The sequence below is a fragment of the Lissotriton vulgaris genome, chromosome 3_1, assembly GCF_964263255.1.
Source record: "Lissotriton vulgaris chromosome 3_1, aLisVul1.2, whole genome shotgun sequence".
Classification (NCBI taxonomy): domain Eukaryota; kingdom Metazoa; phylum Chordata; class Amphibia; order Caudata; family Salamandridae; genus Lissotriton; species Lissotriton vulgaris.
The window spans coordinates 373,087,181-374,240,613 of NC_141689.1; the positions used below are offsets into that span (position 1 = coordinate 373,087,181).

A 1,153,433-nucleotide genomic window follows, 5' to 3' on the forward strand; every position below is an offset into this window, starting at 1 on the left:
GAGAGAAAATTACTAGCAGGTGGGCCACTGATAGAGGCATCCATATTCCCCTTGATTTGATTAAAACAGCAATACTTCAATGTCCTATATGCCAACATTCCCGATGAAGAGAAGTCCCTAGAATAGTGAAAGGCCAGCTGCATCAAGGTAAATCCCCTGCACAAATTTGGCAGATCGATTATATCGGTCCTTTACCCATGAGCAAAAATTGCCAATATGTCTGCACTGTTGTTGATACTTATAGTGGTTTTTTAATTGCTTTTCCATGCAAAAGAGCAACCCAAATAAATATGATAAAAACATTGGATTTGATTACATTGTATTATGGTACTCCACTTCAGGTGCAGTCTGACAATGCTTCCCATTTTAAAGGACGCCTAGTACAAGATTATTGTGCAGAAAACAATATTGATTGGGAATTTCACATTCCCTATTACCCACAGGCCGCGGGTCTGATTGAGAGAATGAATGGGCTGTTAAAAGATCAGCTATGTAAACTGTCAGACAGTACCTTAAAGAACTGGAGAGATCATTTATCAGATGCTTTAATGATTTTGAATAACAGACCATATTTGTATGCTAATTCTCCTTTAATGTGTTTATTTCCTCCTTACAATGATGCTCAACCGAATTCAGTTAAAAGCACAGTTTCTTACTGGGAAATCACTCCCGGAGCTTTGGCTCCACATAGAGCCACCCCTGGATCTGCGGGCTTGGACCTACATTTTCTGAAAAATACTGTTCTGAAAATTAACTATATTGTGATAATCGAAACCGGAATTGGTGTTCAAATACCACCAGAATATTTTGGGTTGATTGCCCCGAGATCTGGTTTAGCTTTAAAAGGCATCCAGGTGCTTGGTGGAATAATTGACAGTGATTATCAAGGAGAGATAAAAGTCATCCTGTTGAACAGTGGCGATTCTGAAATCACAATTCAGAAAAATTATCGAATCGCTCAATTGGTTATTATGCCTGTTTTCAGTGGTGCGATTCAACAGGGCACTGCTCCAACTCTATTAACAATTCGTGGAACTGGTGGATTTGGTTCAACTGACAATCCTGGAGCTAGAGTGTGGGTGGAGTCGCCGAATAATCACAGGCCGAAATTATAGCAACAGGATCTGATAATACAATCTTGGTGATGAGGCCAGGGCAAGAAAGCTGGGATGTAGTCTCAGCTGATAAATGTTATCTGCGAGAATGAGTAATGCCTATCCTTTTGTTACAGATCATTGCCTGGATTGTTTCTGCCGGATGTGTCGTCGTTGGACTCCCTTTGGTCTACTGCGACGAGAGTCAAGAGAAAACGCAGGACCGGATCCATGACAGACCACATCGTTCTATTGTTTCGTGGGATATCGCTACTAACTTTTGGACGTATATATCACGAGCCATCACTAACTCTTCACATTTTTGTTTAGCATCTATGAGATCAGTTAATGATCTCCTCACAACGTGTCTTGTAGCTGTACCGATTTCAACAGCCTCCCTATTACATTTCTTCAATGTATCTGAAGTCTATCCCACATTTATCCATTCTGATTTTTCTGCATATGACTATTGCATCACTGTTCTAAGTGAACCGGAACCCCCATTGACTTTTCAAGTTGCGACATATAATATCACTGAAAGTGATGTTTGCTATACAATGACCTGTGATCCTAAATACATAGGCAAGTGTGCCCAATTATGTTTAGGACATTCTAGCCCATCTTCCTCTCATGAAAGAATTTTATGTATCACCAGGACTCCTACTGCATGTATTGCAATCAACAATTCTATGAGCTGTAAATGTTTTATAGTGACTGCTAGTCATTGTTATCATGTTTTATTGCCGTCTGGATGGCTCTTTTCCTGTGGTAATGTGTCCTGGTCCTATATTCCTGCAAACATTTCTGGAGGTCCATGCGCTTTAACGCGCCTAAGTCTTTTAATGTTTTCCTCTGATGAAGCCGCTTCATCCCGCACAGTGCGGGATGCACCTCCACTTTCAAGAGACTGTGATTCTTCTTTACATTTGTTTTCTCAAACTGAATATCTCAGTTTAGCTGCTTCTATTATTGGTGTTCCTGCACTGTCTGTTTACAATGCTAACACTATAGGCAAACTTGCTTGCTGGATGGTGAAATCTCTAAATAATACTTCTGCTATTTTATCTGACTTATTATCAGACTCTCAAGGCGAGCGCCGTGCTATTTTACAAAACAGGGTAGCATTAGACTATTTGCTACTAAAACATGACCATGGCTGTTCAGATTTTGAGGGCCTATGTTGCTTCAATCTATCAGATCATTCTAAATCCATTAGATCTCATCTTAACAAGTTACACGAGCTGACACAAGAGGTTAGGGAACATTTAGATGTAGGGTGGTTCGATCGACTTTTTAGTTGGCTGCCAGATTTTCATTCTTTACGCCAGATATTGGGTGGCATTTTTCTAGTACTTAGTTTTTTGATTATTATTTGTTGTTGTATTCAATGCATCCCATGCTTTTTCCGAATGTCCCAACCCCCTAGATCTTTTAGTATTGTTTCATATTATTCTTCAACTGATATACGTTGAGTTCCCCTTTTATTTTATTTTTGTCTTTCAATGCTAGTATATTTAGTCAGGAGTGGAGTGTAGCAACAGGGTAATTTTAGTCTATTCTTAGACTAGTGGTGACAATAATTTACTACCATTTCAATCCTAATTGCATTTGCGTTCATTTACAGGGCTTAACTATGTGCTTTGATAGGGTTTAGTGCCTTTTTCCGCTTTCTCTGGCCTACAGGCCCGAAAGCTAGAGAGAAGCCATTTTGTATCCCTGCCTCAGACAGCCGAGGCGCTTGCAGGATAAAGGTAATGTTTAGAATTCATCCTGTTGTTCGCTAGAGAGGAACCGGTCAAGACTGGCCCTTATCGAAGGAATGTATTTGTCTTCCCGGCTCTGAAAGCAATATGCAGGTGGCCACTGCGGAAGGCGGAGGGAGCTGGGGACTGGTACAGGTATTCGGTGGGAGTCGGCCGGATGCCGGAATTTTCCATAGAGAAAGCGAGCTCTATGTTATCAAGGAGCGAGTAGAGTAGAGAGAGAGAGCAACGTGTGGAGAAGACCGAAGAGGTTGGTCTAAAGGCTGGTGCATAGAGATTGATACTATCAGCTAATTGAAATCCTGAAGTGAAGAAGAAGAGTGGCAGAGACCGAGACCAGAAGAGGGTTCAAGTGTTCTGGAACCATGGCAGCGTAGACGAGGCATAGCGGTGCAGACGTCTATTCGTGAGCCATAGAAGGAGAGCAGAGTCCCAAACGCATAGAAGAGAACGAGAAAGAGAGGGATCAGCTCCGCTGCTGGAATGGAAAGACACACGTCTAAGGTGAGGCGTTCTGAGCTTAGTGTAGAATGCATTTAACTATTCATCTTTATTTCCCCTTTAGGTTATAGGTAGTGACTAACTTAATTCATTTGCCTTTTGCTCATTCTGTCATGTTTAATCATAGAATAAATATCTTTGAATGTTGTCTTCATGAATGAGATTAACCTTTCCTTTTAACCAGGTGCTGACATACAGAAGGATGGGATATGCCCTTCTCCAAAGGTAACTGTTGATTGGGGGAGAGTGTGAACTTCATTTGGGAAATAACTCTCAAAGGTGTATCCCTATTAGTTATCTCTATTAGTGTAAATCGTCGGGTGAGGTTAAAGATATCGTCGGGTGACGTTAAAGAGATCGTCGGGTGACGTTAAAGATATCGTCGGGTGACGTTAAAGATATCGTCGGGTGACGTTAAAGATATCGTCGGGTGACGTTAAAGATATTGTCGGGTGACGTTAAAGAGATCGTCGGGTGACGTTAAAGATATCGTCGGGTGACGTTAAAGTAATCGTCGGGTGACGTTAAAGATACAGTCTTACGGGTCTATAAACATAGAAAATATCGTCGGAAGACGTAAGAGAGGTAAATATAGGATAAGATATGTAATCCATTACGTATTAGTGGTATGTTTGATTATACAGGCATGTAAATAGCTTCTTTTCACTTTCTCGGGTGAGTATTCTAGATATCTTGTAAATAGTGGCCTGAGAAGAGTGTTGTTACGTGACGATTGGGTTAGCCATGGATGGTAAGCTGCTTGTTCTGAGAATCCGGTCGTTACAGCCATGTAATGTAACTTTGTCAAAACCAGTACCGATTGAAATGTGCTAGTCAGATAACATCTTACAGACACCATTAGGATTCATCACCATGGGCCATTCAGAAACTCCACAGAACTATTAGTACAGGGGGTTGAGTTTACCCCGATTACCACTTAAGTGTTTTCACACATACTAGTCCAGGTATTACTTTTTCCCTAGCAAACATACTGTGTTTTCACGATCAGGACATTCCAAGATGGCGCCCGCCATTAGAATAGACGAGTAGTCCGTCTTTAGTGTTTAGAATGAGGGAGGTGGCCGCATATAGGAAACAGGAAACGGTCCATGAATAACGCTAAACGGAGAGAGGCCGGTTGGATTTAGTGAAGTCAGGAAAGCGGCGGCTGTCGCGTTACTGCATCAAGCGCCTATGAGAATCTGGGCGCTCCAGAATAGGGTGTAACGTAGTCTCTTGGTTTGCAGAGTTTAAAAGAATTAGCGGCGAGTGCAAACGAAGACACAGAGCAGACAGGACACTTAAAGACAGTGGGCTCGACACGTAGGCGGTACTTCGATACCGTAGTTTACAAAGGAAAAAGTAATTGCTGTCAGCAGGTATTGAAACTATTTCATTTTCCGGACAGGAACTCAGTATTTTGCATAGAGTGGCCCGCAACCGACTCAGTTGTTCAGGAATGAACACCAGTGATATTGACCAGCATGAGGTGGTAGGGTGACACTGGGTAGGTTGGCATGCTAATAGTCACACACAGAGATTGTACAATAGAAGCACGGAGGCACAAGCACGTATTCTGATTCGGGACTCGTTATGACAAAATTACACAATGTTTTGCATGTACACGGGTTGGGTCCAAAACTTCCTGATTTCTGAGTTTAGATAATTTTCGTTATGTTGGTTTTAATTACAGTATTCCCCTGACGAAGGTATCTCTATATCGAAATGCATTGGGATTGACTGAATACGATGCTGTGACGAACATATGTACATGATGTAATGTACTCATGAGAGAAAAAATCAAGAAAGAAAATTGTCATTAAAAATATGACGTCTTCAAGGATTTGAATTTTCGTTCTTGTGGCTACAACAGATTGTTGCATGGACACTGAGTTTGGAGGAGAAAATTTGATTTGTAAATTTTTGTATAGGTCGTGAAGACATAAAGTTGTGTTTAATAATAGCATCCCACGGGGGCATGTGAATAGTGCGCCGCTCTCAAACAGTATCTGTTTGTTACTTTAGTTTGGCACTGACGTGAGCCAGTCAGTTTGAGTGGCAAGCACCACGTGATATTAGGATTAAACAAAATAGCTTGTATATTCAATATAAGGTTTACATTGGTGTGCAGAGGGTCAAATTCTCTTTAGTTATAGCCATCATGTGGACATCCTGCACCTTCCCATTATCAATTCCAGATTTATAAACCTTTCCTCATTTTCCATTTTGGAGCAGTATGGATTATATTGAGCAGGCACTGTGTGGGTGATAGCACTAACGTGTGGCTAGTTTACTAATTGAGTCTGCCCATCACTTTCCCACAGTAAGTGTTTTTCACTGCATATGACAAAAAATAATATTTAAAAAGATCATTATAAAATCAATTAAAAAAAGTACTTTAAGACAATTAAAAAAATAAACAATTAATAAACATAAATGACATTAACATAATAATAAAGAGAAACATATGAATATACATATATACAAGAAAAACATATAGCAGGTTATATTTTAAAAATTAAAATATAAACAAATATGAAATAAAAAAATACAAATCATTTAATATAAAGAATTTTAAAAAAACTATTTAAAACAATTAGAAGTTCAAAATAAATATTTACAAACTTAACTAAGCAATAATACAAAAGTGTTAGCCTTTGATTCCAACTCCAATCGTAGCAACAGCAGGGAAATGTTGGACTTTTTTAGGGTCAGATTTTCTATTCCCATTCCAACATATGCAAAAGTAAGGAAGGTGTAGGACTTTAGAAGGGTCAGATGTGATATTCCCACCACTAAATGTTTTAAATAAAACATTCAAATACAGCCCACAAATGTATTTAAGACACATTTAAAATAATTATTGTATTCATTAAATATAAAACAAAATTACATTTAAATATACACATTTTATAGTACGAAAAAAAGAAACATAAAAAAATATTAAACATACTTAAATGAAAACACTTCCCTAATTATTACCCTAAATACCGAACACTAACAAGTTAAATTAATAAAAAGTAATATTATTAACATGAAATAGTATTAATACATAAATGCAAGTAAAATAAAAATACATTTCAAATTAATGAACATTATTTAAGAATTCAATAAACTGCTCAACCAATAAATTAAAAATAAACTAATAATAAATTAACAAATCCTCTAGTAATTATTTTAAATAGTTAATTATCAAATACAAATTAAATTATATACAAAATGTAATTATAAATTAAAAAGGATAATTTAATTTTTTTAAAACTTCCCCTACAAACTCAACTACTCGCTACTAAATTAACAACTTCTAGTTACATTGAAATGTTACATTTCATATAAATGTTACAAACTATAAAAAACGAACTAAACACAAATGTTATTTTAATACTTATAAGGATAGACCTAAAATAACAAATATTTATCCAATGGATTCTAAACTTTATTTTATAAAACTATATTAAGTACAATTATACACAACTATATATTTAGTCTTACCTTCAATATTAAGTTGCTCAATATTTTTTCCATTACTTTATTCTGGCAACTATACTTGTGACCCAAGATACTTTTGATTCAATATTTTAGTCAAACACCAACTGCAAACATTCTCCCCTAAAGGCCTCAGAAACAGCTCAAATGCAGCTTGCAGTGCTCCATAAAATATTCTACATAGGATAGATTTAAAAATACTTAGTGCCTCATTACGACGGTTCTGACCGCAGAATTAGGATGCGACCACCCACAGGGCGGTCGAAAACACCCATACTTCAATGGCAGTTTGTGCGGTGGGCTGGCAACTATACTTGTGATGTATAACACAAAAAACAGGGGGGTCTACCAGCTTAGTTATGTGGCTGCACTGTCAATCCGAGTTAACAGAATCTCGGGGTGGATAAGTCACAGCAAGACAGCTTATTTCAAAACAAGGTGAACACTATATGTATAGGAAAGACCAACACGGTACAGATCATTCATACATGGTTGACAAATCCAAAACAATTAGCAAAGGTTACCATCAAATTGACTCAATGATCAGTCCTATCATATGGCCAAACCCCGGTGCAAATCAGGCTAGTCACTATTTTTTCTGTTGCACGGTTTCTCACTTTACCATCAAAGATCAGCCATCATTGTTGGTCTGTTTGTATGGGTGGACCAAATCCTTGACCAGCAACTAATGGTGCGGCGCTTCAAGTCCCAATGATCAGGGGACTAGCCCCCCCCCTGTTTTGTGTGTTATACATATGTAAGTAGCTGAGAATAATAATCAGGTAGGGGTCTTTAAATTAAATATCCCTTGGACCCTCTCTAAACGGTTTGGTTGTTGATTATTGTTGAGCAGCTTTTCGGCTCGATGCAGGCCTCGGTGAACAAAGTACCTTTCCTGCTTGCAAGCAATGAGATGTATTGATCTCCTGCCTGCAGTGAAGGTGATGCGCCTATTCCAAAGACGGTGCCAGAGTCAAGAAGCGACGAGCGACGAACCGGTTTTTGCCAAGTAGTCTATGGGATTGTGTCGATCTCACCAAGCTCCAGCCACGGCGATACACTGTCCGATGTGTCGCTCCCAGGAGGCAAACCGCTGGTTACAATGCAATGCGCTAATTTTACTCCCGCAAACAGGTCAATGCGCCGATTCTGCTACGTCAAAATCCATGTTGCAAGTATCTGGGCCACTTCCAGTGAGCCAGGCACAGGAACAAGGGTACAGACTTTGATTTCCCTGAGTCTCAAGCAACAGGAGGAAGCCAACAAGCCCTTGGAGATCACTTGGAGGGAAGGCAGTGTCCAGCTCTCCTTCAGCAGAGAGCAACAGGCACCAGAGAGAAAAGCCGGACTTCGAAGACAGCAGTTCAAAGACGAGTCCTTTAAGCAGCACAAAAGTCCTTCTGACAGAGGCTCAGTTTAAGATCCAGAAGTGTCCGATTTTAGGTGGTCAGAGACCCATTACTTATTCCCAAAATTTACTTTCATTTGGGGTGACTTCAAAGCAGCTATCTGAAGTGAACAAGCATCCCTTTCAACCTAGTTTTGTCTATCAGGCTATCTGTGGGGGTAATAAGTCCTTTGTGTGGGGACAGGACACGGCCTATTCAAGTGAGGTATTAGCCCCTTCCTTCCAACCTGCCCAGACAAGGCCATCAGTATGCAAATGTATGTTGACGAGTACTCAGACACACCTTACCTTCCAGGGTTGACTGTCTAGAGGGAATGCACAAAGTGTAGCTGTCACCCACCCCAGGTGTAGATTGGAGATAGGCTGTCAGGCACGCAGAGGAGTAAGTGCAGAGAAATGTCCACTTTCTAAAAGTGGCATTTCTAAAACAGTAATGTTAAATTCAACTTCACCAGTAAGGAGGATTTATCATTACAATTCCAAACATGTGACAGATGAAAAAGCTACTCCTGTCTGATCAGGAATGATTACAGCTTAAAAGTATATTTAGACCCCACCCCCCTTTCCCTGATTTCTGTCCCCTCTCCCTTCGATACTTGGTTTGCCTGATTGTTTTACGACTTTGGCTCTCACTAGCATAATCTCACTACCTGTCGCCAATGTCTTAACTGCCAGGCTGGTTTTCAGATGAACTCTCTGCAAAAACACATACCATGGCTCTCCCAACTCAGAGTCCTTATAATTCATGCTTACTATACACTGTATGCTTCTTCCACTATGGTACCTGACAGGCTCCTGTCACTACTCATAACCTCGCTCCCTTGTCACTGTTGGGAACCGTCTGTATTATGCTATTTGTGATGACTGTTGATGACTATTGTTATTTGAAAATATTTTCTTTTCGATAAACGGATTTGAAATAAAAAATCTACTTCCCAATGAAAATAAAAATAAGTGTATTATTCCCAAAGCTAACCTATGAGAGGAGTAGGCCTCACAGAAGTGAAAAACGAGCAAGGCTTTTTGTCTTTACAAGGATATGCAAAACATAAAAGTACATGTCCTACCTGTTACTTCGATTGCACCCTGACCATAGAGTTACCTAGGGATTATCTTAGGAGTGACTTGTATATAGTAAAAGTGGAGTTTAAGACTTGGCAAGTAGTTTCAAATGCCAAGTGGAAGTGGCAATAAACTGCACATAGGCAGTGGCAGGTCTGGGACCGGTTTGAAAGGTTACATCTGTGGATGGAGCAATTAGTGCTGCAGCCTACTAGTCCAAAGAACAAAAAAGGGCCTAGTAGCATTTAACTTACAGGTCCTGGACATATGGTATACCACCTTACAAGGGACTTACAAGTACATTAAAAATGCAACACGGATATACACCAACCACACACGTTTAGGGTAGAAGCACATGCACTTTAACACTAATTAGCAGTGGTAAAGTGCTCCGAGCACTAATGCCAACAAAGAAATTCAGTACAAAGTGGAGGCAAAAAGATTGAGGGAAGACCACCCTAAGAATAACAGGTCTAACAATCACATTTCATAGTGAGTTGCAATCTGAACCACTTAATTCATATTCATGAGGTAGATTGCAAATTCTGACCCACTACCATTGACTATAGTCACAGGTATGGTGGCTTGCTGGGGTCAGCAGACTACCATGTCTGTGATTGCCATTAAATAAAGTATTTTTTTTATTGCATCCAGTTTTTCTAAAATGAAAATGAGATGCATTTAAAAAACATAAAAACTTTCACAAACATTTTTATGAGTAAGCAGTCATCCATGGACCACTACCTATCTCATAAAAATGTTTTTTTAGGCATTCACAAAGGGGAAAGGGTTCCCTCTAGGACCTATTCCTTCGAGAATGAACTATCAATACCTTTCAGTAGTTGTAAAATATTCATGTTTTGAAACTGGATCATGGTCACAGAACATTAATACATCCCATTGAAAATCACTGAAAGGAACACCTTAAGCACACCCCTTCCAAGCAGTATTTCAGCACGTAGTCACAAACCCAAATTGTAATTTGGTAATATGTTATTGAATCATCAGGAACTGGGGCTGAGCTATGTTTCCGATCTATTGAGCCTAGCACCGCTGGTCTGCTGGCTTAAAACCTGGCTTAATGCAGATATAACACCGAATCACTAGATCCTGCGAGATTGTGTTCAGCTGGATAAAGCCAGTAGTATCCCAAGGCTGTTTTATGTTAAACTAATGTTTTCCAAACTGCGGCGTCCTGAACTTTTTAACACTCCAGAGGGGATTAGAAAAGAAGATGTGAAATGGCTTAAATCTCAGTTCTTGAATTTAGTGGCGTTGGATCGTGAGGAGCAGGAGCTACAGAAACCTCAGGTTAGGGCCCATTATCTGACAAAATCCTCTTTGTTAATAGAGCCCTATCTGAGAATTGTGACTAAGCCTTTTCACCGCTGGCTCCTGACGAGATTTTGTTTTAATTTGATCCATTTCACGCTTGGTGATTTGCCGGGGTGGTGTAAACTAGAGAGGATGCAGCCCCGGGCCAGGGTGATAACCATTCCCCACAGGACACATTGCACTTTATGATGATTTGCTGTTATTATAATGAAATTCGCAGAAAGTTTTTAGTCCCTCTATTGACAGACAAAGTTTTTTTACAGGTTAGATCAGCGCTGCTTTACCTCCAGATGTTTAATAGTACTTGGGACATTTTTAATATTGCCAGTTTTCTTATTGCTGCTGTTCGTCTCAGGAAAAGGAAAAATTCTCTGATAAACCATGTATAAAGGCCCTATTTTTTTGTATCTTAAGGACATTTTACAAATTTTGACATATTGTGTTTTAACATTGATGAATTATATTGTTGATGTTGCTGTTTTTATCTTTTTATCTTCTTTTTATCATCGCTCATATGTATTGATTGTTAAGTTGATAGTGGTTTTTGTATATTGTGCTTTGTACTTTTATCATTTTAATTAACCAAATAAATTGGATTGACTGACTGACTGAATCACAAACTGACTGAGTCACAAACTGGGTTTAGTACATACCAAAAGGCCATTTTATAGTTGCAAAGGAACTGACTTTGCAAAATGCCTTAGCACATCTGGCCCAATATGAGTAGAGTATAGGTAAACAACAACCTAGGCAGACAAACTACTTGCCAAAATAGATATTATATGCACAGGGGACTAACTTCAAAATGAGGTTAGAAATACAAAATGTATTTGCAAATACATCAGGAATTCATAAAATATCACATCCATTAAAATAAAACAGACATATAATTAAAATAGTTCAAAGAACTATAAGAAAGTACATAGCATATAAGGCAATCACAATATAAAGAGCACAATTAAAAAACACAATTCCAAATATATGAAAAATGTTCGTGGCAGAAAAGTAATGAATCTCGACGCATGTTTCAGCGACCAGCGCCTTCTCAGGACAAGCCACACAATAACCTAAGTGATAATGAACATATATATTAAAATCAAACACATACATCACATACTACAATTGATAAACAAAGAAAGTAGCAGATACTGCATTCTGAATAACAAATACCATTATATAGTAACTAACATTTGTAAAAAACCTCAAAAAATTAAAGTTGTAAATTTGGTCCAGGCCTATCTATAGACAAGTTCATTATATTAACAGATGAGTAGAGTGCATGGGTTGAAAGTAATCAGGGATTCAAGGCTGCTTTTATTTAGTACAGTTGACACATATACATTGTATCCTTCGTGAACACCTCTTGTGCCATGCCACACCCAGGAATGGCATGGCAAGCCAAAAAACGATGGATTTAGGCCCAGATCTCCGTGTTGGGTTGAATGTATGACATTGTTCTGCATTCTGTCCATCACCTGTTGTTTTTTGCATTTGTCACCCTGAGTGAGACGGGTATGCTCAGACGTGAGTCCTGTGCTCTCCATGCCACTGGAATCAAGCTATCCAGTTTGATGAGGGCTGAAAGCCCGAAACCGGTCCTTGGATGCTTGTATCCAGTCCAGGGAGGATCTGGCTTGGCAGTTCGGGCTGGACTGTTCCCATGGGGCACAGGGTCAAGACTGATTTGCATATGGCTGGATTCAAACTGTAATGGCATGGTGAGCAAAAAAACGATGGATTTAGGCCCAGATCTCTGTACTGGGTTGAATGTATGACATTGTTCTGCATTCTGTCCATCACCTGTTTTTTGCATTTGTCACCCCGAGTGAGACGGGTATGCTCAGACGTGAGTCCCGTGCTCTCCATGCCACTGGAATCAAGCTATCCAGGCTGATGAGGGCTGAAAGCCCGAAACCGGTCCTTGGATGCTTGTTTCCAGTCCAGGGAGGACCTAGCTTGGCAGTTCGGGCTGCACGGTTCCCATGAGGCACAGGGTCAAGACTGATTTGCATATGGCTGGTTTCAAACTGGAATGGCATGGTGAGCAAAAAAACGATGGATTTAGGCCCAGATTTCTGTACTGGGTTGAATGTATGACTTTGTTCTGCATTCTGTCCATCACCTGTTGTTGTTTGAATTTGTCATCCAGAGAGAGACGGGTATGCTCAGACGTGAGTCCCGTGCTCTCCATGCCACTGGTATCAAGCTATCCAGGCTGATGATGGCTAAAAGCCCAAAACCGGTCCTTGGATGCTTGTTTCCAGTCCAGGGAGCACCTGGCTTGGCAGTTCGGGCTGGACTGTTCCCATGGGGCACAGGGTCAAGACTGATTTGCATATGGCTGGGTTCAAAATGGAATGGCATGGTGAGCAAAAATACGATGGATTTAGGCCCAGATCTCTGTACTGGGTTGAATGTAAGACATTGTTCTGCATTCTGTCCATCACCTGTTGTTTTTTGCATTTGTCACCCCGAGTGAGATGGGTATGCTCAGACGTGAGTCCCGTGCTCTCCATGCCACTGGAATCAAGCTATCCAGGCTGAAAGCCCGAAACTGGTCCTTGGATACTTGTTTCCAGTCCAGGGAGGACCTGGCTTGGCAGTTCGGGCTGGACTGTTCCCATGGGACACAGGGTCAAGACTGATTTGCATATGGCTGGGTTCAAAATGGAATGGCATGGTGAGCAAAAAAACGATGGATTTAGGCCTAGATCTCTGTACTGGATTGAATGTATGACATTGTTCTGCATTCTGTCCATCACCTGTCATTTTATGCCACAACCAGGGGCACCCAATATGGACCTCTCTTTGCTTTTATAATCAATACTGTGAGGGAAAGTGGAGGATGAACATTATAGGACATTCACTCCAGCGTTTGCAGAATTTCCAGCTTAATATCTGCATTATATATCAATACATTTTCTTACATTACAACGATCTTGTAGTTACTGCTTTCTTTGAGCACAGTCTAAAACTTTTGATGTCTCCCAATATATGGGTCCTGACACTACTTCAAGCTCCGAACACCAGAGGTAATCTACTGACCTTGATGTGGCCTAGTGGTCGCCTAGCAGTGGACAGGTTATAGACCTGATTCTAGTGTCTTTCAAAAGCATCTAATATAACAATTACATGCATGGTAATTATTATGCTTTTTCTTTCTTAAATTTTGTATTCTCAAATGACATGCTATCTCAAAAAGAATCCTTTTTATTTCAAAACTGGCATGAATAACTGAGCTTTAGTTAAAACGTCTCGCTGTTGCTTCTCATTTATCTTTCAAATGGCCCTCTCCTTCCTTTCCATTTTCTGCATGCCTCCTCCCTTTGAGCACAACGTTCTCATAGTCAAATGCATGTTTGACTTAATCTCTGTGATTGTATTTCCAAAATTGCTCATAACTCATTGCAAAGATCACTGGCTCCCCTTGTTTGTTACACCTGCAACTTAGCAATACCTACTGTATTTATGTTTATTGTCTACCCCTCCAGCAATCTGTGTGAACTCACAGACCCCTCCACTGATTCCATCTAACTCCTATTAACTTAATCTGCTAGAAAGAAAATGGCGTGAATGCATGCAATGGTTCGCTTGAATGCACGTGACTGACACCAGTAACCAACAATAACTACATACTATGATCTTCCTGGAGCATGTTGCTGCCCAGCATATGTGCTACATAAATGCAATTACAATGCGGTACATGTTAAGCTTAGATACTGCCGTTGCTCGGTTGGTTATCAACAAAAATCAGAAAAAGTCTTGTGCACTAAATTTTGATCAATGGAAGAGACAAGTATTTTATATTATGAATATGAAATCATTTATTCACACTCAGTCATTCTTTCTGCCTCTGTCATTAACTTTCATTTTCACTCACACTTGCACTCGGTCACTCTCACATTCTCATTTAGTTTATTTAATCTTACTGACTCACTCAATTTCCTTCACTGACTCGCTCACTTTAATTTATTTTCATTCACTCCTTGATCACTCATTCCCACTCACTAACACTCATGCGCGCACACACTCAAGTGTGCAAACGTGAACAAACACACACTCATCTGCATGTCCACAACATCCCAAAAAATGTCTTTGCTTATCTTTAGCTACCTTTGCTTAATGGACCCTTGTAACATGAACACACTTCCTCCTGCCTGCCACCTGTGCAGTTATGCACAGGTACCAACTTTCAGCTTTTTGTTCTTATTACAGGGTGGGGAGGGGGCAGTAAGGCTCCTGACAGCAGGATGAAGTCACAGGATGATTGATGTTTAGGCCTGGACCCTGTAGGGCGTATGCCTAAAGTGCCATGGGATAGGCAGCATGTTGCTAATGAGGTGCCACTGAGTTTGCCACCTATGAAGCATGTAAAATAAATTAGATTCTTTAAAAAGGGGCATTGCAAAGACACAGACAATTACAGGCCCAATAAACCGACAGATGCCATGCAAAAGATTTTCGGTAAACAAGTAATTGCCTATTTGCAGGAGTGGATCCAAGAACACGATGTGTTATCCTAGTTGTTGGCCCGTTTTAGGAGCAACGTTAGCACCACAGACTAAGTCTCCTTTATACATTATTTTTTTGGAAGACGTCGGTAATCAGCACGGGCAATCTGTATGTTGCTCCTGTTGATTTGCGAGCCGCTTTCGACCTGGTGCCTAGATCTAAGCTATGGAAGGTCCTTGATGAAATGGGTATCACTACAAATTTACTTGGTGTGGGCACCCTCAGAAAATTATGCCCAAGTGAGCTTGGGCGAAAATGGGCAATTGGCGAAGCCCAATAGGAAAAAACGCAGAGTTAGACAGGGCTATGTGCTAGCCCCAACCCTATTCTCGATGTACATTAATGGGGCAGTGGATTACCTGAGTAAGGATGGGTGCGATTCCCCAAAGATGGGTGGTCAGAGGGTGCCAGCCGTACTTTTTGCCGGTGATACCCAGATACTTTCGAAATCTCCCCAGGGACTTCTACAGCTAACAAACAACTTCAACAACTTCAAGCGACCTATGACCCTGCTCAAAGGCAGGTCGCTCCCCACGCTGCTGCACGGCTCTGCCTGCATTGTTTTTGCCTAATCTTTTATTTTTCCCCTGTGCCTAACTTGCTTTCTTGCCCAGACTTGTCTTTATTCCCCTGTGCCTGTACTTGCTTTCTTGCCCAGACTTGTTTTTATTCCCCTGTGCCTGTACTTGCTTTCTTGCCCAGACTTGTTTTTATTCCCCTGTGCCTGTACTTGCTTTCTTGCCCAGACTTGTTTTTATTCCCCTGTGCCTAACTTGCTCTCTTGCCCAGACTTGTTTTTATTCCTCTGTGCCTGTACTTGTTTTCTTGACTAAACTTGTTTTTCCTTCCTGTGCCCAGTTCTCCCGCGACCCCCACCCATTTTCCCCGCTGCTACGTCCCTGTGGCCCTGCCCGCGTGGAATCCCATTCGCCCCCGCTCCCGCCTCCCAGCTGCTCCTCCCTCCCACATCCCCTCATAGGGAAGCCGCTCGCGCACGTAAGGCAAGCCCGTCTGCGCCCGTTCGTGCCTGGACCGCGCACAGCGCCAGAACCCCTGGCCCCCACGCCCCCCACCGCACCCGACCCAGACTCAGCTACGGCGCCGACTCCCTCCATGCTCTCAACACCGGTCAAGACCAACGCTGCAACCAGGCCGCCCCGAAACACACCCATGGACACTTCTCCTGCCGCAGCTGCAGATTCACCTGCGACAGAATCATCAAACCACCAAGAACCAGACCCAACCACCTCCGCTGCATACTCCTCAACACCCTCTCCGCACTCAAACACGTCATAGAGCTCTGGGACCTGCTCGACACCACAGGCCCGGACGTAGCCTTCCTGACCGAGACGTGGTGGAACGACTCCTCTGCACCAGACTTCGCCGTAGCCATCCCAGACGGATACAAGATCACCCACAGGGACCACGCCAACGGCATCAGAGGAGGAATAGCCATCGTCCACAAGTCCACCCTCAAGGTCACCATCCACGCAGATGACTCCCTCAACACTGCCGAACACCTGCACTGCCGGATCCACACCGACCCCAACACCACCCTCAGAGGAACTCTCATCTACAGACCCCCCAGATCCCGGGCCCGCTTCAGCGACTCCATCGCCGACCTCGCCAGCACCCAGGCACTCACCTCCACGGACTACATCCTCCTCGGGGACCTGAACTTTCACCTCGAGAATAACAACAACGCCAACTCCTCCACGCTGATCGACAACCTCGCCAACATCGGCCTCAGACAACTCGTCACCGCGCCCACCCACGCCACTGGACGCCATCTTCTCCACGTCACCTTCGACCACACAACCGAACCCCACTGGACCGACCACCGCTGCATTCACTTCACCTTCAAAAAATCTACCATGCACCATCGCACCCAACAGCTGTCTCGCCGCTGCTGGAGCAAAGTCACCGAAGATCAGCTGATCACCACCCTCTATAAGAACCCATCCACCGACCCCACCAACCCAGACGCCACAGCCTGCAACCTCAGACAGTCGATCAACGACTGTGCCAACACCCTCGCCCCACTGAAGAAACCCTCCAACAACCACGCCAGCAAGAGAGCAACCTGGTTCACTGAAGAGCTACTGGCCTCCAAGCGCGCACGCCGGAAACTGGAGAAGAAATGGCTCCACGAACGCACACTGGACAACCACGCAGCCCTCAAGGACGCCACCCGAAGACACCACCACCTCATCAGATCAGCCAAGAGATCCTCCTTCAAAGACCGCCTGGATAACAACGCACACAACAGCAAAGAGCTCTTCCGCATTGTAAAAGAACTCTAAGTCAAAAGGAAATCCCTGGGTGAACACTCGTTATACTTTCATACCGCTGTAGGTACACATACAGACTTAAACAGGGAAAACTAGTATATTACACTATAGGGAATACATATTAATTTCCACACCAAAATTGAATCGTTCACAATCTATTTTTAATAAAAAACATATGCATAAAAAGATAAGCGCTTGAACAACACAGTTTAAAATTTCAAAGAAATATTCTTTGAAAAGGAAAAGTAAAAACAGTTAATCATAACACTTCATCACATATATTAACAGCTCCAAATTTAGAATTAAAGACAAAGAAAAACACATACATGACATTTCATCAAATCATAGTTTACACGTGAAAGCAATAATCAAGGACCTATTAGTAAACAACCCCCTAGATTAACTGTGGCTTCTTGATGTCTTTGCCACTGTTTGTCTCTGGATCCAAAGGCCTGTAGTTCTTTTATCAATATAAACAACAGTAACAATAGTGCATGTACATCAGTTGTTCACTGGGCCCTGATTGGATTCTCTGTGTGTAAAAAATGCGTTGACGCGTTTCGGTGCAGAACAAGTGACACTGTGGCACCTTCTTCAGGACTTTTTTAATTGGGGTTACTCGCTTCGGTAAGTGGTGACTGGCACCCTCTCTGCAAATATACAGAGAGAAAGGTAGGGTGTCACTTGCTTTGTATAAAGGTTGTTAACTTTGCATGATCTGAAGCTCTTCTACTTGCATACTATACAATGATGTCTTGTTCTAGTCTGTTTTTTACATTTTGACTCTTTATGATACAGTTGTTCAGTTACGTGTCTATCAACCCATTAACAATGTCTATCTAATTCTTTGTACACGTGCATCATACTCTGTTCGCTCTATGTTTTGGACTTCTCATTACATTGTTATATTTTAACATCTCTAATCCCTCCGAGTCCATTTCGTTGTGGAAATTGATAAGGGTAAGTAGGGTGACTTGTACACAGCGCTCACATACAACTTGGTACATTCAGTGCACATTCTTACCCCTTCTATATGAGGGAGAAGATCCAAGCTGGTATATTTATGGTATTCAGTATATTTTTTCAGTCTTTCAGATCTTAATCCTATTGGGGTATATCAGGAGATACGGGTATATATTAGTATATCTGGTCTATTGGTTTGGTCTATATTGATAGATGATAGCTAATCAAACTGTTTACTTCTTTCACATAAGATGAGCTCCCTGTAACGGGGTGTCTTTTCTGTTTTTCAGATCTTTATGGTGCTTGGCTGTATATCTATATAGACAGAAAACAGTATATGTGCTTTGCAACTCCCCTCTTATAAGGTAGGGGCTGTTCATAGGTTCTGACGGGGTTCCCTTCTAACCATCTTACCTTAAAATTTAATAAAACTCTCCTCTAACGGGCATAGGGCTGGTTATCTCCTTCAAAGAACTGGATATGTTCTCTAGGGGCAAACAGACATTGGATTATATTTTTATTTTTATACCTGCCAGGTTAAACTACATCGTTGTCTACTCTGTTTTGGTTTTGTGCAGTTTTGGAGTGTTTGTCTATCCCATTTCTCTATGTGTACCTATAGGGACTGTACATTTCTTAACGTTTATTCTGTTGTATGTTACACTGTCGGGGTTTGACAATTCAGTATAAGTATATTTCTCATCTGTTCAAATGGTATGGTATTGACTGCATTAATTTAAACATCAGCCCTCCTTCTTTCTTTAGAGGAAGAGAGCGTGTATATATTCTCTAAGTGTGCTATAGTGTAAATAAAGTTGCAGCGTTATATATACTATCTGCCATTATCCTCTTTTAATCCACATCTCTTAGTAGGGTATACAACGGTTATTAGTTAGGGATAAACTCGCCCCCTCAAAGGGAACCCTTCCTAGTTGTTCATTATTTTTACTAAGACCCCTCTATGCGGTATTTTTAACCTATCCCGCCCGGTTTCTCACTAACTACGTCTCGTTTTCCCAGCTTTTTGTTTGTCTCTTACCTCACATTCGCCGGAGCCGCGTCTTTGCCTCGTTCCAACACTCTCAAACGTGCTGGTCGTGGCCGCCTCCTTTATACAGGCTAACTCAAGGCTGATTAATCTCACCTGGAGAGCCTAGCCGCGTCCATGAGGCGTGACTCCTGAGAGTGGAAACGCCATCTTGGAACGGTATTAGCATTGTACTATTGTATCCATTATTCGTATTGAGTTGCTTTTAAACCGAATAATGTTTATTACCATGAGTTGTTTTTAAACCAAATAATGTTTATTACCATGTGTTTGTTACTGGTCATTCACCTCTGTTTTCTATAATAATTTAAAGGTTAACTCCTATTTTATAAGGATTATTAATCTCGAAGTCGTTCCAGATACTAACTTCTCTTAAAATAGCGCCCTCGTTTCTGTTCAGAGCGGCTTTCCAATGATGTTATGCCATCTTTTAAATTACCAGGTACTTTTACCGTATATCTATTGAATTTAGATTTCACACCCGATTAAGCCAGCCTGCTTATAGCGATGCTGCGTATTATGTTATTGTGGCGATCTCATTGTAGCACACATGCTAGTCTTATTACTGCAATGTGTGGTTACTCGCCATTATTCGCCTTTGGTTGGTAGGTTTATAAAATTTATTCACAGCATCTTATTCCTATTACGGTGTTACACATGTGTTAATCTGGTAGGGCTTTTTTATAGGGAGGCGACCTCTTTTGGTGGCTCATTCCTTTTACTGTGTGGTTCTTATTTTATTTAACGTGTAGACCATATGTTTCTGTACATTGGGAGAATATATATCATTCCCCTCTTTCCCCCTATTTCATATCACATATTATGCTATCCCTGATATAAACTTAGAATGTCAAGACAAGATCAGAATAAAACAAACGAAACACAAATAAAAAGAAAGAGTTACCTGCGATACAGTAAGACAAAGGGAAGAAAACAAATAAGGACAGCCCACAGATAGGAAGTACCAGAAGAGGACTCAAAAGAAAGAGTAGAACTAGTCTAATATAATGATATCAGTCCACTACCACAGCATAATATGTGATATGAAATAGGGGGAAAGAGGGGAATGATATATATTCTCCAAACGTATAGAAACATATGGTCTACACGTTAAATAAAATAAGAACCACACAGTAAAAGGAATGGGCCACCAAAAGAGGTCGCCTCCCTATAAAAAAGCCCTACCGGATTAAAACATGTTTAACACCGTAATAGGAATAAGATGCTGTGAATAAATTTTATAAACCTACCAACCAAAGGCGAATAATGGCGAGTAACCACACATTGCAGTAATAAGACTAGCATTTGTGCTACAATGAGATCGCCACAATAACATAATGCGCGGCATCGCTATAAGCAGGCTGGCTTAATCGGGTGTGAAATCTAAATTCAATAGATATACGGTAAAAGTACCTGGTAATTTAAAAGATGGCATTACATCATTGGAAAGCCGCTCTGAACAGAAACGAGGGCGCTATTTTAAGAGAAGTTAGTATCTGGAACGACTTCGAGATTAATAATCCATATAAAATAGGAGTTAACCTTTAAATTATTATAGAAAACAGAGGTGAATGACCAGTAACAAACACATGGTAATAAACATTATTTGGTTTAAAAACAACTCATGGTAATAAACATTATTTGGTTTAAAAGCAACTCAATACGAATAATGGATACAATAGTACAATGCTAATACCGTTCCAAGATGGCGTTTCCACTCTCAGGAGTCACGCCTCATGGACATGGACTAGGCTCTCCAGGTGAGATTAATCAGCCTTGAGTTAGCCTGTATAAAGGAGGCGGCCACGACCAGCACGTTTGAGAGTGTTGGAACGAGGCAAAGACGCGGCTCCGGCGAATGTGAGGTAAGAGACAAACAAAAAGCTGGGAAAACGAGACGTAGTTAGTGAGAAACCGGGCGGGATAGATTAAAAATACCGCATAGAGGGGTCTTAGTAAAAATAATGAACAACTAGGAAGGGTTCCCTTTGAGGGGGCGAGTTTATCCCTAACTAATAACCGTTGTATACCCTACTAAGAGATGTGGATTAAAAGAGGATAATGGCAGATAGTATATATAACGCTGCAACTTTATTTACACTATAGCACACTTAGAGAATATATACACGCTCTCTTCCTCTAAAGAAAGAAGGAGGGCTGATGTTTAAATTAATGAAGTCAATACCATACCATTTGAACAGATGAGAAATATACTTATACTGAATTGTCAAACCACGACAGTGTAACATACAACAGAATAAACGTTAAGAAGTGTACAGTCCCTATAGGTACACATAGAGAAACGGGATAGACAAACACTCCAAAACTGCACAAAACCAAAACAGAGTAGACAACGATGTAGTTTAACCTGGCAGGTATAAAAATAAAAATATAATCCAATGTCTGTTTGCCCCTAGAGAACATATCCAGTTCTTTGAAGGAGATAACCAGCCCTATGCCCGTTCAAGGAGAGTTTTATTAAATTTTAAGGTAAGATGGTTAGAAGGGAACCCCGTCAAAACCTATGAACAGCCCCTACCTTATAAGAGGGGAGTTGCAAAGCAAACATACTGTTTTCTGTCTATATAGATATACAGCCAAGCACCGTAAAGTTCTGAAAAACAGAAAAGACACCCCGTTACAGGGAGCTCATCTTATGTGAAAGAGGTAAACAGTTTGATTAGCTATCATCTATCAATATAGACCAAACCAATAGACCAGATATACTAATATATACCCGTATCTCCTGATATACCCCAATAGGATTAAGATCTGAAAGACTGAAGAAATATACTGAATACCATAAATATACCAGCTTGGATCTTCTCCCTCATATAGAAGGGGTAAGAATGTGCACTGAATGTACCAAGTTGTATGTGAGCGCTGTGTACAAGTCACCCTACTTACCCTTATCAATTTCCACAACGAAATGGACTCGGAGGGATTAGAGATGTTAAAATATAACAATGTAATGAGAAGTCCAAAACATAGAGCGAACAGAGTATGATGCACGTGTACATAGAATTAGATAGACATTGTTAATGGGTTGATAGACACGTAACTGAACAACTGTATCATAAAGAGTCAAAATGTAAAAAACAGACTAGAACAAGACATCATTGTATAGTATGCAAGTAGAAGAGCTTCAGATCATGCAAAGTTAACAACCTTTATACAAAGCAAGTGACACCCTACCTTTCTCTCCGCATATTTGCAGAGAGGGTGCCAGTCACCACTTACTGAAGCGAGTAACCCCAATTAAAGAAGTCCTGAAGAAGGTGCCACAGTATCACTTGTTCTGCACCGAAACGCGTCGACGCATTTTTTACACACAGAGAATCCAATCAGGGCCCAGTGAACAACTGATGTACATGCACTATTGTTACTGTTGTTTATATTGATAAAAGAACTACAGGCCTTTGGATCCAGAGACAAACAGTGGCAAAGACATCAAGAAGCCACAGTTAATCTAGGGGGTTGTTTACTAATAGGTCTTTGATTATTGCTTTCACGTGTAAACTATGATTTGATGAAATGTCATGTATGTGTTTTTCTTTGTCTTTAATTCTAAATTTGGAGCTGTTAATATATGTGATGAAGTGTTATGATTAACTGTTTTTACTTTTCCTTTTCAAAGAATATTTCTTTGAAATTTTAAACTGTGTTGTTCAAGCGCTTATCTTTTTATGCATATGTTTTTTATTAAAAATGATTGTGAACGATTCAATTTAGGTGTGGAAATTAATATGTATTCCCTATAGTGTAATATACTAGTTTTCCCTGTTTAAGTCTGTATGTGTACCTACAGTGGTATGAAAGTATAACAAGTGTTCACCCAGGGATTTCCTTTTGACTTATTGTCACTGTACCCTGTTCCCTGGAGATAGCGGGGTACCCTCTCTCTAGATACCTTGTAAAAGAACTCTCCAACCCCAGCGCCAACACCAACGACATCCCGCCCTCATAGGATTTGTGAGATTCACTGGCCAAGATCGCCGACATCCACGAAAGCTTCAACACCACGACCGACCCGACCACGCCAGACTCCACCCCTCTACCGAACACCAACAGCACCAACCGCCTGACCTCCTGGTCCAACGTCAGCGACGTCGAGACACGCAAGGTCATGAACTCCATCCACTCAGGTTCACCGACAGACCTGTGCCCACACCACATATTTAACAAGGCAAACGCAGCCATCACACCCCCACTATGGAAGATCATCAGCATCTCCTTCGAAACAGCGTCATTCCTGGAAAGCTGTAAGCACGCCGAAATCAACGCCCTCCTCTAAATGCCCAAGGCAGACCCCAAAGACCTCAAGAACTTCCGGGCCCATCTCCCTGCTCCCGGCGAAGGTCATCGAGAAAATCGTCAACATGCAACTGACCCGCCACCTCTAAGACAACAACATCCTGGACCCGTCCCAATCCGGTTTCAGGCGAAACCACAGCACTGAGACAGCCCTCATCGCCGCCACAGACGACATCAGGCGCCAATTAGACAACGGCGAAACATCTGCCCTCATCCTCCTGGACATCTCGGCCGCCTTCGACACGGGCTGCCATCGCACTCTAAAAACACGCCTCCAAGAAGTCGGTATCCAAGAGAAGGGCCTCGACTGGACCACATCCTACCTCTCCGACATATCCCAGAGCGTCCACCTCCCATCTTCCAGATCCAAAGCCACCGAGATCATCTGCGGCGTCCCCCAGGGCTCCTCCCTCAGCCCGACGTTGTTCAACATCTACATGGCCCCCAACGCACAAGTGGCCCGCCACACAACCTCAACATCATCTCCTACGCTGACGACACTCAGCTCATCCTCTCCCTCACCAAGGACCCACGCACCGCCAAACCAACATCCACGAAGGAATGAATGCCATCGCCGACTGGATGACGAGCAGCCATCTGAAACTGAACTCGGACAAGATGGAGGTCCTCATCCTCGGACCCAACCCCTCAGCCTGGGAGGATTCCCGCTGGCCAACCACTCTGGGGACAGCACCGACACCCACCGACCACGCACGCAATCTTGGATTCATCTTCGACTCCTGCCTCTATTTATTATTTATTTATTTTAATTTTTAAACTTGTAAAGCGCAACAGCTACCCAAAAAAGGTTTCCCGGCGCCGAGACACAACACAGAAAGGTGGCAAGGGTTTGCAGGGTCGTTCTTGTTATTGCTCGAACAACCAGGTTTTGATGTTCTTTCTGAACTTATCGTGGTTTTCCTCCTTGCGAATATAGGGAGGGAGTGCGTTCCAAAGGGTTGGTCCTAGATGAGAAAAGGATCTGGCTCCCATTCTTGCAAGTTTGAACCTAGGCACACAAAAGTTAGCTGCTGATTGCGACCGTAGGTTGCGTTTGGGAGTATAGGGATGGGCTAGTGCTAGTAGGTATTCAGGTGCAGTGCCCGCTTTTATTCTGAACATATAGTTCAGGGCTTTAAATCTAATTCGGTTTTCTACCCTGAGCCAATGCAGGTCACGTCGGTAGTTCGAGACCCTGGTGGTTTTGGGAATTCTACACAGCAGCCTGACAGCTGAGTTCTGGACAAGCTGCAGCCTCCGTACTACCGCTTTATTTTAGCCCAGGTATAGGATGTTATCGTTGTCAAGCCGAGATGTAATGAGGGCATTGACTATGGTTTTTTGGGTGGACATGGGCAGCATCCAGAGGATTTTCCTCAGCCACTTCATGATGGTAAAACATAGGCTGACGACTTTGCTGACCTGCTGTTTCATGGAGAGGGAGCTATCCACAATGACCCACAGATTGCGTAACTGGGTGGCTGGGGCTGGGAAATTTCCAATCTGGGAAGGCCAGTGGGAGGGGTTCCACATGTCCTGTTGTTTCCCCAGAAGGAGGATCTCCGTTTTTTCTCCATTTAGCTTCAGCTGGTTTCTAGTCATCCAGCTGAAAATGTTTTGGATACCGTGTTTGAGGGGGGACGGGGATGAAGGGCTGGATTCAGACAAGGAGAAGAGGATCTGTGAGTCATCGGCGTAGGTCATGAGGGTGAGTCCTGATCTGTCCGCTAGGTCGGCCAGAGGTCTAAGATAAAGATTAAAAAACAGTGGGCTCAGAATAGATCCCTGAGGCACTCCGTGTGGGGCATTAAACATTCCGGAGCATGCTGGGGAAGATGTAATTTGGAACGTCCGTTGTGTCAGAAAGGACCTGATCCACTCAAGTGCCATACCACAGATTCCATTTTTTCTTAACGTGATTATTAGTTTTTAATACGATATGGTGTCAAAGGCCGCGCTCAAGTCTAAAAGACTGAGAGCAACCATTTGATCTAAATAGGTGCAATTCTTATTTCTCAGATTGTGGAACGTAGCATGGCTCCACAACTATAACCTGAACTGAGAAAAATATTCACAATTGGAAGAATAAATAGTATCCTGCATCAGAATTCATGATTGCTCTTAAGGTAGGAAATAATTTTTTCAACTAAACAAGTATATGAAGTAGAATTGAGGTGTGTTGTATCAAACTGGCTTTTAATAGATTGAGATAGACTATTTGTTATATATATATTTTATATTATAGATTGTTTGAACATATATGAATTGCATCCTCAAAACTTAAAAATCACTTATCGGAATTGAAAGTCTTTTCTACAATTTACAAAGGTGAGCAGAATTGCGTAGGTTCGATTTCATTATATGGGGAGCATTTCTGGCACAGAGATGGAAGTGTTTAAATTCACTTTTTAGCCGAACACGGAACGGGCATGTTTTCACTAAAGTGATATTATATAGTTCATAAACTGAGTGATTCCTTTCCTGTGGGTGCACAATTATGCACTTCGGCGAGCACGAGATTAAGTAAAACTTGGTTGGACTCTTTGGATTGCATGGCTCCTTTCTTTTCTTCAAAATAGCACAATTGATGTAATTTATTCAGTGGTTCCATACTATGGGGCTACTGATAAATATACAACAAACTCACAGGGTGAAGTCTTAAGATGGTCATTACGTCAAGCATGTTACATGAATAAGATACAAAAGATAGTATATTCAGTGTTTATGAGCGTAAGCTTATACATAGATCTTAGCATTTGTCCCTTTCTTTTCTTGTTACATGTATGATTGACAGCCTTGAAAAAGCCCATAGGGGGCGAAACGCGCGTCGGCTGTGGACGATTAAGTTTGGAAAAATAAAGACTTGAATCCGATACAACGTCTGGTGTGATGAAACTGACTTTTTGACCAAGGATATGAATTCCAGATGAAACGCTAAATAAGCAAAGGGATCAAAGAGACTTTCTTGGAGGTGCACAGGTGTGTTTTCTCATATTGTAAGGACATCCATTCCAAATGTACTATGGGAAGGGGGTCGTAGGTTGATGCCCGAGGTGGATGTGCATCCAACGCCAAGTAGCACTCCATATTGAACAGTCTGGATATTGTACTTTGTCCTTTGACTATTGAAAACTAAGGTTGATGTGCAAATCAAAATAGCAAATCCACCATTTTTTTTTCCGAACCGTTTGACCGTCGTCAAGGAGTTTCCAGATGTTTTCGGTGACTCCCAGCAGGGCAGTTTCTGTGGAGAAACCAGCTCGAAATCCTGACTGAGACGGATGGAGGAGGGAATTTTCTTCAGAGAACTGGGTTAAGACCGAGTGGACATGTCTTTCCAGTAATTTCGAAAAGACAGGGAGCAAGGATATTGGTCTATAGTTTGACAATATTTCAGGGTTTGCTGTGGGCTTCTTCAGCAGTGGGCTTATCATGGCATGTTTCCAAAGTGCGGGATCTGTAGAAAATTCAAAGGAGGAATTTAACGTATCGACCATGATTTCAAGGGAGGGGGCAGCCAGTTGTTTTAGTACTTTAATGGGGATAGGGTCACGAGGGGAGCCGGATTTGATGGTCTTGAGGATGGCCTTCAGTGTGTCTATTGTAAAGGGAGGCTAGTATTCCAGGGTATTCTTAACTATGGGGACATAGTCCGTATCAGCCTGCGGGGTGGGGTCATTTTTGTTGCTATTGATATCAATGATTAGTCTGTCAATTTTGTCCGTGAAGAATATGGCAAGATCCTGACATTGTCGTTCATTTAGCGGAGAAGCAGTAGCTGTAGTTTGCTCACCCGCTAGTTCCTTGCCCGCATTAAACAGAGTTTTGGGTCTGTTTGTTGCTTCCATAATGGTGTTGGAAACATACAGGGCTCGAGCTTTCGTGCAAGCTGTATGCTATTTGTTTCTGGCGTTATGATACGCTTTTTTGTCGGGAGCATAGTCTTTCCGCCACTGACGCTCTAATGCCTTACATTTCGATTTCTCCGTTTTCAATGAGTCGTTGTACCATGGGGCTGGGGGTCGGTGGCTATTTCCCTTTATGTGAGGGGTGGGTAGGCAGGAGTCAGCGGCGTCACTAAGCCACTGTTGTGTTGCTTTTGCTATGCCTTCCATATTATGTCCTTTTGTGGGGGGGTTTTCGCAGAGTACCTTGTTGAATTGTACAATGTCGAGTGTTTTCCAGTTTTTCCTGGACGTTGCTGGAAAAACAGGCTGCACAGAAGTAAGGGTTGGTAGTTTAAGGCTAAATTTTATTAAGTAGTGGTCTGACCAGCATATGGGGGTGGTATCGTGCCATGCTAATTCGTTGAGATTAGTAATAATAGGGTCAAGCTGGTGTCCCGGCTTATGTGTGGGTCCGGAATTTAGTAGTCTCATGTTTAAAACTATCAGGACTTCTAGCAAATTGGAACATGTGGAGTTAGATGGATCCTCTAGATGCAGGTTGAGGTCTCCAATCAATGAGAAGTTTTTTGAGGCTACATAAAAAGGTGTCCAAAAATGTCCAAACAGGTCAACGCCGTCTCCTCCTCCTGCTACAACACCCTCCGCGTGCTCCGCAGGATCTACAAGTGGATCCCGACCGAAGCAAGAAGAACGGTGACACAGGTCCTCGTCTGCAGCAGGCTGGACTATGGCAACACTCTCTACGCCAGAATCCGAGCCAAACACCTACAACGACTACAGCGCATCCAAAATGCCTCCGCCCGACTGATCATCAACATCCCACGCCGCAGCTACATCACCCCCCACCTGAGAAACCTACACTGGCTCCCCGTCGACAAGAGGATCACCTTCAAACTCCTCACCCACGCACACAAAGGACTCCACAACGCCGGACCAGCCTACCTGAACAGCCGACTCAGCTTCCACACCCCTCGCCGCCAGCTCCGCTCCGCCAGCCTCGCCGCCGTCCCCCGCATCCATCGAACAACCTCAGGTGGCAGATCCTTCTCCTACCTCGCCGCCAAGGCCTGGAACACCCTTCCTACCCACCTACGGCAGACCGAAGACCTACTCGCCTTCAGAAGACTCCTCAAGACCTGGCTCTTCGAACAGTAGCGAAGCTTCCATCCCCCCCCCCCCACCCCTCCTCAGCGCCTTAAGACCCTAACGGGTAAATAGCGCGCTCTACAAATAGATTGATTGATTGATTGATTGAACGCATTTTGTATTAAGAGGGATTTGGAATTGAACAGCTCAACAACAAAAGTTATGGTAGGGTTATGGTAGGGTAAAAGAGCTTTATAAGAGGAATATATCAGTGGGTAGCAATTCAATTGATCTGGTGCCTACTTTGATTACCTTGGTGTGAGGTTAACGCCAAATTAAAATTGGGGTCACCAACTCCAGAAAATGCATACAGTATTAATATGGCACCCAGCGAGTATAGCAAAAATCCATAGATGAACAATTTTAAGGAAATTTGCAACGGCCATAAAGATTTATAATCTAAAGGCTCTAGGTGCTGCTTTGTATGGCTCCAAAATGTGGGGTTTGTGAACACCAAAATCTTAACAATAGTGGAAAATTAGTTTATTAGATTCATTCTGGGACTACAAGCAAGTATCGCAATGACTCCAATATGAAAGTTCTGGCACAAAGACTACTTTTCCAGAAAATTGAGTCTAGACTTCTGATCTATTGGTACCAACTGCGGACCACAATATCTTTAAGCTCGTACTGAGTAGATCTAAAACAAACATACTGGGAATATGTAACCATTCAAGCTATAACAGATTGCAGAGTACCTTGCCATCAGAGTTCCTGGATGTAAAATCGTTCCCATGCTACGAGTCTATAATAGATTAAATCACTACCCCTGGCACGTAACCTGTTTATAAAGCTTAGTTATAGGACTCTCCTGACAAAAAAAAATCTGTAGCCTTACCTGGGGGTGCTTTTTGCCCTGCCTGTATAGAGGCCTCGGAATCATTAACGAACATCTTAATTTTTTTGCTCAGCATACCAATATTGGGTAGTGTCTCTTTGTAGGAATATGGGCACTGGTCGGTACATGGAAGCCTTTAGAAACATCTACATCAGCACAAGTAGATTGGTGGTTTACTGTAGTTCCAGATTCCTTACGTCTTCCAAGATTTTGGTGCTGTAAGTGCATCCTAGCTAGTGAACAGCTGGTGTAATCTGGTACTACATGAGGGTGGTGTGTGATTTGACATCTTACACTTTTTTAAGCACCTGGAAGTAGTGAAACCGCTCCTGGATATCTCTCACTTCTTTTCTACAGATTGCACAGAGTATTTACATTTGTTGTGTGAAAAAGAGTTCCTTCGCTGATTTTAGTGGATCTTTCCATGGTCTAGTTTTCTTCTCTTCATGCCTCTCTATAGGGTATGGTATAAGCTGAACACACTGTGAATATGGTAATATGGGAATCCAAGTGGGACACGTCATAGCACTTCATTGTTTTTTGTATATTCTGAAAACGGGTACAGCAACTCTTAATTAAATAAATTATTGTGGTAGAATGAAATTAATGTAGTTCAACAAATGCTAATTTTGATGCTGTTGGTTTTAATCTTTGATTTTTTTAAATACAATTTGCAGGTCAAAGCTGATAGAGGCTTATACTTTTCCATTTTATGCTCTGTCTCTATGTTCTATGATGATGAATTTCTCATGCACTCGCACTTTTATGGTTTTAGGTGTAAACCCCCTTCTCACAATCTGCACTTATACATTATGTCATTATAGTATTTAATATGTATGTCATAATTTAACAAAAAATATTTTAGGGAAGGTTAGTCGTGTTTTATGAATCATCAACAACCATCTAGTTTAGCAATTGATTTGTGATTGGATTTCATAAACTATCGGATCTTGGAATTGTTTAAACTCTGGCCCTTTTCAAAGAAACTTTCTTGATGTATTACTTGAGGGCGAAATGTAGAAAACTATGTACTGCTGGTCTTTGATCTTTGGTTTTATTCCTCTGTATAATATTGTAATGAATTTATGTTTTGTTTGTACTTTTATGATCCTGAAGATTAAAATAAAGTTATTATGATGATCTAAATGAACTTCAGCATGGTAATGAAGGAAGGAATGATGCAACAATCTGTTAATAAAACTTTTAGTCTATATCTAAGCCAAGTGGAATACATTGTAGTGTGTTAATTGTTATTGTTATTGTTGTTATTGTTAAGTTCGATTTATATAGCGCCAAATCACCGACAGGTCTCTTAGCGCTTGGAACCAAGGGAGAGAAGGTGGCTGCTGAGGGGTTGGAAAATGCGCAAGTCATCAGAGTTCACTCTAAACTTAATGCTTCTTTAAACAGAAGAGTTTTAAGTGATTTCCGAAAGAAAAGCAGGTTGGATTCTTTGCGGAGGTGCTCTGGTAGTTTATTCCAGAGCCGTGGGACCAGCACTGAGAAAGATCTACCGCCTTTCGAGGAAAGTTTGTACCGGGGGCAGGACAGCAGTTGTGCCTCAGAAGACCTTAATGAGCGTCCAGGATTGTAGACCTCCAGGCGTTCTTTTATGTAGATCGGTGCTAGGCCGTGTATAGCTTTGTGGGCTATACAAAGGCTCTTGAATTTCACTCGCTGTTTTATGTGGAGCCAGTGCAGTTTATGCAGCAGTGGTGAGGCATGGGTTCGTCTTGGCAGCCTGAAAATCAATCTAGCTGCATTGTTTAAGACCACCTGCAGTCGACTTGCCAATGCCTGGGCCCAAATAGAGAGCATTCCCATAGTCCAGCCTTGAGATTATAAACGCTGAGACTATTGTATGGAGCGTAGAAGTGGAGAGGCGGGGGACTAGTTTTTGTAGCTGTCTGATAAGCCCCGTACACGTCACCACCATTGATGAGACTTGGCTAGCCATTGAAAGTTCATGGTCAATTTTTATGCCTAGACTTTTTACGGTTGGACATGGTTTGGGGGTGGAACCTAGGTCCTGGGGCTAGAACAGATCACTCCAGGGTTAAGTTTTAGTGAGTTGGCGGTCATCCAGCTCACTGTACAGCTGAGGATGTTTTGGGCTATGAGCTGCGCGGAAGCAGTGTTGTCGATACTAAGCAACAGCTGAGTGTCATCTGCATAATTAAAAATTTTGCAGCCCATATTTGCCAGAGTTGTTATTAGGGGCTGCAGATAAACATTGAAAAGAAGTGGGGACAATGCAGAACCCTGGGGAACTCCACAGTCAAGTGAGCCTAGGTCAGATGTAACATCCCCCAGTTGAATCCTTTGTGTCCTGCCAGACAGAAAGGATTCAAGCCATTGGTAGGCTACATCTTGTACACCTAACCTGGCCAATCTATCCAGTAGACGAGTATGGCTGACGGTATCCAATGCCGCTGATAGAGCTAATATTTTCAGGGCACAGAGTCAGCCATAGCTCTAAGCTCATCAAGCACTGAGAGCATCACAAACTCAGTGCTGTGGTGCGCTCGAAACCCAGCTTGGCGTCCCTGGAGAAGATGGTGAGCCTCCAGGAACGACAAGAGTGTTTTCAGGACATGTTGTTCTAAAATTTTGGCCAGGAAAGGTAACTGGGATATTGGCCTGTAGTTTTTTAAGATGGTTTGATCTGCACCAGGCTTTTTTATTAGAGGCCTAACTTGTGCCTCTTTGAAACTAGATGGCAGATATAAGTGGTATACGTTTTGTTCCTTTTGAGTAGGGAACAATCCCCACGTACAGGTAGCTGCTTCTTTCATTAATATGATCTTACTCAACTGATTGTGGATTCCTTTAGAAATCACCTGCCGGCACTGTCAAAGAGGTTTGCCGCATGATAGACATGATAAAAAACCTGGAAGACTTAACAGATGTACAAGGCCTGACCAACAACAACTACTTCCATTCCATGAACAGCTTATTAGACTAATTAGCTCCTTTACAACTTAAAAGAATCACCACAAAAGATTCAAAACAATGGTATGAAGATAGACTTAATAAAGAAGGCGAGCACTAAGATCAATTGAACGACGGTGGAGATCTGCACCTTCAGCTGACCACCTCAAGCTACTAAGAACTACCAGAAGCTCCTACTTTAGAAAGATCCGACAATCTAAAACTGACTTCTTCAGTAAGCAACTTGACCTAGCCAAGAACCGTCCCAAAAAACTATTTGAGTTAATCAAAGCCCAAACCAAGAGTTTAGCCACCAACCCAAAGGCTACCCCTACACCCTATCCAACTGTGAGGAATTTGCCTTTTTCATCACGAAGTCAGAAACCATAAAAACCGACCTGCTCAATGACCTTCTATCCCTTCCTGCCCGGCAAAAGAACTCCTCATTGCCCCCGACAGGTGCCCCAGTCAAAGGCTCCACAATATTCAACCTCAAAAACAGCGCATCTTGGTCTTCCTTCTACACTTACAGTGAGGATACTATACTAAAAAGGCTAACCGCTTAAATCCCTGTAGTCACTTCAAAGACTCACTCCCCGCTAAATACCTAAAAGACTTTGTTCCACTGTTACTACCTCTCTGGACCAAGATTATAAACACCTCCCTCCATCAAGGAACCATCCCAGAAGTCCTGAAAATAGGTAAGGTATCCTCTATCTTAAAGAAGCTAACAGCCGACCCATCGGACTTAAATAACTATCGCCCGATATCCAACATCCCAACTCTAGCCAAGCTCTTGGAAAGATGTGTTCACCTGCAACTTAGCAACCATATTGGAAAATTCAAACTGCTCAACCAATATCAATCAGGCTTCCGGGCAGGTCACAGTTTGGAATCAGCCATGACCCACATAATAGACGACGGACTAAAAATTCTTGATCAAAACGAAGCCTGCTTATTAATCTTACTCGACCTTTCATCAGCATTTGACACAGTCAAACACGACTTGCTAGAGCTCCTGAGACACAGAATGTGATTATCTGGATCTGTGCTAACTTGGTTGACCTCTTTCCTCCAAAATAGATATCAAAGATTTAAGGTGAATCAATCCTTGTCCAACCCCGTGCCAGTCTCGTTAGGAGTACCGCAAGGCTCTACCCTCTCACCCACACTTTTCAACCTCTTCATGGAGCCACTCACCGAACTTCTCAGTCTCTTTAATGCCCATTTTCACATGTATGCTGACGACACCCAACTATACATCAAGGTCCATTCACTTGAGGTCATCAAATCTCTCAACTCAATGCTACAAAAAAGCTAAAACATGGTTGGCTGAAAACCATTTGAAACTTAACTCCCTTAAAACGGAATTCCTCCTATTCTCCCCCCCCCCCTCCAATAAATCGCACATCATCCTCGATTGGATGAAGCACCTAACAGCACTCAAAGGGCAACCTCTCTTTGTCAAATCAGCTAAATCGCTGGGTGGGACACTCAACAGAGACCTAAAGATGCAGAAACATATCAGCGCCTCCACAAAAGGAGCACATTTACACATAAATACCCTGAGAAGATTGAAACCCTTCCTACCAGCAAATGACTTCAAACAAGCTGCTCAAGCCCTAGAAAATTCCAAGGGTGGAATATGGGGCTGTAGCTTTGTGCGGCCTCCCCAGATCGACGACAGCCCCACTTAAAGCCTCTATCAACTCAGCTGCGAAAAAAGAAACTCTCCCGTCTCTCCAGACCTTAGAGCCCTCGACTGGCTACCATTTCGAGGCTAGATTTCATTTAAAAATTGCATGGATGACGCACAAGGCCTTACATAATAAAACGCCATGCTATCTAGCTCAGAAACTGGTACTCTGGTAATAAAGCCTCCAGGAGCTCCAGGAATCTTCTACTGAGACCACAATGTTTTGCCAAGAAGAAAACTTACAACCGGTCCTTCTCTGGAATGGCTCCCAGGATCTGGAATGCTTTGCCCTCCGAAACAAGACTGAACGCTTCCACTGCCTCATTCAAAAAAGAAGTGAAAGCGATTCTCATGGCTAAATTCTCTGGATTTACTTACTTATTACTGTACTATAATTACTAGTCTGTATTATTGAGCACCTTCTATTGGAATCACCTATATTTAGATTTTTTATGCTTGTACCCGTTTCCGTCATTTGCCATGTAAAGCGCTATGATACCCACAAGGGTATTGTGCGCGCTAAATAAATAAATAAAAGGAACAAAAGGATGAACGGAATGCTGAAAAATTTAAACATTCACCCCAGTGACAAAGATCTGGGGTTAATCCATTGTTATTTTGCTCAATACACCACCTCTCTTTGGACTGAGCCATATGCAAATCAGTCTTGACTCTGTTCTTCATGGGAACAGTCCAGCCCAAACTGCCAAGCCAGGTCCTCCCTGGACCGGAAACTAGCATCCTGGGACTGGTTTCGGGGCATTACCCCTCCTCAACCAGGCAAGTTAGAAACCAGTGGCGCAGTGAATCTGGGCATTCTCTTCCCACTTAGGGCGACAAAAGCAAAAAGAACAACTGATGGACGGAATGCTGAACAATGCAAACATTCACCCCAGTCACAAAGATCTGGGTTTAATCCATTATTCTTTTGCTCACCAAACCACCCCAGTTTGGACCCAGCCATATACAAATCAGTCTTGACCCTGCTCCTCATGGGAATAGTCCAGCCCTCCCTGGACCGGAAACAAGCATCCTGGAACCGGTTTCAGCACATCACCCCATATCAGCTAGTCTAGCTTGAAACCATGAGAAAACAGCATACCAGAAATCCCTGACATGCTGTGACATGCAGGGAAAGGGTGATGTGTTGTGAAAAAAAAACTTTAATTTGTGGAATGGCCTGTAATGAAAGAGTCTGAGAAAGAAAATATAAGCTGCTTATTCCAAGGTGAAAGGGAGGAAGGGTTGTATTTTTTTTAAAGCATAAAAACACTTGTAAATTTGTGTTCTGTAAAGGAAAATCAGCATGATAATAGAAAGGCTACAATACTATCTATAACCTAATAAGACATTTCGGAAAATGTATAATACTACAGAATACTTGGTGTAGTTAATGCATGATTTTGTCTAGGGTTCAAGTCCTACCTCCAGATATTCTTTTTTGAATTTTTTGTAAGTTCTTCTCATTTTTCCCAAGTGAAAGAAGGTTGTCTGTGATGGAGCAAGATTCTGCACGTAAAGCGACTTGCTTGGACTCAACCCTCTAAAAATAAACTGTAATACACTAATAAACATGTTTCGTCTTATTAACAATGCAAAACACAACATTTCTAGTAAGCTGGGGAAGCTTGCATATGTGCTTTTTACTAACCGTAACTCGAATGCATTAAAATGGCCACCGCAACGCGGGAACTTTTCTGCGCATGCGTCTGTCACACTCACGCAACATGACGTACTTACTGCTTTGGTGGGAAAACTTTGCTTCTGCGCACTAGAACTAAAGATGGCTGCTCTATGTTCTCATGCGCTAATGCTGGCATTGATGCTTTTACTAAGTTGTTCGTTCTGCATAATCCCTAAAGCTGTAGTTAAAATAAAGTAATGGGAATAGAGTAGAGATAAGTGGTATACAGTGCATTAATTTATAAACGTTTCTAAAACTGTTTCTCTTTGACTTTGCTATTAGCTCGTGTTCTGACTAATCGAGTATAATGATGTTCCATCTTGGGTCCTGAAACTGGGCATGCGCCAAATTCACCCGAGTCTACAAGCCATGGCATTGAATTCCTGCCAACTCCTGACTTGCTAGAAGATGTTCCTGGGAACTCGACCTCCTGAACCTCCAAGAGGATGTCAAATTATACATTGTATTTACTACTGGAACATTCATTGCTGGGTGGAATAAAAGTGCATGGGAAAATAAAATATTCGGCGGGAACATTGATCTGAATATTGAAGAGCATGACTTCATAACTGGTATGGTGTGATGGCGTCTCCTTGTCTTTTGACTAATCAAATTGAGGGAATTCATACATTTGCAACATTGGGGGGTGGTACACTGCCCTGGAAAATGGTATATCTAAGTTAGGCTTAGCTAGTTGGATTTTCCGACTTACCCTCATCGCCGCCACTGACGACATCAGAACCCTGATTGACAAAGGAGAAACAGCCGCCCTCATCCTCCTGGACCTATCAGCAGCCTTTGACACAGTCTGCCACCGCACCCTATCAGCACGCCTCCAGGACGCCGGCATTCAAGAGAAAGCCTGGGCCTGGACCACATCCTTCCTCTCCGGCAGAACTCATAGCGTCCGCCTCCCACCCTTTCGCTCTAAAACCACCGAGATCATCTGCGGTGTCCCACAGGGATCCTCCCTCAGCCCGACGCATTTCAATATCTACATGACTCCTCTCGCCCACGGCGAACTACAATATAACCTCAACATCATCTCCTACGCAGATGACACCCAGCTGATCATATCCCTCACCGAAGACCCCCACACAACCAAAGTCAACCACCACAGAGGAATGAGGGCCGTAGTCGACTGGATGAGGGACAACAGACTGAAGCTGAACTCAGACAAAACGGAGGTCCTCATTCTCGGACCCACCCCATCAGCCTGGGATGACTCCTGGTGGCTCACATCGCTAGGCACAGCCCCGGAACCCACAAACCACGCACGCAACCTGGGGGTCATCCTCTACTCCACCCTCTCCATGAACAGACAAGTCAAAGCTGTCTCCGCGTCCTGCTTCAACACCCTTCGAATGCTCCGCAGAATCTTCAAATGGATCCCTATCGACACTAGAAAAACCGTCAGCCAGGCCCTCGTCACCAGCCAACTCAACTACGGGAACGCCATCTACTCAGGAACAACAAAGAAGCTCCTGAGACGACTACAACGAATCCAGAACGCCTCGCCTCGACTGATCCTCGACGTTCCCTGCCGCAGCCACATCACACCCCACCTGAGAGGCCTGCACTGGCTCCCCGTCAACAAGAGGATCACCTTCAAGCTCCTCATCAACCCACACAAAGCACTTCACAACACCGGACCTACCTCAACAACCGACTCAGCTTCCAAACCCCCACCCGAAGCCTCCGCTCAGCCAACTTCGCCCTCGCCACAGTCCCTCGTATCCGGAAAACCACAGCCGGTGGAAGATCCTTCTCCTACCTCGCCGCCAAGACCTGGAACACTCTCCCAACCAACCTACGACAGACCCAAGACCTGCTGGCCTTCAGAAGACTCCTCAAGACCTGGCTCTTCGATCAGGAGCGCCCCATGCGCCTTGATACCCTCACGGGTATGTAGCGCGCTTTAGAAATGCAATGATTTATTGATTGATTGACCTGTCATTGACCCAACGGACTCAATAGGCGATCGAGAGCAGAGGTGCTGGCTGAGTACTCTGTCAGAGGATTTGGAAGCAGAGGTGCTGGCGGAGCACTCTGTCAGAAAATTCGATAACTCCTGGGAAGGAGTTCGATATCCCAATCGGTGTTCTTGAGGGAGAAGATTCGCTAACCCAATCGGGGTCCGACTCTTAGCTGCAGAGAGGGGTGTGACGCTGGTGTTGCACTTTAGCTGTGGATGCCGGTCTTACATAGCTAGGCTCTCGCAACTACAATTATGTTCATAAAACAAGGTACAATGACCAAAAGTTCAAAAAGGAAACGCAGAAGCAGGTTCTTTGATGTGATTCTTCTTGTCTCTGCAAGATGTTTAATTTTCTCCAGACTTGGAAATGATACAAACGCCGACACGTGTTTCGTCGTATGCGGTTGAGTCACACGACTCTTCAGGGCTTCCACTCTAATTCCAAAGAATGGATGGAGTAAGTCTGGACCTCTGATTGCTCAAAATCAAACAATGGGTTTTCTATACGCTTGTATTACAGCAGGTGCTGTGTGGTACCGTATGCTGAAGTAGTTTATGGACAGTGACTTTCTTTTTCCTTTGGTAATTTTCATAAAACGAATTAGCACTGTTTGTTGCTATGGTGTAAACAGAAAAGCCGGGAGGGGATTCTTGAATGGCGCCAAAAGAAGAAACGGGTACGTTTCTTTAGCGGTGGTGTTCCGCTCTAGGCAATCCCTCCTCTTGCAGTTCCCGGCGGTCGTCTCTCGTGTACACAGAGACAAGAAGAATCACATCAAAGAACCTGCTTCTGCGTTTCCTTTTTGAACTTTTGGTGAGTATGGTAAAATCCTGGGTAGGTGAACCCGCCCTCTATCAGCATTGAAACACCCACTTGCACTGTTTGAGATGTTTCTAACACATCAGACATCAAGTAAAATGTCAGAAATGATTCAGGCAGAAGACTACAGATTTCAATGCTAGCCTCCCCCTCCTGATTCCTGAATGCAGAAACATGATTCGGAGTTTTGTAAAACTGCCAACAATAAAATGTTGATGCCTGTCACGCATACTCCAGTCTTCCTCTACAAAAGTTGCCTCTGACAGCAAAGGTTAATGCTTTGTCCTTATTTCTTGGAGGGGGGGGATTAGAGAATGTGACAGTGTAGTGTGGAAGTTTTCCTGTGCATGCTTAAGGTGTTCTTTTATGAAATGGAATTTGGAATGTTCCATGGGGGGAATGTTGGTGAGATTGTAAGCGTGGGCAGACCGTTCTGGATGCCAAGGATGTAAGCTGTAATGGGTCTATTCTATGGATTAAACTTTACTTTTAACAGAGAGAATTTCTTCAGTCTGTGTGTGTTTCTTCGGGTGTTCTCCGCTACCCTACAACAGACATGCCTCGCCATGTTACTTTTGGACATTTTACATAACACAAACAAAGACAAAGTTAAAACCTCTGTTTTTGTTTGGGTTATGTTATTTAACTGCCAAAAATTAAATACTTATTGTCTGTCACCATACACACCAGTATATCCGATTCAGGCAGATTGCATCTGCTTCAAAAAAAAAATCAGTGGGGAAAATACATTATCCGGACTATTTTTTTAGGTCAAGAATTCAATACCTCTTGTATATACTCTAGCATATACTTCTTGGTGAGCCTCAGCCCAGTTTACTGCTTTTAATTTGTTCCTTTCAGTGTACACGAGAGACGACCGCCGGGAACTGCAAGAGGAGGGATTGCCTAGAGCGGAACACCACCGCTAAAGAAACGTACCCGTTTCTTCTTTTGGCGCCATTCAAGAATCCCCTCCCGGCTTTTCTGTTTACACCATAGCAACAAACAGTGCTAATTCGTTTTATGAAAATTACCAAAGGAAAAAGAAAGTCACTGTCCATAAACTACTTCAGCATACGGTACCACACAGCACCTGCTGTAATACAAGCGTATAGAAAACCCATTGTTTGATTTTGAGCAATCAGAGGTCCAGACTTACTCCATCCATTCTTTGGAATTAGTGTGGAAGCCCTGAAGAGTCGTGTGACTCAACCGCATACGACGAAACACGTGTCGGCGTTTGTATCATTTCCAAGTCTGGAGAAAATTAAACATCTTGCAGAGACAAGAAGAATCACATCAAAGAACCTGCTTCTGCGTTTCCTTTTTGAACTTTTGGTCATTGTACCTTGTTTTATGAACATAATTGTAGTTGCGAGAGCCTAGCTATGTATCATTGTTTTGTCTTTTGACTTACCTAGACGGTTAAGGGTGTTTATCCGTCTGCTCTTTACGCACTACATTAACAACTATCTTGTATCTCACACACTTTGTAACGTAGCAACCCAGGCAGCGCGCCCATCTAGTCCTTTTGTCTAAAAACCCCCACGTCTCAAACTGTGGATGCCGGTCTTGACCTGCGGTGGTCCTGTCCTGATCTAATTTGGTCTGCACTTATCCTGAATCTGGTCTGCACCTGTTCTATCCTGTTGCCACCTGCACTATCAGTGGTCCTGTCCTTTATCCCAGCCCGTGGCCAGGGTTGGTCTTCACACCATTCTAGGTAAATATAAAGTTGAGTGGGTATTTCATTGTGCTGTTTCCCTCTTCTTACCCATCCTACGTTTTAATGTTTAAAGAACATTTCATGATATTTTTACTTCATCTTGCTTTGATTTGATTCTTTCTGATCGAATGCACTTTAACCAAATTGATATGGACACAGTCATTTAAGAATTTACATAGATAAAAGTGTTTAAATCTTTTCCCAAGTCTGTGGTTATATTATGAGTGCAAATGAAATTGACTACCTATTTTCTTGCTAACTCCCTTGATCCCTTAGGACTCTAGGTACCGGTGACTAGGATTGGTAAATCAAGGTATAGGTCCTAAAAAGTAAATACTACTGGTTTAAAGCGTAGGTTTACCTGTTCAAAGAGTGTATGTGTTTATGGGCCCAGGTGAGTATGGTAAAATCCTGGGTAGGTGAACCCGCCCTCTATCAGCATTGAAACACCCACTTGCACTGTTTGAGATGTTTCTAACACATCAGACATCAAGTAAAATGTCAGAAATGATTCAGGCAGAAGACTACAGATTTCAATGCTAGCCTCCCCCTCCTGATTCCTGAATGCAGAAACATGATTCGGAGTTTTGTAAAACTGCCAACAATAAAATGTTGATGCCTGTCACGCATACTCCAGTCTTCCTCTACAAAAGTTGCCTCTGACAGCAAAGGTTAATGCTTTGTCCTTATTTCTTGGAGGGGGGGGATTAGAGAATGTGACAGTGTAGTGTGGAAGTTTTCCTGTGCATGCTTAAGGTGTTCTTTTATGAAATGGAATTTGGAATGTTCCATGGGGGGAATGTTGGTGAGATTGTAAGCGTGGGCAGACCGTTCTGGATGCCAAGGATGTAAGCTGTAATGGGTCTATTCTATGGATTAAACTTTACTTTTAACAGAGAGAATTTCTTCAGTCTGTGTGTGTTTCTTCGGGTGTTCTCCGCTACCCTACAACAGACATGCCTCGCCATGTTACTTTTGGACATTTTACATAACACAAACAAAGACAAAGTTAAAACCTCTGTTTTTGTTTGGGTTATGTTATTTAACTGCCAAAAATTAAATACTTATTGTCTGTCACCATACACACCAGTATATCCGATTCAGGCAGATTGCATCTGCTTCAAAAAAAAAATCAGTGGGGAAAATACATTATCCGGACTATTTTTTTAGGTCAAGAATTCAATACCTCTTGTATATACTCTAGCATATACTTCTTGGTGAGCCTCAGCCCAGTTTACTGCTTTTAATTTGTTCCTTTCAGTGTCCTTTAAAAATACTTGCTTTTAAATGGGTATTTTTGCTATTTGTCCCTCCTTTTCCTGGGTCGTCCACTCCTTCAGGAGCAGTGCCCCAGTACTTGCACCCTTCCACTTGTGCCATTTAGCAAATGGAAAAGGGACAACTTTCCCCTTTGTATAAAAGCACTCCACAGGAGCACTACATGGTTTCAGTTGATCTGACTGCTGGTACAGGGCTGTAAATCTTGTCACCTTTATTTTATTAGCTGTGTGGTGTCTGCTGTCATGCTTTAATATTACACACCTTTTTTTGTTATCAACACGGCCTAAAATTAACATCGGGTATCGTGAAAAAGATCATGATTTGCAAACTACTTATTGATTCTAACATGGCTACTTGTCAGGACACATGCCGTTTGACCAAGCATACGCAGGCCAGTTATTTTGGTGTTGTTAATCAGTCTTTGACCCTACAGGTGCTCCCACTGAAGATGTCCGGACTGAAAACAAATGGCTGCGCTTGTCAGTTCTGGTGGCGTATTGTGGTGTCAACTCGTCAGTTCTGTGGAGGACTCAAGTGTGGGATGGGGGTTTGCCGTTTGTTTAAGCATTTGCGGCGGACAACATGCTGTCAAAAAGTAACTCCACGCCCCTGCTGCATGTGTGTGGGCCGCTTTTCAGACTTTAGACACAGAGCAATTTCTGGCCATCTGGCAAGCTGCCCATCCCAGAGCAGAGTCCCTTAGTAAGCATAACTTTACATCTAGTCTGAACGGCACCCTCAGAACTATCAAAGTTTGTTCTTCATAGTGCAGCCCTTATCATCACAGGCTATGCCACTTCAGACACAAGAACTGGGCTGAGTGTTGCAGAGAACTTGAAACCCAATAAGAGTTTGACAGGCAATCCTCAAAACTAATGCTCTTAGGTTCTTAAGCCATCCCATCCGCTGAAGTGTAGATGTGACTGAGTCAATGCTAGCTATCTCCTCAAATACAGCCTCCCAAACCCATGCGGATATCATCACATCTCTCCAGACTCCCAATTTATGATGCATCCTCAGTTATAACACTCGGCCTAGGATCATGTCGCCAGAACACAGAGCTGATCATCACTGCCGACCGGCACACAGCCATGTGAAATCCCATATCCAAAGAGCTCACCCAGATGTACTCCGCTTAAAAAATCACCTTTTTGTGCACAACATTTGTGTATCGTTGAAACTCCAGCCTCCATTATCTGTCCATAAATCAGCATCAAATAGGACTACAAAGTCAACCACCCCACAAAACAGGCCTTTCTATACCCAGCCACTGAGACTCATAACCAGGCGAATACCACAAGCCCTTTCCGCAGGTTTTCCTTGAGAGTCCTGCGAGAATCTGATTCTATTTTCCACAGGCCTCTGCTCAGTTGTGCATATCACAGCAAAAGTAGGCAGAGCTGCACTCCTTTAAATCAGATGTCTTGTTATTGACCTTTAACTAGCTCAACACATAGATGCTTTACTAACATAGCCAACTCCGTAACAGTTGGCCTCTTGAAGAGAGAATGATTTAATTTGATATTCAAAGACATGCACACTCACTCCTAAGAGTGAAATTAGGAGACACACCTGTAGCTTCTTAAATGTATGCAGTTGTGCTATCCCAGTTAAGACTTTTTTGTAATGAATGAAGGAAGAAGCCTTAGAACCTGTTGAGGTGCTAAATTGGTGCACACACAAGAAACTGTTTAAACATCAGGGTCCTCTTCCTGAATTAAGTGTATTTGGTTGTTTTACTTCTAACTAATTATTCTAGGCCCCTACATGCCATGCCGCCTGTTGTGGGGTTTGGGTGTTATTAAATGGCTCTCCAAATCATTACTTTTTACCTCAAGGATTGCAGAGGACTGTTGGGAACAGCATGCATTAGGATCGATATGTTTCTCCAAAACTTGACAAGATAACGGCTCCAAGCCTGTAAAATTGGGATCCTTTCCCCTAGCCCCATTCACATTCTTCAAGTACAAGGGGCGTGCTTCCATTTTCCATTCCAGTGCACCTTTGCCCAGTATTGATCTGTATTAAAGTTTTCGTCCTTGAATTGCACTGATCACTCAAAGTAAGCTGCTCCAGCTCCTGTTGGAATTCATTAGACTCAATGAACGATCTGCTGCCTCTCATGTCCATGCCAGTACTTTCACTGTACCGACTACCAGCCACGTATATCATTAAACATGTGGGAACTTCAGATTGTGGCCTACAGGCTCTGTACCCATAGCTTTGAAGTTGTACCCCTACATCTTCCGAAGTTCTTTAAAGACTTTCTTTTCGAGCATTCTTACTATTTGGCTATTAATGGTACTTTCTTTTGCAACATCTCTCTTCCCTATCTATTCACCATGCCACATAATTCCACAACAGAAATACACTACACACCACACAATACCACCCCACATAATTCCACAAGTAAGAATTTCAATCCAACCCACTTAATTCCACTCCACACACATCCACAACGCTCCAAACAAAACACATAGGTAAAAGACATTACCATTTACAATGCCAATTGCTCTAATCGCAAAGGTGCTACCTATTGCATTACAACTGCTTGTTTAATCTCCCACTTTCCTGTTAAAAAATGTTGGCATGTATGCTCCTGCTCCATTTGTTTCTCCTTAAACATGTAATCACGTTCGACAAACTCCGCTGACCTTGGGGTCTAGGATAACACTGCGCCTCGGGAGCCTCAATCTAAAAGCAAATTCGGGAATACGGCGGGGACAGTAGTCTTTCTTCTCTTTCCTACCCGCCTGTAGGCGTCTGCCTTCATTTCTAGTGACGTCAGGAGCGGCATGTGCACCGAGGCCTTCACCTCTCAATACCACGTCTGCGTCCTTCTCCGGGCAGTCTTTAAAGTACGTTGCTTTTTAGGTTTGTACCATCGGCCTTGTTTTCAGTAAATATCTCTCCTTTTTTGTTACACACGATTATAGACTTTGGTTCAGTCTTGTTGGCTTCGGGTTTCTCAATAGTAGGCTCTCCGTCTCCTCAATTGGTATAATATTCATCTGCGTCGTTCTGCCTCTGTAAGGGACTTGACGCTTCCCTTAGGGTCTCGGTTGCACTTTTTCTTGACTCCTTCACAGTCCCTTCAATCTACCCCCAAACCACATAATTTTCCGTTAGATATATCGTATGCAATAATACAGAAATCTCGCAGAGTTGGCCCCCGTTATTCATACGGGGCTCTGCTCCCTGAACACTTTGAGCTGTGCTGTGCATAGTTGTGACTAAGGGGCCAGCACCTGTTTAATGGTGACTGGGATGAGCGGCCGCACAGAAATTATAATTTATCTTGCAGCTTTGGCAGCTCGGTTACCTCCTCAATTGCTGCAGATGAGGAGGTTAGTCATCTCCCGCAGTGAAGCAATCGTACCTCGGTATCGGGCTGGACCTGAACTACATCATTTAGCGGATTGGGTATCAAACCAAGGGCCATATGTGTCAAGGCCAAATGGGTTCGCAAACGCTGAAATTCGCAGAATTTCAGCGTTTGCGAACTCATTATCGCAAATTGGTATGTATGAAAGAATTTGGATGCAAAATAAGGAATTGCAAAATTTGCGATTTCTTATTTTGCGATTGTATTTAAAGAATCGCAAATTTTGCGATTCCTTAAATGCAATGTATTAAGCAAAAAAAATTTCAAAAATGCAAATTACCACTAACTTCTAGTTGGTGGTAAGTTGCGATTTCCTTGAAAAATGCACATTTCAGCATTTTTCAAAGTGCCATGTGACGCACATACATGCCCTTAGAGCATGTATGTGCACCACATGTGCACCCATACTTATTTCAGGGGTGCAACAGGGTGTCCTTTGCATACCCCTGCACCCTTGAAATTATTCTCAATTTGCGATTAGCAAATTGCGAATCGCAAATTGAGAATAAATTCCCATTCCTTCCTAAGGGCCAGGAGTCCCATAGAAATGAATGGGAAAGATTTCTTTATTTGTGAAATTCGCAATTAAGGAATATCAAGTAATCGCTAAAAAATTGCGATTTTCTTGATACATACCAATTAGCGATTCTGAAATAGCGATTTCTTAAAAATCGCTATTACAGAATCGCTAATTGGTATCTTGATACATATGGCCCTTGGTATCGAACCAAGAGCCATATGTATCATGGCCAAATGGGTTCGCAAACGCCGAAATTCGCAAAATTTCGGCATTTGTGAAATCATTTTCGCAAAATGGTATGTATGAAAGAATTTGGGTGCAAAATAAGGAATTGCAAAATTTGCTATTCCTTATTTTGCGATTGCATTTAAGGAATTGCACATTTTGCAATTCCTTAAATGCAATTTATTAAGCCAAAAAAAATTCCAAAATGCCCTTAAGGAATCACAAATTACCACCAACTTCTAGTTGGTGGTAAGTTGCGATTTCCTTGAAAAATGCACATTTCAGCATTTTTCAAAGTGCCATGTGACGCACATACATGCCCATAGGGCATGTATGTGCACCACATGTGAACTCATACTTATTTCAGGGGTGCAACAGGGTGTCCTTTGGACACCCCTGCACCATTGAAATTATTCTAAATTTGTGATTTGCAAATTGTGAATCGCAAAGTGTGAATAACTTTCCATTCCTTCCTATGGGCCAGGAGGCCCATAGAAATGAATGGTAAAGTATTCCTTAATTGCGAATTCACGATTTGCGAATTCGCAATTAAGGAATATCAAGAAATCGCTAAAAAATTGCGATTTTCTTGATACATACCAATTAGCGATTCTGAAATAGCGATTTCTTAAAAATCGCTATTACAGAATCGTTAATTGGTATCTTGATACATATGGCCCATAGAGTATTATTTCACAACTTAAAATAAACAAAAGTTTTACTGATAAACGTTTCCCCAATTTGAATGTATTCTTCTTCGTAACGTGATGTCGAATGCAAAAGCGTATTTCACTAATTACTGAGAATGTTCACAACAACAGTGAACTTGATGAAGTTCAGAATTTTATTTACCAGCTGCGGTATGACACTATTTCCAGAAAGGCTTTTACAAATTAGATTGCAGATGCTGATTTGAAGATGCACTATGCTTGGGGGTGTTGCACAACATCCCAATTTTTATGAACAGAACCTCAAAACGCAAAAACTCTGTACATACAATATTTGCCTAGTGTCTAAATATACTTGACAGACAGTCTAATAGTTCGTTCATGCTAGTGTAGTGTAATCTGTATATTGTATTTATATAGCACTTAATACCCCTGACAAGGTGTTGACTGTGAAGCTGTTTGTGGTAACCAACACCTACTTCTGAAAAAAGAAAGAAAATTTTATTGTGTGGATATGCGAAAGAGAGGGTATATTCTTAAGAAAACCAGCGATGTGAGGGTATGCAGAATAGAGTCTACATTCCTATGTAGCCAGTTCTGAGCTCCCCACATGCTAATCAGTAAAATTCACAAAGGTAAAGCACTCTTACTAAGGTCCATCGTTGGTGCTTTACTTGAACAGCAAGGCTCTACAATGAAAGCATGTTTGGTGATGTGTTCAATAAACCAAGCAAACAACAGTATTAAACAAGCATTTACAATACAACCGTTTCGCCCTTGCAAAAGTTAGAGCTATTGGCATTATAAATGACAACATTTTTATTTATGTGTTGGTTTTGAAAACAGATAAATAAATGGCATTGTCATTTACAATGCCAATAGCTTAATCTCTCGCAAATGCCACACACACACCCACAGAGAGCACCCCCACACAGAGCCCCCCCCACACACACAGAGCCCCCCCCACACACACCCACACAGAGCCCCCCACACACACACCCACACAGAGCCCCCCGCACACAGAGCCCCCCCCGCACACCCCCTCTTCTCAGCAGTACTCTAGAAGCTCTTTTTAGTTTAGCACGAGGTCCAGCGAATGCTGTGCTATCAATGTAGACTTATAAATACAGAACAAATCAGATCCTTCCACGACTTTCACTAAGGTGAATTCACCAGCAACAAACTACAGAATACATTGTTGTACTGAAACTACTACTTCGACCTCCAAGAAAAAATACTGTTTTGTACCTTAAAGGGAAGACCGACAAAGCGGACACATAAGGGGCTCCAAAGTTCAATTGCCTGAAGACTTGAACTGACCGGGATCTGAAAGATGGATGCTGATCTATGAAAGCAAAGGTATGAAGAACTTCAAATGTGAAGGAGGCTCTTGGGACTACCCACTCCTTTACTCCACCCAGATCAGGTGCGTATAAAAAAGCATAAGAGATGTTTTGCAAAACACCAATTCTCATGGAAGCTGGAGGTGGTGGTAGAATTAATGCCAAAAGGTGTCCTAGTGAAGAGAGTCCTTGTGCCCAGCTTAATGCTGCCAATGCCACACACCATCCAATCAAGCTGGAGGGACAGAGTTAGCATTGATGCATATGGGAGTCACAGTGGCTTAGATGACAATTTTTGCAATCAATGTACTGAGATTTGACAGCGGACATTTGGCGACTTCATGATGTCAGTCTGCAAAGAAGTGTCAGTAATACAAGCAAGCCCAGCACAGAAGAGTCTTCTATACACGTAAAAGGGTCTTGGGACAGGACCAAGAGGCCGAAGATATATGGGCAACATCCCTCTCCGAGTAAGGTCCAAATGCCTTGCACCCTAAAATGTGGAGGGCAGAGACATATAAGGATCTCTAAGATGCAGGTTTGGTTAAGGAGTCTTGCAGTTTCTAAGCTGTTTGCTATAGTCAGGAAGTAAAATAAAAACGCAAAAATATTTTCAAAGATTACATCACCTTACATCGGTGATCATTCGAAACCAGTAAACAATGGCCCAGGTACATGCTTTCGTCAATCTCCCTGGAAGCTGCGAGCTCTACAAACAGGATGTGATCACTATCCATGGGGATAAGGATGAAGGTCAAAGAAAAGACTTTCCATACGTTTATGTAGATTCCCCAAACAGTCTTGGCACCCTGAATAATTCTAAAGGCTCATAGATATGACAGTGGAGATCTAAACCTTCCTAATGTCCAGCTGCACCTTCATGACCTTATTGTGTTTAACAAGATACTAGAATGAGACAATATCTGATGATAGGTGTCTACTTATAGTGTGGACTGCCAGAGCCCAAAACACAGCTACTCCCCCTCCTCTCTATGGATTCCAGGGTGGGCTGACCCGGTTTTGTACCAGTCCCACCCCTCATTAGGTTGTGCAGGCCTAAATTATTCTTAATGAAATTGTGTCTGTGAGATTTGACGTTCATTCGGCCAGTTTGCCCTCAGATCCGCCTTTGCGTTGGCGAGAGAGTGCTCGTTTTCATTTTAATCATCTCTCTGTACCTACCGGTGGTCATTGTTCCTTCCCTTGAGTGGCACCATATTGGTTAGTGTGCATTCTAGGAGCTATGAGGTTATGCTCACAGCACCCCATTTAAACACAGCAGGAAGACCGTCTGCGCTGTCCACATTTATGCTGCGCCCAGCACCAGCCTTGCTGGCCCTCTCACCAGAGACCCTTCCAACAAATGTTTGAATACTATTCAGGAAGTGCAAAAATCACAATCCATTGGTGAATGCTACACGCTACTTTAGATAGAGGTCTTGAGTGGCTCGGTCTCGTGTATCTCCTACAGCGCTAACGTGAATTTTTAATTATTAAAAGAAATTTGGATTAATGGATCATCTAATCTACATATTGCCATCGCGATTTCATGGGGGGAGAACACAATGAAATACAGGATAGAACAGCACATTTGCACAAAGGCACAGCGCTTGTCTTTTGCCCCACTGATTCATCACATGGGGATTTGAACTTCAAAACGTGTGTGCTCGTTTATTGCGTGTACTCTAGCAGGGGGTGGGGAGGTGGGCTTGGGGTATACACCGCTACCTTATCTCTCAATACACACAAACGTACCAGTAGATGCAAGAAGTCGACAGGCCCCGGCGCCATCTTCGGAGGAATGAAACAAAGCAAACCTTGGCAAAAAAAATAAAATAAACAACCGCCCACCGCCGGAATGACGTCACAAAGAGGCGGAGAGCGAAAAAATCGCCGGAACGCCCACGAATCTGCTCCGGCAATGATGGACAGATCTCTCTTCCAATGGCTAGCCTCCATTTATGGAGCTAGCCAATGGAAGAGCAGGCGGGACAAAGCCCCCGTACTGCTTCTCAAAAGATTTCGCCTGCGCGAACGCTGCTGCGCAGCGGACACCAGGCGAAACCTAAAAAATGGAGAGCTTTAAGGATCAAACCATATTTAAATGAAAAGAAATTCATTGATGGAAGTAAAACATATAACCAAGGCAGATGGCATTAAATGGGAAAGTAAAGAATAATATTGATGAGTAGCATCATTAAAAAATATGAAAATCTCAGGTCATACCGTGCCAGAGACATCGCAAATGGCCAACCCTTGTGGAATTTACCCTGGTTGGAGTTTTTAAGTTCACACTGTTAGGAAAACCCTGATACTGAAGCGGAAGCATACCACCCACACCCAGGAACAGCCACCTCAAATTAACCTCAAAATGTAAGCTGCAACTGAATGAGGTGCAGGGGGTTAGGTGATGGGGCGCTAGAGCATAAATCCTGTTGAGATTGGAAGCCTTTAGTCAAGATTCTTTTTGATGCATTTGCCAATATTTATACAGTATGTAAAAGATCCTACCTTAGATTTGGTTTAGTGTCCTGTGACTAAGGATGGTGGAATTCCTACTTCTGGTATTGGAAGAGGGTTTGAAGAGACTTATTTAACAGACACACATTTATTAACACATTTGAACTACATTCCTTTCCTCATGATTATTGTACAGAAACTCTACTTACTAATGTTATCAATAGTTCCAAGAAGACTTGCCTAATTACGAACTTGGCGGTGCTGCGCTGGCTTTCCGCCGTCACAGCACAGCCAAAGCCACGCTAGGACCCCCGCCTTATTACGTGTAAGGTACTCGTGTAAGGCGGACTGTCCTTTGCCATTCCCTTGGCTGTGACTGAAAAACAAGCATCGCAATGGGAACGGGAGAAAAAAGTTCCAGCACGGCATGGAGGATGATACTTATACCCCATTTTGTTTTTGCTCTCTTTGTGGCAAGGATCTCCCAGACTGGGGAGAAGACAACATTTTGTAAAGGAACACAAGTTTGTGTTCCCATCTTTTTATTGATCGAGGGTAGGGCGCGCCTTAGTGTGTGCGTACCACCCAGGTCATTTTCACAGGTCCTGACGAAAACCCACAATCGCAAGATGGTTGAAACATGTAGACCTGTATTTTAAATCACATAGCACACGTCGCTATTTTATAACACTACACGTCTTGAACACCGGAGTCTACCTAACTAGACATAGATGTCACAGTTCTTTTATTAGGGTGTCCAGTCACTCAGGAATAAAGTCTTGTAGTGAGTAGTATTTGCCCCTTTTTAAACCACGTATCACTTTTAATATCACTGCACATATAAAAAAGAAAAAATACCCGCTCCACTGTAATCAGGTGTCGGAGCACACCCTGTTGAACTCGGCCTTCGGGGTGGGACCCCAATGATGAAGCATGTCACCAACTAGGTTTTAGGTTCTAAAAGGACATGCTTTGTCCTGCTTAAAGGTTGGGCACATAGTGCTAGATTAAGCCTTAAGCTTTAGGCACAGAGACTCTCTCTGTCACGCCTTCAGGGGGTACTCCTCCATCTGTTGTGTTAAATACTAACAAATAACAACTGAGACAGAGGACAAGCTTATACAATTTCAAAAGTATGCTTTAGAAAATACAAACACAAATTTACACTAAAACTGGTCTCTTCTAACATTAGCATCCTAAATTTCACAGTTCAAAAAAGGTATCCCAAATTTTGTCCTTCTTTGCCAAAGCCTTAGGACCTCTAAGTCTTGCTAGCGAGAGTTCCATTACATTTATTTCGTTTATCAGAGTCCACCATTCAATTACTTTCGGAGAATCCCTTGATATCCAGGATCTAGCTATGACTAGCCTAGCACATGCGTATACTATAGTTATTAAGTCTTTATACCGGCTATGAACATCTTGAATGTCTAATAGGATCAAAGGTGCCGAAAGTGATGGAGTGATAATTTGCTTCCTAGTTAAAACATCCGTTATCCCCTTCCAAAATAAAGTTAGTTCCGGGCACGAGAAAAGCATATGCTCGATGCCTGCTGCTTCCATATTACATTTCGGACATTTTGTTCGATCATTTGATTGATTTCCTAGTGTCCAGCTTGATATTCTTTGAGGAGTATAGTACATATGAGTAATTGTTCTATATAGCTGGAACCTCAGATTGGAAGATTGGACTACCTGGTTTATTTGGCGTAATGAAGATGATATCTGTTGGAACCGGCCTCGTGGCGTGGTCCGACCCCTCCCGCATGGCGGGCCCCGGACTACCGCTACCTCTGTTACCCGACCAAGAGCCGCACCTTCCGCCCCTCCGAGCCACCCCCAGGTCTACCCCGACGAAACTCAACCTCAGAGCCACCCCCTTCTCGGCAGGCCCGGGACCTTTCCCGAACACCCGTCTCCGGCCCGGCCGCCATCTTGGACACTCCACGACCAGGCCTCGTGGCCTCGGGTCGACCTCAGCCCCCGGCCCAGCCAAGCCCCGACATCGAGGCACCACCATCCCCACAGGGGCTAAAGAGACCACTTGGCGAGTCAATGGGAGAAGGAGTTTCGATGGCTCCCATCCACCTGGTTTCGATCGCCCCCGGCCTCCCTGGGCGCTGGCTCCACCCCCCTGCTGGGTGTCTGGACTCACTCATCCAGGACCCCCCGACCTCCAAGTGCGAGGGTCCGGACATCAAAGGGCACCAGACCTATAACTGGGGCAGCTCCAGAGCAGGAAGCCAGTTGTATCCTGGAGTCGAGAGACACCGAGACGAACTCATCCTTGGAGGCCTGCTGGTGCTGCCGCGGCTCCTCTTCGTGAACCATCCTTGAACACCTGCTGGCGCTGCCGCGGCTCATCTCCGTGAACCATCCTTGAAGGCCTGCTGGCGCTGCCGCGGCTCATCTTCGTGAACCATCCTTGAAGGCCTGCTGGCGCTGCCGCGGCTCATCTTCGTGATCCATCCTTGAAGGCCTGCTGGCGCTGCCGCGGCTCATCGTCGTAAACTATCCTTGGAGACCTGCTGGCGCTGCCGCGGCTCATCTTCATGCACCATCCTTGAAGGCCTGCTGGTGCTGCTGCGGCCCCTACCAGAGAACCCTCCAGCTCGAGGATTGAGAGCTGTCCGCCCGATACCTCTGTACCAGACCGGTACCAAGACTGTCCCGCTATCCTCTTCCCACAGAAACTAGAATTGCAGGGATCCCAGTATCCTGCCCTATCTGTATCGTTACGATAACCTGCCTAAGAATCCTGATAAAAGTGTTGAGAACCTATCTTTGTGTGGTGTCCATCTGTGGGGGGTTGGTTGCCCGTCCGTACGATCTGAGGAGAGGACCCTCGCCAGGGGGTCTCTCCCCCTTGCTCGGCCGACCCTCAAGTTTCCCGTCTAACATTGGTGGCCAGCGGCGCGATTCGAGCCGACGCAAATGTCTGGACTCACTCATCCAGGACCCCGACCTCCAAGTGCGAGGGTCCGGACATCAAAGGGCACCAGATCTATAACTGGGGCAGCTCCAGAGCAGGAAACCAGTTGTATCCTGGATTCGAGAGACACCGAGACGAACTCATCCTTGGAGGCCTGCTGGCGCTTCCGCGGCTCCTCTTCGTGAACCATCCTTAAAGGCCTGCTGGCACTGCCGCGGCTCATCTTCGTGAACCATCCTTGAAGGCCTGCTGGCGCTGCCGCGGCTCATCTTTGTGAACCATCCTTGAAGGCCTGCTGGCGCTGCCGCGGCTCATCTTCGTGAACCATCCTTGAAGGCCTGCTGGCGCTGCCGCGGCTCATCGTCGTGAACTATCCTTGGAGGCCTGCTGGCGCTGCCGCGGCTCATCTTCGTGCACCATCCTTGAAGGCCTGCTGGCGCTGCAGCGGCCCCTACCAGAGAACCCTCCAGCTCGAGGATTGAGAGCTGTCCGCCCGATACCTCTGTACCAGACCGGTACCAAGAATGTCCCGCTATCCCCTTCCCACAGAAACTAGAATTGCAGGGATCCCAGTATCCTGCCCTTTCTGTATCGTTACGATAACCTGCCTAAGAATCCTGATAAAAGTGTTGAGAACCTATCTTTGTGTGGTGTCCATCTGTGGGGGGTGGTTGCCCGTCCATACGATCTGAGGAATGGACCCTCGCCAGGGGGTCTCTCCCCCTTGCTCGGCCGACCCTCAGGTTTCCCGTCTAACAATATCTGTATGGGGTTGATATTTATTCCCAGTCTAGACGACCATTTGGCCGCTATTTTCCCACTATCATCTATTTTACCTGAGCTCAGGTATCTATAGCCCAAGCTTATAGGTGATTTTATTTTATCCGAATGTAGACATGCTAGTGTATCTGAGTGAGACACTTCTACAATTTTCATTTTACGAAGTAAAAAATCTCGTATTTGAATGTATTTAAAATACATATCATCATTTAGTTCGAATTAAAGTTTTATTGTATCGAAATCGAAAAAGCCATTTGGCCCGTAGAATTCCCCCAAAGTGCTAACGCCATGTCTGGCCCAAAGATTCCCTGTTGTAGCGTTTGATTTACAGGCCCTGGTGCAGTTTGTGCACTTTACTAGGTACTTACCAGTAAATCAAATATGCCAATCATGGATAACCAATTATAATCATAATTTACACAGAGGGCTTTTCCAACACCAAGTAACTCGCACTTTTATAGTCCTGTGGTTTCCAGAGTCTCTTTCTGTAAAATCTCTTTATTGAGTACTCAGACTTGTAAATTATTCATCCAGCTCCAATCTGTGGTCTTAGATACACACCTCACAGACTCACAAGTTTTCCTGTGCCATGTGCCACAACCAGTTGTTAGAAAATCTTTGAAAAAGGGAACACCTGTGTCTTTGTCCAACAAATGCTCTCTACAATATCAACTTACAAAAGGTTCCTTCCAGAAACTTCCAGAATATGCACACAATCATCATGTCCCCTGAAAAATTGATTAGGGTCATAACTTTCATAATCTCTCCTTTGAAATTCCAGATTGTAAGTCTTTTTCTCCTCGATAGATGCAACGCTTCCTCTGCTACCAATGTTGAGTCTCTCCTGCTCACTGATGCTTGCCAAGATCTGCATCTGTCTCTTTGCTGATAACAGCATTTTCTAGCAGTTGAAGTCCCAGGCACTGACAAGCTGTCACAGAAACTCCCAAACCCCGTGAGATCCAACATGATGACTGACAAGGTAGACAAGATATTTTTCTGAGAGTGTACCTAGACCCACGCGAAGCAGGAAACACTGAATAAAGTCCTCTGCACCGCAATCCAGAGTGACTTAGGCCGCAGACCCTGAACCTTGTTTACTTGTCACTAGCCACCATAACTCCTGCAACTATGACCCGCAGGTTAGTCTAACACACACATAATTACTTTTTCTGAGAAAATACATTATGATTAAGAAAGCCATATCTGGTGGTGGTTCAAGATGTTGTACATGTACTGAGAGAGAGAGAAGGCAGTGAATTTGGGTCTACCAGTTGGAATAAGCTCTGAGTAGGCCCGTTCCTTTCCTATCAAATGGCAGGACTCAAAAACAACTAATCAGCAGTTATTTGCTAAAGAGGACCTCCTTGTTTTTCTTAAGGTTGCCCTTTCTCCATCCTCAGGCAATAAGAACTCAGGTAGTACACTTCCTCTGTCTGGAGAAGCTACCCACATCCTCCATTGTGTGCCATGTTACACCAGTGGCATCCAAAAGGGATCCCACTGGCCCCAGTACTTGGACTCACACAATACATGCATATAACACATGCTCACTGCACATTACACACATTTGGCATGCACATGTAATGTCAGCTCAAGTTTCTGGGTTTCGCATCAAAGTTAAATTTTACAGAGGAGGGGCCAGTAGATTGCATCCTCACAGAAAAATGGGATGGTCACTCAGTAGATTTACCAAGCATTGTCATAGCCAATAGGTCTCGCCTTTGGGACCTTATAACCCCAGAGATTGGCTGAAAAAGCTATCGTTCTAATTGAAATTGCTATTAACTCTCTCCTATTGGAGGACATTGCTGTCTCCTGAGCCAACCACTGACCTCGCAATGACTCCAGACCTTCACTCCGCTCCCATGGCAATGCCATCACTTGTCAGCATTCGTGGCAAAGGAGGGCAAAGCTCAATCCCTCAGGAGAGATGATTGTCACAGACCATCAGTGAAGAGCTCTCTTCAGAGAGACAGTCACTGAAATGTGTAAGCCCCCCTGAAGCAGGTTCCCAGAATCCACTCCCCAGCTGCTTCATGTGTATCTTGCCCAAGGTGCCACAGAGACACTCGCTTCTATCGCCTCTACCCTCAAACTAGACTCCTGCTTGTAGTTTCTTATTTTTTTTTTTTTACACATAAGACTTTATTCACAGTTGCCCATAATACACAGCGCAATGCCTACAACCCCGGGGCTGGCTGCCGTACAATTCTCAGAGCAGAATATATGATACACAGCTATTCAGCCGACAACCTTCAGTCCGGCAGCAATTATTGACTTAATGGCAATCAACGTAACAGCATTTTCTTGACATGATAGAGTTCGTCTTACTTTTATGTTTTTTTTTTTCTCCCCCCCCTCCAAACATAATCAAACTCGTGACTCAATAAGTGGTAGACAATCATCATTATTGCTATCCATCGGTCCGTCTGCCCGACTGACAGTACATTTCAGGCCTTTACAGCTCTCGTCCCGCTCCCCATGGCTCCTCCCAAACCATCTGCTCGAGCAATCTAGCAGTCCCCTTCCCACCAGTCCATCACTGCTATCAGCCAGCAAGGGGTGTTATTCAGTCTATCTCCTCCTCGTCCTCTGAGCTATCAACGTCTTCCTCAGGTAGAGGATCACACAAGTCTCCCCGGTAGCTATTCCAGGGTAGCCAAACCTTGTTCCATTTGCGAGGGTTAGCTCTCATCACATACACTGCTCGCTCAGTCAGCATAATCACATCCATGTTCTTACACCACTGTGCCAACGTCGGCGGCTCTACTGCCCCCCATCTCTGTGCTATATCCCGCTTGGCGACCATGATTCCTATAATGGCCCACAATTGCCCCTGGCGCGCTAGGTCATTCGGGCTCCATACACTCAGCAGACACATTTGGGGGTCAGGTGCAAGAGATACCTCCAGAGTCTGGGAGACGGTGCGCATTACTTGGCACCAGTAGTCGGCGATGACCGGGCACCCCCAGAGCGTATGTAAAAATGTACCTTCCTCTCCGCAGCCCCTAAGACAGTATGGGTGATCGACCCTATGCATTTTGTGTAAGGTGGTCCTCGTGTAATACACCCGGTGCAGTATCTGAAGCTGCACCAGCCGGAATCTCGCCGATATACCCGCCTCCCTTGGGGATGCCAGTGCAGCGTTCCAGTCCGTCTCATCAAGTTCCCTCAGTTCGCCCACCCACTTTTCTCGTAGTTTATCTAAGGGGTCAGGCAGATTATTCAACAATTTACGATACGTGAGGGAGGTCGCGCTGGATTGCATGTAGTCCGTAAAGAGGCGATCCTCCAGCGGGGATGACTCTGGGACCTCCGTGTCTGCCGCAATGGCTGTCATCAATGCAATGCATGTCTAATTTGAACATATCGGTAGGTTTCATTAGAACCCAGGTTGTATAATTGCTGAAGGTGAGTGAACGGGACACCCCCTCTTTTGTCCTCAAGTCCCCCACCGTGGAGATCCCTATGCTGTCCCATCGGGTGAATCCCTTGGTGTGTCGTAGGTGGCCCAATGCTTTAGTGTCCCACAGGGGTGTGAGTTTTGTTATGACTCCCTCCCACCTAAGCCTAGTCTGCGCTCTGTGCCACAGCGCTACTGTGTGTTTGGTTGGACCTATTAGTTTTGCTGCAAGTCCCTTATGGTACAGAGGGCCCAGCAGACTATTCGGGCCTAGTTGTGTTCTATCTGCTAGGTATGCCGGGTCGTCCTGCGGGGCGTGCAGCCAATGATTAATAACCTTAAGCTGCGCCGCCCAGTAATACAGTTGTATATTTGGTAGGGCTATTCCACCGTCATACCAGCTCCTATTGAGCTTCAGATGTGCTATGCGGGCCGGGCGGTCTCCCCATAGTAACCTAGTCACCATAGCAGTCACTTTTTGGAAGTAACGCGGTGGCACCAGGGCCGGTGCATTCTCAAGCACATAGAGGAATCGCGGCAGCGCCATCATTTTAAATAGCGCAGCCCGGCCCAGCAGTGTCAGTGGTAGGGTCTTCCAATGCCTCACGTCACTCCTCAATTGAGCAAGCCGCGGTAGCAAGTTTAGTTCGTAGACGTCGACGGCGCTGTGCGTGACGTGTATACCCAGATATTTAAATGAAGTGTTTGCTATTGTTAATGGACAGTCGCTGGGAAGAGATGGGGAAGGGCCCTGCAGTTCGTAGAGCACAGACTTTGTCCAGTTAATCGTGTAACCAGATGCTCGCCCGTGTGCATCATACAGCGCCAGGAGCTCTGGGACGCCCCTCTCCGGGTCAGTCAAATAAATCAGCATGTCATCGGCATACAGTGAGACTCTGTCTTCCCAGTTTCCCCCCCACCGTATTCCTCTTAACAATGGGGTAGTCCTGATCACCACGGCCAAAGGCTCCAGGACCAGGTCGAATAAGAGAGGCGAGAGCGGGCATCCCTGCCTTGTCCCTCTAGCCAATGGTATCTCGCAAGAAATATGGCCGTTCGCCGCCACATGCGCCACCGGACTCGTATATAAGAGTCTTATCCATGAGATGAATTTTGGACCGAAGCCCATGTGGGTTAGCACAGCGAAAAGATACTCGCATTCCACCATATCGAACGCCATTCTGGCATCCAGTGATAGAATGGCTGCCGGTTCCGTCAGTAGCGACGCACGTGCTATCGCTCCATGTACTCTACGGAGATTCAGTGCTGTGCTTCTATGTGGCATAAAGCCCGACTGATCAGGGTGGATCAACAGTGCGAGGTGTGGCATTAATCTAGTAGCTAACAGCTTCGCTAGAATTTTAGCTTCCGCATTGAGGAGTGATATCGGGCGATATGACGCGCACTCTGAGGGTGGCTTGTTTGGTTTTGGAATCGCCACGATGGTCGCCATCCGCTGGTCCAAGGGCAGAATTTCTCGGTCACGGCTGTCCTTATACATGGCCAGCAGGGGTTTACTCAGCGCTTCTGACATAGTTTTAAACCATTCGTTAGGAATCCCGTTGGGACCTAGTGCCTTGCCGGAATGTATCGCATTAATGGCCGATTGCACCTCCTCAGGCGACAAATCGGCCTCTAGTTCCTCCACCGCTTCTTGCGTTAGAGTCGGTGTTGCTACATCGTGAAGAGCCGCCATTGCCATTTCTGCCGTCACTTCGACGTCAGGGGTATAGACCCTCTGAAAGTGGTCAGCTAGAGCGTCTACGATTTCCGACGGGCGCGTGTGTAATATCCCGTCGGCATCACTCAGCTGCAGTATACTCCTGCCACCACCCTTCTTCTTGTCCAACCAGGCCAGGAGTCTACTCGCCTTGTCTCCTACGTCATATACTCGGTGCTTGGTCGTCTCAATGTGCTCTACCGCCCGTCGCTTCAGGTGGTCGTCATGGCGCTGTTGGCAAAGTTGAAGCGAGTGCACCGTGTCTGTCGTTGGGTCGGCCATATGTGCCGCGTTCGCCGCATTAAGTGCCAACTCCAGTTCCATCAGTTCCCTCTTCTGTGCACGCTTGTATCCCGCTATGGCGGAAACAGCCTGCCCTCTCAAAACTGTTTTATAGGCTTCCCATACCACCGAGGGGGAGTCTACCGAGTCAGAGTTTTCGGTAAAATAGTACCGGGTCGCCTTCTGCAAGTCCTTTCTCACGGACGGAATTTTGAGGTATCCCGGATATATAGGATATATCCTTTTACGGGCCCTTTCCCGACACGATAAAGTAAGCGATAGGGGCGAATGGTCCGATATGCCTCTAGGTCCGATCTGTACTTCGTCTATGGCAAGGAGACCGCTACCCAGGGTGAGGAAGTAGTCGATTCGAGACAGACTATTATGAGTGGCGGAGTAGTATGTGTATTGCTGTTCATCAGGGTGCATACGCCGCCAGACATCCACAAACCCTTGCGCCTCTATGAATTCGCTGAGTCGGGAAGGTCCAGGTGTGTGTGATCGAGGAGGGAATCGATCTTGTGTGGTGTGTGTAACTGCGTTGAAATCCCCTCCTATGATGAGATCGCCTTCCGGGAGCTCTAGAAGGAACTTCCCCAAGTCAGGAAGGGCAACGGTATGGAGTGCTGGTGGAATGTAGACCGACACTATGTTGAGCGGCCTGCCCTCCCATTGCCCATGTATAGCCACGAAGCGGCCCTGGTCATCTGTTTTGGTGGTCTGAAGTATGAACTGCGATGAATTCTTAAGGAGTATACCCGTTCCTCGCGACCCCGATGTAAACTCTGAGTGTGCTACCATGTGATAGCCCCTCCTGTCCAACGCTTGACTGGCAGTGTCCACCAAGTGTGTCTCCTGCAGAAGAACTATAGCCGGGCCCCATCTTCTAATACCCTGCATCACCAACCCTCGCTTGATCTTGTCCCCGAGACCCCGCACGTTCCATGTCAGGAGTTGCAGTGGTGCCACCGGAGATACCCGAGGACCGTCAGCCGATGTATCAGCCCTTACGTCGTGTGCCATATCTAATCTGGGGTGAAGTGTACCAGCGCGTTGCAGGCGTGCACCTACATGAGCCGTGTTGTGGTCGGCTCACCAGTGCCGCAGTGTCTTTGTGTCTGCTTCTTCCACCCTGAGTCAACCTGGTGCGGGGCGTCGCCCTGCGTCGCAGGACGGTCCCTGTAGCGCTGTCACTGAGTCTTGCCCTACCCTTGTGAGTCAAACGAGTAAAAAACTGATCCCCTCCTCGGGAGGTAAACCATCCCCGAACAACCCCCCCCCCCCCCATAACTCCCCCCCTCCCTGCCCACCTGCTACACGGACCTTGAACTGCCCGCCCCCCCAACTTAGCAGAGTGCTCAACCAATCCCTCACTCAGAATACTTGCTTGCCGTGGCGGAGGACTCCCCTGAGTCAGCCGCCTCTCATACCCTCCTCTGAGGCCCTCCGCCCAGCGCCCATGGCAGTCCGTCAGGCAGTTAGTTCGCTCAACCATTGTCCATTCGTCGCCGGGTGATTACGGGCCCTGTTCGGCATCGTCCACATGTTCCTTCACGGGTGACTGGTCCACCTCCACACCTCCTGAGGCTTGGGAGCCTGTTTGCCCTTCTGAGCCCTGATTTCCGGGTTTCCTATTTGATCTAAGTCGGCCGGCCGGTCGCCACCCCTCCAGCCAATCCTGTGCCACCTCCGGAGTGTCAAAGAACCATGTTCTATTATCCGCTACGACTCGCAACCTGGCCGGATATAACATTGAGTACGGAATTTCTCTCCTCCGCAATTCTCTCTTCACGTCCAGGAACGTCCTTCGGCGATGAGCAAGCTCAGCCCTATAGTCCGGAAAAAAGGCCAGTGTGGAGTTCTGGATCTTAACCGGAGGGGACACCCGCGCCGCCTGCAGAATGGCGTCCCTGTCCCAGAAGTTGAACAGGCGCGCCAGGATGGGTCGCGGGGCAGCCCCTGGTTTCGGTCGGCCTCCCGGCACTCTGTGCGCCCTTTCAACCGAGAAGAAGGTGGATAGGCCCTTAGTTTGAAGCTCGGTATTGATCAGGTCTTCCACATAGAGGTCCATCGCCCTAGTACCTTCTGATTCCGGAACGCCAATGATCCTGATGTTGTTCCTCCTGGAGCGTCCTTCTTGGTCATCCAGCCTCTCCTTCAGGGCTTTGTTCTCCGCCGTCATTCGTTCCATTGCGGTCTGTAGCTCAGACACATCCTCCACCAGTGACTTTGTTACTACCTCCATAGAGCTCACCTTTTCCGACATTTTGTGGAAGTCCGCTCTTATCAAGGTAATCTCAGTAGAGATCAAGCCCACTGTTGCCTGAACCTGCGTCAGCGCCCGCATAACATCGTCCAACGTCGCCTTTTCCCTCCTACTCCATCTGCTGGTTTTCCGGCGGGTGTTCTTCCTTCTGCCGGGGAGGAGGCGCCCTTATCGCAGGCATATTTGTCAATGCGAATCTGCGTTGTACCACCCTTCGAGCCTTTACCCGCCATGGTAACTTCTACCGTGGCCTATTTCTCCCACTGTCTCACTTGGTTTCCTGGATGTTGGTGTAGAGGGGTATGTAGAAGGAGTGCCACACAGTCGCACGTGCCGTCCAAGGTGCTGTTCGCCGTATTCTTGTGTCGCCCACTAGGGAGTTGCGATGTAGCGCGCACTTTACAATGGTTAGGCAATGCACCGTGGGGAGTTACGGTGGAACACAACCTCCCTCCGGACCAGCAGTCAATCCCCACCGTTATAGGGCCAGGCGTAGGACCCGGCTATTCCCTCTATTACTTGGATCAGGTTCAGCTTGGGCCACCATCCTTCACTCTGGCGCCTCCCACAGCTTAGTCCGCCGGGGGTAACCTTGCGTGTACTGTGTCTTCAACAATTCACCGTGGGAGACACCTGCACACAGTAGTGGCCTCCGAGTTTTGCTGCCGCTCAGGCGCCTCCGCCACACCCTAGAGTTCATCAACGGTCATGTTGCAATTATACGCTGCGCTTGCGTCTCTTCGGTCACTTTGCAATCTCCTCAGAGGCGTCCCCAGTTCGCAAGCTGCTCACCAGTTGTAGTCAACACCAGGGGCATTGCATGGACTGCATACCGCCCCGCGCTATTGCTCCTGAAGGCAGTGGGCACCTACGCCGTGGTCATTGTTCCCCATCGATCTGCGCAGGGCTGTATTCCGCACTGTCGCTTCACCCCAACGTATGCTAAAGGACCAGGGGACTCTTTACTGGCTGCCGGTGCTATGCACAGCTGATCACCCCCGCAGCCGAGCGTCCATGCGGCGAGGAGTCAGTTGAGCAAGGCTGCTCTCTGGCACTTTGCGCTACGTTAGCGCTCCTCCCCATGCGTGGTACCTTTATGGTGTGCCGGCCGTCGCGTTCCGTATTGAAAGCCTGCATCGGGGGGGCCGTCTTAAATATAGCAGCTGATCCTTTCGCCCCTGCGCCCCCTTAGCCGTCTCAATGCCTTGTCCAGTATCACCACTCACCCTCCTAGCGGATCGATGTGTCCTCAGATGACGGCGACGGCTCTCGCAGCGGTCCCACTGTTTTTACACCGCAGCCCGCAGTCCGGCTGTCACGGTCGGTGCTTGCATTGCGTTCCCCTTGTCACACTTCAGGATGCCCCGGGCAGTCGTGTCGTTCTGCTATCTCCGCCTTCCCCAGTTCTCCGTGACCTCCGCTCCTCATTAATAGGGCACTTCCGGCGATTCTTCTCCCGGTCTGGCGACACTTCCTGTCATCTTATTGGGACACCACAGATCTTGGCCGCTCCCCAGGCCGCTGTGTCGCCCTGCCAGAACTTTCGTACCCGGGCTTAAATGTTTACCGGAGTTTCTGCCATCGCTCCTGCCCGGTCCCGGGCGTCGGGTCCCTCTTCTGGAGACTTGTAGGTACACGGATCAATGCTCGGATCGGAGGAGAGGCCGCTCGACTCACGGAGCTCTTCTCCTAGGCTGCTGCCATGTTCGGCTGCTAGCCACGCCCCCTGCTTGTAGTTTCTTTAAAGAAAACAGTGCATCTTTTGAGTGGTGAGGTCCATTGGCAGAGTTGCATTGCAGGATTTATTTTATTTATTTAGAGTATTAGATAGCGCTAGCTAGACCCGAGGGTATCAGAGCGCTTTTGAGGAGCTTTTGGCAGAGTAGCCTGTAAGTCTCAGTGCAGAAGTAGCAGAGGTAAATGCAGGGCCAGGCTGAGAGGTTCATTGACAGAGCTTGAAGCAAATGGCACAGCTGCAGGACAAGGTGAATCACACATGCTCATAATTCCCTTTAATCATGTAACAACCCCACCCCTCCCCTCCCCCATCCCTTGCAGTGCAGGTGCAGAGGAAGAAAAGGAGGGGAGGCTTGACAAAATCTCGAGCCCGTCTGCAGTGGGGCTTGAAACGAGCCAGCAGTTTCCCTCTTTTCAGGTTATAAAGAGCATTTGATAGGAAGGAATCCTCTGAGCTTTGTTCCCGCTGCACCGAGCCCATCCCATCGTGGACCACAAAGGGCCAGCTGCCTTCTTCAGAGCACGCCCTCCCCTCCATGTGCTGGCTGACTGACGTGGTATCACAAAGTCTAGGACCTACCTGCCATCGCAGCCACTGAATTTCCCCATTTGAATTTCAGACAATGCAGGCGGGAGGGATCTATAGGATTCCAACGGTTGCACTGAATAACAAGATGGCGCCTGTGTGTGAACTACAAGGAGCAGGAGCGTGTCTTTCTGCTCAGCTAGTGTGCACTGATCTACAGGAGAAAACACACGTGTGACAGCTCAGCTCTGCGTATCAAGCGACTGCTAGTGCTAACTTTTGTGTAACCTCCTGCACGGCACAGGTGTGAACACCTTCAGGGCTAACTACCCAGCTCATCATTCTAAGGAGATCGATAAAATGAGTTCCGTTGAGTTATAATAATAACTTCATTATTAGAGGAATATGAGGCAGAGCTCGCCTTTGCTCAGCCTTTAAGCGAAACCCATTTGGCACCCCTTCCCACTCATCCTTTTTAATCATGTATGTATTAAAACATTGTCGGGAGTAGGCGGGTATGATTGAGGTGCACCATGAAAATAAAATAAAAAAACAGACAAGTATGCCAGCGGCCTTCAGAACAAGCGCACATGCCTCGTGCTGAAAGAGACAGAGACAGCAGGGGGAGGGGAGAGAGGAGGTTGCCTCGCCTGTTTCCCTTGCGGAAGCGAGCAAGAACCATCTGTTAATTACAAACAGATGGTTTCAAAGTTCACTCCCGCAAGGGATTCGCCAAACGTGCACGCATTGCCATTCAAAGCAATGCAACGCATGCAGGTTTCTGGGCCAAAAACTGAATCGATTACTTAAGGTCTTTTCCTATGCGTGTCTTTCTGCTCAGCTAGTGTGCCTTGATCTACAGGAGAAAACATGTGTGACAGCTCAGCTCTGCGTATCAAGCGACTGCTAGTGCTAACAATTGTGTAACCTCCTGCACGGCACAGGTGTGAAAACCAGCAGGACTAACTACCCAGCTCATCATTCTAAGGAGTTCGATAAAATGATTTCCGTTGAGTTATAACAATAACTTCATTATTAGAGGAATATTAGGCAGAGCTTTGCTCAGCCTTTGAGAGAAACACAGTTTGGCGCCACTTCCCACTCATCTTTTTTAATCGTGTATGTATTTAAACATTGTCGGGAGAGTAGGGGGGTATGATTAAGGTGCACCATGAAAATAAAATAAAAAAACAGACAAGTATGCCAGAGGCCTTCAGAACAAGCGCACGCGCCTCGTGCTGAAAGAGAAGGAGACAGCAGGGGGAGAGGAGAGAGGAGGGGGCCTCCGCCTGTTTCCCTTGCCGAAGCGAGCAAGAACCATCTGCTAATTACAAACAGATGGTTTCAAAGTTCGCTCCCGCAAGGGAATCGCCAAACGTGCACGCGTTGCCATTGAAAGCAATGCAACGCTTGCACGGTTTTGGGCCAAAAACTGAATTGATTACTTAAGGTCTCTTCCCATGCAGCCCCTGTACATTGCCACCATCCGTTAGGTGGTACATCCTTGGACAGGGCAGGAATTGACTGGCTCAAATGAGGGAACGCTTGGTGCACCCGTCTAGCTCACAGAACAGGTTCTGGACCTCGCATTGTCAGGGACAAGCTTATCGCTCTGTACACATGCTTGATTAGCTTGACGCTAGGACCAAATTAAAATTCAGGCTTCTAATTTCACTTGCAGTTCGGCATTTTCGGCATTTTGGGCAGGGGTACGCACCTGTTTACCCTGATGAGGTTGGCCCCCCATTAGAATGCAAATATAGGCTTTCTGTCTCATTTGAGCAGCCAGTTGAATAGTGCACTGTGCTAGCATTAAATGAGAAAAACCTGGAGCCCCTGTTTGTTTAACAGAGGTTCTCTAATTGTTCTTAATGCCTCATCATTACAAGCCTTTATCTTTCTCTAAATTGCCTAGTTAAACATTAGCCTGCAATCCAAAGTTTCACAATCCCTAGCAGAGTTCACTCTCTGCTTAAGTGATTTTGGTTTGGTATGAGTGGCCCACGTGTGATGTCGAATTCATTGTTGGGCCAAGCACTATTTAAGACTAAGCTGTTGTGAGGGCTCCTGGTGCTCTGGAGAAAGCCAAACATGATGTGTCTTTCGCTACGGGATCAAGCTTCCTTCGACAAATAGATCCTCCTTGATATAGTGAGTCTGAAACAGAAGGCTGAATCTGCAACCTCAGCCTCCAGTGTGGAACAAATAAGAGGTTGACTGTGAAGCATCTATACAAGAACCAATATCCTTAATACTTGTAAAATCCTGAAATAGCCCATATTTCTCGTACTCACATTCAAAATGACCACTGCTCAAATTCTGTTGGGTATTGTATTTTTAACGATTTTCATTACTACTGTGGAACCGTGAGGTGCTTGAAGAGCTTGTGGTGATGCAGGATCTCCTCTGCTGTGTCTGCCTTACACTGACGGGTATCTATGAGTTGTGAGAATTTGTAAAGAGATGTATGCATGGAAATGCCCATGCAGTAGCCCCTTTTGTCAAGGAACCATCATGGCGCATACTGGACCAACATAACATGCTTTGACCACAGACTTACAAACTCTAGTGTAAACAGATGGCTGTTTACAGGTAAAAGGTTGAAACAACTTTACCAACTTTTTCCCCAAGCAGATGATCAGGATATCCTCTCTGCGGCATGCCTCAAGTTTTTACTTGTGACAGAAAATGTTCAACTGATTCCAAAATGTACAAATTCACCTAACCTCCTAGTACACTAAGTTGGAAGCTGAGATGAATATGGACCTAATAATGTACAAAGAGTTGCTTGTATTGCAGTTGTGAACTCCCATTTAAAAAAATCCTATTGTGTTAAAAATAGTCTTTTCATATATGTTGATCATGTAATGCTGAGCCCTTTATTTCGTATATCATTGGGTGTGTTTATTCTTTCTTATGCCCTATAGATACAGTTATAGTGAACTCCATGAATCAATTTGACAATGCCATGAAGAAAAGCAGTGCAGTTCATCTTGATAGACTTATTGAGGACTACTCATTGATAGAACAGGTTTGTGTTATGTCTGTATCATGTGTTTTTAGTTTTATTGGAAGTATTGGGGCACATATGTATATATACAGTAAATGTGGGACATAGTAATTATATTTGTTAGACAATCCACACTGTCTAATTAGATATGTTAATTACAGACCATTAAAAACAGTAATGGGTAAAATACTGTGTGTATTTTAATGGACTTGCCAGTCCAAATACTGGGTATGAGTAAAGCTAGCAGAAAGGTACTCTGATTCCAACAAATGCTTTCAGTATACAAAATTAAAATGTTAAAATATGCTGCATTAACTTTAGCCAGTTTAGTTTCATGCATTTTCATTTTGCAATCCATGTGGTGTTTCCTGTATCTACAAAGACATATAAAGGATGGAAACTTTTCAAGTATGTATTTTTAGTCGAATGATGGTCTTTGAACACAGACAAATCTGAATCTTGAAAAGCAACCTACTTTCAGTTCTATTATACCTAAAAATTCTATTAAAAAATATTTCATGTGCTTTTTGGTTTTACAGGCTCTAATATAATATCAGCTCATATCCAAAATGTCTTCTAGATAGTCTGCATTTAACTCAAAGTAGTCCCTGGAGGCGCCTACAAGATGAAGAACCACCCTGATAACTGTTAGTTTCCTCAACTGGATGCATGTGGTGACTGATTTTGTGTATATAAGGAAGTGTGGAGTGGATGAAAAAGATGCTTAGAAACCAAAAGTGTTGTCAGCAGCAGCTTTAGTCCACAGAAATATAAGGGCTCCAACAGCGACATCCAATCAGGACTGCAACACTGGAGTAACTGGCCAAATGCAGACCTTAGCATTCTAAGCATAACATTCTGTACAATTATATGTTAACAAGGAAAGGAATATAAAATAGAAGAGAAGAGGATAATGCACACCTTCCTCCTTCATTAAAACATAAGAAATATGAATACTAAGAATGCAATAGGACCAATATTGTGAGAGGGCCGCCGAAATGGGGGTCATGTCTTTCTAATGCTCCAGTTGGAGCCCCAAATCTGCTCTCATCCGTCAACATATTTGGGGCCCAAGTGCTGTACTGCACCCACAGGATAGAAGAGCTTCATACTGCGCTCTGGGGACGATACTGGCCAGAGTCACCTGCTCAGCGACTTGCCAACAGGGCTTCATGGTTTGGGCCACACTGTATTCAAGTGGTACGTACAGCTTGGGTTCGCCGACGGACCGTTGAATCCTGTAGAGCGCTGCTGTGTAGAAAAGCACTGGTACAGCTGTGAGGTTCCCCGTTGCCTTTCCGCATGCTGCCTCGGACTCTGAGTGTGCTGTGTGGCCCCAGGTGGGGACAAATGCCTGGGTGATGTGCAGGCGGCCTGGCACGCAGAGAGGCAAACAATCGGCACCAGTGGAGAGAGTCTGCTGTGTTTCGGTCACTTACGGACGTGGTGGGGGCCCTTGTTGGGCGGCGTATCACTGGCCTAGAGTGCATCCTGTTGTTTGCATCGGGGCTGTGCTGGATTGTGACTCTCCATTCATCTGCTGACCTAGGCATTCCTCCCTGGCTGGAGCAAGTCTTGCACTTGCCGCGCTCTGCTTTCCTGAGTGCCTGAAGGTCCTCCACCACCTCTGGGCCTCATTAGTTCCCCCTCTGGTCCTATCTCTAGTAGACCAGGGGCCTTGGCTTCCCTGCTGATGATGTGAGTAGCTGTATTGCACGTGTGCCCCCCCCCCCTTGAACTGTAACTGTGGCAAGGCCTCATGTAGCAGGTCGGTGGTAACGCAGCGCTCGTCTGGCCCTCTGTGGTTTTACTGGAAGGGCAACACACGTTCCCCTGGTGGACTCGGATAGTGACTTTGTATAACCCTGTCATATGACCTATAAACAGCAACACATCTATCTCTCCTGCTGTAAGGGTACAGTGTTTGGGCCTCCCTTATTACCTGGACTAGGCCTTGGGGGCCTCTCTTAGCATACAGTGGCTTGGCAGACTCGTGAACAACCCTCGGCTTTATTATTCATGTGCCAGAGCTCAACCGCTGTTTGTTTAATCTTTAGCAGAGGTGCTTGCTTGTTTGCTTTGCCACTGCCAGGTGTAGATCGCCTCCTCCCACATGGTGCATGCCTCATCGTACTCTGATGATAATATGGGCCGTACTAAGACCACAAGACTGACCGCCCTTCAGGGTCCTGGTCAAGCATAACCGAACAACTCTGATGACTCCTCCATCCATACACTGGAGGAGTGCATACATTCCACAACTTTTATCTACCCGATAAATTGGGCATTATACTGCAGGCGATCCGAGACTCCAGAAGCGCCATCGAGAACCGAATTGACACGTTGTTGGCAGATGATCAACTACTGCGCAATGACCATTGTAAACTATCTGACAAAGTGAAAGCTGACTAGACAACATTAGCCGAGATGGTTCCCCAGCAGGCTTCACAGTTAACCGCACTTGCCAAGCTCTTCAAACAACTTACAGTCTTTCGTTATAGGGCGGAAGATGCTGAAGGCCATGCACATCGCAATATTGTACGCATTGTCAGACTGCTGGAGTGTACGGAGTGGTCCAACCCAACGTTGTTAATTTAACAAAGGCTTCAGACGATGATAGCCCCACAGGGACTCCCCGCCCTATTCACAGTAGAGAGAGTGCACAGGGTACCGACCCGAAGGACTCCGTCCGGTGCACCGCCGGGCCCCATAGTTGCACGGATCCTCAGTTTTAGTGATCGTTATGTACTGTTGCAAAAGGCCAAGGAGAGAGCACACATCCTAATGAACAATGTCACAGTATTACTTTTTCCAGACTACACTTGGGAGGTTCAAAGCTGTTGAGCATCCTTGATGGCTGCAAAACGACAGTTGCGAGCGGAAGGACTTTCATATGCAGTGATGTTCCCAGCACGCTCGAAAGTTATCCACAAGTAGGGCTCTTTGTTCTTTGATACTCTGTACGCGGTCTGGAGCTGGTTGGAACAAGAGTACCCTAATGCGAGCGTCTTCCACCCTCGGAGCAGTTGACCAGGTAGCTGGGAAAGCCTCCCCAGTGTCATGACAGTCAGCCTCCTGAACATATTACTTCTGGGGCAGCCCCCTCCCCCTAACAGGCCCTGGAGGGCCGACAAGCAGTTTTTGCCTCAGTGTCCTATTTCGAATCACAGCGACATCAACCCCTCTCAAGCTCCTCGCCCAGTGCAGACTCTGATTCGGACTCAAACACGAGCGTAGCTCTCTTTCCCTCTATGCTGTCACAAAATGCAGACAATCTGATTTAATACACACCTCTCTGTGATGTACTTCACTGCTGTACAGTTGCATCTGATGTCCGGAGCAGATAATTCCCAATCTGTGCCTTCCCTTCCGTATTCCCCCTCTGCTTCCCTCCCTCCCTCCATTCCTCCCTTCATCCACCTTCCCCTCCTTTTTCATTTTACTAGGTACAATGGTTGTTCTTGTTTGAGTCCAGTGAATGGTCTGCTGTCTCCTCCCGTTCTACAGCCTCCGTTCTACAGCTGCTCACAGAATGTCATAGAAAAGTTGTATCTAAATAAATGGGTTGACACTCAAACATTTGGTACCACAACCACAGCATGTATGAATTTTCTAGGGTTCCATATATTGTTCCCACCTGCTTCACTGCTACTGCTTTTAGTCCTGAAATGATTGTAAACTGGATTCCTGTACCCAACGCACTCACTCTCGCCATTGGCTGTGGTAGGCCTACTCCCGAAATGATTGCCCAATGTTCTGTTTTGTTATCACTGGTTTGTTGATAGTTTTGTTTTGGTTGAATGATCTTTTTTTGCTCCACCTGATATTGGGGAATGGTTTTTTACCCTTTCTGCTGCCTTGTGTGTTCCAGGGTCCTTCTTGTAGCCATATGTTCGAAGTGGGATCCCCCTGTTTAGTTGTGAATGTAAGTTACTGCCATGCCATCTGTTCCACAACACTACAAGATACTGATGTGGGATGTTCGGGGACTGAAATCTAAACATATGCGCCATAGAGTCCTGACTCAACCTCTTCGCCACAAGGCAAATATAGATTGCTTACAAGAAACTCGCCTCTCAGGTCCTTAAGCCCTTAAGTTGCACGTGAATGAATGAATGAATGAATGAATGAATGAATGAATGAATGAAAATTATTTGTAAAGCGCGCGACGGCCAAACGGCTTCCTGGCGCTGGGAGCTCTAAAGAACCGGACAGACAAGGCCAGGAGGATTAGCAGGGGTAGGCCTGGGCAAACAGGAAAGTTTTTAGCGCTTTACGAAAGTGGGAAAAGATAGGGATCGAACGCATAGAAAGAGGAAGGGAGTTCCAGAACCGGGGGGCAAGAACAGAAAAACGGGTACCACCGGTGCGAGATTTGCGAAAGCGGGGAACAGTGAGGAGGGCAGAAGATGAAGAACGGAGAGTGCGGGCAGGGGTGTGAAGAGAAACCAGAGAATTGATGAAAGCCGGTCCAGAGTGATCAAGGGCCCGATAAACAAGGCACCCTAATTTGAACAGGGATCTCTGCAAGATGGGCAACCAGTGAAGGGATTTAAGGACGGGAGTGATGTGATGGGTTTTGGGCAAGTGAAAGATGAGACGGGCGGCCTGATTCTGGATAGCTTGTAAGCGGCGGGTTTCATAAGCTGGAATGCCGGCGAACAAGCTATTGCCGTAATCAAGGCGGGAGGTGATGAGGGCAGAAATAATAATTTTAAGGGAGTCAAGAGAAAAGAAACGAGAGATTTTCCGGATCATCCGGAGGGAGAGAAAACAGGAGGACACCACGGCACTGACCTGGCCGTGCATGGACAGGTCCTGTCTAACCTTGATGCCCAAGGTTTTAACGGAAGGAACAGGGGTGGGGGAAGGGCCAAGAATGGGAGGCCAGAAAGCAGAGGACCAGGGGTTGGATGAGCCGCCAATCAGAACAAGCTCAGTCTTATCGGGATTGAGCTTGAGGTGGTTGGCGCTCATCCACCCAGAGATGAAAACCATGGTGGAATGAGAAAAAGATAAAGCGTGAGAAGATGAGGAAAGATCAAAGACGAGCTGGAGGTCGTCAGCGTAGTTATACACAGAGACCCCCAGCTCAAGAAGGGAAGAAATAAGAGGGTGAATGTAGAGATTGAAGAGAAGGGGAGAAAGAGAGGAACCTTGGGGGACCCCACAGGGCACCGGGAGGGGGGAAGCAGAAAAGCCAGGAAGGTGAACAGCTTGAGAACGGCCTGTCAGAAAGGAAGTGAAATGAAGGTGCCAATTGTTTACCACTATGTATTCTGGATTTGCCAGCGGGGAAGCCATCTGGCTATATTCTGTGGTATAGTTTGAGGCCAAAGCCACTGAAATTGACACCAGTGGTCATTACATCTTTGTCCAGGGGCTCCTTGGGCAGTTTCTATGCACCGAATAAAGAAAAGAATGTCTTCCTACAGTGTGTGTCCTCAGTGCTGGCAGGCTGGTCCCATCTCCCTTGGCTGATAGAGGGCTGTAAAGTAACCACGCAGTAGATTACTTTAATACATTTATTAGGATATAGCAGAAAAGAACAGGTAGTGCCAGGAACACATCTGGTAGGCTTCTCCGTCAGTCAGCAACTGCCCATTCAACTAGAACACACCTGTATTATACATTCTAATGCTCTAACATACACAAGCCTTAAAGAGGAAGGTACAACATTAAAGAAACAACATAACACATCCCCCCCCCCTCACAAAATACAAGGAACTAAAAAGAAAATAAATAAAAACAATTAAACAAAACTGAGATGTAATAATACTATGAACAGTAATATCATAATTTCACTTGACATAGTCCTTCAACCACAAAGGTGGCGATCTTTTTCTCTTTGTACAAATGGTGTCTTCCACAACACTTGACTGCAAGTCTTCATTATCGGCCCCATCTTTATCTACTGACCCTTCCCCTTCCCTTACTAGAGAAGGCACAGTAGAAACACTCTCACTAGAAGGACAACTTCGTGACTGTACATCATGTCTCTCCTCCAAAGCCAGCCGAGACTGCAAATCGCTATTTTCAAAATAATCTTCCACCCAATCAAAATCCTTTACTAGATCATCGCTAGGTACAACCTTATCATGGTCCAAACTGATATCAAATGCAATATCCTTGAGATTCCAGACTTTCCCATCATCCAACCTAACTGAGTTTCTTAAAACCTCAACTACCTGCTTGGCCACATCAAACTTGTTCTCACCTTTCTGAACTCTAAAAGGCTTTTTCACTCGAATCCAATCTCCAACCTTTACTTGAGTGTCTTTGGTACCATGAAGCTTATCATAATAAAGCTTACTCTTAGAATGTACACTTTCTAAATTTTTCTTCACCTCTTCCACAGACCAATTTTCTAATTTACCTTCAAACATCCATCCAGGACTGAACTTGCACCTTGGCGACCTGCCTCTTAAGATTACGAAAGGGGATAACCCTGTACTATTATGCACCGTAACTCTGTAAGACCATACAGTCTTCTGTATTTGTACTTTCCAATCTAACTTCTTATTAATTGCAGCTTGCAAAATTCCCTTAATTACTCTGTTAAATCGTTCCACAGTACCGTTTCCACTAGGATTGTACAGAGCAGTGGTTTTAGGTTTAATTCCACATCTTCCAAAGTATTCTTTTGCCAAATTTGATAAAAATTGTACACCATTGTCCGTTAAGATGTTAACCGGTAACCCTTCCATTGTAAAAATCTTATCCAAAAATTTAAGGCCAATCAGAGTATCCGCTTTCTCTACAAATTTAACCACAGGCCATTTAGAAAAAAGATCTATAGCAACCAATCCATACTCCTTGAGCTCCCCTACCGGACCAAAAATGTCCACAGCAACAGTCTCCCAAGGAAAATTAGGAATTAAACCTTCACTCATCATGGGTTTCAAAGTCCTTAAAGACTTGTCGGCAGAGGTACAAACCGAACATGCTCTCACAAAATCTTCTACTTCCTTATCTACCTTGGGCCACCAAAACAATTTCTTAACAGCTATTTTTGTCCTGACTATCCCAAAATGTCCTTCATGACACATTTGTATGATCCTTTTCCGTAAGCTTACCGGTGGAACAATCCTGTCACCCCTGAGTAACACATTTTTCTCAAAAGACAACTCCAGGCGTACTTCCCAAAATGGTCTCAACTCACTTGCAATAAACCTCTCCTTAGGCCAACCTTTGCAAATAAACTTAGATACATCCACTAAGACCTTATCCTTACCATGTTCTTTAGCCCAATCCTCCTTGCTAATAGCAGGGACACCAGAATCCTGAACCAAAGCCACACTAAAACTTCCCCATGGATCATCAACACATTCCTCCAAAGGGGTAGGCAACCTGGACAAACAATCCGCCACCACGCTATCCCGACACCATCTCATTTATTTTTGGTAAGGGGAACCTCTCTACAACAATGTTCTTATTAAGATGGCGTAAATCGATGCACAAACGAATTTTTCCGTTGGGCTTTTTTGCGACCACAATCGGAGAAATCCATTCTGATGTGTCCACCTCCTCTATGACCCCTTTAGCCAAAAGTCCCTGAATTTCCTTCTTCACCTCCTCTCTTATCAACATTGGAATAGGTCCGACCTTATGTACTTTCGGCTGAGCATCTGCCTTAAGCATGATCTTATGTTCAAATCCTTTCAATTCACCCAATTTTTGACTAACAACACTTTCAAACTTATTTTTAAGAAAATCCTCTATTTTAGTGCCTTCATCTAGTACTAGCACTTTATCTTTACTATTTGGGTCCAAAATGATATGAACATTTTTTTGATCATACCATCCTAATACAGATGCCCCCTTCTTTGCTATATATAGTTTCCCTCTTGTCATCCTTCCTTTAAATACAAATGATAGCCATCTGAAACCCAACAAATTTATCCTTCCACCTGTGTATCCTACTGGACTCACATCAGATTCATTCAGATGATCACCTATTTTCTGTACAAATTTCCTTTTCCACACCTCTTCGCTTACAATGGTATATGGGGAACCAGAATCAGCATACACCTTTACTGTTACACCACCCAAAGACACATCACACATTGGTTTCCCCTCCATTGCTTCATCGGTAATATTGAGCATATAGTTTCCTCTTATATTCTTTATACACTCATCCTCATCACAATCGCTTTCTCCTGCATACGATTCTTCACTCCAAATGCATTTAACGTTACTACGTCTGCGGCACATTTTGCTAAAATGTCCAACTAAACCACATATGCCACACTTTTTCCTTAAAGCAGGGCACATCTTGCTAAATGCTAAATGTTCCCGGCTGTCACATCGGTAACATCTTCTTTCTTCTGTAACCTTATCTCTTCCTTGACTCTTGAATGGTTAACTAGTTGATTTTGCTTGGAACTGTCTGTTTGTGTTTTTTGAAGCATTCTGGATCTTAAACACTGCTGAGGTCGTTTTTTTCGGTATCTTTCACTGTGTCTTTAATTACATTTGCACATCTACCTGACATTTCAGATTTCCTCATAATGGCGAGTACGTCATCTAAAGGTGCGTCCCCATTCACCCATAACCGGTCTTGTATAGGTGAATTGTCATTGTGCATAACCAGTTGGTCCCTGATAAGATCATCATGAAGATTACCAAATTTGCAGTCAATTGCCAGTTTTTTAAAATCATCCAGCCATTCATCCACTAATTCTTCTTTCTTTTGCTTTCTCTGGAAGAATTTATGTCTTATAACTCCAATGCACACTTTAGGTGCGAAATACCTGTCCATATCATTCAAGGCATTTTCAAATTCACTTAATTCTGCATTCACAACTTTTTGCATGCGTGAAAAAGTTTTTAAACCTTTAGGACCAAGTGAATGTAATAATATTCTCTTCTTTTGTTCTGCCTTCATTTTCCCTGCTTCATCGATAGCACAAATGTAGTTAGTGAAATACTCCTTCCATTCCACCCATTTAATTTCTGGTTGTGATCCTGTAGACCAAAAAGGTTGTGGAGGACTTATGGTAAAACTGTGTTGAGCCATACCTTCTTCAATCTCAACCCCTGTCTGATCACCTCCGTCCATAAAATAAATAGGGTTTCTATTCTCTTTTTTTTTTAAATATATTCCCTTTTTTCTACTTTCCACACTCACAAGCAGAATTTTAATAATGTAAAAAAGCGTCCCGACTTCCTCACCTGTTCTCTCTGTATATGTGTAACTCCGCTAATAGAATACTTGTAAATAACGATATTTCTTTATAAAATCAAGTCAGATATGAAAATATCGTGTCCGTGTGGTATTTTAACCTTTCCGATGTAATGTTCAATGTTTTCCACTTCAAAATGGCCGCCACGCAAAGGTCACTCTACGTGACCTTGCGTTATAACGTCATCACGTACGTCAATTTCCTGCTGTAACGAGGATGCAATGGCCGCCAGGAGTTGTTTACACTCGCGCCGAACACTCGCGCTGAACACTCGCGCTGGAGACAGTTCGCGCTATGGCAATTTGAAAGATGCAGGTCGATAGAAATGACCTGAAAGGTACGATGATTAAATTCTTTCCTACCTTGCCATAAGCAGCGCAGAGAGTATATTGACACGACGATAGTCCAGAAGTAAAAATTCCGTATTTTTCCTTTTCTTCTCCTTCTTTTAATTCTTTTGTTTCTTCCAAACTCCGTTTCCTTTATCCTTAATCTTTTTTTTTAAGAAGAAATCCCGTTTCCCTCGTCGCCACTTGTAAAGTAACCACGCAGTAGATTACTTTAATACATTTATTAGGATATAGCAGAAAAGAACAGGTAGTGCCAGGAACACATCTGGTAGGCTTCTCCGTCAGTCAGCAACTGCCCATTCAACTAGAACACACCTGTATTATACATTCTAATGCTCTAACATACACGAGCCTTAAAGAGGAAGGTACAACATTAAAGAAACAACATAACAAGGGCGACTTTAATGCAGCCCTGGATGTCAGAATTGCTTGCTCTCACCCCCTCCCTTGCTGAGCGCAACCTCCGCAAAAGAGGCTGGGGCCCTCTCCAACGCGGTGTTGCAATGGGTATATAGAGAGCACACAGTAAGGGAATGCATGAATATTTCTATTACTCCCCCCCCACACCCAGTTAGATCATATCTTATGTCCCTCACACATAGCTGAGAAATTCACACAGGCAACTTATTTAGGCAAAACACTCTTGGATCATAATCCGCTATGAATGATGTTGGAGTGTCGCAGGGCCCCAGCCCTAATTCCCACTTCGTGCATGAGCCTACATTAATTGAGCCCAGCTTCTTTACACTCATCCCACAGTGAGGGCCAAGTATGAGGCACACATCCGCACAGTATCCAATTTCCAGTGGAAACCATCAGGGTTGCCTATTATCCCCCCGTTTGTTTGTATTAGTGATGAAGCCCCTAGCACAGAAACTAAGACAGGAAACAGCCGCCTGGAATATCCTGATGGGACCTAAGGTCCATGGACTTTCCCTGTACGCAGATGTCATGATAGTTTACACTCGTGACCTAAGCACAGCCCTTATACCTTTTGCCACCATACTTAGTGCATTTGGGGATATCGCTGGCTTACAGGTCAGTCACACTAAATCACATGCATCTCCCTTTCGAGACACTGTACCCCAGGATATAGTCCAATTTGGCATGTGATCCATATATGTGACCATCACACCTTCCGCTTCAGGTTTATAGAGCACCCGCAAATCTCAACTATTGATTGAGGAGGTTGGGTGGGTGCACCAGACTTTAAATCCTACTTCTACGCTGCCCCACTGGTTTACTGGAATACACCTGCAGGAGATTGGCTACTCACAGTGCATGCTGCATTCAGGCAACAATTGCTGCTGCCATTGACACTTCCTGTCCTGCTCTACTACTCACCAAACATTCAACTGTGTGGCCTGCCTACTCCTGCGGGCATCCTCACGCATGTTAGCCTCTCACCATGGGAAGGACAAGAATCTCTACTGTGGGTGACTTGTTCGGTGAAGGTGAGCTGTTAATGCATCTGGATCTGAAGCAGCAGCATGAGCTCCCAGGGACACTTTTCCTCACACATGGTAATATTGTGTGTTATATACGTGTACATTGGTCACAAACGGGCATACACATGCCCCGATTCAGTCTCTAGATGAAATGGGCAGGGGTAGGTTTCTGGTCAAGTGGCTCTTCAAGGGGTGACAGGTGCATTTACATACCTCGCTGCTCCTGTTGTGGACCCGAGGGGAATTAGTGCTTAATTGTGCCGTTCATGAGAAGAAATGGAGGTTTCTCATAGCGTATCCCAGTATGATACTTCGGGACACACGTTCTACATTTATTCAGTTTTTGTAATTGCACAGTGTTTATTTAAACCTTCCAGACTTTATAGAATATTCACAGCCATCTCGCCTTCCTGTCCGCCCTGCCGTGCTTTTGACGCAGACTTACCTGACATGATGTGGTCCTCCCCATGTTACTATGCTACTGGATGTGCATTTGGGACTCACTGAGGACACTTATAGGGCCTCCACTTTGGGATACAGTGACAAATTGCATTTAAAGCCTCTACCCTTGGCCTAAAACTTCCAAGGCTGAATCCAGGTTTGTCGTTTTAGCACTCCTCCTTGCCAAGAGGCAGATTACATGCTGGCAGAAATCATCTACTTCTCCCCTAGTGACAGGTTAGCTGGAGGTTTTGAGAGGACTAGGAACAAAAGCTACAACCGAGGCCCCTGCCCTGTCAGTCCTAACTCAAAAAGCCAAGAGAAAAACAGTGCAAGCACGTCTATTGGTGGCTAAGAGAGGAAGAGCCATACAGAAAAAGGGCAAAGCAGTGAACAATACAAGCAATTTGGCACTTTCAGGTGTTTCCCCTCCGGAGAATACCCCGCCAGGAATGTCCGCAGCCTCCTCAGGGAACTCACCAGAAATTGTCACCAGCACCGTCAATGGCAGGGGCAATGGTGGGGAAGAAGCTACGGTACCAGGCAGGATATTAGGTATAGAAACTCCACAATTTGTTAACATGCATCAGGAACTTAATGGAGGGGGGAGCGATGCCCCGGCTTTCCAAAATACTATAGGGGTATCAACTGAGATGAAGAGTGCAACAACAGTGTCTGCCAACCCTTCGAAAGACTACCCTCTATTTTTTTTAAATCAAAAGGTAACCCAGGTAGCCACCTAACTGCCCTTTGCTGATCAGGTAACCCCTAGCGGGACAGCTTAAATCACCCTGGGTATTGTGTTTGCCAGCCCTACGGGTCATGACGGCCAGGCTCCACGAGAGAACAACCCAGAGGGGTCTATACAGGCTACTTTGGGGGAAGGTGGCGATGCACCTATTCAGCTGTCAGTGACACCAGGTGACCTTGGGCTTTTCTCTCCCTCAGTATCCAACGGTCTCCAGCTGAAATCCTGGGCAAAAGAGCAGGATCCACCTATTCAGCAGGGGGATGCAAGCGCAACTGTAGCTGCTGGAGGAAGTATTATCACACCCCAACCTCTGATGGTCGCGACAGATCAAATGCATAAGCTTTATGAAACTATCTTTGGAGAAATCCGTGATTGCAAATCCTCACAGGCCTAGGAACTATCTCTACTGCATCAGGCATTAGATAAAATTGAGTCTATGGTACAGCAAATACCAGAGCTTTTTAAAGAACTGGAACAACGTGTATCAGATATCGAGGACCACTCCTTGGTATGTGACTCAGATATTGTCTCTCTCCAGTAAAAGCTACAGGCCTAACAGTTAAAGTTGGATGACTTGGAAAACTATGCAAGACAATCAAACCTGCATTACACAGGTATACCGGAGGATAGTGACTGTCTTAATGGCCAGTCCAATCCTCAAGTCTATATAGAATCATTAATCGGAGACCACATACTTTTTTTTTTTTAAACACCTTTATTTGCTTACTTAGATTTATACACGGCTTGCAGCCTACAACCCCCAGGGCCGGCAGCGTCACAATTCCAATGGCCAGGCTACTTGAACAGTTTGGTGGTACACAGCCAACGTGCCGACAACCCTGGGTTCCGGCGGCGTATGTTTCCTGAATCAAAAATCATAATACTACATAACAGTTATCGCATTGTGATTCCAGGTCACACGGTAGCATGGCATCAATATGTCAGTACAATGTAGGTGATATTCTGGTACGTGAATGTCATCGGTGTGTTTTTCTTGTCTAAATCAACCCTTACTAGTGCATAGCCCCCTAGGTGCTCCCCCCCCCCCCACCCCAAGAGTATGAAATCCCTGAACTCCCCCCCCAACTGGTAAACTGGTTCCCTAGCCTACGTGTCTGCTGTTGTCACTCTACATGTTACTCCTGTCCTCATGTTACCCCGCTATGCAAGTACCCACCCTCATGTGTCATGAATGTGCCTCCCCGTTCAGAGCTGCAGAGTCTGATAATGCATTAAACCTCGCAGGAAAGTAGCGCCTCAGTGATCCATTGCACTCTACCTCCCATGGAGCAGCTGGCTAGCCTCCCTGCCCTGTCGTCTGGATATTACCCATAGCGCGGGCAGAAGTGAATTCCAGTCCGCTTTACCACTATTGTGTCTCTGCCTGCCCGTCAGTCTGAGATTCGGCTGTGCCCTCTCTGGTGCCTCTAAAGGTGTTATATAGACTCCAGAAGTTCTTCGGGCGGCTCGTGGGAGGGAGTAGCTCGCTATAATGTTCCGATTGCGTGGAGCAGTATAACATGTCTCGGGCCCATCTTTTCTTCATCGGAGGTGGACCTCTCATCCAACACTGTGCCACCACTCGTCTAGCCATCAACAAGCCCATATCAGTCCGTTGTCGTACCGCCACTGTCAGTCCTCTGGAGTGCCCGAGCAGTGCCAGGGCAGGGTCCGCAGGTAGTTCAATTTCTAGTATCTCTCCCATCTCAGCTTTTACTGCCTCCCAGAACGCGTGTATTCTGTGACATCCCCACGCCAAATGAAAGAAGTCAGCGTTAGGCGCATGACATCTCTCACAATCGGGAGATTGCCTGAGACCATAGCGGTGCAGCCGTTCTGTGGTGTAGTACACCCTTTGCAAAAATTTAAAGTGGATCAGCCGGTGACGTCCATTTAAGGAAAGTCTCCTGGTGCTCGTACAGCAGTATTTCCACATAGTGTCATCTATAGTGATCTGTAAATCCCTCTGCCAAGCGAGCCTGGCTTTCGATGGTTCCTGAGCTCTGTGCGGAGTAATTGCTTTGTATAAGTGAGCTATCATTTTACGTGATTGTACCGTTTTAATGACATGGGAAAGTTCCAGTAGCTCCGAGGGCTCTTCCAGTTCTGGACCCAAAGCGTCCCTCAGTGCACTTCGGACTCTATGAAACTGAAACCGCTGCAGCATCGATGTGCCGTCCGATGTCTGGGCCACCTGCTCCCAAGTTCTCGCCTTGCCATCTACGAACAGCTCGCCAGCTGTCACAAGTCCCAGCTCATGCAGCGCCTGAACCACGCCCTTCTCCTCGATAGGCGGCAGCCACAGTGCCCATTCTACTGCCATTAAAGGGGAGTACATCAAGTTTCCTTCTCTGGCCCTTAACAACGCGTTTTACGTGTGTTTCGTGGCCGTGATCGAGTCCAGCACTCCAATCCTGCGATCCATGGGGGTGCATATTGTGGCCGGTAGCAGGAGAGGGACCGCGAATAGTCGTTCCATCTGCACGTGAGGGATGTTTGCTTCTCCGTGAATCCACGTATGCAAATGGGCGGCCTCGCCACTCTGTAATAGCGTTCCAAGTCTGGAGCTCCTAGGCCACCCAGTTCGTACGGAAGCGTGAGTGTAGTCCATTGCACTCTCGGCTGCTTCCCGCCCCAGGCTAAGCGAATCATGAGTGTCGTCAGGTTCGACAGTATGATGGGTAAATTGTTGAATAGAAACAGGAACCGGGGTAGTACCACCATCTTCATGATGGCTATGCGACCCATCAACGATAACGGGAGTTTGCACCACTTCTCCACATCTTCCTCACATTTACTGAAAGCCACACCGTAGTTCTCGCGGAACAATACCTCCGCATCCGAGTGGATCATGATGCCTAGATAGCGCACCTGGTCTGTTCACCAATGTAGGGGGTATTCCATATCGAAGTGGGTCGTTACAGGGGTCAGCGGGAACACCACCGACTTATTCCAATTTATCTTGAGTCCAGAAAGCGCTCCAAACCGGACCACCGCCCCTAATACTGAAGCCAGGTTCGCCTCCGGGTTACGTACATAAAGCAGTGTATCGTCTGCATATGTCAAGATTACAATCTTATATGTTGGGAAGCTAACTCCTCGGTGCCAGTGATACTCCCTCAGCGCGCAAGCCAATGGTTCAGCCACTAACGCGTAAAGTAATGGAGAGAGTGGGCAGCCCTGTCTTGTGCCCCTGCTAATTTCAAATGATTCAGATACACGATCACCTATGCGCAGCCTGGCCGATGGCTTCCAGTACAATGCTCCGATCATTTGTAAGAACGGTTCCCCTAGGCCCAACCTTCGCAAAACCTGCAGCATGAATGGCCACTCCACGGAGTCGAAAGCCTTCTCCATGTCCAGGAAGATGGCAACAGCTTTCGTGTCTTGCCTGACATGTTGAATGGTCCCCAGTACAGTACGGATATTGTAGGTTAAATTCCTTCCAGGCACAAAGCCTTCCTGCTCCGGGGCCACCAATTCTGGAGCTATTAGAGCCAGCCTTGTGGCGAGAAACCTTTGCGTATAGCTTCGCATCCACATTCAGCAGATATAGTGGTCTGTACGAGCCGCATAGATTGGGGGGTTTACCGGGCTTTAGAATAGTGACTTAAGGCCTCTCTCATTGATTGTGGCATACAGCCCTCCTCACACACCCCATCAAAGAGAGAAGATAGATGCGGGAGAAGTTTGTCTTTGAACGCCTTATATAATCCCACTGTTAGGCCATCTGCCCCCGGAGCGCTATGCGATCGCATGCTAGCTAATGCTTCAGATATCTCATCTTCCTGAATAGGGGACATTAGGAACTCTCGATCAGAATGTGTTAAGAAGGGCCATTGTATGTGTTCTAGATAGTCATCCATGTCAGTCTCCAGGTTTTCCGTCCTGGACTTGTACAGATCTGAATAAAAGTTTCTAAACTCCTTCAAAATCTCATCGTCAGTCGTGACAGTGTCTCCAGCCGCCGTTTCTAGTTCAGTTAATTTCGGGGTCCTCCTGCTGTTGCGCAGCAATTTAGCTAAAAGAGAACTTGGACGCTTGCTTTCCCCGTATGTTCTCGCTGTCGCATATTTCCCCATATGGTGCACCTCCCTATCTGCCTCATTGTTGAATTCTGCAATAAGGGTCTTGATTTGATCTGCTATAGCGGGATCGGAGACGGTCAGCTGTTGCTTCTCGAGATCGGCCAACCGTGATTCCAGGTATTTCACGCGCTGGCGTATTGCTTTTAGGACACTTGAGTGTTTAGCCATAGCCACCCCACGGATGAATACCTTGAACGCCTTCCATACTGTGTGGAAGCTCTCGACTGAGCCAATGTTTGTTTCAAAGAAGAAATCAATTTCCGCTGCCAGTTCCCCTCAAAAGGCGTCATATAGCAACGAGTACGGGGGAAAACGCCATGTGAAGGGAGGAATCCGAAGTATCGGTGTCTCCAGGACCAGTAGTAGTGGCGAGTGATCTGATAAAGTACGTGTTAAAACCGTACATGACAGTATGTGGCTAGAGACTGAGAAGGAGGCAAGTCAGTAGTCAATCCTGGTGTGGATGTCGTGATATGCAGAGTAATCCGTGTATCCCCCTCTATTGGTGTTTCTACCTCTCCATACGCCGACTCGGCCTGGAGTGTGACCGCGGCCGCAGAGGGTCTACGCTGAGGACCTGAAGACCTGTCTAATTCCGGATCCATCACTAGGTTGAAGTCGCCCCCCATAGCATCTGCACAGTGGAATATTCTCGGCAGCACCTCGCTAGCTTCTTGTAAAAGTCTGGGGAGTCATAATTCGGGCTGTACACGTTAACCAAAATTAGATCATATCCCTTCCCCGTGCTTCTTGAAATGAAATATCTACCCTCTGGGTCTGCTTGCATTAGTCACAGATCTAACTTTGATCTGGGATTTACCCATGTTAGGACTCCTCTGGAATGTGTAGTGAACCCCGCGGCTGTGGTGTTCCCTGATAAACCCCTGCTATGTAGCATTTTACTTGTTAGTGGGAGATGTGTTTCTTGTATGAGTGCCAAGTCGATGTGATGCCTCTGCAGATAATTCAACACCTTCCTCAGTTTCCGGTGATCATTTAGCCCTCTGATATTCCAAGTTAAAGTTCTACGGGTTACTATAGCATCACTAGCATGTACTCCGGGGGTACTTGTCATCTGAGCCATTGGGACGGGAAACAGCAGTAAGTCATTACAGAGCAACATATGTTCATCTTACTAGCATGAGGAACCAACGTTAATTCTTCAAACTTTACCCCTCCCTCCCCAGCGCTCCACCCACAGCAGACCCATCCCAACCTGGTCCATCAGAAGTCTATCCCCCGCCCCCCTCCCCAATGTCAGGACCCCAACTTTGTATACCAACATCACAACCATGCTTAACGCACAGGGGCCAAGGTAGCCTCGGGTCATAGTCTCTACCCAAATCTCAGAACTCTCGTTTAGCCCTCCGCCTGCCCCCGCCATGCACAGGACATGTTATTAGAGCAACGTCTTCTTATTCTATAGCTTGTAAATTGCACTCCCCAGTTACTCCACCCTGCGCAGTAATCACTGCATGGTCAAAATCACTTGTTCAGAATAAAGCAGTACTAAGTGTCCAAAACTAGAATTTGTGAAAAAGGGAAAGTGGAAAAAGATCATACGTCTAAATCCCCAAATCTCGCCTCCCCCACCCGCTCTCCAAACCACTTATCTTGAATAGTCTCCATTCCCCGGAGTTTAGATCGTCCATTCGTGCGCCTCCTCCTTTGGGCCGTTCAGAGACCCCGTCCGCCAGCCATTGCACTGTTGTGTAGCAAGTGCCCGTACTAATGATAAACTCAGTCCTGATCGTCCAAACGGCTGCCGCTCTCGCCCGCCTCCGGATTCTCTACATTGTCTGAATTCTGTTCCCTTGACCAGCGCTTCATGGCTTGCTGCAGTTCCTTGGGATCCGTAAATATGTGCGAGTGCCCACGTCTGTTAACACGTAATTTTGCTGGGTACAACATTGCGTAGTCCAGGCCCATCTCTCTGAGACGTTTCTTGTGTGGAATGAATTGTTTGCGCTCGTCCTGCACTTTCGCCGTAAAGTCTGGGTACAGAGATATGGCAGACCCTTCATATTGCAGTGGTTGTTTGGTCCTCGCCAATCTGAGCGCGGTGTCTCTGTCTCGATAGTTAAGTAGCTTCGCTATTATGGGACGAGGGGTCGCCCCAGGGCTATGGTGCGCGGGCCCAAGGTCCTGTGAGCCCGCTCCACCGTGAACATGTTCGAGAACGTTCCTTCTCCCAGGAGTGTTATGATTAGCTTTTCCACAAAGTGCTCCATTGGGCCCGTGTGTGTGCTCTCCGGAAGGCCCGTGATGCGGAGGTTGCTGTGCCGCGACCGCGCCTCCAGTAGCACTTGCATCAGCCTCTCCATCTTTTTATTCGTTGTGTCCAGGTCTGTTTGCGCCTCTTCCACTTCCGTCATCCTTCTTTCGGCGATATTGTGTTGTGCTGCGTGTTTACCTAGCCTTTCCGCCATACGGTCCATTCTATATGTCATGGCGTCCATTTTAGTGCCCAGTGCAGAGATGCTAGTCTGCAGACTTTGCTCCATAGAAAGCAGCATGGCCTTAATGTCCGAACTCGTCCCCTGGGCCTCCTCTGTCCGTGTAACAGCCCCATCCTCTGGCAGTGGGCTATGCTGTTCTAGTCTTTTTTGTGCAAAGGGCAGTCTGCTCTGAGTTCTATCTCCCTTGCCCATCTTGTGGCTGGCAGCCCGCACGACTTCACGTGTTCTGTTCGCTGCGCTACGGGGCACTTCCGGTGTGTTGGTGCCGTCCCCCTCTCCTCTGTATCGTTCGCAGCGCTGCTTGCTCCTTTGTAAGGGCGACTCTCGAAGTGCAGGAGGGGAGCACTGCCCACACCCCCGACACTTTGTGTGACGAGTGCCGTGTCGCAGGGCCCAGGCGCGCCACTAGCTTAGAACAGCCGAGGACCAGGCCTTCTGCTTCGCCTTTTTGTGCGCCCAGCTTCACAGAGGCCCCCTAGGCGGCAAACAGTGGTCAAGTGGACTTCGGAGGGGGAAAAAGGATCGTCTTCCCCCAGGTGACCCAGTGGGTTCGCGGTCAGGGGATCACCATAGGCCGGGCGAGTCCCAGCAATTAGTGTAGGTAGCGTTACGACACTCGTATACGATTAATTATGCACGGCTCACTTTCGCGCCACATGCGTTTAGTGGTACCTTGCGGCCTTACTTGTCTTTACCCTGGGGAAAATGGGGCGTCCGCGTCATCGAAGGTGGTGCAGTCCGCCGGTCTCCGGGCCATCAGCTCCCGAACATCCAGGGGCTTGACCTCGCAGAGTCACAGGCCGCCGCCCTCGCTGTGGTTCGCCAGGAAACCCGGGGCCACCGCTGCCTCCAGGTACACACTCCGCTCAATGTTATTTGGAGGCGGGGGAGGCGCAGCACCGGAGAGACCGCACCAGGGTGTAAGACCTGAGCCGCATCCACTGCCCCACCGCCTCCTGCGCGGTGCTCCGAGTACGCTGGCCAAGCCGTTCTCCGGAGCCCTGGGCCCCTCCTCCCTCGGCAGCCGCACGTCACGCTACGTCGCCCGGGCACAGGGCGAGCGCGAAACCGCGGCTTCGTGGCCTACCAGGTCTGGGGTACCGCCGGGCCGCGGCGCCGTCCAGGATGCGTTTCCACTCTTCTTTCGGAGAGCCGCTAATCTACCACGCTTCAGGGCGTCTGGGGAAGCTGAAATCGATCCTCGATCGTCACTCTTTCAATGTATATTCAGGATAATTGTACTGTGCACGGCGGAGCTCCGGCTTCAGGCGGCCATTGCGCTTGCTGGCTAGCTCTGCCCCCCGGAGACCACATACTTGATAAAGCGCCGGAGGACCTTACTGTAATGAGGGCCACAGAGTCCTTTTCCAGAGACCTCCGAGGGCCAAGTATCCTAGGACAATGATCGTCAATTTCTCAGATTATCGGATTAGAGAGGCTATTCTAACCAAAGCAATCCAAAAAAAAGAGACATTGTTCTACCAGACGGAGCTAAAGTTAGAGTGTTCTCCGATATGTCAGCATCTTCAACACACAGACGCAGGGACATTGTGGGCATGATGGGTTAATTTAAGAATGCAGGAGCACAGGTCTACATCGTCCAGCAGTCCAAGTTGAAAGTTTTATGGAAAGGAAAGTTCCATCTCTGCTCTTTTCTGGAGGAAGCTCAAGAACTACCACAAACAATTACTCAAGCACATGGCAAGTTGGGAAAAGGTCGCTATCTGAGCAGAGCATGACCCTCAGGACTTTCAAACTCTGGGATTATAGATAGTAATGCGAACTTGAGATATTTCTCATAGTTTGGGTCAGCACTTGTTCACTTCAACTCTGTGCACTTTACGATCGTATTTTGCTCTCTTCCACGGGGGTCATGTATATTCTGCTATTGCTACCTCTCTATGTTTTAGGGATTCCCTTTTTTCTATGAGGTAATCCTATTGTATTTTCACTTTATGCACAATGGTCACTTTCACTATGGCACTTTAGTTTCATGTAGACATGGCAGTTTGTAGACGCAGGAGGGACAAGCTTGTAGTAATCGATTTCTGTATAGTTATGGAAGTCTTTCTTGACTAAGAGGGGTAGTTTCTTGAATTCCTAGTTTTGAGTATTAAAGACTATGGCAAGCAGAACCAGTGCAAGTGGGCTCATACAAATATTTAAAACTCAAGTACTTCCCGTTTTTTTGAGGAGGATAACACTTGCACTTTAGGCAGGGGATATTCTTTCAGAGCTACCCTGGGGGCTGGAAAGGAACATTTATATGCTATATGTCACGGAAGAGGGGAGGAAGGATAGACGTACGTTTAGGCGCCCTGGTACGATGGAGGAACTGAGGAGGCAAGGTAAGGGCTACCTCCTTCCTCAGGTAGTTCGGGGAGGGAAGGGTATGGGGGTTGGGGGTAAGAATAAGAATCAGAATCAAGGCAGAAATGTAATCAAGATCAGCAAGCAAGGGAGATGTGGGGGATGTTATGCCACTAGGCGATGTCAATCAATTCCAAAAAGAGTGATGTTGCAAAAGGAAGTATGGCAAAGGAGAGAGCATAATGTGTTTATGTGGGCTGCGCCAAAGTGCCATGCGCTAGTTTGAGGGCTGTCTCAACGAATAAAAGTATTTACATGTGATGTAAATGGTTTTTCCAATGCACTAAAAAGAGGAGCAACGTTAAACTGGATGGCCACTTTTTCCCGCAGGTGATCTTTCTTCAAAAACACACCTGAAATCTAGTTCCCCTAATTTTATACTCCCCCAAGAAATATGCTCATTCATACTTTGCCTCATCCCATTGTGCGGTTCTGGGGTAGCTATTCTACTCTCTTCCCCTCTATATTGGGTGGTTCAAGATGTAGGTGTAAGGTGGATCTGGATTGAGGTTTCAATTAATGTTGTAGACTTTGTATGCTGAATTACTATGGGCAGATTTTAGATGATACTGGGCCTCTGAAAAAGGTATGTGATCTGTTAATAAATGCCCAGGGTATAATACTAATGGAAGGCAATTTTAATTTTATCCAAGACCTGGGTCTGGAAACTTCAAATAAGGGTAAAAAACAACTAAAACCAAAGACAGTTAGACTGTTAAAACTATCAAAGAAGATTTCGCATTTATTGATCCATGGCTCTTCGATCACCTAGGCCTTGCTCAATTTACCAGCTACTCAGCTAGATATAAAACAGCCTCCCGCTTCGATTTTTTTTTTGATAGATAAACAATTGGAGAGAGGCGAGTCCACTATTTTTTCTAAATTCATTTTCAGATCATTAATTAGTCTCTCTGGTTATATATTTACCCTCCCCCCAAAAACATTACAGTAGATGGAATTTTGATAAAGCCTGCTCACAGATCAAAACTGGATCACTGAAACTCATGAATTCATACAACGGTTTTAAGAGGAAAATTTTAATAAAGCATCAGGTTTTATGGCATGGAAAGCTTTTAAGGCCACAGTTTGGGGTAGGGTGATTGCATACAGGGCACATCTTTATAAAACAAGACAGCAGAAGATCCAAGGACTTCAGAATGCTGTGTATCAAGCAAGGTCAGAACACAGTATTTAACAATGACAAAAGAGCAATTACATTTCTTTTTTACTATGGAAGAGATCTCAGGAAGTAATGCATTCAAACAGAATGTGCACGAAGAAAGCCAACACATAGGCAAATTCTTAGCCTGGTCAACGAAAACGCAACAGAGTGGGCAACTAATTTCACAAATAAGGGACCCCAGTACCACCAATCTGATTACCAACAAAGACAGAATCTTTGTGTCACACTTTTGAGATAATATTTGCGGTGACCCAGCTAGTTAGCACCGAGGCCCTTGAGGACTATTTCAGCTCAGTCCAGCTACCTATGGTTACTGAGGATGAGTGTAAGGTTCTGGCCGAACCGATCACTTCTATAGAACTCATGTATACTATAAAAGAAATGGCTTGTGCGAAGGCAAATGGTAATGACGGGATACCAATCAAGGTTTATAAGGTGTTCATTGATGAACTTTACCCCATGTTAGTGTCTTTGTTATAATCAGATTATGGATGGCTTGCCTGTCCCTGATAGATTTAAGGAAGCAGTCGTGATCTCTGTCTTGAAGAAGGATAAGGATCAAATGTATCCAAGATACTATTGTCCAATCAGTCTATTAAACGTGGACTCCAAGCTTTTTATGAAAATTTCGGAGAAGAGGATCTCCTGGATGCGCACAACACGTGATACATACGGACCAAACAAGGGGGTCGGTTAGGATGTCGGACTGATTGCCTCCACCGGGCTGGTGGTAGCCACCGCCGGCCCGGTGGGGGCAATTCATCCGTCATTCTCCTTGAAATGACCCTCTGCCACATTAGGATGGCTGGGGGGTCCGCGGCCGACGGCAAGACTGTCCGCCGCTTTTCCGCCGGTCGCCTTCGAGACACCGTCAACCATATTACGATGCCGGCGGTCCTATGCCTTTCCACAGCGGCATTGCCGCAGTGGAAAGGCATACGTTCTTTGCTTTGGGGGCCCGTTGCAGGACCCCAGGGTGAAGGGGGGTAGGGGTGCACATGGCGTTTCAAAGTACAACATGGCAGACACCGCGCCGTGCCTGTCATGTTGTGCTTTGAAACGCACAACATGCATTTTTAGCATAGCGGCGGCCGGTGCTTCCCGCACCGCCTACCGCAATGGTAAAAATCGGAATGCACCTGCCACTGTGGCGGATGCATCCTAATTTGACGCACGGGACTTCCGCCCCTGTGGCGGACGGTCCCTTCCTCCGACAGGATGGAGGACTGACAAAGTCCGTCCGCCATCCTAATTGACCCCAAGGTTTTTACCTTGTCATATCAATGGCGGCCAATACTTTTTATCTGATTCAAGCTGGTGACTATTTCTCAGCCAGGAAGGACAGTGCAGCTATTTTATTGATGGATGCAGAAAAGGTATTCGATTTGGTGGATTGGCAGGCCCTTTTTTTTATTCTTCAGAAGTTTGGCTTTCCATCCCACCTGATAGATATGCTAAGGAGAATCAATATGGGGTCAACTGCAAAAATAATCATAAACGCAGAGCACTGATAAGATGGGGGACCAGGGAGGACTGTCCCCTTTCCCCCCCTTTTATTCAGGCTTTTTATCGAGCCTCTGGCAACAAAGATCCGAGCTAACACGTCAATCTTGGCTTCCCTACGACGAATGACAAAAATTAAGCTTTTTTCTGCTGATCTAATTTTATATTTGAACCCAGAGAGCGCAGATTTCAAGTCGGCGCTTGGGGAAATTCAAGTATTTACAGAATTAGGGGGATAATAGGTTAATCAGTCTTATAAAGCGGGGATGGTTTGATAAATCCTGTACAGCAGCCCTACGGGAACTGAAGAAAGCTTTAGGTATCAAACCTCGTGACAGCAACGGAATAAAACAATCAAGGGTTAACTATAAAATGGCAATTTCCAACAGGAAAAAGGTTTTACAAAGTGAAGCTTGGGATAAGCTAAAGGAAGCAACTGAGACCAAAAATAGTAAACTTTATTGGGAAATAATTAATAGCCCATTTTTAAACACTGATGGTATCCCGGAAATAACTTCCTACGTTGCATGTAATGACTGGATTATCCATTTTACTAATATTTTTAACCCAGAAGGGATACCCCTAACTGTATCAGCTACCGATGCCTCCTCCTGGATACCTCTACCTCTGGGAGTAACCCTGGAGGAGGGTCATGAAGGGCTCTCCAATAGCAAGGGGGGGAAGGCCCCGGGCCCCGACGGGGTACCCATTGATTTACTAAAAGCAGAACCAAACTTGTGGGCTCCTATTCTGCTGAGGACTTTTAACTGTGCAGCAGAAGGTAACATTCCTCCCTCCTGGGGCCAATCAGTTATTATTCCCCTATTCAAAAAAGGCAGCAAATCTGAGGCCTCCAATTATCGTCCGATCTCTTTGTTGGACGCCTCAGTAAAGGTCATGAGCAGAATTTTGCTCAAAAGACTAGAAACCTGGGCCACGGACATGAATATTTTAACAAAAGTGCAATATGGCTTCAGGAAAGGTATGGGCACTTTGGAGCAATGTGTAAATTTCGACCTCATTATTAATAAATACACCGTAGCCAAAAAGGGCAATCTTTTTTTATGTTTTGCTGACCTGAGCAGCGCGTTTGATTTAGTTGACCACGCTATTCTTTGGCAGGTTTTGTTAGAGTCAGGGGCACCGAAGGAAATTGTTCACTTTTTGGCCAGGCTTTACGAGAAACTATCCTGTAAGGTCCGTTATGGCACCCTAGGCGAATGCACGCCGTTTCTCAAAGTTTCACGAGGTATTCGCCAGGGATGCGTACTGGCCCCTCTTTTGTTTTCCCTTTTTATTAACTGTATTGATCGCATCTTGGCCGATATCCCAGCAGATGCTCCCCTAATTGGAGGCAAACCTGTCCCAATCCTACTATATGCGGACGATGCTGTCCTTTTATCCCGCACTCAGATTGGGTTACAGCGACTCATTGATAGATTCATGCTGTTTATCCAAAACAGGAGGCTCCGCGTGAACAAATCCAAGACTTATGTAATGTCGTGCGGGCAGTCTGCAAATAAACAAGCACAGCTTTTTCTTGGATAGCGATAAGATGACACACGTTAAATCATTTTGTTATTTGGGAATTACCTACACCAACGACAGGTCATGGACATCTGAGTTCGACAACATAAGGTTGAAAATGATGCGGACTACCAGTAGTATATTCCGATTTGCATCTAAGCTCGGATCGAGAAGTATCCTAGATATGATTAATATATACAATATACGCTGTGTTACTTCTGCATTGTACGGGGCGGGTGTGTGGGGTCATATTGAAGGCCCTTCGCTCCAAAAAGATGAGAACAAGTTTTTAAAGAGACTGTTATGTGTCCCCCCTTCTGCCTCTGTCCAACTAATTCATGATGAGGTAGGGATCGAGTTTATTTCTGACTTAGCAGCCATTCGGCCACTCTTATTGTGGCGTTCTATTTGGGCTAAGCCAGAGACTCGATTCACTCAAGAGATTATTCTTGATTGTATAGGATTGGATTACTCATCATGCATCCAGTGGTTGAAATACATTCATTCCTGGTACAAAACTTTATTTGAAATTGATGTTTTCCTTGACCCCGAACTGGCGGTTGCAATCCCCAAAAAAGAAATCAAACAAACATTTTAAAATTTTAAAAAGAAAGGGCGAGACAAGGTGTATGGCAAGCTAGCCACCGTGAAGTTTTATAAGGAACTAAACTTAACCCCGGGGTTTCAAGCCTACCTTTCGAATGTTTCTTGCCCCTCCCATCAATTTGTACTAACCCGAGTCAGGCTGGGTATTGTACACCATCTTGTCGCATTCCCAAACCAGAAAATAAGATCCGAGACTCCCTGCCCGTGTGATAACACCTCACGCCAGAGCTGCTGTCATTTTTTGCTTTTCTGTAAATTTTATCACTTTTTAAGGGTAAGGTATCTTAAACCCATCTTTTTAAAATACAATATTCGATCCTCAAAGAGCGCTCTAGAGTTACTATCTTCCCTAGAGAACGTGGATATCTGTTTCTTTGTTGCCACTTTTATATTGAAATGTACAGCTGCCAGGAAGAGCATAGTGCTGCTATAACTTCATATATTCCTGTCTGTACATAAATGTCTTTTTTAACAGTTTTTTGTATATTAATCTTGTATTATGCCCATTGCATATAAATGTTTGGTCTTTTACCTTGTTCACACATGAAATCAACCTCCCCGTGTTTTCCGGAACCATATTGGAACATTGCTTTAAAATGTACAGCTGCCAGGAAAATCACTATGTGTGATAATTATATTTATTCCTGTCTGTACATGCATGATCTCTTTTTTTCGCTTTCTAGCTCCAGTTTATACTTTTAACCACGTATTGTTGTCCAGTGTATGTCAGAGTATGTTCCCTTCTTCCTTAACGAATCATTCCCGAGTTCATTTGAGTCACTTTGTTTAGAATAATTACGTGTGCAATGGATTGTTTCTAGATGTTTTATGCTTGTATGATTTGTTTTTCTCAAATCGAATAAAAGCTTATGACTTGACTTGACTAGGTTAATCAGTCCAAAACAGAGCTTCTCCTATTCAATTCACATTAGGCCGATCTGCCTGAAGGGCTAAAAGTTCTGCCATTAAGACCTATTAGATATCTGGGCTCATTTGTCACAGCAGATTTCTCTCAACTGTTTAATTTAAACTACATAAAAACGCTCAGTAAAATGAATAATCTTTTAGATAAATGGTTGCTTTTACCTCTGAAAATAGTTGCCCGATTTTCTTTAGTGAAAATGTTAATCCTTCCCCTGCTGAGATTCCTGTTTCTAAATCTTCCTTTAAAAATACTGATTCCTTATTTTAACGAAGTAGACAACATTTTACAGGAGTTTATATGGGTAAGAACAAAGTCCCCGAACCAAGCTATCTATTCTTCAACTTGAGGTGGAGCAGGGAGGACTTTCATTACCTCACCTATCTACCTACTATCAAGGCGCGCTGATTAGTTTATTAACATAGTTGGCAGCTCCTGCTTCGAAATTTGACAACTTTTTAAAAATCTGATGCTAATAGTGCAATTAATCCACCAGCATTTCTGCGTATTGCGAAGCTACCCCCAAAAAAAGGTATAAGGTCGTGAATATAATTGTTAACTGTATAGATCGGTTCCATAAAGCTTACAACATTACATTATGCAACGCATTACTTGGACTGGATAAGGCCAACGGGCTGTCCCTTTTTGAGAGTCAGAAGCCAATGTTAGTCTCATCCAATCACCCACTTTCAAACTACTTTCCCTCCCTCTCTTAAGATCGATAAGGCTCCTTTTAGCTACTGAGCTGACAAGCTTACGTTGATGCACCTGTGCCGATTGAGTGATACCGAGATCCGAAAAGACAGCATTTCCAGCACTCTCAAAACAACTTGTTGCTTTCTACTGATGAAGGAATGAATCCAGAAACATGTTTATATTTACACAGCACAGGCTGCACCATCAAGAGTAAACAATTAAAGATTACTATTGAAGTAGGTGTCTTCATGCTCTGCATTTACCATGATGCATTGGGGCACATCGTGTGCTGGGATGTGAGACAGTGTGCTCCCACCCTTTGTCTGTTTGAAAAGACTCCCTTGAGCTACTGAGCTTTTATTGATGCACCTGAGCCCAGTGAGGGCTTGTGAGACCTGAGAAAACATTGGGATTCATTTCCAGCACCCCAAAACAAATTGTTGCTCTCCACTAATGGAGGAATTAAGCCAGAAATGTGTCTAGAGTCAAGCTTCACCAACATGAGTGAAAAATTATAGACAACTACTGAATTAAGTGTTATCATGCACTGCATTTACCATAATGCATTGGGGAAAATTGAGAGCTGCAATGTGAGGTAGTGTGCACCACACAATGGAAAACTCTTGCTCTTCTGCGGTTTGACTAGTTTGTCGTCAGTACTGAGACCCAAATTAGGATTAATAACATCCAGATGTAGCATGTTCATCTTCAACTTGTTCTATAGCAAAAGTTACTTTGTGCTGGCTGCACTCTTACACACTCTTCTGAAATGTCCCTTCTTACATTTAGAACAAATTTTCTCTAAAGCTGGACAATTTTTAAAATTTCCTAAGAGTATTTGGATATCACATCTATATCGAAATGGATTCGATGAGCTGTTGTTTTATTGTGTTTTTTAAAACTTATTCTTCCCCATTTATTTTTAAACAATATTCACTTACTTTGGGCTGACCTCTGATTTAATTAAGAAAACGTTCAGTATGCTCAATCTCCTATATTCATAGTGGTGTTAATTGTCATGCCAGCTGTTACCCATAACCTTTCTTATTGTATTGTATTGTATCTGTGCTTGTATAGCGCTACTGCCACCCTACGGGTATCCTGGCGCTTCAGATATCAGAGCACTTGATCGAGGTGATGGTAAGCAGAAAGATGGAGCGTATGAATCAGAGTTTTGGAAATAGCCAGGTTTTCAGGCTTTTTGTGAATTCAATTAATGAATAACTCTGTCTGATCCTTTGTGGCAGCTCGTTCCATAGATGTGCCCCTACCACGCTGAAGGCCCTCCCTCCCATCCAGGAGCGTTTAAATTTTGTAGTTGCCAGTAGACCGGTGCCAAAGGACTGGAGCTGTCTCTGAGGAAGGTACCAGGAAAACCTTTCCTGTAATGGAATTGGGCCCATCCCGTGTGAGGCTCTAAACACCTGACAGAGTGACTTGAAAAGAACCCTTTCCCTGATTGGTAACCAATGAATCTCTCTTAATGCAGAGGTCAAGGACGAGTTGCGTCGCTAATTCAGCACCAGTTTTGCCGCTGCAGACTGGACTCTTTGCAGCCCTTGAAAGATGTACTGGGGAGCTCCTAAATACAAGGAGTTGCAACAGTCCGGTCTGCTCAACACTGTGCTGCTCACTACCAAAGAGCGCAAATCTTTTGGTAGGATCGGAAGTATCCGACGTAGCAAACGCAACAAGCCAAAGCAGACACTAGCTGTCTTAGTTGCCTGCGACTCCATCTGAAGGTTCTTGTCTATTAGGACCCCCAGATTCCGCACCGTATTGACCAGAATCAGTGGCTCCTCCTCCAGAGTAAGTAAACTCCAACGGAGAGTAAGTGGGCGGCCTCGCTGGAGAGCAGTATAGCACCTCAGTCTTTCCACCATTGAACTGCAAAGAGTTCCTCCGCAGCCAATCTGCGGTCTGGCGCATGCACTCTTGGAAGTGGTCCAGAGAAACTGCCTGTTTTCCTTCCAAGGAGAATGCCAGCTGCGTATCGTCCGCATAGGTGACCAAGTCAATACCGAACGATTTGATGATAGGAAAGAGCGGCTGCAGATATGCATTAAAAAGAATAGGGCTAATAGTGGAGCCCTGGGGCACCCAGTGGGTAACCGGTGACTTGCAGGAGGTAAATGTTGCCATGGTGACTGTCTGTTCTCTTCCTGTCAGGTAGGACCATAGCCATTTCAAGGCCCTTCCCCTCACCCCTATCCTTTCCAATCTCTCTAAAAGGATTTAGTGGCTTACTGTGTCGAACGCGGCAGAAATATCGAGAAGCACCAACACTGCGCCATTCCTGTTGTCGGCCCACATTCGTAAGTTGTCCATCATAGTTGACAGAGCAGACTCCGTCCCGTGCCCCGGACGAAACCCGAACTGATCTTTATCCAACAACTGATGTTCCTCCAAGAAGTCGGATAAGGATCTGCTTACAACCTTTTCCAAGATTTTAATAGGAAATGGGAGCAGGGAGATTGGGCGAAATTGACCGGGTTTGTTGGGTCCAAGGAGGGTTTTTTAATCAATGTTGTCACCACCGCCTGCTTCCATTCCCCCGGGACGGTGCCTTCTTCCAGGGACTGGTTGCATATATGTCTAAGCCAGGGGAAAGTCTTAAGGCCATAGGTTTTCCACATTTTCTGTGGCTGAGGGTCAGACAGAGACCCTGAGGATATGTTTTGCGCCACAATGTTGAAAGCATAGTCATAGAGAACCTGAAAACTATCAAGGGTATGTAACTGACCCGAAGACCCCCCTCCCCATCTCCTGTGAAACAGGGATCTGGGTGTCTGTATTGTTCTCCACGAGTAAGCTAACAATCTTACCCACTTTATCCAGGAAATGCGAAGCAATATTATCGCATAATACCTTTATGTTATCGATTTTTATCAAGATTTGATCATGTAACACATGCTCATAATTAATATGTTCACAAGTGGATGCAAGTGACCTTAAGACCGAGACATTATCTTCTGTAGATTCACCATTACCCTGTGTACGTGAATAATATTCATATAGTTCCATAAGTACATTGGCTTTCTTCCCATAATGCACTAACATCTGTTTCTAAGCATATTCATAAACTTCTATATTACCTGGCCCAAGCAAAGGGGGGAGGTTCATAAATTTCTTTTAAATCATAACCCCATAAACAATGTTTAAATAACAATAACTAGGACGTTAAGAATCAGCAGAACAATAATTTACTTCTAAAGCCTCCACATAAGCAAGAAATACAGTCTCCAAAGTTTCCCAGTTCATTGGCAGTTCACCTGAAGACAGTAAAAATAATGGTGTCGGTACAATGCTAGACATTTCGAACAAATTGTATTAATGTCTAATAACCATAAAATAATAAAGTAATGAATTAACAAAAAAAAGTGGTCACCGATGTAAATTGGAAAAAATAAATAAAGTAAACACAGTTGTCAAGCTGTTGAAATTAGTGGATCCTTATAATAGAAAACTTCTAAAGTGATGAAAAAGAAATCAGTAATGCAAAATATTAACTAGTGTTGCGTAATTAGTTTTTTGAAGTGCACCAATTACTGTTAGCACTTCCTGCCACTCAAGTTGGATGTTTTCTGTTATTTAATTCTAAAGAAATCATGTTTTTTTTTTGTCCAAAAAGTCTTGAATTCAGCATATATAACAATAAAGGACATACAGAAAATAGTACTGTAGCTTTAAGAAGGAATCCAGGGAGATAATGAAGAAGCATACTAACGATAACATACATGTTTATAAAATAAAGTATTGGTAATTGAGACTTTAAAAGCATAACACATAAGGGCAACAATATGAAAATAAAGAAATAAGATACTATATGCTTATTATACAATAGATTTCCTTATATAAGAGTCAAGTGTAAGCTACATGCTAGTGTTAAGAGTAGTATAGTCTTTACGGATATATAATAGTGAATATTGAAATAGGTGTAGAAACATTATCCAGTTCTGCCAACTTTTAGCAGATAATAAACTTGCCCCTTTCCAATTAGAAGTGATTGATTTAACAGCAGTAGATATGAGAAAATCAAAAAGCTTAGACTCCGCCATTGTTCGAACATTTTGAGGAGCCTGACATTTACATATAAGTAAGCTAAATGATAGAGGCACTTGTAGTTGGAGAATCTGTAAAATAATATTCCATACTTATATCCTGATAGTAAAAATGACAGGACAATCATTAAATATATGCTATTCATTCCCTAAGTGTGGTTTACAGTGCCAGCATTTTGGTGTATCAATGAGTTTTGCCTGAAACATTTTATCTGGAGACCAACAACATTTGTATAACAAGCATATGTTACCTTGCATAAAAGTAGCAGGGAGAGACCCTGCAGTGTTACACAACCAGATTGATTTCCAATGTGCAATAAAAGGTTCTAAGTTAAAAAAAGCGGTTGATGTAATGGATAGTTATTTTAAAAGCTTTGGATCTGATATGACCTGGTCTGCTAAAAAGGCTTAGATAGAATTCAATATTGGATAATTTAGCAAATGGTAGTAGATTACTATACGCATTTAAAATGGAATAAAATATTTAGAAAAATCAGATTGCGGGAGATGAAATTTTTTTCTGAATTCAGAAAAATTGTAAAATATATCTCCTTGGCAAAGATCACTAATATAACAAGCATTTGCAATGCAATAGGTCTCGCAGCATTAAAGTTTGAGTTATTGGCATTGTATATTGCATTGTGTTGCATTAAATTTTTAGCAAACTCTGTATTGTTGTATGAAGATGATTTGCAAGCTGTTAGTTGTTGCTGAATAGTAAACAATGTCAGGCACTGTGCGCAATTAAGGTTTCTCCCACACTCTAATCATGCTGAAAGGTTGGAATTACTGGGAACAGGGTGAAACTGCCATAAAAAAAATCAATGCTGTACATGTTTTTAAATATAGTAACTTATTACTAAAGTGAATATATTGTATGGCTGTCTCAAAAACGAATCGCCTGTGCCAGCTGAATACTGCATGCACTGCATGCACTAAAAAGTAAGTCCTGAGCGAAGTTATTTTGCGCGTTTCCTGACAAATTACATGTAATGCTTATGAAGCTGTTCTAGAGGCGGATTTGGCGCTCATTTCATGCAGCGAGGCGTGCACCAGACGGCATCCCAAAATAAACAAACCACACAAGTGTCAGCCGCCTTGCAGACACGTTTAAGGAGAGTCCTAGGGCGCCTCACGCAGGTGCATGAACCTTGATTCCAGATGGGGATGGGTGTTAAGGGCACATGCCGGCGGCAGAGATGGGGGCACAGCAAGTCCACCCGGTTACATTCATTCAGTCTTCTTGTTCTGTGAGCCCTCGCCTGTCACAACGACAAGAACCACTGTCCTAATGCAAACAGGACTAATGTCTCCTCCCCCTCCCGTGATCGGTAGAGTTATACAATAGTCACATCTGGGGTGCAGCGGGCCTTGGTGCAACTGCACCTGCTGCACAATTGATACCTACCCCCCTTTCCTGTCATCATAGTTAGCTAAAACTGTCCCAGCTATCCCCAGTGACGCAGCAGCATGACAAGCTGCACCTGCGGCCATGGGAGAACCGGCTGGCTGTCAAAGTAAAATGAAACCAAGGCGAGGGAGTAAACAGGTCACTCTGGGTGCGGAGTCTCATTAAAGCTACACGGGAGTCATTCAGCGAGTTAAAGAAAACTCCCACGGCAGGATCCGGCTGCTCACCAAGGAGGCAGTGAAAGCATGCACGGGCGGGGTGTCTCTGTGAGGTAAAGCTACGGGTGGCCTGGAGAGCGGGAGCCCCGTTTCAAGATAGTCTGCTGGGTTGTGCCATTCATCAGGGATCTGTTTTTCAGATCAAATATCCAAATGCCAACAAAATTGACTCAACCTCTTATCTTCCTGATGTCGATAACATGAGCGTCACTGTGCCTCACACAACGTGAAACAGTTTATTAGAGTTGTGGCGCATATATAAGAAGTATGAATGCTACTATGTGAAAAAGGCTATGTAATAAACGTAAAAAGGCAGCGCCAGGGATACGGGCAGCATCCAATGGTTACCTCAGTGCCACCCAACAAAAACAAATGATGACGCTCATGGCAGATTTTTCTACTGACTTCTGCCCCTTGTTTCTTTGCCTCTTAAGGATGGTTACCCCGGTGTCCCCGCGAGTCCAGGACGCAGCAAAAGCCCTTCATTTCAGGCTGCTCTGCGAAAAGCAGCTTCCTTATTTAGAAGAAGCTGCACAGCCCGGACTGTGCGAGGTAACCCGGACCAGATGCTGCGAGGCGCCCTGTAGCAAACAAATGAAACCTAATCACAAACAAATGACGACGATCGTGGCAGATTTATCTACGGACTTCAGCGCCTTATTTCTTTGCCTCCTAAGTGCAACGTAGTATATTGAAGAACGTTGCGCTGCTGTTTGCCAAACTGCAAGCATCGTAAAGAGGGAAAACGTTATTACGAAGAACGTTGCTCCGCGGTTTGTAAAAGTAAATGCACCATCACACACATTCTATACCTCAAACATACTGACAGGCTGGAAGTGAAGAGAAACTTTCTCCAAATTACCTTGGTGTGCGACTGTGCACCCGAAACCATACAAAAAAAAGTGTGCCAACGCGGGACCAGCACCTGGCTCCTTCCCCCTCCTCCCAGCAAAACCAGCTCCGAAAGCAAAACCTTCATTGGGGCGGGACTTCTGTCTTCGGAAGCCCGCGCATGCGCCCACGGGAAAGCAGTGCTGGTGACGCGGGGCTCATGCCCGAGGGAGAGCCCCGCGGAGGCTGCAAGACCTTAGAATCACGGTAAGTGGGGGGGGGCGCTTGCATGTATGGTGGGGGGGCGCTTGCATGTATGGTGGGGGGGCACTTGCATGTATGCGGCGCCTGGGTGGGCACTTTTATGTATACGGCGGTGGGGGAGGGCCTTCTATGTATGCGGCGGGGAGGGGCCTTATATGTATGCGGCGGCGGCCAGGGGGAGGGGGAGCCCTTCTATGTATGCGATGACGGCGGCGGCGGCGGGGGGGGGCCTTCTATGTATGCGGCGGCGGGCCTTCTATGTATGGGGGGGGCCTTCTATGTATGCGGCGGGGGGAGGGCTTTGTATGTGTGTAGGTGCGCTCCTGTGTGTGTGTGCCTTCTTGCCTGCATGTGTGTGTTCAGTGTGCCTTTCTTTGCATGAGAATATGAGGAACGGTGACGTGCGCGCTCACGAGGTAGAATCTCCGGCAGGAGACGCTCGTGACAGTCTGCTGTCCACATTCCCAGAAAAGTGATTACATTAGTTGTCTCGCTAGACGCAAAAGCTTCGCTTTAGCTTTCGTCTAGCGAGACCTAAAAAAGGGCAACTTTAATCCAATAATTCCTAAAAAATGTGTGCTTGTTAGTTTTTAGGTTAAGGTTGTGCCAAAATTAGACTTTTTTTGATGATCAAATATTAATATCAAATTTGTCATCGAGAGAAAGTAATGGCAGTTTAGTGGCGTGTAATGTGTGTGAGATTTTACCAACCTTTGTATTATTCTTTGTTAAAAAGGCAGGTAAAGGAAAAGGTTGCAAAAGAGTATGCTTTAACATAAACCAATTATTAGCATAGACAGAATCCATAGGTTGAAACCATAGTGAGCGTTGGGCAATGAGGAAAGTTGTGTATTATTTCTTGAGGTTAGGTAGACTAACCCCACCTTCTTTCTTAGAAATTTGCAAGTGTTTGAGAGCAGTACATCCAGGTTTATTGTTCCAGATGTACGTATTAAACAATTTGTATATGTTAGTAAACAAAATGGAAGGGAAACAATTTTGCAATATAGATAGTTTGTAAAGAATTTGGGGAGTGATAGCCATTTACAGCACTTCAATACATCCCCACTTACTCAAGTGAAGAGTTGACCATTTAACAAGCTTTTTTCTTTGGTATTTGTAAGCGTAGTAGAACAATTGAAATCTACTGTTGCTTTAATAGTACAAGAAAATGTGAAACCTAGGTATGTTAGGGAAGTAGAGTTTCATATTGTGTATTAGCTGTCATATCAGGAGTACATAATACATTTAAAGGAAAAAAATCTGTTTTGGTAACATTAAGAGTGCGTCCAGAACAATTGGCATATTGATTAATAAAACATTTTTATTATAGGTAATGTTGTAGCAGGTTTATTGAAATATAATGTTACATCAACAGGCAGTAACTTGTATAGCAGTATCCTTGCAAATGATTCCAATAAAGTCTTTATTGTTTTGTTAAGAACAAAGAAGAGGTTCAATAGCAATTACAAACAAGTAGGGATTATGGCCAGCCTTGTCTAGTACCTCTATGGAGGTTAAATGAAGAGGACAAGGAACCAGTAGTATGAATTGTGGCAGATGGGGCAGTGTATAATGCTTTAACCATGTTTATATAAGTAGAACCAAAATGAAAACCTTCTAAAGTTCAGAACATGAATTGCCAGTTTACTTTAGCAAATGCTTTTTCAGAATCTAATGCTGATAGACCTGCTGGGGGTTTGAGTTTTATCAGCTGAGGCTAATACGTGACATAGGAGTCTGGTGTTATGTGCAGCGAGTCTGCCTTAAAACATGTTTTGTCAGGAGTTTGTCTGTTTGCTAGAATTGTGACATAGATCTTCCAGTCTTGATTAATGAGTGATATGACTCAATAATTGGAAACAAAAAGGAGATCTTTTTGCCTAATGAATTTCTTGGATAGTAATTGGTTTGTCAAGTTTAGTTCTATCACTGTAAGAGATTTGGGGTAGATGGCAGTAATGTAGAAAATGATCAATAACATCATTGAAAATGTCTGCAGGTGTATTATAAAGTTAAGAATAAAAGGAGAAGAATTCAGATGCTCTTTCTTCTGTTTTGAAGAGAAAAGCACCATCAGATTTTTTAATAGCTGTTATTTAGTTCTTATCTTTTTTAATAGGTAGGTAATTGGCTAAGAGCCTTCCAAATTTGCTAGTATTAAAGTGGTAAGTTGGTTTGTCTTTAGATTCAAGCAAACCAGCTTTTTTTAGTAGAGTATTGTATTGGTATCTAAGTTTTCGAAGGTGAGGTTTGTATCTATCATCACATGAAGAAATAAAAAAGTTTCTCTAAATCCACTAATTGTTTTTCTGATATAGAGAGGGTAGTACTGAATGATTTATTTTTGTGTGCCATTTAGGATATAGTGACTCCTCTTATGTATGCTTTGAACGCCTCCCAATTAATACATTTAGAGGAGTCATTAGGATTACGGGTTAAAAAATTGTCCTTAATGGCATTTGATAACTAAGTGGAATTCATTGGATTTAGAGCAGTGTCAGAGGTCATTCTCTATCTCTTCCTAGTAGAACTGGTCTCATCCCAAAGGAGGCAGAAGGACATTATGGCTTGCTCAGAAATCGTATTCGGTTCAATTGATTAGTTGGTTATCTGATTACATAAGTGTCTAGAGGCCAAAAGGTAGTCAATCCTTGAAAAAGAAAAATGTACCTTTGAGTAAAAGGTAAAATCTTTAGTAGTGGGATGTGCTAGTCTCCAAAGGTCTACCAGATTAGTGGTAGAGAAAAAGGATTTCAACATGTGAAAATATTTAGTGTTTCTAAATTTGAAAATAGATGAGTGAGCTATTATGGGGTCACAAATCTGATTAAAGTCTCCTCCCATTATCTAAGAGGTATTACGATTTGCGTGAAAAAAGAATTTCCACCCCATTTTCTGCCCCTTAGCTGGTGACAAAACAATATAACATATCCATCCCTTGGATATATTCGGTAAAATGTTATCATCTATATGTTTTTTTTGAAGCAAACATATATCCACATAAAACTTTTTTATTCTATTATTTTACACGTCTTGACTGGATGTCGAAGACTGAGAGAGAAAATATTTAGCTTTTGTTGGTTGCCTGTATATGTAAATAAGGGATAAGGAAGAAAAGAGATATGTAGAAGAACAGACATAAGAGTAGCCCATAATAAACAAGACAAACAATACAAAGAAAGATCAAACAAGACTACATATTAAATGGAGTAGTTGAGAAAAAAATGTGAAAGAGGATAGAACATACTGCATATACCTGCTATGAAGAATAAATAAATATAACACACCAGGAGGAGATATATGTTAACCAACTGAGTCTGAGGGCTGCATCTCTTGAGCAATGGGATTATGTTGATCAAGATATTTGGGCAGTTCTGCAGAAGAGAATGATTTAGAGACATCATTTTTCCAAATCCGAATTATAGATGGGTCAAAAAAAACATATTTATAGCCTCCATCCTTTAGTTGAGGTCTAAGTTCTGAGAACTGGGGAGAAATTTACACAGCCTCCTATGCAAAATCCTGATAAATAAAAACTATGTTGCCTTCATAAGGAGCATTGGAATTTCTCTCACCACCTTTCTGATAAGGAGGAGATGATGTTGTCATAGTACACTAAATATAATTTGTCTTGGCTCAGTTTGATGTGGTTTACGATGGGAAGCGACACAGTGAGCCTAATCAATTTCAAATCATCTTTAATAATAAGCAGTTGAGGTAAAGTGGATTACAGATAGACTCTACAGCTTTGACGTGCCACATTTTCAGGGACATTAAAAATGCATAGGTTGTATTGGCGAATTCTGTTTTCCAAATCTATAATTGACGCTTGCATAGGAGAAATCTGGTGGACTAAAGGGGTTACTACAGAAATTGCTTTTGAGTTATTCCTTATTTTTATCTCATTGTCTGAGATTTTCATTGAAATAGATAGGATGTCTCTGTGGATATGTTTAATATCCGAGCAAATAATGTCTTTATTAAGGTGAAGCGATTAAACTACTTATGAAATTTGTGTCAAGGATGCTTCTTGCTAATCCATAACTTTAGATTTGGCTGTGGATGGGAATCAGCTTGTTAGTATGCCCTGATGATGCTGTCGCTCCCAGTGTGTTGCTTGTAAAATATAAATTAATAATATAATACATGGTTGTGTTGATAAAAGAAAATATATACAAGTAACTCACGTTAGAGCAATCAGGATAAAGTGGACAAATAGTAAGTGCTGCAGTGTCCAGAGTGTTAATTAGATTAAGGTTAGACATGTGAATATGTTTTAAATATAATGGAAATAGTGGGATGTACTTTTATAATGACGTTGTTTTTTTATAAAAGCAGCAGGCAGTCTGAGGGGAAAATATTCATAATGAGTTCATGTTCACCAATGGCAGTGTTCAAACATGCTGAATATCACACTGAATATTAAAGGAAGTAAATTTAAAGCTTATAAGAGGCAATCCATGTAAGAAGGAGTGAGATGAAGGAAGAGGTGGGCATGACTGAGAGAATTAGAGGCTGTTAACCCCTCTCTTCAGGGAAAGGCAGTTCCCTGTGTGAGACTTTGCTTGAAAGCACTGAAGGCCAGCCACGATAAGCTGGCAGAACAAATACATCCACTCCCAAATGCAAAACTGTTGGGCATGAGCTTTCTCCTTCTTTGATGTAGGCGTTCAGTTACCCAACAGAAGGTTGGGCAAGCCTGTCATTTTTCACACTGTTCTGCACAGTCAGACATGGCTTAAAGTTCTTGCAAGTAGATCCTCGGAGACCATTTTGTGTGCTTAGTAGAGGGCTGCTTTGTCATTTCATTCTGGAATGGAATCTCTAGTGGAGAAGGCGGTTGGCTGAGAAACTGGAAGGATCAGATGAAGCTGTATCTGTGTGACCCGTAAGCTCCAGAAAATAAAGAGGCTTATAAGCTCTGCGTGTAGCATGGATTACTAAATTCGACACTCCCTACCTACCTTATTGCAGCAGTGGGCCAGCGCAAAAAGAGAAGCTAAATGCCCTTCCCTCACATAGGCTCTTTCAGATCATGGTATTAAGACACAGGGGAGAGGAGTGGCATCTCAAAGCCTTTTATGTTATATTGATAAACTTTAGGCTGTGTTTAATAAGTACTACATTGTGTCATTGCAAGTATCAGCACTCAAATATAACACTATAATGTCAAAAAGCCCAACATCCTCCAGTAAGCAATATCTCTGACACACAATAGTTAATGGTATACTTTCTTTTAAACATTATAAGTTGCATGTGCTTGTCGAATGCAGACCAGCACCATTTTCTTTTACATGTTCGTCAGTTGAAAGCTTGCAGGATTAGTCAAATTGAACAAAGTATTTGAGTCTCTTCTCATCATGACACAGAATTTAGTTATCACACCATGTGTCAGTTATGTGCGTCAGTTTGGAAGTAGCAACGTTCATTGGAATCTGATGCTAGGTGGTCTAAATCAGGCCTCATATACCCCTGGGCCTATAAATGTCCTGTTGTAATGGCAAGTCTATCTCAGTACTGTTGTTGCATACTGCCAAACCTTAAGCCAGTCTTTCAGTAAGGGAGCTGATCATTTGATCCTTGACATTACACTTCTACTCTTGGCCAGTGCAAGGCCCAGCGCTGCTATTCTCATGATGGGATTTGAAACCTGTTTCCCATATCCCAATAGTGTAATCAGTGTAATAGCTGCAAGTGTAGTGTCGACCATCTCAGACAGTCTGACAGCGATTTGTACCCAGCACTGCTATATTGAAAGGCAGTTTCATGCTCAATGTATGAAATCTGCATGCAGGTCTGCTACTTGCTACAGCTGGGAATAGTGGAAGGGTCTATCCTATCTTATAACATTGCTGTGTAATATACATGATGCAGAAGTTTAAAGTGTATTAGCCTACGTCTGTAGTTCATAGAGACCATTTCGGTTTGTGAACAGCAGTAGGCCCAGCACTTTTCACCCAGCACATTATCAATATCAATGCCTCCCTGCTCTTTGCCATTGTCTCTAACTGCCTGCATGAGACCATGGAGTTTTGAAGCCCAGCATTTAGTGTAGGTTGACTGGAATTTGCATCAGGAGACCTAATTCTATCGGCATGTCCAGGAAGTTAGCTAATGTTTGCTGAACTGTGTGACACACAGAGCTTACGCTATGTGAGGTATCAACTCTGTTATGGTACCTCCACTTTATGTTGTTCAAAGCTTAAAAACAGCCCTTTTAATAGCGATGTCCCATTAAAGGCATATCTGCCCTTTCCAAAGAGCTTCTGAAAGCATACTAGTGGGAAGAGGAACAGCAGATAAGTAAGTACTCTCCAAGCCTACCATCTTGATAAGTTTCTTCCAGGCCCAACATGTGGTCGCAACTGTTGCCAGTTGTCAATCCTGTGGGCAGGATAGCCTATAATAAGCCCTCATCTAACTGCTCCCTCTTTAAAATCTGATTCGAGGACCTAGAGATGGGTTGGTTCCAATGCCTCACAGAATGGGCCTGTGCTGTTAGCAGAGTTCTTTTTTCTCAGTTGTATTAACTATTTGAATAACAGTAAGGATGCTTCAGTTGAATAAGCGAGACATTACTATCACATCAAGGGAGGCTTCTCACAGATCTGTTAAATTTCTTCCTCTTTGACGATCCTGTTATGCAATAAAACCATATGTATATAACAACACCAAGCTTGTAAATACTCCCAGTCCTGCATATTACTTTGCAAGAGTAGAACAAAACTCAGTTTGAATAGACCTGAAAACAAAAGTAGAAAAGGGTAGACATAGGTAGTTATTACTAGGGCTGGGCGTAGTTTGCGTAGCGCCACTACGCACACTATGCAGAGTTTTGGAAAAAATGTGTGGAAAACGAGGGCACGTCCTGAGGGTCCGTGCGCCCGGTACAGGGGTCCCTCGTGCCTGGGCTGACTCCCTGATCTTCCCGGCCTGGTTGGGTCGAAAGCAGGGACCGGCCCCGGGGCCTCGGTTTGGGAGCCCCCGTCCTACGGCCTGCCAAGAGTCCATCTGCCCAGGACAAGGGTCCCTTGTGCAGAGCCACGGAGACCTGCAAGGCTCCCGGGCAGTCCTCCCCCGGGCGGCTGGGCCCCAGGAGCGCTTGCGGGCCTCCCCATGCCTGGGACCCAGCGTGGGGTTTCAGAGCCCCCCTGAGCACTGCAGCCCGGGAGCCTTGCAGCCCGGCATCCCTGCAGCCCCCGAGCCCTGCAGCCCGAGCCCTGTAGCCCCTGAGCCCTGCAAGTGCAGGCGGGGGGGGAGTCCTCCTGTGAAGGCTCGGGTAGGCAGCTGGGAGTTCTTTTGGTTCCGGCCATCTGGTCGCACCTTTCCCCTCGGCCATCTGGTCGCACGCAATGCTTTCCAATGGGGCGACCAGATGACCAGTCTTCCCTGGAAGTCCCGATGAGGTGCCATTCGCCTCCCCGATCCCAGCAAGGGCTCCGGGAGGTCCTGCGCCTTCGTGCCCTGGGTTCCCTCCGTTACTCTGTGCGCGCGGGTTCCAAGAAAGAGGGGTATTCTTCCTCCGATTACTAGGGGCAGGGTATGCCCGGACACTCCTCCCAGGCTGGCGGTTTTCTGCCAGGGGACCAGATGGGCTATGCCTGGGCAACACCTCCCTGGGCGTCCGGGGCTCCCTCCTCCAGGGCCAACGGCATGGCCGATTGCCCGGGACGGGCTCCATGGGTCCGGGACAGGGCCTCCCTCCTCCAGGGCCAACGGCACGGCCGAGTTCCCGGGACGGGCTCCATGGGTCCCGAGCAGTTTTCCCCTGGGCTCCCTCCTCCAAAGCCAATGGCATGGCCGAGTGCCTAGGACGGGCTCCATGGGTGTCGGGCAGTCCTCACCCGGGCGTCCGGGGCTCCCTCCTCCACTGCCAACGGCATGGCCGAGTGCCCGGGACGGGCTCCATTGGTCCCGGGCAGTCCTCCCCCGGACCTCCGGGGCTCCCTCCTCCAGGGCCAACGGCATGGCCAAGTCCCCGCGGCGGGCTCCATGGTTCCTGGGCAGTCCTCCCCCCGGGCGTCCAGGGCTCCCTCCTCCAGTGCCAACGGCATGGCCGAGTGCCTGGTGACGGGCTCCATGGGTCCCTGGCAGTCCTCCCCTGGGCGTCCGTGCCCGAGAGCCCTTGAGCCCTGCTCTGCGTGGGCAGGCGGAAGCCCTACTGCGAAGGCCTCGGGGCTTGCAGATGGGTGTCCTTTCGGACCTTGCCATCTGGTCGCACCTCTCCCCTCGTCCATCTGATCAGACCCAATCCTTTCCTATGGGGCGACCAGATGGGCGGGCTTCCCTGGAAGTCCCAATGAGGTGCTATTCGCCTCCCGGATCCCAGCCAGGGCTACAGGAGGTGAGGGGCGTTCGCGCCTAGGTTCTCCTGTGCGTCACGGTGCGCGCCGGTCCCAGAAAAAGGGGTAGCTTTCCTCTGGATTACTAGGGGCAGGGAATGCATGGGACACCCCTCCCGGGCTGGCGGTTCTCTGCCGGTGACCAGATGGGCTATGCTGGGACAACACCTCTCTTCTGTCCGGGGGGTTCCGGCCCGCGGCGTGGCACAGTGCCCGGGATGGGCTCCATGGGTCCCAGGTAGTCCTCCCCCCCGGGCTTCCGGGCCCGAGAGCTCCGGTGGTCGTCCCTGTGCCTGAGGCGCAGCGTGTGGTTTCAGAGCTCCCCGAAGCCCTGCTGCCCCGGAACCCTGCAGCCCTGGAGCCCTGCAGCCCTGGAGCCCTGCAGCCCTGGAGCCCTGCAGCCCTGGAGCCCTGCCGCCCCGCAGCCCTGCAGCCCCCGAGCCCTGCAAGGGCAGGTGGGAGCCCTCCCGCGAAGGCTCGGGGTAGGCAGATTGGGGTAATTTCGGTCACAGCCATCTGGTCGCACCCAATGCTTTCCAATGGGGCGACCAGATGGCCGGGCTTCCCTGGAAGTCCCGATGAGGGGCCATTCGCCTCCCCGAACCCAGCGGGGGCTCCATGAGGTCGGGCGCCCTTGGTCCCCTCCGTCACTCGATGCACGCGGTTTCCCAGAAAGAGGGGTAGCCTTCCTCTGGATTACTAGGGGCAGGGTATGCCGGGACACCCCGCCTGGGCTGGCGGTTCTCTGCCGGGGACCAGATGGGCTGTGCACGGGCAACACCTCCCTAGGCATCGGGGGCTCCCTCCTCCGGCCCGCGGCGTGGCAAAAAGCCCGGGTCGGGCTCAATGAGTCCCGGGCAGTCCTCCCCGGGTGTCTGGGCCCAAGAGCTCCGGCAGCCCCACCTGCACCTGAGGCCCAGCAGCCGAGGTCTCTCCGAGCCCCCGAGCCCTGCGTGGGCAGGCGGGAGCCCTACCGCGAAGGCATCAGGGCGGACAGATGGGAGTCCTTTCGGTCCCGGCAATCTGGTCGCACCTCTCCCCTTGGCCATCTGGTCGCACCCGTATGCTTTCCTATGGGGCGACCAGATGGCCGGGCTTCCCTGGAAGTCCCGATGAGGTGCCATTCGCCTCCCGGGTTCCCAGCCAGGGCTCCAGGAGGTGGGGCACATTCGCGCCTAGGGTCCCCGGTCCCTCGCGGTGGGTACAGGTTCCCAGAAAGAGGGCTAACCTTCTTCCGGATTAATAGGGACATGGTACTCTGGGACCCCTTTCGGCCTAGTGGTCCTCAGCCGGCAGCTGGACGGACCAGGATGCTGCCCCAGACATGGTTCCGTCCCTGGGCCTGCCGCATGGCAGGATGCGCTAGATGGGGTCCGGCAGGCCCGGGGAGACTCCCCCTGATGGGCTAGGTCCAGGCTCCCCGGAGTGGGCGGCCTCCACACCTCGGGCTCCGTCCTGAGTTCTGCCGCGTGGCAGGGTGCCTGGGACGGGGTCGGAGGTCCCGGGGAGGTGTCCCCTGCGCTTCCGGACCTGGGAGCCCCGGCTGGGTCCATGGGCACTGCCGGGCCCCGGGTCGGGTGCTCGGGCCCTGGGCCCTGCCCCCCTGGCCTGCCGCACTGCCAAAGGCCCGGGTCAGTGTTTCATGGTGGATGCGACACGGGCCCTTCCTGTGGATCGCCCCAGCTGCGGTGGTCTCCTCTCCCCGTGCCCCCTCCCCGGGAGCGCAGGGCCGGCGTTCTGCCTCGGCCGCCGCTTAGCAGCTGACTTAGAACTGGTGCGGACCAGGGGAATCCGACTGTTTAATTAAAACAAAGCATTGCGATGGCCCGAGGCGGGCCCAGAGCTCTAAATGTCAAAGTGAAGAAATTCAATGCAACGCAGGTAAACGGCAGGAGTAACTATGACTCTCTTAAGAAAATTGAAATGTTGTGCCAGTACTTGGTAACTAAACTATCATTCAAATTAGAAATGACAGGAACAGAAGCAAAAACGTTGAATGTTCTGGAACAAACAATAAAAAAGTATGTCAAACACTTTCTTCACCTTCCTGCATACACATGTGATGGTCTCCTATATTCGAAAAGATCTTTTGGGGGCCTCAATATACCAAAACTATGTACACAAATTGGTCTCAATAAAGTCAATAGTTTATTGTATCTCAGGGCAGCTCCAGACCTGTACATAGAGCATTCATTTATGTATGTAGGAGAAAATCTAAATGAAAAAATTGATAACATAATCAAAACACACAAACTCAACATTTTCTGAGATATGATTTGAATTTGTTAGCAACATATGATTGGAGAAAAGAAGAGTTTGAGAAATGGGCAAATCTCCCTGTCCAAGGTGATGGTATAAAATACTTAGCCAGTAACCCAACCTCAAACTTCTGGATCAGCAAGCATAACAAAATGAAAGAAAACCAGTACATAGCTGCACTTATGTTAAGAGCAAATGTTTTATATACCAGAGAAACCATTACATGGGGAAGAAATCGTGTATTTGCCACATGTAGGTATTGTAATGATGTTTGTGAAACAATTTCTCATATCTCAGATGCATGTCCTAAAACCAAGGACATTAGGATAAGAAGACATAACAACATTCTGGAATTGCTCATTGATAGAGCAAAAAGGTGTGGTTGGTTGGCATATAGGGAATCTCATGTTAAGAATAATCAAGGAGAACTATGAAAACCAGATGTCGTGTTTACCAAAAATGGTACAGCTGTAGTCATTGATGTTTCAATTCGTTATGAAAACTCTCAGAATTCCCTTCAATTAGCGTTTGAGAGTAAGGTGAAATACTATCAGGATCTGTCACAGCAAATCAAAGATCTCACAAAATGCAAAACTGTTAAATTTCATGGCTTTATCGTAGGATGTCGTGGTATCTGGCCTCAATGTAATGATGTTGTTCTGGCTGATTTAGGTCTACAAATGGCATTTTCATTCAAGAAAAATGTTTGCCTGACTACTTTAATGGACACTCCTAAAATGTGCCAAGTATTCATGGACAATTGTGTATCAAACTTATACTGAGATGTACACTTTCTTGCAGTACACATGTCACCCTTATAAAACATAATGTTTTAACACATAGGTTTATATAAGAGTTAGTATAGATGTGAATTTTTCTAGATGTGCTTTTTCTAATTAGATGTGCAACTTGTAGATGTGTTTTTTAGTTTTATATATGTGTGCTTATAACAATATAGATATAGTGTGTACATTGTACTTTTTGAAATGTCTTGAATGATGAATAGGTCTCAAATAATCGCATTCACATAATTATCACACATTGATTATGATGCCCTGCTAATTATATTTTAATTTCCAGAACTGTTTGTAGATAATCTTAAAATTGTTGGAATAGTAATGTAATGTGTACTATCTCTGGCCTATACGTGATCCCAGCTCCAGTGAGGACAGCGTTCAGTGTGGCTGTACTCCGGAGCGAAAGATAGTTGTATTGTTGGAAGCAAAACCAAATTGACGCTGATGGGCAGCATGATAACCCAGAATGAGCCACCGTGAGGTGGTACAGGTTAGCCAAATGCCTTGCCACTCTCCCGTTCGTGCCCGATTTTCCTTTTGAGTTGGCATCTGGCCCTACGCATTATTTGGGCATTTGGCTGAGCAGGGACCCGGACGAACTCTGGAGGTCCAATTGTGGCCGCGCTGTAGACTGGTTTGAGTCTAAGATCCATCTGTGGAGCCGATTGCTGTTGTCCCTTGCTGGCCGCATAGCCATCGCCAAGATGGTGGTCCTCCCTAAATTCCTCTGCCTCTTCTCCAACATACCTGTTCCCCTTACCGCTTATTTTTTTCGTAGGCTACGTTCTCTAGTCATTTCATTGGTTTGGGCGGGGCGGCAACCCAGGATTGCCTATGACATCCTTACCCTTCCCATGTCGGTTGGTGGGCTGGGTGCGCCAGACTTTCGTCTATACGCACTTTGAGCTCAAGCCAGTTTTCTTCATTTTTGGCTGCATCCCACCCCCTACCAGCCTCACATTGTGGTTGAATTGGACGTTGCTTCCCCCTGGCCTTTATCTACGACATTGTTTGCCCCTTCAGTGCGCCCCCGGACGGAGGTGAACACGGTGGGGACGCTGCGCTGGGCGTGGTCACTTCTGCGCCGTCTCACTGGTCTTTCTTTTTTATCTGCCAATGCCATGCCCATTTCTGACCACCCGGATTTTCCGCCCCTTGAGTCTTCTAGTATGTCTCGGAATGCGGCGCTACGGGGCTTGAGGACTGTAGCAGATATGTATCCTGAAAATTCCTTTTACTCACTTCCAGAGTCCCCATCCTTGATGGATACACTCCTATATTACCAGCTGCGTGCCACTTGCCGGAAATTACACCCGACCTTTCCGCAAACCCCGCCTACTTTCCCGGGCCTGGATTTTGTATATACTTCCGCATCCCCACTCAAGCTTGTCACCAGATTATATGCTTTTGCCCTGCTATCCTCTCCCATCTCCTCAACTCGGGCGCGCGAGGCGTGAAGTGCGGATCCTGGTGTGGATATCTCGGACGCCGACTGGCTTTATTGCTGTACCCAAACTACAAAACTTTCCCCAAACTACCGGCTCCGTTTGGTCCATTTCAAGTTTCTGCACAGGTTTTATCGCACTCCATTGCATCTTCATCGCCTAGGGCTTACTCCCGAGGACTCCTGTGTGCGATGTTCCGCACCTGCTGCGGATTTCGCCCATCTGGCCTGGCTCTGTCCTAGGGTGCAGGTGTTCTGGCTGGAGGTCTGCTCCACTATCTCTGAAATTACGGGTACAGCTGTTCGTCCTGACCCCCTTCTCGGCTTAGTCAAATCTTGCCCTGATGCTTCGCGCCATCTGATTTCGATGCTCCTGGTATTGGCCAGTCGCAGGGTGACCATGTGTTGGGGCCTTCGGCCTGCCCCGTCGGTGGCGAATTGGTTGGAAGATGCCTCCCGCTGTCAGATGGTACTTACTGAATTTTGGGACCTGTTGCCTGCTAGATCTCGACCTGTCGATGTTTGGGGCCCCCTGGTCGCCTATCTCATTTCCCGCTCCCTCCCTAGCGGAGCTGCCTCCCCTGCGCTCCCGCCGGCCCTGCGACTGCGGCAGCCGTGGAGATGGCCAGTGCGTAGCCCCTTTCTTCTCTTCCACAGTGCTTCTGCTGCACATGGGTCCCTCAGCTGGCGCCCCCATTGATTGCCCCGTTGGGAGAAATGCCTCTGGAGTCGCGGTGCTGAGATTGGATCTTTCCCACCCTGCTGCATGATGGGCCTTTTGGGATCCAGCCCCCTCCTCCTGTATCCCCTGCTCCTGACATTGCCTCTCCTGTGCTCCCCGCCGGCCTTTGACCCGCGGCGGTCGCCGGTGCTGGTCTGTGCTGGACCCCTACCTATTTTCTTTCCGGTGGACCCTGCGCCCGCCAGGACATTGCTTCCAGATTTTCTCGCTGACGTTATGCCGCTCACTGTAATTGATATGCCTATGTTGGACTGTACCTTGCTACTCTGCTTTGTGTCTCTGCATGGAACTTCTGTCTTGTATTTTACTGTTGTATTGCAACTACCTTAATAAAAACGTTTACAAAAATGTTTTTTAAAAAAAGGAAGCCAAATGCCTCCTCATCTAATTAGTGACGGGCTTGAATGGATGAACGAGATTCCCACTTTCCCTACCTACACGGGCAGGTGGGGAGTTTGACTGGGGCGATGTCAAACGATAACGCAGGTGTCCTAAGGCGAGCTCAGGGAGGACAGAAACCTCCTGCGGAGCAGAAGGGCAAAAGCTCGCTTGATCTCGATTTTCAGTATGAATATAGATTGTGAAATCGGGGCCTCATGATCTTTCTGACTTTTTGGGTTTCAAGCAGGAGGTGTCAGAAAAGTTACCACAGGGAAACTGGCTTGTGGTGGCCAAGCGTTCATAGCGACATCGCTTTTTGATCCTAGAGATTTTTTTGCCCTTTCTGTTTTACTCTGAATAGGGATTTATATTTATAAAATATATCTTTTTGGTCTATAAATCTCATTTCCTACAAGGGTCTCCTGACAATAGATTACCATATTGTATATAAGAAAGTTCTCCCCGTTGAACAAAAATCACCAGGAAGTGACTTATAGGAACTATATTGTGTAATTTATTTTATATCTGTTTCCAGACAGCTATATTATATGTATTTATTATTTTTGGTTTTACTTGTTTTGTGAATGTATTCCTCTGATTGTACTTATATGTGATTTCTATGTACATAGTGGTATTGGTATTCTGTTTTGTTTTTTTAAAACCAATTTTATTGAAGATTGCTTACATAGTGTAGGCCTCTGTGCCCCTGAGGTAACTACAGGACAATAAGATCACAACAAACACAACGCAATCTCATTTTCTTCTACAAGGATATGTCAGTCTCATCCAATTACAAAGTAGAACGTGTACCCCCTCCGCCCCTTCCCCCAAGCCCCCCCCGGCCCAACTCCCCCGGTCGAATGGTCCTCCTCCCGGTCTCAGGTCGTGCCCTCGATCTCCATCTAAACGTCTTGTACGCATCGACAGCCACCCATCACACATCCATTGGCAAGTCCTGGTCCACAGGGGGATCAAGCCAAAGGCCCCTATAGTCAGCCCACCGCTTCCAAATTCTATAATGCTTCCGGGGCAGCCTCTAGCCACGAATATTGGTTCTTCCAGCCCCATATCAAAATCAAGCCCTCTCTTCCATGCCAAGATCGTCGGATCTCGAGCATCCTTCCAGGCTCTCGCTATATTCCTTTTTGCCAGTGTCAGGCCCAGGAGAAGTGTGGCTCACTGGTTAGAGGAGGCAGACCCTGATGCAGAGGTCAGACCCGGAACCAGGGTTCAATTCCCGACGCAGCAGGGTCTTGAGCTCTAAATGTCCACGGACTTGATAATTCTCGCCTCGGTGCCTACTCGAATCATGGGTTCACACTCTGCAACTCTGGGCAATAGCTTGCTTAATCTCCACTACGGCCCTACCACGATGGGATGCCTGGTCTTCACCTTGGGGATGCCCAGTAGGGGTTATCTCGCAGGGAAAGCCAGGACGGGTTCCCAAAGCAAGCGCTAAGAGACCTGTCGGTGATTTGGCGCTATATAAATCGAAATTAACATAACATAACATAACATAACAGGAGAAGCAAGTGTCTTCTGTATGTGTTACCCCCTACCCCATCCATCACATGCAGCAGCCCCAGTCGCGGCGTTCGGGGGAGGCCCCACCCCAGCACCTCAGACAGGCAATCCCACACCCCCTTCCAAAGTCGGGCTAACCCCGGGCAACTCCAGACCGTGTGCAAAAACTTCCCCTCCGCACTACCACACCTCAAGCATTCCGGGGAAGCAATAAGGCCGGCCCTCCATAGTCGGTGTCTAGTAAAATATACTCTGTGCAGAAATTTGAAGTGTATCAACCTCAGGCGAATCGAGATGGCCGCCTCCCGTGGCACTGCCAGCGCCTCCCTCTAATAATCCTCATCAAGGGACCGAGGTCCGACTCCCAATGCTCCTGCAGCTTCTGAAGGGACGGGGAACAGTTTATCACTAATGTTCGATAGATACTAGAGATCTTCTTAGGACCTAACTCCCCCATAAAGACTTTGGCCTCTATCGGGCTAAACTCAGGCAAGGACTCTAGACCCTCTAAGCTCGGGGCGATGGCATGACGGAACTGGAGGTTTCGGAAGAACTGGGTGCGGGGCATACCAAACTCCTGGCTCAGGTCCTGGAAGGATTTGAGAGTCACTCCTGACATCACATCCCCCAGTGTAGAGATCCCGATGCCGTCCCAACCACTAAAGCCTGCTAACGCGGCCAGCGCCGGAAACCGACCATTGCGCCAGAGTGGAGTCTCAGCTGTCAATTTGTTCCACCAGCCCATACGCCGCAGCGCCTGCTTCCAAATCTGGAACACCAACTGCATGCCAGGCGGTTGCAATTTACGCATCTGCACCGCATACAGTAGGGTGTGAAGCGATGTAGACCCCATAAGGTGAAGCTCCAGCGCATATGCTGGATCCTCCCTGGCACCATACCACCAATCATTGAGCACCAGGAGATGGGATGCCTGATAGTAGGATTGGATATCAGACGTTGCCAGCCCACCATCGTATGTGGAAAGGAAGCAGGTACGCACCGCCACGCGGATTGCGCCCCCGAACCACAGAATCTGTCCCAGGGCTGCATTGGCCTTTCTGAACCAGTGGGGGGGTATCGGGTGCGGGTGGTTCTGAAGTTGGTACAACAACCTCGGGAGGGTCAGCATCTTGAAGATCGCGGACCTACCATAAATAGTTAGCTGCATACGGGTCCAGAGTTTGATGTCGGCCTTAGCACGATCCCACACCGACCAGACGTTGCGCTCCCAGACGATCGCCGGGTCCTCCGAAAGAAACACCCCCAGGTATTGTATGCCTCCGGCCGCTTTCCCGGAGCACCGAGGCCCAAGCCCCAGCCGGGGCGGGCCCCCCCAGTACCCACAGAGTAGATTTGGTCGGATTCAGAAAGAGTCCAGATATCTTGCCAAAAATCCGCATAATCTCCATGAGCCTGGGTCCCGATCTATTAATGTCCTTCAAAAACATTGTCCGAATACAGCGCTATCTTATCAGTCGGGCCCCATTCCCACTCAAAACCATGCAGTAGCGCATCTATGCGGACCCACATGGCCAGAGGCTCCATAAACGCAAATGAATACGGAGAGAGGGGACAACCCTGTCGGGTGCCCCTCCGGACGGAAAACCTAGCATAGGCAACACGCGGACCGAGGCCGTCAGATCAGTGTAAAGCAGCTGGATGTAGGACAGAAACCTGGGACCGAGATTGAGCCGTGACAGGAGGGCAAATAGATAGACCCAACTAAGGAATCGAATGCCCTGTCCATATCGGCTAGGAGAAGCGCCGCGGGCACCCCAGCCTTACGAACCGCCCCCACATGCGCCCTGCGAATATTATACCTCGTTGCCCTCTGAGGCATAAAGCTCGCTTGATCAGGGTGAATTAAGTCGGTCACATAGGGCAGGAGGCGATTGGCCAATGCCTTAGCCAGAATTTTAGCTTCGACGTTCAACAGTGAGATCGGGCCGTAGGAGGCGTAATGCTCTGGGGGACGACCCGGCTTGTGGAAGACCACAATTTCTGCGTGCCGCCAATCAGGAGGGAGGGTTCCCCGCTCCCTGGCCTCCTCCACCACAGCCCTGTAGTGCGCCCCCAGCTGTACATGGTATTTCTTATAAAATTCGCTGTGGAACCCATTCGGTCCCGGCGCTTTACCTGCATTAAGCTCTCCTAACGCTGTGCCCAGCTCCTCCTCTGTGAGAGGAAGCTCCAGACGGTCCCGTACCACATCCGGCACCGTGCGGGGTGGTAGGTCTACCAGAAATTTAGCAATCTCGGACTCTGGAAGGCATTCACGTGGGGCGTATAAACCTGCATAATAGGAAGCAAACCCTTCCGCCAGGACCCCAGGATCCGAAACAGGGGCCCGGTCGCGTCCAGAATCCCCGGCAGAGCCTGGGCCTGAAACGTACCCTGACAAAGTCGGTGGAGCATCGTCCCGGATTTATCTCCCCACTGGTAGATCCGACTACGCGTAGCTAACCAAATCTGCTTAGCTTCCTCCATCAACATGGACGCATAGGAATGTTGTGCTTGCAGAAGCCGTCCCACCGTTCGGCCCTCTTCTGCCATGCTCCCCCGGAGCTCCAGCGCTGCAATCTCCGCCTCCGCTCTGACTAGGAGCTCCCTGCGCTTCCTCCGCGCCTCTGCGCACCACGCAATGTCCACCCCCCACAGTGTCGGTTTCAGCGCCTCCCACACTGTACTCACCTCGTCCACTGACCCTACGTTCTCCACCAAAAAATTGGCAATAGCCTCCCCCATGTGTTTCTGGTATTCCGGTTGCTGCAAGTGCCACGTGGAGAGGCGCCATCGAAACGACCTCCTCTCCCTTCCCATGCTAATGTCCACCGTTATGGGGGAGTGGTCCGACAGGCCAAGCGGCTGGATCGCCGCCGCCTCAACCCTGTGTCGCACTGCACCCGGCACGAAGAGATAATCAAGCCGTGAGAAGGAGCCATGGACCGCCTACACATACTTGTAGCCCCTCGCATCACCGTTCAGATAACGCCAAGTATCCACCCAGTTCAGGCTTCGCACCATGTCCTGCAGCTTCGTGGGAGGGCCCATCTCCCCTCCACCCTCTGGTCGTAACCTGTCCCACTGGCTCTCCATAACATCGTTCCAGTCACCTCCTATAACCTGCAGCGCATCTGGCAGTTCCGCCCATACACTAAACAACTTTTCGACAAGGGACCACTGCAGGGGGGGGGGCGGGGCATATACACTCCCCAGTACTAGCGTCTCCTCTCCTATAGTACCTTTTATAATAATATACCTCCCCTGGGCATCAACTTACTGAGTGGAATGGACATACTGTACTCTACGGTGGACCAGGACAGCCACCCCCCTCGAGCCCCTCACAAACCCCGCATGGAAGACTTGATGAAAGCCAAAGCGCTGCAAACAAGGTGTTTTGGTGCCCATAAGTTGAGTCACCTGGAGGAGTAGCACATCCGCCCCCTCCCTCTTCGCCTGTCGCAGCACTGCCCCCGCTTGATCTTGTCCAACACACCTCGGACGTTCCAGCTGAGGACTTTCAGGGATGTCCCGGACCCCGGGGCCCTTCTGTCAGACCCAGCCATCAAGGGACATCTAGTGTAAACTTCCAGCCAGCAGTCCCAACACGTACCATCCAGTCAACCATCCAGACACCCAGGAGACCATGCGATCCCACCCTTCGAACCCAACCCCCAACCACTACCCCTAACTGCCCCCCCATAACCCCCTTCCCAATACCTCAGCAACATTGGAACCAACTCTGAAGTACCTGTCGCGGCTTGGGCAACCCCTGATCCCAAACGGGGGGCCCGGGGGCGTCCACGCCAATTGATCCCCAACAACCCGCCCGTTCCCCCAACCCCCCTCCTCAGAAACGAACTCTAAACTAAGGGGACAATGTCCGCCCTGATCACCACTTCCCCCCTGCCCCGCCGCCCCCCCAAAACATTCCTATCAGCAATGTTCGGCAGTCTCTGTCAATAACACTGTGGAGCACCAAGCTGGCAACCCCAGCAGTCCCCATCCTACCAGACATCGCCAGGGATCACACACACCAACGTTCTGCAAGGCGAGGCACAGATGTTCAAGAGCCCTCCAGCTGCGCATCCGGATCCGCCGTCTTCTCAGCAGTCGCCTCCCCAGAAGTCGAGCGCCGCCGAGACCTGGACCTCCAGTTGCTTTTGCTCCGTGAGCGGCGGGGAGTCTGGCCCTTCACCCCACCCGATGAAGAATCTGAGTCTCGGCCCGGCGGCGTATGCACTCTCACCTTCACCGTCTCATCTGTCCAATGGATCACCTCCTCCGGGGTGTCGAAGAAGTGGGTGCAGGACTGAAACACTACTCGCACACAGATGCTTCCAACAAGGGTCTGGGTGCAACCCTGATACAAAAAGATGGTAAAGAGGAGAAAATCATTGCGCTTGCCTCCCGGAGTCTCACAAACCCAGAACGGAACTACTCCGTAATCGAAAGGGAGGCCCTGGCCTGCTTCTGGGCTGTCAGACATTTCAAGTTTTTATTGTGGGGTTTGAGGTTCTCCATCCGGACTGACCATAAGCCCCTCACCTTCATCTTTTCCGTGAAAGGTTTAGAGAATTGTACTCCTCGCATCATCAGATGGATTTTGGGCCTGGAGCACTATAACTTCAAAGTGGAGTTCGTGCCTGGAAAGGAGAATAAGATCGCTGACTTCCTATCAAGGTCACCGCTACCGGACGTGGGGGAAAAGGAAGAAGCCCTTGACAGTCCAATACTAATGATGGAGACGCCTGCTATCACGGAAGAAGAGTGGGAGAAAGAAACAAAAGAAGACAAGGATATAAAGACACTGAAAGAATACATGGAGAAAGGATGGCCGAGCAAGAAGAGTGAACTTGTGGTTAGCATAGAAGAGTACTGGGAAGTGAGAAATGAACTAAGCTTTATAAAAGACAGGATCTATCGTAATCATAGAGTGGTTCCTCCCAAAGGCCTTAGGAAAAAGGTAATCGACTTGGCACATGAAGGCCACCTAGGGCGCAGCCTTACTAAAGCGAGAGTCAGATCTAGTTTCTGGTTCCCCAAGATGGATGCCATGACTGAGCAAGTTGTTAAGGATTGTGGGGCGTGTGCTAAAAGCGACAAGTCAAAGACAGTACATAAGGCACCATTGTCTCCTGTGGAAGTCCCAACTAAACCATGGAGCAAGCTGGCCATGGACATTATCGGACCCATGAAAGAACTAGGAGAAAGAAGGAGATTCATGCTGGTCTTGATCGATTACACAGCCCATTGGATCAAGCAGAAGTTTGTCCACTCTATCACCACGAGGACGGTGGTCGAGTTCTTGAACGGCGTATTCGTTGAGGAAGGTATTCCAGGGGCCTTGGTTACAGATAATGGGGTGCAGTTTTGCTCGGAAGAGATGCGTGCATTCCTCAAGGGTTTGAACATTAGACATGAAACCACAGCTTTATACTGCCCGAAAGCCAACGGTCTGTAACCTTTGTTTTTTCAGTATATATATATATATATATATATATATATATATATATATATATATATATATATATGTGTGTGTGTGTGTGTGTGTGTATATGTGTGCGTGTTGTGTGTGTGTGTATCTATATCTATATATATATATATATATATATATATATATATATATATATATATATATATATATATATACATATATTCACTGAAAAGAACAAAGGTTAAAGTGGAGTGTGTATGTCAGCCCGCAAGTTATACTTGCGTCTGCAGCCAACACCCTGCCATGCATGACCTTTGACAGCGTGCAAAGGTGAGTTGGTTGCAGGGCATAGGTAACCCCCGTGATGCACGGCTTCCCCCCATGGAAGGGCACAGCCCAGACACAAACGGCCAACCTGCCACAGACCACCACCCCTCATTTTCAGTTTTCTTTTTTATTGTCCTAGTGGGAATCCCACAGGAACTCGTAGGGCGCTGTTTGTCTCCTGAGGGGTCCTTCTGACAAGGGCTGCGTGGACCTTACCTTGTTCCCTTGTATCGATTTAATTTTTTCTTTTCAGGACTTGGAAGTAGCTGAACAGATTTACACCAAATCACAAAAAGCATGTTTTCTGGATAATTTTCTAGCTTTCCTGTCAAACTTGATGTAATTCTGTTCAGCGCTTTTTCTGTATCATTGTTTAATTTTTCCTGTGGAAATTGCATGAGGAAAAAGTGTTTTGGCCCCTCCCCTTTTTTCCTAGCCCCACTTTACGGATCAACCTGAAACATTCCAGGAAGAAGCTGACTGAGGTGGATGATTTTTTTCCTAGGTTTTGTGAAGATTCAGTTAAATGGAGCTAAAGGTATTAGCAAAACAAAAAATGCTCCTCCTATGAGAGACTGCCTCTCACATAACTACAGAGTGGCTACTGCCACTGTGTAGTGTCCTGAATCATGCTATTTGTTGCATTATTTGCCTATGTTTTGTCTTTCTAATACATAATTTAGACATGCACAGACATGGAGCCTTAAGTGTCTAAAGCCCACAGTGTATTTTAACATGAAAGGATTCATTTGTGAAAGGATGCTGCTATTGTAGTAGTGAATGACATTCTTACATTGAATATGACTTGTTACAACGCGAGTCATTACATCGCATGGCATTACAACGCGGTCGTTACAACGACCACGTTGTTACCACGCAGTGCCATTACTATGCAAGTCATTACATTGACTTGCAGTAGATGGCGGGCTAACATTAGAAATGTATAGTTTACTATTCCAACTCCAGCCTACGAAACAGTAGGGAAGGTATTGGATTAGTAAACTATACAATTCCCAATGTTCATGTGCCATCCACTGCAAGTCGATGTAATGACGTGCGTAGTAATGGCTTTGTGTGGTAACGACCGCGTTATAATGGCATTGCGGTGTGATGACCACAATGTAAAGGTCGTTTCCCTCTTACATCACATACTCATTTTGGTGAGACATTTCTTTAGTATGACATCCCTGAATAATATTGGTCACTAGTTTGATATCTTTTGCTTTTTTCAACAGAAGATAGCGGAAATTAATGGTAAACATAATCTTCTCGAAATTCAGCTGGAAAAATCAACCAGGCTATTAAAGTTAAGTGAAACAAAGGAAACCAGTATTATAGAGGGTAAGATTGTGCATCCTCACTGTGTTAAGTAATGTAGTTTCAGGTGTGACATGTATTTCTCATAGTAACTAAAATATTCTGTGCCTGATTTACAAATCCATTTGATTATCAAACTTATCGTGGTATTATAAGGAAGCCATGATCAGGAAACTTGGGTCTACCTAGGAGTAAAAAGCTTTGGCATATGCCATAATGGACCTTGTTAAGACACAAGGAAACACAACTATTCTCCTTCAGAGTATCTTCATTGATAGATGTAAACACTGATTGGTCCCGCTTAGAAAAAATACAATTCTATTTTTATGGTTTAAATCTTTTTATTGAAAATATGACAGATAACATTTTCCAGACCCTCAGCTTCCAACAGCAAGTGAAAGAAACAATAATTATTCAGTCCAGTATTGCCATCTGCGAAAAGCATGGAGCGGGTCTGCCAATGAGGAACTGAGACAACATTTGAAAAAAGGAAAGGGCCCAACTACCCCTCACCCTCCCGTACCCACCCCGTTCCTCCCAAACCCACCCACCCCATTGTCCACTGGGATAGGAAAATGAAAGGGGAACATGAGGAAATGATTTAGTGGTCAATGGTGAGGTCCACGGGACTTTCTGGGAGCGACAGCAGGAATGGGCGTGTCAGAGAGGCGTAGCAATTGCAAATATCGGGGGCAGGTCAGCTCCCTGAATTCCAGTGTTAGTAATGTCAAGAATGGTCGCCATAGTTCGAGGAATTCTGACCCTCTACCAGCTAAGGTCAGCGTGAGTTTCTCCATACTCAACACCATTCAAAGCCTCTGGAGCCAGCCTGTGTGTGAATGGAGTTGGGTGGACCTCCAGTGAAGCAGAATGTTTTGTATAGCTGCCCCAAGGGCAATAGCAATCAACCTGCCTCTCCGGGATTTAAATGGGTACATCAAAGGATTAGATAAACCAAGCAGGATATAGGAGGGGAATCGCGAAAGTTGTGTGTCAAGGTGCTGATCCACTTCATCCAATATCTGAGTTCAGTAAGGACGCAGGCAGTTGCAATCCTACAGGACATGCACCAATGTGCTCACCTCCCCGCAACCCCTCCAGCAAAGGTTGCTTCAGCGTGCATCAAACTGGTGCAATCGCTCAGGTGTGTAATACCAATATGTGACGATTTTGGTTAATGTTTTTGTGAGACCAGCATGATAAGCTGAGTGTCGTGCCCTATAGTATATTTCCTCCCATTCCTTGTGTGTTAAAGACCTTCCTAAGTCCCTCTCCCATCGCGCATGGCTGCATTATATGTATGTGTGTTGTGGGCAAGTAGCTGTTTGTAACGATCTGAGATAATTTTCTTGTCGGAAGTACGGGTTACCAGCCACTTTTCATAGGGGGTCAGTAAGCGCTGTGCAAATGGTTTGACCGTGGGGTGTAGAGCCCAGTGGCGTAACTGTAGGTATTCTAAGCGGCCTCTTTCAGAGATGTCGTAATGTTCCCTGATCTGTGAGAATGGGTCGATGCCATTCAGATCAAATAGATGTCCTAATGACCTGCAAGGGGAGCTTTGCCATGCTTGAAATGCACGGGCGTCCATGCCTGGATGGAAGTCAGGGTTATCACATAATGGGGTCCTCGGAGAAGGAAAGGGGGTCAACTGCGCCGAGACCGCAGTGTGGTCCCAGGCCTCCATGATAGTACCAGTGATGTATGAAGAATATAAGTTAGAAGGGCGATGTGGTTTGCGAAGGAAGGGAACTCCCTGTAGGGGTCTGCCTGCTACTGCCTGGTCTTGGAAGAGCCAGTGCTTCTCTGACTCCAACCTTTGCAATTCTACCAAGTATCGTATTTGAGCAGCATGAAAGTAGGTCTGGAGATCCGGCACCCCCATTCCGCCCTGTTCAGGTGGCAGAACCGCAATTTGATGCCGGAACCGAGGTTTGTGACTGTTCCATATAAAGCGCAAAAGCTCCGACTGGGTCTGTTGAATCCATCCCGTCGGGGGTCGGAGAGGGAGAGTTTGAAAGAGGTACAGAATCTGTGGAAGGATCGTCATTTTAGTGGCCGCGATCCTACCCAACCATGACAACGTGCAGTGTTTCCACCGTCTGAGCTCTGCGCATATGCGTTTGCGGAGGAGAGAGTAGTTTGTATCTACGATGGCCTGCAGGGTCGGTGCCAAATGGATGCCCAGGTAAGGGACTGTCTTGGCCACCCAGTGCACTGGAAATTCTTCCCTCAGAAAGGCTAGTGTCTGCGCTGAAAGGGAGAGATCCAATGCCATAGATTTCCCAACATTAATTTTAAACCCTGAACCCCTCGCAAAAGCGTCTAGTTCAATCAGTAGAGCCCGGAGAGCCGTGATCGGCTCCGACAGGGAGAGAAGGATATCGTCCGCATAGAGACTGATAGTGTGGACATCCCCGCCGAATTTGATCCCGGTAATAGGAGGATGTTTCCGGATTCTGAGAGCCAGGAGCTCCATATAAAGCGTGAAAAGGAGCGGCGACAGGGGGCATCCCTGCTGTGTGCCTCTGCTGATAGAGAAGGGGGAGGACAAGCAGGCATTTACGCGAACTGTGCCATAGGTAGTCTATAGCAGTTCAGGATCCGGGTCCTAAATTTCTCCCCAAGCCCGGCAGCCATTAGAACCATTTCTAGGTAGGGCCAGTGCACCCTGTCAAAAGCCTTTTCGGCGTCAATGGCAAGGAGCATAAATTCACCCTGTGTGTGAGATGCCTTCTCTATCAAGTGGAGTACACGTTTCGTGTTATCACTGGTCTGCCTCTGTGATATAAATCCAGCCTGGTCAGGCTCAACCAGTTGAGCCATGTATGGTGCCAGCCGGTGCGCTAGAATACTAGTGTACAGTTTAAGGTCGATGTTTAAGAGTGAAGTAGGCCGATACGCCCCACAGGTCGTCACGTACTTCCCTGGTTTTGGAATAACCACGATCTCTGCCGCCAACATTTCCCCTGGGATAGTGCTCGTTTGCTCAAATGTGTTGTAAAGGTTTGTTAAGATGGGGCTAAGTGAGAGCAAAATGATTTATATAAAGCGGCCGTGTAACCATCGGGCCCGGGCGACTTACCCAGCTTAAGGCGGCAGATCGCTGAAATAACCTCTTCCATTTGTATGGGCCTGTCCAGCAAGGCGGCCTGTGACTCAGTAAGGGCGGGCATCCCAGCTTTTGCAAGATAGTCGGCACAGTGGTGAGCGTCTAAGCTGTCCCCCATGTACAAACCTGCATAAAAAGCCCTACATTTTTCCGCGATGGCTGCATCGTCCACTACCATTCCGCCTCCAGTCTCGAGTAAACCCTGCACTCTCTGGTGTTGTCCTTTCTCCCTGAGTTTATTGGCCAGTGTACGGCCACATTTATCTCCCCCAGTATAGTAAGAATGGCGGAGATGAGGGCTGCATATTCCGCCCTGTCCTGGTCTAACGAGTTGTTTCCGCTCAGTGCACAACTGCCTCCATGCACGGTGAGCCCCTGTACGCTGGTGTAATTGTTCAAGCTCTCTCACCCGCTGTGTAAGTACCGCCCTTTTCTAGCTCCGTTCTCTATTCTGCGCAGCGGAGATTGTGATGAATTCGCCCCGTAGGACCGCTTTTAAAGCAGTCCACTGAGTTGCTAAGGAGGTGTCAGGGTTAGCGTTGTGAGATAAAAAGTGAGAGATCGCCTTCTGAATCTGTTCAACCACCACGCGCTGGTGCAAAAGATTGTCACGCAGACGCCACTGTCTCGAAGGTTGGCAGGAACGTAGGAGACAGAAAGTGGCTAGGACCGGGGAATGGTCCGACATTGATGCCGTCAAATGTCAGCATCAGTGGCAGAGGCCTGAAGAGATGCAGAGCAGAGAAAATAGTCAAGTCTTGCGTATGTCTTGTGAGTCCCAGAAAAGAAGGTGTAGCTACGCGTGTGCGGATGGAAGTGTCGCCACATGTCAATGAGCCCCAATTCCTTCATGTGTATTTGGTCTGCACCTGGGAGCACCCCAACCTGTGTCTTCCATTGGCAGGAGCGATATAACTCATTATCGAACACTAAATTGAGGTCCCCCTAGCAACAGGTGGCGATCTGATGTCGCTGTTGACTCCCGCAGGGCAGTACGGAAGAACTTGACTTTGCTAAAAAGATGTGTCTCCTGAAGGAGGCAGATATCCGCCTTAGAGTGTTCCAGGTAATTGAGCACTGCTCTTGATCTGGTTGTTCAGACGCTTCACATTGAGGGTCAGGACCCTAAGTGTGTCACCTGTCATTGGCGGGGTTAAAAGGGGGCCAGTGGCTGCACCCACCGTCCCCTATCATGGGCGGGGTAAAAGGGGCCATCTCACTGCCGACTCAGAGCGGGAGCGCCATGGGTGGGGTATAGGGGAAAATGGACGAGGGACCCCTACCCTGAAAGGAAAAACCCAGAACCCCAAAACCAGATCTAGAAATAAAACTAGGAACCGAAAAACAGTTCCAAACCAAAAAGCACCTTTCACAGTACAATGTTCGTCTTCCCCTGGAATCCGGGAAGTCGTCATGGTGGGACTCAGAATGTGGTCCAAAATGGCGGTCCGGGACCGCCCCCATCCACCCTTACTCAGCCAGCTGCCGACTTAAGGGTAAAAGGAGGACTTTACAACAGACAGTCATTCAACGTCCGAAATAGGCCCGGCCAGGGCGTCAGCAGCGGCGGCGAGAGCTTCTTGGCTACCCCGTTCTACAGTTTGCTGATTTGGTTTCCGGAATCTGCGCCTTCTTCGGGGGTCCCGCCATCCTGATGGTGAAGTCTGAGGCTCCGAGTCTCGTTCCTCCTGCCCGTCTTCTTCCTGTGGCACCGCTATACCCAGCAGTTGACAAGCCTCGGTAAGGGAGCGCAACTGATGTAGTCTGTCTTTGAAACGAAATATATCCGGAACGGGTGCCCCCATGAGTATGTAATGTTCTGTTGTCGGAGGTACTCCGTGACTGGGCGGAACTGCCGTCTGCGTTGCAGTGTAACTAGGGCAAGGTCCTGCTATAGCACTGGAGAGTAGCCTTGGTAGGATATGGGGTGCATGGTGCGAGCCTTGGCTAGTATTGCTTCCTTCGTTTTAAAGTCTTGCAGGCAGACCAAGATATCCGCTGGCGGAGCGTTAGGTGCTCTAGGTGGGCCAACCCTATGTGCTCTGTCCAGTGTGATGGGAGAGTCTGCGGGGCCACCCAGGATGTGTCTGAACAGGCCCTCCGTAAAGGCAAAGAGGTCTTTGGTCTCGTCCGACGCTCTTACCCCACGGATCCTGATGTTGTGCCTTCGAGACCTGTTTTCCAGATCCTCCAGATGAATCTGCATATCCAGATGCTGGTCTTGTAGGCGTAGCACTTCTTGCTGCAGAGTGTTTAGGTCCGTTGTCCCCTCATCGCTCCTTCCTTCCAGAGTGGCCACCCGCTCACCCACGCTATCCACATCTCTGCGGATTTCCCGCATTTCGGCAGTTAGTTCCTTTTTTTGACAGATTGTATGTCGGATCGGAGAGTGTTAAAGAGAGACTCCATAAAGGACTTTGTGATGGGGGCTTCTCCCCCCTCTGCGCGGGGTTGTGTATTCGCCATTGGGGCTGGGGAGTTCGGGGTCCCTGGGGAGTAGGGGGTCTGCTCAAAAAGTTATTTGATCGACTTCTGCTTCCGTGTCCTGGCTGTGGACATAATCCTCAGGGCGCCAGTGCTGTGCAGGAGCGAGATACTGACCGCCTACCCAAACCTCGCCGCTTCAATTTTTGCAGCCAGCCACAGGGGGGTTCTCCCTCTCCACTTATGAACTCAAAGCTCCCACCATGCAGTCTCCTCGCATTTCCCTGGGGGCTCCCCCGAAGCCTGGCCGTGTCGTCGGACAGCTCACCTTACACTCCCATCTTCGCCCCCTCCTTGGACTCCGAGCCAGGGGTCACCGGGGGGGGGGGCGATCGCTACCGCTCTCTCTGTGAGGCGCCCCGCGGGACGTCGATAGTCACTGCTCTAGCTCAGGGCCCATACGGGCGTCACAGGTGCACTCCGCCCTCCTCGGGCCCTCGCCATTTCTCGGCTTCGCTGTATTCGGGTAAGCTCCCAGCGCCACCTCCTCGTTCCTCACCTCGCAGGACCAGAACTCGCCGTCCACCAGAGCACTCCACGGTCCGCGTGTCGCTCCCCGCCTGGCCTGCACTGTGTGTCTTAGTTCAGGCCTATCGCTGGGCCACCATTCGGGCTCCCGTTCTCACCACCTTGGGGCCTCTCACTGGGCCTCGTGCACGCCTCAGACGTCACTGGTGGAGCTCGTTGGTGGTCGCTCCCTTCAAGCCGGTGTCTGGGGGTGACAGCCCCCCGGCCCCAGCGCTAGTGTCCAGATGCAGCTCCTAGGGACCAGCCGCCTCTCGGTGCTCCGTGCCCCCGTCGCCACCTCTCCTCCAGTGTCCAAACCAATCAGGCCTCCACCTCACTTCCGAACACGCCCGTGTTCGGCTCTACACTGCCACTGCGCCAGTCGTGCACAGTGCTGGGGCGTTCTCCGCTTCCGGCAGCAACGGGGGCCTATTCCAGCTCACCGGTCTCGGCGCCTCCACGGGCTGGCGATGCCCCGGTGCTCGTGTTGAGATTAGGAAGTCAGCGGGCCGCTTGCCTCGGCGGGCTCTTCCACGGCCCACCCCTGTCTACGGGGCCTGCGCGGTTCCCAGCAGTCGGCCGCTTCCGGCGTCGACGGGGCCACCGGAGCTCTCAGTGCCAAGGGGTCTCGGGAGCACTCTCCACCACCGTTCTGGGCAGTCTACGCGCACCAGACAGCTATACGCCGCTATGTGTGGTGGACGACGACCGGGAGCTCCGCAAGTTGCTCCCTACCTCGCCGCCATCTTAGCCACGCCCCCCCTACAATTCTATTTTTAGAAGGTAACAAGGGTAAACAACAGTGACAAGAAAAACTTTCACAACCCCTTTTTAAATGATATATGAAAGATTACGGGAGAAATGTGGCTTGTTAGGCTCGGCACTTTCTCCTTCAGTATGTTATTTCTGGGTGTTATGACATGCTCACACTGCTAAAGAGTGATCCATGTGTCCAGAACATTGAAGGAGGGAGAGGGGAAGATAACCTAAGGGGTAAAATCTTGCCGAAAGAAGTGCGTCTGTAGTTTTATTTTTTATTTTTTATTTTTTTATTGACAATTAGAAAACAGAACCTTTATACAAAATCTTTCAAAACATATAATATTATATGTTCCCACAAAGTGGGTCTGTAGTTAGTACCGAAAAGGTCTAGTGCTTTTTTTTTTTTATTCCAAATTATTTTATTGAAAATTTTTACAAGTATAATATAATACAGTACAGTAGTGATGCGGGGGCAGGACAGACGATCTCAATGCACAGTTATGTATATCGACATTGGCATTAATGACAGTTGGCATTGCTTAATGATTGCTTGGCAGGTGGTTGTTGCCCCTCAGTACTGTTGGCCGAGAGAGAGAGAAAGAAGAAGAAGAGAAGAAATGGGTGGGGGGGGGGGGGGTGTATACCAGTGGAGTGTTGTTGGTCTACGGGGGTTTGTGTGTTCCAAGGTGTAAGTCCAGGGCGGCCCACATTTCCCCTTTGGCTGTGTGGTTCGCTGAGTGTTTTGCGGTGATGTTGTCTGCGCCTCTCAGGAAGGTTACCCAGTTGAACCACCTCTTAAATGTTGCTTTAGTAGTTTTCTTTCAGTTCGCTAGTATTGTCTTGACAGCTGCTGTGAGCAGAAGGTCCACTAGTTCCCTATCCTCCTTGGATTTTAGGTCAGGGGCTAGAAAAGCTGTGGCTATTCCTTCTAGGCCTCGTTGTATGTTCCCTCCCACTATTGTGTTAATGAAGTTATACACTTTGCTCCAAAAGACCTTGACCTTGGGGCATTCGTATATGATGTGTGTCAGATCCCCTTTCTCTTTATGGCAGTTCCAGGATTTGTCGGATTCTGTGGCGCCTACTGCAGCTAGTCAGGCTGGTGTCCAGAACATTCTGTGCAGTAGCAAGAACATTGTTTGTGCTAGTTGAGGGGATACTTTATTCTTAGACGCTGAGACCCAGAGCTTGGATTTCTCCTCCTCGCTGAAGGTCCTGTTGTGTCTTGTTTCCCAGAAGGACATGGTTTTGGTGTTTATTGTTGACGTGCGTGGCATATGAGTCTGTATAGATGAGCTGTTTGGTGGCCTATCTTGTTTAGGTTTTGCGTGTATTTGATGATGGAGGGGGTCTCTTTGGAGAGGTTTGCTTTGGCTATGGCTGCTTTGATTTTAAGAAATTCGAAGAATTTGATGTTTGGAATGCTGTGGGTGGTTTTCAGCGTTTCAAATGTGAGCGGAGCATTATCCTTTTCTAGCTGAGCAGGTGTTGTGATACCTCTCTCATACCACTCTTTGTTTGCCAGTGTCTTACCTCTGTACGTTATTTTTGAGTTATACCAGATCGACTCCCATTTTGACCTTTTGATGCTCCGTTCCATATCTTTGTCTACTTTTAGGAGTGCTATCCTAGTGTTTTTGAGCACGGCGTTTTTAGCCTCTGGATGCTTATTGGCTGTGAGTACTGCTACCGGGTTGCCCCCCCCAGGATGTCTCTCTCTAAATTGAGCCAGACTGGTGTGTAGTCTGGAGTTGGGTTGATCCAGTATATACCTTGTTTTGCCAGACATGCAGTTTGGAAGGCCCTGAAGTTCGTCATGTTCAGTCCCCCCAGTTCTTTCCTTAATCTTAGTGCAGGCGTATTCTGGCTTTCTTCCCGCGCCACAAGAATGTGTTGAACGTTTTATCGAGTTTCTTGTGGAATTCCTCTGTTAGCGTTAGTGGCAGCATGCTGAGCATGTAGTTGAGCATGGGAGTGATCATCATCTTGATGGACTCTACTCTCCCCACCAGCTAATGAATTTGGGGCTCCAGGACTCTAGTTTCACTTTGATTGTCTTGAGGATGGCCTCTTCGTTGTGGTCGAGGGTCGACCTTAGGTCTCTGCCAATGAGGAGGGCGAGGTATTTTAGTTTTTTTTTTTTGCCACGTTAGCCCTGATGTGCCCAGGACTGTGCTTGTTGTGTGACAGTTCATGGGCTTGCACTCAAACTTTTCCCTGTTTAATTTGTATCCTGAAACTGCGGCGTATTCCTCAATTGTTTGCATTGATGCTGCTATTGAGGTTTCGGGGTTGTTGGTTGTGATCAGAATGTCATCCACATAGGCCGCTAATTTAACTGCGTTATCCCTGACTTGAATGCCTGTTATCTGCGAGTTATCTCTGATCATGGCAAGGTGTGGTTCCAGGGCTAGTAGGAATAGGCCTGGCGAGAGCGGACAACCTTGCCTTGTTCCTCTCTCTAGGGTGAAGATTTCTGATGTGCCCCCGTTGACTACTACCCGGGCCTTGGGGTTATTGTATAGCGACATCACCATGCTACGGTATCTGGCTCCTAGTCCGAAATTTGTCCATGCACGGGTCCAGGAAAGGCCATGAGACCCTGTTGAAGGCTTTTTCCACGTCTAGTGCGATCATGACTGCTTTTTCTTGGTGATTGGCTGTGCGGTGTATGAGATGACATAGGAGTTTCGTGTTATCCTGAGAGAGCCTATTTTTAGGTATCCTACCTGTGATTTGTGGATGAGGTGGGGCAGGAACATGTTTAGCCTTGCAGCCATTATTTTCGCATACATTTTGCAGTCGACATTGATGAGCGATATCGGGCGGTAGTTTTGTGGGAACTGCGGGTCCTTCCCGTCCTTGGGAATGACTATGATGTTAGCCTCGGCCATTGAGTCGGTCATACTGCCTTTTTGCCCACAGAGCTTGAACTCCTCGACCAAGATGTCCTTCAGCTGGTGTTGGAATTGCTTGTAGAATGCAGCCGTGTACCCGTCAGGGCCAGGCGCTTTGTTTGGTTTTAGGAAGCTTATTGCCATTTCTACTTCTGCTACCGTTATCTCTCCTTCTAATGTTTCTCTTTGCTGGTCTGTGAGCCTAGGAAGGTTGAGTTTCTTTAGCAGAGTCGCACCTCCGTCTATTGCTAGGTCCTTGTCAGCTGTATATAGTTCTTTGTTCTCTGTAGAAGTCTTTGAAAACCTCTAGGATTTGTTTGTTGGATGTGTGTGTTTTGTGTGTTTTGTCTGTTATTGCTGCTATGGAGTGTTGTCTCTGCTTCCTTTTGGTTAGCTCTGTGAGGGTATTTTTGTCTGAAAGGTTTGTGCAATGGCCTCTTTCTAGTGCTTTGATCTGATTCTCTAGCTCTGTAATTCTTTTGTTCCTTTTTTTGTTCATTCTAGATTTAATGTTTAGGAGTTTACCTCTTATTGTCGCTTTCAGTGCTTCCCACAGGGTCGCTTTGTCTATCTCTGCCGTGTCATTGAAGTCAAGGTATTCTTTAATTGCCTCCTCTATTTCTGCTATGTTTGCTGGGTATTCTAGGATGTCGCTGTTTAGTCGCCAGCCGCGGCTGGGTTTCTCATTGTGTTTGCCGCAGATCGTGAGGGTGATGTGTGCGTGGTCGGAGATTGTGATTGGGCCAATCTCCGTCGAGTCGGTGAGGTGTATGTGAGTGGTAGACATGAGGATGTAGTCTATTCTGCTATATGAGTTGTGCGGGTGTGAGTAGAAGGTGTATTCTCTTGCGCTTGGGTGTTGGAGTCTCCATGGGTCTGCTACCTCTAGTTTGGCACAGAGGTTTTTGAGGGTGCTCTGTTCCTGTGGTCCGTGGCTGGTTCTGTGTGGGTGTCTGTCTGTGGCATTATCTATGGTCTGGTTCATGTCCCCCGCTAAGATCAATAGTTCATCCTGGGGGATGTTGCTCAGTTTGTTCTCCACCCCCACCCACTCCGCTGAGTTGGGCCCATAAATGTTGGCTACGTGAATCGACTCCTCACCTCTTTTCAGGCTTGTGATTAGTACCCTTCCGTTTGTGTCTGCGTTGTATTCCTGTACCGCGAGTTTGGCTTTTTTGCTTATGATTGTAATGACCCCTCCCTTCTTGTGCACTGCTGGTGAGCATACTATCTCTCATATCCATTTCGCTTTGAGGCGTTGCGCGTCCTCTTCAGAGACCCTGGTCTCTTGGCGGACGTATATATTCCCTTTGAGTTTCGCTAGATAGTCTAGAGTCTTCCGGCGTTTTATGGGGTGGTTGAGGCCCTTTACATTGAGAGACACCACTTTGATATCCGAGAGTGGCTGGGTGTGCGTTTGTGTAGTCATGGTTGTTTTTCTGTTTCGCTAGCTCTTATGGCGTGTGTGATTGCGTACCACCCTGTGCGCTGTTGGTCTTGGTCTGGTAAGTTGTTTGGCTTCCCAACCTGGGAGATGGACAGGAGATAGATAAGGGAAAAGATAGAAAGTATGTGAAGACAATAAGGTGCATCTAACTGTGCTGTGCGGCTCCCCGCCCCTACCCCTTCCCCCCCACCCGCCCCCCGCCCCCCTGTCAAGGTGCTGTAGGCGTGCGACAGCAAGGGTCCTCCCTCCTTCCATCATCCCCGAGTCTCTTTTCCCCCCTCCTGCCCTTTCCTTATAAACATCGTATCCCCGGTGAAAAGGATATGCGGTGGTTCTGGCCTTTTTGTGAGGTATCCGGTGTTATCTTCGCCTGGGTTCCAGAGGGAGTCGCCTGCTGATGAAAATTTTTTCCCTCACCATCTATTTCAGGCGTGGCCAGACTAATGAGAGACAGTGCTGAGAATCTGACCGTAGATGTCTGGTCAGACAGCATGTAATTAATACCTTGTGGATACTGGCTAGGGCCGTGTGTCCCATGCAGTTAATACTTTTGTTGAAAAAAGGCAGCCTATTCGGCATTTAGAAGGTGAGGCGATATAGCGTGAGCCAGCGTTAGATGAGTCATGTGGCAAAGATTTGTGCAGTTTGTAGTTTACTCAAATCAATGTCCTGCATTTAATGTATCCATTTATACTTTTAAAATGTTATTTTTCTTATTCGGCCAGTTCTGCAGCATTGCTTACTCTTTCATATAGCCACAAAAACCCTCATATATAATTAGAATTAAAATATTCCTTAATACTGTTTCCTGAATGCTGGTACTCTGCGAAGAAACCTGTGTTTTTATATGGCTAAATCTAGCTCTACTTTCTATATCTGGATATCATAGACTGCATTGTAGATCTATCAACTGACGAGGAACTGTTATACAAATGTATTAGAAATTATCTGCAGAGCAAACTTTGAATACATGTTATTTGTTACTAATTTGAAGTATTTCAATCTGCAAAACATGCTTTGAACAAATCTTATTTACAATTAATTTAAAGTATTTATATTTTGTTGCTTTTCAGATTGTGGCAAACTTCAAAAAGTGACCAAAGGTCTTCAGGATGCAATTATAAATCAATGCAACTTAAGAGGTGAGAAAATTAAAAATGTACAATCACATTGTGGCAATGTTGAATATCTATTTCCTTTTGTAACACAAGAATGGCCGAAGTGTGAAAGAAATTGATGTAGTGTCTCGTTCTTGCCTCCAGTATTTGGAACTCCCAACCTATAGTTTGACTAGTTATAGATGACCTTATAAAAATTGCAAACGTTTTGAAGTCCTGCTTCCATAAATAAGGACTCGATTAAAAGGAGGTCCTAACAAACACAATTATCGCACCCAGTAAAAATCCAACTCATTTTATCTGACTTTTTGGGAAATAATATGTGGATTGCCCCGGTAAATACTGGGTTTTTCTGCTTGTTTAATTCCGGCAGTGTTGACCCTGATGAAATTTCAACCTGGTAGTTACAAGATGCAATAAATATCAAACCACTTACAATTGCGATCCAGATCTTCGAACTCTGAGCAAATTACAAATGATTAGTGTTGGAAATCGAGGCAGTATCTGTGAGGCCTGCACAAATAACATGACTACATTTGTCCTTCACTGGGAACCAAACACCCAATTTTAGCCCTGACTCTCAGAGGGTAGCGTTGCAGAGCAGTCTGAGGCTTACTCAAGGGAGGTGGTGTGGACTAGTAATCGCCATAACAGGAGCGCAGCAATAACACTCAGTAATTGATTGTCCAGTCTGTACTTTGCTTTATAAAAGTAAGTGTACATGTATTAAACTCGCACACACACACTACTCAATACTATGCACCAATTTACAAATATACATAAGCTGTTGGAATTACTTTGTGACATTGCATAACATCTCCACCCCTCTCGCAGGAGGGTGGGGTCTAGTACCACCACTCCCATGTATGCACATCATCTCGACCCCAAATGCAGTTAGTTGAACCTAGCCTAGAGCGAGGGCCATGAGCACTGGCATCATCCCAGCGGCGACCCACCCCATTAACTCAACACACATTTAAAATTGGTACACCTGCCCTGGTGGCACACAACCCTGACTGAGCATTTTAACTGACCATGAAATGTAGACCTCTGCATCTTAAGGGCTAACAATCTGGGTTCTTCACTTGAGCGCAGCAGCAAGAACACATGTTTAAGCATCACTTTAGAATGACAGTACTCATCACATTTGTTGGATATTAGAATGCGTTGCAATTACAGTCCCTAAAGGCATCACAGATGAAATCACAGGATTAGGCATATACAGGCAGACACCCTATCAGGAATGTCTGGCAATCTAACCCCACTTTGCTTATGACATCACCTTACATAGGTACTTCCCATTACACATGTGACCTTCAGTCCCTCTAAAAGAAATAATGTTAATAAATGCCTTTCTTCACCTCCAGGGGATGCCCTTCTCCAGACATCCCCAGCTCAGTCCTCCATCCCGTGGTGTACTTCTCACTCCTCCTCCTTCTCCAGCTGAAGAACAAAAGTTCCTGCCCAAGAAGAGTTAAAAGGCTGGCCGAGCCCTTTAGGGGTTATTTCTTCCAGTTCCCCAGGAGACTTGGGGAGGGGGGGGGGACTTTCCTCTTCGTGCTTAGGGAGACTGCGCTGCTCCTGCAGCTCCCCCGGCACTGTGCGCTCATCTGACAGTGACCCCATACTCCTGGGGTCACCCCACACCGAAGATTAGCATTCTCATGCAGGCCTGCATGGGCTTCTCAAAGGATTATGGCCGCTCTTCCCCCATCACTGCATATCAAATGAGCGGCTCTCCCGCTGTGCGGGGGAGAGCTGTGCTGCAGGTGATGTCGGCCTTGCGCCGCCTTTGCCCTTCGTTGGGGGTCCGGCTCAACCCGGGCCCCGTGTCTGGCTGTAGGTGAGGATTGTGCTGCGTGGCTCGGGGAATCCACCCCTTGGCCACTCCTGCCGCTTTTCGGGTGCCCGATCCCACCCGGGTACCCCGCATGTCACCTTTGTTAGAGGGAAGCCTGGGGAGCCCACCCCTGGCTGTCCCTGCCGGCTCCCTTACCCAGTCAACACCCTTGCGTGTTGCAGTGGGAGCCAGCACCTCTTTTTCTTGTCTGCCCGCTCAGGCGGGCAGACACAAGGCTGCCTCCGGTCTGGCAGGTCCCCGGGGGAGTGTGGCGACACTTCCCTGTCCTCCTCCTCCTCTTCGGGGCCAATCTTCACGGGGAGCGTGACGGCGCTCCCCGACTTCCACCACATCTTTGGAGCCTGGAGTTGTGATCCCGGGCCCCCTTTGGGAAATCTTCACGGGGAGCGCGGTGGGGTGTAGCATGACAGCACTACCCCCTCCTCCTTGCACACAGCGGGGCCCAGCGTTGGAATCCTGGGCCCCTCGTGATCTTCACGGGGAGCGTGAAGGCGCTCCCTGGTTTCCACTTCTTCCGTCGGGGATCAGAGTGGGCTCCTGGTACCCCCTGGACATCTTTCACGGTTTCACGGGGTGCACGACGGCGCACCCCGACTTAACTTCTTGCAGGGGCAGCCCTCGGGACCTGACTCACCCCGGGGGCATCTTTGAGACCGGCAGCGGAGCCCCACGCGCTTCATTGTCGGTCCAGCCAGTGGTCAAATGTCGCTCACCTTCAAGGGGGCATATCTCGGCCCCCAGGCTGCCGATTTTCACCATTTCCGCCTCTTCCTGCTCCTCTTGGTGAGCCACAGCCAGTGGGAACACTCTCCATTGCCCTCCTGGTCTCCAGGAGGGTGCATTCAGCAGGGAGCTGTCCTCAGTGGCTCCCTGCAGCAGCCTTTCGCCTGGCTCTCCTCCTGGGCCTCTCTTCTCCTTCTGCAGAGGCCCCTGCTTCTGCGCCCTCGTCCTGGTCTCTTCTCCTGGCGCTGTTCAGGATCCTGGGACAGTCAGGGGGTTCATTCTTCTAACTGCCCATTGCACCAAGTTCCAGCCCCCTCCGCCTCTGCAGACGACACACCAGAGAGAGCTACACTTCCTGTGAAAACACTTTTTAAAGTTTGGGGAGGGGGCTGGCAGGAAGTCTATGTTTGTCCTATCAAACAGTGACACATCACTTCACAGCCCCAGCTCCCTCCTTCCTGCCCAGGCCCCTGGGTTGGTTCAAGATGGTGTCGTCCAGGGGTCTCCTGCTACATGGTCTCTGAAAGCCCCTTCCCCCGCGCTTCCTTCTCCCTTGTGCAGCCTGGTGCCTGGCACCCAGTGACAGCTGCTGATGGATGAGCTGGTAGCTCCACCCATATTCTCTTTGGAGAGGAGGCCTTTGCTCTTGGAAGGAAGGTGATTGAGCCAGCCCCCAGGGAGGCCCTGGTTATGGCTGACACAGAGAAATATAACATTTCGGGATGACCCAAAAGCAGTACAAATATGACATTGGACTCTGCAGAAAACTTCGTCTCACACCAGTTACTGTGGATTATCCAGTATTATGGGTATCTTTCATAGATTCACATGTCTGAATCATTCCCCGTCGTCGGGGTGGGAGTGCCTGGTACATAAATAAAGTAATGCCATATAGACATATGTACATAGTAATGGGCCAGAGGCCTCTCATTAGTAACGTATCCATGTCCTTTTGTGAAAAGGACCAAACTTTGGCCAAGAGCCAATCAGCTATCACCACCCTCTAGAACCTTCCTAGAAGGAGCTCTGGTCCCTCACATTTACTACCGCACGTCGTGCTAAGGGAGTCTCCACTGAGCTCTGCTCAGTTTTCCTTACTTCTCTGGATTTTCCAGTACTTTTCTCACAGAATTTCTTCAGTTGTGTTGGGTTTTCAGTTTACCATGGCTGATACTCCTCAAAAAGGACTTTTTAGACCCTGTGCCTCTTGTGACAAGAAGAGGCTTCATGTAGATGACAAACATAAGGATTGCCTTTATTGTCTCTACCCAGACCACTCTTCTAACGATTGTAAGGTCTGTCGGACCTTTTCAACAAAGACCCTCAAGGACAGAGAGTGGCACCTGTTGATATGGCTACAGAGACTGAAGGATAAAGACCAGGTGGTCTCTTCAGGTGAGAGTGAGTGTTCCTTCAGGAGTACACATTCCTCTCCTAAAAGACCTAGAGTGACATCCCCAGGACCGTCTTCAGAGCCACCTCAAAAGAAGACGCTGAAGTCTTCCGAGGTTCATTCTAAGGTCTTGCCTGTGAAGGTTTCTCCTCAGGGTTCTGCTTCCACCTTTAAGAAACCCTTCACGACTTCTTCAGCTCTGCCTGTGACAGCGTCGACTGCGACCATCTCCACTTCTGTGGCGTCTGCTTCATTATCCACGTCGACGTCTACAACATCCTCATCGTCGACGGGTAGGTCCGTTTCATCTAGTTTAAAGATTAACCCCTTCAGTGCTCATGACAAGGTCAACTCGTCATGGGTTTTACCTGCCCTGTGCTTATGACGAGTTGACCATATCATGATCATTGGTATATATCACTTCTCAGCGCACAGCGGGAAAACCCCTGAGCAGCCAAGGTGTTAAGACATCGTCGTAGACGAGCGCTTCCACGTCGACGAAGTCCACATCATCGTCGTCGACGAAAGCTCCATCCTCATCGTCGAAGACATCATCGACTTCAACGAAGACTCCATCGACGTCGACACCATTTACGTCGACGAAGTCATCGACGAGACCATAGTCGACTACGAGACCATCAACTAAGAAATCACCGTCGACGCCGCAACCGTCGACGACATCGTTGACGACACAGTCGACGATTCCTTCTGGATTAGTCGTCGACGTCCCTCCGTTGACGACCACCCCGTCGACGGGCTCAACGACGCACAAAAACCCACCTTGAAAAGCGCATATGTTCACTTTAAAATTACTAAGCGCACTCTGACACAGGATCTAACCTCTCCGAGCAGAGTCCAGGCATTACCACCTGCGCATCTTCTGGATGAAGAAGACTCGGATGAGGGTTCTATGTTCCAGACAGCTACTAGCCCATCTCAGCTGCACGCAAAATAGCACGAGAGTTCAGACTATGAAGAAAAAGAGCAGAACGTACAAGTGGATTACCAGGAGGAATTCTTGCCTCCTCTTTCACCTCAACCTATGGTGTGTCTTCCTGCATCCATAGTCACGAATCTGCAGTTCTTGATTGCGGACTAAAAACAGAGGTTTCCCTCTACACCTCCACCACCTTCTGTGGTTACGCCTCCGCCTAGACCTCGATCTCCGCCTCTAGTGCTCCACCCGGATCCTGCTCCTGTACAGCATCCTCCATCCTCAGATGATGACGAAGAGGAACAATAGCAGGAGGAAGCGGAACTCCTGGACTCACATGACGAATGGGACGATTACGTCATTCCATGTCCGGCATCTCCTGTGCCAACGCAAGCCGATTCGCCCCCGGAGGACATTGGGGATTTCATTATCCTAGAAAGGGCGGCTTCGCGTTTCAAGATTCCAATGACTACCCAACAACAAGACTGTTTCCTTTATGATTTCAAGGAATCATTCAAAAAGGCTGTTAAGTCCATACCTATCATAGACTACGTTTGGGAACAAAGGGCTAAGATCATGCAAAATCCTTCTTCCTTGCCCCCAGTTCTGCCCAGACTGGACAGGAAGTATAGGGCTCCAGACACCGCTCCAGCTTGCCTTACTGGCCATCCCAAGCTGGACTCGGTCATTACCCAAGCAGCGCAACGCAAATCAAAAAATCCTTCTGCTGCCCTAACTGCGCCGCCAGACAAGGAGGGACGAAAACTGGACAATATTGGGAAGCGGTTTTCATCGATGTCCGCGTTGACAGTGAGAGCTGCAAACTCCATGGCACTGCTAGGATGTTACAACCGTCAAATGTGGGCTGATATCGCCCCATATTTGGGATCATTGTCAGAGGAAGAAAAAGAAGAGGCAAAAAAGATTCTCTTAGAAGGCGAGCGCTCTGCCTCAGAGATGATTGACTGTGCGATGGACATCGTATCGACGGGTTTCCGCCAGCTAGCTGGGGCTGCAGTGTTGAGAGGACAAAGCTGGCTCAAAGAAACTACCTTCCGCCCGGAAGTGCAAACTAAGGTGCTCGACATGCCTTACGATGGCCAACTTCTATTTGGTACAAAACGGGGTGGTGATGGACGGAGCATCTGAACCAATCAAACACTCACACCCAGTCAACAGATCTGGGTTTAATCTATCACCGTTCTTTAGACCACTCTGCCACCCCAGTTCACGGTGATGGATTAAACCCAGATCTGTTGACTGGGTGTGAGTGTTTGATTGGTTCAGATGCTCCGTCCATCACCGCCCCCTTTTGTACCGCTTTTTTCACCATAAGTTGGCAGGGTATGCTCAGACTTGAGTCCCCTGCTCACTTTGCCACTGGATTTAAGCAAGCCGGGCTGAAGACGGCTGAAATGCCAGAAACCGGTCCTCGGAAGCTTGTTTCCGGTCCAGGGAAGGCATGGCTTGGCAGTTCGGGCTGGACTGTTCCCATGAGGCACAGGGTCAGACTGATTTGCATATGGCCATATCTGAACTAGGGTGGCAGAGTGGGCTAAAGAACGGTGATGGATTAAACCCAGATCTGTTGACTGGGTGTGAGTGTTTGATTGGTTCATATGCTCCATCCATCACCACCCCCTTTTGTACAACTTCTATTTGGAGCACACATTGATAAGGCGCTTCAAGGTAAAAAGATACCGATACAGCGAAGGAACAGGGTACCTTCCAGTTTAAAAATCTTCCCTTTTGGGGCTCCAGAGGGAGAGGCCAATCTTCAAGAGGAGATTTTCAAAGTTACCGGTCCTCTTACAGCTCAAATCAGCAGTACAAACACCAATATCAGCAAAGACAACAACAACAGTCATCCTACACGAAGTCTTCCTTTCGTGGTAAAGGAGGAAAGAAGGACACAGCCAGAAGACAATGACTTCTCTCTACCACAGGTCTCCACTTCTTCTCTGCCCTGCAAAGTTGGAGGCAGGGTTTCATCTTTCCTACACAATTGGAGAAAAATCACTACGGATCGATGGGTCCTCCAACTAGTTCAATTCGGACACTCTCTGGAGTTCATAGAGACTCCGCCTCAAACTCCTCCTCGCCCAATGCTCCACAAGAATTTACATCTGCTGCAATTGGAGCTCTCACAAATGCTCCAGAAAGGTGCTATATTAAGAGTCCCTCACGATCAGTGAGGCAAGGGGTTCTACTCCAGATTCTTCTTAATTGGGTAGAAAGAGAAAAACTGGAGACCTATATTGGACTTAAGAAGCCTAAACGAGTATCTCAAGAAACAGTCATTCCGTATGGTGTCCATTCAGGAGGTGCTACAACTCCTCAATGCGAACGACTTCATGGTGTCTCTAGAACTTCAAGATGCTTATTTTTACGTGCCTATCCACAGAAATCACAAGCAATGCCTCAGGTTCGCTGTGGCAGGCAAACACTACCAGTTTCGGGTGTTAACCTGCGGCCTGAAGTCGGCACCACACATTTTTACAAAATGCCTGTCTCCAATAGCAGCGTACCTCCGGCAACAACATCACCAAGTCTTCCCATACTTGGACGACTAGCTTGTCAAGGCACCTTCTTTTGCCGGCGTGACCAAGTCCTCCAACACCTGTCTTCAACTTTTCAACGACTTGGGCCTTACTCTCAATCGAGACAAATCCGTCCTTCAGCCTTCCCAGCGTCTCACTTTCCTAGGCGCTGTCCTAGATACAGCTCGAAAGAAAGCATTCCCTTTGCAGGAGCGTCAATCCAAGCTGGCATCCTTGGCGGCCCATGTACAATCCAAAAGAACCCTCACAGTGCACCTTTACAAGTCCCTGCTAGGGATGATGTCTTCTTGCATCCTGTTAGTTCCACACTGCCGTCTTCATATGCGTCCTCTTCAGGAAGCGCTATCCACTCAATGGATCCAGACTACAGGATCATTCGAAGATGTAATCCGAGTGACTCCTCCCATGGTAAAAGCTCTACAGTGGTGGATTCACCCACAGAACCTCATGCGAGGTATGCCGTTCCTGCTTCCAGTCTCGCCGCATATTATAACCACAGATGCATCCCTGGAAAGTTGGGGGGCGTTCCTCCAAGAACTCAGAATCAATGGACAGTGGTCCCCTGCCGAATGACAACTGCACATAAACCTTCTCGAGTTGAGAGCAGTTTACCTGGCGCTTCGAGCGTTCCTGCCTCGGATCAAAATCTCCCTGGTGCTTGTGCGGACAGACAACACCACCACAATGCACTATATTAACAAACAAGGGGAGACTCGTTCTCTGACGTTGTCTCACGAATCTAAAAAAAATCTGGAACTGGCTATTTCTTCACAACATTTCCCTTCGGGCAAAATACGTCCCTGGAACGGACAATGTCCTTGCAGACTCACTGAGCAGACAGCGCTCTGTGTGTCACGAGTGGGAACTGGACCACCAACTTCTCAGTCACATCTTCTCCCGATGGGGCAGGCCTCACCTGGATCTGTTCGCAACCAGACACAGCGCCAAATGCCAACATTACGCAAGCTGGCGTCCCCAGAAAGAGTCTCTAGGGAAGGCATTTTCGATCGCATGGTTCAACGTCTTTGCGTACGTATTTCCTCCATTTCCCCTGATTCCCAGGGTCCTCAGGAATCTGAAGCGGAATATTGTACTCTGATCTTGATAGCTCCAGCGTGGCCGCGTCAGCACTGGTTCACGGAGCTTCATCTCCTATCGCTGGAACCGCCGATCCCATTGAAGCCGTGCCCCGATCTCCTCACAATGAACAACGGACAAGTCCAGCATCCAGATCCAGCATCTCTCAAATTATCGGCTTGGCTCCTGAGTTCAGAGAATTCCAGGACTTAAACATCCCAACTCATTACAGAGCTGTTCTAGGCCGGGCTCAGGCCGACAGTACCAACAAAACGTATTCCCTAAAATGGAAAAGGTTCTGCGTGTGGTGTAAATCGAAGAAAATACATCCCTTTTCTTCATCACCTGCACAGATCTTACCTTACCTTCTTCATTTGGCAAACTGAGGTCTGGCTCATGCTTCAATAAAGGTTCACCTGGCTGCCATATATCGTTTCAGACGTTCCTCAGCTGGTGCTTCCCTCTGGTCCAGCAGACTCATAAAACAATTCCTTAAAGGCTTGTTCAGGACATTTCCTCCAGTGAAGTCTTTACCGCCCGCCTGGCAGCTGAACATTGTGCTTGCTCAATTAATGAAACATCCCTTTGAGCCAATTCACAAAGCTGATATCAAATATCTTTCCTTCTTGGAAAACGGTTCTACTATTGGCGCTTACATCAGCGAGAAGAGTAAGCGAACTTCAAGGCTTTTCAATTCAAGACCCTTTCCTCCAATTCAGGCAGGACAGAGTGATTCTGAGGACTAATCCTAAATTCATTCCAAAGGTCCCATCTGACTTTCACCTTAATGAGCCTATAGTACTGCGGTCTTTCTTCCCGAATCCACATTCCGCAGCAGAGAGGTCTCCTCACTCTGTTGATCCAAACGCTGTCTGAAGTTCTACATCCACAGAACAGAGGCATTTCGAAAATCTAACCAACTCTTCGTTACCTTTAGCAGACCTAGGAAAGGTCTCCCATTGACTAAGCAGAGCATTTCACGTTGGATCTCTGCAGCTATTACTTTCTGTCATCAACAAGCAGGACATCCTCTGCATTCCAAGATTCGTGCTCATTCCACTAGAGCAGTCTCAACCTCCATGGAGCTCTTTGCGGGAGTGCCCATCATTGACATCTGCAGAGCGGCGACATGAAAGACGCCTCATACGTTCACCAGGCACTACTGCCTGGATACTGAACTTATTAAAGATGCAGCAGTGGGACAAGTTGTGCTCCGTCATCTATTTCACTAGAGGTGAGCCTTCTCTTTTGTCCCACCTTCATACTGTCTACTTGCACATTTCTCTCTACTATTGCTTTTTGGTAACTTTTGCATTTCACAATTGATATGCTATTATCTAGTGAGATTTACTGTTGTACCATTCGAAATGTGCTTGTTATTGCTCGCTACTCTGATTCAGGCATGTGAATCTATGAAAGATACTCATAATACTGGATAAGGAATGCGTTACTTTCCTTTAACTGCAGTTATCCAGTATTGGTATCTTTCATAGATTGACATGCAACCCACCCACCTCCCCTGGAAGGGCTCACCTTGGTTCTCTCAGTTATATACTACTTAGCACTGTGCTTACGAAAATCTGAGGGACCAGAGCTCCTTCCAGGAAGGTTCTAGAGGGTGGTGATAGCTGATTGGCTCTTGGCCAAAGTTTGGTCCTTTTCACAAAAGGACATGGATACGTTACTAATGAGAGGCCTCTGGCCCATTACTATGTATATATGTCTATATGACATTACTTTATTTATGTACTGGGGACTCCCACCCCCCCACGACGGGGAATGATTCAGGTATGTGAATCTATGAAAGATACCAATACTGGATAACTGCAGTTACAGGTAAGTAACGCATTCCCTTTAGTGCGTGTCTGGAATTGGTAGGCCTTAGGAGAGTGAAACTAGTGCATGGGCTCCCAATCCCCATAGGAGAATAATAAAGTGAAACCAGTAAAACACACTGACTTTCCCTGGCATGTTTCTTCCCAGTGATTAAAGCCTATTCCATGTCACCACCCAATTCTGCATAAGTCCTGCCACACCATTCTCTTTGTATCAGCTCCTGGTCTGCACGCCAGGAATTTCCCCTGCGCAGCACGCACACATGTGCACAGGCATGTACACATGTGTCTGCATGTAACCAGCACGGTGCCCCTTACTCCATCTGCTGTGCAGCGGCCTAGTCAAGCTTGGGGGACAGCAGTAAAATCCACATGCAGTCTCTTTCCTCATGAGTTCACTGTGAGCGAGTCCCAACTCCCACAGTAAAAGCTCAACAAATAGGTGCTCAAAAAGCAAAAAAATCCAGGCGGCCCAGAGTGTCAGAACCACCTTATAACAATTAGTAAACAGAGATAATGATTTTAGATACAGTTTACCAAATCTGTAAAGACAATAATTTTGTTTTTCACATTCACAGACAATGGAATGCAAACTGTTAGACCTGGCATCATTGGCGTAGGTCTCCCTTCCCCTGTGACTCTTCCTGTCTTGAATGTTGGCTGGATATAAATGTTCTGGGTGCTGTGCCACTGCTACTCAGTGCCACAGCGCAATTGCTCCATGTATATAAAGACTGTGTGAAGTAGGATAACTCTGACGCTTACATTAGTATAGCCTGTGTTGCCAAGGATTACTTTCTATCATCCTATCTGGGCCTAGGACCGGACTGGGAATTACCCATGCGAGGAGTAATCCGAAGGCTCTAGTTCTACTGTAAGGATTGCGGACTGTTGCGTGTTTATCTAGGTTCCTGATCGGTACTGTGACCTTATGCCCCTATTCGGCTATAAATCCATTTATTCCCTATATTGGCATAACCGTTCAAGTGCGATATTCAGAAAAGTCATCTCTGGCCTCTCACGAACAGAGCCACATTCCAGAATAGTTCTCTGCCACTTCCTTTGCAACCAATTAGTGCAATGACCGAGCAGAAGTCACTATCTGATATTCCTAGATTAACACTCCGAGTTCTTCAACAAGATAAAAACTCAGCAAACCTGGAAATCCCCGCTTGCTGTGTTTTGATTAGTAATGGAACTCTAATGAGCAACTGATAGCTATCACTTCCTAGTGACATCTTTAATTGACGTCTTATGTCCAGCAAACTTGCGTCAAACCAGGGACATGTCAGGTATAAATACTACCAACGTTGCCTTAAGCAAATGCTGTGTTGCTGAGCCTGTTGCCCGTAGCCTGTGCTGCAGCCTGCTACCCTGTTGCCAGCTGATGCTGCTGCCCCGCTGCTGTTGGTGAAGCTACTGATACCATTATCGCTGCTAAAGCGCGAACAATGGTGTGGTGAGCTTAGGAGCTGAACAGCCGTCCCTCTGCGAAGAGCCCAGCAGATGCCAAGCTGCCCGCGGACGCTGTCCCCCCTCCTCCTCTCAACGCGCTGAAGAGAGACGCTGCCTTTCTCGTGCTGAGAAGTCCAGCTCCAGCGTTTCTAGTCTGCCCTCGCGGGTGACTGGGATACCGAGTTCCCCCTGAAGGAAATACCAGACTTCCATCATTCTATTCAGAGGTATGGTGTTGACTAAACCCTTAGAAGAGAATTCTTGAAGCAAACCTTGGCAAAACCAACTTAACTTAAAGCTACTTACTTACTCCCCTTCCACGTGTTAGGCTTAGGTCAGGCACACAGGGGTAGGCGTAGTTAGAAGCACCAGTTGAGTATGTTAGCCTAATGTATATATGACTGTATATATGTTTTATTACTTTTAAACCATTGTATGGCTAAGAAACCATATCAATGCTTTTACAGTATTATTTCGCAATACTTATCTTACTGTACGTACTTTTTATAATAACAAGTCTTGCAATTGTGGCAATACATTTCTCTTGTACGAGAAGAAAGACTGTTCAATAAATGTTAACCCTTTATTGACAAACGCCCGTCTCTCTATTCTCTACATAACGTGAAAGTAAACTGCACTAACCTGACTGAGTGAAATACCTGTCTATTGTTTCACACGACCCTAGAGATCGACTCTTGATCTGAGGAGCAAAGTTGTCATGTTGCACGGTTGTTGGAAAACTGAATCCCTTCTTGTCTGTGCCAGTGAAGCTGATCACTTCCTATGCAGAGAAGAAAGTTTCCAGTGACCTCTGAGCTAGTTGGTAACAAACCCAATTAAGTTTAGCATAGTCAGTGGAGGCCTGGAATATCCGCAGTTCCACGTCGATACTACTGTTTATGTTATTCCAATGCGCAGGGCCTAGTGGGAAACTAGGAACTACACTACATGGCGCCCAACGTTTGGTAAGGCGATAAACTAACGCAAGACGTTAGAGTAACTCAGTCGTGCATATTTCACACAGACCCCTTTCTCCCGTAAATACTCCAATAGACGTCTGGAGTGGGTGAAAGGTTAAAATCCGCCCGACCTTAGTAGGAAGAGATTCCTATGTAAAGCTCTGGTTTATTCAACGTTGAAGGATACAGTGTTCCAAAATATTGTGCACCTAATCTTTGTCTCCTTGGAGACCAACTCTGCAAACCTTGCATTTATTCAATGCCAGGAGAAAACGGAACCACTGGGGCCGCAGCAGATGCGACTCAGCAAGGTCCCGAATACACAGACCCGGATGCTATTATCATCCCGGTCCACTTAAGAAAATCTATAACTTTAAAACTTATAGAAAACTGACTGACACCTCAAGGTGGTACAGTAATTTTCGTGATAGAGGCTCACGAATATCGGCAGACAGAGGTATTCTATTCATGGATAAACATTCCAGCGGCAAACGCTAGAACAAAAGAGTTTCACTATTACAAAATAGAGGAACCTCCGGAAGAGTACGCTCCTTTCGAGGAGATTGAAATTCCACTTAAATTTCAAGAGCACCTGCTCTGGTTTAATGGCGCCCTAAAACATAAAGATCACATAACCAGGCTCGGTCCACTAGGTAGACCAGGAGCAACGTGGCTGGTTCTAGCCAGCTACACACCACATCCGGACATTGTAAAAATGTCAAAGGAAGAGCTGTTAGTACAGCTAAAAACACTAATAAAAATACATAGGCAATTAGTCCAATATGTAATGCGGACTGCAACAGTCCAACCAGCTGTAAATGTACCACAGCTGACCCCTCATCAGGGGAACACTAATAAAATTACACCACAGAACATACAGTCATGTCTTGGTAAAACACCCGTAAAACGGGAACAAATTCCTTTCTGGTTAGCACAGAAAATCACTCAAATAGAGGCAGTATTTCCTGATACTACCCCTATAGAGAAACACAGAATCGTGACCATCTGCCTTCCTATGGGAATCGCACCACATGTGGAGGACTGTGACACCTGGGGTACAGTCTTTGCTTCCATTTACACAAAAACACACGGTGTTCCGTTTATGGCGGTAATACCAGAAGTGCTAAAACAGATTCAGAATGAATTCGGTCCAGAGCCCGCTTTAAATCTAGGTATGAAATTACTGAAAGACTTCAAGCAGGTCTCGGCTATATTATTAGCCAACATAAAGGGAGAAGCAGCATCTGTGGCGATCCGCCAGAAGTTGAAGGAAACAGTTATAGAAGATCCTGTTGAGCTTGCAAAAATCATAGAAAAATGCTATGAAGAACTAGGTAGAGACAGCTTGGGTGGAAAAGCAGTTAAGCCCCAACTGCTCGAAAATCCTGAAAAATTATTTATTAAAAATAATTTAAACACTCCTAAAAAGAGCTGGGATGGAAATAAACAATCCACTCCCAAGGAAAAAGTTTTCCAGACCAGAGGAAGGTCTCCTCGACGGAGGGAAAGAACTCCGACTCGAGAACGCCAGTCTCCCCAGCGGGAGCCCTCTGAGAAAAGATATAACCTTAGAAATAGGGATAATCTGAAAAAACCTGATAGATATCAAAGTATTGATACACGTCCCTCTCGATCTTTTCCACAGAATTCGGAAAGAAGAGGACGGTCAGACCCAGGAGAGAACACCAAGTCCAAAGACAAGGAACCTGCTCAAAATAAGAAATCACAATTTCCTAAAAAGAAGGTAGCCAGTATTAAAGTAATCAACCATGCCGAGAATACTGAGGACACAGTTGAAAAACGGGGAGTGGGCATTGACAATGTTGGACAGTGCAGCAGAAATCAGTATAGCGCGCAAGATCTTGATGAGTCATCTGGAGACAGTGGACACAAATGAATACATTCAGGTTGAAACTGCCGACACCAGACTTAGCGAGCCCCATAAAATATACGAAATAACATTGCGTATAGAGGGTGATAAGACTAGGAAAATAAAGGGTCTATTTTGGGATAAACTCTCAAAAAGCTATGATATTCTGTTAGCTGAAAAAGATTGGCCCCCAGAGTTTGTCAGGGAGTGCCCTCGTGGCGAAGAAGTGATTATGCCTGCCTTCTCGAATCACATTCCGATTCACAAAAAATATACCTATGCAAGGAAATGGGCAGTAGCCCAGGCACCTGCATTATATAAAAATCATGTAGGAAGGGATGAGGACTCAACTCCTCACAAAATCCAATTAAAAAGTGAACCAACTGCCCAACGGCAGTATCCCATTAAGCAAGAAGCTAAAAAACAAGTCAGGGAGATCTTAGATCAACTTGAGTACCAGGGGGTGATTGAAACATGCACCTCTCAAATGAACAATCCTTTGTTTCCTGTCTCCAAGCCAGACAATTCATATCGTCTAGTTTTGGACTACAGACATCTTAATACATGTTGCAAAACTTTTGCAGTACAAAACTCGCATAGTGCAGCCCTAATGAATAACATAGTTAGGAAAAAATATAAAACGACATTAGACATATCTAATGGTTTCTTTTGTCAAAACATTGCACCGGAAAGCAGATATTTGACCGCTTTCTCTGCATTTGGGTCGCAGAAAAATTCTGTCGACTCCCACAGGGGTTCAAGAACAGCCCAGGACTATTCTCAGCTAGAGTAACAGAGTTACTACAAATATATGATGAGGAGGCATTGTCTTACGTAGATGATATCTATCTCACAGACGACGACTTGGATACTCACTTGAAAAGAGTGAACACCATTATACTTGGGTTCGCAGCAGAGGGTTACAAATTCAACTTTAAAAAGTCTCGAATTGCCCATCTGACAGTACTGTTCTTAGGGTACGAATTATCAAGTGAAGGGAAAAGCCTAGCGGACAACTTCTTAGAGAAGTGCGCTGTACTCCAAGCTCCAAAAACGCTGAAGAATTTACAATCCATTCTAGGTTTTCTGAATTTCGGAAGAACTTACATTCTAAATTACGCGGAGAGGGTTAAACCTCTCTACGAACTAATTAAACCTGATTTTAAACAAATCAATTGGACTCAAAAACACACAGAAATTTTGAGATCACTGCAAACAGACATGTTAGCAAAAACAAAATTAGATACACGTGATAACACACGTGATCTTGTAATCCGAGTCATCCCAGGAAGATGCGGATTCACGTACCTGACCTCTAATGAGGGAGAAAAGGTACCAATAGCTTACAAATCACATTTGTACACAAAGGCTGAAATAAAATTCAGTTCAACGGAGAAAATTCTAACTGCGGTTTAGACTGCTGTAGCAAAAGAAAGGCCCCTAGCACAAGGTAAACGAATAATAATCGTAACACCTATACCGGCTTTAGAAGCGGTAACTTAAGCAAGCATTCCTAATGCTAAAGCTTTGCATCCGAGATGGATTCAGTGGGTTAATTCTCTTGCTGCAACAGACGTAGTTTACGAATTTGATCCTAACTTAAGAACACAGGAATTTTTACAATATGAATATGAATGTGCTCTGCCAATTGAAATCCGGCCTCTCGAAAAATACGGAAGTATTATATATACTGACGGATCAGCACAACCCGCAGTTGGGGGTAAGCAAGCTTACAGTGCTGCGTGCGCGATTGTTAAAGGTCGCTGGCACAAAGGTAAATTTAGACCAATGGTCACCAAAACACAATCTCTAGGAGATTGCTCGGCTCAACGAGCTGAATTAGTAGCATTTAAGATGGCGCTAGAAAATACCGATCGCGAATTCCCCACACTAATAGTGTGCGATTCTTTTTATTGCGTACAATCTTATAATGAATACTTGCAGAATTGGGTGGAAAATGGTTTCAAAGATGCAAAAGGTGGCACAATAAAGCATAAAATGCTTTGGGAACAGGTAGTTCTTTTACAGAAAGAACTACAAAATACTCACGTGATACATACACTGAGTCATCAACGTGATGGCGTTCACGTTGCAGGGAATTCATTGACTGATGAAGCCGCGAAGGCAGCTGTGCAAACGGCTTCCGTAGCTGCGATAACTCGGTCACAAACAAAAATAGACAGCGATATTCTACAAGCTGTCAGTGCGTCAGTAAAAAATGATAAGAAAACACTCCCAAAAGGCTTTCCTGAAAAGTACTTGTACTTAACAGATACGAATAATGTTCCTTTTGCTCGAATCCCTGGAGCGGGGGATAGAGTAATTCCAAACAGGGAACACAGATTAGGACTAATCAAAGCGGCACATGAAGGGCTTGCTTCTGCACACGCTGGCGTTTCCGCAACAATATCACTATTAAAACAGAGATATTGGTGGCCTCGCTTGAGAATACAAACTAAAAAGTATGTATTAGAATGCGACATATGCCAAAGGATAAAAGTATCAACAGTAAAACGACCAGCGCAGACACCCCTTCTCATCTCGGATAAACCATTTGCATGCGTTTACCTGGACCACTGTGGTACCCAACAAAGGGACGGCAACTATAGATATATCATGGTAGCAGTAGATTCCTGTACGAGGTTCATATGGATGTGGCCCCAGCGCTCCGCTGACGCTAGAACGGTTATAAAAGATTTGCGAGTCTTTATCGGCACATACGCAATTACCACGTTCCATTCTGACCAGGGTCCTGCTTTCAGCTCTCGAGCCTATAAGGAGGCCATGACCAGCATGGGAATTGGGTTGCGGTATTCTTGTCCGTTGCACCCCGAAGGGAATAGTGTGGTAGAAAGAAAAAACCGTGACATAAAGCAATCTATAACAGCGAAGGTATTAGGTTCAGGCGCTGGGTGGGTCAAACATTTAATAAGTGTCCAGACTAGTCTTAATAACATGCCAAGAAATTCTCTAAAAGGTTTCAGCCCATACGAACTATTGTTTGGAATTAGAATGCGTATTCAGGACCTCGATAGTCAGATGTCAGTGGTACAAGAAAAAACAACGCATTTTGATGTAAAGGATCGTTTGGCTGTTTTACAGGAACTGAATGAAACAAGAAAATCCTTAAGCAACATAAAGTTAAAGCAACAGCCAACTACCACTGACGAGGCACCACAAGCAACAGCCCCAGCAAGGCCTGTCTGGATTCCAAAGATTGGGGATCTAGTCAGAGAAAAGATCGCGGTTAAGAAGGAATTTGGGCCTTCTTACAGAAAAGCAGTACCTGTCTTGGCAGTCACCGGAACAAGATCAGTTGGGCTACCGCCCCTTGCTGGTAAAAAGGAGAACAGAGTCGTGTCCATCGACCTGGTAAAACCACAAGCATGTGGCCTATAATCAACAGTAGGCCCAGTGGACTCCCAAGAAACAACAGAATACCCAAACTTGCAACAATCCAAGAGGTTCAAACTTAAAGACTAATCACATTCGATCAGCCTGCAGTGCACAATGAAGGACTATGCAATAATGCCATGGAACTCGTGCCTCTTGAGACACAGATTGAAACAGTTCGTCAAGAAACAACACCAGTCTACAATGATGTGGCATCAGAAAGTGCTACCGGAAGACAGATTGAAAGAACAATCCCATCAATTGACAGAACTGCCTCTGGTTATTTCATCAACTTCGACAACTTCTCTGAAGATCAAAACGACCCCGAAGTGATGCCAGAAACAAAAAAGACTTTTAAAGAAAAAGCAACGGAACTCTTTCATCAACTGAAGGAAATCTACCTTATTTCCCCTTGGCTAGAGTTCTGGTTCGGTCTAGGTGTATTTTTCCTCCTGCTTTGGCTCATCATGGTACTTTGTTTGGGAAAATTCATTGAGGGAAAATATATTACAATGGACACAGCAAGTCAGAACATCAACCTAGTCCTGAAACCACACAGATCATCACATGTGAAGAAAAGAGAACTGTCAACAGTAAATGTCACAGCAATTCCAATACCTGGTGGGGTAGTATGGGAGAAAACTGACTATGAGATATATGGTCCGGTCGAAATCCTGAAGTATCCTCATCAACTGAAGGTTTCCTTAAGTGACTTTATAAAACCTAGTACATTCTCTGATGATTGGGACTTTAACAGTATTAATGACATGATGTCTGATTTAGTAATGTCAGCTAGATTCACAGATCATGATTATTTACAAGGTTCATCTAGTTATGAGCAGTTATTCTGTTATACACACTATGGGGATCACTATTTGCATAAATCTGCACAGCCTAGAAATGTTTTTATGTATAATCAATGGGAACATTGTGCTACACCACCTAAAAGCAGTTCTAAAGCATTTTTTGAGAAATTCAAATACTTTTCAGGGTTTAACACCAGTGATGCAGAAACGTTTTATTATAAACTGTTAGATAAAACAGGAATGAAAACAATGCTGACAAATTCTAAATTGATATATTCAGAAGCATTTTATGACAAAATGATGACATTTGGTTTTGATTATTGGAAAAATAACATTGAAACAAAAACAATTTGGGGTACAAAAGATTGGCAGGTACAAGGCCTTGAAGCACTATTCAGAACCTGCATGATACCAGAACAAATGTTGTTTTTAAATGACACAATACACCAAACATCCTGTCTTGGCCTAGCTAAGATCAAAGACCTTAACAAACCGTCTATACCAAAGCCAATACCTGAAAATGCAACTGCAGATATTGAGTTAGACGTGTCACAAATTTTACATTTTAACAGAACACATCCTGATTGGAAAAAGTGGTTAATCTGGCCTATTGACACAAACAACTGTCAAGATAGATTCCTGAATAAAACACAGGGGTTAAAAATGACCAGACTAGACCCGAGATACTCCCAGAGACAACATCCAGGGATAATAACAACATACAGTGTAGGGAAACTCTGCCTTGAATGGCTAACATCATCCACACTGGCTGAAATTAAGCAACACTTGTCTTTACTAAAAGATGGTGCTGATTTGCGCGATTTCATTCTTGGACCACGCAAACAGCGTCAAAAGCGTTTCATAGCGACCAGTATCTATGCTGCGTACAACGAGGCTTGGAAAGTCAAACAAATTGAAACAGCTGAAAAAATACGAGAAATTGATCGTATTAATTTGGAAAAATCACTTTCTGTAGTAGACAATGGGTTAATGACTCTGTCTTCCAGAATATATTCGTTGGACAATATTGTATCCTCTGCCTTTGATGTGATAGACAGAGACTTGCTAATGTTACAACATGGCCAGTCGCAATTACGTTCTATTATAGAATTAGGCTGGACGCTGCAAAATCTTCGTTCAGGCTATGTGCCTTGGCGTTTAATCAACACAACGTCATTATTTTCCATTTTTAACCTTACTGGTAAACAGATCAGTTTGGCACAGAAAGGAGCAGACTATACAATCCTGAGCATCGAAAAACTTGAGAGATTACCATTGACAATGTCAGAGAGTCCTGTCATTGAATGGATAATACACGGAATTATCACAATTCCGATAACAACTTTCCGATTTAAAAAATGCCTTGAGTACATACCTGCTGGCCAGTATGAACAATTGGGTAAAGGTTATGTAAAATCAGAATGGAAATTACCATACACACATTCCTGCTATAGTGACAGCGACAAACATGTATTTCTTAGTGGTAACAACTGTAAACATTCACTGAGCGGTACACTTTTGTGTCAGGGTATTAATTTACACGGAGCATGTGATGGAAATTCTAACAACCTTTCATGCCACCAGCTAGTCACACCTGCAACTCAGATAGAGCCCTTCTTTATGCAACTCGCAAACGGGAGTTACATTCTTAGAACGGATCACAGATGTTGTGGCCTTGTGCCAGGGAAAAGTTATCTAGTAAGCGTAACATCCATGGTCAAATGCTGTATGCAGGCATTGTTCCCGAGTGGGCCTGCAGACACAGTGACTCCCATCTGGCCTCGTCTGAATCTCTATTCTATACGAATTGATACTTTAAGCAAAATGAAATCTGTACTTTTACAGACAACAGTGCCTATAACGTCATCAAAAGAGACATATTATCTTCTAGTTGCAAGGACAGCTACTGAAGTTCATGAACTTTTATCAACAAATTGCCCCGTGCATTTCGTACAAATGCTGAGCCAACTCCTTAACATGTCTAGTGCCACAAGCATCCCAGGCATATTTAAGACAGTCTTTACGGGACTGCTAACACCTTTTCAAGCAATTCTGGGAATCGTTCCTAATTTTGTGCACTCTGTTTTTGGCGGCATACCATTATTTTTGGGACTTGTAGCAGGGATTTTATTTTTGACCCTCCTGCTTCGTTATGGCAAGCCTCAGCTCAGACATAGCTCCCATGGGAATGGAAGAGACAATCCTAGCAATGCGCTACCGGGACAGGATAACTAACGTCCTTGGATTGGCCAGGCTGAGAGATCTAAACATGACCTGGTTCCTTTCATTCAGACCTATATGGCAAAATTGCATTTTACCTGTGCTACGATGTATGCTTTGCGGCGATGAATGCGTGTTGGACATCTGTCTTTCACTTCCATCAGCAGTACCAATGGACGTCGATACTTTGCTCAGTCCAATAACGGCTCACGCATTGTGTTGTTCCCAGCGGCTACCAATCCTGATGACGGCATTTGTGGAGACTCCTGTGCTACAACCAAGTGGTAACAGTGGAGCGAGTGACAAAAGCAACATCATCCAGGTACAACGTTCTGTGAGCATTGCTGGTCCTGCCCTTGATGACAGCAATCATTCTCACACCTGCCAAGTTACAGCGCTATCTAATTTGGTTGAACTATCACCTGATTTTGTAGACCAATTCTTTGAGAGCCTGTCTGATATGATGTTCTCACCTGAACAGAAACAATAAATTTTTGAGAAGCTTTCCGACACACAGCGTTCCCATGAACTCTGAATTCGGCCTTCAGTTTTGAACAACAAAAACTGCTAAAAGCGTTGGAACTCTATTTTTCCCCGTTCAAGCAATAATTATTTTTAATTGAAAGTTTTTTAATATTGACCCTTTTTTGGCACGAACAATTCTTTGCTTAAGGTAAAATCTATTCTTAAAGAACAGAAGTTCAAACTTCTATTTCTACACACATCTAGAGACATAATAACTTACATCTGCCTCTAGCACATGTTATTGCAATGCATTTATATGTGATGATTTATCTCGCCCTTCTTCTGTTTCAGAGATACTTCATGTGTAATTCTTTTTGCATAATTGTTCATTAATTTCATATGCAATCATTTTTGAATGATTCTATGCTTCAAAAACGTACAGTACCTAAATTTCACGTATTACAATATACGCCTATTTCAAATGCATTTATGTATTTTGGGGTGGGCAATGTTACACATGCATCCTATTGCTCTAGTTTTAGTAATTTGATGGACATGAAAACGTGGAGTGGGTGTTTATCTAGGTTCCTGATCGATACTGTGACCTTATGCCCCTATTCGGCTATAAATCCATTTATTCCCTATATTGGCATAACCGTTCAAGTGCGATATTCAGAAAAGTCATCTCTGGCCTCACACGAACAGAGCCACATTCCAGAATAGTTCTCTGCCACTTCCTTTGCAACCAATTAGTGCAATGACAGAGCAGAAGTCACTATCTGATATTCCTAGATTAACACTCCGAGTTCTTCAACAAGATAAAAACTCAGCAAACCTGGAAATCCCCGCTTGCTGTGTTTTGATTAGTAATGGAACTCTAATGAGCAACTGATAGCTATCACTTCCTAGTGACATCTTTAATTGACGTCTTATGTCCAGCAAACTTGCGTCAAACCAGGGACCTGTCAGGTATAAATACTACCAACGTTGCCTTAAGCAAATGCTGTGTTGCTGAGCCTGTTGCCCGTAGCCTGTGCTGCAGCCTGCTACCCTGTTGCCAGCTGATGCTGCTGCCCCGCTGCTGTTGGTGAAGCTACTGATACCATTATCGCTGCTAAAGCGCGAACGATGGTGTGGTGAGCTTAGGAGCTGAACAGCCGTCCCTCTGCGAAGAGCCCAGCAGATGCCAAGCTGCCTGCGGACGCTGTCCCCCCTCCTCCTCTCGACGCGCTGAAGAGAGACGCTGCCTTTCTCGTGCTGAGAAGTCCAGCTCCAGCGTTTCTAGTCTGCCCTCGCGGGTGACTGGGATACCGAGTTCCCCCTGAAGGAAATACCAGACTTCCATCATTCTATTCAGAGGTATGGTGTTGACTAAACCCTTAGAAGAGAATTCTTGAAGCAAACCTTGGCAAAACCAACTTAACTTAAAGCTACTTACTTACTCCCCTTCCACGTGTTAGGCTTAGGTCAGGCACACTGGGGTAGGCGTAGTTAGAAGCACCAGTTGAGTATTTTAGCCTAATGTATATATGACTGTATATATGTTTTATTACTTTTAAACCATTGTATGGCTAAGAAACCATATCAATGCTTTTACAGTATTATTTCGCAATACTTATCTTACTGTACGTACTTTTTATAATAACAAGTCTTGCAATTGTGGCAATACATTTCTCTTGTACGAGAAGAAAGACTGTTCAATAAATGTTAACCCTTTATTGACAAACGCCCGTCTCTCTATTCTCTACATAACGTGAAAGTAAACTGCACTAACCTGACTGAGTGAAATACCTGTCTATTGTTTCACACGACCCTAGAGATCGACTCTTGATCTGAGGAGCAAAGTTGTCATGTTGCACGGTTGTTGGAAAACTGAATCCCTTCTTGTCTGTGCCAGGGAAGCTGATCACTTCCTATGCAGAGAAGAAAGTTTCCAGTGACCTCTGAGCTAGTTGGTAACAAACCCAATTAAGTTTAGCATAGTCAGTGGAGGCCTGGAATATCCGCAGTTCCACGTCGATACTACTGTTTATGTTATTCCAATGCGCAGGGCCTAGTGGGAAACTAGGAACTACACTACAGGACTGGGCATTGTCTGGAACTTTTGCTGTACCTGTGCGGCCCGCTGCAGCTCAGAGAGATCAGCAGCTGCTCAGCGCCCGCCTAATTCTGAACCTTCGAATATTTCCTTGCTGAACTTGTGCTGCTGCAGCTAAGAGAGAACTGCCGCCACTGAGCACCCACCTAAGTCTGAACCTTTGAACCTTTTCTTTGCTAAACCTGTGCAGGAAGCGGCAGCAAAGACGAGAGCCACCTTCGCTGTGGGCCACCGAAACCCGCCGGAACCCACACCATTGTGATTTGTCCTGTGGGCTGCCGAAGCCGAGAGAGATCAGTAGCCGCTGAGTGCCCACACCCTTTGCTACTGTGCACCATCGTGATTCGTCCTGTGGGCCGCCGCAGCTGAGAGAGAGTTGTAGCCGCTGAGTGCCCACACCCTGTGCTACTGTGCACCATCCTGATTCGTCCTGTGGGCCGCAGCAGCAAGAGGAGAGCTGTAGCCGCTGGGCGCCCACCACCCTTTGTTACCGTGCATCATCGTGCTTTGTTGTGTGGGCTGCCGCAGTTAAGAGAGAGCCGTAGCCGCTGAGCACCCACACCTTGGACTACTTTGCATCCCCCCCTTTTGGAATTGTCCTGCAGGACGCCACAGCTGAGAAACAGCTGTAGCCTCTGAGTGACCGCACCCTTGAAAACTTTGCATCCCCTGCAGGACTCCTCCGGCGGTCGCTATGGTGCCGGTTACCAGGGGGCTCTCCCTTACTCCTGGGAGCTCCGTGGAAGGCGCCGGCTGCGGCCCTCTTCTTCTCTCCTTTCCTCACCAGAGCGCGGGATGGGCTCCCGCCCGCTTCCGGTTGTCCCTCGGTCCCGCCCCCGGGCCTTCCTGACTTCCGGTTTCGCTCTGGCAGTGAATCAATCACAAAGCGAGGTGGGCACTCGCTTGGGGCAGCAACCCAGCACGCAGGCCAATGCCGGGTGGGCACCGACCAAAGCGACAGCAGTGCTCACAAGCGCTATAGGGGACAAAGAGAGTGCTCCAGAGAGCTAAAGAAATTACAGCGCTCCCAGGCGTTAGCAGGTGAAAGTAAAGTGCTCCCAGCGCTAGGGAAACACCAGTCCAGCAAAAAGGTCCTCCTAGCAGAGCAAGGCAAGGGGGGGCAAGGCTGGGCCAGGGGCCAGCTCACTGGGCCCTCCAGACAGGAAGGCAGTCCCAAGTGGCGGTTCCTCCTGGCACCCAGCAGCAGCCCCCCTCAGATAGGATCCAGGAAGAGAACAAATTGTAAGGGGACACAGACCCTTTTTATACACAGTAAACCTTTGTCTTGGTTCAGGGTGAGGGGAAAAACCAGTCGCAGCTGGTTTGTGAGCAACCTTGATGTGCTCAGCCACTCTATTCACTGGCAGGGCTAGGGTCATCAGTGGCACCACAGGGGGCGGAGCCAGCATTGTGTGGGGAAAGCCCAGCCCTATTCAGGACCCAGGTGCACTCCTCCCCAGCTATCAGCATGCTAATCTCCACACTCACCACCGGGAAGACCCATCCAGACTCCTGGAGCCAGGCTCACCAGCTAGCTCCAGCCAATCACATGCCAGCCCACTCACTGCACACACACACCCATGTCTAGAAGTGGCACTTCCACACTAGACACATACATGCCACATACATCATTGCACAGCATTCAATCACACGAGTCTGCACATACCAAACTCAAGCCTGCACACCTCATGCATCAGAAACTACCATGGACACAGACATTCCCCATGCATTCCTATGGGAGGGCAGGCCAACCTTACTCCACGCACTCAGAGTGCGCACGCACTTTCTACTGGGACACAGTGAAAGTGCGCAGAAACCAAAAATCACTACTGTGAGAAGTTGGCCCGATATGCAACGTTCGCTATTCTAGCGTCCGCTATGTATCGTTCCAACGACCCTTATGGTGTTTGGTTGTAAGTCAACCTATAGACCAGCTATCCTAGTAGCGTGGATACGAGCAGTCTAAGGCTAAAGACTCGAGAGGGCGCGTTAAGCCAGCTGTTTACCACACATGTACCCCTTGAACACCCAGTGAAAGGACACCACACAAGTGTTATGAAAATAAACAGTATATTTATTAAGAATCACAACAGCCCTGTACTCTTTATGAGGACAGGGTACTAAGCACAAACCAAATCTCTTTAGCAAATACTTCAAGTGCACAGTTAAAACAAGTGTCCGAGGACACGGAAAGTTTAAGGTCTCGGGCGGACCCGATAAGGCAAGTCGGAAGCGAGGGACTCGGGACCCTAGAGTAAGGAGGCTATGCAGGCACCGAAATGCCGAGTTACCTAGCCACGAGGGCTGCGGCTGCACAAGTCTTACAGGCGTCGGGGTCTTCGCTGACGAGCCAGGAGCCGGAAGAAAAGGAGTTGCTGGCCGGCGACCAGTGCTGAATAGTTCGTAGAGATCCAAGCCTGGATCAGAGAGTGTTGATACCTGAAAGCAGAGGGGACCAAGTTCGTACTACTAGCCAGTAGTCAGAGGGTACCAGGAGGGCACCGGTTGGCCGTCACCTCGACCAGGTGAGTGGGCGACGCTAGGCTCTGCAGTCTCACGGACCAGGAGGCGTTGTCGGCGACCACGGTGGAGGTGCGAGCTGTCCCACGAAGGATGATGCTGTCGGCGTCGCTGGGCCCAGGATGGGGCAACAAGCCTTGGCAAATCTCAGGGCCACGTGGTGGGCCTAAGATGGCGTCATGAGTGGACCAGGAGGGCCCGGGGTGCTTCTCGCAAAGATGGAAGCAAGGGCCAGTCTGGAGCAACCAGACCAGCAGAGTTGATTGTCGGATGTCGTCACAGAAGGGCACAAGCCAGCGGCTAGTGACCAGACAACGTGCTGAGCAGCGAGCAGAAGGGCCCCACGCAGATCGTGGAGATGCTGGGAGACTGCACTTCGGTGCTGGAGCGGCTCAGGGTCGGGGCTTCTCGGACCCCAGAGCACTCACCAGAGAGTTACCTCGATGGTCGTGCTGGTTTTAAGAGCGTGCAGGTTCTGATGATGGCCGGTCCCTCGAGGGTTCGTCGCACCCACAGATCACAGCTGCGCTGATGACGTGGGTAGAGGTCAGAGGTGCCAGGGAAGCCGGTTCTCGTCGAGCTGGGCCGTCGGATTCCTTGAGGAAGGACTTACAGCAAACCGCAGAGTTCTTAGATGGTGCCTGCTGATGCAGGGTGACTACTCCTTAGTCACAAGGGAGAAATCTTGAGAAGAGTCTTGAATGTCCTTTCGTAGAAAGTAGTTCTTGAATCAAAGATGATCTAATTTGGAAGGGTCCCCGCTCCGGTCTTTATCCTAAAGAAAGGGGTGGGTACATGACTAGGTCCTGCCCTAAGGGTGGGACCAGGAAGGGGGGTAGTTACACCCCTCTCCCCTACCGGACTTTCCCCAGGACAGGGCTGTCGCCCCTGGAAATGGTTCTAACCGGCAGATGCGTAGTGAGCACCGGGGTGCCACTCCGCAGTCACCTTCGCAAAAGCCCTACCTACCCAGAATACACAAACCCTGTCTGGGACGGTGCGAACACCGCCCTCGACAGGAAACCCTTTGTCCGAGCGCTCCTCGCTGGAAGGACTCCCAGCAGCAGGAGGTCAGACTCGTGTCTGTGGTGGCAGCATCCATTTTGTGGAGCTGAGGCTTCAGTTAACTTTAACCGGGGTTCACAGTTACGTACATGTCGTGTCCCTCTAGAAGGGTGGAATGCTAACCTCATCGCCAGAATTGGTGAGAGGGCAGCACCCCGATTCGTATGACACCTTACTCGACATGCCTTGATAACGCGACACCGGAGTTACCGATATGGTACGCGTTATCATGGAACAGCCATTGGGTCTTGATTCCGCAAGCTGCAACCGGGCTCGGCTCGGGCCTGAACCTAGCTCACACGAGCCCACGCACTCTGCCTTCAGGATTGTTAAGGCCTGCCATAGGAGTGACTGATAGGAGCTCGGGTGTCCATTGTATGGTTAGATATAGAGCTACTATACCTAAAGCGAAAGGTGATTACACGTCTTCGCCCCAGCTGTCGTGCAGCCAGTTGTGTCAAATTTAGGAGGCCAGCCAGGGGTGGCATAATACATGCTTCAGCCCCTGGCGGCCCTGGGTACACCTATGCCCTGCGTTACGGGGTCTGATAAGGTGGCCCAGTACCAATTGGTAAATGCACCTAGGGTACATATCGTAATTTAGAAAGAGAACAGCCAGGCTGTGGGTCTGATTAGCAGGCCCACAGCCAGAGAAAGTCGTAAACCAGTGAAACAAAAGCAAAAAATCTGGGTGATCATAGGATTGCAGACCCTACTCCCCTACATGACCCCCCCCCAAACGTCGGAACAATAAGCTAACCTTGACCAGGTGAGTCTTCTTGTTCTAAGTGGAAATATCTGGAGAGCCCATCGGCATTGCCATGATCAGTACCAGGTCTATGTTCCACTGTAAAGTCCATCCCCTGTAGGGAAATGGACCACCTAAGCAGTTTGGGGTTTTCACCCTTCATCTGATTTAGCCACAAGAGGGGCTTATGGTCGGTCTGAATCTTGAAGTGAGTGCCAAACAAGTATGGCCTCAGCTTCTTCAGGGCCCAAACCACAGCAAAGGCCTCCCTCTCAATAGCTGACCAATTCTTCTCTCTAGGGGTCAGCCTTCTGCTTATAAAAGCAATGGGCTGGTCTTGACCATCAAAATTCAGTTGAGAAAGAACAGCTCCCACACCCAACTCAGAAGCATCTGTTTGGACAATGAATGGTTTGGAGTAGTCCGGACTCTTGAGGATAGGCGCCGTGCACATGGCCTGCTTTAGGTCATCGAATGCTTTTTGACAGCTCGCTGTCCACTGAACCTTTTTTGGCATTTTCTTACTTGTCAGTTCGTTTAATGGTGTCACAATTGAACCATAGTTCCTGACAAACTTCCTATAGTAACCAGTCAGGCCCAAGAAAGCTCGAACCTGAGTCTGGGTGGTTGGAGGAGCCCAGTCCCTGATCGACTGTATCTTGCTCTCCAGTGGCTGAACCTGACCTCCACCTACAAGGTGGCCCAGGTATACAACCTGTGTCTGCCCTATCTGGCACTTGGTGGCCTTGATAGTGAGACCTGCTGCTTGCAGCGCCTCTAACGTCTTCCGCAGGTGGACCAGGTGATCCTCCCAGGTGGAGCTAAAGACAGCAATATCGTCAAGATACGCCGCACAGAAGTCATCCAGCCCAGTAAGGACTTGATTCACCAACCTTTGGAAGGTGGCAGGTGCATTTTTCAGACCAAAGGGCATCACCACGAACTGATAATGCCCACCAGGGGTTGAAAATGCGGTTTTAGGCTTGGCGTCCTCAGCTAACCTGATTTGCCAATACCCAGCTGTCAGGTCAAACGTACTTAAGTAGTTGGCCGAAGCCAATCTATCGATAAGCTCGTCTGCCCTTGGTATTGGGTGGGCGTCAGTCTTAGTGACTGCATTGAGACCCCTGTAGTCTACGCAAAACCTCATCTCTTTCTTACCACCCTGGGTGTGAGGTTTCGGCACTAGAACTACGGGACTAGCCCAAGGGCTATCCGAGGGTTCAATGACTCCCAGCTCCAACATTTTCTGCACTTCACTCTTGATGCAGTCACTAACGTGATCAGGCTGCCTGTAGATTTTACTCTTGACGGGCAAGCTGTCACCAGTGTCAACCTCATGGGTGCACCAATCGGTCTGACTGGGTGTTAGAGAAAACATATGCCTGAACGACTGAAGAACCTGTTTACAGTCGCTCTGTTGATGTTCGGAGAGGCTGCCACAAAAGACAACACCGTCTACCGATCCATCGTCAGGATTCTGAGTGAGCAGGTCGGGGAGAGGGTCACTCTCCTCTTCCTGTCCCTCATCTAGGGCCATGAGCAAACTCATGTCCTTCCTGTCGACATATGCTTTTAGCCTGTTGACATGAAGCACCCTGTGGGGGCTCCGGGGAGTTCCCAGGTCGACCAGGTAGGTGACCTCTCCCTTCTTCTCCAGGATGGTGTAGGGCCCGGACCATTTGTCCTTGAGTGCTGCTGGGGCCACTGGCTCCAACACCCACACCTTCTGTCCGGGCTGGTAAACAGTCAAGACAGCCTTTTGGTCATGCCAAGCTTTTTGGAGTTCTTGGCTGGCCTTAAGGTTTTCGGATGCCTTTTCCATGTATTCAGCCATCCGCGAGCGGAGGCCAAGCACATAGTCCACTATGTCGGCTGCAGGCTTTTTGAGAGGTCTCTCCCATCCTTCCTTCACCAAACACAGGGGTCCTCTTACAGGATGCCCGTACAGAAGTTCAAAAGGGCTGTAGCCAACCCCCTTCTGTGGGACTTCTCTGTAGGCGAACAAGAGGCAGGGGATCAGGACGTCCCATCTACGCCGAAGCTTTTCCGGTAGTCCATGAATCATCCCTTTTAGGGTCCTGTTGAATCTCTCAACAAGCCCATTGCATTGTGGGTGATAGGGTGTAGTGAACTTGTAGTTGACACCACATTCCTTCCACATAGCAGTTAAGTAGCTCGACATAAAGTTTGCACCTCTGTCGGAGACGACCTCCTTAGGGAAGCCCACTCTGGAGAATACTCCAACTAGGGCTCGTGCCACAACAGGTGCTGTAGTGGTCCTAAGGGGAATAGCTTCAGGATACCTGGTGGCATGATCCACTACCACCAGTATAAACTTGTGCCCTGATGCTGTAGGTGGTTCCATGGGACCGACGATGTCGATCCCCACCCGTTCAAAGGGCACCCCCACCACAGGCATTGGTATAAGGGGGGCCTTTGTCGTGCCACCTGACTTACCACTGGCTTGGCAAGTGACACAGGAGCGGCAAAACTCCTTGGTATCTTCGTTCATGTGAGGCCAGTGAAAGTGTGAGACAAGCCTGTCCCACGTTTTCGTCTGGCCTAAGTGACCTGCTAAGGGAATCTCGTGGGCCAAGGTAAGTAGGAAACCACGCTGAGACAAGGGTACAACCAGCCTCCTGGTCATGCCAGGCTTGGGGTCTCTTGACTCAGTGTACAGGAGTCCATCTTCCCAGTATACCTTGTGGGTACCTGTGGCGTTCCCAGCAGCCTCAGCAGCAGCCTGCTGTCTGAGGGGTTCAAGGGAAGGACAGTCTAACTGGTCCTTCCCCAGGTCTTCTCGTGTGGGTCCCCCTGAACCCAAGAATTCAACTTGATCAAGTTCGAATTCCCTAGGCTCAGTTTCCCTCAATTCTTGTAGGTCAGCCTCCTCTGAGACTTGATCCTCGACCTGGGGCAAGGCGCAGCCTTAACCCTACTGCTCTTTTTCTTGGGAGGTGTCTGGTCCGTTGTTCCAGGATCCAGCACCTGTTCAGTGGGGCATTTCCTGACCTGTGACCTAGTCACAGCGAACACATGTGCTGGCAAACCTAACATTTCCATGTGAGTCCGGTGCTCCACTTCTGACCATTGTGATGACTCCAAATCATTGCCCAACAAACAATCCACTGGGAGGTCTGGACTAACTACAACCTTCTTCTGGCCAGTTACCCCTCCCCAGGAGAAAGCTACAATTGCCATACTATGATTGGTAGTGACATTGCTTGCATTGGTCACCAGGAATTCTGTACCTGGCATGATCTGTCCAGGGTCCACAAAGTTAGGCGTCACCATGGTGACGCTGGCACAAGTGTCCCTATAGGCCTGAGCCATCTTTCCATTTATGAAAGGCGTCTGTCGGTATTTGCCCAAGGTATTGGGACTTATGTCAGGGGACACGTCCGCGTCCCCTGTACTGACAAGGACAGCCTGAGTGAGTGTGCCAACTAAGTTGTCACGCCCCTCAGAACCCAGGGTTAACCCTACTAAACCCTTGGGAGGCGCACTACCACTGCTGACTGTACTAGGGGGCACAGGTGCCTTAGGGGCTGCAGTGGCAGGAGTCTGCCCTCCTCCTTTCTTGGTGCACTCACTAAACCAGTGAGATTTACTTTTACAGTACTGGCACCATCTTTTGGATTGGCCTTCTTTCTTCTTTTGGGGAGCCTGACCCCCACCCTCTTTGGGTTGTTGGGGACCTGTCGAAGACTTCTGGTCATTTTGTTCCCCTTTAGAATCTTTACCCTTCTGGTCTGCTTTCTTCTGACCACCTTGATTCTGGCCCTGGTTCTGTTTAACTCTTGTACGAACCCATCTGTCTGCCTTCTTTCCCAATTCTTGGGGAGAGGTCAGATCCGAGTCGACAAGATGCTGATGCAACAACTGGTTCTGACAATTGTTTAAAATTTGTTCTCTCATCATCAAATTATACAATCCTTCGTAATCAGTAACCTTACTGCCCAGCAACCAGCCCTCAAAAGCCTTAGTGGCACAATCGACAAAATCAGACCAATCTTGAGACTGCGTTTTCTGGGTATCCCTGAACAGCACCCTGTACTGCTCAGTGGTTAGGCCGAACCCTTCAACGAGTGTGTTCTTCAAGACTTGGTAATTGTTAGCGTCCTCCACCCTTGTGGTGAGGAGCTTGTCTCTTCCTTTTCCTTCAAAGGAGAGCCACAAGATAGCTGCCCACTGACTCTGGGGAACGCCTTGTACTGTGCAGGCCCTCTCCAAAGCAGTAATCCATTTGTGGATGTCGTCCCCTTGTTTAAAGGGGGGCACTATCTTACCAAGGTGTTTCGTATCGAAACTCTTTTCCCTATTGCTAGGTACATTGCTGCCACCAGTGGGGACTGCCCCACTTAACTGTTGCTCTCTCGCAAAGGCAAGCCGCTCTTTGGCCAGGGCAAGTTCTTCCCTTTCGATCCTCAGATTAGCTGCCCTTTCCTTAGCTTCGTACACTCTCCTCTGAGGGGACGTCATCCCTCTCTGAGAAGAGTTGTGAGAGCCATTGGTTCGAAGGGATCCGCCAGAGTCTCTCGACAGAGATCGGGCTCGTCCATTCCCAATGTTAAGCGGACCTGACAGTAGCGCCGGGGGTCCCCCAGTACCACTATCATGTTTGCTTAAGTTGGACCGGGTTAGTCTGACGACTTCTACCTGTCCCTTATCTGCCTCATCCCCAGAGGGATCCTCATCCTCATCATCCTCCACATCTTCGTTCTCAGTTGCGAGGTGGATGAGGTCAGGATCGTCTCTGGTTCCCTCGAGGGGAGGCATGTCTCCTTCTGGATTAGAAGAGCTAAGAAGTTTCTCGGCCCTTCTGGCATCATAAGTCTCCAAGAGACCAATCAGAAAGGACATTGTGGGGTTAGACCCCTGCTTGATCTTCCTGGAGTGACATAGCTGTCTTGACTCCTTGAAGCTCAGCACAGTATATCCTGAAGGGATGACCTGTGGAGGGTCAACTGACACAAGGGGAGACCCAGAGTTTCCTCCTTTGTCCGACATACTGTTTCTAGTGTGGTGTAAGTGATGCACCTACCTACACTACGTGTTTACCTACTGTTCCCTTGCTAAGAGTTGTAGCCAAGGTGTGCTAAGCCTTGAGGAGCTACAACAGCTGGTTCAGTAGAACTCAGAGTATTCTAAGCTTTAGTTATATGTACTAACAGTACTTGTGCGATCTTTCAACAAGATATTCTTAGGATACGTGTGGTAAAACAACAGCAAGCTCAAATCCCAACCGCTGCTCACCAATGTGAGAAGTTGGCCCGATATGCAACGTTCGCTATTCTAGCGTCCGCTATGTATCGTTCCAACGACCCTTATGGTGTTTGGTTGTAAGTCAACCTATAGACCAGCTATCCTAGTAGCGTGGATACGAGCAGTCTAAGGCTAAAGACTCGAGAGGGCGCGTTAAGCCAGCTGTTTACCACACATGTACCCCTTGAACACCCAGTGAAAGGACACCACACAAGTGTTATGAAAATAAACAGTATATTTATTAAGAATCACAACAGCCCTGTACTCTTTATGAGGACAGGGTACTAAGCACAAACCAAATCTCTTTAGCAAATACTTCAAGTGCACAGTTAAAACAAGTGTCCGAGGACACGGAAAGTTTAAGGTCTCGGGCGGACCCGATAAGGCAAGTCGGAAGCGAGGGACTCGGGACCCTAGAGTAAGGAGGCTATGCAGGCACCGAAATGCCGAGTTACCTAGCCACGAGGGCTGCGGCTGCACAAGTCTTACAGGCGTCGGGGTCTTCGCTGACGAGCCAGGAGCCGGAAGAAAAGGAGTTGCTGGCCGGCGACCAGTGCTGAATAGTCCGTAGAGATCCAAGCCTGGATCAGAGAGTGTTGATACCTGAAAGCAGAGGGGACCAAGTTCGTACTACTAGCCAGTAGTCAGAGGGTACCAGGAGGGCACCGGTTGGCCGTCACCTCGACCAGGTGAGTGGGCGACGCTAGGCTCTGCAGTCTCACGGACCAGGAGGCGTTGTCGGCGACCACGGTGGAGGTGCGAGCTGTCCCACGAAGGATGATGCTGTCGGCGTCGCTGGGCCCAGGATGGGGCAACAAGCCTTGGCAAATCTCAGGGCCACGTGGTGGGCCTAAGATGGCGTCTTGAGTGGACCAGGAGGGCCCGGGGTGCTTCTCGCAAAGATGGAAGCAAGGGCCAGTCTGGAGCAACCAGACCAGCAGAGTTGATTGTCGGATGTCGTCACAGAAGGGCACAAGCCAGCGGCTAGTGACCAGACAACGTGCTGAGCAGCGAGCAGAAGGGCCCCACGCAGATCGTGGAGATGCTGGGAGACTGCACTTCGGTGCTGGAGCGGCTCAGGGTCGGGGCTTCTCGGACCCCAGAGCACTCACCAGAGAGTTACCTCGATGGTCGTGCTGGTTTTAAGAGCGTGCAGGTTCTGATGATGGCCGGTCCCTCGAGGTCTCGTCGCACCCACAGATCACAGCTGCGCTGATGACGTGGGTAGAGGTCAGAGGTGCCAGGGAAGCCGGTTCTCGTCGAGCTGGGCCGTCGGATTCCTTGAGGAAGGACTTACAGCAAACCGCAGAGTTCTTAGATGGTGCCTGCTGATGCAGGGTGACTACTCCTTAGTCACAAGGGAGAAATCTTGAGAAGAGTCTTGAATGTCCTTTCGTAGAAAGTAGTTCTTGAATCAAAGATGATCTAATTTGGAAGGGTCCCCGCTCCGGTCTTTATCCTAAAGAAAGGGGTGGGTACATGACTAGGTCCTGCCCTAAGGGTGGGACCAGGAAGGGGGGTAGTTACACCCCTCTCCCCTACCGGACTTTCCCCAGGCCAGGGCTGTCGCCCCTGGAACTGGTTCTAACCGGCAGATGCGTAGTGAGCACCGGGGTGCCACTCCGCAGTCACCTTTGCAAAAGCCCTACCTACCCAGAATACACAAACCCTGTCTGGGACGGTGCGAACACCGCCCTCGACAGGAAACCCTTTGTCCGAGCGCTCCTCGCTGGAAGGACTCCCAGCAGCAGGAGGTCAGACTCGTGTCTGTGGTGGCAGCATCCATTTTGTGGAGCTGAGGCTTCAGTTAACTTTAACCGGGGTTCACAGTTACGTACATGTCGTGTCCCTCTAGAAGGGTGGAATGCTAACCTCATCGCCAGAATTGGTGAGAGGGCAGCACCCCGATTCGTATGACACCTTACTCGACATGCCTTGATAACGCGACACCGGAGTTACCGATATGGTACGCGTTATCATGGAACAGCCATTGGGTCTTGATTCCGCAAGCTGCAACCGGGCTCGGCTCGGGCCTGAACCTAGCTCACACGAGCCCACGCACTCTGCCTTCAGGATTGTTAAGGCCTGCCATAGGAGTGACTGATAGGAGCTCGGGTGTCCATTGTATGGTTAGATATAGAGCTACTATACCTAAAGCGAAAGGTGATTACACGTCTTCGCCCCAGCTGTCGTGCAGCCAGTTGTGTCAAATTTAGGAGGCCAGCCAGGGGTGGCATAATACATGCTTCAGCCCCTGGCGGCCCTGGGTACACCTATGCCCTGCGTTACGGGGTCTGATAAGGTGGCCCAGTACCAATTGGTAAATGCACCTAGGGTACATATCGTAATTTAGAAAGAGAACAGCCAGGCTGTGGGTCTGATTAGCAGGCCCACAGCCAGAGAAAGTCGTAAACCAGTGAAACAAAAGCAAAAAATCTGGGTGATCATAGGATTGCAGACCCTACTCCCCTACAACTACCACCAATTCACATTCACAAAGCAAAAAGTTTAGGGGTGAACCTGTCAGAAGGGCCAAGTCCAACAGTTGTTTTGGTGCCATTTTATTTATTAAAATCGTTGGGAAGTTTACGTTTGGGAGCCGAACGGAATGGTAGTCATGTCAAGTTTAGGCACAGCAACAAGGATGAAAAAACCTGGCACTCTGTGAGATGGCAGAACTTTGGTAAGATTTTTGAGAAGCATTGACCAGTTTCCGAACCTGGTGTTACATCAGACAGTAAAGCGTGGAATGACTGCACCCATCTTGGCCTAGACGATGCCAGGCAGGGCCTCCCATCTTGGCATCAGATCCTGCAGGTGCCATTTATTCCCCTGGGTACGTCCAGATTGAAGGTACTGTGAGCTGCACAGTTTAGTGGGCGGGGGAAGCTGTCCCTTCTCTTTTCTTTCACTGCTATTTGAAAGTTCCAGGAAACTTGGTCCTCTGAAGATATTTTTAGGATGGTTAACCAAGTTGTGTTAACCCTACTGTATCTTTAACACATTGACAAGAATGGGAGGGGAGTTGCTTACCTTGGCCTGAAAGTTGGAGGTTTTTATGGTTGATCCAATTGTATTTTCTCATATGGCAATTGAGTATTGTGGTTTGTGAGAGGTCTTGTTGAGTGCTTTGTCAGGTTCGTGGACAACTTAGACCTTGAGACCAATATCTCTAAAATGCAATAAATGATCTGCGGTAATCTAAAATCAAAATTCAGACTCCTTAATTTTAAAGGGAAGTCCATTTTGAGAGTTAACAATTTGTCTTACTTAGGTATGACCTTTGATGGCCCTAGGTCCTGTTTACCCTGCAATTGTCATAGATCTCTTCAATTAAGTCAGACTGTGGGGCGGTTTTTGAGTTTGCTAGAAAGGTGGGAAACAACTTTATTTGACATATTTTAGAAATATACCAAGCAAAATGTATAATAGTTTTGACGTATGTATGAGGGTGCTATCTGGAGTTATTGCCATTGCTTAAAATCACAGCAGGAGTAGAACCAATTTTTGTCACGGATCGCTAGGACTGTCACCCTCTAGCCCAAACTTTTGCATTCATGAGGAGTTGGGGCTTTTCTATGTTGAGAGCTATATTTGCCCCGCTACTTCTTTGGTTCTCTGTATTGGGAAATGAGCAGGCTCAGATGAATGGAATTTTAATTACTGACTTCCTTTGACCGAGGCCATGATATTCAATGGTTAAACTATTTTAATTGAATTACGCCTTCTTTGAGCAGGGCTTAACTGTCCTCATCCACGCATTTAATAGTCAAGGAAGATGCTGCTTAGGTGATTAAATAATTTATGATTTTAGGCAATGTGATTCGAGAGGAGTAAGTATTTAAAAAGCCACTTGTAAGGGAAAATGTCCAGACTCAAACCTGGGATGGCTTGAAACTTTTCTTGTGAAAGAAGTATGGGAAAAGGTCATTACTAACCACATTTTGGTTAGGTAGTATAAGGAGCCATCTGTGCTTTCCCCTAGATCAGTACAATTCAGAGTATATTTTAACTTGCTCCTGTGATGAGATTTCTGCACATTCCTTGACACCCTTTGTCTTTTTGTGAAAATATTATGCACCTCTTAAGCGAAGATTCTTAATATCAATTTTAAAATCAAATGGTTTTTACCATCACAAACATGCACTGTATTTTTTACGTATGCTGTCTAGTCTCCTGATATAGTCAGTAATTGGGTGTTTTTTAGGTCTCGCCTAGCAATGCGCATGCACTGCTTGGAAAAAGACCCATTAGCTATCGATGCAGTTTGTGTCCCAAAAACGTCCACGCGTTGCATTGCCTTAAATGGCAACGCGTGCACATTTGTCGATTTCCTTGCGGGAGCGAGCTTGGCACCATATGTTTGTAATTAACTTGCAAACACATGGTACTCCTGGCTCTGTCCCGCAAGGAAAACGCTTTGTGTGCTCCCAGCCAAACAACATCAACTCGGTATAATTTCACTCTAACATAAAAAAAATTAAAATAAGAATTGTATGTGCGCTTACTTTAAAAAGGCTCTGGAGCAAAGACAGACAATGTCACTGTCCTCACTGGGCTCGTCTACATGCAGCACGATCTCTGCCACCATGCTCCACCTTTCGCACAATATGCTGGTTCCCGCGGAGAACAGCAACCAGAGTTGCCTTCTCTGTACGCGAGGGCGCCACACAGATGCCCCAGAGCCTCCTGACGACAAGCATTGAACGTGCAAGTCCTACCAAATTTGCGCTTTATCACTGGTAAACACTGTAATCACTGCGCACAAGGACAGAAACAGCGGCTCCAAGCATACACACTCAGTCAGGTATGACAAAACATATTCTATTTAGATAGGGCAGTATTGTGACAAGCAGGGATTGGTTTGTTGAACTTTTGTCATGTGACTGGCTGGGAAGCTATTGTCAACTGTTCATTGGCCAACAGTGCTCTGAAACTACAAGGTTGCTGTGGATTGGCTGAGAGAGATCTGACAATTTATTATTGGTTGAGTGATCCCGGAAGACTGCACTCAGCCCTACGTTTGGATGGCGGCATGCCCGTTTACTTCTGTGCGGGCAGTGTCTGGCTTGCAGCCCACCCGGCCTGTACTGGCGTCACAGGCGTGTCATTTTCACCTTCCTGTCCTACGGCAGCTACCGGCCTCTGTACGAGCATATTTTGTATCTTACGCCGTCGCACCCGCTCTGTGTGCTGCGCCTCCCAGCAGCTTTTCACTTGGAATATTCCCTACAGGATACCGGCGTCCCGACCGGTTCAGGTGAGACTGCTGCAGCAAGTAGTATCACTTGCTTAAAGGGCCCGCTAGACATCGAACCAGTTTTGGTACGGGATGGGGCTAGGCTGCTAGTGATTTAAATCCCTCTCAGATGCCAGTGCAGAGCTGGCAATGCAGTGTTGCACAGATACTGTCTGCCAAGCCCACGCAAGAACCAATATAAACAACCCCCACTCCCCTTAACACATTTTATTTAAACACCATGCATTTCCTTAAAAAAACTGCTCTACTACTTTGTCAGCCTCCCATATCAAACTTAGAAAAATAAGCTTACTGTGTCATCTTACATTTTTAAAAGTTCCAAGAATTTTATTTCGTTTTTTAACATTTTTGTGTCAAAAGTGCCCGCTTGGGAATTTACATAAACTACAGCAACAGGAGCCAATTGAAAAGATGGGCGGAGAGTGGGCAGAGCTTCAAGTCCATACCAGAGTACTGCATGTGCTGCCCAGGCTCGACCTAAAAAGGGGCCAGTACACACCCCTGCCTTACACCCAGTTTCAATTTGATTGGTCACTAAGTTCTCTGTTCCTCTCATACCTCGCCCATTATGCATGCAGGTGAGGAAATGGACCAGAGTAGAGTCAAAATCCAAATTTAACATCTTGGCCCAGAGTTTCCCTCTGTCTACCCAGTCTAATGCAGTGGTTAAGTCCATAAAACCAAGGAGGACTGAACCACTCTTGGCCATGGTATATTTAAAGATAACCAGGTGGAGCTTGAGGTATTGCTACGAAGTACCAAAACCCTGTCTGAACCCGTACTGTATTTGAGAGTAACAACCCTTCTCGGTTAACCATTCTTCAAGACGTTCAAGAAGGATTCTGCCCATAGGTTTGCTGGAAATATATATTAGAGAAATGGGCCGTAGCATCGGGTGGTCAGACCGATTTCCTTTTTTAATTTGGCGATAATATTTGATCTCAACCACAATTTGGGAGGACCCTAAATCGTCACATTTCTCAAGATGGTGTTCAAAAGCGAGACACTATGTCAGGGGTATCTGTAAAAAAGATCTGCTGGTACCACATCAGTGCCAGGGGCCTTATTTATCCGGGTGAAGTATAAAGCCCTAGCAAGCTCACTATAACTAGGCAGGATCGATCTCCAAACCATCACCTATCAATGTAGGAAGGCGTTGTTCAAGGTAGCTATCAGCTTCATCATTACAGTTTTATAGCTCAGAAAAATGTTCAACTCATTATTGGGGGTTGGGGTGACGACACCTATCTGTGTGTTGTGAGCATCTTTAAAGCAAGTGATCATTTACAGTCTTCCAAAAGAGACTACAGTCTTTCTTTAAACTAGCCTCATATAGTTTGCCCCAAGCTTCTGCTCTGATTTCATACATCCTATGTTCAATAGCTTGTTTATAATTTTTCAGCACTGTCTCACACAGCCGTGATCTCTTGGGATTGTTTTAAAGCGAGGAAAAGGATCCTATGTGCCTTGCAGGAGTTTCTATCAAACCATCAATTGGACCTACGTTGTCCCTCCTTCCTGTATTGCATTTTGAGTAAGTTAGCCATTGAATGGCTAATTTCTTTGAATGCCTTTCACATAATCCTAGGTTTCAACTCATCATCCAGACAAATTAACACGGAACCCTCATTTTGTTGTAATAGTTTCTCAAGAACATAAACAAGAGTCTATTGTAGCCCAATTGCGTAAAGAAAAACATTTGGCATATAAGCTAATGGGAACAGCCAAAGGTTAATTAACCTTCCCAGTATCAATATACCAACATATGGGGTATCTGCAGAAGTCGTCTGCATTTAAAAAGCAACAGGTCATTTATACTGATAAATGTTAGAAGTAACATCTCGATACCCATGTGTGGGCTCTAATCAAACTCTATCAAGTTTTAAGAGAAAAAACAAAATGGCTAAATTAGAGCAGACTTGCAGGGACCAGTCCTTTACCACAGACAGGGCCTCTCTCAGGTATACCATTCTGTCTCACTGCTCGAGTAATTTCCCCGACATATACTTCCAGGCATTTTTGGCCACTGAGGGGGGACTTGTATTGATCCTGTTTTCTGTGCCTATATATTAGGAGAAATAAATTACTATTTGAATTACCAAAGCCTATTGTTTAAAGTACTTTGTAATTTTCTGTCTGATGAGGATCGGCTGAAACACTGACATTACTTGTTTCAAACTGCACATTTTGAAAAAATGTAAAAGAGAATTAAAACTTGTCACTGTTGCCCACACAATAGAAGAAATGTTGCACCCTTTGAAACATTCTATTTCTGTTACTGCATGTGTGCTTCTCATTATATTTTACCTACAACCTTCACTCTCCCAAAGCACTGTATCATTACCTTTCAAAACATTATCGGCACCTCCTGGTGAATTTCTCATATTTTTTCAGATGACTTTTTCTAATATATCACAAATGGATGTATTGAAACTTTCGGCTCACCGAAAAGTCTTGCAATGTAATTTAGTAGGTGGCTGAAACACAATCTTGCATCACAAATGAGAAGAATGTGCTGATATGGTCCCTCGTTCTTTACTCCATTACATAACAAGATATTGCGTTGGTGATTATCTTTTGGTGCTAGTATTAATAACTCCAAAGGAATTCTCGGTAAATACTTAGATTGCCCTGGTCGGTAGGCATATCAGGCCAGAATTTATTTCCCCATTCCTGACAGCACAAAGGCATCTGGCTGGGAACGTTAGTGGTGCAACCACATTGTAATAGACACTCCTTGAAAGTTAGAATCCAATCAGTATAGAGATGTGCTCTCACAGGCAGAATCAAGAGTTGGGACGATTCAACTAATGCTACCTTGACTAATGAAGTAATGATGCCTTGACTAATGAAGTCATTTCTCCTGTGGAGCCTGTAGTTCTCAGGTTAAGGCAGCAGTATGCGGTAAAGAAAAGAAACTCAAACACTGACTCATCAACACACAGCGCCCACAGCCAAATAAGGATTACTAAAGAACCACACTGGTCTTCGAAGTTTCAAACATCAATTCTTGTATTATAACCCCCACCCCTGCCAAACTTATAATGTACCTGCTGTTCTTGCATTACAAGATGTTGATTGTGATACATTTTAGCACATTTTAATCACTTGGGTAGAAGTGGACGCATTGATTTTTATTCAAAAGGCACTGTACTAAAAGGTTTCAATATTCTAGCTACTATATTGCATTATATATTTTATAGCACTCTCTATCCACTGTGAAGTCCAAAGCAATTTCAGGAGTGATAGTAAATACTTTCTCCATTTGTATTATTTATTTATTTATTTAGCAATTACTATCCGGGATCAGATGGTGAACTGTTCTAATTTGCACTGGGGTCCCAGGCGCCCTTCTGAGAGAAGGTTTTATTTTTGGTCTTTATGGGACATGTTGGTAATGTGAGCGATTTGAAGAACAGATTACCGGTAAGGCTCAGTAGTCACTGCAGGGAATAAGGATGGAGTGTTGCAGAGAGTGCCAACATAGATGCAGTCATGCATGCATCCACTTACTATCTTTAGGAGGGCTGCATTATAAGTTGAAACTGCCAAGGATAAGCATCAGTGAGGTCTAACAGAGTATTTTATATGTCGAACCCACCCATAATTAACCTATTCAAGGCATGGATTAGCCACTAATACTACACGAAGCCCACCCAGAAGCGACAGAAGGCCATCCCAATTAGAAGCACGTTTAAACAACCAGATAGAATTATATAGGGTCTTTTAAAAATGTTGCTCTTTCTGCGGGGTCACCCTGGAATTGTTTTTGCCTTTTGCTGAACCCTTTCTGTTTTTTTTCTGGCGATACAAGTTAGACATTTAACCCCTACTTACAAGTAGAAAATTGTTTGTACTCCTCCTTTCAACATGAGGAGGTTGTTATACACCCAACTGGCATATTTCACTTGCCTATTTGTCACTAGTAGTACATGCCTCCAAGGTGCACCCAGAGGCTGTGAGTTAAATATATCCAGTGGAATCCAGCACCCACTGTTCCCTCGGCTACAGTGAGAAAGTAAACATGACAACAGGGCTGCCACCAGTAGCCTTGCTGCACAGGTTTTATCTCCATATTCAAACTGTCAAAATAACCCCTTTATGACAGGTCTAAACCTTCCTTTCAACTATTTATAAGTCACCTCTAAATAGGCCTTATTGCCCATAGGGCAAGGTGCAGGATATTTAAAAGTTAAGACATCTAAAAGTTTAATGTTAAATACGTCCTTACAGTGAAAATGCCCTTGAAGCTATTTTTACTGTAACAGGGTTGGCTGTTCCATAGGAAAGTGTTGGGATACAACATTAAATATAATAAACGTGCCTAGTCACAAGCTTGTGCCACGGATAAATGTGGCATCTCCAGGCACCCACTACAGAACACATCAGGACCTGGGGAAAATCAGGAAAAACCAGAACTGCTCTTTTGACCCAAGATTGGCCCTAAAGAACTGGACTTACTACCCCTCTTTAACCAAGAAAAAGAAGTGGACTCAAAGGGACATAAGGCTGATCTCCTATTCAAGCTATTGGCACCAGTTATTGAGAAAAGATGGGCGCAGCCTAGACAAGCAAGCCTGTGACGCAAGGGTGCACACCTATTATATATGGATAAGGACACAGCCATGCAGGTATGGTGGTGATGATTGAGGGATTGAATGACTAAGTGACACCAGAAAAAGAGAAACAAAACCTGCATGCGCTCTCTAGAGAGAAATATTACACTTTACCATAATGAGAGACACTTATTCCACTAGTGCTCCATAATTTGCAACAGGTATCAAAGCTATATAAATTAAACCCAAATACTAACCTTGGGAAAAGCTTGCACTGTATCCAAGTTTACACGAAAGTGGATAGTCTGGAGCTAGATTGACTGTTACGGTGCACTGTCTTGCTGTGCTCCGGATCTTGCTGTGCAAAATAATAACAAAAGGGGACCACACATTTCTGGAGAGTCTCAACTCAGTAGGCATACCTGACAAGCTATCTGCGTTTATACTGCGACTCGTGCTCCAAACACATTCAAAGAAAGTAGATCATTCTCCTAGCTTCCTTAACGATCATTAACGTTAACTTTAATTGCAAAGATCAACGTCAGTTGTAGAGGGAATAAAACATATCACATGTATACGTTTTCCAAAAAGTCTAAGGCCCTGCATGAACTATGCTGTGTCCCCAGACCACCAGTGAATGAGTGAATAAACCCAATCATGGAACCCAGAGCCTTTCTACCTCAGTATTTTTATGAAGAACACATCAGAAAGCGTCACGCATTATTCCCATTTTTGACATTTCTGGACTTGTAAAGTAGGATTAGACCTTGCTTCTTCACCAACCATCACGGCCTTTAATTACATAAACACGTAATAACGCACAGTGCAATACAGAGCCTGAATAACACCCTTAATTGCTCTTTAATGCCTCGACATGTGTTCCAGTGACACAAAGCAATGCTCCAATTATTACAAACACTGGACATGACAACAGCATTTCAGTGTGCAAAGACATCATGCTTAGTTGGAGCACCTAATGCGTGCGATCAATGTAGCTCCTGACAACAAAACCTTTGCTGTCATTAAAAGGAAATTCTTCCTCTATTGGGGACCAACGTACCCAACAACATTAGTCCAGCAACTTCAACCCGGCATATGCATACCTTTGTCAGTGAAAAAAGCACTTGAGACTAAATACCATCATCTTCACGGAGCGTCTCTTACAACCGTTGAATAGAAATACATGTCGACAAACCAGAGGGGCACTCAACCGTGAAGTTCTTCCAAACCCTAGCTCAGTTGATGGCCTACTTCTCCCTAAATAGGGTGAGCTCATGCTTCTGCGCACCTTTCAAGGACAGTACTACTGCTAATCCCGATACCAGTCCCCCTTCTCAGAGGTATGTAATTACATATGTGCACACGTTTATAGTTCATTAGATAAAGACTATGACATTGCTGCTTACCAACTCCCTATCCTTTATACCATCTCGTACTAAGGCAGTTCTTCCAAGGGTTGAGTTACTGTGCCCGAACTCCACTCCGGTGAGATACAATGTTATATGTCAGGTATTTATACCTATTCATTATATAGCGGACCCTCCTCCGGTAAAACTTTGATTTGACAGACCAGCGGCATTAAACAGCTTCTGTACCTTTAAAATAGTCATTAGCTTTGCTCTTCAGCGATTCAGCCTTCTCTAGAAGGCCTGAAGCCCTAGTCGCTTCTCTCTCCGCCATATTACCACCGTAAAACAGCCTGTTTCCACATGGGAAAGAAATGCGCTGTCAAACTAAATTAGCGCAAAGTGTCGCGAACCAAGCGCCTCTGCACACGCGCGCGACCGAACGTCACCTAGAGAAGGCAAGGTATAGGCAGTCTATAACACGCGCTGTTGTGACGTCTCCTAGATACCAGATGCGCTCAAGGGGTGCGGTTTTGGGAACATGCTGTTACTTTATGCAAGAGTACAGTACGTCTGCGCAGAACACGCTTTTGTGAGTAGGACCGAAAACTACAGCTTGGCTACAGAACACTAGACCGCTACTCTCACTTTTCAGTCACAGCCGCGGACATGTATGTGTAAGTAACCAAGCGTAGCTGGACATTTAAAAGTACCCCTATTAAAGCAAAATACATTTCTTAAGAAAGCATGAGGTAAAATTTGGTTAGAAAAAATCTGAAAACAGCGGTAATGTAGCAAGAACAAACAGAACAACAGGCAACAAACACGAGCGCCTTGCGCGGGGGAAGAGGTGGAGGGCGGGCGTGATTCACTCGCGTGAGCAATAATTGCGACCAGATGGGCCGCGCGCTCCCGTAAGTGAATCTCCTGACGTGCACACGTTGCCATTGAAGGCAATGGAACGCAAGCACGTGCTTGGCTGAAAAGGTCTTCTGCCTTTACAGCGCATGCGCGCTGCAAAGGCGAGACCTAAAAAATGACACTAAAACACAACTTTATCTCTCCGCACAGATATACTGCCTCATTGTAACTCTAATCCACTGCCCCATGTGTAGATGGGATGTGAAATGCCGTACTTGCGACAAGCCCAGAGACAACCTAATAACAAGCATTGGAATAGCCAATAGGTCTCACTTTTGGGACCTTATAAGTATTTAGTTATGCAGCACAATATCCTTGTTGCAACAAAATCAACTATTGCATGGCTAAAAAAAAGCGAGACCTATTAGCTGTGCCAATGCTTGTTTAAGAAGGCTATTTGTGCATAGATGGTATCATATTTATTTAACTTCTTCATATATGCCCTTTGAACTGTTTAGTGGGAGTCTTTCTTTTTTTAAAATGCTATTCGCGTGCATATCATGATGAATTTTGATGATGTATTTACATTTTTTATCTGTTTTTTGGAAGTTCTTTTATGTTTACCACGAAACAATTACATTAAGGTAATGATTGATTGATTTATTAAACTATTCTCCGTTCTTCTAAATTGGTTGGGATTTTTCTTGTGTTGTTTATATAGTATTACTGTTTGCGGCATAATTACTTTACACAGTACCTCTAAGTTAAGCCTGACTGATTTGTCCCTAGCTGCTAGAGGGTTAAGCATAAAGTTTATTTTGTGACTTTGTTGCTTCACCCTTACAAGGATTGGGACTTTTATTTGAGGTGGCTTCTCCCCCCTCAACTTAAAATACTTCCAATTTTAGGCATTCTTTGGAATCGAAGGAAGATGATTTCCATTTTTTTCAGAATTAGTGTCTTTCTTGTGAGTGTCTCTTTTGATACAAACTTTGGTGTCATATGAAACTTGGTATTTTCAGTGCTCCTATAATTAAAATCAGTAATTTGCTTAGTTGTAAATTCATTCCTGTGATCCTATGCGTTCGCAGGATAACCTGATTCCATAGAGGGGCTGTAGACAGGCAGTTTCATTTGCAGATGTAGAGGAAACTTCTTGTCGACTTGCACTTCTAGTGTCTGTTATTTGTTGACAATTCAGGTTTATGGACCCATATTGTGCACCTTGTGCAGACTGAAAGTATATGTCTCCATTATATGCACACGCTATTGGGCAGTGCAGCACTGAAAAGACAATGCTTCGGTTTCAAAACACTGATTCGTCTTTCACTGAAAGCAATGAAGAGGAAGTTTAGGGATTTTCGCGCAGATAAATGTTCCCTGTCCCAGAAGCCATCAGCTAGTGCGCCTTCTGAGAGTCTGGTGCACCACACCCAATGTTGTTTAAATGGCGCTGATGCAAAACTTTCTCTCACTTCAATGGGCCACAGCTCCATGTAAATGAAGAAAGACCCTTGAAATCAAACGAGGGCACATGTGCCCTATTGATGACATCAACAGAAGAGTCTGCAGAGGCATCTCAGCCCGTTCTATAATATGGAAAGGGTTCAATAACTGGGTACAAATGCATGTCTTTTGGCCATCCCTCCTGTAATATGTCCCCCCCCTGTGTCCAGTTTGTCATTAAACACATCATGTGCAGATGAAACCATATGCTACTCTTCGAAATATCTCAAATATGTTATTGCATAGGTAAGATCCGATCTAACTTCTCTTACCAGTCAGTACTGGATTCATGACATAGTTAAAGGCCACCCCCCTGTGAAGACGTGTATATATAAATATAAATAATAAACGTAATGAACTTTTTTTTATTTTTTATTAATTAAGAATAATATTATTAACAACAATAACATTCCCTGCTTTCTCTCTAACCACTCCTCTAGATAAATGCATTCAAATGTTCTCTCTAGGATGAAGTACTGCGGTATCTATAATTTCGGTGGATTAAAGTTTAATCAGGCTGCTGATTTTAACCACTTTGCTCAACTGAGTAAAGTGTTTCAATCTTATCAGACAATATGACATGTTATCCTGCAATACTGTGTCTTTAACAACTTGCATTGTTGTATCTTTAGTATCCTTAATGCAAACTTATCAAATGGTTCTTCTCGCTATTATTAAGCTTTCTAAATTCATGTTAACTTTATATTTGTATAAGTATGTATGTTGGTATTAAATGTAGGTTGTATTTCTATAGCATAAACCTAGCCAAAAGGCATATGAGCATTTTACAGGCTAGGAGAGTTAGGTGGTTTGTGGACTGTTAATGCACAATGATTTTGTCTTCTTTAAAGAGAAGCATTATCAAACACTTTCTGAATTGGAACAGCGTTGTGGTAGTCCTGGTAGAAAGATGGAAAAGCCCTGCTACAGTTTTCGTTGTGTTTGTCTATAAGAGGGGGTGCTGGTCAGACTCTGTTCTCGTTCTTTATATTTTATAATGTAAGGTCACCATTACTTTTCAAAGACAGCATTACTATTTTTATTCAATGGAACATCGTTGACATTCTTGTCTACATCATTAAACATTTATTAGAATCATTAAAGTGATTGTTACTCAGGGTATATAATAATTTGATAACCCACTTTTATTTTTACAGCTCTGATTCTATGTCAGGACGGAGGCGAGGATTAAGCAGTCCTTTCTTCTTTATTACAATAGCAAATTCAAATAAAACCAATCACAAAACTTTTCTGGAACTACAGTTCCCATGAGCACATGGGGCACAGTGTCCATAGTAACCGCCAGCCAATGACGATGGTGTCCGCAGTATAACTGGCCGTGACGTCCCTTCCACTTCCTCTTTCTTCTCTGCCCGTCAGATAAGTCACTTTTCATTACCTTTCTGACGTACTGTGATATTTCGTAGTTCTAAAACGATTTGTGCCTGTGCAGTATTGCTAGCTTCAGGCAAAGTGCGCTATGCCAACTCTGTTTATTTGTAGGCAGATCGACGTGCGACAGGCGCTGCTTGCGCCGTCACTGCCGCTTCATCGCGGACTGTTTGAAGCGGTCCTCGCGCTTCCCCGGCTCTGTGGGGCGCCGTCACATGGGGAGAGGCTGCGCCCGCGGTCTTCTACTCCTTCGTGTGGCACGCTGAGGCGAATTATTTTCCTGCCTCACCAACCCTCGCCTGACACCGGGTTCGGTGGTCCTACCGCGTGTTGGGGCTCGACGCCGTCTAGTGGCGGAAACCAGGTACCGCACCTGTATTTTGACAGCTAGGCTGCCTGAGCACCGGCGAGGTAGCTACCTTTTTGTATATTAGGCTGAAGGTGTTTTAATGCTCACATCCTCTTAGTGTGACATCGTCTGATCAATCAAACCCCTCCATTCAGGAGGCGGAAGAGTTATGCATCACCCAACCCTTGCCGCCGGCAGTTGGTCGCACGCTTTCTCAGGCCCTGGACACGGTGCTGGCGCCCCTGAGGGAGAGAGTGGACGCCCTCGCCCAAAGCATCCCCGGGGCATTTGGTAACGCAGTGCCTGTTGACCGCGGACCCAAAGGCGCGCTGGGTGGGGGTAAAAAGTCGGCTAAGCGTCACGCGGGGCACCTGGAGGAGTTCGACCGTTTGAGGGACTCCTTCCGCAAGAGTGCGCAGATGCTGAAACATGTACCCTGCCGGGAGGGTTTCTACCCCGGAGAGGATGGCGACGAGGTCGCCCCTGAAATGGACCAGGAGGATGGTTTCCCGGTGGAGGGAGAGGATGTTACTGACGACGAGGTCTCCTCGGAGGATGAGGAGGAGTACACGGGTCGGCCCTGGCGCCCGGCGTCTCACTCATCGGGGTCCAAGGAGGGTGATGACAAGACCTCTGACATGTTTGACCCGACGAGGATTTACCACCCTAGATAGTCGGAATGGACCCCTGACCCCAAAGTGGCGGCGTATGTCGCGGGTAAAGTTCGTCAACCCCTGGAGAAGGAGGTTAGGACCCACATGCGGGGTGAATGCCCTCGCCCGAAACTGGAGGGCAGAGTGGCTGTCACCCCGGACATTGACGAGAAGCTCTGCGCGTGATTTGCTAAGTTCATGATGGACCCTAAGAAGGGCATAGATCGCTCCTGGCGCAACGGCCAGGATAAGCTCCTGGACACCGTGGGCCCCATGACCCAGATCATTCAGTTAGCCGAGAGGGCCAAATAGTCGGGGACGGCGATGTCTACGGAGGTCGTGGCAGGTTGGGCACAACGAGCCCTATGCTACTTGGGCAATGCGAACTATGCCTTGGCGGCTGAGCGGAGGAGGTCACTCCTCATTAAGATAGATCCTAAGCTTGGGGACCTGGCCACCTCAGAAGCGGGGCCTATTGCACAGGACAAGTTGTTTGGCGAACCCTTTATAAAGGAATTGAACAAGTTTGTCACTACATTCTCCGATTTGGACAAAGCACAGACGTCGATCAAAAAGATCTTTCCCGGATGGGTTTTTGCTGGGGCCGGAAGAGAACGGGGTCGCTCCTCCGGCTGCCTGTATCAACAAGGCCCTAATAACAAGAACCAGCAGCGTCGTAACAACGGCTGGAACGACGGCCGACAGGGAAATTTCTATCCCAGTAGAGGCGCCGGCAAAGGGCGCGGCAGAGGCTATCATGGCGGAGCCAGCGCACCAGGAGGTCCATCCGGTGAGTGTTACCCTTTTTTGCCCGTCCGTCCTGGGGGGGAGGTTACGGGATCATCTCCACAACTGGTGCAAAATCACTTCAGACCCGTGGGTTCTCCAAACAGTCCTGGGTTTCTGAATAGAAGACAGGGTTCTGATCGCCAACGAGGTGGCGGAGCTCCTCAGGAAGGGAGCGATCCGCAGAGCCCAACTCCACCCTTCGGGGTTCTTGAGCAACATCTTTTTAGTCGAGAAAAAGGACAAAGGGTTTCGCCCAGGTCATAAGCTTACGGAAATTCAACGAATGGCTGGTCTACCGCCATTTCAAAATGGAGGGGATCCATCTCCTGCGCGATATTCTCCTCAGGGGAGATTGGATGGTTCGCCTGGATTTGAAGGACGCTTACCTCACGGTTCCAATCTTCCCGCCTCACCGGCGTTTTCTCCAATTCCTATGGAACGGAGCTGCTTTCGAGTTTCAAGCACTGCCCTTCGGACTCTCTTCGGCCCCATGGTGCTTTACGAAGCTCCTGCGGCCGGTGGTGGAAACACTACGCGAGAGGGGCATACGATTGATCATATATTTCAACGATATACTGATTCTGGATCAATCGCCGGACCGGCTTTGTTCCAACTTGAGCATGACTATTGTTCTGCTCCAGGAGGTGGGGTTTGTGGTGAATGCCCAGAAGTCCGAACTCCATCCGACGACGCAGATCACATTTCTGGGGTTCCTCATAGATTCGGAGTCGGCCTCCCTCAGCCTTCCTCAACAGAAGGTTAACAAAATCCTCAGGGAGATCTCCCGGGTCCTTCGGAAGGACAGAATCTCCCTTCGACAGCTGGCTCGAATCGTGGGTCTCCTTTCATCCTCGATTCAAGCGATTTTTCCGGGCCCACTGCACTATAGGGCCCTACAGCGGCTGAAGGCGCAACACCTCAGGAAGGGGCTCACGTACTCCGAACTCGTCTCACTCACGGAGGAGACGAGAACGGAGCTGCGTTGGTGGATAGAGCACATGAGTGCGTGGAACGGGAGAGCGATCTTCGGATCCAGCACGGACTTGATCATCGAATCGGATGCCAGCAGGTCGGGCTGAGGAGCATGCTGCGGCGACATAACGATGGGGGGCCGCTGGTCGGAGGAGGAGCTTCAGCTTCACATCAATTGCCTGTAACTCCTGGCGGGCTCCTTTGCGGTGAGGTCCCTGACTCAGAACCAGGTGTCGTGCTGCATCCTGCTGCGCATGGACAATATGTCAGTGGTGCAATAAGTCAATCGCCTGGGCGGGCCTCGGTCTCGGGCCTTGGCAAACCTGGGGAAGGACTTCTGCCACTATTGCCTGGAGAGGCGAATATCGGTGTCGGCGGAGTATCTTCCTGGCACACAGAACTCGATTGCGGACTGACATTCCAGGAAGTTTCACGACTTCAGCGACTGGCGACTGCAACAGTCGGTCTTCCAGGCTTTGATGGAAAGGTGGGGGCCGTGCTCTGTGGATCTGTTCGCATCATGGCTCAACCGACAACTCCTGAGGTTCGTGAGCTGGAGACTGGACCCGGAGGCGTCTGCGGTCGATGCGTTCTTGCAGGACTGGACACTGGAGCAGGCTTACGCGTTCCCCCCCTTTTCTCATGATTCCACGAGTAGCGGCGCAAGTTCGCCGACAACAAGCGTCCCTGATCCAGGTGACCCCCTTCTGGCGGGCCCAGGCGTGGTTTCCCCCTCTGTTGGAACTGTCATGGGACTGTCCGATTCGACTGCCCTTGTGCCCTTCGTTGCTCTCGGGCCCTCTGGGGGAGCCTCACCCGCTGGTGCTTCAGGGGACCTTGCACCCCATGGCATGGAGGATTTCAGGGGATGTTGGCAGGACGGACGCCTTTTGGCGGACGCTGAGAACCTCATCGGTTGAGGCTGAGCTCCACGAACTGTCAAGAGGTACTGCTCAGCTTGCAACGGTGGCGTCGTTGGTGTCTGGGAAGACACGCCGATCCCGTGGGGGGAGACGTTAGTCACATCTTGAATTTTCTGGCCGAATTGGGTCAGTCTGGGTAAACCTATCGGTCTATCAACTCTTTCAGGTCCGCTATTTCAGCGGGACATGCCCACATTGATGGTAAGCCGTCGGGGGAGCTCCCTTGGGTCTGCAAACTTATGAGAGGCGCCAGACTTTCTAAGCCCCCGGAACCCAGGTATGAATTCCTCTGGGATGTCAACATCATGCTGTGTTTCCTCTGCTCCTGGCGAGATAATCAGTATCTTACCAGAAAAGAATTGTCGGCTAAGCTGGCGATCCTGCTGTGTCTGGTTTCGTGCAAACGCGTCTCAGACGTGAGGGCACTGGATATCACGGCACGGATGTTCACTCCGGATGGAGTCACTTTCACGGTTGCTAGGAGGACCAAGACTAATATCAGGTCGGTATGGGGATGCCTCAAGGCGTATGAGGACATGACGGCGGAATATCGCCCTCCTGGAGAGCGTCAGCTCCTTATTGCTTTGCAGAAACCTTTTAAGGCGGTTTCCGCTCCATACATCGCCAGGTGGGTCCGTTGGAACATGACCGAGGCGGGGGTGGATGTCACCAGATTTGGAGCTCACTCCACGAGAGGAGCAATGGCCTCTAAGGCCGTGCAGGTGGGCGGTCGACTGGAGGATAATATGACAGCTGTGATTGGTCCTCCGAGTCCACGTTCAAGAAGTTTTACTTCAAACCCATCTACGGCACGGCAGAAATGGTGGTGGATAGGCTTTAAACCTGCATAATCCTCGCCTCCGTCCTGACATAGAATGAAAAATTTCCTAGCTAACGTAACGGAAAGTTTCAATTCTATTAAGGACTAGGAGGCGAGGATTATCCCTCCCGAGACTTGCTGATCTCGACCCACCCCTAAATCTTCGTACTGCGGTAAGTAGCGACTTGCAGTTTGGTTTCGATGGGTTATGATGCTGTATTCAGTTACGGTTGAATACACTTGTATTATGTTCATGTGTCTTAAGTTCTCCTTGACATGGTTTCAATGGTGTTGTGTTTTTTAACGGAAGTGCTGTATACTAATAACGGTTTGTCTTGTGTTGATTTAGGACAAGACCAGAAGGATTGATGAACGTTCCCCGGGTTTTTCCTCACAGAGAAGAAGAGGAAGCGGAAGGGACGTCACGGCCAGTTGTACTGCAGACACCATCGTCATTGGCTGGCGGTTACTATGGACACAGTGCCCCATGTGCTCATAAGAGCTGTAGTTCCAGAAAAGTTTTGTGATTGGTTTTCTTTGAATTTGCTATTGTAATAAAGAGAAGAAAGGACTGCATAATCCTCGCCTTCTAGTCCTTAATAGAATTGAAACTTTCCGTTAGGTTAGCTAGGAAATTTTTCATTTTTCACTATTTAAATTTATGGATCCAGAACGACCCTTTTGTTCATATCTTCCTTAACATAATCATATGGTAGATTTTGTGGTTAATTCTATGTCAGGACTGGAGGCGATGATTAGGCCTTCTTTCTTCACTTTATTATCATAGCAGCATCAAGTTAAACAAAGACTACATTTCCCATGAACCATGGGGAAAGGTAGCAAAGAAAAACAACATAGCAACAGCCAATCACAACAAGGTAGCAGTGTCCAATGAGGGGCTATTGAGTCCAACATAGTCCTTTGCTAGTGTCCCCTCTCCCTCTTTCTTCTCAGCTACGCAGCCAGATAAGTGCTCTTCACTTACTTTACTGTTTGGTGCTTTGTTATTGCTTTTATGCTAATTGCCACTCGTGCGCGATTGTGCCGGGTCATTTGTTTGATTTGTTTATGTTTTAATTGGGCACAATCGCGTTGTGTCACATTTGATGGCTTCTATAACCGCGCCGTATCCTTTTGGTCTGTTTGTTCCTTTTACTGCTCTTGTAGTTCTCTGTTTGCACCACAGGAAAGGGTTCTCCCGTCCCTATGCGGCGTCTTGCTGGCTGGTGCTCTGTGGATCTCCCGCCGCCAGGAAGCACGGGAGGCTGTGCCCAGTGCATCGCAGTTTTTGATCTTCCCTCAGGCATTCAAAAACTGTGCGTGCTTTCAGTCAGTGCCGCTGGTCTGAGGGGGATGCCCGGTACGGGTCTGTAGGGGGCACACTAATTGCTCCCACTGACTGCCTGATTGCATTTTATGCTCTGTTTCCCTGCCACGATTTAAAACAGGATTCAGAGTCGGTATTTAGTACGTTGAACGCCTATCTGAGGTCTTGTATCGGCCTGTGAAGGCCTTGCAGGGGACAGAACCCAGACCAGTTTTACTCCCTCAGGATAGGGATTTGGTAGACCTAGATATTTAAATTTTAAAGTCAGCCGCTTTGTCCACTGGGGCTAGAACTCCCATAAAATTGTTGTATATCTGCCCATATTGTAGGCTGCCACCAAGCCCTTAAAATCGTGGGCCCTTATTAATGGCCTGGTGGGTTCCCACGCTGACAAACAGTTTTTTCCCCCTGTTGACCTAGTACCATGGAGTACTATGAGGACTTTCAAGGGGAGAAACACCCCCTTGCAGAGATGCCTTGTGGGGATGCCTTTTATGAGGCGGTAGACTCTTCCATCGACCAGGCGTTGGATCAAGCTATCATTCCTTTGGCGGACAGATCAACCATGCATTTGAGTGGCTTGCGCAGCGGATGGCTGCCCCCCCCTACAGTCCCTTCGGACCCAGGTACCCTTGGGTCTCTGACATATAAAAGTCCCCATGATTTGAACGCTTTTGAACGTTTGAGGCAGGCTTTTGTAGATAGCCAAACAGCGCTGCCTGCAGGAAATCCTCCACCACGCCAGCCCTCCCGTCTACTGACCCGGACGCAGATGGTGACCCTGACTTCTCCTGGTCCTTTGTGACCTTGGCACCCCTCCCACCCTTCCCTAACTTCCCAAAATACCTCAGATATGCTCAACCCTAACAACACGTCCAACCCCGCTCCTCGAGTGGGTCCCGGCAGATAAGGTCTCTACATATGTGGCTGAACACATCTGTCGCCTTCTAGAAAAAGAGTCCCGCAACTGCTTACGGGTGGAGTGTCTTCGCCCTTCCTTAGAGGGGAAGGTGGCCCTTGTCCCGGAACTAGACCCCAATATGTCTATCTTCCTCCAGAAGTTCATCAGGGATTCCAAAAAAGGGATCAAAAGATCCTGGGGGGCTTGCCAAGACAAGCTCCTGGATGCCCTTGGCCCTATCACTAAGATCCTCGATATGGCCGAGGAAGCCAAAGAGTCTGGCTCCATCATTTTCCCGGAGTCCCTATCTGGCTGGGTGCAAAGGGCGGTTATATTTTTGGGCAATGCGAACTATGCCCTCTCAATCAAGCGTCGCCAGTCCCTCCTTATTTAAATTGACCCACAACTAGGGGACCAGGCAGACTCGGAAGCGGGCGCTGTTGCCCAGGGGGGTCTGTTTGGTGAGCTGTTTGTGGAGGAGCTCATCAAATTTGTTAATACCTTCACGTCGCTGGAAAAAGCCCAGTCCACGATAAAAAAGTTTTTTTCCCTGTGTTTTGCACAGGGCCGGCCGAGGCAGGGGCGGCTTGGCTGGTCGGCAATCCCATCAGGGCAACCCGAGAGGCCCCGGTTAGTACCAGGACCAGTCCCGATTCGGGAACTTTTATCCCACTGAAGGACTCCATGGCAAAGGAAAAGGATTCAGAGGAGGAGCTGCCACCTCAAGCACCGGTCAATCTTCACCCTTCTTCCCCATTAAAAATAGGGGTCCGGCTGGCAAGTTGTTACCACCCTTGGTTGTCTCTAACACACAATGCTTGGGTACTCCATACAGTGCAAGGGTTTCACGTAGAGTTTGTGGGGCACCCGGGACAGAGATCCAGCCCTTGCCCATTCAATTTTCCGCGCGTCGCATCCCTTCTCCACAAGGGCGCTATCTCCCTTACTTCTCACCATCCCAGGGGTTTTTTAAGCAATATTTTCTTGGTGGGCAAAACAGACGGCGGCAAGAGACCCGTCATAAGTTTGACCGAATTCAATGAATGCATGGTTTATCGCCATTTCAAAATGGAGGAGGTTTCATCTCCTTCGGGATGTACTACGCCCCCACGATTTGATGGTTCCTTAGATCTCAAGTTTAAAAATCACAGTTGATGGACAGACTGCAGAACAATGTCATACATTCACCCCAGTACAGAGATCTGGGCCTAATTCCATCGTTTTTTTGCACTCCACACCACCCCAGTTCAGACATGGCCATATGCAAATCAGTCTGACCCTGTGCCTCATGGGAACAGTCCAGCCCGAACTGCCAAGCCATGCCTTCCCTGGACCGGAAACAAGCTTCCGAGGACCGGTTTCTGGCATTCCAGCCGTCTTCAGCCCGGCTTGCTTGAATCCAGTGGTGTGGAGAGCATGGGACTCACGTCTGAGAATACCCATCCCACTCGGGGTGACAAATGCAAAACCACAGTTGATGGACAGAATGCAGAACAATGTCATACATTCACCCCAGTACAGAGATCTGGGCCAAATTCCATAGTTTTTTTGCACTCCACACCACCCCAGTTCAGACATGGCCATATGCAAATCAGTCTGACCCTGTGCCTCATGGGAACAGCCCAGCCCGAACTGCCAAGCCATGCCTTCCCTGGACCGGAAACAAGCTTCCGAGGACCGGTTTCTGGCATTCCAGCCATCTTCAGCCCGGCTTGCTTGAATCCAGTGGTGTGGAGAGCATGGGACTCACGTCTGAGAATACCCATCCCACTCGGGGTGACAAATGCAAAAACCACAGTTGATGGACAGAATGCAGAACGATGTCATACATTCACCCCAGTACAGAGATCTGGGCCAAATTCCATAGTTTTTTTGCACTCCACACCACCCCAGTTCAGACATGGCCATATGCAAATCAGTCTGACCCTGTGCCTCATGGGAACAGCCCAGCCCGAACTGCCAAGCCATGCCTTCCCTGGACCGGAAACATGCTTCCGAGGACCGGTTTCTGGCATTCCAGCCGTATTCAGCCCGGCTTGCTTGAATCCAGTGGTGTGGAGAGCATGGGACTCATGTCTGAGCATACCCATCCCACTCGGGGTGACAAATGCAAAAACCACAGTTGATGGACAGAATGCAGAACAATGTCATAAATTCACCCCAGTACAGAGATCTGGGCCTAAATCCATCGTTTTTTTGCACTCCACACCACCCCAGTTCAGACATGGCCATATGCAAATCAGTTTGACCCTGTGCCTCATGGGCACAGTCCAGCCCGAACTGCCAAGCCATGCCTTCCCTGGACCGAAAACAAGCTACCGAGGACCGGTTTCTGGCATTCCAGCCGTTTTCAGCCCGGCTTGCTTGAATCCAGTGGTGTGGAGAGCATGGGAATCACTACTGAGCATACCCATCCCACTCGGGGTGACAAATGCAAAAACCACCGTTGATGGACAGAATGCAGAACAATGTCATACATTCACCCCAGTACAGAGATCTGGGCATAAATCCATATTTTATTTGCATTCCACACCACCCCAGTTCAGACATGGCCATATGCAAATCAGTCTGACCCTGTGCCTCATGGGAACAGTCCAGCCCGAACTGCCAAGCCATGCCTTCCCTGGACCGGAAACAAGCTTCCGAGGACCGGTTTCTGGCATTCCAGTCGTCTTCAGCCCGGCTTGCTTGAATCCAGTGGTGTGGAGAGCATGGGACTCACGTCTGAGAATACCCATCCCACTCGGGGTGACAAATGCAAAAACCACAGTTGATGGACAGAATGCAGAACAATGTCATACATTCACCCCAGTGCAAAGATCTGGGCCAAATTCCATAGTTTTTTTGCACTCCACACGACCCCAGTTCAGACATGGCCATATGCAAATCAGTCTGACCCTGTGCCTCATGGGAAGAGCCCAGCCCGAACTGCCAAGCCATGCCTTCCCTGGACCGGAAACATGCTTCCGAGGACCGGTTTCTGGCATTCCAGCCGTATTCAGCCCGGCTTGCTTGAATCCAGTGGTGTGAAGAGCATGGGACTCATGTCTGAGCATACCCATCACTCTCGGGGTGACAAATGCAAAAACCACAGTTGATGGACAGAATGCAGAACAATGTCATACATTCACCCCAGTACAGAGATCGGGGCCTAAATCCATCGTTTTTTTGCACTCCACACCACCCCAGTTCAGACATGGCCATATGCAAATCAGTCTGACCCTGTGCCTCATGGGCACAGTCCAGCCCGAACTGCCAAGCCATGCCTTCCCTGGACCGGAAACAAGCTTCCGAGGACCGGTTTCTGGCATTCCAGCCGTCTTCAGCCCGGCTTGCTTGAATCCAGTGGTGTGGAGAGCATGGGACTCACGTCTGAGAATACCCATCCCACTCGGGGTGACAAATGCAAAAACCACAGTTGATGGACAGAATGCAGAACAATGTCATACATTCACCCCAGTACAGAGATCTGGGCCAAATTCCATAGTTTTTTTGCACTCCACACCACCCCAGTTCAGACATGGCCATATGCAAATCAGTCTGACCCTGTGCCTCATGGGAACAGCCCAGCCCGAACTGCCAAGCCATGCCTTCCCTGGACCGGAAACATGCTTCCGAGGACCGGTTTCTGGCATTCCAGCCGTATTCAGCCCGGCTTGCTTGAATCCAGTGGTGTGGAGAGCATGGGAATCACTACTGAGCATACCCATCCCACTCGGGGTGACAAATGCAAAAACCACCGTTGATGGACAGAATGCAGAACAATGTCATACATTCACCCCAGTACAGAGATCTGGGCCTAAATCCATCGTTTTTTTGCACTCCACACCACCCCAGATCAGACATGGCCATATGCAAATCAGTCTGACCCTGTGCCTCATGGGAACAGTCCAGCCCGAACTGCCAAGCCATGCCTTCCCTGGACCGGAAACAAGCTTCCGAGGACCGGTTTCTGGCATTCCAGCCGTCTTCAGCCCGGCTTGCTTGAATCCAGTGGTGTGGAGAGCATGGGACTCACGCCTGAGCATACCCATCCCACTCGGGCTGACAAATGCAAAAACCACAGTTGATGGACAGAATGCAGAACAATGTCATACATTCACCCCTTAGATCTCAAGGAAACCTACTTGGTGATCCCGATTGTTCCCCCTCACAGGTGGTTTCTTTTGTTTGCCTGGTGATACCTCATTTACGAGTACACAGCTCTTCCGTTTGGCCTCTCCTCAGCCCCCTGGTGCTACACCAAGGTGCTCACGCCGGTGGTAGAGTTTTTGAGAGCTCGGGTCGGGATGATCATCTATTTAGACGATCTTCTCCTGATGGCTTACAGACCCTGTCAGCTGACGGCTCATCTTCGGATGGCGGTGATTCTCCTCCAGGATCTCTGCTTTGTGATCAACGAGTGGAAATCACTGTTACTGCCAGCTCAGTCAGTTACCTTCTTGGGGTTCGTAATCTACTCTCATTCTTCCCTACAGGAAGGTCACCAAAATTTGTCACGAGTTGCGACGCGTCCTGTCGAAACAACAGGTGTCTCTCCGTCAACTGGCCCCGGTGGTAGGCCTCTTGTCAGCGTCAATACAGGCCATCTTTCCGGGCCCACTCCACTACAGGGCCCTTCAGCGCCTCAAGGCGTACTTCCTCCGCAAAAGATATCCGTACTCTCACATGATCGCCCTGTCCCTCGAGGCGAGGGCCGAGATTCATTGGTGGTTGGACCACATGGAGGCCTGGAACGGCCGCAAGATCTTTGGTTCTGTTCCGGATCTGGTGATCAAATCCAATGCCAGCAGGCTTGGCTGGGGTGCCAGGTGTGGAGACCTTTTTATGGGAGGGTTGTTGTCACCCGATGAACAAAAGTTGCATATAAATTGTCTGGAACTTTTGGCTGGGTCCTTTGCCATATGTTGCTGGACGAGAGACTTTGGTGCAGTCATGCGTTCTCCTAAAAATGGAAAACGTCTCAGCTGTCCGATATGTGAACCACCTGGGAGGCACCAGGTAGAAGGCCTTCTCGGACCTGGCGGCGAGTTTCTGGCAATATGGTCTGGACTGCCAGATCTCGGTCACAGCTGAATACCTGCCCGGGCGGGACAACTTGGAAGCAGATTTTCAATCACACCACTTCCGAGATTCCAGTTTCTGGAGGTTAGACCAGTCCGTCTTTGCGACCACTGGGGTTCTTTTTCAGCGGATCTGTTCGCATTCAGACTGTATCATCAGACCTCACGGTTCTTCAGTTGGAGACCGGATCCCCTGGCAGTGGCCACAGATGCATTTTTCCAGGACTGGCGGTCTGAGCATGGATATGCGTTCCCTCCCTTCGCAATGATCATGCTGATAATAGCGCAAGTCCGCAGACAATCAGCGGACATGGTAATAGTCACTCCGCTTTGGAAGTCGCAAGTTTGGTGCTGGTTCTTCTTGAACTTTGTTGAGATTTTAAAATCGTACTCCCCCCACTTTCCGACCCTCCTCAGGAATCCTGAGGGGACTCCTCATACGCTAGTGTTGACAAACTCACTGTTGCTCATGACGTGGCGGATTTCAGGGGTTGATAGGAAGCCCCAGGACTTTTGCGGAAGCTGAGATGTTCATCTCCAAGGCTTGGGCGGACAGTACTGTCAAGAGATACAGGTCCGTGTGGGGCAGATGGTCCTATTGGTGTCTGCGAAGGGGTTTCGATCCCTTGGGGCAGACGTGGTTCATGTTGTGAATTTTCTGGCGCAGCTTGCTTCCGACGAGTTAGCCTACAGGTCCATCAACACCTTCAGATCAGCCATTTCATCTGGCCATGTTCCAGTTAATAGAACGCCTATAGGTGAGCACCCCATGGTTTGCAGGTTGCTTCGTGGCTTCCGACTTTCCTTGCCTCCAGAGCCGCATTACTCCGTGCTCTGGCATGTTAATTAGGTTCTCAACCTTTTTCTATCCCGGCAACCTAACAGGTTCCTCTCCAGAAAGGAGATTTCTGCGAAGATGGCCATGCTCCTGTGCCTAAGCTCTTGCAAATTGGTCTTGGATGTCTGTGCCCTGGATATCACCGGTATAATGTTTACCCTCAATTTGGTGACTTTCCCACCACTATGACGCACAAAATGCCATACCATGGTTATCTTCTATTCGGAGTTTCCTGACTCCCCGAAACGTTGTATGGTCAGATGCCTCAAGTCATATGAAGAGATGACGGAAGAGTTTTGCCCCCCAGGTGAAAGCCAGCTCCTTATTGCGCTCCGGAAACCCTTTGAAGCGGTTTCCTCGCTGAATATCACTAGATGGGTTCGCTGCCTAATTGCAAGAGGCTGGTATCAGCCTTCGTCACTTTGGGGTGCAATCCGCTCAAGGAGCTATGGCCTCGAAGGCATTCGGCTTGCGTGCCCGCTTGGATGATATCCTCAATCCGGCTGATTGGTCTTTGGACTCAACCTTTAAGAGGTTCTACTTTAAGCCGGTGCTTAATACGGCTCATTTGGTTGTGGGCAAGCTTTAAACAAGCATAATCCTCGCCTCCAGTCCTAACATAGAATGAAAAATTTCCTAGCTAATGTAACCGAAAGTTTCAATTCTATCAAGGACTCATAGGTGAGGATTATCCTGCCCTACGATCCAGGAGGAGAACCGTCCCCGGACTGCAGTAAGTCATTTGCTTCAGGTTTTAACTGTATGTATTACTATTCTCTGTTCAGAGTAACTGCTCAATGCTCTTTTACAGGCTTTAGCAGTTGGTTTCCTTAGGTAATGTGTGCCTGTTGTTTGCAGGTTCTGATGCTCACAAACAGGATGCCTGCAGAGAACAAGACTGCTGCCTTCGCGCTACGAAAGAGGTAGAGTCACTAGCAAAGTACTCATTAGCCCCTGATTGGACACTGCTTCCTTGTTGGGATTGGCTGTTGCTGTGTTGTTTTTCTTTGCTACCTTTCCCTATGGTTCATGGGAAATGTAGTCTTTGTTAATCTTGATGCTGCTATAATAATAACGTGAAGAAAGAAGGCATAATCCTCGCTTCCGAGTCCTAAATAGAATTAAAACTTTCTTTTACGTTAGCTACGAAATGTTTCATTCTACCACACTTTAGGAGTGTTCTCAGGAAGTTTATCAATTAATATTTTATTGATGTCTCAACCATTTTGTAACGAGGCCTCCCTCACCCTCCTGTGCCATGGCTTATTTTGGCTATTTGGGGTAGTTTGTGCTTAGGCGCCCATAACTTTTTGTCCATATAAGGTATCCCCATCAAATTGGCGGTCTTTTCTTACAAAATGCTGACGATTCTAGAGGTACCCAGGGTTTGCGAATGCCCTTGGAGGGGATCGAGAAATTAGGCAAAGTACAGCAATATTTTGGGTTTTTGGGAAAAATTGGAATAAAGTGCTTCATAAGAAAGCATCTGTTTTTTCCCTGCAAATGGTATCAATGAAGAGTTTGTGGTGCTAAAATCACTATCTTCCCAGCTTTCAGGAACAGGTAGACATTTGTCAGGAAACCAAACTTTCTACACCGTTTTGTCATTTTACTTGGAACATAGCCTATTTTTACTATTTTTTTGTGCTTTCAACCTCCTTCCAGTTAGTGGTAGAAATGGGTGTGAAACCAATAATGGATTCCGGATAGCTATATATTTCTAACCAGTAGACACACTTCTAATGCTTCGTATGCCTCATATGCCACACTTCTTACACTTCGTATGCCGCCGCAACTCTTCTCGCCCTTAACCCCGGACACACACCACAATGCAACGTAGCTGCCCCGGGACGCACCCACGGCCCCTTCGCCTGTCGCTCCTGCAAATTTACCAGCGATAAGACCAATACAACATCCACTAACCCCAAACACAACTCCGACTCTAATCACCTGAAGTGCATCCTGCTGAACACCCGCTCGGTCCACAGACACGCCACTGAACTCTGGGATCTACTCGACACCGCATCACCGGACATCGCCTTCCTTACTGAAACATGGATGAACGAATCATTAACACCCGACATCGCCACTGCCATCCCTGACAATTACAAGATCACCCGGAAAGACCCCACCGTCCAAACAGGAGGAGGCATCGCCATCGTCCATAAGAACACCATCAAAATCACGACAAGCTCCGACGATAACCTTACAACCGCCGAACACCTCCACTTCCAGATCCACACCGACCCCAGAACCTCACTTAGAGGCACCCTCATCTACAGACCACCAGGAACCCATAAACAGTTCAGCGAAGACATCACTGACTTCATCAGTCCACATGCCCTCGCCTCCGAGAACTACATTCTACTAGGAGACCTCAACTTCCACCTGGAGAAGAACAACGACAACAACGCCACCACCCTTCTGGACAACCTGGCCAATCTCGGCCTCAAACAACTTGTTGACACCCCCACCCATGTAGCCAGACATACGCTCGACCCAATCTTCACCTCCAGCAAACACATCTCCTTCGATCACACCACAGCTCTCCACTGGACGGACCACTGTTGTGTTCACTTCAGCTACAAAACAACCTCGACCCACAATTCCGCACAACCTATCCCCCAGAGAAAATGGAACAAAATCACCACTGACCAACTCTTCACATCGCTCAACCAGAACCCACCCGCCCTCTCATCGGACCCAAACCAAGCTGCCATCAAATTCAAACAATGGATCACTCACAGCGCTGACGAATTAGCACCCTTGAAAAACCATCACACCAAACAAGACAACAAAAAGGCCCCCTGGTTCAACGATGACCTCAAGAAATCCAAGAAGCTATGCCGTACTCTCGAGAAAACATGGAGAAAAAACCCAACCACCGACAACATGACCACTTTCAAGTCAGCCACCCGCAAACACCACCAGCTGATTCGATCCACCAAGAAATCAGCATTCAAGGATCGACTTGACAACAACGCCCATAACAGCAAGGAACTCTTCAACATCGTCAAGGAATTCACCAACCCCACCGCAGCCTCAAACGACATCACTCCCTCCAAAGACCTCTGCGACTCGTTATCCTCCTTCTACAACAAAATTGCCGACATACATAACAGCTTCGAAAACAATCCAACGAACAATCCTCTCCACCGCTCTCAGAACCTAAACCGCCCTCCAACCACCTCAACGCCTGGAACCCAATCACCACTGAAGACACCATCCGCCTAATGAATTCCATCCACTCTGGCTCGCCAACCGACCAATGTCCCCACCACATTTTCAACAAATCATCGCACCCCATCTCCGTGACATCATCAACTGCTCCTTCAACTCTGCCACCTTCCCAGAAAGTTGGAAACATGCCGAAGTCAGCGCTCTCCTGAAGAAACCCACAGCAGACCCCTCTGAACTTAAAAACTACCGCCCCATATCCCTCTTCCCATTCCCGGCAAAAGTCATTGAGAAAGCCGTCAATAGCCAACTCGCCACCTTCCTGGAATCCAACAACACCCTCGATCCATCACAATCCGGCTTTCGAGCCAAACACAGCACCGAAACCGCCCTCATCGCAGCAACAGACGACATCCGAACACTACTGGACAACGGAGAAACAGTGGCCTTCATTCTACTTGACCTCTCCGCCGCCTTCGACACTGTCTGTCACAGCACCCTCATACAAAGCCTCAGCAACATTGGCATAAAAGGTAAAGCCTTGGACTGGATTATCTCGTTCCTCGCCGGAAGAACCCAGAGAGTACGCCTCCCCCCATTCAAACCAGAGGCCACCAAAGTCATCTGCGGTGTACCACAAGGATCATCACTTAGTCCCACCCTCTTCAACGTCTACATGAGTCCACTCGCCTCCATCGCGCGCCAACACAACCTCAACATCATCTCCTACACTGACGACACCCAGCTGGTCCTTTCCCTCACCAACGACCCCAACACCGCCAAAACCAATCTTTACGAAGGCATGAAAGAAGTAGCCATATGGATGAAAAACAGCCGCCTAAAACTTAACTCAGACAAAACGGAAGTGCTCATCCTAGGATCATCCCCCTCTGCCTGGGACGACTCATGGTGGCCTTCGGACCTGGGCTCCGCACCCATACCCACAGACCACGCACGCAACCTAGACTTCATCCTAGACTCCTCCCTCTCGATGACCAGACAAGCCAACGCCGTCTCATCCTCCTGCTTCAACGTACTTCGTATGTACAAAAAATTCTTCCATTGGATCCCCACCGAGACTAGAAAGACTGTCACCCACGCACTGGTTACGAGTCGACTAGACTACGGAAACACCCTCTACGCCAGAATTACAGCCAAATTACTGAATAAACTCCAACGCATCCAAAACGCATCGGCGAGACTCATTTTGGACATCCCTCGCCAAGATCACATTACCGGCCACCTGAAAGACCTCCACTGGCTTCCCGTCAACAAGAGAATAACATTCCGTCTCCTCACCCACGCACACAAGGCCCTCTACAAACTAGAACCCGAATGCCTCAACACTCGACTATCCTTCTATACACCCAACCGCCAACAAAGATCCTCCAATCAAGGCCTCGCCGCAGTCCCGCGTATCCAAAGGTCCACCATGGGAGGTAGATCCTTCTCCTACTTAGCGGCCAAGTCCTGGAACTCACTCCCCACTCACCTCCGCCTCACACAGAACCACATCTCTTTCAGAAAAGAACTTAAAACCTGGCTATTCGATAAATAATGAACCCCCTCCCCAAGCGCCTTGAGACCCTCTGGGTTAGTAGCGCGCTATACAAATTCTTGAACTTGAACTAAATTCAGCATTCGGTCATTTGTGTAGAACCTTCAAGGTTTTCCTATGGAAAGTAATAGTTGAACTAAAAGAATATTGAAATGTAGTCAACAAAAACAGCTGTTGATGCCTTCATTTTCACCTGTAACTTCCACAAACTATTGTAGGTTTTTGAAAGCTATTGCTGTTACATCTGCGGGACCCTTCTGGTTGTGGAGATGTATGAGGCTTTCAGGTTCACAAAGAACTCGAGGTACTCTGAGCCAATAACTGAGTTGCACCTTGCAATGGTTTTTCATTGTGTACCGGGTACACAGTAATTAATTTGGTAAAATATAGGAGTGAAAAATAGGTAACAAGGAAACCAATGTGTATCTGAAATGCAAACAAGATATGGAGTTTAGAGGCAGTGGTTATTTGTGCATCTCTGAATTTGTGGGTTCCTGTATTACCATGTGAATTAGAGGGTATTGGTCAAAATTACTTCTTTTTTACACACTGTCTTACATTTGAAAGGCAGAAATTCATAGAAAGACAAACAGTAATAGCACTTGTTCTACTATTCTATGTTTCCCTAAGTCTCCCGACAAAACTAATACCTCAATTGTGTGGGTAGGCCTAGTGTCTGTGACATGATACGGCCCAAAACGCAACAAGGACACATCATATATTTCCAGTGAAAAATTGCCCTTTTTTCGCATTGTGCCTAACTGTGGACTTTGGGCCCTAGCTTAACTGACATGCAGGGAAACCTAGCAAAGTTGTACATTTTTTAAATCTAGACACCCAGAGAAATCCAGGATGGGGTGACTTGTATGGCTCTCACCAGGTTCTGTTACTGAGAATCCCTTGCAAAGCTCAAACCTTGTCAAAAAAACACATTTTCCTCCCATTTCTGTGATGGAAAGTTCTGGAATCTACAGGGTGCCAAAAACGTGGGGGAATGTATTTCCACAAATCTGCCGATAAAAATAGTGCCTCACTTGTGTGGGTGGGATTAGTGCTCGCGGCAGGAAATGGCCCAAAACGCACGATGGACACATCACATTTTTCCAGTGAAAACTGACCCCTATTTTGCAATATGCCTAGTTGTGGATTTTGGGCCCTAGCTCAGTCGAAACTTAGGGAAACCTAGCAAACCTGTACTTGTTTGAAAACTAGACACCAGGGGAACCCAGGATGGGGTGACTTGTGTGACTCCCTCCAGGTTCTGTTACCCAGAATCCTGTGCGAATCAAAAAACAAATGCAAAAACCACAGTTGATGGACAGAATGCAGAACAATGTCATACATTCACCCCAGTACAGAGATCTGGGCCTAATTCCATCGTTTTTTTTGCACTCCACACCACCCCAGTTCAGACATGGCCATATGCAAATCAGTCTGACACTGTGCCTCATGGGAACAGTCCAGCCCGAACTGCCAAGCCATGCCTTGTTTGGACCGGAAACAAGCTTCCGAGGACCGGTTTCTGGCATTCCAAAAACAAAACACATTTTCCTCATATTTCTGTGATGGAAAGTTCTGGAATCTGTGGAGAGCCTCAAACGACGACCTAAAAACCGTTCCCTCAAGCCTGCCAATAAAAATGGTACCTCACTTGTGTGGGTAGGACTAGTGCCCGCGACAGAAATTGCCCAAAACGCAAGGTGGACACATCACATTTTTCCACTGAAAGCAGACCCTTTTTTTGCCATGTGTCTAGCTGTGGATTTTGGGTCTCAGCTCAGCCGGCACTTAGGGAAACATAGCAAAACCTGTACATTTTTTAAAACCAGACAACCAGAGGAATCCAAGATAGGGTGACTTGTGTGGCTCTCACCAGGTTCTATTATCCAGAATTCCTTCTAAAACTTAACTTTGTATCAAAAAACACACTTCACTCACATTTCTGTAATTGAAAGTTCTGGAATCTGTGGGGAGCCACAAACTTCCACCCAAAAAAACAGTCCCCCAAGTCTGCTGATATAAATGCTACCTCAGTTTTGTGGGTAGGCCTAGTCGCATGCAACAAGAAATGGCCCAAAACGCTACATGGACACATCACATTTTTCCAGTGAACACCGACCCTTTTTTTGCAATGCGCCTAGCTGTGGATTTTGAGCCCTAGATCAGCTGACATTTATGGAAACCTAGCATACCTGTACATTTTTTAAAACTAGACAACCAGGGGAACCCAGGGGAATCCATTATGGAGCAACTTGTCGAGCGAGTGGTCTTGAAAAGACTCACTGTGATATGCCACCTACTGCCTGCTGTTTACCGCATTTTGTCCTAGGCCTGCAAGATGCACCCTCTCATTGATTCGAGGCTTCAGAGTCTTTTCCTGTCTAAAACAGAGCCAGCACCACCTGGAGACAGTTGAGATAAATCACACTGATGTTGGCAGTGATAAAAAGAGAACAGAAACACAGTGTGTTAATACATTTTGCTTTGCCACATACTCCGAGGCCTAAGCCCCAATATGGTTGCTAAGATAGAGGGGTTGGAGGTAGTGGGGTGGGGGATATTTTATGTGACATCAGAAAGAAGAAATGAGTATACAGAGTGTTTCTCCTCCCCTATTTTTTCTAACATCCCATTGGGAACCACCATTGAAGTGGGAAAAATTGAAAAAACGTCCTTCACAATTATTCCATAGTTTGTGAGCACAATGTGGGTCTAGACAGCAAGATAGCACTACTACAACGTTATTTAGGAGCAGATGGACAATAAACCTTGAACCTGATCTGAGCGCTGATGAATCTAGGAAGATAAACGAATACAAAATAAGCATAAAGAAATGAGAAAATCATTTCTTTCCTACGTTCAGTACAATCATGGAGTGTTATCATTTCGGGAAGAGCTTATGAATGGAAAGAGAAACAGTAGAGGAATTTGTGTCTAAATTGCCTAAATTGGCAGCCTCATGAAAGTTTCCATGAGGCACAGGGTCAAGACTGATTTGCAAATGGCCAGGTCTAAACTGGGGTGACATGGTGAGTAAAAGAATGATGGATTTAACCAACTAAGTGCGTCTCGACGGCGGCCTAACCAGGCCCTTCGACGTCGAATCTTCACGCCGTCTCGACCCGGAGCCCCGGGGAGATGGGGAACACACCGTCGTCATCCCTCTCGACGTCGCCGTCGATGCATTCGACGCCGACGGAGACCGGGACCGTTTGCTGGTCTTCCTGCCTCTGGGGAGCCCCCCAGAGGCCTCAGCAGAGGCAGAGGGAACCTTCCAGCCTGCCCAGACCCACCTGCAGCCTGCAGTCATCTCTCCTCCAGGCCTTGAAGCCTTATCTTCAGCCTTTCCCTCAGGGTCCTTGCTGAAAGGTGCTGGCAGATGTCACATTCTTCAGGGACATGTGCTTCAGGGAGACAGATAATGCAGACGTCGTGTGGATCAGTCTTGGACTTCTTCCTTCCACATGCTGGGCATTTGTCGAAAAGAGCAGGCATTTTAGAGCCCTAAAAAAGCCTGAACAAACACACAGGAGTGAAGGGAAACACCAAGATATATAAACTGCAAACACTTTTATCAAAAAAGTGAACAAAAATCCAATAAACCCTTGAAAAAGGGAGAGCTCAATGCCAGGGTCCTGTTAGCAGGAGCCGGAAAAAAGAACTGAAAGTAAAAAGGACCTGCTGTGCATTCTGGGATACTGGGAGAAGTTCTGGAAAGTTCTCTTAAAGGCCCAGTATCCTATTTAAGCCACATAATGGCTATCTATCATTCCAGAGTTTTTTACTGGTAGAGGCAAGTTTTTTAATGGAAGAAACTGGGCAGGCTGTGTTGTGTGTGGTTTTTTGTTTGGTGGAATTTCTAGTTGAAGTACTGGACAGTGTAGCCTGTGGATATAGGCTGCATTATGTGTCTTTAAATTCTCTAAGTGTCTTTGCAGTTCTGCATTTTTTGACAATTTAAGAGATTATTTTTGATTGCCGGTGGTCCACGCACATGGGCGGGACTATTCACTAGATTATGACTATAACAGAGATACCCCTACTGCAGAACTGGAGTTACAGGACAGAAACAACTCCATTCTCCTATGACAAAGGACAGAAGAAGTGTCAGCACCTTCAAGGTGCAATGCTACAGATGTGGAAGGGTTGATCTCATAGCAAACAGTAAAGAATATCCAGCAATGAAAGCTGTATGTAATATGTGTCGGAGGAAAGGAAATTTTTTTTGGCTTGCTGTACAAGTAGCTCTGGTAGCAGGAAACTTGAGAAACAAGGTATGTGTAATGTGCACAAAGAAATTGTTCTGCAGATGACTGATGGAGGGTCTAGCAACCCAAAAGATGTGGGTTAAGGTTATGTTTGATTCATGGTCTAGACTAATAATAATTTCAGAGTAGGTACTTAATAAACTGTCCCGGTAGGGTATGGTGTTCAGACAATAAAGATGATAGGATACTTTGTAGGAAAGATTGAGTATAAACACTGATACAGTAAAAAAGATTTTGTTTCATATAAAGGAGATAACATTTTGGGACGGCCAGCACAAAAATTCAGAGGAGTTTATCTGAATCCTAAAGCTGAACCTCGAATAATGATCCAGAATGTTAACACTGATATAGAGGTGGGATCTGATTTTGAGAAAGAATATTCTGAAACATTCACAGAAAGGTTGTGATGCCTCCATCAATATGTGCAGAAAGATAAAATTGAAAGAGAAAGCAGTTCCAATGTCAGTTGAAGTACGTAGTCTTCCCTTAATTGTATAGAACGCAGACTGAGAAGAGTTGGAAAAATTGTGCAAGCTGGATGTAATAGAAACTGTGGAATCAACTGAATGGTTAGCACCCATTGTAGTGGCAAGAAAAGCAGACAGCAAGATATGCCTCTGTGTTGACCCTTTGGCCCTCAACAAAGATGTAGTTGTTGATAAGTTTCCTTTGACAAACAGATGATCACAACTGTAGCAGGAGCGAAAATGTTCAAAATTAGATTTAACATCTGCCTATTACCAGATCAGTCTACATCTTGACTCTCAAACTCACTGCTTTCATTACTCCCATAAGGGTGTACAAATGTACATGATGTTGGGTCTGGTAATGGCGGCTGCAGTTTTTCAGATAGCCATGTCTAATATACTGTCTGGAACTCCAGGGGTAATCCGTTGTCAAGACGATGTGCTTATATTTGAGATTTCTCAGGCACAACATAATGCCATATGGCTCCCATTTACCCCACCATATTAAGATGGCGGGAATCGCTTACTGACCGCTGCAGTCACAAAGACCGAACTCCGCGCTTCCACCACGGCAATCCTCACGATTGCCTGGTGGAGCGGTCAGCATTTGTGAAATGGCGGCGGTGCATAGCAGGAACCGCCCGCCGGATTGGAATGCTGACGTCAGCCAGCCTTTCCATGGCAGTTCCACCACTATGGAAAGGCTGGCATGGGCTTGGTTCTGGGTCCCGTCGCGGGCCCCTTCTGTGTGGGGGAGGGCAATGTGCACTGGGGTACACGTGGGACCCCCCAAATATTTCCGTGCATAAGGTGGCAGGCACCGCGTGGTGCCTGCCGTGTTGTTCATGGAAATGCACTACGTTCCATTTGTGCATTGCGAACGTGCAATGGTCAGGGACCTGGATGTGCCTGCCATAGTGGCAAGCACATCTTAATACACTGAGCGGGACTATCTCCTTACCAGCGGGCGGTCCCAGCTCCGCAGCAATGGCAGGCCCGCCATCGTAATGAGCCCCTTAGACAGGTTTTGGACAGATTCAAAGAGTATGGCCTACAGGAAGGAAAGACAAATGTAACCTTCAATGTACTTAAATAAACAATCTTGGGCATAAATTCACTTCTAAAGTGGTACAACTCAAAGCAGATCTGGTTAACACTGTAATGACATTAGTGGCACCCAAAACCCAAGACGAGCTGAGATCCTTTTTGGGAATGACAGCATTTTATAGTAAATTCATCAGTAACTTTGTCATATGCACAAATTTCTAGAAAAATAGGGACACCTTTGAGTGAGAATTGCATTGTGAGAGAGAAATTAAAGATGCGCACCAGACTTGAAAGCATTTGTTCCAGGAAAAAAAAAGATCATTACAACAGATGCCGGTTTGAAAGGGCTGGAGTCTGTTTTTCTAAGAAAAGAAAGTGGACAAGTTAAAGAAACCATTGCATTTTCCCCAAGAGTACTTAGGCAATCTGAGGTCAACTATTCTATAATCAAAAAAGAGGTATTAGCAGTGTTCTGGGTGCTAAACAAATACAGGAACTTTATTTGGGGGACTGGGTTCAAGTTAACCACAAACCGCTTGAGGTGCTATTTATAGTAGAATTAAAAGATGGGTCATTAATCATCAAAAATACACATTTGATGTAGAATATATCCCTGCCACACATAACTTTGCAGTAAATTGCATGACCTGATTGTTTGATGACACGGATAAGGAAGACATTGCCTGTGCTAACCAAAGTGAGGATACAGAATAGCACAAAGAAAATATTTATATGATCACCAAAGGATAGTTGAGGAGGAAAATTGGAATAAAAGTTAGAAACTAATCTCATTCTAAGTAAAGTAGGAGATTTGTTATTCCAGTGGTGGGAAAGTGTAGAGAAGAATGAAGATCAGCTGAGGCCATATTGGAGGGTCAGAGAAGAATTATCAGAAGTAGATGAATGCCTTTCAGAGGCTCAAAATTGATTCCTCTTGAAATCCGTTGGAAAGAACTGATTGACATTGCACACACGGCCATCTGGGGATCAACAAAACCAAGCAAAGGTTGATGTTAGACTTTTGGTGGTCAGGGATGGATGTACTGGTTGAGAGAGCGAGATAAGGAATTGCATAGCCTGTTGTTTTGCTAGATAAGTTAGCAAAATTGAAAACTCCACCTATGCAGTGACTCACCCTACATGAAGGTCCCTGGATGGATGTAGCAATGAATATCATTGGGCCATTGACAGGAGAAAGGAATTCCCCATATATTCTTGTTTTAGTCGACTTTCATTCAAGATGACCAGAAATCAAATTTGTCTCTAACATCAGCTCGACCTCCGTTATAACTTCCTGGTAGGGTTTGTTTTATTAGAGGGACTATCAAACACTTTTTTAAACTGACAATGGTGTTCAGTTTTGGTCATGAGAAATGAAGGAATTTATGCAATGTAATGGAATAACACAAACTTATTGCCCTGTATCACCCAGAAACTACTGGGGCAGTAGAAAGATTTAACAAAGCCCTCAAAGAGGGCATTCAGTGAGGAAGATCAAATGAGTTGAGCTGGAAAGATTTGGTTTGGAGGCGAATAGAGGCTTATCGCCTAACTTCTCATCAGTCAACAGGTATGACTCCCTTTGAGTTGTTAAAGAGTAGGAAGCCCAATTTTAGACTGGTTCCCTGGTGGATGAAGTGGCACAAAGGTTGGATGAGGGTTGATGTGGGTCAACAGTGGAGGAAAATAGAATTGGAGTTGCAGGCAGCCTGCAAATTGTGGTTTGACAAATTGCATAAGACCAAAGTTATCCAGTTTGAAATGGGTGATTGGTTAGGAGTGGCACAGGCAGAACATTAGAAACCTGGAAAAAGGCATATGAAGTCATGTGGGGACGATATTTCAAGAGAGCTAAAACAAAAAGATGGGAACAAAGATGAAGAAAACTAATTGAAGTGGTTAAAAAGGAATCAAGCAGAGCCAAGGTGGCACATTTTGCTGTGCGTTTGGTTAGGGGCGGAGAATACATCCCATTTCTTAATGCTGTTAACTATTCAGTGTCCTTTGGGCAATACACTGTAACTAAGCTGCACGCAAAAGGAGTACATTGAGACAAACTGAATTTAAGACAGCACGAACAGGAGTGCATTCCACACGCCCCTACATTGTTTACATAAGTGATTGCCCAGCCGTGGGGTTGCACCCGCCGAATTAAAGGACTATTAACACGACGGAAACTCAAATTCCCTGCACGACATTTGGATCATCGGGTTCATTTTTTAGACAGTGTAAAATCTCTGAGGATATGAACTATGAAGCCGGGCTCACATTGAAGCCATCAGTATTATAATGTTACATTGAAACTGTTATACTAAGGTCATGTTAATTAGATTGCATCATGAGAGTTGTAGTATTTAGCTGACGCAAACCTAATCTCGTAGTTGATCTTGATGAGGTAAAGTCAAAACAGTTGGTGACCGGGATAAGTTTAAAAACGCAAGGGATTGTGGGAGGAATAATGCTGTTTGGGAGAAAAGAGGAGAATGGGCGGTTTTTAAACGTTGTTTGGCTGGTAAGTGCATATTTATGAGCAGGAACAAAATGTCACACAATTATCGTGCTAAGTAAAGAGTTAGCCATCACATCGAGCACGGTGAGAGCTGAGGGATAAATTAAAGTGGAACATGGAGTTTTACCGCTAGGACTGACTGTTGGCTGTTTAACTAGGAGAGGAAGGGGGAGCTATTATTTGAGTTACAAGCATTCATAGAGAACGAGCGGAGCGAGATAATATATCTATGAAGTGAGCAATTTAACTAAAGATAAAAACGCGTCACGAAGAAATGTTATCATGGTTTAAAGTTAAGATTAAATTGCTTGATACAATTTAATGATGCAGTATAATGTATATTGATGGGATGTTATTATGTTTTCATTGTTCATTCACAGTGACCCCGAAGAAGGGCAATAATTGCCCGAAATGCATTGGGTTCCAGTTAATAAAACACTGCTTTTTACGAAACTATTGCATCCATCATGTTCTTTCAAGAGGCCCGGAGTGGCACAGGCAGAACATTAGAAACCTGGAAAAAGGCATTTGAAGTCATGTGGGGACGATATTTCAGGAGAGCTAAAACAAAAAGATGGGAACAAAGATGAAGAAAACTAATTGAAGTGGTTAAAAAGGAATCAAGCAGACCCAAGGTGTCACATTTCGCTGTGCGTTTGGTTTGGGGCGGAGAATACGTCCCATTTCTTAATTCTGTTTTCCTATATGTTCCCATACCCCACATGTTCAATGTGAGTAAATTATAATCTTTGGTAGTCATGTAATAGGTAGGAATGAAAGGCATCATTCACAGATTGCAAGAGAGAGGAGTGACAGGAGAACAGACTCATCTGCCTAGGAAAAAGGTTGGTCAAATAAAACAGAAAGGAAACAATATTATGAACATTCCAATAACAAGTCCCCAATAAACCCACGAACCCAGGCCACACCGTCAACATGTCATGGCCAGATAGCTCCATCAATGATCGGGCAACCAAACTGGAGTCCATTCGATATTAAGGGGGGAGGGGCACCAAAATGGCCTACCCTAGAAATCACAAGCTGCAAGTAATAAAACTGAAAAGCAAATCACTTAACGGAGTATTGGTAGAAGAAACAACAGCAGCAGTCACGGTGTGTGAGGAGCATGCAGCCCCCAGTCATTACACCAGCACCGTCTTCCTGTCTAATGCACATAGCCACAGGATAGAAAGTAGACAGTCTCTGTGAATGTATGTGTTCTTATAGCACATCTCCAGCCAATTGAGGAGTCACAGTGGGCCCTCTCCCAAGCAATGTAGCCATCAAGGTAAATCAATGTCTGTGGGGGCACCTTCTCGATAGCCCACTTTTGAGACAGTCGGAGAGGGGCTTGACAATTGTTTCTCCACTTCTACAACCTCCTGTGCCCTTTCCCGGGCAGCCTGTTCTTCCATAGGGTCCTACGGGTGGTGCTTGCCACAAACTCTGCAGGACACTGCACTTTCCTTTCTGAGGGGGGTAGAGGAGGATTCTCCTGGCAAGGCTGTGGTGCCCTACCGTTCCAGCCAGGACCACGCATCTTCCGAAGTGGCACAGATGGTGGTATTGTCTCCCTGCATGATCAGGAGCACCGCAGCAAATTGGTGGATGTACTTGATGTCATGTTTGCACAGGCAGCTCTTCACCGCCATGAAGGAGGGCGTCTGTCGTTGCACCTCAAGGGTCTGGAAAAATATTGACTTGGGTGTTTTGAACCAGTCTTGGACCCTAGCTCTGGTGATCTGCAGTGTGTGATCCCTATAATTAAATAGGTGGGGAACCACTGGACGCATGGGTGCTCCGGGGGGGGGGGTCTTCTTGACACTCTGTAGTTACGTTGAATGTTTGCCCTGCAGGATTGACGTAGAGAACCAGTCCTCAAGTTACAGGTCCTTACTACAACCCTCTACACGCTCCAGCAGGCCCACTATCCGGACATTATTGTGCCTGGATCTGCATTCCTGGTCATCTGTGTGATGACAGAGATATGCTACTTCGTCTCGCAGGTACTTGATATGTGCGCTAGATTCAGTGGCTGAAGGACCAAGGGAAGCCAAAGTTGGTTCTTCGGCTGCAGCACGCTCTTTTAACTTTTAAGGGTCATCCCTTATAATATTACTGTCAATCTGCAGAGCGTCTATTTTTGTTTCCAAGGTGGCTTTGATATCCAGCACCGAAGTCAGGATCTCATCAAATCTACGTGTGTGTGTGTCCCTAAGGTGGTTCCCAATGATTCATCAGAGGTGCATGATCGTTCGCTCTCCCAGTCGCCTCCCAGGGCACCAGGCACCACTGCAGTTGTTTTGTCTGTTTTGGGATGTACCATGTTGGCAGTGCGCCACAACTATAAGCAACGCTGTTGAGATGTCCCAGTTGTGTTGGGTTCTGCAGACTCTTTACTCTTGTAACAATGTTCAAATTTGAATGGCATACAGGCTCCAGCACGATGCCCCCAGTCCCCGCGGTTCCCAAAAGCTGTGAAAGAGTGGGGAGGTAAGTATGCAGTGACAGCACAGTATGCGCCTTGGCACGCTGGCTCAAGTCTCTAGACCACGGGCCTGGGAATCTACAGGGCAAGGGAGCGTTCCCCTCGGGTTTCACCACTATTGCAGAAATCGCCCCCAGAATCCCTTGTTAATGAAAGTGGTCTTACTGCACACAGAGAGAGTGGTGACCCGTGCATCAGCCTGAGGTTGGGCGGAGCAGGAGACTTCCAATGTCTATGAAAGTGGCAGGGCTGCACAACACAAAAGGCCTCTGTTTATGTAAATTTAGGAGGAAGGGTGGTGCCCAGAGCTGCAATTTTAAGCCTCTCCCGGCGATCACTCACCTAATCCAGGACCGACTGGGAGGGCAATGCAGCCTATTGAGCCAGTCAGGCAAGAGCTGTGCTGGTGGCGAAGTCCTCAGCGATACCCGACCGCCCTCAGCTCTGGACAGCTGACGCAACCTGATAATTTAGCTCCTGCTGTACTTGGACTGTAGGGTGCCTCGATCAGGCGAACGTTACGGAGGGGAGCCAAGGGCTGCAGTACAACAGCCTCCACTCTGTGCACCTCCCTCCCGGGCAGGTGAGGTACTTCAGCCCCTGCCACAACCATTCACTGCGAGACGCAGTCCCTGTCTGCCGGCTGCCAAGGCTTTGTGGCCTGGGAAAACGCACCTGGTCCAGCACCTCCTGTCTGGGCACGTCAGGGTGTTCCGGGGAGGTCAGGAGCCCAGCTAACAGTGAAGAACTCCTCAGGATACTTTAGCAAAGGCAGAGGGTTGTGGAGCTCCTTCCTAAGCATCCTATCTGGGCTCCATCTTGTCCACCCCCCTCTTTTTTTATAACATATCTTTTGTTGTTTTTTCACCAATCCTACACACATGCACATAAAACCTATTAGGAGTTTTACCAGAAAGCACGGCCCCATCACCTCCACAACAGTTGCTCACTTTTAAGTTACAATACACCTATTGCATGTTTCTTTTAAGCCTGAAGTTCATGGTGGGCGAGTGTCTGTTGAGTCTGTGAAGCGTCACAGCACCTCAGTCCATTCCATCATGAAGTCATCCAATTTTTTGTCTGTACATGTGTCCTCATATAAATCTCTTCTGCTATGGCCCATTCCAATACATCTTTTTTTCGAGGTGACTTATGTTGGTGATCTTTTTTTCCAATTAATTTAAATTCTGTGTTTCTCCAGTACCATCCCTACAATAGGATTTTTCGTTTTAAAATCTGGCTCCCCACAGGACCCTTGCCCAGCTAAATGTCTTGGAAAAATGGCCCCAGCGATCAACTCCTTGATTAACCCGGTGCTCAACCTTTCTCTAGCACGGGAGTTGTCCCCTGGGCCTGGAAGCACGCCCTGATCTTGCTGCTTCTGAAGAAGCCGAACCTGGACCCTTTGGTGCATGTCAACTATAGGCCCATCTCCCTCCTTCCGGCATTGGCTAAGGTGGTGGAGAAGCATGTCCAAGTCTCTTTCTCCACATTCCTTGAAAATAATAACATCTTACACGACACTCAGTTGGGTTTCCGTGCCAATATGAGCACGGAGACCGTACTGTTAGAAGTCACCGATGCCATAAGAGAGGTGCTAGATGCGGGTGGTAAGGCTATGCTGGTAATGTTGGACCTGTCGGCAGCCTTTGACACCGTTCCCCATGGCGGTCTCCTTGCAAGACTCAGAGAGATCGGGCTACGGGGAGCGGTGTTCAGTTGGTTTGAATCCTTCTTGTCGGGCCGCCATCAAACGATCTGGGCCCCTCCTTTCTCTGCCGAAGTGCCGCCATTGGAGCTAGGGGTGCCTCAGGGCTCTATTTTGAGCCCTACTCTCTTTAACATCTATATGGCACCTCTGGCGGCATTGGCGGTGTCTTTTGGTGCCCAGATCGTTTCCTACGCTAATGACACCCAGCTCCTCTTCACCTGCAAGAAGGGCTCTGACTTCGATGGAGTGCAGATAAGAGGCTGCCTGGGGGCAGTTTTCGAGTGGTTTGAACTCAATAGCCTCAAATGAAACTCCGATAAATCGGAGCTGCTGTTTTTCGGTTGTCCACCCGATCCTAGGTGGCTGTCGTGATGGCCCTCTGCCATGTTCCCTCCTGCGGCTGCATCTTCCAAGGCCAAGAATCTGGGAGTGCAGATCGACGATGGTCTCACTTAGAAACCACAGATTCTCGGTCTTGCGGGGAAGTGTTTTGGCATCTTGAAAATGCTTAGAAAATTCCTCCCGTTGCTATCTCATGACCACAGAAGAGTCACTGTACAGGCCCTGATAGGCTCTCGTTTAGACTACAAGAACGTGCTCTACCTGGGCCTGCCAGATTATCTCCTATCCTGCTTGCAGGTAGTGCAGAATTCGGCGGCCAGAGCCATCTACGGCCAACACCGGAGATCCAGTGCTACGGATCTATTACAAAAATTGCATTGGCTCCCTATAAAAAAACAGATTGCTTTTAAGGCACTCACACTTGCCTTTAAGGCACTCCATGACTCAGGTGCGAAATACATCAGAAAACAACTGACTTTTTACTTGCCTTTTAGGGCGCTGAGGTCAGCCTCTCTGGCCTTGGCATCTGTTCCGCCAATCAGACGATCCCGGATCGGAGGTTGCTCCTTTCGCCACCTGGCACCTCAACTTTGGAACTCTTTGCCAGTCTCTTTGAGAAAAAACTTTAATCTGCTAGCTTTCAATAAAGAGCTGAAGTCCTGGTTGCTCGTTCAATAGGTGCCATGCACTGCTCATTTGTTTCCTGACATCTGCATCGGGTATCTTGAACGCCGGGACACTCATCGGAGTAGCTGAGCGCTATATAAAACCGATTTTAACATAACATAACATTTGTTTTCTGTAGTTTATATACACTGAGCAGGCAATTTGTAGGTCGAGCCTAAGCAGTGCGCATGCTCTGTCGCTATGGCAATGATCTGGTGTGATTAAGAAAAAACTCAAAAGGGACTTTTAGCCCACACTCACCATTTGTTCACAGTATAATCACTGTCCTTTGCTGTCTTTTAATTTTGGCACAACTCGCGATAGGTCACAGCCTATTGGTTGTGAGGATCACCACTCAAGTACTGAATAATTCAACTTAATTAGAGTCCCTCCGCTTCTCGCGCTGCGAATGAGGTATTATTTCTACTTTCCTTGGCATTTGTTTTTAGCGCAAACTCAACCAAATGTGTTCTTTATTTAAGTAGTATTTACATTTTTAATATGGTGCTTTGAAAGACGCTACATGCAGCAGGAAAAAGCATTCATAGATCTGCTCGAGTGCGCACCCTGCAGTTCCCCCGTTGCACAAACAGGCATCCACTTCTGTCCTGCCTCTTAACTTCAAAAAGCATTTGTGAACTAGAGGTCATTTCACCCCAATTCTTGAACAACATTCAACAGCATGTATGCAAAATCACAACAATGAACTAGCAAGAGTGCACTGGAAATGTTGGAACATTCACTTACTCAAATCCAAACCGTCCGCTATTTTTCTCTTCTCTTGTTATATCTTAAGCAGCGGGGACAGACATTCCAACCCTCCCGATTCAGACGTGAGACTACCGATTTGAAGGCTAGTCTCCCGCCTCCCGATTCCTACAAGCAAAACCCGATTCCTCGAGGGTTTCAGCTGACAGGGCTTGGTATTGTGTAAAGTGCTAATTCTTCCAGTAAAGAGTGGAGCTGCAGGGGCTCTCAAAGGGGTGAAAAACCAACAAAGCGTCATTAACAAGGGAATGGTCTTTTAAAGACCTGCGAAGTATTGGGGGGGGGGGCTGTTTCAGCCCGGGCTGCCACAGGGGGGTGGGGGTGTATGTACTGCCAACAACCTGCCAGGCCAGTGCCCAACACTTGCACCAAACCTCTCTGCCTGCCATTATGCTCAATGCTTCTGGAAGGTAAGAAAAAAACGTGCATTTGCGTTTCAAATGTCCGATCCTACAGCAGCACACTTCCAAAGCCCATACATGCCAGTAACCTGATTCACATTCTCCCGATTTTTTTTTTAATCTTCCACTTTGCTCTCCTGAAATGTTGGCATGTATGAGCGGGGATGTTAATATTCTCTTGTTATTGAAGGGAGTGCCTTCAACCCAAACGGGGAGTCCCGTTAGACGCTGCTTAAACGTGTGCGAGAGGACAATGACTCGTCCAGCTTACGCGCAAAGATGTTTACCTTCAGTCGTTGCACTCGCTTCCCTCAATAGAGCACATCTTCACTTCCGTGTTCTACGTGACCAAATCATGAGACTCGTTTTAACGCTGCTGTGCGCATTTAAAGATCGTATCGTGGAAGTAAGTAAGGCTTTCTGGAGCTGTAGTTTAGATACTCGTTGCAGTGATAGATGAATATTAGTTGTTTTTGCTATCTTTAATGGCGCAAAAGAATAGTGTGTTTCAATACAGATATTTCCAAAAATAATTTCCAAAGAAAGGCTGTTGAAAATGACGATGAAAATGCAATTGCAAATGAAAATGCAGGTGATGTCTCAGGGATGAAATGTATTCAACAAACTTTATTTGTATCTCTACTGAGGGACGTAGCCGGGAAGCTCTTCAAGCATGTCTCTGCCAGTATATGCTTAAGAACAATGTCTTTATGCCATGTACCTGTCATGAAGGTTCAGCTTATGAATGACACCATCATTCTCATCCTGATTAAACACGCTTTTGACATATATCATAACAAAAAGTGTAGCGGTAAATGACAAATAGTTCCCTTCATCTTTCTTTGTACTTATGAGTGTTGCAGCTGTCAAAGGGAGAACTTGCAAGATGGACCTCTGTGCTAGAATTATGTTCTGATCTGGATTACAGACGGTCCACATTATTAACACCCAGACCTCTTCAATTCATTTACAGATGACTACCCTCAGCTTTCAACTGAATTTGTAGATTTCAGACATTTTGTTTAAGCCATCGGCGGCTGTATTAAACTTCACTATTAGCATCGCTTCTCTCCTGGAAAGCTTTTCTTCGAGGTCCCCCCCTCTGGGGTCCTACTCCACTTTTGAGATGACGGTCCATCTGAGATCGTTTTCTGTATGGTTCTGTAGCTTCCAGTGATTGACCAATGGTGCCGTTTGGATATTCCTTTTAATTATTAATTTATGTTGCGTGATCCTTGTTCTTACCTCTTGGTTCGTTTTGCCAATGTATAACATATTACATGGACATTTGATCCCATACACTACATTGCGTGATTTGCAATTAGTGAAGGTCTCGTGTTTCCAATGTATTGCATTGTGTTTAAATAGAACTCCTTTTTCCGTCGTGGCACAGCGAATGCAAGTCCCACATTTGTGGTGTCCTTGTATTGGCGGTAAGCCTAAATATGATCTTGCTGAAACCTGATTTTTTTGGGGTAGAGGTGCGCAAACTAGTTGGTTCGCAATACTGCGATCTTTTTTGAAGGCAAACAACGGCTTGTTTAGCAAAGTCTCATCCAAGTTTTTGACCAGATGCCAATTCTGGTTGATTATTCTCTTCAGACGGTTTGAATTTGGGCAATAGGTGGAAACGCATGAGGACTTCTCTCGGGGTCCACCAAGCTCGCTTCATAGCTCTTTTAAGCTATTTTTTCGGGTACGCTCGATCTTTCAGATTTTCTGTCAAGTTTGTTGCATGAAGGATATATTCGTCTTTATAGTGACAATTCCTTCTAATTTGAAGATATTGCCCATAGGGTAAATTTTCTTTAAAATTTCTGGGGTGATTACTCTGAAAATGTAGGGCTTTGTTCCAGTCTGTTTGTTTTTTGAACAGTGTTGTGACCAAGCCCCCTTCTGACGGGTACACCTCCACATCTAGAGAGGACATTTTGGTTTTAGAATAGTTAATACTGTACTTGATCTCCTGTGTTTGATTGTTGAGCCATTCATGGAATTTGATCAGATCTTCCTCATTACTGGTCCATACCATAAAAACATCGCCGATATAACGACTCCAATTTGTGATAAATTCTGCAAAGGGGTTGTTCTAATAGATAAACCTGTCTTCATATTTCTCCATGAACAACACAGCTAGCTCCGGGGCGAAGGGACACCACATTGCGACTCACCTGGTTTGATAAAAAAAATTCACTGTTGAACTTGAAGTCGTTTTTTCTCAAGGCAAAGCTTGCCAATTCCATGATGAAGTCCGTTGGTACTTGTGTTAGCCTTTCTCTACTTTCAAGATATGATGCAATCACCTCTAGACCTTCTTCTTGTGGAATCTGGGTATATAATGATACCACGTTTAATGTAGCAAGATAGTGTGTATTTTCTTCAAACTCAATTGTTGTCAATTTGTTAATTAAATCAGTGGTATCCCTTAGGAAAGATTTGGCTTGTGGCATGAATGGTATCAAAAAGATATCTATGAATTTAGAAATTGGTTCCATAAGCGACTCACACCCGGAGACTATAGGTCTTCCGGGTGGCGATGTTTCGTTCTTATGCACTTTCGGAAGCACATAGAACAGAGGGATCCTTGGGTTCTTATTTTTCAAATATTCGTATTCCTTTTTTCCCATAAATCCTTGGGTATGGCCTTTTTCCAGGATTAAGTTAAGTTGATTTTTTAGTTCCAGTGTAGGATCCTTATTGATTTTCCTATAGCATTCGCTATCACTCAGTTGTCTTATCACTTCTGAGGTGTACTCCATAACGTCCCAGACTACGATCAAACCGCCTTTTGTCGGCCTGTTAGTGAAGTAGTGTGGCTCACTGGTTAGAGGCGGCAGACCCGAGAGCAGAGGACGGCCCGGGACCAGGGTTCGATTCCCGGCGCGGCAGGTTTCTGGACCAGGGTCAGCGGACTCGATAATTCTCTCGCCTCGGTGCCCACTCTGATCAGCGATCACACTCGGCAACTCTGGGCATTAGCTTGCCTCATCTTCACTAACGGCCCCACCAGACCGCCGGGGATGCCTGGTCTCACCCTGGAGATACCCATTAAGGGACCATCTCTCAGGGAAGCCAGGAAGGGTTTCGCAGCGGTCGAAGCGCCTTGGGACCCTACGGGTAAGTAGTGCGCTATATAAATGCCAATACATTTACATTTACATGTTTTATTATCACAGAGTTGTCATTTTTAAGATTGTTTAGAGCTTCCATTTTGGGTTTTGATATGTTATATTGAACCCAACTTTTTTATTTTTCCATTTCTGTTATTGCCGATAAAATGGTTTTATCGGATAAAGTCCTTTGGGACTTTATTCGACGGTGGACAAAAGGTTGATTTTTTCCTAAGGTCTGTGATCTCCATGGTTTGGTTGAAAGGATTGTCAGAAAAGAATGTTTTTAGTCTTATTTTTCGTCAGAATTCTATCGTCTCAGTTTTGAGTCTTACAAAATCTGTGTTTTTTGAAGGGACAAACGATAGTCCCCTTTCAAGTATACTTCTTTCTTCCTTTGTTAATATCTTTTTAGACAAGTTATATATTGGTGACACTGTCAGTTTTTGTAAGTCTGCAACGAGTGGACATTTCCCATGGTTGTTGTATCTTGGGCGGCCCGCGTTTCCCTCTCCCTAAAAAAGGAACTTGTTGTAGTTGTTGCGGGAAAGACCCTCTTCTGTTTATATTCCTCCGTGTATCACCAATTTCTCCTTTGCTGCCACTCGAGGAGGACGAGGTGTCAGAAAATATTATTAAATTATTTGCGAATCTCCCTTGGAATTCTTGAAGATGTCTACATGATTCGGGTCTAGAGTAAAAATCCAGCTGTAGATATGGATAAACTTTGTCAAAGGTGAGGGTCCAGAATAAGATTCAGGGGCCAATATAATCTGGAGCATCACCCAAGTTGTACGCACCTTAGATTCTTCGGAGGTGCAGGATGGGTTCAGAGCATTGTCTGCTGCAGTGCACATTTAGCTGCTACATTCAGTGGTGAAGCACCATCTGCTGCCAGCTGGGTCCCAGAAACATCTATTGCTGGCAGCTCCACGGAAAGCAGGACACTTGAATACGGAGCCATCTGTCATCATCCCACCCCTGTTGACACTCAGACTACTTTGTTGGCCATTAGTAGGGGTTGTTCTTCTGTCCCAGTTGAGAACAGTACCCAAGAAACCATCACCCAGAGACGCAAATATCAATGTCCTAAGGTGAGCGCCTGGACTATTCATTTTATCTACCATATATATATACACATTTCCAATCAACTAATGGACTGTTTTCTAGAAAAAGACTCTAAACAATTGTTGGATCATCTTTAATTCCTCATCCAACATACAAGTTAACTTATTTTGAAATAACCTAAAATTATATTTTTTTTCCTATTTTATAAAATAGTAAATTGATTAATAAAAATAGTGCCTCTAATGAACTTCTTACAAACAAATTAAATGTTACATTGATGTGTTATGAAAGCATAAATAGGACTAGACATTTCGGGCCAGATGTAGGTGGCTAACTACCGGTCGGTAACGCCGAAATTTGGTAAATTTCAGTGTTACCGACCGGTATTTAGCCATTCCTAATGTAGGTAAAGAATCTGTAAATAAGAAATCGATAAATACTGATTCCTTACTGCTCTTGCATGTAAGGAATCTGTAATACCGATTTCTTAAATGCAATGTAGGAAGCACATTAAAGAGTGCATATGAACCTTAAGAAATCGGTAATTACCACCAACTTCAACTTGGTGGTAATTACCGATTTCCCTTAAAAAACACTTTTTTGCTTTTTTTAAAGTGCCATGTGGCACACATCCATGCCCTTAGGGCATGTATGATCGTCACATGTGCACACATGCACATTTCAGGGGTGTAACAGGATGTCCTTTGGACACCCTGGCCCCCTTAAAATACCTCTTGGTATTACCTATTCGGTAATACCGAATCGCTATTACTGAATGTCTTCACAATCATTCCTATGGGCCTCCAAGCCCATAGAAATGGATGGGTAGGTATTCCTTATTACCAAATCTCAATTACCGATTCGGTAATAAGGAATATTAAGGATTCGGTATTTTTTACCGAATCCTTACCCATAGAAAATACCGATTTGCTTAATAGCGAATCGGTAAAATTTGCTATTAAGAAATCGGTATATCTGATTTACCTACATCTGGCTTTTCATGTTTGACAACCTTTATTGGTTCACCCATAAGACACATTTTATCATAACACACATTTTTTATTACTGTCATCTCAGTATGGCAAACTACATCTATATTAGTATGTTACATTTGCACTTTAATAGAAAAGTGTTATACACACCAAAGCCCAGAAAGGGACCTGAATACATAATTAATCTGTACAGAATAAAATAAAATAAATTGTCTCTAACATTGGATCTTTTATATAAACACATGATTGAACCATTTTCCATCATCAGATTGGGAATCCCCAGTACATTAAAATAACAGTTGCATTGATGCACTCTGAACTCACACCAAATACCCATCCAGACAGAGGAAGAAACACTTGGCCATGCGACTCACACTCCCGATGACCCTCAACCCCAAGGTCCTAAACAATACGCACAGGTCAACTGGTTTCTTAACAATACCACACTCTCTCAATCAAACCTTCTGTCCACGATCAAATTAATTGAACATCTGACTCGCATGGAAAGTCAACTCAAGTCACTCTCAACTTAGGCCCACGAATGTCATAAATGAATGTCTAACTTGTCTGGAAAGACAACTTGACATAGCAACTCAGGACATCAACAACATTATTATGAACCTTAAAACCAATTCTGAACACACTCAATACTCGCTCCTCCCCCTTACAAAATCACCAGGCAACAACTAAGTCCAGCCAACTCCCAGCCGAACAGCTGGTGCACAACCCCTCTCAACAACCGATCTCACAGACTAAAAAGAACTCGATCAAGGTGTCCGTGAGCGAGGCGACAGACCTAGCGAAAGCCAATGACAACCCTGAATCCCCCCACCTCCAACATCCTAGTGATCACTGGAATTGGCAGAGACATTAACCCACGTAGTGCTGCCAGACCACCATCACAGCTCATTGCAATACCTCTGTCACCCCCACTCTCAGAAGCACACTAACAGCAGCAATACGAATTGCATGCTCATAAACTGTAGGCCAGCAACCAACCATGCAACAGAGCTGGCTGAAACCATCCTACTCCACGACATTGACATCTCATTTGTCACAGAATCTTAGCTTAATGAATCCTCCTATCCGATACTTGACTTACTAGTCCCTCCAGGTTTTTCCATCATTATGAAGGATGGGGAGGACCGTGATGCTGGTGGCCTAGCCATCATCAACATGAACAACGTAAGTATGCTGAAACAAATTCCCTCTCCTATTCCATATTTGAATACCTCAGCTCTAAAAGACAACAAAGAGACAAAATGTCACCTCCTCGACCATCCACCAGGAAACACGATCTCCTTCGTTGAACAGCTGTCAGATCTGATAATGCACTGCTCCATCTAACACCAACAACATAATTCTAGGTGACTTTAACCTCCACTGGAATAACGAGAAGGACACAGTAATGCAATCCTTAAACGAAATCCTTCTCAGCAAAGATCTTACCCAACTCTGCAAAGGGCATACACACAACAGAGGCTCAAACTTAGATGCCATTATAGCCGAATAGGTAAGCAATAAACATAAACAACATACTTCAAGTCGACTGGTCAGATCACCACATCAATCTGTTCCACATCAACCAATCGGATTCACTTCCTAACCGATCTCGGAAAACTCTCCAATGTCCTAGAAACCTCAATCAGATCCCCTTAACTGATCTAAAATAAAAAGTATCATCCCTCCCCTTCTCTTACGGACAACCTCACAACAGAGAAGATTTCAACTCATTACAACTCGATGATAAAAACTGCCCTTGACCATTTAGCCTCCCCTGAAATTAGTATGGGTCAGAGCCACTCCCTCAAAATCCTGGGTCAAGGAAGATATCGACTTGGAAAGAAACAAGAGCTGCTGAAAGACTCTGGAGAGTTAACCCATCCACAAACCACCTCTACCAGCTCAGAAGAGAACTCAGGAAATACAAAAGTCCCATACTAAAAGAAAAAGCCACCTTCTTCTGCAATGCCCTAGATAAAGTAAGAAACTGCCCGAAAGAACTTTTTAACATCATGAAACAACAAACCTCCAAACCAATCAAAGAAACTCCCCTGCCTCAAAAGAACTGTGCAACAACTTTGTTGAATTCTTCATGCAGATTGAATTCTCCCTGGATTGCCACTCACAGACTTCCACTGATAACTCTGCCCCCACCACAGAGGTTAACTTAACCCCAGCACACTTCATCGTCTCCAAAACAGAGGCTTCACCCCCAGTGACTACCGGTCTCAACGAGTGCCTAAGGCCCTCGTCAGCTCTCAAGAGTTGGAAGGCATTCAACCCACTCACGGAGGAAGACAGCTCCATGTTGATTTCTAGTACCAAGCCCTACTCCCACTTTTCAGATCCACTTCTAGCCTCCCAGGCAAAAGCCTCAACCATGCCTTAGCCCATCTACGGACCAAGATCATAAACATCTCCCTGAACAACAGGAATATGCCTGACTGCTTCACCAGGGCCAAATGCCCCCCTGCTGAAAAGAAACAGGTGCAGACCCGGAGGACCTCAACAATTTCAGGCCTCTATGCAACTTACACCCCCTGGCAAAAATCCTTGTTTAATGTGGTCTTTCCCAACTCAGCCGATACATTGACACCAATAACCTACTCGACTCCCACCAGTCGGTTTCAGGAAAGGATGCAGCATGGAAACAGCTATACTGAATATGGCTGATGATATACAAAAATCCTTAGACACAAACAGATGCTGCCTGATCATCCTCCTAGACCTATCAGAGGCCTTTAACATGATCGACCATAAGCTACTTTTGGACTCCCTATAACAACAAATCTGAGCAGATGGCAGAGTTCTGCAGTGATTCACTTCATTTCTGCATATTCGCTCCTAATAATAAAAATGAACAACTCGAGGCCCAATATTTTGTGCCATCACCCTAGGTGTTCCACTAGGCTCAGTCCTCTCACCAACACCCGTCAACATCTACATGTAACACCTCACCGCCATACTTAGACATCCAGCTCTACCTGGAAATATACTCCCTGAACGACATACGCCGGCTTAATGCCATGCTTATAAAAGTTCAAAACTGGCTATCGCACAATCACCTAAAACTCAACCAAGAAAAGATGGAGATTCTTGTTTTATCAAACTACCACCATTCACCAAAGCTCCAAGAATGCCTAAATAACCTAGATGCTCTGAACTGCAAGCTGACTCTGGCAGACTCCAACAAATCTCTGGACTCAAGTTTTAACATGAACATGCACATATGGCCTTCAGGCAAGGGCCCTTCCTATAACCTAAAACTCCTCAACAAAATGACCTAAAAACCGCCATTCAGGAGCTGGTTCTGTCCAGACTAGTCTGCAGGAATCCCACCATCACAGGCATACCGAAAGTATACTTAGCCCTACTGAGTACCACTCTGAATGCAAGGATGGCCACCGGAGCAAAGAGTTACGGCCACATCTCTGCATCACTGAAAAATCTAAAGTGGCTACCAATCAAAGCTTACTGCTGCTTCAAAACGGCTTGTCTCACCCACAAAGCTATACACACTGGTAAACCAGAATACCCCACATTGAAACTCAATAAAGCAGACTAAACAAGAAATCTAAGAAGCTCCAACACACTTCTCATCCTCCTCAAAAAAAGGTAAATAAAAAACCCTCTCTCACTCTTGCTTGGTCCCAAAATCTCGAACTCTCTCCCAGCACATATCAGAACTAACCTCTCCTTTGGATGCTTCAAGAGACAGTCGGGACCTTAACCTCTCCCAAGGTTTACACAATTATTGACATGAGACACCACTATTATAGTATATTGGGATTTACTGATAATTTCCTTGATGATGCGGTTAAGCGCTTGGGTACCCTCGGGTCTAGATGGCGCTATTTAAAACACTTTAAATAAAAAATAAAGCGGTATACTATGTAAAAATGTATATAACTTACACCATATGATGTGAAGTGGCCATAGGCCTGAAACAACACAGTATGTTTAGTAACACATCCACCTCATTTGAAAGAACCTAAACTTGAGCCAATGAGGTGGACACTTAAGCACTCATACTCCCCCTAGAGGGCACCATGGCTTCAACTTTTTACTGCTCATCCTGTGTGAGGGAGCACCCTGTCAGAGCTCTGCTCTAACCTTTCAGTTAACCTCAAATTATATCTATTTTGGTCCGCTCTAGATTTGAACAGCCCCATCTTCAGCTACTGTATTGTGAGTTGTTTTAGGGAAGATTGTTTCAATTTCTGGTCCAGGGAGATCTTATGGTCTAACAAGTAACTGTCACCAACTGTCACCATGTCACCATGTCTGATGAAGACAAGAGATCTCTTTTCAAAAGCTGATTATCTTGTGGCAGGAAAGAGATTACGTGCTAACCCACATTCTCAGTATATTTAGTGTCTTTATCCTATGCATAAAGCAGTGATATGTATATCTGTAACTCTTTCTCTGCTAAAACTCTTAAGAACATAGAAAGGAGGATGACATTTCTGATGAAGAAAGGGAATATTCCTCCTGTTAAGTAGATGCCACCTCTTCAGGGGAAGGTTCCTTGAAGTGACCCACTTCAGTGAAGGCAGCACACAAGAGGAGACTTTTGCAGTTTCCAGAGCTTGATCTGCTTGGTTCAGCTCTTACATCTACCTTCTCTGCTGACAAACCATTGTCTAAGCGGTACAGAGACTCATCTCTGGCAAAGAAAAAGAAGTCTTCAAAAGAAGCCTTTGTTGAATACAAGAACAATGAAGTCAAGCCCTTTAACTTCTTCGTCAACAACGAAGATACTGTTGACGAGGACAGAGTCATCGACGATGATGCCGAGCATTCTATCGATGGCACACCATAGAGCATGCCATAGACGGCGAGAAGACTGTCTACGATGACCATACTGTCGATGTGGTGCAAGTCTTCAGGATGTAAGAGAAGTTCTTCACAAGAATGAACCAATGACAATCAGAAAAGAGCTTGACTCTGAGCTCATACCACCTTTTCTGTCTGGTACTCAGAAGTTGGGGGGGAGAATTTCTCTTTTTGCTCCATCATGGAGGAACATAACATAAGACAAATGGGTGTTACAAATTTTCCAGTCAGGCTATACAGTTCATCCAAAGACCCTAAGTTTGTCAACCAAAGGAATGAAGGTTTCTATTCCAGGTTCTTCCTAATAAAAAAAGAAGACATGTCAATGGAGGCTGATACTGGATCTGAGGAAGCTGAACTCTGTTTCTAAAGAAACAGTCATTTTGATGCTAACTCTGTTGGAAGTCCTCCCTGGATCTTCGGGATGCTTACATCCATCTACCCATTCATCGAAAACAAGAAAGTACCTCCAATTCTCAGTAGAGGGTCAGCACTATCAGTTCAAGGCACTCCCTTTTGGGCTGAAATCCGCACAGAGAGTATTCACTAAATGTCTAGCACCAGTTGCCATGTGGCACCTGGTTTTCCCATACCTGGATGACTGGTTGGTCAAAGCACCATCCAGGGAAAGAGCAACAGCTTCCACAAACGCTTGCATCAATCTCTTCCATAGGTTAGGACTCACTTTGAGCAGGGAAAATTCATTGTTGGAACCACAAGCAAAGATCAAATTTCTGGGAGCAATACTCCACACTCAGTTTGGAAAGGCCTTTCCATCGGCAGAAAGAGTGAGAAGTTTACAGACCATGTCAAAGACCATTGCTGGAAAACAATCAATTTCAGTAAGACAATACAAGTCCCTATCTGAAAGAAACAGTTAGTTATAAATTCCTTACCTTAGAATTACCCCCAGGCGTCAGACTGAATCCGGAATGTTTTTCATCAGCAGTACTCCTGCATGTCAGAAGGTGGCATCAGTCAACTCTGCGTTCGTCATCGGCGTGGTGGTCACCAGGATGAGGTCGCGATAGCTTAATAGACGTCGCCCTCACGCGCTGACGTCAGTTCTTTCTTTTTCCACACCAGCAGGGGCAGATCCAGAGAGAGCGGTACCTCAAGTCACTTTTTGACTGACTTTTTCTCGACATCATTTTTTAGTCCATCTACTCCTGGTGCACGAATGATTCCCAGCTTCAATGCTTACCGTTCCTGTAACTGACTGATGTCGGTGATGGATCTGCACCACGTGGGCCACTACTGCCTTGAGCGCGACCACAATCCCAAGTCGTGCTCCGACTGCCGGACCATGGCCCCGAAGTCTTTGAAGGAGCGGTCCTGAGAGCTACTCGAGGCCCAGCAGTCGGCTCTGCTTCGCTTGAGGTCCCGGTCGCGTAGGAGGTCGAGGGACCGGTCGCGTAGCCACTTCCATTCTTCATTCAAGTCTTCGCACTCGGAGTCGCGTAAGTCGGAGCCCAAGAAGAAGTCGAAGAAGCATTGTCTCTCTTCGGCTCCTCCCCGTCTGTCAGCCGACATGACAAGGGATGTTTGTGGTGCCCCTCCCGCGGCTCCGTGTGTGGAGCCCGAAGGGTCGGCTCCTGATTTCCCCCCCTTTCCGGGATCTGGAGCGCCCCCTGCCCAGCTTCGTCAGTTTTACGAAGCGATGCATGCCAACTTTGGGCAGCCCGACTCCGCCGGCACGCCTTTGGGCCCCGCGGACTCAGCTGGGGCGCCAGCGGCTTTGGCCTCAGCGCCGCAGGGTCCCCTTGAATCCAGTTTGGAGCCGGTCGACCTTGTTACACCTCCCCGGTGCTGATTCCACCGGCACCACGTCTGCAGCCGGAATCGGCTGTGTCCACAGCCGATGTCGAACCCGGCCTCCACCTCGAGGCAGACACGAATCTGGACCGGCATCGACCGACTCCAGATCGATGGCTCCTTTGGGTACGTTTGTGCCCCTGTTCTACCCTGGATCTTTGAGACCAGATTGGCAGCCAGAGGAGGATGAGGAGGACCTGGAGGGGTCTGGGGACCTTTTAACTGACCAGTTAGGTTATGACCCGGACTGACGAGAGGAACTGGGGGAATCCAGTGGTCTGTATACCTCCCCAGACCTTCACATGTTGTCTCATACCGTGGCTTTGGAGGAGGGAGCTTCATACGCAGTTGTGTTGCATAGGGCGGCCAAGGCTCTCCACCTTGAGCTACCTACGGTGGCAGTCAGGACTAAACTCCTGACAGAAGTACTTCAACTGGCAACAAGCTCTTTGAAGCCCCTGTTTAATAAAGCCTCACGGACGTCCTTTTGGGCACCTGGTCCAGGCCCAACACAGGGGCTCCTGTGGACAGGATGATTGCCCGACATCACTGGCCAGCCCGATTTTCGTCTCCCAACATCCCACCCCTGAGAGCTTGGTGGTCCAAGCCTCGACGTTCAAGGGCCCATTCCTTAATGCACCACCCTATAGGGAATCTAAAAAGCTTGACCAGCTTGCGAAGAACATTTTTTCTTCCTCCAGCTTGGGACTGCAGTCGGTAAACACTGCATGTCTGTTGGGCCGTTACACCCACTCTGTGTGAGATACGGTAGCGCAGCTGATGTCCCAGTGCCCAGAGGAGGCCTGACGGGAGAGATGCAGCAAAGTTCACCATCCGCTGTGGGCTGGATACCGCCTAATCACCAGACAGGACGATTTCCACAGAAGATTTCCACGTCGGTAGCCCTTCGACGCTATGCCTGGTTAAGGTTGTCTGGTTTTTCGGGGGATGTCCAATCCACTCTTATGGACCGGCCCTTTGACAGCCGTTGCTGTTTTAAGGGTTCTCGAGCTAAAGACAGGTCCTTGAGCCTCTCCACCACCAGCCCTGCGTAGTCTGCCTATCGCTCCTTTTGTGGCTACGGAAGTGGTGCCCTTCCACGTCCTGCCCAGAGCCACAGACCGGCGCAAGCTGTTCCGCCTCTGTGCGGCCGTGGATGTGGGAACCAGCACTGTGGTCCAGGGGGCCAGTCCACCACAGCCCTGTCTGCAGCAGCCTTCAAACCCTCCCAGTCCGACCATTCAGGGCCACCAAACACCAGTGGGCAGCAGTATGCGCCATCGCCGCCTCCCCTGTTGCGCCATAACGTCGGACAGGTGGGTTTTGCAGATAGTCCAAAGGGGCTACTCCCTCCCCTTCGAGACTGCCCCTCCATCCATGCCACCTCAGTACCATCGCATGTCGGAGGATCATCTGGCCCTTCTCCAACAGGAAGTTTTGGCACTCTTGGCCAACGGAGCCATCAAGCGCGTTCCTGTCCCAGAAGTAGGTCTTGGTTGCTAGTCCCACTACTTTCTTGTGCCCAAGAAGGACAAAGGCCTGCGTCCTATATTCGATCTCAGGAACGTCAACAGCTTCTGCCGGAAGGAGAAGTTCAAAATGTTGACGTTCGCTCAGGTCTTGTCTGTGTGGTAAATTTAAATTACCTATACTTAATTTATGCGGTAAAGTTCAATAAGAATAACTCAGTCAAAAATAAGAGACAGAATCCGTGGTATTTGAGATTTTAAAAGGGGTTTTATTCCTTAAAAAGGAATTGGTTCGAACCAGGCAATCGGGTTCCGTCACCACGAAGGTTCGGGAAGGGATAGACAATACTTTATTGACAGGTTATCATATATATAGTCAATGCATTATAGTAAAGACATATGCAGGAGGCGTAACAGCTGAGAGAAACGAGATAAGGACATATGTACGTAACAGAAGGCGTGCATGAAGGCGTACACGGAGGTGTGTGCTAGACAACGTCACATGAAACGTATTACAAGTGGGTGGATCCATAAGAGAATCCTGCAGTGTCAGCAGAAATATGTGGCAGAGATGCGCGCGCAGCAGCATGACGTGTAATTGACGTGGAACTGGAGGGTGAAGGGGACTTGACATGAGGAGACAGAAGTCTGGGGTGTCAGAACAACCTAATCCCAAATCATATCTAATATCTTGTGTTTGAGGAACTGTATTATCTAGAAGGAAAGGTCTCTCGGGCAGAGGCTATTCTATACTGACTGCTAGTGCGTGCATATGCGACTACGTGTCTACATGAGATGTGAGGGGCCATGGGCCTACCATGGTAACGGAAGCTATGAATTACTTGCATGGAGACAGTGAGGCCGGGCCCTTTGCTCTGCAGCTGGGAAGGATGTTTTCGTAAACTACTAGACCGGAATGTATTTTCGAGGAGCGGAGCAGATAACTTGAAGGTTGAATACAGTCTTGGCAGGCAAGGCAGGCCGAGCCAGGCACAGCTCGCCGCGCAGGGAGTAAGTCAAGGGTCAGGAAGCAGCAGACTGCAGCTTTCAGAGACAGAAGGCAGAAAGAGGCTCGATGGCAGAAATCAGGGCCTAACTCGCCAGAGCTAGAAAACATGAAAGTGCACCACATAAAGACGTTGGCAAGGTACACTTAGGAACGGAATATCTGATCCATTCATGGTGGATCTGAAAGAGGACATGTTAACGTTGGACGCAAATGTATTTGCGTCTTCATAGCTGGAAGTGGAGGGAACATACATGTACTTAAAGCACGTACATGGAGCCGGTGGGGTCTACGATAGGGGACACAACTGACCATAAAATTCATATTACCTCATCTGGCCTCGACCCTGGAGACTGGATGGTAGCGTTGGAATTGCAGGACGCTTACTTTCATATCCCCATCCTACCGGCCCACCAGTTCACGGTAGGCCACGAGCATTTTCAGTTTACCGTGCACCCCTTTGACCTTACCAGCGCCCCTCGGGTGTTCACGAAAGTGATGACAGTGGTCACAGCTCATCTGCGCAGATAAAGGGTTCCAGTCTTCCCCTATCTCGAAGATTGGCTGTTGAAGGCGGGCTGGCCCCCGGCTGTCGTCTCCCACCTCCAGTCTACCGCCGACCTCCTGCATTTGCTGGGGTTTTCCATCAACGTGCCGAAGTCACACCTGATATTTCCACGGTGGAGCTATCAGTGTGAGCAGTATTAAATAAAAAAGTGGTTACATTCTGCAGTTTAAATGACCTATGTACAAAATAGTGAGTTATCACAAGGAAGTCTAAGATAAGGAATGCAGTAGTGTTTAAGTAGACCTGTGATCAAAAAGGTCATTCCAACTGGGTGCATGCGACCAGTTCAGGAGGAAATGTATTTTCTGCCTTAGTAAGGAATTTGACTAAGCGACAGTTACATCGATGCATCAGGACCTCACACCGCAACCTCGCTGCATCTTGGAACTGATGAATCGCATCGGCTGTGCGATGCATCTTTGACTCAAATCCAGGCAACGCTTTGCCACCAGGATTTAAGGTACTCTATTCAGTGGGCCTAACCAGGCCCCTGTAGCTAGCCCGTGCTCCACCATGGTCAGCTTGAACTTTTTACTTTGTCCTAGTTAGGCATGACCAGATAACCCTCAAAAGTGCTTTGTACTTGTTGGTGCTATTTTTCACTATAAACTTTAAAAATCAATATCTCCAATTCTCCTAATTGGATTTTTGTCGTTTTGGTCTTATATTTACAACAAAGTGGTGGAGCACAGTGTTAGCCTCCTTGGCCTAACGCCGCACACTGCTACTTAAAAAACGCATGGCTGCACCATATTTACAAAAATATGGTTCAGCCCTGCGTTTTCCCCTGCAATGGCGCTAAATTTAGCAGCCTAGCGCCAATGAACGCACCCTTGCTTCATAGTGCAAGGGTTTCTGCATTGAGGGGAAGATTTTTTATGTGCAGGAAGTTCTCTTCCTGCACATAAACAATCTTTAAATGGCCTTCTGTAACTTTTATGTGTACTGCATAATGCAGCACATATGGAAGTTGCAAAAGTCACTTTTTTGGTTGATTGTTTATGTGCAGGAAGGAATTCCTTCCTGCAAATAAACAATCAATGGCGTTTTGCTGTTCAAATGTGTGTAGCACAAATAAAAACAGCGGGAACAAGGAGAAATAAAGCATTTCTCCTTGTTTTGCCTGTTTAAGACCAGGTTCTCCATGATCTTAATGTTGGCACTGCCTCGTATTTACGTCACACTTTTAAATAGGGGGCAGCGTCAAAATCGGTGGGTGTTGCGTGGAATGCCCACCACAGCACCCATTGCCTTCTCCTTTTACGCTAAGTACAGCGTGAAAGAGTGCCTTATTTACAAGGCAGCGGTACGTCACGTTACGTGGCTTAACCCCGCATTCTAAATAAGGCAAAGCCCCTATCGCCACCACAAACGTCACTAAAAGTGACGTTGTGGTGGCCATAGGGTCTTGTAAATATACCCCTAAGTTTTATTTTTCTAACTTGGTGTGGGAGTTTTTTGGGTGTGTTGTTTATCACTGTGTTACTGTTTGAAGTGTTGCACAAATACTTTACACATTGCCTCTAAGTTAAACCGGACTGCACATTGCCTCTTAGTTAAACCTGACTGCTCTGTGGCAAGCTACCAGAAGGTTATCATAGGTTAATTTAGGGTTTATCTGCCTCTTAGTCTGACTGGGATTGTGGGTGCTGCTTCCCCAAGGCTCATACCCCAGTCAACCAGTAACCCAATATCTAACAAGGTGCATCCCAGGATGTTGTCTAGACATCTTACAGAGATTCTCCACCATGATCCCAAGTAGATGAACTTGACAGCATAATACCTGACCACCTAGAGTTAGACTTTTGGATCTCTCACAAGAGTGTAAACAGATTTTGGCGCAAGCTCGAGCTCCTGCGAGTAACAAGACTTACAACACTAAATGGAAGCGTTTCTGTGTCTGGTGCAGGAACAATGGTCATCGTCCACTTCAAATAAAGCCTTCTCAGGTCCTTCCATATTTGCCAGGTTTGGTTAGGAGTGGTCTCAAATACTCTTCAGTCAGGATCCATCTGACTGCAAACTCAAGATTTAGAAGGACTGACACATCATCGCCTGCTCTGTTTTCCGAAAAGATTATTGAACAATTTAGGAAAAGGCTTTTCAGAGCATTTCCACCTCTTCTACATCCTCCCGTCTCATGGGAGCTTAATACTGTCCTCAGATAGCTGATCATATCTCCTTTTGAGCCTATGCATAGAGCAGACTCGAAGTTTGGCTCATGGAAAACAGCACTACTCCTGGCTCTGACATCCACTAGCAAAGTGGGAGAGATTAAGGCATTCACCATCAAAGAACTAAGGACAAGGTAATACTCTGAACCAATTCTGAATTCATTCCTAAGATGGCTACTGATTTCCATTTGAATGAACCTGTCATTCTTAAATTGTTTTTTCCCAATCCATCTTCATCAACAGAAAGATCATTGCATTCTCTAGATCTGAGTAGGTGTTTCAAATTCTATATCAATAAAAAAAGGACATACGTGCATCAGACCAGCTCTTTGTTTCATTTAGCCACTTACGAAAAGGTCAACCCCTCTTCAAACAGAGGATAGCTCATTGGCTCTCACCCTGTACTGCTTTCTGTCGTACCAAAGCCAGGCGTCCTTTCCAAGGAATAGTGAGTGCGCTTTCCACCAGGCGCATGGCTTCAAATGCAACAGTGCATGCTGGGGTTCTTTTGAGAGACATCAGCTGTGCAGCCAACTGGAGGAACAGGCATACGTTCATAAAGCATAACTGCCTAGATGGGACGCAGAATCTGACACAGGCAGTCCTTAGAAATCTCTTTCACTAAAGGTGAGCCTGCTTTCGGCTTTGTTATATTTCATAATGTGTACTGCTTGCTATTCTGATCCAAGCATGTAAATATATAAAAGATACAATATTGGAGAAGAAATTAGGTAATTACCTGTAACCTCAGTTCTCCAACATTGGTCTCTTTTATATTTTCAATTGTGTTGCTCATTACCGAAGCATAAAGCAGACATATTTGACCTCTTGATTAATAAGCAACCGGACGCCGTGTTTCTAACTGAAACATGGCATATACGAGTTCTGGCCCTGATATCGTGGCCACTCTACCACTATGACATAGTCAGGAAAGATAGGGGGCTTAAGCTCGGTGGGGGTATTGCCATTTTCTCCAGTATTAGGGGTGTCTTTCATAGATTCACATGCTTGAATATTCCCCGTCGTCGAAGTGGGAGTCCCACGGTAAATAAAATAGCAATAATGCTAAATATAATAATATATATAATAAATATATGTACATATAATACATGGAAAAGATAGAAAAACATTATGGGAATCTCAAAAAACCATTCTTACATAGGAATGCATGGTAAAGAGAAAAAACTACTGTAACACATTAGTGTCATTATGTTAGTCCAAATTACAGCCAATCAGGCGTCAGCACCCTCTAGAACCTTCTCCTCAGAACCTCAAGCCCTTAGATTTTCTACTGCACGTCGTGTGAAGGGAGTCTCCCTGAGCTCTGCTCAGTTTTTCAACTCTACTCATCTATTTCCAGTGTTTTTCACAACATGTCAAGTAAGAAGTCTTTATTTAGACCCTGCTCTTCATGTGGGAAGCTGCGCCTTTTTGAAAAAGACCCCCATCAGAAGTGTATATATTTTTTATACCCTGATTATGAGGCTAGCAGCTGCAAGTTCTGTAGAACTTTTTCTACTAAGACTCTGAAGGACAGGGAAGGCCGCCTTCTCCTTTGGCTTCAACGCCTAAAAGACAAGGATTCAGCCCTGTCAGACGCAGAAAGTTTTCATTCTGGACTTTCCTCAGCAGCATCTAAACGTGGTAGTTTACAGGATGTTCCATCTTCTTTCCTCAAAAAGATGAAGTTGGCCTTGCCTCTAGCTTCTGTGGCGTCTTCAGCCACTCCTACCACTTCTACGCCCACGAGACCTGGCTCTCAGGCGTCTTCTGCTGCCTCTCGAGGTGTTTCCACGCATCTAAAAATTCCGCCGTCGACGGGAGCGTCGACGAGCGCTCCGACGACGAGAACAGCATTGGCTACATCCTCGACGACGACGCTGACTACCACATCAGCTTTTTCTTCATCAACGACGATCTCGCCGACAGCTTCCACGTCGACGAGGGTTGCCTTGCCTTCCAAGCCAGTTCCGTCGACGATTCCCATTTCATCGTCGACGAATAAAGAAGGAATCCTCGTCGACGAAAGTCTTCAAGAAATCCTCGTCGTCGACGACGACTCCTTCGACTAAGATCTCGTCGACGAAGATACCGTCGACCAAAGACTCGTCGACTAAGACAAGTGAAGGACTGGGTTCTTTGGACCCAGCGGTGCCAGGGCACAACACCTGAAACCTTCGTGGGTAACCTGCTCCGGCGTACAAATCACAGAGACACGGGACACTTCCTTCGGCGTCAAAGAGTCAAGGTTTATTTACTGCAGGGAACACAGAAGTCACAAGAAGTACATCGAGTGTAGTTCGGGGAGACTGCTTCAAATTGTATTTGTGGATCGCTCCTTTTATACAGTTTCTACCCATAGGATAACATGATACACAATAGTTTACAACCTGGTTCCCACAAGTCGCTCTCAGAGGGGTCGCTTAGATCACTTTGAAACACACAAGATCCGGAACATAAGTGCGGAAACATTTGGCGGTTCCCAACTGTAAAAACCCATCTTCCCACCATTAGCAAATTCCAATCAGCAGTAAAGTAGATCGAAACAGGAACGAAGACAGGTGCAGAGGAAGACGGAGACAGTGGGGAGATCGGAAAGGGTGTAAAAAGGGGAGTGTCGAGAAGCACGAGATACAGGCATCAAAGGGACGTGCCTAATGAGATGCACAACTGAGACAATAAGCCCGTGCGGCAAGATGAGCCTCGAGCGGCGCCATCTGCCTTACAGTAGCATCCCCCTCGTCATAAAGACACTTTCAAAGAACATGTGTCTTCCGCAAACATCTTGGGAGTCCCAGGGTCGCGAAGCGGACAGCGTCCGTTCGCTGGCTACTTGAGGGCAAGAGACAAAATGGATGCCGTATCTAAGATGGAACCCGTGGGTACAGATGACAAACCCACATAACAAACGAACGGTTTAAGTTAGCACAGCGAAACTGCGCACACTTGCTAAACTCGTCATTTGCGGTTCATAGATACTAGACTCGACCATATTCGTGTGAGTCGAAAACACCACTTACAATTGTCACGGAACCTCAGACGCTCCTTTTGCCCTCATGTAGGCAAGCACTAGTCGGAATCATACTCGATATTCATCAGACCATCAAGATGTCGTTGTAGCATAGCTCTGTCCAACCGAGTCCCCTTGGTAACAGATGGTTGTCTCATACACGTTGTAGCACAGAGGCCACATAAGGCAGGACCACACTGCACACAAAGGCAACACGTGAACAGGAACACTACCACAACCCCGATGATCATCAGAATCTTCCAACCCCAAGTCGACACCAGGCCCCAAAACCAACCAAGTAGCGTCCAATCCCCTACATCCACGTGTATGGATTCGGAGATCTTGTGCAACTTCGAGATGGCTTGATAGACAGTAGGAGCATTATCTGGAATGAAAATGCAACAGCTCGAATGGATCACTTTACATACCCCACCGCGATCTGCTAAGACAACATCTAAAACCATACGGTTTTGTAATGTCATAAGTCTCTCCGCCTGAAGTTCTGTGGTGATATTACCAAGGGCACTGGCAGTAATGTTAGCTGTCGATTCTACCACTCGAGTCAAATGTCTCAGGTTCCTACTATTAACCATAGGTCCCCAAAACGGGAGGAAACCCTTGAAAAAGTCTCCTGCCTCTTGACCGGCAGTATCCTCTTCACTAATTACGCCTCGTACAACTCTAGTCTTATGATAATCGGCATCTACAGTAAACGTCGGAGGCAACAGATTTGCAACAAAACATGAGCCCATGAAGTCTGCGGGCAACCATGTGTATGCACGATCATGACAGATGAAGTACGTACCCTTGGCAGCCAGAAGCACAGGGATCGGGGACATTGACAGAACGTAACTTTCAGTGCAAGCACTTACTCCAAGTGAGGCTTGCGAGCCACGACCCACAAGACAAAGATTACCAGTGTGGGGTACGACCCATATTGGAGACGAGCTTTTAAGCTGCTTTTCATTGGTGAACGTACTATATTCCCCTTTATTCGGTGCCCTATAGGCTTGTACCTCTGCCTTAGGGATGAGATAAGCATCATAGATCTCATCTTCCAAATCCTGTATTATCATCGATACCACCCACTGCCATGAGGTAGGACCCGGTTTGGGGGAACGTTCTGGAGAGGGGTGGAAACCTAGTGCGCTTCGAAGCATTGTTTGGTATGCTCGAGCTGACCCTTGGGAACTATACGGTAACACCAGATATGGAATTCCCTTACCCGTAGTATGTGGCATCAACCCACACACCCAACAATTAGTAGTGTTAACCACTAACTGATGCTGATGGAGGAGCTGGATAAAGGAATTGTTGCGGAATTCTACACGTCTAGCCTGTTCGTGTTCTGGTAACATATGAAAGGAATGAGGAGAAGCAGTAGAAGTAATGTTAGGGTAAGGAGTAGGAGTAGGGGTAGGAAGTAAGAAGTAAGACATAGTGTAATACACCCCACCCGCCAAAAATGCAGAAGCAGTTAAAAACAGTACAAACAATTGGGATACAAAACATTTCGTACGACTAAGTTTCTGCAGCTTGACTCTATATGCCTGAGCTCCTTCCAAATCATTCAGCTTCAAAAATGCCATTTCCCTACGACCGTCCGCAACGTTTCTTGACGCACTTCGTTCTGTGCAGCAATAGTCAATTCCCAGGAGTTCCTAGGAACCGACGGCCTTTAACCTAGCGTCAAGACCTACTGTCCAGAAGGAGGTACGCGCGCGGCCCTACGGCCCTCAATACACAATATGTATTTATTTAGCACAATAATTCAGCTGTGGAAGGAAAAAGATACAAGGAAGAAGCTTGATATATATATATATACAAAACAATTTTCAATGATACGAATGTTCAAAGTTGATCATGGGAAACGAAGATATTGCAGTTATCAATTTCAGCAAAGCAAGCAAAAATTTTTATTTGTCCTTAGTGTGAGAACGAAAAGAATATCGATGTTTCCCAGGACGTGTCTGCTCGTCAAACAAAGGATCTGTCGAAGAGACAGCGTCCTGTTGATCAGTTTGCTGATTTGGTCTTGAGTCTTTTGCTGACAATGTTCCAACAATGGCTTTCTGCTGCACTGAGTGTTCACCAACAAGTTGTGCGTCACTGAAAGGTACAAACGCCGGCAATGTCGCTGCTTCTGTTGACGCAATGCCTTTCCTCACCCACGGGTCTGCCGGCAAAGGAATAGGGACTCGCTTACAATGGGTAGCATGTACCCAGTTCTTCCGTCCCTCAAGACGAACGGCAGTCCTCGTGGCCAAAAGCACCTGGTGAGGTCCAACAAAGCGGGGGTCCAGATTCTTCTTGCGCGAAAAATTTCGGGTGACAACCCAATCACCAGGCTGGAGCTGGTGGCCTGGACCCTCCGTCTGCGTCGGCAAGGCGTCGTAAACCTGTTGATGAATTAACCTCAGTTTAGCAGTCAAGTCATGTAAGTAGTCAATCAACATCGGGTACTCAAGATCAACGAATATACCTGGCCTAGGAACCCCCCACACATTCGCAGGACGGCCGAACACTATTTCATAGGGACTAAGCCCTATTCGGGAGTGTACAGTCGCCCTAGTTGACAGTAATGCTAGAGGCAAAGCGTCAGGCCACGAAAGTCCAGTCGTAGCCTGGATCTTCGCTAATTTCAGTTTAAGGGTGCCATTGTACCCTTCAACCAATCCAGCTGACTGGGGATGATTGGCGCTATGGAATTTCTGATTAATTCCAAGGCCCTTACACACACTCCTCATCACACTTCCAACAAACTCACTTCCGTTATCTGACCACACGACTCTAGGCATTCCATACCGAGGAAAGTATTCCTTCAGTAGGATTTTCGCAGTAGACAAAGCAGTATTATCTTTGAGGGGATAGGCCTCGATCCATCGGGAGAATGCGCAAACCACAACCAAAACGTATTTCAGGTTATTGCATCGCTCCATATGGATGAAGTCCAATTGGATCACCTCAAAGGGATACGAAGGAGGAGCAAAACTGCCAGGGGGAGTTGGGGTTCCTTTGCCAGGATTGTACATTATACACACCATACAATTCTTCACCAAACGTTCAGCACACTTAGTAATTCCATCATTCTTCCACACATCAGCCAACAACTTGCAAATACCTTTCGCGCTAATATGTGCTAACCCATGTGCCATTTGCACAACGGCCAGTACATACGCATCAGGCAACATCCATCTTTTCTGATCTGACAAATCAATCCAGCAACCATTCACATCCAACCTTCCCGTACTTTCTTTCCACTTCATCTTTTCAGTGTCGGTGGCCTCATTCTGAATTGCTTTCACACTCTCTATAGTATTCTCACACATACTTGATTCTGTAGGCCACCTAACCGAATTCGTCACATACATTCGAGTGCTAAGGTTCCGGGCAGTCTCCTTAGCAATCTCATCTGCAAACGCATTACCACGACCAACATCATCCGTCACCTTACGATGCGCACTACATTTAACAATTGCAACTTGAGCAGGCAAAGTCAATGCATCCAAAAGATCGTTCACAAGCTGGCCATGCTGTATTTTCGTGCCATGTGACGTCAAGAAACCACGTTCTCGCCACAATCGTCCGAAACTATGCGCTACACCGAAAGCATACTGACTATCGGTGTACACATTCACACGTTTACCTTTTGCTAATACACATGCTCTAGTAAGAGCGATCAGCTCTGCAGCTTGGGCAGAATTCTGATTCAATCTCGCAGTCTCAACAACAGTATTCAATGTCACCACAGCATAAGCAGTAGTCACATCACCATTCGGCAATTTAAAACATGACCCATCCACATACAGGATGCCATCCGGGTCTTCCAATGGGGTGTTTTTAAGGTCCACACGACCTTTTGTTTCCTCCTCTGTCCGCAAGTAACAGTCATGTTCTGTTACTGCATCTGACTCTGCACTAATTGGTAACAAAGTTGCCGGATTTAGGACATTACAACGTTTTATCTGAATGTGGCTTGCCAAGAGCGTCAATTCGTACCCAGATAACCTCGCACTCGTCAAGTGCTGAGTTTTCGTACGGTTCAAAAGAGTATCGACTGCATGCGGAACCATCACCGTAAGCATATTATCCATGACCAATCCTGCTGATTGTCGGATGGAGACCGCAGCTGCCGCAGTTGCTCTCAAACAACTCGGCAATGCTCTAGCTACTGGGTCTAAGGTCGAGGAAAAATATGCACATGGACGTTGCTTACCACCAAAAGGTTGCGTTAAGACACTCAACGCACAACCTTCCCTCTCGTGAACATATAACGTGAACGGTTTACTGTAATCAGGGGTACCTAACACAGGGGCCGAACACAATGAATCACGTAATTCAGAAAAACGTTTCTGACATTCTTCCGTCCATGGTAAAGGAGTCGAAACATCCTTGCACGTAAGAGCCACCAATGGTTTCGCTAGCAATGAAAAATTAGGAATCCACTGCCTGCAGTACGATGTGATACCTAGAAAGGCACGCACATCTCTTTGGGTTTGTGGCACAGCCATGCGCGCAATCGCTGCAATTCTCTCTGGGGTCAATCTCCTTCCCTCCTTTGACAATAAGTGACCTAGATAGGTTACTTCTTGACAACAATATTGGAGTTTAGAAGGTGACACCTTGTGATTTAACTCACAGAGATGTTGCAGCAACGACACTGTAGCAATTTTGCAAATGTCCTGAGTATCAGCAGCCACCAATAAGTCGTCGACGTATTGGATTAAAGCCGCACCAACCGGCAACCTAAACGCATCTAGTTGACCCTTCAAAGCTTGACTGTAAATCGATGGACTTTCACAGTAGCCCTGAGGAGCGCGTTTGAACCGGAAGCTACGTCCACCAAGAGAGAAACCGAAAAGGTCCCTGCTCTCTTCGGCAATCGGGATGCTGAAAAACGCATTTTTCAAATCAATCACCGAAAACCATGAAGCCGTAGCTGGAATCAGAGTCAGTAGCGCCGTAATGTCAGGCACAACAGGGAATTGAGGAACCACAATTTTATTCACCTCCCGTAAATCAATAACAAAACGATAAACAGGCGGTTTGGTAGGATCAGTACGTTTAAGAATGGGCAGTACAGGACTATTGCACACGTTTCCCCGAGTTTCTTCAATGACATCTTTCTCGATCAAATCATAGATGATCGCTAACAAAGCTCGTTCACCATCCAGGGAGATACGATATTGGGGAATACGTGGCAATCGCACATTCGATTTCAACTGAACAACATAAGGGGAGATATCAAGTAGGCCCACGTCGTTTGGACCCGTCGCCCACAAAGATGCAGGAAGAGAACTCAATTCCGGTGGAAGCTTATCGAGGGACAAGTACATGGGAGAGACTACCCTCTCTCCTAACGTAAGCTTTATACCCGCAGGAGAACAATACAAAGTCGCATACAAGCGTTTAAGCAAATCCAGACCCAAAAGATTTTCACCACAACCAGTGGTTAAAATCAACGGAGCTTCGAGCTCACGAGGCCCAATTTTAAGGGGCAAAGGGCGCGAAACTGGATTGCTAACGGGGGCGCCAGAGAATCCAACAGATACATTTGTTAAGCCAGACAAAGGTGCGCCAGGGAGTTTCGAATGCATGATAGAACTTTTCGCTGCACCAGTGTCCAACAGAAAAGGCTCAACGACGCCCGATGTAGCAACTGCGACGTAAGGCCCTCTCTGATCAACCGGAACTGATACCACTCCCTCTCCTTGTCTTTGGCTGTCCTAGTAATTACTATCGTCAGTTCCCTGATCGACGTAATAATCGTCTACATTGTACTGCGCAGATCGTCCTTGCGATGATCCACGTTGGTCGAAACAATTATTAGAATTTGACGAGTTATCAGAACAGTCGTTCTGAGCACCACGACCTCTACCACGTGATGCGTGCTGTGCACCACCACGACCTCCTCTAGACGAATTACCACCACTACGGTCATTTAAAGCAGGACAATTGAATTTAATGTGTCCCTCCTGTCTACAATAAGCACATTGATTGTACCCCAACGAAGATCTCTGAAAAGATGAATCATTACGCGGCTGCGATCGATTCGATTGCGACTGCGATCTATTCTGCTGAGGCGCATTCTGATTAGAACGCGGCGGATATGCTTGTTGTAACAACACTTTAGTTTTCAGCTCTTTCGTTTTTTTATCGGCACGGTCATTTTCCTCTTTTTCTCTATTTTCGTAATATTGTGCCGTAGCCAGAATCTGAGCTGAGGTAGAAACGGCCCATGAACTTTCTGAATTTTTCAATTTATTGCACAAGTCGGGCAATAAGTTCGATACAAATTTATCCACAAACAACCTCTGTCCACCCTCAGTACCCATATCCTGCCCACTATGATCGACGAATGTTTCCTCGAACCTCGTAAAGAAGTCTGAAACACTCTCATCTTTCTTCTGCTTACAGGCTGACAACTTGTCCCAATTTACCCTCATAGCTGGCATAAGCGTTTTCATTAATGTAATGATTCGCTGGGGAAGAAGTTCAATCAACTGATCGGGTTTAGTAGCAGCCACTTGTCCAGCGTCTGCCGCTGTAATGGCAGCCCAATCACCACCTAATTCATTCGCGTGATCTTGGTGACGAATCTTGGCCCATACCGGTTGCGGTACGACATTGCCAAACAACATGTCGATATCGGCCAGATTCATTATCGTAGCGTCTACGAGCTGCGATAATTCTTTGTAATACCCCGCAGGATTTTTGCGAGGATCAGGCAAAGTTTGTTTCACCTGAAGCACTTCCGATCGTTTCCAAGGGAGGTGTATCCACACTCTCTGGAAATGTGCTGGTATTGGAGCATTAGCATTAGTATTATCAGCGGGTACCCAAACTGGCGGAACTTCTCACATAGGATATTGGCCAGACCCATCTCGTTGTTCAATGTCCTCAACGAACAATGCATGAGGAATAGGAGCGGGACGAAGAGATAGCAACCGTTCAATAGCACGTCGGACATTAGTATCGACTATCAGTCCAGTTGCGAACTGAAGCCGAAGATTAGACAGGGCGGTCAGCACCTCGTCAGGCGCAACAGCCGCTATCTGATCATGCAAGAACTTGCACATTTCATCAAACACATATCTCTGAGTAGGTATGTTGAATTGATCAAACGTTTCGAGGACAACACGAGGTGGATTTCTAACAGGGTTTATCATCCAACCCATCGCCATATTGTATAGCGCAACACGTTCTCTATTACCAGGAAGCTGGCTACGTCTCTGTGGACCATCAGAACCTGCAGACCCAAAAACAGGTCCGAGCGACTGAAAGAAGTTTGTCGCAAGGGGAGAATCACGATTACGAGTAGAGGGAGAAGAGTAAGACACAGGACTAACAAGAGAAGGAGTAGAGACGTTAGCAGCAACAGGGGTTAACAACACAGGAGCAGTAGCGTGAGCAGTAGCGGGAACAGGAGTATGTGGAAGCGGAGGAGCAGTAGGAATAGACACAGGCACAGGAGCAGGAACAGTCGGAAGAGCGGGTGCAGGTTGAGGAATAGGCGGAGGAATAACAAGTGGGAGAGCAGGTACGGCAGGGACCACAGGAACTGCGGTACCCTGTACGTACGGAGGTGGCGACTTCATAAGATAGGACATTAAAGAATCCTCAACTGCCTCTTCCTTCTTATCCGACTCCGTAGACAAAACAGGATAGCATTTGTCTATGGACATACGCTGTAATCTCTCAAACACTTCCTTATCCTTATCCTCCTTATCACGCTGAAACTGCTCAGCTTTCTTCACTATAGTAGCAACAGTATCTCGCTGACTACGTTTATTTTGTCTGATCTCTTTCTGTCGGGCTTCTTTGCGCCAGAACCGAAAGGCATCAAACATGGCCGGCCTAGATTTACGTTCGAACAACTTTATTTCCAAATTATCTAAGATCGACGCTTCGAAGCTACCGTGAGGTGGCCAACGAAGATCGCCGTCTTTCTTTGTATATTTGATCCAATAATCGTTAAAAGCAATCGGGCCTAGCCCATGTTTGCTATATAAGTCATATGTAGGAGTTCCAACCGGAGGTATCGGACACGAGTCCTCCAGCAGGGAATCCGCACCACAAGGTCTAAAGCAACTGAACAAAGTACTGCGACCAGGCATCTTGCACACTAGCCGAGTTTCACAAACTTCAAGGGTTACGGGATTTCGGGATTTACCAAGTCCCAGCAAAGAACTAAACCCTCGGTCTTTGGCGGCTGCAGTCGTCAAACAAATACAACAACAACAAAGTACGCTAGCAAAGTGTCACCGACAAAAACACTCACACAGCGTGTACAACAAAGACACCCGCTAAAGTGTCTACAACAAAAACACTCGCTAAAGTGTTTACAACAAAGACACTCGCTAAAGTGTCTACAACAAAGAACTCTGGGAGCGACCCACAAATACTTAACTCAAAGATCAATGGCGTCCTCAGGAAGGCCCGTCAATCGTCTCGCTATACCAAGGTCTACGCCAGGCGCCAAAACAGGTCTACAGTCAGGGTAGCAGTCCGTCGCAGCCGTTAGGAGGCGGGAATCTTCGCGGGAAAAGTCTTCGGGCCACTTATTTCGACAACAGGATCGATGAAGCGGGGTGCACCTTCCCTCGGAGATTTCACACGAAGTTCCTCACGATCGTCAGGCTTGGACCGGTACCACTGATGCAGCCCCACGTTGGGCGCCAACTGAAGGACTGGGTTCTTTGGACCCAGCGGTGCCAGGGCACAACACCTGAAACCTTCGTGGGTAACCTGCTCCGGCGTACAAATCACAGAGACACGGGACACTTCCTTCGGCGTCAAAGAGTCAAGGTTTATTTACTGCAGGGAACACAGAAGTCACAAGAAGTACATCGAGTGTAGTTCGGGGAGACTGCTTCAAATTGTATTTGTGGATCGCTCCTTTTATACAGTTTCTACCCATAGGATAACATGATACACAATAGTTTACAACCTGGTTCCCACAAGTCGCTCTCAGAGGGGTCGCTTAGATCACTTTGAAACACACAAGATCCGGAACATAAGTGCGGAAACATTTGGCGGTTCCCAACTGTAAAAACCCATCTTCCCACCATTAGCAAATTCCAATCAGCAGTAAAGTAGATCGAAACAGGAACGAAGACAGGTGCAGAGGAAGACGGAGACAGTGGGGAGATCGGAAAGGGTGTAAAAAGGGGAGTGTCGAGAAGCACGAGATACAGGCATCAAAGGGACGTGCCTAATGAGATGCACAACTGAGACAATAAGCCCGTGCGGCAAGATGAGCCTCGAGCGGCGCCATCTGCCTTACAGTAGCATCCCCCTCGTCATAAAGACACTTTCAAAGAACATGTGTCTTCCGCAAACATCTTGGGAGTCCCAGGGTCGCGAAGCGGACAGCGTCCGTTCGCTGGCTACTTGAGGGCAAGAGACAAAATGGATGCCGTATCTAAGATGGAACCCGTGGGTACAGATGACAAACCCACATAACAAACGAACGGTTTAAGTTAGCACAGCGAAACTGCGCACACTTGCTAAACTCGTCATTTGCGGTTCATAGATACTAGACTCGACCATATTCGTGTGAGTCGAAAACACCACTTACAATTGTCACGGAACCTCACAAGGTCGAACAAAGCCTCGTCGACGAAGACTCCGTCCACGGAGGCTACACTGGCGTCGACGGCCGTCCCGTCGACGATTGCTTCGTCAACGGCCTCGTCTACAGCTGATCGACCGTCGACAGTGGCCCCGACGACGATTCCGTCGACGGCCGTACCGTCGACGATGATTTCCCCAAAACCATCTTCGTCGACGAACAAGGCAGTATCGTCTGCGTTATCAACGACGGCACCGTCGACGGCGGCAGCAACTTCCTTTGCCTCATTGCCGTTAGTAACTTTGAAGACTTCAGAATCTTCTCATCATCGCGACAAGATTCCGTGTCACCAGCGCTCTGATCCTGAGATGCAACCACTTTCTCCAATGTTTGCCACTACATCTGAGCCTGACACTGACTCAGAACAAGAAGGGGATACCTTTGGAGCGGCACAAAGTCCATCTGACTTGATTATTAAGTGTCAAGACTCGGATTCAGATGAAGGTGACGGTGATCAACAGTCTCAGTCTGAGGAACAGCTGGTTCAAGTCCCTAAGGCCACTGTGAGAAGTTGGCCTGATATATAGTGCTCACTATTCTAGTGATCACTTTGTATCATTCCAAACAACCCTTATTGATGATTGGTTGTAAGTCAACCTTATAGACCAGCTATCCTAGTAGCATGGACAAGAGCAGTCTTTAGGCTAAACTCTAGAGGGCCTGTTAAGCCAGCTGTTATACCATCACATATACCCCTTGAACACCAAGTGAAAGGACACCACACAAGTTGTTATGAAAATAAAAGGATATTTATTTATAACAAGTCTACCCTGATCTCTTTATGAGTCAGGGAGCTAAGCACACAACAAAACTCTTAAGAAAATACTTTAAGTTGCACAATTTACACAAATGCCCGAGGGGCACGAAAAACCATATACACTAAAAGTGGAATGCGAAATACTAGCTGGTAAGTAACAAGATCCAGAGGCTTCAGGATCGCTAGGACTACACTACTGAACCTTCAGGTTAGGAGCAGGAGGCCTAGGGGGATCGGGTGCAGAGTGTGCACTCTCACGCGAGATGCGGGACAAAGTCTATGGATGCTAGTTTTCGTAAAGTTAGGGTTATCGGACGAATCCGACTAGATAGGCTGAAAACGAAAAAGGATCTGGACACTTAGATAGTGAACCTACGTTGAAGCACCGAAATGCTCGAGTTACCTAGCCCAGGGGCCGCGGCTGCATAGGGTTCAAAAGACGTCGGGAATCCTCGTTACAGTCTATGGAGCCTGAAAGAAGAAGTTGCTGGCAGGCGACCAGTGATGATGTCCGGAGTGATCCAAGCCTGGATCGAAGATGGAGACGACCTGAAAGCAGAGGGGACTCAGTTCTTAATCACTAGCCAGTGATTAGGTGGGCACCAGGATGGCACCGGATGAAGTCACCTCGACCAGGTGAGTGGGCGACGCTGGACTCTGCTGTCTCTCGGACCAGGAGGCGTTGCCGGCGACCAGGATGGAGGTGCGAGCTGTTCCACAAAGGTGTCTGCTGTCGGCGATGCTGGACCCAGGATTGGGGCAACAAACCTTGGCAAAGGCAAGCCCACGCGGTGGAGTCAAGATGGCGTCTGGAGTGGACCAGGAGGGTCCGGGGTGCTCCTCTCTTGGAAGGGAGCAAGGGCCAGTCTGGAGCAACCAGACCAGCGGTGCAATCGTCGTGGTTTGTCGTCAGGAGGGCCACTAGCCAGCAGGCAAGTGACCGGACAACGCGGTGTGCAGCAAAGAGCAGAAGGGCCCCACGCAGATCTCGTGGATGCTGGGGGGCTGGACTTCGGTGCTGGAGCTGCTCAGGGTTAGGGCTTCTCAAACCCCAAAGCACTCTCTCGAGGATCCCTCGGCGGTCGTGCTGGATAAGCGGCGTGCAGTTTTGAAGATGGCCGGTCCCTTCAGGTCTCGTCACACCCACGAATCTCAGCTGGGCTGATGATGCAGGTAGAGGTCAGAGATGCCAGGGAATCCGGGTCTCGTCGAGCTGGGCAGTCTTGATCCGGAGGATGGACATGCAGCAAACCGCAAGCGCTTAGATGGTGCCCGCTGATGCAGGGTGGCTACTCCTTAGCCACAAGGGAGAGTCTTCAGAAATGTTCAAGAGTTCTTTCGTGGAAAGTAGTCAAGATTCAGAATTATCTAATTTGGGAAGGGGGCCTTCTCCTACCTTTATTCTAAAAAAAGGGGCAGGCACGCGACTAGGTCCTGCCCATGGGTGGGACCAGGAGGGGGGTGGTTACACCCCTCTCCCTTGTCCGGACTTTCCCCAGCTCAGGGGCTGGTGTGCCCCTGGAACTGGTTCAAACCGGCAGATGCATAGTGAGCACCAGGGTGTCACTTGCAGTCACCTTCCTCTCAGCCCTGCCTACCTGGGATACACAAAACCCTGTCTGGGATGGTGCTAGCGCCGCCCCTGACAGGAAACCCTTTGTCCAAGCTTTGCTCGCTGGAAGGACTCCCAGCAGCAGGAGGTCAGACTTGTGTCTGTGGTGGCAGCTTCCCTTTTGTGATGCTGAGGCTCGAGTTAACTTTAACCGGGGTTCACAGTTGCATACATGTCGTGTCCCTCTAGAAGGGTGGAATGCTAACCCCGTCGCCAGAATTGGCGAGGGGTTAGTATTCCAATTCGTATGACACCTTACTCAACATGTTTTGATAAAGCGATACCAAAGATAACAAATAACCGCGAGGATTATAATGCACTTAAGAGTATATGGTACGCGTTATCATGGAACAGCTATTAGGACTTGGTTCCGCAAGCTGCAGACGGGCTCAGCTCATGCCAGAGCACCATCTCACATAATTCAAAGCACTCTGCCTTCAGGATTGTTAAGGCCTACCATAGGAGTGACTGATAGGAATACATGTGTCCATTTTAGGTTTAGATAAAGGGATACTATATCTAAAGCAAAGGGGGATTACACCACCTTGCCCCAGCTGTCATGCAGCCAGTTGTGTCAGATTTGAGTGGCCAGCCAGGGGTGGCATAATACATGCTGCAGCCCTGGTAGGCCCTGGGTACACCTATGCCCTGGATACCTAAGGTATACTGTACAGGGACTGATAAGGTGGCCCAGTACCAATTGGTAAATGCACCTAAGGTACATGTGTGTCAATTTAGAGAGAGAACAGCTAGGCTGTGGGTCTGATTAGCAGGCACACAGCCAGGGAAAGTCGTAAACCAGTGAAGCAAAAAGCAAAAATCTGGGGTGATCATAGGATTGCAGACCCTACTCTCCTACATGACCCCCCCCCCAAACTTTGGGACGATAAACTAACCTTGACCAGGTGAGTCTTCTTGCTCTAAGTGGAAATACCTGGAGAGCCCATCTGCATACCCATGATCAGTGCCAGGTCTATGCTCCACTGTAAAATCCATCCTCTGTAGGGAAATGGACCACCTAAGTAGTTTGGGGTTTTCACCCTTCATCTGATTTAGCCACAAGAGAGGCTTATGGTCGGTCTGAATCTTGAAATGAGTGCCAAACAAGTATGGCCTCAATTTCTTCAGGGCCCAAACCACAGCAACGGCCTCCCTCTCAATAGCTGACCAATTTTTCTCTCTGGGGGTCAGCCTTCTGCTAATAAAAGCAATGGGCTGGTCATGACCATCAAAATTCAGCTGAGGTAGAACAGCGCCCACACCCAACTCAGAAGCATCTGTTTGGACAATGAATGTTTTGGAGTAGTCTGGATTCTTTAGGATAGGTGCTGTGCACATGGCCTGCTTTAGGTCATCAAATGCTTTTTGACAGCTGGCTGTCCACTGAACTTTCTTTGGCATCTTTTTACTTGTCAGGTCATTAAGTGGAGTCACAATTGATCCATAATTTCTGACAAATTTCCTGTAATATCCAGTCAGGCCCAAGAAAGCTCAAACCTGAGTCTGGGTGGTTGGAGGAGCCCAGACCTTGATGGCCTGTATCTTGCTCTCCAATGGCTGAACCTGGCCTCCACCTACAAGGTGGCCCAGGTATACAACCTGTGTCTGCCCTATCTGGCACTTAGTGGCCTTGATAGTGAGACCTGCTTTCTGCAGTGGCTCTAACACTTTCCTCAGGTGGACCAGGTGATCCTCCCAGGTGGAACTAAAGACAGCTATATCATCTAGATATGCTGCACAGAAGTCATCCAGCCCAGTGAGAACTTGATTCACCAGCCTTTGGATGGTGGCAGGTGCATTTTTCAAACCAAAGGGCATTACCACAAACTAATAATGCCCACCAGGGGCAGAAAATGCTGTTTTGGGCTTGGCCTCCTCAGCTAACCTGATTTGCCTATACCCAGCTGTCAGGTCAAATGTACTTAAGTAGTTGGCAGAAGCCAATCTATCTATCAGTTCATCTGACCTTGGTATTGGGTGGGCATCAGTCTTAGTGACTGCATTGAGGCCTCTGTAGTCTACGCAAAACCTCATCTCTTTCTTAACACCCTGGGTGTGAGGCTTTGGCACTAGAACTACTGGACTAGCCCAAGGGCTATCTGAGGGCTCAATGACTCCCAGCTCCAACATTTTCTGCACTTCTGTCTTGATGCAGTCTCTGACATCATCAGGCTGTCTGTAGATTTTACTCTTAACTGGCAGACTGTCCCCAGTGTCAACCTCATGGGTACACCAATTGGTCTGACTGGGTGTCAGAGAGAACATATGTCTAAAGGATTGAAGAACTTGTTTGCAATCCTTTTGCTGATGCTCAGAGAGGCTGCCACAAAAGACAACACCATCTACTGACCCATCATCAGGGTTCTGAGTGAGCAGGTCTGGGAGAGGGTCACTCTCCTCCTCCTGTCCCTCATCTGTGGCCATGAGCAAACTCACGTCCTTCCTGTCGACATATGCTTTGAGCCTGTTTACATGGAGCACCCTGAGGGGGCTCCTGGGAGTTCCAAGGTCCACCAGGTAGGTGACCTCTCCCTTTTGCTCAATGATTGTGTGGGGCCCAGACCATTTGTCTTTGAGTGCTGCTGGGGCCACTGGCTCCAGCACCCACACTTTCTGTCCAGGCTTGTACACAGTCAGGACAGCCTTTTGGTCATGCCAAGCTTTTTGTAGTTCTTGGCTGGCCTCAAGGTTTTTAGATGCCTTCTCCATATACTCAGCCATCCTGGAGCGGAGACCAAGTACATAGTCCACAATGTTGGTTGCAGGCTTTTTGAGAGGTCTCTCCCATCCTTCCTTCACCAAACAAAGGGTTCCTCTTACAGGATGCCCATACAGAAGTTCAAAAGGGCTGTAGCCAACCCCCTTCTGTGGGACCTCTCTGTAAGCAAACAAGAGGCAGGGTATCAGGACATCCCATCTACGCCTGAGCTTTTCAGGTAGTCCATGAATCATCCCTTTGAGGGTCCTGTTGAATCTCTCAACAAGCCCATTGCACTGTGGGTGATAGGGTGTGGTGAACTTGTAGTTGACACCACATTCCTTCCACATTGCAGTCAGATATCCTGACATGAAGTTTGCACCTCTGTCAGAGACAACCTCCTTAGGGAAGCCCACTCTGGAGAACACTCCAACTAGGGCTCTTGCCACAACAGGTGCTGTAGTGGTCCTAAGGGGAATAGCTTCAGGATACCTGGATACCCCTCCCCGCTCCCGCCTCCCAGCTGCTCCGCCCACCCACGCACTTCGCCTTATATGGCGACCGTGCGAACGCGCAGCGGTCACGCGCAGCGGGCGCGCCGATTGTGCGCCGAAGGCGCGCCAAAGGTAAGCCCGTCTGCGCCCGTCCGCGACCGGATCGCGACCAGCGCCAGGACCCCTGGACCTCGAAGACCCCGGCCGACCCGCCGGACGTACTCCGCCGCCACCCTCATCGCACTCAACACCGGCCGACTCCCAGAATGCCACCAAGCCACACCACGACGCACCCACGGACCTTTCAGCTGCCACGCCTGCAAATTCACCTGCATCCGGACCTGCCTCGCACCAGCACCCGCCAAGTCGAACACCAGCAGCACCCACCTCAAGTGCATCCTGCTCAACACCCGCTCCGTCCACAGACACGCCATCGAACTCTGGAACCTCCTAGACGCCACAGCCCCAGAAGTTGCCTTCCTCACAGAGACCTGGATGAACGCCTCTTCAGCTCCCGACATCGCCATCGCTATCCCAGAGGGCTACAAGATCGTCCGGAGGGACCGCAACGCCAACCAGATGGGAGAAGGCATCGCCATCATCCACAGGAACACCATCCGTCTCACGACCAGCACCGACAACACCCTGACCACCGCCGAACACCTGCATTTCCAGATCCACACCGACCCGAACACCACCCTCAGAGGCACCCTGATCTACCGACCCCCGGGACCACGCACACAATTCAGCGAGGACATCGCCGACTTCGTCAGCCCACATGCCCTCCCCTCCGCCGACTACATCCTCCTGGGGGACCTCAACTTCCACCTGGAGAACAACAACGACCGCAACACCAGCACCCTGCTCGACAACCTCGCCAATCTTGGACTCAAGCAGCTGGTGTCCACCCCCACCCACCTCGCCGGACACACACTCGACGCAGTCTTCTCTTCCAGCACAGACATCGACTTCAGCCACGCCACAGAGCTTCAATGGACGGACCACAGCTGCGTCCACTTCACCTTCAAGAGAACGACGACCCACCACCACCAGCAACAGGCCGCCCGCAGAAGCTGGAACAAGATCACAGCAGACCAGCTCGCCACCTCCCTGAGCCAGCACCCTCCTGCCAGCTCAGCGAACCCCAGCCAGGCCGCCGACAACCTCACGAAGTGGATCAGCAACTGCTCGGAGGAACTCGCCCCGCTGAGGACCCCGCCCAGCAGACCCGGCAGCAAGAAAGCCCCGTGGTTCACCGACGAACTCAAGAGCTCCAAGAAGAACTGCCGAGCCCTCGAGAAAGTCTGGAGAAGGGAACCTACACCGGACAACAGGACCACCTTCAAGCTGGCCACCCGGAAGCACCACCAGCTGATCCGCGCCGCCAAGAAAACTGCATTCAAGGACCGGCTGGACAACAACGCACACAACTGCAAGGAACTCTTCAACATCGTGAAAGAGCTATCCAACCCCAGCGCAGGAAACAACGACATCACCCCATCGCAAGACCTCTGCAACTCCCTCGCTTCATACTTCCACAACAAGATCGCGGACATACACAACAGCTTCAACAACCAACCAACGCACACCAAGACTGAACAACCACCCCCCACCACCACCCTCCACGCCTGGACCCCGATCAGCACCGAAGACACCATCCGCACGATGAACTCCATCCACTCCGGATCACCGATCGACCCCTGCCCTCACCACGTCTTCAACAAGGCTGACGCTGTCATCGCACCCCACCTGCGAGACATCATCAACAGATCCTTCGACACCGCCACCTTCCCTGAGAGCTGGAAGCACGCCGAACTCAGCGCTCTACTCAAGAAACCCACAGCGGACCCCACCGAACTCAAGAATTACCGCCCCATCTCGCTCCTCCCGTTTCCAGCCAAAGTCATCGAGAAGACCGTCAACAAGCAGATGGCCGCCTTCCTCGAGTCGAATGGATCCCTCGACCCCTCACAGTCTGGCTTCCGAGCCAATCACAGCACCGAGACCGCCCTCATCGACGCCACCGATGACATCCGAGCCCTGATGGACAACGGAGAAACAGCGGCCCTCATCCTCCTAGACCTCTCCGCGGCATTCGACACTGTCTGCCACCGCACCCTAGTACAGCACCTCAGCAACGTTGGAATCCAGGACAAGGCGCTGGAATGGATCATCTCCTTCCTCGACGGAAGAACACAGAGAGTCCGCCTTCCACCGTACAAGTCAGAAGCCACCGAAGTCATCTGTGCCGTCCCTCAAGGATCCTCTCTGAGCCCCACCCTCTTCAACGTCTACATGAGCCCCCTCGCGGCCATCGCACGCCAACACAACCTCAACATAATCTCCTACGCCGACGACACCCAGCTGATCCTCTCCCTGACCAACGACCCCGCCGCCGCCAGAGCCGACCTGCACGAAGGGATGAAAGAGGTAGCCGAGTGGATGACGACCAGCCGCCTGAAACTGAACTCGGACAAGACGGAGGTCCTCATCCTGGGCTCCTCACCCTCCGCCTGGAACGACTCCTGGTGGCCTCCCGCCCTGGGCACCGCACCCAAACCGACAGACCATGCACGCAACCTGGGCTTCATCAAGGACTCCTCCCTCTCCATGACCAGGCAAGTCAACAACGTTTCCTCGGCGTGCTTCAACATCCTACGCATGCTACGGAAGATCTTCTGGTGGATCCCCACCGAGACCAGGAAGACCGTCACCCAGGCCCTCATCACTAGCCGACTGGACTACGGCAACGCCCTCTACGCCGGTACCTCCGCCAAGCTCCAGAAGAGACTCCAGCGGATCCAGAACGCCTCAGCCAGACTCATCCTCGACATCCCACGAACCAGCCACATCTCCGGACATCTGAGAGACCTTCACTGGCTCCCCGTCAACAAAAGAATCACCTTCCGCCTCCTCACCCACGCACACAAAGCCCTACACGACTAAGGCCCGAGCTACCTCAACAGCCGAATCAACTTCTACGCTCCCAAACGCCACCTCCGATCAGCCAACCACGCCCTCGCCGCCGTCCCCCGCATCCGAAGAGCGACTACAGGAGGAAGCTCCTTCTCCTACCTGGCCGCCAAGACCTGGAACTCCCTCCCGACCGACCTGCGCCTGACCCAAGACCACCTCTCCTTCAGGAAGAAGCTGAAGACCTGGCTGTTCGAGCAGTAGCGGCAATCCACTCCCCCCCCCCCCCCCACCCCTAGCGCCTTGAGACCCTACGGGTATGTAGTGCGCTCTATAAATGTCATTGATTGATTGATTGATTGGTGGCATGGTCCACCACCACCAGTATAAACTTGTGCCCTGATGCTGTCTGGGGTTCAATTGGACCAACAATGTCAATCCCCACTCTTTCAAAGGGTACCCCCACCACAGGTAGTGGTATAAGGGGGGCCTTTGTTGTGCGACCTGACTTACCACTGGCTTGGCAAGTGACACAGGAGCGACAAAACTCCTTGGTATCTTCATTCATGTGAGGCCAGTGAAAGTGTGAGACAAGTCTGTCCCAAGTCTTTGTCTGGCCTAAGTGTCCTGCAAGGAGAAGTGTGGCTCAGGGGTTAGAGGCGGCAGACGCGGAAGCTGAGATCGGCCCTGGACAAGGGTTCAATTCCCCGCCTCGGCGGGTCTTGGGCTCAAAAATTCCACGGACTCGATAATTCTCGCTCCGGTGCCTTCTCAACTCACGTGTTCACACTCTGCGACTCTGGGCAATAGCTTGCTTAATCTCCACAACGGCCCCTCGCGGCGGGATGCCTGGCTTTCACCTTGTGGATACCCTGCCGGGGTTATCTCACACGGGAATACCAGGACGGGTTCCCTAAGCAAGCGCCGGGAAACCCTTTGTGGGTAGCTGTGCGCTATATAAGCTCAAATACATTTACATTTACAAGGGGAATCTCGTGGGCCAAGGTGAGAAGGAAACCCCTCTGAGACAAGGGGATGACTAGCCTCCTGGTTGCACCAGGTTTGGGGTCTCTTGACTCAGAGTACAGGAGTCCATCATCCCAGTATACCCTGTGGGCACCTGTGGCGTTCCCTGCAGCCTCAGCAGCAGCCTGCTGTCTGAGGGGTTCAAGTGAAGGGCAGTCTAACTGTGCCTTCCCCAGGTCTTCCCTGGAGGGTCCCCCTGAGCCCAGAAACTCAACCTGATCAGGTTCAAGTTCTTTAGGCTCAGTTTCCCTCAGTTCCTTGAGGTCAGCCTCCTCTGAGACTTGATCCACAACCTGGGGCAAGAGGGAAGGCAATGCCTTAACCCTTCTGCTTCTTCTCTTGGGAGGTGTCTGGTCCATTGTTCCAGGATCCAGGACCTGTTCAGTGGGGCATCTTTTGGCCTGTGACATAGTCACAGCAAGGACATGTGCTGGAAAGCCTAACATTTCCATGTGAGTCCTCTGCTCCACTTCTGACCGTAGTGATGTTTCCAAATCATTGCCCAACAAACATTCTACTGGGAGGTCTGAACTAACCACAACTTTCTTTTGGCCACTTACCCCTCCCCAGGAGAAATCAACAATTGCCATACTATGGTGGGTAGTGACATTGCTGGCATTGGTCACTAGGTAATCTGTACCTAGCATGATCTGTCCAGAGTCCACAAAGTTAGGTGTCACTATTGTGACACTGGCACAAGTGTCCCTGTAGGCCTGAGCCACTTTTCCATTAATTAAAGGTGTCTACCTGTATTTGCCCAAAGTATTGGGACTGGCATCAGGGGATATATCCACATCCCCTGTACAGACAAGGACAGCCTGAGTGAGTGTGCCAACTAGGTTGTCATACCCCTCAGATCCCAAGGTTAACCCAACTAATCCCTTGGGAGGTGCACTACCACTACTGACTGTTCTAGGGGGTGCAGGTGCCTTAGGGGCTGTAGTGGTAGGAGTTTGCCCTCCTTTCTTGGTGCACTCACTAAACCAGGGAGTTTTACTTTTACAGTATTGGCACCACCTTTTTGATTGGCCTTCTTGAGTCTTCTTTTTCTGCTGTGAAGCCTGACCCCCACCCTCTTTGGTTTGTTGGGGACCTGTCGAAGACTTCTGGTCATTTTGTTCACTCTTGTTACTACCCTTTTGGTCTGCTTTCTTCTGACCACCCTGGTTCTGAGTCTGGTTCTGCTTGACCCTTGTTCTGACCCATCTGTCTGCCTTCTTTCCCAATTCTTGGGGAGAGGTCAGATCTGAGTCAACAAGGTGCTGATGCAACAACTTGTTCTGATAGATATTTAAAATCTGTTCTCTCATGATCAGATTATACAACCCTGTGTAATCAGTAACCTTACTACCCAGCAACCAGCCTTCCAAAGCCTTAGTGGCACAATCCACAAAGTCAGACCAATCCTGAGACTGAGTTTTCTGGGTGTCTCTGAACAGCAACCTGTACTGCTCAGTTGTTAAGCCAAACCCATCAATCAGTGTATTCTTCAGGACTTGGTAATTGTTAGCATCCTCAGCTCTAGTAGTGAGGAGCTTATCTCTACCTTTGCCTTCAAAGGAGAGCCACAAGATAGCTGCCCACTGACTCTGGGGAACGCACTGGACAGTGCAGGCCCTCTCCAAAGCAGTCATCCATTTGTGGATGTCATCCCCTTGTTTAAAGGGGGGCACTATCTTACTCAGGTGTCTAGTGTCTAAACTCCTATCTTTTTCTCTTGGGAGAATGCTGCCACCAGTGGGGTCTGCCCCACTCAATTTCTGCTCTCTAGCAAAGGCAAGTCTCTCTTTGGCCAGGGCAAGTTCTTCCCTTTCAATCCTCAGATTGACTTCCCTCATCTTAGCTTCATGCTCTCTCCTCTGAGGGGATGTCATCCCTCTGTGAGAAGAGGTCTGAGAGCCATTGGTACGAATGGATCTGTTAGAGCCTCTGGATAGAGACCTAACTCGTCCATTCCCAATGTTAAGCCTGCCTGATAGTGGGCCTGGGGGTCCCCCAAGTCCATTTTCATGCCTGCTTAAGTTGGTCCTTGTGAGTCTACTGACTTCTACCTGACCCTTGTCTGCCTCATCCCCTGACAACTCCTGATCCTCTTCCTCCTCTTCACTTCCTGTTCCATTGAGGTTGAGGTCAGGGTCCCCAAGGGTTCCCTCTAAGGGAGGCATATTCCCATCTGGATTATAGAAGGGCCTGTGTTAGAAGCCCTCCTTGCATCATAAGTCTCTAAGAGACCTATCAGAAATGGGATGGTAGGGTTAGAACCCTGTTTTAGCTTCCTGGAGGTACACACTTGTCTCATCTCCTGGAAGCTAAGAGCTTCATATCTTGACATGACCTGTGGAGGGATAACTGACATAAGGGGAGCCTCTGAGTTCTCTCCTTTGTCTGACATGCTTTTCTAGTGAGGTGTAAGTGGTGCACTTACCTACACTATTTGTTTGCCCACTGATCCCTTGCTAAGAGTTGTAGTCAGGGTGTGCTAGGCCCTGTTGAACTACAACAGCTGGTTCAGTAGAACTCAGAGTATTCTAAGCTAAGTTATATGTACCTTGGTACTTATGTGATCTTTCAAATGATAGTCTTAGGATACGTGTGGTAAAACAACAGCAAGCTCAAATCCCAACCGCTGCTCACCAATGTGAGAAGTTGGCCTGATATATAGTGCTCACTATTCTAGTGATCACTTTGTATCATTCCAAACAACCCTTATTGATGATTGGTTGTAAGTCAACCTTATAGACCAGCTATCCTAGTAGCATGGACAAGAGCAGTCTTTAGGCTAAACTCTAGAGGGCGTGTTAAGCCTGCTGTTATACCATCACATATACCCCTTGAACACCAAGTGAAAGGACACCACACAAGTTGTTATGAAAATAAAAGGATATTTATTTATAACAAGTTTACCCTGATCTCTTTATGAGTCAGGGAGCTAAGCAAACAACAAAACTCTTAAGAAAATACTTTAAGTCGCCCAATTTACACAAATGCTCGAGGGGCACGAAAAACCATATACACTAAAAGTGGAATGCGAAATACTAGCAGGTAAGTAACAAGATCCAGAGGCTTCTGGATCGCTAGGACTACACTACTGAACCTTCAGGTTAGGAGCAGGAGGCCCAGGGGGATCGGGTGCAGAGTGTGCACTCTCACGCGGGATGCGGGACAAAGTCTATGGATGCTAGTATTCATAAAGTTAGTGTTATCGGACGAATCCGACTAGATAGGCTGAAAACGAAAAAGGATCTGGACACTTAGATAGTGAACCTACGTTGGAGCACCAAAATGCTCGAGTTACCGAGCCCAGGGGCCGCGGCTGCATAGGGTTCAAAAGACGTCGGGAATCCTCGTTACAGTCTATGGAGCCTGAAAGAAGAAGTTGCTGGCAGGCGACCAGTGATGATGTCCAGAGTGATCCAAGCCTGGATCGAAGATGGAGACGGCCTGAAAGCAGGGGGGACTCAGTTCTTAATCACTAGCTAGTGATTAGGTGGGCACCAGGATGGCACCGGATGAAGTCACCTCAACCAGGTGAGTGGGCGATGCTGGACTCTGCTGTCTCTCGGACCAGGAGGCGTTGTCGGCGACCAGGATGGAGGTGCGAGCTGTCCCACGAAGGTGTCTGCTGTCAGCGATGCTGGACTCAGGATTGGGGCAACAAACCTTGGCAAAGGCAAGCCCATGCGGTGGAGTCAAGATGGCGTCTGGAGTGGACCAGGAGGGTCCGGGGTGCTCCTCTCTTGGAAGGGAGCAAGGGCCAGTCTGGAGCAACCAGACCAGCGGTGCAATCGTTGTGGTTCGTCGTCAGGAGGGCCACTAGCCAGCAGGCAAGTGACCGGACAACGCAGTGTGCAGCAAAGAGCAGAAGGGCCCCACGCAGATCTCGTGGATGCTGGGGGGCTGGACTTCGGTGCTGGAGCAGCTCAGACCCCAAAGCACTCACTTGAGGATCCCTCGGCGGTCGTGCTGGATAAGCGTCGTGCAGTTTTGAAGATGGCCGGTCCCTTCAGGTCTCGTCACACCCACGAATCTCAGCTGGGCTGATGATGCAGGTAGAGGTCAGAGATGCCAGGGAATCCGGGTCTCGTCGAGCTGGGCAGTCTTGATCCGGAGGATGGACGTGCAGCAAACCGCAAGCGCTTAGATGGTGCCCGCTGATGCAGGGTGGCTACTCCTTAGCCACAAGGGAGAGTCTTCAGAAATGTTCAATAGTTCTTTCGTGGAAAGTAGTCAAGCTTCAGAATTATCTAATTTGGGAAGGGCGCCTGCTCCTACCTTTATTCTAAAAAAAAGGGGCAGGCACGCAACTAGGTCCTGCCCATGGGTGGGACCAGGAGGGGGGTGGTTACACCCCTCTCCCTTGTCCGGACTTTCCCCAGCTCAGGGGCTGGTGTGCCCCTGGAACTGGTTCAAACCGGCAGATGCATAGTGAGCACCAGGGTGTCACTTGCAGTCACCTTCCTCTCAGCCCTGCCTACCTGGGATACACAAAACCCTGTCTGGGATGGTGCTAGCACCGCCCCTGACAGGAAACCCTTTGTCCAAGCTCTCCTCGCTGGAAGGACTCCCAGCAGCAGGAGGTCAGACTTGTGTCTGTGGTGGCAGCATCCATTTTGTAATGCTGAGGCTCGCGTTAACTTTAACCGGGATTCACAGTTACATACATGTCGTGTCCCTCTAGAAGGGTGGAATGCTAACCCCGTCGCCAGAATTGGCGAGGGGTTAGTATTCCAATTTGTATGACTTGTTTTGATAAAGCGATACCAAAGATAGCAAATAACCGCGAGGATTATAATGCACTTAGGAGTATATGGTACGCGTTATCATGGAACAGCTATTAGGACTTGGTTCCGCAAGCTGCAGACGGGCTCAGCTCATGCCAGAGCACCATCTCACATAATTCCAAGCGCTCTTCCTTCTGGATTCTTAAGGCCTGCCATAGGAGTGACTGATAGGAATACATGTGTCCATTTTAGGTTTAGATATAGGGATACTATATCTAAAGCAAAGGGTGATTACACCACCTTGCCCCAGCTGTCGTGCAGCCAGTTGTGTCAGATTTGAGTGGCCAGCCAGGGGTGGCATAATACATGCTGCAGCCCCTGGGTACACCTATGCCCTGGATACCTAAGGTATACTGTACAGGGACTGATAAGATGGCCCAGTACCAATTGGTAAATGCACCTAAGGTACATGTTTGTCAATTTAGAGAGAGAACAGCTAGGTGGGTCTGATTAGCAGGCCCACAACCAGGGAAAGTCGTAAACCAGTGAAGCAAAAAGCAAATATCTGGGGTGATCATAGGATTGCAGACCCTACTCTCCTACAGCCACCATTCCTTTAACTTTGATCTCAAATCTCCAACATATGCTGGATGATTATAACCGCCGTTTCCCAGCTACACCGCAGACTACACCGGCACCATCGCCGTCTACAGTGGCGCTGCCTCCACCTTCTCGGCCACCTGTGTTACCACCTGCAACTTCGTCGCAGGTCCAAACTTCTGTTAGGATCCATACCACAGTCTATCCGCAGGATGTGGATGATGAGGCGGTCCCGGAGCGTGAGGACGGAGAAGTCCCCGACAATTTGGATGAGGCAGGTGACCCGAATATGGCGGACTGGGATGATTATCGGGCACAGACGCCCTCACATCAGCCAGGAAACTCTGGAGATTCGTCTCCTGTGGATATCGCCAGTTTCCATCTTTTAATGAACTAAGCAGCTCTGCGCTTTAAATTACCAAGATCACAACTTGAGCAGGATTGTTTTCTTTATGATTTTAAAGACAAACCTTATAAACAAACCCACACGATTCCCATCATCGATTTGTCTGGAAGGAAGGAATTAAGCTCATGACTGCTCCAAACTCCTTGCCTGCACAAATACAGCGCCTTGAGAAAAAGTACAAGGCCCCGATTGGGTCTCCGGCTTGTCTGCTTTCTCACCCCAAACCGGACTCGGTAGTGACTCAGGCCGCACAGCGTCGAGCCCGAAACCCAGCGGCTCCTATCACAGCCCCTCCGGATAGAGAGGTTCGACGTCTGGATGCTATTGGCCGCAAGTTCTCAACGATGGCTTCCACTTCTGTCCGGGCAGCCAATGCCTTAGCCATCTTGGGACGCTATGACAGACAAATGTGGTCAGACATTCCAGATCTCATAGAACTCATACCTGATGCTTCCATGGCTGACGCTCTACAGATCCTTCGAGATGGACAGAGGACGTCAGAAGAAATGATCGACTGTGCCGTCGATGTAGCTAATACAGGATTCCATCTGCTTGCAAGTGCGGCTGCACTCCGACGACAAGGTTGGCTAAAATCCACATCCTTCCGGCAGGAGGTCCAATCCAGAATCCTGGACATGCCCTATGATGGGGAGTCACTATTCGGTTCTCATATTGATGAGGCCTTGGAGTCCATTAAGAAGGACACCGACACGGCTAAGTCTTTGGGTAAGCTGCAATTTCGGAAGCATTCCTTTCGAGGTGCGCGCGGACGCGGCACTTCTTCCAACGCTCGAGGTGGGCAGCAATACCGCTCATACAATCAGAGCGGACAATGCTACACGCCCACTCAGCAATCTCGCCAGCAGTCCTCCAGACCTTACAGAGTAAAATCCTCTTATCGGGGATCCAACTCTAAACGCCAATGACTTTTCCCATCAAAATGTTGGAGGTCGAATCTCGCTGTTTTACTCTCAGTGGTCCTCGATCACCTCGGACCGCTGGGTGTTGGACTTGTTCGACGAGGTCATACACAAGAGTTCGTAGAGATTCCTCCGTGCACACCCCCTCGTGGCCCACCTCCTCCGCACCTCGAGGAGCTTTACCATCAGGCCTGTCTTCTTGTGTTGAAAGGTGCAGTCGAAGTGGTTCCGAAACATCAAAGAGGAGAGGGGTTTTGCTCTCGATTCTTCCTCATACTCATGAAGACCGGGGATTGGCGACCCATTCTGGATCTGAGGGCTCTCAACCAGTTCCTAAAGTCCCAATCGTTCCGCATGCTGACGTTACAGGAAATCCTTCATCTACTATCCAACGAGGATTACATGACCACCAAAGACCTTCAGGACGCATACTTTCATGTCCCTATTATCCAACAACAAAGCTAGTACCTGCGTTTCAAGGTGGGACCAATGCACTTTCAGTTCAAAGTACTACCCTTCGGGCTGCGTTCAGCTCCTCGGGTGTTCACGAAGGTACTGGCTCATGTGGTGGCTCACTTGCGTCTCCAAGGCGTGCAAATCTTTCCATATCTGGACGACTGCCTTCTGAAGTCTCAATCCCACCATCAGCTTCAACAGGACACTCGCCTTTGCCAGCAAGTGTTTCAGTCCCTGGGGTTAACCACCAACGCCGAAAAGTCGCAGTTTACACCTCTGCAGACCAGATCCTTCCTGGGAGCGATCCTAGATCCAAATCCTTCGTCTGGTCACCCTCATTCGAAGAAAACATTTCTGTTCGGACATTAAAGTCATTCTTGGGAATGGCTTCATCATGCATCGCACTGATCCCAAATTGCAGGTTGCGCGCCCGTCCCATTCAGGAAGAACTGGACTTACAATGGCGTCAGGTCTCCGGGTTCTTCAACGACCTTGTCGCAGTGACACCCCGTATGCGAAAGAGCTTGCTTTGGTGGGCGCAACTTTCAAATCTGGAAATGGCAACATCCTTTCTCGTTCACGCACCAGATCTCACGCTGACGACAGACGCTTCCCTGGAGGGGTGGGGCGCTCATCTCCAGGGCCTCTCCATCAAGGGCAAGTGGACTCCACCCCAGCGCAAGTGGCATATCAACAGGCTGGAGTTAATGGCAATCTTCCTTGCGCTCAAGTCATTCCTCCCGGTAGTTCACGGGGAGTCAGTGCTAATCCAAACGTACAATACCACCAGTATGCACTACGTGAACAAACAAGGAGGAACCAAGTCTCCTCATCTGTCTCACTTGGCCCAGTCGATCTGGGATTGGGCTCTCCGCCACCAGATCACCCTGATAGCCGTCCACCTTCCGGGCGTGTCCAACATTTTGGCGGACTCTCTGAGCAGGTCCACTTCCTCAACGCACGATTGGGAACTACACCAGCCGAGTCTAGATCTTGTCTTTCACCAGTGGGGTCACCAGGATCTAGATCTCTTTGCAACACCGGAGAATCGGAAATGCCCGTCTTATGCAAGTTGGCATCCCCACCCCGGGTCGTGCGGGAATGCCCTTTTGATAAACTGGTGCGATCTATTTGCGTACGCTTTTCCGCCGATTCCACTAATACCGCAAGTGCTGTGGAAGATGCGAGACAACCTTGCCACATCCTGCTGATCGCACCTCGTTGGCCGAGGCAGGCATGGTTTTCAGAACTGCTTCTGTTGTCCCAATGCGAGCCCATTCCTCTGCGCCCTCATCCAGACCTACTATCAATGGAAAGAGGCCTAGTGTGCCATCCGGACCCCTCCATGCTGCAATTGTGGGCATGGAACCTGAGTACCTTGAGTTCGCAGATTTGAACTTATCTCAGGAATGTAGAGACATTCTGCCTCAAGCTAGGGCTCCGTCTACCATCAAGACTTATAAACTCAAGTGGAAGAGATTCTGCCATTGGTGTGTCTCAGCCAATGTTCATCCCATTCATTCCACTCCAGAGCAGCTTCTTCCATTCTTCTTAAGCCTAGCACAGTCAGGACTCTCTCATTCTACCCTGAGAGTCTTCTTAGCTGCTATATCTAGCTTCAAGCATGATGGCTCTTCTTTCCTCTGCTCGTCCAGAATCATACGACAATTCTTCAAAGGACTTTTCTGCAAGTTCCCACCTGTTCGGCGCCCTCCTCCATCGTGGCACCTCAATGTTGTACTATCCCAACTTATGAAGTCACCATTTGAGCCTATCCATAAATCGGATATCAAATTCCTCACTTGGAAGGTTGCGCTTCTTTTGGCTTTGACCTCATCTCGTCGCGTGAGCTACCTGCACGCTTTCACTATCAAGCCGTCTTACCTTCAGATCAGGCCTAACGAAGTGGCGCTCCGCACCAACCCCTCTTTCCTACCTAAAGTACCGACAGACTTTCATTTGAATGAGCCTGTGTTCCTAAAAACTTTCTTTCCGGACCCAAAGTCTCCGGCGGAACAGCGCTTGCATTCTTTGGACATCAAACGATGCCTTAAATTTTATATTGCCAGAACTGCCTCCTTCCGCAAGTCCGACCAGCTGTTCATCGCCTACGGACGTTTCCGTAAAGGACATCCTGTTTCCAAGCCAACCATTGCTCGATGGCTTTCCTCAGCCATTGCCTTCTGCCACCAACGAGCTGGTAAACAACTTCAGTCTTCAGTGAGGGCTCATTCTACGAGGGCGATGTCTTCATCCACCGCCTTGTTTGCTGGTGTGCCTCTTCATCAGATTTGCCGTGCAGCGACATGGTCCAGCAGGCACACTTTCACCAAGCATTACTGTTTGGAGGCCATCAATGATGCGGATACCGCTGTAGGACAGGCAGTGCTTCGCCATCTGTTTCAATAAGGTGAGCCTCTGTTCCCCCCTCCTTGATATTTTACTGTGATTGCTATGTTGTTACATGATTGTATTATTCTGATACCGTCTTGGTTTCTTCCATTTATTATCCTTGCAATCTCAGTTCTCGGAGGTTACTGCTTTCTATTCTATTCAAGCATGTGAATCTATGAAAGAAACCCCTAATACTGGAGAAGAACAATTGTTACTTACCTGTAAACAGGTGGTTCTACAGTATTGGTGTCTTTCATAGATTCACATGCGACCCACCCTCCTCCCCTCAGAGGCTCTCTTCTCCTCATGCGCTCTTTATTACTTGTGCTACGAAAATCTGAGGGCTTGAGCTTCTGAGGAGAAGGTTCTAGAGGGTGCTGACGCCTGATTGGCTGTAATTTGGACTAACATAATGAAACTAATGTGTTACAGTAGTGAAGGACTGGGTTATTTAAGACCCAGCGGTGCCAGGGGACAACACCTGAAACCTTCGTGGGTAACCTGTTCCGGCGTACAAATGACAGAGACACGGGACACTTCCTTCGGCGTCAAAGATTCGAGGTTTATTTACTGCAGGGAACACAGAAGTCACGTGAAGTACACAGCATGTAAGTTTGCGGGATCTGATTCAATTTGCTACTGTGGATCGCTCCTTTTTATACAGTTTTCTCTCATAGGTTAACATGGTACACAAAGGTTTACAACTTGGTTCCCATCATTATCCCCGAGAGGGGTCGCTTTGATGTATTCAAGGTCCGGAACATAAGTACAGAAACATTCGGTGGTTCCCAACTGTAAAAACCCATCTTCCCACCATTAGTACATTCCAATCGGCAGTAAACAGATCGAAGAAGGAACAAGGACAGGTGCAAAGGAAGGCAGAAACAGTGGGGAGATCGAAAAGGGTGTAAAAGGGGTGGTATCGGGAAACACGAGCTGCAGGCATCAAAGGGACGTGCCTAATGAGATGCACGGCTGAGACAATAGACCGGCACTGCAAGATGTGCCTCGAGCGGGGACATCTGCCTTACAGTATCATCCCCCTCATCATAAAGACACTTTCAAAGGAAACGTGTCTTCCGCAAGAGTCTTGGGAATCCCAGGGTCGCGAAGCGGACAGCGTCCGTTCGCTGGCTACTTGAGGGCAAGAGTCAAAATGGATGCCGTATCTAAGATGGAACCCGTGGGTACAGATAGAAACCCACGAAACAAACGAACGGTTCAGGTTAGCACAGCGAAACTGCGCACACCCACTAAACTCGTCATTTGCGGTTCATAGATACCAGACTCGACCATATTCGTGCGAGTCGAAAACACCACTTACGATCGTCACGGAACCTCAGTAGTTTTTTCTCTTTACCATGCATTCTTTTATAAGAATGGTTTTTGGAGATTCCCATTATGTTTTTCTATCTTTTCCATGTATTATATGTACATATATTTATTATATATATTATTATATTTAGCATTATTACTATTTTATTTACAGTGGGACTCCCACTTCGCCGACGGGGAATATTCAAGCATGTGAATCTATGAAAGACACCAATACTGGAGAACCACCTGTTTACAGGTAAGTAACAATTGTTCATTTACAAGAAATCATTTCTGTGTAAATGTGAAGAACTGCCATTTGTGAACTGCGAGGCAGCATTATTTAAACTTACCTTGTCTCACAAGTTCACTTTCTCAGGCATATTATTGTATTGTTCCCCTGGGCCGTCTGGCCCATGGGTGTCATCCTTTATGAATTCAATAGCACCTTTCTTTTTAATGCCGCACATTTTTTGATTCTGGGCGACCTTAATATGCACTTGGATGATCCTGCATGTGTGAATAGCAATACATTTATCTCTGATCTGGCGGCATTGACTATTACACTCTGCAACTCTGGTCCCACTCACGCTGCAGGCCATCAGCTGGCCCCTCTCTTTTCTAGTTTGCCCAATATTCAATGCTCCCCCGCTTTTCCCTTATGCTGGTCCGACCATTTTTCAGTCAATTTCCGCTTTGAGATTTTAGCTAATTTACCTACAGTTGCCCCTAATATTAGAAAACCTACCAGGAATTGGGAAAGACCAGATATTCAAGTCCATAATAAACTTTTATCCTCCAAGGTTCCTACAACCAAACAAACACCGACTACTCTTTCGGGTACTGTTCAAGAACGGCTTTTAAAAGCCATTGATACCTGTAATCCCACCTCTATCAAGAAGGCGAGCAACCATTGTCCTCCTGCACCTTGGTTCACTGGGAACTTGATATTGGAAAAATCTAAATGCAGGAAAGATGCTGGAGGAGGAACTATGCGCCTGACACTAAACTTGCATACAAAAAGGAAGGCTAAAAAGGACTACCATAATCTTTGCAAATCGGCTCGTACTGAATATGTCACTTCGACTATTTCTAGTGCACTGAATTGTTCTAAGACCATTTTTAAAATGGTTAAAGAACTTTTGGGTTCCGAAACCCAAGCCATGCCTCCTGCACTAAATTATCTACAATGTGAAGAGTTGGCCAAATATTTTCACCATAAAGTAGAAACAATATATTCTGAAATTAAAGACAAGAAATCTGACAACAACCTTCAGCAAACATCCTCATTTACTCCTTTAGCCAGGACCATCTTTTACCAAGTCAATGAGGCATCAGAATCTAGGGCTACACTTGAATCCTGGGCCCCTCTAGACATGAACTCCTTCAAACGGATTTTAGATAGTATTAAATCTGATTCTCCTCGAGATCCTCTTTCAATCTCGGTGCTTGAGTCACCTTCACTCCTGATAATAATGGAACTTCTGAACACCTTCCTGGAGGAAGCAACAGTTCCTTCAGAGTGGAAGCCCGCAATGGTGCTCCCTCTCTTAAAGGCCAATGCTGACCCGGACCAGGTGTCCAACTACTGGCCCTTTTCACTACTCCCTTCCTTTTAAATAATTCTTGAAAAGCACATACACTCTCAATTAGCCCTATTTGTTGAATCACAATTCATTTTACATCCATCTCAGTCAGGTTTTAGAGCCGGTTTCTGGACCAAAACAACACTCCGTAAGTGGCTACATATCATCTAGAAGCAGGAGCTACTGTAGCCCTCATACTGCTGGACTTAAGCACAGATTTTGACATAGTCTCTCATACCGTGTTAGTGGAGGCTTTACGATCCTTGGGTATAACTGGAACATCACTTAACTGGCTCATATCTTTCCTCACGGACCATACGTCCCAGGTCTTCTCTCCGGCCGCCTGTTCCAATTAGCATTTCTCCCCTTATGGGGTACCTCAGGGTTCAATTTTAAGCCCTTTATTGTTCAACAAGTATGTCAGACCTTAGCCAACATTGCAAAAGAGATTGGGTTGTCCTTGTTCTCCTATGCAGATGACACCCAGATTATCTTCTCTGTCTCTGCTGAGAAAGCATCTGTAACATCTCCTTTGCAGCTAGGTCTGCGCAACATTGCATCTTGGATGCAGGCTAATTTTCTTAAACTTAATAGGGAGAAAACTGAGGTCTTGATTCTGGGGAGGCATAAAGATCTTTGGGGCCCCCCAACATTGACCCATTGAATGGAGTCTGTTACTGAACCTTCTGGCCATATTCTCAATCTAGGCTTCATCATAGACGACTCATTATCTATAAAAAACCAAGCAGTAAAGGTGGTTGCAACTTGTTTTACCAAACTGAAATGGCTCAAAAAGATCATTTGGATGCTGCCTAGCTCAACCGAGAGGACTGTGGTCCAAGCTCTTGTCACCTCAAGACTGGACTATGGCAACATCCTCTATTTGGGGGCAAATATTGAGGTAACCCGCAAACATCAGGATACAATGTATTCACTAAGTTCATGCCTGAGGTCACTGCCTTCATCCTCATCACTGTCAACTTGTGACACATGTCAGCAAGATTACTCTGGAGTTCCCACTGGAAATCGTCATCAAGAAATTATCTGAGTTAGGAGGCCTTTGAATCAGGCACACTTCCAATGTCAATGCAGGAGGCATTAATTACCATGGTACTAAAACCATACAAACCGGCCAATAGTTGTGACTTGTACCACCCCTTGTCTCTGATAAATGTCGGTAACAAAATATATGCTAACCTGCTCCCTTCACTGCTCCAGCCATTGCTACCAATGGTGGTCCGCCCAGACCAATCTGGTTTTATACCGGGTAGATCAACCTCTCACAATTTGCGGACGATCTTTGCGGCACTTCATTACCTGCACCCACAGGAGACCCCAAAAGCCATGTTACTGGATGCCAACAAAGCATTTGACACACTGTAATTTGCCTTATATGTGTGCACTGCTGGCCCGAATCAGTCTAAGAACTCAATTTATACAACAGATAAAACTATCGTACACTAGATCCACGGCTGGAATCAGATTCAACCATGTTGTAACAGAGGCCTTCAAGATTACATGCTGCACAAGACTAGAGTGTCCACTATCACCCCTGCGATAGCCATAGAACCGCTGGCTGCATGGCTGCGACAGCACCATGCGCAACAGGGATTGGGATTCACAGCTAGGGGACTGGTGGCGTCCCTCTATGCAGACGACATTACACTATACATCAACAACCCAGTCAAAAATGTAAACCCATGATACGAGAGCTGCTGAGTGTTGCATTTGCATTTCTTAGTTTATCATAGAACATAGAACGCAGTATGTTGGGAAAGGGAAATTCTTTGTCAGGACCAGAGGCTTCAGATTATGCTTTTCCTTCTTCACTCTTTAATCAATGAACAAAACACAGCAGCCAGAAAAGCTCCAACATAAGCTCTAAATCCCAGAACAAGGATAAAGCTTAGAATACATTAAAGAAAACACTCAGATTTTGCATAAAAAACTACAAATCCCATCATGTCCATCAAGATAGTGCACAGAGTAGTCCTTCGCCAATGTCCATAACAGGTGACCACTTCCTCTTTCTTTGCTGTTTCGCAGCCAGTTAAGTGGGTTTTCTATTCTCTCATAATGTATGGCTATTTTGGTGCTACTTAGTATGCCTTAAGCAATGTTTGCTGGCTTGCGGGCTCCGCGAGGCTTTTATTGTATTATTTCCTGTGTTTTTGCCTTTCAGAGCCCTTTACAGATCGCAGGAATGCTTTCTGGTCCTCACGTGATCTCCCACAGTGTTGCGGCGCAGTTTCGGCCTCCAGGGGGAGCCAGAGCGTCTCATTGGTTCCTAGTGCGGTTCTTCTCACACGGAGAACCACGCTGAGGAGAGCGACCCGCCGGAGCCTTACCTGACGCCTCACCATAACGCCCAGGGCTCCTGAGTCCGTACTTTGCCCTGCATCAATTGTGAACATCCGAGGGGTGCGTAAAGCGGTTTTTACCGTGTTTGCCACCTGAGGGTGTTTCTTGTCACAACAAGCACTTTCACTCGTAGAGGGAGATACCTACATTTTTTGAATTCCTTTCTCGCTTTGAGGCAGCGCGCAGGGAGGCGGCAGCGACCCGGGTCCAACAGAGGTCGAACCCTGAGGGGTTAGTACTGCCCCAGATTCCGATTTTTAACCGGGCCCAAAAGATTTACAGATGATGGTCTTCCTGAAATATTGCTGTTTTGCCCTACAGCTCTGGTCCAGTGCCCCAGCCTTATTGATACCAGTGTTGTGCGGGGAGTGACACTTAGAATGGATTAGGAGGAGTACTATGAGGAGGAGGAGATTCATCAGTACTTGAATGATGACGAGTTTTTCAATGCTGTTGATAGTTCCATATACCGCTGTGTCACGGAAGTGGTAGGCCCCATGGAGAAGCGCTTGTCTGCCCGCATTGTACAAGAATGTGAAAAGTTGGCGCACGCCCATTTAGGGACTTCTGGGAACCCCTCTACCCAAGTAGAGGATAACCCCCAGCCCCCAAAAAGGTTTGTAGGGAGGGGGTTTCTGGAGCGGCGCAGGGTGTAGACAGGGAGGCGACCGTGCCTACCCCTCTGCCGACCCCGGGCCCTTCCGGATCTGTGGGCACGGCACCCTCGTCCCCTGGCGGGATGTCCCCAACAGACACGGACGATGAAGATGGGTCAGTGCGTTCTTGGCGCCCGTCGGGCTCCGCCGCCGAGTTGTCCCAGGACAGTTCGGGCATGCTGGACCCAGATGAAATAATGCATCCGCGGTCGGCTGTCTGGACCCCGGGGAACAAAGTGGCTAAGTTTGTTGCGGGACGCCTCCGCAAACCCCTGGAGAAAGAAGCAAGGAGCTGTCTGCGCTGGGAGTGCCCTAGGCCCGCATTGGAGGGAAACGTGGCCCTTACGCCTGAGCTGGACCAAAAATGGGGCACCTTCCTTGCGAAATTCGTTAAAGACCCTCGCAAGGGCATTGACAGATCCTGGCGCTCCTGCCAGGACAAACTGTTGGACGCGAAAGGGCCCATAACAGAAATCCTGGATATGGCGGAGGAGGCGAAGGCGACAGGTGCCGCCATCTCCCCCGACGTCCTGTCGAGCTGGGCGCAAAGGGTGGTCGTCTTTCTAGGGAACGCCAATTGCACCCTCTCGACCGAACGTCGATTTCGCTCCTGATCAAATTAGACCCAAAGCTGGGGGACTTGGCCTCCTCGGAGGCAGGAGCAGTGGCCCAAGGTGGCCTCTTTTGGGACCCCTTTAGAAAGGAACTAGGGAAGTTTGTCTCAACTTTTACGTCCCTAGACAGCATTCAAAAAGTTTTTCAGCAACGTTTCTCCCGAGGGGCCGGTTGCGGTGGGGGCCGCGCGACCGGCCGTGGCGGTCAGCAGTTTGTCAACAAGGGTCAAGGCTCCGGGTGAGGTCAATATAACACCTTGTGAATTACAATAACTTCTATCCCACCAGAGGCCAGCGCTTCAGAGGTCGGGGTGGATTCAAGAACCCCGCTGGAAACAACAATTCAAACGGTGAGTGTCATCTCGGCAGATCAAGTCCGCATTGGGGGCGACTAGCCTTATTTCCGGAGGCTTGGGCTGCAATTACGGCAGACGCATGGATCTTACAGACAATCTGCGGTTTTCGCATACATTTTTACGGTCGGCCAGTCAGGAGAAGCCTCCACGTCCTATTGTTTTCTCTCAGCCGACGTGCATCTGGTCGACAAAGAGGTCTCGGACTTGATTTGTAAGGGGGCCATTTGCCGATCAGCTCGCCATCCCGCTGGTTTTTTAGCAATCTCTTTCTGGTAGAGAAAACAGATGGGGACAAACGTCCGGTGATCAACCTCAAAGAGTTCAACGGCTGGTTGATTTACTGTCATTTCAAGATGGAAGGTATCCATCTTCTTCGAGACGTGCTGCTCCCGAACGACTGGATGGTCCGTTTGGACCTCAAAGATGCGTGTTTGGTAGTGCCTATCACCCCCCGCATCGCCGATTTCTCCATTTTCTCTGGAAGGGCCTGGTGTTCGAGTTTACCGCCCTTCCATTCGGACTTTCCTCGGCGCCTTTGTACTTCACCAAGCAGCTCCATCCGGCGGTGGAGTTCTTGAGAGGCCAAGGTATTCGGATGATCGTCTACTTAGAAGACATTCTGTTGATGCCCCAATGTCCCAGGAAATTGGGACTTCAGCTTCAGCAGACGGTTTCCCTGCTTCAGGGGTTGGGTTTTGTTATCAACAGGGACAAGTCCATCCTCTCTCCATCCCAGACCATTGTGTTCCAGGGGTTTGCGGTAGACTCGGTTCGGTCCAACTTAATTCTCCCATCCCGAAAGGTGGGAAAGATTCGCCACATGTTGCATCAAACGATCTCGAAATCCCACACCTCCTTCCGCCAGATTGCCCAGGTGATGGGTCTACTCTCCTCTTCCATCCAGGCAATCTTCCCGGGACACCTCCATTATCAGGCCCTTCAACGTCTCAAGGCGTATCACCTCAGGAGGGGCCTGACGTACAATTAGTTGGTTTCCTTTCGGACGAGTTGAAAGAAGAAATGTCCTGGTGGCTCGCCCATATGGAGGCCTGGATCCCCTTGCAGGGGTCGCTCCAGTGCTGAATTTTTGGGCAGAATCGGCTTCAACCGGCCTAGCATACCGCACTATTAACGCGATGCGTTCAGCGATTTCGTCAGCTCACCATCCAGTGGAGGGAGCGCCAGTCTGAGAACCCCCCCTTTGTTTGCTCCTAAGGGGTATTCTCCTCTCCTTGCCTCCTGAACCGCGTTACTCGGTTCTCTGGGATGTCAAACTCGTCTTGAATCTTTTTTTGTCCTGGCAACCTAACAGGTATCTGTCTTTAAAGGAACTGTTGGCAAAGTTGGCAGTGCTTTTGTGTCTGGTGTCCTGTCGGCGGGTTTCTGACGTACGGGCCTTGGATATCTCGGCGAGAGTTTTTTCACCAGAAGGGGTGACCTTCACGTTGGTGCGTCGAACAAAATGCGTGTCAAGGGCAATTTCGTACCTAGCTTTTGTGGACACTCCCAAATTGTGTGTGGTCCAATGCCTGAAGGCATATGCGGAGTTGACTCTAGAACTTCGCCCTCCGGGCGAGCGGCAATTGCTTATTGCTTTGCGGAAGCCACACAAAGCTGCCTCTTCTCCCACCATTGCCAGGTGGGTGAGGTGGATCATGCAAGAAGCAGGTATCGATACAAAAGTGTTCAGTGCCCACTCGGCTACAGGGGCCATGGCTTCTAAGGCTTTCTCGTTGGGAGCCCGTTTGGAGGACTTGATGCGAGCTGCGGACTGATCTCCGGATTCCACTTTTAAAAGGTTTTATTTTAAACCTGTGGTGGATATTGCACATTTGGTGGTGAGTAAGCTTTAAACTAGCATAATCTGAAGCCTCCGGTCCTGAAAATTAAATCGAAATTTGCCTAGCCTTGTAACGGTTAGTTTCAATTCTATTAAGAACACGGAGGCAAGAATTATCACTCCCAAGCCACCTTCGGAAGCGATCCCACCCGTACTACAGTAAGTAGTCAGGTTTTTCTTCTACTAATCTGTTCATGAACTTTGAAATGGTAATGTCGGTTTTTCTTGGAGCGTGTGGATGTATTTTTTACACCGCTTACACTGTTGTATTTTTCCTACTAGGAAAGAATGGTTTGAAACAAGACCAGTAGGATCATGGCGTGACTCGCGCGAAGAAATAGGAAGTATTCACAGGAGGGACGTCCTATCTACCTGTTATGGACATTGGCGAAGGAATGCTCTGTGTACTATCTTGATGGACATGATGGGATTTGTAGTTTTTATGCAAAATCCGAGTTTTTTTCTTTAATGTATTCTAAGCTTTATCCTTGTTCTGGGATTTAGAGCTTATGTTGGAGCTTTTCTGGCTGCTGTGTTTTGTTCATTAATTAAAGAGCGAAGGAGGAAAAGCATAATCCCCGCCTCCGCGTCCTTAATAGAATTGAAGCTTACCGTTACAAGGCTAGGCAAATTTCTTTTCTAGAGGAGAATCCTAGGAGCGGCAGTTGCTGCTGGTCGAGGAGGTTGGAGGATGTACTGATTGACATGAAATAAAGGAGTTTTAACCTATCACCTTGCATCATGCTTTTTATACTGGCGACAAGTGGTGACTGGTCCTCCAAGACTCCTGTGATCCCTGAAGCTGTCTCTGAAGAGGGAAACGTTTTTACAAGCTCACCTACGTCTATGCCATGAGGATTATTTGGAGTGGCATGATAACTTTGGTTGTTTACTAATGATATTGTTAGTAACTGCTAGTTGTTGATTGTGCCAACCTTGCACAAGCAGCGACTCCCCAAGAAATTCAAGAGGAACAAGAGGCTTTGGCAAACGGCAGGTGAGGCGCGAGAAGCATGAGCATTGACTCGAGGTGAAGGGTGTGTGGCGCAAGCTCAGCACGAGCATCAACTTGGGAGAAGTGCTGCGTATGGTTACGACATAGCGTTGCCTGACTACGGCCTGACGTTGTTATGGTGGTGTGAGCGTTACGTTATTTAAACGCTCACATGATACACTGTCTTCGCAGTGTCATTGCAGTATTGCCATGATACGCTGGTTTATTTATTCAAACGTGGCTCATTCCTGCAACGGGATCCAGTGTTTATTCTATTTTCTTCTTCATAGAGACGTGGGAAATTGATCCGTCTCTGTAACTAAGAAGGATCTTTTAAACAGCTACAATTTGTTTGTTTTACCAGTACTGCGAATGTTATGTTTTTTAATTATATTAATTGTTAGCAGCAACTGCAAACTCCAGAACCCACAAGGATATGGCCAATTTAGACTCTATAGCACCCCTTCCTTCATTTTTACAATCTCCTGCCAACCCACCTATGTTGTGAGAAGATTGGCAAGAGACCTTTTTAACTTATTTAGATGCCATTGGTGGTGATGTGTTTTTGCCTAAACGCAAATTGGCAATTCTTAAACATAATTTGGCTGCATAAGGAAGAAAGATATTGAAATTATTGCTGATTCCTCCCAATGAGGCAATATAGTAAGACAATGAAGCAGAAGAGGAAGAGATGTTGAGTTTGCACAAGCCATGAGAGCTCTGGAAAGCAATTACAGGCTGAAAATAAATATTGTTGTGGAGCACCATTTTTTTTTCCAGAGAACAGATGTTGGGAGAGTGTGGATCAATACATTTTTTTTTAAGAACGTTGGCTTCTGCTTGTAAATTGTGTGACTTGCGAGATGAAATATTAAGGAATCAGTTAGTAAATAAAACTAATAACATGAACATTCAAGAAAAATTACTCAACATGAAGGAACCTTCTTTGGAAAAAGCTATTTTGGCTGCAAAAAGGATGGAGAATACCACTCAGTATGTGAAAGAATTGAAAAAGCAAGATGTTGAAAAACGTGTAGATACATTAAAATCTGTAAATATTGTACTAAGGTTAAATAAATTGGACATCAAATCTACCAATTCACGCGACAAAGATATGCCGTCAGACAAGCAGGGTTTTTAAATTAGCAAAAAATCATCTAACAAATGTTATCAGTGTGGTAGTGAAAAACATGTTGCCTCTTTTACTAATTGTCTGGCAATTACTGTCAGATGTTATAAGTGTAGACGCATAGGTCGTTTTGCTCGTGTTCGCAGGGAGCATGAGTGGAAAGGTAGACAAAAGGTAAATGTAATTTACAAAGCTGAGGTGTCAGAATTTGAGGGTGATGAAGTGTTAGTCATAGAGGATGCATCAGTGAATGCATTAGGTGATTTTTATTATCCACTAAAACGTTGTTGTGCAAAAGAGTAAGTGTGTAAGTGGAAAGATGATTTTCCAAATGTTTTTACTACTAAGCTAGGTTGTCTGAAGGGATTCCTTCATAAGATAGTTTTACAAGAAGATGCCAAACCAGTTAATCATAAGGTAAGAGGTGTACCTATCACTATGAGGGCTGCTTTGAAAAATGAATTGAATTGGTTGCAGACAGAGGTTATTAGAGAGCAAGTGGAATCAGCAGATTGGGTAAGTCCAATTGTTCTGGTTAAGAAATCGGATGGGGGTCCTCATGTGTGTGGATCCTGGAGATGTAAACAAGTCCATTTGGGTAGATCAAAACCCCCTTCCTAACAATAATGAATTACTAGCAATCGTAGGTCATGCCAAGGTATTTTCGATTTTGGATGTATCACAAGCGTACCATCAGATTAAGTTACATCAATATTCTAAACATGCAACTGCGTTCATCACCCCAGAAGGCTTGTATAGATGTGTTCATATGCCATTTGGTTTGGCTTCTGCTTCTGCAGTTTTTTTAAGAATCACGCAAAAGTTAATTGATAATGAAGCCAGTGCAAAAGAAATGCAAGATGATATCTTGTTGTGGGGTAAGGATGAACCAGAACATGATGTTGTGTTATGAAAAGTGTTGACAAAATTAAATGAGGCTGGTTTGACTGTGAATTTGAGCAAATGTAAGTTTGCAGTATATCAAGTAGAATATTTAGGTTATACGATTTCAGAGAATGGTGTAAACCCAAAAATTAAGCCTGTGGAAACCATAAAGAATGCTCCGGCACTGATCAATAAAGATCAACTCAGATCATTCTAGGGAATGTCGGAATATTACGGTATGCTAAATTCATTGATCATTTCTCTGACATTGCTAAAGATATGAGAGATTTGTAAAAAAAAAAAAGAGACCACATTTAATTGGAAATCATCTTGTAAAGATGCCTTTAAAAAAGTCAGGGATTGTATTGTTTTTATTTTTTTGAAACATTTTTTATTGAAAAAAAACAATCAAACATCAGCAAAGCATCAATCACAAATCAAAGGGGGCATCACAGTCTGCATCATCGGTACAGCGAGAGAATTCACAGAAATCTTTAAAACACACCAGTGGAATATCTAAGGAGTCGGGGGTCGCCCCACCATAGGGGCACGGGGAGGCTGACATATTTCACCCCGGTGGGAATTCCAAGGACCCCACACCCGAGACCATTTCTTAGGGCACCCTCGTGCTGCATACACAGCCTTTTCTCGGAACATAGCCCAATCCAAGTCCCTTTCCCAATCCAGAACCGTGGGCGGGTCCAACGTGCCCCACCGCTGGGCTATATTCCTCTTGGCTAGCATTAGCCCCAACGTTACCCACTGTGTCTGACAAACATTCAAATCAGTCGGCTCCCAAATGCACTGACAGGACAGTATTGATAATATCGTGGACCTTGCGCCAAAAGGATTGGATGCATGTACACTCCCAGACTATGTGGAAAAAGGTGCCCAGCTGGCCACAACCCCTCCTGCAAGCTCCTTCAACTGCCCTACCCATTCGCACCAGCTGAGGCCGCGAGACATAAACACGATAAAGAAGTTTGAGCTGGACTAGACGGAGGTGGGCCGGTATAGCTACGACTCTGGAAGAAGAGACTTCCTCCTGCCACTCCTCATCGTCCATTTCTATGCCATCCCCAAGCCATTTCTCTCTGGGTGACTTGAGAGGGTCTGAGCGACTATTGACCAGCTTTTTGTATATCAGGGAGATGGTGCTGTCAGGGAGATGACCATCTAGTACCCTATCCTCCAAGGGCATCGACTACGGCAGAGCTGTCCCAGGTTTAAGATGTGTAAGAAGTGCATGACGGACCTGTATGTAGTGGAAGTGATCCGAGTCAGCCATGTGATACTGGCGCTGCAGTGCTGCAAAGGGCTCAATACCCGTGTTGCCCCACAGGTCTCCTATGCAAGAGAGACCTATAAGATCCCATATGTCGAACCCCTTAGTTTTCCACAGGTCGCCCAGCTGCTCGGAATCCCATAATGGTGTTGCAAGCGTTAGCTTCCGTCGCCAATCCAAACGGGAGGTAGCCGTGTGCCAACCATGTACCCCATGTTTAGTGGGGTCCGTTAGGGGATAGCGCGGGGGTCTAGATTAGAAGGGATTGTATTGTTAATGCTGTCAATCTAAAACCATTTGATATGAATGATCAATCCATGTTTCTGTCTAATGCCAGTTTGTATGGATTAGGTGCAGTTCATATGCAGAAAAAGGATGGAAAATAACAAGTTGTTGCTTTTGCTTCTCGCCTGCTTAAGGTGGCAGAAGGAACCTATTATGGCATTGAAAAATAAGCCTTATGGTGGGCAATGTTGATGGGCAATCAAGCATTTCAAAAATTATATATGGGGCCGCTCATTTGAATTAAGGACAGAGCATAAGCCATTGGTTGATTAATGTGGAGTGGTGTGGCTCACTGGTTAGAGGCAGCAGACCTGGAAGCAGAAGTCGGACCAGGACCAGGGCTCAATTCCCGACGCGGCAGGGTCTTGGACCAAGGTCAGTGGACTCGATAATTCTCTCTTCGGTGCCCACTCTAACCAGGGGTCCCACTCTGCAACTCTGGGCATTAGCTTGCCTAATCTCCACAACGGCCCCATCAACGCCGGGGATGCCTGGCTCCACCTTGGGGACTCCCAGTAGGGACCATCCCACAGGGAAAGCCAGGACGGGTTCCCCAGCTGTATACAGCGCCATGACGCCGGCTGGCAACAGTGCGCTTTACAAGTAATACATTACATTACATATTACATTACATTACATTATTCTCTACCAGAGGTGCTGGTAAAGCCACACTTAGATTAGCCAAGTGGTTGTATTACTAACAATAATTTTCATTTCAGATTAAATATGTTCCAGGCTAATTGTTTGTCACGTTTATCATTTTCTTGCAATAGTAAAGAGATGCAAGAAAATGAAATGAAGGACATTGATATTGTGGTTGCCTCTTTAAACTGAGTGTGGAAAAGGTGTCATTCAAGAAGATGAGTGGTTATCACAAATTGCCTCTGCTAGTTTTATGATGCCTATTAAGGAGTGTTTGTCAGAGGGTCTGGCCAAGGGACAGGCAAAGAATGGTTTTGTTGGATGAGTACAAAAAAGTGTGGGCTGAGCCAACTTAGTTGGATGGTAAATTGTACAGGGGTGAAAAGTTGGTGGTTCCTGGAGAGCTAAGGGATCGGGTGGTAGATTTATTGCATGATGGTCATGGCATTATGTTTGGGATGTAAGGGAAGGCGAGAGCACATTTCTCGTGGCCAGGCATGGACTGCGTGATTGAGAGGAGAGTGAGGGGCTGTTTGCCATGTGCTAGGAGTGATAGAACACATAGATCTCAAGAGACACCAATTACACCCACAAAATTTCCTAATGGGCCATAGAAGAAGTTAGGAATGGATATTTGTGGCACATTTGTTATTAAAGGATTTGTGGGAAACTGCACCTTGGTGATAATGGATTATTTTTCCAAGTGGCCAGAGGTGAAGTTCGTTAATTGATTGAATACTGATGCCGTGGTAGAATTTGTAAGTTAAGTATTTATGCATGAAGGATGGGCAAAGGAAATAGTTACTGATAATGGTCCTAAATTTGTGTCTGGTCAGATGGAAGAGTTTTTGAAAGTCAATGGTATTGTGCATCAACGCCCTGCACTATACCATCCCAGGGAGAATGGTTTTATTGAGAGATTCAATCGTGTTTTGGTCGAGTGCATGCAATTTCACTGATGGTGACAGGGGCAACCCGCCCCCCCCCTTCTTTAGTCCGTCTCCGGGCTCCCTTGTTCCTCACCTTGACTCCTTTGGTCCGGTAACCACAGAAGAGGTAGCTGCGGTGTTTGCCACAATCAAGAGTGGCTCCCCCAGTGACCCGGTCCCCATGCGCTTCCTCAAGAAAATTGCCCATACCATTGTCCCTCCGCTTACTGCCCTTATTAACGCCTCTTTACTCCAAGGAGAAGTCCCTTCCAGCTGGAAAGCGGCTGTTGTCAAAGGGCTCCTCAAAAAATCCTCTCTGGACCCTGAGGACCTAGCCAACTACAGGCCAATTTCCCTCCTCCCAGGGAATAGTAAAATCACTGAGAAATTAGTGAATAAAAAGCTGTCGCTATTCTTATAATCCAACAACTTGCTCAGGAGCTCTCAGACGGGTTTCCGCCCAGGTCAGGGCACGGACACCGCCCTCCTGGCGGCAGTGGAGAAGGCCAGATACATTTTAGACACAGGAGGATCAGTGGCAGTGATCCTCCTGCACCTTAGTGCGGCCTTCGACACTGTCAACCACCAGGTTCTAATCCAGCGCCTGGGAGATATCGGAGTGAAGGGCATGGCCCTGAAATGGTTCGCGTCATTTCTCAATCACCGTTCCTTTCAAGTCTGGGAGAATGACAGCCGCTCCTCTGCAATTCCCCTCCGGTGTGGAGTGCCGCAGGGCTCGTCATTAAGCCCTACGTTATTCAACGTTTACATGTCGCCGCTGAAGGAGGTGGTCACCCCGTTTGGAGTGACGATCATCAGTTACACTGATGACACCCAGCTGGTGGTAACCCTCTCCCACCCCAATCAAGAACCGTCCAACCTCCACAGCTGCCTTACTGAAATACATGGATGGATGAACAACTCAGCACTGAAACTTAACGGGTCCAAGACCGAAATTCTGCTGCTTGGACAAAAAGGGCCCTCCCTGCCTCCTAACATCTGGCCCGCCTGTCTAGGTGAACCAGCGGTCCCCAAAACTGAGGTCAAGAGCCTGGGAATATGGCTTGAGAAAGACTTGACCTTCAGAACCCAGGCAAAAAAAACGGCGGGTATCTGCTTTGGACTTCTTAGGTCATGTAGGAAAGTGCTCCCCCTGCTCCCTCCTAACTCCCGGAAGCTGCTGATCCAAGGCCTTATTCTGTCCAGGCTGGACTATAGCAATGCCATCTACCTGGGAGCCCCCGAAGCCACTTTCAACACCCTACAGAGAATCCAGAATGCCGCTGCCCGACTTCTCACTAACACCCCTGCCAGAACATCAGCAAAGCCGGCCTTGAAGCATCTTCACTGGCTGCCAGTCAGAGAAAGAGTGGTGTTTAAGGCCCTCTGCCTGGCACATAAACTCCTTCATAATAAGGGCCCACCCATCCTCAAAAACTGTATCACTCCCTACAAAGCTACCAGATCACTCCGGTCAGACCACGAGAACTTCATCATAGTACACAGAGTGAAAAAAGCCCGTTCTGGTGGACATCGCTTTTCTGTGAACACAGCGAATCACTGGAATTCTCTCCCCCGGAAATTGAGAACAGAACCAAACCTCCTCCACTTCAGAAAATCATTGAAACTCTGCTTTTTCCCTGATCCTTTAGCATTCCTTGCTTCCGCTTCCTCTTGACTTGCTAGGTTCCAGCGCTGGGATGCTTACGGGTTACTATGCGCTCTACAAAAACCTTAAATAAATAAATAAATAAATAAATTGATTATGTGTAACAATTTGGACTGGAATAAAGAGGTGCAGAAGATGTTCTGGAATTATACAATAACTCCCCATTCTACTACAGGTGCTGCACCATTCTGTTTGTTAAAAGGGAGAAATCCCCACTCACTAGTATATCCAGGATGGATGTGCAAAAAAGGAATAAGGAGACTTATGATGTTGAGGATACTAATAATAAGGTGAAGGAAAGAGTTGAGAAATATCAGCGAGGATACCAATTGCGACATGGATTATCTACTAATTGTAAAAATGCATTCTTTAAAAAGGTTGATTGGGTCAGGTACAGAAAATAGAGGTTGGGAAGAAAGGGTAAGTCAGTGTGGTCTTCACCTTGCAGGGTGTTCAGAGTGCGTGGTAATACCATGGAGGTGGAAGGTGGCAATGTGTGGAATGCCAGGAAGTTAACGAAGTGCTATGATGCCGAACTGTAATGTTTCATGATGTCAATTCATTTATATGTGTATATAGTTTTGAACCTTCCATGTCACAACTATACCTCATGAAGATGTTTTTCCTTCATATTTTGTATATGTTTTGATTATTTATTGTTTACTAAGGAGAGGAGATATGTTGCATTTGTATTTCTTAGTTTATCATAGAACATAGAACGCAGTATGTTGGGAAAGGGAAATTCTAGAGGAGAATCCTAGGAGCGGCAGTTGCTGCTGGTCGAGGAGGTTGGAGGATGTACTGATTGACCTGAAATAAAGGAGTTATTACCTATCCCCTTGCATCGTGGTTTTAATACTGAGATTCAGATAATTCTCTGGGATACACATTGACTGGTCCAAGTCTATATTGCTACCACTTATGGATCAAACAACACCATTTCCATTAGATTTCCCATTGAAATGGACTAACGGGCAGGTAAAATAACTGGGAATATGGATAAGCAGGGACATAAAAGAATTATGGGAGACAAACTATGGCCAAAATATGACATGGCTAGAAGAGAAAATACATATTTGGACTTTACTACACATATCCTTAGCCGGTCGCCTGGCGATTGCTGAAATGGTGGTGCTGCCCAAATTACTATATCTGTTCATTAATTTATCCATATTGTTAACATCCCCTTTCTTCGCCAGACTTCGCTCCAACATGATAGTTCTGATATGGGTGGGTAAGCAGCCCAGAATTGCCTGGGAGATCCTGACACTGTCACTCCATCAGGGAGGGCTGAGCGCACTAGATATATGCATACTGTGTGCAAGCCCAATTCCTTCATTACTGGCAATATCCCACCCTCTAGCAGCCACATATAGCCATAGAACAGGACAATGCTGCTTCTCTGCCACTGAACACAGCCCTATACCAAAGTGGCAAAGGCCCCTCTGGGATAATTGACACAGGAGAAGCTATGAGAGGGTCATGGAATAGCCTAAGGAAAAGAGAAAACACAAATGTCCTTAATGCCCCTTCTATCCCACTGCTACAGCACCCACACTTCCCAATGTTAGCAGGCAGACACACTCATAGATACGCAAACAAACTTCACATAACTACGTTTTAAGATCTCTATATAGACTGACTGGAGGAGATTCCCCCGAACTTAGCGGATACTTTGCTGTATTATCAGCTACAAGCCACCTGCAAGAAACTACATGACACATTCCTGACCCCACCTCTCACACTGGCCTCTCTGGAACTCCTACTGACTGAACCATTGCCCAAGAAACTAGTTACCCGTCTATACAACATCACACAGCAAAAACATCCTGTGGTGCGCCCCAAGGCTGGAAAACTGGAATGCAGAGTTAGACAGTCCACCACCATGGAGTAATGGTTACACTGCTGTGGCCAATTAGAGTCATTACCCCAACTATAGATTAAGACACATCTATTTTAAATACTTGCATCAATTATACAGAAGCTCTACACAACCTTTGAAAATGGGGCTAAGATCAACCAGCAATTGCTGGAAATGCAATGCTCCAGATGCCACTTTCCTCTTATTTGACCTGGGCTGCCCATTGGTGGCGGAGTACTGGAACAAAGTAACTAATAAAGTAAAGGATATGACGGGGAGCACATTGCCTGCATGCTGCAGGTGAGATTGCTGGGATATGGTAAGGAGGTCCCCTAACATGCAGACGATTGGTTGCTCTTCTACTGCTAATGGCCAAGCGGGAGCTGGCAATAAAATGGGTAGGGCAAAGGGGTCGAACATAGACTCCTGGATTAATGCTGTAATGTACTGTCAAGAGCAGCTCACCGCATTCTGGGAATTGATGAACCCTGCATCTAGGCTGAGGAACAGAGAAACACCAGTCTCCACTCCGCATACATCTCCGTGAACAGATATCGGAATTTGAGGGATGCAAGAGGCAGGGCTTCACATGACAGATATATAAGAGATATGTTTCGATTGTGATTTAACCAAAAATATAATGATCACATTTGTACTAGGAACTGATTGAATGTAAAGTATTATCTATGCTACATGTCCTGTAAAATATAACTAACTTCATGCCAAAAAAGCTAGGAAAAAAACTGTGCTGTACATGCGTCAGATTGCATATTCCAACAATAGATAAATGCTGAAACAATGAGACAATACTCCCCCCTTACAGTTCTGTGTTTTTATCTGAGTTAAATATACTTGATATATGCCGAACAATGTACACTCAACATGATAATAGCGTGATAATGATCCTGGCACCCAGGTTCACTTATTTGGGAAGTCACAAGTGCTGCTCTCCTTGGTCATAATCAGTCCAACAGTGAACCCCTCTGACTAAGGGGTCGCCAGGGTGCGGCCTGGTGCTTCCCACACAGTGCTTCCTATATAGCTCAGAACAAGTCAAGAAAGCCCTCTCCTGGCGTACAGGGGTTGCAGAGCAGATTCTGCACATGGGCAACAGCCTCATTGATGTGTAGTCCCACACCTCGCTAAGGGAATCCTCATGCAGGGCTTCCCACTGGACCTCACTCCTTCCAGCGCTCTCTTCTCCCTCAACGGGCACACTGGTCTTGGAAAGGCAGGCAGGTGATGGTGCTCCAGGCTAGGTGATATTGGTGTCCTGGGTGATGTCCCTTCAAACAGCAGGGAGATTAGCAGGCCTTTGCTCCCAGTCCTGGTCACAGGAAGAGGTCTTGCAGAACTTCCTCTTCTCTACAGCCCATCTCGCTGCTTGGCAGATGACACATTTTTTGGGGACTTAACTTTCACTTTTTATAGTCCTTTTCCATACACCAAATGGGATTGAGAATTTGAGTCTTTGAAGTTTTATGTTGTGGTTTTGCTTTTTTTTTTAAAGTGGACATTTCTCTCTTTCTTCTTTCCTCATGAAAGGTTTCTGTCACAGCAGACAAGACTCTGAAGCTGATTGTCCCAAAACATCACTTTTGCAGGTGGTCGGAGTTCACACCTGGATGTCAGCCCCAGTGATATGTGCATCAAAAATTCATCCCAGTCCCCAGCTTTGTCCTTTAGAATTCCTTTATCAGGCTCATCTCTCTTTCTCAGTTTCTTTGTGATTTATCACTGTATCAAAGAGTAGTCTTTTAAAGTGTAAAGGGAGTCTCTTCCTTTTCCCTCCAGTGTGTGTTCTTCCCAGCTCACTGAAAAGCAGCAATATGTAAATCTGTCTGGGGCATTCCTCTTCTCATGTCTTCAACAGGCCGTCCTGGGCTTCCCAAAATGGAACCCCGGGTCCTCTATATATTGTATTTTTGCAGGCACCCTTACTTAGTGTACATTCACAGCACACTTACTGTCCAGCACTAGTACCACAATGCATTGTACCCTTACATGTACCCATGCATTCAGTACTCACATTCAGTCTGTGCGCATTGCCCAGCACTGAAGCCTTTCTATATTTAACCAGGGTGTGTTATTTACAAACACACACGCACTCGCTGCCAGTACACATTTATCATGTGCGTGCTGCACAACACTTCACACAAATACACATACACCCAGCACATGATCTGTTTGCGCACACACTGCACAGCACTACATCTTACATGTCATGTATTTCTCACAGCCATATTACACTCAGAACATTAATCTCACATGTGCTACACAGTACTGCTCTATCCCTATACTGTACCCTTCCATGTACACTATCTACCGATACAGAGTCACGACTCCTGCGCTATGCAGCATTCCACTTCTACCTGATTCAGGTCATGGGTGAGTTAAGCACACAGCAGCAGAACTTTTAAAAAGCTGAGTTAGCCTGTAGGCCTCACTCCAGTAACACCGGGTAAAAAAGTCCTGTCCACTAATACATATCACTACACGGTATGCTGCCACCACTCCGTTTGTGCTGAATAACTCCTGGTGATCAATGCCAAGAACTTTTCCTCCCCAAAAGTTTCTGCTAACTGGAAGTCAGAATTGTTTTAAGTCCCACAGAGATTGTAGGAGGGATCCACTTAGACATATTGAAGAGGTTCCAGGACTTTGTGGATGGCATGTAGGGGTCAAGACTTACTCCAGCAGAGGACACCAGCAGGGTTTAGTCCAGATCCAATTGCAGCTGGTCAGGTGGGCACTTCAGGGAAAAGTCCTCTTGCAGCTTTTTGTGTCCTTGTAGCCAAATAGGAGATCTCGCAACTGATCCTTGGAATCCGGCAGAGGTCTAGCCCGGGACCAGGGATCAATTCCCCGCCTCGGCGGGTCTTGGGCTCAAAATTCCACGGACCTAATAATTCTCGCCTCGGTGCCTATTCTAATCATGGAGTCCCACTCTGCAACTCTGGGCAATAGCTTGCTTAATCTCCACAACGGCCCCCACAACGCTAAGGATGCCTGGCCTTCACCCTGGGGGTGCCCAGCAGTTGACGCCTCACAGGGAAAGCCAGGACGGGTTCTACAGCGGTATTCGTACAAGCGCCTTGAGACCCTTGCGGGTGAGTAGTGCGCTATACAAGTATCAATATACATTTACATTTATAGATCTCAAACAGCAGACACATTACTTTTGTTCTTCTTCCACAGATCCAGAAAGGGTTCTGAAGATGGTGCTTATGGGTGCTACTTTTCTGGTTGGCACTAGTTAGTGGGCGGGGGTGACTCCTGGCTCCTCCACCAACCAATGGAGTAAAAGTTCCCAGGGGCAACCATACCCTCTTTTGCAGAAGTTCCTGCTTGCCCTACAGTAAACAATCCAAAGTGTACCTTGCTCAGGAAATTCAAACTAGGGGAGCCCTTTCTGTCTTCCGCAGAGCCTGTGTTCACAACCAGGCATTGGTAAATAAACCTTCCCGTCCTTAATTGTGACTCAAAACCTGTGTGGTGGTAGGTCCCCTCCGACTGGTTTTGCAGCTAGCCTTGCTGGAGCGCCAAAGTTTGTCTCCTCCAGGTCTAAAATTACATTTACTTGTGAAAGATTAGGCCTATTACAAGTTAAGGAAGTTCCTGGGTCCACCCTAAGTTGTCTTGTTTCAAGGGAAAGAAAAACACTTCCCACACGCAGGCCATAGTCCGATCCCTGGGAGTAATTTCACACCTCCCTATCGTCATGCACTGGCTGGGCAGCTGCTTAAAAGCCAATCCAAATTAACCTCTAGGAGCTTCTGGCAGCACACAAAGCGTCTTCCCATGACCTTCATAATAGAGGGAGGCAATTGGCTACTGTTGGCTCAATAAACAACTGATGCAACTGATCATGTATGATGGCTGATTTTGGTGATTGATTGAAGAAAGCTCTAAGTTGGCTGACATAAGCATATGATAATGTCTTTGGGCGATATCGCTATCCTGGCCTACTGCTGACTAGCGATTTGCCACAGTGGCATGTGGTGCACTCCAGGGCTAGACGCCTCATTGATGGTCTCTATGATGGAAAAACTGGGAGATGGAAGGGACAATGCGCACCTGGCATCACTGGAGCCCCCAATGGACTGGCCTGGGCTGAACCTGTCCCTACACTGAAATGGGCTACTGACCTATAAGCCTCTACCACACTAGACTCTATTTTGAAGGCCATAATTCATTTTAAAAAATGGTTCTAGAAACCAAAATAGACTGTGGCGCTAGATCTCTCTTTCCTGAGAGCAGACCACAGGAAACTGGCTGAGAAGGTGATGAGCATGAAGAATTATGTTGTACAGATCTCCCCGGAGGTATCACAGCAGAAGGCAAACCTGCAGACATATTAAAGAATGTGTGGTTCCTCGAAAACTGAGCTGAGGATGCTGAGGGTAGATCCTGTTGCAGTAACCGGAGGTTCGTGGTTTTTCATGAAGGGAAAGAAGTCAAGCATCCTGAGACCTTTCTGGAAGAGTGGGTCAGAAATACTCTGGGCTTTACTTGCTTTTTCTTGTCTCCAACAGACCTTTAATGCCAGGCGAGCTGCTCACAACACTCCCAGCTAAGTTACTACACTTTCGGGACCCCAACGTAAAAGACGAACCAGGAGAATCCACTATCTTTCGCAGATAATGCCCTGATTAGCAGATGACTCATGATGGTGGGACTCTTAAGTGAGATATTATAGTATACAAAAAAGTGAAGGAAGGAATGCTTGAATTTAATATCAGCCACTGTCAATTACTCAGGTTCCATCCCAATCAATCAATATTTTGCACACCATGTCCCCTGAGTTGGACCCAGCTATATGCAAATCAGTCTCGACCCTGCTCCAGTCAGAACAGTCCAACCCGAACTTCCAAGCCAGTGTGTGAGATATAGCTTGTTTATATGCACAATTCTGAAACACACAACCAGCCTTTTTTTTTTTTTTTTTTTTTTTTTTTTTTTTTTTTGAAGACGTTTATTAATGTTCAAAGGTACAGTACACATAGCAAAGCCTACAACCCTGCGGGCCGGCTGCAAATGAACGGTAAATCGTGGGTGTGTGGGCCATCACAAAAAGGGCATGTCATTGCGTCCCTTGTGTCCCCGGTGTGCTAGGACATGGAGAAGATAATCACAATTTCTTAGGTCAAGAAAGGGAAAGTCCATAAATGACGCCTCATTTTTCATTTTTCCTAGAACTGAGCCATAAAATTGGCAAACTAAACAAAACAGTTCGTATCGGTGCGTCCCAATGTTCCTATCGCGGCTTCCCCACTCGAAGTCTGTCCCACAGGCACGGTGTTAGTAGGTGCCACCTCTGTACGGTGTGTTGTTTGCCGATGCTGTTACAGTGCAACTGGAGGTCAGAGGTGTGCGCGCGCAAGTGTGCCTGAACTTGGAGTGGGATAGCCCCTGCGGGCCATGATGTGCCATCGGTCGCCGGCCTTGTTAGTGGAGCATGTGGCATTCAGGTGGAGGAGCCTCGCTGCCGGTGTGGCTATCAGCGTCCACGCCTGCAGTCGCCATCCGTAGTGCCGTCAGCGGCTCCTGCCCACTTCAACACGAGGGGGCAGAGAGGCCACCGTCCGTGAGCAGGGGTCCGATACTACAAACATGTAAACATATATGTGATAGTGGGTGGGGGGGGGGTGGAGTGTGCTTGCGGGGGCGATGTCAGCAGTTTTATGCTTGGGGCGCGCTGCTGGGCGATGGCCGCTGACGGGCGCCTGCGTGGGCGTTGGGTCGTATCCGAGGTTTACGCGCTGGCTGTTTCTTGTCTGCGTCAGGGGGGGGGGGTAGGGTGGGGGGGGGGTGGCGCCGCTTGCGATGATTCCTGCGATACAGCATTAGCCCCTGTGACCCACCTCCGGCTTCACCTAGTCTACGTGAGCCCTCTGACAGTGCCCTCCCCCTTCAGGGACCCCAGGATGCCATCCCAGAGCTGAGCTATCGGGAACTGCCGCAGGCCCGCTATTTCTTCCCGGCGGAGCGCCGTGCCTTCCGCCCCGGCCCAGTTGGTAAAGGATGCGAACCAGTGTTTTGGGGTGGGTGGTTCCCGTCGCTTCCAGTGTCGCGTAATCAGCCGTTTGGCCGTAACGAGGCCCAGATCCCAGAACCGTGCCTGCGTTTTGTTTAGCTTGGTTCTTTTATAGAGGCCGAGGATGCACGCCTCCCACGTGTCCGGCAGGCCCGGGCCCGTGCTGTGATTCAGGAGTGAGGTCACCTCCCCCCAGTACGCGGTCAGGGTTGGGCAGTGCCAAAGCATGTGCAGGATGTCTGCGCCTAACAGGTCACATCTGGGACAAGCAGCAGTGTCGACTGCGAAGTATCTGTTTATTCTGTCTGGCGTTAGGTATGCCTGGTGCAAGATGTATAGTTGGATGACACGGAAGCGGGAATTGCGGGGGATGTTCACGGGGCTAGCCAGTACTAGGTTCCACTCCTTGTCCGTCCAGTCCCTCCCACGGTGCGCCGCCCATTTAGCCCTAATCTGCTGCGTGGGTTTCTGCGTGTGGATAAGAAGCGCCTGCGCCAACCAATGCGTGATGTGCGAGCCTCTGCCCATTACATGTAGATATTGGACCAGGTGGTGCATTGGCGGTTCATCCTGGATGTCACCCCAGGAGTCAGTGTATGCCCGCAGTACCGATGCATGGAGTAGGAACTGCCCGGCCGGGAGTCCCGTGGTGTCAGATAACTCCGCAAATGAGAGCAGGACTCCGTCGGAATACAGGTCACCCATGGTCTCTACACCAGCCGTGACCCAGTGGTCCAGTTTGCGCTGCGTAACCATCCCGCTCCTCCTGGGGGTGCCCAGCAGGGGGAGGGCAGGAGCATATGGCCTGGTATTGTGCGTCAGCTTCAGGCTGCGGAGAAAGCATTTGCGGGCCACGGCCACATGCATGGGCAGGGGACGGGGTCCCTTGGTCAATGGGTGAAACAGGGCGCAGGTCTGGGGATGTGTCCACTGGTAGTCCGCAGTGGCCGTATCGTCCAGATGTGCATCGCTGAGCCAGTACGTCACCCATTGGAGCTGCGCGGCCAGGTAATACAGCTCCATGTTGGGGACAGCCAGTCCGCCCTCCGCGGTCGGGGAGTACAGTTTAGCCAGCGCCACTCGAGGTCGCCCCGTGTTCCAGATCAAGCCACGGAGCATTGATTCCAGATCGCGGAATATCCGCGTGGGGACATACGTGGGGATATTCGCGAAGTAGTATAGCAGCCTAGGGAGCGCTATCATTTTAGTAAGAGCGATGCGGCTGGGCACGTTCAGCGGAAGGGTTTTCCAGAAGGACATCTGGGCTCGCAGAGAAGAAATGGCGCGCACCAGGTTGCCCTCTAGTAAATCCTGTGGGTCTCTGTAGATGTGCAGTCCTAGGTATTTAAACGTGGTCGGGTACCAAGCGAGCCTGGCCCCTCCAAGATGCACATCGCATTCCTCCTGATCACGGTTAAACGAGTATGCCCCGGACTTGGCCCAGTTGACCCTGAGGCCCGAGACCTCTGCGAAGTTCTGGAAGACGTCCGATAGCTCGGCTGGCACCGCGGTGAGGTCCCGCACATAAAGCAGCAGGTCGTCTGCGTAGAGTGAGACTATGTGCGTTCCGTCAGCCAATGGGATCCCCCATTCCGCTCCTCTGTCCCGTAGCAGAGCTGCTAGTGGTTCGATGGCTAAGGAGAAGAGGAGGGGGGACAGGGGGCAGCCTTGCCTGGTGCCTCTGCGCACCTCGATCTTCTCCGACAGCAGCCTTCCCGTCCGCACTCGGACACTGGGTCTCTGGTAGAGCAGACCGACCATGTCGGCAAATGCATCTCCCACCTCAAATCTGTCCAGCACGGCTCCCAGGTATGGCCACTCTACCGAATCGAAGGCCTTCTCCAGGTCCAGGACCAGGCACCCCGATCTAGGCCAATGCGTCAGAGCCGCTTCCTGAATCCGGAAGAGGCGGCGTAGATTACGAGACGTGCTCCGCGCCGGCATGAAGCCATTTTGATCGGCGTGTATCAGAGTAGGTGCCTCCAGGGCCAGGCGGCGGGCCAGGAGTGAGGTGAAAATTTTATAATCGGTATTTAGCATGGCCAACGGTCTGTAGGACCCCATGAGTGCGCCATCCCTGCCTGGCTTCAGCAGCGAGACCAAGTTTGCCTCGTTAAGCGAGTCTGGGAGTGTTGATTCTTCCATTGCTGTGTTGTACAACTTGAGCAACTCCGGAACCAGCGTGTCTGAACACGCCTTAAAAAATTCGGCGGGCAGTCCATCCGGGCCAGGTGATTTGCCGTTGGACAGTGCGAAGATGGCCTCGCGTATTTCATCCGCGGAGAATGGCGCTCCCAGGGCGTCCTGTTGTGAGCCTATAAGGGAGGGCAGCGGGATGTCCGACAGGTATTCTGCTATGTAGGCCGCAGTTACTCTCAGTTGCGACTTGTATAGGGCCCGGTAGTGTCCCACAAACGCTTGGTGTATCCTATTTTGGGTGTACACTAGGTCTCCCTCAGCTGTGCGGATGACGGAGACCGGCTCCGTGCGTTCCTCCTGCCTGACTAACCAGGCCAATAGCCTGCCGGGCTTGTCACCGTGCTGGTGTACCCGCGCCGAATGGGCCGCAAAGTTGACGTGCCGCAGCCGTTCCAGTAGCGTTTCGTGCTCCGCCCGGGCCGCCTGCAGCCGGTCACCTGCACCCTCCACCGCCGCCTGCTCCCCGCCGAGTAGGTCCGCCTCCACCCTGCGCAAGTCCTCCTCCAACTTCCACCGTATGCTCCCCTGAGTGCTCAGGCAATGTCCCCGTACCACCACCTTGAATGCGTCCCACTCTACTCTCGGGGAGGATGCTGTATCTGAGTTATCTTCGAAGTATTGCGCTACGCTGGCCTGTAGGGAATCTCTAAAGGGGGCGTCTAGCAGTAATGCAGGTTGCAGTCGCCACGTGGGGATTGGCGGGCGCGGGCGTTCCCAGGCCATGTGCAGTGTATGGGGGTTGTGGTCGGAGTGTGTCCTACCCAGGTATTGTGAGTCAGTGATATGGGGCAACATGTCCGCTGACACCATGTATCTGTCGAGGCGGACATGTAATGCATGTGCTCCTGAGAAGTACGAGTACACCCTAGTGTTCGGATTGTGCGCACGCCATGCATCTTTCAGACCCCACTGGGTCGCCCACTGTGTGAGTGCCCTCGTGGCCCCCTGGGGTGTCGCCTCTGGCCTCGGCGGGACCGAACGGTCCAGCACTGGGTCTAGTACCGCGTTATAGTCGCCCCCCAGGATCCATGGGACGCCGTGCCAGGGCGCTAATTTCCCTGAGATATGCACCAGGAAGGTGCCCTGATCCGTGTTTGGGGCGTAAATGGACGCCAGGACCACTGGTTGCCCGTCTATGCGACCCTTCACCAGGACATACCTCCCCTCCGCGTCTATGTGTACGTCCGACATCACGAAGGGGGTTCCCGGTTTTACCCATAGCAGCGCCCCGCGGGCGTACGAGGAGTATTCAGTGGCATACAGTTGTCCCCTCCATCTCCGCCTCAGCGCTGTCACCTCCGCCCCACTCAGGTGTGTTTCCTGCAATAGCGCGACCTGCACGTTCTGCCTCTTCAAGTAGGAGTAGATTTGGTACCTGCGCGCGGGTGTGTGCATACCTCTAATGTTCCACGTGCATATTTTTATGGCAGACATTGCAGCAATATACATTCCCCCCTGACCCTCCCAATAGCAGCGGCATCACCAAAGGCCCCAGCAGTGGCTCCCCCAGCTCTTCCGTTCCCACCCCCCACATTACACTCAGCAAAGTTTGGGTAAACATAAGGACAGGGAAAAAAAACAGTAAAGAACAACAACCAACAGCGGGCTAACCCCACTAAAATACCAAAAGGGCAGTGGCGGAACGGGCCACCGTCCATACTCTCAAGAGAGAGGAACAGTCTCGCTTTGTTCAAGGGGCAGTGTGTGCTAAGCACAAGTTCGGCAGGATGTATGTATAGTCAGTTTTAGGGGAAGCAGGCCGCTTCCCTGAGCCATACAATGCAGGACAATAGTGGCCGCCCACTGCGGTCCAATGCTCCAAATCGCCCATCCTGTATGCGACCAGGCGCAGATGCGCGCTAAAGGACCACCCCTTCAACGCCCTCCCAGCCTACCACTAGTGCCATAAGGGCATTACTCACTGTTCCAGGTGTCCACAGTTCGATCAGCTGGCAGGGGGGGGGGGGGGGGGGGGGGGGGGGGGGCGGCCCCAGCAGTGGCGGGCGCCGATTGCGCACCATCGTCCAGGCGACCACTGCCAACCCCTCCCTCGTCATGGCAAGGCCAATGCAGACATCCCCCGTAGGGTCAGTGGATCAGGTCTGAGGTTTGCGGCGTGACGATGGGCAGTTCCATCGAGATCTGTGAGTTCGGGATCCCGTATATGGCCTCGTCGTCGTCGCTGGGTACCGGCTGTCGGCCGTCCTCCTGGGCCGTCTCATGGGAGGATGAGTTACTTATTTGGGAGACCTTCTGCAGTGCATCGCGCTGTTCTCGGAGCATCTGGTCCAGTGTGGGGGAGAGTCCCGCCCCCTCCTCCGCGCGTTGGGACTGTTGGGTCCTGTGCCTGCGGCGTCGTCGTGGTGCTCGTGGCCTGGTCCTCGTCTCGCCTCCGTGAGAGTGTTTCGGTGCCGTGTCCGTGCCTCCGTCCAGCCACTCGTCGGCCTCCTCGGGTGTGTTGAAGAAGTAAGTGCTAGCTCCCGCCACCACTCTCAGCTTGGCAGGGAATAGTAGGGAGTACTTGAGGCCCGCGGTGCGCAGTCTCCTCTTCACTGCCATGAAGTCGTGCCTCTGGCGCTGCACCTGGATGGTGTAGTCGGGGAAGAACATGATCGACGCGTTATCAATGCGCACCTCGCCCAGTCGCCGTGCCTCACGCAGCACCGTGTCTCTGTCCCTATAGTTCAGTATCCTGAAGAGCAGCGGCCTCGGGTTGGTGCCGGTGGTGTAGGGTCTCGTTGGCACCCGATGTGCGCGCTCCACGACGAAGTGCGGTGACAGCGAGCCTTCGGGCAAAAGTGTCCGTAGCCATTCTTCCACATGTTCAGCCGGGCGGTTCCCTTCCCATTTCTCCGGAACCCCCACAAGTCTAATGTTGTTGCGTCTCGCCCTCCCTTCCGCGTCCTCAGCCCTGTCCTCCAGGAACTCCACTCTGTTCAGGAGGTCCTGTACGTGTCTGTCAGTCTGGGTGACCTTGGGCTCGATCTCCTTCACTGCGCCTTCCAGGGTCTTGGTTCGGTCGGACAATTTCCTATGGTCATCACGCAGGAGGGTCAGGTCCACTGCGACCCCATCAATTTTGGACTCCAGGGAGGTTCTAGTTTGCTGGAGTGACTGCTCCATCCGTTCCACCGCTGCCAGCACGCTGTCAAGCCTCGCAGCCAGTTGCTCGGCGGCCATTTTGTGTGCCCGCTTGTCCGTCTTCCCCTTCGGCAGGGCCCCTCCGGTCCCGGTGCGGGTCCGCACTCCCCCGGACATGTGCGGGTGGCGCCTGTCCTGCGGGGTCGGCCCCTGGCGCTGCTCCAGTGACGGTGTCCCCTGAGGCGCTACGTCCCTGGGTTGGGGCCCCGCGAGCGCTGGCAGGTCCCTTTGGTTAGGCCGTCATTGTTGTCCCCTAGGGGGGGGGGTCCTCCAGCGGGCGGCCTTGCGCGGGGCCTCGGCGCAGGCGGGGGTGCCCTGTCCCCTCCTTCGCCCGTGCTCGTCCCCGGCGGTCCGCGGCCGCGCCGACTGCCCCCCGGATTGCTAGCGGGTCGTGGCCCAGTCACTCCGCCCCAGTTGTAGTGGGGGCCGGGGGGGCCGGCACTGTGCGTGAGTCCGAGGGGTCCAGGCGTCGCGAACGGGTCCGACCACCGGTTCCGGCCTGGGTCACAGCCTCTCGTGTGCCTCGCCGACCCTCAGGCAGTGAGTGTCCCCGTGGGGGGGCCCCGCAGGCGGGCCCGGCGTGAGGCACACCGTCGCGTGTCTCCACCTCAGGGGGGGGCGGTCAGCCTGTCTCCGGCAGTGGTGTGGCGTCCAGGCGAGGGGAGGGACGGTCTGCTGTGCTGCGGGTCTTGGGGCCGCAATGCCCGGGCCGTCGCTCCGCGTGGGCTCCTCTATGCTGGCGGGCGCAGGAGGGACTCACCGGGTGGCTCCGATGGCTGCACTGCGTCTCGTAGAGGGGCCCCCGCTGGTCGGGGCCGCCACGTCACCGGCGCCTCTCCGGGGGAGATCTCCACGCCTCGCCTGCCCCAGATGTGCCCCAGGTGTGTCCTCCGGAGGTCCAAGGAGCAGGGCAGCAGTCGCGCGACGGCCGCGATGTGGGGGCTGGGGGCCCACTTCCCGCTTGGTCCGGGCCCCCCGCTGGAGTCCTGCTGCAGGTCAAGGTGATCGCCGGGCCACCGGAGGTTGCTCTCAGCGCGGCAGCAGCCGGCCAGGGGGCCACGGACAGTGTGGCGTGGCCTACCAGTTGGGGCCTGTGAGCTGGGCCCAAGCCTCGGACTCCCGCAGTTGCCCCGCCGGCCAGGTGTCAGCGGATCCCGCAGGGGGTCCGCAGGATAGGTCGGGGTCAGCCTCGTCGGAGCCCCGAAATGAAAGTCGGCCAGATTGCCGAGGAGAGCTCCGGGAGGGTCCGCCAGCAGTTTCGGGCGGCTAGGATTTAATTTGGCGGAGAAACGGCTCAGGGAAGGGGAGCTTGGCACGGAGCTCTACCCTAACGCGTCCTCCGCCATTGCGTGCTTAGCCACGCCCCCCCAACACACAACCAGCCTTTATAGGCAATATTTCATTTAGGTGCCTAAATTGGTTGTAATGGTCTTGAAGTTGTAGCAGATTCAAGACAGCCAGATAGGAGGCCTGGTATGGCACTGGCTCAGTTGGGCACACTTTTGGTTTTCCCCCCGCCTAGCGATTAGCAACAGTGTTTCTATCCTTGTTCTCTTCCTTGGAGGTAGGGTTTGATCCAGCATTTATAGTTCAATAGGTCCGGATTAGTTTTATGCAAATTGAGCATGGGGTAGTTCAAAGCCCAGCCCTGGAAAAGGGGTTCATTTTTTTTGGGACCGCAGCCTGTTTACTCTGTTTAGTGAGCTGCTTACACGTGATAAGGGAGGGATGCCAGTTCGGATGGCAGTGCATGGCCACTCTAGATTACTGCATTTGCAACATTTGTACTAGTTTAAGCTATGAGTTCAAACGGAGGGGATGATAGAACATTAAAGAGCACAGGGCAAATACATAAGGGTCCATTTGATAATGAGATGATAATGAGAGTGCAACAGCCGTACAATACTTACCTGGAATATCCAGGGCTGGACAGTACCAACCAAGAGATATCACATACCTGCCTGTTTGAAATGAAGGGGTTACATGTGGCAGTACTGCAAGAGAAATATATTATGCGCCTCGATGGCATGAAATTGTACCAAAGGTGGAAGGGGCAACTACATGGCATATTTTTCTCCGTGTGCGCAAGGCATTCTGAAAGGGATAGGCCCTGTGGTACCATACCATATGACAAATCCCATAATAGACATGGAATGGTAGTATGTAAGTGTGTGTGGTAGTCTGGATGTCAGAGTCCTAAGTCTAGTTGGCTTATATTCCCTTATTATGGGTCCAGTGGCTTATGTATAGGCTGTGGGGTTTTAGGTTTAAACCTATAATAACTGATAAAACCCCACTGAAAGAAAAATAGCCCTCACCGGTGAAAACATATAAACACTGAAAAAACACCTGGACAACCACAAACTAAATGCCATTCAAAGAAAAGAAAAAGAGAGTGAAAGAGTCATTTTTTTCTTCCTGAAGGGGTCAATACAATGTCACTTTGTTATACAAGCTAGCAGAAAGACAGACTGGCTAACATTATTCTGCTTGAGTTTTGTTCTTTAGGGATGCCACCAAAGTATTGTTTCTTCTTCCTTTTACTTTTTCAGTTTTGTGGCCTTTGGTCTAAAGATGCAAGGTTTAGTTTCATGTTTTAGGTCTAGTTTAATTATTTTATAAACTATAGAGAATCAGGAAATATCAAACTCATATTTGATATTTTGGCTGCATTTGATTCTTACACTGATAGGTAAAATGGCTGGTTTTATAAACATCTTTCCTAATATGTGTCATCACATTTACCCACAGAATGGGTAAAACCCCTTAATACATCAGACCATAGTTTCTAGTGAGTCAGTATTGATAGTAGTTGAATTGCCAACACCTCAGGCTTTAAACATTCAATGCAAGGTATAGTGACAAGTATATATATCACCAAGCATCTGGGATAGTGGTGAAAACATGACACCAGACTTTTGGAAAACATGGAACACAGAGTCACTTGTAATGCCTTGCAAAAAAGGTTCTTTCCAAGTTCAAGAAAGATTGGAATGATATTGTTTGTATTTGCAGTGATTCAGCTACGTATATAAAAAAGTTTTGTAATGACCTGTCAAAATTGATACCCGAGCTGAAGTGATTCCCTGTAGTAGATCATTGCCACTTTTTAGATGGTATGCTGAAAGCATTTTTACAATCTTAAAAGTTAATGAGGGATGCTATTGACTTTTTAGTCCATTCTGGTGCACTGTTTTCTTATGCACAGGAACTAAAACGCAAATATTTATCATTTCAAGCTTTATGTGGCATCAAAGAAAGCGTCATCCCAACTGTGTCCCCTAGCTGATGGTTCTCAGCCCAATGGGCTATGAATGCTGAGAGGGCCTTTTCACAGAGGTTTACATGGGAAGGAAAGAGCGAGCGCGCATGACCCAAAGACTCACTGAAAAATTATTGTATGGTGTACTACAATAAGATTAATTAGCAAAAATCTATTTGGACCTCATATACACTATAAGTACACTGTCTATATACCATGTTCTTTCAGTGCAGAAAGCAATCAATAATAAAAGTAAAACGTTCCATAAACACCGGAAAAAACTTTTTCTGTTGTTTTTAGTGGCGCGAAAATGTGTAACCACTGATAACAACTGTTTTTTAAGATATTGAAAACACTGAAAAAACCCCACCAGAATTTACCAAAAATAGAAACTGAAAACAGGAAAGCCTACTTATGTAGAACATATTGCCTCACTGCTAGCTTGATATCCTCAAGTTCTGTTTATGATTGGGGGTTTTAACTCCATAATGCGTGATATCATTGATAGATCACAAATACAGCTTTCAGGGGCTCCAGGAAAAGACTGATCAAAAAGCTAGTTGCAGTGGTGAGGGATTGGAATCTTTTAGAGTGTTGAAGAGCCATTAATCCTTTGAAGAGAGAGTATTCATATTATTCCCTATTGCGCACATTCCCCTTACAGTTCCAGACCAACCCCAAAACCACCCCTGGGGCACCCTCATTCACAGGCCCCCCAGCCCCGACCACCTTTCACTGACGCCATCGTAGATCGCATCAAACCCCAGTATCTCTCTTCCATCAACTACAGCCTACTCGGAGAACTGAACTTCCATGTGGACAACCCCAGAACACCACCTCCCTACTGGAAAACCTTGCTAACATCGGCTTCAAATAGCTAGTCACCGCACTGACCCACACAGCCAGACATGCTCAACCCCGTCTTCTCCGCCAGCAGGAACATAAGCTACTGCCGAACTCTCCTGGACCTGCTACCACTGCGTACAACTCGCCTTTGCCACACCCACCGTACACCCCCATCCTCACCACCCCTCGTGGAAGCAGGATCAAGGCCACTGAAGAACTTCTCATCGACTCCCTCTGCACAGCCATTCCGCCAACTCCAATGGATGCCAACACCGCAGGACACAACCTCCACCAATGGATCTCCAGCTACGCCAACACTTTGGCAACCCTTGTAAGTAACATACAAAGAAAGTCAACTGGTTCACAGCTGCCCTCCTCGAATCCAGATTCACCTGCAGATGACTCAAACAGAGATGTAGAAACAATAAAACCTCAAACGCATGCTACCTTCAAATCCGCCTTCAACGCACACCACTGCATCCTCAAAACCACAAGGAAACAGCCCACCACAAACTCTTTGCCATTGTAAAGGAGTTTGTCAAGCCCAGCAGAGAGACCATAGATGTCCCTCCCTCCCTCCCTAGACCACTGCAACAAACTCGTCACCTTCTTCCAGCACAGGATCAGACAAATCTTCGACCGCTTTTACACCCTAGACCCTGCCACTTCGCCCGCCGCCACCGCATGCAAATGTGCCGCACCCCAACAGACGGTGCTCTGATGGACCCTACCTACAACAGAGGGCACACTCAAGACCATAAACAGCATCCACCCAGGAGCTCTGACGGATCCCTACCCGTAACACATCTTCCACAGAGCAGCCACCACCATCGCCCCCCAGCTCTGCCACACCATCAAGTGCTCCATCGCAACTGCTACCTTCCCTGACGACTGGAAACATGCCAAAATCAACTCCCTGCTGAAGAAGCCATCCTCATACCCGACTGACCTCAAGAACTTGTTCAGACCCATCTCCATCCTCCCCTACACAGTCAAGGTCATCGAGAAGGCCATCAACGCCCAACTCCGTTTTTTTTAATGTATTTTTTTACAATTTTGAATAACAAACAGATACAGAGACATACTGTTAATGTATCAATAAGTATAAAATACAGTTTGACAATACATCACGTAATCTCGGGACAAGTTGTTATTACTTAGCACTGTACATTACGCAGCCTTGACATTTATATAACCTAGACTCTCCGCCTCAGCAGAACGGCAGCAGCAGTATATGGACAGGTCCCAGAGGATTACGCAGTACTGTCCACAGCCATCTCATCTGCTCTGCATGACGTATCACGACTTCCTCGTGTGCAGGGGTGTTAGTGCATCCATTCTGATTATCCTTGATAGCCAAGTACAATTGGTGCAATTCCAAGATGTTTTTGGGACGGTTACCTGGGGGAAGGAGATCACTATAGTTTTCAGTCTGTGTACTGCAGTATCCCATGTCTCTCGACCAGCAGACCATAGTAGGCATTGGGCCATGGGACCAACAAATCACTACTCTACGTCCAGCTATCAATAGCCCCATATTGACCAGTCTTCTATGATATTTCAGCAAATGTAGGGAGTACCCGAAGAGAGCAAGCATAAGGTTAAGTGTTAGTGTTATATCAGTAATTTCACCTAAGGTTTTAAAAATCCTGACCCAGAAATTGACAATCCCCGGGCATAACCAGGCTAGGTGAAAAAAGTCAGCCGAATGTGCACCACATCGTCCACAGTCAGCAGAGTCATGTAAGCCATACCTATTCAACCTCTCGGGATGTAGTAAACTCTTTTGAGGAATTTGAAATGTATCATCCTGTGGCGCCCATTCAAGGAAATTCTTTTCGTGCTCTCACCAGGCCCGAACTGGCCGCAGCAGGCACCAGGCAATACCCTGGTGCGCTGCACGGGTGGGGGACAGTTTTGGGCCCGATTTGGTTACAGGGCCCTGTAACAAAATCGGCCAAAAACCCACCCTGGCAAAGAGCTGGGTGGGGGGGAGCACTTTGCCAGGGCCGGTTTTGGTTCCCAGTCCGGCCCTGGCACTCACAGCAATATCGCCACATTTTGTTGTCTATATCTTTGCCCAGATCTGCCTGCCAAGCCAATCTGGCCTTAGTGTAGTCGTTTTCCCGGTACCCCTGGGCCATCTTATAAAACTTGGATACAATCTGTACTGGTGTGTCAGTTTTTATCACACATGTAAGGGGGGCAACTTCCGGCGTCTCTGCTAAGTCACTACCCAGAATCTCTTTCAATGAGTGCCTCATCCTATTAAACAGGAATCTAGCAAGCAGGGTGTCATGTTGGCCCATCGTCCCCACATCACTCCATGTCCTCACCTTGCCCTCTGAAAACATATCCCCTATCGTCGTAATGTTGATAGCGTTCAATGTCCGAGTTACCCCCCTGTCTTTGCATGTAGGCAGCCAGAGGCACCACTCCAAGGAGGTCACTGGGGAGCATAAAATGGCTCCTACCTGCAGTTTCAGAAAATGATGCCAGGCATGTACTGTTGTGTTAATAGAATCCAGAATTCCAGTTCTATGATCAGGTGCATTGAACAAGATCGCTGACAAAGGGAGAGGTGATGCTACCACGTTCTCAATCTGGATGTGGGGAGTACCAGTGGGGCCGTGTATCCAGTAATGAGCATGCATACTTTGCGCCGCTGTGTAATGCAGATCTAGATCTGGGGCGCCTAGTTCACCCATGTAATACGGTAGCGTGAGTATATCCCACTTGACCCGGGTGTGCTTCCCAGACCAAACTAGTCTGATTAGTTATGATGTGAGGGTGCAAAAAAAAGAGCTAGGGAGAACCATTGGGATATTTGAAAATAGAAACAAATACCTAGGCAGCCCAACCATTTTCATGATCGAGACCTTACCGCCCAGAGACAGCGGCAACCGGATCCAACGGTAAACGTCTTCTTCCAGTTTACGGACTGCGACCCCGTAGTTCTCCTTGAATACTACTTCCAAGTCAGAGTGAACTTTGACACCCAGATATCGCACCGGTTCTGTCGTCTATCTTAAAGGGTAGTCAGGTGTAAATGGGATTGTAGCAGGAGTGAGCGTGAATATAATTGATTTAGTCCAGTTGACCTTAAGGCCAGACATAGTGCAGAATTTGACTACTTCCCGTAGTACCGGTGACAGATTATGATCAAGGTCTCATATATAGCAACGTGTCATCAGCATTTGTAGATATAATCAGTTCATATCCTGGAAAATATATCCCCTTGTGTCTGTGGTACTCCTGAAGTGCACATGCCAGGGGTTGGAGAACCGCAGCCTTAAGGCCCGGCGGCGCAGGGTACGCCTGAAATCCCCGGGATTCACTTGCCTTGTCAGAAACAGAGACACAGACTCTTCGTCTGGCGTAGACGATGGTATTTATTAGCTGCAGCTAGTACAGTGGTCTTAGAAGTCGTTGGTATAACGAGGTTCAAAAGAGACTGCCACTTAACTCCGTGGCGCACAGGTTTATATACGATACAATACAATCCAAAATGCAATCACACAAGAGCATGAGCTATAGGCAAATGTTATAGACAATGTTTTAAGTCCAAAGTAACTCAAGTTCCCGGTTCCGTTTGTCACTCGACCCCTTAAGTAAATTACAAATGAATCCACACAATTCAATTTACAAGTAGAGAAAACACATCTGCGTGTTGTAGAAGGACAGTCGTGAAACAGGAGAATGCATGAGACATGTAGCGAAGGACAGCAGATAAGATAACTTAAAGGAAACAATGGTGTGAACCAACAAATAGTCCGGACGGGGATTAATCAGCTCAGACAGGAATTAGTGTACTCGGCCAGACCCTGACACTTGTTAGTAAACATAGGCGAAAAAGCCACCTGACACGCAAAGGCAGAAACGACAAAAACATTGCGTTCGCCGAGCTGCTTGAGTGAGGGCAACATAAAATGGCGGCGATCACAAAATGGAGGCTGAGCACGAACGAATTCGTAATTTACAGAACCTCAGGGTTCCGCTACCAGCGCATAAAGTAGCGGGAAGAGAGGGCTCTCCTGCCTCGTGCCTCTAGGTATTTTGATTGGGTCGGTGACCATGTTTCCGATTTTTATTCTGGCTATAGGGCAATTATATAAAATGCCTACCTTTTGCAAGAATATACCTCCCAGCCCTATCCTTATCAAGACATGATTCATAAACGTCCATTCTACAGAATCGAACACCTTTTCCATATCCAGGAACACTGCAACTGCTTGAACATCTTGCCTTGTTTGTTGGATTGCTCCAAAAACTGTACCTAAATTATAAGTCAGATTTCTGCTCGGAACAAACCCAGCCTACTCCGACGCCACCAGTAACGGAACCAGCGGAGCGAAGCGGTTCGGCAATATCTTAGCATATATTTTTGTGTCAACGTTCAGGAGCGACAGTGGGTGATGCACATTCAGTCGGCTGCTTATCTGGCTTCAATATCGCAACGATTTGTGCCTTACTCATCGAGGGTGGCATCTGTCCCCTTTCACTGAACTCCTCGAATAATGTTGTTAAGTGTGGAATGAGCGTGTCTTTGAACTCTTTATAGAAAGAGACCATTAGGCCCTTGACGCCTGGGGCGCTGCCGGGTCTCATCCTTGTCAGTGTTGCAGTTATTTCCTCCACCTCTAGAGGACGCATGAGGTGTTCCCGGTGTGGGTTCGTCATCCAGGGGAGCTTGATATGTGCCAAATAATCCAGTATTTCAGCACCTATCTCCTTATTTTTGGAGGTATATATTGTTGTGTAATACTCCTTGAATCTGTCAGCTATCTCTGTTGATTCAGTCAGAGGTTCCCCTTCCTCATTGTTGAGTATGGCAGCTCCGGTGCTTCTTTAGCAAATAGGCCAGAACCGAGCCTGGCCGCTCACCCTCTCTGTAAGTGCGGCCCGTCGCATATTTACCATGGTGTTTAAGTTCTGAGTGCCGTCGCGTGGTATTCTTTCAGCAGCTCTTGAAATTCCTCCTTTGCACTGTCATCAGTGCCGGAAAGAAACCATTGTTCTTGTAACTTTAAGCTGCTTCCCAAGTCAGAAAGCTGCTTACGCAGCGCCCTAAGGACACCAGAATACTTGGCCATAGCAATCCCCTTAATGTAAACTTTGAAGGATTACCATACTACTGAGAATGTGTCAACTAACCCTATGTTGTGTTCAAAGAAAATGTCTATAACTTCCGACAGCTCTGATTTAAATACTGGGTCTAGCAGAGAGTATGGAGGAAAACGCCAGGTGAAAGGGGGAATGTGCTTATGTCGGCTATCCAGAACCAACAACACTGGTGAATGGTCTGAGAAGGCGCGAGGGAGTACCACGCAGTCTCGGACCTGAGTGAACAAGTCCTCAGAAGTTAACCAGTAATCTATCCTAGTATGTAAGTCATGGTAGGGGAGTAGTGGGTGTACCCTCCTCTACCAGGCAATCGTGTTCGCCATACATCACATAAATCCAGTTGCCTCGTCGCGTCCATGATAGTCCGAGCAGAACCAGTGAGATGCCGGTCCGGACCTCCCGACCTATCCAGCCGCGGATCTAAAACACAAATAAAGTCACCATCCCAGAGTTGGGGTACCATTCTATATCTCTGTAACTTTTCCAATAACATTGCATAGAATTTAGGATTGTTGTAGTCTGAGCCACATATGTTGGCTAGTATCAAGTCAAGCCCCTTCCCACTACATCACAAGATAGCGAATCTACCCTCTGAGTCTGTGTCTAGTGGTTCTAGTTTTAGCCCTGCTTTTGGGTTAACCCAAGTAAGCACACCACAGGCGTGAGACATGAACCCCACCAAATGCGAATTTCCCTGCAGCCCTCTGCTATTGAGCATTCTACTATCAAGAGGCAAGTGTGATTCCTGCAGTAGAGCAATGTCTTTCTTATGTCTAGTTAGATATGCCAGGGCCCTCCTGAGCTTCCTATAATCATTCAAGCTGCGTGCATTCCAGGTTAAAATGGTAATCCTGCTGGTTTGTGTCTGTGCCATGTGTACTGATGGAAAGCCCTACAGTGACTAATACTAATGCTGGGATGTCTCTCCGTTCTATTGTATTGCAAAGTAAGCTACTCATGATCAGAACTGTCAACTCAACATTGAAAGCAGTACCTATGTTAGCTCTCTGTGCCCACCCCCTATCCACGCCATGCATACTCCAACTCTGCAGTGGTGAGAACTCCCTGTCGTACCCCCTGCATCATAACAAAAAATCATAAATGATTGTTCTAAGCAGCAAACAAAAACAGTGATACATCAAATAGTGGTTCACTCACATGGGCAGATGTTGCCTGCACCCGCTTTCTTCTATCACTCGGTAGGCAGTATGCCTAGTCCGTCCACCATCCTTCATGCAAGTATTATGCATTAGCGACTACACATTGCACCTTATAGCAACTTTAGAATGTAAGTCTCAAATATTCTATACCCTCTAAGTTCTAAGCATTCCTGAACTATCTCATAGTGCTTATGATATTACGGCTGCCCTGTTCCCTTCCTACCCCTTCAACAATGCCAGTATGCAAAAATCACGCAGTTTACATCTCCTACACCACTACAAGCAGAAATCTTGTCTGTCTAATTGGCCGCCCAGCAATTAGTCCTGGTCATCCATACTGCCTCCAACCGCTGCCTCTCGGACAGAAAGTTTGCTGCTGTGCGTTCTGTCCTTCGACCAGTCCTTCAATGCTTTCTGTTATACTTTAGGGTCCGTGAAGATGCAACAGCATCCCTGTCTGTTCACACGAAGTTGTGCCGTATATAACATGGCGTAGTCCAATTGTTGTTCATGCAGTTGCTTCTTAAGGTGAAAATTGTCTGCGGGCCTCCTGTACGCGAAGCGTGAAATCCAGATAGAGCGAGATAGCGATCCCTCATATTGCAGTGATTGCTTCCCTCGAGCTGATTTCAGTGCCGCTTCTCTGTCTGTAATTCAGCAACTTGGCAATAATGGGCCTCGGCGCTGCACCAGGCAGTGGTTTAGGGTCCAGCAATCGGTGCGCTCGCTCCAAAACAAACATCGAGGAGAATGTGTTACTGCCCAGTAGAGTCACCAATAGCTCCTCCACAACATTTCATGTTCCCCACATTTGTGGATACCGGAAGTCCCGTAATTCGGATATTACTTCAACGAGACCTTCGCCTTGTCCGGCAGTGTTAGCAGCAGTTTCCCATATGTTTGTACTCGGAGTCCATTTCTGTCTGTCCTTCCTCCATTTCCGTGACTCTGCGCCATCTCATTTTGAGTCGCTCCACCTGTTTATCTATACGCTGTGTCATTCGGTCCATGTGGTATGCCAAAGAGTCTATTTTACTATCAATGGTGGACAAGCTGTTTAGCATTGTAGCCAATATTGTGCAAATGTTGCCCTCCGCTGACTCTGGCATATGAGCATGGGCAGTCAAACCTCCCTGCGACGACTGCTCCCAATGCCTGTATTTCCTTTGCTCGAAGTGGAGCTTGGGATGTACTTTATCCACATTCCCCATGATCACTGCGTTGGCGCTCGCTCAGGCAATAGTTCAGTGCATGCTAGGAAACTACTGCGTCACTCATGTGTACCATAGGGATGTGTAGACTCTCGACACCTTTAGGTTGAAGCTACTATTAAGTGAGAGCTAGGGCAGTTCTGCCCAAAACTATGTTTACAGGGAGAGATACAGTAGGCAATGTACTCACTCAGCAAAGTATCCCGATTCATGCATCGCTCTAGGCTCAGCTAGGCTCCTGGTCACTGATCCTCAACACTGGGTAGACCCCGAAGGACTGAGGGGCGGGATGGTAGTAACTTAGCCAATGCCCAGGCAAGGCAGCCGACCGGGGACAATTATGTGCAGGGGATCGAGGGTCCCCTCTGCGCGTACCAGGATCCAAATGAGGGCCGACGCACTTTAGATGCAGCCACCCGCCTGGGCGTGCGTCAAGCGTGGAGTCCTCTCCCCTCCAACCTCTGCAAAGCCGCTTCACAATGTCAGTGTTCCAAAATGCCCGCGCGGGCCCAGCTCAACTTCGCGGAATCACACTGTTGCTTCCCGCTAGTGCGTTAGTGGCAGGGAGGGGAGGAGGGAGCCCAGCGCACTCCTCGATAGCCAGGCCAGTCCACCTACCCTGTTTGGCAACTCACCGTGTGTTTCCGATGATCGGGCGCTCCTCGCCGACATGGGGTCCGCACTTCACGCAGCAATCGCCGCACCCAGCAGCAGGGAACCACGTCAGGCGGCCTCCCCAGGCTTCTGCCTCATAAGATCCCAAAGCTCACCTCTCCCACAGTCCGCACCCCAGAGCACCAGATAGGCAGCTTCACAGTGCATTCTCCCGGGTATTGGGATCCGCACTTTAGCGCTCGCTGTGAAGTCGGTCTTGGACCGCGGTGCTCGCTTTCTTACATCCGTTCTCGCTTCAACCTACACCACCCTTCATCCAGATTTCACATCTGCTCCCAATACCTGTGGCTTTAGGGCATTTCAGCGCTCCCAAATCGGCTCAATCTGCAGGCGGCATAGTCAGGATCCGGGACCGGTGTAATTTTAGGCTGAAAAGTCAGCACTAATGCAGGATAATTTACGGATAGTGCGATGGTTGGACAGAGCTTTTGAATTACATGCCCATCTTGGGCTCAGGCAAGCTTCGCCCCCTCCTCGCTGCATTCTTATGAGTAAACCACATTCTGGACACTTCCGAATCCTTTTTCCGTAGCAATCACAGCACGGAGACCGCACTCCTTGTCGCCACCAACAACATCCACTCCCTTCTCGACCGGGGACAGACTGCAGTTCTCATCCTACTGGACCTCTCAGCCACCTTCAACATTGTCTCCCACTGCACCCTATTCACGAGACTTCAAGATGCCAGCATCCGCGACAAGGCACTGGACTGGAGCCACTCCTTCCTCACCAGCTGAACACCGCGAGTCAGACTACCCCCGTTCATTTCAGAACCCACAGAGATCAGCTGCGAAGTTCCCCAGGGCTCCTCCCTGAGCCCCACCCTCTTCAACATCTACATGGCTCCCATCGCAGCCATCATCATAAGCCATGGACTTAACATCGTCTTTTACGCAGACGATACCCAGCTGATCCTCTCCCTCCCCCCCGAATCCACAACCACCAGAACCACCTCAAGCTCAAATCGGACAAAACTGAAGTACCTATCCTGGGACCCACGCCTTCAGCCTGGGACGACTTTTGGTGGCAAGCTGCCTTGGGATCCTCTCCCACCCCGACAGACATGCATGCAACCTCAGCATCATACTAGACTCATCGCTCATAATGAACAGCCAAATAAACACAGTCTCCTCAGCCTGCTTCCTCACACTCTGTCTGGTTCGAAAGATATTTAGGTTGATCCCCACACAATCCGGAAAGACGGTCACCCATGCACTCATCACCAGCAGACTTGACTACAGCAATGCACTCTACACTTGCGCCACCCAGAAACAGCTCAAAAAACGACAGAACGTCCAAAACGCTACAGCCAGATTGGTCCTTGACACCCCCGCTGCACCCACATAACGCAACCCCTCCGACAACTACACTGGCTTCCAGTCCACAAGAGAATCACCTAAAAGGACCAGCATACCTGAACCACCGCCTTGCATTCCTTGTGCCCTCCAAACAGCTCAGTTCCGCCTAATTCGTTCTTACCTCTGTCCCCAGGATCCACAAGTCCACAACCAGAGGAAGATCCTTCTCCTACCTTGCCGCCAAGACCTGGAACATACTGCCCCTCCAACTCAGGCAAGACACATTGCTGACCCAATTCAAGAAGGACCTCAAGACCTGGCTTTTCGAATGATCCTACCTGCAGAGGGATCAGCTCAGCCACTCTTCCCCCCCTTCTCCCCAGTGCCTTGAGACCCTCGCGGGTGAATAGCCATGCTTTACAAGCCCCTGATTGATTGATTCCCTGTTAGGTGTGCTGCACCAACACATTGACATGTTCTTTGTCTCACCACCAATAACAAACAGGATCCTTGGGATTGAATACTAGCAAGACAATGTCATAACCCATTACCAAACAGTGGGGGAACATCACTGCATATATGCCCACATGGCGGTTGCAGACTTTGATCCTTGATGAAGCAGCATTCTGGAATACCCTGAAAGAAGAGATCGCCCAATTAATTACCGTAATTGCAGAATCCATTGCATTGACTATCCTTTGAGATGGGACATCATGAATATGTACATGCATCAAACTTGCAGTGGGAAGGTTTTATATAATCAGCTTAAATAACTCGAAAATTATATGACAACTCTGGAACGCAACATACTCACTGAACCGGAGTTCCAACTGAAGCTGATCATGCAGCAATGCTCCCATAAGGAGCTGTGCAAGAGGCTCTGGTTATTTGATTATAAGGAATATCTCCCCAAAGACATACCAAGGGAGACAAAACAGGATAGCTTCTGGCATTACTGGTTTGTGCTGAAACTCCAAACTATGATCTCTTGTCTATTTACCTAGTTGATGGGTGGATTGTACCGTCACAACATCAGTGAGATACATAGTACCAGGAACTGTATGCACTGCGTGCATTACGGGCTAGGGTGACAACTGAACAATATATTTTGAGGACTGCCCTATTGCGGCTGACCCCTGGACAGGTGTAGAGCTTAAATGTGCAGATCTCGCTTCACGAAGTTAAACTTTCAGTGACACGGTTGTCCATCGGCAAGATGCCGGGCCGCAACGGACTCCCTCTGGCGTTCTACAAGACATTGCAGGGGCAGTTGTTCAAACATCGCTTTGATTCCTACCTTGCGGCATTTGCAAGAGGCGAGCTCACCCATCCACCAGGGACACTGGTGTGGCTGTGCTGCTGAAGGCGGATCATGATCCTGTTGATGTAGGAACATATAGTCCCCGTAAATTGCTGGCTCTAGATTGCAAAATACTGGGCAAGGCTTTGGCCAATAGGTTACTGCAGTTTCCTGCCATGCCTAGTACATCAGGATCAAAGCAGGTTTGCCCCAGGTAGAATCATGGTCCCAAATGCGTGCAGACTTTTTTATTGCCGTATTAGTGTCCACCCTGATGGAGTAGAGCTGTGGCAGCCTCCATAGATATGTTGTTGTATCCCGACATGATAGTGACCACAACTTCTTGGTATTAGATTTGTCATTACAAGAAGTGACAGGGAGACAGAAGCCCTTGGACACCCTCAACGTTAGATTGTGCATGTCGTCATCTAGGCGGCGTACTTATTAGGCAGTGTGCAGCAATCTCCTAGCTCCATTAAGGCCATATACGAGGCAGTAGGTGATACTATGGAAGATCTGTGCAAATGCGTTGAGACCACTGGTATAAGCAACCCGATCAAGGAAGTGGCCAAGATTCTCTCAGACTTAACAACCTCTCTGAAGTACCCCTTCTTTGTGGAGGTGCGGAAGCACACAATCCCCTCATGGTATAATGGTCAATGCTGAAAAGTCAAAACTGCACCATTACCGCTATAAAATCTAAAGACAAGCGCCAAATTCAAAGTGCACGAAGGATGCACAGAAACACCATTAGACTAGCCAAAATAAATTGGGACCAGAATAAATGGGATTCTCTCTTCTAGGCTATTAAGATTAAAGATTTTAGGGTCTTTTGGAACACAGTTACCTTTAGGAACAGGGAAGGAATAACCACAATTGAGTAAAGATTGCGGCTGAAGCATGGAATTGCACTTTCTGCCATTATATGATGGACAGGAGAGACAGGTGGGAGGGGTCATTACCACAAATGATCTGCCTATAAATGTTGTGGATCAGTATGATTTGCAGGATTTTCCACTTATCACTGCTACAGAAGGGTGCAGTGCTATATATAAAATAGCTCAGCACAAAGCACCCAAATTACCTGAGGATCTGTTTCTCACTAACCCGAAGTCTGGCGCACTTACTTGCGGGTCATTTCCAACGCTATACTAAGGAGCATACCCATTCCTACTTCTTGGTCTGGTGCCGAAATAATACCTGTGTACAAGAAAGGCTCCCGCATTTTACCTGAGAATTATGGACTCATCAGCCTAATCGATGTAATTCAGAAGGTTTTTTCCTGGATATCACTGGAGTGGTTAGAGGAGTGGATGGAGGACCTTAGAGGCGGCAGACCCGAGAGCAGAGGACGGCCCGGGACCAGGGTTCGATTCCCGGCGCGGCAGGTTTCTGGACCATGGTCAGCGGACTCGATAATTCTCTCGCCTCGGTGCCCACTCTGATCAGCGTTCACACTCGGCAACTCTGGGCATTAGCTTGCCTCATCTTCACTAACGGCCCCACCAGACCGCCGGGGATGCCTGGTCTCACCCTGGAGATACCCATTAAGGGACCATCTCTCAGGGAAGCCAGGAAGGGTTTCGCAGCGGTCGAAGCGCCTTGGGACCCTCCGGGTAAGTAGTGCGCTATATAAATGCCTATACATACATACATACATACATACATAGTGCACTAATCAATTTGCAAGCTTGCTGTAGGAAACAAACTTCCACAATTGACCAGGTGTTCCGCCTCCAACTTTTCTACTGGAAACAGCTGTGTTGGAGGGTGGTAGTTTATATCTAACTTTTGTGGACCTTAAGTCCGCTTTGACTTAGTCCCTAGGGATAAACTCTGGTTTGTACTTAGTGCTATAGGAGTTCCTGTTTATCTTTGCCATATCATCAGGAGGCTACACGAGGCAGATTTCGCACAGGTCTGCTATATGAAACTGGGTGAGCTTTCAGATCCCTTTCCCATGCTCAGGGGAGTGCGACAGGGTTGTGTGCTGGCCCCCACCCTGTTCTTCCTGTATATCAATTGTTTGGTGGAAATTTTGAATAGGATAAGATATAACGATGCCCCTAAGTTCTGTTCCTCCAAAATACATGCCATAATGTTTGTTGACCCTATGGGTATGCAAAGGATTCTAGATGTGTTCAGCTCCTTTTTGTATTTTGTGGGGTCTCAAGTTCAGTGTTGCTAAAACCAAATGTATGGTCCTTAATCCTCTGCCCTCTATACAAGTTAGCCCCTTATTGAATGGAACTTACAAGGAGAGGGTCTCTACCTTCGACTATCTGGGTTTAACCCTTAATGAGCATATGGACTGGTCCTTTCACATCTGCAAAGGTTGAAACTTGTGCAAAGCACTGGCGGTCTAGCTAAAGTCCAAAGGGCTTCCTTTTTTAAGCCTATTAGTCCCCGAATAGAGATCTACAAAACTAAATCTCTGGGAGCTATTACCTACGGCCGAGTTGTGGGGGCACAGGCCAGCAAATGAGGTTCTGCAGGTGGAAAATCGTTATATTAGGGTGCCAGTGAATCTTCCCCTGAACACTCCCCTGATTCCGCTTCGCTTAGGTCTAGGTTTGAGACCTTATCACAGAGGGAATTGGCCTAAGACCGCCCCTCTTTTGGAATAGAATCTGGGCCACCTCCGAGCTGATGTTATATAGACTTGCCCTGGAGGAATTATTGGAAATACCTGGGGCAGATAGTTTACTTTGGCTCTTGTACATCAGTAATACCCTGCACAGACAGTATTGGAGTTGCTCCTTTATGGATTGACCCCGTTGTAGTAGTATTGGCAATATCCAGGAAGAAACTTGTGGATAGTTTTAGAGTGTTCAACCATTCTTCTTTATTGACAGGTGTAACTGTGGGCTCTCTTACCAAAAGATTTTTAGAGGCCAAAGATGTTGCAGAGACATCAGCCGTGGCCGGCAGTGGGAGTACCTGCGGGGCGGTGACTTGGGGAGGGGGAGGGGCAGAATGGGGGGTAGTAATGTATGGATCACGGAGTTTTACAGGTAATTAAACATTTAAATAAATAAAACGAATTTCGTTGCGCGCACTGCATCGCATTTGGGGATGCAGTGCACTCAACGAAATTCGTTTTATTTATTTAAATGTTTACTTACCTGGGGCGCTCCGTAATCCATACAATACTACCCCCCACTCTGCCCCTCCCCACGTCACCGCCCTGCAGGTACTCCCACTGCCGGCCGCGGCTGAGAGACATTCCTTGGCAGGATACAGCCTGTTTTAGCCAGGAAACTCTTATCTACAATCTGGGCACAGTTTCCTGCTGTGTGCATTTTTACCAGCACCTGGAGTCTGGAATTTGATCGGAAATGTCATTCATATGCAGCTTTAGAAGAAACCGATGTCAATGTCCTGTTCTTCTGCCCTGTCTAAAAAAAGCACAGGCTTAAGTGGATAGTCTACATTTGCATGAATCTAAAAATCACAAGCTGCCAAATGGCCCTCAGAATATTGAAATATAATACCATCCAACCAATAGTGTTTGCTGTTTCCAGGCTATCTGTTCTCTATATGTTGTGTAAGAAAAAGGTTCCTGTAAAATTTGGCACACAGATGTCTTGGTTTTCAATTTTGAACTTCATGTTGTTAAATATTGGTAACTTTAAGTGGGGGCATCTAAGACACTGTTCCCTGCAAATGTACTCATAGATCAATTGTCACAGAATGTGTTTTAGGAATGTTTAATCTGTACAAATCAATCAGCTCTTCATAAGCACTGACACTGGTAGTTTTATACTAAGGGGGCTCTATACAGCGAAAATAGAGAATGAGTTGATGTTAAGAGCTGGGTAGGCAATCTTATTAATAAGTACATTAACATTGGTAATTCATATATCCATTTTTAAATGGCTCTTTTTAACCATTGTAGTGAACAATTTTATTCTATTTCTTCCAATGAGTACTCTTTAGCTGCCCCTATTATTACATAATTTAGACACTGCGGGTGACAGTGCACACTTTAAGAGCCCACTCTTAAGGACCTTTCTTATGTTTTGTTCCTTGTCTTAGCTTTGTGGCAGCACTTTCACAACCACGGTTTTATGATTGTAGTTCTTTTCTACTAACATTGCTATTGTCCGTGATTGTATCTTTTATGTTTTTAAGTATCTATATTGTATTTGCACTGTGCACTTTTATGGCTTTCCAACCCGAAATACAGTTTAAATGATGATCTGGAGAAAGGCTTTGATTCCTTAGAGCGGGAACTCTTGTGGTCAGTCCTTCAGAACATGGCTGTAGGGGTTAAGATCATCAGATGGATCCACCTCCTCTTGTACTCATTGCCCTTTGCCGGCTTGGATCAAAACAGGCTGGGTAGTGTTGGATGCCTGGCTGGTGCAGTGCGGGACAAGATAGGGGTGTACTCTTTCAAATTTGCTTTTTGAATTAACAATGTGATGTTATGTAAATTTGTAGAGCACGGCTAATCACCTGTGAGGGCATCCAGGCACTGAGTAGGGCATACCTGAGGGGGAAGGAGGAGATCATGGCTGTTTCGCCTGGAAGCAATGGAACTACTGACTTACCACAAAGTAAGGAGGATGTGCTCTAGACATACAGATAAATAGACATACTGATGAAATTGTGTTGTATGCTGATGATATTGTGCTATGTATGCAGAATTGCAGTGAGGGTCTCCGACAGCCGTTGGGGAAACTGGGCAGATTTGGTGAGTAGCGGGGCATTCAAATGAATATGGCCAAGTCATGTCTCAATCTGCTGACTGAGGGCTGAGCTATGATGTTGGCCTTGTCAGTGGTGCATGTATTAACAATAGCTTCCTAAACATTTAAATATGTAGGGGTAAAAATATACAAGAACTCACAGGATGTGGTGCAGAGCACCTGAGATGGACAATAAAAGCAACTAAGTTACCCCATTTGGCATCCGGAGTACGGAGAGCCTCTTGTTTTCTAGTTTAATCTCTTTACTCTCCCGTGGAAGTGGGTATATTGTTAGGATAATTGGGATGGGGCTTAAGCATGTACTGTTCTTCTCCACTATGGCATACTTTACAATGGACGTTTTGGTGATATCCTGCATGGGTTCAGCTATACTCTGTATGTTCTTATTATGTTGCTTCACCATGTAATATGGAATGTGGACTTATTAAATGCTCTTCTTACAGGGGTACAAAAGAAAAGCAACTAAGTTCTCAATAGTGTTCTGGTTTAAGTTAGCACTGTCGGTGATGGGGAGAGTGGCCCTCTCTAAGATGGTGTTGCTTCCCAGATCGCTTTATTTCTTCACAATTATACGCCAACAGTTTAAGAGACTTCTTTTAGAAGTTATATGCTCTCCTGAGGAAACTGCGGTGAAGAGCAAAAATAAGGCGAATTGAACCTGGAAACACTGTATCTCTCTGGATGTGGGAGGGCTAGGGGTCCCCAACCTCAAGTCCTACTTCATGGCATCTCAGCTCCTGTGGGCCAGGATGGTTTGACTTTGAATCATCCTCAGAAGACACCTATGTGCATAAGGACGTAGCCCCTACTGATATTCAGCATCATATCCTGAATCTGCAGAATGGAGTCCAAGTTACCTTGATACTGCTGTGGAAAAATACAGTTGGAATTGTAACTGAATCGTACGGCAGGAAGGACCCCTATGCCCCTAGGTTCTGCTGGGGGTGCTCCAGATGTTCTGCCCAGTTGAAAAATTGTGGATAAATTAACCTGGGCTAGAGCCGAGGTGCCATTGCTTGGTGGGCTTTATGACTCTTGTCCGCTGATGGTCTTCGAGAAGATTAATGATGCCTACAAAGTACCAGTGGGACACTTCTAGATCCATTCAGTATTACCCAAAGCAGTCACACTCACATGGGGCGAAGGTGAAGTAGAGCCAGAGGTTGACACGTGGATGAAGATCATTTTCACGTGGGGGAAGCAGTGACATTTCATTGCACAGCATGCAAGGGTATCAGGACCCCTAAGGTCAAAAATCTGACGTCTCTCTGAGCAAAATGGAATAAAGACTTGGGTGACGATCTAACAGACTTAGGGCCCGATGTAGGTAAATCTATATTTACCACTTCATAAATACCGAATCATACCGATTCGGTATTTATGAAGTGGTAAATTAGAGGGGGGGAGATGTAGGTATTTAAGATTCGGTAAATACCGAATCTGTAAGATTCGGTATTTACAGATTCTGTAAATACCGATTCGGTATCCCCCATTGATTCCTATGGGCCTTAAAGCCCATAGGAATCAATGGGCATTACCGATTCGGTACCGAATCGGTAAATACCGATTCCAGCAAGGGTGCAGGGGGTGTCACTTTGACACCCTCCAGCACCCCCAATACTGGCTTGTGTGCCATGTGGCACACAGACATGCCCTAAGGGCATGTCTGTCTGTCACATGGTATAGGTGTGCATGCACACATGTGCATGCACACCTGGATTCGGTATTTTAACACCCAATTGGATTGGGTGTTAAAATATCGAATCTGAAAGGCCTGTGGGGCTCAGAAGAGTCCCACCTACATCTGGAAGATACCGAATCGGTAAAAATACCGATTCGGTATTTTACAGATTCTGTAAATTTACCGATTCGGTAAATATACCGAATAGGTAAATACTGGCCCCCTACATCTCAAAGTGCCAAATACCGGTCGGAAACGGCCGATTTCGGTCGTTTCCGACCGGAATTTGCCACCTACATCGGGCCCTAAAAGCCAAGGAAGTGACGGTAAAATGGTCCACCAATAACGGAAAAGATTGCCCTAGTTTTCAGGCCCCTGTGGAAAGCAATGCACACATCCTGTTGCCTGTCCAGCAAACAAACTGCTGCGGGAAAAATGGTTGAGCCCGCTTTGCCGGCAGTTTGGAACAAGGAATCACCATGCTGCACTTCGTATTCTTAAAACTGACACCAGACCTCTTATAGCTTGTTGTATGGCAAAGTATTTGGGCCAAGCGTGGCTGATATGAAGAAAAGCACTTGTAAAGAAGATGTAGTAGTTTCAACCCCTCAGCCAGCAGCCAAATCTATAAACTTTTAACATCACTGCTGGAAACACTATCACGCACAAGCACTTTATTTCTTCTTTTTAAACATTGGCAACCTCCCAAGTATCTTGAAACTTTTTTTATGCATTTTAAAGCCATAAATTATTATTAGTTTTAACTCGATTTTATGATGACCAATTGTATTTATGTCACTGCAATTTATTGTGTTATTCTTGCTTTTATGTTGCTTTTATGACTCTTGTGTCGAAATAAAGCTTGTGATGATGATTGCACTATTTCACTAAAGGCCAATGCCCTGCAGTTTCTGTACAGTCTCACAAATTGACCGTTTGAAGCTCTTACAGTTCAACTATGACGTACCCGACCCAGGCGCACCTGCAGGTCATGTGTTGTTTTTATTCTCTTAATGCTTGTTCTTGTTGTTCTCTTTGATGCAAGCAATATACTGCTATAATGATCATTGCAATATGCAAACTGTGTATGCCGTTATCCTACAATGTCTTTCTGAAATATTGGTTTGAGCATGCTGTAACTACACCACTTCATCCATTGTATTTTCTGTGCTGTACTTACATTTGGTTAAGCCTATAAAGGCAGATTTAAAACAAAGTATGTTTTTTCTAAATAACACGGTGCATTTAAAGAAGTTTGAAGAATTGTTTCCTGGTTGCCCGGTAGCATCCAGACCTTAAAGTAGCATGAACATGTTGCTAGAGTAGATTTTGTAGTTGTAGTCAATAGGGCTTGGCTGTTCATGCTTTTTCCTCCAATGTAGGTGTGGAGGGTGTACCACCATTTTGTTGTTGACAGAAATTATATTCTAAAGACGGCAGATGGAGTAGTGGGTTTCTGTGTGCTTCTTATGTCGTATTTAGAGTATACTGTTGTTCACTGAGGAAGGAAAATGTGTTGGAGGGTTGGCGGACTTTGTTATGTCAAACCGTCATACATAAAATCTGACCGACAGCTCCATGGCAGTGGACGAGTAAACGGATGTTTTTTGACAGTATACTCCAAATCTGGCCCTTAATCTTTATTTTTGGTGCACAATGCAGCTGATTATTTAATCGTTTTCATTATTGAATGCATTTTATTTTCTCCAATTATCATATATTTGAACACCAATGAGAAAGCTGTTTAATATTTAGATTACGTGCAAGGTAGAAAAAAGATTGTTTTGTTTTATGTTTTTAGGACTGTGTAGTATCCTCACATGGTGTTTCTTTCCCTGTGTTCTTCACTCTAGCTGCTCCGCCTGTGTGTGTGTCCTCTGTATGGAATGTTGATGCGTGGACCTGGATGAGGGGTGACAGTTGGTCAGAGAGCCTGAGTAGCTAGCAGGCTGCTCCTGGTGGGGCTGTGATTTACTGTGATTTACCACCTGTTAATTTACTTCTGAATAAACCTACTTGGTTTACAACATACCAGCGTAGCGTGGTTACTACAGACTGTTTGCTGGACATTTTATGTATGCTGTGATAGGGATCGGCTTGATTTTTTGGCTTGTTTTCCTGCATCCTGGGTTGTATTTAGTTGATCTCTCTAGTATTTGTCCTAGTGAGGTTTTTTGTTTCTCATTATACTGTATGCATGTGTCCCTTGTTCTCTTGGAATAGTTATAGGGCTTCCCATTTTATTAACTAATGCTCATTTGTATGCTGCGCTCAGTGGATATCAGTGAACAGAAAATCATGATCCTTCACCTCCGAGATGCCTAAACTTATCACCACTGATGACGGCGAGCTACACTAAGAGCATCTTTTTTAGGTCTCGCCTAGCGATGCAGCGCAAAGTGCTGCTTGCTATAGGCGAGATCTATTGTTACCGACTTGACTCGGAAGGGGGACATGACCTGTGCACGCCTACGGCAAGGCCTGGACTGGAGATGTGCACGCGTATGGTGCGAGCAGGAGTTGTAATAACGCCGCAAGCCGTACACGTGCACATCAACTGTCTGGAGATGTGCACGCATACGGGTCGTGGCGTTCTCACAACTCCTGCTCGCACCATATGCGTGCACATCTCCTGTCCAAGCGCGGCTCACTTTACACGAAAGAAAATTTACTATAATGGCAACTGCAGTAAGCAAGAGGAACAGGCACTCAAAGACCTATCCAAAAACTCGGCCATAATTATAAAACCAGCGGACAAGGGGGGAGGAATTGTACTTTGGGACAGGGACAGTTATGATGAAGAAGTCACACGTCAACTGTCAAATCCCACACATTACAGAGTTTTGGAGTATAATCCCACTCTTGAATTACAATCTGAAATCCGAGAAATTACTAAGGAAGGATTAGAAGAAGGGTGGCTTTGTCGTAACGAGTATGAGTTCTTGAACACAACAATAAGAAAATACCGAATATGTATGTCCTACCCAAGGTGCATAAATCTATAATCAAACCACCTGGTAGACCGATAGTATCGGCATGTGGCTCTCTCCTTGCGCCACTAGCCAAATACATTGATAAATTCTTGTTCCCGTTGGTTAATAAAACTCGTTCTTATGTCAGAGATACAATGGATCTAATAGCACAAATTGAAGGTTTGCCCTTTGATCATCAAAAGCAGTGCTTGGTGTCTTTCGATACTGAATCGTTATATACCAATATTCCCCAAGACGAGGCATAGGCAGTGATGAAACATGCTTTAGACAAACAAGAACGGCCCCATCAAGTGCCTGCAAATTTTATAACATCATTGGCATATTTATGTTTAAAAAAAACCTTTTTTTACATTTTAAAGGCACTTTGTTTTTACAAGTTTCCGGAGTGGCAATAGGCTGCAGTTTCTCTCCAGAAATAGCGAATTTGGTCATGTCTGAGTTTGAAGAGAAATGCATCTATTACGACACCAACCCTTTTAAATCTAAAGTGGGATATTGGTGTCGTTACATAGACAATATATTTATGATATGGGATGGAGAAGAATCTGAACTTAATGATTTTCATATTTGGCTTAATCAAGGAACATTGGAATTCAATTTAACTATATCAAAAAATCTGAAAAATCAGTTTTCCTTGAGAATCTGAATTTAAAGGTTGCACCCTCCCGGCAATGATAGTCATTGATGATTCTCTAATGTCTTGCTCTGCACAGACAATGGTAACCAATAAATCACTAGTACTTTGGACTAGTTCATTGGTCTGGAGGTTGCTTGATATCCTAGGTAAAGGGAGCCTTGTTTGGCAAAGCAGTATGAGGACCTCCCCAAAGAGGTTATAGAAAAACCTACAAGACTGCTAGGAAACCAGGGTGATAAAAGGTTCCCATTTGAGGGGGTCAGAGTTTATTTGCTTATGGATGGCCCTTGGCTTGAATGAGATAGTAGGCAAGAATCTATGGATTAGACTCAGCCATGTGGTTCCGAAGGCTTATCCTCCACTACCTTTGTCTGAGTCCCCTTAAGTCCCCTCTTCTTCTCACGTATCTTATGGCAAATGCACAAAGATTCTCTCTGGTTAATTGTTACTGCATGTTATTCCTTAGTTTCTTTCCAAAGCGCCTCACTGCTGCTCTTATGAAGGAGAATGAAAAATTTCCAAGCTAACGTAACGGTAAGTTTCAATTCTATTAAGGGCTCAGAGGCGAGGATTATGCTTTATCTTTCTTCACTTTTATTCAACAGCAGCCATTTTAAAGTCAGACAAATCAACATTACCATAAATCATAGAGAATAAACAGCTAAACAATTGAATGCCAACAGATCTAGTGTCCTTTCATCTGCTGATAGTCCTCTGCCTCTGTCTATGCGTCCTCTTTCTTCGCTCGGTCAGCCAATTAAAACGCATCAGGAGTCATGTTTATTGGAATCTCCTGCAAGAAGCAGAGCAAAGCGTAAGAGCCAGAAAAGGTTAAGAATTTAACCTGTGGAGAGAAAACAATGCAAAGCAACCACATATTGTACAATACATTACATGAGACCAAGGTAGAAGTTACTTACTCCTATACAAGGGAGGGAAAGGAGATAAGTAATATGCCCTTTGTGGGATAATCCTCGCCTCCAAGTCCTTAATAGAATTGAAACTTTCTGTTACTTTAGCTAGGAAGTTTTTCATTCTATGTCAGGACCGGAGGCGAGGATTATGCTTGTTTAAAGCTTGCTCACAACCAAATGAGCCATATCAATAACTGGTTTGAAGTAAAACTGCTTAAAGGTGGAGTCTGAAGACCAGTCTGCAGCATTCAGAATGTCTTCTAGACGAGCTCCCAGGGCAAATGCTTCAGAGGCCATTGCCTCTCTGGTCGAGTGCGCTCCAAAAGCTTGCATATCAATGCCTGCTTCTTGCATAATCCACCTAACCCAGCGAGCAATTGTAGGTGAGGACACAGCCTTGTGAGGCTTTCTGAGTGCGATAAGCAACTGGGTCTCCCCAGGGGGCCTGAGTTCCTCAGTCACCTCTTCATAAGCCTTGAGACATGAAACTACACATAACTTTGGAGAATCCAGAAACGCAGCATAGGAAATAGATGTCGTTCCACATTTAGTGCGTCTCCGGATGGTAAAGGTCACTCCAGTTGGGGAAAAAATCCTACCGGAAACATCCAAAGCTCTGACAAACGAAACACGTCTGCAAGATATTAAACAGAGCAGCATAGCTAGCTTAGCAGACAGTTCCTCCTAGAAAAGAATCGATTTGGTTGCCATGAGAGGAATGAGTTGAGAGCCTGATTGACATCCCATAACTAGGAGAAGCGGGGCTCCGGGGGAAGCAAAAGACGGATACCCTGAAGTAAACAACAAACCAACGGATGCTCACTAACCAGGGAGCCATCGACCATATCATGCCCTGCCGAGATGGCGGACCGAAATGTATTGATGGCCCTGTAAGCCAAACCCTCTTTCGCCAGGGATGCCAAAAAATTTAAGATAGAAGTCACATCCGCTGCCTCGGGATTGGTACTCTGTCGCAGACACCAACAACACCAAGTGGACCGTTAGCGTTTGCCGGTACTGTCCGCCCAGGCCTTAGACATGAATGCCTCAGCTGCTCTCGAAAGGCCAGGGATGACCATCATCCCCTGTAATCCGCCAAGCCATGCGTGTCAGGGATCCCTACTCCATCAATGGATGGGGACACCCGTCCGGATCGAGGAGAATAGTCGGAAGATGGGGAGTGGGATTGGAGAATCCCGAGAATGTTCCAGAAGAACTGGAAACCACACTTGAGACCTCCAGATCTGCGAGATGAGCACTATCTCTGCCCTCTGGCGCCAAACCTGCGCCGAGACCCGAGTTATCATTGCGAAAGGGGAGAAACGCATAACCCATTACCCCCTGCCAGTTCTGCAGAAATGCATCCGTCTGTTCCACCAACGGATCTGCAGCCTGATTCATGAAAACCGGAATCTGCGATTCTCAAGTAGCGATTAACTGCGAATCGCTATTGAGAAATCGCAGAACGGTATTCATGATGTTTAGCGAGACAAAATAGTGAGTCGCACGCGGCCGCAAAAACCGTTTGCGATTATCGAAAATCGCAGAAAAATCGAAATTTTCGGCAACATCCGTGTCGGATTTGTGATATCGCAAAGAGCGATATCGCTAATTGCGAGATCGCAAAAAGCGAGATCGCAAAATCGCGAGATCCGGAAAACGGGAAGTCGCATTTCGAGCACAGTAATGACATCACAACCAGGAAGCAGCCAGTTCCCACCCCCATTCACCACAGTGAGGCAGACCTCGAGGCAGCAACAGAGACAGCTCCTGCAAGGACACCTTGGACTACCACTTTCAACTGCACTGCAGCAATGGCTGAGGAGGCAGTACCTGGGCCCAGCAACACCACCGGGCGCAAGAGAAAACTAAAGTTCTCCGAGCAGGAGTTGGAGCACTTAATTGAAGGGGTGGTGGATAACCACTCCAAACTGTTCGGGAGAGAGTCGAGGAGGGTGCCCGAGCAGGAGAAGCGCAGGATCTGGGTCGCAATAGCGGCCGCAGTGAACTCTGTGGGTGTGGCCGACAGGTCAATAGATGAATTGAAGAAAAGGTGGTACGACCTCCGAGGTCGTGCCAAAGAGAAGGTGGCGGAGAGGCTGGGTGAGTCCCCGGCCACTGGAGGGGGAGGACCTACAGTCCCTCCAAACACCCCCATGGAGGATCGCGTAGAAGACATGCTGGAGGCTGAGGCCTGCATTGGAGTCACCCAATTGGACTCATCCCGCCCCACCCAAGAGAGCCAAGGTAAGTGGCATGCGACTGCGACCCTGTCCCCTATGAATGGCCATGACCCTATAGCCTCCCATAATGTTCCAAAGTCATGCCATCGGTGCACATTAGGTAATGCGCTAAAGCATTGTGGGACATGTAGTGTGGCCACAATGTACAAGTACCCCAATGCAGCCAGACAGGTTCAAAAGTACGCAATGCCATAGCCAGTCAGGGAATGTCACCCAGCATGCATGTAGCAACTGCACGTGTGACAGATACATGCAACTAATGAACGTCCATTTCCCCTCACAGGTGGCGCAGACAGCAGCGACAGCGAGATGCTGATCATAGATGAGCAAGCACAGGATGACGAGGAGGCGCCGTTACCAACACAGCCTCCAGCGTCTGCCGCAGCACCAACCCCTGCAGCCCGGCACCCTACCACTGTGCCTCCAGCCACTGCAGCAGCACCAACCCCTGCAGCCCGGCACCCTAACACTGTGCCTCCAGCCACTGCCGCAGCACCAACCCCTGCAGCCCGGCACACTACCACTGTGCCTCCAGCCACTGCCGCAGCACCAACCCCTGCAGCCCGGCACCCTACCACTGTGCCTCCAGCCACTGCCGCAGCACCAACCCCTGCAGCCCGGCACCCTACCACTGTGCCTCCAGCCACTGCCGCAGCACCAACCCCTGCAGCCCGGCACCCTACCACTGTGCCTCCAGCCACTGCCGCAGCACCAACCCCTGCAGCCCGGCACCCTACCACTGTGCCTCCAGCCACTGCCGCAGCACCAACCCCTGCAGCCCGGCACCCTACCACTGTGCCTCCAGCCACTGCCGCAGCACCAACCCCTGCAGCCCGGCACACTACCACTGTGCCTCCAGCCACTGCCGCAGCACCAACCCCTGCAGCACGGTACCCTACCACTGTGCCTCCAGCCACTGCCGCAGCACCAACCCTTGCAGCCCGGCACCCTACCACTGTGCCTCCAGCCACTGCCGCAGCACCAACCCCTGCAGCCCGGCACACTACCACTGTGCCTCCAGCCTCTGCCGCACCAGCAATGCCTAGCTTGACTCCACCAGCAGCTGGCGCAACCACATCAGGCGCCGCGACAGAGGCGACACAGCGGCCACCCACTGTGGCAGGCCAGCAAAGCAGGGGTGGCAGGGCTCGCCTGCAGACCAATGCTCCCAGCACCAGGAGGGGGAATGGACAGCGGCTGCCGAGCATGAGTGTTGAACGTCAAATGCTCCGGATTCACCAGCTGCAGGCACGCCGGCAGGGGGCCATACAGGTGCAGCTGTACAACATTGGCCGCAATGTGGCAGTTGTGGGGGACCGGATGGACCGCATGACGGCAGCCATGGCAGGTGTGGGGGAGGGGATGGCCCGCATGACTGCAGCCATGGAGGCCAACACAGCTGCTGTGATTACACAGCGCAACACAGCCCGCCGCCGCCACCGTCAGCTACTGACCCGGCTGACGGCTTACACTCGTCAAACTATGTTATGTTATGTTATGTTATGTTATGTTATGTTATGTTATAACGCTCTTGTATAGCGCGCGGCTACTCGAAAAGAGTGTCCCGGCGCTTTCCACCTGCAACTCAGAATAAAAATAACACAACACAGCAAAAAGAATAAGAAAAGAACTGAAACAGAAACAGTAAGAACAGCCTAAAGATTAAAAAGCCAGGTCTTCAGGCTCTTCCTGAACTGGAGCAAATTGGCAGTGCTGCGCAGCGAAAGAGGAAGCGAGTTCCACAGCTGGGGAGCTTTGCAGCTGAAAGAGCGCCCTCCCGTGCGGGCCTTCCTCACCCGAGGGACCACCGCTTTATAAAGGGATTCCGAACGCAAGGAGCGGACTGGTCGATAAAAGGCCAGTCTCCGCCGCAGGTATCCAGCCCCTGATCCAAACAGAGCTTTGTGCATCAAAGTCAGGGATTTGAACTGGATCCGTTTCCGGATAGGCAGCCAGTGTAGCGCCTGTAGCAGGCCGGAGGCTCGGGCTCGTCTACGCAGGCCAAAAATAGCCCGGGCGGCAGAGTTCTGTACCACCTGAAGGCGCTGAACTAGGTAATCAGGGAGGCCTAGAATGAGGGCATTAGCATAGTCTAGCCTAGAGCCAACGAGAGCCTACACAGTAATACGCCTGTGCTCCTCAGACAGCAGGGGCAGGAATTTACGGAGCATTTTCAAAATTCCATAACAGGTGCCAGCCAGACCCAGAATATGTGTTCTCAGCGACAGCTGGTTGTCCAGCTTGACACCCAGATTTTTAGCCACCAAGGAAGACTGAGCAGGAGGACTCATGTCGGACGGCCACCAGTGCTGCCACTCCGGATCGGCAACGCAACCGAAGAATAGAACCTCGGACTTGCTTGAGTTGGCCCTTAGACTGTTCCGTTGGAACCAGTCAAAGACCAATTCAAGACAGTCCCGAATTCTCCCTCCATCAAACTCCTGGTCTTTCCTGCATGTGAAGAGGAGTTGCGTGTCGTCGGCGTAGGAGACGATCTGGGCCCCATATGCTTCCACCAAGGCCGCCAAAGGGGACATAAAGATGTTAAACAACGTGGGGCTCAACACAGAGCCCTGTGGAACCCCAACTCCCAGTGGCGGCATCTCGGCAGAGCTCTGGGAAACCCAGACCGTCTGGCGGCGGCCTTCAAGGAAAGATGTGAACCACCTGAGCGCCGTCCCCCTAAGGCCGATGTCATAAAGCCTCGCTAAGAGCGCCCTATGGGGGACGGTGTCGAAGGCCGCCGATAGGTCTAACATGACCAACATGGCCCTCCCGCCGACATCCAGAGTCTCCCTGATGATCTCAGTGACCTCTAGCAATGCCGTTTCCGTACTAAAATTAGGACGGAAACCGGATTGGGATGGGTGGAGCAGATTGTTAGCTTCCAGAAAGCTCGACAGGACACCGTGGATGTGTTTTTCCGTGATCTTCGCGAGGGCCGGAAGAAGTGAAATTGGCCTATAATTGGCCAGAACCTCGGCGTCGAGACCCGGTTTTTTTAGGAGGGGGATCACCATCGCTCTTTTCCAAGAGCTAGGGACCCTCCCCTCCCTCAAAGAGGCGTTGAGGATGGGATTAACCAGCGGGTTCACCATCGCTGCCATCCCAGCCAAACATTTGGCGGGGCAGGGGTCAAGTGGCGAGCCAGATTTCAGATTGGCCAGCAGCTGCCTGGATACATCGCTGGAAACAGCAGGAAAATCAGACAGCACTCCCGCCGGTGTGTGCGGAAGTCCGCAACCAACCCCGGTGACGCCGCTTCCATCCTCCGGTCCTTCCACAAAGAAGGCCTGAATCGCCTTGATCTTATTAGTAAATTATTGGCAATGCCACCTCGCAGCTATCGCGCCGGTCCCTGGCGAAGCAGCAGCAGCTCATACAATGCTGCGAGGATGTGGCCAGGGTACTTGAGCACCTCACCACTGCCGTGATGGCACTTCCCCCTGCTCTACCTCCCACTGTCGGGGGTGACAATGCCAGTGAGGGCACATCAAGTGTGAGCAGCCACTCTGCCTCACACGTAGGGGCGTTGAGACGCAGCACCAGGCCTACTGCAGGGACACGTGCGGTGGCTGAGGATGAGCCGGAGAGGCGCACGGGTGCTTCGCGCCGGAGGCGCACCTGACTGAATTGTACTTGTACAGGCACAGTCACTCTGTAAGCATAGGCAGGAGATTGCAGATCTGATAATTGATTTTAAACTGGACATTCTTTTTGTCACAGAAACGTGGACGGATAATTCATCCGAGCCAGATCTGGCAATTGCAGTACCCGATGGATACAAAGCTTACCGCCAGGATAGAGTCAGGAAAAAGGAGGTGGACTGGCTATTATAGCCAGAGAACGATTTTCTGTTAGAACAAACCCAATTCCATCTACCTTCTGTGAATCCATGTAGTTTGGCGTCAAGTTATCAGCCCTTTTTAATTTTAAAGGAATACTGATATATCGCCCCCCTGGAACGAAGACAGGATTCCTCGCTAATATCAATACCATAATGGAATCAGTTGCCACCGAAAGTTCGTTCACGGTCCTAGGCGACCTGAATTTTCATTTGGAACAAGGCAATCAAACTGATACATCCACCTTAATTTCTGATATGGAAATACTGGGGTTAAAACAACTGGTCACCTCCCCCACCCACTCGGCGGGCCATACTTTGGATGCCATATTCTCCAACGTTGAAGGTCTACAAATAACAGATATCCTGCCCATGTCGTGGACAGACCACCACGCCATACTCGCTAAGCTCACCATTAATACCCTTCCTAACAAAAAACCAGCTCCAATATCTCAAAAATCTTTTAAAGACTGGAAAAACATAAATCAGGACGACCTCAGAACAAACTTGGACCAAACCCGCCCAATGGTGTCCACCGACCCCAATACGGCACTACAACAATTTCAGACCTGGTTGGGCCAGGCAACAAATCAATTAGCTCCCACCAAATTACTATCTAGAAATAGAGCTAAACCCACCGCCCCATGGTATACCGAGGAATTAAGGCTACAAAAACAAACTAACAGGAACAAGGAAAGGCTTTGGAGGAAAACTTACGACACAGCCAGCAAAATGTGCTATAAAGAGTCATTGGCGCTTTATAAAGTTATGATCATAAAGGCAAAAAAAGCTTTTTATTCAGACCAAATCCATAAAGCTAAAAACTCAAGCAGACAATTGTACCAAATTACCAAATCATTGTCAGGCAACACTCCTGATCTTACTCCTCCTCCTTCACAAGCATTGTGTGACTCTCTAGCCACCTTTTTCTTCACCAAGGTTGATGATATTTATCAAGCCTTCACCGCCAAATCACCTTCAAGGAGAGCCAACCCCCCCACGCCACCTCCGGCAAACATTTTTCCCAGTTTTCAAGCAGTCACAAGTGACCACATAAGAACAATTGTGTCAACAATCAAAACAGGATCTGCATTGGACCCCTGCCCTTTTTCAGTCCTCCCGCCTGTAATGGAGTCCATTATCCCAGTAATCACACAAGTCTGCAATTCCATTCTGCTCTCAGGGACATATCCGGACCCGCTAAAAAACACCTTATTAAAACCCCTATTAAAAAAACCTTCCCTTGACAAAAATGAACTGAAAAACTATAGGCCCATTGCGAGTCTCCCGTTCGTAGCTAAAGTAATTGAAAAGGCTATGAATTCCCAGTTAACGGAATATATTGAAAAACATCACCTCCTGGACGACACTCAATTCGGTTTTCGGAAGTACCACGGGACCAAAACAGCCTTGATTAAGGCTGCTGACGATATCAGGGCAATCAGGGATCAAGGTGGGACAGCGATCCTGGTAATGCTGGATCTATCTGCAGCTTTCGACACGGTCGACCACACCATCCTGGTCGACCGTGTCGGAAGGCTCGGCATCTGTCATTCCGCCAAAGACCTGCTTGCGTCTTTTCTGGCTAGAAGAACACAGGCGGTGACCTTAGGCCCTTTCCAATCGGCGCTACTTTCGTCACCATGTGGAGTTCCCCAAGGCTCATCCCTTAGTCCGACACTATTCAACATCTATGTGTCGGACCTTGCTAATGTCATCAAAGCACACGGGATGAGCCTAACCTCCTATGCTGACGACACGCAGTTGGTATTAGCCATCAAAGGCGATGGAGATCTAGTGGCAAAGAAATTTAAAAATGAAATGCTTGACATAGGAGAATGGATGGCTACCAACTGTTTAAAATTGAACTCAGAAAAAACTGAGGTAGTCATCTTTGGATCTCTTCTCCCAGCCTGGCCATCCTGTTGGTGGCCAGAAGCCTTTGGCACTCCCCCGAGCCCGACAGCCAAAGTCAGGAATCTAGGAGTCACTTTCGACGAAGGACTTAACTTTATGGACCATGCAAATAAAACAGTATCTACAGCCTATCACAAACTGAAGATGATCAGGAAGATTCGCCCTTTTCTCCCGGAGACAGCCATCAAAACATTGGTCAGCTCCTTAGTTCTGTCAACTCTGGACTACTGCAACGGTTTATTCCTCAATGCACAGTCCAGAGTCATAAGGAAACTACAATCCATACAGAATGCGGCAGCACGCCTGCTCTCTAGAAAGACCAAATACGAGCCCATATCAAAAATCATAAAGGAATACCATTGGTGACAATCCGGAATAGAATACATTTCAAGTCCTTATGTATAGTTTACAAGGCACTCAAAAATCAAGGACCACATTTTCTGAAAGAGCAACTCCAATTCTACAAACCAAGTAGACTGCTTCGATCTGCCACCCTCAACCAGCTAGTCATTCCACGCTCCAAAACAGTGTCCTGGGGCGATCGCCGCTTTCTAGTAGCAGCTCTGAAATTGTGGAATACCCTCCCCCAAAATATCAGGTTGAGTCCTTCCCTTCTTTACTTCCCTAAACTTTTAAAGACCTGGCTGTTTGACCAATGACTCCCCACTACTCTCTTTAGGTCTCCTCTTTACAAGTAAGTAATTTTCAGCGCCGAGACGCCTGCGGGTATTTGTCGCGCTTTAGAAATGTCAAAAAATAAATAAATAAATAAACAGGCTGAACATAAGCCTGCCCTGTGTATTGGACGCAGCAGTATGCTGAAATACTGTTTGCAATGGAAGGATGGCACCTGGAACCATTATTGTGATTCAAACAATAATATTTAATTTACCATCACACATTGGCGTTGTGTCATTATTAAATTTTGCATGCAATTGTGATTTGTTGGGTGAGGGGAGAGGGTGCACTAGAAACTGTTCATTGTGATGTGGTTGCGGCGTCTGTGGCCTTCAGCTGGGTTCTCCCCATGTGCATGGCGCGCATGTGCAGGTGGCCGGTCGTCCCCTTCCGATTCACTGCCAGAGATGTCGACAGGTATCCGGCGCTTGGTAGCAATGTTGTCTAGGATAGCACACACAGCCACAATGCGGCAGCACACTTCAGGACTGTAGTACATGGCTCCACCTGTCTTGTGAAGTATGCGGAATCTGCTCTTCAGTAGCCCAAAAGTTCTCTCAATGCAATTCCTTGTGCGTATGTGTGATACGTTGTAACGCCGTTGCTGTGGTGTAGCAGGGTTGAGGTATGGGGTGAGGAGGTATTCACGCAGGGCGTAGCCACTGTCACCTGAATGAGAGGAGCAGAGGGTGAGTGCCTGTGCAGCGCAGCTACTTCATCGCACTGTGACATTGTGGGCAAAGTGTACTTACCAAGTAGGTGTCCTTCCCCAAAGTCTCCCCTGGCCATTCGTGTTTGGAGGCCGCTGTGCCGGAATATGAATGAGTCATATGTACTCCCCGGGTACTGTGCCACTATGTCCGTGATGTATGTCTTTGCATTGCAGACCATCTGGATGTTGAGGGAGTGGTAGGGCTTGCGATTGTGGTACATGTACTCCGTTGCAGCTGGTGGGCAGATGTGGATGTGGGTACAGTCAATGCATCCTATCACGTGTGGGAAATGCGCAACATTGTAGAATTGTAGCTTGGTCTCATCCATTTCCTGTTGGCTTGTTGGAAATTTGATGTGGTGGTGTAGCTGGGTCAGCATTGCGTCAAGGAAACTCCCTAGGCAGCGGGACATGGTGGGCTGGGATATCCCCCCAGCAGCCGCAACTATCCCCTGGAAGCTCCCGGAGGCCAGGAGGTGCAGGCTACACAATACCTGGACATGTGTTGGCACGGCATTGGTCCGCCTTGTTGGGTGCTGCATCAGGGGGTCAAGGTCCTGAATTAGCTTGATGATCATTGCCCCATTCAGGCGGTACTTTGCGTAAATTTGCTCTCTGGTTTGGCCCAGCAGGGTGACCCGCTGGCGGAAGATCCTGGCCTGGATTCTGCGTCTCCTCCGTGTTGCTCGCTGTAGCCTTCGCCGCCTGACCACCATGTACTTTCCTGGCATTGTGACGCTCCTTATGCTGATGCTGCTTCTCCTTAAGTGTGTTTGGGCAGGCCAGCACCAGTTGCTGATAGGCCAACGGTTTAAAAAAAAAAATGTACTATGGGTTTGATGGTTACCACCTGCTTTGGGTTGTCCTTAAATTGCGCCTCGCAAAATGCGATTTTGGGTTTTTTCGCTAATTGCGATTTGTCATGAATCCCGATTGCGAGGAATTTGCGATTTCGCTATTATTTTCGCAGAATCCGTGATTTCTCGCTATTTCCGATTCGCAAATGGTCTTCTGCCGGGATTCTGCGAATATTTTAGCGATTTCGCAATTCTGTGTTTGCGAATTCGCAATTTTCATGGTGAATTCCGATTATGGGAATTGCGCCCGCGATAGCATTTTCGCAGCTATTGCGAGCGCAATTTAGCTTCATGAATCAGGCCGTCAGTCTCCAGCTGAAAAACTGGGAAAGCTGGTGGTCCAGGCGAGAGACGAAGAGGTCCACTGAAAAGGGACCCCAGAAGCTTTGTAAATCCGCAAACTCTCCCAGATGCAATTGCCAGAGGCTTTGGTCGTGAAAGTGACGCGAGTGGAAGTCTGCCACCTGATTGCTTTGTCCGGGCAGATACTCCGCTGTGACTGAAATGTGATGATCCAGACAAAATTGCCAAAGGTTCGTGCAAGGTCCGATAAGGCCCTCGAGCGCGTGCCTCCCAGATGGTTGATATAGTGGACCGCTGATATATTGTCCATCTTGAGGAGTACGCAAGAATGGATGTAGTCTTTGGTCCAACATTTGATCGCGAACGATCTTGCTAAAAGCTCGAGACAGTTGATGTGCAACTGTTGTTCCGATTGAGACCACACACCTCCCGTGGTGAATTCGCCACATCTCGCACCCCATACTGATCTGCTCGCGTCGGACTCTATGACCAAATCCGGAGTGGACCTAACGATGGCGCGCCCATTACATGCTTCTATGTTGGCGAGCCACCACTTTAGTTCTTCCCTGGCCTCTGATGACAAGTACACCTTGTGAAAATAAGGACGACTCTTGCGCAGACGAGCCGTCTTGAGGCACTGCAGAGCTCTGTAGTGAATAGGCCTGGGAAAAATGGCCTGGATGGAAGCCGACAGAAGGCCCACCAGCCGAGCTACCTACTGGAGGTAAATCTTGAGTCCGAGCCAGAGCCCTTCGAATCTCGTGTGGAATCTTTGTCATCTTGCGAGACGGAAGGTAAAGCAACAAGGGGCCGCACGAGACTCTAAACGACTAATGGCGAGCGCGCGCCCCTCACCACCGCGCTGTGAAGGAAACGGCACAATAAGCACATCGGCAAACAGATAATCAAAGCGGCAAACTATAGCCTAACATGAAAAGGAAAACTTCAAGGGCGAATATATATAAGACAATGCCACAATAAACAGTATAAGGAGAAAAAGCAAATGCGTGACTTATCTTGGCTGCAAGCAGCGAAGAAAGAGGACGCATAGACAGAGGCAGAGGACTATCAGCGCCAGGGGAATATCTGATTGGTGCGGATGAAAGGACACTATCTGTTGGCACGCAATTGTTCAACTGTTTATTCCCTATGATTTATGGGAATGTTGATTTGTCTGACTTTAAAATGGCTGCTGTTGAATAAAAGTGAAGAAAGATAAAGCATAATCCTCGCCTCCGGTCCTGACATAGAATACCGTCACCGTATAGATATAAGTAACAAAGGTCAAATTGAAGGATTTTAAAGGAGTGTCTTAGTATTATTCCTGAAGCCGCTTCTACGTAATCATAAATAGTCTCATTCTTGGTTATCTTTTTTCCCTAGATGAAAATGAAAGACTTAAAAATAAGACACACCTTTTGGAGGAAAAATTAAATGCTTGTGAACAGGTGAGTTCATTCTCTTGCAGATTGTTCATCTTTCGATCCATATTCTGAAAACCGGCATGCATTCTCTGACATAAATATCTCTGTATATTTTTCATGATTATTCTGTATGTAGGATGCAACCATTTCTATGTATATTTCAGTATCTTCATGAATGTTGGATGTGTTATGCATCACCTACTTTTTTACACACTTCCTTCTGTGCAGCAACCTCATGACTCTAAAAGCATTGGCCATTCCAATACCTTGACATTTGCACTGCATGCTATTTTGTTTTGCCATTGCTTGATTGTGTGGTGATGAGCTATAGAAGACAAAAGCATCTAGAACAAGCAATTGCAATGTAATAGGTCCTGCATTTACGCAGTTTGAGCTATTGACATTGCAAATCACAATGCCTTTCATTTTAGTTTTAGTTTTAAAAACATAAATAAAAGGCATTGTCATTTACAATGCCAATAGCTTAAAGTTGTGTAACTGCGAGACCTATTGCATTGCAAATGTTGGTTTACATTACTATTAGCAACTCTCATGACGCACAATGGTGATCACTGCTTGTAAACTTGGACATAGTGGTCACTATTGTAATCTTGTCTAAAGTGGTCACTGTTACAACAGTAATATTAGTAGCTGGTGATGATTTCTGTTCAACATAGGAAGTTCTTATTACAAAAACGGTAGGAGACCTCTGGTATAGTCATTTGCAGTGACTTTGTAAATGTTAAGTCTTTTATACCATAGGCCCATAATGCTTTCCTAAGTGTAAAGCACAAGTTGTGGTGTGCCTGGGGTAAGTGTGTACTGTAGAGAACCCCAACCCTAGTGCTGCCTTTTTGAAGACCAGAATTTGCAGTTTTGAGCGTTTCCCTGAAACTGCGTAGAGCAAGTGCTTCTTTCTGCAAGTTGGAGAAAACTGCCCTCTTGGCAATCAGAATAGGAGCCACACAACCAAGACCCTAAATAAACAGCCATTGGAAATGCAATAGGGCTCGCATTTGTTAGAGGTGGGGCTACTGGCATTACAAATGACAATGTTTTTTTACCTATGCAATAGAAATGCTCTCCCCACCTTCATAAAATTAAGACATAATTTTGGTGTATTTTTATGTAGTACACCTGCAATAGTGCGGTAGCGCTGGGAGTGAAAATGGCAATTCCAAATCTACGTTGAAAATAGACACCCATAAATAACGTTTGCTGCTGCAGAGAAATGACGCTCCTTGGTGCTGTGCCAGACCCGGATATGTTGGAATATTTTGGAACTACCTGAACAACCAATGGCTTTTGACCACTATGTGGTACATGTGCGCTGTAAAGCCGATCACGTGTCTCCAGTTTGACCTTCCTTTTGCCAGACCCCAATCTGCAGCTTGCTTCTTCTGTGCTGTGGGTGGTGAGCAGACCTCAGCAGAGCAGCCAGACACACCCTCCAAGCAACCTTTCAGTAAATTACATACACAGGCAGCTGTGTTGCAAATGTCCTTCACGCAGACCAGTTCCAGTTCAGGCCACAATAGTGCAAGGCTCCCCCTACACAAAAGAGTTCTAGCGGTCACAACTATACATATTACATCCCCAAGCAACACCATTTTTTGGTGGTCTATATAAGGTCATGTAAAAAAAGGGACAGTTTGAAATATATCGTAAGTTGTACAACATGCTAATAAGTGGAGGCCTGCTGCCCATATAAAACACGGGCATTGCTTTTCGTATATGGAACTGCTAACGTATATAATAAAAAGTAAAAAACGCATACTGTTTAAAATCTGCAAACACGTGTATTTTACGTGCATGCCAAAAAACTTGAAAAGCAGTACTGTGAACGCTGCTGATCAGCTAAGCTACCAAAACCAAGGAAGTGCAACTGTCTAGGAACACTTGCATTTTGATGGAAATTGCTTGTAAAAGTAAAAAAAAAAAAATCACGGTTTTGCCTGTAAACAAAATGTCCTACCCAAAGAAAAGGTTTCTGTTCTCTTTCTTAGGCCGGCTAACACAAAAACATTTTATCGAAAACTGCCACCTAAAGCTAACGCCTAATAAGAGCCCGGGCACCTTTGTCATCTCAAACTAAGCCTTTGGAAAGCGGATGTAACCAGCACCGTGAAAGTGGCTGAAGCTGCACAGGCCGCACAAGAGACTGTTTTGAGCCAGAAATGGTGATGAAAAGGCACACCAGGGAAAATAAAAGTTACATATTGCAAACAAAAGTACGTTTTGCGTCCCCAAGTGCCACAATTTTGTGGTGGTCTAAACTCATGGGAAAAAAGTGACATTTTTAATTTATCGTAAGTTGTACAACGAGCCAATAAGTCGAGGCCTGCTGCCTATGTAAAACACTGCCACTGCCTTTGTCATAGGGAACAGCTAACTCAAATAACACAAACTAAAAAACGCATACTGTTTAAAATTTGAAAACATGTGTATTTTGTGATTAGTTGTCGTTAAAATTAATATAAACGGAATGTCTGAGGTTTTTATGTACATTCACTCACAGACAACAAGGAACTGCAGCTGGCTGGGCACAGGTGCATTTTGTGTTAAGTCTCCTTTAAAATTAATATAAATGCAACTGCAAAATTTCTCACTGTTTGCCTTCAAAGAACATGCACTCTTCAATTGTACGGTGTATGTGCTGTTTCTGAGGCAGGCTAACACCAAAAACAATTTTTAAATAGCTGCTGCCTAATAAGAGCCCGGCACCTCAATTGTGACAAATTAAGCTCTAGGAAAGGGTCTGTAACCAGCACTGTGAACGCGTGCATGTATCTAAGCCACAAACAACAAAGAACTGCAGCTGGCTGGATTTGCCTTTTAAAGTAAAATCAATCAATCAACAACTTGTAAAGCACGCTACTTACCTGTGAGCGTCTCCAGACGCTGGGGGAGTGGGGTGCTGTTACCGTTCGAAGAGCCAGGTCTTGAGGAGCTTTCTGAAGGTGAGTAGGTCTTGGGTTGGCCGCAGATGGATGAAAAGGGTGTTCCAGGTCTTGGCGGCGAGGAAGGAGAAGGATCTGCCGCCAGAGGTTGTTCGTTGGATGCGCGGGTCTGCGGCCAGGGCGAGACCAGCGGAGCGGAGCTGGGGGTGGGGAGTTAGAAATTGAGTCTGTTGTTCAGGTAGGCTGGTCCGGTGTTGTGGAGTGCTTTGTGTGCGTGGGTGAGAAGCTTGAAGGTGATCTTCTTGCTGACCGGGAGCCAGTGAAGGTTTCTTAGGTGGGAGGTGATGTGGGTGCGGCGGGGGACGTTGAGGATCAATCGAGCGGAGGCGTTTTGGATGCATTGTAGTTGTCGGAGGTGTTTGGCCGGGATTCCTGCGTAGAGTGCGTTGCCGTAGTCCAGCCTGCTACTGACAAGGGCTTGGGTTACTGTTCTTCTTGTCTCGGTCGGGATCCACTTGTAGATCCTGCGAAGCATGCGGAGTGTGTTGTAGCAGGTGGATGAGATGGCGTTAACCTGCTTTGACATGGAGAGGGAGGAGTCGAGGATGAATCCTAGGTTGCGTGCTTGGTCCGTGGGTGTTGGGGCTGTTCCCAGTGTGGTTGGCCACCAGGAGTCGTCCCAGGCTGAGGGGGAGGGGCCTAGGATAAGGACCTCTGTCTTGTCCGAGTTCAGTTTGAGACGGCTACTCCTCATCCACTCGACGGCCTTCATTCCCTCGTGGAGGTTTGTTTTGGCAGTGTGTGGGTCCTTAGTGAGGGAGAGGATGAGCTGGGTGTCGTCGGCGTAGGAGATGATGTTCAGATCGTGTTGGTGGGCCACTTGTGCGAGGGGGGCCATGTAGAGGTTGAACAGGGTCGGGCTGAGTGATGAGCCCTGGGGTACGCCGCAGATGTTGTCGGTGGCTTCGGATCGGAAGGGCGGGAGGCGGACTCTCTGGGTTCTGCCGGAGAGGAAGGACGTGGTCCAGTCCAGAGCCTTCCTCTGGATTCCGGCTTCTTGGAGGCGTGTTCTTAGTGTGCTGTGGCAGACCGTGTTGAAAGCGGCTTATCGGTCCAGGAGGATGAGGGCTGAAGTTTTGCTGTTGTCTAGTTGGCGCCTGATGTCGTATGTGGCGGCGATGAGGGCAGTCTCGGTGCTGTAGTTGCATCTGAATCCGGACTGGGAAGTGTCTAGGATGTTGTTGTCCTTGAGGTGATGGGTCAGCTGCAAGTTGGCGATTTTCTCGATGACCTTCGCCGGGAAAGGGAGCAGGGAGATGGGTCGGAAGTTCTTGAGGTCCTTGGGGTCCGCCTTGGGTTTCTTGAGAAGCGCATTGATTTCAGCGTGCTTCCAGCTTTCTGGGAAAGTTGCTGTGTCGAAGGAGATGTTGATGACCTTCGGTAGATGGGGTGCGATGTTTGCGTCAGCTTTGTTGAAAACGTGGTGTGGGCAGGGGTCTGACGGTGATCCTGAGTGGATGGAGTTCATGGCCTTGCGTGCCTCTTCGTCGTTGACGTGGGACAAGGTGGTCAGCTGGTTGGTGCAGGTGGTGTCCTGGGTGGGGTCTGTTGTGGTTGGGGTGGCTGAAGAGTTGAAGCTGTCGTGGATGTCGGCGATCTTGCGATGGAAGAAGGTGGCCAGTGAGTGGCACAGATCTTGCGAGGGCAGGATGTCATTGGTGTTGGCGCTGGGGTTGGAGAGTTCCTTCACAATGTTGAACAGTTCTTTGCTGTTGTGTGCGTTGTTGTCCAGTCGGGTTTTGAAGGACGATCTCTTGGCTGATCTGATGAGGTGGTGATGTCTGCGGATGGCGTCTTTGTGGGCTGCGTGGCTGTCTGGTGTGCGGTCCTGGAGCCATTTCTTCTCCAGATTCCGGCATGCGCGTTTGGAAGTCTGGAGTTCTTCGGTGATCCAGGAGGCTTTCCTGCTGGGGTGGTTGCTGGAGGGTTTCTTGATTGGGGCAAAGGTGTTGGCGCAGTCGTCGATCCATTGTCTGAAGTTTTGGGCAGCGGCGTCTGTGGGGACGGTGGATGGGTTCTGGGCGAGGTTGGAGGTCAGCTGGTCTTCTGTGACTTTGCTCCAGCAGCGGCGAGGCAGTGGTTGGGTGCGGTGGTGCGTGGTAGGTTTTTTTAAGGCGAAGTGGATGCATCGATGGTCGGTCTAGTGGAGTTCGGTGGTGTGGTTGAAGGCGATGTGGGTGCTAGTGGAGAAGATGGGGTCAAGCGTGTGGCCGGCGGCGTGGGTGGGTTCAGTGACTAGTAGTCAGAGGCCGAGGTTGTCGATCAGGGTGGCGGAGTTGGCATTGTTCTTGTTCTCGAGGTGGAAGTTCAGATCCACGAGATGGAAATAGTCCGTGGAGGCGAGTACGTGGGTGCTGGCGAGGTCGGCAATGGAATCGCTGAAGAGGGCCAGTGGTCCAGGAGGTATGTAGATGAGTGTTCCTCTGAGGGTGGTGTTGGGGTCTGTGTGGATCCGGAAGTGAAGGTGTTCGGCTGAGTTGAGGGAGTCGTCTGCGAGGGTGTGGACCTGGAGGGTGGACTTGTGAACGATGGCTATTCCTCCGCCAGTTCCGTTGGTGCAGTCCCTTTGGGAAATCTTGTAGCTGTCCAGAATGGCTATGGCGATGTCGGGTGCAGAGGAATCGTTCTACCAAGACTCTGTCAGGAAGGCAACGTCTGGTGCGGTGGTGTCGAGCAGGTCCCAGAGCTCGACGGTGTGTTTGCGTGCGGAGCGGGTGTTGAGGAGTATGCAGCAGATGTGGTTGGCACCGGTCCTTGGTGGTTTGGTGGTTCTGTCGCAGGTGAAGTTCCAGGTGCGGCAGGAGAAGGGTTCGTGGGTGCGTTTCGGGGCAGCCTGGAAGCAGCAGTGGTCTCGGCCGATGTTGAGGGCGTGGAGGGTGTTGGCGTCGTATCGGAGTCTGGGGTCGCTGATCACCGCCGTGACCTTGGGTCAGATCTGTGGTTGTTTCTTATGTTTCTTATCTCCTGATTTATCTGAGGCCACGCCCCCTCGCCATCCCACTCCTGCCTCCCAGCTGCTCCTCCCTCCCCGCCATATAAGGCGGGGAGGAAGGAGTACCTAGGAGGCGGGAGCGGGGTGGCGAGGGGGCGTGGCCTCAGGGGCATCGGCAGAAAGAGCGGGGTACAGGGAGCAAGAGGGGGTGGGGGAACGAGCGGAACAAAAGGGTGGGAGAACGGAACAAAAAAGTACACAGCACAGAAAAGCAGATAAATCAGGAGATAAGAAACAACCACAGATCTGACCCAAAAAAATAACAAGCATTTACAATGCAATGGTCTCGGCATTATTAAAGGTAGAGCTATTGGCATTGCTCATGACATTTTTTTTAAAAACATAAATAAATGGTATTGTCATTTACAATGGCAATAGGTGAGCAAGTGGCACGGGAAAATGTTAAATGTCAATAGGTCTCTTACTATTTAATATTCCCCGTATTATTGTTCACCTGTGATTTCTTTATCAATAGTAAAAAAGTAGGGGTAGGTCCTATAAGCAGCCCCAGGTTTCTATCTGCAGCAATATCAGTTTCCATGGGGAAGGTTGGACTGGGCTGTACTACTGTTGTCCAAACATGCAAAACGAGAGCACAATTGAATACAAAGTAACTTTCAGAATATCAAACCAAATGAAAAATGCTCAACAAACAGTGCTTGGTCAGTAATTTAACAACCAAAACCTATTTGGCACCCTAACAGCTCTCATGTCCCTCCTTCAGTGTTCTCTTCTAGATAATCTTTTGATAACTCCTGGCTCTTACTGAAATTGCACCGTTGAAAAATACACAGAGGCTACTATATTACTGTAGGTCTGAGGTCTATATGTACTAACATATTTTCTCAAAGACACATAATGGGAGAACCCCTTTGATACATCAGGCCCCGTATTACTTTCTCAGAAAGTGGCAAATCACTTCCTTGGCACTTTTCCATCAATTTCTTTAGGTATTTTCCAGGGAAAGACATTGGGCCGGGGTGTCATCTTTTTATTTGGGTTCTAGTTTATCCTTTACTCTCTCCCTTTACGCATCTCTGAGGTATCTGGTGGGTGTTATACTTATTCAGAAAATTCAACAAAGTAGGTGTTACTGCATCTGGTAAATACTAATACCCTGTGGTGTGATATTTAACGGGCACTGTAAATACCTCCTGTTCCAAGTTAGCACTCACAATAGGGGGAATTACACGCTTATGTAAGTGCTTACCACACCAATTTCCACATGTACCAGAGTTTTTACCCATGTTTTATCCCAGTGAATTTTATCAGGATACACCTGCCTAACTGTACAGATGAACTTTATCAATGGTGAAATAAATCTTCATAATTATGCTTCTGCATGTTTGTGTAGGGATCAGAATTTAGCCCTCCGATCCTGCACAGATTCATAGAGAGGATTCGCCAAAGTTGATAAAGCCCATCATGGGAAGGCCTTCCGCTCAGTGGCGGGGAAGCAATGAGACATAAGTAATTAACAGGTGATGTGGCCACTTCTTTAATGGCCAAGCCCTTATTATTAATATGGAGGCCTTTGCTTGAATGGCCAACATATATGTGTGGTTAAAAAGAACATGTATGTTCCCTTTTTAGGTTTCTCCTGTCGAAAGCTGCACAGCAACGTTTCACGCAGGCAAAATCTTTTGTTTACAAGTATGTGGGGTTTGTCCCGCCTCTGTCTTCCAGTGGCTAGCTCCATAAATGGAGGCTAGCCATTGGAAGAGAGAGGCGTCCGTCATTCTGCGAGGCGACTCGTGGGCGTTCCGGTGATTTTTTCTCATCCAGCCCCTTTTAGCACGTCATTGCGGCGGCGGGCGTGTGTTTTTTTTTTTTTTAACCGTGTTGTTTTCGTCTTTTTCGAAGTGCCTTTAGCCGGGGAGCGGTCTGCGAGATTTAAGTTGCCAGGAAGTTGTTGTTATTTGCGATCAGGTAAGCAGCATTTTGTTTATAATTTTATTTGCATGTGTATCCCGTCTCATGTCGTCTCCCTTTTTGTACGTGTACCCCGTCTCATGTCGTCTCCCTGTTTGTTTTACGTCTTTGTGTGTGTCTTTGCTGTCGTCGCTACATGCCCCGTGTTGTGGATGTTTCTCTTTGCACGGCATGTTGTGTGTCTCGTTGCTGTCGTCTTTACATGCACACTTCCGACATGCCCCGTGTTTGTACGTGTACCCCGTCTTATGAGCGGCCACCATGGGGAGCCGGAGACTGTTGACGGACATACAACCATCGCTCACGCTCAGCACCCGGGCCCCGGGGGTCAATTCTGGCCCGCTCCACTTCCTCGTCCCTCGCCCACCAAGCACAGCAGGCCCCCTTACTTGGAGAAATTTGCCGACTGTGTGAGTACGACTAGAGTACACTAAGAGGTATAGATACACGCCACAGCCAATCCGCGCTTTGGAATTCAGTGCGGTGAGCTAGGATTGGCTGAGAACCAATGTTCCAATGGTAGGTTACCTTACACACTTTACAGTAACAGTACCTCCTATTTCCAGACTAGTCCTGGAGTATGGTCAGAGGTGGTGTTTGTGATGCGATGCGGAAGTGCTAACACAGGAACAGATAGTGCGTGGAACCCACTGACCGTCCGTGTAAGTACCAGACAGGAGGTAACTTTAGCAGGGTCCGTACGCGCTGACCGACATATAGTGCATATCATTGTAGAAAGCGCAATCATAACAGTATGGAGATGTGCTGGTGCAAACGCGTTCAACCAGTGCCACCGCTACTATACGCCACAAATGTCGCACATAGGCTGATGGATTATTGGATGAATCCGGGGTTATCAATATGCGGTTGTAGTTGGGTGGATGGGAGTGAATGTACAGATGGATGAATTAACACATAGTGATTACATTGTTCAGCGTCGGCGTGAGTATGGGTGGACGGATGTAGATGTGGGGGAGAGACTCATTTTAGGTTCGTGGATTTTAGCGAAATTGTAATAATGTGGCAGAGCAGAACTGTAATCTTTTTAACTTGTGTTTAAAACAGAGTACAGTCACATTAAGATCAGTGCAGTTTTACGTAGTTTCTGTGGTTGTTACATATACAGGCCCGTGTTTTAACTCTGCCAGCAATTCCGTTCATGGGGGGCCGATCCATAACATGATTGTATTATAATTGAATTTGCATCGCGCTTACTATCCCTTACGAGGCGAAGAAGCGCTTTACTGGATCAACACGCTATTCTGAAACCCAAAGTTAGTCAGCTGCCTCCAGAGTGTGGGGTGAACTATTGATGGTGGAGTGATGCTATGCTGCTGTCAGATAGGGATAGGAAGACGGCAGTGCACGGCACACTTGTGTAGAAATAGATGGGGTGTTTGAGTGGAAATGAGTGCCTTAGCCTTGCGCTTTACCTGCCTCGCCCTGCTGTGCAGAGTTTAGCTGCTATGCAGAGGAGAGCTGCTGTGCAGGTTTTAGCTACTGTGCTAAAGTTATCAGTGCGCCAGTCGTGCTCTGAGGACTTGTGTGGAAACAGAGGTGGTGAAAACAAAGGCTCCGCTCTTGCGTTGCACCTGCCTCGTTCTAGTATGTAGGGGGTAGCTCAGCTGCTGTGCAGGGGTTAGCTGCTGCTCAGGGTTTAGCTGCTGTGTGTGTGGCTGTGTGTGTGTGGCTCTCTGTATGTATGTGTGTGGCTGTGTGTGTGGCTCTCTGTATGTGTGTGTGTGGCTGTGTGTGTGGCTCTCTGTATGTGTGTGGCTGTGTGTGTCGCTCTCTGCATGTGTGTGTGTGTGTGGGAGAGACAGCAGTGTGAGAGCGACAGCAGTGTGAGAGAGACAGCAGTGTGAGTCTTCTAAGGAGAGCATGGTGTATGGGAGAGCATGGTGTGTGAGAGGCAGCAGTGTGTGAGAGACAGCAGTGTGAGAGACCTTTTATTTATGTTTTGGTTTTTGAAACATAAATAAAACGCATTCTTATCTGCAATATCATTAGCTCAAACTCGCGTAAATACGCGACCTATTGCATTGCAAATGCTATAGGTCTCGCATTTGCGAGAGATTTAGCTATTGGTATTGTAAATGACAACGCCATTTATTTATTTATTTTCAAAACCAACACATAAATAAAAATTATCATTTACAATACCAATAGCTCAAACTTTTCAAAAGGCGAACCCATTGCATTGTAAATGCTTGTTTTTTTAAGGCTTTAATTTAGTTTACTTCCATTTTACTCTTCTATGTCACCATAAAGCATGAAATTATTTTAGGACACAGTGCAGTTAAAATATATTGTAAATGAACACTGTCAAACAACTACAACTATAATTACAATCATGAGAGAGAGAGAGAGAGAGAGAGAGAGAGAGAGAGAGCGAGAGAGAGCGAGAGAGAGAGAGAGAGAGAGAGAAGAGAGAGAAAGAGAGAGAGAGAGAGAGAGAGAGAGAGAGAGAGAGAGAGAGAGAACACACTGTGAAGCTGGATTGAATCTTTTTTATAGGCTCAATTTTGTTTTCTGGTCGGGTGGATCTTTTACAAACGCCATTGACTAATGGTTGAACATAAAGGACCAGTCATTGTGATCTGTATTAGCAAGGGGTGCCAATTAGCACCGCTCTTGGGAAACAGCAACTGGCCAGAACAAATGGGTCTCTGAGAAACCCAGCTCTGTAAGCTGGTAAATGTGGAGGATGTGCCACTGAAAGGTGATGTTGCTCTGGAGCACTCTTCCCAGGATGCTTCTGGCCAAGCATGGAAAGGACAATAATCCATGCGGGAGCTAGAGGACACCACAGAACCAGCAGCTAGGATGAAACCTAACATGAGCCTGTGCTATGCAGGTGCATAAGATCGGATATGGAGGATATTTTTAATATTTGTTCACTTGCTTATGTGCTTTTATTATCCAAAAACAGTTGTCTAGAAAGCACTGTCCGTCAATCCCATTGTTTTGAAATTCTTCTAGTTGTCTACACAGGAATAGGCTAGATACATCAACAACTTCCAATGCCCCTAGTGCAAATAACATGTGACAGGAAGAGTGAGTCTGTAGTGGGCACAGGGGCATAGGATCATTAGTGCCACAGATGCAACAGCGCTCTTGGGTTCCCTAGTGATATCAGGGACGCGCAATGAACCCCCATTATGTCTGTCTTATTTCTATCCAAACTGGGTACAATGCATAGCTACTTTCCTTGCAGTAGGGTCCATGCCACACTTACTACATCATTGCCTTTGCATTATTTTAAAGTATTAGAATGCAGCAGTATTTCCACCAATAGTTTCATTATTCAAAAACTGATGTGGCAATTTTATTCAACCTCACAATATTGTTTTCAACATTAACTTTTCAGAATTCATGGTAAAGATCCATTTGTTGTCCATGCCCTGTGATGGCAAATGAAAACAGGGGAGCATAGCAGCTGTCCGTGCAGCATATGCAACTGTACCAGAGCCCGGGGGCGTAAGGGCACACCGCACCCCATTCATGACTCTCTTTTTACCAATTTTGGGATTGAAAGGCCCATCTTTTAAAAAAGCATAAACCAATCTGGGGTAGCCAGTGTTCCTATCCAGAGATGACCTGGCATGACAGTTCAGGCTAGACAGTTTCTATTGGAGCATGGCAGTATCTGATTTGCATATGGCTGATCTCTGTGCAGAGGAGCACAGTGGCCCCAAAACAAAGGACGGACTAGCATCCGAATAATTACCAGAGGCTCAGATTAATTCAAGCATTCCATCCATCACTTTATACGTATTTCTCTGCACCACAGTCCAAGTCACACGGCTGGCTCACTGCCAAAACAACAGCTGGGTATGAAATCCAGCAATTGAGTAAACCCAGATTTATAGCTGCCCGGTCCACTCTTGCTGAAAATGCACTGAATTACAACTGATTTCCCGAGTGCAGGCGACATGCTCACATCCTCGGCAGCGAGTTAATACAAAGGCGAGGCGCTCTATCACAAACATAAAATCAATGCGAGCTGCGACACAGCCCAACTCCGGCCTCGTCGCGCGCAGGCATTTCTGAGGGTGAACAATACTGAGAAACGGCCGGGCAATGCGGGGCAGGCGGGGGAATGCATTGAAAAGAAATGGGGTCGTTAATGAGGAACAAATGACCATTGAGAGTAAATAGCAAGCACAACAATTGGTGGCACAGAGGGCAACGAGATACCCTGAGACAGAAGTGCATTAGAATTCAAAAAAGAGGCAACGTCAAGCCATGAAAAGAAACAATCCCGCTGGGTTATGTCTTCCTGTACTAGTACCCCCTGCTGGTAACAATTTAGAACTGCTGCCATACCGAAACCAGTTTAATTAGTAATAAACGGTGTTCGTCTTCCTGTTGTATATGTTGTCACCCATCAAAACAGACAATCTTGACATAAAAAGTTAACACTTCCAGGCCAGGGACTCAGACAGAAGGGCTGGAGCGGGCACAGGACCCCTTGTCACTTCTAACACACACCCTGGGATGTGTGTGTCTAAACGCCATCTGTTTTCTAAGGAGTGAGGGCAGGGTCACTGTGACAATGCACAACCAATTTATGCAGCAAGGCTGACTAAATTATGTAACAAGAAAGGCAAATTATGCTACATTGTGCAGCACATTATTTAGCATTATCATTTCACTAAGTTGACCGTTTGACACAAATAAGTGTCTGAGCGAAATTTGTATCTCAATAATACCAATTTACAAATTTAACACACTTATCCGCCCCCACCTGAGCTCACCTTCCGCTGCTGCTTCTCCCAGGTGGGGTCCAGCAGGAGGTCCTGGTCGTCCTCCGGGTGCATGTAGTCGATGGTCTGGGTGTCGTTATGGTCCATGCTTGCTTCCGTCCCTGCGCCCCGGCCTGGAGTGCTTTGTGTGGGTCTCAGCCTCCCCCTTCAGCTGCTGCCGGCGCACCCCCACAGTGCAACTCACTAGGCAGCCAGAGCTACAGAGGACACGGACAGACACGAGCAGCGGGAGGGGGCGGGAACGAGGACAGCGGGAGCCACGAACAGCAGGAGGGGGAGGGAACGAGGACAGCGGGAGCCACTAACAACGGGAGGGGGCCGGAACGAGGACAGCTGGAGCAGCGAACAGCGGGAGGGGGTGGGAACGAGGACAGGGGAGCAGTGAACAGCGGGAGGGGGCAGGAATGAGGACAGCGGGAGCAGGCGACCTACTTCATCTTTAACGAACAGCAAAATGGCGGCCGCAAAGCTCGAAACATTTTCGGATTCGGGGGCGTGTTTAGGCATTCTGAGTGACGGGTGACGTCACAGGGCGAAAGAACTCCAAAAACACGCCCCCGAATCCGAAAGAGACGGGGCTAAATTGGAGTGACGGCTCTCTCCTCCAATGGCTGACCTCCGTTTAGGAAGCCAGCCAATGGAGGAGAGACGAAAAGAAAGGCGGGATAAAGCAGCAACTCTAAGAAACAATAATTCTCCGGACTTCCAGCTTGGCCTATGGCCAAGCCTACAGTCCCTCAACCTAAAAACGAGTTCTAAATGTGTCAGCTTTTGGTCTTTAAACAACATACCCTCCAAAATGTTACATTTTCTTTGCTGTTCCGTAGGCAGGGTAAGGTTTAGTGCATATGTTCTTTGTAACATACATTATAAAAATAAATACAGAATATGAAGCTGCTGCCTAAATAAAAATAAGCTAGCACTTACTTTGATGCAAGTGAAGAACTAGAAATGCGGCAGTAGATACGTGTCTAACAGAACAACTGTAACCGCATGTTTGCAGCTACACACAACCAAAATTAGGAGCATTAAATAAAATCAAAATCAATTTGTACAGAAAGGCTACAAATTTATTGTAAAAATATATTGCACGTTGCTTTAGTAACTGGGTTAATATAATGTAATGAATAAACATATGTATTGTAAAAAAAAAAGGCCGCCTGAAAGTCTGCTAAAGTGTGACTTTCTCTGAGATTTCTGACCCTTCAGAAAGGAAACCAGGCCGGGTTAATTAAGCATAAACTGGCCAACCGAGAACGATAGGAGTCTATTCGTCTGCAGCATCTGTGGGATGCAAATGCATGACAGCAGTATACTAAACCCAGCGTGCACAAAAGTCTCCAATTACAGACGCAGTGTACAGCGTGAAAAACAGATGGCACACTGCACTTCAATTAAAAGAAGTGCAAACAGAGCGGACTAATACTGTAGGTAGGCACCGCTGAAACGGGACTACACAGAAGTTAGCAAATGTGCAACAGCCAGCAGAAAGAGAGATAACAACAACAATACCACAATAACAATACTGGTATAACGAATCCCTTAGGGAAAAAAAGAGGGCTCTACGTAAATTTGAGAGAGCATAGCGGTGGGACTATAATTTGAACGCACGGAGCCTATACAAGGAGCAGAGTCTTGAGTCTACGCAGGAAGACTTTCAAAAATTCCAGGACTTTTTTTCCAATAAGATTAAAGATCTCCTATCAGAAATCGCCCTCGCTCCTATTATTGACTGCCCTCTACAGATTACTCCTGTTACGTTGCCGGTGAATATCCCCTTGGTCACTCTGCCCTTGATTACGAAGGACAGGCTGACAAATCTCGTGGGGCGGGTCAAGTCGGGTTCCCAGGCGGACCCTTGTCCCCCGGGGTTTTCAAGTTAGCAATGCCAGGTATTGAGGAAGATGTCTTGACTCTCCTTAATAAATCGCTACAAACAGGGCAAGTTCCATCATCCTTTAAGGAGGCACAGCTGATCTCCCTGTTGAAGAAAACTGGAGCGGACGTCAAGAATGTAAAGAACTTTAGGCCTATCTCCCAATTACCATTCTTGGCCAAAATCTTGGAGCAGCACGTCCTCACCTATCTCTAAAATCATCTGGAGAACAATGCCTTACTCAAACAGAACCAGGCAGGGTTTCGTGCACATCACAGCACGGAGCTAGTGATGCTGTCCGTTTTGGACGAGTTAAGGCGTAGAGCAGACAAGAAAATTCCCGGTGCTGTTGAAAGTGAGCCCAATTTACTATCGATGCCCGGGCTGCTGGCGCAAGACGCCTCTTAGTTCCCATTCTGAATAGTTACCAAATAAAGAGACGGGCGCTGGAAGCAGGAATCACAAGAACAGGATTTATTACTCATGAGGAGAGCCTGTCATTTCGGACACGAAACACAGTGTCTTTCGGGAGGTGCTCTGACAAGTGAGCTGAGACATCGTCTTTTATACCTTACAAAACACTTGGCATTACAATCATGACATTGTGAAACAAAGAAAAGACATCCCCATAATCCTCGTGTCAATCCCACCCCACATATGTTTACAATAGAGGCCCTTGAACTGTCGATAAGAGAAGGGGGCAATGACGCAGCTGAGTGTTCCGCTGATTATTAGGATATGTGCGCCTGATCGTATCCCAAGGGGTGGGGAAGCCAGGATCAATAGTGGGTTCTTTGAAGAGGAGTGACTTCATACAATAAGGGGCAATAAATAGTATCTTCCGGCTTAGGCGATGGCCTCGGACATGTGTGGACAGTCCATCGCGGAGGGAGGGTTTACTAACAGTGGGGTTATTCATAAAAGGAAAGGAGGTGTTGGTCAGGCGTGGCCGTGACTCCCAAGGACAGGGTTTTGCAGAAGAGGAAGGTTTATGACTTGACCATGTGAGGGAGGAGGGGAGAGCCAGGGTGCGCACAGGGACTGAGTTGCACACAGAGAGAGATCTTATGACCCGCACATGAGAGAACGGGGGCAGTCAGATACAGCTGGGGGGGTTATGTCAGCTGAGGCGAGGGATGCTTCTTCAAGAGGAAATGGGGGACTTGACGTGGGTCAAGCAGGAGGGTTGCGTTTCGTAGCAGGGTCGCGTAGAGGGAGAGGGTTTCATGGTCTATGTATGTGAGAGGGGGGGAGGGTTCAAAATACGCGCAGGAGGGAAGCCGGGGATTCCGGTGAGCGGAAAAAGGGCCATGGTGCCTAAAATGGCTATCAGGTACATGGGGGCGCGGGCTTTTACTGGCGGAGTGGTGTGGTTGATGTACAGGGAAGGGAATGGGAAAGGGCAAATGAACACTGCTTATGTACATCAATTTCATTATTTTCCACAGTCGCCGCTTTTTACATAACAAAGTTCATTTTCCCTATTCTTCCTAGCAAATGGGCGTACATATAAACAAGTATGGTTGACGAAACGGCATTTGTCAATACTAACATATCGCATATAATCATGAACAGTTGGTGTGATTGGCAGAATACAGCACATAGGAAATAGTATTTGCAAACGAACTTCACAGCATAAATGCTTCCGATCTTCTCAAAAATGTGACCAATGAACATTTTGACCAAGTAATTGAGGGAGGAATTCAATCCAAATAAGATCTCTCCGTCACAGTGTCTTTTTAGCAGTGAGCCATCACTGGTAGGTTCTAGTCCGTGTCTTTTTGTTGGCGCTGTTGAGCACCGGCGGTGGAGCTATAGGTCCAGCTCGGATCCATCCTTACGCGTTGCAGGGTGCGGTCAGTCCTCTGCTGTTAGACCACAGTCCTGTTCCTTAACCAATCCTTTTAATGGTGCCTTATGCGCGGCACCTACATTCCTGTGGCGTAACCCCATTTCCACCTAAATGCTGTTTTTCCTTTTGACAAAAAGTCACGTGGAAAAGAGGGTGGGTGGTTTCGATAGTCGATGGGAGTGAGAGGACGGAGTGGGGGCGGATTTTCCGGGACACACCAAAGGGACCAAGGGAGCAATGGATAACAAGCGGGCAAGCCCATCAACCGGGCTTGAAGAGGGGGGCGGAAGCTTCAGGCACGTGTGGGTAGGGGGACAGAGGGCTTCAGGACAGCCTTTCATCCTTTCGTTTACCACATTGGAGAGTGCTGCCTCGCCCCGTATCTTGTTGTGCTGCAGCTCCACCTTTGGTCGAGGTCGCATGTGTCTCGTGATCTCCAGCCAGGCTGTGCGCCACATCCGACCCTTCTCCTCCGATGATCGTATATCTTTGGAATGGGTAAAAACAAGTTTTAGAGAACTGGCAGGAGAAGAGATTTTTAACATTTGAATTCCACTCGCAATCCTAGCACCTTGGGGTCATGCTCATTGGTTATGGTCAGAAGTCTATTATCGTGAAGTAAGTATGTGGGTATTTCTACTGTGCTTGTACCAAGTCTAGTCGGCGTTCATTCATGATACATATGGACAGAGGTCAGATTCCTATCACTTGCGCATTTCCTAAAAAAAAAAAAAAAATAAACATTCAGGGGAGACTCGTCCTTCCAACCCGAGCCTTAGCAGTCTTACATTTCCCTTATTAGAGCCGGTTAACCATTTTTTAAGCAGAGCGGGGGTGCAATAATCATAGGGCAGCGATAACGCATTTCTCTCGAGGGGCGACAGTTGGTCATGGTCATTAATTATGTATTGAGGACAGCAACTGGGGTCAATCAGGTGGGGCGGGGATGCTACGGGCATTCGCGCTTGGGTGAAAAGAGGGTGGGGCAATCTGGGTGTTGGGGGTCAATCTAGGCGTTGGCGCTTGTCTCTAACGAACTGAAATAGGGTGCCATTGACATATAGTTCCCCTTTTAAGGAGGCCAGATTAGGGGACCTCTGTCGTCTCACCTGTCCTTTCTTTCTTAGCCAATTCGAGTTCATTCATTTTGCAGAAAGGAGGGGTAGTAATATGGCAAATTACAATCATTTTATTTTCTGTCAATTTCGCTGAACACCTTCGTGTTCGATAAGTATCCAATCAGACTGGTGCCAGCGGGGCACAATTTTATCAAAAAGGAAGATGGATCAGGGGGACTCTCGTAGAGAGTGAGAGTCATCCGCAACCTAAACGAGCTATTCAGTACACGTATGACATGTAGAGAGAGAGAGAGAGAGAGAGAGATAGAGGGAGAGAGAGAGAGAGAGGGACGTGTACGAAAATAGGTCATTTAGTGCGCTCACAACACAGAACAGCAGGGTCAGGTAACACGGAAACACAAAACAGAGGGAAGACATAAATCCCTACACTACACATACACAAACTCAAACAAGGGTTGGGAGGAGAACAGTACGTGTTTTACACAAAAAGAAAGATTCACGACAAAACATAGAACAGTTGCTGGCCAAACAAAAAAATCTCCTTGCGCATGCTGCGCATTGTTAATATCCTATTTATCCATGGGCTGAGTTCTTTTTACCTTTCCTCCTTTTCTTCTCGTTTGCTATTTTTGCGAGCGCTCCCAATTGCCAATACTTACACCTCGGTCAGCCGGTCAGAAATTAACCTGGTCGGGCTATTGCCCATAGGTGGATCTTAAACCACTTTTGAGTTTCTTCTTTTGGTTGGAAGTTCTCCAGGCTGAGGCAACAGAGGGTATTGGTCAGGAGAACAGTCAGACAGCTTGGTTACATCTATAAGAGGGTGAGAAGGAGGTGGTACATTTCGAACATCAACAACGTTTCTAACTTCCCAGACGGGTGGTGCCTGGGAATCCTTACCCCAGGATTCTCCTTTGTCCTTTCCCTATCTAGTTAACCGTCATAGTTATATTATCTAACGTGCTAATTCGAGTCAATTTCCGTCATACAGTTCCCGTCAAGTTTCTATGTCAGCCCATCCTCCCAGTCGCTACGTTCTAAGGAGGAACAGTCGTCTCTAAGTCTAGCTTAGGTACTATGCTCAAATCCCCTCCTTCCTTTTCCGTCGGTTGTCCGATCACCACTCCTCCATACCTCAGCCGACGTTCCGACGTGACCTGCAGAAGGGAGGAGAAGGAAGGGGGTGGGGGCAACATTCAAAATACATCAACTTGCATAAATCCGAAAATGTTTTTACCTACCACATACTCGACCTATCTCCACGGGCCGCATTCTCTACCATCTCGGCATTTAAGCCCAGAGGGATCAGTAGCATCAGATAGATAATCATCGATGGTCTGTGTATCTACATGGATCACACGATCGTGGCCTTATAGGTCGAGTGCAAGGGTGGCGGTCAGGTGGTATTTCTGTGGTATCGCTCAAGGGCGTCTAAAAACACTTTTCCAGCTGTCCGTGACACATAATGTAGCTGCCAAGTATCGGACCCTTTTAACCTCCAACCTTAGCCATACTGCATGTATTTTACTTATGTCGGTGACAGTAGCCATACATTTCAATAACATTCATAAATACAAACACTACGAGAATATTTGCGTGTTCAAAAACTTTAATGAAAAGGTTGGCGCACAAATACGGGCCTACAACCCAGTGGGCCGGCTACGGAGCAAACTGGAACTGTGCATAAGGGAAACGAAGTCGGTGGCCATTTATTTCATAAAGTGCAGTAGTGTAATGAAAATCATATCGGACTTTCCTGAGGTGCAAGTATAATGCATGTCAGGCTTTCAATAATATCATCTCATTATCCTACTATTTACTCGAGACCTACGTATATCAATTCATTGTTCAAAATGCTCAACCCGTGCCTATGTTATATCAATTCATTGTTTCCAACCTATAATTAGTACCCACTCTAAATCAGTTCATCGTCCCAGCACGTGATCAATATCCATCTTATATCGCTTTCTTTTCCAAACACATACTCAATATCCATCTTATCTACTTTCATTGTCCAAAAAAAAACTGCATACATATCTTGGGGCTTCAAGGCTGAGCAATCAGGGCGCAACAAGGATTTTTGAAAGTCTTATTTTGTATCGGCGCCATTTTGGGCGAGGTCAGGCAAGTCCCAGTATAGTCAGATTGCCTCCACTGACTCGTAGTAGGATCAGAACCTTCCGTTGGTAGTTCAAAAGTTTCTCGCAATGTGGTACCAGTCTAGCAATATAGACCATCAGTCAAAGGGTGGGGAGGGCGGCAACAATTTTTCCTACCGGGTCATTCTGATGTTCCACCGGAACTGAACAAGTCTGTACCTCTGCTCTATTTTAGCCATTTCCAAACTGAGGCTGGTGGTGGCAGGAGTGCGCCGATGTCGCGGTTCCCAGTGAGGGGGACGGGGGCGCCCATGCGGAGGGGTCGGGGCCCCCCCCGGCTCTCATAGAATCTTCAAAGTTGAGGAGAGAAGGCACGGGGCGTGCGCCCGTCCCGGGCAAAAACCCGCTTTTCGATGTGGACCCTCTTTAAGCAGGAGCGTTGGGGTGTCGCTGGAAGCCTCCACCTGGAGGGAGGTGGGGGAGGCTCGTTCGTGCCGCCTCCCCCTTCCAGCGACCCTGCGCCGTTCCTCGGCTCCAGTGCTTCGGTATTGGCCATGCCAGCTGATGAAGATGGGGGGGGGGGTCGGTGGCTGAGGCAAGACATCCCCCCCTTTTTGACATGTGGCGGAACTACCTGAAACTCTCAGGCGTGGCCATGTGGCGGGACTACCTGCAACTCTCAGGCGTGGCCATGTGGCGGGACTACGTGCAACTCTCAGGGTTGTCCGACCTCGCCTTGGCTCCGGTCCTCGACGATGGCCAGATCAGGCAAGAGAGGGGGTGGGGGGTGGTCGGTGGCTGAGGCAAGACAGCTCCCCCCCCGTGGCCTGCAGGGCAGCAGAAGAGGGGAAAAGGAGAGACCTCCACGATTCCTCGGGCCGTCCGCCCTACAGCCTCCCCTTCCGATGGCGGCCAGCCAGGCCCTGCTCTGCACACGCTGAGGCCTCGCCTTCCGGATGGGCGTAACCGCGGACCTGCAGCACTTCGGGAGCTTCCGGAATGGGGGTAGGTGTTTTATTGATTTGTATCTATTTCATGTTACCGTTCTTTGGGCGTGGTGGGCAATGAGGCAGACATGTTGGGAGCAGGAATAGGCAGTGGAGCCTAGCTACCTCGTGGCTGTCTTGCCGTCAAGCTTTCGCCATTTTATGTTTCTCATTACGAACTATTCCTAATGTTTCTTATTTTTAGTGAAGTCGGAAGCTCATCAGGGGTTACTGACTTAGCCCGATTTCTTTTTATTTTTCCTTCTTTTCCTTAGCGTGTTTCGAGCTAAAGTTTTCTGTTAGTAGGGTACGGTGATCACTTCATTTTTATATGTCCTTCCATTAGGGGTACTCCTGGACGGACCAGGCGAGTTACCTCCAATAAATGGTCCGGGTGGAACTAGATTATCAATCAGAGGGGAACACATATTCCTTCGTTAGGGTATCATCCTGGACGGACCAAATGATGTACCTCCACTTACTAGGGTAGCCTCCTGAACGGACCAGATGGGTTACTTCCAATAAATGGCCAACGGATGGGGGCATGTGTCCTCCATTAGGGTAGCCTCCTGGACGGACCAGGTGAGCTACCCCCCAAATAATAGTCAATCAGTGGGGAGTGGGTAGGACTGACGAATCATAAAAGGGGGCATAACCTACCCTTTACTGTTTGCAAAGACTAGTCAGAATATTTCCATTCCACGTTGTTTGCAAACAGAAAATACCTCAAACAAATAATTCCTTGGACAACAATGTCCAGTCAATCAATCAATCAGTGGGGAGAAAAACAGGCATGACGGATTACAACGGGGACAAACGTCTGCATTACCTGCCCTTCGCTATCTGCAAAGGGAGACAGAATATTTCTATTTGTCTCTGTTTGTGGACAGGGAAGATCTCAAAGAGCAACAATCGATTATTTAATCGATTTCAAACAATCAGTGGGGAGAAAGGTAGGTATGACGGATTACAACGGGGACAAAAGTCTGCATTACCTACCCTTCTCTATCTGCAAAGGGAGACGAACGTTCCTATTCGCCGCTGTTTGCAAACAGAGAATGTCTCGTTCTCGAGAAGAGAACCAATATTTCAAGTAGCATCCAAAGCTAAATGAACCAATAACAACAATATCAGTATTCAAATACCGATTCCAATACAATCAATCAAACAATCAGATGGATAAAACCATCCTACCAATCAGGCGTAAAAACACCCTACTTAATCTTACCCGGACCGGACCATGTGGACAGTTCTTCATCTTCCTGCTCCAGCGCCCGATCGTTCTCTTACTCTATGCAGCATTCCTGTGGGATTCCAGTCAGGACAATAGGTCACTCGAGAGAGGTCCGTTCAGAATCGGTGAAGTTCATTCGATCGGCAGCCGGACGAGGGCCCTCTCAAGGCAGGTATACTCCGATCATTTAGATGTTCACTTCTTCGTCTGGATCTCTCTTACTGGACCTTATGCCACTGATGGACCCCGCGTTGGGACGCCAATTGTTGAAAGTGAGCCCAATTTACTATCGATGCCCGGGCTGCTGGCGCAAGACGCCTCTTAGTTCCCATTCTGAATAGTTACCAAATAAAGAGACGGGCGCTGGAAGCAGGAATCACAAGAACAGGATTTATTACTCATGAGGGGAGCCTGTCATTTCGGACACGAAACACAGTGTCTTTCGGGAGGTGCTCTGACAAGTGAGCTGAGACATCGTCTTTTATACCTTACAAAACACTTGGCATTACAATCATGACATTGTGAAACAAAGAAAAGACATCCCCATAATCCTCGTGTCAATCCCACCCCACATATGTTTACAATAGAGGCCCTTGAACTGTCGATAAGAGAAGGGGGCAATGACGCAGCTGAGTGTTCCGCTGATTATTAGGATATGTGCGCCTGATCGTATCCCAAGGGGTGGGGAAGCCAGGATCAATAGTGGGTTCTTTGAAGAGGAGTGACTTCATACAATAAGGGGCAATAAATAGTATCCTCCGGCTTAGGCGATGGCCTCGGACATGTGTGGACAGTCCATCGCGGAGGGAGGGTTTACTAACAGTGGGGTTATTCATAAAAGGAAAGGAGGTGTTGGTCAGGCGTGGCCGTGACTCCCAAGGACAGGGTTTTGCAGAAGAGGAAGGTTTATGACTTGACCATGTGAGGGAGGAGGGGAGAGCCAGGGTGCGCACAGGGACTGAGTTGCACACAGAGAGAGATCTTATGACCCGCACATGAGAGAACGGGGGCAGTCAGATACAGCTGGGGGGGTTATGTCAGCTAAGGCGAGGGATGCTTCTTCAAGAGGAAATGGGGGACTTGACGTGGGTCAAGCAGGAGGGTTGCGTTTCGTAGCAGGGTCGCGTAGAGGGAGAGGGTTTCATGGTCTATGTATGTGAGAGGGGGGGGGGGTTCAAAATACGCGCAGGAGGGAAGCCGGGGATTCCGGTGAGCGGAAAAAGGGCCATGGTGCCTAAAATGGCTATCAGGTACATGGGGGCGCGGGCTTTTACTGGCGGAGTGGTGTGGTTGATGTACAGGGAAGGGAATGGGAAAGGGCAAATGAACACTGCTTATGTACATCAATTTCATTATTTTCCACAGTGCCCTGGTGCTATTAGACCTCTCCGCGGCATTTGACACAGTTTGTCAAAGTCAATTGTTGTCGCTGTTGAGGGACTTTGGCATTCAGGGCACAGCACATGTCTGGCTCTCCTCCTTTCTCCAAGGGAGAACTCAGAGAGTTCAGCTTGCAGACCTAGTCTCAACCACAGCGTCAATTACTTGTGGTGTGCCGCAGGGCTCTGCCCTCTCCCCTCTTTTATTTAATATTTATTTACAGCCCCTGATTTCGGCCCTCAACCAGATGGACTGCCAAATTGACAACTACGCCGACGACACCCAGATCGTCATCCAAATGGAAGATTGTCCGGGCGCACATGCGAGACTGCAAAACATCCTAAAATATACAGCTAATTGGATGTCTGTGAATTCCATGAAAATTCACCCAGACAAGACCGAGGTGTTGCCAATCACCATCGCTGGCAACCCTTGGAATGATCTGTTCTGGCCAAGAGAACTAGGGGCGCCCCCAGAACCTGCAGCAGCAGTAAAAAGCCTGGGCATCCATGTGGATGGTAATTTGACAATGCAGAAGCAAGTTTCTGTGGTGGTGGGCACCTGCGTGGGCCTCCTTCGACAACTAAGGAAAATCTCCTCGCTTTTGTCCTTTTCTACCTTGAGGCGCGCGGTATCTGCCATGATCCTAGCCAGGATGGACTATGGCAACTCGCTATATGCAGGGCTCCCTCAAAAACATCTGAATAGACTTCAAATCGTCATGAATGACGCTGCAAGATTGATTTTTAAAAAACCGAGGAGAACGCATGCCTCCCCTCTCTTGTGCGAACTTCATTGGCTGCCAGTCAAACAGAGGGTAATGTTTAAAGGTCTTTGTATTACGCATAAAGCTCTGTATGGAAAGGCGCCAAGCTATATGAACGCTCGCTTGGTCCCATACAGACCAGGCGCTCATCGGAAGCCACCCTTTTAACCCAACTGCGCTTTAGATTGTCCACCCTGGGTGGTCGTGCTTTCTCTAATGTCTTTCAAGCAGTCTGGAATAGCTTACCAATCGAACTGCGCAAAGAATCCAATGTGTTGCCTTTTCGTAGAAAATTAAAAACAGTGCTTTTCCAGCAAGCATGGGGTGTGTTGTAATTTTGATGATTGGCTGTATGAATTCTGGTATGTACCTGACAAAGCGCTTAGAGACCCCGGGGTGATAATGCGCTATATAAGTCGAAATAAATAAAATAAAGTAAGCCAATAGCAAGCGGAAAAACAGATTACATTAAGTTTAAGTCAATATACAGATTACTTTAGGTCTCGCTGAGACAGCGCATGTGCTGCCAAGGCGAGACCTAAAAATGTACACCGCCCAAGTGGGATGGATGTAAATAATTCCTAAATCAAACTCCTCGATTTAGGTAGGTTGATGTAGGCGCATAGGGTTATAGATTACAGATAATTATTTACACAGTCATTCACACGCTGATGTGTATGTCCATTTAGATTTGTATGTGCCAAGCTCAGACATGATTTGCAAAATGAATGCACATGGTATACCCTAGTCAATGATGAAGCAAAAGAAAGTATATATCTTTGTGAGCATTGGGTACTAATGGAAAGGTCCGCAAACCTAAAACCTTCTAAAATTAATTGAACATGAAGTCACAATGGGCACCTTATTGAAATTCAACTTAAGCTTTTGCCTGTTTTTATGTCTTAAAGCAAAAAGAAAAAAAGGCCCGAGCCAAACAAGGCATGATTTGAATGAATGAATTTGCTTTTGTTGGTATTCTTATAGCAAAGGAAAAACAGCTGTATGAGATGCATTTTTTTATGGCATGAGTGAATTTTACATAGACTAGGATTATCCACATTTATCCTACATGTGAAAAAATAAAATAAAAACAACCACCACGTTAGTGATAAACAAAAACAAAACACACAACCTTAACAAATGTGCAAACCTTGTGACCCAACCAGCTCCTGGGGTACACAGACAACCCTGGAGCTATACTTCAAAAGTGCTAAAAACCCCTGATGCCTCTAATAGAATATTTAAATTTTAAAAGGTCCACAGGATGTTACACACAATTCTGCTTACTTCTAGCTATGGTCACATACAAGTCTTCTACATTTGCTAAACTTGTTTCTTACCATGGTAGCAAACGTACGTATTCCTTCAGTAATCCATCAAAGGGTTCCGAATGTGCGCACAATCTAAAAATACGGAGCGTCATTATTTGAGAGTGGTGACTGCGGCGCAGTCTGCTCTTTTTGGAAGCACATACTCATTCTTGTGACGCACCCCTTCTCGCTCCCGCAAGGCCGATGCCGCCACAAGTATGTGCTTCCAAAATGAGCAGAGCTACGGCTAAAGGTCCTCCTATGTAGCACATGTGCGCTACGTAGGCGAGACCTAAAAAAGGATGGCAATAAATTTTAGATGGTTTTGTCAGCGCATTCTCACTCCCCAGTGCTGCAGCGCCTGTCGCTAACTGAATGTCAACATGGCATTTGATAGAGGAACACCTCATCGACATTCAAAATAAAATGCTGTGCCTGGTACTTGCCCTTAATTTTTCTTCATTAAATAAAACAAGGACTTTGAAGGAAGAGCCTATTTTTCGAGTTCACCTTTGGGCCATATGTGCACTGGGTTATGCACTAAGAGAAACAGGAAGACAAAGGACTAATATCTACATCTATTGCCATTAGAGAAGCATATTTCAAGGGTCAGAATTCACTCGGTTAGAAATAGAGGCTTGGCTCTGAGCAAGTGAATATTTCCACTTCCCTGGGCAGCAAAATGTGTGTGTGTGGAGGTGAAAAGGTGAGATGTGCAAAAACCCTCATTCAATGCAGATGTGGAGTGCAGATTTATATTGGAAGAAATTTTCACCAGTTGACAATGAACATGGACCTTGCAAAGAAGACTTGCTTGGTTAAGAGTATCTTAATATCAGCATTTCTAAGTTTAATTAGAAAACTGGAAGTTTGATGGCTCCGGATAAGATAATGACGTGGCAGTCAACCATAAACGCTGGTGTAGGTTCTCTGTCTTTAATATTTGAATCAGAAGGGCATAATTTACAGCCTCTGAATCTCTCTCCCCTGCTGGTCTTCAGGATATGCGGATTGTGCTGGGGAATGTTAGGGTACAGGCAATGGGAGTGGAAAAACAGCAAGCCTTTCCCTTCACTCCACCCACAGTTCACAGTGTCACTGGAGCTTTGGAAGGAAGGGGAGAGACTCACTTGCTCCTGAGACTTATTCCGCTTTGCCAAACAAAGAAAACAGTTTGCCTGGGCCGAGGGAGAATTAGTGCTACAAAGACTTCAGCCTACATACACACAGCACCTGCTGTCCATCTTAGTCAGTTCTTTCAGTGGGCTGGCATATAGCAATACATGTCAAACACGGACAGCAGTAGTTGTTAAAGGAGATACAACCTCCAGGGAAGCTCCTCTTTAAAACCACTGTGTTTCCTGGAAGGACATTCTTTTTAGGTCGAGCCTGAGCCAGCATGCAAGCTCTGCTCTGGCGATCTGTTGTAGGTACAGTACGGAGGAGAAGCCCCACCCATATTTTTCATTGGCTTGTGTCTTTGTCCTTAGTAACTCCTGGCGTCTGATTCCTTAATAGACTTGTTAGTCCCTCCTTACTACTTTAAGCAGGACATGCTTTGCATACATTGAGCGTGCCGTGTACACTCAGCTTTCACAATGAATGCAGCCGGCACAACGCAGCCTTTTCTTTGCAATGCCATACATATGGCTTTGCAAATATTTTTTCGCATTAAGAGCCCCCCCCAACTGGTTATTTCTTTCTTCACTCCAGCAATGACAAAGTGCAACAAAGGCAGGAAGGTACAGAAACCTACCCCTGGGCAGGTCATCGCAGGTAAACTGCCTTGAGAGCAGTACTCGTTTCCCTCCCTTCCACTCTGTATGCATGCTTTCACTTTAGCGATGGCAGAGTGCAACAAACTTTAGCAAAGCACCGCGTGCTCCTTAAAGTTCTCCCCCCTCCCCACCACTCCCGCTTCGCATTAAGAACCCCACCCTCTGTTATTTTTTGCACGCCACAGCATGCTCCTTGTAGTTCTTTTGCTTCCCCACCTCCGGCGTCGCTTTAAGAGCCTCCCCATATGTGTGCTTTCACTTTACAAAAGGCAGAGTGCAACAAAGGCAGGAAGGCGAGGAAACCTGCCCCTGGGCATGGACATCGCAGGTAAACTGTCTCGGGAGCGAGGAGCGAGGAGCAGTACACGTTCCCAAAGCCTTAACCCAAATAACCCTATCTGCATTCTCAGATCCCTAGACTTTCAAAGATAGCACAGCAGTGTGATGTATGCTTACACAGCTTCACGCTGAGAGGCCCATTGTGTGCTTCTTTATTGCACAGTAACATCAGCTGTTAACTCCCCATAATCCTCACATCCTTGAAGTTCTGCGTTAGCCTGTACTTGCCAAATTGTTCCGACTTTTTTTTGTGTGCATTTTACAGGTGTGTGTGGATGTTAGTAATATACGCCGTATTAATTAGTCATTCATCTTTTTTTCACGGTATAAGTGTTTTCTATTCAATATATCACTACAAGGGTGCATTAATCGTTTTTGCATGGTCTGTCGCTTGTTTATGTCGCCACATTTTTGGGTTTTTACACCTGACCCTGCAAGTCAATGTGCAGCATCGGTCTTTGTTACAGTGTGTGTTTCTACTAAGCAAAAATATCTAAATAAATGGTCAATGTGAGTATTTTGAAATAGGTGCCTCCATGGCGCGAGTAAAAACTTGAATTCTTTGTGCAGGAAAGCCCACAATCCTCTGGGCATCTGTGGTGTCCGAATTCATGGACAAGCATGTAATTCAAACAGGTTCCTACCTGCCCTCTCTGATAAGAACTCAGGGTTTGTATTGCATCCAGCGCACTGTTTGCTTTTCCAAGTGTGTTACATGTGTGCATTACATGGACAGGTATGTTCGAATTTTTTACAACAGTGTCTTTAAGTTGCAATCGGTGTCAAAGAGACAAGTGGAGGGGGTCGATCTATTTCTTATCTTGCCTAACTGGAGTCTTTCAGCAGGTTTACTTGGACCACTCTACAGCCTCATGTACAAGAAATGATTCAGCTGAAGTGATCTCTGGTAATAATATCGTCCCATCTACAAGTGATAGCCGTTATACACTACAGCACAGTGAAGGCTGTGGGAGATCATTTACCTTTTATTGATGTTGCACTCCATGAGATGGCATGTTCTAGCAAGTCGTCTCCCCTCCTCCCTAGTCCTTACTTGCACCTACCTCCCTCACCACTCCCATGACGAGGCTGCTTCCACCTGCCCACTGCCCCTATCAGAGCACTTCAAATGCTTGCATTTTCCAAAGGCAAATATTTAATTGAAACCACCTCACAGGGGTGAGACTGTGGTATTGGGTTCCCCAGGCCTACATACTCCGCAGAATACCCATTACACCAAAAGAACTGTTGGCACGGAAACTGAAAAATGCAAAAGACAAGTTTATTAAGACCCCATGGGGTGGTGGTACATTCCTACAGCACCCTTCGGCAATGCAAGAAGTATCACACCGAACTTTGGTGCGAGTCCTTCTTTTATACAGTTTTCAAACATAAGAAAGGTAGGCGGTACATGGTTACAGAGTTTTCGGTACATATATGGTCATTTTTGGAACACAGCCAACTCATGGGAGGGGTTACAACACCACTGGTCAGTTTGGCGTAACATTCCTAAGGGGTGACTGGTCAGTCAGAACTGCGCATGTACAGGCTTGACCGTTACTAAAAATAGCCTATTGCTGGGCAAACTCGAGTGGTCAGTGGCACGGACAAAGGACTAAGGGGCATGCTGACCACGAGGCCGCTCATTCCCTAAAATGGCCGCCGTAACATACAAAATGGCGTTTTCGAATAAGGCCAAGATAAGGGAAATAACGTGTAGCAAAGCTAAGCGCTAACCCAGCATTCGTCAAATTACAACAGACGACCCTTCTAGCGTTTAGCTGAAGCTACCTCATAGTGGACATAGTCAGGATACTCATCTTCTATATCAATCGACATAATTTGAGCCACTTCTTTATGAAGCATCAATTCATTTTGGGCAAGAGCTTGTCTATATGGAATACAGGCTGATAAACACATAGAACATAATGCAGGGCCACATTGTATACATAGACACAAGAAGAACAATATCCCAACTATGATACATAAGATTGTCAGTAGCTTCCAGCCCCATGTACTAAGCATTGACCAGAACCACCCCGAAAAGGTCCATGTACCATTGTCCGGATGTATCTCAGCAGCAATTTTATGTAATTTAGATATGGCATCATATACAGATGGTGAGTTGTCTGGAACGTAAACACAGCAGCTACTTCCGATAATTCTACATGCCCCCCCTCGATCGGCTAAAACTACATCTAGAACCATCCGGTTCTGGAGCGTAACAATTCTAGATATTTGAAGCTCTTCAGTTATATTTCCCAATGCAAAAGCAGTATCATTAGCTACAGCCTCAACAACATGGGTCAATCGTCGTATCTTTCGACTGTTTAGAGCAGCTCCCACAAAGGAAAACAAACCCAAATTAAAATCCACATATTGTTGCAGAGCAGTATCGGTCTGATCGATATCTTCAAGGACTACAGCACGTTTGACCCTATTCAGCACAAAATCGTGATACAGGATGTAGTCATTATGGTACATTGGTGGAGCAATGAATACAGGGTGCAATACAAAAGAGATATAACATGTACCTAACCATCCTAACGGGAGCCGATGATAACCTTTATTGCCACAGATAAAATATGTATTTCGGGATGCCACAAATGATATACCATTCGGACTGTCAAATGTAAGTGTGGTGTTACATTCACTTTTTCCAACCGGGATTGTACCTTTATTACGTATACAGAGATCAGCCTTAGTATCTATGACATTAATAACATGAGAGCTGGACATATTAATGTTCCGTTGATTGCTGTAAATTTGGGGTGCAGACACGTTGTCGGGGCGGTACTCTTCCCATTCAAATCGAGTACCCTCAGCTTGTGGATAGCCATCCCGATCATGATAACATATCTTGTTTAAACGGAAAAGCACTCCGCCTTTTGTTGGCCATTGCAGAGTGAACAAAAGAGTATACCAGGCAATGCAGGAACCATTGTGGGAAAACGGGAGTGGGATAAGCGGTGTGCCTCCTTTCTTCTGATGCCCAGGCAACATCCCACATACCAAACAGTTAGAAGTGTTTGTCATATTGTGAGTATGATGCAAAATTTGAATGAAGCTATTGTTCAAATAAGTCTGTCGGTGCCGTTCTTCGTGATAGGGTAAGTTGAAATGAAAATGTTCAGATGGAGCCGGGGTAGTCGGCAGCAAATGTTCTCGTACAGGCACCACAAGTTCTACTACCCAGGCTATCACTGCTATCACCACAATTGTCAATACAAACAATATAGCACCAAGAATTCTTTTGTCTCGTGATGCTGAAGACGCCATAGTTCAAAAGAGTTCACAATGTCTCAAATATACAACTAAAAAAAAGAAAAATGTGAGTGCTGAGCTCCGAGGTAGCCGTTGTTTTCTTCTCCGGGGTCAAGACGGGTGTCGCTACTCTTGGCAGAACTGATCTCCCCCCCTTGAGATTCCCGGCTTCCGTTTCACAAACCTGGAGCGGGAACTCAACCAGTCTCGCACCAAAAAAAAAAATCTTCTTCCTATCGTGGCCGTAGATTGTAACGCTGTTGTCCAGAAACGGTGTGGTCCGGGAAGGCTCCCTCAGATTCGGCCGACGTCACAGCTGGGCTTTTCTCCTCGTCCAAGATGTCTCTGTAATCAGACAGCACAGCGGGATTCACCAGATCCGGAGAGACACGACGGCAGTGAGTTGAATGCACCCACCGCTTCCTGTTGGTCACTCGCACAGCCGTTCGAGTTGCAAGCAGGACTTGCTCGGAACCACGCCACCTCGGTTCCAAGCTGTTCGCTCTCTCGAAGGATTTTACCATTACGAAATCACCAGGACGAAGATTGTGAGCCTCTCCAATGGAATTGTCAGGGAGCGCTTCTCGAACCTGTTGGTGAATAGAAAGTAAATCATTTGTTAATCGTGCCAAATAATCGTTCATCATTATACAAGGCACATCATGTAACAATCGCGGCTTAGGAACTCCCCATATATTCATTGGCCTTCCAAACACCACTTCATAAGGTGTGAGGCCAGTTCGAGAGTGAGGCACCGATCTAATAGAGAGTAATGCTAACGGCAAGGCATCCGGCCACTTCAAAGACGTGGACGCCACAATCTTAGCCAACTTTAGTTTCAAAGTGGCATTGTACCGTTCGACAAGACCTGCTGATAGAGGATGGAACACAGCGTGAAACTTTTGCTGAATCCCCAATCCCTTCAGCACATATTCCACAATTTTCCCAACAAAATGGGGACCATTATCGCTCCACAAAAATTTGCAAACTCCATATCGAGGGAAGTACTCTTTGAGCAAAACCTTAGCTGTTGTCAAAGCTGTATTATCCTTCGTGGGGAAGGCCTCAACCCATTTGCTAAAGGCACACACGACCACTAAGACATACTTAAGGTTATTGCAACGCTCAAGCTGGATATAATCCATTTGTAGTACCTCGAATGGTGCAGAAGGTGGAACGAACCCTCCTTTCGGAGTATGCGTCCCTTTTGCAGGATTGTGCTGCAAACATATCAAACCAGTCTGCACTACTCTCTTGGCAGTGTTGGCAATCTCAGGATGCTTCCAAACTCGTGTTAATAATCGCAAGAGCTCCAACATGCGCCAACCCATGTGTCATCTGGACCATCGCTTGCAAGTAAGCTGCAGGCAATTTCCATCGTTCCATATCCTTGCTCCTCCAACAACCCTCATCATCCAGCACCCCCTCTGCTGTCCATGTTACAAGTTCCGCTTCAGTCGCTGATTTCTGAATGTCTAATATCTCTGCTCTAGCATCATGCCATCGCTCGGCCTGCGACTTCACTACATACATGGGGGAGTCGTTTCGTGACATAGCCGTTTGTGTTGCTATACTGTCTGCAAAAGCATTACCTTGTCCCACTTTGTCAGTGACCTTTTTATGTGCACTGCATTTTATTATCGCCACTTTCTTTGGGCAAAGTAACGCGTTTAGAAGATCACGCACTAGTTCTCCGTGCATAATGTGTACTCCATGCGAAGTTAAAAACCCACGCTCTCTCCAGAGTAGGCCGAAGTCATGCGCTACTCCGAAGGTGTACCGGCTGTCTGTGTAGATGTTCACACATAAGCCAGCACTCAGTTCGCAGGCTCTTATTCAAAGCTATAAGCTCCGCTGCTTGGGCTGATTTCTGGGGTATTCGTGCTGTTTCTACCACCGTCTTAAGTGTCGTGAGCGCATATGCTGCAGAAGTTGTGCCATCTGGCAGCCTCAAACACGATCCATCAACCCACAGTTCCCCATCCACATCTGGAAGTGGCATATCCTGTAAGTCGACACGACCCTTTGTTTGTTCCTCGGTCAGGAAAACACAATCATGGTGCTTTTCCTCCTGGCCCTCTTCAACCGGATATGGCAATAAAGTGGCAGGGTTCAGGGTAGCACATCTTTTCAGTGTGATATGTGGCGCCAGAAGTGTGAGCTCATATCCTGTCAAACGTGCGCTCGTAAGATACTGGGTTTTCGTTTGATTTAACAGGGCATCTACTGCATGGGGAACTAGCACCAACAATTTGTGCGACAAAACTATTCCCTCACTCTGCCGTATAGCTACTGCTGTTGCTGCAACTGCTCGAAAACACCCAGGCAACCCTCGCGCTACAGGATCAAGAATGGCTGAGAAATACGCACATGGCCTCTGCTTATCCCCGTGTGTCTGCACTAACACTGATAACGCACACCCATCTTTCTCGTGCACGTACAACGTGAAAATCTTTGTGTAATCTGGTGTACCTAACACGGGTGCAGAACAAAGGGCTTGTCTCAATTGATCAAAAGCATTCTGACATTCATCTGTCCATTCAAGGGGCATTGGTGTAGTTTTGGACAATAACGCTAACAAAGGTTTGATAATGTGTGAAAACCCCATGATCCACTGTCTACAAAAGGACGTTAATCCTATAAAGGCGCGTACATCTCTCTGAGTGCGGGGGACTGCTTTATCTAAAATCGCTTGAATTCGATCAGATGTTAATGCACGCCCCTCCTTAGACAAAAGATGACCGAGGTAGGTCACCTTGGGTCTACAGCATTGTAGCTTTTTCTTAGAGATGTTATGATTATTCTGAGCCAAAAAGGAAAGCAAGGCAAGAGTACTCTCCTCACATTGTGCATAGGTGTCTGCAGCCAACAGGAGATCATCAACATACTGTATAAGGGCTACTCCGGATTGCAGTTCAAAAGAGTCAAGCTGTCTTTTCAAAGCCTGACTATAGATGCTAGGACTCTCTGTGTAACCTTGAGGAACATGACAAAATCTATACGATTTATTATTTAACGTGAAGCCAAATAGATATCTGCTGTCAGGGTGGATGGGAATGGAAAAGAACGCGTTCTTAAGGTCAATAACAGAAAAAGTCGTTGCAGTTGGGGGGACCAATGTAAGCAATGTCGTGATATCAGACACCACCGGATATTGGGGAATGACAATTTTGTTAATTTCTCTCAAATCGATAATAAATTGATAGACTTTGTCATCAGTGTCTTTCTTAAGGATCGGAAGAATAGGGCTGTTACAGACATTGTAAGGAACTTCCTCCACTACTCCTGCAATGATTAAATCCTGAACGATGTGCGTCAGGGCAATTTCACCTTCCCTAGAGATCTTGTACTGTGGTACTCGTGGCAAAGGTACTCCCTCCTTGACAGTAATTCGAATAGGCGGAATGAGCATCTGTCCCACATCCGTATCTGAGGTCGCCCCTAACGTGTGCGGGAGAGAGGCTAATGCTTCAATTTCCTTCATAGTGCAAAATCTGCCTGAGTCTGGATAATTGTCATTCAAAATAACCCGCACTCCTTCAGGAGCGCAGCGTATCGTTGCTCGAAAATATTTGAGCAAATCAATGCCCATAATATTATCTGGTGTGTGGGGCGACAACAAAAATGGGCAAAAGCTAAAAAATTTGTCAATACAAAGTGCAAGAGGTTGTGATAATGGGCTAGGAGAGGGTGTGCCATCAAACCCTATACATGTTATCGTTTCGCCAGACAGCAGAGCCCTTGGAACCAAGGTTTTAGACAAAGCACTACGAGTAGCTCCTGTGTCAACTAAAAACTGATCAGTAGAACCCAAAATGCCCGCTGATACATATGGACCTCTTTGATCTACTGGCTCTTCAACCGATTCCACACCCCATCCTACGCAATCCTATACATGCACATAATCCTGATGCTCCACATTCTCATCCTCCGATATCTGATACTGGTTCCGTCTATCAAATGTGTTTCGTTCATCCTGACCTCGACCCCTCGCTTCAAACCTACCACGATCACTTCCGCCACCTCTCGCTCCCGAATAACTATTCCTCGACCTTCCACCTCCTCGACCACGCTGGCTACGTTGCTCACGGAGCACCGGACAATCTTCAGCCCAATGCCCAAACTCTTTACAATATGCACATTGGTCCTCAGCAATATCGGTACGACCGTACGACGCATTACCCCATCCTCGCCTGCCTCTATCATTCCCTCTAGATTGCGCACCGCGAACCTGTGCCAACATCACCTTCGTTTTCAATTCCTTCGCTTTCTTATCAACACTTTCTTTAGCCTCTACTTCCTGCCGCTCGTAATACTGAGCCATAGTTAACAAAGACGCAGGGGTCGCTGTGGTCCAGGAACTTTCACTTGCTTTCAATCTTTTTGCAATCTCCGGTAGGAGATTAGCCACATACTTATCTACAAACAAATGCCTACCCGTATCATCTGTTAATGATTGCCCACTGTAATCATGAAACGCTTCTTCAAAACGTGTGAAAAAGTCAGATACCTATTCGTCTTGCTTCTGTTTACACGAAGCTAGCATAGTCCAATCGATCTTTTTAGGGGGAACAAGCGTTTTCAATTTGTTCAAAATAGCCGTTGGAAGTTCTAAAATTAGATCACATGGTTTGCATGCAGGTTCCCTGTCTAAGTCAGCCTGGCCTATCTCCTTCCAAGTTGCCCCAAACATCGCTTGATCATTAGACTTACGAATCGCTCTCCACATATCAGGGGGAAGGATTAATCCAAAGAAAAGGTCTATATCAACAAGAGTCATAACACAAGAGGAAATGGCCCCCTCCACCCCTTCATAGAATGCTGCCGGATTCTTACGGAGATCAGGTAAAGCGTTTTTCAATGCCATAACATCTGCTCTGTTCCAAGGCGTATACACCCAATTATATATAAAATACCCTTTCGCATTTGCGGACGTTTTATCCTCATCTGTACCTTGCCCTTTAGGGGGAACATACAAGGTTGCAGCTTCACGCATAGGCATAACATGCACTTTAGAACTCTTATCTGTTCCCAAGATAGAACACTGTTTGGACTGTTCCTCCGACTCCGGCTGCTCTGATGCCTTTCGTGCTTCCCGCAATTTGGACGCCTCATCCCGTAGCTGGACCAATCGTTGGAAAAAGTTATCCGCATCTGAAATATCAAATAATCCTTTACGCATTTGCTCATGAAAAACTGATACATCCTTAGGTTCTAACTCCTCTGAATTCTTACGAAACCGCTCAATAACTTCATCCGCAAAAGTACCTAAAAAACACATCTGTTCTCGTTCCGACCACAGTTTTCTTTCATCATTAAAGTCTGACATAGTAATTCTATTCAAGTTCAATTTCCTAGCAAACCCTCGTAAATCCGAAGCTCTCTGTGCTGTTAACCTCGTACTCGTCTTATCCTGACCTTCATCACCGGAATCCTCGGACGGGGCTGTAGGCTGAACATACGGAGGCGGAGATCGATCTAATAACGAAAAATCATCAATTTCATTATTAAGGACAGGATAAAGCGGACGTCGAATAGGAAATTGACCGGTCGTTTGCAAATTACGTTCCCGTGCCTCCCTATCTTTCTTCTCCTGCGCCTCCTTTTCCTCCAGCTGTAAAGCTTTATCTCGAGCAGCCTTACGCTGCTCTTTGTCCGCCAAGGCAATCTCACGCTTCATACGTTCACGCACTGCTTTCTCCCACATTCGCACACAATCAAACATGTCCTGTCTAGACCTGCGCTGAAACAAACATTGCTCCACAAACTGAACCTTTCGCAAATCAAACGACCCATGTAGTGGCCATTGCAACTCGGGATTGGTTCTAGTATATTTATGCCATAATTTACTGTACAGTATAAGGGGAAGGCCAAATTTAACATACATATCACGATTAAGTGTTCCCTCTGGGGGAGCCGGCTGAGATTCGTTTAACCTATATGTGGTACCATTTCCAAGACAGCACATCCCTCGGAGTGTGCTTAAAACAGGCATGTTCAAAAAGTACCACGAAAGCGTGATACCATAAAAATGGCACTTACAATACTTCACACAAATGTGCCGCTCAAAGTACAAACAAAGTTAGAGAAACATCTCTACATGCCTGCCTATGTGAAGTGCACTACACATATGTATTCAAATTCACAAAGTCAAAATGTTAGCTAACTCAAATCATAGTCACATTCATAGGACTTCAGTAAGCGTCCGTAGACTACCTTACCGATCACAAATCTTACCCAAGTTTCAAATATCCAGATTCCAACTGCCAAGGTCTTTGATCAAATCAGCCAAACAGGCACTGTACAGCAACACAGACGAGCAGGATCTCAGTCGGGGACCGGCGCCACCTGGAAGGTCAGATCAGACGGAAGGGAAGAAAACACCGTGGGTGCCAAGACTCGGGTCACTCAATGGCAGCGTACGCGTCCATGGCGAGTTTCCAATCCTTCGTCACGACCTCTCCTTCGGGCATCCGAGTCGCCGATGAGTCCCTTCGTGGTCGCCAATTTGTAGTATTGGGTTCCCCAGGCCTACATACTCCGCAGAATACCCATTACACCAAAAGAACTGTTGGCACGGAAACTGAAAAATACAAAAGACAAGTTTATTAAGACCCCATGGGGTGGTGGTACATTCCTACAGCACCCTTCGGCAATGCAAGAAGTATCACACCGAACTTTGGTGCGAGTCCTTCTTTTATACAGTTTTCAAACATAAGAAAGGTAGGCGGTACATGGTTACAGAGTTTTCGGTACATATATGGTCATTTTTGGAACACAGCCAACTCATGGGAGGGGTTACAACACCACTGGTCAGTTTGGCGTAACATTCCTAAGGGGTGACTGGTCAGTCAGAACTGCGCATGTACAGGCTTGACCGTTACTAAAAATAGCCTGTTGCTAGGCAAACTCGAGTGGTCAGTGGCACGGACAAAGGACTAAAGGGCATGCTGACCACGAGGCCGCTCATTCCCTAAAATGGCCGCCGTAACATACAAAATGGCGTTTTCGAATAAGGCCAAGATAAGGGAAATAACGTGTAGCAAAGCTAAGCGCTAACCCAGCCATCGTCAAATTACAACAAGACAACAGGCACAGGAGTAGGGGTGTGTGTGTGTTTGTGTATTTTCGCTTGCATGCATGTGTCTCAGTGTGCGCATATGCATAGATATGTAGGAGTGCTTGTGTGTGCTTGTATATGTGCATGCATGTGTTTGTGTGTAAATGTATCTCCTCTTGGTAATGCTGTATATGTATGCTTGCTTATGTGCATGTCTGTGTGTTTGTGCTTGTATGTGTTTGTATGTGCTTGTGCATGCGCTTGATGTGTGTATGTATGCTTCTGTGGTTGCATCTATCTGTGTATACAGCTGCAGGTGCCTGTGTTTCCAGCTGTAAGCATGTCTGTGTGTCTGTGTATGTGTTTTTCTTTGTATCTGTGTTTGCACTTTTGTATGTGTCCATCTGTGCATCTATGTTTATATTTAAGGGGTGGGGTTTTGCAGGTAAAAGGCCTAGGTGGTATTTACAACATGGACGCCGCGCTTTATGTTGCAGCACTGCGTCCGCTTTTATATTTACAAAGACAATAGCTGAAAGTCTTGCAAATACAAGACCTATTGCATTCCAAATGCTTGTTAAAACATGCTGTTAGCTTTATTTTACATAAAACCTGTTGTCTGTATTCGCTTTGAATGCTGTAGTCCTGCAAAGACTGATATAAAGAAATATTCTTCTGCGGAAATCAAACAATTGCCCCACATTCAAAACAAGTAATAGTAATCGAAAAATGACTAAGGATTCAGTTCCTTTTATTGACCAGAACGGTTCCAAGCTCAAACTCCTTGCTCTGTATCTATTAATATTACAATTAACATCATAGATTAAATTAACTAAATCCATTCATGATGTGGCACGTATGCAAACATACTGTCACATAATTGTTTACTAGTAGTTTGACCTATCAGTAGCACCCGATAGCTCATATTTATTCAATTTTACCTTATGTATTTGTTTATTCACAGCGGAAAAACTGTTAAACTTGAGTTGTATGCATATGACTTGTGACTTCATGATTATAAATATTCAGGGGCAAGACTTTACAGCGCATGAAGATGCTTTTTTTTTTTGCATTTTATATAGCACAAACTCAACCCGGTCATATCAGGTAACAAAAAACATGAGCACAAGTTTTGTCAAGGGGAGATTAAGTGATTTGCCCAGATCATAGGATGCTGAGCGTCGTTGCCTAGACTGAAACCCGGTTCCCCAGTTTCGAAGTTGACCGCTCTAGCCGTAAGGCCACATCCTAAACCAGTGTCAGGGGTTCAGAGTTTTTAGGTCGAGCCTGGGCAGCGCATGGGCTGCTGCGAGACATGCAGTATTGGAGTATGAACTTGAAGCCCCACCCACTCTCCTCTGATATTTTTAATTGACTTGTTTCATTGTCCTTCGTAAACGCAGGCTTCCAATTCGTTATTAGGCTTCTTAGTCCCTCCTTGGTACCGCCTTGTCTGCATTTGTTACCTCCCATAACAACTGGACCTTTTACTTGGCTTGCTACACAGTCTGCGTTATAAGTCGGTGATCACTATTTTGTTTATTTTTTATTGAATAATGGGGACAATGGCGGCTGCTTCTTGTATTTGAGCGCGCGCCAACACAGGACAATGGTGGCCTCTTCTCTTATAGAGCGCTATATAACTATAACTGTAAACGTGGCTTCCCCCTGCCCTCACAGGACTCACTGTACAATGTACACTGTACAATGGCAGACCCTTATTGTTTTTTGCCACTTTTAAGCTGAACACAGCTTCTGCTTCAGGGACACTGAGCTTTGAGCTTTTATTCTTTTATACTAGATTGCTGAGCACGGTGCCTGCTTCAGGGTTTCCGTGCTCGGTTTCATCTTTTTTTTTTACTTAATGCTGAGCGCGGCGCCTGCTTCAGGGACACCGCGCTCGGTTTCATTTTTTGTTTTTTACTTTAATGGTGAGCACGGCGACCCGCTTCAGGGATCTAGCAATCTGTTTTTAAAAATGTTTAAATAACTTTAATGGCGAGCGTGGGGTGGCTTCAGGGACACCCTCCTCTGCAATACAGTAGGTCTCACTTTTGCAAAACATTGAACTTGTTCTGCTCCCTGTTCATTGACCCTTGGTTTCAGTTGCACCAGTAACTCTGGATTGAGTTTTTATGGCTGATATAGCAGTGGACAAACCCAATAAGGGAAAGGCACATTGAACTCTTGCTGATCAGGATTTTTAATAGTGTAAGTTTTATTTCTCATGACTAAATCGCAAATTGCTTTTAGTTCTACTTTTAGTATATTGGTTTCTCCATCATGGCGCTTTAATCATAGGAATACCAATAATTAGAAATACAAGAATGTTATATGAATTAGAAAAAAAGAAAAAACCTGTTCAAATAATTTTGTATCTTGAAGTCAGTAACTGTACAATGAGAGTCAATGGCGTGCCCAGTGTCTCTTGCTTCTCCTGATTTCTTTTTTATACTTCTGTTTATTGTAAACATCATGATGACAAAACATAAAGCAAATAAAGAAAACCATACACTGGGATATGTTGACTTATTCTGATAGATCCCACAATCGGCTCTGTGCCCCTACCCGCTTGCTCGTCCGCCCATCCAGTGGTCACAATTGAATCAAGTTGCGTAGTGAGCAGTAAGTCAACACCAGTCTCAGCAATAGATACATAGGTTGCCTCTGTGCTCGTTCCATTTTCCCCACATGTTCGCTGTTTTTTATAATAATAATAAAACATTTATTAAGCGCCTGGCTGCACAAAACTGTGTATCCCCGCGCTAACTGCTAGTGCAAAACAATCCAGAAGAAAAGAGTCTGAAACTAAGCAAAAGGGATTACTATTTAGGGAACAGGTGAGTTTTTAATTTAGCTCTGAATTTCATTTCGGAGGGCTCCATCCGCAAGTGGATCGGAAGAGCATTCCAGTGTTTAGTGGCCAAATAGCGGAAAGACCTTCCTCCCATTTTAGCTCTTGTGATGCGAGGGATTTTGAATAGCATCATGCCAGACGATCTTAAATCTCTCGTTGGGCGATGAATGGTAATGAGGCTTTTCAGGTAGTTGGGACCTCTATTCTGGGCAATGCGGTGGGCATAGCAGAGAGTCTTAAATATAATTCTCTCTTTAATAGGGAGCCAGTGGAGTTTGGCTAGCGCATTTTTGGAGGAGGCTTTTCTAGGGAGAGCAAGCACCCGCGCAGCTGAGTTCTGAACACATTGTAGTTGGTGCAGTCCCTTCTGGTTCAGGCCTAACAGGAGAACATTGCCATAGTCCAGATGAGGAGATATTAATGCATGAACTATGGTTTTTCTGGATTCGGTGGGCAGGAGATCTAGTACTTTACGAAGCACTTTTAATATACCGAAGCATTTGCCTGTCACCTTATTTACATGGGATTTGCCGGAGAGGTCAGCGCCCAGCATAATGCCTAGATTTTTTACCGTCTCCACTGGAGTAGGCAATTCACCTAGTTCGCTTGGCCACCAAGCATGAGACCATACAGAGACATCTCTTCCTACTATCAGCACCTCTGTCTTGTCTCCGTTAAGACGGAGGCAGTTATTATTCATCCAAGTGGCTATCGCTGACATGCAATTAGAGAAATTGATGGCACGTTTTCTGCTGTCTGGGGTAAGTTTAAACACCAACTGGGTGTTGTCAGCGTAGCTGACAATGCCCACCCAAACTCCTCTGTAATGTGTGCCAGGGGTTCCATATAGATGTTAAATAATGTTGGGCTCAAACTAGAGCCCTGTGGAACCCCTTCCTTCATACACCACTTTCTTTGCAAGCATGCACCAGTCCTTGTCTTTTTTCCATTCTCTGGATTGTGGCGTTTGCCCCACCCCCACGAACTTGCAATGTTGCACTTGGCTACCCTCATTCCCAATGTTATCCAAATTCGTTCCATGTGGGTCAGATACAATGCATCCCATCCATTAAGGAGGCACCACTTTACAATTGGCTTCATGCTACAACCACATTCATTATTCATGCAGCTGATCACAGCTGCTCAATAGCGTTGTATCCCGGAGCCGCTCCAGATAATATGAAAAAATGTGCCTATCTGACTGCAGTGTCTACGACATTGTGCATCTATTGCTCTGCCCATTTTTAGGTTTCGCCTGTCGAAAGCTGCGCACTGCGCAGCTTTTCGCGCAGGCGAAATCTTATGTCTACAGTATGTGTGTGTTGTCTCGCCCCTCTGTTCCATTGGCTAGCTCCATAAATCGAGGCTAGCCATTGGAACAGAGATCTGTCCGTCAATGCCGGAGCAGATTCGTGGGCGTTCCCGAGAATTTTAGGCTTTTGCCCACGTCATGCGGCGGTGGGCGGGTTCTTTTTTTTTTTGCCTAGGTTTGCTTTGTTTCATTCCTCCGAAGATGGCGCCGGGGCCCGTCGACTTCTCGCATCTACTGGTACGTTGCAGAGCGTTAGGACCGTCAGAGCAGCTTGTTATTTTAATGTGTCTTCACCCTGTGCAGTGTCGGTGATATGTGACTGTAGGGTCGTTTGAGAGCCAGCCTCTCGTTGATTACTCATACTTAGGAGGCCTCAGAATGCCCGCTCCCATTTCTCGCGAGGCCATGTTTAAAACTAAGCGGGGACAGCCTGTGACCCGTGAGTCAGGAAGGAAATGTTTAGGCCTTCCTAAAGGCGAGCGCGCGGTGGCCCGCGAGGGGAGACAGGCTCTCTAAAAATATTATGATATAGCGGCCGAGGGTGAGGAGCGTCATCCTGGACAGTTATTGGACCAGCCAAGCCCGGCGTCTAAGAAAAAAAAAACATGACCGTGCCGAAGTCAGACGGGGACCTCTCTCTTTACGGAGGCACCATCCATCGGCCTGCCGATACGGCCGGGCAGTCAGGTAGCACCCACACCTGCACGGTTTAATTATGCAAGGATCCCGCGGCAGCCGGCATCCATGGAAAGTCTTACCCAGGTACGTCGTGTGCTGAGATTCCTGGTGAACCCTGAGAGAAAAGTCTCGTGCCCGGCTAGACTGCCAGGCGCACCGGGACGCTGCTGAAGGCGCAGAGAAAGTTGTAAACCCCCTGGAGCCAGGAGCCGGTTGGCAAGGGACAGCTCGGTCTGGTCGCTCTCCTCCCCTTCACACCATGCCCGGGGAGGGGCAGGACTTCCATTCTCGCCTGGCAGCAGTTTGTTTGGGGAAACCAGGTAACAGGCTGTGCGACACCAGGCGGGTCACCCTACCTTGAAAGGAGTCTGAGCAGCTCACAAACATGTTCCCTCTGCTGCTTTTCCACACAGGTCTGCCACGAGGTGGGGCAGGTGGGGCTCTTTGTCCCCAGGCCCCCTCTACCCCCATTCAGGGCCCGGTGCTGGGAGTGTGGCCGGGAGTGTGGCCTGCAGGGGACGGCGGGCACCCCCGAGACCGAGGAGGGTGCCCTGGAGGGCTGGCACCGGGAGCTGCTGCTCTTCCGCCGCTTGCTGCTCACCGCCGTCTGCCTGAGGAAGTGCAAGAAGGCCGCTGGCCGCCACTGTGCCCTTCTGCAGACAGCAGTCGGCGGGACCCATCTCCTGCTGGAGCCCAAAGCAGCTGGTGGGAAACGTCGTCCTGGAGTTGCAGTAGCGGTCCGGGTGAGATGCGCACCTCCACTCTCGCTCTGACACCTTCGGGTAATGTTCGCGCTATATAAAATCGCATTAAATAAATAAATAAAGTCCCATCCTCGACTGAATGTTGGATTAGAAATGGCTGTTTTGTTAATAGCGAGTTCTAGCGACCGTTGAGGAATTGCGACTGGTCAACCAAACTAAAGTGAGTGTTGAACTCACTAGGGTGGAAGTCAGTGAGTGGAAATGTGCACACCCCACATGTTCATGAGGTCAGAGGTGTATCAGATTACTGAGCTATTTCTTTGGACTTTAAAATGCGTAATCTGTAAGCTACTCAGATCTCAGCAGCAGATGCACGAACCCAATTATCTATCCAACTCAGAATATATGTCGTGCGGAATGCACACTGGCCTTTGCAGTTGGTTCTCAAACTACAAATTTATTTTAGTGAAATTAAAACGTGCGCGCAGCGGTTTCCACACAGCCATCTCAATCACATGTTGTAATGATGTTATGCCCAGGTTCAAATTGCAGGTTGCACACATTTCAGCAGTGATCCCAAAACACTTCTTAGCTGTCTTGCTGATATGAGAACCTATGGCCTGCACGTTGCAGTTAGATATCTGCTGCAAGCTCTCACCCCCCCCTGGCTATTCTAATTCTACTTACGGATCAATAGAACATTCAGCGAGCTCGTGCCTGAAGTTAATCTTTTGAGAATTTAGCTCTGCCAGCACCAGGCCTCTGGGGATAGTCTACGGGCATTGGGAACACAAGGGGCTCCCCAATGGCAAACCCTTTCGCCTGGAAAGGCCGCTGTGACAGGTTTCACCTTTGGGTGGGGGATGAGGGGGAGGGTTGTATGAAACCCAGATTAGTATTTTTTAAAATCTGCACTAAAAGGTGCTACGTGTTGCTATGTTGTGATATGCTTTTGGCATTCCTATGGCGCACAGTTTGAGAGTAGGGGCTCCAGGTGCTTTACCCTGGAAGGTTTTGTGCTGTGCATCCGTCTGGTTAATGTTCCCTTGCTCTAGGCCTGGCTGGTGTTTGGCGTGGTGCTTCTGGTGTGGCTCTCGGTTTCGCACCGCTGGCTTATTCACGGAGCTGCAGTGTGTGATGTTGGTGTTGGGAAGTTGTGGCCCTGGGCTTTGCTGGTTGTGTAGACACACCCCACACCGGTGAGATGTCTGTCCCGGGCAGGTGGCGGTACTCTGGGTGCACTGCCGGTGTCTGCGTGCGGTGGATGAGGTGTGTTACACGTGTGTGTGGTTCTGTGTCTTTGAGATAGATGTGTGTGGTGTTGTGCCTAATGAGTTGTTTGTGTTTGTGAGTCACTTGCCTCCACAGCGGTTGCTGAGGTCGGCGTGCCTTAATGACGTGTTGAATTTATATTGAATAAGATTCAGAATGTTCTGTCAAGAATTGTTCTCTGGCTTTAAGTTATAGAGAGAAAGAGTGTGTCACGTTGTGTTTCTGTGTTGCTTAATTTAGTGAAGGACTTCACAACTGTTCCTATAGAATTGTGCTTGGTATGCCGCGTGCTGGCTAGTGTGTGTGGAGCTCTGTCTGTGTGTGTGGAGCTCTGTCTGTGTGTGTGTGGCTCTGTGTGTGTGTGTGGCTCTGTCTGTGTGTGTGTGTGGCTCTGTCTGTGTGTGTGTGTGTGGCTCTGTCTGTGCGTGTGTGTGTGTGTGTGTGTGTGGCTCTGTCTGTGTGTGTGTGTGGCTGTGTGTGCGTGTGTGTGGCTCTGTCTATGTGTGTGTGTGTGGCTCTGTGGGTGTGGGTGCAAATACTATAGGTCTCGTGTTTGCAAGAGATTAAGCTATTGGGATTGTAAATGACAATGCCATTTATTTATCTGTTTTCAAAACTAACACATAAATAAAAAGTTTGTCATTTACAATGCCAATAGCTCTAACTTTTCCCAAGGCGAGACCGGTGCATTGTAAATGCTTGTTACTAACTTAGGACCTAAGCAATATCTTTTGTTGTACCAAACAGAATCTGGACCGTTTGGCGATGCAAATGCCTCTGACCATTCGTCATTTTCAAGACTTTCCAAATCCTGCTCCCATTGTGACCCTAAGTGTACTAGGGTGTCAGGTGAGTGGTAATTATCTTTTGATAAGTAAGTGACTTAGACTAAGATAAACTTTATTTTGGCAGCGAAACACAGCCATTAAGACATATTACAAGGATAAAATACAATGTTAAAAAACACAACTCATGATTACCTTAATTAAACAGATCTCATAATGACAAGAAGAATAAATATAGTCAATAAAAAACACAATCAAAAGCCCCCTCCCCCTTCAAACAAATGAAAAAAAATCTGCCATGCGGCAACGTGCCCCACTGTCATCAGATAAACAGATCAAGCTGGCATGATCATACTATTAAAACAACATCTGTTTTCTCCTGGAAATATCACCTTTAAAAATGAACAAATAGAAACTCAAAGAATACATGAAGTTAACGAACACCTGAAAAAGGGTATTCAGGCTCTTATGTATTCTCCCAAGCAAAACAACATCATCCACATAAAGTAACGCCAGTACTTTTTTCTTACCCGCATAGGGTACATCAGCATTACAGGTAGATCAGACATCCTCAAAGCCATTGATGTGCAGTAGGAATTAAACAGGAGCCAATACCCACCTTTGGCGAGCACTGTTCTCCGGCCGAAAACTGCTGGTGCATTCCCTATCCGGGCAATATCTTACAGACGCTGAGGAATCGAAAGGTAGGGCCTGCAAAAATTGAACAAGCCCTGGATCCACCCGCATACCCTTGAGCACGGTCCACAGTTTAGATCTTACCACACTGTCGATGGCGCTCGATGGGTGCATAAAGGCTACGCAAAGAGAGCCCTGCTTTGCGATGGTATATTTGCTAATGAGCAAATGCAAATTTAGGCATTGCTACACAGTGCCCAGCCCCTAATGGAACCAATATTGCACCTTCGACAGTATGTTCCTCTCCCAGGCCCAGGACAACAAACGCTCCAATACCATCCTCCATTCAATTTTAACAGCAGAATCCAACAAGCAGATTGGGCGATTACAACGAAGAGACTGCTAATCACCATTTTTACAAATAGGCACAATAGTGGTTATGTGCCACGGGGAGGAAAGTAATAGTAAAGGAATTAAAGCAAATACCTAGTAATGGGGCCCATAATTCTGAGACTGCTATATAAATGTCCATAGGGACCCCATCTGGTCTTGACGTCTTATTAGATTGAGGCTGCAGATGGCATCCCAGATCTCTTCCAATGAAAAATTTATATTGATTGGCAATACCACCGCCACCTCCAGGCTCATCTGAAGCAGGTTCGGGCGATATAAGGCACCAAAAGGAGAACCCAAGCCTCTGGGCTGCTGGTGGTGATAACTGCATCAATACTTGAACCCAAGGAACCAATGTCCTTAACCACCCTCCAGAAAGTTGTGGCATCCTTCATTCTACAAGACTGAAACAGTCTCCCCCAACACTCCAGTTTGAACTCTTTTTTCTCCTACTCGGATACCGTTTATACTCAGCTCTAAACTCTTGGATCTTTTAACTGTCTCTAGCTCACTTTGCCACTGGATTCAAGCAAGCCGGGCTGAAGACGGCTGGAGTGCCAGAAGCCGGTCCTCGGAAGCTTGTTTCCGGTCCAGGGAAGACATGACTTGGCAGTTCGGGCTGGACTGCTCCCTTGAGGCACAGGGTCAGACTGATTTGCCTATAGCCATGTCTGAACTGGGGTGGCGGAGTGGGCTAAAGAACGGTGATGGATTAAACCCAGATCTTTTGACTGGGTGTGAGTGTTTGATTGATTCAGATGCTACGTCCATCACCACCCCCTTTTGTACCGCTTTTGGCCGCCATAAGTGTGGCAGGGTATGCTCAGACGTGAGTCCCTTCCTCACTTTGCCACTGGATTCAAGCAAGCCGGGCTGAAGACGGCTGGAGTGCCAGAAGTCGGTCCTCGGAAGCTTGTTTCCGGTCCAGGGAAGACATGGCTTGGCAGTTCGGGCTGGACTGTTCCCATGAGGCACAGGGTCAGACTGATTTGCATATAGCCATGTCTGAACTGGGGTGGCGGAGTGGGCTAAAGAACGGTGATGGATTAAACCCAGATCTTTTGACTGGGTATGAGTGTTTGATTGATTCAGATGCTCCGTCCATCACCACCCCCTTTTGTACCGCTTTTGGCCGCCATAAGTGTGGCAGGGTATGCTCAGACGTGAGCCCCTTGCTCACTTTGCCACTGGATTCAAGCAAGCCGGGCTGAAGATGGCTGGAGTGCCAGAAGCCGGTCCTCGGAAGCTTGTTTCCGGTCCAGGGAAGACATAGCTTGGCAGTTCGGGCTGGACTGTTCCCATGAGGCACAGGGTCAGACTGATTTGCATATAGCCATGTCTGAACTGGGGTGGCGGAGTGGGCTAAAGAACGGTGATGAATTAAACCCAGATCTTTTGACTGGGTGTGAGTGTTTGATTGATTCAGATGCTCCGTCCATCACCACCCCCTTTTGTACCGCTTTTGGCCGCCATAAGTGTGGCAGGGTATGCTCACACGTGAGTCCCTTTCTCACGTTGCCACTGGATTCAAGCAAGCCGGGCTGAAGACGGCTGGAGTGCCAGAAGCCGGTCCTCTGAAGCTTGTTTCCGGTCCAGGGAAGACATGGCTTGGCAATTCGGGCTGGACTGTTCCCATGAGGAACAGGGTCGGACTAATTTGCATATAGCCATGTCTGAACTGGGATGGCGGAGTGGGCTAAAGAACGGTGATGGATTAAACCCAGATCTTTTGACTCGGTGTGAGTGTTTGATTGATTCAGATGCTCCGTCCATCACCACCCCCTTTTGTACCCCATCCATAAAGGCACAAGATGGCTTATAGAAACCATTCCAGTCAATCCACATCCGCCAAGCTTCCAAGTGGCCCAAACAAGTTCTGAACTCGAATATTAAAAGAATGCGTATGAGGTTGATTAAAACCCTGTATGTCCACCAAGCTGGCTGGTTTAAGAGTTAATCATGGGCCTGTAGAAGCATTCAAGGGGTAAGAGCTTAACTTTACTAGTTTTGTGCCAACCCTGTAAATAGACGCTAAACAGATTCCCAGCAACTCTTGTGTCGCGAAAAATAACAATCACACAATCTCCAGAAAATTCCTTTCACTGCTTCCCTACCCAGCCCACCCTTCTGGCCATTAAAACTTCATTAAAAAGTTCATCTCTGTACCCATTATTGTCATTAAGCCAGTGTGTTGATTTATTAATTAAGTCCACTGTTGACTCTTCAGCCCCTAAGTGAAGGGTTGTCACATCAGCAAGCATGATGACATATGGGCAGGCTGCAGGTGGCAAGTCACACCGTGAAGTAGAACCAAGATCTGACCTTGGGTTGAGAGTATTACGCACGACAGGATGATGCCTCACCCGTGAGCCCTGCACCAAACTGGTTGGAACTGTACCAATAGCACATGGAGCCCCATTACCAGGGCCAGGAGGATTGTTCATGGACATCACCTCATAACAGGGACAATCTCGCTGCGAGTTAATTTTAGTAATATTGGCAGACATGGGAACTGATCTACTATCTTTAGGGGTCTGCTTAACAATGGAGCAAGAGAGTTTCATCTCAATGTACTCTAAGCGATCTAATAATGCTTTCAATTTGACATCCAAGATAGATTCAATCATTTTACCCAGGATAACTGCCAAACCCTCCAAGCTAAACACACCAGGCCCAGTACTGGTTACAGGATCATTCCCCCTAGAGCCCGTTTGAGATCTAGTGTTACATGACTTCGGAGTAGTGCCATTATAGACTTAAAACTAGACAGTTTTACTGGCTTAGAGGAAACTTTGGTTGAACAAGGGACACTTATTAGGGGTGTTAGACCTGGCATCTTTGGCATGGTTTCCCCCTATCTTTTTACCTCTTTCTCCTGTATTTTTGATGCTGTGCTGGATTTCGTTTTGCTGGTTTAGATGCTTTGGATACTCTGCTACTACTGATCGGTGCCAGAGTGTAAGTGCTCCCTATGTAAATTGTTATCATGATTGGATATACATGATTGGCATATTTGTATCACCACGAAGTCCCTAGTAAAGTGCACTGGGTGTCCCAGGGCTGGTGATGACAAATGCTACTAGTGGGCCTGCAGCAATGATTGTGCCACTCACACGAGTAGCTCTAAAATGGTGTCTCGGGCCTGCCACTGCAGTGCCTGTGTGCAGTCTAGGAACTGCCGTGTCCTTTTGGTCAGTGTCCCCACTGATCAGGCCTAACCCTTCCCTTTTTGTGCACATTAGTCACCCCTATGGAAGGCCCAAGGTACCCCCCTGGGCAGGGTGCAGTGTATGTGAAAGGTAGAGCATGAACTGGTGCAGGTGACATGCTCTGGTAGTGAAAGGCAGCCATTTTAGTTTTTCACTATTGCAAGGCTATCTTGCTCCAAAGGTTAACATGGGGGATGCTGGCTACAGTGGCTACCAGCATTTCTTCCCATAGGAACAAGATAGGACATAAGAGTCTAGAATCCCTGAACTCAGAATTTAATAACACATCTTTTAGGAAAGGTTGTTTTAAAATCCTGTTCTTGAGAACAGCACTTTTAGAAAGTTGCTGTTCTCTTGTCTGACCCTTCTGTGTGCCTTGGCCTGTTTGTGTATTGACTGTCTGGTTTGAGAGTGACAGGGGCTGGGGATTCCCCGGGAGGCTGGCTGAGTCAGCCCTAGGCGGAATGACTGCATTTGCAGCCTGAGTGGTGGGAGGAGTTAGCATCTGGGCCTGAATAGGGCTGTGCCTGCCTGCCACAATGCTGGCTCCACCTCCTGCTGGGCGTCTGACGACCCTGCCCCTCACTCTGAAAGGAAAGGAGAAGCCAGGAAAACAAAGTACTCAAGAAACACCCAGAACTGGTTCAGACCGGGCTCAGGGCCCACATGCACAAAGAGAACAAAGACTTTAAGGGGTATAAGTACAGAACCCTGACAACAGAAAATTATATCATCCTGGAATCAAGAAGGAACCTCTGCCAAGGAGAAAGCTGAATCTGAAGCAGGAAGACTGTTCTGCTGTTGCTCTGCTGGACTGACCTGTTGCTTTGCTGCCAAGGAGAGGGGAAGGACTTTGCTGTTGTGCTGTGTCCCCTGTCTTGAAGGTGTGGTAAATAAAGTATTACCCTGTCATAATTTCTATAAATAAACAAAGGGTCATGCATTAAATGAGAGGCAGAGTCCGTGGTGTCCGATTCAAAAGGGCTTTATTTCAATAACTCGAGTTAGGGGAGAATCGGTTCCATCACCACTAAGGTTCAGGAAGGGTCTTCTAAACTTTATTCACAGAGTACAATATTTATACATTCAATTTCGCATCATAGGGAGGAGCGCTCTAGGCAGAGCAAGAGAAAGAGAGATAAGAAACATGTGGGCGTGCATGAGGGCGTACATGTGGGCGTTCACTTGAGGAGTCATAGGTGAGTCATAGGTGGGTGGATACCTGAAGGGGGTTGCATGGCCAGCTTGAACTTCGCCCTACTTGTGTGCGCAACTTGATCATGACGTGCAACTGACGTGTAACTGGGAGGACTGGGGGGAGCTGACTTTCGGTCTAGTAGGGAGGCCTTCAGTGTCAGGACGACCAGCACGTCTGGTATTATCTGATATCTTAGGTCCGGGGATGTATTATCTGAAGCAAAGGTCGCTCATCACCAAGAGCCAGTGTGGGCATATATTTCTTCGTCCTTTGCGTGGGGGCCCTGAGCTTTCTATGGATGCGAGCGCTGCAAATCACTTAAACGGAGACAGAAAGGCTAGGCCCTATCTCTGCAGACGGGTTCTGTTTACCTTCTTCACCAGGCAGGAATGTGATTCTGTAGAGCAAGCAGATAACTGTTATGCACAATACTGTCTTGGCACCCCATGCTGGGCCCCTCTCGGCTTAGCCAAAAGTATGCGAGGGGTCAGGGATACGTAGCTGCAACCCTCAGAGTGTCTGGAGGCATGAAACATCAATTCGGGGACTGGCTGACTGAGCCACGAAATGGTGAAAATGGGTTCTTCGTGATATATTAAAAGTGCACAATGCAAACACATGGGCCACATGGGCCTCATTGCAGAATTAACGTTTCTTTTATGGAAGACTTGGTGACTGGCATCCCAATGTGGGACGCAAATGCAGAAGCATCATATTGCAGGCCATAGAGGGAAAATACATGGGAGACATGCACATACACTAAACGTTGGGGTACACGCAGGGGACACATTGGCCATGTAAAATTTCATTTTCCTCAAAGGAATCTCCAAGGGCCTGAGAAGAGCTGGCTCCCTGTTCTGAAGTCCCAGGAACAAAAGGACTTTACCCCCAACTTCCCTGAACTCTGCTGACAGAGTTCTGTCCTTCCTAGAGTGCTTGATCCAGTTGTGGGGCCTCTGGAAGTTGTACCTGTGCTGGGAAGCTTGAAACTAAGCCTTGAGAGACTTTTTGCAAGGGAAAGGTTATCGCATCGCTCGCTGCGGAGCGCATCCCCGACAATGCGAGAAGTTTCCCGCCGCTACGGAGGTCGAGATCGTCTCAGCACCTGTTGCCGCTGTCAGAGCCGTCGCATCCTTCGTTTGCGGGACGCACCCGATTGGTGCGGGAAGCCTAACATCGCTGCGAGTGTCGTCGCAGAGCCTGTCATCGCTGGGTAAGATCGCTGCACTGCTTAATTGCGGACCGCATCACGTCGCTGCGAGTGTCGTCGCAGAAGCCATCGCATCGAAGAGCTGCGAGAGAGAAGATCACCGCTGGTTCGCGCATCGTCGCCCCGGAGGTCGTCGCGACTCCAGAGATCGCCGCTTCGTGCCTTTGCGAGAACAAACCTCCTACGGAACCTACGCACCGGAATCCATTCAAGTGGCCTTCCTCCCCATACAGACCGGATTCATCGCAACACGCCCGCTGCTGCAGCGGGGCTGTCACATCGCCTCCCCATGGTCTCAGGAGCAACGCATCGCTTGTTTTCCACCGCACCAGCTTCTGCTTTTGGAACTTTGTCGCAACTAAAGGTACTGTGTCTGAAACGTGACGCAACTGTGAACTTTTCACGCAACTGTGGATTATTTTATCGCAACCTAAAGAACTTTTTATTACAACCTTAAGAACTCTTTTGAAACCATATTCTTGAACTGTGTATGTTGGATTTTTGTCGTTTTGGTCTTGTGTAGTTTAGATTAAATACCTTTATTTTTCTAAACTGTTGTAGAGTCAGTTTGTGGTGTTTTCACTGTGTTACTGTGAGTGTTGGTACAAATACTTTACACATTGCCTCCTGAATAGTCTTGACTGCTCGTGCCAAGCTACCTAGAGGGTGAGCAGGGGTTATCTCAGAGGGTTTCCTCCTTACCCTGACTAGATTCAAGGGTACCTATTTGGACGGTGTTACCTACCTCTGCCAACTAGAGACCCCCAGTTCTAACAAGGGGCAAATTAGTAATTGGTAAATCTTACTATGAGGAGTACACCCAGCACTATTGTTCTCAAAACAACCCAGATCTAGCTGACTAGATAAGATAGTCTGAGAGGAATGAACATCATCAGAGTTGTCACAAACAAGGGAGAGCCTTCTTTCAACGTTCAAAATTTCTTTTTCAAGTTCGCCCACAACCTTTTCAATATAACTATCAAGGGTGCTGCTTTTTCTCTTAGCTGCTTTGGCCATTAAGCTACCTACTTTCGAGTCAAGCTTCCATTTAAACATCCTCCTAATATAACGCACCTCATGTGGCAGGGAACACTATAAAAACTCACTCCCCTTGCAATCTATATTGATCTCCTTAAAATAATTCAGAAATCTCCCCCACGTGAGGAAAAAATGGAAGAATAAAGTTTTAAATATACCATAACTAGTAGAAAAAGTAAGCTGAAAAAATAGATATCCACTGAGCAGGCGATATTAGAGGGGTGGCCTAGCTATGACTCGCCCAGCCGTGGACAGGTGTAGGCAAGCACGTCCTTGGCCTGGGCGCAGCCCGGACACACCAGCGCATGTTTATTTATTTATTTTATTTATTTTGAGATTTATAAAGCGCCTGGTGACCCGAGGGCATCCCCGCGCTATAGAACTGTGAAATCCATGACAGGCAGAAACCAGGAACTATTTGGGGAAGAGGAGGGTTTTGAGTTTTTTGCGAAAGAGTGCGTGGCTAGGTTCCAGACGCAGCAGGCGAGGAAGGGCGTTCCATTTAGAGGCGGCCTTAACCGAGAAGCGGCGTCCACCGGTACGCGACTTCTTTAATCTTGGGACTGTGGCCAGATGTTCGCTGTCCGAGCGAAGGTTTCTGTGGGCTTTATAAGGTGTAATCATATCTTTGAGGGTGGCAGGTCCAACCCCATTGATGAGTTTGTGCGTGATGCACATGGCCTTAAACTCCACTCGCTGGCGGACCGGAAGCCAGTGCAGAGATTTGAGGACCGGTGTGGTATGGGCTCTGGGAGGAAGGTTGAGAATGAGTCTCGCCGCGGCATGTTCTGCGCTGTGGTAATCTCCTGGCTCTTTAGCGGGTCAGGAGGTAAGCCCTTCCTCCTCCTCCAATGATGTGGGGTCTGGAGGACCGAGTCCCACCGAGCGAGGCACCAGAACAGCAGAACAGCAAAGCATTTTGGGCAAGACATGCCTGGTAAGTCCTTTGTGACCTTAAGTGTACTAGGGTGTTGTGTGAGTTGTTAACTATCTTTTGATTAGTAAGTGAGATTGCCTTATGGGGTGTTTGGGTATCAAGAAACCTGTCCTCCATAGGGGAAGCCTCGGGGAGCACCATACCTGCTGGTAGTTCCTTCTGCAGTGCATGTTGTATCTGGAGGTAACAGTAAGTTTCAGTGGGTTCTAGTAATACTCGTTTTGCAAGTCCATGAAAGGGTAAGTAAGTAAGTAAGTAAAATCTTTATTCGGTTTCATTTTTACAAAGAGAACCATAAAAGTATACAAACATTTTATAAAATTTAACAATACAGATTAAAATTCAGTTTGGTAAGAGATCATCATCGACTTATCAAATAATTTTAGAGGTTGTTATTTTCAAGGTTTAGCCTATGCTTAAAAATGCATTTTAAGAAGGTGCTAACAACTTTACACACGTAAGCCGAATTTAAGAATTGTAGCCATAACATAGCAGGGCGACATCTTCTAAAATGTAAAGATCGAAGCAGAGGAATTAACCAAAGTTTGCGATGAACAGAATAGAATTTACAAAACAAAACAGTGTGCATTGTTGACTGTTCTGATAGTTCGTCGCATGGGCAAAGAATTAAACATTCATCCCAGCTGTTTCTTTTAGGGAATGCTCCCACCCAGTGGAAAATGTTCAACCTAATCTCGTTAATTAGAAACGTTCAAACTGCGAGTTTACGTATGTTAGATAGGGTTCCATTTCCAGGGTGGACATAACTGCTATGGAATGCTGTACTGATTGTTTCCTGATCGCCACAGTGATGCGAAGCTCTTCGAAATAGCTCAGTGCTTTTACCTTTAGTTCTTTTTTTGTTATTTCGGCGATAGTTTCAGGATTGTAATAGTACTCCGGCATTCCCAGGTCTGCAAAAAGTTTCTTTACATATGTAAGCCAGGCTATTTTTTCGGCCCTGTCTAGAGTCATACAGTCCATGATTATAGCTTTGGTAAGTGTGTTTTTTGTTGAGACCCCTATTCTGCGCCAAAGAAGTACTGGTTCAACTTTAGCCAGATCTTCAATGTGTGGGAGTCCCAGTTCTGCATGACAAGCATAGGTGGAGGCTCTTTTTGGGACCGCGAGCAAGAATCTCAGAAAAATGTTTTCTGCTACCTGCAGGGCGTTTATATTTTTGTGTCCCCATAGGCCCGCCCCGTATAGAGCGATGGAATGGCACTTGGCTCTATATATCTTAAGTAGTTCTACCGGAGGTTTTTTCCCCAGTTTTTGGGCAAATTTCATTAGGGCAGCGATAGAGCGCAGTAGTTGGTGTTTGCGCTCTTCAATGGCTGCTCTCCAGGTGAGCCTCTCATCTATCATAATCCCTAAGTAAGGGTACTGGGAGGTGGTTTCCAGCTTTTCACTATTTAGGAAGATAGCTTTTCCCTGTTTCCTGGCTTGTCCTGCCACCATCACATAAGTTTTTTTTATATTTATGTGGAGGTCTAGGTCGCTCATAAATTTAGCGTAGGTGTTCAGGGATTTTTGGAGCTCTCGTGGGGTGAGTGCTAAAAGCACTGCGTCATCCGCGTACAGGAGCGCGGGCACCAGTCTCTTGTTCACTCGGGGCAGGTCCAAACCCCCCCTCAACATTTCCGCCTCGAGACCATTTGTGTAGAGGGAGAAGAGGAAGGGGGTGAGGACGCACCCCTGCCTGACCCCACGCTCCACAGACAATTCGCCCCTTGCCCCGAAACGCACCCTGGAGGAGGCGTTCGAGTAGAGTTCCCTAAGAAAAGTCACCAAGGCCTCGTCTATTCCCATATCGGACAGCAACACCCACAGTTTTGCATGGGATACGCAGTCGAAAGCCGCGGAAAGGTCGACATAAACCATGTAGACCTTCCCGCGTTTTGCCGACACGTATTTTCCCAGCAAAAGGGCCAGGTTCAGGGCTTGTTCCGTTGTTCCAAGTCCCTCTCGGAAGCCGTACTGGACATCCGAGAGGGCCCCGGTATCCTCTGCCCACTCCTGCAGACGCTGGAGTATTACTCTTCCCAGTACTTTCCCCAGTGAGTCGAGAAGGGAAATAGGCCGATAACAAGTCACCTCCTCTCTATTGCCCTTTTTAAAGATGGGTACTAGTATAGATTGTGTCCAAGAGTTAAGTAAACCTTGATGCAATGTTGCATTGAATACCCTAGTTATGAGAGGCGCCCACAGGTCTATTTTGAATTTAAAGAAATCGACCGGGACCCCATCAGGGCCTGGCGCTTTTCCACTCTTGCTAGCGTTAACTGCCATGATAACTTCATATAATTGGATTTCCAATGGGATTGGGTATACTTCATCCTGATTTAGGGAGTGTCTTCTATCTATAGGGACTACAGGCTGGGTTTGTCCAAAGATCTTAGCAAAGTGATTGACCCAGGTTTGTCCCTCAATGGCCACATCTATGCTAGGATGGTCGTCTGTGTCGTTCAGGAACGGTGCTTTTACCACCTTCCAAAACAGATCACTGTCTCTATTGAGTGAACTTTCGTGCAGCTGATCCCATAGGGCCTTTTTTAGTTCCTCTTTACGCGCTCTACACGCTAGCCTATATTGTTTCCTCAGGATCCTAATCTCCTCCTGGTTTCTTGTTGTTTTTGACAGGGCTCTCTTTAATTGTTTATGGGCAGCCGTACAACCTGGACTAAACCAACCCTTTTTCTTTATTTGCTTAGACCCTTTCTGTTCCTTGGTAAGGCATTCATTTACTTTAGCTAATATTTTTTTAAAGTGGAATATTACATTCTCATCACTAGCCTCGAGGTCTAAGCAATTAAATATAGCAAATTCTGCTTCGGTTACCACTTTATGTGTCAGCTCAATTGGGTCAATCTTTCCCCACCCCAGGGTGTAGCCGTTTGTTTTTGTGAGCTGTAAATTATTTTGGGCGAGGGTAGACATTATAGTCTGGACTATTGGCTGAGCTTGGTCTAAGGTTAGATCAAAAACTAAGGCAAAATGGTCACTCAGGGTGTTAATTTTAGTTTTAAAATTTGCAGTCCTATTTACTAGGGATGCTGTCGTAAGAATGTAGTCGACAGTTGTTTTGTGGCCCCTGCCAAGGTAGGTGGGATCCAGTTTCCCGGTTAAGGGGTCAATTTGATTTAGTATAAGTAGATCCAGCCTCAACAGTGTTTCATTTAATAGATCACCCACCACTGAATGACTAAAGTGGATTATCTGGCCTTCTGAGTCACCTCCGAGCCCGCAAACATCGCAATTTGACATCGTACACGGATGGTGATTAAAGTCACCTCCCCATATGATGCTTGCGGGTTCCAGCGCTGGTCTTAGTCTCGCGCCACTAGATAATTTCTTGCAAAGGGCCCCCAGCATTTTTAGCCTGTCATTTTCCCCTGTATTATCATATAGATTAACAAGAATTACTGTCCTCTTTGTCTTGAAAGCCAGCTTTAAAATTTGGAAGTTGGGTTCTGAGCTAAGTACAGTCGCTTCCAAGCCTGGTATAGTATTAGATATGTAAATTGCCAGCCCTCCTTTGGCTCTTCTATGCGTTCCTGCGATCCCTGCCGAGGAATAGGTTTTGTATCCTACAAGGTGCATTTCTTTCGTAAGCCATGTTTCCTGAAGGGCCACTACTTGACAGTCTTTGACAAAATCTAATAAAGTTCCGTCCACCATTTTTTCACGGAGGCCCGCAACATTCCAGAACATTATCTGGATATTTTCTATTCTCCTGGTGAGGATCTGTCCTTTATTTAGTCCATCTTCTGTTTGTATTATGACCGTATCTGGCCCTATTTGTTCTGATGGGCCTCGCATTTGTTTCGGTCTGTATGCTAGAGTCTTTCTGCTCCCTCGGACTTGTTCCATGCAATTGGGTAGCTTGAGGTTGGCTTACGTTACTACAGGTTTCAATTGGAGTGTCTAAAACTGTAAGAACCAGGGGGATATTCTCTTTTGTCACGAAGGGTTCTGCGGGTGAAGATTGGTTGCTGGCAAGTCAATCTATTCCGTCTAAGCCGCTCAGGGCTGAGAAGGGGTTGAATGTGGTATGTTGTAGCCTGAGGGGATCAGATGGTAATTGTTGTTAAACGGGTTATTTTGGTAGGGATGGTGATAAGGTGGGTGTTGTTGTTGATTTAGAAACTGATTCTGGGTGAATTGATAGCCTAGTTCTCTCCACTCAGGGCGCTGCCTACTAATGCGAGGGTGAGGTGGCTTACTAATTAATTCCCGTGGGTAGGAGTAGCTAACGTAGTGTGTTGTGATGTTGTCCCCTCCTGTAATCTCATACCAATCACCTATAGTTCTTACTGCCCTGTGATCCTTGAAATTGATGATTATGACGTCCCCTCTTTTGTCTTTCGGCCTGGACCCCACCCAAACAGCCTGCCTGACCGACAGAATTACCCCGTTAACGTGAGCAGGGAGGGGTCTATTCTGCTTCAACCAATAGATGGTTTTATTTTTTAGCGCGTGGTATGATTCTCTATCCCCTTCTGCTAGTTCTGGAACTCCTGCCATTACGATTGTGTAAGGTGCAGATTCAGGAGGTAAATCAACTATCCTACGTCTAGGTCTATATGGGCGCTGTGATAACTGTTCGCCCAACTCGGTAGTTGGTATTAGGTTCGTTGGGGGGTTAGAGGTGGTGTTAGATGCGGGGAGGGTTATTTCTGTAGGGTTCTTCCCTGTCGTGTTTTTGCCCTCTACAGTTGGTTTTGCCCCATCTTTTACCTGATTACTATTCGATGGTTTTGGGCTATCTTTTTTTGTTGTTTCTTTTAAGGTTTTTGCTACCGCTTTTTTCCCTTGTGTGGTTCCTGGTTTCAGGGACGCACTACTGGTCGATGGTTGGTCCAGTAGAGGTGCGTTTTGGCTTGTAAGGTTATATGCTGGGTGTTTGTGTGGTTGTGAGGATAATTTGAGAATGGCCGCAGTATTTTCTTCTAGTTGTTTACCCAGTTTTTCTAAATGGGAGCTCATTAGTCTTGTTCTCTCCAGAAGAGGGAGCATGAGAGCCTTCACTATTACCTCTATCCTGGAGAGAAGTTCCGCCTCCATTTCAGGAAGTAATCCTGTCGTGGTGCGGGTATTCTGCGCCGTGGTGGTAAGGAGGAAGGGTGTTGGCGGAGGAGGGGTTGTGTTCAGAGTAGTGATTGTATTAGAAACAGTAGGGGAAGATTGTCGCTTTCGTTTCTTGGTGTGATTGTTTGTTTGATCTAAGGGAGGTGGGGGGGAAATGGAGAGATTTGGGGAGCTAGATAGTCTAGATGCATTGGGACTGACTAGAATTATTTCTGGAACCGGTTCTTGTTCTGTTTCTAGTTCATTTCTAAGTGGGTGAGTGATTGTATCCCTTGCATCGTTTCCCAAAAATGAGAGTGAGTTAATGTTAGAGGAGGGAATAATGGAGGACTGAGAATCAGAGTCGATTAAATGTGGAGAGCGGGCATTCCCAATCAGACCTAAGGAGGAGCGCTTACCGGTTAGCAAGTCCATCGATAGGCGCTTTTCAGTGTCCGCTATTTCTTTTTCTAGGACAATTGTGACTCTTTTAAAAAATTGATCGATGGTTCCTGTTACTGGCCCCCTCGATGTGTTTACAGTGATTTTCCTGGGTTTTGCATGGTCCGAAGGCATGATTGTTCAGGGATCTATTTGACAAGAGGCAATATCTAATCCGGCTTGAGGTTAGTAGATTTATTAGAGAAATCCTTGCAGGTAGTAGCAGAGGAAGGGAAAGTCGGTTACCAAGGGTTGGGCGTTAAGGGGGTGGCCCGTCCCGTCCTTGTTCGACCTTTGACGGCCTTAGACGGCCCGCCCTTTGCCTGGGCTTCGCCCCGGGCGCTCCCGCGCAGCGGTGCGCTATGTCACTAATAAGGCGGTGTGAGGCGAGGGCGGGGCAGGCAGGGAGAGCGACCCAGGTGTTGCGGGTCTCGACCTCACGCAGGGACTCCTGGGAGATTGAGTCCCTGCGGGTCAGCTCGCAGCCCTGCGGCTCCCAAATGATGGCTCACAGATGCAGGCAACGCAGCGGGACCCGCACAGCGGGTCCGGCAAGGAGCTGGTAAAAATCCTCACGTTACCTCCTTTCAGGGCAGAGGCTCTTCCAGTGACTCCCACAAACGGCAATACAGCTTTCTGATGGTCCCAGCGAGGGTTGGTGCAGCAGGTCCTTATCTGCTGAGGCGAGGGCGGGGCAGGCAGGGAGAGCGACCCAGGTGTTGCGGGTCTCGACCTCACGCAGGGACTCCTGGGAGATTGAGTCCCTGCGGGTCAGCTCGCAGCCCTGCGGCTCCCAAACGATGGCTCACAGATGCAGGCAACGAAGCGGGACCCGCGCAGCGGGTCCGGCAAGGAGCTGGTAAAAATCCTCGCGTTACCTCCTTTCAGGGCAGAGGCTCTTCCAGTGACTCCCACAAACGGCAATACAGCTTTCTGATGGTCCCAGCGAGGGTTGGTGCAGCAGGTCCTTATCTGCTGAGGCGAGGGCAGGGCAGGCAGGAAGAGCGACCCAGGTGTTGCGGGTCTCGACCTCACACAGGGACTCCTGGGAGATTGAGTCCCTGCGGGTCAGCTCGCAGCCCTGCGGCTCCCAAACGATGGCTCACAGATGCAGGCAACGCAGCAGGACCCGCGCAGAGGCTCTTCCAGTGACTCCCACAAACGGCAATACAGCTTTCTGATGGTCCATGAAAGGGATGATGCCCCCCTGTAGCCAGAGGTATCCTAACCGTGATAGGTCAATGAGATTCCATTTTTCGAAAGTAGCCTGTTTCCCTAATGCACCTATGCTAGCTGTGTCCCATAGGGGGGTCGGCTGAGTTATTTTGTCCCAACATCCAAGCTCCCAGAGAGTTGCATGCTAAATGTTCAGTGTCACTGCTGTTAAGCCTTTGAAAGCTGTGCATCGCAAACCACCATATATCGCCCTAAGATAGCAAATCTATCCATTCGGTACGCATGTTCTGTCATCGGGAGTGCACCCGGTAGATAACTGCGGTTAATTGCCAGGCCCAAAAGTAATTTTAAATGTCTGGGAGGGCAATGCTGCCATCATACTAACCTCTTGTCAGTTTTTGGATGGCAGCCCATGGAGGGGCTTTATTCCAGACAAAATTGGGACTGGGTATGGGATATTGTGTAAAGCGTAAAGAACATGAGGCATTGTCGTTATTTTGAAAAGAGCCACCCTGACAAGCAATGGCAGGGGCAGTGCCCTCCAGTGCTGAACATCGTGCCTGAGGCAGGCAAACAGCTGAAATAGGTTGTTAACATAAAACACATTGGGGTCAGTGGTAATCCTAAATATTGGAACCCGTGTAGGACTGCTCTAGCCACACTGTCAGGGGGCAGACGTGGCACGTCTCCATGGAGGATATATATTAGGGACTTCTTCCAGTTGATGGTTTACCCTGAATAGTTACCTACTTGTGTAAGTATTTGCATCATTCTATTGAGCGTGAAGGCTGGGATGGAGACATAGAGACATAGAGCAGAATGTTGTCTTCATAAAGTTAGATTTTATCTTCCTAGTCCGCCCATTAGAGCCCCTGCACCAAAGTTTCATGTCTGATCCATGCAGCAAGGGGCTCCAAAATAGAAGCAAATAACCAGGGTGAGAGTGGCCAACCATTTTAGATCGAAATCTCCTTGTGTTTGCTTTGTTCAACCATTTTAGGTGCCACAATGGATCCAAAATGTAGGGGACGCCCCTCTGTTGACTGTAACCTGGACCAACGGATCTGTATAAATGAGCTTAATCCAATTCACATACAGCGGGCTGAACCCCATCTTGTTCAACACCTTGAGCATGTTAAGCCACTTCACCATGTCAAAGGCCATCTTGGCATCAAGTGAGAACACAAGGGTGTATTCATTTAGGTCTGCAGGTTGGGCCAAGACACCGTGGATTCACCACAGGTTAAAGGCGGTGCTCCTCCCTGGCATGAAACCAGATTGATCAGCATGAACGAGAGTTGGGATTACCTGTACTAGGCGGGAGGCCAGAACTTTAGCTAATATTTTAACTTCTGCATTCAACAATGAGATTGACCTATGGGAGGCACAATTCTCTGGTGGTTTACTGTCCTTTTGAATGGCCACTATATTGGCCAGCAGTTAAATTTCCAGGAGGGATCCCGAATAACGGCTCTCCTTGAACATTTGGAGCAGGTAAAGGGCGAACTTTAAGGCTGTCAGTTTATAAAGTTTGTTGAAGATCCCCTTGGAGCCCACCGCTTTGCCCAACTTTAACTCACAAATTGCCTGCACTATTTCTTCTTCAGTGAGCTTTTCCTCTAGAAGTGCCCTAGCTGTATTTGATAGGCTAATTCCCGAGATTCTTCTGCCGTATAGGAATTGGCTGGGGAATAAACATGGGCCATGGGTGTAAAGCCTTTGCAACCTCCTGCCTTCCCCTCATGCCCTCATCATTGTCAGTTTGTATTTCTAAGACTCAGGGGCTCGGGCTCTCCCATTTGTCAAGCCACACTAGGAGCTTTCCAGCTCTGTCTCCCACTTCATAGAGGCAGTGTTGGCTTGCCCTGTGATTAGTTTTAGTCGCGTTCGATGTAGCGTCTCTGGATTCCCTTTCCTTTAGGCTTAGTTTTTGGTGGGTATCCTGTTGCTCTTGATTAGCAGGTTTGGTTTCTAAATCCTTGATTTCCCGATCTAGTTTCTCCAGTTGTGCCATGTTATCCTTTTTGTGCCCTGTGATTAGCGAGAGGCCCTGGCCTTTATCACTATCTTGTATGCCTCCTTAAGGATCTTCGCAGAGTCCACTGAAATCTCGTTTTCGCTGAAGTATTGCTCATGGCCTCACAAAGACACTCTTGATTTTAGGGGACTTTGAGGTACCAAGGATTAAGTGTTATTCTGCAGTGATTCTGATAATTTGTTAGGCCGTATACTGCTCATATTGGGGAATGATCCGAGAAACCCCTTGCCAAGTGGGGGACCTTACGGAAGTGGGATGTTTATTGTGCCAGGGTGAGGACATAGGCGATGCAGAAAGACTACTGTGTGCATTCGAGTGAAATGTGTATTGTTTTGTCATCTGGTTGTGGGAGCACATAAGTCCATAAGTCCAAGAGCCACTAAAAACTCAGCCAATGGACAATGGGAGGCCCCCGCCAGTCTGGGGGACAAGCAATCAGTATTGTTACTGAGTACAATAGTAAAATCACCACCCATCAGTAATATGTACTTGGAAGGCAGAGGAGCAATGCATTTAAGTCTGAGAATGCAGTGCCATGCAATTGTGGAGGAACGTTTACAGAAATAATGTTGATTGGTTTATCCTCCCATATTTAAGAGACCGCAAAATATTGCCCCTGGGTATCAAGCTAAATGCTTTGTACAGTAAGAGGAAATGTTTTGCTTACTAGGATACCCACTCTTCTTGAGTCGGAGGTGAATCCTGCATGGGCTACCATTTTGTATCCCCACTGGCCCAGGGCATGATGAGTGTTCCCTTTGAGATCTGTCTCCTGGAGAAGTACTACTTCAGGGGAATGTCTCTATGTACTGTAGTACAACCATGCGATTAATTTGGTCTCCCAAAACATTTACATTCCAGAAACGCAGTTTAACAGTTGATCCAGCTACTGTGTTGGCTTTGGGAGCGTGCAAGTATGGGTAGTGTGTGCAGCTGTCTAGTTGGGGGATAGAGTGGATGTCCTCTAGAGTGTCTACACAGGGGAGTTGATTGTGCATCTGCGGACAGTAACAATACTCACGTAATAAAAACATAACTAAAACAGCAACATAACCCCCAATTCGAACCCCCCTCCCTGCCATCCCTGAATGGCGGATCTCGAGCTGACCACCCCTTCAACTCAGTACAGCCCCTATTGCCCCACAACATTGTGCAAACTGTAGGTGGCTGTGACCAGTGCCAAGTAGTCACCCACCCGCCTCTCCCATAAAAAAATTAGTAATATTACCGAAATCACGTCATGTCTCACAGTTACTTCTCTGCACCCAGGTCATCAGAAGTTCAGTGGTGGGTTTATGAAAAACTGACAAAGCATTCAAGACATTGGAGTCCAGTGATGCTGACGTTCTGTCTGTTGACAATATCAGTCCTCCTACAGTTGCATTCAGTGAGATCAGGATGCATGTTCTTGTTGGGAGATGGAACCCTGTTGCAGACCTTCAAGTGTAGCTTGTTGCTCAGATCTGTCGGTTTATTGCCACCTCTGTCACAATCGAGGTTGCGATTTAGAGACTCAAACTGTCCTCCAGCCGTCCAGCCAGTCCCACGCATCGCTAGGATTTGTCAAGTACCAGGTTTTGCCGTCTGCCGCTATCCTTAGCTTCACTGGGAAAATCATGGAGTATTTTATCTCTCATTCTCTCAAAGCCCTCTTGACTTCCAGAAAACTGCGTCTCAATTAACCCACTCATGGATTGAGACAGTTCCGAAGAGGGAGGGATGTAGGAGGTCCGTCCCAGCCTTATATATAAACGATCCTTCCGGAACAATCTGAGTAAAGAAGGCAGACTGGTGGACCTTTATTGGTTTTCATTTTATTTTTCTTTACTGACAAATGGGAACAGAGGGGGGTTCTGAAATAAAAGAACAGAAGAGGGTGAAGCAGACAGAATGGAGGCATCCACATTATCTCCCCCCTATCTTTCTCTAAAGGGTGATGCAATGCTAAACCCGATACTTCCTATTCCTTTGTGAAACATTAGAGTTAAGTGAAGACACATCACCCTGAGCATGTGTTGGAAACTCATAACAAATGGAAACTTTAGCTGAAAGATATTTTTTTTAATATATATTCTTTTATTTTAGCTCATTATGTCAACAAAAAACATCAATACAATTTGAGCATTTTTCCCCACCACCATCACAATCCCATAGTTCTTCGGGAAGGTTCTCCTGTATAGTTTGCAATCTGAACATCTCTAACATCCATGACATTGTATTCAAAGTCCTACATTTTAGTCTCTACCTCGAACGAATAGCCCCACCGGTGCAAGTTTTAAAAGGAAGAAATTACATTTTTAGATTTTAGATCACTCTGAAGTGTAACAATTCGGGTAAACTGTATTTGGAAATACACACAAGTCCAGCAACAAGCGGTAGGGTCCTGGAGGCATGGACACTTCTTTCGGCACGGATTCTGCTGCCCGCCAGGTGGTTTTTCCACCCTTGGCTCACCTTAACTATAGGACAGAGGAGTGGACGCACCATGAATTACCCCGTTCTGTCGACACTTTATACAACGGGTCACTTTGGAATTTATTGGATCACGATATACGTGACGCACCTTGACTGCGTATGACATTAGGATCATGGTTGGCATGAAGCCCTGAAATAGAGAATGGTGCTTTTCCTTGGATTGGAGGTGTTATTTGGATTGGTGGTTTTATTGGACCATTATGAAACACCTTATACTCTAGCTTGCCCTGAAGAAGTTCATTGTTTAGGATGAAACGCGTTGGCTGTTTCTCTGCTGTTTATACAGTTTTTCACAATGAACATGTCTGAATAAAAAAATAATTTTTAACATATGCTTGTATCTCGATCTGAATTGTTTGGCTACTATACATTTAACTGTTGTATGATGTACCTTTTCTTTGCTTTGAAATTGCATAGTCCTTTTGGGACCGCACCTTGGCAGTGGGTGCTTAAAAAGTGTACACAGCGCTTATTTTCCTCTATTTGATACATTTGGAGATATCAGGAGGGATGTGTTTTCTCCCCTTGGGTTCCTCTGTCGTGTTCAAAGTATATTTGTATTTGGAAACTCAGCAGGAGAGATAGCCGACGTGTTTACTTTTGCATGTACTACAGTTTTAACAAAAGGATTATACTAATGCAAACATTCTAAATGCCACAGAAATAAATTATTTGAATAGGCATTACAAAGCGATAAACAAGAAATGTGTATTTTAAAGAAAAGCAGGTTGTTGAATCCCCTCCCCCTCTCACCTGTAAAACAGTCCAAATGAAGGCGTTCTTCCACCGCACCAGACTTTTACACGTACCTGCGCCCGTCCAGTCCCACTATTTTAAACTTGAAAACAGAATTGCAGTGAGATGTTTGCAGGCTACTAGTATGTGCACCTCGCATTTATTTTGGTTACTTTATGTTGTAGTCACTTGCACTGCAACAAAAACAAAAGAAAAGGACAACAAAGGGACACCCGAGGAATGTGCCAGGATAAAAAAAAAAGCGTCAACACTCATCCTACAATAAGCGTCCGGATCGCGGAGTGGGAGGCGGATGTATTTGCGCCCGGGTCACTGGAGCCCACAATTGGATACACACAAGGGGGGAGGAGAATGAAAATGCACCTTTGGCCATGCTGGCAGCTGGGCTGGCTGCTCAGAAGCGGTGTTGTGCACTGTGCCCCCTCGCCTTGCACTGCAACTAAAACATGTTGCCAGTCGGGCTGGCTGCTCAGAAGCAGTGCTGTGCAAGGTGCTCACTCACTTTGCACTGCAACTAAAACATGTTAGCAGCTGGGGTGGCTGCTCAGAATCTGTGTTGTGCCAGGTGCCACCGCGCCTTGCACTGCAATGAAAACATGTTGCCAGCCAGGCTGGCTGCTCAGAAGCGATGCTGTGCCCCCTTGCCTTGCACTGCAACTAAAACAAAAGAAAAGGGCACCAAAGGGATACCAGAAGAACAGGCCAGGTTTAAAAAAAACTTTTTTTTAAAAACCACGGGTACTCACAGTGTAAGTGACGCCTGCCACTTAAGTGCCTGGATCTCGGAGTGGCAGGTGGAGGCCTCTGCGCCCGGCACACTGGGGCCCATGATTGAGTATACACACGCACGCAACTTGGGGGAAGAATGAAAATGGACCTTCAGCCATGTTGGCAGCTGGGCTGGCTGCTAGGAAGAGGTGTATTGTATGACCCGCTGCTGGCCAAGTGGGGAAAGAGCAACAGGCGAAGAGCAGCAATTGGGAAAAAAAAGTTCTCCGAAACAAAGGATAGTGGCTGAAAGCGAAAGGAAACTGTACTTGGCCGTTGTTCCTCAGCCTTGAATCGAAGTGAGGTATCGACTGCACAAACGGGTTAGGAGGCAGCAAAGACCAGCAAAACTGGAGCCAGCCTATAGTAAGCAGCAGGCCGGACCAAAGTAATTTGTCTGAATACAACAGGTCTTAAGCGCTGCCTAGGCTTGACCTGAATGTGACCTTTTGTAATGTAACTGGTGCTCATGAAAAATGCTATAGTACCTTTATTTATACTATTTGTACTCTGCAATAAATCGCATCATCTGTTGCTCCCACATAGGTGTTCAATTTAGCATTTCATGTTCCGTTCAATTGTTTTGCAAGAGGATGGAATTGAGGAGCATATTACCAACAACTAGCGATAATTATCGCTATGTTGGCTTAGTGGGAATATTCCTATCGCCGCCCTTCACCTGTTTTTATCGCTGAGATACCTTGCTATTATCAAGGTTTATGTCAGAAGTGATAAAAAACGGGCGCAATGCGTGAATATCTCTGTCAATACAGCGATATTCAGGCATTACCGTGACAATGCTCTTAGCCATGTTATCCACCTCTCATTGGATAACATGGCTAAGAACTGGTCAGGGCAGGCGTTAGCTTTTGGAGATATTCGCGCTTAGCGCAAATATTTCCAAAACTAAGACATTGTTGGTAATAGGAGATAGCGATATTAGCGACTGTTTCCAGTCGCTAACATCTTGGCACGCCCACTTTGCATGTCATTAGCGATAATTATCGCTGACATGCAAATCGGGCCCCAAGATGATCGCTATCTCCTACTAGCTGTCGCTAACTGGTGTTAGCGACAGCTAGGTAATAGGGCGATAAAATTATTTCCGCTGTAGGGGGAAAAAGTCCAGCTAAAGTGGCGATAATGGCCCACGGTAATATGCCATGTCACCTGTAAGTGTAGCTGTGTCAGCTGGGCATAAGCAGTCTTTGTTTAAAAACCCCTCACACACCAACCTGGTTGGTGTCATGCTTCATCATCGATGTCCAACCAGGCAGCCGAGTGCCGCCTGGTTATGCTTCAACGCCTGACTACAGCGGAGCGGGTGTCGTGCAATAGTGTGAAGTAGATGAAGGTGAATGTTAAAATACACCTCTGGGAATCCTTGCCTGATAATTTATTAGTGGCGGCCCAGGGTGTCAGTTAAAAAATATGTGTTGCAACTAATAGTTAAAAAATTATGATGAATAAGTTGGCTTAATAACGGTCTACATGTTTCAGTCCCTGTAGAGTCTGGGCGGGACTTTCTTCAGGACCAGGGTGAGTGAGTGGCAAAAGGAAAGGCCACGTGTATAAATCTCCAGCACACGTGCTAAGGTGTGTGGAAAAAAGGCGGTGGAAGGCACGCCTGTGCGTTACAGGCACCTTCAGGGAAGCGAAAAAATCATCGCTACTAGGGAAGGTCCAGAGAATCGGGGCACAGGGGGAGGGAGTCACTCCTATCACTGGGCCACAGAGGACTACAGAATAGGTTGACAGCGGAGCTCTCTACATTCGCAAACAGTGATAGGAGTGACTCTCTTCTGGAAATCCACACTAAAGAAAAAGAGGACACCATTACCTGCGTTACCTCCTACACTAAAAACTCAGCGTTCATTAAAAAAACTGTGAACTCCCACTGGGGGATTCTGAATTCGGCAGGCTTGGATATTCCTCGGCCCCGCTTTACCTTTAAAAGAACATCTAATCTCAAGGATGCTCTCATCCACACTCGCCCGAAGAAGACGAACATCCGTCCCCAGAACACCCTCTGGGATTTGCCCCCGGTCACGGGCCACTACCGATGCAGATCATGTGTGATATGCCCTCAGACAACCCAAGGGAAATCCATAATGCTGTCCAAAGATTTCACCTGGCATCTAAACAAACACACGAACTGCAATAGTTCTAAATGCATCTACATGCTAACTTGTCCATGCAAGCTAAACTACATCGGCATGACGATGCGCGTTGTAAAATTACGCATCATGGAACATAACAGTAATATTCGCTGTAAGAAGTCACACACCTGGTTATATGAACATTGCAGAGAACATTGCCACTCCGCCGAGAGCATACAATGGACTGTCCTTGAATGTCATCCATCTACCACTCAACGAGCATTGTATAGAATGGAACAGCGATGGGTGCATCGTCTACAGACAGACACACAAGGACTTAATGACTCTGTACCATGGAATATGCTGGCCAGATAAATCATGCTTAGATTGCCATAGCAGCTACAGATGAAACAGAGTACCCCTTCACGGTCGACATATGGGACATATAGCCCCTTACTCTATGCTCCCCTCAACCCCATGATGCCCCTTCATGTCACATTGGTCACATCCCTGATGGATCATGCTCTGGGCACCCCACCTCCATGCTCCAGGTACCCCATCTCTAGTCTCTTGGACTACTGAAGTAATTCATACACAGTCACTCCATAACTACAACTATGGAGATTGCCCCTTACCAACTGGCTGTAATTTTCCCCTCAGTCACTCGGGGCGATAGTACATACCGTTTCCTCTTTATTGGCCTGTAGGAATGGTTATTATCCTTTCTCTAATATCCTTGTGTAACCCACAAAACATAACTTGAGATTGTACTATAATTAGTTTTATGAGGCTTTCTATTAATCTCCGTTTCAACTGACTCGATCAGACAATGATAATTCGCCATTAGTTTGATGAGGCTTTCTATTAAGTGGCATCCCCGTTTCAACTGACTCGATCAGACCATGACATTCGCCCCATTGGGAGTTTTCCCATTCCAAAATGGCGCTCCAATTGGACGCTGTGTTTAATACTATCTCCCCCTCCCCGCCTACCACACCGCGCTTGGCTGTGTCACCTAGCAACGCTCTCCTGACCACGCCCCCTCATGGCGCCCACGGAGTCTTGCATTTAAACACTACCGAGACCCCAACCAGGTTACCGGCTGTCCTGCGATCCTACATCGCTGTCGTGGTAGGGGTAGGTGCATTCCGGCATTTGCCTCGAGCTAACAAGGTAAGGTGTGGGGACGAGCATTTTGGGGCATGCCCACGTTATCCCCTGATCGCCTGATTCCCAGCGCAGCTCTGTGCCGTTCGGTTCCGGCGCCCTGGTGAGCACTCACACGGACGGGTCTTGTCCCGGCCGCCGCTGGGGTGCTTTGCCCGCTGGGTTCCTCCGGGCTCGGGGTTGACCCGTCTCCTGAATTGGGGCGCGTGCGGCGATCGCCTTCCGGGATCACTTCCCCTTGGGTAAATTGACCGCGATCGGCTCCGGGCGGCGGGGCTGTCCGGTGTTCGGCAGGTGCTCGTGGGATTGTTACCTCCGCGGCTGGTTTGGCCCGGACCACGTCCCCTGGGGCTTCAGGGGCTCGTGGCTGGACCCCATGAGGCTCGTTGGTTAATCCAATCTACCACGTCCACACTCTTTGAGGTCCTACATTTAAGAGGACTATTTAACTTTGGCTATTCTGCCCTTTTCCCTCCCTACCCCCTTCTCCTATACAGGTAATTACCTAACAGCTCAGGCCCCACAAGGTCAGTCTGTGGGGACCATCCACCAAGGATTAGGGGTAAGATATCAATACTGTATGATTAATCTGACACTCCGTGTCTTTTCATTTTCCCTTTCCCCCCCTTTGAAGTGCTTATGGCTCACCTACCGTTTGGCTTCGACACACAATTGAGTGACAAGCATGAATGTAACACAGTGTGTACATTCATTTTATGTATTCATAATCTGTTTTTACTAAATGTATGCCCCTCCGTGACTTTCACGGCGTTCCCCCTTTGTTTTTCTCTCTCACTGTGCATAAGTGTGAGCTTCCTAGCCATACGAAACATTGGATAAATATCCCTCTATGTGTAGTCCTGTCCTATATATAATCCATTTAAGGTTGCAGGGAATTACTGAGTCTTTCCTTTCTCCTCTTTTCCCACACAGGGCGGGAACCCACGCAGGACACCCTCCTGCATTGGTATATCCACCACGCAGGTTGTATGTGAAACTTCTTTCAAACTTGATAGATTTCCCTTACAAGTTGATGAGCACGCTTAGGTCCTGATGAATTGCCGTTGAGGCATGAAACATGTTGACCACACTATAGGCGAGAGTTGAACGAAGCCGAACCACCTAATTTTTGAGCTTCGGTACCCCTCCCTTCACCATTTTAACAAGGCAGCAAGCCACATGAATAAAGTAATCTGAAGTGGACTTTTCTGACCTTTTTTAACTTTTTTCTTTCACGCTCACTTCTTCACCTCCCAGGCCCCTCACACACACGCATCCATTGGCCAGGAACAAAAGAACTCCACCAAAGAGTAGCACTCTGTGCTACCCGGCAGGCATTGCACCGCCACCCTGTCGTTGGAGCAGGAGGCCAATGATGACACAATACAACCATCAGGTAGGATGACAACAGTCGTCCAGCTTTTTAGTTGTGTGAGGCATCCTCAGTTCCGATAAGGGATCACCTTATTCCCTGTCATGATTTTACACCACTTCCAGTAAGAGAGTCACTCCTCTAACCCTTTCACCCTCCCTTGGGGAACTTTGTACATCTTTGTTGACTTCAGCTTAGTAGGACACGTACACTGGACCCCGGTAAATATTGTCCTCAATTTGTCCCTCCTTGTTGTTAACATTCCGAGTATGCCAAAGCAAGCGCCAGTCAGATTTTGGATTTGAAAGCGCATGGAGAGTGTCTTGTTTATGAAAATTCCTAGGTTTTTGTCTTTCTCCTGGTCCGCGGGCAGGGGCAGCAGATCTTTTGGCCAACAAGAGCTCCACTCAGGCGTTTCTGGATTACCAAAGAAAATAACTTCAGTTTTGTCAGGATTGCACTTCAGCTGATTGATCTTAAGGCAGTTAAAAGCCTTTGTGAGGCAAGACCTAATCATTGCCCTGTCAAAGCCAGTTCCCTTTTCACACGTAAAAATCAGCTCAGTGTTATCAGCATAGGAAACAATTTTGGCGCCCTCTTCCTCTACCAGAAATGTAAGGTGGATAGATATATATTACAAAGGGTAGGACTGAGAATGGAGCCCTGAGGGACACCTACATTCATGGCCGGAACAGGGGATGAGAAAGGTGGGAGCCAGATGTCCTGAGATCTGTTTGCCAAGAAGATGACGTTTATGTTAAGGCGGTCCCTCTCAGGCCAATGCTAGCAAGTTTCTCCAGGAGCCTCTCATGTGAGACTGTATCGATGGCTGCCAACAGATCAAGCAGTATCAGAACAGGCTTGCCTCCCTAGTCCAGCTTACCCTTGAGAAATTCAGTCACTTCCAGCAGAGCAAACTCCACACTGTCCTTAGCCCTAAAACTGGATTGGGACTCATGAAGGAGCTTTCCACCTTTAATGTGTTTTTAGAGGGCCTTGTTTACATGCTTCTCTAATACTTTGGAGAGGGCCGGAAGAAGGGAGATTGCCCTGTAGTTGGCAGGGTCTGTTGGTTTGGCGTTAGCCTTTTTTATCAGTGGAAGAATCTTAGCATTCTTTCATAAATTTGTCATGTTGCCTGAGGAGAGGGAAGCATTAAAGAGATGGTTTACCATCGGTTTATGGTGGGAGCTAATAGGTTCAGGATATTCGCTGGACATGGGTCGGTAGGAGAACTAGACTTAATGCTTTGGAGAAGGGTCAGTGACTCTTCAAGCTGAAACTCAGGGAAAGCTAGTAAAGATGGAAGATCCAAGTGTTGAAATATGCTATTAGAAGCAAGGTAGAGGGTCAGTTCTTCCTCTGAGATGTTAGTGAAAGCTTGTTGGATCACAGAGATCTTTTTATGGAAGAATTGAGCTATTTGCTTAGACCATTCTATTGTGCATGGCTCTTCCTTTGTGCCGGCTTTTGGGGCGTAAAGGATTTAACTATATTAAAGATTTCCTTACTCTTATTTTTGGCATTTTTCTATCTTGGTTTGAAAGAAGTTTTTCTTGGCTGCCTTCACAAGAAAGTAATGAGCTTTTAAGTTGTCTTTATACACCTTCCCGTCCTCAGGTGGATAGGATTTACGCCTTTTCCGTTCCATTTTTCTACAATTTCTTTTGCTAGATCTGACGAATCGTTAAACCATGGAGCTGGTGGGGCCGAACTCTTTGAGGAGCGGGAAACAACTGGTACCGCTGCATCAATGTTGGTTCGGAGCCATGAATCGTTTCGTTTCATAAACTTTATTCGATAGTTTTTAAAAAACATCATAAAAGTGTACAAAATAAAACATTACACATGGAAGTTACAACACCAGGGGAGGTACCTATCATGCGGTTGGGCTAAAGGTTTAGCATGAAATGTAACAATTATTGTACATAATTTAGGGGAAAACTATAATTTGTCTTACTGTGATTGATTTTAAAATAAAGGTTGCAGTAAAGAAACATAAATCCGGGCTCGCAAGTGAAAATAATAACTTCATAGCATTTCCTGTGGTATACGTAGAATATTTCAAAAACATAGGTTTAAGATAAAAAATACGCTGAGCTTTGTACAAAGGGCAGAGTAGGAGAAAGTGCGGTGTGCTTTGTTTGGTTAAACCGTCACACGGACAAGGGGTAACAGAATGGCATTTCATTGTAGGAAATGCAACCAAATTATGTACGATGCCTAGTCTCATTCTTGAAAGTACAAATTGATGGGACCGTCTACTAATAGCATTAAGGTACATAGGTATACCTTAAACATCATCTTTAAGAGAATAATAAAAGACATGAGTAGAATACTCTTTTGTTACAGTTTTACGCAAATCGGTTTTCACCCGCAAGAATTCATTTTTAACCTCCTGTTTGGACAGAGAATTAATACATACAGGATCTTTACTCACGTCCATATCAAACAGATCCTTAACGGTTGAAATCACATATTTTAACCAAGGAATGTTGGAGACTTTTTCCAAAAGTAGACAGTCCTTGATGATGTCTTTAGTAAAGGCAGTTTCAGTCTTGGTAAAAATGGATTTCCAAACCAATAGTGGTCTCAGTCCAATTCGGTCAGCTAAATAGTACAGACCTAATTCTAAGTGTGTTAGGACAGTGGATGCCGAGGGTGGGAGGCAGAGCAATCGTTTTAGGAACATATTTTCCGTAATTTGCAGGGCCCTTACATTACAATGTCCCCAAACCCCGGAACCGTACAGTGCTACCGATGTACATCTATGTTTATAAATATTCAACATATCTATGATACGGCGGCTTCCTACTTTGGAGGCAAAGCGGAAGACGCCTAGGGAGGCTTTCCCCATTCTTGCTTTAACATTAGTTTGCTCTGGGACCCAGGAACCTCTGTTATTAAAAGTAACGCCCAGATAACAGAAATTATCAACAACCTCAATACGGTTTTCCTTGAAATAAAAGGGTTTAAGATGTTTTACCTTTTTGCCACACACCAAAACAAAAGTTTTAGAATTATTAATTTTAAGTTTCTTCCCCTGGATAAAATCGTAAAAACAGTTCATCCATTTTTTAAGGCCTATTGGAGTCCTAGAAAGTAAAACAGTATCGTCGGCATAAAGTAATACCGGTATAGGAAGACCTCCTGCTTGTGGGGCATCAGCTTGGATTTTCTTTAAATCCTGCTCAACTGAATTAATAAAGAGCGAGAAAAGCAACGGGGCCAAAACACATCCCTGTCGGATGCCAGATCTAACCTTGATCTTTCTTGTGCACTCCCCCGCTGGACCATAACGAATTTGGGCTGATAGGTTGGAATAAAGTCTAGCTAAGAAGTGGATAATAGCAGAGGGGGGCGCCCATACCCAATAAAGTTGACCACAACAAGGTGTGGTCGACCAGATCGAAGGCGCTAGAAAGATCCGCAAAACACAGGTACAAAGAGCCCGGTTTGGCTATGGTGTATTTTCCAATTAGGAGGTTTAGGTTAATACATTGTTCTATAGTACCAAGGCCCTTTCTAAAGCCATATTGGGATGGGGCAAGAATATTACTATCTACAGCCCATTCTTCCAACCGTGTTAATAAGACCCTACTCATGATTTTTAATGAGGAGTCCAGAAGGGAGATAGGGCGGTAGTTCTTGGCCTCTCCTCTATCCCCCTTCTTATAGATTGGAATGATAATGGATTCACTCCAGGTTGAAGGAGTGTTGTTGTCCACAGCGGCATTAAACGCTAGGGTTAATAATGGACTCCACAGGGCCAGATCATATTTATATAGGTCAATTGGTACCCCATCTGGTCCAGGTGCCTTCCCTCCTTTGCTACTGTTAATTGCCATGTCTACTTCATGGATCATGATTCCCAGGGGTTCAACTGGAATAATGGGGTTGTTACAGATGTTATCATGAAGCTCCCTGGTTGGGTCAAAAATCCCTGTGAAATGTAAGACCCAACTGTCTTCACTTACTTGAGCGGTAAGGACTGGGAATTCCTCCTTTTGGAGGAATGGGCTATTAATAGTGCTCCAGAACAACTTACTGTCCCGGAGAGCTGCAGCTTTATTCAGGTCGTCCCAGGCTTGTTCTCTTAGCTCTTGTTTTCTGTGTTTCAGTTCGATGTTATAATTGGCCCTCAGGTGTTTGACCACTTCCCTGTCTCTGGGTAGGTTGGAAAGGGCAAGCTTAAGGGCTTTTAACGCCTTAGTGCACGCCTGGTTAAACCAACCCAGCGTTTCCCGTTTAATTGGGGCCTTATTGGTAGTAAGGGTTTGCTTGATTATGGTGCCAAGTTTCTCGAAATTATTTACAATGCATTCAGGTGGGGCATCAATTTCGAGACAACAGAATATCGTTTTTAAACCAGCTTTCACAACACTACGATGTAGATTCTCGGATTTTTTCCCACACCATTTAATACGTATCCCGTTTGGCCTACATGGGATAATGTCGTCTACGACCCTGCCGGTAAATTCCTTCCTAGGGATCTCACTAAAGATGGACATAGTTAGAGCATTGTGGTCACTCAATCCAAGGTCCAGGATAAGCGGGACCGTACAAAGCGGGACAATCCGAGTTGAGATGAGCAGATAATCAACAATAGAAACAGTATTCCTCCCCGTAAAAGTAGGGGCCATATTACCCTCATTATCAGGGGCATGTTGATGGATGGACATATCATACTTTAACAAAAGGTTGTTAAGGGAAGTACCATAGGGGGAGTGTAAGAAATGGACTGAGTACTCCCCATTGTCCCCATCAAACCCACAAGCAGTCGTATAAGATAGAGAGCAGGTTATGATGTTAAAATCTCCCCCCCATATAATATCATAGGGTATGGCCGATTTATAGCAACTTGAGTCTAATGCTGTTTCGAGTTCATCCACAACAGAGGTACTGGTTGGATCAAAGGTGTTATTATAGAGGTTAATCAACAGAATATTTCTACCCCTGCTAACCACTATTTCCAATATCTGAGAATGAAACCCCACTTGGTGGCTTTTTCTTACATGTACAGGGAGGTGTACAGATAGTAAAATCAATAGTCCGCCTTTAGCCCTCCCCATAACAGATTCTTCAGCATGACAATTGTAAGAAACAAAGCCATCGTAATAAATATCTTCAACAGACCATGTTTCTTGCAGACACAAAATGTCGAAGTCCGTGATGTGCTCTCTCCAGCCCAGGGCTGCAACTTTTTGCCGCCACCCTGCAATGTTCCAGCTCGCCATTGAGTATCCTGTTGGCTTGGGGGCCTGCACCAGTTCAGTAGGGGTAACTATGGAGGATGATGTCGCACAACCCATATCTGTAGGACCCAGGACATGGGGTGCAGGATAAACCGCCTTCGGGTCAACAGATGGTGTAGATATCATATTAGGAGCAGTTACCGTGCATTGGACCGGAAGTATATTATTAGATGGGACTTCCCTGTCTCCAGTGACAGGAATCAGCTCAGGAGATGGTACATCGGGGGTAGTCAATCAACTCCCTCCAGGCCTTCTAAACAGCCATAGCGATTATAATCAGAAAAGGGGTAGGGTTGGGGGATGTATTGGGGTAGCCTGGGAGGTCTGGTGTCAAACGGTCGCTGCCTGCCCCTACGTTCCACTACAGTCCAATCCCCTCTTCTAGAATGGTGAAAATTGTTAGTAGGTGGGAAGAAGAAGGAAACTGGGAGGGTCTGAATAGTGGAATCGAATGATCTGTTGAAGCCCGCACAAATGTGAGAAACCGTACGGGGGTCTCTAAAGCTAACAGTAATACAGTCTCCGTTGATGGTTTTGGGAGTCTTACCAACCCAGGGAACCCTCCTAACCATGATGATTTCGTTATGTAAATGGGTCGGGAGGGGTCTGTTCCAGTTAAGCCATTTGATGATCTTGCTTTTCAAGGAACTAAAGGTTTCTGTTTCCCCTTTTTCTAATGGCGGTACTCCAGCTAAGATAACCATAAACCGATTGGCTTCTGGCGGGAGATCAGGCCGTCTAAGTCTAGGGGTTTTATATTCGTTGACCGGGGATCCCTGATTCACCTCGTCCATATGTACCGGGGGATTAGACAGACTGGCTTGTTGACTCGTCACATGTTGGTCGGTTAAAGTTTTAGTATTGCTGGGCATGGAGGGGGTGGGTAAACAATTTACTGATGAAGGGATAGGGGGTTGGGTCGGATTAGGAAGGGGAGGGACCGGGGGGGTTAGGACAATAGGAGGGGTATTTTGGCATTTGGGCTTAATGGAAATAGCTAAGATCGAAGCAGTGGTTTTCTCTATGTTGGATATTCTAGAATCCAACCTATCCAGTTTTGCCTCTAGCGGTGATATAATCGATTTAAGTAAGGCCTCAACCCACTCCATGGACGCCTCTCTCCCTAGGGGAGTAATTTCTTGGGGATTGATTACCGGGGGTGGTTCACCCCGCAGTTTAGCTGATTTAGCAGATCTTCCAAATTTGGTTTCTTTTTTATTGTATACTCTTTTCCGCTTCCTAATAGCGCCTTCCCTCTCCCCTTGACTCTTAGAGTGAGTAATACTCTCTTCGAGGTTAGACATGATAGAAACATTATTACTGTCAGGAGCAGGGTTGATATCCGCTACAGTAACAATTGTATTAGCTAGGGTATCAGAGTCTACTCTTAGTGGGGATACTACCTCCAGGGTTGCAGGCTGGGTTTCAACCATAGGGCTGGGATGTTCGCTATTTCTGGCTGGTGTTTTGGCATTGGCGAGGGGCCCTATAGATGAGCGTTTAAGAGAGATAAGTTCAGTAGATAGGCGTTTCTCCAAGATGACAATTTCTTTGTCTATGATGTTGTTGGCCCTAATAAGGAATTTTTCCATACCTCCAGCGGTTGAGAGGCTTCCAGTTAACGATGATTTAATCCTGGTATCTCTGCCGGCCATGGCCCAAATGACAGGAGGAGGCTTATACAAGTTAGGGGGGTTGCCCGGTCCGGTCACTCCTGGTCATGCACGGGCACAAACGGGCCCGCTCTTGGCCCGGTCTTCGCCCGTGCGCGTCCGCGCGCGTCCCGCGGGCCTACTGAGAAGGTCCAGCGATATAGTCCTTGGGATAAAGCCACGCCCCTGTTTTCTATCCCCAGTGAGGAGGCGGCGGGAAGAGGACCAGCTGTGGCAGGTTAGCGCACTGCCTGCTGGTCCTCGCAGTCCCGCTGCAAGCCAAAGGTGGTAGGTGGCTTGGAGCCTCAACTCACTGTCACGGCTGTCTTCAGGCTCGAGCGGCGCCCGCGAAGCGGGGGCCGCGAGGCGTGGGGTGATTTCCGCTTCAACAGGAGGTGAGTCCGCCGACCAGCCCGCTTCTAAGCTCCAACACACACAGGATGCAGGTCCAGCCCCTGTTTTCTATCCCCAGTGAGGAGGCGTCGGGAAGAGGACCAGCTGTGGCAGGTTAGCGCACTGCCCGCTGGTCCTCGCAGTCCTGCTGCAAGCCAAAGGTGGTAGGTGGCTTGGAGCCTCAACTCACTGTCACGGCTGTCTTCAGGCTCGAGCGGCGCCCGCGAAGCGGGGGCGGACTCACCTCCTGTTGAAGCGTGGGGTGATTTCCGCTTCAACAGGAGGTGAGTCCGCCGACCAGCCCGCTTCTAAGCTCCAACACAGCCATGAATCTATTGAGAGAGTGTCTGAGTCGGGGCAGCCACACAGCTCCTGTGAGGAATGACTGAGGGCATCTGCTAACATCAGGATGGATATTTTATGGAACGTCCTGTAATTAGGGACCCTCTGCCCCACGTTTGCCCGAGGGGCTGTGGCAGAGTTGGGAATGACGAATTCTAATAGGAGGGGGTCATACCAGATAATGGGAAGAGGTAGGCTTACTAATATGTCACAGTTGTGAAATTAATATATTAGGGTATGGCCCTTTTCATAGGTGGCCGGAAAAATTGATGGAAAAATGTTGCATGCCTGCAGCGTCTCCAACAAGGAAATTGTTTGAGGGTCTTTTCCATTGTCCATATGTATATTGAAATCTCCCAGAATAACGCAGTTGTTGTATTTTAAGGCCAGGGAGGTGTTAGCTGTATTAGCATCGTAATAAAATTTCCAATTGCACTGGGAGGTCTGTAAATTAGAAAACCAGCTATGCTATGATGAGGGAATAAGGTACAGCCGAAGCCTAAGGACTCTGCGCTCTCGATGTTTTCCATTGGAATGGGAGAGCAGTCTAGTATTTGATTGTAAATTATGATGACACCGCCCCCTTTGCCACTTAGTTGGTTCCTCCTAAGGATTTTATAACCCTTAGGGATGGCTGAGGTGATAGTAGGGTTGAAGGCTTCAGACAGCCAGGTCTCAGTGAGAAATAAAAAAGTCAGGGTGTTCGTCTAAAAGTAGGCCATATATGTGTGGTTCATGCTTCTGCATAGAGCGACAATTTAAAAGGGTGGCCTTGAAGTCCTCTGTTTTCTTATTGTTTTTACACTTATTGTTGAGAGGGAGGATCTTGGGTGCGAGATTCCTGGGCTGGAGGAGAGACCAGTTGCACTTATTGCATTGAATGTCTACCTCCGAGCTCGGATCAGCCGTTGTGCACTGACATAATGGTAGCCGCCTAAAGCTAAGCAGTTTTTCCCTATTGTAAAATACTGGAAGAAACTCACCGGAGGGGAACTGGGCAGCATGGCTGGCCCCGGACGCCTCCGGGCACAGACGGGTTTGTCTTTGGCGCGCCCGCTGCACGCATCCATTTGTATCGGGAATATAAATGCTAATGACTATGATGCAAACTGGATCGCTAACGCGGCTGAGGAAGTGGAAACTGCATGGGGGGAAGTGAGGAGCCCGATAGTAGCCCCAGCCCTCTGCACAATTGGCGTATAAGCCGCGGCAGACCAGGGTTGGTGGAAAAGCAAGATGCAAATCAAAGCAACTAAGGAGGTGTAGGCTAGCAGAATCAAGTAAAGTGCGCGTAGGTAGGAGAAATTGTTAAAAAACACAGAGTACTTCAGCCACACATATACAATTTTAAAAGTATTAAAAACCTAGTAGCAGGGCAGGAAACACTAAATCCTACTACTGTCAGTTGCCCGCGTCCGTTTGCATCAGGAATATATAGGCTAATGCCTATGATGCAAACTGGATCGCTAATGCAGCTGAGGAAGCAGAAACTGCGTGGGTGGAAGTGAGGAGCCCGATAGTAGCCCCAGCCCTCCGCACAATCGGCGTATCTGCTGCGGTGGACCAGGACTGGAGGAAAAGGGAGATGCAAATCGGAGCAGCTAAGGAGGTGTAGGCAAGCACAATAAAGTAAAGTTCAAGTGTGTGTAAGTAGGAGAAATTGTTGAAAAGCACAGAGTAATTCAGCCACACATATACAATTTTAAAAGTATTAAAAACCTAGTAGCAGGGCAGGAAACACTAAATCACTAAATCCTACCGATGTCATTCACATCAGGGATATATAGGCTAATGCCTATGATGCAAACTGGATCGTTAACGCAGCTGAGGAAGCGGAAACTGCGTGGGAAACAGGGGCTGAAATGGGATCATGAATTCAAAGCTGTTCTGAACAGGGGCCCCCAAAATATGTTTGGCCCAGGGCCCCCAAAATCCTTAAGATGTCCCTGTCGTTGTTTACTTGATCATACCCCAGGTGTAGGGACTCGCCCCTCATAACCCTTGGTCTCCATTTTGATTATTCTACCCATGGTAATATGCCCCTGAGAGAGGGAGTTGGGAGTGTTTGCTAGCTGCAGTCATTATATACTATCAAAAATGAACAATGAAACGTTCGCTGGGATTAGTGGAGGAGTTAGTTTCCTTGCTAAGATCCGATAGGAGCAGTCCTTTAACTTCAGTTAAAGAAAAGCTCCAAAATTAAATAAAAAAGAGTGCACCACCTCACATTTGCCACGTGATTTCTTTTTAACTAAATGAACTCACAAAACTCCGAAAACCCGTTTGAGTTTACTGTGAAATGCCACGGCTGGCGACAAAACGTCGGTACTTAGGCTCTCCACTTACATTACCAGAATCCTATTAAGAAAATACATGCTAATCAATGAAAGACTACTTTTACCGACGTCACCTTTTGCACACTCAAGCAGTGAGAAAACATGATGGCCATCTTGGTATGACCTCACTACCCTCTATTTAGTTTTAGGTGAAGTGTCAACAGTATACTGAAAGTGTGGAAGAAAAGAAAAATAAGGAGTCTGTGGGTTTCATCTATATTGGTTACAGCAGTGTGAACGAGGCCACGTAGTACTTAGCAAAGTAAGTGGTAGATGACGAATCAGGAGTTCTGAAACTTGCCAATTAAAATTCCATAGAGGCTAGTATTCATGTAGGAAAGGAACGTTTTTCTAACTCGCAGCCGAGGTATGGAGAATGTCACTTATTTGTATTTGGACTCTTTTCCTGCGTACCTGCTGCCCGTGTGCTGGTGGATCAGCCTTCTTCTTGTGGACTCAGCGACTCCTCGCCGGACCCGCTCCGCGGGTCCCGCTTCGTTGCTTGGAAGCAGAGGAATACCGGGAGTGCGTGCAGACGCCAAGGGTGCCGGTAAGCCTTGCAGGGCTGCGAGCAGCGTGGTCAGGGACTCCATATCCCAGGAGTCCCTGATAGCCCGGCAGCTAACACCTGGGCCGCTCTCCCTGCAAGCCCCGCCCCTTCACCTACGGAGCTAAAAGCCCACGCTCCCATCGCTTCACTGGGACTCTTTTCCTGCGTACCTGCTGCCCGTGTGCTGGTGGATCAGCCTTCTTCTTGTGGACTCAGCGACTCCTCGCCGGACCCGCTCCGCGGGTCCCGCTTCGTTGCTTGGAAGCAGAGGAATACCGGGAGTGCGTGCAGACGCCAAGGGTGCCGGTAAGCCTTGCAGGGCTGCGAGCAGCGTGGTCAGGGACTCCATATCCCAGGAGTCCCTGATAGCCCGGCAGCTAACACCTGGGCCGCTCTCCCTGCAAGCCCCGCCCCTTCACCTACGGAGCTAAAAGCCCACGCTCCCATCGCTTCACTGGGACTCTTTTCCTGCGTACCTGCTGCCCGTGTGCTGGTGGATCAGCCTTCTTCTTGTGGACTCAGCGACTCCTCGCCGGACCCGCTCCGCGGGTCCCGCTTCGTTGCTTGGAAGCAGAGGAATACCGGGAGTGCGTGCAGACGCCAAGGGTGCCGGTAAGCCTTGCAGGGCTGCGAGCAGCGTGGTCAGGGACTCCATATCCCAGGAGTCCCTGATAGCCCGGCAGCTAACACCTGGGCCGCTCTCCCTGCAAGCCCCGCCCCTTCACCTACGGAGCTAAAAGCCCACGCTCCCATCGCTTCACTGGGACTCTTTTCCTGCGTACCTGCTGCCCGTGTGCTGGTGGATCAGCCTTCTTCTTGTGGACTCAGCGACTCCTCGCCGGACCCGCTCCGCGGGTCCCGCTTCGTTGCTTGGAAGCAGAGGAATACCGGGAGTGCGTGCAGACGCCAAGGGTGCCGGTAAGCCTTGCAGGGCTGCGAGCAGCGTGGTCAGGGACTCCATATCCCAGGAGTCCCTGATAGCCCGGCAGCTAACACCTGGGCCGCTCTCCCTGCAAGCCCCGCCCCTTCACCTACGGAGCTAAAAGCCCACGCTCCCATCGCTTCACTGGGACTCTTTTCCTGCGTACCTGCTGCCCGTGTGCTGGTGGATCAGCCTTCTTCTTGTGGACTCAGCGACTCCTCGCTGGACCCGCTCCGCGGGTCCCGCTTCGTTGCTTGGAAGCAGAGGAATACCGGGAGTGCGTGCAGACGCCAAGGGTGCCGGTAAGCCTTGCAGGGCTGCGAGCAGCGTGGTCAGGGACTCCATATCCCAGGAGTCCCTGATAGCCCGGCAGCTAACACCTGGGCCGCTCTCCCTGCAAGCCCCGCCCCTTCACCTACGGAGCTAAAAGCCCACGCTCCCATCGCTTCACTGGGACTCTTTTCCTGCGTACCTGCTGCCCGTGTGCTGGTGGATCAGCCTTCTTCTTGTGGACTCAGCGACTCCTCGCCGGACCCGCTCCGCGGGTCCCGCTTCGTTGCTTGGAAGCAGAGGAATACCGGGAGTGCGTGCAGACGCCAAGGGTGCCGGTAAGCCTTGCAGGGCTGCGAGCAGCGTGGTCAGGGACTCCATATCCCAGGAGTCCCTGATAGCCCGGCAGCTAACACCTGGGCCGCTCTCCCTGCAAGCCCCGCCCCTTCACCTACGGAGCTAAAAGCCCACGCTCCCATCGCTTCACTGGGACTCTTTTCCTGCGTACCTGCTGCCCGTGTGCTGGTGGATCAGCCTTCTTCTTGTGGACTCAGCGACTCCTCGCCGGACCCGCTCCGCGGGTCCCGCTTCGTTGCTTGGAAGCAGAGGAATACCGGGAGTGCGTGCAGACGCCAAGGGTGCCGGTAAGCCTTGCAGGGCTGCGAGCAGCGTGGTCAGGGACTCCATATCCCAGGAGTCCCTGATAGCCCGGCAGCTAACACCTGGGCCGCTCTCCCTGCAAGCCCCGCCCCTTCACCAATCACACAATCTATATACCAACGCTTGCTCTACCGCTACGCGGGAGCGAGCGGGAGCGACCGGGAGAAGCCCGGGACAAGGGCGGGACCGTCTGTGGCCGTCCGGGGCCGGAGGAGGCCGGGCTGGGCCACATCCCTTGGCTCCATAAAGCGGATATCCAGCCACCAGGATTATGGCTTCAGGAACCCGGTCTTGCAAGACAAAGAAATCTGCTGGAGATGTTGTTTTAGGTACTATGGACCAGTTCATAACCCGTGCTGTTTCCATAGTTGAGAAGGAGATAATCTTGGCAGAGCGAAGGTTGTCTCGGGACTCATTTAGCACGTCTAATAAGCGCTCTTCTTTGGGCGCCATTGCCCTAGCTGATAGCCCTGGTCATATCCCATCAACACCTTTATTAATAGTTGATTCCCCCATCATTGACGAGAGAGTGAGTCGGATTAGGGCTAGCCTAGAAAGGGTAACCACCACAGCTCCAAGTATTGTGCTCGACCCGACACACTCCACTTCCTCTCTTCTTAGTATTCCATCACCAGAGAGGCAGATTCCAGATCGTACTCCCAATACCCCTGATGATTCGAGCCCCCATGTGCTTGTTAATATAGCTGTGAATTCCTCATCCACTGCAGGCCATTCTGTTGCTAACACTCCTAGAGTGGTAGTCCCTGAAACTGTACCTGTAGGGAATCTAACCCTAGGCACCGTCCCTCAAAAGAAGAGAAAGCGTCCCACTAGTCCCCGTAGGGGAGGCTCTCTAAAACCTCACAGTAAGGTTAGTAGGAACATCACACCAAAAGGGGGTATTACCCCGAATCAGGTTCCTCACTCAAACCCCCAAGCGTCCCATATTGGAGACTCTGCTGTCGAGGGTACTCCTGGGCAATTGGCTCCTATAGATGCTAGCATTTTCCCCCAAGTCGAGAGCATTATTAAGTCTGTGGTGATGCCACTCGTAGACAAGATCGATGGCCTTACACGCAAACTAGCCTCACTTGAGCAGTCAATGCTGGACAACTTTTATGCAGTGAAATCGTTAGTTAAATTTCACGCTAAAACCCAGGCTGAAGAAAACGGTGGGCTAAGGAGTGGTGCCGCTCCAACAGTTCCGTCTATTCTGACAGCCCTCCCTGAGCCCTCACCTAGTTTAAAAACGCCTGCCTTGGCTAAGGCTCCCAAACCTATTACTGGAACCACACCCCTCCCATCGACCCCTACCCTTGAGTCTAGTTTGACACGTCCAATGAACAAATCCAGCACCCATGCACCAAAGGCACCTAAGGTCAAATTTGCTGCAAATCCCAAGCCTACCACTTCCAAAACTAAGGCAACTGGAGATACAGTGACCGTAAGCAAGGGCGCCACAATCATAATCACATCCCCTCCTACTTCTGCTTCGCATGCAGCGCCCAAATCCCCAGCAAAAACCACAACAAAATCCCCAGCCAAAGACAGGATAAAACGGCGTACGCCAAATGCTAGCCTTCCGCCTGGCTGTAAGCCTTATGTGGTTATCCTAACAGGGGTACCCGAGCTTGAAGAGGGTTCTTGTGAGTCCTATTCTGAACTCAAACACAAGACGCTCTCCTGGCTAAAAGCTAATAGACCCCTCCCAGGGCACATTGATGGCAGAATAGCCTTCGTCCGACGGGTGGGTTGGATCGGTAACAGACGTAAGGCTATTACCGGGGACTGTGTGTTGATCAATTTCAATGATCCCAGAGCTGCTGGCATGATTTGTAGCCAACAGTCGCAGCACAACTTTTGCGACATACAAACTAGGGATTTGGGGTATTTTTACCACCCCCCCCCCTTAATGGGGCTCAATAATAATAATAATTTCTTTCAAGATGGGGGTAGAGGTGTATGGTTCCCTCATTACCCAACCTTGGATCCTAGAGCAAGGGTATGGACCCCCTCCCGACCAACCACTCCACAGGGTTGGGGTTGGTGACTTAACACCTTAGAGGTAACAAATGTCTCCCCCCAAAGGGCTAACTCAACTTCTCTGGTAGGGGAGGTACCGCTGACCAATATTGTTGTGCCCCACCCCTCGCCTACCCCAATCCTACCCACTCCTCCAGGTGATGGGACAGATAAACTTGAACTAGTGGCTGGACCTCAAATTTTGGGTCCTCAGGGTGGGAATAGCGGTTATAATGAGCCCCAGCATCACGCCCCTTTGAAAATCATTAGTTGGAATGTGGCAGGCTTAAGCAGTAAGCTAGATGTCCCAGACTGGGTGGCGCTCGTTGAACCCCACTCAGTTTGCGCATTTCAAGAGACATGGTGCGCAGAACCAAGGCACCGAGTAGGTAATGCCACCTTTTTTGTCCCGGCAGAAATCCCAGCTTCGGGAAGAGGTCGCCCCTTTGGAGGTTTCTTGGTTTGGATAAACATTACTTTGGGATGGAGGGTACACCATCACCCCCAAAAAACTCCAGATTTGATGCACCTCACTGTAACTTGCCCGAGGAGAGCAGAAAAGCTGGAGATTATTAACATCTATACACGAGGGGCCTCCGGGAGAGCTTTGTCACCAACGCTCTTGGACCTGGAGGCAGCCCTGGGTGAGTGCTGTAGCGATTCCCTAATTTTGGTCATGGGGGACTTCAATTGCACATTTGAGCCTTTGTTACCCGATGAATCCCTGGATCTAAATGATGAAGATTCTAGGAGAGGTGTCCCGTCACTTGACTTGCCCATCATAAATAGTTGGACCCCCAGAATCATCCAACTAAATTCCCTCACTTTAGAGCACGGCCTAAGGGCAGCCAATGGGAGGACACCATCAGACCTAGTGGGGGCTCATACATATAACAGGGTCGGTCATTCTTCCCGGATCGATTATATCCTTCTAAACTTTTCCTTGTGGGCTCACATGAAGGATATGGTAGTTCTACCCTCCCTGGACAGTGACCATAACGCCCTTTCTTCGACCCTATTAACCTGGTGGAAAGAGAACTTCCCTGGAAGTGGAAACCATGATGCTCTTGCAACAGGGCCATTGGGAGGAGTGGTCCCAACAAACTGCTTAAGACGCTTGAAATGGGACAAAGTGGCAATAGATGAGGAGAAAATGGCATGTATCAGAACTGTTACTTCTACAGCCTGTGCCATTTTAAAAAGTCAGCCTATTTGCCCTAATCAGATTACAGCATTGTTCTGTGAGGTCTCACTTTCAATTGGGGACCTTTTCAAGGCCAAAGTAAAAAATGGGAACCCTAATCGTAATAACCAACAAGGCAAGTCAGGATGGTACACGAAGGAGTGTCGTGCCAAGAAGAGAGCCCTGATACTGGCGGTGAAAAGTGGAAATGCCACCCTAATATCCACTGAACGGAAGGGCTATAAATCGGAGCTTAAAACAGCAAAGAGAGACTGGGAAGACATGTTCTGGCAGGATCTCCGAACTAGAACTAGGGAAGAGGCTTAGGCGCACAGCAAACGTGGGATAAACACAAATTGTAAAGGGCGGTTGATGGGATGGGACACAATGAAGGTGCTCCAACAGGTGACGTAACTAGCCAATACGTCCAGAAATATAACAAAGCAGTGTGTTACGTAATACGTAAGCACATCCCTGTATGCGGGCACACTTGTAGAGTTCAGCGTCGCTGATTCAAGAAATAGTTCAAATGAGAAGGTTTTCAAAGTTTGTATATATTTAGTACATATTCAAGACATCCATTGTACAGAGGCGTTACATCACGCCATATGTTCCATTGACAGTAATCCAATGATTGATATTGTAAGGTATGCTCCAATGCATTTCGGACTCGTGTAGTCCTTTGTCAAGGAGCACTGTGGGAAGGATACAATAACTGCATATTAGATCAACGGAAAAATAAGCAATTAAAAAGTTGTGTGCGTGCAGTCAAAAACGCGTGGGTGGAAGGACGCCAAAAAAAAGGTCGGTGCATGCGGTTCAAGAAAGTGACATTAAAGCATGCGGTCTAAAGAACGGCAGTTTGTGAGCGGATGTGTACCGGTTTGTCTAGGTGGAGGGAGGTGATATGATGAATGAACATGCATAGAGGTGACTCCCATTGTGCGGGGCGTTAAATGCTGAAGGCAGCGGTAGTTTAGAGAGTGATCAAAAAACCAGGACGATGGTGAAACGGGGGTGATTATACAAAATGAACGGAGTCTTACACTTCCACATTAACAAGCGGCTCACGTCAGTGCTGCAAGCAACAATGGAGGAAATCAATCAGCGGTTGTCATACAAGCGCAGACGCTTGTGAAAACAGATAAAATAACCGCCATGCGGTCGCAATAACTTACTGTGTGGGGTTCGAAGAAGTGGACTACATGTCTCGAGCTTCACGGAGGTACTGCGAAGTTCGTGGGGAGGGTGGAGAGTGTTAGAAATAGAGGAAAGACACCCAAGTAAACGTGAAACCGTGGTGGCCATCTTGTGATGGTGAAATAAGCGGTAAAATGAATAACAATGAAATAATAACAACAGGTACAAGTCACAATATACATGTAGAACGGGGGTTCAACATATCAAGCAATCAGGTTATAGGTAACAACTCAGTTCGGTTCTATCATTGAGCCCAAAGGGCTTCAGAGATTGGAGTTTGTAAATCCACGATGTCTCCCGTTGTAAGAGGGTTTTGTTGTTATCTCTACCCTCGCAGTGGGTGACCATTTCCAATACCAAATATTTCAACTGAGCTATGCTGTGATGTGCCTCGTTGAAATGAGTGGCCAGAATAGACTTAGTGTTCTTAGTTCGGATGTTTGACTTGTGCTCATTGAGTCTGACTTTTATTTTTCTGCTGGTTTTACCTACGTAGATCTTCCCACATGGGCATTTCAGCAAGTAAATCAGGTTGGCTGAATCACAGGTGGCATCAACTTTTAGAGGAATCTCAAAACCTTTCATGGGATGATGTATGACGTTGCCCACTATGACATTGTTGCAGTTACTGCAGTGATGACAGGGACGTGTGCCTGTGTGTTTCCTTGGTGTCTCAGTGGGTTTTGATAAGATTTCTCTGATGTTCATAGGACAGTTGTAAGCAAAGATCGGGGGATCTTTGAAAAGGTTTCCAAAATCCGGTTCCGACGATAAGATGCGCCAGTGTCTTAATATGATTTTTTTGTAACATTTACTTACAGTGGAGAATTTGGAGACCAATGTCAATCTAGGATTGAGATCCTTTTTTCTGCTTTTCAAAGCTTCAGTCCTTGGGATGGTAAGTGCTCTGTTTTGTGCATCCTTAATGATGTTATCAGGATAACCTCTAGTGGAAAACCTAGAGGCCATGGTTTGAATTTGGGAGTCTCTCCTATGTTCATCTGATACTATCCGGGTAACTCTCAGCATCTGGCTGAATGGGAGATGTCTTTTTAAAGATTCTTGATGGAAACTACTGTACAGTAGAGTATTGTTGCGATCTGTTTCCTTGCGGTATAAATCAGTTTCAATGCCATCTGTGGTGATTTTTACAAGTACATCCAAAAATGTAATTTCTGTGGCTGAAATATTCCAGGTAAACTCAATGCGGTAATCTCTGGTGTTCAATGTAGATAAGGCCAATTCCAGGTGTTCTCGGGAGTCTTTCCAAATAAAGAAAAGGTCATCTATATATCGTGCATATAGTATGAGGTTGTCTTTCCAATCCGTATTATTTTCGATGTAGTTAGCTTCAAAGTTGCCCATGTAGATATTTGCGTATGTCGGCGCGGCGCAATTGCCCATTGCCATCCCAGACATTTGTAAATACCAATGATCCTCAAAACAAAAATAGCTGTGATACAAAGTAAAGATCATGAGCTCTAAAATGAATGTTTTCAAAGAATCTGCAATGTCCGATTCTAGTAAGGCTGATTCAATGGCCTCGATGCCCCCAGCGTGGGGAATAGAGGTGTATAGGCTCTTAACGTCAGCGGTGCATAGTAGTATTTGTTCATCTTTCTTGATATCAACAGAGTTTAATTTATTGATGAAGTCGGTGGTGTCACGGATGTAACTTTTCAAGTTTGTAACCATGGGTTGCAGGTGGCGGTCAATAAATTTGCCTGTAGGTTCATGGATTGACCCCCGTGTGGACACAATGGGCCGGAATGGAGGATCCATTAAGTTCTTGTGTATCTTTGGCAGCATGGTGAGAGTAGGACTTTTAGGATAGTCCACGGTCAGATATCGCTTAGTTCTGTCATCGATAATGTTGTTTTCTCTTGCTGTGTCGACGATATTAAGTAGCATGGTTTTATACTCTTTGGTGGGGTTACCCTCAAGTGGCTGGTATGTTTGAACATCTAAAACGTGTTCTCTGGCTCTGCAAGTGTAGAGATCCGCATTGAGGATGACTAAGGCACCACCCTTGTCAGCTTTCAAACATTTGATCATAGTGTTATTAGCGATGTTCTTCAGTGTGTTCTGTTCCTTGTTAGTGATGTTCCTTCTTTTAGTTTTTTTGAAATTGATCTTAGCTATGTCCTGACGGACTAAAGTTTCAAAATTGTCGATACTCTTATGGCTGCTTGGGGGCATATAGTTGCTTTTGGGTCGTAGGCCCAATAGTTGATCAGGTTTAGTTTCCGCAACTGGTTCCAAAACTTTTTCGAAAAAGTGCTTTAAGCGTAGCTTTCTGGTGAGCTTAAATGTACTGACTTCTAATTCAAGAAGGTTGGTATTGTTGGTTGGGATGAATGACATACCCTTTTGTAATGTTTTGATTTCGAAGGGTGTGAGATTAGTATCGGAAATGTTTATGACTAGCGATTCTTTCTTGTTTTGGGTTTGTTCTGAGGTTGGCTCTTCTCGTTGTCTTTTCTTTGATCTTTTGCCCCGTCTGGGTCGTCGATTCTGTCTGGGCCTAATTCTAAAAAAGGCTCCGTGATGGTTGTCGATGAGGTGGATGCTTGAGCTGGTCGCTCTTTGGAGGTTGTTCGTTCAGTTGGTTGAGGTCTTGGGGGACGGTTGGTGGTGTCGCTATCAGATGATGAGGTGTCAGTGTTCTGAGAATATGGTTTGTTTCTTCGTCGTTGGGCGTAAACTTCCGCCCAAGTATAAACTTCCCCAAGTTTGTAGTCTAAAATGTCACGCCGAAATTTGCGTAACTTTCGTTCATTGATTTCCCTGGTGTGACGGTCAATTTGTCTATTGATGTCTTCCAATGTGGTGTTTAGTTCCTCAGTGGTCATAAGATCTTTAAGTTCGCTTTCGGTGGTGGTGATTTCCAAAGATAATTCTTGGAGGATTCCTGACAGTTCCTCTATGATTAACAAGATTAAGTCCAGGCTGCACTTGTTTAGGATAGCGTACCATCTATCAAGAAAGGTCTTAGAGTTCTTGCATAGGGAAGGTTTTAACGCAATGCGTAGGCCGCGGGGAATACGGAGTGATTTATGGTACTTGATTAAGGTGTTTGCGTGAAGTTTTTGGTTCACACGGCGTTTCGATAAGTAAAGTAGTTGCTTGAGACATTGTTCCTTCGTTCTACTAGAAGGTGTTTGAGTTGAATCATCGTTGATCAATGCATATATCCTTTCCGTTGCATCAGAATCAAATGCCAATGTTTCGGCATGTGCTTCAGTGGATTTAGATATGTCTTCGTATTGCATCTTGAAGATGATCCAGAGGGCGTGCTGCCAGCCTACACGGCAGTGGGATATAGATATAGAACTAGGGAAGAGGCTTAGGCGCACAGCAAACGTGGGATAAACACAAATTGTAAAGGGCGGTTGATGGGATGGGACACAATGAAGGTGCTCCAACAGGTGACGTAACTAGCCAATACGTCCAGAAATATAACAAAGCAGTGTGTTACGTAATACGTAAGCACATCCCTGTATGCGGGCACACTTGTAGAGTTCAGCGTCGCTGATTCAAGAAATAGTTCAAATGAGAAGGTTTTCAAAGTTTGTATATATTTAGTACATATTCAAGACATCCATTGTACAGAGGCGTTACATCACGCCATATGTTCCATTGACAGTAATCCAATGATTGATATTGTAAGGTATGCTCCAATGCATTTCGGACTCGTGTAGTCCTTTGTCAAGGAGCACTGTGGGAAGGATACAATAACTGCATATTAGATCAACGGAAAAATAAGCAATTAAAAAGTTGTGTGCGTGCAGTCAAAAACGCGTGGGTGGAAGGACGCCAAAAAAAAGGTCGGTGCATGCGGTTCAAGAAAGTGACATTAAAGCATGCGGTCTAAAGAACGGCAGTTTGTGAGCGGATGTGTACCGGTTTGTCTAGGTGGAGGGAGGTGATATGATGAATGAACATGCATAGAGGTGACTCCCATTGTGCGGGGCGTTAAATGCTGAAGGCAGCGGTAGTTTAGAGAGTGATCAAAAAACCAGGACGATGGTGAAACGGGGGTGATTATACAAAATGAACGGAGTCTTACACTTCCACATTAACAAGCGGCTCACGTCAGTGCTGCAAGCAACAATGGAGGAAATCAATCAGCGGTTGTCATACAAGCGCAGACGCTTGTGAAAACAGATAAAATAACCGCCATGCGGTCGCAATAACTTACTGTGTGGGGTTCGAAGAAGTGGACTACATGTCTCGAGCTTCACGGAGGTACTGCGAAGTTCGTGGGGAGGGTGGAGAGTGTTAGAAATAGAGGAAAGACACCCAAGTAAACGTGAAACCGTGGTGGCCATCTTGTGATGGTGAAATAAGCGGTAAAATGAATAACAATGAAATAATAACAACAGGTACAAGTCACAATATACATGTAGAACGGGGGTTCAACATATCAAGCAATCAGGTTATAGGTAACAACTCAGTTCGGTTCTATCATTGAGCCCAAAGGGCTTCAGAGATTGGAGTTTGTAAATCCACGATGTCTCCCGTTGTAAGAGGGTTTTGTTGTTATCTCTACCCTCGCAGTGGGTGACCATTTCCAATACCAAATATTTCAACTGAGCTATGCTGTGATGTGCCTCGTTGAAATGAGTGGCCAGAATAGACTTAGTGTTCTTAGTTCGGATGTTTGACTTGTGCTCATTGAGTCTGACTTTTATTTTTCTGCTGGTTTTACCTACGTAGATCTTCCCACATGGGCATTTCAGCAAGTAAATCAGGTTGGCTGAATCACAGGTGGCATCAACTTTTAGAGGAATCTCAAAACCTTTCATGGGATGATGTATGACGTTGCCCACTATGACATTGTTGCAGTTACTGCAGTGATGACAGGGACGTGTGCCTGTGTGTTTCCTTGGTGTCTCAGTGGGTTTTGATAAGATTTCTCTGATGTTCATAGGACAGTTGTAAGCAAAGATCGGGGGATCTTTGAAAAGGTTTCCAAAATCCGGTTCCGACGATAAGATGCGCCAGTGTCTTAATATGATTTTTTTGTAACATTTACTTACAGTGGAGAATTTGGAGACCAATGTCAATCTAGGATTGAGATCCTTTTTTCTGCTTTTCAAAGCTTCAGTCCTTGGGATGGTAAGTGCTCTGTTTTGTGCATCCTTAATGATGTTATCAGGATAACCTCTAGTGGAAAACCTAGAGGCCATGGTTTGAATTTGGGAGTCTCTCCTATGTTCATCTGATACTATCCGGGTAACTCTCAGCATCTGGCTGAATGGGAGATGTCTTTTTAAAGATTCTTGATGGAAACTACTGTACAGTAGAGTATTGTTGCGATCTGTTTCCTTGCGGTATAAATCAGTTTCAATGCCATCTGTGGTGATTTTTACAAGTACATCCAAAAATGTAATTTCTGTGGCTGAAATATTCCAGGTAAACTCAATGCGGTCATCTCTGGTGTTCAATGTAGATAAGGCCAATTCCAGGTGTTCTCGGGAGTCTTTCCAAATAAAGAAAAGGTCATCTATATATCGTGCATATAGTATGAGGTTGTCTTTCCAATCCGTATTATTTTCGATGTAGTTAGCTTCAAAGTTGCCCATGTAGATATTTGCGTATGTCGGCGCGGCGCAATTGCCCATTGCCATCCCAGACATTTGTAAATACCAATGATCCTCAAAACAAAAATAGCTGTGATACAAAGTAAAGATCATGAGCTCTAAAATGAATGTTTTCAAAGAATCTGCAATGTCCGATTCTAGTAAGGCTGATTCAATGGCCTCGATGCCCCCAGCGTGGGGAATAGAGGTGTATAGGCTCTTAACGTCAGCGGTGCATAGTAGTATTTGTTCATCTTTCTTGATATCAACAGAGTTTAATTTATTGATGAAGTCGGTGGTGTCACGGATGTAACTTTTCAAGTTTGTAACCATGGGTTGCAGGTGGCGGTCAATAAATTTGCCTGTAGGTTCATGGATTGACCCCCGTGTGGACACAATGGGCCGGAATGGAGGATCCATTAAGTTCTTGTGTATCTTTGGCAGCATGGTGAGAGTAGGACTTTTAGGATAGTCCACGGTCAGATATCGCTTAGTTCTGTCATCGATAATGTTGTTTTCTCTTGCTGTGTCGACGATATTAAGTAGCATGGTTTTATACTCTTTGGTGGGGTTACCCTCAAGTGGCTGGTATGTTTGAACATCTAAAACGTGTTCTCTGGCTCTGCAAGTGTAGAGATCCGCATTGAGGATGACTAAGGCACCACCCTTGTCAGCTTTCAAACATTTGATCATAGTGTTATTAGCGATGTTCTTCAGTGTGTTCTGTTCCTTGTTAGTGATGTTCCTTCTTTTAGTTTTTTTGAAATTGATCTTAGCTATGTCCTGAGAGTGCAGCCTGGACTTAATCTTGTTAATCATAGAGGAACTGTCAGGAATCCTCCAAGAATTATCTTTGGAAATCACCACCACCGAAAGCGAACTTAAAGATCTTATGACCACTGAGGAACTAAACACCACATTGGAAGACATCAATAGACAAATTGACCGTCACACCAGGGAAATCAATGAACGAAAGTTACGCAAATTTCGGCGTGACATTTTAGACTACAAACTTGGGGAAGTTTATACTTGGGCGGAAGTTTACGCCCAACGACGAAGAAACAAACCATATTCTCAGAACACTGACACCTCATCATCTGATAGCGACACCACCAACCGTCCCCCAAGACCTCAACCAACTGAACGAACAACCTCCAAAGAGCGACCAGCTCAAGCATCCACCTCATCGACAACCATCACGGAGCCTTTTTTAGAATTAGGCCCAGACAGAATCGACGACCCAGACGGGGCAAAAGATCAAAGAAAAGACAACGAGAAGAGCCAACCTCAGAACAAACCCAAAACAAGAAAGAATCGCTAGTCATAAACATTTCCGATACTAATCTCACACCCTTCGAAATCAAAACATTACAAAAGGGTATGTCATTCATCCCAACCAACAATACCAACCTTCTTGAATTAGAAGTCAGTACATTTAAGCTCACCAGAAAGCTACGCTTAAAGCACTTTTTCGAAAAAGTTTTGGAACCAGTTGCGGAAACTAAACCTGATCAACTATTGGGCCTACGACCCAAAAGCAACTATATGCCCCCAAGCAGCCATAAGAGTATCGACAATTTTGAAACTTTAGTCCGTCAGGACATAGCTAAGATCAATTTCAAAAAAACTAAAAGAAGGAACATCACTAACAAGGAACAGAACACACTGAAGAACATCGCTAATAACACTATGATCAAATGTTTGAAAGCTGACAAGGGTGGTGCCTTAGTCATCCTCAATGCGGATCTCTACACTTGCAGAGCCAGAGAACACGTTTTAGATGTTCAAACATACCAGCCACTTGAGGGTAACCCCACCAAAGAGTATAAAACCATGCTACTTAATATCGTCGACACAGCAAGAGAAAACAACATTATCGATGACAGAACTAAGCGATATCTGACCGTGGACTATCCTAAAAGTCCTACTCTCACCATGCTGCCAAAGATACACAAGAACTTAATGGATCCTCCATTCCGGCCCATTGTGTCCACACGGGGGTCAATCCATGAACCTACAGGCAAATTTATTGACCGCCACCTGCAACCCATGGTTACAAACTTGAAAAGTTACATCCGTGACACCACCGACTTCATCAATAAATTAAACTCTGTTGATATCAAGAAAGATGAACAAATACTACTATGCACCGCTGACGTTAAGAGCCTATACACCTCTATTCCCCACGCTGGGGGCATCGAGGCCATTGAATCAGCCTTACTAGAATCGGACATTGCAGATTCTTTGAAAACATTCATTTTAGAGCTCATGATCTTTACTTTGTATCACAGCTATTTTTGTTTTGAGGATCATTGGTATTTACAAATGTCTGGGATGGCAATGGGCAATTGCGCCGCGCCGACATACGCAAATATCTACATGGGCAACTTTGAAGCTAACTACATCGAAAATAATACGGATTGGAAAGACAACCTCATACTATATGCACGATATATAGATGACCTTTTCTTTATTTGGAAAGACTCCCGAGAACACCTGGAATTGGCCTTATCTACATTGAACACCAGAGATGACCGCATTGAGTTTACCTGGAATATTTCAGCCACAGAAATTACATTTTTGGATGTACTTGTAAAAATCACCACAGATGGCATTGAAACTGATTTATACCGCAAGGAAACAGATCGCAACAATACTCTACTGTACAGTAGTTTCCATCAAGAATCTTTAAAAAGACATCTCCCATTCAGCCAGATGCTGAGAGTTACCCGGATAGTATCAGATGAACATAGGAGAGACTCCCAAATTCAAACCATGGCCTCTAGGTTTTCCACTAGAGGTTATCCTGATAACATCATTAAGGATGCACAAAACAGAGCACTTACCATCCCAAGGACTGAAGCTTTGAAAAGCAGAAAAAAGGATCTCAATCCTAGATTGACATTGGTCTCCAAATTCTCCACTGTAAGTAAATGTTACAAAAAAATCATATTAAGACACTGGCGCATCTTATCGTCGGAACCGGATTTTGGAAACCTTTTCAAAGATCCCCCGATCTTTGCTTACAACTGTCCTATGAACATCAGAGAAATCTTATCAAAACCCACTGAGACACCAAGGAAACACACAGGCACACGTCCCTGTCATCACTGCAGTAACTGCAACAATGTCATAGTGGGCAACGTCATACATCATCCCATGAAAGGTTTTGAGATTCCTCTAAAAGTTGATGCCACCTGTGATTCAGCCAACCTGATTTACTTGCTGAAATGCCCATGTGGGAAGATCTACGTAGGTAAAACCAGCAGAAAAATAAAAGTCAGACTCAATGAGCACAAGTCAAACATCCGAACTAAGAACACTAAGTCTATTCTGGCCACTCATTTCAACGAGGCACATCACAGCATAGCTCAGTTGAAATATTTGGTATTGGAAATGGTCACCCACTGCGAGGGTAGAGATAACAACAAAACCCTCTTACAACGAAGACATCGTGGATTTACAAACTCCAATCTCTGAAGCCCTTTGGGCTCAATGATAGAACCGAACTGAGTTGTTACCTATAACCTGATTGCTTGATATGTTGAACCCCCGTTCTACATGTATATTGTGACTTGTACCTGTTGTTATTATTTCATTGTTATTCATTTTACCGCTTATTTCACCATCACAAGATGGCCACCACGGTTTCACGTTTACTTGGGTGTCTTTCCTCTATTTCTAACACTCTCCACCCTCCCCACGAACTTCGCAGTACCTCCGTGAAGCTCGAGACATGTAGTCCACTTCTTCGAACCCCACACAGTAAGTTATTGCGACCGCATGGCGGTTATTTTATCTGTTTTCACAAGCGTCTGCGCTTGTATGACAACCGCTGATTGATTTCCTCCATTGTTGCTTGCAGCACTGACGTGAGCCGCTTGTTAATGTGGAAGTGTAAGACTCCGTTCATTTTGTATAATCACCCCCGTTTCACCATCGTCCTGGTTTTTTGATCACTCTCTAAACTACCGCTGCCTTCAGCATTTAACGCCCCGCACAATGGGAGTCACCTCTATGCATGTTCATTCATCATATCACCTCCCTCCACCTAGACAAACCGGTACACATCCGCTCACAAACTGCCGTTCTTTAGACCGCATGCTTTAATGTCACTTTCTTGAACCGCATGCACCGACCTTTTTTTTGGCGTCCTTCCACCCACGCGTTTTTGACTGCACGCACACAACTTTTTAATTGCTTATTTTTCCGTTGATCTAATATGCAGTTATTGTATCCTTCCCACAGTGCTCCTTGACAAAGGACTACACGAGTCCGAAATGCATTGGAGCATACCTTACAATATCAATCATTGGATTACTGTCAATGGAACATATGGCGTGATGTAACGCCTCTGTACAATGGATGTCTTGAATATGTACTAAATATATACAAACTTTGAAAACCTTCTCATTTGAACTATTTCTTGAATCAGCGACGCTGAACTCTACAAGTGTGCCCGCATACAGGGATGTGCTTACGTATTACGTAACACACTGCTTTGTTATATTTCTGGACGTATTGGCTAGTTACGTCACCTGTTGGAGCACCTTCATTGTGTCCCATCCCATCAACCGCCCTTTACAATTTGTGTTTATCCCACGTTTGCTGTGCGCCTAAGCCTCTTCCCTAGTTCTATATCTATATCCCACTGCCGTGTAGGCTGGCAGCACGCCCTCTGGATCATCTTCAAGATGCAATACGAAGACATATCTAAATCCACTGAAGCACATGCCGAAACATTGGCATTTGATTCTGATGCAACGGAAAGGATATATGCATTGATCAACGATGATTTAACTCAAACACCTTCTAGTAGAACGAAGGAACAATGTCTCAAGCAACTACTTTACTTATCGAAACGCCGTGTGAACCAAAAACTTCACGCAAACACCTTAATCAAGTACCATAAATCACTCCGTATTCCCCGCGGCCTACGCATTGCGTTAAAACCTTCCCTATGCAAGAACTCTAAGACCTTTCTTGATAGATGGTACGCTATCCTAAACAAGTGCAGCCTGGACTTAATCTTGTTAATCATAGAGGAACTGTCAGGAATCCTCCAAGAATTATCTTTGGAAATCACCACCACCGAAAGCGAACTTAAAGATCTTATGACCACTGAGGAACTAAACACCACATTGGAAGACATCAATAGACAAATTGACCGTCACACCAGGGAAATCAATGAACGAAAGTTACGCAAATTTCGGCGTGACATTTTAGACTACAAACTTGGGGAAGTTTATACTTGGGCGGAAGTTTACGCCCAACGACGAAGAAACAAACCATATTCTCAGAACACTGACACCTCATCATCTGATAGCGACACCACCAACCGTCCCCCAAGACCTCAACCAACTGAACGAACAACCTCCAAAGAGCGACCAGCTCAAGCATCCACCTCATCGACAACCATCACGGAGCCTTTTTTAGAATTAGGCCCAGACAGAATCGACGACCCAGACGGGGCAAAAGATCAAAGAAAAGACAACGAGAAGAGCCAACCTCAGAACAAACCCAAAACAAGAAAGAATCGCTAGTCATAAACATTTCCGATACTAATCTCACACCCTTCGAAATCAAAACATTACAAAAGGGTATGTCATTCATCCCAACCAACAATACCAACCTTCTTGAATTAGAAGTCAGTACATTTAAGCTCACCAGAAAGCTACGCTTAAAGCACTTTTTCGAAAAAGTTTTGGAACCAGTTGCGGAAACTAAACCTGATCAACTATTGGGCCTACGACCCAAAAGCAACTATATGCCCCCAAGCAGCCATAAGAGTATCGACAATTTTGAAACTTTAGTCCGTCAGGACATAGCTAAGATCAATTTCAAAAAAACTAAAAGAAGGAACATCACTAACAAGGAACAGAACACACTGAAGAACATCGCTAATAACACTATGATCAAATGTTTGAAAGCTGACAAGGGTGGTGCCTTAGTCATCCTCAATGCGGATCTCTACACTTGCAGAGCCAGAGAACACGTTTTAGATGTTCAAACATACCAGCCACTTGAGGGTAACCCCACCAAAGAGTATAAAACCATGCTACTTAATATCGTCGACACAGCAAGAGAAAACAACATTATCGATGACAGAACTAAGCGATATCTGACCGTGGACTATCCTAAAAGTCCTACTCTCACCATGCTGCCAAAGATACACAAGAACTTAATGGATCCTCCATTCCGGTCCATTGTGTCCACACGGGGGTCAATCCATGAACCTACAGGCAAATTTATTGACCGCCACCTGCAACCCATGGTTACAAACTTGAAAAGTTACATCCGTGACACCACCGACTTCATCAATAAATTAAACTCTGTTGATATCAAGAAAGATGAACAAATACTACTATGCACCGCTGACGTTAAGAGCCTATACACCTCTATTCCCCACGCTGGGGGCATCGAGGCCATTGAATCAGCCTTACTAGAATCGGACATTGCAGATTCTTTGAAAACATTCATTTTAGAGCTCATGATCTTTACTTTGTATCACAGCTATTTTTGTTTTGAGGATCATTGGTATTTACAAATGTCTGGGATGGCAATGGGCAATTGCGCCGCGCCGACATACGCAAATATCTACATGGGCAACTTTGAAGCTAACTACATCGAAAATAATACGGATTGGAAAGACAACCTCATACTATATGCACGATATATAGATGACCTTTTCTTTATTTGGAAAGACTCCCGAGAACACCTGGAATTGGCCTTATCTACATTGAACACCAGAGATGACCGCATTGAGTTTACCTGGAATATTTCAGCCACAGAAATTACATTTTTGGATGTACTTGTAAAAATCACCACAGATGGCATTGAAACTGATTTATACCGCAAGGAAACAGATCGCAACAATACTCTACTGTACAGTAGTTTCCATCAAGAATCTTTAAAAAGACATCTCCCATTCAGCCAGATGCTGAGAGTTACCCGGATAGTATCAGATGAACATAGGAGAGACTCCCAAATTCAAACCATGGCCTCTAGGTTTTCCACTAGAGGTTATCCTGATAACATCATTAAGGATGCACAAAACAGAGCACTTACCATCCCAAGGACTGAAGCTTTGAAAAGCAGAAAAAAGGATCTCAATCCTAGATTGACATTGGTCTCCAAATTCTCCACTGTAAGTAAATGTTACAAAAAAATCATATTAAGACACTGGCGCATCTTATCGTCGGAACCGGATTTTGGAAACCTTTTCAAAGATCCCCCGATCTTTGCTTACAACTGTCCTATGAACATCAGAGAAATCTTATCAAAACCCACTGAGACACCAAGGAAACACACAGGCACACGTCCCTGTCATCACTGCAGTAACTGCAACAATGTCATAGTGGGCAACGTCATACATCATCCCATGAAAGGTTTTGAGATTCCTCTAAAAGTTGATGCCACCTGTGATTCAGCCAACCTGATTTACTTGCTGAAATGCCCATGTGGGAAGATCTACGTAGGTAAAACCAGCAGAAAAATAAAAGTCAGACTCAATGAGCACAAGTCAAACATCCGAACTAAGAACACTAAGTCTATTCTGGCCACTCATTTCAACGAGGCACATCACAGCATAGCTCAGTTGAAATATTTGGTATTGGAAATGGTCACCCACTGCGAGGGTAGAGATAACAACAAAACCCTCTTACAACGGGAGACATCGTGGATTTACAAACTCCAATCTCTGAAGCCCTTTGGGCTCAATGATAGAACCGAACTGAGTTGTTACCTATAACCTGATTGCTTGATATGTTGAACCCCCGTTCTACATGTATATTGTGACTTGTACCTGTTGTTATTATTTCATTGTTATTCATTTTACCGCTTATTTCACCATCACAAGATGGCCACCACGGTTTCACGTTTACTTGGGTGTCTTTCCTCTATTTCTAACACTCTCCACCCTCCCCACGAACTTCGCAGTACCTCCGTGAAGCTCGAGACATGTAGTCCACTTCTTCGAACCCCACACAGTAAGTTATTGCGACCGCATGGCGGTTATTTTATCTGTTTTCACAAGCGTCTGCGCTTGTATGACAACCGCTGATTGATTTCCTCCATTGTTGCTTGCAGCACTGACGTGAGCCGCTTGTTAATGTGGAAGTGTAAGACTCCGTTCATTTTGTATAATCACCCCCGTTTCACCATCGTCCTGGTTTTTTGATCACTCTCTAAACTACCGCTGCCTTCAGCATTTAACGCCCCGCACAATGGGAGTCACCTCTATGCATGTTCATTCATCATATCACCTCCCTCCACCTAGACAAACCGGTACACATCCGCTCACAAACTGCCGTTCTTTAGACCGCATGCTTTAATGTCACTTTCTTGAACCGCATGCACCGACCTTTTTTTTGGCGTCCTTCCACCCACGCGTTTTTGACTGCACACACACAACTTTTTAATTGCTTATTTTTCCGTTGATCTAATATGCAGTTATTGTATCCTTCCCACAGTGCTCCTTGACAAAGGACTACACGAGTCCGAAATGCATTGGAGCATACCTTACAATATCAATCATTGGATTACTGTCAATGGAACATATGGCGTGATGTAACGCCTCTGTACAATGGATGTCTTGAATATGTACTAAATATATACAAACTTTGAAAACCTTCTCATTTGAACTATTTCTTGAATCAGCGACGCTGAACTCTACAAGTGTGCCCGCATACAGGGATGTGCTTACGTATTACGTAACACACTGCTTTGTTATAGGATCTCCGAACTGCCAGTGGCGGAAAAAACGCAAAAGCTTTCTGGGACATAGTTCACAAGAAGAACAGACCCCTTGATACAGTTATTACCTGTAATATAACCGAGGACTTATGGTTCACACATTTTTCGAAATTATATACGGCAACTGCAGTTGAAGCGTTGGATTTCGTTTTACCACAGCCCCTCAGAGTGATGGAAAGATCCGAGGAAAGTCTGTTTACTAAGATAGAAGTGGAAAGTGCAATAAAATCTCTGGTGCCACGCAAGGCGGCTGGCCCCGATGGTCTTCCGGGTGACTTGCTCCGAGCTGACATAGATGATTGGAGCACACTGATCTCCTCGGTTTTGAATGCTGCTTTGGAGGGTGCACCTCTGCCCGCCTCTTGGATGGCCGCTGAAGTGGTTCCCCTTCACAAAAAAGGTTCGAGAGAAGACCCAGGGAACTACAGGCCAATCAGCCTGATCGACTGCTCACAAAAAGTCGCAGGCAAGGTTCTTTTAACAAGAATACAGCAATGGGCAGATGAGAACAGGATCCTTTCGGATTTTCAGGCAGGGTTCCGTGCTGGCACTGGAACAATTGAACAATCGCTAAGGCTTCTTATGATCCACTAGAAGGTCGTCACAATTGGGAAGGGTACATTATATCTGGCCTTCATCGACCTCCGGACGGCCTTCGATTTGGTCCCCAGAAATAATCTATGGAAGGTTCTTAATGATCTTGGCCTGCCACCTTACCTGCTCCACCTGGTCATGAAGTTTCATGAAAACAACTACGCCCAAATTCGCTGGGGCCCCAATGGCCAAAAAACCCGAAGAATAGATGTGAACAGAGGAGTGCGGCAAGGGTGTGTTCTTGCCCCAACACTCTTTTCGCTCTATGTTAATGGGGTGGTGGACCACTTGTTAAGGACTCCAGCAGATGCCCCTCGTCTGGCAGGTCGCTCCATTCCCACCCTGCTTTTTGCGGACGATACTTTGCTCCTGTCAAAATCGCCAATGGGCCTACAACAGCTTCTCTCAGGCTTTGACGATTTTTGTAAACAAAGAGGACTCTGTATAAATACAGACAAAACAAAGTACCTTATTTTGAACCCTCCGCAAAAACTGGGCCCTCCGCCAACATTGGGCTCCGTGGCATTGGACAGGACTAAAACCTTCGATTACCTGGGCATCAGGTTGGTGGATTCTATGAAATGGGACCAGCATCTGCTCAAGATGTTGTTAAACCTAAAAAGAATAACCGGGACCCTGCTAAAAGAGCAGAGAGCAGCCTCAACTAAACCCATAGCTGCAGTATTGGACATCTACGCGGCCAGAGGAGTAAGTGCTGCCTTGTATGGGGCGGAATTATGGGGAATGTCGAACTTGAAAGACCTTACTCGAGCTGAGAATTCCTTCTTGAGAAGCCTGATGTCCCTTGGCCCTTCTGTCCCCATCTTGCCTCTGCAATTGGACATGGGCTGTCGGGCTATAGAAGACCTAGCGAAGTTACGCCCTTTGCTTCTGTGGGCTCGCATCTGGAGAGTTCCTGAACTCTCAAGTTATGCGGATGGTCTACGGGAGATACTAAGATCGACAGGGTGGGCGAAAATAAAGTGGCTAACGGATATTAAAGCCTTACTTACCAATCTGGGGCTGGAAGAAGCATGGCACCAACAGTCAGCCCCCCCCAAATCCACAATAAAACAACTTTATTGGAATTGGGTAACAAATAGAAGGAATTCCTCCACCTCGATATGCAAGTCGACTAGAAATTTCATGGAGTCCAAAGATACCCCCTTTAGAGAACTGTATCTGGACACTATCTCAGCCCCTTGGGAAAGGTCCCTGTACTTTAAATTCAGAACTGGTCTTCTCCCTGTAATGGAACTTACTTGTCACTGGAAAATCCCATACCAGACTGCTCCGTGGTGTCCCTTCTGCCCACAGCGCAGAGAATCTGTCCCCCACTTTTTATTTGAGTGTCCTGCTTATATAGTTCCACGGTCAAAATGGCTCAAGCCCATGTGTCGTACTCTGGGCACTAGGCATTGCAACGTGGCTTTAAGGATTCTCTATTCGGACACTCGTACCTTTTACGCATGTGCCACCTCGAAGTACCTTGGGTGGGCATGGCGAATCCGGTCAAAAAGACTTAGGCAAATTGTTTAATTACATTTTTTACCATGGTCTGTTTTAAACTAAATGCTTATTTTAAAACCTATAGATTCATTTTCTGATAGCAGAAAATTATGGTTTATTTTAAATGCACTGAAAAGTATTTTTTATTGTATGTATGCTTTTTAAGATATTGTTATATGTCGAAATAAAGCCTTTTTGACTTGACTTGACTTGACTTATTTGTTCAAGTATTATTACGAGACAGGTGCTGTCGCAAGCGAGCAGGGCAAGGCTACAGCGGTCATCCTGGACTGGGAGTTTATTTCAACACAAACTAAATATTCCCGCTCCGTTTGCTCCTGCAGCCCTGGGCGCAATTAATGCTGCTCCTTGTACTGTGGCTGCGATGCTCTTTGCTCACATCCTGCTTCCAAGCACAACTCCTTCCAAGAGGATGCCACCTCTTTTGCACTCCAGTTTAGCTAGACAGTTAAAGATGTTTCAAAGGCCGGGTCTAAAAAAATGGTTCATTGATTCTAACATAATCTTTTTCTTAAACCCCTGATATACTTAGTCCTCTTTTTCACATTGGCGTCAGCATGCAGCTTAACCGTTAGTTCACAAGTTACACCCAAACCAGCCGTCCTCACAAAATGCACACAGTGGTTTTTACTTGTCAACTTATACCTATTGCCATATTCTTATTTTCTGATACTGCTGCCTGGAATACCCCGTGTGGGATAGTTGGCAGAAGTAGTATGGCACCATGAGGGCAGTGCAGAATTTGAGCCTGTAGTTTCTGTTGCTTGGCACCTGCACTTAAATCTCAACACTGGCACTTATGACAGCCTGCCACATGTCGAGCTGTTTGTCTAATGCAGAAATGGGCACAATAGTTGTTTTCTAATTCAATATACATTAAAATATCTAATACTTGCCTCACAAGCCACTATTATAGGTTTGGCAGCCTTAAATGGACTGAATTGTCACACTTGTAGGAGTGTGATGGTTAGTAGTTGTGTTGATACTGTCACTAGCAGCGCTAGAAAGGGCAATGGGTGGTGAGAGCAACAGTGGCCTCCTGACAAGGGCCCTGGTAATTATAATTTTACAAACTAAGCACTGACTCCAGTAAACATACAGCTTGCTCTCCACACATTCTGACATAAAGTGCACAATATCTGGCTACAGGGTGGTGATCTTAGGGAAATTCTGATGGCAAGTTAAAACAATCATAGCGCATCAACAGCACTGATGACTTGAATTGTAGATTCAACAGTGCACCCAAACAATGGAAATGCTACAGAAGAGTCAACTTTTAAATGTTTTCTGGCAGCATTTCATTACATCATGTGTTTGAACAAACCTAAAATCATTAACATTGTATTTGAATGTCATTACCTTATTTTGAATTTTAACATCAGTCTGACAAACTCTCATCCCCAGTTATGAGGCATCTTGCTAGTAAAACCTGTATTTTCTGATAAGCTCAAAATTGTCTCCTGAAGATTTAGGCATTCTATGGAAACATCATGCACATTTTTAAATTCTCTCACAAAGTCGCTGTTAGTAATTGGGTTTTTGGTTGGCAGAGGTATGCACCCTGCCCAAGTAGGAACCACAATCCTTGTCAGGGTAAGTCAGGTACACACTCTAAATTAACCCGTGCCCACCCTCTGGTTGCTTGGGACAGAGCAGTTAAGCTTAACTTAAGAAACAATGTGTTAAGTAGTTTTGCAACACTTAAAACGGTAAAACTATGAAAACCCCACAAAAGAAGATACTTCATCTAGTTAGAAAATGGAGCTTAATTTAAAACCAACAAAGCAAGATCAAAACAACAAAAATCCAATAAGCATAACTGGAGTATTTTTAGAATTGCAATTTAAAATTCAACTTCATCTTTAGTAGCGAGAATTCGTGAAGGGGTGGGAATCTTACTAGATACTAAACCAGAACAGTGCCTCCTTGGATTGTCCTCGCAACTCAAGAAACGGAAAATGGTCAATAATCTAGTATAATTAACATTATTGTCGGCCAAACAGAGGAGGGATATATGCTGGATGGTGGAACGTACCCCAACATTCGAAAGCTGGATAAGGGATGTGGGAGAGTTGCCCCTTGTAGAAGAACTCCATATGAAAGCCTGTCGTAAGGACGAGGTGTTAGAGGAGGACATTGTAACCTGGAGAGAGTTATGCAGATAATTGTTAAACCCAACTGGATATGGAAGTGAACAGGACAATGGATCTGACAACAGTTTCAACATGTAAAATTGGTAATTGGGCAACTCCCTAGCTATGTACGGCGCTCAGTATACTACTGTGCTATTAATCTATAAATAACTGTGACATGTGTACAGTACTCAGATGTATAATGGAAACAAGCTGGATGGTATTATTATGGTAAACTCTGTGTATGACCGCTCAGTTATGTTCCCAAAGCTCTTCTCACTTGGAGATGCATTTAACTTGAATTTGGGCATGGGACTCCCAACCAGGACCAATACATTGAACGGCTTCAGACTGGGTGAAGAGAGTGTAATACCCAGAATTTCTGACCCTAAGCACATGTCCTCTGATCTGGCTGAGCCTGCACAACCTGCACCTTCGTGGGTGGAGGTTGAACAGTGAATAGCTTTTGATCTTTTATCATAGTGATTGGTATCATCCCAGAAGCTAGGCATCTATTTCTAAACATGTTTACCCAATGTGCTGGGAAAAATGTGTTGTCCGGTGTTCTTGCCTAGGCATCCAACTCTTTAATGCACAGTTATTGTCCTGTTATGCTTATCCTTAGCCCAGCAAGGCTTTGCTTTGCAGATGGTTAAAGGATATCAATATATGTATATTTACACAAAAAGAGAGAGGGAGGAAAGGTAACTTAAGCATGGCCTCCCTGACAAAAATATAGTACACAACAGGTGGTGAGGTCAATACATTGGACAGCCTGTTCACACTTTCAGTAAACAACAGGTTTCCAAAAGAAATTGATAGTTCTCCTTACCCACTTATTATAGTTGCATGCTTCATCATTGGTGACCTATCTACACCAAAGTATGTAGATACCACCTTAGTGGACTCAACTAATGTGCGGAAGTTCAGATATATGCAGGCATCCAGATTTCTGTAAACAAATACCTTTGGGTATACCTCTATTGGATATTCCACTTTATTGGTGGGGAACCCCAGGTGTGATTAAAATATCTATCACATGGATTTAAGATGAGATAAAAAGAAAGGTCCATCTATTCATATATTGCCTACATGTTTCAGCCTTCTCATATGCCCCTACGCTTCAACAGATTTCGTCAGGGCTTAAACTAATGTTGGTATCCCCTCTCCTACTTCTCTCATACTATACATCATTCTAAGGAAAGCAAAAAAGTGAAACCTTTTAGGTTGTTCTTTTGGAACGCACAGACGCTTAAAACAGAATTCATATTTCTTTACAATTTGATTCATTTGAAAGCCAAAATGTACCCAAAAATCAGTAGACACTGCAAACCATGTTTGAGATAAAGTGATGTCAGTTTGTCGTGAGAATTATGGGGCATATTACCAAGCAATAGCGATAATTATCGCTATTGCTTGGTTAGAGACAAAAATGTACCGCTGAGCTGCGGCGATTTTTACCGCAAATAAACCTTGGTATTACCAAGGTTTAACGCAAATGCGATAAAAATCGCCGCAAAGCATGAATATCGCTGAAAAGTCAGCGATATTCATGCATTACCGAGCTAATGCTCTTAGCCATGTTATCCACCTCCCATTGGATAACATGGCTAAGAACTGCTCAGGGCAGGTGTTAGCTTTTGGAGATATTCGCGGAATATCTCCAAAGGTTGGTAATAGGAGATAGCGATGTTAGCAACTGTTTTCAGTTGCTAACATCTTGGCACGCCCACTTTGCATCTCATTAGTGATAAATATCACTGACATGCAAAGTGGGGCCCAAGATGGTCGCTATCTCCTACTAGCTGTCGCTAACTGGTGTTAGCGACAGCTAGGTAATAGGGAGATAATTTTATCTCCGCTTTCTAGGCTTTTAAAGCCAAAAAAGCGGAGATAAACCCCCTTAATAATATGCCCCAAAATCACTAAAACAGAGCCAACTTGTTGAAAAGTAGGATCTGCTTTCATGGTTACCCCCCCCTTTTTGCTTGGTGTCAGTTTGTTTTTAACCTAGTCTGACTGAGATTCTGCTAATCCGGACCCCAGTCACTTTTTATCCGGGGGACTCCAGGCACAGATTCTCCTTTAAAAAGCTCTACCTCCCTGCCGACCTAGCCGCTCCTAATTTTGAGCACTATTACCTAGCTGCTCAGATACAGTGGATTGCCAGATGGCTGGCGTTTCTTCACATTTCGGGCACAGCCACCCTACACCCCCCTAATTTGCATCTCACCCTTCTACACCTGTTTCACCCGTGCAGGCGGCCCCGAGGCATTGGCTCCCTATTACTTTGGGTGGCTTATACATGCTTCCGTAGAAGCCTGTTCATCACTGTGCCACAAATACATATGCCCCTGCTATCCCTCTCTTGGGATCTCCCAGGGAACACAAAATCACCCCAGCTGTGAAATTACAGGGCAGGGACATGGCCAAAATCCAAGATACCAGAGACTTGTTCCGAGATGGGACCCTTATCTCATACGTCGAGCTTGTGGAAGAGGAGTGTCTTCACCCAGGGTGCTTCCTGCTAAATCACTCACTCATCACCTACCTATCTTCAGGATGGGGTTATCTGTCTACAGAGCCTCATGTGCATCATACTATTCAATACCTACATATCACAGGTGAATGGGGTCATATGATTAGAAACACTCGTATATATTTTAGCAAAGCAAGCAACATGAGACTGCATTTACCATAATGCCAGGGGCAAACCATGCTGGGAGGTCAAGCGGTGTGCTCACACCCCTGTTCGTGTTTAAAAGTACTCAATTGAGTCATTGAGCCGAGGAGCTCGTGGAAGAAGTACCCACGCGCCAGTGAGAGGTACTTGACCTGATGTGATGTTTGTCAGCCTACTCAGCAAACCCCAAATTTGAAGCCTGTAATCTCTACTGATGACGGTAAAAGAACCAGAAACACGAGTCTAGAGATCACTATCTGCGCCAACTTTGGCGAAACTCTCGTAAATATTTTAGCAAAGCAAGCAACATGGGACTGCATTTACCATAATGCCTGGGGCGAACCTTGCTGGGAGGTCAAGTGGTGTGCACCCACCCCTGTTCTTTTTTAAAAGTACTTCCGCAAGTAATTGAGCTGACAAGCTCGTGGAAGAAGCACCAGCATGCCAGTGAGAGGTACTTGACCTGATGTGATGTTTGGCAGCCTTCTCAGCAAACCCCAAATTTGAATCCTGTAATCTCTACTGATGACGGTTAAAGAACCAGAAACACGTGTCTAGAGATCAGCACTATCCGCCCCAACTTTGGCGAAACACTCGTAAATATTTTCGCAAAGCAAGCAAGATGAGACTCCATTTACCATAATGCCAGGGGTGAACCTTGCTGGGAGGTCAAGCGGTGTGCTCCCCCCCCCCCCCCGTTCCTGTTTAAAAGTACTCCCGTGAGTCAATGAGCCGCCGAGTTCATAGAAGAAGCACCCGCGCGCTAGTGAGAAGGACTTGACCTGATGTGATGTTTGGCAGCCTACTCAGCAAACCCCAAATTTGAAGCCTGTAATCTCTACTGATGACTGTTAAAGAATCGGAAACACATATCTAGAGATCAGCAGTATCTGCGCCAACTTTGACGAAACACTTGTAAATATTTTAGCAAAGCAAGCAACATGAAACTGCATTTGCCATAATGCCAGGGGGGAACCTTGCTGGGAGGTCAAGCAGTGTGCTCCCACCCCTGTTCCTGTCATCTGATTAGATGGTTTGCAGCGTCACTTAGTCAGCATGCTACAGCCTCTCTGAACCCCTTAAAGCTACATTGGCAAGGGGATATGGTACGTGCCTTCTCTGAGGTCTGAATGACAGCTGCCCTGAAGGACCCCTCCTGCATACCCCGCAACCAGCGTTTCTGTCAGCTACAGTTTTTCATTCTACATCAAACATACCCAGCCAAAATCAATAAATATTTTCACTGCTCGGACTCAGCCTGCCCCAGATGCAACTTAGTTGATGCAGATATCTTACACATGCTGTCGCACTGCCCCGGGGCGTGGCTTGGACGCTGATAGGGATGGCGGCGTGAGCCTGTAGCTCCGTGCCCGGTCCCGCAATTTCTCCTGATAAACTTCGCCTACGTGCCGTTTGCAGCGCGGGCAATCTGCACGGAACCCCAGGTGTAACGGAGGAGCATCTTTTCGAAGAAGCAGGATGCCGAATGCTGTAATTAGAACCGATTTCGGAGCAGGAGGTGCTGCGTTCTGATTGCAAGATGGCGGCAGCCCTGAGCGGAGGAGACTGAACAACGAGGTGCGAAGGACCGCGGCTGGAAAATTCTGAAGGAAACCATCTGAAGGAGTGAGCGGAGTGGGGCCCCTGTCAATGGATGAGGCTGCGATAAAGTTCGCTCTCCGCCACTTTAGAGACTTACGATCGAGGCGCCGATCCCCGCTGCCTAAGATGGCGACCGTGTGAGGAAGACCTCGTTTCCTGAACACGGCCCGAGACGATCGTTGCCGCTGAGAGTCCGGCAACAACGAGCCATGGAGGACTTGTAAAGAGGTGCACAACGGGGAAGGAGCGGAAATAGGGACGAGTAGAACCTAAACCCGACCTCGCAGCTGTTTGATAGCACTGTGCAAGAACCCCGACAGGGCGTCACTCCCTGCACAGGGCGACAGATCATGAAGGCGATAGCTGAGCTGAACGAGGAGTGAGCCCGGGCGGGCCTCACCGGTGGGACGAGGTGACACGGGACGTCGACTGTTGACGAGATCGGTGACCAGCAGCGGCAATCTGACACTGCACGGCCACACAGGAGGCGGTAGTGTGGGGATCGGCTGGCGATGGGGGTCTGCACACCAGATCAATACGGAGCAACAGTCCACACAGACCACAGATAAGGCTCAACATGGCATTTGCCTGCTAGATTTGGCGTGAACTGTTGGCTTCTCCACAATACTGTATTGGGACCTCCTCGATTCTACTGTCAAGGGGACCTGTTGACCCTCCACAGCGGGCGACGACAGGCTGTGCAAAAAAAGGCTTTTGGGCCGCTAGGTGCTCACAGAAGTACTGTTGGGTGTGATCGCTGCCCACCCGGAGTGAGGTGAAACGGATAGTGAACGGCCATTTTGAACACGGTTATGAAGCCCTCAGGCTGAAGACGATCTAACCCCTGAAAGAGGTAGCCACTGCTCGGGAGGTATACTGAGACTACAGTGCGGGGGGGAGAAGATCGAGGGGCCGCCATTCCTCTGCGGATGGACGTAGGAACCGCGACATCCCCTGGAAGCGAAACCGAAACGGCGATCTCAGTGATCAAGATGGCCGCCAATGGTCGCAAACTGAAAATGAAACAGGGGCATGACCAGGGGAAAGGGCCTGAAACGGATAGCAGGTCCCATATTGACCAGAAGGCTCGGCGCAGGAACAGCGGCTGAATAAAAAACTAGATGGCATACTGGAGGCAGTAGCCACGACCAAGGAGTCCCTGCATCAAGATATAGCGCAGGTTGCCACGGGACTGGGTCTCTTGAGGGCGGATCATGCTAAACTAACTGATAGAGTGAAGGAAAATGAGCTACTGCTTCAGGAACTCAAACCGGCGGTGGTGACCGCAGAGCACAAACTGACAGATAACCTTGATCGCCTGGCGACGCTGGAGAAGCGGGCGGAGGATTCCGAAAGGCGAAATAGGAGGAACAACGTGAGGGTGGTAGGCCTGCCGGAAAAAGTTGAGGGGGATGACGCGGTAGCCTACATGGAGAACTGGTTCAAAACGGTTTTGGCCCCAGAGGGAGTTTCCCCTTTCTTTTCCTTGGAACGGGCGCACAGGGTCCCTGCCCACCCACCCTTACAAGGCCCCCCACCCAGACCTATGGTGATCAGGATTTTGCATTTCAGAGACAGTGACCTGCTGATACAAGGGACACGCTCGACGGGCCCCTTCCAGGTGGACAACAGTTCGGTCACGGTTTTTTCCGACTACACGCAGGAGGTCCAAAAACGTAGGGCCTCTTATCTGGCAGTGAAAAAAGAACTGAGGGATGAGGGCATACAATATTCCTTGCTCTTCCCGGCCAAGTTGCGAGTGATCCTGGATGGAACGACCCAATTCTTTCAGACTCCCGGCGAGGTGTGGTCATGGCTCGAGTTATATCGTGCTGGTACGGACCGCAGGGGTAAGGGAGAGAAGGAGAGACAAAAACCTATCCAGGTGTGAAAGTCCCAACGCATCCGCAAGCGGAATAAACTCAAGAGAGCGATGCGGGATGATCACATGGCGGCGGACAGAAAGGGAGCTTTGGCTGCAACGGCGATCATCACGGGCTCACAACAGGAGGGACAACCGATAGGTTTGGACTCTGAAGAGGACGGAGGAAAATCTGGAGGAGACATTTCGGACGTTGATAGCTCTGGGGGGCCGGCGGTCACCCCACAGGCAGCAGATGGACTCTTTAATGAATGACATTTAGAGTGAGGACCATACTTATTAATCCTGCTGGTGCGGATTGCCCTGGTGTTCTGCGGAAAGGCAGGTATTGTGTTGCAACACCGCATGGGGTCGCGGGCTCGGGGCGAGGGCCTTGCCTGCCCCCGGTCGGCTCTGAATCACCATCTCGTTGCCCTTAAGGCCTTCTGTAGTGACGACTACAGTGTAGTAGAATGTGTGTTTTGTTACAGGTTTGGATGGGGGCTGATGTCGTGTTATTAGGTCCTGTTCTGGGGAGAGGGGTTGGGGGAGTTTTCCGGGGTGTTTTGAGTGGGGGGTTTGCTGCAATGATGTGGGTAACCGAGTAACACTGCTGGGATGGTTGGGGGGATGGCTGCAATGGGGCCGTTACCTGATTTGAAATGCCTTACATGGAATGTCCGTGGACTTCGAACAATGTCAAGACGATACAAGGTGCACACCTATCTGATAAGACGTGGTATTCAAATAGCACTGTTGCAAGAAACTCACTTAACCAGGAATGTACTGCACTGCAGAGGAGGTGGCATGGCCAGGTGTTTGGTACATCGTACTCAGCGTTTGCCAGGGGGGTGTTGATATGGGTGAGAGCCGGGGTCCCTTTCCAGGCCACGAACCAGCTGGTGGACCCTGAGGGTCGATTCGTAGCGGTGGAGGGAAGGCTGTATGGCCGTGACGTGGTCTTATGTAGTGTGTATGCCCCCAATGCTGACCAGGCCCGCTTTTTTGATAGATTGACAGGCTCGCTGGCACACTTCTTAGCGGGCCCCATCATACTGGGAGGTGGCCTCAATTCGATCACCGATGTCTTACTGGATAGATCACACCCACCATTAGCCGACTCCCCAGTGCGCAGGTTAGCGACACACAGGAAAGACTGGCAGGAGAGGTGGGGCCTTATTGATGTATGGAGGGAGCAACATCCTGATCTTAGGGACTACTCCTTCTTCTCGGCGCTACATGCACTACATGTTAGGATAGACGCCATCTTGTGTAGTGGCCCCCTGGCTGCCATGATAGCTCACACAGAATACCTGGCTAGAACCATTTCGGACCATAATCCATTACTGATGACTGTGCAGTGGCAGCGAACGAGGTCGGCGGTTCCAACATGGAGACTGCGGCCTGATACATTAGAGGACCTGGTGTTCAGTGATACGGTCCACCAGGGCATCGAGCGCTATTTTGATGAGAACGAGGGTTCAGCTGCCACGAGATCGATTGAATGGGATGCAATGAAGGTGGTAATGAGGGGCATCTGCAGGTTTTCGAATGAAAGGACAACGGTTTTGGCCGATTTGGAAAAGGCGGAATGTGTGTTGAGAGAGCTGGAACAGCGTAGGCCTGAGCAACCGGATTTACAGGACCGGCTACTAGAGGCAAAGGAATTGGTAGCGACGGAAACAGAGCGACTGCGGTGCTATGATTATAAGTTGTATGTCACCAAGGTACATGCGGAAAAGGATAAGGTGGGAACCCTATTAGCTAAACTTGCCAATCCGGAGCCTAGAGGTTGCCTGATTATGAGCATAACGACGGAGACAGGAGCGGTAGTCTACTCGCAAGAAGCAGTTTTGATGCGCTTCCTGTCGTACTATACGACTCTATATGAAAGTCGGCTAGAGGTGGACGTCTCTACCATTGACGACTACCTGGAGAATGCCCATATCCCAGTGCTGGATGATGCTACCGTGAAGGACCTGGGCGGTCCCATAACGGTGTCGGAGATTCGGGTAGCCATCAAGCAGATGGCTAGAAACAATTTTATGTGAAATATATTGACACTCTGGCGCCCAGGCTACTCTGAAGCCATGAAACTGGGGTGTCTACCCCAATCGATGAGGGAAGCACTGGTGGTACCGCTGCTGAAACCTGGTAGGGAGGCCTCTGACGTGACGTCGTATAGACCCCTGTCTATGCTGACGGTGGATTACAAGATTCTGAGTCGCATTTTGGCCACCAGACTACTGCCGCACATGACCATGCTGGTCCACAGGGACCAAGCCGGGTTTTTTCCTACTAGGAACACCGCTATAAACATCCGCCGACTGGTCCGCTTACTAGACGGCACCTTGGAAACAGATCAGAAACCAGCGGATTTATCGGTGGATATCGAAAAGGCATTCGATAGCCTAGAGTGGAAGTACCTTGATAGGGTGCTAGAGAAGTTTGGCCTAGGGTGCGGATTCGGGCGCTGGACGAGAGTTCTTTACTCCTCTGCTACGGCCAGGGTACAACTGGGGTCTGTTATATCCTCCGCCTACCCGGTGTGCAGAGGAACGAGGCAGGGATGCTCGCTATCTCCCCTGTTGTTTGCATTAGCAATGGAACCTCTGGCAGCGCAGGCGAGAACAGGGGCGCTGTACAATGGGATTGGACATGGTGGGGAGTTTCATCACATATCACTGTACGCAGACGATCTGTTGCTGTACCTGGAGGATACAGAAAGAGCACTAGAAGGGGCGGTGGAGATGTTGGCTAACTTTGGTAGGCTGTCGGGCCTCAAGGTGAACTGGAATAAAACCTGCGTTTTTCCGTTGCGGGTGGATACGCCATATCCCCCTCTTGCAGTGGATGTGGTCTGGGAGAGTACTTGCTTTACCTACCTAGGGGTCCGTATTTACCACGATGCCGCGACTCTGCTCGAAGGAAATATAGGGCGCTGCATCAGGGCTCTGAGGGGGTGCATGACCTTTTGGGCCTCCCTACCTTTATCGGTGCAAGGCCGGGTGGCACTACTGAAGATGGTGGCTTTGCCAAGGCTGCTCTATTACTTTCGTACCTTACCGGTGCGGGTTCCTCAGCGGATCTTTAAAGAACTGAGGACAATGGTTATTGACTTTCTCTGGGGGCACGGGAGGCGCAGGGTGGCATTGAATACTCTGATAAGACCCAAACTGGAAGGGGGATGGCGGTTCCCGATTTTGAATTGTATTACCTAGCAGCACAATTACAGATCTTAACGCAAAACATTGCAAAAGAATTTAGAGGCCCAGTCCAGGACCGGGGGACTGGTATCCAGAGACACGTCTTATCATATATAATTATGCAACAGAAATTAGAATTGAGAGGTTTATCCATGGAAGAGAAAACCCTACGGTTGTGCTGGCACAGGAGCTTGAAGAGGACAAAGGCAACAAGGCCATACGCGCCGGAGATCCCTCTGGGGATGTTGACGGCACTACCACATGGAGGCGATTGGTCTCCACTATCGGAATGGGAAGATCTGGGCCTACAGATGGTGGGAGACTTATATATTGATGGGATGCTGGTCCCCTTTAGGGTATTGCAAGATCAGTTTAGTCTCCCGGATGGGAGCTACCTCTTGCACGCAGCAGTGGTCGCGGCGATGCAGAAACGCTGGAAAGGGGGGCTGGCGGAACCGGACACGACCATGGCCTGTCAATATGTGGTGATGGCTGCGGGAACGATCAAAGCGGTTACCTGCCTCCACTCTAGAATGCTACATGAAGGACTAGAGCCACTAACTACACTGAAAGAGAAATGGGAGGAGAGTATAGGCAAACCTGTTCCAGACATGGTCTGGGGACATATCCTGAAGAGGACGTGGAAGGGTTGCAGAAATGCCCGCTTCCAGCAATGCATTTCTTTGTACTACATAGAGCCTACTTGACCCCGGGAAAGATCAGACGGTACAAGATGCAGCGTGCCCGAGGTGCCTAGCGCCTGAGGTAGAGCTTGACCACTTATTATGGGGGTGCCCGAAGTTAGGGACGTATTGGCCTGAGGTGGGGGAGCTTCTGAACACAGTTACGGGCCGTGACGTGGAGTTTGATATGGCGACTTGCCTACTGCTTTGGTTCCCTCACACGACCAGAACGAAAATTACAAGTACATTTATTGATCTAGGACTCATATTAGCCCAGAGAGAGATTACCTGGCACTGGAAATCCAAGGAGGGCCCATCAGTTAGGAGATGGATGAATGAGCTGCTGAAATGGTCCAGATGTTAAAGTGTGATTAGATTGCGGCAGGCTGCTAGGACCGCTAACGATAAGAGCTTGGAGATGGCGAGGGCTTGGGAAACAGTAGTGCAGGCTTTGAAAGACTATATGACAGAGGATGAAGAGTAGAGACTCTCGGAGAGGGGTTTCCATGGGGCTTGTAAGAACGAATGCATGGAATCATCAAGTGGCGACCTCTAGAGTCAGAACCTACAATTACAACCCACATCAGCAGCAGTTGGGGGAGGGGGGAAGCTATTAAGGATCCGCTGTAGCGAAAGGAGGGGTGCCTGCGGCAGGGAATTGTGGTTACAACTGAAGGGAGAGGGTATCCGGGCCAAGACACTTTGGGTACACGGGGATTGGTCATCGATAGTCCCCAGGGAACACCACCACGGGAGGGCACTAGAATAGACCGAATAGCGCGGGTACTGATGTTACTGATATCACCCACAATGGGTGGCTGACTATAATTGGCGGTGAATTGGGGGGGGGGGAGTTTGGAGGGTAAAAAATGCAGATACTATATTATGTTGTTCACCAGACATCTCTATGAGATGGCCACCTTGACGTCTTTGCTGGAATGAACGGGTACGCCGCCCAACCTCCGGGATGTAGGCTGAATGGCTGTGTGCAATTTTATTGACAAGAATGTGCCTTGAGATGTCAAGAGTGAGAAGGTTGACCTACTTTGCTGCTTTGTTTCTAACTCTGCAATACAAACAGATTTAAAAAAAAAAAAGAAAATGCTGTCGCTCTGCCCGAGCTCGTCACATACCAGATCGAGGTGGCTACCACCTTAGCCCGCCGTACTGGATGGGACATTCCTTTCCGATGGGAGGTCTGTATCCTTCATCTGTTCAAAAGGGGCAGGAAACATAGGGCCACTTCCCTTTTTTCTAGACCTAGGCTAAGCCACTGCTAAATTCCTAATCACAAAACATTGGAGAGTGCTGACTGCTCCGTATGCAGTAGCGTGACGCCACTCTTTACTCAATTGGGCCAGGGTTAAGAGTGTTGCCTTACGCAAGGAGGACGAAGTGGGAGACCGTTCTATTGGATTTGCTGGGGATAGATGAGGTGGTGCTTGGTTCCTCAGCAGAGGAGGAGGATGAAACCACTGCAGTGGCATAGATGGAATGACTCATCAAACACCACTCCTCCAAAGATACAGCTATGGCAGCTTCTTGCCTGGGTCACTAAAGGGGCTGATACATACATATAAGAGCTCTCCGGCACATATCGTGCTCATGTGGGCTGACCCACCTCGGAGAGCGGGCAGCATTGTTTCAATCGTAGTTAAATCCACCCACCCCCCCCCTTTCCTTCGTCTTGCTTTGTCCTCAGTATGTTGAACCCCAGTCCCACAGTTCACATCTGTAGCATAACACTTTTGAACAACGTGAAATATTCTCATGCGTCACTCCAAATACCTGTGATACGAAGAACGCAGACATGTTACATCGCAAAACATGTATACTGATAATCAATGCTAAGCGCCCCACAGGCTTATTCAAACCCAATTTGTAGTGTGATTAGAAATGGACAATTTAATAGAAATGCATACATTGTCCAATGTTGTTGTGTATAAATTTAAAGTGTAAAATGTCAATAAACAGATTCAACAAAAGAAAAAAAGAATAAATCAGGACCCCAGTCACTGTGCTTTTTCCCTAAATTGACCATGGTAAGTACTGTTGTACATCCACAGTTGGGTATTAGTGTACCCTTGTAAGTCCCTAGTATTACCCCGGGCATAGGTACGCCAGGGATCGTCCTTGGACTGCAGCATGTATTGTGCCACCCATGGTAGATCACTCTAACTGTGACTACAGGCTTACCATTGCAGCCTGTGTGAGTCTCACGACAGATATAACTTTCTATGTATCTGGGTTTACTGCACTTAAAAAAGCTATAAGACACCCCTATGGCGGGCTCTTCAGTCCTGGGGGTAGGGTGCTTGGTTATACATGTGAGGGTGTCCCCGCATGAGCAGGACACCCCTACAAATCCCGGCATCAATTCACCAGGGTTTGTATGTGCGGTCAGCCATTTTAATAGATATAGTGGACATCAGTCTTTACGGGGTGTCTAAATATCTAGTGGATGCACCGAACATGATCATGTTTGGTATCAACGAATTGTTGAAACTGATCATTCAAAGGACATCCATCTCTAGGTACATAAATCTCCGCAGAGCTTGGGATTCTAAATTCAATTCAAATAATCTTTATTTCGATCGTAAAAGATCATAAAAGATATACAAACGATTTTCATCATTAAAAGCATTATAAAAATATTTTAAGAAAAATACCCCCTACTCATGATTACAATCAAATTTCTAGGAAATGCATTTTGATTAATAAAAAAGGGGGAGATATTCATAGAGCTTTAGAGTTCCTGAGAGTTATTGCACGTAAACGCCACATTGCCATCAGAAATTTCGCCATTGCGAACACGGTTGGTGCCGATAAGTCTGTCTTTAGGACTCTGTAAGCTGGCGCATAGGTGCGAAAGACCAAGTTCCTCAAATAAGGGACCAACCAGTATCTTCTGATTCTGCTATAAGCTCTGTAGAACAAGACCACGTGGAATCGCTTTCCAGTTTGTACTTGCATGCTGGGCACTCCCCTGTTTCCAGATTGCCGGCCCAGGATTTAGTAATGGACCTCAGGGGGAGAGAACTGTATCTCCATTGCATGAAAATCTTCCGAGCAGACACAGGCATTATAGTGTCTAGTACATATTCGGGACTATAGGAGTCTTTTGTTTTGATGAAATTGTCCGTTAGGGATCCATCCCGTGTAGAGTTAATGGTTTTTTGGAGCATAGCGCTATAAAACAGGTTTGAAAGTTCCTTTCTGGAAAGCCTTACAGCCGCTGCTTCCGGGTTGGACCATAACTCTGGGACTCCGAGGAACGTACACATGTCCCTAATGTACTTTATCCACGGGATTTTGGTGGCATAAGTTGATCTAAAAAATTCCTGGAGTTCATTTCTGTAGTGTACTAGTTCTTGACTACTCCGCAGGCGCCTCCAGTAGGTCAGTGGTTTAAGACCCAATTCCTCTGTAATTGGTCGCAATGCCAGGTCCATTCTTAGGGGGAGTAATGGAGTGCTCGGGGGAATTGCAGCCAATTGTCTTATGAAATTGTTTTCTGCAACCTGTACGGTATGCAATGGGATATGTCCCCATAGCTCGCCTCCGTAAATGATGCCCCCCCCCCGGGCTTGGGCTTTATAGATGTGAATGGCGGGTGCCAGTGGACGGAGAGGTGATTTTTTGGCGATTCTTGTGATGGCACCTGCCCTCTGGGCTAGTTTTGTGGTTGCTTTTATTTTGTGTGGCAGCCAAGTCAGGTTGTGGTTGAGGGTTATGCCGAGGTATTCTATTACGTGTACTCTTTCTAGGGTTGTGGATCCTAGATGGGGATTTGGGCAGCTTTTGGGTCTGGGATTAAGGATCATAAATTTAGTTTTCGAAGGGTTTATTTCTAGGCCCCTTTCATTGCAAAACCCCAGAAACCCATTCAGAACCCTCTGCAGCCCCATTGGTGTTTTTGACAGCAGCAGGGTGTCGTCCGCGAACATAATCGCAGGCACCCTGCTGCTGTTCAATTGAGGCGCATCGATGTTAGGGATCCTATTCAGATACTCTATCACCCCGTTCACAAATAAGCAAAACAGGGTCGGCGCCAGAACGCAGCCCTGCCTTACCCCTCTGCGAACGGGGAATTTGTCTGTCAATCTGCCGCCCTTCCCGTATCTCACACGGGCATAATTGTTGGTATGCAGCCTGACTAACACATGGAGAATATCTCCTGGAATACCCAATTCGGCCAGCACCGCCCACAATTTAGCCCTAGGAACTAAATCGAAGGCGGCGCGATGGTCCACAAAGACCGCATACAAAGTCCCACCTTCTGAAATCACCGTCTTCCAATATATGATATTCAGCCTTAATATTTGGTCGACTGTTGAAACTCCTTTTCTAAAACCCGCCTGGAGAGGGCTCAAAATGTCCGTTTCCTCCATCCAGCCTAACAACCTATCAAGAACTAATCTACCAAACAGTTTTTGGGACACATCAATGAGGCTGATTGGGCGATAGTTGGCTGGGAGCAGAGGCGACCCCTTTTTAAATATCGGGACCACCTCCGCTCCCAGCCAAGTATCTGGTATTTTCATTCCCCCCAGCACTGCATTGAATAAAACCATGAGGTAGGGTGCCCAGATTCCAGGTTCATGTTTAAATAGATCGCCTAGCACCCCATCCAAGCCAGGTGCCTTTCCAGCGGTAAGTCCTGCTATCGCCTTCCTGATGTCATTTATGGTGAAAGGATCAGAAGTCTGTCTAAGACGGGCAATTGGCATTTCTACTTCTGTGTCCTCATTCTCTATAGAGTATAGCTGCTGGAAATGTTTTTGCCAGACATTTGCAGCAATATTGGGTTCGATTGCGGTGGGTAAATCCCCGCAACCGTGGTTAATTAATCTCCAGAATTTACGGGAGTCTCTTGTTGCTAAGGACTCCGATAGATTCTCTCAGTGCTGTACATCCCACTCTATCTTAGCGTTAGCTATGAGTGTTTTGTAGGCCTTCCTTCTAGCGGTGATCTCCTCCCTGCTTTTATACTCGATAGTAGGTTGCGTTTTGCATCTCGGCAAGCTCTATTAAGCCAAGTGCATTTATTCAGGCCCTGGGATCTAGGTGCTCTGGTACTGAAGAGGTTGGCTTCAAGCTTTCTAATTAAATGTTCATGAACCTGTGCTAAGTCCTCACTAGTCTCCCTTGTAGAACCTAAGTTCCATAACTCAAAGGCCTCTTCCAGGGTTGGAATGATTCCAACATATAGGGAGGCTATCTTGTCTTCGCTAGAGGCAAGGTTTTCCCATTTAATCCTCTTCCTATTATTGTCCAGGAAGTATCCCTCTCCATGCTTTTGCTCACATGAGGGACTCTCTTCCAGACAGGAGGTGGCAAAATCTAGTTCTAACGCATTATGGTCGCTATCCTGTCTGTGCAGTACTCTGAAGTCCAGGACCCTTTTCCACGCATGCAACTGAACTAGGAAGTAATCCAGTCTGGATTCTCTACCCTCCCTGTTGAACGTGCATTTGCTCGGAATGTCGGACCTAGTGCGGCCGTTACAGGCTCTCAAGCCGTAGGTTAGATTGAGTGTGTTTATTTGTACAGCCAGCGGTGTCCATGCTCTGGGAGGGGGGGCTTCTGTTGGGGGAACCTGCCAACTTGAATCCTCCTCTAGGGAGGGTCCATCAAGTAGCCCAGGTAACGGTTCAAAGTGGGAATTAAAATCCCCCCTACCAGATATGGTACACCCTCTGGAATGGTTTCCAAGAGCCGGGACAATGCCTCGATGGTTTTGGAGGTGGCGGCTATTGGAACTGGCCTGGAGTAGATGTTTATTACAAGTAATTTATGGAATTCCGGCCATTCAAGTAGAACTGTCAGTATATCATCCGAGTCCACGGTATATCGTGAAGCTGAGCAACCTAAGTCAGTAGCCACCCAGGTCGCCAGACCTCCAGACGGTCGGCCTCTCCCACCCCAACTAGCTTGTAACGAGAAGGTCTTGAAACCCCTATACGTAGTCTCTTCCCTTGCCCAAGTCTCTTGGAAGAGACAGATGCTTTTTGAGTTTATTAGCTCACCCCACGAATCCGAGTCTATTTTATTGGCCAGGCCTGCCAAGTTCCAAGAAAGCAATTTTAGTGATTGAGAGTCCTGGAGCCCAGCCCGCAGCGTTATTTGGTTAGTCATTTGTGTTATGTTTCTGTAGTAGGGGATCTCTGTGTATAGTCATAATCTAGTGAATAATCCCGCCCATGTGCGTGGACCCCGGATCCTCCATTGCCCACTCCTCTGCCATTTACAGTCTCCCACCCTTGAGGATCATCGTAAATTGGCGGGAATTCAGGCGATGTTCGCATTTGGTAGTAGGGGATTCTATTCCCTCCCTGATTACCCCCCAGTTTCCCTGTCGGTTCTCTAGATACCCTCGTCTCTGATTGTTAGTTGTGTGGGTATTTGCTGGATAGAAGAAAGAAAGGGGGAGTGGATGGATGTTATTCCCCTCATCCTCTAGAAAGGAGCCACAAATGTAGGAGACTGTTCCTGGTTCTTTAAAACTCACCAGTATACAGTCACCACTAATTGTTTTGGGTCTCTTTCCTACCCACGAGACTCTTCTAACCATGCGAATTTCGCTTGACATGCCTCTGGGAAGTGGTCTATGTGTAGATAACCAGTTTATTACTTTGTTTTTTAAAGAGACCCCTGTCTCGTATGTATCCGATTTTAATTCGGGCACCCCAGCTAAAATAGCAGTGTATGGAGCTACCTCAGGTGGAAGATTAACAGTAACTGTTTTTTGCGCTGTTTTGTTAGTGTTCTGAGAGTTTTGTTTGTTAGATAGTGACGATTTAGGTGGACTTTTGTGTTGTAAGTGATAATTTGTAGTATCAGTAACTGTGTGTGTTTGTTGTGCACTAGATGATTGATTGTCATGGGTTCCTGCTGGGGTCGCTGGGATAACTAGATTGGCTTTCTGGTTTAATCGTTGATTGTTAAGTGGTTTAGAATTTTTGGTGCCGATTGTTGTTATTACGGCATCAATGCCATTGGCCGGTCTCAAAGGGTTAGAGTTGTTTTTGGGTTTCGGGTCGGTGTTAGGGGCTATAGGACAAGGAACCCCAGGTTTACAAGAGTCCATGAACTGTAATGCAGTTTTCTCTATTTTGATTAATCTTGCTTCCATTTTTATCAAACGGGCTTCCAAGGGATTTAGAATTGATTTGAGGTGGTTTCCTATGTCTGCTAGTGTTATGTCCCCTTCAGCTGACTAAGAACTTTGTTCTGGTAAGGGGACTGGCAGATCAGTGGAAATATTTCTGGCTGGTTCTGGGGGAGGGTCATCTGATGTCGCCGATGGAGGTCTATCCTGTGTAGAATTGGCAGTACTGGGAGCGTTGTGTGTTAGCCCTGTCTTTGATTTTTTGGCCTTCCTTTCCTTGGAGCTCTGTTTCCCTGTTTTTCTTTTCTGAATTGCGCCCTCCTTTAGACCCCGGTCTGTGTTTTGTGGCCCTATAGAATTTCCTACATTTATTATAAGTGGAGCTTCTTCCCTCAGTAGGATAGGGATTTGAGTAACTAGCTCAGTATCCTCTCCCCTATTTGGTATGTTTGATGGTTGCGTAATTTGTGTCAATGGCAGCGAGAGGAGACTCATATCTTCAGGGTCGCTTATGGTTCCCTGCGAGAGATCTATGCTGGTATGCGGGTGAGCCCCTCCGCAGGCTCCAAGTTGAGAATTATCAATATTCCGCCTATCCTCTGGGGTTTTTGCCGTCGCTATGATACCCATCGAGGACCTTTGAACCCAATCTATTTCTTGCGAAATACGTCTTTCTAAGAGGGAAATGTCCTCAATTAACAGAGATCCCGCTTTGAGAAAATAGTTATCTATTTTACCTTGAATAGGAGCAGTTGTTATAGGTCCCGCAGCCGCCACAGTAGCTTTGCTACTTGTCTCCATTTTGCTCATTGTAAGCAGAGTAGTTTGAGGATTGGGGAGAGGCTGAGTAAGCAAATGAGGTAGAAGATTGTAATGTAAAGGGGGTGGCCCGTTCCGTTCTCTACCGTTCTCGAACGGCCTCAAACGGCCCACTCTTTGCCCAGTCTTCGCCCCGTGCTGCGTCCCGCGCTGCGGGAGATTAGTGCTAAGATGTAGGGGGCGTAATGGGCGTTGGGCGGGCCAGCAGGGAGAGCGGACCAGAAGCTGGCAGTCGGTCACGCAGGGACTCCTGGTTGATGGAGTCCCTGCTACGCTCGCAGCCCCGCTGGAAGCCTCTTGCCCGGGTCCGCCTTTCCTCTTCTCCCTTCGGGTATGCAGCCCCTGTTACACCGAGGCGATGCAGCACCCGCGGAGCGGGTGCGGTGAGGTGCGGGTCCGGTGGCAGAAACGTCACGGAAGTTCAATCCTGGCAGGCGTTCCTTGCAGGTAGAGTCTGTGTGCAATAATGATCCCACGATAGCAGGGTGGGTAAAGATTTTGTATTCCTCAGGTGGGCGGTGGGCGGGACAGCAGGGAGAGCGGACCGGAAGCTGGCAGTCGGTCACGCAGGGACTCCTGGTTGATGGAGTCCCTGCTACGCTCGCAGCCCCGCTGGAAGCCTCTTGCCCGGGTCTGCCTTTCCTCTTCTCCCTTCGGGTATGCAGCCACTGTTACACTGAGGCGAAGCGGGTGCGGCGAGGTGCGGGTCCGGTGGCAGAAACGTCACGGAAGTTCAATCCTGGCAGGCGTTCCTTGCAGGTAGAGTCTGTGTGCAATAATGATTTCCATTTTACGTGGGGCGGAAAGAGTAGGGTCAGTTTCAACAATTCGTACAGCACTGTATATATCTTGTTCACATTTAGCACTTTTTTTCCACCATATCACTTGCCCCATTGGAACAAATTGTATGTTCATGAACTTTGACAGCCTTCTAATGTCATCTCGACACCAGAAAATGTAAAAGAATATATGGATTTATCCTTAAATACAGACTTTTGATTTATTTACTTTTGGTGTGTTTTTTTTTTTTAAAACCTTTATTATATCGTTCAACACGAGATACAAAAGTAACCCTGCAGGGGCCGGTACCACATGCATGTAACACGGATCAGTAATGCCAATCACACAGCTCTTCAGCCGACAACCCATGGGTCCGGCAGCGGTAAAGGATAGACGATGTATCAGAAACATTTCGAATCAAGGTTATGAATAAGGTTTCATTTTATATTTAACCCCCCCCCCCGAGCGAGATAAAGAAGAAGATACAGGATAGCCAGAGCTACACATTCGGAGGTATAAAATATGCGGGTAGGTGGTAAAAGCAGTCATGGATCAAAATAGGCCAACAGTAGAAAACGCGAGCGCCAGTAAGTGCACTAAGCTGCCTATCTATCATCACAGCCACCTACTCCATACCCCGCCCACCCATATACATCAGGATGAAACCGAAAGTTATCGCGACCGGACCCTGCGAGAAAAAGAAACAGAAAAGGGGCCATAGAACACAACAAAGGCAAAATAACAAACCCCCCTTACACCCCCCACCCTGCTGCCCCGCAATGGCTACGGCCTACCCCACTAGCAGCGCGCCTGTCGCCCAGAGGAATACCCGAAAGAGAGGAGAGAAGAAAAAAGGGCCCATACAACAAAACAAAGGCAAAATAACAAACCCCCCCACCACCCTGCACCCCTGCAATGGCTACGGCCTAACCCACTAGCAGCATGCCTGTCGCCCAGAAGCATCCCTAAAATAAGGAAGCAGCGGAGGAGGAGAAACAAAAACACACACTCCCGGACTCCCCTCCCCCCCGCCAGATGCGACCCCCTGGAATCAAATTCAAAAGAAAGGGCAGCGAAATACACAATCAAGCGGGGGAAGTACAAAACATACCACCCGACTCCTGCAGTTCACAGGTCACAATCCCAGCAACCGATTACATTATTGTCCCGTGTCCTGAAAAGCCCCACAAGTTAACCCTGGCCAGTACGAGTGTTCACTGGAGCAATTGTAACCCAGGCCCCAGCAGCAGTGAGAGCGGTAAAGCTTTCATGGAAATTCAAGTCAGTACGAACAGGCCAATTAAAGGATAAAAGTTCAGTCTACACAAAGCAAGCGAGGAAAAGCGTGGCAGGATGATAAAACTCTCCAATAGTCACAGGTGATCTTGTTGAGACAGTCAAGGTTGTCCATAGTGATGTTCGGCGAGATAGGGCTCAAGCAGGGAACGCTGACAATGTTCACAGGCGCGCGATCTGTATTATAGGAATCCGCAGCACCAAAGGAATCCGGCTCCTGCACAGGGACCTCGAAGTCGGATATACGATGTTCCGTTGGTAGCAACGCTGGCTGCGATGATGGCAAAAAGCCACTGTCCGGTCTCCGACAAAGATCGTCCATCGTTACCGACAGTGCCCGGTAGTTGACGATGATCTGTGAGTGGAGCATTCTAATGGCCGCCATTACAGCGTGCAGCGGTGGCGTGTCTTTTGTCCCCTCCATCTCCTCTCGCAAGCAACAGATCAGGATGCAGACCCCCGGAGGCCGGCTTCTCCGGGGTAGCAGGCAAATCTGGAGCAGACACCAACAACGGGCGCTCTCACCTCATGATGTTACTCCTGCGCCGCTGATCAGGGCTCCCGTCCGCACCCCCACGGCAAGCTACTGTGTCTCCAGGCGTCGGACACGGGGCCTGCAAACGATGTGACACTCCGTAGCGTGTGAGTTGCAGGCAGGATACGAAGTCGCCGTCAAAAACCAGGAAGATTATATCTCCGTTCGGGTGACCGGACAAAGCCTAAGGTTCCAGCCGATGTTGTTCCAGCCCGGATGGGTTGGAAATCGAGGCCCCGGCTTCAGCTCCGGGGTAGGCCAAGAATGAAACACGGCATATCTCTGTCACCCGGTATGATAAAAAGTTCGGGATTGCGCCTTCAGAGTCAGCTACTCCTCACACATACGGGAGTCCGGTGTGAAATCAGGATAACTTGCAGGATATACGAGATGCTGGCGGAGGTCGGCGGAGCCGGGAGCTTGAGCGGCCATCTTACTTGCTAGCGTAGCTCCTCCCCCTTGGTGTGGGTTTTTTGATTCATAGTCTTTGTCTTTTCTTCTCTTTCCTTTTCATTGATTATGACTGAAAGGTTTGAGTATTGTCTTTGATTGTTAACAATTCTCAACCTGAGCAATTCTAGGTAGAAAGTACACAATGTCCAATCAAAATACTGATTCTTCAAGAGAGTGATTTAAAAAAAAAATTCTCCTTTATTTCTTCACAGTTCATATGCAGTCACAGCGTACAGTTCTTCCAATCATTTCCTTAACGTACAGTTCATTGCCAACACGTGTTTCGTCCGGCTAATAAACCTGAGGACTTCGTGAGGGCAATTTGAAAAAGGTCTCAGTAGGAAAGTATCTAATGGGTTTGTTCTTATAGTAGCGAAAACAACCTGATTAGTGGCTTATACTCCACTTGTATCGTAACTTTAGAATTCTAGGTAAATAATATCTGGACCTTCACTTAATTTAAGAAATCAGTAGAAAAACGGGCATTCTCATTTATGGTAATAGATATCCTTTTCTTTATATACCCGTTTTAATGTCTTTTGCGCAACATCAAAGAACCATGGCAGCTCGGCGCCCTGTTCTCAGGACACCCCTGCGCCGCACGGCCACCAGCTGTGTGTGTGCCCCTCGCCTCGCTGCTGCCCGCAGCCTCGTTGTGCCTGCCTCGCTGATCCCTGCCCCTCCGCCGTATTTGCGTGTGCGTGATAAATCTTTTTGTTTCCTATTTGTTTTCATTTGCCTTTTGACTGTTGTCACTGCTGTCCCCTTGCACGTTGTTGTATTAGCTTTTGTTTCTTGTTCATCAGTCCCCCTGTGCCTGCCCGCCCCGCTCCCCGCCGCCGTCCAAGCGGCCACGCCCCCTTTTCGTTTTGTGCCCTCCCCGCTCCCGCCTCCCAGCTGCTCCTCCCTCCCTCCCACTTGGCCATAAATGGCGACCGCGCGGCGCAGGTGAGTGTGACCTGTTCTCAGGACACCCCAGCGCCGCACGGCCACCAGCTGTGTGTGGCCCCTCGCCTCGCTGCTGCCCGCAGCCTCGTTGTGCCTGCCTTGCTGATCCCTGCCCCTCCGCCGTATTTGCGTGTGCGTGATTAATCGTTTTGTTTCCTATTTGTTTTCATTTGCCTTTTGACTGTTGTCACTGCTGTCCCCTTGCACATTGTTGTATTAGCTTTTGTTTCTTGTTCATCAGTCCCCCTGTGCCTGCCTGCCCCGCTCCCCGCTTCCTGCCGCCGTCCAAGCGGCCTCGCCCCCTTTTCGTTTTGTGCCCTCCCCGCTCCCGCCTCCCAGCTGCTCCTCCCTCCCTCCCACTTAGCCATAAATGGCGACCGCGCGTACGCGCAACAGTCACGCCCAGCGGGCGCGCCGATTGTGCTCTGAAGGCGCGCCAAAGGCAAGCCCGTCTGCGCCCGTCCGCGTCTGCACCGCGCCCAGCGCCAGGACCCCTGGCCCCAACCGACGCAAGACGACCCGACAAACCTACGACGCAGCCGCCCTCAACGCACTTAATACCGGCCGGAGGTCCACCTGCTGCAGGGCCGCCCCGAAACGTTTCCACGGACCCTTCACCTGCACAACCTGCAAGTTCACCTGCCTCCGAACAGGCACCGCACCCCAAACTCCAGCAGCGACCTCAAGTGCATCCTGCTCAACACCCGCTCCGTCCACAGACACGCCGTCGAACTCTGGAACCTGCTCGACACAACCTCACCAGACATCGCCTTCCTCACTGAAACATGGATGAATGCCACCTCAGCCCCCGACATCGCCATCGCCATCGCCATCCCGGATGGATACAAGATCATCAGGAGGGACCGCGTCAACCAGACCGGAGGAGGAATCGCCATCGTCCACAAGAACACCATCCGCATCACGACGAAAGCCGACGACACCTTCACCGCCGCCGAACACTTCCACTTCCAGATTCACACCAACCCAAAGACGACCCTCAGAGGCACCCTCTTCTACAGACCCCCGGGACCACGCGCACAATTCAGCGAAGACATCACAGACTTCATCAGCCCACACGCCCTCCCCTCCGCCAACTACATCCTCCTAGGGGACATCAACTTCCACCTGGAGAACAGAAAGGACCGCAACCCCGTCACCCTGCTGGACAACCTCGCCAACCTCGGACTCAAGCAACTGGTCAACACCCCCACTCACTACGCCGGCCACACACTTGATCCCATCTTCTCATCCAGCAAGCACATCGCCTTCAGCCACTCCACCGGACTTCACTGGACCGACCACAGCTGCGTCCACTTCAGCTTCAGAAAAACCACCACCCACCACCACCCGCAACAGATCCCTCACAGAAGCTGGAGCAAGATCACCGCCGACCAGCTCACCACCTCCCTCAGCCAAAACCCACCGACCAGCACACCGAACCCCAACAAAGCAGCCCGCAACTTCACACAGTGGCTGACCGCCTGCGCCGACGACCTCGCACCACTGAAGAACCCTCCCAGCAAACCCAGAAGCAAGAAGGCCCCCTGGTTCACCGACGAACTCAAGGACTCCAAGAAGACCTGTTGCACCCTTGAGAAAGCCTGGCTCCTCGACCGGACCACTGACAACATGACCGACCTCAAACACGCGACCCGCAAGCACCACCAGCTCATCCGCACCACCAAGAAAAAATCACTAAAGGATCGACTGGACAACAATGCCCACGACAGCAAGGAACTTTTCAGCATCGTCAAGGAGTTCTCCAACCCCAGCACCGGCAACATCGACATCACCCCTTCACAAGATCTCTGCGACTCCCTCGCCTCATTCTTCCACCACAAGATAGCCGACATCCACAACAGCTTCGGCGCACTATCCACGCACCCAACCATCGAACCAACGCACCCCACCGCCACCCTCCGCACCTGGACCACGGTGACCACCGAAGACACAGCCCGCGCGATGAACACCATCCACTCCGGATCCCCGACTGACCCCTGCCCTCACCTCGTCTTCAACAAGGCCGACTCCACCATCGCACCCCAACTCCGAGACGCCATCAACACCTCCTTCTACACCGCCACCTTCCCGGAGACCTGAAAGCACGCCAAGCTCAGCGCCCTACTGAAGAAACCAACAGTGGACCCCACCAACCTCAAAAACTTCCCCCCCATCTCGCTCCTCCCTTTTCCTGCCAAAGTCATAGAGAAGATCACCAACAGACAACTTGCCGCCTTCCTCGAGACGAATGGATCCCTCGACCCCTCGCAGTCCGGTTTCAGAGCCAACCACAGCACCGAGACCGCCCTCATCGCAGCCACCAACGACATCCAAGCCCTGCTCGACAACGGGGAAACAGCGGCACTCATCCTCCTGGACCTCTCCGCAGCGCTCGACACTGTCTGCCACCGCACCCTAGTCTAACACCTCAGCAACACCGGCATCCAAGAGAAGGCACTGAAGTGGATCATCTTGTTCCTCGCCGGAAGAACACAGAGAGTCCGCCACCCCCCGTTTCGATCCGAGGCCACCGAAGTCATCTGCGGCGTCCCGCAAGGATCATCACTCAGCCCCACCCTCTTCAACATCTACATGAGACCTCTCGCCACCATCGCACGCCACACAACCTCAATATCATCTCCTACGCCGACGACACCCAGCTGATCCTCTCCCTCACCAGAGACCCCGACACCGCCAGAAACAGCCTCCACGAAGGGATGAAAGACGTCGCAGAGTGGATGAAGAACAGCCGCCTGAAACTGAACTCAGACAAGACGGAAGTCCTCATCCTGGGACCATCACCCTCCGCCTGGGACGACTCCTGGTGGCCCCCAGCCCTGGGCACCGCCCCCAAGCCTACAGACCACGCACGCAACCTGGGATTCATCCTGGACTCCTCCCTCTCGATGACCAGACAAGTCAACGCCGTCTCCTCTTCATGCTTTCACACCTCGGCATGCTCCACAAGATCTTCCGATGGATCCCGACCGAAACCAGGAAGACAGTCACCCAGGCCCTCGTCACCAGCCGACTGGACTACGGAAACACCCTCTATGCCGGAACCACAGCCAAGCTACAGAAAAGACTCCAACGCATCCAGAACGCCTCGGCCCGACTCATCCTGGACATCCCCCGACGCAACCATATCTCCGGCCACCTGAGGGACCTGCACTGGCTCCCCGTTAACAAGAGGATCACGTTCAGGCTCCTCACCCACGCACACAAGTCTCTCCACGACCTGGGCCCCAAGTACCTCAACGACCGCCTGACCTTCCACACACCCACCCGCCAGCTACGGTCTGCTAGCCTCGCCCTCGCCGCCGTACCACGCATCCGAAGAGCCACCGCCGGAGGCAGATCCTTCTCCTACCTGGCGGCCAAGACATGGAACTCCCTCCCCATCCACCTCCGGCTGACCCAGGACTACCTCTCCTTCAGGAAACAACTGAAGACCTGGCTGTTTGAGCAGTAGCGGACCCCTTCCCCAAGCGCCTTGAGACCCTTCCGGGTGAGTAGCGCGCTATACAAGTGTCATGATTGATTGATTGATTGATTGATCTCTTAAACAAGTGTGCACCATATACTAAGCCCGCCTCCTATACTTGGGTACATGTGTTCACTTTCATATCATGGCTTAACTTACCCTCTGTGGGTCACTAATATTTCATGGCCATGACAGCGAGTTCCACCCTATATTAACACACGTTTGCATTTATTATTATTTAAAAAAAAAAAATGTTTTTGCTTTTTAAAGTGCATAAACATAACAGGCATAAATAACGTATGTAATCATACCCCATTCCCCGCCACCCAGCCACCCCTCCACCCTCCTCCCCCCAGATCAGCAATCCCACTAATAACACAACAGATCTGTAAAATAGTTCCCCACAAGTCTCTACACTGCAAAGTTCATGTCATGGCCTCCCTGCCTGCATCATGGACACAAGGTTGTCCCCTCCTCCCCGCTTCACAGTCCCCTGTCTAGGCCATGATATCGTCTCCACTTCCTCCATACTCTAGTGAACTTCTTGGGGTATCCCCGAGCTTTGTATGTGACCCTCCCTGCTGCCATATACATATCCATGCCCCTTCTCCAGTCTCCTATAAGAGGAGGTATGGGAGCACCCCATGGCCGGGCCACGTCTCTCTTAGCCACCACTAATGCTAGTGCTACAAAATTCAGGAGTAGGCGATTCAGATCGACATCATTGGTTATTCCCAGCAGCACCAGTTTGGGCTCCAGCGAAGGCCCATCTCCAGGATCTCACCCAGTTCCCTCAGTATCTTAACCCAGTATTCCTGAATTATATGGCACTCCCAGATAATATGAAAAAAGTCCCCCGGAGCATGACCACACCGCAGACAGTTGGTGTCGCTAGCCCGCCCCATACGATGCAGCCATAGTCTATCATAATATACCCTAAGGAGAATTTTATACTGAATGAGCCGGAGACTGGACTTAATTGCGACTTCCCTGGGATGCATCATGGCTGTCTCCCAGTCTACCGTGTCCATCTCTACCAGGTTTTGTTTCTCTAAGTTTCTCTAGTCTGTCAGGCATATTATTAATCAGAGTTTTATATGTCAGAGATACTATTTTGCATGGGATTTGCTCCTGTAGTAAGCAGCCGTCGAGCGGGGCATACTCTGGCAAGGGTGAGGAGAGCGCCTACTCTGCCCTCCATGCATGGCTCAGTTGCGCATATTTCAGTTACTGAGTGTGGTGCAATCTGTATTCTAGCCTCAGTGTCTGGAAGGACTTTAGGTCTCCCCTCCTCAGCAGGTCTGCTAATGTAGAGACTCCAATATTGTAGTGACTTGGTGAGGACACGTTCCAGTGTTCCTGTGTAATGTAACACACTCTACACCCACCCACCACAGACGTCATGGGGTCACATGACGCTGCCAATAAAAGAGGCTGAGCGCACGTGCTCAGGACCTTTCCTACCACTCATTCCTGGTGTCCGTGTCCATCCTTGCTGCGCCTAACATGAGGGCCCAGGGCCCATAACTTTCAATCATTACAATGGCGACGAGGTCGGTAGTGAAACCCATGCGTGCCACTACCCTACACTGAAGAAAGGGGGAGAGAGTGCCCGCCTGAAGGGCACCCCCTGCAGCAAGGCACAGCGAGCCGAGTAGCCGGTGAGCACGTCGGAGCCCAGCAGCCACCAAGAGGCCTACAACACCGACGGTAGCCTCCCGCGTCAGCCGCCACCAACATGTGCCACGAGGAATGAGCGGACCGCCCAGAGCCCACCTGAGACGGCCGCGAAGCAAGAACCCCACCAGAGTGGTGCACGGGCCGGGCGGAGTCCACCCGCCACGACCGCAACGCAGCATCTGGCCTGCCGGCCGAAGGTGAGCCCCAAGGGCGAAGTGCCCAACATGAACTGTGCCAGTAAATAAGCAGCGCCAGCGGAGCCTACCCGCGGCCTGCCCGAGTCATCCCTTGCCCCCGCCGCGTGTGTAACGGAAGCGGCGGGGCCCAGAGTAAGCCACGGCGTGAAGGGAAGGCGGCCGGACCCGAAAGTTAACAAAATCAACGAGGGGGAGGCAGCGGAGTAGCTAACCGCCTCCCGACCCCCCTCGCAACGTGGTCCGGGCCAGCGGAGTCCACCCGCGACCTGTTGGCGGCACCTCCACCGAAGGAAGACTCAGCAGCGCCAGCGGAGCCCACCCGCGAGCTGCCGGCAGCGCCCCAGCGAAGTAAAGACTAAGCAGCGCCAGCGGAGCCCACCCGCGGCCCGCCGGTAGCGCCCAGTGAAGGACAGTCACTGCAGAGCCAGCGGAGCCCACCCGCCGCCTGCGAGAAGCAAGGCAGGTCTCCGCCGCGCAGCGTGTGCGTGTAGAAGCTGCAGCGGCGGGAGACCGACGAAAGTGGGGCCAGCGGACCAAGAACAGGAGTGACCGGAGAGACGCGCTTCCCCGCCGGAGTACAACACCTTCACCCTCGCCCGCGTCAGTACTGCCGAGGCGGCTGCGGACGGGGAGAGGACGCAAGGGAGAAGCAAGCGTCTGCAGGCGGCCAGCGCCGCCAAGATCAGAAGGCGCCCCCCTCCTCGTGTGCTCCGTGTGAGGAGCAGAGTGCAGGGAAGCAGGAGTGAAGTGAGCGTCTGCACGCGGCCAGCGCCGCCGTCTTCAAAGAGCCCCCTCCTTGCGTGCTCCGTGAGGGGCAGAGTGCTGGCAAGGCGGTCAACACCGCCAAAAGTTTACATAAGCCCCACCGGGACACTGAAACAAGAGGAACCACCGGTGCACCCACAAAGACTGCCAAATTTGCCCCCAGCATCAAAGCCTGCACAACACCAAAGGGAAATAAACTGTGCTTTTGCAATGCCGTCCTGACTTCAGTACATTTATGCTTCAGTACATTTCTGTGAACACCTAAAGCAAAGAAAAGCGACTCACCCATTCACAGCAGCAGCTCCAACCCCCTGTGCACTGAAGCAGTAGAGTGCACACCAGGGAAAGACAAGACAGGCTGCTCACAAATCCAGCAACATTGCCACCCAGTGGCCAAAAGCAATAGTGCACTAACATCCACCAGCACTGAAACAAGCATTGTACAACGCAAAAGAAGTTAGCACCATCTAGAGACAACAGACGGAGTAGCGCCCCAAGGGAAAGCATCCTAACGCCCGAATCCAGAAAGCGCGCCCTGCGCAGAAGACACCCACACGCACCAGCAAGGAGTCGGCGGCTGCCACTTCCAAAGCGACGTGGGAAGAGGCGCGAATGTCTCACTTAATATCAACACCTCACCAAGCATCCAAGCAAGGACAAAAACGTCTGGGGAAAACGACTGCCAAGCACTGGAGGAACGGTCAAGGAAAAAACCGCCGAGATCAGAAGACGGAGAGAGCAGTGACTCCTAGTGGCCACAGGAGATCACCGCAGCATCAACTACTCCCGCCAACGGTCCGAAGCAGCAAACTCCTGACGCCAGCCAAAGCAGCAAGTACCCAACGGTCCAAAGCAGCAAAGTACTGGACGTCAGCCAAAGCAGCAAGAAATCGACGCCAGCCAAAGCTGCAAGTACCGACGACACGCAACAAGTGTCCGAGAGCCTTGAAAAGCACGGGCGCAGACAACGCGCCACGTGGCAAGGCACAGCCCCCACGAGATGGAAGAAGGGCACAGGTAACGCCACAGTGCAGAACAGTTACCGAAGACGACCACTAAGCGTGGCGCCCCCAGAAGCCGATCCACAGAAAGATCGCGTACCAAGTATGACCCGCGACGGGTTCTCTTAACTACATCAGAAAGTCCGACAGGACGACCGAAGAAACTTGCCAAAACATCAGCAGGAGCGGACCGCCAAAGGGTCCAGGACGTTCGACCTAGTCAAGGTCTCTGAACACCATCCCACGAACGTCACCAACAAGAATCTAGAGAAGAGGGTTCGCGACACCAACTCAGTAAGCTGAGGAAGAAGGAGGAAGTGTTCCAGTCGGGGACAAACCAGGATCACACATGCAGCGGGCGCGCCCTGCATGGAGGAGCCAGGTCAGGAGAGAAGATGCAAGAACGGACCAAGTGATGTCGCGAAACAGGAAGGGAGAAAAGGAGAGATCTGTGTGGCACGTCTGCCACTGCGAAAAGAAAGGAAGAAGAGGAGAGAGCTGTGTGGCACGTCTGCCACTGCGAAAAGAAAGGAAGAAGAGGAGAGAGCTGTGTGGCACGTCTGCCACTGCGAAAAGAAAGGAAGAAGAGGAGAGAGCTGTGTGGCACGTCTGCCACTGCGAAAAGAAAGGAAGAAGAGGAGAGAGCTGTGTGGCACGTCTGCCACTGCGAAAAGAAAGGAAGAAGAGGAGAGAGCTGGGTGGCACGTCTGCCACTGCGAAAAGAAAGGAAGAAGAGGAGAGAGCTGTGTGGCACGTCTGCCACTGCGAAAAGAAAGGAAGAAGAGGAGAGAGCTGTGTGGCACTTCTGCCACTGTGAACAGAAAGGAAGAAAGGAGAGATCTGCGTGGCATGTTTGCCACCGCGAAAAGAAAGGAAGAAAAGGAGAGACATGTGGCAACCCTGCCACTGCTAGAGCGTAAGGAAGTATATCCACGTGGCCGTTGCCACAGTTAAGCATGGAAGGAAGTATATCCACGTGGCCGTTGCCACAGTTAAGAATGGAAGGAAGTGTATTCCACGTGGCCGTTGCCACAGTTGAAGAGCAGAAAGAAGTACATCCCCGTGGCCGTTGCCACAGTCACCGATGGAAGGAGGTAAATCCACGTGGCTGTTGCCACAGTTAAGAGTGAAGAATATGTCAGTGCAAATAGGTTTCCACAGTGAGTCCAAGGCCAAATAGGGTACGTAACCATCATTCCATGGCGAACCACAAGAACCCCAACCGCACCCGTGACCACGGAAGTCAACAACAGAAAGACTGTGATGACAAATAAGGGCCACCCAGTCGTTTACAGACTGTTCCATCGAGCACCACCAACCAGTGACAAAGCGGACAAATGTTCTCTGAAACAGACTGAACTCCATCTGCCCATTTCCAAGCAGCGGCGGATAGAAATGCTTGGCGGAACTGAACACTTCACTGCATCCTGAGATAAGGTTATTTTCCCCAAATGTGAATTATTAAGTTGGGTCTTTTCAATGATTAAAAAGGGGAGTGATGTAGTGACTTGGTGAGGACACGTTCCAGTGTTCCTGTGTAATGTAACACACTCTACACCCACCCACCACAGACGTCATGGGGTCACATGACGCTGCCAATAAAAGAGGCTGAGCGCACGTGCTCAGGACCTTTCCTACCACTCATTCCTGGTGTCCGTGTCCATCCTTGCTGCGCCTAACATGAGGGCCCAGGGCCCATAACTTTCAATCATTACAAATATCGTCCCACACATTGTTTGCATTTATTATTATGGCAAAGGGGAGAGATATATGTATCAAAATCATTAGTTGATTGAAGTCCCACAAGTGAAAACAGTGTCATAGAAACTATTGAGACAACACGCAATACAGAGCTTGACAAAGCAAATCCAAGTATGGTAGACAAATGAGTAATCGTTAGAATACTCGATTAGAGTAATCTTAATTGTGGGTTGTGTACTTTATATCACAAGACGCTTTGCAATCTAGCTCTGACGAGACCCTGTAAATGTCAATGGGACTAGTGTGCCAATAACTCTTACAAGCCCTGGTTGCTTAAGTTCATAGTTGCAAAATATTTTTTGAGCGACCCACAAGCGTAATCAGTTCTGAAGACCACGTATGTTAGCACTGTGAACGCTTGTTGTGAGATAATACCCGCATATCTATAGTTCAGTATCAGTAAATGCTTTGAAGGAGCGCAGCCTCGTCAGCGCATCTTACCTCGTCAAGGGATGAGAGCCACAGAAATCTCTACCAATCTCTTGTCAGTCCAGTCAAAGAACACTGCACAGTTCCCAGTGTTTCTGTTTTTTTTTTTATCAAAGAGGCAGTGTCTGTAAACGGTGTGTGACGTCACACATAGCAACGTTGTGTGCGCTGATGATGCTGATTGTATTGTTGATGATTTTAATTATTCAAACAATAAAACTTTTGACTGACTTGACTGTGTGCGCTTCACCATCTAGACGTATATGTATTCGTACGCATTAACCTGGACTGTCAGTCCTTCATCTGGAACTCTGATAAGCTTTTCATGTGAACATCTTGTATTTATGTGTGTGTTATTATCTGAGATTTTCCACTGTCTTCTTCTTGACAAATATGAGACTACATGTAAAATGTTGTGATTCTTTGTTTCTGAATTAGAAAGCTTCTTAATTCACACGTCATGTGTATAGTGCATATGATTCTGTGAATCCCATTGTCTTGTTCAGATGCTGCTTGTGAAATTATTTGTTTGTTAAAAAACACAAATTGGCAAAGCCACCTGCTGGAGCTCAAGGTATTTTGACAGGTGACTGTTATTTTTAACAGTAATGTGGATCCCTGTAAATATCCAGTTGTTTTTTTCTGATCTCCTGCACATCAGTTGAGTCCACCAAGGTAGTAATAAGTGGGTGAAATTACCTATCCAATGATTTCGGAAACCTGCTGTTTATTTAAACAACTTGTCCACTTCATTGACCTAGGCACCTTTTGTATGCTATATAACCGTTAACCGTTATATAGCACATAGCAGGTGCTTAGGCCAACTATGCTTACCTATTCCTACCAACACCAATTGTGATGCACCAATGGAACCTTAATTGGGTTGTCACGTAGTGTGGACTCCCATCAAACTGATGCACAGTTGCCCTCTTTGCCTAATAACCATCAAGACAGTATTCCCATTGCCATAACATCGGCCAGGCGAGCGAGTGAATGCCAGGCACGGTCATTGGCACCACCATATAAATCTTTCTTTCTGGACAAGTTAGTCCTCCGGACAAAAGCAGCATTCCGACCCAAGGTAGTTTCGCCCTTTGCTGTTCAACATAGGGCAATCCATTACCGTGCCAACTTTCAGTTGCAACTCCTTATTCTTCTCCTCGACAGGGAAAGAGCGGTTCTATCATTTCAACTCATCTTCAATATTGATTGGGCCAGAGTTCACCGACACAAAGCAAAAAAGTTAAAGCTGTACAAAAGAGAACCAACCCCTGATTGATTGCGTTATACATCACTATCTGGTCTGGCCTAGCCAAGATGCAGCCCCCAAAAGGTTTGTATGCTCATTGCACTACAGCAAAGGCTTTTACAACTGTTCTTGCACATGGTGAACCTGATAGAGACTTCTAGCTGCAGATTGCTTACCTTTGAATTTCCCAGGCGTCAGGCTGGAACCGGAAATTTTTGCATGAGCAGTACCCCTACGCACTGTCGGATGGTTCCATTCATCTCCGTGTGATGACGTTGATGTTGTTAGTGTCAGTTATGACATTTTGGTCACCTATATAGGCACCTCACAGGCTCACGGATGACATTTCTTTTCTTTCCTCGTCAGTTAAGTGCTGATCTGTAAAAGAACTTCTCCTCTGTCTCTTTTTGACAGGCGTTTTCGACTTTTTGTTGAGTAAAACATTTTTCTATGTGTCGAGGGATATTTTCTAGAAAGAAAGGGTTTAAAGCGTGTGGTGTCTGTCACCACACCATGTTGGTAACTGACCCCCACTTTGTCTGTCTGGTGTTTTGAACGCAACCCCGACTCGACACGCCTGCTACACTCCACGGAGATCCCAGTCCTGGTCAAAGAAGAGGATATTGTAGAACCTCTCCTGGAGCTCCAAGTCTTCTTTCTTCAACTAGAGGTCTTTGGGACACCTGGCACAGTGGCACAAGAAAAAGTGTAAGCGGACTTTATTTTCGCCTCGGCAGTCATCTGTCGACGAAGGAGGTAAGGAACGCTTTAGGCTCGGTTCTGCAGAGCCAGGTCGACTCTTCCCGATTCTGGGAGCCAGTACGACCCCCACTCCAATTAAGAAGTTTAACAAGGCCATGCGCCCATATTTGAATGGGCCAAACCCTCTGGTGAGCCTTTGGGCTAGGCGGGGTCGGGCGGGGGCCTATCGGATTTGATGCCAACTGTTCCGGCACCTGCGCCGATGGGGTCTCGTGGACCGGATATCTGATACTGGGTGACGCCGATCGTTCCACCGGGACCTTCCCTGGCATCAGATCTAAAATCAGTGCCTTCGGTGCCACTGGCGCCCACAGGCAGTGCCACCTCTGTCCTTATTCCTGACGACTCAGAGTCGGACCGGCGTACCTCAACGCCAACTCATGCACTGGCAGAACCCAGAGGTTCTATGTTGTCGCCTGGACATTTTGAGGATGTTTCAGGCACAGCAGAGTATTGGGAGCAGTCTATGGACCCTTTAAAACATCAGGATGTTTCAGTAGAACAGAATAGGTATGAGGAACTTGGGGAATCCAGTGGACTGGACTCATCCCCAGATACTGGCATCCTCTCTCCATCTACTGTGGCTACTGAGGAGGGGGCTTCCTCTGCCATGGTGGTAAGAAGGGCAGCAGAGGTCCTTTAACTGGAGCTGCCCTCTGTGCAGGTCAGGACTAATCTCCTGACCAAAGTGCTTCAGTCTGGGGCTTCCACATCCCAACCGCTGTTGCCCTTTAACGAAGCACTGACTGAGTAGCTGAGAGCTATACAAATCCTCTAATAACATAACATAACATGTCCGCCTAGGCATGTGGCCCAAGCCTGAACAGGGCAATTCCACCCCCCCATTGCCCGACTCTGGGCGAACCAAGTTACTTCAGCCAATACCCTACTCCTGAGAGCTTGGCAGTGCAGGCTTTGACATCCTATGGCGCGTTCCCTTCCGCTCCTCCGGATAGGGAATCCAAAAGGCCGGACACACTTGGGAAGAAGATGGGTTCTTCCACCAGCCTGGCATTGCAGTCAGTGAATACTGCATGCTTATTAGGCCGTTTCTCTCGGTCCCTTTGGGAGACGGTTGCGCAAGTGCTGCCACAGGTCCAGGAAGAGGCCCGGGCTGTACTCTCCCAGGCAGTGAAGGATAGGAGAGATGCAGCAAAATTCACCATTAGGTGTGGCCTAGACACAACTGACTGCCAGGGCAGAGCAGTTTTGTCTGCATTATCTTACGTTGCTAAGCTGGCTAAGAAAATCTGGCTTCTCTGGCGATGTCCAGGCTAATCTCATGGACATGACTTTTGATGGATCTCGTCTCATTGGAGAGAAAACAGACTTGACCGTGGTGCGCTTCAAGGACCATGTGCTATGGCCAGATCCTTGGGCCTCTCTGTAACACCTCATGGCCAGTCTAGCCTTTGCCCCTTTTGTAGCAATGGAAGGTGTTTTCAGCACATCAACAGTATACCAGCCACTGTCCTGCGCAGACTTCCCAAGTTGTGCAAGGATGTGGACGTGTCTCATTCCGACCACGTAATGGTAGCCAGAAGCCATCTGTCACCAAGGCCTCACCAGCAGCAGCCTCCAAGCACTCCTAGCACTCCTAGTTTGAGTCTGCAAGACCATTCTACTCTAGTTTAAGGGAGAATCCATTATCATCTACTCCACTGGAGGTCCATAACATTGGAGAAGTGGGTCTTGCAGATCATTCAGGAAAGCTATTCCTTTGTATTCCTTTCCTACTTCTAGAACAGAGGATAATCTAACTCTACTCAAAGAGGAAGTTATAGCTCACCAGCCATGGGCCTATAGAGAGGGTTCCAATTTCAAAAGTGGGCAGTGGGTGCTATTCCCGCTACTTTCTGATTCCGAAGAAGAACAAAGGTTTGCGGCCCCTTTTAGATTTTCAAACCTTCAATCTCTTCCTCAAAAAGGAGATGTTCAAGATGCTCACATTGGCTCAGGTGTTGTCTGCCCTAGACCAAGGAGACTGGCTGGTAGCATTGGACCTGCAGGGTGCGTATTTTCCGATCCCCATCCCAGGCCACAAGCACTTTCAGTTTACCATTCTAACTTTTGACCTTACCAGTGCCCCTCGGGTGTTCACCATGGTGATGGCGGTGGTTGCAGCTCATCAGTCTTCCCTTACCTCACTGACTGGCTGTTGAAGGTGTCTCCCGCATTCAGACTATGGAGGACCTCCTGCATTCACGGCGGTTCTCTATAAATGTGCTGAAGTCATCCCTGACTCCTTCTCAGACGCTCCTGTTCATCAGAGCTGTTCTGGACACAGTGTCGTTTTGGACTTATCCTCCTGAGCAGTGAGTCCACAATATTCAGGTTATGATACCAATGTTTCTCCTCTATCCTGGATTTTGGTGAGACTCCTGACCTCCTCGATCCTGTTGGTAAAACACGTAAGATGGCGTATGCAGGCTCTTTAGTGGGACCTGAAGTTCCAGTGGGCACATCAAGTGAATCTCTCCAACATGGTCTAGATCTCAGAGGGAACTGTAAAAGACCTACTGTGGAGGTTGACGAACCATGATTGGGTAGAGGCAGACCCCTCTCCTTTCCCCAACCAGATTTCACAGTAGTGACAGATGCATCACTCCTGAGACAGTGCGGCCATCTGGGAGAGGTGGGGATCAGGGGACACTGGTCTCCGGAAGAGTTGGGGCTTAATATCAGTTTGTTGGAGCTTTGATGAGCCGGTTGACCTTGAAAGCATTTCTTCCCTCTGTCAAGGGGAAATTAGTGTAGGTGTTCACGGACAACACCACCACCATGTGGTACTGCACCAAGCAGGGAGGGGTTGGGTCATGGATCCTTTATCAAGAGGCCCTGCATCTCTGGACTTGGCTGGAACAGCAGGGCATAACCCTGGTAGTTCAACATTTAGCAGGTTTTCTGAATGCCAGAACATACGAACTGAGCCGTCGATGTATAGCGGATCACAAATGGCCTCTTAGTTGGAAGTTGCGCGAGCTCTCTTTCAGCACTGGGGAGAGCCTTGGTTAGATTTGTTCGTATCTGAAGAGAATGCTCAATGTCAGCAGTTTTATGCACTTGAGTTTCAAAGGTTGTTATCGCTTGGCAGTGCTTTTTTTCGCGGGTGGAGACTAGGCCTACTCCTTTCCGGCAATACCACTTCTGCCCAGGGTTCTCAAGAAGATCAAGAACAACCAGGCCCAAGTCATCCTTGTTACTCTGGACTAGGCAAAGAGATTCTGGTATCCAGAGCTTCTGAAAATGAACATCGATCCTCCGATCAGGCTGCCCATTCTGGAGGATCTTTTGTCGCAGCAGCAGAGAAGGGTCCTCCACCCGAACCTGTCAACTCTCTGCCTCCATGCCTGGAGATTAAGCGGTGACAGTTGATAGCTTTCGACCTTCTTCCCGAAGTATGTGAGGTTATTTTTGTGGCCAGGTGACCCTCCACTAAGATAGTATATGCCTGCCTTTGGCAAAGGTTTGTAAAATATTGTACAGAAAGGTCGATTGACATTCTTTCTGCCTCTTTAGCTACTATCCATCTTTACCCTTACACAGCAGGGCTCTGCGTTGAGTACTCTCAAGGGTTTCTTTCTGCTCTGTTTGTTTTCTTTAAACTGCCGGACCATCCCTCTTTGTTTAAATCTCCTGCTGTAAATAGATTCTTAAAAAGATTTGTACATATGTTTCCACCAATGCCCTTTGTCATGCCACAGTGTAACCTTTATTCAGTTTTCACTTTTCTTATGTGTGCTCCTTTCGAGCCTTTGCATCATTGCCCCCTCCGGCTGCTTATTATCAAGACAACCATTCTAGGGCAATAACATCGGCCCACAGGGTGAGTGAGTTGCTGGCATTGTCATCCAAGACTCCGTATATATTGATGATCTTTGGAGGTAAGGTGGTGCTTTGCACCCGGTCTTCATTTTTGCCTATGGTGGTGACCCCATTTTATCTGGGTCCGATATTCACACTGCCCACCTTTTTTGTTCCCCTGCATTCCTCTAAGGAAGATGATCGTCTCCACCGTCTGGACACAAAAAGAGTGTTGTTGTTCTACCTTGACCACACAAAAGAGTTCCGGGTGGACGACCATCTCTTTGTGAGGTATGTGGAAGCTAAAAAAGTTTGGGCAGTGCAGAAACAGACCCTTTCTTGCTGTCCGTTCTCTGCATTAAAATCTGCTACGCTCTGGCTAAGAAGCAGCCCCCTGAGGGCTTATGAGCTCATTCCACCAGCGGGGCGGCTGTGACCATGGCAATGGCTCGGGGTGTCTCAGTCATTGACACCTGCCAAGCTGCAATGTGGGCATCGTTGCACATGTTTGCCAAGCACTACTGCCTGGACAGTCAGGTCCACAGGGATGAGCATTTTGCCTGTTCGGTCATGCAGGACTTCTTAGTGTGAGAAATCTGTCTGCAGCCCACTGCCAGAATGGTATGGCTTGGATATCTATTGAAAGGTAAGGAATCTGTAGCTAGAAGTCTTTATCAGAGGAACAAGTTACTTACTTTCTGTAACGCATTATCTGTTAAAGACAATATCTAGCTGCATGTTCCTTAGAGACCCACCCATGCCTTCCCGCTCTGTGAACTCATTTGTTTGGGCTGAGGTTGTTCCCTTTTTCAGATCCCTAGTTATGACATACACTCAAGTCAGTCAATTTATTGCTCTGTGCCTTTGGCGTGGAAAAGTGAATAGTTTTGACATCTGCACGCCTGAAGGGCTCCTAATTAGGTGTATACAACTAATAGGAGATGCTCAGTCAATTCTTAGGGGAACAGAAAAATGCTAAATGCTTCAGAAATGTAGGGACCCAATTCGAATAGTTTGCCCACCACCTGGCTAGAATAAAGAGTCCATCGGCCCACCCTTACTGGCGGAGATTCGTCATCTGGAGCTCAAGGAGATCTAGATCTAGGACCACAGCCCTGAGCCACCTTGCTCTGCTGTGTACCTGACCTCGTGCTCCTGAAAGGCTCTTGCCTAGGTGGATGTTCAAACCATGTGAACTCTAGTGAAGTGCAGTGCTCAAGTGTGTGAAAAGTTAAAAATGGCTACTTGGACAAAAAATATGTTTATTGAAGATTGTCCAAGTGTCATGCTTAAAATAACCTGATAGTTTGAGAAATATTGACTATCTCCTGGCTATGGCTAATGCGGTCAACATGTTTCAGCCGTACTGGTCAACTGACCCGGCTTTCTTCAGGACCTAGATGCTAAATAATGCAAGCTACTGCAGGAAAAAACACAACTAGTGCATGAAAAACTGTGTAAACTAAAAATAGAATAAGAATGTTTAGGAAAATCTGTGGCACTTGCCACCCTACCAGACACGTAGTGTACGTGCTTGCAGGTAAGAGATACCTCTTCTTTCCTAAAAAGAAAAAGAAAAAAATACAAGGGTCAAACTATTGAAAGTATTTAACACATCGCAGCATCAGCAATTATCGTTCCGTAGTGCAATTTGTGCACTACTCATTACAAAAACCCAGATCGTGGTTTCATGCAAGTGCAAATGTCATCGTATTCTAAAAAAGCTATTCTTCACTTACCCAGCTTTATGTGGGAGGAAAACCTCACCTCACCCGGCTGACTGCTGGGAGAAGGAAGCCCCACTCTGTTTATATGTAAAGTGAGTCAAAGAAGTTGCTTACTGATACTACTCTGTCTGAATACTTCACATCGGCGTTAAACATTATCATAAACCTACAATCAAAAACCAAGAAACACTCAGCTCCTGATAGAATAACAATGCAGGAAGACTTGTATGACCTCCGTGGCACTCTCAGTTCGTAAGGGAACCTCCTTAGTGGGGCAGTTCTGATGTATTATGGAGGAACCTCAGTCTAAGTACACCCTAGCAGCTCATTGGAAATATATTTAAAAAGTGAGCAAAACGTCTAGGGGAAGTACAAACCACTAGAGGTATGAAACAAAAACCCTCCCCTCCCTTCAAGGTCATTAAAAGAGCCAACATCTAAGGGGAAAGAGTAACGTTAACAAGATACACAAAAGTAAAAGCAGAGGACCTCTCTCCTCCCTACCTGTCCGTCGGTGCTCCATGCCAGACTGCGAGCAGTCTGGGAGGTGACGACAGGGGGAGGGAGAGCTGCTTATATACTCGCCCTGATTGGTTTTAGATCAGCTAACTCAATCCAGCTGATGCTCGCGGAGTCCCGGTCTGCTCATGAGCCGCTTAGGCATGCTCACACTCGGAACGCTATTCTGCGCGCATGCGCGCTACCAAGACTCAGTATTAAACGCATTACGCGCCCCGCCATGCTCGTATTTAGAATGCTATATCGCGCGCATGCGCAAACTTGTAGATCGGTGTTTGGGTCTGCCGCGGACGATTTCTCATTAGCGCTCATGAGTAATGCCCGAATCATGAATCAGGCAGGATCCGCCCACTTTGGAATGGCAGAGCCAGCACAAGTTGCGGCTTAGTGTGTGAACGACGTGTCAATATATTTGTGTGCTGTGCCTCTTACCACTACGTCTGCCCAAACACCTCGTGTGAGAGAACTCTTGTGATCACACACCCTCAAGCCATGGACCCTACAGCACTGTTCAAGGTCCCATATGACCTATTCCAATATCTACTGTCAGGTAGTGTGAAATGATAGGAGGTGTGAAACCACCGAAAAATGCATTGCACTGACGATTTGGTGGAAGAAGAATGTTATGCACCTCTAAAGCCACACTGCGCCCCAGAGTGGAACTCTTATAAGCAGCTTGATACATCTCCTAGGCAAAAAGTCAAAGATTTGAGCCCAAGATGTTAAATGGTATTTACTCATGGCTCATCCACAATGTTGCCTACAGCAGTTGCATCCTAATCGGAAGGGGACGCAAGGGCAAGGTTAGCAAAAAGAGTGATTGCACCCACCCAGTTCATAAACATAGGGTAATAGAGCTCAAGTGGTAACTCTATAAGGTGTCTTACAGTAGAAGAGTACATAAAAGGTACAAAGGAAGTGTTTTCTCAGATCGACACCCATGGTATATGGTCATTGAGACCTTCAGTATCCTTTTCATTCTGAAAATCCACCTCTGCTCTTTAATGAACAGGAAATGGGAAATATCCGATACATGCTGAGGGATAAAGGGTTGTTCCAACACACACCATCTCAGGTCGTTGGCCTTATGTTGTTTGGATAGGAAATGATCAGTTAGGCAGGTGGATGGTTTTCTGCACCGTATAGTGCTTTTGTGCTCACTGATAAGTAGCTTCACCTTCCGTGTGGTGTGGCCGATGTATTTCAGGGAGCATGGGCATGTAATCATGTATATTACACAGTCCGAATTGCAGTTAGTGTGGTTCTGGAGTATCCAGGGGCGACTCGTGCCTATGTCCACCGAAACCATTTTAGTGGTCTGTGGGCACACATTGCATGAGCCACACGGGTAGTGGCCTCGTACGGGAGGTAACGACCACAAGGTGTTGGTGTCGTTCATGGGCTGTGTCAGTGGTCGTGTGTGGACCAGGCTGTCCCGCAAACTAGGGTCCTTTTTGAACGCAAATAGGGGAGGCGGAATGCTCTCAGCAGCTACATTGAGGATACGCCAGTGCTTCCGCACTGTTTTCTGTACTTGATTTGATAATGTGCAGAAAGTCGTCACAAATGTTAGCCTGTTGTTGGGAAGTTTGGGAGTGCCACCCTCGAGCAGCACATCCCGGTTGTTGTCCGATGCCCTCTTCCAGGCCTTGCGTACGAGCCGTTTGGGGTAGTCGCGTGCCCGAAGCTGAAGAGCCAGTTCAGTGGCATGTTTGTCAAAGAGGTCTCTGGTCGAGCAGTTCCTACAAACACGCAGGAACTGGTATACTGGGAGATTCTCCTTTAGGGCTATCGGGTGGTGACTGTCAGAAGACAGCAGAGAGTTTCTTGACATTGGTTTTTTAAATAGTTCACACTGTAACCTCCCATCATAGGGGAAGATCGAGATATCGAGGAAAGACAGTCGTTGTCGACTGAATTCAATGGTGAATTTTAATTAGGCATTTGGTTGGTTAAGCCAGTTGTGAAATGCCTTAATCTCCTCGGTTGAGCCTCGCCAAACCACTAGCACATCGTCTATGTACCTCTTCCACAGCACCAGTTGTTGACGATATGGGTTGCTGTGGTTCAGTACATAGTTTCGCTCAAAGAGATGGACATAGAGGTTGGCGAGGCTGGGCGCGAAAACACTGCCCATTGAGGTGCCAGAGACCTGGAGAAAGATCTGATCTTCAAATCTGAAGAAGTTCTCCATCATGGCCATTCCATGATGAAAGTGACCGGGGTGGTACTATCCAACTCTTGGGCTTCTAGAAGACCCCTGATGGAATCTAGTGTTTCTTGTTGTGGAATACACATGTAGAGTGACTCCACATCAAAGCTCGCCAAAATGTCGGTGGTAGTGTTGAACTCGATCTCAGGCAAAATGCGTAAGACATCAGCTGTGTCTTTGAGATACGTAGGCATTGCAGTGACCAAAGTTCACAAAAAGAAATCCACAAACTTGGATAATGGCTCAAGTAATGAGCCAATCCCAGATATGATGGGTCGTCCAGGAGTTGGTCGTTGGCTCTTGTGGATTTTCGGGAGGCAATAAAAGTATGGCATCACAGGTTTGTCGGTCACCAAAAATTTAGCCTCATGTGATGTGATCTACCCTTCTGCCTCACCTTCCTCGACAAGATGTTTTATCTCCATTGTTAAACTCGGTGTGGGATCTGCGTCCAGCACCCGGTAAGATTTAATGTCCTTCAGTTGCCGGAGACACTCTGTCCGATAGGTTACAGTGTCTTAGAGGACCGTTGCGCCCCCTTTGTCCGCTGTCTTGATGGTAATCGATTCATCTCTCGTTAAGTTCTGAAGGGCCTGTCTATCCTTCTTAGTAAAATTACTGTAGTTCGTTAGCCGTGTGTCACATAGTGCCATAACATCATGGGTAACTGCTTTCTCAAAAGTTGTGACTTGAGAAGGGACCTGATGTGCCAGAGGGGTGAAACTGGATTTGGGACTTAGGCCGCTGTTGGTGGTATCATCGGGAGGTGTACTAGTGTCCTATTCCTTGTCTCGGAAGAATAAATGGAGTCGAATCTTCCTAAATAAGTTTTCTAATTCGCACCGTAGAACGAATGGGTCACCTAAATGGGTCGGTACAAACCCAAGCCCTTTATTGAGGACCCTGTGTTCGTCTACTGTTAGTGTCCTCGAGCTCAAATTTACTATCAGATCATTCACTCCCCGGTCGCGTTGGGGGTCTGCTGCTGGTTGCCCCTCCTGCTCCGGGTGTTCGGAAACAGTAGACGAACACAGGTAACTGTGTAGCTCTTACCTGCAAGCACGTACACTACGTGTCTGGTAGGGTGGCAAGTGCCACAGCTTTACCTAAACATTCTTATTCTATTTTTTGTTTACACAGTTTTTCATGCACTAGTTGTGTTTTTTCCTGCGTAGCTTGCATTATTTAGCATCTAGGTCCTGAAGAAAGCCGGGTCATTGACCAGTACGGCTGAAACATGTGGACCGCATTAGCCATAGCCAGGAGATAGTCAATATTTCTCAAACTATCAGGTTATTTTAAGCAGGACACTTGGACAATCTTCAATAAACATATTTTTTTGTCCAAGTAGGCATTTTTAACTTTTCACACACTTGAGCACTGCACTTCACTAGAGCTCACAAGGTTTGAACATCCACCTAGGCAAGAGCCTTTCAGGAGCACAAGGTCAGGTACCCATCAGAGCAAGGTGGCTCAGGGCTGTGGTCCTAGATCTAGATCTCCTTGAGCTCCAGATGACGAATCTCCGCCAGTAAGGGTGGGCCGATGGACTCTTTTTTTCTAACCAGTTGGTGGGCAAACTATTCGAATTGGGTCCCTACATTTCTGCAGCATTCAGCATTTTTCTGTTCCTTAAGAATTGACTAAGCATCTCCTATTAGTTATATAGACTGTGATTGGGGAGCGGAGGTTTCAGTCCTTAATCAATTCCCTTGAAACCCTTACATACATTGTATTTTCATCCTCCTATTTAGGTGGCCACAACACCCGAACTGACGATAACGATGACACAATGTCACGCAGACCCAAATGGAGCCACCCGACGCCACACAAAGTAACTGCTCACGCAAAACCTTCCGGTTCCAGCTTGAAGCCTGGGAAATCATAGGTAAAGAATCTGCATAGGTATTGTCTTTATCAGTTAATGCGTTGCCGGAGGTAAGTAACTTTTTTGTCATTTCAGGACATTTGCCAGGCAGCTTCACAAGGCTCTACTGCCTGGATAACCAGGTCTGGCAGTATGGACAATTTGTCAGATCTGTCTTGCAGGATTTCCTAGTCTGACCCATTCCATAGACCCTCCATCGGGGGAGATGAACTGTTTTGTTATCTATTCACAAGGTGAGTAATCTGTGGTTAGAACTATCTATCTGAAGAACAAGTTATTTACTTTTGATAATGCCTTTTCTGGTTGAGATTCTTTCTAACTATAGATTCCCTACAAAACCATCCTCTTCCCTGTTCTGTGGAATAGATTCACACAGTCCTTTAAGAGGATACCAGTGTGGAAGTCTGCAAATTGCAATATTCTGATTTCAGTTGCTGTGTGTTCGCCAACACGGACGGAGACCAGAAAGAAACTAATGTCAGCATGCGGAAGTGGTGCAGATACAGTAGCATAATGTCACATCCGGGGGTGTGTGTGTTAACATGTTAACATTATTTACCCAGTATCAGGGTTACAAGTTTCCATCGCCCATGCACATGCTTCGAAAAAAGATGCTTCCACACAATATTGTTCATCTTTTTGATTCATCAGTCAACCCTTACCATTCATGGATCCACGACAACAAGGTAATGTAACAATGTGCCAGTCAGTGTTTCCCAGTACCTTCATTTCCACAAGGGGTCTTAAAACCTTGTAGCCTTGTGGGAATTCATAATTCTGCTTTTGTTCTGTAATTTGCAACTCATCACACTTCAAAATATTTCTAAAATAAATATTCATGCCAACTAATATGAAATTATTAATCAGGGTGCTGCAAATATTAAATTCAACCCACATGGGCATGTGTTTATTATGCTGTAGGTTTTAATACTGCAGACATAAAGCAGCATACATATTTTATGTGGTGTCTGATTTAAAATTTTTAGGAGTATAAGAATCGAGTTGACCTGTTGGTTGCAGAAATCAGAGCTAAAGCAGAAGAGCACAAGGTGGAGCTAATAAATATTCGTTCTGAGATGCAGGAGGAATGTAAGTTTTTCAATGAGTTGCATTATATTTGTGTTGGCTGAAAAATATTTGGTAGCTTAAAAATAGGTAAAAATAAAATACATGTCCTTTAAGTCTTATGTTACTGGGTCTGGGCTAGAGGCAGCTGTACCTCCCATCCCTAACATGATGTACTAAGATAAGCAGGGCAAAAGCGCAGCTACCAAGCCTCCAGAGCCATTGGATATTGTTAGTTGCCATTCAGCAGTCATTGTTTATTTGAAATGGCATTTGTGATAAATGGAGTTTCACTTGTGCACATCATATACCTATTTTCTTGTTGCATCAGATATACGCGTCTGCCTAAAGGATGGACAGGGCAGCATTAATTCATTGCAATAGAAACCCCATTAATTACATTTATAGTAGTTGTGTAGCAATTTTGGTGCCTGCTTCGTTATTATACATTTTAAGACAGGGATGTAAACATGGCTCCGTCAGGAGGCATCTCTGTTCTGCGGAAAAATAGAGGGCTCCTGTATAGGTAGGTTTCAAGGTGGCCTCTAGTAGTTCATTTCGTTGGTGCTGATTTGTACACTTGTCCCTGCTTTGCTGATTTTTTACATGATGGGACGAACCAGATTGCTGAACTGTAACTTAGGGGCATATTATCAAGGGGGTTTATCTCTGCTTTTTTGGCTTTAAAAGCCAAGAAAACGGAGATAAAATTATCTCCCTATTACCTAGCTGTCGCTAACACCAGTTAGCGACAGCTAGTAGGAGATAGCGACCATCTTGGGCCCCGCTTTGCATGTCAGTGATATTTATCACTAATGACATGCAAAGTGGGCAAGCCAAGATGTTAGCGACTGGAAACAGTCGCTAACATCGCTATCTCCTTTTACCAACTTTTAGAGATATTTGCGCTAATCACGAACATCTTCCAAAGCTAACATCTGCCCCTGAGCAGTTCTTAGCCATGTTATCTAATGGTAGGTGGATAACATGGCTAAGAGCATTAGCTTGGTAATGCATGAATATCGATGACTTTTCAGCGATATTCATTAATTTAGGACAAAATTTTCACGCTTAGGAGAAATACCTTGATAATAGCAAGGTTCCTAAGCGATAAAAATCGCTGCAGCTCGACGATAAAAATATTGCCGCTAAATCAACATAGCGATAATTATCGCTAGTTGTTGGTAATATGCCCCTTAGTGTGCAGAGAATAACTGGACATTACTGAATGAGTTACTCCGGTTTCATTTCTATCACCTCATTTGTAATTTCCTACCTCGACCGCCCCTCACTTGGATGTGCCCACAAAGACCTGCCCCTTATTTACATGGCACATCAGCACCAGTGGCTGATATAAAACCATAAACTATTCTGCTGTTCTCAGCACGGAAATCACTCAAATTCATCCTCACGCGCAACTGCCTAACATTTGAGTAATCATATTGTTCAGTCATATTGCTGAGTCACACAAATACATGAACTTATGTTACTACTTGGCACCATTTGTGGATTGATCACTCACCATCAGCCACTCACAACTTACCAACAGCATCAACTAAGGATTCTCTCAATGATGTAAATCGACACCCACCCAGTTGCCACACAACCTATTCATCCACAGCTGCTCACCTTAGAATTAGTAATTGGCATCTCTCATCTACTTGGAACATATACATTTGAATTACCAGGAAATAAACAGTAGCATTTATTGCAAATCACCAACATTCCAATCTTTATAAGCTTAGATGAGAGATTCCAGAATAGAACTTGATGAAAGGATCACCATGAACTTGATGATACAAGGATGCTGAGCAAGATGCTGAGAGAGACACAACACTTCTCCCTCCGTAACAGAGCTAAAATGAGATAAAATGAGAAAGAATCATTACAGATGTGGAAACTGAAATTAACTTGCAGGGAAACAAAATACTAACATCGCAAAAGAGAGAGGATATAAATAGTAATTACCCACTGACATGTTCATCAAAACACTCCAAAGGAGAGAGAATTTATAAAGTAATTGTCCAGTGACATTGGGGCAGATGTACCATTACCATCATATGCGATTCCCAAATAGCGATTTATTCAAAATCGCTATTTGGGAATTGGAAATCGGGATGTATGTAGAAATTCGCTATTTTTTAGCGATTTCTTAAAATTCCTTAATGGCGATTAGCAAATTGCTCTGTTTGAGAGAACCGGAGCTATTGACAGATGTGTCACAGTTTTTCTTTGAGCCGTCACAAAATTGCAACCGTTTCCTGCACAAACCAGAGCCAAGCACCACCACACAACTCTTGTTCCAGATCCTGCCATCATCAATGTTCTCAGCATGTTTAGGTCGAGCGTGAGCCAGCGCGCAAGCGCTGCTCTGTGAAGAGCTGTGGTAGTTCAGTATGAAGAGAGTACGGAGAGAAGCCCCGCCCACATTTTTAAATGGCTTGTGTGTTTGTCCTTTGTAAAAGCTGTTTTCTGAATCATTATGAGGCTTGTTAGTCCCTCATTAGTAATGCCATATCATCATTTGTATCCTCTCATGGCTACTGGCCTCTTTTCTTCGTTGTTACACCGTACGGGTACTTTTATTCAGTTTCCTGTTCCCGCGCCCCTCACGTTGTCTCCGTTCCCTGTGTTCCCGCATCCCTCCCGCTGTCCGTTGTCTTGCAGCTCGTGGGGGCCATGGACACATGCTTGTTTTAAACAGTGGTCGACCGCTTTAGCTTCACCAGTGGCGGCCGCACGGCTCAATGTTATTCCTCCTCTTGCAGCACTCTGCTTACTTTATTAGCAAAAGGCAGCACGATGCCCGCTTGCATATTTTCAACACGGACGCCTCAGTTGTGGATTCAGATTCGTCAGAGAGCACTTTGCGGGCACCAAATTGCTTACACTGGTTTGGGTATTTGAGTGGATCGTGACTGGAATTTACTTGTTAGAAGTTTCCCCCACCGATTTTATTTCTTGACAGGTTCCTCTTCCTTATGATGTTGTTCCTGGATAACACCCCTCCCACCTTTACTCATCCTCTAAACGGGGCTTTCAAACAGACTTGTCAACATACGTCTCCATGGTCCAAGTAGCTGAACCCGTCTGCATTTCGCATTTCTTTGTACACGTCTGCAGTTTGCATTCCTTCTTTTGCTGCCTTTCTTCCCGTGAGAGCTACGCACATCCAAGGGGGGATAAGAAACAGGGCGCAGGAGCAGCCACAGTGAGCCATCATTATTTAATGAGAAGAAGAATGCATGCATATCATCAGTCCCTCCCTGAAGGTCTAGCGCGCACACCTACAGTGCGCTCTGGCTCGTCTTTCAATCTCTCTCTTCGATAGATTCGGCCGGTTGGTGGCGCGGGGTGAAGCAAGGCTGGCGTGTCTTTGGGGATGAGGGATTGGGAAGGAGGGGTGGGGGGAGCAGACCACAAACCAGCTTTTGTGTGTAAAAGGCCGCTTTATTGAAACAGGTGCCCATCAACAATTATAAAACCTCAGCAACGCCTTACAAACCTAAACCTCAATAAATAGCACACTTCCTTAACCCCCAATCACCGCAACCACCCATAAAACATCATTGACCCCGCCCCCCACCCATACATTACATCATTACAAAATACAAACAATGCAAATCCCTGCATAATCGTTTAAACTTAACAAATCCCACAAACCATTACCCAAACTCCCCTGCTTGCCCCTTAACAACTCTTGGTCCCCCAACCTATGGGACCACCCAACAACTTAGCCTGCCTAACTCACCCTGACGATGACACAACTACGCAAATGAACAACAACAACAACAATCCTGCCAACCCTGGCAAAAACACCACTAACCCCCGCACCTGTTCCAAGCGACAGTACAGCATCCAAACCCATGTCCACCTGCTCCAACAAAAACAATTCTAAAAAGGGTAAGAACATATAAAACCGGATAAAAACTATATCAAAACCTAAAAAGAGGGAGGGAGGGAGGAGGAAAAATTCACTAACAATAAACCCCGGCCACCAGGTAAACCGAACCTAAAATGGTGGCCGGGGAAAGGAGCCCAAAGCATTTATGCTTGGGCTTCAATTGGGCTATACTAAAACAAGCCCAAATCCAAAAGCCCTCCTTGGAGTCTGAAACCCCCCCCCCCCCGCCCCTCCGAAAGTGACCGGGGGGGGGGACCTCCCTGCGGTCCGCTGCTTCCCCCCAAGCCCCCCTTGGGAGGGAGGGGTGGGTGGGGAGCAGACCACAAACCAGCTTTTGTGTGCAAAAGGCCGCTTTATTGAAACAGGTGCACATTAACAATTATAAAACTTCGGCAACGCCTTACAAATCTAAACCTCAATAAATAGCACACTTCCCTAACCCCCAATCACCGCAACCACCCCTAAAACATTATTGACCCCGCCTCCCACCCATACATTACATCATTACAAAATACAAACAATGCAAATCCCTGCATAATCGTTTAAAGTTAACCAATCCCATAAACCATTAGTTCAAGATCAGGAATTTGTATAGCGCACTACTCACCCAGAGGGTCTCAAGGCGCTTGGGGGAGGGTGTGTGCATTACTTATCGAATAGCCAGGTTTTAAGTTGCTTTCTGAAGGAAATGTGGTTCTGTGTAAGGCGGAGGTGAGTGGGGAGAGAATTCCAGGTTTTGGCCGCTAAGTAGGAGAAGGATCTTCCTCCCATGGTGGATCTGTGGATGCGCGGAATTGCGGCGTGGGCTTGATTGGAGGATCGTAGTTGGCGGGTGGGTGTGTAGAAGGACAGTCGTGTGTTGAGGCATTCGGGTCCTAGGTTGTAGAGGCCTTGTGTGCGTGGGTGAGGAGACAGAACATTATTCTCTTGTTGACGGGAAGCCAGTGGAGGTCTTTCAGGTGACCGGTAATGTGAGCTTGACGAGGGATGTCCAATATGAGTCTGGCTGATGCGTTTTGGATGCGTTGGAGTTTTTTCTGTAGTTTGGCTGTGGTTCCGGCGTAGAGGGTGTTTCCATAGTCCAGTCGGCTAGTGACCAGTGCGTGGGTGACAGTCTTTCTTGTTTCGGTCGGGATCCAACTGAAGATTTTTTTTGAGCATGCGAAGTACGTTGAAGCATAAGGATGAGACGGCGTTGACTTGTCTGGTCATCGAGAGGGAGGAGTCTAGGATGAAGCCCAGGTTACGTGCGTGGTCTGTAGGTATGGGTGCTGTACCCAGGGCCGGTGGCCACCATGAGTCGTCCCAGGCAGAGTCCTCATCCTAGGATGAGGACTTCCGTTTTGTCCGAGTTTAGTTTTAGGCGGCAGTTCTTCATCCATTCGGCTACTTCTTTCATGCCTTCGTGTAGATTGGTTTTGGCAGTGTTAGGGTCTTTGGTGAGGGAGAGGATCAGCTGGGTGTCGTCAGCGTAGGAGATGATGTTGAGGTTGTGTTGACGCGCGATGGGTGCGAGGGGACTCATGTAAACGTTGAAGAGGGTGGGACTGAGTGATGATCCTTGTGGTACTCCGCAGATAACTTCGGTGGCCTCTGATTTGAATGGGGGGAGGCGGACTCTCTGGGTTCTCCCGACGAGGAACGAGGGGATCCAGTCCAAAGCTTTTCCTTGTATGCCGACGTTGCTGAGGCGTTGTATGAGGGTACTATGACAGACTGTGTCGAAGGCAGCCGAGAGGTCAAGTAGGATGAGGGCAACTGTTTCTCCGTTGTCCAGTAGCGTTCGGATGTCGTCTGTAGCTGCGATGAGGGCGTTTTCGGTGCTGTGTTTGGCTCGGAAGCCGGACTGTGAGGTGTCGAGGGAATTGTTGGATTCAAGGAAGGCGGCGAGCTGACTATTGACGACTTTCTCAATGACTTTGGCAGGGAATGGGAGGAGTGAAATGGGGCGGTAGTTCTTAAGTTCAGAGGGGTCTGCTGTGGGTTCCTTCAGAAGGGCGCTGAGTTCGGCGTGTTTCTAGCTTTCTGGGAACGTAGCGGAGTTGAAGGAGCAGTTGATGACATCACGGAGATGGGGTGCGATGATGGAGTCTGCTTTGTTGAAAATGTGGTAGGGACATGGGTCGGTTGGCGATCCTGAGTGGATGGAGTTCATCAGGCGGATGGTGTCTTCAGCGGTGATTGGGTTCCAGGCCCTATGGTTGTTAGAGTGCGGTTTTGGTTCGGAGGTGGGTGAGGTGGACTGTTCTTTGGACAGGTTTTCAAAGCTGTTATGTATGTCGGCGATTTTGTTGTGGAAAAAAGAGGTCTTGGGTGGGAGTAATGTCGTTTGAGCCGGCGGTGGGGTTGGTAAATTCTTTGACGATGTTGAATAGTTCCTTGCTGTTGTGGGCGCTGTTGTCGAGTCGATCCTTGAGTGCTGATTTCTTGGTGGATCGGATCAATTGGTGGTGTTTGCGGGTGGCGGCCTTGAAGGTGGACAGGTTGTTAGTGGTTGGGTTTTTTCTCCAGGTTTTCTCGAGAGTACGGCATAGCTTCTTGGATTTCTTAAGGTCATCGTTGAACCAGGGGGCCTTTTTGCTACCTTGTTTGATCTGGTGGTTTTTCAAGGGTGCTAGTTCGTCAGCGCTGTGGGTGATCCATTGTGTGAGTTTGGTGGCAGCTTGGTTTGGATCCGATGATATGGCAGGAGGGTTTTGGTTAAGCGATGTGAAGAGTTGGTCGGTGGTGATTCTGTTCCAATTTCTTCGAGGAACAAGTTGTGGGGGGTTGTGGGTCAAGGTCTTTTTGTAGTTGAAGTGAACGCAGCTGTGGTCCGTCCAATGGAGAGCTGTGGTGTGATCGAAGGAGATGTGCTTGCTGGAGGTAAGGATAGGGTCGAGCGTGTGTCCGGCAAGGTGGGTGGGGGTGTCAACAAGGTGTTTGAGTCCGAGATTGGCCAGGTTGTCCAGAAGGGTGGTGGTGTTGCTGTCGTTTTTTAGGTCTCGCCCTGGAATTCGCATCCGAAGGATGCGTCCAGGGCGGAGACTTATAGCTATCCGACGCCGGGGAATGAAGGACAAGAAACTGTCACGAGCAGATTTGGGTGCGCGAACGCGCATGTTCTGTCCTGCGCCGCGCCGTGCACTTCCCTCCCATACTCCCAGCAAGTCAGCCTAACGCGCATGCATGCACACGCACACGCACTTACACAGACACGCAGGCACCCAGACAGGCAACCCCCACAGTCACACACGCATACACACAGACTCCAAAACACATACACACACACACGCGCATGCTCACACACATACGCAGCCCGCCGCCAAACGCGTCCGCACACACATGCCCCCGCCCTCGCAGCCCAGCAACAAGGCGAAGCCCCACTCACCGGCTTCCTTGGTGCAGCGGCTCTCACCGGCAGCAGGACTCTTCCTCCCTTCTTCGGCACCGGGGCGCAGGGTAGGCTCCTGCCTGCTCCGGTGCTCCAAACAATCGCGGCTCTTCCGTGGGAGGCGGGGTAGGCTCCCGCCCTCCTACTTCCTGTTTCCGGTTGTCCCGCCCGGCCTGCCTGACTTCCTGGTCGCAGGCCGGCGGCGGACTGCAGCACGAGGTTGGGATTTCTACACTTCACCAATCATGCCGAAAACGGGCTTTGAGTTACAAGGTGACATTATATATAAATCGACACAATGCTAGACTTTGTCAAAGAAAGACATTTAAAATGCCTGGTCATACCTGAATGTGGCAGATAATATGTGTAAACTATAATTGGTGGGTGGCTCAGTTGCTTCGGGTATGTTTTGTGCCTCCAAAAATATTATTAAGTGTTCCCAGGTCCTCGCACATGGGCGGGCCAAATCAAAGCTCACAACTATTTGGGAGGATTCCCTGAAAGAAAACCATTGACGAGCCCCCACACTTTCAATTGAGATGAGGAATAAGTGGCACTGGCTGAGGTGGGGAGGAGCACTTTGCGCGAGGAAGTCGGGAGACTTTCAGCACAGGGACTGTCTTTCTCTACGTTAAGCATGTGGCGACATTCAGTTTGTCAATAAGGATTTCTGGTTCTGGGCACCGTGCAAAATATCGTTGCTGTGAGGACTGTGGGCTTCTATTGCTTTTACGGGAAGACGTTCACCGACGTGACAGTTTTTAACCATGGTGCCGATCTTGGGATTTCTACACTTCACCAATCATGCCGAAAACGGGCTTTGAGTTACAAGGTGACATTATATATAAATCGACACAATGCTAGACTTTGTCAAGGAAAGACATTTGAAATGCCTGGTCATACCTGAATGTAACCATTAAAGAAATGGGGTAACCCAAAAGTACTGGACCTGGGTATCAAATTGATATTAGCAAACAATGGTCCGAGACCTATAACTTAACACAAAAGAAATGAATCAAACCTTATTTAATTTTTGAGCATAAATTATTTGTCACTGCTCAAACCCACCAATGGAGAACATAAGAATTGGCAACAACAACGAGGTCCGAAAGTATATGCAATATTTTAATCTATTGTCATATATAGCATTAGTATTGCAATTTACAAATTTTTATATTTTTTATACATCTAGAATTAGAATTGTAATTTGCCCCGTATATAGCGTGCAGTAGAAAAGGGGTGTCAAAGAAAGTGCAAGTGATAAGGTGAAAGGAAAAAGAAATCACACAAAATTCATAAAAACAATTTCTACTGTTCCGAAGGAATGCCAGCCAATAAATGCTGGATCAAAGGACCTGACCACATTCAATTAGTCCAAGGGGACTTCTTGTTCTTATTACCAGACATAAGATGTAACAATTATCTGCACTATATCACAAAAGAAAGGGGATATAGGTAGTGGTCCAGGTATTTAGATAGAGTGTCGACGTTTCGACTCATCTTGCGGCCTTGCGGTTAGTTGTGCCTGGGCCATGCGAGTCTTCATCAGGACATATTGGACGGGGCAATGCAGGGTTATCTTGGTGACCCCTGTTGATGAAGCAGTAGTCGTTATCTATTTAAGGTTGGGTTTAGTCCATGCAGTCCACTGGCTCCTATTATATGCACAGTTGCCAGAACCTGCACAAAGAATCTGATGGGTGTATGTTCCCAGATAAATTTCTTGTAACCACGAAGCAGTTGGCCAAAGTCAAGAATTCTATCTGGTGGTTAAAGTGTACAACTCTGTGATTATTTGAAATCCTCACACTTGTTCCATGTTATTTGTCCTGTACATAATCCCAAATCGGTTTTTAAAGTCACTGTAAATTGGATCGCAGTGGTGAACTCCCAGTCGTTTTACGGTATTGAGGTAAAGGCTCTCCCATGCCACGCGTCTACTGTGGCATGGGAGAGCCTTTACCTCAAAACCGTAAAACGACTGGGAGTTCACCACTGCGATCCAATTTACAGTGACTTTAAAAACCGATTTGGGATTATGTACAGGACAAATAACATGGAACAAGTGTGAGGATTTCAAATAATCACAGAGTTGTACACTTTAACCACCAGATAGAATTCTTGACTTTGGCCAACTGCTTCGTGGTTACAAGAAATTTATCTGGGAACATACACCCATCAGATTCTTTGTGCAGGTTCTGGCAACTGTGCATATAATAGGAGCCAGTGGACTGCATGGACTAAACCCAACCTTAAATAGATAACGACTACTGCTTCATCAACAGGGGTCACCAAGATAACCCTGCATTGCCCCGTCCAATATGTCCTGATGAAGACTCGCATGGCCCAGGCACAACTAACCGCAAGGCCGCAAGACGAGTCGAAACGTCGACACTCTATCTAAATACCTGAACCACTACCTATATCCCCTTTCTTTTGTGATATAGTGCAGATAATTGTTACATCTTATGTCTGGTAATAAGAACAAGAAGTCCCCTTGGACTAATTGAATGTGGTCAGGTCCTTTGATCCAGCATTTATTGGCTGGCATTCCTTCGGAACAGTAGAAATTGTTTTTATGAATTTTGTGTGATTTCTTTTTCCTTTCACCTTATCACTTGCACTTTCTTTGACACCCCTTTTCTACTGCACGCTATATACGGGGCAAATTACAATTCTAATTCTAGATGTATAAAAAATATAAAAATTTGTAAATTGCAATACTAATGCTATATATGACAATAGATTAAAATATTGCATATACTTTCGGACCTCGTTGTTGTTGCCAATTCTTATGTTCTCCATTGGTGGGTTTGAGCAGTGACAAATAATTTATGCTCAAAAATTAAATAAGGTTTCATACCTGAATGTGGCAGATAATATGTGTAAACTATAATTGGTGGGTGGCTCAGTTGCTTCGGGTATGTTTTGTGCCTCCACTCATTTTATATTTGTAAAGTGAAAGACTTCAGTTTTAATTTCAGTTTTGGCAGTGATGGTACACGCAATACCAGCACAATTTTGCTACATTGTAAGGAGGTTAAAAGTTGTGTAGAAGCATCTGCAGTGTGAGATCCAGTGAAATGATTAATAGTGCTTTTGGGCAGCTGCAGCAGCGTTAAAATTCATCACAATTCATTGTTGATGCTCAAATAAGTAGGGCTGCAATTTTGCTGTCTTTAATTGGTATGAAATGTTTGTGACACTGCGCCCACACACTGCGCCCACACACTACTTTAGGCCACACACACTGCGCCCACACACTACTTTAGGCAACGCACACTGCACACACACACTACTTTAGGCCACACACACTACTTTAGGCCACGCACACTGCGCCCGCACACTACTTTAGGCCACACACTCTGCACCCTCACACACTCTGCACCCTCAAAGCAACATACACTCCAAATAACACTCAGTGCCACATAATTACACTGCACTCAATGCAACATACACTCCAAATACCACTCAGTGCCACATAGTTACACGCCACATAATTACACTGCACTCAATGCAACATACACTCCAAATACCACTCAGTGCCACATAATTACACACAACATAATTACACTCTACTCAATGCAGCATACACCCCAAATACTACTCGGTGCCACAAAATTACACACCACATAATTACACTCTACTGAATGCTACACACACTCCACACAATACCACTCAGTGCCACATAATTATATGCTACATAATTACGATGCAACATACACTCCAAATACCACTCTGTGCCACATAATTACACACCACATAATTACACTCTACTGAATACAACATACACTCCTCATATTACCCCTCAGTGCCACATAATTATATGCTACATAATTACACTGTGCTCAACGCAACATACACTCCAAATACCCCTCCGTGCCACATAATTACACGCCACATAATTACACTGCACTCAATGCAACATACACTCAAATACCACTCAGTGCCACATGATTACACGCCACATAATTATTCTATCCATCTATCGCCCTCATTCTATCTAGCGCCCTCATTCTATCTATCGCCCTCACTCCATCTATCGCCCTCACTCTATCTATCGCCCTCACTCTATCTATCGCCCTCACTCTATCTATCGCCCTCACTCTATTTATCACCCTCACTGTATCTATCTATCGCCCTCACTGTATCTATCTATCGCCCTCACTCTATCTATCGCCCTCACTCTATCTATCTCCCTCACTCTATCTATCGCCCTCACTCTATCTATCGCCCTCACTCTACCTATCGCCCTCACTCTATCTACCTATCGCCCTCACTCTATCTACCTATCGCCCTCACTCTATCTATCTATCGCCCTCACTCTATCTAGCGCACCACAACAGCATCACTCAGGGGCACCACAGCAGCACTCAGGGGCACCACAGCATCAATCTGTGCAACGATTCAACAACAACTAGTTCAAATATGTTCTATCAATGTGTCAAGCCTTATTACAAATGTCACAAAAATATGTTAATATTTCATTTCTGTTCTTGGATTTTCGTCACAATAAAGTACACTGAACATAATATTCACAAAAGTTATTTACTAAAGTTTAAGCTATTCCCATTATAAATTACAATAACTTTTAAATATTAATTATTTAAAAAAATTAAGCCATTGTTATTTGTAATATCAATACATCTAAGTCACGTAAATACAACACATACTGCATTACAAATGCAATAGGTGTCACATTTGCGAAAGTTATAACTATTGGCATTGTAAATGACAAAGCTATTAATTTCGCTATTTTCAAAACCAACACATAAATAAAAAAATTGTCATTTACAATACCAATAACTCAAACTTTTCTAATGCGAGACCTATTGCATTGCAAATGCTTGTCTTTTCCAGGTGGAAGTTGAGGTCTCCCAGTAGGATGTAGTTCTCGGATTTGAAGGCATGTGGGCTGATGAAGTCAGTGATGTCTTCGCTGATTTGTGTGCGGGTTCCTGGTGGTCTATAGATGAGGGTGCCTCTAAGTGTGGTCCTGGGGTCGGTGTGGATCTGGAAGTGGAGGTGTTCGGCGGTAGCGAGGTTATCGTCGGAGCTGGTCGTGATTCGGATGGTCTTCTTATGGACGATGGCGATGCCTCCTCCTGTTTGGTTGGTGCGGTCTTTTCGGACGATCTTGTAAGCGTCCGGGATGGCTATGGCGATGTCGGGTGCTGATGAGGTGTTCATCCAGGTTTCTGTGAGGAAGGCGACGTCCCGTGATGCAGTGTCGAGTAGGTCCCAGAGTTCAGTGGCGTGTCTGTGGACCGAGCGGGTGTTTAGCAGGATGCACTTCAGGTTGTTAGAGTCGGAGCTGTGTTTGGAGTTAGTGGATTTGGTGTGGGTCTTGATGCAGGCGAACTTGCAGGAGTGGCAGGCGAAGGGTCTGTGGGTGTGTCCTGGAGCAACTTCGCAGCATTGTGGTGTGCGTCCGGGGTTAAGGGCAAAGAGGGTGGCGGCGTCATACGTTATGCGGGTGGAGGGGATTTTGCGGGGACCAGGGGGTCTGACGCTGGGCGCGGTCCAGGCGCGGACTCGTGAACGCTGCGCGCAAATGCATCTGTCTTAAGTGGAGAAGTGGAGGGGGGAGGGGCGAGGGAGGATCAGCTGGGAGGCGGGGGCGAGGCGCAGAGGACGGGCTCCGAGGCACAACAACAACAAAATGGCAGCAGCAAAAGTGAAACTAGAGAGAGGCTGGGGCACAAAGACTAATTAAACAGCTTAGACAATCTGTGAAGAAAGACCTACAAAAATCTATGCACAAGACAAGCAATGCACTTTCCAATCAGAGCAACACAGCGAGCGCTACAACAGGGACTGCGCAAATGAATAAGACAGTGCTTGAGTCAGCTAAAGCGCTATAATAATTTCTAGTACTCGGCAATGCTTATCGCACTACAGCGCTATGACAGACAGCAGCCAGCAAATTAAAATGATCAGATGAGAGCAAAGAGCGCAGCCCAACGATACCAAAAGTAGAGCAGGGAGCGTGGGGAGCGACTGCTACTGAGAGCGTCTACTGCTTGCCCCTTAACAACTCTTGGTCCCCAACCTATGGAACCACCCCAACAACTTAGCCTGCCCAACTCACCCTGACGATGACACAACTTCGCAAATGAACAACAATAATCCTGCTAACCCTGGCAAAAACACCACTAACCCCCGCCACCCAGAAAAGGGGGGGAGAACTACCCCCCTTTCTGCCCCCCAACTGAGCAAAAGGGATTGGAATCCCACTGTGGATGGCCTAAATGACAAAGTCCTGTACTTTCAGACACCTAGACAGGACTTCTCTCAGATCTGAAAAATACAAATCCATACCCAGCCTAGACATGTGTACCCCGTCACTCCGAAAAAACTCCACAGCTTCCAAACGAATAACTCTGTGATTCACTCTCCCAAAACCCAGGCCTCTACAAAATCTGGAAATGTCTAGGTTGATCTTCTTGCGTGCCCTATCAATCGCTTTAGGCTTGTGAGCACCTCTTCAAATCCTGCGTGGAACCAGCTCCAGCCACCCAACATGGCAACCTGACCCCTGTTCTTTCAAAAGCTTAAGGTCTCTTTTCATTGCCCTCAACAAACCACTCCTTTGACCCTACACAAATCATTTTCACCTAAATGGATTAGCAGCACATCCGGGCACAAGCCCCCAACCAACCACAAGTTAAGAGCAGGGATAAACTCCCTCCATAGCATCCCTCCTTTACCCTTCCACACAACTTTAAACAAACGCTCATTGAAAACCCAGCTAAGACCCAAAATAACTACTGCATGCTTTAACATGAGCCCATTTTATAAAAGAATGCCCAACAATCCAGATGGTAATTTCGGACGAGCGGTGGCCAGCCACAGAACCTGAAACGAGAAAAGCAGTATCAAATTTATGGCAAAGAGGATGACGCAGGCGCCTCCCCAACATCATTTCTCACATAGCGCTGAAAACAGTTTGAAGACCAACGCCCCCAGCGCATAATGCCCTATCCAGGCCAAGCCCGGTTGTGAGCTTCAGTTGCTGCCCCGATCCTAAAGAATGAATACCATACTGTGCCCCATCCAAAACGATACTCCGCAAAGCTTTACGAAGCACCATGCACAACTGGTATTCCGTGACCAGAGACCAGAGACCCAACGGCATGTTGAAAAACACTGACCTCAATAGCCCCCCGGATATCATCCACCAACTCCGTGCCCACTGTAAAGGGCACGATCCTACTGGGGAGGCCGCCTCTAACTAAACCCCTTTACCCCTACTCTTCTGGGTGTTTTAGATCTTCGCAACCAAATATGAACTCCTTTGTCAGACAAACGCACGTCCCGCCACCCAAGCACCTTAATAAACCTAGAACCCAACAACTCAGAAAATCTGGAACACCCCAAAAAACATCCATACCATAAGAGTAGAAAAAAGGCACGCCTCAATATTATCCCTACAAACCAACGTCAAAGCTACTAACACCCTGGCTAAAGACTGGCAAAACAGATGGCTCCGAATTGACCGCTCCGCTCCCCGCTCCCTAGACCAACCTTCCAACATTCTCAGTGTAAACTGGATAACATCCTCATATTGCCGCCAGCCAGGCTCCCGCTTACAAGCACCAGACCCCAAAAACTCCCTCCAAGCCAGCGCATAAGAGGTCTGAGTCGACGCGGACGAAGAACCTACCACCAATTGTATGACCCTACGTTGCCTGCAAACCACAAGCGATCCGGCATGGGGGAAGGTGTCCTGTCCGCCCCCTTGGATGTCATATCTGAGGCAACCTAATACAAAAACTTGCAACAATTTCAAAATCTGTTCATCTCTGGCCGACTGTCTATTGATAATGTCCACCACGGCCATGGTGTCAATACGAAACAGAAACTTCATATGTGCCCGATCCTGCCCCACAAAGTCAAGACTACCAACACTGGAAAAAAGTCTAAAAAGGCTATGCTCTTCCCACCCTCCCTACACTGGTCTGACCACTTCTCCACCCACCACCTGCCCTGCCAATAAAGGCCGAAACCCTCACTGCCTGCTGCATCTGAGAAAATCTGCATATCCCATTCCCAGTCTTCCTCCCTGGCTAACGGGACTCCATAAAAAAGAGTGCAGAAAGACCCACCACATACGTAGATCTTCCTTGACCCCTGCCGACAAACGGATACGGTGATGCGGCAAATGATGTCTAGACAATGCCCAACCAAGACACCTACAGAAAGTCCACCCTGCCCTGACTACCCTGCAATCAAAGTTAAGATGGCCCAGCAGTACTTGTACTTCTTTGACTGTCACTTTTCGTATTGTTAGCATTGTCTCCAAGAGTTCCCACATCTTCACTTTCTTGTCAACTGGCAAGCGAGCCTTCATTACCACGGAATCAATCTCAAACCCCAGAAAGGACATGGTCGCGCAAGGACTCATTGTCTTCTCCGGTGCCATCGGCACTCCAAGTTCGACCACGAGCTCTTGGAATGTGTCCAGGGCTGCCTGGCACTCCGTGGAGCCCGTGGAACCAATTAAAAAGAAATCTCCCAATAGTGTGTTACTAACTCATGACCAGTGCGTTGTGTAAAATACCATTGCAAGAAGGTGCTGAAAAACTCAAAAATAGCACAGGAAATTGAACAACCCATCGGCATTGCTTTGTCCACGTACCATTTACCAGCCAAATGGATCCCCAGAAGATTCCAATCATCTGGATTGGCTGGAAGCAATCTAAATGCAGATTTTATATCACATTTTTCCATTTCTGCAGTTGCCCCGTGGACCATACCAGTGACATAGCAACGTCAACCGAGGAATATGACACAGAGGCCTCCTCCTCATCAATAAAATCATTGACTGAAGACCCCTCTTGCCATCATAGGTGTTAAATTAATCTGTACTGACCTGCCTCCTTCTTGGGGACTACCCCAAATGGTTAAATAAGTCCTCCAAAGGCCAATCATTAAATGGCCCTGCCATTCTCCCTTCCCGCCCCTCTTTACTCAATTTCCTTGCACAACCGCCTTCTGTTCATCTCTGATGTCAAATTCTTTGACCAGCGCCACAGCCGCGGCCCATTGTAACCAATGCGAAACCCCTCCCGGAAACCTTCCCATAACATCTATCTCCCCCTCACATCCCCATACCCCTAGAGCCCTTCTGCCAACTGCACCAGTGGAGAAGTGTGGCTCAATGATTAGAGCGGCAGACCCTGATGCAGAGGTCTAGCCCGGGACCAGGGTTCAATTCCCCGCCTCGGCGGGTCTTGGGCTCAAAATTCCTCGGACCTGCTAATTCTCGCCTCGGTGCCTATTCCAATCATGGAGTCCCACTCTGCAACTCTGGGCAATAGCTTGCTTAATCTCCACAACGGCCCCCACAACGCTAAGGATGCCTGGCCTCCACCTTGGTGGTGCCCAGGAGTGGACGCCTCACAGGGAAAGCCAGGATGGGTTCCACAGCGGTATTCGTACAAGCGCCTTGAGACCCTTGCGGGTGAGTAGTGCGCTATACAAGTATAAATTTACATTTTTACACCAACTTAACCGGAGTATGAGCCTTAGGGCCCAGTCCTTCGAGGACCTAAAAAGCACTCATAGCCCCTGCGAACTGCCCCTGTACCATCTGTTCTGCCTTATGAACCCATGGAATTACTGTAAGGGGCCTGGAGCGCTGGTACTCAGCTGTTGCCACTGCTGACTGCCTGAATTCTGTGCTCCCCAGCACTTGACCAAAGGATGCTTTTTGCCAGACTGTGAACACCCAGTCTGAGTTGTTGTTGCGCTCCCCACCCCTCCCCGGGTGGGCTTTCCCAGAAAAGGCCGGTAAACTAACGGTAATCCACCAGCTGTAAAACTCGTCTTACCCCCAGCTGGTGCACCCATCGTGCGTTGTCACAAATCAGTATCCAACTCTCCCCATTTTGCCTCCGTATCCCAATCCATATGGGCCCTGAACTCCTCATCGTATTGGGCCCATGCAAAACCACTACCAGTAATCTGAGCCTTTCTGATGACTACCATGTATTTAAAATATGGCAACACAGCGCTCCGGGAACTTTTCACAGTAGACGCTGGCATAAATGAAAAACGCTGCTGTCAAATGTTCAATTGTTAAGATACCTTTGGACGCTTAGCCAACTCGTATTGCTCCTCTTTGGACCCCTCTTTCGAACGAACTTCCTTGTGAATAATTTCAGAATTTCAACAAAATCTTTGGACCCCTCTTTCGAACGAACTTCCTTGTGAATAATTTCAGAATTTCAACAAAATCCCCCTTCCAAATCCTATCTTTTGTTGCCAACATCAAATGTGCCCTTAAAGGCTTTGTCACACCCATATAAAGAAGCTTCTTAATACACCACTTTTTGCTATGTAAAGGCTCTTTAACCAATTCGACCCCCTCACTGTTCATCCCACTCTCCACTTTAGCACACAATACTCTTTCTTCACTCGTGCCCACTCCTTGATCTGTAACATAAAGACCTTCGTAAAGCTTCCCCTCAATTATCCCCCCTACTTCCCCCCCCCGTCCCCACAGACACCATTTTTGGTTTGGCCCGTGGTTCACAAATCTCACCTTGCTCCAACAAGTGGGCGGCTTGCCCAGGCACCGACCGCCATAACACTTGTTCAACGTTGTCCCCCATCCGAGGAGCCCTCACCGAGGGGCCGCACTCTCTTCTGGGTCCGGACACCACTGCCCTCTTGGGCTGCACCACCGCCGGTGCCTGCAAAGAACTATAAGAAACATGAGAAGGCCCCCCCCACCCCCAACTCCATTTTCCTGCAGTTCCCCTTCCTCGGGGCTGTCCTCATTATAAACCAAGGGCTCCTCCATCTGTGAAGGGCCAGTCACCAACATTATACCACGGGCCTTACCGGACCCTTTATGACCTGCATGGGCCTTACCAGCCCTTTCTGTACACCTGGCGGGGGAGCCGACTGTAGTCGCCGGTACTCCCCCAAACGTTGACCACACCTAGAAACACCTTCCGCTGTCGCCTCAGTCTGTTTTCCCTGAACTACCATTGGGGCCAGCAAGGTCGCGCCGGACCTTCGTCTGCTAGTTGTGCCGGGATCCCCCGGCGGTACGGAATGTGCCACGCCAGGCTCCACCCTCCCTTCTCCTCTGCGCCACTGGGCCGCACTTTGCCCTACCGAGTCTGCTGCTCTGCAATACTCCCTGCCCTGTGGAGAAAAAGGTCGAACTGGTGTGCCGGGTCCCTCACGGCTAAAAAAAACCATTTTGTCCTGCCCACCTGAAGCACCTACACCTGACCACGCACCTTTCACCTGTTCCACCTGGCCAGCCCCCTTTCACACTCTCCCCGAGGGTGTCAGAGCGAAGGGGGGGGGGATTCCCCCACTTCCTCCTCACTACTCCAATCCAACATAGCCTGAACCACAGAAGCCGCTGGACCAAGGACTTGACCTCCTTGACCCCTACCACCTACATTCATAGGTTCCTGTGCTAACTTAACCCTCCCTGCACCACTGTCCATCTGACTTGGCAAATCAATTGTGCCAACCACACTCCGATGATGACCATAAACTGCTCCACCCCCCCGCCCCGGAATCTCGCACCCCTTCCGCCCAAGATGGAAAAATATCCAACCCCTCCCTAGATCCAGCGATCCTCCCTGCCCACTGTCCCCCACTATTGCTGTCACCATCCTCTCAGCGCTGCCTGTGACCCCAGAAACATTCCCACCAGAGACCCAAGTTTGGGAGGGGGATGAAAAGAGCCCTGCATCATGACCTACCCCTAGAGGAGATGAAAGCACCCACCCACCCACCTGGGCCCACTCCTCCAACGAGCCACTATGCCTTGATACCTCCTCACCCCTGGATGAATACTGAGGGGAAAAAGGAAGGGGGGGCTTCAGGGAACAAGCTCCCCCCAGGCCTCAAACCTCCCGACCTCCTGTACTTGCCTGCCCTCCAAAACAATGGCGCGTTTTCCCAACACAGCGGGGGGGCCAAGCGGGGGTGACAAAAACCGTACACCCACCCCTCCTGTACCACACCACCTCCTTGTGACAACACCCCGGGAGGCGTAAAAACCTCATCAAACTGCTCCTCCCTTGCCAGCTCCACAACTTACTCTTGCTAGAGAAAAGGGGGAATTGCTCCACGCTCCCTCTTCCTCCCTCATCCCAATGCTATCTCCTCAACTGGTGCGGCGGATGCCGAGGCAGAGCGCCTCTTGCTGCCCCGCCTCCCTCCACGCTTTTCTCGCTACGTGGGAGCCAATACTGTTCTGCCCTGAACCACCGGAGCAGGGAGCAGCTTCTGCTGCTCTACAAATACCGCGCCTGGTGCAAAAAAAGGGGGGGCACCCACCTCCGGGTGCAACACGGGCCCAGCGCCCTCCTCCCGCCCCACCACCGAACGGGTTTTTACCCCGGGGTCGCCTGTTTAAAGCGCGGGCGGCCCTGTTCACTCACCGCTTCGACACTGGGACCAATTCCACAGGAAAACTACCTGAAGAAACACTAGGATTTCTACTGAAAAAAATCACTAACAATAAACCCCGGCCACCAGGTAAACCAAACCTAAAATGGTGGCCGGGGAAAGGAGCCCAAAGCATTTACGCTCGGGCTCCAATTGGGCTATACTAAAACAAGCCCAAATCCAAAAGCCTGCCTTGGAGTCTAAAAATCCCCTCCCCCGCCCCTCCCAAACTGCCCAGGGGGACTTCCCTGCGGTCGGCTGCCCCTCCCCCCCAAGCCCCTCTTCTGGAGGTGCGCTTTCGATGAAAGACGTAGCTCAAGGAGAAGCAGCGTTTATTCGCAGTGCGCAGAAAGCACTTAAAACTGAAGCGGGATACTGATGGCTTGTGTCAAGTGCATATGAGTAAACAAACGTCGTCATTTTTTAATAAATGTTTCTCTGTGCTCGTCCGTTAGCTCATAATAATGCTGAACACATCGGCTCACTGCCAGTGAGGGTGATATTTTAGTTGAAAAATAGCTGTAATTCGGATGCTGGTCAGGAGAGCAAGGAAAAATAAAAAAGCTGGATTCCCCCTTTATTTCTTTCTCTCCACCTTCTGCACACATTAAGGTACTTTAGATCTGACGGGAGAGAGTTGGAAAAGGGAGCACTCATATCACCATCGCTCCCGCTCTCGTGTCCTTCCTAAGAGCACTCGTAAAAGGACTTAGGGAGTTATAGGTAAAATCACATTTTTAGGTCGAGCGTGAGCCAGCGCGCAAGCGCTGCTCTGCAAAGAGCTGTGGCAGTTCAGTATGGAGAGAGTACTGAGAGAAGCCCCGCCCACACCCCCGCCCACAATTTTCATTGGCTTGTTTGTTTGTCCTTTGTAAATGCTGTTTTCTGAATCATTATGAGGCTTGTTAGTCCCTCCTTAGTAATGCCATGTTGTCATTTGTATCCATCCATGGATACTGGCCCCTTTACTTCGTTGTTACACCGTACTTGTACTTTTTTCAGTTTCCTGTGTTGTCCATGTTCTCCATCCTCCTGCCCCCCCCTTTGTTCCCATCCCTTTGCTCCTGCCCCCCTCCCGTTGTGCTTTGTCTCGCAGCTTGTTGGGGCCATGGACGCACACTAGTTTTAAACAGTGGTCAGCCGCTTTAGCTTTACCAGTGGCGGCTGCATGGTTCAATGTTATTCCTCCTCTTACAGCACTGTGCTTACTTTAATAGAAACACGGGCAGCGCTCTATACTTCAGCACGGCGCCCACTTGCATATTATCAACCCAAGAGCTACACTCTAATAAAGAACATTGCGCTTAATGATAATATTAAAGCAGGCGCCGTGCTGTAGCTTAAAGTTTCATAACATTTATACTTCCTCATGGTGCCCGCTTTCTTATTATCAACATGGGGGCCACTCTTTAATAAAGCACGGAACAGTTTTTTAGATCTCGCCCAGGCAGCGCATGCGCGGTCTCATTGAGACATGCAGTATATGCTTTAGTATGTGAGTCCCTGCTTCCTTTTTAGGTTTTGCCTACACTGCGCGTATGCGCTGTATAGGAAAGAGACCTCTTGAAATCGATTCAGCTTTGCATGCAAAAACGTGCACGCATCCCATTGCTTTCAATGCAACGCGTGCACGTTTGGTGATTCCCTTGCGGGAGCGAGCGGCGCCTTATGTTAGCAAAAATTGCGCTCGTTCCCGCAAGGGAAATGCTGCCTGCTCTCGGCCATGCTCGCCCCCCCACCTCTTACTTGCGCGAGGCGTGCACGCTTGTTAATTTTTGCTCTGAATTTTTAATCTGATTTTGGATGTCGTCAATAATCATTTCTCAAAGACAGTAGTCTGTTTAACTCTCACTCTCTACACAAGCATAATTTATTTTATTGTTTAAAAGTATTCCTTGCATAAGAACGTTTGTGGATTTAAACAAATCTAAAAACTCCAACGCGGAGTTTGTGACAGCGGTTGCCGTCCAGGAAAAAAAAACACTGCGCAGTACACCGAGATGCGAGCTCCCATGCACAGATCCCTGGATAGCGGGTAACTGATTAGAAAGCAAATTCACTGTGACAGCAGTGGCATACCTGGGATAACAGGCAGACGGGACAGGAAGCCAGCGAGACATGACAAAGAAGTGAAATTAATCTTCTTCCTGCTAAGACAACAAATTTTAAGGCCAGCCGCCACATTAGCTACAAACGCAGTCCGGCTACGCCATCTCCAAATTAACAAGCAGGGCCCCCGGGCTCTTAATAAATATTGAATATCAGAGAGAATTATTTTTTAATAAAACCGCTCGTGATGGCATTGATAGAAAGGCTGCTCAAATAAGGGTGAGGTCTTGTCATACACTATGATGGGTCCATCTGATAACGGCTGCCTTCATAACTGGACAAATATATTCGCTGGAGTGACAGGAAGCAGGCCGCGCCACTGTCAGACTAATATCTTGCCACTCTGAATATTTTTACCTGTGTGTTTGTTTGTTGAGGGGGCCTCGAATGTATTTTTACCCAGCTCACATTGGATTCATTTAAGCAGCTACATGGCAAGGCCTTGAGCACCCCCCACCTCGCATCCTCCATTTTTAATCTCTGTCCATGGCTGCTTGATAACAACAGGAAGGCACCACTTTCTTTTTTTGTTGTTGATCTGTCTCATCCCGGGCTGCCACACGCGACGGGGGGGGGGGGCTGAAGGCCGGTGAGTCCAATGGGTGTTGCGCGCCTGCGGGTAGACGTGCATTGGAGGATGTCTTGTTGTCTGGGGGTACTCTCATGTTAATACTGCCCCAAAGCCATCCTCAAAGGGGGCCCCCCACAGTGCTCACCTCAGGGCGTCTGGTCGTTCCCCCCGCTGCAGGGCCTTATCAGCGCCCCAAGGGTTCCAATTGTGATGTGCCCCAGCGAGCCACCCGTTCACTTTCCAGTATATACCGGGCACCAGCAGTCCAGCGCTGCAGGGCGCCACCCTCAGTGATCGCTGTGATCACAAACGATGCAGCGCCGGAGAGGTTTGTGGGGTCGGGGAGGTGTGGTTATCCGGGGTGGCCTCTTTGACTGCAGTCAGGTGAATCACACATCAAGTACAGGGCCATTGGTAGCGCTTTCACGCGCTAATGGCCCTGTGCATAACAGAAGGGAGAGGGGAAATTATTTTGTCCCTTCGTCCCCCCCACCCTTGTCCCCCGTGTCCCCCCCAACTCCAAAATCTGGGGGGGATATGTCCCCCAAGTCCCCCACAATTCCTACGCCCATGGTTATCCCCGTTGCGGGCGGCCTCTCCAATACGCGAAGACCCGGTTCACCAGCTGTCTCAGGGCCTCCGCCGTCTCTTTTTAGCCCCCACTCACGCCCCCGGGGGGCGGGGCCTCTGGAAAATGCGGCACGTTGTCTCCGGTCCCCAAGCTGCGCGCAGCAGGCGATTCAGTCAGGTCGGGGACAATTCTGCAATCTCCGGTGCAGCCGGCCTCTTGGTCACGTGAGATCCCGGCATTTCCGTCTTCATCAGGCTCAGATTTCGTATCTCCACTCCGCCTCACTCCCACGAGGTCGGAGTGTCAGGATGTGCAGCGTCGTCGGTACCGGACAATAGTACCCGGTCTGAGTGTCAGCAGTCGCCGGATAAAGGACAGGATAGTCTGGGGAGTACTCCTTAGGCGCGGAGCTCCTCTAGTCTGCGGCCACCTTCGGCGGCAGCAAGCCACGTCCCCAAGGCACCACTTATTAAAGGAAGACATGCATGGCTAATTACGCATGCTGTTTATACAGGCTGACACTTTCACTGCCCTCATGACCCGCACACCATGGGCGTAGTAAGTGTGGGGGACGCGGGGGATATGTCCACCCCAGATTTTGGAGTGGGGGGGACACGGGGGACGGGACGAGGGGACAAAATAATTACCCCTCGCCCTCCTGTTAATCGCAGGGCCATTAGCGCGGGAAAGCGCTACCTAATGGCCCTGCACTTTCCCTGCTGCAGTCAAAGAGGCCACCCGGCCTCTGCCCTTTTGTTATGCTGTAGTAAGGCTCCGGGTCTGGGAAGGGCCGAGAAGGTAAAAAAACTCTTTGCCTTCATGCCCAGAGAAGGCAAGGACAGTGTCCACTTCTCCTACTCTGCCTCTGGCAGCGCCCTCCTGCACTCTCTCTCTCTATTCATGCTCTCTCTCTGTCTCGCTCTTCCTCACTTGTGTGATTTGAAGAGACCGCTCTTACTACTCTCTCTTGCCTCTCCTTTTTCTTTATTTGTTCCCCTGTGAAATGGATCTAAAAAAGAGTGGAACACTTTGGCTGGAAATGTCCTCATTTTCTGCATTTTTTTCTACTCCAAAGAACAACCTTGGAGAGAAAATTTTATTAAATACCTATATAAAACAATACAGAGTGGTCAGCAGACAGGCCAGATTGTTATTTACACCCACACACATTAGTACCACTTTGCAGAGTTTGCCAGTAAAAGCGCTACTTTCTTTTTATCTTCTTTCTTTGAACAACATTATTTTCCCAGGGTGGGGAAGTGCACCATTCCTAAAGGTACTGCAATACCTGGTCGATGGGTGGAGTAGAAACGTTTAATATGATCGTTTTCAACTGTTTTAATCATTTTAGCTTATAAAATGTGTACAGCGGCTCTGTGTTTGGGGAGGTAGTCTTTTTTTTAAAATCCAAACTTCTTACATTTCTTAAGGATATAAGCAATGGACATTGAAACTGGTCCCTTCCTGGTCCTGTAGTCATATAGGAGTTTAAAACCATTAAGGTAACCATGTTGTTATTGATTACAGTTCAAATGCTTTGCTTATTCTTGCATTCCTTATGAGTGTTTGCTTTTTCCAGGGTGTTATTAATTTTTTTTTCAGGCAGAATTATACTGTTGTCTAGTGCATAATTTGAATTTAGTCGCAGCACAATTGAGATGTAGCCGAAGGCAGTGCGAGATTCTCTCTGTGGGGCAGTATGGTATTCAGTGTGGGAGAGGATGTGGCACTCTGTCCAGAGCTGCTGATTTTGGAACTGGAGAACCATGTTCAGCCTTCATGACCAGTCCATCAGACCACACTCCTAACAGAGCTTATTCCGATGCTACACCTTAGAAGGCCCGATAGACCTTAGAAGCCCTGGTGTCTTAGCATTCGCAGGTGGACCCTAACAGTGGCAAGTGTGAGTTAACCTTGAAGGCCTGTCCACCACAATCCATACTGCAGTTCATTTCCAGTCTTGCGGGCAGACCTACGAAGCAGCACACCCTAGAGCGGCAGTGACTCTGTCACTGAGGTCACAAGACCCTTGGGGCCAGTCCACCTCACCCATTGGTACCTCCATTGGCCTTTTTCAGCAGTAGTAGTGCAACTTACCAGGGGTTGGCAATGTAGGATTTGCATGCACACCAAACTTAGGGGGTGATTATAATGGCAGTGGGACCACCACGTCACCCCATCAGTGGCGCCGCCATCGGTGACTGCATCACCGCCCGCCATATTATAATGGCAGGCTGTTACCTGGCGGTCGGAAAGACCAACCACCACAAACCTGATGGGCACCTTGAGCCCGCCAGTGCAGCGGAGGAGCTTGTGGTTCCTACAGTCCTGGTGGTGGTGCACCGCAGTAGGGATTACGATGTCTCTAACCCGCCAGCCTATCCATGGCGGTTCACACACCATGGAAAAGATGACGGAAAGGGACATTAGGGGTTCGTACCCCTTTCCCCCCAGCCCCCAGACATCGGACCTGGGGGGTCACCTATGATGCCCCCCCTACATATCACTGCATCATGAGGCAGGCACCGCATTGTGCCTGCCACGTAGTGCCTTGATATATGTAACCTGTCTCTGTTTTACATTGCAGTGGATTATGCAGCCAGCAGCACCTGCTGCAATGTAAAAGACAGGCACTGCGAATGCCATAGTGGCGGTCGCATTGTAATGCCTATCGTGGGGCCGCCACCTTGCAGGCCACCGGTCCCATTCCCCGATTCGATGGCAGACGGACCGAAGTCCACCTGCCATCGTAATAAGCCCCTAAGTATTCAAACGTCATGGTCTCTGCTTCATGGGAATCTGGCTTTGGCGGCCATATTGGGTGTGGGCCAGGCCGTTCACGCGCTCTAGCAGCGCTATAAAAAGGGAATTGAATCCTCGCCCAGGGATTACCATCTGCAGTGACCCTTTTCCCTCCTGAGGCGGAAGCCGGGAGGTCTCGCTCTCTTCTTTCCATTTTTAAATTGTGTGTTGGACATTTTAATGCTGTGCTTCTCTGCGCTTGACTAATAAGCGCCAGAGACTTGAGACCCTGAGACTTCCAAGCGCTCCTTAGCACTTTGTTGCTCCTTCACCCCTCCCCTCGGACCACCCTCGGCCGAACATCGACGCCGAGGGCTGGGATCTGGCTTTGGCGGCCATATTGGGTGTGGGCCAAGCCGTTCACGCGCTCTAGCAGCGCTATAAAAAGGGAATTGAATCCTCGCCCAGGGATTACCATCTGCAGTGACCTTTTTCCCTCCTGAGGCGGAAGCCGGGAGGTCTCGCTCTCTTCTTTCCATTTTTAAATTGTGTGTTGGACATTTTAATGCTGTGCTTCTCTGCGCTTGAATAATAAGCGCCAGAGACTTGAGACCTTGAGACTTCCTAGCGCTCCTTAGTGCTTCGTTGCTCCTTCACCCCTCCCCTACCCCGGACCGCCCTCGGCCGAGCATCGACGCAGAGGGCTGGGATCTGGCTTTGGCGGCCATATTGGGTGTGGGCCAGGCCGTTCATGCGCTCTAGCAGCGCTATAAAAAGAACTTACACGTCTCCGCGCAGCGGACGCGTACAGCGGACGCGCCAGACCTGCGCCGGAGTCGCACCCATCAGCGTCCCGGAGGCGCACGGAGCAGCGGGCAGGCTAGGTCTTTCTGCATACACTTTCTTTGGCGCTATTATGTTGTGCTACTAGTCCCTGGAGCTCCGGTCACTCCTAAAGGCCTTTTGCGCCTGTCATATAGTTTTTCCTGGTCGATATAGGGGCAAGAGGAAATGCCAGGGCTGTGGATGGTCTCTGGTCAGTGTCCCGTCCTCTACATCAACTAGTGAGGTGGTTAGTGTGAAGCATCTCTGCTTACTTCTAAATACCAGATCTGCTCGCAGACATTACCAGGAAATCTTTGATCTCCTTGTCACCGAAAAACCGGTATGCCAATGTTGACAGAGACCTGGTTAGGTGAGTCATCAAACCCCGATATTGCTACAGCTATCCCCCCCGAATACAACATTTTTAGGCAAGACAGATTGGAAGGGAGAGGTGGGGGCGTGGCACTCGTGGTGAACAAAGCCTTTGCATGTTCTATCATCCCTATGGAGGCCATCACGGGTTCCGAATCCCTTGCCTTCTCCATATCACTGACACCCCAACAATCTCTTAAAGGGCTCCTAGTTCATAGGCCCCCTGGCCCGGCAGGGTCCTTCTTTGACGAGCTTCAGTCGATAATTTCGACGCTGACCCTAAGAGCGAAGCACTGCGTACTCGCCGGAGATTTTAATTTTCATATGGATGAGAGTTCTGACCCTGACACAACTAAATTGATCGACATTACGGCACCCTTAGGCCTAACTCCCTATCTCTCTGGACCGACCCATGACAAGGGCCACACTCTAGATCAGGTCTTTTCTACGTCCCCTATTGAGGTGACGGCATTGTTGCCGGTGCTTTGGTAAGAATATCGGCTGGCCTATTTTTACATACCGTGCATTAAGAAACCATCAAGCACCGCTATGAGACATCAGGGACCAGCATCCAGGGCATATCATCGGGTGACTCCGGAGATGTTGGCCCAGGCCTCTCTGGACCATCCTCTCCCTTTTACGGGTGATTTGGATAAAGACCTAGAATCTCTGCAGATGTGCCTAACGGACAGGCTGAACGATCTAGCACCTGTGATTCCCCCCCGACCAACATCTAAATTTGGTTCACCGAAGCGCTGGCGCACTCGCGAAGGCAGTGTAAAGTGGCCGAAAGGGCTTGGTGGTCTCAGTATGATGCTGAGGCGAGGCTTGCCTACAGGTCAACGGTTAAAGCTTATCACCGGGAAATTCTTGATTTGTCGGCGGCTTTTGACACCGTCCCCCATGAGGGTCTCCTCGCCAGACTTTATGAGATCAGTCTGAGGGGGACGGTGTTCAGCTGGTTTAGATCCTTCTTGGCTGACCGTTGACAAACGGTCTGGGCCTCTTCTTGCTCCGCCGAGATGCTGCCATTGGGAGTCGGAGTCCCTCAGGGCTCCGTGCTGAGCCCGACTCTTTTTAACATCTTTATGACCCCTTTGGCGACATTGGTGGGGTCCTTTGGGGCCCAGATCGTATCCTATGCCGACGATACCCAGCTCCTCTTTACTTGCCGGAAAGGAGAAGACTTTGATGGAGAGAGTATCCGTGAGTGCCTTGGGGCTGTTTTTAAATGGTTCCAGCTAAACAGCCTCAAGTGCAACTCGGATAAATCTGAGATACTCTTCTTCGGCTGCCCATCTGACCCAGATTGGCATGAGTGGTGGCCTGCCGACATGTTCCCTCCAGCGCACTCGTCCCAGTTAGCAAAGAACCTGGGAATTAAGATTGACAACGGGCTGACGCTAAGATCCCAGGTTCTGGCTCTCACAGGAACCTGTTTTGGCATCCTTAGGATGCTCCGGAAGTTCTTCCCTCTTCTCTCCGAAGAAGACAGGAGGACTACGGTTCAGGCCTTAATCGGCTCAAGATTAGATTACTCCAACATACTATATCTTGGCCTGCCGGAGTATCTCCTGCAACGCTTACAGGTGGTCCAGAACACTGCCGCACGGGCCATCTTTGGCCTCCACAGGCGGGCCAGAGTCTCTAGCCTATTGCAGTCGCTCCATTGGCTCCCTATCCGGAAGCGGATAGTGTTTAAGGCTTTGACACTGGCCCACAAGGCTTTGTACGCCTCGGGAGCTCAATATCTCCAAAGGAGGCTCGCCTTTTACCATCCGGCACGATCTTTGAGATCGGAGTCCCTGTTCCTGGCTGTGGTTCCCCGAGTAAAAAAGGCTCGCATTGGAGGCCGCTCTTTTAGGCTGCGAGCTCCGCAACTCTGGAACTCTCTCCCTTTGACTCTACGCAGTACATCTAATCTACTGGCTTTTAGGAAGGGCCTTAAGTCATGGCTTTTTGCCCGCTAGGGCGCTCTCTCTATAGTGCTGGATTCCCTTAGTCCTCTGTAGTGAATCTATTTTTGTTCTGTGTTGTCTGTCTTTTCTGGTCACCAATAAAAAGCGCCGGGACACTCCTTTGGAGTAGCCGTGCGCTATATAAAAGACCAATTTAACATTAACATTAACATGCACAAACATTTTTAACATGTGCAACCTATTTTCGGGCCACTGGAGTTATGCAGCAATGGAGGGCAAAATGATGTTGCAGTGTTGACTAAATTATGCAACAATAAAAAGGCTGCAGCATAATGCGGTACATTTTATGATACTTTATTATTTTGACATATTTATACATACTCAGAGCCTCTGCAGAGCTTTTGCCTCATTAGTAAATGTGTAACATACAAATGCAGCAGTGGGAAAGGTGACCAGTCAACCTTTGCAAAGGGCCCTACACTCCACAGCAACATAAGTCACATTTCTTTTAGTCATTTTTGATCAGTTTGAGCTACACAATTGTTTTGGGTGAAATTGTTAGATTATGCAGCAAATGATGTATTATGTGGCATGTATGATACAGCCATAGTTAAGTGGAAACATTTTTCCACTTAACCTAATGTTGCCCCAACATTGTAGTTTATCCTTTTGTAAGTTCCCCAAACGCAAAAGTCGATTGTGGGCACAATTTGCATTTTAAAAGCAGTCCTACAACACAGGGCTACTTTTAAACTGTCCGCAGGCTTCAGCAGTGCACACATGCAGGTGCAGAAAGGCTGCTGGCCTCTAAACTGCCATGTCCTATTATATTCTAGGGACTTAAAGGTAGTTCTCATCCCCCTGCCCTATTATGTACTAGGGCCTTATAGGTCATGCCAATCATAGGGTTACCCTAACCCATAGTGCACCCTAGTGCATGTAGGTGTTTACACTGTATTTTTAAGTGTCACTTTCAGCATAGCACTGGTCCTGGGCCTGGTTAGGCAGAGGCCATGGTCAGTCAGAGTCAGGTACCACCAGTACCAGTCAGCAAAACGTTGGGGAGTGCCCAGGGCACAGTATGGCTTTGCAACACTAGAGAAGTACAAACTCAGAATTAAAAACATAACACCATATTTGGGGGGTTCTCTTTAATAATCAGAATTGATTTGTATCCTTATGAACCCATTTTCAAATATTAGGATAAGGAAAGACTGGGGTAAAGTCATAACATTTTAATCTATACCTTGAGGTTTTCATGCAGTTCTTTGATGACAGTTAATTGCTTACTGATCACTGTTAAGATTTTAAATTATAAACTGCAAATACCAAAAGAATCTCTCAGACAAAAGCAGTAACTCACTGACCTATTTACATGATAAAGCAAAGGGAGCTGATGGACGGAGAGCTGAAAGTTTTCAGACACTCACCCCCAGTCACAGATCTGGGTTGAATCCATCATCGTTCTTTAGAACATTTTTCCACCCCAGTTCAGACACAGCTATAGGCAAATCACTCTTGACCCTGTGCCTCATGGGAACAGTCAAGCCTGAACTACCAAGCCATGTCTTACCTGGACCAGAAACTTTCATACTGGGACCAGTTTCAGGCTAACAGCCCTCATCAGCCAGGCTAGATTGAATCAAGTGGCAAAGTGAGCAAGGGACCCATGTATGGGCATACCCTGCCAACTTAGGGCGAACAAAGCAAGCACAAGGAGATGATGGGCGGACCACTGACCACCAGTCACAGATCTGGATTGAATCCATCGAACTGCCAAGTCATGTCTTCCCTGGACCAGAAACAAGCATCCTGGGACCAGTGTTGGCCTATCAGCCCTCATCAGCCAGGTTTGAATCCAGTGGCAAAGTGAGCAAGGGACCCACGTCTGGGCATACCCTGCCAACTTAGGGTGAACAAAGCAAACAGAAGGAGATGATGGACGGAGTGCTGAAACTTTTCAGACACTCACCCCCAGTCACAGATCTGGGTTGAATCCATCACTGTTCTTTAACTCACTTTGCCACCCAAGTTCAGACACAGCTATATGCAAATCAGTCTTGACCCTGTGCCTCATGAGAACGGTCCAGCCCGTACTGCCTAGCCATGTCTTCCCTGGACCAAAATCAAGCATCCTGGGTCCGGTTTCGGGCTAACAGCCCTCATCAGCCAGGCTAGCCTGAATCCAGTGGCAAAGTGAGCAAGGGTCCCACGTCTGGGCATACTATGCCAACCTAGGGTGAACAAAGCAAACACAAGGAGATGATGATGGAGTGCTGACACTTTGCAGTCACTCACCCCAGTCACAGATCTGGGTGGAATCCATCATCATTCTTTAGCTCACTTGGCCACCCTAGTTCAGACACAGCTATATGCAAATCAGTCTTGACCCTGTGCCTCATGAGAACAGTCCAGCCCAAACTGCCAAGCCATGTCTTCCCTGGACCGGAAACAAGCATCCTGGGACTGATTTGCATATAGCTGTGTCTGAACTGGGGTGGCAAAGTGAGCCAAAAAACGATGATGCATTCAACCCAGATCTGTGACTGGGGGTGAGTGTCTAAAAAGTTTCAGCACTCCATCCATCATCTCCTTCTGTTTGCTCTATTTGCATGATATGCATTTTGTGATCTGCGTGGTACACATACTTTGCAGTAGGCATATTACCCCACTGTGGCTACCTTACCATGAGTCAAAACTTCTACTAGGCAAACCTCTGATCTCTCTCAATAAAGAACATTAATCACCAAAGTTATCTTCACATTTTTATTGTTGCCTGAAAATTGCTGGAGACCAGGAATACAGCAGCGGGTACTTTTCAATCCATAATGCACTTGCAAACACAATGCCCCCACCCTAAGTCAGCGACCTTTGTTTGCTTGGTGCATGAAGATGCAAGATTCATATACATGCTTTTTTAACATTTGGTCTGATTACTATGTAAATGTAAATAACAATAAAGCGTAGATGCAAACTGTGACTACATGCCTGCTTGTCTCAATATTTCATTTCAAAAGTATGCAGTTGTATTCGTTTAACGGGCAGTGATTTGTATATGGTCACTGGAAAGTTCACAAGGTTGTCCCTGTCCCCCCCCAGAATTGTAGTGTATCCTACGCCCCTGCCGCACACTAATCAGTTATATACACAGGTTAGAAAGAACAGCCCAGACCTCAAATCTGCTGTAATCCTGTGCAACAGCGCAAGACTAGAAACCAAATTCAGTCCTGACAAAATTGTTTAAACCAGCCCCACACTGGGCCACGACTAGAGTAGGGCCAGGAGGAAGCCACCTTGTCTGCAGGCTACCAGAAAAATGTCAGAGTGGCTGAATGGCCTTCTCGCCCCTTCTGTGCAAGATGTCATTACAAATGTACGCAAAAAGTTGAATCTTTACATTATTTTATTTGTATGCTTCTAACGGGAGACTGGCTCAGAGAGCACTTTCAAGAGAAGAGGGGGCCATAGATTCAACAGTTTTTTGCTTACAGTGCTTCTGATATTTAATAATTTCCTAAATAGTAGTAATTGCGTTAATCCAATGTTATGGTACTATCGGAAAAGCCAAAATTCGAGATTATAGAATATATTATCGATGAGCATTAAGAGGCAGATTTACTAAGACTTTGCCTCAGTGTTCCGTCACTTTTGTGGCTCAGCCTTTATGCAAAATCATTTTTGTTAAATGTAAGTAAATCTGCTCCTTAACTCACTGAGCCACCTTCAGAGGTAACAGTTGCAAAGAACCCCGAAGAGAGCTTCAAACAGCCCAGTGAAACCATAATCACATTCACTGGCTTCTGAGCATTCATCTATAAAGAGGAGGCCAAATGCCTGCCTGAACAGGACAGGCCGACTCTAGGACGGTCCGACCTGTGCCACCGCCCCTGGCGCTGACTTTGAGTGGGGAGGGGGTTGCCATGTTTGCAAGTATGTTATGGTTTTTGAAGGGCCTGCTGCTGCCTGTGTTCCTGGCCTCCAGCAATTTTCAGGCAACAAAAAAAATGTCAAGATAACTCCGGTGATTAATGTTCTTTCCCAAGAGGGAGCGCAGAATTTTCTCCAGTGGACGTTTGGACTCATGGTAAGACATTGTAAGGTAGCACAGAGGGTTAATATGCCTGCTGCAAAGAACGAGTACCATGCAGTTCACAAAGTGATTATAATGTAAATAGGTCAGTGGGTTACTGCTTTTGTCAGAGAGATCCTTATGTTATTTAAAGTTTATAAATTAAAATCCTAATATAGAACAGTCAGATATCAACTCAATAAAGAGCAGCATGCAAGATATAGATTAGAGAGTTAATATTTTTCCCTAGTCTTTCATTTTCCTAATGTTGCAAAAAGGGTTTATTTGTGTAGAAATCAATTCTTATTATTAAGAACCAACCATGGTGTTATGTTTTAAATTCTGAATTTCTGCTCCTCCAGACCAAGCACTATTAAACTATACTACCTACCAGTATGACGTGACTCCTAAGCCTCATAGTCATCGGTGTTATGTAACATTTCCTGTATACTGTTTTACTAACGTATAATTGTCTCTGTGTAATATGTGTGTGATGTAAGTGCTCTGACAATCTACACTGGCATGAGTTGGTGCCATAAAACTAATTAAATGCCCCTGAGTGAGAGCTGTTATGGACACTTGAGGGGCACTATTAAAGGGTGGGAGGGATGGAATCCGTGGCGAAGGTGGGCATTGGGGTGCCAACAAACATTGTTGCACCAGGCGCCACCATTGCTAAAGGCAGGCATGTAAACAGGCGCAACTTCAGGGATTTCATAAATCTAGAAAGCTACCTCTTAAATCCTCTAATGCATGAGCTAGAACATCATGTGTGTTTTCAGCTTTGCTTCCATAAACTTGCTTTCTCTTCATGCAAGAAGAAAATCACTACAGTTCCATAAAACACGAAGTCAAGCTTGTTAAGACATCTAACAATACTAAAACCCTATTAACACATAATTCTGAAATGTCTATTGTACCTTAGGTCATAGAAGTCTTGGAATTAATCTGCTGTTCCTAGCAGAATGCGTAGGAGAGGAGGCCAGGCACTGTCCAGATGGCTGTTGAGTTAAAATTGTATGCTGCCTGTTAGACCTGACATCCTTGGCGTGGTTACCCCAAACTTTTTGCCTCTGCCTCCTGTGTTTTTGATGCTATGCTGGATTTTACTTTTGCTGGTTGAGATGCTTTGGGCCCTTTGGCCACTACTAATCAGTGGCCAGGGGCAAGTGCTCCCTGTATAAATTATTAAACATGATTGGTCCTCCATGATTGGCATATTTGCTTTACTAGTAAGGTCCCTAGTAGAGTGCACTGAGTGTGCCAGGGCTGGTAATTCGAATGCTACTAGTGGGCCTGCAGAACTGATTGTGCCACCCACATGAGTAGCCCTAAAAATGGTATCTCAGGCCTGCCACCGCAGTGCCTGTGCGCAGTCTGTGAACTGCCATGTTGTCCTGGCAAGTTCCCACACTTGCCAGGCCCTACCCATCCCTTCCTGTGCATATAGGACACCCCTATAGTAGGCCCAAGGTACCCCCTGTGCAGGTTGCAGTGTATGTGAAAGGTAGGACAGGTATTGATGTGTGTAACATGTCATAATAATGAAATACAGCCAATTTCGTTTTTTCACTATTAAAAGGCCATCTTGCCCATAGGACAGAATGGGGAAGGCTGTGTACCATTATACCAGCCTATCTTCCCATAGGAACAAGATGGAGACATGGAGTCTGGTATCCTTGAACTCAGAATTTATTAACACATCTTTTTGTGAAGATGGTTTTTATATCCTGCGTTTTGAAATGGCACTTTTAGAAAGCTGCTATTTTTCTGTTCAAACCTTCCTGTGTTATGTTATGTTATGTTATGTTAAAGGCGAATTTATAGAGCACACAGCTACTCAAAGAGTGTCCCGGCGCTGAGAAAAAAGAAAGATGCAGAGACGCAGTCCGTGAACGAGAGACAAGGGCCCTACGAGTGAGGTGATCAGCCAGCTTGTTGGAACAGCCAGGTTTTCAGTTGCTTTCTGAAAGCCAGATTCTCCAGTATTGGGGTGTCTTTCATAGATTCACATGCTTGAATAATCCCCCGTCGTCGAAGTGGGAGTCCCACAGTACATAAAATAGTAGTAAGAAACATATATACATAAAGTACATATACATATGTAAATATATAAATAAAATATATACATTAAAAAATATATATAAAGATATAAGATTTTTCATAAAAACTTCAAATAAATGAAGTTTGAATTCTGAAGGTGTTCCTTTGCCTGCTTGTGTGGCTGTCCATGAGGAAGGGGCGTTCTGGCCCCGAAACGCGTCGGACTCTAGCCATTTTCTTGGGAAGTGGCTGTGGAAATTACTTGGGAGCTGCATCGACCCGGAGGGCGGGGAGTGTCGTGGTGAGCCTTTCCGAAGCGTGAAGGCGTTTTGCTTCTCCATTTTACTCAGCGGTCTGCCCAGGCCGCGGAAAGGGCTCCACTCGGCGGATGACAGGATGTCTCGACCCGCGGAGGCTGTGGTGCGATTACCCTCTCGTGCCTTATCAGCGTGACACCCCCAAGAAAATTTGCAATTCCTACAGCCAGTTTCCATCCCTACTTAAGGGGGTAATAAGGAGTTCAACAAGGTCACAAATCATGCTGCCTACTCAAGGTTTTAATCCCTGCTCACCTTCAAACCCTACAAGGACCAGAGTTTCCAGCGAGCTCACTTATGCTAAACCACACCCACTCAGGGTGTCAAAAGTTCAAATAAATTAAGTTTGAATTCTGAAGGTGTTCCTTTGCCTGCTTGTGTGGCTGTCCATGAGGAAGGGGCGTTCGGGCCCCGAAACGCGTCGGACTCTAGCCATTTTCTTGGGAAGTGGCTGTGGAAATTACTCGGGAGCTGCATCGACCCGGAGGGCGGGGAGTGTCGTGGTGAGCCTTTCCGAAGCGCGAAGGCGTTTTGCTTCTACATTTTACTCAGCGGTCTGCCCAGGCCGCGGAAAGGGCTCCACTCGGCGGATGACAGGATGTCTCGACCCGCGGAGGCTGTGGTGCGATTACCCTCTCGTGCCTCATCAGCGTGACACCCCCAAGAAAATTTGCAATTCCTACAGCCAGTTTCCATCCCTACTTAAGGGTGTAATAAGCACTTCAACAAGGTCACAAACCATGCTGCCTACTCAAGGTTTTAATCCCTGCTCACCTTCAAAGACTACAAGGACCAGAGTTCCCAGCGAGCTCACTTATGCTAAACCACACCCACTCAGGGTGTCAAAAGTTCAAATAAATTAAGTTTGAATTCTGAAGGTGTTCCTTTGCCTGCTTGTGTGGCTGTCCATGAGGAAGGGGCGTTCTGGCCCCAAAACGCGTCAGACTATAGCCATTTTCTTGGGAAGTGGCTGTGGAAATTACTCGGGAGCTGCATCAACCCAGAGGGCGGGGAGTGTCGTGGTGAGCCTTTCCGAAGCGCGAAGGCGTTTTGCTTCTACATTTTACTTCTACATTTTACTCAGCGGTCTGCCCAGGCCGCGGAAAGGGGTCCACTCGGCGGATGACAGGATGTCTCGACCCGCGGAGGCTGTGGTGCGATTACCCTCTCGTGCCTCATCAGCGTGACACCCCCAAGAAAATTTGCAATTCCTACAGCCAGTTACCATCCCTACTTAAGGGTGTAATAAGGACTTCAACAAGGTCACAAATCATGCTGCCTTCTCAAGGTTTTAATCCCTGCTCACCTTCAAAGACTACAGGACCAGAGTTCCCAGCGAGCTCACTTATGCTAAACCACACCCACTCAGGGTGTCAAAAGTTCAAATAAATTAAGTTTGAATTCTGAAGGTGTTCTTTTGCCTGCTTGTGTGGCTGTCCATGAGGAAGGGGCGTTCTGGCCCTGAAACGCGTCAGACTCTAGCCATTTTCTTGGGAAGTGGCTGTGGAAAATACTCAGGAGCTGCATCGACCCGGAGGGCGGGGAGGTCGTGGTGAGCCTCTCCGAAGCGCGAAGGCGTTTTGCTTCTACATTTTACTCAGCGGTCTGCCCAGGCCGCGGAAAGGGCTCCACTCGGCGGATGACAGGATGTCTCGACCCGCGTAGGCTGTGGTGCGATTACCCTCTCGTGTCTCATCAGCGTGACACCCCCAAGAAAATTTGCAATTCCTACAGCCAGTTTCCATCCCTACTTAAGGGTGTAATAAGGACTTCAACAAGGTCACAAATCATGCTGCCTACTCAAGGTTTTAATCCCTGCTCACCTTCAAAGACTACAAGGACCAGAGTTCCCAGCGAGCTCACTTATGCTAAACCACACCCACTCAGGGTGTCAAAAGTTCAAATAAATTAAGTTTGAATTCTGAAGGTGTTCCTTTGCCTGCTTGTGTGGCTGTCCATGAGGAAGGGGCGTTCTGGCCCCGAAACGCGTCGGACTCTAGCCATTTTCTTGGGAAGTGGCTGTGGAAATTACTCGGGAGCTGCATCGACCCGGATGGCGGGGAGTGTCGTGGTGAGCCTTTCCGAAGCGCGAAGGCGTTTTGCTTCTACATTTTACTCAGCGGTCTGCCCAGGCCGCGGAAAGGGCTCCACTCGGCGGATGACAGGATGTCTTGACCCGCGGAGGCTGTGGTGCGATTACCCTCTTGTGCCTCATCAGCGTGACACCCCCAAGAAAATTTGCAATTCCTACAGCCAGTTTCCATCCCTACTTAAGGGTGTAATAAGGACTTCAACAAGGTCACAAATCATGCTGCCTACTCAAGGTTGTAATCCCTGCTCACCTTCAAAGACTACAAGGACCAGAGTTCCCAGCGAGCTCACTTATGCTAAACCACACCCACTCAGGGTGTCAAAAGTTCAAATAAATTAAGTTTGAATTCTGAAGGTGTTCCTTTTCCTGCTTGTGCGGCTGTCCATGAGGAAGGCACGTTCTGGCCCCGAAACGCGTCGGACTCTAGCCATTTTCTTGAGAAGTGGCTGTGGAAATTACTCGGGAGCTGCATCGACCCGGAGAGCGGGGAGTGTCGTGGTGAGCCTTTACGAAGCGCGAAGGCGTTTTGCTTCTACATTTTACTCAGCGGTCTGCCCAGGCAGCGGAAAGGGCTCCACTCGGCGGATGACAGGATGTCTCGACCCGCGGAGGCTGTGGTGCGATTACTCTCTTGTGCCTCATCAGCGTGACACCCCAAAGAAAATTTGCAATTCCTACAGCCAGTTTCCATCCCTACTTAAGGGTGTAATAAGGACTTCAACAAGGTCACAAATCATGCTGCCTACTCAAGGTTTTAATCCCTGCTCACCTTCAAAGACTACAAGGACCAGAGTTCCCAGCGAGCTCACTTATGCTAAACCACACCCACTCAGGGTGTCAAAAGTTCAAATAAATTAAGTTTGAATTCTGAAGGTGTTCCTTTGCCTGCTTGTGTGGCTGTCCATGAGGAATGGGCGTTCTGGCCCCGAAACGCGCCGGACTCTAGCCATTTTCTTGGGAAGTGGCTGTGGACATTACTCGGGAGCTCATCGACCCAGAGGGCGGGGAGTGTCGTGGTGAGCCTTTCCGAAGCGCGAAGGCATTTGCTTCTACATACATATGTAAATATATAAATAAAATATATACATTAAAAATATATATAAAGATATAAGATTTTTCATAAAAACTTCAAAGTACTATAGAACAGCATTGACTCATAGAAAGCATTAAGGGAGTGTCACTTAACTAACATATCATTGTCATTATTTGGTCCATATTCCAGCCAATCAGGCTGTAGCACCCTCTAGAACCTTCTCCTCAGAAGCTCAGGCCCTCAGATTTTCTACCGCATGTCGTGTGAGGGGAGTCTCCCTGAGCTCTGCTCAGTTTGTTCTTCTTCTAATCTTCAAAATCTTCTACAATATGTCTTCTTTAAAAAAGTATTTGTTCCGGCCGTGTGCTACCTGTGGAAAAATTTGCTTTTTTTCTGAGGACCCTCATAAGAAATGCATCTATTGCTTATATCCGAATCATGAGGTGAGGAATTGCAAGTTGTGCAGGACTTTTTCAACAAAGACTTTAAAGGATAGAGAGGCCCGTCTCCTTCTGTGGCTACAGAAGTTGAAGTCTTCAGACAACTCTGTGTCTGACGTGGAGAGTGTGTCTTCCCATCATTCTAAGACCTCTCTTAAGCGTGGGTGTGAGACTAAGATTCCTTCTCCTTTTCTCAAAAAGAAGAAGCTGTTTGTAGATCAAAATCCAGTTTCCCTACGGAGTCTGCCGGCCGCCACGCCTACGGGACCTAGTTCTGTGGCGTCGCAGACTCCTGCTGTGCCCTTTCCCTCTAAAAAAGGTGCAAGTCCGTTGACACGCTCGTCGACGCGCTCGACGACAACAACTAAAACCGTCAACACCATCTCCACATCGAAGACGACCTGCTCTATGTCCACGAAAACGGCATCTTCTGCCTCGTCGTCGAAGGTTCTGGAGGTTTAACCTATGTCGTTGACGATAAAGATGACTTCAAAAAACACCACGCCGTCGACGGCTCCTCAAAAACAACACTCGCCGACAAAGCCATTTTCGACGCATACTTCCTCGTCAACGCTAACATCTTCGTCGACGAAGATCTCGTCATTGGCAAGTAACTCGTCGACGGCAGTCTCGTCGGCGGTATCCTTGTTGTCGACGGTGGCTCCGTCGACGTCGAAGACCTCGCTGACGCTAGCACCATCGTCGTTGACAAAGACCTCGTCGATGACATCAACGACGAGCTCGTCGACGGTGCATTTTTCGTTGGCGACTGCAACCACCTTCACAGTGGCAAGAGCTACAACCGCTGTTTTTTCCCAAAAACGACGACCAGTGCCACTGGTTTTGAGCCCTTTGCAGCCTTCTGCAAGGCTGCCTGCTCAACTGTTTGCGTCCGCAGATGAGGATACCTCCGACGGATCGGATGCAGAATACAAAGTTCAGGCTGCACATAGCCCGTCGGAACTACATATAAAATGCCAGGACTATGATGATGATGAGGATGACCTAGAGTCTCATTTCTCCATTGCAGATAATGATGATGACAATGATGTCAAGGAGTTCCTATGGCTCAGTTGCCAATTTCATCAATATCAAACCTGCAATATATGCTGGAAGACTATAATCGTCGCTTTCCACCCTCTACGCAGGCCTCTCCACCGCCAACATCGACACCAGTATCAGTTCCGGTTGCACCGGTTCAGTCTCCAGTTCCTCAGGACACGGATGAAGATGATCATAATATGGACCAGGATGATGACACTGTTCTCACAGATTGGGACAATTATCAAGCTCATACTCCGTCCCCTCCTCCTGATTCCCCTCTGGCATCTCCTCCAGTGGATATAGGAGGGTTCCACCTCTTAATGGAAAGGGAGGCAAAACTTTTTCACTTGCCTTTGGTCACCAGGCAAGAGGATTGCTTCCTCTACGATTTCAAGAATCAACCTTTGAAAGAAGTACACGCCATACCAATTATAGACTTTATTTGGCAAGAAGGTCTAAAACTTATGCAGCGCCCCAATTCAGTTCCGCCTGTATTGCCACGCCTCCACAAAAAATATGGGGCGCCTGACAATTCACCTGCCTGCCTCGTTTCCCAACCAAAGCCGGACTCTGTCATTACGCAGGGTGCACAAAAGAGATCCCGTAATCCAGCTTCTCCGTTAACATCCCCGCCACACCAAGAGGGGCGACGCCTGGATACCATCGGGAGAAGGTTTTCCACCATGTCTGGGCGGCAAATTCCTTGGCCATCCTGGGACGGTATGACCGACAGATGTGGTCAGAGTTGTCTGCATTTCTTGACCTTATTCCTGAATCATTCAAGGCGGAAACCCTGAAGATCCTACAGGAGGGCGAAAAAATTTCACCTGAGTACTTGACATGCCTTTTGATGGGGAATCCCTCTTCGGCAAACATGTGGATGACGCCTTGGAGTCCATCAAGAAGGAAACAGACACTGCCCTTGCCTTAGGATCTCTCCAATATCGGAAACGGCCATTTCGTGGAGCACCCGGTCGAGGCTCCTCATCCTCCTTTCAGGGCTCTTCCTCTCAATACCACTCCTATAACGACGACAGACAGCGTTACTCGAACCAGAATCAGCCAAGACAAACTGATTCTAGACAGTACAGAAGAAAATCAACATACAGGGGAGATAATTCCTCTAAAAAGCAATGACTTTTTAACACTCAAGTCTCATCCTACCGCGAAGATTGGAGGTTGACTCTCTCAAAACTCCTTCATTTGGTCAAAAATAATATCAGATCGTTGGGTCTTGGACATAGTTTCAAAGGGCCACTCACTAGAATTTGTAAAGTTTCCTCCCAACCGCCCTCTGAAAGGTCCCCCTCTGGCACATTTGAAGGAACTGTTTGCACAAATTACTGTTATGATCCAAAAAGGAGCAGTCGAAATTGTTCCCTGATCACGACAGGGACAGGTTTTTATTCCCTATTTTTTCTTATCAGAAAGAAATCACGAGAGTGGCACCCGATATTGGACCTATGAGCACTCAACAAGTACATCAAGTCTCAGACCTTTCGCATGCTGACTCTGACAGTTTCTTAATCCCAGTGAGTTCCTCCCTACAATCGACCTCCAAAACGCATATTTTCATGTGCCAATACACCAGAGACACAGAAAATACCTTTGCTTCAAAGTAGGCTCAAAGCACTTTCAATTCAAGGTCTTACCTTTTGGCACTTGTTCTGCTCCACGAGTATTTACAAAGATCATATCCTGATGGCAGCTTATCTACGCCTGCAAGGCATACAAATGTACCCCCACTTAGACGACTGCCTGATAAAGGTTCCAACCTTTCTCACAGCAATACAACACACTCAAACTTGCCTGTCAGTCTTCAAGATCTTAGGTCTTTCGATCAATCACAAAAAATCGCAAGTCCTTCCGGAACAGAAAAAAGATTTTTGGGGAGCATTGATAGACACAAAACTGGCAAAGGCGTTTGTTTCAATGGAACGCCAAGTACGCATCTCCAAATTGGTGGATCTTCTACGATCAAACAGGTCGGTTTCAGTCCGAACATTGAAATCCTTTCTGGGCATGGCCTCATCTTGCATTCCGTTGATCCCCAACTGCAGGTTGCATATGAGAGTTATTCAGGAAGAGTTAGACAAACAATGGCGACAGGTCTCAGGCACGTTCAACGACATAATCTCATTGACGCCTCGGATACAAGTAGCATTGGACTGGTGGGGTCACCGTCCCAATGTTGCCACAGGACGCTCTCTTCTAGAGTCAGCTCCCACACTTACCCTTACCACAGACGCCTCCTTGGAGGGTTGGGGCGCACACCTCCAAGGACTGTCCATCAGCGGCAAATGGACTGTGGTCCAACGCAAGTGGCACATCAACCGTCTAGAGCTCTTGGCCATTTTTCTCGCTCTAAAGTCCTTCCGTCTCCTAGTGGAAGGAGAGTCAGTGTTAGTGCGCACAGACAACACCACCAGTATGCACTACATAAACAAGCAAGGAGGTACGAGATCACGGCTGCTCTCCAAGTAGGCACAGCAAATCAGGGAATTGGCAATAAAACATTGAGTCCAGTTGACTGCAGTTCACGTAGACTCTCTCAGAAAACTGCCGCCGGCAACCACGAGTGGGAGCTACACCAGCCAACTCTAGAATATGTCTTTCGCCTGTGGGGCCAGCCGGACCTGGATCTTTGTGCGACTCCACTCAATCGCAAATGCCTACACTATGCAAGCTGGCATCCCCACAAAGGGTCGAGCGGGAATGCATTTTCGATCAATTGGTCGAGAAAATTAGCATATGCTTTTCCACCGATCCCTCTCCTGCCTCGCCTCCTGCATAAGATGAGATCAGAGCCATGTCACATATTGCTAATTGCGCCCAGGTGGCCTCGTCGACCATGGTTCACAGACCTCCTGTTCCTCTCTCAATGCCCACCAATAACTCTTCGTCCACTGCCTCAACTTCTCACCATGAATCACGGACGGATTTGCCATCCAGACCCGGCGTCTCTCCAGCTCACCGCTTGGAACCTGAGAACCTTGAGTTTGCCCATTGAACTATCACACCTGACTGTAGGGAGGTCCTAACTCATGCATGAGCTCCTTCCACCATCAAGACTTATACATTAAAATGGAAGCGCTTTTGTATTTGGTGCAACTCAGTAGCCATTGACCCTATGCTCGCTACTCCTGAGCAAATCCTACCTTTCTTCCTCCTCCTGGCGAGATCAGGCCTTTCTCATTCCACTCTGAAGGTCTTCCTGGCTGCGATTTCTCGCTTCTAACATAATGGTTCCACATCTCTATACTCCTCTCGGATCATTCGCCAGTTCTTTAAGGGCTTATTCAGGATGTTTCCGCCCATCCAACGTCCTCCGCCGTCATGGCGTCTGAATCTCGTATTGGCCCAGCTTGTCAAGCCTCCATTTGAACCAATACACTCAGCAGATTTGAAATTCCTTACTTGGAAGGTTTCTCTCCTACTCGCACTTACGTCATCACGGCGAGTGAGTGACATACAAGCTTTTACCATTCAGCCCCCTTTTCTACAGTTTTCAAAGGACGCTGTTATACTACATACAAACCCAAGGTTATAACCAAGATTCCTTCAGACTTCCACCTTAATGAACCTGTGATACTAAAAACTTTCTTCTCTAACCCTCAGTCTCCTGCTGATCGTACTCTTCATTCGCTTGACCTGAAGCGCTGCCTCACGTTCTAATCCAACGCACTGCGGCATTTCGAAAGTCAGACCAACTCGTTGTCGCATATGGGCGGATGTGCAAGGTGACATCCGGTCACCAAGCAGACCATCACCCGCTGGATTTCTTCGGCCATTTCTTACTGCCATCAACGGGATGGCAAGCCTCTTTCTGCTCCGGTGAGAGCACATCCGACTAGAGCAGTAGCATCCTCTACTGCCCTGTTTGCTGGAGTGCCTCTGCATCAGATCTGCAGGGTGGCAAGGTGGTCCAGCAGGCACACTTTCACGACGCACTACTGTCTGGAGACAGCTACCGCTGCGGACACTGCTGTGGGTCAAGCGGTGCTACGAAATCTCTTCAAATGAAGGTGAGCCTCTGTTGCTTCCTGCCTCCTGTCATAAAAGGTTTTCTTATATATATATATATATATATATATATATATATATATATATATATATATATATATATATATATATATATATATATATATATATATATATATATATATATATATATATATATATATATATATATATATATATATATATATATATATTACCTACTGGCGGTCGCCAGTAGGTAGTTATAGTTAGGATTTTTTTCAATGTTAAATCTCAAAATTCTATTTGGAATAACTTTGGCGCCGGTTGACGAATCTGACTGAAAATTTCCTCAAAATGGCCTCGCAGTGTTCCAGTCCTTCCTTGAAAGTTTGGGGGGGATTCGTCAAGCGGGGGCCGAGATAAAAGGGGGGTCCCAAAACACGTTTTCCCCATGTTAATTTCCATAGGGCGGTCGATTTCACTTTTAGCCCGAACGGCTGAATGGATTTCCACCAAATTTGGCAAAATTGTAGGGACTGGTAGCCCGATGTGCCTTTGCTATGTCTCAAGATATGTGCTCCAGTGGATTTTGAGTAATTCAGGTTCAAAAAAATATATATATCTATGGCAGCGCCCCGGTACGCGCCCCGGGGAGCGCTCCGGGCGCGCCACTCAAGGTGCGCACGGAAAGCTGTTTGGCTCTCGGGTGTCTGTAAACATTCGAAACAGTCCGGAGCGGCCGCCATCTTGTGTCTCGGTAAAATCGAGACACAAGAGGTGGCTAAAACAAAGGGGGAAATTACCATAAGGCGTCAAGGATAGGCCCCCTTTGACCCCCTAGGTTTGATGTGGGGGCTAAAAAAGGGCCCCGCGGGGCATTTTAAAATATTTAATTTTTTTTCGTTTTGCGCGGGGGAGCGCCTGGTACGCGCACCGGGGAGCAGACCGGGGAGCGTACTATGAGGAAAAAAGAATGACAGATTTTTCAAAAAATTAAGCCTTGTTTTAGAAATTGGAGGTAGTTCTAAAAAGAACTTTTTTTTTCTTCTTTTTGTTGTTTTATTTTTTTTGTGTTTTTTGAACATTTTATACTTTTTTTGGCTTTTCAAAACAGTTTTATATTTTTTTTGTATTTTTTTTAGGGGGAGAAACAAAAAAAAGGGAATTGAAACTGGCTCAACTGGAGCAAAAAAACAAAAAAACCCAAAAATGACTTATTTTTGGGGCACTTGTGATTATCGCCTGCAAGGACGATGAGCTTTACGCTTTTTTCACCATAGGCGATAAGCTTGCCACATGCAGAACAAGTGATTTTAAAATCAGCAAATCGTGGCTGAATACAAGGCATCATCTCTGATGTTTCTGGTCCCGATGAAGTGGGTTTGTTTCTTTGGGAGGTCGTCCTTGAAGACTGGGGGAGGTTACTGGCCAGTTCCCTGAGCTCTGCACGAGAATAGTTGTTAGGGAGCTTACGGGTCATATGTCGAATCATGGTATAGTTACCAAAGGAATATTTTTTGTTTGGGTTACCCCTTAAGAGTTCTTCCTTACAGATTAGGCAAGTTACCTTGGCCGCATTCACTTTTTTCTTGCCCTCTGGGAGTGAAAAAAACTCCCATACAATGTGTGACTTGGGCTTGTATGGGGTATTTTGTTCAGGCAGCCATCTTTCATCATCCTCCTCTTCCTCTTCCTCCTCCTCCTCTTGTTGACCACCAATGTAATCTTGAGCTAGTCCTCTTGGTTGTTGTGGTGGTGGTGGTGGGGCAGATGCACCAGCTGCTGCTGCTACTGAAGCCATTATAAAGATCAAAAAGGTACAGAGAGGTACAAACAGGTCTTCCTCAGTCAAAGGACAAAGTCAGAATAAAGAAAAAAGGTGGGGTCTTTCATCATTTGGAAAAAAAATGTCCTGAACCAATTAGAAGTGTTATTTTCAGGTCACAAGAAAAGGGGCTTCATCATTATGAAACCAAAACTGTTATGAACCAATGAAAAGTGTTATTTTCAGGTCAAATGACCCGACGTGCTTACGCTACGCGCCCGGGGGCGCGCCCGGGGGCGCGCCCAGGTTCGCGTCGCGTAAGCGCGTCAGATGTTTACGTTGCGCGATCGTATTCGCTCGAGTACTTCCGGGTGCACTTACGCCATGCGTATCACGCGGACGCGGCTACGCGATACGTCACGATCATGTTTTCGTTCGCGATATTGGCGCTTACGGGACGCTCCCCGGAGCGCGGCCCGGGGCGCTTTATAGAAGTACGCTCTTCGGGGCGCTCCCCGGGGCGCGCACCGGGAGCGCTCCAAAAAAAAAATGGGAAAAATTGTACGGACTGGTAGCCCTATTCTTAAGTGGTTTTTACGAAAATTAACTTTGAAAAAATATGTATTGTGCTACATTGGGCTATATATATGTTAGAGCCAAAATGTAGCCCAATGTAGCCCAAAGATGGCCACCAGAGACAAAAAAAAAATATAGCCCAAATACAGCCCAACTGTAGCCCAATGACAGAATGTACCAGAGTGTTCTAAACAACTAGAGCGCTAACAGTCTTACTTATAAAGTGAGACTTATAGTTAGGAATTAGCATTAAAAAAACCTATGAAATTCACTGAAAAAAACCATAGCTTTCAGACCAGTTATAGTTAGGAATTAGCATTTAAAAAACCTATGAAATTCACTGAAAAAACCATAGGTTTCACACCAGTTATAGTTAGGAATTAGCATTTAAAAAACCTATTAAATTCACTGAAAAAACATAGGTTTCACACCAGTTATAGTTAGCTGGAAATTTTACTGACATAAAACCATTGAAATTCCCACGTTATAGTTAGTTGGACTCACTATAACTTGCGCGTGCAATGCACTGCTGATGACGTCACATATTACATCACTCATGACATGGTCAGTGACATCACTCATGACATCACTGATGACACCATCCTTGTGACAGAGTGACAGACCTCCTTTCACTGTAATGTAACCCTTGAAACACATATTCAAAAATAGAAACTAAAATATTTTTTAAAAATGGAGATAACCATATCAGTTACAACAACCAATTCAGTAATTCCACCATCTATATACACATCTACTCATTCACAAACAGTTCAATATACTCACTCATACATATACTCACTCATCATATGTAGTGATACACCTATACATCCTGTTACACACTGACAGTCATCCAAAAGTTACTCACACACATACTCACACATGCAAATAAACAATTGAACATCAATTTATTTGCATATAGAGCTATACACACACTACCACCTTACTTCTATTGAAATTAAAACATATTTATTCTCTTAAACAATCCCTTATAGTAACACATACTTATTTAAACAGGAATTCTTACAATCTCTTACTCTCACATATACTCACTTATATACATCAATATTCACATATACTAGATTAAAACATATGTAGTTACTGATAAAGACAATAGTGAGACAGTCATTCACTCACTAACATACACATATACACACTCATTCACCCATACAGTCCTGCACATATGCTGTCTTCAAAACGTATACAAACAGAGAGTCAGTCAATCATGCATCTATGTCCTAAGTAATACCCCCACCAAACCATATAGACACTCATACTGATACTAAAAAAACATATAATAACCCATGTACATACACATGTAGCTACTCACCAACCCATGCAGCTGCTTTATACACAAAGTGAAACACTAATACATATATTTAAAAATTTAAACATTACTCACTAATATTTATTTTTCAGAAAGACACACATTCACTGGATGGTGTCATCAGTGATGTCATGAGTGATGTCACGGACCATGTCATGAGTGATGTAATATGTGACGTCATCAGCAGTGCATTGCACTCGCAAGTTATAGTGAGTCCAACTAACTATAACGTGGGAATTTCAATGGTTTTATGTCAGTAAAATTTCCAGCTAACTATAACTGGTGTGAAACCTATGGTTTTTTCAGTGAATATATATATATATATATATATATATATATATATATATTTTATTTTTTATTTTTTACGTGTTATAACAATATGTCGCTATATGATTGCATTTTCATGAGTTACCTTTTATGATACTTATGGTTATTGCTTACTACTTTCTATTCTTATTCAAGCATGTGAATCTATGAAAGACACCCTAATACTGGAGAAGAACAAAAGTTACTTCCCTGTAAACTGTGGTTCTCCAGTACTGGTGTCTTTCATAGATTCACATGCGACCAACCCTTCCCCCCCTCAGAAGCTCTCTTCTTCTCATGTACTCTATGGTCACCCTTGTGCTACGAAAATCTGAGGGCCTGAACTTCTGAGGAGAAGGTTCTAGAGGGTGCTACAGCCTGATTGGCTGGAATATGAACCAAATAATGACAATGATATGTTAGTAAATTGACACTCCCTTAATGCTTTCTATGAGTCAATGCTGTTCTATGGTACTTTGAAGTTTTTATGAAAAATCTTATATCTTTATATATATTTGTTAATGTATATATTTTTATTTATATATTTACATATGTATATTTACTTTATGTATATATGTTTCTTACTACTATTTTATGTACCGTGGCACTCCCACTTCGACGACGGGGAATTATTCAAGCATGTGAATCTATGAAAGACACCAATATTGGAGAACCAGAGTGTACAGGGAAGTAACTTTTGTTCATATTAGTTGTTTGCCTAAGCGGTAGAGGGAGCCTATTCCAGGACCTGGCAACCAGAACCTGAAAGGAGCGACCCCCCACAGCCGGCTTTAGCACATTTAGGAGTTACCACCAGATGTTGAAAAGCAGACCTAAGAGGTCTGCCGGGGGTATAGAATGACATTCTTTTACGTGCGTAGAGTGCCCCCATACCATGCAGGGCTTTGAAGGCCAGAATCAGAGCTTTGAAGAGTATTCTGCAGCTGACTGGCAACCAGTGCAGTGCCTTCAGATGATGAGAGATCCGGTCTCTAGGCCCAAGGCTGAGGACTGCCCTTGCTGCCGAGTTCTGCACGTCTTGCAATCTGTTGAGCAGAAACTCCGGGAGGCCTAAGTAAAGGCTGTTGGCATAATCGAGCCTAGAAGTAATAAGAGCCTGTACAACTGTCTTCCTATTAGAAATAGGTAGCAGGAACAGAAACCTGCGAAGCATCTTCAGGAGGCCAAAGCAGGTGCCTACTACTGACTGTACTTGTGACTTCATGGATAATGTCTCATCCAACTTTACCCCTAAGTTCTTTACCGTCTTAACTGGTGTTTGAGGAGGGGACATATCAGGGGACCACCATTGTTTCCAGGCATCCGGGGAATTGCATTTGAGATGGTTCAATTGGAACCAAGTGAAAACGTCTCTCAGGCATTTATTAATTTTCTCCCCATTGAACACCTCATCCTTTTTGCACGTAAACAGCAGCTGGGTGTCGTCGGCGGGCTCAATATGGATCCCTGAAGCACTCCCACATTAAGAGGGGGTAGATCCGCTGAGAAAGGGATTAGCCACACCTCTTGCTGTCTCGCCTCCAAAAAGGAGGACACCCACTTCAACACCGTGCCCCCATATCCATACTCCTGCAATCTCCGAAGTAGGTAATCATGGGGCAAGGTGTCGAAAGCCGATGAAAGATTAAGTAAGACCAGTACTGCCTTGTCACCTTTATCAAGTGTCTCCTTAACAGAGTCCGAAATCTCCAGCAGTGCTGTCTCCGTACTAAGGTTCTGACGGAAGCCAGATTGGCTAGACTGGAAGAGATTATTAGTTTCCGCCTATGCCTGGTTGTGGATTGGCTGTCTGGCTTTTGGGGAGGGACAGGGGCTAGTGAAGTGTCTTGGCTCCAGGAGTCTGGGTGTGTAGCCCTAGGCTGAATAGGCCCATCTACATTTAGAGATGTGGGTGGGGAAATCCCTGTAGCTGAGTAGGGCTGTGCCTGCCTCGACAAAGGACTGGCTCCACCTCCTGCTGGGTGTCTGAGGACGCCAGCCCCCTTTCTCAAAGGAAGAAGTTGTGCACTGGCAGAGTGCGCCCAGGACTGGTTTGAACTGGGTCCACAACCCCCAACACATGAAGAACAAAGACTTATCCGGTATTAGAGGTGCCTTTCATAGATTTACATGCCTGAATCATTCCCCACCGTCGGGATGAGATTCCCTGGTACATAAATAAAGTAATGTCCTATTAGACATATAGAGAAACAAGGCCCAAAGGCCTCACATTAGTAACATATCCATGTCCTTTTATAAAAAGGACTAAACTCTAGAGAAGAGCCAATCAGCTATCACCTCCCTCTAGAATCCTCCTGGAAGGAGCCCTAGTCCCTCAGATTTTCTACCGCATGTCGTGATAAAGGAGTCTCCTCTGAGCTCTGCTCAGTTTTCTTCTCAACTGGGTTTCCAGTGTTCTCTGGTGATATTTTTGGATATTCTGGACTGTGGTTCTCCATATCTTCATGGCTGAGACACCAAAAAAGGGTCTTTTTAGGTCCTTTGGTTCCTGTGGAAAGAAAAGGCTACATATAGATGACCAACATCAAGACTGTCTATATTGCCTTTATCCAGACCACTCTTCCAAGGATTGCAAGGTATGTCGTACCTTCTCCGCTAAAACCCTCAACGATCGTGAGGGACGCCTCTTAATCTGGCTTCAAAGGCTAAAAGACAGGGACCAGCTGGAATCTTCTGAAGAAAGTGAAGGTTCTTCAATTTCTTCTAAGTCTTCTCAAAGAAGACCAAGGGTTGCATCTCCTGGCCCTTCGGCACAGCCTCCTCAAAAGAAAACACAAAAAAAGTCTTCAGAGGTCTTCTCCAAGGCTCTTCGATCAAAGGTGTCCCCTCAGGAAGTCGCCACCTTCAAGAAGCCTACTTCTGCTCCATCGACGACGACATCATCGACGACCACTGATTCGGCGAGGAGAGCTGTGTCATCAGCATTATATGTATCTACGTCGATGACTACTGTTTCCAGGTTGATGGCAACGTCGTCATTGACCTCGTCGATGACTACAACCCCATCGTCGACGGCAAGTAAGACTGTGTCGTCGCCGATAAGCATTAAAAAGACACCGTCGACGTCTAATCAATCGTCGGCGCTACGCTCGCCGACGACTGGGTGGTCGACGAGCTCGATGACAAAGTCAACATCATCGACGTCTATGCCATCGTCCACGAGGACACCATCAACGAGGACGCCGTTGATGAAGACGCCGTCGAGGAGATCTCCAGCGATGACACCAGTATCGACGACGGCCCCGTTGACGATAACTTCACCGGCTACGACACCCATCGACGTTTCACCGTCGACTACCACTCCGTCGACGGGCTCGTCGTCGACGATGGATCCAAGTCTAAAGAGCACATATGTGCATCTGAAGATTCGAAAAAGACACTGAATCCGGCTCTAACATCGCCAAGCAGGGTCCAACCATTGCCTCCAGCATGTCTTCTTGAAGAGGAGGATTCAGATGAAGGGGACATGTTCCAAACTGCGACAAGCCCCTCTGAGCTTAATGTTAAGTATCAGGAAACCTCAGATGAAGAAGAAGAACAGGAGGAAGAATATCATCTGCCTCCTCCACCAATGGTTTGCCTTCCAGCCTCTTGAATCTCGGACTTGCAGTACCCTATTACCGATTACAAACAAAAGTTTCCAAAGTCTCCTATACCTCAACCCTCTGCAGTATCTCTCTCAGCAAGACCACGGCCTCCACCTTTAAATTTGCAGCCGGATCCGGTCAATTTATCACATCCTCCGTCTACTGATGACGACGAGGAAGAGGATCAACATGAAGAGGGAGAGCTTCAAGACACTCAGTCTAACCACGATGAATGGGATGACTATGTCATTCCCTGCCCTGCTTCTCCATTTCCTGCACATGCGGACTCGCCACCCGGAGACATCGGAGGGTTCCATAATGTTGTTGAGAGGACATCTCAACGTTTTCAAATTCCCGTCGTTTCTCTCCAGAATGCTTTTTATATGATTTTTAAGAAGCCTATAAAAAAATCTGTGAAATCGATACCCATAATAGAATACCTGTGGGAACAAGGTATTCAAATTATGCAAAACCCCTCTTCAGTACCTCCGGTGTTACCTCGCTTGGACAAGAAATATAGGGTGCCTGATACTGCGTCGGCTTGTTTAATAGGATTACAGTTTGGGGGTCAACCTGGTAGTCAAAGGGGCCTGGGTAGTTAAGTGCTATAGAAGAGGTGGTCCCTGACCAAATTCGGAATAACTATACATATAATCACAAACATTCATTGACAATTGTATTGGTAGTACACTATTGTTTATTCATATAGTGTCAATACGTATTTCACTGTATTTTTTGATTTTTTGGTTTATATACACATAAAATTAACATTTTTACAGTGCCCACTGTACAGGGAGGGGTGGGGGGTTGTGCAGTGTTCAGGGTAGGTGTGGGTAGGTGAAGTGACAAATCAATTGTATATTGTTTTAAACAATTGAAAAATGGCTTCTCAGTGGAGCCTCGCAGGAATTAATTAAGTTGACATTATAGTGACATCCAATTACAAAGGTGTACAAAATCACACTCTGATTAAATGTTCCAGTTGGCGGTCAATGTTTCGACCCTCGTTGTAGGGATGTTGCCCCTTACATGGCGGGTCTTCTTCAGGACAAGGAGAAGGGCGTGGGCAAATCCTATAGGGGAAGGTATTTACAAGAGGTTACTAAAATTTCACTTAATGAAGGCTATATACACACAAGGATACATCAATTGGCATCATACATTAGTATGTCCCCAACTCTAGTCCATTAGGACCGGAGTGCAGAGCAACGGGCTAGTTGCTGTCTGTTGGAATTTCTAGGGCGGAATGAACAAGTTGGTGCTGTCTGAAGTAACCGAAATTGATAACATCAATTTATCCGAAGGTAGTCAGAGCAGTCTTAGATATAAAGAAGGGCAACTTTAAATCTTAGGTCAATTAATTTGCCCACCCCTTCTCCTTGTCCTGAAGAAGACCCGCCATGTAAGGGGCAACATCCCTACAATTGTCAATGAATGTTTGTGATTATACGTATAGTTCTTCCGAATTTAACCATGCCTTGTTTAATAGGACATCCCAAGCTGGACTCTGTGATTACAAAGGCGGCTCAGAAGAAGTCCAAAAACCCTTCTGCCCCGTTAATGGCTCCGCCGGATAAAGAAGGCCGAAAGTTAGACAACATTGGAAAGCTTTTTTCATTGATGTCCGCATTGACAGTAAAGGCGGACAATGCCTTAGCGTTTTTGGGGTGTTACAATAGACAGTTATGGGCAGACATAGCCCCATATCTAGCGACCTTACCTGAGGAATCAAAGACAGAGGCAAAGAAAATATTACTAGAAGGTGAACGCTCAGCGTCAGAGATAATAGACTGCGCGATGGATATCGCAACAACAGGATTTCGCCAGCTTGCCGGAGCAGCAGTATTGAGACGACAAGGTTGGTTGAAGGCAGCTTCCTTCCATCCCGAGATAAAGACAAAAATCTTAGATATGCCTTATGATGGTCAATTTCTTTTCAGACTGCAAATTGATGAGGCGCTCCAGAATATAAAGAAGGATACGGACACTGCCAGAGCATTGGGGACTCTACAATTCAAAAGTCCATCCTTTCGTGGTTCAAGAGGGAGAGGACAGTCCTCTTATATATACTTTTCTGGGCAGCAACATCGGCCACAGCATCAGCAGCGCCAGCAGCAGCACCAACAATCCTCCTATGGCAAAACGTCCTTTCGTGGTAAAGGCCAGCGAAAAGGCAACGCTCATAGACAATGACCCTTCACTTCAGCCAGTCTCCAATTCATCTCCACCCTCAAGGATTGGAGGAAGGATTTCCCATTTCCTAAACAATTTGAAGCAAATTACCACAGACCGTTCTACAATTAGTTCAATTTGGCCATTCACTTGAACTTGTTCACATACTTCCCCAAACCTCTCCATGTCCTATGCTTTACAAAAATCTATGTCTGCTTCTCCGAGAGGTTTCTCTTATGCTCCAGAAGGGGGCGATAGAAAAGGTACCTCTGTCTCGGCGAGGGAAAGGATTTTACTACCGCTTCTTCCTAATTCAGAAAAAGGAGAAGAAATGGAGGCCAATTTTGGACCTCAGAGCCCTCAACAAATTCTTTAAAAAGCAGTTGTTTCATATGGTAACAATCCAGGAGGTCTTACAACTTCTAGATGTGGAGGATTACATGGTGTCTCTGGACCTTCAGGATGCTTACTTTCACATCCCGATTCACAGAAATCACAAAACATTCTTAAGATTTGCAGTAGCGGCAGACACTTTCAATTTCGGGTCCTACCATTCGGGTTCAAGTCTGCACCTCGCATTTTTACAAAGTGCCTCTCTCCAGTGGCTGCATATCTCAGACAGCAGCACCATCAAGTTTTTCCATATCTGGACAACTGGCTGATCAAGGCTCCATCCCTAGAAGACGCGTCCAGGTCTTCCAACGCTTGTCTGCAACTTTTCAATCGTTTGGGGCTCACACTCCATCGGAAAAAATCAATCCTTCTGCCTTCTCAGTGTAGAAACTTCCTAGGCGCTACCCTCGACACAAAACTGAAAAAAACTTTTCCATCAATAGAGAGAAAGGACAAGCTTTTGGCACTGGCTGTTCTCGTAGGTTCAAAGAGAACCTTAACAGTTTGTCTCTTCAAGTCCCTATTGGGAATGATGTCATCATGTATCCTACTAGTTCCTCACTGCCGCTTGCGAATGCACCCTCTCCAAGAGGCTCTCTCTGCACAATGGGTCCAATGCACAGGGTCATTCGACGATCTCATAAAAATGACTCCTCAGATGGTCACAGCTCTACAATGGTGGATGTCTATTCAGAATCTTTCTCAAGGCCTGCCTTCTTGATTCCAGCTTCACCACATATCATCACAACAGACGCTTCACTGGGAAGCTGGGGAGCTTTCCTTCAAGAACTGCAGATAAGTGGAAAGTGGCCCCCCTTCGAAAAAGGGCTTCATATAAATCTCCTCGAGCTGCGGGCGGTCTTCCTTGCCCTTCAAGCTTTTATCCCAAGAATCAAGAATTCTCTAGTGCTCGTACGTACGGACAATACCACGACGATGCACTATCTCAATAAACAGGGAGGGACTCGCTCTATAACACTCTCTCACGATTTGCATAAAATCTGGAACTGGTTGATCCTGCACATATCTCCCTTCGGGCGGAGTATGCTCCGGGCATGGACAATGTGCTAACCGATTCACTAAGCAGGCAACAGACAACGTCTCATGAGTGGGAACTGGATCAGGGGATCCCCAACCAAATATTCTCACGATGGGGCACCCCTCTAATCGACCTATTCACCACAAAATACAACGCAAAATGACAACACTTTGCAAGCTTGCATCCCTAGAAATGGTCTCTAGGGAATGCATTTTCGATTGCACGTTGAAACGTCTTTGCGTACGCCTTTCCGCCATTTCCAATGATTCCCAGAGTCCTCAGGAAATTGAAAGTGGAGCCTTGTATGCTCATTCTAATAGCCCCAAATTGGCCATGCCAACATTGGTTCACAGAACTCCCCCATCTTTCTCTGGAACCGCCAATACGGTTGAAGCAGTTTCCATCTCTCCTCACGATGAACAACTAGCAAGTTCAGCATCCGAATCTGGCATCACTCAGATTATCCGTTTGCCACTCAAAGAACTTCAGAATTTAGATATTCTTCTAGATTCTAGCTCGAGCACGAGCAGACAGTACCAACAAGACCTACTCTTTAAAATGGGTGAGATTTTGCATTTGGTGTAAAACTCAGAAGATACATCCTTTTTCTTCTTTTCCAGAACAAATACTGCCTTACCTTCTCCATCTGGCAAACTCGGGCCTTGTTCATGCCTCCATCAGAGTCCACTTGGCGGCGATATCCCGTTACAGAAGATCTCCTACTGGTCCTTCTCTCTGGTCTCACAGGTTGATCAAACAGTTTCTTAAAGGTCTCTTCAGGACTTTTCCGCCTGTGAAATCTTTACCACCTACCTGGCAACTTAACACAGTCCTTAATCAGCTCATGAAGCATCCCTTTGAGCCGGTACACAGGGCTATTCTGAAATACCTCTCTTGGAAGCTAGCACTCCTTCTTGCACTTACTTCTGCAAGACGAGTAAGTGAGCTCCAGGCCTTCTCAATTCAGGAACCCTTTCTGCAATTCAAGGAAGACAGGGTAATATTACGACAAATCCAAAATTTGTACTAAAAGTCCTGTCGGACTTTCATCTAAACGAGCCTGTAGTCTTGCGCTCTTTCTTTCCAAGTCCCCAGACTGCAGCAGAAAGAACGCTACATTCTCTGGACCTTAAACGCTGCCTAAAATTTTACATTGAGAAGACAAAATCCTTCGATACATCCAACCAGCTCTTTGTGGTTTACAGTAGACCCAGAAAGGGCCTTCCACTCACTAAGCAAAGTATTTCTTGCTGGATCTCTACAGCTATTTCATTCTGTCACAAACAGGCAGGGAAAACCCTGCAATCTAAAGTACGAGCCCAATCTACTAGAGCGATGTCTACATCCATGGCGCTTTTCGCAGGTGTGCCTGTCATAGACATTTGCAGAGCGGCAACATGGAAGTCGCCACATACCTTCACCAGGCATTACTGCCTGGATACAGAACTCATGAAAGATGCTGCAGTGGGCCAAGCAGTACTTCGTCATCTGTTTCCGTAGAGGTGAGCCTTCTCTTCATCCCACCATCCTTTCTCATATACACATATTTGTTTATTGTATTGTTTGATGGTATTTGTGCTTACAATTGATTGCTTCTTTTGGTAACTTGATATGTTATTATCTAATGACTTGTATATTCTATACCATCCGATATGTGCTTATCATTGCTTGCTACTCTGATTCAGGCATGAGAATCTATGAAAGACACCCCTAATACTGGATAAGAAATACATTACTTACCTGTAACTGCAGTTATCTAGTAATGGTGTCTTTCATAGATTTACATGCAACCCTCCCGCCCCCCATGGAAGGACCCATCTAATTCTCTCAGTGGTGCACTTACTTAGCACAGTGCTTCCGAAAATCTGGGGACTGAGGCTCCTTCTAGGAGGGTTCTAGAGGGAGGTGATAGCTGATTGGCTCTTCTCTAGAGTTTAGTCCTTTTTACAAAAGGACATGGATATGTTACTAATGTGAGGCCTTTGGGCCTTGTTTCTCTATATGTCTAATAGGACATTACTTTTATTTATGTACCGGGGACTCCCATCTCGACGACGGGGAATGATTCAGGCATGTGAATCTATGAAAGAAACCAATACTGGATAACTGCAGTTACAGGTAAGTAACACATTTCTTTAGGGGTATAAAAGTAGGACAGAGATCCCTTGAAAATCAGACTACTTTGTGATCAAGAGGAACCTCTGCCAAAGAAGATCAGATGAAGAAACTGAGGTGAAGAACTGCCATTGCTGTGTGTATGGGGCCGATCTGCAGTTTGCTGTTTTTATTAAGGAGAGAACAAAGGACTTTGCTGTGTGCTGTGTCTCCACCCTGCTTGCAACAAAGACTTTGATGTGTGCTGTGTCCTGAAGTGAAAAGTCTCCAAGAGCCTGAGGATAGCTGGTATCCTGTTGTGGGAAAACTCAGGCATATCAAAGTTCCCAAGATCATTTTTTACAAAACCTAGGTGTCTGCCTGCCTGCAGTTGGTGATCCCTGTGAAGCCTGCCAAACTGTTGGGAGATCGTGAGTTTCCACAACCTCGCTGCGGTGTTGTACCTGGTCCTGCTTGCACTGAGGAACATCGTGACCTGCGTGGGGTCGACAGCGTAATCACCAAAGAGCGACGTGATTCCCTGCTGGCCGGAAATCAACAGCGAAGCTGCTCTGAGGAAAAAAAAAGCTGTGCTGCAATCCCCGGCTGCGAGGCGTTGCCTAGCAACCGGGACTCCTCCAGAGACGTCACCGCCAAATAGAGAAGGGGTCCACCCAGCAGGACTTGGGCCTGAGCCGAAGGAGAGCCGCGCTCGAGTGCGGGAAGAAAGTCCCGTCCTCGCCAAGGAAGCGCCGTCAAAGTAGAAGGGCTCCTGTCAGAGGATCTCCCAGTTTGGGCCTCAGCACAAGACCAGCCTCCAGGTAATAAGCTCCCAGCCACTTTTTTGTGTGTTGTATTGCCGGGAGTGGGTTGAGAGCCAGCGGGGCTGTCAGTGACCGTGCAGACGCGCCCCAAGCCTTAGAGGTGGCTGATGATCGTGGGAGCCCCTGGGTCTAGTTATCGGGGCCTGGCAAGGACTGCGTGAGTGTTTTGTTCATGTGGTGAGACTCCCTTTTTGGACACGGAAACACAGCCTGTGCCGGCACTGTAGACAAGCTGCAGTACCGGGGCCCGCTCATCGGAGCTTGTGTGGTATATTGTTTAAAAGCATTTGGAGGGCACATTTTGTGGCAGCTGCTGCTCCTGGAGCCCACAAACAACAAAGGGGAAGCCCGTGGCTGATAACCGGACGGTCCCGGCGCTTAAAAAGATCAGCGCTAGTGATACTTTATTTGATGATTAACAGAGATACAGTCTCTGCACACGTTTTCCTTTTTAACCCTGAGACTGAACTGTTAAATCCCACGATATTTACCTAAATAAGTACAAAACCAACAAGAGAACATTTAGGAAAATAGATTAATTGTGTATGCTGGAATTTTTGTCATTTTGGTCCTGCCTAATTGAAGATAAGGATAACTTTATTTTTATAAACAACCTGTGTGGTGTCCATTGTGGTGTTTCATAGTGTTATTGTGGGTTTTGGTGCAAAATACTTTACGCATTGCCTTTGGGATAAGCCTGTCTGCTCGTGCCAAGCTACCAAGGGGGTGAGCAGGGGTTATCAATAGTGTGTGCCCCTTTACCTTGACGAGAAGTTAGGGTCCCTATTTGGTCAAAGGTACCCACCTCTGCCAACTAGATACCCCCAATTCTAACATTGGTGGTCAGCGGTGAGGATTTGAACTTGTATTTGCACTTGACCTACAGTAATTAGTGTACACCACTAATTTTATCGCAGACCACGACACAGCCACATACTGTACCTATTTTTTATCCTATTTTTGAGAAGCCCCTGCAAGCATCATGTCTCAGAAAGGAAAGGAAACAAGTGAAAGTGCGGAATTGGAATTTGAGATTCAGGATTTGCTCACATACAAGGTGGAGCAGTTGAAACAATTCTGCAAAAAGTTTGGATGTCCCATGAGGAACAGCTCTAAAAAGGAAGAGCTACAGTAGGCCTTAAGGGCCTGGGGAGGCTAAACAAGTTGAGACAGAGGATGTCACTGGAGAGGGGATACAAATGAGGATGGTTTTTATATCCCATGATTTGCCAGTGGGCAGGCCAGCTTCCAGGCGTGGCAGCTCCCATTCCGGTAGGGGCTTTTCTCCAGAGAATCAGAGGGTCAGAGACCATGAGAAAGAGCGTTTTAAACTCTAGTCTCAAGCAGAAGAGAGGAAGTTACGCCTTGAAGGTGAAAAGAAGGCGGGGGAGAGCAGGAACGCTCTTGCTTTGGAGGAAAAGAAACTCAAGTGGGCTCATGGATTGAGTCTGAGGGAGCTGGATCTCAAATCCAAACAAGTGGAGTCCAGTTAAAATGGTGGCAGCGCACAGCCAGTGCAGGCGGGTAAGGTATACATACCCAAAGATTTGGTACAGAATTATCAGAGGGGTGAGAATATCTATGCCTGGTTTAGATCCTATGAGCTTGCCTTGAAGATAAATGAAGTGCCTGAGAAGAGTTGGGGGTGGGCATGAGGAAGCATTTTGAAGCCTCTGGGAGGGATGTCTTGTCACCCTTAGAGTCAGCAGGTACCCTTACCTACCCCACTATGAAGGAGGCCTTATGCCTCCGGTATGGTCTTACTCCAGAACAGTACCGCCAGAAGTTTAGAAACTTCAAGAAACTTGATTCCAGTACTTGGGTGGAGTGTGTGAGTATGTACACACGTGCACTGGAAGGTTGGATAAAGGGCAGCAAGGTAACTGATTATGTGGGGTTGTGTCACTTAATTAGTTGGGAGCACTTGAGTAGTCTATGTGTTCCAGAGCTGCGCCAGCATCTTTTGGATAGCAAGTTAACTGACCCCAGTGAGCTTGCTAAGGAGGCGGACCACTGGACTAGCACCAGGGTCCACAAGGGGGTGGTGGGTACCACAGCCAAATGTGGGCAGGGTCCCCAGCAGAAGGGTGGGGATGACAAGGGTAACCAAAAGGAGTTCTCTAAAGGGCCCCAAAATAGTTCCCAGGAGAAGGAGTCCCAACACCCTAAGCCTAAGAGGTCCTGGCCACCTAAGAGCAGACAGGACAACCAAGCTCAGCCCACATGTTATACATGCAGGGAGGTGGGTCACATTTCCCCTAAGTGCCCCCAAAAAAAACCAAAACCCACTGGTGCTCAGACACCGGGTCTAGCGAGTGTAGCGTTTGGGGAGGATTTGATTTCCAGTGGGGAGGAGGGATTAGCAGTGATGACCCTTCTCTCTTTAGGAGACCGAGAGATGGTCCAAGACACCCCTCTGCCCCAGAACACTAAGAAATACGGGCAGTGGGTGACCATCAATGGGAAGAGGGTGGAGGCTCTGAGAGTCACAGGAGCCAGCGTGACATCCGTGAGGTGTCAGTGGGTGTCTGAAGAGCAGGACATTCCCAATGTACTCCGCCCAGTAGTTGCAGCTGACAACTCAGTGCACCTCTGCAAAGTGGTGCGTGTTCCCTTTGAGTGGAGGGGGTGTGTCTGGTCTCTTGGAAGTTGTTGTAAGTCAAGCCTTGCCTGTAGACTGTCTGCTAGGTAATGAGCTGGAGAGTTCTCCATGGAAGGATGTGAAGCACCGAGCTCATCTGGAGATGTTGGCTGTGCCTGCATGGATCTGTGTGACCACGCATGCTATGGCAGCCAGTAGGGGTGATTCAGCAGACCTGGAGCCTGGAACAGTTGCCCAGAGATCTGCCAGGAGAGGAAGCGGAAAGGGGCACGGGAAACCCACCCCAGTTGTTCCCACAGCCCAGGAGGGAGCAGAACCTGAGGGGGATGCCCTGGAGCCTACCGGGGAATAAGTGGTCGAACTGGGGACCTACCTGAGCTGACCCATTGTCAGCAAGAAGATGGCCCCTCCAGGGAGGAATTCTGCAAGGCGCAGAAGGAGTGCCCTTCCCTCATTGGTGTGCGGGAACAGGCTGCACACCAGGCCGCAGGTGGAGCATCCAAGGATCATCTCATTTACTGGGAAGATGAGTTGTTGTATAGTGAGCCTAAGTTCGCTGAGCCCGGTGCAGCCCCTGTGCTGGTGGTACCCGAGCGTTTCAGGAACTTCCTAATGGGTATGGCTCATGACGTGCCTCTCACAGGATATCTGGGGAAAGACAAGACCTTCCAAAGGCTTGTCACCCACTTCTATTGGCCCCAGATAAAGAAGCACATTGGTACCTTTTGTTGGTCTTGCCAAACTTGTCAGGCCAGTGGCAAGAGTGAAGGGATGTGCAAGGCACCCCTCCAACACTTTCCTGTGGTGAGCACCCCTTTTCGAGCCGGTGGGCATCGACATCGTGGGGCCCCTGGACCCCAAGACAGCTTTAGGCAACAGGTTCATCCTGATCTTGGTGGACCATGCCACCCGGTACCTAGAAGCAGTCCCTCACAGCACCCGTGGTGGGTCGTGCATTGATGGGGCTCTTTTCCCGTGTGGGGTTCCCCAGAGAGGTGGTCTCCGACCGGGGTACCAACTTCATCTCCAGTTACATGAAGTATCTGTGGGAGGAGTGTGGGGTAACTTATAAGTTCACCACTCCTTACCAGCCTCAAGGAAATGAGTTGGTTGAAAGGTTCAACCGCACCCTGAAAGGTATGATTATGGGCCTAGCGAAGCCCATGAGACGGAAGTGGGACGTCTTTCTACCATGCCTTTTGTTTGCCTACAGGGAGGTGCCTCAGAAGTCTTTAGGGTTCAGTCCCTTTAAGCTTCTGTATGGCCACCCTGTTAGAGGACCTCTCACACTGGTGAAGGATGGTTCGAGAAATCCAGTGGGAACCCCCCCCTCCTCCTTCCCCAGGATGTGTTCAGCTATGTGCTGGCCTTCCGCTACCAGACACAACACTTCAGGAAACTCCCTCAGGAGAACCTAGAAGCTAGCCAGGAGGAAATGAAAAGATGGTATGACTAGAATACCACTCTGGTCGAATTTCAACCTGGGCAGAAAGTGTGGGTGATGGCGCCAGTGGAGCCTTGTGCGCTCCAAGACAAGTGGACTGGGCCATATGAGGTGGTGGAGCGCAAGAGCGAAGTAACCTATTTGGTTATCTTGAAGACTCCCAGGCAGCCCCAGAGAGTCTTGCATGTGTACCTCCTCAAACCCCACTTTGAGAGGTCTGAAGAGACAATGCTCCTGGCTACAGATGCTGGAATGGAAGAGGAAAGTGACCCTCTTCCTGACCTCCTGGCAACCAAGGAGCAAGACGTGTCAGTGGATGGTGTGGTCCTCTCACCCACCCTGACCCCAGAACAGCAGAGGGACTGTCGCCAAGTGTTGGGTCAGTTTGCCTCCCTGTTCTCCCTAACCCAAGTAATCACCAATTGGTGCGTCCATGATGTGGACACTGGAGATAGTTTACCTGTGAAACAGAAATTTTACAGGGTAGCTGACAAGGTCAGGGCCAGCATCAAGTAAAAGGTTTCCAAGATGTTGGCACTAGGGGTGATTGAGCCCTCCAGCAGCCCCTGGGCTAGCCCAGTGGTCTTAGTGCCAAAAGCTGCTGCGCCCGGTGCCACTACAGAACTCAGGTTTTGTGTGGACTACTGTGGGCTCAACTCAGTCACGAAAACTGACGCACACCCCATCCCTAGAGCTGATGAGCTTGTGGATCGGTTGGGAGCTCTCCAGTACCTCAGCACGTTTGATTGAACTTCTGGGTGCTGGCAGATTGCCTTGACTGAGGGGGAAAAAGAGAGGTCTGCATTCTCAATGCCAGAGGGGCACTTCCAGTTCCGTGTCATGCCCTTTGGGTTGAAGAATGCCCCTGCCACATTCCACAGACTGGTTAACCAGGTACTGACCGGGCTGGAGGAATTCAGTGCCGCATACCTGGATGACATTGCTGTGTTCAGCTCCAAGTGGGAGGAACACTTGCAACACCTCTGTGAAGTGTTGAAGGCTCTGCAAAGGGCAGGCCTCACTATCATGGCTAGCAAGTGCCAGATAGGGCAGGGATCTGTGGTGTATTTGGAACACCAGGTAGGGAGCGTCCAGGTGGCGCCCCTACAGGCAAAGATTGATACCATTCTGGCTTGGGATCCCCCGAAGACCCAGACAGAAGTGAGAGCCTTCTTAGGTCTCACCGGGTATTACCAACAGTTTGTCAAGGGATATGGCACCATCGTTGCCCCCTTGACAGAGCTCACTTCCAAGAAGCAGCCCAGGAAAGTGAATTGGACCGATGCCTGTCAAACTGATTTTGATGCCCTGAAGACTGCCATGTGCACAGCACCGGTGCTCAAGGCACCTGATTTCTCCAGTGAGTTTATAGTACAGACAGATGCTTCAGAGCATGGAGTGGGAGCAGTACTCTCACAGGTGAACAACGAGGGCTGGGACCAACCTGTAGCTTTCTTTAGTAGGAGGCTACTTCCCAGGGAACAGAGGTGGAGTGCAATTGAAAGGGAAGCTTTTGCTGTGGTCTGGGCGCTAAAGAAGCTAAGGCCCTACTTGTTTGGGACTCATTTCCGGGTTCAGACAGACCACAGGCCCCTCAGATGGTTGATGCAGATGAGGGGTGAGAATCCATAACTGTTGAGGTGGTCCATCTCCCTACAAGGGATGGACTTTACGGTGAGCACCGCCCTGGTACAGAGCACGCCAAAGCTGATGGTCTGTCCAGGTTTTTCCGCCTTAGTGATGAGAACTCCCAAGGGGGTGGGTAGTTCTCACCACTTTTCAGCTGAAGGGAACGCATGTTAGACCTGACATCCTTGGTTTGGTTACCCCAGACTTTTTGCCTCTGCCTCCTGTGTTTTTGATGCTATGCTGGATTTCACTTTTGCTGGTTTAGATGCTTTGGGCCCTTTGGCCACTACTAATCGGTGGCCAGGGGCAAGTGCTCCCTGTATAAATTATTAAACATGATTGGTCCTCCATGATTGCCATATTTGCTTTACCTGTAAGGTCCGTAGTAGAGTGCACTGAGTGTACCAGGGCTGGTAATTCAAATGCTACTAGTGGGCCTGCAGCACTGATTTTGCCACCCACATGAGTAGCCCTGAAATGGTATCTCAGGCCTGCCACCCCAGTGACTGTGCACAGTCTGTGAACAGCCATGTTGTCCTGGCAAGTGCCCACACTTGCCAGGCCCTACCCTTCGCTTTCTGTGCACATAGGACACCCCTGTAGTAGGCCCAAGTTAGCCCCCTGGGCAGGGTGCAGTGTATGTGAAAGGAAGGACATGTACTGATGTGTGTAACATGTCCAGTGAAATACAGCTAATTTCGTTTTTTCCCAACAGGACAGAATGGGGAAGGATGTGTACCATTATACCAGCCTATTTTCCCATAGGAACAAGATGGAGGCATGGAGTCTGGTACCCTTGAATTCAGACTTTAATAACACATATTTTTGTGAAGATGGTTTTTAATTCCTGTGTTTAGAAATGGCACTTTTAGAAAGCTGCTATTTTTCTGTTCAAACCTTCCTGTGTGCCTCTGTCTGCTTGTGGATTGACTGTCTAGCTTTGGGGAGTGACAGGGGCTGGTGAAGTGTCTTGGCTCCAGGAGTCTGTGTGTGTAGCCCTAGACTGAATAGGCCCAACTACATTTAGAGAGGTGGGTGGGGAAATCCCTGTAGCTGAGTAGGGCTGTGCCTGCCTCCACAAAGGACTGGCTCCACCTCCTGCTGGGCGTTTGAGGACCCTGGCCCCCTTTATCAAAGGAAGATGTTGTGCACTGGCAGAGTGCCCCCAGGATTGATTTGAACTGTGTCCAGAACCCTCAACAAATGAAGAACAAAGACTTTAGGGGTATAAATATAGAACAGAGACCCCTTGAAAATCAGACTACTTTGTGATCAAGAGGAACCTCTGCCAAAGAAGATCAGCTGAAGCAACTGAGGAGAAGAACTGCCATTGCTGTGTGTCTGGGGCTGATCTGCAGTTTGCTGTTTTTACTAAGGAGAGGACAAGGGACTTTGCTGTGTGCTGTGTCTCCACCCTGCTTGCAACCAGGACTTTGTTGTGTGCTATGTCCTGAAGTGAAAAGTATCCAAGGGCCTGAGGAGAGCTGGCCTCCTGTTGTGGCATATCAAAGTTCCCAAGATAATTTTTTACAAAACCTACGCATGTGCCTGCCTGCAGTTGGTGATCCTTGTGAAGCCTGCCATTCTCTTGGGAGATCGTGAGTTTCCCCAACCTCGCCGCTGTGTTGTACCCGGTCCTGCCTGCACTGAGGAACATCGTGACCAGCGGGTGGTTGACAGCATAATCACCAAAGAGCGACGTGTCCCTGCTGGCCGGAAATCAACGGTGAAGCCGCTGCGAGGAAAAGAAAAGCTGTGCTGCAATCCCCGGCTGTGAGTTGTTGCCTAGCAACCGGGACTCCTCCAGAGACGTCACCGCCGCATAGAGAAGGGGGCTGCCCAGCAGGACTTGGGCCCGAGCCGAAGAAGAGCCGCACTCTAGTGCGGGAAGAAAGTCCCGTCCTCGCTGAGTAAGCGCAGTCGAAGTAGATGGGCTCGCGTCAGAGGATCTCCCAGTTTGGGCCTCAGCGCAAGACCAGCCTCCAGGTAATAAGCTTCCAGACGCTCTTTTGTGTGTTGTATTGCCGGAAGCGGGGTTGAGAGCCAGCGGGGCTGCCAGGGACTGTGCAGGCGCTCCCCAAGCCTTAGAGGTGGCTGATGATCATGGGAGCCCCTGGGTTTAGTTATAGGGGCCTGGCAGGGACTGTGTGAGTGTTTTGCTCAAGTGGTGAGAATTCCCTTTTTGGACATGGAAACACGACCTGTGCCGGTACTGTAGACAATCTGCAGTACCGTTGCCCGTTCATCGGAGCTTGTGTGGTTTAAAAACATTTGGGGGGCATATTTTGTGGCAACTGCTGCTCCCGGAGCCCACAACCAACAAAGGGGAAGTCCGTGGCTGACAACCGGACGGTGCCGGCGCTTAAAAGATCGTGCTACTGATACTTTATTTGATGATTAAAAGAGATACAGTCTCTGCACACGTTTTCCTTTATAACCCTGAGACTGAACTGTTAAATTCCACGATATTTACCTAAATAAGTACAAAACCTACAAGAGAACATTTAGGAAAACAGATTATTTGTGTATGCTGGAATTTTTGTTGTTTTGGTCCTGCCTAATTGAAGATAAAGATAACTTTATTTTTATAAACAACCTGTGTGGTGTCCATTTGTGGTGTTTCACAGTGTTATTGTGGGTGTTGGTGCAAAATACTTTACGCGTTGCCTTGGGGATAAGCCTGTCTGCTCGTGCCAAGCCACTAAGGGGTGAGCAGGGGTTATCAACAGTGTGTGCCCCTTTACCCCGACGAAAAGTAATGCTCCTTATTTGGTCAAAGGTACCCACCTCTGCCAACTAGAGACCCCCAATTCTAACACTGCCTTTCTGGTTATGTTACATCGAACAATGCTTTCTGTTGTACTTTGATCTGTGGAACTGTTCCAAGTTGTGTGGCCTGATCCACCCTGTGAGAGTGAAGTACTACCAGTCTCCCCAAGATGGATGAGAGTTGCTTCATGAAGTGAATACAGAAGCGAAAAACACTGGTGTACCAGTGCGATTTACATTTGCCCACAGCCTTAGTTCAAAATCTTTTCTACACGAAAGTGCAGATACTTCATCACAAAATTAGACATATAGATCATGCAATTAACAGAAGTACTGCAAAACATTAAAAATACGAAGTAGAATTTAATAATCAACAGAAATGAATACAGAAAAGTTGTGTGCTCAAAGTTGGTGAAAGTGGATACTAATTAAGGGGCATATTATCAAGGAACGGCTTTAGAATGATCGACGCTTTAGCGGCAGAAAACTGCCACTAAAGCTGCAATAATGGGTTTGATAATGCGCGCTTCAGAATTCCAATAGAAGCCCATGGTCACACTAGAACATGGGCTTCTATTGGAATTCTCAAGGGCATATTATCAAGCCCATTATCGCCGCTTTAGTGGCAGTTTTCTGCAGCTAAAGCGACGATAATTGAAACTCCATTCCTTGATAATATGCCCCTTAGGTCTTTGTGGTGCAACCTTAGACTTACGCCTGACGCATTTAATTATCTGCCTCAATATTTTTGGTAAGAGAAGGAGTTCAGGGGAGTGACCAGTTGCTGGACCCGGAAGCAATCTAACAGGTACTTTCATGCTTTTGCAATGATCACTTTCAAAACCAAGCATAGAACATTATGTTTTATCTGATTAAGATCACCCGATAAGATAGAAGACCGTTGCATGGCTAAACACTTACAAGGCCCCAAAGGCGAGACCTATGCCAATGAACATGCTTGTTTGTATTTGTTATTGAGTCTGTCTTTCATAGTGTAATACTTGCTATTGGCTTATTGTGTTCTAAGTGCCTCATTTTTTGCTGTTGGGCACGCCTATGGCTATTGGCCCCTTTACTTGTATTAGTCCTTTTCTTTGGGTCAGTTTTTTTTAAGAGATCTCTTTTTTTAATGTCGGTTGCTTTTCTTTCCATTGAGTCAAGCGCATGATATTGTAACACTTGAAATGTTTCAGTTTTGGACAGAGTTACCAGGTATGTGTACATCTTTTTTTTAGTTGCAGGCAAACGCGCCCACGCGTGATATTGACACCGTTGAATTTTTATTTTACTTCGAGGCAAAGGCGTCCACGCACAATTTTGACGCCGTTGAAATTATTTTTTACTTTGAGGCAAACGCGTTTATTGACAAACTTCTAACGTTTGAGCTTATGCCGGGTGTGTTTCCAGGCATGTAATCTTGTTTTACATATTAGTATTAAAGCCTCGAGCATCCGGGAACACTAGGAGCCATATATTGATCTGGCATAGAATGACCTCTTTTGTTCGCTGCCAGAGGCACGTAGGCACACTCACCGGCTCTGCCGGATTGTTTTAAGCCTGACCTAAAGATGCACGTCGTTAGCAACGTGGCTCCTCCCTGATGCGGGACTGCACAAGAGCAGTGTACTGTATGATGCCTCTTCCTTCACCACCCCCCCTCCAAGGCGGCTATCAGCGGGATATACTCGGCCAATAAGAACACAGCTTGCTTTGGCGCCAGCCTTGAAGGTGCGGGCTGACACTGTTGTTTCCTCACAGCCACACTTACAGTCATGCCTTCCTCCCCCATTACCCTTAAAGTGATCACAGAGGACAGTGGAGGTGTCTAGTGAGTCCAGGGGATGAAGCTATTGACCGAAGGTGAGTGGATATCTGGGACGATGGAGACGAGAGCTGTGACGTAGATAGAGTCATACCTGGATGGCCGATAGGCAGTGTCGTGATGAGGTCTCTGAAAACTTGCATCTGACTGTGAAGGCGAGACTATACCATTTCCCGCTGAAAGGCAATACTTCTCTCCATGTGTTCCCATACCTGGCTTGTCACGCAGTTTGATGCTTACTTTTCCTCCATATTAAAAGACAGTAAATGTTTCAGCACCCAAGCTAATGTGCTGCATAGCTAAATACATATAAGGTCCCAAAGGCGAGACCCATGCATTGTAAATGCTTGTTTTTTAGGCAGTGGTTGCAGCTGTTGCTATGACGCACCACAGCACTCTGGCAGTTCAGTCCCCTTGCTGTATTTACACATGCAGGCTGTTCATGCTGGAAAAGTGCAAGCAGGCGTCAATGTTTTCTTGTTTTTCCTACAGTGGTTAGCCTCCGGCTCAATGTCTAACTTCCGTGATAGTGCCCACACCGCCATTCACTCCCGCCCGCTTGCATATACACAATTCCTCCCCAATGAAACTCTGGAGACATATTTATGGGAAAGAACCGTTGCAGGTTTATTTCATACAACACACGTATGACGTTTTCAGGTGGGTCATCTTACAGCGATCCAAAGCAGGCAGCCCCTCGCTGACCCGCATGCCTAAGGAGCCATCTTGCACAGCTAGTCGATGCTCTGACGGTGCAGCACATTACCAACTTCGTTGTACTCCCGCCCCCCCTGTCGGGGCGGAGCGGTGTGGCACACCCCTGGTCGGTTCAGGCCTCCCGACCGCCCGAAGGACTAACGGGGCGCCGTCGCGGTTTCCCGGAACCTCCTTCGGCTCCTGGTCCTTGGCTCAGGCACCCTTACTGTGCCAGGCAGAGGTACCCTTACTGTACCCTTCTGCCGCAGAGGTACCCTTACTGTACCCGTCTGCTTCCAGATCGCCCTGTAACTCCGCCTGCAACACAAAGAAAACATTACAACATTCTATTACTTCGCGCCGCCGCTCAAGCTGCTGGGTCAGGGTTCAGGTTGGGAACAGCGCTTGAGCCGCGGGAAGGCCGGAAAAGAGAGGCCGAGCCTTGGCCACTGCGATAGATATAGGGGGATCGCCCCTCCCAACTGTAGGCCCTCCCTTGGCCTGGAATGGTAAACGCGGGGGCGGGGCGCCCCACCAGGGTCGGCTGGAGTTTTGCCGAGTGGGACTAAAGCGCTGCCCCGCCCATGTTCCCCTGCGGATCACGCGGTCAGCGGCATAGTGCCCACACCGCCATTCACTTCCGCCCGCTTGCATATACACAATTCCTCCCCAATGAAACTCTGGAGACATATTTATGGGAAAGAACCGTTGCAGGTTTATTTCATACAACACACGTATGACGTTTTCAGGTGGGTCATCTTACAGGCGATCCAAAGCAGGCAGCCCCTCGCTGACCCGCATGCCTAAGGAGCCATCTTGCACGGCGAGTCGATGCTCTGACGGTGCAGCACATTACCAACTTCGTTGTACTCCCGCCCCCCCTGTCGGGGCGGAGCGGTGTGGCACACCCCCGGTCGGTTCAGGCCCCCCGACCGCCCGAAGGACTAACGGGGCGCCGTCGCGGTTTCCCGGAACCTCCTTCGGCTCCTGGTCCTTGGCTCAGGCACCCTTACTGTGCCAGGCAGAGGTACCCTTACTGTACCCTTCTGCTGCAGAGGTACCCTTACTGTACCCGTCTGCTTCCAGATCGCCCTGTAACTCCGCCTGCAACACAAAGAAAACATTACAACATTCTATTACTTCGCGCCGCCGCTCAAGCTGCTGGGTCAGGGTTCAGGGTGGGAACAGCGCTTGAGCCATGGGAAGGCCGGAAAAGAGAGGCCGAGCCTTGGCCACTGCGATAGATATAGGGGGATCGCCCCTCCCACCTGTAGGCCCTCCCTTGGCCTGGAATGGTAAACGCGGTGGCGGGGCGCCCCACCAGGGTCGGCTGGAGTTTTGCCGAGTGGGACTAAAGCGCTGCCCCGCCCATGTTCCCCTGCGGGTCACGCGGTCAGCGGCATAGTGCCCACACCTCCATTCACTCCCGCCCGCTTGCATATACACAATTCCTCCCCAATGAAACTCTGGAGACATATTTATGGGAAAGAACCGTTGCAGGTTTATTTCATACAACACACGTATGACGTTTTCAGGTGGGTCATCTTACAGGCGATCCAAAGCAGGCAGCCCCTCGCTGACCCGCATGCCTAAGGAGCCATCTTGCACGGCGAGTCAATGCTCTGACGGTGCAGCACATTACCAACTTCGTTGTACTCCCGCCCCCCCTTTCGGGGCGGAGCGGTGTGGCACACCCCCGGTCGGTTCAGGCCCCCCGACCGCCCGAAGGACTAACGGTGCGCCGTCGCGGTTTCCCGGAACCTCCTTCGGCTCCTGGTCCTTGGCTCAGGCACCCTTACTGTGCCAGGCAGAGGTACCCTTACTGTACCCTTCTGCCGCAGAGGTACCCTTACTGTACCCATCTGCTTCCAGATCGCCCTGTAACTCCGCCACAGCTCTGGAGGAGGCTTCCGTCGATGACAGAGCCCCCCACCCACCTAGCTACTTCCCATCGCTGTTTCGTACCTCTTGTACGTCCGGGAGGGATATGTCCACTCCTAATCCAGACAAGTGGCCCTGTCTTTGTGGTGTTACCCCTCAGTTCCTCTTGTATTGGTACAACCCAGGCCTCATTTCCCATAAACTTCTGCCTGGATCCGTTGACCGTTCTGCGGGATTGCTCAGCCCAACCGGCAATCTCGCTCCCCTCCAGACCCAGCGATGGACAATTACTGGCCAAAGCAGCTCAGTGGCTCCCACTTGTTCAATTCTGCTGTTAAATGGACTTCAGGCTACCCCCTTCTATGCACGTGTCTTATCTTTTCTTGGGTCTGTTTAGTGCCCCTTGTACGTCCAGGAGGAATATGTCCTCTCCCAATCTAGACAGTGCACCCTGTCTTATCATGCCTTCCGTTTTCTCTTGTATTGTTGCGTCTTGTTTCATCTTAATTATTTGTGCCTAACATTACGTCTTGTTTCATCCTAATTAATTGACTGTGTCATATTAATTAATTGTGCCTATTACCAGATGCCTGTTCTCTTGCACAATAACCCCTACCCTGTAATTGATTGCAGGGGCCTTTTATCGCTGTTCACTCATTGTAAATGCATTCTAATGCATGGTCACTAAATCTTAAACCACCTGTTAGCAAATGCAAAGAAAGACCTGTTACTAATCTGGTAGGACCAGGGCTTTAAGTGGGGCGGTTCTGTCCGGGTTTGAGCACCGGCAGTTTTTTTGGGGGGGCCTCGAAACAGGTCTTTATCTGGCTCTATTTTCGGGCCTGGCAAAGGTAGTCCTTTTTTTTTCCTGGTCTGCAGTGAGAGCTCAGTTTCCTCACTGAGTAGTGGAGGTCACGGCACGACGACATGACGTCATGCCAGGTGAGCGTTTTTGAAGGAAAGGAAATCCTTTAGGAGAGCCATTTTCTCTTAGGATTTCCCTTCTCTTTTTTCAGCGCAAGAGCAACATCGTCATGGTGCCAGCGTGGGATGATGAAAAACTGAAGAGGCAGACGACCACAGGCAGCCTGCTCCAGCACGACCTACACTTAATGAATTGGACGCAGTGTTTTGAATTGAAGGGGTCAGGGAAAGTGGTTTCAGCATTTCTCACCTGTGGAGCCGCATCTTGATAGGTAAGTGCATTGGGTTATCCCCACAGTTTGATTACGGTAATTTTTTAGGTCGAGCGTGTAGGTTCCAATTACAGATGTAAGTTTTTTATGCATGCGTTGTGATTTGCTGTGATACGGGCACAAAAAGAATGTTATTAATACTTTGGCTGCCCTTGATAGCCCCGGCTATGATGTTACCTTTCACTTGAAAGGTCAAGCAGAAAAACTGCATAGTTTTAGTTAAGAGAAAGGTGCCCCCCAAAAAACTGCTGGTGCTCAGACCCGGACAGACCTGGCCCGCATAAAACCCTGGGCCCATATATCCTGCTCAGTTTATTAAAAGGCAGACTCCTAGGCAGTTGGAGAGCTGACGGCCGCGCGCATCCATCATTGTTATCTTGCTGAGAGAGCACAGATGGCGAGTCGGATTGCCCTGTAGTTTCTCAAATTTGATGTCATCCCGAGCCATGTGTCAGGTGGCGAGCTGTAGTGCACATTATCTTTCCAAGATCGTGCTTGTACTTGTACGGATGCAGTTGTTAATGCCTGTGTTTTGTCTACATTGGAACAGGTGACTTCTGAGATTTCACACATTTTATGGCAGTAAAAGGGAGTTTTGCCATTGTACAAACTTCAGCAAAACTCAGAACTTAGATCAAGGTTTATGTTGAGCCAGCGATCCCCTCTATATTTGCTAAAGATATCTGAATGCTTACATTTATTGGAGCGCGTTCCCGCTCCCATTCCTGCCAACCCAGATGGTAATTAGGACATTTTTGCGTTCCAGTCTGCCATTGGCATGGTTAGGTGATCTGCCTGTTGAACAGATATGCTTGTTGGATAGCCATGCATGTCCGTGCCCTTCAAATGCTTTGTGTCCTCTGGGGATCAAGGGCAAGTAACTTGTCCTGTGAAAAGTAGGGAGAGATTTCTCCCCCATATCTTGCCATATAAAGTTGATCTTCCCTATATCCGTTAACCATCAAAATCTAGAGTGGTGCCACAAATTATGTTCTCTTTTGCAGAGTTGGTAGCCTTTCTCGTTCGCACCCCGAAGGCTTTCATTTGCTGGATGCGACTTCATGATTTTCTTACACTCACAATGCTAGTTATCTTGATTTAGACCACGCCCCTACTCGGATAGGCCACACTCCTTAAAGATATGTGCCACACCCCTTTTAGAGCACCCCAGGTTTTTTTCCCACTTAAAGCCCTGGGTAGGACATGAGGCTTCGAAAAGCTAGCTTGCCACCGGGTGCCTTCCCCCGCATGCTGAACATATGTGCTGGAATTTACATGCTGTCCCATATGTGCATTCGTTGGCCTCAAATTTCCAGCATATTGCAGGTGGCCCACTGGCATGCGTTCCTTACCCTGCGCTGAAGTGTTTGTGCTTTTGAAAAGGCCTTCCTTTCCCCCTTTGAAAGGATCCCCGAAAAGGGTGTTCGCTCCTCCCTGCCCATGACCTAGCCTCTTTCGCTACCATCATTTTATGTATGAAACCGGACACGTCCTCTTCATTCCATTCCATTTCCGGGTGTGTTTGCATTTTTAGCCTGAAGCCCTTATCGTATTCTAGCCATGCCTTGCCCTGGAACTGCCTTTGCGCATTGTGAATGTTCGCCTCGTAAAGCTATAGATCGCCGGCGCAGCGCGGGAATTTCTCAACTATGATGCATGCCATTATCCGGAAAGCGTCTAACCAATTGTCAAATGTCCGTTCCTTGCGCTCCCTTCTCCTTTCCTTCCTATCCTCTTCCTTCTTGTCGCATGTCGTCAAGTCCAGCCCTTCTAACTGTATCCACAGTAGCGAGAAGATATCTATGAACTTCTTCTGCCATATTCTCTCTTCTACTGCTAAGGGTATGAGGCTAGCCAGGCCGGTGGCCCTGGTGGTCATGGATGCGGGGCCTGGTGAAGGTCTCGCATAGGCCTCAGGTATATCTACTGTGGGTGACCCCCTCTCCCCCTCTGTAGTTGCTGCGGTTTGCTCCCCCTATCCGGTGCTGCCGCACCGCGCCGGGGTTGATCAGGTACCAAGGTGCCCCTGTGGCCTCCACTCCCTGTGGGGTTGTAGCTCCCTCCACCCGCACGGGCCCCTGCCCTGCGCTTGTCTGTGCCCCCGCCGATACTCTGTTCTGCATCCCCCCCTCCCTTTAATAACAGCGGCGCCATGGTCCTGGAAAATTCTTGAATAATTGCGCTAATATGCTCACCGCTGGTTGTTGTCTCATTACTCCCCTTGTCCGGTCCCGCCACCGCCGCCGTGCTGGCTGTAGGTGGCTGGATCCACCGTTTCGGTGCCTTTGTGGTTTTCGCCGCTTCCGTGAGCTTTGCTGGCGCCCTCCTACTTCTCTTGGCTGCTGGTGGTGTGCCTGCGTTGCGCAGTTTCTCTCTCGTCCCCTTGTCTGGGGCATGATCAATCTGCTCCTGCAGCCATCCGTCCCCATGCACCTCTGATGCCGCGCGTATTCTCCTCAGCAGGTCGCTCAAGTCGTCCTGGCCTTGCTGCGTGCCCCCTTTTTTCGCCATCCCTCCTGGTCGGGGCCCAACTGCTGCTGCTGAGAGCTGCCTGTTGTGGCCGGGCGGGGTGCTGCTACCAATGTTCCTGCACCAACTTGCCCGCTGTGGCTTGTGTTGGCGGGATGCTGCCTCTGTGATTTTGCACCAAACAAAAACCCAAAAATAATCCTCCTGTTGCCAATGCTTGTTGCCGTTCTGTTCTTTGGTGGTTATTGCCCTCTGCCTCCACTAGAGGGCGCCAAACGTTGCTTTCACAGAGTTTCCCGGAACACTCCTCTCCTTCTCTCTGGTACTGCCGGTCGGGCCCCGCGCTCTGCTGCCGGAAACACAGCCCCTCGACCAGTTAGGCTGTTTAGAGCAGGGGGGGGGGGGTGGCCGCGCTGCCTCGGCACTGCGGGGAGAAGGGGACCGTATCACTGGCTCGCCGGCAGTCCCGCACACGCCGGGTGGGCTCCGGTCACGTCGGGAGTTGTTTCCCTGCTTCCTGCCCTGCCGGGTAGGCTCCGGGCGATGCTGGAAGGCACGCGACCCCCGGGGGGGCTCCGGCAGGTGACTGGCTCAGGTGCATTGGGTGGGCTCCGGTCGCGCTTTCGCTGAACTCCTGGGCGCCGCGGGGTAAGCTCCCGACGGACGCTTCCTGCTGCAGTTGGTAGGGCACCGGGTGGGCTCCTGTCGCTCTACCGAGGGGCTCCGTGCGCCGCGGGGTAGGCCCCCTACGGACACTCAACCACGCGGTCTCTGCTCTCTCCACCGGCTTGGACGCACCGGGTGGGCTCCGGTCGCGTTCCTGCAGCCCTCAATGCACCGCGGGGTAGGCTTCCACTGGATGCTTTTCCACAAGGTTCCTGCTCCTCCCCACTGGCTGGGCCTCACCGGGTGGACTCTGGTCCCGGTCTTGCAGGCCTCCGTGCGCCGCGGGGTAGGCTCCCGCCGGACGCTTTACACGGTCGATGACCAATGGGGGTCAGTGCATCGCGGGGTAGGCTCCCGCCGGTTGCTTTAGTCGCAGCTCCGCTCCAACCAACTCCGACGCACCGGGTGGGCTCCGGTCGCGATCTTTCCTCCACGCTGGTCCTTCACGTGGGCTGCACGGCGTTGCATCGTCGCCCACAACATTATCTGCTCACCGTGCTGCTCCCCCTGCTCCACATCGATAGGATCATACCTGGGCTAGCGGCGCTTATATGCCTCCCCCAGGCCACTCTCGCCCTTTGGGCCTTCCCCCTTCTGGGGGTGTTTGAACGTCGCCTGCCCCCCTATTGGCCGCAATGCTCGGGGGAAGAGACAGACGTGACACCTTTGAGGGCTTCCCCTGCTTCTTGCCGGGCAACCCCATTTTCGCGCCAAATCGGCGTCTCCTGTGCCATCCCCTGCCCCCGCCAAACTGAAATGGGGGCTCGCCGCGGGTTATGGTGACGGCTCTTGAGACCCCTTGCAGCTGCTAGTAGCTACATCTGTAAAGGCTCTAAAATTAAACACAATGTTCACTTGGAAAGTTTTTTTGGCTGTGCTCTTACTTTATTTAATATCTACTCTTTTATACAAAAGTCAACAAAGTTGGCAAGGAGCATCTTGGGGTACCTGGGGATCACTGTGGGGTGCATTATTGTAAGTGTACCAGAAAATGAATCCTGCTAGACTGAGTCAATCTTGTTTGTGCCCTGGACTCCCGGTAAATCAAAGATTAGAGTGCTGAGAAAGATTTTCAAGTTTCTCTTCTCTTGTTTTATTTTTGATATATCTTTCTCAAACTTTGCAGAATGTTACTGAAGTTTAGATATGCATCTTCGCAATCTGTAACCCTTTGTTCTATCTCCTCCAAGTGCACTATGAATTGGCTAACCTTCTCGTCCAGCTGGTTCTTTAGCTGCAGCGTCATGTCATTTCCCGTTTATTTTATCTCATTAATTTATGTTAAAATAGTTTCGAACGTCACTGTGAAATATTTTCCGATTAATTTCGACTTGCAGACCTCACTGTACAGCTGCAGTGGGTATATGGGATTTGTAGGAAGGGGGAGGCTCTAGTTGGCGCAGTGAAACACTAGCGACAAGCAGGGGCTCTCTCTTCCTCGTCAGGGCTGAGGGTTACCTTCCAGACAACCTCTGCTTACCCTCTAGGTAGTGTGGCTTAAGCAGTCGTAGGCTAATCTTTGGGGCACATAGGGTTAAACACTTGCAATACTACACCTTCACAACCAACCCACCACACAACGAGACCAAACTGTATTCTGTAAAAATATATATCTTTATATAGATTTTAAGCAGGCTTGTGAATACAGTTAACGAACTTTCAAATATCGGTTCCAAATTACTTAGTTCAAGTTGCCACAGTTCTATCTAGCAATAAGCGTTCTTTAAGGCCTTCAGGCCGGTTCAACAAAGTTCTTGTGGAGCGGGCGGCTTCCAGGGGAGCTGTCCCACGTCGCGTTGCCTTCCTGGGGTCGCTGTTCGTTGCGGCTCTCAGCCGAGCAGGTCACGGGTCATCCGGGGCAGCGGGGCTCTGTGGCGGCAGGGTCCTTCCTTTGGCGTTCGCTCCGACCCTGGAGGCGGTGGCTGGGTGTTGGCGGCAAGTGGCAGTACGGTCCTCAAGTGCAGGACGTACCCAGCCAAGTGCCGGTGCAGCTGTGCGCTCACAGCTGAGCTGTCGGGCAAGATACCGACTCAGTGGATTCTCACAGGGCAATTGTCCGTCTTTGCAAGTGGGTTGGCTGCTCGTGGCGCAGTCAACTCGAGAGCTCGGACCGGACGGGTCCTCCTTCGCTTTGCTCTCGGGCTCCCGGTGCAGTTGCGGTCACGGTGTTCGGGCCAGCGGCGGCTGGACCTTACTTTGCTTTCGCTGTTGCTTTGGGCCCCGGTCACGGTGGTCAGGTGGATGTCGTTGCCTTGGAGGAGATTCCTCCGTCGGTACTGCAGCGATAAGCAGCACCCACAGTAGCTTTCTTCAGGGTGTAGCGCCCACTGGTCCTGGGGCGCTGGTCAGGGGGCAAGTTCACAGCAAGCCCTTGGAGATCTCTCAGCAGAGTTTGGCACAAAGTAAAGCAAAAGTCTTCTCGTAGTCTTTCCTTTCTCCTCTCCTTCGGCAGCAAGGCACCAGACACAGGCAAGAGACAGCACCCTTCCTTGTCCTTCACGGTCCTTCTCGTCGGGCAGAGTTCCTTCTGTAGCCCAAACCGGATCTAACTTTCAAGGAGCAGGGCTCCTTCTTTTATAGGGCATTTCTTTTGTTCTCGCAGATCAGGGGGGCCTTTGCATAGCCACTTTCAGTCCTTGAGTACTCCGGCGGGTGTAATCCGGCTTCTGCTTTCAGTGTGAGGGGCAGGCGCATCAGACGCCCCACAGGGGGTGGAGCCAGCATTGTGCGGACAGGGGCAGCCAGAGTACCTCGTTGATGGGGCTTCGCCCTTCCTGGGCCAGATGTCGGCTGAGTCATCAGTCGCTCCCCAGGAGGGTGGAGCCTGCATTGTGGTGGCAGAGCACAGCAAGATCCAGAGTCAAGAGCCACTCCTACCTCCCACTAAGGTGTAATCTGCGCATTCACCACCTGTCATCTCCCCAGCCCTGTCACTCACACATCCAGACAGTCAGATACACATACCAGCAGAGGCGGGCTGAAATGGTTAGGCAAGCAAATGCTAACTTTCTAAAAGTAGCATTTGCAAACACAGGATACTAAAATAAACTTGACTACAAGACATATTTTATCATCCTGAGTTCAGGCATACTAAACATGACTCGCTACCATGCTCCTTGAGCCTGCTGGGATTATAGCGTGTAATAATTCCAGCAGCTCAGTCTGGCCTAATGGAGCAGGTAGCCTTCAATAGTGAGCTACGGTTTTGGTTGTAAGTCACTACTAGGACATGCCACACACATCAGGGCTTGTCCTACCTCACACCTACAATGCACCCTGCCCGCAGGCCTACCATAGGGGTGACTAATATGTAGTCAAGGGAAGGTTCGGGGGCTGGCAAGTGGGTGCACTTGCCCAGCTAGCGTGACAGTGCGAGACCGCACGCGGGTTCTGCGGGCGCAGTTCCCAGACACATCTTTACGGCTGCTACGGTGGGTGGCGCAACCAGCGCTGCAGGCCCACCAGCAGTATTGGCATCTACAAGCCCCGGCACTCTCTAGTGCGCGTTACTAGGGACTAACAGTAAATCCAATGCACCAATCATGGATACCAATCGCATGTACAATTTACAGTAGGGAGCACTTGCACTGCGGCACGGGTCAGCCGTGGCGCAGTGCCCTGAGTATCGGAAAACCAGCAAAACATCGGAGGCACATCAGCAAAAAGTGGAAGGGAAACTCACGCCAAGGTGCCAGGTCTAACATGTGTCCCCTCCAGCTGAAATGTGGGGGGAACTACCCTTCCCCAGGGAGTTCCACATCACTAAGGCGGAAAAATCTGGACAGACCATCAGCGTTGGCGTGATCGGTGCCAGTGCGGTGTTCCACCGTAAAGTCCATACTCTGTAGAGAAATGGACCACCTCAACAGTTTCGGGTTCTCACCCCTCATTTGCATCAACCATCTGAGGGGCCTGTGGTCCGTCTGAACTCGGAAGTGAGACCCAAACAAGTAGGGTCTTAGCTTCTTCAGCGCCCAGACCACAGCAAATGCTTCACGCTCTATTGCACTCCACCTACTTTCCCGTGGAAGTAACCTCCTACTTATGAAGGCTACGGGTTGGTCAAAGCCCTCCTCAGTCATCTGTGAAAGAACAGCCCCTACACCATGCTCTGAAGCGTCTGTTTGCACTATGAATTCCTTGGAGAAATCAGGAGCAGGAGCACGGGCGCCGTGCACATGGCAGTCTTCAGGGTGTCAAAAGCCTTCTGACAGGTGTCAGTCCAAATCACATTCCTGGGCTGCTTTTTTGAAGTCAGCTCTGTCAAGGGGGTCACAATCGTGCCATAGCCCTTGACAAACCTCCTGTAATACCCAGTGAGCCCCAGGAAGGCTCTCACTGCAGTCTGGGTCTTGGGGGGTTCCCAAGCCAGGATGGTCTCAATTTTGGGTTGCAAGGGTGCTACCTTGCCACTCCCAACTTGGTGTCCCAAGTACACCACTGAACCCTGCCCAATCTTGCACTTGCTTGCCTTGATTGTGAGGCCCGCTCTGCGCAGGGCCATCAACACTTCCCAGAGGTGTCGCAGGTGTTCTGGCCAGGTGCCACTGAACACCGCAATGTCATCCAGGTAGGCGGCACTGAACTCGTCCAGCCCAGCCAACACCTGGTTGACCAATCTCTGAAAGGTGGCAGGGGCATTCTTCATCCCAAATGGCATAACCCGGAACTGGAAATGCCTATCTGGTGTCCAGAATGCCGACCTCTCCTTTGCCCCATCGGTCAAGGCGATCTGCCAGTACCCAGACGTCAAATCAAACGTACTGAGGAACCGGGCAGCCCCTAGCCGATCAATGAGCTCATCAGCTCTGGGGATGGGGTGCGCGTCAGTCTTCGTGACTGAATGGAGTCCTCTGTAGTCCACACAGAACCGTAGTTCGGGTGTGGCTCCCGGCGCAGCAGCCTTAGGGACCAAGACCACGGGGCTGGACCAAGGACTGCTGGAAGACTCAACCACCCCGAGGGCAAGCATCTTGGAGACCTCCTCCTTGATGCAGGCCCGGACCCTGTCAGTCACTCTGTAAGCCGTATGCTTTACAGGTAAGCTGTCTCCAGTGTCCACATCATGGACACACCAATCTGTGACACTCGGAACCAGGGAGAACAGATCGGGTAACTGCCCCAGCAACTGGCGGCAGTCCTCCTGTTGTTCGGGGGTCAGGGTGGGTGAGAGGTTAACTCCATCCACTGACCCGTCCTTCTCACAGGCCACTAAGAGGTCAGGAAGAGGCTCCGACTCCTCCTCCATTCCGTCATCAGTTGCCAACAACATGCCCACTTCGGACCTTCGTAAGTGGGGCTTGAGGCGGTTGACATGTAGGACCTCAAAGGGTTCCTGGGCGTCTTCATGTCCACCAAGTATGTCACGGGGCTCTTGCGCTCCACAACCTCAAAGGGGCCTGTCCACTTATCTTGAAGGGCACAGGGCTCCACTGGGGCCAGGACATACACCTCTTGTCCAGGTTGAAGCTCGACCAGAGCGGCATTCTGATCGTACCACCGCTTCAATTCCTCCTGGCTCGCTTCCAGATTTGCCTCGGCAAGTTGTCTGAAGCATCTGGTCTGGTTTCTGAAGGCCAGCATGTAGCTATATACATTCTGGGGAGGTTTCCTGGGAGATTGCTCCCAGCCTTCCTTTACCAAACTCAGCGGTCCTCTCACGGGGTGACCGTACAGTAGCTCAAAGGGGCTGAACCCTAGGGACTTCTGTGGCACCTCGCGATATGCAAAGAGCAGGCATGGTAAGAGGACGTCCCACTTACGCCTCATCGGACCTTCCAGGCCCATGATCATGCCTTTCAGGGTTCGGTTGAATCTCTCAACCAACCCGTTACCTTGGGGATGGTAAGGTGTGGTGAACTTATACGTTACGCCACACTCCTGCCAAAGGGACTTCATATACTTGGATATGAAGTTGGTCCCCCTGTCGCTCACCACCTCTAGAGGGAATCCTACTCGTGAGAAAATTCCCATCAGTGCACGTCCCACCACGGGGGCCGTCACTGTCCTCAGAGGGATGGCTTCAGGGTACCGGGTGGCATGGTCCACCAAGACCAGGATGAACCTGTTGCCCATGGCTGTCTTGGGGTCCAGAGGCCCAACGATGTCAATACCCACTCGCTGGAATGGCGTACCGACCACAGGGAAGGGTTGGAGGGGAGCCTTGTTCTTCCCTCCGGTCTTCCCACTTGCCTGGCAAGTCGGACAAGTTCTACAATGAGCGTCTGAGCTCTTGTGCATTTGGGGCCAGTAAAAGTGGGTGACAAGCCTGTCATAGGTCTTGTCCATCCCCAAATGTCCTGCTAAAGGCACATTGTGAGCCAGACCCAGTAGGAAGGCTCTGAACTTCTGGGGTACCACCAGCACACGGGCTGACCCAGGTTCAGCAGCCTTAGGCTCTGAATACAGGAGGTCGTTCTCCCAGTACACATAATGTGTTTTGGCCTGAACACCATTGGCCTGGTCTGCAGCCTGCTGCCGCATACCCACGAGAGAAGGGCATTCTTTCTGCTCCTTGCAGAATTCCTCCCTGGAGGGTCCTCCTTCTTGCTGCCAATGGGTCAGCTCAGGCAGGTCCCCCAGTTCGGCGATCTGTTCCCCTGTAGGCTCCAGGGCATCCCCCTCAAGGTCTGCTTCCTCCTGGACCGTGGGAACTTCAGGGACCGGTTTCCCGCGTCCCCTGCGCCTTCTCCCTAAGGCCGGTTCCTGGGCCTCTCCTTCAGGCCCCAGGACCTCTTGATCACCCCTACTGGCTGCCATCGACCGGGTGGTCACGCACGCCCAGTCAGGCAGACCCACCATCCGCAGGTGAGTCGTTTTCTCCACCTTTTCCCAAGGGGAGTGCTCCAAGTCATTCCCTAGCAAACAGTCAACAGGCATGGTTTTTCTCACACAGACCTGCAGAGTACCAGAGACCCCCCCCCACTCGAAGGGAACTTGAGCCATCGGACACCGACTCTCAAAATTATCAGCGTTGATAACCCTGCAGTAGGCATGGGGTACAACCTGCTCTTGAGACACCAGGTGCTGCCTCACTGCAGTCACACTGGCTCCTGTGTCTCTAAGAGCCTCAGCTTCCTTGCCATTGATGATCACCACCTGCCCATACTTCTTAGTGTTAGAGGGCAGGTAGTTCGTAGGGATCATCTCACTGTCCCCTAGCGAGACCAGGGTCATGTGAACGGGATCTCCACCCCCCGGGACCATCATTTCTTCTCCTAAGTGAACACTAGTCACTTGACGGGGCGGAGCACCAGTGGGTGCGGGTTTTCCAAATAGGCGACACTTGGGGTCACTGGATATGTGCCCAGGCTCGCCACATTTGTAACAATTGAAGGGCCCCTTTGGAACAGGTTTACCTGTCGGGGCCCCATTCTGCTTCGGGGGTGGGGGAGGCTGAGAACCTTGCTGCTGGTTCCCCTGGGAACTACTTTGGGGGCCTTTTTGGAACCCTTTCTGTTTTCCCCCCTTGTCCCCCAAACTCTTCTGCTGGGGACGCTGCCCACTCTTGGCGGAGTCTCCCACGGGACCCTTGTGGACCATGGTGCTGAGCCAGCGGTCCGCCTCCTCAGCAAGCTTCCTCGGGTTGGACAGCTTGCTATCGATCAGGTGTTGGCGTAACTCAGGAAAACAATGATCAGACAAGTGCTCCCATGCAATCAAATCAAAGAGACCTTGAAAATCATTCACTTTGCTACCCTTCACCCAACCATCCAGTGCTCTGCAAAAGTAAGTCACATACTCCACATACGTATTCCCAGGCCGCTTAGTACATCCCCTAAACTTCTGTCTATACATTTCAGGGGTAAGCCCGTACCTGTTCATTAAAGCTTCTTTCATGTGGGCATAGGATCTCTGATTTTCAACGGGCAAATCTAGCAAGGTATCTCGCCCTTCGCTAAGGAACCTTCCCCACAACCCCGCTCCCCAATCCTTGTCAGGGACCCGGTGGGAGGACATGGCTACCTCGTATGCCCTAAACCACTGTCCTATGTCATCCCCCTTAAAGAACTCCTTAACTACGTCCTTCGGGATGTGCACTCTTGACTCTACCTGCACTGGTGATGTGCTGCCACCAGAGGGAGGATGATCCAAGCCTCTTTCTTTCAGGCTCATCTCCCTCATTTTCACTTCGTAATCCATTTGGTGCTTTCGCTCTTCCAGCGCCATTCTTTTGGTTTCAAGCTCCAGTTGGATTTTTAATTCTGCCAGCTTTCTCTCGTGATTCCTTGTTTCCTTCCTGTCCGCCAGCTCCTCTGGCGACAGGCCTTTACCAAAGCTGTGCACGCTGTCCTGCCTTTCGAGGTCAATCAGATCCCCAAGTGCATTCTGCTCCTCAGTCGCATCTTGCTCCGCGAGGGCGTCTTGATCCTCCGGGGTCTTTCTGGACTCTATCCAGGCTTTCATGGCCTTGTAGAGCTGTGGCTTGTTTTTGCAACCAGCGTGCGGAACCTTGAGTTTCTTGCAAAAGAACTTCAGTTCATCCTTGGTGTATGTATCCAGCTTCGCGGCGTCCCACTCCACCTCCAACACCTCGGAGGTCGTGGACTCCGCTCCATCCAGGCTCTTCGTGCCCGGCATGGTTCTCGCACTCGGAATCTTCTTTCGGCAAAATTCAAAAAGCAAAGTCTGTGGCTAAGTAACTGGACTGTAATCACTGTGCAGTGGTCAGAAGCTCAGGTATAAATATTGCAAATGTAGATTCGAAAAATCCTCACCGCTGCGTCCAATGTAGGAAGGGGGAGGCTCTAGTTGGCGCAGTGAAACACTAGCGACAAGCAGGGGCTCTCTCTTCCTCGTCAGGGCTGAGGGTTACTTTCCAGACAACCTCTGCTTACCCTCTAGGTAGTGTGGCTTAAGCAGTCGTAGGCTAATCTTTGGGGCACATAGGGTTAAACACTTGCAATACTACACCTTCACAACCAACCCACCACACAACGAGACCAAACTGTATTCTGTAAAAATATATATCTTTATATAGATTTTAAGCAGGCTTGTGAATACAGTTAACAAACTTTCAAATATCGGTTCCAAATTACTTAGTTCAAGTTGCCACAGTTCTTTCTAGCAATAAGCGTTCTTTAAGGCCTTCAGGCCGGTTCAACAAAGTTCTTGTGGAGCGGGCGGCTTCCAGGGGAGCTGTCCCACGTCGCGTTGCCTTCCCGGGGTCGCTGTTTGTTGCGGCTCTCAGCCGAGCAGGTCACGGGTCATCCGGGGCAGCGGGGCTCTGTGGCGGCAGGGTCCTTCCTTTGGCGTTCGCTCCGACCCTGGAGGCGGTGGCTGGGTGTTGGCGGCAAGTGGCAGTACGGTCCTCAAGTGCAGGACGTACCCAGCCAAGTGCCGGTGCAGCTGTGCGCTCACAGCTGAGCTGTCGGGCAAGATACCGACTCAGTGGATTCTCACAGGGCAATTGTCCGTCTTTGCAAGTGGGTTGGCTGCTCGTGGCGCAGTCAACTCGAGAGCTCGGACCGGACGGGTCCTCCTTCGCTTTGCTCTCGGGCTCCCGGTGCAGTTGCGGTCACGGTGTTCGGGCCAGCGGCGGCTTGATCTTACTTTGCTTTCGCTGTTGCTTTGGGCCCCGGTCACGGTGGTAAGGTGGATGTCGTTGCCTTGGAGGAGATTCCTCCGTCGGTACTGCAGCGATAAGCAGCACCCACAGTCGCTTTCTTCAGGGTGTAGCGCCCACTGGTCCTGGGGCGCTGGTCAGGGGGCAAGTTCACAGCAAGCCCTTGGAGATCTCTCAGCAGAGTTTGGCACAAAGTAAAGCAAAAGTCTTCTCGTAGTCTTTCCTTTCTCCTCTTCTTCGGCAGCAATGCACCAGACACAGGCAAGAGACAGCACCCTTCCTTGTCCTTCACGGTCCTTCTCGTCGGGCAGAGTTCCTTCTGTAGCCCAAACCGGATCTAACTTTCAAGGAGCAGGGCTCCTTCTTTTATAGGGCATTTCTTTTGTTCTCGCAGGCCAGGGGGGCCTTTGCATAGCCACTTTCAGTCCTTGAGTACTCCGGCGGGTGTAATCCGGCTTCTGCTTTCAGTGTGAGGGGCAGGCGCATCAGACGCCCCACAGGGGGTGGAGCCAGCATTGTGCGGACAGGAGCAGCCAGAGTACCTCGTTGATGGGGCTTCGCCCTTCCTGGGCCAGATGTCGGCTGAGTCATCAGTCGCTCCCCAGGAGGGTGGAGCCCGCATTGTGGTGGCAGAGCACAGCAAGATCCAGAGTCAAGAGCCACTCCTACCTCCCACTAAGGTGTAATCTGCGCATTCACCACCTGTCATCTCCCCAGCCCTGTCACTCACACATCCAGACAGTCAGATACACATACCAGCAGAGGCGGGCTGAAATGGTTAGGCAAGCAAATGCTAACTTTCTAAAAGTAGCATTTGCAAACACAGGATACTAAAATAAACTTGACTACAAGACATATTTTATCATCCTGAGTTCAGGCATACTAAACATGACTCGCTACCATGCTCCTTGAGCCTGCTGGGATTATAGCGTGTAATAATTCCAGCAGCTCAGTCTGGCCTAATGGAGCAGGTAGCCTTCAATAGTGAGCTACGGTTTTGGTTGTAAGTCACTACTAGGACATGCCACACACATCAGGGCTTGTCCTACCTCACACCTACAATGCACCCTGCCCGCAGGCCTACCATAGGGGTGACTAATATGTAGTCAAGGGAAGGTTCGGGGGCTGGCAAGTGGGTGCACTTGCCCAGCTAGCGTGACAGTGCGAGACCGCACGCGGGTTCTGCGGGCGCAGTTCCCAGACACATCTTTACGGCTGCTACGGTGGGTGGCGCAACCAGCGCTGCAGGCCCACCAGCAGTATTGGCATCTACAAGCCCCGGCACTCTCTAGTGCGCGTTACTAGGGACTAACAGTAAATCCAATGCACCAATCATGGATACCAATCGCATGTACAATTTACAGTAGGGAGCACTTGCACTGCGGCACGGGTCAGCCGTGGCGCAGTGCCCTGAGTATCGGAAAACCAGCAAAACATCGGAGGCACATCAGCAAAAAGTGGAAGGGAAACTCACGCCAAGGTGCCAGGTCTAACAGGATTCCTATAAATACATATGTACATTCTGCAGGTAACTAGGTTTACTGAACATTTTCTAAATGTATAGCTTTTTATTCAAAATAGGTTCTTAACTGGTTGACTGAGGAGCATGTGAAACTTTTGAACTTAGATCAGCTGGAGGACCCATTTAATTTGTCAGAGGAGGGGTAGGAGGTGAACAGTCTTTCATTGTGTTAGAAGTTACAGCGCTTACTGCACCATGGCTGACTCATTGTCCCACGGTGCGGCCGACCCCTCCCCTCCAGGGGCGTCACGCAAAGAGCAAAGCAGGGCGCAAAACAAGTGGTCAACAACTGACCACGGTTTAATTAGCCCTAAGGAAAGGTGTGAGAATGTTGTATTTCTATCTAGGACCCTAATTCGATATTCCCGATTCATGCCCTTGTGCGGTTATAATCAATAATATTCTTATAAAGGCATAAGAATCATATCAATATTCAGTAATAGCCCATGCAGTCCAAAGCACAGCACGGCTACTCCCATTGACTCCTAGAAATCACAACGCGTTCTTTAAACAAACCAAGCCTCCAGCAGCCCGGGAAATTCCCCCCTGCTTTTGTTTTGATTTGAACAAGAACTCCTGGAGTCCAGAAAGAACTGTTAGTTCTTAGTGATTTCTTATGTCCAACCTTACGTCAAACCCGGCACCTTTCAGGTATAAAATACCAACAGTTGCCTTAAGCAAACACACGGTGGTTTGGAGCAGAGCGGCTATCTACTTGCCCGAGAGCCCAGCTGATGCGAGAGCCCGCGCGAAGCCGCCCCTCCCCTTTAAAACGCTGGAGAAGCTACTTTTTCTCATGCCGAGAAAATCCAACTCCGATGTTCCCGAGTCACCCTTGCGGGTTGCTGGGAGATCGAGTACTGAAGAAAGAGATACCAGACCTCCCACATTCTATTACCAAGGTACGGAGCTGACTAAACCCTTAAAGAGAATTCAGATCCTTGGCAAAAAACAATCTTAGCCAACTTAACTTAAACTGCTACTTACTTACTCCTTCCCAAGAATTAGGCTTAGGTCAGGTACATCGGGGTAGGCGTAGTTAGAAGCACCAGTTGAGTACGTTAGTCAATGGTTTTATGTATGTATATATATTTTATCTATTTTAAAGTATCATATGGCTAAGAAACCATATCTATGCTTTTGCAGTATTATTTCATAATACTACTTTTAATGTACGCACTTTACTTCATAATAAGTATTGCAATTGTGGCAATTTATGTCTCTTGCATGAGAAAGAAGACTGCTCAATAAAATAACACCTTTTATTGAAAAACGCCCGTCTCTCTATTTCTCTGCACTCTGGTGAAACTAAGTATGCACAATTGACTGAGTGAAATAGCTGCCCATTGTTTTCACACAACTCTAGAGACACACTCTATTCTGAGGGCGCAAAGTTGCCATGTTTGTATGGTTGTCAGAAGCTAATCCCTTCTTGTCTAATCCGGAGAGGTAACTCTTTCCTTAACATTCAAGAGAGTTTCTAGTGACTTCTGAGCTAGCTGGCGAAACTAATTAAGTCTAATATAGTCAATAGAGACCTAGTCAACCTCAGTCCTACGTCTACACTGCTGTTTATATTATTCTAATGCGCAGAGCCTATTGGGAATATAGGAACTACACTACATGGCACCCAACGTTTGGTAAGGCGATAATCTAACACAAGACACTAGAGTAACTCAGTCGTGCTTTTTCACACAGAACCCTTTTTCCGTAAAAACTCCTAAAGACGTCTGGAATGGGTGAAAGGTTAATATCCTCCGGAACTTAGTAGGAAGAGATTCCTATGTATTAGTTTTTGGTTTAGTCAACGTTGAAGGATACAGTGTTCCAAAATTTTGTGCACCTAATCTTTTTTGTTTCCTTGAAACTTGATCTGCAACAAAGAGCTTTCTGTCAGTAAAAATGGGAGAAAGTGAAGATGAAGCAGAGAGAGCTAGAATAGCAGCTCAACTCATAGAGGATGATACACCCATCCAAGAAAATTACCCGAGTGCTATACTCATTCCGGTCAACATAAGGAGAACTATACCTCTTAAACTTATAGAAAATTGACTGACATCACGTGGTGGTACAGTCATATTCGTGGTAGAGGCCCATGAATATCGGCAGACAGAGGTATTCTATTCATGGATACACTTTCCAGCAGCAAACGCTATAACAAAAGAATTCCACTATTACAAAATAGAGGAACCTCTGGATGAATACACTCCTTTCGAGGACGTTGAAATCCCACTAAATTACCAAGAGCATCTGCTCTGGTTTAATGGTGCCCTAAAACATCAAAATCACATCACCAGGCACGGTCCACTAGGTAGACCAGGAGCAACAGGGCCGGTTCTAGCCAGCTACGCAACACACCCAGACATTGAAACAATGTCAAGCGAAGAACTCCTAGTTAAACTAAAAGAATTAACAAAGGCATATAGAAAATTAGTTCAATTGGCAAGGGACGATATAGCGATCTGCCAGAAATTGAAGGAGACAGATATAGCAGACCAACCATTTGAACTAGCCAGAATCATAGAAAAATCCTATGAAGAACTAGGAAGAGATAGTTTGGGTGGGAAACCGGTAAAACCCCAACTAACTGAAAATCCTGAAAAAACCTTTATTAAAAATAATCTGAATACACCAAAAAGGAGCTGGGAGGGTAATAAACAGTCCACCCCCAGAGAAAAACGATTCCAGTCCAGAGAAAGGTCTTCTCAATGGAGAGAAAAATCTCCAGACTGAGGAAACAAGTCTCCCCAAAGGGAGCCCTCTGAAAAAAGATACAACCTTAGAGATAGGGATAAATTGAGAAAACCTGATAGATATCAAGATATTGATTCACGTCCCTCTCGATCCCTCTCACTCAATCTTTCTCGATCTTCCTCACAGAAATCGGAAAGAAGAGGACGGTCAGAACACAGAGAAGAGCACGTCAAGTCCAAAGAGAAAGAACCTGCTCATCAAAGTAATAAATCACAATATCCCAGAAAGAAGGTAGCAAGTATTAAGATTAAACATGCCGAGGATTCTGAGGACACCACTGAAAAACGGAGTGGGCCCAGACAATGCTAGACAGCGCAGCAGAAGTGACCATAGCTCGCAAGATCCTGATGAATCATCTGGAGACAGTGGACACGAATGAATACATTCAGGTGGAAATTGCAGATACCAGGGTTAGCAAACCCCATAAAATATACAAAATAACATTACGTATAGTGGGGGACAAGACGAGGAAAGTAAGGGGTCTCTTTTGGGATAACCTTTCGAAAGGCTATGGCATCCTGTTAGCTGAAAAAGACCGGCCACCAGAGTTTGTCAGGGAGTGCCCTCATGGCGAAGAAATAGTTATGCCTGCCTTCTCTAATCATATACCAATTCATAAAAAATATACACTTGCAAGAAAATGGGCAGTAGCCCAAGCTCCTGCATTATATAAAAATCATAAAAATCATGTAGGATGGGATGAGGATTCGCCTCACCACGAAATCCAGTTAAAAAATCAACCCACTGCACAAAGGCAGTACCCAGTTAAACAAGAAGCTAAAAAGCAAGTCAAGGAGATTTTAGATCAACTTGAATATCAAGGGGTGATTGAAACATGCACCTCACAAATGAGCAATCCTTTGTTTCCTGTCTCCAAGCCAGATGATTCATATCGTCTAGTTTTGGACTACAGACACCTTAACTCCTGTTGTAAAACATTCGCAGTACAAAACTCACACAGTGCAGCACTAATGAATAACATTGTGCGCAAAAAATATAAAACGACATTAGATATCTTTAATGGATTCTTTTGTCAAAACATTGCACCTGAAAGCAGGTATTTGACCGCTTTCTCAATAATGGGGTCACAAAAACACTTGTGTCGACTCCCACAGGGATTCAAGAATAGCCCAGGATTATTCTCAGCAAGGGTAACAGAGTTACTACAAATATACGACGATGAGGCATTATCCTATGTCGATGACATCTACCTGACAGATGACGACCTGGAGACTCACTTAAAAATAGTGAACACCATAATACTTGGGTTCGCTTCAGAGGGTTACAAATTCAACTTTAATAAGTCACAAATTGCCCATCTAATTGCACTGTTTTTAGGATATGAATTATCAAGTGAAGGCAAGAGCCTAGCTGACAATTTCTTAGAGAAATGTGCTGTACAACAAGCACCAAAAACGCTGAAGAATTTACAATCAATACTAGGTTTCCTGAATTTCGGAAGAACATACATACTAAATTATGCAGAGAGAGTTAAACCTCTCTATGAATTAATAAGACCTGATTTCAAACCAATAAATTGGACTCAGAAACACACAGAAATTTTAAGATCACTACAAACAGACATGTTAACTAAAACAAAATTGCAAACACGTGAAAACACACGTAATCTTGTAATCCGAGTAATCCCAGGAAGATGCGGATTCACATACCTAACCTCTAATGAGGGAGAAACGGTACTTATAGCTTACAAATCACATTTGTACACTAAAAGCTGAAATGAAATCCAGTTCTACAGAAAAAATTCTGATTGTGGTTCAAACTGCTGTAGCAAAAGAAAGAGCCCTGGCCCAAGGCAAGAGAATAACTGTTTATACTGCAGAATCAGCCCTTGAGGCATTAACAAGTCCACACAGAGGGGAAGATCCAAGATGGCGTCCAGGTCGGACGCGTAGTCCCTCGGCTCCGAGGACTGTCACCCTATTCATACCTATCCTGCCGGTGATCCTGACCCGAAATTGCACACCGTGGAAGCAGGTGGGCTCCGACGGCTTGTGTTGAAATCCCGAGGCTCGCGCTGCACTGCAAGTGGGTGAACCGTCCGACGGCAGTTCGCGGCCTGTTCCAGCTTTGAGACCGGGACCTCGAGTGGAGTCGAGACCGGCTGCCAGGTCAACAACAACGGCGTTCAGCAACTGATGTGTTCCGGTCGGAACTTTTTTCGCGAAATGGCCGAGCCTTCATTCATTGCCCCGCTGGACTGCAGGTACAGAGATGAGTGTGCCTGCCGGCTCGATCGTTTAAGCCGTTTGTCGGTATGAGTCCGGTCTTTCGGCTGCCCAGTGACTGCTTGTGTACTCATCCGCTGACTGCAGGCGGCTCCCGACCTCCTTGTTCCCTTATTATCGGATGGGGCGGCATTTCTACGGGACAACGTCTGTGGCCCACCTCGGTTCTGCCTGCCGCCCCCAGCCTCCTGGGGACCTTATGCTCATTGTGAGTAGCCTGGCTTAATTTGTAGCGTCCCTACTGAAGACTATGGAGGGCGTACTCGAGTGCAGCATTGAAATGTCTGTGACGCAGTGTGATTGCGGATGTATGGAGCAGCGGGCCATGTTTGGAAGGGAAAATGGAGATGCTCTGTGCTACAGTGACTTATTGGCAGCTGTTGTTTCCCTTCACCGTGATGTGGTGTATTCTACTCGAGCTCTGGCCAGTAAGATGGACGACATAATGTGTGCACTGGGATGCTTCAAAATGGCTGACTCGCAGGTCCACAGTGACTCTCCTTCCTCCATGCCCGCCGGCGACAAGATGGCTGCCTCATGCGCCTCAAGCCTCGGGATGCCTCACGCTGTGGATGGTGTTCGCCCGGGACAGCGTGCAATCAGTGATTCGCAACCGCGACAGGAGTGTTCTCCCCATCTCATGCCCCCTGTTTGCCGGGGTCCGCTCCGGAAGGGACCGAACACTGAGACTTTCTTCCCAGGCCCGGCCATGCCTTATAACGAGAGTACTGTGTATCTTGTGCCCTTCCTGGGATCGCTTGCTCTGCTTGTACCTGGTCCTATTCAATGCTTGTACCAAACTGGCTCCTTTGATTTGTTGTCCACGTCCCTTTGGGTTTCCATGGTTCGCAGTGGTGGGAAAGAGAGAACGGGCCAGGGGTGAGCGCTTATTCTCATAGTTTGGTGGTTTTCTTGTTGCTGACCTGGGCATGTGGGTGGTGTGTTGCTACCTTTGACTACGCTGTGTGTCGACTTTGTGCCTCCAACTTACTTTGATTGTAATGCTTAACATCACCGGACTTTATACATTGTGCTGTTACTGGACTTACGGAAGGGTGTAGCCGAGGGACGGGTGGTGGGCTCCTCCCCGCCTTTCTTTATTTAATGAGAGTTATAGATTAGGACCCTTTTCTTCCTCTCTATATTTCGGGACTCCTTTTATTGGGCGACAGGTACACTGCTAGGGGGGGTAGGCCGTAGCCAGCTGCAGGGGTGCAGGGTGGGGGGTGGATGTTTTTTTTTTGTTTTATTCTTTTTTGGTTCTATGGGCCTTCTATTCTTTTTATTTTTCTTTCTTTTCTGGGTTTAGACATTTCTCTTCTGTGTGGTAAGCAGCGATTCTGGCATTTTATTACGTTGTGTATTTATCTATCCTGCGCCTGCGAGGCCGGAACCAACTCGTTGTTCTGCGATATCCTGCTCCTGTCTATCCTTCAGAAAAAACCTTTAAAAATTAGACCTCAGTATTTCTGTAATAGATCCTTTGCGCTTTCTTATGTTGAAATGTACTGTATCTGCGAGCCCTCGGGCTCTTTGCTGAGATGTATGTGCGATTTTCTATCAATAAAGGTCTTCCAAAAATTAAAAAAAAAAAAAAAAAAACAAGTCCACACAATCTGAATACAGTGGCATTAGACCCAAAATGGGTACACTTCCCTTGCTACAGAAGACTTGAAATACTATTTTGACCCGAAACTGAAAAAACTAGATGATCTAGAATACGAACAAGAATATCCTCTGCCAATCAAAATTCTGCCTCTCGAACTGTACACATGTGTAATCTACATGGACAGATTTTCACAACACTACGATGTAGAGGAAAAATCCTTCAATGCAGCGTGCACGATTGTTAAAGGTCGCTGGCGCTCTGGCAAATTCAAACCGATGATTACCAAAACTAAATCACTCAGAAACTGTTCAGCTCAGCGAGCTGAAATAAGATCTTTAAAGATGGCGCTTGAAAATGCCGATTGTGAATTCCCGACACTAATAGTGAGCGATTCGCATTTCTGCATCAAGTCTTACAACAGTGACATGCAGACATGGAGTAAAAACGGTTACAAAGATGACAGGTGCCACAATAAAGCATAAAACGCTTGGGGAACAAGTAGTTCTTTTAAAGAAAGAACTACAGAAGACTCACGTGATACACGCACTGAGTCTTCAACGTGATGGCGTTCACGTTGCAGGGAATTCATTGGCTAACACAGCCACAGCGGAAGAGGTCCAACCGGCTTCCGTAGCCACTGAAAAGCGTTCAGAAAAACACATAGATGGGGAAACCATGCTGGTGGTAAAAGCCTCATTAAAAGGCGATTATGCAGGATTACCTCTCAACTATCCACTCAGTAATACATACATAATTGAGGCAAACTCAGTTCCTTTTGCTGAAATCCCTGGAGTGGGGGATAGAGTAATTCCAAACACGAACGGAGAGTTTTCTTGATTGAAAGCGCACACATGGGACTGGGTCCGAGGCACCAACAGATCTTGAAATCTTTAATAGAATTACAATCAGAGTACTGGTGGCCGGGAATGAGCGTGCAAATTTACAAATTTGCAATGGATTGTCCAGACTGCAACAGAGATCGCAGCTGTGAACCGGAGCAGATTATTGCCCGGACATCTTTGTTAGAAAGCTTCAGGCTATCTATAATACAGAAATCCAGCCAGCGAAATGCGTCCCAATAATTATTAAGACAAATTAACTTAAAAATGTAGACCAGCAGCACTCGGCTGACGCCAGAACTGTTATAAAAAGATTTGCGAGTCTTTATCGGCATATACACAATTGGCATGCTACATTCTGATCAGGGTCCTGCGTTTAGCTCTTGAGCTTACAAAGAGGCCATGAACAGCATCGGCATTGCATTGCAGTATTCTTCTCCCTTCCATCCTGAGGGAAATGCGGTAGTGGAAAGAAAAAACCGGGACATAAAGCTATCTATAACGGCGAGGGTATTAGGTTCGGGTGATGGGTGGGTCAAAAATTTAACAAGTGTCCAACGTAGTCTTAATAATCTGCCAAGAAATTCTCTAAAAGATCTCACTCCATACGAACTATTGTTTGGTACTAGAATGCACATTCAGGATCTTGATTGTCACACTTCAGTGGTAGAAGAAAAATCCTTTGATATCAAAGACCATTTGGCTGTTTTACAGGATTTAAATGAAACAAGAAAAAGCCTGAGTAACATAAAGTTGAAACAACAGCCGACAACCACTGAAGAAAAACCACCTGTCCCAACAAGACCTGTCTGGATTCCAAAGATTGGGGATCTGGTCAGAGAGAAGATCGCGGTGAAGAAGGAATTTGGGCCTTCTTACAGAAAAGCTGTACCTGTCTTAGCTATCAGCGGAACAAGATCAGTTGTACTACCGCCCCTTGCTGGTAAAAAGGAGAACCGAGTTGTATCCATCAACCTGGTAAAACCACAATCATGTGGCCAATAATAAGTAGTAGGACCAGTGGACTCCCAAGAAATAGCAGTATACTGAAATTTGCTACAATCCAAGATGCTCATACTGAGAGACTAATCATATTTGATAAACCTGCAGTGAATGAAAAGGGACTTTGCAATAATGCCATGGAACTTGTGCCTCTTGAAACTCAAATTGCAACAGTTCGTCAAGAAACACCAATCTACAATGATGTAGCCTCGGACTATTCTAATGAAATAAAGAAAAATGCAAAAGCAAATGAAAATCCGGAAATGATTCCAACAATTGACAGAACTGCATCTGGCTACTTCATCAACTTCGACGACTTTTCAGAAGATCCAAGTGAGCATGAAGAAACGCCAGCAACAAAAACTTTCCAAGACAAAATAATTGAACTTTCTCTCCAACTAAAAGAAACATATCTGATTTCACCATGGATTGAATTTTGGATTGTGTTAGGTGTACTTACTCTCCTGCTTTGGCTCATCATGGTTCTATGTTTGGGAAAATTCATTGATGGAAAATATATGGACACAGCAAGTCCGAACATCAACTTGGTCCTAAAGCCTCACACATCCTCCCACATCGAGAAAAGAGAGCTGTCATCAGTAAACATCTCAGCCAATCCAATACCCGGTGGGGTAGCATGGGACAGAACTGATTATGACATTTTTGGCCCGGTTGAACTCTTGAAATATCCACATCAGTTCAAGGTATCATTAAGTGACTTTGTGACACCAAGTACTTTCTCTGATGATTGGGACTTTGAAAACATTAATAATATGATGTCAGATTTAGTAATGTCAGCCAAATTTACTGAACATGATTACTTACAGGGTTCATCGAATTATGAAGAGTTATACTGATATAACGACTTTGGTGATCAATCTTTGCATAAAACTGCACAGCCTAGAAATGTTTTATCTTATAACCAAAGGGAACACTGTCCAACACCGCCAAAAGGCAGCTCGAAAACATTTTGTGAGAAATTCCAGTACTTCTCAGGGTTTAACAACAGTGATCCAAAAACGTTTTATTTTAAAATGTTAACTAGGACAGGAATGAAAACAATATTGACAAATATTAAATTGATTTATTCTGAAAAATGCCAAAACACCATAATCTTTTGTGTACTCTGTCCAGTTCTCTAACCACACATAGGTGTGATAGACCCTTTCTACCATCATGTATGGTGTAGGCGTATTTGGTGGAGGAATAATAATCCCTTCTCTTATTTTTATCGTTTTGTCCTTTTTAAAGAAATTCTTAATCCTTTTAAATAGCGAAATTTTTCTCTCTCCTCCGTACATGATATAAGGTCTTCCCCTTATGTACTGCTCGTGCGCAAAAGCCAAGTACCTCCTATCGGGTCTATTTCCTATAACTGTTGGATCTAAATGCCACATATAATATTCACCAATAAATTTAATATGCAGCTACACTCAATTGTTTACTAAATGCTTTACCAATACCAGCGTGTTCCTTATTTTCGAAAACCAATCAGTGATTTGAATTCAAATTTCTTTTGACAAATGATTGTGCAGCTTTTCTTGTGAGACAAGTTCCCACGCTCCTGCACTCACCCCTCCTTTACAATTACCTCAACTACACACCTGCTGTCTCAACCAATAACAGCGCGGCTCTGAGTGACGTCAGCGCAGCTCCACAACTCTTTTGCAAGATAATACGAGAATTTATTTCTTTTCACTTCAAATGCAATACTTATTATTTAACAACGTAAAAACATTCGCCACTGTGCCTAAGTGACTTAATTCAAAGGAAAGATGATTTCTTTTACTGCGAGTAAATCCCTTTCCGCTTACTCTTCATACATTGCAAGTAGATCCCTTCCGCCTATTCTTCATACAAGCATTAGAGAACCTGTTACTCTCTCGGGCTTACCCTTTCTAGGGGATATAAGGCCAAAGTTTCACCAACAAACTCTTTTCTATCATTTAATCACACATTTATACAGAAAATCCCTAATCAGTGCTTCCAGTTTTACCTAACCATGCACTTACTTCCTTAGGCAAGTGACCTCATTGTTAAGTGGCTACCATTTACCACCCGCTATTCTGCCCCCAGGGATTCCAAAACAAACATATAACAGGTACGAACAATTTTGGTTAATACATAAGCCAAATTCTAGTCAATAATACTAACACAACTAACCACCTATCTTAACTAAACCCTAACCATAGCTCTGCTACCAAAAGAAATACTGATAGAGCGCGGGTTCACCTGCCCAGAAATTTACCATACTCACCTGGGCCCATAAACACATACACACTTTGAACAGGTAAACCTACGCTATACCAGTGATTTTAATTAACGTTTTAGGACCTATACCTTGACTTACCAATCCTAGTCACCAGTACCTAGACTCCTAAGAGATCAAGGTAGTTAGCAAGAAAATAGGTAGTAAATAAACATGTGCACTCATAAAATAACCACAGACTCTGGAAAGATTTTAAATGCTTTATCTAAATATTTTCTCAAATGTTAGAGTCCATACTAAATTAAACAAAGCTTGATCAAATAAGAATAAAATCAAAGCAAGATAATGTGAAAGTATCATGAAACGTTCTTTAAGCATTGAATTATAGGAAGGGTAAGAAAAGGGAACAGCACAATGACATATCCCGCTCAGCTTTATATTTACCTAGAATGGTGTGAAGACCAACCCTGGCCAAGGGCTGGGATAAAGGACAGGACCCCGAAAGTGTAGGTGCCAACAGTATAGAACAGGTGCAGACCTCAATCAGGATAAGTACGGACCAAATTGGATCAGGACAAGACCACCGCAGGTCAGGACCGGCACCCACAGCTAAAGTGCAACGCCAGCGTCACACCCCTCTTTACAGCTAACAGTCGGACCCTGATTGGGTTAGCGAATCTTCTCCCTCAGGAACCCTAATTGGGTTATCGATCTCCTTTCCAGAACCCCGATTGGGTTATCGAATCTTCTGACAGAGTCTCCGCCAGCACCTCCACTCCAGAATCTACTGACAGTGCCTCTGCTCTCGATCGTCTATTGAGTGCGTTGGGTCAGTGACAGGTCAGCTGTTCAGACAAGCCGGACAATCTAACCAGCTAAGCCTACCTTAGATATACCATTTTCCAGGGCAGTGTACCACCCCCAAATGTTTCAAATGTGTGTATTCCCTCAATTTGATTGGTTAAAAGACGGAGAGATGTCATCACACTATACCAATCATGAAGTCATGCTCTTCAATATTCAAGTCAATGTTCCCGCCCAATATTTTATTTTCCCATGCACTTTTATTCCACCCGGCAATGAATGTTCCAATAGTAAATACAATGTATAATTTGACATCTTCTTGAAAGTTCAGGCGGTCGAGTTCACATGAACATCTTCTCGCAAGTCAGGAGTTGGCATGGATTCAATACCATGGCTTGTTGACTCTTGAGCTCTCCTGCGAAGTCGCAGGATTGCAAGATGGAGTGCAGCAAGATTACATCAGGCCCAAATACAAGCTAATAGCAAAGTCAAAGAGAAACAGTTTTAGAACAAAGAATAAATGAATGCACTGTATACCACTTATCTCTACTCTATTCCCATTACTTTATTTTAACTGCAGCATTAAGAATTAAGCAGAACGAACAACTTAATAAAAGCAGCATTGCAAGCGTTAGCACGGTAACACACAGAGTAGCCATCTTAGTTCTAGTGCGCAGAAGTAATAATTTCCCACCAAGCAGAGAGAATATGTCATGTCACGTAAGTGTGACAGATGCATGCGCAGTAAAGTTCCTACGTTGCGGCGGCCATTTTAATGCATTTGAGTTACAGTTAGTAAAAGCACATATGCAAGCTTCCCCAGCTTACTATAAATGTCGAGTTTTGCATTGTTAATAAGACGAAACATGTTTGTTAATACATTACTTATTAGAGGGTTGATTCCAAGCAAGGCGCTTTACGTGCAAAACCTTGCTCCATCAGTGGCTGAGTTCACAGAAAGAAAGAGTGAGAAATGTTAAAGAAGCTCAGTTACATAAAAGTGTGATGGACTCTGATTGCCTGTTGTTGTGTTCTACTGTTTCCCAGTAGTTATTGGGAAGTGTAGTTGTTTCTCTTTAGGCTGCTGTTTAAAATAAAGTGAAAATGAAAGAGTGAGCTTCGCTTCTGTGTTTTTAATGGAATCGAAAACGTTCCTTCATGTTTGCTAGGAAAGGTTATATTCCCCTTCATGTTTAGCCTTCCTCCAGAAATCGGAAAGAGTTCTCTTACCAAGGAGGTCCTATATTTACATCCATGTTATGTTTTTGTTCAGTGTTCAACTGTCAGTGTCTGTTTAAATTTGCCAGTTTCAATGTTTCTTTTTTATTGTTAGTTAAACGTCAAGAAGAAAAACAAAATGAAATAATAAAAAAGAAGGAGATGGAATGCATTGAATTAACAAGACAACTAAAAACTCAGGAAAAGGAAAAGCAAAATGAAATTATTAAACTGCAGATAGAGGTACAGTATTAATTTATTTTTCAGGTTCTATAGTGCTGCCGCATCTAAAATGCATCAGCGCACTTTACAAATAATAGTAATCATATATGAAAATGATTAACTGCAGAGCTTTATAAAAGGAAAAGTGACGGTGAGAGGTAAGGATAGCAAAGGGAAAACATGGCAAGCAGGTGATTCAGGATTGATAAAGGTGCAGTAAAATGTGTGGGCTTTCTACAGTTAATTTTAATTTCGTGCCAGAGAGACCTCAAGAGATAGTAGCAATAATGACAAAGAGGGTAATGCTGAGTCTTGGATGTCAAACAGGAAATGTTCAATTGTGGTCTGACCTGAACTGGTAACCAGTGAGGTCGTTGAATGTTCACTTCATAGACAAAAATAAGGTTGCTGTGAGCAGTTTGTGTTGTCTCAGGGACGAGTACTAGAATGGCTTTGCCATAATCCATGATCAACACTTGAACCTTTTTCCAGTGGAGTGTGAGTGGATGTTTAATATTTTCATAGAGTGTAGGAAGAACATTTTTTGGGGGGAATTTTTTTTAATTTCTATTTCCACGATAAAATCAATAATCTCCACTAGTGTTTGGTTTACAACATTCTGCAAAGCATCATCATGATTTTCCACACAGTGCAATACAGTGTATATTTTCCCCCCTTCCACCCCACAATGAACACTTTCTCTGCTGTGCCCCCGCCTCCTCTTGGTAGGTTGTTGTGTAATCATTCATAGATAAGACCTTTTTATTGTGATCATTATGGGCTAATTTCCAGGCTTGATCCTATATGTGGAGGTTTGCATATGCGTCCTCTAAATTCGTTCCACCTTCCCCAAATCCCAACCACTTTTTGGGGCAACCTCTGTGTGTATACACTGCCCTTTCGGCCACCATGGCTGCATCGATATCGTTCCTCCATTGTTGGTATGTTGGTACTATCACGAGCCCCAGTTTCTAGCTATGTTTCTCTTTGTGATCGTCATCATCAATGTTGCCCAGTTTTGCAGCCGTAAATTCAAATCTGTGGGCTCCCAAATGTTGAGGAGGCATCGCTTGGGGTCCGGCGGGACGTCTGCTCCCCCAACCTGTGAGATCACACTTATGACTTTTCCCAGTATGGTTGGAGTCACGGACATTCCCAAATTATTTGAAAGAATGTAACTGGGAGTCCACAGAGTCGCATACACAGTTGGTCAGGCGCGCCCTGGCTTGTGCATTGTGATACATGAGTAATATATGCGATTAAGCACATTGAGCTGTATTAGTTTGAGCTTAGATGAGATCGCTCCTTCACGGGGCAATGTCAACGCGTCCTGCCAGTCTGAATCTTCTAATTCCCCCACGTCTGTCTGCCACCTCTCTCTTAGGGTCATCGTGGGATCTGGTAAGTTGTTTATGATCATACGGTATGTCTGGGAGATGGCCTTCTTTTGCATGTGGTCAGTGAGGAGTCTATCTTCTAAGGGTGAGGTCTCTGCTAATTGCGTCTCTGGGGAAATGGCACTTCTAAGTGCATGCCTGATTTGCGTGTATCTGTAGAGTTCGGTTTCTGCCATGCCATACGTCTCTTGTACTTTTGTTTAGGGCATAACGTCCCCTTTTACCCACAGATCTCCTGTGTTGGTAATACCAATGAGGTCCCAGTTCTTGAACCCCTTTGTGTTGTATAAATTGCCTAATCGCTGGGTCTCCCAGAGGGGAGTGGCCTGAGTCAGCACCCCCTCCCATCCCAGTGCCCTCTGGGCCATGTGACATATTTTATTGTATGTGCTGTCGGACCTGTGAGTGTATTTTTCCGCTTGCTAGTGTATAGTGCTTTCATTAGTTTATCAGAGGGTAAAACATATCTATCCATTCTATAAGCTGGTTCATCCTGTGGGGCATGTATCCATTGATTTATTACCATAAGCTGCGAAGCCCACTAATACAATTTTATGTTGGGCAGCGCGATTTCCCCATTGTACCAACTAGGAACCAGTTTGTGTTGTGCTATACGTGCCGCCTTCCCATCCCATAGTAGAGTGGATACTTCATCATCAATGGCTTTGAAATATGTAAGGGGGACCGGAAAAGGGTATTGTGGAGGGCATATAAAAACCTGGGCAGAGCCATCATCTTAAAGAGGGCCGTTCTACCCAGGAGTGTCAGGGTAAGCGACCTCCAGTGTTTTACATCTTTTCGGAATTTTGTCAGTGGCTTCATAAGGTTTTCTACAAATAGAGTTGTCTGTGGCATGGCATAGATTCCCAAGTCTTTGAAACCCCTAGTTGTGATTTGTAGCTCACAGCCCGGTGGGAGCTTTGGCGTGGGACCATGTAATATAAAAAGAAGCGACTTTGACCGATTTATACTATACCCCAACACCTTCCTGTATGCAGTGCAAATGTCCAGTTGGCAGCGCAGTGATCGTGCTAGGAACGTCAGATATATCAACGCATCATCTGCATAAAGCGAGATGCTATCCTCCTATCCTGCCTCCCACCTCATCCCACGGATCATCACGTCCTGTCTAATCCATGCCGCGAGCGGTTCTAATATCGGAGCAAAAAGGAGCAGTGAAAATGGGCAGCCCTGCCGTGTGCCCCGACCCAGTGCAAATTCTCTCGAGATATGCCCATTCGCGACCACCTGTGCTAGGGGTGCTGTGTAGAATAATTTAATCCATGCACAGAACCTGGGGCCCATACCTATCTTCCGGAGGACCGCAAATAGAAACGGCCATTCCACGAGGTCAAATGCCATTGTTGCATCCAAGGAAAGGATAGCTGCATCCTCTTGTATAGTTGTTATACGAGCTAGTACCCCGTGCAAACGCCGCAGATTGAGTGAGGTATTGCGCCCCGGCATAAAGCCTGACTGGTCTGGATGGATTACTGTTGCAAGGTGTGGTAGTAGACAGAGTGCGAGTGCTTTTGCCAATATCTTGGCTTCCGCATTTATTAAGGATATTGGGCGATAGGACGAGCATTCCAATGGTGGTTTGGCAGGTTTGTATATTGTCACTATGGTGGCCATACATTGATCTTTGGGCAGAGTCTCCTTATCTAGACTCTCATTGTACATATTAAGTAGGTGGGGCATGAGAGATGCTGCTGCCCTTTTATATAATTTGACCGGCAAGCCGTTAGGCCCGTAGGAAGAAATTTTGATTCTGATTTGGGCATCATGTTGGTGGTCGCAGATAGAGCATTGTCAGTGGAGAAGCCCAGGAATTTTATAGATGAATGGAGAGATGGGTGGGAGTCACTGCGATTAAGTTAATTTTCTTTGTCTTGAACAGGTTATTATAAATGTAGTTTTATTTTTTAGATTTAGCAGAAGAAAGGTTGACATTCGTTGTTTATTAAATTTTTTTCTTACACATGACTTAGGCAACCTTAGAGATCTCTAAGTGGCAGCTGTGGAGAGCAGAATTCAGCCTTAGTCCAGATAGAGTGTTAAGCAGTTTGTTTTAGCACATCTAATCATGTAGTGTAGGTTAAACGAAAAAGAGCCACGCATTCAACATGGTGCTTTATTAGAGTGTGCGTTTAATTTAGGCAAGGCAGACATGATTCTATGGGGGTTTGAGACACAGTGGACCCGTTTAGCCTAGGAATAGTGGTGTCCTGCACATCCTGCACTAACACATTAACAGAACAACCAGACGACGCCAGCAGCTGGTAGATGAGCTTACCATTCATGGTAGAAGGCTGTTGTTTCTGGCCAACCCCAGATGGATGATTGCAACAGGGATCAAGCCATAGTAAGGATTCACAGGAATAAGTCTATCTCAGGGGACCTTCGGTAGCAAAACGGAAATAGTGGCTGGTACCGGCCGCGTTCCGGACGGGCGCAGACGGGCTATGCATATTACTAAATAGCCCACCATGGATCAGGAGGCGAAGCAAAGGGCGTGGCTAGGATTGCGCTGGTAAAGGAAAACAAAATAAATTATACCATGAGGAATTACAAACACATAAAATGAATAAAATAGGAACTTAGTCCCTCCAAGATGTCTCCTGCTCACGTGCGGAAGCCAGGCACCTCCCAAAAAAGGTGGTGGCAAGCCACCTACAAGGAAATTAAATGATGGGAGAACACTCACAGCAGAAATCAGCTGCGCGGATGAGCTATGCGTCTAACTAAATAGCCCGCCATGGATCAGAAGGCGGGGCAAAGGGCGTGGCTAGGATCGTGCTAATCTTTCAGTGTAAGAATTAAGAATGCGTGGATAAAGTAAAGGTGCAGATAACCAGGGTCCAACAACCGCTGCTTCTTGTCCTGGGCCCCCCTGGGGACAAGAAGCTACTGGTAAAGGAAAACAATATAAATTAAACAGTGAGGAAGCACAAACACATAAAATGAATAAAACAGGAACTTAGTCCCTCCAACATGTCTCCTGCTCAGGTCCGGAAGCCAGGCATCTCCCAAAAAAGGTGGTGGCAAGCCATCTACAAGTAAATTAAATGATGGGAGAACATTCACAGCAGCAATCAGCTGCGTGGATGAGCTATGCGTCTGATTAAATAGCCCACCATGGATCAGGAGGCGAGGCAAAGAGCATGGCTAGGATCGCACTGATCGCTCAGTGCGAGAATTAAAAATGCGTGGATAAAGTAAAAGTGCAGATAACCAAGGTCCAGCAACCCCTGCTTCTTGTCCTGGGCCCCCTTGGAGACAAGAAGATACTGGTAAAGGAAAACAAAATAAATTAAACAGGAGGAAGCACAAACACATATAATGAATAAAACAGGAACTTAGTCCCTCCAAGTTGTCTTCTGTTCAGGTCCGTGAGCCAGGCACCTCCCAAAAAAGTTGGTGGCAAGCCACCTACAAGGAAATTAAATGACAGTTGAACACTCACAGCAGCAATTAGCTGCGCGGACACGCTATGCGTCTAACTAAATAGCCTGCCATAGATCAGAAGGCGAGGCAAAGGGCGTGGCTAGGATAGTGATAATCTTTCAGTGGGAGAAAAAAAATGTGTGGCTAAAGTAAAGGTGTAGATAACCAAGGTCCAGCAACCCCTGCTGTTTGTCCCAGGCTCCCCTGGAGATAAGAAACTACTGGCAAAGTAAAACAAATGAAACTAAACAGCGAGATTTAAATTATACAGTGAGAAAGCACAGATACATAAAATGGGAACTTAGTCTCTCCAAGTTGTATCCCACTCAGGTCCGGGAGCCAGGCACCTCCCAAAAAGGTGGTGGGAAGCAACCTACAAAGAAATTAAATGACGGGTGTTAGACCTGGCATCATTGGCGTGAGTCTCCCTTCTATTTTGATGGATTGCCTCCTCTGTTTTGACATGTTTTTGCTGGTTTTATGCTTTGGGCACTGTGCCACTGCTGTTCAGTGCCACAGTACAAGTGATCCCTATGTTAAATTGATGTACTAATTGGTTATTACATGATTGGGTTATTTGATTTACCTGTCAGCCCCTAGTACAGTGCACCATGTGTGCCAAATGCTGCTGGTGGGCTTGCAGCACTGGTTGTGCCACCGAAAGAAGCAGCTTGTAAAGTGTGTCTCAGTCCTGCCACTGCAAGGCCTGTGTGCAGCCTAGCACTGCCATTTCAACTTGACCAAGTGCACCCACTTGCCAGTCCCTAAACCTTCCCTTTGCTTCATATTAGACATCCCTATGGTAGGCTCAAGGGCAGGGTGCATTGTAAGTGTAAGGTAGCACATGCGCTGATGTGTGTAGCATTGTTAGGGGGCACTGAGCGCTAGAGGGCACAGCCGCCACAAAACTACATTGCCCAGCAGCGCTAGCGCCATGCACGACGTGATCGGAACACTTCCGGGTCACGTGATCGCAAACCATATCTGCAGGGTGTTCGGGCAAGACGCTGCCGATTATTTTGTGCTCAGGAGCTTGGTGTTTGGAGAATCGGAGTTGTTGGCGACTGGTAAGGGTGCCTGTGGCACCACCATCGAAGTACTGTTTAACTCTTCGTTTCAGCGCGTTTTGTGTTGTCAACAGACGGCGCTTCCTTTTTTGTTCTGCACGAGATCGTGCTTTGACTAACTTTGAATTTCGGGTACTGTTCAAGTTGAGGCGAGCAGTGCTGTCAAGGGGGAGCTTGCCCTTGGTCCTGGAATATTGTCACAAGCTTTACAAGTTGGTATCTGGGGGACAAGGAGTGCATTATCCCGTCCCGGATTGTACTGATACTTCTGACTCTTTGGGTGACTTTCAACTCGAAGAAGCTTTGGGTGACTTGTATTCTTCATGTTCTGTTGGTGGAGAGTGAAGTAACTCTCAAATTTACATTGGGTGATTTACATGGAGGAATCGTGTTACCTGCTGAGAAATATGCAAAATGCCTGGTACAAGTTGTGATGTTCCTGAAATACATGCTGTTCTCTTTTCTTTACAGGGGTTGTGTATGAATTAAGAGAGGCGTCTATATTAGACAGGTAGTTGTTATTTCTATGTTTCAAGGTGGACATTATAGAAGATATATATATATAGCACAACCTGATACACCTCATTGTTGTTACAGCCTCCCGAAGTTGGAAGACTTCTGATACACAACTCCTATGTGAATACTCATTTATTTTTCTTTACAGGTTAGTGCTAGTTCTAAAATTGTGTAGACATTGTTATCAGAAAGAACACTGAGAGTGGTTAGTAATTGATTGTTCTTTTCTCTCTCCTTGTGTCTTCAAGATCTCCCTCCCCGCTGTTCCCATCCTTTCCTTCCTGGCTACATCCATCTTTTTCCCTCGCTTAACCATCCTTTAGTCTGCGTAATATATATCTAGCAGATTTGGGGCGGTTTAGAGATGGATACTATTTAAGCATCGAACCAACCCTGAGGATTCGACTGGTCGCAGAACAGAATAATCGGCCCACGAATATCCTATCCTCCTGGTTGGGTCGATCTTAGATACCATGGCCACTATGGATGATGTGTTGGCTGCGCTAGCTTTGGTACAGGTAGAACTAGCAGCATCACGCAATGAAACGGCTGCATTACAAGCCAAAGTAGATAGGATGCAACGCAATCCTTTTGATGCAGGGAGCTCGTCTCAAACGTCCTCTAATGCCATGGTAGTGGAAATCCCCACCCCAATACCTTTAGCGCCCCCTGAGAAATTTACAGGCGACACACAGAAGGTACAAGTATTTATGTCACAAGTGCTACTACATTTCAATTGCAAACCTAAAGTATTTGCCACCAACCAAGCCAGAGTGTCCTTCCTCATATCATATTTGGCAGGTGACGCTGCACAATGGGCAGTCCCATTAGTGAGAAATGAAGATAACCTACTACATGATTGGAACGCTTTCAAGGCCGAGTTTGAAAAGACATTTGACAGGCGAGCTGATACTTATGCGGCGGATAGGGAGCTGATAGTCATTAAACAAGGAACCAAAGATTTATTGTCATATGTGAACACATTCAGAAGGTTGGTCACAGAAACTCGATGGCCAGAAGAGAAACAATCGGCAGTCTTTTATCAAGGACTCAGAGAGGAATTGAAAGACTTGATAGCCCAAGTAGATCCGCAACCTCAGACATGTACAGCGTTAATCGAACTTACTATGAGATTGGATCAAAGAATGAGAGAACGCAAAGGTGAACATGTCAGAAAGGATAGATATCCCATGCATTTTGTCAAGCCGAGGATGTCGGAAGCAGGAACAGCATCTTCAGAACCTATGGAAATAGGAACAGTGAGAGCTGCATTAACCGGAGAAGAAAGGGAACATAGAAGAAGGAACGGATTATGTCTATATTGTGGGAAAAAGGGACATTACCTTCGTGAATGCCCTGTGAAACCCAAATTTGGACGTTCCAAATTTAATACTACAGCCACTCCGGTACAGAATCAGAAGGCGGAGTCGGGAAACTAAAGAGCTGGCGACGTCAAGAAGGGGAGTTGTCAAGCAAGTTAGGTATCCCTTCATTACAGAAGAACAACTGTGGGTCTAAAGAACACTTCTTTATTGAGCTTCTCATACATGTGGACAACAGATCTCATACCATGAGAGCCATGGTAGATTCCGGAGCAACCGGGTGTTTCATGGACATCGGAGAGGCAGAACGACTGAACATACCATTGGAGGAGAAGACGGAGCCCGAAATAGTGCTTGCAGTAGACGGTAAACAATTGGAAGCAGGGCCCATTCGGCAAGGCACACAATCATGTGTAGTCGAGTGTTTACCCGGCCATCAGGAGCATTTATCTTTCAACATAATTTCTGCTCCGTCGTATGGTGTAATCTTGGGTTTACCCTGGTTGACTTTGCACAACCCCGACATCGATTGGGAAAAGAAGACACTGGTTCTGTCTTCGGAGTATTGTGCAATGCACTGTTGGTCATCATCTGAATCATGCACCAGGAATACGCTCCACATTGCCACGGCTGCAGAGAAAGATACGGAACTGCCTTCATGTTATGAACAATACCAAGATGTTTTTTGTGATCAGAAAGCAGAGACGCTTCCACCACACAGACCCTACGATTGTAGGATAGATCTTCAACCTGGATCAGTTGTACCATGTGGTCGGATATACGCGCTCACTGAGCCAGAAAACATCCACTTACGGGAATACTTGGATAAATACTTAAAATTGGGGTTCATTCGGCCTTCAGCATCTCCAGCAGCCTCGCCGCTATTTTTTATTCCCAAAGCTAATGGAGAACTAAGAACCTGTATAGACTTTAGAGCGCTAAACTCTATCACTATTCGGAATCAATATCCATTACCATTAATAACTGTTCTGCTGGAACAAGTCAAAGGAGCAGTAATCTACACTAAGCTGGATTTGCGAGGAGCGTATCATTTAGTTCGTATGCGTCAGGGCGACGAATGGAAGACCGCGTTTAAGACAAGGTATGGATTATTTGAATACCTTGTAATGCCCTTCGGGCTGTGCAATGCGCCAGCCGCTTTTCAGTTTTTTTTAAATGATGTTTTGAGAGAGTTTTTGGACAAGTTTGTAATCGTCTACATTGACGATATTCTGGTTTATTCCACACATGAAGAACAACATGTTCAACACGTGAGTCTCATTCTTCAAGCTTTACGGAAACACCACTTGTATTGCAAACTTAGTAAATGTGAGTTCCACGTGTCCACTGTGGAATTTCTGGGAGTAATACTCACACCCAATGGTCAAGAAATGGCAGAAAGGAAAGTCAAAGCAATTGCAGACTGCCCGAGTCCCAAGAACGTCAAAGACATTCAACGGTTTATGGGATTCGCAAACTTCTACAGACGTTTCATCTCTAACTTTTCGGATAAAGCTGCTCCACTTACACATTTGACCAAGAAAAGTATCCCGTTTGCATGGACTCCAAAGACACAAGAGGCCTTCGAAGAATTAAAAAAGGCCTTCACCTCCGCTCCGGTTCTGGTCCACGCTAATCCGAGTCTTCCGTTTGTCGTGGAAGCAGACGCTTCAGATGTGGCAATAGGTGCAGTCCTCTCACAAAGACACCCAGAAACCGGGCAACTACATCCAGTAGCATTCATGTCCAAGAAGTTCAATGCAGCAGAGCAAAATTATACCATCACAGAAAAGGAACTTCTTGCTATCAAAAATGCCTTTGGAGAGTGGAGACACTGGTTGATGGGAGCGAAACATGCCATTACTGTGTACACAGACCATCGCAATTTACAGTATCTGAAAACAGTACGGCTCTTAACACCTCGTCTGTTACGGTGGATGACCTTCTTTGAAGAATACCATTTCATTGTTACCTTTCGACCAGGGAGCCAGAACAAGAAAGCGGACGCCTTATCGCGACAAGATTCTACTGTCAGTTCCGTGGTGCCCGCAGAAAGAGCCATTTTTGCGGAGCATAAGGTGATCGGAGTGATCCACACAGATCAGTTTTTGAAAGACACACGTAAAGGTCTGAATACTTTTCAGTGGAAAGACTGGTTGAAACATCATCCCGAATGGATTAAAAAACAAGGGGTGTACATGAAAGGGAAACAGCTGCTCATACCTACGATACAGTTACGTCGCATGGTGTTTCAGTGGTGTCATGAAGACCCTAGTGCTGGCCATCAAGGAGGAGAGAAGACCTGCGAAAAGATATTGAGACAATTTTGGTGGCCTTCGGTGAGAAAGGATGTTTCGGAATGGATCAAAGCATGCACAACATGCGCTCAAAACAAACCATTGACAGGGAAAACACAAGGGCTGCTTCAACCATTACCCACACCAGAGGTGCCTTGGGAAAGCATATCAATGGATTTCATTGTGGGACTACCTGCTGACAAAGGACATACAGTCATTCTTGTGATCATTGATTATCTCACCAAGATGGGACATTTCGTGGCGTGCAAGACCCTTCCCACTGCGGGTCAATTAGCCAAGATAATCATGGAAAACGTTGTGAGACTACATGGTCTGCCGAAGGTTATAGTCTCAGATCGGGGTTCCCAATTCACCGCTAAATTCTGGAAGGCGTGGTGCTCATCTTTGCATATCTCTTCAGCCCTGTCAACTAGTTTCCATCCGCAAACCGACGGACAAACGGAGAGACTGAATCGGACCTTGAAACAATACCTGCGGTGTTATGTGGATTGCAATACAGACATGTGGGTGGAATGGCTTTGGTTGGCAGAAATAGCATATAACAATGCACTACATAGCTCCACGAAACACACACCATTCTTTAGTACATACGGTTTTCACCCTAGATTCATCCCTTTCAGTTCTCCTATTAGGGGGGATCATGTTCCAGAGGTCAGAGATAGGATATCTACCATTCAGAATGTTATTGTAAATACTAGGAAACACTTGGTGAAAGCGAAGTTAATGTATAAAAATCAAGCAGACAAACACCGTAAACAAGGACCTGTGTTTCAGAAGGGTGATCTGGTGTGGTTATCCACAAGAAACATTCGATTCAGAAGGTATAGCATATTCAACCCGCGCTATATCGGACCTTTCCCTGTGATTAGACATGTGAATCCAGTTGCTGTCAAAATTGCTTTACCATCCCACATGAAAATGTACCCAGTGTTTCATGTATCGTTACTGAAATCAGCAGCTCGACATACTCGGGTACAGCCTCTTGCAGTGGGGGTGGATCAGGGGGAGGAGTATGAGGTTGCTAGAGTACTGGACTCCAAAGTCAGTCGGGCGAAATTGTGGTATTTGATTGCATGGAAGGGTTATGGTGCAGAAGAGAACTCGTGGGAACCTGCATCAGGAGTACATGCGCCTAGATTGGTGGCAGCATTCCACCGTCGTCATCCTACCAAACCTTGTGCCTGTCTGTGCCCTCCGGGAGGGGGATGTCCTGTTAGGGGGCACTGAGCGCTAGAGGGCACAGCCGCCACAAAACTACATTGCCCAGCAGCGCTAGCGCCATGCGCGACGTGATCGGAACACTTCCGGGTCACGTGATCGCAAACCATATCTGCAGGGTGTTCGGGCAAGACGCTGCCGATTATTTTGTGCTCAGGAGCTTGGTGTTTGGAGAATCGGAGTTGTTGGCGACTGGTAAGGGTGCCTGTGGCACCACCATCGAAGTACTGTTTAACTCTTCGTTTCAGCGCGTTTTGTGTTGTCAACAGACGGCGCTTCCTTTTTTGTTCTGCACGAGATCGTGCTTTGACTAACTTTGAATTTCGGGTACTGTTCAAGTTGAGGCGAGCAGTGCTGTCAAGGGGGAGCTTGCCCTTGGTCCTGGAATATTGTCACAAGCTTTACAAGTTGGTATCTGGGGGACAAGGAGTGCATTATCCCGTCCCGGATTGTACTGATACTTCTGACTCTTTGGGTGACTTTCAACTCGAAGAAGCTTTGGGTGACTTGTATTCTTCATGTTCTGTTGGTGGAGAGTGAAGTAACTCTCAAATTTACATTGGGTGATTTACATGGAGGAATCGTGTTACCTGCTGAGAAATATGCAAAATGCCTGGTACAAGTTGTGATGTTCCTGAAATACATGCTGTTCTCTTTTCTTTACAGGGGTTGTGTATGAATTAAGAGAGGCGTCTATATTAGACAGGTAGTTGTTATTTCTATGTTTCAAGGTGGACATTATAGAAGATATACATATATAGCACAACCTGATACACCTCATTGTTGTTACAGCCTCCCGAAGTTGGAAGACTTCTGATACACAACTCCTATGTGAATACTCATTTATTTTTCTTTACAGGTTAGTGCTAGTTCCAAAATTGTGTAGACATTGTTATCAGAAAGAACACTGAGAGTGGTTAGTAATTGATTGTTCTTTTCTCTCTCCTTGTGTCTTCAAGATCTCCCTCCCCGCTGTTCCCATCCTTTCCTTCCTGGCTACATCCATCTTTTTCCCTCGCTTAACCATCCTTTAGTCTGCGTAATATATATCTAGCAGATTTGGGGCGGTTTACAGATGGATACTATTTAAGCATCGAACCAACCCTGAGGATTCGACTGGTCGCAGAACAAGCATGTCCTGATAGTGAATTACAGCCATTTTCATTTTTCACTATTGAAGGCTACCTGTTCTCCATAGGCTAGAATGGGTAGTTAGATTATTACATTCTATAATCCTAACTGACTCAGGGAACATGGTAGAAATTCGAATGTCATATGCCTGAACTCAGAATGATAAAATACATTGTTTAGTAAAGTTGGTTTTAATATTCTGTGTTTGAAAATACCACTTTTAGAAAGTAGGTATTTTCTTGCCTAACTGTCCAGGCCTGCCTGTGCTAGGTTGTGTATTCCTTGTCTGTCTGGGTTTGTGAGTGACAGGGCTGGGGTTATTCCAGGAGACAAGCTGGAGCAGCCCAGTGGTGAATAGAGAGATCTGCATCTAGATGGGAGGGAGGAGTTGCACCTGGGACCTGAATAGGGCTGGGCCTTCCCTCTACAATGCTGGCTCCACCTCCTGCAGCTTGTCTGATGGCTCTGCCCTGCACAGTCATGTAAACAAAGTGCTCAGGAACTGGTTTGGACTAGGCAGAGGCCTCTCTGCCTTCAGAGAATAAAGGATTTGGGGGTATTATTTTTGGGACCCTGATCCCAAGAGATTAGATCACTTCTGGAACAAGAAACCTTTTGCCAAGGAGACTAACCAAGGAAGCTGCAGGTGTTTTACTGCCCCTCTGCCAGTCTGCTGTTTACTGGGTTGGCTTGCAGTGGTTGCTTCATTGCCAAGGAAAGAAGAAGGAACTTTTTAAGGACTTTCATCATCTTCAGAATATTCTCCCATGGCTTGAACTGTGCTTGCCTCCTGCTGAAGTCTCAGGGACAAAAGACTTCATCTCCAGCTCCCCTCTGAATTTCCTTGCTGGGAATTCTCAACTCCATACATTTGCGTGTCGCTGGGAGCTGGAAGTGTGACGCATCAAGAACAAGCCTGTCGCTGCCGCAGCCTAAATCATCGCATCGCCAGAGAAGCGAGCCTTCGCTACATCTCCTTGGAAGTGTGTGTTCATCAAAGCTGCCTGCTGTCGCATCACAGGAGAAGCGTGATGCAATTGTGAGAGTCGCCATCACATCACCGGAGAAGCGTTTCGCAGGGCCTGTTGCGGCTCCAAAGTACAGAGTCGTCGCAAGGCTGTTAGGGCGTTTACGCATCCTCATCGCATCGCCGCATCAAGGGGCCATCTTCTCGCATCTCAACCGGATCATCCCATCGCATCGAGGCCCCATCTTGCGCACCTCAACGGGCCAGCAGGCTGAGAATCTATGCATCACCTTTGCACCGGTAAGGATTATGACACATCCCCTACTCTGCCCAAGCATTGAGGCACGACGCATCATCTCCCCCGGATCACGGAACGGACGCATCATCTCCCCTTTTGCGAGCCTTTTGTTTACTTTGCGTTACGCATCCAGGTACTTTGTTGAGAACTGTGTTGAATTGATCATCAACTTGAACTAAGCAACATTTTATCATCTTTAAGCAATCTTAAGTGTAGTAATGTGGATTTTTGTCATTTGTGGTCTTGTGTTTAAGTTTATATAAAGAATACTTATTTTTATAAAACCTGTGTTGTGTCCATCTGTAGTGTTTTCACTGTATTACTGTGTATATTCACAAATGCTTAACACACTGCCTCTGAGATAAGCCTGTCTGCTCATGGCAAACTACCAAAGGGGTGATTAAGGAGTGTAATCCCCTTATCCTGACTTAGAAGTAAGGGTCCCTATTTGGACAAAGGTGAATACCATTGCCAACTAGAGACCCCCAGATCTAACAACAGGAGAACACTCACAGAAGCAATCAGCTGGATATCTCAGAAGCCAGGATACCTACAACTGGGAAGCCGGGTGCATAGGTGCAAAGTGACGTCGAAAACCGCCAAACACCACAATGAAGGACTACAGTGAAAATGCTGCTGGCGAAAACGGTGAAAGAGTTCAGTGGAATCTAAAGGTAGATTCTTGAAGAGGAAACCCTGCAAACAGAGGGGACAGAGTCTATTCCACTCAGAGGTGACAAGGAGACACGGAAGAGCAATGCCCACTGATGTCGGAGGATGCAGGAGTGTTAACGGTTAGCTGATCGTTGCAGCTGTGCGGACCAGGCAACACTGAGGAAGACCCATTTTCGAGCTGTTCCATGTCGGAAGTCGAAAACCAGGGGGTTGGTATCTGGCGGAAGCACCAACAAGCCTTGGCAGCAGCAACTGACATGGAAAACAAGGAAGGAGCAACATTGGGACAAGCAAGGTCCAAGGTACTCACCAACTGCAGGAGAGCCAGAGTAGGTCTGAGCAAGCAGGGGTGCCCACTGAAGCAAGAGAAGAGCCTCGAGAGGACCCACAGGCGAAAGGCACAGGAATAGCAAGAGGACCCCAAGCAGATTACCAAATATGAAGGCCCACGGTGCAGAGGATGCAGTGAGGACAAAGATCTTGGCGAGAAGAGATACTGGAGGCTGGAGCTAGTTGTGGCTTGTAGATCTCTTACGTGCAGAGCCAACAAACCTTGGCAACAGCAAGTGAAAATAAGTCACAGGGAATCGGTCCCAGTGGCTCTGACGAGGGATACTGGCCTCAAAATTGCAGGTCAGGTCTCGAAGAAGTTATAGAACCACCACCTGTACTGCTTGATAAAGGTCCACCGTACTTGCCCTGGGTAGAACTAGAAGACAAAAGAGGTACGGTGTTCCTGGGTGGCAAGTTGGCCAACTGGTGAGTACTCAGAGTGGTGGGGAGGTGGGGAATACCTCCTTTCGGAACTAGGACCCTCACACACCCAGCAAGCTAGGTGTCATGCTACATCATATGGGTCTGCTCCTCGTCGAGCCAGCACTGCAATGCTTGACTGGCACCCATAAAGGGGCTCTTTATTGGAGATCCTTTGTTCCTTGCCATATAGGTGCCGTGGGTGTGAGGGGCCTGGTAAGATGTAGATGTGGTGTGTGGGTTAAAACAGGTAAGGGAATTCTCTATAATTATTTTTATTTTGGAGAGGTCACAACCTGATTAAAAAGTAAAAAGAAGAAGGAGGGTGACTATTTTGTTTTAATCTTACAAAAATTACGCTTTACCCCTTAGTGGTCAACATGTTTCCTACCCCTTAGTGGTCAACATCTTTCTCGGATATAAAATGTCTCTAATATATCAGTTGGTGATTCCTCAGGACCTAGTGACTAAATGAAAACTATCTACAGTGTGTGGTGTGGTTCTACATACCACTTCTTCCCTCGGTAGGACATTTCCCCTGAGAAAAGCAGCCTACCTCTTAAGGATTCAAGTGCTGCTTCATCAGACCGCAGCAGAGTATATGGACACTCAACGCAGTGTCGCTAAGCCCGCTCAGAGCAGTCCGGCTCTCCTACCCACTCCACCTAGTTTCTGGCTTGAGTCTTATCCCATGATGACCCCACAGGTAAGCCCTTTTATACCCTAATAACACGGTTATGCCGATGCAGGGGTCCCTCCCAGAGGACGTGCTGGACAAGGGGAGGATACTTCCATGTCCTTTGTCCAGTTTCATGCCAGAGCGGGAGCCAAGGGCTCCCTGAACTAGATTATGCAAGGAGGGCACCAAATGTGCCCTTTAAAGTAGTTTGGTGGTGCTGGCAAGCGCCCCCACCCCAGCCCAATACACTAAGTCCTGTCAGGGAGGTGGTCACACCTCCCTGTGACAGGAACCCTATTGTTCTACCTTCCCCTGCTCAAGCTCAGGTCAGAAGCAGGAGGACAGAATCATGTCTGTGGTCGGCAGAAGCACTAGCTTGCTAGCAGACCCTTAAAGGCTGTCACTGGGAGTACAGGGGGCTTCCTGGAAGAGACATACAGTGCATGGAATGTGTTGGGGTCTGATCCAACATGTTTGATACCAAACATGCCCAGGTTCGGCACAGCCACAATATAGTTAGTCATCGCATAATGACGAAGGGCCACTATATGTTTAAAAAATGGCTGACCGCACTTACAAAGCCTGGAGAATCGACTCCTGGGTTTGTAGGGGTGCGCTGCTCCTGCAGAGGCACCCTCACACTTACAACCCATCCCCCTGCCTTCATGAAGACAAATCCTACATTCCTACAATTATGACACCATTAATACCCAAGTTCTGTAAACATAGCAGTGTGTCATCAACCTGTTGCTGAATGTCCACAGCAGAGGCCTTTAAAATATAGCACAAGGGTTCTAGACAGGTATTGAATACTTCTCATGGTAATATGGAGCACTGAGGGGCAAAGTTCATAGGTGGAAATAACAATATTTGGTTTCCATTGTTCACTAATTGGCTACAGAGAAAAAGGCAAAAGAACAAGTTCAGTATCTGGTTGCAGAAACCTATTCTGTTCTGTAACAATTTGACAGCCTGAGAATATCGACCATGTCAGATTTTGCTGACAAGAGGAGTAATTCAAGTAGGAAGTAATATCCCTGGTGTAGTATGTGATAGATGTCATCCAATAATGAGAAGGTACTACTGCTGTGCATTACAAGAATACTGCAGGTTACAAAGACATTCCAGAGCAGCTAAGTCATGTTCTTATTACAGGTGACTGGTGATGGCACAAATAGCCTGTAGTAAGAACGTTAAGGGCAGGGATATGTATGCAGCACTACTCACAGTAGGGCATTATCATGAAGAAGATCGTTTTAATCAGATCCAGTTACAGTTCTAAGGAGGTATATGAATTGTAGTTTTTGGGAATTCCTTAAGCTGAAGTACTTACAACTGCGCAGAAGAAACCTCTTTGCGGGTCTGTTTTTTAATATAACCATACTTGAAAGATTGCTTTTAATACAAGGTTCTATACTAGCTTCTATTCTTGCTTCACCTCTGTTGTGCAACCTCTCATTCTGGTTTCCAGAAATTACATAGCTATTACGCTTATCCTAGATCTCAGAACAGGTAATGTTCTTGAAGGTAACTGATTGGTCTCCAAATGTAGGCCTTAGCCACACAGAGAATGACAACCTAAGCTACACGAACATTAAGATTTCTATTTCCTCATTCCAAATTTCGAAACGGCTTCCTGAATCTTCTGAAACTAACTTGTGGTATTAGTGATTCTACATAACAGGAAATGTGCTCTTATCTATCCATATCTAAAAGACAAATGATTAGCGCTCCACACAAATGTGTACTACAGAAAAACACTATTTGTAACATTGCCGCACAGCCTAAAACTTCTTGTCAGTTTTGTAAACTTAATTGGAAATAACACTTATTTATCCCATACTCCTTAAGGTTTACTTTAAGTGTAGGTTCTATCACATTTAAATGACCTCCGCTGCCTTTGTTTAGCTCTTTCTCATTATATTCTTTTTTCTGTTAAGCCCCTTCTTTAATCATCTGTATGAAATCTATTTTAGCAATTAAATTTTGCTTATTTACTTTTCGATCTCCTGAGTTTACCTTGCCTCCATATGGCTTTTTGATTTCTCATGGGATTTTCGGTCTTCCCTTTAAGCCAACTGTGGATGTCTCGCAAAAGCTCATGCCATCATACTCTAAACACCTACAAAATACATATGGATACTTACACATACATAAAGATTCAGAAAGGGGCTTTTGGACAGTTCATTTTAGCTATTGTATTGAGCTACCTGAAGTCATTGGCCAAGAGTGCTGTCCATCAGTGTTTGTATATGTCCAGAACATTTCACTGAGGCAGAAGGAAGCTGTCAGGAGGGTGTTAGATTTGGGGGTCTCTAGTTGGCACAGGTAGGTACTTGTGACAAATTGCCTCTAGTCAGGGTAAGGGGGTGCACTCCTAAAATAACCCCAGCTCACCCCCTTGGTAGCTTGACACGAGCAGACAGGCTTATCTCAGAGGCAGTGTGTGAAGCATTTGTGAACACATACAGAATCAAGTGACAGCACCACAGATGGACACCACGAAGGTTTTATATAAAAAATAAGTATTCTTTATATAGACTTATCACAAGACAACAAACAACAAAAATCCACAATACTGTACTTAAAATGGTAGATTTAGCTTAGTTCTCTTTAGATCTTAAAATGCAACACTTTGAGTCAATGTACCTTAAGATGTGACACGCAGGGCAACGAAAGTGTTGCAAGAAAGGTAATGCGGTAGTCCCTGGTACGGAAGGACGGTGATGCATCGAAGATCGGGTGCAAAGAAACAAAGATGGCCCTTTCTCCTTGTTGCGTCACGCTTCCCGGTGATGCAGGAGCACCTGCTGCAACGTCGATCCTGGTCTCCGGCGATGGAAGATGCTTGATATGATGTGAACTGCGACACGCTTCCCAGTGATGCAGCGGCATCTGCTGCGACATCGATCCTCTCCCCTGGCGATGCGAATTGCTTCCACAACGAAGTGAGCTGCGACAGGCCCAGCGACACTCTTCCCGGTGATGCGGTGGCGCCTGCTGCGACGTTGATCCTCCGGCGATGCAAGGCTCTTTGTGTTGTGAAGCGGCAGCTGCAGTTCTGCAACACGCTTCTTGATCTTGAGTCGCGCTTCCAGCTCCTTGCGACACGCAAGTCCCACACAACTGCAGGCACTTCAGAACTCTTGAGGAGCCAGTGGGTTAAGTCTGTTGTCCCTGAGAGTTCAGCAGGAGGCAATCTCTGTTCCAAGTCCTTGGAGATCCTTACACAAGTTGATGAAGGTACACACAAAGTTCCTCTCTCCTTTCTTTGGCAGTCAGGCAACCACTGCAGACCAATCCCCTAAGCAGCACTTCAGCTTAGGGATAGTCTCTCCTCAGTTTCTTCAGGTTCCTCTCCTCAGCAAAGGTTTCTTCTTGCTTTTCCAAAAGTGATCTAAAGTCTTGGGATCAGAGTCCCAATATTTATAATCCAAAATCTTTTGTCCTCTGATGGCAGATGATTCTTTGCCTAACCCAAACCAGAGACATCAGACGCACCACAGGAGGGGGAGCCGGCATTGTGGAGGGAAGGCACATCACTATTCAGGTCCCAAGTTTTACTCCTCCCTCTCATCTAGATGCAGATCTCTCTATTCGCCACTGGGCTGCCTCACCCTGTCTCCTTGAATCCCCCAGCCCTGGGAGGCACAACCAGTGCTGCAAGCCCACCACCAGCATTTGGTTTATGAGCCTTGGGCACTCCTGGTGCACTGTACTAGGGTTTGACAGGTAAACCAAACCATACAATCATAGAAACACAAATTCATATGTTAATTTACAATAGGGAGCACTAGCACTGTGGCACTGGACAACAGTGGCACAGTGCCAAAAGCATCTAACACCAGCAAAAACACATGAGGCAACAGCAACAATGGAATGGAGACCCACACCAAGGTGCCAGGTCTAACACGTTTCCCCTCCATCTGAAATGTGGGGAGAACAACCCTACCTACTGGGAGTGCTCATCACTAAGGCGGAAAAATCTGGACAGACCTTCAGCAATGGCGTGTTCTGTACCAGCGCGGTGTTCCACTGTAAAGTCCATACCCTGTAGGGAAATGGACCACCTCAATAGATTTGGATTCTCACCCCTCATCTGCATCAACCATCTGAGGGGCCTGCGGTCTGTCTGAACCCGGAAGTGAGTCTCAAACATGTATTGTCTCAGCATCTTCAGTGCCCAAACCACAACAAATGCCTCACTTTCAATACCACTCCACCTCTGTTCCCGTGGAAGTAACCTCCTACTGATGAAGGGTACGAGTTGATCTAGGCCCTCCTCATTCATCTGTGACAAAACAGACCCCACACCATGCTCTGAAGCGTCTGTCTAAATGATAAACTCTCTGGAGAAGTTGGGTGCCAGGAGCACGGGAGCCGTTCACATGGCAGCTTTCAGGGCCTCAAAAGCTTTCTGATAGTTGTCAACCCAAATCACTTTCTTGGGCTACTTCCTGGAAGTCAGCTCTGTCAAGGGTGCAACAATGGTGCCATACCCCTTGACAAACCTCCTGTAGTGTCTGGGTCTTGGGGGGCTTCCAAGCCAGGATGGTTTCAATCTTGGGTTGTAGGGGGCGCCACCTGGCCGCTTCCAAACAGGTGTCCCAAATAAACCACGGAACCCTGCCCGATCTGGCACTTACTCACCATGATCGTAAGGCCTGCCTTCCGCAGCGACAACAACACTTCCCAGAGGTGGCGCCGATGTTCTTCCCAATTGGTGCTGAACACTGCAGTGTCATCCAGGTAGGCGGCACTGAACTTGTCCAGTCCAACCAACACCTGGTTGACCAACCTCTAAAAGGTGGTAGGGGCATTCTTCATCCGAAAGGGCATAACCCAGAACTGGAAGTGCCCATTGGTGTGGAGAATGCTGACCTCTCCTTTGCCCTATCAGTCAAGGCGATCTGCCAGGACCCAGACGTCAGGTCAAACGTGCTGAGGTACCGTGCAGCCCCTAGCCGATCAATGAGCTCATCAGCTCTGGGGATGGGGTGCGCATGAGTTCTCGTGACTGAATTGAGCCCTCGGTAGTCCACACAGAACCGGAGTTCTGGTATGGCACCCTGTGCGGCAGCCTTTGGGACCAAGACCACTGGACTGCCCCAAGGACTGTTAGAGGTCTCAATCACCCCTAACGTAAGCATCTTGGAGACCTCCTCTTTGATGCAATCTCTCATCCTGTCAGTCACCCTGTAAGTTTGTGCTTCACAGGACAACTATCCCCAGTGTCTACATCATGGAAGCACCAATCAGTGACACCAGAAACCAGGGAGAACAGATCAGACAACTGTCCCAGCAACTGGCGGCAGTCACTCTGTTGCTCAGGGGTCAGGGTGGAAGAGAGGTTCACACATTCACTGACCCATCTTGCTCAGTTGCAGACAGGAGGTTAGGAAGAGGCTCGGTCTCCTCCTCCATTCCAGCATGTGTCGCTAGGAGCATGCCCACTTCGGACCTCTCCAAGTGGGGCTTCAGGCGGTTGACATGCAGGACCCGCAAGGGGTTCCTGGGAGACCGCAAGTCCACCAAGTAGGTAACCGGACTTTTGCGCTCCACTACCTCAAATGGTACGGTCCACTTATCCTGAAGCACGCAGGGCTCCACTGGGGCCATGACCCACACTTTCTGTCCAGGCTGAAGCTCTACCATAGTGGCATTTTGGTCATACCATCACTTCATCTCCTCCTGGCTGGCTTCCAGAGTCGCCTCAGTGAGGTGAAACACCTGGTCTGGTTCCTGAAGGCCAGCATGTAGCTATATACATCCTGGGGAGGTTTCCTGGGAGATTGCTCACAGCCTTCCTTGACCAGACTCAGAGGTCCTCTCACTGGGTGGCCATAGAGAAGCTCAAAGGGACTGAACCCTACAGATTTCTGTGGCACCTCACGGTAGGCAAAGAACAGGCATGGTAAGAGGACGTCCTACTTATGCCTCATAGGTTCCTCAAGACCCATAATCATCCCTTTCAGGGTTCGGTTGAATCTCTCAACCAACCCATTTCCTTGCAGGTGGTAAAGAGTGGTGAACTTGTATGTAACATCGCACTCCTGCCACAGGGACTTCATATACTTGGAAATGAAGTTGGTCCCCCAGTCAGACACTACCTCTCTAGGGAATCGCATTCAGGAGTAAATTCTCATCAATGCTTCTGGGTACCGGGTGGCATGGTCCACCAAGACCAGGATGAACCTGTTGCCCATGGCTGTCTTGGAGTCCAGTGGCCCCACAATGTCAATATCTACCCGTTCAAAGGGGGTGCTGACCACAGGGAATGGCTGGAGAGGAGCCTTCTGCTTCCTCCTACTCTTCCCACTTGCTTGGCAAGTCTGACATGTCCTGCAATGAGTGTCAGAACCCTTGCACATTTGGGGCCAATGAAAATGGGTGACAAGCCTCTCAAAGGTCTTGTCCTGCCCCAAATGTCCTGCCAATGGCACATCATGAGCCAGCCTCAGTAGGAAGGCTCTGAAGCACTGGGGTACCACCAGCAGACGGGCTGACCCAGGCTCAGCAACCTTAGGCTCACTATACAGGAGACCGTTCTCCCAGTAGATCCAATATGATCCAGAATGATCACCTACTGGCAAAATGCATGAACGACAATCTGCTCTTGAGACACCAGGTGACACTTGACAGCTGTCACACTGGCTCCTGTGTCTCTAAGAGCCTCCACCTTATGGCCATTGATGGTCACCCACTGCCCATATTTCTTAGTGTTGTTGGGCAGTTGAGTCCCAGGGATCACCTCACAGTCTCCTAAAGAGACAAGGGACATCTCTGCGGCACCCCACCCACCTTGGACACCAATCAATCTACTCCCCAAGGCCTACACTCACCATCTGCCGCAGTGGAGCATCAGGGGGTGCCGACAGTTTTCCAAACTGTCGGCACCGTGGATCATTCGCCTTATGACCTGGGTCCCCACACTTGTAACACCTCAAGGGTCCCTTGTGAACAGGATTACCTCTCAGGCCCCTGGCTTTCTCTCAGGGGGAGGCTGGGAACCCTTCCTTTGTTTCCCTTGGGAATTACTTTGGGGCCCTTTCTGGAACTCACTCTGTTTACCCTTATCCCCTCCACTCTTCTGCTGGGGACCCTGCCCACCTTTGACTGAGTCTACCATGTGACCCTTGTGGACACGGGTGCTCACCCAGCGGTCTGCCTCTTCAGCAAGCATCCTAGGGTTAGTCAGGTAACTATCAATCCGGTGCTGGCGCAGCTCTGGAAAACAATTACTGGACAAGTGTTCCCACGCAATCAAATCAAAGAGCTCCTGAAAATCATTAACTTTGCTGCCCTTAACCCAACCATCCAATGCTCTGCAAAAGAAAGTGACATGTTTCACCCAGGTACTGCAATCTATCTTCTTGCAATTCCTGCACCTCTGTCTATAGAGTTCAGGGGTTAAACCATACCTAGACATTAATGCATCCTTCATGTGGCTGTAGGAATGATGGACTTCAGAAGGCAAGTCTAACAGTGTGTCCGGCCCCTCACTAAGGAACCCCCCCCCCCCCCACAACCCCACTCCCCAATCTCTCTCAGGGATCCGGTGGGAAGACATGGCTACCTCATAGACTCTAAACCACTGCCCTATATCATCATTTTTATCAAAATTCTTTCACCGCATATTTAGGAATATACACTGTAGCTTCTTTAGGCACTAGCGGTGTGCTGCCACCAGAGGAGTAATTTCTAAGCTCAAGGGCTTCAATTCCAACTCCCTTAAAACCTTTTCATGTTCAAACTGCAATTTCTGTTCTTCCAGGGCTAACTTCCTAGTTTGCAACTCAAATTCTAACTGCCCATTCATTTTGAGCTTGGTCCACTCCATTTCATGCATCCTACTCTCTTTCCTGTCCTCCAACTCTTGTGGAGACAGTCCTCTGGCAGAAACACTGCTACCTGCTGGGGAGGCTACTTTCATTAACATTTGTGAACACATACAGTAATCAAGTGACAACACTACAGATGTAAACCTCACAGGTTTTATATCAAAAATAAATATTCTTTTAAGAGACTTATCACAAGACCACAAACAACAAAAATCCACAATACTGTACTTCATATGGTAGAATTAGCTTAGTTCTCTTTAGATCTTAAAATGTGACACTTTGAGTCAATGTACCTTAAGATGTGACACTCAGGGCAAAAAAAGTGTTGCAAGAAAGGTGATGCGGTAGTCCCTTGTGCCCAAGGACAGTGACGCGTCGAAGATTGGGTGCAAAGAAAGAAAAATGGCGCTTTCTCCTTGATGCAACACTCTTCCCGGTGATGCAACAGCGTCTGCTGCGACGTAGATCCTCGTCTCCGGCAATGCAAGAACCTTGATATGATGCCAGCCGCGACAGGCCATGCAACACGATTCTCAATGATGCAGCGGCGTCTGCTGCGCCGTCAATCCTCTCCCCTGGCGATACGAGTTGCTACCACAACGATGCGAGCCACGACAGGCCCTGCAACACTCTTCCCGGTGATGCAGCTGCGTCTGCTGCGATGTCGATCCTCTTCTTCGGCCATGAGCTGCGACAGGCCCTGCGAAATGCTTCTCGGAGATGCAGCAGTGTCTGATGCAACACTGATCCTCTACTCCTGTGACACGCTTCCCGGTGATGCGGCGGCGTCTGCTGCGACGTCGATCCTCTCCACCGGCGATGCGAGGCGCTTCGTGTTGTGAAGCGGCAGTTCTGCAACACGCTTTTTGATCTTGAGTCGCGCTTCCAGCTTCTTGCGACACGCACATCCCCAAAAAGTCCAACACAACTGCAGGCACTTCAGGAGAACTCTGTGAAGTCTGTTGTCCCTGAGAATTCAGCAGGAGGAAAGCGCTGTTCCATGCCCTTGGTGATCCTTACACAAGTTGATGAAAGTACACACAAAGTTCCTCTCTCCTTTCTTTGGCAATCAGGCAACCACTGAAGGCCAATCCCCCAAGCAGCACTTCAGCTTAAGAATAGTCTCTCCTCAGTTTCTTCATGTTCTTCCCCTCAGCACAGGTTTCTTCTTGTTTGTCCAAAAGTGATCTAAAGTCTTGGGATCAGAGTCCCAATTTTTATACCCCAAAATCCTTTGTCCTCTGAGGGCAGAGGGGCCTTTGCCTAATCTAAACCAGTTCTGGTCAGACCCGGAGCACTCTGTTTACATGACTCCTTCTTTCCTTTCACAGTGCAGGGCAGAAACATAAGACGCCCCACAGGAGGTGGAACCAGCATTTTGGGGGGAAGGCACAGCCCTGGAGCACTCTGTTGACATGACTCCTTCTCTCCTTTCACAGTGCAGGGCAGAGACATAAGAAGCACCACAGGAGGTGGAGCCGGCATTGTGGAGGGAAGGCACAGCCCTATTCAGGTCCCAGGTGCAACTCCTCCCTCTCATCTAGATGCAGATCTCTCTATTCACCACTGGGCTGACTCACCCTGTTTCCTGGAATCCCCCAGCCCTGTCACTCAAACTCCAGACAAGGAATACACAACCTAGAAGAGGCAGGCTTGGATAGTTAGACAAGAAAATACGAACTTTCTAAAAGTGGTATTTTCAAACACAGAATGTTAAAATCATCTTCACTAAAAGAGGTATTTTATCATTCTGAGCTCAGGCATACTAAACTCGAATTTTACCATGTTCCCTGAGTCAGTTAGGATTATAAGATGTAATAATCTAACTGCTTATTCCGGCCTATGGAGAACAGGTAGCCTTGCAATAGTGAAAAACGAAAATGGCTGTAATTCACTATTAGGACATGCCACACACACCAGGGCATGTCCTACCTTATTCTTACAATGCACCCTGCCCTTGGGCCTACCATAGGGGTGTCTGATATGAAGAAAAGGGAAGGTTTAGGGACTGGCAAGTGGGTGCACGTGCTCAGCCGACATGGCAGTCCCAGACTGCACACAGGCTCTGCAATGGCAAGCATAAGACACACTTTTATAGGCCCACCAGCAGCATTTGGTTTACAAGCCCTGGGCACTCCTGGTGCACTGTACTAGGGTCTAACAGGTAAACCAAACCAGCCAATCATGTAAACATGAATTCATACATTAATTTACAATAGGGAGCACTTGCACTGTGGTTCTGGACAGCAGTGGCACAGTGCCCAAAGCATCTAACACCAGCAAAAACACATGAGGCAACGGCAAAATGGAACGGAGAACCACACCAAGGTGCCAGGTCTAACAGAGGGTCTGTTATATGATGTCCCTTTCTTATTACTGCACACATTACATTTGTAAAGACAAGGATAAGGCCTAAGCTACTAACAAATCTTTTAGGTTTTTCAACTTTAATTCTTTATTGGGCCATTATAGTTAAGAATTTGAAATATGCATTCATGTCTTTGATTTTAATTTGAGTGTACAAAGAGGAAAGGCTTGTGTGTGTTTTTTGACACGAGTGGTATATTAGTCACTACCTCATGACCTAAATGTTAAAAATATGAATGTTTAGTGACAGAGTTTTGACACATAAACAACTGACAATTGAATAAAGCGTTAAACAACAAGCAGGGGTGGGGAATTCATATCGCCCGACGCCCAGGACATATTGTTTGCTGACAGGGACAACAAGTAATTATGTTTTTATTGTCCGTCGGACAAGTAGGCTCAACTTCCTGCAGCAGAAACCTTTCCCAGAAAAGAACTTGCAAAATCCTTCTAACCTGCTTCCAAATGCATGCTGCGTTTATTGGCATAACTTTCTACGATTTAATAATCCTTTGATTCACTGACAATACCCAGAAGTGCTTCCCTCCTTTCTGCGCACAGCGCAAGGCACGCACTGACATCTCTTTGAACGTTGCAGGGCAGGCCTGCCATACGCTTTTGGAAAAGGAAAAAAAAACTCTGCTTGCACGATTTCATTCAAAGTGCAGCCTGTAACTCACAACTGCACGCTGAAAGCATTTAGGCCAGTCACCGTTGCTTGTAAGCAGAATGCACAAGTACTTCATTTCACAATACTGCTGTGTTTCCAAGTCTCTGCACTCCCCAAAACCTGCCTCGTGGCCCCATCATTCAGAGGTCATTGCCCTTGTGCCTTTGGTGTAAAGCACTCGGCCTATCGCCACCAGCTGCCGAGATCACGGCTGCTCCCCAACACTGTGACTATTACTGTGATCGGAGCTATTATCAGATCATTCTCAGCCCACAAGGTAAGAGGCCGCAAAAGCGTAGTAACATATAAATGATAAAGTTTCATTTGTAAAGTTGAATTTTCTGTAAACTATGACGGGCAACAAACTATTGTTCCCAGCCCCACATCAAAAAAGTTTTGTCAAAATCCACTTTTTGATGTAGGGCCTTGCGCAATATTCTAACATTAAGTTTATGGAAAATTCATCTTTACAAATGCAACTTAAGCATTTATATTTATATTTTTAACACGCTGTTGCTGCCTCTCTTACCTAGTGGACTGAACTCTGATAAAATACCACTCTAACCCTATTTGTGCGTGTGTTTGTGACCAAGGGTGCATTATTTTATAGGATTTTGACAACACTTTTTAATGTTTTAGTGAATTGAAAGCTCGTGCGGTTCTAAAGCTAAATCTACTGATTAAGGGCCCCCCACCAATAAAACCTGGGGCATAGTGAACCCCTCCCTATAGCAGCTACAGCAGAGGTGAGTTTTTTATGGGCCTCATCTACAACTTGGCAGATAAGAGATGATTAACTAAAAGAAAATAGAAGATGGGTTGCTAGAAAAGGGAGAGAAGGATGGAAGAGGGGCAAAGGATAGATGAGTGGGTGAATGTATGGGTGGATGAAAGGATGATGGACGAGTGGATAAAAGGATGAATGGATGGTTGGGTGAAAGGATGGATGAGTGGGTGAAAGGGTGGATGGGTGTGTGAAACGATGGATGGATCGATCGATCAGTGGATAAAATGATGGCAGAGTAAATAAAAGTTGGAATGGATAAAAGGATTTCTAGTAATATACAATCTGAAAGGATGGGTGTATAGCAAAGTAAATGAAAATCTGAGAGGATGGATGAATAAATGAATGGCAAAAGGAACAATTGATGGTGGAAAGGCGTTATTGTTTGAAGGGTAAGTCAAATGATGGATGCATGGGAGGATGGATGCGTGCATAGATAGGGGCTGGGTGCGTGCATAGTTAGTGGGTGGGTGAACAGATGGGTAGATGTATGGAATGGCTGATGGATTGAATGGGAAGAAAGAATGAATGATAGAATGAATGACTGAATGTAAAGGTGAAATGGTGGACATGAGCAGACAGATGCTTGGATGGAAGTGACAAAGGAGTTTTAAGGAGGTATGAGCTCACTTACATCACTTACTTGGTGCTGTCAGAGCATTGGTCAAAGTGGGGGGTATTTTAACTTTCTGGCTACTCCCTTGAATAAAACCATCAAAGGGCTGTTCCTTTTACTTAGTAGCAGAGTATGACTAAATCACACACCATAATCTCCTTTTTTTTTAATAAGAACCCCATCTTCGCATCCCTCAGCACCTAGAGGATACTACCTGTCAAAATGGAATAAGCTTTGCAAGCATGGGCTGTGCATACCTTGATTTGTGCACTATACTGAAGATGCTAGGAACAATGGTAATGCAAGGCTCAACTATATCTTACATGTGATCCACATGGTACCTGAGCTACACTGCATATTATCTTTACAGTGACCTGTGCAGGACATGAGCTGTAAAATAGGTATGAACAGTGCTGTGCATCATTCATGTAAGGGTAAGGGATAGTGCATGAGGGAATTGTTAAATAGAAGGTGTAAAGTGTATGAGCTGCACTACAGAGGATACAAGTTGTTCTAGAGAAGAGGTGTGTCATGCCCGTGGGTTGTGCAGGAGCTATGCAGAACATTAGCTGTGTGGAGTTTGAGCTTTACTTTGCATGAAGTCTGCATGGTATGACTTGGAGAGGCAACTAAGTAAATTGCTGTGGAAGGCATGACCTTTCTTCTTAACATCTTCAATGACAAGTCAGTGCCTGCTGTAACCATAGTACCTTAATATTTTTTCAATGGCCTGTCTTCGGGGTTTTCTAACGGATGCATTTTTCTTGCTGGCTTCCTCAAATCCCCCCATCGACTCTGAAACAAATTGGTAGTTTCTCAGGGAAATAATATAGTGACAAATTTGCATTTGCTTGCTAGATGTATGGTCGCCCACAGTTTATTCGGCTTGTCGGGATGCTAATGTTTAAAACAAAGTTGTGTAACATGTTCATGAGTCAATTGCATTACAGTTAGGTTGAGCAGAGAATTCAAGTCAGATATATTCAAACACAGTCAGCAGGAATCTCAGCTTGCATTACTGACAGGGGATCCAATAAAAGCAAGTGTGCATTGTCTGCAACATTTACAAGTTGTGGCTATGTGTATAGCTTCCAGAAGACTCCTTTATAATGTGCAAGTGTATAAAGAAGAATGGAAGCAATATTGGAGATTTTATTTTGAAAACGGACAATGTACCCCAAACAATGTGCTCCTTGAAAAACGGATTATGAGAGCAAAATATTTGCAACTTAAAAATGGTTGTAGTGTGCAGAAAGCTACAATGTAGAGTTCGAAAACATTAACTACCATTGCACTAAGGAATCAAAATACATCAGCTTTGGTGCATGTCAATATTTTAAAAACAAAATAAAGGCAAATCAACGTAAAACTACTTTAAAAAAAATGAGGGGGCTACTTCCAAGGGACTACTTTGTCAAACAACGTACTTTGCCCTTCTAAAGTATATGTTTTGCTGGTATATACCCTATGTCCATCTGCCTACCCTGACATTTCCAATGCTGTATTGGGTGTTTTGATTGGCACTGTGGTTCCTGAGATTACCCGCCTCAAAGGTTTGGGTTCTCTCTCTTTATTATATTAGTATGGAAGTAAATACATGAAAAAAAGTTCCATTGGGACAATAGAACACCAAACGCTGATTGCAGTTTTGTGGATATGTTCTTATATTTCCCATGTTAGGGATCGTTGTCTCTAATAATATAGTAAAATGAGCCCTGGCATAATCAGAAAGGCTGCTATCCAAGCTCTTACATGAGAATGCGGTCATACATTGAAACTTCATTGTTTGGTACCAAATGGGACAAGTTGATTTTTTTACAGGGCAAGAAGATTTCTTAAACATTTTGTCCTTTGGACAAGAAGATATTTTATAAAATTCCACACCCCTGAACAAGAAATCAGGAAATAGAGATAATCATTTCCTTTATTTCGGTCCGTAAAAGGCAACAATATAGAATCATATGCAAATAAAACAAATGATGCCAAATTCATATATATACATATAAAAACACTAAAAGTTAATTAAATTGCTAAAAACATGTTACCACTCTCTCCGCGGAGATGAGTGAAGTTTAAAATATCCCTGCAGTTCTTTCCTAGGCAAGAATGTTCTTGGACCTCCGATACAATATAGCTGTTAAAAATGTGCCAATTGGGGGCGTGGCCAAGATGGCGGGGTGAGCGGACGCTTCCTCCCGTAGCTCCTCCGGCCCGGCTATGCTCGAGCCCCTTTTTCTGCGCTTCTCTCCCCCCGCTGCGGCTCAGCGAGCGAGAGGAGTGTGCCTGAGTGTCTGGTGCACACATTGATACCACTTTGGCTCACATCGCCTCAGAGGAAGCACTTTGAAAGTTTGATCGAAGATCGGAGCACGGAGGAGAGCCTGGGGGCGGAGCGAACTGCGATGCTGTCCAGACGCCTCGGCTGGGCCTGGTGCTGAAAGCTGCAGATCCGTCGGCTGGGCCTGGTGCTGAAAGCTGCTGATCCGGAGGGGACCGGACCCGCCGCGCACCGGAGGATATCGGAGCCCCGCGGACGGTGTCTTGGGGACTCCGCAGACTTTGGATTTGAGTTTGCGCCTGGTCCCTCCGCTCAGCGACAGCGACACACTGCGCTATGCGGGTCCCGGCCCCGTGAACGACGACCGAGGGCCTCGACACTGGGATCGGCCCGTCGGAGCCCTCTGATGGAACTGTATGACAACGGCTGCGGGCTTTCTCTGATCGCTGTGTCCCGAGGGTCGCCGGCGGTGATGCCAGCCCGGGCCGCTCTACCTGACCCCGCCCTACCGCCATCTTGTCCCTGAGGAGCTGGTGTTGGTGGCCTCCGTCGGTGCCTTTTGGCTGGCGGGCGCTTGTTGTCGCCTCCACTACTGAACTAACTTCCCGAGGGACGTGCTGAAGAGTGTCCCTTGCTTTGGATCCCAGTTGCCGCCCTGGTCGGACACCGCGACTGGTGGTGCCCGGGCCGGGCCGCCATTTTGTCGCTTGTGACGCAGCACTCTTGCTTGCAGAGCTGTCTCCACATCTAGCGCCCACGGGCGGCTGGGCAACCCTGTTGCGGCCGGACTTAGGCCCCGTCCACTGCAACGATCACGATGGCTGGTAGAGGCGGCTCAAAGAAGGGGGACCGCACCCTGCCGGACATGTTCAGCAGGGCCCAGCAGCTGCGGGACAGAACGCAACCGTCGCCGGGGTCTTCCCGGGCCTCAGCAGATGCGACTGGAGGCGAACCACCGGTCACGAGGTCCTTTATGGAGGAATTATTCAGCTCCCTCAAGGAAGACTTTCAGACGTTGAAGAGAGAGGTGGCTAGTGAAGTCCGTGAAGTGCGCAGGGAGGTGGAAGGCCTTGGCAAGCGGGTTGACTCAGTGGAGACGGCGAGCCAGCGCCGAGACGAAGAGATAGTCCATCTTCAACAGGACGTTCTCCGCCTCCGGGAGCAATGTGTCGAGCTCCAGGCCCACTCTGAAGACCTTGAGAACAGGTCCAGGCGGAACAACATCCGGGTGCAGGGTGTCCCATCCGCGGACGAGGGGACCGACTTGGTGGCCTATCTACAGGACCTGTTCCGTGAGATCTTGGGAGAAGGAGCAGACTTCCCTGTCCGCATTGACAGAGCGCATAGGGTGGGTCGACAGCGCCAGTCATCGGCGCCCCCCCCCCCGGACATTTTGGCATTCTTGCCCGACTTTCCGCTGAAAGAACGCATCATGGCGGAGGCCCGGAAGAAGCAGCCTTTAACCTTCAGGGAGCGGCCTGTGGCGCTCTACCAAGATCTGTCCGCCATCACGCTTCAGAAGCGCAGGTCCTTCAGGATTGCCACTGACTTTTTGCGTGAACACGAGACGCCCTACTCCTGGGGACATCCTTTCCGTCTGATCTTTCGGTGGAACGGGGTGCTGCACCAACTGCGTTCCTTACAAGACATCTGCGGAGTACTGGGCCTCACGGCCACGGAGGAAGATGGAGCTACACCGTCCTGGAGGCGTCCAGAGAGACGGAGCCGACGGTGGTCGACGAGAAGACAGTCACCAGCGAGTGCAAGTCGCCCTGATTCCCCTACTATCAGGGCGGACATGGCGGATGCTTTGAGGGCAGCGGCCAGGGACTTGGCCGACTCCAATGGCGTGGCCTTGACAGCCTGAATTCACTCCGGGGGGAGAGATTCTTAGCCTCTGCGACGCTGGGTTTGTGGCCGGGGGGGGGGGGGGCGGTTGGAGGTGAGTGGCTGGACGTCCACTTTTCTGTTTCCTACGGACTTGCCCGTTTTTTGGGCTTGACTGAGACAATGGGGTGTTTACATTTGTTTTTGTTTTTGGCTAGTTGCCATGAGTATGTTTTGGGGGGGAGTAAAGGTTGTTTTGTTGTTGGGAGGGTCCCGTCCGATGCTACCCATGCCTACGCTTGGCCTGTCCTGGCCTCTTCCGCGCGCCTGCCCTGTACGCCCCGCCTGCCGACCCCTTGCCTGCTGCATAGCGCTTCTGTTCCCCGGGTAGAATGCCGTCCCTAAAGGTAGTGACCCTGAACGTTAAGGGTCTGAATAACCCTGTGAAGCGAAGAGCGATCCTGTCATTGCTGGAGGGGACGCAGGCGGATATATGCCTTCTGCAGGAGACCCATTTGATGCCCAGGGACTGCCATAGGCTGCGCTCTGCCAAGTTCCCTACTCAGTTCTTCTCCTCAGCAGCGACCAAGACAGCGGGGGTGGCCATTCTTTTAGCTAGCTCCTTTAGAGGCGAGGTTCTGTATAAATATGCCGAACAGAAAGGGAGGCTCCTTGCATACCGCATGCGCCTGGGTGGTACAGCTTTTACGGTTGGTTCCATTTATAGCCCGAATGATCACCAGGATAGTTTCCTGGATTCAGTGTTGGTGGACGTCACTGCCTCGCCCGATCGCCTTGTTATCCTGGGGGGAGACCTGAACATCGTTTTCGACTCGGCTATGGACAGGTCGGCGCAACGCTCCCCGCAGACCGGGGATCTTCCCCGCGCGGTGAAAGATTGGATTGAGGAGATGGCTCTGCACGACCTCTGGCGCTCTCTGCACCCCACTGATAGGGATTACTCCTACTTCTCCCACGCGCACCGCACTTACTCGCGGCTGGATTATCTCCTGGTGAGCGGACCGATGCGCACTGCCGCCGTGGCGGCGGATATTGGGGTCCTGTCCCTGTCTGACCATGCGCCAGTTTCCGGCGTTTTCCAGTGGCCGGGGGCCTCTCCCTCTCGAGGGACGTGGCGTCTTCGCGATACTCTTTTACATAAGAAGACGGTTGTGAAGCGCATAGGGGAGGTCATTCAGGACTATTTGATCCACAATGGCAACTCCGACACGTCTCAAGCAACGCAGTGGGCAGCTTTGAAAGCGGTCCTCCGAGGGGAATTTATTTCCATCTCCTCAGCCGAAAATAGGGAGCGGCAGCGTAAGAGGGACGAACTGACTGCGCAGGTCAGGGAGCTTAAGCAGGTTCATCGCCGCACAGGGGCTCCGAGAGTTTGGCGGCAATTGAAAGCAGCGAGGAAGCTCTTATCAGCACTAGATCTTGATAGGGCGGAATATGCCGCTTTGCGCCTGAAGCATGCCTTTTACTCAGGGGGAGACAAGTGTGGTAGGCTCCTGGCCCATCGACTCCGGGTGGCGCAGCAGCGCAATGTCGTGAAGGAACTGGTGGGAGCGGACGGGGTTACTGTTTCTGGTGACGCGGAGGTGGCGGAATCCTTTCGCAGCTTCTACGAGACACTGTACGCTGGGGAGCCCTCCTCGCCGCAGGACGCCGAGGACTATTTGGAGTCAGTGGCCCTTCCGGTGCTGGACTCCGCCCAGGCGGACCATCTAGAGAGAGACATCCATGTTGAGGAAGTCATCTCCGCTATAGCGCGACTAAAGCACGGTAAGGCCCCGGGCCCGGATGGCTACACAGCTTTGTTTTATAAGACCTTCTGCACCGCTGTGGCCCCAATCCTGGCTCGACTGTTTAACTCCTTCTCCGAGCCTGGCGCTATCCCACCGGACCTCCTCAACGCCACGGTGTCAGTCATCCCGAAACCCGGGAAGGACCGGACCCTGTGTGGTTCGTATAGGCCCATCTCACTCTTGAATGTTGACCTCAAGCTATACACAGGGATTCTAGCGTCCAGGCTTGGTTTACACTTACCGGGACTGGTGGAGGCGGACCAGGCGGGCTTTGTACCCGGTAGACAGACGGTGGACAACACCAAGAGAGTGACGCATGTATTAGAAAAGGCCTCGCGTATCCCGGGGGAGCGGATGTTGCTATCAGTTGATGCGGAGAAGGCCTTTGACAGGGTCCATTGGCCGTACCTTGAGCTGGTTCTCGGGAAACTGGGTATCGGTGAGAAGTTCCGCACCATGGTTTTCAACTGTTACAAAAGTCCATCGGCGTCGGTGCGAGTCAATGGGTGCAGCTCCGGTAGTTTTGCCATCGAACGCGGTACGAGATCTCTCTATTCGCCACTGGGCTGCCTCACCCTGTCTCCTTGAATCCCCCAGCCCTGGAAGGCACAACCAGTGCTGCAAGCCCACCACCAGCATTTGGTTTATGAGCCTTGGGCACTCCTGGTGCACTGTACTAGGGTCTGACAGGTAAACCAAACCATACAATCATAGAAACACAAATTCATATGTTAATTTACAATAGGGAGCACTAGCACTGTGGCACTGGACAACAGTGGCACAGTGCCCAAAGCATCTAACACCAGCAAAAACACATGAGGCAACAGCAACAATGGAATGGAGACCCACACCAAGGTGCCAGGTCTAACACGTTTCCCCTCCATCTGAAATGTGGGGAGAACAACCCTACCTACTGGGAGTGCTCATCACTAAGGCGGAAAAATCTGGACAGACCTTCAGCAATGGCGTGTTCTGTACCAGCGCGGTGTTCCACTGTAAAGTCCATACCCTGTAGGGAAATGGACCACCTCAATAGATTTGGATTCTCACCCGTCATCTGATCAACCATCTGAGGGGCCTGCGGTCTGTCTGAACCCGGAAGTGAGTCTCAAACATGTATTGTCTCAGCATCTTCAGTGCCCAAACCACAACAAATGCCTCACTTTCAATACCACTCCACCTCTGTTCCCGTGGAAGTAACCTCCTACTGATGAAGGGTACGAGTTGATCTAAGCCCTCCTCATTCATCTGTGACAAAACAGCCCCCACACCATGCTCTGAAGCGTCTGTCTAAATGATAAACTCTCTGGAGAAGTTGGGTGCCAGGAGCACGGGAGCCGTTCACATGGCAGCTTTCAGGGCCTCAAAAGCTTTCTGATAGTTGTCAACCCAAATCACTTTCTTGGGCTACTTCCTGGAAGTCAGCTCTGTCAAGGGTGCAACAATGGTGACATACCCCTTGACAAACCTCCTGTAGTGTCTGGGTCTTAGGGGGCTTCCAAGCCAGGATGGTTTCAATCTTGGGTTGTAGGGGGCGCCACCTGGCCGCTTCCAAACAGGTGTCCCAAATAAACCACGGAACCCTGCCCGATCTGGCACTTACTCACCATGATCGTAAGGCCTGCCTTCCGCAGCGACAACAACACTTCCCAGAGGTGGCGCCGATGTTCTTCCCAATTGGTGCTGAACACTGCAGTGTCATACAGGTAGGCGGCACTGAACTTGTCCAGTCCAACCAACACCTGGTTGACCAACCTCTAAAAGGTGGTAGGGGCATTCTTCATCCGAAAGGGCATAACCCGGAACTGGAAGTGCCCATTGGTGTGGAGAATGCTGACCTCTCCTTTGCCCTATCAGTTAAGGCGATCTGCCAGGACCCAGACGTCAGGTCAAACGTGCTGAGGTACCATGCAGCCCCTAGCCGATCAATGAGCTCATCAGCTCTGGGGATGGGATGCGCATGAGTTCTCGTGACTGAATTGAGCCTTTGGTAGTCCACACAGAACCGGAGTTCTGGTATGGCACCCTGTGCGGCAGCCTTTGGGACCAAGACCACTGGACTGCCCCAAGGACTGTTAGAGGTCTCAATCACCCCTAACGTAAGCATCTTGGAGACCTCCTCTTTGATGCAAGCTCTCATCCTGTCAGTCACCCTGTAAGTTTGTGCTTCACAGGACAACTATCCCCAGTGTCTACATCATGGAAGCACCAATCAGTGACACCAGAAACCAGGGAGAACAGATCAGACAACTGTCCCAGCAACTGGCGGCAGTCACTCTGTTGCTCAGGGGTCAGGGTGGAAGAGAGGTTCACACATTCACTGACCCATCTTGCTCAGCTGCAGACAGGAGGTTAGGAAGAGGCTCGGTCTCCTCCTCCATTCCAGCATGTGTCGCTAGGAGCATGCCCACTTCGGACCTCTCCAAGTGGGGCTTCAGGCGGTTGACATGCAGGACCCGCAAGGGGTTCCTGGGAGACCGCAAGTCCACCAAGTAGGTAACCGGACTTTTGCGCTCCACTACCTCAAATGGTACGGTCCACTTATCCTGAAGCACGCAGGGCTCCACTGGGGCCATGACCCACACTTTCTGTCCAGGCTGAAGCTCTACCATAGTGGCATTTTGGTCATACCATCACTTCATCTCCTCCTGGCTGGCTTCCAGAGTCGCCTCAGTGAGGTGAAACACCTCGTCTGGTTCCTGAAGGCCAGCATGTAGCTATATACATCCTGGGGAGGTTTCCTGGGAGATTGCTCACAGCCTTCCTTGACCAGACTCAGAGGTCCTCTCACTGGGTGGCCATAGAGAAGCTCAAAGGGACTGAACCCTACAGATTTCTGTGGCACCTCACGGTATGCAAACAACAGGCATGGTAAGAGGACGTCCTACTTATGCCTCATAGGTTCCTCAAGACCCATAATCATCCCTTTCAGGGTTCGGTTGAATCTCTCAACCAACCCATTTCCTTGCAGGTGGTAAAGAGTGGTGAACTTGTACGTAATATCGCACTCCTGCCACAGGGACTTCATATACTTGGAAATGAAGTTGGACCCCCAGTCAGACACTACCTCTCTAGGGAATCGCATTCAGGAGTAAATTCTCATCAATGCTTCTGGGTACCGGGTGGCATGGTCCACCAAGACCAGGATGAACCTGTTGCCCATGGTTGTCTTGGAGTCCAGTGGCCCCACAATGTCAATATCTACCCGTTCAAAGGGGGTGCTGACCACAGGGAATGGCTGGAGAGGAGCCTTCTGCTTCCTCCTACTCTTTCCACTTGCTTGGCAAGTCTGACATGTCCTGCAATGAGTGTCAGAACCCTTGCACATTTGGGGCCAATGAAAATGGGTGACAAGCCTCTCAAAGGTCTTGTTCTGCCCCAAATGTCCTGCCAATGGCACATCATGAGCCAGCCTCAGTAGGAAGGCTCTGAAGCACTGGGGTACCACCAGCAGACGGGCTGACCCAGGCTCAGCAACCTTAGGCTCACTATACAGGAGACCGTTCTCCCAGTAGATCCAATATGATCCAGAATGATCACCTACTGGCAAAATGCATGAACAACAATCTGCTCTTGAGACACCAGGTGACACTTGACAGCTGTCACACTGGCTCCTGTGTCTCTAAGAGCCTCCACCTTATGGCCATTGATGGTCACCCACTGCCCATATTTCTTAGTGTTGTTGGGCAGTTGAGTCCCAGGGATCACCTCACAGTCTCCTAAAGAGACAAGGGACATCTCTGCGGCACCCCACCCACCTTGGACACCAATCAATCTACTCCCCAAGGCCTACACTCACCATCTGCCGCAGTGGAGCATCAGGGGGTGCCGACAGTTTTCCAAACTGTCGGCACCGTGGATCATTCGCCTTATGACCTGGGTCCCCACACTTGTAACACCTCAAGGGTCCCTTGTGAACAGGATTACCTCTCAGGCCCCTGGCTTTCTCTCAGGGGGAGGCTGGGAACCCTTCCTTTGTTTCCCTTGGGAATTACTTTGGGGCCCTTTCTGGAACTCACTCTGTTTACCCTTATCCCCTCCACTCTTCTGCTGGGGACCCTGCCCACCTTTGACTGAGTCTACCATGTGACCCTTGTGGACACGGGTGCTCACCCAGCGGTCTGCCTCTTCAGCAAGCATCCTAGGGTTAGTCAGGTAACTATCAATCCGGTGCTGGCGCAGCTCTGGAAAACAATTACTGGACAAGTGTTCCCACGCAATCAAATCAAAGAGCTCCTGAAAATCATTAACTTTGCTGCCCTTAACCCAACCATCCAATGCTCTGCAAAAAGAAAGTGACATGTTTCACCCAGGTACTGCAATCTATCTTCTTGCAATTCCTGCACCTCTGTCTATAGGGTTCAGGGGTTAAACCATACCTAGACATTAATGCATCCTTCATGTGACTGTAGGAATGATGGACTTCAGAAGGCAAGTCTAACAGTGTGTCCGGCCCCTCACTAAGGAACCCCCCCCCCACAACCCCACTCCCCAATCTCTCTCAGGGATCCGGTGGGAAGACATGGCTACCTCATAGACTCTAAACCACTGCCCTATATCATCATTTTTATCAAAATTCTTTCACCGCATATTTAGGAATATACACTGTAGCTTCTTTAGGCACTAGCGGTGTGCTGCCACCAGAGGAGTAATTTCTAAGCTCAAGGGCTTCAATTCCAACTCCCTCAAAACCTTTTCATGTTCAAACTGCAATTTCTGTTCTTCCAGGGCTAACTTCCTAGTTTGCAACTCAAATTCTAACTGCCCATTCATTTTGAGCTTGGTCCACTCCATTTCATGCATCCTACTCTCTTTCCTGTCCTCCAACTCTTGTTGAGACAGTCCTCTGGCAGAAACACTGCTACCTGCTGGGGAGGCTACTTTCATTAACATTTGTGAACACATACAGTAATCAAGTGACAACACTACAGATGGAAACCTCACAGGTTTTATATCAAAAATAAATATTCTTTTAAGAGACTTATCACAAGACCACAAACAACAAAAATCCACAATACTGTACTTCATATGGTAGAATTATCTTAGTTCTCTTTAGATCTTAAAATGTGACACTTTGAGTCAATGTACCTTAAGATGTGACACTCAGGGCAAAAAAAGTGTTGCAAGAAAGGTGATGCGGTAGTCCCTTGTACCCAAGGACAGTGACGCGTCGAAGATTGGGTGCAAAGAAAGAAAAATGGCGCTTTCTCCTTGATGCAACACTCTTCCCGGTGATGCAACAGCGTCTGCTGCGACGTAGGTCCTCGTCTCCGGCAATGCAAGAACCTTGATATGATGCCAGCCGCGACAGGCCATGCAACACGATTCTCAATGATGCAGCGGCGTCTGCTGCGCCGTCAATCCTCTCCCCTGGCGATACGAGTTGCTACCACAACGATGCGAGCCACAACAGGCCCTGCAACACTCTTCCCGGTGATGCAGCTGCGTCTGCTGCGATGTCGATCCTCTTCTTCGGCCATGAGCTGCGACAGGCCCTGCGAAATGCTTCTCGGAGATGCAGCAGTGTCTGATGCAACACTGATCCTCTACTCCTGCGACACGCTTCCCGGTGATGCGGCGGCGTCTGCTGCGACGTCGATCCTCTCCACCGGCGATGCGAGGCGCTTCGTGTTGTGAAGCGGCAGTTCTGCAACACGCTTTTTGATCTTGAGTCGCGCTTCCAGCTTCTTGCGACACGCACATCCCCAAAAAGTCCAACACAACTGCAGGCACTTCAGGAGAACTCTGTGAAGTCTGTTGTCCCTGAGAATTCAGCAGGAGGAAAGCGCTGTTCCATGCCCTTGGTGATCCTTACACAAGTTGATGAAAGTACACACAAAGTTCCTCTCTCCTTTCTTTGGCAATCAGGCAACCACTGAAGGCCAATCCCCCAAGCAGCACTTCAGCTTAAGAATAGTCTCTCCTCAGTTTCTTCATGTTCTTCCCCTCAGCACAGGTTTCTTCTTGTTTGTCCAAAAGTGATCTAAAGTCTTGGGATCAGAGTCCCAATTTTTATACCCCAAAATCCTTTGTCCTCTGAGGGCAGAGGGGCCTTTCCCTAATCTAAACCAGTTCTGGTCAGACCTGGAGCACTCTGTTTACATGACTCCTTCTTTCCTTTCACAGTGCAGGGCAGAAACATAAGACGCCCCACAGGAGGTGGAACCAGCATTTTGGGGGGAAGGCACAGCCCTGGAGCACTCTGTTGACATGACTCCTTCTCTCCTTTCACAGTGCAGGGCAGAGACATAAGAAGCACCACAGGAGGTGGAGCCGGCATTGTGGAGGGAAGGCACAGCCCTATTCAGGTCCCAGGTGCAACTCCTCCCTCTCATCTAGATGCAGATCTCTCTATTCACCACTGGGCTGACTCACCCTGTTTCCTGGAATCCCCCAGCCCTGTCACTCAAACTCCAGACAAGGAATACACAACCTAGAAGAGGCAGGCTTGGATAGTTAGACAAGAAAATACGAACTTTCTAAAAGTGGTATTTTCAAACACAGAATGTTAAAATCATCTTCACTAAAAGAGGTATTTTATCATTCTGAGCTCAGGCATACTAAACTCGAATTTTACCATGTTCCCTGAGTCAGTTAGGATTATAAGATATAATAATCTAACTGCTTATTCTGGCCTATGGAGAACAGGTAGCCTTGCAATAGTGAAAAACGAAAATGGCTGTAATTCACTATTAGGACATGCCACACACACCAGGGCATGTCCTACCTTATGCTTACAATGCACCCTGCCCTTGGGCCTACCATAGGGGTGTCTGATATGAAGAAAAGGGAAGGTTTGGGGACTGGCAAGTGGGTGCACGTGCTCAGCCGACATGGCAGTCCCAGACTGCACACAGGCTCTGCAATGGCAAGCATAAGACACACTTTTATAGGCCCACCGGCAGCATTTGGTTTACAAGCCCTGGGCACTCCTGGTGCACTGTACTAGGGTCTAACAGGTAAACCAAACCAGCCAATCATGTAAACATGAATTCATACATTAATTTACAATAGGGAGCACTTGCACTGTGGTTCTGGACAGCAGTGGCACAGTGCCCAAAGCATCTAACACCAGCAAAAACACATGAGGCAACGGCAAAATGGAACGGAGAACCACACCAAGGTGCCAGGTCTAACAGAGGGTCTGTTATATGATGTCCCTTTCTTATTACTGCACACATTACATTTGTAAAGACAAGGATAAGGCCTAAGCTGATAACAAATCTTTTAAGTTTTTCTATTTTAATTCTTTATTGGGCCATTATAGTTAAGAATTTGAAATATGCATTCATGTCTTTAATTTTAATTTGAGTGTACAAAGAGGAAAGGCTTTTGTGTGTTTTTTGACACGAGTGGTATATTAGTCACTACCTCATGACCTAAATGTTAAAAATATGAATGTTTAGTGACAGAGTTTTGACACATAAACAACTGACAATTGAATAAAGCGTTAAACAACAAGAAATCAGGAAATAGAGATAATCATTTCCTTTATTTCGGTCCGTAAAAGGCAACAATATAGAATCATATGCAAATAAAACAAATGATGCCAAATTCATATATATACATATAAAAACACTAAAAGTTAATTAAATTGCTAAAAACATGTTACCACTCTCTCCGCGGAGATGAGTGAAGTTTAAAATATCCCTGCAGTTCTTTCCTAGGCAAGAATGTTCTTGGACCTCCGATACAATATAGCTGTTAAAAATGTGCCAATTGGGGGCGTGGCCAAGATGGCGGGGTGAGCGGACGCTTCCTCCCGTAGCTCCTCCGGCCCGGCTCAGCTCGAGCCCCTTTTTCTGCACTTCTCTCACCCCGCTGCGGCTCAGCGAGCGAGAGGAGTGTGCCGGAGTGTCTGGTGCACACATTGATACCACTTTGGCTCACATTGCCTCGGAGGAAGCACTTTGAAAGTTTGATCGAAGATCGGAGCACGGAGGAGAGCCTGGGGGCGGAACGAACTGCGATGCTGTCCAGACGCCTCGGCTGGGCCTGGTGCTGAAAGCTGCAGATCCGTCGGCTGGGCCTGGTGCTGAAAGCTGCTGATCCGGAGGGGACCGGACCCGCCGCGCACCGGAGGATATCGGAGCCCCGCGGACGGTGTCTTGGGGACTCCGCAGACTTTGGATTTGAGTTTGCGCCTGGTCCCTCCGCTCAGCGACAGCGCCACACTGCGCTATGCGGGTCCCGGCCCCGTGAACGACGACCGAGGGCCTCGACACTGGGATCGGCCCGTCGGAGCCCTCTGATGGAACTGTATGACAACGGCTGCGGGCTTTCTCTGATCGCTGTGTCCCGAGGGTCGCCGGCGGTGATGCCAGCCCGGGACGCTCTACCGGACCCCGCCCTACCGCCATCTTGTCCCTGAGGAGCTGGTGTTGGTGGCCTCCGTCGGTGCCTTTTGGCTGGCGGGCGCTTGTTGTCGCCTCCACTACTGAACTAACTTCCCGAGGGACGTGCTGAAGAGTGTCCCTTGCTTTGGATCCCTGTTGCCGCCCTGGTCGGACACCGCGACTGGTGGTGCCCGGGCCGGGCCGCCATTTTGTCGCTTGTGACGCAGCACTCTTGCTTGCAGAGCTGTCTCCACATCTGGCGCCCACGGGCGGCTGGGCAACCCTGTTGCGGCCGGACTTAGGCCCCGTCCACTGCAACGATCACGATGGCTGGTAGAGGCGGCTCAAAGAAGGGGGACCGCACCCTGCCGGACATGCTCAGCAGGGCCCAGCAGCTGCGGGACAGAACGCAACCGTCGCCGGGGTCTTCCCGGGACTCAGCAGATGCGACTGGAGGCAAACCACCGGTCACGAGGTCCTTCATGGAGGAATTATTCAGCTCCCTCAAGGAAGACTTTCAGACGTTGAAGAGAGAGGTGGCTAGTGAAGTCCGTGAAGTGCGCAGGGAGGTGGAAGGCCTTGGCGAGCGGGTTGACTCAGTGGAGACGGCGAGCCAGCTCCGAGACAAAGAGATAGTCCATCTTCAACAGGACGTTCTCCGCCTCCGGGAGCAATGTGTCGAGCTCCAGGCCCACTCTGAAGACCTTGAGAACAGGTCCAGGCGGAACAACATCCGGGTGCAGGGTGTCCCATCCGCGGACGAGGGGACCGACTTGGTGGCCTATCTACAGGACCTGTTCCGTGAGATCTTGGGAGAAGGAGCAGACTTCCCTGTCCGCATTGACAGAGCGCATAGGGTGGGTCGACAGCGCCAGTCATCGGCGCCCCCCCCGGACATTTTGGCATTCTTGCCCGACTTTCCGCTGAAAGAACGCATCATGGCGGAGGCCCGGAAGAAGCAGCCTTTAACCTTCAGGGAGCGGCCTGTGGCGCTCTACCAAGATCTGTCCGCCATCACGCTTCAGAAGCGCAGGTCCTTCAGGATTGCCACTGACTTTTTGCGTGAACACGAGACGCCCTACTCCTGGGGACATCCTTTCCGTCTGATCTTTCGGTGGAACGGGGTGCTGCACCAACTGCGTTCCTTACAAGACATCTGCGGAGTACTGGGCCTCACGGCCACGGAGGAAGATGGAGCTACACCGTCCTGGAGGCGTCCAGAGAGACGGAGCCGACGGTGGTCGACGAGAAGACAGTCACCAGCGAGTGCAAGTCGCCCTGATTCCCCTACTATCAGGGCGGATATGGCGGATGCTTTGAGGGCAGCGGCCAGGGACTTGGCCGACTCCAATGGCGTGGCCTTGACAGCCTGAATTCACTCCGGGGGGAGAGATTCTTAGCCTCTACGACGCTGGGTTTGTGGCCGGGGGGGGGGGGGGGCGGTTGGAGGTGAGTGGCTGGACGTCCACTTTTCTGTTTCCTACGGACTTGCCCGTTTTTTGGGCTTGACTGAGACAATGGGGTGTTTACATTTGTTTTTGTTTTTGGCTAGTTGCCATGAGTATGTTTTGGGGGGGAGTAAAGGTTGTTTTGTTGTTGGGAGGGTCCCGTCCGATGCTACCCATGCCTACGCTTGGCCTGTCCTGGCCTCTTCCGCGCGCCTGCCCTGTACGCCCCGCCTGCCGACCCCTTGCCTGCTGCATAGCGCTTCTGTTCCCCGGGTAGAATGCCGTCCCTAAAGGTAGTGACCCTGAACGTTAAGGGTCTGAATAACCCTGTGAAGCGAAGAGCGATCCTGTCATTGCTGGAGGGGACGCAGGCGGATATATGCCTTCTGCAGGAGACCCATTTGTTGCCCAGGGACTGCCATAGGCTGCGCTCTGCCAAGTTCCCTACTCAGTTCTTCTCCTCAGCAGCGACCAAGACAGCGGGGGTGGCCATTCTTTTAGCTAGCTCCTTTAGAGGCGAGGTTCTGTATAAATATGCCGAACAGAAAGGGAGGCTCCTTGCATACCGCATGCGCCTGGGTGGTACAGCTTTTACGGTTGGTTCCATTTATAGCCCGAATGATCACCAGGATAGTTTCCTGGATTCAGTGTTGGTGGACGTCACTGCCTCGCCCGATCGCCATGTTATCCTGGGGGGAGACCTGAACATCGTTTTCGACTCGGCTATGGACAGGTCGGCGCAACGCTCCCCGCAGACCGGGGATCTTCCCCGCGCGGTGAAAGATCGGATTGAGGAGATGGATCTGCACGACCTCTGGCGCTCTCTGCACCCCACTGATAGGGATTACTCCTACTTCTCCCACGCGCACCGCACTTACTCGCGGCTGGATTATCTCCTGGTGAGCGGACCGATGCGCACTGCCGCCGTGGCGGCGGATATTGGGGTCCTGTCCCTGTCTGACCATGCGCCAGTTTCCGGCGTTTTCCAGTGGCCGGGGGCCTCTCCCTCTCGAGGGACGTGGCGTCTTCGCGATACTCTTTTACATAAGAAGACGGTTGTGAAGCGCATAGGGGAGGTCATTCAGGACTATTTGATCCACAATGGCAACTCCGACACGTCTCAATCAACGCAGTGGGCAGCTTTGAAAGCGGTCCTCCGAGGGGAATTTATTTCCATCTCCTCAGCCGAAAATAGGGAGCGGCAGCGTAAGAGGGACGAACTGACTGCGCAGGTCAGGGAGCTTAAGCAGGTTCATCGCCGCACAGGGGCTCCGAGAGTTTGGCGGCAATTGAAAGCAGCGAGGAAGCTCTTATCAGCACTAGATCTTGATAGGGTGGAATATGCCGCTTTGCGCCTGAAGCATGCCTTTTACTCAGGGGGAGACAAGTGTGGTAGGCTCCTGGCCCATCGGCTCCGGGTGGCGCAGCAGCGCAATGTCGTGAAGGAACTGGTGGGAGCGGACGGGGTTACTGTTTCTGGTGACGCGGAGGTGGCGGAACCTTTCGCAGCTTCTACGAGACACTGTACGCTGGGGAGCCCTCCTCGCCGCAGGACGCCGAGGACTATTTGGAGTCAGTGGCCCTTCCGGTGCTGGACTCCGCCCAGGCGGACCATCTAGAGAGAGACATCCATGTTGAGGAAGTCATCTCCGCTATAGCGCGACTAAAGCACGGTAAGGCCCCGGGCCCGGATGGCTACACAGCTTTGTTTTATAAGACCTTCTGCACCGCTGTGGCCCCAATCCTGGCTCGACTGTTTAACTCCTTCTCCGAGCCTGGCGCTATCCCACCGGACCTCCTCAACGCCACGGTGTCAGTCATCCCGAAACCCGGGAAGGACCGGACCCTGTGTGGTTCGTATAGGCCCATCTCACTCTTGAATGTTGACCTCAAGCTATACACAGGGATTCTAGCGTCCAGGCTTGGTTTACACTTACCGGGACTGGTGGAGGCGGACCACGCGGGCTTTGTACCCGGTAGACAGACGGTGGACAACACCAAGAGAGTGACGCATGTATTAGAAAAGGCCTCGCGTATCCCGGGGGAGCGGATGTTGCTATCAGTTGATGCGGAGAAGGCCTTTGACAGGGTCCATTGGCCGTACCTTGAGCTGGTTCTCGGGAAACTGGGTATCGGTGAGAAGTTCCGCACCATGGTTTTCAACTGTTACAAAAGTCCATCGGCGTCGGTGCGAGTCAATGGGTGCAGCTCCGGTAGTTTTGCCATCGAACGCGGTATGAGACAAGGTTGTCCCCTCTCGCCGCTTCTGTTCGCCCTTTATATGGAGCCGTTTGCTCAGAGGATTCGCAATAATCCTGACGCCATTGGGGTTAAGATGGGCCAATATGTCCACACAGTCAGTCTTTACGCGGACGACGTCTTGCTGACCCTGGACGACCCCAAGAGGTCACTCCCTGCTTGCGTCCAGGAACTGGACGCCTTTGCGCGAGTGGCCGGCTTCAAAATGAATATGAGCAAGTCGGTGGCGTTGGACGTGTCACTGACTGCGGACACCAGGAGAGACCTCCAACGTCTTTTCCCCATGCAGTGGTCCTCGTCGGCGGTGCCATACCTGGGGATTCTGCTGGCGCCCACACTGTCCGAGATGGTCACAGCCAATTACACTTCCCTCAGCAGGAAGATCGAGGAGGAACTTGGCCGGTGGAACAAGGGTCTGCTGTCGTGGCTGGGTCGCATCGCGGCGGTTAAGATGACGGTGCTGCCCCAGATTCTGTACCTCTTCCGCGCTCTACCTCTCCAACCCCCTGTGGGTTGGATACAGCAAACGCAAGCTGACATCTCCCGCTTCGTTTGGCAAGGCCGCAAGCCGCGGATGAAGAGGGTCCTCTCCACGCTTGCTCCGGAGGCGGGAGGTCTTGGCATCCCGGACCTCCGGAAATACTTTCAAGCGGCACAATTGCGATACTTGGTGGATTGGAGCAGGTGGGAATCCGATAAACACTGGCTGTTTCAAGACCAGGCAGTGGCGGGCCGCACCCTCCAGGAGGTTCCGTTCTTGCGCCGCACGGTATCGCCCATCTAATATCTACGCCTCTTTTGTCACGCGGACTCCCCTGCGGGTGTGGGACGCGGTTTGCGAAGCCCGAGACTTGACCACCTTCCCCTCGCTGTTCACGCCCATAGTGGGTAACCCGGACTTTGCACCAGGCCTGGAGCCGGGAGCCTTTTCCCACTGGGTGGGCGCGGGTTGCAGGGCGCTTTTCCAGATCTATGGGCCGGATGGCGTGATTCCCTTCCAGCAACTCCGACAGGACTTCGGCCTGACGGAGATGGACAGACTGCGCTATATGCAGGTCCGACACTGGGCTCTCCAACCCCAAGTGCGCGACACCGCAGCTCGCCAAATCACACCATATGAGCGGTGGTTGGTGACCCGGACCTCGGACGCCAAGCTAATTACTGATTTGTATAAATTCCTTCAACCCCCGACGTTTCACTATCATAACCCAGGGAGGGAGCGCTGGCACAGAGAATTGGGTAGAACACTTAGTCATAAAGAATGGGACAAAATTGCATATCGGGCGAGGCACTCTGCATACCGCACTGGACTTACAGAGACATTTACTAAAGTGTCTACTTATTGGTATTACACCCCGGAGAGGCTATACGAAATGCATAAACACACTGACAGGGGGTGTTGGCGGGGCTGCGGACAGGAGGGTACTCTCTCGCACATTCTTTGGGCTTGCCCGGTGCTGACTGCTTATTGGAAGGAGGTCTTGGATGAGGTAGATAAGCATTTTGAGATTGAGCTGCCACGCTTCCCAGCGTATGTTCTGTTAGGCCTTCCCAATGATCTCATGTACCCGTTGAAGTCCCATAGGGGTAGACAGATTGCTATCGCGCTAGGCTCAGCGGTCCAGAATATTCTTATTCACTGGCGCACCGCCACTGCCCCCTCCATTACTGGTTGGTTGCATAGACTCTGGCAGGTGTTGGGTATGGAGAAGATGTCGCTTACAGTGGCTGGGGATGTGGATCAATTCGAGGAACTGTGGCAACCATTCCTAGCACTACTGTCCACGGAATTCCGGGAACTCACCTGCCCGAGATACCTTCGCCTTCTCAGGCTTACGCCGCCGGTGACCCCAGTGGATTAGAGTGTACAGAAGATAGAGGCATGGGGGATGGGGTGTGGGCTGTTTGGGGCGGGTTATCTTGAGACAGGGCCATTGGACGGGGGAGTTGGGGTGTTTTTTCTTTTCTTTTTCATTTATCGGGGGTGGGGGGATGAAGGGGTGGGGTTAGGCCTTATTGGATCGCTGATGGCTACTCGCGCTCTACCTTGGGTGGGGTGCTGGAGTGCATGAGGATGTTGCACAAACTGCCTAATTGCCTTATATTTGTTGTATTTTCCTTCTGGACCACCGGACTACTTTTGACCAACGCTCCTGAGATACGCTTCTTCTTGCTATATTGTATGTAACCTTAACCTCCTCTCCCCTACCCCATTTTTTTTGTCTTAATAAAAATGCTTTAAACCTAAAAATGTGCCAATTGAAAAGACACCTGTGCCACTCTTATTTGTTCTACATTCTCTCAGTACTATCAAGCGATCCTTAAAGCCCATCAAATTGCACTGTGGCCTAATTCAATGTGCGCCTTGCTTTGTGTAGGCTATGCAAAAAAAAAAACGTGTTCATGGACTCTTGAGCCTCACATCTCATAGAATACATACTTGATATAACACATACTTGATATACCTGACCCTTTCTTCAAAAAGCAAGTAAAAGAAGCTAACTGTAATGTGCCCAGTCTAAACTTAATAAAAAAGTGCCCTTGCAAAGGGTTTAGTAACCATGTCTAAATATATATTGACATCAAATCCCCATTTAAATGAAAGAAAAACAGCAGTCAGTCTACCCGAAGCGGTCTTAGAAATTGTTTCTCCCAACACATTCCTCAATAGGCCACTTTGAACTTCTCAATAGCATTGCATGATAAATCTTGAGGGTACGACCAAAAATACCCTAGTACAAGCATATATAACCAAATCTTTATATAAGCATACCAAGGGATCCTATCGGCATGAAAGCCTCGTAGCCATTCCCTAAAGGGCTGTAGTTCTTCTACGACCCACACCCTTAACCAATACTGGATCGGACTCAATGCTGCAATGTCAGGAATGGATCTCAAATTTAGATCCATGCAGATAGGGAGAGTGAGGGTATGTGAGAAAGTGCCCTCGTTCTGCATGGTTGCCCCCACTTTTTGCTGAATTGCTGATGTGTGTGACTGAGTGTTCCTTGGGTTCCTGCTAATCAGGTACCCAGGGCCTATGTTCTTTCCCTACAACTGCATTGAAGACTAAACCCAATTGGCATCTCTGGCCACAGGTCAGCCTCTAGTAAATGATACCACAGGTACCCAGGGCACTGTGGCCAGAGAAGGCCACACTGATGTCAGTGTGGGATTTAATGAACAATGCACCTAGAGGGAATCTTAGACATGCCCCCTGAAAACGAACCTACCACTAGTGTCCAGGCTGAGGGGCTGCTTTCAGCTGCCACCACCAGAGATGTTTCCGGACCCTGGGTCGAGAGCCTGCTGCTCTCTGGGGCCTGCAACAATGCACATCCTATGACGAGGTGCCAGGCCTCCCCGCCCCAGGATGGGCAGGGTTCAACAAGGGGAAGCTCCAAAGGCTTGCTGCCTTTGTGAGCTTCCTCAGGCCACTTGCTGCTTTCATTTCAGCAACTGGTCCCCACTGGTTCTGACCCCCACTTGGGGCGGGAGAACCAGCGGGAAAAACAAGTGAGAAAGAGAAGTGTGCCCACCTCTGCCAACTCCACCCCTAAGGTGGGGCAGGCGAAGTGAAGCACAACTCTCAGTCCATGCTGTCTTGCAGATGGGGGGACTCAGCTAACGAGGGACAGGCTCATGCCCTCTCTCACTTGAGGGTGGCATAATAGGGGATGTTCCCACCCCAGGGAAAGGACCCATTGTAACGCCCCTTAATCTAGTATTTAGGGGCATCCCTGAACCTTGCTTCCTGAGACAAGAAGAAACTACAAGAAGAAGAAGGACCGAACAGCTATGCAGCAGCTAACAAGAGGAAGAGGCCCACTGACACATGGCTCCCCCTCAAACCTGCTCCTGCGAAATCCCAGCGTTTCCTGCAGCCACCAACCACGAAATCCATGGAGGACCTGCCTGCCTTCAACCACAAAGACTTTGTCTCCCGTGAACACCAGATTTATTCATCTGCAACCTCTGGCCAGAAACCGCCCCACTCTGCACCCGCCGTCAACGGCCCGAGCTCTAGTGGGCAAACACCACGAGAAGGTCACCCCGGTGATCCAGACCCGAGATCCCGCCACCCCTGGACTGCCTCAAGCCTCCAGCCGACGCCTGCAGCCTAAATCCATAAGGTCCCCCAACCGCCACCAGGAGCTGGTAAGAAGATCCGACCCCCAAAGTCATCCCTGCACCTAATGCGCCATGGGTGGCCAAAGCGAAGGTGCCTAAACAACCCCCAACTTTCCGACTTACCTCTTGAAGTGGTGGTTGCACCCAGAAGACCTTCGTCCCCGAGACTGTAGTGCTTTTGCAAACTGGAGACTACCTATTGAAAGCTACAGGGCTGCCGACGCCAAAACAGCACTCTGCAACCGGCCGCCCAAGTACCCCTGAGGGTGCAACTTTTGGCCTAAACCCCCATTTGCCCTGAGCTTAGGTCCAGGAGCTTTGCTCCCACAACCCAGAGGCCTGCTCTTCAGCAGCTTAACGGAGGCCCCTTATCCCCTTTTGGATAACATTGGGCCTCAGCACTCTGCACCTGGCCATCCTAGTGCTGCTGAGGGTGTAACAAGAGTGCATCCTTGACCCTGGGGGACCCCTGAGTCTACCCCCAGAACATCAACTCCCACTACCAAATACTTACCTCAAAACCGATAACACTATTTTCCTCCATAGGATAACATTGACTGTTTTTCTGTGAAAAGTTTCTAAGTGTGGAGTTTGAAAACCTAAAGAAATTATTTAAAATTGCACTAACTAACAAAAACTATTTTACTTACCTGTTTAGTATCCAGGTATACTACTCTGAGTAAGAAAAGTAATCTCAAAAGTAATTTACCTGTAATTTTACTGAAAAGCCCATTCAAGTCTATGGGCCAGATGTTAGTACTTTATTTACAAAGCATTGCATTTCTCTGAAACCATACTGTAAGTCTAAACAAACGGCATATACTATTATAAATCCAAACTGTATTACAACTGTGTATTTACTGGAAAGTACTTATCACTTACCTGTGCCAGGCTTGCCTGGTTCTAGAAAATAAAATAACTTAAAGAATATTTTTTATACAAAAACAATTAGTCTGAAGTTCAATCTTTGAGTGTGTGAATTCATTTGCTGACTGAGTGTGTACAACAAATGCTTAACACTGTCCTCTGATATTGCCTAACTGCTCGACCACACTACCACAAATAGAAAGTGAGGTGCTATCTAACTTTACCTCTGCCTACCTTTGGGGTTCCACTGGACTCCATGCTCACTATACCTCACTTTGGTATGATATATACAGGCCAGCTTCCTACACCCGCTCTCTCAAAGGCTCGCTCACTCATTGGCGTTCACAATTCTTCCTGCTTGTCCCGCTTGCGCCACCATTTACCCCCATCTTGTTTGATTTTTAAATACCTTGTTGGAGGGCTTGGGAGTGGCAATTTGCTGCTGAGCCTATCCTTTCTAAAAAACAAAAAAGCAGTATTGCACATTTATTTACATTACCACTCCAAGATGGCGTTCTGCAATCTTGTAACTCTAAATTTCTTTAAAAAAGAAGCAAAATCCTTGCAGCATTATGATATAGGCATGACCATGATTGATGATGCAGTGGCTGACAAAGCGTCATGATGCATTAATGTGCATACACCTCTATGCACAGTTTTTTTTGTTTTTGCTGTTTTGCATCTGCAAATAATACTTTTTTCGACTCAGATTAGTATTGGCAGTCCAAAACGTTGGTTATTGCCATTGAAAGGCGAGATCTATTGACTTTTCCGGCGTTTGTTGTGTACTAATGTTTTTAATAATTTTACTCTTTTCATATCCTTTTCTCTGGTCTTCTCAATTAACATATCCTCTTCTCTGGTCTTATTTTGTTTTGACACTCTTCTAGCAGCATTATTCTATCCTGCACTATTTGATAAATTAACCAGTGCTATTCAAAGTTTACAAAGAGAAGCTGCACAGTGTTGCTTCTAAAATAGTCTCATAGGTAGATGTAGCAGTACATTTTCTTTATTGGTAGTGGTATGGAGAGTCATAATCGTCTTGGATTTTGCGTGGTGAAATGATTATATTGAGCTCTACTAAATACATGAAAAACAGTGTTCCTTCTGGATTGATTGAAGTATTGATTTAAGTCCAGGAATAAAATTGTTCTACTCAGTCTACTTGGAACATGTAAATATAAATAGTCTTTCAATATGCATAAGACATTCTCAAAGTAGTCAGTGTAAGAAATAAAGGGTTGCAAAGGTAGCAGTGGTCAAAACATATACTGCACATCCTCAATTATAGTCTAGGGTAACGTAAATTAATGAAACAATAATATAAGACAACCTGCTACCCTTGGGAGTAATTTGAGTGCTAACAGGTTTTCACCACAAAAAATATAGCCAAGATATTGAAGCACATGCTTCAAATAGTATTTATAGTGCAATTCAAAATAGTAATAACATGACAGTTCAGGGTTTAGTAAACCCTCCTGTGGTTTTAATAAATGTCATCCTCCGGTTGGGAAAAATCATAAAACAGCTGACACTGGACTTTTTCAAGGCTGAGGTATGTTTGATTAATATAATTGTATGGAGTTTCAGGTTAAACCCAATAAGTACAGCACATATGATGTGGAGATGATTCTGATTCAGTAGAGATATATTGGGGAAATAATTAAAGCCTGTACCAGTGGATCAGCAAACTGGGAGGTGTGCAATAGCACTTCGGCTGTTTAGAGAATGCCCAAACTCAACGAAGGTTCTGGTATAGGATATGATAGGCCTGTGTAAATCACAAACTTAGGTTATTGACCCTATGCAGGTCTAAACGAAGAGTATGACACAGTTCTCCACCTACTGTCCATTTGGATTCTAAACGGAGGGCTGTTTAAAGCAACTTTTCTTGGTACGCTTCAATTGAAGGATGTTGATGTTGTCCCTGAGTGGGTGTGGTGTTAAAATCATTGAATTAAAGGCAGATGGCCTGATTCAGAAAGGTCCTCCGCACGTGTGGCAGAGGCCTCACAGTTGTGGGGGAGTCTCCGCACTCAAGGCAGAATCTCTGCAATGAGTCAAGTCAAGTCAAGTCAAAGAATTTATATAGCGCGCTACATACCCAGAGGGTCTCAAGGCGCTAGAGGAGGGGTGGGGAATTACTTGTCGAATATCCAGGTTTTAAGTTGCCTTCTGAATGCTAGGTGGTTCTGAGTGAGGCGCAGGTGAATGGGAAGTGAGTTCCAGGATTTAGCTTCCAGGTAGGAGAAGGATCTTCCTCCCATGGTGGTTTTGTTGATGCGAGGTACAGCAGCAAGGGCTTGATTGGAAGAGCGTAGGTGGCGGGGGGGGTGTAGAAGGAAAGTCGAGTGTTGAGGCATTCGGGTCCAAGATCGTAAAGTGCTTTGTGTGCGTGGGTTAGGAGGCGGAATGTTATCCTCTTATTGAGGGGGAGCCAGTGGAGGTCTTTCAGGTGACCAGAAATGTGGTCTTTACGCGGGACGTCTAGTATGAGTCTGGCTGATGCGTTCTGGATGCGTTGGAGTTTATTCTGAAGTTTTGCTGTGGTACCGGCGTATAGGGTGTTTCCGTAGTCCAGGCGGCTTGTAACCAGTGCGTGAGTGACTGTTTTTCTTGTTTTAGTGGGGATCCAGCGAAATGTTTTTTTGAGCATGCGAAGAATGTTGAAGCAAGACGAAGAAACGGCGTTGACTTGTCTGGTCATCGAGAGTGAGGAGTCCAGGATGACGCCCAGGTTCCGTGCGTGGTCCGTAGGGATGGGTGCATTTCCTAGGGCCGCTGGCCACCAAGAGTCGTCCCAGGCGGAGGGGGAGGTACCTAAGATAAGGACTTCTGTTTTGTCTGAATTCAGTTTCAGACGGCTGTGCTTCATCCACTCGGCTACTTCTTTCATTCCTTCATGTAGGTTGGTTTTGGCTGTGCTAGGGTCTTTGGTGAGTGAGAGGATCAGTTGAGTGTCATCAGCGTAGGAGATGATGTTGAGGTTGTGTTGGCGTGCGATGGCCGCGAGGGGGCTCATGTATACGTTGAAGAGGGTAGGGCTGAGTGAAGATCCTTGTGGCATGCCGCAAATGACTTCAGTGGCCTTTGACTTGAATGGTGGGAGGCGGACTCTCTGTGTTCTTCCGGCAAGGAACGAGGTGATCCATTCGAGTGCTTTTCCTTGGATTCCGGTGTTTCTGAGGCGTTGTAACAGGGTGCTATGACAGACTGTCGAAGGCTGCGGAGAGGTCGAGGAGGATGAGGGCGACTGTGTCTCCATTGTCCAGTAGAGTTCGAATGTCGTCTGTTGCTGCGATGAGTGCGGTCTCAGTGCTGTGTTTGGCTCGGAAGCCGGATTGTGATGAGTCGAGGGATTTGTTGGTTTCGAGGAAGGCGGCGAGCTGGTTGTTGACAGCTTTCTCGATGACTTTGGCCGGGAATGGAAGGAGCGAGATGGGGCGGTAGTTTTTGAGTTCGGTGGGGTCCGCTGTGGGTTTTTTCAGAAGGGCGCTGAGTTCGGCGTGTTTCCAGCTTTCCGGGAAGGTGGCGGAGTTGAGGGAGCAGTTGATGACGTCTCGGAGGTGTGGTGCTATGATGGAGTCTGCTTTGTTGAAGATGTGGTGGGGGCATGGGTCTGTGGGGGATCCTGAGTGGATGGAGTTCATCAGGCGAATGGTGTCCTCAGTGGAGATTGGGTTCCAGTCATTAAGGATGTTCAAGGGGGGTGAAGGTACGGCAGAAGGTTGGGTGGGTTGGACTCCGGGTTGGTTGTCTAAGCTGTTGTGGATGTCTGCGATTTTGTCGTGGAAGAACGAAGCTAGGGAGTCGCAAAGGGTTTGAGAGGGAGTGATGTCGTTGGAGTTGGCAGTGGGGTTGGTAAACTCTTTGACGATGTTGAATAGTTCCTTGCTGTTGTGGGCGTTGTTGTCTAGACGGTCTTTGAATGCGGCTTTCTTGGCAGTCCGGATCAGTTGGTGGTGTATGCGGGTGGCGTTTTTGAAGGCGTCCCTGCTGCTGGTGTTTGGGTCTTTTTTCCAGGCCTTCTCAAGGGATCGACAGAGTTTCTTGGATTTCTTAAGATCATCATTGAACCAGGGGGCGTTTTTGCTGCCTAGTTTGATTTGACGTTTTTTCAGAGGTGCTAGGTTGTCAGCGCTGTTGGTTAGCCATTGAGTGAAGTTAATGGCTGCTTGGTTGGGGTTAGAGGAGTGGGTAGGGGGGTTTTGAAGAAGTGATGAGGAGATCTGGTCGATGTTGATTTTGTTCCAGTTTCTTCGCAGAGTAGGTTGAGGATGGTTGTGGGTTGTGGTCTTTTTGTAGACAAAGTGAACGCAGCTGTGGTCAGTCCAGTGGAGAACTGTGGTGTGACCAAAGGAGATATGCTTGCTGGAGGTGAAGATAGGGTCGAGTGTGTGACCTGCGTAGTGAGTGGGGGTATTAACAAGTTGTTTGAGTCCGAGGTTGTCGAGATTGTCCAGAAGGGTGGTGGTGTTGCTGTCGTTGCTCTTTTCCAGGTGGAAATTGAGGTCTCCCAAAAGAATGTAGTCCTCGGAGGGGAGGGCGTGTGGGCTGATGAAGTCAGTGATGTCTTCGCTGAATTGTGCGCGGGCTCCTGGTGGCCTGTAGAGGAGGGTGCCTCTTAGTGTGGTTATGGGGTCAGTGTGGATCTGGAAGTGAAGGTGTTCGGCGATAGCGAGGTTGACGTCTGTGCTGGTTGAGATGCGGATGGAATTCTTATGGACGATGGCGATGCCTCCTCCTGTTTGCTTGATGCGGTCCTTACGGATGATCTTATAGCCTTCCGGGATGGTAATGGTGATGTCTGGGGCTGAGGAGGCGTTCATCCATGTTTCTGTTAGGAAGGCGACGTCCGGAGAGATGGTGTCTAGTAGATTCCAAAGGTCGATGGCGTGTTTGTGGACCGAGCGGGTGTTGAGCAGGATGCATTTTAGATGGTTGGGGTCAGATCTCTGTTTGGTGTTAGTGGATGAGGAGTAGGTCTTGGTGCCGTCATACTTGCAGGAGTTGCATGTGAAGGGTCCATGGGTGTGTCCAGGAGCGGCTTGGGCGCAGTTGGGGAGTCGGCCTGGGTTAAGGGCTAGGAGGGTGGAGGCGGCGTATGTAATGCGGGTGGGGTGGGTGGGACGGGGGCCAGGGGGTTTGGCGCTGGGCGCGGGCTTGGCGCAGACGGGCGTAGATGGGCTTACCTTTGGCGCACCTTCGGCGCGGCCGTAGCGCGTGGACGCTGCGCGTTGGGACATCTGTCTTAAGTGGAGAGTGGAGGGGGGCGGAGCGTTGGAGGGTCAGCCGGGAGGCGGGAGCGAGGTGGGGGAAGGGCCAGGGGGTGCACACAAAACGGCAGCAACAACAACAAGCTTTGCAGCAGGGGAAACGGAGGTGCTTTTAAAAATCAAGTATCTCTTAACAAGCACAGCTAAGAAGTGCGCGCTGGCGATATGAAAGGCACTAATAATGCAGGCACTATGGTTTAAATACAGACAGTGCAGTCAAGCGCTACTAAATGGTAAATGGTCTGCACTCAAGCGCTATGATAGAAAATGCAGAGGCAGAGTCAGGCTCTACAATCACAGGTTAACACTCAGCGCTATGAAGAGAATTCAGCAGAGTCAGGCGCTACAATACCAGGTCTTCGCTGGAGGAAGGCAAGGGGAGCGACCGTTCGTGTCCAGGACAGGACGGTCACAGCTGAAAGAGGGTGCGAGGACGTCCTATGGTTTCCGTGGGTGGGAGGGTCAGCCGGGAGGCGGGAGCGAGGTGGGGGAAGGGCCAGGGGGTGCACACAAAATGGCAGCAACAACAACAAGCTTTGCAGCAGGGGAAACGGAGGTGCTTTTAAAAATCAAGTATCTCTTAACAAGCACAGCCAAGAAGTGCACGCTGGCGATATGAAAGGCACTAATAATGCAGGCACTATGGTTTAAATACAGACAGTGCAGTCAAGCGCTACTAAATGGTAAATGGTCTGCACTCAAGCGCTATGATAGAAAATGCAGAGGCAGAGGCAGGCGCTACAATCACAGGTTAACACTCAGCGCTATGAAGAGAATTCAGCAGAGTCAGGTGCTACAATACCAGGTCTTCGCTGGAGGAAGGCAAGGGGAGCGACCGCTCGTGTCCAGGACAGGACGGTCACAGCTGAAAGAGGGTGCGAGGACGTCCTATGGTTTCCGTGGGTGGGAGGGTCAGCCGGGAGGGGGGAGCGAGGTGGGGAAAGGGCCAGTGGGTGCACACAAAATGGCAGCAACAACAACAAGCTTTGCAGCAGGGGAAACGGAGGTGCTTTTAAAAATCAAGTATCTCTTAACAAGCACAGCCAAGAAGTGCGCGCTGGCGATATGAAAGTCACTAATAATGCAGGCACTATGGTTTAAATACAGACAGTGCAGTCAAGCGCTACTAAATGGTAAATGGTCTGCACTCAAGCGCTATGATAGAAAATGCAGAGGCAGAGTCAGGCGCTACTATCACAGGTTAACACTCAGCGCTATGAAGAGAATTCAGCAGAGTCAGGCGCTACAATACCAGGTCTTCGCTGGAGGAAGGCAAGGGAAGCGACCGTTCGTGTCCAGGACAGGACGGTCACAGCTCAAAGAGGGTGCGAGGACGTCCTATGGTTTCCGTGGGTGGGAGGGTCAGCCGGGAGGCGGGAGCGAGGTGGGGGAAGGGCCAGGGGGTGCACACAAAATGGCAGCAACAACAACAAGCTTTGCAGCAGGGGAAACGGAGGTGCTTTTAAAAATCAAGTATCTCTTAACAAGCACAGCCAAGAAGTGCGCGCTGGCGATATGAAAGTCACTAATAATGCAGGCACTATGGTTTAAATACAGACAGTGCAGTCAAGCGCTACTAAATGGTAAATGGTCTGCACTCAAGCGCTATGATAGAAAATGCAGAGGCAGAGTCAGGCGCTACTATCACAGGTTAACACTCAGCGCTATGAAGAGAATTCAGCAGAGTCAGGCGCTACAATACCAGGTCTTCGCTGGAGGAAGGCAAGGGAAGAGACCGTTCGTGTCCAGGACAGGACGGTCACAGCTCAAAGAGGGTGCGAGGACGTCCTATGGTTTCCGTGGGTGGGAGGGTCAGCCGGGAGGCGGGAGCGAGGTGGGGGAAGGGCCAGGGGGTGCACACAAAATGGCAGCAACAACAACAAGCTTTGCAGCAGGGGAAACGGAGGTGCTTTTAAAAATCAAGTATCTCTTAACAAGCACAGCCAAGAAGTGCGCGCTGGCGATATGAAAGGCACTAATAATGCAGGCACTATGGTTTAAATACAGACAGTGCAGTCAAGCGCTACTAAATGGTAAATGGTCTGCACTCAAGCGCTATGATAGAAAATGCAGAGGCAGAGTCAGGCGTTACAATCACAGGTTAACACTCAGCGCGATGAAGAGAATTCAGCAGAGTCAGGCGCTACAATACCAGGTCTTCGCTGGAGGAAGGCAAGGGGAGCGACCGTTCGTGTCCAGGACAGGACGGTCACAGCTGAAAGAGTGTGCGAGGACGTCCTATGGTTTCCGTGGGTGGGAGGGTCAGCCGGGAGGCGGGAGCGAGGTGGGGGAAGGGCCAGGGGGTGCACACAAAATGGCAGCAACAACAACAAGCTTTGCAGCAGGGGAAACGGAGGTGCTTTTAAAAATCAAGTATCTCTTAACATTGCAAAGATTCCAACCCAAGTGCAGAGGCTCCCCATGGCAGGGCCTCCGCCACAAGTGCGGAGGCCCTTTGTGAATCAGGGCCAGAGATTTTAAGGGAGAGATTGCGTTCCGAGATCATAATGATAAAGGTAAAGTTTAAGTGCCCGTGAAGAGTTACAGTTATGTAGCCTTGAGACCGAATATATTTGTTATACTGTTTCCTTTTATATTGGTGGTGCTATAAGAGAAAGGAATTCTGTCACTCTAAAGGATAATTTGGCGTTTGAAGATGATTAGCTACGCTGCTATATATTGTTTTATTCTCTTTTTCACAATTACTCTGGATTTGATATCCTTTTTTGTTTTTATGTGTTTTAATAGCAGATGTTATTATTCACAAAATGAAATTTTGGAAGATGTACATCATTTTGTATGCTTTTATGATTACTAATCGAATATAGCTGAATTTGACTTGAGTTACAGTGTGCCTTTTTGTATTCATCAAAAATATCTTGGTATTCATTTGGATCTCAATGCCAGTCTTCATTTTAAACTGGGGAAAGACAATACCAAAAAATACTTCAAAGTAAAAAGGGGCAGAATTTAAATGTTGTTGAAGTGAAAATGGATAGCAAGTTTGTGTCAGAATTTTCATGTTTTTCCAACAGAGTGAGTGGGGTGGCCCAGTGGCTTGTGCCTCACATTAAGTTGTAGGACAATTCTAATTTTGAGTATATTTGGAGGTATTCCCATTCCAGTTAGAGAAGCTGTTAAATATGAATTGGAGACATTGTGTCAAATAGGGATCATTGAATCTGTTGAGTGTGCTGGGTGGGTTGCCCCTGTAATCATGGCATGCAAACATTGCCCAATAAATGCTGGGAGGATTTTGCAATGGATATTGTGGGTTCCTTGCAGTTGGAGAGGTTGAGCTTTTACCTATTGGTTTTACTAGATCATTTCCATTGTAGGATTGAGGTTGGTATTGTAGTTAGCATTGAAACAAAAAAGGTCACGGATTTCTTGAGAAAGTTTTTTTCCCAAGATAAATTTCCTAACTGCAACCTGACTGACAATCTGTCTCAATTTGTTTCTAAGGAGATGGACGAATTTTTAAGATCGGCGGGATTAAAAATAGGAAGTGTTTTTAGTACAATCTGGACGGAAATGGACCTTTAGGGAGACTCTATTGAGCAATCAAGGAATGCATACAATTGGAGAGCAGTGTGGGGAGAAATTGGGTAGATGGTGTATTGAGGTTGTTATATGCTTGTAGGTTTACACTTCATAGTATGACGGGGAATGTTCTTTTTTAATTAGACACGGGAATTAAAGGGAACAAGATTGGCCAGGCCAGGATTGAAGTTGTGGGGGAAGGGCAACAGTACCAATGGGAAAGTGAGAATGGGATGAGGAAGGAAGACACGTGTAACTGTTTGCAAGATAAAGTATGATTCAAAAAAGCTGTGGCTTGTTATAACTTTAATGTTGGATATGTGGTTCTAAAACTCCATTGCCTTCTACATTTTCTGATATATACAGAGTTGTCAAGTTGTTTCATAAGGCTGTCAAAGTAAATGAAGAGAACATATGGAATCTCAATAGATTTGCAAATATAGATAGATAGAGCTAGATGGATAGATAGATAGATAGATAGATAGATAGATAGATAGATAGATAGATAGATAGATAGATAGATTGATTGATTTCCACAGCCATCTGAATAGATTGAGTTGTGCTTCACTGGATGCTAAAAAGGTAACAACCTTATACAGAACAGTTTTAAATGGACACAAGCTGATATGCTGTGAAATAGCAGCAACCAAATAAAAACAGGCCTCTCCAAACGGAATTACAACAGCATTAGCAGCAGATAGGATGTGATTGTTGGAATGTGCCTTCTCCTACATCAAAAACAGCATGAAGAGCTGGTAGAAAGGGCCTGCTTTCACATCAGGATCTGACGTAGAAAGAAAAGGTAACACTAAAATAGAAATTAAGCAACATTGACATTGGCAGAAAGGGAATTACTTTGTGTGCGGATATGCTTTTTGTGAAAGGGGAGAATGGTGCCACTCACAAGGAAGTTAGCCAGTGGCCGAAGCAGGCTGATCCACTGCTCCATGCTTTATGCTGTAGTGGTTCTAAATAAATGTGAATAACACAACAAAAGATCAATTAATGAATAGAGTTGGCCGAAATCCTCTATAAGTAAATTATACACACAATCTTAGTAAAGTTAATAGGTCTAAGCTAATAGCAAACCAAAATAAATGTGCGGTTGGACAACTAGTAGCAACAGTTGCCAAATTTTGTACATACAGCAGGGAATAGGCCACTGTGGTACAGTGATGGCATTCAATAAATTCAGGGCGCAGTTGAGTTCTACAGGTTTCAGTGGACACAGATAAAATGGGTGCATGGGCATAATCAAAATGCCAGCAAAAGAGGACAATTCAGTTCAAAAAGGTGTTAGGACACAGTTCACGTGTATGAAGTGTGGAATCGCTTAGAACTGGGGCACTGTAAACTCAAATGTAGAGCACAGTTCAGTTCTCCGGTGTGCAATAAATAATTTAATGAATTACATGGCACAGATTAGCAGTGTGCAAAGCATGCCGTTCACGGACATGTTCGGTGCATAGGGTACAGTTCACCAGGGACAACATTTATTCAGAAGATTGAGTGAAATTCACCAGAAAGCATGAGAGCTGTTGTCTCGAATGGAGTGAGAGTTCAGTTCACCTGCATGCATTTGCCACCCTTCACTCAAATGTAGAGATCATAAAAAAACAGGTCACTTGAAAAGCAGTGGAGAGGGCAGGATAGTGGGCCTCGCACGGAAGAATAGATGGCCTGTACCTTTGAAGATATTTGGTGGAGCGGGATGGTGGGAGGTCTTTAGATCTCAGTCCTATCCAGTCCAGGACATGAAGGGCTGAAAAGAAGAAAGGTCACAGGATTCTGTCTTAACAGATACACCCTTTGCCACAGATCCCAGAGACGCAAACTATAATTCCATCAAATTCTACTCCTTATCCATGTCTCAAAGATAATATAATGAAAGGGGTTATTTAGCTCGGAGGCAAGACCTCAAAGGAATAGTATAGCTGAAAGGCTTGAATTCCAAAGGCGGCTGACTGTTACAAATATACAATGGAAACAAATGTTTTTTCCTTGATGAAAAATCTTCGTTCTGGTCAATAGACATATTTTAAGCATGAAAAAAGTGCACTTTCTTTTTTCGCATAAAACGATGACGTGCCTTTTGCAGGTGGCCTGATAGTCAGGAGATGTAAACTCACCCTGTAACTTCATTCTGATGATTAAGCACGGCCCCCACCCATGTGCAGCTACCCCTATTGCTGATGTCTCATTAGTAGGGGTGGGCGGAATTTGCGAAATTCACTTTCGCAAACTGTCACGAAAATGTTCACGAAGGCGCAGAAGTTTTTTCCCCGCCCGTTCGCGATATTTTCTGCATGATCGCGTCTCGCCAACTTACCCATGCGGTCACTCATGTGAGCGGCCATCTTGTTTTCACTTGTCCCGTCCACTCGCAATGCTTACTTCCTGTTCCGGCTCGCGCAATGGATGCTCACGCCCGTTTGCGGTACGTATTTCCTGTTCTGTAACGCATTTACGTGTTCCCGATGCTTTTTGCGTGCTCGGGGAGAAACTATTGCACGAACTTGCGCACGTTGTCGCAATGGGCGCAGCCATCTTGTTTTTCACTCTATTGATATGGTTCTGGGGCTTGATTTTCAATCCTCCCTCTATCTTTCCAATCCTTTGTTTCAAGACACTTTTTTAAAAATCTTTTTTATTTATTATCTCTCTGATTATTTTCCTGCTTCTATATTTTTGGTTTTTGTCTACATTTTGTGTGTTTTCTTAGCTACTTTTTCAGTCTTTTTCTAATGCCTGCTGTTTTCATTTCTTTTACTTACTTTTAAAATTTTATTACCTTTTCTTTCCCGCCCGTCTCACTCTCTCTCTACCCCAGAACCATGTCCAAGAGTAGGCCTCGCCGCAGGAGCCAGAGCCGCGACCGCCTTCCTTGCGGAAGGCGGCGCCCACAAGGTGTGCAGGCACGGGCCTTATTTGGGGAGGTGGAGTTGGCTGCACTCATTTTCTTTGTCCAGCGCCACCTCCCCTTAACCCTGGCCGTAGGTGGCAGGCCTGGGTCCTGGTACGTGCCCCGGGAGCATCAGCAGCGGTGGGGGAAGGTGTACCGGGCAGTGTTCCGCTGCTCTGGGATTCGGCGCACCCAGGCCCAGTTGACGCACCGGTGGTCCGACATCCTGGACCGGGAGCAGGACCTTCTGGACCTGCTAGGAGTGGAAGTCCCGGGCCTTGGTGAGTAACTATTTAATTATTACTACTTTGTGTCTGTTCTTCTGCTCTGTGTTATATAATTATATTGCGAATATCTTTTTTTTTACAACCAGCTAGAATGCTGCTGCTTACATTACAGGTTAATTACTATGTTTAAAAGTCTTCTGTGATTTTTATGACACAGGTGCTCTTCTGCGCTACTATTAATCTTGTTTGCAACTTTGCGTTTGCGCTCGCTAAGCGTGATTATGTAAGAGTTTATTTTAGAGAAATTAAGTTACGTAATGCTATAGTGACTCTAGTCCTTGTTCTGTTCTGTCTAAGAGATCAGGGCGGATTGATACTTAGGTTTAGTTACTTTGTATGAGTTTGTAATTTTTTAGTGGTATGCGTGATACCCCCTCGGTTACGTCACATGCTGCTAGTACCCTAGTCTTTATTAGAACCTTTTCTAGTTTGTTCAATGGGTGGTAATAGGCTTAGCACTAGCAGAACATCAGCATCAATCAATCACCCAAAAATATGGTGTCTACAAAAATGTAGTCTTGTGTCCTCCATTTGACCATATGCATTGTTGAGGACTAAAAGAAGTGGAAATGCATACTTAATGTACAATTGGCACGCCTGGAATAGGTGGGCTAGCTCAGGTGGTACGTCGTACGTAGGCTTAGTTAGTCTTCTGGAATCAGAATGGAAGACTGGATTAGTGTTGATAAATAGTAAGTAGTCGATCCGCGAATCCCCCGATACTACTTGTTGACCAGATGAGATCGGTTAATTTAGGTATTGCAATTGTTGTTTACATAAGTTTTTTTTGACCGTTCTTTAAAAATATTTTATATGTTTGACACCATCCATCAATGTTTGTCTCTTTCTTATATCTTTCCTGTTCAGCACCCAGGGGCAGGCTGACAGGGGCGCAGTCGATGGTAGAACAACAGCAAGAGGAGGAGACCAACGCGGGCTCTTCTGCTGGCCCTAGTAAGTCGTCTTGTTTTTAATAATAATTCTTATTCCATAACTTTTACTGCACCATATATTTCCCGACCTATTGTTTCCGTTTTCTAATGCTATTTTTTACCAACAATTATCCCTCGATCTGTACTGTTTTGAAAATCTTGTTATCCCTGCCTCTGCTATGATGACTCTCTGTACTACTACTACTACTATTAGTCTGTCTGTACTGTAGTAGCTAAGCTTGCCCAGTTGGCCACTCTTCATTTAAAAAAAGGTTTTAAGTAAAACTCAGATTCACCAGTAGCTCTAGCATTTGAGTCCAGTCCATTGGGTCGTCCTCTTGTACTACTTCTAGTCTTATTGATCTTGAGTCTTTGTTAATCTTGAGGCTTTGACAATTCACACCAATAAATGCCCAACCAGATGTATTACTATTTTGATCTGATAGGACATACTACTACTGTTGTAGGGATTTTACACATACAGAACTTTGCACAAGAAAATAGGATGTTGGTGATGGGAGGTTGGACCTTCCTCAAACACCTCAATCAGAAGTTCAGAACCCACCACAATCCCCTGCCCGACCAGTTATAGTAGTGTCTTGTCACAACTATTAGCTCTCCGAACCCTCCCCCCAGGATACCCAACAAGTAGACAACCCAGAACATAACACACCCAACCTCTCAGTCGTGGAAGCAATGCACATGCACACCCTTCCTTTCGCTCACTTAATCGTGTAAGTCCACACCAAATACCACCATGTAAGTTAAAAAAAAATATTTTGAATTGACAAGCTTTGTACGATGTTCTATAATGGAGCACCAACAGAAAAATCAATAACATTAAAACAATAAACATTGTTACACTTACTTACAGTTGGGAAATAAATCATGATAACTGAACAGTGGTGTAAGCACCACCATCCCCTAGGTAGGAATATAGTTTATATAAATGTATAAATGAAGATCTCTGAGTGAATTCTGGGGACCCCTCACCTTAGAAGAACCTAGTACTGGTAGTTGTTGCATCATAAGCTCTGCAAAGCTCTGGTTTGTAGAAGGGAATCTTCCGTCTGTAATGCGAAAAATGAAATGGTGCGCGTTAGTATATTGCAAGCATTTCTCAGCCATGCTAAAAAGTGTAGCATTTATGTATAAGCAATATGGACTAACAGTACACCAGAACTTCATAAAAAAGTGGCATCTTAATGTTTTGGTTAACCTTGTACGCAGTGCTAAGACAGTAGCAGTATGAGGTCATGTGGGCTCAAAGACGTTTTATACAACAAGCTGCAAGGTAACATCACGTGCAAAAATATAAGACACAAAGGTAAAATGGTTGCATGGCTCGAGCTAACTAAGCAAAGGCTAGAATGACCCTAGGGACCATATATAACTACTCGTGTCTACTCTACTACTACCTGATTTGTACTAGTGATGTATGTTGTATACTATTAACTAATTTTTCAATCTTGGTACTGACCAATAGGGGAAGGTGTATATGACGCCTAAAAAATGTGTAATGTTTTCTAGGCGCACTACTGACAACCATTGCCGGGGCCAGAGATGAAGGCAACGCGGATGGAGAGGATTCGGCAGTTGCCGATGGAGCGGTAGGGGGCGAGCCAGCACCAGTGGCAGGCGGTGGTAAGTTAGATTCATAATCCTTAACTATTGACATTACACTCACTGCAAGGGTGTACTGTATGTATACTGTACTGTTGAGACTTACGGCCCCATTAGGATGGCGGGCGGATTGCCCCCGCCGGGCCGGCGGTAGTCACCGCCAGCCTGGCAGGGGCAAACCTACCCTCCTGCCATCCCTGTAGAAAAGACCCCCTGCCATATTACAATGGCTGGGGGGTCCACGGCGGATTGAAAGAGTCAGCCGATTTTCCGCACAGTCGACATATCGACCGGGCGGAAAAGGGTTCAATATGGTGGCCGTGTCTGAAACACACCGCCAGCCATATAATGTGCATTTTGGAATGCCTTTCCGTGGCGACAATGCCACCACGTGTGATCCAAGCATGCAAATTGTAAAGGTGGCTGATAGTAAAGAATCTGATGCAAGGTTGGTTGAATGCCTGAAAAAAATCCTGCAAAGGTTAAAGCCCAAGCAAGTGGGAGGATAGATACATACCACAAATGTTATGTATGCGCTTTATAGTGCTACCATGCCACTATGTGTATAATTAACTGGTCTTACTGTTTTTTCTAAGAGTATATTTTACAATTGTCTTGTTTTTTCTTTTTGATATACAGCTACTCCTTCCAAACCTGATCTGAAGGAGTTGGCCGCCAAGGCACGGCGCCGCAAGCTGGAGGCAATCCAGCGAAAATATCAGCAGGCTGGTGGTCTTGGAAGAGGAGGAGGAGGCTGCAACACTTGATGCCTCCTCCAGTGCACCGGGCCCTAGCCACCGCCCTCCAGCGATGGCTCCACCATCTGGCGGCCGCCCTCTGCCGCATTTCCATCTCTGGTGCAATCCCCACTCTGGCTGCAACTGCCGCGCTCTAAAGTGCTGCGTCGCCCGACTAGAGGAGCAGGTGCGTGTCCTCCAATCCCGTCACACATAGAGTCCCTGTCTTTTGCCCCTTTTTTAATTCTTGTTTTGGTGGGTGGGAATTGGGCGTTGGGGTTTTGGACATTTGGACTTTCGTGTTACGGACATTGGTTGGGGTTAGGGAGGGGGGTGGGTCAGCTTTTGTGTTTTTTTTTACATAGTTTATTTTTGTTAGGGTTATATTAAATCAATATTTCTACTTTACATGCAATGTTGTTAATGTTTTGTAGGTGGGGTTACTGTTTTACATCACACTGTTTCCTTGATGGTGCAGGTCCGCCCACAGCCAGTGTTTGATTTAAATAATTGGCTGACTGTGTAAGACACAAACAGATAGAAGTGACACCCCTCACTGATTGAGTCGTCCTACGAGTACTTTCAGTCTCTCTCTTCTAGTCTGTGCATTCTTTATCTGGGCTCAAAGGGGTGTGCGAATTCATTGAAAACATGTCTATTATTACTTTTAATTATGCCTCCCCCAAACTTCTCTTACCTTTGCTTGATGTTTAACTTAGGCACAGCGATGGCTGCATGGTGATGATGGTTTCATTTTTCTAACATGGTGGGGTTGGTGGTGGTAGTAGTGGTAGTAGTAGTAGACACTGGCAGGGCAGCAGCATTTGCAACAAAAGAAAATGAGACAGTCGCCTTTGAGAGACTGGTTGAGGAGTAGTAGAATGAAGTACCGATCAGAACTTACCGAGCAACAATAATATGCAAAAATATTTTACAACAAAACATAATGATGGTGGAGATAGCCTACTAGACAGAGCTACAAACTATAGTTGTGTCGATTCACCTGACTAGGCCTCCAGCGTAACAGTTAGTGCTGTGTATGAGGATGATAACAAATCCAATCAATGCCGGCAATTAATGTGGCGGTATATGTTCCTTTGTTAAATAAAAATCACCTCTAAAATATACTGCTCATGGGTGGGCAAGTAGAAGAAGCTCATCACTCTGCCTTGAAATTGAAGTACTGATGCTTTCGCCACATCCGCCCCAGCAACCGCGTGATTAATTATTGGTGTACATTTAATTTAGACACGCCTCAATAAGTCACACAGCCCGGGGAAAGAGGGTTGGGGTTTGGTAAATAGATGGGAAGGGGGGATTGGGGAAAGGTTTGAAAATTAAAAACAGACAGTATGCATGGACAAACACCAAAGAACAAACTCTGTAGACTACCATATGCATATCAATATGTTATGGGAGAAAAATGCATGGATGATGATGATTGATAAGGAGACCCGGATTCCATACACTTCTTGTTTAGTTGTTCCGGGCTTAATACTTTTACAGATTGCAGATACATTTTTTATAATAGAGAGCAAACCTAAGAATAATAACAACAACAAGAAGAACAGACTGTTGTAAAGACTGTAGACAAAAAAATGAATCAAATTATTTAAAAGATGATGAAAGTTGATACTGTTACTGTGTTATCCTGGTCAAAAATGTGGACTGGATTTGCATCTCTCCATTCCTCTTGGTCCTCCTCTCATCCCTCAATCTTGGGTGTCGCCAGTCGCCACTGCCCGCCTGCAATTAATTTTTAGATTTATTGGTAAGGTAAGTGTGCATTGTAATGTTTTCCCAAGTATAGGGCAAGGCCCGGCTTATAATTGTAGACGGAAAAACAAAAGGGATATTGAGAAGCAAAGTTGAAAGAAATGCAGTTATGGTGTAGTGCAACAAGAACACTTTCCGAGACCGCATGTATGCATCATCTCTACTCTAGTCTGTTTCCAGCATTGACCTTCAACAACAGGACAGATCAGGCCCACAGTGACGGCACATCGCTTAGCACATCCTCCGTTTAGATTACTTTTTTTTAACCACATCGCTGCTGCACATTTTCCCCTCCGGTGCTGAAATCTTCAGATATACATAGTTTCATGACGAGCTCAGCTTGTCATCAGCACAGCTCCACTGTGCCTCATGACGAGCTGAGCTCGTCATGAGCATGGAAGGGGTTAAAGAGTTGGACAAAGCACATATCCAAACATAGCATTTTACAATTTAAGTTAGTAAATCAATGCACCGCAGTCCTTCCACCGCTACACTCGACTCCACTTCCACACAGACCTTTGGGTCTGCTGTGGTTGTTGTTGACATGTTTTATGCCACTCATGAAACGTCCTCTTGACTTGTTATTATTCCATCAATCATCTCCGATACTTATACTGACTGACTGTGAAGATCGGCCTGCAGTAGAAGTAACATTTTGTTATTACACAAGAATAGAAATAATATTGACTTAAGTCACTCTTTAGTGTGTACAGTAAGACTACTAGTAGACTTTGACTTCACTTTATGCACAACAAACAAACAACAAAAACACAAACACCAATCGCTCAGTGTCAGGTGTCCAATGCATGACATTCATTTTCATTACCTGTTCCTTATCATCTTAAGTTAACGGGCCGTCTTTTTCGCCATCATCATCATGGACAGTGCTGTTGTCATACTCAGTGTGCAGATTGAGTCCCCTTCCTGTATTCAATCAAAAGCAATGTATCAAGTTTCAGTAGAAGTACAAATTTCTTATTAAAAATATTTGCAAGAAGTGGAAAATTGCCTTGAGTTACATTTAGTGTGTACTGTAGAAAGATGAATAGTGCACAATGACATAACTTCATGCACAACATACAACAACAAAATCACTCAGTCTGCGACTCTGTGTACAATGCATGGCATCAATCATTACCTGTTCCATCTCATTTTCAGTTAATGGGCAGTCTCTCTCGGCTCTGAAAGGAGGATAGCTATAGTATTCATCATGTTCCACTTCTTTTGGCGGGACTAGGAAAGGTTTTATTTTTTCTACTATTTTCCAATCATGAGGGCAATGGATTTAGGGAGATTCCGTATGATGGAGCGGAGGAGCTGGATTCAGAGGACTGTACTGTGAAAAGCAGACACCTGAAACTTGTATATTGAAATAGGAAGAGTAGAAGACGGTGGTAATGGATTTGTTGTGATTCAAAGTTTGTAACCGGAACGACAGACACAAAAATAAAGGAAAATAAAGGTGGAAGACAGTAAGTGCAAGCCTAATTGTCAGGGAAGTATAGCTCGTCCTCAAACTCTGGGGGTTCAGCCAGTAGTAGGTAATCATGTGACACACTACTTCAGTCACCTGAGCCGTTGTGCTAATTTTCCTCCCTTGCTTCATGTATTGTGTAATTCAGTGGTATGAAGTGCTGATTCATTTTGATCATTGTTAACCTCTCCACGTTTTTGGGCAAGAGACTGGTCCTTCTCACTGGAACCAGCAGCACTAAAAACACGTTCGGAAGAGACACTTGCGACAGGGCAAGCCAGATAGCTTATCGACAGCCTGCTGAGCAGTGGCCATTCAGCCCTTTTCCTATACCAATACTGCAATGGGTTTTGATCAATGTACACCTCTGTTGGGTCATCCAGATATGCCTGGACCATCCGCTCAATGTTCAGGGGTGCTGCTGCTAACCTTTCCGGCTCTTTTCTCTGTGCATCAGCACTGTCCTTATTAATTCCTAACTGTAAATACCAATCGTGTTCTACTGGGCCTAATGATCCAGTTGTTGTTGCTGTTGTCGATAGTGATGGTGAGTGTTGTGAGTCAAACGCACTGCCTTCAGCCTCCGAAGTTGCACTTGATGCTGCATGCCCTGCTGCAGTACTTCTTGTGTGTTGATTTTTCGGGCTTTTAATTAGCAGCCGTTCATTTTCCAACTTACTCGTTGCCTCAGCTATCCAAGTTTTGTAGCGGGCAACATCTATCTCTGAAAAAGGAATGAATGTCTTCAGTCCCAATCTTGCCCATGGATCCAGAATTGTGGCAGAAATGTAATGTTCTTGTGACAAAATCTTATTGTGCACCCTTGTATTTTCAGCTAAACAACGGGCTAAGCTCTCCACCAAGTCATAGGCTTCCTTTTTCCCTCTACACCTTTGTATGATTCAGACACCCTCTTCAGCTGATGCTCTAGAATTTGCAATAATGGGGTAGCTTGGCCCATTGTACAGTCCTCCTTGCTGACTTCACGTGTGAAGACCTCAAAAGGATGAAGCATCTCAGTCAGGCATTTAACTAGGCACCATTGGTCCATCTGAAGGGTCATGCCTTTCATAGTAGCATCCAGTCTTCGCATGACATATTCATTGAGTGGCCTGTACTGATCAAACAGACGATCAAGCATGTAATACGTTGAGTTCCAACGTGCTGCCACCTCCTGGATGAGTGCTTTGACTGGCATCTTATATTCACGTTGAATGATCCTCAGCTGCTTCCGAGCTTAAAAAGAATGGCTGAAATGAGTGCATATTCTTCGGCAGGTAGTCAGTAAGTTGCTGACTATGGGTTCTTTTTTCAGAAAGTCTTGAACTATAATGTTTATGCAGTGCGCCAAACATGGAACCCTGAAATAGGAACCAAGGTCCATGGCCGCCTTAAGTACATTACGGCCATTATATGTGGCAACAAAACCAATACTAAGCCTTCTTGGGCGCAGCCATTCAAAAACCTTGCTGCGAAACTCAGAGACCCAGTGTGCAGTGATGCCCATGTAATCTGTGGCTTGGCAACTGGTCCACATGTCTGTTGTCAGGTGGATATTGTGAACAGCACTCTACTGCAAAGCTTGTCCAACCAATTCAATCACATCATGATGTAGTTAGTGCCGGAACAGCAATTCTCGCGAAATAGGACCAGCTGGGAACCTTCCATTTAGGGCAGATGGCTGACACAAATTCAAGGAAACCGACCCCTTCCACAAATGCAAATGGGAGAAGGTCCAGTGCTAACATTTTAGCCAGCTTTGCATTGTACACCGTGCCATTGGGTGGTTGCGTTGGAACTGCCCTTCCAACCTAATCATGCTCTCAATGGTAGGCTGGATTACTTTCCTTTGTGGTGCTGTTGTTTTCATTAACCCACTAAGGCTCAATGACGCAGTTTGTCTCATTTTAGTACTCGGTCGCCTTGGTGTCTCAGGCTGACTCTGAGTATGGCTCTTACTGCGGTGCCAGTCAGATGTTATTGAGGAGGATGTGGGCGGTACCACTGCACTACTGGGGACAGGGCTAGACATGCCTCCCTCTTCTTCACATTTCACCGCAAAAATATCGTCCCCTGATTCTTCATGCCTAACTTCAATGGGTTGAGTTTTTTTACTTTGTTTTAAGTGAAGTAGGTGATTCTCTCACACGATAGTATGGTGTATTCTGAAATGACTTGCTTGGCCTCGGGTACCGTAGTTTGAACCAAGCTTACCCCGCCGAACACCTTGTCGACAAATTGAGCAATTCCCTACCTTAGAATATCCCCAGGCGTCAGACTGGATCCGGAAATTTTTGCGTAGCAGTACCCTTGCGCGTCGGTAGGCGTCGTCTGCGGCTCCACGTCCGTCATCGGCGTCGTGAGCGCCGTGATGACGTCGTCAGAGTACTTAGTACTTAGACGCTGCCTCCGCGTGCTGACGTCAGTTCTTTTTTCCGCGCCAGCAAGTGCAGATCTGGAAAAAGCAGTACTTCTAGTCACTTTTTGACTAACTTTTTGGATCATTTTGATCATCGTTTCGAAGTCGAACGACTCCAATCAGTGCCATAGGGATGCCTGGATTTAAGCACTGCGAGGATTGCGATCGCACGATGTCGGTCACGGATCTTCACCGTCGGTGTCTACTCTGTCTCGGCGTCGACCACCACGACAAGAGCTGCCCCGACTGCCGGGCCCTGTATTCGAAAGCCAGGCGGGAGCGATCCCGCAGGCGACTCAAACTGCGGCAGTCGGCCCGCGCCGCGAATTCGAGGGACAGGTCGTGGGTGGCTCCGAGAGTCGGCACCACTCCTCCGGGTCGAAGTCGTCGTCAGGTAAGAAACACAAGAAGTCGAAGAGGCATCATCGCTCTTCTGACTCCCCCCGACGCTCGAGCGACGCAGCCGGGGGTTCGAGTGACACCGCCCACGCGGCTCCATCGGAGTCGCGGGCGCCACGTCCAGCTCTACACCCTCCGATCCCTGGGCAAGACGCAACGCCGGAGGAGATCGAGCGCTTCCTCATGGCCATGAGGGCCCTCTCTCCTCCGACGGGCTCCGCGGGCCTTGGGCTTTGAGCTCCCCATCGCGGCCGTGAGGACTAACCTCCTCACTGAGGTCCTTAAACCGCAGTCATGCCCGACAGAGCCTCTGCTGCCGTTTAATGAGGCCTTGTCCGGCGTTCTTTTGGGCACTTGGTCCAGGCCCGCTACGGGTTCGCCCGTAGATAGGAACGTGGCCAGACGCCACCGCCCGGCCTCGGGCGACCCAGTTTTCCTGTCCACCCACCCCACCCCCGAGAGCCTGGTCATCCAGGCATCCACTTCCCAGACCGCATTCCTGTCGGCTCTGCTGGACAGGGAATCCAGGAGGTACGAGCAGTACGGTAAAAAGATCTTCTCCTCCCTTAGTCTGGGACTGCGGTCTTCCAACACCGCATGCCTCTTGGGCCACTACACCCACTCTTTGTGGGATACGGTTGCGGAAGTGCTGCCAGAGTGTCCGTTGGAGGTACGGGCCAAACTCGGCCAAAGCCCTTGTGGAGGGCCGGGATGCAGCCAAATATTCTATCCGGTGTGGGCTGGATAACACCGACTCACTAGGTAGAGCGATGGCAACGACGGTGGCGATTAGACGCCACGCCTGGTTGAGGTCCAGAAACTTTTCGGCCGATGTCCAAAACACACTGATGGACATGCCATTTGATGGCCGTCGCCTTTTTGACGACAAGGCAGACCATGCGCTTGAACCCTTTTAAGGACTCCAGGGCTACGGCCAAGTCCTTGGACCTCTCGGCCCCGCGCCAGCAAACGGGTGCCTTTCGCTCCTTTCGTGGCCAAGGAAGGGGCGCCCCCACACGTGCTACCAGCCACACGCCGCAGACTAACATCCAGCGTGGTGGCGGCCGTGGAAATCGCCGTGGAGGCGGTCGTGGACAACGGCAAGGCCAGTCCACACCCTCCCTCGTAGCATCCGCCTCTAAACCCTCCTAGTCCGTGCTTTTTGGCCCACGTGATGCCAGTGGGGGGCAGGGTTCACCATCACCACTCTCACTGGCGCACTGTCACTTCAGGTGGGTGCTGCAGTTCGTCCGGAGGGGCTACTCCCTCCCCTACGAGACGACCCCCCAAGCCATGCCACCGCAACACCACCGCGTATCGGGGGATCATTTGCGGCTTCTGCAGGAAGAAGTTTCGGCCCTCTTGGCCAAGGGGGCCATTGAGTGCGTTTCTGGGCCAAAAGTAGGACGTGGTTGCTACTCCCACTACTTGCTGGTACCCAAGAAGGGCTAAGGGGGCCTACGCCCTATCTTGGACCTACGGAACGTCAACGGCTTCCTCCGGAAGGAGAAGTTCAAGATGCTGACTCTGGCTCAGGTCTTAGCTGCCATGGACCCGGGAGACTGGATGGTAGCATTGGACTTGCAGGACGCTTATTTCCACATCCCTGTCCTGCCGGCCCACCGGCATTACCTGCGGTTCACAGTAGGCCACGAGCACTTTCAGTTTACCGTGCTCACCTTCGGCCTTACCAGCGCCCCACGGGTGTTCACGAAGGTGATGGCGGTGGTCGCAGCTCATCTGCGCAGGTTAGGGGTTTTAGTCTTCCCCTACCTCAACGACTGGTTGTTGAAGGCGGGCTCGCCCCAGACAGTCGTCAGCCACCTCCAGACGACGGCAGACCTCTTGCACCAGTTGGGGTTCTCCATCAATGTGCCGAAATCACCCCTGTGCCCCTCTCAGAAGCTCCTTTTCATTGGAGCAGTTTCGGGTTTACCCACCCGAACAGCGGGTTCGGGATATACAGGCTCTGATTCCAATCTTTCAGCCTTTATCCTGAGTTTCGGTCAGGTTGACGCTACGGCTTCTGGTGCTGATGGCTTTCTGAGGTTCTTCTCTTTCTTCTTTCTTTTGCACTATCAAGGGCTACCTTTCTGCTCTTTCAGCCTTTTTGAGGCTGCCTGATCAACCTTCTTTGTTCAAGTCCCCTATTGTTAATCGATTCTTGAAAGGCATCACACATATGTTCCCTCCTGTTCCCTTTGTGATGCCTCAGTGGGACTTGAACTTGGTTCTTATTTTTCTGATGTGCGCTCCCTTCGAGCCACTTCACAACTGTCCTCTCCGCCTTCTTACTTTGAAGACTGCCTTCCTGGTAGCCATCACCTCTGCCAGGAGAGTGAGTGAGCTCCAGGCTCTATGCTGTAAACCTCCTTTCCTTTCGGTCCATCCGGACAAGGTTGTGTTGTGGACAAGGTCCTCTTTCCTGCCCAAGGTAGTCACAGCCTTCTACATCGGGCAATCCATAACCTTGCCCATCTTCTTTCCGCCTCCGCATCCCTCGAGAGAGGAAGAGAGGCTCCACCGTCTGGACCCAAAACGTGCGCTCTCTTACTATCTAGATCGCACACGCCAGTTCCGGGTGGATGACCAACTCTTTGTTGGTTACGTGGGCGCCAAGAAGGGAAAGGCGGTACACAAGTGGACCATCTCGCGGTGGATCATCCTGTGTATCCAGGCGTGCTACTCCTTGGCTAAGAAGGAACCCCCTGTTGGATTGAGGGCTCATTCCACTCGGGCCATGGCGACTACCACTGCCCTGGGCCAAGGAGTGCCCTTGCAGGACATTTGCCAGGCAGCTACGTGGGCCTCGCTGCACACGTTTGCAAGACATTATTGCCTGGTCAGCCATGTCCGGAGGGATGACTTCTTTGGCCGTTCCGTCCTCCAGGACTTTCTGGTGTGATTATTGGTTCGCAGACCCACCACCGGGGTTGGTATTGCTGGGGTATCAATTCTAAGGTAAGTAATCTATCACTAACATGTTTCTTTCAGATGCACAAGTTACTACTTGTGTAACAATATATCTGTAAGAGACATTAGTTAGTGATAGATTCCTTACCGACCCACCCATCCTCCCCGTTCTGCTAACCGATATCTAGGGTTAAGGTCATCCCCTTTCAGGGCCCTAGTTTCAAGGCACCAGTGTTGGTTTTTAGCATAGCTCTGCGTTTCTGGCGCGGAAAAGCTGTGTCTAAGAACTGACGTCAGCACGCGGAGGCGGCGTCTAAGTACTCCAACGACATCATCACGGCGCCCACGACGCCGACGACGGACGCGGAGCCGCAGACGATGCCTACCGAAACGCAAGGGTACTGCTACGCAAAAATTTCCGGATCCAGTCTGACGCCTGGGGATATTCTAAGGTAAGGAATCTATCACTAACTAATGTCTCTTAAAGATATATCGTTACACAAGTAGTAACTTGTGCTATAGCAACATTCTCCTCCTTGGTGCTAACAGAAAAGAAGTCCCAAACTGGGGAGGAGAACTTTCTGGCACTGCTGGATGTGCCACTTTCAATACCAGATGAACTGGATGGTGCTTGGAATGTGACTCTGTGCAGCTAAACTGTGACTTTTACTACCACTACCTACTGAGATGGTTGAGCTGGATGTAGTAGGTTCCTGCTTATCCTTTGAAAATATGGCAGATGGAGGTCGTGGTGGTGTAACCTGTGTTTGTGGTATTTCTGCTACATCCCGCTCAGTAGAAGCCTTTCTGGATAGGGTGAGAATGTTGGTCTCCATCCCCTTTGGGCAGGAGGGATGTGTGTGATGACCGGCTCGTCTTCATCAACATCATCTCCCTCTTCTACATCTACCTCCATAACTCTACTTTTTTCTGGAACCTTCCTTTTCAGAAGCATTGTCTTGTGGCGTGCATCACTCTCAGACTGAGCTGGTGGCTGCCAAGTGGCATCACGATCATCAGAAGCGGGGCTTGAAGAAGAAGATGATGGACTAAGCCTCCTTTTCCTTGCTGGTGGTCTGGAAGACAGATCTTCCGAAACAGTGGTTTGCTCCACTTTGTCTGCAGGAAGCTCGATTTCCTGAAATGCCCCTACTTCAGGAGCAACAACTACTATTGTGGGCTGTTCTTGTGGCTGCTGCTGCTGTTCTTGCGGCTGCTGCTGCTGTTCTTGGGGCTGCTGCTGTTCTTGTGGCTGCTGCTGTCCTTGTGGCTGCTGCTGTCCTTGTGGCTGCTGCTGTTGTTCTTGGCAGTACAAAAGGGGGTGGTGATAGACTCTGCCATCCCAGTTCAGACATAGCTATATGCAAAATCCGTCCATCACGGGGGTGGTGATGGACGGATTTTGCATATAGCTATGTCTGAACTGGGGTGGCAGAGTGGGCTAAAGAACGGTGATGGATTAAACCCAGATCTTTTGACTGGGTGTGAGTGTTTGATTGATTCAGATGCTCCGTCCATCACCACTCCCTTTTTCACCACTCCCCTTTTGTAACGCTGTTGTTCTTGGGGCTGCTGCTGTTGTTCTTGTGGCTGCTGCTGTTGTTGCGGCTGCACCCTTATCTGCTGAGTTTCCGTCTGTTAGTAGACTGGCTACCTCCGCGACACTCAACATCAGAAGCCCACCCCCAAAAAACACACTTCCCAGCTCAATCCAATGCCATCCATGCCCTAAATGATGCCTAAATTCAACAGACCACACAGAAACACTTGATTAATAAAGCTGTGGCTACCTGCTCTGAGCCTACTGGATGAAAGCAGGCCTGTTGGCAGACAAGGCCAGACAAGCTTACAGGCCTAAGCTTCATAATGGCCACATGGCCAGGCCCAACATCAGAAAGCCCACCCCAAAAAACACATTTCCCATTTCAATCCAATGCCATTGTTGCCCTAAATGATGTCTAAATTCAACAGACCACACAGAAACACTTGATTAATAAAGCTGTGGCTACCTGCTCTGAGCCTACTGGATGAAAGCAGGCCTGTTGACAGACAAGGCCAGACAAGCTTGCAGGCCTATGCTTCAAAATGGCCACCAGCCACATGGCCAGGCCCAACAACAGAGAGCCCACCCCAAAAACAAACACATTTCCCAACTCAATCCAATGCCATCCATGCCCTAAATGATGTCTAAAATCAACAGACCACACAGAAACACTTGATTAATAAAGCTGTGGCTACCTGCTCCGAGCCTACTGGATGAAAGCAGGCCTGTTGGCAGACAAGGCCAGACAAGCTTGCAGGCCTATGCTTCATAATGGCCACCAGCCACATGGCCAGGCCCAACATCAGAAAGCCCACCCCAAAAAAACACATTTCTTAACTCAATGCAATGCCATCCATGCCCTATATTATGTCTAAATGCAACAGACCATACAGAAACACTTGAGTAATAAAGCTGTGGCTTCCTGCTCTGAGTCTACTGGATGAAAGCAGGCCTGTTGACAGACAAGGCCAGACAAGCTTGCAGGCCTATGCCTCAAAATGGCCACCAACCACATGGCCAGGCCCAACATCAGAAAACCCACCCCAAAAAAACACATTTCTTAACTCAATGCAATGCCATCCATGCCCTAAATGGTGTCTAAATTCAACAGACCATACAGAAACACTTGAGTAATAAGGCTGTGGCTACCTGCTCTGAGCCTACTGGATGAAAGCAGGCCTGTTGGCAGACAAGGCCAGACAAGCTTGCAGGCCTAGGCTTCATAATGGCCACCAGCCACATGGCCAGGCCCAATATCAGAAAGCCCACCCCAAAAAAACACATTTCTTAACTCAATCCAATGCCATCCATGCCCTAAATGATATCCAAATTCAACAGACCACACAGAAACACTTGAGTAATAAAGCTGTGGCTACCTGCTCTGAGCCTACTGGATGAAAGCAGGCCTGTTGACAGACAACGCCAGACAAGCTTGCAGGCCTATGCTTCAAAATGGCCACCAACCACATGGCCAGGCCCAACAACAGATAGCCTACCCCCAAAAAAACACATTTCCCAACTCAATCTAATGCCATCCTTGCCCTAAATGATGTCTAAATTCAACAGACTACACAGAAACACTTGAGTAATAAAGCTGTGGCTACCTGCTCTTAGCCTACTGGATGAAAGCAGGCCTGTTGTCAGACAAGGCCAGACAAGCTTGCAGGCCTAGGCTTCATAATGGCCACCAGCCACATGGCCAGGCCCAACATCAGGAAGCCCACCCCAAAAAAACACATTTCTTAACTCAATCCAATGCCATTCATGCCCTAAATGATGTCTAAATTCAACAGACTACACAGAAACACTTTAGTAATAAAGCTGTGGCTACCTGCTCTTAGCCTACTGGATGAAAGCAGACCTGTTGACAGACAAGGCCAGACAAGCTTGCAGGCCTAGGCTTCAAAATGGCCACCAACCACATGGCCAGGCCAAACAACAGAAAGCCCACCCCAAAAAAACACATTTCCCATTTCAATCCAATGCCATCCATGCCCTAAATGATGTCTAAATTCAACAGACCACACAGAAACACTTGATTAATAAAGCTGTGGCTACCTTCTCTGAGCCTACTGGATGAAAGCAGGCCTGTTGGCAGACAAGGCCAGACAAGCTGGCAGGCCTAGGCTTCATAATGGCCACCAGCCACATGGCCAGGCCCAACATCAGGAAGCCCACCCCAAAAAACACATTTCTTAACTCAATCCAATGTTATCCATGTCCTAAATGATGTCTAAATTCAACAGACTACACAGAAACACTTGAGTAATAAAGCTGTGGCTACCTGCTCTTAGCCTACTGGATGAAAGCAGGCCTGTTGACAGACAAGGCCAGACAAGCTTGCAGGCCTAGGCTTCAGAATGGCCACCAACCACATGGCCAGGCCCAACAACAGAAAGCCCACCCCCAAAAAACACATTTTCCAACTCAATCTAATGCCATCCATGCCCTAAATGATGTCTACATTCAACAGACCACACAGAAACACTTGATTAATAAAGCTGTGGCTACCTGCTCTGAGCCTACTGGATGAAAGCAGGCCTGTTGGCAGACAAGGTCAGACAAGCTGGCAGGCCTAGGCTTCATAATAGCCTCCAACCACATGGCCAGGCCCAACATCAGAAAGCCCACCCCAAAAAACACATTTTGTAACTCAATACAATGCCATCCATGCCCTAAATGATGTCTAAATTCAACAGACCACAGAGAAACACTTGAGTAATAAAGCTGTGGCTACCTGCTCTGAGCCTACTGGATGAAAGCAGGCCTGTTGACAGACAAGGCCAGACAAGCTTGCAGGCCTATGCTTCAAAATGGCCACCAGCCACTCGGCCAGGCCCAACAATAGAAAGCCCACCCCCAAAAAACTAATTTCCCAACTCAATCCAATGCTATCCATGCCCTAAATGATGTCTAAATTCAACAGACCACACAGAAACACTTGATTAATAAAGCTGTGGCTAACTGCTCTGAGCCTACTGGATGAAAGCAGGCCTGTTGACAGACACGGCCAGACAAGCTTGCAGGCCTATGCTTCAAAATGGCCACCAACCACATGGCCAGGCCCAACAACAGAAAGCCCACTCCCAATAAACACATTTCCCAACTTAATCCAATGCCATCCATGCCCTAAATGATGTCTAAAATCAACAGACCACACAGAAACACTTGATTAATAAAGCTGTGGCTACTTGCTCTGAGCCTACTGGATGAAAGCAGGCCTGTTGGCAGACAAGGCCAGACAAGCTTGCAGGCCTAGGCTTCGTAATGGCCACCAGCCACATGGCCAGGCCCAACATCAGAAAGCCCACCCCCAAAAAACACATTTCCCAACTCAATCCAATGCCATCCATGCCCTAAATGATGTCTAAAATCAACAGACCACGCAGAAACACTTGATTAATAAAGCTGTGGCTACTTGCTCTGAGCCTACTGGATGAAAGCAGGCCTGTTGGCAGACAAGGCCAGACAAGCTTGCAGGCCTAGGCTTCATAATGGCCACCAGCCACATGGCCAGGCCCAACATCAGAAAGCCCACCCCAAAAAACACATTTCCCATTTCAATCCAATGCCATCCTTGCCCTAAATGATGTCTAAATTCAACAGACCACACAGAAACACTTGAGTAATAAAGCTGTGGCTACCTGCTCTGAGCCTACTGGATGAAAGCAGGCCTGTTGGCAGACAAGGCCAGACAAGCTGGCAGGCTTAGGCTTCATAATGACCATCAGCCACATGGCCAGGCCCAACATCAGAAAGCCCACCCCAAGAAAACACATTTCTTAACTCAATCCAATGCCATCCATGCCCTAAATAATGTCTACATTCAACAGACCACAGTGAAACACTTGAGAAATAAAGCTGTGGTTACCTGCTCTGAGCCTACTGGATGAAAACAGGCTTGTTGACAGACAAACCCAGACAAGCTTGTAGGCGTATGCTTCAAAATGGCCACCAACCACATGGCCAGGCCTAACAACAGAAAGCCCACCCCAAAAAACACATTTCCCAACTCAATCCAATGCCATCCATGCCCTAAATGATGTCTAAATTCAACAGACCACACTGAAACACTTGCTTAATAAAGCTGTGGCTACCTGCTCTGAGCCTACTGGATGAAAGCAGGCCTGATGGCAGACAAGGCCAGACAAGCTTTCAGGCCTAGGCTTCAAAATGGCCACAAACCACATGGCCAGGTCCAACATCAGAAAGCCCACCCCAAAAAAACACATTTCCCAACTCAATCCAATGCCATCCATGCCCTAAATGATGTCTAAATTCAACAGACTACACAGAAACATCTTGATTGATAAAGCTGTGGCTACCTGCTCTTAGCCTACTGGATGAAAGCTGGCCTATTGGCAGACAAGGCCAGACAAGCTTGCAGTCCTAGGCTTCTAAATGGCAACCAGTCACATGGCCAGGCCCAACAACAGAAAGCCCACCCCAAAAAAACACATTTCCCAACTCAATCCAATGCCATCCAGGCTCTAAATGATGCTTGGAAATTAAACACATTCAAAAGACACCTAAGGAACAGTTGCTTCATCATGCACACACCCATGAGGCCATGACTAGCTCGGGCCTACTACTGACTACTACTACCCACTAAATTTAAAAAAAAAAAAGGAATGATAGTTACCAAAATGTAATTGTAGTTGCAACAACTGCAATGCTCACAATCAAACAGACACAAAAACCACTTACTTGTAAAATATCCAATCCTCAAATCCAATTGCAATGATGCAGCAGACAAAAAGAGTGATCTTTCTAGCTCAAAATCCAAAGGCAGAATGAGCAGGAGATGGACAAAGCACTGGGAGGAGCCTGCTGGACAGGAGCAGGAAATTGGAGATTCTGTGGCACTTCCTCCCTCTCCCTCCATTTTAAAAAAGGACTCCTTTCACAAAAAAGGACAGCCAAATGTCAATCTGAGGAGTTTTTTTATCCAAATCATCATTTGCAGAAGGTTTTCTGCTAGAGCGGATATTCTTCTCCAAATTGAAAATTTTACATGCTCGAGTTCTCGAGCTTCACATTACTTCCGCCGGAAGTCGATGGCGCGTCCAAAATGACATGTTTGTGTTCTCTCGCTCCCTGTCGTGTTGGATATGACGTGTTCGAGTTCTCTCGCTCCTTGTCGCGTTCGATATGACGTGATTGCGTGCTCACGCTCTCTCTCGCAGTGGAGAATGACGTGTTCAAGATCTCATACTCTCGCAGTGCATGATCGCGAGACAAATGACGTGATCGCAGGAGAGCGCAAAATGGCCACCAACAAACCAACATCTCGTGGAGCACGCGACCGGATCGGGAAAACTTGACGGTGAACGCAGGGATCCAGGTAAGGCTATCACGCATGCGAGAACATATTTTTACAGCGCGAGCATGAACAATATTTCCAGTACGCTACGGATCGTGGAAATTTTGGCATTTTGGCGTTCTCCGCTGAAAGCGAAAATGTCAAATTATCACAATTTCCGCGAGCGAACGGAATTTGACACCCAGGCCTACTCATTAGCACTTTAGGGCCTTTTGTGTCAAGGTCTCCTGGCCAACCCACACAAGTGAGGTACCATCTGGAGACTTAGGGAAATGCTGTGTGGTAGGAAATGTGTGGTTCCTCACCGATTCATGATGTTTTCCTCACAGAAATGTGAGGCAAATGTGCTCATTGTGGATAGGAAAATGGAGTGGGATGTATACGAAGCAGACCTCCCTGGACTCCCCCCAATGTCTAGTTTTCTGGGTCTTGTAGGTTTTTTACAGGTGGCAGCATACCCAAGCCCGAAAAGTACAGCCGTTCACCATTGCAAGTGGGACAGTTTGGGGAGGTAGCCACACTCTCCTGGCCCATAAGTAAAAACAGCACCCAAAAAAATCAAATGCCCTCTTGCTTGCCATTGGGATGGAATGCTTTAGTCTGCAGGGGAGTAGAAAGGCTGTTGATGTTTTAGGTGTGTGGGTGGGGCCTGATGTTAGGATGGGCAAGACCCATCCCATTATTTTATTCAAAAATATATATTCCTGCTATATAGTGGGATTTCTGCCCCCAGGGGCAAATTGGGAGCACATCTCCTTTATGACTGGAGGGGGGGCCAGGGCAAGATAGTTTATCTCTTTCCTTTTGTGGTGGGGTGTGGACAGAGTATAACACCTGGACCACTTTCTTTTGCCTGAAAGTCAAAATACCTGGTGTCAGGAAGAACCCACCGAACTTGCCCAGGCGTCTTGTGGGCTTTCTGCCTGGCAAATACTCAAAATATGAGGAATCTGCGGCTAGATAGAGCCTCTACCAGAAAGAGCATCACCAGAGTTAAGTAACTTCCTCTACTGGACTTCTTACACTGTTACTCACAGGGATGCATTCCTGTGAGTAACAGCAGGTTCAGTAAATGACCTGTGAGACACCTGTTTAACACCTCACCCTTCTGACTCTAAAGACTCTTCCAGACTTCTCAGGCAGTGAAACATGTTAGTGTTCCTTAAATCGAAACATGCATGCAACCGTCCAAACCCCGCCACTGATTAAAACGCCCACACAGGTGCGAAATGCGCGCTGCGGTCAACGGGTTAATCATTTGCTAGGAGAGGTACCTGAATAAATTAAACCCCCCAAAAACACCATTGTCACATATTTTCACTGTAACAGTTTCAGCACACTTTAAATGATATAGACGACCTAGACACCTACAAGGGTTAGGAACTCCGCTTCCATTTAGAATAAGATGGACTACAAATGAGCAGGCGGTGTTTTACAAGTGAAGTGCTACGAAGGCCAGACTTTTGATGATTAATAATGAGCAAACCAGATCCACTACCTACTAAAACGTACTGTTGACATAGACCTTTCTATTTATTTTCTTCAGCACACCAATGATGAGAAGCCCTGGACAGGGAATATTTGAACATCAGTTATCCCGCCGGTACATCTCTTAATGAATCTCGTCCTGGTCCCACGTTGGTACTTCACATTATATATACTTGAGCTTGATGACTAAAAGACATGTATAAGTCAATAGCCTCCCCTCGAAAAGAGTAAGAGAGGGGCAAACAACTGTAGTACGATGAATAGATGAGTGCCTAATTGGAGTCACTGGTTGTGGGTGGAGTGTGTTCTAGCTAGTATCCATCTAAGCTCTGTTTTAGTAGCAAATAAGAGGTTGAGCCTAGAAGCAATACAGGCATTATTTTGAGTGTTTTGGGATCTAAGCTTACAGATTCGATTGTGCATGAGTGGCAAGCAGTATACATGTTACAAGCCAATTCTGTGTCTTTATCAAAGTCTTATTTTTCCATTCAGTTATTCTAGATAATACTTTTAAGGAATACAATTATATTAAATGTAATACCTAAAATCAGTATTGTTCTCATTCAATAATTACAGTTATGTGTTTTAATTTACTGCAGTTTAATGCAAAGCTATCAAGGCAGAAGAGTAAATCAACAAAATCGTACCCAGACACGCCTGTTTTACCTCAGCATATCTACAGGATGGTAATGTATTATTTAAAGCCATTTTTTTATTTGATTACTTTTTGGTGCGAAATTCTCTTTTAGAGTCCATGGTTATGGACAACATTTGTTCTACTTGATATGTAAGGAACATGTGAGAAGATTAGGTGCATGCTCTGTGTAAAAAAGAAAAGTTAGACCATTTATTGTGTATGGTATCCGTTATCTTAGTAAGAGTTAATAGTCTAAAAAGTAGACAGGCACAACCCATAACCACTTTTGAGACAAGGCAAAATGCAGCACCCATCTTTCACCCTTCGTCCCTGCTTCTAGAGAGTGGAGAGGAATAGTGGCAAACAATGTAGTGACTGAACCACTTTATATCCTTCTACTCTTTCCTGCTATCCATAGGTCGAACGGAGGAGTGGGCTAAGCACTACAATTGTCTAGTTTATCTTAGCTATGATGCTTAACTCTTGTTATTGCACATTTTGGAGTTTGGAACTTTTTATGGCAACCAGTGAAGGCGCACAAAGTCCATTCAACCTTTCTACAGGTCGCACATCGATGGACCATGAGCGGTGCACACTTTGGTGGTCCTTACTGGACTAGTCTCAGTTTGTGAAATCAAAGGTGACCATTACAAATAACAGCAATGTAGAGCACATTTGTCTCTGCATTAATGACAGACATTGAACTCTCAACCTTAAATGTTTTGTTTAGAACTTTAGGAATACAACAGTAAATTCAAAATAGTCAAATCCAATTAGTCCATAAATCAGAGTCCATAAATCAGAGTACGGAGCTCATTGAAAGTATGGAATCAATCAAGAATTCACCAAAGTTCATTTCATTTAAATGCAGAGTATTAAAAATGGGAATAGCATAGGTTAGCCTTCTAACGTGAGTGGAAAGAGTTATCCCCATCACATCAAGAAATCACACTCTCTTTAAGGGTTCTAAATAGAGTATTTCATACATTTAATACAGTTCAAAGGGTATGAACCGATCAGAATAAAGCAAAAGAGACACATTTGCAATTGAATACCTTCAACGTGTATTAGTCCTGACAGCCTTGGATAAGAGAAGATAGTTTTTTATTGCACAATTAATTCAAATCATTGCAATGAGGCCACATATAAAACGACGATATAAAGGGCATATTTTTTTACATGTACCATTATTAACAGTACCTCAAAACATAACAATCTCCAAAGAACATTTTATCACAAAAATTCTTGGAAGAGAAATACATAACAGAACTCTAATTAGTTCCCATTCCAATATGGTGAAGACAAATAGTATCAAGAGAAATTACCCAAAGAGGAGAAAAAATGTATAGATAATCAGTCACCCAAGCGTGTAAAGTTAAACAAAGGGGAAACAGTAGAACCTAGTGAAAACCATAGACATAGTCTCCACTGACGAAGAAAAGTTTCTGATTAACTTCGTAATTTTGGAGTTCTCGACTTTAGTAAGTGTGTAATGAATAATAACACTTTATCTTTCACGGGATATGCTACTATTTGAATGCTTATATTTAGTGTTTGTTTTTAGGAAAACCAAAACACATTAGTATCATCAGAGCGAACACGATTGGAAAATTCACGCTCTACGTTGTTAGTTTATTTCGATCTGAATTGAGTATGATAAAGACGTGATACCTTAGTACAACTTCTGTCTTGAACATTGTGAGACAATAATAGGTACGGTTACAGGTTGAAAAGTTACCAGTAGGTTGTAGATTAAGAAGGTTTCTGTATGTTATTACACATATGTTTTGTCTTTAGGATCTATTGGACTGACTTACTAGTTGTTATTTTGTTTCAACGTCCTTTGATGGAGGGTTCACCTTTTATGGTCATTAGATATTAGAGATTGATTTTAATTTTGAGCCCTCATTATATGCAAAAAAGCGGGTAACTGATAACGAATAGGTATGGTTACGATTAGCACGGTTATCTATCAACTGTTCCTAGATTTCACAAAATAAATTGACAACAGACTGATATTTGCATTTGCATATATTTTTCTGTTTTAGACCAACGGAGTTTGTTTTGATTTCTAAGTACGTTTGTTGTGGACGGACTGTACGAGCCCGATTACTGCTATCACTACTTCGCCCGTGGTAGGTTAAATGGTCTTGATCACTTCATTTCTGGGATAAGGTGTTCTTCTATTTAGTGAGCACACAGTGGAGACTATATCTATGGTTTTCACTAGGTTTTACTGTTAACCCTTTGTTTAACTTTACACGCTTGGGTGACTCATTATCTATATATTTTTTCTCCTCTTTGAGTAATATCTCTTGATACTATTTTTCTTCGCCATATTGGAATGGGAACTAATTAGAGTTTTGGTATGTATTTCTCTTCCAAGAATTTTTGTGATAAAATGTTTTTTGGAGCTTGTTATGTTTTGAGGTACTGTTGATAATGGTACATGGTAATGTAACTCAGCAACTAGCTGATTGCAATGAACTCTGTATCTATAATTAGTATTTGATATATAATTCCAACATCGGTGTAAATTTTATGTTACAGCCTTGACAAAGTCTAAGGGAAGACGAAACACGTGTTGGCTGTTGTTTGTTTGCTTTGGAAATATCGCCAAGAAAGAAAAATAAAGAAATCTTGCATATATGAAGATATTGATTGTTATGGACTCTGTCGCTATAAGACAATATAGGATCTGAGACACACAGTTTTCGAGCAACATGTCTGATGAATGACTCTTTCTTTTGGACTCTATTGATGGCAATAATACTTTTTGTCTTTGGGTGTTGAAGAAACTATAGGGTGTGCTGTATGTGTTCTTCTTATTTGTAAAAAATTGTTCATACACAATTTTAGGATTGTGTTCTAATTACACCTCTTGGTAGTAGGTGTGTGAAGTAAGAGCACCCCAAAAATGTACAGAAGAGTAATATATACAATTTCACGCATGTACTGATCATACTAAATATTCATGGATTGTGCGGTTCTATTCCTTTTTTAAAGGAACACTACTACCTACCTTGTTTTCATATAAAGTGCATATGTTACAATATTATAAAAGGGTGTAAAAAGAGTTATTTCAGTCGGTTGCACAAAAATTACTAAATGTTTAACACACCGCTTAAGCAACTATAAACATGACGCCTTAAAAAAGGAAAAGAAAAAACTTGACATAGCATTATGAATTATAGTTCTGTGCAATGGTCAGTATCCAGAAATGCCTTTACTGCCATCAGATATTTCAAGAAACGTGCCGCAGCTGCACTGATTTGCCTTCCATGCACTCGACAAGGGCAGCTTGATATGTCTGTATATGTAAAATACACTAGATTGGGCGGGCCAGTATATTCTCAGCGGGCACAGTGCCTCGCAGATGCCTAGTAGCTACAGACTCTTTGTACCCTTGTCCATATTTGTATGCCAACAGTGGGATAAATCCGTACCGCAAGTTCATTAATTGACGCTTCATTATAGATTTTAAAGGGGAGGACAGGTAACGTGGAAAGGTCCCACTACTATAGAGGTTTGATGCCCAGCTTCCATGACTTAAGTTTTTCAATGTTTGCATATCACTGTCGGCAGACAGTAACTGCCTGTTTTGTTAAAAATCTTGCGGCACTGGTATGGGTTGAAGGGCTGACCATATTTCCTTTGCTTCCAATACCTCGACCCAATGGGCTAGAAATTCGCACCATGTGGACCCTCAGGTGTTTCTCATTGTCAAGAAAGCATTAGGCTGGTCTTCCCCAAATGTTTTGCCTACTTGCCTCACATTTTTGTGGATTTCTGTTTATTGACCATAGGACTTTGAACACTTCACCTCTCCTGACCTGTGCTAAAATGCATGTGCTTATCCCCTAAAACATGGTTTGATTGATTTGTCCACAACTAGCATGTTTAATTTATTTATAAATCCCTGGTATAGTGCACTACATGTGCCCAGGGCCTGTGAATTAAATACTAGTAGTAGGCCTGCAGCACTGATTGTGCCACGCACACCAGGAGCAGCTTAAACATGTCTCAGGCCTGCCTCTGTAGAGCCTGTAGTTGCAGTTTTACTGCCTTGTCGACTTGGCATTTAAAATGCCTTGCCAAGCCTTAAATTCCTCTTCTACTACACATGTCACCCCTAACATAGGCCCTAAGGAGCCCATAGGGCAGGGTACTATGTAACTAAAAGGTAGAACATGTACATTTAAATTCTGTGCATCCTGGTAGTAAAAAACACCCAAATTAATGTTTCACTACTATGATGCCTACCACCCTCATGGGCTGACAATGGGAATTCCCCATAACACTTACAAGCTGTAATTCCTGATTGAGATGGTGTAGCCCTGTCGTGTTTCGTATCATTGGAATGGTATTGCTAATTCATCTTTGCTGGCAAAGTTGAATTATCATTACTATTTGAGAAATGCCACTTTTAGAAAGATAGCAAGATGATCTTAGATATGGTGACATCTAATGACACTTATTGCAATGGCTTAAAACACCTCAGGAAGAATCAATAGGAAAATCTATTTTAACAGCCGGGTGCATCAAAAAAATAATACATTTTACATTCCAACAACAAGAAAATAGGGGTACAGAAATAACAACAATCAGATCAAAACATACATTGACAACAGAGAACATATAAATGAAACATACAAAAATATCCTTGTTCTCAATGTATAGAAACCATCCTCATAATGAGTCTGTCCTATACATAGGATTCAGAACTCAAGCCAAGAAAATTAACAATAGCTAAAGAAAGAAGGATGGTTTAGGCGTCGATGTTTCGGTCTCCGTGCATCAAATCAGTGAGACCATCTTCAGGACAAAGTTGGATCATGTGAAATTTCTTGACCCCTTGATTGAATAGTTAAGAGGAAACTAAAGTTTTCAGGGTAGAAATCTTCAGTTAGCTGATTTAAGCAAAATATGTAAAATCATTTGCCCTCGCAATGCAGAGAGGAAGAATACCGTTCTTATTTTGATAATGCCGCAGCATACATGATCTGGTCATAGTAGCAAATCCAAACAAATTGGAAATCGGAAGATGCATATCTTGGGTTTGGGGTAAGTACCCCTGTACATGAAGGTGCATATCTGGAGTTTGGGGTAAATACATGAAAATGCATATCTGGGGTAAATACCCATATACATGAAGATGCATATCTGGGGTTTGGGGTAAATACCCCTAGACATGAAGATGCATATCTGGGGTTTGGGGTAAATATCCCTATACATGTAGATGGATATCCTGGGTTGGGGTGGAAAATAAAGTTAAAAAAATGTACTTGAACAATGTAACTTCTGATTAAAAAGACATTTGTACAGACATGCAGAGTACATGCTGCAGGAATGTCCACATAAACAATCTCACAGGTTATTGCAATGAAAGGTATTCACACAATGTTGCAGCAAAAGTAAATACCAACTTTGAGGAATGGGCAGAGTGGAGATGCAGGTGCACCAGGGTCACCTGTAGACAATGGTAATGTGGGCCTTACTAGACCACACCAATGGACTCACACACTTACACAGGCTACACCAGGACAATGCAACATTAGATCACAATTTCCATGGATCTCCAACTGTTTTTTGAATGGAGGCTGGGGGACAGGCTTTGTGGCAGAACCTTCATGGTGCACTTCCTTACGTGCATTGACAGAGGTAGTGTCATATCAAACACACTAACTTCACTTTCATGTGCAGGTATTTGGCGTCCAATGTAGGGTCATTGCAGAGAGGCAAGTAACAACTGGACAGTCTGACCTACATACCACAACCTTGGTCTGCGGCATTGTTCATTTCACTAAAAAACCTTTGCCCAGTAAAAAATACAGATGCCATGTTCAAGAGATGCAAAAACCACAGTTGATGGACAGAATGCAGAACAATGTCATACATTCACCCCAGTACAGAGATCTGGGCCTAAATCCATCGTTTTTATGCACTCCACACCACCCCAGTTCAGACATGGCCATATGCAAATCAGTCTGATCCTGTGCCTCATGGGAACAGTCCAGCCCGAACTGCCAAACCATGCCTTCCCTGGACCGGAAACAAGCTTCCGAGGACCGGTTTCTGGCATTCCAGCCGTCTTCAGCCGGGCTTGCTTGAATCCAGTGGTGTGGAGTGCATGGAACTCACGTCTGAGCATACCCACCCCACTCGGGGTGACAAACGCAAAAACCACAGTTGATGGACAGAATGCAGAACAATGTCATACATTCACCCCAGTATAGAGATCTGGGCCTAAATCCATCGTTTTTTTGCACTCCACACCACCCCAGTTCAGACTTGGCCATATGCAAATCAGTCTGATCCTGTGCCTCATGGGAACAGTCCAGCCCGAACTGCCAAGCCATACCTTCCCTGGACCGGAATGTATGACATTGTTCTGCACATCAATCTATTGGAGTTACTGGCCATTTATTTGGCACTAAAAGCGTTCCGTCCCATCATACAGGGAGCATCGGTGTTAGTTTGAACGGACAACACAACGTGCATGCAGTACATAAACAAGCAGGGCGGGCACAAGATCCATCCTACTATCCCGTCAGGCTCAACAGATTTGGGAGTGGGCTATTCAGCATCAGGTCGTCCTTTCTACAGTGAATGTTCCGGGAGCATCAAACGATCTTGCGGATTCTCTGAGCAGGTCTTTTACAACCAACCACGAATAGAAATTACATCAACCCACGCTGAATCACATTTTTCGGGTATGGGGTCACCCGAATCTGGATCTATTTGCAACACATCTGAACCGCAAATGCCTGTCCTACGCAAGTTGGCTTCCCCAACCAGAGTAATGCGGAAAAGCCTACACTTTTCCACCAATACCTCTGGTTCCCAGAGTTCTTAAAAAAATTAGGAAAGAACCCTGTCGCATTATTCTAATTGCTCCCAGATGGCCGAGACAAGTATGGTTAATGGAACTCCTGTTTCTGTCCCAGTGCGACCCGATCATCCTTCGCCCTCTTCCGAATCTTCTGACCATGGATCAAGGCCAAGTTTGCCATCCCGACCCAGCATCTCTACGCTTGGCGGCTTTGAACCTGAGCACTGCGAATTTCTGAATTTGGACATTCCTAAGGATTGTAGAGAGGTCCTAGCAAAGGCAAGAGCACCTTCAGCTGTGAAGACATACAAACTTAAATGGAAATGATTCTGTCTATGGTGCAGTGGTACCCAAGGGCACCCTATACATTCCACTCCAGAGCAACTTTTGCCTTTCTTTTTGCAATTGACAAAGTCAGGCCTCTCGTTTGCCACTTTAAAGGTTTTTCTAGCAGCAATCTCACGATTTCGTCAGGATGGCTCCAACTCTCTTTACTCTCTCAAAGTCATTCAATAATTTTTTTAAGGTCTTTTTCGGATGTTCCCACCAATTCGTAGACCATCTCCTCCTTGGCGTTAAATATTGCCTTGGCACAACTAATGAGATACCCTTTTGAGCCAATTCATAAGGCTGATCTTAAATACATTACCTGGAAAACTTCTCTACTACTGGCTCTCACTTCCTCACGTCAAGTCAGTGACATTCAGTCGTTTACTAGTAAACCGCCTTTTCTTCAGTTTACTAAGGACTCAGTCTTATTACGCACCAATCCAGTTTTAATCCCTAAGGTGCCGTCAGACTTCCACCTCAATGAACCAATTCTTCAAAAGACAGTGACCATACGTAAATCGGACCAGCTTTTTGTGGCCTATGGCATGATGCCGAAAGGACAACCAGTCACCAAACAGACAATTGCACGCTGGATATCTTCTGCTATTACCTTTTGCCATCAACAAACAGGAAAGCCACTTCCTGCAGAGCGCATTCTACTAGAAAAGTTTCCACGTCTACGGCGCTGGAAGGAGGCCCATAGGAATGAATGGGAAGACATTCTCAATTTGCAATTACCAATTAGAGAATCGCAAATTGAGAATGCAATTTCAAGGTTGCAAGGGTGCCAAAAGGCCACCCTGTTGCACCCCTGAAAAATATGAATGTGTGCACATTTTGAGCACATACATTCCCTAAGGGCATGCACGTGCGACATATGGCACTTTTAAAAATTCAAAAAAGTGCTTTTTTAAAGAAAATCACAAATTACCACCAACTTGAAGTTGGTAGTAATTTGTAATTCCTTAAGGCCAAATAGAAAATTTCTGATGCTTCCAGAATTGCATTTAAGGAATCGCAATTTGCAGTTCCTTAATTGCATTCGTAAAATAGAGAATCGAAAATTTAGCAATTCTCTATTTTGCGATGACCTGTTAGGATAATACATCCCAAAAGGCTTTTTCCAATTCGCAAACAGGCCAATGCTGAGAATCCGCCTGTTTGCAAACGGGAAAAGGGCTTGATACATATGGCCCCAGGTCATCATGCATTCAGGAGACATGTGAGAATTGTGAGGACGAAAGACATGTGCAGAATTAAGTCTGCTTTGTGCATATTTGGCACTGAAACAATGTCACAAACAATCCATTGAAACATCAAGGAGACTGAACAAACACATATTTCCATCAAAATACCCTCACATGTGTGGCAACTAAGAGCCTGGTCGATACTCAAGATTGGGAAGCATCTGCACAGCAGACAGACCCACATCTTTTCTGTGCACTCACTGTACACGTGCCTCACCACATGTACCACATTCCAAGTCAACTGACATCACAGCACTCATAATACAGCTTGGTGTGAAATGGAACAGCATCAATTTAGCTCATATCAATACCCTTGTCAGTCACTCTCAAAATACACGTGACGCAGAATTCAAATGCTCAACTACAACTTGTGTGTGGACGTAAATGCAATCCAAGCTGAAATGATGCATGCACAATATATTTGCATTTTCACAAACCAAAAACATCTGTGCCTAACAGCAGCATGCAATTATTTGAGTCAAGTAGGTGCAGATGGTTGGGAGACTAGAAAACTACTGCTCAGCTTACACTCACCATGTGGTCAGTAAATGCACAAGATGTGTTCACAGCCATGAATGCTTTTTGGCCACAGTGGCATCACACATTAAGCAAGGCTCACCTTGCCACTATTCTGCAAGATCTGCAGAAGACACACACATTGATTCACCGCCTTTAGTCACATACAATTCCATTGAAATCATTCTTTGTACATGGCTGTGTGCTAAGTCGCAGTCAACAGCCATATGTATCTAGCTGAATAGATAAGACAGGTGCCTATATGCACATCACTAACATATTCAGCATGCTTCACTTACACTGTATAAATAGAAACAATTCCCAACAGGTATCATGTAAGATCAATTTAAGTAATGTATGCAGTCTGCATTACAAATTAATAAACAAGGAGTCACTGGATTTTTAGACAAAAGGTGGTATTATTCACCAAATAGGCACAGGGAGAGGTCTTTCACATGGTAATACAGTTTAAACAGCACTGTACAGAACAGATCATGTGACAACCCTTGTGGCTGTTGACTCTACAGCATAAACAATACGACGCATGTCACTCTTTGTGCTCCTGTTTAAATTTATGTAAACATGTATTAAGTGATTACAACTTGTTTCACGGGGCCTTTATTGATGTACCAACTTAGTTCTATGCGCCGATCATGCTGTTCACTTGAGCACTTGCACCTTCACTACTATCACTGTATATAGCACCACGCACCAAGTGCCACAAGGGTTGTCACATGATCTGTTCTGTACAGTGCTGTTTAAACTGTATTACCATGTGAAAGACCTCTCCCTGTGCCTATTTGGTGAATAATACCACCTTTTGTCTAAAAATCCAGTGACTCCTTGTTTATTAATTTGTAATGCAGACTGCATACATTACTTAAATTGATCTTACATGATACCTGTTGGGAATTGTTTCTATTTATACTACACACCCATCCCAACGTGGTCTATGGGTCTTCTCCTGTTACTCTTATACTCACTTACACTGTTGCACATTGAGACACTTGCAATATGTAGACAACTGAAAGCATTACCTATGTGTAAGTGTGCTCAAAAAAATGCAAAGGTGTGTAACTTAATTTCACACTCTGATCCAAAATTTAAGTTGCCAATGACGACCATGAAATGCAGACACCACATTTTAAAATGCATTCTGTCAAAGTGCCCAAACTCCATGTAACATATGCAATCCATGCCACACTAACATCATTGTACATATAAACAACCAATTCCACTTGTCATACAGTTAACTTTGAAACAAGTTGTTGAACACCAATGTTTTTAATCAAAATTAAAATTGCTTTATTCAGCATAAACACAATATTATTTATCAATATCAAAAGGCCATTGGCCAGTCCATCACTGTTCAGTGTCCATATGACCTTTGAACATCAGCAAATATATTCAGCCAGCACAATTCCTGCAAGGGGACACCTCCACTGAGAGGGGCGTCTTGGGGGCATGCCAGGCACCAAAGGGGAAATACTATTGGGGACTGAGTTGTGTTTTGGGAGGGATGGGAGCAGGAGGGGTGTTACGGTCCACTGCAGTGGTAGGATCTGATGGTGGGGTGTGGGACTCCACTGCAGTAGTTGGCTCTCATTGTGAGAGGGGTGCAGCTGTAGTGGGATGGCCAGTTGGAGCTGGGATGGGGTGGACTTAACTAATTTAGGGATCTTACATTTTTGTAGGGCTGAGTCTGAAATGGGGATGTAAGGTGTCTTTTTTGTGGGTGTTTTTAGCCAATTTAGATGGGCTTGTCTGGGGAACTATGGGGTGTAGGAGTGGATGTTTTGGATTGGGACCAGACGTATTTTATATGCGGGGTTGATGCCTTGTGTTCCTTGGTGGGGTGGGGCTAGCAGATGCTACAGGTGTGACATCCTGTAGGTACATCCTCTTCTTAGGCGGGGTGCATGTTTGTGGAGGGAAGAATTAAAAGGGAACAAGGTGGGTAGCCTGGGCTGAAGGTACAGGAGAGGAAAGGGTAGGGGTGTGGATGCAGAGGGTTGTGAGGTATGCGAAGTGTCACTGGATGCGTGTTTTTTCCGGGTGCTGTCACTTCCTTTGGTGTGAGTGTGCTGTCTGTAGCATGAGTGTGTGCGGGTGTGGCTTGTGACTTCGGTCTGTGTGTTTGTGTGCTGCATGTGGATGTTGCAGTGTGTAAATGTGTGTGTTTGCATGTGCTTGGGCCTGGGAGGGTAGTTGGGATGGTGGATGGGGAAGAGGTAGAAGGAGGGAGGTACTGCTGAAGGACAGATAGTGCTGCCATCAGTTTTGAGGCCATAGCCTGATTTGTTCTCTGTAGTGCAGACATGTTTGAGTGAATGCCCTCCATGTACGATATGTTTGAGTGAATGCCCTCTATGTACGATGACATGTCTGTCATAAGAGTCGTGTGTGCATGGAGGATACTCAGCATTGATGTCTGCCCCACAGAGATCTGCCTCAGGAGGTCGTTGGTCTCTACACTGAGGGCAGCAGGGGAGACAGGTGCAGGGGGTGGTGCCTGCCCCAAATGATAGTTTGCACCTGACACAGGAGTGGCCACAGAGAGTGGAACTGGGAGCAGCAGTGAGGGTGGAGTTGGTAGTGGTGGTGAAGGTGGACTCTGATGTTGTAGATGCAGTCCCTGTGTCCCCCACCACCACATGGGAGTCCTCACCGGAGCTTTGATCTCATTCTGAAGCTGCAGATGGTGTTGCAGATCTGCTGCCAGTGAGACTCCACTCACCCTCTCCGTCACTGGGTCAACCCTCCGATGCCTCTTCACTGGACCCAGTTTGACGTTCTGCTCCCACAACATCAATTGTACTCTCTCCTCCTATGTCCGCTGATGATGCTGTGACCAAGTAAGAAAAAAATTTACATGAGTCATCCATACCTAGTTGACACAGTTAACATCACAGATGTTCAGAGATATCAGACATCACATTGAGTTGTCCTATTAGCGCATGCTGCATTAACAGCAATGGTACTTGTTACCCTGCCACTTTCACATTGCTTAATCACACATGATGTGATCAGCAACAATGCTTGTGTCAACATATAAGTATAGAACAAGAAGGTTTCCTAATGGAGTTTGTGGCAGGAAATGTTTTGTCTTGTGCTCATGATGGACTTGTGTACTGACATTACTGTCGCCTCTTCTTCATGTGAGTAGAGCCATAAAAATGGGAATATGAATCTCAGATTTCATTAAGACATGGTGTGGTGCAGCGGCCAAGGCAGCTGACTTGACTTGGAGCACAGGGCTCCCGGTTTGATCCCTGGCTCCGGTGGCAGCTCAGCTCTGGGCAATAGCTCACTTAATTTCCACAATGGCCCCCAGCGCCTTGAGACCTGTAAGGGTGAGTAATTTGCTCTTTACAAATACGGATTTACTTTTTTACACATCCTGAAATCCTTAGTCCTCTAATGTTGAACCATTGGCTCATATGTCATGGCTTACAAGTCTACCTTGTCAAACATGCACAATGCATACTCATTGCATGAGTCATGTCACACAGTTTACAGTGATTGATAACGTGTTCAGTTGCTTTGCATATCCAATTTCAGTAGACACAAATGAGTGTCATCCTGGAGACACCAAGGCAGTACGCATAGCTGGTCAGACAGGCATGTAGCACACTGTCCTGTGTCATCTATGCACAGCGTCTTGTAGCAGAATCATATAGATTTGAAGACTGAAATCAAATAAAGTTTCATAAATGTAATTAATGGTCAACAAACGGCCATGTCCGACAACTTCAGCTGCACAATGCCTCAGACGGGACACCATTTCACTGGCACATCTAGGTGCAATGACTGTATGGATTGTAGTGACTAAACCCATTTCCAGCATGAGTACTGTCAACACTGTTGAATAATCATGTCTACACTGAACAAGTCCAACACTATATGGACAAAGTCTGTCTGTCCCTCCCTTTGATTAAAAGTATGCACACTTTGTACTGCTGAGATTGCTCATGTCTTACGTACCATGTGGTTATATTATTTGGTGCACATTTTACATCTCAGAATCCGACAGTGATGCCAAAAAACCTTGTTTACCAAACCATCATGTTTGAGTATTCAAGACCATAAACACACTTAACAGTTGTGACTGTGTACTTCACATCATACCTCAAACATCCTGACATAGTGACAACCTGTGTTTGACAATGAATGGCTTGTGATTTCACCATCACAAACTCCAACACATGGACTCACTTTTTCGAATGTGGTTTGTATTTTTTGACAAGACATCATGGGAAGGACATTGTGACATGTGACCTGGAGTAATCCTAGCTGTGACTGTCCCATTGGATACATGTGATCCGAATTAGCAGCACGTCAGTGAGAAAGACATTTGCACACGGACTAAGATAAACCAATCAATGTCTCTACATAGACAAATCATTTTGACAAAAAGTTTAGTATGTTGCACAATTGAAATATCCTATCACAACATCCTTCATTGATTTGTTCAGACCTCTGAGAACAGGATCACACATAAGTGAATGTGCAGACACTTGTTAAGCTATGGGATTCATGCTGAAACTCATACACACGTCTTGTGAAAATTATGAAGCACTGTTACAATCCCTGAACGTTACTCACTCACATGTCCCGGATGAATGGGTCAGTACCTGTCATCTATTGCGCCAACTACTTTTTTCATATAGTGAGAATGCTTGCACGTTTTGCAGACTTACAACCTGTAAAAGTGCCATCAAGCTCAGATCACAAAACCTGCCGGAATAAAGATATAAGTGCCACTTGTAAGTGACTCACCCCTCCTTGCTGCTGTTGGGCCTTCAATTGCCCATCTAGGTCAGGGAAGACCACTGCTATGATGTGTAGCATGTGTGGGGTCAATCTTAGCTGGCTGCCTCACTTGCCCGGTTGTGACAAGCCCAGCTGGACCTCAGCAATATTCTTGGCCCAGCCACGACGGTCCTGCCACCTCTTGCGGCAATGACAAACACAAAGATATGCGACCCCCATGTCATGCACCTTATTGGCGATGGTCAGCCACATTCTGTCCTTCTCATGGAAGTTGACCTGTAAGGATGACATGGTGATAGTCCCTGAGTTCACATGCATCATGTGCCTCTATCATACACTAGTATACATAGCTCATGTTCATGTTTTCACAAATAACTAAGGGTAATGTGATATCATGTGCATCAGTCAGGTGTACAATCAAATCTCTGTTCCATTTGGAACAGCGATGACATGTTTGCCCCAGTGTGCCTGTCAAAATCAGTTCTCTACATCATGTGAAATTTGAAAAAATATAAAGGTGTATCTTTGATAGAGAAGCCAACTGCCAGTAATGCACAGTTATCACACATGTCCAAGGGCAATGCACTGTTATTCTCCCTCACCTGCTCCTCTGGTTTCCATACATCTGGCTGTGTAGTGGCAGGAGTGTGTCCAGCAGGGCCTGGTTCTCCTCCTCAGTGAAAGCTGCGGCCCTGGGGTGCGTCCTTGCCATTGTGGCTACCGGAGGATGTTGTCACAGCAGCAGAGAGATGGGGAGGTGCTGGAATGAAGCAGGTAGTGCAAGCAATTATAGTCTCTAGGGAACAGACAGACTTATATCTGAACAGCAGAGGCCGTCTCAGAACCATGCATTAAAAGTGATAGATTTGCATCGGTTGCATAGTACGAATCGGTCCAATGCATTACTTTGTTAGCAAACAACACACCTACTGCAACGTTCAAACACTCTTCATGTGTTCTCTGTTGAAATGGATACATTGGTGGGTAACAGAATCGTTTTCCGTGCACTGAAGACATGAGTTCAAAAACGCGGCGCTCACCATAGCAACAAACAGCCAATGGCTGTGACCGAATAGTTTCGAAAGCGGATACCACGTCCTTTAAATACTAACCCACATCTTTCACCATGACAACCAATGGCTGTGGCCGTATCGTTTCGGATGTGGATAACATGTTCTTTGAATACTCACCCTCGTCTTTCACCATGACAATCAATGGCAGTGCGGCCGAAACGTTTTGCATGCGGCTAACGCGTCCTTTAAATACTCACTGCGTCTTTCACCAATGCAACCAATGGCTGTGGCTGAATCATTTTGGATGCAGTTAATGCGTCCTTTAAATGCTCACCTTCGTCTTTCACCATGACAACCAATGGCTGTGGCCAAATCGTTTCGATGTAGATAACGCCTACTTTGAATAATCGGTCCTCAGAGCATACACTGCTGTGAATGCTGTCTCTCAGTACAGTACATGTGTGTATGCACTTTATATATGAAAAAATTAGCTGTATATGAATGAGAAACACTCCCATGGGGAGCTTACCTTAAGAGGCACATGACGCACTGTATAATTGGCATGTATAGTATGTCAGGATTGAAAATCCTGTTATCTGCATTGTATAGGTCACAGTGCACATCAATTGCGTGTGGATGTCCATGGGCACTCTTGCCTTGTCACTGCATTTGTGTACTGTATGACTAATTGCACAATATAGGAAATTTCAGACTGTAGATGTCTGCTGTGTAGGTAATGGGTAAGGATTTTACCATTAGATGAGTGGACATTGATAATTGATAATTACTAGTCTATCTGTGTGTCCCAGGCTGCAGTGTATGGTATTGTTACATATTTCAAAATCCACTACATTGAAAATAGTCTGTGTATGTGAATTTATGTGTAATGTAGACATAAATGAATGACAGTGTCCAACCTGTGACAATGTTGGGCATGACAGAGTATGTGAGATGATGTGTATATCAGGTGTTACACATCTTTTGCATTAAATGTTCCTATTCTGTGTAACTCTTGCACATGTAATGGCTTTTTAAAACCTTGAAGTGACATATTTTAACTGTGGATCCTCTGCTAATATGATACCATCTGAAATCATTACTTTTGAAAAACTAGTCACAAAAGATTTGTGTGACCTAGAGAAGCAAAAACTTTATATTCCGTATAATATCTCACGGCTGGAGAAAGATGCAATCAGTACGCTGAAAAGCAACTCATCTCTTATAATAAAAAGTGCAGACAAGGGTGGCGGAATTGTACTACAGGACATTGATACTTATAAAAGGGAAGTCCTTCGCCAACTTAGTAACACTGATCAATATCAGCGACTACCCGGGAACCCAACCAAAGATATCCAAGATATCATATTGAAACTCACAACGGACGCACGAACTGAAGGATATGTGAGTAAAAAAGAACACTGCTTTCTCAATGTGAAAAGCCCACGCATACCAGTGATATATACCCTGCCTAAAGTTCATAAGAACATTGACAAACCCCCAGGCAGACCAATTGTCTCAGCCTGTGGTTCGATTTTGGAACCCCTGGGTGCGTATGTGGACTTCTTCATAAAAGAGTTTGTGCCAACCACAGCCTGCTCCGTAAGGGGTAGCATGGCGATGATAAACTTGATAAAACACTACCCTTTTGATCCCGCCATCAATACCTTATGTACTATGGATGTAGAGTCGCTCTACACGAACATCCCTCAGACAGCGGCTCTCCTAGTCATCCAAGGAACACTTGATTCACGGCCTCGCCCTCACAGGGTCCCCACAATCTTTATCCTCCAGTTGCTTGAGCTATGCCTGTCTAGGAATTTCTTTTCCTTTGATAGCGCATATTATCAACAAATTAAGGGGACTTCCATGGGGGCAATATTTGCCCCCAACCTGGCCATTCTGTTCATGGATGCACTGGAAACTGGCACTATTCTGACAGACAGTAATCCATTCTTCACAGGAATATCACTTTGGCGTCGCTACATAGACAAAAAATTTTTAGTCTGGAATCTTGACATTACCACACTGAACATATTCCTCCACTGGCTAAACAACAACTGTGCAGACCTAACCTTTACTGTTACTCATGACAAAACACAAATTGCCTTCTTAGACTTAACAATCTATCATAATGAAGGCGAGTTGATAACACGCCTTTACAGAAAGCCGACAGAGCGGAACACTCTCCTAAGCTACAATAGCAATCACCCAAGAGCCCTTAAAGACTCATTGCCCTACTCTCAATTTCTAAGAATAAGGCACAATTGCTCGAACAAAATAGACTACTTCAGGGAAGCCAATGTCCTGTCCAACAAATTAAAAACACGTGGCTACCCAAGGAAATTAGTTAAAGCCGCGTCCAAAAGGGCTTGGTACTGCCCTCGCGAAGTCTTGCTAACACCTAAGATATGGGATAAGACAGAAAGAATAGCCTGTGTAACCACCTTTTCCCCGGTCTAAAACAAAATCCGCAAGTCTACTCTCAAACATTGGCAGACTATAAATGCAGGTCCAGTCAATTTAGAGAGACCACTCTTTGCCTTCCGAAAAAATAAAAACTTGAGAGATCACTTGGTCAGGGCAGCTTTACCAGCCCCCACACCCAGAGTAACTATAGATTCTAACTGGGGGCTACCACCATTGTTGGGACATGTGAAATGTGGCCATTGCACTGTCTGTGAATATACAATCGAGGCACGTAATTTCTGTCACAACGGCATTAACTTCGAAATGAAATCGTTCACAAATTGTAACACCTGCAACGTTATTTATGCGATAATTTGTCCGTGCCCGAAAATGTATGTGGGACAAACCAGCCAAAAAGCAAAGACACGCATCTGCCAACATCGGAGCAGAATCAGATGTGGAACTCCTTATGCTCCCTTGGTTGAACACTTTTCAGAATTAAACCACACTGCAGATGACATCCAATGGACAATCCTTAAAGCTATCAAGCTGCCACAAAGAGGAGGAAACCTGTCTCAACTCTTGAACCGAGAAGAACTTAAGTCCATAATCGAGTTCAACACTATCCGGAATGGACTGAACAAAAGTGAGGACTGGACAAACCTTCTCTAGCTGCAACACTTGCCAGAGACATTGCTTCACAATAGGCCGAATGTATTACCAAGTTGTCTTAGAAACGTTTAATGATGCGTTTTCCCACAATAATGCAGAGTGAGCTTTGTATATAATGTGCATAATGTAATTTGTACCATCACACAAAAATCACGTGTGTCACTTGCGCCGCACCTTAGGCACTTGACCAAACTATTGTTTGCCGCTTATCGCAAGCTCTTTCTTGGTCCAGCACTCTGGCCGTTTCTGGACTGCGCCTTTTTAATTTCACATATTAATTTTAGTAATTCACTCTTACTTGCGCCGTTTTCAATCTGTGCACTCCTTTCACTCAACCTGTGCCCTGTGAATTATCCCTGTGTTGGCAATCATTACCAACACACCACTCCAAGATGGCCGATACTCAATTCGTAGCCAATCGTGATCCATCTGAAACGCCCCGATCACATGACTGGGGTCACATGACTCTGTAGCCTTAATCTAAGATGGCGCGTCCTTTCTCCAGGAAGCAGCTTACTCGGGGAAGCACCAGTGGACCCACAACGCGGCCGACTGTCCAACGGATATTACTCCTTAAATCGGTAAGCATTCTCTCCGCAGGCTAGCCGACGGCCGCCCCCAAACCAACGAACCTTTTTTAACCTACTCTCTTTTCCCCAGCGGATCGCTTATTCTACCGACCGCCAAACCCATTCCAAGGCCGGTCCATGGACCCGCCGTGACACTATACACCGATCCAAATCGGTACATTATTGACCCACAGGCTTGTGGCTCGCCTGCCCACCAGTCCTTTAATCCCCCTAATCCCCTTAATTTCTTCTTTCCAGCGGTGCATAACTGTAACGCTCCCCACCTTGAAGCCATCATCCCGCGCTTCCTCAACTGTAACACCGTGCCCACCTGGATAAATCCATGCACGGACGGTATGTTCTATTTACACCCCTTCCTACCTTTTAGCCACGGCTATATCTACCTCAACTAACCCCCGTTTATTTCCAACCACAGCGCCAGCGTTAACTCACGCCCAGTGCCGAGTCCACCACGCCTCCATTGCCAATAATCCAGCTACCTCACACCGCTGTAGAGGTAAGCCATGACTTTTCCGCCCCTTGGGGCAAACGTGCCCACCTCAGGCCACAATATATCACTTCACATCAATACTAAGTTTATGCCCACGCTGTTCTCCTCCTCACTTCCACGGAGGTCGCAGCCTCACAGTGGTAATAGCCCTCACCAAGGCACGTCGTCCCCACAAATCCAACTGCAGTCCGTAAGAGTGCCAATCACAGTGTGTCCGTTTCGTGGTCCGTGGAACTTCACTTGCATGATCAAAAATGAGCGCTCACACAGTGAAGCATCCCGTGGAAATCCTTTTGCATGATCTAAAATCAGCGCCTACATAGTCAAGCGCACTTAGCACCAGGACTCCGATTCAGCACTCTAAATAAACGCGCCTGCTGGCAACATCACTGCACTGCGATTCCGAATTGTGTAAGTACCAAATGTGGCTCAGTTGACCTCTTTCTATTGCACAAGAAAGCAACTTAACTTCTATTGCTTGTCTGTTTTTGTTTCCCTGTTTTCCTCCCTAACAGGCGTACATGTTGTTATACCAGGCAATATAATTTTAAGTCCTGAAGATGATCCCTCTGTAACTTGAGCACGGGATCGAAACGTCGACTCCTTTTAGTAGACATACAGCTAACTAATGTACACTATTGTTTGTATGTACTACTCTGGGAATTACTGACAAATTTGATGCAAAACAGTGCCCAGTTTGCTCACCCTTCTTTGCCTGGAAAAAACTTTCCCTTCTACTATACTTTCTCTCCAATCTTTTCTTACCTTGAGTACGGTACAGGATTGTGCTTTACTGCAACCAAAATGTTTGCTGTCAAAATGTATTCTAAGTTCTAAACACTTGATATCTTTTATAATAAATCCCTTGCCCGGCTGGGCAACGGAAAAGTATATAGCAGCCTATTGTGGTCTATATAACATTGTTGTGTAAAATTACTTTAAGCTTAGGACCTTTGTGCTTGTAAATTAACTGATACCCATGGTCCTTAGCCACCCAGTGGGTCCCCCTTGTTTTAAGAAAAGAAAAAAAAAATCATCTGGTGGGATGTCACAAACCATGTTAAGCCGTGTTCTGCAAGATGTTTTCGGGGCATTGCTGTGTTATCTGTTCCAATACATAAAGTTGCCAACACCTGGAGAATTTAAAGACATCAAGGGTGCTTTTTATGCATTTGGACAGTTACCCCATGTAATTGGCTCCAGTGATGTCACCCACGTTGCATTGGTACCACCACTGCCTCATGAGGTAGTGTGTCGGAACCGCAAACATTACCACTCAATTAATGTCCAGGTGGTTTGTTTGGCAGGCATCTCCATCTCCCACGTCTGTGCACGTTTCCCTGGATCTGCACGACTCATATATCATGAGGAACAGTGCCATCTCATGTTTGATGTCACAGGCACGACATGACTGTGCCTGGCTTGTTGGTAGGTGATGTGACATATGTGTGCTGTGTTTTGTGTAGATTGTATGTCTGTTAATGCTCTGTCAACCAACTACTAAATCTATTTTTCTTCAATGTAGGAGACTCTGGGTACCCCGACCAACCTTGGTTAGTGGTGCCACTATTTAACCCAGTCACCGATTCCGAAATGTGGTATAATGAGGCACATGGTAGAAGCTGGCGAGTCATTGAGCGCACTTTTGGCCTCCTGAAGACAAGATTCTGCTGTCTCGATTGGACGGGAGGAGCACTACAATCTGCACCATTGAAGGGGTTCAACATTATCACTGCTTGCTGCATGCTCCACAACTTGGCTATACGAATGAAAATTCCACCTATACAGGACGATGGAGACCAGCATCCGCCAGCGAGGGAGGATCCTGGACTGGGACATGATGACAGTGGGGATGATGATGATGACGTGGATTTGAGGCAACCGTTTATCAACTACTTCTTCACATGAGTATAGGTATGCAATGAAAATATGGGAGTACCACCAGGTTTTTGTTGTTGTGTTGCTGGTGCACAATGTTTCTGTATATTTATGAGTGTATGAAAATTGCCTTGATGTTATTTGTATCATAAGTGTTTGTTAGATGGAAAAGTTGATATGTACAATGTTACTGAGAATCATAGTTAGTGGACACACTGACAATATTGTGCATCAGATGACATTGTTGTCAAAATTGAAGAGGCTTAGTCCTGTGTGCCTAACTCTGTTCTATGTTTCTCCTTACCAGGGTACTTGTCTGTGTCAACCGTGCAATTTGTGACCTCACCAGTCACCTGATGCTGGAAATCCATGGCATGCTATTCCTTTTGGACAGATGGACGTTTTTATTCACTTTACACCTTTTTCTTACTGTGTGATGTCCATTGAAATTGGGTTAACGTGCCAGGTTGTGTCAGGGAAATAATCCTATGATAGACAATGATTTGTGCCTTGTGTGTTTTCACTCATCCAAAGGTTTTCTTTTAAACTAAACATGCTCCATGATGCACTGTTATGCTAAAAAAGTGTGTTCATTGTGTGTGTACATGGTGCTAGCATTTTAAATAATATACTTGCATTGCATCTGTAACATGTCCTACAGATTGTGCCATGACCTGGTTGTGTCCATCTATCCTGCTGTGACAATGTACATATACTCACAAGCCAGTAATGTACTCCTTAAAACTGATGTGTTACCAATGTTGTGCACACTTTGCCTTTTTCAACATCTTTACAGTAATTACATTAGTTATTCAAAGTAACAACATTATCTCTTTTTTTGGTGTAGAGTGTTTTATTTGAGTGCATAATGTGAAGATAGCAGGGCACATTATGTTGGCATCATCAACAAACCAAACAAACTTATATAAGTGCAGATAGGAGTTGGTAGTGTTTGTAGGTATTTCAAAGTAGATGCACAGTTATGTGAGTCCATAGTCCAACTTAGACCCTCCAGCCAATGTGGGAGAGTTCTCTATTAGTCAACAAAGTGAATGGTTGACACACAATGGAGGATATCAGGAGCAGGCAGTCACTTCCTGGGTGTGATGCGTAGACATCTGTCTCTCACTGTTTCTTCTTTGGAAGCCCGACTCGTTTTTCAGGGGGACCCTCAGGTGCAGGGGTCTCTCCGCCAGAGTCCACATCCCTCCCTGTGGCTGTTGCGGATGTTGTTGCAGTGGATGTGGTAGGCACACAGGGAGGTGTGGATATATTGGTGGCAATCTTGCGGAGGGAGGTGGCAATGTCCATGTACACTGCAGTCTGTTCATCCATTTTTTACATAAACCTGTCCAGTTTTTCATTTTGGGCTGCATGCTGCTGTTGCATAGTCCTGAGGATCCCGATGACCTGGCCCATCTCTCCTTGTAAATCCTCATATACATTGAGGATTCTGGAGAGGTTTTGGATCTCCACATCATCAGCACCAGCTGCATGATGTTGCTTATCCCCACAACACCTCCCACCACCACATCCCACCAAAGCAGGACCATTTGGTGCTGGCACAGTCGACACAGAGCCTCCTTAATTGTTGTCATTGGAGTTGTTGGGTAACTCCAGAGTGCCCCGTGTTGCTGTCCTGTTGGTGGTATCCTGGGATGCTGTGTCCGTGCAGGTAGGGGTCAGCTGGGTGTTGGCAGCTGAGATAGGAGTGGTTGCAGAAGATCGCTGTTTTTGCACAACTGGTGCTGTGGGGTGACCCATACCAGAAGGGCCAGGTCTGTCGCTGTCATCAGAGGAATGATGAGAGTCTTCAACGTCGGAGGGCTCTTGGTCGATTGGAGTCTGGGCCTGGCTGTCCTGGGTTGTTCCAGTGGTGTCCTCGGCTGGCCCTGTAGGTATAGACATAACACAATGACTGATGTGAATGTCCCTTGCCCTCCAATCTGACACATTACATAGACTAACAAAGCTCATGATAAGTAACTATAAATGGATTTTACTCCTTCATCCATGATGCAGACCTGTTTTTTTGTGATGACTATATTTTTGGGACAAGAAGGGGATTGAGGAACATGTGCAGATATGTGCATTAATGGCCCTGTTGTGTTTAATTCACATTACATGTCAGAAGATATTGACTGGGTATTGACACCCTATGAATGACACAGGTGTGTTTAGGTTGTCCACATATTTTTTCTCACAGTGAGATACATACACTTTATCTCCCTTTGTGTGTACTCTTGTTTTGCCTGTGTACTGGTCTTAGTACATGTGTTTCGCAGTCACATTGGTGTGTCTGCCTACACACTCACATTCTGTTAACTTAGCATGATAGGTGTTGGAATGGAGTGATTGAGGTGCCTCTTAGTTTTCATCTCATTCTACACATGGGAATGACTGTGAGTATGACAATTGTGTGACAGTTTAACTTTGTGTCTACACAGATCATGTACTTTGTACATTGACTCCATGGTCAAATGATTTCACAAATTCACCTATCTGACATTCTCTGGCACCGACCTGTGATAAACTGATGTTTGAGTGCTTGTTTTATATTTGTGAGACTTACACCCCTCCTCCCACCCAGCCCCACCATGCCACACGGAACAGTGTTGTCCAGCAAATGTTTGTATGGGTATTTGAAATATATTTTTCTATGCATGCTGGTCTTTGTGGCACATAGGCAAATATGGCAGTTGTGATAGGTTCAGACCACATTCCCCATTGTCTGACATCTTGCTAGTACACATGAACTCACTGAGAGATAGACATAGCCCACATTGAAGTGGTTGTGCTGTGTGTGTAGAAGTGTTTGCTGTTCTTCCAAGTCACATCAGTGCCTATATACACCTTCATGTCCAGTGATAACAAGCAAACAGGACATGAGCTTAGCTCACAGTGTGTCCGAATGTCATGGCCGGCTGTCTGGCACTGGTAACTGGTTTCTGACTTGGAGACAACTTGACTCATGGCCATGTGCACCACACAGCTTGCCCCAGTCTCTGGCATTTCATATGTATCTGTCCACTCACTGTCAGGTAATCACGGTTTTCTGTGGTCTTATATGGCTGTTTCTGGAGATGAGTGTTTACAATGGACAGACATCCCATCAGGCCATGTACTACACACACTCTTTCTTGCAAGCAAATGCAGCACCCCTGGAAAATTGCTTTCCTGCGAGGGTGTGGATATGCACTGCCAAAGCTGGCTGACACTGGTGCCTGGTGTTTTGAGCACAAGTCAATGTCGGTATTTGTTGCATAATCAGACACCAGTGCCGTTTGTCATGCATCCTGCTAGTAAAATCTAATTCACTGTGTGTACGCTTAGTTCATGTTGGTCTGTTAGTGATGTTGATGAAGGTGTATGTTGTCCACTCAGTCAAAGGGAAATCCCTGGGTGCACACTCAAGTATGGACTACTATACTTCCGCACCACTCTATCTAAGCATACAATCATCAAGTTTAGAGAACTCAACTAGTAAAGAGTAAAAAAGGATTTAAATTTTCACACTAAAATACGAACGTTCACAGTCTTTTTAATTGAAACATAAAAGAATTTACACCAATTGACAAATTAAAATTTCAAAGAATGATCTCTGAAAAAGAATTTTTTAAAAACAAAAAGCAAGTAATCATAACAGTTCATTACAGTTCATCACATGCATTCTGAAATTGACATAAAATATTACACATCCAAATTATACATCATAAAAAGAATTTACAGGTAAAAATTACACTTAGTCACAATAAGGAACATACACAACCCCCTACAGAGTGTGGTTAGCTGATATCTTTACCACCATTAATTATTGGATCCAGAGGTCATTAATTGATCAGGGAGTGACGTCAAAAGTACCACTTATATGTGCATATCAGTTGCTCACTAGACCTTTCTTGGATTCTATATCGAAAAAAGTGCGTTGACGCGTTTCGGTGCAAGGAACACAAAAATACTGTAGCACCTTCCTCAAGACTTGCCGTTTCTTTGGGGGTCACCGGCTTCAAAGAATATTGCTTGACACCCTTTCTGTGGATATATGGGGAAAAGCAAGGTATAACTATTTTTGCAAAGTTCATGGTACAATGACACAATCTAGTATTTTTACTGCACAGATGTATTCTTTCCACTCGTGGTATAGTTGTACACATTCTTGTTTATACATAGGTAGATATTCACTTTCTGTCTCCTACGTGGTCTTTAAGGAATATTCAACTGTTCCATACAATAAACCTGTGCTTGACCTGGAGGTTCTGTTTTCCCGATTTGATCGTATTAACAACCTCCCTATGAGTCATATAAATTAACTCAAACAAGTATTCCTTGATATCATTTCCCTCCGTTTCCATTTTAGTGTGGAAATAAAGGGGGGTTAGGAGCTAAAGGATCTGCTAGGGGCCCTGTTTAATATATTCCCGCCCTGCACTCCATACACCTTAACTCTTGTCCATTAATCAAGTTCTTAACGTGAAGGTTTAGGGCAGGGCACCACTTATGGTGTGGTATGTTGATTCTAGTCTTGGCTTCAGAAGATGGGTTACCGGTCTTCCTAAATGGGAGCATAGGTCGTATTCTCAATATCTTTGTTTCCTGAGAACCATCCCTATCATGCATCTAAGCGTCAGGTTTATTTACCTTTTTAATGTAAAAGAGGGAACAGTGATGGAAGGCCTCTTCTCTTCCTTGTTTGTTAGTAATAGCACCTCAACTTTCCTTGTGCCAGCTGTTTGAGATTCTAATGAAGGCAGAAACACATAGCACTATTTAGGATTAGTACCCCCCTCTTATTATGTCATTCTACCATCTTAGGTTTTCTTTCTCTGGATCTATATGTTTAGACTACTTACCTTTAAACCACTATCTGGCAAGTGGATGGTAGACTTCTCCAATCTTTGTTTGGTTAGTGGGGGAACTTCCAGATTCCTTGGTTAGTGACCGTATTTCTATTTATCTGTTTAAACAGGGAATCTCATATTAGAGGCATTTGTGGACTGAAAACCCCCCTTGATTTATACTAGTTAGGTCTAATCTTTTGAACCGCCAGTGGGAAGTTGTCTCATCTTACCTCAAAGCGTTAAAAACATATCTTGAACGGGCATACATCAGCGCAGTATCGTGCTCGAACTGGATATGTTCTGTTAAAAATAGATAAGTGCACATATCGGTATAAGCGGCTCACGTGTGGGTCAAAGTATCCCTTGTTAGTATACGATTGCCGAGGTTATACTTTCTGCGGTTACTCTGGCTTACTTCTGATACCTGGAAATCTGGGTTAATGTGTGTTGGGCTGCATGTTTTTGTCTTTTAGACGCCCCCCAAGCCTTGCTGCATGTTATTTAACTGCCTGGCATGGTATAACCCTCCAGTTTGTGGGAAAGCCTGTTAAGCACCCTTGAACTTTTCTGTTATAATGCTAGCACACCTATTTACGGGACCTTTAGGATTTATCTTACAAAGTTCTCTACTCCCGGGGCATTTAAGATTTATATTACAATGTTTCCTAATCCGCCCTATTTCTCTACGGAGCAAAAGGGTCCCCCCGCAGCATGCATTTAGCTCGGTTCTAAATTCTCACCGTTATGCAGCGTAGATCCTGCTTCTGCCTCGTTCTATCTCCTCGAGTACCGGGGATCTATGAACACTATATTTATACGTATTTTTAATTGGGTTAATTAGTTAGCTAGTTACACCTGAATCGCGCGCATGCGCATATTACCTGAAATTCCTGACTCATCGTAGCGCCATCTTAAGATGGTGTTCTTTTAGTTTTATATAGTGGTTGCACACAGTGTAACAATATTGTCGGTACTTTTTAATTGGGACATTTTCTAATGGTTCTTAACTATACGAGTTGTGGGCGGGATTTCTATATTTTATTTTATTTTATTTTTTATTTTTTAGACGTTTCCCCGAGCTTGTTCCAATTGTATTTTAACATATTCTATCCCCTTCCCTTTATTAACGACGTTTTCTTGAGTTTAGGTAGCACTTGGAATATATTATATCCCGTCATGAGTTGGTTATTAATGGGCAGTGCCCCTTACTTGGATAGCTGTATCAGAGTGATTGTTTTCCATAATATACCCTGATATTATTTATATCGGGAGATCTATAGGAGGTCCCTTTACAGTTTCTAGCAGGAATGGAATCTTGTCTGCATAGTACCGGTTGGTGCTTATTTTATTTTACAAGACGCATTCATTCATTCCTCTTTCTCTATGCTGTAGCCCCCAATTTGGCCGTAATATTATTACAGTTTCCAACAAACTAAAGCGTTTTAATTATGGTTCTAAGGTATCTTATTTGTTTATTTATTTATACCATTTATTTATTTATCCCATTTATATTTGCTGAGTATATCATCAGACCAGACTTCTCTACTATCTTTATGTGTCATTTTTTAGATGTCATATTGAGACGTCTCAAGTTACCTCTCGTTCTATAGCTTTTCTCTAGTTTCTTTCCATTATATGAGCGCTTCCCACTCTTCTCTCGAGTTAAGACCGCATTTAATGGTATTAAATGTTACCATGAACCATTGTTCCTGCTGTTTCCTCCTGTTTTTGCTGTTTCCTAATCTGGTTTGTTCCCTTATCCTCTCTAGGATGACCCATCTCAAGTCTCTCTCAGTGTGTCCTTTCTCTTTCCAATGTGTCACCAGTGGCGCGTTTTCCTTATTGTTTTTAATTGCAGATTTATGTTCTCCTATTCGTAACCTCAATTCTCTACCTGTCTCTCCTATGTATGCCTGGTTGCATGGGCACAGGATCATATATATTACGTTTTTAGTTTTACAGTTATTCAGCGTGGTGATCTCTTGTATGGCTCCATTGTGCTCTACCTTTTTGGTAACCATACATAGTTCACATATGCAGCAATTGCCACACTTGTGGTTCCCTACTGCCTTGGTTCCTGTGAGGGTGGTTTGACTTTCTACTACATCGTCCCGGTATGTATGTACCAGGGTCGACCTCAAGTTTTTATTTTTTCTGTATGCATACAGAGGACGCTGTAGTGTAGTTTCTGTACCATCATTCAGAATTTTCCAATTGTGGTTTATTATATTCTTCACTTGATTGGCTACCACTGAATATTGGATCACCATTACTATTTTTTCCTGTGTTTTCTTTTTTTCTTTTTTGGTCAGCAGGCAATCCTTGTCATAGTATCTGGCTCTTTTTAAAGAATGGTCTATCAATTTTTTTGGGTAGCCTCTGTCTTTGAATTTTTGCTTCATCTCTTCAGCGTGTCTATAGAAGTCCTCTATTTCTGTGCAATTTCTCCTGAGGCGGAGGAATTCTCCAAATGGAATAGAGTCTTTTTGACTTCTTGGATGATAGCTTCCATAGTGCAACAATGTGTTGCGATCAGATTCCTTTTTGTATAACTCTACCTTAAGTTGTTTATCTTGGGTCTTTATACAGATATCCAGAAAGTTTACTTTGGTTCTACTATAGGCGGCTGTGAATCTTAGGTTCACATCCCCCAAGTTTAACCAAGAAAGAAATTCTTCTAACAGTTCTGCTGTTCCGAGCCAGATAAAGAAAATATCATCTATGAAGCGGGCCCAACCCCGAATATTTTCGTAGTATGGGCTTACTTCATTGTAGATGTGTTTGTTTTCAAACACACTCCCATAGATGCAGGCCAGGCTCGGCACACAGGTTGCGCCCATGCTTGTCCCTTTGCGTTGGATGTATAGGTCCTTTTTAAATAAAAAAATATTGTTAAGAAGTACCATGGAGACACACTGTACTATGAACTCCTTGTTACCTCCTACGATGTCCGTTTCTTCTAAGAGGGTCTTGATCACCTCGATCGTTTCTCGTTGAGGTATATTCGTGTAGAGTGACTCTACATCGAGAGTCACCATGAGTTCATTTTCTTCATCAAACTCCATTCCTTCCACTTTAGCTATCATGTCAGCAGTGTCCCTAATATAGGATTTCTGCTTCTCTACTAGTGGTATGTTGTCCACTGCCTAATGTGATAAGTAGAATTTTAAAATGCTCCTCCTCCCAGCAGCTCAGCTAAGTCCTCTGAGACTATGGGTAACTGGCAGTAATGGTAAGTCTTCTGACAAGGCTGCAGACACTGGTGCATGGTGGTAAATGTGAATCAAAATCACAGAAAAGGAGTTGTGCACAAGGCACCATGCAGCAGTGTTGGACATCTTGCTAGTCCACTTCCCCTCACTTAGGCCAGGTGAAGTTAGCAAGTCTAGATGGGAGGAATATTATTTTCAATGGCTACAAATTGAATAAGGCCCTGTCCTATGTACACCTTTCCACCCACATAAAACAGAACAGCGTGTACTATGCTTACCTCACTGTGATAAGAATTTTCCCAGCCATATACCTGACACTGGTGCCTGTTTGACTTGACTGACAAACACATCATGGATTTCTGCTACAGACACCATGCAGCTGTGTCAGACATCTTGCCAGCATATTGCCACTCACTGTCAGGTAAGCACAGTTGCATGATGTTTTATGCACAGGGCCTAATGGTAGTTGGTTTCAAGATCAATACTATGCAGCAGTGTCAGCCACCTTGCCAGTACACTTCTCCTCACTGTGATTTAAGCATATGCCCTGGGGAGCTTGCATGGCTAGGTGTGTGGATGAGTGTTTTCAATGGCTACAAGTCATATCAGGCTTTGTCCCACACACACCTTCCCACCCATCAGCAAAAGGCTAGCTGTAACTCAGCTTCAATGACAGTGAGTTTAAATGTACTTGCAAGTTGTTTGACACTGATGACTGGGGCCTCTTTGTCCACAAACAGGGTGTCGTTGTACAGTGCCAGCAATTTTGTCAGTAGATTTCCACTCCCCATCAGGTATGCATGGTTTTTGGTGGTCTTTTTGTGAGGAGGAGTGTTTGTCCTGACTCCATCTTGCATCAAGCTCTGTCCTTGCATACCTTCCTACACATCCTAAATATCTTACCTATGAGTCTACTTTCCTGACAGTGAGTGGCAATGTGCTTCTGAGATGTCTGACACTGGTGACTGATGTCTGATTTGTCCACTGCCCACTAACAGTGCCTTGAGTGCCAAACATTAGTCCGTATGGCCATACATCTTGCCAAGATATTCTCATTGACTGTAATGGAAGCTCATTTGTATGTTGTCTTGTTGGTCTGTGTGTGAGGATAAGTATTTGCACTGACTTCAACACCCATCATGCCCTGTCATAAACACACCTTCCCAGCCAGCACAGACAGCAGACCAGGATCTATGCTATCCCTCATGCTGAATGGAAACTGTACTATGGTGTGAGGAGCACAAGGCCATGATAGGAGTTGTGCACAACTCTAACACCATGCACAAGTGTCAGACGTCCTGCAAGTACACTTCCACTCATCATCAGGACACCGCTCTTCCTGGTGGCCTTGTTGGGCTGTGTGTGAAGGTGTGTGTGAGGGATAGAGCCTGATAGGTGAGGTTGCCAGTGCAAACACTCCCCCCACACTACCCAACCAGGTCATCGGGCCTCTGTCTACCTGACAGTGAATGGAAGTGTACTATTGAGTTGTGTGAGAGTGGTGCGTGTAGTTTGACTTGACTACAACTCCCCTCAGGCCTTGTGCTCCAGACATCTTGCAGGTACTTTTCCACTGACTGAGAAGCGCTCCTAGTCCCAGTATTTCTGTGTGTGGGGAGGAGTGTTTGCAGTGACTACAAGTTCCATGGTGCCTGTGGCCAGACCCACCTTCCCCGCCATCCCAAACAGCCAACCTGTGACTGTGCTTTCCTGTGAGCAAGTGGAAAAGTATGGCCCAAGATGTCTGAGCGTGAATCGTGTAGTTTGACTTCACTACAACTCCCCTCAGGGCTTGTGCTCCAGACAGCATGCAGCAGTGTCAGACATTTTGCAGGTACGTATTCCACTGACTGAGAGGCTCGCATAGACCCAGTATGTCTGTGTGGTTTGTGTGTGGGGAAGAGTGTTTGCAGTGACTGCAAGTCCCATGGTGCCTGTGGCCAGACCCACCTTCCCAGCCATCCCAAACAACCTACCTGGTGACTGTGATTTCCTGTGAGTGAGTGGAAAAGTACTGGGCCAAGATGTCTGATGCGGGTGCTAGTGTTTTTTTAACACATGGCCTATGTGAGTTTTTGAGAAGTATGTACATTGTTATAGTTTGTTGCATTTTCAATTTAATTAAATTTATTTTTGTTGACAATCAGACATACAAAGGTCCTTCTCCACTCAGCATTGATAAAAGTCGCAATAGAAAAAGCGGAAGCTGAGATGTTAAGGGAAGGAATCAGACTAGTAAATAGAGAGGATCTGAAAATGGATAATCAAGGGCACCAATTCCTTAGAAACCATGCAGGGTTGGGAGAACGGCAAATACAAATTATCTCATCTGGACGGAGTAACAAGGAAGTCCTGGCAATTACAATTATTCCCAAAAAGCTAGGGTGGAGGGAGGAAAATGTCTTGGTCGGGAACAAGTACAGAGAGCTGGCTTACTTAGACCAGGAGGAGGAGGGGAATCTGAGCGACATCGATTAGGAAACAGGGTCGTCGCACAGCCTGCGTATCTTGTCTTGGAATATTAATGGCTACAAAAGAATACAGCCTCAAGAGTCTTTCAAAAATCTCCTCGGGAAGACCTATATCATGTGCCTACAGGAGACGTGGCTGTGCGTTGAACCCCCTGTTATAGACGGTTTTGCTACTCATATAAAACCTGCAAGAAAGAATCAAATGGGTAGGGCATCAGGTGGACAGATGACGTTGGTCTTCACAGGGATAGAGAGAGATATTCTCCATCTCGACCTAACATGTAGCTTTATGTATTATCAACGTGTACATACAGAAAGGGGAAAGACATGAGTATAAAGCAGAGCTGGATCGTTTAAAAAAGGATTTAGAGAACTTACATGAATTCTATCCAGGAGATGTGATTTTAATTTTAGGGGACTTTAATCATAGATTGAATCCCCTAAAAACGGATGCCTGGAATAGCGACATACTAAAAGCATATAACATAGAGTCTGCAATGTTCATCAGCATCGAGCTCTCAAATCAGGATGTGGAGCTTGGACGGCTGCTGGGAGCCATGGGTTTGGTATGTATGAATGGTAGGAAAGAAACAGATCGGCCTGCTAAGCGCACATTTGAATTAGGACAGCAATTGTGCCCGATAGACTATGTATTTATTCGGGCCTGGTGTTTCCATTTAATTCAACAATTCGAAATACTCCAAGTAGAGGGCAGCGATCATTTCCCACTATTGATAGAAATGTATGGAAATAAGGTTCCGCCAAGACAGAAGGTGTTACATGTAGAGGTTGAATATCCCAAGCGACTTACAACCCGGATAAGTGTTGAACATCTAAACAAACTGAAGGACCTTCAGATAGCAGTTGACTTAGAAAATTTAGCAACGGGGGAGGAAATATCCTGGTATGAGGATATGATAAGACAACTTGTAGAAATGCCTCAGAATAAACATTAAATGGGGGAAGCATAGCTTGGTAAGGAAACCTTCACTACATGCAACCAGTAACCCATGGTTTGATGCAGATTGCTGTAAAGCAAAGGCCGCTATTAGAAAGAGTGAAAGAAGCCTTAGGCGTTGCTATAATGAAGTAGCATTTCTAGCCCTTAAGAAATTAAGGATAAAATATAAGGCATCAATTAGAGAAAAAAAAAGTTCCTTTCAAGAAAACTGCTGGAAGAACCTACTAGTGGCAATTGAAGAAAAAAATGTCGAAGGCTTTTGGAAACTGATACAGGAATGTACGGGGAAAACAGCAGGGTCCATGCAGTGTTCTGTCCCAGTGGATAAGTGGGTAATCTATCTTGAGGAGATCTATGGCAACTGGCCAAAGAGGGAGGCAATAGTACCATCTAGCTGGCCAGGAGTTAGGGATGAAGTAATGGAGCAGTTCTCTCAAGGTCATATTAAAATTGTGATAGTCAACTTAAACTTAACACGAGCCGCTGGCCCAGACAATGTACCCGCCATTATCATAAAAACTAATATAGATTGGTGGGCGGATTTGTTCTCAAAGACGTTCCTAAGAATACTAAAAACATGAACGTTACCAGATAGCTGGAAAGGGGCCATTATTGGACCCATACATAAAAAAGGTGATGTAAACTCCCCTAAAAATTATCGCCTGATTAATCTCTTGGACATTGGGGAAAAAGTTTTCTCTAAAATTATTTTAGGTTTGCTAAAAGATTGGCTGAAGATAATTGTATAGTACCTCCTGAACAGGGGGGATTCAAAGAAGGTCATTCAACAGTGGTTCATTGCTTTGCCCTCTGTGTGGTAGCGCGGAACTCTATAGAGCAAAGAGGTAGCCTGTTTTGTTGCTTCGTAGACTTCCGCGCTGCATTTGACTTTGTAAGCATCGAGCCGCTGTGGTCTACCTCGAAAGGCTATAAGTTACACGCAGACCTGTTAGCCCTTATCCAGGCCATTACATTCAGACAACTGGGCCCAGGTAGTCCTGGACGAGGAGGGTGGATTATCTGGCAGGATCCAGATTGGAAATGGCCTGAGGCAGGGGAGCGTATTAGCCCTGTTGCTTTTCTCTCTGTTTATAGCGGACCTACCTCGGAATCTAAAAGAGGTTAGAGGGGCTAGCCCAAAGCCAGGAGGTAACCATATATCCTGTCTGCTTTATGCAGACGATCTGGTGATCATGGACCAGACGGAGATAGGCCTGAAGAGGAAACTAGATATGTTCCATAAATACTGCTTAAATAAAAAACTGGTAGTAAATATGGAAAAGACCAAAATACTATGGTTTGGCAAAAGTAAGACCCGGTTCTCTTGGTATTTAGGTACGGAACTACTTGAGAAGGTAACAGAATATAGATATTTGGGAGTATGGTTCACGAGTAACTTGAATTGGACCACCCATCTGGAAGCATTAAAAATTAGGGCAACAGCCTCAATAAAGGGCTTAAAAAGATCTACTAGCTTCTACGGAGACTTGTCAGATGGGCCGGATTATAAAGGCCTACCTGGCAATGGTCCCTGCGCAATTCCTATATGGATCAGAGGTTCTTCTCCTTAGTGGGAAAAAAGGTTGGGATAGAGAGGAGGGTATGATCCTGAAAAGCCTATTCTCGTTGCCAAAATCAGCAATGGTACAAGCAGCAAGACTGGAGATGGGAGTCACTTCTTGGGCAATTACAACTAGGATGGCACTAATACGGTTTTGGCAGCGTCTGGAGACAGGGGAGGCTCCCAGAAAAAGATCACAGTGGTGTAGAGAGGAAATTGCCTCAAGCGAGTTATCTTGGGCAAAAGAAACAATATTCTCACTAAAGGAAGCTTATGGGAAGCTAGGAATAGAACTAGATACTCAGTTAGGACACACCAATATAGGCAAAAAAGAACTACGGTCACTGGGAGCGGATGTGTCCCGCATATGCGATCAAGAGTATCTCCGTCAAAAAATATCAGTGTCCCATATGATCCAAGCATGGATTTCAGAAGATCATCCCTACCCTTACTTGGATAGGTTGCCGAACCAGCACTTAAGAAGAGAGGTTTTAAAACTGAGAATGGGTATAAATCCCTGTTATGTAAACACCAGGGTTAAAAATGTTATGATAAATAGTAATGGCAATTGCTCATGTACGCTAGGTACCCCCTGTGATATTACTCATATCTTATTAGACTGTAGGATGATCCTTGATATACTTAAGGAGATTTTAGGCCCGTTATTAAAAAAATACAGGACTTTGAATAGGAAGCAAGGTGCAGATCTCCTGGTGGGAATGATAAATCTGGATATAGCCTGCGCCTTGGGGAAATACATGAGTAGAGTTAGGGGGTTTCTCCAGAGTACAGAGGTATAGGCGTATGTTAGCAAGATTGCACCCCAATGTATGCATTGAGTTTGGAAGGCCTGGTTACATATGAATTTTCATGTGTACTCTTGTGATTTTAAAAACCTAGGAGGATACTGTTTATTATATTTTGTGTTTTCATAAAGTTTTATAAATGTATAGTGTATTCTTTTATGGTTGTAACAATCTAAATAAAGTTTTAATGACTGACTGACTGAGTTGTGTGAGAGTGGTGCGTGTAGTTTGACTTGACTACAACTCCCCTCAGGCCTGGTGCTCCAGACATCTTGCAGGTACTTTTCCACTGACTGAGAGGCTCGCCTAGTCCCAGTATTTCTGTGTGGTTTGTGTGTGGGGAGGAGTGTTTGCAGTGACTACAAGTTCCATGGTGCCTGTGGCCAGACCCACCTTTCCCGCCATCCCAAACAGCCTACCTGTGACTGTGCTTTCCTGTGAGCAAGTGGAAAAGTATGGCCCAAGATGTCTGAGCGTGATGCGTGTAGTTTGACTTGACTACAACTCCCCTCAGGCCTTGTGCTCCAGACAGCATGCAGCAGTGTCAGACATCTTGCTGGTACGTTTCCACTGACTGAGAGGCTCGCATAGACCCAGTATGTCTGTGTGGTTTGTGTGTGGGGAAGTGTGTTTGCAGTGACTGCAAGTCCCATGGTGCCTGTGGCCAGACCCACCTTCCCACCCATCCCAAACAACCTACCTGGTGACTGTGATTTCCTGTGAGTGAGTGGAAAAGTACTGGGCCAAGATGTTTGATGTGGGTGCTAGTTTTTTTGAACACATGGCCTATGTGAGTTTTTGAGAAATATGTAAATTTTTATAGTTTGTTGCCTTTTCAATTTAATTAAATGTATTTTTGTTGAGAATCAGACATACACATCACATGCTCTTAGAATCTAGTACATTTGATATATGTGTACTTTGTTTTACTGTACCCTTTACAGTGCTGTCTCTAGGGTTGTGATTGAACTTTATTTGAATGTGGATTGTGTACTCACCAGACTGGGATTCCGTAGACGCCCTCCTGCGGAAGAATGTCACGCACCTTCGCCTCCCAGGAGGTGAAGTGGACAGGTTGTGCAGGAGGGCCACCGCAAGTCTGCTGGCTTTGGAAATGTTCCCTGGCCATCAACTTTTTCATTCTCCTTCGCACATCATAGTACCAGGACCTGATATCTTCAATTGTGTGCAAGCACGGTGCTTGAGCATTCACCTTATTAACTATCCTCTCCCACATCCTATTTCTCTGGGCAATGGGTTCTGTTGGACTAGGTTCCCAAATACCTGTGGCTCTGCCCTGACAATCTCATCTAAAAGCACTACCAACTCCTTATCTGTAAAACCTGGTTCTCTTCCAGGGGATACTCATCAATAGTCATAAGCAGTGAATTATCGCCGTCCACGTGCGGGATCCCGGAGCATATAACAATATATATAGCGAGGCACTTTAAAGAGGTACACAACAACAATCTCAAGCACCTACAGTACTCTGTAATTGACTGCGTTCCTCCACTCAAACAGGGTGGTAACAGGGATAAACTCCTTAGGCAGTTGGAAAGCAGATACATATTGCAATTTAACACCAAGGCTCTGTCTCGCCTCAACACCACGGAGGACCTACATCACTTCTTGTAACAGGCACAATCCTCCATGTCATACACTATGTCTGTATTTTCACACTGATATGTCCTGCACTTCGAGCCTGTTATCTGACGTGATCTCCCATATACTCACATATTATTTTTCTCTGTTGGATTATGTTCCATCTAAGATTATGTTCTATCTAACATGTTGTCTTATGATGGATTATCCTGATTGTTTGCGCAGTTTGACTGTTTGACTGTGACCCTCCTACTTAGTTAGTTTTCCTTTAATTTGCTGCATTCACATATATTATTTTATCGTCATTTTTCCAGCACAGCACACACTTAGCCTCAGCGCCTTAACTACACTATGGTATTTATGCCGTGATTTGCGCTCCTTGGTTAGGTTTAGTCCCAGATAGGTTTGCCCTTCTGAGCCAGCTCACAGTAGTGTTAGTCCAGGGAATTTATTAACCTAATTTTCCCGTCTAGCTGATGAGCTACCTCTGGTTCAATAGTCTCTATGAATTCTATAGAGCCCTCCTTCTCTCCTGGATATGCAATACACAACATTAATGGATGCCCTACATCAGATGGTAGTAATTCTAGCTCTAAGACGCTTCTTTTACTCTTTAATTTTTCATAAATTCACACTTTAGGTAGGTTGGATCCACTAAACTACCTGTGAGGCGGGCTTCATTTTCACAAAACCCAATGTGTATAATATAGCATTAAGCACTCACACGCCAGCTTCATCTTGTATATACACTTCCATTGCACCATTTTTCAACTTCCCCTTTAACTTCACTTCTCACGTGAAGGTTGGCAGGCGACTCACTTTTTGCTTGCATACGTGAGTTCTGTGCAACTACACTCTCATATGCATCAAATTTTTTAGACCTGTACATATGTAGATTTTTATCCATGTATTATCGAGCTGTCAAGGGACTTTCAGTATTATTTTTAAACAGCATTATGCTGCAATACTGCGGTAACAATCTCCTGACACACATAAGATTTCGGATGCCTGTTTCGGAGGGTGGGAACTGCTTCTGCCGCACGTGTTCATAGAATCAACCGTTTAACACAGTTGACCTGCATACAAGCACTATGCTGACATATCGGTCAACACGCTCACGTTACACCTGTGCAGCAACGTTTTTAGCCCTCGTATTATACTTCTAACTGGTTTTTCACTGCGTGAATGGTTGTATTCGAATGTGATAACACATAAGCTCCATCCCACTCACCTGTTTTACAGAGTCTTCCTATGCATGGCGATCACCGGTTAAAATCTAAATGCTCATATTTTACAGTCCTTTCGCTATGTCTATACTGCTTTACAACATATCTGATGTAGTAAAATCGTGATGTCACAATTGTTGCCTTACTAAACATAGTAAACCTGCATGATCATTACGATGAACATAGTAAAAATACTGCCACTCCTTCACAATGTATATGAATTCAACTTCTCACCATTGCAAGCACTATGTGATCAAGGCCGCATGTCTGGCGGCCGAAACGCGTCATATGGACATTTGATGCTGTGATTAAACATCTCTGAGCACTAAGTCTTGCCTGTGGAGAAAGCTTTTTTATAAACTCTTGAAGATATAGATCACCTATTTTAATTAGGAGCATTATTAGGCAAAAATGTAAGAGAAAGAAAACAATTTTCCACTAAAATTTAGTAATTTTGTGTAGAATATTTTTTGTAACTTCTGCGTTCTGTGTCGCTGTTCTGGATGGTCGCACTGCTGGGATTTTGGTGTGATATATATGTATTTATATATATATATATATCTATCTATATATATATATATATATATATATATATATATATATATATATATATATATATATATATATATAGATAGATATATATATATATATACACACATATATGTATACATATATGTACATGCAGATACAGTTGTATGCCCAGAACATAAAGTATATAAAACTTTCAACCCCATACACCTACATATGCATGCATACAAACATATATGTAAACATGCAGCCCCACCAAACAATCTAAAAAACAGGGCAAACAGCCAAGATTACATCAGATTTACTTGTATGACAATAAGTCTCTCAAGACTCCTTGTAATAGAGACCATACACTGTAACGGTATCATACAAGAATCCTTTATTTTCCGAAGAACATGTAATTGCAGGCAGTTTGGTCCATAAGCTGCATAAGAATAACTGTCTTAGTACAGAAAGAGAACTGGCACCTTGCCTTTAAGGCTTCCAAGATTCTAAGCACTTTGCCTTTAAGAACTTCAGGGAACGCTCTGCTCCTAGCATGCCCCACAGGTGACAGTTAGGTCAGTTCTTTTTTCCGGATCCTTCTGTGAGGATCCTGGAGCTTGACAGTTTTCTGACTTTTCTTTCAGGAATTGTTATTTTACTTGTTTTTTTTGCGGTTTCTTCTATGCTGGCAGGCATTTATCATCATTTCTGACAGAACTTTTCATCTTTTCCTGTCAGAATGCTGGCTCTTTTCTTCAAATGTCCAGCCTATGGAAAGAAGATGGCCATCTCAGATCCACATTCTGTGTGTATCGACTGTCTTCCTTTCAGTCACAAGATAGACTCTTGTTATCATTGTAAGAAGTTTTCTGAGAGGACTCTTCGCGCTAGAGAGAGGATTTGCCTTTGAGAGAGGTATAGCCCGGTTGGAAAGTGGCCTTGCGAGCCAAGAGCCCTCCTCTCATCACGAACATCGACGGCAGCATCATTCTGCCTCTTCAACATCAAAAAACCAGCAGATTCCAGATTGTTTGCCGTCGACGTCGTTACCGCCATCGAATAAGAGGCCTACACAGTCTCCAACATCGAGACGGCGTGAGTCTCCGTTGTCGAGAAAGGCTTTGACATCGAAGCGTACTACCTCGGGTTCGAGGTATGTACAGGATGTGGGTCTATCACATCTAAACGTCCATCAACGTCTAGACACCCATTGACGTCAAGACTCTCTCCGTCGCCTCACCATAGGTCTATGTCGAGAGGTTTGCTGATAGCGAAGGGGTCTCAAGATCAGTCGACGCCAAGAGTATTGAAGTCGAAGTCGAGGAGGTGAGAGCACTTGCCGTCAAGATCACCACAACACCATAGACGGTTAACGACGAGGTCCCCTTTGAGGAAGGTGGGGTCACCTTCCTTCCATGCATCGTCCCACATCAGGGGAGAAGCACAGGCCGACGTCGAGAGAGATGCATACGTTGAGGCCATCGACGTCAAGAGACAAAGAGCCTGCTGTTGCCTTGGAGGAGGTTGGAGCTGCATCTCGTTCACCCTCAAGGGCTTCATCGTGTCCAGGTTTCCCCGGAGGGCTCTCCGGTGGTTGGCGAGGAGACTCAGCGTTGGAAGTCTAAGGCCCTCAGTAGCCCGGGCTCGGACACTTCCCTTACCTATTCTCCTTCACGCCTGTCAAGAGCTTCTCCATCACATACTGAGGCTCCAAAAAGGACATCACGAAGATCAAGATCACCAACAGTGTTTTCTTCCAAAAGGAGAAGCCCGCGCAGATCGCGCTCTCCACATGCCTAACATGTGCGATCAAGGGACAGGTCTCACTCTAATCATTCTTCTCCGAAGAGAAGGTGACAGAGGTCTCCCACCTGGTCTTCTACCAGGTCCTCGATGAGAGATTATTCTCCAAAGTTCCCGTGTACACCCCCATCAAGAGTATCACCAATTGATGATCTCACCATGTTCAATGAGGTTTTCTGTAGGGGAGCAAATAACTTGAACATCACTATGTCAGTCCCTACTGTTTCCTCCTCAGTGATTTTCGAGACCCTCCATCACCGTTCTTCAGTCAGGCCTTTGCTTCCTCTTGTCCCTGGCATTATCCAACTTGCTACACAAACTTTTTTGACACCGGCAACTGTGGGTTCTGTGCCCTTCCGGATAGCAAAGAAATACAAGGCCCCTAATCAAGATCCGTTATTTCTTCATTCTGATCCTCCTATGGATTCCATCATTGTGGCAGCGGCTAGGAAGACGCACTCATCTATGTCTTCCTCCTCAGCACCTCTGGATAGGGATAGCAAATTGATGGACCCTATAGGTAGACAGATGTGCAACACTTCAGCATCTTTCATGAAGGTTGCGAGTGCCTCCGCTCTGCTGGGGAGATATGATAGATCCTTGTGGGATTCTCTGGGCCATTTTGCGGATAAACTCCCAAAAGAAGACCAGCAAGATTTTCGAGAAATACTGCAAGAGGGAGGTCTGGTGGCGAATCAGGTTATTAGTGCTTCCGCTGATTCGGCTGATCTGGCAGCCCATGGGTACTCTCATGGTATCTGTTTGAGGTGTTCTGCGTGGTTATGTTTGACTGGTCTTAAGCCTGAGGTTCAACAAAAGATCACCAATCTGCCCTTCAATGGGTCTTCTCTCTTCGGTCCGCATGCAGACGATGAAATGGCGAAGATGAAAGCAGGATTGGACACAGTGAAAGCTGTGGGGCTGGAGAAGAGGAAGGAATTTCGCAGGTGCTTTCTCTCCTACGATAAACGCCTATTCCAGCAGAAGTGTCAAAACTCTCAGTGGTCATCGCAGTGTCACCAGCAACAGCAGAGGTCTCATTTTCACCAACCGAGACCAGGTAGAGGAAGGGGGAACAATAAGCAGCAGACCTCTACCTCAAAGCAGCCATCGAAGCAATGAGGCAATGCTTCCTCTAAACACGTTGTCCACTCCGGTAGGAGGAAGTATTGCTTGTCATCTGGAGGAGTGGAAACATAGAACCGACGACAAATGGGTGTTAAATATTGTCAAGAATGGATATCTGCTATGGTTCAAGACCCCACCACCATCGGTTCCTCCGAGCAGGGGACTCCGCTTGTGTCATCCCATCTTACACGAGGAAGTAAACAGAAGAAGAAAGCCATAGAGTACGTTCCTGTTCGTCAGAGGTGCCAGGGGGTATACTCTCGATATTTCCTGGTAGAAAAAAGAGGTCCTTCAGTGGAGTACACACCAATTCTGGACCTACGCATCTTGAACAAATATATCTGCAAAGAAAAGTTTTGGATGCTTGCCCTACACCAGATCTTCCCTCATTTACATCAAGGAGACTGGATGTGCTCCATCGATCTGCAGGACTCCTATTTTCACATTCCAGTGTCCATGAAACATCGAAAAATTCTCAGTTTTCAGATTGCTCTAAGCCATTTTCAGTTTGAGTTCTACCATTCGGTCTCAAGTCAGCCCCACAGACTTTTTCAAAGTGCATGGCAGTGGTAGCGGCTTTTCTTTGCAGGCGAAGAATATTCATTTATCCATACCTGGACGACTGTCTTATAAATAGTTCCACTCCATCCCTACTTCAGTCGCATCTCTCCTACATTCTCCAATTACTGAACAAGTTGGGTCTTCGAGTCAATTTTAAGAAATCGACTCTCAACCTCACTCAGAACATTCACTACCTGGGATCGTCGCTGGACACCGTAGGGGCAAGCGTGTGTCCTTTGACGGAGAGATTTTCATCGATCATGATGAAATGTCGAGAACTCCTGCAGTCTCACCACCCTATGGTAAGACAAGTGTCCTCTCTTCTGGGGTCCATGACTTTGTCCATCTTCATCATCCCCAATGCCTGGTTGCACATGCGTTCCCTGAAACAGGCGCTGGAAGACCAGTGGGTGCAAGCGTCAGGCAGTTGGGAGGATCAGATTACTCTTCCCGAATCTGCCAGGGACTCCATCAGGTGGTGGACAAAGAGGTCACATCTATAAAAGGTGTTCTCTTCCATCAAGAGACTCCGACTCAGACCAAAGTTACGGACGTCTCCCTTCAAGGTTGGGGTGCTTATATTGATCACCTTAAAGTACAAGGGCTGTGGTCGAACACAGAGAGGGAAAATCATATCAACTTACTGGAGTTGAGGGCCGTCCAGCTAGCTCTCAGGTCATTCTTCCCGCCTCTTCAGATCCAACTCCATCTTTATTCAGACAACAACACCACACCGAAGTTTTATCTGAACAAGTTTCTCAGGAGGCACAAGCCATTTGGAAATGGTTACTGGCAAGACACCTCACCATCACGGCAGTCCATGTGCCGGGAGTTCTAAACGTCCAGGCAGACCTCCTAAGCAGAGAGTTCGTAGAAGCGCACGACTGGGTGCTAAACAACGAAGTCGTTCAGGATATCTTTCGAAGATAGGGTGTTCCGGACATAGACTTGTTCGCAGACACAGCAAACGCCAAATGCCCCGTCTACGCGTCCAGGTTTCACCAACCAGGTTCAAGCGGGAATGCTCTATTGATAAGATAGTTGCAGAGCTTACTCTACGCTTTTCCTCTGCTACCTCTCATTCTGGCAGTGATCACCAACTTCTACAAGACCAACTCCAGGATAATTCTGATCGCTGTGGAGTAGCAGTGGTGGTACCCAGACCTTCTATAACTCTCCGTGGTCCCACACCGGAGGTTGCCTTGCCGTCCGTACCTGCTCTCCAGGAGCCTGGGGAGAGTTTTTCACCCCAACCTCTCTTCGCTCAGGCTGACAGCTTGGCTCCTGAAGTCTTGCAATATGGACACTTAGACTTGCCAGGGGACTGTATGAACATCCTTAAGGAAGCTAAGAGACTTTCCACAAGGGCTTCCTACGCTTTCAAGTGGAAGCATTTTTACATATGGTGCTTGAATAATAGTCATGATCCGGTTCGAGTACAAGAACAGGTCATTCTACTGTATCTCTTATACCTAGCTAAGTCGTGTCTGCAGTTCACATCTACTAAGGTACACTTAGCAGCAGCTACGGCATATAGGAAGTCACCTATGCAGGGTTCTTTTTTCCGGATGCCAGTGGTGAAAGATTTTCTTGAAGGATTAAAAAAGGTGTATCCACCAGTATGAGCCCCTTCTCCTCCGTGGGAGCTCAATGTGGTCCCTCCCAAACTGATGGGAGCACCTTTTGAACCAATACACAAGTCCTCCCTACAGCACTTGTCCTGGAAAGCGGCTTTTTTGGTGGCTATTACATCTGCTTGTAGAGTTAGCGAGTTGCAAGCATTGTGTTGTAAGAAACCCTACACTGTTTTTCATTCAAATAGGGTAGTTCTTAGAACTCATCCTAGTTTTTCGCCGTAGGTGGTCTCAGATTTCCACATGAATCAGGGAATCACTTTACCTACCTTTTTCTCTAATCCTTCTACTCCACCTGAAAGGGCTCTCCGCTTGTTATACCTTAAGAGAGTATTGAAGTTTTATTTGGACAAGACTAAAGGTATAAGAAGGACCGACCAATTGTTTGTCAACTACGGTCTTATTAATACATGTTTAGCAGCGTCTAAAAGGACCACTTCAAGGTGGATAGTCTCCTGCATTTCTTTGGCCTATCAGTTGGCTAATAAGTCCCTGCAGGGAAGGCCTAAAGCGCATTCAACCAGAGAAAAGTCCTCTACTACAGCCCTCCTGAGGAACATTCCCATAGCAGAAATTTGCAAAGCAGCTACATGGCGGTCTGTTCATACTTTTTCTCGTCATTACTGCTTAGATTCAGATGCTCAGACAGATGCTCAAGTGGGTTGTGCATCTCTGAGAAATCTGTTTGGTTGATTGTCTATTTCAACTGTATCTTTGTCCTTTTATTCCTAGTGCTGGATTGCTCGTTCGCGAAGTGTGGGGTATGGACTTGCTATTCTTTTCACTGCTTCTTACTATTGATGAGTATCCCCTGGAAGAGAAGGATAAGTTACTTACTTGTAATCCTAGTTCTCTTCCAGGGGGTATACTCATCAAACAATAAACAAAAAGATTTCCTTTCTGTGTTCCTCAGTTAATTCACATAATGATCAAACGAGCATATAGTAACTATCATGACACCACTTAAGAATTGTTTAAATGCAAAATAGGTTTTGTTTGTTAATTTTATTAAAAACACTATTTTCTTTTTTCATCGGTAAAAAATATATAATCAATACATCAGGTAATAAAGACAACAACACAGTTTTAAGTATGGCTGACTCAGAGCATACTAATTCGGTCTACAGTTTTTATTTTCTAACATGCTGCGTCTATAATCTAACACAACAATATTCACATGAAAAATTAATATACAGTAAATTGTAAAAAAAATTTAAAACAATACTAATAAAAGTCCTTTTGTCGACGCGTTTCGGTGTCTTTAAAGTTGTTTATACACCTTCTTCAGGACAGATTAGTTAAAAACATGTCATCTTCAATCTAAAAATAAATATATGCAGTTAGAATCATAAATACCCGTGTAAGTTTATAAGTTCAAACACCTATTATTTTAAACAATATCTATACTCTACTTTTACTTAAATGTGTCTACTAGACTGGTCAAAAAGAAATAATTATTTTCCTTACATGAATTGCCAGATCATTGGCTTTCATTCATGCAGTGGTGGACCTTCACTTTTCCTTCTCTGGGTCTCTATTAGTAGGAGTTTCTTTTCAATGTAACCTCTGTTGCCTGTGATGTTAAAGAGAAGAAACTAACTATCAGTTTTTAAGTTACTCGTATTGCTGATATGCTTCCCTTCCTTCCGCATACTTATACACTTACTTTGTGTGCAAGGATATCCTGTCTTTTCCTTATGTTTATAAATCCAGAAGTCTTCTCGTACTGGTTACACTTGGTACTGGTGTGTAGATCGAAGGGTATCGTGAGATAAGACAGCCTCAATCGATATCTGACCACCTCCTATGTTAGATGGCGATGTATTTGACACCTGAAAAGGCGGATAATACTAATGATGTTCCTTCATTATCAGCTACTTCAATCGTCTATTCAGTCATATTATTAAACTATAGACCGCTTTCAGTTGTTATTCTCACTCTTGAAATTCGTAGCTACGTTGTGTGTGCTAGTATTACAGTTCACAGTCATTGCTTCAAATTTTATATAAGGTGAATGTATGCCCACCTATTACCTATATCAATTATAGACCATCATAATCACAGTCATAGTAGTATACGCACATAACTACAGGTTCGCCTATTGCGTTAGGTATTATCACAAATATGGAGCCAACCATATTAGTTTAATGGTATAGAAAGCATATATATATTTTATATCACATGGTTTTCTTGGTATTACAAAAGAAAATATATTTATCAATGGGGTACCTCTTACATCCACATTTTTTTCGGTGATTAGAAGCCCTCTCTAGCATGTAAACCCGCATCACACACTAGCTATCTCCTCACTAGCATTTGCAGTCAACCTCCCCTCTCAAAGCTATTTCTAAGTTAGCAACGCGTGTCCCATTTACCTTCGTATTCCGGGTCTCACGTCTTCACTGCAGTCGTGTCCTGTATAGACTGACTGCATTTGGCGGTCGTTTATATACACCTTCTCAGCTGATATAATTAGCTTAATAGGCGTCTATTAACTTATTAAGAGATGATGGTTTCGTTCTAACGTCCTAGCGCCATATTTGTAGTTTGTTACTATGGTTGCTCTATACCTCTGTCATGCATCCAGTCTACGGTATTCAGTTTAGTTTGTGCGCGGTATTATCTCCACTCAATATTCAGCTCACTCTGTGTTGTGGGGGTTTTAATATTCAGATTGTATATCCACAGACGATAAGGTTTTGGCCCAGTTGTTGATTACTTAACTATCCCGCTTCCACGGCAATTCTGTGGGCGCCATAATTGTAGTTCTTCTATATTATTGTTCGTAGTTTAATGGAAAGTAGCGACGGGACATATCCTCCCTGCTTATCTCGTTAATTACAATTCCCACCAGTTCCAGTATTTTACACGTCTTTCTATTTAAAACGGCTTTTTTTTACAATTGCCCAGTCCAAATAAAGATTAAATTATTTTGCTTTAACAGTATCATTATTCGGGAGTAATCCATGTATTATTAAGAACTGAGGGCACCCAATGTGTTTTGATTCTACCACCCTATTTTATTAATCCTAGATCCAACTATTCTAGGTCTAGAAATATTTTGGTCATTGGCAATTTTCTTTAGTAATTCATGCATCTCCGTTTTGCTTCGGCCGCCATATTTGTAGTTTTCTCCGTCTGTTTTTTTTAATATGCATTCTCTACTACTCCCTCAATGGCAACACCTACATGTTTTATCCTCCGTACACAATACAAACTGCAATATGTATCGGTTCATTAAAATCATATCTCTCCTCTCATACCGACATAATTAGTTAATGTCATACATTCTGTTCAATAAGATTACAACTAATCATGGTATAATCATAGTTGGGATTACCATACCCAGTATTCTGCAAATCAACAGTATTACTTAATCCTTTAGAATTGTAGCGATCATGTGGCAACTAGATATAATGGATTTATGTAATTCTACAGCCAAGAATCATATTTCCCCTCCTATGTTACCGACATAATTCATAAAAGTCATACATTATGTTCAGTTGGACTACAATTTATATTAGTACAATCATAATTGGGAATACCAAACCGCGTATTCAGCAATTCAACAGTATTTCCTAATCATTTTGGATTGAATCAATAACGTGGCATCTAGATGTAATGGATTTGTCCATATCTCCAGCCAAATGTGTATATATAGAAGGATCAAGGTTCATTCTAGAGCACAAAAGTCCTACTTAATCCCCTAGAGTAGGTAACCCTTGGATTAAAATAGTCAAGTACCCAATCCATATTTGTACTGTGGAGACTGAATACATGGTATTGACATCCCTAGTTATATGTCCCCTACGTTACTCAATTATGATCTACAGTCCATTCCTGTGGCCTAACAGTTTCCAAAAGCATACATGTAGACATCAAATACATTTCTCTTATTCGATTGCTTTCTAATACATTTGTATTTCACCTAAATCAACAGTTGGTCACTCTCTTATATAGTGTGTCATCCAAGACTATTTTAACAATTACTATTCAGCCAACTTGTAAATTGAGTGAATACTCAAACGCCTACATATTAATAAAGTTTTATATACTTTATGTTCTGGGCATACACCTGTATATGTGTATATATATATATATATATATATATATACATACATACATACATACATACATATATATATATATATATATATATATATATATATATATATATATATATATATATATATATATATATATATATATATATATACTTATATATATTGAAATTCACTGGAAAAACCATAGGTTTCAGGCCTTATATAGTTCGGAATTAGCTTTTAAAAAACCTTTGAAATTCACTCAAAAAACTATAAGTTTTAGGGATGTTATAATTAGCTGGACATTTCACTCATACAAAACCATTGAACTTGCTCCTATATAGTTAGTTGTACTAACTATATTTCGCGCACCCGCAATCCACTGCTGATGATGTCACATATTAGATCATTCATGACATGGTCAGTGACATCACACATGTTATAGTTAGCTGGACATTTCACTCATACAAAACTTTTGAAATTCCACCGTTATAGTTAGTTCAGCTAACTATAACTCGCGCGACCACAATGCACTGCTAATGACATCACATATTACATCACTCATGACATGGTCAGTGACATCACTCATGAAATCACTGATGACATCTCAAATGACATCACTGATGACATCATCCAGTTGATGTGTGTCTTTTTGAAAAATAAATATTTTTTATATATGTATATCTAAAGGTCGATGGAAGAATAAATGGGTAAGTAAGTGTCTAAATGGATGACTTTTTTGTAAAATTGATTGTATAACTGACTGATTGATTGTATCTTAGTGAAACATGGGTTAGTGAGTAATGTTTAAATATGTAAATATCTGTATCAGTCTCACACATTTTTTGAATAAGTGGCTACATGGGTTCATGAGTAACTACATGAGTGTCTATATAGGTTATTAGTTGGTTTTTTGAGTATCAGTATGAGTGTCTGTATGGTTCGGTGGGGGACGATACTTAGCACACAGATGCATTAATAAGTGACTCACTGTTTGTATGTGTTTTGAAGACAGCATGTGTGCAAGACTGTATGGGTGGACGATTGTGTGTATGGATGGGTTAGTGAGGGAATGACTGTGTCAATAGTGTATTCATGAGTAAGTACATATGTTTTAAACTAGTATATGTGAGTATTGATGTATATAATTGAGTATATGTGAGAGTGAGAGTTAGGAAGAGTACCTGTATAAATAAGTATGTGTTTTTATAATTGATTGTTTAAAAGAGTAAATTTGTGTATGTTGCTGTAGAAGTAAGTGTAGTGGTGTGTATATAGCAGTATAATCAAGTAAATGGATTTTTGATAGTTTATTTGCATGTGTGATTATGTGTGTGAGTAACTATATGGATGAGTATTAGTGTGTAACAGAACAGCCATGTGTGAGTACATAGGTATGAGTGACTATATAGAACTGTTGTTGAATGAGTGGATGTGTATGTAGATGTTGGAATTACCTAATAGGTTGTTGTAATTGGTATTGGTATCTCCAATTTTTTTGAAAATTGTAGTTTCCATTTTTGAATGTATGTATCAAAGGTTATATTAGGGTGAGAGGAGGTCTGCCATCACCGATGACATCACTGATGATGTCATCAGTGATGTCATCAGTGATGTCATTTGAGATGTCATCAGTGATGTCATGAGTGATGTCACTGACCATGTCATGAGTGATGTAATATGTGACGTCATCAGCAGTGCATTGCGGTCGCGCGAGTTATAGTTAGCTGAACTGACTACAACGGTGGAATTTCAAAGGTTTTGTATGAGTGAAATGTCCAGCAAACTACAACATGTGTGAAACCTATGTTTTTTTCAGTGAATTTGCAAGGTTTTTTAAATTCTAATTCCTAACTATAACGTGTGATACCTATGGTTTTTTCAGTGAATTTCTAAGGTCTTTTAAGTGCTAATTCCTAACTATAACGTGTGTGAAACCTATTGTTTTTTTAAGTTAATATAAATATATACACATTTTATGTATATACATACTCAATGAACACAACGGCTCTTTTTAGAGCAACCAACATCTACACACTCAAACTTGTTATCTAACTGTATTTAAAAAAGAAAAAATTCTGACGTGCGCGCAACGTGCAAGCATCTCGCGATTTAAAATTCTTTTTTATTTTTTTCCATAGGGGTCCTTCAGGGACCCCCCTGAGAAGGCCTAGAACATCAGGGAATCTATAATCTGCCTCATTTTCACGTTCTCCACTATTGTTTTTGAGTGACTTCTGCCTCGAGGGTGCGTGCACCGTGCGTGCACCTCGCGATTTTTTTTTTTTTCATAAATCTTTTTATTGTTTAAAGCAAAAATAAATAAATAAACAGACATATCTGGTGCCATACGTACATCCAATTATGACATGGTGAATTGGTACAGAAAACAGGATAGTCGTGGAACAGCAAAAATATTTGCACTATTAAGCACAAAATAAAATTTGCATCAGTATAACCGGTTAACAGTTTTAGTTGCGGATCCTCAAAAACCTTCCCACCCATAAAATCAAAACAGCAGGAGAATCATGGCAACCAGATACTAGAGGTTAAGGATCAACGTCAGGATATTTCGCCAATATTCCGAGTAAAGAAAAGACTGACAGAAAATTGAGAAAGAGAGAAAGCCATATGGGCGATAACCGAAAGAAAACAATAAACCCACCCCCGACCCTGCACCCCTGCAGACGGCTATCGTCTAACCCCTAGTAGCAGCGTGCCTGTCGCCCCAACTAACAAGGTTCTAAAAGAAGAAATCTACCAAAGTAGAGAAGAGAAGTGGAGGAGGGCATATTCGTACAGGCTCCCGGTCGCCCCTCCCCCCGCCAAAACCAAGGATCCCCAAATTGAAGTCAAGAAATCAATCGGACAGCAAATATGTGGCTTAACAAGGGAATCTTCAAACACCGCCCAGCCTTACTATAGCATACGTTTAGCAAATCCCGTGCCCATCGATACTTGAGTCAAACCCAGTCTTTCGATCTCATCCTTGCCCCTTCCGATCAGACACATGATCCTGATAAACCACCTCTTCCACAAAACAGTCCGAGTACGAAGAATCTATAATAGAACTCAATGCAAGACAAAGTAATAGAACGAAAGTGCTGTGAACATCGTCAGATCCAGAGACTCCCTTCCCTGTTGTGAACTCCCAGCGTTGATTTGTCCGCCATCTTAGCGGCTCCGATACATAGGGAAGTGACGCAGTTTCATTCCGATAACAATTCTCATCAAAAGTTTCTGGAGTGGGAACATCAATTAGACCTTCCATAGTCGGCAACGATCGTAGGCTTAACAATCCGTTGGTGGCATTAAGCTTGTGTTCAACTTCCAAAACACTGGTCAAAGGCTCCGATACCTCACACAATGGGGGGTCTACTTCCTTCATCAGAGTGGCCATATTTGGTGTCTTGGTGGTCGCTGTTTCTTGTAATGGAGTAGGGTCCGGTCCAATTCGTAGCCTCTCAACCAAGCGCACCATCGTCATCTGAATGCGGTCTTCAACGTACACCTGAAGTGACCCAATGGCCACCAACACAGTTCACAGCGACGCATCACTCACAGTCTGTTCAACCACTCTTCGATTGGTATCGATCATGATCGCTTCCCCCAGCAGGCTCGATCTCTCAGAGGGAAACGGGCAAATAGGGGACGGTCGACTGCAGAGGGAGACTTATATATTGTTTCGATGATATCCTGGGACTGCCACCGCAGTCCCAGTGATGTACCAGTAATTAATAAGAATGATTAATTACTAATAATGATCTGCCTTGTCCATTCTGCTTATAATGATTTTGTCTGTTGGGTACATGATGTATGATGCTCCATTTTAATTTTACCACCTTAATACCCTGCGTTGGTAATTACGTGGTTTCAATACAATATAATTCCTATGTGGAGAATACAACATCAAAAAGCTGTATTTCTCCTTACTACCAGTGATAAATATCACAAAGTCTGGTTAATATGGTTACCCAATATAATGACACTTTTGACTGATCACCTTACTAACTTTCCATTTCGCTCTAATATGGTATCTGCAATTGCTCCATTAATATAGCTATGGAGGGGGCGCTCTGTATCCAGTTTCAATTTAACATACTAATTTTACAATCCCTACAGAGGATCCTACGAATCACAATACACCACCATGCTCGCCGGTACAGGTCGTCCTGGTCATCACACGACCAGCTTAGGCTTTCTTCAAATGCCCTCGTATTCACGTGTTGGGCTACTGATAATCTAAATTAATTATTATTCTCCAATGTGATAAATCATGTATACTTAGGCGACTTTTATAATAACATGCAAACAATGCCGTAACCACGCGTCCTGGTTACCATGTCGACCAGCGTAGGCTTTTCTCTATTGCCCTTGCGGTCATATGATGCGGAAGTGTTTGTAAATCATTCACCCTGTAACTCGTGTGCTATCCGTACATTTGCTACGGGAGTTGCAGGATGCCTGTACATGGAGGATTCTGACCCGCGCCCCTAGGTAAGGCCATCCCCCCTTGGACAAGCTTCTGTCTGAGCCTATTATTATTTTTGATCGTAGTCTTTACGATCTGACATGCCTCTTCTGTTCACAGCGACCGAGTCGGAAATGAACTACCACCCGTGCAACGACCGGTACGCCTTGAAACAGGTAATCGGCCACAACCCTGCCTTAATTTAATTTAATTAAATTGTCAAACTTGGAATAAGTTTTTTAGTTTAATTGATTATCTAACAAGCCCAAATTATTTCATTTAGATTATCTACCCACGAGGTACACCGGCCACTGGTCCGAGTTTAGAGTGTTCTGCTTCCACAAGAAATTAACAACCTTAGGGACCCTTTATCAGGTAACTGCGCCGTCATGGTACCCCCCTCTTAACCTTTCCTAGTTCAAATAAGCCAGTTTCTGATTCTAGTGCAATTGGTTGTTTATTAATTTCTGCAGGAATGATCCTGTTAAGAACTGTATTCCTTCTCACAACAGATCAATTCATGATCTGAACATAAGGTAATCAAATGGTAATTGTGTACCAATACCCATAGCCTTACTGTTGTACATCCCCTTGTATATTCCAATATCTTTGAATTTGAGACTCTAATCTAGTCATATGCCATACTTTTGACTCATTCCACATTGTCCATGATCCTACACCGACTTGAATTAGCCCTTGATTCCTTTTAAAGGTCCCTTGGTACCTACCTTTAGATCTACCAATGTATGTTGTAATTTTTGTAACTCTGTGTAAATAGCTGCCATTCAGTGATCATCTAATAATCCCTTGTAAATTACCCTCTCCCGTAGGAACCGCCCACCATAAGTCCCCCCACCCTCTCACTGTCCTGAAGAAGACCCGCCATGTAAGGGGGAATATCCCTACAATGAGGGTCGAAACGTCGACTATCAGCCACAGCACATGATCGGAGTGTGATTAAGTACACCTGTCATTTACGATGCTGTATTGATGTTTATCATGGGTCTTTTGATTAATTCTGTTTTGGCTCCCCTGTGAAGACATTTTCAATTGTTAGAAGCGATTTGCAATTGGATTGTCACCTGAACCTACCCACACCTTCCCAACACTGCACCCCTTCCCCCTTCCCTGTACAGTGGGCACTGTTAAGATGTGTAGCAATTATTTATATGTATATATGCACTAAAAAGGAAAAAAATACAGTGAAATACGTATATACACTATTTTGAATAAACAATAGTGTTTCCTAAAGGAATTGGTTTAAGAAAATGTGTTATTGTATGTAAAGTAACTCTATTAGGTCCGGGACCGCTCTTTCTATAACATATTACTACCCAGGTCCCTTGACTACCGGGTTCACCTTCTTACTGTAATTCTCACCATCTACATCAGCATTGGATATACGCCCGTTCCTGAGCACAGTGCACATGAGGTGCAATATGTGCAATGAGATACTCTGCTACGGGGAGCAGATCCTCAACTTGATCGAAAATAAAATTGTGCAGCACCAATGCTCCCAGAGGAGAACGTTTTTTTAAAATTTAATTTACTTTGTTCCCGTTGAACAGTTTTTCATTTCCTGTTTCCTGTTCTTAAACAAAAAACACAAAAAATATAAAACTTTCAAAAAAGAAAAAAATATATAAAAGAACAAAACAAAAAAAAGTTATTTTCAGAACTAACTTTACTTTTCCAAGAAAAGCTGTATTTCTTAAACACTGTGTCAGTCTTTTTTTGAATGAATGTGTAGTGTATAAATGAATGACTGAAATGACTGAGTGAAGGGGAGGAAGGGACTAAGAGAATGAGTGAGGAAAGGGGACTATGATGAGTGAGTAAAGGGGAGTCAAAGAGTGACTGAAACAAGGGGACTAAGGGTAGGGGAGTGTAGTAAGGTGAGTGAAAGAGTAAGGGAATGGCAGTAAGGAAAGGAAAGTGAGTGAGGGGGAGTGAGAAAAGGAGAGCAGGGGACGTACACAGGGAAGGGGAGTAAGAGACGGAGAGGGAGAAGTAGACCAGGGTAAAGGGAGTAAAGGTAAGAGAAGTGGAGTGATGGTGAGAGAAGGGGTATAAGGATTAGAAAAGGGAGGTAAGTGAAAATGAGAGGTGGAGATTGAGGGAGAGTGAAGTGGAGTGAGGGGATGGAAGGAGTTAGGAAAGCATAGTGAGAGAAGGGGAGCATTGAACAGAGACAGAGAAGGGGAGTAAGAGATGAAAAGGGAGAAGTAGAGCAGAGTGAAGGGAGTGAAGGTAAGAGAAGTGGACTGACGGTGAGGGAAGGGGTATGAGGGTGAGGAAAGGGGGTAATAGAAAGTAACAGATGGGAAGTGAGGGAGAGAGAAGTGGAGTGAGGGGATGGTGGAACTTAGAAAAGGGGAGTAAAGAATGGAGTCAGAGAGGCGAGCGAGGGGGAGTGAGGAAAAGGGAATGGGAAAGTGAAAGGGTGAAAAATACAGACAGGAGAAAGTGGAGTGGGGAAGGGTAGTGATGGTGAGTGAAGGGCAGTGAAACTTAGGGAAGGTGTATGAGGGTGAGGGAAGGGAATGAGAGAGAAGGAAGGAGATTAAGAGAGAGGAAAGGGGACTGAGGGATAAAGTAGGAGTGAAAGAAACAGAAACAGAAAGACAGGAAAGGTGAGGGAGAGAAAGAGAGTGAGAGAGAAAGAGAGGAAGAACAAGTGACTGAGAGGGAGTAAGGCGGTTAGACTGAGTGAGATAGAGGGGGAGAGGGAGAGAGAAATGGAGTGAAGGGGAGTGTGGGACTAAAGGAATGGGAGTTAGCAAAAGTGAATGAGGAAAGAGGAGTTAGAGAAAGGGACTGACGGATGGAGTGAGGGAAAGAAAGTGAAAGGGAGTGAGAGAAGTAGAGTGAGTGAAAGAGAGTGAGGGATGATTTGAAGGAAAAAGAGTAAGGGGAAAATAAGAAGAGACTGAGCAATACAGTAAGACCAGGGTATTGATGGAGGAAGATAGGAAAGAGAAGTGAGGGACAGAGAGGGAAAGACAAAGTTGGACAAGGTGAGTGAGGATGAAAGAAGAGAACTGATAGTGAGTAAAGGAGTGTAAAGGTGAATGAAGAGGAGTAAAGAAAATGAGGAAATGAGAGTAAGATGAAGAAAAGGAAGGTGAGTAAAAGAGAGAGTGAAGAAAGGGAATCAGAGATAGAGAAATAATAGAGTGATGAAAAGGTATTTTTTGTTTGTTGTACTTACCTTATAAATAATGACAAATTATTATTACTTTTTATTATAAATATAGTATCTGTGGAAGACAAGAAAATATTGAGTTATAATACATAATTCACAATACAAAAGAAAGTAGAAGTGAAAGAAACAGAAAGGGAAAAAAGGAAGGGTGAGGGAGAGGGGGAGAGTGAGAGAGAAAGAGAGGGAGAACAAGTAACTGACCGGGTGTGAAGTGATTAGACTGAGTGAAAGGGGAATAAGGGAAGGGTATTGTCGGATGGAGTATGTGAAAGAGGGTGAGGGTGAGTGAGGGAATAGAAGCAAAAGAAAGGGAATAGGACTGATGCACAGGGAAGAGAACATGAAATGGGGGAAGAGGACTCAGATTAAATGAAGGGCAGTGACAGTGAGGGAAGGGATATAATATTGAGGGAAAGGGAGTGATTGAAAAAGAAGCATCTTTATAGAAAGAGAGAGAAAATAAAAGGAGGAGTAGTGAAGAGAGAGGGAGACAGTGAAAGAGAAAAACAGAAGGAGAGTGAGGGAGTGTGAAGGAATAAATCAGTTATAGTGACTGAGACAGAGGAAGATATTTAGACACAGATGGAGGAAAAGAGAGTGAGGGAGGGAATAAAGGAAGGGAACTGAGCGAAAGAGAGTGAGGGAGTGAGAGAAGTGGAGTGAGTGAAGGTGATTGAGGGATGATTTATGGAAAGAGAGCAAGGGTAGTGATGGAGGAAGATAGAAAAAAACAAGTGAGTGACAGACAGGGGAAAGAGAGTGTTGGACAAGATGAGTGAGGGTGAAGGAAGAGTACTGATGGTGAGAGAAGGAGTGTAAAGGTGAATGAAGGGGAGTAAGTAGAATGAGGGAAGAGGAGTAAGATGAGGAAAGGTAAAGGAGTAAGAGAGAGAGTGAAGAAAGGATAGAGAGAAAGAGAAGTAAGAAAGTGATAAAAAAGTATTTTTTGTTTGTCGTACTTACCTTATAAATGTAATATCTGTGGAAGAGAATAAACAATTGAGTTATAATATATATTTCACAATACAAAATACAAAATAATTTGTACAATATGTTATATATTTTATTTTGCTGTTCAATACTACTCATCATATGACAGCGGGCAAAAAAAAAACACAATCAAAAAGATTGTGTTTAAAAAACCCATACAACGTTTCAATAAATAATGTAAAAATTTGAAAAAAACATATCTTAAATGTTTTCTTCCCAACACCAATTTCTTTCGTAAATATCAACAATCACAAAGTAATAAAACATTATTACTTCTTTTTTATACTCTCAAAGTAAACTTATGTAGAAACATATATTAACAACATTTACCCGAAATACTCTTTTTTGATTGATATACTATTCCACATGGCCAAATAGTATATGGAAAGTCCTTTGTTTGGAAGTCATGTGGTATGCTGATGACACTCTGCTCATCCTTTATCTTAGCAAGGAGATGTATACCATTAAGAAAAAAATATTTAAGAGAATCAAAAATGTCAACAACATCTACAAGAACTATAACTAGTCTAAAATTCCTCTGCCTCACTCATGATCAACATTTCCTGTAATACTCATATCACTCACTATGTGATACACTTACACTACCTCTATGACAAGTACAAGTTTTTTTTTATCTTGATCACCCTCACTCACAAAGTAATTCTCAACAGCTGACTCACCTTTTTTGACAGCACTAATCTTCCTAGGCTAATTATTTTCTCTAAAGTTTGGGTTGTAAAAGCACTAGGTAAGAATTTGGTCAGTCAAAAGGCTAACATTGTTTAAAAGTCAATTGAGTATCATTAAAATGAGTCCAGCCTTTTAACCATTTTAAATAAGCTGTGTAATGTCCTGATGTTGTAGAAGGACCATCATGGAAAATAATTGCTACAGTTACAAAAGTTCGTCCTGAAATTGATAATTGAGAAGCACAACATTTTTAATTAAAGTTGTAATTTTTGTTTCATCAGGTCTACATCGTTGGAGCATTAAAATTATATACTGTCCATATCTTTGTATAAATAATGTTGATATCATTTGAGAGTTACATTGGGTACAGACCATGTTTTGATTTGCTTCTCTAACTAGATTATTAAAAGACACTGATTTGCAGTCTGGTAAAGTCAAATATATAAGTCTCTCAGTGTCTATTTTAGTACTACTTGAAAACGAACTATTGTCACAGTCATGTTGCCATTCATAAGAAAGGCCAAAAAGATTTTCAATATCTATACCTTCATCTTGCAATACAACAAGCATATACATTGGAAATTCCTGACAATCTTGCTGAATATTCTGTGAAAATTGATTTAGACCAGAACATATGTCTAAAACATTTCGAATATCAGAAACACTTTATATTTTTGTTTTATCACTGCTACAAAGACAGAATTCAACAAACAACAAAATCTTTGATCCAAATTTTCAACAATCTGTTGTTGTAAAGTTTGAAGAAAAAAACCAACATTAACCACTACATTAGCATAGCAGTTGACACCAGAACTGTTTTCAAACTGAAATCCAACAACCTCTTTAAAACTATCTTTTTTCTTTTTGCTTACAATTACTGGTTCATCTACTTTTTTTCCTTTCTCTACAACCTCGCTACAATTTTTCTCATATCTTCTTTTTTGTCCTACCGCACGCTTTTCAAATAAAGGATATTGAGGTAAATTTGGAGCATATTCTCTTCTTAACCTATTATACTCTTTCACACAATTTAGATCTGCACTAATCTTTGTCTCATCAAAATCAATCAAGTATAATCCAGATAAAGTTCTGACTCGAGATAAAGCAACATATGCCATACCCTCCTTGAACACAGTACTTCCAATATTCACCAAAGCACTATCTACACTTAAACCTTGAGATTTATGAATAGTCACCGCATCTGCCAAACAAACAGGAAACTGTTTTCGGCGGACATATAAATCTTTTACAAGCATAAATCGAGCTGAACAACAACGCAATTGTTGTACTTCTTCAATTTCATCAAATTTGATTTTCAAAAATTCAATGTCATCTCTATTTGGGTAATTCACAAAATCAACAACATGACCCATTGCTCCATTTACTAAACCACTTTCCATATGTAAAATACGTCGTAAAATTATCCGACAATTTATACATGCATATAGATTCTTATAGATTCTTTTCTAAACCAGCAGTTTTAGATATTGATTTCTCTGAAGAATCCAATTTTGACTTCAACTTCTGTGACAAAATAATAGTAGCTCTTTCATGCTCTATTCTATCAATAGCTTCTAGTTTTATAATTTCTTGTTTTTCTAACTTAACATTTTTTCATTGAAGATTGAACATTCTTGCAGAGGTGGTATCAAGCATAACACTGATTTTTTTTCTGCAATTTTTCTATATATATTCTCTGCAGCAACATTTTCATTTGGAAACAAATTTGAAAGTAATCGTGCCAGTAAAGCGTCTTTGCCATGTTCACTCACTTTTCCAATTCTTATATCTTGAAGAATACTTTTATAATCCACATCCTTTGCTTGTCGCATATTTTGAATGAGTTCTGAATATTCAAAATATGACCAAATATTAATATTTCCAATGCTTCCCAGGCACTTTCTGGTATCTTCATGTGTAACGGTTTTAAACACTGGTTGTCCTTTCACAGGAGTTAGCTGTAGTAGATCTCCAAAAAAAGGTTGCCGTGTTTGCCTCCAAATAACACATCATACTCTGTTTTAAGAATTTGTTGCATTCTTAAATGCACAAAGGCAAGCATTACATTTGATACCATGCTTACCTCATCAATAATGAGAAGTTTCATTTTTTTCAGGACTCTGGAAACTTCACAACAAGCTTCTCCAGATAGCTTGTGGCATTCTAATTTATTTTCATGCTCTACTGGCAGCATAAATAAACAATGTAAAGTAATCCCTTTAATGTTATGTGCTGCCAACCCAGTTGGAGCAGTAACAACACAAGAGAGTGACGACTCAGTTCTTTTCTGTAGATAAGTTGCAATTACTTTAATTAGAAAACTGTTTCCAGTTCCTACTTCTCCACTCACGCACAGTCGGACAGGTTTAAATGGCGTACATGAGCACTCTTTTTTCTCATGACATAAACCATGCTCAATCTGCTCATTCACTTCATCGTATATTTGTTTTTGCTCAACATTTAGCTGTTTTTCCAATTCTTCTAAGTTTATTACATCCTCCTGAGCTTGTTCCATTGCTCTTTCCACCTCATCCATGGCAGTGGCTGCTTCATTTTAGATAATTGGTCCTCCTAGTGGATCCTGACACAACGAAGCAGAACTTTGACTGTCTTGAGAACTGTCTCTAGCAATCTCTGCTGCAATTGTAGCTTCTTGCTGTATTTCCTTGTTCAACATTTGTAGATAATTAGTAAAAACAGGACATTCTATAGTATTTTTGGCTGTGTTGAATGAATCTTCATAACTGAGAAATCTCCAAGTAGTTCCTCTTCTGTACGCCATGGATTAAAGAGTTGCAAAAGAGCTAAATAGTAAAATTCCCTTTTGTCAGGAGTTTCGCAACTCAGTTTTCGATGATTAATCAAATGTCCTTTTCTTTTTTCACCAGACATCTTTCAGATCCAATCACAGCATATACACCTTTATTGATATCTTCTGTAATATTCCCTTTAAAAGTATAGGTTTGCAGTACTTCATAGAGACAAACATTCTTAAGATGATTACTATTTGGATAGTATGTATCCAACATATTTGTCTTCAAAATATCTGTACTGTTTGGTTCTTTCTCTGCTAAATACTCAATTTCTTGTACAGATTTCAAAACTCGGTTTCGTGTTCTTGCAAGACCTAAACTCACCCAAATAATTGTATTAGATTTGGCATATAGACTTCCAGATAATAAGCGATCTGAACATTCATATGCTCCAATTTCTCGATGAGACAACATCTTCAAACTGTCGCTGTACAATTTCTTACTTAGGCTCTTTTCATGAGAAATTTCCTCCCACATTTCCTTTAGTTCTGTCTTTTCAGATTTTGTAATGTAAGATGTTACATATCGAGCCACAGCAATGGAGTTGTCTGCAACATATTTAATATCCATGTTTGCATTCCACCTGGATAAAATGACTGGGTTATAGTCATTTATGTATTTTGACTCTTCATTTCTTCTTAAGTTATAGGTATTTTTCGGTGATTTTCTTGTGACAGTATGTCGCAAAGATCACATAAAATTGTTCACTCGTCCTTTTGATATTACTGGTCCTTTGATTTGTATTTTCGACGACAGTATTTTCCACAACGATGGGTTTGAAACCGTAAGACTTGATTTTTTAAAATCTTTTATTCTGTACTTTTAGGAACAGCACATGTAGAATACTGTTCAATAAAACTCATCACTGTGTCATCCGAATCTGTTCCAAATTTGGGGGCCTCTTTGATCCATAATAGCATGTATGTGAAGCGCACCTCTTGCTTGATACTCCTTTCTCCAAAAGAAATCCAGAACCTCTCCGAGAGGAGGATTTTTTTGTTTGTGATAAAAGACATCAAAGCTTCAAATCTATGATTGAAATACCTACATATATTAACTGGATCCAAAGAGCACAGTTCTCCAGGTGTTTTGTATTGTATATTTTTCTATGTTTCCATTTGCACTGCTTAGAGTAAAGAACCATGTAAATGTTCCTAAGTTTCTTAGCATATATTTCAATTCCCCATGACGACGGTACCAATACTCGTTAGTACCACGCTGACATGCCATGAGATTAATTAGCTGAGATTCCAAAACAGTGTCTTTCTGTTGGACTTCATCCATAAAGTCCCTTGCCGAAACATTTTGCAGATGTACTCCACTTTTTACTATATGGTTCACTGCATAAGAAAGCCCAGACAAGTCACTCTCAAACAGAATATGAAACAAATAAGGACTACATTGGTGAAACCTTGGGTCTTCTGCATATAATCTTGATGTCCGGTATTCAGATGCAGGAATCTGCACAGGTCGGTCATCATATCGTCCACCTTGACCAGTTGGAAATAACTGAGGAAAACAACGAGCTTCCAAGCTTTCTTCCCATACACTAATGAGACCTCCTTTTGATTCTTTCATTTGGAATAACTCAATAGCATTCCCCATTACTTCTTTGGAATGCAGAGGATGAACACTATAATGTTCATAAATTTGTTGACTTCTGGACACATCCACTTTTTTAATTTGCCCAGCTGACAAATCACTGTTCTCTTCTACAGTTGTTTCCTCTTCTCCTACCTCAAACTTGTTGTAGTATTGATTATTTTTCACCAAATACAACGTTGCCTTTTTCACTTTCCTAACATCCACTAATTCTTCCAGATTTTCTTACTCTTTGTTGGAACGCCATTAACTAGAATAACTAGAGGTTCCTCTTCCACTTTTTCTACACCAATTGTTTCAATATTTTTCTTTAAATCTAGAGGTAAATAGACAACTCTTCCCTTTAATCCTCTCTCTAAATCTGAAGGAGGCAATTTCCCTGTCTTAGGCTCCATGCGAACAATAGCCTGAAATGGATGCACACATTGAATCAGAATAGACTCATAGGTATTTAAATCCATCAGTTCAGAAGGAATATTTACCAACTCAAGATTATTATGTACAGCTCTAGCAGGCATTTTGTTATCATTTAATTTATTATAACAATATTTACAAATACGTTGATCAGAACCCAAAACAAAACAATTCTCTACCAACAAATAAGTTGCAAAATCCTTCCACTCATTACTATTTTCCTTTTCACTTTTTACATATAAATCAACTAACCTAGTCTGATTCTTATAATGAGTTCGTCGACAACACACACAAGAAAAGTTGGGCCTTTCACCTGAAATGACCTTAAACCTTGTAATTTCTTGGACAAAATGTTCTGTACTAAAAGTCTGTACATTTTCTTCCACATTTCCTTCTATACTGTATCCATTTCTGCACTGTCCTCTTTTTCACCAAAGTAACTAACCTCAATTTCCTCACAAATGCTCTTTACATCTAATACAGATCCATTCAAAAGAGCACTGTTTAACTGTTTTGGTTTAAGTGCTGGACTTTTTGCATAATACAACCTTCTCACTAATTTCCTCACTTCAGTATGATGAACTGCTAACATCCTAAAATGGTGAAAAACACTCTGGTATACTTTTCTAGAAAGACAAGCCAGTGAATGCCCTTGCAAACCCGTTTTTTCTCTCAGTCTGCAAGGATCTAATTCTTGCAACATCTTCATCTTTTGTTTAAGACTTTTCTTAGTATATTTACGTAAGAAATTGCGAATCAATTGAATCTTGTCATACACTACAAATACTAATACAATTCCAAGTGTACACTGGAATCCTTATAATGTTTCCCTAAACCTTCATCAGCTAACACCTCTTCTGCATTTCTAGGCACAATTTTCTCTTTTTCAATCGGACAACCGTCCTTCACCTCATATGCTCGACCACTGGTGTCAACTGCATTCAACTAATCATTAGTCTGCAAGTAAGTCTCTTCATTAAAAAATGGCTCACAACTTGAACTATGCTTCTATTCTCCAGAAAAAACATTACAAAAATGTGTTCTATTAATTAGTCTTTTCCACTTACTTTTCAATTTCAAAACATTGATTGCCTTGTCTAGTGTACAAATTCTATTGATTACTAAAATATACAACTTCTTTTTCAATTCAAAAGCCTGATCTACTATACTCTCAATATTTTTCTTTTTCTTATAAAAAGCTGTTTTCCTTTTACAACTCTTTACATTTTTTAATAAATTTAAAACTACTCTGTTATAAAACATTCTCTTGTGAATTTGAACAAACTATTTTTTTCGTCTATTACTGTAGAGAATATGATCGGCACATACTTTTCCAACATTTTTTGGGGGGGTCTGCTTTTTCTTTGTAGTTACAGATAAAAAAAAATTATTTTGCACATTATCCACATTTTTTCTACATTGGGTTAATTTCCTTATGAACTCCTTTGTTGTCTTACCAGGAGCATTCTTCTTTTTCTCCGTACATTGTTGTTTAGATAAATCTTGTAATTGTGTTTTTTTGGAAAAGTAAGCCTGTTTATATTTTTTTCTTTTTGCGTTCTTTGTAGGCATGTTGGTTTTTCTTTTTGTAGATAATTTCAATCTGTTGTGAAGAAAAAAGAACATGTTATAGACCACTAGTAACATACTACATAGCAATTACAACCACTAAATGATATAAACACTGGTTTACTTCATAAGTAAGTTTTTTGGCACAGCAACTGTGTCTGAGCAGAGTAGGAAATCATGCAGTGAGTGCTGTTTCAGAGTTTATGGCAGTGCATTGGTGTTTCAACATTATAGGGTAATTTGCTGAGGATAGTGTTTCAGGGTTCAGAACAGTGCAGTGCTGTACAGACAGTGTAGAGTTTGTGGTGAGATTGATATTTTTGAGTTTAGAGGAATACAGTTGTGTGTAGGCAGTGTATGGTATCATACAAGGGATACGAGTAAAAACCACTGGATGTCCTAAAGCCTAACTCATTCCATGAGTACATGTATTCCCATGTCTTAAAACAGATTCACCGAGCAAGTGATTTTGTCACAATCTTTAAAAAAAGATACTGACTCGCATTGTGAATGGAAACAAATAGAAATATGCCTTGCAATTCACTGAAATGATTATTACATGTTACAGAGAAAATAAGTATGGCATTTCTACAGCACAGCCAGGATCTTCAGTACACAGCATGGAGACTATTTCCGAATTAAGAAGCCTGACAAATGTACTGCATAGCAGTTTATAGCACTACATATCCTAAAGCCTGACTCACTTCATCAGAATATGTATTCCCATATTTTTGAACACATCAACTAAACAAATTATTACAATTGTATAAAAAGACTCTCTCAAATCATTTTTAATTCAAAATCATAAATTTATTCTTCAAACATTTCATACTGTAGCAAAACATCCAACATGATTTCATCTGAGATTTCGTTTCCATTGTCCTCAACTTCAAAATTTGCAACTTGAAATTGAATCTCTTCTACTGCTTCCATCAACTCAATGTCCAAACTTTGATCAAAAAATTACTGTTTAAATCTCCTTCTCCATTATCTTGTTGATCAATGTCATCCTCAAAAGGTACATTTAAGTCTTCTATGACATCAATGGAAATTTTTAAATTGACTTGAATGTTCTCCTGATTTTGATCCATTATATCAAGTGTAATGTTGCTGGACCTTGCAAAAAAATATAAACACTAAATTATATCATTTTCACTAATAGATAATACAAAACTAGCTTTATCAACTTCATAACTACATGTATTCCCACATTTTTAAACACATCAACTAAACAAATTATTCTGCCACGTTCTTCTGAAAGGAAAACTGACTGACAATGTGATCTTAAACACAGAACACTATCCCTTTAAATTCAGTAAAATGATTACTGCAGTAAAAGGGGAGTATTTTTTGAGAGTTTACAGCACTGCAGTAGCGTTGAAAGAGTTTAGAATATTTTTCTAGGGATGGCGTTTCAGGATATTGGACAAGGAAGGTTCAAGCAGTGTACAGAGTCAAGGTGGGACTGAGAATGTACTAATGAAAATTCACTGAAATGATTATTACATGCTACAGAGACAGTTGCTTTTGCATTTCAACAGCACAACCAGTATCTAAATTGCACAGCATAAACACAATTTGGGAATTAAGAGGCCTGACACACATACTGCATAGGACGTGCAGTAGTGTGGCTCACTGGTTAGAGGCGGCAGACCCGAGAGCAGAGGACGGCCCGGGACCAGGGTTCGATTCCCGACGCGGCAGGTTTCTGGACCAGGGTCAGCGGACTCGATAATTCTCTCGCCTCGGTGCCCACTCTGATCAGCGATCACACTCGGCAACTCTGGGCATAAGCTTGCCTCATCTGCACTAACGGCCCCACCAGACCGCCGGGGATGCCTGGTCTCACTCTGGAGATACCCATTAAGGGACCATCTCTCAGGGAAGCCAGGAAGGGTTTCGCAGCGGTCGAAGCGCGGAGATACTCCTCCGGGAGTCGATCCTAGCGCTATATAAACTTGCAATTAATTAATTAATTAATTAATTAATTTCTACAACTATATCTCCTAATTCATGACTCACTTCATGAGTTAGGTGATTTAGCACACAGAGGGAGAGAAAGTACAAACAGAGACAAAATGATACAGGCAGAGGGTGCAAGACTACAGGCAGAGAAAGAAAAGATTTAACATGATACTGCTGTGTAATACACACCATCAGCCATATCATAATGGGCCTCTGCAGATGCACATGAGAGAGTGCAGGCAGAGAGCGCAGGCAGAGGGAGAGGGTTGGTGCACACACAAAATGAGATAATGCAGGCAGAGACTAAACTGGTACAGTCAGAGGATAGATGGTGCAGTGCTGCAGGCAGAGGGCCAGAAGGTGCAGTCAGAGAAAATATTGTGCAGAGAGAGGGTGAGATGTTTCAAGCAGAGACACAGATAGTGCAAGCAGGCACAGACATGGTACACTCAGAGGATAAAATGGTAGAACACAGAAGAAATGTTGTAAATAGTGAGACAAATGCTACATGCAGAGGCACATTGGAGCACACAGAGAAGGAGATAGTGAAGACAGAGATAAAATGGTACACACAAAGAGTGCGAGACTACAGGCAGAGAAGAAAAAGATTTTACATGGTACTGCTGTGTAATACACACCAGCAGCCATATCATAATAGGCCTCTGCAGATGCACATGAGAGACTGCAGGCAGAGGTTACAGGCAGAGGGAGAGGGATGGTGCAGACAGAAAATGAGATCATGCAGGCAGACTCTAAACTAGTACAGGCAGAGGATAGATGGTGCAGTCAGAGAAAAGATGGTGCAGACAGAGGGTAAGATGGTTCAAGCAGAAACACAGATAGTGGAAGCAGACACAGACATGGTACACACAGAGGATAAAATGGTACAACAGAGACTAAATGCTGGAAAAAGTGAGACAAATGCTACATGCAGAGGCAAATTGGAGCACACAGAGGGGGAGATAGTAAACACAGAGATAAAATGGTACACGCAGAAGGTACAAGACTACAGGCAGAGAAGGAAACGATTTAACATGGTAACGCTGTCTAATACACACCAGCAGCCATATCATAATAGGCCTCTGCAGATGTACATGAGAGGGTGCAGGCAGAGAGTGCAGGCAGAGGGAGAGGGTTGGTGCACACAGAAAATGAGATAATGGAGGCAGAGACTAAACTGGTACAGACAGAGGATAGATGGTGCAGGGCTGCAGGCAGAGGGCCAGATGGTGCGGTCAGAGAAAAGATTGTGGAGAGAGAGGGTGAGATGTTTCAATCAGAGACACAGATAGTGCAAGCAGACACAGAGATGGTACACTCGGAGGATAAAATGGTAGAACACAGAAGAAATGCTGTAAATAGTGAGACAAATGCCACATGCAGAGGCAAATGGGAGCACACAGAGAGGGAGATAGTGAAGACAGAGATAAAATGGTACACGCAAAGGGTGCGAGACTACAGGCAGAGTAGGAAAAGATTTTACATGGTACTGCTGTGTTATACACACCAGCAGCCATATCATAATAGGCCTCTGCAGATGGGCATGAGAGACTGCAGGCAGAGGGTACAGGCATAGGGAATGGGGTGGTGCAGACACAAAATGAGATAATGCAGGCAGAGACTAAACTGGTACAAGCAGAAGATAGATGGTGCAGGGCTGCAGGTGGAGAGACAGATGGGGCAGTTAAAGAAAAGATGATGCAGAGAGAGAGTGAGATGGTTCAAGCAGATCTGCAGATAGTGCAAGCAGACATAGACATGGTATACACAGAGGATAAAATGGTACAACAGAGAAGAAATACTGGAAACAGTGACACAAATGCTACATGCAGAGGCAAATTGGAGTACACAGAGGTGGAGATAGTGAAAACAAAGATAAAATGGTACAAGCAGAGGTTTCAAAACTACAGTCCAAGAAAGAAAAGATTTAACATGATAGCGCTATCTAATACACACCAGCAACCATATCATAATAGCTCTCTGCAGATAAACATGAGAGGGTGCAGAGGCAGAGGGAGAGGGATAGTGCAGCCAGAAAATACATTTCCAAATTACAGCACTATCTCTATACCAGCATTTAATCAAAACATGAGACACAATATCAAAATAAAGAGTATCCTATAAGCAGAGAGATGCAAACTGTAAGGTGACACAGGTGACATTATAGAAAAAGGTGTAAATATAATTATTTAATATATTTAATGTTATTTGATCCTAGTCAAAAATGATAAAACTATACATTTTACCAAAACACATATACCACAGTAAATCGTTTAAGAGACAGAACACAGCCCATGTAAATGAGCACTACATTACAGTGCAGAAACCTGACTCATTTCAAAAATACATTTCCAATATGCACCATTAGTTTTTTGCCAGCATTACATTCAAACATGAGACACAATGCAAGACGAAAGAGGCCCAATATGCTTGTTAATATGCCCAAGAGCGTATACAGTACTATATCTATTTTAAGTGGGTCATTGCTAAGAGGAGGTCTAATAAAACAGAGTATTATGAAGAAAGCATAGGAGGGAGTAGAAAAAGAAAGGGAAACATTAGGGGGCAGTAAAGACAACCACAACAGAGAGAACACAAGAAACAGTAAAAAAAATAGCACTTCCATCAAAGACAAGAAAAAATAAGGAAAGAGTGGAAATTTCAGAAAACAAAGATCAGTATAAGCAGAGGACTGTGAGGACAGACAGGGGGAATTGTAGAAAAAGATCAAAATGTAATTCTTTCATGTAGACAGACACTCAGTGTGATCCTGGACCAAAAATGTAAAACCATACATTACAAATAAAAACAATACATGATGCAGGGCTGCAGGCAGAGGAGAGTTGCTACAGACAGGGGGCAGATAAAACAGAGACAGGGTAATATGGTTCACAAAGAGAGACAAATGGTGCACACAGACACAGAGATAATGCACACAAAGGGATAACATGGTACAGCAAGAAAGAAATGCTGCAAACAGAGAAAGAAATGTTACATGCAGAGGGGAGATGAAACACACAGAGTGGGAGATAATACATACAGAGAGAAAATGGTACAGAAAGAGGGTGAAAAGCAACAGGCAGAAAAAAAAGAGAAAATTATTATTCCAGAATCTTCTAAAATGAATACTGACTCACACTTTGATCTTAGACACATAACAGAAATCCTTGCAATTCGGTGAAATGATTACTACAGTGAAGGGGGGGTCTTGCTAGTAGTGTTGTACAAACAGAGCAAGGGTGAGGGAGAGAGAAAGAGGGAGTAAATCAGATGGAGAAAGGGAGTTACAAAAGAGGAGTAAAGGAAAGGGATGATGACAGTGAGGAAATAGATATTAGGATAAGGAAAGGAGAATGGGAGAAAACAAATCATATTAAGAAAAAGGATAAAGGATTAAGTGAAACAGAAGGATTTATACAAAAAGAGAGGAAGGAAAGAACAGTGGTGGAGAAAAAGGAAAACAGTGAGAGTGAAAGAGAGGGAAAGTGAGTAACTTCCACATTAGAACACAATTTTATCATTAACTTACAATGCACAATATATATCCAATACAAATTAATAACTCACCTTTAAAAATGCTTTTGAAGATTTAGAACAGTGTCAATCACACACCAGATTTTCTTAAGCAGAATCTCTGAAATGTACCTCAGACACTGCAACCACAAAATGGCCCTGATTCCCTCTCATTATTAACACATATCTCGGAACATAACCAATTAAATTTCTTCCCATATAAATTTCAAACCAAACTAACATTTTAATTGGTTGTACATTTCAACACTATCAACCTTCCCCCACTGCTCTCTCTGCCTGTTACCATGGTAGCTCTCCATAGAACACCTAACTGAACTCAAAAGGTGAAAAGTTCATCTCTCAATGTTGCAAACCAAAGCAGCAAGTGTGTTTGACTTTTCAATATTCCAGCTCATCCTGTCCAATGTTCTTTTCAATTACTTTTTCTAAACCAATAGTATTATTCCTTTTAAAAACCAGTAGCATGCACCCTAGTTTTCAATGTTAAATTATCAGAAACCACCAATCATTTCTTTGTTTTTCAAGTGCACTGAATCTCATCCACATTTTTCTCGAAACTCCAAATTTTCAAACTGCCATTTCATTTCCAGAGACCATCTGAGTACAACCAGATCTGCCTTCAAGATGCTTAGAGTGTGGATTGTAGGACACAGTTTTATATTCTGGAGTGAAAGGTATGCAGCAAATAGATGCTTTTCTCAACCTTGATTTACCAAATGTTGATATTATGTGGATTGGCCAGAGAGAATTAAGATGTCACCTACTGATGCCATTGGTAAAATCCTTTTTGCATCTCCCGCACCCTGACTTTATAATTGTGCACTGTGGTGGAAATGACCTGTGCACTTTGACTGAGGTAGGTCTGGAAATGCTTTTAAAGGACACCTTTGGGCAATTGATGTCACTTTTTCCACAAACTGCTTTTGTGTATTCTAATATATGCCAAAGGCAAAAATGGAACTTGTCCAACCAATATTGTCCGCAGTTTGAGAAAGCAAGGAAACATGTGAATAAGTCTGTTTCTGCTTTCCTCAGAGACTATGGTATGGGTTCTATATACCACAACAACTTGCGTTACAACATGCAAGGCATCTATAGGAGAGATGGTGTACATTTCACAGATGAGGGGAACAGAGTCTTCCTTTTAAACTTTAGACTCTGCATCTGTACCTACTTGTAGGTACAAAAAAACTAAATGAACACAACGGCTCTTTTTAGAGCCAACCAACATCTAAACACTCAAGCTTGTTATTTAACGGTCCTTTTTTGTCGTTTTTTTTCCACCGTACACGCACCGTGCGCGCACCTCGCAATTTAAAAAAAATAAAAAAGGGGGTTTTGCCCTTTGGGGTTCTTTAGGGACCCCCTGAGAAGGCCTAGGGGGTCAGGGAGACTCCACCCTGCCCCCTTTTCATGTTTTAAACTTTCGTTTTTCACTCTCTTCTGAAACTACACAAAATGGCGGCTGAAGGGTGCAAGCACCGTGCGCGCACCTCGCGATTTTTTTTTTTTTTTAAATGTTTTTTTTGCCCTTTGGGGTCCTTTAGGGACTCTCTACCCTGCCCCCTTTTCAAGTTTTCCACTTTAGTTGTTCACTCTCTTCTGAAACTACACAAAATGCCGGCTGAAGGGTGCGAGCACCGTGCGCGCACCTCGCGATTTAAAAAAAAAAATGTTTTTCTTGCCCTTTGTGGCTCTTTAGGGACCCCCTGAGAAGGCCTAGAGAGTCAGGGCGACTCTACCCTTCCCCCTTTTATCAATCTCCACTTTTAATTTTCACTCTGTTTTGCCTCTGGAGGTGCGAGCACCGTGCGCGCACCTCGTGATTTAAAAAAAAATGTTTTCTTGCCCTTCATGGTCCTTTAGGGACCCCCTGAGAAGGCCTAGGGGGTCAGGGACTCTCTACCCTGCCCCCTTTTCATGTTCTTCACCTTTATTTTGCCCTCTGCTGCCTCGCACTGACAAAATGGCGGCCAACACTTCCTAGTTTCCACCGATTCGAATGTTGACAGACGTCTAACAGCAAATCAGAATTCTTTAATTTATTTAATGTACACAGACACTCAGTGTGATCCTAGTCAAAAATGATAAAACTATACATTTTACCAAAACACATATACCACAGTAAATCGTTTAAGAGACAGAACACAGCCCATGTAAATGAGCACTACATTACAGTGCAGAAACCTGACTCATTTCAAAAATACATTTCCAATATGCACCATTAGTTTTTTGCCAGCATTACATTCAAACATGAGACACAATGCAAGAAGAAAGAGGCCCAATATGCTTGTTAATATGCCCAAGAGCGTATACAGTACTATATCTATTTTAAGTGGGTTATTGCTAAGAGGAGGTCTAATAAAACAGAGAGTATTATGAAGAAAGCATAGGAGGGAGTAGAAAAAGAAAGGGAAACATTAGGGGGCAGTAAAGACAACCACAACAGAGAGAACACAAGAAACAGTAAAAAAAATAGCACTTCCATCAAAGACAAGAAAAAATAAGGAAAGAGTGGAAATTTCAGAAAACAAAGATCAGTATAAGCAGAGGACTGTGAGGGCAGACAGGGGGAATTGTAGAAAAAGATCAAAATGTAATTCTTTCATGTAGACAGACACTCAGTGTGATCCTGGACCAAAAATGTAAAACCATACATTACAAATAAAAACAATACATGATGCAGGGCTGCAGGCAGAGGAGAGTTGCTACAGACAGGGGGCAGATAAAACAGAGACAGGGTAATATGGTTCACAAAGAGAGACAAATGGTGCACACAGACACAGAGATAATGCACACAAAGGGATAACATGGTACAGCAAGAAAGAAATGCTGCAAACAGAGAAAGAAATGTTACATGCAGAGGGGAGATGAAAAACACAGAGTGGGAGATAATACATACAGAGAGAAAATGGTACAGAAAGAGGGTGAAAAGCAACAGGCAGAAAAAAAAGAGAAAATTATTATTCCAGAATCTTCTAAAATGAATACTGACTCACACTTTGATCTTAGACACATAACAGAAATCCTTGCAATTCAGTGAAATGATTACTACAGTGAAGGGGGGGTCTTGCTAGTAGTGTTGTACAAACAGAGCAAGGGTGAGGGAGAGAGAAAGAGGGAGTAAATCAGATGGAGAAAGGGAGTTACAAAAGAGGAGTAAAGGAAAGGGATGATGACAGTGAGGAAAGAGATATTAGGATAAGGAAAGGAGAATGGGAGAAAACAAATCATATTAAGAAAAAGGATAAAGGATTAAGTGAAACAGAAGGATTTATACAAAAAGAGAGGAAGGAAAGAACAGTGGTGGAGAAAAAGGAAAACAGTGAGAGTGAAAGAGAGGGAAAGTGAGTAACTTCCACATTAGAACACAATTTTATCATTAACTTACAATGCACAATATATATCCAATACAAATTAATAACTCACCTTTAAAAATGCTTTTGAAGATTTAGAACAGTGTCAATCACACACCAGATTTTCTTAAGCAGAATCTCTGAAATGTACCTCAGACACTGCAACCACAAAATGGCCCTGATTCCCTCTCATTATTAACACATATCTCGGAACATAACCAATTAAATTTCTTCCCATATAAATTTCAAACCAAACTAACATTTTAATTGGTTGTACATTTCAACACTATCAACCTTCCCCCACTGCTCTCTCTGCCTGTTACCATGGTAGCTCTCCATAGAACACCTAACTGAACTCAAAAGGTGTAAAGTTCATCTCTCAATGTTGCAAACCAAAGCAGCAAGTGTGTTTGACTTTTCAATATTCCAGCTCATCCTGTCCAATGTTCTTTTCAATTACTTTTTCTAAACCAATAGTATTATTCCTTTTAAAAACCAGTAGCATGCACCCTAGTTTTCAATGTTAAATTATCAGAAACCACCAATCATTTCTTTGTTTTTCAAGTGCACTGAATCTCATCCACATTTTTTTCGAAACTCCAAATTTTCAAACTGCCATTTCATTTCCAGAGACCATCTGAGTACAACCAGATCTGCCTTCAAGATGCTTAGAGTGTGGATTGTAGGACACAGTTTTATATTCTGGAGTGAAAGGTATGCAGCAAATAGATGCTTTTCTCAACCTTGATTTACCAAATGTGGATATTATGTGGATTGGCCAGAGAGAATTAAGATGTCACCTACTGATGCCATTGGTAAAATCCTTTTTGCATCTCCCGCACCCTGACTTCATAATTGTGCACTGTGGTGGAAATGACCTGTGCACTTTGACTGAGGTAGGTCTGGAAATGCTTTTAAAGGACACCTTTGGGCAATTGATGTCACTTTTTCCACAAACTGCTTTTGTATATTCTAATATATGCCAAAGGCAAAAATGGAACTTGTCCAACCAATATTGTCCGCAGTTTGAGAAAGCAAGGAAACATGTGAATAAGTCTGTTTCTGCTTTCCTCAGAGACTATGGTATGGGTTCTATATACCACAACAACTTGCGTTACAACATGCAAGGCATCTATAGGAGAGATGGTGTACATTTCACAGATGAGGGGAACAGAGTCTTCCTTTTAAACTTTAGACTCTGCATCTGTACCTACTTGTAGGTACAAAAAAACTAAATGAACACAACGGCTCTTTTTAGAGCCAACCAACATCTAAACACTCAAACTTGTTATTTAACTGTCCTTTTTTGTCATTTTTTTTCCACCGTACACGCACCGTGCGCGCACCTCGCAATTTAAAAAAAATAAAAAAGGGGGTTTTGCCCTTTGGGGTTCTTTAGGGACCCCCTGAGAAGGCCTAGGGGGTCAGGGAGACTCCACCCTGCCCCCTTTTCATGTTTTAAACTTTCGTTTTTCACTCTCTTCTGAAACTACACAAAATGGCGGCTGAAGGGTGCAAGCACCGTGCGCGCACCTCGCGATTTTTTTTTATTTTTTAATGTTTTTTTTGCTTTTTGGGGTCCTTTAGGGACTCTCTACCCTGCCCCCTTTTCAAGTTTTCCACTTTAGTTGTTCACTCTCTTCTGAAACTACACAAAATGCCGGCTGAAGGGTGCGAGCACCGTGCGCGCACCTCGCGATTTTTAAAAAAAATGTTTTTCTTGCCCTTTGTGGCTCTTTAGGGACCCCCTGAGAAGGCCTAGAGAGTCAGGGCGACTCTACCCTTCCCCCTTTTATCAATCTCCACTTTTAATTTTCACTCTGTTTTGCCTCTGGAGGTGCGAGCACCGTGCGCACACCTCGTGATTTAAAAACAAATGTTTTTTTGCCCTTCATGGTCCTTTAGGGACCCCCTGAGAAGGCCTAGGGGGTCAGGGACTCTCTACCCTGCCCCCTTTTCATGTTCTTCACCTTTATTTTGCCCTCTGCTGCCTCGCACTGACAAAATGGCGGCCAACACTTCCTGGTTTCCACCGATTCGAATGTTGACAGACGTCTAACAGCAAATCAGAATTCTTTAATTTATTTAATGTACACTGACACTCAGTGTGATCCTAGTCAAAAATGATAAAACTATACATTTTACCAAAACACATATACCACAGTAAATCGTTTAAGAGACAGAACACAGCCCATGTAAATGAGCACTACATTACAGTGCAGAAACCTGACTCATTTCAAAAATACATTTCCAATATGCACCATTAGTTTTTTGCCAGCATTACATTCAAACATGAGACACAATGCAAGAAGAAAGAGGCCCAATATGCTTGTTAATATGCCCAAGAGCGTATACAGTACTATATCTATTTTAAGTGGGTTATTGCTAAGAGGAGGTCTAATAAAACAGAGAGTATTATGAAGAAAGCATAGGAGGGAGTAGAAAAAGAAAGGGAAACATTAGGGGGCAGTAAAGACAACCACAACAGAGAGAACACAAGAAACAGTAAAAAAAATAGCACTTCCATCAAAGACAAGAAAAAATAAGGAAAGAGTGGAAATTTCAGAAAACAAAGATCAGTATAAGCAGAGGACTGTGAGGGCAGACAGTGGGAATTGTAGAAAAAGATCAAAATGTAATTCTTTCATGTAGACAGACACTCAGTGTGATCCTGGACCAAAAATGTAAAACCATACATTACAAATAAAAACAATACATGATGCAGGGCTGCAGGCAGAGGAGAGTTGCTACAGACAGGGGGCAGATAAAACAGAGACAGGGTAATATGGTTCACAAAGAGAGACAAATGGTGCACACAGACACAGAGATAATGCACACAAAGGGATAACATGGTACAGCAAGAAAGAAATGCTGCAAACAGAGAAAGAAATGTTACATGCAGAGGGGAGATGAAACACACACAGAGTGGGAGATAATACATACAGAGAGAAAATGGTACAGAAAGAGGGTGAAAAGCAACAGGCAGAAAAAAAAGAGAAAATTATTATTCCAGAATCTTCTAAAATGAATACTGACTCACACTTTGATCTTAGACACATAACAGAAATCCTTGCAATTCAGTGAAATGATTACTACAGTGAAGGGGGGGTCTTGCTAGTAGTGTTGTACAAACAGAGCAAGGGTGAGGGAGAGAGAAAGAGGGAGTAAATCAGATGGAGAAAGGGAGTTACAAAAGAGGAGTAAATTAAAGGGATGATGACAGTGAGGAAAGAGATATTAGGATAAGGAAAGGAGAATGGGAGAAAACAAATCATATTAAGAAAAAGGATAAAGGATTAAGTGAAACAGAAGGATTTATACAAAAAGAGAGGAAGGAAAGAACAGTGGTGGAGAAAAAGGAAAACAGTGAGAGTGAAAGAGAGGGAAAGTGAGTAACTTCCACATTAGAACACAATTTTATCATTAACTTACAATGCACAATATATATCCAATACAAATTAATAACTCACCTTTAAAAATGCTTTTGAAGATTTAGAACAGTGTCAATCACACACCAGATTTTCTTAAGCAGAATCTCTGAAATGTACCTCAGACACTGCAACCACAAAATGGCCCTGATTCCCTCTCATTATTAACACATATCTCGGAACATAACCAATTAAATTTCTTCCCATATAAATTTCAAACCAAACTAACATTTTAATTGGTTGTACATTTCAACACTATCAACCTTCCCCCACTGCTCTCTCTGCCTGTTACCATGGTAGCTCTCCATAGAACACCTAACTGAACTCAAAAGGTGTAAAGTTCATCTCTCAATGTTGCAAACCAAAGCAGCAAGTGTGTTTGACTTTTCAATATTCCAGCTCATCCTGTCCAATGTTCTTTTCAATTACTTTTTCTAAACCAATAGTATTATTCCTTTTAAAAACCAGTAGCATGCACCCTAGTTTTCAATGTTAAATTATCAGAAACCACCAATCATTTCTTTGTTTTTCAAGTGCACTGAATCTCATCCACATTTTTTTCGAAACTCCAAATTTTCAAACTGCCATTTCATTTCCAGAGACCATCTGAGTACAACCAGATCTGCCTTCAAGATGCTTAGAGTGTGGATTGTAGGACACAGTTTTATATTCTGGAGTGAAAGGTATGCAGCAAATAGATGCTTTTCTCAACCTTGATTTACCAAATGTGGATATTATGTGGATTGGCCAGAGAGAATTAAGATGTCACCTACTGATGCCATTGGTAAAATCCTTTTTGCATCTCCCGCACCCTGACTTCATAATTGTGCACTGTGGTGGAAATGACCTGTGCACTTTGACTGAGGTAGGTCTGGAAATGCTTTTAAAGGACACCTTTGGGCAATTGATGTCACTTTTTCCACAAACTGCTTTTGTATATTCTAATATATGCCAAAGGCAAAAATGGAACTTGTCCAACCAATATTGTCCGCAGTTTGAGAAAGCAAGGAAACATGTGAATAAGTCTGTTTCTGCTTTCCTCAGAGACTATGGTATGGGTTCTATATACCACAACAACTTGCGTTACAACATGCAAGGCATCTATAGGAGAGATGGTGTACATTTCACAGATGAGGGGAACAGAGTCTTCCTTTTAAACTTTAGACTCTGCATCTGTACCTACTTGTAGGTACAAAAAAACTAAATGAACACAACGGCTCTTTTTAGAGCCAACCAACATCTAAACACTCAAACTTGTTATTTAACTGTCTTTTATTGTCATTTTTTTTCCACCGTACACGCACCGTGCGCGCACCTCGCAATTTAAAAAAAATAAAAAAGGGGGTTTTGCCCTTTGGGGTTCTTTAGGGACCCCCTGAGAAGGCCTAGGGGGTCAGGGAGACTCCACCCTGCCCCCTTTTCATGTTTTAAACTTTCGTTTTTCACTCTCTTCTGAAACTACACAAAATGGCGGCTGAAGGGTGCAAGCACCGTGCGCGCACCTCGCGATTTTTTTTTATTTTTTAATGTTTTTTTTGCCCTTTGGGGTCCTTTAGGGACTCTCTACCCTGCCCCCTTTTCAAGTTTTCCACTTTAGTTGTTCACTCTCTTCTGAAACTACACAAAATGCCGGCTGAAGGGTGCGAGCACCGTGCGCGCACCTCACGATTTTTAAAAAAAAATGTTTTTCTTGCCCTTTGTGGCTCTTTAGGGACCCCCTGAGAAGGCCTAGAGAGTCAGGGCGACTCTACCCTTCCCCCTTTTTATCAATCTCCACTTTTAATTTTCACTCTGTTTTGCCTCTGGAGGTGCGAGCACCGTGCGCGCACCTCGTGATTTAAAAAAAAATGTTTTTTTGCCCTTCATGGTCCTTTAGGGACCCCCTGAGAAGGCCTAGGGGGTCAGGGACTCTCTACCCTGCCCCCTTTTCATGTTCTTCACCTTTATTTTGCCCTCTGCTGCCTCGCACTGACAAAATGGCGGCCAACACTTCCTGGTTTCCACCGATTCGAATGTTGACAGACGTCTAACAGCAAATCAGAATTCTTTAATTTATTTAATGTACACAGACACTCAGTGTGATCCTAGTCAAAAATGATAAAACTATACATTTTACCAAAACACATATACCACAGTAAATCGTTTAAGAGACAGAACACAGCCCATGTAAATGAGCACTACATTACAGTGCAGAAACCTGACTCATTTCAAAAATACATTTCCAATATGCAACATTAGTTTTTTGCCAGCATTACATTCAAACATGAGACACAATGCAAGAAGAAAGAGGCCCAATATGCTTGTTAATATGCCCAAGAGCGTATACAGTACTATATCTATTTTAAGTGGGTCATTGCTAAGAGGAGGTCTAATAAAACAGAGAGTATTATGAAGAAAGCAGAGGAGGGAGTAGAAAAAGAAAGGGAAACATTAGGGGGCAGTAAAGACAACCACAACAGAGAGAACACAAGAAACAGTTAAAAAAATAGCACTTCCATCAAAGACAAGAAAAAATAAGGAAAGAGTGGAAATTTCAGAAAACAAAGATCAGTATAAGCAGAGGACTGTGAGGACAGACAGGGGGAATTGTAGAAAAAGATCAAAATGTAATTCTTTCATGTAGACAGACACTCAGTGTGATCCTGGACCAAAAATGTAAAACCCTACATTACAAATAAAAACAATACATGATGCAGGGCTGCAGGCAGAGGAGAGTTGCTACAGACAGTGGGCAGATAAAACAGAGACAGGGTAATATGGTTCACAAAGAGAGACAAATGGTGCACACAGACACAGAGATAATGCACACAAAGGGATAACATGGTACAGCAAGAAAGAAATGCTGCAAACAGAGAAAGAAATGTTACATGCAGAGGGGAGATGAAACACACAGAGTGGGAGATAATACATACAGAGAGAAAATGGTACAGAAAGAGGGTGAAAAGCAACAGGCAGAAAAAAAAGAGAAAATTATTATTCCAGAATCTTCTAAAATGAATACTGACTCACACTTTGATCTTAGACACATAACAGAAATCCTTGCAATTCAGTGAAATGATTACTACAGTGAAGGGGGGGTCTTGCTAGTAGTGTTGTACAAACAGAGCAAGGGTGAGGGAGAGAGAAAGAGGGAGTAAATCAGATGGAGAAAGGGAGTTACAAAAGAGGAGTAAAGGAAAGGGATGATGACAGTGAGGAAAGAGATATTAGGATAAGGAAAGGAGAATGGGAGAAAACAAATCATATTAAGAAAAAGGATAAAGGATTAAGTGAAACAGAAGGATTTATACAAAAAGAGAGGAAGGAAAGAACAGTGGTGGAGAAAAAGGAAAACAGTGAGAGTGAAAGAGAGGGAAAGTGAGTAACTTCCACATTAGAACACAATTTTATCATTAACTTACAATGCACAATATATATCCAATACAAATTAATAACTCACCTTTAAAAATGCTTTTGAAGATTTAGAACAGTGTCAATCACACACCAGATTTTCTTAAGCAGAATCTCTGAAATGTACCTCAGACACTGCAACCACAAAATGGCCCTGATTCCCTCTCATTATTAACACATATCTCGGAACATAACCAATTAAATTTCTTCCCATATAAATTTCAAACCAAACTAACATTTTAATTGGTTGTACATTTCAACACTATCAACCTTCCCTCACTGCTCTCTCTGCCTGTTACCATGGTAGCTCTCCATAGAACACCTAACTGAACTCAAAAGGTGAAAAGTTCATCTCTCAATGTTGCAAACCAAAGCAGCAAGTGTGTTTGACTTTTCAATATTCCAGCTCATCCTGTCCAATGTTCTTTTCAATTACTTTTTCTAAACCAATAGTATTATTCCTTTTAAAAACCAGTAGCATGCACCCTAGTTTTCAATGTTAAATTATCAGAAACCACCAATCATTTCTTTGTTTTTCAAGTGCACTGAATCTCATCCACATTTTTTTCGAAACTCCAAATTTTCAAACTGCCATTTCATTTCCAGAGACCATCTGAGTACAACCAGATCTGCCTTCAAGATGCTTAGAGTGTGGATTGTAGGACACAGTTTTATATTCTGGAGTGAAAGGTATGCAGCAAATAGATGCTTTTCTCAACCTTGATTTACCAAATGTGGATATTATGTGGATTGGCCAGAGAGAATTAAGATGTCACCTACTGATGCCATTGGTAAAATCCTTTTTGCATCTCCCGCACCCTGACTTCATAATTGTGCACTGTGGTGGAAATGACCTGTGCACTTTGACTGAGGTAGGTCTGGAAATGCTTTTAAAGGACACCTTTGGGCAATTGATGTCACTTTTTCCACAAACTGCTTTTGTATATTCTAATATATGCCAAAGGCAAAAATGGAACTTGTCCAACCAATATTGTCCGCAGTTTGAGAAAGCAAGGAAACATGTGAATAAGTCTGTTTCTGCTTTCCTCAGAGACTATGGTATGGGTTCTATATACCACAACAACTTGCGTTACAACATGCAAGGCATCTATAGGAGAGATGGTGTACATTTCACAGATGAGGGGAACAGAGTCTTCCTTTTAAACTTTAGACTCTGCATCTGTACCTACTTGTAGGTACAAAAAAACTAAATGAACACAACGGCTCTTTTTAGAGCCAACCAACATCTAAACACTCAAACTTGTTATTTAACTGTCTTTTATTGTCATTTTTTTTCCACCGTACACGCACCGTGCGCGCACCTCGCAATTTAAAAAAAATAAAAAAGGGGGTTTTGCCCTTTGGGGTTCTTTAGGGACCCCCTGAGAAGGCCTAGGGGGTCAGGGAGACTCCACCCTGCCCCCTTTTCATGTTTTAAACTTTCATTTTTCACTCTCTTCTGAAACTACACAAAATGGCGGCTGAAGGGTGCAAGCACCGTGCGCGCACCTCGCGATTTTTTTTTATTTTTTAATGTTTTTTTTGCCCTTTGGGGTCCTTTAGGGACTCTCTACCCTGCCCCCTTTTCAAGTTTTCCACTTTAGTTGTTCACTCTCTTCTGAAACTACACAAAATGCCGGCTGAAGGGTGCGAGCACCGTGCGCGCACCTCACGATTTTTAAAAAAAAATGTTTTTCTTGCCCTTTGTGGCTCTTTAGGGACCCCCTGAGAAGGCCTAGAGAGTCAGGGCGACTCTACCCTTCCCCCTTTTTATCAATCTCCACTTTTAATTTTCACTCTGTTTTGCCTCTGGAGGTGCGAGCACCGTGCGCGCACCTCGTGATTTAAAAAAAAATGTTTTTTTGCCCTTCATGGTCCTTTAGGGACCCCCTGAGAAGGCCTAGGGGGTCAGGGACTCTCTACCCTGCCCCCTTTTCATGTTCTTCACCTTTATTTTGCCCTCTGCTGCCTCGCACTGACAAAATGGCGGCCAACACTTCCTGGTTTCCACCGATTCGAATGTTGACAGACGTCTAACAGCAAATCAGAATTCTTTAATTTATTTAATGTACACAGACACTCAGTGTGATCCTAGTCAAAAATGATAAAACTATACATTTTACCAAAACACATATACCACAGTAAATCGTTTAAGAGACAGAACACAGCCCATGTAAATGAGCACTACATTACAGTGCAGAAACCTGACTCATTTCAAAAATACATTTCCAATATGCACCATTAGTTTTTTGCCAGCATTACATTCAAACATGAGACACAATGCAAGAAGAAAGAGGCCCAATATGCTTGTTAATATGCCCAAGAGCGTATACAGTACTATATCTATTTTAAGTGGGTCATTGCTAAGAGGAGGTCTAATAAAACAGAGAGTATTATGAAGAAAGCAGAGGAGGGAGTAGAAAAAGAAAGGGAAACATTAGGGGGCAGTAAAGACAACCACAACAGAGAGAACACACGAAACAGTTAAAAAAATAGCACTTCCATCAAAGACAAGAAAAAATAAGGAAAGAGTGGAAATTTCAGAAAACAAAGATCAGTATAAGCAGAGGACTGTGAGGACAGACAGGGGGAATTGTAGAAAAAGATCAAAATGTAATTCTTTCATGTAGACAGACACTCAGTGTGATCCTGGACCAAAAATGTAAAACCCTACATTACAAATAAAAACAATACATGATGCAGGGCTGCAGGCAGAGGAGAGTTGCTACAGACAGTGGGCAGATAAAACAGAGACAGGGTAATATGGTTCACAAAGAGAGACAAATGGTGCACACAGACACAGAGATAATGCACACAAAGGGATAACATGGTACAGCAAGAAAGAAATGCTGCAAACAGAGAAAGAAATGTTACATGCAGAGGGGAGATGAAACACACAGAGTGGGAGATAATACATACAGAGAGAAAATGGTACAGAAAGAGGGTGAAAAGCAACAGGCAGAAAAAAAAGAGAAAATTATTATTCCAGAATCTTCTAAAATGAATACTGACTCACACTTTGATCTTAGACACATAACAGAAATCCTTGCAATTCAGTGAAATGATTACTACAGTGAAGGGGGGGTCTTGCTAGTAGTGTTGTACAAACAGAGCAAGGGTGAGGGAGAGAGAAAGAGGGAGTAAATCAGATGGAGAAAGGGAGTTACAAAAGAGGAGTAAAGGAAAGGGATGATGACAGTGAGGAAAGAGATATTAGGATAAGGAAAGGAGAATGGGAGAAAACAAATCATATTAAGAAAAAGGATAAAGGATTAAGTGAAACAGAAGGATTTATACAAAAAGAGAGGAAGGAAAGAACAGTGGTGGAGAAAAAGGAAAACAGTGAGAGTGAAAGAGAGGGAAAGTGAGTAACTTCCACATTAGAACACAATTTTATCATTAACTTACAATGCACAATATATATCCAATACAAATTAATAACTCACCTTTAAAAATGCTTTTGAAGATTTAGAACAGTGTCAATCACACACCAGATTTTCTTAAGCAGAATCTCTGAAATGTACCTCAGACACTGCAACCACAAAATGGCCCTGATTCCCTCTCATTATTAACACATATCTCGGAACATAACCAATTAAATTTCTTCCCATATAAATTTCAAACCAAACTAACATTTTAATTGGTTGTACATTTCAACACTATCAACCTTCCCTCACTGCTCTCTCTGCCTGTTACCATGGTAGCTCTCCATAGAACACCTAACTGAACTCAAAAGGTGAAAAGTTCATCTCTCAATGTTGCAAACCAAAGCAGCAAGTGTGTTTGACTTTTCAATATTCCAGCTCATCCTGCCCAATGTTCTTTTCAATTACTTTTTCTAAACCAATAGTATTATTCCTTTTAAAAACCAGTAGCATGCACCCTAGTTTTCAATGTTAAATTATCAGAAACCACCAATCATTTCTTTGTTTTTCAAGTGCACTGAATCTCATCCACATTTTTTTCGAAACTCCAAATTTTCAAACTGCCATTTCATTTCCAGAGACCATCTGAGTACAACCAGATCTGCCTTCAAGATGCTTAGAGTGTGGATTGTAGGACACAGTTTTATATTCTGGAGTGAAAGGTATGCAGCAAATAGATGCTTTTCTCAACCTTGATTTACCAAATGTGGATATTATGTGGATTGGCCAGAGAGAATTAAGATGTCACCTACTGATGCCATTGGTAAAATCCTTTTTGCATCTCCCGCACCCTGACTTCATAATTGTGCACTGTGGTGGAAATGACCTGTGCACTTTGACTGAGGTAGGTCTGGAAATGCTTTTAAAGGACACCTTTGGGCAATTGATGTCACTTTTTCCACAAACTGCTTTTGTATATTCTAATATATGCCAAAGGCAAAAATGGAACTTGTCCAACCAATATTGTCCGCAGTTTGAGAAAGCAAGGAAACATGTGAATAAGTCTGTTTCTGCTTTCCTCAGAGACTATGGTATGGGTTCTATATACCACAACAACTTGCGTTACAACATGCAAGGCATCTATAGGAGAGATGGTGTACATTTCACAGATGAGGGGAACAGAGTCTTCCTTTTAAACTTTAGACTCTGCATCTGTACCTACTTGTAGGTACAAAAAAACTAAATGAACACAACGGCTCTTTTTAGAGCCAACCAACATCTAAACACTCAAACTTGTTATTTAACTGTCCTTTTTTGTCATTTTTTTTCCACTGTACACGCACCGTGCGCGCACCTCGCAATTTAAAAAAAATAAAAAAGGGGGTTTTGCCCTTTGGGGTTCTTTAGGGACCCCCTGAGAAGGCCTAGGGGGTCAGGGAGACTCCACCCTGCCCCCTTTTCATGTTTTAAACTTTCGTTTTTCACTCTCTTCTGAAACTACACAAAATGGCGGCTGAAGGGTGCAAGCACCGTGCGCGCACCTCGCGATTTTTTTTTATTTTTTAATGTTTTTTTTGCCCTTTGGGGTCCTTTAGGGACTCTCTACCCTGCCCCCTTTTCAAGTTTTCCACTTTAGTTGTTCACTCTCTTCTGAAACTACACAAAATGCCGGCTGAAGGGTGCGAGCACCGTGCGCGCACCTCACGATTTTTAAAAAAAAATGTTTTTCTTGCCCTTTGTGGCTCTTTAGGGACCCCCTGAGAAGGCCTAGAGAGTCAGGGCGACTCTACCCTTCCCCCTTTTTATCAATCTCCACTTTTAATTTTCACTCTGTTTTGCCTCTGGAGGTGCGAGCACCGTGCGCGCACCTCGTGATTTAAAAAAAAATGTTTTTTTGCCCTTCATGGTCCTTTAGGGACCCCCTGAGAAGGCCTAGGGGGTCAGGGACTCTCTACCCTGCCCCCTTTTCATGTTCTTCACCTTTATTTTGCCCTCTGCTGCCTCGCACTGACAAAATGGCGGCCAACACTTCCTGGTTTCCACCGATTCGAATGTTGACAGACGTCTAACAGCAAATCAGAATTCTTTAATTTATTTAATGTACACAGACACTCAGTGTGATCCTAGTCAAAAATGATAAAACTATACATTTTACCAAAACACATATACCACAGTAAATCGTTTAAGAGACAGAACACAGCCCATGTAAATGAGCACTACATTACAGTGCAGAAACCTGACTCATTTCAAAAATACATTTCCAATATGCACCATTAGTTTTTTGCCAGCATTACATTCAAACATGAGACACAATGCAAGAAGAAAGAGGCCCAATATGCTTGTTAATATGCCCAAGAGCGTATACAGTACTATATCTATTTTAAGTGGGTCATTGCTAAGAGGAGGTCTAATAAAACAGAGAGTATTATGAAGAAAGCAGAGGAGGGAGTAGAAAAAGAAAGGGAAACATTAGGGGGCAGTAAAGACAACCACAACAGAGAGAACACAAGAAACAGTTAAAAAAATAGCACTTCCATCAAAGACAAGAAAAAATAAGGAAAGAGTGGAAATTTCAGAAAACAAAGATCAGTATAAGCAGAGGACTGTGAGGACAGACAGGGGGAATTGTAGAAAAAGATCAAAATGTAATTCTTTCATGTAGACAGACACTCAGTGTGATCCTGGACCAAAAATGTAAAACCATACATTACAAATAAAAACAATACATGATGCAGGGCTGCAGGCAGAGGAGAGTTGCTACAGACAGTGGGCAGATAAAACAGAGACAGGGTAATATGGTTCACAAAGAGAGACAAATGGTGCACACAGACACAGAGATAATGCACACAAAGGGATAACATGGTACAGCAAGAAAGAAATGCTGCAAACAGAGAAAGAAATGTTACATGCAGAGGGGAGATGAAACACACAGAGTGGGAGATAATACATACAGAGAGAAAATGGTACAGAAAGAGGGTGAAAAGCAACAGGCAGAAAAAAAAGAGAAAATTATTATTCCAGAATCTTCTAAAATGAATACTGACTCACACTTTGATCTTAGACACATAACAGAAATCCTTGCAATTCAGTGAAATGATTACTACAGTGAAGGGGGGGTCTTGCTAGTAGTGTTGTACAAACAGAGCAAGGGTGAGGGAGAGAGAAAGAGGGAGTAAATCAGATGGAGAAAGGGACTTACAAAAGAGGAGTAAAGGAAAGGGATGATGACAGTGAGGAAAGAGATATTAGGATAAGGAAAGGAGAATGGGAGAAAACAAATCATATTAAGAAAAAGGATAAAGGATTAAGTGAAACAGAAGGATTTATACAAAAAGAGAGGAAGGAAAGAACAGTGGTGGAGAAAAAAGAAAACAGTGAGAGTGAAAGAGAGGGAAAGTGAGTAACTTCCACATTAGAACACAATTTTATCATTAACTTACAATGCACAATATATATCCAATACAAATTAATAACTCACCTTTAAAAATGCTTTTGAAGATTTAGAACAGTGTCAATCACACACCAGATTTTCTTAAGCAGAATCTCTGAAATGTACCTCAGACACTGCAACCACAAAATGGCCCTGATTCCCTCTCATTATTAACACATATCTCGGAACATAACCAATTAAATTTCTTCCCATATAAATTTCAAACCAAACTAACATTTTAATTGGTTGTACATTTCAACACTATCAACCTTCCCCCACTGCTCTCTCTGCCTGTTACCATGGTAGCTCTCCATAGAACACCTAACTGAACTCAAAAGGTGAAAAGTTCATCTCTCAATGTTGCAAACCAAAGCAGCAAGTGTGTTTGACTTTTCAATATTCCAGCTCATCCTGTCCAATGTTCTTTTCAATTACTTTTTCTAAACCAATAGTATTATTCCTTTTAAAAACCAGTAGCACGCACCCTAGTTTTCAATGTTAAATTATCAGAAACCACCAATCATTTCTTTGTTTTTCAAGTGCACTGAATCTCATCCACATTTTTTTCGAAACTCCAAATTTTCAAACTGCCATTTCATTTCCAGAGACCATCTGAGTACAACCAGATCTGCCTTCAAGATGCTTAGAGTGTGGATTGTAGTTTTATATTCTGGAGTGAAAGGTATGCAGCAAATAGATGCTTTTCTCAACCTTGATTTACCAAATGTGGATATTATGTGGATTGGCCAGAGAGAATTAAGATGTCACCTACTGATGCCATTGGTAAAATCCTTTTTGCATCTCCCGCACCCTGACTTCATAATTGTGCACTGTGGTGGAAATGACCTGTGCACTTTGACTGAGGTAGGTCTGGAAATGCTTTTAAAGGACACCTTTGGGCAATTGATGTCACTTTTTCCACAAACTGCTTTTGTATATTCTAATATATGCCAAAGGCAAAAATGGAACTTGTCCAACCAATATTGTCCGCAGTTTGAGAAAGCAAGGAAACATGTGAATAAGTCTGTTTCTGCTTTCCTCAGAGACTATGGTATGGGTTCTATATACCACAACAACTTGCGTTACAACATGCAAGGCATCTATAGGAGAGATGGTGTACATTTCACAGATGAGGGGAACAGAGTCTTCCTTTTAAACTTTAGACTCTGCATCTGTACCTATCTGTCTTGTAGGTACAAAAAAACTAAATGAACACAACGGCTCTTTTTAGAGCCAACCAACATCTAAACACTCAAACTTATTATTTAACTGTCCTTTTTTGTCGTTTTTTTTCCACCGTACGCGCACCGTGCGCGCACCTCGCAATTTAAAAAAAATAAAAAAGGGGGTTTTGCCCTTTGGGGTCCTTTAGGGACCCCCTGAGAAGGCCTAGGGGGTCAGGGAGACTCTACCCTGCCCCCTTTTCATGTTTTAAACTTTCGTTTTTCACTCTCTTCTGAAACTACACAAAATGGCGGCTGAAGGGTGCAAGCACCGTGCGCGCACCTCGCAATTTTTTTTTTTTAATGTTTTTTTTGCCCTTTGGGGTCCTTTAGGGACTCTCTACCCTGCCCCCTTTTCAAGTTTTCCACTTTAGTTGTTCACTCTCTTCTGAAACTACACAAAATGCCGGCTGAAGGGTGCGAGCACCGTGCGCGCACCTCGCGATTTTTAAAAAAAAATGTTTTTCTTGCCCTTTGTGGCTCTTTAGGGACCCCCTGAGAAGGCCTAGAGAGTCAGGGAGACTCTACCCTTCCCCCTTTTATCAATCTCCACTTTTAATTTTCACTCTGTTTTGCCTCTGGAGGTGCGAGCACCGTGCGCGCACCTCGTGATTTAAAAAAAAATGTTTTTTTGCCCTTCATGGTCCTTTAGGGACCCCCTGAGAAGGCCTAGGGGGTCAGGGACTCTCTACCCTGCCCCCTTTTCATGTTCTTCACCTTTATTTTGCCCTCTGCTGCCTCGCACTGACAAAATGGCGGCCAACACTTCCTGGTTTCCACCGATTCGAATGTTGACAGACGTCTAACAGCAAATCAGAATTCCGCTCGCGCACAATGGTGCGCGCTCCGGTGCGCGCACGTTGCGCGCTTATAGATATACACATTTTTTCAAATTCGATTTTCTCAACAACTACTGGAGGGATTTAAACAAAAGGGCGATCTACAAATCAGACTCTAACATTTTGCAAAATTTCTTGTAATTCCGTTCAGCCATTCGGGCTGTGGCCGTGTCTAATCGTCCAATGGAAAATAACATGGGGAAACCACATTTTGGGACCCCCCTTTTTTCTCAGCTCCCACTTGACGAATCACCACAAAACTTTCAGGGAAGGAGCGGAGCGAAGTGGGCCATCTTCTTTGAGAAATTCGCGAAGATTCATCCACCGGCGCCAAAGTTATTCCCAATAGAATGTTGCGGATTTCCTATGGAAACTAGGTCCTAACTATAACTACCTATATATATATAATATATATATATATATATATATATATATATATCAATCAATTGATATTTGTATCGTAATTTGCGCGATTCGATCCGATGGGCAAGTTTTTACAATTGTCAGAGCATGTATAATTAGTAGATAGCTGTGCAATAATTATATGCAATAGTATTTTGTGCATTGACAGCGTTTCACTTGTACCATTCCAAAATGGCGCCCATTTTCGTTACAATATAGGCTTAGGCAATGTGTGAGTCCTATTTCCATTTCTACATACAGATTTTCGAATTTGGGCGCGCTCACACCAAATGTATGCTATATATATGTACTGTGGTCCACACTCCCGCCAACAGTGAGCAAGGACGCTTTGTCCGAAACGCGTCTGTTCGCCATCTTTCACCCTGCACTTTATGATTTAATAAAAGCAGCAAACATCTAAAGACTGGCTTTGGCGTATCTCTGTGTCCACGCGCTGGATTTTGTGCTTGGAATGTTGGCGCAGTTACCGGCTGGATTGTAATAATCATTGGGATAGGGTCAGTTCCTGAAAGCGTGGACCCCTCCTCTGCAAAGCAGGCTGTTTTACAAACGGACCAAGTGGGATTAATTGCTCTGTCGAGCAACGAATTACAGCCCCCTACGGGATTCACTGAAAACGAGCGAGTTACCAGTCACCTGAAAAGCAGCTACCGTGGAATAAGTCGAACGGTGGATTCAGATGGCAGCCAACAAACCGTGAGCTGGGTGATAACGCATTATTGTAATCGCTTAGGTCGAGGAGGTGCCCTATAAGCCAGCACGAAGGGTTTGATGTTAGAATACTTATCCAAACCTTAACTGCGAATAATATAAGGAAACAACCTTTCAGGGTGATATGTCGGAAGAGCGGGAACGGGAGGAGGCGTTCGACCAACTGTTTTTGAATCTGCCTACAATAGGGCAGGATGGTAACGCGGTAAAGAACAAACCTCAACAAACAGAGAAAGGCAATGAAACTAAGAGACTATTGAAAGAACTAGAAAAAAATTCCAGAAGTGAGCTCACTAAGTGGTGGGAAATCCGCTCATTGGAAAAATACCATGAGGTGGGCAGAGTACCTCGGGGACTACTCATAATGTTGTTTCCCAGTTTCGAGAACCCCAACCCCTTACTTTTGAAAGACTGGGCAAGGGAGTAACTTGGAGGCGTCAATGAGATTACTGTGCCTCTTAGTAAAATATGCCAAGATTGATCGTGAAAAAAACTTGCAAGAAATCGTTCGAATAAATGAAGAGCTATCCAAAGAGCAGTTTTCTAAAGATAAAGCACTAATTGAGCAAACTAGAAAGGAAATAAAAGAACGACTCAGAAAACACGAAGATACAATCAAAATACGCAAAGTATATAAATTTGCCCGTGATAAACAAGACTACAAACTCTGACAAATATACACATTTGCTCGCAAGTATGATCATCTGAGAAAACAACGGGGTCCAAGATTGACAAAACAAGCACCAGCAAATCAACAAATGCCAACAAGAGAGGCCGATGGGAACGAGTCCAATATATCAGGCTCCACGGACAGTTTAGTGCCAAGCAGCGAAGATTCAGATGCCGGCCCCCAGGTGCAAAACAAGGGGATATGGGCCAATTAACATTGGCGGAAGAACTCGAATATATGCGAGTGCAACGCAAAATGTCATTGAGGAATGCAAATGCATCCACAAGCAACGCAGGAACAAAAGGCGCCGTGAACGCCGAAAATGCGCCAAGAGGAAGGGGGCGACAGCAAAAGAAAAAGCATTGGCAGAACAAAAATCAATAAATGAAAAAACGATCATCAATTTGACTGACATTCAATTGAACGAAGCCGAAAAACAATTATTGACTTTAGGACTCTCGTATTGCCCTGAGAGCAATTTTAATTATGTCAACACACGAATTGACGTGTTTAAGTTCATTCGTAAGATTACATTGAAAAAGTACTTTGCAGTGAAAACTACTTTGGCGAGTAAGAAAAATATATCAGCCCATGCAAAAGTACCAACGAGTGGACTTCAAGCTAAAGATGCCAACCTCATGAAAACAATGCATCATCTTCGTAATGATGGTGATGACGTAATGGACACACAAGAAATTGCCACCGAGGAAGGTATTAGTCTCAGTGACACGACACCTAGTCCCTTTAAGGCTCCTTCAACGTTTATTCCAAGCATGCCCAAAGATGCTATTGACACCTACGCGGAACTGATCACAGAAGGTCTGAAAAAACTACAAACCAAGGTTATGAAAACACAAGGTTTAACCAACGCGAAAATGAGACCGTATAACAACTTAATGAAAAAACTGAAAACAAATGATAATATAATTATCAACCAATCTGACAAAGGAGGCAACATAGTTCTTTGGGGGAAAAAGCATATATAGTGGACGCCCACAGACACCTTGATGATCAATCTTGTTATGCTTTATCCAATATGAAAACAACTAAAGTCATACAACAATCTTTTTACAATGACTTAAATCGCTGGAAACGGGAGGGACTGCTATCGAGAGATGAATTAAAATTACTACACAAGGAGAACCCGGTGTTACCTAATATATATTTTATCCCTAAAGTGCATAAGGGATTAACTCCGGTACCAGGCAGGCCCATTGTCTCGGCGATAAACAGTTTATACGAAAACACATCAAAGTATATTGACTTTCATTTACAGGAATTTGTGACTTCCCTTCCCGCTTATATCAAAGATACCAGTGAATTTTTGCACTTCTTAAATCAATGCACGTGGTCGGCTGACTACTTGTTAATAACCATGGACATAGCCACTTTATATACAAGTATCTCCCATACAGATGGCATCAATACAATCAAGTTTTACCTGGACAAAAGACCAATGGAATTGTATAAACACAATAACATGCTTGTTTCCATGGTAGAGAAATGTTTAAACAACAATGTTTTTCTGTTTGAGAACCAGGTATATAAACAATTGAGGGGGGTGGCTATGGGGGCATGTTTCTCCCCCAGCTACGCGGGGCTCCACATTGGCTGGTGGGAGGAACATGTCCTCAAGGTCACACACTCGACATTTTGGCTAAACAACATTGTCAAATACTGGAGATACATCGATGATGTATTCATCATCTGGAAAGGTTCAAGTGAACTGGCACAACAATTTGTTGAAAATATCAATAACAACAATTTAAACCTGACCTTCACTGCTGACATCAGTGCTAAGGAAGCAAGCTTTTTAGATGTGCAACTGCAGGTAAGAGACATAATTGTGACTACTAGTCTATTTAGGAAAAGCACCGCAGGCAATTCCATATTGCATGCGCAAAGCTTTCATCCGCAGCACACTATTCGGGCAATTCCTTATGGTGAATTTCTGAGGATACATAGGGCCTGTAGTTCTACTGAACTTCGCGATTACCATCAGCTAGAAGCAAAAGCTAGACTGATAGCGAGGGGTTACAATTCTCATACCCTCGATGTGGCGAGGCAGAAGGCCAAGTCTCGAACTACTAGACCCCCTTAGAGTATCCATTTCACAAATTAGTGAGGGCCAGGAGAGTAATAACATCAGACTAATCAATGGATTTAGTCGCCAAGCTCGACAGATTGCCTCCATGGTTAAAACACAATGGCCTGTCATACTTACCGACCCTGTACTTAGAGACATTCTGCCCAACACTCCAACCATCACCTATAGGCTAGCTTTTGGCATGCGTAATGAATTAGTCACCAATAGTCCAGAGGTGTCTAAGAGTGACAATTGGTTATCCCCACGAAAGGGCTTTTTCCGATGCAGCTCTTGCAGGGCCTGCACTTTCGGAATTAATACCAAGTCATATACAACCCCCTTCAGCATAAAACCGGTTTTTCTGAATGCACATTATACTTGTAGGACAGAGCTGGCAGTATATGTGCTTACTTGTAGTTGCAACTTGAGATACGTTGGCAGCACCAAACTACCTGTGTACCAACGCATATTACAACATCTAAGGGCCATTGTGAAAGCTGACCAAAGCTACCCTGTAGCGAGACATTTTCAGCAATTTCACAACAAAAATCTGGCACAATTGAATTATTTTGTGATCGATGCTGTGACCACCTCTAAAAAAGGTGGAGATTATGAATCAAAACTCAGGCAGCTTGAATCACGATACATTGTGCAACTCAACAGCAAAATACCGGGGGGTCTGAACATGGGGGAAGATTTAAGCAATTTTTTGTGAGAATCTTCTGACCGTTTGTCCAGTGATATGATAAGACATTTAACATCATCCCTACAATTTACATTGCCTACCATCTTTTCAGAAATTTAGGAATCCCTAAATGTGATGATTTCTCTCAGTTTAAGTTCATTGTAATCAACAGATATCTATTTGGAGAAAAAATACTACCGTATGTACCACATGACCTATTTAGAGCAGATTTCTGAGAATGTTTTCCTTTTTATTTTCCCTTGCAATAATATTGGGTTTAATTCATTCATGTTTTGAAGGATTGACCTGGTGCATTATTCTTCAGTTGTCACGTTTCTCTCCCCATGCACTTATTGTTTGTCTTTAGTTAATTAAATATAGACCACTATTGTATTAACATTAGCATACAGAGATGCTTTATTTAGTATGTGCTCTGACAAACTATCAGGATGTCATGAATTTACGCTACTTTTCATGTATTAAATATGGTGCACACCACAGGGAAATCATTTTCCGAAAAGGGGAAAGAATTATCATAGATGGGAATTATGAACATTTAATGATCATATTATCATTTTGAGACAAGTTGATATTATAGGTAGACATTTATGCATATTTGCACAGCAAGATAAAGAAGCACTTTTGCACTTTATTATGCAGAATTTTGCACATATGAATGTTTACATATTGCACTAGGCACTTTTCTATTTAATGTCACCTATTTCTTGGATCATAAAATCAATGTGGACATATGATGTAATTTGCAATATTGTTCCAACTTATCATGTTCAATTCCCTATGTTCAATTCAACCCACATATTGTAAAGGTAGATTCATTCATAATCCCTGACACAATATTGTGAAGAAGTTACTTACATGTATTAGTACGGTCATTGTTTTTTAGCAATTGATATTTGTATCGTAATTTGCGCGATTCGATCCGATGGGCACGTTTTTACAATTGTCAGAGCATGTATAACTAGTAGATAGCTGTGCAATAATTATATGCAATAGTATTTTGTGCATTGATAGCGTTTCACTTGTACCATTCCAAAATGGCACCCATTTTCGTTACAATATAGGCTTAGGCAATGTGTGAGTCCTATTTCCATTTCTACATACAGATTTTCGAATTTGGGCGCGCTCACACCAAATGTATGCTATATATATGTACTGTGGTCCACACTCCCGCCAACATTGAGCAAGGACGCTTTGTCCGAAACGCGTCTGTTCGGCATCTTTCACCCTGCACTTTATGATTTAATAAAAGCAGTGTTCTGAATAAAAATCGCCATACGCGTTTCAAGGTACTCCTCTCATCAGTGGCGAAGGTTGCTATCCAGGCTGATGAGGGCTGAAAGCCCGAAACCGGTCCTTGGATGCTTGTTTCCAGTCCAGGGAGGAACTGGCTTGGCAGTTCGGGCTGGACTGTTCCCCTGGGGCACAAGGTCAAGACTGATTTGCATATGGCTGGGTTCAAACTGGAATGGCATGGTGAGCAAAAAAACGATGGATTTAGGCCCAGATCTCTGGACTGGGGTGAATGTATGACATTATTTTGCATTCTGTCCATCACCTGTTGTTTTTTCATTTGGTGAATGTATGACATTATTTTGCATTCTGTCCATCACCTGTTGTTTTTTCATTTGTCACCCCGAGTGGGACAGGTATGCTCAGATGTGAGTCCTGTGCTCTCCATGCCACTGGAATCAAGCTATCCAGGCTGATGAGGGCTGGAACCCCCGAAACCGGTCCTTGGATGCTTGTTTCCAGTCCTGGGAGGACCTACCTTGGCATTTCGGGCTGCACTGGGGCACAGGGTCAAGACTGATTTGCATATGGCTGGGTTCAAACTGGAATGGCATGGTGAGCAAAAAAACGATGGATTTAGGCCCAGATTTCTAGACTGGGGTGAATGTATGATATTGTTCTGCATTCTGTCCTTCACCTGTTGTTTTTGCATTTGTCACTATCCTAATGGGGCCCAACGATAGGTACATGTCTATAGCATACAGTGTAGCTCTGACGCAACTGTTTTGGTTCATGTGAGTGTCTGGACTGATGAGGGGGATAGGGATTAGATTCTTGAATGAGGGTGCCCCTTGAGGGGGAGGCTGTTAAGTTCTGACGGAAGAGATGGTCTGAATGGCAAATTGAGTAGAGTTGTTAGGAGAGGCGAGTATAGGGGAAATGACATTGATGGTCTTGTAGGTAGCCAATAGGTTGGTAATGTCTGTGGAGGATAGATTGTGGTTGGCTTTAGTGGGGTGCGGGAGCAAGGAACTCCTCAGGAGGTTGTTCGGGAAGGGGGATATCTTAGCACATAGGAGTGAAATGGACGCTTCAAGCAGGGAAATGGACGAGATGAGAGAATCCAGTTTTGTTTCCAGAGAGAGGTGTGCTGAGCACGGAGTGAAGGGTGGGTCAATGGTTAAGGGAGGGAGTGGACTAGGCAAAGGAGGACAGGAGGAAGTGGGGGACCGGGGAGAGTATTGGGGTGCGAGGGTCGAAGGTGGGGGAGGAAGTGAAGTATGCAAAGAAAGGCAGTGGGCTGTGGGGGGCTGAGGGGAGAAATGTGATGTAAGGGTCTGAGGGGGAGAAAGAAGGTGGTAGAAAGGAGTGAATGGAGTTACTGAGATATTTACTGGTGTTGAGCAGAGGTGAAGAATAGAGATCATACCTAGGAGGAGAAAGTTGAGAGGTAGAAATGGATGGCTGGATGAGGAGGGGGAGGGAGTGGGGTAATGGGAAGGCCATGGATACGGTGAGGTGAGAGGAGAAGGGGTTGAACAGGGAGAGGAGGGAGGGAGGTCAAAGGGAGGCCACACAAGTGGGGAGAAGAGAGAGGGTGCAGGCCAAGTACCATGGGTAATGAAAGGTGAATGTAGGGTTAAAGGCACCAGGCAGAGTGGGGGGGTTGAGCAAAATGAAAGTTGTGGGAGCGGTGAGGGGCTGAGCAGTCAAAGGGAGGGAAGAGGGAGGAATTACCAAGAGGGGAAACAGGGTTGTGAAGCATAGGGGGGAATGTAAGATGAGGAGAGAAGAGGGGGTGAGATCAGTGGGAGGGAAGATGATGGGGTTACCAATAGGGGAGGCAGGGATGTGAGGCATGGGAAGGAGGAGAGAAGGTTGTAGAGAGATGGGGGATGTGAGAACAGAATTGAGGGTACGAGGAAAGGAGAAGAGTGGAGAGGGGTGAGGAGCAGAGGGGAGGGAGGGGGAGGGTAAGGCGAGTTGATCAGTAGTTCAGATTGTAAGAAAGGTGGATTAAAAAGGGGGAAAAGGGAAGGAATATGGGAGTTAGGGGGTGAGAGAAGGCAGTGGAAAAGTAGGGAGATGCAGGATGTAGGGGTGAAGTTGGGTGTAAAGCAGATGAGGTAAGGGGGTGGTCCAGTTGGGAAGGTGGCAGAATGGGAGGGGAGGGAACGAGAAAAGGGGGGGGAAAGGGTCGGCTGCGACATCTCCGCTCGTGACCATCCGCGATGGGTCATTTCCGGACCGGCAAGCCAGGGGTGATCAGGAGCCGAGGGCTAGTGAATTGGGCTGGTAAAAAAGGATATTTGTATGGATAAAGGGGATTCTAGGAGGTGGTCGAGCGGCGCTCTACTCTGGTGTGGCCATCTTGCATGCCGACTGGCCACGCCCTCCCAGTATTGGTATTCTAATCAGTACTCTTCTTACACTGCAGCAGTCAGGCTCTATCGGAAGCCCTGGTTTCCTATGTCAGTTCAGTGGATGGCACATTAAGTGCTGCAGTCCACAGGCGACATTTAATTTTTCTTGCCATGAGTGTATATGCTATGGCCTTATGGAAAAGTTAAATAAGCCAATCAGGGCTTAGCCAGTTTCTACATGTTTCAGTGGTAAGAGCACATGCACAGGACAACACTGCCCCAATGTGCAGAGTCTAAAAAACAACAATAAAAGTCAGCAAAAAATGATGATGACAAAGCAACATGGGCATTTTCACACAAGGGTGATCGCAGATATCTGTGTGCTGATTCGGAAATGTCTGATATAGACACAGATCCTGGTTCTGCAAGTTTAGTCTCTGCTTGGCCTCATAGACTAGCGGATCTTGTTGGTAGATGAGGACACTTCAGTGGTACCGGAGGTCACAGTGGTGCCTGGTGTCACAGTGGCTCCAGTATTAGGAGAGCCTTTGGTCTGCATTAGAGCACTGGCTGCACCAAAATGTACTTGAGTTGTGGTTGGTCTGAGTGGCATTGAAACCATGTATTCCTTTCATCTCAGGGTGCTACATATATGTCTGTTTGGAAGATACCACTACTGTCCATTATTTCATCAGACAGGGCAGTTTTGTGTTGTGGATTCTCTCGTGGCAATTCTCCTGTGACAGTGGATGAAACTATAGGGAATCTCTGCAGTAAAATCACAAAAAGAGACAAAGAATAAGCCTTCTCGGACTCCCCTTCCAACACTGCTAATTCACTCAAAAGAGAAGCACTAATAATGAAACATTAAAAATCAGGGCCAATAGTATGAGCCTAGTCTGGAATCCTCCGGTTCCAACTCCCTGTTCTACCTACAGAGTATGTTTAAAGTGTTCCACGAGAGATAAAGAAAGAAGGAAGAAAGAAATTCTTCTTAATACTGCCCTCACCCACTATACAGTGGCATGTGTTGAATTGATGAACCACACATCAATTAAGTAGAAAGTGGATTTAATGTAATAGCAGAGCAGGTACACAGCCAGACAGGTTAGCAGTCAGGAGTAACTGAACACATTGGAATACAACTAGTAGGAACAGTCTGAATGGAATGTAGAATGAACAGAGTTAAAGCAACATACATGTATTACGCAACATAACACATCCCCCTTTGAACATTATAGAAATTAAACTTATAACTTGTGCCCGACACCACCCCCCATCTTAACAAAAAAAAACAATTTGGAAATTGAAGTGAAAAAAAAAAAAAAAAAAACATTACAAAGGAAAATTTTCAGAAATGTAATCCGCTAACCAAACAGGAGGCTTTTTCTCACGCCTAGGGTTTCTAAAAACATTTACCTCTCCATCACATGCAGAACTAGAAGAAGTAGAAGCACCCAAATCTGATGAAATCTGGCCAGAAACATCTGAAACAGGACAACTGGAAGTGTTAGACGTCTCAAAAGCATCAGAAGACTTAGCACAAAACAAATCCTCTAAATCAAACAAATCAGAAGACTTCTGTGAAGAAACTTGACAAGAAGAATCAACTTGAGGAGGAGGACATTTGGCAATCCTTTTGAGGTTCCAAACACGTCCATCAGAAAGGCGAACAGAATTGTTTAAAACTTCAACAATTTGCATAGGTTCATAAAAACTACTTTCCTCCTTGGAAGACTTATAAGGTTTCTTGACTCTTACCCATTGACCAACTACCAAATTAACATCCTTCACCTTATGCTTTGTATCATACAACATTTTGCTTTTAAGATGCGAAGCTTGGCTCCTTTCCTTTACAACATCTTCAGACCAATTCACCACATTTGACTTAAATAACCATCCCGGAGTAAACTTGGTACGTGGATTCCTGCCACGCATAAGTACAAAAGGAGGAAAACCTGTAGCTTCACATATTGAGGTTCTGTAAGACCAAACCATCTTCAAAACTTGAACTTCCCACTCCTTATTCTTACCAGACATTTGAATAGTACTTTTAATAACACGGTTAAAGCGCTCAACCATTCCATTACTGTTTGGGTTGTATAGAGCAGTGGTCTGGTGCTTGATACCTAAAGTATTGAAATACTCTTTTGCCTTATTAGAGGTAAATTGGACACCATTGTCACTTAGTAAAACTGAAGGAATACCTTCCAAAGTGAAAGATGTATCCAGAAATTTTAAAACAGTCTCAGTATCAGCTTTACTTACAACTTTTACAAAAGGCCACCTTGAAAACAAATCCATTAAGACCAAAATGTATTTTTGCTCACAGCCAATGGGACCCATGATATCAATAGCTAAATGTTCCCAAGGAGAAGTAGGTGCAGTCATGTTACCCATAGGAGGCTTACAGACTACAAGTGATATGTCAGCTGTTTGACACGACTTACAGTTCCTTACAAACTTATCAATTTCTGCATCCATACCTGGCCACCAAAATGAAGTTTTAATAGTGCGTTTAGAACGGACTATGCCAAAATGCCCCTCATGGCATAAAGCCATGATGGACGACCGCAAAGTCTTTGGAGGTATGACTCTCTCTCCAAACCAGATGTTGCCATCTTGAACACTTAAGTCTAATCTAACCTCCCAAAAAGGCTTCAAGGGATGCTTGCTATCAACTTTCTTCGGCCAGGACCCAGCTAGATGGAATTTCACTAAGGATAACTCTTCATCTTTCAAATACTCATCAACCCACTTCTGCTTCAAAATGCCTGCACCTTCCATATCTTGTACAAAGGCTACCTGGAAAGAATTCCACAATTCATCCTCACATTCATCGAGTTGCTTAGGCATTCTAGAAAGAAAATCCGCTATACAATTCTCTTTGCCAGGCACATATTCCACTTTATAACAATAATCTTGCAGTTTAATAGCAAGTCTGGCAACTCTCGCTGAAGTGTTAACAGTACCTTCAGTAGTTAGGACTCTGAGTAGTGGCTTGTGATCACAGCGCAAAATAAACTTAGTACCCCATACAAAAGCTCTAAACTGATTAACTGCCCATACACATGCCAAAGTTTCTTTTTCAATTGTAGAGTATTTTTCCTCTGTAGGCGAGAGTGACCTGGAAGCATAAGCTACAATTTGTTCCTTACCATTCACACCGACTTGGGATAAAACCGAACCCAAACCTTTAATGCTGGCATCTGTGGTGATAATAGATTGAGCATCAGGATTAAAACTTTTTAAAGAAACGATATTAGTAATACAGCTTTTGATGTCTTCGAAATCTTGTTCACATTCTACCGACCAAGCAAACTTTGTCTTGTTCTTTAACAGCTGTCTTATATTATATGTTCTGGTCGCAAAGTTAGGAATGTACTTTGAACAAAATTCGGCCAAACCAATAAAGGATCTGACATCATCTTTTCCTTTGGGGGAAGGAGCACATCTGATAGCATCAACTAAGTTAGGTTTTGGTTTAATCCCATCACAATCTATAACATGGCCTAGGTAAGTAACATGATCACTAGCAAAAGTACATTTGGTGTATTCAACTGTTAAACCTTTGTCATTCAGGATGCTTAAAACTTCATTCAAGGTGTTGTCATGATCTGCCCTTTCCTTTCCAAAAATGAGAATATCATCTTGAAAAAACTTTGTGTTTTTAACTGTGGAAAACAACCTGTGCATTAAACGCTGGAAAACAGCTGCGGCCGAAGCCAAACCAAAAGGCATCCTTTTAAATTGGTAACATCCTTGTGGGGTTATGAAAGCAGTGTATTTTCTGCTGTCTCTAAACAAAGGAATCTGATGGTACGCAGATGATAAATCTATTGTGGTGAACCATTTAGCCCCGTCAAGCAAAGCTAACATCTCATTAATCTTTGGCAGAGGGAATTGATCTACCACTATATTATCATTTAAATGGCGAAGGTCCACACATAATCTTAATTTACCATTGGAGCGTTTCACGACCACCAAAGGAGAAACCCAAGCAGACGCCTCAATCGGTTCAATTATGTTAGATGAGACCAATCTCTCAAGTTCAGTAGCAACGTCTTTTCTTAAAGCGATTGGCACACTTCTAACTTTGTGGATCTTAGGTACAGCAGAATCCTTCAAAATTATTTTGTGTTCAAAATCTTTTAATTTGCCAATTGTCTTTGAAAAAACTGCAGGAAATCTTTTTAACAGTTCCTCACCTGTTTTGGTACCCTCATCCATCACTAAAACTTTTTCCACAGAGTTGGGGTCAAGAATAATATGTAAATCCCCTTGGTCTTTCCACCCTAAAACCGATGGACCTTTTTTTGATACATACAACTTGCCATATGATCTACGGTTCTTGAACTCAAATTTCAGCCAACGAAAACCAACAATATCAATCTTCCCACCATTATAACCTTCTGGTTCAATATCTGGAGGAGACAGTTTTGGACCAACTCTGTCTACAAATGTGTTACGCCATATATCTTCGTTTACAATCGTATAAGGCGAACCAGAATCAGCATATACCTTGATACGCACACCTCCTATATGTATCCAACATTCAGGTTTGTTATCAACAAGTAAACAACCATCCCTGATGTTGAGGAGTAGTTTCTTCTTCAAGACTACAGCACAATCTGATGCTTGGTCCTCATCACTAGAAGTGTTCTCATCAGAGGCAAGGTCCTCTTGAATACACTTGACAGTCTTTGTCCTTCTTCTACATGCTTTAGTGTAGTGACCATACAGTCCACAAGCACCACATTTACTCTTTTTTGCAGGACACGACTTGGCAAACGCCAAATGTTCTAAACTACCACACCTATAACATTTGGGAGGTTCATTACTATACTTAGGCTTTGCCCATGTTTCATTCTTTTGTTTAAAATCACTACTTTTTTTTGAACTTGCATCTATTTTAACCACTACATCTTTATTGACACTTTCTGATTTTAGAGCACTTGCACATCTACTAGATGACTCAGCTTTACGAACTAAAGCTAGGATGTCTTCTAAACAAGCATCACCATTCATCCAAAGACGTTCCTGAATTGCAGGATTATTAGCGTGCATTACAACCTGGTCGCGAATTAAATCTTCCAGTAAACCCCCAAAAGCGCAACCATCGCCCATTTTTCTTAACTCTCCAACATAGTCATCCACAGATTCATTTTTAGACTGTTTTCTTTGGTAAAATTTGTAACGCGTAATGCCCATACATACCTTCGGGGAGAAATATTTGTCTAAATTGGATAGAGCTACTGTGAAAACATTACTATCCCCTCCCCCTACAATGGGCTTGTTCATTTGGTTATAACATTTGAGTCCTTTTGGACCCAAAGAGTGTAAAAGAATACGCTTCTTTTGATCAGCAGACATTTTACCATCGGAATCCACAGTGTCAATATAATTAAGAAAATAGTCTTTCCACTCTAGCCATTTCAACGTTGGTTCAGAACCTTTGCACCAGAATTCCTGAGGGTTACTTAAAGAAAATGTTTGTTGACTCATGTTGATGTAAAAAGAAAAAAATGAATTAATAAAAATAATTGATGCTTGCTGAGGTAATTTATCAGTAAGGTATAAAGCTGTTTATGGTGGAATTGTTCAGTGAGTAATAACACACGTTCCTTTTTTACACTGTCCAGTCTTCACCACCAATTGCCTTGAAAATGTAGAGATTCTTCAAATTGTCTAAAATTAGATAAGTAGCATTGTTCCAAGCGTTAAAGAGAGATTACCTGTAACCGCCTTGTAAATCCGACTTGTGGGTGTTGAAATCGGCAAAATAAACAGAAAAAACGTCTTCCGTTTTTTTTTATTCATAACGAGTAGGCCTGCCCAATCCAAAATGGCTGCCACGCATCATGTGATGCGCCACGTTCTCAGCGAACGTATGACGTTACAAGCAAGCAGCGCGACTTCCAGAGAGAACTTCCAGGCTTGAGGACACGCGCATTCGATCTGCGTTTTGAATCCAGCAACGGTGAGCGCTCGAGCGGAGCTGTCGAAGCGCATGCAATATATCCAAAGTATAATTAATTATAAACTCTTTGAAAAATAAAGCGTCGCTCACCAGGATTTCTTGCGCTAAAACGATTACTGTCCTCAGCGCGCTGTTTAAATGTAGTAACGTCGTCTCTGCTCCACGTTGTCCACTAAGAAAGTCAGAATTCCAATAAAAGGCGGTACAGGCTTCTCAGTAATGTACAAAAAATCATCCCGATCGTCGCCAGTTGTTGAATTGATGAACCACACATCAATTAAGTAGAAAGTGGATTTAATGTAATAGCAGAGCAGGTACACAGCCAGACAGGTTAGCAGTCAGGAGTAACTGAACACATTGGAATACAACTAGTAGGAACAGTCTGAATGGAATGTAGAATGAACAGAGTTAAAGCAACATACATGTATTACGCAACATAACAGCATGCTTCATCATTGGTACAAAAGGGGGTGGTGATGGGCGGAGCATCTGAATCAATCAAACACTCACACCCAGTCAAAAGATCTGGGTTCAATCCATCACCGTTCTTTAGCCCACTCTGCCACCCCAGTTCAGACATGGCCATATGCAAATCAGTCTGACCCTGTGCCTCATGGTAACAGTCCAGACCGAACTGCCAAGCCATGTCTTCCCTGGACCGGAAACAAGCTTCCGAGGACCAGTTTCTGGCATTCCAACCGTCTTCAGCCCGGATTGCTTGAATCCAGTGGCAAAGTGAGCAAGGGACTCACGTCTGAGCATACCCTGCCACACTTATGGCGGCCAAAAGCGGTACAAAAGGGGGTGGTGATGGACGGAGCATCTGAATCAATCAAACACTCACACCCAGTCAAAAGATCTGGGTTTAATCCATCACCGTTCTTTAGCCCACTCTGCCACCCCAGTTCAGACATGGCCATATGCAAATCAGTCTGACCCTGTGCCTCATGGGAACAGTCCAGCCCGAACTGCCAATCCATGTCTTCCCTGGACCGGTAACAAGCTTCCGAGGACCGGTTTCTGGCATTCCAGCCGTCTTCAGCCCGGCTTGCTTGAATCCAGTGGCAAAGTGAGAAAGGGACTCACGGCTGAGCATACCCTGCCACACTTATGGCGGCCAAAAGCGGTACAAAAGGGGGTGGTGATGGACGGAGCATCTGAATCAATCAAACACTCACACCCAGTCAAAAGATCTGGGTTTAATCCATCACCGTTCTTTAGCCCACTCTGCCAACCCAGTTCAGACATGGCCATATGCAAATCAGTCTGACCCTGTGCCTCATGGGAACAGTCTAGCCCGAACTGCCAAGCCATGTCTTCCCTGGACCGGAAACAAGCTTCTGAGGACCGGTTTCTGGCATTCCAGCCGTCCTCAGCCTGGCTTGCTTGAATCCAGTGGCAAAGTGAGAAAGGGACTCACGTCTGAGCATACCCTGCCAAACTTATGGCGGCCAAAAGCGGTACAAAAGGGGCTGGTGATGGACGGAGTATCTGAATCAATCAAACACTCACACCCAGTCAAAAGATCTGGGTTTAATCCATCACCGCTCTTTAGCCCACTCTGCCACCCCAGTTCAGACATGGCCATATGCAAATCAGTCTGACCCTGTGCCTCATGGGAACAGTCCAGCCCGAACTGCCAAGCCATGTCTTCCTGGACCGGAAACATGCTTCCGAGGACCGGTTTCTGGCATTCCAGCCTTCTTCAGCCCGGCTTGCTTGAATCCAGTGGCAAAGTGAGCAAGGGACTCACGTCTGAGCATACCCTGCCACACTTATGGCGGCCAAAAGCGGTACAAAAGGGGGTGGTGATGGACGGAGCATCTGAATCAATCAAACATTCACACCCAGTCAAAAGATCTGGGGTTACTCCATCACCGTTCTTTAGCCCACTCTGCCACCCCAGTTCAGACATGGCCATATGCAAATCAGTCTGACCCTGTGCCTCATGGGAACAGTCCAGCCCGAACTGCCAAGCCATGTCTTCCCTGGACCGGAAACAAGCTTCCGAGGACCGGTGTCTGGCATTCCAGCCGTCTTCAGCCTGGCTTGATTGAATCCAGTGGCAAAGTGAGCAAGGGACTCACGTCTGAGCATACCCTGCCACACTTATGGCGGCCAAAAGCGGTACAAAAGGGGGTGGTGATGGACGGAGCATCTGAATCAATCAAACATTCACACCTACTCAAAAGATCTGGGTTTAATCCATCACCGTTCTTTAGCCCACTCTGCCACCCCAGTTCAGACATGGCCATATGCAAATCAGTCTGACCCTGTGCCTAATGGGAACAGTCCAGCCTGAACTGCCAAGCCATGTCTTCCCTGGACCGGAAACAAGCTTCCGAGGACCGGTTTCTGGCATTCCAGCCGTCTTCAGCCCGGCTTGCTTGAATCCAGTGGCAAATGTAGCAAGGGACTCACGTCTGAGCATACCCTGCCACACTTATGGCGGCCAAAAGCGGTACAAAAGGGGGTGGTGATGGAAGGAGCATCTGAATCAATCAAACATTCACACCCAGTCAAAAGATCTGGGTTTAATCCATCACCGTTCTTTAGCCCACTATGCCACCCCAGTTCAGACATGGCCATATGCAAATCAGTCTGACCCTGTGCCTCTTGGGAACAGTCCAGCCCGAACTGCCAAGCCATGTCTTCCCTGGACCGGAAACAAGCTTCGGAGGACCGGTTTCTGGCATTCCAGACGTCTTCAGCCTGGCTTGCTTGAATCCAGTGGCAAAGTGAGCAAGGGACCCACGTCTGAGCATACCCTGCCACACTTATGGCGGCCAAAAGCGGTACAAAAGGGGGTGGTGATGGACGGAGAATCTGAATCAATCAAACATCCACACCCAGTCAAAAGATCTGGGTTTAATCCATCACCGTTCTTTAGCCCACTTTGCCACCCCAGTTCAGACATGGCCATATGCAAATCAGTCTGACCCTGTGCCTCATGGGAACAGTCCAGCCCGAACTGCCAAGCCATGTCTTCCCTGGACCGGAAACAAGCTTCTGAGGACCGGTTTCTGGCATTCCAGCCGTCTTCAACCCGGCTTGTTTGAATCCAGTGTCACTCCCTGTATACAATATAGGGGTACCTTCCTCCTTTTTGACTGCAATACCACATCCAACACACATACATCCAACACAACAACAACAGATGGGATACAAGAGCACAACCATCTTCACCAGAGCACTGGGCAGCAGACACAGCTGAAGTGCACATGAGCAATCATGACTCATTAATAACACAAGAACTGCACACATTAACCATTGGGGCAATGTCGAGAGTGGAACATCACTCTTGGCCTAAGAACTGCACCACAAAGCTCAGTCTCACAAATGAATTGATGGGGAGGCACACACACATGTAAACCAAGGGGACAGCTGACATCAAAGTGAACTCACTTGTTGTCAGTAGTAGACATGAAAGGGGTGTACCATACACAAAAAGAGGGAGTGCAGACCCACAATGGGTAGGCATAAGTGGCACACATAGGGGATGGCATCACACCACACACACCATGCCATACAGGAGGAGAAAAGGCACCATGTGCATGCAATGCATGAGAAACACAACCACCATGGCAGTGTGGAGCAGCAGGGCCACACAGAATGCACAAACACACTCAAGACACATTGATGATCAAACAAACACAACACTGATGTGCAAGTCACACACTTTGCACACTCATAAGTGACCAAAACAACAAGGAGGAGTCTTTCAGAACAGCACGGACACACCAACATACTTAACAGTGCACAACAGACAACTCACACATGTGCATACAACCATATCCACAGGGCACAACTGTGAGAAGTTGGCCTATGTGATGTCCACTATTCTAGTGGGCACCCTGTATCAGTCCAAACAACCCTTATGGTGATGGTTGTAAAGTCAACCTTATAGACCAGCTATCCTAGTGGTAGCATGGACAAAGCAGTCTTAGGCTAAACTCAAGAGGGCATGTGAAGCCAGCTGTTTTACCATATGTAACCCCTTGAATACCAAATGAAAGGACACCACACAGGATATATATAGAATATATATGTATTTATTTCTAAACAACCCCTCTGAACTCTTTATGAGATCAGAGGCACAAGCACATAAGAAGTTACTCAATTATCATACAATAAGTTGCACAAAGTACAGTAGGGCCCTAGGGGCACGCTAAACCATATACTAAAATAGTGGTATAAGAACCATGTCACGAACAAAGGATAGGCCTAGGGCCTAGGGATTCGCTGGGGCTACACTGTACTACCAAAGGATAGGAAGTAGGAGGCCCACGGGAGGTGTGTGCAGTGTCTTTACTCACACGCAAGTTACCATAGAGTTAGAATGGGAACAAAAGAATTGGAAACTAGTTCTTTTAGGTCACTTCCGGATGGACTAGGAGAAAGCTACTTGAAACTTAGACACTAGGATAGTCAATACCCACAGGAGCACCGGGGTACTAGCGTTACCTCACCCACAGGAAGTGAGTACATAGGTGTCAAAGTGTGTCGGGTTTCATCGCAGAATCCTATGGAGCCTCGAAGAAAGATGCTGCAGGCGACCAGAAGAGAAGTGTCTGGTTGGATCCAAGGGCGGATCAATGATGAAGAGTACCTGAAAGCAGAGGGGACAGAGTCTGGGTCACTAGCCAGTGACCAGGAAGGATCCAGGAAGGAACCAGGCGATGTCGCGAAGCAATCAGGTGATGTCGTGAAGCTTGTCTCTGCAGCCACGTGGACCAGGAGGCGTCGACGTCGACCAAGAGACAGGCACGGACTGTCCCATGAAGGCTCTCGCTGTCGGCGGTGTCGGCTTCCGGATTGGAGTCAACAAGCCTTAGCTAAGGTAACCCACGCAGGAATCGAAGATGGCTTCTTAATCAGACCAGCAAGGTCTGATGGGCTGCTCCTTTTCAGGGGAGCAAGGGCCAGTCTGGAGCAACCAGACTAGCAGTGGAAATTCAAAGGTTCGTTGTCAAGATGGCCACTAGCCAACGGGCAAGTGACCGGACAGAGGTGCCGAGCAGGAAAATGCTGAAGGGCCCCACACTGAACTCGTGTAGTGTGGAGGGCTGATCTTCAGTGCAGTTGGTGCTCGGGGCTGGAGCTTCTCAATCCCCAATGCACAACTTCGAGGGTGCCTCAAAAGTTGCACGGAAAGCAATTCGCTGGCTTTCCAAGCTGAAGGAAGTCTGGAAGTCCGGGTCTTGTCAGGCTCTGTGCTCGGGCTCTGGCAGGAGCGTCGACAAAGCAAGCCGTTGATCGCTGGATGGTGCCTGCTTGTGCAGGGTGGTCACTCCTTGACCACAAGGGAGATTCTTCAGTCTTCTATCTTCAAGTAGAACGTCAAAGGTCCAGAGTTTTGTTTAAAGTTTCAGTCGGGATTAATCTAAAGTCTTGGGACTCAGCTCCTACCTATATACCAAATCTAGGGGCTGGATTACCTGCTAGGTCCCTCCTATGGGTGGGACCAGGGAAGAGGGGGGTCACACCCCTTTCCCTTTGTCCAGTTTCACGCCAGAGCTGGGGCTGGAGTGCCCCAGCACCGGTTTGAACTGGACTATGCATGGGACACCTTGTGTGCCCCAGGCAGTGTCTCATTTCTTTCAGCCCTCCCTGCCCCAATACACTATAGCCCGTCTGGGGTGGAGCTAGCACCTTCCAAGACAGGAAACCTATTGTCCAAGCCTCCCTCGCTGGAAGGACTCCCTGCAGCAGGAGGTCAGACTTGTGTCTGTGTCAGCAGCATCCATTTTGTGATGCTGAGGCTCTGGTTAACTTTAACCGGGATTAGTAGGAACAACATGTCTTCTCCCTCTAGAAGGGTGGAATACTACCCCCATCGCCAAAACTGGTGAGGGGGTAGTATTCCAAAGTGTATGACACCTTACATGACATGTTTTGATAAAGCCAAACCAGAGTTAGCATTTAACCGCGAGGTTCATAATGCACTTAAGAGTATATGGTATGGCTATATCATAAAACAGCTATAAGGACATGGTTTCGAAAGCTGCAGACAGGCTCAGCTCATGCTAGAGCCTCATCTCACATAAAACCAAGCACTCTGCCTCCAGGATTGTTAAGGCCTGCGATAGGAGTGACTTATAGGTGTATATGTGTCCAGATATAAGGTTAGATATAGGAATACTATATCTAAGCAAGGGGTGATTGCACAACCTTGCCCCAGCAGAGTGATCAGCCAGTTGTGTCAATGGGAGTGGCCAGCCAGGAGTAGCATAATACATGCTGCAGCCCCTGGTAGGCCTTGGATGCACCTATTCCCTGGGTACCTATAGTATACTGTACAGGGGCTCATAAGGTGACCCAATGTCCAACTGGTAATGTACCTAAAGTACATTGTATTGAATTTAGAGAGAGCACAGCTGGGCTGTGGGACTGATTAGCAGGCCCACAGCCACATTAAGTTGAAAACCAGTAAAGCAAAAAGTGAGGTGACCATAGGAAAGCAGACCCTACTCTGCTACACAACCCCCCCACCGCCAAATGCAGGGACATTAGACTAACCTTGACCAGTTCTGTCTTCATGTTCTAAGTGGAAGTACCTGGAGAGACCATCTGCATTGCCATGGTCAGTCCCTGGTCTGTGCCCCACTGTAAAGTCCATCCCCTGTAGGGAAATGGACCACCTGAGCAGTTTGAGGTTTTCACCCTTCATCTGATTTAGCCACAAGAGGGGCTTATGGTCGGTCTGAATTTTGAAGTAAGTGCCAAACAAGTATGGTCTCAACTTCTTCATAGTTAGGCCTGCCTTCTGCAGGGCCTCTAAGACCTTCTTCAGGTGGATCAGGTGATCCTCCCAGTTGGAGCTGAAGACAGCAATATCATCCAGATAAGCTGCACAAAAGTCATCCAACCCAGTGAGGACTTGGTTCACCAACCTTTGGAAAGTGGCAGGTGCATTCTTCAAGCCAAAGGGCATCACCACACATTGGTAATGACCTCCTGGGGTTGAGAAAGCAGTTTTGGCCTTGGCATCCTCAGATAGCCTGATTTGCCAATAGCCACCTGTCAAATCAAATGTGCTCAAAAACTTGGCAGAAGCCAATCTGTCAATGAGCTCATCTGCTCTTGGAATTGGGTGAGCATCTGTCCTAGTGACAGCATTGAGACCTCTGTAGTCCACATAGAACCTCATCTCTCTCTTACCATTTTGGGTGTGAGGTTTTGGTACAAGGACTACTGGGCTGGCCCATGGGATCTCTGATGGCTCAAGTACTCCCAGCTCCAACATTTTCTGAACCTCAGTCTTTTTACAGTCCCTGACATGGTCAGGTTGCCTGTAGATCTTATTCTTCACAGGCAGACTGTCACCAGTGTCCACCTCATGGGTGCACCAGTCAGTCTGACTAGGTGTCAAGGAAAACATATGTCTGAAGGACTGTAGAACTTGTCTACAGTCCTGTTGCTGCTGGTCAGTGAGGCTGCCAGCTAAGGCCACACCATCAACTGAACCATCATCAGGGTTCTGAGTCAGCAGGTCTGGGAGAGGGTCACTCTGTTCCTCCTGCACCTCATCTGTAGCCATGATCAAGCCCATGTCTGCCCTGTCAACATATTCTTTGAGTCTGTTGACATGGAGCACCCTGTGGGGGCTCCTGGGAGTTCCAAGGTCCACTAGGTAGGTGGCCTCTCCCTTTTTCTCAACAATTGAGTGGGGTCGAGACCATTTGTCTTGGAGTGCTGCTGGGGCAACTGGCTCCAGCACCCACGCCTTCTGTCCTGGCTGGTACTCAGTCAGCACAGCCTTTTGGTTATGTCAAGCTTTTTGAAGTTCTTGGCTAGCCTCAAGGTTTTTGGAAGCCTTCTTCATCTACTCAGCCATCCTGGAGCGGAGACCAAGTACATAGTCCCCTATGTCTTGTTTAGGCTTTTTGAGAGGTAACTCCCATCCTTCCTTCACCAGACATAAGGGTCCCCTTACAGGATGCCCAAACAAAAGTTCAAAAGGGCTGTAGCCAACCCCCTTTTGTGGGACCTCTCTGTAAGCAAACAGAAGGCAGGGTAGAAGGATGTCCCATCTTCGCCTAAGCTTTTCAGGTAAACCCTTGATCATACCCGTTAAGGTCTTGTTGAATCTTTCAACAAGTCCATTGCACTGTGGATGGTAGGGGGTAGTGAATTTATAATTTACACCACACTCCTTCCACATTGCAGTCAAGTACCCAGACATAACGTTTGCACCTCTATCTGAGACAACCTCCTTCGGAAAGCCCACTCTTGAGAAAACTCCTAGGAGGGCTCTTGCCACAACAGGAGCTGTTGTGGTCCTTAGGGGAATAGCTTCTGGATACCTGGTGGCATGATCCACTACCACCAGTATAAATCTGTGCCCAGAGGATTGTTGGGGATCTATTGGTCCAACAATGTCAATCCCTACTCTTTCAAAGGGTACCCCCACCACAGGTAGTGGTATGAGGGGGGCCTTTGTTGTGCCACCTGATTTGCCACTGGCTTGGCAGGTAACACAGGAGCAACAAAACTCCTTGGTATCCTCTGACATATGGGGCCAGTGAAAGTGAGTGACAAGCCTGTTCCAAGTCTTGTTCTGGCCCAGGTGTCTTGCTAAAGGAATATCATGGGCTAAGGTAAGAAGGAAACCCCTAAAGGCCTGAGGTATGACCAACCTCGTGGAAGCACCAGGCTTGGGGTCTTTAGCCTCAGAATAAAGGTGTCCTTCATCCCAGTAAACTTTGTGGGTACCTGTAGCATTCCCAGCAGCCTCAGAATCAGCTTGCTGTCTGAGGGGTTCAAGAGAGGGACAGTCTAACTGTGCCTGCCTCAAGTCTGCCCTTGAAGGTCCCCCTGTCCCAAGAAACTCAACCTGGTCAGGTTCAAGTTCTTCTATGACAGTTCCTTCAGGGGTCTCAGAATCAGCTTCCTGTGAAGGTTGTGTTATAACATACGGGTTGACCCAAAAGTACTGGGACCTGGGTAGTCAGTAGTATATGGAGAGGGGTCCCAGTTAGTACAAAATCAAGTACAAACTCATAACTCATTAAATGAACAATAGGAAACTTCATAAGAATAAACTTAGAAGGATGCTATTTAATATACATCCTCATTTGGTAAATAATTACAATGTCTTCACAACAGAACACTTTTTAGAAATTCAATGAACATACCCAGGACAGGGGGCGTGGGAAGGAAAGAGGGGGGAAAAAGAAAGAAATAGTGCAGGATAGTGCAACAAATCAAATTAGTCATACAAATACGTAGTCTGTGGTCTCATCCACATTTCACATTGAGTGCCACATTGGACATGTATACATTGTCATATATTGATTCTTATACTAGAGAGCCTATCCCGTTATCAGCTTGCACAGTCACAAATGATCCGTTGCTAACAGGTAGGAACAGACAAGGGCGTGTCGACGTTTCGACCCCAGATGTGTAGGCGACGCTATTGCCCTACGGCGGGGTCTTCCTCAGGACAGACAGTGGTGGGGTGTGGGGGTGTAGAAGGGCACCTATAAGGAGAGAGACTTTTTAGTATTGCTTACTATATTCAGAAAAGGAATGGGGGCTGTATGCGCCACACCAAGTTACCTACAAAAGGACGGTGGTTTCCGTGACTCCGTCTGATGAAGAAGGTGGGCCGAGGGCTCCTGATGTAAAAGAGAGCGTGAACCTAAAGAAAAATTAGGCTACTGTAAGGTTGTGGGCAGCAATTGGCTAGGTACCACAACTGAAACATTGTTTACTACTATATACAAATGTACACAAGTGCTTGAATTAGTAAGCATCAAACACAACCCAGCCGGGTTAAAAACATAAAAACACTATCGCACGGTGGAGGATGAACCACACCAACCAAAATCAGGACTAGTCCTGATCAATATGTTACTCAGAAGATCATAGTGGAAAAAACGACCAGATAGACAAATCACATAGAGTGGTCGTAAAATATGAAAAGCATCAAACAAGTTGGCCAAAGGCTCACCTATTTACGCTATCGCTTCGCTGTATTATTTTTCAGAGAAATGATCCACTTTTATAATAAGCGATAAAAGCTTCCATTATTAGACAGGGATCTGTTCCACGTTTTTGTCCCTGCAGGTAAACAAGAAATAGTACTCGTTTTTAATCTATTTCTTTTCTATTGTCAAGGGATATACGATATTGGGCCAGCGGGTTTGTTTACTCACCGAAAGAAGCTTCGGAGGACGGAGTGAATCCCTGTATTATTTTTCAGAGAAAAGATCCTCTTTTTCAAAAAGCGACACAAGCTTCCATTATTAGACAGGCATCTATTCCACGTTTTTGTCCCTGCAGGTAAATAAGAAATAATACTCGTTTATTAATCTATTTCTTTCTTGTTGTCAAGGATTATACGATATTGGGCCAGCGGGTTTATTTACTCACCGAAAGAAGCTCAGAAAGACGGAGTGAATCCGTACTGGAGAAAACTACTCGGCGGGTCTGTGCAAAACGCGTGGGCGTCTCAGCGCGAACTTCAGGACGCCGAAGAAATTGAACGAGAGTAAACAGCAGCTAAATGCCAGCTCTATTGTGGTAGCCAATCAGAAGGTAATAGAAAGTGAAAATAGACTTCACTCTGGCAGAAATTAAGCTCCGGATCATTTTGGAAACAAAACCCAGTGCCCGAACAGCATTGATGTCATCAGGGTTAAAACGCAAAAAAACGTTAGTAAACATAAAAGTTGTAATAGTCGTACATAGGACAATAGATTGGAGCCGGAAAATTGTAAACATGGCTACAATCGAAATTGACCTCATATTGGAATTACTATATTACTAGATAGTTGAGTTGAGTTAGCAGGTGTCCCGTGGTGCAAGACATCTCAAAATACATTGGTAGAGCCTTAAATATTAGTTCATGGCTAGACATACATGTGGATTTAGGACAAGAAAATGCGTTTACAAAATACATCGAACATTTCATTTGAATATTACATTTAAATACCCAAGTAGAATGTATGACAAATGGTCGTGATAGAGGTCGTGTCAGGGTTAGAACTCTGGTTGAATGTTGAACCTAACAACAATGTTAAAGGCATGCTCGTTGGGCATAACTGTTATCTTGCTCATTTAATCCATGAACTACAGTGTCCAAACAACTCATCCACTTGCTCTCTCTCATATTGAGGATGGATCCAATACTGCCTCCTCTTGGTCCCAAAGAGACCTTTTCAATTACCACCCATGCCAGTTCATCCACTGTGTGCCCCATCCTTCTATAATGATCTACTAGGGGAGCCCCAATCACCTCACATCTAATCCTGCTTTGATGTTGAAGAATGCGGGTTTTTATTTTTTGCTGTGTCTGGCCAATATAGGCCAACCCACGAGGGCATGTAATGCAATAAATCACGCAATTCGTGTTGCAGTTAGTGAATGTTTTTAAATCTATACTGTGATGTTTGTACTGGAACTGCTTTGTTTGTACACACAGTGGGCAAACTTTACAATGTCCGCACCTATAATTGCCATTCAGAGCTGGTAGATTCCACATAGATTGCAAAGTAGGTGGTTCTGGTGTGGGCAAAAACGAACTGACCACCTGATCCTTAACATTCCGTGATTTTTTTAAGGAATGCATGGGTAGATTTGATTGTTCGATCTCTTCAGCTACCAGAGGCCAATATTTGTTAACAATTTTCTTTATGTTGTTGCTCTGAGTATTATAAGTGGTAACACAAATCATCCGATCATTCCTGTTGTCTGTCATAGCTTGTGGAATTAGTAAATCCTCTCGCAGACTGTACCAGGCCCGTTTGCGGGCTCTCGTGACGAGTCTTTTCGGGTACCCTCTTTCCAACAATTTAGCAGTTAAGGCTTCTGATTCCAAGAAATAATTATCTTTTTTTGAACAATTGCGCCTTATTCGGAAAAATTGGCCCACCGGTAGGTTGTCTCTCAAGCCTCTCGGATGGTGGCTATTGTATAGCAGCAGTGAATTGCGTTCTGAAGGCTTCCAATACAAAGTCGTCGACAGCTTGCCATCCTCATGGAAGATGGTTATATCCAGGAAATTAACTCTCTCATGGTGTGATTGCATGGTAAATTGAATATCTGTACATCGCTGATTCAGCCAGAGATGGAACAAAATTAAAGTTTCTTCTGACCCCGTCCATATCATCAGGACGTCATCTATGTATCGACGCCACATTGTGACTTGTGCTTGGTATGGGTTGCCAGGGTTCAAGACAAATTTCTGTTCGAAATCCGCCATGTATATAATGGCCAGGTCCGGGGCAAAGGCTGCCCCCATTGCGACTCCTTTGGATTGTAGGTAAAACTCGCCTTGGAACATGAAGAAATTCTTCCTCATCGCGATGGTTAGTAGTTTAATGATAAATTCTGTTGGTACTGGCACAGGAGCTATCCGACCATCTTATGCCACACGCATGACCTCCAGAGCATCTAGTTGTGGGATGCTCGTATAGAGCGATACTATATCGCATGTCTCCAACCTTTGTTCATCGTTATTGAATTCAATGCCATCTACCAAATTAATGGTTTGCATTGTATCCCTCAAATAGGTGGGAGTTCCTTCAGCAATCGGTTTCAAGAAAAAGTCAATGTATTTACATAAGGGCTCAAGAATTGACCCGCATCCGGAAACAATAGGGCGTCCTGGGGGTTCTCGCATGTCTTTATGGATTTTGGGGAGGGTGTAGATCGTTGGTAATCTAGGGTCGCTCTGATTAAGGAATTTAAATTTCAACTCACTCAGGAAACCTTGGTCTTTCCCTTCTGTTGTCACTGCCAGGATTTCCAATGCTAGATCTTTGGTTGGATCACTCCGTAGTAGCTGATAACTTACGCCGTCACCCAGTTGCCGTAAGATCTCATTCTTGTATTTCTCTACATCTTGGATAACGATTGCTCCCCCTTTATCCGCAGATTTGATTACGATGTTTCTATTATCTCTCAGGGTAGCCAATGCTCTCCTTTCATCTTGGTTGATATTGAATTTAGTATACTTGTGTGTAGATAGAGTTTTGTCTACCTCCTTCAGTACCAAGTCTTCATAGGCCAGAATTTGATTAGTCATTGCACTCCTCGGTGGTACAAAGGTTGATGGCATTCTGAGTCCTGTGATGGATGTGCTGGTGTAATTAGAGCTGTTCCTGAAAAAATAGCGTAACCTTATTTTTCTGAAGAATTTCATTAGTTCTGTTTTTATTGAAAAACAGTTAGGGAGGGATGTAGGTACAAAAGATAGGCCCTTTGCAAGGATCCTGTGTTCATTTTCGTTGAGTTCATATGATGATAGATTTACAACTGGGCTCGGTTTTCTGATTACCACCGGTAAACTTTGCGGCGGGTTGCAATCTCGCCGTGACTCTCCTGTGGAAAGTGGACTTGCTTCTGAGTTTGACCGCGACCCTTGTCCCAGTTGGTGTTCTGACCCCTCGTTGTTCCTCTCTGCCAATTCCCTCTGCCGCGTGGCGGCCGCCATTGGCCCTCTCCTAAAAAAGGCTGAGGTTGATGGAAGGGTCCCTGTGGCTGGTTCCATTGGTTCTGATAGCTGTATACTGAAGTAGAGGCTGACTGGTCGTTGTCACTGTCGCGACTATAGCATGAATCAGAGAATGTGGTGAAGTTCCTACGTCCTCGGAAAAATCCTCTCCCCCTTCCCGAGAAACGACTTTGTGAGTCTTGTTTGTAATAATCCTCGTTGAGGTAGGGGTACGTGTTCTTCTTTTCGTAGTTTTTTATATCCTTAGCCAACTTTTCTAGTTTCCTCTGTTGTGTGTTGGTTTCAAAGTCTTTTAGGGTTTTGGAGACTTTCTCTAGAGCTTCCTTAGCATTAGTCAAAGTTTCATCACCAGCAATCTCAGTTTTTAGATCCGCGATTTCACGAGTGAGTATTTGAACTTGTTGGGCAGCAGTCTCTACTCCCAACACCATCCAATGCCGAGAGCAGTTATTGGCTACAAAACTGAAGCCTTCCTTAAATTTTGGCACATCCACAAATATAGCCGGCTCGTTCTTAACTTGCAGGCCCACTGGAATAATATTGGATTGCAAATATCTAGTCAACAAATGACCATGCAGACGTGTTCTGATTAGTTTCTTTTCTAATCTCTCTAAACGGGCTAACTTGTCATTCAATGTGTAGTCAATGTTAGGTGTATCAGATGACAAGAATTGATTGGACCTGTCCTTAATCAGTTGGTTGATATAATCCTCCGTATATGATAGTGTTTCGCTCTCTACCATTGTGTGAAAGGGGTGGAAATATATTTACAGTGACAGTTAAAAGATATAAACAACCTCGCAGGCATTCACCTGCACAGATAATGTTATAACATACGGGTTGACCCAAAAGTACTGGGACCTGGGTAGTCAGTAGTATATGGAGAGGGGTCCCAGTTAGTACAAAATCAAGTACAAACTCATAACTCATTAAATGAACAATAAGAAACTTCATAAGAATAAACTTAGAAGGATGCTATTTAATATACATCCTCATTTGGTAAATAATTACAATGTCTTCACAACAGAACACTTTTTAGAAATTCAATGAACATGCCCCGGACAGGGGGCGTGGGAAGGAAAGAGGGGGGAAAAAGAAAGAAATAGTGCAGGATAGTGCAACAAATCAAATTAGTCATACAAATACGTAGTCTGTGGTCTCATCCACATTTCACATTGAGTGCCACATTGGACATGTATACATTGTCATATATTGATTCTTATACTAGAGAGCCTATCCCGTTATCAGCTTGCACAGTCACAAATGATCCGTTGCTAACAGGTAGGAACAGACAAGGGCGTGTCGACGTTTCGACCCCAGATGTGTAGGCGACGCTATTGCCCTACGGCGGGGTCTTCCTCAGGACAGACCGTGGTGGGGAGTGGGGGTGTAGAAGGGCACCTATAAGGAGAGAGACTTTTTAGTATTGCTTACTATATTCAGAAAAGGAATGGGGGCTGTATGCGCCACACCAAGTTACCTACAAAAGGACGGTGGTTTCCGTGACTCCGTCTGATGAAGAAGGTGGGCCGATGTGGCACTCAATGTGAAATGTGGATGAGACCACAGACTACGTATTTGTATGACTAATTTGATTTGTTGCACTATCCTGCACTATTTCTTTCTTTTTCCCCCCTCTTTCCTTCCCACGCCCCCTGTCCTGGGCATGTTCATTGAATTTCTAAAAAGTGTTCTGTTGTGAAGACATTGTAATTATTTACCAAATGAGGATGTATATTAAATAGCATCCTTCTAAGTTTATTCTTATGAAGTTTCTTATTGTTCATTTAATGAGTTATGAGTTTGTACTTGATTTTGTACCAACTGGGACCCCTCTCCATATACTCCTGTGAAGGTTGATCCTCATTTGTAGGCAGGGGGAAGGCACTGCCTTAACCCTACTGCTCTTTCTCTTGGGTGGCACTTGGTCCATAGTTTCAGGATCCAAGGCCTGTTCAGTTTGGCACTTTCTGGCCTGTGACCTGGTCACAGCAAGGACATGTGCTGATATGCCTAACATCTCTGAATGAGTCCTATACTCCACTTCTGACCATACTGAGGATTCAAGATCATTGCCCAACAGACATTCAACTGGGAGGTCTGCACTTACCACCACTCTTTTGAGGCCAGTTACCACTCCCCAGGAGAAATTAACAACTGCCACACTATATGTAGAAGTGACATTGCTAGCATTGGTCACCAGGTACTTATCACCCAGTATTATCTGTCCAGGGTCCACAAAGTTAGGTGTCACCATGGTGACACTGGCACATGTGTCCCTGTAGGCCTGAGCCACTTTGTCATTGATTAAAGGTGTTTGCCTGTACTTGCCCAGAGTACTGAGACTCACAGTAGAGGACATAGCCATGTCCACATCACTGACAAGAACACCCTGAGTTTTTATTCTGACTAGGCCAGAATCCATCCCAGTTCCCAGGGTTAACCCTACTATAGCCTTGGGTTAAGAACTACTACTGCCAGCTGAACTAGGGGGTGCAGTTGCCTTAGGGGGCGCAGTGGTAGGGGCTGAGTCTTTCTTGGTGCAGTCACTGCTCCAGTGACTGGTAGATTTACAAAAATTACACCAAGGTTTTCTTTGGCCATCTTTCTTCTTCTTCTTGGAAGTTTGGGACCCCCTCATTGGACTTTTGGGGCCCTGTAGAAGACTTATGGTCTTTTTTTCTGATCCCCACCTTTTTGGCCTGCCTTATTCTGATCACCACCTTGGACCTGGTTTTTCTGCTTAACCCTAGTTCTGATCCATTTGTCTGCCTTCTTTCTCAATTCTTGGGGAGAGGTCAGATCTGAGTCAATCAGGTGTTGGTGCAACAACTGGTTCTGACAATTGTTAAGTATTTGCTCTCTCATGATCAAATTATACAATCCTGTATAGTCCTTAACTTTACTTCCCAATAGCCAGCCTTCCAGAGCCTTAGTGGCACAATCAACAAAATCAGTCCAGTCCTAAGTCTGTGTCTTCTGGGTATCCCTGAACATCAGCCAGTACTGTTCAGTGGTTAGGCCAAACCCATCAATCAGAGCACTCTTCAGGACAGTGTAATTGTTAGTATCATCATCACTAACTGTGAGGAGCTTATCTCTACCTTTTTCTGAAAAGGAGAGCCACGAGATTGCTGCCCACTGACTTTGGGGTACCTGCTGTACTTTGCAGGCCCTCTCCAAAGCAGTTATCCATTTGTGGATATCATCCCCAACTTGGTAGGGGGGCACAATCTTACTCAGGTTTCTATTGTCATAGGACCTGTCTTTATCCTTAGGGATATTGCTGCCACCAGTGGGTTCTGACCCACTTAACTTCTTTTCTCTGGCAAAAGCAAGTTTTTCTTTGGCTAGGGCAAGTTCCTCTCTCTCTATTCTGGGATTGACTTCCCTCATCCTAGCCTGGTGTTCTCTTATCTGAGGGAAGGCCATTCCCCTCTGAGAACCCCTTGAAGCATTGGAGTGAAGAGAGTCACCTGAGTGAGATCTATTCCTCCTATACCTCTGATTAAGCCCACTTGAAGGCCTGAATGGGGCTGTCCCATTCTCAGCCCCAAAGGGGCTTAGGTTAGCCTGGCTAAGTCTTTTGACTGGTACCTGGCTGTCTACCTCTTCCTCAGACTCTTCCTCAAACTCATCCTCATCATCTTCTATGACAGGGGGGGTCAATGTTATCATCTGTTGAGGGTAGGACCTCATCTTCATTCCCTGTAGGACCTTAACCAGAGGCCTCTAGAACTTCATATTCCTCTAAGAGTTCTATCAGTTGCTGAAGGGTAGGGTTAGACCCTTGTTTCAGCTTTCTTGTGGTACACAAGTGTCTCAGTTCTCTGAAACTGAGTATATCAAATTTGGAGGGTGCCCTGGGAGGGTCACTCACCACAGGTAGAGATCCACTTGGTTCACCTGTGCCAGACATGATCTAGTGAGGTGTGGGTGTGTGCACCTACCTACACTAAGTGTTTTCCTACTAAACCTCTCTAGGATTTGTAGTCAGGGTGTGCTAGGCCCTTTGGTCTACAGCAACTAAGTTCAGTAGAACCTAAGTATTGTAAGTCTTGGTATATGTACCTATAGGTACCTATGTGATCTTTCAAATGATATTTTAGGATTACAATTGGTAAAACAACAGCAAGATCTTATCCCAACCGCTGCACACCAATGTGAGAATTTGGCCTGATATGTAATGTCCACTATTCTAGTGGGCACCCTGTATCAGTCCAAACAACCCTTATGGTGATGGTTGTAAAGTCAACCTTATAGACCAGGTATCCTAGTGGTAGCATGGACAAAGCAGTCTTAGGCTAAACTGAAGAGGGCATGTGAAGCCAGCTGTTTTACCATATGTAACCCCTTGAATACCAAATGAAAGTACACCACACAGGATATATATAAAATATATATGTAGTTATTTCTAAACAACCCCTCTAAACTCTTTATGAGATCAGAGGCACAAGCACATAACAAGTTACTCAATTATCATACAATAAGTTGCACAAAATACAGTAGGGCCCTAGGGGCACGCTAAACCATACACTAAAATAGTGGTATAAGAACCACGTCACAAACAAAGGATAGGCCTAGGGCCTAGGGATTCGCTGGGGCTACACTGTTCTACCAAAGGATAGGAAGTAGGAGGCCCACGGGAGGCGTGTGCAGTGTCTTTACTCACACGCAAGTTACCATAGAGTTAGAATGGGAACGAAAGAATTGGAAACTCGTTCTTTTAGGTCACTTCCGGATGGACTAGGAGAAAGCTACTTGAAACTTAGACACTAGGATAGTCAATACCCACAGGAGCACCAGGGTACTCGCGTTACCTCACCCACAGGAAGCGGGTGCATAGGTGTTAATGTGTGTCGGGTTTCGTTGCTGAATTCTATGAAACCTCAAAGAAAGATGCTGCAGGCGACCAGGAGAGAAGTGTCCGGTTGGATCCAAGGGCGGATCAAGGATGAAGAGTACCTGAAAGCAGAGGGGACAGAGTCTAGGTGACTAGCCAGTGACCAGGTAGGAACCAGGCGATGTCGCGAAGCAATCAGGTGATGTCGTGAAGCTTGTCTCTGGAGCCACGTGGACCAGGAGGCGTCGACAACAACCAGGAGTCAGGCACAGACTGTCCCACAAAGGCTCTCGCTGTCTGCGGTGTCGGATTTCGGATTGGAGTCAACAAGCCTTGGCTAAGGCAACCCAAGCAGGAATCAAACATGGCTTCCTAATCAGACCAGCAAGGTCTGATGGGCTGCTCCTTTTCAGGGGAGCAAGGGCCAGTCTGGAGCAAACAGACCAGCAGTGGAAATTCAAAGGTTTATCGTCAAGATAGCCACTAGCCAACGGGCAAGTGACCGGACAGACGCGTCGAGCAGGAAAATGCAGAAGGGCTCCACACAGAACTCGTGGAGTGTGGAGGGCTGATCTGCGGTGCAGTTGGTGCTCGGGGCTGGGGCTTCTCAATCCCCAATGCACAACTACGAGGGTGCCTCAGACGTTTCACGGAAAGCAATTCCCTGGCTTTCCAAGATGGCCAGTCCGACGTCTCACGTCGTCTCCATGGGTCTCAGCTTTGCTGTGGCCGTGGATCGAGCTGAAGGAAGTCTGGAATTCCGGGTCTTGTCAGGCTCTGTGCTCGGGCTCCAGCGGGGGTGCCGACAAAGCAAGCCGTTGATTGCTGGATGGTGCCTGCTTGTGCAGGGTGGTCACTCCTTGACCACAAGGGAGATTCTTCAGTCTTCTATCTTCAAGTAGAACGTCGAAGGTCCAGAGTTTTGTTTCAAGTTTCAGTCAGGATTAATCTAATGTCTTGGGACTTAGCTCCTACCTATATACCAAATCTAGGGGCTGGATTACCTGCTATGTCCCTCCTATGGGTGGGACCAGGGAAGGGGGTGGTTACACCCCTTTCCCTTTGTCCAGTTTTGCACCAGAGCTGGGGCTGGAGTGCCCCAGCACTGGTTTGAACTGGATTATGCATGGGACACCTTGTGTGCCCCAGGCAGTGTCTCATTTCTTTCAGCCCCCCCTGCCCCAATACACTATAGCCCGTCTGGGGTGGTGCTAGCACCTACCAAGATAGGTCCAAGCCTCCCTTGCTAGAAGGACTCCCAGCAGCAGGAGGTCAGACTTGTGTCTGTGGCAGCAGCATCCATTTTTTGATGCTGAGGCTCTGGTTAACTTTAAACGGGATTAGTAGGAACAACATGTCTTCTCCCTCTAGAAGAGTGGAATGCTACCCCCGTCGCCAGAACTGGCGAGGGGGTAGTATTCCAAAGAGTATGACACCTTACACGACATGTTTTGATAAAGCCAAACCAGAGTTAGCATTTAACCACAAGGTTCATAATGCACTTAAAAGTATATGGTATGGCTATATCCTAGAACAGCTATAAGGACATGGTTCCGAAAGCTGCAGACAGGCTCATCTCATGCTAAAGCCTCATCTCACCTAAAACCAAGCACTCTGCCTCCAGGATTGTTAAGGCCTGCCATAGGAGTGACTTGTAGGTGTATATGTGTCTAGATATAAGTTTAGATATAGGAATACTATATCTAAGCAAGGGGTGATTACACAACCTTGGCCCAGCTGAGTGATCAGCCAGTTGTGTCAATGGCCAGCCAGGGGTGGCATAATACATGCTGCAGCCCCTGGTAGGCCTTGGATGCACCTACGCCCTGGGTACCTATAGTACACTGTACAGGGGCTCATAAGGTGACCCAATGTCCAATTGGTAATGTACCTAAAGTACATTGTATTGAATTTAGAGAGAGCACATCTGGGCTGTCGGTCTGATTTGCAGGCCCACAGCCACATTAAGTCGAAAACCAGTGAAGCAAAAAGCAAAAAGTGGGGTGACCATAGGAAAGCGGACCCTACTATCCTACAACAACAATCCAAACAACAGGCACACAACTCCTGGGTGACACATGTGTGTCTTTCAGAATCCAGGGACACACACACATCCACACCCACTACAAAGTCACACCATTCACACTGCACACCTCTTGACTACCCAAGAGCACACATCTCATGTAGGCCACGGGACCAGGATTAAGGGCCAACACAGGATGACCATACACATACACAGCAGGGCACACATAAAGGAATAAAACACATACATCATGACAGTGCCCAGCCTGCATGCAAACCTGTGCACAGCATCCCACCCTGTGCTGGCAGTGTATCCCATCCTGACATGTGAACAATGTACCCAAGAATAGCAAACCACTAAAAAGAGAACTGCATGACAGGTAAAAGAGCCATCACAGATAACATAGTATCAGTGTCTGAATGGCCTGAAGACCCTGTCACCTCTGTATAAAAATGTGATGCAGGCAAAGTTCTTGGCAATGTTTAAGTGACACATAGAGCAAGGGGCACAGGCAACCAAATGCACACACCAAAATAACTTTAATCAGCACTGACAAAACAGACAACAGGAGTAACTGTCTGTATTCACTTATTGCACAGATGTGACAGTAGAACAACAGTAGGCAAGAGCAGGGCAGAAAATGGTTAATGACAAGGCCAGTGGGCAGGGAGACGTGCAGAGTCAGGACGTGAGAAACTGCACAGGCAAGGCCAGAACAGGAAGGCCTGGGGGCATGGCTAAGTGCAGATTCAGGACATGAGAAGCTGCACAGGCAAGGCAGAACAGCAGTGAATGACAAGGCCTGGGGGCATGGCTAAGTGCAGATTCAGGACATGAGAAGCTGCACAGGCAAGGCCAGAACAGCAGTGAATGACAAGGCCAGTGGCCAGGGAGAAGTGCGGAGTCCGGACATGAGAAGCTGCACAGGCAAGGCCAGAACAGCAGTGAATGACAAGGCCAGTGGGCATGGCAAAGTGTCGAGTCAGGACATGAGAAGCTGCCCAGTGAGTGTGTTGGACTGTACCCTTCCATGGCAAGCAACACACCCAGGTTGTAAACAATGGGCAGGACTAGCACACCTGTATGATAGAAAGGTGTATGAGGGGGACTAACATTCATTCTTGGCTGTCAGGCGGACTTGGAGCTGCCTTTGTGTTCTGGACAGCAGGACCACTTGACTGGGGAGACAGAGGCCCAGGTGATGTAGGGATATCAGTGGCTTGGCAAGCTGGAGGGCTTTTTGGACCAGGTGGTGTTGTGGAACGTGGAGGCGGAGTCATGCAGACCTGTGACACAGTGTGGGTGGGAGAGGTTGGAGGGGTGCCTTTCCACTTCTTGGGATTGCGAAATGGCTTTAATGTACTAGGGTTAATGGTAACTATTGATTACACAACAGGCACACACACCAACAGAACCGCTTCAGGTGCAGACACTGGCACTCCCTCTGGTGACGTGCTGGATCCTGCGGGACGCTTTGTCTTGCTACACCTCTGGACCAACTTCCCCTGTTTGCCCTCCTTTGCCTGTTTGTCAGGGGTAGCCCCTACAGTGATGTGGGTGGGGAATGTGGCCCTAAGCCCTTCCTAAATGTACCCTTGCCAGACAACACCTCCTCAGTGGGCATAGACACTGCACGCCTAGCTCTGCGTGAAGTTTTAGGGCTTGGAAAGTCCTTCGCTCTGAGGCATGGGAGCTTGATGCCTGCTTCCTTGCTTTTTTGGCCTTGCTCTTCCCTGACCGGCTCTTGTCTTTGCATTCTGGGCTGGCTCTGCTCTTCTGTGGGGATGGTGTATGTGGGCGGGACCGCTTGGGTTGCTTCTGTTGGGTGCTTCTTGTGCTGTATCGTGACTGGGAACTGTGGTCACTATCATCTGATGTGGCCACTGACTGGGGGGTGAACAAAGGCCCTGGAGCAGGAATGGGAGTATGTGCTTGTTGGAGGGCAGACATCACTGTAGACGACAAAGCCTGGGCTGTACGGTGTAGACCACCCACGTCAGAATGTTTGCCTTCCATGTAGACAACCACCTGGCCTAATTTTTTGTCATGGTCACTAAAGGCATTGAGCAGGGCTGACTGGCCCACACAAAGCTGGTGCAGGAGCTCCACAGACTCAGCACTGAGGGCAGTAGGGGAGACAGGTGCAGGCTCAGCAGTGCCAGGTGTGAATCTAACTTGTCCCCTCTTACTGACACAGACACGGGCAGCACCAGAGGAAGTGGATGGGAGGCTGGCCACTGGCCACTGTGTGTTAGAGGATGATGCAGAGTCCCCATTCCCTGTGCTTGCCAACATGGATGCATCACTGCTGGCATCAAATGATGTAGTACTTTGTGTCTCAGGCACGGATTCCTCCTGCATACTCAGGTCCCCCTCAGATGCGCTGGTGGGATCTGTGTCACTGGCCTCCGGTGCAGCTGTAGTGCTACCCTTGCCATCACTGGTTTCTGGCTCCTGTTCCTCCGTGTCCACTGTCGATTCTGCATGAGAGAGAGATGCAGGGTTGTGGTAGTGTCATCATCAGGACAAACCAAACCAATCAATGCAGTACTGGAGAGGCCCAAATCTACATGGTGACCACCACACCCTGCAATCACATTGCAGCAACACACTACATAGACCACAACAGTGCCTGTAACTCTGAATATCTGCCATGACTGAGCCATGTTGAGGCCACACAGCACAACACCCTGCCTGTGGATGAAGTGTACCAGACACACAACTTGCTCTGCCCACACCTAGGGACATGATGTGGGAACACCACTTCTTACCACTGACAGACCTTGATGGAACAGGAGGGGACAACACACACACCTATTGGGACATGACAGTCCACATTGGCAAGTAGGCCATACCAAAGACCATGTGGTACTCTGGGGCACATTGTTGTCTGATGTGTGTACCTCACCGATCATGGTGCATGCAAAGTAGACATACATGCAGTCACACTCAGATAGTGGACACTGCTGTTATCCCCTAACACATCAGGCAATGGGAAAGCACAGAAGGGAGGCTCACCCTTGTAAGGGCAGTTTGGGCCAATGCATGACACTGGCACCCATCCCAGCAACCACTCGCATGACACAGCACAGCACCACCCCACGAACATCGCATGGGCCACCTCTGCACATGCCCTGTACACATGCATCCGCTCCCCGCCAAAGTCACCCTCCCCAAATACTCACCCCTGCTTTGCTGCAGATGGTCCTTCAAGACGTGCATCCAGCTCAGGATGAGTCACTGCCAATATGAGGCCCATCAGTGGTGTCATGTTGCGCCGTGCCAAACGCCTAGTGCGTGGTACAGCCCCAATGTCATCTCTGCCACGTTCTTTGCCAGCCGGCTGATGTCGTCCCACCTCTTGTGGCAGTGGGTGCGTCATCGGTTGGATACCCCCAGGGCTCGCACCTTTGCTGCAAAGGCCCTCCACACAGCCTTACGCTGGTGTACCTTGAGCTGCAGGCATGGGAGAAAAGAAGGGGAAATGATCAGTGTCACAGTGTCATAGACCAACATCTATCAGTACAGTAGCAAGACACAGACTTATTACCAATTGTAATCCCCCTCCATCCCAAACTGGGGTACACCTCATAAGAGCACTCTACAAGGGCCAAACAGATGTGATTGCATGCATTTATGAGGGTGCACATGGTCCCTGACAATCTCACACACATACAGGATGACTGCACTGAACCCCCTCAGTGGCTTGCACACATCTCCAGTCCTATGCATATCTGGCCACTACATACATCACATATCTACCCGTGTCTGTGTGTAGAATCACTGTGTGCATGACTGGGCAGCATTCAATGAGAATGTCCTGTGAACATATGTGTATGTAATGTGTGTAGCATCGGGGCACATGGACCCACCAACAAAATAGCCATCTACACAAGTGTGCTCATGCGCAATTATACATGGCTGAGATTATGCATATCTTTATTTCAGTGTGAATGAACAAGAGTAAGGGCCCGGTAAGTGCAGTGATGTCATCTCGTCTTGGTGGGTGGGCACTGGGCATAGTCTCTGGGTTCACACTGAGTCAGACAACAGGGGCACACATAGACAATCACCCAAGCAATTACTGTCCTCGCACCTGCATGTGAAACATCCTGTGGCTCTGTATGGTTGACAATGTAACACACTCCACTGAGACATACAACTGCAGGCAGTGTAAACCGTGACATTGGGACACACACACTCCCTCGCCCTGGAGACAGCATGTTTGTCAGTGTATGACACAACCCCACACACTCAGGCATATACTGCAGCAGTACAGCTACATGTCTGACCTCCCCTTGCCCTACACCTCCCTTCACGATGACTTACCACAACATTGGGGGAACCATACAGCCTTGGGTACTGTGCCAGCACCTCATCCACAAGGACCTCCTGCTCCTCGCTTGTGAATGGACTGGGACGGATCTTCTCTGTCCTTGCCATCCCTTTGGACATGGAACACCTGTGCTGGAAGTGAGTGGGGAGGGGTCCCAGGCAGCAGGCCACGGAGGCAGCAGCAGGACAGGGTCCCAGGCAGCAGGCTCTGGAGGCAGCAGTGGCAGAGGGTCCCAGGCAGCAGGCTCTGTGAGCAGTGGAAATGTGAGGCTCACTCCCACAGATTTATAGCCCCCTGGGATCGTTTCTTAGGTGCCAAGCTGCAACAATTACCCATCCAATGACCGCCTCCGCAGTGGCGGAGCACGCCTTCTGCGATTTTCAAAACTGCATCATGCCACCGCAATCATCACTCCCATTGGCTTTAGGCAATGCTCCATGGCGGTGATGCACCGCAGGGGCCCGGGATGTGCTACCGCGATGGTGCATCCTTCAAACCCATCCGAAGACCGTCTCCGCGGTGGCGGAGCACGCCTTACACCATTTTCAAAACTGCATCATCCCACCGCAATCATCGCTCCCATTGGTTGTAGGTAATGCCCCAAGGCGGTGTCACACCGCCATGGCCAGGCGGCAGCTACTGCGATTTGGGTGGCGAAGCATGCCCACTGCCATCTACCCATGTCTCCATGCCAATGACTACCACACTTGTGAAGGGGGTGGTTCTGGTGTCACACCGCCGGGGCCAGGCGGTAGCTACGGCAATTTGGGTGGCGGAGCATGCCCACCGCCATCTACCCATGTCTCCATGCCAATGACTACCGCACTTGTGAAGGGGGCGAAGCTGGTGTCACACCGCCGGGGTCAGGCGGTAGCTACCGCGATTTGGGACACATGCAATGGCAATGTCCATAGTGAACACTTCTACAGTTCACAGCGGCAACATGGTTAAGGGCACATCATCGTGCACACAATGCCATTATTCCATATAATCCACAGGTGGATGCACGTGCCATGGTTGGCTGTGTGTGATGTACATTGGTCGGTCCCTGCCATATCAATTATGCATTTGATGGTTGATGACGGGTGACAGTGTTGTAGTGGACTCAACAATGTGTAACCAATCAATGTGTTGTGGGTCATTGCTGACCTTGGCAAGGCTTGTCTCACTGTATGTTGTTATTACTTACTTGTGCTTTCAATTCTGCTCATGCACACAACTGACAGTTCGCCGCCTACTGTGATCATTGTGTTGCAGATGTGTGCCAAGTTAACATAATGCATTGAGGTGTGACAGGTACAGCAAATGAGTATGAGACAATCATGTTAATTTTACACACATTGGCTGGATGGTACGCTGCAAGGCATGCACATGTGAAATGTGGAGTTCAGTATGTGTGCATGCACATTGACCTAAGTGTTGTTTGAGGCACTTGTGTATGGTACATGGAAAGGTATGCCCTCTGTGTGTTTCAAATGTACACCCATGTAACCTGGTGTGTCACGCATTTCACATGGCAGTCTTTGTTTTTCCGTGACATCCTTGACGGGATGTTGTGTGGACATCTCATGATGGTTGTAATTGACATGTGTCCATTTTCTTCTCAACTAGGAGGAGGCCTAATCTCCTATGTCACTTGACACTGCTGGAGGACATGGAGGATGTTGCGATCATTCGCAAATTCCGCATCGACAGGCCCACCCTAAAGACCCTTTGTGATCTGTTGGAGCCCCACCTGCAGCCTCGTCGTCACTACCCAACAGCTTTCACACCAACGTACAAAGTGATGGCAGCCCTCCATTTTTTTGTGACTGGTTCCTACCAGGAGACCGTGGCCAGCGCTGCAGGGATGTCGCAACCCATGTTCAGCCTGGTGCTGAGGGATGTTCTTGCAGCCATGATGATCTATAAGGATAGATACATACATTTTCCCAGGCGAGCAGAATTGGCTGTTGTGAAGGGAGACTTCTATCCCCTCCTGCACATCCCCCATGTTGTTGGTGCCATCGATTGCACCCATGTTGGTCTGGTGCCACCACAGGCGAGTGAGCACATTTTTAAGAATCAAAAACATTATCACTCAATCAATGTGCAGGTGGTGTGCCTTGCGGACATGACCATATCGCATGTGTGTGCCAGATTCCCCGGCTCATCCCATGACTCGTATATCCCGAGGAACAGCATTGTGCCCCAGATAATGGCAAATCTGCTTCCCGAGCGTGCTTGGATTGTGGGTGAGTATGCCTAGTAAAATGGCGTGCTGTGTGTGTGACCTGCTGCCCTCTGCCTGTGCAACATTACAATGTGTGTTTGTCATTCACAGGTGACTCTGCATATCCCATCCATCCATGGCTGCTGAGCCCACTACAGTATCCCAGGACCCCGGCTGACATCAGGTACAATGAGGCCCATGGCAGGACCTGTTGTGTCATTGAGCTGACTTTTGGCCTGCTCAAGTCAAGATTCCGCTGCCTTGACAGAACTGGAGGTGCACGGTCATACTCGCCAGGGAAGGTCTGCCAGATCATTGTGACATGCTGTATGCTCCACAACATGGCCATTCACAAGGGGATTCCAATGCTCCTGGATTATGGTGAGGACCCAAGGCCCCCAACTGTTCAGGGACTTGAGGACAGTGGAGAGGAGGGAGGAGATGACATGCGTCAACAGCTCATCACCCGCTACTTCACTTGAAGGTGGGTGACAAGGTCCAAATTGTACATTGTTTGGTGTGATTGCTGTTGTCTTGAAGGGCTATGTGCGAATGGTACAGACAGGCACATGCAGAGTCACCTGTGTGTGGAAATGTGGCAGTGACATTTCACCTGTGAACGTATACGGAACTCTGTTGACACTTGTTGCACATTGTTTTGTCTGCCTGTTGACTTATGTAGATGGTTGGTGTAGTGTTATGTCTGTGATGCCAAGTTCAAGTTCAAGTTCAAGGATTTATATAGCGCACTACTCACCCAGAGGATCTCAAGGCGCTTGAGGGAGGGAGGGAGAATTACTTATCGAAAAGCCAGGTTTTTAGCTGCTTTCTGAAGGAGAGGTGGTTCTGTGTAAGGCGGAGGTGAGTGGGGAGAGAGTTCCAGCTTTTGGCCGCTAAGTAGGAGAAGGATCTTCCTCCCATGGTGGATCAGTGGATGCGCGGAATTGCGGCGAGGGCTTGATTGGATGATCGTAGTTGGCGGGTGGGTGTGTAGAAGGACAGTCTAGTGTTGAGGCATTCGGGTCCTAGGTCGCAGAGGGCCTTGTGTGCGTGGGTGAGGAGACGGAACGTTATTCTTTTGTTGACGGGGAGCCAGTGGAGATCTTTCAGGTGACCGGAAATGTGAGCTTGATGGGGGATGTCCAGTATGAGTCTGGCTGAGGCGTTTTGGATGCGTTGGAGTTTTTTCTGTAGTTTGGTAGTGGTTCCGGCGTAAAGGGTATTTCCATAATCCATTCGGCTGGTGACCAGTGCGTTGGTGACTGTCTTTCTTGTTTCGGCCGGGATCCAACGGAAGATTTTTTTGAGCATGCGTAGGATGTTGAAGCATGAAGATGAGACGGCGTTGACTTGTCTGGTCATCGAGAGGGAGGAGTCCAGGATGAATCCCAGGTTACGTGCGTGATCTGTAGGTATGGGTGCTGTACCCAGGGCCGGTGGCCACCATGAGTCGTCCCAGGATGAGGGGGATGATCCTAAGATGAGGACTTCCGTTTTGTCTGAGTTTTAGTAACGCCAGTGACTGTTGTTCTGTTCTGTCTCCCTAGGTGCCTCATAATTATCCAGGTCTACCTACTGTACATCTTTTGGTTAAATCATGGACATTTTGAACACTGTAAATATTGCACTAAATAAAAAGCTGCAACAATTGAAGTGTGTAAAGTATTTTATTTACAAAGTTGACATGTGAGGGGTGCGGGCAGATTTACATGAAGGTGGTGATGGAGCAGTGAGTTGACAGTCATGGTAAATGAGATGTAAGAGTAGACACCACATGGTTGGGGTGACCCAGTCCAACAGACAGGTGTCATTGACAAGGCAGTGTGGGGAAGGACAGTCCAAACAGTCAATGCAGTGGGAAGGAGGGTTGCCATCAGGGCTGGCTCCGTGACTGGCGTTTGGCTGGTGCTTTGCATCTAGAGACTCCCAGGCTCTTCTTTTGATGCCCCCTTGGTCGCTTGGCTGGAGGGGACCCTGCTGCATGGCCAGTGGCGTCTGAGGACTTACCCCTCTCTGTGGCCGCAGGGGAGGGTGGTGCACTGTCATCCTGCAGCACAACAGAGGGGGGCGGAGGTGTTGTTTGGAACACAAGCCTGTCCCTCAGAAACGCCACTTGCTGGCCCATGAGGTCCACCTTTTGTCCAATGCGTGTGTCGATGCACCTCATCAGCAGGATGAGCTCACGTAATAGTTCATCAGACCGGCCACTTTGTCCCTGGAACTGTTCGTAGACCCGATGACTCTATTGAAGTGGTGGAGGTGTGCCAACCTCCTGAGGTCTGGGGGTGACCCTGGCCCTCCCCCCTGCCCTGCTGCCACGGACCTGTTGCCTTGCCACTGTGGGTCCCAGCACACCCTCCCTACCGTCCACAGTTGTTGGTGTGCGTTGGTCATCCCCTGGGACAGGGAGGGTGCTGCAGGTAGCACTGGTGGTGGTGGTGGAGGTGGCGGCAGTGGAGGCACAGGCCTTGACTGCAGGGGCCTGCTGTGCAGTTGTTGTTGCAGCAGAGGTGGTGGTGGGGAGGATCGGGGCCTGGGACCTGTTGCTCCCTGACACACCAGATGAGCAGGCCAGGAGCTCATTGTCCAAAGTATCCTGGGAGTCTACATGCGAGAGTCCATGGACCGGGGGTGGAGACTGGCTCTGCTGGTTGTTGTTGTTGTCCTCAGCAGTGAGTTCTTAGTCGCCTGTGGATTAGATGGAGAATGTTCATTGTTGGGCACTGTGCAAGTATTCTGTTAGCTGCGTGTCATCCACTGTCTGTACACTACACAATTGAGAGATCTTCACTATTTTTATTAAGTGCAATACTGTGCTTCATTACACGATGCAGAGGTACGTCAATTACTCATACATGTCAGGTATCGATGCATTGCATGCAATTGGTGCTGTGTGTAGTGATGCAGGTCTGCCACCCACAAACAGCCAGCCCAGTGAAAAGTGAAAAGTTTGTTTGGTGAACAATGCAATGGCTTCCAAGTGCTCCTGGGAGGGAGAGGGCTCTATACTGCTCACGTGTGGGACAGGGGGCATTGTGGGAGTAGGAGTACAGGCCTTCCGCCCCCAAACAGGCCTCACAAGCAAGATGGCTACCTACCTGTAAGGTGAGGATGGTCAATGCAATGGCTTCCATGTGCTACTGGGTGGTGTGGGGGAGTGCTCCATCTTGCTGGGACAGGGGGCATGGTGGGAGTAGTGGTACAGGCCTCCCTCCGCTAAACAGGCCTCCCAGGGAAGATCGCTACCTACCTGTAAGTTTGATGAGGGTGATGCAGTGGCTGCCACATGCTTGTGGGTGGGAGGGAGGCCTCCATGCTGCTGGGTTGTGGAACAGGGAGCATGGTGGGAGTATGAGTGCGGGCCTCCCTCCCCCAAACAGGCCTCCCAAGCAAGAAGGCTACCTACCTACAAGGTGAGGGTGAGGAATGCAATGGCTTCCATGTGCTCCTGGGTGGTGTGGGGGAGGGCTCCATCTTGCTGAGGTATGGGACAGGGTGCATGGTGGGAGTAGGAGTGCGGGCCTCCCTCCCCAAAACAGGCCTCCCAAGCAAGATGGCTACCTACCTGTAAGGTGAGGGTGAACAATGCAATGGCTTTACAGTGCTTGTGGGAGGGAGGGAGTGCTCCATGCTGCTCAGGTGTGGGACAGGGGACATGGTGGGAGTAGGAGTGCGGGCCTCCGTCCCCCAAACAGGCCTCCCAAGCAAGATGTCTACCTACCTGTAAGGTGAGGGTAAACAATGCAATGGCTTCACAGTGCTTGTGGGAGGGAGGGAGTGTTCCATGCTGCTCAGGTGTGGGACAGGGGGCATGGTGGGAGGATGAGTACGGGCCTCCCTCCCCAAACAGGCTTCCGAAGCAAGATGGCTACCTACCTGTAAGGTGAGGATGAAGAATGCAATGGCTTCCATGTGCTCCTGGGTGGTGTGGGGGGAGGGCTCCATCTTGCTGGGGTATGGGACAGGGGGCATGGTGGGAGTAGGAGTGCGGGCCTCCCTCCCCCAAACAGGCCTCCCAAGCAAGATGGCTACCTACCTATAAGGTGAGGGTGAACAATGCAATGGCTTCACAGCGCTTGTGGGAGGGAGTGCTCCATGCTGCTCAGGTGTGGGACAGGGTGCATGGTGAGAGTATGAGTGCGGGCCTCCCTCCCCCAAACAGGCCTCCCCAGCAAGATGGCTACCTACCTGTGAGGTGAGGGTGGACAATGCAATGGCTTCCAGGGGCTCCTGGGAAGAAGGAGGTGCTCCATGCTGCTGGGGTGTGGGACAGGGGGCATGGTGGGAGTGGTAGTGCAGGCTGACTGTGCTCATGCTCCCATGGTTACATTTCAAAAGATGTTTAGGGTACATGGGAGTGGGTGTCTGTTGGATCTGTAGGACAGGTTTATTTGGGTGTGTGGTGCAGATGGATGTGATTTGTCTGGTGTGGTGTGTGTTTTTGGATGTGCAATACAGTACATATCAATGTGTTGTTTAACATTTGCTTGTACTTACCAGCCTCCACTCCCCTGGATACTCCTGTGAGACTCTCAGGATACAGTATGGCTAGCACCTTCTCCTCCCATGGTGTGTATGTTCTTGGTGGAATGGGAGGGCCACCGCCAGTCCTGTCAGCCAGCTCCCAGTTCTTGCTTCTCCTCACTTTGACAACTCTCATGCCACCGCTTCATGATCTCCTTCTTGGATCGTGGAGTGGTCCCTACTGCATTGACCCTTTATACTATCCTTTCCCACATTTGTATCCTTGTGGCTAATGGTGTCTGTTGGACCAGGCTACCAAACAGTTGTGGTTCCACTCTGACTATCTAGCCAAGCGAAACTACCCTCGAGAGTGACGTCTCTTCAGCGCACTCGATAGAATATGTTCATTGGATTCATTCAAATAAGAATTTCTTCAGATTTTATCCATGTGTGGTTTATTTTCTATTATACGTTGATTTGCACATTATTACTTCATAATGTTTCAAAACATATATCTTGCTCCGCCTAATGCATTTCGGGTATTCACCCTTCTTCAGGGGACTTGTTCCTGCAAAGTAACCAAGTGTAACACGCAATCAATTCGTATGCCTAAAGCATAAAACATCAAACAACTTTATCATCATGCTAGTGCTCGTGTTCATCTAAAAACACGCAATGGACGAAAGTGGGGCAGGTTATAGGTGGAACTGTGCTTGGACTGTGATATGTTGTGAAAGAAACTATACCGGGTGATGAAATTGTTTGGGGTGGAAAACGAGTGAAACGTGTTCATGCATTTAAACGAGGTAAAATGACGAGGAGTGTAGTGGCGGAGCTCTATGGGCGGGGTGCAACCATCATGCTGGTGTATAGCCGATTTTTTTAAATATAGGAGCGTTGTGTCATTGAGTGGTTCGTCGTGAGACATTCAAAGTCGGGTGATATCATGTGTATTCGACTGACCTGCAATCGAAGCTCTGAGTTGCGTTACGATCAGTATAGTAGTCTGGGCGACTTTCTGTGAAAGTGCAAACGTATCATAAATTCTCTGCGGAATATGCGCGTGAAGCGCTTTTTCAATATAAGAGAGGGTCTCGGAGCTTTGCTTACCGGGGGTTGGTAGATGTGAGCCGAACTCTTGTGCTTCGTTCTGCTGTGATGTACGGCAGTGTTCCAAGGATGCCTGTCATCAGCGTTAAATGTGTTGGTAGGGTGGATGAGATCATGTGACACCTCGTGTTGTAAGCCCGTCTACGATAGGTGGTTGCCGCGTCGCCATGGTGCACTGACAGCGTTTTTTTTTAAGCGAAAAAAGTGAAATGCTTTATCTCGTGCATTTAAGGCTGGGTGACATGCAATCTGTGCACATGAGGGAGGAATGTACGGGGAAAAAAGAGAAGTGTGAATTTACGTGGGAACCGTGTTATAAAACAATATAAATTACGATGACAGTCAATGCATCATACTGAAACGGTATACAAATACATTGTTTAAACGAACATGTTTAAAGTAAATAATAAAAATTCATGTGAGGACATGTTTCTCGGATAAGTGAGTTCATAGATAACAACTGAATTCTAAGCGTTCATTGAGCCCTTTGGGCTGTACATTGGACAAACGGCGTATTCAATGTAATTCTCTTCTGAGTAGATACCGAGCATTGTCTCTTCCTGGCAAGATTGGTACCATTTCTAGAATACAGTATCTCAATTGGCTGGGATTGTGGTTACGTTCCTGGAAATGGGTGGCTACTGTCGATTTGATGGATTTTAGACAAATATTACTCTTATGTTCCACTAAACGTGTTTTTATCTTCCTGATTGTTTTGCCAACGTAAATGAGGCCACACGGGCATTTTAACATGTAAACCAAGTTTGTGCTGTCACATGTTCCGTTGACGTTCAGTTTGATTTTTGTCCCATATAGTGGATGAGTGATTTCATTGCCTCGTATAATGGAGTTACAATTTCCACAATTGTGGCAAGGTAATGTTCCTTTGAAGTCTTTCACAGGGATATTGGTTTTCCGATTGAGTAGTTCTTTAATGTTTCTCGTCCATTCATAGGCGAATATGGGGTTACTTGCAAATATCCTGTTAAAATCTTCTTCCAAGGCTAGTAACGGCCAGTGCTTGAGGATCACTTTTTTGATGTTTTGACTTCTAGTCGAATATTTGGATACGAAAACTGCCCTGCGTTCGTCTTTAGCGTGTGATGGTAACAACAACTGTTCTCTGTTCAAATCATGTACTCTGTCGGCAGCTTGTATCAACGTGGTCTAGGGGTACCCTCGATCCTTAAATTTTTTAATGGTATTGGTTTTGTGTTGTTCATACAGATGTTGGGAGGAGGCGATTCGTTTAATTCTGAGTAATTGTGAAAAAGGAAGGTGTTTTTTGAGAGATGGTTGATGGAAGCTGTGAAAATGAAGCAAGTATTCCTGTCGATGGGTTTCTGGTATACTGTGGTTTGTAGGCCACCCTGGTGGTGGATGACCAAGACATCTAAAAAAGGTAACTGAGTTTCACTGATACTGGACGTAAATTGAATGCAGTCATTGATTTTGTTGAGATTTTGAATTGCTGTTTGTAATTCTGAGATTGATCCCTTCCATAAGATGAAAATGTCATCAATGTACCGTTTGTACAAAATTAGGTTTTCTTGCCATTCTTGTTTGGTCAATATGTGTTTGGTCTCAAATTGGTTCATGGAAATATTCGCGTACGACGGAGCCGCACAATTCCCCATGGATGTACCTGAACATTGTGCATAAAATTGATCTTCGTATTGAAAATAGCTATGAAACAGTGTGAAATGCATTAACTCCATTAGTAATAACTTCAGATTCTCTTCTTTGTCACTGTTGAGTAAAGCTGTTTCTATGGCAGTTAAACCCAAATTGTGGGGGATGGAGGTGTATAATGCTTTGACGTCTATCGTGCTTAGAATCATGTTGGGGGTGAATGCAGATTTATGTTCTTCCAGAATGTTTAAAAAGTGTGTGGTATCTTTGATGTACGTCGGTATCTTCTGGACCAATGGTTGCAGGTGTTTGTCAATGAATTTGCCCACCGGTTCATCAATGAAATTCACTGTAGAAACAATTGGACGGAAGGGTTGAATGGTAGGATGTTTGTGGATCTTAGGGATCATATAGATGTATGGGATTGATGGATTTTGCTTCACTAGGTATTCTTTGTCTTTCGTGGTGATAATGCCTGTGTCGATAGCTGCGTCAATAATTTTGGTTACAATCCTGACAAATTCCTTGGTAGGATCGCTCTATAATACGAGGCAATGAAATCACTCATCCACTATATGGGACAAAAATCAAACTGAACGTCAACGGAACATGTGACAGCACGAACTTGGTTTACATGTTAAAATGCCACCATTAGGTCATCAATATATTAAACCAAAACCGATTTTTCTGGCATGACTAGAGTCTCTAGCTATTTTTTCAACATCTGATTGAAGATTGAGGGACTCTCTGTGTACCCTTAAGGAACTCAGCACCATGCCAAAACACTGTCTCCGAACCGGAACGCAAATAAATGTTGGCTTTCCAGATGCAAAGGAATTGAAAAGAATGCTTGGCACAAAAAATCACTGTGTACCATTCAGCATCACAAGGAATTTGGTTAAGAATCACTGCTGGATTTGGCACTACTGGACATCAGGGTACTACAATTTTATTTATTTTCCGTAAATCCTGCACTATCCGGTACTTCCCACTGGGCTTTTTGATACCTATGATAGGCGAATTACAAGGACTGCTCATTATTTCTTTTAGGATTCTCTGTTCAATCATTTGATCAATTACTGGAGTAACTCCTGCAATCACTTCTTGACTCATTATGTATTGAGGTGTGTTCGGATACACAGCACCATTCTTCGCTATTGCCTGAATCGGATCTACTCTTGTCATTAGGCCAATTTCCTTTCCTGTAAAGTCCCACACATCTGGATTCACTGTACTCTTTAACTCTTCAGCAGATTCTCTTTTGTGAGAAGTGAAAACAACTCATTCACTTCTGTCCCTTGCTTTGCCAGCATCATCTTAAATTCAACATCCTCATCTGTGGTCTGAAATGCAATTCCATCTGGGGTACAATAGATGGCGCAGTTCATTTTGCACAGCAAATCTCTTCCCAAGAGATTTACTGGACTCTAGTCACATACTACAAACTGATGCATGTCTTTCAAGTTTCCAATATGAACTCCTATTGGGTTTGTGACTGGCGTTCTAATATGCTTATTCGAGACTCTTACAACTTAGATAGTTTCTCCTGAGAGGGGTAGGTTCGGTATTTCTGCTGCTCTTACAGTAAAACGGGTAGCACCAGTGTCCACTAAGAATGTAATATCATTTCCTTCCACCTTTCCGTCAGCAAATGGACCTGACTGATCTAAGAGTGCTCCAAGTACGCACTCTTCCTCCATCCTCAGGCACCGTCATTGAGATGAGTCTGAATAACTTCCATTGCATCCAATACTGCGGAATCACACCGAGATATCCAGTGTTCACGTTGTACCTCTGCACCTGAGTATTCACATTATTTGGCATGGGAGCTTGTGGCACCTGTAACTGTTGAGTAACTATCTACTGTTGATTTACACCCACCTCATTCTGTACTTGTGGAGTTAACTTTTGATTTCCCTCGTTATTCTTTTTAGCAGATCTACACTCATTCCTCCAATGTCCAAGCTTTCCGCACGCATGACAAGGACATTTCTTCATAGTTTCTTCTTTGCTAATTTTTTCTCTTCCCTTTACCTCCACTGTAATTCTGTCCATTCTGAAACTGTCCATTAGTTTGACCCCTGTTTGATTATTACTGTTTTCATTTTGCTCTTCTACCTTCACTTGTGCCAACATCATTTCTCCTTCAGTTTTTTATGTTTACTATCAATTTTGTCATTACAATACTTTGCATACCATAGAATTTCATCCACTGTCTTGCTCTGGCAACAGATGAAATGCTGATGTATCATGTTGCTAATGTCAGGCCTCAATCCAAACACAAAAAGATCCACAATATGTTCCATGTCTTTATCTCCATTATTTTCAAAACCACTATACTGTTTTAATACCAGTAGCAACCGTTCATAATAGGCATGTACTGACTCCTTTTTTTCCTGGGTAGTTCTGTCAATTTTAACCCAATCTGGTTCTTTTGGAGCGATTTTCCCTTCAAGTAAGTGATTACCTGATTATACTTTTTCATTACTTCTTCTGAAGGTGCACCTGTTTTTGGGTCGCTAGGGTATTCTTCTTTTGGCCAATGAACAGTAATTTACATTCTGGCCAGAAATCTGCTGGGACAACAATATCAAACAGACCATCTAAAACTTTTAACAAAACTTTTGATACTTTTACAAAACTATCTATTTATCCGTTTTTTCTCTTAACCTAGGTAAATCATTTGTGAAAGATAATATATCATGTCTTGTCCAAGGGACAAGAACATATCGACCACCTAGTACTTCTCTCATCGGACATGCCCTTTCAACCTGTTCTGTTTTTGTCATGGGAAACATGAATGCTCCTTTATTAGCTGCATCTTTCTTCTTTTTCGTCCATCTAACTTTCTAATGATCTACATCTCCCCACTCGTTCAAGATATTCATTAAGTCCTTTATCTGTAACCTTTTCCAGATGCATTCAAACCTTCTCAATCTTTGTCAGTAAAAGCCAATCTGTATGATTTCTGCGATACCTTTGACTTCTCTATGTCTACTCCATACTTACTAGCAGCTTCCGATATTTTCTCATGCAGATTCCTAGCCTTCCAAGTAATACTCTAACACAAAAACAACAATTCTTCATCACGCTAGGTCCCTAATCAGTCTGGACTTAGCGTTCCAATAATCATTTCTTCCAAATCAACTTTAAACAGACTCACATTTATACTCTGTTGTTGAGGTTTTGACTACGTCATTTCTTTTATCCAATTATTTAATTCTTCTGCTGAGGGATTGGTGAACTCCCTGCTATTGGAGTGCCATTTGCCCCTATTCTTCTTGGCTCTAATTGTATACTTCTTTGTGGGGTTTCAGTTTTTTTTTTTTTTATTATATATATAAATTTCTTTATTCGGAGTTTCAAAATTAGAAATCCATAAAAGCAATGTTAATACATGATAATTTCTTCCTTTAAAAATTTGTGATCATAAAATTTTGGAATACAATACAATTTCACATACAAAAATTATTTTCACAGTTCATTTGGGGTACACTAATCAAATGGGAATTACTTTACAAGTTTTTCCTGTGTCTAAATATGCATTTAAAAAAATTAAGTACATGATAGCAGATGATTTCTGTATCTAGGAACTGTAGGCACAACATGGCAGGACGTCACTGTCTAAAGCCCCAAGATTTTAGCAGGGACAATAGCCACAATTTACGATGTTCATTATATAATTTGCAGAACATAACTACATGTAGGGTGGATTGTGCAGACTTTTCGTCACAAGGACAGGGGGGTAGGTTTGGATCCCATGCGTTCATTACTGGGAATGCTGTTACTCTGTGAAATAGGTTTAATCTAAATCTTGTCAGAAGGAAACGATCAAAGATACTGATTTCAAGATTTAGGTAGGGCTGAATGGAAAAAGTGGATTGAACCATTATAGCATGTTGGACAGATGGTTTGCCTGCTTCAGAGAGAAGCCTTAAATTGTCCAAATGTCCCAGGGCCAGAACTTTTAGCTCCTTTTTCGAAAGTTCACAGATCTTTTCAGGAGTGGAATAGTATTTCTCTAACCCTAGGTCATTAAAGAAGTTCTTAATGTAGGCTAGCCATTTTATTTTTATAGCGTGGTCTAGTGTCATAGCATCTGCCACTATCATCTTGGTGAGAGCATTTTTTTCCGAGGTCCAGATGCGGCGCCATAAAAGTAGAGGTTGTATTCTTGCCAGATCTTCCACGTATGGAACGCCTAGTTCAGCATGGCATGCATACGTCGAAGATCGCTTTGGAGCCATCAGGAGGAACCTCAAAAAAGCATTCTCTGCAATCTGTAGGGCTGAGACATCCATGTGTCCCCATACGCCGGCCCCATATAGAGCTGTTGACTGACATTTGGCTCTATATATTGCTAGTAATTCCAGGGGTGGTCGTTTTCCCAATTTTTGCGAGAAGGACACCAGGGCTGCTATGGCTCTCCTAAAGCAGTGTTTCCTTGCTTCTACTGCCACTTTCCAGGACAATTTATCATCTATTGTGATGCCCAGGTAACAGTATTCAGATGTAAACTCTATTTTTTGTTTTTTAAGGATTAAGTCTTTAGGGCGTTTCCTCCCTGTGCCTGCCGTCATCACAAAAGTCTTCGTCACATTTATGTGGAGGTCAAGGCTGCCCATAAACGAAGAGTATCTGCTAAGTACCTTCTGGAGTTCGCGAGGTGTCCGTGCCAGCAGGACGGCGTCGTCCGCGTAGAGTAGAGCGGGGATCGGGTGATGTTTTGCCTGTGGGAGGTCCTGGGCGCCCTTCAAAAGCTCAACCTCCAAGTTGTTATTATAGAGGGAGAATAAGAAAGGCGCCAGGACACATCCTTGACTGACTCCACGCTCCACTCTAAATGACGTCGACAGCTCGCCCTTTATGCCAAAGCGGACTCTAGCGGAAGGTTTCGAGTACAGTTCCCTCAGAAAGTTCAAAAGTGGCAAATCTACCCCCATTTGTGACAGCACGGACCATAATTTAGTGTGAGAGACACAATCGAACGCGGCAGACAAGTCCACGTAAACCATATAGAGTTTGTCTTGCTTTGCGTGTATGTACTTCCCCATAATGATAGAAAGATTTAGGGCCTGTTCCACTGTTCCAAATCCCTCCCGAAAATCAAATTGTAGCTCGGACAGAATGCCTCTCTCCTCCACCCACTGCTGGAGTCCCTCCAGGATCACCCTACCTGCTATCTTTCCCAACGAGTCCAGCAAGGATATTGGACGGTAGCAGGCAGGGTCCTGGCGATTGCCCTTCTTAAAGATCGGAACCATCACGGACCTCGTCCAGGACTCCAGAATTCCTTTCTTTGCAGCTGCCGTGCATACCCTAGTAATAATAGGGGCCCAGAGGTCTGTGTTGTGCTTGAAAAAATCTACCGGGACTCCGTCCGGCCCTGGAGCTTTTCCGTTTTTACTTGATTTCAGGGCCTGGAGGACCTCCGAGATTTCAAAGTCTATTTGGATGGGGTAAGTCAGAGCTGCTAAATTTTCTCCTTCAGATTCTTGATCTATTTTTTGGTTTTGGAATATTTTGGAGAAATGCGATACCCATACTGACTCTTCTATGGCGACTTCAATTTTTGGAGTTTTATCATCTACCAAAAATGGAGCTCTCACTACTCTCCAGAAAGCTTCACTATTTTTTGCTTGGGCGCTAGAATGAAGTTCATCCCACAAAGCCTGCTTTAGTTCCGCCTTTCTCTTTTTCCGAATTGCGAGGTATTCCTTTCTTAATGTAGCTATTAGATGGGGGTCTCTATCGTCTTTATTCAGTGCTGTCTTGAGCTTGGTATGAGCCTGGGTGCAATCGTGACGAAACCAGCCTTTATTACGGGGAGGACCGATTTTTGGTTTTGCTGTAAGTAGGGATTTAATTTTTTCCATGATTTCTGAGAAGTTACTAAGGATTTCCTCATCTTCTGTCATTAAATCTAGGCATTTCTTAATCTGGGGATATACTGATTTTATCAGCTCTTCGGTGAGTTCCCCGGGGTTTTTCTTCCCCCACTTTATTGTATATCCATTTAATTGGCCCAGAGTTATGTTATTCTGACTCAGTGCTTTAGCTATTGTCAGGGGTAAGGGTTGTTGATGGATTAAGTTCAATTCCAGTTTGAGGGCTGAGTGATCACTTAGGGTGTTTGGTATAACTTCGAAATGATTCACTCTAGTTTGAAGACCAGCCGATATTAATATATAGTCAACCGTTGTTCATTCATTCATTATTCCACCGATTTTATTATGGCAAAAGTGAGTGAGGGGATTACCTTCCTCTATCACCATCCCTGCACATTTTTTTTCTGGGTGATTACAATAATGTAAGTTGAAGTCCCCTACCCATATTAGGAATACAGGGCCCTTTGCTCCTCTTTTCTGCCTTAGGGTGGTTAGTTTCTCGTATAGATATCCCAGCACTCTCTGGAGCTGCAGTTCCTCGAGGTTGTTATAAAAATTAATGAGGACAACAGACTCATTTTTATGTAGTGAGAGACAGATAATCTGGAAGTTATGGTCCAGTTCGATGGTAGTTATTTTTATTTGCTGGATGGTATTGGCTATATGGATATTTAGTCCTCCCTTTGGCCTGCCCTTTGCGCCCACCAGAGCAGGTGAAAAATACGTCTTATAACCCAGTAAATGGAGTTCTGTTGGCGACCATGTCTCCTGTAGGCAGACTATTTGGTGTCTACGCACAAGGTGCATGATACTCCCATCTTCAATTTTTGCCCGTAATCCCGCAGAGTTCCAGGAAACTATAGTCAAAAGTGGAGAATCACTCCTAGGGGTATTATCAGTTTGGGAATTATGAAGGATGTCGGGGTTATCTGGAATTGGGGAGTCAGGGTCTTCTGACTGTGATGGTCAGTCCACTGACTCTAAGCCACTATACATATTCGTTAATGGTATTCCATTCCAGCCCTCCCATCCAGATTGTTCTCTATAATTTCTCCGCTGTTCTTGTCCCCTCCACTCTTCCCTTTCTCTTCCCCGATAGCGGGGGCCCACTGTGTACCAGGGTCCATCACTTTGGGAGGGACCGTCCGGAAATCTCGTGGATAGAAAAAAGAGAGGCGCTTTGTGCCAATCCCCCGTTTGAGCTAAGCTCCTCCCCTGAGCAGATGTACTCCACTATTCTAGGATCTTCAAAAGTGATTAGGATGCAATCGTCCCGTATTGTTTTTCTTCCCTGACCAACCCAGGGGGCTCTTCTAACCATCAGAATTCTAGTTGAACAGTAAGGGGGGGGGTGGACGGTTTATACTCAGCCAATGTTGGATCTTGTTTTTTAGCGACCAGTTTGGTTCGGATTTTTGGTCCACCAATTCTGGAACGCCAGTCAGAATGACAACAAATGGACTTTCTTCTGGCGGAAGGGTTACTGGGCGTGTTTCCCCCAGTTGTTGTCTCTCCCTCTCTCTGTTTATTTGAGATTGTTTTGTTTTCGTAGCTGTACTAATGGAGTCACAAGGGGTATTATTTTTTACAGTTAAGGTGTTTGCAGGTGGATTATCTGTTACTTTTTTCTTAGCCACTGTCGTACTAGTAGGCTTTGGTGCTACAGTTGGTGCAGTCGGATTTTTAACTTGGGCCATAGAGGTTAAGCTAGACGGCTTAGCCGTCACTGGTTTTTGTGTTTTTTGTGCCTCTTGGCTACGGTTAAAATTTTGTTTTGGTTTCATCAGGGCTGAGAGTTCAGCTATCGCTTTTTCTAAGTTTGTTAGTGTGGCTTGTATGGGTATAAGGGTTTTTTGTAGAAGATCTCCGATTTTGGCTAGTAGATCTGTGTTATATTCTTGATCTGCTTCGTTTGTTGGTGGGGCGTTAGATACTGTTTCTAGGTTTGTAGGAGGTGAAACGTCGTGTAAATGGTGTATCACCGCGGTATGCCTATTCTGGTTTTCCAGCAGAGGGGAACTAAGTGTATTCTCTATTGTCTCTGTTATAGGTGGTGTTTGATTACCTATTAGTGTGTTACTTATCGCTACCTGTTTCTTCTTTTTTATGGCTCCCTCCCTCCTTCCTCTTGCCTGTCTTACCTCTTCAGGGGTGGGGTGCGGGACTAGATCTGGGTTTTTTTCTAAGTCTGATGTTAGTTGGGATTCCGAGAGTTGCGATAGTTGCGAAACCGACAGGTCGACTATATTTGGAAGGCTCTGCCTTTTATTCCCACCCTCACTATGTCTTTGGTCCTTATGAGAGACCGGCGTTCTTACATTTGCCAGGTGTCCCATAGAGGATCTTCTAGCCTCTAGTAGGTCTTGGGATACCCTTCGTTCAATAAGTGAGATACTTTGGTCTATAAAGGAGTTTGCCCTCGTTATGAAGCTATCTATAGGGCCAGTAAGTTGCCCTTTTTTGCCGCAGTCTTGCTTCTGGTTCCTCTAGGGGACATGCTTCTGAGTTTAAAGATGTTTTAGAGTCTGTATTACCCCAGGAGTTAGGGGGGTGGCCCAGCCCGGCCCTAATCGGCCTCTAACGGCCTAAAACGGCCCGCTCTTTGCCCGGTCTTCACCCGCGCGCGTCCCGCGTTCGCGTCAGGAGGCTGGGCTTAATAGGAAGGGGCGGGAAGAGGCACCAGGTGCGCGAGATGTTGTAGCACAAGCACCTCTGGTCCTCGCAGTCCCGCTCCCGGTAGGTAGGGCGTGGTCTCCTCTCAAGCGGTAATGACCGAGCACACGGGCTCCCAGGTCAGAGGGCAAAGTCAGTGGAGATCAATATCCCAGGACGCTGAAGGGCTTCTGTCAGCACACGACTGCGAGCGGCTCCCGCGAAGCGGGGGCCGCGAGTCGTTTTGAAGTTCCCAGAAAGAAGGGGGCGGGAAGAGGCACCAGGTGCGCGAGATGTTGTAGCGCAGGCACCTCTGGTCCTCGCAGTCCCGCTCCCAGTAGGTAGGGCGTGGTCTCCTCTCAAGCGGTAATGACCGAGCACACGGGCTCCCAGGTCAGAGGGCAAAGTCAGTGGAGATCAATATCCCAGGACGCTGAAGGGCTTCTGTCAGCACACGACTGCGAGCGGCACCTTCTTTGTGGGGTTTCAGTTATCAATTCACAAACCAAAAGATCTAACAATGTATTATTCGCATTTGCCTGTCCACCCTCATTTGTACCACTCCTGATGCTACTTCCTGGTACAGCCAATGCATTTACTTTAGGCACATTCTGTCAGTCTCCATACAACAGAACTACAGGACCAATTGTTACCCGTACCATCAATGCTTCTGCATTTAAACCCAACTGATTCAATTTCTGAAGAACCAGTTGTAGTCTGGCCTTATTCAACAATTTTGCTTCATTTTCTTTCATTACTTTCGCTATATCTGAAACTTGCGGAGTCAAAGGAGTTCCTATGTGTGGGGCGCTTGGAGTCACTACCCCTAAATTTCTCCTTACATTTACTTCCAGTCTACTCATCAACCATTAAAACTGGGTATAATCCTCACGTTACCACAACTCTCCTCCATCTTTTCAGCTTTTCTTCCCTACTCTCAAAAGAATACCCATGTCTCCAGCTCCTGTATCTTCCGTAACCTCCTCTATATTTCTCTCTTTCGAATGCCTCAATTTCCCGTTCTTCCAATGTTTCATACTGTGTCAATTTAGGACTTTACTCTAATGAATTCATTCGATTTCTCAAAGTCTGCAATATCTTCACATTAAATGTACCATGTTGCAGAAAGGCTAAAACACCATCACCCTTTGTATATTCAATCCAATTTTCTAACCACATACACGTGTGAGATCCTCATTCAAACATCATAAAAGAAGCAGGTGTTTTTGGAGGCGGAATCGGTATCCCCTCTCTAGTCACAATTGGTTTGTCTTTCTTGAAGAAATTCTTTTTTTTTCTGAATTAACTTCATTTTCTGGCTTCCTCCACTAATGGGTCTTATCATGAACAAGCAAAAACAACCTTTCCGTGATTCTACTTATTCTATTGGTTAACCTTCGTCCTATACCAGCGTGTTTCACACCAACCAACCAATTAGAGCACTGCTACGTAAGCAAAGTTTCAGCCAATGCTCGCGCGTCTCACACCAACCAACTAATCACAATTCCGGCTGCCTGACCAAGGTCAGCGCTACTTTTTTCTGAAGTCAGTATTACTCCAACTACTGACCCTTCCATTACAAAATCTTACGGCAATATATATATTTTTTCTTTAGCTAAAATTCTATTAGTAACAACATAAAACAATGCTACCTTGTCTGCACCACTAAATAGATAGTTTCGCTCTTTCAGAGATTTCTTACTCCGAGAGCTAGTAACGACCAGCACTATTCTTACCCTTCAGGCAAGCTCCAGGTAGACCTAATACTCTTCTAGGGATAAAACTAAGATTTCACATGAGGACTTTTTGGCGTGGAAAAGGAGTCTTGCTATTCTCCAGGAAATAAGGCTAGAGGTTCTGAAGTGGACCCGTCACTATTCAGACATCCTACTAATACGAAATTCCCTAAATATAACACCTACAGCGCTCCATATCTTTTTGGTATTATTACAACAGACAAAGTACTTCTGCAGTGTGATTTTTTCACCACACTCTTGTTCTGCCTACTTCCAGCAGATTCCTTTCCGGGATTCCTCAGGTATCTCCATACCTGTACTTCTAGACAACATATGTAAATGTAAATGTAAATGTATTTGAGCTTGTAAAGCGCACTGCTACCCGTAGGTTTCCTGGCGCTGTATAACTCTGGGGAACCCGTCCTGACTTTCCCTGTGAGATGGTCCCTGCTGGGCACCCCCAAGGTGAAGCCAGGCATCCCCGGCGTTGATGGGGCCGTTTGTGGAGATTAAGCAAGCTATTGCCCAGAGTTGCTGAGTGGGACACATGGTTAAAGTGGCACTGAGGCGAGATTTATCGAGCCCGCTGACATTTGCCCAACACCCTGCCGCGTTGGGAATTGAACCCTGGTCCCGGGCCGACCTCTGCTTCTGGGTCTGCCGCCTCTAACCAGTGAGCCACACTACTCCACAACATAGAAGATTACACTAACTTTTCGTGTTAAGAACATATATTCAATAATCAATAATCAAACCGTCCTCTGTTACCAAAAAACGGATCCAGCTCCAATACCAATAATTGATCTGGGATCAATACTCAATAACATCATTACAATGGCCCATACACATTCACCCAGTATCCCTGATGCACTGGGGTCAATGTGTTTGTCACATCAAATAATTCCTTTGATAAATCCTATTGGAACATCCACTAAATAATTAATCTTGTTATCAACTCTTCTTCTACTTGGTTGATGGACCAATTAGTTGAATAGTTGATGGTAATGATAATTACTAACTCCCCAAACATTTAGTCAACTAATCACGGACTCTCAATAAGGTTAATAACAAATCTTATCTCAATTATAAGAGTCAATGCTCAGCTGCATTAGGTCACAATTACAAACAATCGAATTTCATGAAAGGCGAAATCATATATAACATACAGACTCATTACACGATGACATTATGCAATGAAGGAGTGGATAGGGTAAGAGACAAAAGTTTCATCAAATAGTTATGCCAAATATAATATACCTAACAAAGGGATAGATGAAGAGACAATAGGTTTCATCTAAAATAATGCATATCAATATATTATTGACGGAGTGGATAGGTGGAGAGACAAAAGATTCAGAGACAAATACATTAATACTGAGATTCTGAGAACGATATAGGCTGAACACAAACCTATCGGTCTGTAGGAAAAACCACCCCTGAAACCAGGAGATGATGGAGGTAACCCAATAAGGAATCAGGGAACAAAGGTATAATGACAGGAACAGGACAAGTCAGGAACAGCTAGGACTCTCTGCAAACCAACGGACAGCAACGCATCTCCCCTCTTCTCTCCTGTCAGTCTAAGCTCCAAACCACACCCCTAAAGGCACCTTAGTTATAGTCTAAAATTTACATGCTCATCTCTTAAATGTTTCATTCTACAATCAAACTGGCACAGGTATTGGTGGGCTGGAGAGGTGGCGTTGTCATGCCACCATGACTTCACCTTTATTTAACAACTTTATTGTAGAAGACAGTTCCCACAGTCTGAATCTACGCTTATTCGCACATTCCCCACATAAGTTACAACATTTACATTCTTCATTTATGAATTAAAGTTATTCGCAGAGAACATCTGCAGTCCCACACTCGGGTAGAGTAGTTGGCGGGTGACTGACACACTGGCCTTCACACCTTTCATGTCATCTGTGGTGCACAGTGCGTCTTGCTTTCCTCGTTACAGAACAGAATTACTCCGTGGAGCTCTCCCCCCTCCCACCTTGGACAATTTATGAAAATGAAGGCCCAATCCAGCACACTAAAGTAGACAAAAAATTAACATGTATTAATTATATGGTAATGAAACCTTCACTGTTTACCACCCACCATTCACCAGTCCCCATTAATGTTACCTAGCATAAGCTTAGTGCAAAAGAAGCATTAGTTATTACTTTAATGTAGGATGTTACATGCAAATACTGATGCACTTGCGGCCTATTCTTGTAACTTCTTTATTTTCTTCCAAAGCACAAAGGTTATTACGATACGATGTAATTATGTGTTAATTCAGGCATGCGCGAAGCAGTTCCCTTGTGTTTATGAATGAAAAGAAATGAAATTAAATGAAAAGTAAATTTATAGAGCGCGGTTGCTGCCCAGAGGTGTCCAAGCGCTAGAGACCAGAATAGAAATTGCTTGACAGAGGTAACTTGCAGAAATTAATGAGGGGGGTTAAACAAAAAAGTCTTCAGCTGTTTTCGAAAAGAGGAGAGGTTAGGGTTGGATCTGAGATGAAGAGGAAGTGAGTTCCAGATCTTGGCGGCATTGTAGGTAAACGTCCTGCTGCCCGCCCTTGCCTTTTTTATTCTCGGAGCTATAGCCATACAGGCCTGGCTAGAGCGAAGGTTTCTGCTGGGTTGGTACTGTTTTACTAGGTCCCGGGTAATCATTGGTCCTGTGTCCCAAAAGGCCTGATGGGCAATACACATGGCCTTAAAGATGACTCTCTGTCACACTGGCAGCCAGTGCAGGCTGATCAGACCAGGTTTGGCTGATTGTCTGCGTGGCAGCTGTAACAGTGTTCGGGCCGCACAGTTCTGCACTATCTGTAGTCTACGCAAGGTGTACTCTGGGGCGCCAAGGTACGCCAAGAGGACATTGTTGAAGTCTAAGCGGGACTGTATCATACCTTGGATGGCCACCTGCTTTGCCTTAATAGGCCGGTAGTTGCTAAAGTCAGAGGGATCCAGATTGTTTTTTTTTTAGCAGAGCTCGGACCATGGCCCGCTTCCAAGCGGGAGGGACAGTGCCAGAGATGATGGAGGCATTCAGGAGGTCCATAATAGTTGGTAAAGTGACCTGAGATGCCAACATCATGACTTCTGAAGGTGCTGAATCGCATGGAGACCCAGGGCCTCATTTATGAGGCCTTGCGTCAGTTTTGCGCTGTGGATGCGTCACTTTTTGTGACGCATCTGCAGCGTAAAACATGCGCCTTGTTGCGCCATATTTAAAAAGTGACGCATCTAGGTAGATGCGTCACTTTTTAAACCCCTGCGCCACATTATACCTGCGTCAGGTATAATGTATGCAGAGGGGGCGTTACCCCGCAAAAAGCCTCGTAATAGTGACGCAGTGAAATCTCTGAGATTTCACTGCGTCACTTTTAGGATGCGGTTGCGTCAAAATCTTGCGCCTGCCTCACAGCAGGCGTAAGACTGACGCAAGCCCTTTCACATGGGGCTTTCCCCATGTGAAAGGACGCATTGCTGGAGATGCGTCACTTTTGTGACACACTCCAGCAATGCGTCACTTTTGCGCTTACAGATGCGTCAGAAACACTGACGTATCTGTAAGTCCTTGCGACATGATGCGTCATACATTAAATATGACGCATCATTGGTGTCGCAAGGAGTGCGCAGTGAAAAGTGATGCATCGCTGTTTTCACGCAGCGATGCGTCACTTTTCATAAATGAGGCCCCCAGATTTTACCTTGCGGGCAATGGAATCCAAAGATTCAAGGTCTAGTGGAAGGAAGTGGGACAGTGTTAGTAAGGGTTCCGATGAAGTATCCCCCAGATTTGTTCGATCCTGAGCTATGGGAACGATTGCTATAGAGGGGAAAGATGAATAGATTTTATTAACTTTCTGGTGGAAAAATTCTGCCAGGTCATTGCAGTGGGCTGTTGTTTTTTCCTCGTGCAAGCTAGAAGAGGGAAGTTTTGTGAGTTTTTTCAGTAATTGAAAAATTTCCTTAGGCTTGGACTTAGCTTGTATGATTTTATCAGAGAAGTATACAGATTGGGCAGATTTAACCTCGCCTTTGTAGATTTTAATTGCCTCTCGGTATCGGGTTTTTTCCTCCAAAGAGTAATCTAAACGCCATTTGCTTTCTATTTTCCTGCATTGGCGTTTCTTTTCCCTTAGAGCCTCTGAGTACCAGGGGGCAGTTTTTTGGGAACGTTTCAGCGTTATTTTACTCAGGGGGAGAGTGGCTTCAAGGGATTGTGTGATCCAGTCTTCATATTCCTGGTTGGCCAAACATGGGTCCTCATTGAAGGAGGGTTGGTCAATCGCGAGTCTACTTGCCCAGTCATTGACTGGTAGCCGCGCCCAGGATCTGGCATGTCTTACAGTGGGTCTCGAGGGGAGTGGCTTAAATGTGGTCCAGGTGAAAGGCACCAGTAGATGATCAGTCCACGGGAGGGAGATTGGTAGCCCAACCACAAGGTCTGCACAATTACTGAACACCGGGTCCAGTAAGTGGCCCTTAGCGTGAGTCGGTGCCTTCACTCGTTGGACTAATTGTAGTGCAGCTGTCTGCAAGTGTCATTGTTGTATGGTCCAGGGCCGTATCAAAATGAAAATTGAGATCCCCTAGCAAAGTATAATTAGAGGCAGTGCTAACACGTTCAGCCACAATCGGTGGAAGTAGATTGTAATACTGTTTGGGGGGCCCCAGGGGTGATATATTACCGTACCTGAAAAGCAATTGTTAGGGGAGAATTCCAGAGTGAATGCTAAGCTCTCACAATCTGGAATTACTTCAGAAATTACTCGACAGTGGTATTGCTCTTTATATATAAAGGCTAGGCCTCCTCCTCTCCCATCAGGACGATCCTGCCGAATATTTTGGAAACCTGGAGGAAGGGCTGTCACTAAGACAGGGTCGGAGTCCGACGCAAGCCACGTTTCAGTGAGAAACACTGCATCTGGCATGCGTTCCTCTAACAAAAGGGCAATTTCCACCCTATGTTTTGGCAGGGACCTGCAGTTTAACAAAAACATACAGTAATCCTGTTTCGCATCGCGAACCTGCTTAGGTTTGAGGATTTGTTTACATTTTGGACAGATCACTGGGAGCTCTGTAGCGTGATAAGAGTGCAAGCCACAATCAGTTCCTAAAGGTTTTATACTGAGGAGAGCTTCCGCGCTATATTGCCTGGTCTTTTGTGGCTGAGATGTAAGGGGCATGGCCCTCGGCCCGGTCCAGGCGCAGACGGGCACAGACGGGCTTGCCTTAGGTGCGCCTTCGGCACGCAAACGGCGCGCCCGCTGCGCTAGTCCGCTGCACGTCCGGAAGATGCACATGATATATAGTATGCAGGGGGGGTGTGGCCTGATGGTAGTGGGCGTGGCCTGTGTGTCCCGGGGAATGGCGGCAAGCAAGAGATAGTAGCCCGCGGCAGCGCTAGAATCCTCTGCGCGGGGATGCCCAGGGAGAGTGGAAGGTGAGTTAAAAACACAACAAGATTACACTCAAATAGTAAAATCGGCAAGCGTCTCTCCCGGCTTCCGCCTCAGGAGGTCAAAGGTCTTCTGATCGCGCTTTTGATCAGCGCGCCTTAAGTACCTTGGTCGGGGGGCGTGGCCTGACGGTAGTGGGCGTGGCCTGTGTGTCCCGGGGAATGGCGGCAAGCAAGAGATAGTAGCCCGCGGCAGCGCTAGAATCCGCTGCGCGGGGATGCCCAGGGAGAGTGGAAGGTGAGTTAAAAACACAACAAGATTACACTCAAGTAGTAAAATCAGCAAGCGTCTCTCCCGGCTTCCGCATCAGGAGCTCAAAGGTCTTTGCACATTAGTTTTATTTCATCTACTTACTGTTAGTACGTATTATGGGGGTATAGATTCGAGCAGGTTTCCTTTTTTTCAAACCCTGCGTCATCACCACCTAATTAAAACTTGCAGAATCACTGTCAAAATCTTTTGTACACCTTGTCAGCCTGTTCACCCACTCGTCTCAGTCCACTTTTGAAGGTTTGTACAAATAAGTGCTGACACGTGCTTGGTACATTCAACATTACGTTGATGTGACTCAGTGACTGTCCTAACGGTTACCATGCAAAGAAACATATGGTGCCGGCGGTGGTGCTAATCTCCTTTTCTGTATCCAGTTATTAAATAAGCAGTTTGTGCTACTCTCACATCAGAAATGTCGCTTGAAGAATGTAGTTCACTGGTTCTAGAACTATAAGAAGATGTGAGTAGTTGACATATGTCTGTAGAAAAATGGTGTTAACATTCATGCATTCAACATTGCAACTAAAGAATCTAGAGTTTGCTGAATAATCACTGAAGCTGATTTTTACTAATTCAACACTTACAGACATACTTAAAAGGCAAACACTGGAGCGCCTTAAACTATGTTTAATCAGAGCAAAACATATGGCACGAGTTTCTTTTATTCCATCCTACAGTGGTGTTGGACAGTTTTTTCCTAATCCAAAGGCTGTCATTCTTTACCTGGAATGATAATTACTTATCCATAAAAGCTGTACATTATTTTTCTCCGTAGAAATTGGAATAGCTCTTGCAGAGCCTATCATATGTTTTGTTTGGAATTTGGCAGCCTGTAGTTATCATGCCTCTATGAACAAATGCTCTATAAAACTAGATTATTCAACTAATTATAGGCTTAATCCAAGACTTTATCTTCTGGTTAAACATTGTAGTAAAATAGATTGTCATCCACCCATAATGCCCCGCAAACACAAACACCCAGAATAAAAGATGTTATCATTTTGTGGACTGAGGCTTACTGGACACTCTCTTACTGGACACTCTCTTACTGTGAAAGAGGGCCATGTACATACACAACATGAACATGCCCCTCGTGTGCTGCGCTACCACACTCAACACCAGTGTCCATGTGCACTGAGCTCGACTGTATGCCAAAGATCTAGATCTGAGAGGGAAGAAGAGTAATCATTTTTTATTTTTTTTATTTTATTGGTTCACAGCATAAATACATCAAAATTGGTAAGATGAAATCAAAACATCAAAAATAGATCATATAAGAAATGGCTCAATTCATCCAATGGCAGCAGCATAATCAATACTATACATCTGCAAATAAATGATCAGTCTGTGTAGATTCAATTATAACAAATAAAACTCCAAGTTAAATTTAATAACATTCTCAATCCTCATAATAATCTAAGAAAGCACCCCAAATTTTCAAACCCATTTTCTTCTTCCTCCTAGATCCAGTAATTGAAAATAATCCCAACTCCAATTTATATAGACTATACATTCTTGCTTGCCATTGTTGAAAAAGGGGAGGCTTTTCCTGAAGCCACTCGGTGGCAATACACAATCGTGCAACAGTCATTGAAAAAAAAAAATTGGCGATAAGGATATAGCCTTTCCGCGGGGCTATCTATAGGAATTTTCTCCAGAAGTAGCATAGCAGGAGTAACAGTTAGCTGAAAATTAAGCACTAAAGACATTAATTTTTCAATTCCTCCTATAAATCCGGCCAGCCTAGGACAGGAAAAGAAAATATGTATGCTGTATACACCAAAAACATTTGCCGTCAAAACCCTCTCCCCATTTGAACATGCGTTCAGAAGTATAATATAAATCAAACAAGGTTTTGAAAAATTGAGCTTTTAAATTAGCAGACATTAATGCCTCTTTTGACAATAAAATAAGATCTTCCACTACTATTTTTAAATCTCCTAGGCTGTTAGCCCACTTTACCCTTCCTTTCTCGAGATCATCCATCTTCCCTTCTAGTAACATTCAATACAAAATACCTATTTTCACCTGTCTGTTAATCCCTTCTATAACTTGATTCTTTTGTAAAGTTAACTACTGCCTAACAAAAATGTCCCGAATTTGTAAATATTTTAAAAAATAACTTCTGGGAAAAGAAAACTGATCTGTTAACTCCTCAAAGGATTTACACTTGCCCTCCACCATGCACATATCGCCCAGCCACCTAACCCCTTTTTTTGCCAATTTTGAGACATTCCATCTGAGAATATCATTGGCAATATCCTAGATGCACTAAAGGGAGTATAATACGAGAACCTCCCAATTGCCATTGTTCGAACTAACCATCTCCAGGTCTTATGGGTGCCCACTAACACCTTAAATCGAGTTTGCTTGTAGTAGCTACCATCAATTTTAATAAATAAGCTCTGCTTCACGGAGGACCCTAGCAAGATTTCAAATATTGATGGATGATTAAACATATGTTCAGTTGCTCCCCCTATTATCAGAATCCTCATTTTCAATAAAAAAACAAACTATATAGTAAAGAAAAAAGTCTGGAACCCCTAACCCTCCCCTTTCAGTCAGTAACATCATATATTTCATAGCTCGTCTTGGTTTTCCAGGGCTCCAAATAAATTTCCCACATAAGGATTGCAAAGCCTGTATCTTGGGCTTGGGGAATTCCAAGGGTATTGACCTAAACAAATATAGCACTTTAGGTAGAACATTCATTTTTATGATATTAGTGCGTCCAATAATGGTAAAATACAATCGTTCCCACCTCTCAAGTGATGTCTTGATTTTGTCATAAACATTATTCCAATTAGAGTCAACCAGTTCGGCCATGTTAGCCTTGATCAGCATCCCTAGATAAGTAACCTCTTTGACCACTCTTTCATCTTCCCATATTAAAGCTTCAGAGCAAAGGATCTGGGTCTTTGATTCATTAAGTTTGTAGCCTGTTATAGTTCCAAAATCATTTGCAAGCCTCTCAATCTCTAAAATGGCAATGGCAGGGTTAACTGTTACCACAGCAATATCGTCCGCATAAGCGAAAACAGAAAAAACATATTCCGATACAATAAAGGGGGGTATAAGTAGATTTTGATTTAGTTGTTCTATAAAAGGGTTGATATACAAAGTAAATAATAACGGGGAACAAGGGCACCCTTTGCGAGTCCCTCTAGTGATATTTAATGAATCAGAGAGTAATCCCAGAGCAGAAATCTTGGCCGTTGGTGTAGAGTATAGAGATTTAATTGACTTAATACATTTCTGGCCAAATCCCATTTTGGCCATTAGTCTCCATAAGTAGTCCCAGCATACACGGTCAAACGCCTTTTCTGCGTCCAGCAGAAAAAGCGCTAATTCCTTATTGTTCACAGCCGCAGTATCAAATAGCGTAATAACTTTATTTATATGATCCACCGTTCCTCTTTTTGGTATAAAACCGTGCTGTTGCCGAGAAACTAGAGATGTTACAACCTCGGACAAGCGATTGGCCAAAATCTTTGAATAGATTTTATTATCAACATTTAATAAGGATATTGGTCGATAAGATCCAACCATATGCGAGGGTTTACCTTTCTTACAAAAGACCGCGATAGTCGCTTCTGACCAAGTACTAGGAGGGTTTCCCTGCTGTGCTTTCAACATTGCATTCAACATTTCATCCTTTAAGCTATTGAAAAATACTTTGTAAACTTCCGCAGGTATTCTGTCGGGACCTGCCGCCTTACCAACTGTCAAACTCTTTACTGCCAGTTCTAACTCTGACATCGTTATCGGTAAGTCCAGTTGGTCAGCAATATTAGGATCTAAAACTTTCAGACCTATATCCAATCTATCACTCCATTCAGCGGCCACATCTAACCAATCTTCCTGCGTGTATAACTCAGAGTAAAACCTCTGAAATATGTTAAGGATTTGATCCGGCTCCGAATGAGATACACCCTGGCTGTCTTTCATTGCGTTGATGTTCCGAGCTGACTCCTTCATTCGCAGCCTGACCGCCAACCTTCTACCAATCTTTTCCCCAAACTCATAACTTTGCATTTTAGAAGTTAAGAATCTTCTTGCAATTTCTGTACTCCAAAACCCAAGAATGTTAGCTCAACCTCCCAAAGCTCCTTTCTACCCCTGACGACTTCCCTCGTTAAAAGGATCTCTGCCTGTGCCAACTGCTCATATAACTTATCAATTTCTTTTTTAAATTTCTTTTGCTGCCAAATTGAAAAACTAATACACTCACCCCGGAACCCCGCTTTAAATGTGTCCCACACTATACAATCATTGGCTGTGCCCTGATTATTACTAAAAAAAAACTGAATCCAGCTATCCATGTGCAATTTAAATTCCTTATTCAATCCCAATTTTCGGTCCCTGCATTTCAATCGTTATCGGAGAATGATCAGAAGTGATTCTGGGGTAGGTTTTAATTGTAGCCCCTTCCAACAAATTTTCTGGGGCAAAAAAATAATCTAATCTAACCAGTTTTTTGTGAGGATGTGAATAAAAAGTAAACCCATTATCTTCCCCCCTGAGCCTTACCCATACATCAATTAAGCCTTGATCTTGCAATAAATTAACAAGAGCTTTATAAACTCTTGGTTTCGGGCCTTTATAATTGCCAAAACCATCCTGTATTGCACTATTCGATAAGTTTATATTCATATCCCCACAAACTACTATTGGTTGTGAAAAGTTAGCCAACTCCAAGTTTATTTCATTCAAAGGAGCGGGGTCATCCAAGTTAGCTCCATATATTGTACATAATGTAAATTGTCTACCCCCGACCTTACACTCTACAATAGCCCAACGTCCATTTTTATCCTCTACTTTCTGGCCAACATTTGTGAAATTTTGTTTGACAAGTATAGCTACCCCCCTTATCATACTTGACTGGCCAGAGGCAGGCACTAATGTGAAACCAAGTTCTTTTAATATCCCCCTTTTTGACCATGGGATATGTGTTTCCTGTATGCACAATATGTCAGGTCGAATATATTTCAATTCCGCAGCTAGCTTCTGTCTTTTATAATTTTTTTTATTTGATCTATCCTTCACATCTTCTCCATGTATTTTGCTGTGAACTCTTTTTCCCCGCTTTTTTACACCCCCCAGTGCACCCCTGCCCCCCTCTTCAATTCCACCCACCCTCCCTTCCCTTCTCCCTTAATAGAGGCTTTAGGACTTATGGTCCTGTGATGCGAGTGTGCCCCAAACCACCTGCCGTCCCCCCACAGAATTTCCCTCATCAATTCTACACCATACTCAATCCCTCTGCTTCCGGTGATGGTCCAAAGATAACATAATAGGTATGCCAAAGCTATCGGCTCTTTGCTATCTATGTTCAAAGCTCAGTTGAAATTTGAAATTTTTACTATCCAATATTACTATCTCTCTACAAATTACAATGACCCCAAAAATTCTTTGGCAGCACTGGCAGTCATGAAAAATCTTGTGCGTTCCTTATGTATGACTTTTAATTTTGCAGGAAACATTAGATACGCCTGCACCCCTTTTGCTTGAAATTCTGATATTAGCTGCCGTAGCTGCCATCGTGCTTCAGCAGATTGTTTGCACAAATCAGGTCTCACAAAAAATTCACATTCTAGAGCCTTGCACTTTTTATCAGGCCGAGCCCTCATAAATATCTCCTCACGAGTTTGAAAGCTATTAAAGGCCACTAAGATGGCTCTAGGTTTCTGATCCCGCTGATTTACTCTAAAAGGGAATCTATGGGCCCGCTTTACCTCCCGGTCCCAATCCCATTTAGTAATATCCGGCATTGCTTCCTTTAAAAGTGACACAATAAATCCTCGAGTATCAGACCCCTCTTTCCCTTCAGGGATCTGTAAAAATCTCAGATTATTTCTGCGAGAGCGATGCTCAATATCAACAAGTTTCCAATTGATGTCTTCCTTGGTAGCCATATGTACTTCAGTAGTCTTTTTTTGTTGAGCTACCTCATCTTCTAGCGATGAAATAAGCGATTCTGCCTCCGTTGCTCTTGTCAAAAATTCAGAATGTGATTTCACCAATCGTCTAACAGAGTTATGCAACTTTTTACACAAATTCTGTTCTCTCAAGCTGTCATCTCGTGTCTCATCTCTATGTTGCATCATAGTTTGATAAATCACCAATCCCAAAGAAATATCCTCCCATTCTGAGTCCAAAGAAATCGCTGCAGCTTCAGTGCATTCAATATCTTCTTGAGCACCACTGTCTTTATCTTTAGCACCTAATTGTAGCTTTCGTACGGTACCATGGTCTAGGCCCTCATTCTCCATTAAATCAGCATTCGTGCTGCCGTGATCACTCCCTTCATCTAGACAACCGTCTTCCATACTCAAACGAGTAGCGTACAGTTCCTCTAAATCCTCTGAGGATGACATAGATCGATTTGATAAGGAGTAAAAATCAGCAGAATCAGTTTCAACGCCAGCAGGTAACGTTGTCCCGTCACTGTTTGGCAAATCCAAATTCGAGTTTAATACAGCGACCAAGTCATCTTCCTTCTCCACTGTGGCGGTTAACAACACGCTAGTATCAGGCAAAACACTGGTGTCAGGCATAGAGGAGGCCAAAACTGTAGCATCCTGGGAGGGGGAAATGGTCAAACTCTCCTCCATATTCGTTTCTTCGCCATTCATTACCAATACAGGGACAGGGGCTGGGATTGTATTCACTTGAACGAATCCAGTCTTGTGTAACCCCTACGCCCCCCCAGAAACCAATGGCCGAGTCTCATTCTGCCTGATAAGCTTTAACTTTTCTGACTCCTTTAATTTTGTGGCAGAAAACATCTCAGGTATTTTCTTTCTTGCACTGACAGCCTCGCCCTCTTTAGACCGTACCACAGCCGGCACCCCCTCGCGCTCTGTTGCCTTACTCACTGAAGAAGCCGTGGATACCGTGGCTGTCTCTGCTCCTTCTGTATTCTCAGCGGCAGCACCCTGCGCACAACCTCTTCTTCCTTCCGGCCCCATTCTCCAAGCCGACGCCTTCTGCCTCCGAAGCGCCTCAGCCTCGGCTTCCGCACCACCTCGCTTCGGTCCAACACGCCGTGCACTCCAGGTGCGCCGGGTCAGTTGCCTCCAAAGAAACGCCCTCTGTGCTGTCAGCGTGCTCCGGGCGACCAGCGCAGCAACCGCTCGTATTGCTATCATACGCAGCGCGAAGAGCACAGAAAATGAAAAGCAGGCTTAGTCCTCTACACCACGAGCGGAGGTAAATATCGCCGTCTGTTTGTTTAACCGCTTCGGATTTCCCCATACAGCCACATATCCCGGGAGGTCCGGCAGGAGTGACTCACTCACGCGTCCAGCGTGGACGCCATCTTGCCTCCCTAGGGAAGAAGAGTAATCAAAGCCTCATCTACTGAAACAGAACATAACTTGCCATATGCATTTCCAGATGGAACAGACAGATTGCTCACAGCTAATCTCTGTCAGAATCAAACTACTGCGTTTTAGCCGTTCTGTTCTGCATTTGTGTCACATCTATATCCAAATTAATTTCAATCTCTCTAGTCTATGCAGTGAACGCATTAACTGGGTGTAATGTTTTCTTTTACTTAAATGCGTTTTCACATTGTCTTTGGAATTAGCAGGTATTTGTCAGACAGGCTGTGTTGTGTGCTGATTTTAAAAGGTGAAAGCAGTTTGGCAAAAAACGTGCTCTTTGAGGCAACAACTACAGTTCCTCAAAAATCTCACTTTGTAATGTTTTTGACTTCAAGTCACTCTGAACTTTTTGCTTGTAATGTAAAAGTTAAAGTTTCTTATATCGAGTCTGTTTTTTAATTCTGCCCTAGAGACAGCCATTTTGTTTTAACAAGGAGGGCTCATGCAGCGGAGGTGTGGAGGGGACGGGTGATGAGGGAAAGCGGGAGAAGTTTGGGTGGTGGAACAGGCATCCTCAGCATAAGGGGAAAACATCTCAGGCTCGTGTCAAGTACAAGACCACCCCCACCGTGTCCCCATCCCTACAAAATAATACAGTCTGATGGACACTGGGACACCATAAAAGAAACATAAACAAATCAAATATAAACAATGTAATGCAACTCACACATGTGCCGCAGGAACAGGCGTGCTTTTGGGTGGAGATGATGGGAGTTACCATTGACAAAGTAAACTAAGTATGCAATCCCTTAAAAGGAAGCCCACAAAAAAACCAATATTCTACCAAAGAGAATCCTAACTGAGGGTGGCATCGAAATTACAAAAAGAGTAAAAAAAGCAAGGGCGAACAGGGAAATATAACTATAATGGAGCTGAGGAGGGTTTTGAAGCTAGGGAATAGAGTTTTTAGTCTGACGAGAGGCTCAACAAATGGTGCTTTGACCTGCAAGCATAGGCAAACAGTAGCAGAGCAGGATACCAGGAGAAAAATAGTCCTCCAAAGAACAGATAAACAGTCATAGTGTAATGATTTTGTACTAAGTCCCTGTTCTGTGGGCAGAATGGAAGAGAAAAAGGAAGGGACATAGAGGCAGGACTGACCACAAGCAAGTAATGATATTTAAAGGATACTGACATAGACATATGAAAAAATTGTCAAGAAATGGGTGGATTTGAACTTCACAAAGCATATACAACAGGTCGCTAATTTTCAGCACAAGCGCTGTCTAACCTCAATCTAAAGAATGTGCCTTATTGGACTCAGTCGCCAACTGGGTTTTACCTTCCCATTCTGCTTTGCACCAGAGTGCTGCAGTGTACCCCGTCCTGCCTTCCACAAAGCCTGGGAGGAATACTTTTACCCTAAAAGTCGGGGCTTAAGTCCTCAGTTCTGTGTCCCACCCACCCTTCAGCAGTGCTTTGCAGATCTCCAGCTGAACTTTAAAGGACGGAGTCTTGTTTCAATGTCCCTGCACCTGTCTGCAGCTTTTTGTGGTCTCTTTGGTTGAGCCACCCCTCGCGACTAGACTCTGAACACCTTGTCAGCAGTGGCTGGCACCCGCACAGACTACACTTTGCCTTCCACTGACGGTCACAACATTGGCCTGATCAGCCATCAGCAATTATTCCACCCTATGATGTCCCATTCGGAATTTCCTTTCTCTGCTTGAAATATATCTCAAACTGTACTCGACATCCCCATGTTCCCCACCGGTCCTGGATAGCCTATTGTTCACTTTGGTTAAATGGGCCTGTATTTATGTTTTTGCACCTTTTGTTTGCACCTTATCTTCACAAAAAGGCATGCTCTGCTGCTCCACATCACTTTTACAATTTTATACTGAAAAATATGAATGGTTGTATTGAACTTGTTTGGTATATTTCGTACTCTAGTTACCTCTATTTGGCTTGCTTGTTTGGGTGCTGTATGCTTAATACTTTTACATGTGTCTACTCTCGGTGTCATGTACTGCACTTACGATTATACATTTTGACCATTTGTGTTTGATTACCCAAAGCGAAATAACTTCTTCTTGTCCACAATGAACCATTTCATAGTAACAGAAAAAGCAACATATCTACATTCAACCTGCTCAGTTGTACCTGAATCTCAAACAGCATTAGCATGTCTCACTTGCTTTGAAATCAGCACACTAGCTCATAGTCTACCAAATAATTCAGTTATAGGTTCTGTATATTATGCACAAGGGTTTCTGGAAAGTGGCTTCATCACCTACAAACACAGGATTCTGGTTTGACTTGAAGACGCTATGACAAAACCACACTGTAAATACACCACATTTGTGGAGATAGAAGAGGCTTGGAGGAATAACAATTGAGGTCCACAGGTTCCACCTATGTAACTAGCTGGACATAATCTTAAGATTCCTACTACAAATGTTGAGGAAAAAACTAAAAACCCACCTGCTTCAACGATGCTTTCGGGCAATCAAGTCAAATTGGGATCACTCCCCTCCTCTTTGCCTAAACAGCCATGGTGAAATGCAAAACATTACCCTATATAATATTATCTCTCTAGGTACTAGGAAAAGTTGCTACAGCAAGGCAACCCATTGGTTGGTCAGAGTTGTACAACTTTTCCACCATGCAACAGACGGCCATGGAATCACATGTTGGTGCTATACAACCTGTGGTTCCTTGGTTCAGACTACTATTCCCAGATCTGTGAATCCACTGGCAGTATCCATCCAAAAGCCATAAAAGAGCAGGTGGTTAAGCTCTTTTTAGCCAGAGACAAATGACAGTTGGTATGTTCAAGACCTTGCTCAAGGTCCCATTCTTGGCACTTCTCTGGGGAAAAGGAAGAAGCACAAAAACACATCAAAAGTAAGTCAGCACATCGCCCATCCAACCCCACCGGACCTTCGTCCTCGGAGCTGGTTGACAAATAGTGAATTGTTCCTCCTCTGAGCAGCCCTACTCTGGTGACTCCTCTGGATGCCGCCACAAAGCAACTTCGATCTACCTCTGTGCCACACCACTCCAATCCGGACCCATCAGCACGCGGACCTTTGCTCCTTGAGTTCCTGATGCTAGCTCCATCCTTTCCGGAGTTTCCAACTCCAAGCTTGGATCCTGCAGTGTTTTTTAATGCTATGTATTGCATTTTTGCCAAAGCATCCATGCTATCCGGCATCCTTCAGGCCCCTTGCTCCATATGTCTTCCAGAACTTTTTCCAATCTCTCCAACGATTCACCTCCTAGTAGGAGTGACCCTGCCCTGAGTTCATCTGGCTTCTCCTTCTCCCCACCAACCAGAGAACAGATCACTGAATCTATATTAGGCACTAAATCTGGGGCACCGTCTGATCCGGGTCCCCCAAAAATTCTCCATCTTTTTCCAGATATCCTCAGTGAACAATTAATTGAGCTATTCTCTGAGATCATACTTCACGGGAAGTTTCCTGAAGCATGGAAGACAGCTTCTGTACTACCATTGCTGAAAAAACCTCATCTGGACTCTGCCGAACCAAATAATTATCGACCAATCTCCAGAATCCCGTTTTTTTCTAAGGTTCTGAAGAAATTGCTGAACATCCAGCTTTCGGCTTACATCTACACCAATAATTTACTCGACCATTCACAATTTGGGTATAGAGAGGGCCACAGAACCGAAACTGCCTTAATCACTGCATGTGAGAAGCTTAGGAAGACACCGGATGAAGGAGGGAAGGCTGCCCTTATATTATTAGATCTGTTGGCGACCTTCCACACCGTCAATCATAACATCCTAATCTCCAGAATGTCTGATACGGGCATTCAAGATTCTGCCACGGCTCTTTTAACATCTTACCTCACTAAGAGGTCCTTTAAAGTCGAACTTAATAAATCCAGCTCTCAAACTTAAATTCTGCAATGTGTAGTAGCGCAGGGCTCGTCTTTAAGCCCTACGTTATTTAACATTTACGTGACACCTTTGGCCGCTTTGATAAGACAGCATGGGTTCTCTGTAGTGTCATATGCTAATGACACACAGGTAGTCGTCTCAGTAACCAATAATGTGGAGGAGACTGCTGATCGCTTTAATAATTGCATGCGTCATGTTAACTCTTGGATGCAATCCAATTGTCTTAAACTTAACAGCAATAAGACTGAAGTATTGCTGCTGGGTGCCAACACCATGGCCTGGTCTCCGAACTGGTGGCCTTCAGGTCTGGGTAAATGTCCTACACCAGTCTCAAAGGCAACAAGCATTTACAATGCAATGGTCTCGGCAATATTATAGGTAGAGCTATTAGAATTGCTCATTATTTTTGTATCTTTTTTGTATCCCTAAATAAATGGCATTGTCATTTGTATTGGCATTAGCTTTGTTTTTTGCATATGTGATACCTATTGCATTAGCAGAGAGAGAGTGAGGTAGTGAGATAGAGAGAGCGAGTGAGTTATTGAAATAGAGAGAGAGTGAGGTAGTGAGAGAGAGTGAGGTAGTGAGATAGAGAGTGAGGTAGTGAATAGTGAGGTAGTGAGGGAGAGGGATGTTGTGAGGTAGTGAGATATAAGCATAGAGTGATGTTGTGAGATAGAGAAAGAGGTAGTGAAAGAGAGAGTGAAAGTGAGTTAGTGAGATAGAAAGAGTGAGGTAGTGAGATAGAGAGTGATTGAGGTAGTGAGTTAGAGAAAGAGAGTGAAGTTGTGAGGTTGTGAGCTAGAGAGTGAGGTAGTGAGAGAGTGAGGTAGTGATGTTTTGAGAGAGAGAAGTTGTGAGCATACATACCCGTCGGAACAACTTCGTGCACAGCAGTGCACACAGCTGCACGGAGACGCCACGGGCCATATTGGACCTGAAAAACAAAGAAATAAACATAAGATTAGCAAAATAAACCAAATGCCTTACCTTAACTGAAAAACAGCAGCATACATACCTGTCTGAACCACTTCGTGCACAGCAGTGCACACAGCTGCAGGGAGACGCCACGGGCCATATTAGACCTGAAAAACAAAGAAATAAACATAAGATTAGCAAAATAAACAAAATGGCTTACCTCCAACAGTAAAACAGCAGCATACATACCTGTCTGAACCACTTCGTGCACATCAGTGCACACAGCTGCACAGAGACGCCACGGGCCATATTGGACCTGAAAAACAAAGAAATAAACATAAGATTAGCAAAATAAACAAAATGGCTTACCTCTAACAGCAAAACAGCAGCATACATACCTGTCTGAACCACTTCGTGCACAGCAGTGCACACAGATGCACGGAGATGCCACGGGCCATATTGGACCTGAAAAACAAAGAAATAAACATAAGATTAGCAAAATAAACAAAATGCCTTACCTTAACTGAAAAACACCAGCATACATACCCGTCGGAACAACTTCGTGCACAGCAGTGCACACAGCTGCACAGAGACGCCACGGGCCATATTGGACCTGAAAAACAAACAAATAAACATAAGATTAGCAAAATAAACCAAATGTCTTACCTTAACTGAAAAACAGCAGCATACATACCTGTCTGAACCACTTCGTGCACAGCAGTGCACACAGCTGCAGGGAGACGCCACGGGCCATATTGGACCTGAAAAACAAAGAAATAAACATAAGATTAGCAAAATAAACCAAATGCCTTACCTTAACTGAAAAACAGCAGCATACATACCTGTCTGAACCACTTCGTGCACAGCAGTGCACACAGCTGCAGGGAGACGCCACGGGCCATATTGGACCTGAAAAACAAAGAAATAAACATAAGATTAGCGAAATAAACAAAATGCCTTACCTTAACTGAAAAACAGCAGCATACATACCTGTCTGAACCACTTCCTGCACAGCAGTGCACACAGCTGCAGGGAGACGCCACGGGCCATATTGGACCTGAAAAACAAAGAAATAAACATAAGATTAGCAAAATAAACCAAATGCCTTACCTTAACTGAAAAACAGCAGCATACATACCTGTCTGAACCACTTCGCGCACAGCAGTGCACACAGCTGCACGGAGACGCCACGGGCCACATTGGACCTGAAAAACAAAGAAATAAACATAAGATTAGCAAAATAAACAAAATGGCTTACCTCCAACAGCAAAACAGCAGCATACATACCTGTCTGAACCGCTTCGTGCACAGCAGTGCACACAGCTGCACGGAGACGCCACGGGCCATATTGGACCTGAAAAACAAAGAAATAAACAGAAGATTAGCAAAATAAACAAAATGGCTTACCTCCAACAGCAAAACACCAGCATACATACCCATCGGAACAACTTCGTGCACAGTGGAGCACACAGCTGCAGGGAGACGCCACGGGCCATATTGGACCTGAAAAACAAAGAAATAAACATAAGATTAGCGAAATAAACAAAATGCCTTACCTTAACTGAAAAACAGCAGCATACATACCTGTCTGAACCACTTCGTGCACAGCAGTGCACACAGCTGCAGGGAGACGCCACGGGCCATATTGGACCTGAAAAACAAAGAAATAAACATAAGATTAGCAAAATAAACAAAATGCCTTACCTTAACTGAAAAACAGCAGCATACATACCTGTCTGAACCACTTCGCGCACAGCAGTGCACACAGCTGCACGGAGACGCCACGGGCCATATTGGACCTGAAAAACAAAGAAATAAACATAAGATTAGCAAAATAAACAAAATGGCTTACCTCCAACAGCAAAACACCAGCATACATACCCATCGGAACAACTTCGTGCACAGTGGAGCACACAGCTGCACGGAGACGCCACGGGCCATATTGGACCTGAAAAACAAAGAAATAAACATAAGATTAGCAAAATAAACAAAATGGCTTACCTCTAACAGCAAAACAGCAGCATAAATACCCGTCGGAACAACTTCGTGCACAGCGGAGCACACAGCTGCACGGAGACAACACGGGCCATGTTAAACCTGAAAAACAGGGAAATAAACATAAGATTAGCAAATTAAACCAAATGGCTTACCTCTAACAGCAAAACAGCAGCATACATACCCGTCGGAACCACTTCGTGCACAGCGGAGCACAGTGCTGCACGGAGACGACACGGGCCATGTTGCACCTAGAAAACAGAGAATAAACATATTAGCAAAAATAAAAAAGTAACATCAAAAGAAAAACACATATAAAGCAAACATACATACCATCCGAAAAAGGACCCAGCGACTTCTTGCACAGATGATCAGCGCAAAATGGCATTTACAATCCTACGGCCATTTTTGGAGTTGGGGGCGTGTTTTGCTGTGCTGAGTGACGGACGACGTCACTGTCTAAAGAACAGCAAAAATTACGCCCCCAAATCCGAAAAGGACGGGGCTACATCGGAGTGACGGATCTCTCCTCCAATGGCTGGCCTCTGTTTAGGAAGCCAGCCAATGGAGAAGAGACGGGGCAGGGAGGCGGGACCTTCTGCGCTACTAAGAGTCATTAAATCTCTGGCCTAAGACTGCGCAAGCGCAGCCTTTTAGGCCTTCGACCTAAAAACCTTGCAATTACTTTTGACTGTAGGCTGACGTTTGACAGCCAAATCAACAGCCTTACTTCCAGTTTCTGGGCTATCCTCAAAATGATTTGGAAGATTCACTCCTTCATTCCTCCTGAGGCTCCAAAAACAGTTGTAACTGCCCTTGCCATCTCCAGGTTGGATTATGGCAATGCGCTTTATTTGGGTATCCAAACTCAAGTCTTGAAAAAGCTACAACGACTGCAGAATGCAGCAGCAAGACTGATTTTGGATATCCCTAAACATGAGTCAGTTTCCCAGCAGCTAGAATCATTGCACTGGCTGCCAGTTAAGAAAAGAATAGTATTTAAAGCTTTGTGCATCACCTTCAAAGCACTTCAGGGAAAAGGCCCCTCGTACTTGACATCGCACATAAAATATTATGCTCCGTCTAGGAATCTTAGATATGCACAACAAAAACTGTTGAATATCCCTAGGTTCAAACAAGCACGATGGGGAGGTAGGAGTTTCCTGCTGAGGTCTGCCTAATCCTTGAACCTTCTTCCATTAGCAATTAAAAACAGCTCAGATCTCAAAACATTCAGGAAGGCAGTAAAAACATGGCTATTCCAATCTGACCTCTAATGTTCACTCACATGCTAGCCTCACACATTGCTGAGTCCTTAGGGCCAAGACGCCTCCGGGCATTTGTTGCACTCTATAAATTTAAAAATCAAATCAGATGTTCATGCTTATGGCCCCTGATGCCATTTGGCACTGTCCCATATGAACCTATGTCAATTCCACACTGCTTTGACTCGGTGCTCCGTTACACAACTCCACAATCCTCAAAGCTTTGGACAGCGCCACTTCCAGCAGCGTCGCCTCGACCTCCACCTGCTGGGCAGGAACCGACACCACTGGCACCAGACCCTGAAGTTATCCAGTATTGGGGTTTCTTTCATAGATTCACATGCTTGAATCATTCCCCGTCGTCAAGATGGGAGTCCCACGTAAAATAATCAAGCATTGTTTAATACATTTTATAAGCTATCATGGCCATAAACCATCTTACAGTAACCTATCTATGCCCTTTTAAAAAAAGGAGCTAATGTTGGAACACAGTCAATCAGCTGTCAGCACCCTCTAGAACACTCCCAAAAGACGCAGATTCCCTCAGATTTTCTAAGCACAAGTGGGAAGTAGGAATCCCATAAACTAAAGAGTACTACCTCTACGGGGAGGAGGGTGGGTTGCATGTGAATCTATGAAAGATACCAATACTGGATAACCGCAGTGAAAGGGAAGTAACCTATTTTCTTATCCATCTGTCAGCAACCTCTAGAACACTCCCTGCAGACTCAGAGTCCCTCAAATTTTCACTGCACATCATGTGGAAGGGAGTCTCCCTGAGTGCTACTCAGTTTTTTCTCAGCTTCTAAAATTTCTCCAATCGGACATCATGTCTGATAAGAGGGGTCTCTTCTGCCCTTGTAAGACCTGTGGCCAGAATCGAGTCCATGTGGATGACCCACATAAAGAGTGCATTTATTGCCTACACCCAAACCATGAGGTGAGAGAATGAGAGATCTGCCGCACCTTTTCATCTAAAACCCTGAAGCTTGTTGCTGTGGCCTCAAACCACTAAGCACTAGATGATTTATTCGGATGAGTAGAGTCAGAAATCCACCACATCTCATAAAAGGGCCAGATCTAAAGACAGTTCCTCAGGAGAAGGCAACACACACCATAAACCTCCACAGGACTCCAAGAGCTCTAAAACAGAAAAAAGAGCTATACACTCTTCAGAACCTGCATTATCTGTGTCCTCTATGCAGTGGAAAAAGGACAAAATCACCCAAGAGCCACCTCTACAGATCCTGTGAGGCAACAATCTCATAAAAAACCATAGTCAACGATGTTTCCTCACTCGTCGACGACTGTGAGTGCAACATCATTGGAGCTGTCATCGACGGCAACTGTGACAATGACGACAATCTTGGCTCCTGTGCGTCTATGAGGGTCTCACTTTCAAAATATCGTTGACGGTGAAAGCTCCATCATCGAAGAATGAAGGTTCTGTCGGCGAAGATCCTGTCGACGACAGTCTCGCTGACGAGTGTCTCGCCGACGACCACCACACTTCCGTCATCGACGACCGCACAGTTGACAAGTGCACCATCGATGGTCTCATCGTCGACGAGAACTTCGTCGACGATGGACTTTGCCTTACTCATTACATCTGCATCTCGCCTACGCCACCATCGACGAGGGTTACTCAGGTGACCAGGGTGACCAAGATTTTTCTGCAACAAACCGGAATACAGTAAAGTTTCTCCTTTAATCCTGTCGCATTTACTGGAGGGCTACGTCGCATTTACTGGAGGGCTATGTTAATGATAATGAGGATGACGGTGGCGTTTATTGTGTGGCTCACAGCCCATCGGAGCTCTATGTAAAATGCCAGGATGAGGACGAGGATGAAGACTACCATGATGAGTCGCAATATTATTAACAGGTCTATATGGCTCCACATCATCAATACCATTCATATGGTTATCAGCCAGACCAGCGTCCCATAGAAATAGCTCACCTGGACCTCTCTTACAGGACTTGCAGGCAATGCTGGCAGACTACAGGCAGCGTTTTCCACCACAAAAGGATCAGCACGGCAGGCCGTTACCCTTGCCAGATCCACCAGTTTTGCCTGTTGTTCACCCACCAACCACACCTGTGATTGTTCCTCACCCTGTGCCAACGGACCCTGAAGTAGGAGCTACATCTTCTTCGGATGATGAGAAAGAGGTGGGTATATTGTCGGATCCAATCCCTGCACCTGACCATTGGGAGGATAATGTCATACCAACACCCTCCCCTCCTCCGTACCTATCATCAGACTCTCCTCCTGAAGATATTAGAGGATTACATAATTTATTGGCGAGGGCAGCTAACCAATTTCAGTTGCCTATGACGGTCAAACAGACCAAATGTTTCTTATATGATTTTAAAGAGGACACCAGAAAATCAATACGTTCCATACTAATTATCGTTTATATATTGCAGGAAGGCATCAAAATCATGAATACACCAGCGACAATTCCACCGGTACTTCCTCGTATTGACAAAAAGTATTGGGCTCCTGAGGATTTTCCATCTTGCCTCATTGGACATGCCAAGCCGGATTTAGTTATTTCCCAAGCGGCACAAAGACGATCTAAGAGTCCTGCTACACCAATCACTATTCCACCTGATAGAGAAGGGCGCAGAATGGGCATTCTTGGAAAACTTTTTTCTTCGATGGCCGCAGTTACGATCAGGATAGCAAATCCAGTCGACATTATTGGCCGTTATGACTGCTAGATGTGGTCAAATATGGTGGGGTTAATAGACCTTATACCAAAGGACAAAAGGCAGGAAGCAAGAAAAATACTCCTAGAAGAGAAATGCGCAGCTTCGGAAACTATTGACTGCGCCCTTGATGTAGCCAACACAGGTTTCAGGCAACTGGCGGTGGCCTACTTGCTCTGAAGACAAAGATGGCTAAAGTCAACCACGTTTAGACTGGAGGTGCAGACAAAGGTCTTCGATATGGCTTTCAATGGTGATTCCTGCTTTGGAAAGTTTATCAATGATGCACTATTGGTGATCAAGACTGATATGGATACTGCAAACTCGTTGGGTACGTTGCTGTAGGAAAGTAGGATCTGCTGTTATGGTTACACTCACATTTTGCCTACCCCACACCGCAGCTGGAAAAAAATCCCCGAAGACCAGCTCATCACCACACCCGCCCGAGACCCTCCACCCGTGCCCTCCGAGACCAACGCGGCAGCCAACAACTTCAGACAATGGATCGACAACTGCGCCAACTCCCTCGCCCCGATTAGGAATCCCCCAACAGGCGCACCAACACCAGATCCATCTGGTTCAACAATGATCTTCAGAACTCCAAGCAAACCTGAAGAAGCCACAAGAAGCAGTGGTGCAATGACTAGACACCAGACAACCACGCAGCCCTCATGAACGTCAGACGCAAACCCCACCAACTCATCCGATCCGCTAAAAGAACCTCCTTCAAGGAACGCATCAACAACAACACACACAACAGCAAAGAGCTTTTCAACATCGTGAAAGAACTTGCCACCCCCAGCTCCTGCTCCGATGATGTTCCGCCGTCACAAGAACTATGCCACTCCCCTGCTGCCTTCTTCCACCGCAAGATCGGAGACATCCATAACAGCTTCGACCCTTGCCCCACCACATCTTCAACATGGCAAGCTCCATAATCACACCTCAACTCTGAAAGATCATCAAGAGCTCATTCAAGACCGCCACCTTCCCAGAGAGCTGGAAACACGCTGAGATCAACGACCTTCTCAAGAAACCCAAGGAGGACCCAAACGACCCATCTCCCTGCTCCCATTCCTGGCGAAAGTCATCGAGAAGATGGCGAAAAGACAACTGACCCACTTCCTGGAGGAGAACAACGTCCTGGACCCCTTCCAATCTGGCTTCCACAGCAATCACAGCACCGAAACTACCCTCATCACCGCCACTGCCGACATCAGGACCATACTGGAAAACAGCGAAACTGCAGCCCTCATCCTCCTGGACCTCTCTGGCACCTTCGACACCATCTGCCACCACACCCTGTACACACACCTCCATGATGCAGGGATCCGATACAAAACCCTGGACTGGATCACCTCCTTACTCACCGGCAGAACCCAGAGAGTCCGCCTCCCCCCTTTCCGATCCAAAGCCACCACGATCACCTGTGGCGTACCCCAAGGATCATCCCTCAACCTGACCCTTTTCTTCTACATGGCACCGCTCGCTAACATCGTCCAAGCACACCACCTCAACATCATCTCGTACGCCGATGACACCCAGCTGATCCTCTCCCTCACCCAGGACCAGGCCACCACCAAATCCAACCTCCATGAGGGAATGAAGGCCGTCGCAGATTGGATAAAGACTAGCTGGCTGAAACTGAACTCAGACAAGATGGAGATCCTCATCCTCGGCTCCACCACCTCTGCCTGGGATGACTCCTGGTGGCCGACCACGCAAGGAGCTGCCCGACACCCACCAACCACGCACCAACCTGGGGTTCATCTTGGACCCGATGCTCTCTATGACCCAGCAAGTCAACGCAGTTTCTTCCACCTGCTTCAGCACCCTCCGCATGCTCCGCAAAGTCTACATATGGATCCCCACTGAAACCAAAAGAACGGTCACCCAAGCCCTCGTCAGCAGCAGGCTGGACTACGGCAACGCCCTCTACGCAGGAACCATGGCTACACTCCAGAAGAGACTCCAACACATACAAAACGCCTCCGTACGCCTCATCCTCGGACTCCCCCGCCATAGCCACATCACCACCCACCTGAGAGATCTGCATTGGCTCCCGGTCAACCAGAGGATCACCTTCAAGCTCCTCACCCACACCTACAAAGCACTCCACAGCGCCGGACCAGCATACCTCAACGAACGACTGTCCTTCTATCAAACCGCCAGCTTCGCTCGCCACCGTCCCAAGCATCTGCTGAACGACCACCGGTGGCAGATCATTCTCCCACCTCACCACAAAGACATGGAACACCCTCCCCGCCCACCTGCGTCAGACCCAGGACCTGCTGACTTTCAGGCGACTTCTCAAGACCTGGCTGTTTGACCAGTAGCTGCTCCCCCATTCCCCCTTAATGCATTGAGACACTCATGGGTGAGTAGCGCGCTCTACAAATGTTTTGATTGATTGATTGATTGTTTGATTTAGTGTTATGCTTTTTCATACTAGTCTTACTGGGATCCTATTAATCAGGCCCTCTTTCTCTGTGCTGTCTCCTCTAAATTGGATATAGTGAATACCTAGGTACACCCCAGAATGGCTACTGGTGTACCCTTGCAATTCCCTAGTATATGGTCCTCACATACCCAGGGCATAGGTACACCAGTGGTCCCCCTTAGTCTGAAGCATGTATTATGCCACCTATAGAGGACTACTCAAATTGTGACTACAGGCCTGCCATTGCAGCCTGTATGAGTGGTGCTAGCATCACTTACAACAGATATAGCTTTCCCTATACCTGAGGTCAATACACTTAAAACCTGTAAGTCACCCCTAAGGCAGACCTTTCAATCCTGTAGGGTGTCCTACATGAGCAGGACACCCTTACAACCTTCAAAATCCATTCTCCTGGGTTGTACGTGCAGCAGCCATTAAGACATATAGAGTGACCACGCGTCATTACGCGATGACCATCTCAAACTGGCTGTAACAAACCCTGTCATGTTTGGTAAACGGTGTGAGAGGTATGATTCCATGCACTCTAAAGCTCCCTCGGGAGGCCCTCAGTGCTCCCAGTACCAGTCTTCCGGAACCGGACAGCAAGCTAGTGCTGCTGCCAACCAGAGACATGTTTCTGCCCTGCAGCTGCTGAGCCAAGCTTGTGCAGGGGAAGGCAGAACAATAGCTATCCTGTCATAGGGAGGTGTGACCACCTCCCAGACAGGATTTAGTGTATTGGGGCAGGGTGGGAACGCTTGCCAGCGCCACTGAGATTGCTTGAAGAGCACACTTGGTGCCCTCCTTTTATACTCCAGTTCAAACCAGTTCAAGGAGCCGTTGCCTCCCGCTCTGGCCCGAAACTGGAAAAAGGACATGGGAGTATCCTACCCACTGTTCACCCACTCCTCTGGGAGGGAACCCTGAATCTTTCTTTCCTTAGGGTACTTAAGAGCTTACCTGTGGGATTCAGATCAAGACACCACTTCATCTTTGACCCTCTGGGCACTCGGGACTTATCTGGACTCTGCTCTGGGCACCAAGACTGCAACTGGGAAGACTCCTGCTGCTCTTAGTCTTGTCGTCCTGCTCCTCTGCTGTAACGTCCGTGCCAGTGCTCCATATAGGATCCTCCCAAAGCTTGTGGACATCCAACACACCAAAGGAATCTCCCTTGAATTGAAGGTGTCACTTACCTGCATCTGCAGGCACCGCAACCAAGCTGACCAGTCTGCTGCTCCTGGGCTCCAACAGACTCAGAAAAGCTCAGCAACACAGGTGGTGGTTATACAACTCCCTCGAGGCCTGCACTGTCCTCTCACTGAGTTTGAGGCCAGTATCTCTCGTCAGAACCTCAGGAACAAATCCCTGTGCACTGCGTCGACTTGCTGTTGCCAAGGCTTGTTGGCTCTCTTCACCAGATATCTTTGGGCTCCAGGAAGCTCCAGCCTGAAGCATCTTCTGTGACCCAAATCTTCGTCCTCATCGCATCTATTGACCCGTGTGTCTGCATCTTTTGTGAGCTGCTCGAGGTCCTCTTGGGACTCTTGTGCCTCTGGCCGGTGCCTCCTTCCGAAGGTCTTCTTTGACTCCAGTGGGCTCCCCTGATTGCTTGGGACCTACTCTGACTCCCCTGCTTGTGGTGAGTCCCTTGGTGGTCCTGACTCTGCACCTTTTTTGCTTGCCATGTTATTTACAGTTGCCAAGGCTTGTTGGTGCTCCCGACAGACACTGACTCTCAACATCTGGCGTGGGACAGCTTGTGACCAGCTCCTGGTCTTCCTCAGCATCGCCTGGTCCACACAGCTGCAGCTCCAAGGTCATCGTCAACTCTCATGCATTACCCAACATCGATGGCATTCGTTTTCTGTGCCTCCTGGTCACTCCTGAGTAGCATAGACTCAATCCCCTCTGCTTGCAGGTACTTCACATCTTGAATCCACGTTTCGGTTCCACCAGACACTTTTACCTTCTTCGCCAGCGGCATCTTCCTGAATTCCTCCATTAAGTTCAATAGCGGTTTCCGACGCCACTTTGCACCTATGCACCCAGCTCCTCTGGTGTAGGTATCCTGGTTCCTAGGGTAACCACGGGTTGGGTGGCTCTCCCACCTTCTGTCTTTCACTGGGTTTCCTCAGGGTCCACTGAGAAGGTTCCTTCGTCTTTAAAATTGCAACCGCGACTTGCCCATTGACTTGAATTGAGCACGCAGCTGTGTTTTCACTCTACACACGTACTCCGTGGGGTTCCTAGGTATTTACCTTGGATGGTTCCTTGGGTCCCCAGTACTTCTACTTCTTCTGGGTACACTCTTGATTCGAGTTGCGATTCGTATTCCTCTATTTTAGTGTATGGTTTGGTCTCCCCCTGGCGACCACTGTGTATTTGTGCTACTTACCTGTTTTTATTACCAAGTATTGTGAGCATTGTGTTACATCTCCGGGTAGGAGATATTATTCTGTGTTAGTGATTGTCTTATAATAAATACCTATTTTCATAATTACACTGTGTGGTTCTTTTTCACATAACCTATACCAATAAGATTAAGATCTGGTAAAACAAGCTGCTTTACACTCCTTCTGGACTAAGACTGAAGGCTGCTCTCCACAGCTACCACATATAGAGCATTCAAAGGTTGTCTAAAACCACTAAAATCCCCATAAGGGTTGTTTTGATTAGTGCAGGGTGCTACACTTACATAAGCACCATATACTGAGCCAGCCTCCTTCAGTTGCCGTATAGAAAAGTACCATTCAGAGGGGCTAGAGGACGTGGCTTCACCTCTTACAAAGGGGCGTTACCAGAGAGCCCAACAGTATCAGCCTTACCAATCACACTACCACCAGTTACAACCCTCCAGCCTATTGTCAGTCATCTACAGCTGGTGCCTCTTTGCAGGGGGGCCGCAAACAAATGCCTTTGCAAGATTGTGATCACGTCTGGGTACCATCCTCCCTCCCTTCCCAGCCTGTGGGTGCGAAGATTCACAACTATGTGCACCATTGGCGCAAGATAACAACAGATCTGGGTGTTAGGCCTTATCATCTTTGGTCACACTCTAGAATTCACTCAGCACCCTTCAACTACTCCACCCAAAGGAGCCCCCCTCCCTCGTCTTCACTTACTACACAAAGAAGCTTTGGTCATGCTCACCAAATGAGCAATAGAAGAGGTCTCTATGGCACAAAGGGGAGAGGGTTTCTATTCACGTTTTTTCTTAACAAAGAAGAAATCAGGAGAATGGAGACCAATATTGGACATCAGAAATCTCAACAAGTTTCTCAAGAAGCAAACGTTCAGGATAGTAACAGTCTCCGAGATTCTACGCCGTCTCAATGAAGGAGACTTCATGACCTCGCTCAACATGGAAGTCGCATATTTTCATATCCCTATCCATCCGAAACATCGGCAATTCTTAAGATTCACAGTAGTTGGTACCCACTACAAATACAAAGTACTTCCGTTTGGTCTTTAGCAAGTACCTAGTACCTGTAGCAGCAGCCCTGCAATTTCAAAGTTTCCTGGTATTTCCATATATGGAACACAGCTACTAAAGCTCCAACAGCACAAAAAGCCAGTCAAGCTACAAACACCTACCTTCAGTTGTTCCAGACTCTAGGATTCGCTGTAAACAAAGAAAAATCTTGTTCCTCCCCAATCACGTCATATCCATTCTGGAGGTGACCATCCAGTGCGAGGCCTTCCTATCACACGGAAGGCAATTTCAAATACAAAGACTGGTGAGGAACATATCAAGAAAAAAGTCAGTTTCAGTACGAACATACAAATCGCTCCTGGAAATGTGCTCTTCAGCAATAGATCTAGTGCCTCTGGCCAGGCTGAGGATGAGGCCTCTTCAAGAGGAACTACAGAAGCAATGGCTTCAACACTCAGGATCTTTTGAGGATGTAATACAGGTCACAGCACACATGGTGGAGACACTGCGATGGAGGACTCATGCACCGAATCTCCTAAAGGGCCTGACTTTCCTCCAAACTGTCCCAGACTTCATAATGACAATGGGCACCTTGATGGATGTTTGGGGAAGCCATCTGCAAGAGTTACAGATACAGGGCAATGGTCCTCTGGCCATAAACATCAACACATCAACAGACTAGAGCTCAGAGACATTTTCCTATCCCTCCAGGTGTTCTTGGCCAAGGATAACCGGTTCCTCAGTGCTGGTGCGTATGGACAATACCACCAGCATGTACCACGTCAACAAGCAAGGAGGAACGAAATCCATCACACTATTGCAGGAAGCGCAAGAGATATGGGATTAAACGACATAACACAGGATCTCGCATGTCCGAAGCCTACACAATACACTCGCGGATATGTTAAGCAGAACTTAGTCCAGTTGTCACAAATGGGAGTTGGAACAGTTCCAGCTCAACAAGGTGTTGCAGGGATGGGGAAAGCAGGCTTTCGACCTCTTCATAATGAGAGAGAATGCCAAATGCCAGTACTATGCCAGCAGGTTCCCTCTACCAGAGTCGAGGGGGAATGCCCTTTTAATGCGATGGTTCGGGACATATGCTTACGCTTTTGCCTCCATCCCATTGATTCCCAGGGTATTGAACAAGGTGAAGACAGAGGGCTGTCGTTTGATCCTAATAGCGCCACAATGGCCCAGGCACTACTGGTTACCGGAGCTTCTCTTGATGTCAGAATCGAGGCCCATACACCTACAACCATCTCCGCTGACCAGGGACTGGAGCCAGGCTTGTCACCCAGACCCGAAGTCCATTCATTTGTATGCTTAGCTCCTATGTTCCGAGAGTTCAAGGATTTGCAAAAACCTGGGCTGTGGCACTAACAAGACGTACCATCTTAAATGGAAGAGGTTTTGCTTTTGGTGCCAATGAAACAACTTTCACCAGCATCAGGCGCCTCCTGAATGGATTTTGCCAAATCTCCTCCTGTTTGGCAAAGTCAGGACTCAAGTTCTCTTCGGTGAAGGTTCACCTTGCTGCAATTTCTTCTCAAGTTCCCACTCTCTGTGTTTCTAGTCTGGTAAAGCAATTCATGAGCGGCCTCTTCCACGCCTTTCTCCCGGTGCATGTGCTACAGCGCGGCTCCAGAAATTATTTCTAATCATCACTCACCATTTCCCTGAAACCTTTAAACACTCAAAACATGCACCAGTGGGGCCCATAACACTGCGCATTTACCCTGTTCATTTACACTTGGCTTCAAGGCTCCTGGTGAATCGCAATGGAGAAATGCTGTAACATTTGGTGGAGCGTCTAAAACCTATATAATATTTACATTAAAAGTTCAAAACAGTTTACCATGGTTTCATATTAAACACTTATATTCAGACACACCACCATAATGGCAGTGGATCTGCTAGAACGAAAATTAGGCGCATGTGCTACAGCGCGGCTCCAGAAATTATTTCTAATCATCACTCACCATTTCCCTGAAACCTTTAAACACTCAAAACATGCACCAGTGGGGCCCATAACACTGCGCATTTACCCTGTTCATTTACACTTGGCTTCAAGGCTCCTGGTGAATCGCAATGGAGAAATGCTGTAACATTTGGTGGAGCGTCTAAAACCTATATAATATTTACATTAAAAGTTCAAAACAGTTTACCATGGTTTCATATTAAACACTTATATTCAGACACACCACCATAATGGCAGTGGATCTGCTAGAACGAAAATTAGGCGTAGGAAGAAACAAAGACCAGCTTTAATTCTTCATTTATCTAATTTTTATTCAAAGCAAACTTTTAGTATGTCCGACATTATGCATTTATTTATTCTTTATTCAATAATTCTTAAACTTTATTTCAAAAACATGATCATTTTATTAAGAGCTTAGAAAAATCGCTTTATTATAGAATTCAGTAAAGTTTTAGCAAAGGACAGATAGTTTCAAATTCAATCTCTCCTAACATCCCTGACTAACACCCTCATCTTATCCTGACAGTCCTGCAAAGCAAACAAATAAAGAAAATCATAAGAGTTCTTACCTCCAGGAATCGGTCAGCAAATGGGCAGCATCTCTGATAGAAATGGAAAAAGCGACCCCAACCTTACAAGTCCAGGGGTTTTTATACCCTAATTCTCAACTTAATCTGTCTAGAAAAGTAACTAACATCACCATCTTGTGTTCTGATTGGATAATCCGGGTGGAGGTGCACTTCCTCACCATTACAGCATTTGTTATTCACATGATTCAGCTAATTTAATAAACGTCTATTGTTTAAGCAGTCCGTGGCCTAGGCACATTGCATTTTAGCAACATTGCCCTTCTTTCCCATGGCTTGGATAGGCACTCATTCATGCTTGGCACCCATCCTAGGTTCCGGGTGATGCAACCTTGAACTTCTCCCTCAAGCACAGTCAGCTCACGTGCGCTGGCAGAAATCTGTGGCGCGCCTGCGCAGACCAATTCCCACTTGCAGTAGCTCAGAGCGGCCATTTTCTCACTAGGCCTCACAGGCCACATTCGGAACTATCATAGAAACAAACAGAAATCCATGTTAATTTTAATAATGAAACCCATTCTGTTTACCTCCCCTCATGCTAATGTTTCCCATTAGTAGTTACCTAGCAATATGCCACACAAATGCGTTTTATACTTACATAATCGACCCTCTCTTTTCACAAAACATATACAAAAGCACATTTAAATAGCATTTTGTTTATATTGAAGCTATGCATTAGTCCACAACACAACAACAATACATATTAGCTAGTATTATTGCAACATATAAGCAGAATTAGTATTTCCCGTGTGTAATTTAAAAAACAAAAATAAAAATAACGTGTGCATCTTATTCTATGGTTGATTATTTTCACAAAACATGCAATTAGTAAACATTATTGTTATGGGACATTGATTTCATGAGGGGTACACAACATTTTGTGTTTGCCACCTCGCTCCATCAATTCCCTCATTGGTGATTTTATCACCAAATACCTCCCAAAATTGTGTAAAATTTACTTGAACATGTTTCAGTTCCTTTTCTTGTTGATATCATCTATACTTTTGTCTCTTTCTCTTTTGAATCTTTGAAAAACCTTTCTTTTATTTCTTCCATTTCTATCTCATTCTTTTCTCTCATTCCTGCCTGCTGAGCTTCATTTCTTTTCTTTATTGGCCTTCTAAAATCTTGTCTACATTTATATATACAGCACAATCTTATCATAAAAATCACTTTTACTATGACTGTAATTGGAATTAATATTTTACCTATAATTGAACTACCTATTTCTTGAAACCAATGTTTAATTGCTGATAAACTTTTACCCAGCTTTTCGAGGACACCCTCAACCTCCAGTGGTTCAATTTCTCCATGCAAATCTGTAATGTTTATAATATACCTTTCAATATTCTGACTTTTATCTGGGATATAAATACAACAATGTTGCATTTTCAAAATCCCACAGACTCCTCCCTCTTTTGCTAAAATTATATCAAGAGCAAGTATATTTTGCAAAACCATAGTTCTCATGGCAATCATTTCAGTATTCACCATCAGGAATCCTCCTGCAGTGTCTATTGATAATCGATCAACAATTGTAGACAATTTTCTAATTCTATTTGCATTGAACGAAATTCCCACTGCTGGTATCAGTACTTCAAACACATCATCTATTATTTCTAATACAGTTTCTCTTCTTTTTCGACTTAGAACTTTACCTATCTCATGCTTTCCATTAGTACCTCTATCTACATGAAAAATTTTAGGAAAGACCAAACCCACACAACATGTCCCGTACCAGTGGTTAGGAAACCTATAATAAGCTCTGTTCCCACAAATAAAATAAATTCCAGGAAAAACAGGATAATTTCCTCCTTTAAATCCCCAACCCCCAAAAATTCAATAGGTATCTTCACATTGACTTGCTCCCACAAAATAATTGTCATACATGCTGTTGTCTCTTCTAATACAAAATTTTCCCATCATTGGCGCATCTATATTTATTGCTACATTCACATTTTTATCCTCAATATTCTCATCATCAAACGTATAATATTTTGATTTCTCGTGTTCCATTTTCTCTTTTCGTTTATAAGCAATTCTTCTTTCCGCAACCATGCCTAAAAAGGTTTTTTCTTCAACTCTCATTTTACATGTCAAATTATGAGCAAAAGCATATTCATGTTTTAATTCATCTACTTCGTAGAAATATTCTCCCATTACCTCTGCATGCTTTCCCTTATTCAATTTATTGTCAATCTTTAATTTTGCAAATATTTCATCCGCATTGGAATGTTGATATTCCAGCTTTCCAGTTTTATAAAACAAGCTTGCAATTATACTACAAGTTACTCCATATGTAAGAGAAAGATGGTGATAGGTCACCCCTTCTGACACTGATGCTGGTAATTTTACACACACATAGCAGTCATCTACATTCATAGTTTTAATATATTCAAGCAGTTATTTCGGAAAACAGTTTTTACTATAATCACTAATAGATCTATCTTGATGCAATTCTGGATTGTATACATGAGTCTCAGGTACCTTTCCTTTCTCAACTTGCTTACTTGAGCTTGCATTCGGTTTTAATTTTGTCAAATTAGTTTGAAAAGGAATCACAATAGCTAATATTGTCCATATTACTTCTAACAAACTCATACAAATAGTAAAACACCTACTCCATTTTCTAAAAATAGAAAATTTCGTACAGTGGTTATTCATTGCCATTTTCCCTAACAACGTTTCTTCGACCTTATGTCACCTATAAGTTTCACACTACTCAGCACTCTAACAAATTTTTCTTCGAACTTGTGTCAGTTCTATTCTAAACTAAGTTATATTTAAGTTTTCTAACAATTTTTCTTCGACCTTGTGTCAACTCTGACCCTTTCTATATTTACAATTCCATCTCACAGGACTTCAGGCTTTTTACTTTAATATCATATACTTTGAGCACCTAATTTTTATTTCTTAATCAACCTTTTAACTCACTTTTCCCAATTGGCTTTAGGTCGTACATATTTTCTTGACTACTATTTACTTCAACAATTGGTGACAGGACAATGTATGTCCATTCAGGTGATTTGTACTTCTGATTTAGACGTCTCACTCTTTTTGGCCTTTGAACAGTCTCTATTTTCTTTCCCAGTGTTTCTTTTTGACTGGTAATCTCGTTCACTTGATCTTCTTGCTCTTTTGCAGTATTCACTATTTTGAATTTCAATCCTCCAGCTCCTTTAGGCTAGTTGTCTCCTTTGCAGACTTTCTTAGTCTCCTGCTCTGTGATATTATGCTCCTCTCTCCAAGCTCTTTTTTTTGTGCTTTTTCTTAATGGAGACTCGTCTGCACTTTCATCAGTTTCACTTTCAGTGTCTTCTACTGTGTCATTAATTATGATTTTCACATTGTCTTGGTCTTCATTAGATTTATTTTTCTCTACTGTTACTCTGTTAGGAACACCTTCATAACTGGTACTTGGAATCTCATTTTCATCATGAGTTACTTCCTCTTCCCCTGTCTCAGGATTTCCGTTCCTGCTTCCAGAGTCTTCAGTTTGCGGTTCAGTTTTCCTCTCTTCAGCAACTTTCTCTTCACTTTCTTTTGCATCTTTACTGGCGCTTGCTTCTACCGATTCTCGATCTTCAAGTTGATCTTCTGAATCTGGTATTTCAACAATCTCCCTGTCACCTTCACCTTCAGACGCAGAACTGGCTTCTGATACTTCCAGATATCGACGTTCTTGTCGATCTTCAGTATCTGGATCCTTATCTGGTTCACCTTCAGAATCAGAGTCAGTTGTACTTTCACCGTCGTATGGGTATTCAGGTTCTGGCACACGGATTGTGTGACTCGCATGAACCCACCTCTTCAGTCCAGCACACTTGACTGCAGTAGTACTGACCAAGATAACTTGACGTGGTCTTTGCTACCTTGGTACCAAACAATTTCTCCTACGGTAAACTTTCACTCTTACTCAGTCCCCAGGGACTAAGTCATGAGCTGGATTTTTCTCTTTGGAATTTGCTTCAGTTCCCACCTGGAGGAGCACAGAAGTTACCACATCAGACAGATTCTTGTAGTAATCCAGTATGATGTCATCATTAATGGCTAATAGCTTATTAACTGGTACATAAACCTGTCTCATCGCCCTCCCCATCAAAATTTCATGAGGGCTTAATCCAGTTTTTCTGTCAGGCATGCTCCTCAATGTCATTAAGACAAGCGGCAAAGCGTCTGGCCGTTTCATTCCTGTTGCCAAACACATTTTTGCAATTCTATTCTTAACTGTTCCATTCACTTGCTCAACTACCCCTGAAGCCTCAGGTCTATATGCACAATGCAGCTTCTGGCGAATATCCAGAGCTTCGCAGATCATCTGCAGAAGTTCATTCTGGAAATGCGGGCCTCTGTCCAATTTAATTGTGACCGGAAACCCGAACCATGGTATTATCTCACGTAAGAACAGTTTTGCAACAGTAATTCCATCATTTCTCCGTGTTGGAAAAGCTTCAATCCATCGTGAAAACAAACAGATTATCACAAGAACATATCTAAGTCTGTTACATGGAGGTAGCTCAATAAAATCCATCTGAACTCTTGTGAATGGGTCACCCTCCCGTCCTATGGTTCCCAGACTTTCAACAGTTTTTTCTGTTTGGGTTAAATTTTTGGCATACTAGACACCTTTGGCACAAACTTTCAGCAACCATTATAAATTTGGGATTATACCAAGTCTGTCTGAAAAGACGGATCATGGCATCTCTTCCAATATGGGCCTGACCAAGGTACATTCGGGCCATTTCTGAAATCATGCTATCGGGCATTACTGGTCTTTCATCTTTGTAAACCCAAATTTCATCTTCTTCCCTCTGTCTACATCCTGATTTTATCCAGACATCTTTCTCCTCTGTTCCTGCCTCTTCCTGCATCTGTTTCACTTCCTGCCAGGTCTCAACTACAGTGGTTAGCATCAAAGGACTTGGAACATGTTCTTCAGCTTTTCCCCGATTTATGGACATTTGGTTTTTAGAAGAGTGCTTGGCAATTTCATCTGCATAGTTGTTACCTCGGGTAATATAATCATCACCTTTTTTATGAGCAGAACATTTCACCACAGCCAGTTTCTTAGGCAATTGAATCACATCTATCAATGTCTTCACAAATTCTGCATTCCGTATAGGTGTTCCTGCAGAGGTCAAATAACCTCTTTGGGACCAGAGCTGTCCATAATCATGAACAACTCCATAACCATATTGACTATCTGTCACTATGGTTACACTCACCTCTTTTCCCAACTCACATGCTCGTATCAAAGCAATCAATTCCGCTATCTGAGCAGAATTAATTCCTTTCAGACAAGATGCTTCCAACACTTCTGCTACTGTGCAAACAGCATATGCAGCACTTAGAACACCACTCTCTGTTCTTAAACATGATCCATCCACAAACATTGCAAAATCTGATTCAATCAAGGGCTCATCCTTAATATCAGGGCGAGGTTTGGTACAGTATTCCAAAACATCCAAACACTTGTGATCAAGTTCACCTTTCACTTCTGCTTCAATGGTTTCAGGTAACAATGTAGATGGGTTTACATTTACACATCTTGCAATTGTCACATTTTCAGCCCCTAAAATCACTTTCTCATAATGGGTCAATCTGCTGTTAGTCATATACTGGGTTTTTGCTCTTGTGTGGAGAATCTCTACTGAATGAGGTACATACACACTCACAGGAAATCCCATCACAATTCCTTCACTTTGTTCCAGACTTACACTTGTTGCTGCTACTGCTTTCAGACATCCTGGCAAAGCTTTTGCAACAGGGTCCAAAACAGCTGAGAAATACGCAATCGGTTTTCTCATTCTCCCATGTATTTAGCTCAATACTGACAGAGCACATCCTTCCTGCTCACTGCATTATAGTTCAAACTCTTTTTCATAATCAGGCATTCCTAATGCTGGTGCTTCACACAGTTTGTTTTTTAATTACTCAAATGCCTCCATCTCTGTCTTGGTCAGAACAATTGGGTCTCTGATATCTGCCTTTGTCAATCTCTGCAATGGTTTTGCAATTAATGAAAATCCACTTATCCACTGTCTGCAATAGCCTACCATTCCCAGGAAGATTCTTACCTGTCTTTGAGTTTTTGGTGGTTGCATTCCTTGTATCATTTTAATTCTTTCAATGGTAACTTGTCTGATTCCTTTAGCAATCTTGTGACCTAAATATTGTACCTCTTTCTGACAGAACTGTAATTTCGATGGAGAAACTTTATGTCCCTCTTCAGCCAAATGATTCAACAATGCCACTGTATCAGTTACACAGGCATCCTTTATTTTTGATGCGACCAGTAGGTCTTCAATATAATGCACTAACACAGACTCTCCAGGCATGCTCAAAGTTTCTAATGATTTCTTCAACAGCTGATTAAAAATTGATGGACTTTCAGTGTACCCTTGTGGAATTCTACACCATGCTAAAATACGATTTTGGAATCGAAATGCAAAAATTGGCTGACTTTCCGGATGCAATGGAACAGTAAAGCACGCATTGCACAGATCTATCACTGTATACCACTCTGAATCATGAGGAATATGATACAAAATCACTGCGTGATTCGGAACAATCGGACAACATGGAACAACAATCTTATTAATTTTTCTCAAATCCTGCACAATCCTGAATGTTCCGTTCGGCTTTTTCAGTCCCATAATCAGTGAATTACATGGACTGCTCTCAATTTCTCTTAAAATTCCCTGCTCAATCATTTTGTCAATTACTGGAGTAATTCCTTCAATCACTTCTGCAGTCATTTTGTATTGTGGTGTATTCGGATAGCTAGTACCTTCTTTTATAGTCACTTTCACAGGATCAACCCCTTTCATTAAACCTATATCCTTTCCAGTGAAATCCCACACACTTTCTTTTACTGCCTCTTTTAGTTCAATAGGATTTTTCTCTTTATCAAACACAGGAAACAATTTATCCTGTTCTGCCTCAATCATGAGCATTGTCAATTTATACAAACTATCTTCATCTGGAGTCTGCAATTCTATGCCATCTGGTGAACAATATATGGCACAGTTCATCTTACACAATATATCTCTTCCTAACAAATTAACAGGACTACTGTCGCACACCACAAACCGATGCATATCCTTGTATGTCCCAATCTCTATTTCAACTGGTTTTGTCATGGGAGTATTTATTTATCTTTTGGCTACACCTATAACCTGGATCATTTCACCCGAGCGAGGAAGATTTTGAACTTCCACTGATCTAACAGTAGAACGGGTAGCACCAGTGTCCACTAGGAAAGTTATATCCACATCATTCACCTTTCCGCTCACAAATGGACCTGACTGATCTACCTCAAGAGTGGCTCCAAGCATACACTCTTCTTCCTCCCTCAGGCACCGTCAGAAACTTTCATCCGGCTCACTGCCATTCTCTTCTTGCAACCAATATTGCGGACACGCATTTACTCTTTGCGGTCTTTTTACCTCCGCTGAATCCTGTCTCTGCACTGTACTTCTGCTGATTTCCACTATTTGGCAGTGGCGGTTGAGGCACCTGACTTTGCTGATTTGCTATCTGCTGTTGCTGTGACTGCTGCTGATTTACCTCAACCTGCACCTGTGGATTCAATGATGTATGTTCCCCATTAACTCTAGGCGGACATTTACATTTTCGTTTCCAATGCCCTACCTTGCCGCAATTAAAACATTGTGTTTTCTTTTTCATTTCATCAATGTCTCCCACCAATTTAGGTTTGCATTTAAACCCACTCTGATTCCCTGCATTCTTGTTCTCCATCTGTGCCACTTGTTGTTCTGCTACTTTCACTTGTGCCCACATAGCTTTCTCTTTTAATTTCTTTTGTTTTGCTTCAATCTCTTCACTACAATATTTTGCTTGTCTCAATACCTTGTCTACAGAACTTGATTGCCAATCCATCATGCTATGTCTAATCATATCCGAGATTTCTGGCCTCAATCCATATATAAATCTATTCACAAAATGCTCGCTTAATTCCTCATAACCACTATACTGTTTGAAAACCAACAACAACCTTTCATAAAAAGAATGCACAGTTTCTTTCGGCTCCTGAGTGGTCCTATATATCTTTACCCAATCAGTCTCTTTTGGAGGTATTTTATTTTTCAACCACACTATCACTTGTTCATACTTTCTCATCACATCCGGTGATGGAGCTCCTGTCTTTGAATCCCTAGGATACTCCTCCCTTGCCCAATACACAGATATTTTACGTTCTGTCCACAAATCTGCTGGCACCACTATGTCAAATAATCCTTCTAAATCAATCCACAATACCTTTGACACCTTTACAAATCTGTCAACTTGTCGGTACCATTCTACTGGTTTTTCTCTTAATCTAGGGAAATCATTTGTAAATGACAATATATCTTGTCTGCTCCAAGGAACATGTACATATCCTCCTCCAGGAACTTCTCTCATAGGGAATTCAGTTACATCTGTTACTTTTTCTCTAACTGGAAAAGCTAACGTTGATTTATCACTATTCTCCTCTTTCTTCTTTGCCCATTTGACTCGCCATTTGCCTACATCCCCCCATTTTCGCATAAGCACAATCAAATCTTTTATCTGAATTAATCTTCCAGCAGTATTCATGTTCTCAATATCTCTTTCTGCAAAATCCACTCTATACGTTTTCTGCAATGATTTTATTTTTGCAAACTCTATTCCATATTCACTTGCCACTTCTTCCAATTGATCATACATTGTTTTAGCTCTCCATGTTATACTTTTACATAAAAACATGAGCTCATCATCCTGGTAATTCTTTAATCTATCTGTCCCAATCGTTCCAATTATTAACTCCTCCATATCTACTTTTAGTTTGGCCACATTCAGCACTTTTGATTCCTGCTCTTTTAATTTTAGCGTTTTAATCCATTCACTCAATTCTCTGTCTATTGGATCTCTAGGCGTTTGTGTTAAATCTATTTTGACTGTACTTCTCTCTGGAGTTGCAGAGTCAGATTCTGCTCCTGTCGGTAATGCGCATGTCAAATTTTTATTAAAAGTTAATTCTGGTGGATTTACACTTGCATTCTGTCTTATTTCTGATAAATCTGGATAAGTACTTTCTCTCGCTCTCTGCAAACATTGTTGTAATGGGATTGTTAGTCTCGGTTCTCTTATTTTCTGATCATCAAATACTGGTATCACAGGTCCTATCGTTACTGGGACAGTTACAGCTTCCATATTTGTAGTTAAATTCTGAACCAACTCATGTGCAGATCATTCGTATTCAGACATACTTGGCTGCTCATTGTTTTGTCTTTCTGGACTCAGAACAATCCTGTGTAAATCATTACTTCGCACAGGTGTACCTGTAATTCTAGCTTCTCCTATTCGTGTACTCGGGACATATCTCGTTTCTACTCTTTCAGGAAAATCTCTAAAATTTGATGGCTGTTCTGGTGTTAACATTTTCTTCTATCATTGGGGCATTCGGAATAGTCCGTAAAGGACTTGGTTGATATGATGGCGGTCTTCTATTTAATATTTCCTCTAATACAGAACCCTCTGATTCACTATCACCATAGCCTTGATTCCCTGAATCAATATTCCTTCTTTTCTCTACACTTTTTCGTCCCTCATATTCTTCTACTACTCTGACCGGATACATGCCACGCACATATTACTGTCTCTCCATCTCCGCATCCTAGTCTCATGGGTCTCTCTCCACAAATCTCTACCTCTACCTCTTGGTCTAAGATGCCTGCTCAGCCTCTCACTTTCCATTTGATGCATCTCATCTTCCCACTCACCCAATGCTTCAAACTGAGTTGGTCTAGGTCTCGGTTCAAGTTTCCTCATTTTGTCTCTCAAATTCCTCAAAATTGCCACATCAAACGATCCTCCCTCTGGAAAGGCTAACACACCATCATCCTTGGTATACTGTATCCAATTATCCAACCAAACACACGTATGATATCCATATTTCGACAACATGTAAGAAGCAGGTGTTTTCGGTGAAGGAAGTATTTTTCCCTCTCTTGTAACTACCTCCTTATCTTTTACAAACACATCTTTCATTTTTTTAAACCATGAAGGTTTCTTCTTGTCATCATCATAATAATAATATGACATTTTCGAAAAACGTTCCCTTCTCTCAAAAGATCGCGCACTATTCTGTTGCTGATTCCGTCGCACCAACCTATCACAGCGCGGTTCACACTAATGCACCAGTAAGAACACGTTGCGTCACTTTAGTGCTTAACCAATAGCTTCTGCTGCTTTCTGTGATGAACCAATCAGCTCCTACTCTGACTTGGTCACACGGACCAATCCCAGCGCGACACTTTTGACACTTTTGACACTTCTGCAGCGCCGACTGACCCTTCCTTTACAGGGTTTTTTCAGAAAGCCGTATTTACAAGATATTTTTACAAAAATCAGTTAGTAACTAACACAAAACAATTCCACTAATCAGTTTTGCTATTAAAGGGATAGAATTTTCAATCGCACAAGTATTCTGTAACCGGAGTAGACGACGCTTATCTCCTCAGAATTTTTAGACTCGCCGATAAAACAACACTGCTGGCTTTACCCTTTTGTCAGGCAATAACGATTTCACTTCTCTAGGAAAGCACATACAGAGATCTTTTTCACCTCCTTAGAGACAATCCCAGAGTTTCTCTTGAACGCGTATTGCAATTACATTTACACACGTTCATACAGAAAACCCTATTCATATATACATAAACTCTGTGTTATCAGTAGGCAGCGCGTCCACTAACCCACCACAGACTTCCTCTATTGTTAGCAAAAGAGAGACGCCACTCCCTTTACCCTTCAATCAAGCTCAGATTAAGATCTATTACTCTCCCAGCAGTAAGTTTTAGTCGGGAAGCACGGATTGATCCCTATACTTGAAGGCTGAAATTTCATTGACCGTCCTCACTATACATTTATCCTTTCACACCTAAAGTCCCTAAACTGTGATATACGCCAATACCACCGCAGTATATGACAATACTACTTCTTTGAAACATACTAATGCACTGTGTGACTTAACCTTGCCACACTTCCTCCACCTGCAGTCGGAGGCACTGGCTTCACCCTAATCTATGAAGCCTTTCCAAGACCACATTTAACATAGTACAAACTCAACAGATGTTAGTCATAAATCTGTACATCAAACTATATATATATATAGCACCTTATACATAATCCTAGCTAATTTCCTTAGCAACCACTACTCTGCTACCAAGCTAATACTGCTACAGCGCGGCTCCAGAAAATATTTGTAATCATCACTCACCATTTCCCTGAAACCTTTAAACACTCAAAACATGCACCAGTGGGGCCCATAACACTGCGCATTTACCCTGTTCACTTACACTTGGCTTCAATGCTCCTGGTGAATCGCAATGGAGAAATGCTGTAACATTTGGTGGAGCGTCTAAAACCTATATAATATTTACACTAAAAGTTCAAAACAGTTTATCATGGTTTCGTATTAAACACTTATATTCAGACACACCACCATAATGGCAGTGGATCTGCTAGAACGAAAATTAGGCATAGGAAGAAAGAAAGACCAGCTTTAATTCTTCATTTATCTAAATTTTTTTCAAAGCAAACTTTTAGTATGACCGACATTATTTATTTATTTATTTATTTGCAGGTTTGTTGAGCGCTTGAATCGACTCCCAAAGGAGTATCTCTGCGCTTAGGAGCCAAGTACAAAAAAAAACAGAATATTAACGGTTGAATCTAGATCTGATTACTGAACAGCAGGGTTTTGAGTTGCTTTCTGAATTTTAGATGCTCTGAGCACTGTCTAAGGGACAAAGGGAGTTTGTTCCATAGTGAGGGTCCCGTTATAGATAAAGCTTCACCGCCATGCCTGGCCTTTCTAGCATGGGGTACCACCAAAAGAAGTTGGTCGCTAGATCTGAGAGAGCGGGTCGGAATGTATGGGGCAAACTTCTTTTCCAGGTAGGCAGGCCCTTGTCTGTTAAGACTTTTATGTATTAAACAGCATACTTTAAACTTCGTTCTCTGCCGGATTGAGAACCAATGCAGTTGGTCCAGAAGAGGTTGAGATGCTGTTCTTGGGGGAACATTCAGGACTAAACGGGCCGCCGTGTTCTGGATAACTTGGAGCTTAGCCAACACACCCTTGTTTGCAGAAAGTAGTAGGCCATTGCAATAGTCGATATGACTTAACACAAGTGCCTGTACCAGGGTATAATATTCTTTATTGATTGGTTAAAAAAAAAACATTTACAATTTGCGACATGACAAAAAATTAATAAAAATGAATGTGATAAAAAAGAATTTAAAACAATTAATTTAAAATAGCTTAGGATTCAGGGGGCAAATAAGATCTAATAATGTTCTGGTACAGTACTTAAATCTGGATTACTTGTAGACTCTGATTTGTATATTTTGTCTGGTAACACCACCGTCTGCTATAATGGGGAGACTTTGGGTTGGAGAGCGGCTTCAAGGGATTTTAACGCTTTATGGACAAATTTTGAAAGCCCAATGTTTAGCTTGACGTTGTCAGGGTTGAGAGCGGCCACTATTGCCTGGCGGCAAGATCGAACTTCCAACTGGATACATTGGCCTCGCAACAGTGACCGTCTGGCTGTAAGCAGTGCAGGGCATGCACAGACGATATGTTCAATTGATTCTGATTGGTAGCTGCACAATCTACATTTCGTGCAACTACTCGGCCGCCGCCATACCGGGAGGTTCTTCAGAAAGGGCCATTCACCCATCCTCAGGGCTAAAAACTTGCGTTTCCAATGAAGTGCGTATGTGCTTGACAAGTGGAGCGGCGGAACACCCGCTTTAAGATTGGCAATTACAGCCCAGGCATGACTCCTCTTTGAAAAGATCTCCCTGTCCGAGTGGAAGGACCACAATCTAACAGATTTTTTGATGGCTGACTTTAGCACCGGGACAGATGGATTTATGACCCAGAGATCTTTTGCACCTAATAACTGTAGGCTGTAGTCCAGGAGTTGCTGATGCTTGTGGCTGGTCAGTTTTTGCTGTATTTCCTGCCAGAGTTGGGCCTCCAAGGAACCCTCCTCGGCACGGCGCAGACTATGGCACAGTTTGATGAATGCACCTGCCTCCACTCCATGCTCATCTTAGAGACCTAATTCAAGTCTCACTTGAGCTGGCGAGGCAGATTTTGGCAACCCAAAGGCTCTTTTGAAGATTGTTGTTATTACCTTGTTTATTAGTGTGCTGGTTACGCCTTTGGTGATTTCGTGGCCATACGTCAGGGAGTTGATTACTTTGGTTTTCATTACTTTCAGCATGGGTATTAAGCTGGGACCTAGTAGCTGTTTTGCCAGCTTTGCAGCGGCCACCTCTAACGACAGAGCTTTGATTTTTAATGCTTGTTTGTGTTTGATAAAGGAGCCCCTTCTATCCAGATAGATACCCAGGTATTTGTAGCTGTGAGTTGAATCTAACTTTGTTTTGCTGAAATACCACCTTTCTGTTGACCTTTTTGCTTCCCAAAAGAGATGGTTTTGGTTTTTGACAAGTTGAGCTCTAGATGGTTTCTTGTCGTATAGGGTAGCAATTCATCCAGCAATCTCTTGAGACCCACTTTTGTGTGGCTTAAAAGCATCAGATCATCAGCATAAAGCAAGTTGGTGATGCGAGTCCCGTCAAGTTGAGGAGGGTGGCAATTTACACTGTTGAGAACTGGAGAGAGATCGGATATAAACAAGTTGAAGAGAAGTGGGGCCAATACGCACCCTTGTTTGATGCCGGTTTTGGTTTGGATCTTCCTGGAGACATGGCAGCCTTCGCCTAGCTTAATTCTTATCCACGTTTCCGTATGGAGTTGAATTATTGCCTGGAGAAGAGGCTGCGGAATGCCCCACGATTTTAGTATCTGCCATAAGAGTCCCCTAGGGACACGATCAAAGGCTGCTTTGAAGTCTACAAAGCAGCAGTGCAGCGGGATATGTTGACAGGTCGCTTTATCCATCAAGACGGTTAGCGTTAGCAAATTTGTTGTGGTACCGGTATTAGCCACAAAGCCCGTCTGGTTGAAAGGAAGGAGCGCAGTTGATTCGGTCCAAGCCTGTAGCTCCTCCAGTAGAATATTTGCGTCGTATTTGGACTCCGCATCAAGAAGCGCTACCATTCGGTAATTTTTTGGCTCATTTCCCTTCCCGCCTTTGTAGATTGGATGGATAACTGCGCCTCGCCAGGATTCAGGGACCGTGTTGTTTAAACTGCAGTACAGAAATAAAGGGGTCAAGTATTCTGACCATAGGCTGATGTCGGATTTAAACATAGCATGAGGGAGGCCGTTCGGGCCTGGGGCTCCATCGGCTCTGGCTTTCCTTATGCAGCTTGAGATCTTATTTTTTAAGGCAACTAGCGACACCGTGAAGTATCACCCCGTTTCGCTAGTTCCTTGTGTGTCAGATCTTCAGATGGAATAGCTAGAGGGCAAGCCCGCCTCAAACTCTCCTGTCCCGGAAGAAATCTCGTGGAGTTGACAGGGCCGGCAGAGTCGGTGCGAGCTTCGTTTGTGTTGATGACTCTAAAGTGCAGAGATAAAAACTTGCACCAAACTGCTTCGCTAATATTTGCGCTACCATATCCACTTGCACTTTGTTTACTCCTGTTTACGAGAGACCAGAATTGCTTTGGGTTAGGATTTTTACTTTTGTGGATATGCTTCATCCAGAATTGATCCGATGCCACTCGTTTTTCCTTTTGTGTGGCGATTCTGAAGGCGGCTTGAGCTTGCTTATAGTTATTGAAATAGGTTTTGTTGCTGGGGAACTTTCTTGATTGACGGAGTGCCCGCTTCCTCTCGGTTCTTCATTTCCTTGTGGCTCTTGAAATGTAGAATTGTGAAATTTGGTTTCTCTGGCCCCTCTTTATTGGAAGTTCCTGGAGAAGGAGGTTTGTGAGAGAGGTCCAGCCACTGACAACATGGGTATTTAGCGCTGAAGAATTTTGTAATAAGGCTCTGCTTTTTTCCGTCAAGGATAGAGCAGAGGAATGTGACCACTTTATCCGCTTTAAGTCCTCTGTATGACTCCCTGAATGGGGGTGGGGCAGTTCTTGGTGATATGAGTTACTGGTGGAGAGTGTTATTATTTGTGCCCGGTGGTCGCTCTCTCCTTGTGGGGCAATTTGATAGTTCTTGATCCTGGGCAGTATTTCTGTGCTCCCTAGGGTAAAATCCAAAAAAAGAAAGGGATCTGCCATCTGACCGGGTCCATGCGGGAGGGATGTCGGAAGAGAAACACCCATTCAGTATGGTAAATCCTAGGCTGTTAAACTGCATTATCACGTATTCACCCAATTTTGATGATTTATTTCCAACAGGAATTGACGGGGATGCAAAATGTGGGGGAATACTGGGAAGGTCTGATCCTAGGTCGTCGGCAAGGTTGCAATAAAGATTAGTGTTGAAATCACCTGAAATATGCTTGGTGTACTGCCATACTTGCCAATTAGATCACAGATGGAACTGATCAGGGTATCCAATTTTTATTTTTTCTTATTGGTGCAGGGGGATATATAAGCATTGAGAATGAGCAGCTGGGGGTCCGTGAGTGAACTTCCTAGGATTATTCCAGAGAGCCAATCCTCTTCAAATTTAATCTGTTCGATACGTTGGGCTATTTTTTTCGATACGTAGATCGAGAGACCGCCACTTGTTCTACCGAACTTGGACTGCCTGGTGGCAGGGGTCATAAACTCCTGATAGCCCACTATTGGAATACTTTCTCCTGCCCATTTCTCCTGCAAAAGGAGGATGTCGTATTCTTTAAAAAAATCCAAGATGGCGGGAGAATGTTTTTCCCGACCAAATCCGTTAATGTTCCAGGAGCATATCGTCAGACTATGGTTAATGGTGGTTCAATCGGTCTGGTTTCTAGATAGAATCCCCGGCAGCCATAACCAGTCTGCTTCACCAAGATTTCAATGGTCAATTGCTCGGTCAGTGGTTCCAGTTGGAGAGCTGCTTCTTGCGGACCTCAATACCGAATAAGGGATTAGGGAGGAACTGGGAGTATCTGCCTCGTTATTTTCCAGTATTGAGGGGTAACGAGGGGCACTTGGTATTGTTATTATTATTCCCCATGTTTTAAATTGGTCGGTTTTCGTCAGAACCAAATCCCGGGTTGCCGGTGATGCCAGTGTTACTTGTGTGGCTTCGCCCGTGTTGGAACCGATGAATGGAACAAATTTGATAGCAATTATATCTCTCGATTGTAGATGATTCAAATCTGGTAGGGTTTTGAAAAGTTTTAACATATTCCCTCGGTTAAAGAGGTCATAGGGGCCCCTTGACGTAAATTCTGGGATAAGCAACAATTTGGTGTTCTCATTCCTGCTTTGGGACTTGCTGGATTCATTGTCCGTTACTGACTGATTTTGTTTTAGTTTTTCCGCAGAGTGCTTTCTTGAATCTGTGGGTATGGTGAATGATAAAAGGGGAAATTCCTTATAGTTGGTGTTTGAGGAATGTAGGGGTTGACTTTTGTTTGTGAGCACCAACTTGCGACAGCTTGCTGGGTTGCTGACGTGCTTGCGACCTGATTCTGTAGCTGTGCTCTGCGTGCATAATTTGTTCTCCTCGACAATAGGAAGATGAGGGAAGCTGGTTTCCTGAGATGGCATGTGAATAGTTGCGAGACTGTGTTGCTCTGCTTCAGATACTGGGTGCTCAAAAGATGGTTGTATAGAGCTAGAATTTACTTGTATGGGCGGCAAGAGAGGGCTTCCAGGAACTCGAGGTAGCACTGACAATTGGGTGGTCCCATTTGAGGGATCTGTCTGAGTGGGCAACTGGTTCAGTGATAGTTGTGGACTTGTCATATCTCCTTTCAAAAATAATGCCGATGCGGCCGGTGGAACGTTTCCTGGACGTGCTGCATCGATTCTGGGAGAGTTGCTTATGTTTGAGTTTGTTATGCCAATTTTTAATTTGTTCCGGCTTTTTCGTTATCTTTTCTTTTCCCTTTTCGACAACCGATGTGAATTATGATTTCTAGATGGTTCGATGGTGAGTAATGTAGCTACAACTGATTCCGCGGTGTTTGGTAAGGATGGACTGGAGTGGGCTTTCAGGCAGGGTGACTCATGTGTCTGGCTTGAGGCCTGAGATGAAGAGGCTAGCGACTTGGACTCCAAGGGTTTCTTTATTTCCGTTAGGACGGCTGAAAGGAATTGAGGCAAAGATGAGAGGGAGTCAATTATGGGGGAGCAACAGCACACTGATTGCACCAGTTGTGTTTGGGCTTGAGCTTTTTTGATAAGGGCCTCCAATTTTTGATCAATCCCGGCAGTGTACACCGCAAGTGTGTTTAGTAGGTGCACCTGCATGTCCATCTTATCAGAGTGATATGTTAGTGCCGCTGACGTTGTTTGGAAGGTTTGCAATAATTGGGACCATAGATTGTTGAGGTTATCCGAAGGGTAACTGTCCTGCCTTTCGGGCTCTTTTGATTCAGTGTTAAAAAACGATAAGTCCAGAGAGGTGTTGATTATATTAATGTTTGACCTCTCTCGCTTGACCTTTTGATCTGCTTCTTCTCCTTGATTTTCCTTATCCAGAGAGTAATCTGGTTCTCGTTGGGGTTGGGCCCCGGCCTGTGCTATTGAGGCTTTTGGACTCTTTTGAGGCTTGTACAATTTAGGATCGGTTGAGGGGTAAAATACGGGCGGAGAAAACAGGCTTGAATTTAGTAATGGTTGGAGAGTTGGCGGATCGATATTGCTGTGCAATGTTACATTGGATGAGGCTTGTTCTAACGGAATTAAATCATGGGCTGATGGTTGAAGGAGGGGCTGTTGAGGTGGGCTGAGGTCCAGGACTTCTAGGCCGCTCATTTCAGGGGGATTCTGTTACTGATAATAGAGTGTTAGGTTGCCCTAGGTCGAAGTGCCCTCCATCAACACTGTGGATCATTGGCAGAACCGTAATTTGGTGTGGCCTTAGCTCAGGGGCTGCCGGGGCGAGTACCTGCCAACGGGAAAGTGCCTGTTGTTTATCCTGAGTGCTTGTATGGTTCTTCCTTGCTGTAGCTGGGACTGTGGTCCTAAAGTAGTCCCTTAGAGTGGGTTTGATGTTTGTTGATTTGAATTGTTCTTTGGGGCCGGACAGTTGTTCCTCGGCAGTTGAATAGGGGTATTCTGACCCTGGATCGGATACTGTCCTTTGGTTTACTGATGTTTGGAGGGGCAGGGGTACCATCGAGGGTTCAGCCAGAGGATCACAGAGGTCCATCTTCTTTGCACCTTTTTCAGGTGGTTTTGGTGGGGCTTTCCTTGTTCGTCCTGACCTCATGCCGGGTGCCCCAAGGCTTTCTGATTGATCCTAAAAAATTCCTGTTGGGTATTTTGAAAAGTGGTCCGTGTTAATGGATTGAGGCAACAAATTAAATTGATGTTGGCCCTTATTTTTCACTGTAGTTTTGTTATGTTGAAATTTATTAAATATTTGAAAAGGTTTACCAATGCCGGAAAGATTCTTGGGTATCCGGTTTTCTAGAAGCCCAAACAGACGTTGTGAATTATATTTCCTAGTTTTACCTTGTTTTCTCCTTTTGTGCCCTTTTAATCTGTTGTGTTTTAGCACAGGTTTTCCTTGGTTGTTCCTTAGTTGTATCTTTGTAATTTAGTTATTTGATTTGCCTGAATTATTAGTTCTCCTTTTTTTCCTAATTTAGTGATAATTAATTCTGATGATGTGGGTAATAGCAGCTGATTGTTACTTTTGTTCCTGTATGATTGTAGATTTTGAACTGTATTATTCAGTTAGCTGCTGTTCGGGTGTTCAAATTGTTCAGTTTTCACTGGACTGTTTTGATTGTATTTTGATATGTCCCAGACTGAAGATTTTCCCCTTCCTTCAAGGTAAAAGTGGGGGCAGGGTGGGGTTGGCGAATAGATATGGGGGGGGGGGGGAACTGCGCTCCCCCGCCCCCTTGGCCTGGACCCTGTTGATGGGCTCCCCCTCTTACACTGCCTTTAGTTGATCCATTGTGATCTTGATTTCAGACTTCTCTCCAACGGCGGATGGACTAGCTTCCGCTGCATGATTCTCTAGCTCCCCTCCCCCTTGGAGATAGAGTCAGTGGCGGGGAGTGATAGGCGGCTAGATGCGGCTGAACGGAGGAGCAGAGGAGAAACAGAGGAGCGGGGGAGCAGAAGAGCAGAATTCACGGCTCAACCCCTGCTCGACTCGTTCTTGCGCCGCTCTCAGCTCTCTGCCTCTGCCACTACTGCTGAGAGCTCCGCTGCTGAACTCCGACCCCGGACTCCGGACTCCAACTCCCCTGCTGATCGGCCACAGAGCGGAGGGTCAGAACGGAGGAGCAGACCGAAGAGATAGGCCGCCTGCCTCGACCGCAGGCCCGCGGAAACCACAGGACAAAGCATCAAAGTGATAGAGCAGGAGGTAAGGGGTACTGTAGAGTGCTATAGCCGCTATTTTCCGCAGCCGCTTCTTCGCCGCCTCACCACGCCGCCTCGCCTCTCACTCTCCTCTGCTCTGCTCCGATGGCGAACTGCAAAATACGGACTAGACTAATGACTGTTCGAGTTTGCAAACTAACACCAGGGTTCTCCTAAAAGAATCCGGGAGCAGGGGGAAAACTTTTCGCAACAGGCTAATAGTGTGGAAGCAAGAGCCTATCACAAAGTTGCTGTGTTATTTCAGCGATAATTCTTGGTCTAGCCGTATCCCTAGATTTTTAATGACCTGTTTGGGTTCTGGAACTGTTCCCAGGTCTTGTGGCCACCTGTCCGGAGTCCACAGCATTTTGGCCTCCCCGAATAACATGACTTATGTTTTGTTAACATTGCACTGGAGGCAGTTGGAGGACATCCATTGTGCTACAGCCTTCATGCGTGATGAAAAGGAACTTATTACTTCAGTGGAGAGAGTTTTGAAAGGGAAGAGGAGCTGTGTGTCATCTGCGTATGACACTGGGATGAAGTCATACGTGCGCATCACTCTTGCCAGGGGTGCCACGTAGATGTTAAAAAGGGTTGGGCTCAAACAGGAGCCCTGTGGCACCCCTTTCGAGATATCCACCTCCTCTGAGCGGTAAGCACCCATGGTGACACTCTGGGTGCGATTAGTTAGGAAGCTCCTTAGCCAGGCGAGGGCTTTGTTCATTATTCCAATGTTAGCCAACCGGTCAATTAAGATGGTATGTGACACGGTGTCGAACGCTGCCGACAGATCTCATAGTACCAGGGTAACGGCATAGCCTTTGTCCTGATACATGTGCAGATCGTCCGTGACTGATAGAAGGGTGGACTCAGTACTATGCTTTGGCCTGAACCCAGATTGAGAATAGTCCAGGCCACCAGCAAGTTCAGTGTATTTAGACAGATGATGGTTAACATGTTTTTCAATCAGTTTCCCTAAGAATGGCAGTAGGGAAATGGGCCTAAGATTGGTTAGTTCGGTCCAAGGTATGGCAGTGTTTTTCCTGATTGGTCTTACCAGGGCTCGTTTCCATTCCCTGGGGACGTCACCTGAAGTTAGTGAAAGATTCACGAGCCTTTTAATCACAGGGCATAATTCTTCAGTAAGAATGGGCATTATTCTAGCTGGGATTGTGTTGTCCGGGTTTCCACTTTTAATCTGAATCTGTGTGGATAGTGATGATACCTCCTCTGCAGTGATGGGGGGGAAACAATCCAGGGTATGTGTAATCTGATTCGGTTCATCTTTAGTCAGAGGGAGTGATGGGATCATATTAGTTGCCCTGTTGGAGTTGGTTATTTTCTCGTAAATTGTGTCTATTTTCTTGGTAAAGAACTGAGAGGCATCATCACATAACTGTTGTGATGACGACTCAGAGCTTTCACACGCCACTGGTTTTACGAATGATTGTAAGATTTGGTACAAAACCCTAGGGGAGTTTCCTGCAGCTATAATTTGGGACGTGATGTGCGTTTTGCATGCTGTACGGATGGCTTTATGATAAATGGACAGAGAGTTCCAGTAATGGTTCTTATCGTCCGCCCGGTGGGACGATCTCCACCTCTTTTCCAGTTTTCTGGCAGCTTGTTTTAGCGTTCTCAATTGTTCTGAGAACCACACTTCTTGTTTGTGAGCTGGTCGGGATTTAAATAGTTTCAGAGGGGCTATGTCATCTTTGGCTGCCCTAGTTGCCCTTTCGAATTTCTTTAGGGCAATTTCGACGTTGTCTGAGGAAGTGATGGAGGTTTCAACAAACCTGCATTTATTTATTCTTTATTCAATAATTCTTAAACTTTATTTCAAAAACATGATCATTTTATTAAGAGCTCAGAAAAATCACTTTATTATAGAACTAGCAGCCCGTCCTGGAGTTGTCCGGGTATGAATTGCTGCCAGCCAGTAGTATATTGTTTTGCAGGATTTCGTTTTGTTAGCATTTCTTATCTGTGACAGGCCTGTGAAATGCTCCGATTCACAGTGCACTGCTGATGCACTTAAGAGTGCGCGTTCAGTAGTGTGTGAACTCGAGTTTCCCTACTTTATTTTTCCTTGCAATATTATATAGCACGAACTTGACAACATGGCATGAGCACAATTTACATTACAGAAGAACACATTCATTTGTGGTAGGCACGGGGAGACAAAGCGATTTGCCTGGAATCACAGGATGTTGAGCTGATGCCGAGATTCGAACGTAGCTCCCCAGCTCTAAAGCTCGCAATTCTAGAACTAGTGGCGGGAGGTGTGTCTAAAAGTGTATGTCGGTGCTGGCCATCAATGAGAGAGACCTGTGCATTTTTCAAATGGGTGGTGAAAAAATATGAGTATGTTGCTGGAGATGTGGGCTGCCGTGCCACCAATGTACTTACCGGGGGAGGGTAAACACCCATTATTCCGCAACTTTCTTTCCGCATACCATCATTCCGCATACTTTCATTACGAAAGTACCATGACTCCGCAATGCTATTATAACGCATGGCATTACATTTTATATGCTTTTACCACGCATACATTTACAACGAAATTCGTTGTAAATGCATGAATGGTAAAAGCATGTTTTTTTAATGTTTGGATAAGGTAAGTATGGGTATAGGGGTATATGTTTTGGGGTACAGAGGTATATGTTTTGGGGTGTTTGGGTATTTTAAGGGTTCAGATATAGTTTTGGGTTATGGGGTACAGGGGTAGTTTTAGGGTGTAGGGATAGGTATGGGTTTTGGGGTACAGGGGTATTTTTAGGGTTCAGGGCTAGGTTTGGGTTTTGGGGTATAGGGGTATTTTTAGGGTTATGGGGTAGGTTTGGGTTTTGGGGTACAGGGGTATTTTAAGGGTTCAGGGCTAGGTTTGGGTTTTGGGCTACAGGGGTATTTTTAGGGTTCAGGGCTAGGTTTGGATTTTAGGGTACAGGGGTATTTTAGGGTTCAGGGGTAGGTATGGGTTTTGGGGTACAGGGTTATGTTTAGGGTTCATGGCTAGGTTTGGGTTTTGGGGTACAGGGGTATTTTAAGGGTTCAAGGCTAGGTTTGGGTTTTGGGGAAAAGGTATATTTTAGGGTTCAGGGGTAGGTTTGGGTTTTGGGGTACAGTGGTATTTTTAGGGTTCAGGGCTAGGTTTGAGTTTTGGGGTACGGGGTATTTTTAGGGTTCAGGGGTAGGTTTGGGTTTTGAGGTACAGGGGTATTTATAGGGTTCAGGGTTAGGTTTGGGTTTTGGGGTACAGGGGTATTTTTAGGGTTTAGGGATAGGTTTGGATTTTGGGGTAGAGGGTATATTTATAGGGTTAAGATGGGTTAGTGTTTAAGGGTGTTGGGGTATTTTAAGGAGTAAGGGTGGGTTATGATTATGGGGTGCCGGGGTATTTAAAGGGAGCAGGGTGGGATTAGCACACGATATGAGACATGGCATGAAGGGCGAAACGTACCACACGCCCCCAGCGTTTGTCACACCCCCAGCACACGCCCACAGCACAACGCAGACACGCCCACAAGGGACTACTTTGCTGTCACGGTTCTTTTACCTTTTAAATGTATATGGTGGGCGTCTGCATAGCCTATGTCCTTCTGCTGCAACTGCCCTTTCCAACACTGTATTGGATGTTGTGATTGGTGCTGTGGTTCCTGAGATTACCCGCCTCAAAGGTTTGGGCTCTCTCTTTATTATATTAGTATAGATTCAGTAAAGTTTTAGCAAAGAACAGATAGTTCCAAATTCAATCTCTCCTAACATCCCTGACTAACACCCTCATCTTATCCTAACAGTCCTGCAAAGCAAACAAAAAAGGAAAATCATAAGAGTACTTACATCCAGGAATCGGTCAGCAAATGGGCAGCATCTCCGATAGAAATGGAAAAAGCAACACAAACCTTATAAGTCCAGGGGTTTTTATACCCTAATTCTCGATTTAGTCTGTCTAGAAAAGTAACTAACATCACCATCTTGTGTTCTGATTGGATAAATCCGGGTGGATGTGCACTTCCTCACCATTACAGCATTTGTTATTCACATGATTCAGCTAATTTAATAAACGTCTATTGTTTAAGCAGTACGTGGCCTAGGCACATTGCATTTTAGCAACATTGCCCTTCTTTCCCATGGCTTGGATATGCACTCATTCATGCTTGGCACCCATCCTAGGTTCCGGGTGATGCAACATTGAACTTCTCCCTCAAGCACAGTCAGCTCACTTGCGCTGGCAGAAATCCCCCTCGCAGTAGCTCAGAGCGGCCATTTTCTCACTAGGCCTCACAGGCCACATTCGGAACTATCATAGAAACAAACAGAAATCCATGTAAATTTAAATAATGAAACCCATTCTGTTTACCTCCCCCCATGCTAATGTTTCCCATTAGTGGTTACCTAGCAATATGCCACACAAATGCGTTTTATACTTACATAATCGACCCTCTCTTTTCACAAAACATATACAAAAGCACATTTAAATAGCATTTTGTTTATATTGAAGCTATGCATTAGTCCACAACACAACAACAATACATATTAGCTAGTATTATTGTAACATATAAGCAGAATTAGTATTTCCCGTGTGTAATTTAAAAAACAAAAATAAAAATAACGTGTGCATCTTATTCTATGGTTGATTATTTTCACAAAACATGCAATTAGTAAACATTATTGTTATGGGACATTGATTTCATGAGGGGTACACAAAATGTTGTGTTTGCCACCTCGCTCCATCCCATGCACCCCCTCCAGAATGGAAGCTCAACTCGGTCCTCGCACAATTAATGAGACAGCCCTTTGAACCAATTCAAAGAGCAGAGCTACATTTTCTCATGTGGAAGGTTTGCCCTCCTACTGGCTCTCACTTCTGCGATGAGGGTTAGCGAAATTCAAGCTTTTATAGTTAAAGAAACTTTTCTGCATTTCGCTGATAACTACTTGGCTCTGCGAACGAACCCGACTTTTATTCCAAAAGTCCTGAACCAATTCCACCTTAATGAGCCAGTAATACTTCAGTCTTTTTTATCAAATCCATCTAGTCTGGCAGAGCAAGTGTTGCACACACTGGATGTGAAAAGATGTTTAAAATTCTAGCTGCATAAGACAAAAGACTGATCAGCTACTGGTGGCTTACGGACAGGGAAGAGGGAGAACAGCAGTAACTAGAGCTACTGTCGCCAGATGGGTCTACTCGGCGATACAATTCTACCACGACAAGGCTAACAAACCCTTAACAAAAAAGACTAAAAAGCACACCCCACCAGGTCAGTGTTTACATCAGCATCGCGGTTAGCTGGAGTAGCGCTAGAGAAGATTTATTGTGATGCAACATGAAAAAGTGTCCACACCTTTACGCAGCATTACTGTCTGCAATCTACGCAATGTCATCTCTTCAATTAAGGTGGGCCTCTTTTTCTGGTAAAGGAGGAATTGTATTTTCATTAAAGTGGCATAATTTTACGGACTATCTTTTGCTAATGTTCAATTTTGTGATAACTCTAGAAAGTAAATAGTAACTTATTTGTTTTTATTGTTTGTTCTTTCTATCCTGAATCCTGAATATAACAGTATGTTAAGGCTTCAGGTTTGTTGGGGACAAATTAAAAAAAAAAAAAGAAACTGGCTAGAATTGAAAGAGTATGTGTATGCTTACAAAACACTGTTGTATTGGAATAGCTTTGTGGGGGTAATGAAGCATGTCGCCCTCCTTTCGCTAGTAACAGTACACATTTTGGGTACTACTTGCTATTCTGATTCAATCATGTGAATTCATGAAAGATACCCCAATACTAGATAATAAAATATGTTACTTACCTGTAACTGTGGTTATCCAGTATTGGTATCTTTTATAGATTCACATGCAACCAACCCTCCTCCCCGTAGAGGTAGTTCTCTTTAGTTTTTGGGATTCTTACTTCCCACATGTGCTTAGAAAATCTGAGGGAATCTGCCTCTGCTGGGAGTATTCTAGAGGGTGCTGACAGCTGATTTCCTGTGTTCCAACATTAGGTCCATTTTTAAAAAAGAACATAGATAGGCTACTGTAAGATGGCTTATGGCCATGATAGCCTATGAAATGTAATAAACACTGCTTGGGTTTTTTACCGTGGGACTCCCATCTCAACAACGGGGAATGATTCAAGCATGTGATTCTATGAAAGATACCAATACTGGATAACTGCAGTTACAGGTAAGGAACTTATTTTCTTGTGCTGCAAAACAGATCACACAATGAGGCCCTGTGGCTTATGGAAGAGGAGAAACAGAGGAGTAGGCTTCATAATATTTTTCGGACCAACTCAGATCCCCTAAATCTTTACCCTCATGGGAATACTGGTGGGGATGGATATCAAGGGCAGGACTTCCGAGGCCTGTCTTCTGTGAGTGGTTCGAACACTTACCCACTGGTCCACCAACGCCTGAAGTGATGTAATTCGATAAGGTATTGCAAAAAGATTCTGAGGTGCTGTCTCTAAACCTACCTCCAGCAGACGTTAAAACTAATCTCCTCACAGTGGTCCTTTTGCTGTCCCTACCAACTGTAGAATCTATGCTACCCTTTATTGATGGCACCCTGTATGCATTCATGGCGACATGAGAGCAGCTATCTTCTGTCCCAGCTGTAAATAGACTAGAGGCACAATGCTATCGCCCAGCTTCTGGTGACCTGCCCTTTCTCTCAATCCACTCTTCGCTAGAGAGTCTGGTTATACAAGTGTCCTGCTCATCTGGCCAATCAGGGGCAACCTTTTCCCCAGTGCTTTCTGACAGAGTATGAAAGCAGCTGGAGGACTGGGAAGCATGGCTCGAAGTCCATCAACACCTGCTGTCTCCTCGCACGCTGTCATGCTTCGTATGGCACATTTGGTTGTGCATCATATACCAGAGGACATGAGGAGTCACTTTCAGGAGGTTATCCAAGATAGCCAGTACTACTCCCGTCAAAGCCAATCTGATTGATCTGCCTTTCAATGGAGCACATCATGGTTTAGTGATAAAGCTGATTCAACACTGGAGCAGTTCAAAACCAGTAAATTTAGATCCTGCAACCTAGTACTACAGCCACCACCTCCCTCAAAAGAATATCACTAATTTCAGCGTTGTCATGACTACTTGAGGGGATTCCTATTTTGCCAGGGACAGCAATACCAGACTCATAATCAGCAGCAGCCAAACCTGCAGGTTAGACAGTACTGTGGCAGAGGCAGAGGAAACAGCTGCGGATCAATCCTGCAAACCTCGTCCTCTGCACCACCAGGAAAACAGACTTACTTTGCTGCCCCACTACCACTTGGAGCCTGTGGGAGGTCTGGTGTCTTGCTTTCTCCTGGCCTGCAAGACTATGACTTCGGGCCAAGGGGTCCTCCAAATTATAGAAAGGAGTTACACCCTTCGCCTCCTTCAAGCTCCACCCCTATCTCCGCTCCACCCTCCTTCCCCCACCAGACCAACTGACCATACTAGAGCGGGAGGTTGCGGGACTCCTACTGAAAGGAGCAGTAGGGCTAATGCCAGAACAGGAAAAAGGTCAAAGATGTTATGCATGTAACTTCCTAGTACCCAGGAATAATGGATGTTTGCCCCCGATCCTGGACCTCAGGTAATTGAACTTCTTCTACAAAGAGAAAGGTTCAAGATGCTGACCTTAGATCAAGTGTTGCTAGTATTGGTGCTTGGAGATTGGATCGTGTCACTTGACCTGCAGGATGCACACTTTCACATCCTTGTTAGACCATTGCATCAGAAGTACTTGCACTTTGTGGTGGATTCTCACACTACTAATTTGCACAACCAATTTGCGGTACTACCCTTTTGCATGACAGTGGTGCCTCAAGTCTTCATGAAGGTATTGGCTTTGGTGGTGGTAGCCTATCTCAGAAGGTCTGGCATACTCATCTTTCCGTACCTTGACCTAGCAAATCAAAACCGGATCGCGAGAGATTGTCACGCGCCATCTGCAGTTGACAGCAGCCATGTTGTTCAAGCTGGGCTTTTTGATTAAGTGAGCCCACATTTCAGCTGTGGCCCTCCCAATGACTCTGATTCCTAGGGCCAGTACTGGACCCCACCTTTCCCCATGCCTTCCCACCGGATCACTGAAATTATATCGACCTCAAAAATATCAAGTTACCATAATATCGTTGATAAAATATCGATAGACAAAATATCGACTGGCTATCTTTAAACAGGTAAGTACTAAAATATCGACTCTAAAATATCGAGTTACTAAAATATAGACTGTAAAAATATTGTTATTTTTAAATGTCTTTAAATTAAGTTAAACCGAATGTAATAATAAATATATTTATTATAAACTTACTTAAAATTATTAAATTAATGTTATATTAATAAATATTTATTGTAAATTAAAAAAATATATAAAAAAATAATACATATATATTTATATAAAAAAATATCATTAAATAAACATATATAATAATTTTACCGTAGCATAGCAAAATGGTTAAAATTTATTGTAACAACTGTAGTGAATTCTACAATAGCTAAAGCATTGGATAGTGTAGGGGTAAAATTTACTATTCCCACTCCAGTGGGTGCAACAGTAGGGAAAGCGTTGGATAGCGTAGGGGTAAAATTTACTATTCCCACTCCAGTGGGTGCAACAGTAGGGAAAGCGCTGGATAGCGTAGGGGTAAAAATTACTATTCCCACTCCAGTGGGTGCAACAGTAGGGAAAGCGTTGGATAGCGTAGGGGTAAAAATTACTATTCCCACTCCAGTGGGTGCTACAGTAGGGAAAGCGTTGGATAGCGTAGGGGTTAAAATTACTATTCCCACTCCAGTGGGTGCTACAGTAGAGAAAGTGTTGGATAGCGTAGGGGTTAAAATTACTATTCCCACTCCAGTGGGTGCAACAGTAGGGAAAGCGCTGGATAGCGTAGGGGTAAAGATTACTATTCCCACTCCAGTGGGTGCAACAGTAGGGAAAGCGTTGGATAGCGTAAGGGTTAAAATTACTATTCCCACTCCAGTGGGTGCAACAGTAGGGAAAGCGTTGGATAGCGTAGGGGTTAAAATTACTATCCCCACTCCAGTGGGTGCAACAGTAGGGAAAGCGCTGGATAGCGTAGGGGTTACAATTACTATTCCCACTCCAGTGGGTGCAACAGTAGGGAAAGCGCTGGATAGCGTAGGGGTAAAGATTACTATTCCCACTCCAGTGGGTGCAACAGTAGCGAAAGAGTTGGATAGCGTAGGGGTTAAAATTACTATTCCCACTCCAGTGGGTGCTACAGTAGGGAAATCGTTGGATAGCGTAGGGGTTAAAATTACTATTCCCACTCCAGTGGGTGCAACAGTAGGGAAAGCGTTGGATAGCGTAGGGGTTAAAATTACTATTCTCACTCCAGTGGGTGCAACTGTAGGGAAAGCGTTGGATAGCGTAGGGGTTAAAATTACTATTCCCACTCCAGTGGGTGCTACAGTAGGGAAAGCGTTGGATAGCGTAGGGGTAAAAATTACTATTCCCACTCCAGTGAGTGCAACAGTATAAAAAGGCAAATCTTAATAATTAATTATAATTTATAGAAATATTAGTACCAAGTAAATTTAATTTCCCATACCAATAACTTTTATTTACCAATTAATTTTAATTTCATGGCAATTATTAATTAATTAAACAATTTAATTAATTTACTTAATAAATTAATTAATTATTGATTTACTTCCCACCCTGTTCCCCTATAAACCCACAACCCGCTACTGAAACTAATTTACTGTAAATTAATTATTTATCAATTAATCAATTATTATTAATTACCAATTATTTTTTATTTCATTACCAATTATTAATTATTTTCAATTATTATTAATAATTACATAATTAATTAATTATATTTAAATTACTTCCCACCCTATTCCCCTATAAACCCACTACCCGCTACAGATTTATATTACACAATTATTAAAAATTAGTAAAAACTTACCTTATTTTCCATTTTCTTTTGTCTATATTCTATCTAGTCGATATTATGTCTAGTCTATATTTTTGATTCCATATTTTGGCTATTAATATCGATATAACTCGATATTTTTGTAGTCTATATTATGTCTGGTCGATATTTTGTCTAGTCTATATGTTTTCCTCGATATTATGTCCAGTCTATATTTTGGATTCAATATTATGTCTGTTTACCCTTCCCACCGCCTCAGAGGATTATCGACATCTAGGAATTGGTCCCATCTTTCCAAAAAAGCGCACAAGTCCCTATCCTGAAAGTACTCTGATTCCTTGGTCTGCTGGCTTCCTGCATTTACCTAGACATGCATGTATGTTGGCACACGGGTCCTGCAGGACCTACAGCATGGGGAATCATGAACTCCCCCAGTGCTGCAGCTGAAGTTATTTTGGTGGGGGAATGAGGTGAACCTGAGCTGCAGGATGACGTTTGCTTTCCCTTTGACCATGGCTACAATAGTGATGAATGATTCCACCTTAAGGTGGGCACCCCCCGGAGAAATTTGGAGATAAGAGGCATCTGGTTGCTAGAAGATCAGGTTCATTACATCAACCTCTTGGAACTGCGGGTGATTCGGCTGGTACTCAGGGCCTTCCTCCCCTCCATCCAAGGACTGTCTCTCAAGATCTTGAGAGACAATACCACAGCAATGTGGTATGTCAACAAGCAAAGGGGAGTATGGTCTCTTCTCCTTTGCCTGGAAGCATTGAGACTATGAACTTTGGCACACCTCCAGAGGATCTGGCTCATCACCAATTACGTAGCAGGGTCTCTTATTGTTAGAGCTGACAACTTGAGTCAGCTTTATTTTCCTGACCACAAGTGGCGCCTTCAACTGAAGGTAGTCCAGTCCTCAGGTGGACTTGTTCACCTTCTCGGAAAATGCTGAAGGCCGCAATTCTGCGCCCTCTAGTAGCCAATGAGGGAGCCTTGAAGGGGTGCGTTTGACTTAAGGTGGAATTTCAGCTGCAGTACCTGTTTACGATCATACCCTTGATTACTCAGGCTCTGGGGATGATCCTGTAAGACCGGGTTCCCCAGATTTGCCGAGGAGTGGGTGGTATATGACCTTCTGCACTTCTCCACATATCCCCAGCTAAGGCCTGCAATCAGGCTTGACTATCTTTCCCTGTTGGGGAGGGTGGCTGATTTTCTACTCCTTTCTCTGAAGTCTCCATCTACATGCTTGGAAACTGAACAAAGATATCTGAGTTCCTTTCAAATGCCAGCTGTGGGTGATATCTTGTCAGCACGCCGCTTCTCCATCAAATTTTTTTACTCAGGCAGATGGAACAACTTTGTTGCATGAAGTGCAGACAATTACGTAGACCTCTTCCAGGCCAAGTTGTCACAAATCCTGCAATATGCACTTTCTCTTGCCCAGAGGGGTTGTGTGATAGACACTGTCAAGGTGTATTTGGCTGTGTTGCCAACATTGTGCTTGCCCGATCAGCCATCCCTCTTTAAATACCACATTTTTATGCATTTTCAGAGGAGGTTGACTAATATTTACCCTTCAATCCCATTTATTGTGCCTCATTATGAACTTAATTTAGTTTTTAGTTTAGTTCTCGTTCCAACTTTCAATCCACCATGCTCAACATCGCTGAGTGGATGCTCCATAGTCAACAAAAGCTGAACCCTACAAAAACTGAGCTGGTATTAGTTGGGGGCTCCACTAATCCGTGGAATTCCACCTTTTGGCCCTCCCCTCTGGGGACTCCACCTAGCCCAGTTGGCACGGTGAAGAGTCTGGGGGTGATCATCTCTGAGGACCTCTCCATGAGGCCTCAAATCAACGCAGTTACCTCATCCTGCTTTTTCCATCTTAGGCGGATCCGCAAGATCAGTAGGTTCCTCACTAGAGATGCTCTGATTTTAGTCATCCTAGCATTGATCACTTCCAGACTCGACTATGCCAACACGTTGTATGCCGGAATCCCATCAATCCACCTCCACCGGCTGCAACTTGTCCAGAATCAGGCAGCCCGCCTGATCTTTCGCCAGCCAAAATACCAGCATGTCACTCCCCTTCTGCGTAGCCTTCACTGGCTCCCCATCACCAAACGCTGCATCTTTAAACTTGGCTGTGTCATCTTCAAAGCCCTATCTGATTCAGCCCCAGCATTCATTTCTTCCTGCCTGACACGGTACGTCCCCCACAGAGACCTCCGTTCTGCTACTCACAACCTCCTGGTTATCCCAAAAACCAAGCGAAAAAAGCACGGTGGCCTCAGCTTCTCTGCCATGGCACCCTCCACCTGGAATTCCCTTCCCACTGCACTTCGCCTCTGCCCCAATTACGATCACTTCCGTAAACTGCTGTAGACCCTCTTGTTTCAGTCAATACCCGAGTAACTCCTCCACCCCAGCTGCCGTTATGTCAAGAGCGCCATGAAACCGTTGGTGAACGTGCGCGGTACAAATATTTTTAACGTAACGTAACGTTAGTTTTCTTATGGCGACTCCCTTTGAGCACATCTATATTCCTCCCTTAAGAATATTGCCTCTTAAAACTGTAGTTGTTTTGATGACTGTCACTGCAGCTAAATGGGTGAGTGAGTTCCAAGCACTTAGTTCCCGTTCTACAACACTGCACTATTCTACACCACTATTCTCTACAACACTATACTCTGTGCCACAGCACTCTATGCCACTCTGCTCTTCTTTGCACCACTGTACACCTCTGCACAACTCTACTCTGCGCCACTGCACTCTGCACCACTCTACCTCTCACCACTGCACTCTGCGCTAGTCCATTCTTCTCTGCAACTCTCTACTCTCTGCCACTGCACTCTATGCCACTCTACTATGAACGACTCTATGCCACTGCACTCCATTCTGCGCCACATCGCTCTAAGTCACTCTACTCTGCACCACTCCTCTGCACTCTAATCTGCAATCTACGCCACTCTAATCATTTTTTTAAATTACTTATCTTGTCTGTAACTTTATCTTGCCGCTGCTTGCCCCCTCAACTCATTTCCCGCTCCCCTAGCCCCGGTCCGGCACGGCTGAGTGCCGCTTGTTCCGGAGGGTTGACGGGGTTGCGGCCGCCATCTTTGGAGGGGCAGTGGTAACTTCTAGGACAGCGCTCTAGTCATCGCGCACCTAGGTTACAAAAGCGACGCCCCATGCGCACGCGCAGCGGACGCGCTAGTACCTAGTGGCAGTGGGTTCGCGGCTGCTGTGGCCGCGTGTGGGCTCGCTTCTGAGTTTTTATCGCAAGACATTTTTTTAAATTACTTATCTTGTCTGTACCTTTATCTTGCCACTGCTTGCCCCCTCAACTCATTTCCCGCTCCCCTAGCCCCGGTCCGGCACGGCTGAGTGCCGCTTGTTCCGGAGGGCTGATGGGGTTGTGGCCGCCATCTTTGGAGGGGCAGTGGTAACTTCTAGGACAGCGCTCTAGTCATTGCGCACCTAGTCTACAAAAGCGGCGCCCCATGCGCACGCGCATCGGACGCGCTAGAACCTAGTGACAGTGGGTTCGCGGCTGCTGTGGCCGCGTGTGGGCTCGCTTCTGAGTTTTTATCGCAGGACATTTTTTAAAATTACTTATCTTGTCTGTACCTTTATCTTGCCGCTGCTTGCCCCCTCAACTCATTTCCCGCTCCCCTAGCCCCGGTCCGGCACGGCTGAGTGCCGCTTGTTCCGGAGGGCTGATGGGGTTGTGGCCGCCATCTTTGGAGGGGCAGTGGTAACTTCTAGGACAGCGCTCTAGTCATTGCGCACCTAGTCTACAAAAGCGGCGCCCCATGCGCACGCGCATCGGACGCGCTAGAACCTAGTGACAGTGGGTTCGCGGCTGCTGTGGCCGCGTGTGGGCTCGCTTCTGAGTTTTTATCGCAGGACATTTTTTAAAATTACTTATCTTGTCTGTACCTTTATCTTGCCGCTGCTTGCCCCCTCAGCTCATTTCCCGCTCCCCTAGCCCCGGTCCGGCACGGCTGAGTGCCGCTTGTTCCGGAGGACTGACGGGGTTGCGGCCGCCATCTTTGGAGGGGCAGTGGTAACTTCTAGGACAGCGCTCTAGTCATTGCACACCTAGTCTACAAAAGCGGCGCCCCATGCGCACGCGCATCGGACGCGCTAGAACCTAGTGACAGTGGGTTCGCGGCTGCTGTGCCCGCGTGTGGGCTCGCTTCTGAGTTTTTATCGCAGGACATTTTTTAAAATTACTTATCTTGTCTGTACCTTTATCTTGCCGCTGCTTGCCCCCTCAGCTCATTTCCCGCTCCCCTAGCCCCGGTCCGCTTGTTCCGGAGGACTGACGGGGTTGCGGCCGCCATCTTTCGAGGGGCAGTGGTACCTTCTAGGACAGCGCTCTAGTCATCGCGCACCTAGTCTACAAAAGCGACGCCCCATGCGCACGCGCAGCGGAAGCGCGCAGCGGTCGCGCCGGCGGCGCGCCAATGGCAAGCCCGTCTGCGCCTGTCCGCGGCCGGCCGGGGCAAGGGGCACCCCATTATGCCCCATTTTTAACTTACCCCTCTGAGGAACTTTACCTTTATCAAGGCCCTTGGACCCTTAGCCCTACAACCACTGCCATAATTGCTAAACTTGGCCTTACCGGGCCTCACTCCACTTCCCCCTTCCCACCTGCTCTGCCTCCTTCACTCCTACCACTCCATCCCTTCCCGGAACCCACTCCCCCATCCAGACCAGCGTCAACTGTTTCGGCTTTTCTTTTAAACACAAGATCAGCAGTCAAGCACCACCTTGAACTCTTTGTGTTCCTTGACTCCCACAAACCTGATCTTTTGTTTTTGACAGAAACTTGGTTCTGCTCAGATTCTCTCCCCAATTTCCTCGCAGCCCTACCTTCCTCCTACTATGCCCTGCGGGCCGATTGGCCGGCAGGCAAGGCAGGTGGAGGCGTCGCCCTGATTGTCCGTTCGGATCTTCATTTCCAAATACTTTCCTCCCCGACTATCACGGCAGTCGACTGTTTAGTGATGCGATCTGCCTCCTTCCAAATTCCTATCACCTGTGTCCTTGCTTACCGCCCCCCCACTTCACTGTTGAGTTTCAGGAACTGCTTGCCACACTAGCAGTTAACAACTCCTCCGTCCTAGTACTTGGTGATTTTAACTTCTGGCCATCTGATCCCACGGAAGATGCGGTATCTAAAGACTTCACTGATCTCCTCCACAGTTTAAATTTTATTTCACATGTGCTCACCCCCACCCATATCAAGGGGCATACCCTGGACCAAATCTGGTCATTAAATATTCCGATCACATCTCCAATCATCACGCCCTGTCTCTGGTCCGATCATTTTTTGATTTCGTTCTTCCTAGACCTCAGCCCGATTAAACGCACCTCCTTTCCCAAAAATACCTGGGCTCGTAATTGGAATAAGGTCGACATTCCCTCCCTTTGTTCCTCCCTTCAAGATTCCTATCCTGCCCTAGAGGAGCTTACCCCCTCATCCCAGCTAGCTGCCATCAACGTCTGGCTCTCTAGGACATGCAACCAAGTGGCCCCTTTGAAACGTGTCACACTTAAACGCGCTCATAACGCCAACAAATGGTTTACTGATGACCTTAAGGGAAAGAAATTAGCTGTGCGTCAGGCCGAGCGCGCCTTGAGGCGCGCCTATTGCCCAACACTGAAAACCCACTACTCCCTCATGCTTACCATATATAAAAAGGCAATTCTCCTGGCCAAGACCAACTATTTTTCGGGCAAAATACTCTCGGCCGAAAATCGGCCGAGGGAAATTTTTTCCACTGTCCACGAGTTGGCATTAGCAGACAGAACCTCCCTCAAACCTCCCCCTTCCCAATCCCTCTGTGATTCTCTAAACAATTTTTTCATTGAGAAAATTGCAGCCATCAAGGCTAAAATACCTCCACCTTCCTCTTCCCCCCCGCCTCTGAACCTCCACCCAACAGGTTCCATCTAGACCACATACCTCCGCTGACCAGAAAAACTCTATCTTCCCTGTTGGTCCGGGTTAAATCCGGTTCCCCCTCTGATGTTTGCCCAGCTTTTGTTCTGAAAGAGATCTTTCTAGCTTGCCCCACCCCCCCTTGGCTTTCCTCAACGATTCCCTCAGCAAAGGCTCTGTCCCTGGCCTCCACAAAGCGGCAATAATAATTCCCATCCTGAAAAAACCTGGTGCTGACCCCTCTTCTAGTTCTAACTATCGCCCCATTTCCCTTCTCCCCTACCTGGGCAAAATCCTGGAATGCCACATCACCACTGCCCTCGGCTCTTTTGTTGATGACAGTGGTTGTCTGGCCTCCTGCCAGGCCGGCTTTCGCCCTCTCCACTCCACCGAGAGGTTTGTGGTCTCAGTCCTGAACAGACTCCGGGAGGGGATGGATGCCAACCGGTCCCAAGCCCTGGTCCTCCTCGATTTGTCCGCTGCCTTCAACACGGTTGATCATTCCATTCTTCTCACCCGTGTCGAGGCAGCGGGCATCAGGGGGCCCCCTTTGGCTTGGCTCACTTCCTTCTTGCGAGACCGCACCCAGGCCGTTCATCTAGCAGATTTCTCTGCCTCTCCACGCAAGGTGCAGTGCGGCGTCCCTCAGGACTCCTCCCTTTCCCCCCTTTTATTTAACCTGTACATTTTCCCCCTCATTTTTGCTTTACAGCAACTGGAGGTCACAGTCTTCAACTATGCAGATGACCTCCAGTTGATTTTCAACCTTTCCCACTCCCCTGAGTCCACCCACAACTTTCAATTGGTTATGATTTTCATCAGGGACTGGATGAACGTCAACCACCTTAAACTTAATCCAGATAAAACTGAGGTGGTTCTCACTGGTGGCACATCCAGTCCCTGGACCCCCACGTTCTGGCCCCCTTCACTTGGTGCCCCTCCCCTACCTTCTCACTCAGTTAAAACCCTTGGGATCACGCTGAACCAACACCTCACCCTGCACTCCCAGATCAGCATGGTGGTATCATCTTGTTTCTTTACCCTTCGCACCATCAGGAAAATTTCCAGATTCTTTTCCACCTTCTCCTTAAAACTCATTCTGATGGCAATGGTGTTATCTCGCCTTGACTACGGTAACATCCTGTACAACAGTGTCCCGGCCTATGCCCTTCGACGCCTTCAGTTGGTCCAGAACCAAGCCACCCGCCTCATTCATGGTCTCCCTAAATTGCACCACGCCACCCCTTTGTTAAAGAACTTGCATTGGCTGCCCATTAGAGAGCGGGCCCTCTCAAACTTGGCTGCACCACGTTTCAGGCCCGAGCCGGAACTGCTCCAGCTTTTATAAATTCCGAAATCAAAAATTACATCCCGGTCAGACAACTCCATTCCTCCACCCAATCCCTCCTTTCTGTACCACGTTTCGGGAAAAAAAGGATGGGGGGTGGGGGGTGAGATTCGCTGTACTTGATCCCACTTTCTGGAATTCCCTTCCCCCACCATCAGATCTATACCCTTGTACTCTGACTTCCGCAAGGCGCTCAAAACTCATCTTAACCTTCTGCACCCCTTTGTCTAGGTTCAATTGTATCCTCAGCGCCAAGAAACCGCTAGGTATATGTGCGCTTAATAAATGCTTTTAAATTCAAATTCAAATTCAATCTACTCTGCACCACTGCACTTTACACCACTAAAATCTACTACTCTACACCATTCCTCTAGGCCACTGCACTCTGAGCCACTCTACTCAGCACCACTCTATGCCACTGCACTCTATGCCGTTGCACTCTACACCACACTACTCTCCTCTACATCACTGCACTGTATTCTGCGCCACTCTACTCTACGCCACTGTACTGTTCGTCACTTTAATCTACTCTGTACCACCATACTCTACTTTAATCTACCCTACCACCCACCCAATGCCACTGCACTCTAGGCCACCCTACTCTGCACAACTGTACCCTACACCACTCTACTCTGCCCCACTCTACGCCACTCTACTCTGCACCACCCTACTCTATGTCACTGCACTGTCCACCACTCTACCCGACTCAACTCTACGTCACTCCAAGCCACTCTACTCCACCCCACTCCTCTTCTACTTCTCTCTACGTTGCTGTACAACTTGGCAAAAAGACATTGTCAAAGCCTACAGCTCTTATGTAGGCGAAACCTTTTGGCTTTGCCAATGCTTGTTACTATTTAATGTATTATTCTGCCCCCAAGAGTAATGTTATGGCCATGCACGAGGTGAATACAGATCTTCAAAATAAGTGTCCCCACCTAGTATCACATATTTTTAAATATTATATAGGGCTAGTTTAGACTTAGGGCCAGATGTTTCAACATTGCAGTTTGCGATTCTATAATAGCAAATTTTACTGATTCGCTATTGTAGAATCGCAAAATGCAATGTATGTAGGTTTCGTAAAAGAAATAGCGATTCCTACATATTCCTTAATAGCGAATCGCAAATTGTGATTCGCTATTAAGGAATGCCTTCCCATTCATTCATATGGGCCTCTAGGGCATCTAGGCCCATAGGAATGAATGGGAAGGCATTCGCAATTTGTGATTACCAAATTGGTGATACATCCCAAAAGGCTTTTTACCATACGTAAATGGTCGATTCTGCGACCGGTAAAAGCCTCTATACATCTTGCCCTAAGTTCTTTTATTTTCAGAATATGATGTGACACTGAGCAAATTATCAAAATGTGTAATCCTTTAAAACTGTTTATTTTTTCCATTTGTGGAACCAGTTAGTCGTGTTTTTTCATTGAATGTACAGTTGAATAACACATTTATTTACTGATACAAACATATTATTTACTTCTACTGGAATCGCTGAACAGTTGGAAATGGCTCTTTTGTTTATATAAATACCACTTCTCTGTCAGCAGCAGAAGTTCTCTTCAATTTGCCCCTGAACAACCGAGCACTACTTATGTTTTCATACTTTGTTTTGCCATCTACATATGCCCACCTTGCTGTGCTGTTGGCAAGTCGTGGCGTGTGCTTCAACACATGAATTGGACCATCTTGTGCTACTTTCAACAATTCAGCTGATAAACAGCAGTTCACTGGGGAGGTGGACAAACATTTAAGATTATTGCTTCTCCTTTCTATCTATCTCTTAATATCCCAGAATTAGACATCATGTGTTCTACAAAGTTCTTTATTGGCATTGCATCTTGTGATTCCAAAGAAAATTAAAGAAAGTAATCATGCATTTGCCATTTGTTCACTGTTCGAAAGTACTTTATTTCCAAGAAATATATTCTTATAGAAATATAACACACATTTCTAGTTCATTAAAAGAAAGAGTGAAAATAAGAACAGACAATTTTAGTAACTTAAGACAGTAATGCATGGTTATATCCTTCCACCACGACTACTTGTAGAATATAACATTTTAAGTATATATTATTTTATTTATTTATTTCATTTCTAAAGCGCACTATCACCTAACAGGCATCCTGGCCCTGGCAGGCTCGTAACAGAGGGGGGGGGTCAAGATTTGTGACAATCTAGGACTTCGGGAATAGCCACATTTTTAAACTCCTCCTGAACGGCAGGAGGTCAGAGGTTTGTCTGAGCTCAACCGGGAGAGCATTCCACAGTTTTGCTGCCGCCACACTAAATGATCTGCCTCCTGAATTGGCTCTCTTAAACCTTGGTATCCTCACCAGTCTAGCCGAGGAGGATCGAAGGATACGGACCGGCACATGCCACGCGAACTTCCTTTGCAAAAGAACAGGGCTCGACCCATGGAGGGCTTAAAACACCAGGCAGACAGACTTGAACTGGACTCTCTGCCTCAGCGGGAGCCAATGCAGCTGAGCCAGAGCCCTAGAGGAGGAAGACCTTGTGGGCCACCCCAGGGCTAGCTTGACTGCGGCAGACTGGATTCTTTGCAGTCTGTCCATAAGATAATTCGGGGACTCCAGCAGCAGAGAGTTGCAGTAGTCTAACCTACTGAGCACTGTGCAGCTCACCACCTCCGCCCGGGCAGAGGAAGGCAGCAGAGGAAGAATTTTCCTGTGCAATCTAATAATGGCCAGACAACCAGACACTATCTTCGAAACCTGCACCTCCAAGGTGAGACTACTGTTGAACATGACACCCAGGTTCCGAACCGCCTTCACTGACTGAACCGATGGAGAGAAGTCAGCCGGCCAGAAGTTGCAAGGTAGAACAGACTGAACCCTGGCCCTTGGGTAATAAAGCACCTCCGTTTTACCTGCATTTAATTGCACGGAATTAGCCTTCAGCCAGCCCGCCGTATCTCGCAGGCAGTTGTGAAATACTTCCAAAGAAGTTGAATGATCTCCCTCGAGAGAGAGAATCAGCTGCGTTTCATCAGCATGATTGAAAATCTCGATGTTATATTGTTTGATGACCGCAATCAAGGGCTGCATATAGATGTTGAATAAAATCGGGCTAATTGCAGAGCCTTAAGGAATGCCATGCAAGATGGTGGAGAAGGCGGATTGGTAATGAGGGAGGGACACGGCTTCTTGTCTGCCCTGAAGAAAGGACTGAAACCACCCAAGGGCACCCCACCTCTCTCAGCCTATCCAGCAGGGTCCCATTGTTCACCGTGTCAAAAGCGGCAGACAGGTCAAGCAGGATCAAAACACCTGCCTGACCCCTGTCTGCCCGCCAACGAAGCTCATCCAACACGGTCACCAAGGCCGTCTCGGTTCCATGGGCTGGCCAGAAGCCAGCCTCCAGGAGTTTATGCTGTTCTAGGTACCTGGAGAGAGTCCCCGCCATCACTCGCTCCACAATTTTCGCTGGGTAAGGTAAAAGCGAAATAGGCCTAAAATTCTTCATGCACTCAGGATCGAGGGAGGGCTTTTTTAACAATGGGGTCACCACTGCTTCTTTCCACTGAGGTGGAACCACTCCTGTGGAAAGAGACTGGTTACAAACCAACCGGAGCATAGGAAAAAGCTCAGCCTCGAACTCTTTCCAAATTTTTAATGGGATCGGATCAAGCGGAGACCCAGACATAATACCAAGGGCCACTCTACTGAACTTGTCTGCAGTCAGCAGCGCAAACTCCAAGAGGGACTTATCTCCCCCCTGTTCAGAGATGGCCCTAAGATCCACCACAACCTGCTCCAAAGGACAGCCACCCAACACTGAGGGATCTGCTCCAATCTGTTGCTGCTCCACCCCCAAATCATCAATAATCATTTTTATTTTATCCTAAAAGAACCTAGCCAGGTTCTCACAAAGTTCCTGGGGGAGGGGGGGGGAAATCATTCTTGGAGCAGTCCGGGCTAGTAAGACTATTCAAATATAAAAAATACTTTGAGAACTATTCGGGCGTCAGGAATCACCTTGGAAAAGTATGCTGCCTTGACCCTGTGGATTTCCTTTTTGTAATCCATCAGCCTCGCTTTCCAAATAAGCCTATCCTTATCCAAGTATGCATGCCTCCATCTCCTCTCCGGTTGTTTATATTCTAATTTCAAACTGTTACGGCTATCAGTGAACCAGGGGGCGGAAGGTCTCCCCCTGCTCCTATGGTGTTTTAACGGAGCAGAAGCATCTAGGGTCGAGGTGATCTTCAAGCAGAGAGAAGCATAATTCTCCTCTATCTGCCTAGCAGGGGAGAAGCACTCCTCGACCTTGAACAAGGGTGACAAGCTGCTTTTTTCGAATAAGAGACTTCCAATCCCTACTAACATACTCCCTCGCTTGACTAGATGTCCTGACATGACACGTGCCTGACTTCACAAAAATTGTATAAAAAAATTATCAGTCCAGACCATGGGTAAAATATCCCCCACCGTAAGAAGATTGGTCTCAGAAAAGATTAAATCCAACAGATGTCCACCTATATGGGTGGCCTGAGAGACCCACTGAAAGAGGCCAAGACCTTCACACGAATGGAGCACATTAAAAAAGCCTACATCCAGGGAGCCATTTAACCACAGATTGAAATCTCCGAGAATCACCACTTGACTATGAGTAGCAGCCATATTGGTGAACAATTCCAATAACAAGTGCTGCTGGAGTAAGGTGAAAATCCCATGGGTTCTATAGCAGATTATACCCGTTAAAAGATGCCTCTGAGCATTCTTGATAGAAAACCCAAATAATTCACACCCATCACATGCATCGATCTCAATGACAGTCAAATTCAACGTGTCCTTAAAAATCACACCCACCCCACCTCCCCTACCATTCGATCTAGGCCTATGGTGGATTTTATACCCTGGCGGACATGCCTTCCCAGCATCGACCTCACACTCAGGGCAAGTCCACGTTTCCGTCATAAACAAGGCATCAGGCTCATGAGCCTCAAGCAACAGCTGTATCTCCACACTGTGCTTGGGTAAGGATCTCACATTTAGAAGCCCACAAGCGAGAGTGCCACTCATCAGAAAGTCTGACAGGGGAAGGGCGGTGTCAGAAAACAAAAGAGCCCCCTTGTCACTGCCCAGCTATCTAATGTGGTTCAGTTCTTTACTGGAGTAACGCCTAGGACCACATCCAACAACTGGTCCCGGACCCATCCCAAAAGGGGCAGCATAACTGGCGCTAGGCGCGTCCTTGGCGTGGACGGGTGCAGACGGGCTTGCCTTCAGCGTGCCGCCGGCACGCCCGTTGTGCGCGCGCGCCAGCATCCGCTTTTCACTCCGAGAGTCCTTGGAGGTCATGGGAGGCTAGACCGCCGCTCCGCTACTCCCAAGATAGCGGGTCCGCTCGCACGGACGGACCCCCAAGTCGGGAAAAGCCGAAGGAGAATGGGCGAGTCACCCCTATGCCACCGCAGGTAAGTGCAAAGTGTGCAATGTACTTTTGATATTTCTAAAAATTAGGCTATGCCACCGCAGGTCAGTGCAAAGTGTGCAATATACTTTTAATATTTCTAAAATAAACATTAACATTTTCCCTACCCAGACCCAATACAATGTACAGCCCAAAGTCTCACATATATTTTAAACCATTCACTATAAATAGTAGAAAAATTATCAATATAATATCCATCCATTCAGCGCAATAGCATTTTAAAGTGCAATGTGTGTTTACCCAATAGCAAAGAATAATTCTTCCCCAATCAGGATTCAAAAGTGCCATATGCATAGCAGCTTTCCACAGCCTTCCTATTAGGGGATCTACTAATTTACTTGACCTCACCTTACTGAGAATAATTACACCCATACAGATGAGGATCTTGAGCCCTATGGTGAAGATAATGCCAGCTGAGTCTTTATGATTTTACACAAATATTTACCAACGGCGATAGCTACATCTTGGAATCTAAGACTATAAATGAGCTCTAACCCCATTTCTCTAGTTAACATTTTTTTAACACAGGCCGAAGTATCTTTTTCCTTGCCACAGTGAAGAATACACAATACAACAAAAAAAGGCTCACTGAATATTTCCTACCTCTCTTACAGGTGCACTGGCTATTGTTCTTAAAAACCTCTGTTTTTAATCCATTGATACTCCACCCAGGGTCAATCTCCACCCTCAAGTGTAAGACCTCATTCCACAATCGCTTGTCTGGAATATTATATAGGTATAGGAACAAGTTTGTGCTCTCCTGGGAATTTAAGAAAGGAATGACTGAGCTCTTAATTTTGAGATGAAACAAATCCTCCGTCCAACTAGTTTCTATGGTGCTTTACCTGAGTGTACTCTTTGTCTGGTTAATCGAAACCACTTCCCCTCCTTCTATTCACCTCCCTGGAACATACAAGCGCTTTTGAATTATTGTCACTGAGTTCTTTTTCCCAGAGAAAGTTGTCATTACCCTGGTAAGATTTGCTCCTACAATTTGTCGCACAGGGGCCTATCTTTAAGAGACAAATACAAGCGCAAGGCGGTGGCATCAGCCAGCACACTCCAGGCTACAGTTCTCAACTCCCTCCTTACAGCTTGGATCTTAGCATTTCAGGGAGATCTAGAAGCAATTTTAGGGAAGTATCTTCCAGACCGTTCTATACAAGTTGTCTGTCCAAATCCAACACCTCTGCTCCATAAAAGGCCTCTGGAATTAGCTTACCCTGGTTAATTTGCTTAGTGGCTCCAGGGTGTTACTGCCAAATGTACGGTCAAACCTTTTGAACCCATTAATTACTGCAGACAGGGCAAGCCTCTGAGTAGCCATTTGTTTTTCCCAACTCAGATCACCTGACAAGGTTAGCATTTGATATTTAAACCCTCTAACCTGCTTTAATCTTACATTACGAAGGAGCCACGCAAATGTTCTTTTCCTCACAGCGGAAAACATGATTTTAATTTCTTATCAACATTTATTTTAAGGTTTTTTTCAAGGCAGTAAGCATTTAGGGGCATATTACCAAGCAATAGCGATAATTATCGCTATTGCTTGGTTAGAGACACAAATTTACCGCTGAGCTGCGGCGATTTTTACCGCAAATAAACCTTGGTATTACCAAGGTTTATCGCAAATGCGATAAAAATCGCCGCAATGCATGAATATCGCCGAAAAGTCAGCGATATTCATGCATTACCGAGCTAATGCTCTTAGCCATGTTATCCACCTCCCATTGGATAACATGGCTAAGAACTGCTCAGGGCAGGTGTTAGCTTTTGGAGATATTCGCACTTAGCGCGAATATCTCCAAAAGTTGGTAATAGGAGATAGCGATGTTAGCGACTGTTTTCAGTCGCTAACATCTTGGCACGCCCACTTTGCATGTCATTAGTGATAAATATCACTGACATGCAAAGTAGGGCCCAAGATGGTCGCTATCTCCTACTAGCTGTCGCTAACTGGTGTTAGCGACAGCTAGGTAATAGGGAGATGATTTTATCTCTGCTTTCTTGGCTTTTAAAGCCAAAAAAGCGGAGATAAACCCCCTTGATAATATGCCCCTTAGTTTCCATTGCAGCCCGATGGTTGTAAGATCCATCACCACCAGATCATCTGTGTACATGAGGCAACTAATGTGTCTACCTCCTACCTTTGGTGAAAAATTGTGTGTAGCACGCAGCATCTGGGGAAGGTCTGCAAGAAACAGACTGAATAGAAGGGGTGCTAAAACACACCCCTGCCGCAAGCCATTCTCCACTGTAATTTTCCTAGTCAGATTCCCAAGCCTATCAAGATCAATCTGAACCCAATGCCTCTATGGAGCTTCATCACCAGGCCCAACTAGGCGCCAGATATCTTTTCACTGCTGTATTTTGCGCCAAAGCGCATCTCCCTACACCTTGTCAAAAGCTACTTGGAAGTCACCGAAGCAGCAACAAAGACCACCTACCGACTCCATTCGCTCCATTGGAATAAAACCAGTATCAAAATCCCAGGCAGCTAAGTGCTTTAATTAAGTGTGGGAATATCATTTGGACGAATGTTTCTGTCTGTAACGTAACTAGTGCTCATGTAAAGCGCTCTGATACCTTTGGGTTGAGTTTGCGCTATATATAATGCCAAAAAAACAGGATATCTAAGAGTGAGATCAGATGGTAGTTCTGCTCAGGATGGATCCCCACTTCCTTGGATCTTTTTTAAATATCACAGATGGAAGTCTATTCGGGCGTCCTGCCCTAGAGGCTTTCATAATACAGATTATCTCTGACAGCATTTCTGACGTCTGTGCATTAGCTATCTATCATTTTGATATCGACTTCAGAGTTAGCCTTTTTCACTAACCTATTCTCTGTGTTTCCACCCCTTTAAAAAGAGGAGATAAATGTGAATCAGTTTTCTTCAATTATTTGAGCCTCTAACGAAGATGGTGAATAGAGGGTTACAGAGTTCACTAATTGCTAGGACTGTTTGCTGTGCTTGTCAGCCATTGTCGCTAACATTGCCTCCCAGTTTAACCAAAGAACCCCCTCTTTATGAGCACATAAGTTTAGATAGACAGCTTTCGGGGTAATCATTTCTGTTTTTAAACTGTCATTCATCATTTGCATTTAACGTCAAGTGGCGGCAATCCCTATTTACCACCCTAATACCCTCCCGACATTCATCTTCAAACCAAAAATTCCTTTTATCCCTTTGACTGTTACCTAAGTATGGGCTTCCTTTTGCCAGCTCAAATTAAGCTAGTCATTTCTTTGTTAGCCTACAGTACCACTTCAGTGCATCTTGGCCTACTTCTAAGAAGGGTTCAAAATCCACTGTAGAAAGTGTAGGAAGCTGGGTCTGTATATACTATACCAAATTGAGGTATAGTGTGCACAGAGTCCAGTGGAACCCCAAAGGTAGGCAAAGGTAAAAGTATTTTAGTACCTTACACTCTATTTGGGTAGTGTGGTCGGCAGTAAGGCTGTATCTGAGGACAGTGTTATGCATTTGTTGTACACACTCAGTCAGCAAATGATTTCACACACTCAAAGATTGAACTTCAGACCAATTGTTTTTGTAAAAAAATATTCTTTTACTTATTTTATTTTCTAGAACCAAACAAGCCTGGCACAGGTACGCAATACATACTTTATAGTAGCAATGCAGTTTGTAAACAGTTTGAATTGCAATTGTATATACACTTTGTTTTGATTACAGTACTGTTACTGAAAATGCAATGCTTTGGAAATACAGTACGTATACTTTGTGTAGGCTTTTTTCGTAAAATGACCAGTAGATTACTTTGCAGAATACTTATCTTACACAGTGCAGTATACCTGGATACTGCACTGGGACATTTCCTGTAAACAGGTGAGTAAAAGCAATTTTGTTATTTAGTACAATTTTAAAAGGATTTCTTAGATTTTCCAACTCTACACTTCCATCAATGTTATCCAATTGAGGAAAGTAGTGTTATTGGTTAGCAGGTAAGTACTTTGTTATGGGAGTTGGTATTCTGGGGTTAGACTCAGTGGTACCCCAGGGTCAAGGAAGCACTCTTGTTACACCCTCAGCGGCACTAGGGCGGCCAATCGGGTATGCACCCTCAGCAGCACTAGGGATGCCGGGTGCAGAGTGCTGTTTTGGCATTGGGTGCCCTGTAGCTTTCAATATGGAGTCTCTTATTTGCAAACACACTGTAGGCTCGGGGACGATGGTCTTCTGGGTGCGACGCCCACTTGGAGAGGTAAGTTGGGATATTGGGGGTTGGTTAGGCACCGTCCGTTGGGCCATCCAAGGCCGTGGGGCGTCGGGTGCAGGGATGCCTTTTCAGGTCGGATCTTCTTACCCGCTCCTGCTTGCCGTTGGGGGGACCATTCGATTTGAGGCTGCAGGCGTCGGCTTGAGGCAGGTCAGGGATCACCGAATGTCCGGTCAGGATCGCCGGGGAGACCTCCTCTTGGTGTTGGGCCACTCAAACTTGGGCCGTGGGCGTCGTGTGTAGAGTAGGGCAGACCCACGGATCCTTGCGATGCTGAAGTCTGTTGTTGAACAAATCTGGTGTTCACGGGAGACAGAGTCTTTGGGATGGAAGGTAGACAGGTCCTCTGGGTTTCTCGAAGTTGCTGGCTGCAGGACACACCGGGATCTCGCTGGAGCAGGTTCGAGGTGGGGACAGGCCAGTAGGACGGGGGCCAAGTCAGTGGGCGTCCTCTCTTGTTAGCTTCGGCACAGCTGTTCAGTCCTTCTGGCTTCTTGTCTAAGGAAGCAAGGTTCAGGGGTGCCCCTAAAAACTAGAATTAGGGGCCGTACAGGCAGGTAAAAAGTTTGGGACCAATGCGTCCCTTCCCGGGGGGGGGGTTGGGTACACCCCATAATATGCCACTCTCCAGTGGGAGGGGGGCATAAGCCTTTCCCTGGTTGGCTGGGTCCCCCCATCTAGAAGATGGCGGGGACTGAGAGTTATGCTTCACCTTGCCTCCCCCACCTGAGGGGTGGAGTAGGCAGAGGTGGGCACACCTCACTTGTTTTTCTCGGTGGTTCTCCTGCCGAAAGTAGGGGTAAGAACCAGTGGGGACCAGTTGTGGAAAGCAGCAAGTGGCCTGAGGAAGCTCACAAAGGCGGCAAGCCGTTGAAGCTTCCCCTTCGTGGACCCTGCCCATCCTGGAGGAGGAGGCTTGGCACCTCGTCCCAGGATGTGAATTGTTTCAGGCTCCTGAAAGCAGCAGGCCCTTGACCCAGGCGTCCAGAAACACGTCTGGTGGTGGCAGCTGCAAACAACCACACACCCTGGACACTGGTGATAGGTTGTTTTTCAGGGGGCATCTCTAAGATGCCCTCTGTGTGCATTTTTCATTAAATCCCCCACCTGCACCAGTGTGGGTTTAACGTGCGGAAAGGTTTGATACCAAACTCCTCAGTTTTCAGTGCAGCCATTATGGTGCTGTGGAGTTCGTAAAGACAAGCTCCCAGTACCATATACTCTTAATAGTAGCACTGCACTTGCAATGTCTAGGAATGGACTTAGATACTATAGGGGTACAGGGCTCATGCATCTATACCCTCACCACAGGTATAGTGCATCCAGCTAGACGGGGACTGATCGATGCCAGGGCAGTGGGTTGTAGGCCTGGCACACAGGGATGTGTGCCATGTCGACTCTTTAGTTTGTTCTGCACCAAGACACGCAACCTGCAAAGGCAGGGTGTGAGTGTAAAGGTACAGGGCCTCTTAGGGTGGCACAATATGTGCTGCAGCCCTTAGAGGTCCTCTCTGGTCACAGTGCCCTGGGTACCTGTGGTACCATTGACCAGGGGCTGACCTGTGGCCAGAGCTGCCAATTGGGTATGGTTTTGGGGAAAGAACACAGGCCCTGGGAACCAGATTGGCTGGGACCCAGGGCACAGCAGGTCAAAAGTGCATCAGTAGTCTGGCAAAAAGTGCTGGGTTACTACAACAGAAACCCAACATCTCACAGAAAGGGCTTGCAATGCATCTGGACTCTGATTCTCTTGTGGTATACCACCTTCAAATGGGTTACAGCATATTGACGAGGTGAAAGTACCTCTTTAAACTCCAGGAAAAGGGCAAGATGATCGCTGGGCCCCATATCTACAACTCAAACGTTTTTCACCCCATGAAACTAGTGAACTGGGACCATCACATAATAAATAGGGAGTTTACTATTACCATATTTAAATGATTTCCCAGCTGGAATATCAACTTGATACCTACCATTTAAATTGCTCAAATTCAATTCCACTAAAGAATGCAATACCTTTGCATCTCCTTCCCTGGGGCTTTCAGGAAAAAATACACTCTGGAATATTTAACAGCAATCGCAATTCTTTTGTAATCTCCTCAAGATCTTTAAAAGCGGATTTTTCTTTAAAATCCCCCCCCCCTCCACCACTAACAGGTCATCAGGAAAATCCCCAAACATTTGTTTTACATCGTGATTCATATTTAGCAGCTTACACTCAGGGAGAGGGCAAATTGGTGGTACATACTCATTTAAACATATCATAAGCTTTAACCCTTCCGTATTGACATACAGGTCAATTAAACAAGCAAGAACCCATGAGCAAGTGGTTTGGAGTTTTGTTACCTTTCTCCCACAGCAAACTAAAACCAAGATGCGTAATCCACCCTGTGATCTTCCTCTTGATGAGTCCCTTGCATTTTGGACTACGGCAACAAACCCCTCCACTGCTAGACACTCCAGCAGCCAGGTTTCCTGAAGGAACAAGATAGAGTGATTCTTCAAAATCTCTCTATAATTTTCCATATCTATAAATGTTTTGAATCCATGAATGTTTCATACTAGGACTCAAACTACCAATCAATCTTCTCAACTCCTGCACTTATCCATGGAGGAAAGTAGCTGTCCTGGGCATTTTCAACACCTTGGCTGCTATGGGTTTTCCCCTCCTGTGCTTCTTTGTGAGCTTTCCCATTATACATGATGAGCTCAGCTCGTCATCAGCACAGCTCAACCGTGCCTCATGACGAGCTTAGCTCGTCATGAGCATCGAAGGGGTTAAAAGAACAGATCTCTCTCCTCAATGGGGCTTGCCCCAAGCCCCATGGAGGATTTATCCTCTGTCACTCATCAAGCTGCCAGCAGCAGAACCTACTTCAACTCCTCAAGTACTGCGATCTATCATTAGTGAAGGTTATGGTGACTATCCTTTCTTGAGAGCCATCATGTTCCCACCAACTCCTCCCAATGCCTGGTCTCTGATTCTGCTCAGTAGGCCTGGCAAGATAAACCTGGTTCTGTTTTAGCCCATCATGCTCGCTTAGAAAAGGGACTAACTGTGTTTCCTCCTTTTCTTTACAAAGACAGATGCCATTTGACACCAGGCTGAACTAGATGCTTCAACTAAACTCTTTGTTTCATTTGAGGTGAAAATAACTGTGGCTCTTTCCCTCAACCTCCCTAAAGCCAACCAGTACCCAATCCTTTGTAGGGACATTCCTCAATCTTTTAATATTTGCAAATACCTTTAACAGTTCTGACCAATTTAGGGGATTTTTAGCTACCTGCATCCTATTCTTTTTAGGGTGGACTTTCAGTAAGAACACTGGAGGTCTCATCTGCTCAAGATCTTTTCCAGCCTCAACTCAACAACTAGGATCTGCTAAAGATTTTTTTGCAGATCCTACCTATCATATGTGGAGAAAATCTCTTTCAGAGACCTTCAATGTGTTTAACCTTCCTAATTGGCATATTGTTTTTTTTCTTCCAACAGCCTCAGTTTTCACTGTTATGGGTTCCTTCCTCTCCCTTTCCCCATACACTTTACCTTGGTCTCTAACTCTTCCTTACTCAATTGCCCCTCAGTAACGGATTTTATTCCAACTTTCAATTTTATTCCCTACTGTGGGGAACCCTTAGGCTTGGGTAGTTGGTGGGTTGACTAAGGGGTTGGCTAAGAGAGGTTATGCCACATATCTTCTGCCAATTCACACAATTTCTACCACCTCTTTTTTCCTGGTATCTATTTCTCCCCGGCCATATAAATACACTATACCTAGATAAACCCTTTTTTCCCAAACACTCTTTCCCTTCTCAAAGTAGGGACGTCTTGAGACAAAAATCTCACCACTTGTGACCTATAGGAGCCTACCTCAATTTGAGGGATGGACAGAACTCCGGCTTCCAAAATAGCCCCCTTTATCCTTACTCCTACAAGAACCTCTTTAGCTTCATCCTTTAATGATTTGCCAGTAGCTTCAAGCAGATTTATAATCTTAACATTCTGGGTATTATTCAAGACTAGAGTTTTTAGCATACCCTGGAAAGTTACTTCCATTAGGGAGAGAAGATTAAACATTGATAAATCTTGGGCAAAGTCAGAAACATTTCCCTGGAAGTTAATCTCATGCTCATGGTTGGCGTGTTTGTTTTCATCAGTCCCCCAAATATGACCAACTGTGAACTCCTCAAACTCTTTGAATTCAGCGATAGAAACATGTACGCTGTAGATTCCCTACTGCTTCAGTCAGCACTGCACCCACCCCAACTCCCTTCATAGGTATTGGGACGAGGAAGATCTATAGGGTGTTGCCCAGAAACCCCAATTTGGATCGCCCTCAGTTTGAGAATCTTGACAAGTCAACCCCCACCCCCTCCAGATCCTAGCCAAAACCTTCAGATGGAGAACTTAGTTGCATCAATCTTCTTACGCCTTATTGGAATGGCAATATCGAGTTCATCCAATGGATAAAGATCTCCCACCAATTGATTTTCTCTGGAGCACACAGGAGTGGGGATTCGGAAAAACTGGATCCACACCCCCTGACACCACTTTCATTCCCTCCTATGGTGTAAGACTCTTCTATTCTTTGTTACCTTTCTCCCACAGCGGTAATATTTCCAGTTTCAATTTCAACATCCACTTCACTTTGACTTTTGATCAAGATGATCTCCACCGAAGTTTCATTTGAGCCAGGTCTTGAACTTGGGCTTCTAACTTTAAAATGTTTTGCAAAAATATTGTACAGGGAAGAGGATAAACCTGCAACCAGCCTGACTGCCTTTTGCCTTCGACTCGAAGCCTGGGTCTTTGCTTCTTTGAGGGAAATATTAGAGATAGTAATAGACATATCAGGCTCTGGCTAAACTGTATGATTACTTACTGGCAGACCCAAGGCCATTTGCAACTCCAGGTCCCTCCTTGGTATTGGTGAACTCTTTGGGTGGCCTCTAGCTTATGTTGCCGGAGAACTATCGCTAGACCTCCCTTCGGGGCTTGCTTGAACCCTCATGGCACTGGCCACCTCCCACTACTGCTGACTTATAATGGTGCTTATATATAACCCTCCTCCACTTCCAGTGAAGGAGGATTGAGAACTTGGATTTGAAATGACACTTCCTTCTTGCTCATGAATAATGGTGGAGCTCACAAAGACATCTGGGGTAAGGGGGATGGCTCCATGGGCCCTGATAGCACTCTGACAGTTCCTGGGCACTCTCTGACAACACTTGTATACCCCTTACGCTGACCAGAGTAACCAGCCGAATTTCCATTTCCCTTTCCTCTTGGTCTCAGCATGCACTCTGCCATAGTCACAATAATGGTAAAATTTCATGGACTATAGGTTTTGCCAGGGACAATATCTTCCTGCACTCCCTGTTTGCTGACAATTCCAATAATTCCAATGGTTCCAGTGGTTCTAACACTTATAAAAGTTACTTTTCTGTTACTTTACTGTTGCCTTAGCTGGTAGCACCTCCGCCTCCAGTCAGTACGCTAACATAGCCCTCGTAGAAGTGAAATTCCTTGTGGAAACAGCCCTGGTAGATAACAGCAAGGAAACCAGAACCAGCAATCACTGGGGTAGTAAGAGCAAAGTAGCTGGGAGGGGGGAATACAGGCAGTGTCCTGCGAGCACAAGCCACACCTGCCTTCTAGAGATGTTACCTCTGCACGATGGGCTACCAGCGCTGTAGTGCTTAACACGCCCCCTTCACCACACCTGCAACACCAACACAGGTTTGAATACAGTCCTTGTAGGGACATGGGAGGTGAGAAGGAGTGCACTATGCCAGGAGCACGGCAGGCTCAACGGGCTCCTTAACTCACCCTCCTTTCGGTGGTTATAGGGTCACTTCAACATTTGCATGTCTGCAATGATGTGATGATACCTCTCATGAGAAATCAGCTGCCGCAGTGATTTCTCCCCAAGATGCCTGCCTGCAGCTGATGGCGGCAACAGTGGCGGGTCTACAAAGGGGAGAACACAGGAGACCACCAGGGCACCTCCCACTCATGACTCGGCACCCTCTGGTCCAACGCCTTGCAGGGCCTTGCTCCGCCCCCTTCTGAGCATCAACGTGTCTCCGGCCTCCTCCTGAACTTCAACGCGTCTCTGACCGTCTCTTAGCGTCAATTATCATTTGATTTTCTAGCCTATTGCCACTGCAGAGTAACACATCGAATATAGTACAGTTCTCGGTAAAGGTTTGCCTGCATTATACCGCTAAAGAGCAGAAATGTGCCACTTCTGCTCCTTCCTTGCACTAGCACACTTGAGGCTGCCTAGCGCCAAAGCAAGCACCCTGGACCTTACTGCAAGGGTGCCTGTGTTATGAGCAGGATTGTTTTAGTGCAGGAAGGGGTACCTTCCCTGAAAATGGCGTCTCTATAAATGTAAATCTGTATTTGTAAAGCGCAAACTCCTCACCCTTATGGGTCTCAAGGCGCTGGGGGCCATCGTGGAAATTAAGTGAGCTATTGCCCACAGTCACATGGAGCTGAGCTGCCGCCGGAGCGGGGGATCGAACCGTGAACCTTGTGCTACGAAGTCAACTGCCCTGGCTGCTGCACCACACCTCTCCCCGCACATTTTAGTGCATGTTAATGCTCTATTTTAGTGAATTGTGACCCCAACCTCATCAGTGCATAGTGTTTCTCATCTTCTTCAGTGCATTATGTTCTTCAGATTCCTCTGGGGAATTGTTTCCTGCTCTCACCATAGCAGTATTCCCCCTTCCTATGCCCTGTTTGCATTTTATACTTACTTGAATTTTGCTGCTGCCTATGTTAGTACATCACGACTGTTTGAACATTCATTGCATTGAGTTGCATCTAGCTCCCTTTTGCGGGCATTGTGCTATGTTATATGTGCCCCATTCCTGCTTTTAGTGTAAGGGGGGAAACGACTGCCAGGGTAAAGGAATAGCTGTCAAACTTTCTGGAAGCGTATGGGTTTCACATGAGCTGCATCCCAAGCTCTTCAGAGGTGCAGAAATAGTGCCATAATACAACATACAGATGTGTGCAGTGAAAATGTAAACAAAGGAAACACGTACAGTCACACAAGCACACTAATAACACAAACTGACCCCCAGGCTTCCATACAGCATGCATACAGGCAATACACAGAGCATACAGGTGCCCATGCACACACAGGCAACCCTCTGTGCACTTGTGTCCTAATTTGTGTGACTACATGTGCGGCCTTCTTGGATGTTCTGTGTGTGTGGTGATTTGGCTGGAGTGTTGACACTATGTGTATGCACTGTACACAGAGCCAGACTTGTTGGGTTTGCTAATGCTTGTTTTCCATCTTGTCCCATACTGCCTTAATACGTAGGGCTAGATGTACGACCCTTTCTTGTGGCCACAAACTGGAGAACCTCCCGTTTGCGGCTGCAAAAATAGGTAATAGCATTTGCGACTCACGCTATTAGGAAGGGGCATCGCTTCCTAATAGCGAGTCAACATGCTATGTACTAGTGTTTTGCAACCGCCTTTTCAGACGCAAAACACTCTTCAAGTAGGTGGCAAAACCACTTGCAAAGGGGAAGGGGTACCCAGAGGACCTCTTCCCCTTTGTGAGTACAACACAGAATCAATGTCCTGAGCACTGCTCATATTAACACCAACAATAAATTCACACAGTAGTCTTCCTCCATATTCTTCTTGTTGCTTCATTTTGGCAGATCTTGTCATTTGAGTACTTCAGTTCCTATTTTCTTTTCAACAACAGATAGCCACAAAGCCAGCGGCCGGGCGAGCCTGGATTGGTCTTGGTCTGATAAATGCACGCATCCCAGGAGGTCAGCGCTCGTCGGCATGTATTAGCTCTAGAATTAAGACAGTTATCCAAGTAACAGCTGGAGCGATCAAAGGAACGCTGAGACAAGCATATGCTACTGGCAGGATCAGCCAGCTTCCTGGTTGAATCTGCCAGTAGCATATGATTGTCTGAAAGATTCAGCCATGAACGTGTAAGTACACACGGCCGGTACAGGGAAACTACGAATAGCTCATTAAATCAGTTATGGTTCCTTTGATCGCTCATTCTGTTACTTGGATAACTGTGGTAATTCTAGAGCTAATACATGCCGACAAGCTTTGTGTCTCTCTGTTGTTGAAAAGAAAATAAGTACTCACCTGACAAGATCTAGCAAAATAAAGCAACAAGAAGAATACGGGAGAAGACCACTGTGTGAATGTATTGTTGGTGTTAATATATGAACGGTGCTCAGGACATTGATTCTGTGTTGTATGTCATATGTGTGTAGGCAGTGTCTGCACTCATCTAACAACGCTGGGTGGTCGCTGTTCAATGCCTTTCTGAGAACTCTCATACATGAGGGAACTGAAATAATTGTGTCTGTCCTTAATAAAATGAAACTGAAAAGTTTAATTCTTCTTTTTTAAATGCATCCCATTTTCCTTCAAGGAAAACGGGCTGCATTTAAAAAAAAATAATAATAACTGCTTTATTAAACAAGCATTTGCAATGCAATAGGTCTTGCATTAAGAAAGTTTGAGCCATTGGTATTGTAAATTACAATTTTTTTATTTATGTGTTGGTTTTGAAAATAGCGAAATTAATAGCTTTGTCATTTACAATGCCAATATTTTTAACTTTCGCAAATGTGACACCTATAGCATTTGTACTGCAATGTGTGTTGTATTTACCAGACTTAGATGTATTGATATTACAAATAACAATGGCTTTTTAAAAAAAAATATACTTAAACACAAGTTATTGTAATTTATAATGGCAATAGCTTAAACTTTTGTAAATGACTTTTGTGAAGATTATGTTCAGTGTATTTTATTGTGACGAAAATCCAAGAACATAAGTTAAATATTAACATCTTTTTGTGACATTTGTAATAAAGCTTGAAACATTGAGAGAACATATTTGAACCAGTTGTTGAATGGTTGCACAGATTGATGTTGTGCTGGCGCTGAGTGATGTTGTGGTGGCGACGAGTGATGCTGTGGCGTTCAGTGATGCTGTGGTAGCGCATAGTGATGTTGTGGTGCCCCTGAGTGATGCTGTGGTGGTGCTGAGTGATGCTGTGGTGATGCGATAGATAGATAGAGTGAGTGTAGTAATACTACACTCACTCTATCTATCTATTGATAGCTAGAGGGAGGGAGGGCGATAGATAGAGTGAGTGCAATATATAGAGGGAGGGCGATTGATCGAGGGAGGCCGATAGATAGAGGGAGGGTGATAGATAGATGGAGGGCGATAGATAGATAAAGGGAGGGCGATAGATAGAGTGAGGGCGATAGATAGAATGAGTGAGGGCGATAGATAGATAAACAGATAGACAGATAAACAGATAGGCAGATACAGACAGATAGATATACAGACAGACAGATAAGACAGATGTGACAGACAAGACAGATAAGATAGATAGATAGAGTGAGGGCGATAGGTAGATAGACATAAGGATAATTAGAGACCAAGGAGGCACTGCAGTGCTCATATTGTTGGATTTGTCAGCAGCCTTTGACACGGTCGATCATGATATCCTGATCGACCGTGTCTTGGCACTAGGCATCCAACAAAGAGCTAAAGATCTACTGTCTTCTTTCCTGTCAGAGAGAACGCAGACAGTTAGTCTAGGGTCATATCGATCGGCCAATCTAACCCTTCCCTGCGGAGTCCCTCAAGGCTCATCCTTAAGTCCGACACTTTTTAACATCTATGTGTCGGACCTAGCTAGAGTGATAAAATCTTAAGGGATGAGCCTTACCTCCTATGCTGATGATACTCAGCTGGTGTTGGCTATAAATAGAGATGGAGACACTGTAGCAGAGTCTTTTCAAAGAGGCATGCTGGCCGGCAAGGATTGGACGGCCAGAAATTGCCTCAAGCTTAACACCGAGAAGACGGAGGTGGTTATCTTCGTTAAACTGTCACCTGTTTGGACCAGTTCTTGGTGGCCTGCTTCCCTGGGGTCAATGCATCCACCGGTTTCAAAGGTGAGAAATTTGGGAATAACATTTGATAACAATCTAAATGTTGTTCCCCATGCTAACCAAGTGGTGTCCACCGCCTTCTTCAAACTAAGAATGATCAAGAAACTCATTCCATTCTTACCAGAAAGCGCAGGAAAGACCCTGGTTAGTATGTTAGTAATATCATCATTGGATTACTGTAATGGACTATTTGCAAATGCACAATGTAGGGTTATTAACAAAATGCAGACGGTCCAAAATGCAGCTGCTCGGCTGCTTTCAGGGACTCCAAAATTTCAGCCAATCTCACATGTTATTCGGAATTACCACTGGCTAGCGAACAAGAATCGCATAAAATTTAAAACCTTATGCCTGACCTATAAGGCTATTCATTAACAGGGTCCTCGGTTTCTAATTGAACAATTGGTTTTTCATTGTCCTTCGAGAAATCTTAGATCTAAGACTGCACTTCAGCTATTAGTTCCCCTTACTAGGACAGTCTCTTGGGGAGATAGAAGTTTTGTGGTGACAGCAGCAAAGCTTTGTTAAACATTACCTTTAAACATCCGTACTGCCTCATCACTGCTTCAATTTTGTAAGATAATAAAGACCTGGATGTTTAACCAGTAAATCTAAGCTTTAACATCTTGCATAGAATCTGTAGCGCCGAGACGCCCAAGGGTATTTGTTTGCGCTTTATAAATTTCAAAAATAAATAAATAAATAAAGATAGATAGATTGATTGATAGACAGCTAGATAGAGGTATGGTGATAGATAGATAGAGGGCCATAGATAGGTAGATAGATAGATGGTTGTGTGTGGGGATTTGTGTGTAGGGGTTGTGTGTGTGGATGGTTCTGTGTGTGGGGGGTGTTTGTGTGGGGGTTTAGGGGGGTGTATGTGGGTGTGTGAGGGGGGTTGTGTGTGTGGGGTTGTGTGTGTGGGGTTGTGTGTGTGGAGGGTTGTTGTGTGAGGTGTGTGTGGGGGGTAGTGTGTGTGGGGGGTTGTGTGTGGGTGAGTTGAGTGTGTTGGGGTTTGTGTGTGGGTGGTTGTGTGTAGGGTGTGTGTGGGGGGTGGTGTGGGTGCGTGTGTGGGGGGGTTGTGTGTGGGGAGACTTTAGAAAGCCTTACCATAATCTCGCCAAACAAGCATTGCTAAAGCAATGCTTTCAGCTTGACCTAAAAACGCAGGTAATGGTTTAGGTAACACTGTGTCAAACTGCACAGCATTTGTTGTCTTATTTTCTGATCTCAGCTATCTAAAACCGTGGTTGTGTACCGAGCAGCCTGCTTGAGGCCCTCCTTCCGCTTCTGTCTTGATAAATGATCATATAGCTGATTTAGTTTCCTTTTAAGTAAAATTGGACGGGTTACCGCCACTACAAAAAAAATCGAAAGCTTCTGGTGGAATCTTCTTCCCTCCGAGGCTGACATGGTTTGATGGAAAATTTGATGTAATAGGCAGCGAAAGCCAAAAGGCCTGTTGTCAGCAATGAAGGCTGAAAGTTAGCAGAATTAATATAACTGTACAATAGAAGGGCCCTCCAGGGACAAGCCTGGAGAGCGAGCGTAGTGATGGGAGTGAAAAAAAAACAGGACTGCGAAAATCGTTTGGCCCTGACATTCTGTCACCTTTGCTAAACGGGGAATAAACAAAGGAAAAGAAACCTAGTCTAAAATCGCTAAGCGTTCCTTAATGTCAGCGCTTGAAGCGGGGACAAAAGAAAGAGCCGCTTCCTCCTGGGGAGTCCCTGCGCACTCTTGCCACTTAAAAGTATGGCCAACGGGCTGAGGGGCGACAAAGCGCGGTCTTAAAAATATAAATAAGACGTGTGGGTAGTATAGGCCTGACAGGGCCTGCTTGTAAAAACACTGCTAACCTGCCCTCACCGAAGCCATTATAAAGCAATAACTGACATCCCACACTTCAGCCTAGGACTGCAGGGGACGTCCCAGTGGGACAGCAGAGCCGCCATTTTGAATCAATCCACACAAAATGAAGGAGTGGAAGTCTACTTAAGCAGCTAATGATGCCTGGGTCTGTGGCCCATCAAAGCTCTATAAATCGCTGAAGATGGAAGTTCTTATCTCCTGCAAGCAGAGCCAGGGTGAAATCTCATCGGAGCCAAAGGATGCGTATAAATATATAATTTTCTCTTTTTTGGAGATGATTTATGACAGGGAAGGGAAGTTATTTAACAAACTGGCTGATCACGATATCGGATGTGAAAGAGAAAGAGCAGTTGGGGAGCCCTGGGCTCCGTGGCAGAGCTCAGATAAACAAAACACTTCTAGAAGGCGCATGCCATCCCGGGTTGCAATTAGTCTAAAGCTGTCACAGGCACATGTAGCAAGAAGTACATCCTAAATTATCACACATAATTTATTGAGCAACTGCTACACTCCAATTTGCGAACTCCAGTGCAGGCGAATTTCATTTAATTGCACTCCCTGACGAAGGGATGGCATATTCATTAGGGAGCGCCCTGACACAGACAGCAAATTATTTAGCTTTCAGATTGTGTGTTTTGTGTGCATTGCTCATGTTCCATAATCAAACAATTAAAAACAAAAAAAATATTGAAGTTAAACATTATCTCCTACGGCCGTTTCCCTTCCTGCTTTCATGTCGCCGTCGATCATACTTACATTTGCAGTTTGAGAGGGAGAAGTATGAGACAAAAACATTACTTGCGGCCTCTGGTGATGGCAGTAAAAACAAGCGTTTGCGTGCAGCATTGTCTAAAAGGCCAAGGGTAAAGGATGCGGTCTTAGTTTGTCAGGCTCATTACAGAGCAGCATTAAAAACCAGGAGTTGGAAGAGAGATATGCCTCCTACAGCGTTTCACAGCCTCCCCTGGGGCGGGACTTCCGCCTTCTGCGGGAAGCCCACACCCACAAAGTGACTGGACGAGAAGGGCAGAAGGCGGAAGTCCTGCCCTAGGGGAGGCTGTGAAATGCTGTAGGCACGTTACCCCGCACGTAGGAGGAGCAGAGGCCGCCGATGCAAGTCAGGGAAGCCCCGCGTGACTGAGCCTGTGGCCCGGTGAGTGGGGCGGGTGGTGCTTAGTTGTAGGGGTGTGTGTGTGTGTGTGTGTGCGTGTGTGTGTGTATGCAGTGTGTATGTGTACGTGCGTGGGTGGTCTGCTGAGCCCAGCAGTGCACCATCCCTGGGAGGGCCTGTCATTCCCAATGGGCTCGCAAATTACGAGAGGCTCCTTAATATTCAGGAGCCTCGCAATTAGCGACCCCATTGGGAATCGCAAACAGTGTTAAACACACTGTTGTACATGCAAATTAGCACCTCGAAAATTGCGAGTTGCAAATACTCGCAATTTGCAATGCGCTATTGTGCAGGTCGTACATCTGGCTCGTTGTCTTGTATTTCTCTTTAACTTGCATCCTCGATTATTTTATGAGCATAGTGGAAGTCCTAAGACGTGGCACCATCAATGTTGAAGCATAATTTTTGTTTAAAGCCTTAGGTTGTTGTCAGCTCAAGAATATAATGCTACAAAAATCCTGAATAAAGGTTTACAACATGTCTTGTAATATTATATAAATGAGCATATAAATGAGCATGTTTATCAATATCTGTAAAGAAAAGTAACATTTGCATTTTTCTAGAAACTGCAACATTTGCAAGATGAAAAAAACAAGGAAATTGAAACTCTACGACACTCTGTTAAAAATTTGCAACAGCAACTTAGCATCTGCCAAGATTCACAGCTGAAACGTAAACGTTTCTGATCAATCATCATTTTCCACTCTATTTATAAAGAATTGTGACAGTACATTAAAAATAAATCAAAATATAAAGTAAAAAAAATACATTACAGGTTTATATGTTATGTTTTATTAGATGATAACTAAGTGACTCAGTCAAATAAGGCATTTCTGCTTTCCTTTCATCTCTCATACTTCTTTGCATTCACCATACGATTTTTCAAGTTTACTAGGAGGGGTGATTTTCCTACAAACCATCATTGAATATGGTAAATACTGTAAAAGCGTCAATTCAGGTTCTTTTTTTAAGCCATTTATGAAAGAGGTACAGCATTTTATCTAGTTGAAAACACATACATATGTTTAGTAAAGTAAGTGAACAGGAAGGTTCTGTTATTCTATTCTATATTGTGTATAGAAAAGACAAATGTTTCATACATGGGAAAAAGTAAGCCAAGAAATAGATACATTCAGACAATGCAACTGCAGTTTTGTCATGTGTTGTAGATGAAATCAAACACCACTTACAACAGTACTTGTTTACAAATTGCTAGACTAAATTCTTGTTTGTGAAAACACATTCATGAAGTACAGTTATTACATTAATAAAGAACCCCTAATTATCTGCTTCAGTTCTTTTTTCTTTTTCACCCTACTATGTTTACGATCTTCTATTTAAATACTGTATGTATTTCATTCATAAGGTTTGTGATATTCCTTTAAGCGTTCACATTTTTTTTATTTCTGTGTATTGTGGAGGTTCTTTGTTAAGTCCTCAGAGGCATGGGCACTTAAAGAGGTAACATAATTTGTTTACCTGATATATTTGTTAAATATTGTCAGCTATCTGGTATACATTCTTACACTATTTCGTTTACTTTCATTTCTGTAAACGTGTAATCAGATGTTCATCTTAAGTATGTGAAAGGTTCACCACCAAATTCTGCTATTCTACCCCAAAAAATCCTTGATGAAATCACTATGCCTGTAATGGTTTTTGGAACAGGAACGGGTGATGCTATTAAATAGGTGAATTTAAATAAAAAACGGTGTCATTAATGTGGAAGCCGAAAACAAAGACATTATAATATTTTTAATGACAATAAACATCGTCTTTTGGAGAAGTCTTGTAGGATATAAAAAGTGGTCAAGGAGTATTCTCTGGCTTCCACCCATGATTGCCTGCTAAGTATCAAACAGAAGCCCCTAGGTCATAGTTTATGCTTCTGTCATCATTAGTGCAAACAATGCTTTAGGAGATAAGCACAAGAGCAACAGTAAATTATGGACACTAGCTGCTCCTCAATTGAACAGTGCTAGACAGGTGTTGCTTTGTTATTTTGAATACATTCAACCAAACACTAAATGCCTTCGCATTTACCAGAGGTGAACATAATATTTTGATTCTAAAATAGTATCCAAAATAACGCATGCAAATTACTGTGTGCAGTTTGCATGTTTACTTTGTGACTACCTGTCATTGTCAAGAGCCTGTTGCTTCTGGTCACTGTCAAGCAACACTGGGTTCTGACTCACTGGGCAACTGTTCATCTAGTTGGTCTGTAGCTATTGACTGTCAAGCAGCTGCGGGCAAACGTCACTGTCAAGATTCAGATGCACTCTCTGACAGCAGTTCCTGTCATTTACAGGAAGATGGAAGCCCACTGTTACACTGTCAGGTGATTCCCCTAGATGACTCGGCCAATGACAGTTGCCGGCAGTGTCAGCATCAACTCGACGAAGTTAACCCTGACCCTTCTTGCCAGTCTCATAATAACTGATTTTGTCAGCTCTTTTGTTTATTTCAAGGTCTAATGCGGGTCGGAATTTTCATTTCCCTTTGTGGTGAGGATCCCATCAGATCTTTTTGTGGAAATATATTTACAACCTGCTGGCCACTTTGATGCCCTTGCCTGTTTTGACCCACTACCCTGTTACGATTGTGAGAGTGTGTCATTAGCTCATGAACCAAACCCTGTGGATTCTTGTCTTCTGAAAGGCGGTCACCCTTATGGTGGTGATGGTGACGCCTGTGCCCGTGACCTCTATGTTCAGTCGGGTCATGCGGGGGAGCGTTGTTCATTTTGGGTGGCTCCTCGGGTTGAAGTTCCTCAGTTGGACCTTCTGCTGGTACCTTCAAAGCAGTGTTACACACGTCATCAGCTATTTGTGTCTACAATAAATACATAGCAGAGCGAAGTTGATTAACTGACATTTAAATACATTATAACAAACATTAAAATATTTATAAAACTGAACAAATAATTAGTTTTCTGCTTCAAGTTTCCTATCTCAATAGTTTTTCCCTAATATGTATTTCTATTAAAACGGTTTGCAAGCATTATGTATAATAAAATTTGGATGGGCATGAATAAAGATGTTGAAGATGGTTTTCTGCACACTGTAGTCTTAAACCATATAAAATGTATGGATTATCCCACACAATGTGTGTTATTCTAAAAAAGCAGCTTACGCACATTGGAAGGGCTTATCCTAACTGCACAAATCCTGATGTAAGTAAGTAATGCTTTATTATACATGGTTATTTAAAACCTTTACAATGTAGAAAAGAGTTCGATTAATAAAACAAAGGTCACGTTTGTACATATTAAGAAAATAAATCCTTCAGTAAAAAACATACTTAGACAGAAGCATCAAAGTTAAAATAAAGTATGAGTTCAGTTAGACAGCCTATTTGTCATAGTAAGTTGTGCTGTAAGTTGATCCTTGTTGCCAGCAGAGGGGTAATATGGTAAAGTGCCAGTGCAATAAGAGCATTTTAGAAAGTGCCACTTCAATAAAAACACATTTATGTTAAAAAAGAAAAGGAGATTAGTTATGTTGACAGTTCGGGCTATCCCTGTGATGTGGTCAGTGTTATTCAGTATAGTTCAATGTGGCTGTTTGCTTTCAGCATTGACCTCCACCTAGTAAAAATCAAGGCTTGGCGGGCGACAACATGAGGTTTGGGTAAAATTCAGGGGCCTTGTTTATGGCACTTCTGCTTGAATTGGACCAAGAGATGCAGCATGTTATTCGTCCTCACCAAATGTCTGGCGCAGGCTAGACCTTAGTGCAAGCGCGCTTTGGATCTCGGTACTCAAGGGCCTGATGCGATCAAGTACAGTGCGGTGTTCCTGGGCGTTCCTTAGCAGATGGTATGGTGGAGACTGGATGGTCCATCTGTTGGGTCCATATCCACTTGCATCCTAGTTGGGCTGCTAGTATGTTCCTCTCTCTCAGTGCTACTATTGTCTTTCCTGATGGTTAAAGCGATAAACGTTGGTCTCTGTCGGATTCCCTGCCAGGGCCACACTCTCCTGGAGTTGGTTTGTGGACGCTTAGGAGTATTTGGATGAACCTCATGCCAACATAATGCCACCTATTTCTTAGCCAGTGCCAGCTGGGACTTACTCTTTGAGGTTAAAGTGGTTTGATACTCTCGCCCTTCGCAGTGCTGCTAGGTTTTTGGCTATCCTTCAGCATTTTGATGCGGGTTTCCGCCGTTTCAAGGAGTTTTACCATTCGGCAGCTCAGTTGGATGTCATCACCTTTGAAGCAAGCCAGCACCGCTTGCCTGCAGGTCTGTATCCTGCGATTGTTAAAAAGTGGTCTCAAGAGGGAGCGACGTTCTTGAATGAGTTCGCTGCAGATGGAGATGAGATGTACTGTGTTCTCTTTGCCGTTCCCGCAAAGCCGGCATGTTATTGGTAGCTGCGGGTGTAACCACAGTGGTAGGTGGGCCGCTGATGGCAGTAACCCTAGGCGAAATTTCAGGAACTTCTCTTTTGTTTTTTTGGAGAAGCCTGTCTGTAGATAAGCTTGGGCCGAGGGCTTGATGTACGATTGAAATGTAAGCCAGCCATGAGCCCACTCTATCAAGGCGGCTTTGTCCTGCAACAATGATTCTTTTTGGACTGTCTTATTGACCACCTATTTAAAGCCTGCTGGAGAGCCTGGGAGTTCCTATAGTTGCTGTAGGCCGAGTTGATCGATAGCGACCTCCAAGTACAGCATTGCCGGGAAAGTTTATTTATCTTGAAGTTCCTTGATTGGAGAGCATTTAATGTTTTCGGATCTCCCCTGCTTACTTTGTGCCAGCTTTTTATGTAGGTTCCTTTACGTGCCAGCTCCTCTTTTGGTAGCCCCAATTCTAGTCTCATCAGAGCGGGCGATGTGTACCTAGGAAGGCCAAAGATTATGTATAGCGCCTTTGCTACTGTTCCATCTACGGAAGCAGCATCCCTCCCCCTCACTGCTTCACTGCCGTAAGTGATGGCTGGGATTAATTTTGCCTGGAGCTAGGTCTCTAAGTGCCACTGCAACCATTAGCCCTCTCCTTTTTATGGCGTCACATTGCGGCTGGAAGTTGCCCTTGCGGTCTATGATGACCACAGGTATCAATATTCACAGACCGTTTCCAGCTTCCTTGATGCCAAGAGCCAATTCTGTGTTATTTTCTTTTTGGGGAGATTAATGCGCATAACTTTATATTTTTCGCTGTTGATGCTAAGCCTATTAGCTGCAGAATATCTTGTTGTGATGTCGAATAGCCGTGGAGGCCTACGGGGGTCCGGCTAATAAGTAACAGGTTGTCTGCGTAAAAGAGGTTCGACAGCTGGGAGCCCCCTAGCTTTGGTGCGTGCGAGTTACTTTCATTTAACAGCGTTGACAGCTCTCCCATGAAAAGATTAAAAAGTGTTGGAGCGAGTACGCAGTCCTGTTCTCCCCCTGTGCTTGTTGAGATCTTCCTTGTTAGGTATTCGCCAGAGCCTAATTTGACTTACACCCATGTCTCGCTGTGCAGTAGAATTGGTTGGTTTCAGAGCAACGGGGTGATGTCCAGCTTTTTTAATTTATGCTGATGTAGAATGTTGTGTTAAGCGGTGCAAATAAAAATGTTCAATACCAAGTGAGGCTGTACAATGTATGGTGCTTCATGAATTCCTTCTGTACTCCAACGTTATGCTAATTTACTTTTACTTCAGGAGAGACCTTAAACCTGTAAACTTCAAAGAGTACCTCTGTGTTTCCGTGCTCTTGATATCGCAGCATTTTTACACCCAAATGAAAGTTGAGAAGGGCACACCAAGAGAGCAATGTGTTGTCTTTGTAACCTAAAATAAAGCCAACAATTTCTAAACATCTTGCTACTGTTAAAGACTTGAATGAGATCTGAATTTGCGCTGTATGTGGGTACTTTAGTTGTTTCTTTGATACTATTCCTCGTTTGTCTCCTTTGAGGTATTAATGCTAATTTTACCGTTGGTAGGACCTAGTGGTTACAGTCTTAACATGATAGGCATTTTTCCTTATTTTGGACATTGTAGACCGCATTCACAGAAGCTTTTTGTGTAATTAAATTCAGTGTTGTGCCATAAAATTAATTTGCAGTGGCAAAATCCATTTCATGATTCACAGAATCGGGAATAGTGAGGTTTTACCCTTGCAAATAGGATATGCTATTCACCAAATATGTTCAAGTAAGTTCATGTGCTGAAATGTGTGCAAATGTACTGCTGTCAGGAGTAAAGGGGATTTCATGTTGAAAATAGGTCATGAGTAAACCGGAAATTGGTTACGTTTATGTGGATGGGGTATCTACATGAGGACAGTGTTTTCACAATAGTGAGACATAAAAAACTAAAATGGTTAATCAGACAACTCATTGTCCTTTTTCATATGAAATCATTCTGGGCTGAGTGCAAGTCAGGAGGGGCAACGAGCTGACTGACAGCCCAGGATACTATGCTGAGTACGAGTCAGTTTGGAAAATGTACAACATTCAAAAGAAGACATTCTAAAAGAAACCAAACATTCCAGGAATCTTCGGCAGACTGTGGAGAGTATAACACCAGCAGACATTAATTTTATTTAAAACTATGGAATAAAATAACATTCTACATGTAAGATATGATATTTAAAAAAGCATGTTTCTATGAAGCTACAATTGTAACTGGAGAACTAGTGCATACTAGAGTTTATAGTCCTTAAAAAGATCGTATGTTACAGGAATGAACCTTATTGGCTGGCATTTGTTTTGAAATGCAATAACCAAGTAAATATGAAATTGCTCTGAAGCTTCATGATCTTTTTCGACAGATTTAAAGTCAGAAGACACACAAAAGATGTATCCCCCACAAAAACTGAGTTGACCATCTTATTGAAAGAAGTCTCCATTAGTCAAAAGAGCTTTACAGTATATTCCAACATCATAACTTCCAATTAATTTCACTATAAAGGTTATATACCGTCTATTGGTAGTAGGACCTGTTCCAGCTGCTTCCTGATAGTAGTGCCAATTGTTTGCTGGAAATTGTTAATCTAGCGAGTACTCCTTGAACACTTTAGAAATGTTCAGTAAAGTTCTAAAGCCTCAAAACATTGTTCCAAATGTGTGAGAAACCCAACACAACAACTTTCCAACTTCTTTCCGGGATCCTTTATGAATGAATTGGCACTCATATTTATTGCTAAAGTTGACCTAAAATCTGTGTTATATAATTGACCCCCTTCGGGGATAGGAAGTGCCCTGTGTAAGCAGGGGCTATTTGGTGACAGCTGTGGGGGATGGGGTTCTTTGCCTCTGATGTACCCGGGTCATTTCTACTATACATCTCTGGTCCAAGTACAACCCTTTCAGCACTTGACCCTCAGTGGTAGCAATGGCAGTCTCAGGGAGGTTAGTGTAGTAGTATGACAGGCTCAGCATGCAACAGACAACCAGTACTTTAATACAAGGTAAACGCAATACTACACACTACACTAAAGTATCATGTACTCGCAGTCTCTTATGAAGGACCATTGCCTCCCATTGAGGATGCCCTCTTTTACAGCTCCCTTTGACGAAAGTACCACAGTGTAGGTTTCAGTACAGATGTAGCACCCCTCCTCCCTTTCTTTTGGTCTGTTAGGCACTAGCAAGCACTCAAGCTCTCAACGTTTGTCTCAGCTGAAATAGGGGTTTGTAATAGGCCTAACTCTGTCCACTCAGTTATGCTCCTTCTGCAGTCTGGGAACATGCGTCGGCCGCAGGTGTTTAGTGCTGCTGCTGTGTTTAGTCTGCAGCCCTCTTGCTGGAACTCGGTGTTGGTAGTGGATGGACCATCAGGTTGCACCAGGACCTCCTCACTCTTGGACAGGTTGAGTCATTTCAATGGTTTGGTCTCCCTTAGCTGAGGCGGCGACATGACCCGCTTCTGGTCACAGGCCTAGGATGACAGCTGATTCACTTCAAGCCACTTTAGTCCAGCAGTGGTTGTGTCTGGTCTGACACACTTTTGGTCAGCACTTCGGCACCCATACAGTCACTTGGTCACCCAGTGACTAGTGCCTCAAGTCAGTAGCTCACTTCAAGCGGTGTAGTCTGTTTAGGCACAGGTTTGGGTACGTGCCATGAGGCTAGCCATGATACAGATCTGTTTGGGCACACTTGAAGCAAGTGCCACAGTACATGGGTTTCTTCTTCAGTGGAGCAGGACGCTCGGGCACACATGGGTCAAATGCCAAAACTTTGATAGAAAAGCCACTTGAGGCATATTTGGTGAGTGCTGCCATTTAGCAATTGTCTCCTCTTCAGAAGCACAGACTGGTCACATTTTGAAGCAAAGTTTTATGGCTGCGACAGCAAGGATGGCACAGCAACCAGCTCAGGCACACTTTGCCAGTGCACCATGATGACCAGCTCCGAGTGTGGAGCATGCCTGTCATGCTTCCACAAGTCTATCAGATGGACACACAGCATCATTGTCATCTGCATTTGCCCACAACAGTAGTCCACTCCTCCTGTAGGGTTGGCTCATTCCTTCCCTCTTCTTCCAGGCAAGATGCTCCAGGCATTGTAGATCTAGGAGAAAGCTCTTCCTTCAATTCACACTCCAGGTGAAGCCCCTTACCTCTTAGAAGCTGTCTGTCAGGCAGATATCAACCCTGGCTGCTCAAATCTTCTCTGGGTTTTCTGTAGCGACCCCCCACCATGGCCAAGGAGAACAACATGTGGGTCAACAGTTCCCACTTCTTATATAAGAGTTCTGAAAACAGGAGATGTACCTGTCTGTCTTGCAGAACCAGTTTGGGTATGTTCTTCTTTCATGTGTCCTTCTCGGGCTGTTTTACAGACTCAGTCTTTGTCTACGGTGATGTTCTTCACAGCAGGGGCATCTCCAGGCAATAGCACCCACAACAGAGGCACAACAAGTCATGAACATTCTGCACTTGGCGATCACAGTCACACTTGGCCGCCATCAGGAAGAGAGATAAACGGCTGATCCCATTCTAAATGACCCTTCACACTGTTTACCACAGAAACTGCCATCCCGCCCTTCACCTTTACATCCACCAAACTGCAGTATTATTTGATTTTATTTATTTGTGTATTTTATAAAGCGCGCAGCTACCCCAACAGGTTGTCCCGGCGCTATTGAGCAGACGGCAGTTGGTCTAAAGCGGGAAATTCCTAGCAGAAAAGAAAGGTTTTGAGGGATCTGCGGAATTCGAGTTCTGACTGAATCATGCGGAGGTGAAGCGCAAGTTTGTTCCAGCGCTGGGTGGCACACACTTCGAAAGTTTTACCTCCAGATCGCGCTTTTTTAAATCTAGGAGTGACTAGTAACAGTTTGGTGTTAGAGCGGAGAACTCTGGAATTACTATATGGTCGAAGACTCGAAATAAGATGGCCTGGTCCTAAGCCTTTGGTAGTCCGAAAGGCCAGGGTCATGGCGTTGAACTCAATTATTTTGGAGATGGAGAGCCAGTGCAGTTTGCGCAGGTATGGGGAAATATGTTGTCTAAGTGAAATGCCACTGACCAAATGGGCAGCGGCATTTTGAACTATCTGGAGTCTGTGGCACAGTCCTGCTGTCAGACCTAGATAAAGTCCATTAGCATAGTCAAGATGCGAAGTTATGAGCGCATGGACTATGGTTTTGCGGGTATTGCTGGGCAGGTAGTTGATAAACTTTTTTATAATTATAATTTTGCAAAAGCAAGCAGCAGAGACTGTTTGTACTTGATTAGCAAAGGACAAACGGTTGTCCCACCTGACCCCCAGGTTTCTAACCGAATCCTTGGGGAGAAGGGGAAAGCCTCAGGTCTTCTGGCCACCAGAGATTAGAGGCTAATGGAGAAGGTTGGTTGAAGAACAGGACCTCGATTTTTCCAGCGTTGAGTCTGAGAAAATTGAGATCCATCCATTTCGCAATATTCCTAAGGCGTGACTTTAGGGGGTCGAAAGTGGTGGATGAAAGCTCATTATAGGAAAAAAGGAGCTGGATATCCTCAGCATATGATGTTATTTTAATGCCCGACTGTGATATCATTTCCGCCAAAGGGGTAAAATAAACATTGAAAAGGAGCGGACTCAACGAGGAGTCTTGAGGGACACCCCATTTGTGTGGCCTAACTGAAGAGGTGTAAGGAGGAGTGTGAACCTGTTGTTTACGGACAGAGAGAAATGAGGCAATCCAGTTGAACCGTACACTGGATTCCAATGGATCTCAGCCGTTTCAGGAGGATCGGGTGAGAGATGGTGCCAAATGCTGCTAACAAATCCAGCAGCACTAACACCTCCCTCAATCCCCGGTCAAGTGTCCACCGCACAGAGTCTGCCATTTCAATCAGGGCTTACTCTGTGCTGTAGCCCAAGCGAAATCCATGCTGAAAATCGTGAAGGAGACCCTTGGACTCTATAAAGCTGGCAAGTTGTTGGTGGGCCAGCTTTTCCAAGATCTTGGCTGGAGCGGGGAGAAGGGAAATCGGCCTATAGTTTCCCGGGGTCTCTGGATCTGCATTAGCTTTTTTCAAGATAGGGACTTTCCAACCCTCTAGATAAATGCCCGTTCTCAGGGAGACGTTCCATATAGAATTGAGATGGGGATTGAAGAATGCTGCTAGTGCTTTATATTGTTTTGCTGGCCACGGATCACTGGGGGATGTATGTTGTTACTACGCATGCTTTTGCAACGCATACCTTTACCACCCAGGTTTTACAACGCAAGTCGTTACAACGACTTGCGTTGGGGGGCGCTGGATAGTGAATAGTTTAATTTACTATTACAACTCCAGTCCCCGTGGATAGTAGGGAAGGTTTTGGATAGTAAATTAAACTATTCCCTATCCTACAGCGCCCCCCAGCGCAAGTCGTTGTAACGACTTGCGTTGTAAAAGTTGCGTGGTAAAGGTACTGCGTGGTAAAAGTTGCGTTGTAAACTCTGTTCCCCATCACTCGGAGAAACGGAATAGCACTTAAGCTGTTCCTGGAGGGAGATGTCTTCTGATATTTCAGAGAATTCCGCAAGAACTGATGCAGAGGTTTGATTAGCTATCAGTTCTTCCCCGATATCAGAGCTGTCCTTGTTAGGGAAGGAGGCATAGATAAGAGCAATTTTCTCTTCAAAGAACTCGGAGAGTTGGGTGCAGAGAGACTGAGACACAGGCTGACGCCGATTCAAAGCCTGCGAATCAATAAAAGATTTAACAATTTTGAAAATCTCTCTGGGGGCATTGCTAGCTTTATCAATTCTATCTGATAGAAAGCTTCCTTTGTGTTTTATGATAAATTTCCGGTATTCTTTAAGGGCTGTCCGGTACTCGATTTTACTTTCTGCCGAAAACGTCAGTCTCCAGCAGCGTTATCAATATTTTGCAGGCGGACTTTTTTTGTCTCAATTCCTCCGAATACCAGGGGGCTGCCGGAGAAGACCTGAAGATTTTAATCGGTCTAAGAGGGGCCAATGAGTCAATAGCTTTGCCCACCCATTCATTAAGGTTGGAAATACTTGAGTCAAGGTCAGGGGCTGGAGGCGGATTGGAATCTTTTAAGTAGTCGTGTAGGGATTTCGGGGAGATTTTACTCCAATTTCTACCGAATTCCTTAGGGGTTAAGAAGGGTCTATCATGATGGGTCATGTGAACAAAAAAGGGAATGAGATAGTGATCAGACCATATAACTGGTTTGGGATCCTTGACTGAAATGTCGAAGAGATTAGAGCATATTAAATCTAACGTGTGACCGCCTCTGTGTGTGGGGAGAGTTACTAGTTGGATCAGATCACAGCCTGCCAATACGGAAATAAAATTCGAGCTAAGAGAGCAAGTAACATCATCCACACGTAGGTTCAAATCCCCTAAAATCGTAAAATTATCATACCGCGTGCATGCTTGGATGATGTAATCCGTCAGGGCTGGTAAATGGGAGGAGCTGGACTTAGGGGGTCGATAAATCAAGAGGCCAGCACATGAAATAGACGCCGACAGTTTGATGCAGAAGGGGAGGCCTTCAATGCAGTCAATTTGATCATAATGGGGAGAAGTAACCGTCCATTTAGTTTTATAAATAACGGCCACCCCTCTACCTTGTTTGCCATTTTGTCGATTGGCACATTCAGGGAGAATAATCAACAGCTCTCTACAGCAAAAGGACCACATTTAATTTATAAGGGAAGTTTGTCTCCTCTTTCCTCACTTCAGTGTCTAGGCGTTTCCCCCAACTCTCAGTAAAAGTCATCTTGCCTCCATCTGCACAGCGATGTGCACTCAGTTGCCTTTCTAAAGATGTATGAGGCCACTCAAAGCCATGCAGGGTGGCTTTGCATGGGTTCATATCGGATTGAGAGCCCTGCATCACACCTGTACCTTTTTACGCGGAGCAAAAGTGACGCAGGATTCTCATAAATAAGCCCCTGTAGTACATTTTGAAATTCAAAATAAATGTGAAAAGACTGTGCTTTTAATGTATTATAAAATCTCTGTTAAACAGCCTTGCAAATGTGCCCTCTGTTTATGGTCTGCATGGCATATTTAAGGACAATGAACCAAAAATAATTTTAAAACGGATTAAATCCATAACGTGTTTCATTATTGTGTTATTTGAAGGACACTTCTGTTTTACTGCATCTTAATAACAATAGAACTAGGACATGACAGTACCGTATTTTTGCAGATGCCACATTTGTTTTCACAGTAAGCGATTTTTATTGATTCCTCAACGTATGGAAATGAGAGAAAGGTGTACGGCAAACTCAGGTGAGATACAAGGCGGCCGCACCTAATGAAGACACAAGAAAGTACATTAAGAAGCAAACAATATTGACATTATTGAGGTACAAAATACTAGAAAGACCCCCACAAGACCCACATGCACTTCATAACTGCCCTGAGAGACTTCTATAAAATAAGAAAAGTTCAACACTTGCACATGAATTTTAATTCTTATTCGACTGTGTGATGAATGTGGCCTGAAGACTTTAGTCAGAGGGGAGCAGGAAGGGTGAAACTTCATAATGACCAGTAAAATCAAGCAAATTGGGCCAGTACGATTAAGATGCACGATGCCAATAAGACCTCTGGGGTGAACGGGCTTTTTTGAAAGGCCCTCGGGTGTGGCAACAGGTGTAAGAGGGAAAGCCAATGTCCTTAAAATAAAACTCTACATTACAGAAGGTGGAAAAAGATTAACTGCCATGAACATACAACGCATATTTTGCTTGTACCATTCTTCACATGTCTACCAAACATATTTAATCTGTGACAGTGATGAGAAATGTAAAGAAGTGGTTGTGTACAAATGTCATAGTGCTTAGAGAACCACTGTTACATGAAGCGTAATCGAAGTGCCATTATTGGGTGTATCTTGAAGACACCACATACCTGTCGTAAATCAGAAAATCATCCTTGTTTCCCTTTAGAAGGCTCCAAATATCAGGCTGGGTTTCATCCTGCTGGTACACAGAAATGGATTCTGAGACTCTCTCTTTCAAAAGATGGTATTTTAGTTGAGAGGGCTTTCCTTGGTGATTCACGACAACGAATGAAATGTTCACCAGGCCATCCTTCTCCAACTTCAAGCGCAGTTCTTCCAATCTAGACATAGAAAGATAATTGCTACAGTTGAAGAATTTTTCCAAGGTGTTTTAGTTTGTGCGATTACCTCTCTGACAAAACGTTTTTTTAGCAATGTTTTTATTTGTGCCACGTGGAACAATTGTACTTTACTTGAGGCACATTTCTCAGGGTGTGTCCAGGAACCGAATTAGTTTAACTATGCAGAAAAGCACAGTTAAAAATACCAATGATACATGCAGTAATAAACCTTCATAATTACACGTAACGAAGGAGTTTAGTGCTTTATGCACGTAAAGAACGCCAAAGCAATTTGTGAACGTCCTAATAATCTATAGGTGAGAGCATTATTCTGTACATTGCAAGATGTCAATGGTGTTGTTTTCCAAGCAAATAGATAGTGGTTTAATGATATTAAATAGTTTAGTGTTTAAAAAGACTGTTTTGTTGAGGCTTCTCCAGAGCCAACTTTAGCTGTCTGTTGTAGACAGCATTATAACTAATACTTTAATATATCCTTAAAATGGGCTGTTGGCGTGCTCGTTGTTCAGGATTGAATGGCTTTCCTGTCTATGTTAATTCTCAGTTCCTGATCTGATTGACTGCGTGTGTGTAGCCTTCCAGTGCTGATTAGGTGGGGGCTGTTTCTTTTTGTGTTTTTCTGCCATTTGAGCTTTAGTGCACATTGGAAGTGCAAGTTCTGTTCCACTCTACCGTCCTCTCCCCCACCCCAACCCCACCACCGACACCGAGCACTGCTGCGGCTTAGTGCTTGTCCCATGCCTCTCTCTACTATCCGTTCGCAGCATGCTATTGACTTTTACTAATGCTTGAAGAACTGTACCTGACCTGGCAAGGGCAAAAGCGGTGGCCTGCCAGCTTGAATGATATTTAATATACTTACAAGTTGGTTGTGTTGTTGCTTCTGGATGCTACCGCACAGCCATCTTACAGCAATCAGTTTACAAAGTAACATTGGAACACATTCCGAGATGGCTGCCACACTACTGGGGTGCAGGAAGGGTTGTGCTCCATTGCGCGGAGAAGTGTGGGTCGATGGTTAGAGCGGCAGACCCTGAAGCAGAGGTCTAGCCCGGGACCAGGGTTCAATTCCACGCCTCGGCGGGTCTTGGGCTAAAAAATTCCACGGAGCTGATAATTCTCGACTCGGTGCCTCTTCCAATCATGGAGTCCCACTCTGCAACTCTGGACAATAGCTTGCTTAATCTCCACAACGGCCCCCATGAAGCTAAGGATGCCTGGCCTCCACCTTGGGGGTGCCCAGGAGTGGATGCCTCACAGGGAAAGCCAGGATGGGTTCCACAGCGGTATTCGTACAAGTGCCTTGAGTCCCTTGCGGGTAAGTAGTGCGCTATACAAGTATCGATTTACAATTTTTGCGCGTGTGCTCATTATTCTTTGTAATCTATTATTTGTTTTTGATTATTATTTTCAACCCGTTAGGAACGCACAGTACTGAAGGACATGGAAGGGACTAATGATTTTGATGGGGATACTTTGGTAATGGTGCCGACTGTACAACACAGCGGCTGGCTTCGGAGGAGTCTGAAATAGAGAATGCAGATAGAGGTTTAAGCGTCCTTTCCCCCTGCTGTACAACTCTGATGCTCAAGGGCCACTTTATAATTAGAGATTTATAAGACTGCTGTGCAGTGTAATCCTGATCCTAGGAGCTCTTTGTACCTGTGTGCGCAGCATTGTGCTGCCATCATGTCAGGCTAGGCACCGTTTCCCTTGTGTATGTAAACTGTGACGGAGGCGATGAGCGTCCGCAAAGGAGTGAGCAAGGAGAGGACTCTGGGAGCACAGAGAGTTGTGTACCTTGCTCTAGGCAAATGCTGGTGTCCCTAGACCACTGCTTAACGATTAGGGATTAGGGCAGAGGTCTTCAAACTTGTTTTACTCTGAGCCCCCCCCTAAGCAAAATGTTTTGAGGTCGGGCCCCCTCCAAAACTTTATGGCAAGGATTGGGGGAGCGGGAGGGACATGGCTGCGTGCAGGGAGCGGGGCTTATGAGATGATTTCAGGAATACTTTTTCTTTAGCTTATGAACCACACAAAATACTAGACTTATAAAACAGCAAATGCATCAAACAAAAACAGATATCCCAAACAAACTGCTCCCCATAATTGGGGTGTTGTGAGCCCCTCACACTCTTTGACCCCAATCCAACTATACTTGCTGCACTAATGATAACTTCAGTCCTTAGTAGCAGGCTACCTCCTCTGCCTCTTTTACCTCTTCCCCACCATGATGGATCATCACCTCTGTCCTATGCTTGAAAGGACAATACGCTCGGATGCCCCTTTTTTTAAAGGTAGACAGTCATTATTGTGATGCAGTGGGCCCCCCAAATTCCTGGGCCCAAGTCCTTCTGCATCTGCATCTACTCCTTTATGATAACCAGCAGTGGCCACTTACACACTTGGCAGCAGTACCAGCTTCACTAATGTCCCTTTAAAATAATAAAACCTTAATTGTCCCCTTCTTTGGGGTATCTCTCTAAAGAAGCGGTCTCTGGCCATTTGTAAACATTTGCTTAGAGTGCTCACTATTCTGGGCCTTCTCTTTGACAATATCTATGAATCTCGATCCTTTCCTCTGTCTCCTAGACCATTTCTGTGAGGCCCCATGGATCGAGAGGATTAGGGCTCTGCATCTGAATGCAACCCTACTGGCCTTCCACCTGCCACCCCTTTGACTGAGCTTTCACACAAAAAACTTCTCCTGAATGGTTAATACTGACTTTGACATGCCTGTGCCTGAAATTGAAGTGGGTGGTGGTAGTGCAGAAAGTTAAAAAAGAAACCGGCCTTCTTAACAGCCATTAATTGATTGAGTCACTTAAAGCCAGGGCCACTGGAATTATGAGTTTCTGCAGCAGCAGCGCTTTCCACATAATTATCAGTTTGCCGCATTTGCTACATAATCTCCAGATTTCAATGACAAAAAACTTGATTCTAGCTCAAACGGAACAAAAGTTACTTAAAGCGTGACAAAGTGTTCTGGAGCAGTGGAAGGCCCTTTGCAAAGATTGGTAATCTTGTAGTTGCTTACTGCTGTATTTGGGTGTTAAACTGGTACTAATGAGGTGAAATATTTCCCTTGACAGCGTTACCGTGAGTTAAAATGACAAAATATTGAATTAATGCTAACTACAAAATGTGGCGCATTGTGCTGCATAATTTACCTTTTCTTGCTGGATAATTTAGTCAAACCTGCCGCATAATTGTGTTCTCTTCTGCTGAATAATTCCAGTGGATCTGCTTAAAGCTTTATGGTGGCAAAGATCTATTCCTTTTAAGATGTAATGTAACAAAGATATCAACTGGGATCTGGAATAGTGGAGACACTTACAAAAATGTCTGCATTAGATACAGTTTGATTACTTACTACTAAAAAGTATATTTTGTAAGAACTTGTTTTATCTCAATCACAGCATCATTTTGCAGCGGTGAGGTAACATGTTTTGCTGCATTTTTTAATCTGCAAATTATGCAGCGGACGATGGATTATGTGGCAAATGCGGGAAAACCATAACTATGCGCTGTAAGTTCAGGGTGAGGGTGAAAGTGAAGGGTGAGAAGGAGGACTGAGTTGTCTGAATGCAGGGTGAATTCCCAAACACTTGAAGTTAATCAGCATGTTATTGGCGGGGCGCAGGGTTTCAGATATAAGTTAAACTATTGCTATTATGGAATTAATCAGGGAATCGAGGGTGAAGGAAATAAATAATGTGCTGATCCCGCAAACAAACTTCCAGTCTTATGATTAGGGTTGCCAGCTCATTATTTTGATGTTGCAGACGGCACAAAAATAAACAGTCACCTGAAGCCCTATTTACAGCACTGATATGTGCGTACTTCGAAAAGCAAATATAAAGTACTTTTAAATGTGTTCTAGGGCTGCCTGAATGATTCATGACTGAAAATAAAAGGAACAGACAGAAAGTCACATTACAAATGAATACATACTTTTTTATTTAAGACCCTATTTAGTGTCAAAGCAAGGTCTTTACAGGCTCTTTAAACATACATGGCTAGAATTTTTTCTATTGGCAACCCTTTTTTGTATTGCTTTTCATGAAATGCATTTTCACACTACAGCAGTAAGTTTAAAATGCAAATGTAAGGAATAGGCAGAGTCGGGGCCCAGGTGGTACTGAAAAAAGAAAAAAAAAACTATGCTTAGGTAACCAGGCTTATGGACTAAATAAGAGGCATGAGATATAATGTTGTGTCTGTATTCTATCTGTATCACATTGAGCACCGTTTTGGAATGTTTGTTGGGTTTGAGTGATGGTGGTTATTCCTGTATGAAAGGCACCACCAACGGATATTTTTAACATGTGGGTGTGCAGGAGGTGGAAAGAACACTCTTTATCTGTTTCCATATCTTTCTGAGGTTGTTAGGTTTTAAAACGATAACTTATCTTTTTATCAATGTTCCACATAGTGGTTTCCATTTTTGGAGCACTGATGCTGTTTGGTCTAGAGCACTGATGGTAAGTTTCTTTGTTAAAGCTATGCTCAATCATAAATGTGGTTATGGCCCTATGTTTTTACTTTATAGATATCCCCGCTTGTCGATCTGGGTAAATTAAGAATTTCAAAAAGTGTTAGGTTCTGAAGAAGGCGGTCAGAAATATTTGAGGTTCAGCGAAACGTGCATTGACCAAATTGTTGCAAACTCAGTTCACTACACACCAATGGAAGGCTAAAGAAGAATGGTCTCCGTGGGATCAATGTACAATATTCGCTGTTCTTGGTTTTGAAGGATGAGTGAATATGGTGTGCATGTTAGAGTGTGTGAGTGCAAAGAAGCTTTGTTACCTTTGCAACTACTGAACTGCCCTGATGCATGCCTTCTGATTAGCACTTTTCTAAAATATGCTATAAGAGCTAGAAATTCGTTGGGCATGTACTTACTCACACTACTGGGCTCTGTAAATGTTTTTAAATGTTAAAAGAAGACCATTTTCTTGCTCAGCTTGATAAGGTCCATGAATTATCTAGTCAGGGAAGTTGATCTTCTTTGCGGTGGCGTTGCCACTTTTCTGAAATTGTATTGTATACTTTTAGGGATTTTAAAATAATGCATAGGATTTTTTTACAGTATTTTTAAGTCTTGTTCTTTTATGACCTATCATTGGTCGAATACAAAATAGTTGACTGAGTATGGTGATCTTTTTTTGGATTACTGTGTATCATATTATGACGAATTTTTATTTATTGTTTTAGTATGGAAAATTCATGTACATGTTTTAAGCGCTGTATATATTTTTTGATAAAATAAATACACAGGTTTTGTTGTAATATGTAAAATTGATATCAAATAAATCATATTAAATGAAATGAACAAGTGAAGAGTTTCTCTAGGCCCAGGGCTTTAAGTTGGGTAAAAAGACAAACGGGTTGGGGTGGGGGGTTTCTCAGAGGGGCATGGCATGTGTAATTAAGGGCGTGGCATACAACGCCTCTAAAATCCTTTGCTTACCACAGTGTGTCATCTGACTGGTATTTTGCTGTTTCTGTCATTGCATCCAGATATACAGTAAGTAAAATTATACCTACAACAAGAGAAGACTATTGGCTTGCCAATAGGTATTAGTTGCATAATAAGCAACAACTATGGCTTTGTTGCTTAGCATTTGAAAATGCTTCAGTTCTGAAATGATGAGACTGTGAAAGAAGTATAAGAGTCTCTTTGAAGTTACATCAAAGGCAGTGAAGAGTGGCACAGCTGCAGAGTTAAGATTTTTTTTTTTTACCCCGAGGGTGAGAGCAAAAATGGAGAGCCCGATAGGGACCCGTCTCAACACCTGCTTTTTAGAACTGCTGGTGCTGAGCACTGACAGGACCCGGCCTACTTAAAGCCCTGTCTAGGTCTTTACACATGGGTTTCAAGTCCTTTGATACATTTATATAGATTAAGTGGGAAGTGTTATTATTTATCATTGTTGTCTTTTCCCCCTTTCCCGAACCTGAAGGGATTCTTTTGGGGGTAATCTTTTGTTTCATGAGTTGTAATACCACAATATTCACCAACCATACCTGGAAGCCTGCAGCACACACAGATATCAGCTAGCCTGCAGAAGAGCCACCACTGTCACCGACCCAGCAGAATCCAGCATCGGACTCCGCTCCCCAACAGACCAGTCTGGGGGCTTTTTGCAGTGGGGGTTGTCACCCTGACTCTCTGCTCCTCCACCTGGGAGGAGACAGAGAGCCAGGATGATCCCCAGCCCTCCTCCCCACATTGTGGGGGCTCGTTGAACCTGCACAAAAAAAAAAAATATTAGAATATCTCATAACATTGCAGTGCACGATTCACAGATATAGAAAAATTCTTCAAAGTGTTTTTTTATTAAGCCAGCCAGTCCGTTACTAAGGAACGAATGTTAAAATTCTAAGATTACGAATCCGATGCAAACCAACATTTGTATGTACTCCAGTAGCTTTACAATTTGTTTTGTCAAAAAATTACACGAGGACTCTCATGTATAGCATTTACACATTAACAAATGTAAGTGATTGTACTAATATGAATTTGTTAATGTTGGGCAAGCATGCATTTACACATTCTGTTTTCGCTATAGCGTGGGAAAACGTTTTTTCTATGTTCAGAAACTCTGCACCAAAACCCCACACATTTGGAGGTGTTTCTCCCCATTCCCACTGTGGATGAGGATTTAATCCCTGCCCTTGACACATCCACATCTCCAACAGTGTCCCGGTTGATTGGTTGAGCTTATCCCACATATTATTTACATGCCATTACAAGACACAAGTGTAATATTACAAGTGAGTAAATTAATTAAGGAGTATCAATGCATGTTTTGTGGATAAAAAATTTAAATTTGTATTCCTAAAGCATGCCTTTTACACACTTGCTAAACTAAGGTGCACAAATGGCTATGCAACTTGGACCCTACGCAAATTTTTAAACAATACAGTTTGTTTTACAAAAGCGTTTGCAGATTTTGAATTACGTTATCTCAACTCCGTTTACTTTTTTAATGTTGGGAGTAATATAACAAGTACTCTTTGTAAACCTGTTGTAATGATTGTACTTACTTTGAAAAGAAAACACTAATAGAGTCAGTGAATCCTAAGGCATTTTTGGGCCATCTACTGCTTCTTTTGTTTGGGTGTCTAATAAACTCGTGTGGTTCTAATTCCAGTTGATTCGGCTGAAACTTGGAACTTGGTTATTGGTGTCTAATAGTGTATTTTATTTTTAACAACGTTTGTCTTTCACTTAATTTATAATGTTAGCCGTTGTCATTGAAACAATGAACACGTTTAAAAAGTTGACTTATTGTAACACGACATTTCAAGACTAGCTTGAGTCGATGTTTAAATGTCGAATTAAAAGTTCCACACGGTGGCAGCATTGTTTAAAGGACGAATACTGCTTATTCCGCTCTACTGTGAAATATCAGGAAAAATCATTATGAGGGACTTCAACTATAATATAAACACCAACAATTTTGCTACTTCGGAAACACTAAAACATAGACACAAACCTCCCACCATTATAGAACTAAGTGTTGAAATAGAAAGCATGGCCATGTCAAAATTGTAAGAGAACAAATTAGAAAATACCCAGTTCTTCCTATGTCAGGGTCTGGAGTTTTTACTATTTGCACTATTGTCACTTCAACAGTCGAAGTACTGCTTAGTAAGAGCGACCCTCACACTTGTCGATTTAATCAGCAATGTACTCGTTACATTACAAATACATTTTCTGTTGCTGAAATATAAGATGTCATGTGCCTTTTTTTGGTGATTAAATGCAAAAGAGCAACAATATTTTGATCTGTAGGTGCACAAAAGTGGGCCGGTGTTGTGTAGGAGTGGGCACAGGACAAAATAAAAAAGAGAATTACTTTTTTTAAACACAACTTCCCTGCAGTCGGCTGCGTTTTGCTGTTCGGCTCCTCTCCTCGCAGGCACAGGCCCCAAGCCTCCCCTGCGGCCAATCCTGATACTGCTCTCATGATTGAAAATGCAGAATCAGGATTGGCTTCAGCACTATGAATTTGCGCTCCCATGGAGACTGGAAGCCTTTTCCTGCTCTCTCCAACCGAGCAACGCAGCTGGGTTGGAGAAAACTTTAGTACGCATGACGGTTTGACCAGCCTGAGACAGCCAGGCAAACCGTCATGCCCACTGACAACAGTGCACTACCACTTCCCCTGTGCATGTCATCCCCCAAGACTCGGCAGGAAAGGAAAAATAAAACGATAATAAAATGTGTTTATTATCGTTTTATTTTTCCTTTACTGCTGTTCTGAGGTGGGGAGCGACGCTCCTTCGCCATGGTGGGAGTTTCTTAGAGTTAATGCCTGAACAAGTCAAAAAAAGTAAGCAGGGATTGACTGTGTTTCCTACTTGTTCTTTCTAAAGTTCGTGAATTAACTCAGAGAAATGTTCAGTTATATATTTGAACTTTAGTCACCTTGGGCAGATTTACTAACATTTTGAGCTGGTTTGCATCACAAATCTGATGCAAACCAGCATAAAATTGTTATTTTGAATTTACTTGAGAGGTTGCCTTAAAGTAACACAAAGCACTGCTTTGCATTCCGTGGATGTTACTAGGGGCAGGGGTTTGATGCAAAGCTCTATCTACTAACAATTGTGGACTGGGTTCGCATTAAACAAATATCGCTTTGAGAGTAGCTTCAATGTAATTCAAGTAATGATTTTATTTCTCCAAATGTATTCCCCTGTGTATGTGTGTTGCACTGTACAGCACACATTCTAAGTTTTTTAATTTGTCTAGTCATAGTATTTTGACTGATGGGTACCCTTCCATCACAAAACCCATGGTAGACATCACATACACACTCTTGCACTAAGGTGTAAAGTTGCGTGTGTGGTGCTAAGAATCCCAATTGTGCACTGGCACTAGGAGGGAAAGAGATGGCTCTCTCCCTTTTTTAGGTCGAGCCTAGCGGCAGTGCGCATGTGCTGCACGCTCTGCAAGGCATGCAATAGTTGAGTATGCTTTGGAAGCCTCGCCTTCTCTCCGCCCATATTTTTGATTGTCTGGTGTCATTGTCCTAGGTAAATGCTGAATTCCTTCCGATTGATAATGAGGCTTGTTAGTCCCTCCTTGTTACCACCCTCTACCCATTTGTTACCTCCCATGAGGACTTGATCTTTTACTTGTGGCGTTACACGGTCTCCTTTATAAGTCGGTAAGCATTATTTTTTTAGGTCGAGCCTAGCGTTGCAGCGCATGCGCTGCTCGCTTTGTGAGGCATGCAGTATTCAGTATAATGTGGAAGCTCCGCCCACTCTCCACCCATCTTTTTCATTGGCTTAGGGCCTAACGGCTGCCTTCCGATTGGTTTTAGGCTTGTTAGTCCCTCCTCATGAAGACCATGTCTTCATTTGTATACTTCCAACGTTACTGGGCACTTTACTTTGAGTGTTGCACTGTAACTATTTTCCTCCCATGCCTTCTCCCTCAATGCCCCCCTCCCGAAGTCCGTGCGTTATCGTCCCTCCACTCTCATTGTTCATGCTTTTATTCTCCCTGCCCTCCACCGCACTCCAGTTTTCAAAGCAATAGGTCTCGTGTAAATGTGAGTACTATTTCATTGCAAATGCTGGTTTTTGGTAGGCACAGGAGTTTTAGTGATTTGTCCTAGCCTTGAGTAGGGAAATGTTTTTATCGCGAACCAACAAAGCTGACCACAGGACCTTCCCATGGCACTGATCCTGTAGGTCAGTGTTTCCCAAACTGTGGTCCACGGACCCCCAGGGGTCCGTGACCATTCCCAGGGGGTCCGTAGGCAACAGTTTAAAAAGCACAGAAAGTTTCTTGTATAATTAGCAGCTTTCCAGCAACAATAAAAGTGTCCAGAGAATGCCAGTGATTAATGTACCTGCTGGAGAGCGAGGAGAGTTTTGTTCAGTGGCAGCTTTGATTTAACTAATGTAGCACAGAGGGTTAATGTGCCTACTGCAAAGAACGTGTAACGTGCATCTTAAAAAGCAGTATTTTATGTGCCTAGGTTCGTGGTTACTGCTTTGGTTACAGAGATTCTTTTGTTACTGTGCACTTCATAAGTGACAATCGTAATCTAGCAGAGGGACCTATAAACTGTCATCAAAGAGCTGCTTGCAAACTGCATGGTCCCAGTTATTCATTATCCTGATGCTGCTAAAAAGATATATTTGGGTGGAAATACATTTTTAATGTTAAAGTCAATGCTAGCCACTGTATTATGTTTTGAATCCTGAGTTTGTGCTTTTCCAGACCAAGCACTCTTTAAACATTTTATATACACACAGATTTATATGTATGATTCAATGTCTCTATATGTGTGTGATGTAAAGTGCTCTGACATCCTACAATGGTATGAGAGATGCTATAAAACAAATGAAATACATGTTACAGAGGTGCTATTACTTCAATATGAAATACTAAGGGCCAGATGTACGATCTGTTTTTATATGCGCGAACGGGTTCGCGAACCCGTTTGCGCATGCAAAAAGCTACTGGGCAATGGACATAGCCTATTTCGCAAGTCGCAATTTGTTTGCGACTCTCTAAATAGGTTTTGCAACTTGCTATTTGGAAGGGGCATTCCCTTCCAAATAGCGAATCTCAAAACCATCTACAAATGTTTGGCGGTCGCAAAATAGTCACATTTACCTTCTACTTCAAGTAGATGGTAATACATTCGCAAATGGGAAGGAGTGCCCAGGGGACCCCTTACCCTTTGCAAATGCATTAAAAATTATTTTTTAAGGGCAGGCAGTGGTCCCAGGGACCTCTGCCTGCCCTTAGAAAATAAAACGAAAATGTTTCATTTTTTTTTTTTAAATGCATGGTAAACAGGCTGCATTTAACTGCTTTATTTAAAAGCAGTCCAAGACATGGTGGCCTGCAGAGCCCAGCAGGCCACCATCGCTGGGAGGGCTGGCACACCCAATGGGCTTGCAAATTGCGAGAGGCTCATTAATATTAATGAACCTCGCAATTTGCGACCCCATTGGGAATCTCAAACAGTGTTAAACACACTGTTGTACATTTCATTTAGCAACTCGTAATTTCCCACTCGCAATGTGTCGCCAATTGCGAGGCGCTAAATGAAATGGTCGTACATCTGGCCCCAAAATCCTTATAACTTTGAGTATTTGCTTTGTGTGCACACGTGTGTATTTTTTTTGAATTACTGTTTTAATGTTTGAAATTTAACTCATACATATTGCTTGGGGGTCCCCGGGTTCCAGTGGTGACTCAATGGGGGTCCTCAGGAGTCAAAAGTTTGGAAACCGAAGCACAACTTTTAAAGATGACTGCCGGTTTATTGACAGAACATGGCGCATCTGTTGTGGTCCGTGTGCCGGACATCAAATGGTCAGGCACAATCAGGCCAAGTTTCCTGCCAGGGGAGAGTAAGGACGCTTTGCCTGAGCCGACGATGGCAGCAGAGAAGTACACAGTTGGAGGTAGTATAGCCAACTTAGTCCTTCTTTTGTGTCAACGGAGTTCTCCTTATTACCCAGTTTCCTTCCTCTCTGCTTTAAGGCAGGGCTGTCACGAGGTGGAGGCCTGGCTGCTGTGTAACACTTCCGGTGTGTGCGTAAAGGCAAGCATGGACGGTGGAGGTGTTGTTCTGTGGCCCTGGATCATCCTGAAGCAAAGGGGCTACGGAGGGGCCATTAGTGACCGAAGGCGACCCAGCTCGGAAGCTTTTCACGTCCTGGGCTTTGTGTGGGGGGAACGGATAGGTCTGCAAGAAGCACCTCGAACCTGGACAGATCCCTAGGCTACCCCAAGGCTGTCAGCAGACACACCCCCTACCTGTCCGGGCCACACGGGCATCTCTTTTTTCCTGGCCGGCTTTCTGGACAGATTGGCTTCGGTCTCCTTCTCCAGGACTAGACAGAGCCCGCCCCCCTCACCTACCTGATGGTTGCCAGTCAACCAGCAGGTTCGCTCCCTGTGCCTGGGGCTCTGAACAAAAGTATTTTCATCTCCCTGCCTTGTCTGTATGGGACCTTTGCTCCTGCACATATCTGTGACTGGAGTGTCCCCCTGAAGCCAGTAGACGTGTCACTCCATCTACCCTGATGTGCCTGCATAATAATATTTGCTTACCCTGTCAGCAAGGAGCCTCTTTGTCCATCTTCGTATCTAATCAGAACCCACTGCCCCAGAGCACTGTCGTTCCATGACTCTGTGCATACAGTCTCTTGCCTACAAGGGCATCCCGCCACTTCTCTGGGCCTGGCCAGAGTCCTAGATCCAAAAGCAGCCCGTATACACTATATTTCTCTTCCTAGGACTTGGTGCATAATAGTCTCCCCTTTGCAAGGTACCCTTTTACCACTTCTGCAAAGCCCCCACCTAAAACTCGGTCTTCCGCTGCCTTGTACTCTGTCATTGTCCGGTTTGCCATGGCAACTCCATTGGGTATCCTCTTTCTCACCCCGGCCCCCGTGGTCTAAGACTTCTGCTCAGGTGCTCTCAATAGGCAGCCTTGTCATTGCTTTTCGATTTAACATAAGTTTGATCATCTCTGTAAAGTGAAACCACTGGTGTCTGTAAATATTGGCTCAGATATTTCTGTTAGCATTCTGTAGATCAGCCCATTTTGAACCTATTTATGAAACACTCCAGACTGGGCTATTCTGCCACCCACTCCGATTATGAAGCTCCCACCCAACCGCAGAATTGTCGTTATCCTAACCTCTACGTCAACCCTCCCTGATCTCAGGCTGGAGCACTTTGCACATCTCTTGCAGCCTGGATTTCTTTGTTGGCCCACTGTACAAAATCCATTGTTGTTGGTTCTCTGCAAACACCCCGGTAACCGCTACCAGCTGTGGTGTTCGGTGTATCTCGCATTGTTGACAGTATAGATTTTCTTGTCCTTGCCCCTCCAGTACCTTTCCCCTCACCACAAGTTAGATCAGCCTTTCAGCACATCACCTATTTGCCTGGACTTGACGGATTACCTCTCAAGTGGAGGGGTACGGTACAGTAAATACATGCTTTAACTCAGAATGCATCTGTGAGTAATTTTCTCAAATAGTCTACCTCAACTCTCTATGTACTCCACTCCATTAACCTCTCCATTGCATGGTGTTGTGCAGACCTTCAGTTTTATAATTAATGCCCACAACAGGCACTGTTCCATTATCCTCAACTGCCTGGACCTCTGTGACTCATTTGATACAACTAGCATAATGGTGACAACTATATCCCTCTTGATCTGGTTTCTACATCAGACAGAACAGCTGAATTAATTCAATAGGCATCGCCCAGAGTTCAGTTTTTTGAGTCTTTTTTTCCTAAAAGCCTTTCTTGGGCACAGTATCTTAAACTTTTTAGGTCGAGCATTCAATATCTCTTGTATATACTTTAATATATATATTTTAGTATATACTTTAGTATATACTTGTATGTGTATGTACTTTGTGGGCTCTGGAGATCAGCCCTGGGACTTGTCTGCTTCCGCTTAGGGACTTTTTTTCAGTTCAACTGCCTCTAATTAACTGTCTTGATAGAAAATGACCAGCAGAGGTCAGTAAAATACCAGAATTGCTTTCTGCTGAGGGACTTTCTTTTTTACATTTTTCTGGCAACTGCCTCTATTTAACTTTCTTGATAGAAAGCGACCAGCAGAGGTTAGTAAAATACCAGAATCACTTTAGCATTCTCAAGATTCCAGTCCATGGAAATTGTTTTCCACAAGCACCCGTAGACAATAATATTTTTTTCAAATCTTGTATTTTCAGTGATATGACCACCGAAGGCCCTGCTTTTCTATTAAAAACAGAGCTTTGGACCATACCATTTCCCACTGAAAGGCAATAATCTCTCCATGTGTTCCTACACCTGGTGTGTCACGTAGTTTGGTGCTTACTTGCCCTCCATGTTAAAGAACAGTAGATGTTTCAGCGTCCAGGCTAATGTGCTGTATAGCTAAATACATATAGGGTCTCAAAGGCAATACCAAATGCATTGCAAATTTTTGTTTTTATTTGCAGCGCAGTCCGCTTTCACTTTAGCGGCCACGCTTGTTTATCTAATTAATTTGCCACAAGGGCCGAAAGGGAGAACTTCTACTCACTAATGTAACAAGCATTTGCAATGCAATAGGTCTCGCATTTACGCCAGAGTTTGAGCTATTGATATTGCAAATAACAATACCTTTTATTTTTTATTTCGTTTTAAAACATAAATAAAAGTCATTGTCATTTACAATGCCAATAGCTGAAACTCGTGTAAATGCGAGATATATTGCATTGCAAATGCTTGTTTTTTAAAGTAAATATACCTACTCAAACACAAAAAAACAGGCGTTCAGCTCAGTGTAAAGCACTCATGCCCACTGCAGTACAAGGTCCGAGCTGATTCAGTCTCACTCTTAAAAAATATAAATACATACGTTATTAGACTACAGTATCCGACCTAGAAGTTCTGGCCACATCATGTAGTGCAAACAGTCTTTGTTTACCTAAATTTACCAAAATACTCTCTGTGCAAATTAGCGACAAAACACTTTTTTGAAACCATATGCATAACGTTTTTAAACATACTAATAAGCACGTAAACCTGTCTTGTCCGATGGCTCATTGCAAACGCTGTAACCCGTGTGAGACCTTTGCACAACGGTAATATGTTTTCCTGAGATTTTGCAGTATCGCTTCGTCAAGTACAGCATGACATAATTAAACACTCCCAGTACAATTCATTGTTAAGAAATTAGATGAATAGCGCGCAGCAGTAGATGAATACATCAGTACTCACTTCTGTACTTCGTTGCCCTCTTGCTTCTGCTGCAGTAAACACGCGGAGAGAAGCTGCCCCGTCCTATTTATACTGTGCTTGTTTTTCAGAGTCCAGTGGGAGACAAAGTTCAGCAGTTTTATTTGGTATGACCTTGCAAGCGAAGCACTTACTTTATCTTTCGTAGACAGCGCGTAAAAAAACGTTGTTACTTATTTATGCAGGTTTTTAACTAGCTGAACAGTTAACACGTTACCAAACGCAAAAACAGTTGAATTCGTAGGAATGTTCCGCCCCTGTTGTCACCCGTTCTGCAGCAGTTATTGGTACAGCCCGGGAGAGGAAGGGAGGCCCTCGCATTCTTAAGTTGTTCACGTGAACTTGGAAGCCTGATTGCTGTGTAGGCTTTTCTCTTGTTTCGTTTATCTCTTGTTTGAGTCACAGCTGAGACGTGCCTTTGTTTGTCTTATCTTGTATTTAAAAGTTCTGACTGGCATTGCCAATACTGCAGTAAAACAGAAGTTATTTTTGATAGCATTTGCTAAACTGTATTAGAAGAGCAAAGACTTAAAACTGCAGATTCCAAACTCTGGGACTAGTGACTTTTAAACGTTCTCGTCGGCATTAGAACTAACCATAATCAGATAATCACTCATGACTAAAGTTAAACCTAACAGTGTTTTGTAATCCTGCAAGCCTTCTAACTAAAACGATACTTGGTGCATGTTTTAATGCTGCTCCCTCAACATTATTCTCCTGGTTGTGCTTCTTTGTGTCAGCGGGCCACAGTCAAGACCACTGAGTTATGAGGCGCTTCAATAAGGGTTATAGGTTTAGGCCTAGGTTTACTAAGACTCTGGCAATGCTGCTTTGCAGGAAAAAAAGTTGTGCTGTGTTGTACCCTTTTTTGCTTCATAGATGTGCTATATTTTCAATACGGCACACCACGACACAAGCACAATGCATCGAAGATACAAAGGGGGTTATTTACAAGAAACTGACACATCGCTGTGTTAAAGCAGCGATGCGCTGGTTTCCTTGCGCCTGTGAGAGAAACCCTTGCACCACCATGGATGCGCCTTATTTACAATACAACGTACCATGGCGTGGGGATTGACACATGCAGTGCTTAATTTGTAAAAAATGAAGTGCAGGCGCTCAAATCTTTGTTGGAGGCCACAACTACTTTTCTCTGGCTCCACCCACTTCGTCCATTGGCTTCACCCACTTTCTCTATTAGCTCCACCGGGTGGGAGAGGCAGATGACCAGTCTAGTGACTGACTACTTTTTCCACTCCAGTCGGGACAGCCTTTGGCATCCCAAAGGTTGCAGGCCAACCTCTACCATTTTTAAAAAATATTTTCGTACAGATACTGGTTGGAGTTTTGAGGAAGTGCAAACTGGGGTTGCAGACCTAATAAGCTCCAATCTGAAACCTGGCACTGTAACAGAACCGCAACGCTCTCTTACTCCTTTTCTGGTTGCACACTGAAGTTTTGAAACAAGATTCGTAGTGATATCTGTCAAAGCTTATCCCTAACATCCTTCAAAACCCAGTGGAAGAAGCATCTACGCCTGGAAAAAGTTGCTACATCCTGAATCCATGCTGTTATATAAATGGCTCTTTGATGATGGGCAATAGTGTTGTGGATGCCTATGTTTTCACCCCTGCTTTTCCAGAGCTATGGCTGTTCTCATTTGGAAATCGCATGCAATCTTCCTTGCTTTATCCCCCCTTTGCCTTTCTTAGGCTCTCCTTAACTTCTGTCCGTCTTTACACCTGCATACTCATCCCTACGACACCTTGTCCACCAATACACATTGCTATCTCCATACTGGCACCCTTTCTTCGTATATGCAAGTTGTTGCCTGATCACATATGGAAATGTTACTATTGCAACTGTGCAAGTATCGCGCCATCTCTGCAAAGTAAGCTGCCATCCTTCCAGATTCTTTCTGCATTTTAGGAAAACTGGTATAGAATGCACATTAAAAAGTAGAGAGCTCCAATGCAGACGGGAAAGGGGATGGCACTACTTTCACTGTTCACTGCATGATGGATATCTAGGGTGTGATGTGCAAAGCAGGCTGGCCCTAAACATGTGGTGCTAGCCGGTGAAACCTATGCTTGTAGGCTCCCTTTCCAAAAGCCATCATACTATGCCCTGCAATTCTGCACAGCTGACTTCCTCAGAAGTGATACGCCCTGGCGTTTGGGTGGATGAAGAGCTATCGTAGAACAGGCAAATATAAGATGTACAAACATGGAACTTCTACTTCTCTTTACACTAACTTTCCATTACAGTGCATAAGAAGTTGTCGCTTTCATGCAGACCTACATTTAAACATGATGATTCAAGGAAACAATGCATTGTTTTTGTAAGTATTTACTAGTTATTTTTAGCATCTGTGATTATACAAGTTTGCTACTCAAGGCCTTAGCGCTTTAAGTACTATTCATACCATCAACAGGCTGTGTGTGTGCACTCTGCACTCAGATGTTGACAACAAATAAACACAACAACAATAATATATAACAAGAACAATGAGCCCTGAACCCTCGGGAATCAATTTGAAAAGTAATATATATTGCATCACTATCCGTTGGGCAACGCCACACCACACCCGAGAAAAAAAGTACAGTACTGCGGCGCCAGCGAATATACCTCTACGGCCCGGCTGGTGGGCCTTTAGTGAATCTGAATTTCAGCATTTGCATGATTGCATCGGCATCCTTTTTTCATTCCTAATAATCAGCCTTATGGAGCTGCCTCCCCCACGCCTCTCACAACAACCAACCGAACCGGACCCTCACAAGTCTGACTGCCAAAAATAAAAATACCGCGTTGGTTTTTGCACGGTATTCAGTACTGGCGGTATTGGAATGGCAAGAAGTCATAGGATGACATATGACCAGATGGTGTGTGCAGCAAAAGTGCAAAACCCCCGTGCTGGACTGCACTCCAGTGGAGTTTTTCTCTGCATATAATTTATAGCACTCACTGAACTCTCGTCTCGCGCCCCAAAACTTCACATGTATGGTAATTAGCCAGAGGGTGTCCGTGTGTGCAGTACTGCGTGTGTCTCCTACAAGTGTGGTAGCCAGCCAGATAGGATAGTGCAGGGTTTTTTAGGCATGCACAGTTGCACTGACATGGTGCCGCAATCCTGGTCTAATCTAAATGAGAGCCCATAGGCGCAGCAGATATACGGTCAAAATAAAATGCGCATTTAAGCACCCGGTGGCTCCGTGGCTGGCTAGCTGGCACCGCGGGAGTCAGCGAGGCGAGCCGTGTCGGTAGGCAGTAGCACCCGATTGCGGGCGCCTGAGGCTGAGCCAGGCTTGTGCGGCGGCTGGCTGCTGACCTGGCGTGCAACAGTGGACTGTGGAGGGCTTAAATATGGAACAGAACTGGCGGGAGGTAGAGTGTTACGGGGACGGAACGCACACCTCAAGCAGCTTAGATTGGCACTGCTGCAGTACCTGTACTACCTCAGCCCCTGGAACAACAATGACGTCTTACAGTCAGGACAGGAGTCACACATATTACCAGGAACTCTCCAGGTAGGTTGGCGTGCAAATCAGGGGTCAGAATCGAGCCAAGCAAGACGCAATGTCATCATCATCACGATATGATATCAGAATGGGGTGGGCCAATTGAAAGCGGCGCGCGGACAGTCACTGGGGTCAGGGGGCTCACATTCCATACATTCACATAATAATTGCACTAAAAGGAACTCTCTGTGCAGTGGGCAGTACACTTTTAGAAGAACTGTCATTTCAGGAAAAAAGGCAATGTCATCTGCAGGTTACATCAGAAGCATTTGTTTGTACAGTCTTTTCTATAATTTCCTACGCAACTTTAGGTGTTTTTATCTGGATGGTGGTTAAATTGTTAACACGGCCTAATAAACAATGCTAAGTAAAAACTACCGTTTTGAAAACACTTATTGCGTTATTTTTAATTTTCGTATCAGTTTACTATTAAAGACAGTACCTAAGTAGGGAAAGAAACCTTTATTGAAATCTGTATACTGCTCCCATGCCGTTTCAGTATAGTCGACAATCGGGAGATCTCTCTGTGGTCTATTGTGTACTAGATGGATGTCCCTATGATAATCAGGAGGGGCTAGGAAAACGGGTGGCAGAAGGAATGCAATGTAACAGGTGCCATCCCAATCTAGAGGTAAACGTGTATATGCGGTATGACCACAAACGAAGTAAGAATGACGTGAAGCTTTAAATGTAGACTTGCCCTTATCACTGAATTCGATCACAGTAGTACATTTACTATGACCCAGGTGTACTGAACCATTCTTTCTGACACATAATTCACCTTTAACTGGTAGTACGGACATTGCAGGCAAGACTGGTTCGGATTCGGATTCAACATTCAGAATCATGAGGTTAAGTGTAAAATTACCTAATCCATATACTTCGTTTTCTAGATCAGTTCCTGTTCTTTTGGGAAGACCCTCCTTGTCAGGGAAACATACTCTATGCAGAACTGTGTTCAGATTTCCCCATACCCAGTTGCCCTGGTAAACTACAGAATCTGAATCTAAGGAATTAATTAAACTAAACCATGCACCACATGAACCATTATGTGTGAACGGGTACGGAAAAAGAGGCAGAACTCCCTTGTATTTCTGATAGGGAGGGAGTCGGCCACATATCCAACAATTGGTAGCATTGCTGGTCTGATGGGAATGATGTAACATACTAATGAATGTGTTGTTGCGCAGCGCAAGTCGATAAGATAGTTCGTGCGGGGGCAGTTCACTGAAAGAGTGCTCGACAGTGTCATTTGAAGAGGAATGTGCATGTTTGAAAATAGGGTAGTATACATGTAGCAATACACTTGCAGCAATAATCGTAAGGCTTAGAAGAAACATAATCAATAATGTCACAATGCAGTGGCTGCGAAGAGATTTACAATATTCACGTTTCTTTAGCTGTTTCTGTCTATCTCTCTCTCTGTTGGGGTCTAGGGGATACATGTCAGAAACTCGTCTAACCGATTCACCTAGGGGAGGACTTAAACAATTAAACTGTCTGACTTGCTAGACCTCAATTTTAATTTGTAGTTCTGAGAAGAAGTTTTCTCGACCAAGGGGAGTTTTGAGTCAGTCTGTGGAGGAGGGCCGGGCTGAGCGTTCAAATCTGGAGGCAGTCCATGAAATTTTTTGATGTGGCTCGAGTGGAGCCAGCCCTTGCGGCCCTCGACCTTGATTGCTGTCCTTGTTGTAAGAAGTACTAGTCTTGGGGCTTGCCAGCGGGGCTCCAGCGGACTTCTCCTGTCGAAGTTCCTAATGTAGACGAGGTCCCCCGGAACCACTTCATGGGGCTTCACTTCGGTGTTGTCGGGAAAGGCTGCAGCAACCTGTGAACGACATGATTGGAGTGCAGACATCAAGGAGGCAAGGTAATCTGTCAGCATATTACAATCGACATCGGTAATTTTTCTTGGCAAAGGCGTCCCCCACATATTCGGTGGCCTACCAAAGACCACCTCGTATGGGGATAGCCCTGTTCTGGAATGTGCGACCATTCTCATATAGAAGAGTGCGACTGGCAAAGCTACTATCCAGTCGACTCCTTTCTCTCTACAGATTTTGGCAAGGCGAATTTTCAGAGTCTGATTATGGCGTTCCACGAGGCCTGCTGCCTCGGGATGTCGGACACAATGGAACTTCCACTGGTAGCCGAGCAGGAGAGATACCTGCTTCATCAGCTCGGACGAGAATGGCTGACCGTTATCGGAGTATACGATGCGGGGCAAACCATATCTGGGGAAGAATTCACGAACCAGCTGCTTGGCAGTGGTCGGAGCAGTGTAATCTGGGACTGGATATGCTTCTGTCCAACGGGAAAGTGCACAGGCAACTACGAGGACATATTTGAATCCTCGACAACGTTCCATCTGGATATAATCCATCTGGAGGACTTCAAAAGGGTGATCGGGAGGATGAAATCCACCTTGCTCTACGGGAATGCTTCTACCAGGGTTGAACTGACAACATATCATGCAAGTACGCACTTTCTGTTTGGCTGCTGCTCGTAAATGTTTATTGAACCAGATATTTTGAATACTGTCTAACATAGCTTTTTCTCCTAAATGTGCAGGACTGTGTACTGTGTTAATGATTACTTGGACCATAGAGTCGGGGAGAAACCATGTAGATTTCCCCTTCGTCATCCATCCTTGATCTGTCTGGACCCCTCCTAGTTCAATCCATTTCTTGATTTCGTCTGGTGTAGCATGTGTCTGTATATCGATTACATCTAGGGCGGGATCCTTAACTGTCATGCAATGTGTCGGTGTCTGAACTATAGTCTTTGTCAGATCAGTTGTGTGAGTCTGAGTCTGAGCTGTATGCTTGGCTGTGCGGTCTGCTAGGTCGTTACCCTGGGAAATGATATCTGTGACTTTGGTATGTGCCTTGCACTTCATGATGGATATCGCTGTAGGCAGATGTATTGCATCTAACAGAGTTCGAATAAGGGAACCGTGCTGAATTTTGGCTCCGTGAGAGGTCAAAAAACCTCTCTCTCGCCACAGGACACCAAAGTCGTGTACAACTCCGAATGCATAACGGGAATCTGTGTATATGTTAACTTTCTTATTCTTGGCTAGAATACAGGCTTGGGTCAGAGCAATGAGCTCTGCTGCTTGAGCTGACAAGGTGTCAATACAATTTGTTTCTATGACTTCAGTTTCTGTCGTGACTGCGTAGGCTGCCACTAAGTCCCCTGTACTTGTTCTCATGCATGAACCATCCACATAAAGTGTCAGGTCTGGATCTGGTAATGCGGTGTCTGTCAAGTCTTGTCTGGGTTTCGTTGTAATGGTAATGACCTCAATACAATCATGTGCCAATGGGTCTGTCTCACTTAATGGCAAAAGTGTAGCAGGGTTCAATGTGTTGCAGCGTCTGATTTCTATGTGTGGCTGAAACAATGTCAATTCATAACCTGTCAGTCTTGCTATAGTCAAGTGCTGGGTCTGTGTTCGGTTTAAAAGAACTTCCACGGAGTGTGGAACTTGTACTGTCAACTGATGTCCTAGCACTATGGAATCACTTTGTCTGATTGCTAGGGCTGTTGCTGCTACTGATTTCAAGCACGCAGGCAGAGCCTGGGCTACTGGATCCAATGTACTAGAGAAATAAGCACACGGTTTGTATGAACCTGCTTGATCCTGAGTGAGTACTGACAATGCAGTACCTTCACGTTCTGTGACAAAAAGTGTAAAAGGCTTGCTGTAACATGGTGTCGCTAAAACTGGTGCTTGACATAAGGCTTTCTTTAAGTCCTCAAAAGCTTGTGTGTGTTCCTGAGTCCAAGGGAGGACAGTCGATGTTGCTGCCTCCTGGGTTGTCAACTGTATGAGTGGTTTCGCTAGAAATGCATACTGAGGGATCCATTGTCTACAGTAAGAGGTGAGGCCTATAAAGGCTCGTACCTCCTTTTGTGTCTTGGGTTGTGACATGTTTACAATTAACTGGATGCGGTCAGGTGTTAGCTGTCTCCCCCCTTTGGTCAGCAAGTGCCCAAGGTAAACAACTTGCTGAACACAGAATTGTAGCTTGGAAGGGGACACCTTGTGTCCCTTGTCAGCCAGGAAATGCAAAACCGTCAGTGACGCTTGCTCACATTCGGGTTCGCTGCGGGCGGTGATCAGTAGATCATCGACATACTGTAACAGAGCAGTGTTGTCAGGCATGTGTATACTGTCTAGTTGTCTTTTCAGTGCTTGACTATAGATGCTAGGGCTTTCTGTGAATCCTTGAGGTGCGCGTGCAAATTTGAAGCTTCGTCCATTTAGACAGAATCCGAAAAGGTATTGGCTTTCCGGATCAATGGGGACGCTAAAGAAGGCGTTCTTCAGATCGATTACAGTAAAGAACGTGGCTTCGGAATCAATGGCAGTCAATAAAGACGAGATATCTGGGACCACAGGATACTGTGGTACGATGCATTTATTCAATTCGCGCAGATCGATAACTAATCGATAAACTGGGGGTGCATTTGGATCAGTACGTTTAAGAATTGGAATGATGGGGGAGTTACATAAATTCGAGTCGGTTTCTACAACCACTCCTTGTGCAATGAGCTCGTCAATGATTTTCAGTAAAGCCGCTATAGCATCTGGTGGTAATTTGTATTGTCGGATTCGTGGTAAGACTACTCCTGGTCTAAGTGTGACTCGATATGGTGTAATGTGCATACAACCTACATCAGTGGGGCCTTGTGCCCATAAATGTGCAGGAACGTTCTGTAGTCTGGGATCAATATCTCTCAACACATAGTGACCCTTAAAGTCACGTAGAAACAGTCTCACTCCTTCCGGAGAGCAACATATCACAGCTCCTAGAGCTTTCAGTGTCTTGATGCCTAACAAGTTTTCTGGACATGATTTCGTTAACAATAAATCTGTCGTGCGAGACAATGGACCAACTAAAAGTTGTACTGGTTGTGATACTTCGTTTACAATAGGTTTGCCTGAAAATCCAAGGGAAACATTCTGTGAGCCTGAGAGGGGTGCCCCTGGAACCTCGTCATGACTTATAGTTGTCCTGCTTGCCCCTGTATCAATCAAAAACTTTCTATCTTTTCCTAACACTTGACTGTGTACATAAGGACCCTCTTGATCTACAGGAACCTCAATAAGAGGCAAGCCGACTTCCCTCTCTAGGCTGTTTCATGTGTATCGCTGGTAATCAGGATAATCAGTTTGCGCATACTGGTACATTTGTTGTGTTGCATGTCGTGTTGCGGCAATGGGCTGTGGCTGTGGCACGGCTACAGTCTGTACTGTCTGTTGTGAAGCTTGCATAGGCTGGATATTCTGTGGTACTTGTTGTTGGACTTGGTCCTGTCTAGGAGGACGCGGCCTTTCTTTAGTTTTACCTGTAGATATATTATGTTTCAAAACTGCACAATCGTTTACATAGTGACCTGGCTGTTTACAATAGTTGCATATCCCTTTAACAGGAGCTGCTGAATTATTGGACTGTGTCATACCCTTTTTCTGACCGTCAGCTGGGACTGACTGAGCAACTAACATTTTCATTTTTGTGTCTTTCATACGTCTTTGTTCGTGATCATGTTCTTCTCTAATTCTATTCTGGTGGTACTGTAACATTTGTAACATTTGTGAAGGCGTGTTAGCTTGCCATGTGCTCTCGACTTTCAGAACACGATTCTTAACTTGGGGCAGGGAATTTTCGACCAATTTAGATACAAAAAGGTGTGGATATGACTCGCTACTTGGTTTCAGGCCACTATTAATAACAAAACATTTCTCAAATCGGGAATAAAAATCACTAGTGTCTTCATCGGGTTTCTGTTTACAGGCTGAGATTGCATCCCAGTCCTCCTTTTTCGTTGCTAACAAACGTGGCAAGACTTGTACTAACAATCCTGGTAATGCTTTAGTTTTGTCCCCAAGCCCTAGGCCTGGGGTACGAGTATTTTCTTCGTTCTCTAATACAGCCCAATCAATCTTTGCCTCTCCCACCTCCCATTCTTTTTCCTTGAGTTTCTCGTAAATACCAGCAGGCAATAATACTTTCAATATTTTCATGATGTCGGGGTAGGTATAATCACCCATGAGTAACATATCTTTTATTTCACGGTGGAAACCTGCGGGATCTTTGTCATGACTAGGCACTAACTTCTTCATTTCTAACAGTTCCATTTTAGTTATGGGTGTGTACACAAACACACGTCTAAAAGTATTATCATCATTCTTGACTGGATGTACTTCTCGCAAGGGATTCTGTCTGTCTATGTAATACATTTTTCTTTCTGGAGGTGGAGCTGGAACAGACTGTGTGGTCAGAAAAGTACTGTATCTGTGCCGATGCTCTAGAATAATTTTAATTAAGTCGGTACCTAGACCTCTCCATCTATTCATGAGTAGCTCTATCAAAATATCAGGTAGGGGACCTAGATCAGAATGTTGGCTTTTATACAATATAAGGAGATGCTGAATCATGTATATTCCGGCTAATTTCTGTTCATCAGGGGAAAGATTTAAAAATGTTTGTGCTAAGCCATCATCACTATATGTATCAGAACTGTCAGCCCATTGGACTGCTGACCTGGCTAATTCTTGTTCATCCATGGAATTGATTACATGGTACCCCATTCGTTCTTGAAGTATTTTATCGGTAGCCTGAAATAAGTGTTCAGGAGTCTTTGGATTTGACATGGCTGCTTGAAAAAGTCTCTTACTTTCTGGGCGTACCGGACGCATTGAATTATTAAAAAGTCTTCCCTTACCTACATATGCTATCGTTTCTCTAGTTGGTAATTGCAATGTTCCTGTTGTCATTTCTGGTTGGTCCTCCTCCCCCGAGGACTCAGTCTTGTCTGTATCTATTTCTCTTTCGGGCTGTCTTCTTTCATGTATTTGTTCTACTGTCTTTCGTATCCTTCGATACATACTTTCTATACTATTCTGTTTATCGTGTTTTCCGTCTGCTATATTCTGACCCCATTTAGTCAGTGCTTTCATGTCTTCCTGGTCTACCCCAGGCCTATCTTGTTCTCTTATCAAGCAGTTTATAAAGAAACGTAATATCATTTTTTGAGTGTCAACTTTCTGGTATGCCATGGCCTCGCCAATACTTTCAGGACCTTCCCCCGTTTGGACAAAATGATATATTCTGTCTAGATGATCAATCATTCCAGGTAGTAACATTAGATAGTTTGTAACTCGTCGTAGACGCACTGATGATAGCATCATTCTGTCGTCTTTACCGGGTACGGGATCATATCTACAGTCTGTAAGAGGCTCTTTAAGTATGTTGTAACTCGCTGTTTGAGGTGTACGTTGTTGTGCTAAATCCCTATAAGTCAATCGGTGTGCTTGTGGCGGTGTTTGAAAACCTCCTATTGCCCCTCCCGAAGTGCCAGGTCCAAAAGGATTAAGTGGATCAATAGTAGGGAGAATAGGTGCCGGAAGGGGTGGAGGAATCGGCGGTGGAGTGCCATCAGCAGGTGGTGTGCGTGGTGGCGGAACATTAACATATTCGGGGGCTACATCGTCTAAATAGGAAGAAAGGAATATGTCTTTTGTGGCCTTGTGACGTACTTTAGTCGGGACCAATGGAGGTGGCAGATTCTTTGGTATTTCCGGAGTGGCCTTAGGTAAACCCTCGGCCAGAAGAGGATACATACCATTCATAAGAGCGTTTCGTTGTCAGTCTACTTGTTCTGTTTTTACTCGTATCCCCTCTTCAACTAATACATTTTCTCGGACTTTGTCTGAATCCTCTCTACTTTTCTCTGCTTTTCTGAGTGCTTTTTCTGTGCGCCTATGCGATTCTTTACGCCATAATTCAATGGCATCTTTCTGTGACTGTCTGGCTTTCTTTTTCCATAATGCTTCTTCTACTCTCATGATGCACTCGGCATCCCATGTCCCTGCAGCGGGCCATCTCTGATTCTCTGCTAAATCTTTAGTGTAATCCACCCACAAATCGAGATATAATACAGCGTCTAAGCCGTGCTTGTGGTACATAAAGTACCCTGGAGTGTCCCTGGGTGGAATGGGAACAGCTTCCTCTAGTATCCCTTTTCTAGTTCCTATCTGTCTCAGTTTAGAGAATAGCGGCATATCTCAGCCGTACTACTTGGTACTTGATACTTACTTGAATTTGAACACAATTAATACAATGAGCACAGTAATATAGATCGAACAATCACTCATACCACGACATTAGAACACATTTAAACATTTTGAAAACGAACAACAATAACTAAAATGAAACTAGCTACCTCCATACTTGATATACTGCTAAACAGTACAGATACACTGCTAAACAGTGCAGACCGTGGCTGTGTACCCAACCCCGTCTTGACCGGGCACAAATTAATGCACTCGTCTAGTTGCGTCCCCAGCAACGGTACTCACCGGGAAGCACGGAACAGAAGGCCTCGGAAACTCGATACTGGACTGGACACTGGACTCGACTCGATTCGTGACGCAGGTACTTCGGAACTTCGGAACTGGTGGGCCTCCAAATACCTCGGACTTTGTTCTCTCAGCTAGGCTCTGGTCGGGATCCTCCGCACTCCTCACCGCCTCGTCTGGGTGTCGATCGCAGCCTCAGTCACCTCCGTTGGCCTGAGGGAGATACAGGAAATCCTGCGGGTACGCGTAGTTGTCCCTCACGGCTGTGGCAGGGGACCGGGCCTACAACGCACCTCCGGCGCGTGGGGTGGGGGAGGGGTCCCTGTTCGGGCGCCAATTATGTGGTAAATTTTAATTACCTATGCGGAATTTATGCGGTAAATATCAATAAGAATAACTCAGTCAAAAATAAGAGACAGAATCCGTGGTATTTGAGGTTTTAAAGGGGTTTTATTCCTTAAAAAGGAATTGGTTATTGGTTCGAACCAGGTAGCATGTGCAAGGGAACGGATAGGACATGTACAATGATTTATTAACAGAGTATCATATATATAGTCAATGCATTTACAATAGAGATTGATGCAGGAGGCGTAACAGCTGAGAGAAACGAGATAAGAACATGTGTTCGTAACAGAAGGCGTGCACAAGGGCGTACACGAAGGTGTGTGCTAGACAACGTCACTGGAAACGTAACACAGGTGGGTGGATCCCTAGAAGAATCCTGCAGTGTCAGCAGAAATACATGGCAGAGATGCGCGCGCAGCAGTATGACGTGTAATTGACGTGTAACTGGAGGGTGAAGGGGACTTGACATTTAGCCCTACATGAGGAGACAGAAGTCTGGGGTGTCAGAACAACCTAAACCCTAATCATATCTATATCTTGTGTTTAAGGAACTGTATTATCTAGAAGGAAAGGTCTCTCGGGCAGAGGCTATTCTATACTGACTGCTAGTGCGTGCATATGCAACTACGTGTCTACGTGTAAGGCAAGGGGGCCATGGGCCTACCATGGTAACGGGAGCTATGAATTACTTGCATGGAGACAGTGAGGCCGGGCCCTTTGCTCTGCAGCTGGGAAGGATGTTTTCCTAAACTACTAGACAGGAATGTATTTTCGAGGAGCGGAGCAGATAACTTGAAGGTTGAATACAATCTTGGCAGGCAAGGCAGGCCGAGCTAGGCACCGCTCGCCACACAGGGAGTAAGTCAAGGGTCAGGAAGCAGCAGGCTGCGGCCTTCAGAGACAGAAGGCAGAAAAAGCTCGATGGCAGAAATCAGGGCCTAACTCGCCAGAGCTAGAAAACATGAAAAGTGCACCAGGTAAAGACGTTGGCAAGGCACACTTAGGAACGGAATATCTGACCCATTCATGGTGGATCTGAAAGAGGACATGTTAACGTTGGACGCAAATGTATTTGCGTCTTCATAGCTGGAAGTGGAGGGAACATACATGTACTTAAAGCACGTACATGGAGCCGTTGGGGTCTACGATAGGGGACATAACTGACCATGAAAATTCATATTACCTCAGGCTGACCACCAACTTGCAAGTTGCAAGTGCAACCACTACGGTTACCCCGGCCAGGTCCCAAACGCCTTGACGTGACGTCACGGTAACACTGACAGTCAGTGAGTAACATGATTGATGAGACTGTGACTCTTGGAGTCGATGGCCGGCGGGATATGAAACACGCTGCAGCGGGACGGGACTCGGGAGCCATGAGCCAGCCAGGCAGTGAGTGGCTGCACGTACGAAGAATGCAGTACAATAAATAAAGTTTTATTTATTTTTACAGTCAGCAGTCAAGATGAAGATTCATAGACCCGGCCCTGATATTTAAGTGCCGGTGCTGAGCACCGGATAGCACCGGCACAAATTAAGCACTGGACAGATGCTTCAGAAATTCCGATGTAACTGCACAAAACACATGCATTGCTGGAGATGTGTTCTAAGCCTGAAGCAACTCCCGCAATGCAATGGGAAGGCCTATTCTTATTGCACTGCTTCACTCCTTACAAGGTTTTGATGCAGTGGCGTCCTAGAAGTTGTGCAGTAAAATCTTGTAGATTTCACGGCATCACTTCTGCGAGGCTTTCTGGCGTGTGAATGCCCATCGTGCATAAATTATACCTGACACCAGTATAATGTAGCGCAGTGGTTTACAAGGTGACGCATCTGCCTAGATGCGTCACTTTGGACATAGGCTAAACCTGGAGCATTGTTTATGCTGCCACTGCATCACAAAAAGTGCCGCAACTGCAGCGCAAAATTGTTTCATGGGCTTTGTAAAGAAGCTGCAAAGTTGTTGTAGTGGTGCAATGCGCCGCAACGCACCTCATGCTCACGTGCCGTAAAGCAGAGTTGCAAGACATAAGGCAGATTTGTGTGATGCAAGAAGGAATTGTTTTGCGAATCTGCACAAAATGGGACACAGTTTCATGTATTGTTTACCCACTGTTAAATAGCCAACAATAATACTGCTGCAAGCCAGAAAGATTCTAGCAAGGATGAAGGTGCTGTCGTGGAGGATGGCAGAAAAAGAAACTCAGCTTCACAGTAGAGCAAAGACCGATTTTGATTTCAGAGGTGCCAAAAATAAATATTTCTTTGTCACCTGCAAATTTTCCTTTTCTAAGAAGAGTGCTTTGTGGCAAGCAATAGCGAACAGAATTAATAGTGTAGCACCAACACACAGGACTGTAATTGAGTGCAAAAAAGGTGGCATGACAGTGGTGGCTCCTCTACTATGGCGGAGGTGCTTCACACCACTTCTTTCAAGCAGTGGAAAGGAAAGGAAATATAAAATGATAACTTTAAGTTATCATTTTATGTTTCCTTTGCGGGCGGGCAGGTGGGCGGGGCTGCTCTGCTCATGGAGAAGGGGAGGAGTGGTTTGCCCACTCTTCAGTGAGCAATGACTGTTTAGTTGGCCCTCTCTGGCCACCCAAACCAGTCTTGCACACTTTCTCCATTCTCCATGCAGGCTGTATTATAGCCTGAATGAGAACAAGCCCAGGCCCCCATTCCCTAGTTGAGCGTCAAACCAGGACACTCAAAACTAATCACAACGCTGCAATGCAGCATTGTGGTTGGTCAGGGGAGCCTGGGTGCCTACCAATCACAACGCTGCATTGCAGCATTGTGATTGGTCAGGGAAGCCTGGCTGTTCCTGGCTTCCTTTCCCATGAGGAAAGCAGTAGCAACGAGCAGGGACGCAGAATCCGGCGGCAAGGTAAGTGTGTAATATTTTTTTTTCCTTTTACATTGTTAAACCTCCTGCTTCCCCCCTTGCCTGGCCCAATCCTGCCCTGCCCCGCTACCCACGAGTCATGCCAGCCGCCACTGTTGCATGATTTACTATAAGTGCAGCACTGAGGAGAAACAGGCCAATAATCTGAAAGTTGCAAAGACCGAGGAGGAGGACTAGAACTCTGGGAGGAATTGGCCCCCAAGGAGGAGATGATGGCATCACTTATTTCAACCAAGTTGGTTGCTGGAGTCGAGGTTACTAACACTGCAATATATCAGTCAAAAGGGAGAGAGAAGCAGAGATTCATTCAGCTTCCAAAGATTTGTAATTTTAAATTCAAAGAAGATTTCAAGGTGAAGAGAACTGCAGCAGTGTTGTCAGAGATAATCTACACAAAGGAACATCTTTTCTTCCTGCACCTCACAGAGAACATGGCCCCTTTGTTTTAAGTTTTGGGCCAAGTTTGCGCTTACATAACGAAGAGTGGTAAGTGATATTACTTACCTCACTCATGCTTGTAGAGCTCTGAAACTTCAGACCTCGTCCTAATTGGTCCTGATGAAGACCACACGACCTGTAGGGGCAACCCTGGGACGAAACATGTTGAGTGCCCAGTAGGTGTTGTGGATCACTAACTCACCCACCTCAACACCGCCCTCTTCTTTACCCTGATCATTTTTCTGTTCAATAAATCACCATACACAGGAAAATAGCTATTTTAACCTCTGTTCACGACTGTCGCTACCCAGCCAGTCTCCCACCAGGTGAAGGACAGTAGATCACTTGGAGAACAGAACACTCAAGTGATAGGCCCTATGATGATATCATCCACCTAACCACATTGGCGGAGAATCAAGATATACCACGCAAAGTGGTTCTGTGGTTGAGGGTCTCCAATACAATCCTGTGAGACTCTGGTTTACTGACACTCGATTCATTCTTTTTGTTCTTAACCCCTTCGGTGCTGATGACGGCTCCCAGTCGTCATGAGTTACGGTGCTCGTGTGCTGATGCCACACCTGCGATCGGAATGTTCAGCACCGGCGCGGAATTCCAGCCACAACCAAGGTGTTAAAATTACAGACACTGATAACCTGGAGACATCACCCAGTGTAAGTGTTAAATAAAACTGTGTTGCATTATAATCATGCTTTTACTGCCTACAGGCACTTGGATGTTTTTCCTCTCACTATAATGTGTTTCTTTTCCTTTACAGTTTCAATATTTCTTTGGATAACTTTGGAATTTGTCAAATGTATTCCATTACATAGATATGTTTTGACTACAGTATGGTATCATTCCAAGCAACAATGCATTCTTTTATGACATGATAATAATATTTCAAGGACATGAATTACAATGTTTTATTGGTTACTATCAAGGAAGATTTGCTTGATTACAGAATAAATCATAATTTATTAAATGTTCACTTTCATCAAGTTATTATCGTTATCCTTTCTGAAGTTCGTCAACAGTAGTTTAAACAGTAGTTTAAACAAAATTATTTTATGGACTGGGAGCCTCCACCGTTGATGGGGGGGCTACAGTATCATCCGGCCACCAATCCTTTGGTTGGAAAGGATTGTTTTTTCCAACCGGTATGATTTCCGTCTTATCAGTATTACAGCAGAGATGGTTATCTTTCATTCATTTGATGACTGCCCTAAAACAAGCTTTAAAATTTTCTTCGGTTTTCTTAGAGTTCTTTTCCAATGACAGGTTTAGCTGGGTTTCATCAGCGTAAGATGTAATTTCGATCCCAAAAGTCTAGATCAACGAGATAAGTGGAGCCATATATATATTAATATAATAAGTGAACTAAGAGAAACCCCCTGTGGGACACCCGTGGTGACGGTACGTTCCGAAGAGAGAAAGGATCCTAAAGAAACAACCTGCTTCCTATTTGACAGGAAGGATGTAATCCATGCCAATGCAGAGTAAGAAATGCCACCGGATCTCAATCTGGCTAGCACCAAAAATAAACGTTGATACTATTGGTGTTATAACCACAGTTAGCACTTTATGCTTTTATTTTCACGTAAATCCTTAAAATTGCATATCTCCAGTTCTATTGATTGAATTTTTGTCATTTAAAATTTGACTTTTTTTCTAAACTGATGTGGAATTTTTCTTGTGTTATGTTGTCAATTTATTACTGTTTGAAGAAGTGCTGCATAAATACTTTACACATTGCCTCTGAGTTAAACCTGACTGTTCTGTGCCAAGCTACTCAAGTGTTGAGCACGTTAATTTAGGTTTTTTGCTAGTGACTTCACCCTGAGAAGAATTTTGGTTGCTGTTGAGAATGGTTATGCCACCCTCTCCCAGTACCCCAATTTCTTACACTGGTGGCAGCAATGGGATTTGGACCTGTGTGGTACACTTTCATCCCACATAAATAATGTAAAACTAATTTGAGTTTTTAAATTCTCCTTAATTGGCAACTTTTGGTTTTCTAAATCTACCTTCATTCCTATTACCGGACTGTCTGAAACCATACCTGCAGTAATGGTGTTTGAGCTGGACTACTTGGAAAGCTACACTGTGGCTAAACTTAACCAGTTCTGCAAAGAAAGGGGACTACCAATGAAGAAGGGCACCAAAACTCACGGCAGCATTCGACACCATCTCTCATGAAATCCTGATCGATTGGTTGAGAGATATAGGTGTAGCTGATGTTGCCCTGGCCTGGATAGTGTCTTTCCTGACCAATAGAATTCAAACGGTCTCCCTGGGCTCTTTTCTATCCAACGAAAAAAAGGTCTTATCTGTGGTCCCCCAGGGCTCCATTTTAAGCCCTCTGTTATTCAATGTTTATATGGTCCCCCTCATTACATTGATAGAGTCACACGGGATACTGGTAACATCATACGCCGACGACACGCAACTTGTTGTCTCCATGGATAAAAATTCCCCGAATGCGGAACAAAAGTTCAAGAGCTGCTTGACAGAAGTTTTCCGTTGGATGGACAATAACCATCTAAAATGTAACACCAACAAAACTGAAATCTTACCTCTGGGTAAAGATGTCCACTTTTGCCCCAAGGACTGGTGGCCCGAGGATTCACCTGCTCCTCCCCGCTCAGTGGAAACGGCAAGAAATCTAGGTGTACTATTTGATTCTGCTCTTTCCTTTGACCAGCATGTAAGGAATACGGCAGGAAGCTGCTTCAGTATTATTAAATCACTAAAAAAGTTTTTTGACTTCCTGCCTACTGACTCTAGAAAGTCGGTAGCGGTTGCGGTGATACTATCGCGTTTAGACTACTGTAATGGCCTGATGGCCGGAGTAAAAAAAGCCACGCTAAAAAAACTGCAGAGTGTGCAACACGCGGCACCAAGATTGGTACTTAAATTACCAAGAAGATCTTCCGCCACGGCTGCACTCCAGACCTTACACTGGCTACCCTTACATAAGAGGATCTTGTATAAGATCTTGTTGACCTCTTTCAGAGCTCTTAATAACATAGGCCCGAAGTACCTGGCGAGACCTTTTGTACGCTATGATCCTTCGCGTTGCCTGAGGTCATCTGGCGGTAATCTAATTAACACCCCTAGATTCAAGTATAAACCAAGGGAGGTAGGACCCTCATGGTATTGGCTTCCGAGGCATGGAATGCCGTGCCTAAGGGCCTTAGACTCCTAGCCCAGGAGAGTGTCTTCAGGAAGCACCTAAAAACCTGGATTTACAGTTTGTCAGACAGTTTGGTAATGGCTGCTATTTAAGTTTCCATCTTTGTAGTACACACTAGCTCAGCGCCAGGATGCCCCTTTCGGAGCTACAGTTAGCGCTTTAGAAATGCCCTATACAAATACAAATACAAATACAAAACGTTTGAGCTGCAGAAAGCTCTAAGTGCTTGTACAAAGGTCACCAGTTCACAACAGCGACAGGGGAACAGAATGATCTGGACATCAGCCCTGCAATTCAGCCTTCAGTGTAGCAGAATGACCTCTCTCCTGAATTGGAGCTCCCTGCCAAAGCAAGAAGCACTGTATCCTCAAATGGCCTGTCCCCAGAGGAGCTGACGGACAGGAAGGCAGAGAGGGAGTTTTAGCTGCACATGGCCAAATTAAAAATGGAGAAGAAACTCAGGATGTAGGATAAACTTCTTTGGAGCGGTTGGCTCATGAAAGAAGCCTTGAAGAGCTGGAACTGAAAGCAATGTAGGCAGATTCCAGCAGCAATGGTGGCAGCATGTCATCAGTGTTATGTTATGTTATGTTAAGTGACTCTTATAACGCGCACTGACACCAAAGGTTTCCTGGCGCTCTTTATAACAGGATGGAAAATGAAGAGTTGACACTGACCAGGTTAGCCTAGGGAGGGGAAGAGAAATGTCTTAAGCAGTTTTCTGAAGATAGAAAGGGAAGTGCTTGACTTGATGAAAAGAGGGAGAGAATTCCAAAGGCTAGGGGCCAGATGAGAGAAGCGGCGGCCGCCGTACTTCTTGGTTTTAACTTTGGGAGCAACAAGCATATGAAGGTGAGCAGAACGGAGGTTGCGTGACGGGCGATGTGAAGTAATTAAAGATTGCAAGAATGCAGGACTGGTGCAGTACTGGGCTTTGTAAGTGAGGCAGGCTACCTTAAAGGCTGACCGTAGTCCCATCGGCAACCAATGAAGTCGATGCAGCAGGGGTTTTGCCGATTGCCATTTAGGGATTTTATAGATGAGACGGGCCACCTGGTTCTGAACCACCTGGAGACGATACAACAGGGACTGAGGGAGGCCATGGTAGATGGAATTGGAAAAGTCCAGGCGGGAGAGAACCAAAGAGATGACAACCTGAGTTAGAGCAGAAGGTGGTAAAAGATGGCTAACTTTGCGGATCTTTCTCAACTGATACATACAGGACGAGATGACAGCGCCCACTTGGGCTTTCAAGGAAAGCTCTGCATCAATGATCACGCCCAGACTTTTCACTGATTTGACCGAAGGTGGAAGGGGGCCAAATTCAGTGGGCCAGAACTGTGGACCCCAGTGAGCAGAACTGGAGCCGGGAAGGAGCAGCTCGGTTTTTCCTGGATTCAACTTTAATTGATTCTCATTCATCCAATGTAGGATGTGAATCATAGCGGTGCGAAAGGTGTTAACAGCATTGGAGGAGTTGAGGGGAAAAATTATCTGCAGATCATCAGCATAATTATATACCGTGATGTCCCAGTTCTTAAGTGAGTGGATAAGTGGGCGAAGGTAAAGGTTGAACAATAATGGCGAGATGGAAGAACCTTGAGGTACTCCGCAAGACGTGGGGGGTTTTGCTGCGGTGTACGGGCCCAGGCGCACGGCCTGAGTACGTCCCGTTAGAAATGACCCAATCCATTTGAGGGCAGTACCCTGTATGCCTGCCTGGCCGACACGGTGGAGAAGGATGTTGTGGTCCACCGTGTCGAATGCGGCAGACAAATCCAGGAGTACAAGGACTTGAGGGATACCCGCATCCGCATTTCTCCTCAGTGTATCCAAGGTGTAGTGTTTGAAGGGAATAAAAAGGTCCATATACCTAAAGACCTAATACCCAGTTATGTGGTGGCAGATAAAATTGATAAATTAGTTTTCAGCTTATGATGTTACCCTGGAAGTATGCAAAATCCCAGAGGAGCACTAGGAGGGTGGTCTGTGTAAGCATATTCCTCCAGTGGGGAGGGACAATCTTCCAACCCAAGAAGTAGAGGGCCAACACAGGTACACCCCCATGAAAGCCATCCTGCTAGTTGCATTTGGGCTGACCTCAGAAACGTATCACCAGAGGTTCAAGCGAAACCATAAGCTCCCAAATCAGTTGAGGTGGATTTCTTGGACTACTCCAGCAAGGCACTGAAGGGCTAAAGTTGAGGGCAAGCAAGGTAAATGATTATAATGGACTGTAAAACTTGATTCTCAGGGAGCACACACTCAATCTTTTATTTACAGAGTTGCGCCAGCACCTAGTGGACAGCAAACTGACCGATTACAGGAAGCTTTCTGAGGAGGACAACAAATGGGTCAGCACCAGAGTGTCCAAAACAGGCATCTGTGGGGCTCTCAAAAGGACAGTCAGGGGTCTCACCAGAAGGAAGAAGGGGTAGAAAAACTTAAAAGTAAGAATTTCTCAACAGGCGCCCAAAATAATTCCCAAGGGAACAGTGGTAACCAGTCACAGTCTGAACCTAAGAAGAAGGGATTCTTTAAAAAACAGATAGGGAAATTTGTCCCCCAATGTACCGAGTGTTACAAATACGGGCACTCCCAGGAAGACTCCAAATGTCCCAGGAAGGCAGAGCCCCCGCTGGTGGGCAGACATCTGAGTTGGCGAGTGTACTGCTTGGGGAGGAGGAAGTCCCAGTTAACTTTGAGGACAAGACAGAAGTAACCCTAGTGTTCCTGCAGGATAATGAGACAGCACCGAAACCCCAAATGCCTGCAAATACCTCTAAGTATAGGCAGTGGGACGCCATCAATGTGTAACGGGTGCATGCTCTGTAGTGAAGGCAGCGATACAAAAGGGGATGATGGACGGAGCGTTTAAGCAAATTAAACACTCACCCCCAGTCAACTGATCTGGGTTTAATCCATCACCATTCTTTAGCTCACTCAGCCACCCCAGTTCAGACATGGCCATATGCAAATCAGTCTGACCCTGTGCCTCATGGGAACTGTCCAGCACGAACTGCCAAGCCATGTCTTCCCTGGACCGGAAACAAGCATCCTGGGACCGGTTTCTGATTCATAATCTTCATCAGCCAGGCTATCTTGAATCCAGTGGCCAAGTGAGCAAGGGACTCACGTCTGAGCATACCCTGCCAACTTAGGGCGAACAAAGCGATACAAAAGGGGATGATGGACGGAGCGTTTAAGCAAATTAAACACTCACCCCCAGTCAACTGATCTGGGTTTAATCCATCACCATTCTTTAGCTCACTCAGCCACCCCAGTTCAGACATGGCCATATGCAAATCAGTCTGACCATGTGCCTCATGGGAACAGTCCAGCCCGAACTGCCACGCCATATCTTCCCTGGACCGGAAACAAGCATCCTGGGACCGGTTTCGGATTCATAATCCTCATCAGCCAGGCTATATTGAATCCAGTGGCCAAGTGAGCAAGGGACTCAAGTCTGAGCATACCCTGCCAACTTAGGGCGAACAAAGCGATCCAAAAGGGGATGATGGACGGAGCGTTTAAGCAAATTAAACACTCACCCCCAGTCAACTGATCTGGGTTTAATCCATCACCATTCTTTAGCTCACTCAGCCACCCCAGTTCACACATGGCCATATGCAAATCAGTCTGACCCTGTGCCTCATGGGAACAGTCCAGCCCGAACTGCCAAGCCATGTCTTCCCTGGACCGGAAACAAGCATCCTGGGACCGGTTTTGGATTCATAATCCTCATCAGCCAGGCTATCTTGAATCCAGTGGCCAAGTAAGCAAGGGACTCACGTCTGAGCAAACCCTGCCAACTTAGGGCGAACAAAGTGATACAAAAGGGGATGATGGACGGAGCGTTTAAGCTAATTCAACACTCACCCCCAGTCAACTGATCTGGGTTTAATCCATCACCATCACCATTCTTTAGCTCACTCAGCCACCCCAGTTCACACATGGCCATATGCAAATCAGTCTGACCCTGTGCCTCATGGGAACAGTCCAGCCCGAACTGCCAAGCCATGTCTTCCCTGGACCGGAAACAAGCATCCTGGGACCGGTTTTGGATTCATAATCCTCATCAGCCAGGCTATCTTGAATCCAGTGGCCAAGTAAGCAAGGGACTCACGTCTGAGCAAACCCTGCCAACTTAGGGCGAACAAAGTGATACAAAAGGGGATGATGGACGGAGCGTTTAAGCTAATTCAACACTCACCCCCAGTCAACTGATCTGGGTTTAATCCATCACCATCACCATTCTTTAGCTCACTCAGCCACCCCAGTTCAGACATGGCCATATGCAAATCAGTCTGACCCTGTGCCTCATGGGAACAGTCCTGCCCGAACTGCCAAGCCATGTCTTCCCTGGATCGGAAACAAGCATCCTGGGACCGGTTTCGGATTCATAATCCTCATCAGCCAGGCTATCTTGAATCCAGTGGCCAAGTGAGCAAGGGACTCACGTCTGAGCATACCCTGCCAACTTAGGGCGAACAAAGCGATATAAAATGGGGTGATCGACGGAGCATTTAAGTAGTGAAGGCAGGGCTTCATTTGTCCACATTGCTATGTTAGCAAAGGTTTATTAGAAGGTTAAACACCATTTTACCTTTTTGCTGCTTTTGCACACAACACTATATGTAACTGTGTTCTAAGTTAGTCTGCGTGAATTGCTTCACATGAGCAGGGCATGTTTTCAACGTCCCTAGACTTACAGCTCGACCTTAGTCTGCACAGTGAGTGCTGAAGCCTCCAAGGTTATCAAAACAATATTAGGTGTTGTTCGGGCTGATCAGCTCATACTCTAAACATAACATGCACACAACTGCAGCTAGCTGAAATTCTGGCGTCTTTATTATCACACTGCATGCATGAATTAGACACTCTGAAGAAAGCCTGTTTCCAGAGAGACAGAGAGCTAGTTAGATCCTGATGTGATTCACTTCTGCTGATCTTGGATGTCTGGGGTTCCCCATTCAAGCCTAAGAGACCTTCTATTTTTTATAAAACATAGGGCCAGCTGTAGGACCGAAAATACCGGTCGATTTCGGCTGTTACCGACCGGTATTTGTGTTTTGACATGTAGGTGGCCTTAATTTTACCGATTCGGTAAATTTACCGATTCAGTAAAATACCGAATCGGCAAATTTACTGAATTGGTAAATCCAGATGTAGGTGGCACTTTAAACAGTGCCACAGGCTATTACTGATTCGTTATTTACCACCAAATACTATTTGGTGGTAAATAACGAATACCTGTGTACATGCACATCTGTGCCTAAGGGCATGGATGTGTGTCACATGGCACAGGTGTACCTGTGTAGATGCACATCTGTGCATGTACACCTGTGCTATGTGACACACATACATGCCCTTATGGCATGTATGTATGCCACATGGCACACAAGCCAAAATCAGGGGTGCAACAGGGTGTCAAAGTGACACCCTGTTCCCCTTGACAATTCTGTATTTTTACCGAATCTGTATTTACCGATTCGGTAATTGACATCGATTCCTATGGGCCTTAAGGCCCATAGGAATCAATGGCAATTAACGAATCGGTAAATACCGATTCGGTAATTACAGAATCCTACCGATTCGGTAAAAAATACTGAATTTTCAGCTACATCTCATTTACCGAATCTAGAATACCGAATCGGTAAAATTCTGTATTTTAGAGTCGGTAAATGAGGATTACCTACATCGGGCCCATAGTTCCTAGCTAGGGAGGGTGGCATACAAGGTGCTATATAACCTTTTCCCACCATCATTATATGATTTCTCCTTTTGTGTTTTATGGAATTGTAACAATGCTGATCGTATTATTTCTAATCTTATGGCTGCTTATGCTCGCAAAAATACTGCATCTTGTTAAAATAAATATTTTAAACTTTATCGTGTCTCTTTCATTACCCATGTTGTGGACTGGTATGAGAATATAACGAAAGAGTGTTTTTGATTCCCACATTCCTGAAAGTAACCTAAGTCACATGTTCTGGGTCATCTAATCATTGGTACCTTTGCTATAGGATGAAGAGCTAATGTGACACTGATGCTAGTTGGTTAGGGGTTCTAAGTACTGAGGTGAGTTTTTTTGGTCCACCACAATTCACTGATGTCCTGGGTCTCTGTGCACAGATCTGTGTATGAGCAGAATCCCTACAACATGGCGCACCTAACGTAGTGGTCTTATTTTTGAGACACTCGAGTAGTGTTTATAACAGTCCACGACACCCTCACTATTGTTTCCGGTTGACAATGGTGACGGTTAACCTACCTATACTTATCTTTCAAGCTTGATAATTTAAAAAGGTTCTTACTTGAGTTGCTACCCTTTGTGCTAAATTTATTTTACATTGTACATTTAATCTCCTGTGTTGCTATGGGTGACGTCGAGATTCCCGAACATATTAGGATGGCCGTCCGCACTCACTTGAAGATGTATGGCGTCACTGTGGATGGCACGGCAATAGTTTTCGTGGTGAGTGTTGAAGCGGCATACCCGTTTGAGTTATTCTACTCATGGGTTACCTTTCCTGCAGTCAATGCTGGTTCTGGTCTGTTTAACACTTATATTCCCACGGCTGTGCCTCTAAACTACATCCCATATAGGACACTGGAGATTCCTATTTCTGCATGGCAGCATCACGTTTATTTTAATGGCGCCTTTCCCAAATCTGTGACAGCTATTCGGTTGGGCCCTTTGTCCATTCCTGGGGCCATGTGGCCGGTCTTGGCCGGTTACACGCCTCATCCGCGTCACATGCAAGTCATTATAGAAGAGTTGAGTGTGCTCTATACCTCTTTGGTCGTAGTGCACCGGGCTCTAGTGCAATACTTCTCCCACCACGTCCAGGCAGGGCCACCTGGCGCTGCGGGGCAACCAGTTGGACTGGCCGGGATGAAAATTAACCCTGTCATGGTTAATTCAGTTATGGGCACGCGGCCCCTGAAAAGGATGATTTACTTTTTTGGCTTGCTGAGAAATTTGACCAGCTGGAAGCAGTATTTCCTAATACAACTCCTGTTGAGAAACACAGGTTTCTAACGATTAGTTTGCAGAAAGACTTAATAATGCAGATTGCTGATTGTGAGACCTGGGGTAAGATATTTGCGACGGTCTATACTAAGGGCTTCGGCACTCCATCTATGGCTGTCCTACCCTCATTAAGCGTTTCCAAGATGAACAAGGGGCGGAGGCAGCTGTTGAATGTGGAAAGAGACTCGTTGGAGCGTTTGAGGTTGTTTCCGATCTCATCCTTGCTAATGTTAAGGGAGATGCAGTGAACTTCCAAGTGTCTAATGCTTTGCGCTAAGTCCCCTGATGCCGGTAAACTCCGACAGTTACCGGAAATCATTGCTGATGCTTATAAAACCATTGGCTGCAGTAGTTTGAGTGTTAGGCCTTTTGCTAAAACAGCAGGGCAGAAGCAAACTAAGGTGGCATTTTCTGATAAAGATAAACGCCCCTCTTTTCCAAAGCAGAATTGGAATAAGAATATAAAACAGGGAATATGGTTTGCACGACCGCGCTAGTATTAAGTCACCTGATCCTTTTCAGATTCCTGATGAACGTTCTCCTCGCTCTTTGCAGGATACATTGATCTCACCCACCAGTAGAGGAGATCGCGGCAAAGGTCGGGGTGCCCAGCATAGCAGAGAGCAGCCCCGCAAGACCGACGGTAAAGGCAAGCGAGACGACTCACTGCATCAAAGAGCCCAGTTTCAGAAGAAGAAAGTTGCCACTTTAACAGCGAGGTATGCCATGGATAGTGAGAATACAGCTTCGAAACCTGACATGGGCGCTGACTCTGTTAGACAGCGCAGCGGAAATTACAGTAGTGCGGGAAGCATTGCGTCCATTTCTGAAGGTGACAACAACTGACACGTTCGTTACTGTTGAGACAGCTGACACTAGAGTGGCTCCCCCTGAAAGACTTAATGAAGTAGTCCTTTTAATTGAAGGTGACATACAACATACTATAAAAGGGGTATTTTGGGAAAATCTTACTACTACCTATGACATTTTGTTAGCGGAGGCTGATTGGCCCCCACCCTTCGTTCTTTCCGTTCCGCAAAGGGAAAAGGTAATCCTCCCTAAAGTTTGCAGAAGAGTGGTCTAAGGTGCTTGCACTGGCGTTGTACCGTACTCAATGTGGATGGGACAAATTTTCCCCCAGACATGAGATACCGTTGCGGTCTATGCCACAGCCTCAATGCCAATATTCCATGCGACGTGAAGTGAAAGCTCCCGTGGCAGAATTCGCACACACACATCGTAATCCAGGTCGGCTACCGTTACGTTGGAGAGACAGACATACATGGACCACTCGAATATGCTCGAGCGACAATGCAACACATGCTAAACGCTGGTGATGTCCGCAAGGCGGAAGCTCAGACGGTAACTGATCCGCAAGACAGCAAGCGGCTGTGCCCCGAGTACATGCAGCAGACGTGCATGGTACAGGCCCACGTGACTGGATTCGAGCATGTGTCTGGGATGGTTTTCCATTGTATCAGTGGCTCTGCTAGAAGCGGCACTTGCTTGCCCTGTGCCAGTCCTGCGGATAAAATGGCATAGCTCGGTGCAATGAGCAGTGTTTGTGTGCAACGGGTGCAGGCCTGGGGTGGGGTGGGAGTAGGTGTGAAGACCATTTCACACACGCCAACTATGACCAAGGACTTCTGCGTGTGGGATGTGTACACGCTGGTCTCACTTCAGGGAGTGCTAAGTAAGGGAGTCGCAAGCAAATGCTATCGTATCTGTCAGGGGGTGCTGGCCTCATGCAAGTTTCTTCTCAGAACTGCAGATGTGCTACTGCCTGATAGTTCAGACATAGGACCTTTCATCCCTACAGTAACTTCACCATCTGCATGCGTACAGGAGATGCACAGAGGCCGGTCGTCGTGGGTGTGGTGGAATGTCTGCGACCCTGGGAACACCGAGACGCTGGCCTTTGAAGGTGTGCGGCCACATGAGTGTAGGCCAATGGACCGGACAGGGAGGACACAGGTGTACAGCCCATAGCTGGCTGTGATCGCAATGCAAATGAGGCCAGGCAACTGACTTATGCATCCACAGGGCTGATACACATGACACTTGGCATGCATGAGCCAAGACCCCGAGCAGCTTTGCGCTCCTTAATGCTCCCGTACGTGCGGGCCAGCCCTCCTGGTGCATGCTACATTGCAACATCGACTACTGTGGCACTGGTGGCAACTACACCCCAACACAGAGACACACTAACCGCACTTGCTGCCCAAGGGCAGGTCCGAGCCACGCCCTGCTCCACCTGCCGAATCAGCACACCGCTTCGCTGACCTGACATACTCTGGACCAGCACACGCCGCTTGAGCATGCAGGGGGGTGCGTGCGCAGATACATGTCCAGGGTCACTGCCAACGCTGAGGTGACATGGAAACGTCCGCTGAAGACAGCAGACTGTGATGTTGCAGGGCCCGTGCCCTTCTTGCTCACACAATGACCACACGGACACACTGCTCAGATGGTTGAATGACAACGGCCACATTTATTAGCAGGCATACATAGCCAACACCTGTGTTGGATGTGTGTGGAGTGTGTGCACACCAGCCAGCAAGTCTGGTGCAGTCAGAAATCGACAACAGTGTACATCGTAAAAGGACAAAACAATTCAATCATAAAGGCCCCATGAAATGTGCTGTACAGAGTTAGTGGCCCCGGATGCACAGCGTCCTGCACGGGCCTACCGCCACGGGACTGGTGCTTGGAGGCCCTCTTTGACCGACGCCGGTGTAGGCAGGTGAGCGTAGCCTCATTGGTGCACTGGGACAGGCATGGCGGGTCTTGGGATCAGTGGCCCTGGGTGCAGCAGGTGCACAGGGATGCTGCCCCCGCCGCACTCAGCGCAGGACTTGTGGCGTGCTGAGAGACTACGTCCTGGCTGAAGCGTTGTCCATTCCGAATGAGAACCAAGACCAGTGCGAGGGCTTTTTGTTCACACCCCTACGCAGGTCTGGCGTACACAGGTCCAACCCACTACACAGCCTGTGGGGACATGGTAGCGTCCACTGGCCACTACACTCCATGCACCAGCATTTGATCTCCATGTGGCCATTTCCGTGGTTTGCACTCTGTGGTCTGTCCGGCACCTCCACGCCACACCTGGCATTGGGTAGGTTCACATTCATTAGTCACTTGCGCCCTCGCGCATGCCTGCTCCATTCCTCTCCTCACATCCAGCTATTGTGTGCCTTTGGTGCCATGCCGCGGCTTGGTTGTGGGCATGGCAAGGCCAGATTTCCAATGGAGTTAGTTGTGTTGTTGTGTCTGGTCAGTTGGCATGTGCTGCGTGCACATTGGCAGTGTTGTGAGTTGCATGACTGTGGGCTGGAGGTGTGTGGTGTTTATTTTGGACTTAACAACGGGCACTGCATTTCCATGTGTGCCATGCTGGGAGCGCTGGGTGATGTGAGTATCATGCACTCTGCCTGGGGAGTTGGCCACAACATTGTTGAGGAGTCCCGGGTGGTCCACTATTGCCTGCACATTTATTTATTTTATTTATTTAGTGTATTTTGGTATCGCGCGCAGCTACCCCAACGGGGTGTCCCGGCGCTCCTGTGTGACTACATGCAGCCTAAGATGGTTTTTTTGAGGCGGAGGTCGATCAGCAGAACAGGTAACTTTTAAGGGCTCTCCGGAAAGGTTGTTCATCCTTGATCAACCGGATGGCGTTAGGAAGTTTATTCCAGAGGGCCGCAGTCAACATTGGGAAAGTTTTCCCACCTGAGCGGGTTTTCCTAAATCTGGGAACAGTAAGGAGATTTTTTGATGAGGAGCGTAGAGTCCTGATGTTATCATAAGGGATCAAGCAAGTGGACAGATAGGCAGAGCCTTTGCCTTGCATGGCCCAATGAGCTAATACCAGAGCTTTGAATTCTGCCCTTTTGTGCAGTGGTAACCAGTGAAGTTCACGACGGTGGGGAGCAATGTGCTCACGTAAGGGGATACCGGCAACCAGTCGCACCGCCGCATTCTGTACCGTCTGGAGGCGATGACAGAGCCCTACAGACAGGCCAGAATAAAGGCCATTGGCGTAGTTCAGGTGTGAAGTAATTAACGCCTGCACTACGATCTTCCTGGTGTTACTGGGCAGAAAATGAATGAACTTTTTTATCATTCTGATCTTGGCTAGACATGCAGCGGAGACTGTATGAACTTGATGATGAAAAGTGAGGTTGGAGTCCCAACTAACTCCAAGATTCTTCACAGAGTCTTTTGGGAGAGGGGGGGTACTTAAATCGATAGGCCACCAGATGTTAGGATCCAGAGGAGATGGCTGGTGGAAAAAGAGAACCTTCGTTTTCCCTGCATTCAGCCTTAGGAAATTATTGTCCATCCATTGGGCAATTGTACGGAGGCAGTTTTTTAAAGGGTCAAATGTTGAGGGGAAGATGTTATTAAATGAAAACAAAAGCTGGATATCATCAGCGTAGGAGGTGACCTTTATACCAGTATGGGCGATGATATCGAAAAGAGGGGAAAGAGGGGAAAATAGACATTAAATAAAAGAGGGCTCAGCGAGGAGCCCTGAGGGACTCCCCACCGAAGCGGGCGGTTTCTGAAGTGAATGGGGGGGTAAACACTGCCTGGGTCCAGTTGGACAAGAAGGATGAAATCCATCCCAAGGCCGTGCCCTGGATGCCCTTCGAATGGAGGCGTTCAAGGAGGAGGGGGTGGGAAACGGTGTCGAATGCTGCCGACAAATCCAGCAGCACCAACACCGCTCTTGATCCCTCGTCCAACCTCCATCTTACTGCATCTGACATCTCGATAAGGGCCGACTCAGTACTGTATCCTGGCCTAAAGCTGTGCTGAGAGTCATGAAAAGCACCTGATGTTTCAAGAAAGCCTGCTAGTTGTTTTTGAGCGAGTCTTTCAAGTACTTTAGCAGGGGCAGGTAATAAAGAGATAGGCCTGTAGTTAGCAGGCTCACTAGGATCAGCACTAGCCTTCTTTATTATAGGAACTAGTCGTGCTTGTTTCCAGGTGTCTGGAAAAAGTCCCAGCTGTAATGAATCATTCCAAATCCTATTCAGGGAGGGATTGAGGATGGGAGCTAAAGACTTATATTGTTTAGCGGCCATGGGTCCAGCGGAGAGCCAGATTTGATTTTAAGAAGTTCCGCAAGAGATTGTTCCATAGTAATCTCTGCGAAGTCAGAGAACAGGGACTCAGGGCTAGAGGGAGAGGCGGAAGTGGGACTTTTATTTGCAAGAGTGTTACTAGGGAAAGAGTCAGAGATGGTAGCTATTTTATTCTCGAAAAAGACAGAAAGATTATCACAGAGAGTCTGTGATACCACTGGAGGTCGTTTCAATGCCAGGGGATCCGTAAAAGATCTAACTGTCTCAAATATTTCCCTAGATGAACCTTGGGAGCGATTAATTTTTTCTTCTAGAAATATTCTTTTGTGTTCGATGATCTTCTTCCTGTAGTTTTTTAAAGCAGCTTTATAAAGAGTTTTACGGTCAGGAGAGAAGGTGATTCTCCAACGTCTCTCAAGACGTTTACATTCCGATTTAAGCTTTCGAAGATCATTTGAATACCACATTCATGCTATGCGTGTGTTTTCTGTTGTGGTAGTTGTGTGCAGTGTATGCAGTGTGTGCAGGTGGCACTGGGGATACATGTGTGCAGTTGTTTGTCCCTGACACGTGAGGGAATCCAGCTATGGCGTAGGGGTATCAGCAGTGCATGATCATTGTCTCCATGGCATCTGAGTCAAGAATCGTTTAAAATTTAAAGCTCTTTGCATTGCTTACAAAGCTATTCATGACTCCGGACCAAGGTTCCTCAAAGATGCCTTTCGAATTTATGCCCCAAAAAGACACCTTCGCTCTGCTAGTACCTATCTTCTTGCTGTCCCGCCTACCCGAACTGCCAGCTGGGGAGACAGGCGTTTTCTAGTAGCCACCCCCAAGCTATGGAACTCCCTTCCTCTGCCCATTAAAACCAGTCCAACCCTCACTATTTTTCAAAAACTCCTGAAAACTTGGTTATTTGACCAATAATTTTAAGGTAGCTTCATCTCAGGAGTCCGATCTGCGCCGAGACACCCTCGGGTATTTGCGCGCAATAAAAATCTCAAAAACATAAACATAAACATCTGTGGGTTTCAGGTGTGGCTCTTGGCTGGGCTACTTTTTATGCTGCAGGTAGTCGTTCTGCTTAACACCAGTAAAAGGCAGGTGTTAATTCCCTGCTGCTACTGCGGCTTATCGCCTATTTTTGGTTTACATCGCAGATCTGGCAGTTTGTTGTGAAAGTGGTGCTGTGGTTTTTTCATGTGTTTTTGCATGGGAACACCTACGTAGCATCTCATTCGGGTTAGTCAGTTGTGTCCACTGTGGTGATTAATTTTGGAGCAGTTATCACAGGAATACAGGCGATGTCTGCAGTTTGCAACAGCTTGTGAATGGGGTGTTGAATCTTTCGCCACTTTTAATGCGTTAAGGTGGGGATAAATCGGAGATGAGTCCTTGTGAAAATCCCCCTCTGTTTTATGCAGACTGTGAATTAGAGACAACCAATTTTTAGCTTCAAGAATTCCAAGCAAAGGTTCTCAATGTCACACTTTGTGGCCAGTACCTGTTTGAACTAAACTTTGTTAGCCGGAGTCAAGCAGTTCTGAAAATTGTTCAAAATCACAGACACACTTTGCCCTATTTGGTTTTCACCAGTATGGTGAGAAAAATAATTTCACCTACGGTCCCAGCTTCATGGTGGATCAGCAGATAGCAATGCCACTGAGGAGAGTAGTATAGTGGGTCTGTCAAGGAGTGAGGGGACGCTGATATTGTTGCTTGTCAGATTTAATAAGTAGATAATGTGAAGTTCAAAGTCCACAGACCTAACACCTGTGGAGGTCCTGGATTCCGAGGAGGAGTGCCTGGGAAGGGGGGCTCAGGGGCCGAAGTGGAAGAGACTCGAGGGAAGCAAGGCAAGAAGGAAAAAGTATAGCGGAAGAAAAACAACAGACGTCATGCTAAGACCCCATACTCCTACCGGGCCATGATCACCCTAATGATTCAGAACTCCAAGGAGAAATGGCTCACACTCTTGCAGGTAAGGCGACCACATCTCTCTTTGTTAGTCACTTATGACTTGTTCGCCATTAGGATTGCTTTGGAAGATGTTTTCAATCGTATCGCTGTAGCAAATACCACCAACCTCAACTCCCTCTTCTTCTGGGTCCATAAAGGCTGTATTCATTAGTTCTAACCCTTCCCGGTCATTGTCACAGGATACCACTTTACCTTCAGCACCATCGTATGATGGTACGTCCTTCTGAGTACTATCCTTTTCTAAACCTGGGATGTAGGGGCCACTAGAGCAAACAATACATGTCATGACGAAGTGTATTGACATTACAAAACTGTCTCAAGACCTTATTAAATGTAGCTGTATTTGTGAACTACACCTGTTTTCACAATTGTTATAAACAAAGGTTTGAAGGATTGCTACAGATTTATATAGCTGAGCATAGCATTTACATACATCATCGGTTCCTTGGTGCACATAGACTTGTCTAAAGTGCACAGAGATCTTACACAGCCGCACACAGTGGAAACTAATTAGAGGGAGCATTGCACTGGACCCCATCTTCTCCTCCAGCAACCACTTCAAGTACAGTCCCATCACAGAACTCACCTGGACCAACCACTCCATTGTCCACTTCAGCATCTCCAGCCCCTGCACTGCCACCCCCAAATGACCAGCACCCTCTACCGCAGGTGAAAAAACATTTCATAGACAATCTGGATGGACGCCCTCAACACCTCCAACCCCGCTACTGCCACCAACCTCAAACAGGGAATTAAGAACTTCAACACCTGGATCACTAATTGAACCAACAGCATTATTCCCATCATGAGCAACAATCAGAGAAAACCCTCCAAAAATCCCAGCTGATACACCCTAGAACTCAGAACAGTAAAACAAGACATAAAACAGCGGGAGAGAAGAAGGTGCACCAGGAAGGACACCTCTGACAGGGCAACAAAGAAGACAGCCCTAGTCGCATGCATCAAAACCAGTCCCAACAGCACCAATGAGCTTTTCATGATCATTAAGGAATTCTCTAGCCCAGCGGCAAGTGGAAAAACAATATCACTCCTCGCAAGAAATGTGTGAGAACCTCGCCGACTTCTTCCATGACAAGATCCCAACCATATACAGAAACCTGAACCCCACCCTCCACCTAAGGACTTTCTCGACATATATGTCAGCCCTGCAACAGACACAAACCACAGACAGACCACCTGGACCTCCTCTCCGCTCAGGACACCACCTCCATCATGAAATCCATCCACTCAGGAGCTTTTACAGATCCATGCCTGCACCACATCTTCAATCTCCGAAAACAAAAGAATTCGGACAGGAACTCACCACCCTGCTCAACATCTTTATCACCACTGCAATGTTTCCCGACAACTGGAAGCATGCCGAAGTCAGACCACTACTCAAAAAACACTCTGACGACCCCAGTAAACTCAGAAACTACCAGCCAATCTCCATGTTACAATTCCCAACGAAGTACTGAAAAAGCTCATCAACAAGCAAGTCTTGACACACCTGGAGCAGAACGAACTCCTCAGCACTGTCCAATCCGGCTTCCGCAGCAACCACAGCACCAAGACCACCCTGATCGCTGCCACCAATGACATCTGAACCATTCTCAGCCGAGGAAAAACAGCAGCTCTGATCCTCCTCAATCTCTCTGCAGCCTTCAACAGGATATCCCACCACACGCTGAACGAAACACTCCACCACTTCAGCATCCAAGGGAACGCGCTCAGATGGATCACCTTCTTCGTTACTGGAAGAACCGAGAGGATCCACCTACCAACTTTTACCTCCGAACCCAAAGATATCACATGCATTGTCCCCAGGGCTCATCCCTCAGGCCCTATGCTTTTTGATGCATATGTGACCCCATTGGAGTCAGATTCCACTGTCTCAATATAATTTCCAATGCAGACAACACCCAACTCATCCTCTCACTCACTGCTGACTTTACCACCACCAGGACCAACTGCTACAGATGCATGGCAAGTGTCGCCGACTGGTTGAAGAACAACTGCCTGCAGCTAAACATACACAGGACTTAAGTACTGATCTTAGGCAAAAACAGCAACACATGGAATGGCTCCTTGTGGCCATCAGACCTAGGACCTGCACCCACTGTCTCCAACAACGCGAGGAACTTAGGAAACATCATGACAACAAGCTCACCATGAAATCACAGATCAACACCGTCTCCTCCGCCTGCTTCCTTACTCACAAGCTATGTAATATCTTCAAGTGGCTACCCCTGCATATGAGATGCACCAGGAAACAGGGCCTCATCACCAGCTGACTAGAGTACGGCAACTCCCCTACTTAGGAATCACAGCACACCTCCTACAGAGACTGCAAACCATACAGAACCCCGCAGCCAGACTCGTCCTTGACCTTCCCCAGTGAACCTACATCACACCCCACCTCAGGCAACTCCATTGGCTCTCTGTACAGAAGAGAAGCCAATTCAAGCTGCTGACCCATGCACAAAAGGCTCTACATAATAAGGACCCGTCTACATTAACCACTGCCTGAACTTCCACTAACCATTAAAAAAACTTTGAGCTGCCTTCCTTTCAATTACAAACACTCCCCATATCTACCGAAGCAGAAGTGGAGGACGCTCTTTCTCCCACATCGCAGCAAAGAACTGGAAAAGCGTCCCCAAGGAACTCCAGGCCATTGCCTCACTTCTGGAATTCTGTAGGGCCCTCAACACGTAGCTGTTCAAATGAGCCTTTGCGACCTGGAAGCGCCTGGGTATCCTATTGGGCGATTAACAGCGCTTTACAAAACCTGATTTATTATTTAAATAATGTGGCATCCATGGAAGAAGGTGACTCCCTTAATATGTTACAGGCCCTGGTATAATATTGTTGATTCTTGGCATACAGTGAACACCACAGGTATAGAAACACTAATTTTCGTCATAATGTTGAATCTGGCTTCATGGTAGTAATTCTTGACATATCATGGGTGTTACATCCTGCTTTTCCTCCTTCTCTGTCCTTCTTTAGTGTTTGTTGTAAGCTGCTCAGCCTGTATCTATGATGTCACTTAGAGTTCCTTTGTGTATGTTTGATTACAAAATGAGTTATATCTGAGGCTGAGCAGCAGGGCAGCTGCTCCCGGTGGGGCCTTAACTGGGGCCTTTACTGATTTACATTCTTGCTTGTATCCTGTACATTAATTCTTGATTACTAAGAATAAACCACATCTGGACGCAGCAACACAAGGATTCATCTTTTATTTGTTGGATTTTACAATGGGCTCACGCTGAATGATGATGGCGTTGATGGAGCAAGGTGATGAAACAAAATTTTGGGTACCCTTGTGAAATCATACTCCAATAACATTAACTCGTATTAATGAAACGTCGTGCATGTATAACCAACATAGAATAAGAAATGCACCTACACAAATACACGTTGAAAATTAATCTTGCTTGTGTTGCAATCATAATTAACTAATTATGTAATTTCGTCATGTTAAAACTAATAAGCAACTTCAAGATAATGGAATGCGGCATAAACATGCTTTTGTTTATGTGTCTTTGTGTAGAAACGCGAAGATAAAGTAAGTATATTGTGCTTAAATGTAGCTATTTGCTAGGTAAATACTAATTGGGAAAATCTTAGTAAGGGGGGAGGTAAACAGAAGGGTTAAACGATTTAAATTAATGTTCATTTTTGTTTGTTTCTATGATAGTTCCCATTTCTGAATCGTATGGCCTAAGAGAAAATGGAGTCACTCGATTATTGTGACCACAAAAGTACTGCGCATGTGCGAGAATTGAATGCGAGCAGCTTGAGCCCAGACTGACTGAGGTTCAAGGTCGATTTGGACTGGAAGTGCAGATGTCTGCCAAGTGATGAGCACAGTGGTACAGAACGTGGGAAAATTGTGGAAAGTTGTGAGTAGAGAACCGGACTAGGCTGGACATTGAATAAAACAATAGACATATTAGAAAAATTGTGGACGGAAGGAAACTTGAGTTTCGATGACGAGATGATGCTCATCTACCCCAAAACTGTCCAATCAGAACTCACATTTAAGTTAAAAGATACACTTTTAGTCAAATAGAGCTAGTGAAAAAGGTATAAAAAGTGCTGATTTTACGGAAGGGGATCGCTTCCTTCCATTTCCTCCTGAGATGCTGCCGGATTGCGGATTTTTCCTGAGATGTAAGAAACCTGCCTAACTCTGTTTTCTTTTACAGGGAAATGCACTTTATCTGAGAGTTTAGCTAGGGATGTTAGGAGAATAGGTAAATGGTTTGGGAACTATCAGTCTTTTTGCTAATATCTGATCTATTCAAATTAATGAAAATGTCTATTCTTGAGTTTTCTTAAATAAATGATTTAACTGTCCTGTAACTGAATCCTTATATTTTAAATGTCGAATTTTTCTGAAAGAAAATAAATAAAGTGAATAATTTTGGACATGCTGAAATTGCTAATAATAAACATTGAATAAATAGAGAATCAAGCTGGTCTTGAGTTTTCCTACACCTAATTTTTACTAGTAGATCCATTGATCTCAATGGTGGTGTGTCTAATAAAATGTCGTATTTTATGAAACCATGGTAAATATATCTAAAACTGCAGGTGTAAATAGTATAAATATGCAATTTCGTTTTTAGACACTCCACTATGATACAGCAGCTTTTCCTTTGAATTTCACCGATCCATGAAGTAAAGAGTAAGGTCCATATGTATCAAGGTACCAATTTGCGATTCTGTAATAGCGATTTTTAAAAAATCGCCTTTTCAGAATCGCAAATTGGTATGTATCAAGAAAATTGCATTTTTTTAGCGCTTTCCTAATATTCCTTAATTGCGAATTCGCAAATTGCGAATTCGCAATTAAGGAATACTTTCCCATTCATTTGTATGGGCCAGGAGGCCCATAGGAAGGAATGGGAAATTTGCGATTTGCAATTTGCTAATCGCAAATTGAGAATAATTTCAAGGGTGCAGGGGTGTCTCAAAAACACCCTGCTGCACCCCTGAAAATGACATGTGTGCGCATATGGCGCACTTACATGCCCTAAGGGCATGTATCAGCGTCACATGGCACCATTGGATTTTCAAAAAAATGCTTTTTTAAAAGAATTTGCAACTTACCACCAACTAGAAGTTGTTGGTAATTTGCGATTCCTTAAGGGCGTTTTGGAATTTTTTTTTCCTTGATACATTGCATTTAAGGAATCGCAAAATTTGAGATTCCTTAAATGCAATCGCAAAATAAGGAATGGCAAATTTTGCGATTCCTTATTTTGCACCCAAATTGTTTGATACATACCATTTTGCGAAAATGGGTTCGCAAACGCAGCAATTCTGCAAATTTTGGCGTTTGCGAACCCATTTGGCCTTGATACATATGGTCCTTAGTGTTTTTAGAGTGATTCACAGTGATATGGTCCCCACTGTTTGAGAGTATGTTAGAAATTATACTTCAGGGAGAGGTGACATGTCTTTAGAAATTATTTCCGGAGGAGCGCTGCATCAGCGTAATAGTGTTATTTTCTGATATAATCTTGTCATGATGGTATGAGGCAGGCAGTTCTGGCTAATGTTGGCCCTTAGCAAAATGGTGATAATTTGTTCACTGTGGGCATCCTTTTCATAATGATGCCAGCCTATAGCGTAATTCTGGCCTTATCATCCTTGATATGATAGCAGTGACTTCTGAAAATGCTAGCCCTAGCATTGTGTTGGCATTGTTTGGCCTATTGTGGGCATCCACTACTTGGGGATCGATTCCGATTCGGGAAAAAACGCTCCGAATAGCAGTTTGGAGCGTTTTTCCCGTAAGAATCATACCCTGCAACGTCCCCCGTACGAACGACGAAGTACGATTCGTACCAGGAGTTGGACTCCGTACGAATCTTACAGAGACCGTACAAATCAAATCCCCGTACGAATCTCCCTCGGAACACGCGGTACGCTACATACTGTTCGTGGCTGCTTTTTCCGACCCAGCAAGTATGATTTGTGTCGGGTACGCACCGTACAACCCTTTTTCTACGGGAGCTGAAAACAGCCATAAAAGCAGAGTTCGCCCCGAAACAGGTACGGAATGCCCCCCCTGCGATCACAGGGTGTACGTACCATACCCCGCGATCACGGGGTGTACGCACCGTACCCCATGTTCGCTGGGTGTACGGCAGTGCTTAATTTGTAAAATATGAAGTGCAGGTGCTCAAATTTTTTTAGGAGGCCACACCCACTTCCCTCGGCTCCACCCTCTTCTATCAGTGACTCCTCCCACTTACTCTAGTTGCTACCCCACATCCTCAACTGGCACTGCTGACTCAAGTACCAAAACACTATCACATGGTGGCAAAGTTCATTTAGAACCTTACATCACGTGGTACGGAGCTCTGCATGTGTTCAATAATGAAGTTGCTGTTCACTGGTTGGAGAGCGATGCACATACCTGAGAGCATTTTGCATGTGGGTGAGAGATGATATTATGTATTAGCGACTGTAGCTCAGAGGTTTGACCAGGAACACGCACTGTGCAGGCGTGTGGTGGTTTCATGCTCTTGCTTCATAGTGCAGACATGCTCTTCTTCCTGCAGCTGCCGGCGTACACACACCGCCAGCAGAGAAACAAAATAAACTCATCCGGATCACACGCCTGACAGCGCTGATGCTGTTGATCTGGTCAACTCCCCAAGGTGGAACACCACTCAAAGACAACTCCTAGTCGCAGCCTCGTCCCACTTCCGGGCGCGCAAAAGTGATACATGATGCAGTTTGCCTGTATGAAGATAGCAATCTTGTTGCTTTTCTATATTTAATTCCCATCCAGCAGGCTTAGAAGGCATTGTGATGGGTCTGCATGTGCAAGGGTAGGTGGTGGAGATGGTGTTTGAGAGTGAGTTGGTGAGCTGTCTTTTTGTTGTGGAGTAGTCTTGTAGTGTAACAGACATGGAGTTGTTCATTTTGTTTGTGTCTGTTTAAGGTGGAAGGTGTTGGAGTTAGGGGTGGTGGTGCAGTACATGGGTCATGTTGTAAGGATCTGAATTGTGCAATGGATGAGAGGAGTTATAATGAGATGACAATTTTTGTGTTTGTGTATTTGTGTTGGGTGTCGAGGAAGAGAGAAATGTTGGCAGTAAAGAGGGTTTAGGATGTGTATTAGTTGTGTAGTTAGGAGGGTGGGAGTGGGTGTATATTTCTAGTTTGTGATGGAAAGTATTATGCAATAGTGTCCATGTGTGTTATTTTATTTTGTTGGTGTTGGTGTGTTATGGCTTCTCAGATGTCCTGCAGTCGTGCCTCTTAAGCAGTGTAACTTGGGCAATATCACTCCATAAGTAATTCCGTATATGTGAGGTCTAGCTCTCTACCCTCGCTTTTACGCTAAAACTCCCTATCCCATATCATCTCCACATCGCTTCGCTACTTCAACCATTACCAAAGTTTGGCCAGCAGACAACTCTGTTTTCTGGCAGGTCTTTTGGTGATTGGCGTCTTCCATGTGACTTGCTTAGTGGAAATTTCTTACTGACTAGTTTCAAATGGTTTGTACTAGGTTCAGTTGTAGCATGCTCACTATACTGACCACACAACTCAGCAAGCACTGGCAATGCCAATAGGTCTGGCTTAAAAGCTATTTACTTTTAGTGTGTAGCATTACAAGTAAATAGTACGGGAATAGATATGTATTCGTGTGGTAGCAAAGAACTGTAGAATAATATTGGTGGAGGGTAAAAGGTCGGGTGAGGTACACTGTCAAGCCAGACCTAAACATCCATGTAAGTTAATGACAGCCCTCTCCCCATTTACGCTGCTGCCAGAGGAAAACAACATAAATCATCTAGTTTTCTAAGGTACTTCAATGACATTCTAATGTCATGTGTGTGTGTCCCTGAAAGTTCAGGCTTGGGCAGCTGGATAAATAGGCAAAATGATCACAGCTGCCTGGAACTAGAATGCAAGCACTTTTTTGTGGAAGCAGACAACTTCTGCCCAATCATACCATGTACTACTGGCTACCAACAGGTGGGCAGATCGAAAGCCCCTCTCTGGTGATGTTTATATAATTTTCACCAACTTTTAATACCATATTTCAACACATGGGCCCCAGAAGCCGCTGGGAGCACCACAAATCATGGCACTAGTATGGGGTATGACCTACTTAACTATACTTCGCATGGAAACACAGAGCAGCCACTCAAACCCTTCTGCAGGCAGAGGCGGGCATCTTCACACAGCTCATACTACCACTTCGCACCAGGTGTTCAAATTCAGTGTGGCAACTACTAGGAAACCTTGCCCGGCCCTCCTAGCTAAAGTTGGGTCCGCCTTGCGGTACCAATACTACCACACTGAAGCTGCAATAGAGAGGCCCTGCAGAACAGGGTGATGATGGACAAGCAGAGAGACCCCACAATCAGCAATGCTGAAGTTAGTTACTGCACCGTAGATACAAGACTATGACCCACTACTGTAGCGCGTTGGCACGGTGAATAAGACCACCCACAGACTCCCCACTGCAGCATGCCACTACAACTGTTTGGGAGGCAAGGAGTGTTGTACACTTATAAAGCCCTGAATGGCAGAGTAACCATGCTCGACCCTTCGCATTCAGAAGGGGGTTCATGGATGAGCTAAGACACACTGGCCAGAGTCCACAGTGCCATCATAATTCGCATAGGAGTTCAGGATTAGTCCGTGGTGGTGAAATTTAGGCTGCATTTTTAAATGTCTCTTCTAAAATCTGTGTAAAATGTAATTCAGAAACAAAAAGGTTGCAATTTGTTATTCTCATTTGCTCTGGATATGTTTCTATATTTGAATCTTTAGGTGCGTGGTCGGCTGCACGGTCACCTGAACTGATCAACTATGTTTTATGTACTTTTTAAATTCTTTAAAAAAAAATAAGTATATTTTTAATATTAATGTTGCTTTTGTAGTCACGAAATGTTTACTCCTTGTTATGTCCACGAAATTGCCTTTACATTTTAGTAGGATTTGGGTAAATGGATCTACTGAAGATGTGCTGCTATTACTTGATAAAATAATGAGTTGTGATAAGAAAAAAAAATAGTTTCTTAAAGTTTATTACCGATTTAAATTCTTTATATGCCAGCCTGCGACATTAATTATACTTCGCGTGGTAGTCCCATTCTACTGCCGGGCATGTGAATGACTCTGGATGAAGCTTCCTGGCCTTTCAGAGCTACTTCCACGTCAGGAATTCTTTTAATGTCCCAGGCTTTAACATCGTTTGCCAACTTTTGTCACAAATTTACCGGCACATGTCCACCATGCGAGTGAATCGTATCCGGGAATAGCGACCCTGGAAGGGGGCCTCATGGGGCTGGAAATGCTGCCTCATTTCATTGGCTACCTCCTGCTGATAATCCCGTTGCCTCATGTCATGGGAACTGGGCTGTCTGCGCCCGTTATGCTACAAGATATTCAAAGGCACTGCAAGAACACATAGACAAGAATGTTGGTTGAAACGGATAGGTGTCAGTATACATGCAAATGAACACCGAGAGACAGCACCCCCAGAATAAAGACACCAATGCAGTACGATGAGAAATACATGTGCTGTTAATGTCGTCGTAGGTCTCTTACCCGTTACCTGCTGTGGTGGTGGGTGGGCCGGCCTGCAGGGACTCCGGACTCGGGACACAGAACAGCCGGCCAGACACACCCTGCATCGGCTTCGATTAGGCCTGGTCCGGACGGCCTGGTGCTACTGCTGCTGCTAATTGTTTGTAGTACCCCCACCACCAGACAAACTAGGGTCGGGCCTCGGGCGGCGGGGGAAGGGGCCAATTTTTAGGCGCGATGCTCAGCTCGACTTGAGAGAGCTCAGCTGCCTGTTGCGCGCTGCGGACGGTCACGTGGTGGTTATGCTGGGGTGGGGGGGGGCTGGGCGTGACAATGTGTAAAAATCTGCGCATGTTGCCGCACAGCCCCTACCCCTTCACATAACCAAAAAGCAGCTCAAAATACGCCCAAACCTCCGGCCCGCCCACAGCAGCCAGTAAGTGGTGAAGGCCTCCACGGCGCGCAGTGCGATGATGCCACGCATTTGCCGCCCAACAACACAGTTACGTTTATTTAAGCTTAAAAGAATACAGCCAGTGTTAATGTGTGTGACTCACTCCTCGCCGGGAGATGCGAAAAACAGGCTGCGGGCCGGCACGGCAGGAGAGTCTGACAGTTGAGTTCATACAGAATTAACTTACATTGAAAAATGTGACGTACGCCTGGTGCGCACCGTGCGCACAGTGCAAGAGTGTAGACTGTCAAGAAAGTGCCGGTGCTAAGCACCGGAAAGCACCGGCACAAATTAAGCCCTGCATATATCACAGAGAATCATTGACCTTGGGCTGAATGGGGTGTCCCAATAAAGATTTGGGCCCCTCCTTAAAGGCTGGTACCTCCTTGCACAGCAGGGTCTGGAGGGGCCTGGGTTATGCCCCTGCCGGGGTTTCCTTTCATTAAAAGCTGTTTTTAGCTTTAGTTGAATTAATTGAATTGAAACAAACCACCATTGAAGAATGATTTAACACGCATTCCAGTCGAATGTGTGTTTGTAGTAGACCTTTGCACAGTGCTGGGAGAACAATAAGGATGTGACGTACACTCCTTACATAATATGCAAAGCACTGTAGCAGAAAAAGTGACAATCGTAGTCTGCTGTTAAATGTCTAGCATGCTTTTCCTCCTCTAAATTAGTGGCCGTTGAAATGAGCCGCTTTCTACCATCCTTAGGAATTAATTAAGCAGCTAGAATGTGATAAATATGCAATGCGCACTGTATACAAAGCATTCTCACGAGCTGACTCCAGTGGCGGCTCGCCCCACTGCTTTTTAGCAGCAAAATATAGAGAGAATAAAATCATAATAACTTGTGTTATTATCATTTTATTTTCTCTTACTTCTGCAGCTTTGCGTGACGGGCGGGGCAAGGGAGGAGTAGTAGCACCCTCCTAAGTGCACAACGACTGCTTGGCCGGCCCTCTCGGGTCGCCCAAAAGTCTTGCGCACTTCGCATGTTCTCCATGCAGGCTGCGTCACAGCCTGCTTGGAGAACATGCCCAGGCTCCCAGTCAGCTTATGAGCGCCGAGACACGGCATTGTGATTGGGTGACTGGGAGCCTGAGTGTGCTTTCTTTTCCGGTCACTGAGGGAGGACTACGGAGGAGAGACACAGCGAAGAAGCAGTGAGAAGATAAGTTTTTTATTTTATATTTTGCTACCGCCTGCCCCGCCTCCTCCTCCCTCCTATCCCTGCCCCCGCCCTCCTACCTCCAATCCGTGCTGGCCAACGCTGGCTGACTCTTTCCATATTCCTTTTTTGCCCTGGCATATAATAAAAATAGTGGAAAGACTACAAATACATTTTGTCTATTATGAAATGTGTGGGTGAACAGCTACACATACATTTTAAAATAGGTATGAAAAATGTCACAAATCCTAATCTGCATTTAAATAGCATAAAGTCCAAAGTAGCAAACAATATAGTATGCAAGACTGTCCTCTCTTAGTTAGGTACTGAAATGTATTTGTGCATCTCGCTTTCTTTACTAAACTTCTGTTTTAGGTACTAGTTTGATCCAGTCGGTAGCCCTCGGTCTCATGCTTTAATCGTGAATTTAAGGGATCCGCTGTTTTGGCTTAAAAGGGGAAGCTTGATAAGTGAGAATTGTTGAAGGCTTTCCTGTCAGCATGTCAGGCTGTAAAATGCAGTCTAAACAAGCTGACCGCATATTTTTCAGTGTGGTTTTGTCTGCGTCGGAATAAAATTGGCCACCATTAAACCCAATGTTCAATTGAGACTGTAAACCTTGGAAGTACAGGCCCCGATTTACAGAGGTTTTGGGTCAGGTTTGCGTTACTTGTTTAATGCAGACTGACACAGTCTTTTTTGTGATTTACAAACCAATGCAAATTGGTATTTACATTGGTTTGTAAGAAAGAGTAATGCAAACCAGCGCAAATTGTTCCAATGCGATATTCTGCGTCAGCAAAGATTTGCATTGGTGATACATGGAATTTCCCGTGGTACCACCCATGGTTTGTGACTCAAAAACTTATCTACTAAAAATAGTAGACATGGGGGCATATTTACCTAAAAGTTGTGGAGTGTGGGTTAGCTCCCAAATTGCTAACGGCACGCTCCGTCACTTTAGAAATGTAGGGATGCGCCATACTTACAATAATACTGCACACCCCTGTGAATCACCCTGCGCTGGCACTAAATTCAGCTGCCAGCACTGACGCGGCCACCCTCGCACCTAAGTGCAAGGGTGCCTGTGTTGAGGGTATGAATGTTTAGGAGCAGGAAGGGGTCCCTTCCTGCGCATAAACAATGCACAATGGCGATTTGGCATTGAGCAGCACATATAGAAGTTGCAAATCCTCATTTTTTAAATGATTATTTATGTGCAGGAAGGGACACTTTCCTGCACAGAACAAATCATTCATGGCAATTTGCAGCACACATAGAAACAGCAAAAACGAGGAGAAATAAAGCATTTCTCCATGTTATGGCCAGATTTTCCCTGGTCTTAAATTCGGCCCTGCCTCCTATTTACACCAGCCTTGTAAATAAGGGGTAGCATCAAAATCAGTGGGTGTTGAGGTGGAACGTACATCGCAACACCCATTGCTCACTCCTTTCACGCTAAGTATAGCGCGAAAGGGGGACTTATTTACAAGGCAGCATTAAGCCATGTTAAGTGGCTTAACGCTGCATTGTAAATAAGATGAAACCCCTATCGCCGCAGGACTGTCACAAAATGTGACGTTCCTGTGGCGATAGGGGCTTGTAAATATGCCCCATGGTTTTGTGTAAAAAATTAATACCACTTGAAAGCAGGCGTTAAAGGGAGAAATGCCTTCATTTCTCCTTTGTTTTCCCACTTTGCATGTGTGCTGCACTGTACAACAAACATACAAGGTAGGAAATGTAGTAAAGTCAGTCTTAGTATAGTATTTTGTATTAGAAGGGCGCACTCCCAGTACAAAACGTATACTATACTTGTACAGAAACCTTTGCACTATGGCACAACGATGTGTGCTGATCATTCGGCAGCAAAATTCTGCACCAGTGCTAGGAAGAGAGGAGGATAGTGATAAATCTCTGTAGAAGTGGCATAGTCCTTGCTCCCTCAATGCTGTGCAGCAGCTCTGGGTGCGGTGCTGTCTTGTATGAGAGTTTTGTAAATTTGGCCATAGTGTAAACCCGACTTTTTGATGCTGGGCAAAAAGTCATGGAGATATTGAAACAGAAAGAGCTTAATTGCTGATACTGTATGAAAAAGCAGCTTTGACTCCCAAGACTTTCGATGCCGCTTGGTGCAAACCACCTCTAATTCACATAAGAATAGCGATCAAAATAACGAGGCAGGCGCTGGGATTTGGAAGGCGAAGAACAAGTTTATTTCTCCGGAGGAGAACACATCACAGCAAACACCGGGGCTATCGTCAGGAGGTGCTCTAACTGCATCTCTGTGGCATGGCATTTCATACTATTTTCTGTCTGTTTATTACATGGTAAAACATTCCTGACATCAGTTAATTGCATATTCTAACATCCTGGGAATTCCCGCCTTAAGCTAGTTCCCACACAGACCTTGCAGCATTCGTCCCCCACCCAGATGTAACAAATGATCGCTATCTCCCAGCTGGACATTCCAACAGGATCTAAAAGTACGTGGGATCGGTCAGATCTAAGGGTTTGGGTTATTGATTAAGTCAGGCTCCTTTGTTGGTGAAACAAGCCCTGCCATGTGTAGGCAATAAACAATGTCCACAGGGGTCGGTTAGTGCCTGGGACCGGACTGAGTGGCCAGGTGCAGGGAAGGAGGTTATAAAAGGGGGCTTGCCTGTGCATGGAGGATGAAAGGACAAGTGGGTTTGGCGCAGAAAGTGACTCCGGGGCACTGTCATGCTGACAAGGTTTTACGACCCTAGTACGTGTGTTCAGGCTTAGAGCGCGGAGGATGATGGTGGGGTCAGGGTGACACACAGGTGACCAGCAGTGTACGAAATGGCCATGATGTCTAAAATGGTTGCCGCTTACGCGCACGCAAAGGCCTATGTTAAGCAAGATGGCGCCGGCAATTTTCATGTTTGTTATTTTAATTCTAACAACTGTGTGGATACTCTGTCCCTTGAACAGATAATCAAAAACGCAGACTACTGTAGCAGGGATTCTGCTCCTACACAGAACTGTGCATACAGACTTGGAACCTCAGTGAATTAGGGTGTGCCAAAACTCTCCTTAGTACCAAACATACCCTACCAGACTAGAATCAGTGTCTATCTGGGACGGTCACTGGCAGCCATGCGCTTTATAAATCCCATTTTCAATTTCATTTTCATTTTCAGTGTCTCATTGGCTCTTCCATAACCAGGCCCGGACTGGCCGTTGCGGGCACCGGGCAATCCCCCGGTGCGCCGCAAGGGTGGCGGCCGGTTTTGGGCCCATGGGGGCCGGTTTTGTTACAGGGCCGTTTATGCAGCATAGCTGCGAAATCGTCCCTGCAACAAAATCGGCCGAAAACCGTCCCCAGCAAAGAGCGCAGACCTTCCCCTGGGGGCCGGCAGAGCACCTTGCCGGGGCCAGTTTTGGTTCCCAGCCCGGCCCTGTCCATAACACCAATGATTGGACAACCGAGAACATGGAACTTAGATTACCTCAGGCAATGTGGAACACATGAACACTCTTTCGTTATACTCTCATACCAGTCCAAAACAGGGAGTAAAAGAAGACACGTGCAAGTTTGAAATATTTATTTCTGGTGCTGTGTTCTCATGCACAGTATCTTAGCTAATACAAGCAGACATATTATAAGCAACAAGATTATCAGCATAGTTACTATTCCATAAAATACAAAGGGAGACAGCATGTTACAATGCTAAATGGAAACAGGTTTAAAATATACCTATATTTGACCCTCCCTTGCTAGTAGGTTATTTTATTTCTACAGAAGGTCTCTTGGGAATACAAGGGCGACCCCATACCTCTGGTACTTAGCAGAAATGGATCACATTAGATTCTGCACCAGCTCTCAGCATCCAAATGTTCTCCAAGTGTGTGTGATCATGCCTACGCAGTGCATTATTAAACGTGCCAAAATCAGAGGTGGCCAGAGCATATAAATGTTAAATCTGGAACGTGTGCTGATCAGTCCGAACAACAACCACTGTGTTGAAATAACCTTGAAGGCCTCTGCACTCACTGTTCAGACAAAGCGAACCAAGCAAGGCTGATAATATAGAAAAACATATTATTCTCGTGTGAAGCAAAACACTTTGCTAGACTCTAAACATTGATTATAATGTGTGCCGTGTGCAACAAGGCAGCAGAAAGGAAAAATGGTGTTTAAACTTCCAATAAGCTGATGTCAACTTAACACAGTGTGAATGCAAGGCTCAGCCCCACGACACCCTCCCTTGATGTGAGCAAGAATAAGAAGGGGGCAAATTTGGAAAGCAGAGTTCAAGAACAACAGTCAGAACCAAGTTCAAATTGCCACATGTGAAAACCTGACACAAAACAAGTAAAGTGCCATGACGCAGTTGGTGTGACAGCAGAATCTTTTGCCCAGCGTGCATTTAGTGTCTATTTACTTTATACTGGACAACACATGCCAGAAGGTATAGCTTCTTGGCATGTACAAACAAAACAAACATTTTCAATACAATAGGTCTTGCATTTGTGAGATTTAGAGCTATTGCTGTTGTAAATGTTTTTTACGTATGTGTTTTGGAGTGGAGTGGATGTATGCCATGTGTAGAGGCATTATGTTGCATAGTGTGCAGTGAAATTACTTGGTGTTAGGGGCTTTGAGCAGCATTTTTTGGGGCAGGTGCAAATAGCGCAAACTCGAGCTCAAGGTATAGGCGCACTTTAAATGTGGTCTAGAGAAACTACACTTTTTTTGTTTTTTACTGTAGATCCCTTTTTAAGTGAATTGAAGTAATTGTGCGTGTGACATTAATATCTGAATGGACGGTGCAGCCTCATGTACAAGCAGGCGTTTTGGGAGATTGTTTGTACGAGCTTTATTTACACGTTTTATTCGGGAGGGGGGGTATGGTGACCAAAATAAATACAATCTGGTGTTACGCATAGATTATAACAATTTACCAGATAGAAGGTGAACTGTGACCTTAATGCAGCTTATACTCAGGGCTTTAAGTGGGCTGGGTCCTGCCAATGCTCAGCACCGGCAATTCTTAAAAGCAGGTACTGAAATGAGTTCCTATCGGGCTCTCCATTTTTGCCTTCACGCTCAGGGTGACAAATAAATCTGAACCCTGCAGCAGTGCCACCCTTTACTGCCTTTGATGTAACGTCAAAGAGACTCATTATAGCTCTTTCAATATTATATACAAGAAGCCATAGTTGTTGCTTATTTACCTTATGCAACTAACAACCACGGACAAAGGGAACTGTCCTGGTTTATTGTAGGTGTAATGTTTCTTGTTGTATTATTTCTCTGGATGCAAGGACAGAAGCAGTAAAACACCATTTGGGCAGCACACTAAGTTAAGCACAGATTTTTAGCATATGTGTTTTTAAGCCACACCCATAATTACATCAGCCATGCCGCTTTGGGGCCATGGCAGCGTTCCTGTTTTGCTTCAGTGCCTCCCACTCGGATGTTTTGAGAGATAGGATGATGAGCCTGACAATCAGGGCAGGTGAGAGCAGACAGTGTGTATATGCTCTCTTATTTAGGTCTCAAAGTAATCACAGGGACACCACCATTGTCTGAAGGAAACAATAGATCTAATATTGAAAAAAATCATAATCCCATTCTGAATAGGTTATTTACTAAGTAAGTCATCTTACGTGTTCAAGGCGGCTAATATATGAGCTTTGGGTTCCCTCTGATTGAACATGTCATGGTGTCCCATAGCGAAACCTTTGTTGAAGGTACCTTGGAATTAAACGAAGAGATTTATTGTCGAATTAAGTGTGTCTTCAGAGGAAGGAAATTTAGGAAAGACTGACTGACATTTGAAGAGGAGAAATAATAATTATTCTCTTCTATAATGGAACTTGATTCAGCTTAGGCCACAACGTTTTTTAGAAACGGAAAAAATATAGGTTTCAGTAAAACGAGGCTTTTTGAATTAATACTAGTGGCATAAGTACCTTTGTAAAACTCACCAGGAATAATTGTTCACGTTTATTTGCGAGTAGCACACACAGACCAGGGACACGAAAGCACACTCGACTTGGAGCAAAATTATGTTAAAAAGAAAGAGCACCAGAGGATATCATTGACTACAATGATTTGATTTTGAATGTAGAAAACACAGATTCTGGTCACATTACCAGAGAAGGACTGAGCTATAAATCTTTCCCTTTTGAAGGTAGGTGATATGTTTGTTGTTGAGAATGTTCAGATTGTTCATCCAAGATTGGATAGGAGGAGGAGATAGTGAGGTCGAGAGGAGAAAGAAAACTGTTTTGAAGGGTTCAGAATTAGTTGATGAGTTGACAGCCAGTGGTGGATGGAGTTGAGAATGGTGTTGAGGATTGAAATGTCATTAGTGGAAGATACCCTTAGGTAGATTTGGGTATCATCCGCATATAGGTGATAATGGATCCCAGATTTTTTTAGGAGATTACCCAAAGGTACAATGTAAAGGTTGAACAGTGTGGTGCGAGGATCGAGCCTTGAGGAATGCATTGTCCAACAGCCATTGAAGTGGAGAGACAGTTTTCTATATTGATCAACTGGGATGTGCTGGTTCAACCATTTGAGCACTGTCCCTTCAAAACCCATTCTAAACTTTAAATTGTTCAAAAGAGTGTTGTGATTAACAGTGTCAAAGGCTGCAGATAAGTCAAGAAGGATCAAGAGATAAGATTCACGAGAGTCAAGTACTCGCAGGGTATCATCGATCACTTGAAGAAGGGCTGTTACGGTACTGCAGCCTTGGGTACAACCAGATTGGAATTCATCAAGGTGGAAGTTGACCCTTATGTGTTGGGAAAGTTGTTTCACCACAAAACTTTCTGTAATTTTAGCAAGAAAAGGGAGGTTGGTGACAGGGCAGAAGTTGTTGAGATCTTTCGCATCAGCAGAGGGTTTCTTAAGAGGTGGAGCAGCCTGTCCTGTTTTAAGGGCAGCAGGAAGGGAGACTCGGTTGAGTAAGAGGTTTATCAGACTCAGCCAGTAGGAGAGTGTGTGGGAGTAAAAGTCGATGGCAAATGACAATGGGGATGAGGTCGATGGAATGGTTAAAGGGTTTAGTTTCTTGTATGCTTTCAAGGAGGGCTGTTTCCGTGATGGTGTCAAAGTTCTGCCACGGATCTAAGGATTTGCAGTCATCAGGGGGGTAGGATGGGTAACCTGATCCACACGTGATTTTGATATGGTCGAATACAATTTTAGGTCTGTTTTTGGCGGAAACGAGGAGGGTTCTGAAGTGCATCGCTTTTTAATGGAAGATGTGTTTGTGGTAACGAGATCTTGCGAGCGGATAATGGATAGATTGGTGGGGGAAGGAGAATGTCTCCATAGTTTCACAAGGTTCCTCAAGTTTTTTTCTTTGTAGAGGGATTTATTGAACCACAGAGCAGAAAGAGTGGGTCTTTTCTTTTTACTTTGCAGTGGAGCAACATCATCAATTGCAACTGATAGACTGGTGAGACATTGTGTGGTCAGATCGTTAACATCAGCATAGGGGTCCCTAGTGGAAAAGGGGAAGCGAGAGAGAATTGAGGGAGGAGTTAGATGTGGAGTCTGGAGGGATCGGAATGCCAGGGATGGAGATCAGGGATGGAATAGGTGGGCGAAAGAGAGAGATAAGTGTCTTTGACTTGGATCAAGACTTTACTGTTGTTGTAAAGTGAGACAGTGAGTGAGCCATCAAAACAAGCTGAGGGGGAGATTTTTAGTTGGAGCACGTGTGGGATTGAGGAGGAGGAAGTAACGTTGAGGGGGTTATTGAAAATGATGCAAGACTACAAATACCAGAATACATTAGATAATCACACAAAACCTCAGCACTGGAAACACTTTCCAAAACGCTATCAATACCGGTAAAGCCTGTCTTTCCTGATATTTTGTTAAGTTTAACTTCCATGCATTTCTTAAATGGTAGTAATGACATCAAGGAGTCTCCATTGTCAACTTTAAGAATCAGCTGTTTCGGCCATTCCAAAAAAATAGGATATACAATATTTTCCTCATCAGTGCAGATCCTAGTCAGCAGTGAACACAGCACAGCAAAGCACAACAAACACACTTGAGGATGATGTTCAATGATTTGCCTATCCTGGTTTTAGACTTGAGTTGTATCTAATGAATTTGATAGATTCATTCAGTTATTTCTTTCAATTTTATCAGGTTGGCTTTGATGTTCTAGTAGCCATGACTCTTTTCTATGGTAGCAAGGGCATGACCTTTACATGGGGAGTCCTTACTGCCATGATTGTTAGAGCCAAACTCCCAACCAATATTTTGTGTTTTTAGACGAAATGAACAGCTCTCAAGAGAATTTCGTGTCAAATTGAACCTCTAAATACTTATCACAATGGTGGGAAAGTAAATTGTTAATTTAGAAGGGGATGACCCCCAACTTTATAAGGCACTAAAAACCCCTGGTAATCACACAAGAAACATTAAGTCAAGAAAAAACGTTAACATTCCAAAAGCAATGTGTAAAAATCAAGAAAATGCTGATAATTAAAAATGGTAGAAAATTAGTTAGGTAGGATAACAACTGGAGTTATGACTTTTAAGTCCAAAAATGCCAACCACACCATGGGGCATATTACCAAGGAATAGCGATATTTATCGCAAAATGCGCTTAGCGCATTTTTTTTATCGTTGCCTATCGCTGGATATGTTAGCGGAGAAAACATGCTATTAGCAACGTTTTTCTCCATTGTGCTAAAAAATCCAGCGACAGCGGCGAAATGTGTGAATATCGCTGAAAATACAGCGATATTCACGCATTAGCGACGAAATGCTCTTAGCCATGTTATCCACCTCCCATTGGATAACATGTCTAAGAACTGGTCTGGGCAGGTGTTAGTATTTGGGGATATTCGCGCTTAGCGCGAATATTGCCATCGCTACGCCTGCCTTGCTAATAGGCGATAGCGACATTAGCGACTGCTTTCAGTCGCTAACTGGTTGGGTACGCCCACTTTGCATGTCATTAGCGATAAACATCGCTGACATGCAAGGCTGGACCCAAACCGCTCGCTATCGCCTAAAAGCTGTCGCTAACATCAGTTAGCGACAGCTTGCTAATAGGGAGATAGAATTATCGCCGCTTAGTGGTCAAAAACGGACGCTAAAGCGGCGATAATTGCCTATCGCCCTGCTTGATAATTTGCCCCCTAATTTGTAAAACGTTCTGTCTTGGTTGCCTGCAAACAATTCTTGAAACCTTTCACTCATAACAGGAGGAGTCAGTCTTCCATCTCATCAGCTCCTAGCCCTTTTCTAGGTCCAGCTCTATGAAAATGATGGTTCTTCCATTTTGAGAGCAAGGAGAATGTTTGAGAGGGTTCTGTCCTCTGCCATCTAAGCCTTCTCATGGTATAACCATGTATAAAAACAGGCCTATGCAGGGTCGTTTGTTTGGCCCATGGAATCAATTCACTTCAAGATGTATACCCCCAGATACATTATCAACAACTGACCCATCACAGCCTTTCTACTCTCTGATATAGCTCTATTGTTCTACAGGCAAAATACGTTTTAAAACTTTTCACATCTCATCAAGGCTTAATCACTCTCAGAAGGTAAGCCCAATAGAAATGAATTATTTTACAGTGGAGCTAGCAGGCATCATAGAGTTTGATTTTTTTTAAAGTTGCCTTTCAAGATAATTACAAAAAATCCACCTTCATTGTGGAACTAGATTTTGCTAAACATGCAAAAAGAACTTTAAATGAACGTTTTAGCATTTAGTCACATCACGGTCTCTTCAAAGAAAATATGAACTTTACTGGTACAGTTTAAACATATTTGTGTAGCTTTTCATTATAGAATAATACTTTAAAAAAAATATTTAACAGACTCCACCTGTATTCATTCAGCACAAAGCTTTAAACGTAGAAGTTCTTACATGGCCAAGCTCTTTTCTCTGACATGGGTACAGCAATGCTTGGGCTGCAGTGTTTTAGCTGCAGCTGTGAACGCCACAGTAGCTCCATAGGGCTAAAATCTCATTAAATTCAAGTTGAGGGATGCATTAACTACAAACAATGGACCTAAAACGGTTCCACCATATATACACATCAACCACAAGTATAAAATGATTTGCTTAATACAAACAAAGGAAGCACAATAAGTAAATGTATGAAAATCAGCATTTAGGTAACAACAAAATATGTATCTAAGAGTATAAAGGTGATACATGAGTCATTAGAGTGACAGTGTGGTGTTCATGTGAATCAAACATAAAAGTGCAATGGTTTTCATTAGAAGGTAAATGCCCGGAGATAAGGGTATCTGGGCACAATGCCCCCTCCTAAAGAGCAGATCAAGAGCCTTGGTGTTTGACTGGACCACAATCTAAACTTTAAGGAGCAAGCACCGAAGGTGGCAGGTAGTGGTTATGGGATTTTAAAGAAGATAAGGAAACTCCTCCCCCTGCTGCCTTTCAATGCCAGGAGACTGTTGGTTCAAGCGTTGATTCTTTCTCGAAATTGCAGACTGTACAAAACTGTGCTACACGCCTCCTTATGCAGGTCCCCAATTGGGAATCTACAAGGCCGTATATCGCCACCCTCCATTGGCTCCCGGTCACGGAAAGAGTTCAGTTTAAAGCATTGTGCATCGCCCATAAGACTATGTCTTCCAAGGGCACGGCCGGACTGGCCATAGCGGGCACCGGGCGTTTCCCCGGTGGGCCGCTAGGGTGGGGGCGGTTTTGGGCCCCCGGCGGGCCGTTTTTGTTACCGGGGGTCGGCAATATCGGCCCCCAGTAACAAAATCGGCCGAAACCGGCCCTCTCAAACTGCTCGGCTGCACTCCCCCTCAACTCTGGGGGGGGTCAGCTGAGCAGTTTGCCAGTGCCGGTTTCTGTTCCCAGTCCGGCCCTGTCCAAGGGTCCACCTATTCTTTGGTCTATTATCTTGCTCTACTGTCCAAATTGGTCCCTGCACTCCGGGAATTAGCATTTTGCAGTAGTTCTCAGGATAAAAAGGTCCCAGAGTGGTGGACGTCTGTTCTCCTACAATGCTGAGAAATTGTGGAACCAGCGACCTAATCATATTCGTCTTGAGGATAACTATTTGTCTTTTCGAAAACTTCTTCAAACTTTTCTGTTTCCTTGAAGACCATCTGTAGTTCTATGATGACTCTGCTCCTAGGAGGCCTTCTGGTAGCTGTGCTCTTTACAAATGTAGATTCATTCATTCATTCATTCATTCATTCAGAGTGAGTCAACTGAATATCAAAGTGATAAAAGTGTTGACATTTTGACTCCAATTTAAGCTAATTCTTCAGAGTCATCATCAGGCCATGTAAAAATCAGCAGAAATCTAGCATCCTTTACACATTGAGCAATGGAAAAAAGCCATTTAAAGCATCAGAAAGGGCTGAGTTCATGAGACTCACTGGTCGAACATTTGCAGCTCTAAGAGAGTCTGCAGAATCAAGGTAAATACATGAAGGAAGATCACTCCAGTGCCCTTAAGTGCAGTTTCCTGTTTGTTGAAGATAGCAATGACCGTTCTCTTCCTTCCCACAATCGAGTGAGATAGAGCGAATGAGAGAAAGAGAGAGTTCCCGGAGCGTATTAATAGGTATTTTGCCAGGCAGGACGCCCGATGCCCGAGGTGTAATACGGTGGGAGCTACAAACTTCTACATGTTGTGGAGCTGCACTTCATTAGCACATTACTGGACAGAAGTGGTGCAGGAGATGGCTAGGGTCAAGGAGAAGGTAATTTCATGCACACCGAAACATGTACTGTTGGGTTTATTTCCACACACTGCAAAAACTAAAACCACGGACAGGTTCCAGGACCTCGCCTTTGTCCTGGCAAAGCAGGAAATTACCCGTAACTGGAAAAATCCGAGGGGCCCCAATGTGCAGGGGTGGAAGCAGGAGCAAGTAGAATGGGCAGGCTGTGAGAGCTGGGTCCTTCTGAGGAATGCGCAGTGAGGGATAGGCAGGGAGGAGAGAGCCAGGGCTTGGGAGGCGTTGCTGAACGACATACAGCGGGATGGGCAGGTATCCGACACTTCTACCGCTGAGAGGCCACCACAAAGGGAACTTCGCTTTTAGGGGAGACAGGAGAGAGTGCAAGAGGGATCCAGACTGGGGTGGACATATACCATGCTTTCAGGGAAAGGTAACCACTGACCAGGGGATACCTGCGGCCGACTTTCACACACGGTCTGACACGAGGGGGTACCATTCAGATCTCTGGGAAAACAATGAAGACAGCAGTGCGGGTTGGGGATGGGGGGACCTATTTAATTGTTTAGTTGGGTAGGAGGAGGGAGTGCTAATGAAACATATGCAGCATTTCATATTTGGGCGCCGAGAGGAGACAACAGAAAAACGGACGACAAATGGGAAAGAGCCACGAGCTGGGTAATGGGATAGATTGCCAATAGATAAGGCCAGAATATATTTGTTTCATGATGTATAATGACACAGCTTGATATTAAATGCCAATAAAATCTGTTTTTAAAAAAGAGAAAGAGAGAGTGAAAGAGCGAGAGTGAGAGAGACAGTGTGTGTGTGTGTGTGTGTGTGTGTGTGTGTGTGTGTGTGTGTTGCAGATGTGGAATTATAACAAATGAGGTTGTACTCTGTACATATGCATGGGCTCACTGTAGGCAGGTTAAGGTGGGGGATCCTTGTTTTCCTACATACAATTGAAGGGATTAGCTTTGGAATATACTATTTACTGAATGTCTTCATGGGAGGGCAGTATTCATTATTTCCATGCTGTAGGAAGAGAGGTGTTTTAGTTCTCAGCTGTAGAACTATAACACCTGAGTTCTAATATCAACTGCCTTCCTGACTTGCTAGTGTAAATCTGGACAAACAAGTTTGCACCAGTTTCCTTATTCCCTACACTTTGGAGTAGTTTGAAAAATGATATTGTATGCAGGAGTGACACAAATGATATGCATAGAATAGGTTCTACAAAACCAAAACAGTGCATACCCATAACTTACATTTGGACGTGCAGCACTTTTACTTAAACCAGCACATTATTTTATCCAGGATAATGTCTTTTCGTTTGTAAGTCGGCTGCTGGAGTAGAACACATGAGTTCTTATATCACCTTTGCCATTAAGCTTGATAGTTGTAGCCCTTGAAAAACAATTTTCCATCAATTTCTTTATCTCCCAAAATTGTGGGTGATTGGAAATAAATTAATATCCGTGATGCAATGAAATACTAACCTTATAAAAGAATATACCTAACACCAAATTAGTGCTTGCGAATAATCAAACTTTGGAGCTTTGGGTGTACTTATTTAAACCAGGATGTTGATGTACCAGTATCTTTGGTAGGCTGCATTAAACCGCTGCAGCAATTTAACTTCATGAGCATGTTGTTTAGAACACATATGAAAAAGGGATCACTGAAAAAATATCAAATACAAAAATATAGACAAAAAAAATATCGAAGTAAAAATATAGAAAGACAAAATATCGAAATCCTATCTACAAACAGGTAAGTATAAAAATATCAAATCAAAAATATCGAATAAATATATATACTTAATAAAAATATTGAATTTATTAAAATAACTTAAAAATAATTTAAAATTAATGAAATAACAACTATAATCAATTAAAACATACCTAAAAATACTTAAATAAATTAAACATTATTAAATAATTAATTTAAGTTAAAAAAATACAAATATAACTTGATTTTTTAATACACATATATATATATATATATATATATGTTAACATAATATTAATTATAAATATACAATATTTTAACTGTAGCATAGCAAGAGTTTAAAATGTACTATTACCACTCCAGCAACTGCAACAGTAGGGTAAACATTGGATAGCATAGGGGTAAAAATTACTATTCCCACTCCAGAGAATGCAACAGTTGGGAAAGCGTTGGATAGCGCAGGGTGTAAAAATTACTATTCCCACTCCAGAGAGAGTGCAACAGTAGGGAAAGCGTTGGATAGCGTAGGGGTAAAAATTACTATTCCCATTCCAGAGGGTGCAACAGTAGGGAAAGTGTTGGATAGCGAAGGGGTAAAAATTACTATTCCCACTCCAGAGGGTGCAACAGTAGGAAAAGCGTTGGATAGCGTAGGGGTAAAAATTACTTTTCCCACTCCAAAGGGTGCAACAGTAGGGAAAGCGTTGGATAGCATAGGGGTACAAATTACTATTCCCACTCCAGAGGGTGCAACAGTAGGGAAAGCGTTGGATAGCGTAGGGGTAAAAATTACTATTCCCACTCCAGAGGATGCAACAGTAGAGAAAGCGTTGGATAGCGTAGGGGTAAAAATTACTATTCTCACTCCAGAGAGTGCAACAGTAAGGAATGTGTTGGATAGCGTAGGAGTAAAAATGACTATTCCCACTCCAGAGGGTTCAACAGTAGGGAAAGCGTTGGATAGCGTAGGGGTAAAAATTACTATTCCCACTCCAGAGAGTGCAACAGTAGGGAAAGCGTGGGATAGCATAGGGGTAAAAATACAAATTATTTACTAATTAACAATTAATTAAAAATAAATTAAAAATCAATACCAATAAATAAATAAAAATGATTAATTTAATAACAATTAAATTACTTCCCACCCTATTCCCCAATAAACACACACCCCACTACAGAATTTTTTAAAAATTAAAATTAACATAATTATCAATTAACCAATTAATAAAAAATAATTACCAATTCAAAATTATATAATTACCAATTCAAAAATAATTGAAAATTAATTCTAAAAGAATACCAATAAATAAATTAACACATTTAATTAATTACAATTAAATTACTTCCCCCCTTTTATCCTATAAACCCACAACCCGCTACAGAAAATAAAATAATAAAATTAGCTTAGTTATCAATTAATCAATTAGGAAAACATAATTAACAATTAATAATTAATTAACAATTAATTAATTAATCACAAATTAATAATTAATTAATCACAAATTAATAATTAATTAACAATCAATTCTAAATAAATACCAATAATTAAATTAACACATTTAATTAATTACAATTAAATTACTTCCCACCCTATTCCCCTATAAACCCACAACCCGCTACAGAATTAAATTACACAAAAATTAAATAACATAAAGAAATACACTTTAAAAAAAATCGATATTATTAAAAATTCGATATATCTTAATTACTAGATTATATACTTCGATATTTTAACTTTCTATATTTTAAAAATCGATATTAAATTACTTACCTTCAATACGATATTTTTCACCACTATATTCTGTCCCTTTGATATTTTGTCCATTCTATATTTTTACTTCGATATTTGTGCCATTCGATATTTTTGAGTCGATATTATGTCTGTATACCATGAAAAAGATGTTAATTTAGCCTGAGTCTTTGGTTCCACACACTGAATATAACCTGATCCTACCAATATTTACTCAGTTGCCAGAAGTGTTTATCCATTAAGAAAGGGTAGGGTTGGAATACTCTTTTTTAGTTACAAGCTAATTGTTGAATGCTTCAGGTTTATAGAATGGAAAAATCTCTACAAAGTACTCTAGGGTATTTATAATATGAAAGTCCAGTTTTATTTATCGGACTCCTTAGAGTGGGGAGTTATCCCTGAATTACTATTCCTGCATGACAATGAATTAGTAATTCAATTATTTTCCTTGTTGGATTGCATTGCCTGAAAAGGTTTATAATGGAGATTATGATATGGGCAGTCCAAAGATAATGTTTAACACCTTCGCTGCTGATGACGAGCTCAGCTCGTCATCAGCTACGGCGCTCGTATGATGATGACGAGCTGAGCTCGTCATGTAAAGTGGGTTTTTTAAATCTTCAGCACACCGCGGTAAATCGTACCGCGGTTAAGGTGTTAATTACGTTACATGGGTAAGACAGGTTACCATCTTATTGTTACCTCTCTTTTGGGCTTTTTAGGATGCTGGCGTGTTCTGACGCGAGGCTGTAATAAGAAGTTATTTTGACCTTGCCTAATCTCCATGCCTGTGCAGCTATCTGCAAAGATGATGTTTGGGTAAATGTCTGCCTTGTCTGTCAAGGGATCTTGCCTTAAAACGATGGTACCTTCTAAAGTGAAGACAGTTTGATTGGGAAGTTGACTTTGGGGTTCTGTGATTAGCTCTTGCTTGATTTTTGAAACCTTACTCCTGACAAGGCAGAGCACAGAAGGTCCTGGTGACAGAAGAAGGTGAATCTGCCTAGAAGTTGAGAACTCCTATTTCCCACATATGATTGTTTTGATTTTTGGGGGCAAGTTTATAATTGAATTTTAGACCTTTTAACTGAATCTTCTTGGGATTTTCAAATACATTATTTAAACTTTAATGTTGTTTTGCTGTTGTTGCACATGTATCACATGCAGTTTTCTCTAATGATGGTCTTGCTGCCTTCCCCATGCTTCCAAAGGACAGCCAGGGATTCTTCTTCACTGCCAAGGATCGCCTTCTCAAGGGCTCCTCCTTTCTCTTTTTGACACATCACCTGCACTGACAAGAGGAGTGGAAGCCGAAGCAGATGCTGTAGCCGAGTGGATGAGGCGAGACGCGAGCAGCGAGTGGCAGCTGCAAACTGGGAGCCGGGTGCCGGTGGAGACTCACCACATGACGACTTTGGAACTTCGGGACCACGAGGACCTTTGAGGGTAGAAACAGCGGCAGAAGCAGCTGCAAGAAGCAGAGGGTAAGGGCGAGCAAGAGATCACAGCCACCATCGGCCGCCATTGACCTCCAGTGGCCGGCCTCTGCTCTCAGTGCTGCTCTCAGTGTGCCCAATTTTCTATTCTCCACGCTGTTCTCCACCCTGCTCCCCGCTGCAATTTGGCTCCCCAGTGGCCAGCCTCCTGCTCTCAGTGCTGCTTTCGGTATGCCCGGTTCTCTGTTTCTCCAACTTGCTCTAAGGTGCAACTTTGGGTGTGAAAGCTGAGGACTGCATTGGGGCGGGGGCTTGGAGCATCTCACAGATCTTGCTGATCGGAAAGTGTGAGTGCGACGAGCAAGCAACAAGCAGCAAGTAGCTGGCATCCAAGCTGATCCAAATCCCCACTGCCAAGTCCCCACCCCCACCGGCTGAACGCCACCAAGTGTACCGGAAATTGAGGCGGGGAGCCTAACTGGGTTCCGACAGTCCTAGACTCAGAGCCTCAGCAAGGATGCGAGAACGCGAGGACAGTAAGCAGTGTGTGATTGCAGCCATCATTAGGGGGCGGCTGCGGAGGGAGAGCCCGGGGAGGAGACTGCAGAGGCGGCCTGACCAGGTCGGCTGTGGCTGTGGCTTGCGATCCCCCCGTGAGCCCCGCTCACTTCGATTGGTGGTCCTCTAGCAATGCAACACGACTGTTACAGGGACGAGTGAGTGAGAGCCACATTGAAGTCTGGTGAGGCCGTAACTTGCTGTGCTGTCAGTACAAACTGCTAACCCCCATACCTGGGAGCGCCCCCCCCCCTCCTCTGGACTGGGATCCCAGCAGGGGACATCAGCTAAATTAATCTGCCTAAGGCGCGCTCACCTGGGGAGCAGTACCTGAGAACTGTCAGGTTGCTGATGACATTAAAGCTGACATTAAAGCTCAGTCTACACCCACTGTACAGCTCCGGAATATAATTGCTAACAGCACCGAATAGAGGCAACAGCAACAGTCAACTTGGCATACCTTGCTTTTAGTTGTTCGATATCTGCAACAGTAATAGCATAAACTACCCAACAAACTAATTAATCATCATTGAGAACTGTTAATCAAAGTTAAAGGAAAAAAAAACAAATATTAACAACAACAACAGTAACAACATTAGTAACAACAACAACAAACTGACACTGATACAGTATAGGTGACCATGAGGTCTGGCAAGGAGAGGCGGTCTGTAACAAATGTTATTAACTTTGGAAAAAATACGGGCCCCTGAAAAAAGGATACTACCCTAACAGGGAAAACAATTAATTTGAAAAGAGTGTTGCACCGGGCTCAGTGCTAGATACTGTTATTAAAACAAATACACTTTAGACCACCAATTCAATCCAAATATACCGTACAATTGATATAGAAAAATATATTTGATTTATTTTTTTGGTTCTTATTTTTTCTTTTTTCAACATGTATCAAAAATAGACAATTATTTATAAATATATTTGTTACGTGTGATACATTATTTTCATGGAAATTGAACTTTCAGACATGATTAATCGTCCATAAGCCACAAATTATTACATAAAACATGATTACATATATGTAAACTACTGATTGACATATATTGTGAATGACCCTAAATAGTTCTGTCTCTTCAGTTGTTATAAAATGGAGTAGTTAAGATCAATGAACCATGGGTTACCTACTCTCTATTAAGTTTACATTGATTAAGAGCAATCTACCATAGATTACCTCCTCTCCAATGATCTAAATATACAGAAAAAGAAGGGGAAAAAGGGGGTTATAATATCTTTGTTGCCCATTCTGAAAATAGTGGAACAGAAGGACCATTCACTTTCAATAGAGATAGCCGACAAAGAGTGTAGTACAAAAAGAAAACAATCCCTTCTGAAAAAATCTCTTAGGAATATATAACATTGGTAACCACTGGTATTGAAAACCCTGAAGAAGGCTTTGCGGAAATGCGTTGGTAGCCAACAACCATAACCAATGTTTTCAGAATGGGCAAAAAAAAAAAATATTATAATCTCATTTTTTTAGGGCAAGCCTGAAATTAGCAAACTTAAACTAGAACAAGATCATTATAAGGAAATTACATCGCCCTATCCGAGTCTGACAAGTATGGAAATACTTTGGTCACCGCCTCCATGGCGGTTGGGAAGGACAAAGGGCCAGGTGAAGGCGCGCTTCCAGAGTCAAAACAACACAAGGAACCAGGAACTAAAGGAAGAGCTAAAGAGAATAGCATTTGAGCACCGACCCCTCAGGGCCTTTATTCACCCCTGAACGCCAATCGGTGGTGCAGACCGCCAGCAGCAGCAACAAGCAGATAAGCCAATCAGACGAGGGGGACGCCCAGTCGAATAAATGGCAATCACCTAAACAGCGTCGGAAGCATAGGAGAAAAGGGAGGAACAAGAATCCATCTATAAAATACTTCTTTCAAGTCGCACCAAAATCCCCAAGTGGATATCAGCGAGTACGAAATTCAAGCGGGGGACCAACAAACACGCAGCCTGAGCCAAAGGCCATCAGATCCCCCTGCCCGACAGGGATGGAACAAGCAGGAGAGGTGAATATAAGCGAGCATAATTACGTCAGACTCACCAACTTAAATGAGCAGGCCGAAAATCAACTGGAAACTAAACGGTAAGTGAAGCTGCCCCTGTGGTAACAGCAATTGCAATGGCACATACCGAACAACTAAAAACAAGGGATGCCAAATCAAAGTGGAAACAGCAAATAGAACAAGGCCAGTGAAACAGCAAAGCGTCAGTGGATGGAGCAACGAAAAAGAGCAAAGCCCGGACTCGGCAGAAAGGGTAGAACAACAAAATGCAATACCCTTAATGGCACATATCGAACAATTAAAAACAAGGGATGCACAATTAAAAGTGGAAACAGCAACTAGAATGAGGCAAGTGAAACAGCAAAGCGTCAGTGAACGGCGCATGGAAAAACAGCAAAGCCCGGACTGCGCAGAAAGAGTAGAAGAAAAAACCGTGATACCCTTAAGCACAGGGGGAAGTGGCAAATCCCTACATAGTGGAACTCCTCCGAATGAGCCCCGATGGGAGATCCCCAAGTCAATTCTGTTCATTCCGGAGTATAAATCTAAAGGACGAGGAGACACTCTAAACAGAGGTAATATTCTCTGAATACTAACTGCTATTAGCAGTCTAGCAGGGATCAGCTCACCAGATTTGGAATCAGTATAATTAGACATTTTTAAACACCTTTCAGATCAAGAAGCCACTAAGACAGTTTGGGCAACTGGAGAAATAGTGGGGAAAATCCTCAAGGAAGCATCAATTAGAAACTTGGGGGATCCGACTGCATTTCCACCAAGCAGTCGGGTATCCAGACCCACTACTTTGTCAGCGTGAAGAGCCCAACAACATTAGACCAAGCAGAATGAGAGGTTCTGGGCCTGTTAATTATGTGCTCAAGGGGGCATGTAGTACCTTTGCAGAGACCTCAGAGAGAAATAGTTCCATCAACCAGGAGATATGGGGTCAAGGAGGAATCAACAAATTAACCTACTGGTCCTGGATAGCAAAAACCAAAAACACAAAACCGGAGACCCTTTGACAGAGATCAGAACAGGAAGCAAATACTTCACACTTAAAATTCTGCTCCTGGAAGATAAACGGCCTTGGAACTAAAACCATGGACAGTGCTTTACTGATGTATTTTCAAGAATTCGACCTAATTCTGCTTCAAGAAACGTGGTTGGAAAATCCACTCCATCTACTAGATTTTAAATCATATCACCTCCCAGCAACTATAAATTCAAATTTTGGCCATTTTAAAGGAGGTCTCACGACTTATGCCTCGATTTAAACCACAATGACTGCTAAGGATCTAACAAGTAAAAGTACTCCAACAAATGAGATAAAAACTATTCAGCTGGAAATAGCTGGTCCTAAAGACTCCGACTAACCGGTGGAAGACCAACAATCAGCATGGGGGATCCCACTTCAGGACAAGTGTAAGTGTGGCAAGCCATCTAAAATCTCTAAAGATCTGTTGAACTATCTAGAAAGCTTGGTAGCGCTAAATGGTCGATCGATGGGGCATTGTCCCCAAGCTGCAGCTTTCCACAGTGTGTTTGTCGACACAGTAATAGACTATACATTTTTACCCTTACCACTTTACCATTTAAAAAAAAGATTTCAGGATCGGCATGCTAGATTATAGTGATCATCAATCGCAAGAGTTCATACTTGCCCTGCAAGGAACAGCACTCACTTACTCAAACGTTGACTCATTCACAAAGGTCACATTTAATCACAGGAGAATAAAATGTAACACACGTGACTCAGGGAAACTCTTGTTATAGAAAACAATGGTCCCTATTTTCAGAGGAAGCATCACTTATATACAATAATCATACTCTAAATAGGTAGTATGTCTTTTGTCCAGCCGGACAAGAATTTATTTTGCAAATATATATAAAATTAAATTGTTAGAAACATTCAATGACAAGTGGGCACAGCCGGGACTCACGAAACAATGAGACAACAAAACGAAGCACAGAATGGCCAAAGGGCAAAGTGAAATCCGTCTGTACACTCCTATTTGAAAGTTTTAACAGACTAAGATCATTTTCTTATACACCATTGCACATTACAATATTGCATAGTCATATTGCATATGGCGTTTTTTGGTGTCAACGACGTTTCGATGCCACCACTAGATACTGGGCATCATCCTCAGAACAACATAATATTTCATTGTTGTCTTTATGAATTTACAATTGCACTATGCCTAAATCGCATTACTGTACAATTACATGACACAGGGGAGAAATTGGGAAAGAAACAAAAAGGAACATGAATTGGTAAACATGAATACTGTTAGGCATGAAAAAATTTGACTGTTGTGAGTTTAAAATCGGCGAGATGTGTGGAACAATGAGAGGGGGAGGAAGGTTTGGCGTGACTGAGTGACTTTGTGCGTAGTCAAAGAGGTGAGACTACTCTTTGCCGATCAATCTATACAGCATACACTGTGATAAAGTGAAAGGGAGGACGGCGCAGTGATTGGTATTGTACGGCTGCTGAGAGACCACATCTGGGTTGGTCATGCATTAATTTAAATGCGGATGCAATCTAGTGCCGTGACGTGAACACTTATGTGTAAGGCGCAGCAGTCAGTGTGTTTAAACAATGACAGGACCACAATCACAGGGTTCATGCATTAGATCGTGTGAGCATGAAGGTGGTAATGAAATGAAAAAGTCATCAGGAAAACTCTTGGCAGTATCAAAAAAACGGTGGGAGAAAAACAAACTACTGCATGGTAACATCTTAACAGCTTGAGAAAGCTTTACAGAAAACTTTGGCCCATCCAGCCCTAAAGCGAACTTAACGAAAGCAGAGTAAAAAACAGCAACTACTTAGCAGGCCAGCAAGCAATCAAAGAATTCATCTATCGGCAACCCATCATGCCAAATTAAGACAAATAAGGGAAGAAGTAAACAGAGCAATGCGTGGCCTCTGTCAAAATTGTCCCGCCGACAACACACAACTGGGCCCATAAAAATAAGATAATCTGGCCAGCGAAAAAGGAAACCGCCGAAATAACAAGGGCAAAACTGTTATACAATGCAAAATCAAACAACAACACCAGGTTTTGGCACACAGTCAAGAGCATAGAGAACCCAATAGCACCAGGAATCAACTCATATATAACGATAGACGCCTGGGTAAAATACTTACAGAGTCATTTCAACCTGGAAGCTGGTGAAAACACACAAGATATAGCGGTATGTAAGAGTGAGTGGCAGTCCCTAAAACATCAAGGTCCAGAGGCTGCATCCCTCTTTTCAATTAAAATGACTGTGAATAGAATTTCAAAAAGTCAAAATGAAGAAGCACCTGGGCCTAACAGCCTTCCACCAATTATATATAAGCAAGACCCAATCTACTGGGCTGGAGCATTATTACCACTTTTAAACAATATTCTGGAAACCAGAAGAATCACAGATTCCTGGAAGGGATCAATCAGTTCACCTATCTATAAGAAAGGTAGCAAGAGCTAACCGGAGAACTATAGGCTCATAGCACTCATTGACATTGAGGCCAAATAATATGCTGGCCTATTATTGGCAGAACTTACCAAGTGGGCAGGGGAAAAGCTCTAATCCCAATCAACTAAACAGGTTTTCAAAAAAACCTGGGGACAACTACAAATATTCTCGCTCTTTCGCTTTTAATTGATGCTACAAAAAACCATCAATAAACCACTATTTGCCTGTTTTATTGACTACAAAGCTGCTTTTGATAGTGTTAATAGAGGGAAATTGTGGGCTAAGCTAGCTGGGTGGAAAATAGCCCCAACCCTTTTGAACCAGCTAATCTTACTCCACTCTAAGACATGGGTCCAAATGAAGCTGGGGACCGACAACAGTTTGTCAAGGTGGATCCCAACCGCAAGGCGACCGGGGCGGAAAACAGGCGGGCGGTATTTTGCACCGCCACCTTCCCCTCCGCCATCCTAATATGGCGGGGGGATTTGGGCTTGCGATATTGGGCGGTTTGCCTCCGCCAGGCCGGCGGTGGCCACCGCCAGCCTGGCGGAGGCAAACCGCCCGACATCGTAATGGACCCCTTTGTCTCTTGTATCTGGAGCAGGGCATTGTCATGGCATTTTTAGAGTGAAGTTCTCTATAAGGAACATACCATGAAAGAGATGTTTTTTAAATAGCAAGGGCCTTCATTGTGCAGAGCTTTGAAAGTAGGGCATAATGCCTTAAATTTAATGCAGTTTTCAACCTTCAGCCAATGCAATTACTTGATGGCAAATGAAACTGGGTGAAATTTAGGCAGGTCGAAAACAAGCCTGGCTGCCGCATTCTGTATACTCTGAAGTTTCTTCAAATGTTGTTTTTGAAGTTTATTTAATAAAAAATAAGAATGCATGTTTACATTACATTTATTATGTATTCATTTTAACGTTTTAAAAACAATTTTAAGTATGTTTTTACTTTAATTATATTTATTATTTAATTAATTTGATATTACTTTTAAGACATTTAAAAAAGTTGATATTTTATCAAACTATTATTTACAATGATATTTAGGATTCAATATTTTTGTACTTACCTGTTTGTAGATAGGAATTCGATATTCTGTCACTCAATTTTTTCTCATTGATATTCTGGCAGCTCAATATTAAGCATCTCAATAGTCTGTCAGTGAACAATGTACACCACAGTCATATTTAGGTACAAGCTGCTCGAGAAGTATGAAGGAAAGCCTTTTGTCGATGAGGCTGGGAATTTTACCGGTAAAACTGCACTTACCACCGTGGAAACGCACACATACAACTAACCACTGCAGATTAATGCGGCAACACCAAAGAGGACATATTACACCTACTGTGCGTTTGTAAGAGTTTAGATCTGGAATGAAACAGTTCCTAAAGCCGCGCCTGAATGTAAATCAGATACTAACATGCAGACAGGCGGTGAAGGCTTGCTTCGAGGGGAACAATGTCCGGCTAGCTTGCAGCTTTGTTCACTTCATGAATGAAGTAAAAACAAAATTAATCTTGGCAGCCTCTCAATAAACTGGCTAGCAATCCAGGCTGCAGGTTATTTACTGGTTCTTACTCACTGGGAATGATTAATTTTAGACTCATTACTAACCTGGTAAGGATTTTATACCTAATTTCATAGTCATCTGAACTGAGGCAAATTCCCAGGAGGATGGTCTCCCAGCTGACATTGTCGCCTAACATAATACACATATTAATAATTGTATCTTTTGTACTATATGTAAGTTTTATATTTCTGTATTTTAAGAAATCACTGTAACTTTTGTGGGAAAAATAAGTGTTGTTTTACTTTATATAAGTGTTTTATTATGCAGCTGTGTGCTAAGATTTTTATTAATCAAGCAATAAAGATTTACTTACTTACTTATGGAATCCTTTTCACATAATAGGAATTAGATTGTTCTGAGCCAGTAAAGTGAAATACTGTCTGTTTTTGCTTACAGAACCCGAGGCAATGGTCTTGGAATCGTCGGATTCATACAGCCTACCTCTTGACCTCAACGGATGTAATATTTGGAAATCCCCACGAGGCACTGATGTTGGCTACGCTGCCTGTAGCTTTCTTGAAGAAACTGCCACTTTTGCTGCTTGGCCGATTGACTCTTTGTAAATGATCTTATTTCTGTATGAGTTATATTGTTTTGCAGTTACATCATTGGGGCTCCCTCTTTAGGGAGTTAAACATGTTGCTTAGAGAATTAATCTGGAGAACAGGACTAGATAAACTGCAATTACTACATAATGTAGATTCATTAAGTAAAAACAATGAAAATTAGATCCCTTGAGAGGCGGGTGGGAAACGGACTGAGGCGAGGAAATAACCTGCAGGCAGTGAAATGTAATCCCGCAGCATGTAGCTAGGGTACTGAAAACGCCGGGCTGTAGTTACCACAGTTCAATTAAATTCATGTTCAAGATGTGGAGCAGAGGAGGCCTCCCTTTACCACATGGTATAGCCATGATACATTACCCAAAATGTATGGGAAGAGACCACCACACAAATAAGAAAAGGAAAGTGCCAAAAAAACTCTGTAATCACAAAGCATGCCTGCTCAGATTAATGCCCACACCAAAAGCAGACAAATCCAACTGCGACTAAGCCATGATACTAGGAAAAAGAATTATAGGCATGAAATGAAAAACATCATAAAATACCAATGTCCACGACGGCAAACAAGATGGCTGCTTAGGTTCCCGGCTCCGCTGATCTCCGTGTTCCGCCACAAGATCCTGTACAATATCCTGACCTTACGCCCAGCCTCTGCGTGTATGAAGTGTTCCTCACTCCGATGGCGAAATCCCGAAGTTTTTATCTGCTGATTTAACGAACTTAGACCGTGTTGAAGATTGTGGCCTGTTCCGACGGTGAAGCCGGGGCCTCGAGTATCCGCAAGGCTGGGCTGCAGTGCAACAACATCGTCTAGGGACCTTGGCAGGGTCCGGTCGATCGCAGTGGAAACTTCATTTATGCCCGAATTTGGAGGCAATTGTTTTCCTATCCCAGCATCGAGATAGAGGTGACCTGTTTGCTGACTGAGGGTGGGGATCCCCATCCCGTGGACCCGGCATAGATTTCTGCGGGGTCTCAGCGGGTTAGGACCCCGGCCCGCGTGTTCCGCCGAGTCACCGCGGCTGTGGATAACGGCGGGTCACCGTTTACGCCTGCCCTCTCATGATCCTGTTCGCCCCTCCTGGAAATACCAGTTTTCACCTGGGGAGCTGATTGATATTGGTGCCCAACTTGATAAAATGGATCAACGACATCTGGGCTAACGTTAAGATCGATACTGTCGGAACTTTGGGAGTTTCGCTCGCAAATGGATGTGTCCTTGACTAAAATGGATGCATGTCTAACTGGGATTCTGCTCGGGGCCCCGGACCCTGCCATACGATTGAATCAGCAATCTACAGCCGTTCCAGCAGCGGCCATTTTGCCTTTGTGTGAGGACCCCGTGAGGGAACGAGTAGAGAAGTGAATATTAGAACCAACGGATGGCGCCCTGGAAGATTGTGTCCCCGAGGCTGTGAGTGTGTCACTGTACCTTACATCGTCATTGACTTTGGACGTATCGTATGGCGTTCCCCCTCCGTAGACCTATGCCATAGACTCTCCCCTCATCGTGTGGTGGTCTCTTCCTCCTTTGGATATTCTACGATCCCGGGATGAGAAATATCGAGTCGGTCCAGCGCGGGGAAGGACACTTTTAGTGTTGAACTTTTAGTAGAGTTATCAGCTACAAGTGGTAATGGCTTGACTTTCGATGGCTTCCGTCTTATTTCTGACATGTATATGTGCTCATGGGTCTCGATGGGGAAGGTCCGTGTGCTGGTTCGGAGGGGTCAGGGTTAAGTTTGTTGCATTGGGTTGATTTGGAACTACTGTTATTGGCGCCTGAATTGCAATTGTTTGATTAATGAGGCTGGGCGGTGTATCACGGTACCCCCTGTGATCCTTTGTAGGAGTAGCTCGACATCCGTCCTTGCGACAGGGGGGATCTGTGTTGGGCGGGGGGACTAAGGGGTCGGAAACATTGTATGAATATGCCCTCCTCCACTCTTCTTCTTCTTTTCCCTTCTTTTAGGGTTTAGGTTAGTGGGCAACAGGCACGCTGCTAGTGGGGTTAGGCTATAGCCATCGGCAGGGGTGCAGGGTGGGGGGTTGGAGGGTGGGGTTTTTTATTTTGCCTTTCTTATTTTCTATGGCCTTTCTTTTCTCCCTTCCCTTTATTCCTTTGGATCAGTATGGTTTGTGCCTTCTTTTGACTTATCGAGCTCTGGTATTTAGTGCCCTTGATTTACGTTCGGTCGAACCTTTGGTGGACAGGCCCTGAGTACTGGCATCCACGGAAATGTATATTGCACTGTTGTGTTCTCTGAATCGTAAGTCTTAACGCCAGAATCCCATTAATGGTTCTTGTATCTGCATATCCTGATTTCTTGGCATGTCCCCGTGTCCTATTGTTCATATTGTATGGCACCTGATCCGCTCCTTTAAATAATATAAAATGAAACCTTTATTATCTCCTGTAATGCATCAATGCGTACTTGTACAAGATCCATTCTGAATCGCTGCCGTACCTCAGGGTTGTCGGCTGAGGAGCTGTGTTAAATTCTGATAAATCATGTTAAATCAGGTTTCGCTTCTGTCTAGCGGCCGGCCCCCGTGGTTGTAGGCCCATACTTGTACCTTCTGAATGCTGCAATAAAGGTTTTCCAAAAAAAAATACCAATGTCAAGAAATGTAAACAAAGTAGTGCAGACAGAGGCAAGCAGACACTATTGTATAAATAACCCAAACATAGTCACCGGGACCTGGGTTGTATAAGTACTGAGAGGGAGGGGTCCCAGCGTAAGTGTAACAATGAACATACAATTTGAAAAGAGTTTACAGAAACAATGAATGAATCCGCATTGTTTTTATTCACAATGGGGATAGGTATATTAAATATATTATCAATTGATTACATATTATAATCGGTTGTACAGTGCCCCAAGGGGAGGAGGAGGTGATTAGGTGAGGATAGTGTGGTAAAGGGAATTGTGACAGTAAAATCAACCAAGTATCAGAGATGCATTTGTATGCAAGTTTCAATACACAAAACAAAAGACCGTTGGTTCAATGCATCAATCAACATATATCATACTTCACAAATTACATTTAATGTCAAAATATTGGCGTGAAGTTGACAAACAAGGAGCTATTGTCGACGTTTCGACCCTCAGTAATTCGCAGGGATTAGTGGTACCCTTGCTGCGGGGTCTTCATCAGGACAGAGTGTGGGGCAGGCAACCCAATCAATATATATTAAAGAGAATTGTTGTAATGGTTGCTCAAATGGTCTTGTGACACAACACGGTTTAATTTAAGATCATGCGCACACAAAAAGGAGCATACCATTCTAGTTAATGCTCATCTAGTAAATAAAGGACAGGACTCGCATCTCCGTAGGATTGTTCAATTCTTAAGAATGAAGAAAGAAAATAAGAGAATTCACGTAGTTGGTAGGGACCATTAGGTCTGAGAGTGGAGGAATAGACATGTTGTTATTCCATTAAAGGGCGTGGTAGTGCCTAACATAGTCAGTATACATAATTAAAATTGACTTACAATGAGGACGTTTTATGAGCGGTGGAGGTCGAATCTGGCCCAGGGGCGGTGGATATGGCAGTGTCTGGAACAAGATATTTATATTTAGTTTGAATTAAGGGCCACGCGGGATTAGTATATTCCGCATCGCTGGCGGGTTTGACAAGGCTTACACGAAGTATAAGTTGTGTTGGCACTTGGTCCGAGGGTATTTTATTGGCACAAAGGATCGCTCTGTGGTATCTGTAGAGGAACACGGAGAGCGGGTCATAAATTAAGATACAGAATTAGATTGCAGTTGCAGGTTATCTAGGGCCGGGATCGCATCGAGGAAAAACTCACCGTACGCCGAATGGATCTGGCATGTAGTGCCGCTCGTGTCTGCAATGGCGAACAGCGCTTCCTGGTTTGACTGTAACTATGGGGACCGCATCACGTGACTCTGAGCTGAAGTATGGACATAGTGGAAAGACCCGGACATATGATACGAATACCACCGGAGTAGACATGATAATTAATGCCTAACACTAAAAAGTCTATATTATTATCCAGGTTAGCCGGATAATAATCGTAAAGAACACACAATTGCGTGTTAGCTATATGGATTGTTGCGGTGCATGCGGAGTGCGTGTGCGCGATCATTAAACACTGAAAGCAGACTAATGACATAATTAGCAGCAATAAATTGGTACAGTGCACATTTGTATTCACAATTAGAATCAAAGGAACCAAAATATAGTAGTATGGCGTACCTATCATAAGATGGTAAAGCCATTTCTTGCCACAATGGAAAACATGACAAATGATTGATAATTAGACACAGAGTCATAATAATGATAACACATAATCATTGTTCTAGAGGTATGCATATACGCTTCATTGCTGCAATGGCGTACCTCTCACAAGAGGGTATAAGCCAATTCAGGTTAGAGATATTGCATATTCCTATTGGATGTTTAGCTTACAGGGGACTCAGGGCAGGGTTGCTAGTTGGGAAAAAGAACTATCCTGTTGATTAAGACCTTTGAGGATAGAATCAAAAAAGAGCATCCACTTCAATTCACGTGTGTTCAGAATACTCGAAATGTTGCCCCCACGGGGTCCCAATATTGCCTTTTCTAACACAACCCATCGAAGACTTTCTGGGGGGTGTGCAGCGAGTTTGAAATGATCTACAAGTGGTGCGCCTTGGACCTCGCACCTAATCCGGCTCATGTGTTGGAGAATTCTTACTTTCGCCTTCTGTTGCGTTTGACCAATGTAGATCAATTTGCATGGGCATGTTATCGCGTAGATAATGTTGGATGTGTTACAGTTACTGTGCGATTTGAGCTGGATTTTGTGTTGAAGATGTTCAAATTCCTTTGTTTGTATTGTGGTATCGCAGGCCTTGCAATGGCCACATTTGAAATGGCCTACAACAGTAGGCAGGTTCCATAGTGAAGTAATGGTGGGATCATCAGGAGTTTGTAAAAAGGACCGTACTACATAGTCTTTGACACTTTTTGCTTTCTTAAAAGCGTGTAGCGGTGTGCCCATCTGGTTGACATTGTCAGATATTAATTGCCAATGTTGATTCACAATGCGTTTAATCTTATTACTTTTGGTTGTAAATGTTGTTACGCATACAATCCTGTTTTCTTGTTGGTCTGCCTTGTCTTTGGGCGAAAGCAGTTCCTCTCGCGGATAAAACCAGGCACGTTTCCTTGATTTTTTGACCAGACGTCGAGGATAACCCCGTTGCTGGAGGCGATTTGCAAGATATTCAGATTCTTTGAAATAATGGTCTTTGTTGGAACAGTTCCTCCGGATACGTAGGAACTGCCCGAAAGGCAAATTGTCGCGAAGTGCTCGCGGATGATGACTGTTGTATTGTAACAACGAATTCCTTTCAGCCGGTTTACGGTAAAGTGTAGTAAGTAGGGTACCTGATTTCTCATAAATGGTAATGTCCAGAAAATTTATGGTCTGATTATCTGATTGGATCATGAATTTGAGATGCGGGGATTGCTGATTGAGCCATGTGAAGAAAGAAGATAATCCATCCGTGTCCCCGTTCCAGATTAACAGGATGTCGTCAATGTATCTCATCCAGAGACTGAGTTGGTCTCTGGATGGATTGAAATCATTGAGGGCAGTGTCATCCTCGAAGGCCGCCATATAGAGAATGGCCACGTCTGGAGCAAAGGGAGCCCCCATTGCTACACCTGATGTCTGGAGATAGAATTGATTTTTGAATATAAAAAAGTTTTTTGTCATGACTTTCTTCAAAAGGGCCACAATGAATTCAGTAGGAACTTGTACCGGAGCAGGTAGTCGTTATAAACATCTGGTTATCACAGCTAAAGCTTCCTGTTGAGGAATGCAAGTGTATAACGAGACCACATCGCATGTAGCTAGCACTTGGTGTTGAGGGTCGAAGGATAGATTCTCAACGATATTTATTGTGTGCGTGGTGTCACGTAGATAGGATTGGGTAGACTCAGCTAGGGGTTTAAGAAAAAAATCAATGTATCTGCCAAGAGGCTCGAGTATGGAGCCGCATCCCGAAACTATGGGGCGTCCAGGGGGGTCCACCATGCTTTTGTGAATTTTGGGTATGGTGTAAATGGTGGCCAGTCGAGGTTTTTTTTGATTGAGATAGAGAAAGTCGTTTTCAGACAAGAAACCCTGATCACGGCCAGCTTGTGTCAACTGCAAGATTTCCATGGCAATGGCTTTTGAAGGATCAGATCTCAGTTGTTGGTAGCTCACACCGTCATTCAATTGACGAAGAATTTCAGATTTGTAGTTAGACACGTCCTGGACCACAATAGCACCACCTTTATCGGCTGGCTTGATCACAACTTCATTATTTCGGGCGAGTGATTGCAGTGCCGCCTTTTCAGTTTTACTTATGTTGTACTTGTATATGATTTCTCTAGTAGAAGTTGTTGTACATCTCTCCAAACCACGGCCTCATAGGCCAGAATTTTGTGTGACATCGTGCTGGTATGAGGAACAAATGTGGAAGGTATTCTAAGACCCGTTAGTGAAGGATTTGGTTGGGGTCCGCAATTACGAAAAAAGTATTTCAGCCGAATTTTACGAAAGAACTTGAAGAGTTTAGTTCGTATAGTGAAGTTGTCAGGTTTGTTGGTCGGGACATATGATAACCCTTTGCTTAACACTTTGAGTTCATCGTCATTCAAGTTGTGTTGAGATATGTTGACTACAGGACTGGGGGTCTCTGGAAAATTTACCAACGGTAAGTTTTGTTGCGGGTTACCCTCTCGCCATACTGTTCCGGTTGGAAGTGCACTTGCTTCTGGGCTTGGCCGCGACCTCCATCCCAATTGCTCGTATACTGTTGTGGGCCGCGTTGTTGGCCGCGTGGCCAGTTGTTGCCCCTGCCACGCGGTGGGTGCGATGATCCTTGACGTTGTCCTAAAAAAGGGTTGTATTGGTTTTGTTGATATCCGTAGTCTTGAAAGTTGTAAAAGTGACTTGGGCCTGCTTGATCCTGTTCGCCCTCTGAGCTGTATGATGAATCAGAGAAGGTATGGTAATTGCGTCTTCCTCTGTAGGACCCACGTCCTCTATTCGTGAAGCGCCCTTGATTATCCTGGCGAAAGTAATCTTCCTGCAGATAGGGGTATGTTTTTTTCTTGTCGTAAAGACGTATGTCCCGTGCTAATTTCTCCAATTTGCGATTCTGTGTGGTCAGATCGAAGTCCTTGAGGGAAGATTACTTAGGGTATCCTTGGCACTCGCAAAGTTCGCATTGGCCGCTATTTCCGCCTTGAGTGTTTTGATTTCCGTGGTGATAAGCTGGATCTGTTCGGCTGTGGTTTCCACACCAAGAACCATCCAGTGGCGGGAGCAATTGTTGGCAACGTGACTGAATCCCTCTTTGAACTTGGGTACTTCTATGAAGATGGCTGGTTCTATTTTGATTTGTAGACCCACTGGGATGATGTTTTCTTTGAGGTATCTTGTCAGAAGGTGACCATGCCACCTGGTACGGACCAGCTTCTTCTCCAACCGCTCTAAATGTGATATTTTGTCTTTCAAAGTAAAGTCTATAGTCGGGATGTTGGTAGATAAATTTATGTTGTCAGGGTTTTCCAAAAGTTTGTCAATATATTCCTCTGAGTATGAAAGAAGTTCTCTTTCCACCATGGTGTGCTGAAAGCGGAAATTAATTCAAGAGAAGAAAAACCTCGCAGACCAGCGTCTGCTCGAAGTGGTGTATATATAGAGGGGTTTACCCAAACATAGTCACCGGGACCTGGGTTGTATAAGTACTGAGAGGGAGGGGTCCCAGCGTAAGTGTAACAATGAACATACAATGTGAAAAGAGTTTACAGAAACAATGAATGAATCTGCATTGTTTTTATTCACAATGGGGATAGGTATATTAAATATAGTATCAATTGATTACATATTATAATCGGTTGTACAGTGCCCCAAGGGGAGGAGGAGGTGATTAGGTGAGGATAGTGTGATAAAGGGAATTGTGACAGTAAAATCAACCAAGTATCAGAGATGCATTTGTATGTAAGTTTCAATACACAAAACAAAAGACCGTTGGTTCAATGCATCAATCAACATATATCATACTTCACAAATTACATTTAATGTCAAAATATTGGCGTGAAGTTGACAAACAAGGAGCTATTGTTGACGTTTCGACCCTCAGTAATTCGCAGGGATTAGTGGTTCCCTTGCTGCGGGGTCTTCATCAGGACAGGGTGCGGGGCAGGCAACCTAATCAATATATATTAAAGAGAATTGTTTTAATGGTTGCTCAAATGGTCTTGTGACACAACACGGTTTAATTTAAGATCATGCGCACACAAAAAGGAGCATACCATTCTAGTTAATGCTCATCTAGTAATTAAAGGACAGGACTCGCGTCTCCGTAGGATTGTTCAATTCTTAAGAATGAAGAAAGAAAATAAGAGAATTCACTTAGTTGGTAGGGACCATTAGGTCTGAGAGTGGAGGAATAGACATGTTGTTATTCCATTAAAGGGCGTGGTAGTGCCTGACATAGTCAGTACACATAATTAAAATTGACTGACAATGAGGACGTTTTATGAGCGGTGGAGGTCGAATCTGGCCCGGGGACGGTGGATATGGCATTGTCTGGAACAAGATATTTATATTTAGTTAGAATTAAGGGCCATGCGGGATTACGCACACGCACACGCACTCCGCATGCACTGCAACAATCCATATAGCTAACACGCAATTGTGTGTTCTTTACGATTATTATCCGGCTAACCTGGATAATAATATAGACTTTTTAGTGTTAGGCATTAATTATCATGTCTATTCCGGTGGTATTCGTATCATATGTCCGGGTCTTTCCACTATGTCCATACTTCAGCTCAGAGTCACGTGATGCGGTCCCCATAGTTACGGTAAAACCAGGAAGCTCTGTTCGCCATTGCAGACACGAGCGGCACTACATGCCAGATCAATTCGGCGTACGGTGAGTTTTTCCTCGATGCGATACCGGCCCTAGATAACCCGCAACTGCAATCTAATTCTGTATCTTAATTTATGACCTGCTCTCCGTGTTCCTCTACAGATACCACAGAGCGATCCTTTGTGCAAATAAAATACCCTCAGACCAAGTGCCAACACAACTTATACTTTGGGTAAGCCTTGTCAAACCCGCCAGCGATGCGGAATATACTAATCCCGCATTGCCCTTAATTCTAACTTATCTTGTTCCAGACACTGCCATATCCACCGTCCCCGGGCCAGATTCGACCTCCACCGCTCATAAAACGTCCTCATTGTAAGTCAATTTTAATAAAGTATACTGACTATGTCAGGCACTACCACGCCCTTTAATGGAATAACAACATGTCTATTCCTCCACTCTCAGACCTAAGGGTCCCTACCAACTAAGTGAATTCTCTTATTTTCTTTCTTCATTCTTAAGAATTGAACAATCCTACGGAGACGCGAGTCCTGTCCTTTATTTACTAGATGAGCATTAACTAGAATGGTATGCTCCTTTTTGTGTGCGCATGATCTTAAATTAAACCGTGTTATGTCACAAGACCATTTGAGCAACCATTAAAACAATTCTCTTTAATATATATTGATTAGGTTGCCTGCCCCGCATCCTATCCTGATGAAGACCCCGCAGCAAGGGTACCACTAATCCCTGCGAATTACTGAGGGTCGAAACATCGACAATAGCTCCTTGTTTGTCAACTTCACGCCAATATTTTGACATTAAATGTAATTTGTGAAGTATGATATATGTTGATTGATGCATTGAACCAACGGTCTTTTGTTTTGTGTATTGAAACTTACATACAAATGCATCTCTGATACTTGGTTGATTTTACTGTCACAATTCCCTTTACCACACTATCCTCACCTAATCACCTCCTCCTCCCCTTGGGGCACTGTACAACCGATTATAATATGTAATCAATTGATACAATATTTAATATACCTATCCCCATTGTGAATAAAAACAATGCGGATTCATTCATTCTTTCTGTAAACTCTTTTCAAATTGTATGTTCATTGTTACACTTACGCTGGGACCCCTTCCTCTCAGTACTTATACAACCCAGGTCCCAGTGACTATGTTTGGGTAAACCCCCTATATATACAACGCTATTGTATAAAAGCAGGTAGAAATGCTAGTGCATTATAGTAGGATTTTTTGATACATTCCATAGAACCCAAGTCAGAAGACAATCCACCATTATCGCAACCAATGCAAGTACAAAATGAATACAGTAGCACATCACAATACCCGGCAACCGGTTGAGTGCTCACATGCCCAGCATAACCCACACATCTAGAACAAAGTAGGAGCAAACTCTCCCATGACCCGCCGGATGATTGATGAATAATGTAAATCAGACAATCTGCTTACAAGTTTCAGTTCTTTTCTTATATTTGTTTAGGAATGATTGATTTTTACGCACACTCTGTTGCTTTTTTATTCATATTGTATTATTGTCACAAGACTTATTTTAGTACATCAAATCTCAAAATATACTGCATGCTCAAGGTACAAACCGTTAGTCGAATATCCACTATGTATGGCAGTTATATTATAAATTCTAGAAAGATCATTAAAAAACATGTGCTAATGGACAGTGGGCGATAGATCGCTCTGCTGACTGGCAGTTGGCGATAGATTGTTCTGCTAACTGACAGTTAGCGATAGATCATTCTGCTGACTGACAGTGGGTAGATCGCTCTGCTGACTGACAGTGGGCGATAGATCGGTCTGCTGACTGACAGTGGGCGATTTATCACCCTGCTGACTGACAGTGTGCGATAGATCGCTCTGCTGACTGACAGTGGGCGATAGATCGCTCTGCTGACTCTCAGTGGGTGACAGATCGCTCTGCTGACTGACAGTGGGCGATAGATCGCTCTGCTGACTCTCAGTGGGTGACAGATTGCTCTGCTGACTGGCAGTGGGCGATTGATCGTTCTACTGACTGGCAGTGGGCGATAGATCGTTCTGCTGCCTGACAGTGGGCGATAGATCATTCTTCTGACTGGTAGTGGGTGATTGATTGCTCTGCTGACTGACAGTGTTGCTTTGCTGCCAGTGGTTTCTGAATACCTGGAAGCTGAAGATATTATTAGAAACATCCATGCCTACTTGGAGAGTACCACGGCTGAGTACCAAAAGCCTCCGTTATAGTCAGATAAAATGTGTTAAAACCGAAGACAACATGAGGAAAAAGTGCATTCAGGCTTTACACTCATTACTCATGCACCAGCGGAGAAATGTGCTTTATAAAAGTGCAGGACTAGAGTGGAAATTGAGGAAAAATTGTGTTAAAAATTCGGGTTATTATATCACTTTCTAATCACACTTTTTCCTCCAACCCCACAGTTATAGATCCCCCCTTCAATGGGGGAATTCATGTAAATACTGCCATGGTCGAGGTGGTCGTTCTGGGGAGAAAAGGATTTTTACAGTCTTTGTTGAGGTATAGATCAGTGTTTTTAACAGTAAAGAGACAGATAAGAATATTGAGCCCAATAAGGACCCACTATGAAGTTTAACAGCTCACAATTCCGAGATCCGGCAAAGATCCGCCCAGTTTACAGATCCACAGGGAGCAAAACCACTGATAAAGTGCTTGCGAACTCTCTCAAAAACATGGTAAAATTGGTATGCACCTAATTCTCATATTTAATTTACTTCTAAGTCCCTAGGAAATGGTACCACATGTGCAGAGGGCCTGTAAATCAAACGTTACTATTTGAGATGCAGCACTCATTGTGTCACTGTAAAACCTGTCTCAGGCCAGCAGCTGCAGCCTGTAGTGCAGTTGTAAACTACCATTTGGACCTGGTAAAATAAATATTTTTCAAGGCCTAAACCCTCTTTTTTATACATACAAGTCACCCCTAAGATAGGCGCTTCACACTCATAGGCAGGGTGCATGCTATTTAAAAATAGGACATGTGTATTTTAGTTCTACGTGTCTAAACAGTGAGAAACTCTAAAGTTGTTTTTTACTGTAGCAAGGCTGCCTCTCCCATAGACTAACACTGTGTTACCTTATTACACTTAATAAGCAATAACTCCAGTTTGGTAGCAGATAGAAAAATACTTCTTCCACTCATTCAAATGGTAATCTAAAATCTTCTTTAATGGTAAAGTTATATTTTAAGTTACTGTCCTGAAAGTGCCACTTTTACAAAGCTACAGCAAAAAACCCACAGGAGATAAACCAGGAAGCCAGTTGAGACTGGGTAGTTAATGTGTAACAAACAACAGTGTCTCAACAGGTAATATTTGTAGGCAATTATGTAAAGTGTACACAACAATTACAGCAGTAAGGAAGCCAATATTGCTGATATCCCCATTGTATTAAGTATTTTCGAAATACAGACCGCTCTATACAATTTTCATAAACTATTGATGTGTCTTGGTTTCCTTTCTGATATAATTGTTGTTTATACTTAACATAATTGCCTATAAATGTTGCCTGTTGTGACATAGTTGTTTGTTACACTTTTACAAAGTTGCCATTCTCCTGCCTAAACTGAATGTGCGTTTCTGCCTGTGTCCAGGGTCACATGACTGTAATGGCTCTCCTGTGGTGTGATCTGTATTCCTTCCTGAAAGGGAGCAAAAGGACCTTGGGTGTGAGGAAAAGTGTTACTCTGCAGTGCAGGATGGCCTGGCGGGTTGTACTCAGCCTTCCTGGGGTTTAAATGGATAGCCTGAGGGCTGCGTCTATCCCCTTCTGACTTCTAAAGCTGCCTGCCATGTCACTGGCAAATGCCGTTGGCACCTGGACCTGCCTGCCCTTTGTCACCCTAGACAGTTTGGAGTCAAACCCCAAAAAGGGGCAGAATTGACCAGAACTAGTTTAGGGGCAGACAAAGAGAGCGACCCCCATCTACAGCCTATCACTGGGTATAACAGTTGCTCGCTCAAAAGTTCTCATCAGAACACTCCTGCACCTCTGGAAGGTTAAGAAGAAAGACAGCCCTACTGTCTGAAGAAGAAAAACTGGACCGTGAACCCACATCCCCAGAAGTGACTCCCAGGGTCAGTTAGCTGACCTTCTGTTAGAGGTATAGCAACACAACAAACTTTTCCGAGGCCTGCCATGCAACTGCCCAGCTGATCAGCACCGATTGGGCCTGCCGGAGCCCTGTGGTTGGTCTCTGCTGGAGTGAATCCTTATTGTGAGAAGTTGGCCTGGTATATGATGCTCACTAGTTCTAGTGATCACCTTGTACCATGCCAAGCAACCCTTATGATGATTGGTTGTAAGTCAACCTTATAGACCAGCTATCCTAGTAGCGTGGACAAAGCAGTCTTAGGCTAAACTCTGTAAAGGTATGTGAAGCAAGCTGTTTTACCATACACAATCCCTTTGAATACCAAATGAAAGGACACCACACAGATATATATTGAAAATATATATATATTTATTTACTACAAATATCCCCTATACTCTTTATGAGCACAGAAGCAAATGCGTTAAAACAAAACACAGTTTAAATACACAAAAGTTGCACAATATGGATGAGCCCTAGGGGCCACCTAAATCATATACTAAAATAGTGGTATAAGAACCACCTAGCTGAAGGGAAGTAGGCCTAGGGCCTTGGGAATCGCTGGAGCTGTTCGGGACTAACAGTGAAGAAGTCGGGAAAGGCCCGCAGGACTCGGGTGCAGCGCTTAAAGCACACGCAGGCACCAATGCAATGTCAATGGTGCGTAAAAGTTATAAAGTTACTGTTTAAGGAACCTTCCGAGTGACCTAGAAGGACAACACTTAAGACCTAGACACTAGAGGTGTGTACCAGTGTAGGAACACCGGCGTTGCTGAGTTACCTCACCCACAGGAAGCGGGTGCACAGGTGCAAAGTAGTGTCGCAGGTAGATGGTGCCTGAAGATGAAGATGCTGCAGGCGGGTCGTCGGGGAGAGTTCCGGTGGATCCAAGGGTGGATCTGAAGTGGTGAAGACCTGAAAGCAGAGAGGACAATGTTCAAAGTCACTAGCCAGTGACTACCGTGGAACCAGGATGGAGCCAGGCGATGTCGGGTGCAAACAGGCGAAGAGGTGTAGCTTGTCTCCGCAGCCACGTGGACAAGGAAGGTCGAGGATGTCCAGGAGTCGATCGCAAGCTGTCCCACGAAGGCTCTAGCTGATGGCGGTGTCTGCAACTTGATTGGAGCAAACAGGCCTTGGCTAATGCATGCCATGCAGGAAGTGAAGAAAGCTTGTCACTCGGACCAGCAAGGTCAGAGCGGGTGCTCCTTTTCAGGGGAGCGAGGGCCAGTCTGGAGCAACCAGACCAGCGGTGTTGTTTGTAGGTTTCGTTGCCAAGATAGCCGCTAGCCACGTGGCAAGTGGCCGGGATGGCGCATCGAGTGGCAAAGTGCAAAAGGGTCCCTCGCAGATCGTTGAGATGCTGGGGGGCTGATCTTTGGTGCAAATGCTGCTCGGTGGTGGGGGTTCTTAAACCCCAAAGCACAGCGTCGAGGGTGCCTCGGGTGCTGCGCAGTCAGCTTCTCTGGGGTCTTTTGAGATGTCCGGTCCCACGTCTCTCGGTGCCTCCACGGGTCTCTCCTTTGCAGGGACTGTGGATCGGGCTCTGAGATGTCTGGGAGTCTGGGTCTCGTCGGGCTCTGGGCACAGGCTCTGGCAGGAGGTGGCGGTAAAGCAGACATCGAGTTGCTGGATGGTGCCTGTGTTCACAGGGTGGTCACTCCTAGGCCACAAGGGAGATACTCTTCAGTCTTCTGTGCAGCAGAATGTCGAAGTCCAGTCTTCTTCTTTGTTTCAAGTTGATTTCAGGATGATCTGAGGTGCTATGGCACTGCTCCCACTCTTATTCCCAATCTGAGGGGTGGATCACCTGCTAGGTCCCTCCTCTGGGTGGGCACCGGAAGGGGGGCGGTTACACCCCCTTTCCTTTGTCCAGCTCCGCGCCAAGTCTGGGGCTCGAAAGCCCCAGCACCGGTTTGGACTGGCTTATACATGGGGACACCTTGTGTGCCCCAGGCATGTCTCAATCTATTCAGCCCTGTCCTACCCAATACACAAAATCCTGTCTGGGGTGGTGCTCGCACCTCCCGAGGTAGGAAACCCTTTGTCCAAGCCTCCCTCGCTGGAAGGACTCCCAGCAGCAGGAGATCAGACTTGTGTCTGTGGTGGCAGCATCCATTTTGTGATGCTGAGGCTCGAGTTAACTTTAACCGGGGTTATGTTATGTTATGTTAGAACTATATTTCTTGAGCGCACGGCTACCCAGATCGGGTGTCCCGGCGCTTTGGCAGAGAGTCCTGAACACAACCAAGAAAAACCCAGCGGCAGAAACACTGTAGGCCCACTGGTTAGGCGGAGAAGAGGAGCGTCTTGAGCTCCTTTCTAAAGGCCAGAAGATTGTTAGCCTTGCGGAGTGACAGAGGGAGCTCATTCCACAAACTGGCCGCCATAAACTGGAAAGACCGGCCTCCCATCCGCACGCGTTTGATCACTGGTACCTCCACTTTAGCCAGGTCAGCAGATCTCAAACTCCTCCGGGGAACGTAGAAAGCAATCCGCTTCCTGAGGTAAGCTGGGCCAATGCAGTGGAGGGCTTTAAACGCCAACGTGAGGACCTTGAAACTAATTCTGCTAGGGATAGACAGCCAATGCAGCCTGCCGCGCAGTAGAGAGGCACTGGCTCTCCGTGGAAGGCCAAAGATGGCTCTGGCCGCCGAGTTTTGGACAATTTGCAATCTGGATACCAGATATTTAGGCAGACCAGAGAAAAGTGCGTTAGCGTAGTCTAAACGCGAACCCACAAGTGCTTGCACGATGTTCTTGCGATATTGAAGGGAAAGCAGTGGGAGAAATTTCCTCACCATCTTCAAGATACCGAAACATTTCCCCGCCAGGCCCGTGATGTGGGGACGAAAAGAAAGACTGTCGTCAAATACCACACCCAGATTTTTTACTTGGGCAGATGGTTTCTCAGGGGGGAACATGTCGGAAGGCCACCATGATTTCCAGCCAGGGTCCTCAGCGCAGCCAAAAAAGAGCAACTCGGACTTATCCGAGTTACATTTCAGGTTCTGGTGCTGAAACCATGCAAAAACAGCACTCAAGCAGTCTCTGATTCTGTCGCCATTAAAAACCTCTCCCTTCCTGCAAGTAAACAGGAGCTGGGTGTCATCAGCGTATGAAATGACCCGGGCTCCAAATGCCTCCGCGACCTTCGCCAAAGGGGCCACATAAATGTTAAATATGGTGGGGCTCAGGATGGATCCTTGAGGCACCCCCACCTCTAGCGAAGGCATTTCCGCGGAGAACGGAGGAGCCCAGATCACCTGCCGGCGGTCGGTTAAGAAGGATTGAAACCAGTCAGGTTATGTACATGTTGTGTCCCTCTAGAAGGGTGGAATGCTATCCCCGTCGACAGGACTGTCGAGGGGATAGTATTCCAAATCGTATGACACCTTACTCGACATGTTTTGATAAAGCCAAACCAAAGTTAGCATATAACCGCGAGGATTATAATGCACTTAAGAGTATATGGTATGGCAATATCCCGGAACGGCTAAGGGAGTTGTTCCCGACAGCTGCAGACGGGCTCAGCTCGTGCCAGAGTGTCATCTCACATGAAACCAAGCACTCTGCCTCCAGGATTGCTGAGGCCTTCCATAGGAGTGGCCTATAGGTTAACATGTGTCCAGTTAGGGTTAGATACAGGGATACTATATCTAAGTAAGAGGTGATTACACCACCTTACCCCAACTGAGTGATCAGCCAGTTGTGTCAAATATGGAGGTCAGGCCAGGGGTGGCACAATACATGCTGCAGCCCCTGGTAGGCCTTGGATACACCTATGCCCTGGGTACCTGGAGTACACTGTTACAGGGGCCTATAAGGTGCACCAGTTCCAATTCGTTATGCACCTAGAGTGCATTGGTATTAATTTAGAGAGAAAACAGCAGGCTGTGGGTCTGATTAGCAGGCCCACAGCCACATTAAGTCATAAACCAGTGAAGCAAAAAGCAAAAATTTGGGGTGACCATAGGATAGCAGACCCTACTCTCCTACACTTATCTTCGAGAGGTGTCCAACCTGGTCCTGGAGACTTGGCTAGCATCAGAATGTACTTCTCCCTCTTCCAAATTGCAAAGACTGAGCTACAGCTGAACTTTTGGGCACTTTGCAACAGCGAGCAGATTATTTGCTTCAGCTATGACCGCCAAATCTTTGAACAACTTGAAGTTCAGATTAAAACCTAGTCTTTGTGCCAACAATGACTGCCCGCGTCTCCCTCGGACACGAAGTTCCTGCAGTGACCTGCTCTTCATGCCAACAATGATATTTTAATGGATCCCGCCAACATTAAGCTCAGGCTGGGGCTCGTCACGTGGACTTGGACTGGTCCTGGTCCCTATATCTGACCAGTGCTCCATCGCGGGTCTGCCTACACTTTGACCCTGTCTAGGGCATCCAGATAACCACGAATGGCAGGGTGTGCTTTTCAACGCAATATTTACCTGAACCTTTAAACATTTGTAGCTCCAGTTCCACTGATTGGATTTGTTTTATTTTAGTGTCAATTTATTTGTTATAATTTACTCTATCTAAATTAGTTTGGGTTTTCACTTTTATTACTGTTTAAGTGCTGCATAAATACTTTAACCATTGCCTCTAAGTTATGCATGACACCTTTGTATCAAGCTACCAGAGAGTTAAGCACAGGTTTATTTAGTGACATGTGGTTCACACTGACAAGGATTATGTTTATTTTGAGGGTGGGGCTCTCACCCCGCTCAACTAATTACCCGATTCCTTGCATCAGTGTTCAGTGGTGGATCCAGTTCTTGTGTTTGTGCAGTTCCACTCAATGATTTGTGTAAAACAAATAATCCCTTATAATCTGACATCAGAATCAATTTTTATTTGAAAATCTTCTTTGTTTTTGATTGGCCAACTTCTATCCTTTTTTAAATTTAACTCCTGCCTTATGTTTTTGCAACTGTGAGATTTTGCAAGAATAGAGGGAGACCTCAGCAACATTGAAAGCTACACTGTGGTGGAATAAAGGAAAGCAGGTACAGAGGAGAAAAAGGCTGAGACAGAAAGGACTTCAGCAGAGAAAAAGGAGGAGGCTAATGGGGCCTAGAAATAAAGGAATCTAGCCTTGGAAGTAAAAAAAATATTGCTGGCGGATGAAATGAGTCAGAAGGAGATAGACTTCAAAGTCAAACAACTCTCAGAGTCGAGCAGCAGTGGTTGCAGTGGCAATCCAGTGTCCAATGGAGACAAGTGGTTGAGGTCTATGAGGCAGCTCTAGAGATGCATAGGGCCTCTAGGGAGGACATGGGGATTAGTCTCTGGAGCCATAACCCTACTAAAGGGATGGATTCACTGTTATCTGTAGGGAATGCCAACATGATGGACTGAGTACCCTACAGCAAAAAGAGAGGGTAAGCAGGGAAAAACCAAAAGGAATTTTCTAAAGGCCCCCAAACGTATTTCCAAAGGAGGGAATTCTGGTCACACTGTGATCAGAAGAAAGAGGTGTTTTCCAGTAGAAATACGTAAAGGAGGGTGCCATCCGTCACCGCAGGACGCAGCCGCCCACCGGTGAACCCATCCTTGGGATTGCAAGTGTACGGTCTATAAGGAACCTGATTTATTTATTTATTTATTTTTGAGATTTGTAGAGCGCGAACGAATGTCCATGGGCATCTCGGCACTGAAAACTCAGATCGTGGCTCTCCTGATGTTGGTTCCTGAGGGTTACTGGTTAAACAGCCAGGTCTTTAAACTTTTACAAAAAGAGAAAAGAGAGTGACTTAACCTAATCAACAGATGGAGGGAATTCTAAAGTAGGGCTGCCGTAACTGGGAACCGTCTGTCACCCCAGGAGACTGTTTTTGTGCGGGGAACAGTTAATTGGCACAGAGTCACCGATCTCAGTTGCCTTAGAGGATGGTATGGTGTAAACTGGGTCCTAGGAAACTGCGGACCTAGATTATGCAATGCTTTGAATACAAGGCAGAGTGTTTTTAATTTTATTCGATTTTTAATCGTTGACTAGTGAAAATTCCGAATAGTTTGGGCGATTGGTTTAAATTTGGGGGTTCTGGAAAGCAGTCTTGCCGCAGCATTTTGTACCGATTGTATTTTGTTAACAACCAGAGTTTGTGCATTGGCAAACAAGCCATTGCAGTAGTCGAGTGATGATAGTACAAGTGTGCTTACCAGGGTTTGCCTGCACTGTCAGGTGAGAACGGGATGATTTTTTTAATGAGTTTTAGCTTATGAAAAGCTGTTGCCGCTATTTGATTGGCATGAGTGGAGAAGTTAAGATGTTCATCAAAAACAACTCTTAAATTCCTAACCTTTGGGACAGGGTTGGGCAGAGTTCCAAAAGATGAAGGCCACCAGACGGATGACCAGCGTGGGGAAAGTTTCCCAAAGATGACAACCTCGGTCTTCTCGGAGTTAAGTTTAAGGCAGCTAGAGGACATCCAATCTCCAATTGCCAGCATGCCTTCCTGGAAGCGCTCAGCCACCTCTTCTCCGTCGTTATTAATGGCGAGGACTAACTGGGTGACATCAGCGTAGGAAGTAAGGCCCATCCCATATTGTTTGATAACTCTTGCTAGGTCCGACACATAGATGTTAAAAAGTGTCGGACTTAGTGATGAGCCTTGGGGAACCCCACACCGTAGAGACAGTTCGGCCGATTGAAATGGCCCTAACTTAACTGCCTGAGTCCTGCCAGATAAAAAAGAGGCAAGTAGGTTCTTTGCTCCCAGTTGGATGCCCATCTTTCCGACACGGTCGATCAAGATGGAGTGATCGACCGTGTCAAAAGCCGCGGAGAGCTCCAGCAGTACAAGCACTGCTGGCCCCCTGGTCTCTGATGACTCTAATGTCATCGGCGGCTGTAATGAGGGCCGTTTCAGTGCTGTGAAATTTACGGAACCCAAACTGGGTGTTGTCCAGCAGGCGATGTTCCTCGATGTATTCAGACAGCTGATGATTCATAGCTTTCTCTACCACCTTGGCCAAAAAATGAAGGCTAGCTATTGGTCTATAGTTTTTTAATTCGTCTTTGGCCAGATGCGTTTTTTTTAGAAGTGGCTTGAAAAGGGTGTTTTTCAAGGCATTGGGGTAGATCCCTGATTTAAACATGGCATTACATATTTGCGTGATTACACGTGTTAGTAGGTCCGTGACAGGTGGAAAAAATGTTGGTGGACATGGGTCCAGGGCTGATCCTGTTTTTATGATTTTAATGATGTCCATTGTTTGTTGCTCTGTTATTTCTTTAAATTGAGTTAGGGAGCAAGCAGAGGGTATGGTAGAGGTGGAGTGTGTGATGGAATTGTCCTTGGAAGAGAAGGCTAAGTAAATATTGTTAACCTTTGTATAAAAGAAATTGGCCAGCGCGTCGCAAAAAGATTGGGAAGGAGGAGGGGCCGGATCGGGGGTTTTCCCCACTAGTTGCTTCACTACGTCATAGAGTTGTTTATTTGAGTTCTTCGCATTATCTATTTGGTCGCTAAAGTACTTCCTTTTTGCCTCGGTAATCATTTTTATGTAGTTGGCAAGTGTCTCCTTGTAGCGAGATTTACTTTCTACGTCGTAGGATCTGCGCCAAATCTTCTCACGATTCCTACAGATTTGTTTTTGTATTCTGAGCTCTTCCGAGAACCATGGTGCAGAGGGGGCTGTCCTATTTCTAGATATGGTTTTGTATGGACCAATGCTTTTATGGCATTGCCTAATCAATCTGAGCATTGATTCATGGCTATATTTGGGTCTGCTGAGATAATAGGGCAGGTGCTATCCAGTAGTTCTCTAAAGTCTGCATTATTTAGGTCGTTCCAAGCTTTGAAGGGGGCGCAACAGGGATTGGTCGGTCTGCCTAATGGGGCATCATTGATTGAAATGTCACAAAGAATGGCATGATGGTCAGATCAGGGGAGCGGGAGGATGTCTTGTAAGTGGATCCCCTTAAAGTTGGAGAAAATGCCATCCAGAGTATGACCGGCCTCGTGTGTAGATAAGGTAACCAATTGGGGAAGTCCTAGGGTTTCCATATCAGACAGTAATGCTTGTGTTTCATTATTGTCTTGTTTATCTAGGTGGAAATTAAAGTCACCTAAGACCATAAAGCAGTCCTCTGTTGCTAGTGATTCTAGCATTAAGTTCAAATTAGAGAGAAATTCTGCACGTGCTCCTGGCGGTCTATACAGGAGAACTCCTTTAAAGTTGTGCGAGGGTGTCAACATAATGGCAAAGAGAATTGCTTCACAAGTTGGGGAGAGTATAGGAGACAACGTCACCGTAAAAGTGATGCGGGCAAATATTGCCAAACCACCACCCTTCTTTCTTTGTCTATCATGTCGATAGACTTTATATCCAGGGGGAACTGCAACCACTAGATCTGGATCTGAGGCGCTATCCATCCATGTCTCTGTGACAAATAATATGTCTAATTTCCTATCCATAATGAGGTCTGATATGTCCTGTCTATGTCTACCTAACGATCGAGCATTGATAAGTGCTATGGATATATTTAGGTTTGTTTTGGCACTCTATTTACTGGTAATTACAGTGAACATGAGGGTGACACCCCGGAACCTACAGGGGAGTACATTGCTGTCCTGGAAGACCTACCTGAATTACCAGGATGACAAGCTGAAGGAGGCCCTTGCTGGGCAGAGTTCTGCCAGACACAGATGGAGTGCCCCACTTTAGAGGGCTGACGGCTGCAGATCAACACCCAGGCAAATGGAGACATCTCTAGTGATCACCTCATCCACTGGGAGAATGGTGTCCTGTATAGCGAGTCCAAGGTCCCTGGGACAACCATGTGTTGGTGGTCTCCCATGGCTACAAGCCTTTCCAATGGAGCTGGCTCATGATGTACCCCTGGCAGGACATCTGGGGCAGGCCAAACCTTTACACGGATGGTCACCCACTTTTATTTTCTTCAGATGAGAGTGACAACAGATGTGGTCTATAGGTTCAGTATTACCTGCCAGGCCAATGGGAAGTGAGGGGTAAAGGGGAGCACTCCTCTGCTTTCCTTCCCTGTCATGGGAACCCTTTGTAAGACGGTGGGCATCAACACAGTGGGGCCTCTGGAACCCAAGCCAGCCCTGGGCTACAGATTATCCTTGTCTTGGTGGACCATGCCACCAGGTGCCCTGAGGCCATACCTCTAAGAAGCCATTGCACTGATGGAGATAGTTATCCTGGTGGGTTTCCACAGGGAGGTTGTGTCTGTTAAGGGCACCAACTTCCTGTCAGCATACATGAAGTCAATGTGAGATGTGTGTCGAGTAACCTCAAAGGCATGATTATGGGCCTGTCATAGCACTTGAGGCATAAGAGGGACATCCTCTTGCCATGCCTGTTATTTGCCTAAAGTGTATGGCCACCCTGTTAGGGGGCATGAAAGCGTGTTTACAAGCAACCAAAATACACTGAGTCAGAGGACCTACTCCATTCTGAAAGCAGTACACTGTCTACCGGTGATCTGGTGCAAACACCAGCTAAACATCTCAACAGCTCACACCCCCTGCATGACCAAATGCGATCCCCAGCAACAGAAGCAAGTAGGCTGACACAAGGAATGCCAAGCTCACTGTTAGATAGGTTCTTCGTAAATGAATCACAGCAGTAGGAGGAGAGAAGAAGTCTTCTTTATTCAATTGTCACACAGCACAATCCCGACACACCCAGCTGCTTCAGAGGTCTCCGGAAGAACTGCCAGAGCCTCGAACACCCAGCTGGAACCCTGAGTACATTCTACTCCCAGATTCCATCAACATTCTGGAATTAACTGGGAGTGACATCACAACACTCACTCAATGAAATGTGGGCGAAGACAAATAGGGAAATTTCCATATGAAATAATGTTGTGTAGACATTCTTTATGAAGTGGGGAGATGTCATGAGAAGTTGTGTTGTACATGTGTGGTCTTTCTTTAAGGAGGGGATATATCATGCGTTGAAGCTAGCCATAGGACCCTAGAAGATCTAGTTCTCACAGGTCACTAGACACCATTTCCTGTCCCTGGAACTGAAAAAGAACTGTGTGGAGGAGAACCGCATTCTAGCAAGGGATGGAGTAGGGAGACCATGGATGAGGTCCAGTTGCTCCAGTGGTAGAGGGATAAGTGTGGTAGAGAGGACATTGATAATAAAGAATAAGTGTAGTACACTCAACTAGCTCAGCAGCTTCTGTTTTCATGCATGCAAAGACATGACAGCATCTTTTTGAACAGTTGTGGTGTGATGTTCTACAAATTGGTATCATAAATATAATGCTCTGGGTTGAGTAGATTGGAACCATTAAGTCAAGGTTCTATGTAAATGAGCATATTGGGAGTAGAATGTTGGAATGAAAATGTTTCGGCAGTTGCATCTGAGTACAGTGGCCGGCTGAGGTGTTCTTATTGAATTTCCTCATCAAAATTATCTATTCATGTGTAGTAGTCATTCTTGCCTGCCTACACTGGTGACAAGAGTGCACAGGAAGGTGAGAAACAGAACACTGCAGTGGCGATGTAGATGTATTGACGTTGTGGGAAAAATACTAAAACATACCACACATTTGCAAGAGCTTGGACAATAAAAGTATTGGTTGTGGTGAAGAGGTGTAGCTGTATCAACAAAGCTGGGGAGAAGCAGTGAATGAAACGATTGTGTGAAGCAAGCATGTTGGATAAGACATTGTGGTGGATGGAGTATGGCTATAGAGGGAGGAACAAGGCCAATTGCCTGGAACAGATGTTGGGAGACATTCAGTGATGTTGACAGCCATTTTGGGAGTGAAACACCAACGAGGTTCAGTTGAATGAGGAAACGACTGTAAAAACAACAGTGATTAGTGTTGGGGGCCATCTTGGGAGGAGTGGAATAGTGAAATTGGCCAGTTACAGAAGCTGGAAAAGCTAACGTGGTGAAGAGGAAGTGTTGAGAGTTAGCTTATGCTATCTGATGTGCAACGGTGAAGGTGACATTAGGGATATGTAGATAGAATAAGTAAACAATGGAGATACGTATATAAAGAAAGAAAGGTGAAAATGTATATACTTATCTATCAGTTATATGCACACTTTAGGAGGATAAGGAGTTTGAAGAATTGTATGCTTATCAGTGACAGGCACACTTTGAGAGGAAAAGGAGTTCACATAGTTTGTAAGCAATGACACCTATCTTTGAATCAATGATATCCCCAATACATAGTGTAATGCACATAAACTATATCATAACATGAGATGTATCCAAACAAATTTAATTAAAATATTTATTAAAAAAGCGTTTCATCACAAAACTCATTATAAACATATTACTCACATTAAACCAAAAAAAAATTTTCGTTGCACATATATTCATCAATCACATTAAATGATACTTAGTACATAAATATACAAAAATCAGTTAAAAACAATACTGTCGACGCGTTTCGGTGCTTGATTGGTTAGGACACCTTCTTCAGGACTACATTAAAAACATCTTCTTTCTAGAAAAAGTGCATAATATATATTAGTGTACACATTATATGGGGATACTAAGTGTGGTGTCAAAGAGCAGAACATTATATTTTGCTTACATTTTATAGCAATGTTACTTTGCGAAACCAGTATGGATCCGGAAGTTGAGGCTAAGTTTATTAGTCTCCTGCCACTCTGCGTAATCGTCAGCGGATCTGCATGTATAATAACATGTTTTAGAATCTGTAATCAGCATGCTTTACAAAACATCTTGAGCAGCTTAACATTAGATATTATTGCTTACTTCGTGTTTTGAAAGGGGCCACGTAAATGAGTGGACTCCTAGAGATTTTCTTGTTGTTGTTATTTCGTCTTACTTCATACAAGGCCGTCCCCAATTACTTCAATTTTAGGGAAGATGGCACGATAGTGTGTCTTCTTTTTAAATTGAGGTAGTCTTTATAATCTGGATGGATAAAGAGAGATTTTTTTGTGATTTTTAAAAAAAACGTTATGTTAAGGGGGCTTGTTTCTACATTTAAGGATTGCTTATTGAGCACTAGAAAGAACGATGTGGATCGTTTTTTGTCTAATTCCAGATAAATGAGTGCAAAAAGTGAGGCGCCTTGGTCATCTCTAACATTCAGGGTCTGAATAACTGGCCATGTAGAAACAAGCCCCCTTAACATAACGTTTTTTTAAAAATCACAAAAAAATCTCTCTTTATCCAGGGAGATAAAGGAAGAGGCCAGAGGAACCGACGGACAGAGCGGGACCTCCTATCCCTGAGCCGGCGCCTGGAGAGGTGAGGCTTACTCCCTAGATTACTGGGGAAAGAATCCCTTGAAAATATCTGGTACAACTGGACTGTGAGTACTTTTGCCTGCAGAACTCCTTCCAGATCAATTACTGGGTAACACTTAGTACCTATTAGATTATGTTTCACTTTTGAATCATTTCGAGAAATCACTTTTTCATTTGCAGTAGTGTATAACTAAGATCTGGTCCTGATGAAAGCTAAGCAGGGGAGTTGCCCCTGATTACAGCAGAAACATGTCGACCACTTTATCACCTTCTTAGGACAGTTATTATATTGCACTGTCTTACACTTTAGTTTTAATCTTGACCCCATGGTTCATTTCCCAATAAAGTTTCCCTAGAACATGGTAGTCAATTTTACTTCACTATTTTTCTCATATCTTTTGGTACACTGCAAATCATTCTTCTTTTGAGCTCTCACACCATCTTACCCACTGTACATTGGAGGTCGGATCCGCCTGGGTGGTCCTGGATGATTGGAGAAAAAACACACAATTCATCAGGTGTGTCTCCTCATCTGAACCGGGACCCCACAACTAATCCCAGATGACGAGGCTCCGCCACATGGGTGGGCTGATGGGATTCATTTCCACTGTTCTGCACACTCTTTTCTAACTCTCATGCATTCTTCTCTTCTACTTTTAGAGATCAGTCCTTTGCAGAGACCCCATTAAGCCTTTCTTTTTTGTTAAACTGTTTCAACTGGGGGTTTAGGCTATGAGCGGTCTCTAAATATTTTCACCCCTTGGACCCTCCCCCAATCTTTCGTGTTATACCTTTTTTATATCCCCACATGCTCGAGCCATAAGTTGAAACCAGGAGACCTTTCCTCCTATAAAATTCTAAAAAAGAAGCAATGGGTTTCTTACCAATGAAAGAAGTCAGGTTAGAGATTAACTCAATACAATTAAGAACACAAGTTCTTGCTCTGGATACACAAGCCTACTTGGAACCCTGCGAATCAAAGGTGACCCGAAGATAAGAAAATAAATTAACTGTTGTTACTGGTTCACCACCTATGATTTAAAATGTGTTGACGGGGCAACTAGGATGTTTGGTGGGGTACAAACATGAAATTAAACTACAAGACAATGCCACTTCAGTAGTGGCCAAAGTAAGGAGGATTCCACTTAGTATGCAAGACAACGTAGAGTTGGACAAATTGGTGGAATTGGGGGTGTCTGTAGCAGTAGAGGCCATGGAGACATACCTCCTAGGCTGCAAGAGACATTATCTTGTATTTTGATCTAAGAGCTTTGAATAATGGGGTAACAGTCGATAAATTTGAGTTACCAAATATTGAGGAAATTATAAAACCATTGGCTGGGTCTAAAATATATTTTACAGTAGACCTAACTATAGCCTTTCATCAGATGGAGCTGGCTGAGTGTTCAGAAGATTTGACTCCATTCATTAATCCCATGGATGCTTACAGGTTTAAGAGAATGTCCCTTGGTCTTATCTCAATAGCCTCAGTTTTTCAAAGGGCAATAACTAAGATTTTACTATGACTAAAATGTGTAAGATGTTATCAGAATGACTTGATATTCTTTGGTCAGAATATAGAAGAACATGATGAAAGAATATGTCGGGTGTTGGCAGAATTGCCACAGGCTGGTTTCATATTAGAAAGAGAAAAATGTAAGTTTGGGTTTGAAAAGGTAAATTAACCTGGTTACCAGATATATGGTTCAGGTATCAGATCAAAAAAACAGCTAGTGGACACTTCTTCAGATTTGAAAATTCCAGTGAACAAGAAGGAATTGATTTCCTTTTTAGGAGGGGTTGAATATTACAGTAAGTTTATAAGAAATTTGCCATAAAATTTGGCATGCCTAAGAGTGCTTTTGGGATGGAAAGGGGAATTTGTTTGGAGTGAACAGTGTAAGAGAGAGTTTATTATCATCAACAATTATCTTAAAAGTGCAACTTGTTTGCAAGCATATGTGCTTGGAGAAGATACTTTTATAGTAAACGGTTCCAGAGGTAAAAGGTTAGGTGTACTGCTTTTACAAAAGGAGGTAGGAGTGGTGCTAGACCTGGCATCTTTGGCAGGTCTAGCTGACAGGTCAGGGCCAGCATCAAGGAAGAGGTTTCCAAGATATTGGCGCTAGGGGTAATTGAGCCCTCCAGCAGCCCCTGGGCTAGCCCAATGGTCCTAGCGCCAAAAGCTGCTGCGCCCGGTGCCACTCCAGAACTCTGGTTTTGTGTGGACTGCCGTGGGCTAAATGCGGTCACCAAGACTGAAGCACATCCCATCCCCCGAGCTGATAATCTCGTGGATCGGTTGGGAGCTGCCCAGTACCTCAGTATGTTTGATTTAACTTCTAGGTAATGGCAGATTGCCTTAACTGAGGGGGCCAAAGAGAGGTCTGCATTCTCAACGTCAGAGAGGCCCTTCCAGTTCCGAGTCATGCCCTTTGGGTTGAAGACCGCCCCAGCCACATTCCAGAGATTGGTCAACCAGGTACTGACCGGGCTGGAGGAATTCAGCGCCGCATACCTGGATGACATTGCTGTGTTCAGCTCCACGTGGGTAGAACACTTGCAACACCTCTGTGAAGTATTGAAGGCTCTGCAAAGGGCAGTCCTCACTATCAAGGCCAGTAAGTTCCAGATAGGGCAGGGATCTGTGGTGTATTTGGGACACCAGGTGGGGAGCGGCCAGGTGGTACTCCGACAGGCAAATATTGATACCATTCTGGCTTGGGAGCCCCCCAAGACCCAGACAGAGGTAAGAGCCTTTTTAGGTCTCACCGGGTATTACCGACGGTTTGTCAAGGGATATGGCACCATCGTTGCGCCCTTGACAGAGCTGACTTCAAGGAAGCAGCCCAGGAGAGGGAATTGGACCCATGCCTGTCAAACTGCTTTTGATGCCCTGAAAAGTGGCATGTGTACAGCACCGGTGCTCAAGGCACCTGACTTCTCCAGTGATTTTGTCATGCAGACAGACGCTTCAGAGCATGGTGTGGGAGCAGTACTCTCACAGATCAATGACGAGGGTGGGGACCAACCTGTAGCTTTCATTAGTAGAAGGCTACTACCCAGGGAACAGAGGTGGAGTGCAATTGAAAGGGAAGCTTTTACTGTGGTCTGGGCTCTGAAGAAGCTGAGGCCCTACTTGTTTGGGACTCACTTCCGGGTTCAGACAGACCACAGGCCCCTCAGATGGTTAATGCAGATGAGGGGTGAGAACCCAAAACTGCTGAGGTGATCCATCTCCCTACAGGGAATGGAATTTACGGTGGAACACCGCCCTGGTGCCCCCAAGAGGGTGGGCAGTTCTCCCCTCTTTCAGCTGGAGGGGACACGTGTTAGACCTGGCATCTTTGGCATGGTTTCCCCGGTCTTTTTGCCTCTACCTCCTGTATTTTTGATGCTGTGCTGGATTTCGTTTTTTGCTGGTTCAGATGCTTTGGGCACTTTGCCACTGCTGATCAGTGTCAAAGTGCAAGTGCTCCCTGAGTAAATTGTTATTGTAATTGGTTATCATGATTGGCATATTTGTATCACCAAGAAGTCCCTAGTAAAGTGCACTGAGTGTGCCAGGGCTGGTGATACAAATGCTACAAGTGGGCCTGCAGCACTGATTGTGCCACCCATATGAGTAGCCCTAAAATGGTGTTTCAGGCCTGCCACCGCAGTGCCTGTGGGCGGTCTGTGAACTGCCATGTCAACCTGGCCAGTGCTCCCACTGACCAGGCCTAACCTTTCCCTTTCTGCACACATTGGTCACCCCTATGGAAGGCCCAAGGTACCCCCTTGGGCAGGGTGCAGTGTATGTGAAGGGTAGAGCATGTACTAGTGCAGGTGACATGCTCTGGTATTGAATTACAGTCATTTTCATTTTTCATTATTGAAAGGCTATCTTGCCCATAGGATATCATGGGGAATGCTGTGTACAGTGGTTACCTGTATTTCTTCCCATATGAGCAAGATAGGACATAAAAGTCTGGTATCCCTGAACTCAGAATTTGATAACACATCTTTTAGGAAAGGTGTTATTTAAATCCTGTGTTTGAGAACAACACTTTTAGAAAGTTGCTGTTCTCTTGTCTGACCTTTCTGTGTGCCTTGGCCTGTTTGTGAATTGACTGTCTGGTTGTGGTGCATCTAGAAGTTGTACCTGTTGTTTGGGAAGCTGGACAAGGAAAAACGAAGACAATCTGCAAATGTTCACGCATCGCTCGCTTGCGGAGCGCATCCCCGACAGTGCGAGGAAATTCCCACCGCCGTGAAGATCGAGATCGTTGCATCGCCTGTTGCCGCTGCAAGAACCGACACATCCTTCGCTTGCGGATCGCATCGCTCCGGTGCCGGAAGATTACCATTGCTGCGAGCATCGTCGCAGAGCCTGTCGTTGCTGGGTGAGATCGCTGCACCACTTGCTTGCGTACAGCATCACGTCGCTGTGAGTATCGTCGCAGACCCATCGCATTGAGGGGCCGTGAGAGGAGAAGATCGGCGCTGCGCTGCGCATCGCCGCCGCACCTGAGATCGTCGCCGTCCCGAAAATCGTCACATTGTGCCTTTGCGAGACGCTTCCTTCGAACCTGCGCACCGGAATCCATACAAGGTATCGCCTCCCTCCTCATACGGATCAGATTTGTCGCAACACGCTGGCTGCGTCCAGCAGGGCTGTTGCATTGCCTCCCCAGGGTCTCGGGAGTGACACATCGCTTGTTTTTGAATGCTGCAGCTTTCACTTGGAACTTTTGTTGCATCTAAAGGTACTTTTGGCTAAACGTGACGCAACTGTGGATTATTTTGACACAAACCCTAGAACTCTTTTACAATCATATTCTTGAACTGTGTATGTTGGATGTTTGTCGTTTTGGTCTTGTGTAGTTTAAATAAAATAACTTTATTTTTCTAAACTGGTGTGGAGTTCATTTGTGGTGTTTTCACTGTGTTACTGTGAGTGTTGGTACAAATACTTTACACATTGCCTGTGATAAGCCTGTCTGCTCGTGCCAAGCTACCGAGGGGGTGAACAGGGGTTATCTAAAGAGTGTATTCCCCTTACCAGAAGCAAGGGTCCCTATTTTGGCATTGGTACCTACCTCTGCCAACTAGAGACCCCCAGATCTAACAAGTGGAATAGTTGATCTTGTGTGCATCACAAAGTTTGAAAGCCTCTGAATTGAACTACTCTGTCATAGAAAGGGAAGCTTTTACCATACACTGAGCTTTGACAAAATTTCAGAATTTTATTTGGGGTACTCCTCTCACAATCTAACTGATCACAACCCTCTCAAATAAGTGTTCATAAAGAAGGCTTTAGATTCTATCTCTGCGAGGATTAAAAGATGGGTAATTTTATTGCAAGAATTTGGTATGAGCTGGAATACATACCTGGGATAAGGAGCATGTCAGCAGACTGTGTCTCTTGTTTCGTCAAGGTAGGTGGTGAAGAGAATAATGTTGAAGATGTTCTAGAAGGGGTGGACGAAGAAGACTTGATGGTTTGTGAAATCACGGAAGGAGTGGTGGATGAGATTGAGGTGAAAAAAGAAATGATGGAAGATAGTGATTTGTCTAAAGTGTTGAGTGCAATTAAAACTGAAAAAATAGGCATTTTAAGAAAACATGGGAGGATGGGAGAAGAAGAACTATTGATTGATAATAGAATATTGATGAGAAGTACTCGTTTGGTGGCTCCAAAATCTCTTAGATATAAATGGATTGATTTCCCTCATAAAGGTAACAAAAGTATTGTGAAGACTAAGCAAAGATTGTGTGCTTGTTACTCTTGGCTTGGAATGGATATTAAAATTAAAAGATGTGTGTGAGATCGTATTGAATGCAATAATAGTGACAAGCTTTGGTTACTAGGCAAATTCCCTTGGTGTGCCAAAGGTTACCTAATCATCCATTGAATGAAGTGCCTATGAATATTGTAGGTCCCATTAGAGGTGATCAGATCCCTTATCTGATTGTGTTACTGGATCTGCATTCCAGATGGGTGGAAGTAACTTGTGTTCAGGGTATCAATTCCTCTAGTGTAGTTAAATTTGTAATGGAAGTTTTTAAAAGGTAAAGTTTTTCTAATTCTCTATTAACAGATAATGATCCTCAGTTTATTTCAAGTAAATTTGAAAAATAGTTAGGAATATTTTGTTTTAAACATAAGCTGTGTTACATCCACTTATCATCCCAAAACAAATGGTGCAGTTGAAAGATTGTACACAACTTTCAAAGAGAGCATTCAACTAGCCCGTGTCAATGGTTAGATTGCAGAAGAGTTTTGAAGGAGAGAATAAACACCATGGCAGCTCATTTCTCAACCAGGAAACCCCAGTTTTAACTATTTAAAGGTAGATCTTCCAATACATCTCTCTGTTCTAGATCAGTAAAATGGAACAAGGCTTCAAAAAATGATGTGGGAGAATAGCGTGAAAAAGAGTCTGAATCACAAGAGAAAAGAAAACTACATTGTGATGAAAAGAAGTATGTAAAAAAAATTCTAAATTCACTACGGTATATACATTCGGTAAGTTGTCCACAGAAGGACTTAAGGCTGATGATGATGGGGTCTGGAACTAGAGTGGTCATTATTAAGTCAGGTTTTTTACAAGAACGAACATGGTGTGGAAATTATTCAGTATTCAAAAAATCTTACAACAATAACAAGTGGAAAGTAGACACTCTAAGGAAAAGTTTGAGATCTGTCAGGAGACTTAAGTATCTCGAAAATTATGTATGTAAGAAAGTGATTTTTAAGGAAAATACTATACATTACGAGTTGTATACAAGGTTATGTGTAAAGTGTTGTTAGTTAAAATGCTCAATAGATTAGTTCTCACTTTATAAAACCTGTGCATATTTTTATTGCAAGTAATTTCCAGATGGAAGTGTGATGTTCGACAAACTGGCATCATAAATATATTGCTCTGTGGTTAAGTAGATTGGAACCTTTTAAGTGAAGGTTCTATGTAACTGAGCATGTTGGGAGTAGAAATTAAAGGTTGCAGCTGTTGGATCTGAAAACAGTGGCCGACTGAGGTTTTCTTAATAAATCTTTTCATCAAATCTATCTGTTTACAAGTAAAAGTCATTCTTGCCTTCTTAAATGTCGTTTTCTATAAAATTGACTCAACAACTCTGTCCACTCATGTAAAATCATTTGCTCTGCATGAGCAGAGAAATAGCGAAAAAAGACTGCATTTGTAGTCAAGTGTAACTAAGGCTAAGAGTGTCTTGGTTAGTGGGAAATACCAGCACTCTCAACTAGCACTCTCACCACTGATATTGGTTTTCCCCAAAACTGCAAGGACCAGGTAAAAGCCTGACAGCCTCTGTCTCACATAATAGGATAGGATAACATTTATAGAGTGCACCAAAACCTAAAGGTGCTAAAGCACTACAGTAGAACAGGAGAATCAGCTGAACGTGAGCAGCCAAGATCAGAGATTCAAGATGAGAAGAGCCCACTTCTAAGATGTTGGTAGGCAGGGTGTTCCATAGTTTGCCAGCTGCTACCGAAAAGGAGCGCCCACCCCATCTAGTCTTCCAAAATCTAGAGATCCTACGATGAGGATCTAAGTGATCTGCCCGGAGTGTACCAGAGGAAAAGGGCATTCATTTGAATGGGGCTCTTAGGATGAAGAACCTTAAAACACTAGGCACAAAGCCTTAAAGGAAATATGCCTCCTGACAGGGAGCCAATGAAGGGAACGGATCCCCTCTCTAACTGAGTGCCACTTGGAAGTGTTCAGAATGAGGCGAGCTGCCACATTTTGTACAACTTGAAGCTTATTCAAGGAGGAACTTTTGATGTTCAGGTAAAGAGCATTGCAATAGTCCAACCTTGAGGTGACAAGGGCTACAATGACTGTCTGGTGCAAATCTGATGGGATGTAAGGAAGATCTTTTTCAGGGTCTTAATGATGTAAAAAAACAAATGCTGACAGTGCGACTAACCTGTGCATCAAAACTCAGATAGTTATTAGAGATGACCCAGAGATTTTTGGCTGATCTGACGGGGTGGGGAGAGGTTTGCAGAGGTCTTGCCACCATGTGCTTGACCAAATGGAGTTTTGAGAGCCAAATATGAGCACTTCAGTCTTTTCTGCATTAATCTTCAGTGAATTATCCTTCATCCAGCAGATGATGGACATGCACTGGTTAAACCTCCCCACCACCAACGTCAAGTTGTTGGAAATGGATACTGTTGGAAAGTGGATTATTGGTAGGGGCAAATGTCGGTCTGCCACTGGTAATAAGGCCACTAACACAGTATAGAGCTCAATATAGGTCTTAGAAAATGATTCCTATGCTGAACCCTTGGTAACGTGGCTGCGAGCAGGCAGGCTTAACTTCAAAGACAGGTATCTAAAGCATTTAAAAACACCAATTCAGTAAATAATTAACACACAACACAAAATAAAAATCCAAAACCAATTTATAAAAATAGGAAATATTTTTATCTTTTAAATGACACCAAAACGAAAAGAAAATCCATTGTAGGGAACTAGATTAATATTAAATGAGATATAAATTAATATTAATTAATTTGGCTTAGGAACCAACAGCGCCCCTATTAGTCATTTTGTGGCCTCTGACAGGGACACATTCACCTTTAGCAATTGTTCTGGAGGATCTCTCACCACTCTTGGGCAGCCCCTCCAGCAGGCTGGGTCCAGTTAGAACTCCTTCCTGAAGTTTTTCTTGCAAGTCCCAAAGTATCCAACACACAATCCAAGGTTCTGGAATCTCCAAGAGGGTTCTTGAAAGTGTGAGACTTCAACTCTCACACTCCACTTGAACAAAACCCTTACAAATCCACTAGTAGTACTCCAGGCTGGGGATTCTTTCGGTGATGTTCCAGGTGACCTCTGGTAACCTGTAGCTTGCAGGGACTCCACTCTTTTGTCCTTTCGAAGAAGGTTTGATCCACAGGGCTGTAGGTTCAAACTTTAGAGTGTATTTCTTTGGAAATACACATCAAACTCTTCAGCGCAGACCCTTCTGATTCTCTTAAGTTTCAAGAAGCAGATCTGAGAGGCACCGCCCCTCTCAGATACTTATTCAGTGTTCTCTTGGGTTAATCAGGAGGGTACTCCTGTCCAATGAGCTGCAGGGTTCCACCCAAAGGTCTGACCACTTCCTGCAGAGTGTGGCAAACTGCTAACCCAGAAACCACTATTCTTCCAAAATTCAATAAGTCAGAATTTTCAGCAGGGAGAAAAGACCTGACTAGACACACCCCTAGGATGGATATTTACCATAGTCCCTCCCCCTTGTATCTTCTCATTCCTTCCTTAATCCTAGCATATGGCTGAAGGTGAACAGGGGTCCTACCCTTTGCTTGAAGTCCATGGTTTACAACTCCTACCCCTGCTCCAGCACTCCTATGTCCGGCAACCTCTCCTCCCCAAGAGGCTTCCTAACCCCAGGGGTCATTTATCACCTCTTCAAAGCAGCCAGGCTCAACCACTAATCTCTGACCAATCAGGGCAGAGCGGTAGAGGGTTGAATTTTGACATTACAGACAGAAAAAGTCTTATAACTTCTTGTCTGTACATTTTACAATAAATTCAACAATACCATATTGTTGGATTTATCATTACCATTCTTCTGAGTCCTTTAATCCTAGTGTTATGGCTTTTCTTTCTCCAGTTAATATCTAATAACCGTTTCCAATGTTAACCTATGGCATGGGGTTTGCATTGGGAAAAGTGACTTGGGACATTTTTCCAGCACTAGGGCTTATAGAAACATATTTTATAAGTATGGTACATTTATCTACAGGACCCCCACCCCAGGAACACTTAGGTGAGACTTTAGGGGTTCTGAATATGTAAAGATATCCGGAATCCTCCCTCCACAGGGCTCCTACCACCAAAGTTGATTTTGGGCAACACTTTATCAAAATGTGGGGAGTGAAATGTACCATTTCACTTTACCCAGGGCATATAAAACTCATTTTATAAGGGTCTACTTTATAGATCCCTGACCTCCCACCTGGGACACCTAGGGGAGAACCTGGGGGTACCTAATATGCCCAAACATTGTAGGTTAACCATTTTAAGTGCCCCAAACACAAAAGTCGAGTTTTGGGCACAATTTACTTTTCAAAAGCAGTCCTGCCGCATAGACCCACTTTTAAAAATACCTCAGGCTTCAGCAGTACACACATGCAAGTGCAGAAAGGTCTGCTGGCCTCTAAACTGCCATGTCCTATTATATACTAGGGACTGATAGGTAGTTTCAATCCCCGCCCTAAAATGTACTGGGGCCCTACGAGGTAGGTCATGCCTAGTGTATGTAGGTGTTTTTACTGTATTCTAAGTGTTTTCAGCATAGCACTGGCCCTGGGCCTGGTTAGGAAGAGCCCATGGTCAGTCAGAGTCAGTTAACACCAGTACCAGTCAGCAAAAAGTTGGGGGTGCCCAAGGCACAGGATGACTTTGCTACAGATACAATCATTTGAGTGTTGTCTGCATACAACAGCATTTGAAACCCAAATGAATGCACCAGATCAGCCAAAGGGGCCCCATAAAGATTGAAAAGGGTTGGACTCAAGGATGAGCCTTGCGTACCCCACAGGGGAGACTGAAAGCCTTTGCCTTGAAGACTCCGCAACTGACAATTTGGACCCTGTTAAACAAGAAAGAATGAAGAAGCTGTAAGACTGTCCCATTGACCCCTGCTTGCTGAACCATTGGTGCCGGCGAGACAGTATCAAATGCTGCCAAGAGGTCCAGCACTACCAAAATAGTCACCCCACTCTGATCAACCTGGGCAATGATGCTCTCTGTGGCCACAATAAGGGAAGTGGCTGTGCTACGGCCGACATGAAACCCATTTTGAGAAGGATCAAGCATCCCCTGGGTATCAGTGAATTTTGCCAGCTCCTGAATGATACAATTTTGTAAGATTTTGGCAGGATATGGTAGAAACCACCTCTTCCTTCCAAATAGAGGGGAAAATTCCAGATTGGAGCGTGCAATTAAGCACCTTTTGCAAAATTTGGCAATAGGATCCGGAGGAAGTTGAATATTTTAGGCGTGCACGGATCCGATGGGCTCCTGATTTTAAACCCAGCAATAGGTCCATGGTTTGCTGGGCAGAGATATTGGGGAAAGCTGTATAGAGATTCTTAGTAGGGCATTAAGCGGATTTGTCAAAGGGAAATTCATCATATTAAAATTCAGGAAGATGTTGAGAACTATATCTTGAAAGTATGCTGCTTCTTTGTAGCAGCACTCTTGAGAAGAGTTAAGCGCCCACTGAATGCTAGGTTCTGATAATTCCTTCACTACCTTAAACTGCAGCTTAGAAGAATTATTAACTGACCTAATTTTAAAGAAGAGTGCTTTAGCCTTTGATATGGCCTGTTTATAATTCAGGAGAAGTACTTTATATTTCTCTTTTTCACTGAGGCATGGGTTTGCCCTTTATAATCACTGTTTCCTGTCTAAGGTCAAGGCACCCTTGTCTTCATCTGGTAAACAGGCATTAGTTGATTCAGTACTCAGTGGTATTTCTGAACCTGCCCACTGGGACTCGTCCTCCTATAGCTCTTTCCCATTATTTTTAAATATTACATTGAAATATAAGTTGACTTTTTATGTTGCCCCTTCTGCCACAAACTTCTGCAGGGCTGTGTTGTAAATATTTAGGGGCCGATTCCGATCTCGGTCGGAAGGACACCGAATCGAGTTTGGCATTAGCGGATCGGATTCGGAGGCTGAATTTCCGTCTGGTTCGTACACGGGTCCAGCCGTCGAAGTACAATGCGAACAAGCGCGAAATGTCCGTCTGAATCGTTTCCGGGTCCGAACCGCTCCATACGTCTTGGCCGTAGGCTAACCGTGGTGCGCAATGGAGGTGAATTCCGACCGAGCCAGTACGATGCTCGATTCGGACAGCCGGATCGAGTTGGAGCTTCCGGCTCGCAATAACTCCCAGAGGTGGGCTTTGGGGATCCGCATCGGACCCCCTGTTACCCGCAGCCTTACGACTCGAACACAGGGGGAGACCCATGGGTCTCCCCAACATAGGCATGTACGGTGCGGATGGCACCAACAGGTACCCACTGTAGGGGGCGCACTTGTCAGCAACGTACCCATTCATTCAATGGGAGCCCATGTAACTTTACGTTCGACCGGCTCCCATTGACTTCAATGGGAGTCTGACCGAACCGAGTCCGACTGCATACTGCTGCATCGTACTCGCACGGTCGGACTGCAGAGTCAGGTTCAGTCAGAAATCACCCCGCATCTGGATCGGTCGGAGTGCTTTCCAACCGAGATCGGAATCGGTCCCTTAATGTGACAATTGTGCAACTCATCAACCACAAAAGATTGCACAATTTAAATGTCATACGCAAATTTAAATGATGTGATCTTTTTGCAGGCTTTATTTACATGCAAGCGGGATTTAATCGTATTAAATCCCTGAATAAGACAAATTGTTTGCAGCTGAGAGAGCGCAGACTGAACGAATTGTAGCAGTACATCACACTTGCATGTAGTACGCACAATCATGAAGAGAAATGCCATGAGTGCTAACATTATATTCACCTATATTCTGAAATGTGTAGTTAATCTAGAGATTTTATATAGAAGTGGAACTAATGCAGAAATGTGTGAAAATGCATAACCTTATTAGACGTGATTAATCCTGATCCATGTCGTGTAGCTGCTAAAATGTAAGAATGACATGCTGCAAGCACGGAACGAAGTAGGCCTCAGGGCCAGAGCTGAAAGGGTTGGGAAAGGTATTCATTTGCACGACGTGGATTGCACTAAATGATATTTAGTAATTCTGTTTTCAATAGGTTTATATTTTATAGATGTGCTTACATAATCATAAAGTAGAGTACTAACATGATGTATTGATTAATGAAAAGACTGGAAGAATATAATCACTATGAGAAATGTTGTAGGCCTGAAATGTTTAACCATGCTTGATTTACACGTATTAGTATGAGCCAAGTTGCGCCGAGACATAATGTTGCAAACTTCTGTTAGAAGTTTATGAGAATTGGGATCCTAGCTGCGGATGTCTGTCTGCGGGTGTGAGGAGGGATCCAATTAAATATTGGATGAATAGGATTCTGTTCAGGAGAAGGAAGCAGACATGGAGGAGGGTTTAGGAATGTTTGAGGGGTATCGGCGGGCCGGAGAAGAGTCTGAGAAGCAAGGTCAACTCTAACGCACGAGGCCCCAATGAGGATCATCATGGAAAAAGCCAGAAGCAACACCACGTGAGGGGCGTCTCACGAGGGGCATCTCAAATGAGATTGTGTTTTTGTATTAGGGACAGCACCCCTGGGTGGAGTTAGAGCAGATGCCTGAGGACCCTTTAGAGAGCGGATGGGTAGGCAGAGAGGGGTCATGACCGGCGATCATAGGTTTTCATCTAGATACTAAGAGTGGGTGATCTCCCTAGGGAGTCATTCACCGCTGACACCTTTTGGTAGGTTGGGATTCTGTTAAGTAGGGATACCATCCAGAGCAGGGTAGGGACAGCCTAACCTGACCCTTTTATTCCGGCTGTAAATGATTGAGAGATCACAATACGTGTCTATGCTTGCAGCTCTTTTAATTTTGGAACTAGTCCTGGTAGTTTTCTTTGCTCGTCTGAGGGTTTTCAGAGAGCACATGTATGTAATCGTACCCATGTATCTGGTGAATATCATGCTGAGATGCTTGTATTTGCAACTTACCCTAACCTTATAATAAATCCTTGAAAGCTAGAAGTAGTTTGTGGTTCTTCCGAGCGGAGTCCATTATTGATTGAACTAACCTGGTAAGAGATGCACTTCCTTCCCTCAATGACAGGCAATAAAGGTTCAGTCGACCAGAACGGGGTTTAGATCAAGGGTGATAAGATAGCGATCAAAATCCCGCCCCCGCAGTTGGTAGCTATAGAGGATGGTTGCCTTCTTGAGGAAGGTGATCTAGGCCAGGTTAGATTACCCCAAGGCCCATAGAGATCGATGATCGGAAGAACCGCCCGCCGAAGAAGGTCCGGATGACGTGAGACAGAAAAGCAGCAGTATCGGTCGAGAGTGAGTATAAAGGGTCATGCGTGTTAGATTGCGGTGTTTTTGTGTTGTATCTATGTTGTAATGTCTGGCGGAGTTGAATGCCTGTAGAGTGACTGTGGAACAGGTTGTGAGCGTGCGCAACCGGTGAAAATCTTGAGTTCAAGGAGAGCTTAAGTGGTTCGGGTGTATCGGACATCCAGAGTAATTGTCAACCAGAGTGAAGGGGGTCATGAGGTACCATTGATCGCCCGCAGGACCGAGATAGGGGGAACGTAAGGGTGAGTGTGTGAGTAACGGACGCTGGTCGGAAGTTACTGTGTGTAAGCAACCTATCAGAGAGACGGAGGACGTTTCGTCAGTTGTGGTGACAATTACAAGTAGACTGTGGACGTACAGTCAAGAGGAGTGACGGCTTGGTCGGAAGTAGTCATTTTTCGGTGGATGAATGGGACGCATGCATGACCGGGAGACGAGTTGAGAAAGGAGGGGTGCTGCTGCAAAGCGGAGACGAGTGACGTCAGAAAGCGCCGCGCTGGGATTGGGCGGCCGGAGCAAGACCGCGCTGTGATAGGCCAGCTAGCAAAGCCGCGCTAGGATTGGTGGATTGTCATCGGGAAGTAAACAGAATAGTGAGGCTGGAAATTGTACGTATAATCATGAAGTGTTTTAAATGGTTAAGAGCGGCGTTTAAAAGAGAGAGGCGGAGATCTTATGAAGGGGAAGAAGCACCGCCGGAGGGTACGCCGGCTTATTATATGGCGGCAAATGTTGGGCTCCATACAATACTGTGGATATCAGAGTGGAGTAAGATCACAGAGGGAAATGAGGAACTGACGTTTCCAAAGTATGGGACGTTCAGATTAGAGGTGCTACACAGATTGAAAGCAGTCATGACCTCAATGAGACCTATGCCTAGACCGACCCAATTTGAAGCTCTCAATGCCTGGATTAGGGCAGCGCATGAGAAGAACCTGAATAGACGACAAGAAAGGGTGAAACGATCGGTAAGAGCAGTGCAGGAGGCTAAATGGGATGCGGATGCTAAAAGATGGAGAGTGCATAACATTGAAGTAAACAAACTGTACCCAGTATTAGAAGTGCCGGGAAACAAAAACCCATTAGAAGAAGATGATGAGAGTGAGACAGAGGACAGCCTGATAAATAGGTTATTGACAGATAGGCCACCCCCGTATAACAATGAGACAGGAAATGGTGAGACTAGTAGAGAGGGGGGGCCCAGCATAGAAGAGAATAGACCGCTTCCCATTACCGATTGGGATCCCACTGCAAAGAAGGAACTGTCCCAACCTAGTCCGGTGCAGCAGGTGGTCGGAAGGTTTGTGGTGCAACGGGTGCCGGAAACGGAGTGTGCCACATCTTACGCACTACCAGATGCCCTGCAAGTACCTGTTACGATAGGCCCTATAGTATCGATTTATGACCCAGAAAGACAGAAAGGGGAGGAACAGGTACGGAGGGACAGGGAGAGAGCAGAGATGGCAAGGAGGAATGACATGATCAATTCTCCAAGTCAGCTGCCAAGGCCAAGGGATTGGAGCACTCCGGTACATACAGCAGAAGAACAAACCAGAGATCCGGGGGGCCCTAGATGGCCGGAGGATCTGAGGGGATCAGGACGGAAATCCTTTCAGGAGCTAAGCGAGCATATGAAGAAATGGGACGAGGCCGTAGAGGCTCACAAGAGCATCATAGCAGCAGAAGCTGGAAGGGAAAGCCAAGATAGCAGGACCCGGACTCACTACGGGGCTGATGAAAGCAGTCCGGAGTGGGACGGGAGGGGTCAGGACAGTAGGGGAGACACCCAACATTCCAGGGGTGGAGGTAGACCAGACCTGGGAAACAGGAGCCCTGAGTGTGGGGGGGTGTCCCGCCCAATACACAGTGAAGGAGACAGGAGAACTCAAGAGTATAGAAACAGTTTCAAGTGCACCCACTATGTATCTGGGAATAGTGGACAGAACGGGAGTTGCGAGAGGTCTCGCCCTGACCCCTGTGATTACGGACAAGAACACAGTCCGGGGGATATGAGGAGCCGAGAAGGGTCTTACCAGATACTGAGTGACACTAGAATACGAGAGAATAAGGACAGGGTAGAGAACCACGGAGAACCTTGCCATGAAGGAAGGGGAGCCAAAGAGAATGGACAAAATGGGATAGGGGGAAACAGGCCCGTGTTTCATCACCTCCCCAGGCAGGATGGCCGAGCATGGGATTTAGGGAGATGGGAGGAAGGGAGGACTCTCCTTAACTCTCCTGAGCCCAAGCGTAGGGCTTGGAGTTGGGATGGTAGAGAGGCCAGTGAACCCCCTTCGAAAGACATACTGCGAGCTGAGATAAAAGCCAAGAGACTCGATGTTGCCAGCTTAAAGTCAGATCTGGATGACATGGTAGATGGTACCTTGCCTCTAGAAAGAATGGAGATGTATGAGCAGGATGAAATACTTTTCATGGCAAAAGACATCACTCGAAAAGCGAGAACAATCCATGAGAAATTAGTTGAACTAGCAGGCAAATATATGGTGGACCTGTCACGGACCAAAGCGTTACAGGGTAACCATAGGCTACATTATTCAGATCGAGACCTAGATGAGAGAAGGACAATAGGATTGAAAACACACATAAGGGAACTGATCACTGGAATAAGGACGTGGAGGGCCCTGGATAAATGGGAAGAAAGGTGGTCCAAGAAAGGGACCGTAAGGAGAAGCATGCTTGGCATGTCACCAGGAGGACTACAGAGAGTAGAGGCATACCCTTTGCGTGAGGTTGCAAATGGGAACTATGTACATGTGCCATGGAGTAGGGGGGACTTAGCAGCCTTCACTAACTCCTTCCCAAAATTGAGGGAGAACCCCGTCGAGTGGTATAAGCAAGTGGAGAGGTTCGTGAAAATCTCCAAGGTACTGTGGATAGATCTGAATACACTGTTTGACATAGTGGTACCAGGAGACCTGTGGACCGCATGTAAGGTTAGTGCCGAGTGGCCCACAGCAGAACCAGAGAGGGATCCACGGACCAATGGGCCATCCGAGACAGTAATGGTAAAATACGAGAGAGTGATGACTTGGCTGAAAGACAAGGTGCCAATGCAGGACATAGATTGGGTCAAAATAGACCGAACTAGACAGGAACCCAAAGAGATCGTTCATGAATATTACGAGAGATTGCTGAAAGCGTTTAAACAATATAGCGGGTTGGATGTAATGGACCCGAAAGACATAGGGCAGTTCGTGTCTAAGTTTGTCTTGGGTTTAAGACCAGATATTAGTTTGATGATTCACCAACACTTGATTTGCTGGCAAAATAAACCTTTAGATGAAATTCTGAGATATACCAGGTACTGCTGTGATGAGATAGACTCCAAGGCAAAGAAGCTAAAGGAGAAACTGATGGTGGTGCAGATGCAGTCAGCTGGTAAGGGTGGACAGCAGCAACAGCAACAGGGAACAGGAACTGGGGGTAGGAAACAGTATAGCCAGAACAAGGGCAATGAGGAGAACTCCACCGTTAGACCAAGGGTGGATATAGCCGCATTGAAGAAAACGACTCGATGCCACCAGTGTAACGAGGTGGGGCATTGGAAACGCGAGTGTCCCTACAACGTTGAAATTGGAGAACAGGAGGTAGAGGAGGAAGAGGTTCAGAGTACTCCGGCGAGAGGGGTAACACCCTACCAAGGAAAGGTGCTCAAAGGGGGGACCCCACCCCCACGAGCCCAGTTCCCCCAGCCACCCAGAGTAGGGACCATGGGTAAGACATTTAGACAGATGCCTCTGTTTGTAGGAGGGGAAGAATGCTATTACGTTGACCCATTAACAGGACAGAGAGTGGAAAGAGAAGACTGTACCCTCGGGGCATCCTTAGATGTGGACCAAAGGGGACCCTACGTTGAGGCCGAAGTGGCAGGGTGCCCCACGACGTTCCTAGTGGACACAGGAGCCACTCGATCCACGATAAGATCAGCCGCAGTTCCAGGCCTGCCCATGTCTGGAGAGACCATACAAGTGGTGGGGGTCGCAAACAGGAGAATAACCAGCCCATTGACAGAACCAGTGCAGGTGAAAATAGGGAAATACAGCGATGAGCATCAGTTTGTGGTTTGCGATTCTAGTCCTGTATGTCTGTTAGGAAGAGACCTTTTGTGCAAATTAAATTGTACAATATACTGTACACCACAAGGAGTGGAGGTATTGACCAATGACGACGATGCGGATTTCAAAGTCGCAAATTCAAGAATATGTGTGGAGCTGTATCCCACTTTGACTGTGGATGAGCTCCCATGGGATTTGAGAGAGACGGTGGCACCGGAAGTGTGGGATTTCACTGGGGAAGAGATTGGACTGGTCAAGGGAGTGGACCCAGTGAAAATTGTAGTGAAACCGCATGCTGAGTTTCCGAGAACACCCCAATATAAATTGACTCCGGAAACGATTGCAGGTATAAAGCCCGTGATCGAGTCCATGATTAAGCAGGGAATACTGAAGGAAATCGTGGGTAGTCCATGTAACTCCCCGATTATGGGTTTGCAGAAACCAAATGGGAAATTCCGAATAGTGCAGGACCTCCGAAAGATTAATAACATAGTTGTCTCATGTTGTCCAGTGGTACCGAATCCATCAGTGATACTGTTTCAGATACCGTTTCAAGCCGAATGGTTCACTGTGATAGATCTTTGTCAGGCTTTCTTTTCGATCCCATTGGACGAGGATAGCCATTTCCTTTTCGCTTTTAAGCTGGAGAATCGCGTATTAACATGGTGTCGTATCCCCCAGGGGTATACAGAGAGCCCATCGATCTTTAACCAGCTATTGAAGAAAAACCTTGAAAGTCTAGTGCTGCCCCAGAAGTCGGTTCTGGTCCAGTACATAGACGACCTACTTGTGGCGTCAGAAACTGAAGAAGCTTGCAGGGAGGACTCCATTGCTTTGCTAAATCACCTAGCTGTAAATGGGCACAAGGTGTCCCCGGGAAAATTGCAGTACTGCCTGACAGAAGTGCAGTACTTGGGGCACAGAATTGAGAAAGGCAAACGGAAAGTGTCACCAGACAGAATAGAGGCGATCATGAAGATGAATGCGCCTAAAACGCAGAGAGAAGTCAGGATGTTCCTAGGGATGGTGGGGTATTGCCGACAGTGGATAGCCAACTTTTCACTGAAAGCAAAACCCTTGCAAAAACTGACGCACAAGGAGGTGAGTGATCCGGTACCATGGGACAAAGACTGTTTGATGGCGTTCCTGCAGCTGAGAGAGGACCTGTGTCGTGCTCCTGCTCTGGGAATGCCTGATTACGATAAACCATTCTTGCTTTACTGTTGTGAGAGAGAGGGTTGTGCGTTGTCTGTGTTGGTCCAAATTCATGGGAATGCCCGTAGACCAGTTGCCTATTTCTCGGCTACTTTAGACCCAGTAGCCGCAGCGTTGCCCGGATGTCTCAAATCCGTTGCTGCAACAGGTGTCAGTATCGAGCGTTGTGAGAATATTGTGATGGGGCACCCGTTAGAGGTGTACGTGCCCCACTCTGTTGAACTGTTGATGACCAGTACCAAAACACAGCATCTGACCAACAGCAGGCTCACGCGCTATGAGCAGGTCATCCTTGCTGCAGAGAACGTGACCCTCAAGAGATGCTCTATTTTGAACCCTGCTACCTTGATGCCACTCCCATGTGATGTCGATGATGATGAATGTACAGACCATGATTGCCTCGATGTGACTGAACTATGCACCAAACCGAGACCCGACATCGTGGATGAGCCACTGACTGACCCCGATGAAGTCTTCTTTGTCGATGGCTCATGTGTAAGAGACGAAGTTGGGCAGTTGAGAGCAGCTTATGCTGTTTGTACAATTACTGGAGTTGTGGAAGCCGGATGCCTGGAAGGAGTACACTCCGCTCAGGTAGCCGAAATTATTGCGTTGACGCGTGCCTGCCTGGCAAGCAACCAAATTCGAGTCACCATATACACCGACAGCCAATACGGTTACGGGGTAGTTCATGATTACGGGCAGTTGTGGTCTCAAAGAGGTTACATGACATCTTCAGGCTCTCCCATTCGAAATGGAGAGTTTGTGCGTCTATTGTTAGAAGCTTTGCAATGTCCGGCAGGGATTGCCGTTGTAAAATGTACCGCTCATACTCGAAATATGGACTTCGTGTCACAAGGCAATAGATATGCCGACGAAGTTGCGAGGTATTGCGCGGAACAAGGGTACTCTTTCACAGAGGTGGAAGTGGGTGGAATAAATGTAAGAACTGAATTAGCCATGATATTGGAAACTGTCGACACTTGGGATGAACTGAAATGCATGCAAGAAAACGCACCCGATGTTGAAAAGCAAACATGGGAAAAGGCAGGATGTGTGATGGGTGAGGCTCATTTCTGGGTTTCGGCAGATGGAAGGGCAGTGTTACCCAATGAGCTGGTGAGCCCAATGGCTAGACAAATCCATGGTCCAGTACACCTAGGGAGAGACGCTATGATGAGGGTATTCAGACAGACCTGGTATAACCCTAAGTTTAGAGTAGCAGCCGAAGCAGTGTGCCAACGTTGTGTGACCTGTCAGCAGTTAAACGTAGGTAAAAGAACACCAGTTGCACTGAGCCACATAGGGAGGTCTGGAGGTCCATTCAATCGAATGCAGTTAGACTTCATTGAAATGCCAAGGTGTAACCGCCTACGTTATGTCTTGGTGGTTGTTTGCGTATTTTCCAGATGGGTCGAGGCATACCCTACACGCAGGTGTGACACCCTCACAGTAGCCAAGTTACTGCTCAGGGAACTCATCCCTAGATTCGGGGTGCCAGCCTCTTAGGAATCAGATAGGGGAACGCATTTCAACAGCGAGCTTGTGAAGATGATCTGTGCGGCCCTGAACATAGACCAGAAATTGCATTGTAGTTACCGACCAGAAGCATCAGGAATTGTGGAGCAGATAAATAGCACCATTAAGGCCCGAATTGCAAAGATGTGTTCATCTACATCCCTGAGTTGGCCTGATGCTCTGCCATTGGTCCTTATGAGCCTCCGTAGTACCCCAGACAGAAGAACGGGACTGTCGCCTCATGAGGTGTTAATGGGGAGAGCAATGAGGTTGCCATCAGTCCCAACTGCTGCACTGTTAAACATCACAGATGATATGATCCTGGACTATTGTAAGGGGCTGTCTGACGCCATTCATTCTGTGTCCCTTCAGGTGCAGGCTGCCGAAGTTCCGTCGTGCCAGGACCCGTGCCATGACCTGTGCCCTGGTGATTGGGTGCTTGTGCGAAAGCACGTGAGAAGAAGTTGCCTGGATGTTCGCTGGCGAGGGCCCTACCAGATCATCCTGATCACGAACACTGCAGTGAAGGTGGGAGGCCTGCCCAATTGGATCCACGCGTCGCATACGCGGAGGGTTCCAGCACCTCTAGAAGAAACAGCTCCTCTCTCGGATAGGAGTCCAGCTGCGGACCGAGAAGCCATAGAGGGGGCTAGCCAAGCTGTAGAGGTGCCAGAAGAAGCAGGGAACGAGTCTGATCAGCCTGAGGACGGTCAGTACAACAGCGAAACAGACGACGCTACTGAAGGAGAAAGTAGCTGGGAGTACGAATCAGATACTGACCAGGCTGAAAGAGAGCGAGAACAAAGCAGGAGGACAAGGAGCAGGAGGGTCAGACGTGGCGAAGCCAGCTGGCCTCAAAGAAGGAGTTCAAGCCTGAGGTCGACTCCAGAGAGAACCCTCCCTCCAATATCCGAAGATTCTGACCAGGAAGAAGGTGCGCAGGGCTCTGAAGCACCAGATCTAAGAAGATCAAGAAGGGTACGTGTGCCTAGCAGAAGATACGCCACCCCTGAGTGGACATATCTGGCGACAAATGTCTTTGGAGCGGGAGACAGGGAGGATACGAGCGGTGGTGGTGTCCAGCTCTGAGCCCATCATCACGGTGGAAGTACAGCTGTTAGTACCCGGAGTCGAAGCAGAAGGGTCACTAACTTTCACACTCCCCAGCCCTCCCCGCCTGAGCAAGTTAAAGCACATGTTTTTCACCGAATTACAATTCCCTGACTTTGGAACAAAGATAACAAGCCATGAAGAGCACACTCTTCGCCTGGAAATATTGAACTATGCCGTCCAAGCTGCAGGCCCAAGCCTGATTGTGGATGCTTAAAGACTTTTGTAAATAAATAATAAGAAGAAGATTACCTAGCGCCTAGGAAGCAGAAATTCTTAGGGACCTTCCTATAAGTTGACGGAGAAGGGCTAGGGTTGTCTGTGTTGAAGCTTTAAAAGACGTTTGCAAAGGAGTTGCCAGCTTCCAGTTGTGGGGTTCTAAAGACTGAAGGAGCAAAAGAGACTGTAAAGGGACGAGGAGAAAAGAACTTTGCGTTGAAATAAGGAAGAGAATCCTACTGTCTGACGAAATGGAAGCAGGCACCCCGAATCGTAGAGCCAAATGTATAATAGGCACACTAATAGTAGGAGTGATACTTCTAATAGCTTTAGTAGTTACAGTTTCATATGTAGTGGGACATGAGAGGGTCTTTTCCTCTTTTAGGACTGATTCTCAATGATGTCAAAATTAGACGACTGGCAACAGTCGTAGACAGATTGTCTGCCAGCACTGCTAGGTCCTTAATGCTGGTGGAAGGAGAGATGCAATCGATAAGGGCCATGGTGCTTCAAAACCGTCTTGCATTAGACGTCCTGCTAGCAAAAGAGGGCGGAGTCTGTAAGGCTTTGAAGGTCCAGGAATGTTGCACTTACATTCCAGACAATTCAAAACCTCTTGAGAAGGTCATTATGAATATAACTAATATTCATAAGGAGATCGAAGACCTGAGTAAAGAAAATGTTTGGGAAAAAGTAGGCCATGGAATGGGTGAAGTTGGAGGTTGGTTCGCCAACTTGGGAAAGAGCTTCGTATGGTATGTGCTGAAACCTATCATCATAATATTGATCTGTGTGATCATGTTGTGGGGATTGGTGAGGGCATACAAATGGTACAGATCAAAGAGGTTGGAGAGAGCCCGGAGAGAACAGCTACAGAGACTAGCTGCAATACAAGACAATCAGTATAGGAGCCTGAGGGCTCTAGAAACACAGAAGCGAGGAACACTAGCAATTAGTTCAGTTTAAATGTTGGTGATGACCCCTAGAGGTCATCAAAGGGGGGAACTGAGAGAGCGCAGACTGAATGAATTGTAGCAGTACATCACACTTGCATGTAGTACGCACAATCATGAAGAGAAATGCCATGAGTGCTAACATTATATTCACCTATATTCTGAAATGTGTAGTTAATCTAGAGATTTTATATAGAAGTGGAACTAATGCAGAAATGTGTGAAAATGCATAACCTTATTAGACGTGATTAATCCTGATCCATGTCGTGTAGCTGCTAAAATGTAAGAATGACATGCTGCAAGCACGGAACGAAGTAGGCTTCAGGGCCAGAGCTGAAAGGGTTGGGAAAGGTATTCATTTGCACGACGTGGATTGCACTAAATGATATTTAGTAATTCTGTTTTCAATAGGTTTATATTTTATAGATGTGCTTACATAATCATAAAGTAGAGTACTAACATGATGTATTGATTAATGAAAAGACTGGAAGAATATAATCACTATGAGAAATGTTGTAGGCCTGAAATGTTTAACCATGCTTGATTTACACGTATTAGTATGAGCCAAGTTGCGCCGAGACATAATGTTGCAAACTTCTTTTAGAAGTTTATGAGAATTGGGATCCTAGCTGCGGATGTCTGTCTGCGGGTGTGAGGAGGGATCCAATTAAATATTGGATGAATAGGATTCTGTTCAGGAGAAAGAAGCAGACATGGAGGAGGGTTTAGGAATGTTTGAGGGGTATCGGCGGGCCGGAGAAGAGTCTGAGAAGCAAGGTCAACTCTAACGCACGAGGCCCCAATGAGGATCATCATGGAAAAAGCCAGAAGCAACACCACGTGAGGGGCGTCTCACGAGGGGCGTCTCAAATGAGATTGTGTTTTTGTATTAGGGACAGCACCCCTGGGTGGAGTTAGAGCAGATGCCTGAGGACCCTTTAGAGAGCGGATGGGTAGGCAGAGAGGGGTCATGACCGGCGATCATAGGTTTTCATCTAGATACTAAGAGTGGGTGATCTCCCTAGGGAGTCATTCACCGCTGACACCTTTTGGTAGGTTGGGATTCTGTTAAGTAGGGATACCATCCAGAGCAGGGTAGGGACAGCCTAACCTGACCCTTTTATTCCGGCTGTAAATGATTGAGAGATCACAATACGTGTCTATGCTTGCAGCTCTTTTAATTTTGGAACTAGTCCTGGTAGTTTTCTTTGCTCGTCTGAGGGTTTTCAGAGAGCACATGTATGTAATCGTACCCATGTATCTGGTGAATATCATGCTGAGATGCTTGTATTTGCAACTTACCCTAACCTTATAATAAATCCTTGAAAGCTAGAAGTAGTTTGTGGTTCTTCCGAGCGGAGTCCATTATTGATTGAACTAACCTGGTAAGAGATGCACTTCCTTCCCTCAATGACAGGCAATAAATGTTCAGTCGACCAGAACGGGGTTTAGATCAAGGGTGATAAGATAGCGATCAAAATCCCGCCCCCGCACAGCTTTGATATTACTGTGGTTATTTTGACACTTTGTAGTGTTTTAGTACTTGCCAAATGTATTTTGCCTATTTTGCGTAGCTGCCAATTGGCCCAATGTCATTTGTGATGTATTTAGCCAGTCCTGTCCTTTAAGGCAAATTGCTTTTGAGTGGTAAATCAAAAACTACAAATAACATGCTGTTGGCTAAAAAGGAAAAACTGCCAGATGTTATTACACATGTCATGGGATCACTTGGTAGCTGTGTGTTTTTTTGCACTTCTCTAACAGCAACGTGACTGTATCTACAGCCCTAATACAGGTCATTATGATACACTAGAGGCTTCTCGCATACAGTCAAATTATCCAGAAAGGCTTCCTGTGATGGTCCATATACCTATAATTCGCTCCATCCTTAAAGTACTTCAGTGTACATTGTCTTGCCTCGTTTCCATCGCTCTACGAACCATGGACTGATTTCCCTTCATCTGCCCAACAGTGCCTCTGCCATAGCTCCTAGCAACACATGCAACATTTATTATATAAACATCCCTGATCCTTGCAGATATGTGCAGCACTCCCTTTCCTCCTTGGGACCTGCTACACCCAGTGGGGGCCCGCTGTATGGAACCAATTTTAAATTCATAACCATTTTTCTAATAATTCAAGCCCACACGATTCCTAACAATACTAAGGCTCTAATTAAGAGTTTGGTGGTCCATTAGACCGATAAACTCGTGGTGGCGTGGCAGCTGCAACCGCAGCGGCAGCCTGACCACCATATTACAACTTCAGTGGTCAGACCCCACAATCACCGGGGATCTTGCAGTTTGGGTAGCAATATGCTGGCGGTGCTGCTGCATATTATTATTTTCCTGACCTCCACACTTTTCATGGCGGTGATCCTGCCATCAAAGGTGTGGTGGTCAGGAAAGTAAGGGAGTTTTACAGAGTCCCCTGGTGCCCCTGTGCATGGGGGTACATCCAAGAGGAGACATAGTCCGCTCCCTGTGTGTATGCACCCTAGTTCATGCACGGCATGCAGAAACTTGCATTGGTGCTCCTTCGGCATTTCAATTCAAATTCTCACAAATGAGCCTTTGAACTGCACCACTGTTGTCGCAGGTCCGCCCATCCACCAGACCACGAAATGACTTGTAATCTGGCAGGCGGCGGTCGGGTTTTGCGGTCTTGGAGCAGGGCACTGGCGTGGCGGGACACTCCCAGGCCGACAAATACATAATCAGGCCCAACATTTTATGGCTAGCCATGGATGCCAATATTATGTACTACTCCTTTATTTCCCTCATAAACAGCATGCCCATGTCTTAAAACATCTCTAGCTACACATTCTAAAAATATACTCAATAAAACAAGCATTAGTAAAGCCAATCAGTCTGCCTTAATTTAGGTTGATGCATTCTTTGTGGTAATCTCTGTAATTTATGTGATATATATTGTTTTTTAATTGCCTATATTTAGTTGTTACTAACCCTGACTGGGCCTTGATGTTAAACAGACAGCAAACAGGAAGGGACTCACACGGAATGCACAGGGCACATAAACACACAGGACTACTGGTACCCGCATCAGATACGGTTTCTGTGCAGAGACACTTTAAACCTTGGGAACATGGGAAAGTGCCCAGGGCCCTCACCTTGCAAGGGGCCCCTGGGAAAGTGAACTCACTGTCTTTTTGATCTCTGTCTAATCTATTTCTCTAACTAACCCTCTCTCCCTCTCAGCCTATCTCAACCTCTGACACTGTCTCTCTACCCTGTTTCATTTTAAGGATTTTGTCTATCCCGGTTAAACATTATTTAAACTTTTTTGTGTAAACCTGTTAAGTTTTAACATATAATTCAGTATTGCTTGGCACCACGAAGGCTTGCGTTAGCAGGAAATGAGTTATGAAAATTCAAAATTTGCTCTGTATAGAGACTCCCTAAATATGTGTTTTCCGAGGCCCCCCAACTCCTGACACTGCTCCTGCTTCGTTACTACTCTCTCCAGTTCCAGGACTTTCTCACTGAGTTAGCAGTGCAGACTCCCCATACAATGACAGACAGACACCCTGTGATATAAGACAGGGGCAGACACCACTAGTCGCGGCTGCTTGGGCATTTAACATTCAGGGATTGGCAAACTATGCTGGCACCGCAATCTCTACTCTACCACACTACACGGGTGGGTGGTAGAAAGGGGTGGTGTGAGACATGTGCACTGGTACCCCTACCAAGCAATGTCTGAGGATTATGAGCTGGCATCAGCTAGAGGCTCGGGTGGGCTGATCTTTAGTTGCATGACTTTTTGTAGGTACATTAGTTCTAGAAGAGAGTTAGATAAAGCTGCCTGTAGCCCATAGCTAAGAAAACAAAGAAAAGATCCTGCGCCCAGTCTCTGCATGAACCGTGGCTGTGCTTAATCCAGGCAGCTAATGCTAAAACTGGTTCCGCCGGTCTGTGGCACATAATAAACGAGGCACACAATAAACAGGAATTACTGACTCGGGTATTGCTGCATTAGCAAGCTTTTTGGGTGAAGCAGTGTAGAGAGTTTATGCACACTGTGCCCTAAACTTTTGTTGACCCTATACTGACGAAGTCACTTATTAAAAGGGAAGGCTGTGTGGCTGCTAACAAGCTCCCAGATCACGTGTTGCTCCTGATGTTTGGAGCTCAGCTGAGGCAAGACGCAGGCAGGTTAATTATTCACCACCTTGCCTAATGTAAATTAAGACACAACAGATTAATGCATTGCACAAGGCTCTTTTTTCCACAATCATTTAAGCGAAAATGTTCCTGATAGACATAACTGGAATTAAATGTGTTAATTATTTGGGAGTGCGGATTTTTTTCACTATGGCGTGACTAGTGAGGTATGCTCTGCAACATTTCCAATGTGTACATTTCGTGTGGTTTAGTCGACCTAAGAGTCTAATCTTTGGGAATGTTGACATGGAGTAGATCCTGGCCGGAGACTGCGAATTCTCCTTCGATAAGCAAAGAACTAGGGTTGTGTTTGAATCAAGAACTTTTGTTTCTCTGTCAGATTTTCACCAATAACAAGTGCAATGTTCCTTGCAAAGGCCTTGGCTTGTACTCTGGAAAGCTCCCTAAACACTGGCTATGAGCATCTTTATATCTTAGAAAATCAGAGCCCGGCCACAGATCTCTTTTTTCAAGACAGAGGTCCGCATTACAAGTAGTCCTTTATAGACTGCATGTTAGAAGAATATGTGATGTTACAACGCGATCAAAATGATCGCGGTATGTAACATCGCAGTTTTTACAATGCAAGTCGTTACAAAAACTTGCACTGGACTTAGGAGTAGTAATATTGGCTGTTCCAACACCAGTCTACGTACAGTAGGGAAGGTGTTGGAATAGTAAATCTTACTATTCCTTAGGTTATAGCGCCATCCAGCGCAAGTCGATGTTACAATTGCGTTGTAATGGCTGCGTTCCAAATGGATCGCGGTGTAATCACCGCGATGTAAAGGATGCTTCCATTGTTAGAATTATAGCTATATAAATATTTAGCTACAAGATATATGCATTTATTTGGGATTAATATAGCGCACCAAGCCAAAAGACAGCAAAGTACTGCACGGGTCATAGACAAGCTTAAAGTCAATGGGTGATGGGCGCTAGGGTGTTCCTGATGGATATGGGGATGCTGTTCCAGATACTGCAGCCTTGTTTTTTTCATTTTTACAATTCATAGCATGCCGTTTGATGGTATGCTGGCTGTTGGCGTTCTGTGAACCACCAGCAATGATGAGTTTGTCAGCAAGATACGTGGGAGAGCTGGTCCTGATGGTTTTGTAAATGATTCAGTTTGTTTTGAAGATGATTTGGGCTGGCAAAGGGAAAGAATATAGTTCCGTTAGGATCAAGGCAACGTGATCATATTTCTTCAGGCCCTGGATGAGATGTGCTGTGGCGTGTAGAATGCAGTGTCGTAATGATGTCTGAGGGGGCCCCCCTGCAAGGTACGTGGAGGGGCCCCCGCTGGACACAATCAAGAGCTCTCTAGCTGGAGAACTCTGCTGAGCGGGCTCCCTGCACCACATGGGCTGCGGGGACCTGTGTTACCCCCTGGTATAATGTCCTTTAGGAGTGCCAGTGTGGAGTCTGGCAGGCCATGGAGCAGGGCTTTGCCACCATCTAGATGCAAAAGCATGAATGCTTGACTAGCAGTTCTGAGGTCACTTTGAGAGAAACGGATCAAGCTCTAAAGAAGACAGAACTAGTACCAGATTGTCTATGGTTTGTTTTTTTGCAATGTGCTTCTAAGCTTAAGGTTGGTATCCAGTGTGAATCCAATTGACTTGCATTTGGTAAAATTTGAGTCAAAAGCTGTTGTGGTTCTTGTCATGAGCCAGGTTTGTGAACTTTTTCTTGTTTGTTGTTTTTGACAAATAACAGAAATTCTATCTTTGTTGGGTTGAGCATCTTGTAGTTGCTGGACATCCAGTTCTGGATGATTTGAGGGATGCATAGACATTCAATCAAACAAAACTTGTAGAGCATGAGTATATCCAGTAGCTGAGGATCTTGCTGCAAAGGGACAGTCGAACAGCCACGTCTTGAGACCTTTCGCGAATTCCAGCAGTGAGGGTGAGGTCCGGAGGTGGAGAGGGCAGTTATTCTAGGCCCTGGCCACAAGGTAGGAGAAGGAGTGACCTATGCTGTGGTTTTGACATATGGGAGTAGTGTGAGGAGACAAAGAGAGGTGGAGCGCAGTGGTAAATGGTACTTGGGGAATGAAAAAATTCCTAGTAACCAGTACGGGAAGTTTCAATTCTATTAAGGATGCGGAGGCGAGGATTATGCTCATCTTTCTTTATTTTCCAGTCTCAGCAACTTCAACTTAACATTAAAAAAACTACAAATCCCATGAGCTCTGTAGTTCAGGGGTTATGCACAGTCGACCAATCAGTACGTCCTATGGGTGATGAGGGTGTAGTGCTGCCAACACCCTTCCTCTTTTTTGACCGCAACCGTGAAAACATTGAGGCTTGTTATTCCGTCTTTGAACCCTCAGAGACTAGGAAAAAAGAATTGTGACAACAAATAAATCCATTCTCCGAAACCACGAATCAAGAAGGGGGCACTACATACACATGTTACTATATCAACAAGTCAAGCACAATATTCAGATGTGAAAACCCTGTACAGTAGTAAACCATCGTAAAAGAAATACTTATCCTATACGTTGTGGAAAAACCCCTCTAGATGAACCTCCAATAAGTCCAAATCGGGGGATTATAGGTCTCCTGGAGCCTGAGCCGGGAATAATCCTCGCCTCCGAATCCTTCATAGAGTTGAAACTTTCCGTCATGGTTACTAGGAAATTGTTCATTCTATGTCAGGACCTGAGGCGAGGATTATGCTCGTTCAAAGCTTATCCACCACCAACGATGCCATACCATAATTGGTTTAAAATAGAATCTTTGAAACATTGAATCCGAAGACCGGTCTGTGGCATTTAGAATGTTTTCCAGTCTAGGGCCCACTGAAAAAGCTTTCGAAGCCATTGCTCCCCTCACTGAATGCGCACCAAATTGTGAGGTATTAATACCTGTTTCTTGCATCACCCATCTGATCCAACGAGCTACGGTTTGTGGTGAAACCGCCATGAAGGGCTTCTTTAAGGAAATAAATGGCTGATGCTCCCCGAGAGGGCGAGTCTCCTCTGTCATACTTTCGTATTCCTTGAGGCATCTAACTACACATGCCCGTCCGAAATCGCCTATCTATAGGAATTAATAGTTCGATATGCTAGGCCCTGAGCCACCAAGGAGGCCAAGAAATTCATAATGGCTACCACTTTGCACCCCATGGGATCAAGGTCGTGCCGAAGACACCAACCGACCCATCTGGTCCATGCTGACTTGTAATGTTTGTTAGTGCTGTCGGCCCAAGCCGTTCCTAGTAGAATTTTAGCTTCTACCGATAGGCCTGAGATTCTCCAGTGATGCCCGAAATCCTCCAAACTACAAAGGGAATTTGGATTTGCTGGAGGAGAGGGTGTGGACCGCCCTGGGGATCTCTCAGAAGGAAAGGATCTCGGGGTAGAGGATTCGAGAATTCTAGGAAAGTTCCAGAAGAACTGGAAACCACACTTGAGACCTCCAATACGGGGTAATTAGAACTAATCTTGTCCTTTCTCTGCGGACCTGTGTCGTGAGACTCATTATCATGGCGAACGGGATAAAGGCATATCCCGTTTCCTTGGACCAATCCTGGAGGAAAGCACCAGAGGGTCCGGTTTCCAACTGTAAAACCGCAGGAGTTGATAGTCCAGCCGGGACGCGAAAAGATCCACAGAGAAGCGGCCCCACATCTCATGGAGTCTCTGAAAAAGAGGCGAGTGAAGCTGCCAAAGGCTAATGTCTGCCCAACTACTGGAGCACCAATCCACTATTACATTGGAGGTTCCCGGAAGATACTCCGCTGTCACTGAGACATTGTGCGATAGGTAGAATGTCCAAAACTCCTTGGCTAGGCCTTCGATTTTATTCCCCCGAGGCGGTTGATGTATCGGACAGCCGATATGTTGTCTATCTTCAAGAGGACACTGCAAGACGCTCTATCTTTTGTCCAACACCAAATCGATAAGGACCCTGCAATTAGTTCCAGGCAACTGATGTGGAGTTGACTATTGACTGCTGACCACTTTCCTACGGTAGAGGATTACCTGCACCGAGCCCCCCAGCCTGATTTGCTGGCATTGGACTCTATCATCACCAAGTCTGGCTTGCAACCAAATATGGCCCTGATGTTCTAGGCGTCCATAGGATCCAGCCACCACCTCATCTCCATGCACACTTCCTCCGTCAGGGGAACCTGATCGGAGTATTGTAGACCTTTGCGGAGGTGCGAGGCTTTCAGGCGTTGCAATGCTCTGTAGTAGAGTGGGCCCAGGAAAATCACCTGAATCGAGGAGGCCAACCAAATGGGCAATCTGTCGCAGTGATGTTGAGGAGCGAGCCAAGTCTCGATGCAACTCCGTGCGTATCTTGTTCATCTTCCTTGTGGGAAGACTCAAGATACGAGAAACCGAGTCTATGATGAAACCCAGGAAAGTTATCTGCTTGGAGGGTGTCGGAAGTGACTTTTTGGAATTGATGATGAACCCTAGGTTTTGGAGGAGGGTTAACGACTCCTGCAACTGCTGAAAGAGACGGCGAGGACACTGCTTCAAAAGGAGGATGTCGTCCAGGTAGATAATAAGGCTAAAGCCTTTTGCTCTTAACGTTTCCACTACCGGCTTGAGAACCTCGGTGAAACACCAACGGGTGGAGGACAGCCCGAAAGGGAGCGAGGCGAACTAAAACACCTGCTCTTTCCACAAAACCAGAGGAAACTACGGTACAGAGGAAAAATGGGAACCACCAAATACGCGTCCTTCAGGTCCAATCTGACCATCCAATCCTCTGGTTGGAGGAGATCTCTGAACAGATGTATGCCCTCCATTTTGAAATGGCAGTAGATCAGCCATTGATTGAACTCCTTCAGATTTATGACTGGAGGCTGGCGACCATCTGGCTTGTCTACGAGGAAGACATTGTTGAGGAATCCTCTGGGGTGAAGATGCGTGGGGACCACAACTTCTTTTTGCAACATTTCTGCTACCTCCTGATCTTTGAGGTCTGCCTGATCTTGAGCAAAAACTAGCGGTCGAGAGTGGAACTCTTGAACTGGGGAACCGTAGAACCCTATATGGAACCGTTGCACTGTCTGCAGCACCCAGGCATCGGATGTAATAATTTGCCAATTGCGTTCAAAAACCGCCAACCTGCCACCCACGGAGAGAAATGGAAGGTGAGGAAGGCTCAGCTGAGTTAGGCATAGATTGTCCTCAGGGTGCTTCTCTGCCGCTGCAGCCTCTGAATCCCCGACAGGATTGGGAGAACTCTTGTCTGCCCTGATCCTGGGCTTTCTTGCTGGTGCCTCGTTGAGGGCCTTGGGTGTAGAAACAGCCGGTCGAACGTCCTCTACCATGACTGGCCGCAACAAAAACTATTGGGTGGAAGACCTTTTTTATGGAGTACTGCTCCTTGTCTAATGAAGTGAACGTGGAGACGAACTTAGTGAGTTCTTTGATGAATGGGTCACCAAAGAGACCCCCTTGCGCCACTGCACCTGCCTCGGACGAGGAGAGGTCACCCAGCTTAGGCTCGACTTTCAGGAGGAAGGAGCGCCTCCTTTCCATCGAAAGGGCGCAATTAGCATTGCCTAGGAAGACAATTGCGCGCTGGGCCCAATTAGATACCCTATCTGGAGACAGTGGGGTACCTGTCCGCTTGGCTTCTTCCGCTAACTCTAGGACCTTGGTGATGGGGCCCGCTATGTCAAGTAACTTATCCTGACACAACTGCCAGGATAGATCGATCCCTTTCTTCGAGTCACGGATGTACTTCTGCAAAAAGGTTGCCATCCTAGGGTCAACCTCAGGAGTCAATGCCACTTTGCCCAGTAGGGCTGTGCATGGGCCTTCCGCCCTGAGACAATCTATAACTTTCTTTTCAAGAGGATTACACAGGCGGGCGGCTACAAACGCCAAAACTTTGTCCGAAGGGGTCCACTCTGAGGAATTGGGATGGACTAGGTCCTCAGGGACCAACATGTCCTCCTCCTCCTCCTCCTTGGTTTCGTCAGGGACTGGGGAATCTACAGGATGCCATGGTCTGGATAGGCCTGCCTCACTGCGCATTCATCCGCAGATTCCTTCTCTCCCTCCTGGAAAGAAGGGGGCTCTGGGGTCTCTGGACGAATAGGCTGGGATGCCCATTTGGTCTGGCCAGAAATGCTTTCTTGAGGCTGTAAAAGGCGCCTAAATCCATGCTAGATGCACTCTTGTGCTTCAGCGGGCGCTGGGCCTGGCATGTGTAGGCAAACTGCATGATGTGCCTCTCAAAGGGACCTATGGCACCCGAAACATCCTGGTGAATTGACACGTCTACTGCTTCGCAAAAATCGTTGTCGAGGGGAATTACCTCAAGGGATTTCTCTTCATGATATTCCTCCTCCGTGACAGGAAAAAGCAGGGTGTTGTGAAGACGAGGAGTAAATACCCGGGCACTAAAAGCACTTGCTATGCTGGCACTAGAGTGCTGAGACACAGGGCAAGGCATTTTGGAGTGATGAAAAATCACAGACTTTAGTTAGCCTAAAAAGGACTTTGGAGTGGGGAAATACTTTGGCGTGAGGCAGAGTCACTATATTTGGGCACTCAGGAGTGCAATAATCCAGACTAACTAGGTTCTCAGGGGCGACTCACCCTTTGATCACTGGGTATCAAGCTCCGGAACCGCCCCCGATCTGTGTTCTCCACTGCAAAAAAGGAAAGAAATGCAAAACTCGCCTGGCGGTGTTTCATACCGACCCGCTTAAGAACGGGCGTAAGGGGGAGACCGGTATTTCAATACAGACCCACACCCGTGGGTATAAGGGCTTCCGAGAGCAACTGAAGCAGTGGCGGTAGCAAGGGCGTCCGTCTCATTGGCAACAGCACGTGACGGGAACCAACAAGACAGATACGCGCCCCAACCTCAAAAGGTGTCTACCGCACTTCCTGCTACAACAGGGCTGCAAGTGGAGCAGGAAAGCTACCGCGGCCTCAATGAAGGAAACGCTGTAAAAGACAAACACAAGAGTCCAAAGCGCAGCAAGCGCGATGTTCAATGCGCCACAAATCGCGATATCCACACAATTAAATAGACAATGCGAAACAATAATTAAGTATGAAATTTCCCTCGCCCAGACGAGCGAATGAAAACAAGACTTATCTAGTGCTGAGAGCAGGAAAGAAAGAGGAATGGTGTTGGCAGCAGCACGCTCTCGTCACCCATAGGACGCATTGATTGCTGGACTGTGCATAACCCCTGAACTACAGGTCTCGTGGGACTTGAACTTTTTTTAATGTTAAGTTGAAGTTGCTGACACCGGAAAATAAAGAAAGATGAGCATAATCCTCGCCTCTGGTCCTGACACAGAATTAGGTAATGTACATGGTACAATGATAATTGGGAGTGAGAGGGTGTCCTCAGAGAGAGCTTTGATGTAAGACAAGGCAAGGTATCATCTTTATAAGAAGCGGCTTGGAGGGAATTGAGTTTGTCAGGGAGATCTGCGAGAGATAAGGCTTTGGAAAGAAACCATTGCAGGATTGTCCTGAAAGGGGTAGATATAAGAGATGATGCAGGCTTGGTCATAGAAAAGGTATCAACAACCAAAATATAATTGAGGCAAGTATATATTTTTTATTATTAAGTCCACATCTACATAACTTGAAGATGTATCATTAAGGTTCATATATGTGGAATTAAGTATATTAAACCAATACTTACCTATATAGATTTGCTATTTGTTGATATTTAAGTTGTTAATAATTTTGCTACATTATTTTTAAAGCATAATGTATAAAATTTGATTTTGTGATGCCGCAGCATGTTATCTCAAATATTATTTCCCTGCTACCCACATTTATTTTAACTGGTGGTCCTAGTTATTCCTCTGAGGTATGAGGTTATTAACAGATATCCTGAGATATTGGGGATCTGACTTATTGTGCTGATTCCATATATAATATTATAGGGTGAAAGACCACTGAGCTGAAGTATTCAATCAAAACACAGATTTCCAGTATTCCTATAAATGGCACCATCAGAATTACTGGCCCACACATGAGATCGCAATTTAGTGAAACTAAATACATTAGGCACGGGAATTTTGTAAGATAGTTTAACTCTGCCCATCGAGCCGCTTCATCACCTTGCACCTGTTTACTGAAACCCCTCAAAACTTGACTGTATTGATTATATTGATAACTTACAGTAGAATATTGCAGTACATTATAAAAAAGAAAATATGTCATGGTTTAGAGTTCAACCATGTTACATTGTTGGTAAAAACTTTCCTGCTAGATAACATGTGCAAAGTAGGGTTGTACAACGGAACAACATAGGTAAATAAATCGCATGCCTTAACCACAATGTTTTACAACCCATATGCTTTTACAACGTATACCTTTACCATGCATAATTAACATATATTTAAAAAAATATATGTGTGGGAAGGAGACCTCCCACACCCGTCAAATTACCTTAAATGTGTTGTAAAGGCATGCGTTGTAAAAAACATATACATGCTAAAAAATGTGTGGTTAAGGCACACGTGGTAAAAACCTCGTTGTAAAGGCTAATGGTTTTCACATGTTGTGAAACTTACTGTGGGCAATTTTTGTTTTGAAAAGTTAACCATCTGAGATAGAGAGTTCTTAAAAAAAGTCATAAAGATAGAGTTAACTTACATAGTATGCACAATAAATGGATGTATGTCGTTACAACGCATACTTTTACAACGCATACCTTTACAACGAATTTTTTACACCGCAGCATCCATTACAACACATTCCATTACAACGCATGCCATTACAACAAATTCTTTGAAACTACCTTTACAACGCATTCCACTACAACGCATACTACATTTACAACGCATACCATTACATTGCATGTATGGTAAGTATTGGATAGTGTAGGGGTAAAATTTACTATTCTAACTCCAGGGGGGATGCAACAGTAGAGTAAGTGTTGGATAGTGTAGGGGTAAAAATTACTATTCTAACTCCAGGGGGTGCAACAGTAGGGAGTGTTGGATAGTGTAGGTATGCATTGTAATGGTATGCGTTGTAATGACTGCTTTGTAATGACATGCGTTGTAGTGGTATGCGCTGTAGTGACATGCGTTGAAATGGTTGCGTGCTAATGGCATGCATTGTAATGAATGTTGTGTTGTAAAAGTTTCGCTGTAAAGGTAGTACGTTGTAAAAGTTCCATTGTTAGTGTTGTTTCCCACAATAAATACATGGAGTAGGGTGAACGAGCAGTATGCAAAAAGTACAGACACACATAAAGAAACCAATTCATGAAAAAGTTGTACATTTACTACTCTTGTACATTTGAAGTAAATATCAATAAAGTTTTGGTAAGGTGTGAATGTTGCAGTTTCTCAAGAATACACGTTTAAATTTGCTCCTGTGAAACTCTAACTTTTTGTTTTTTCTCAACTGAATGTTTTCATTGTAGACACACTTTTTCCCTTACTTTCCCACTAATTTAGGGGACAGGGCTCTCTGTCCATACACAACTTGGAAAGTAATGTACTCTCTTCCATACCAGAAGTAAACCTCCCACCCTTTCCAGTATGGCTAGTAAAAGCTTTGGGAGCAATTATACTCCTATGCAATATCACACTATCCTGGTGGAATTTTACGTTTGATTGAATACATTTACAAGTTTAAATTCATATTTTGTAAAATCAGTAAATAAATTTGCATCTGTGAAACAATTAGCACATGTAATTAGATGTAAATACAACGAAGGTTTTACGAATAGAGCCAATGAAGAAAAATAAGATAGAGCAGAGACCTTGCTTCTTTAAGGAAACAGATAAATTATAAACTTCGCAACCATCGCTGCTGATACTTTGTTTAACAAGCACAGGGAGTGGATGTTAAGCTCTATGCGTCTAATGTCAAACCCAAAGCATGTGGTGACCAATATTGTCTTGTCTTGGCAGACATACCATGGCTAAAGGTTATGGTGCAAGCTCCCGTTCATCCTGAGGCCTCCAGTTGGGGGCTGTGTCGGTACCCAAGAGACCCCCCTGTAAAACCCTGCACTGTGTGGCAGGCACCATGGTGTCCCCGAGACAGGATGCACGATTTTCCGCAACCACCCCTTTTCCCCGTAGGAATCAGTGTTGTCGGGCGGAACACGAGCTCCCATTTAAGTCAATGGGACTCCGACCAAACGGTGTTCGGGAACATTGAAATCGGTCCTGCCGAACCACCGATCGTACGTTGGTCGGAACCTATTCCAACAAGGAATTGTGTGGAAAGTTTCTGCACAACATCATAATCGTCCCCAAAATATTGAAATAACGTAGAATATTTACAAATAGATTCATGTTAAAATTAAAATTTTGCATGTTAATAAAATATTGGAATTTTTGTATGTTAATGTTTTTATTTTGTAAAGTATTGTTTAAAGTTTATCAATGCTAGTAAATATATTCACTATATTAATTTTCAATAGTAATTGAAATATTAGTTTTGATATTTTAACATTTAAATATGTGTATAAAGGTTTGTAGTTTAGATTTTTTAGTTAGCATTTTAGTTATTAAAAAAAAGAAATGTGGGATTATGAAGTATTGATTGTGTATGTAATATTTTTATTTTGTAATATGTTACTGACATTTTTTTATTGTGGATATTGTAAATTTCACCTCTTTAGCATCGAACACCTTCTTTAAATAGGTTTAGATTGAGGTGGGAATAGTACATACCACCTCTTTAGTGTATAATGCCTTCCCAAGATTGGTTTAGATTGTAGGGGGAATAATAAATGTTACCCCTTTAGTGTCCAACATCTTCCCCTCAATATGGTGTGATGGGAGTAGGAACAGTAAATGTCACAGCAAACACAAGGAGATGATGGACGGAGCGCTGAAACATTTCAGACACACTTCCAGTCACAGATCTGGGTTGAATCCATCATAGTTCTTTAGCTCACTTCACCATCTCAGTTCAGACCCCGCTATACGCAAATCAGTCTTGACCCTGTGCCTCATGGAAACAGTGAAGGGTTCGTATGATAGGGGGGATTTAGGAGGGTGGTATAAAAGTTAGTTATAGTGTTATTTGGGGTTTTGTTGTATATTTATGTGTATTACTGTTAGTGTTTTTCACTAGTTTGTAGATGTGCGTTTGTGTACAGTGTTTTAGTAATGTATCACTATGCTCTGTTAAATTGTGTGATGTCAGTTATATTTTGATCAAGAACTGTAATGTATATGTATTTTTAGGAATGTAATGTGTTTTATAAGTGTGTTTTTTAATTTACTTTACAAGTTTTTAACTATGAACCTGTTCTATGGGCTTTTGGATTTTTAACATTTTCTTTTAAGGAAATCAGTTTGTTTTCTAATAAATCAATGATTTTTACTTTGATTCCCTTTTATTGGGTGTTCTGGAGCGTTTCTTCTTTTGAAAAACTTTATCGAGTTTTTATGCAACCTAGATAATTTGGATTGCCTTGAGGGATTTCCCTTGGATTCGTTGTATTTTTGCATTTTTGGAGGGGATTTTTAAATATTAATTACCCCATATTTGATAGATAATATTTTTTCTTACGTTGAGACAAAGAAAGATGTGCAGCTACAGAACAGTACGTATTATTTTATTTATTTTTTGTGGGAAATGTGATATTATATTGTTTATGCCAAATTTATGTGATTGGTATGGATTATATCTTGTATTTATTGGATTGTGTTTGCTTTTACCTATCTTGGGGACCGATTACGATGTCGTTCGATAAGGCTACGAATCGGATTTGGGTCTGCCGAATCCTATTCGGAACCTATCTTTCTGACCGATTCGGAAAGCTGTCCGACTGACCGATTATGATATTCGGAAAGCGTTCGGACTTAATGAGTCAATTCTGACTCGGTTCCGAATGGCATCCAGAGGAACGAAATCGGTCGAAGCTGACTCGTACAGGTCTACGGACCTCATTTCGGACCGAGCGCTTACGATGTCGGATTCAAACAGACTTTCCGAATTGTTTTTTCCGACATGGATCCAATGTTGTAATCTGACTTTGGGGGTCCATAGCAGGCCCCTCTTTACCCGGAGCCTTCTGAATGGGGCCCGTGGGGGTACCCAAGGGACCCACCTTTCCAACCAAGCACAGTGTGGCGGGTACCATGGGATGGCCGCCACTGGGTGCACGATTTTCCCCACCCAACCCTTTCTTCAATGGGAGCTTGTACATTCAGTCGGAACACAGGCTCCCATTGAAGTCAATGGGAGTCCAACCGAATCGTATTAGGAAGCATCGTAATCGGTCATTTGGACTCCCCGAATCCGATTCGGTTAGAAACCATTCCGAGACCGATTCAGTCAGAATGCTTTCCGACCAACATCGTAATTGGCCCCTGTTATGGCTGTCTTTTTGCTAGCTCTTTGGAGATGGAGAATGATGGAGAGTGACTCCAGCCTATCACCCCCATAGCATAGGGATTAGGCCGATAGACAAGGACCCTGTCTTACATATATAAAGGCATTTTCGTATAATTTCCCTTAGAGTAAGGCTTATGAATTTAAGTTAGGGGATAGATATAGAAGTACTAGTTATGATTCACTCATTTGCTAACATGCCGATCTGTTTTTCATGGAGCTATGCATATTATGGGCTCCGTAGGCCTTAAACGAGACAGACTCCATTTTGCTTTCTGCCCGGTAGCTCGAGAAGGCTTTCTAGGTGAAGAGTAATGTTTTAGTTTCAAGCTGTTGTTCGCTTGGAGAGAACCGGTTCAGGCTGACCCTTATCGAAGGAATGTATTTTTCTCCACTCCGAAGACACAACTTCAGGCCGGCCGGCTGGGAAAGTGTCCTTGGTACGGGGAGGTACAAGAATTTGGTGGGCGGCAGGTTACTGGCCGTGAATTTCCATGAAGGAACGGGCTTTGATATTAGCGAAGGTGTTAGTCTTTTTGTTAGTTAGTCCGTAGGCGGCATCTAGCCGTTAGCATCTCTGCCATTATTCATTTTCCATGGTGGATGAGTCGCCATCTTTGAAGTCGGAGAAAGATTTAAGACCGAAACTCTCTGAGATAGACTGAACGAGAAGTGGCGCGGAGCGCACTGATACAGAGAGAGAGAGAGACGGTAGCAAATAATCAGCAAGGTTCCGAGGTCCTGAGGGGAAGCAGACGAGGTTGAGCCTAGCGGTGCAGACGTGTACTTGTGACGGCTGAGGGTGACTGCAAAGCGAGCCAGGACACAGAGACGAGAAGGGAACCTAGATGACTGCCGAGTCCAAACTTCATATTAACCAGGTGATGACTGTCCATTGCTCGTAGACTGTGCACTCTAATCTTTACCTTTTTTCTTGCAAATGTTATGCTGCATAGTAATGTGATTTATATCTATTGTTAATAAATACCCTAATTCTTATGGAATTATTGTGTACCTGGTGTTCATGTTCAATCTAGGTAAACCGCACTTCTAGTTGATAGCTGTTTAGTGAACGGATGAGAAATCCCGATCAGGTAAATGGTGATCGAATAAAGAGGGAGTGAGTGGACCTTTGATGCCAAGAGCAGGGAGTACACTATACAATCTGGAATCATATTCAAAGTTATTATTTTAGTTTTGTCCCGAGTAGATTGCTGAGATATCATCCCAATAATGGTTCATAGGAATGTGGTCGTCGTTGATATGCGGCGTTAATGAGAACGTTGGGGGGGAGACCAACGTGTATACCCACTGGATTGTGGCTTGAATAAGTGAGAACGCCAGGGAGGATACTGGCGCTTAGTTTCGCAGGATCGCGAACAATTTGGAAAAGGGAGCATTGGGTTCTGCAGGCCCATGTGTAGACACACCGGATTGTGTGTCAGATCTGCCCTAGGGTAGAACGGTCTGGGTCGGGGTGACCGCGAGGCCAACTGATGTGAATAAGATATTGTAGAAAATCCGTATATGTATATTGTCATTCCCCATCCTTAGGTGCGACCTGTACATTTATCTGTATATATACTCATTGTGAATACGATCTAAGGAGGGAAGGTGAGTACGTTTTGGCTGGGTCACAGGGGCCCCTGGGGGCTGATCCCATCTAAACAGAAAATCCGGCCATTACATCTGGCGTCACGAACTGTTTACGAAGCCTGTGTGCATTGTGTTGTTTTAATCTCGTTGGTTTGCGCTCGGCTTGTACGTATAAAATTTTGTTTATAATTGTGTATATAATTTTTTGCGTGTCATTATGTTTGTGAAAAAATCACCGTCGGTTTTCAAATTACCGATCCAGATTCCCGGCTGGGAGTCTACGCCTTACGAGGCTTTGGCCCGTGAGTGGGCTGATTCTACTGGTTTAAGTGAAAATTGGTCTTCATTCTTGGAGCAGGCGGAGCCTGCTGATGTGATTTCGTGCCTACAGAAAGCGCCAGTAGTGAAAGGTGATGAGCTTCCTATTTTAGGACGCAGAGGGTGGATTGTTCTTAATGCATACAGAATATTGCATGAGAGGTTGGTTCAACTGCAGAAACAGTTTAAAGATTCGGAAGGACAGTGTGTCGAGTTGCAAAATGCGCACACTTTGCTGCGTTGTCAAAATAAATTGCTTGCCGATAAACTTGAAACATATCAGACCATTGCCGAAAGAGCTGCGGTCCGTATTGCACGATACAAATATAAACATCGTCGTGGACGTGTGTCTTCCCGCAAAGTGCGTATGGTTGTAGCAAAAGCTGGAATGGATTGGAACCCCGATGAGTGGGACGGTAATATCTGGGATTCTCATACTTCTGACTCCTCGGCAGAGGAGGGTGATAAGCGCGAGTCTTCTCGCTCCGGACGTGATTGTAAATCCGCTTCATGTACTGATTTGACTCCCGATTGTGACCGTGCTCGTTCTTCCCGCGTGGATGACGTAGCTTGCCCTGATTGTGCTGTTAAATCTAAGATGCGTGCTTCCTCGGAAGCTCTTCCCGCAGTTTCTGCTCACCCGATTTTTCGACGAAAATTACAACAAGCCCCTGGTAATCCGGGTGGTATAGCTCTTGATTGTATTGAAGATTTTACTCAGCAGGAAATTAGTGACATCCTGCAACGATTTAAACAACGGCCTGGTGAAACTTTGCTTACCTGGATGGTGCGTCTTTATGAGCTTGGCGCTTCCGGTATTATGCTCGATGCTGTTGATTGTTTACGATTTTGCTCTTTGAGTTCTGATTCTACTATTCAGGACCATTTTCGGAATTATAATGGTAATGCTCAAACTTCTTTGCTCCAGCTTGCGTCTGATGGCTGTAATCATAAATATCCAACTGAATCTGATTGGCCCACTGATGAAAAGCCTTGGTATACTCTGCGCGATGCGTCGCAACGTTTAAAGGAAGAAGTCATGAAAACGTGTATCTTCCTTAGTACTGCTGACAGGTTATTGGATGGTCTTTTAACATCTTCTGTGCGTAACCGCATTATACGTACTTCTCCTGTTGCTTATAAACAAGTCATGATGACATTATTGATTAATCAAACTGGCAATCCTTTGTCTGCTGTGCTCGAGTCTGTTCGTCAGCTTGGTGAGCTGGGTGAATGGTTTAAACCTGAAAGACAATCCCGACCTGAGGGTCGTACTGGTGGGGACTATAAGTTCTCTAGACGTGACATGTTTCTTGCTCTCATTGCTGATGATGTCAAAAGGGAAGAAATTGATGGCGAACCTAATAATATCCTATGGGATATGTTTCGTAAGCGTGGTTTGGATCGGAAGGAGGGTGCCCGTCGTGTACGAAAGAATGAGTATGATCGTGGTTCAGATGACAGTGGTGATGAGAGACGACGTGTGAATTCTGATCGCCGTGATGATCGGCGCTATGAACGTGGTGGTTCCCCCCGTCGTAATGATGGGAGGGGGAGAGAGGATGATCGTGAGAGGGGGAGAGATGATCGTGGCTCTAGCAGACGTAGAGATGCAAGGAGTTATTCCCCTGACGTAAGGAGGAGGGAGGATCGTAACAGGCTCTCTGATCGTAATTCGCAACTTTTTGAACCTGACACTAATCCGTTTCGTACTGGAGACGGATATGAACAAGAAATTCTAATACCCAAGAAAACTGAGAACATTTACCCTGATCTGTCTTGGTTGACGGAACGCAGGAAAAATGACTAGGAAATAGGTCAAGCTCCGGTACGCAGGTGGGCCCACAGAGATTACAGACCCTATGTAGATATTGAGATTTTTGGGAAACATCGTAATATCCAAAGGGCCCGAGCGTTAGTTGATACTGGGGCGGAGGCCACTTTAATTCATGGTAAGTCGAGAAAATTTCATGGCCAGTCTTTCACAATCACCGGTCTGGGTGGTAAAGAGACACCCGCAGTTCAAACTGCACTTGAAATTAAAATTGGTAGAATTCCTCGTAGAGAATACTCTGTGTTGGTTGTGCCACTTTTGGAATACATTATTGGAATTGACATTTTGAGAGGTATGACTTTGAATTTGGATGATGGTTACTATCAATTTGGTACTAGACAGTACATTTCGACCAGACCCGTTCGGGTTGGCCGTTTATGCATGCCACCTATTAAGATCCCTATAGCGACGAAAGTGGTTTCTCAGAAACAATATCGCATCCCAGGTGGTCATGAAGAAATTACAGCTACGATTCAGGATTTGGTTGACGCAGGAGTCATTACTCCGGTCACATCTGCTTGGAATAATCCTGTTTGGCCCGTGCGCAAAAGTGACAATTCTTGGCGCATGACTGTTGATTATCGAGAATTGAACAAACATACACCTAAATTGACTGTTGCAGTGCCTGACATTGTTACACTGATTCAGAGAATTCAAAAGCATCCAGGTACATGGTATGCTTCTATTGATATTGCTAATGCATTCTTTTCAATTCCAATTGCCCCCGAATGCCAGGAACAATTCAGTTTTACATGCAATGGACGTCAAATGACGTTCCGGAGTCTTCCTCAAGGCTATGTACATAGTCCTACGATCTGTCACCGGCTGGTGGCGGAACATTTATCTGAAGTGCCCACGATTCCACAAGTTCAGATTTGTCATTATATTGACGACATTTTGATTCAAGGTGAAACGCAAGACCAGGTACAAACCCATTTAGATCAAATCATTGATTGTTTGCGAGCAAAAGGTTGGGAAATTAATCCTGACAAATTACAAACTCCATCCCAAGCTGTAAAATTTCTAGGAATTAATTGGCATGAGGGTCACAGAGAGGTGATTCCACAAGTTAAACGAAAAATACTTGATTTTGCTGTTCCCAGGAACAGGAAAGAGGCGCAATGCTTTATTGGATTGTTTGGATTTTGGCGTCAGCATATTCCCCATTTGAGTCAGATCTTGGCTCCATTGTATCGTGTCACTCGTAAAAAGAATGCGTTTGAATGGGGTGAACCTCAACAGACTGCTTTTAATTTGGCTAAAGAAGCTATTCAGTATGCTTTGGATTTGTGGCCTGTGAGTGACGGTGATGTGGATTTGAATGTGTCCGTGGAAGGCCTGTATGCCAATTGGAGTTTGTGGCAAAAGCAGGGCAGACAAAGAGTGCCATTAGGTTTTTGGACCAAAAAGTTACCAGAGGCTGGTGAGCGTTACTCACCTTTTGAAAAACAGTTGCTTGCTTGTTACTGGGCTCTGGTGGATACCGAGCAATTGACTTTAGGCCATGCTGTGATTTTGAGGCCTGAAATTCCCATTATGCAGTGGGTTTTGAGTTCACCGAAGTCCCATCGAATTGGACATGCTCAGGAGGCTAGCGTAATTAAATAGAAATGGTACATTCAGGACAGGGCACGTGTGGGTCCGAAAGGTGTGGCGGTTTTACATGAGCGAGTGGCGCAGGAGCCCTCCAATGAGGCTGAACGTGAGTATTCGGTTCCCGTAGTGCAGGAGTCTCCCGTGAAGTGGGGTAAATCATTTGATGATCTGTCCGTGGAGGATAGAAAACATGTGTGGTTTACGGATGGTTCTGCGAAGTTCATTGGTGACAAAAGACATTGGAAAGCTGTCTCTTATAATCCGATTACACAGAAATTGTTAAGCACGACTGGAGACGGTAAGAGTAGTCAATATGCTGAACTCTATGCGGTTTATCAGGTTTTGAAACAGGAATTACCAGGTACATGTCACATTTTCACTGATTCTTGGTCCACTGCAAATGGACTAGCGGTGTGGCTGCCGACATGGCATTCTCATAATTGGGAATTGCATTCTAAGGAGTTGTGGGGTAAAGAGTTGTGGCAGGATATTTGGGAATTGCTTCCGCGGAGTACTGTAACAATCTTTCACGTGGATGCTCATACTCCAATCGACTCCCTTGACAAATTTTTCCATAACATTGCAGATGAACAGTCTAAAATTTCTGAGGCAGTGGTTGACATGCAGGATTCTGATTTGGCGGGATTGGCGAAGTGGGCCCATCAGAAAGCAGGACATTTTGGAGAGAAAGCCACTAACAGGTGGGCTGCGGATAGAGGAATTCATATTCCCTTTTCCTTAATTAAAGATGTCATTCTACATTGTCCCATTTGCCAGCATTCTAGAATGAAAGAGGTGCCTCAAATTGTTCGAGGCCACTTACATCGAGGTAAATTGCCCGCCCAAATTTGGCAGATTGATTATATTGGTCCGCTCCCTATGAGCAGAAACTGTCAATACATTTGTACAGTGGTTGATACTTATAGTGGCCTTTTGGTCGCTTTCCCTTGCAAGAATGCTACCCAAGTGAATACAATTAAAACGCTGGAGCTCATTATTTTGTATTATGGTGTCCCATTCCAAATTCAATCAGACAATGCATCCCACTTTCGTGGAAGATTGGTGCAAGAATTCTGTACGGAGAATAACATAGATTGGGTGTTTCATATTCCATATTATCCACAAGCTTCAGGATTGATTGAGAGAATGAATGGCTTGTTGAAAGAACAGTTGCGCAAGTTGACTGATGACCGTTACAGCCAGTGGAGAGATGTCCTACTTCAAGCCTTATTAATTTTGAATAATCGTCCTTTGTTACATGCTGAATCTCCTTTGATGCGTTTGTTTCCTCCACATGTTGATGCAAAACCTAATTCTATTTCGACCACTGTCACATATTGGGAAATTACCCCCGGTGCTTTGGCTCCATGTAGAGCAACCCCAGGTTCCGCAGGCCTTGACCTGCATGCATTAAATGATGCACAATTCCCAGGAAAAGATCGAATCATTGTTGAAACTGGCATTGGTGTCTCTATACCTGCTGGTAGTTTTGGATTAATTGCCCCTAGATCTGGCCTGGCCCTGAAAGGTGTACAAGTACTCGGAGGAGTGATTGACAGTGATTATCAGGGAGAGATTAAGGTTCTCTTGCTTAATAGCAGTGAGACTGACTTATTGATCAAAAAGTCTGACCGTGTTGCTCAGTTACTGATTATGCCTGTCTTCAGTGGTGAGATCAAGAAAGGCTCTGCCCCGACGTTGCTAACTGTGCGAGGACAAAAAGGCTTCGGATCGTCTGATCTTCCTGGAGCTAAAATATGGGTGCAATCGCCTAAAAATCCTCCTGAACAGGCTGATATTATTGCGACCGGTCATGACAACACCGTTTTGGTGATGAAGCCAGGGAAAGATGGCTGGGAAGCTGTCCCAGCTGATAAATGTTACTTACGAGAATGATTAAGGCCTGTGTTTGTATTTTTTCAGATCATTCTTTGGATTGCTGCTGCAGGATGTGTCGGCGCTGGACTCCTTTTGGCTTGCTACGCCGGGAGAGGAGAGGATCCACCGACGCCGGTTGATGGGATAATAAGAGCCACGCGGTCCGCGTGGCGTTCGTCTTCAAATTTCTGGGTCACACTCGCGAAGCGGGTGACGAACTCTCCGCATTTTTGCCTCACTCCTATGAAGAGTGTTACTGACATTCTAGCGACCTGTTTGGTAGCTGTCCCTGCATCCACTGAGACTTTGCGCCATGTGTTTAATGTATCCAATGCCCGACCTAATGTTATTCTGGGCGATTTTGCGGCCCATGAGTTCTGTCCCTCATGTACTCTTCTTCCAGACCTTGATATCCCTATTAATTCCAGAATTACTACTTTTAATATTACCCCTGGTGACCTTTGCTTCGTGATGACCTGTAATCCTAAGGCTATTACCGAGTGTTTGCGATTGAAACTCCATGCCGCTACTACTTTTTCATTTCATCAACGTTTGTTATGTTCAAAGAGACTTCCTAATTCATGCCTTTCAGTGAAGAACAATATGACTTGTAAACGTTTAGTAGTAGCAACTAGCCATTATCGTTCAATGTTATTGCCAGCTGGATGGCTCTTTTCCTGCGGGAATTCATCTTGGCCCTATATTCCTGCGAATATTTCTGGTGGCCCATGTGCCATCACTAGATTAAGTTTGCTAATGTTTTCTTCACATCCTTCTTCACATTCCCGTATTGTCCGAGACTCAATGTCATTACATGAAGATTGTGATTCCTCTGTTCATCTTTATTCCAGATCGGAATATCTTGGTTTAGCTTTTTCTATTATTGGTGTTCCAGCATTGGCCGTTTATAATGCCAAAACAATCGGAAAAATGGCCTGCTGGATGGTGAAGTCTATAAATCAAACGTCTACTGTTTTATCAGATTTATTATTAGATTCCCAAGGTGAACGTAGAGCTATTTTGCAAAACCGTGCAGCAATCGATTACTTGTTGTTAAAACATGGGCACGAGTGCTCTGATTTTGAAGGTCTATGCTGTTTTAATTTGTCTGACCATTCTAAAGATATCCAATCCCACATTAACAAACTCAACGACTTGACTGCAGAAATCAGAGAACATATAGATCAGTGTTTCTTTGACTGGCTTTTTAATTGGCTCCCTGACATGCATTTTATGCGACAAATTTTAGGGGGGGTTATTGTTGCTGTCTGTATCCTTATAGCAATTTGTTGTTTTATTCAGTGTATCCCTTCCCTGCTACAATTTTTTAGACTTAGTGAGGGTCGTAGATCAGTCAATTTTGTCTCATATTATTCCTCTACTGACGTTAGTTCTATTTAGTTTGTGGTTAATAGACTGGAGTCAAGGGGTGTAATGTTATGGCTGTCTTTATGCTAGCTCTTTGGAGATGGAGAATGATGGAGAGTGACTCCAGCCTATGACCCCCATAGCATAGGGATTAGGCCGATAGACAAGGACCCTGTCTTACATATATAAAGGCATTTTCGTATAATTTCCCTTAGAGTAAGGCTTATGAATTTAAGTTAGGGGATAGATATAGAAGTACTAGTTATGATTCACTCATTTGCTAACATGCCGATCTGTTTTTCATGGAGCTATGCATATTATGGGCTCCGTAGGCCTTAAACGAGACAGACTCCATTTTGCTTTCTGCCCGGTAGCTCGAGAAGGCTTTCTAGGTGAAGAGTAATGTTTTAGTTTCAAGCTGTTGTTCGCTTGGAGAGAACCGGTTCAGGCTGACCCTTATCGAAGGAATGTATTTTTCTCCACTCCGAAGACACAACTTCAGGCCGGCCGGCTGGGAAAGTGTCCTTGGTACAGGGAGGTACAAGAATTTGGTGGGCGGCAGGTTACTGGCCGTGAATTTCCATGAAGGAACGGGCTTTGATATTAGCGAAGGTGTTAGTCTTTTTGTTAGTTAGTCCGTAGGCGGCATCTAGCCGTTAGCATCTCTGCCATTATTCATTTTCCATGGTGGATGAGTCGCCATCTTTGAAGTCGGAGAAAGATTTAAGACCGAAACTCTCTGAGATAGACTGAACGAGAAGTGGCGCGGAGCGCACTGATACAGAGAGAGAGAGAGACGGTAGCAAATAATCAGCAAGGTTCCGAGGTCCTGAGGGGAAGCAGACGAGGTTGAGCCTAGCGGTGCAGACGTGTACTTGTGACGGCTGAGGGTGACTGCAAAGCGAGCCAGGACACAGAGACGAGAAGGGAACCTAGATGACTGCCGAGTCCAAACTTCATATTAACCAGGTGATGACTGTCCATTGCTCGTAGACTGTGCACTCTAATCTTTACCTTTTTTCTTGCAAATGTTATGCTGCATAGTAATGTGATTTATATCTATTGTTAATAAATACCCTAATTCTTATGGAATTATTGTGTACCTGGTGTTCATGTTCAATCTAGGTAAACCGCACTTCTAGTTGATAGCTGTTTAGTGAACGGATGAGAAATCCCGATCAGGTAAATGGTGATCGAATAAAGAGGGAGTGAGTGGACCTTTGATGCCAAGAGCAGGGAGTACACTATACAATCTGGAATCATATTCAAAGTTATTATTTTAGTTTTGTCCCGAGTAGATTGCTGAGATATCATCCCAATAATGGTTCATAGGAATGTGGTCGTCGTTGATATGCGGCGTTAATGAGAACGTTGGGGGGGAGACCAACGTGTATACCCACTGGATTGTGGCTTGAATAAGTGAGAACGCCAGGGAGGATACTGGCGCTTAGTTTCGCAGGATCGCGAACAATTTGGAAAAGGGAGCATTGGGTTCTGCAGGCCCATGTGTAGACACACCGGATTGTGTGTCAGATCTGCCCTAGGGTAGAACGGTCGGGGTGACCGCGAGGCCAACTGATGTGAATAAGATATTGTAGAAAATCCGTATATGTATATTGTCATTCCCCATCCTTAGGTGCGACCTGTACATTTATCTGTATATATACTCATTGTGAATACGATCTAAGGAGGGAAGGTGAGTACGTTTTGGCTGGGTCACAGGGGCCCCTGGGGGCTGATCCCATCTAAACAGAAAATCCGGCCATTACAGCCCCGTAGTTGGTGATAATTATATTTTTTAAAGATAATTTGATATAATTTTATTACACCAGTCTTTATTAACATTGGGATTTTAAACAATTGTTTGATTGATCTAATAAAATATTATTATGAATATTAAAAATATATATTTGGTATGTTGGTTTAGAGTTTGTAAAAGTTTTTGAGGACTTTGATGGATTAGCATTTATTTTATAATATGCTTTTGGCTATGATTTCTATGTAATCTACTTCTTTGTTATTTATGAAGAGTTTGACTTTAAATTGTAGCATGTCACACAGTGTTTTGGTTTGTTTGCAAAGTTTAGGGGCAATTTGGCTAATTTACTCCATTCGTAGTTCATGGTAGCATTACTCTTTTTGTAATGTATATTTATTTAGTGTAGGCTGAGTTCTGCCTAGTGTGGAATGGAAGGCGTTGGGCGATCCTTTCACTGTGTAGTTTGTTTTGGCTTCCTAAGCCAAGGTGCTGTCATAGATATTACACCATGGTACTTGGAATTTGATTTGGTGTCCGTGTCCGGAGCAAGGCATTGTCTGCCAACCCAAGTGTCTTCTAAATAGTCCATTAGACTGTGCACCACTTCAGAGAGCCTGCGGGAGCACCGGAGGGACCACCGGCCCCAGGTAGCCGCGGAGGCCGACAGGCTATCGTCTGCCCCTCCCCCCACACGTCTGAAGTATTTCAGGGGGCATCAATCTCCGCCACACGGACACGCGCGGGCGTGCGCCGGGCTAAGCCCGGGCAAAGGGCGGGCCGTCTGTGGCCGTCGGAGGCTGAAGGAGGCTGGGCTGGGCCACCCCCTTGAAACTGGCTGTCAAAGGTAATGTTGCCTATATATATAAGTGACTGAAAGTGCACAAGGACCAAAAAAAAAAGGAAATAAAAAACAATGGTGAAGAGAAAATGCATGGAAGGGGGGGCTGAAGGCTCAAGTGTGATGGCCAAGGGTAAGAAAGCGAGAAAAATCAAGAAAGTGGCAATGTACGCTGGGGTGAATTTTGTTATGGAACGCATTGATGAACTAATTGGGGAATGGGATGTCCTACTCAAGTCCAATCCACTCCCCAGTAGGCAGAAGGAAAAGGGGCATGAGAGAACAATGAAAGTATCAAGGGGGGCATAAAACAGGGTCCAGTTTTGGTACCGGAAATGTTCTTGGGGAAAAAGCAAAGCGATAAAGCCCAAAAGCAAGCATACATTGAGGGTGGAAACGAGATTATTAATATAAGTACTGACCAAAGAGACACTCCTCTGCATGTGATCGATACAGTTATTATATGTGAGAACAGATTCTCTGCTCTAGCCAATATTGACAGCTGTAGTTCTGTGAATGACGGTGTACCTGCTCAGCCCAGTGTATGTGTGCCTGTCGTTCTTCACGGAGTGAGTGAGCCGGTAAAGGGGGGGCAAATTGAATTTTTGGCATCTATTATGGAAGGTTACCATGACCTGACCACCATGATTAAATCGTTATGTAAGGTGGACGAGGGTATGCAAGTTAAAATCAGCAGTCTCACCGCTATAATAAATAGTAGTTTATTGGGACGTAGCCCCTGTCCTACTTGCTCAGCAATCAAGCAACAAAGGAGCATAACTACAGCACAGGAAAACGTGTCTCACTCAAGCAGAGTAAATGTTTTGAGTCAAACTGGTGCTTTGTATAGTGAAGTAACTAGAGTAAGAAAGGAGCTGTCGCAAGTTTCTAGTTCCAAAGATGCTAATTAACTAAATGTAAGGAGAGTGGATATGTAACCAAAAGAAAGAAGGGTTCAACCCCATTTGAAAGGTGGGCATTGTGCCAAACTTAGTATGTCTAAGCAAATTAATACAAAAAAAGCCACGATAGACAGAGGTGAGCACCTGTTCCTTGCCAGTCCGAATGATATACCCAAAGTTTATATGGTTAATGCCCCGAAGTTGGGCCCTGGTAAGGATCGAGAAACAAGTGACTCCCTAACAAACAAGGCAATTCATTGGATTAGGCATACTAGGGGGTGTCGATCTGTGATTAAAGATGACATTGTTAGGGTGCAAAGGCTTACACACAAAGGGGATAAAACTGATTGCATTGAATTGACCTTTAAGCAGGCGAATATGGCAGAAAACCTAATATTGCTGGAGTTCAGGAGCTGCTCACCACATTACTCTAGTATTCAACTAATATCCACCCCCGCCTTCAACACTGGTTGGACAAAACTAGAAACTGGGTACCCGAAATCGTAGAAGCCTGTTCGGGTTTAGAGATTATGACTGACTACCGGGTCATGATGACCATGTAGGTCTTTTGGCGGGTACTATAGCAGAAAGCCTAAGCCAGCTTGTAGACATCACAGCAGGTATTCCAAGTACCTTAGTAACTTCGGGGCTATTTGATGATCAATCTCTTTTTATGCCAGGACTCAGCACATCAGGCTCAAATGTAACTATGAATTTCCCTGATGGCTTAGATAAACTTGGTTCAATCCTATCATGGAACGTTGCAGGATTGAATACAAAAGTTATAATTCTGGAATTGACGACAAATGTCATAAAAGCATTAAAAATACATACAATACATCTAAAAGGCTAAAACTGCATACAATTCATAGTTCATAAAATTAAATAAATCTTAAAATTAAACGTTAAGAAAGTGGATACAATTCATAGTCAAGCAATACTCACCCCTTTCCTTTCCTTCTCAGCAGATTTCGACATGGATCCCTTTTTCTAGGTCCCCCCAACACAGCAGCATCCTCACCTTGATGAAAACAACCTCGTCTACGGTGATGCTGAGGTAATTGCTCTTTATATCCTATACCCGTTGCTGGGACTGCCCACATTTGGGTCAGACTCAGGCAATGGACAAGTGTATCATGCATATATGTGCATTCAACACATATGCAGTCAAAATGTACACATATACATCGATATATATGGAAATACACTGTCCACCGCAGCCACACCGTGAGCCCTGTGCTAAATTCGTAATACGAATTTAGCATGTGGGTTCCTGGGAGCGAGTGTTACCTCTCTTATATCCTGCAATATCTCTCTTACTACTTTCTGCCACATTTGGGGGGGGGTTGTGTTCTCTTATGTGAATCACCACACCATCTTTTGTAGTTGCCCTCTCATAGCATGCATTAGAATAATGTTTAGTAATTTCCAGTTTAGATTTTCTGCTGATGCACTTTCTTGGCTGTAGGTGTAACCCATGTGATTTAGTAACTGTTTTCCTTTCTGTAAAGTAATACACTCGGCAGCCTCTGTCATTGTATCTGAAAGTAGTGAAGTAGTATAAAATATAAATTAAAATTAAATTGTTGCACGTTTGTTTTTAACATGTCAAAAAATGCAACTATGTTGTGTTGAGATGTTTTGCATGGTTTTGTTGCTTTTCTGTTGAGAGTGTTCTAATGTAGAGCAGGTGCTTTTATCTAGTTTGTAGAGGCTGAGGTTGTTAGCGTAATTTTTGCTTGCTATTTGGGGGAGTTTATTGTTTGCCATTTATTTATGTATATTTTCTTTCTTATATCTTTTGGCCAATTTGTGATAGTTGTTATTTTTTGTCAGTTTATTGAGTTTCAAGTCCTAGAAATTTTCTTTTAGGAAGTCTATGTAAAAAGACAAAAGGTGGAGAGTGTTTTAATATTTATTTGCTATTTTAGATCTTAAAGTTTAATAACAATTACTTTTGAATTTAAACATAAATATTACTTACTTGGTTAGGTAGTGGTTATGATATATATATATATTTCTTCTTTAATGGTTTGTTGAGAGAATCCGGCAGCGTTTCCTCATTTTACAGCATTTGTTGTTTTTGAAGCATTTAGTTGTTAAATTAGTGTGCATTTTATTGTGTTGATTTAATCGTTTGGTTGATTTTATTGGTTAATGTTGTTTATAGCTTTATTATATTGGTTGATATAGTATAGTTTTAATTTTTTGTCAGTTGAGTCCTTTCATGGTAAATGCTAATGTAGGTTTTATTATTGATGTATGATATATAGTTTAATATTTTGGAATATAAATATATTTATATATTTATTAATATTTTGGTGGCTGTTTATGTATGTCGTTAATGCTACTTTTTGGAGGGTTGATTATTTATATTTTATATGTATAATTTTTAGGGTGTATGGTAAATAGTTTGTTGATGTAATTTAATTTTATTTCTTTTAAATATGTGTATAACCAGTTTTGGGTTTATTGGAAGTAATTGTTTTATGTGTAAAGTGTTTTTTATTAATGATTATTTATTTATTTTGGAGATGATATTGTAGTCGATATTGCGTGTATCAATATTTTTGACTTATATGTTTATTTAAAGGTAACAATATTTTGTTCACCATATTTTTGTTTTTGATATATGTAAAAATTGATATTTTTAACAATGCTTTTTGTGTTCTCGATATTTGTGGTTTGTATAGTTAAGTATAGGGAGTCAATATCTTTTTTATCAATATTTAATTTCTGATTTTTTGTGTTTTGATTTTTTATGCATCAATATTATATCAGTGATCCAGCTGCTGAACTATCTATTGTTTTTTGTAAAGATTTTTATTAATTTCCATTCCAGCAAAACAGGAAAACAATTTTAAACATAAAAAAGAAGTGTAGCATATCACTTCATCACCATAAATATCGTCAATTATTATAAAGTCACAATTTTGCAATCTCTCAGCAATAGAAACCGGAACCCATCTAACCACCCTCAGGTCTTCATACTGCATCCGAATCTGAGTCATCTTCATCTCGGTCCGGTGGTGGATCGCAGATATCCCCCAGATTTTACTCCACTTTTTAGGGCATCCCCTACTACTGAATACCCCCCTCTCGGCCATCATGGCCGCATCCATGTCACTTCCCCATGCTGCAAGAGATGACACATCCGCCCCTCCCCACTTTTGTGCTACGTTCCTTTTGGCAACCATAATTCCCAGTGTTACCCAACTTTGCCCATAACGTGTGAGGCTATTCGGCTCCCATATATTTAATAAGCATAGTCTAGCGATCGATACCCCTCTGACTGTGATATAGTTCTCATTACTTGCGTCCAGTATTCCGTTATTCTAGGACAATCCCATATGGTATGAAAAAAGGTTCCCTCATCCCCGCAACCACGCATGCAGAAGGGGCGCTCTGCCCTCCCCATCTTGTGTAAGGTGTGTCTAGTGTAGTATGACCGGTGTAGGATGCGGGAACTATCTATTGTTAATAAGATTTTGTTGCAGCATGATTAGTGAGTTCCACCCACATGCCTCAGGTAGACTTTGATTAAAGAAGTACATGATGGTCATTTGGGTGCGGAATGTCACTTGCAAAAATCTAATACAGTACTCTTGGGGGCCTTTGGTGGAATCTCAGGTTCTTAATGTTATTGATGACTGCACTACATGCGTGGTTTCTGAAAAAAACATTGGAGGACACATGAACTCCAATTCACATGGTTCCATTACCAAAAGAAGCTTGGCAAAAGGTGGTCCTTGATTTTGCAGGCCCTTTTGAACTGCTTTCTTGCAAGAAAAAAACATACTATAGTCGTTGTTGACTATTTCTCAAAGTGGGTATATTTTAACTTAACGCCCACTACCAATACAGATGCTTTCATCAAAGTTTTCAACAACGTTTTTGAAATTGAGGAGCCACCAGGTGAAATTGTCCCAGATAATGAAACGCATTTCACCTCTGCACAAATGAAAGCCTTTATCGATACTTTTCACATTAAGCACCTTCAAGTTGTTTTATATTCCCCTACTTCTAATGGATTGGTGGAACGCATGAGAACATTTCTGAAAGACGGTATTTAGACTCCACTTACAAAGTTTATTGAGGTTGACAGTTTTCTCCCAAAAAATATTTGGTCTTATCCCATTACATCACACCATACCACATGTTTTTTATCCTTCAAACTGCTTTGCAAAAGACTTTTCAAATCTACACTGTGCCCGAGGTTGGATTATCAGTATTATCAAGCAAACTATGTCCCCTCATGTTGATAATGATATTGCCATCAAGGTTGGGAAACAACAAAACCTTATAAAAGATAACTCTGATAAGAGACATCCTGTTAAGGATGTTGACAACATTGTTGGTGATTGGGACTTAAGCTAGAAACCCACCAAGGTTACGAGAGGTGAATCGCCTTTACTCTAGTATTGTTCTTGTGATGACAGTTCTTGTCAACTTGTGATAGTTGGGAAGAACACTTGTACCAAGAGCAGAAAATGTTGTGGCTCTATTGTCTTGGAGTAATAAACTTCAACTTTTGCACTTACTCACCTGGAACTCGTTATTCTTTACTAGCACTTCAGGGTGTCTACTGAATTCAAATATGATTTAGGCTGTACTTTGTGAAATCACACTTAGGATAGGAAACTCTTTTTAGTAGTTCTTTTGCCAGAGATGAATGAAGGGTGGCTAGGCACAAGTGCTGAAAAATTCTAGTTGTTAGTTACAGAAACGGCAACCCAGTAAACCCTTGCAGGCATGGGTAAACACAATGAGTAAAGGTCCGGGACTAGCAAGGGAATCATTTAAAAGAGAGTTTACAACATAGTTATTTAAAACAACTAGCTGTCCAAGCAGTGACAGCAAGAGATAAATCAGAAAAAGCATTAACATATATTATGATGCACTTACTACTAAAGCAAAGTCACATACGGAAAAATGTAGTTAATCGTTATAATGATATTTATGTGATTAAGGTGTTCAAATCAACTGTATTCTGTGGTGTTGCGCTCTAGTCTACGAGCGTGAACGCGATGACGCGTCACGCCGTAGACGAGAGCGGAACTGGCGCGCATGCGCAGGAAGCCGAAAGAGAGAGCGCGAAACCCAAGGTCGGCAGTTGGCGACCGGAGCTCTACCGCTACAGACGCTCGGCGCTCTATGCTTACGCTGTTATTGTTACATAAGGAATAAACGTGTTCCAACTATACTGAGGCTCCTAGTACTGTGTGAGAGGCGAAAGAGGCAACATTATATATTCCAATGGTGCATTAACCTTGTTAACATAATTTAATTCTCCAAATAGGAAAACAAGGATCAATGTCAGTAAAGTGCTCTTGATTACAGTCAATATCTTAACATCATGAAGCTCAACAAACAGAGTGGTGAATATCTGGAAGATTTATGCTGGAGGAGACAGACTTGTCTTCGCCGTTTTGGTCTCCAATGCCGCTAATCCAAGAGACCATCCTCAGGACCATCAAACTAAATATGAATTAAGAGATGAACCCTCGTGTATTTGAATAATCACTTACAAAAGGTCATTGACACAAAATACATTTTGGATGCTGTCTTTACCAAGACATTATTCAGGTAGCAGCTTAGGAAATAGCCCAGTATTCAATAAACAACATTTTGAATGCGGCACAGTTTGAATCAATCAACGTGTGGACTGCCTTACATGCCACGCTTGTTGTCTGGCCCTGATTATTCGATCTAGTTCTATGTGATCTCATTTCACCAGATCATCTGTTCGTCCACCACTGTCATTAATACCACTCTTATTTCTCTTTTATTCGTTTTCTGGGAGATTTAATTATAACCCAATCCTCTGCTTCAGAATGCAATTTGTAACACTTTTGTTACCAAAATTATCAAAACTTGCTTTGTGCACATTCTGCTTATCACAGGCTCTACTTTGTACACCCTCTTATATAATTCTGTTATTACAATCCCCGAAGGAATTCTTCAACCAGTCAGGATAGAGGATGCTTCTAGACTCTCTCTTTCTCAAAAGAGTGAATGGCGATACATCAGTGGTGCAGTGGAGCATGATATAATTCCTTTTTTTCTGAAAAACTTTTTTAAGACCATTCGAAGAAGCAATGTACCGAGCTACTTCTCACTATTTTACATTCTTTTTCCCCATAAAGGTTTTCTATATGATCAGACTCTCTTGGTGCCCTCTACATTGAAAACACAAAAGTTATGAAAAGTATAACATTTTCAGCAGTTAGCTGACTACAAAGGCAAGATAAATCCATTTTGAATGATAGTCAATTAATATTATCATATACTTCAAACCTGAATGTAGAATATTGAAGGGACCTTCAAAACCTAAAGCCACTTTTTCCCAAGGAGCTCCAAATTATGTACTCTGATCGGGTTCTCTGATGTTTTCCAGTGTTTCTCTGACACAAATAGTCTGGATACTTGCTAATCCAACATGAGACATATCTAATGAAGGTTAGCAATAATATTGTTTGAATTTTTTGCAGGTAGACGTTATTCCCAAGGGACCCTCAGGAGCAATTTTAACTAGTAGATATTTTAGTGCAACAGGTGAAACAAACTGAACTTGTCTCATTATCCTTCCATGTACAATGGACATTTCCAGAGCCACAAATGCTTAATACTGCAGATCAATGATCAAAGACTTTTCTTTAGGCAAACCAGATTTCATGTCATTAATTCCGAAATGTTACATCTCATCTTTCTCATAAGCTTTTTTCTATTCAATTTCACTTATTCTGCCACCACATTACTGAACAGCATCTAGTGCTGCAACGCCATAGTCTAAATATTCTAAATTCTACACATCGCAGAAAGCAAGCACAAAGATATACTTACCACAAATCCTTTAGTTTAGCTTCTTTGCCAACTGGATTGCGTCTTGTTAGAAATGGGGGTCTTTAGTTGGCAATGGCTGGTGCCAATGTCCAAATAGGGACCCTTCTTCCCAAGTCAGGGACAGGGAGCTACCCTCTTTGACAACCCCTGCTCAACCCTGTGGTAACGTAGCACGAGCAGTTAGGCCTATCTCAGAGATAGTGTGTGAAACATTTATGACCATGCACAATAAGGCATAGGTATAGAAAAATAATATCTTTATCTAAGGTTTAACTCAAAACTCTCAAAGCGTTTAACAAATTACAATGCACGCAAACCAATCGGGACTCAAAAAGGCAATAATGGTTTTAACAAACTACAATGCACGTAAACCAATCGGGACTCAAAAAGGCAATAACGGTTTTAATAAACTACAATGCACGTAACCCAATCGGGACTCAAAAAGGCAATAACCTATTCACCAGAACGTAGCACTGACTGAGCTCAAGGCTGGGGCCTACGCGACCCGGTGCGCACCAGATACCTGCAGTTGAAAGGGGACACACCAGGCAGCTTCTCGCAGAAGCGGAAACAGTGACAGGCAGAATCCCAGCGACCACAAGTCTTGGCTGCAGGGGCCCACAGCGTGCACCAACAATGACTCGGGCGTTCGGGGACAGGAGGGCTTTCAGCAGCAGCAGCACATGGCTGCCACGGCCCGGGCTGGTGGGGGCGAGGACTCACGTCTTGCAGCTCAGTGGTGGGCTCACAGCGGCAGCAGCAGCAGCTCTCTCATAGCTGCTGCGGCCCACATAGCGATAGCAACAATCATGGACACTGGTGAACAAGATGCGGGCACTCAGCGGAAGCGGCTCTCCCTTAGCTGCCGGGCCTACAGGTCAAATCCCAGTGATGCAAAGCTTGCAAAAGTGTGGGCACTTAGTGGCAGCAGCTCTCTCTTAGCTGCAGCGGCCCACAGGTCAAATCCCAATGATGCAAAGCTGGCAAAAAGTGCAGACACTCAGCGGCAGCAGCTCTCTCTTAGCTGCGGCGGCACACTGGACAAATCACAATGATATAAAGTTGGCAAAGGTGCAGGCACTCAACAGCAGTTCTCTCCTAGCTGAGGTGGCCCACAGGATGGCTCATGAGGATGCAAAGTTGACAAAGGTGCAGGCACTCAGCAGCAGCAAGTCTCTCCTAGCTGCGGCGGTCCACAGGACGACTCACAATCTCGACCCGGCTGGCACAGTGGTGGGCGATCGGTGGCTACAGCTCTCTCTTGGCTGCAGCGGCCCATGCAGATTCAGCGAAAGTTCTGAAGATTCAAATTCAGGTAGGCTCTCAGCAGCGGCAGCTCACTTTTAGGTGCAGCCGCCCACATAGATTCAGCGGAGGTTCGAAGGTTCAAATTCAGGTAGGATCTCAGCGGCGGCAGCTCTCTCTTAGCTGCAGTGGCCGACACAGGTTTAGCGAGGGTTTTCAGTCCGCACTCCTCACAGTAGAACTAGAGGCTCCGTATCACTCGACAGAGGCCTCACCTGCAAGCAGAATTACTTGTGCAGAATTCCTTGCACAGGAATTCCGACGGCTGACGGGGTGAAGTCTAATGTCCCTGAGACTTCAGCAGGAGGCTCTCAATTCAGGCCCTCGGTAGTTTCTTCTGCAAGCTTGGTGAAAATTTCAAAGTCCTTTCCTCTGTTCACTCAGACAGAGTTTCATATTCACATCCAGAAGGAACACACTTGAACAAATTTCCAGCGCAGCGTTTTATACCTAAAAAGTCTTTGTTCTTTAAAGTCACTAATCACTCGATCCAGTCAGAACCGGCTCGGTGGGGTCGGGGAGAACTTGCTTTACGAGGCGACATCCTGTCCTTTCAAAATGAGGAGGCCTGCTATCAGACGCCCTGTGGGAGGTGGAGCCATAATTCACCTTGCCGGGCACAGCCTTGCTCAGATCAAAGAGTCACCTACCCCTACTCTGAATAGCGATCTCTCCCTCCAGCCAGGTCTGACCCAGCTGGTCCTGCTGCTCCAAAACCAGACGGCCAATACACATACTAGCAAAGCCTACAGGAAAGCTTAGGCAAGAAAATACAGCGTTTTCAGAAGAGGCATTTTCGAACATGGGGTATATAAACGGTTCTAACTAGAAGGTGTACCTCAATGTCCTGAGCAAAAATATATCAAACTCGAACTTCCTATCAGGTTCTTGGGGTCAGATAGGATTATAGAAGGTAATCCCCAACCTGCCCATTCTAACCTATGAGAACGGGTAGCTTCTCAATAGAAACACTGAAATGGAGGGTAACTCGCTATTAAAACATGCTACACAGAACAATGAAATGGAGAATAACTCGCTACTAGAACATGCTACACAGAACAGTGAAATGGAGGATAACTATTAGAACATGCTACACAGAACTAGTCATTAAGGTAATCCTAATCCATACAGTCATCCTTACATAGGGAGCATTCGCGCTGTGGCACTGATTAGCAGTGGCACAGCGCCCAGAGCATCTAAATCCAGCCAATATAAAAGATAGGAAGAGAAGAGAGGGAGGGAGACCCACGTCAATGATGCCAGGTCTAAGAATCGTCCCCTCCAGCTGAAAAGTGGGGAGAACTAACCATCTCCTTGGGGGTTCTCATCATTAAGGCGGAAAAATCTGGACAGACCGTAGCATTCGCATGTTCTGTGCCAGGGCGATGCTCCACCGTGAAATCCATACCCTGTAGGGAAATGGACCATCTCAACAATTTGGGATTCACACCCCTCATCGGCATCAACCATCTAAGGGGCCTGTGGTCTGTCTGAACCCAGAAGTGAGTTCCAGACAGGTATGGTCTCAGCTTCTTCAGTGGCCAGACACAGCAAATGCCTCACGCTCAATTACACTCCACCTCTGTTCCAGGGGAAGTAACCTCCTGCTTAGGAAGGCTATCGTGTGGTCTAGTCCCTCTTCATTCATCTGTGAAAGAACAGCCCCTACACCATGCTCTGAGGCTTCTGTCTGGACAACAAATTCCTTTGAAAAGTTGGGCACCCGAAGCACAGGTGCGGTGCACATAACATTCTTCAGGGTGTCAAAGCTTTCTGACAGGTGTCAGTCCAGTTAAACTTCTTGGGCTGCTTCTTAAAATTGAGCTCAGTCAAGGGTGCAACAATGTTGCCATATCCCTGGACAAACCTCCTGTAGTACCCTGTGAGTCGTAAGAAGGCCCTCATCTGTGTCTGAGTCTTGGGGGGTTCCCACGCTAGGATAGTTTCAATGTTGGGCCGCTCCCCACCTGGTGCCCCAAATATACTACAGAACCTTGCCCAATCTGGCACTTACTGGCTTTGATTGTGAGGCTTGCTTTTGCGCAGTGCCATCATTACCTCCCCGAGGTGGCGCAGGTGGACCTCCCAAGAGGAGCTAAACACCGCAATGTCATCCAGGTAGGCGTCACTGAAGTCTTCCAGTCCAACCAACACCCAGTTGACCAACTTCTGAAAGGTGGCAGGGGCATTCTTCATTTCAAAGGGCATCACCTGGAGCTGGTAGTGCCCTTCGGGTGTGGAGAATGCTGATCTCTCCTTTGCTCCCTCGATCAAGGTGATCTGCCAATACCCAGACGTCAAATCAAATGTGCTGAGGTACTTGGCAGCCCCCAACCGATCTACAAGCTCATCAGCTCTGGGAATAGGGTGCCCGTCAGTGTTCGTGACTAAATTGAGGCCCTGAAAGCCCATGCAGAACCGAAGTTCTGAGGTGGCACCAGTCACTGCAGCTTTCGGGACCAGGACCGCTGGACCACGGGCTGCTAGAGGACTCAATCCCCCCAAGGGCAAACATTTTGGTAACCTCGTCCTTGATGTAGGCACTTACCCGGTCAGTCACTCGGTAAGCCTTGTGCTTAATGGAAGGACTGTCCCCAGTGTCCACGCCATGGACGCACCAATCAGTGACACTAGGCACCAGGGAGAACAGATCACTGAATTGTCCGAACAGTTGGCAGCAATCACCCTGTTGCTCAGAAGTCAGTGTGGTGGAGAGGACAACACCCTCTACTGACCCATCTCACTCCCCTGCACACAGGAGGTCAGGAAGGGGCTCACTCACCTCCTCCATCTCGGCATATGTGGCCATAAGCATGCCCACTTCAGACCTCTCAAAGTGGGGCTTCATACGATTAACATGCAGGACCCACAAGGGGTTCCTGGGAGACTGCAAGTCTACCATGTAGGTAACAGGACTCTTGCGCTCCACCATCTCAAAGGGGCCGGTCCACCTATCCTGGAGCGCACAGTGCTCCAGTGGGGCCATGACCCAAACCTTTTGTTCAGGCTGAAACTCGACCAGAGTGGCATTCTGATCGTGCCAGCATTTCATTTCTTCCTCGCTGGCTTCCAGATTTGCCTCAGCAAGTTTCCTGAAACGCCGAGTCTGGTTTCTGAAGGCCAGCATGTAACTAAACACATCCTGGAGAGGTTTCCTAGGAGATTGTTCCCAGCCTTCCTTGACCAGACTCAGAGGCCCTCTTACTGGTTACCATACAGCAGCTCAAAGGGGCTGAACCCCAAGGACTTCTGTGGCACTTCACGGAAAGCAAACAACTAGCATGGCAAGAGGACATCCCACTTACGCCTCATGGGCTCTCCTAGGCCCATAATCATGCCCTTAAGGGTCCGGTTGAATCTCTCAACCAGCCCATTACCCGGGGGTGGAAAGAAGTGGTGAACTTATAGGTTACCCTACACTCCTCCTACAGAGACTGCAGGTATTTGGAGATGAAATTAGTCCCCCTATCGGACACCACCTCTCTGGGGAATCCCACATGGGAGAAAATCCCTATCAGTGCCCATCCCACCTCGTGGGCCATCACTGTTCTGAGCGGGATTGCCTCAGGGTACCTGGTGGTATGGTCCATCAAGACTAGGATGTTGCCCATGGTTTTCTTGGGATCCTGAGGCCCGCTCTCTCGAATGGGGTACTCAAACAGGATAGGGGTGTAGGGGGGACTCAATCATGCCCCCACTCTTCCCACTTGCCTGGCAAGTCTCACACGTCCTGCAGTGAGCATCTGAGCTTCTGCGCATCTGGGGCCAATGGAAGTGGGTGACCAGCCTTTCTAAGGTCTTGGTCTGCCCCAGATGTCCGGCCAATGGCTCATTATGAGCCAACCCCAATAAGGAGGTCCTGAAGCACTGGGGCTCCACCAGTACATGGGCTGACCCAGGCTCAGCAACCTTAGGCTCACTGTAAAGGAGGTCATTCTCCCAATAGATCCAATGTGACCCTGTCTGATCACCTGCAGCCTGGGCGGCAGCCTGTCACCGCACCCCCTCAAGAGAAGGGTAGGTTCTTTGTTGCTTGCAAAACTCCTCCCTGGAGAGCCGCCCTTCCTGCTGCCAATTGGTCAGCTCTGGTAGGTCCCCCAGTTCAGTCACCTGTTCCCCAGTGGGTTTCAGGGTATCCCCATCAGGGTCCGCTCCCTCCAGGACCTTGGGAACCGTGGGGGCTGGTTTCCCGTGCCCTCTACCCCTTCTTGTTAAGGCAGAGGCCTGGGCCATAATTTCAGGCTCCAGGCTCTCCTGAACACCCTTCTGAGCTGTCATGGACCGAGTGGTCGCACACGCCCACTCAGGCAGGCCAAACATTGCCAAATGAGACTTTCGATCCACCGTAACCTACAAGGAGTTCTCTAAATCATTGCCCAACAGACAGTCCACAGGCATGGCAGGCCTCACAGCCACTCGAAGAGTTCCTGAGACCCCCCCCCCCACTTGAAGGGAACCTGCGCTAACTCACATTGGGTCTCTGAGTTGTCTGCTGACACTATGGGGCAGAATGCATGAGGGACAACCTGCTCTTTGAACATGAACCTGGAGCTGACAGCAGTCACACGTGCTCCGGTGTCCCTGAGAGCCTCCATCCTATGGCCATTGATGGTCACCCACTGCCAGTACTTTTTAGTGTTATTAGGGAGTGTGGGGTTAGAGACCTTCCGAAAGTCTCCTAGTGAGACATAGGTTAACTCTACGGGATCCCACTCACCTTGGACCACCAACTCCTCCCCCCCAGGGCTACACTGGCAATCTGGCAGAATGGTGCATAGGGTGGTGCACGAGGGGATGCATCGGGGTCCCTCTGGGGACACTGGGGATCATATTACCAGTGGCCCACTTGACCACACTTAAAACAAGTGAGTGGCCCCTTCTGAACAGGCCTACCTGCTGGGGAAACTGGCTTCTTCTCCGGCGGAGGCTGGGACACCACTGCTTGGTTTCCGTGGAGATTACTCTGGGGCCCTCTCTGGAACTCCCTAGGCTTACCCTTGTTCCCCTCACTTCTCTGCTGGGGACCTTGCCCACCTCTGGCAAAGTCTCCCACAAAACCTTTGGGGACCCGGTTACTCACCCAGCGGTCCGCATCCTCAGCAAGCTTCCTAGGGTTAGTGAGCTTGCTATCAGTCAGGTGCTGGCATAGCTCTGGAAACCAGTTACTAGAAAAATGCTCCCACGCAAACAAGTTATACAATTGCTCAAAAGTTTCCACTTTGCTCCCTTTTACCCAGCGATCCATTGCTCTGCCTAAAAAAGACATATATTCAACCCATGTGGTACCCTCCAACTTCTTACAGGTTCTAAACCGCTGCCTGTAACTTTCTGGGGTCAAACCATAATGGGTCATCAAAGCTTTCTTCATATGGGCATACACCATCCTGCTCTCCTCATGCAGGTTCAGCAGGGTATCCCTACCATCACTCACAAAGCGTCCCCACAATATCGCTCCCCAAGCCTTCTCAGGGACCCGGTGGGACACCATTGCTATCTGGTAGTGGATCACCCTGGTCAGAGGTGCCACGCTGTTGCGCTGCTACTTTGCACATGTTTCAAAACTGCCTGTACTATTTAAAATTAATAGAATTACTGTGCGCTCTATTTCGGGGGAATACTTTTAAAATTGCTTATCATTTGCTATGCCACATTTTACCTGGGCATTCTTCCACCTCTGTTCCCTGGCTTTGGGGGTCTGTAAAGTTTATCGCTCCTTCCCCGTCCACCACGGCTTACTGTTTGTGGGGAGGGAAGTGAGTACTTCACTCTTGCTCCTCCCCTCCACTTCCTGCAGCAGCTCTATGGGCGGCGCTCTAGTTGTTTCCCGGTCCCAGCTATTTAATCTGCATGCTGGGCTGGACTTGCAGCGGGCGCGCCAAAGACAAGTCTGTCCGTGCCAAGTTTGCGCCTTGCACCAGAATAACGAATCCTTAAAGCCCTGTAGCACTGTTTACAGTGCTACCTACATTTCAAAATACAGATTCAGTAAAATTACTGAATCTGTAATTTTTCATGCCCTACATCTCAATATCCAAATAACGGGCGGTAACGACCAAAAATCTGTATTTTTGGCCGTTACCAACCGGTATTTGGATACCTACATCTGGTCCTTAGACCCTAATATTAAGAACAGGGTGGAGTTGAAGAGAAACTTTAGCCGGATTAATAAGGAGAACCTTCTTAATAAACTTAGCAATTATTGCTGCCGCCCTTACTTGGATGTCAACTCTATCTATGACGACTTCTCCAACTGGCTTTTGGCGGCCTTGGACTCTCATGCCCTCCTTAAGGAGCACTATGTGGCCAGAAAATGCCTGTCGGCCACATGGTTCTCTCAAAAGGATGAGAAAAAGGTTTGCCGACATCTGGAAAATAAGTGGTGCAGCGATCTTACATCAGTCGAAAGGGATCTGCACAAACTTAGATTGAAGGAATATAAGCTGGCCATTAATGAGGAAAAGGTCCCTTATTATTCCAAGATGACGGAATCCATAAAATCCCCAAGGGAACTTTTCACGGTGATCATTTCCCTCCTAGCTCCTACGGCAACTGTAAACACCGAGGTTTCCCAGGATCTCTGTGATAAAAAGGTATGCTTTTTCTATGCCAAAATTAAGGGCATATACTCCTCCTTGGAAATGCCCAACACTGGAGGATCTATGGCAGACCTTTTATTGGATCCTCTGGCAGTTCCTCTGAAGGATTGCCTCTTGCACTCCTTTCCTCCCCTACTTCAAGAGGACACTGAGAGGATGTTTAATGGAATTAGATCTGGGTCCTCCCTGGAGTCCTGCCCCCTGAAGATCCTAAAATTAGGAAAGGAGGCTGTAATATCTTACCTGCTTTCTCTTTTAGTTTATTTGTTTTTACATATGCTTGTTTATTTCCTTATTTGATTTTACTTATGCTTACTTAATTCTAGAATAGAATGTTATTGTTAGAGTGGTTAGACTCTTTATGTAAGTTAGTCCAGTGAGCTGTGTGGATAGGACGTCTTATTCCTTTCTTAAGGACTTCAACAATAAATTCCTTTTAAATCAACATTCCCGGTGTAACCTGCTTCATTTCACTGGCGACGAGGATGGGATGAGATTGCCCTAGATATTTTAGTACCTGTTCATGATTCCTCTGGTCAACATTTTATTTTTGTTCTTATTGATTTGTTTTCTAGATGGCCAGAAATTAAAATTGTTAGGAGTATTGAAACTAAAGATGTGATTAAGTTTCTAGAAGGTTTGTTTGCTAGGGAAGGCCTACCTAGATCTATTTTGACGGACAATAGGGTCCAGTTGGTGTCAAGGGAGATGGAAGAATATCTTAATAAGAATGGTGTTAAGCACAAGAAGTGTTCTCTCTATCATCCTGAAACCAACGGGATGGTAGAGGGATTCAATCGTGTTTTAAAGGAGTCCATTCAGATTTCGATTTCCATGGGGAAGAACTGGAAATTGGAAATTTTGGAATGAGTAAGAATTTATCGGCTCACACCCCATTCCACTACTGGTAAGGTTCCTTTTGAGCTGTTTCGAGGACGGTGCCCTAATACTCATTTATACCAACCATGGATGAGAGATAGATCCTCTGTCTCAGATTCTAATTTAACTCCAAATGTGCGTTTATCTGATGATAATAGGAAATCTCAGGGATTGAGATTGTTAAAGAGGAAAGCTTATTTTGATCAAAGGAATGCTGTGACACACACACGTGTTAAAGTGGGAGACAGAGTAAAAGTTTGTTTGTTGAAAAGAATCTGTGGATTATCAAAGTACTCTTCTCCTTTTGTCGTTAAAAAATGTTTTGGTAATGCGGTCAAGTTGAGTGATGGTCGCATTTGGAATTTAAATAGGATTGCACCTTTGTACAGAAATGTTCTGACAGCACCTGCTCCTGAAGCTAATGATGAAAAGAAAATAGAAACCTCTGTCTTACGCAGGAGCAGTCGTGAAAAGAAAATCCCTAGGTGTCTTGACGATTTTGTTTTGAAATAATTATATATAGGAGAAAGGTGTGTAATATCTTACCTGCTTTCTCTTTTACTTTATTTGTTTTTACATATGCTTGTTTATTTCCTTGTTTGATTTTACTTATGCTTACTTAATTCTAGAATAGAATGTTATTGTTAGAGTGGTTAGACTTTTTATGTCAGTTAGTCCAGTGAGCTGTGTGGATAGGACGTCTTATTCCTTTCTTAAGGACTTCAACAATAAATTCCTTTTTAATCAACATTCCAGGTGTAACCTGCTTAATTTCAGAGGTCATTGCTCCACCTTTGACCTCTATCCTTAATGCCGTCATTACCTCTAGCCAATTTCCCACCGCATGGAAAACTAGGGTGGTTAAACCTCTCTTAAAGAAGCCCTCTTTGGACCCTGCGGAACTAAAGAAGTACCGGCCTATTTCCCTGTTGCCCGTCCCAGCCAAAATTCTGGAAAAACACCTGAACCTCCATCTAAGTACCTATTTGGAGGAACACCAATTGCTCGATGGCTCGCAGCATGGGTTCAGAAGTGAACACAGTACTGAGACCGCGTTAACCGTTGTTTTTAACAACATTAGACAGGTTGACGCTGGTCATACCACTTTACTGGTCCTTCTGGACCTGACGGTAGCCTTCGACATGATCTCCCCCCTTAGACTGGCTGAGAGGCTCCGGGAAATAAGGATTGATGGCCCTGGACTCATTCTGCTTACATCCTTCCTCATGGACCGCTCACAAAGAGTCAAGATGGGCCAATTCCTTTCCGCCCCTAAACAATTGTCCTGTGGAGTTCCCCAGGGATCCTCATTGAGACCCACCCTTTTTAATATTTATCTAGCCCCGCTTGCTAGCGTGGTAAGATCTTTTGGCCTAGAAGTGTTATCCTACGCTGATGACACTGAAATCATGATTACCATCACTGAGAGTGTCGCAGCGTCAGCAGCAAATTTTAAAAACTGCATCCTGCGGTGGCTTCATGGATGGTTGCGAACAATCTTAGACTCAATGGGGATAAAACTGAGGTCTTAATTTTCGGAGACAAAAAGGATATCTTGTTGGAGGCCTGGTGGCCTGGCACACTTGGATCCTGCCCTTTCCCTGGGTGCAGTGCCAAAAATCTAGGCATCATAGTGGATACCTCCCTTTTCCTGGGCCCCCAAATATATAGAACCGTTTCTACCTGTTTCGTGATGATACAGATTCTTAAGAAGATCCTCCGATTTCTCGCCCTCCCCTCGCAGAAACAGGCAGGGGTGGCCCTTGTGCTGTCTAGATTAGACTACTGCAATGCCCTTTATGTAGGGATAAATAAGAGGCTCCTACATCGACTTCAACTTGTGCAGAATGCCGCCGCCAGGTTGGTGATGGGCCTTCCTAAATTCCACTCTGTATTGGCTACCATCAGAAGTCTGCACTGGCTCCCTTTGGGGAGGAGAATTGTGTTTAGAGTCCTGTGCCTGGTGCACAAGGCCTTCGACAATATGGGGTCAGAAGGCATTAAAAACCTGTTTCTGAGATATGTCCACGGCAGGCAGCTGAGATCAGCCAGCAAGAACCGGGTAACAGTTCCCAGGATTAGGAAATCCAGATGAGGAAGGGTGGGATGGCCTTTTCGCTGACAGGAGCTAACCTGTGGAATTCTCTCCCTCCCTCTGGAAACCCATTCCTCATTCCGTAAGGCTCTGAAGACCTGGCTCCTCACCTGCTCGAATCTGTAAGCCCTATTACCTATGGACATCTCTGATCCCTCTCCGCAGCGCCTTGATGCCCCTGGACTAAGTTTGCGCTTTATAAGGCCTACATTCATTCATTCATTGCTATCTCATATGCAGCAAACCATTGCCCAATATCCCCACTCTTGTGAAAATCCTTAATGACATATTTAGGAATATAAACTCTACTCTTAGAAGTTACTAAAGGTATGCTACCACCAGCGGGTGAAATCGGGACACTCCTCGCCCTTATCTCTATCAACCTCAACATTCTGTCATGCCCCATTTTATTTTCTCAAGTTCAATTGACAATCGATTATTTTCAATGTCTGACTTCTTACTCTCAAGGTCCTTCTGACCTTCCAATTTAGCCATCTCCAAACTATGCCTCCTAATCTCTCCCTGTCCTCCAGCTCCTCTGGGGTCAGGCTCCTTTGGGATACACTAGTACCTGGATTGGAGGATGTTCTATCTACCCCTTCTACTGCATCATCCTGCTGCTCTCCATCATCCTCTTCCTCATCCCCAGTGGTCTCTCTCGCTTCCCACCAGGCCTTCAGCACCTTCTGGTACTCCTCCTTCCTGGAGAGACCTATCACGGAGACGGCGAACTGCTTACAAAATTACTTCAGCTGTCTATCAGTATAGGTATCTAATCTTTCCTCCTCAAAGGTGAGATGCTCTGAAGCATTGGAGGTTGGCCTTCCCATATTAGCAGTACTCATGGCTGCGATCAACAATTCAATCCTAGAACAACCAACCAAAAAGAAATTGTGGCTGCGCTTTGGTCTACACTCACTAGTGGTGTCTACCAGTTATTGTACGTGGATCACAAATGCAAGTCCTGATCCTCACCGCTGACCGCCAATGTTAGAAATTGGGGTCTCTAGTTGGCAATGGCTGGCACCAATGTCCAAATAGGGACCCTTTTTCCCAAGTCAGAACCAGCGAGCTACCCTCTTTGACAACCACTGCTCAATCCTGTGGTAACATAGCACGAGCAGTTAGGCCTATCTCAGAGGCAGTGTGTGAAGCATTTATGACCATGCACAATAAGGCAGTAATGACATCACAAAATAACACAACTCAAGTAGGTATAAAAAAATAATATCTTTGTCTACGGTTTAACTCAAGACTCTCAAAGCGTTTAACAAATTACAATGCACATAAACCAATGGGGACTCAAAAAGACAATAACGTATTCACCAGAACGTGGCACTGACTGAGCTCATGGCCGGGGCCTACACGACCCAGTGCGCACCAGAAACATGCAGTTGAAAGGGGACACAGCACGCAGATTCTTGAAGAAATGGAGATGGTGATAGGCGGACTCAAAGCGACCAGAAGTCTTGGCTGCAGGGACCCGCAGTGTGCACCCACAATGACTTGGGCGCTCGGGGACAGCATGCTCTCAGCGGCAGCAGGACGCGGCTGCGATGGCCCGGGCAGGTGGGGGCGAGGACTCTCGTCTTGCAGCTCCATGGTGGACTCACAGTGGCAGCAGTTCTTAGCTGCGGTGGCCCACGTAGCAATAGCAACAATCGTTGACACTGCTGAACAAGATGCGGGCATGCAGCATTTCTCCCTTAGCTGCCGCGTTCCACAGGTCAAATCCCAATGATGCAAAGCTGGCAAAAGTGCGGGTACTCAGCGGTAGCAGCTCTCTCTTAGCTGCGGCGGCCCACAGGACGACTCACTATGATGCAAAGTTGACAAAGGTGTGAGCACTCAGTGGCAGCAGCTCTCTTAGCTGCGGCAACCCACAGGACAATTCACGATGATGCAAGTTGGCAAAGGTGCGGGCACTCAGCGGCAGTAGCTCTCTCTTAGCTGCGGCGGCACACAGGACGGCTCACGAGGATGCAACGTTGACAAAAAGGTGCGGGCACTAAGCAGCAGCAGCTCTCTCTCAGCTGTAGTGGCCCACAGGACGGTTAACGATGATGCAAAGTTGACAAAGGTGCGGGCACTCAGCGGCAGCAGCTCTCTCTTACCTGAGGCGGCCCACAGGACGACTCATAATCTCGACCCAGCTGGCACAGCGGTGGGTACTCAGCGGCTACAGCTCTCTCTTAGCTGCAGCGTCCCACACAGATTCAGCGAAGGTTCCGAAGATTCAAACTCAGACGGACTCTCAGAGGTGGCAGCTCTTTTTTAGCTGCAGCGGCTAACACAGATACAGCAGGCGTTCGAAGGTTCAAATTCAGGCAGGTTCTCAGCGGCGCCAGTCTCTCTTAGCTGCAGCGGCCCACACAGGTTCAGCGAGGGTTTTCAGTCCGCACTCCTCACAGTAAAATTAGAGGCTCTGGATCACTCGAAGGAGGCCTCACCTGCAAGCAGAATTCCTCGCACAGGAATTCCGATGGCTGACGGGGTGAAGTCTAATGTCCCTGAGACATCAGCAGGAGGCGCTCTCAATTCAGGCCCTCGGGTAGTTTCTTCCGCAAGTTTGGTGAAAGTTTCATTTTCCTTTCCTCTGTTCACTCGGACAGAGTTTCGTCTTGACATCCAGAAGGAACACACTTGGACAAAGTTCCAGAGCAGCGTTTTATAACTAAAAAGTCTTTGTTCTTTACAGTCACAAATCACTCGATCCAGTCAGAAACCGCTCGGTGGGGTCGGGGAGCACTTGGTTTACGAGGCGAGACATCCTACCCTTTCAGAATGAGGGGGTCTGCTATCAGACGCCCTGTGGGAGATGGAGCCATCATTCACTTTGCTGGGCACAGCTTTGATCAGATCAAAGAGTCACCCCTGTGCTCTGAATACCAATCTCTCTCACCAGCCAGGTCTGACCCAGCTGGTCCTGCTGCTCCAAAACCAGATGGCCAATACACATACTAGCAAAGCCTACAGGAAAGCTTAGGCAAGAAAATACAGCGTTTTCAGAAGAGGCATTTTCGTACATGGGATATATAAACGGTCCTTACTAAAAGGTGTACCTCAATGTCCTGAGCATAAATATATCAAACTCGAAGTTCCTATCAGGTTCCTGGGGTCAGATAGGATTATAGAAGGTAAACCCCAACCTGCCCATTCTTACCTATAAGAACGGGTAGCTTCTCAATAGAAACAGTGAAATGGAGGGTAACTCGCTATTAGAACATGCTACACAGAACAGTGAAATGGAGGATAACTCGCTATTAGAACATGCTACACAAAACAATGAAATGGAGGATAACTCGCTATTATAACATGCTACACAGAACTAGGCATTAAGGTTATCCTAATCCATACAGTCATCCTGACACAGGGAGCATTTGCGCTGTGGCACTGATTAGCAGTGGCACAGCAGCCAGAGCATCTAAATCCAGCCAATATAAAAGATAGGAAGAGAAGAGAGGGAGGGAGACCCATGCCAATGATGCCAGGTCTAACACGGCTGTTATAGGAAAAATATGTTAATGTCACCACAACATTGTTAGCAGTTCCGTCCGTCTATTCAGACTGTAAGTCATACAAGGGTTCCACACAAACAGCGTCTGAAGTGCAACTCTACAGACAATTCCATTACACATGTATTTCCCTTATAACACACATGTAATACACGGCATCCAAAGGAATCGCATGTTCCCACCACTTTAAAGACGCACAGTATTACAGGCACTAAAGTGTACAGATGCACAAAAGAATGAAGGGTTTCATCCTTGCCAGAGCATAAAGTCAGAATATAGCTACAAGTTATCAGCAGCATTTCTGAACGAAATCAAGGTAAAGTTGTAAGAACAATGAGGTACTGCCTTCTGGCACCAAGAAGTTAACAAATGTAAGGCTGGGACCTCCCTGCTTCAAAAGATGTTTTCAATGTTTACTGTTCAATTGGCACTCACTATAGTGAAAGAGTGCACCAATTCCAGGCCCTAATATTGTTTTACATATGTGGAATCAAAAGTATCTTGTCAAATGGGCATACATTTTATTGGCATAGCCTGAACAAGTCACAGTCAAATTCCCACGTTCTGTGTGACATTACAATAAATGCCAAGTGGGTGTGCAGATGTGCAAACTTTGCACAAGGTACAAATAGAAATATTGTAAAATCTTCTAGAGAATATAGCTTTATTAAAATGGTTTTCAGGTCACTTCCCCAGCTAGAATAGAATGGAAAAGTTTAAATATGTTTAGGCATAGATGAGCATTTTAATGCACCTTGACTTCTATTAGGTGAGTAAGTAGTTCTGCAGTTTGGGCCTTCCACATTTTTCACTTACATACTGTTGACATTGTTTGTGTCACCTACCAGGATTGCATGTGATTCCAAAGGGGCGGTGATGCTAGTTTCCAAACCTCCCGAGACTTGCCCTCTGTTTACAGAAGGGGAGACAGCTCCGGTGGCAAATAACAGCGGAAAGGAGGTTGATATCGAAAAAGCATGTAGAGTCAAGGATGCTGTGGCACGTCTACTCAATGCCAACACTGCAGCAGGCATTCACACCAGTCTGATGAATGATACTGGCAGATATGGTACCTATAAACAAACATATAAAAAGGCTTTAGCCTAGTATTAACTATATCTCTTAAGGTATCACCTCACAAAATCTTTTCAAATCTCAACCAACCTTTAGTTTTGTTGTTTCTTTGTTTTCATTTAGATTGTTCATAGAGGCTCCTTTATCAAAATGTTCGAAACTGTAGTGAGTATGATTTCAAAATCAAACCCACAGGCAAATTAGGACAGGGTTAGTGTCACTCAAGTCCTCTCTGGCTGAGCTGTGCCAACAGTATGTACATGTTGAAGGATAACCTTGGTTACCTTTGTTTGCAGCAGAATGTTGCGACTGACAGCGTGTAGTAAAATCAAGTATGTTACTGCATCTCTCTTTTTCTTGTTCTTTTTTTCATCCATGTGCAAGACTAATGCAGGATGTTCTTTGTGGTATGGTCGAAGCTGGAGGATCAAGGGAGTTGGCAAGACAGAGTCCTGGAAGTCAGGAAACAGGTAAGTGGCAGGAGAAGAGGCTAAGCGAAGGAGAGTAGTGTGTATGGTCTTTAAATAAGACTGCTTTAGAACATTCATAAAGGTCACATTCCAATTGTTTGTTACAAGGAACAGGTGCAGATAATTAACTTGATGAGGCTGCCTTCTAGAAGGTGCTTTGGAATGTTAACGACGGTCAAGTTCTAATTGCTTATAGCAAGGAACAGGTGCAGATGATTCATTTGATGAGGCTATCTTCTAAAGGGTGTTTTAGAATGTTCACAATGGTTGCATTCTAATTGCTAATTACTTATAGAAAGGAAATGGTGCAGGGGATTACTTGGATGAGGACTGTCTTCCGGAAGGTTCACATTGAGGTCATCTATGCCGGTTGCTTGATGCTTATTCTGGTGAATTTTCTGGATGTTTCCTTGGCAGCCTGGCCTTGCATATGCATGGTAAAACATTTGTAAAAGCTATTAAGCCTTTTGAAATAAACCGGGGAACGCCAGCTGCAGCAAGCTATTATTGTGATAGTCAAGAGAGGTAATCTGTGGCAGGAATCCTGACAGCTTGGCTTTTCCACTACATTGGAACTCATCCATAATAATACATCTAATCATCTAATTGAGAATCAATCAGTTGTGTATAGACTTGTTTTGATGTATCACCGTTTGTCTGTGGAGATTAAACAAGTAAAACCTGAAATACTGGATTAAATGCAGATTAAACAACAACACTACACAAAAGTATATGAAAAGAGTTGTGAAACTTCTCTTTATACATTTCATAATTTCAATAGCTTCCAGTTGGCTAGTTAGTATTCTATGTCACATTTGTACTGCATTTCCAAAAAAATGCAGTATTATCATTTCACAGCACTTTTTTTTGCGAACGCACAAGGTGGTAAATGTACTCAATCGGAGTTTGACCTCATATGTCACAACAGAGCAGAATATCATGGAGACAACAGAAATTAATACAATTACACTGTTTAAAATAAATCACTTATGGTTCAACAAAGCCCCACAAACCCTGTTTTCCCGATGCCATTGTGCCCCTATATTAGATGCCTTTGTTAACATGAGGCAGCTTTGGTTGAGTATAGTACTTTAAATTTCCTAATGGTTACTGGTAGTCTTTGTAAGTGTTGTGTCCTTAATAAAGCTCTCCCGGAAATGCCAAGTTAGGGAGCAACACATCCTTCTTGAGGTTCTGCGAAAATCTGACAAACAATTTATTTGATAAAAAGCCAGGTGATCCAAAAAGACACAAATGAAATATTGTAATACATTTGTGCCCTTCTAAACAAGTTTGGCTGTCTCTAAAGATGTTAGTCTTTTACTTATCCTAAGACAATTTGAGAAATTCATACCAAAATGGTAAAACAAAATGCTACAGGTGATATAGGCAGTTCAGAAAACATATTTTCACTTGATCTACAATTCTTCAATGCATCTTTTTTCTACATTTCACTTCCTCTCATTTTTACATTCTGTCTATTCCAAGTAGATCCTCAGTTATATGCTAAGACATATCCTTGGGAAGGGCAATGTGTAATAAAAAAAAAGTCACACAGCTCACCATTTCAGTCTATGGATAGCAGAGCTTGGTAGAATTTACAGGCATGTAAAAGCACTGGTATCACTCAATGTAGGAAAACCCTACAAGTTTAGACAGCAGACTGGTCATATCGATTTAAAAGTGTGTTGGTCAGAGCCCATTCAGGGGGCTATGGGTTAGGAGGGGCTACTGGGCCTCAACTGTGGAGGCAAGCGGCCAGCAGGAAGTTGCAGTATGAGTTTTTAGCTCCCTCTTCCGGGAGCAGTCACGCCAGCTGGAGGTTCCACCTATGTGTGGCCTGGCCACACCAGGCACAGTGGAGGTCGCCATTTGGAGTCCACTCAGAACATCAGGGCTTCAGCGATAATGTAGTGCTCTGGTTAATGGTGAAACCACTTCTGGGTTTCAGTGAGTCAGGGGTGGGCCGATGCGGTGAAAAGTCATGCTAAGCCTTGAAACAGTTCTCACAGCCTTCAAAATGGAGCAGCACAGTCTGCTTTTGGCACACTTATATTGTCATAGCCGCACAGTCCACTCAGGCTCACTTCTCTGGTGTTGTGGCACAGTCTGCTTGAGGACGCATCTCTAATGTATCAGGTCAGTATGCTTGGGCATACTTCTCTGGTGTAGCAGCACAATTTTCTCAGGCCTGCTTCTTGATACTGTTCTGGCCTTGAACCATTTGTGTAGAGAGATTCTAGACCTGCAGATCATTCTCAGTTTTCCCTTGGCCGGAGGACTCCCACCACTGAGAATTAAGCTGCTGTTGTGCTTCAGATCTTTAACACTTTTGCAGGGTTAGCAGGCTCTTTCCCTTTCTGAGATGATGGCTGGCTTCAAGGTGGTTTAGGTCAGGGGGTCGGCTTCTTTCAGCAAGCCAGGATTCCAGGTTATACCTCCTCACCTCTGGGAAGCTGGCTGGCTTGCAGACATCAGCTCTGGTTGCACAGCACACCTCTGAGTACTCTGCAAAGTACTCCCTTCCTTGGCCAAAAAGAACTTGGAACTGGTACAACAAGCGGGTCAGTGGCTCCTACTTCTATATAGTTCAAGCAAACAGTGGATGTGCATTCTCCACACTTTCAGGGCCAGTTTGTGTTGCCTCTCTTGTTTATCTGGCTAGTGTGTTTTCAAGACACAGCCTTTGTGTAGAGTGGTGATCGTCACAGCAGGGTAATCTCCAGCCCAGAGTCATCCTAACAGAGGCACAAACAGGTATGATCTTTCTGCACCAAGCTATACAGAACAGTGATCAGGTAAGAGATAAAAGGCTGGCCTCACCTAAAGGACCCTTTGCACTATGAGATAGACATTCCAGTCCACCCTTCACTGCCACCATCTACCAAATGGCAGTGCTCAGGAAGACAAATCAGTAGCCGTTATCAACAAAAGCACGTAATTAAATTTGCAAAGGAACTCCGTCTCCTCTTTCCTCACATCAGTGTCTAGTTCTTCTCCCCCACCTTCAGAAATGTCAGCAATAAACTTCCACTGCCTGGGAAACATTCTCAACTTGACTGTGTATAAAGCAACATGCCAGCATCGTCCAAAATGGAACCCACAAGCATGCATTACTCTGGTCACCCAGTCATGCAATGCATGTACCATAGAGGCCACATAGATACACATGCACTCCGCATGTTAGTGCTAGTATATCTGGGTTAGGGAATAGAAGGGATCTTCACATGACTGGGACAGTGCGTTTCAACTCCAGTGACATCAGTAACAAGCACTGGCGTTGCCAATAGGTCTCGCAGTAGGATAGTTGGAGCTATTACAATTGCAAATAACAATGCCTTTTTTTTGTTTTCATTTTAAAAACATAAAGGGCTTTGTCATTTACAAAACCAATAGCTCCAACTTTCCTACTGCGAGACCTATTGGCAACGCCAGTGCTTGTTAAAATGTGCTTTTAAGCATGCTGCAGTTCAACTTGGCTAAAACCTTAGCAGAGCCAACAGCTCTCATAGTAGAGACCTTTTCGCTTTGTCAGCATATGCTATATTGGGGTTCTGTTTCGAATTATATGTATTTATTGGGTTACGACCTTGCAAGGGTGTTCTTATGGGGTGTGGTGGGTGTGTAAAAGGAAGTGGGGAGTCTTGTTGCTTTGTGGTTTTCTGTGTGGAGCAGAGCTTACCACGGAGGCCGGTCAATGAATTCTCTTGCTGTTATCAGATTGTGAAACTACGGAAGTCCTATCTTGGGCCAAGCAAGTACTGCCTGTTGTTCTGTTTGCAAGCGCCTTGTTTTAAGATATGGAGATGTTCTGTTTGCTCGTGATAGTGTGCGCACTATTGGTCACAAGACTATCCTTTTTGTTTTTATCGAGCTGTAGTACATCTGGATGTATGGCGGCCATACATTTCATGAGGGTTTTTATTTTGTATAAAAGAGTATTTAACTTTTATATTTGCTCAGGACTTTGTTTTCAATGCATTTTTTGTACCTCTTGTGCGAGGCACCCCAAGTGAGCTCTTTGCTTTTAAGGAGCTTTCCTCTTGGGTCACCCTCTTCGCAGTAGTTATCAGACGTTCAGCAAAGGTTCTAGATTTGCACCTATCTTATGTTGAGGTGAAAATTTGCATTGTCCGCAAAGTTTTACAACCAAGACAGACAACATCCGAACCTTCCCCGTTGTTAAAGCCTTGACCTCTTCAGGCACCTGGGCTTCTTCTGCCCACCTGTGAACACACTAGTGGCACTTCCATCTAAAAATGTCCCAAATTAGAGCTCTGCACACAAGCACAAACAATCAGCTTTTGGGCCCCACCTCCGAGGGTGAACTTAACTCACACTTGTGGATGGGAACATCCACGGTCAGAGCGGTGTAAAAGTCCCTTACTACACCGAACAGTTGTAGCATGGCAGTTGCGATAGTGATTCCCTCATACACAGTAAACCAAGAACACAGACAGCAGGAAAAAAACTCCCACCCACCCCTTTACATAGGCAGCTGTGCAAAGTTTCCTCAAGTGCATCATGAGCAGTTGTGCTGCCAACATCCCTGGCACTTGTGATGCATTCAGCATATGCATAACTGGGACGCTATTGGTGATGGACAGTTGAGAATGGGCTAGAAAGATGCCTCTTGGTTGACTGTTTAGGCGTGGACATCAGCATGGTACCTGGCCGCTTGGTTGGACATCACTGGACTGTATATCCCCTTCGATGCTCATGACGAGCTCAGCTCGCCATGAGGCACGGTTGAGCTGTGCTGATGACGAGCTGAGCTCATCATTAACAATGGGAAAGGATGGAAAGCAGCACAGGAGGGGAAAACCATCAGCAGCGATGGTGATATGAGAACCCTTTCCCTCTAGGTTAATCATGTTCCTCACAGAGCTGCGTATGTGGCTTTTGGTTGGCTGAAGAGTGCTCATGGGATTCATTGGCGGGATATGAGACCCATGGCTTGGTTTAGATTACTAATTGGCCGTAGAGCCTGGGTACAAGGATTTTGGGTGCCCTTGGATTACTCATGGGCTTCATTGACTAGGTATGAGGCCCCTCAGTTGGCTGTAGATTACTCCTAAGCACCAGTGGCTGGGTTTGATGACCCTCTGTTGGCTGTAGATTACTTGTGGGTGTCAGTGGCTGGTTATCCCGTTAGCTGTAGATTACTCAGTCACATTGTGAGCTTTTGCTCCGCACGACCGTATTACAAATTGATATGATTGAGTCAGTCTCTTAAGATAGCATGGTAGTGGCCAATTACAGACACCATTATGTAATGGCAACCAGAACACACAAATATGGAAGGCCAAAGGGTGGCCTAGCAGTATATATATCAACTGAACAGTTACCTAGTACGACATCAGACTTACAAGTAATTAAAAAATGGACCAGTCTCGTAAGATAGTCATGGAAGGTCCCATTTTTTGAAGGGGGGGGTTGCTATATCCTTTACCCCCACTAGGTAGCATGCATCATTGGGCTTTGATTCTCGCTGAGTGGTCACTGTAATACCCAGTGGACCCCTTGGGCTGGGCTCTTTAGCAGAGATATTTTCTCAAACCTTCCTAGACCAACTTATGATATTGACTCCCATTTCAATTTGGAATATGGTGGCATGGCGGAACAGCATACTATGCGTAATTGTGCTTTTTCCTCTGGGAAGTATGTATGTGTGTGTGTGTGTGTGTGTGTGTTTTATAAAAAAAATCCTCTTCCCTCCTTGGCTTTGTAGTAATTACTCATACACCCCAGTGACTAGGTATGAGGCCCTTGGTTGGCTGTAGATTATTCGTGGGCGTCCGTGGCTAGTTACGAAGCCCTTGGTTGGCTGCAGATTAATTGTGGGCCTAGGTGGCTAGTTACGAGGCCCTTTGTTTGCTGTAGATTAATCGTGGGCATATATGGCTAGGTACCTGGTTCTTGGTTGGCTATAGTTTAATCATGTGCGTTGGTGGCTAGGTACGAGGCCCTTGATTTGCTCTATGTAAATCATGGGAGTCGGTGGTTGGTTACGAGGCCCTTGGTTGGCTGTATATTAATTGTGTGCGTTGGTGGCTAGGTAAGAGTACCTTGATTCGCTCTAGGAAAATCATGGCCATCATTAGCTAGGTACGAGGCCCTTGGTTGGCTGTAGATTATTCGTGGGTGTTGGTGGCTAGGTACCTGGTCCTTGGTTGGCTATAGATTGTGAGTCAGTGGCTAGGTAAGTGGCCCTTGATTCGCTGTGGATCAATCATGGGCGTCCGTGGCTGCATTTATGGCCTATATGTTGTCGTGTAGATTGTGGCTTATATTAAAAGTAGCTTCAGTTAGAAATAATGTACTCTGGGGTTGTCTCTTTGTGCTCTGTGGCAGTTTGGGCGTCACTGGGCAGTGTTCTGTGTGGGTACCCTTGTTTTGGTGGCTAATATATTGCACTCAGTTGGATAACCAAGTTATTCTGTGTAAGTCCTAGACTTCCTATGGGTAGCTAACTCGAGCATTCAAAGCTAGCGAATGGTAACGGTTAGTAATGTGGTGGTGGTTGGGATCTCAGCGGGACACTCGTAGGAACATTCAATAAGCTTGCCAGAGTGGCTAGGAAGCCTTTGTGAGCAGCCATCAGGTGGAATGAAGCAGGGTAACCAGTGAGCACCTGGCAGGCGCAGGGTGGGTGTAATGAAGGCTTGCTTCAAGGTTCCATGTGACAGCCATTTGTCCTCAGCGTCTCTAGATTTGTATTGTAATTGCATTTATATAGCGTTTACTCCTGATGAGGCGTCAAAGCGCTTTTTGGAAAGTAGCACGCTGCTCCGGAACCCCCTAAAGGATTGGTGGTGAATTAGTATAGTGAAATATGAAAGTATTCTGAGGGGTGCCTATTTAATAACTCGCTAGTAAAATCTTCTTTGTTTAGCAGTTTGTTTATTTTACCCAAGTGACTTTGCGCTATTGCAAACACGAAGCATGGTTGAGCTTGCAAACTCGAAGCATGGTTGAGCATGTACTTTTATTTGTTTTACGGGTTGATCGTTCAAACATTATTCATAGTTTATTTTTACTAGTAACACCTATGAAAAACTCTGCGGCTTTTGAGATCAACACTTGAACCTCAAAGACACAGGAACCGGAAAGAATAAAATCCCTTTCATTCATGAATAACAAACGGGCTAGGACTGTAGCAAACGATGCTGTGTGTGCGCATCATGTGTACAGATTATTAAAGCTCCACTTGCTGGAAGCTGTGGCCGTAAGTGTTAAAAGCTTAAAGTATTGACCCATACTTAACGGAGCCTATTCTTTCTGAATGCAATAATTCTTGAATATACGTGCAGAAGCCCCAACGTATCAGTACTGGTGATTGTGGGAGGGTGAGAGCCTCGTGCCCACCTCCACTGGCGAAGAGAGGCTTACACAGGAGGCTGCACACGACCCAGGGGACGCTCTGTGCACATGGCGCTCGCCAGATATGCTGCTAGCCCTGCCCATCTCTTGGCGTGTCCCTTCAGCTGCCTCCGTCGCCGCCTCTCCGGGCACCGCCTGAATGGAATGGGTGGGTGCAGGTTGTGCATCGCCCTGAGAAGTGGGCAGCTGTGCTGGCGATTACTCGAGCTATGCCAGCGAAGAGCAGTACCGAAACAGGTCCGACATTGCTGGAAATGTGACCATAAACTTCCTTAATCGTGACCTTGTAAGTAGAGGGTGGTAGTCAAATGTTGGTTCAAAACCCTACATTAAAGTTAGCCCCGGGTGAAACCGTGTGAAATTGGCGTCACGTGAATAGATTTTTATGGGTGCAGCTTTTTGTAGAACCGGCTCCTCAGCACAGTAGTTGGAGGAGACCATGCTTGGTGGGAACAGTGACGTCATTGCTGCGGGGCCATCTTCCTGGCGGGGTTGCTGCACTTTAGCGGGACGGTACCAGAACGAGTGACGCAGCACGGCTGTATCTGTATATTTATAACTTGAAACGGTGCGTTTATAATGTGCGAGTCTGGAGTTACATTGCACACGGTTCAGAGAAGTTAAAGTGTCCTCTTTCAATAAAATACCAACAAGATGAAGTGCGAGGGAAGGGAAACTGAAAGTACGGCCGGCCGGCCAGCCATGATTAATTAGGGGAGGAGAAGTAAAGGCTGTGTTTGCGGGGAGAGAGAGGGGAGGTGCTGGTGTGGGAGGAGTGCTGCTACGGCCTGGGGGAAGCTGGCTGGGGAGGGGGAGGAGAAATGAAAGTAAAGGCTGTGTTTGCGGGGAGAGAGAGGGGAGGTGCTGGTGTGGGAGGAGTGCTGCTACGGCCTGGGGGAAGCTGGCTGGGGAGGGGGAGGAGAAATGAAAGTAAGGCTGTGTTTGCAAAGCACGTGCCTGTGGCCACGTGAACGTAAAGAAAACCGCAGGAACGAAGCCCTTGGTTTGACGAGAATTTTTAGGACATGAATTCTCGCTCCGCTCAATGCGCTTGCGCGCATTGATAGGTCGCGAGACCTAACTGGTCACAACTACAGATTCGCAAACAGGTACTCTGCCTTCCACCACTATACTTGCTAAAGCCATGACAGAGGCTGTAGTCCAGTGACAGACAGATGAGGGGACACTTGATGTACACTTACAGAACGCAGAACATGTTGATGACGTCACTCATGTTAAGGAACAGGTTTAGGCCTCTGCTCACTCATTAGATTAGTGTGAGGCTAGAGCTAAAATCGAAAACCAAGATATCAGGTACTTGCAACTGGTCTCTCTAGAAGGGGATACAACTGTACACCTTGCATGGGACATTCCTGTCCCAACAGTGAGTTACTGAAAACAGTAGAGTTCCTCAATCAAATATCAGCTGGAAAAATATGACTTGAAAAGCAATAATTTTGTCCCTAAACATCAACTTGTCAATTTATGAAACATTTGAATAACTCCAAACTGTTTATTTGGCAAAATGAACGTAGTTCTTCAAAACAAAAGCTTATCATTTAAAGAAATAACACTATATTTGTTCTTAAATACACATTTCTAATGAGTTGCAACTATATTTTTCCTACATGTTCTACTGCCATGCCCATATATAACATTCTAAAATCCAGGGATCCCCATAATGTTCCAAGTAGTACCACTACGACTGTGCCAGGGCTGGAAATATCAGATGGTTGTGCATTAAAATGTCGTTGACTCCCAAAATATTCCTAGAATTCCCATCATTACACCAGGGCAAGCCACATCACAGGGGTGACATCATCCTGCTAGGATGCTCATAGCATGCAAGAATTATTAACATTACGCCATCCTGCTCTCTGCAGGTCCTGTCTGTATGGAAGTGAGGAGAGTGCACTGGCCATCCCCTAATGTTTCCTTCTTCATTGTCCTACTCTGAGCTCCATTTTCTTTCCACTAGCATGAACCACGAGGGCCAGCAACTGATAGGAGCAAACCTCTGTCAAAAAGAACCCCTAAGAAATGTATGCTTCGCTAAGTGCAAGCTATGAATGAGAATGATGTGCTGGTCACTGCACTGACAGTAAGAGGAGGGCGCAAACTCTAGGTGTGACGTGAGGGTGGATCCCAATCGCAACCCGCACTAGTTGAGAGTGAGCACTAGAAAGAAAGCTGGGGGATTGGGTGTAACCTGTGGTGATCCGCCTAAGTCCTGCTAAAAAGAGAGGATTTTAGCATCTAGTAGGAGGATAAGAATTATATAACAGGAGGCTGGATGGAGTGACTGAGTGAAGATGGACTTTGGATAATATGAAGATTCCCTGCATAGCCAGAGTGTCACTGGTTCCAGCAGGACAGGAAGTGAACCATGATCTGAGTGGACTGCAATTGGGACAAGTGTCATTCATTCCCTTGTGACTCTGCAAAGAGTGATGAGTCTCTACAAAGCCAGGAGACACATACCTTGCCCAGGAGGAACAATCTCAGATCTCAGAGCCATGAAGGGAACTAAATGGACGCTCATCCTCCACTGCTTGTACTAGCCTTTGTACACTCTATCTGTGCATTAGTCCCAACCCAGGCCTTATCCTGGAACTGGGAAGCAAATATAATCCACCATGAATGAAAAGTTGCTCATATCCATACTTTCATTGCATGAAATAGACAGCCACCCCAACCCATTAAGGAGATGACGGGCAGATGCACGAAATAGTTATTTAGCATTTCCTAAATAGCGACTCCTTAGAAATCGCTATTTAGGAAATACAAAATGGTATGTACAAAAATAGAGATTTCCTTATAGCGATTCCTACATACTAGGAATCGCTATTAGGAAATTGGTATTTAGGTAAAACTAAAGGCCCATAGGTATGAATTGTTTTGCATTTCCTAATTTGTGATTTCCTATTAGGAAATCGCAAATTAGGAAATGCTAAAGCAAGGGTGATGTTCAGCCTAAGGCCACCCCCCCACCCTTTGTTGCACCCAGAAAAACAGTGGTGCACATGTAAAGCGTGCACATGCCCTAAGGGCATGTGTACGCTTTATTTCACTTAAAGAAAAAAAATACATTTTGGAGTGTTTTTTGCACATGGTTACCCTCGATATGAGTTGATGGGAATAGCATTTCCTAGAAATCAAAAATATGTACAGAGTTCCCCACGAATGGTTGGGTAAATTGAGGGAATGACTCTCTCTCTGGAATGAGTTATGTGATCGGGAATAAGGTAATCCCTTTAGCGGAATTAAGGATGCCTCACACAATTCAAAGGTTGGACGACTGTTGCCATCCCACCCGATGATTGTATCGTGTCATCATTGGCCTCCTGCTCCAACGGCAGGCTGGCGGTGCAATGCCTGTCGGGTAGCACTGAGTGCTACTCTTTAGTGGAGATCTTTTATTCCTCAGCCAATAGATGCATGTGTGTGAGGGGCCAAAAAAGGGAGTGCAGTAGTGAGCGTGAGTGAAAAGTTAAAAAAGGTCAGTAGAGTCCATTAAGAACCTTTAATGATATGGCTCACTGCCTTGTTTAAAAGTGGTGAAGGGAGGGGTACCGAGGCAAAAAGAGTGAGGTGATTTGGCCTCGTTCAACCCTCGCCTATGGTGCGGTCAACATGTTTCATGCCACTCGGGCAATTCTTCAGGACCTTAATTGCTCATAAACTTGCAGGGATTTTCAACCGTTAGCAGAAAATTAGGTATACAACCTGCAGGGTATGGCAGGATGGAATCCTACGTGTTTTCCCGCCCTAGTGGGGAGAGAAAGAGAGAAGGGCACAATCATTGTTGTTCCTAGCAACTGGAGATTTGTACACATAGAGTCATCATGCACACAAGGTATGGTACAATGAACCCTACCAAAGTGAAGTGAAGGTGCAAGAGAAAGAGAGAGAAAAGTGACAAATTAAAACAATTGTGGAGAGGATATTCATTCTAAATGCCAAATGTCATCAGTGGTCAGGGTGCATACATTTGATGTACATAAGGCTATACACTCCATGCTTAGTCACTCATATGTGTCTTGCAGCCAAGGGGTAGTGTATTCGTTAAGTTGGGAGTTGGAGATAAAAATCAGAACCAAAGCACTTCAATCGGTGAAAAACAATTGGGAACACCAGGGTCGGATAATCTCAAGAGGTCCTTACCCTTAGTCCCTGGTAGACGGACCCCACTGACTGTCCTTGTGGGGCCTGAGCTGTAAGGTAGTTACCTGAATAGAGGAAATATTCCGGTTATGATTGTGGTTGACGGAGCAAGACGATTCTAGGTGGGTCCCTGGTGGTTAAGCCAAGGGGATCGCCATATGATGGCACACGGAATCATCGTGTCCGTAGACCACATCTTACCTTGTATGCTCGAGGCACTAGGCTTGTAAGCACCTACCCCTACCACAGCGGCGAGATCGCAGGACAGCCGGTGAATCGGTGTGTGGCTGAGCTGTTTAAGAAGCAGAAGGCCGCGGGCGCCGTGAGTGGGCGTGTGTGCACAGTGTTGCTAGGTAACGCGGACAAGCGTGGTGTGGAAAGAGAGGGCAGACAAAGTCCGAAACCTGCGAACGCAGAAAGGCGCCATCTTGGAATGGAGTAACCCCAATAGAGAGAATGCTAGGGGTGCCTTCAGTGGATATAGAAGGGTGGTACTTAGTCTTGGGTAGGACCAATCCAAGACTGAATTATCTGGCTAGCATATTCCAAGGCACAGAATCATTTAGACCATGTTCATCTGTCTGGAGACGATGCACCCAACGCTGTTCCATTCTGAATAATGCCTGTTGGTTAATGGAAGGATGGCATTCAAGGATAGTCCATTGTATGCTTTTCGCCAGATGGTTGTGTTGTCTGCAGTGTTCATACAGCCTGGTGTGTGTCTTTTTACAGCGGATGTTGCTGTTGTGTTCCATGATGCGTAGTTTCGCGATGCGAATCGTCATGCCGATGTAGATCATCTTGCAGGGGCATGTCAGCATATAGATGCATCTTGCACTGTTACAGTTTGTGTGCTTGTTGAGGTGCCAGGTGAAACCCTTAGGGAGTTCTATAGTTTTACCTTGGATGGTCTGAGGGCAAACAGCACAGGAACCACAACGATAATATCCCGTAACCGGTGGCAAGTCCCAAAGTGTATTAACTGGGCGGGTGCTCGTTTTCTTGGGGCGAGTATGGATAAGGGTATCCTTGAGGTTAGAAGTCCTTTTAAAGGCAAAGCGTGGCCGAGGTATTTCCAGGCCCGCCGTATTGAGGATTCCCCAATGTGAGTTTACAGTCTTTTTTAGGAAGTTGGAGTTTCTTGTGTAAGAGGTTACACATGTGATTGTGTCGTCTTGCTCCTTTGTATGGATTTCCAGCAATGAGTCTCTGTTGTTATTGAGAGCCCTTTTAGCGGATGACTTGAGAAGTCGAGTCGGGTACCCCCTGTCCTGAAGTTTGTGTTGGAGATTATTAGCTTCCTGTTTATAGTCTGTTATTGATGTACAGTTTCTGCGTAGCCGCAGGAATTGTCCAGAAGGTAGGTTATCCTTAAGGGCTTTAGTATGGTGGCTACTGTACAAAAGCAGACTATTCCTGTCTGTCCCTTTCTTAAACAGCGTTGTTGTGATAGCTGTGGGTTCCAGCTTGATGGTCAAATCCAGAAAGGGTACAGACTCCTCAGAGATCGTGCCTGTAAATTTCAAAAAGGGGTCTTGCAAGTTGATCCATGCACAAAATGCTTCGCAGCTGGCCCGATAACCTATCCAGAAGACCAGAATATCGTCGATATATCGACGCCATAGTGTGAGATGTTCTCGGAACGGGTTCTGTTTTGGTGGATAGATGTGGTTCTTTTCGAAGGTTGCCATATAGATGCAGGCCAGGCTCGGTGCAAACATCGAACCCATCGAGGTGCCGCGGATCTGGTGGTAGAGTTGCGACTCATACCTGAAAAAGTTTTCAGTGAGGGCTATATGGGCCAGTTCCATTATGAAGGCTATCGGGGTGGGGGAGGACCAAACTTCCTGCCGCAGGGCGGTCTCCACAGCCTCCAGGGTGGCTTGTTGCGGAATGTTGGTGTACAACGCTTCTACATCTAGAGTGAGAAGGAGAAGGCAACCTTCGAAAAGAACCACATCTATTCTGGTCTTCTGGAAAGGTGATAGGGCCAGCTGCGAAGCATTTTGTGCATGGATCAACTTGCAAGACCCCTTTTTGAAATTTACAGGCACGATCTCTGAGGAGTCTGTACCCTTTCTGGATTTGACCATCAAGCTGGAACCCACAGCTATCACAACAACGCTGTTTAAGAAAGGGACAGACAGGAATAGTCTGCTTTTGTACAGTAGCCACCATACTAAAGCCCTTAAGGATAACCTACCTTTTGGACAATTCCTGCGGCTACGCAGAAACTGTACATCAATAACAGACTATAAACAGGAAGCTAATAATCTCCAACACAAACTTCAGGACAGGGGGTACCCGACTCGACTTCTCAAGTCATCCGCTAAAAGGGCTCTCAATAACAACAGAGACTCATTGCTGGAAATCCATACAAAAGAGCAAGACAACACAATCACATGTGTAACCTCTTACACAAGAAACTCCAACTTCCTAAAAAAGACTGTAAACTCACATTGGGGAATCCTCAATACGGCGGGCCTGGAAATACCTCGGCCACGCTTTGCCTTTAAAAGGACTTCTAACCTCAAGGATACCCTTATCCATACTCGCCCCAAGAAAACGAGCACCCGCCCAGTTAATACACTTTGGGACTTGCCACCGGTTACGGGACATTATCGTTGTGGTTCCTGTGCTGTTTGCCCTCAGACCATCCAAGGTAAAACTATGGAACTCCCTAAGGGTTTCTCCTGGCACCTCAACAAGCACACAAACTGTAACAGTGCAAGATGCATCTATATGCTGACATGCCCCTGCAAGATGATCTACATCGGCATGACGATGCGCATCGCGAAACTACGCATCATGGAACACAACAGCAACATCCGCTGTAAAAAGACACACACCAGGCTGTATGAACACTGCAGACAACACAACCATCTGGCGGAAAGCATACAATGGACTATCCTTGAATGCCATCCTTCCATTAACCAACAGGCATTATTCATAATGGAACAGCGTTGGGTGCATCGTCTCCAGACAGATGAACATGGTCTAAATGATTCTGTGCCTTGGAATATGCTAGCCAGATAATTCAGTCTTGGATTGGTCCTACCCAAGACTAAGTACCACCCTTCTATATCCACTGAAGGCACCCCTAGCATTCTCTCTATTGGGGTTACTCCATTCCAAGATGGCGCCTTTCTGCGTTCGCAGGTTTCGGACTTTGTCTGCCCTCTCTTTCCACACCACGCTTGTCCGCGTTACCTAGCAACACTGTGCACACACGCCCACTCACGGCGCCCGCGGCATTCTGCTTCTTAAACAGCTCAGCCACACACCGATTCACCGGCTGTCCTGCGATCTCGCCGCTCTGGTAGGGGTAGGTGCTTACAAGCCTAGTGCCTCGAGCATACAAGGTAAGATGTGGTCTACGGACACGATGATTCCGTGTGCCATCATATGGCGATCCCCTTGGCTTAACCACCAGGGACCCACCTAGAATCGTCTTGCTCCGTCAACCACAATCATAACCGGAATATTTCCTCTATTCAGGTAACTACCTCACAGCTCAGGCCCCACAAGGACAGTCAGTGGGGTCCGTCTACCAGGGACTAAGGGTAAGGACCTCTTGAGATTATCCGACCCTGGTGTTTCCAATTGTTTTTCACCGATTGAAGTGCTTTGGTTCTGATTTTTATCTCCAACTCCCAACTTAACGAATACACTACCCCTTGGCTGCAAGACACATATGAGTGACTAAGCATGGAGTGTATAGCCTTATGTACATCGAATGTATGCACCCTGACCACTATTGACATTTGGCATTTAGAATGAATATCCTCTCCCCAATTGTTTTAATTTGTCACTTTTCTCTCTCTCTCTCTTGCACCTTCACTTCACTTTGGTAGGGTTCATTGTACCATACCTTGTGTGCAAGATGACTCTATGTGTACAAATCTCCAGTTGCTAGGAACAACAATGATTGTGCCCTTCTCTCTTTCTCTCCCCACTAGGGCGGGAAAACACGTAGGATTCCCTCCTGCGATACCCTGCAGGTTGTATACCTAATTTTCTGCTAACGGTTGAAAATCCCTGCAAGTTTATGAGCAATTAAGGTCCTGAAGAATTGCCCGAGTGGCATGAAACATGTTGACCGCACCATAGGCGAGGGTTGAACGAGGCCAAATCACCTCACTCTTTTTGCCTCGGTACCCCTCCCTTCACCACTTTTAAACAAGGCAGTGAGCCATATCATTAAAGGTTCTTAATGGACTCTACTGACCTTTTTTAACTTTTCACTCACGCTCACTACTGCACTCCCTTTTTTGGCCCCTCACACACATGCATCTATTGGCTGAGGAATAAAAGATCTCCACTGAAGAGTAGCACTCAGTGCTACCCGACAGGCATTGCACCGCCAGCCTGCCGTTGGAGCAGGAGGCCAATGATGACACGATACAATCATCGGGTGGGATGGCAACAGTCGTCCAACCTTTGAATTGTGTGAGGCATCATTAATTCCGCTAAAGGGATTACCTTATTCCTGATCACATAACTCATTCCAGAGAGAGAGTCATTCCCTCAATTTACCCAACCCTTCGTGGGGAAATCTGTACATATTTTTGATTTCCAGTTATAGGACACGTACATTGGACCCCGGTAAATATTGTCCTCTATCTGTTCCCCTTGTTGTTATAATAATAGCATTTCCTAAACATCCAATTCGCATTTATGAAATGCTTTGACATGTGCATAGGAAATCGCAAATAGGAAATCCCTATCTGCAATTTCCTATTTCGGTGTTGCGAAATGCAATTTCTATCGAGAAGAAATCGCATTTTGCGATTCTCAAATGGCCTTTGTACATGACAAAAGATTACTTAGTATTTCTTAACAGGCCATATCACTATTTCCGCCCGTTAAGAAATGCTAAATAGCTTCCTACATGTGTTGCTGACATCCTAGTGGCATAACCAAGGCCCCCGTAGTCCCGGTGGTGCAGGGGGGTCTCTGAGATTCAGGTGGTCCCCTCAGTACAGTAACCTGGCTTGATAAGTTCTGACTGAGTCCAGAGTGGGGGCCCTCCTTGTAGTTTGCAAGGGTGCCCCCTCGAGTTTCAAAACACTAGTGCAACATGCCTTATTGGCAGGAAGTGGGATGAGCCTGAATGGTTCATGCCGGGGCTCCTTGTACACCTGGGTAAGGTATGCCTCAGCAGGAGAAGGCAAGATGAGACAACACCCATTGGACCTCAGCTGTGCATTGGAGGAAGCAAGATTTTGCCTAATTGCTCAGAACAGAAAACGGAGTCAGTACAACAAGGAGAAAGTTGGTAGAGGCTGTGAGACACAAATGGCGCAGTCCGGGAAGGCAGTACTGGACCCATGGAAGGCTTGCAAAGAACGTCTGTCGAGGGCGGGACCTTCCAGAGCACGGAGACCAAAGGCCACGAAAAGAGCTGTGAGCCTGCAAAAAAAAGAGAAAGGGCAATTGGCCGGAGGGTTTTGAAACCCCCAATCTGAATAAAGAGCTTGTGGAAGGCAGGGGGATAAGGAAAGGGTGCAAGACAGGGTGAACAGAATCACACAGCTTTAGAAAGGTCTAGAAGAAAGCTAAATATCTCAGTGGCAAAGGTTTGCAGGGTGAATGGGTGGGATTTCGTAATGCACGGCCTCATCAATCTCAAGATGCCAGGGTACTACGAGTTTGATGGAGTTCATCTGATGGGGGTGGGGATGGACATGTTCCTGCTTAATCTGGTAGGGGCACTGGAGCAGTTGGGTTTTTATCATAATCAAGCTGGGGGAAAAAGGGCGAGCTGCCAGAGGTCGGGAAACTGCAGGCAGCATGGCGGAAACAGCACAAAGTAGACAGACAAGAAAGCACACTAGCTTATGATGACGAGTGGTGCAAAAGAGAGTCCTTGGGGTGCCTTATGGCAGGGGCACTGTGGAAGCAGCTGAATGGCAGCTTGTGGTCAGCAGTTGGCAGTCACAGCACTTGCAGCACGCGTCAGGTCTGACAGTCACTGTCAAGACTGGCTATGTCGTCCCTTACCTTGTCTTGAAGCTGAAACCTCGTGGAAGACATAGAAGATTTCGCAGAGACGCAAGGGACCAACTTCTCAAACAACTAACTAAAACCTTACTGAACAACTATTCACAGCAAGATTTAAACTAGAAATTAGAGAGGAGGGCCGGTACTGGACGTGGACGTTGAGTTGTTGGTTTGTTCTTGCTGTCGACCTGCGAATCAACAAGCACCAAGATATTACTCAAGAGCTACCTCTGATCTCTTTCTTAACTACCCTATGATCTAAAGCACTAGCTTTCCCTACTTACCTCCTCCCACTGTTGTGAGAGTGAGTGTCTTGTTTGCCTAAGCGCCTACCTGCGATCAGTGTTGTGTTGTCTTGTCTTCGTCCAGTATTTCTTTGTCTTGTCTTGTCGTGATGGTCAAGACGTCAGATACTTCTTGTTGTCTGTCTAGCGTTGTCTTTTCTTGAGAGATGACCTTTTTTGGGCCTTGAAACAAAGAAACCTATATTAGAATATATTTCTCACATTCTTTTCTTAAATCAAAAAGCTCCCAGACATTCACTTACTGTGTGTTTCTTGTTGGTAACCTTCCAATTAGGGATTCTCTTTTAAGCTGCTGAGAACTGATTCAAAACGCAAAATATTCCAAACAGTATCTTTCTTTCACATCACAGACTTTAGCTACTTTTCTCGAAACAAAAACTAAAGATAAGGTTTTGCACTTTTCATAGAATAACAATAGCGCTTTTACAATGATACAACAGAGCAAGATACTTCAAGCGCCAAGCATTTGCAAAATCAAAGAAACCTAAATATCACAATATCTCTTGTAATACAGGATAGGCTTTAGGACACGAGTGGTTCTCAATTTGAAGTCCCAAAATAACCTTCCGTGTGTCCCAGGGAAAGTGATTGTCCAAAAATTACTCTTGACCTTTCTTGCGATGCGCGCCTGTAACGACCGGATTTTCGGACCAGATAGAATCAGCTCACCAAGACACCACCAACCCAGCTGAAACGCAACCACCTCCCTCCTTAGGACCTATTCACAACAGGTATCTGTGTTCCTACCTAAGGATGGGGAATTAGCAATATACAAGCTCATATCAGAAACACCAATAAATCTATAGGGATTACTAGGAATACTCACTGATTACTAAGGACGTCCATGCCCTACACCACACTCATACCTTATAGTCTCGCGGCAACTCAGACCCGGACTATGCTACCCTCCTACTCATAGTGAAGGGGGCAGTTCCAATAACTTACCATTACACACTGGCTACACCCAGTGCTCGCTCAAGCCACAATCTGGTGGGTATAGGCACTGTATCCTCCCAGTGCTCTCACTATTACACAAGCCACAATCCTGTGGGTATACACATCGACTACAGTCAATGCTCTCACTAACGCCACTTTCCCTAGCGGCGATCTCATTGCACACTGACACACTCAGTGCTCTCACTAACGCCACTTTCCCTAGCGGCGATCTCATTACACACTGACACACTTAGTGCTCTCACTAATGCCACTTTCCCTAGCGGCGATGTCATTACACACTGACACACTCAGTGCTCTCTCTAATGCCACTCTCTCTCTAGTGGCAATCTCTGTCCTATGAATACCTTCAGCTCTCTCTGTCTCTGTTTGGAAGTTTCTCTCATACATCTAATACCTACTGGGGATGTCTCATATATTTTATGTGGTACACAAGAATGGCCAAATTACACTGTGCAATTGTTATTATCTAATACAAGTTCTCCTCTCCCCCTCATTATTCAGTTACCATTTACCTGGACGGGAGTCGCATCCGTTCACATAACAGCATCTGACTAGAAGAAAGGTTAACCTTATCATAAGAAAGCAACAGTTACACACTAGTTCACTAAGAACTGGGGTTCCTTTATTCACTAATAACATCAATAATATAACACCGCACTATAACACATAGCCTGAAAAGTAAGAGGGGAAAAGACACATACACAGATCTGCGGGGTCTCTTTATTATAATGGAAAGCTTTATTACTATAACACATCCACATGTAATTGACAGGGACTGTAAGTAGCTAAAGAGGGAATGGATTATACTGCACACCGCTGAAAGAAAAAGGATTAGCAATACAGTAGGGACAAGGTTAATGTTTAAGTGTAAAGCAAACTAGCTTAGAATACCTCACCCTATTAGAAAGGAATGTTTCTCTCTCACTCTGGTGGAATCAGGGCTCTCTCTCTCCCTCCGTCACCACAGCTTCACTCCACTGGCTCAACTGCTCCATCTGGCAGCTTCAACTCCTCCATCTGACTGGTAACTGCTTTAATGCATCCTGATAAACTGGCAGCTCCAGCTGACAGTTCCAACTTCATTCCAAGATTCATCTGACTGCTCTCTCCAGCTCTAGCAATCATCTGCCTTCTCTCTCCATTCCAGAAAACCAACTGAACTGAACTGTTCCAAAGACCAACTGACTTCTCTCTCTCCAAGAACCGACTGACTTCTCTCTGTTCCAAACACCAACTGCCTGCTTCGCCTCTTCTGCACTTCACTAATATGGAATGCTCTCTCCTCATGCAAAGATCCAGTCATCAGCCTGCCGCCCATCAGATCCCTGCACCACTCCGCGTCAAGGACACACACCCGGCCGGCCTTTTGTGGTGTCTTCGACACAAAGAATAATACAGTCTACCGATAAGGGCCGGCCCAGGCCGGTTCTCTCCAAGTGAACAACACCTCATAACTAAAACATCACCTTTACCTTGCAAGCATCTCAGTCTGCAGGGACAGAAAGCAAAATGGAGTCTCTCTAGTTCTGGGCCTTGTAGGGCCGAAAAGGATGAAATAACACTTAGCTCTGTCAGGGTACATACACAAACCATACCAATATGTAATATAAAGTCAGGACTACAGGATCCTCCCTCTACTATAGGTAGGATGATGAAAGGACACATAATTATGTCAAAGCCAATAGGCAATAGATGGATTAGAGTCAAGAATAAGGGATCTATCATCATATAAAGCAGCTATCCTCTAGTTTATGCTTCTAGGTCTGAAAAGGGGCCTAAAAGGACCAAAATAAGCTAAGAATAGAGATCCAGGATGGTAGCAAGCTTAAAGTCACCATCACTCAGAAATAGAGCCAAAAACACAGTGACAACATCGCCTTGAAAGAAATAAAGATTTGCACTTAGCTTTCCTTTCTTGGATTACAGGCTTCGGTGATCGCTGATTGCCGTTTTTCCATCCGTTCTTCAAAGTCCCCTTGCGAAGGCCCCCAGCGCGATCCTTCCTCAACGCTGGGCGGAAGGCCAAGCGTCTTCTGGAAGGTTGGGTGCGGTTTAAATAGGGAACCGCACCCAGCCGCACACAGACAACGTGCGTGCGTACAAACGGGACTCGAACTCAGAGCTCTTACCTGCACGGTGGCTGGCATTAGCACTCCCAGGCTGTGTACAGGCAAAGGCTCTCTTAAATTACACTAAACGAGGATCTTTCCGACCTCACTGGGATGCATGAAAAGCAGGGCAAAATACATAGTAAACAGAACAAAAGGAAAATCATGAGTTACAGAAATAATTTAACATTACAGTACACAATCACACTGATTTTTGTAGCGTGCTGGGTGCACGGGAAAGGGGTGGGTTTTTCTGAAGGGGTCAATGGATCTTCTTAATGAAGAGGATCTATGCTTCATGACAGTACTCCCTCCTCAAGATCCCCCCAAGGACTGTAGAAATAGGTTTTGGTTTGTTAGGGTGTCGAAGATGAAAAGTCCTTAAAACTTTCGGAGCATTTTTTAGGTGTTCCAAAGGTTCCCATGATCTTTCCTCTGGGCCATTTTCTCTCCAATTGACTAGATAGAAAAGTTTTCCTCTGACTCTTTTAGAATCTAAGATTGATTTTACCTCAAATTCAGGATGTCCCTCAATATCAATGGAGGGAGGTGATTGAATCAGGCGGGTTTGGGAATGGAAAGGTTTCACCAAAGAAACATGGAAAACTGGATGTATCAGATATTTTCGAGGAAGATCTAATTTTACACAAACAGAATTGACGACTTTTACTATTGGAAAGGCACCTATGAATCTAGGGTTAAATTTCTTATTTCCCTTTAGTTTTAAATTCCTGGTACTTAATCATACCTTGTCTCCAGTCTTGTATTCTGGTTGTTTGGTTCTATGTTTATCGGTTGCACCCTTTTGGGTTTCTTTTGCCTTAGCTAAATTATAACTAGCTTCTTCTTGGATTGCAAAAAGTTTAGAAACATATTCAGAAACTGCTGGTACAGACTCAATTTTGTCAGTGAGCTTAGGAATACTTTTGGGAGGAAATCCGTAATTACAAAAGAATGGAGACATTTTAGTAGAGGAATGTTCCAGGTTGTTATAGGCGAATTCTAAGGGACTTAAAAGATCAGACCATTCTTTTGATAAACCAGGCAGCATGCAACGAAGGAATTGTTCAATGGTCTGGTTGGTTCGTTCTGTTAAACCATCTGTTTGAGGGTGGTAACTGGAAGACAGTTTCACCTCCATGTTAAGCAAAGAACTTAAATTGCGCCAAACTCGAGATATAAATTGAGATTCTCTATCCGAAATTACCACAGATGGAATGCCATGTAAACAAATTATATGTGTCATTATTAGGTGGGCAAGTTCCATAGCAGAGGGAAGTCTTTTTAGGGGAATGAAATGAGCCATTTGAGGGAATTGATCTACCACAGTTAAAATGGTTGTAAATCCCTTCTTGGTTTCAGGTAGTTCTACAATGTCTCTAAATATATTGTGTGCCACAGCTGTGGTGGAATAGGAAGTGGCATCAACAAACCACTAGGAGCTTGATGAGAGACTTTGTTTTGAATACAGATGCTACATGTCTATACAAATTGTTGAATGTCTTGGAACATCGAAGGCCACTAGAAATCTCTTGTGATGAGCTCATAGGTTTTCATGATACTGGGGTGAGCAGTTAAAGGAGTATCGTGATGAAGATGAATAATGTCTTTTCTAAGTGATTCAGTAGGTACAAAAATAAGATCATGAACCAGCATCAAGTTGTCTTTTTCCTGAAGGAATGGATGTTCTCTTTTCCATAAATCTAAATCCTTTACTTCCAAGGCCTTTTTTATTTCGGTAATAATATCACAAATGGATAAACTAGCCTGAAAACAAGAAGTAAGGATCACAGGAAGTATTTTATTAGGTTGATCAGGATCTTTATCCCCAATTCGGGATAAGGCGTCAGATTTTAGATTCTCTTTCCCAGGTCGATAAGTGATTATAAAGTTATAATCATTGAAGAATAGTGACCAACGTAACTGTCTGGCAGAAAAAGCTTGTACGGATTTTTAAGCCTGAAGATTTCTGTGATCTGTGTATATAGTTACAGGATGACGAGCTCCAAGCAAATAGTGACGCCATTCTCCAAATACCGCCTTGATTGCCAATAGTTCTTTGTCAGCGATTGCATAATTTTGTTCAGCTTCGGACAATTTTCTGGAGCAATAGGCTATTGGATGCATTTGACCTGTATCAAGATCTCTTTGAGATAATATGCCACCCAAAGCAAATTGTGAAGCGTCAGCCTCTACTATGAAAGGTTGACTAGGATCAGGATGGGACAAAACTGGAGCTGACGTGAATCTCTTCTTTAGCTCTTGAAATGCTTCTTCTGCAGGGGCTGACAAAAGGAATTTTACGCCTTTTCTTAACAACTTAGTAATGGGAGTTATTATTTGTGAAAAGTCTTGTATAAATCGGCGGTAAAAATTTGCAAATCCTAGAAAGCTTTGAATTTGTTTTACAGTAGTGGGACTTGGCCAAGAACTAACTGCATTAACCTTGTTTGGATCCATCTCGATTCCCATGGGACTGATGACATAACCAAGAAAATCTACCTTAGAGACGTGAAATAGACTCTTTTCAAGTTTTACGTAAAGAGAATTTAAAAGCAATTTTTGGAGAATGGCGTGAACTTGCTGCACATGTTCTTCTTCTGAGTTGGAGTACTTGAGAATATCATCTATGTAAACGACACAGCATACATGTATGAATTCGTGCAAAACCTCATTTATAAAAAATTGAAAGGCTGCTGGAGCGTTGCAGAGTCCGAAAGGCATAACTTGGTACTCGAAGAGACCAAACTTAGTGCGAAAGGCCGTCTTCCACTCGTCTCCCTTTCGTACTCGTACAAGATGGTATGCTCCACGCAGATCCAACTTTGTATAAATGGTTGCCTTTTTTTTGTCGAAAACTTTCAAAAGATCTGAGTATTCTGAAGGTACTCCATCTAAAACTAAAACATTTGGTGCTGCTTCAGTTCTAAAGTCAAAACCCTGGATTACGTCTTCTTTCTTCTCTAACAGGAAACAATGTTGAGAACAATGAGAAGATTTAAAGGTCACTGTCTTGGACACCCAATTGATGAGAGGGTTGTGTTGAACCAACCAAGAAATTCCAAGTATTAATTTGAATTGAGGAGCATCAATGATGTCAAAATGAATTTTCTCTCTGTGAAAATATAAACAATCTATTTCTAATAATTCAGATCGTCTATTGATTGGACCAGAGGACAGTTCTTTGCCAGCTACTGCTCTAACTGTTTCTGGATGTTCCTTAAGGACTGAATTAAATCCTAATTTCTGAAAAAAGTGTGTATCGATAAAATTCCCTGTAGCTCCTGAATCAATTATTGCTTCTACCTTTTTAGAGTAAGAGGCTGGAGCAGGCCGTCTTAATTCTACTAATATACTGAAATGCTTACACCCTAGTGGTGGAAGATAGAGGCCAAACTGGGATCTTTACTCGATAAACTGGCCTCTATCCTTACCGAGCATTCTCGTTTCCCGAACCTTCTTGGGTGATGGCTATCTCAGAGGTCTTAGTCTTAACCTTATTAGGCCGTGCCGGACATTCTTTGACAAAATGTCCCGTCTTACCGCAGTAAAGGGATTGGTTCAATCTCCGTCTCTTTTCTTTTTCCTCTTTAGAAATTGGGCCTCGAATAGTACCTATTTGCATAGGTTCTGCAGGATCAACTCTGGGACAGACCTCTCTAGAAGTCTTTTCCTTTAGGAAAACTAACTTGTGATCGGATCTTCCCTTGTCTACTCTTCTTTCAGACAAACGGTGGTTTAATTTTACTACAAGATCTATAAACTCACTGATGTCATCTGGAGGTTCTAAAATTTGAGTAATCATGTCCTTCAATTTGTCTTTTAACCCTCTGTAAAAAAATTGAAACCCCTTTGTCATAAGGCCATTCAGCTTCTAAAACCAGGCGATTAAACAAAGAGATGTAATGAAGCAGATAGGAGGATCCCTGTTTTAAACTAAGAAGTTCATTATCCGCGGATTGAACAAATACATGTTTAGCAAACATCTTTTTTAATGCACGCTCAAACTCCTTAAAATTATATAGTATTCGGTCATCGTTTCCTACCAGAGGGACTGACCAAAGAGCTGCATCACCACCTAAATAAGATAACATAAATGCTACCTTGGATGAATCATCAGGAAATGCTGAAGTTTTAGCCTTGAAGTGTAAATGACACTGCTGTAAAAATACTGAGAACTTATTACAGTCCCCATAAAACCTCTCAGGCTGCGCTAAGGGAGTAGGAACTGGCGTTACCACTTGAATCTGAGTTTGAGATCCAGAATCCAAAGAGGTCCTCTGATAGTTTGCTGAAGTCTGAATTGCATCTTGGAGGGTAGACATGTCCCTACGTAAGGCTACATTTTCCTGCATTAAATCTTCCAAGATAGTTGCAAGATCTTGTAAGGTCACTTGATCCATTGCGTCTGGGCGAAATGATTCTCGTAGGCTTTGCCTTCTGTCAAGACTGGCTATGTCGTCCCTTACCTTGTCTTGAAGCTGAAGCCTCGTGGAAGATGTAGAAGATTTCGCAGAGACGCAAGGGACCAAGGGCCAGATGTAGGTAAAATAGATTTACCGATTATTAATTACCGAATTTTACCGATTCGGTAATTAATAATCGGTAAATCTGATGGGTGGATATGTAGGTATTCCAGATGTGCTGGAATAACGAATCGGGAAAATTCGGTATTTACCGATTCGGTAAATACCGAATCGGTAATGTCCATTCATTCCTATGGGCTTTGAAGCCCATAGGAATGAATGGGCATTAGCGATTCGATATTTACCGAATCGGTAAATACCGAATTTCACAAGGGTGCAGGGGGTGTCACTTTGACACCCTCTGGCACCCCCAAAACAGGCTCGGGTGCCATGTGGCAGGCATACATGCCCTAAGGGCAGATCTGCCTGTCACATGGCATAGGTGTGCATGCACACATGTACATGCACACCGGAATCGGTATTTTACCAGCAAATTGGATTTGATGGTAAAATACCGATTGGGTAAGGCTCTGGGACTCTGAAGAGTCCCACCCACATCTGGGTGCCTCAGAATCGGTAAATTTACTGATTTTATTTTTTTACCGAATCAGTAAAATTACCGATTCAGTAATTTTACCGATTCTGTAAAAAAATGCCCCCTACATACCTGTCACCCATTTACCGATCAGTAACGGCCGAAAATACTGATTTTCGGCCGTTACCGACCGACCTACATCTGGCCCTAACTTCCCAAACAACTAACTAAAACCTTACTGAACAACTATTCACAGCAAGATTTAAACTAGAAATTAGGGAGGAGGGCCGGTACTGGACGTGGACGTTGAGTTGTTGGTTTGTTCTTGCTGTCGACCTGCGAATCAACAAGCACCAAGAAATTACTCAAGAGCTACCTCTGATCTCTCTCTAAGCCTTAAAATCAAATCAGGATCTCCGGCAGATCCATTGAAACCGGCCCAGCTGATGAAGCTATCGCCGTCATGCCGCACTCCGGTGCTCTCTTTGATCAACCTATCGCTCACCTCTGGGAGAGTCCCTGCCAGATGGAAGCAGGCTGTAGTCACGCCTATTCTGAAAAAGCCAACCTTGGACCCTCTTAAGCCTGAGAACTACCGTCCTATCTCGTTACTTCCTTGGACCACGAAAGTTGCGGAGGCCCATGTGAACACCATTCTGGTAGACCATCTAGCAAGGGCTTACATTCTTGACCCTACCCAGAATGGGTTCCGTGTGGGCCACAGCACAGAGACGGCCCTACTCTCCATGGTCAAACACCTGCGTTCTGTGCTTGATGCGGGTCAAACGGCGGCATTGTTGCTTTTAGTCTCGCACAGGATTTTGCTTCAACGACTTGAGGAGGTGGGGGTTACAGGCTCCGCCCTGTGCTGGTTTCGATCTTTCCTTACTGACAGGTCATTCCAGGTCGCGATCCCGCCCGGTAAGTCAAAAATCCATCCGCTAGACCTGGGGGTCCCACAGGGGTCATCGCTGACTTCCACTCTATTTAACCTTTATGTGAGGCCGCTGGCAGCGGTCGTCAAGCAGTGGGGCCTGGCGATGGTCTCTTATGCTGGCGACACGCAGCTGGCGGTCACACTGAGTGGGGACTCAGACACGGAGGCCCTCAGGTTCTGTGATGGCTTACGGGCGGTGGCCAACTGGATGAATACCAACTGTCTCCAGTTGAACACCAAGAAGACTGAGATCATGGTAGTTGGCAAGCAGGCGGCCCTGTGGGATGACAAGTGGTGGCCTTCTGAATTGGGTGTGACTCCGTCTCCAGTATCGGAGATAAAGAATCTGGGGGTATGGCTTGACCCGTCCCTCGGTTTAATCTGCCATACCAAGAAGGTGGCAGCTTCTTGCTATGGCATTATTAGAGGATTCAGGCCAATCCTTAAATTCTTTAATGCTCCCACCAGTCAGTTGGTGGTTCAAGCATCAGTGCTGTCTCGGCTGGATTATGCCAACTCACTTCTGGCTGGGATCAACCAATCCGAACTCTCTCGACTGCAGCGAGTTCAGAATGCTGCAGCCAGAGTAGTGATGGGTCTACCTAGGCGTAGTTTGGTCGCTAAATCTTTACACATGCTTCATTGGCTTCCTGTACACCAAAGGATTAAATTCAAGGTGTTATGCCTGGTGTTTAAAAATCTCAAGGGTATATCTCCCCAAATCTTGGAGAATTTGCTGATACCGTATGTCCCCTCGCGAGCCCTCAGATCCTTAGGTCAAAATTTGGCTGTGATTCCGCGTTTTAGACTTAGTAGAGCGGGTGGCCGCTCCTTTCGAGTCTTAGCGGCAAATTGGTGGAATTCTCTCCCGGTGCATATTCGAGCTATGGACAATCTTCTCCAGTTCAGACGGGCCATCAAAACCATTTTATTTGTTTAGCTCCCTTGCTGTGTTCTATGGTGCCTCTAGTATTTTGCGGTGTTGTGTTGTGTTGACCTTGTCACAGCGCCAGGATGCCCCTTTGCTGGGGCAGCTGTGCGCGATACAAATAAAAGTAACATAACATAACATAACCTAACATAACTACCCTATGATCTAAAGCACTAGCTTTCCCTACTTACCCCCTCCCACTGTTGTGAGAGTGAGTGTCTTGTTTGCCTAAGCGCCTACCTGCGATCAGTGTTGTCTTGTCTTCGGCCAGTATTTCTTTGTCTTGTCTTGTCGTGATGGTCAAGGCGTCAGATACTTCTTGTTGTCTGTCTAGCGTTGTCTTTTCTTAAGAGATGACCTTTTTTGGGCCTTGAAACAAAGAAACCTATATTAGGATATATTTCTCACTTTCTTTTCTTAAATCAAAAAGCTGCTGCTATCAATAGAGTTGTACAGAGTTCCCCAAGGGGAGCTAAAGAATTTTAGCTCAGCCTTTCTTCTCTCTCACTCACTAAAAAAGTGGGGGTTAAGTGCATGGTGTAAACCCTTGTCAGAATGTAAGGATACCTCACACAGGTTATCGGCAGGACCACAACTGTTGCCCCAGCCGATGACCGTCCAGCGTCATCATCGGTATCCTGCTCCTACGGCAGGCTGGCGGTGCAATGCCCGTCGGGCAGCTAGAAAAGCTGCACTTTGGCGGAGATCTTCTATTCCGTGCCAACGGGTGTGTGGGTGTGAGGGGCCTGTAAAAAGGTGCAATAGTGAGCGTGGTGGTGTGTTAAAAAAAGTCAGTAGAGTCCTAAAATAGAGAGAATTTTATTGGTCAGGCTCACTGCTTTATTAAAAAAGTGAAGGGGTATTAAGGAGTGGTGAACAATGAGACCAAACCTTTATTCAACCCTTGTTGTGGAAACGGTCAACATGTTTCTCGCCCTAAGGGCGATTCATCAGGACCTTGTGCTCATATAATTGCTCGCATCCCCCGGGATTTGGGAGGACACTGGTATACGACCTGTATGGTGTCGCTCGCGGATGTTTCCTTATAACAGAACTCCTGGAAAAATGAAGAAAAACAAGCAAGCAAACAATGATATTAAAGGTAAATCATTATTGTGCCTATGTCCAGGGTGTCGGCGGATACGTGCCCAGTGGTTAACGTTCTATTAGGCAGTGGTAGGGTCAGGTAGTGCTGTGAGTGAGAATTGTTTTAGAGAATTTATAAACATATATGTGCAGTGCGCCTAGGTGAGCCGCTCTGCATGGTGCTGCCATGCTGCATCGCTATAGCATGCATCTAGGTGAAGGCGTCATATTTTCGCCTGTGCATTTGTATAAGGAAGTGGTGCATCCTCATATAGTCGAGTGGTGGATTGCACCAGAGGTATATTATTACACAGGCATATATAGGCTGAAATTTGAGCCGAAAACGCTTAAAAACACTGTAAAAGCTGAAAAAACCGCACAGTTAGAACCAAGAGGTAGTGTGATGTAATTTGACACTCTGTAGCTAAGTAAGTTCGATGCTGGCGAGAGGTTCGTGTATCCCAGCAAGGAAAAAATGATTATTTAATTAACGTGAGTCAACATGCCATGCTGGATCCATGCGTCTGAAGTGACGCGTACGTCTATGCAAACGCCAGTTAAAGAGTCACTATTCAACTTACCCAGAGGAATTCCTGTATAAGGCCTCACAAGCTGTCCAGGTGGGGCCAGCAGCGATTAGGGAATTCCTATGAGGAAAGTAACGTATTATAGCGGGAACGTAAGGGCAAGTAGCCGGCTGGTGACCCAATAGCATGAAAGGGGCTGCGTGTGAAAGCCAGGGGCTGCCCGTCAAACCCCAGATCCCCACCTTACCTCGAACGTCGCTGGTGGCAGGCTGCTCTACACCTACCCAACCCACAGGAACTCCGGTGACTGGACAGCCGGTCGCGTAGTACGGCGGGGTCCAGTGTTGATAACGGTGAGTGAAGCGCGCGCAGGGGGTGTGTCAATCCAGTCGCCGGATTACGGCGCGCGGCAGTAGAAACCAACGAGGTGTTGGTAGGCGATAGCGCGGACCAGGTCCAAAATAAACCGGCGCCATCTTTGAATGGGTTTGAAAAGCTCGCAAAGCATGTGTGGGGCACAACGGAGTGGATCTCGGGTCCAGAGTGGAAATAATGATAATATTCTAGCGGGTTTCCCCTAGCGTGCGCAAGTGTGGAGCGCCAAAGGCTTGGCCAGAGTAGGTGTCAAGGGCATCCCAGACTGGATTATGCAAAGACTGATTTATGTATATAAATAAATATATATCCAGTGGGGCATGTATTGATAACAACATTCTAGCGGGAATCCCCCTAGCATGCGCAAGTGTGGAGCGCCAAAGGCATGACCATAGTAGGTATTCAAGACATCCCAGAATGGATTTGCAAAGAAGATATATAAATCAAAATATCCAGTTGGGCATGTATTGAGGCATGTATTGAGGCGCTTGGGAAGGGATAACTAGGCTAGTTGTAACTAGGTACTGGGTCTCCCCTTGGCATACACAAGTAATATGCAAGGGATGAACTAGAGATGGCACTGCACAAGTTATGCAACACGGAGGCCATCTATAATTCGGTATGGGAGTGCAGCCAGGCATGTTGAGACATTAGTAATTGGACAACTGGTCCGGAATGTTCCCTATCTGGCGAGTGTCGCCCAGGGCACCCCATCGTTCAATCCCAGATCGTCGCTCTGAAGCCGATGTATCCATCTCTGTTCATATCTGAACAGGGCTTGTTGGTTCAGGTTCGGTAAAGACTCGATGACAGTCCATCGGATGTTCTCTGGAGAGTGATTGTTGTCCTTGCAGTGTTCGTACAGTTTTGTGTGTGTTTTATGACATCGGATGTTGCTATTGTGTTCCATTATACGTTGCTTCACAGGACGCATTGTCATCCCGATGTACAATAGATCGCAAGGGCAGATCAAAGCATAGATGCATTTGGAACTGTTGCAGTTGGTATGTCTGCTCATTGTCCAAGTGAAGTTTTTATTCAGTACAACGGTCTTACCCTGGATAGTCTGGGGGCAGACAACACAGGATCCACAGCGATAGTGTCCAGTCACTGGGGGGAGGTCCCAGAGTGTATTAACAGACTGAGTGCTGGTTTTCTTGGGACGGGTATGGATGAGAGTGTCCTTAAGGTTAGCTGTCCTTTTAAATGCAAACCGTGGGTGCGGTAACTCCATACCTGCGGAGTTGAGAATACCCCAGTGGGTACTGACAGTCTTTTTAATGAATGAGGAGTTTCTTGTGAATGAAGTAACACAGGTGATCTTGTCGTCCGGCTCCTTGGGGTGTGTCTCAAGAAGGGCCTCTCTATTATTGTTGAGGGCCCGTTTGGTGGAGTTTTTTGGCAGACGTGTGGGGTAACCCCGGTCGAGGAGTTTAGTTTGCAGGGTTTGTGCCTGTCGTTTGTAGTCGGCGGTTGAACTGCAATTTCTCCGAAGACGGAGGAATTGTCCAAAGGGGAGGTTATCCCTAAGGGATTTCGTGTGGTGACTGGAGTAAGGCAGGAGACTGTTCCTATCGGTCTCCTTCGTGTAGAGACTGGTGCTGATTGTAGTTGGCTCCAGGATTATGCTGAGGTCCAAATAGGGTATGGATTGATCCGAGATGGTGCCCGTGAACTTAAGAAAGGGGTCTTGTTGATTTATCCATGTGCAAAAGGCCTCACATGTCGTCCGATCCCCCTTCCAGAACACCAGGATGTCGTCTATGTACCGACGCCAACACGTGAGGTTTTCACGGAATGGGTTGTATTCAGGGGGGTAGATGCATTTTTTCTCGAACGATGCCATGTAGAGGCATGCCAGGCTCGGCGCAAAGGTCGAGCCCATCGATGTCCCGCGGATCTGGTGGTACAGGTTGGACTCGTATTTGAAAAAGTTTTCGGTCAATGCAATATGTGCCAATTCCATTATAAATGAAACAGGGGTAGGGGACGACCACTCTTCTTGTCGTAGAAGGGCGTCCACAACTTCCAGCGTTGCCTGTTGGGGTATATTTGTATACAACGCTTCCACGTCGAGAGTTAAGAGAAGGTCAATGTCCTCCCTGCCATCCATGTCGTCGATGAGCCGAAGCACATCTCTCGTGTCCTGCAAATATGACGGGATGGATTTGACCAGAGGTTGCAGGAAGGCATCGCAGAACTGAGAAAGAGGTTCTAAAATTGATCCGATGCCAGACACAATGGGTCTACCCGGGACTGGAGTGGTACCCTTATGTATTTTAGGCAGGGTGTAAAAGTATGGTATGACCGGGTCGGTGGTCACCAGAAAATCTGCCTCTTTTTTACTTATCCATTCGTTGGTCTCTGCTTCGATGACCAGGGACATCACGGTGGTGGTCAGTCGGTTGGTTGGATCCTCTGTCAATAATCTATAATGGGACGTGTTAGCTAGTTGGCGTCTACACTCCTGATCGTAGTCATCGTAGTTTTGTATGACGGTGGCTCCCCCCTTGTCAGCTTGCTTGATGACAATTGAAGTGTCCTTGCCGAGGGAGGAAGCTGCCTGTCTTTCAACATTGGAAAGGTTGTTAAACGGTTTGGTAGAGGGTTTGTTCTTCATGGTCTGCAGAACAGCTCTTTCAAACGTCAGGACCTCTGGTGGAACCATCCCATCGGTGGGGGTGAAGGAGGAAGGCTTCCTGAGACCCGTGTCCTCACAGGGTAAGTCAGGCCGATTGTTGAAGAAGGCCCGGAGACGTATCTTTCTGAAGAACTGCTTAAGCTCGATCATTTCCTGAAATGAGTCAGGGATCGGTGTAGGGACAAAGCCCAGTCCTTTTTCCAGGACACTCTCCTCTGTGGTGGTCAGATTTCTGTTGGAAAGGTTCACGATCAAACTCTTCTCCCTCTGGTTGTCGCGCTCCTGGTTTCCACTCCCGTTGGCTCTGGCATCTGGTCTTGCCACTGTACACCCTTGTTCCCGCCTCGCTTTCGCCCTCTTCCTCTGCCCCAACCTCTGCCTTGAAAAGGAGGCGGATTAAGGGGGTAGAATTGCGGGGGGCCCTGAGGGTAGAATGGGTATTGCCATGGTGGTGGTACATGGGGTGGGCCATGGAACACTGGTCCTTGGTGGTATCCTTGTTGCCATGGACGTGTGGGTCGTGCATTTCTCACTGGATAGCCTCCACTGGAATCACTACTCGTGGAGCCCCTCCTGGTGTCTGTGCTTGAATTATCGTCTGAAGAGTAGGTGTTCTTCTTTCCCTTGTAGTCATCCTTGAGGTAGGGATAGACCTTCTCCTTTGCAAATTTGGCTATATCTTTCTCCAGTTTGGTGGTTTTCTGTTTGAGCAGGAAGTCATAGTGGTCAGCCATCTCTTGGTTGATTTCAGCGAGTTTAGTTGTAAAAGCTGGTTTGTTGTTTTTGGAAGTGGCATTTTTCATAGTTGCTTCTATGGCAGAGATTTTCTCTTGGAGCGCTTCAGACAATCGTTTGGCCGTCTGGCTGATCAGAAACAGTAGGTCCTTGGTGCATTTCCAGGAGACCTGGCACCAGTCTACTTTGAACCGTTTGTCGTCTAAGAACAACCTGGGGACGATGTTTACAATTAGGCCCTGCGGTGCTATATTGCTCCTCAGGTATTCTGTCATCATTAACCCGTGAATCGTTATCCTGATCAGTTCTTTTTTCATCTCACATAGAGTGGACCACTCATCAGAAGAAGTACCTGACACCGCTGCTGGAGGATTGGTGAGGAGTGAAGGAGTGTTCCTGAGTGTTTCAGCAATAGTATCTTCATTGAAGCTGAGACCAGGGACATCCTCCATATTGGTGTGGGATGTGGCAGGGGTCGGGGTGCCCTGTGCTACGTGGCCAGGGCAGAGTGTCAAAGAAGCACTCCAAAGAGTGTACTCAAGGTTTTCTGTGCGGCTTGGTCCAAGGGGCGGAAAATCCTTGCCCCTGGTAACCTAGAACAAAGCAATTCCCGTGCAGGGAGCACGCTGAAGCTGGTATCAAAAAAGGGGGAATGGGGGTGGACGATTTTTGAATGGGGTCCAATGTACTCGTCCTGAGAAACAGCTATCAATAGAGTTGTACAGAGTTCCCCAAGGGGAGCTAAAGAATTTTAGCTCAGCCTTTCTTCTCTCTCACTCACTAAAAAAGTGGGGGTTAAGTGCATGGTGTAGACCCTTGTCAGAATGTGAGGATACCTCACACAGGCTATCGGCAGGACCACAACTGTTGCCCCAGCCGATGACCGTCCAGCGTCATCATCGGTATCCTGCTCCTACGGCAGGCTGGCGGTGCAATGCCCGTCGGGCAGCTAGAAAAGCTGCACTTTGGCGGAGATCTTCTATTCCGTGCCAACGGGTGTGTGGGTGTGAGGGGCCTGTAAAAAGGTGCAATAGTGAGCGTGGTGGTGTGTTAAAAAAAGTCAGTAGAGTCCTAAAATAGAGAGAATTTTATTGGTCAGGCTCACTGCTTTATTAAAAAAGTGAAGGGGTATTAAGGAGTGGTGAACAATGAGACCAAACCTTTATTCAACCCTTGTTGTGGAAACGGTCAACATGTTTCTCGCCCTAAGGGCGATTCATCAGGACCTTGTGCTCATATAATTGCTCGCATTGTAAACATCGTCCCCAGGTTGTTCTTAGACGACAAACGGTTCAAAGTAGACTGGTGCCAGGTCTCCTGGAAATGCACCAAGGACCTACTGTTTCTGATCAGCCAGACGGCCAAACGATTGTCTGAAGCGCTCCAAGAGAAAATCTCTGCCATAGAAGCAACTATGAAAAATGCCACTTCCGAAAACAACAAACCAGCTTTTACAACTAAACTCGCTGAAATCAACCAAGAGATGGCTGACCACTATGACTTCCTGCTCAAACAGAAAACCACCAAACTGGAGAAAGATATAGCCAAATTTGCAAAGGAGAAGGTCTATCCCTACCTCAAGGATGACTACAAGGGAAAGAAGAACACCTACTCTTCAGACGATAATTCAAGCACAGACACCAGGAGGGGCTCCAAGAGTAGTGATTCCAGTGGAGGCTATCCAGTGAGAAATGCACGACCCACACGTCCATGGCAACAAGGATACCACCAAGGACCAGTGTTCCATGGCCCACCCCATGTACCACCACCATGGCAATACCCATTCTACCCTCAGGGCCCCCCGCAATTCTACCCCCTTAATCCGCCTCCTTTTCAAGGCAGAGGTTGGGGCAGAGGAAGAGGGCGAAAGCGAGGCGGGAACAAGGGTGTACAGTGGCAAGACCAGATGCCAGAGCCAACGGGAGTGGAAACCAGGAGCGCGACAACCAGAGGGAGAAGAGTTTGATCGTGAACCTTTCCAACAGAAATCTGACCACCACAGAGGAGAGTGTCCTGGAAAAAGGACTGGGCTTTGTCCCTACACCGATCCCTGACTCATTTCAGGAAATGATCGAGCTTAAGCAGTTCTTCAGAAAGATACGTCTCCGGGCCTTCTTCAACAATCGGCCTGACTTACCCTGTGAGGACACGGGTCTCAGGAAGCCTTCCTCCTTCACCCCCACCGATGGGATGGTTCCACCAGAGGTCCTGACGTTTGAAAGAGCTGTTCTGCAGACCATGAAGAACAAACCCTCTACCAAACCGTTTAACAACCTTTCCAATGTTGAAAGACAGGCAGCTTCCTCCCTCGGCAAGGACACTTCAATTGTCATCAAGCAAGCTGACAAGGGGGGAGCCACCGTCATACAAAACTACGATGACTACGATCAGGAGTGTAGACGCCAACTAGCTAACACGTCCCATTATAGATTATTGACAGAGGATCCAACCAACCGACTGACCACCACCGTGATGTCCCTGGTCATCGAAGCAGAGACCAACGAATGGATAAGTAAAAAAGAGGCAGATTTTCTGGTGACCACCGACCCGGTCATACCATACTTTTACACCCTGCCTAAAATACATAAGGGTACCACTCCAGTCCCGGGTAGACCCATTGTGTCTGGCATCGGATCAATTTTAGAACCTCTTTCTCAGTTCTGCGATGCCTTCCTGCAACCTCTGGTCAAATCCATCCCGTCATATTTGCAGGACACGAGAGATGTGCTTCGGCTCATCGACGACATGGATGGCAGGGAGGACATTGACCTTCTCTTAACTCTCGACGTGGAAGCGTTGTATACAAATATACCCCAACAGGCAACGCTGGAAGTTGTGGACGCCCTTCTACGACAAGAAGAGTGGTCGTCCCCTACCCCTGTTTCATTTATAATGGAATTGGCACATATTGCATTGACCGAAAACTTTTTCAAATACGAGTCCAACCTGTACCACCAGATCCGCGGGACATCGATGGGCTCGACCTTTGCGCCGAGCCTGGCATGCCTCTACATGGCATCGTTCGAGAAAAAAATGCATCTACCCCCCTGAATACAACCCATTCCGTGAAAACCTCACGTGTTGGCGTCGGTACATAGACGACATCCTGGTGTTCTGGAAGGGGGATCGGACGACATGTGAGGCCTTTTGCACATGGATAAATCAACAAGACCCCTTTCTTAAGTTCACGGGCACCATCTCGGATCAATCCATACCCTATTTGGACCTCAGCATAATCCTGGAGCCAACTACAATCAGCACCAGTCTCTACACGAAGGAGACCGATAGGAACAGTCTCCTGCCTTACTCCAGTCACCACACGAAATCCCTTAGGGATAACCTCCCCTTTGGACAATTCCTCCGTCTTCGGAGAAATTGCAGTTCAACCGCCGACTACAAACGACAGGCACAAACCCTGCAAACTAAACTCCTCGACCGGGGTTACCCCACACGTCTGCTAAAAAACTCCACCAAATGGGCCCTCAACAATAATAGAGAGGCCCTTCTTGAGACACACCCCAAGGAGCCGGACGACAAGATCACCTGTGTTACTTCATTCACAAGAAACTCCTCATTCATTAAAAAGACTGTCAGTACCCACTGGGGTATTCTCAACTCCGCAGGTATGGAGTTACCGCACCCACGGTTTGCATTTAAAAGGACAGCTAACCTTAAGGACACTCTCATCCATACCCGTCCCAAGAAAACCAGCACTCAGTCTGTTAATACACTCTGGGACCTCCCCCCAGTGACTGGACACTATCGCTGTGGATCCTGTGTTGTCTGCCCCCAGACTATCCAGGGTAAGACCGTTGTACTGAATAAAAACTTCACTTGGACAATGAGCAGACATACCAACTGCAACAGTTCCAAATGCATCTATGCTTTGATCTGCCCTTGCGATCTATTGTACATCGGGATGACAATGCGTCCTGTGAAGCAACGTATAATGGAACACAATAGCAACATCCGATGTCATAAAACACACACAAAACTGTACGAACACTGCAAGGACAACAATCACTCTCCAGAGAACATCCGATGGACTGTCATCGAGTCTTTACCGAACCTGAACCAACAAGCCCTGTTCAGATATGAACAGAGATGGATACATCGGCTTCAGAGCGACGATCTGGGATTGAACGATGGGGTGCCCTGGGCGACACTCGCCAGATAGGGAACATTCCGGACCAGTTGTCCAATTACTAATGTCTCAACATGCCTGGCTGCACTCCCATACCGAATTATAGATGGCCTCCGTGTTGCATAACTTGTGCAGTGCCATCTCTAGTTCATCCCTTGCATATTACTTGTGTATGCCAAGGGGAGACCCAGTACCTAGTTACAACTAGCCTAGTTATCCCTTCCCAAGCGCCTCAATACATGCCTCAATACATGCCCAACTGGATATTTTGATTTATATATCTTCTTTGCAAATCCATTCTGGGATGTCTTGAATACCTACTATGGTCATGCCTTTGGCGCTCCACACTTGCGCATGCTATGGGGATTCCCGCTAGAATGTTGTTATCAATACATGCCCCACTGGATATATATTTATTTATATACATAAATCAGTCTTTGCATAATCCAGTCTGGGATGCCCTTGACACCTACTCTGGCCAAGCCTTTGGCGCTCCACACTTGCGCACGCTAGGGGAAACCCGCTAGAATATTATCATTATTTCCACTCTGGACCCGAGATCCACTCCGTTGTGCCCCACACATGCTTTGCGAGCTTTTCAAACCCATTCAAAGATGGCGCCGGTTTATTTTGGACCTGGTCCGCGCTATCGCCTACCAACCCCTCGTTGGTTTCTACTGCCGCGCGCCGTAATCCGGCGACTGGATTGACACACCCCCTGCGCGCGCTTCACTCACCGTTATCAACACTGGACCCCGCCGTACTACGCGACCGGCTGTCCAGTCACCGGAGTTCCTGTGGGTTGGGTAGGTGTAGAGCAGCCTGCCACCAGCGACGTTCGAGGTAAGGTGGGGATCTGGGGTTTGACGGGCAGCCCCTGGCTTTCACACGCAGCCCCTTTCATGCTATTGGGTCACCAGCCGGCTACTTGCCCTTACGTTCCCGCTATAATACGTTACTTTCCTCATAGGAATTCCCTAATCGCTGCTGGCCCCACCTGGACAGCTTGTGAGGCCTTATACAGGAATTCCTCTGGGTAAGTTGAATAGTGACTCTTTAACTGGCGTTTGCATAGACGTACGCGTCACTTCAGACGCATGGATCCAGCATGGCATGTTGACTCACGTTAATTAAATAATCATTTTTTCCTTGCTGGGATACACGAACCTCTCGCCAGCATCGAACTTACTTAGCTACAGAGTGTCAAATTACATCACACTACCTCTTGGTTCTAACTGTGCGGTTTTTTCAGCTTTTACAGTGTTTTTAAGCGTTTTCGGCTCAAATTTCAGCCTATATATGCCTGTGTAATAATATACCTCTGGTGCAATCCACCACTCGACTATATGAGGATGCACCACTTCCTTATACAAATGCACAGGCGAAAATATGACGCCTTCACCTAGATGCATGCTATAGCGATGCAGCATGGCAGCACCATGCAGAGCGGCTCACCTAGGCGCACTGCACATATATGTTTATAAATTCTCTAAAACAATTCTCACTCACAGCACTACCTGACCCTACCACTGCCTAATAGAACGTTAACCACTGGGCACGTATCCGCCGACACCCTGGACATAGGCACAATAATGATTTACCTTTAATATCATTGTTTGCTTGCTTGTTTTTCTTCATTTTTCCAGGAGTTCTGTTATAAGGAAACATCCGCGAGCGACACCATACAGGTCGTATACCAGTGTCCTCCCAAATCCCGGGGGATGCGAGCAATTATATGAGCACAAGGTCCTGATGAATCGCCCTTAGGGCGAGAAACATGTTGACCGTTTCCACAACAAGGGTTGAATAAAGGTTTGGTCTCATTGTTCACCACTCCTTAATACCCCTTCACTTTTTTAATAAAGCAGTGAGCCTGACCAATAAAATTCTCTCTATTTTAGGACTCTACTGACTTTTTTTAACACACCACCACGCTCACTATTGCACCTTTTTACAGGCCCCTCACACCCACACACCCGTTGGCACGGAATAGAAGATCTCCGCCAAAGTGCAGCTTTTCTAGCTGCCCGACGGGCATTGCACCGCCAGCCTGCCGTAGGAGCAGGATACCGATGATGACGCTGGACGGTCATCGGCTGGGGCAACAGTTGTGGTCCTGCCGATAGCCTGTGTGAGGTATCCTTACATTCTGACAAGGGTCTACACCATGCACTTAACCCCCACTTTTTTAGTGAGTGAGAGAGAAGAAAGGCTGAGCTAAAATTCTTTAGCTCCCCTTGGGGAACTCTGTACAACTCTATTGATAGCTGTTTCTCAGGACGAGTACATTGGACCCCATTCAAAAATCGTCCACCCCCATTCCCCCTTTTTTGATACCACCTTAAATCAAAAAGCTCCCAGACATTCACTTACTGTGTGTTTCTTGTTGGTAACCTTCCAATTAGGGATTCTCTTTTAAGCTGCTGAGAACTGATTCAAAACGCAAAACATTCCAAACAGTATCTTTCTTTCACATCACAGACTTTAGTTACTTTTCTCGAAACAAAAACTAAAGATAAGGTTTTGCACTTTTCATAGAATAACAATAGCGCTTTTACAATGATACAACAGAGCAAGATACTTAAAGCGCCAAGCATTTGCAAAATCAAAGAAACCTAAATATCACAATATCTCTTGTAATACAGGATAGCCTTTAGGACACGAGTGGTTCTCAATTTGAAGTCCCAAAATAACCTTCCGTGTGTCCCAGGGAAAGTGAATGTCCAAAAATTACTCTTGACCTTTCTTGCGATGGGCGCCTTGAAAGAAATAAAGATTTGCACTTAGCTTTCCTTTCTTGGATTACAGGCTTCGGTGATCGCTGATTGCCGTTTTTCCATCCGTTCTTCAAAGTCCCCTTGCGAAGGCCCCAAGCGCGATCCTTCCTCAACGCTGGGCGGAAGGCAAAGCGTCTTCTGGAAGGTTGGGTGCGGTTTAAATAGGGAACCGCACCCAGCCGCACCCAGCCGCGCACAGACAACGTGCGTGCGTACAAACGGGACTCAAACTCAGAGCTCTTACCTCGCCGGTGGCTGGCATTAGCACTCCCAGGCTGTGTGCAGGTAAAGGCTCTCTTAAATTAGACTAAACGAGAATCTTTCCGACCTCACTGGGATGCATGAAAAGCAAGGCAAAATACATAGTAAACAGAACAAAAGGAAAATCATGAGTTACAGAAATAATTTAACGTTACAGTACACAATCACACTGATTTTTGTAGTGTGCTGGGTGCACGGGAAAGGGGTGGGTTTTTCTGAAGGGGTCTATGGATCTTCTTAATGAAGAGGATCTATGCTTCATGACAGTCACCCACTCAGATATTAGCAGCAAGAGAAGCCTGGAGGCCGCAAGCGGTCGATACCAAAGGGGCTGTCACTCATGGGGATTGTGCTGAAGTGCTGTAAAGAGTTTATGGACCAATGCATCAGAATGGAATCATTTTTAGGTCGAGGACCGTAGGCTGCGCTTGTGAAGTCTCGGTCAGATATTTAATGTTTTGTAGAGTGGGGCTTGAACCCGCCCCTCTTCTCCATTGGCTGGCTTCCTAAACGGAGGCCAGCCATTGGAGGAGAGGGGCGTCACTCCGTTCAAGCCCCGTCTTTTTCCGATTCGGGGGCGTCTTTTTTTGCTTCTTTCTTGTTTTCTTTCTCTCCTCTTCCCATTGGCTGGAATTTTACCTTCAAGCCAATGGGAAGAGGAGAGAATGAAAACCACGCCCTCGAATCCGAAAATGACGGGGCTTTCTCTGAGGCATTCCTGCTAATGCCTCGGAGAAAGATGGTGGTGTTTTGGTGCTTAGCCAGGCAGACATGTCCCACTACCGAGGTAGGCCTGTATATTGTTTTAACTTTTTACAGCAATGGTTTCATTTAGATACACACTGGTTGCTCACACAGCGCCTGCTGCCGTGGGCTTTTCTGCTGTTGTCGCGCAGCGCTATGTGCTGTGTTTTCCCAAGCGTGGTTCATTCAAATCAAGCAGTATTGCTGTGTTTACGTGGAGAGGTGTACCTCTGTAGATATAGAAGAGTTACTTATCTGTCGTAGTAAAACTGTGCTAGTGCTATAAAATGGTGATGATTTATTGAGCGTAAGTGGCTGGAGGGCCAACCTTCGGCGAGTGTCATCGGCGCGAGCAGCCTGCGCTCGGCTCCTCTTCCTCCCACCCTCCCTTCCACCGGGTGACCTTAGACATTAGAGCTACACCCGGTGCTTCCCTCGCTCGCCTGCCCCGCCTCGATGGCTGCCTGTTTCCTGTATACAGCAGGCGCAGCGCTGTGCCTCGGGGCAGGAGGCCTCCCACTGCTTGTTTGCCGATACTGTTGTTTTGTTTATAGAATAGCTCCCTGTGTGATTAGCCACAAACCTTGGGGGGGGGTGGGAGGGGGAGGTGCCTTGACCGCCACCAGGTAGATTGTATGCCCTTATGAAAGAAATCCACTAAAGCTGGTGCATGCCCTACCAGTGCACGCATTAAACATGTAAGAAGAGAACGCTTTAAAATGTTCTTTTTCTACAGCTGCCCTGCAGCCATTGGCGGATAATTAAAGTAAAAAGAAAAAATGGTGGAGGGGGTGCTGAACAAATCAAATATTCACTCCAGTCACACATCTGGGTTTGTCAACCTTTGTGTTTTTTTTTGCTCACCAGCCACCCTAGTTTGATTGTGTTCTCTATCCCACTAGGTCTTTGCCAAGCACGGCCCCAGACTCGGGTCGGAAAGATCATGTTTGTTGCGGGGTATATGTGAAAGCGCCTTGGTCCGACTCCGTTTGGACAACTACAGTTTAAGAAAATAACCCCTATATATATCTGTGACCCTTTGCGGCGCTATATATTCTTGAAATTCAGTGTACCGATGGTTGTTGTTTAACGTGAGAAATTCCGAGCTCCTCTGACCCTGCCTGGTGTGCACTTCAACCTTGTAGCCTGAATGGGTGCAGGAAGGTTGTCTCTCTTCCGCGCACATTTTTATTTGAAATATATATCAGAAAACGTCGTGTAAACGCACTTATTTTCACTTAGCGCCCCCTCCGCTGCTCGGTTTCCGCCTCCATTACGAAAGAAGGGTGAAATCTCTGCGGATTAGGTTATTTCCACCTCCTCTCCCACCGCTTAAACCTCGGCTCTGCCTGACATTTCTCCTCCAGCCGAAGAGGGGACGGAGAAAAAAAGCTGTAAACTCGCCGTAGCATTCCTGCTTATGATTTTGCAATCTACTGGAATAACGTGGTGTAGCGAGAGAGCGGGCGAGAGACGTTGAATCATGGGCTAAGAAAACCATAGTGCTCCTCGGCTGCACGGGCTGGCTCTCTTCCCTCCTCCATGGCTTGGTAGCAGCCGAGCGGGTGATTAATCTCTGGGGGCATGCCAAACACGCAGCACTGCTATTTCCACTCCCCCACTGAAGAAGAAGAAAAAAAAAACGTTTGTAAAACCATCAGGGAAACTACCAATCTCGCTTTAGCCGGCTCTGAGAAACATCCTTCCATGAACTGTCTCTCTGAATAAGAGGCAGCTGACGACAACGTATATATATCTTTTTTGAATAAAGTTAATTCGCCCCATTAAAAACAGCGTCTGACGGATTTAAAGAGACACAAACTTTACACATGTGTATTTAATATTACTCTGACCATTTACATACATAGCGCGTGCCACAAAGTAAATGATCTCCTTGCAGTTGGTTTCATAGGTTATTAATAACACGCCTGCAATTAAGATTCCCAGATATTGATATATAATGACAAGGAAGGGCAATTTGCCCAGAATAAAACATGTTAGTCTCAATTTCACCCAACTCCCTGTTGATGTCTGCAATGTGTCTTAGTTGTGCACTTTTGCTCCACTCTGGAAGCGTTAGAGAGCAGTCAAGCAACAATATTTATTCTCCCCATCCCGAACTTCCTGATTGGATGAGGCAACTTCAGCATTGTCTAGAAAGCAGTAGTCTTATCTTATTACCCTACTCGGCGTACTTACTTTTTATGTAGCGCTTGCATCTGCAATATCAGCAATTCTGACCGAGTTAACTGCTGTTGCTGTTATCTTACCTACTGGTACATAATTTATCGACCACTGATGCATTAAAGGATGAGTTAGCCTCACAAAGATCCAAAGCCCTGATCTTCAAATTATATCCAGATCACAGCAACTAATGATGGACTTGCTCCCTTTATTTACCTTTAGTACATGAAAGGCTCACATGAGGCAGCCTCTTCCAGATTGCAGCCATACCATGCAAGCCACAAGGGTTTCTAAGATGAGATTTTAACTTCCCTTCACTGACTTAAGTCGTACATATAAGGTGTTTATATTACTTTCCCAACAAAAAGGGATATTTTTAAATGCCCCTGTCCTACTTGAAAGTTTGCATTTTAATTGGGAGATTTTACCAGCCCTTACGTTTTAGAAGCGTTTCCCTCGTTGTGCTCGCTTTTCTTGCCTCTGCCCCCTGGCTGTGCTTGTTTTGTTCTTGCCTCTGTTCCCTGGTTGTGATCGTTTTTCTTGCCTTTGTTCCCTGGTTCGGATAGTTTTTTCTTGCCTCTGCCCCCTGGTTGTGCTCTCTTTTCTTGCCTCTGTTCCCTCATTGTGCTCGCTTTTCTTGCCTCTGTTCCCTCGTTGTGCTCGCTTTTCTTGCCTCTGCCTCCTGGTTGTGCTAATTTTTCTTGCCTCTGTTCTCTGGTTGGCTCTGTGTTTGTTGGCTCTGTGTGTGGCTCTGTGTGTGTGGCTCTGTGTGTGTGGCTCTGTGTGTGTGCGTGTGTGGCTCTGGGTGTGTGTGTGTGGCTCTGTGTGTGTGTGTGCGCGGTTCTGTCCGTGTGTGTGTGCGCGGCTCTGTCTGTGTGTGTGTGTGTGCGGCTCTGTGTGTGTGGGTGCGCAGCTCTGTCTGTGTGTGTGTGCGCGGCTCTGTCTGTGTGTGTGCGTGGCTCTGTATATGTGTGTGGGTGGCTTTGTGTGTGTGGCTCTGTGTGTGGGTGCAAATGCAATAGGTCTCGCATTTGCGAGCGATTAAGCTATTGGCATTGTAAATTACAATGCCATTTATTTATATGTTTAAACACAAAAACATAAATAAAAATAATGTCATGAGCAAAGCCAATAGCTCTAACTTTAAAAATGCCGAGACCATTGCATTGTAAATGCTTGTTATAGATGTGATGCAGTGTTGAATCATGGACTGCACGATTGGCAATAAAAAAAATGCAATGTTTATGTTTCAAGTTTTCAAATAAGCTGTGGCCATTATGCACCAGCTATTACTCCAATTCTGATTGCCCGGATGGAGTACCTAATGGTGCATGAGCACAGCCATGAGCAGAGGGCGGTCACTCACACGTTGAGAGGGGTTATGGCACGGGCCACGAAGTCAGAGCCGGACCCATTGAGGGCCCGTGAAGAACGTCTCCTGAGGGTGGGACCTTCTGAAGCACGGAGGCCAAAGCCCACAAAAAGAACTGTGAGCCTGTGAAAAAAGGGGACAGGTGATTGGCCGACGGGTTTTGATTCACCCCCCAGTCCGAGCAAAGAGCTTGCAGTGTTGTGAATGTATCTAGGACCCTAATTAGATATTCCCGATTTATGCCCTTGTGTGGTTATAATAAATCATATCCTTATAAAGGCATAAGAATCATATCCATATTAAGTCATAGCCAATGCAGTCCAAATACGGCAAGGCTACTCCCATAGACTCCTAGAAAGTACAACGCGTTCTTAAACAAACCAAGCCTCCAGCAGCCCGGGAATTTTCCCCTGCTTCTGTTTTGATTTGTCCTAGAACTCCTAAGAGTCCTGAAAGAACTGCCAGTTCTTAGTGACGTCTTATGTCCAACCTTACGTCAAACTCGGCACCTCCAGGTATAAATATACCAGCATCTGCCTTAAGCAACACACGGTGGTTTGGAGCAGATCGGCTATCTACTTGCCCGACTCCCTGCTGATGCGAGTGCCGAAGGAAGCTGACCCTCCCTGCTGACGCACTGAGAAAGACGCAGTCTTTTCTCCTGCCGAGAAATCCAGCTCCAGTGTTTCCCTGATACCCTCGCGGGTTTCTGGGAGCTCGAGTCCTGAGAGAGAGATACAAGACCTCCTTCATTCTATACCTAAGGTACGGAGCTGATTAGACCCATAGAGAATTCTTGATTCAGATTCTTGGCAAAAAACTGTAACTCATCTACTCCTTCCCACGTACTAGCCTTAGGTTAGGTACACTGGGGTAGGCGTATCTTAGAAACACCAGTTGAGTATGTTTAGTCATTATTTTTTCATTGTATGTATTTTGTCCATTTTAAGTACCATATGGCTTAGAAACCATATAAATGGTTTTACAGTATTATTTCATAATACTCCTTTTACTATACGCACTTTACTTTATGACAAGTATTGCAATTGTTGCAATTCATTTCTCTTGCATGAGAAAGAAGACTGCTCAATAAATAACCCTTTTATTGAAAACGCCCGTTTCTGGTAAAACGAAGCATGCACGATTGACTTAGTAAAATAGCTATCTATTGTTTACGCGACTCTAGAGATATATTCCTTATTGCAGGGGGAACAAAGTTGTCATGTGATATGGTTGTCAGAAGCTAATCTCTTCTTGTCTATTCAGGAAAGCTGAACTCCTTCTTGTTTGCTCGAGAAAGTTTCTAGTGACCTCTGAGCTAGCTGGCACACACAATTAAGTCTAACATATCCAATAGAGACCTAGTCGACCTCAGTGCTACGTCTAAGCTATCGTTTATGTTATTCCAATGTGCAGAGCCTATTGGGAATATAGGAACTACACTACATGGCGCCCAACGTTTTTGTAAGGCGATAATTTAACGCTAGATACTAGAGTAACTCAGTTGTGCTTTTCACACAGACCTCTTCTCCCGTAAAAACTCCAATAGACGTCTGGAGTGGGTAAATGGTTAATATCCTCCAAAACTTAGTAGGAAGAGATTCCTATGTATCAGTTTTTGGTTTAGTCAACGTTGAAGGATACAGTATTCCAAAATATTGTGCACCTATTCTTTGTTTCCTTGAAACTTGATCTGCAAACTTTCTGTCAGCAAAATGACAGAGAGCGACGACGAAAGGGATAGAGCTAGACTAGCAGCTCAACTTTTGACGGAAGACAGCCCTCCCGCATTACCTACGATGCTCCCACCCTCCTAGCCCTCAACCCCGGCCGTTCCCCCAACTGCGTCCAAGCCGCTCCAGGACACACCCATGGACCTTTCTCATGCTACTCCTGCAAATTCATCGGTACCGTCACCAACTCCGCTACGAGCACACCTCAGACTCCCGACACCAACCACCTACAATGCATCCTCCTCAACACCCGATCGGTCCACAGGCACGCCATTGACCTATGGAATCTACTAGACACCATCTCTCCAGACGTCGCCTTCCTAACAGAAACATGGATGAACGCCTCCTCCGCACCAGACATCACCATTGCCATCCCTGAAGAATATAAAATCACACGCAAGGACCGTACCGGCCACACAGGAGGAGGAATCGCTATCGTCCATAAAAAATCAATCCACATCTCAACCAGCTCTGACGTCAACCTCGCCAACTCTGAACACCTTCTATTCCAAATCCACATCGACCCCAAGACCACACTCAGAGGCACCCTCCTTTACAGACCACCAGGACCCCGCTCAAAATTCAGTGAAGACATCACGGACTTCATCACTCCACACGCGCTCCCCTCCAAAGATTACATCCTTCTGGGAGACCTCAACTTTCACCTTGAAAAGAACAACGACCGCAACACCACCACCCTCTTGGACAACCTCGCCAACCTTGGACTTAAACAACTGGTCACTTCCCCCACCCACATCGCAGGTCACACACTCGACCCCATCTTCACCTCCAGCAATCATGTCTCCTTCAGCCACACTACGGATCTCCTCTGGACTGACCACAGCTGCGTTCACTTCACCTACAACAAGCCGAAACCCACCAACCACCTCCAACCAACTCTGCAAAGAAACTGGAACAAAATCACCATCGACCAGATCTCCTCATCGCTCCTTCTAAACACCCCAGCCCACTCTTCTAACCCAGACCAAGCCGCCGCCAACTTCACCCTATGGCTATCCAACACCGCCGACATCCTAGCACCACTGAAAAAAGGTCAACGCAAACTTGGCAGCAAGAAGGCCTCATGGTTCAACGATGATCTTAAGAAGTCCAAGAAACTCTGCCGCTCCCTTGAAAAGGCCTGGAAAAAAGACCCATCCACTAGCACCAAGGACACCTTCAAAAACGCCACCCGCACACACCACCAACTAATCCGAAAGGCCAAGAAAACTGCATTCAAGGATCGACTAGACAACAACGCCCACAACAGCAAGGAACTTTTCAACATCGTCAAGGAATTTACCAACCCCTCGGCCAACTCCAACGACATCACCCCTTCTCAAGCCCTCTGCGACTCCCTGGCTTTATTCTTCCACAACAAAATTGCAGACATCCACAACAGCTTCGACAATCAACCCGGAGACCAACCCACCCAAACCATATGCTGAACATCCTCCCCCCTTGAACACTCTTAACGACTGGAACCCAATCTCCACTGAGGACACCATCCGCCTGATGAACTCTATCCACTCAGGATCCCCCACAGACCCATGTCTCCACCACATCTTCAACAAAGCAGACTCCGTCATAGCACCGCACCTCCGAGACGTCATCAACTGCTCCTTCAACTCCGCCACCTTCCCGGAAAGCTGGAAACACGCTGAACTCACCGCCCTTCTGAAAAAACCCACAGCGGACCCCACCGAACTCAAAAATTACCGCCCCATATCGCTCCTTCCTTTCCCAGCCAAAGTCATCGAGAAAGCTGTCAACAACCAACTCTCCGCTTTCCTCGAAGCCAACAAATCCCTCGACTCCTCACAATCTGGCTTCCGAGCAAAACACAACACTGAGACCGCCCTCATCGCAGCAACAGACGACATTCGAACTCTACTGGACAATGGAGACACAGTCGCCCTCATCCTCCTCGACCTCTCTGCAGCCTTCGACACAGTCTGCCACAGCACCCTTTTACAACGCCTCAGAAACATCGGAATACAAGGAAAAGCACTTGAATGGATCACCTCGTTCCTCACCGGAAGAACCCAGAGAGTCCGCCTTCCACCATTCAAGTCCGAGGCCACTGAAGTCATCTGTGGCGTACCACAAGGATCCTCACTCAGTCCCACCCTCTTCAACGTATACATGAGCCCCCTTGCGGCCATCGCTCGCCAACACAACCTCAACATCATCTCCTACGCGGATGACACTCAACTGATCCTTTCTCTCACCAATGACCCCAGCACCGCCAAAACCAACCTACACGAAGGAATGAAAGAAGTTGCCGAATGGATGAAACAAAGCCGTCTGAAACTGAACTCAGATAAAACAGAAGTCCTCATCTTAGGTACTTCCCCCTCTGAATGGGACGACTCTTGGTGGCCGGAAGCCCTTGGAAAAGCACCCATCCCGACAGACCACGCACGGAACCTAGGCGTCATCCTGGATTCTTCACTCTCAATGAACAGACAAGTCAACGCCGTATCCTCATCCTGCTTCAACATTCTTCGCATGCTCAAAAAAACATTTCGCTGGATCCCCACCGAAACCAGAAAAACAGTCACCCGTGCTCTGGTCACGAGCCAACTGGACTACGGAAACACCCTCTACGCAGGTACTACCGCTAAACTCCAGAAGAAACTCCAACGAATCCAAAACGCCTCAGCCAGTATCATATTAGGCATCCCGCGTAATGAACACATCTCTGGCCACCTGAAAGACCTCCACTGGCTACCCATCAATAAGAGGATCACTTGCCGACTGCTAACCCACGCACACAAATCACTCTACGACATCGGACCAGAATGCCTCAACTCACGACTGTCCTTCTACACCCCCTCCCGCCAATTATGTTCTTCCAGCCAAGCCCTCGCCACTGTACCCCGCATCAACAAGACCACCATGGGAGGCAGATCCTTCTCATACCTGGCAGCTAAAACATGGAACTCACTCCCCACCTACCTTCGCCTTACCCAGAACCACCTAGCATTTAGAAAGCAACTTAAAACGTGGATATTTGACAAGTAATCCTCCTCCCCTCCCTTAGCGCCTTGAGACCCTCTGGGTATGTAGTGCGCTATATAAATTCTCTGACTTGACTTGACTTGACATGAGTATCGGCAGACAGAGGTATTCTATTCATGGATAACTTTTCCAGCAGCAAATGCTGTAACACACGAGTTCCACTACTACAAAGTAGGGGAATCTCCAGCGGGATACACTCCTTTTGAGGAAATTGAAATATCTTACCAGGAGCATGAGCTCTGGTTTAATGGCGCCCTAAAACATCAAAATCCTATTTTTAAGGTCAGCTCCACTAGGTAGACCAGGAGCCACATGGCCGGTTTTAGCCAGCTATACACCACATCCTGACATTGAAAAAATGTCAAGCGAAGAACTTTTAGTTTGAATAAAAGATTTAACAAATGTATATAGGCAATTAGTTCAATTGACAATTGACGGTACAACCTACCGCCAAAAACTAAAAGAAACAGATATAGCAGACCAACCTTTTGAACTTTCCAGAATAATTGAAAAATCCTATGAAGAATTAGGTAGACACAGTTTAGGTGGTAAACCACTAAAACCACAACTAACTGAAAATCCTGAAAAAACTTTCATTAAAAATAATCTCAATTCTCAAAAGAAGAAGTGGGAGGGTAATAAGCAAACCTCTCGTAGAGAAAAACATTTCCAGTCCGGAGGAAAGTCGCCCCAAAGGAGAGATAGATCTCCAGAAGGGGAGGGGCAAGTCTCCACAACGGGAGCCCTCTGAAAAAAGATATAACCTTAGAAATAGGGAAAATTTGAGAAAACCTGACAGATATCAAGATATTGATACACCTCCCTCCCGATCTTTTCAGACTTCCTCACAGAAATCGGAAAGAAGAGGACGGTAAGAACATAAAGAAGAGCGCGTCAAGTCCAAAGACAAAGAAGCTGCTCATCAAAGTAAAAAATTAAAATTCCCAAAAAGAAGGTAGCCAGTATTAAAATAAAACATGACGAGGATCCTGAGGACACAACTCAAGAACGGAGAGTGGGCCCAAATAATGCTAGACAGCGCAGCAAAAGTGAAAATAGCTCGCAAGATCCTGATGAATCTTCTGGAGACAGTGGACACAAATGAATACATTCAAGTGGAAACTGCAGACACCAGAGTTAGCGTGCCCTATAAAGTATATGAAATAACATTTCGTATAGAGGGAGATAAAACTAGTAAAAAAGGCTATGATATCCTTCTAGCAGAAAAAGACTGGCCACCAGAGTTTGTCAGGGAGTGCCCACATGGCAAAGAAATTATTATGCCTGCCTTCTCAAATCACATTCCAATTCATAAAAAATGAAAGAAAATGGGCAGTGGCCCAATCTCCTGCACTATATAAAAATCATGTAGGATGGGATGAGGATTCTCCTCACCTAAAATCCAGTTAAAAAATCAACCTACTGCACAAAGGCAGTATCCTGTTAAGCAAGAAGCTAAATAACAAGTCAGAGAGATCTTAGATAAACTAGAATATCAGGAGGCGATTGAAACATGCACCTCACAAATGAACAATCCTTTTTTTCCTGTCTCCAAGCCAGACGATTCATATTGTCTAGTTTTGGACTACAGACACCTAAACTCTTGTTGTAAAATATTTGCAGTACAAAACTCACCCAGTGCAGCACTAATGAATAATATTGTGCGCAAAAAATATAAAACAACATTAGATATTTCAAATGTTTTTTTCTTTCAAAACATTGCACCAGAAAGCAGGTATTTGACCGCTTTCTCCAGCATGGGGGCTCTAAGCAATTTTGTCGTCTCCCACAGGGATTCAAGAACAGCCCAGGATTATTTTTAACCAGGGTAACAGAGTTGCTACAAATGTATGATGAAGAGGCATTATCCTATGTCGATGACATCTATCTTACAGACAATGACCTGGAGACACACTTGAAAAAGTGAACACCATCATACTTGGGTTCGCATCTGAAGGGTACAAATTTATCTTTAAAAAAATCACGAATTGCCCACCAGACAGTCCTATTTTTAGGATATGAATTATCAAGTGAAGGCAAAAGCCTAGCAGACAACTTCTTAGAGAAGTGTGCAGTACTCCAAGCTCCAAAAACGCTGAAAAACTTACAATCAATTCTAGGTTTCCTGAACTTTGGAAGAACTTACATTCTAAATTATGC

General features: G+C 45.9%; 2 protein-coding genes across 2 annotated transcripts; one reads left to right on the forward strand and one right to left on the reverse strand.

The window, feature by feature from the left end:
- Positions 1–62,003: 62,003 nt before the first annotated feature.
- Positions 62,004–905,583, forward strand: CCDC152 (coiled-coil domain containing 152). Its single transcript, XM_086963471.1, has 9 exons — positions 62,004–62,058; positions 66,963–67,066; positions 123,851–123,956; positions 136,212–136,280; positions 332,684–332,748; positions 483,813–483,915; positions 582,881–583,008; positions 667,248–667,334; positions 905,461–905,583. The coding sequence occupies exons 1-9, from the start codon at positions 62,004–62,006 to the stop codon at positions 905,581–905,583; spliced, it is 840 nt and encodes a 279-aa protein (XP_086819597.1).
- Positions 905,584–905,666: 83 nt separating this feature from the next.
- SELENOP (selenoprotein P) lies at positions 905,667–933,244 on the reverse strand. Its single transcript, XM_086960598.1, has 5 exons — positions 933,203–933,244; positions 924,472–924,695; positions 918,205–918,417; positions 917,485–917,602; positions 905,667–907,732 (listed from the first exon to the last, which is right to left on the reverse strand). The coding sequence occupies exons 2-5, from the start codon at positions 924,675–924,677 to the stop codon at positions 907,136–907,138; spliced, it is 1,134 nt and encodes a 377-aa protein (XP_086816724.1). The 5' UTR covers positions 924,678–924,695; positions 933,203–933,244; the 3' UTR covers positions 905,667–907,135.
- Between the last annotated feature and the right edge of the window lie 220,189 nt (positions 933,245–1,153,433).

Bases quoted from the DNA above. Each gene is read 5' to 3' on its own strand.
- CCDC152 (XM_086963471.1), top strand. From the start codon at position 62,004: ATGGTAACTTCTACCGTGGCCTATTTCTCCCACTGTCTCACTTGGTTT. The intron at 67,067-123,850 runs GTTTGTGTTATG...TTTTTTCAACAG, and splicing joins ACTACTCATTGATAGAACAG to AAGATAGCGGAAATTAATGG. The intron at 332,749-483,812 runs GTGAGTTCATTC...TAAAATTTTTAG, and splicing joins AATTAAATGCTTGTGAACAG to GAGTATAAGAATCGAGTTGA.